Below are 1,153,433 nucleotides of genomic sequence, written 5' to 3' on the forward strand. Positions count from 1 at the left end.
TAAAATTGTAATTTTCTTATTTGAATATCAAGACTCATAAGAACATCAAAATACTTGATAGGATAATGAGGCTGACCTTGACACGGGCATTAATTAGGCCTGAATTAGAGAGCCCCAAATTACAAAATCATCAAGCCACAAGTAGTTATTGAATTGCCAGCTGCTCTAGAGGAAACACAATTAAAATAGTTGCTCCGTGCTCCTAAAGTTCAACTCTACTTGGAAGACAACATACTCACAAAAGTAACTACAATGCAGGCGATATATTCTAAAGGTCATGGGAGTGGTAGAGGGTGAGGACCGGTGAGCAGCGGGGCCATCTCGCCTTGCAGCACATCTCTGGACCCAGCCCTATTGTTAAGGGAAAGCCAAAGACCAGAGATCCTCAGCCCTGGAAGGAGCCCTCCGATGCCACAGATGCAAAAAGCAGACTCAGAGAGGTTGTAGTTTGATAAGAAGGACATGTTATAACTCAAGTCTCCTGCTTTTTCTGAAGGGAATAGAAAGTTTTTCTTAGTCTGGCTTCTTAAAGCAGCTGTGGTTGGCGAAAAGGGGACAAGCCGCCAAAATGGGTTTTTGTTAATTACAACTATAATGTTTAGTCGTTTCCAAACTCAATTTTCTAATTGTAAAAATGAGAATAATACTACATGCTTTGTATCTTATACCTGGTGGGTTGGTTAGGAGAATCATGTGAAACTATGTGAAAGTACTTTGAAAATAATTAAGTGCTATAAAAATGTAGAGGATTATTAATAGCATCTGACATTTATGAAGTACTCATTATGTGCCAGGCATCGTGCTGCACCTTATGTTCATTACCTCAGTTAACCCTTCCACAACCCTCTGAGGTCGATACTCTTATCAACATTTCACTGAGGAAGAAACTGAGGTTCACAGTGATTAATTGCATAAGAGTAGGTGCCCCAGAGAGATTTCGGGTTCAGGTGACCTGACTCAAGAGTGCCCACATAATCACTCTTCTTACCAGCTCTGAATTATTGTGGGAGAAGCCAAAATGGGTGCATGACCATTGTCTACAGCTGAGCAGGACCAAATCCTGCTCACTCTCCTAACAAAGTCCTGGTTTGGGCTTGGGGTGAGCAGGGGGTTAAAACCACGCACCTTGCTGGGGGAGCCAGGAGTGCATGGAAAAGGTGAGTCCTTGCGAAAAGAGGATTTCTCAGGAGACTCAAGAAATCTCTTTGCCTCACATATGCACAGGCATGCACACTCCAGCTCTGGGTATTTAACCAAGCTAATTTCAAACTAATATTCAGGGCTTGCAATGAAGGCACTGATTAATCTATTAGCTGCCCTTGGTAATGAGCTGAGGAATTATTGCTTCAAATGCTCTCTTCCTGCTCGGAAGCCTAGTGGGGCTTCTCTGTGTTGTCTTCACAGCCATGAATTTAGTGGAAGCCCCAAGTCAGTGAACCAGTCCACTCAGGGGCAAAGTTTGAGGTCTAAGCAAAGAGAAGCTGGAAAGATAGTAGCTGGTTCTGGGGGGGTCTTGACTTCTGTTTAGAAAGGTGAATCTGAGGGCTACTCTCGCTCTCCAATACTTCTTGGCAAAATCCTAAGGCTGAGAGAAAAAGGTAAGATGAGATTTACACACAGAACAGCTACAGGAAATGTGCATGTGCCTGTGTATTGTGCAGAAGCAGGAAGGCGAGACTAGACTGAAGGTCGACTGTGAGGGAGGGGGCTTTATGTCTGTGGTTGGAGCCGTAGCGTTTCCGGCTCTGATGGAGCCTGGCTAGTACCAAGAAAGCTGCTCTCACACATTGCTGCTCCATCCTCACCTGTGACAACTCTTCCTGTTTCAAGCCTCAAGAGATAGCAATCCTGCAGAATTGTGTGCTGGCTGGAGAAGCAGCAGCTAGAGATGAAAGTCACTGTGCAGTGAGATAAATGCCTCAATACTGTCTAGTTTGGAAGAGAAATCTCTGCAGGTTCTGGCCAGGCAGCATGAACAGCAAAAGCACCTTGCCTATACTTCCCTGCCTTGCCACTCCCTCTCCTTCCTAATCCCTCCCAGAGGAACAAGGCAACAGAGGTGATGGTAGTGGCTTCTTATTTCCTTCCTACAAGCCGGGAGTCCTCCCAAACATAGCCTGGAGCTTGCTGCTCTTTGATTAGCTATATGTCAGGCACTGCGCCAATCACTCAACATACAGCATCTCATGTAATCCTCACAACACTCCTGAGAAATAGGTGTTATTATCCCTTTTTTTTTTCAGATAAAGAAATTAAGGCTCAGAGAGACTCAATAACTTGCAAGAGATCAGACAGATACACAGAAATGAAGTCGGGGTTAGAACCCATTTTGTCCAACTCCAGAGCTTGAGCACTTTCCCCACAACGTCCTGCTGAGCTGCCACACCCTGGGGATGTCCCAAGCAAGAGCAGTGAAGGAGAAGTTTGGCTTTGGTGATCTCAGGTTTATTCTCAGTTCTCTTGTCACCCACCTGAGAAATTAATTCACACAGATGTCTTAGGAACTTAGCAATTTAACTCTCCCTTGAATATTTGCATTTTAAGAGAAAATAAAGAGGGAGATGCTGATAAAAATGCACTAGTCCTTCAAGCAGGAGTGGGTCCAGACGTTTTCTGGGAGGAGGGAAAACGGTATTTTGGGGACCACAAATCCCATTCCTGGCACAGAATGGGCAAACACAAAACTCACACTCAGACTAACATCAGAGACACATGTATTGGGGGTGGGGAGGAGAGACCAGCCTGATCCTGTTTGAGATTGCCCAAATAAGCACGTTTGGCATCTCAGAAAGGAGAATCTTCCTGGTTCCTGAGGAACAAGGATCTCCCTGTGTCATTGGGACAGGGCTGGGCCAGGAGAGTGAGCAAGGTGAAGCACATGGTCATCCCTGTCAACGCTCTCTCATGCTGCCTGCCCGCCAAGGGAAGGCAGGCATAGAGTCTCTCTGCACAAGCCACCCATTCCATGGAGGCCCCAGTGCACAAGTTCAGGGTTTCTGTGGTATCCAAAGCAGAGAACCTGCACTATAAGCTTCAGACAGAACAGGAAACATCCTGTCTACCCTCATTTTCAGTGTAGAAATGCAGGCTCCAAAGGCAGAGGGGGATGGGCAGGGAGAAGGAGAGGGGGAATCTAGAGTATCACCACGGTAACATCCTTCCTGGCATCATTTTTCTCCCCAGTCTAAGGCCATCCCAAATGCAGCCCTTTTTAGAGCTATAGTCCTGTGTGAGGAAGGCCATGCACAGTGAACTTTCTCCTGTGACGCGCCCAGCCGGTCTCTCCTCTCTCCCTCAGTCTGTGTGCCTTTGATGTTGGTCTGAGTTTCCTGGTTGCCTGCTCTCTTCCGTTGAGCAGAGCTCTGTCATGGTCTTTGTTTCTTCTTTACCAGCCACCCTTTCCCCCCAAGTAGAATATAATAAACTCTATAAGGACTAGGACTTCTGATAATTTTGTCAACTGCTGTATTCCCAGTGTCTAGAGCTGTGCCTGTATGTAGTAGGTGCTCAATAAATATTTGTTTAATGAAGGAAAGAATGAATATATAGGTTTATCAAAAAGTATATAGCTTTGCTTTAATATGTATAGATAGCTGTTATCATTTGGTCAAATGTTCCTACTGAAACACTTGAAATTCCCATTCCTGGGCCCCCCATTGGGATACAGCAGCTGCTGTGTTACTAAGTTCAAAGCACAGGACAGGGGTTGCCCATCTAGGAAGTCAACTTTTGCTGCCTGGAACTTTTAACCCAGATCTTAGCTATCCTACCATCTGAGTTTCTGATGAGAGCCATAAAGTTAAAATGCAGCTTGTTCCTTCATTTATTCAGTTAACATTTAGGGAGTCACGGTACACCAGGCACTGTTCCAAATGCTCAAGCCCAAACAGTAACTGAAACGTCACCTTGGAACGTATATTCTAGGGGAGTCATTTATGAAGAAGAAAGGCCTTTTGTAGTATGACCTCTACTATGCATTTTTTCTGGAAGATATTTGGCTAGTTGTGTAACCAAAGAGGCTGCATTTTCCTAATAACAAACATTCCAGAGATGGCTGAGGTCAGAGGACACTGGCCATCGGCCTTTCATTCTTTGGTGCAAAGAATCGGGAGAAATAGCTGCACAAAAGAAACTGGACAGTGGATTAAAAAGGAAGGAGAAAAGTGCTTCTGAGGAGTGCTGGTGTTGAAGGTTCTGAAAAACAGGGGATGGTCAGAGGGTAGATTCAGGGACATTCAAGTATGTGAAACGGAATGCCTCTAACACTATGATGTATATTAGCTTCTCAGGCAGGTGACTAGAGAGCAGATGTAGCTCAAATCCTAGCTCTACTTTTCCTTAGCTCCTGGTCTGGACAAATTCCATACGTCAACAAACCTCAGCATCCTCACTTGCAAAATGGAGGGATGATACTATTACTTATACCATAGGAGTTTGTGAGGCTCAAGGCCCAGTGCCTAGCTCATAGTGCAACCTGGACAAATGCCAATTTTTGATGAATTATTGAAGAATAAGAGGGAGCAGAGATGGAAGGGAGATAAGAAGATCTTCAAAGACAAACGTCAGTTCTGAATTTTGCCAAAATCAGATCTTGCTCCTCCTCTTGGAAGCCGAACATTAATATTACTTAACTCAGGTTGGGTCTCACACCCTATTTTTGTCTTTCCCTTTATAGCAGTGATTCTTGAACTTTCGAGTACGTGAAGTCAACATGGACACTTGTCAAAAGAGTCCAGATTTCTGGATTCAATCCTGAGAAACTCTGATTTAGTAGATCTGAGGCAAGGTCCAGGGATCTATATTTTAAAATGGCACTCAGGTAACGTCTCACTAAAACAGCTATCAGTTTGGCTTTCTCTATGTGCTTTAAAAGCCCAAAGATATTCCCAACATGGATATTTGATAGATAGTAGCCTGGACATCACCTTCGTATCTCAATGATTCAGACTCATGTAGATGACCTTAATTATCTAAGTGTTTACAACAATTCTAGGCTTAAATAAGTTATTTCTGTAATCAAGTAACTATTCACAAATAACCAATTTCACAAAATTAGCAAGACAGGCAACAAGCATAAGCTGACTGCCATAAGTAGCACATGTTTCCGTGTGGATAATTGCTGAGGACTATCTTTTCTCAGAATGTCAATGTAACCAAAGAAATCTATGTAGGAAAAAGGAACAGGAATGATGACAGCAATGAAAACCAAAATTTAAGTTGGAAAACAACCCTTATAGTCCCAAACAGAGTTAGCCACAATAGGCTCCTTTAATAGTAATGGGGATATCAATTAAATAAAAGCTTACTGGCAGTGTAATGCCATTTAATCCTAAATAGTGTTTTAGGAAAATGACAGTTTGTGTCTCTAGAATGCCAACCTGTCTAGCTGAGGAGTGAAAACTCAAATCCATCAGGATTGTCTTGTCTATGTCCATGAGTTGCAAACCTTTTGTCCTCCACATGACAACATGCATACATTTTCTGCTATACTCCATGGGCTATCCCCCAAAGCAAAAAGAAACTTGGAACGGCATTATCATAATGGTGTGGTAGACTGTTACATTGATGGCCCCAGAGGACCCTTCCCTCTTGGTATTCAGCCCTTGGGTAGTCCCTTCCCACAGAGAGTATGAGCTAGCTGATGGTTTGGCCAATGAGATACTAGCAAGCATGACTCAAGCATGATAAGTATTCATAAATTTGATAAATATTTACACGTTGGGGATTGTCTTTTGGAATGTTCACTTTTAGAAGCCAGCTGCTATGCTATAAAGAGGCTCAGTGTTGACTACCAAATAATGAGAAGATAAGTGAAGAGAGGCCCTGGAGGACCATCTTGGACTTTCTACCCTCAGATGAGCCCCTGGCTGAATTCAGCCAATTGAGTAATCTCAGCTTCACCACATGGAGCAGAAGAATGCTCAGCTGAGCCAGTCTTCCCAGAGAATTGTGAGAAATAAAAATCATTGATGTTTTAAGCCACTGGTTTTGGAAATGACTACTATGCAGCAACAAATAATTAACATAGAAATTAGTAGAGTGCTTCTATAAAAAATAACCTAGAACATATGACATTGGATTGCTTTAAAATATACCTAGGATTTTGTTTCTATTCAGGGATGGTGAGGCCAACAGGTCAGGAGAGGTTACCACTGAAAAGATAGTTTGTTCCCTCACAGTTCTCAAGAGGAAGAAGCATGCTACACTATGCAGGGCCACATGGGAAAGCACCAGGGTCTATCAAGAGACAGGAGTGAAGGAAAAATGTGGGCAAGAGCTTTTATTGTGGTTTTCATGGGGAGGACTAGGCAAAGCAGGTAATCAGGCTCAACAGAGTTGGTTAGTTTGAATAATTTCAGCAGGTTCTGAGATGTAGACACTGTCTTGAGTTGTGTGGATACCAGGCCCTGGGCTGATTAGGGTGGTGGGTGATGTGTAAGACCTCAGTAAAGAAGCTAGTTGAGTGGTATGGGCTAGGGATTAGTTGTTTTCCATATGAAAGTTACACTTGCAGGGTAGTCATTTGCTATCTCTAGGAATTAGCTAACCCTAGAGAGGAGCAGTCTCTCTTGGGTCAGCAAGGCCCCAAAATGTGAAAGCATCATAAAATACAAAAAATAAAAAATATGATTAATATAGAATTTGTGACTGGATGGAAGATGGAGGCCTCAAATGTGAGGAGACCCTGAGTGGAGGCCGGAAGAACACTAAAATTTCTATTGAGGGCTGGAGAAAAAGGCACCTTATGTATTGGTAGAAGAATGAAAGAAATAGTCATCTGTGGTCACTTAGAAGTTAGAAAGATTAGATAGATGATAAAGTTGAGAAATTAGCTAAAGAGATTTCCAGGCAGAATATTGAACGTGCCAATTGGTGCTTTAAGCCACTTATGGTAAGATATTGCAGGAGAAATAGAGGGAAGCTAAAGAAAGTACTATTCAGTTTTCAAGAAGAATTTAGAGGAAATATTTCCAACTCAGGACTTTTTGGGTTAGGTAATATAATTGTTTCTTATTTCTAGTCTCTACAGGAATTAAAACATTTTGAAGTAAGAATTTTCCTCAGAGATAAAGATCAATTCCAAGATATTGTCAGTAAAATGAGGCCTAAAGGTAAATATCGAAAGAAGGTTGCAGCTGTTTGAGGCCTTATTTAGACCTCTGAAAGATTTAAGCAATGCTTTGTAGACCATCTCACCTAGACAAAATCACTCCATCTTACCACAACACACTTATCCTCAGCTCAAACTAGGGAGAGACCTGTGTCACGATATTTGTGGGTGTGGGCGTTTGTCTAATGGAATGGATTTTAATGGATTTGATAATACAGAAAAGCCACAGCATTTTTAAAGGAGTTGTATCAGCTTGTACTCAGAGGGATAGGTCAAAATGAAAAGAGGTCTCTGAACCACCAACTTGTCAGAAGCAAGCTGAGAGAATTAGTCAACCGCAAGCATAAGGCATTTTTATGGAAAGGAAGGATATCTTGGCAAGGAGAGCCAAGAACTCAAAAGATCAAAGAGTTGAAGAGAGCAATGGATTAAGGAACCAGTCCCAGGGAGCACAACAAACATTCCCTTCCCCCAAGTAACATGTGTCAAGATGGATGACAGAATTGCTAAGGAGCATTAACCATGTATCCTCCACCTCCTCCCCCAGATGCCATTTTTGGAAAGACAATGTCTATTACAATTATCCTTTCTTGTTTTCACCATTGAAGGTTGGATGTGTGGGGCAGATAATTTGTTTTGGTTCATAGCTCTCTTAACCTGAGGAACCACACCCAAAGTTTCTTATCTATACTTACAACTGATTTATAGGACAAGATGCTGGACACCAAGCCTGAATCTGATGCTGGAATAGGATCATGTTGTGTGAGCCTAAGAAGGAGGTGAATTTAATTTGAGTGTAGGAAAGACATAAATCATTGAGGGCCAGAAGACAGATGGTGGTTTTCTCTTACATTGGTGGCCCCCAACGATCCATACTTTTGAGTATTCACACCCTTGTGTAGCCCTTTCCCACATTGTCTTTGGGATTGGCCATGTGACTTATGTTGACCAATGAGATTTTAGCAAAATGATGCAAGCAGAGACTTGATAAGCACTTACACTCTAGAACTTGACCTCTTGGTACACGCCCTCTTGGAAGCCATATTCTAGAGTATAAAAGAGTTCAGAATAGATTAATGAATAATGAGAAGCTGTATAGAGAGAGGCCCTGGAGGATGAAAAGCCATTTTGGATGTTCCATCTCCAGGTGAACTATCAACAAAATATAGCCACATGAATGACCTCAGTTATATCATATGGAACAGAAAAACTGCCCTGCTGAGTCAATCAACCCACAGAATCACGAGAAATGATAAATCATTGTTGTAAGCCAAGGATTGGCAAACCACAGCCTGTGGGCCAAATTTGGCCCAACAGCTGTTTGTGGATAAAGTTTTATTGAGACACAGTCATGCTCATTTGTTTACATAACACCTATGGCTGCTTTTGTGCTGCAATAGCAGAGACCATACGGCCCACAGAGCTGAAATGTTTACAGTCTTTACAAAAAGAGCTTGTTGATCCTTATTTTAAGCCACTAACTTCACCAGTGGTTTGTTATGCAGCTGTATATCAAGGAAACAGGTGTTTCATCTAATGAAACTAGAAAAAGTGTAAGTTTGTACTAAAAGTAAATATGTGTTACTACAGAGAGGAGAATAGAGCAAGAGAAGTAAAGATAGAAAAGAGGACAAAATGCCTAGAGAGGCAGATGAGATATAGGGAGGAGGTTTGATCAAAAGAATGAGATGAACAGAGGAAAGGGAGAGAAAGAAAGGAAAAGGAATAGGTTTCCTGTGAGTGGACATTATAGTCAAGAGTAGGGTCTGAACCTTGGAATTTCTTGGTTAATAGCTATGAAGTCATGTCTTTGTTCTGTGGGTGGTCACTATTTATTATGATTAGTGAAAGCCTCAGTACTAGTTATCACCGTAGCATTCATTTTCCCTTAATCTGTGCCTCAGAACTGTGATTTTATTAAGTGTGCAATATGCTCAGCTAAAATACTAATGACTCCAGACTACCTTCAGCAGGGAGTAGTCATGTGTCTTAGTCCCTTGAAGCTGCTATAGCAAAATGCCACAAACTGGATGGCTTATAAACAACAAAAACTTATTTCTCACAGTTCTGGAGTCTGGAAAGTCCAAGGTCAAGGCACTGGCAGATTCGGTGTCTGGTGATGGACCACGATCTGGTTCAGAGGCACCACCTAGCTGTAACCTCACATGGGGCAAGGGCAAAGGAGCTTTCTCGGGCCTCTTTTCTAATAAGGACACTAATTCTGTCTATGAGGGCTCTGCCATCATGACCTAATCACTTCCCAAAGGCTCCACCTCCTAATACCATCACATTGACATTAGGTTTTCAATATATGAATTTGGAGGGTACATATTCAATTTATACCATCATGTGACTCAATTCTGGCCAATGAGATGTAAGCAGAAATCACTGGTAGGGACTTTATGGAAAGCCTTTTCAAAGGAAGACAACTGGTTTTTTGCTTCCTTTTGCCTTTGTTTTTGTCATTTCACTCATTCTCCTGCCTAGAATGTGGATGTGATTTGTGGAATTGTAACTATCATCTTGTAACAACAAAGATGGAGGCCCTAGGCTCGGGATGGTGAAATCGGAAGACGGAATGAGCCTAGGTCCCGAAGAGCACCGCTGAATGGCTGCCTCAGCCTCAGACTATCTATCTCATACTTTTTGTTATGTGAGAAAAATGAATCCCTTCTTTGTTTATGCCACTATTTTTCAGGTTTCTGTTACTTATAGTATCAATAAATCATACCTAATAGAGATAATGTCCTGCCTTTTCTTAGGAATCCAGCCCTATCTTCAAAATTTGGCAGATCGAAGGATGAAGAGTAGGGCCACAACATAAAAGCTACTCTCTTTTTCTCTTGAGTTATAATTTAGAGTTTATCAAGCAGCCCCTACTTTTATCATTTTGTACATGATAAAGAATAAGTACAACCTTCTGATATTTCTGCTTGTTGGGAGTGAGAAATAGAAATTAAACTTAATTACTGGCAAAATTATATTAGACTGCTTAAACTAATGTATCATAAATTTCCTTTAAATTGCGCATTCCCTTTAATCCACTAATAAGGTAGATGGAAGATTTTTTCAAGTTTTAGTATGGAAAGATCTATGGTGCCATTAAAACAAAAACTCTGTACCTATTTTACTTTTTTATTTTTTACCTGTGAATTGACTGACTGAATTCTGCAATGACCTTCATACTAATCTTCCCCTCTGGCTTTTTTTTTTTTGACACCAACAAATTCTCTAGTTCTCTGGCACCAACTTGGTGTCCAACAATTCAGTTATGACCTTAGCTATCCAGAGCCCAAATTCCACAGGTTAAGGGCTCAGTCTCACAAGACTTCCTCCACTTTCAGACATCAGTTGCAAATTTGGGGCCACCAGTACTTCTGACTGACCAGCTATAAATTGAGGGTTGCTATGACTCTTTCCTTGGGTTTGATAATTTCTTAGAACAATGCACAGAACTCAGGAAAACACTTTACTTACGTTTACTAGTTTATTATAAAGGACAAAACTCAGAACAGCCAAATGGAAGAGATGCATAGGGTGAGGTCTGGGGAGCAGAGGCACAGAGCTTCCATACCTTCTCTAGGTGGGCCACCATCCCAGCAAGGGGATGTGTTCACCAGCCCAGAAACTCTCTGAACCTCAATGTTCAAGAGTTTTTATAATCCAAACACCTGCCTTACCTCCCCTTGGAGGTTGGAGGGTGGGGCTGAGAGTTCCTACCCTCTAGTCACATGTTTGGTCTTTCTAGTGACCGGCCTGCATCCTGAGGCTAGCTAGGGGTCCCCTGTCCTAAATCACCTCATTAGCATAAACTGAAGTGTGATCAAAAGGGGCTCATTATGAATAACAAAAGACACGTCTATCACTAAGGAAATTCCAAGGGTTTTAGGAGCTTTGTGCCAGAAACCCAGGACAAAGATCAAATATATTTCTTGTTATACCACACCTCCATTCCTTTTTCTTCCTCTAGCTTATCATAACAATGGCATATACACAAAATCTATATTTTCCCAAGCAGTTAATAGCATGAGTATGAACTTCATAAAATCTTCAACTCTTACACGTGTTAGAGGAAGCAATAATAGCCAATTTTTAAACTCTGCAGGTAATCCTTGAGTACAAGTTGGTAAAAGTCCTATCTAACATTTCCACCACAAGCTCTCCATAAAGTCCAGGCTTTTCCCAGGCAGATGGAAAACAGCTTGTATGGATGAAAAGGTAAAAGGTTCTTAACCTGGGTCAACCTACTCAGAGAGATGGATTCTCTGAAAGATGGATCGTGTATATATGAGGAGTAAAATTCTCCCCCTCCTCAGCTGGTCAAATCTTTCAGAATCTTTGACATCTCTGAACAGCTTAATTCAGGCAGAAAAAAATGGTATTTCTGTCTGACATGGAGATTGACAGCTCTTCAGATTATGGAGATAATTTTGGGGGTTCATATAGACTAATGATAAGAGATAATCTATACATGGGACAAAGTCAGCTATGCTCACTGAAGTTCTGCTATCTAGAAGAGGCAGCCTAAGAAGTCTGAGAGTGAGAACAAAAGATCTCTTGGGACCTCGGGTTTGTTAAAGCTACTTCGGAGGAACTGCCCAGACTATGGATGGTTTCTGTCTGAAGTGCTCTCTTATTAACCTATCGGGAGCCCACCTGCCCACCTGATTGCCTTGCCTGGAATTTTGTGTCTCTAACTTGAAGTACCCCTGGTTGCAGCTGTCTACTCTGATCCCTATCACACCCTCACCTGCCCACCATTAATCCTTATAATCAGTTCTCTGCTCCAATTGGTTCGATCTGACCTCACCTGACCTCAACTACCATCTGTTCCTGTAGCGGAGCCTGAGGCACATGCACACTGTATCTGTAATCCATTTATTGCATTGGATCCCCCACCACTACCATTTAACAATGATAATTACCAAGAGAAAATAACACACATCCACAGACATGCACTCGTGTGCATGAACGCACTCGGTATACACACATACACACACAAATAGCTCAACACTTAAAGCTAATTATCAGATTGTTGTAAAGCTAATTCCTGGAAAATACAGATGATTCTGATCCTTTTCCCTTTTTTTTTGAAAGCTATATTTTTAATATAAAACTTTCTGTTCAGTCAAAAGATGTTTCAGGAAATAAGGTTTTAAGAATTATTTTCTGTGCCTACATGTATAAAAGCATTTAGTCAATTCTGATAATTTCATTAAAGAAAAGAAGTTAGTCTGTTTTTTTTCCATATGCATACAAAAAACCCCACAACTAGTAGGTTATCAAACATTTAACTTCTGTTTGATGAAGTCTTGTGTAGACCCAGCCTAGAAAACCTAAGGAGTACAAAACAATGGTAAAACTTAGTAGAATCTGACTCCTATAGAAAAATAGGAAAATTAAAGCTGGATATGCAGTTAGGTATAGTTTCAGAGAGAACAAACAGATCAATCCATTTGCAAGATAGGAACATGATATATCTAGAATAGATGGTCTAAGTATTTGGATGTGGATTATATGTAATCCAAAAACACACAGGTAGAGCTATATGCAAGCTAAATACATATCTAGGTAAATCTTAAAAAAAGTACATCTATTTTTCCTTATATGTAAAATATAATTTATACAAGTGTTCTGTTTGAGTTAATGCTTTCAAAGAGAAGTAAAGCAAATTAGAAGGCTCATATAAATGTAGCAGAATAAAAAGAAACAGAAGAAAACATGCTTTCTAATAAGACATAATAAATAAGTAGGGATATAAAATGAATGATGACTAAAAAAATGAAGAAGCAATTTCTTCAAAAATCTGTCAATAAAAAGATGAAGAAAGTAAAGGAGACAGAAACGAATGGCAAGGAGCAAGCTGGCAATAAACACTTGGGGAGTTGAATATTCCTAAGTAATCAGAATGGAGGAAATGCATCTGGACCACAAAAGGCATAAACTAGGAGCCAGCATATGCTTGGCAATCTTGTCTATGTAGCTTTACTGAACTGACCAAAACACTGCCAATTTGTTTTGTTTTGTTTTCTGCCATCGTAATGGATAGTTACTGAGCAATTGATTGTATCATTGTGCAGTTGGTTGAATTTGGTCGTTAAGATGGATGAAATGATTGGATCAAGTGTTTCATGGTCTGGTGATCTTGGTCACCTTAATGACCGAGTTGTATTGACTGTGTAGAAACCTGACCGCCGTGCACTCTCTCCATCTCCAGTTCATGTATTCTTATAATCCATATACTGTCCTTAGAGCTGTTTCCATACTGTCTATATTTTTTTAAAAGTCTCAGAGAACTAAGGCACTGCTAAGGAAGATCTAAAATTAACACAAACCAACAACGTAACTATATTAAGGCATACAAATCTGTAAACATATTGTAGATAATGAATTCATGAACACCACCTACTACTGAGATGCTTTTTTAAAAAGCTGCAAGATAAACTTTTCCTATGGAATTATTAACTTAAGATTTGTAGATCCTGACATGCTTTCTTCCATCCCCTACGCCAATATAATTTTAGGTCAAATGTTAAGTATAAATTGGATTCTAGCAACTACAGGATGTGGTGCATTGATCTCCTGACTGCATTTCCTAGTGCTGCACACCTGCAGGCTTAGTCCCCTCTCCCATCCCAAGCCAGTGCAAGGCTGGTGAGACCTTGAATTAAATCCTGACCCTTAGACCTGAAGTGTGAAAATTCAACTATGGTTGTTGAGTTTTCCTCAGGCCTTACGAGGATCCATTGCTGCCCTTCAGATCCAAGCACTGGAATCCCAGGATGAGCCCTGGGTGCCAGTGTAGCCCATGTCGTACTACTACTCCTGGTATCAGCCCTGGCTATGTTATCTCACTTCTGCCTAACTTCCTCCTCCTTGGTTTGCAACCAGTCATCCAGAGACAGTCCTCCCCTCCCTGTGACCAGAGCCCCACTCTGAACTACAGTACATCTGGCCAGGGCCTGGACCCCACTGGGCACCTGTCAGCTCTCCACTCCAGGAACTGGAGCCTTGCCCAAACATAGCCTTCTGGCGGGGATTCTGCAACATATGGGCACATCTCCCAGAATCATGACTGCCACCTGTCTGGTTCCCAAGGGCTCACCCACTGCTGTGCTCTGTCCTACCGGATCGGACCTTGTGCCCAAGATTGCTTGAACCATGCCTGAGCTTGCTCCATGATTTCCAGCTGGGCATTGTCTTTCCCCTTTCTGGAACTAATTCTATAGTCCACCTCCTTGGGTCCTGCTCCACTAGCCCTGTGTTTCTAATATCTAACATGTTTCTCATACAAAACCCCACTCAAACCTCAACCTGGTGGAAGAAACATCAAACAAGGGGCCAGGAAATCAGAGTTTCTAGCATTGTTTCAAACACTAACTGGTCATTTTGTCTTTCTTGGTCTCTGACCTATAAAATGAAGGATGTTGGATCACATGATGTTGGAAACTCCTTTTAGTTCTGATCTTCTCTAACTTTATGAAAGGCTAAAGATTTGGTTTAGAGATGTGAAGAAATTATAAAATGAGCTTGTATATAGTTGGTGAGAAATGTTTCCATTAGGATGACTCAAAGGTCAATGTTATACATTGTGATTTGGTTCTATTTCATTTTATATTTATGATCTAGAAAAAGAAGTAAGCAGAACACTAGTGAAATTTGCAGATTATATTAAGTTTTGAGTTATTTATCAGCACTGGTAAAGACAGTATAAATGAGCCTAAAGAGGTTAAAAAGATGAGTAGAAAAGACTAGATTTTTGCCTACAAAAAATTCCAACAAATATATCAGGGGAAAAAGTTATTCAAAACATGCTGTGCTGGTGGGAAGGGCACTGAAACATTGTCCAAATTAATCAGAGATAAATTCCATAAAATTTTGAATTAAGAAAGCAATGGAGTAATGTAAGATAAAAATCAATTCAGATTGGGATATCTGGAACAGAGATCAGACACGAGCACCTCATCTCATCCCCTGAGGCAGACAGGTGTTGGTTTCCAACTACCTTCTCCTTTACTTTTCTCCCAGAACGGAGGCTAAAAGCAAAACAAGATACTTTTCCAATCTCACTGCTCTCTAGGTATGATCGTTCAACTCAGTTCTGGCCAATGAGACATGGAGTGAAATTTGCCAGGAGGATTCTGGGAAAGCTGTTACTTTGTTATAAAAGGGACAGATATCAGGTGCTACCCCTCCACCCTCGCGCATCCCTGGAAAGTATCCATAATACCTGGAGCTGCAGCAGCCATTTTACTACCAGAGACCACACATAAGATTGGGGGGAAATAAAGGGCAGTTAAAGATGGCAGAGAACAGGAAGGAGCCTGAGTCCCTAGTGATTTCGTTCATTAGATGAATGAATGAAAACAATCACCTATCACTACATTTCTTGTTATAGAGTACAGCTCAATTCTTATTTTTTGTCATCATTAATTGAGTTTGGTTAGTTACTTATAACTCTAAAATCTTCCTGATACACTCTTTTGTCCCTGGGTTTATATCAGCACACACACACATACACTCTAAAATATTTTCCTCAACAATGATGACTCTTACTTAAATGGCAAAGTTATGTCTATAGTACCATTTCTTGGACAGAAGAGTTGGATTTGGAAAAAATTTATTTCTATTCTCAAAAATTAAAATGAGAAAAGAAGTTTGTCCCGTGAACGAATAAGTTTAATATTGATTCATTAATCTAGAGTTGAATAGTATTGAAATTCTGGATTGAGAACATAGATGTAAAAGTACTGATCCCAAAAAGACAGCATCAATTCACTGAGAATAAATTATGCTTGTTTGCACATTTCTTCCCTTCACTGAGGTAGAAAATATTAAATCAGGGAAAGTTAATCATTCGGTGAAAATGTACTGAGTTACCAAGGATGTGATGGGTCATGTGCTAAGAAGTGGAGATACAAAGATGAACAAAATTCAATTCCTTCCTTTAAGAAATTTGTTAGCTTCTTAGTTTCTGTATAATGATGTAATTAAGCAAGTAAATAAATACTACCAATAAGGTGTGGTAAGTGCTTTTCAGGGACCTAACAAGAAAGAATAGTAACATACAAGAAATGGCGGCATGAGGAGTATGATCATGTCTCACAGAAGAGAGTTTATTTTAGCTGTTACTTGGAAGAATGAGAATTACATCACTAAACAATGGGAAAAATTATTCTGTGAATTGAAATCAACATATGTAAAGGGACAGAGATAATTAAGGCGTAGACCTCTTTGGAAAATGCAGTGAATTAGGTGTTTAGGAGAGATAGGTAGGCAGGCTATGTGATGGTGAGGCGTTTGGACTTTTCCTGCACTTAACTGGGAATTACTGGGGGATATTAAGTAGACGAGGTCCATGATCTGGTAGGGTCATTTTAGAAAGGTTACTCTGGCTGTGGCTAGAGAACAGATTAAAGAAGTGAGAGACTGCAGACAGAAGAAGTAGTTAGAAATCCATCACAAAAAAGTCAGACAAGAAACAAGAACCTAAAGTATTGACATCCAGAGGGTTTTGTGACTTACTATATGTGGGTGAGGAGGAAGAGAGAAGTTTCCAGCACATTTTTGCCCTGGGCAAGTAGATAAGTAACAGCCCTATAAACCAGAATAGGACTTACAGGAGGAGGTGCATATTTTGGTGAGAGGATGTGGAGGGAAGATAAGATGATCATTTTGGGAGAGCGAATCATGCACATGGAGACCTGCCTTTGAAACAGAACTCCAACAAGTTCGGAGCTGAAAATACAGAATTGGGAGCCATACAGAAAGATGTAGTGGTGGTGGAAACTGTGGGCAGTGCTGAGAATGCCCAGGTAAGTGGTGACTGAGAAAGAGAAATCTGACAAGGAGAAAGAGAAAGCATCTAGAGACGGAGAAGGAAAATTAGATGAATGAGGTATCTCTGAAACAAAAATAAAGAGGAAATTAAGGAAAAAATAAAAATAAAACAGAAGTGGTTGGTCTTGAAGCTACAGAGAAGCCTTATAAGGTAAGAAAAGGTGCATGAGTGTGTGTCTGTGTGTGAGGGAGTGGGGTGGTGGGTGGAGGAAGAGAGGGGAAAAGAAGTGGCAACTATGAGCTTCCTGATGATCTAATTAAAGCAGATGGATTGGTGAACACAAAAGGCAAATTGCCAAGAACTGAGAATTGAAGAGGAGGTGAAGAAGTGAAGGTGGTGGGCAGAGGGGCACAATAAGACTCAGAGCTAGGGTTGAAGGAGGATATTTTATTTATGAAGAGGTGGAAGAAGCTAGAGTCTTTTAAAAGATGAGCCTAAAGATTCAGTTGAGAAGAAGACGGTGATGATATAAGAGAAGAAATAAGACGACTAAGTTCTCTGAGGAATTACAAGAAAAATGATATTCCAAATACGGAGAGGAAACTTCCACCCCCACTTTGCCAGGTTTGAGAGCAGATAAGTTTGAAGTGGTAAAGCAGCAAATGGATGGAGTCTCTGCCTGAATGCATCTACTCTGTAAGTGGCAGCAAAGTCATGGTATTGGTAATACTGAGAAAAAATGAGAGAGATGGAATAGTAAGCCCAGGGAAAGTGGAAAAGATTGAAGTATGCAATATTCCAAATGGGAAAAAAGCAGAGTGGAGAAACAAAGATTTTCCAGCACTGCTTTTATGCTATATTTATACGCCGGAGTGTGGAGGTAGAAGAGACAAATTGAAAAGGCAAAAGAGAGGAAGATAATTGATGAAGCCTAGAGAAGGTGATCAGCTTTGCATAGGGGGAGTATATATAACCCTTTTCTCTGATATGGGAAGGAAGAAAGTGAGAGATTCTGAGCTTCAGTCATGCACTTCATAAATAATCTCTCAAGTGTCTGACGGACAAGGTGGAGAAATTTGGACTGGATGCAGAAGCAATTCAGTAGACAAATACCTAGTTGAATCAATGCTGATTAACGGTTTCATGCTTGTGTGGAAGGAGAATTCTATTTGTATGGCCAAGGATTCTGTCCTTGGCCCTGTCCTATCAGGCATTTTTTTTTTTCAATCCAGTGCCTTGGATAGAGATATATAAAGCTTGCTCATCAAATGTGTGGATGACATGAAGCCAGAAGGGATAGAGATGACAGAAATGTGGGATGACAGAATTAGGATCTGAAGAGTTATTGACAGAGTGAAATGATTGGTTGAATCCAACAAGACGAAAATAAAGAAGAATACATATATAATATTTTACCCAGATGAAAAAATAAAACAAAAGTGAACAATAGAACTAGATGACTTCAGCAAGGTGGAGAGGGTTCTTAGTTCAGCAGGGTCACGTATGAATAAAGGTTTCAAAATTTTAGTTTTAGTAAAAAGTGGTATGCTAGATATGGTATATGAGTTTTTGCAAACTAATTGTTAGGCTTTCAGGAATTTTACAAGTCAGTTGTTAAACACAGCTATTATTAAAAATTAAGCTATATAAACTTAAAATTAAATAAATTATATTAAAAACAAAGGTAATAAATACTGAAAACATCCCTTCCTATTTTTTTTATCTTTTACTATTATCTATGCTCTTGAGATTATTTATGTCTATTGTATCTATTCAGTGGAAACATCATATAGTGGTGTTTTGCTGTGCATCTTTTCCAAGCTCTGTATTCAGTGATACCACATTTGCAGCTTGAAAAGGGCCACGGTGGGAGTATTTACATCATGGAAATTGGCAAATACTGCAAATCATGTCTCCCCCTCTTCCCTTCCCCCCAGCCCCTGGAGAGCCAGTTGTTAATCCTTTACCAGCATACCACCGAATATGCTCACAATTATTGGTAGGCGGTGGGACACACACACACACACATGCAGGGCTCTTACAGTTCTGTGATGTATTAATTGATAGTTAACATCTAAAATCATGGCAGTGATTTACTCCTTTACTCACCTCAAGTATAACTATGAGTTAAGGTTGCTACATTTTAAGGAATTGTAGTGTGTTGAAAGGAGATGGGAGAGTTACCAGAATGAAAGGGCTCAAAATCTCATTAAATGAAGAAGACCTCAAGAGATGCTCAGTATGCAGAAGACTCAGGGAGGATGGATGAGTCGTATTCAAACACTTGCTGAAATAATATGTGAAAGAGATGTTATTCTTGGTGTCCCTAAGGCATACAAACAAGACTAAAAGAGGTGGGTCTTACAGGGAGACAAGTGTCAGTTTCTATAGGAAAGAATATCCCAACAGTTCTCAAAAGTTAAAAATGAAAAGCTTTGGAAGTATACTTTTCTTCAAGCACCGGATGTTTTAACATTTGGTAACATGAAATGAGGAGCTGGGCCAGATGACCTTATAGGTGTCATCCAACCTCCTAGAATCTTTGAAGTTCAGGGGCATGCCATGCAAATGACTGAAGGCATGCAGAGCCCAATTTCTGTGAAGCTGATCATTTGAAGACTTATTAAGAGGGAGCTCATATCCTCATTGTCCTTCAGACCATTAAGCACATCCACACTAATGAAGGCCCAGAAGATGATAATTTGCCAACGTAAGGGAAAAAGACTCCTAATATAATAGATATTAGGAATGAGACTGACAAAACCTTAATGAGAGACTCCCTCAACTTAAAAAAAGTAAACAGAACTTTGGAATCATTAGTTAGTGGCAGGGAGATAGACAAGACGACATTTTTGAGCTCCAATATCAATAATTCTAAGTTTTCAATGCTGTGTGGTCTAAAGAAATGGACAAAAAATATATATATATAAATATAAACTAAATGTATAAGCCATTTATAAGATATAATATCACCTTCTAGTGTTCAACATTTATGTGTGGATTAGAGAGATACTGGTGTGGTCTGAAGCATAGTGCAGTTGTCAGTAGCTTGGGAGAATTATTACATGCTAATTTTGTCTAGGAAATTCAGAGGGTACTTTAATCATTAAAGAATCTTGAGAGGCCTGAATGGTGGAATTTTTTATTGGGTTTTAGAGAAATTTGAGATTTTGAGATGAAGGAAGGAATAGAGAACTTGGAAATAGAAAACTGAGTGAATAGCACAGGAATTTTGGAAGATCTTACAGGTACTAGAAGGGATTTAAAGGAAGATCAAATAAAGATTACTGGGAACATATATCCTAGAGCCTTAAGGGCAGAGAATGGGGAAGTCTGTTTAAGAAAATTCTATGCACAAGCACATCATACACTCCAGGTGTGTTTTAGATGGCTTCACTGTGAAGAATTTTAACGTAAAGAGTAGACTTGGATTTCAGTCAGAAAAAGACCAAGGCTATTATGCAATAAAGCTCAGTTCTGGACTTGACAGAATCATGGTGGAGTGGAGAAAGGGAACAAGGGGAAAAATAACACAGAAGATTATATTACAGAATGAACTGCCCTCTTTAAATGAGGGTTGAAATCAATAATGTTTAAGTGAAATCTATCAATGCTTCAAGCCAACATGAGCAAATTAAATAACATGGAGCTATATATCTGAAATTTCTTTTACTATCCAACTATAAATTGTATAATATATGAAACCTGCCAACACTGCCCCAGTCTATAGGAAATAGGGCATTTTAGAAAGAGGTATCATAAAGTATGATAGTAAAAGAGGTAGAAGAAGACATGGGAGAAGATAAAAGGTGATGAGGTTAGGGATACAATCTTTGCAGGACACCTCCCTGATTCCCCATGTGGTGGCAGTTAGCATTTAATGGAACCCAAACAGGGAGCATCATGTTTGGAGCCCACAAGAAAGGCTGCATTTTGTTGTTTCTCCAAGCCATGTGCATTCCAGAAGGAAGTGTAGACTAGAACATATTCATATGAGTGGAATTGGTGAGAAATGCAGTCATGTCTGTGTAGAACAACATAACGATTGCAGATTGAAACAATTGGGCATCCTGAAAATCAATTTTTGAAATTCAGTTCAAATAGCTTCCCTCTCTCCGTTTTTCCCTTTTTCTCTCCTTTTTACCCATCTTCTCTCCCCTTCTCCCACCTTTCTATTCTTCCTTAACAATTATTTATTCAAGACTTGTGGCTCTGTACTCAACACTAGAAACAAGAAGCAAATTTACAAAGAAGCTAATTTGGCTTAACCTTCCAGGCTCCTCACTTGCATGGACCACGTGCCACATGTTTGTGCATTTGTATAAAATTTGAAACAGTAAGATATTTTAATAGCAACCCATTAAGACTGCTGTCTCTTTCCACTCAAACTTCCCTTCCTCAAGACTTCCCTTCATGTCAGGTTTTGTTGAATGGCTGTGGGCAGTTTGGGGAACCAAGTAAGAAAAGGTTGTATTGGTGTTACATTAAGATTAGGTTTAATGGGATATAGTTATATTGCTCCTAGGGGCTTTTATGTAGAGCTAGTTACTGCTAGCCATCCATGGCTTCAAGGAACACAGTGTGCCAAATTACTGGGCATGGAACCTAAAGTGCAGGACCAGAGGTTGAATGCCAATATAAACATCACCTGGCCTGCATCACGTGGCAACTGAGTCATGTGATAAAGATGAGAAAGATGGTTTGAAATGTACGAAGTCAGCGGCTAGTCTGTAGGAAATTCTTCCAATCATCAAAATTTTAAGTGGGAGATTCAGCTCTTACCAAAACCTGACCAAAACTGAAGTTCTTTTCTGTCAGGAATAAATTCGATAATGCCACATAATTCAATTATAAATGTAGAACACATATTTTTCTCTTTCCATAGCAATTCATCTAACTAGAATTTCTCAGAATTCCTGTGCTTTTGTCTTACTGCTAGTGCCCGATGCTGAAAATATATCTGTATGTGAAGTCTCACGTTTTAAGCCTCCCAACTATCAATAATAAAAGCAAATCCAACTAACGGTGTCAGAGGAAAGATTAGATGATCTTTCCATTCTCCTTTAGAATATTATGTTGCAAAGTCATTGTCATACAGAGATGATCAAAGAACAGGTAGCCAAAAAGAGCAGGAATAATGAGATGTGTCAGGCAGTTATTTTAAAACATTACACTTATTTTTCGGAATTTCGTGACATTTGTGGTATATATCAAATTTTTAAATATATAACTTGTGATTTCTTATTCCCCAAAATATCTACTTTTATACACTGATACAACTTTTTTCTTAAAGAAGACCACCCACCAAATCATATAAGTTTTAGGTCCCATAGAACCCATATATGCCCCTGCTGGAAACATCAGAAACAAAAAAACTAAGACATAGTGCTTGCCATCCAGAAATATGCATTCCAGGGAGAAAATAGATTGGTAAACAAACTGTTACAACACTTTGAGGGGAATAGAAAAGAGAGGTGTGAAAAGTTCTCTGGTTCCTTCAATTACCAAATTAAATGAAATGCTCTAATTTCAGCCTCTGATGGTATGTTGGTGGTAGAGGTTTGTATAATCTGATGGAATTTTTCACATTAGCTGCTTAAAACACTCGGTAAACTGCTGAGTTGGATTTGTTCATACAGGCCATCTCAAACTTCTTTGAGAGCTGTGTAGCTACTGAGTCTTAGATTATGGGCCACAGGCCTTTCACTTCTTCCTGTGCCACCAGCACATGGTTCCCTCCCTGAGATTTCCTTGTTCTGGGATATTGGCTGCTCAGAGATTCAGATCACCTCCTGGTATGCTGGAAGGAGAAACTCTGAGAGGAGTTGCGTCAAGTCTGGAAAGATGGACAGAGATTTAGAGAGTCCTCAAAATCATCCAGGTCCTGGCTTCAGACTCTTGTCTGCCTGTGGGAAGCAGGATGAATTCTGGCAGTGAGGCTGTACTGAAATGCTATCAGCCTAATTAATATGATGACATCATAACATAGGGGCTTGCCTTTCCCTGGAACCAGATGCAGCCATGTCTGCCTGGGAGACTTTGGCAGGCTCAGACAACTTCCGAGTCTGCTTTCTTACAATCTGATCCTGCTTTGCGTTTGAACTTTTCAGTGCTTCCATGAAACGAACAGTTTCAAAACTGATCTATCACCTCCCCGACAATACCAGGTCTTTTCCTGGACCTCCTCACATCTGAGTTTTATATTCTTATTTTCCAGGCTTCCCAGGTGCAATCTCCAAACCGCTTTTAGTTCTTCCATTTTTCTCTTCCTGCTAGATATTCTTCTGTGCAGTCAATGAGACAGAATATGTAAAACAGAAAATATGTGATACCTGGAACGTACTAGGCATGCAGCAAGTAACAGTTCTCTTTCTCTTCCATCTTCTCTTCTTGATCTAGGCATTAGAGCAATTCCATGTTCCTCACTGCACCCTTAGGATCCTTCTCTCCATTCCATACTATACACCATCACCATAGGCATTTTCTAAAGCATTTCCACTCACAAACCTTATGTCTAAGTCCCCTGCAGTGGGTTGACTTGTGTTCCTCAAAAAGCCGTATCCAAGTCCTCACACCTAGTACCTGTGAATATAACCCTACTTGGAAAAAAGGTTTTTGCAGATATGATTAAGTTAAGAATTTGGAGATGAAATCATCCTGGATTTAGAGCGGACTCTGGGTTCACCAAGTTTCTTTATAAGAAGAGGGGAAGACCACATGGAGATGGAAGCAGAGATTGGAGTGATGCATCTTCAGCCCAAGGAATGGTAAGGATTACCCACAGCAACCAGAAGCTCAGAGAAGGATATGGAATGGATTCTCCTACTGTAGAGCCTCCAGAAGGAACTAATCCTGCCAGCACTTTGAATTGGGACTTCCAGAAACGTGAGAGAATACATTTCTAGTGTTTTAAGCCCCTAGATTTGTGGAAATTTGTTGTGGCAGCCCTAGGACACTAATACACCCTCTTCACCTGACCCTTAAGCTCCTTCCTCATCTGGGTGTAGCCTCCCCTTCCAAGGTTCCTTCGTAATACTCTCCTTTACAGCTTCCCCTATTCTGCATATCCACAGTCCCTCGATGGTGTGGTGATTATTCATGCATTTTGCCTTTTCTAACGTGATCCCTTTCCCTTCTCTAAAACTCATTGTGCCTTTTCTCCTTGTTCAAGTCCCAATCATGAAATGAAAGACCCACCCTAGTCCACAGTGATTTCTTTCCTATTCTGAATTCTTACACACATTTAACATTGAACCCTGTTTCATTCAAACAGCATTTGTTTTGCTTTTCACATATGTGTGTATCTACTTGAGGGCAGGATGTTTTTGCAACATAGAGAATGTTGAATATATGAATAAAGCCAGGAAATACTGATGGGGAATGCACATTTTTTTTTTTTATTAATGTTATGATAGATTACAACCTTGTGAGATTTCAGTTGTACATTTTTGTTAGTCATGTTGTGGGTACACCACTTCCCCCTCTGTGCCCTCCCCCCACCCCCCCTTTTCCCTGGTAACCACGGATCAGATCTCCTTATCAATATACTAAATTCCACCTATGAGTGGAGTCATATAGAGTTCGTCTTTCTCTGACTGGCTTATTTCGCTTAACATAATACCCTCGAGGTCCATCCACGTTGTTGTGAATGGGCCAATTTTGTCTTTTTTTATGGCTGAGTAGTATTCCATTGTGTATATATACCACATCTTCTTTATCCAATCATCAGTTTCTGGGCATGTAGGCTGGTTCCATGTCTTGGCTATTGTAAATAATGCTGCGATGAACATAGGGGTGCAACGGACTCTTGAGATTTCTGATATCAGGTTCTTAGGATAGCTACCCAGTAATGGGATGGCTGGGTCATAGGGTATTTCTATTTTTAACTTTTTGAGAAATCTCCATACTGTTTTCCATCGTGGCTGTACCAGTTTGCATTCCCACCAACAGTGTATGAGGGTTCCTTTTTCTCCACAACCTCTCCAACATTTGTCACTCTTGGTTTTGGATGTTTTTGCCAATCTAATGGGTGTAAGGTGATATCTTAGTGTAGTTTTGATTTGCATTTCCCTGATGATCAGCGATGATGAACATCTTTTCATGTGTCTATTGGCCATATTCATATCTTCTTTTGAGAAATGTCTGTTCATGTCCTCTGCCCATTTTTTGATCGGGTTGTTTGTTTTTTTGTTGTTAAGCAGTGTGAGTTCTTTGTATATTATGGAGATTAACCCTTTGTCGGATAAGTGGCTTGTGAATATTTTTTCCCAATTAGTGAGCTGTTTTTTTGTTTCAATCCTGTTTTCCCTTGCCTTGAAGAAGCTCTTTAGTCTGATGAAGTCCCATTTGTTTATTCTTTCTATTGTTTCCCTCAACTGAGGAGTTACAGTGTCTGAAAAGATTCTTTTAAAACTGATGTCAAAGAGTGTACTGCCTATATTCTCTTCCAAAAGACTTATTGTCTCAGGCCTAATCTTTAGGTCTTTGATCCATTTTGAGTTTATTTTGGTGTGTGGTGAAAAAGACTGGTCAATTTTCAATCTTTTGCATGTGGCTGTCCAGTTTTCCCAGCACCATTTGTTGAAGAGACTTTCTTTTCTCCATTGTAGGCCCTCTGCTCCTTTGTCGAAGATTAGCTGTCCATAGATGTGTGGTTTTATCTCTGGGCTTTCAATTCTGTTCCATTGATCTGTGGACCTGTTTTTGTACCAGCCATGCTATTTTGATCACTGTAGCTTTGTAGTATGTTTTGAAATCGGGGATTGTGATTCCGCCGGCTTTGTTTTTCTTGCTCAGGATTGCTTTAGCAATTCGTGGTCTTTTGTTGCCCCATATGAATTTTAGGATTGTTTGTTCAATATCTGTGAAGAATGTTCTTGGGATTCTGATTGGGATAGCATTGAATCTGTATATTGCTTTAGGTAGTATGGACATTTTAACTATGTTTATTCTTCCAATCCATGTGCAAGGAATGTCTTTCCATCTCTTTATGTCATCGTCAATTTCTTTCAAGAAAGTCTTGTAGTTTTCATTGTATAGATCCTTCACTTCCTTGGTTAAGTTTCTCCCAAGGTATTTTATTCTTTTTGTTGTGATTGTGAATGGGATTGAGTTCTTGAGTTCTTTTTCTGTTAGTTCATTGTTAGTGTATAGAAATGCTACTGATTTATGCACATTAATTTTATACCCTGCTACTTTGCTGTAGTTGTTGATTATTTCTAATAGTTTTTCTGTGGATTCTTTGGGGTTTTCTCTATATAAGATCATGTCGTCTGCAAACAACGAGAGTTTTACTTCTTCGTTACCTATTTGGATTCCTTTTATTTCTTTTTCCTGCCGAATTGCTCTGGCCAGCACCTCCAGTACTATGTTGAATAGGAGTGGTGAAAGTGGGCACCCTTGTCTTGTTCCTGTCCTCAGAGGGATGGCTTTCAATTTTTGTCCATTGAGTATGATGTTGGCTGTGGGTCTATCATATATGGCCTTTATTATGTTGAGGTACTTTCCTTCTATACCTATTTTACTGAGGGTTTTTATCATAAATGGGTGTTGGATCTTGTCGAATGCTTTCTCTGCATCTATTGAGATGATCATGTGGTTTTTGTTTTTCATTTTGTTGATGTAGTGTATCATGTTGATTGACTTGCGGATGTTGAACCATCCCTGTGTCCCTGGTATAAATCCCACTTGATCATGGTGTATAATCTTTTTGATGTATTGCTGTAATCGGTTTGCCAAAATTTTGTTGAGGAGTTTTGCATCTATGTTCATCAGTGATATCGGCCTGTAGTTCTCCTTCTTTGTGTTGTCCTTGTCAGGTTTGGGGATCAGGGTGATGTTGGCTTCATAGAATGTGTTAGGGAGTTCTCCATCTTTCTCAATTTTCTGGAACAGTTTGAGGAGAATAGGTATTAAGTCTTCTTTGAATGTTTGGTAGAATTCTCCAGAGAAGCCGTCTGGTCCTGGACTCTTATTTTTGGGGAGGTTTTTGATTACCGTTTCTATTTCCTTACTTGTGATTGGCCTATTCAGATTCTCCATTTCTTCCTGATTCAGTTTGGGGAGATTGTAGGAGTCTAGGAATTTGTCCATTTCTTCCAGGTTGTTCAATTTGTTGGCATATAGTTTTTTATCGTATTCTCTTATGATCTCTTGTATTTCATTGGTATCTGTTGTGATTTCTCCTCTGTCATTCCTAATTTTATTAATTTGCGATTTCTCTCTTCTTTTCTTGGTGAGTCTGGCTAGGGGTTTGTCAATTTTGTTAATTCTTTCGAAGAACCAACTCTTTGTTTCATTGATCCTTTCTATTGTCTTTTTTGTTTCAATATCGTTTATTTCTGCTCTTATTTTTATTATTTCCCTCCTTCTACTGACTCTGGGCTTTGTTTGTTCTTCTTTTTCTAGTTCTGTTAGGTGTCGTTTGAGGTTGCTTATGTGAGCTTTTTCTTGTTTAGTGAGGTGGGCCTGTATTGCGATGAATTTCCCTCTTAGGACTGCTTTTGCTGCATCCCAAATGTTTTGGTATGTTGTGTTCTCATTTTCATTAGTCTCCAGATAAAATTTGATTTCTTCTTTAATTTCTTCAATGATCCATTTTTTGTTGAGAAGCGTGTTGTTTAGTCTCCACATTTTTGCACCTTTCTCTGCTTTTTTCTTGTAGTTGATTTCTAGTTTAATAGCATTATGATCAGAAAAGATGCTTGATATTATTTCAACTCTCTTGTATTTATTGATGTTTGCTTTGGTTCCCAAAATATGGTCAATCCTTGAGAATGTTCCATGTGCACTTGAGAAGAATGTGTAACCTGCTGTTTTTGGATGAAGTGTTCTATATATATCTATTAAGTCCATCTGGTCTAATTTTTCATTTAATTCTATTATTTCCTTGTTGATTTTCTGTCTGGATGTTCTGTCCATTGGTGTTAATGGTGTGTTGAGGTCCCCTACTATTATTGTATTGTTGTTGATGTCTTCTTTTAGTTCTATTAAGAGTTGCTTTACAAATTTTGGTGCTCCTGTGTTGGGCGCGTATACATTTATAAGTGTTATGTCTTCTTGGTGGAGAGTCCCTTTTATCATTATATACTGTCCCTCTTTATCTTTCTTTATCTGTTTTGCTTTGAAATCTACCTTGTCTGATATTAGTATAGCGACACCTGCTTTCTTTTGTTCATTATTAGCTTGGAGTATTGTTCTCCATCCCTTCACTCTGAGTCTGTGTTTGTCTTTGGGGCTGAGGTGTGTTTCCTGGAGGCAGCATATTGTTGGATCTTGTTCTTTGATCCATCCTGCCACTCTGTGTCTTTTGATTGGGGAGTTCAATCCATTTACATTTAGAGTGATTATTGAGATGTGGGGGCCTACCACTACCATTTTGTGTCTTGTTTTCCGCTTTTCTTCAGTTTCCTTTGTTTCTCGTCCCATGGTTTAATCTGTTCTGATGTAGAGCTGCTACTCTCTGTTGTTGTCCTTCTACTTATCTCCTCTGCTCTTGGTTTTGTAGCCCCTTTCCTTTTTTGGATTTTTCAGGAATGAGGGTTTTCCTGAGGATTTCCTGAAGAGGAGGTTTTGTGGCAATGAACTCCCTTAATTTTTGTCTATCTGCGAAAGTTTTTATTTCTCCATCGTATTTGAAGGATATTTTCACTGGGTAGAGAATTCTCGGCTGTAGATTTTTGTCCTTCAGATTTTTGAATATATCATTCCACTCTGTTCTAGCCTGTAAAGTTTCTGCTGAGAAATCTGCTGATAGCCTGATGGGGGTTCCTTTGTAGGTTAGTTTCTTTTGCCTGGCTGTCCTTAGTATTTTCTCCTTGTCATTGACTTTTGCTAGCTTCACTACTATATGCTGTGGGGTTGGTCTTCTTGCATTGATAAAGTTTGGAGATCTATTGGCTTCTGTCACCTGAAGATCCATCTCCCTCACCAGATTTGGGAAGTTCTCAGCCATTATTTCTTTGAATAGGCTTTCTGCCCCTTTCTCCTTCTCTTCTCCCTCTGGTATACCTATAATCCTTACGTTGCATCTCCTAATTGTGTCTGATAATTCTCGGAGAGTTTCTTCATTTCTTTTTAGTCTTGCTTCTCTCTCCTCCTCTGCCTGCAGCAATTCTATATTGCCATCTTCCAAATTGCTAATTCTTTCCTCCATATTATCGGCCCTACTGTTCAGAGCATCTAGATTTTTCTTAATCTCCTCTATTGTGTTCTTCATTTCCGATATTTCTGTTTGGTTCTTCTTTATCGTATCAAATTCTTTTGTGACATAGCTCCTGAACTCGTTGAGTTGACGGTCAGAACTCTCTCTTAACTCATTGAGAATTTTAATGATGGCTGTTTTGAAGTCATCATCATTTAGGTTATATATCTCATTTTCTTTGGGATTGTTTTCTGTGTATTTGTTACTTTCTTTCTGTTCTGGAGATTTAATGTATTTTTTCATATTGCTTGATGTTGTTGATTTGTGCCTCCGCATGGAGATAGAGTTTAGTTGCTCCTTTCACTTGTTTCAGCTGCTGCGGTGGGGGAGCAGCTGTTTATACTGCACCAACCAGGAACCCTGTCCGCAGTTGCTAACTGGGCCTGGGCCCCTCCTCGTAGCCACAGTGGCCCTTTGGATTCCCTCCTCTGCTGTGGGGGCCGTCACAGGGGGGCTTCAGGCTGCTGGTGCCTACTGTTGCAGCCCACCTAGATGTGCTCTCTCCTTGGGGTCTGCAATGGTGTTATGGGCTTTTCCAGCGGCCAGGGGTGGGATCACTTATATTTGTCGCTCCGTTGCTGTCGGCGCCCACAAAATCTCACTTGTCCTCTATGGGTTGTAGGAGAGCTATTGGCATCTTCTACAGTCTGTGGTTAGTTCACCTAGCTATGCTGCTTTTGCCCTGGGGTCTTCCAGCTTTGTGGCTGGTGGCTGGGTGCCTTCTACTGGTGCTGTGCAGAGGCTTTCCCTAAGGCTGCTGTGAGCCTGTAGGGTTTCCACCTAGGCCACGAAGCTGGGTCTCTGGAACTCCCCCCAGCCCCAGTCCTCTCCGAGATCTCCGGCTATCCCTAGACCCACGGGGCGGGCAACGGCAGCTGGGGGTCGCCCCGCCCTCTGGGATTCTCTCCGGGCCTCTCTCGGAGCCGTGAATGCTTGGCGTGGCCCCTCTGCTAATGGCAGACAGAGAGTTTTGTCTGCTGCCTGGGCGGAACTCCGGCGCTTCCCGTCCGGGTCGCAGAGCCGGCCTTTGAAAGTTCCCCCAGCCCCGGTCCTCTCCGAGATCTCTGGCAATCCCTAGTCCCACGGGGAGGGCAACGGCAGCTGGGAGCCCTCCGTACCCTCAGCGACTCTCTCTGGGACCCTCCGGGCGCCGCGAACACCCGGCGGGGACTCCCCGCCAATGGCGGGGAGAGACTCTCCCCGCAGGCTCAGGTGTGCAACTCCAAAGTTTCCCTCTGCGTTTAGGAGTAATTGCGGGGGGTTTAGGTAGGGTTCTGGTCACCTGTTTCCACCGTCACTCCTCTGTTGTCTGCTCGCTCCTGCCCTAGATGTGTGTAGATCCTCTGGGGGCGTCCGTTGGAAGAAAGCCGCTTGCGGGTACTAGGCTGCTCGTCGGGGTCGGAGAGTTTTCACCTATTTCCACAACCTCCCGGAGGAAAGTCCATCCGCCTTCCGATGTATAGTCGCGTGGGTCTCTCAGACGTCCTGAGATGCTGTCTGGATATCCTTTGTCAAGCGATAAGTGTCCAAATAATTGTAGACTCGAAGGGGGAGAGACAAAGAGGACTACTCACGGCGCCATCTTGGATCTTCTCCCTGGGAATGCACATTTTATGGACTGAATTGTGTCCCATTAAAAGTTGTATGGTGAAGCCCTAACCTCCAGGACCTCAGAACATGATTGTGTTTGGAGCTAGGAACTTTAAAAAGATAATCAAGGTTAAACGAAGTCTTATGGTGGGGCTCAATTCCAACTGGACTAATGTTCTTTAATAAGAGGAAATTTGGATGCAGAGACACCAAAGGTACATGTGCACAGAGGGACCACCACATGAAGAGGCAATGAGAGGGTGGCCGTCTGTAAGCTGAGGAGAGAGGGCTGGAATACCTCCTTCCCTTATGGTCCTCAGAGGACACCAGCCCTGCCAGCACCTTAATCTTGGTCTTCTAGCCTCCAGAACTATGAGAAAATAAATTTCTGTTGTTTAAGCCATGCAGTCTGTGGCATTTTGTTATGGCGGCCCAGCACACTAATACAGCAGGTAAAAGGCTAAGACTAAAAGTTAAAAAAATAAACTCCTAGGAGGAGGAGGAAAAAGACGAATATATTTTCTTCCTGGGTTGATGACATTTTCCTCTCAAGCATCAGTCATAAATTGGCAGACTATTGACAGAGCCCTTAGTAAAACCCAGTGACTTCTGGCTTTATTATGAAAAACAGTATCACTTTAGTATGAAGCTCAAAGAGATCTAAGAATGGAACTGGGACCTGGCCTCCACCACTCTTCACCTTCTTCTAGAACGATGTATTGCCTAACCTATAGTCAAGTAGTTTCCTGATAGTCTTAAGATTTAATCTGTTAATCTAAAATTATATAAGGTTCTGTGATGGGGCTTAAGCTTAGGCATTTTCTGGGATTGACTATAAGGGTATATGGATTAGTGGATCCATTGAATAGTTGGCTGATGGGGATCAGGACAACATTGGTTATTTTATTTATTTTTATTACATATATATTTTTTGCCAATATCACATCAGTGTATACTTTTCTCTTCCTCATTCCTTTGCCATCCCATAATATCCATTGCTTAGAGAAAAAAATGTATTGGAATAGATTCCATATTATTCAAATTAAATTTGGAAACTTGAGCTCCCTTCTGGGAGGTAATATTTAGAGGCTCATTGACAGAATGTAGTCTATCCAGAGGAAGGCATCGAAAATGGTAAGGACTCTAAATACTGAGGCACTTGAGGGTGGTTGAAGTAGCTGATATTTGGTCAGAAATATATAGAGGGCTTGCTACTGGATGAGGACATCAGCCTCTTCTTCATGGCTCTTGAGGTAAGAGCTGGACCTAATAGGTGGATCTTTCAGAATGCTGATTTCATCTCAACACAAAAACCTTCACTACATAGTCTAATCTGCTAAGGACCAGAAGTAACGAGGTGGAGAGGCCCATCGAGTAGCAATGTATTTTAGTGGTTAAAAGGGTTTTGGAGTAGTAGCTTTACCTCTTATTAGCTGTGCAACCTAGTCTGGGTACTTAATTCACTTGACTTTGGTATCTCCATCAAAATGGGGTTAATGATTGCACCTACTTCATTTTGAGTATTAGATGAAACAATGCATGTGAACTGCTGAGGAAACTGATGCTAAGCGGGGTGGTTTAATATATTTAGTCACAAAGTTCATCCAAGCCTACACCTGGTTTTGAGCTCTCGACTCTGATTTCATTACGCCACATTGTTTCCAAGTTTCTTTCCAATAAATAAAAGGATAAGGAAGATATAAATTGGAGAGCTGAGGGAGTGCATTGAAAGGGAAAAGAATCGGCACTTTTCTATGGCCAACAATGTTGTCTTAAGTTAGGCCACATAGTTGATGACATGATCTTTTCTAGGAGTCTATTTAAACACTAAAAGAAGGAATTTCTTCTCCCTTGCCCCAAGTCCTCACCTCCTCTGCAGCCTCCCATTATCACTCTCCAGCTCCTACCAGGCTAGGTAGGGTGATCCTAAACCACAACCGGAATGCCTCTGATGAAACCATTTCTCACCTATTCTTTGCTCTCTCCTATCACCTAAACACACAGAAACCTGTTTGTGAAAGCTTGGCTCTTACTGGGCTCATTACAACATTAAAAAAATATTAAATCAGAACCTAATTCTGTTTTTTTATCATTAAATATGAAAACAAGCAAACTGAGAGGAGAAAAAGACCAAGTAAAGCTGGATCTGAGGTAAGTCATGCTCAGGAAGACCTCTGGGGGTAGTTTATAACAATTACCCCCTGGGTATCTCTCTGAGATAGTCCATTCTGAGATGGGTGTACCTTGAATGTTGTGATCCTGATATTACATATAATAATAAGCTGTCTGGTTGACACCTATTGATTAGGCTCATGTGTAGGAGGAACTAGAAACAATATGAGCTGTTTAATTAGGGATGCTTGTCATCACTAATGAACAGCAAGAAATAGTTTGAAAAGTTCTTTAACATACTCACTTGAAAACGTCACCAAAATTTCTGAAAAGTACAGTCTCTAAGGTACAGCTACTATGCATTGAGAATGGCTGTGTTGTGCTTTGCATAGATTATAATATTTTATCCTCATATGTTGGCAAGGTTGGCATTATTACTCCTATTTTACAGATTAGAAAATTGGGTGCAGAGAGGTTCAGTAACAGCCCCAAGATCGCACAGTACTATATATCTAAAAATTGTGTTATATACACTTTTTTTTAAAGTCACGTTTTCCTCCACCCAAATTATGAAAGACCATAGAATGAATTGAAGAAGTAGACTTCATGATATATCTTTTCTTCTCCCAGTAGATGAATTTACTTTTATTCTTCTTGCCCAAGCTGTAAAATATCATTTTGGGCCGCATTAATATTACATAGACTTATTATTCCAATGTGCTCAGCTTTTTCAGCAAAATTATAAGAAACCCCAATTTTCAAACAGGTGTATGTGCACTAAGAAAAAAACTACCATTTGATTTTAGATATGGATGCTAATTCCTAAACGTTAGTTATTATTTCTGAACTTGCGTGTTTAGAATGTTTAAAGTACAATATAGTCATGTGGATTTTTCGAGGATATTGGAGCATATGTAAGATATATTTGTGCATGTCTAGGCTTATATGTATGTATTTATTTTAGATTACATATATGAATACTGAGTACAGTATATATACAGTGTATGATATTTTTATGTTACTTCATTTTTTGAGAGAACTTAACCCTCACAATTATGAGCTGTGCATACAATCTAAATAGCAAATATACTGTATTGGTCTGACTACTCATTCAGAATAGCTGTTCTTTGCTTTTATGATATTGGGAAGAGAGAAGAGTTGGTAAAGAAATACAAGCACTCCTCAAGCCCCTCTTCACTAAAACACATTCCATCCAATCTCCTGAACAGGCTGGAATATCCTTCTCTGCCCCCACCCCACCACCCACTCAATGCAGTGGGAAAGACGGTGGGTAATTGGGTCCAGATTGGAGATGTTTAAATATTCATGAGGCTGGCAGGGGACTGGGAGGGGGGACTGGAAGGGGGGGACTGTCTAGAATGGGGGTGGGGGCTGGGGGAAGTGATTAGTCATTGAAAGCTAGTGAACAATTCTGAGAAAGAGATCGAGAGACAGGGGAGAAAGAGACAGACAGACAGAGAGTGGGTCGTGGGGAGAGAAAAGAGGGGAAGAGAGAGAAGAGGAGAGAGGATAAAGTGAGAGCCAGAGAGAGAGAGAGAGAGAGAGAGAGAGAGAGAGCATGTGCGATGAGCAATAGCTGTGGACCTTACAGTTGCTGCTAACTGCCCTGGTGTGTGTGAGGGAGAGAGAGAGAGGGAGGGAGGGAGAGAGAGAGAGCGCGCTAGCGCGAGAGAGCGAGTGAGCAAGCGAGCAGAAAAGAGGTGGAGAGGGGGGGAAAAGAAAGAGAGAGGAGGAAAGGAGAGAAGGCAGGAAGAAGGCAAGGGACGATACAACCATGCTGTGCTGTATGAGAAGAACCAAACAGGTAGAGCTAAAGATTTTTACTTCTTGCTGCTGTGAAATTACCAGAGTACAATATTTCCCTGTAAAGACAGAAAAAAAAAAATATTTTAACTGCTTCTTGCTCTGGCCATGGTGCTCGCATTTCCTTAGCATATGGTGACTGATGGTTGCATCCCAGCTTTTATTCTAGTCTGTCTTTCATGCTCTGGTTTGGGAATGCTGCTACTAATTAGGATGAGGTTAGAATAAATATGCCTGTTTGGCTAGAAATAAGATTTCTTTTGGCTATTCGTGAATGTTCAGGGTTTTAAGTCTCTGGTTTTGCGGGTGTGGATATAGAAAGGAGTGTGGAGAAAAGACGTGGGCTCTACCTACCACATGGGAAGGCGATTCTTTATATTATTTGCAAAAAGCGAGGTTAAAGGAATGATATTCAGTAATGAGTATTGCTTGTTCTGTCTACAATTTTCTCACATGTGCTGAGGAAGAAGCCTTATTTCGTACATGCATGCGCTTCACATGGGCGCAGGTATTAATGGAAAAAAACGTGAAGGTTTTATTCACTTATTTATTTATTTTTCAAGGAATGAATGAAATTGTGATTTGGGAGATGTTTTTTAAAAAAGAGAATCTAAAGACAACTGAGGCTGGGGGAGAAATTGGCCGTGTGGAAGGCGAAAATCCCCTGCCCAAGATCAGTAGCCGATTGTGCACCAGCTGGTCGGAGGAGAGGGTGGACCACGCCCCTAGGAGCTTTGAGCTCCGATGGGATGAGAAAGACGAGCGGAGTGTTACCTGTTGGAAATCGGGTCTTTTCTCTTCTCCTCTTCCCTTGCGTCTTTCCTGGGATTGTCAGTGGCCAAGACAGGCTACATTCTGGGTAATAAGCATGGTGACTCATTTTCATCAGGAAGAGGGATACATACAAAATTAGCAAGAATCCGAGTCCCCTCCTGCCCTCCCTCCCCCACTGCCCAGGTTTGTCTTCCATTTCAAATTGCTCACTTATTTCTTGAAAGGCATTTTGGAAACTTGATTGGAGCGAGGGTGGGAAGGAATGAGAAGCAAGCACGGTATTCCGCAGCAACCGACAGTGCCGCGGCGTTCTCCAAATGAAGCTTTCCAACGTTGACTGGAACACGTTCCAGTGATTTGGGTGAAGGTTAAGGAGAAAAACGGGTGTGGGCTATGGGTGAGTGTGTGCTTGTGCGTGTGTGTGTCTGCGTGCCTGTGGGAGGGGAGGCAATCTTGGTCAAAAGAGCCCTTTGCAGATTGATTGCCTTAGGGGTGGAGTGCAAGAGAGAGAATTTGGGCATTATTCCTGTGCAGGTATTGGATACTGGGCAATTTGTAAGACACTCGCTGAATCCAAAGGGGGTGGAGGAGGAATGGAAACAGCCTGCCAGCTTTGCACATTTAGCCAGCGCCCTGGAAGGAGGGGTGGGGAGTGAGGATGAAGGAGGAGGAAGAGGAAGGGGAAGGGAGATAGAAGCAGAGTATCAGAGCAGTAGGTGGAGAGAGCAGAGAGGCGTAAAAATAAATAAATAAATAAATAAATAAATAAATAAATAAATAAATAAATAAGGAGCAGCCACCTGGGGTTGAGTGTGTGGTTTGTGTAGGGGTGTTTGGGGAAGAGCGTTAGAGTCTTACATGCGGCACTTCCCTAAACTGCTCTATGGGTCCAGAGATTGATGCTTCCGTTGGCTCGTTTTTCAAACCAGGACGTTTCCTCTCCTTGTCTTCCTTCATTCTAATACATAAATGCAATAGATACAGGTGGCTGGGTTAAGTACACTGTCAAGGAAATGTCCTGAGGTTGCCCCACTGGTGAGCTGGAGGAATAAAATTTAGGAAGGCGGAGTCCTAAGAAAGCCAATACTATTCATTAAAAACCTTTAATTTGGGGAAAAAAATATGCTGGTGTACAACTTTTGCCACCTTATGTGTACACATACCCCCTTCAACAAAGGAAACCAAATATGATTTTTAGAAAAGGAAGTGAGGCTAAAGGAATTCCCTTCCCCAAAAGGGGACAGCTGCCTTCACTTGGGTCCGATCTCACTGACAGCCCCAAGTCTTCACCGGGATGTGTGCAAAGTGATGAAGCTGAAATTGAGTGTTTAGGGAGTTGTAGAAATTCGCATGTAAATGTGTATAGCATCTGCATACTTCATGTACAACAGTCATGCATGTACTCTGTACGGTTTCCACATGCCTGCATGTATTTTTTAGCATAATTTATATTCAGGAGAGAAAATTGTCCTATTTTGCCCATGTATTTTATACATGTGTACTTCTGTGTGAAATTATCATGTCCCCTATTAACCACTGTTGTGTATCATTCACATAAGTCAGTATTTAGGATACCATTAAATCAGACTGAAGGAAATGGTATATTCAGGGCGTGGGCTCCACACTACACTGACTGGCATTTATATAGCATGAGAACTTAGGTCTCACACAAGATTCCCGCTTGTGGATGAAATGATCCTATACCATTCATGGCAGAATCCGATTGTGTTTATCCTTCTTCTGCCATCTGTTCTTCATCCTAGTCCTTAACAGGGAATAAAACAAGGGCAAAAAGCTGCAAAGGTTTAAACTCTGCCACACCCATGAAATCCGGCAGAAATGTGGGAGGGGGCTGGAGGGACTGCACTTCCTTACTCTTCCACTTGAGCTGCATAAAGAAGCAATCCTGGATTTCTGAGTTGTAATACATTGCCAATGCGTGAGAAGAAAGCATAAATGATCTTTAGTAACCATTAATTGCCACTATAGATTATTATGGCAGGAAGAAGAGAATGGGAGTGGGATGGAGATGAGAAGATGGTAAAGGAGTGGGCAAAGGGGGAGGAAAATAAAAGAATCCCTGAGATTTTATTGGCTTATAATTTTCAAATATCTTGGGGCTAACTTTAAATAGCTTAATTACCATGCGTATTGCAGATGATGAAAAACTTGTAAGATGTGATCTGTGTCCACAAAGCAAGAAAACTGTGAGATGTTTCCTTTGTTTAAAAATAACGACTTTAATTTATAATGGAAGTGTAAAGAATACCAACACAAGCAAGTGGCCCCTCTGCCCCCCACTCCTCAACCCCACCAACATCTGCCGTTTTCCCCCATACGACAAATAATTCTTATCTCAGAGTGTGATCTGCAGTTTAGAATTCCCACCTCGCTGCGCCTTTCCTTTGCAGTGTTGGAAAGGTATGGAAGGATGCCGCCTTGCTGCTTGGTGCAGACGATTCCTGCTAGTGATAAATTGGATTCCTCCTAAATCTCACAAAGCCACACCCAGTGTCACCCAGGGACTAAGTGAATTAATTAAATGGAGACATTCTACTTAATATAATTGAAATTGTTCATTTTTTTATGGTGATTTCTACCACACATTTCCAAATTTAAACAGAATGAAGGAATCATTTAAAGGGCTTTTCTTTTTCTCCCACATTATTGGGATTTGCAGAGAACCTTAGAAAATTCATGGTGAACCTAGAAATGTGTTCATTTCTGGTGACTCCTTCTACCAATGCCAGGGCACATACATAATGAACCCTGTTCCCTCATGCTAACAGTCGGTAACTCTGGTCCCCCACCTCACCATCTATGCTGAGGCAACTGGGATAAGAAAATGTAGGGTTAATTTTCTCTCTTGCTGAGCTGGCAAAACTACAGAAACCTCCTTTCATGTTTTATGCTAAAGGGCAGTGCTCCAGTTCACTGAGAGGGAGAATGGCTTAGGGTCTCCTTTGCCTCCCTCATAGTGAAATTGTCAGTGTTATGCCTGGGGCTAATTAATCCACATACTTCAGTTTTACCTGGCCCCAAAAGGAAGCGGGGGAGGTTCTTTCAGGCAATAGTAGAGCATATATATTAACCAAATGTTCCCCTTGTTCATATTGATAAAGTAAGACAAGTCTAAAATTTTTCTTTGATATTAAGGGAACATTTCAAAGGATGCACATACACAGGTCATCTTGAGAGAAGATACAGCATTTAACCAGTCACTTTCCTATTCGCTGTCATAGGGACGTTCAGGCAACCAAGCGTGTCTGCTGTCAATCAAAGCAGTGATCATAGGCAGGAATTTTCCCTTGTGAATTTCTGAAGTGTGATCAGGGTGCCTCTGCACCACTGTATTAAAGTCTTCATAGCATTCTCTGAGGTGTTGGGAAGAGCACTGTGCTGAGAGTCCTTCGGTGGTGCCACTTACTGATTCTGTGATCCTCAATGAATCACATAATCTTGGGCTTCAGTTTCCTCCTGTAGGATGGAGACTAAAAGACAAACAAACAAAAACCCCACCCTGCTGACCCTAAATGGTTCTTGCAGGGATTAAACAAAATTGATGTGAAAACGAAGATCAACGCAATATAAGAAAATTTTCTCTCCAAGTTTTGCAGTGCGAGGCTTGGCTTAGAATTGCCAGTTTTTCAAGAGTGTCGAGTGCCTACCGTGCTGCCTTTTTCTGTTAGAGAGTAGTTCCTTCTGGTCGTAAGTGATTTCCATCTCTTCATCACTCCTCATTTACTATCCATTTACTTTAATGAGGCTTCTGTTCCCTTAATTCCATTGAAACATATTCTGAAAAAGACCCTACGTCCAGTGGCTCTTCAGTTTACATCTTATTTTATATCTCTTTGGCGTTTTGTAGTGTCCATGCCTCTTCCTGAAACTCTCTTCTCACTTGGCCCCCATGACAGCGGGCCTCATTCTCCTCCCTCTCAGACAGGTCCTTCTTAGTCTTCTTTGTTGGCTTCTTTTGCTCTCTTCTCCCCAGATATTAATTATCTCCAGGTTAATGATCTTTGATTCATTTCTCTTTTCTAGGTAACCTCATCCATGTCGAGAGTTTTAACCACCCATGTGATTTTCAAATCTGTAGACTGGATATCTCTCCTGAGCTTCTGATCCATAGATATCTCTGTCTAGATATTTTAGAGACATCCACGTTCATTACGTTTAAAACCACACTCGTGTCTTCTGTTTTGTACCATTTAGTCTTCCTCCAAATTCCCCCCCATTACCATAATACCATTTACCCAGTTTCTGAGCTCTAGGAATCTGGGAGTAATCCTGAATGTAGTCTTTTCTTTCAATCCCCACATCCAGTTACTAAATCCTCTAATTCCAGTTAAAAAGATTTTGAATCCATCCTCTGCTTTTCAAGTCCACCACAAATAGCTTGGCTCAGACTTTCATTCCCTCTCATCTGGACAAAGACAATAGCTTCTTACGTGGACTCCCTCCCTCCATCTTGCTCTCTTTCAATTCTCCTTGCAAATAACACTGTACCTATCTTTAATTAACACAAATCTGGTCATATTATTTTCCTTGTTAAAATCCTCTAATGGTTCCCTGTTAGCTGTAAGCTAAAATACAAACTCCTCAGCATGGAGACATGATCCAGTCTTGCCTACCTTTCCAGGGCCATCCTCAAACACCTGCTCCTTTCATTTTATGACACCACATCAGTATTTCAGGCCTTGGTGCCCTTGCTCATATTGTACTCTCTGTCCACATTACACTTCCATCTCAGCATAGAAAATTACCATTTCCCCTACAAAAGTTAGCTCTTTGAAGCCATTCTTGACCTCTCTAAGTTTTTTTTCCTACTTTCTTTGTGACTATGCTATATTTTGCACTATCACTATTCTATCACGTGTTTCAAATATGTAGCATTTGTTTTTCACACACTAGTGTCCATACTGTCAGCTGCTTAAGGGAAAGAATAGAATCTTAATTATTTTTCCGTCTCCAGTGATTACCACAAGGTTTGGCACATAAAGTAACTGGTTTTAACAGAGGATAACCTATTTACTAAATGAATATGGAACTAGGTTTATAATCTTTCCATAATTTGTGGCATATCTAATCTATTGGTGTCGAATTTTGAAGTGGAGCTGACCATAATTGATTCGTGTTGTTGACCCACAGACACAACCACCAGCAGTTTTCAATGAAAGCAGGCACTAAATGAGCCCACTTATACTGTGTTTCTCCGAACTACTATAAATCCACCACACTATCTGGAAACCTCCTTTTGATATTCTCTTACTCCACCAACCAGCACGCTAGTCCCACCCTCTGAGGTTTGCAGCATCCCAGCTTAGACACCTGGTTGCCACAGTCTTGCATCTTCTTGTCCCTTCCCTTTGGGCCCCACCTGCTTACACATGTTGCTTTGCTCCACAACTATTCCAAATAAGATTTTGACTCAATGTCTCACTTTGCTTAGTTGATTTATTTCATTGATCACACAAACTTCAAAATAATGCATGTAGTGTTGGCCTGTGCTTAGGGGCCTGTGTTCAAGAATTAATTGTACATTCATTTGGGGTTCTTTCTTTGCCAATGAAGTATCCATGTCATAATAATCCACAAAGAGAAATCTTGCATGGAAGTAAAGGGAGTTTGAATGGTAAGTAGTCTATCAAATATCTGCTAAATGAATGAGAATCAGATCAAATTTATCTTTCTTAGGTTTGAATAGACTGAAAGGATTTGGATTCTGAAGTAGGACTATTGTGGCCAACATGGGGCAAATTGCAACCACAGCTTTTCATGAATATACTCTTTGCCAGACTTTAAGTAGTATATTTTCTCTGACTGAATTGGCATGGCCTTGAGAAGAGTAGTAAGACAAAATGATTTATTGGTGAAGCTTGTCCCCAACTGCTAACATTGGGTAGTGTTTTCTAATCTCCATATCCTTATTCTCTGTCTTGCTCATTGTTCTCAATCTATTGCTTTGAGTTTTCCTTATTTTTTTCTCCTTCCCTTAGGTCCAACTGGAGTTTTTCTGATTAACTAGTACCAGCTCATGCTAGTGTTTAGAGGATGAGGCCATGAAAGGAGAACTTTAAGAAAAAGTGTGTTTGGGGCTGACCCAGTGGTGTAGTGGTTAAGTTCACAAGATCTGCTTTGGCTGTCTGGGGTTCACAGGTTCAGATCCCCGGTGCAGACCTGCACACCACTCATCAAGCCATGCTGTGGCGGTGTCCCACATACAAAGTAAAGGAAGATTGACATAGATGTGAGCTCTGTGACAATCTCCCTCTAACAAAAATAGGAAGATTGGCAACAAATGTTACCTCAGGGCCAATCTTCCTCACCAAAAAAAAAAAAAAAAAAAGAAAGAAAGAAAAAAAGAAAAAGTGTGTCCTTTCTAACTTTCCAAATAGATATTTTAGACAAAACAGGTATTTTAAGTTATATCTGATACATAGTAGCTTCTCAATAAAAAAATATTTATTGAGGGAATAAAAGTAGGAAAGGTCATGATGGACCATTGGGAAAGATGTTTTGGGACAGAAGACCATTCCTATGCACCTGTTCAGAGCTAGTGCTGTGTAAATGCACATTCACCTCTTGGTCTGCCTCACAAGGTGGTTGTGCTCAAAGTTACGGCTCCCTCTCCTGTCTGTTGAGATCAGAATGGCACGCTTGCAGTAAGTTCAGGTTGTCGTGTGGGGGTGTGACCCTCCATATTCCCTATCCCTAATCATTTGCACATCTTATTTTCTTAGATGTTGTTTGTTTAATGTCCTATTTCATGTCTTTGTAGTGGAATAAACCCTTCCCCTGGGTTCTAGACCTGGCTCTGCCAATTGCTTGTCGTGTGACCTTGGGTAAGTAACTCAATCTTTTCTGAGCCTCCGTTTATTCATCTATGTAGTGGACACATAAAAAGAACACTCCAAATCCTGACTTGCCTTTTCAACTAGGTTGCTATGAGGCTCAAATAAAGTGATAAAAATAAAAGTGTTTCACAAACAGTGTGTTTTTCGAGTGTAAGGTATTGTTAATTAAAGAATTCCACACACTGAAACCTAAAGCATTTATGGTTCTATGCAAAGAAGTACCCTACTCTCTGTATAGAATATATAAATACCTTCCATTCCCATCCCGCCTCTCCTATTCTCTACAGAGTAAATATTCATCACGCTAGTGGATGGGAGCATAGTGTAGCTTTATCATTTCCTTCGAAAACTTCAGTGACAGAATTTAAATAAGAAGATATTCAACTTCTTATGAGACCCCGAGGATCAATTCAAACGCATTAGAAATATCCACTATTTTTCTTTTTATCTTTTTCTTTTTATCTTTTCTTCACATTTAGATTTCTTCTCTTCTCCATTTGCTAAGTTGGCTGCTTCTCCTCCATCCCCATCCCCGCCCCCACCCCCACTTAACTTCCAACCTGCACTGAGATTCCCAGGCCTGCTGTGCTCACATCCATCACAAGGGCCAGTCAGGCAGGAGAGTTGATAGGGAATGTGGGGCTGGTTGGGAGACTGAACATGGGGATGAAGCCTGATTGGGGGAAGCACACTTCGAAGATTATCACCTGAGTACCATTTCCATACAATTTCCGAGGTCCTCAGTGCATCAGGAATTAACCTGGATCAGAGGAAGTGATATACAATCCTGAATTTTTTCCAACTCAACTCTAAATGCCATAAATAATCTCCTAAGCTCTCAGGATCTCCACGAAAGACATTTCAGTTCTCTTGTGTCCCTGGTTGATTGGAATAAGTTACCAATTTAATAAGATAAAATTTATCAAATTCTCATACAAGCAATGGAATTTTACAACTCAAAGAATCGGATTTCTGAGTGGGCTGGCCTGGTGGCACAGCAGTTAAGTTCACACATTCCGCTTCTGCCCCTGGGGTTCACTGGTTCAGATCCTGGGTGTGGACCTACGTATTGCTTGTCGAGCCATGATGTGGCAGGCATCCCACATATAAAGTAGAAGAAGATGGGTACGGATGTTAGCTCTGGACCAGTCTTCCTCAAAAAAAAGAATCGGATAATATTTGAAAATATTTTTAAGTATAATAATTGGATCAAGTTTGTCCAAGAGATTCTGTTTTTCCTAGAAGCCAAAAGTCTAACACAGAAAAATCAATATCATGCATATTTTGAAAAATAATTTTATATGGGGGCTTAGATAGAGTTTACTAGAAAGGCACATTAACTAGAAACGTGGAAATAAGCTGGTGTCCAGAGGGAAACAATTATTTGTTTGATTATACTTATACTTTGTTAATGGTCAATATCACCTTTAGTCCTCTGTCTAGCCACCTCCGTCTCGGTCTCTGTCTCTGCCTCTCTCCACACACACACACACATCCATGCACATACACACATGCACACTTCTATTATTTATGTGCCCTTTGACTCAGCACAAGCAACTGAAATCAACTTTAAGGATCTACACAGGGCTCTATTCAAAGGAAACTAGGAATCATATGCAATTAAAAAGTTGAACTTCCGGGCGCCGGCCCAGCAGCGCAGCGGTTAAGTTCACATGTTCCACTTGGGTGGCCCAGGTTCGCCGGGTCGGATCCCAGGTGCGGACCTGGCACTGCTTGTCAAGCCATGCTGTGGTAGGCGTCCCACATATAAAGTAGAGGAAGATGGGCATGGATGTTAACTCAGGGCCAGTCTTCCTCAGCAAAAGGAGGAGGATTGGCAGCAGATGTTAGCTCAGGGCTAATCTTCCTCAAAAAAATAAAAAACATAAAATAATTAAAAAAATAAAAATAAAAGAAGTTGAACATCCAAGTTTATGGGAACCAGAGTAGATCTGAGAACCTCAACAGCAGAAATTCATAGGTTTTCTTTCTCAAACCTGTGTTTAAAAGACTCCATTACTAATAACCCCTGCTTCTCCGTCTCTCAATTAAAAATTCTGAATAAGAGATAGAAATATCTATCTATATCTATATAGAGAGAGAGAATATGAGAGGAAGAATGAGAATGAATGAATTTGATTGGTCCTATTTGGGTCAGCTAGTTACCAACAGGGCAATCATCTCAGACTGGAGGAAGGGCCACATCACATGATTTAGACATAATTTCTGGAAGTTCACACTTGTGAATCTAGTGTGGGGGTAAATTGGCTGAGAAAGGGTCTCCTGCATATGTACCTGTATGTCCATAATAGGGTAGCTACCCAGATCGGGAGAGACTTACTTCAAATGTGGTGGATCACAAATTTTTCTCTTTGGTTATTTTCAATTTGGCCTATGTTGCATATTCTTATTGGTGGAGTTATCATCACTGATGTTTCTAAAAGGAAGTAGTAGCCACATAGGTAACTGATCCCATGAGCTTTTATACCTAAAAAAGAAAGATTAAGGCAAATCTACACACCTGAAGTTGATAAGTTCTGAGTTTTCACTGTCTTCCAGAAGCCACCTGTCTAAGAGGAATACTAGCTACCATATATTCTTGCTAATTTGGCATGCTGTAGTTTTGCTCTAACTTTTCCTTTTTAGTTTGTGGTGTCTCTTTTTGCAAAAGGATTGGGCAATAATGGGTGTAAAACATCTCTGTTGAATTTATATCAGAGAAATGCTACTCCTTGATATTAGTCATCTCATTTTGAATGTCCTTGAATTAATTCCAGCAATAATCATCATATTTATCTATTTTTAGCAAATTGGCACTTGCTAAAATATTGAGCTGTTGTCTCCATATGCAGCAGTTTGCTCTAAATGTAGAATTTTGGTAATTAGCCTTACACTCGTTATTTGCAATCCCAATTCCAATAACTATTCAAAAAGTGTTATTTTTAAATGAAAATTTGAAAGACCCTAATATCTTCCCATTAATGACTAAATAAAAGAGCTAGATGAGGCAAAGGAAAAATGAACAAAATGATCTCCAAAGGTTAAGCAAACTCAGGAATTGGCTGCTTTTCTAAATGGCTTCAGAACCTCTTAGCACAATTAGCCTAGGAACTAGATTCAACTAGGAGCCCTTAGAATGCAAATCCTCTTCTCACTCTTACCTTGCTTTGGTTCAGAAACCAATTTACTTGCTTGGAGCACAAGCTGAGAAGTAAAAGCTCTTCTTAATTGCCAGATGAGATCCTTTGACAGCTATTTTCAAAGGATGCATTCCACAGTTCCACTCAAACTCCAGCAGAGGCAATTGTCTCCATTTACCAAAAAAAAAAAAAAAAAAAAAAAAAAATCAAGGCAGAATTTCTTTAAACAGAAAATTCTCAGTTTCTAAACAATTATCTTGCAGTTAGATTCCTAGGCACATGTTGTATTGAGGACAGCTTACTTCGGCTACTCAGACTCTTAAAGGCTTCTAACTGGGGAAGGAAAATAGGCATTGAGTATATTTTGGGTGGACACTGCATTTCAAAGTCCTTTCTCTTTAAATTAATGAAAAAAGTTGTATTTTATTTGAGAGATCTAAAAGAATAGTAAGACTTTATAAGCCATCTGTTGTAAACTTCCTCGATCTCATCTTCACCCAGGCATTCGGGGAATTTTTCTTCCAAAGTTATTGGATTAATAGTTCAAAAATTTCTGAGATTTTCGAAAGGAAGGGAAGAGTGATATTATCTCGCTTAAAAAATTTTAGACTCTTTTTTTAGTCATATCTAACTTAGGGGTTTGATTTTTTCAAACATCTTTTTTTCTGAAGACTAAGTACCATTTGCAATCTTCCCTTAACCATTGCATCTCAAGGACTTGTTTACTTCAATGGAAGAGAAGGCAATTCTGTTTTCTCTTATGACCTGGGAAAGCTGCACTGGAGAAATCAGGTTGGTATTTAGTATTTATTTGAAGAAGTCTTTCATGCTAATCTTCTCAATTCAGTATTCCTCATGGCCTTGATTGCCTTTGATCGAAAGACACAGGGTGATAGCTTTTGATAAGTCAGCCAGATTTGTGATTCATACTTTTGGCCAGTTAACTGGAGAGCTCTATAGAAACAGGTCAACGAGACCCAGTTTCTTGCATTTTCTTTCTTCCATCTTGAACTTCATACTTTATCCCTCTGGAGTGAAACCAGTATAGAGGAGGAAATAAAAATTATAATAATTGAAAAGGGAAGAAGAATTATAAAATAGAATTAGTTTGGAATTGGGCCATAGCCCTCTAGTAAAAACTGTCAGGGGAACATTAGTGACCACAGATGGCTCAGACCTCACTTCTGAACATCATCTGGAAGACACAATAAGCCCAAGAACAGGAGCATTCAGGAAAGGATCCAAGAAGTTCGCGTGCTAGTATACTTACGCATACTTAGTACTAAATTCAGTTTTTATCCTCACTTAGTTAGAAGAAGGTATTGATTCTTGGCTAAAAAAAGAAATGCCAATGTTGTCATCACAATATTGTCCTATTTTATGCTAGACTATATCTTTCAGTAATTAAGAGTTTTCCTGCAGGCCTCTACAATTCTCCTACATTATCACTCTAGTATCGTTGGAAACTGGTTGATTTGTATACAAACTGAAGTTTATTTTAAGTATTTCTTATCAAAACTGTTACTTTTTCTGAACTTGGTTACATTGTAAAAATTCATCCATAAAGAACCAAACTATAAGAACCATAGGAAAACCAATGGGAAAGTTAACTTTTCCATAATCCAAGATTTCCAGATATCAAAAATATTATTTTTCCTTTTATTCTTTGTTGTTACCTCAGAAAATATCATGTTAAACTAATTATCTTCTCCCTAGATTAGACCTCTGACTCCCCTATTCTTGACAATCTTTTGGAGATAGCAGCACATTCCCAGGTTCCCAGCTCATAACATGAAAATAACTGATTACTCTTCCTTCCCTCATGAAAGCCATACTATCAGTCACCAAATTCTATTTGCAGTGTCTTTCACCTCTGTCCTTTGCTCCTCCTGCCAGCCTTTCTCAACCAGCGTTCTAGAAGAGAACCAAGGCCTAACACCCTCGGGCCTGAAAGTTCATAATTGTATGTAAGGAATTAACCTCTTTCCTATGCATCTAGGTTGGTACTAGTTACAAACCATCCTTGTGAGAATGGAGACAACAGTCACTCAAATGATTTTTTGTCTTCTGTGGTTCAGGTAAGAAATCCTGGATGAGAAAGGCTGGATCATCACCAAAATTCCCTGCTTTGGGCATTAGCTTTTCATGCTGCCTACTGGTTAATCTTATATTTCACTCCCCCTTTTCTTGAAATTTCTTTGGTTTTCTTTGTTTACAGGGTTAATTGTAATTTATTTACTTATGATTGTTTTTCAAGGCTCCTCAGAATCTGGTACCAATCTCCTATTCTTGCCTTACCTTTTACTGGCTCTGCCATTCGCTAGGCTTGTGAATTAAACAAATTTAATCTCTCTGGGTTGTTATTTCTTTTTATATAAAGCAAAAGTATTGAACGAAGTTCTCTCTAAGGCTTTCCAACTTAAAATAACATGTTCTGTAAGAAACCTCCTCCTCTACTTTGGCATTTTGCCCCAGCCAGACTTAGCATGAATTTAAGTATTAGTTTCCATGTACTTATGTTCATATCATTCCCACTACTTGGAACGTCCCCTTTCTACCTAGCTCGATCTCACCAAACCTGAGGGCTGAATCAAAGTTACCTCATTTGCAAAGGCTTTCCTGACTGCCACAGTTCTCTGTGACTTCTTCCCTTCTTAGATCTTCAGTAGCACATACTACCTGTCCCATTTCTTTGGTATTCATTAAACAGATCCTTGCTTAATTATCCATTTGTATCTGTATGTACCTGATTTCCCCTAATTACCTTGCAAACTCTTTGAAGATAAGGTATAGAGTTCAGTGCCTGGCTCAAGAGACACATATTGATTGATATATTGATGTCTACTCTATAATAGCTCTGTATTAGACACAGGAGTGTACAAGACAAATAGAAAGTTTCATAAACTCTCAGAAAGGCAAGTAGCACCATCTTGCATCTCTTTTCTGGGACATTGGAAACCATGACACATGCCTTCTCTCCTGAATCTTTACTTTCTTGGCTTCCGTAACATCTATTTCTGCTGGGTTTTCTCTCCTACATCTTTGGATGCATATTTTTTTTTTCTTTCTTCTTGGTTCCTTTTTCTCTACTATTCTCTGGTGTTATCCAGACTTTTGTCCTTATTCTTGCATGATCTTATATAACAGAAGCTCCACGGATAATCTAATCCATGCCTGCAACTCTCATATGGACTAGTGCATCTCTAATTCTCCAGGCCCTCTCATTCCTGAGCTCTATAGCTTTGTATCAACCTCTCTGCTGGAAATCTTTTTCTGATGACCCACATGAGCTCCAATCTCAACATATCATAAAAATAATTCATCATCTCTTGTTTCCAAGTGTCTTCCCCTTTCTCATGCAGTCATCTAAATGAGAAAGGAAACCTGATTCATTCCCTCAGTCTTCCTTTTATCATTAGATGCTGCTACATTTTCTAGTTTCTATAAGTAAAAAACAAACAAAATACCCTTTCATTCCTCCTTTTCCTCACTCTTTACCTCAAAAATGTGTCTTGCCTCTGTCTGCTTTTCTCCATCTCCACTATCATCTCTAACCCAGTTGTGGAGACTAAGGCAATAGTCTTCCCTTCTAATCTCCCTTCTTTTACCCTTGACCCCTTATAATCATTCTCCCCTCAGTAGCCAAAACGGTCTTTTAAAAAGTGTTTACCAGATCATGCCTCCGCTACTTAAAAACCTTTGATAGCTTCCCATTCCACTTAGAATCAAAACCAAATCATTATCAAGGCCTATAAAATCCTACCTGATCCAGGCCTTGCTTCCTTCTCTGACTTCTTCTTATAACTATACCCCTCCTGGTCATCAATCTACTGGCCTCCTTTTCATTTTTAAAACACACCATGCACATTCCCTCTGCAAATCCTTTCCACATGTTACTCCCTCCACCTGAAATGCTCTTTCTCTGCTTCTTTACTTGGGAGGCCTTCTGGAGCATTCCATGTGTGGTGTACAGGTCACTGTCTAACACATCACCCTACTTCTTTTATTTTTCTTTAGGATTGCTCTCAATCTGATTTTTTTCTTTTAAATATTTACTTCTTAAGTCTCTGATCCTTGCCTTAAAACTTCAAAATTCACCCCTCTTCACATCCCACACTCCATTGCAAAAATGGATAATTTCTTGGAATAACTCACATTATTTCATCCTTTCTCCCTTTCTAAACACTGTTCTTTTTGCCTAGAATGTCTTGCTTTCTCTCCTTTTCTACATGACATATTTCCAATTTATTTCCACAGTGTGGCTGAAGTTTTTTCTTCTTTGTGGAGAGACCCTGATCCTCCAGGTAGATATGATGATCCTCTCCTTTGTGCCATCACTGTGTCTAGTACATACCTCTACTACGACATTCAACAGACTTTATTATAAGTGTTCCTTTACACGTCCGTCTCTTGTGTTATAATAGGAGCTCCATTAGGGTAGGAATCATGTTTCATTTATTGCCTGTGTATAGCTCTAGATCAATGCTTTGCACATAATAGGCTCCTATTAAATAGGAGTTGAGTAAAGGAAGCCTGCACAAATGAATACACATCAGTGTCTGGTGAATAGGATGTGATGGCAAAATTTGGTCAGGTCTAAGGCAAAGGTTGCTCAATACCCACCGATCATTCATAGAAGCTGCCCACTCTGGCACATTTTATAATTGGGCATCTAATAGATATCTCACACAGAGCTGAGACCACACAGACTTGGATTTCACCCAAGTGGTGCCAGCTGGTTGCTTTAGCAAACAACAGTCACCATTTTGTAGAGAGATACTTCAACACGAACAGAAAGATACCCATACTTGACACAATAAACTCCTTATGATCTGGGCTAAGGATGAGTAGCAGTTTAAAATATATACCCATTAGTCTGCCTCCTAAGCCTGGTGTTAAAAACTCAGCCCTTTCCTAACATCTAAAACGGTATCTTCTGTAGTTGCAGGTACACACTTTCTCTCTCTCCTTTCACTCTCTTTAATTTCTGGTTAGAAAAATTATGAAGTTTAAATTTTGTTGCTGTTTTTCCTGGTCCCTGTGTATGTGCAAAGGAAGCATCCTCTGTCTGATGTTGTTACATCTATCCCCAAACTGATAAACAAAAGGAAAGGTACTAGTAGATTTTCCTACAAGAGAATGAAAAAAACAAATGACCAGGTATTTATTGACTTAACAACATCTAGTGTATGTCTCTTACACACAAAAATATGATTCCTTCTTGGGAGTGGGGCTGAGAAGGAACAGGCTCCCCCTTAGAATTCTAGAGAGGGAGAAATATTCTTTAATTTAGTCTATGTCCTTTTAAAGAATACTTAATGATAACCAAGAAGGGAGAAGAATGATCTGTGATCATTAGGCTATCAGGTCCCTTTGAACTGAAGCTAAACAATATAGAGATTGAATATACTTTTTTGGTCTGGATGGGAAACTTAAAGTCTTTTAGATTTTTTTCTTCAGGAAATGATATTCTAAGTTTCAAGCTGCTAACTAGCAAAGCAAACTTTGGAAACATCTCATTTATAGTTTGGGGTAGTGCTCATTCCAAAATCAAATTTGGGAAGGACCAAAAGAATGTAAGTTTCCTGTTTAGGGAATGGATGAGCATAAGGAAGGCAAGATGAAGCAGACTTCAGCTGAAAAAAATGAGTCACTTTTCTCAGTTGTACATTTTTTATTTCGGTAATTATGTGGGAGGTAGAGAAGCTGCATGAGTAGTTTGGGTTGCTGAGAAAGTAGATGAGGGAAACAAGTATTCAACATTGGAGAGGTTGGTTTGGAACTTCAAAAGACCCACCAGACGTGAGTGGAACCCTTAGAGCCATTTCTAGAAGAGAATTCATTTTCCATTCCACTGATCTAGCCATATATTCCTTTACTTCCACTTTCCACAACTTTTCTGTAGGCTGTTTTGTCGACAGAACCCTTTAAAGAGTGGAAAACCATTTTTCACATCAAGGCTCTGGACTTAATTGCTGTGTATACTGGACACACTGCAGTGTCAGACCACTGTGTATTTTAAGTTGCCAATAATCTTATCGTACTCCAGGAGTAGCCAACAAATCTGGCTTTCTCTGATTAAAGCAAATTTCAGCCACATTCTCTGGAACTAAGAAGAGTTTTCTCTGGATTCTGGTGAAGGGTCAACAAGCCAGCCCTATGTTGGTACAAGACGAGTAGAGAATAGACTAATTAGACTAGGTGATAACAGTTTTCTAGGCACTCTCCATACATATAAGCTTTTATTACCTCCTAACATTAAGTGGTGCTATTTTCTCCACCTGAAATGCTTTCTTTCCTACATTCTGCCAAAGCATGTTCTGCCTCCAAAAATTCTGCTGAAAAATCACCTCCTTTATAAAATCATTCTAGACATTCCGTCATTCCCCATCTGGGTCCATACTGCAATCACTATAGCAACCTCCCTAGTAATTCCTCCTTCCCTATATTGTTTATGTGTGTATAGCTCCGCATACATGCATGTATATGTGTGCTTGTGCGTATATATATGCACTCACAGACATACACACACCCGTACATACATAAAGAGGGAGCATTTATTTGTGTTTTAGACTTATATGTACTGTCCTTTCCTGTTTCCCTAGACCCTGCTTAAGTTTCATTCCTGAGTTCGCCTCTTTTTAGGTTTCCCAAGGCACTATACAGTACTTGCATGTACTGGGTCTCTAGTGTAATCTCCCAGAGAAAAGTTGTCATCGTCTTTCTCTACATGCCCTATGGTGATAATTATCATTGATTAGTAGAGCTAAAGGGATCTTAGAGATTACCTAGTTTTGTTTTTATCTTAAATTTTTTTAGCCACAGAAACTTTTGTCCCAGATATTTCTCAAAATCCAAATAGATGAAAAAGATAAAAAGTGCCATTGTGGCTAAAGCAGAGTTTGGTGGCCCAAAGCTCTATCTGGTGAGGCCCCTTCTCTCGCCCCTGAAGCCCCTCTCAGCACAGGAGCAGAGTGTGGGAAACAATGACCTACACCTAACCCTTCATGGTACAGATGTTGGGAAGTTCCGTGCTCAAGGTCATTCAGCTGAGAAAGGGCTGAACTGGAGTTCCTTTCTGTGTCAGTGTTACTTCTTTCGCAGAGGTGAAAGAGGATCACGCTCTCAATCTCCGGATGTACATATCCCTAAATATTCTAAATCTGTGAAGTCTTCATTTATTTGGTTCATCAGTGGGCAGCGTTCTTTTACAAATGAAGATTAAAAGTTATTTTTCTGTTTTCTACCTTTTGACTCATTCACTTTTTTTCAATTGATCTTTTTCATCAGGACTAATTTTGACTAATATCTTTCTCAAACGTTATATGGAAGTCTTTTATTCATTCAAAAAACATTTATGAATCCTCTACTGAGCTGGAAACTATGCTGAGTACTGTAAATATAGAAATCATCTTTTTAAAAAAGAAACTTTCTAGGGGTCAGCCTGGCGGCTTAGTGGTTAGGTTTGCATGCTCTGCTTCAGCGGCCTGGGGTTCACAGGTTTGGATCCTGGGTGTGGACACACACTGCTCATCAAGTCACGCTATGGCAGTGTCCCATATATAAGGTAGAGGAAGATTGGTGCCAATGTTAGCTCAGGGTTAATCTTCCTCAGCAAAAAGAGGAGGACTGGCAACAGATGTTCGCTTAGGGCCAATCTTCCTTACAAAAAAAAAAAAAACAAAAAGAAAGAAACATTCTCTACACTGAAGTAGCTCACAGTATAGTATGGTAGACCTATGTGCATCTATTTAAAAGTCCGTACTCTAGAATGCGCTCCTAGATAATTTTATTAATCTCATGTGTATTTTGCTAATTGTCCAGGCATGTTTCCCATGATAAGAATACACTAATGCTTCTTCTCATGTAGATGTGCCTATGCAACCTGCCTTGGAGGCCTGGAGGGTGAGTTTTGTGAATAAGAGAACATTCATAGATATGAAGATATTAAATATCACGATTCCAAAGAATTTTTAAGGATTAAATGTGTTAATACATATACAACACTTAGAACTATACCTGACATATAGTGAACACTTAATGTTAGCTATTGCTTGCTGTCATTGATGTTGATGACAATGATGTTGTGACTATGTTAAATGAAACATATGTCCAAGTATCTTTTGGTAGGAAATCTTCAGGGACTAGTTTCTGGACTCTAGGTGGTGTGTGTGTGTGTGTGTGTGTGTGCGCACGCGTGCATGTCTGAAGTTTAATGAATAAACAACTGGTTAACTGAGAAATGAGATACTAATGTCACTGATTTAAATTTTGTACACCCTGTGCTCTCAATACTCTTTCGGGCTAATAGATATCGTTCTTGGAATCTGAAACTCAGAGATATAATTGGCCTATCTTCCAAATGTGGCCAATAAAATAGGAATAGGACTTTGAGCCTGCCTCACAGGTAGAAGCTGGAGAGACCCATCACTCCCTGGCAACAGGAAAGTGAGCATCTCAAGACCTAGACTCAGCCACTTTGAATCTTCAAGGAGTGATGCAAAGATGTAGTGGCAACTATAAATTATCCTCAGTGGTAGTGGCATCCAGGGTCTAGTGGCTGTGGTGCCCATGAACTGATGTCCTAACCAATTGGTAGTCTTACCTTGACTGCATTTCCTGGGCTCAGCTTTCCTTGGTTTCTGCCTATTTTTTGAGGCTTGTTTTCTGGCCTTCCCATCAATAAGGTGAGCTCTGACATTATCCTCATCCTAATACTATCCTGTTGCTTGCACTCAAGCAATACCTATACCCTATACCCAAGAAATCAGGCCCAAGCGACTTATATTTTTCACCTGGATTATTGCAACAAACACAGGACTTTTGCACCTGCTATCCCTTCTACCTGAAATGCTTCATTCACACCTATTCTCATGACTTGCTTCCTTACTTCCTCAGGGCTCTGCTCAAATCTCATCAAGGAGGCTTCCTCTCATCACCCTCCATAAAGCAACACCCTGCCCCTACACTCCCTTTCTGTCCCCTTTTATTCTCTTTCATTTTTCTCTCTAGCCTTTGCATCCACCCAAGATATCTATTTATTATTTCTCCTCACACCAGTGACATGTAAACTCCATGACGGCTCCCTGACTCTTTTAGTCACTAATATTTCCTGGCACCTATTACAGTGCCTGGAACATATTAGATGCTCAGTAAATATTTATTGACTAAATCAATGAATTTAAACTCTGCTCAGATGCAATAATAGCAATAGGCTAAAAATGTGCTATAGCTAATATATCTATTCCACCTTCCTCCATGTCCTTTTCGATTCCTGTCCCTTAATCTTGACCAGTAGCATCCCATACATTTCTTTCCTCCTGTCATCACATATCCACCAGGATACATGATGCAGTGGATTTCCCAAGAGTAATGAAAGAGAAATTTGGTCCTGCCTCCACTGCAAAATGCTTATTTATTTCTCCTTTTACATTTTAATTGTTTAAATATTTGGGGAAGATTTTCCTGCTGTGGTAAATTTATACTCATTAAATTGTCAAATGTGACGGCATTATTTATTTATTTATTGCAGGCGCTGTAAGGGGAAACGCTTGCTTTTCCACCGGCACCATCTGGCTTTGACTGATTATTGTATTTCACCTGATAGTCTTCGGACAGGACTATCAGGGTGATGAATGGATGAGGGTGGGAGGAGTTCAAACGCTGGTGGAGAAAGGATAACAAACCTGTAGCAATAAGTCAGACACCATGAGGCATTCCAAACACTGAATAAGCTAGAACATCCATCGCATGTCCTATTTGCATTCCAGGTTAATCTTCAAAGAGTCAACATGGCAAAAACATTCCAAGATAAAAATAGCAAGATCTTCCAGAAAAGATTTTAAGCTGCATGGCAAAAGGAAAACCCGTTATGGTTATGAGTATGCCATGATTACACATGACTGTGTTTGCAGCTAGAATTCTGCATACATCTTTTCTCAGCACCAGTAACATAATCTTACGGAGATTTTTAAGAAATGAACATGTTCAAGACATTCTCAGAGAAAAGCTGATTTGTGGGGACTGAAGAATAGAATGTATAATGGCAAATGATGGCAAATGGCCAGGCACTTGGTTCTGTGGTTATAACCTGATCTCAAATCAAAACCTAATCCTGCTGGCATTCTCAAAACCTAGTCTTCATCAGATGCTTTATTCCAGACAAAAGTGAGGTATTAACTCTGCTAATGTGAGATGTCTTCGGCATGTCTGGATCCATCTGACAGTTTTGCTGAGGCAGGGAGCCTAAAGAAGCTATTATTCAATCTTTCATCTTTCCCCGGAGAGAGGAGTCTTTAGGGTACCTGTATGGCTGGCCCCTAAATTACTTGGTTTATCAATAGATCACTTATCACTTGCATGGTATCTCAGAGTTAGAAGGGATGTTAGAAGTCATCCCAGCTATGAATCATTCATATATTCATTAGGAAATATTTATGAAGTGCCTAATATCAACTAAAGGATGTGCACTGAAAATATGAATCAGATACGATTGTCCTCTCTACAAGATGCATTAACTTCTCTTCATGACATTCTTTTTGGGTTGGAGCTCAGCCTTGCCTAGGGTATCTCCAACATTTTGTGTGTTATTGCTATTCATGTACAACACTCCTCAAATGGGAGAAGGCAGGTTAACCTCACTTAAAACGGTGGTGAAGCTCATACAAAACTTTGCTTACCCTTCATCATTCAAAAAGTCAGATACAGAGATCAAAGTAGAATCCCCGAAGCTCTGAACAGTTGATTTAGTGAACTCTTTCACCTTTGTCTTCTTGTCTCAGTCTCTGTCAAACTTCACTGTAACGGGCCGTTCTCCCTGCTTGTCCAGAGATGGGGGCTCGATACTAAATTTGGATATTGCATCTCAATCAGTATTAGTCACTTATTGTCATACAAAATATCCCAAAATCTCTAACTGTATTTTAGAACACTTTTCCCTTCTTATTGAACTCATCAACTCAGTTTAGTTTTGTTTGCATTGAAAAATCAAGCTTTGGAATAAATTTAAAGTATTAAAATGAGGGGCCAGCCCCGTGGCGAGTCTTTAAGTTCTCGCGCTCTACCTCCCGAGGCCCAAGGTTTCACTGGTTCGGATCCTGGGCACAGACATGGCACTGCTCATCAGGCCATGCTGAGGTGGCGTCCCACATGCCACAACTAGAAGGACCTTTAACTAAAAGTACACAACTATGTGCTGGGGGGATTTGGGGAGAAAAGAAGCAGAAAAGAAAAAAAAAGAAGATTGGCAACAGTTGTTAGCTCAGGTGCCAATCTTTAAACAAAAACAAAGTATTACAATGAAATTCCCACATTTGTAAAATGCTTAGAAATATCCCAAAAACATTTCTTGAGCCTTTTCAGCATTGGCCTTAGCAAGAATTTAGGCATTAAGAGTTCCCATGTAGTAAGAAATAAAATGATATGAGAACACATACATATACACACAAAACCTAAACTATGGAATTTTAGGGATTTTTGAGATTTCTAGTTTGGGTCTAAGGTAATGGTGAATTATTATTTTTCAGGACTTTGGATTAATAATAATTTTAGTAAATTAAACATTGGACTAACCATTAGAATTTAAAATGTGATACTAAAACCAAAGTATTTTAAATTATTCCTCTTGATATGATAGTTCTTTAACCATGATTTAAGATTCTTCTAATATTCTCTCACTGTCAGGGTCCAGAAACTCAGGGCCAAGGGTAAGTCAGCCTTAGATAAACAGATTGTCTGGCCTAGGCCACCAATCTGTCCAACATTTGTGACCTATAAAGATTTTTCCTGCAAGCAGCTCTGCTTATGCCAACTGTTTATATGCACAGTGGAAACTTCCAAAGCTGTCATTTCCCAGGTTTGCTTTGCTTATACAACTAATTACTACTGTGCTGGGTTAATCTTTCTTTCTTTTTTTGCTATTTATTGGAGCCAAGAAAGGCTCAATTAACCCATGCCTTTTGGTCAAGGATAGAAGTCGAAGGAGAAGCCCTCTAGATTACAGTGTTCGAGCTTTGCACAGTGTGCTTTGGTGCTATAGCAGGAACTCAGGGACGGTTGCTATAGATAGAGATTCAGAAAAGGTCTAATGAGAGAGAGAGAGAATGCATGCTTCAAACCATTCTGAAGAAGTGGAAAAAAGTAGAAATAATCCAAGACAAAGGAGGGGAAGCTCAACAGGTACCTTGAATTAAATATAAGCCCTCAGAAATATTTGCAGGGCCCTAAGGTGGTAGATTGCCCTTTCCTGTAGAGAAGATATAATCAGAAAAGACCCTAAGCACAAGAGACCTCTCCATTGAGACTCATTTGCACTTTGTTGCCACACTATGTTTCAGAAACCCCCTTTCTCACCTGTTTTATATATTAACTATCTCTTTCCAGGAAACTAAACAACCAACTTGTATTTCCTGAACCTCTCCAATGGCCCTAACTCTGTTAGGTACTATAGGACATCTTGTGATGGGCGGGGGAATGTAAACCCCCCATCAAGGAGAGGGAAAAGGTGATGTTTAAGAAATATATACAAATTGAAGAATACCGCTTATGAAAATAAGAAAAAGGAAGTCTATAATTAAAGGATAGAGGTGCTAGGAGAGACCAGTGAGGGCTCACTGGAGGAGGCAGGGGAACATAGTCTTTAAGGATGGGAAAAGTAGGAGAATGTTCTGATGAGGCAGAAGGGAAGGTATTCCAGCTAAGTAGGATGACAGAGGGCATGCTTGTGGAGCCTTGAGGGGACCACCCTGAAAAGTGGGGAGTGTTTGAAGGTAAGAATTAGAGGAGAAAATAGGTGTATGGATGAGGCCTAGCCAAAATATTTGGCCTGCTGTGGTAAGAAATTTGTACCATTAGCAGTTTTTGGCTAAGGGAGTGACATGATGAAAGAGATATTTATGGTACATATGCGTGCAGGATTGCATGGGGAGAGTGGAGATGGGAAGGCAAGTTAAGAGGTCAGTATTTAAAAATATACATATATATATATGAATGAGGAAATTAAATCTTGGACTAGGGTGTTTACAACTGGAATTGAAATTCAAAGCTAATTGCATATATTTTGAGAAAAATGGACCAATTTCAGTGCCTAGGGCACACGAAGAAAAATCTCTGTCAATACATGTGGCCTGTGCCCCTTCCAATTTGTCTGACCAAGTGCCATGTGGTATAGGCAGTAGGACAAGGCAAGTCATAGAACAGTCTTGTTTTAGGAAATTGCTCTGGGCCCTTCTCCAGGTCTATTTGCTTTTCATTTTCATTTTCCTAGTCCTTGGATTGCTGGCTCTATATCCCACCTTTATTTTCTGCTTCTGACCCTGTCTGGTAGACCCCGTCATATATTCCTTCTTGGCCGCTGAGATTGGAGATCCCCGGTTCTCTGGGCTCTCGGTCCTACTCTCTTCTCCAGCCTTGGACACCATCTTTAACATTGAACTCCACCACCCCATTTCAACTCCATTGAACCGTACAAGCCATGTCAATCCTTCCAACCTGCCCTGTGATGGGTCAAGAAATGAAATAGGATTGTAAGATTTCCAGTTCAGATAGTTAGTGGAGTGGAAATACTATTGACAAAATTCACAAACTTGAAAGGAAGATAATGGTTTTGATTTCTAGTATAGTCAGTATGAGGGAGGCATCCAGAAAGAAATGCCTAATGGAAGATTCAGAAGTGGCAGGAGAGGAGACAAGTACAATTGACTCAAAGGATGACTGAAAGCTTATTTAACCTCATGGACCTCAGTTGAAGGAGAGTTAGAAATAGAAGAGCTGAAGGCAGGGCTTACTCTCCCTTCAATGGCAAAAGATCCTTCATCAACAGAAACAAAAAGATCAGCTAGTAAGAGAATTAGGATATGGAATCAGAGGAGCCAGTAAGGAGAAAGCTCCAAAGTAGAATAGTCAACACTATTATATCAGAGTGATCAAGAAGGATGAGAATGGAGAATAGACCATTAAATGTAGAAGGATCATTGATAACCTCTGAGTGGGCAATTTAGTAGAGTGATGAGGACCAAAGCCAGATTGTGGGGGCTTGGGAGGGAACTGAGGTAGAAGAAATACAGGCAATTGGCAGAGACCACACATTCAAGAAATTTGGCAGTGAGTGGAGGAAGAGAAATGAGATTGTGGTAAAAGGGTGCTATTTTTCAAGCTAGAGAGAGACCTGTGTTAAAGCAGAGGGAAGACTAGAGAAGAGAGGACTGAAAAGCTAAGGAGAAATAAATGCAACATCAATGAAAGGATGGGTTGAAATTCTTAGATTTCAAGAGGGTTGCTTGGGGAGAAATATCACTTTGAAATAGAAAGGAAAAAGAAGAGGATGAGAGATGGTATATATTCAGGGGACCCTGTCAAAATTCTGAATCTGCTTCCCTTTTTTGCCTCAGTGAAGAATTTTGGTCAGCTGCTTAGAGTAAAAACACCTTCAAGGGAGTTTACTAAAGCAACAAGAGTGAGTTAAGGAGCATATTTCCAAGTGGTTTATGGATCATCTGACTTAGTATCATCTGGAGAAGATTTTAAAAATGAAGGCTTGTGGAGGAAAGACTTCATTTACAAGCTCCTCCAATGATTCTTGCACATATAAATTCAGGAGCTGGTGCCTTATTGGGAGGTGAAGCCATCTTAGACACATTGTCTACTTTAGGAAGCTAACAAGAAGTTACAATGTCTCTCATCCGTAGCCATTTAAATCTTCACATCTCCGATAGAGCTCCCTTCAGTGGGTATATGTCCATGGGAAAGAGAGTGATACTCACCCCAGCATACACTGGCAAGAGCTCTCAGTTAGGTCCATATCATCTGGGAAAGCATTAAGTTATATCCATAACCAAATAGAAAACCTCAATACTGATCATGTAGACACATGGAGTTTAGAGGATAATGCAAACCACTTATTTTTTCCACTGAATTTCCTTTCAGTCTGTTAAGAGTTTATTCAGGTAGGCATTTCGGAGTCCCCTCTCTCTGGGCTACCTTTCTTTTCTCTTTCCCTTCAGCCCTATTTTCTCTTTTTGTCTCTCCTCTTCCCCCACCCCAGTGCCATCCCAAGACTTGAGGTGCGACACTAGATCTTTAACGGTTCTTTGCATTGCACCACGTACTGTCCTAGAGGGTCAACATTAGAAGCTTCAGACATTTGGTTCCTAGCGCTTTCAAAGCTGCACATGTAGAAGATCAACTGACATTGGCTAACCTTGACTGCATCATAGTGTAACTCTGATATATTATTATATATTTAAAAAGTCATTGTTTCTTAATCTAGTCTTACTCCTCCTAAAGAGAAAAGGGGAAACAAAAAGTGTGGAAGAAAGTAGAATCCAATTCTGCCACACTGGGATGCCTTTCATTATTTGGGACCCACATGCCAGGAGGCCCACAGCTGGGAAGCATGGGCATTATCGGAGGAATTCCATGATTTGTAGCATCCTGAGTTTCCTGCTAAGTGAAGTCTCAGTCTCTCTCTCACTTTCTCTCTCTCTTTCTCTGTCTCTCTCTCTCTCTCTCATACACACACACACACACAAAAGAGCTGTTGTCTTATTTTGTTTGAAAAGTTAGGTTTGGTGTTTGAAAATTATCTCATTAGTTTTTAGTTTGGTTGGTTGGTTGGTTGGGGTTTTTGTTTGTTTGGCAGAAAAAAATGTACTACGAGTTACTTAGAGCGAGGAGGAGTCAACACTGAATACCAGAACATTGAATTGGGCCCTGTCATCAAGAGTAAACATATCCTAAATTCATTTCCTATATAAATTCTATACTTTTCTTTCCTCTCTCTACATTCCATTTTATTTAGCAAAGCAGAAATAGGAGGTTTAGCTTCTCTATTTCTTTCTACCAATATACTCAAAAGAGTATAGTAATTTCCTCCATTTTTATCTGGTCCATGCTCTTCTTAAACACATATCTGTCCTCCCCTCCCTCCCCCACTGATCTTAAATTACTCTCTCTGAGGTCCCTAGCGGCCTCTTCATTTCCATCTCCAAAGACCATTTCTCAGTCTTCACTTAACATTTTCACTGCATTGAGCTCTGCAGGACGCCCCTTCTTGGGACTGATTCTCTCTTCTCTTGGCTTCTATTCTGGCCCTTTTCAATTCTTACTCTTCTCGTCTAGGTGGCTTCCACTGGATCAACTTTCTCCCTTTGTCTTCTAAATACAGATATCCCCCAGAACAAGATCTCAGTCTTTCTGACCTTTTATCTCTAATTTTCTTCATCCCTAGAAATCTCATCTACCTTCATACCTTCACCTATACTGTCAAACCTTCACCTCAGGTTTACATTTCCTGTACTAAAATGCTTCTCCCTGGATATCCCTAGTTGGATTATACAGTAGTCCCCGCTCGTATCCTCAGGGGATACATTCCAAGACCCCCAGTGGATGCCTGAAACCGTGAATAGTACCGAATCCTGTATAGACTATGTTTTTTCCTATATGTACACACCTATGATAAAGTTTAATTTATAAATTAAGCCATAGTAAGAAATTAACAATAACTGATAATAAAGTAAATCAATTATAACAATATACTATAATGAAAGTTACTGTAGATCCTAGCAACCTTAGCACATGATTTCTTTTTCTTTCCTTATTAAGTCAAAAACTTTCACCTTTTCACTTAGAGGAAGCACTTTACAGCTTCTCTTTGGCATATCCAAATTGCCAGCATCACTGCTCTTGCACTTTGGGGCCATTATTAACTAAAATAAGAGTTACTTGAATGCAAGCAGTCAATCTGAGAACTGAGATGGCTACTAAGTCATTAACAGGCAGGTAGAGTACATAGCATGGATATACTAAACAACAGTAGGGAGAAGATATTACTCCCCATTTTTCTCCTGCTCATTCCTCCTTCTAGGTCAAATCCACTGTATGTCAGCGTTTATGCAATTCTGCAATAAGATCATCCTGCCATCCTGAAGGCTGGAAAACTCAAGTTAATTGACTCATTGGTTTGAAGTTTTCTCCTCTAGGGTAAAATAGACTATTTTTCAAGTATTCCATTGTTTTCATTTTAATTTATCAGTTGGCCACTACATGTATAAAATAGAATTGGTGCTCCAAGTGAAGTATCAAGTGATTCAAATATTGACTATTATGTTCAATTTTAATAAGACCTTAAGCAAGTCACCTACTTGTCCACTTATCCACCTACAGTAGATGAAACAGCAAATTACAAGAGTTTATCTGAAAAGTTCTTCTCTGAGAAAGAGACTTAGGATATACAAACTCTCCTTATTGAAGAGCCCGGCTCTTCCCAGGAAGATCTGAGAAGACGTTGAGCTACTTCAGCACACCTCTCTCACAGTCTTTTTTTAAAAGCCCTATTTATTTGAACACTACGTTCCCAGTCAAAAGAGTGCTTCAGCAAAGTCTGCCTTCCTGGGGGCAGAAGCGCTCTCACAGTCACACTCTCACAAAGGCAGAGACTGCTGAACGTTGACTGGACAAAAGATGCTGTTTTTTCCCTCCAGCAAAAATTGCTCAAATTGCCTGAGAAAGAGGCACAATGTGGTGTTTATCCCTGTTTACAGATGTTTAGCCAGTGCCCCTTCAGAGGGTCATGTTCCTACAAACAGCATCGTGGTAATCATATCCATTACTGCAAAGAACAGATGTGTAAATTGGTGGTTTCTTGGGGGAAAATAATACCAAGTCCACTTTCCAGAAATGTACACAGTGCAATGCAGCTGGAACATTTTGTGCGTAGGTCTCTTTAGCGTCTATAGCTGCATGTGCTTACATTTAAAGAACATGGAAGTTCAGTGGGACACCTAGCAGGAAAGTCCAGGGATACCTAGAAAATGATCCATATCATTTGGTGTATTTAAAAATTCCTAGTAATATCTGACAAATCTCCATATCCAAAGAAGGTAACAACAAATCTTTGATTCTCAAGTTTTCCAGGCAAGAAATATGAGTTGAGTAGAGAGTGGAAATGGAAAACCTCTGATGCTCCATACACCTCTGTGCATCTTAGACATAAGTAAGATTTCAGTGAGGCCAAACTGCATCAAGGTCATCATACTTTTGACTGGTGAACACCAAAATATTCCTAGACTCACCATTGTGGGGTCTGGCAGGAAGGGGATTCCCCAGGTCCTCTCTTGAATCTAGAATTCAATAGTTCCTTATTCTAAAGTCTATGTTACCTTGGACGTAACAAGAAGAATTAGATGAAATCATTTCTTCTACTGAATTTATTGTATTGAAGATACAGTAGTCCCTCCTTATCTGCAGGGCATATGTTCCAAGACCCCCAGTGGATGCCTGAAACCGTGGATAGTACCAATCCCTATATAGACTATGATTTTTCCTATACAGATATATCTATGATAAAGTTTAATTTATAAATTAGGCACAGTAAAAGATTAATAACAATAACTAATAATAAAATAGAACACATAACAATATACTGTAATAAAAGTTATGTGACTGTGGTCTCTCTCTATCTCAAAATATCTTACTGTACTGTGTTTTTGGACCATAGTTGACCAAGGGTACCTGAAATTGCGGAAAGTGAAACTGCAGATAAGGGGGATTACTGTATGTCCTTTTCCTCAGGATGTATATTTATTTATGTGAATATATGAAAATCAATATTATCCCTGAAAATTAAAACAAAACAATACCAACCAAACAAGGTGAGCTTATTGTCTTGGAATAGCTTATTTAACAGGTCTGATATCACAAATATGTATATCTTTATAAGCTTCACTACGTTCTCTCTGTATAAATTCTCTTTTCCTCTTAGACTACGTCAGATATTGTGTGTAGAATGTTTTACGATGATCCAAGGTGTGCCTAAAGGATGAGATTTCTCCTGGACCGGGACTACCTGTACCTTCACGTGTACCAAAACTTTGCAGAAGATCACTATGTATCCTATAACTTAGTAAATGTGCTAAAACATTGGAAGTTAATTTGCATTTACATTGCATACTACAGTATACAATGATATTATGCCTAGCTTGGGAATTTTGCTTCCAGGCAGAAAAGCATAATCTTCTTTTTTCCAGGTTATGTTTTTCTGCTTTCATGATTCCATACAAACCACTCAGCAGCACCAAAACGTGTCTCTATGATTGAAATGTAACAGAGGAACAATCTAGTCTGTTAATCTGGATCTTTCAGGCCTAGAATGGAAGGATAATAAATGACACCTGCCAATTGCCTTAGGCCAAAGCATGCCTTTTGACTCTAACGATCTAATTCAGCTATCTACTTTGTCCCAAAGTCAGCCTTCTCATTCTCTGTGGCCCTGGGGACTCAAATGAACACACAGGAGGTGATGAGGGCTAGCACCAGCTCTATCATTGATGGCCGCACTCTCTAGGCCTTAGTGTCCATGGCAAGGAAATGATGTGGCTTGATGGTCTCTTCCAGGTCTTGTATCTTATGTTCAGTGTGTGTGCATGTTGGAATTTAGAACAGGATTTCTTGGTCATATGTGTGAGATAATTCCAATTGTCTCTAAAATCAGGAGGCGATGGGGTAGGAATAGAAAATTCTGACTGTTGCTTGATATAGACATTTTCAATAAAATCAAGGAAGCTATTTCCAAACGGGAGTATGGCTCAAGTTATAGTCCTGATTGTGTCAGCCCATGAGGGTACTTATTAAAATGCATTTCAGGAACTCTACAGCTGCACACCGGACTCCCTCAGTCAGCATGAAGGGAGGTGGGGCCATGCATCTCATTTACACAAGCACCCCTAGTGGTAAATACCTACGCTGAGGTTGGGAACCCCTAATCTAGGTGAATGAGCACTTTTCTGCTAACCGAAATTTGGTTGGGAGAAAATCATTTAATCTACCCTAAACCTCAGTTTTGTAATAACGGAGGCATTATCTGTCTTTCCCTATTTTCCAAAAAGTAAAAGGGATAGTATCTTGTTAGAGCAGTCTCTTAGAAAACAGCCTCTTAGAAACACAAGCAATTTCCTAGTGACAAATGGATTGTATTTCAAACATAGTTAAACTTGAAACTTAAAATGCTTTCCCCACAGAAATAATCTAAAATAGGTCTTAAGATTTTCAGATCTGTCTGTAAAATTCAGGTCAATCCAAAATGTAGCTGAAATTCTGTACATTTGCAATGGAAACATAGAAGAACACAATGTTATTGGGTTTTGGAGAATAACAGAACCTGTTCTTTATATCTAATTTCACACATATACACATAAACTTCCCTTTTCTGATCTAACTCTCCTTTGCTAGCCCCACTCAACAGTAGCGAGGATGAAAATTATAGCAAAGCTGTTGTTTGTCAGGTACCTTTTTTTCTCTTTTCTTTTTCCTCTTCTCCCCAAAGCCCAAAGTCGTCGTCCCCCTCCCCACCCCCCACCCAATATATAGTTCTACATTCTAGTTGTGAGTGCCCCTGGCTGCACCATGTGGGACCCCGCCTCAACATGGCCTGATGTTTGGTGCCTTGTCTGCACCTAGGATGGAACCGGCAAAACCCTGGGCAGACAAAGGGGAGCCAGGGAACTCAACCACTCTGTCTGGTACCTTTTGCTCATAATGGGATTCTCAAGAGGAACAAAAAGAAGGACAGATAAAAAGGAAATGTCCTTGCAGACTGGGCAAAAGTTAGAATACCTTTCTGGGTGGGTGAGGTCAGGGCAGAGAAAAAACAGGGAAGAAGAGGATTAAAGAGGCAATGAACGGTGTATGTGAGCAGGTGATGACCTGAAGGGGAAGGTAGGAGAAGAGAGTTGCTTAGGTGTGAGAAAGACTTACTGGGTGTATGTTCACGCCCCGCCCTCCCGCATCCCACTACCCCCCTACCCCCGACCCCCCAAGCAGAAGAAAGGAACGCTGGGTAAGAGATTTTGTCGATTACCCATAGTTACCACCAGATGGCGAAATTGATCCAAGGCCTCTTGGGGACTGGTCAGTCTATAGAGAGGAGAAGAGAACATGTGCATCGCTTGGTAATTCATTCATTTACTCCACAAATATTTATTGAGTGCCCACCATGTCCCGTGAACTATGCTAGGAAATGATGTTGAAATGGCCAACCAAAGTCCCTGCCCTCAATGAACTTGAAGTTGGGTTAACCAGGCACAAGAGGGGCCCTAGAATATTAGCTAACGTTCTTATGTAGCGAGATACAGGCTGGCTCCTTTGGTGACTTGCCTCAATCAACCCAGACAAAACCAAAGATAGACCCAGTAGTTCTTTTTCTCTACTAAGCTTCCCACACTCTGGAAGGAGTGCCTCACCGGCTTCTGCTCCACCCCACCTCTTGGTCTTTCAGGACCAAGTCTTTAGTCTTCCTTCAAATAAAGACATATTAGCCTTTGGCCTCTTGCCTTCAAAATGTTGATCTTGGCTAGGTGAGCAGTATTTATCCGATTAACCAGAGAGGAGGTGTTACAGAATTCATCACCCCTTGTGATCGCTTGCATTTTAGGTGGGGACTTTGTCTTTTTCTTTGCTACCATGCCACAGCCCAGGAACATCTAACCTTTCCTTGGGTAATGGACACCTCTTGCATTCTTAGCAAAGCTGTGCATATTCAACAGGAAAATAATAATACAAACGCATTATATTCCATACCACTTCAGATTCAGGGACACTTGAAACCTATCCTTAGACCACACTAGGCTTTTTAAAAAATTATATAATTAAGTGAACTAACATAAGTCGTGTGAGTTTCTGCAACAACATGACCCATGACCCGGGGCGGGGGCAACGGAGAGGGTTTAAGCAAACTTTTTAGTCTTTCCTAAGCAGGGCTGGTTCCGACCGGAGTCCCCCACTCTGACTTTCCCCAGCGCAGACACCTGACTGCTTGGTCTCCCTTCCCCAGTCGGGCCGTCGTTTCTTAGCCTTTGTCACCTGGCCCCGCGCCCCTGCATTTGGACTCCTCTTTCCGTCCCACAGCTCCTCTTCGCGTCTCATTTTCTGCCTCCCTTAGGCGTTCCCTCCGGCTTCTCTTCAGGGTGACCTCATCCCTTTGTTTCTCCTCGGCTGCCACCCGTCGACCGCTCCCTGCGCCCCCACCCCGGACTCCGGGCCGGGCTGCGGGCGGGGCCTGGCCGCCAGGACCCAGGGTCCGCAGGGAGCACAGGGCGTGGCTCGTACCGCTCCGCCGAGAGCCGCCCGCGCCCCGCCTCCACCGCCCCAGACCGCGGGGGCAGCTAGTCGCTGCCCCGGAACGAGGAGGTGTCTTATTTTATTTTAACGAACCTCCACAAACTCTTGTTTGGGAGATAATTGCTTCTTTCAGTGGCTCGGAGAACAAAAGCATCCGCCGGTGCCCCAGGCCTTTGCAAGGTAGAGCAGCCGCGAGGCACGAGGGGCACGCTCCCTCCTTCGCCCTTCATTAGTCTGTCGGCCTTCACCTTCCGCCCGCAGCAGCAGCAGCAACTTGCTTCCAGGGACGGAGCCCTCTGTCACGTCAAGGTTACACAGCGGGTGGGGAAGTAAGAGGAGAGAAAGCTGGGTCAATTGGAAGTCGCATTCCTGTCCCTCCCAGTTTTTTCTTGTTCGGAGGCTGCAAAGAGCACATTAGCATTCCTCGGGCTCTTCGCGCCTGTTTCTCTAGCACGAGAAGGGGAGATGCAGAGCGGCGGGCAGGAAGGTTTCTGTATGTCAGCAGGAAAAAAGCTTTGGAAACTAAACAGGAATGCCTGGCCATTGGAGTATGGCAGAGGCGAGAAAACCAGCTAAGGTCAGGGCCTGAGACTATGATCCTTCATCACTAAAGAAAAAGTTATCTGTGCTTCTTCACTTGAGCTTTCCATTTCCCATGATGAAAGGCAGGCTCCATAGACAATTGCAAGTGAGGTTCTTTGGCTTGGGGTAGGGTGGAATGGGGGGGAGGGGAGATGACGCAGGAGGGAAGAATTGAGATGACTTCCCTAAGTGTGGCCAAATTTAGACTTGCTGTGAGATTTTTCTCTTAGCCTGAAAACACATGGCACTAGTATGTCGTCATTCATTCAATAATGTTGTTGAAAAAATGATTAAAGAAGACAATTTACGTGATGCAAACAAACTTTATTTAACAATTCATGAAGTGGACATGAATTGTGACCCCTTCCCAAGGGTCCAGAAAACTGGAAAATGCGGCGGAAGGCAGGAAGCTTTTGTGCTAAAAAATAAGGAACAAGGAAGCAAGTATAGAGCCCAGAGTTGGCTTGGCATTTGGAGATTTGGCTGAGTTGGTATACTGCGGATCTGTTCAACAGAGCATTTCCAGGGACATGAAACTGGTTTGCTGACATGGCACCCCAAGCAGGAGCAGCTCCATCTTGAGCCTAGAAATTTATTTCAGTAACATGTATTGAACAGTGAACTCTTAATCTGTGAGGGACTTTGTCTCGGCCTGTAAATGACCTCAGGTCCACTAGAGAGGATAGCCAAAAAGAGGAGAAAGAGAAAGCCTAGGTGTCAGGCATTGAGCTACTTAGGGCCTGGATGGGTCCCTGGCCCTAGAGTCTGATAACTATGAAGGGATCTGGGAGAATGGAGGAGCCACAGAGGAAGGCCAACCGCTTACAGGTACGGAGAGTCAAAGCTGATGGGGGTTGGAGCTTTCCCTCCCTGTGTTCTGACCTCTTTTTCTTGCTTAAATAGGTTGAAACCAACTGTGGCAGAGAATGAGTGATTTTCTTATCTTATTTATTTTTAGCATTCTTGTTTTTTTCCCCCACTAGGACAGTAGATTTCATTCAGATTTTCCGCACAGACTGATAACTGGGCTTTAAAAAAATTGTCAAGTACGACGTTCCCTTAGAATGCTTTACTGTCTCCTTATCGAGGCTTTGGGGAGGGTGCAGCTTTTTGCTCACTGATGGTTGATGTGTTCCTGCGTTCTGAGAGGGTTGGAATTAGGTGCCTAAAGGAAGGCAGTATCTGCTTTCCTGATGTGGTGGGACATTTATAGTTCAGAGTAGCACGAGTCATGTCATCCTGAACTGTGCAGAGTCAAGAGTCTCGGTGCATGGGAGGCTGGCCAAGGGACAAAGTCTGTGCTCCTTCAGTTTGGTGATCCCTTGTGGGGACTGGTACATTGGAGAAAGATCTTAGTCTCATGATATGTTCAATGTATATAAATAATTTTAGGAATTAAGTGACAGTAGAGGCCAAAGTGTGTGGGGGAGACCCTGTCTGTTCCAGAGTAGGATTAGAGCACAGTCAACTTCTCTGATGCTTTCTTCTTTAGGAAAATAGGAGAATGGAACATATATACATTTGCACACAATTAGGGCTTTGATACTTTGAATGTTTGTGTCTTAAATCTCCTGGTCAACTCCCTTAATGTACAGACAGAGAAACTGAGGCCCAGAGAAGTGAAGAGACTCCCAGGAGGTTGCAGTTAAGTTGGGACACGTCAGGTTTGCAGACCTGGTCTCCTGATTGCTAAACCAGGGCTTTTGTTAATTTGCCTGCTGCTTCTTACTTCTCTGAATTTCGTAACAGAGGCATCTCAGAAATTGTTCCTTTTTTTAAAGAGGTATTCAAAAGGAACTGTGGATTTCCCAGGACAGGTATATTTAGTCTGAGTGTTGTAGGCCAGTACATTTCACACTGCGATATGCAAAAGATTTATTAAATGCACGTCCTGATTCAGTAGATCTGGGGCGCAGTGGGAGTGCATTGCCACCCAGCTCTCAGTGGTGCAGATGCTGCTGGTCCGCGTGTTGAGCAGCAGAACTGTGGACAGCATCCTTCCTCAGTGCCTTTCCTTTCTCACGGGCAGAATAGTCCTGGGGATTTAAGGAGTCTTTTTATTCCTGTTAGCGGGTCACTGTGCTCCCTCAGCTAATCTCGGTGGCTTTCACCGCTTTGTCCTCACCCAAACCTGAGATGGTTAGAAATAATCCGTAGAGACAGATAGCTTGAGCTGGAGGGTGTGATCTTTTGTCTAGTGACTTAGCACCGTCTAACTTGGTTCCACAAAGCCTTTCACTCATAAGCAACTTGCTCAACTCTGATGGTTAAAAAAAAGTCTTTTTTTCTCTCACACAAGTGTCCTCCCAGCTGCAGCTCATTTCTCTCCTTCTAGGAGCACAGCTGGCATCCTGCTAGCTCACAGCGTGGCCCACCCCCTGGGGCTCCGCAAGTCTCTTTGTGCGTTTTCCCACCACTCATTCTGTCCTGCACTTCTCGAGCTGCGTGTCATACCCGGATTCAGGTCTGAGAGCCTCTGTGCACCATCTGAGCTGAACACCCAGCTCAATGCTAACAGGGCAGAGCCCCTTCTAAGGCAGACGAGCTTTTGGGTCACCCATTCTCACTTCTCTGAAGCTTGCCTGCCTCTGAGGCACCTCTGCCGTGGCTCTGACGTTGCCCTGTGAGCTCATTTTCAATCTTTCTTATTATAAGCTGTTTTCAGAAAAGACATAGAATTTAATCCAACTGTAGTACATATTCACCAGGCATTTGTGAAGGCCTTACTATGTGAAACAGTGACAGAGAGGCTGTCGAGTAGAGTGGTAGAGTGTAAGCTGCAGAGTCAGACTGCAAAATAGCCAAATCGTAGCTCTACCCCTTCTTAAATATGGAGCCTCCCCAAGGATTAGTTTTGTCATCTCTAAGAATAATAATACCTACGTCATGCATTTGTTATGAGATTTTCCAGGCAAAACTTTTAGCTCAGAGCCTGGCACAGGGTGATCAATAAACGTGAGCCTCCGCTATTATTATTAATAAGGCAATATTCCTGCCTTCAAAGAGGTTACAGAATAATGGGGAATTTGGGGAATAAGTACCTCGTGATTACAGTGTAAAACAAACAAACGAAAAAAAAAAAGAAAAAAATAACCAGGCACGCAGTGGGAATTTAACATAAAGGTATACTCTGCTCCAGAGACTGGCAAACTAGAGCCTGTGGGCAAAGAATGGTTTTTCCATTTTTAAATGGTTGACAGAAAATCAAAAGAGTAATGATATTTTGTGGCACCTTAAAATTATATGAAATTCAAATTTTATTGTTCATAAAGTTTTATTGGAACACAGCCACACTCATTCATTTATGTAGCATCTATAAGCTTATTTCATGCTACAATAACAAGAGTTAAGTAGTTGCGACAGAGACCATATGGCCCAGAAAACCAAGAATGTTTACTATGTGGCCCTTTGCAGAAAGAGATTGCTGGGCCCCAATAGTTCATGTGGGGTGATGCAAGAAAACTCTCCAACCAAGGAGGTGAAGATTAGGATGAGTCATGAAGCGTATGTGGGGTTTCAGCGAACATGTAAGGCAGAGAGATGTTTGAGGGACCACATCGCAAGTGAGGTCACAGAGCTCAGGGAGTGTGGAGTGTGTTCAGGGAGTGGCATGTGGATCTACTTGGCTAAAGGAAAGGGTGTGCTAACAAGAGAAGCAGGAAGGGCAGACTGGGTCCATTCCGTGAATACCTCAACTGCTAAAGCAATGCACATCTTCTTTTATTTTATTTTTTTAAATATTCTCCTTTTTTTGGTAAGGAAGATTGGCCCTGAGCTAACATCTGTTGTCAATCTTCCTCTTTTTTTTCTTTTCTTCTCCCCAAAGCCTCAGTACGTAGTTGTATATCCTAGTTGTAGGTCCTTCCAGTTCTACATAGGATGATGCCTCAGCTTGGCTCGATGAGCAGTGCTAGGTCTGTGCCCAGGAGCTGAACCCGCAGACCCAGGGCCACCAAAGCAGAGTATGTGAACTTAACCACTACACCACCCACCAGCCCCTGCGCATCTTCTTAACTTGATAAGCAATGGGAACATTTAAATTTTGTGGTTTTTTTGGCCAGGGGGTTGGGGGTGTTGGTGGGGAGAGGGTATGTTATGATAAAACCATAACTCTGTTTTAGCTTAATCTAATCAAACATGTAGCATAGAGTGGAAGATGGACCAAGTAAGAGATCTTCAATAGTGTTAGTTTTCAGTGTCAGGTTTTTTTTTGTTTTTTTTTTTATAAAGATTTTATTCTTTTCCTTTTTCTCCCCAAAGCCCCCCGGTACATAGTTGTATATTCTTTGTTGTGGGTCCTTCTAGTTGTGGCATGTGGGACGCTGCCTCAGCGTGGTTTGATGAGCAGTGCCATGTCCGCGCCCAGGATTCGAACCAATGAAACACTGGACCGCCTGCAGCGGAGCGCGCAAACTTAACCACTCGGCCACGGGGCCAGCCCCTCAGTGTCAGTTTTAAACCTTAAAATCAGGCAATGATAAAGTTCCAAGGTAGAATTTCAGACATTTGGTAAAAGGAGAATCTTTGTCTAGGCCTTCTCTACACATCCCCTCCACAGCCGCCTCACTTATTACGCTGATTCTCCACAGTGATTTAAACCTTCTCTGGTATGTTTCTGGGGCGCCCCTGTACCATGGCACAGCCAGGCTGATGTGCACCCGTTTACCAGAGGCTTCATGGCTACCAGGCAGTTTCATTCTGTTAAGTTCACTGGGCTTTGATGTGACTTTTAGCTGTGAGTTTGGCTTGGTGAGAAACAAGGGAATTATTCTAGCTTGGAGCCATGGAGCTGCCCTAACCACGGGGAAAGATGGTCTTTGGATTGCCCCGGGAATCTTTTATTCCTAGTCTTCCTTCTAGTCCTGAGCTGACCCAGGAACACTGGGAATCACTGACTTCTGATGAGTAAATACGAATTATGGGAAGAGTGCCTGCATCATCCTGCCTTCCTGGACCTCTCAAGCTCAGGACAGTCTCCAAGCCTCCCCGTGTTAATGACACGTCTGTAAAGCTCCCCATTTTTTGGAGTTTCACAGTGCCAGGCACAGACTTAGTGCTCTGTCATGTTACATCACTTGGGGTCATATGACATCACTTGTGAGAAGGTTATGTCACATCTCATAGTTTGTGCATTTCATTGACCTCAAGCCCTCAGAATCAGTCTTAATATTTCCTTATTTTTATCCAATTTAGCCTAATTGTTCTGGCTCAAGGATCAGGTTACCTTAAATCCTTGGATGGCAAGTTCATATGGATTAGTTCAGAAGTTGTAGAATTTGCCTCCCTGGTTTCAAAAACAGGTAAGAGAGAATTTTCTCTCTTTGTTGGCTCTGAAGGGTGCAGCGTTTCTCCCTGCAGAAACACAAAGTGAGAGGTGTGCTGGTTGTTTGTACCACGATGAACACTGTCACTGAATTCCTCCAACGAGGTGTGCGGCATAAATAGTATGGTATTTTTTGAGAATATAATCAGAATAACAAATATGGTGTCCGTGAAATGGTTCACTACAATTTTATTTCAGGAACTCTGGCTGAATTTAAATTCTCAGATGAGAATAAATCGTAGAACCTGTTTATACACCTCCTCAGCTCCTTCCTTCTGATAAGAATGCGGAAGGGTCACTCCAGTCTATTCATTTGCTTTTCTCACTTAATTAAACAGCTGTAATTCCTGACCTGAGGCCCTGCTCCTCCCAGCTCCCTCAGGATTGCTTCTTCTGCTGTCTGATATTTTCTCTCTCCTGCTTTCAGAATTAGTAGGAAACCTGGTCTCTGGGCTATTCTCAACATCTCAAGTGTGAATCTTGCCTGTCAAAAGCTTCACAAGGAAAATGAGTCACAGCATCACCTGGGTGATGTCAGGATACCACAGCCCCTGCTTTGAAAACGTATTTGTACTTTTCTGTTGTAAAGAGATTTTGACAGGGGAAGATGAAATTGGGGTGACGGCTCTGAAGCCAGGTCCTGTAGACACTTGGAACCAACCCAGTGATGGCAGGCATCTGGACTCTCCCGCCCTCCACTCCCCTTTTCACCTTGCCCGGGAGCATTAAGGAAAAAACCTGCAGAGAGTAGATCAGCCCCGTGTTCCTAGGGTCTTTTCACCTCATGTGCAACCTATACAAGTATTTCAAGTTCAAATCCTGGCTCGCTGTGTCATTGTGAGCAAGTTACTCAGTGTCCCTGTGCCTCAGTCACTTCATCTGTAAAAGACTAGTACCCATTCCATAGCCTTGTTAGAATTAAATTAGTTAATATATATATTTAATAAATATAATTTTGTGTGTATATATATATATAAGTCATTTAATAAAGTGCTTAGAAGAGTGCTTGGCACATAGTACTATATAATTTTTCAGTTTATTATGAGTATTATTTTCTCCAAGGATCTGAGGGCATTTTACAGTCTTTACCATTAAAGAGGTTTTTTTTGTTTTTAGGAAGGGAACATTTATTATTTTTATTAAATGTACATAGTCCTGAAAAATCCCTCCAGGAGCTGTCAAAGAGAGAAAACTATAAAATATTTATCAAATAATGTGCCCAATCCCTCGACTCCAGAAAGTAGCAATTTTCACTTCATTCGTATTGTCTTCTTCCAAACAATTATTTATTGAGCTCTTACGTACCAGGCACTTTACAAACACTATTTCCTTTCACCCTTAAGAAATTCTGCATAGTAGGTACCAGCATCCCGATATGAGGAATAAATAAATTGAATTCTAAGGAAATCCAGTGGTTTACTCCAGGTCATACATTTAAGCAGTGGCTGAGCCAGGATTTGAACTCAAATTGTTTGACCCCAAACCCACGCCGGGGAAAACATAATCAATGAGTGTCAGTGACTGATGACCGAGAGAGAACTGGATGCCAAAGATGAAGGAAGAGGCAAGAAAGGAAGAATGACAAGGACAATAACATGAGCAAATTTAGACTCAGTTGTGATTTACAGATTTTTCTGGTGTCTTATATATTTGCCCTTAAACTGTCTAGCAGCTTGGGGATAGAAATCCAGTTAAAATGGAAGTCTATTTGTCCTCAAACTGTATGCCCTTTCCCTGACATCCACCTCCCCCTGAACAAAAACATTCAATTATTTTTCCCACCATGGAAGAAGATGAAAACGTATCTCCTAGAATCAGAGAGAAAACATGTTTGCTCTTGTTTTAGATTTCTCAAGTACCTTTCTAAATGGGCACTTCCCTGGTGATTGATAGAGAACATGAAGGTATGTGCAAATCATGCTGATAGATAGCAGTGCCCATGCAAAATCCTCCCACTGGCCACCTAATGTAAATAAGTGTTCTGTAAAAAGCAGGCGGCTTGCTGCACTAGTGCCGTTTTAAGAAAAATCACCTAGCTGCCCACTCCACATGTGTCCCTGCCCCTAATTCCTCCTACACAGAGATTTTAGAGCCACCTCTGTCATAAGATCTGAAATGTAGACCAATTCTGTTAATTAAAAAGTACTTCAACTAGTCATAGTGCTGATATTAGGATTGCTACTTATTCAGTGACACTTTCTGAGTGTTTAGTGTTGAATCCTTAGATTAAATTCTCTTTTAGTTTCCTCAGAATGTAGGAGATCGAGGCCTAGGTTTGAGACTCATTCTGCCATTTGTAGGGTTTTCCACCAACCTGTTTCAGTTTCTTCATTTTGTAAAGGGGATAACGTACTTGCTTAGCCTACTTCATTGTAATTCCTTGAGGAACGTTTTTATGAAGTTGAACGTACTTCATAACCTAATATAAAAATATGAAAAGCATAATATAAAAATTCAAGCTACTGTCATTGTTTTTTTTTAATTTAGCAACTGGAGTCCCAAGTTCTTTTCCATCTCGCATCCACTAGGCTTTAAAATGACGTGCGCCCTGATGACACATATTATGTACCCTCACTAGATATTAGTCACAATGACACATTGGTTAGAAATGAAAGTCCCAAATCATGATGTCCCTCTCTCCTCAGGACCAGATGCTCCTAAGCTAATCCCCCACAAAATGTCTGGCAGCTGCATTCACAGCTTTCACGAGACATGAGTATCACCAGACATGAGTAATTAGAGTAGCTCTCAGCACCTGCACAGGCAATTGTGTTACTGGATGTGTAAGCGATATAGTGGATCAGTGAGATAGATATATGCAATAGTACCTAAATGAGATGTGTGTGTGTGGGGGGGAGGGGATGGGGGGTTTTCAGGTGAAGGGCATATATTTTGAGAATGAATACACTTTTAGTCTAAGTGAGTTTCCATCAACAAGATGCTGGACCATATGGAGGTTTAAGGATGGATAATGTTGGATAGAATTGGTGTGTGTTAGGTGGTGGAGGAGTGGGATTATGATTTATCCTTGACAATGTAAACAGATTTGCCCCCTTCCCAAGGATGGGAAAGACTGGATTGAGTATTGCGGCACATTTTGGACAGTTTGCTACTGATCTCTTTGAGGATAGATTGCTCAATAGTGCAATAGAATTAAGGAACTGGACTCTCTCTTCCCGCCCTCCCAAGACTCCCAACAATCATGGCGATGAATCAGGTGTCATGGCCAAACCTTCTTTGGTATTTATCTTATTAACATGTCTTGACTTTGGCTAATGATAATGTAGAAATACTCTGAGATGATAGTGATGATGACAATGATTATGATGAGAAAAATGGTAGCAGCTACCCCTCTTTTAGCATGTACAATGTGTCGGGGACTGTGCTAAGAAGTTTGTGTACATTAACCCATTTAATCCTCATAGCAACCCAGTGAGATAGCCCTGATATTCCCCCCTCTTATAGATAAGGAAAGTAAAGCTGACTTGCCCAAGGTCAGGAGCTAGTAGTTAAGTGGCAGAGCTGAGATTTAAACCTACACATGTCTAACTCTGCAGCCTGTGCTCTTACACACCAGGGGATATTGGCTTCCCACATTCTATCTTTAAAAGCACTGGGTGAGGAGTAGGATTGAGGGCAGGCTCTGTCATTTACAAGCCAGATAACGCTGGGCCCTTTCTGGTTCCTCAGTTGTCTCAGTTATAAAACAGACACAGGGATATGGTCCTCACATGGTTATGATGAGGATTGAATCGACAGACTAACTGTATATGCTGTACACTCATAAGTGTAAGAGGACAGAGGATACGACTGTGGGAGAGTGGCTTGATGAAGACCCCAAGCATTAGTTTCCCAGAGAGAAGCAAGGATACCCAGACAGTTAGCTGGGTGCTGCCTATTATTTACATGTTCTCTGACCACTAACATAGAGTGGCATGTAGTTACTTAACAATATCTACAAATAAATATTTTTGGAGCATCAACCGTGTGCCAGCATTATTTTAGCTACCAGGGCTTTGAGGATTGTACAAAACTGATAAGGCCCTGCTCTCAGAGTTTACAGTCCAAGGGAAGTTTCATTTAATAATGAAATAAAAATGTATATCAGGTGATTATAAACACAGAGACGGAAAAGCAAGGTAAGTAGACCAAAAGTGACAATATTTGGGGAAGAGCACATATTCGAGTGAATGAGGAATGTCTCATTCATTTATTCATTGAGCAAAATTTATTCAAGTACTACTGACTAAGAATGTAATTTATGAAAGAGATTTAATTAAGAAAAAATAAATCAATAATCATTATTTAGTATAGTAAGAAGAGAATAGTAGTTTAAATAAATACTTATTTCCTCGTATCCTGTATTCCTGAGCATCCAGGAAGAGACATTTTGTGGAGTCTTACCTGGAAGGAAAACAGTTTTCTACCAGGTCCCTTGGGCTTGAGTTTCTCTTCCTGCTGGTTGGCTCTCGGCACCTTCTCCAGCAGCTCAGGTGTGGTTTGCTCTTGGGAACTCTCAGCTGGGAGGAGTTCGCCTGTGATGGTGGTACAGGGGCCACCTGCTGGTAGCTGGCTTTTCCATCTTCTTCCAGATGTATTGACTGCCTGCTGTTCTCCCTCTTTTTCCTCTTGTTAGCAGAGGAGGCCTCACGGTCCCTCTCAGGGTTTGGTGTGTGATCTTAGCCTTCTCAGCAACCTGATGGGGAGTCCCTCCCTTTTGTTCGTGGCTCAGTGGCTGCTGTAAGCACAGAGACCTCTCCAAGGGCAGGGTTTAGTGTCCCCCTCACCTTGTCCACCTTTCCCTCCTTTGAGCGTGCCACTTCAGGAGGTAGCGAACACTTGTAGAGGTGGCGAACACCCGTAGAGGTAGTGAAATGCAGCAGACAATGCTCATCAGAGGGTGGAGCCCCTTCCTCCCAGAGCTGACTCTCAGCAGGTGTTTGCTTGGGCATCAGTGCCTTTGACCTTTGATTCAATCAGGTGAGTACTTATGTCCTCCATACCCAAAGGTGTTCTGAAAGAGTTTAGTCAAATTATTCTGTCCAGCATGTGCCCTGATAGATGAAGCAGCATAAGTATGTGCCTTATCTCAGCGTCGGGCTCTTCCCAGCCCTGGTTTGAGCAAAGGGGGCTTCCTTTTTCAAATAACTAAGGGACTAACTAAGGTTGTAGGTTGTCCCCAGCCTACAACCTTAGGCTCTGGGGCTTATTATACAGATTAAGTATAAATAGAGAGAAGAGGAGAGTCTCCAACAATCCCCCAAGAATACTTTCACCTGTCTTACTAATTGAGAAGCAGAGATAGATATTTGAAAAATAATGTGATTGATATGACTCTAGTCAACCCATAGATAAGACAAATATGTCTGTTGTCTTTATCTTAGATTTATTACCATTTCAAAGTGGTTTTGTAAATTATCCTTATCAATGTCATTTCTATAGCTTTGTGACTTCTCTTCTTGTCTGACTCCTGCTCATTCATTTCTATAATTGGTTTTGTGTTCAGCCTCACCATAGGAAGTCAGTTATTCAGTTAGCTGTTGGGGAAACATATCCCTGTCTTAGTCAGAAGACTAAGGGAATGAAAGATTTTAACAAAAGTTGACAAAGTGGAATCCCAGACTTCTTTGTCTGTCATCATCTTTCTGAAATGGCACTAATGGAGATGTTCAAATTTTGGATTAATTCAACAAATATTAATCAAGCATCCACTATGTACCAGACATCATTCTAGAAACTGGGGATTGAGCCATGAACAAAATGGACAAAGTCTTTCATATGCTGACTTTTATCTGTTAGGAGGTGCCAATTATAATATGCTCTTTGCCTCTTCTCTGTGTTCTTTGTGGGACAAAGAGTTATAAATATACAGAATAAAATAAAAGATAACACTTTTAAGTGGAAACTGAATTCTCCTCTATAGTGCTTTATACTGTGTCGAATATGCCATTTCATATTCTTTTGAAAGCAGATGGGCGGTACATGTTAAATAAATTATATATGAAAGTAAGCCGAAGACCCTTATCTTAATCACCAGCTATTATCTGAAACAGTTAACTTTTTTATTCCCGTTTCCAATAAGAGATATTTGGTTTTCTTACATAGCAAGTCAATCAGTGAGCATTTCTTGCCCACTTACTGTAACTCTAGAGCTGCAGCAATATGCTGCACCCTTCATTTGGTGGGAAAAAGAGAGTTCCCTCACTACTGCTCTGCCAGGATTTGCAAGATCACTCGTGATGTCTCACATCTCCCTGGAGAATTGCCTAGTCCTCATATATATGTGCTCCCACCTGCCCAGGAACTGGAAAAAAGACTTCTCACTGGACTGAAAATCAGACTTTAAAAGAGTGATGACAATTATTGGCAAAAGCACATAATGTCATTCCTTCTACCTGCATCCTGCTCCCCATCCCCTCATACCCTTAGTTAGATCTTCACGCCTGATTCAGTGTTGAGGGAACCATATGTGTCTAAGCTGTGCTGATTTATCCTTTAAATGACACCTTCTCCCCTACCACGGCCCAGAAACCTGAAGACACTTCATCTAGAAACTAGAGGAGGTTGACTCACTCTCCTCATTCTCCTCCATAAGGAGAATTTCACTGGATTTCTGATCTGTGACTAGGTTTAAACAAAGTGCAGAAGCCCCACTGTCAACTCCTAAAAGACTTGGACATTTTTCCTAAAGTGTATGCTTTCAACTGTGTTTAAAATCAACTATGCTTAAAAATAGAGTGAAATTTTTTTATGTGAATTTCACCTCAATAAATTATTAATAAAAAATGGAGTGAGCCATAAGTAGATATTTGCCAGATTTCATATATATCAACACTTTATTCTGCTTCCTTTGTGAGCTTCATAAGATTCTGATAGGCATGAAAACTATAATGTGTTAAAGAAAACTTTGCTTAGGATATTTCTGGCCCTTCAATTTTGTTTCTCAGAAATAGCTTTTGCTCAATCAAATTGAAAATATTTTGGTTTACTAAAGATGTTCTTAGAAAGAATATCTGCTATATACCAATGATTTTTTTTAAAGTATTTAAAATTTAATCCTGTTTAAGAGAAAATTTGAAGTATTATAAAAATAGTATTTGTAGCTGGCAGAAGTAGATACAGGGCTAAGTTTTTCTGTGCTCAGAAGGTTGAGGTAATCCTATGGTAACTGGAAAACATTAATTGAATTGAGGTATCCCAGTTGAACGGATGACGTTATTTTAGTTCTGAAAGTCAGGCATTCATAGATTTTTGCCTAGAGCTCTTTTGGAACATAATGAATGAAAATGTTTGGACATTGTAGAATGAATGCTAAGTTGTCCACTCCCCCTTGCCCCAGAGTGAAAGGAAACTATTGACCATAGCACCAATATTGGGTATTAAATAACTACTTCTTGTATTTGGCTTTCTTATCTGTGATTCTTAAATATTGATGAAGACTATTGCCCTTTCACCTATTGATTTAGAAATTTGATTACGTTCCAACAAGTTAGCATCATGGTACTCTTCATCTTTTTCAGACAAATATTCATCCAAGATTTTATCCTTGGTTGAAAAGTGAAGATATCACTTACTCTGGTTTCCTTTAAAACTTCATAAATTACAGAGCTCTCGAACAAATTGGCGAGTAAAAATGCTAAGCTATAGCAATGGAGATTCCTGAAAAAGTTATTCCAACTTGTAGTGATATTCTTCCTACATATAATGCACTGCATTGGAACGTCCTCCAATTCACAGATAGCAGCAATCCTATGTAAAAATGAAAGAGAATTTTGTCAGAGTTCAACACAAAGCTTATTTGTGGCAAGACTGAGTTTAAAAAATAGATCTGTCTTAAGAGACTTATGAACTCACTTTTTAGTCATTGAATACCAGGATCTTCTTTTTCAGGATCTCCTTCTTCTATATTCACATATTTAGACTGTTGGTCTCTCCCAACAAAATACATTCCTAGTCCAATTACTTCTAGTACCATGGAAGAAATTTTACCAGAAAATAACCTGTAGTTTAAGCCACATTAATAGAACCCATTACAAGTACAAAAAAAAGACACACATACTTTCACAATCCAGGACTATCTAGCTTAAGACTCAGTTTTTTCTTAAAATATCTTTGTTTCTGGATGTCTCTGTTTAATCACTTAAGTCTGATCTCGTTGTAAGCTGACTTTTTCCCTCTCTTCCCCTCCGCCCTCCCCTCTCTTCCCTTCCACTCTCTGCTCTCCTCCCCTCCCCTTCTCCTCCATTCCCTTTCCCTTCCCTTTCTGTCCCTTTTCCTCTGACTATCTGAAAAATTTGTATTAGTTGTATTTTTTCAATCTATAATATCCAGTTTCCCTAAATCCTTACTGATAGTAGGTCGTGCGGCACTTCCTCCAGAGTGAGCTGCATGCCCATGGAGTACTTTGAGCACCTCCGTGGGTGTATCCACCTATCTGGGTACCTAGCTCTTGTAAGATTGTCTTCAGCTCTCTCTCCTAACTCTGGTCTTTATGATTCTTTCCCTTCCTGACCACCTCTTCTCCTCTTCTGTCCCTTACCCTCCTGGATTGTTCAGGTGAGACTGGTCCTACAATCTTGGCATCGAAGTCTAGTCTGAGCATTTCTAAATAGTCATTTTACATAGATGCTGTGTACATAAGCTTAAGTCCTAATAACTTGCATTTTGAAAGTTAAAGTGGCAGATGATCTGAGAAACAGAGAGAGAGAGGTGGGCAGGAGGGAAAGAATTGGGAAGAACTCTTCCTTTATCCACGTAGAGTTTCTTTCTTTATATCATACAGACTCTCAGCTTCCTTCTTTTTATGTTTTTCAGCTTTTTAAGAGTTTTATCCCCTTTGCTTTGTGTTCTTAAAGAGAAAAGGGGTCTCTAAAATTGTAGCTTTTTGAGTCACTAGAGGGTCTTTTCTGCATACTTGCCCATTCTGAAATAATTGGTTTGTCTACTTTCACAAGGAGCAGTATTAGTATTAAAGAACCAGTTGGCATCAGTGCCCAAGTGTAGATGTCCTATCGTATAGGATGGTGCCTCATTCAGAAAACTCAAGATGGAGTAAAATAAATTAACAACATCTTGGCTCCATGCTCCATTCACAACTGTTAATTTAACAGGGTTATGCTTCCATCTCTGAGCAGAGAGCTCCTGGCAGGGACAGCTGCTCCCGTGCCCCAGATTGTGCTGTGTGCATCCCAGTAGGAGTCATCAAGAGCAGCGGGATAGAGGGAAGGTGGTATTGCATCAGAGACCTGAGCAATGTCTCAGCATGGCACTGGGAGGAGGGAGTGGAACGGGCCTCTCCAGGGTGCTTTTCATCCGTTCTTTCATTCTTTGTATGGATACATGCACAGTTCACTGAGGAGGAAGAAAAGCTTTTCTTGAATTTTACAGGGAAATTGTCAATCTGGCTTTTACTTTCAGATGTAGGTAGTTTCAAAAATACCTTTGTATCCACTAGCATGTAGATGGACCTACATAGTGACAGGCCCGTATGCTTGTCCAAAGAATGTCAAACAGGCCTACATCATGATTCACAGGATCTGGGTCACTGGGGCAGAGCTGGTATGACAGGTGGAAAACATATCCTTGTGTTGGCCTGCTATGGCTCACCTCCTAAACTGGAGCAAAGGCCAAGTTCAGGCCAAGGTCAAGATTGGGGTCAAGCACAGGACGTGGTACATGATAAGCACTCTCTTATTATGAGTGTTTTGAAGGAAATTTGCTGCGTTGTTCACTGCTGTATTTCCCCAGTGCCTAGAACAGTGTTCACAGAAGTGAACCAATTTAAACGCTCTAAAGTTAAAGGAAGAGGTGAATGGATACTATGAATAACCACACTGGGACACCATGATGAGCAATGGCGCTATAGAGAATTTTGTGTACTTGCCTATGCATTTCTTTCCATGATTATATCTTCTATTCCTTTCTTCTGCTTTAATTTCCCTGTGCAAAAAAGTAACTGCGGCATATGTTATCCTGTAAATGTTGAGGTCAAATGGTAAAAATTTTGTATTCTTGTCTCTTCCTTTCAGTTCTAGCTCTATTGATGATAATATAAAACTAATTTTAGATTTAAATTGCTTTGGGAATAAGAAATTGTGATTTAGTGAATATACACTGCTCTTTCAAAAGTGGAAATGGTATTTTCCATTTTTTTTTTTTTAACTCAAGGATAATGGCCCTTTTCTGTATTCAGATTTTGAAGGTCTGGTATGTTGATTACTGATGTTAGACCACACACGGGGAAAACTGGGCATCATTATGTGACCAGCATTCTGAGTTGTCCCATTCTAGACAAATCTCCCAGACCCCTGGAACTCATCTGCATTTTACACAAAACCCTGATGGAATTTGTTGTCTAAACATTTATCATACTCTTTGCCCCAAATCTATTGGTTTCCTGACCAGACTTGAAATCTTGGGGAAAAAAAAAATCTTGGGTAAAGGTTTTCCATAATAATTTTTAAATCATGAAGTTTTGCACGGAGTCCGTCTCAGAAACTCTGAAAAACCAGTATCTTTTGGAGCTCTTTGATTAAAACCTAGGGCAAATGTGATTTGAATCGTCAAGGAACATCTATAAAAACACTGCCTTAAGTTTGGCAATAGAGATACATTGAGCTGGGGAAAGAAATGCATATAAAATAATGCCAGTGATTCTGGGTGGCCCAAAGGACATTAGTTTTCTCATAAAATAATGTGTTCTCTACTCAGTTCTCCACTGTGGAGAGAGAGGAGGCTTGATTTGAATTTCCACAATATTGTTGATATCTGTGCCTGGCACAGAATAAATCAATAAATATTTCCTGCATGCTGTGGTTTGAAGGAAAAGAACATCATTCCATCTCTCCCTTTCTTCCCCCTTTTCTCCACAAAGGTTGAAAAAAATGATGAAGACCAAAAGATCGAACAAGATGGCATCAAACCAGAGGATAAAGCTCATAAGGCTGCCACCAAAATTCAGGCTAGCTTCCGTGGACACATAACAAGGAAAAAGCTCAAAGGAGAGAAGAAGGGTGATGCCCAAGCTGCTGAGGCTGAAGCGAATGAGAAGAAGGATGAAGCCCCTGTTGCTGATGGTGTGGAGAAGAAGGAGGGAGAAGGTCCCTCTACCACTGAAGCGGCCCCAGCCACTGGCCCCAAGCCTGAGGAGACCGGCAAAGCAGGCGAAACTCCTTCTGAGGAGAAGAAGGGGGAGGGCGCCCCTGATACTGCCACAGAGCAAGCAGCCCCCCAGGCTGCTGCCCCCTCAGAGGAGAAGGCCGGCTCTGCTGAGACAGAAAGTGCCACTAAAGCTTCCACTGACAACTCGCCGTCCTCCAAGGCCGAAGACGCCCCAGCCAAGGAGGAACCTAAACAAGCCGACGTGCCTGCTGCTGTCACTGCTGCTGCTGCTGCCACCACCCCTGCTGCAGAGGATGTTGCTGCCAAGGCAACAGCCCAGCCTCCAACGGAGACTGCTGAGAGCAGCCAAGCCGAGGAGAAGATAGGTGAGCAGCTGTGAGGGTTGGACACTATGGGGTGGGTGGGCCACTCATGATGTTTGGGCTGGGGGGCCTATCCGGAAGGCCAGGCCACCAGGGCCATCAAGAGAGAGGGGAACCATCTAGAAGGTGTTTTCAGGAAATCAAAGGAAGCTGTGCTTAATTCCCCAAAGTGGCAGGACTAAGAGCTAACTCTGGCCACTTACATTCTCAAGTATCTCAAGCCTGAGAGAGAACCCAGGCAGGTCTGTGTAGCAGCCAGTACTAGAAAGATCTGGCAATTATCTTGTTAATTGGATTGGCATAAACAGTAAAACTGGATAATCCTGGTTTAAAAAAAAAATTCTTTGTGCTGGATAGACTAAGTTTAATAAGTAATTACTGAGGCTACATATATTTTATGGATGGGAATTAGCTAATGTGATTATTTGGCTCTAGGAAGTGCCTGGTATAAATACAGCCAACTCCCTATTGATCCAGATGATCTAGTTTGTGAATTGCCAGCAGCAAAAACATAATCTCAGACCACCTTTCCCTATCCCACAATACGTTTCTGGGCATTCTCCCCACCATCATTTGGTGAGCAGTGTGTGTATGTGTGTGCGTGCTCAGAGAATGTTAATTGTAACATTAATTGGGGTCAAACTAATTAGGAAAATAAGTCTGTTAATGTTGCCAAAAACAAAAGGAAAACCCCAAATATAGAACATGTTGTGAAGTCAAACATAAATTATCATTTTGTTATTGAAGACACCACTCTCTACCACACACATAAATAATTGAGAGTTGACTATGATTACAAAAAGCTACTGGTTTAGAGCTCTGACTTGAAAGTTGGAGTCTTTTCATGATTATTGCCCAAAGAGGTTGTGTGGAACTGGAATAGAGCACTCCCAGAGCAAGATAAAGTTAATGGACCTTCACCCCTGGAGACTAGATCTGTCTCTCACCGCAACCCATCCGTAGTGGTGAAGGAGACCAGCAGTCTCCGACATCTTTCTCTAGCCCCGTAAGACCCATGAATGCCTTTCAACCCCAAAGATCCTTAAAGATAAAGTTGCTTCTGTGCCAGGTTAAAAGGTTAAGTTTACTTCTTTGACTTTATGGACTTCACCCATGATGTGTCCGAGGACCCAGATTAGGACTGGACCACATTGTGCACTTGGGAGAGTACCAACTCTGTGAGAATGCTCTGGGAAATGTTTTGGCATCTGACCATTAGATTAAGAAAGTAATCACAGAACATTTGCCCTGATATCCATTTCTCCAAATTAGATCCTACAGGATGGCAGATGATTATTCTAGATATTTTGGGGTCTACTTCTTTCATCTTAACCCAAAATTCTGTGAGTAAGAAGCCAATTATATTATTTATTATTGTTAATCTCAAAGTCTAGCGCCAGACAAGTCACACACCTCTTTCTACTAGTGACTCATCTTAAATCTTTATTCTAACTATATACTTGCCCCAGGGGCCAGACCTTGAGTTTAAGAAGATGGGAATAATTCCCTGGAAAAGGTAAGGCACATGATAAACAATGAGGTGTTGGTTCCAATTTGCTCAGCAAAACAAACCTTGTTAACTACTTTTCTGTAGGTTGAAGATTCTAGCCTCAGATGTGATGGCTGGAAATCACTTTGCATATGACAGATTACCTATTGTGTCATTTTCCTAAATCTTAGAAATTAATTATGCTTTTAAATAAAGAAATATTTGATGTTTCTTGGACCATATTTTTTAACTGGGTTTCTAAAATTGTGAGTATAGACAGGCAGACATGATGTGATTTTAGATATATGCTCATGATTTGGATTAATAGAAGCAAGGACTGCTTGAATCAATGGAAAGTCTAAAAGATAATATATTTTTAAGGAAATTCAGTTTTATTACTCTTTAATTTATGATAATTCCAAATGAATTAATAAAGTATTTTATGCAATATGTGATCAATAAGGGTCAAATGTTGAATGAATGAAAATTGACTAGATTTAATTTATAGAGAATTTTTTGATTCATTCACATATTCCTCCTGCAACCTTGCTTCTTACATTCATTTATTTGATTAAAAATGTGTCTGGTCAGTGAAAACAAATAGAAATTATGCTCTTTCCTAAATTTTACAAATACAAGCTAACAATGTCTCGATTAGTCTGATTTTATTATGTGCACTGAAAACATAAGTTCAACTTGAAGGTAATCCCAAAGGGCAATTTATCGTACATTGTTTCTGAGCTTTGGGTAGGTACTGTCCTCTTGGTTAGATTCTGAAATGCTGCCTGTAGTTTCTTGCTGGACTGATGTATCTATTAGCCTTAGCTGGCTGTATGTGACAAGCACAAATTACCCAGATATGGTGAGTCTCACAGAATCACAGAAACTAGAGGTGACAAGGAGATCTATCAGAGCATATCAGGCCCAAATTCCCAGGGGCCGTGTACCACATATTCCTTATCTCCCATTGGATTTCATTCTAATCTAAGTTAAAATAACAGCATTTCCAATTGGGCTCTACTATTTGGAAATGGATGGCTACTCTGGGTTGCTTTAGGATTTTATGGCTGCCTGGAGGGGTGTAGAGACACAGTCTGAGAGGGCAGAGTGGGGTTGGGGGCAGAATAAGCCAAAAAGAGAATTCAGGACACTAATTTCTGTCAGTAAGAGGGTCAGAAATGTTGGATCAAATCTGATCATTGCTTATTAATACATATGGAAATGCCTTGTAAATTATAAATATGTTATTTATTTTGCTTCTTTTACTAGTTATGGGTTTATCACAGGTGGATGCTGTTTGCATTATGACCTTTGGAGTTGGTTAGTTTTTTTCCTTTAAATTCTACAACTATAGCTTCCTCTCTTGCTTTGCCTCTGCCTGCCTATTTCTTGATATGCATATGACCAAAATATTTCAGTTCATTTCTGACGATATTTCTTTTATATGAGGATGAGCGTTTAAGGCATCTTTGGGATACTGCCCCCCTTCAGCCATTAGGCGAGAACTTTCAAGCATCCTTTAGCAATTCTGTCTTTGTGGTCTTCTGCTGATCAGGGTCACTGTACTCATTGGGTTCTCAGTTAAGGAATTCTCTGCTATGTCTCTTCTTCTCTGTGATATCGTATTGACTTTCCCCAATAGAGGACTCCAAAACTTCTGCTGTGGCCATATTCAATGATATAGTATTACCGAGGTAAAACATCCGGGTGGCTAGAAATCAGAGATGTTGACTGGGTGGCTGCCATAGGACACTTGAGTGATACTAGTAAGTGTAACTCTGAGCTACCCTAGATTTTGTATATGTTGATCTTGGCTGCATTTTATTTTCATGTTCTAAGGACCTCTTTCTAATTGGTGTCATCAATAATGATGTGGGAAAGAGGGGAATTTTATTTTCCGTTCTCAGAATAGAAAAATTAACTTAGCGTCTCTCTACCTCTCTTTCTCTCTCTATTTCTTCTTTCCTTACTTTTTTTCCTTTCATTTATATAACTTTCTATTGTGCTAGACATTAGGTCACAAAGATGAATAAGATATTATCACTGATCGTAAGGAGTTCTGACTCGGTAGTCGGGATGGGATGAACTTCAGGGAGTGGTGTTGAAAACAATCACAGTAGTAATCTCAACTCAATTAAATTCTGCAAATAGGTAGGGTACTTCCACATCCCAAGACAAGGTGGGACAAATCGAGTGAGACAGTGCTTCGTGCCGTTTCATATATGCTATAAAAATGGTTTTATACAATGTGAGTCTCTATAGCCAAATTATTAGCAAAAAGAGTAGATGCAATGTTTATTGTTTCTGGAATGATAATTATGTGTAAGAAAATGAAATGCCCAGACCTTGTTTCTGATTTGGGTAAATTCTTTTTCTCCCCAGAACCAAATTTTCCTAGGGCCCAAGCTAACAATCCATAATATATTTTTTTAAAGATTTTATTTTTCCTTTTTTTCCTAAAGCTCCCCGGTACACAGCCATGTATTTTCAGTTGTAGGTCCCCCTGGTTGTGGCATATGGGATGCCGCCCCAGCATGGCTGGATGAGCGGTGCTATGTCCGGGCCCAGGATTCAAACTGGCGTAACCCCGGGCCGCCAAAGTGGAGCGCGCAAACCTAACCACTTGGCCATGGGGCCGGCCACCCATAATATTTTTATCTCTCCCAAAGATACATCCACTTCCACTGGGCTCTGTGTTAGATGTAAGATTTCCCAAGGATATTTACACTTATTTGGCAGGGGGCCTCATAAGCGGTTTTGACTTGAAATGTGGTTTCAACCACTTCCCAAATTTATACACAACTCATAAAGAGTGAAAATTTGAGTTGTGGAAGTCCATAAATGTTGTCCATAAAACATGGGCACCCTGTCAGATACTCAGTGGCAGTGCTGCTTAAATACTGTTGATTATTAAGCTTTTATGGTACGCTTTTATATTGCTGGAGTAATCATTTTTATTGGCTTTTCTGGACAACAATCCAGTGGCATTTGATAATATTTTCCTCTCTACTCTTACATTCTGAGAATAGGGGCAAAGTAAATGAATATTCAGCCACAGAAATAGTCAGTGACAAAACAGGGGTCAAGTAGATAGACCTCTAAATCCTCACCTTGACTTTAAGCCTTACTGTTAATTACCTCTCTCTTAAAGTGCTATGTTTTATTTGAATTCTTGTATTTTCTCTTTCTTTAGGTTAGCAGTTGTGACAGTTTCTGATTATTGTTGGGAAATACTAACCAGGGCTTTCCTAAGGCACTCTCTGTCCTGCATGCCCAGGAAGATAATGCAGTGGAAGGGGCGTTGGACTGGAATAAGGAGAACAGGGTTCCGGTCTTCACATTTCTACCAACCAACTGTGAGATCTTAGGCAAGTCACTGCTTCTCACTGGGCCTCAGTTGTTGCATCTTTAAGAGAAGGGGCTAAGATAGTTGGTTTTTAAGGTTTTTTTCAAGGTTTAAAATACAAAGTTTTTGTGATAGGTAGCAATTCATGAGCATTTATTAAATGTCAGGCTCTGTGCTAAGTTCTAGGTGGGAATTATCCCATTTCGTCATCATAAGCACTCTGGTGTAAGTACTGTAATTCCCCCTTCCCCTTTTACAGATGAGGAATCTGAGGTTTAGAGACATTGCAGCACCAAATCACTGTCGGCAGCTAGCAAGTAGCTGTACCAGGAGCTGAACCCTGACGGCTCCATTTCAGAGGTCACATATTGAACCCTGGCATCCTGCAAGTACTATTCTGGAAGACACGAAGATGAGAGAGATGTCTAAGAACAACAACATCTTGTCCTAATCTAAGCACATGCCCCTCATTTGTATAATTGGATGCTCCAGACTCTTGTCTGAAAATCATTGGTGATCACATTTACGGATGAGCATCCAGTAACTAACCATACTCCCTGGTCATAATTCCCTCACAGCTCCATCACCCCCAAATTTTGGGGAATATTAAACTGGTTCTGAGTCTTGGGTTCTTAGTTTGAAAATGCTTCACGGACTGTTTTATGACACCTAAGAGAGCTGTAAAGATCAATTGATCTTTATAGTTGAAATTGATTGCTCTTCACAGGAGTACTACTGACTCCATCAAATGTGCTGAGAGGAACTGGACATGAAAAATTGAAATTTTCAGATCTCAATCAGATGAAAGTCATTTTATGTATTGTAGGCAATTCCTATTAGAATTAGCATTTTTTAAAATTCTTGTTTATATCTTTTTTCTTCCGCTTTCTGCAAGTGCGTTTCCAAAGTACTTGATGCTTTTATACTTATAACTACAATATTAAAGAACTTAATAGCAGGGATAATTAGAGAGCCATCAGTATCTCTTCAATTAAAAAATGTAAGCAGACAAAAGATAAGATGTGTATTTTAGAGATAAGAAACTCATATTGTGAGGCCTTGTATTTTTTTATATTAAATAACTCATATTAAGTAACTACTATTGCCTTATAAAAGAAGCTAATAAACAGAAAGGCATGTGAGTAACTCCTCCAATTATAAAGTTCTAGAACTCTATTTGGAAATGAAAATCAAACAATATTTTTTTTTTTTTTTTGAGGAAGAATAGCCCTGAGCTAACATCTGCTGCCAATCCTCCTCTTTTTTCTCAGGAAGACTGGCCCTGTGCTAACATCCATGCCCATCTTACTCCACTTTACATGTGGGACGCCTACCACAGCATGGCTTGCCAAGCAGTGCCATGTCCGCACCCGGGATCCGAGCCAGCAAACCCAGGGCCACTGAAGTGGAATGTATGCACTTAACCGCTGCACCACCGGGCCGGCCCCTCAAACAATATTTCTTAAAATATAGAATATTTTTCAGATGTTAATACATATTAGTTAAATATTCTCTCTCTTTTTTCTCTACATACACGTGCATGGCCACACACATGCACACACAATCACAGAAGGATTAAAAGGAGGAGGAAGAACCAAGAGCAGCAAGGGTTGCAGTCGGTCCATTTGGCTAAACATGGAGAGAGCAGAGCACTCAGTCTAATGGACTGGAAAGCATTGCGTGGTCATCGCTCTCATTTTGTTCTCACAATCGTAGCTTCATTAAATAAAGAATGAAAAGCTCTCTATAACCAGACATAAAAGGAAAGGAAGAAGGAAGCCAGTGATGCTGTTTAAAGCCACAAGATCTGAGCCCTTGAAAATCTCCTGAGATTATATGGTTTATGGCATGCATAAAGAGGAGGGAAAGGGTTACAGGATGTGTAAGTTTTGCCAGCCCTCTTAGTCATGTTTGCATCATAAGAAAATGACTGAACCAGGTGCTGAACCTCAGACCAATTCATATAATCAGGGAAACTTGAAGCTTTAGATAGTGCAAAAAAGCTTTAGACAGTTATTGATCTCACAGCAGTAAAGCGTGGCTATCTAAGCAAGTAATTTATTTCTGGACTTATTTAAAAGAATTGCTCATAAATTATTTTCATAAGAATGATGAATAATATCATCTTTTCAATAGACCCAGCATCTTATAGGATGTATATAGTGCAAAAGCTCTGTATTTTCAGCATGATAGACTAAACACTGCCTAAAATCAAGAGACCTGGGTTCTTGTTCAGATTCTGCTGATGATTTCAGGCCAACCCTTCTACCCTCTGGGCTTAGTTCCAGTATCTGTAAAGTAAGTGTGTTCAACTAGGTCTTCTCTGCCTTCTAGCTGCTAAAGGCAAGTATGCAATAGTGGACTAAAGAGGCATGTTTAAAGTATGGGCGTGTGGCCTCTTACTCAACCATCCTCACTTTCCTGTAATCCCTTATTTTCTAAACTATTAGTGAGTTTAGGAGATAAGACTGATGTGGAGAAGTCTGGATAGACAGGTAAAGAATCCAGGAAGAGTCAGCTCTAAGAAAGCTTATGGTTACATTGGAGCCCCAGGAGACTGCAGGGAAATTTCAGTGGAGTTTTGTAACCCCACCTTACCCTTGAGATTGAAAATAAAGAGTTGACATGATGTTTTCTGATATGATTAGACTCTTGCTTATGGCCTTCCTAATCCTGTCTCTGAAATGCCAAACTACAGCTATAGTGGATAATTTGCTGTAACAGTCTCACTTTCATCTTAGACATAATACATTATTAATTTATTTTTGTACCCATCTTATTTCATTATAGTAATTAAAACAGCTTCAAGAGTACATATAGCCTTGGATTCTTGTGTAGAACAGTGGATGCATCTGACAGACAATTGTGATTCATAAGCTTTTTAAAATTTAAAATTTGTAAAATTACATTAAAACATAAGAATATATGGATAGCCCTAGTACAACTTGGCTCTCATTATTTTATTCACTCTACAGTAACAGTAATTGGATCTTTGACTATTAGTGAAATTGGCTAATGGGCTTAAGTGTCTGGAATTGAGCTATTAAACATCCCAAGAAAAGATGGTGGAGATGATATGTGAATTGGATATGATTACTCAGCAGTTCTCACACCTATTTTCAATCTTCAAATCACAAATTAGTGGATTGCAGAAGGCTAAGTATTTCAGTTTGATCATCTTACAGTATTCTGTTTGGAATGAAAACTGCAACTGTTAAGGTATCTTCAGGGGGAAAAAAAGTAGCCTTCCTAGGGTACTTGCTCAATCCTCTAGGTCATGCTCAATATGAATGTTTCTTCCTGGTGCGACATATATATGGTTAAATAAGTTTTGAAGCTAGTTTTTGTTTTTATTTTTTCCAGTCTGAGTTGGTAGAGTCTTTTGGATTCTGGATTTAGAAACCGTCCATCTAAAATGGTCCCTTCTTGCTAGTACACAGTGAATGTGTGTGTCTTTCAGATAGAGTAGAGATGAACATTTTTATAGCCTTTCGAGAATCTTCTCTTTGCCTTTGGGTATGAAAAAATGAAGAATATAATTTAGATATGTTTAAGCTCTATGTCCATGCCTGCAGCATACACTTCTGCCAGCTCACAAACACATATGTACGTATCCACACACACAGATTCAGTATATAGGGAAAGCCCTGCCTGAGAGTTCAGGCTGTCAGAGAAAATCCAGAAGAACAATGGCCTACACATTTTCTTCACTCCTCAGGCCAACAAGAAGTGGGGAATTGCTCCAGAAACATCTCTCTGTCTCTCTGAGGGTATGTGTGGAGGGTAATCTACCTTTCTCTACTGGTTGTGTAGTAAGATGTGTTTGTGATTCTGCAATGAGATGAGAAGAACTAGGAGTTAGGAGTAAGGCTATCCATGATGAAATTTATAGTGTCTAAAAATTAAAATCCTCCTTATGCTAATTAGGGGAAGATAGTCCAAGAAGACTTGTTGCTATAGAGGTTACCTCAGCTGAGTCTTGAAGGACAAGATGTATCTAATGAAAGAGATATCTTTTTTATTTAGAAAACTTTAGAAACCACCCTTTATTCAAATTAATGGAAAAATACAAATAATTTCATTCAAGTCACAATTCAGCAACAGCTATTAAAGATTAACCCTTGGTGGAAAAAGTGGCTCCATGATATGTTTTATTTATTTTTGAATCCTTGCACCTATAACAATGATTGCGAAATACAAGGCAGTTAATAAGGATTTGATGAATGAGTTAAGAGTAAACAATGTTATCACAGTAGAGAAAGTCCTAAGCTGACCCTGGTAACTGGATTCTGACCTTAAAACTTTGCACGGGCAAATTTCTTGAGTTCTGTGGGTATGAGTTTACCCTTTCATAAAAGAAAAATATTGGACAGAAGTATCGCAAAATCACTACCATTTCTAAAATAGCTCAACAATGCCCATGTTATGACACATCCCAACCTATATGCAGATTCTGAGTGCCAAAGGGAGGCAGACACTTGCTCAAACAGAAAGCTGTACTGCTATCAACCTTTCTGCTATCTTGGAAGCTGAATACAGAAGCTCACTGGACAGTTTTATTGTTACTCAAGGGCGTACGTCATCCCTGAGGTAGCCAGAATCCAAACCACTTAGGGCTTCATAGACCAACGTGAGCATTTTGCATTAGGTTCAGAAACATATTGAGAGCTAGAGGAGACCAAAGCTGAAAGCAGGTGATTAATTTCATTCCAGCCCCTCGAGTGACCTGTGTTTGGCTCTTGCCAGTGTGTGACAGGTACACCCAGGGAAGGAATGATCTGCCAGGTTCCTTGGCTCCTTTTCCTCTTCTGACATATTTAAGTAATTGTTGCAAGTAAATACTGCACCTGCTGTGCCCCACTATAGGATGAATTGTGAATATGTTTCCAAACCAACAGTGTTGGGACAGAGACCAGAAAATAGGCTTTCCCACTTCTGTTTCCTGTTCTCCTTTCTCACAGTGGTAGCAACATAATTTATGTGCGGCTTGTGAACTGTTCAGAGTATAAACCATAGGGGAGATCGGAGTGGAAGGTTGAATAGATTTTTCCACACATGTAAACTGTGACTTGAAGCAGCTCTCATGTATGTGATAAAAAGACAGGCAGTGCTGTAGTTTGTGAAACTGTCCTTAGTCCAATTTAAAAGGCTAAGGAGGCCCAGAGTTTAGCAATGCCGTTGCAGCATTCTCCCCTTTGGTATAATCAGATCCTTTTAGAAAGAAAAGCAGCAGTGGAAGACGTTGTCTCTCTCCTTCCTTCTCCTTTAATACGGATGGTTTAACCGTAGTAGGTTGATAGCAGAAGCTGGCTTCTATTAGAAGATACAAGTCAGTTTCCTTTTTCTGCCAGTTTTAAAAAAAGGAAAAACAGGGGGTAAAAAACGAAGCCAAGCCTTGTCACTTTCTGATTAGCTATTTATTTATGCTTTTCACTCTGGCAGAAAAGTAGACAGTTAAGACATACCACTGTATTTGTGGTACATGGATAGTGGTCTAGATGCAAGGTTGGTGCAGGTGTCAAGTTACATATTGCTTTTGAACTTCTAAGAGGGGAAAACCCTTCTCCATTTTCCTAACATCGTGATAAAGCAGGTTTTTGCAAGAGTACCAAACAGTAGATGAATAAAAGTGTTTTTTCATGTTCAAGATTAGGCTGGAATTCTGATTACATGTTTATCATATCAGGAGTCTCCACCATAGGGTTAGTTTGAAATATGAGTTAGAATGAGCATTTATCACATTTTCAGGTATTGTTGAATAATATTTCTCTCTCCTACTCTCTCCCTATATTCATTTTAGTCATCGTCTGGCCATTTGCCCTAAGGTGCATGATGATTGCACATGGATATATGTTACAATGTAAAAAAAAAAAAAAGTAAATAATTTACGATTGATGGTTTTATTAGACATCTTCAGTGATATGCTGGCAAACTCACTCTCAAAAAAGAAAAAAACCCTCAAAACTCTAAAAGCCCTGATGTGTAGTGTTTGCCAATTTCTGTGGTGTAAATACTCCTCTTGTGGCTGATTTCAGGCCACTGATGTGTTGTCACTGAACACACAGTTAGGAATGATGCTAACAGCTTGCTCTCAGTAGCCAATGTGAGCCAGCTCCATCATACTCCAAATCAGTATACTTTAATAGTTTAATAAACTTTACTTTTGGTAACTCTAAAATACTAGAACAGTACTTAGCTCCCAAACAACGTATCAGTATAGAAGCATGTGAATACCTATTGATAACACTCACATACTTATAAACATATGTGTGTGATGCCTTGAGAACTAGTGTTAACATTTGCAGTGATTTCTGTTATGCACTGTACACTGATCAAAGGATAAGGAAAAGAGGAAAGTTTAGAATTGTACCTGCTATTCAACTAGGAAAATAATTGTCACTGAAGAGAGGGATATACTGTCCTCAAAGGGGTGAGCTGAGCTGCATCTTTTTAATGAATTGAAAGGCTGCTTATGTTTTCAGAGATAAATTCAGGATTTGGACTGAATTGCAACCACTGCTGACTTTTCTAACCCCTAATAGACAGGAAGGATTGCCTTCCTCCTTTCCTCTTAATAATTTTTAGTGAGAATGATGCTTTTAATTCTAGGTGGAACATTGTCAAATAAGGAATTCAGAGAGGGTAGGAATAGATTAGTGAGTAATTACTGAAGGCAGAAGTTTTCAAAATTTTTAGCCTGGGCATCATTTGCTCAAATGAGTTTCAAATATACGTATTAAACCCCCAAACAGAGTTGATCTGGTTGAGAGTAGTAGGGGGAAACGGAGGTGACTGGAGAGGCCCAGAGCTCCTTTTACTCTGCTTCTATCCCTCCCATCTAAATGGACTTTCTCTGGACTCTCAAGTATAGTTTGAAAAATAAAAATTTAAGGAATTTGTCTGTTACTGACTTTCTACACATGATCAGCAAAACAGTCAGCGTCAGGTCCGAACCTGTCAATCTCACTCGCTGCAGCTGGTCTTCACAATGAGTATGGCTGACTGCAGCCATGTTGATTAAATAGTAGATTATGAGTATTATTTAGAAGGTCAGCAGAAACCCACCTCCCCATTTGTTTAGTCACAGATAGGATTGGTCTGAGTAACCTCTAACCATGGTATTAGGTACATTAAACAATGCTCTATTTTATTTTGGTTCCAAATAGTATTAAAGCAATGCAAAAGTTATTCTATTTTTATTTATAGTAAAACATTATAAAATAATGTTTTATAAATGATAAACGCAAGGAAAATTTGTATTCTAAAATCTTGTTTTAAACCCTAAATCAGTGAATTTTGAATTGGGTTCCTTGAAGCCCTGAAATTCCACGAGCAGCACCTCAGTAGTGGTTTCTGGGAATTGGCAGAGACCTGGGTCCTCCACCACACCATAATCCCCTATTCCTCCACTGTCCGGATCTTGGTAAAACTTGGACATTTTAACTAATAATAATTGAAAATTACTGTTCTAAACTTAGGCCAATTTCAAAAGTCTCTGAATTTTGGCATGATTCAAACACATCCGAACGTAATTCAGAACTCATCTTTTCATGTAGGCATCCACTCTATACTTAGCTTGAATTGTTTATTTTACACACAGATGATCTTCCCAGATATATTATAGGAAAGGTTCAAATTCTAATTGTTCAAATTCAAACAGGAATTGTTCAAATTCTATAAGAATTTGCTTACAGTACTAGTTGTAAACAAATGGGAGTTAGGTGACTTACCCAGGGTTACTAACCAAGGCTAAGTAAAATTACTACATCCATAGCTTCTGGATCTTTAAGAAAAAGAAACAGATTGATAATGCAGTAATGTTTTTTAGTTCTACTCCAATTTGCAGCATAATTGTATAAACAAAACATTCTGTCTGATGAGATACCACTTAAGGAATCCTATCTATGTAATTTTGAAATATCCACAACAGTAAGTTTTCCAGGAAGCTAAAGCCCAAAATCTGGCTCAAGAATTCTAAAAAATCTATCACTTTTCTTTCTTCCTGTACTCAGCCCCAGTGCATGATAGCTGTGCCTTTGTCTAAAGGATGCCTAAAAGGGAAACACCCATGGGCAATGGGGCCAACTCTTATTTAACCCCAGAGATTAACATCCTAAATGTCACTCGAATGATTAACATCACAACGTGAAACAACCCAGCTGGGTAAAAGGAGTAGCTCCAATAATGGCATGATAATCTTAGGCTTAGGGTCTGAAGGGCTTTGACTTCTTATAATTTCTAATACACTACTCTGAAGACCGCTCATACAAAGCTACAGAGTTAGACCTATCCACATAAATACCTTGCACAAAACTTTCCGATGCTTACCTTTGGAATGAAATCTAAATTATTACCATGGCCTGCGAGGCCCCGTAGGATCTGACTTCTGCTTCTCTCTCTGATCTCATGTCCTTCTCCTCTGCCCTTCCTCACTCTTCTCTAGGCACACTACGTTTCTTAATTTCTCCTGCACACACTCAGTTTGTTCCAGTCTCAGGACCTTTCTCCTTGACCTTCCCATAGCTGCCTCTTAGCACTTATTTCTCCATTTGGATGTCACTTGCTCAGAGAAGACTTCCCTGGCCATTCAACCAGAACAGCACTACCCCTGCCAGCCCCATCAATTCTACCACGTTACCCAATTTGTTTTTTTCATATCACTCTCTGTGCCTAAAATGACTATATTTATCTATCTAAATGATTTATGTATCTATCTAAAATGACATCTATCTATCTAAAATGACTTCTCTCTCTCTCTCTCTCACTAGACTTTCTGTTCCTTGAAGGTGAGGACATAGCATCCTTCAGCACAGTATCCCCAGTGCTCAGAATAGAATCTGGCACATAGATAGCCCTCAGTGGACATCATTGATTGACTAATAAAACAAATTTCACCTATGGAAAGATTTCTCTTCACAAGCAGCTTGAGAAAGGGAAAGAATCATTTCATTTTTAAAATTTAAAGACCCACAAAAAAAAGCTAAGAATGTTTTAGGCAAGAGTCTAACTTTCTTGCTTGCAGCCCAACTCTTTTAGACTTTATAAATCAGCAACCTCCTTTCTGAGACCTTCTTCTGAACATCCCCCAGGCACCCAGATGCTCTGTGATGAGGGTATTTGGCTCAGAAGAAAAATTGGTCGGAGCGTGAAAAGGACTGTAGGCCCCTAGGAAGAACTGGGTGGGGTGTGGGTGGGGACTCTGCACCTGAATAAGGAGAAAGAGGAAGTAGAAGGGAAGAAGAATGGGGTAGAAAATGGGAGAGGGATGAGAGAGAAGAAAAGTGGAAGAGGACCAGGACTGAAAGAATCAGAGGCGGCAGAAAGAGTAAGGAAGAGGGTAGAGAAAGGAGAGAAGGTCGAGCAGAGAAAGGAGAAAGCCTGACGCATGGGAGAAGCAAGACGGGAGGGGCAGGAAGAGCAGAGGAAAGGCCTGAAGCTGCGTCCCCAGAGATGTGGGTTCCCTGCGGCTCTGCTACTGGCGCGCTTTCTGGCGTGGGCAGGACAAATTTACCTTCCTCTCTGGCAAAGGGATATGGTTTTTAAGGTGTCTTCCATCTCTAGCACGCTCTGTTCTTGACTTCACAAATAGCAGGCCCTAAAGGGCTCCCTGGCAAATGGATTTTCTGTCTGAGCAGATCTCAGTGGCAGATGGGGCCCAGCTCCCCAAGGAGAGACCCCGCCCCCAGGCTCACTATTGTTAGAGAGCCCTTCTGCGGCACCGTCTCCAGCCAGCGCAGCCTCACCAAACCGAGAGACACTGCCCACGCCTCCTTCCAGGCAGGAAAAGAAGAGAGGAGTTGAGCTGCAAAGTTTAAATGCAGGTCTGTTTTCACACTAATAACTTATGGATTCCAAGGCATGTTTCAGAAACATTTTTTACTTGGAACACCGCTTGGGGAAGCAGTGTTGGAGTTGGACAGTCCTGGGTTCAATTGCAGGTTTCTCACTGCGTGGATTTCATGATTTGTTTAGCCTTCAATCTCTTCATTCATATGATGGAGATAATAACGCCACCCTCAAACAGTTGTGAGGACCTAATAATGTAACATAGTTAAAAAACTTGTACAGAGTAGGTCCTCAGTAAACCTCATTTTGCTTCACCTTTCTTCTGATAATCTGAAATAAGTAGTTCCCACACTCCCCCTCCCCATGTGGAGATCCTCTGGGCAGCTCTTCAAGTTGGAGATGGTAAAAGCAAGGACCGTCTGTCATCTTTCCATAGGTCAATAATTAGTGGAGAAAATTCTTTCATCCAGTAAATAAAGGGAGCCTTTCTTTTCTTTTGGTGGCCCAAAATAAAGTATTTCAAAGACTATCAAGTACTACAAAAGAAAAATGTATTACTTAATGGATACTGCAACAGTAGGCAGAGAATTGCAACAGCCATGGATTTAGCTAGCTCCCTTCCTTGGAGGCCTGTCATGCAGGGGAAAGATCACAGGTGTTGGAATTGGACCTGTCTATGTTTGAATCAGAAGCCTGGTCCCTAACCAGCTCTGTGCCACTAGCTCAACCTCGGCTTTGTGATCTGTAAATAATATATCCTCGTTGCTGAACTTGGAGGTTGTTAGAATTAAGTAGACCACATGTAAAGTGCCTACTACAGTATTTTATTGAACACATAGTAAGTGTCCGATAGAAAGTCTCCATTGCTTCAGGTTCCTTTCAACTGAAACTATTGAGAAACTTCTTTTTCCTTGGCACTACACTTCTGATTTTATAAAGGAAATTAATGTGCAAAGAGGATGAGTTTTATGGCCAGCAAGAGAGACACAGAATGATTTGCAGTCTCTTTTGGGAGTCAGATACTGTTCTATTTGGTCTACCTTGCAGCTCAGCAAGATTACCAAGTCCTTACATTATCAGTAATGATTGAGCCTGGAAGTCAGCCAAGGCCACCAGGTAGTGACGTTAGGATTAATTCAGGCTCCATGTAATTGGTCCCTTGGAAACTACCATCTAGGGATTCAATAGAAAATGTTGGGGTGCCTTAAGGGAAATAGCTAGTACACTCTTTCTAGGTAGATGCCAGCTATAAACTGTCATATCTTGGATTTCAGTCTTACAGTTTTAGACCTAAAAGGAAACAGAAATCGCCTAGACCTGCGAACTGGGTGGGCTTCGGGAGGTCCTTTAATCCCTTGAAATTATTTGCAACATATTATACTGTGTGTGTATATGGATGATATTCTTGTGTCCCTGTCTTTCATCAGTTACTCAGCTGGGACCATGACACAAAAACATTAAGATCCACTGTACTTGAACACTCTCCAGGAGAGGCTGTGTAGATAGACGTGTTTTATATTTATTTTATTTTTTTGAGGAAGTTAGCCCTGAGCTAACATCTGCTGCCAATCCTCCTCTTTTTGCTGAGGAAGACTGGCCCTGAGCTAACATCCATGCCCATCTTACTCCACTTTATATGTGGGACGCCTGCCACATCATGGCTTGACAAGCAGTGCCATGTCCGCACCCGGGATCCGAACCGGTGAACCCTGGGCCGCTGAAGCGGAACGTGCAAACTTAACCGCTGCGCCACCGGGCCAGCCCCAATGTGTGTTTTAATCAAAGATGAAACATAGAATTCAGATGCGTGGTCTAAACATGATCACACATGGAGTTAGAACAGAAGACATAAACTGAGATGTCCCAATGACTGTATTTCTTTGTCATTCAATTCATTTTTATTTATTAATATGTATAATTTCCACACTGCACTAGGCTCTCTGGGGGATATAGATGTGTAAAAGTGAGTATCTGTTGTCATGGAAGTTACAGTCTGGTTGAGAAAAAAAGTAAAGTTCTTAAAGGAAAAAAATCCAAGACCGGTAAAGAGCAATGTTAGTGTGTGCCTTCTTGCAAGCTGCAGTTGTAATTGTAGAGAAGAAATTCAGAGGTCAGGATGGTGGGCAGGGTCCAAAGAAATGAACATCGCTTTGGAGTATTGGGGAGGATACGGGCCCTAGGGGCTTGTGTCAGTGTGAGGAAGGTGGGATATGCTGGACCCACTTATTACAAGTCTTAAAGTGGTCAAAGGACTTCACTCTTAGTGCGGTAGTGAATAGAGAGGGTGGTTGAAATTTTTACTTTATTATATTATTAATGTTTCTACAAGGTCTACACAAAGCACAATCTATACTTACTGATTCAGTTCAAAGACTAATCATAATTTTAGTTTATTCATTAAAGCAGTTTCAATTAACAGTATCTAAACTGTGTTTAATCATTTTGGAAGGCCTGAGAAATAAAAATTAATTTCAGGACACCTTAAAAGTACGACCCAGGGGCCGGCTCCATGGCCGAGTGGTTAAGTTCGCGCGCTCTGCTGCGGCGGCCCAGGGCTCGGATCCTGGGCGCAGACATGGCACCGCTCGTCAGGCCACGTTGAGGCGGCGTCTCACATCCCACAACTCGAAGGACCTGCAATAAGATATACAACTGTGTGTGGGGGGGGGGGGGAGGGGGGGTTGGGGAGATAAAGCAGAAAAGAAAAAAAGATTGGCAACAGTCGTTAGCCCAGGTGCCAATCTTAAAAAAAAAAAAAAAAGTACGACGCAGTCACAATAGGTTGCCCCAACTCTATTGCATCACTCTATCCATTGCCTGGAGCAGTTTCTTCCTGGAGAGCGATTCCTGCCTGCCTTCCACCCAGGCGCCACGCTGGGAACAGAATTACGCTGGTGCCCTCTGCTGGGCGGAAGTGGGAAGTTTAGCAGGAAACAATGGTCTTTGCAATGTAAGAGCTGAGGCCATGATTCTGGGCCCACAGCAGCCTCCAGGCTGGAGTCATTTGGTGCTATTTACAGGCCTCCCAGTCAGGTATGCTCTGGCATCATGCCTGAATTCATTAACCAGAAGGAGTAATCGGATTTTTATTGTAAGGAGGTTGTCAGCTAATTTTTAAAAGTAGTCCAAGAAAACGGGCCCCTTTTACTCTGACAGTTTGAGAGCTGGACACTCTTTTCATTAAGCACAATGCCATGATTCGTTGTGGGTGGTGGCCATCTCGCTACAGAACAATACCTCTTGAGAGGCCAGTGAGAGAATCTGAGGTCATTTTTTTTATCCTGTACAATTATTGTTTTATTAATGGTTGGCGAAGGCACATTGATATTCATAGCTGATTTCTTGGCTCAATCAATCAGAATTAATGCTGTGGTGTTAAATTAGATTTAGAGTGTCTACTCTGGTGTTCCTGTGGTACCCTGTTCAGCTGATTTTTTGCTAGAGGTGAAGAAACATTCAGTTGTAATTAAGAAAGGGATGGATGGTGCTGAGAAGAAAACTAAAAGAAGAGTTGGGAATTCTCATGTGTGCAAATTGGAGGTGAACTTCTAAAATAAAGTGATGGCTGGGGAGGGGAGAGGAGGAAATGAATTAAATGATCCTTTCCAAAACCCCACTTTTACTTTATTTGATATTTTTAGGATCAATAGTATGGACATGGAGGTCTGCCTCTGGTTTCCATAACAACCTGGCTTATTGAAAGACTGCAGGCTCCACAAATCCCCAATTATCAGCCTTGCAGGGCTTATTAATGGAGCTGAGGATCCCAGTGAGGCAGGCAGCCTATTGCTGACACGTGCCTGGTGGGCTGTCGGGAGGGTGGAGGAGAGGGGAAGGGGAGATGTGTGGTGAGACAGCAGCCATTTGTCCCCCTGTCACGTCATGGGGTACCGTCATTCAGAAGGCTGTGTGAGCCTCTCTTGAAGCCTTGAGTGGCTGCGGCTGCTGTTGCAGGCAGCCCAGAAATCAAAGTGGAGATTGTTTTTTCCAGTCCCACCCCACAATCCATATGAATATATCACATGCCTGGTATGTTTAGTGAGCTCCTATAGTTACTTGAGGCTTCCTCACAAAGACAATGGTGACTCTGTATTTCTAATATTAACTCAAGCCTTCATTAACATGTGAAGCCAACCTAATGCATATTTGATAGCTTTGGATCACTCAGTCTTTGGTCTGTGTTTGCTTATTAGGTCCTCACTATAGGATAACTGAAATAGCAACAACATGCTGATGATGATAACAATCTACACACTATTTATTGTCTTGCGCTGGGCTTTCTGCTAAGTGCTCTACATGGAGTCTTTTGTTTAAGCCTCACAATGACCCTGTGATGAGGGGTAGCATTGTCCCTTTTATGGAAGCAAGAGAACTTACATGACTTATCTTAGGTCACATGGCCAGTGAATATGAATACATCAGGCTCTCATTCCTGCTCCCTCTATATAATTACTTTTATTCTCCCCTTATTATTTAACTTAGGTGTCCTCAAGATAGGAAAGGAACAACACATTTACAGTAAATTCTGTGTTATCCAATGTGATTGGAGAATGGAACATTCTGGTTAATCAAATGTTTTGATTAATAATTGCCATCCATGTCATTATTGAATTTCCAATTGGAAAAGGTTTGGGATGTAATAAAATATATACAACATTAGAAGTATAGTAATCATAGTCATAAAATGCTTCAGGACCATTATACAAATGTCAATTTTTATTGTAATGTAGAAGTGTTAGTTGATAAACATGTCTGTTTGACAGAATGCCAGATGAACTGTTTTGGTAGCGTAGAAATATCAATGCCTTAACACTTTGAATTTTATATATTTCAAGGTACTTTATGTGAACTGCCGTTCAAGCTCATTGTGATCAGAAAAAAACCTTTTGGGGTCTTTCAGAGTTAAATAATATTAGTGCTTGGAAAACCTCAAATTGATTAAATACTCTGGATCACTGACTATGTTTTTATTAAACCAGAACCTTATACTATTGTGGAATATGAAATTTGACACTCCCTTGAGATGGTTCAACCCACATCTGTCCTAAAGCACTATGAGAGTAGATCAAGGTTGGCAGAATTTTCGTCATAGTTACTCAAACAACAATTTTTATGATTTTAGTCTCTAGAACTGATCATTGGATTTGTTCATAGGACTCTGGCTTTTTAAGGATTAAGAGAAGTGACAATTAGGACTATTTTATTTAATACTTACTGAGCATATCATTTAAGCATTTTATATGTGTCATACTTTACAACCATACTATGAGGTGGGTACTATATCCCCATTTCATAGATAAGGAAACCAAGGTACAGAGAAGTTATGTAACTTGCCCAAGGTATCACATTTGAGTAACGGTGGGTTCCAGATTCAAACTTAGGCAGACTAACTCCTGAGTCTGTATTCTTAACCAGAGTTGCCTATGCTCACCGTCTCCAATTTGTTTCTTCCTATTCTCTCTTAAATCCACAACAATTACACCTACCCTCCCACCCTTCACTGAAACAATTTTTGCCAAAGTCACAGATGACCCCCATGTTGCTAAAACCCGATGGTCAATTCTAAGGTCTCATCTTTTTTGACCTACCAATAGTGTTTGATAGCTATTCATCTTAGTCTCTTTGAAATACTTTTGTTACTGCTCTTCAGCATATTACCTAGTCCTGATTTTTCCCCTAATACACTGGCTGTTCTGTTCAGCTCCCTTTGCCCTCCCTTCTTCATCTGGGTTCTAAGTGCTGGAACACCCCAGTTTAATAGTGGACCTCCTCTTCTCTGTCTACATTCACTGCTCTGGCGATCTCTCTGAGCTCCTGGCTTTAAATATTGTCTGCAATCTGATAAATCCCAATGTTCGATCTGTAGCCCAGACCTTTCTCCTCACTCCAGATAACGGCTTACTCCACATCTCAACTTTATATCTAATAGATGCCTCAAACTACACATTTTGAAAGTCAAACTTCCTGTCTTTTTTCCGTGAATCTATTCCTTCTAAATTCCTCCTCATTTCAGGCAATGGCAAGTTCATCTTTTCCTGAGGTTTAGGCCATATATCTTGGAATTATCTCTGATGCTTTTTTCTTTTACCACATTAAATCTGTTAGCAAATCTTGTTGGCTTGACCTTCAAACTACGTCTAGAATCTGGGCACTTCTCACTTTCTCTAGCACCCATCTCACTTCAATAAAAGCCAAGTTCTTAAAATGGGCTTGAAGCGCTCCGAGAGGTTACCTTCCCCCTAGGTCTCCACCCGAATTTCATCTTCTTTTACTCTCCCTTTCTTGCTCCATTCTAGCAGTGGCTATTTCCTTGCTACAACCCCAAAAACCACGTGTGCTCACTGCTAGGGTGTTTGCACTTTTTGTTCCCTCTGCCTAGAAACGTCTTTTCTCTAGATGATCCTATAGTTTACTCTCTAACCTCCTTCAGCTTCTGTTCACATGTCACCTTCTCAAAGAGACTTTCTTTCTGTTTGAGTTGTCACTTCACCCTCATCCCAGCACTCTCTGTTCTCTGTCTCAACATTTTGTTTTTCGTAGCTCTTACCACCACCTAATATGCTATACATTTTACTTATTTACTTAGAGTATAATATAAGCTCCTTGAGGACAGGCTCTGTTTTGTTTTGTTATTGTTTTGTAGCTTGCTGTATCCCCAGCAACTAGAACATGTAGTCAATGCTCAATAGACATGGTTGAGTCAACAAGTAAGGAAGAAGATACTTACTTAGTAAAACGGTGTAGCCGAATCAATCCTGATGACCAGTGCATAGGTGGCAAAGGTGACCCCCAAACACTCTCATATTCAATTTGTTTACTTTTTATCACCACTGGAGAAACTTCTCCTCTGCCACCTGGGCAGATGTTTCCTCGTCTTCCTTTGCCCTTGCAAGTTCTTTGGTGACTTACATAGTTCTCACAGGTAATGCTATCCCTCCTAATGACCAGAAGATGTTGGCAGCTGGACAGTGACTGTAACTGGGCTGGGTCAGTGGCACCAGAGGATCAGATCCTTGTCCTAGTCTCACTGCTTCACGGTCGCTCCCTCCCTGGAGCACAGGCGGTAGGGAGGAAGTCAACTTCATCTCCCCATGCGAGGGCTGTGTCTCTAAAGCAGAGACTTATTCTAGCAAATTCAGAACCACTGGGAATTCTGCCCTGACTGGAAATAGAGGCAAAAACACACCTTTCCTTAGGAGCCAGCTGCTTTTCTCTCATGTTAAATCATCAAAGCAAAGTCATGGGAGCTCTAAAGTCTAATAAAGAGTTTCTGGTGGATTAAAATGTTCTACTTATCATAAATTATACTTAACTCAGCATTTACCTATTACTAGCCCTTTTTTAGTCTGTTAAATTTGCCTACATATTCAATATAGCTCAATATGATTGAGACTTTTTTTCATAGAAGAGCATTTCTTCAGAAGAACCATTCATAAAAATCTGGAGACTGTTGGTGTGTTTTTATCAGTCAGAGTCCAAGAATTCACTCTCGGACATATGTACATATATATGTATATATAAATCTTAGTTTTGATCAGTCAGAGTCTGAGAATTCACTCTCTTACCATCTCTTGGCTCTGCACAATTGGAAAACAGTTTTGTGACTCAGATAACTCCAATAAAACCAGGTCTTCTATTGGAGTCTAACCTGGTGGTTAAAGTTGCTTGAGCAAAGTCAAAACTCTGTGAGAGAGACAATAAATCTAGTGTGTGTGGCTGTAGACAAACTTTGGTGAGAAAGCACTGCCCCCCATTACCAAAGAGTAGATGTCCGTGGGGTAGTGTTTGTATATGCTGGCACTTAGTCAAGGGAGTGGAGTGGAGAGATATGGGTAGGGAGTGGGAGTGAGCACACAATTAGGTGATGAGAAGGGTAGGAGGTAGGTGTGCCCATGCTACCTAAAAATCCCAATGCAAAAGGAATGTGTTGTAGAAAGGGACCAGGGTGACAGCAAGCAACTGTAAAACTTTAAAATCTGTGGATTGGAAACCTCTGAATATAGGAATGATGATGATGTTGACAAATAAATAACAAGCAATAGGATATATTAGAGTAGATGAGGAAGCCATTTAGGTTAAAACTGATTTGACCTGACCTTGTTTTTCCAAAAGGGCCTGACATAGCCTGTTGAGCACACATTGTAATCTGCTTTAAACATTTACTATGTCCCAAAGACAGAAATGATGCCCTTAAAGATAGGGATAGAATTTCCTTCCATATTAGCATTTCTTTAAGGATAAGCATCTCTTCCTGGGAACTAAGAATCAATTACCAACCTGCTGCGCTCACCTTGTGACCACTGACCTGCTGACCACTGATCTGCTGTGCCAGCTAAGCATCTTGTGACAACTGTAAAAGGGACATTCTTGTCATATGTGATATATGCTCTTTATTCCAAGATGGTGTATAACCACTCTGTATACCTCACTTCTTTGGCGCCCTTCCTTCCTTGAGGAAGGAAGGCCACGGACTAGTCCTCAGATCTGGCTCATAATAAACTCATCCCAATTTTGATTTATAGACTGATTATGGATTATTTGCATCAACAATATGAATAAGAGAACAAAATGTGTGAATGGTAGATGATTTGGCCCTGAACTGGCAGCTCTTCCTTTCTTACTCATTCCCTCAACATTCCCACCACCATCCTTCTTTATTTGAACACAGCCTAATCCTTGCATGTGAGAGGGAAATGGCAAGCAGCAGGAAGCAGGTATACTTTTGGTATAAAATGTCGTGATTAATCTTCATTGCTGAGAGCTTGTAAAAGTGGTAGACATTCTTGGGGATTGGAATTTCCTTCTCCTGAGACTTCTGCAAACAACTGTTGATTCTGTCTGTTTACCGTGGACAGCATTGGTTTACTGAGGAAGTACTTTGGCACTGGCAGGAGGTTGATGGGAATATAATCATTCCAGCTCAGCTATTCATCTTTAGCAACCTGTGTCTTGACACCTGCTGGGTATGGCAGATTTGTATCTTGTCACCACATGTGTAACATGCGTGAGAAAAATGGTAACAAGGTCAACGCCACCCTTTCACAAAGAGGGTTTTGTTTTCTCTTGCTCTCTTCCATGTTACTCTAACACTCTCTGCCATCACTCCCAACCTTCCTTCCTCTGCCCCCACCACCATGCTCCCACCCAGATCTCCTGAGAGTCGTTACTCCTCAGCCCATCAGCCAAAGTTAGTGGGTTACCATGGTTACCAGGCAGCTGGTGTCTAGACGTTCTGAGAGATGCCTTGCAATTGAGCTGCAAATCTAGCTTCTATCACACACACCCCTCTCTTCCCTCCTCCTCTTTCCTCCCATTTCCTCTTTATTTACAGCAGGCGTTCATGCCAACACAGGATGGAATTTCCCTTTGACAGGCCATTAAAGGAAGGAGGGGAAGAGAGAGAGGGTGAAAAACACAAACTTGATGTCTTACCATATCAGTGAAGTGAGAAAACCACTGAGGTGACAGACCCCAGTCTGGCTCATTCTTTCTTCCTCACGAAGGATTTTATTTAATTAAAATATTTTAAATTAGAAAACAGTGCCACTAGTCCACTGGGAGCCGTAAGCATCTTTAAGAGCCAGTAAAAGCATTTCAGGATAGGGCTTCAGCTGATGGTGCGGGGTTGAGTAGAATCTTTTCACTGTCTCTGGGCAATCAATATAATTTCTCTTTCTGTGATGCTCAGGGGAATCACATGTCCATGAGTATTACTAGATGGGAAACTTTGGAGTGGGATACAGGCAAATACAAGGAAGGGCCTTAACAGTGACACCTCAGATCTGGAAAATCAAGTTTAATCTCCCCTATTTCTCCTGAGAAATAGAAAAGCAGCCCCTGACAGCCAGGAGCTCATGTGGGACTCACTGATAGGTCTTAGAGCTCTCCTGTTAACATAAACACTTCCATAGAACACCAACATCAGGCTTTGTGTGATGGTTCAAGATAAAACAAGACCACCATAGTCGTGCCCAAACACAGACTAAGCACGAACATTGACTAAATCGCCAAACTACCAAATAGTTCCCTAGCCTGGTTCATATGAATGATGATGCTTGCCTCATTCCTCATTCCTCCTTCCTTCTAAATAATATTTGTTGAGATGCCTATCATAAAATGACCCCTGTTTCATGGCAGCATCCAATCCAGAGCAAAGGTCGGCTTCCTTGAATCCACCTCCAAATCACCTAGCTCAAGCCCACATAAGTTCTTCATAACCTCCTCTTACCATGATGACTATGGGTTCCCACAGTATATGTTCATCCTAGCTGAAGCATGTCCATAAACCCAACTTTGTTAGACTATAGGTATGTTCCTATAGTCTTTGGCTAGAAGGTGTTCAACACTCCATAAATTTCTTTCTACATTATTATTTATAGTCAAGTTAACTTCAGTAAAAAAAATTTTTTCTCATTTTCCCCCACATCTTCTGAACATTTTCAATACTATAGTTATCCCCAAATTAATTACTACATCTCCCTGAGTTCACCAGTTCTCCTTCTAAGATTTCATAAAAATCTAACTTAGGAAACAATATTAACTCCTAATTTATTTTTCCTAGCCCTAGTATTTTCTTGTTTTTGGTCTCAATGTTGAACAAGATGGCCCAGGCCCATGGATGAGTTTAAAAGCCTCTGTACTACTCTGGAAATCCTGTGACCTGAGGCAGCAGTGATGGCAAAGACACGTGGATCAAACAGAGAGCAGACATCAAACATATCCAAGCAAAATTATAGTGAGACTGTGACAAAAAAAACTTTATTTAGTACACTTTCATTTAAATCACAAGGAAAGCCATGTTCCCTGTTCCAGACTCAATGATGTCAGAGAATTTCTCGGGGCAGCAATCTCCTCTCCCTTTTCACATTATCATCTGTCAGCTTTAAATAACTATTTTAGGTATCATTATCAGTGACAGAGAAGAACTTTCAAGAGGGCCACCTTGGAGGCGAAAAGACATGTTGAGAGACGACTGCACTGGCTCAGACATTCGTGTCTGCACCCCCACTGAAATGCCAGCCCAGTGTCCTGCCACATATCCCTCTAGGCCCCACCAATGGGGTCACTCGCCATCTCTCTTTCAGGTTGAATTCTATGCCTGGTTCAGGAATCGATGTCATTCTCGTTCCTAGACTAAGATAATTTAAGGAGCCATCCATACAATTGGCTCATCATCAAGTCAGCTTGTGCCCAAACCCCAATAATTGCTCTCTTACTTGGGGACAGTTCGACTAACTAAACTTCTACTTGATTTGCTTTACCTACTTGATTTGCTTTACCTAAGTCTCTGTCTCATTCATCTCATTTGTGCTCTGGTTTCTCTGAGACTAAGGCCCTGCCTTATTCTCATCCATCCACTTAAAGATGGGAATTTTATTCTTGGACCTCTGATTAGGGGGCCCTATTGCTGGCAGACAGACTTCTGTACATATCCATGATCTATCTATACTGGCCTCTTTCTACCTCCTTCACGTAGTGACTACTCCTGCTGTTAACCTCCTATTTGACTATTGCCCTTAACCATATACTTCAGATATTGTGTTGCCCTAACCCACCTGCGCTTCCTTCCATTGCCTATTCCTGGCTCCATGCCCAAGCAGTGGTAGTATGGCTAGTCTCTATTCCCTTTGAGTCTGGCACATTTGTCATCAAGTATATCAATACAGTTCTTATTTTATTTTTTCTTTCCATTCATGGCCTCAGTTAGGAAGAAGTGTTTCTGAGAAAGAAAAATCAACAGATACAGATAGGTGCATATGGAGAGAGAAAAGTTTAAACTTGAATCATTCACTGAGGGAATGATATGACCAATCTGGTTATATTGTAATGATATTGGTTGTATGATGTGCAGTAGAGATTGAGATATACGATTGGAGCCAGAAGTAGAGTCAAGGATGTACAGAAATATTTGGCAGTAGAAATTGGAATTTGAAATATAAAAGAAACCAGGAGTCATTAAAGTTTTGTGATAAAGAAAGTAATATCCTTACAGTGATGTATAGGGATTAACAATATGGTAATGAGAATATAAATTTGATGTTTACCTGGTTATGGGGTTGGGGTTGAAGGCATTAGAGAGAATGAGTTTTCTGATGCAGATTCTACAAAAAGAATGTAGAATTGAATCTTGGGTTGTGGTCATGTTAGGGGGCAGGGATCAAAAATGAGGCCCACAATGGCAAAAGAAAAAATAGGAGACAGCAGAAAGAATCCGAAACATAGTTTTCATTGAAGTTAAGAAAAAGGAAATATTTTAAGAAGATGTCAAAGAGAAAATGCACTAATAATGAAATGATTTTGTTCAGGCTGTTGCAATAGGGACCCAGTCCGAATATCATAGTGTCTTGGTGGGGTGGTTTTCCATTAGACCTTTAGAGGGAGAAATAGACAAGTTACAGGTGGAATAATTTACAACTGGGGTTGTTTTGCAATCAGGAGAAGTCTAGTCAGTTAGCTGAACTGAATTTGTTTATCTCTGTGTCTAGCTTATTTCAAAGAGATAAAATTCTAGTCTCAGCTACTCATTCATGAGATGAAGAACAGGAAGTTGGAGGGTCTGTGTCTGGCTTTCTCAGCAGCTTCAGACAAAGCGGGGAAGATCTGTGTTTCTCCTTGTTACAGGTAAACAAAAGAGTCACCTGTGAGACTTCTGGGAGTCTCGAGAAAGAGTGAACGGCACATCACATGGAGAAGGGTGTTCTTTGCAGGAAGCCATTTCCTAGAGCACAAAAAGGTGGAGAGACTTCAGAAAACAAAAGATTGGGAGAATTTCTTAACTGTTACTGTCTTCTGGAACATAGAGCTCAAGGAGAGGTCAACACTGTCAAAAGAAAGAGTAGTCAAAGAAAGATCAAGAATAATGGCAAATGGGAAAAGGCCTTTTGATTTAGAATATAATTTTTTCTGGTGAATTTGAGGAGAGCACTGTTAGAAAAATGGTGAGGTTAAAGTCAATGCAGAAAGAAATAAAGAAAGTCAAATGAAGAAAAGGTGGCATAACTACAATTTATTCTTCATGAAATTTGTTGACTGAAGAGGAAAAGAACAGGTTTACAAACTTCTTGAGGAAAGAGGCTGTTATCTGTGCACTTTTGGACAGTCTTGTACAAAAGAAAATATTGAGGATGTATTTTGTTCTGTGTTATTCTAGAAGAAAGAACTCCATAAAAGCTCAGAGGAGGTAGATTTTGGCTGAATATCCATTAGAGCTGGAGTGGCCTGTTGAGACAGAGGCTGGCCATCTGCTAGGAGTGTTGTAGGGGATTCCTGTATTAGGTGAGGCATTGCTGGAGGGTCTCCAAAGCTGCTTTCTATGCTAAAGTTTCTGTGCATAGCCTGATTACTTTCAAATAAATAGAATTTTGAAAGAAGGAAGATAGTAGGAGGTAGATACTAGACATAGGTATGTCTTGAACAATGACTTTATTAGAGAAAAAAACATTGAGTAGAGAAAAGATAGAAAGCCTTCAGTGGGATGATTTTTATTGTGACAGTATTACATGATGGGCAGAACACACACAATTCTATACTCTATCCCAGATAAGCAAAGACTCAGCATGAATCTTTATTCTTTAACTGCTTATTGTCCCAACTTCCCCAAATAGCCAAAGCTATTACATTCTTTGCCACTAAATATAAATAAAGAGCTTTGAGATCTTTGACTAAAAGAGAAAAATCAGTACAAATGCGAATATTACTTTTTCAATATAGCTCTGGTTGTGTTCCAGTGAGTGCTATTGATTCTTAAAGCAATTTTTCACTCAAAGGCAGTGCCATAATTTGACAGGCCCCAGGAAGCCGAAACACACAATGAGTGCAAAATGAATTGTCTCAGTAAGAGATGGAGATTGAGTTTATTTATCTACATGCAAGCATATAACACAAACACCTTTTATAGGACTTCTTGTTACAATAATATTTTTTAAATTAATTTCAAAATTGAGTTAAACCTTCGTGGTTGTTTTTTTTTGACATTCTCCTTTCAGTGGACAGTGTGAGGGGTGCTACCTGGGTGAATGACATGCACTTTTATTTCCTCTTCTTCAGGACGTAGTAATGATCTCTTATGGATTCCTAGCTATGACAGCATTTGTGGTAATTTTAGCTACTTCTGGACTCTCATTATCCGGTAACACTTGAATCATTTAGTTTATGAAACCTACCATAACCGATGATAACTTTTCAGCCTAAGTTACTAATTTTAGTGGTTCCCACTTTTTTTTCCTCTCTGCATAGAATAGCCAGTTCACCTCTCACAATCTGTACATAATATGTTAAAGTTTGTCACAACAATAATGCTCGGGGTATATAAAGTTACTTCTGGTAGTCCTTAAAGCAAAAGTTTTTTGAGTTTACCTTTTATTTCACAAAGAAGAAAGAAATGGAGGGAGAGAGGAAGGGAGGAAGGAGAGAGGGAAGAAAGGAGTAGATTTATACGGTGCATTTAGGACTACTAGGGAGAGATGCAAGTGAGAATCAAGCAGTAGAATCCGCTCATCCCCCAAGGCTGTCAGAGGCCTCATGGTATGACGGGAGGCTCACTGAATTCTCATTAGCTGTGTGACTTTGGGCAAGTCACACAAACTCTCCATCTTCAGTTTTTCTCAGAGGGAATGAGGGACTCAGGTCAGATAATCTCTAAGATCTCCTTCAGCTTCCACTACTTAGTAATTTAAGAACAATTACAAACCAACTCTCTGACAATATATATAGATTTTGTATTTTTGTCCTGAATTATGTGGTTTATCCATTTGCGTTGTTAAAATTAGCAAGACAACTGCCAAGTCTTTAGTTTCCTTTGTGCTATGTACATACAGCCATAAGGGAAAATTTAAACAATGACAAATAATTGTCTGGCTAATCTCAAGCACTACCCAAACATATCATGCAGAGTCATGGCAAGGCACGAGCTGAGTATGACTCACAGATGTAGTGCTTTTTTCAAAAATTTAAATGTTGCCCAAGCAATAGATATTCGTAAGTAGCAAAACTTTTTAGGCAGCTGTAGTCACCATTGGAGTGACTCTTACAGAGTTAGAATTATGTCTAGTTTGGGTTTCTGTATTTTAACCTTGGAGTCAGATAATCAGGTCATTTAATCATCAGATGATGGAATTTGACAAACCTAGGTTTGCTTTTGCTTTTAAAGACAATTGTTGAAAATGCAAACTCTGTAATAAGGCATGTTAATTCAATATATGTTATCTCCATGTATGTTAAAACATTACAAATAATTAGTTAAATTTTTAAATGAAAACCAGTATAACCTAGAAGATTATTCATTAACTTTCTCAAGGTCTGGCGGACACAAATTACTACACTTTTGCAGCTGATCACTAGGTAAGATCTAATGTGAAGAGTGTAACAGAAATACCTAAGGAAAACCAAACTTGGAATGGCTAGTATAATACCTAAGCAGCCTCTTTCAAAAAATGTGAAAAACTGTGAAAAAGAAAAGCTAAGAAAGTACATTCATTGAAAAATGACCAACAAACACGAATAGCCTGTTTGATATTTCTTCATCTCCTAAGTATGGACCTAAATAATTAACTCAAATACCTGAGGTCTGATCTTTTGAAAATTATTAACTTCCTCCAAAATGCAACAGGAGAAATTATAAATAACCCTTAGGGAAGGAATTTGCTAACTTCAAAGATGTTCTAACAAGATTCCAAAAAAATATGGTATTTCTTTGTCTGGAATTCTTTTAAGAGAATGGTCACTCCCTGCTCCATCTCTCTCCTCTCTTTATTCCTCAAAGTCTGCTGGAATTCCTTGCTTCAGAAGACCCCGAAGTGAGAGTTGTGCATAGGTGGAAAGAATGATCCCATCAGAGCAGCCTTCTACACAGGCCCAGAGATTTCTCCCTCAACATATGCCCTGTCCCCAGATGGCTGCAAGGCTTCTTGGAAATGAAAGCATCTTTTTCATAATGAAATTGAAAAATCTCACTGTATCTGATTGTTTTTCCTTTGATTAAGGGACAAAAAGTCTTAGGTTTCTTTCAAGTCTTGGATTTGATAATTGTTATCAAATAAGGAAATTTTTCTTAAAATTGGATATGGTGGGCACAGACCCGTGGCCAAGTGCTTAAGGTTCTGCATGCTCCACTTTAGCAGCCGGGTTTACTGGTTGGGATCCCAGGCATGGACCTGCTCCACTCACCAGCCACACTGTGGAGTGTCCCATGTACAAAAAATAGAGGAAGATTGGCACAGATGTTAGCTGAGGGCTAATCTTCCTCAAACAAAAAAAGGATAAAAGAAGAGGACTGGCAACAGATGTTAGTTCAGGGCAAATCTTCCTCAACAACAACAAAAATTGGATATGGTGTCTTAAGCCTGGAGAATTGCTATCCCCTCTGTGACTTGCCTACAGGACACAAGACTTACAACACATCTGGGGTCAGGGAGTGACTTGGTTCTTGCTCATTCAGAATGGTAAATTTTTGCTGCAAAATTTAGGGAATTAAATGGTGCTAAGGCCAAGGGTAAGGTTATTTCCTTTGGCAATCAACTGGCTACTCTTTGAGTATGCAATAGAGAAGATTGGTCTGTTCAAAGTTATGGTAAATATCAGAGAGAATTTAAATGCAAATAGTCTGGGTCTAGAACCAGCTCTCTCGATGACATCTAGAAATAGTTATGGGTATAGTCAATATCTATTTTTTACATTTGGGTTTTTTATATCTGAGTAATTTGTAATAAAATTAGAAGAAAGGCATAAATTAAAACTACCAAAAAAGTGGAGGATGATGGGATAATGCTCTCCATGGCTGTGAACCAGATTAATCTTGGGGTTCCTTTTTATAATCCAACATTTTAAAATTCAGATAAACCTCTATTCTGCAGTCATGGTAACATTACAGTTCCACACTTTCTTCTTGAGGTAATTGAGGTTTTATTTACGTGTCACAAACAATTCTTGGGATTTCCCCCTTTTTCCTTTCCTTTCTTTCCTCCTATAAATATTAAAAACTATCTTGTGATAAGCATGATGCTAGGAGTTGGGGATAACAGAGATGAATTGATTCACTAAAAGAGTACATATCTGCCAGGCACTTTCCTAGGGATTTGGGATTCAACATTGAACGACAACAAAAAATCTCTGCCTTTGTGGAGTTTAAATTCTAGCAAATGTATCCTGTTCCTTTGAGAAGTTATTTCATAGTCAAGAAGCCTAGAAAGGATACCACAAGCTAGCGTATAATGTAGGGAATATAATTTCTGTATAAATAAAGAGAAGGAAGTGATTCATTCTGTCTAGGATAGGTTTGGAGGTGTGGAAACAAGATAGGAGCTGGGTCATGAGGGATGATTAAGCAGCACTCGCTGCGTACATTGACTAAGGCAATTAACTGGCCTGCCTCCCATCTCCAGTCCTTAATTTTTGGTTAAAGGAATAATTCTGGCCCCATTCCCTAGACTCACAGCCTATGAAGAGAATCTTGAGCAAATGCTTTATTGGTGGAAATCTGTAAGGGAGTGAGAAAAGCCGATAGGCCAGGGGAAGAGGAGAGGCGAAAATATGGGTTCAGGCAAAGTGTGGTCTCAGCCTGATCCTAGAGAGGGTTATGAAGCACAGATTACATCACAGAGATTGTTTTGTCCAAAAATCAGGGCACTGGAGTCATGAAGGGTAGAGAGGGCATCGCCTCTCAGGAACCTCAAGTTGACGTGATTTATGGTTTACCTCCCCTGCGCAAGGTGCGGGAGTGAGCGATTGGCAGCCAACATCTCCAGCAGCTGGGCGATGGGTACATGGGCCTGGTAAAGGGGATCTGAGAGGGTATCAACAGCATCAGTAACAAGGAGCATAGGGCACCCGGAAGACATAGGTAGGGATGTGCAGATGCAGAGAAAATTCGAATGGCAAGCAAAGTGAGAGATAATATTGAGAGTTGATTTTTTGCTCTCTTTTTGCTTTGATAGACCATTTCGAAAATCTGAAATAGGCGTTATTTATTTTTTACTTCATTTGCTAAAAAAAAATCTTGAAATATGAGTGATGTAAGTGAGCTAAATGGAAAAGGCAGCACTGTTACTTAGGACTACTGATTTGAAGTTAGTTCTTGAAGACAAATATGATTATCTTTTATTCTAATTAAAGGGAACATCTTCCCTTTTGAACTCACAGTCCACAAATGTGTCTACCTGGTACAATTAAAGAATCTTATTCCACACACCTTGCCCCCTTTTGTTTTTTCAGTGAGAATGTCTTAAAATTTTTGAATGCCTTTTGACCCCACCACTGGTTTTACCTATGGCCAGATTTTCACATTAATGTTATCTGCCTGGCCTCTTAGACAACTGAGTTTGTGAAGGCTAGAGAGATGCAACTAGGATTTTCTCCTAGCCAGAATTCTCCTCACCTGGGATAATGAAGTGAAAAGGAGGGATGTGGAGTTGAACTCCTGTCAGATGGGATTTTGAACTTTTTAAAAAATATATAATTCAGGGGCCAGCCCAGTGGCATAGTGGTTAAGTTCATGCACTCTACTTCAGCGGCCTGCGGTTCACCGGTTTGGATCCCAGGCGCGGAGCTATGCACCGTTCATCATGCCATGCTGTGGGGCACACCACGTGGAGGAGGTAGAAAGACTTGCAACTAAGATATACAACTTTGTACTGGGGCTTTAGGGAGGGAAAAAAAAAAAAAGAAAAGAAAAGGAGGAAGATTGGCAATAGATGTTAGCTCAGGGCCAATCTTCTTCACACACACGCAAAAATGTTGGGTTTGCAAATTTAAAAATATGCATATACATAATTCTAGAGGAAAGAGGAAAACAAACAATTTCTAGGTTGAACTGTTTCTGATCATCACTACTAGCAACACTCAGTATCATAGCATCACTTTTCTATCCTTGACATGGTCCTTCTCAGAATTTCTCAGTGTCACAGGAGCCATCATTGTTTGTGCTAACTCCCTATTCTTCCATTCCTCCCAAGTACTAAGAGTAAGCAATGCCTCAACACATCTACAGACTCACCTGCCAGCTCCGCACCTAATTTAGCTGGGGGGAGGAATGAAGGAGTGAGTCTACTTGACTGTTATGCTAGAGTGAAAATATCCCCCAATTTTTTTTTTATTTTTAACCTTTAAAAGTTGACTTATTCCTTGTGATAATGGTAAAAAACAATGTTAACAACATTTAATTTTTATATATTCATCCCATCTTGTTCCAAAAATGATGTAAGGCAAGTATGCAAGCCACATAAGTTATAATTTTTGATCTTTCTGCATGTTTATAATGGAGGAAGAAGGTAAAACACTAATTTTTGATGGTTTGGTAGACATTTTGTATAGAGAAAGTTCAAGAAGTTTTCAAGGCCAGTCAACTTGTATCTTCTTTGACTTTTGTTTTAATTTTAAAAAAAATCCCAGGGTCATTTTGCTCTTTCAGAAAAAGACACCAACTTTTGTTCCAAAGGTTAAAATTCCTAGATTCTTTCCCAACTTCTGCTAACTAAGTAGCTCTATTTAATTAATAAATCACTTGTATCCATATTTTCTAATCAGAGTCAGGGAATTTACAGGAATATTCTAGAGGAGGAGTCATCTTAATCATTTATCAGGGAAAGAAGGTTTTTTTCCTTTGGGAAATTGTTTTTTTCCTCTTAGGATGAGAATGTTAAACTTGATGGGTGTTTTTTACCTGAATCCCACAGGTTGGATTAAAATCTCAACATTCTGCGCTTGAAATTTTATAAAGTACTTTCAAATACCTTCTTTCAACCTCCAAACAACCTGCAACAAGGTGGGGCAGTCATTATTATCCATATTTTGTATATATTAGAAAACTGAGGCAAAGAAAGGAAACGTAACTTCTCTGAGATCGTATGACTAATTGATGGCAGAGTCCAGGCTAGAATACAAATCAGCTTGGTCCTAGGCCTAAACCTTTGAGAGAAGAAGTAGACATGTGTATGTATGTTTCAGATATCAGTGGACCCTGCCATGGTACCTCTGAGTTTTCTCCTTGGTTAAATTCTTATTTGTTACTCTTTGAAAATCCTCAAGTGAGTTGTGTTATAAGCAATAGGATTATTCTCTCTTTCAAAAGCTCGGAAAACAAGGGGTGGGTGCATACGTGATATTTGCACCATTCTGCTGACATCAAAATGGTATATACCGGCTCTGTGCTTTGAAAGGAACATAAACAATAAAACGTGGTAAAAAAAAAAAAAAAAAGAAAGAAAGAAAGAAAGAGAAGATCAAAATGTGGATCCCAATGATCACCAAAAGCCATGATCCATACTCCAGATTGACATCTGGTACACAGCTCAAAGGGAAGAGCATGCAAGTAGCAAATGGACATATGTGACTTAGCTACAGAATTTTTTTATTACTTTCCTTTGAGCCTTAGAGGTGATTATGCTTAATATTCAGGAAAAGTGAATATAAAAATGGAAAGGAAGCAAACATCCCAGCCCAGTGGTGATTGCTGGAGTAATTGTGGGCATGGCCCCAGGATGATGGCAGCTTCTATTTAATCAATGTTGACAAGGCTGGGGAGAGCTGGGCAGGTCCCAAGAGGTAATGTTTTACTCGGAAATCCACTCAACCTAATTTCAGTAATGTAGGGCTGTGAAGGGGCCTGGACCAGAGCCAGTAAACAGGGCCATTAGAGCTCAGTGTAGGCGATGGCAGCTGGGAACACCGCCATCCCTCCAGCAGCACTGCAGCCGGGTTGCCTGGCTGAGCACGCAAGCAGCCGCTGCTGCATATGCTCTTGGTATTTTCTCACCAACAGAATGCACAGACATACTATTCTCACCCTTTCGAGGAAATGAATGGAATGCATAAAGGCTAGGGCTTCTTCCAGAATCTATTTCAGCAAAGATTAGAGAGCCAGTTTGGCATACATCTTTCAAGGACCACTGTGAAATCATCCTCTTGGGACCCCTTACTCTTCCAAGGCTACCACCACTGTGCTCCAAACAGGTATAGAGATGACTTCCATCTTTATTACCATCTTAATGTGGTCTTGATCTTTCTTAGGAATGGTGGTTGTGGATCAAGAATGTGAAAACTACTAGAGTTTTCCGTATTTCAAGACTCATGAGATTCATTAAAGATACTCAACTTTGCAAACCCAGGAGAAGTGGCCCAGGAAAAATTATGCCCCTTTGGGCTGCGTTCTTGTCTACTTATTACTTTTTTCTTTACCACTCCTTCTCCAACAAACAGTACACATGGTAATAATTACTATCATATAAATATATATGCTATAAATGTACATATAAATATATTTTTATATATGCTGTATAAATAGAAATATGCTACTAATTACTAGCATATTAATTCCAAAAAGGTAGAGATTTTTGCTTGGTGCTTTCATTGCTGTATCACCACTGCTATATTTACAGTGTACAGTGTGGCACATAGTAAGGCCCAGGATCTTTCATTGAATAAATCAATGAATGAATGAACACGTTTTTTCTTCCCTTTCGAAGCATCCTTCAACTCTAGAACATTAAGAATACATGACTTTACAGTCTGTGATATCAACTATATCTTTTTAAGTTAATGCAGAAATGATGAAATTCATAGAGGTTGCTAGTGGATATGGTGATTTCTTTTTTTTTTTTTTTTTAAAGATTTTATTTTTTCCTTTTTCTCCCCAAAGCCCCCCGGTACATAGTTGTGCATTCTTCGTTGTGGGTTCTTCTAGTTGTGGCATGTGGGACGCTGCCTCAGCGTGGTCTGATGAGCAGTGCCATGTCCGCGCCCAGGATTCGAACCAACGAAACACTGGGCCGCCTGCAGCGGAGCGCGCGAACTTAACCACTCGGCCACGGGGCCAGCCCCTGGATATGGTGATTTCTAAGTGGTCTTTGGGTCTTGAAGAAATGATGTTTTTATCAACACTAAAATGCCAAGCCAGAGAAGGTTACAGCTCTTTACCAGGTTCTGGCATCTGTTCACGTCGACTGAATAGAATTAAGAATTTAAATATTTAATATAAATAATTATTATAAAAATTACACAATTTAATTTTTAAAAAGACAACTTTTTTCCCCTTTTTGACCAAACTGCTAAAATGTGTCATCAGCTTGGGGTTTTGGGGGGCACATTCTATCTCATAATAAAGCTGGATTTAGGGGGTTGATTTCCCTTGTAGAAGAGTGATTTGAGGGGAGAAGCCATCACTAGGTAGAATAGGAATGATTGTTAGTGAGGACAAGTTCACTGGTGAGATAGATAGAGGTTAGGTAGATAGATAGATAGATGATAGATAAATAAACAGATGATAAACAGATAGAAAAATGTGATTCATTTAATCTTGCTTTTCTTGTAATATCTTAACTATAATATTAGATTTCCATCTTTAATATAAGCAAAAATACTATTCAGAGCCAAACTTGAGGGAAAAATAAAAGCATTTTCTACTCTTTGTCTTGCTGGATTTCACCTGTCACATCCGCAACTCCAGGCTTTCCTCATTTGCCAACTCCAGGCCCATTTACTTCCCCTCCCTTGTTCTGTGTCACTTCGTGCTGCAAATCTCACTCACTCTTTAGCTTCTACAACTTCTTCTTAAGCAATCTCTGTCTCAGAGGGAGGTTGATGCTTTAGATGGGGAATGTGATAATTTACCCTAATTGGATCGTGATAATTGGAGTGACCAGCTGGCCTCAGCCATTCATCTATCTTTGACATTCACCATGGTGATCCAAGTTTTTGCCCAAAATACTAAAGATTACACATTAACTCAGCTCTAGCGTTTACAATTTTGTAATTAGTGCCAGAAAGTATGAAAACCAGATTTCACGTTATTCAAGGCTAATCAAGATTCTTCCTTCTATTCTAAGCTGCTTTTACTAGGACCAGTTTTTAGACTTTGTAGGCCCCAGGCCTGCACACCTGTGGACTCTCTGTTCTAGTTCCCGCTCTAAGCCCGCCTATCCTTCTTGAGCAAAGGTAAGGTGGAGACAGCAATCCAAAATAGAAGCTGCCTAGATGGCTCTGTCCTAGCTTGAAATTCACTGCTGCCATTTACAAACACTGTGGCCTTAGGTAAGTTACTTCATCTTACTGTGCCTCAGCTTCTCCAGCTGTAAAATGGGATAGTTAAAGTAGCCGTGAGGATTGAATCAAGTGACTCAAGGACACTCAGAACTGTTCTGAGCATATAGTAAGAGCTCAAATATGCTAGCTATAGGTAAACACTTTATACAAGAGGTCAGAAAAGTCAAATTTTGTGGTTCTTTCCAGGCGGTGAGGTTGCTGAATAGAACAGGTAAGAAAATGTAGATATACAACTGTATGGTCAACATGATTTATTAACTACAATGACTTGTCTAGAATTTGCATCAGTGGGAAAAGGGACAAGTTAGCAATATCCAGGAGTTCTCTCTGGCATTCAGGCTCAAATGGACCCATTTATACATAATTTGGATTCTGTTCACAGTAGGTTCCCGTTTGTCTATGGTTGAAACCTTTCCCAAACTCAAACACAGTCTCCTGTCAACGTGGATCTAGGTACAGCAGGTATGTGGTCCACATCTGATTACTGTTTCCTTCATTTGCAAGTAGGTTTGTATTTACAATATTATGGTGGGTTCTTAGCTTACCATACTTTTATGATTATGAAATATTATTACTTTATATTGTTTCCTCCCTCCATATTTTTTCTCCCCGTAGTTTCCTGGCAACGTATAAAAATTTCACTGAATCCACTGATGTGACACATTTTTTCCTACTAACTAGTCATCCCTTCATCTAACACAAAGATGACCCCTGTGTTCATTATTCACTAACATCAAACAAATAAAAAGTTACTCTTATCTCATATAAAATATAATGTATATATAATTGTACGTGTTCAGCCAAATTGGGTTTCAGCTGATTGACATGTTCCCTTTTGTAGTCATCTGATTGAACGTCATCAGTTTTAGTTTTATGGCTTTTATTTTACATTTGGGAGCTAACAATTTGTTTTTATTCTCAGAAGTTTTGTAGGCTACTAAAGCCTGTGGACCCTAGCTACTTAGTTACTAGTGCTGAATTGATATGATAAAATGGATTTGACCTTGACCTCCTCTGGTCAAGTGTGGCCACCTGATATAATGAGAAAACCTGGACAAGTAGAAGACGTAGGTTTTAGTCCTGGCTTGGTCATAAGCAAATCTTACAATTTAGGAAATATCTCTTATGTATCTGGACTTCAGTTTCCTCATCTATAAAACGATGACATCCATTCAATCTTCCATTCACCAGATGCTTATTGAGAACCTTCCCTGCGTTAGGCTCTGTGCTGGACACGGGGGGTTCAAGTTGAGCAAAAATAGATGTTGTCGTTACCCTTGAAGAGTTATGGCGTAGGGACTGGGTGACCTCAGAGGTCCCCCTCATTGCTGATGTTCTATGGTTATGAATTGCATTGTCTGTTAAAGGTATATTATGAAAGGCTTAAACAAGAACAAGGATGTTTGCTGGTTTCTTTACTGCTTCTTCTCAATACCTAAAAGATGCTCAACACCTGAAGGTGCTCAATTATAATTTATTGAACAAATAAATAAATAAATAATTATATTTCAAATACTTTGAAGTATTTGAGGGAAAAAAAAATATGTAGCTATTGAAGCTTTTTTAATAGATAGACAGCAATGACTCCCTGTCACAATACACAGATGTGTGCCAAGTCTCATCTGTTCTCCTATGCCCAGGCAAAGGATGACAAGAGAAAGTGGGAGAATTTGGGAGGATTTAACCTGATTCCACTCCAACAGGGGACAGAAAGTGTGGTGCCTTCTCAGAAGTACCTGAATCTTTGTTCTCTTGTTTTTCCCTTTTCTTGTTTCCTTATTCCACAAGTACACAATTCTTCTCACCTCATCCAGCCTACTTCTACCTTATCTCCTGAGTTTCTTAGCCTTCATTAAATCTACATAGTAGCTCTCAAGTTTTCATTTTAGAAAGAGAAAGTTGAAGTCTCGTCTTACCCCTACAGCTGATCCTTCTATGTGCTTCTGGGCCGTTTAAGTCCAAATTCTCTTTTACAGTTTGGAGAGGGCAGTAAATACGTTGTGTTTTTGGAGCTGATAAGGATTATTAATCACCTTGGGCATCCTTGTGCTATCTGAAGGTTTGGGGAAGGCTAGGGAACTAAGTGAATTCTCTGAAAGACTTCCAAGTTGTTATAAAAAAGGACCTCACTGAAATAAATGTGAAAGCTTTCTTCTGGCAGAAAATTAAATGATTCATTAGTGCACCAAAATTCTGTAATCTGTGAGGAACACTGCTGGTACATAGAGTGTTACAATGATCAGAATTGAATTAATTTCATCCAAAAATTTTTGCTGAGAAATGTGATTAGTGTGTTCGTTCTTCAAGAGTTAATAATGGTCACCCTAGAAGGCTATAGCCTTAAAAAATATTTATGACTAGTAGCAGGTAGCCTCACTAAAATAACTACATTTTGGAAATAACTTACAGCCAGTTACAAACCTCCCAAATAAATCAGACTTAAAAACTTTGGTCAAAAATGAGCCATTGTAAGATAAAATTACTTGTCATAGCTGCTACCTTGCTTACCAGACCAGCCTCATTTGATTCTAAAAACTAAATATATTTTCAAAGGGATAAGCATTTTCTGCTACTGAAGAGATTTAGAAGAATGTTATTAAATAGGTGTTCCAAAGAAGGAATTCCAAAAATAAATTTAGCAGTGGTGGTCTTATTTGGATATAAACATTCAACTTTATCTGAATATATATCTATGTAGCTGACTGATTTGAAAGAGACATACATTCTTATGAGCTCTTCTAATGGTCTCCTAAAAAGCCACCATTTCTCTAGTCTCAACATCTCTCAATTCTTAGAAAGGCCTGCTTGTAAAGTTGACCCTTGGCTGATATGTGGGAGCTTGGATTTTGAGAGAGTTCTTACCATTCCCTAACTAAGAGTGTCCATAGTGCCTAAATGCTTTGTGCAAACAATGTGGTTTCTGCTGGACACCTCTTTTCCTTCTGGGTGCCTACATGACCAGCCTCCAGTAAGTTCAGCTGAGCTTCCCTAGTAGATGATGTCTCGTACATGTCACAATTCATTGCTGGAGGAATTAAGCACATCCTGTATGACTCCATGGGGAGAGGACTCTTGGAAGTTTGTGGCTGATTTCCTGCAAACTTCACCCCATGCAACTTCTTCCTTTGCTGATTTTGCTTTGTATCCTTTCACTGTAGTATATCAGAGAGATGAATAGGACCGTATGCTGTCTTGTGAGTCCTCCTAATAAATCGTTGAACCTGGGGTAATCTTAGGGACCCCAACACAGGGAGTTTAGTTCAGTAACGGGATTTCAGGGCAAATGGATTCTCTTTCTACTAATTGTCATATTAGTAAACTATCTGTAGCATGAAGTCAGTTGACTGAGTTCTATCAGGACACCAGGCAGAGAAATTACTAGAAAAGTCACCTCCTTCCCGAGGAAAAATGATCCTTTAAAAGACCATAAAGTCTAGGCTGGCCTGGTTGCATAGTGGTTAACTTCACGTGCTCCATTTGGGCGGCCCAGGTTCAGATCCTGGACACAGACCTAGACACCACTTTGTCAAGCCAAGCTGTGGGGGCATCCCACATGCAAAATAGAAGACGATTAGCACAGATGTCAGCTCAGGAACAATCTTCCTCATCAAGAGAGGAAGACACAAAGTCTACCTTATTAATCAAAGCACACTTGCCTTATGGATAAGTGTATTCATTTGGAATGTTTTTGACTTCAAGAAACTGAAAACTACTACAATGGTTTGAAGAAACTAGTTATTTGTTTCATATAATAAGAAAAAGTCTGAGGAAAAGATGTCGAGGAGTAGTATGGTCACTTGATATTAGTTTTTTTCCGATATGTCTGCTCCACCGTCCTTAGTGTATAGTTTTTGTCTTCATGGTCGCAAGATACCTGCTACACTACCAGTATTGTTTGATGTCTCAGTCATCAGGAATAGCAGAAAGTAAAGGGAAAACACCTCTGGAGTCCTCCCCAGGGAGTTCTGTCTATCTAATTGGTCACCACTGTGTTACATGGACACCCCTAGCTCCCAGAGGAGCAGGAAATTCAAGTATTTCACTTTCCAGCCTTTATAATACTAGAAATAAGGGGCGAAAGAATTGGAATAGATGTTCAGCATCCACATAAAGTATCTATCACAATTAGTCTTGACACTGATGGAAAAGAGATACAAGATTGTTATTGATTCCCTAAGCTAAGAGCCAGTTTGTGGATATCTTGACAGTAAGGCTGAGAGATTAAAGACCATGGTAATTTCTGTTTAGTGGACTTTTGCCCATGATATCATGGTTTTGTTCCTGAGCTCTTCCATATGTGTCACTGAACAACCTCCTGGAGGTGAACTCTTCTGAACTTGGAAATTATATTACTTGGGATAGCAATAATCTCTTTTTACCTGAAATCTCTTATAAAATGGTATGGAAGAAGAAATATATTGCGCTGTCATATGAACAGATGAGACACAATACTAACTTTCCTTTTTTCCCCCCATCCCATCTTGTTTTCTTCCTCAGAAGCTGTAGATGAAACCAAACCTAAGGAAAGTGCCCGGCAGGATGAGCGTAAAGAAGAACGTGAGGCGGACCAAGAACATGCCTGAACTTTAAGAAATGGCTTTCCACGTCCCCACCCTCCCCTCTCCTGAACCCTGTCTCTCCCTACCCTCTTCTCAACTCTGCTCTGAAGTTTCCCTTCCTGTCCTGCTCACGTCTGTGAGTCTGTCCTTTCCTACCCACTAGCCCTCTTTCTCTCTGTGTGGCAAACATTTAAAAAAAAAAAAAAAGCAGGAAAGATCCCAAGTCAAACAGTGTGGCTTAAACATTTTTTGTTTCTTGGTGTTGTTATGGCAAGTTTTTGGTAATGATGATCCAATCATTTTGGGAAATTCTTGCACTGTATCCAAGTTTTTTGATCTGGTGCGTGTGGCCCTGTGGGAGTCCACTTTCCTCTCTATCTCTCTCTGTTCCAAGTGTGTGTGCAATGTTCCGTTCATCTGAGGAGTCCAAAATATCGAGTGAATTCAAAACCATTTTACTTTTCCTCCTTTTCAATGTGATGGAATGAACAAAAAGGAAAAAATTCAAAAACTCAGTTTGTTTTAAAAATAAATAAATAAAGCAAATGTGCCAATTAGCGTAAGTTGCGACTCTAAGGCTCCTTTTTCAATCTGAATATTAATAAATCATGAGAGTAATCAAATTCCAATGGCTCCGTGTTTCTTTTCCACCTTCTCATTAGTTGGTTTGACACTGGGGTCTTACATTTCATCTTCTTCCTGGCCTCCCAATCTGACACCAACAACCCTAATAAAGAAGAGATGGATGAAGCCTAAGGCTCTGGTCAGGACCAATGCCTTTGGTCCTTGATGGGATTGTTGGGTGCTATATTAGCTTGCTAGGGCTGTAACAAAGTGCCACAGACTGGGTGGCTTAAACCACAGAAATTTATTGTCTCACAGTTCTGGAGGCTTTAAGTCTGAAATCAAGATGTTGTCAGGGTTGGTTCCTTCTAAAGGTTGTAAGGAAGGATCTGTTCCAGGCTGCTCTCCTTGGCTTATAAATGGCCATCTTCTCCCTATGTCTCTTCACATGGTCTATGGATATCTCTATGCCCAAAGTTTTCCTTTTTTAAGGACACCAGTCATATTGGACTAGGGCCCACCCCAATGACTTCACTTTAACTTTATTAGCTCTGTCAAGACCCTGTCTCCAAATAAGGTCCCACTTGGAGGTACTGGGGATTAGGATTTCAACAGATAAATTTGGGCAAGAGGGGCAGAATTCAACCCATACCTGAGACTAAGACCTCTTTTACTAAAATTACCTCAGAGTATTTTCATGACTCAAGAGAAATATCCAATGCAAAGTTATTCTAGGTTTTGCTAAGTTAAATATAACAGAGATATGTATAACTCTCAGAACCCCTCGGCTTTTTTTAGATAATTTATTTTAACCCAAGTATTGACCCACTGCAGTCTATCTTTTTCAGCTATTAACTTCTGTGGGAGCTATCCTCACCCAAGGCAGCTGTCAGGTTCTTGATTAGTTATCATCGTTCCTGCCGATGGTGATAGTATATATAAAAAAAGTTTACACTTAGCACATCCATCCTTTTCAAACTTTCTTCCAGTTCCTGTTTTCTAATCTAACTACCCTCTATTAGAAGGTAAACAATTCCCATAAGAAACAAAGTGATGTTCCTAAATCCTGAAGTATCTGATGCTGTTCTTTTTCCCTCTAAATTTCCTAAATCAATCCTGGTGCAAAGTCATAACAAGTCATGTTTTGCCCTGACCCTGAGTCCTCTCTCATAGACAAGCATGACCAGTGGACTCCCCTCAGCTTCCTACACTCATCTGCACACAGAATTTCCTTGCAAGGAAAGAAAATTGTGCCAAGCCTGCAAAATAATGAAGATCTTGGAAAAAAGTGATCTTAGGAGCAACCTATACCTTGGTAACTCTACTCAGCTCTGTGCAGAGCTGTGCCTAGTTAATCCTTTGAAGAAAGCTGATGTCACATGAAGGATGAGTCCTCACTGGGTCAGGGGATCTTTCCTTGTCACTGACACTAAGTGGAATTTCCATTGGGAGAAGTAACCACACACACACAAAATGTCAGAAAGCATCAACAACATATTAAAACAACTTAAGAGTTTGACTTCATTCTGAGTTGGTGTGATTTGCACAGAAGACTTTGGAGCAAGTACCTGGGACTCAATCATGACCTGATAAGGAGCTCATCAGATGTGAGACAATTTTGTTGGAAAACATCAGCCATGGATTGGAATCATACTGGTAGTATATTGCTTTAGGAATTCTATTTTATCTCAAAGTTTTTTTGGTAGGATAAATGCTTTAATTTCTTTCCCAAATCTGTACTTCAAAGCAAATTCTATGACTTGGTGCAGTTCAACCTCTTCTTCAAAGTATAATTCTAAACTTCTTCCACTAAATCTGTAGTCATAATGAAAACAGTAGCATATGATCTTTTAAGTCTATATTAGTATACACTGTTTAGTGGTCTTCTAGTTGTGTCAAAGTTGAGATGTTGCTTTTTACTTATGAATATCTTTTATTTGGTTTATAAGGTCTTGGCTCCTTGATAGAATTTTTAAGGTAAGGGAAGACATGTCAGAGAGTCTGTAATGATCCTAAAAGACATACCAAGAATAATTGCAGGCCTCACACTGATACAAAACAATGTGATTCAAACTTATACACAATACACACAAAGTCAGGTGGTACTGGGAAACATAAAACATTCAAGATACAAAAACAAATAAATTCTAAATTCTATTCAGAAAGTAACATAATTTGTTGATTCTAAAACATCTACATCTGGATTACTTTTTAAAAAATAAAAACTAGGTTGAGGACAAGTGAAAAAGGCCTCAACATTGACAAGTGGTTCTTTCAAATGGTAATAAGATCATATTCTGGGCATAAGATCCAATATCCCATTGATAGGAAACCATGGCCATGTCTGCATGAAGTAAAGTCTTTTGACCAAGCTGTATTATTTGGGTCTAAAATGTTCAGTCATGATGTAAAACAATTTGATCTCTTTGAAGATGAAGGTATTTCTAAAATAGAACCCTTTATTCCCATTACCCTATTCACACTTTGCTTATCCTTCATCTTTTCCACCATCAGTGGCTTAGTTCAGAAATACAGAAAGCAGCCTGATTCCTCTTTTCCTCCCATAACGTTTAATTTGTGAGCAAACCTATTGATGTGGATTCCAGAAGAGAATGAAGATAAAAGCCTGCTGCTCTGACCAAACCCTCACTTTCCTTGGTCAGTTTGAGGTGACCTAAGGGTCTTTTACAGTGGTGCATTCCCATATTCAACTCATAAGAGAGATTAGAGAGGAATTACCAGACTCTCTGTCTCAACTCCCTAGGGAAAAGGCTCTTAGGAGCTCTCAAAAATGCATTATTCTCAACATCAGCCAGCCACAGGAAAGTCGGTCTACAGTTGGCATGGAAGCCTGAGTAATGGGAAAATTACATTGATGAATGATTTCCATAGAGCATTATTAAAATTACCACAAATCCCATTATCTTATATTTTTTTTTTACCTTCCTATACATTGTCTGTTGTCATGGAAACACAGCTTCTGCTAAGCTGGCTATAAAAATAATTTAATGATTGGTGACCCTTCTAGCTAAATGTTAGCTAATAAGCACTGGAAATGTGGGCTTTCTTCATTAAAAAAAAAAAAAGACAAAAAAACCTCACCTAATTTTTTTCCCTAGGGGATTAAAACTCATGGTTCCCTATCATGTAGGTAAGGCCTGCATTCACACCTACCACTTCCTTCAGTCACGTCTTTACTCCTATATAATTGCAATTTGTCCTTCTTGGAAATAAACTCATAGTCATTGCGAATGAGGAGAAGATTATAGCTATAAGAATGATGAGTCATTAAATGCTCTTGCAGAATACTATTAGCACGGCGAGGATATTTTGAATGTACAATTTCCAGCAGACTGGTTACCTGATTTGTTTTTCTGCAGGTATGTGTCACTGTTAGTAATTACAGCATATTTAGTGTCACAGATGGTACTGTACTAAGTACGTTTTTGATGAAGCAAGATGCCTCTATGCAAAGAAAAATGTTGCTGATTAACATTGCATCAATACGATCAGGCTACAAAAGCACACAGGATTGTCATAGGATCTGAAAATAATTTTATTGTTTAACTACCCAAATAATACTGTTTCATTGTAGAAAGGTAGAAAATATAAACAAGATAAAACAGCATGGGGCCAGCCCGGTGGCGCAGTGGTTAAGTTCGCAGGTTCTGCTTTGGTGGCCCGGGTTCGCCGGTTCGGATCCCGGGTGCGGACATGGCACTGCTTGGCATGCCATGCGTGGTAGGCGTCCCACATATAAAGTGGAGGCAGATGGGCACGGATGTTAGCTCAGGGCCAGTCTTCCTCAGCGAAAAAAGGAGGATTGGCAGCAGATGTTAGCTCAGGGCTAATCTTCCCCCACCTCCCCTACCAAAAAAGAGAAAAAAAAACAATGTAAAAATAATTCACAGTTTGCCACCCAGAATTAAGCATTTTAACTTTTAGAGATGCAACTTTATAGAGTCTATCTGCTTGCTTTTCTGCCTTCCTCCCTTCCCATATCATCCACTTATCTATCCATTTTCGTATGTATATATAGATACATATATTTAAGATAAAAATGGGATCATGGTATACATATTATTTTGTAAACTACTTTACACATTGCAGACATTTTCATAGATTGCCAGATTAGAGACAGAAGACTTGAAAATTCATGGTTCCCATGGGTCCTTCCCAGTGACTTATTGAAGCCTGAGACAAAAGGAAAAAGGTGCAGTTCTTTATGCACTTCTTAAAACATTATCCCATATTTTGAACTAAGTGAGAAAGTTAATAAAAGCTCTGCAATCAAAAACAGGACTATATAGAGAGCCCCACATTACCCAGTGTGTTGGCCCTCATAAACCTGCCTGCTGGCGGACATGGCCTATGTGGCCTTGCCAGGCCAGGGAACAGAGGGCTGGTTGGAAAGGACTGACACATGGCACAATAATGCAGGGTCGTGAAGCAAACAGCAACCTGTTTTTATTTGAAATTTTAATTTTTTTTTTGTCATAGACATTTTTGCATCAATTTTGATTTTTTAAATTTGGCATTAAAATATTATTTATCTTGATTTCTAATTTTTTGGATGTGCCCTTAATTTTCACACTCAAGGCAAGGGCCTCACTTACCTCACCCTAATGCTGGCCCCGCTGCTCTCAAAGGGAATGCTAGAATCCTTGTTTTCTAGACAAACTTTTTCTGCTGGCTGTTAGGCGGCTGTGGTTGTGTGAGCTCTTAGTGATACCTGGGGACTGACTGGAAGATTTGAGAGTGGGTTGACCCATGAGGACCTGGGAACGAAGCGTTTAATATTCCTGGAAAGTTAATAGGATTACTTTAGGAAGTTGTTTTTGCTTTCTAGAGAAAGTATAGACCATGAAGTTCCTGGATATAGACAACATGGAGTGGTTCAAAGCTGGTCTGGGCTGTGGCAAAATGAAGAATTCATGACCCATCTAAGCACTCTGAAAATAAATTAAAAATGAAACAAGAATAACACCAGACCTCAAAACCAAACCGCCAGTTTGCCATGCCTGGTTAGGCTTTCCCCACCGCTCCCAGCTGTGTTTGTCTGGGAAGGGTGTGCTTATGAAACTAGACTGGGTCCCCTCAAGACTCCCCTTCACGAAGAAGCTGTTAACTAGGGCCTCATAAAGTGCAACACTTACTAAGTGTTATGGGAACTAAGTGCTCCTTTATTAACTTACCCTGGGTGCAATTTAAACTATAGATAAGAGGAAAATGGATATTTCATTTTATACGTAGAAGTAAAAAGAAGGCACTGTTTTCTCTTAAATTAAAAAAATAAAAAGAATTACGTTTTTTAAAAAATTTCTCTTCCACCATGATGGGAAAAAAAGATGGAGAGTAGAAATCAAAGGAGGATTATTGGTGTCTGTCTGTCTTTATTTCTCAACCCTCCATATTTCTTCCCCTTCTTCCTTTGGTAAGTAGAGTAAGGGAAGAGCCTAGAGACCCTGGAGTCTTCTTTACCAGGAGGAATGTGCAGTGGCAGCACCTCTGTCCCAGCTCCTGCAGCGGCAGAAGGGACGTCAGCTCCACCGGGGAGGGTATGGCTGCCTGGCGCCGGAGGCCACCAAAAGACAACTTTCTGACTCCTGCCAGCTTGGACCTATAAATCCTGTCTTTGTCTGCCTGTTGTAGCCCACCCTTTCTGTGTAGATGGCTCCTGCTAGATGGGAAACTGCTTAGGGGTGGCATTTTTGTCCTGCTCAGCTTTGTACTCTGGTTACCTGAGTGTCTGACAATGGCAGGCAGTTGTTAAATAAATGCTTCAGGAATGCATGAATGGATGAATGGATTTTGATCCTTGCCTGTCAGTTTCTGTCTCCTTTTCCCACCCTTTGGTTTTGCAAACTTCCCACGGAAGCTCCTAGTTGCAACTCAGGCCCCTTGTCCAAGAAGGAGAAGTACTTCCCCAAGAGCTCAGCACGCTCACACATGGTACCCAATGATGAACTTGGGGCAACTATGGCCACATGAATCTCACAAGTTTTGACTCAGTCACTAAATCGTGCCTGAGAGATTCCTGTCATGACGGCCTCCTCATTGTCCCTGCTTGCCCCACTTTCTGCCTTTATCTTGGCCCCCCGCTACTTCATTGTTGCCTTTGCACTGGCTGTTCCCTCTGCTTGGAATGCTCTTCCCCCAGATTCCACATGGCCCTTCCAGGTCTTTTCTCAAATATCTCCTTTTTTTCAAAGCCTTTCGTGACCAGCTCACTCAATATTTTCTATCACCTTTTTCTGTGAAAGTATTTCAAGTAGGGGTAAGTCTTACCTCCATTTAAAATATTATATCCTTTACTCAATTATTTTATTCACCTATACAGAATGTAATTCTACATAAAATTATATTATTAGAATATAATCTTCATGAAATTAAGAACTTTCTCTGTTTTTTTTTCTGTCTCCAGTTCTGAAGACCCTGCCTGGCATTGAGCAGGATCTCAATAAAGGATAAATGAATAAATCTCAAAATTGCAACACAAATTTTACTTTAAGTCTTTTACTTGCTCCTTGAGTTTAGTGCACACTTTTTGACCTTCTCACTTTTAAAACTGGTTCCTCCTAACTATAGCATTCATCCATGGACCACTGTCCCATAACGTTACTTAGCAGTGGACATCCGTTGTTCTTGCTCACTCAGCATCTTCTCCCATTCCTCTGGTAATGGACTACCTCTTATGCTGAAACTACTCCATATGGTTTGAATGGAGCTGACTCTGGATCTTTTCTACTCCTTCCCAACACAGAATAGATATAAGAACCAGGCCTGGCCACTCAGACCATCACATCTCCTGGCTGCAGTCATGGACTTAAGCTGGGGCATATGACTTAAGCCAGGTCCTCTCCTGGATTTTTCTGCCAGAGCTAGCAGGAGAAAAACTTTCCAGACAAGTGAATGCAAGTCTTCCATATGTAATGGCTGCTCACCATGTGGAGAGAGCTTGCCCAAGAAATGCAAAGAGACAGACTTCTGGTAACACTGTCTGTTCACTTAGTTCTAACAGTGCCTGAAGCAAGTACTATCCTTGGACTTTCCACTTATGTGTGTTAGTATCTTTTTTTGCTTAAGTTTCTTTGGACTGTATTTCTGTCCCATACAATTTAAAAGATTCCTGACATATCAGCCCCTCCATGCTGGCCCCAGACCGAGTAAGCCCCTACATATAAGCAAACCCCTGTGTGATGCTCCCTCTCGGCCGGTCCTGTTTTCTTGGCCCCTGGACATTTTCACAGTGTCTGTGGCATAAGCGTGGTGATTTGTTGTCCATTGCATATATCATATCCTCATTTTTTTCCCCACATGTTGATCAGATACTTTCAAGATTTAATGCGCAAACTGAAAATGCTGAGAGATAATAACGTTATGTCTACAGAGGAGGAAAACATGATAACATACAGCTAAGGTTGGAAGTGAGGTGCAGTGATGCCAATGACATTTTTCCCATCCCCAAACTGAGTGAAAGTCATAAAGCACGTTATATGCTTAGAAGAACAGGATGTTGGCTATGATCTAATCTTGAAATCATAGGTGCCTACTTCAAAAAATCGAACCTTATTTTACATCAGAACAGCATATGGTATGAAACTAATTATACATCTTAATGATCACAAATCCTTTCCTATTAGCAAACTATGTTGAACAAATATTTTTAAATATTTACTATGGGCATATTACTGTTATGTTACAATTGAGTGGGTGTTTAATGAAATAAAAATTAGTATAGTTTTGTTGCCTAGAGTAGAAAATGTTATACATATACACACACACATGCATATATATGAATGTGTGTGTATGTATACATATGTGCATATACATATTTAATATATATGTGTATATATATACATGCATATAATAATTTGGTAAGATGTAGAAAATGAGATAAGACATAAAAAATTGAAAACAAAAATAAAAACAGAAACACTGGAGCCTCACATTAACAGCTGTAACAGAGAATCAATTGTCACTAGTATCCAGCCTGGATCTTTTCCAAAGCACTTAGGAGATAGGGGGAGGAGCTCATTTTGCCAGGTTGTCACTTAAAAATAGGGATGACCAGCCCGCACCCGAGGCCTGCCCTGGAAAGGGGCTTTACTGTATTCCTGAGCAGGCAAAGTCATGTTGCTTTTTTCCTCCCGTTTGCTTGCCTTTTCTACATAGTCTACGCGAGGCCCAAGTTGGAGCTATTGTATCATGTGTATTATCAAGTTCAAGTCCTCATCTGCTTCTTTAAAGCCATTACCAGGGCAACTCAGATAGGCTCATTTCTCCTATTTATACATGCGTAATCTTTGTTTTCTGACTACTCCACAGGAGCCTAGAAGCTACCACAGGTTCAAGATATCATCGATTGATTTCACAGAAATGTATTAAACACTTGTACTGCCCTAAGTACAGGAGATAGCACAAGAAATAAGACATGGCCCATAGAATTAAAGGGTGCTAACACGAAACAAGGTTGTGATGCCTGCCGTGGAAAATAAACAGGGCTGATAGAAGCAGGGAGATGTGTATCTAAGCTATGCAGAGAATAAAGAAGGCTTCCCAAAGGAGGGGGAGAAGTTAGAAACATCTTGTCTTAAGTGATGCGGAGATTTGTTGGGTAAAAAATAAGGAGAAAGATATTCCAGCCAGAGAGACCACCTCCACACAGGCCTAAAAACACACAAAAAGCCCAGTGTGATTGGAAATGGCAGGAGGTCTGTATATCTGAAGATTAGAGGACAAGGGGATACATGGTTTTGTACACAGAAGGGGCTGGAAAAAAGTGTTGGAGATATTTGTAAAGAGTTTAGAAAACTAACTAAGGAGTTTGGACTTTATGGTATAAACAATGGTATACAGAGACTCAACTACCAGAATCCATCTGGGATAGAATTCAAGGGCTTTGTAAACTTGGATGGAATATAAAATACATCTTTATTTTTACTGATTATTAGGTGAAACGTAGAGTTTTCTTCTGTCTTGATCTGCTTGGATTGCTATAACAAAACACCAGAGGCTGGGTGGCTTCAACAGCAGATATTTATTTCTCACCGATCTGGAGGCTGGGAAGTCCAAGATCAAGGTGACAGAAGATTTGATTCTTGGTGAGGGACCTCTTCTTGGCTTACAGATTGCCATCTTCTTGCTGTATCCTCACATGTCAGAGAGGGAGAGAACTTTGGTGTCTCTTCCTCTTCTTATAAGGGTACTATTCCCATCATGGGGGCTCTACCCTCATGGTCTCATCTAAACCTATTTGCCTCCCAAACCCACCTCCTTATACCATAATGTTGAGGGTTAGGGCTTTCAGCATATGAATTTTGGGGGAGAACTTTCATTTATAATACTTTCAATTATGAGTGTAGCTAACAAAACACAGTGGTACTAGCAGTACCTGTAACTTTGTCACCAAAAGAAATGAGAAATGAGGCATTTTCATTTCATATTACAGTTGTTGCAGATACCTTGAAATGAGGTTTATGCCATCATTTCTTCAAAATTTTGGTAACAAAAATCTACTGCTACATCTTGTTAGTAACCAAGAAGTGCTTTGATAACTGTAGCAGAAATTTTTGAAAAAATGTAATGACTATATTTCACAATAATTTGTGCTGTAATTGTATACATATTATTTTATTCTTTTCAAATAATATTCTGAAAAAGGTAATGGGTGCATATGCTTAGTCAGCTGCCAAAGGATCTGTGGAACAAAAAAGGTTAAGAACTTTGTGTTAGAGATATTTTAGAGACTGGATTTGTGGTTTTAAAAAAAACTGTCAATACTGCAGAATACAAAGAAGTGAAGATAAAGACTCTAGTTAGGAAGCTAAAGTTATTGTTTAGATGAGAGATGATCGGGGAATGAACAGAAACATTGGCAATAAGAGTTGAGAAGAAGGAAGCTGTGGGAAGAAGTGAGGAGGAGATGAGGCAGTGGAAATAGCAAGTACAAAACCCTGAAGTGGGCAAGAGCTGGCTGCGTTCTAGAAAACAAAAGCAGAGCAGTTTAGCTAGAATGTGGTGAGTAAAGGCAACAGTGGGCCAGTGTGAGACTGTCAGGGTAGAATGGACTAGGTCTTTAGGTCATTGTGGCCTTAATAAGGAGAGTGTACCTTATGCTAAGCAGAATGGGAAGCCACTTAAGAACTTGAAGCAGGAAAGTCAACATAATTTGATATATCTGACAAAAAGGGGACTCTGAGTGTTGTGTTAAGTGAGGATTGAGGGCAAAAAAGAACAGAAGTTGGAAGCTAAGTGAGAGATGCTGGTGGCTGGGACAGGGGAAATGGTGATGGAGAAGGAAGGAAGAGGTCAAATACGGTGTGATGGTTAATTTCATGTGTCAACTTGGCTGGGCCATGGTGCCCAGATAACCGACCAAACATTATTCTAAGACTTCTATGAGGGTGTTTTTGGATGAGATTAACATTTAAATTGGAGGGCTTTGGGTAAAGCAGATCACCTTTAATAATGTGGTTGGGCCTCATCTAATCAGTTGAAGGCCTGAATAGAATAAAACGATTGACCCTTCCCCAAGTAAGAGATAAATTTCCAGTAGACAGACTGGACTCAGACTGGAACTCTGGCTTTTCCTGGTTCTCCAGCCTGATGCCTTTAGACTCAAATTGGAACAATGGCCCTTCTGGATCTCCAACCTGCCAGCCCACCCTGCAGATTTTGGACTTGTCAGCCTCCATTACCGTGTGAGCCAATTCCTTATAATAAATCTTTTTGTCTATATATACATATGCTATCAGTTCTGTTTCTCTAGAGAACACTGACTAATACATATGATATGGTTAAATGTCCACTCAGCAAAGCTTGCTAATAGACTGTATCTGGAGGGTGAGGGAAAGAGAGCTGTAAAGGACATTTCTCAAACTTTTGTCATGAACAAGTGGGTATACAATGGTGCTATTTACTGGGGAAGCAAAAAGGGAGGGACAAACAGGTTTGAAAGATTAAATGAGTTCAGCTTGGGTATGTTAATTTTGAGATCCTATAGTACGTTTAATTGGAGATGTCAAGTAGGAAGATGAATTTATGGGTCTCTAACATAGAAGAAAGAGCTGAGCTGGAGCTATAAAAGTTAACTACTACAGATAGTATTTCAATCCACTTTTAGAGAGAAGAGAAGAGAAGAGGGCTCAGGACTAAGCCCTGGGGTACTCACAAATAGGAACCGATAAGGGAAACCTAGAGGCAGCAACCAGAAAGGCAGGAGAAAGACCATGAAAGTGTAAAATTCTTGAGAAAGAAGTGTTTCAAGAAGGAAATAGGGGTCAACTGTATTAAATATAAAATCTATTTTATTGATATGTAATATATATGTAATTAAGTGCACGTATTCTAACTGTACTGTTCAATAGACTTTGACAAACATATACACCTGTGTAGCCTTCATAACAATCAAGACACAGAACATTTCCCTTATTCCCCCAAAGGTTCCTTTTTTGCCCTTTCCCAGTCTGTTTCCAACCCTACTCGACTCCCCAGCAACCACTGGTCCTCTTTCTATCACTGTATATTCGAACTGCGTTTTCCAGATTTTCATATAAATGGAATCCTATGATATGTGCTCTTTCGTGTCTGGCTTCTTTTAAGCAACATCTTTTTGAGATTCACCCATGTTGTTTAATGTTCTAGTAGTTCATGCCTTTCTATTGTTGAATATTATTATATGGATACAATTTGTTTAGCTATTGACCTATTGTTGGATATTTGTGTTGTTTCCAGTTTGAGGCTACTATGAATTAAATTGCTATTAACATTTATGTACCAGTCTTTGTGTTAACCTATGTTTTCATATGTCTTGGGGAAATAACTAAGAATGAAATTGCTGGGTCACATAGTAAGTGAATATTTAATTTTTTAAGAAGCTGACAAACTGTTTTCCAAAGTGGTGGCACCATTTTTCATTCTAATCAGCGATGTCATCGAGTTTCACTTGTTCCAAATCCTCCCTCACCAACACCTGATGTTGTCAGTTCTCGTAATTGTAGCCATTTTAGTGGGTGTGTAGAGGTATTTCATCGTGCTTTTAATTGGCCTTTCACTGCGGTTAATGATCAAAATTCCAGCAAGCTTTTTTGGGAAAAATTGACAAACTGATTTTGAAATTTATTTGGAAAGGGAAAGGACCTAAAATAGGCAACATAATTTTGAAAAAGAACTAGCTTGCACTAGATTTTAAAATTTATTATAAAGCTACAGTGACTGAGACAGTATGGTATTGCCATATGTCGAAGGAAAAGAATAGGGAGTTCAGAAGTAGACCCACAGTTATATATTCAATTGATCTTTGATAAAGAGCCTCGGTAATTCAATGGGGAAAGGATGGTTATTTCAATAAAAAGCACTAGAACAACGGACATCTGCATGGAATAAAATAAACCTCAACTCTTACATCAAATCATACACAAAATTTAACTCAAACTGCTTCATAGACTTAAATGTAAAAGCTAAAGCTATAAAATATCTAAAAAATGTAGGAGAAAATCCTTTTAATCTTGGGATAGGCAAAGATTTCTTATGTAGGACCAAAAAAGCATGATTTATAAAAGAAAAATTTGATAAAATGAATGTCATCAAAATCTGAAACATCTGATCTTTAAAACAGCATAAAGACAATAAAAAGAACGGATTGAGAGAAAATATTTTATCTATTACATATATTCTTATGTATTTTTTATATATACGCTTCCTATCGAGTTGCAGGAATTTTTTCATATATTCGGGACACACATGATAAAAGATTGTATCCAGAATACATCAATTCAATAGTAAGAGTATAAATATAAAATACATATATTATGTAAAAGATCCAATTAAACACCGGCCAAAAGATTTTAACAGACATTTTACACAAACAGCCAGTAAAATAGCTCTAAGTAACAGCTTCTTTTAGGAAAAAAAAAAAAATTTAAAAAAAGAACATTGGGGCTGGCCTGGTGGCGCAGCGGTTAAGTTTGCACGTTCCGCTTCTGGGCGGCCAGGGGTTCCCCGGTTCGGATCCCGGGTGTGGACATGGCACCGCTTGGCACGCCATGCTGTGGTAGGAGTCCCACATATAAAGTGGAGGAAAATGGGCACGGATGTTAGCTCAGGGCCAGCCTTCCTCAGCAAAAAGAGGAGAACTGGCGGTAGTTAGCTCAGGGCTAATCTTCCTCAAAAGAAAGAAAGAAAGAAAGAAAGAAAGAACATTATCACATTAGGTATATACATTGCTTGAAGATGAATCTCATTTTTAAAATATTAACATATGAAAAATACACATTTTAGGAATCAAGAAATATAAAAAATGTCCCTTCCCATCTCCAAATTGTCCACCTTACAGATTGTCACTGTCCTGTCACTCAGGGCCCCCTTCATCCTCAGTTCCTCCATAAGTCTTTTTCAAATATATTAGCCAGGACCTTTTCTTTTTTTTTGAGGAAGATTAGCCCTGAGCTAATTGCTGCCAATCCTCCTCTTTCTGCTGAGGAAGACTGCTCCTGAGCTAACATCTGTGCCCGTCTTCCTCTACTTTATATGTGGGAAGCCTACCACAGCATGGCGTGCCAAGCCCTGCCATGTCCACACCTGGGATCCAAACCGGCGAACCCTGGGCCACCAAAGCAGAATGTGTACACTTAACCGCTGCACCACTGGGCCGGCCCCAGTGAGGACCTTTATTTTCTTCATTTTCTGTATAGATTCACAACTGATACTTTTCCTCCCATTACTCAAGACTCCTCCAAATCTCATATTGGAGAATCTTTCAAACATCTCCAACCTAGTTCAGAGGCCATCTTCCATGTTTATTATAACTACTTTATAATAATTTAATATATTCTTTAATATAAATTAATATATATTAATATACTAATAAAATATAATAATTTAACTGAAATATAATTTCAGTTAAAATGAAATTAGGGGGCTGGCCTGGTGGCGTAGTGGTTAAGTTCACATGCTCTACTTTAGTGCCCCAGGGTTCACAGGTTTGGATCCTGGGCACGGACCTATGCATTGCTTGTTAAGCCATGCTATGGCCGTGACCCTTATGCACAATAGAAGAAGATTGGCACAGCTGTTAGCTCAGGGACTATCTTCCTTACCAAAAAAAAAAGAAAGAAATTGCTTAGAAAATTTGAGTAAGTATAATGCCATCCGCAAAATTGCACCTCCCTCCACATCTTTGGCATCCTGCCAGCTAAATCTTTCTTAACATGGATAAGGCCTTACCTAAGAACATTCTCAAATTATACAAAGTCATAGAAAGCTGAATCATGGGCCGCTGACAAAATTTCCAGATCATAACTAATGGCTTGATCTTTCATACTTCATCATAAGTAAAAGAAAGGACAGCTAGATTTTCTGCTAATGATAAAATTTATAATGCTGATCACTGGAAAAAAGAAAAGAAAAGAACATGTCCTGATTGGTATGACCAGATTGAATAGCTGAGTGAGCCGAGAATAAATCCAGAGTCTTCAATATATATATTAATATTCTATGTACTTTTTTGATCTCTCGCATATTAGGTTGACTCATTTAGCAAATGAAAATGGAAATTGTAAAAAAAGAAAAAAATCTTCCCTTACATGCCTGTAATGAGCTAAAAGAAGGAAGCATCATGGGGCTGGCCCTGTGGCTGAGTGGTTAAGTTCGCGTGCTCCGCTGCAGGCGGCCCAGTGTTTCCTTGGTTCGAATCCTGGGCACGGACATGGCACTGCTCATCAAACCACGCTGAGGCAGCGTCCCACATGCCACAACTAGAAGGACCCACAATGAAGAATATACAACTATGTACCGGGGGGCTTGGGAGAAAAAGGAAAAAAATAAAATCTTTAAAAAAAAAAAAAAGAAGGAAGCATCTGTAGGGACATGCAGAAGCATCATTGTTAGAAGAAGGGTTCCCTTTACTGTTAGTCCAGCTTCACGAAACAATCACATTTCATTCTTTGTTTTTCTTTTGCCAGCACCAGGCAGAGCTTAACTGGCACTTGCTGAAGTTGAGTGAGAAAAACATCTTTGCCCTACTCTCACAATATGGACTTCAGTTCTGCTGAAGATGAGGAAACGTCTATTTCCGCCATGTGAACAGATAGGAGGTCCACGATTACACCAGGCAACATTCCTCTCCTCCAGACAACCACCCTCTTTGGGATTTGGTCATGTGGTGGACTCCTGAGAAATACAGGGGAAAATTGATCAGAAGTTGGTGATAGATTGCCAATGGGATGGAAAGGGTGAAAAAGAGAGAAATTGAGAGTGGCTGCAGGGTTATGAGCCTGAGAATTTAGAAGGATGCTGGTGGCAAGGAAGACAGATGGAAGCGTGTGATCGCAGGGACATTTGACATTAGATAAATAACTTGGCTGTTTGCCTCTTTAAGCCCCATTTATTACTACTTAGACTGAATTGATTTCTGCATGGCAAATATTGACTCATCTTTCAAAAGCCCCAGCTAAAATGTCACCTCCATGGAGAAGCCTTTCAGACACTCCCCAGGCATTTAGTTGCTTCTCCAGGGCCCACAGAGTACACAATGCATACACTGTTCATGCTGCTATAATGTTTCCTATGCTGTGATTTGCTGCTTGTACATTTTCTCTCTCTGACCAGTGAGTCAGCATGGCCTGTGAAAAGAGCACTGCTTTTGCAATAGACACACCTGGTTCCAATTCTGGCTCTGTCACCATAACATAGGGATCTTCAAGATGACTAGATTACATGTAACACAGGAACACTAACAATTTTGTAGGAATGTGGTGAGGATTAAATCAGAAATATACCCCAGAGCTTGACACAAAGGTGGCACTTAACTCATCTTCTTCTTATTTCTTTCTTTATCTTGTCAGGACCATGTGCTCCTTGAAGGAAGAGATTGGGTTCATGGGGTCCCTACTTCCTGGCACAGTTTAGGTGCTCAATAAATGTTTCTGGAATGAATGAATTGGTCTGCTATCTGTGTCCCTTAGCTCCATGAAGTCACCTCTTCTTATCATCAGTGTGCAGTCTTTATTTGTCCATCTTCCTCGCTACACTGTGAGCTACTCAAAGGCAGTGCACCATTAATACCCTGTACCACCAGAATATGCCTGCTGTTCACCAACCTTTTATGGCTCTCTGCCTTCTGGCCACATGCTAAGATTATACTTCTTGTTCTCCTTGTGACTGTGTGGGGATCACATGACTGGTTCCAGCCTTTGCTTTGTAAGCAGTAGTGACTTCCTGGCAGAATCCAAGCATGTGCCCATGTGAGACTCTCAAATTCTTTCTTTCTGTCTCTGTAACCGGTAGTACTCAAGATGGTAGTTAGCCAACTGTTTGTGTCCTTTTGTGACTGCAAGAGCAGACATCCCATCCCCCACCCACAATCTAGGAGGGACAAGTTAAATAACCAAGCATATACCTTAGTTGATTTAAGTCACTGAGATTTGAAGGATGTTATTATTACAGCCTAATCTCACCTATCTTGACTGATACAGGCAGCTATGGATAGAATATCCAGTATTATATTCAGTGAAGGGCAATTATCAGGAGGCATGTTCAATAAACTAATTTTACAGTATTTTTACTATTTAAGAAGCATTTTAGAAGTATTCTATTGGTAACATTACACAATCCCATGTGGTGGCTGGAAGGGCAATATTATCCCCATTTTATAGACGGGGCAACTAAAATTGACAATTTCTATCATGAGAAATTTAGCAAGTCATGCGAACACTTTTAGAGTCAGGAGTTGAACGCATGGTTTTGCCTTCCAGATAGGCAACCATTTGACAAAGCCACACAAGAAATGTTAAAAATATAAAATTCACATTGATAAAACTCCTACTCTTGAGAAGCCTACAATTTCACTGGGAGTGAAAAGACCTGACACAGTTGTAAAACAGCAGTGTAAGGTTTGGTTTTGTTTAAGTTCTAAATTATAGGTATAAGTGAATGAGCTATAGAAGATCAAAAACAGGCAAGATTAATTTGTGATGGAAGAGCTGGGCAGGAGTCTTTATAAAAAGATGAGATTTGAGATCAAGTATATAGCATTTTATTTGAAAGAATTTGCTCTGATGAAACTGGAACTTATGCATTGTACCAAACAATTGGTTAATTCTTACTTGAATTTCAGGACTCAGTTCAGATGCTGCCGCCTCCGAGAGGTCTTGCCTGACTGCCCCCATCTGCCTTAGCTCTCCTCCTACATGTGTCTTGCCCCGGCATTTAACTTCTGTGCTCGTACTCCTTTGTATTATAAGCACCCATTTAGTTGTCTATCAGGTTAGTTGCCTATTAGATGCTAAATTTAGTTCTCTATTAGACTGTAAGACGCTAAGGGCAGGGACCAAGTGTTCTTTGCATAGACAGCATCTAGTACTGAGACGGGCAATTAAGTAATCTCATAATAACGTTTGTGGTGTGGACTCTCTGTTCCCCCCAAATTCATATGTTGAAATCCTAACCTCCAGTATGATGGTGTTAGGAGGTGGGGCCTTTGGGAGGTGCTTTAGGTCATGAGGATGGAGCCTTCACGAACGGAATCAGTTCTATTACAAAAAAGGCCCCACAGAGCTCCCTGGCCCCTTCCACCACGTGAGGACACAGCGAGAAGTCAGCGGTCTGCAACCCGGTAGAGGGTCTTCACTGGAACCTGATTACGCTGACACCTTGATCTTGGACTTCTAGCCTCCAGAACTGTGAGAAATAAATTCCCGTGTTTTATAAGCCACTCAGTCTATGGTATTCTGTTAAAGCAAACTCAACTGACTAAGACAGTTTGTGAGTAGAAATTGAAGTATTTTTCAATGGCCTAGGAAATTCTATAATCTGGAGGATGCTTTAGAGAGCAACGGATTCCAAAACATCTTGGTCAGAGCCTACGCCTTCTCTGCCCTCCAAGAATTTACACAGAGATCAACAGTGGGAAAATAGTTCCTATTTCTTCTACTCCAGCAACGTGAGTTCAAAAGAGATACCCACTTGGGGTCTGAGTTGATAATGACAAACATGGATGGTCTGACAATTCAAAAGTGATCTGTACATTGTGTGGTGGTAGCTAAAGAAAAGAAAAGAAAGGAGGCATATTTTCCCTCCAGACCAGAAAGGAGAAGCATGACCTGTTACACACCTACTGACTTAACTGGTCCTGACAGCACAGGGGCCATTAATAAAGGCTTTGCAGCCAGTCGCATGCATGTGTAGGCTTAAAAGCCCTGTTCCCCCAGGGCCATTAGAAAGATGCCTGGGTCTGCTACAACATATGCGTCTGTCAGGCAGACATGCTGCTTGCGACTGGAGATGCCGGGGCTGGCCGCAGACCTGACTGATGCGGCAGGAGTCTCGTACAGCTATGGTTTGAAAAGAAGATGGGAGAAGAAGATAGTTTCTATGAATGAAGGAAAAAAATATGGAAGAGGAGTACATACTAACGAGAAGAAACATTTAATAACAATTAGTCTGTGCTCGGAGATGTATGTGCTCGGCTATATTTAATGCTGAGCACACTATTCTCAGGTGAATGCTGAATCACTATCACCCTGATCCTGAATTTCTTCATCTTGACATGGAGATAAAATACCTTCCAAGGTAATATAGCCAGTCAAGGTGAGAAACCCGATTCTAACCAGGACGCTTGGACTACAAAGATTTGCCTTTAACCCCCGTGCTATTTGGCCTCCTGTCTCTTTTTGTGGTGCTAGGCACAAGAATGTCGGATGTCTGAAAAGAATTGGCCAACAGAGAAGGCTAGAGAGGAAATGGAAATTTTGTTGTGGGGCAAAGCATTTTATTTTATATCTGCCTGTTTTGCTCTGAAATCGCCTTAGTACCTCTGAGCATTTCATTACTCGGCCTCTTTCTCCATTTGCAGAAGAGTGTATAAGGTTTAATGGAGTCCCTTGGCTTTTCCCTTTGAAATATTCATGGGCCTTCAGCAGTTTCTTTCCTGCTCACCTTCTCCTCCATTAGGCAAGAGACCTGGAGGAGCTGAAGGAGAGGAAGCCGGTGCAGGAGGAGATGTGTATGGTGTGGCAGGTGCTCACTCCCAGCTCTAGGAGGGGAAACAAAGTGCTCATCCCCCTGAGGACGGCGCCTGCTTTCCTCAGATCTGGAAGAGAGGGGTAGAAATGGCACATTCTGCGAAAAGAGATTTGACTATGTCATTTCCCTGCCTGTGTCTGCCCTCTCCACCAGATAAAAGTCTACCAAGGCTCAAAAGAACAATGGGAAATGGCCCCCATGGAAGAGCCTGGTGAAGGGTCAGCCAAAAAGAAACAGCATGAATTGACCTCACACTGCTCAAATCAGCACCTTCACGTGGCTGCCTTTGGGCCCCTGCTCCACTCTCAGACCCACTCATCCAGCTTCTTGCCCTGCTGTCACCCATCTGTCCCCTCTCAATCTCAGAATAACATAGCAATCACATCACAGCATAGCAGGGCCCCTCAATGATTTCAATCCTGGTTTACTAAAGCAAAAACAGGAAAATATATAGATATATGGTATCCGGTGTGCTTTCCTGTAACAACTACTGCCTGCCTACCTGGCATGGATCCCCTTCTAGAGCAACTCTAGCTCTTTTAATTGCTATCCTTTAGAGAACACCTATCATGTGCCAGAGACCACAACAATCTTGTCAAGCAAATACAATCTCCTTTGAAAAAGAAGGAAATTGAGGCTCAGAGAAATCAAATAACTTTAAGCCTCCCTTGGACGAGCTGGGATTTGAACCCACTCTAATTCCTACACCCAAGCCCTCTTCATCTTTCTGTCTCTCTTGCTAAAGGTAGTTTGAGTTCCAACCCTTAACATTATTTTTTAAAAAGAAACAAAAAAATATTTTTCAAGGAGAATATAGATACTCTAATTCTAAGCTTGGGGGATCTATGAATAATCTGAATTAAATGAATAAGTTAAAAATAAATTAAGAGCATAAATTAAATAAAAACGAAATAATTGCTCATTGTAAGCTTATAAAAATATCATGTAACCAGACTCTAAATCTTGTTAGATGGAGGAATTCCTATGGGAAGGAACTATAAAACTGCATTTATGTGTACAAAGGAAAAGCTAGACAAAACTTGGAAATGCAATAAGCAGGCAAGATAGGAAAACCGTGCAAGAAAAAAACCAGGTTATTCTTTAATACTATTTCTTTAGCTCCTAAAAATTGTCCTCCCTTTTCCTAGGAATTCTTCCATTTAACATAATCTATAGTCAGATTATATGATATTAGTATAACATCTCTTTTTATTCACTGAATATGTATTTATTGAGCAATGAAAGTTATTAAGTACTCATTACTTTCTAGGTACTGATCTAAGCATTTTGTATATATTGCCACATTTAATCCTCACAATGATATAAAGCAGACATCATTTTTATTCCCACTTATAGATGAACACACAAAGGCACAGAGAAGTCATGTAACTTGCCCAAGGTCACTCAGCACACGGCAAAAACAGAAACCAAACTCAGGAAGTCCATTTCATACTACAAAAGATAATCTTCTAACAGTTTTCCCCACATGCACAGATATACCTTTTGTAGGAAGTCTGTTTCCAGATCCCAGTCTCTGATCCACTACCCTACACCACTTCTGGACTAAGTTTCAGGCACTGAACTAGTCCATGAGATGATGAAGTTACATGCGAAACTCTCCTAAGGATTTCATAGTCTCATAGGAAACAAAGCCTGGGACCAGGACTTTCACCCCTGATCTCTGACCAAAGCCCCCAAACATTCAGTGTTCTGTTAATATCTCAGTGAAGGCAGGCCCCAGGAACCCAGAAAAAATAAGTTCACTTCCCAATAAGGAGTGAACGTTGAATTGCTACAGAATTAACTGTTAAGAGATGTGAAATAAATATAAAAGAGCATTAAAGTACTTTATACCATTCTCCTATAACACACCTCGTAAGGGAGAAAAGTAAAAATTGATATTAGGTCTAAAAATGAGCTCTGATTTTATCTGAGGAAGCACCTGGCTCGCTCGCTCTTGTATGCTGAAAAGGCAATTCTGCCTGGCCTTATAAAAATAGAGCTTTTCCTCCTCATTCAGTAAGGAGGGGGTCAGGCTCCTGCTTTAACTACAGAGATAAGAGAAGCAGAGATGAGAACTGGCACAGCAGGTTGAATGGGGCTGGTGCAGGGCCGGAAGAGTAGTTCCTGTCCCTCATTGCGATGTACTTTTTTCCCCTTCACAACAGTTAACTTTTCTTGCAGAGACTAAAACAGAAAACGATATTACATAATCATCCCAGCTAGGATAGAAGTTTGATGGTCTTCTTTGCAACCTCAATTAACTAGATCACCAGGCAATTTCTCCCCAAAGGTCAAATGAGCATAATCCTCCAGTCTCCCATCTCTAGGCTGAGACAGGGCTGAACCTCAGCATCAGACATCAACTGCGCGTGCCCCACTGAGTCAGAACCTGATAAAATAAATCAGGATTAGGGTCCAAAAGTGGGCTACGTAAAACAGAATCGTGAATGCCATCCCTTCTTTCGTAAAATACCTCCATCACAAAATCAGCACTTTCACACTTTAATACAGTCTCACTGCCAAACTGTAATGACCTCATCTTCTGCTGCTCATTTAAGTTAAAATATTTGTCTGGAAATTGTCCCTGAAATCTGTCCCTATACATCATTAACTGTTTTACCATCCTCTGGGATCCCTGCCGTCCTTTGTTTTCAAAAAATGTAGCTAATACTACACATTTTATCAGATTATTACAATTACATGAAATAATATACATGAAAATGTTAAAGAAATAGATGCCAGATGTGGTCGGTCTATTGCAAAAATGACTTTAGCTCTTGACCTCTCCTTGCATCCACGTCCTTTGCAATATGGCTTTGGAGCTCCTCACTTTGAGAGGCGGAGTCTGTTTCTCAACCTGGGCATCTGGACTGGCCTTAACACTTGCGTTGGCCGATAGAAGGTGGCAGAAGAGATGGAGTGTCTTGTAGGCTTTTGCTTTCTCTATTGCTCTGCTGCCTTTGCCATGAATAAGCCTGGGCTAGCTTGATGAAGGGATGTGGGAGAAACATGGAAAAGAACCAAGGCTGTCCTAAACCAAACAACAGCCAGCCAGCCCCCAACACGTGAGGGAATCCAACCCACTTCAACAAAGCCAAGACCCGGATGACCGCAGATGGCTGAATGAAGCCAGTTGAGACCAGAAGCAGCACTCATAGACTTCTGAGCAATAATAAATTGTTGCTATTTCAAGCCATTAAGTTTTGGGGTGATTCGCTATGAAACAAGAGCTTACTGATATATTAGACCTTGCCTTGATCCTCTGGAGCAGAAGACCCAGGGTAGAGCTCGGGCTTCTGCAGCTTTATAATGTCCCAATCCCACGCCTGGGAGGTTGGTTAAAAGATGAATATTTCTAGGCTCTATCTCAGGCCTGAATTAGAAATTAGGGGTAAAGGGACATGGAATTTGCTCGTTTAACAAGCTCCTCAGGCGAATCTTTTTTTTAAAGATTGGCACCTGAGCGAATATCTGTTGCCAATCTTCTTTTTCTTCATCTTCTTCTTTTCCCCAAAGCCCCCCAGTACCTAGTTGTATATTCCAGGTGTGAGTGCCTCTGGTTGTGCTATGTGGGACACCACCTCAGCGTGGCCTGATGAGTGGTGCCTTGTCCGCACCCAGGATCTGAAGCCGTGAAAGCCCTGGGCCACAGAAGCAGAGAGCGCGAACTTAGCCACTCGGTGACGGAGCCAGCCTGCCCCCATTCAGGTGATTCTTAATTGCCGGTAAGATCCAATGCTCTAAGGCAGTCCTTTTCAAACTTGAAAGTACACAGCACATTTTGAGTGAATTCATCTCTATCTAAGTCATGGAACTTAGAACTTCAAATGTAAAAACATAGGCACTTTCAATTGAATTAGGAAGGAAAAATTTTACAGATAAAACTATGCAATAGTAGACAAACTCACACCTCTACATATAAAAATTCATGAATCAGACTTGGGCAAGATTCAGTGGCAAGGTTCAAAGACCTGGTTCTGAAGTTGGGCTGCACATTGAAATCGCCTGGGAAACATTAAAAACTACTGTGCTTGAGTCTAAGCCCCAGAAACTCTAATTTAATTGGTATATGGTGTGGCCTGGGCCTTGGGATTTTCGAATCCCCAGATGATGCTAATGTGCAGCCAACTTTGAGAACCACAGTTCTAAATTTTGCTGTGCGGCACAATTTCCAGTAAAATTTTTTTAAAAATTAAAAAGTAAAAATAAATCAAACAAAACAGGTGTGGTCATTAAGATTCCCTGCCATGGTCCAAATTACCTACTCTTCGGGAAGCCTTATAGCTCAGTTAACATCATTTATCAGCAGCCTGTTTTTATCCTAATCTAGATTCAGAATAGAGGAATCATGGCACACAGAAATACAGCCAGATCCTTCTAAAATTGCTATACATTAAATTCTGCACCAAGGTTGAATGACTTGGCAGTTGGATATTCTATACCTACTTTTTAGAAATATGCACTTATTCTGGAAGTATTTTTCACAATCCAGGTGCTTGACGTTAAGCTTACTGTCAATAACTGACTGGAGCACACATTTGATGACAACTTTTAGTTCGATTGAACAAAGGGTGACCCTGCCATGGCCTTGAGTGGTTTAGTCTGTGTTGACAATGGCCCAACCTTGCAAACCTCATCGTGAGTAGATGCCTTGATTAAACGCCAACATTATCACTAACGCAGTGTTGATGTGATGCATAGCCCTTACCACCCGCTTCCCTTATTACCTGAAATCCAATTAATATAGCATCTCAACATAAGCAAGGATGGCAGGAAAAGGAACATGGCACAAAAGTTGATGCTAAAAATTTTTGCCGACTCATTGGCTGTTAACTAAACACTGTTAAAATTGTGACTTTAATTACTCCATCAAGCACAGTCTGAAGCTCAGCTCTTCTTCTGCAGGACTGCTTCTTTCCTGCTGAGTCCCGATTGTGAAATAGGAGTTTAAAGATAACAATGCTCATAATTGCCTTATCTATGATGATTACAATGATATCACCACCAACAAATACAAAACAATTATTGAGCACTTACTATGTTGTAGGAACTATGCTAAAGTCTTTATAAGCATTATCTCACTTAATTTAATTCTTATAATTGACTTGTAAGGAAGGAGCTATTAGTATTATCTGCATTTTATACATGAAGAAACTAAAGCACAGAAAAGTTAAATAGTCTCCATAAGGTCCCTCAACAAATAAGTAAATAAATGCAGTGGAGTCAGGATTGGGTTTTTGGCTGATGGGCTCATTAACCACTAGACCGTATTGCTATATGTAGCGTGCAAAGGCCTGTAATGGCACTTGAGCTGGGTAGAAACTTATAGCTATTTACAAACCCTCTGTTTTATTTTATGGATGAGAAAACAAAACCCCAGAAAGATAAAGTGATTTGTTCCAGGTCATTGTGCAAGCTTCTGGCAGCGATAAAATTAGGATCCGCGATTCCTCAGAAAATGTACTTACAGCTCCACGTTTAAAAAAAATCTTAAATCTTGAATTATTATCCATAAAACCCAGATTCAGGGAAGGTATTCATATTCCAACACACTTGCAAAATGATTTCTTAGTGCCTGGAACACAGTGGTTACTCGAAAATATTAGTATCTCCTTTGATGTTTTTACTAAGATGCTGTCTCTATTAATTATTCAGAAGAATAAAAATATGCTTGATCTTTACCCAGTATGCCCTTTTAAAATCTGCTCTCTTCTTGGCTTCTCCTAATCACTTTCCACCTCTGAAAAGATCATTTTCAGTCTTCCTCAAGGCTTCTTTTCTTTTACCTGCTCCGTAATGCTAATGTTTCTGTATTTTGTCTTCGATTCTCATCCTTTCCCAGTTTGTGCCTCCTCCCTGGGCAATGTCCCCGTTCCCTATTGCTTCCTCTACTTCCCTCTATGTCGGTGAGTTCAAAAACTGCGTCTTGAAGTAAGACATCTCTCCTGAGCTTTGTCGTCTTACAGTTTAAACTGTCTGCTGTAAACCTAGATGTCATCCTCTCTGAGGTTTAGGGACAATAGGATGCAATGTAGAACATTTGAGGCGATGGGGGTGGTGGTGGCAGACATTTGTTTGGGAAAACTCAAGTTTCAATCCAGTTGTCTGAAACGGATCACCTGCCCTCCCTGACATTTATCAGCAAAGAGACGAATTCAAATCTACAGAGATATCCAGTGGGTTAGCCTGCCCTGCTTGCAGGTAGAGTCCAGAATGTATCATTTCAAAGATTTATTTTAAAGCTTCTGTCTATTTTAGGATATAAAAGTCTTTTCTTCCTCTTTCACTTTTTTCTAGTCACAGCTATATATTTATAGATATATATATATGGAAGTGTGTGTGTATTTATACATTCATATATACATGCGTACCTATATACAAATATATTTAATGTGTGTGTGTGTATACATATATATGTATAGATACATATATATGTATATATATAACTCATATATATATATATATATATTCCCCCATTTCTCTTGGTTGAAAGGTGGTGAGGTGAGGTGGGGGCAGTGGCCACAACATTCACATTTTAATTCATAGCATGAAAATATTCATCTAGCCACCTACACAGTCTCTGAGAGTGAAATGTTTATCAAAGTGTTCACAGATTGTGCCACGCTGCCATGAAATCATCCTAACATGCCCATAATCATCCTGATTACCAGGTACTCATATGCCTCCCACAGAACTCTACACGGGCATGTCATTGAGTGAGGTGTCTTGTTTCTGTCCTCCTGCCTTCCACAGACACAGAGCCATCCAGAAGCCAAATCGTTTGCGCAGTTATCCAGGGAAAGTGAAAAGAAGGCAGAAGGACACACTTGAGGACCTGCGTGAACTCCCTCCACTGCTGCCGGGCCGTGGTCCACGGGGATGGAAGCGCCCACTTCCGGGGGCAGTTAGCACATGGATTTAGTTTTGTATTTTATGAGGGTATTATTTTTGAGTCAGGTTTTCATTTTCACTGTGTGGCGGTGCATATTCCTAAATTCAATTTCCTATAGGCACAAAATATATGATCTTTGTTTTACCATCCTCTGGATATGGAAAAACACACAAAAGAGGGAGACAATTTTTATTTCTACTTCCCATCTCAATTTATCAACCAACCTTCCTATTCTAAAACAGAATTGTCTTAATATTAGTATTATTTCAAATTCCCCTTGAACATGGATCATTGCCTATACAACTGAGTGCTTAATTAGTGCTATTATTTTGCAAAATTCAGAAAAGTGCATGTATAAATTCTATAATTAGAGATTTTCATGAGTTAGCATTTGTTATATGTATATAATTAAAACTTATCTCTTCATCAGGTTTTCAATTTTCACATATAAAATTTTACATTCATTTTAAAAGCTTGAAATCAGCGTAGTGGAGTAGACGGATTTTAAGCTTTTTTCACACTTAGTAGCTGGGTGACCTTGGCCAAGTTACTTTCTACCTTTTACTTTTAGTTTTCTTATCTGTAAATTGGTAATAATAATGCCTACATCTCAGGTTGTTCCTAGGATTAAATTAAACACCTTCTAGAGGTTCGTTCAGAGCCCCTCAACTCCCCCAGGACATGAGAGAAGGAGTGAAGCCATCCTCATCCTGTTCCGCACTGCTGGACTGGGGGTTAGAGGCAGGAACTGCGAGCTGAGGGAGAGATGGTTTTTGTGATGGCCCAGCAGGAGCTCTGCTAGTAACAGTAATAGCCATTGGCTTTACCCTCTAGTCTTCCGGTCCTCACAGTGCTTGAAACCCCTCCTCTGCTAATCTCCGAGGCTCTGCCACGGCGTGCAGATCCCTCTGGCACTGCAGTTCTCCACTCCTCGCTAATCCCAATAGGTTACCAATTTTCACAAATGGCTGTGGATGACACTGCAGAGCCACCTCTTCACTTTCTCCCTGTGCTCCACAGCTGGAGGGAAAGATGAGGCAGCTAAAACCAATTTGTAGGAAACTTTCTGGAGCAGCAGGATTATTTTGTTGCAAAAGAATTTCGTTAATGTGGACACATTGAAAGCAAATGCATGCTTACACTAGAGCAAGAAAAGAGGGAAGAGCAGGTTGAGCCTTGAGTTGTAAGCTAATAACCGAAAAGCCAGCCTGCAGAGAAGGAGGCAGCCAGACTCAGATCTGAGCTTCCAACCTCTCTCAGGTTTTCTTTCCTGTATGGAGGCTGAGTTACATGTTAGCAAGACAGAAGATGTATAAACAGCTCAGTTACCACCCAACCCATCCTTCCTCCAATGTGTGTCCTTCTTGTGAGTCCACAGGGCACAAACACAGACTTTTCAAAGAGTTAGAAGCGGGGCCGGCCCCGTGGCCAAGTGGTTAAGTTTGCAGGCTACACTTCAGCAGCCCAGGGTTTCTCTGGTTCGGATCCTGGGCATGGACATGGCACCACTCATCAGGCCATGCTGAGATAGCTTCCACATAGCACAACCAGAGGCGCTCACAACTAGAATATACAACTATGTACTGGGTGGGCTTCGGGGAGAAGAAGAAAACCAAAGATTGGCAACAGATGTTAGCTCAGGTACCAATCTAAAAAGAAAAAAACGTTAGAAGCACCAGAGAAGGAAAACTTGCAAAGGAAAGCATTGGAAAAGGAACTTAGAATTGGGCCCCATCTACAAAGGTGATTGTCCCTGGTTTAAAAAGCCCCGGTAGCGCAAGGCAAATGGGAGCTGATGACTCGATGTACTGAAGTAAACCAGAAAAGATAAAAAAATGGGGAAGGTAAGGCCACATTAATTCACTGCAGGGGCTTAGGGCAGGGATGGAAGCGGCCAGAATCTCAGTGAATTCTTTTTCTTACCGCAGCCACTTGTACTCTCTTTGAGCTCTGAAACCAAGGAGCAGACAGATGAGAAAAGTGATTTCTCATCCCACTCTATTCAGCATTAATGGCATAAAATCCCATTAGTGCACTCTAGGGGTTCATTTCAAAACAGACAATGGCCTCTGAATCAGCCTGCCATGCATAATCATCTGGCAATAGGGAAATTACACAATCAAAAATTTAGCAAAGGAACATGAAAGGCAGCTATATGAGGTCATGCTCATTCCTTCTTTTGTGCAGAGGAGAGGAATCATTTTGAGGCCAGCAAGATAGATTTTTGCTTCCTAGCCATAGCTGAATTCTCATGATCAGGCCAGGAAACTATCCTGTACTCTTTTGTAAGAGAAAGTAAGAGGAAGGAATCTTATCATTATTATTTTATAAATAGGTGAAAATAATTTTGCCTCCCTCAGACATTCCAGTGTTCCCCACCAGCCTTCTGAAAGGAAACTCTCCTACTTTCCCTTTTCATGATCAAGTCCAGGAGGACTGTCCTTTGGCCGCCTTCAGCCTCTGCTCTCTCTTTAGCTCTAGACCCACTTTTCCAATAGTTTGTCAGACTTTATCACATGGATTTCCTTCAGATGCAGGTCTGGTATCAAAACATCATCATCATGCTTCTCATCCTTTATTTCCAGACACATTTATTGCTACCTTTGTAAATTTCCTTCCTGTTCTTACCATGCATTCATATACATTATCTCAAGTCCTACAACCGGGGTGTAACAAATTCCATCAGGATTCTCTCAACTCCTTTCTGTTTCTATTTTCACTGCCATCACACAGCTTTGAATTTTATTATGTTAAATTAAGGTTATTGCCATCTTTATTCTGGTCTCTATGTCTTTAGTCATTCCCTTCTTCAATTTCTCCTGCGGCTAGAGTAATCTTATAATAGCAATCCTTTGTTTAGCTCTCTTTTGCTTTAAGTGGTATAAATTATTGGCTGAAATAAATGGATTAAGTTATTTACCATATAAAAGTAAAAGCCCTTCAGACTAGTATTTAAAGACCTCAACGAAAAAGACCCCAGTTATCTTCATTTTAACCTTCTTTTTGTTCGTCATTTCCCACCTGCCTCCGTACTTTCTTCTGTAAAAGGTCTTTGAAGAGTTTGCTGTGCCAGATCTTCCTGAGTAGCTCTGCGGCCGCACCCATCTGACCAAAGATGATTAGGCAAGGGTCAGACAACTGACCAATCACGTCCTCTGTCCAAGAATTTGGATTTGGGATGCAACCACTCAGTTGGTTATCTAATATTACTGGTCCTAGATGGCAATGCTGATGCAAGGGTGTGTGGGTGTCATTTTACCGCAGCTATTTGGGGTCCATGGGTACTGAGAGCTGGAAAAAGGAAGCGCTCTGCAGAGGGAAGCAGATAAATGGAAACAAAATTCAGAAGAGAGCAAAAATGAGAGGCCCAGAAAGAGAGAGAGAGAGATGGAAAGTAGATGCCTTGGTTCTTGAAGACATGCCTGCTCTTAGTTTTACACAAATACGAGGCTTAGCTGTTCTTCCTGCCTTTGGGTTCTATGAAGTATCATAGTTCTTAGAATAAATCCTCATTAACTTAAGCTCATTTGAGTGACTTTCTGTTTCTTGCAACTAAACAGCCCCTGGCTAATAAATATTCCTTAAAGACAGCCAGATCAGCCTGCTTTCCAGGCCTGAAATAAATCTTGGCATTTCTCACACCATCTGTCAGAAAGGCCCTTGACTTTCCTTCTCTCATGTTCTTCAGCATTCACTTCAATGGCATTTCTTTTATCCACACTTTCATAATTGCCCACCTCTCAAAGAGAAAACAACTTTCAGTGCATCTGTAATCCAAAAGTGCCAAGAGAGGCGTCAGCCTGGTGGCATAGCGGTTAAGTTCATCCACTCCGCTTTGGCGGCCCAGGGTCTACCAGTTCGTATCCCAGGCATGGACCTATGCACTGCTTGTCAAGCCATGTTGTGGCAGGTGCCCCACATATAAAATAGTGGAAGATGGGCATGAATGTTAGCTCAGGGCCAATCTTCCTCAGCAAAAACAGGAGGATTAGCAACAGATGTTAGCTCAGGGCTGATGATCTTCCTCAAAAAAACCCCAAAAAAGTGCCAAGAGAATTTCAGGAATTGATTTCTGCTCTATTGAATCTTTACATAAATTGTTCAGGAGAGAAAAACCAGGACAATCTTCTGTTTCGTTTCAGATGATGAAGAAAAAAACCCTCTCACTCATACTCAGGGACAAACTAATTCAACAAATTAGGAAACATTTGGGAGCCTTGAACTAAATCGTCCATCTTTGTCGCCGTTTAGCCAGTGCCTTAGCGCTATCCTTGCTTCTCTACCAAAACCTGATTTTCAAGTTATTTAATGATGTAATCCCATGACCCCATTTTAGCGGTGCTTCAGGGATGGAGTGGATCACGTTCTTCCAGGTGCAACCTCCCCGGGTAGCCTGGAGGGTCCACACTGTTTCCTCTCCTCTTGTGTTATGTAGTCCAAACTGGCCACTTCCGACTGCCAGCTCACACTGAATTTGCTGCCCACTCTCACCTCGAGGTCTCCTTCATTCTCATTATTGTTCCATGTACTCCTGCTCATTGAATGTGTGGTGCTTTGGATATTTTTCCCAGATGATTTAGTCGGCAGTGATTCAAACTGAAACTCATTTTCTCCCTGTTTTCACGGATCCTGTTTTGTGCTGCAGAACAATTTCCTTTTTTTCCTCTCACCTTGCATGTTAGAGAAGACTGCTGAGTTATATGCTTCAAATGTTTGGCCCTGATTTCTCCCTGACAGCTTTGCAGCTATAATCTGGCCCAGTTTTAAAGCTGGTTGTTGTAGGAGGTACTTCTTCATCAGAGGCTCAGTTGAAGAAGTCTCCTTTGATAGCAAACATTATTCTAAGATTCCCTATACTTGGAACTTACTTTTAAGAATCTCTTATATGGGGGGCTGGGCCGGTGGTGCAGCAGTTAAGTTCGCACGTTCCACTTCTCGGCGGTCCAGGGTTCACCTGTTCGGATCTCGGGTGCAGACATGGCACCGCTTGGCAAAAAGCCATGCTGTGGTAGGTGTCCCAAGTATAAAGTAGAGGAAGATGGGCACGGATGTTAGCTCAGGGCCAGTCTTCTTCAGCAAAAAGAGGAGGATTGGCAGTAGTTAGCTCAGGGCTAAACTTCCTAAAAAAAAAAAAATCACATATATTTGTTAATTCAAGTTTTATTTTTATCTTTCTCTTCCAGATAAGGCTTTAAGTCTGTAAAAATTATATTAAAAAATTCTGATATGATTCTACCACTTGTTCTGCTGGGGGCTACTCCCAGCCCTCAAAGATCTTAACCCTTGCTGATGAGCCTAGAGTTGATATCTCATTCCTTAATACTTCTTGACTTCCTGCACTGGAGAACTTACCTTTTTAGTCCTGTGGTGCTTGGTAGATCTTCCTTTTTACCAAAGTTCCCCTTTCTTCTTCCTCCTAATCATCCTATTCCTGAAACATCCCTTACTTTGTTATGATCAAATTCTTTTTGAAAAATAGTCATGTAATACATATGTTAGTGGCGTCTAAGCAACCTTTTTCTCCAGTCTTCTGGAAGCCAGATTTCTATTCCATAACCTTGCTCCCTTTGTCACAGCTAGACAATCAACCCAAGCTCAACCATTCATCCTTTTTCTTTTGGGAATTTGACATGAGAGTTACAAGAGCAGAAGTATCATATTTATATGCCTATGGGAACAATTCCGTGGAGAGAAAATATTTGATCAATTAGGAGAGAGAAGGGAACTTTCTGGATCAATGTCCTTGAGTAGACAAGAGTGAATAAAATATAGTCCACAAATGGAGAAATTAGTTTTGGATAAGAGTATGGAAATACCACCTATTGTAACAGGAAGGGGAGTGGGGTATGTGGGTATAGAGGCTGGTAGATGGGTATATGTGATAGCGTAGTGGAAGTGTTTGGATATTCTCTACTGATTGTTTCAACTTTCTCAGGGAAGTGGGAGATAAGTCATCAGTTGAGGGTAAGGATGGGTAAGGAGATGTTTGCAGTTAGAGAAAAAAATCTGAATAGTTGTACAGGAGATTAGGTGAGTGAAGTGAATCATACAGTATGATTGCCTGCCAATGGTAAGAGCCTACTTGGGATTCAAGATTATAAATTTTAAGTTAGTGTGGTTGTGTACTTTTCTCCAATTATATTCAGTGGCACAGGTGCAGTTTGGAGTAAGCAAAGAATTAGATTCCAACATAGAATTTAGCTGAGCATGTGCAAGGAAACAAAAAAGTAGAGAATTAAGAGTGTGATTCTAATGACAGACTAAAGAACTTAGCTGGGTAAGGAGAAGAGTGAGGATAGCAAGGGGGCAAGAAACAATAACAGGGTGGGAGGATCAAAATTTGGAGATTCCCCTAGAGTCAAAGCCTAGTGCAGATTGGGATACTCGAGGGAATGAGCCAGAAATGTAGAAAATGATGGTGAGAGCATGGGAAGCAAGAAGACAAGATTGTGGAGGGTCTTCAGTTACTGGTATTGAAAGATAAGGTGGGAGTAAGTGACTGAGGTTGGAGAAGAACAAGATACCTGGAGGGAAAGAGTTTAAAACCTGAGAAGTGAGGGCATTAGAAGGATCATCTAGGTGTCTATAGAAACCATAAAGAATAAAGACAATCATATTAGAGTTACAATGACCCAAAATTGCAAATCATCGGAAAAAATGACAAAAAATGGCTTACACGTTGGTAAATAGAAAGGTTAATGGGGGATATAACCTAATGTCATGGGATTCAAAGTTGGGGGAGTTTCAAAGAGAAAGAAGGGAGAATGGTTTAAAAGTGGAAATGGGGAACAGCTGCTCAAACTCTAGGCTCAGCGGTACCAACTTTGTGGGAGAAAGAACATTCACCACTTGCAAGTGCAGCAGAGGAAGCAGAATCCTCAAGTCAGAGTAAGATTTACATCAGAGAAGAAAGGGAAAGGAGCATTCACAGAATAGGTTGATGGTAAGGCGACTTCTGTTAATAATGATCATGAATTCCAGAAGGCCTGGTGAAAGGATTTCAGAAGTTGGAGTGGTGGTGTAATCATTAACTGTATGTGTCAATGTGGAGGGTGTTTTTTGGATGAGCTTAACATTTATGTGAGTGAACTTTGAGTAAAGTAAATTGCCTTCCATAATATGGGTGGGCCTCATCCAATCAGTTGAAGGCCTGAATAGAACAAAAAGACTGGCCTTGCCAGCAAAAGGGAGTTATCTACCAGACTGCCTTCAGTCTTCTTATGCACTATTGGCTCTTTTAGAGCTCCAGCCTGGGGGCCTACACTAGATATTTTGGACTTGCCAATCTCCATTATTGCATGAGCCACTTCCTTACAATAAATTTACATATAAGATGCAGAACTGGTGGATACAGAGGGTCAACTGTATCCACAGGTTACACACCAGTGGATTCAACCAACCACGGATTATGTACTATGTTTATGATAGGTAATTGGTTGAATCCGCAAATGCGGACCCCTCAGACATGGAGGGCCGACTAAGGGACCTGAGCATCCATGGATTTTGGTATCTGCAGGGGTCCTGTAACCAATCCCTAGGAAATACGAAGGGATGACTGTATATAAATATAAATTCCTACTGGTTCTGTTTCCCTGGAGAAATCTGACTAGTACAGGTGGAGAGTAGGAGAGTGTACAGAGAGTGGAACAGCGGAATGGAGACTGTACAGACCCCTATATGGATTAGTGTTTGAGAGGTGAGAAGTGACCCAGACATCTGGGAGGTTCTCATGGTGACAGATATAACGAGAGATAAAGGGCCTGATGAGATTAGTCCCGGGGGTGACAGGGCTCTGTGCTTGTGGAGTAGGGAAGAATATGTTTCTGGGGCTCACTCTCCACCCATGATGATGGGATTAGAGGACCTGCAAGGGTCATGAGCTTAGTCTCAATTCACACTTCTTTTGACTCCAGATGCCGGCATGGAAAGCTTAGGAAAGGTTTGATTGTGGACCTCCTGTGCAGATTCACTTTTGATCCCTTGATGGTGGAGGGATGATCTTTCTCCGAGTGTGCATGGCCAATAGACGGCCTGAAGGAATCCTGTGGAAGCTGGGTGTAATACCAAGAACATGAGACCCTTCTCGCCTTTGATGATGGGGGTATAGGGTGAAGGAAGGCTTGGTCTCCCTAAGTTCTGGGAGGAGAAAAAGGTAGGCAAGATCCCTGCTCGCACAGAGTTTACATTTTAGTGGAGGGAGACATGAAACAAATAAATATGGCAAACAAAATTTTAAAAATTTCAGATAGTATTAAAAACTATGGAGTAAATAAAATAGATTGATTTGCTAGTCAAAAGATAGTCAAGAAAAGATTTTTTGAAGATATGATATTTGATCTGAGACTCTTGGGGGATTCGAACACATATTATACCCCTCTTTGCAGAGAAGTGTAAATGTTAAGTAGGAGAAAAATGTAATGAAGTTGAGAATTTTATTACTAGATATTTCTTGTAAAAAAAGCACTCAGAGAAACTAAATGCATCAAGGGTACCAGTTGCCCTTCTCCTCAAGAAGCAAGAGAGGAGTGGTACATGATGTGATTGTGTCTTCCGGACTTCCTAGACTGGCTGGGTACAGGTGGGGGCTGAAGTCTCTGTGGTAACTTCCTGCAGGGAGATCGGGCAGGAGAGTGCAGGGGACAGAGAAAGAGGATAAAAGGAACAGCCTGGCGAGGCAGCTGGATTGGAGTAAGAAGGAGCAATGTTAAGAGGCTGCTGGGAGTTTGGAAATTTGGGGAAAGCAAAAAATGACTACATAGAATACTTGAGAAGGGATCTGCGTGTTGGAAGACACAAAGCTGGGATGACCACGAGTCTGGGTGCGCCTGAGTTAGTCTTGGTTTATGCCTGTTGAGCCAGCATGATTTTTAAGAGCATCTCTATTTCAAAAGCATTCCAGTTTGGACAGTAGTTTATATGGTCACCTTATCATATAAAACCCCTCCATTGGGCCCTATATGAAAACCCACAATAAGAATCTACATCGTTTTTCAAGGTTTGAAGGTTGGATTTATGGTTCCTTTGAATACCACTCTAGGTAAGACTGGACTATTCGGGGCTCTGACTCACAGTGGATTATAAAAGCATTTACTGTGAAATTTTAAAATTGGAATTTGTCTATATTTGTTTGATTTTTTAATAGAAATAGTTTATGACATTCTTGCAGTGGAGTAAGGGTGGAACAGGTCTAGAAATAAACAAATGCATTTTTATACTAAACTGAAAGTTGGCTACATAAGGAAAGCTATTATTCTTGCTTTGATCTTAGTCTGGGATATTATGTTAGATACAACTGAAGCTCATTCAAATTAGCTCAAGCAAAAGGAAAGAATGTATTTAGATTTTATTATATTTTCCTCTGTCTTTCCAAGGGCAGGCTGTGCAGCCAGACCCTACAGACATTACCTTACTACAAACTCGTCAGAGGCCCAAAAAGCTATGCTCCCTGTCTCTTTCTCCCTCTCTCTCCCTCCTCTTTTTCTTTCCTTCTGGAAACTCCAGTTCTACTGCACTCTTCTGTTTCCTGCAGAGTGGCTTTTCTCTGCTCTTCTCACTCATAATCACTGTTCTAAAAATGTGCTCTCACTCTCTGAGTAACAATATACTCCAGATCCAGCTTCTAGAGTTAAGTGACTCAATCTCTGTTTCCATATTATAAATTATTGGAAGAGCTTGTCTGATTGGTCTATCTCAGGCTTGAAGTTGCCTTCCCCGACATTAATGTAGACCCCTAGCTTGGAGTGGGGTGCAAATCATACTGTCAGTAGGGCTGAAACCTCTGGTACTAGGTGTGATAAATCTGGGCTACATTCCTTAAAAAACAAAAAGGGTGCAGGATTAGGGAGCAAATACAACTTCTGGTATACCTACCGATTTTTAAAAACACTAATTTAACATTTACTATGTGCATACCTTGTGCTATTCAGTGTGTGTGTGTGTGTGTGTGTGTGTTTTGGAAGTGAAGGTTCTAGAATAAGTAGGGCCTGCTAAGATGAATAAGATGTATCTATAGTTTAATGGAAGGAGGCACAGTAGAAACATAGCTAACATGTACTGAATGCCTTCTATGAGTCATTGGGCTTTGCTAGACACTTCACATACATTACATCACTTAATCTCACAAAGCCATATGTACATTATATTAATATTCATTTCTTTCTTTTTTCTTTTTTTTTATTGCTTTTTCTCCCCAAATCCCCCCAGTACATAGTTGTATATTTTAGTTGTGGGTCCTTCTAGTTGTAGCATGTGGGATGCCGCCCCAGTGTGGCCTGATGAGCAGTGCCATGTCTGCACCCAGGATCTGAACTGGTGAAACCCCGGGCTGCCGTAGCGGAGCACGCAAACCTAACCACTCAGCCACGGGGCCAGCCCCACATTTTTTCTTTTCTTTTAATACCTATTTTGATATTTAACTTGCCTAAGTTCATGTTTAAGCACACATCCGCTCAGGTAGCTTGTCTCCAAAATCTAGGAATAGTCTGCAATATAAAGCCAACTATGTGTTAAATGATCTGATAAAAAAAGAAAGTATGTATTACGGAAGCATGGAGGAAGGCAGAAATAATAGGGAGAAAATGTTAAAAATAATCAGTGCTCACTGAGCTTATTAACTGCCAGGCACTGTCTTAAGGCACTGATATCTTTTAACTCATTTAATCCTCGTACTCACTCAATGAGGTAAATACTATTATTACCCCTGTTTTAAGGATGAAAAAATGGAGACATAGAAGTGTCACTCGCCCAAGGTCATACAACTAATGAGCAGTAAACCAGGATTTAGATTAGGCCAACCGGCTCCAAGGGATGTGCTTTTTTTCTCGTTAAAAAATTTTAAAAAGCCTCTTCATTTATAAATAATTTTAGACTTATGGAAAAGATGCAAAAATAGTACAGAGAGTCCTCATATTCTCTTCAGTTAACATCTTGCATAACCATAGTGAACTTAGGAAAAACCAGGACATGGACGTTGGTGCAATATTATTAACTAAACTACAAACTTTATTAGAATTTCATCAGTTTTTACCTTAATGTCCTTTTTCTGGTCCAGGATTGAATCCAGGACCACATATTGCATTTAGTTGTGTCTCTTTAGTCTCCTCCAATCTATGACAGACAGATCCTCATTCTTTCCTTTTCATTCACGAACTTGACACTTTTGAAGAGCACTGATCAGTTATGTTATAAAATATCTCTCAATTTTTGCCTGTCTGGTGCTTTCTCACAATTAGATGGAGATTATGCATTTGAGCATGAATATCACAGAAGGGATGGTGTGTCCTCGCTGCATCGTTTCAGGGGTACGTGATGTCAATATATCTTATTACTGGTGATATTAATCACCATAAAAAATTTTTCCTTTGTAATTGATAAATATCTTGGGAGATATACTTTGAGACTATGCAAATATCCTGTTTCTCCTCAACAAGTGATCTGCTTTTAACTGCCCTTCTATAGGTCCCTTAATCTTATTGGGGAATCAGGGACACGGTCACAGAAAAGAAAGCATTTGGTCTGAATCAGAAGCTAGATTTTAATAAGCAGAAATGAGGAGGAAGAGTGTTCCTGGCTGCAGGAACAGAATCAACAAAGTCTTAGAAGTCTAAATGCGCATATTGCATTGAGTGAGACAGGCGCATAAACCGTATGTGTGGGGAAAGTGAGAAATGAGATTTAAACGCTGTAGAGGCATAGATGGTCCATGCCTTGAATTCTCTGCTGAAGAGTCTGGACGTTTTTCCATATGCTTCATATTCCTATTTAGAACAAATTACAATTTTGGGGGTGAAGGGAGGAGTCATACTTAGAGCTTATACCATCCTCTATAGAAGGACGTTAGATAATCTCTAAGGGCCCTCTCACTCATGAAACTTTACAATTCTGTGAATTGGTAACATATTGATTCCTTCCGTGCCGTTGCGTATAGAAGACTCCAAAGTTCATAGCTTAGTGGTTTTCCAAAATCTCTCCCATGAGGCCACTTTCTCTTTTCCTCTCATGAAATCATACTCATAATCTGAGCTGCCTCAGCTGCCAGAGAGGCAGAAATCTGATCAGCCAGACTGTCCCTCCTCCCTCCCCATGGACTCCTATCAAGAATAGGGGAAGATAGGAGCTAGCCCAGTGGCACAGCGGTTAAGTTGGCACATTCCGGTTCAGGGGCTGCCGGTTCACTGGTTCGGATCCCAGGTGTGGACCTACGCACGGCTTGTCAAGCCATGCTGTGGCAGGCGTCCCACATACAAAGTAGAGGAAGATGGGCACAGACGTTAGCTCAGGCCAGCCTTCCTCAGCAAAAAGAGGAGGATTGGTGGCAGATGTTAGCTCAGGGCTAATCTTCCTCAAAAAAAAAAAAAAAAGAATAGGGGAAGATAGGGAAAGGAGTTGGTTTATTGGGGAGAATGATGGGCTCAAATCCGGACATGGCTACATTGAAGGGATAACAGGGTACAGCATGTTCTTTAATCAGATGCAAAATACAGATTAGCTGTCAAAATTCCATCATCCTACTGCACAGTCCACCACGGGTAGGTGGCAATAAAGCCAGAGACCAGAAACTGCTTCCGTCTCCTGGAACCATGAATTTAAATAATTCGAAGATAGCGGTAGACAGAAAAGAGGAGAAAAATTTACAGAGGAAAATTGGAAAAGCAGGGAGGGATGTCAATACATTGAAGGAAAAATATAAAAAGTATTGGTTCTGCCATGGATTTAGAGAGCCTTCAGAAAGGTCACCTTGATCCTTTCCTTAGGCATTGGAAAGAAAAATAAAGGGGTGCTTAGATCAGCAGTTAACAGGGCTTAGTAAATTTACTCAATTTTATTAGCAAATGTAGCTTTGTAGCCAGACCATATAGGTAAAAATAATTTTACATTGCCTTCTTTTAATTACTGAATGCCACTATGCTTTATAAGAGAGTCCCAGACTGATGTTAAAATTCCAGATCAATGAGAGACAAGCTATGACGGATCATCACTGGGTTCTTTTTTTTTGGGGGGGAGGAAGATTGCGCTGAGCTAACATCTGTGCCAATCTTCCTCTACTTTGTATGTGGGGCATTGCCACAGTATGGCTTGATGAACACTGCATAAGTCCACTCTGGGGGTCCAAACCTGTGAACCCTGGGGCACCAAAGCAGAGTGTGCGGACTCAACCACTACACCATGGGGCTGGCCCCTGTCCCTGGGTTCTTGATGGTCTCTGTGAGCTTATTCTGTAAGGACTCTCTGTGTCCCGGGTGATGCCTTCACCAGCTCCCTGATGTGGAAATATACAATTTTGAAACTTAGCCAATGCCCTGGACCCGATTCCTCAGAACACTGTTCTCATATTAGAAATGAGTTAATAGTTTGCGTGAGTTAAACTGTTCTAATTTTTTCAAGTGCATTATCATAAACAATGTCAGTTTTTGCTTTCTGGGTTATCAGTATTGGGGATATTTTATTTTACATCTGCATTACTCCAGAATAGATTTAAGATGGCTTCAAGGATACATGCCATACATCAAGATAACATAAATTAGAAGCAAATGAGAAAGAAAAAAGTTAAACAGCAGGTCAGGACATAAATTAGAATCAGAAATGAAACTAATGCAAAAATAGATTCCTATTCTAAGCTTTCTAGCATCCATTTATATAAATTCTAAGACTATAAGGTCTTAGCAAACAAGTTTTTCTCATCAAGGAATAGGTTTATTTCTTAGACAGTAAAGATATTTCTCCTGAGGGTTTTTATAAAAAAGATACCACACTGTCATGAACAAATTCCTCAACAACATTTTTATGTTTGAGGCACTGTGTTTCGCGGGGGCGCTTCTTAAAGAGTCCCATCAAAATGGGCTGGTGGTATTGCACTAGACACAATTCAGAAAAAGCTATTCCATGGGGCTTGGGAAGGAGTTGGCAGTACAAAATCCATCCAGTTAGCAGCTCTCTGCTGGCTTGGCCTAATCCAGAGGCAGATTTGTGTGGCACCTGGAGGAATGGAGGAACTGCCAACCATCAGGCTTCAGCTGAGCTCACGATAGATACTGGGTAGCAATCATGCTTCAGTCAGGGACATTGTTCGTTGGAGGGAACAGAGACCCGTATATGTTGGTACCAGGAAAGGACGCAGAGAGACAAGGAGGACTCCCATAATTGAAATATGAGAAATAAGGAATAGCTGGGTTTCTTGGGAAAAGTATCCGGGAACTGCGAAGAAAGAAAGGCAGCTGATGGATCCTTCTCTCCCCTGGGGCTTACCCTGTTATCTCTACCTTTCTCTGATTTCGTGTCTGCTATTTTCTTCTCTCTAGAGAGGCTTTGCCACCATGGCCCAAAGCAGCCACTCCAGTCCTTAGAATTAACAACTCAGCACCCACAGATGACAAACTGTGTCATTCGCTTGAATTGCCCAAATCCAAAATTCCCAGGAAAGGAACCCGACCCCAGTTCTTCTTGTTGATCTGTCCTAGGCAGCTGTCCAATGTTGGAGCAATGGCCTTTGAATCAAGTGTCCTTTGGTCCAAAGAGTGTGGCCAGAGATGTGGGAACAACTTGGTACAGATCTCAGGCTTGACACTTCAGCATAAGAGCCTATAAGTGACCGGAGGTTTCTAAATGTGACTCCAAATGCGGCTTGTTACCGAACCAGCCACACTTAAGAAAATAGCCTATTGTTTGGTCATGTTTGGTCATGCAGGATGTCTTCTAGACAGGGCAAGTTGGTCCAAACTAATTCAGAATAGTCTCTTGGGGGGAAGAAGAACAGATTTATCTGCTGGCTCCTCTCCATCTTCTGTCTCTCCATAGTCAAAATTAGCCCCACAGAGTACTAATGACCTCACACTTCCTATTCATGTCACCCAAGTGCTTGGTGCAGCTGCTGGAAGCCAGACCCCATGCTCTGCAGCTTCTTTTCAGCTCAAAAGCAGCAGGAGTAGCCTCAGCCCTAACTGATACAAATTGTTATCATAACTCCATCCGTAGCTCATTTGTCCAAGCTCGATGCCCTTTTGATTGTCTAGTTACGTAAAGAACAAGTGCCTTATATCCAAAGAGAATTTGTGTATAGTCATCATTCATTTTATCTTTTTTGCTACACGTTCTTCCTGTGTTAATAGGGGTGGGAAATAGGGGTGGGGATGGGGAGAAAGATCAGAGATCCACTGTTCCTTTCTCATCCCTTCTCCTTGGTCATACCAAACCCAGGACAATTTGCTTGTATAATTACTGATTTTGTAACATTTAGGATTAACTTCTCTACTTATTAAGATATTTAAAAATAAATAGGTCTATTCATTTAATCAGTGGTCTCTAAAGTGGGGTATGAGCAAGCTGATCCAACAGAAAGCAAAAAGGAAATATTAGAATTTCTATTTATATATTTCTATTTCATTCTTTAAGAAGATTACTATTGGGCTGGATCAGTGGTATAGTGGTTAAGTTCACACTCTCTACTGTGGTGGTTTGGTGTTCACGGGTTTGGATCCCAGGCATGGACATACGCATCACTTATTAAGCCACACTGTGGTGGCATCCCATATACAAAATAGAGGAAGATTGGCACAGATTTTAGCTCAGGGCCAATCTTCCTCACCAAAAATATATATATATGTGTATTGTTTATGTTTTTAATTTTATATACCACATTAATATAGAAATGCAACTAGATACTTTACAAATAAATATACTTGTTTGAGGGTACATATTCAAGTTATTTTTTTCTAGATTTGGGGACATGATCTAAAGCTTGGAGCACAGTGTTATGGAGGTCTCAGTGAATGGACATTGCAGTTTTTATATCTATAGAAAGATTAACAGTTCCCATTTTGGGCCTGTGGTCAATTCTGACTCTAACTTCCTCATAAGGACCTGGTCCCATAGCACATTACATTATTCAGCATGTTATGCTTTCAAACCACTCACTCTTTATTTAAATATTTATTTAGTATGAAACACTAGGAGACAGATTGGATTATGGTAATTTATTTAGGTGTTTAATTTTGAATCAGAAAGTATGAAACAACCAGTCTACGATCACCACAGAGTGAGGACAGGTCTCTGAGTATCAGCTTATGTCAGCCTACAGAATTCCTTGGATCCTCGTTAAAACAGTGAAGTTTTGAACAGGGAACCAGAAATGCAGGCGTCTGTTTCTTGTGACGGTGCCATGAGGTAGTATGTTCTTCATGTCCTAGAATTGCATCATTTAGGTCCTCCACCTGTACTACAATTCCTAATGCATGTAGATGGTCAACCGTTGTTGATGAACTGAGTGAGGCTGGACATCAAAGAGGACTCCAGGACAACTCTTTCTCTGATTAGTAAAGGGATGGAGAGTAGAGGGCTATGGGTATGGGATGAAGAGAAGGGCACTGACATTTAGGTGGGCACTTTCCATTTTATTCTCACAAAGATCCTTATTCTTATCTCCATTAGCCAAGTCACTCTTTGTCTAAGAGCCTCAGATTTCTCATCTATATAAGGTCACATTGCAAGTAAGTGATAGAGTTGGGATTCGAACCCGTGACTGACTCCAAAGCCCATATACTTTCTGCTATGGCACCTTTCCTCTCTGATAATTTAGCTCTGCTCCAGAAACATCATGTAATATCACAGGATAGTATTAATAAATGTAGATATTATAAATGTAAAGCTTAGTATGATTCATCTTTTTTTATTTACACTCAGGTTGCTGTCTGGAGGATGGATTAGGAGGAAAATGGAAGCAGGAAGCGAGTTAGAAAGCTAGAGCAGAGGATCAGGGTTGTGCTGTGGGGGTGGCAGAAGAGTTGAAAATATTCAAGATGTGCTTCAGTGGTAGAGTTGACAAAGCTCGTTGATGGGATGAGGGAAAGGGAGAGGACAGGGCTGACTCAGATTTTTGCCCCAAGAAATCGAGTGGATGGTGGGTCAGTTTCAGCAGTGGAGAAGTCTGGAAGAGAGGCAGGCTGTGAGGGATTAGAGTGAAGGGCGGAATTAAAAGTACAGTTTTCAACGTGTTAAGCATCATCCCGCATCACTGTTGGTGGCTGGCCTTTTCTGTATTTGCCACTTATGCCACGTAGATGGGCATAGGCAGTTTTCCTTCGTGTCTTAGTTTTCTTTTTAACTCCTGAAGCTGCTACACTATTTATCTTGTAGGACCTTGGTGAGTCCCCCTTGTCTCAATTTCTGTCAGAAGGCCTAGACTGTGTGACTTTATCCAAGTTGGCCTCTCATCTCCTCTGGAGTCCATGCTCTAAAATCACCTACAGCACTGTCCTCCTTCCTGGTCATTCTCCCAGTGAATCCCCATGGCTCCCAAATTAGGAAAGCAATCTGATAAGTATCTAACAAAGATATTAGAGATGTGATTTATTTTTGAATATTCAAAATACATTGCTTTCTCCCAAGTGATACAGTGACCTTTATGCTACAGTCGTGAAGATTCCGGTATATGTTGATGGCTTTGTGCTGTGTCTACTTGGCTAAGCTGGAACCACGTTTCCAAGAATTCCCTTTGTTTCCAGGTTAGGGCTGGCCACGAGAGAAAAGTGTTTGACATTTGGAACAGAAGAGGAGCACTAGCCATCTTTAAGCTTCGGAGGTGGGTGTAGGACCAGGTGTGGTTGCAGTTCACACAGACAGTTGCTGATCTGCTGGCTCGCCTTGTTGGCCTGGGGCTCCTTCAGCTCCTGCCAGCTTCTCTGAATCCTGGGCTAAGTGTGTGTGCAGCTCTGTGGTGAAGAGCATCAGTTTATCCTGCAAGTCACTCCCCTGGAGGCCATGAGAAACAGGCAAGTGTCCCAGTTTACCCTTATTCTACTCATTTCACATCCATCTTTCCTTCTTGACCACTAGCCCAAGAGCAGACACTGAGGCAGTGGCCTTACATAGACTGCTTAACCCATTCCCATAATTGCATTTATGAGAATAATAATAACCTCCCCTATAATAAATTCCTGATTCTGTATCACTTACAGTGGTTCTTCTCCTATAGAACGATAGCTTATTAATACACATACTGCATAGCTAGCATTTCTATACAATATAGAAGAACACTGATGTTTTACTCTACTGTTTTGATTTATATATCAGGCCACATCTCTTTTACCTCTATGGTTAGGTCTAAAATTTCCTGTGGGTTGAAATAGTTGTAAAACAGGGTATTTCTGTTACTTTTCAGTATTCTTCAGACTATTACTATGTCTGATTACCAAGGACTAAAAATGTTTATTTTTATAATTAAGTACACATACATTAATTTGGTTATACATTTTGTTTACTTTCGACATCAAATTTTGTTCATGCATGTACGCATGCATAGCAGAGATAATATGCCTTATGTGAATGTTTTCTTCGTCCTTAAATAATAAAGGCAGCCTTGTGGTGGTCTGACTCTTTAAATAATGTCCTGTTGCCCATTCTATTCAATAAATTTCCACTCAAGAATATTTCTTGGTACCTACAATATGTCCAGATCTATGAAATTCTGAGGGATTCAAAAGAAATACAAGACATAATACCTGCTCTCAAGAAACTTATATATTTACTTTTGCTTTTATGCATAATATGCATTTTAAATTTTTAAACAATTTTAAGTTTCCAGAAAATTTGAGAGTTAAGTACAAAGAGATTTTTTTCCTCTGAGCCATTTGAGAAGTTACCAACACAATGCTTCATCATCCCTGAGTCCTTTACCGTGTATTTAAAAAAATGAGTCTTCTGCATAACCACCCTACAATCATCCAAATCAGGAATTAACATTGATACTTTACTGCTATCCTATTTCTACATCCCACTCAAATTTCACCAACTACCCCAATAATGATTTTTATAGCAAAAGTGATTTAGTTCAGAACATGAGTTACATTTAGCGGGCATGTCTCAAGTTTCTGTCCATCTGGAATGGCTCCTCAGTCTGTCCTGGTTCATGACCTTGGCAATTCTGAGGATTACGGGCCAACTATTTTGTAGAACGCCCCCAATCTGGGCTGATCTACCTCTCCTTGGGATTGTGCTGTGCTCCTCTCGCTGCATCCTCTCAGGTGCCCAGGATTCTGACTTGCCCCATTACTGCTGATGTTCACTTGGATCCCTCGATCACAGAACGCCTTCCAGACTTCTCCACTGCATAGTGCCTCTTTTCCCTTCATAATTAATGAGAATTCACTGCGTCTGGATGGGTGGGGAGGAGGGAGTGAGGGGGATGTCACTCTGAAACTATGTAGATATCTCCTTCCTCATTAAACTTTCAATTTATCCATTCATTTATTTATATCTGTATGAACTCACCTATTTTATTCAACGATTTATAATCTGTTGCCATCATGATTTATTTTAATGTTCAAATTATGCCAGATTTGGCCAGTGATAGCCCTTTCAAGCTAGCTTCTATGTTCTTTTCCAATGTCCCTCTCATTCTTTGAGCTTTCTTTTTACTTTGTGACACAATAAAATGGTGTAGGTTTATTTTATACTTTCTGTGCTCCAGCTTTGGAATCAGCCATTTCTCCAAGGACCCTGGCTCCTTTCATTGGAGAATGGAATTTAGAAAGCAAGATCTGCGAACTAAGCGAGCTCATTATTTTTGGGGTGTTGCTGCTGTCAGTGGATAGTGCTAGGATTATGTATGTGTACACACACGTATATGTGCATACATTCAAATCTACATTTACTTACTATCATCGATCTATCTATATCTATCATCTATCTATCTATCTACTTCTACCATCTCTATTTGTATCCACCTATATTGAAAATTATGTCACATCAATACTTTTGATTCCATCCTAAGTTATAGAGTTCATTCTTTTTGTAATATTTCCACCTCCCTTCTCTGACAATGAGAAACTTAACTCCCATTATTTTTAATATATTTATTTATTTGATCAATTCCCCTCCTGTTGCTACCTTCCCACTGCTACTGCCACACTGTGACACTAAGCTCCAGAGCCTCTCACTTGTGTGGACCACTCTGAATGCTGTGAGTTGCTGGGGGTTCTAGTATGTTCTTGATGGGGAGGAAAGGTCAAGTCATAATCAAGATAATTTTGCATGTAAGCATTTTTGGCAAATTTCCTGAAGAAATCTCAGAAGAGAATGACTGGAATCTCTAAGTCTCCTAGTATTTGTTGGGATTTTTTTTTTCTCATTCTAAATAAATATTTACTTTCAGCAGCTAGGTTTTTAATAAAAATTGTATGTTCTTTTTCTTAGATAGGATCCTCTAAATTGAATAAAATTTAGGCACCCTAAATTCTAAATATTTGCTTTCAGTAGCTACTTCTTTCATAAAAATGTTATATTCTTTTTCTTAGATAGGGTCCTCTAAATTGAATAAAGTTTAAGCACCCCCAATTCTGGATTTGCCTGTCTGTACTGTATACTTTATGTGCGTTGTCTGATCTAATGCCTACAGCTAACCTTTGAGGCAAGAATTGTGATTGATAAATGAAGACGCTGAACCTCTGACAACCTAGGTCATTTGCTCAAAATCACGCAGCTTGGAATTTGAAGCCAGCTTCTCTGATGTCAAGCCCACTGCTCTTTCTAATATATCGTACTCCCTCACAGAATATGACCTTGACACAATGACGGCTTGGGGTGGAAGAGCTCCTCCTTTCGGGAGTGGGCAGTTTTTATGCCTGTTGAAATGTGAGGAGGCAAAATGTCTTTGATTTTTCTCCACTAGGACTGGCTAGTTTAGGTCCAGAGGCAGGAAGTGCTTATAAAGTATACGGATTAGTATAGACACCAGAGCAGGATTTGACAAACTACAGCCCATTAGGCAAATCTAGCCTGCCACCTGTTTTTTTTTTTTTTATGCATGTTTTCATACAGGCTTCAAGCTAAGCTAAGAATGGCTTTTGCTTTTTTGTTTTGTTTTTAAAGATTGGCACCTGAGCTAACATCTCTTGCCAATCTTCTTTTTTTTCTCTTCTTCTTCTTCTCCCCAAAGCCCCCCTGTACATAGTTGTATATTCCAGTTGTGAGTACCTCTGGTTGTGCTATGTGGACGCCATCTCAGCATGGCCTGATGAGCAGTGCCATGTCTGTGCCTAGGATCTGAACCAGCGAAACCCCCGGCTGCCGAAGTGGAGCATGTGAACTTAACCACTAGGCCACAGTGCAGGGCCCCGCTTTTTGCACTTTTTAATGGTTAAAAAATAAGAAAATTTAAATAATATTTTGTGACAAGTAGGAATTGCAAGAAATTCACATTTTAGAGTCCGTAAAGTTTTATTGGGACACAGATACGCTCATTTATTTACGTATGGTTTAATGCAATAATACAGAGCTGAGTAGTTGCAACAGAGACTGTATGACTCACAAAGCCCAAGATATATTTACTATCTGGTTCTTTCCAGAAAAAGTTTGCTGACTCCTGAACTGAAGTCACACACACACTTGCGTTTAAGCCTTGGCTCCATCATGTACTACAGATCTTCCTTGATTTACGATGGGGTTACGTCTTGATAAACTCATTGTAAGTTGAAAATGCATTGAATACAGCTGACCAACAGAACATCATAGCTTAGCCTAGCCTACCTTTAACATACTCAGAACACTTACATTAGCCTACAGTTGGGCAAAATCATCTGACACAAAGTCTATCTTATAATAAAGTGTTGAATATTTCATGTAACTTACTGAGAGTGAAAAACAGAATGGTTGGATGGGGACAGCATGGTTGTAAGTGTATTGGTTGTTTACCCTCGTGATCACACAGCTAATTGGAAGCTACGGCTCGTGGCCACCACCCAGCATCACAAGAGATGATCCTACCACATGCTGATAGCCTGGGAAAAGACCAAAATTCAAAATTTGAAGTGCAGTTTCTACCAAATGCATATTGCTTTCACAATATCGCAAAGTCGAAAAATTGTAAGCCAAACCCTCGTTAGTTTGGGGATCATCTGTAGTTGTATGATTATGAACATTTTATCTAAGTCTTGAAGTCTTATTTCCCTCAGATATGAAGTGGGATAACAATGATGTCCACTTCAATGGGTTATTACAAGAATCAAATTTAGCATAAGGAGCCCTCTGTAAATGTTAGTGTTACAAATATTTGGATGCTGAAAAAAATCACATTTCTTTCTTTGTCTAAGACAAATTGAATGATGGTTCAGCTCCCATATATCGGGATTGGCAGGTAAACTTACCTCAATTATTTTGGGAGGCGGGTCCCTTCCATCTCCTTTGGGATCACACAAGAATCCCAGGGGCTCAGGAGCATCCCTAAAGAGATTTCTGGTAGTTGATCTTTGTTTGTCTCCTTGATCAAGCCCACACGACCTATCCCAAGGAAGGGAGCCCTGCTGGTGACCCCCCCTCCATTGCTGTCACAAGAGGCCAGGGGACCTTGACCACAGTTCCCATATCTGGGGCCCCAGGTATCACAACACTCTTCCCAAGCTTTGGTCACCCTGGGGCACTGCGTGGAAGCAGAGTGCAGGTCTGTTGATAACACTTTTGATCAATCTATTCTTCCCAGACTCCTGAATCAAACTCTTTCCTCAAATCAGCCATTCCCTTCCTCTTCAACCAGTGGAGCCTCCTTCTCTGATAGTTCAGTTCTCCATCTCCACGAGCCCCTAGTACACCAGGAACCTTATGCTCAGATGCCTCACAAGGTCATGCAGGTGAAAAAGCTGAGTGTAAGACAATAGGGCCAAGTGGGTACTATGGCAAACTTGCCCCTTCCAATGATGGTAAGAGCTCCTCAGCTCCCACTGATGGTTCTCATTTAGGTCCAGCATCTCCAGATGTTCTACTTGTTCAAGGGGAGCTGTGAATCTGGACAATTACATAAAATTTCCATAAAAAATACATTGTTGGGGAAAAAAGTCTGGAGGCTGAATCCTGCCGAAAGGTAACCAAATAACCCTAGCTTTTCTAAAAATAAATAAATAAATGAATAAGGCTTCTTGCTCCTCTGGAGGTAGGGAGACCCCAGACCTGGCTACCTTCTTGGAAGGGAAAAAATACCTCTCATGCTCTCGACCTGAAACCAAGGAAATAGGATACAGTTAATTTCTCAATCAACGTTATTTTGGCATATTGCTATTATTATTATTTTACTACTGATCATGTAAGAACAGTACATGCGTGGCACATAGCACGCGACAAATGTTTATTATCACTGTTTTATTAAGGTTAATAACCCTCTCGACCCTATTTTGGAATTACGTTGGAAGGAGGAATCTCAGAGGGACACCAGGACCCTGTCTGTCCGCATGCGCGTGCGTGCATCTGTGTGTGTGTGTGTGTGTGTGTGTGTGTGTGTGCGCGCGCGCGTGTGGCAGGGGGCGCTGATCTCTGACAAACACGTTCTTAGAGCTCCGATTCCAGCTACGAGGAGCTGCAGGTTGACAGGTAGCGTTACCGCCACCTGCTGCCCAGTTCGCCAAACTGTCACTGCTCACAGCGGCACCCGCAGAGGCGGGCAGCTCGCCTGGCTACCCCTTCTGGGTTTGCAAATCAGCCTCTTCCCCCCCAACACACACACACTCCGCGGGCTGGCTCCATCACTGCCTGTCCCTCAGGTAACCAAACAACGCTGCCTTTTAGATTCCTCCTGACCTGGCGACGGCGGTGACCGGTGCAGCTACCAGGAGAGGAGAACTAGGAGGAGCGCAAGCGGGCACGGGGCCCGGTCCTGGGGGCGGCCATCATGCGCCCACCACAGGGGCCAAGACTGAGGGCAGCGAGTGGGAGCGTCGGGAGACGCACAGCTGCGGGGGTCCCAGCGGGCTCGCCCAGCTTTGCCTTTTTTCCTTCTCTAATCAGAGGCAGCATGACTCACTCCTTTGTTTCTGGAAAAGATATATCTGTACTAGCCCGAGGCAGAATTCACCCCTCCCGCACTAGTCAGGAATCGCTTGCTTATTCGCTGCGCCCCTCGGTGCCCGCCCGGGACGCGGGTAGAATCCTTACGCGGGCTGTCAGCCGCCGTGATGGGTGACACCGAATGAGCAACCTTCCGAGCCCGCCTTCCAAGCGCTCCCGGGCCTGCTCTGCAGTGGCGCTAGCCCGCCGGCGCGCACCTCTGCCCCCTCGTGGCGGGTGAGAGCATCGCTGCAGCTCTCACAGCACCGCCCACCCGCAGCCCCCGCAGCGTCGCTTCTGGATGCGTTTCAAAGGGAGCATTTTTACAGCTCTATTCAACCGCTGGGGATAGGAGATGCGGTTCTCAGGTTAATTACTAATGAATGAGAAGCAGTGTGTGTGCGTGTATGTGCCTGTGTGTGTGTGTGTATTTGAAGGAGATGGAAAGCAAGGGAGAACAACTCTAAGAGCATGTTTGTGACAGGATAATGGAGAGGAGAGGAAGGAATAGGAAAAATGAAGGAAATTAAGAAGCAAGAAAGACAAAGTGACGGTGATGAGGGAATAGAGTGACAGCAAAGGATGCAGAAAGAACGCAAGGAGCAACAGTTTGATGGGAAATGGGAGGGGACCGATGCGTGAAAGAGAGGGGAAGATTTGACATCCGTGAGAGGTAAAGTTTCATTCTGGTGAAGTGAACCTTGTGAACATTTCAATATACTTCTCTCCAATTTTACACCCATTTTGTTTGGCAGCTGCTAGAAATCAGTTTCCGTTTTTCTGTCTTGTTTTAATATTCTCACGTCTCCCACATCGCTAGATCATTAGAAGCAGAAGCAGTTACGCCATACATTGCCTGCGTCTGACAGAACCCCGGGCGCTTGCCGGCTTGTTAACTCCAGCCTTGCCCGGCCGCCATCAGCTGCATCTGCTTTTGTTATCTGATCCAGGGTTTAGCTCGCTCTCTCTCGGCTGACCTCTATATACTAGCTTGTCCTTTAGGAAATAGACCAGTCGCTGCTCAGAATCCAAACGTATGTGACAAACACTCTCACAAAGGCTTCTGCCACTCACTCATCAACAAACAAACAAAACAAATCCCAACATCAACAAATAGCCTCAAAAATGGGTTCTTTTGAATCACTTCTGTGACTCCTGACCTAATCGCTTTCATCCTCTCCAGAAGAACAAAAGGAGAGAGATCCTGCAAGGTGTGTGCTAGCTAGAGCTGGGGACAAGCACTGAAGAGGTTGAAGAGGATTTTCTACATCCCAGTCTCAGTGACTATTTTGTCAACATTGCCCAATCTTGTTCCAGATTTGGGAGAGGGGGGTCAGATTTTGAAAGCCTGGACAGGATGGTAAACACTGTTTGGGCAGGAGATAAATCATTGCATATGGGTGTGGGCAGTACTGCCCAAACTCATTCACCACAACAAATGGTTTTGTGAAAATGTTTTGGTCACTACAGCTTATTGTGCCATATGAAGAGTGGTTGCCTATCTGAAAGACTGAATGGAGGGGATGGGCATCTCAAGGGCCACTCAGAGGGAGCTCTCAGGGAAGTGGCCATCCTGAGCGTTTAACCCTCATTCTGGGAAGTGCTGGGGACATTCCAGGAATGCAGTTTGGAGATAGAACATTTCTCATTGTGGTTAATGGATTGTGATGCAGTTAAGCAATAGGAAGAGAAAAATGCATTGGGCCTTCAAAATACAAAACCTTTCTGTAACATGGTTATTATGAACTGCGAAGAGTTCTATGATTCTTGTCTGAATAAGTTGCTGTGAGGTTCAAAAGTGATAATGTATGTGGACGGGCTTTGCACACTCAGAGGACGCTCCTTAGAGACGAAGCAAGACAGTGCTGTAGGAGAAAAGGAAGTCTGCCACAGGTTTTTCAGAACAAGTCAGAGATGTACCTTCAAATCACTAAATAATTGTTTAATTATCCCCCTAACATTCCACCATTTACATTTTATTTCCTCAGTGTCCTTTTCACTCCTTTTTGAGATCTCTTTCTGCTTGAATCTGCTTAGTGCATTTTCTTACAATCTTCCATCAGGGGTTCAGCCAAGGAAACCGTAATTTAATCGGGTGTCATTGAAGCTGTGGCAAGGTTCGTCTACAATAGCAGCCAGTGAGTGTTGCTCAGTTCCAGGCTCCGCTGCTGTGCCAGAAAGAGCTTATCACAAAGAATTTAGATGAATCTGTGAATCTATGCTATGGAGTGGCATAGATTGTATTTTCTCTGTGTTTTCTATTGAGAGTGGAAATGTTGTGATATATGTATACATATATATCTGTATCCATATATATATATGGATAAAATCTCACAGTATATATATTACCCCCTTCTCTCTCTCACACACACGCCCCTTCTGGTTTCACTTACCCCCCGCCCAACACATACTAATGTTTCTTACCCCTACCTGCAAGATTTACCACTTTATGGGACTCACTGTTGTGTTTTCGGATGTGGAGTGAGAGTAGAAATACATGTCCTTATAGTCACTGTCACCCTAGGATTGAAAAATAAAAACGTTTAGCAAAATCTCACATGGGCCAATGACCCTGCTTTCTGTGTTAGCTTGCTGAGACTGCCATGACAAAGTGCCGTAGACTGGGTGGCTTATTCAAGAGAAATTTATTTTCTAATAGTTTTGGAGGTTGGAAGTCCCAGATCAAGGTGGCGGCAGGCTCGGTTTCTCCTGAGGGCTCTCTCCTCGGCTTGCAAAGGGTCACATACTTGCTGTATCCTCATGTGGTCCTTCTTCTGTGTGCATGCTTCCCTTCTCGACCTCATCTTGTAAGGACACCAGTCACATTGGATCGGGGTCCCATGTTTATGACTTTGATTAGCTCTTTAAAGGCCCTATCTCCAAACACAGTCTCACTCTAAGGTGCTGGGGGCTTAGAGCTTCAACTATGAATTTTGAGAGGACACAGTTCAGCCCAAACCCTCTCTAAGCATATTCATGTGGGCTACTGAAGCTGGCAACTGAGAGTCCTCCTCCAGGTTCCACAAGGAGAGAGGTCAGGTAGCCACACTCATATTAGACCCAGAAGGTTCAGAGATCGGGAGCCGGGGTCCCACAATTCATCTGGCTGTGTGACCTTGAGCCAAGCGGTTAATGTTCTGAGGCTTAGTTTCACATCTGTGAAACATGGACTAAGTGTTAGTCTTCTGCCGTTAATTATTGCTGCGTTTATTATCGCTAATTGGTACCCTAGGATAACTATGGAAAGAAGTTGTGTGAAATGATATGTGCTGCTTCAACATATAGTATTTTTATAGTGAATCTTCCTAATGTTGACTTTCTTTTTTTGCTTTGTGCCAGGAAATAGTGTAGTGGTTACAAGCAATGCCTTTGGGGGCACATAGATCCCAATTTGGATGCCAGTCTATCCGCTTCCTTTGGGCCGCCATTTAACTTTCAAAGATTCAGTTTCTTCCTATGTCAAATGGGACTAACAGTATAAACAACCACACAGAATTCATAATGAAGACTAAAGAAAATAATACACATAAAACGCGAGGGCTTGAAAATAGTTTACTTATCATCATCAACAACAATTTGTTCCTGTAAAGTCTTTCCCTTGCCCTTCTCCACATCACCTTAACCTCCAGATGGCGTTCAATCCTACTCCTGACTTGGGTTCCCTGAATAAACTTTGTGATATTCTTCTGTGCTGTTGACAGCAATTTATTCTGTAGTACTTTCTCTCTCTTCTTCCTCTTCTCCCCAAACAAACTTTCAACGATGTGGAGCTCTACACCTTTGTGGAGACAGAAAGGGCATTTATGTATTTTCATTTCAGACCCATCGTCTCCTCCCTGTTAGAGAAATCCCTGAACGTGAGCGTCGTAGTCAGTTCTCTCATCGGGCAGTGCCGATCTGCTGCCACAATGCCATCTCACTTAACACCTTTCCAAACATGATTCTCAACCTGAAGCTTAGGTAAGTTGGTAGAGATGAGGATCAAAGAATAGGATTCACCTCCACTCATAAGTGCCCCCATCACCAAGCACAGTGCTGGCAAATAGTGAGGACCCACAAATATTTGGGTAATGAATGAATAAATGAATGGTGTGTTAACAAGAGTTGTCAAAACACTAAACCCATTTTTCAGTGACAGATAATAAGTAAGGGGAAATTCCAGAAGGGATAATGATGGAGGACAGTGTGGAGCTTAAAGTTGAGGAAACATTGGTACAGAGGCAGGTGTGTGTGTGTGTGTGTGTGTGTGTGTGATACATTCTGAGAGAGGAGCAGGAAGTAGAGTTCAAAATCAAATAGTTTAAAAGAAAAAGGAGGGATTAGGACACTGCACACAGTGAAGGGTTCTGAAAAGCTGCCTCTTCCTTTGGCAGACGGTTCACAGCCCCATCTTTTAGTGAACCCAGTTGCACATAGACCCAGCTCTAGACACGCATAGTCTGTTTGGCCAAATGGCAGGACTATAAAAGAATGATTAAAATACCTTATGTGCATCATGAAAGGATTAACTTATAAATCTTTCTTAAATGTCTGTCCTCCCAGCCAGACATAAACTCCAGAGGACAGGAGCTTGCCCTCAGAGAGCAAGTGAATAATTAAGCATGGTGCCTGGCCCCCACTAGTCTCTTCATGAAGATTTGCGAATGAACAAACAAATGGATGAATGAGTAGCACGGTAATAGGCATCTGTGTATTCACACCTCTCCAGAGTCTTTTCCACCGCTCCCATTGAACAACTTGTTAAGTACTGAGAAATAACGTATCTGCAGCTGACACAAGCTTCTGTGTGAACCTCCCTTTTCAGGCTGAATTTTGCACCATGTCAACAAGTGGTGCTTTTTCATAACCAAATTGTTGGGCCACGGACGTCATCATTAGCTTTCTTTCTTCTCACCACCACGTCACACATGCCAATCTCGAATTAGTTCCATTGTTACTCATGTGATAATATTTTAGGGGGTATTTATTTCAAAAAGGATAATGTATTTAACAAATGTTATATATACAGAAGGTTTTAAGTGGGACTAAATGCAGCAATTAATGCTAATGAGTCTGCTGTTAACATGTAATATTCTCGGTGTTATAATCACGCATCGCCGAATATGGAGCCTCAGTTTGTTCAACAGATGCTGATCTTAATGGCCACATTCTCTTCCCATGGATAAGTTAGCTTTAGTTAAATGTACCATTAAAAATAACCATTTAAAATGTTAATGAAAACAGTGACTATATCCACCAGGAATTTTTGTTTTAGCTTCTGCCTTATTACTTCTTATTTTTAAGAGGACTTTGGGAAGGTGGGAAGCCTATTGTCTGTTCGGGATGCTTTACAGGAAGAAAAAAAGACTCAGCTCATTCCAGTTATGATCTGATGTATACAGGGAAGAGCAAGAAAAAGGGACTCATGGGGAAGCCGCTATGACTTCTGTTCACAGCAGCTCGGGGACGTAGGCCTGTACTGTTCACTCAAACCAAACTTGAAAGCTGTGTCGCCTGGGTTTTCATCTCGTTTCTTAATATTCATTTAGGATGTGAGGCAGAACAGGGTAATTAGAGTCCTTGGTAGTCCAACTCGTTGATATCCAAATATCTTGTCTTCCGGAATGTACCATTATTCTATCACAAATTAAGATTAAAAAGGGAAAAATACCAGGATGCTGCTACTTAGGAACTGATCCTTGCAGAACAACAAGAAGCCTGGTTTGGGCTTTCTTTCTGGAAGATGGAGTTGTAAAACAAGGGATTAACAGATGCACAGGAAGAGCTCTGTGTCTTTCCACATCGTGTCACTAGTCACGCCCGGAGACAGGTTCTCCAGGTCTTAGAATGTGGCCACATGGCAGGTGAGGGGAGGGTGGAGGAATGTCTATGTCTTGGGAGAGCTCTTGTGTATTTAATGGGTATGAACCAGGTCTCCTCTTGACTCATTTCTTTCTTGGCTAGGCTACATAACTCTCCAGGCCTGGCTAAGTCGATTCAGGGCAGTGTAGCTGGTCCGGGCAGAGGTCGGCCTGACCTGGGAGCATTTTTATGAGGAGCTTTACTTTTTTAAAGAGTGGCACCTGAGCTAACATCTGTCGCCAACGTTCATTTTTTTTCCTTCTTCTTCTCCCCAAAGCCCCCCAGTACGTAATTGTATGTTCTAGTTGTGGGTCCTTCTGGTTGTGCTATGTGGGATGCCACCTCAGCCTGGCCTGATGAGCAGTGCCGTGTCCGCACCCAGGATCCGAACCAGTGAAACCCCAGGCCACCAAGCAAAGTGAGTGAACTTAACCACTCGGCCACAAGGCCGGCCCCTATGAGAAGGTTTTTTAAGTGCACAACCCAACTCTCTTGCACTAGGAAATGTCTTCATCCAGAAGAGATTCTCAGTCCCCTCCCTGGTGAATCTTCTGGATTCTGGGAGGTTTTTTTCTTTTCTTCTTCTTCTTCTTTTTTTTTTCTTTGGTGAGGAAGATTGGACCTGAGCTAACATCTGTTGCCAAACTTCCTGTTTTTGCTTGGGGAACATTGTTACTGAGCTAACATCTATGCCAATCTTGCTCTATTTTTGTATGTGGGATGCCACCACAGCATGGCTTGATGAGCAGTGTGTAGGTCTATGGCCAGGATCTGAACTTAAAAACACCCGGCCACTGAAGCAGAGTGTGTGAACTTAACCACTGTGCTACTGGGCTGGCTCCTGGGACATTTTTTTTTCTATTTTATTTCCAAAATTTACTCAAATATTAATGTATCTGTGTGAATTCATGCTATTGAAGGCTATGCAATCTCATAATTGCTGGTATAGAGCCTGGGAGTTTACATATCAAGAATAAGGCAAAAACTCAGTAATGCAAGTTTGGCTAATTATCTAGGAGGCAGAAAAATAATAAAAGGGCAGAGAGGTATGTTCATAGTCCAGGAATTTAAAGTCAAAGTGCTACTACAATTGAGATCGACGAATGGAGCCTGTGGGTGCAATAGCTGACAGAGTGCTGAAGTAGTATTTTCATTGACAATTGCTTGGGAGCTTCTGATGACTTAAGCTGGAGCTGCTTAGGGCCATAACTGTGCCATCTCTCTTAACCTTACCAGCATCCTTTCCCTATTCCTGGGTTTCTAAGCAGGGCCCACCTCTGGCGTTTGCTCCCGCTAGTAGGAACATCATCTCTGGGCAGACAGAACCTGAAGTAGAGGTTCCTTGGGAGATAGGAACACTTACTACTAGATTAATGGATCTCTAATTTGATCCTGGAGGCCAGACAGGAGCAGGATGAGCAGGTAAAATGATGTAAAGATAACATGGGTAGTCCAAATTTCATGCTACCTTATGGAGTAAAAAGTGTTTTGTTTTAAAAGCCCATGGCAAGTCAGCCTGCACCTTCTCATTGAGAATGGTTGGGTCTGTAAGAGGTAGTTAAGTTAGACGACGTCCTTCCAATGCATGTTGTCAGACACAATTCCTAGGGTTTGCCATAGATCTTCAACAGTTCGAGAGTCTTTGCAGAAGAAGAAGCTTTGACTAATGGAAGGCTACCCCAACTGGCCAGTGGCCAGTCTAGGGAGTAGAAGAGAAGACCTCAGAAAAGAAAGTGGAGAGAGGGCTTTCTCCTCTTCACACAAAGACCATTAAGACTCCAGTCTTGGGCTTATAGGCAGTCAAGTTTTCATGTTTGTGTAACATTTTTTTATGTGTATGAGGGAGGGATCTGCCTTTTATTCCATAGACTTGAATTCAGAAATCATCCACAGCTGTGGTGAGGTTATAGTGACAGATAGAAAAGAATTCCACAGGTAGTTGATCTGTTGGTTGCATTGAACACAACTCCATTCCATTTTGACAAATGTTTGCTAAGCCACTAGCCTTTCACCATGGTAGGTCTGAAAGGGTCACAAGAGTGAAAAGGACATGGCCCTTTCCTTAAGAGGTTAGAATCACAGACTCACCTTCTTCCCAGCTCTCACATGCTGTTTAGGGCATACATTTTTTTTTCCCTGGGGAAGATTTATCCTAAGCTAACATCTGTTGCCAATCTTCCTCTTTTTTCTGCCCCAAAGCCCCAGTACATAGTTGTGTACGTTGTAAGTTCTTTTAGTTCTTGTATATGAGCCACTGCCACAGCATGGCTACTGACAGACAAGTGGTGTGGTTGTGTGCCAGGGAACCAAACCTGGGCCACTGAAGCAGAGCACACTAAACTTTAACTGTTAGGCCATCAGGGCCAGCTCTAGGAAGTACTTTTAACAGATGGATGTAAAAGGAGTAGAAAATGAGGGCATGCTAGAAGAAGTTTTTTCTGAGGCACCGATGACAACAAAACCTCAAGCTGGTGTTAACTTTCTAACCCCAAAGCTTCAGTGGCTTAAAGGAAATAAAATCTCAAGCCAGCTGGGGACAATGCTATTAAAGACTCCAAGTGGTTTTTTACAAGATTGGTAATGGGAGCTATATAACAAAGACTTTGACTAGCCTTTGTCCCTGGTTCTTGGGAGGGGTAACCCAGTTCCTTGGGATTTTCCGAGTAGATGGTGTTTCTTTGTTATTCATGTTGGGCCCTCTCGGGTCACACCTGATAGTTTATGCTAATAAGGTGACTCCTGGTGGGACCCTAGGTAGTTTATGCTAAAGATGGAGCTGGCCATGCCAAAAAGACCAGCAGCCATGTGATTAGAGTATTGGGATTTTGAGTCCTGTGATGGTGATATCAGCCTGACCTCCAGGAAGGGGAGGGAGACTGGAGATTGAGTTAAACTGTGTGGCCAATGATTAAATCAATCATGCCTAAGTAATGAAACTCTAATAAAAACTTTGGGCACCAAAGCTTGGGTGAGCTTCCCTGGTTGGCAATATGGTACATTGTCACAATGTGCTGGGAGGGTAATGTGTCCTGAATCCACCTGGAGAAGACGATGGAAACTTCAAATTTGGGACTCTCTCAGACCTTGCCTTATGTGTCTCATCCTTTGCCTAGTACTGATTTGTGTCCTTTTGCTGTAACAAAACTATCATCACAACACCTTCTTGAATTCTGTGAGTCATTCTAGAAATTATTAAATCTAGAGGATAGTGGGAACCCCTGAATTTGTAGCCAGCTGATCAGAAATTAGGGTGGCCTGAGGACCCCAAATTTGCAGCTAGTGTCTGATGTGAGGGCTGTCTTTTTGAGAATTATGTCTTTAACCTTGAGTTTAGAAAACTCATTGAGGATGGGCATTTTCAGTTTTAGATAAAGGTCAAATTTAGGGAGATTGGGATCTTAAGCTGTCTCTTTGAACCAGAGAGGGCCAGCAGTTTTCCTTCTGTCTGAGACCCTTTGCTGATTATTGAATTTGACCATGAATTCTCACACCCCCACCCTCTCCCCTAGCCACCCATCCCAATTTAGGATCAGTTCTCTTGGTTTTTCCAATCCAATTTGGCTCCTAAGAGTCAAACTTCAGACCCTCTCAATCACTTCTGATGTATGAGTAGTCAACCTCACCTTTTTAGATTGTGGAGTGCTTATTTCTCATTTTCTTCTGCCATCTACCATCTGTCCTGCACGATGCTATCGGGATTCTACGGAGATTCTGGAAACGTTTTGTGAGGGTAATAGCTCTCAGTAAGAATAAAAGACAAACTACTTTTTCCATAAGTAGAAATAGAAATTTAGAAGATAACTTAGTTTCTCCTACTACTATTAGGTAGGATCTCATTCAAACTAACCCTTAAAGATAACCTCTGTTATGGAGACTTCAAAGAAAGGGTATACTCCCTGTTTTTTGGTATCATGTCCTAAGGTCTCACTCAAGTCCAACAATCGAGAACTTCTTAATGCTTTATCTGTAGCTTCCCAATGATAATTTGCTCTTTTTCTTATGACCTCTTAAGGGAGAAAAAAGAAAACTGTCAGAGAATCTCTTTGCTTAGATGAAGACAATTATTGTAAATATCACATTCCCGTCTGTGGTAGAAGAGACTTCAAGTGATTCTTCAGTATTTTGTCCACCCCTTCCTCACATAATTTCCATTATCATTGTCTTCAGTCCTTATCTTATTCATGAAAACTTTCAAGAAGCAGCGCAGTCAACCACAGGATCACTGACTCATGGAAATGAAGACACATCTCCTTTTCACGTTTATTTCATTTTGTTTTAAGATCACAGAAGAGCAGAGCATTCATACGTGTAAAGTAACAGAAGAGAGAACAGAATTTAAATACATTTAAAAAGAAAAGGAAAAAAGCTTTTTTTAATTTTAATTTTTTTTTTTTTACACACACTGCGCTTTTTTATTTTCCTTCACAGAGCTAGTATCCAGGGAAAAAAAATCCACCCAATAAAAGTAAAAAACCTTGAACAACAAAAAACCCAAACAAAAAAATGGCCATGTGTTTGTATCATCAAGGACAGTTCTGTTTATGTCTACAGGGCTGAAAAAAGGAATATATTTATATATATATATATTTATATGTATATAACACTGTTAATAAGAGAATTCTAACCAAGAGCAGGATTTATACACCCTTCAGTAGAGCAGAGAGAAGGAAGGGGTGAAGCCAGGGTGGGGGAAGGAAGGGGAGGTTTTCTCCAGGGCTTCTCTCCCCTGTATTTCCCTCCCTGTCACTTTCCCCCATTCTCAGTAAGTACTTAAGGAGCAGAACTTGGCCATAATTCACCAGGAGGAACCATGTACATTCTCTGGTGAAGAGCAAAGACTTAGGGAAGTGGGTTCAGAAAAGGCTCCAGATAGCTTAGAATTACTGCCACGTGTCATGAAGCTAGTAGTCCCAGGTGTTTTCTTCATTTACAAGAGGAGATTTTTACTCTGTGCCCGGCTTTACATAGAGAGGGCTTGTGCAGAGATGAATGTGACTGTAGAAATAAATCCAGGAGCACCACTCAAAAAGAGGCACCTCTGAAATAATCATGGAAATGGGGAGTTGTCCTGTGGGCAGGTCATTCTCCCACTTAAGTAGAGCTTCATGAGTATTCTCAGCGATTGTACATCCTTATTTACATAAAGTGATACTAATGCTGGGAAGTTATGAGTAATCCCTGCTCTTCAGTGTACAGATAACTCAGATTCTTTCTGTTCTCTTAGGCAATGCATGAAAAGCTATTGTTGGACAGATACTAAGTTGAGCCTCTAGGATAATGTGGGGCTATACTTTGGTGGGTCAAGACAAGTGGGCTTGTGCTCAATCGATCCAGAACATGGCACAAGAAAGTAATTCCTCATTAGCCACCTGAGAAACCATCCTTTCTGCTTACCCGCTTCTCAGAGAATTCAATTTTCACATTTGATTTTGGCCTTCACAACAACTCTTACTCTATTCAGCTCTATAACTTCCTAAAATGTGTTGATTTTTGTCCTCTTTTCAACTTGTCTTCTTTAAATGGAATGGATTTGTACTTTTTGAAAATGACGTTTGTTTTCACTCCATCCACTTCCTTGACTTCACAGCCTAAAAGTCAAGTTTGAGGAAACTTAGGCCATGAGAAATTCCTTCCAAAATAAAATATTTTATTTTGCTTTTTTCTCAGGGAACAGCCTTTTGAACCTGCCTGGAACCACGTGCTTACTGCTATCAGCACAAGCAAAGAGCTTTCAAGGACACACATTTAGTATAACGAGGCACTTGGCCCAGGATGAGAGAAAACTGATGTTTCCTTTTATATGCACAACTTCCTTGCTTGTTACATGCATAATATCCAATCTGGCTATTTCCCTTCCTACGAAACTTTATTAGGATATAGTTCAGCGCTTAGATTTTATATTATAAATAAGGAAACAACTCCAGCTATATTTCAATACCCTCAGTATAATCTGAAAGTGTCCCTTCTCTCCATTGATAAGAAACTTTGATCAGGAGAGGAGCCCTGTATTCTAGGAAGTTTCGGCTTTTGAAATGGAGATGAAGGAATGGTGGTTCTGAGAAGTGAGGATAGTACAGAGACCAAACTAGAGACAACAAACAGCTGCATGGAATGATTAGCTGGGCACAGCATGACCACAGCACTAAATTCTCATTCAGAATCAGAGAGTTTAGAGTTGACAGAAGTTTTAAAGATGTCATCCAAAGTCCTCACTTTCAGGATGAGAAAACCAAGACTCAGGGAGTTTAAATGACTTGCTGCCTAAGGTCACACAGCTTGTTGTGGCCAGATCCAGGGTTAAAACAGAATTCTTCTGACTCCCAATCCAGTACACCTCACTTTAACGTTCTCGTTTAGCTTGGGTGGAGGAGTATGCTTTAAGTGTACTGTTCGTTTTACCTAAATTTCTTTCTATAACAGTCCTTGCAGAAAAATCATGTGGTCCCTGAAGTCATCTCTTGATGACTCCTTATGTACCAGTTGTTCACATTGTAGAAAAGGTATATATGTCATTCTGTTAAACATATCAGATATTTCAAAAAGACTCCAAGAGAGCATGCCTGAGAGAGATACTCCCAATTAAAATGATTCTGTACTTAATTTGCAATATTCAGAATAGACATGCAGAAATACAGGTCTACCCAATGAAGTAAAAGCAGTTATTTCCTAGGGTGACTTCACAAGATATTTCTCAAGGATATAACATCTCTTATACCCTACATTTCTTAGGATCAAGATGACAAAGAAGCTTTCCCAGTGTCTTCGTTGAATGGAAAATAAAAACTGAGTAATATTTTGCTCATCAGGTGTAGGTGACTTTCTTGGAGCTATTTAAATAAAATGTCTTAAATGATAAGTAAAACGTAACAAGAAGACGCTTGTGAGTTGATGCAACAGACACATGAGCCCTGAAATCTCCTTCCCCCTTGTCTCTTCATTTCCCTTGCTTTGGGGTCAGGTGAGACAACTGTGACAAGAGTTGGGAGAAACTCCATTTAGGTCCTGAAGGAACACAGAGGCGGCCTCCTGTGACGTCAGCAGGATGTGAATCGCTAACAGTTCCTGTGGGTCTGCTTCCTTTTGCTGAGGCAACTTTATGTTTGAGCCATTAGTCATACTTCTTCCCATTCTGACCTGTGAAATGCTTTGGTTTTTATTCATTTAAAAATTTTTTTTCTTTAAGATTTATAGGCTTAGCTGAACTTGGGCTCTGCATGAAAAATGAAGTTTACATAGTTTATATTATGTACATAAACTAGTGATTTACATTGATTCACACATGATTGGTGCCTAATTTATTAATCAGCACACAGTATGCAAATGTACTGAAAGGAAATCAAGATTTTAAAATAAGTTTTCCATAATATCCATAAACATTTGCGCTGGTGTAAATGTTAAACCTAAACCTAATGTTCACACCAGCTTCCTTGCCAAGAGGAAAGTGATGTACACTGCTGGGTGAAAACAAATTCTTTCTTGAATTTCAGTCGGCCACGTTTGACAACATAGCTACATGCAAATAAGAATACATAGTTTACTTCTCTTCCACTAATATGCACATAAATGTAAACTCCATTTTGCATTTAGTGAGATGTTTACAGATATTATGCCACCATGATGGAAAATTTACATCACTGGGGCAAATGCAGTCTTTGGAGGAGAAATATTTTAGATACTTAAGAAAGAAGGAGGATACCTAACCTGGATTTGCATTTCTTAACTCAGGGTCTTATCTCGCCATTTTTGCGGTATGTTTAACATTCGTCTTCAAAATATTAATCGTTTTTGTAAGTCAGATATAGCATTATACTTACATTTCTATAAAAGTGATAGTTTTGGGGAACCAAGACCAAATCCAGGCTAAAAGGTTAAGAAGATGAAGAGAGAAATAAGGCTGTGGTTAACCCCATGGAACGTGATCCCTAAGCAAATTCCTCTTAAATAAATAATTACAAAGTGGAAAAAATGGGGTTTCATGTCTTTCTAGATGAAGCATAGCTCTCTTTTTTTAACCAAATTCAATGCTTTTCTTCCTTTTAAGTTTAAACCATTGCTCTAGATTTGTCTTATAATACATACAATATTGTAAATATAACATCTGTAAAGATAAGATTAAAAAAAATACATACACATATATATTATTTTTCCACAGATAATTCAAGGCCTGCAATAAACAAAAAGGAATTCTGGGAGACAAGCCAATAGACAGTCAAACTCCAACCAACCTGGGGATGGAACCTGTGACTCCGGGGTAGTTAAGAAGCTAACAACTCGGTAGGTAAGAACTCAGAAACAATTTCATGCTGAGGAGTTTAGTTTTTGTGTGCAAAGGAGGTAAGTTCATTTTTGGAGGAGAAACAGATTTTTGTTTCTGTCCTCCAAGAACATGAAAATCACGAGTACTTTTACAAGGTCTCTATGAATAGCCCAGTTGTCTGAATATGAAGTAAAAAAAATGCCCCTGGCAATGGGAGAAGTCTGACTGACTTGGAAGAGAAGGCAAAGGTCAATAGGACAATTCTTCCCAACAGAAAACACATCTGACTTTTCCCTAAGCCTTAGTTCTTTTAGGGCAGAGGGATTTTATGTCTCAAAACAAGTAACACTATTCCTCCAACAAGGCAAAACTTTCTGATGAACAATTGCACAGAGGATATAATCCTGCATTTGAAAAACCTAGGATAGTTCTCATTCTTATGGAAGTGCCCTTGGTCAAGGTCATTTCTGCTTTTGTTAACTGTAAGTAGAGTTTAAGGATTTTGTTTTATGAATGATGGAGTATCATTTTGCCTACAAAGGACATTAAATATTTTAGCCAGTCAGATTAATTGGTGCATTTCATTCCTCTCAGTGTATTGTTTCCAACCAGTTGGTTCTTCTCAGTGCAGGGTTTCAAACTTTGATTATCAATGGACAAAATTCTTGAAGGGATTTCTAGCAATATGATGAACTAAATTCCAAGAAGTCCCGTGTTCAGACAATCTCTTGGTGTCAGTCCTCTGATTCCTCCCTTTTTCCTGACCTTTCTCCAAACTATGTTCTTCTCCATTCTTCACATTGCTTAGAGACATTCTCAAACCTATGAGATTTCTGGGGTCAATGTTTGCTCTGAAACAGAAGCCAGGGCAAATTTTTAAAATTCCCAGATCCTGCCAGAGATATATGCAAACACCACAATATTCAATATATGTTTAATTATGTTTAATATATGGTCCATTATAGTAAAACTCAGGGAACAAATGGTGCTGACACGGCAAAGACATTCCTTTAAATGGAGAATCTCCTTTCATAAAACCAAGACTTTGTCCTTATGATGGAGTGGAGACAATAAAAAATCTAGGTGTATGATTAAATCTGTGATGTGCCACAGGGATCTGTTCCTGAAACTGACACTAAACTGAATTAACTCCTGTTACTTTTCTCTTATATCTCTTGAAATTAGCATGCACTCCTCTAAAGCTTCCACTTAAAAATGTGGCTGGCCCTTCAATATAGAGGGACGATTTATCATCAAGGATGATAAGCTTTTATTCCTGTACTAGAAAGATCAAACTGTTAGAGAAATTCCTGATTGTCGATGAATCGATGTTGCATAGGAATATGGCTCACTTTCCCCATATTTCAGTAGCTACCTCCGTGAATAAGAATTTCTGTCCTTTGCCAGGATCTGTCACAAATACACTTACCCATCTCCAAGCCCAATGTGTCCTTCTGTTTCATGTCTAAACTGAAAAATCATAAAAGGCTAGTGATAAGCTTCTAAAAAAAATAGAATCCCCTGGAAGAGATTAAAAATGCTGCTCGTCAAAGAAATCATTACCTTCAAAGGTGAGACTCATTGCAAAGAGCCTTCAATTAATAAAATCTATCAAGACAAATTTCAGATCTTTCCTTCCTTCCTTTCCCTCCTCCTTCCTTCCTCCCTTTCTCTTTCTTCCTGCTTTTCTTTTTCTTTCTCTAATTCTCCCTTCCTACCTTCCTTCCTCTCTTTCTTTCACTCTTCTTTCTTTTTTTTGATTTACAGTTATAAAGTTTCCTGTTTTATATTACGTGGCAGCCATTTTCCAGGTTCCAAAACTTGGTGACGTACCATATTTTTCTCTGCTGAAATGCATTCAATTATGACCTCAATAATGATCTTGTTCCCTTTGATAGACTGAGCCACTTCCAATGCCTCCTACAGTCTAACTGAAAGCTATCTTCCTGACAAAGATATCTACACAGAGAGCCAGCTCTCTCTGCAAGGCCTTTCCTAAGAAAATCCTTCTGGTATTGTGGTGATGCCAAGCTTTGTGGTATGCGTACAACTTCTGCCTAAATCATTACAACTTTCTCAGCTCTTTTGGTTAGGGAACTAACCCACATCTCAATATTAATGGCAAGATGACTCTTATAGATGTAAACTTAAACACCGTATCCCCATTGTATCTTTTTCAAGAGACTAGAAGCCAAAAGTGAGCAAGGATGCCATTCCTGGATAATGACGGACTGCTATGAATCGGTGCTGCAAAAACCATCAGTGGAACGGAAAGGAGATAATGTGGGCAACCAAATGAAGAATTAGCCTAGAACACCAGGACAAATATCTGCAAAGGAGCACAAGGAGTAGATTCCTTTTGGTTACGGTCAATGGTCTGTATTAGAGCTCTGATGGTATATCTATAATATGAGAAGGGACCTTAGACATCTGTCTGCTTTTCCGCCTTGCTCACTCTCACTATATTTTATCTGAAATGGGAAACAATCTCTGCTCAGGCGAATCCATGGGGCCAATGTAGTGTTATTTGAAGATTCTGGAGGGGGCAAAACAGGGCTGCTTAGGATCTCCACGTGGCTCATCATCCTTTCATTGGGAGTTAACACTTGGAGGCTTTTCTGCTTCTGGGATTTACTCAACACATGCTTTTCACTCCTGCAGCAGAGCGGGACCAAGCCTGCAAAAAGCCAGGAGATCTACGAATCCCTCAGACTCACGAAACTAGAGTGAAATCAGAAATCTTCTCTGCTAGGTCACCTCATCCCTGTCACTGATTCTTTCTACTGCTTGCTCACCCCATCAATAGTAGGCACTTTCATTTACAGTGATATTCTGAGTGACTCTCGACTGGGTTCTGATGATTGGACTAGGAGGAATATGAGGTTCTGCCCTTAGAAGGGGCACAGCTTGGTTTGAATACACACTGGTGTCATGGGACAGCCATGGATGGGGAGAGAGACTCTGATCCTTGCCTCCTTCCCCACCATGTCCCTCAGCAACTTGTCACAGCCGCATCTCACAATTACAATGCGAGACAGTATCTACAGCACAATGAGTCTATGTACACATGGACCATTCCCTTGGCATGCTTTAGAGAGAGACACACACGCTCACACATGTACACCCACGTGAGAGCGAGAGACTTGAGCACGCGCGCACAGTGGAGAAAATTAAAATGGCACTTCCTAGCATTTGCGGCATGACTGGTGCTGGGGACGGAGGAAGGGTGGGAGTGAAGAGAAGTGGTGGGGGTCGGGGATAGAAAGGGAATATGTGGGATGGATGTTGGGGAGATAGAACACACTGGAAGGGGAGAAGATGGTCCTAAAAGTTGGAGAGATAGTGGAGGCAGGAAAGCCAGATAAAGGCTCAACACAGGACTCCAGCATGTATTCTGCTGATAGTCTGAAATGGCTACAAGTCAGCTCAAATGGAAAACAGAATAAAAAGATGATGGAAATATAAACACCAAAGGCAAGACCTTATTTTTTCTTTCCCCACAGATGAAAAAGAATGAAGGAAGGATAGTGTGTGTGGGGGTTAATATCCATCTGGTACTTCTTCACATGTCTTACTTTTACAACTTCTAGATGACCTTAGCATGATGTAGTCTTTCTACAGCATACATTTGCTTAGATATACACATATCCTGGTAGAACTTTTCCCGTCCTGAATTATAATCAAATTTTTATTGATGGACTTTCAAATTATTTTTAAATGTTATGTTTTCTTCTTCGTTTTCTTATTTCCCCCTTCATTTATAAGCACACAGAGTTGTGAAATAAACAGTCTCCCCCCATCTCGCTCTCTCTCTTTCTGTATCCTGTGTGACGCATTTTTGTGTGTTTTTTTAAATTATTTTTAAATTTTTATTCTATTAACATTTGCTGAGAAGGCAGAGCAGAGATGCTGCCAGCAGCCACAGTGGTACGGCCAGACTGATGGATCCGTTTATTCCTCTCACCGACCCAGGTCCTGCAGTGCAAAAGAGAGAGAGAAAAGAGAATAGTTAGATCTGGCCCACTCTATGTTACAACTGACTGCTGACGGTGTCAGAGGTAAGACTGGGCTAGGTGCCAGTGCCTCAAAGTCAGTGTGCTATGTACGCCCCAAGAAGGGCTCACAATCTTTCCTAAATCCTTCTCCTTAAGCTATAACTATCTTAAGACGGATCACTATTTGAAGCACTTCTAAATACAAAATTCTCTTGCCAGAGGAGGCCCTACATTGGCTTTCACTAATGTGGCTGATGCTGCTGCAGGCTCCTCTTTGCCCAACCTCCTCTTGCATGCTCTGCTCTGCATAGCATTGCGAGGCCAGCACTCATTAAGATTCCAAGCATTAGTGAGGGTCCTTCAGCAGCCAGACATGGGCTCCTCCAGCCGATTCGTCACAGCATCTCCATCAATAAAACATGGAACCAATCTGTGGCTCTCTCATTTCTCAGGGGGAAAGCAGTAATTATTTATTTGTTAATGGGGAGGGGAATTGTTTCAATGTAACACTTATGGCTGGGTGACTCCTTAGCTGCCAGGTAGGAAATAAGTCAACTCATTGAAGAGTCTTAAGAGGCAGCAGGGGCGCATCTGGTCCACGCTCTTCATTTGAGACTTTAAAAGTCAAAAGCAGAGACAACAACAACAATAGCAAACAAACAAACAAATCAGCCTAGAGAGGTTAAGGGGCAGGGCCAAACCAGAAGCAGAACTGAGAGTTGAACTTGCCAGGAACTCAACCTGGAGTGGCGGTCTGTGTGTTTCCCAGGGCCACCCACTTTTCCTAATGTGGACGTGACTTGGAGGATGTGGGTGTCCAGGAGGAAAACTGGAATGGAGAGGAAAGTGGAGAAGGGATTTGAGTGTTGACAGAAAGAGGAGGATTGGGGCAGAAAATGTAGTTTCGAAGAGCCTGTCTCCTATGCTTTTCTTGTTCCATTTTCTCCTTTTGTATTGTTCTGTTCATATAGAGCCATTAAAAGAAGAAAATGTTAGTGTTTTTCACAACAAAGACTTTGGATTTAAGATTGCATGCTTACACAATGATGTTCAAAATAGAAATTGGTGTGACTGAAATTATGGGTCACTATGAAGTTTTGAGGGCATGTATGCAGATCAATGTGTGTGAATGCATGTGCACGTGTGTTTAAACTTATGATCATTTGCAAGTGCAATGGAAGCATCCTCTGGTAGGTGAATGTTTCCAAAATTGTCTACAAATATTTTACCTACAAACCATATTAGAGGTAAAATAACAGGGAAAATGTTGAATTCAAGAATGTTCTCCTAATCTATGTTTTACGTACATAATAATAGCAACACCAACACCCAAACAAAACCAAGAATTACACAACGCTTACTACAAGGCACTGTTATAAATGCCTTACAAATATAAGTACACAACTATGCTATGAGAGAGGTACTATAATGAGCCTTGTTTTACAGTGAGATAACAGAGGCACAGAGAGGTTAAATCCATCACGCGAGTTCACGCAGCTAGTAAGCAGACAAGCTGGGGTTTTTACCAGGTGGCTGGCTCATCTTTGCCCGTCACCACTGCACAGTGAACTTACACAGTGAAGGGGTGCTGGTGAGTCTCTTGTCAGACATTCGGCAAATGAAATTTGGGTTTGTTTAGAACAATAGCCATAGCAAACAAAACAACACAGAACCATTCGTTACATTTGAAAAAAATGACTTTCAATAGAATATTTTTGACTAGAATGCCTTCTTGAGAATAGCAAAAATATTACTTAATATAAAAATATGAATATATACAAACTTTGAACAGCATAGTTATAGTATAAACTGAGCTTTATTATATGTAAGGCTATGTAAATACAGAATAAATGCTTTAAAGATTCAATCAATCAATTCTTGAAATTTCTGAATAGGTTATAGGAAAATATTAAGAGAAGGCATTTTAGCGCCTTCTGGTTCATGCTTTTCATGAGGAATTAAGGTTCAAGGAGATTATGGATCCTGCACAAAGCACCCGATTTGTAACTGTTGACCAGGCACTAGAATCCAGGTGTTCTGAGTCTCAGCTCAATTCCCATCCTAATCCATCCCTCCCTGCCCCCTCTCCTGGCCTTTTCGGTGTTTTGGGACCTTTAAGCTCTCTTAATGGCCACTCCCCAGGGCTCCCAGCCTGATGGCGGTGTGTTTCTTGATTGTTTCAGTTCCTCTAGATGCTTTAGATGGCATGAGCTCCATGGTACATTTGTTTAGATTAATGTGTCAGTGAAGCTTCCAAAACATAGAAAGACTACACACAAATTGAGGCCATACAGGGTTGAGCAAAAATGATTTGTTTTGCCCTGGGGATAGTGCAAAACTGAAGGTTTTCAGAAAGAGGCTAATTCTGCCTATTTCCTTAATCTCATTTTGAGTGCTGGGGCAGGTTGGATTATCTTTCAGACATCTTGGAGTTGAGTAGTACCTGGGGAAGTCTAAAAAGCCTAGTCTTATCATTTTATTTGAAAGGTAGTAAATACTTGAGAAAGCAAAAATTCCACCACTGAAAATATAATATATACATATATCAACCTAGATAAGGATGTTCGCATATGACATTCTTGCTAACGTATGTACACACATATATACGCAGATACAAAGGGAATTATGTATGGTACACGCATATTCATATATATACATGATATAGACACAAATTATTGGCCTTTTAATTCACACAATTGAGAACTAATTGTTACTTTCACATGCTATTCTATGTTATCTATAGGGAATCCCAGTATGACTGTGTTAATAATCTTCAGTTTTATCCTTAATAGAATTATTATTACATATTTGAAATGCATTTTTTGGATCTGTTAAAGATAGCTTCATCTCTATCACTTATTATTTATTAAGTGCTCTCATATAGCTATTTGATGTGCTTCTATGACTTGCTCTTTTCATAATTAGTTTTGAAAGTAAATAAATAGGCTTGAAAAAATGCAAGGGTGAATGGCTGATGGTGGAGTCGTCACAAGTGTGTGTACAATTATAGATATATGTGACTGCATAGGAGACTACTTCAGTTAATGGCTATTTCAGGGAAGAATAATCAGCAAAATCATTAATTATGTTTTAGTTCATAGTTATGAAATTTCTGCTTATTTGTGGAAATGCAAATGATAAATCTTATTTCCCATAGCAGATGGCCAGGCTCAGCAAGTGCTTTTATATACGACAGATAAAATGAAAGCAAGAGTCTGCAAACATAAATTAGCCTTAAGAATAGATGAGCAAATAGAACTTTAATTCAAAAATTGCTACATGTTTTTCATTTAACAGACAAAAATCGCATCTTGGTATTTAGCCACATTCTACATGTGTGTATGCGTGTGTGCACACACTTCTATGTGTGGTCTCTAGTAGACATTGAATAAATGCTAGCATCATCATTATTGTTATTAACTATAGACGTTTGGATTACATAAAGGCATGAAATACCCCTGAATCAAAGGCATTGGTTTGAGAATTGGGTCGAGGCTTTTAATGTTTGATCGGAAGGGGCAAACTTCAGCTGCAGCAAGATTGGCAATCTTGAGTCAACACACTAGGACCAGGTTCTCAACCCTAGGACGGGATGGTATGTGAGATTCTGTATCAAGGTGTATGCTGGACTGCACTTTGCCATGACAATGGTTATAAAAGAGAATTTGTGATTAAAGGCAAGATTGATAAAATGTTCTGAAATTGTGGGATATGAGAACTTTTTGGCAAGTCTCTACACTACGAATCTGATGTAGGATGTTGAGCCAACTGATTTGTTTTTCAGTAAAATCTCAAAGAAAGGACAGGTGATTTTTCAACATCTGCTCTAGAAAGCTTGTGCTTGGAGACACTTTGTGATTCAATTCTGGCCAACACATTTCTGTTTCTTCTTCTGAGTACTTAGGGCTCATTTCCTGGATTTGGGACTAGAATTATTCAACATAATCATTAATCACACCCTCAGTGATTCTTGGGCATTCCTTTCAGCACTAATGAATTGAGGTCGATCATCATTTTATTCCTGTACACAGTTCAGCCATACAAGAAAAGAAGAAAGTCCAGGAGAGTTTAAGTTTGAATTCTTAGAATTATTAAGGGCTGATTTAGTGACTGAACATAAATGAAAAACCTAAACAATATACAAAACAATCGTTAGGTGCAGGAGAAAAACAATCTCCTAAATCTCTCTTAGATAAGCAGACTAGGACATGTTGCGTCCTGGGAAGCCATGTTTAAAGGAAAGCCTAATAAGATTGACTTTGGCGCCACCTACTCTCCGTTTTCAGTCAGTGCAGCTTCCTCTGGGTGAACGAATTGGGAATTAAAGCCTATGATCTCCAGGCTGGAGCAGGTTAGAAGAAGGGATATATTGATGTTTTCTTTGAGCAATGTGTCTTATAATTAAATTTGGGTTCCTCCTGCATAATTCTTTATGTGTTGTCTCCCCTCTCTGTAAAAGGAGTCTTGGGTAAGGCTGAAGTATTCTCACAGTAAAGTCAGAATTATCACATCTTTTCTATCAAAACAGCATCAAATATTTTGGCATGTAAAATTTTGAAATACTAGGCCAATACTTAGAATTTCTTCAGGTGACACTAAGAATTTATCTGGATGGTCTTTGAAATTAAAAAACAACAACAAAACCCCTAGATCCTACTTCTCCATCCACACTAAAGCCTGAAGTATGATGAGTTCCACGAACACTAGCCACTTAAGATTCAAATGTAATTGATAATCATGGCACTGGGGAGAGAAGGAAGGCTGAAGATGACAGTAGTTTATACCTTCTTGCCCCAAATGATCTTGGTCTTATGTATATATTTCTGGTTGCCTCTTCCCTGCTGCCCTCTGTGAGGACTTGTTAGAGTTGTCCTCATAATGAAGGCCCTTTCCTGGGAGTCAGCAACCAAGTGTCCATAATGTCTGTGGCTCTTGGTCACTGGTAAGGTCTAAGTCCCACAAGAATAGATTTTCACTGTTCAGAATAATCTTGGTTGTTTCATCCCCTTTGAGGCTCAAAGAAGAAATCTTCATATGAGACAATTACCAACCCAAGCGGTGGTCATGAGGACTTAAGGAGGGTGGTGTCTGGCCATATAGGTTCCTCTGTGGACCTAGTCTGGGGACGGGCACTGTTAGAGAGTTCTCTTGGACGGGTAAAGATAGCATCTCAGGATTGGTCATTGTTTGCATCTTAGGGTCCATTTCACGAAGCTTTGACCTGATTGCTCTATCTTTGTAGGGAAAAGTATGTGGATTATGTGCCACATGGTTGATGGAGGTATGCGGGGAACTTGGAGGGCACAAAAAGGCAGCTCCTGGGAGATCCCAGTAGCCCAGTGTATTGCAGCCAGAGGAGGTTATATGAAGACCTGCAAGAATGCTGAGGCAGAAGGGAATATTAAATGTTTAAGTGCTTCATTTTAGGAGGCCCTGCTCTATTTCCTTTAGCAACATTTCTACTTGAATAGCCAACAAGGGATGATAAAGTAGGCTCTATGTTCCTTCTGAGAGCCCCGTCATTGGGCAGTGAACACTTCCAAAAGTGCAGCTCTGCAAGAATTAACCACGGGCATTTAAGAAAAGTGGGAGGGGAGGATAACTTGCTCAGTTCCAGAGATTTAAAAATAAATAACTGTCAAAAGCAATAAAGGAGTCATGGTTTGGATCAGGAGATTTTGTGAAAGAGAAAGTTCACAATTTGGGAAAAATAGTAGCAAATGGGTTATGGAAATTATTATCACAAATTATTGAGATGAAATAAACTCAAGTGTATAAGACCCCAATATAGTGCTGTGAAATCTTAATTTTAACATATAGAAGGTAATCAGAAATAAGAACCATACCTTTTTGCTTGAAGTGCACGGTGGTGACAATTTCTAAAAAAGAAACATTTAGCAAAACAAAAACAGATAAAAAATTCTTTATCAATTGAGAATAAGCACAAAGGTAGTCTAGCACTTTCCACTGAAAGGAGAATGAGAGAAAAGGTGGAAAGAACATTCTATTAGGAACACACATTGGCAGAAATTGAAAGAAAGTCACATGGAAAGAGATTGTCTCGTTGGAACAAATGTTGTACAGTTGGAGGTGGTAAAAACAATTTGCAACCACAAATACTTGATGCTGAATGTTATGTGCGTCAACAAGTACAAGGACTCTGAATCTGGCATGTGAAAGTACCCTTGACTGTAATTTAGTGGAATGATAGAAAGGCTGACCCCCAGCCTCATCCTACCTTTTTGCCCCTGGTTTGCTCCATTCGAGCCAATTGACCTCCTTGCTTTGCTTCTAATGTGCTAAATCCATTCCAACTCTGAAAACTTTGTGCTTTCTGTTTCATGTAGTTGGAATGTTCTTCCCCAGGTCACTGCATGGCTCACTAAGTCACTTCATTTATATTTCTGCTGAAATGTCACTAACTCAGGAAAGACTTCTCCCATGGCCTTATCAAAAATGGTGCCCTGTGCTACTTTCTACTCCTTTACCCTGATTTATTAATATTAATAGCACTTATCACTACTTAGCATCATGTTATACATTTCCTTATTTGCTTGTTTAGGATTTCTCTCCTCCATTAGAATATATGCTCCCTGAGGGCAGCAACAGTGTATGTCTTGTCAACCATGGGATCCCAGGTCTAGATTAGATCCTGGCATGAAGTAGGTAATCCATAAATATTTGTTGAATGCATAAATAAATCTCAGGGTTGGAAGAGCTCATATGGGTCAAATACTTGGATTCCCTTTTAAGTATCCTTATCAACTAAACCACAATACTCTTAGATCTTTAGAAGTAAATATGGACAATTTGAAACTTAGGACTAACTGAATGGTTGGTCAGACGTAGAAGCCCAAACCATGGCTGTGAGATATGGATTTTCTTCTCTGTGAAGGTCAGGAAATAGCCCTGCATCCACGAATAGCATGCTTTCACTAAGGAAGTAAAGTGACTGGACTCTGAAGTCAGAGACAGTCTTTTGAATTGGACATCAAGTCACCTCATTATCTTGCTTGAAACTTGTTCATGCTTTCCTGTGACTTCCAAGATAAAGATCAAAGTCCTTAGTATGGCATCCACGGCTCTGCCTCCTCACCTCTCCAGACTCATTAATGTTTATCATCTCTGCATTCCAGTCCACAAGCCTTGCTTTACTCTCCATGGTACCATGTTTTCTCTGTCGTAGGGCCTATGGCCCAATGATATCTCTACTGGAAATTCCACTCATCCTTCAGAATTCAGTTATAACTTCCACAGGGAAGTCTTCCTTAGTCTGCTTGGTAAAATTAAGTCCCTTTATTATAAGCTCTGCTCTCCTTCATAACACTCATCTCAGTTCTAATTTCAAATGCATTTGCCTGAGGTTTTGATTAATGCTTGTCTTCACTACTGGACTGTGAGTTCCATGGAAGCAGGGGCCGTGTCTATTACTGTTCCCTGTTGCAGCACAGCCAATGGATGAAGGCACTCTGAATGCACAATGGGCCAAACAGAGGATCTAGAATCACTGAAATATGAGGAAAATAAATATATGCCAAGCATCCTCTTAACAGAGGATCTGAGACTGTTAAAACAACAGAGAATCTGGATAGCTAAATTCTTTACCCTCTGATGTGGCACAAAGGAGTCAGATTTTCAGAATCAGGTCTGCCAAGTTTCTGAGGTTCAGTGCAATCTATCAATCTTCTCCTTCACGGATTTTCCATTTGTCCATCCAGAGGAGGTCACAAGGAGAAGCCCTCAAACAGCATGCTGTTTTCTGGCACTCTCATGATAGCTATAAGAAGGGTACAATGGTCCTAGTGTCTGACGTCTTGAAAATGTTTGGCTACAATTCGGCATTAGCAAAACTATTGTCAGCCATGCTGTTCTTGGGGCAAACTCTGTCTACACGTAAGGACAGTTTCATGAAGTGGTGAGATACAGGGGTGAGGGAAGCTCAGCATAAATGTTCTTTTGTATCATGACTAATGGTGGACCTCCAGATGATTCTGAAGATGCTCCTGAAGATGCTCCAAGTCATTGGTACCTGCCCTTCTATCCCTGAAGAGGTAGTCTGTTACTTGCAGAAGTAACGGAGGTCTTCTGTAGGGAAGTGCCTATAGAAGAATGGAGCTGGATTTCTGCTCCTCTCCTGGCAGGAGCTGGCAACTCATGTCGCTGTCACCCAGAAGTGAAGCTAGGTTCTATCAAGATATGAAACACCAGTCTCTACCTATTGACCACACTGATCATCTGACCACTTACGTTTCAACTGTATATCAAACACACTGCCACTTACTTTCTTTCATAATACCTGCTCTGACAACTTTTCTTTGAAATAAACATTGCCTTAAAAGTTGTTGAAGTTGTAGAGAACGTGCTCATCACAATATGAGGAAACTGAGAGCAAGAGAGGGGCTAATCAGTTACCCAAGGTCACATAGACAGCAAGAGGCAGAGCAGAGACTGAAATTCAGGGCTCCCACTTCTCCTGCCAGAACTCTACCCATTATTTCACAATACCCCTCTGGTATTTTTATGAAAATGAGGACATCTAACTATAGTCTATATAACTCTGGGGTCATCACTGGAATGTTTAAATGATTCAATATCGACGGGGGAGAGTTTGGCTCTGCTCCTGTACAAAGTTCAACTTCCCTTCTTTCTCCAGTCAGGCCTTTTGTCTTATCATTCTTTAGAGTTTGTAAGTTTATAATTTATATCTCAGCTCACAGAGTGACGCTCTTCACCCACAGAGGCCTAGATGCCTGGTGGGTCCACCTTTGTGTAAGGAACACTTGGTTTCCTCTGCTCCATCCCTGGTCCACAGGCCTCATGGGAAGAATTCCAAGCAAGTGTTCAGGCGCCTGGGCAGGCAGGAGGACCAACGTTTTCGCTTAAGCTAGAAAATATCACTTAACTTCTCTTTGTTTCAGTTTCATCACTTGTAAAATGAGTTTAATGAACATGCCTCAGAAATCCTATCAATTAAATAAATTAATTATCAAACTGTGCTTAGAATGCTGCCAGACACATAGCAAGTGCTCAAAAAATAAGAATTGTTGTCAAATTTGTGGTAAAATCCTTCTAGAGAGGATCATCAGTGAAAGTTTGGTGGAAAAAGAGAAAAATATATCTTAACAAGTAAGCCATGGCAGCGTAGGCCCAAAGAATACAATTAAAAAAAAGATCTACTGAGCAACACGGATGAACAACACACTGAGAGATGCTAGCACACTGAGGTGATGACGAAGCATTGGCTAGGCAGCATTTCGGTCGGAAGAAAACTGGCAATGTGCCTGGGTTACCAGTCACTGGCACAGGCTCAGGTAAGAGTCTCGATGTTCTAAATGAATCTCTTAGGGAACAGAAACTCCCTAATAATTAATTTAAAAGAGTTCATTAAAAGAAGAATTTAAAAACCTTACCCAAATATTATACTCTATGAAGAAAATGTCACAAAAATTCAGATTAAAAATATACATCTGTAGGGCCAGCCCTGTGGCATAATGGTTAAGTCTGGTGCACTCTGCTTGGCAGCCTGGTTTCATGGGTTTGGATCCCAGGCGCCCACCTACACCACTCTTCAGCCATGTTGTGGTGGTGACTGACATATAAAGTGGAGGAAGACCAGCACAGATGTTAGCTCAGAGCTAATCTTCCTCAGTAAAAAATATATATATATATTTCTCTATATATGTGTATGTATATATATTTGTATACATACATACATACATACATATGTATATATACATATGTACGTATGTATTTGCTTGAAGTATCTTTAAAAACCAAACTAGCCTACTAGTTAAATTTTAGGAAGTCCCCCCTATTACAATAAATGAACTAGTTTTTGAAATATTGATGATCTTAAGACTTGGACTTCAAATTGTCTTTAGGACAAGAGGACCGAGTGCTTATTTTGTACTATTATTTCCTACTCACTCTCTTCTGTTGGAATAGAACGTTCTCTTTTAAGGAACAAAATCCTGAATTCTTTTGAGCCCGGCTCTTTGAAAACTTGGTTGTGTGCTGCCATCTCGTGGTAATACTAAGACATGTTCTTAAGCGCCGTCTAAAGGAATCACCTTTGTCCACCAGGTGGCAATAGTTGGGGGAAAAAATCGAGCAGGCATGAAATGTTTCTTTTCTAAAAGGAGTCTTTCCTGTTCTCACAGATAAGAAAAATTTTTTTGGTCCTTAACAACTGAAAATTATTATTCTTTTTCTAGTGTGAAGGTGATCTCAAGTTCTTGAGTCAGACTGCCTTGCCAGGGATATTATTTTTGTAGAAATTCCCTGGACACGCTCATTAGAATATACCCGAAATCTATGATTTTTATGCCTTTCTGTAACCCTCCTCTTCACATATTGATCTGTTTCAGCAAATACACTTAACAAGTAAGCATGGCAGTGCAGGTCCAAAGAATATAATAAAAAGATCAATTTACTGCAGCAGTACAATGGACAAAACTTTGGGGGAGTCTTGTACATACAGAGAAAGTTTTAGAATTCTCTAGAAGCATTATTGTCATGTGCTTAGATCGTAGCTCCTGATGGGGGGTACAAGGAGGCAATAGAGAAAAGAATGTAATACTAGAAAAGGCAAATACCTTGACAAATTAACTTATGCTAACCTGTCTTTGACTTTTGACTTTGTCTCTTTACACCCAGTCGTGTTAGACAAACCTGCAGTGTCACGAAGCTGATTCAGCCTTTCTCGTTGGCATTGGCAGTGTCTTCCTTGTTCACTACTGTACCTTCAGCTCACTACTTCTCTATCACAGAGAAAGTGTCCAATAGATTTGCTGAATAAATATCTGAGTGCATGCATGAATGAATGAATCAATCAATCAATTAATACCTCAAGAGCTGCCCTAGCTAAGGTTCTAGGTAGGGCAAGATTCTGTTCTCCTTTTGGAACCACCATGCCTTAATGCAAAGGCAAAATTATTATTGGGAATTCAGTCATTGGAAGAGCCATATGGGGCCAGGAGGTCGTTTCACCAGTCCCCAAATCCTGGCAGGTAGAAAATTTTCTGGAGGGCCGAGCTTTCTTTCAGAATCCTCACAACTAACGAAAATTTAAACCGTAGAAAATAAAAACTCAAGCTACTTTTTTGTTCAAAGGCCAGAAGATTTATTCTTTCCCTTACCTCTCATGTCTCGTTAGTCTGATTAAGTCTCTCTCCAGAAATTACAGTGAGTGCTGAGAAGGTGAGAGATGCTTCACTGGAAACCCTGCAATTTACAGTTTGGTAGCTCCCTTATTACCTAGGGAAATTTTCATATCTGTTTTTGTGAACAGTTTCGGCATTTTGCCTTCTTTGAGTTCCAGCTGGGAGACAAGATGGTGGTACCACAAATCCATAAGAAGAACTGGCTTTCAGTGCTTTGACTCTTGACAACTTACCTCTAATCCTCTGTTTATAAGCATCCGTTCCAATCCTCAGGTAGGATATGTAGAGTTTTGGAGTTTATATTGTTTGCACAGTTATTTTAATTCCAGGATGTTTACTTAAACATAAATAGCTTACTTTTTAACCTGCCGCAGCCATTTGAACAAGGAAACATCCTCTCTTCTCTTGGGTCAGGCACAACCCTTTCAATAAGACCAGACTTCTAATGTGCCACACGTTTTGAAAATGACATATCAGTAGAGGACTTAAAATAATTAATAGTGCTTTTTTTTTTTTCTGGTCCAGAATTAGTAAAAGCGTATATTCAGGGCAGAGGGAAGGCACATATTCAATGGGGATTTTATCCTTCTGTCGTCTGTAAAAACTCAGAGAGGAACAGGATCAAAATCCTCAAGAAATTCAACAAAAGAAATGAGGAGGAAGATTCAGTGTGCTTCTCCTCCCTCCCTCATGCATGTCAAGGACCCAAAGCATAATATCTGTCAGGTCCCTCCATAAGAATTTATGTTTTTTGTGCCCTGAGTTTTATTTGTTGGCCAAGATTTTGAAAAATAAAACCTTTATTATTACAGTAGCTTAAAAGGGGGACATTTTTATTAATTCAATTTTCAAAACCACACTTTGAAAGTTATTCATTTCTTTCTCGAAGGTTTCTCCACTCTGCTCAGAGGTTTTAGGGATTAGTGGTTTCTACTTACAGGTATTATTGTTATTTTTCCTTCTGCCATAGAAAAAGATATGCCTGTGATTTCTCTTTGGATTGTTAGAGTTTTTGATTTTCTCCCACATACTACATTCATGTTGTGTACACCCTAATGCTTAATATTTCTAGACTAATGTTCTCTGAGAATCACAGTAGTCATTCTGGGTCTAGTTTAGGGGGAAAAAGCCAAAACAGAGAAAAAAGTCTAAACCTCAACCTTAAATGAATCCTGTTTTCTTAGTTCATAGGTAGACAATTATCCTGACTTCTAAGAGAATATGTCAGCCAGGCTGGGAGAACTAAGAAGTCTTAGCACGTCATCAATCTTTGAGAAAGGAAGTTAGCCTTCCTTAGCTAGATTTAGGTCAAAAAGGAATCCTACACGTTACTTTCAAATATTTCTAAGGACCTTTCCTCTTACAGTTGACTGTGACCAGAAACAGACTTCAGACGTCAGGTGTTATTTCAGAGTGGGGGAGAGACATGAAGGATTTACCAGGATATTTGCCACCCTGGGCATATGGTGATAACTCTTTATTGAATGAATGAATAAATTCAAGCCAAAACCAAATGCTGACATAATTTCTCATTATATAATGTGAATAAAATATTTGAGACTCACTCCTTATTCTCATCAATTAGTAGACCAACTCTGTCAACCAAATGTTCTATACTAAAGAGAATCAGAAAAAAAATATATACATATATATATATATATATATGTATATTGCTGAGGAAGATCAGCCCTGAGCTAACATCTGTGCCAATCCTCATCTCTTTTATATGTGGGTTGCTGCCACAGCTTGGCTGATGAGTGGTGTGGGTCTGTGCCTGGGATCCGAACCCGCAAACTCAGGCTGCCCAAGTGGGGCATGCTAAACTTAACCACTACACCATGGGGCCAGCCCCAGAAAAAATGTTTTTGAAATAAAAGGTCATTTCATTATAAGGAGAAAAATTTATAAAAGGGAAAATATTAATACACCAGTTAAGAGAGAGAATGTAGGAGCCCCCATATCTGAAAGGAGGACTCTTACTGGAGATCCTGGAGGTGACACAAGGGAAATCTTTTGTAAGATGAGTCGGGTTTGACTTAGGAGCTGGAAGAGCTTCAAGTGTGCTGGTCACTGTGGGGAAAGAACCCGCCAGGGCAGGAGGGCTGCTCCTGGACCTGCCTCTGCTATGACCTTGCGCAAGTCACCGAAACATGCCCAGCCTCAGAGAGGGCAGAAAATAGACAAGAGTGTAGGTGTTTTAAGTTGAATATTTTATAGTACACTGACAGCTTGAACATTCAGACAAAACATTTGTTTATATCATATTAATGGCATTATCTCTGAGGACACTATGGACGATCTTTATTTTCTTCTTTATAGTTTCATATATTTTCAAATTCTTCTATAATGAGAATGCATAACATTTATTATCAGAATAGAAAACTATTTATAAAAACAAATCAATGCATTTAAAAAAACCCTCTAAATCTGGGGAAAAGAAAATAATAAGTTTCTGATTATTTGGCATTGAGTTGAAAACATTACAAGGAGAGTGAATTTTTCCCCCACTTTTTAGTTGGCTGCTTTCATATAGTAAAATCAAAGAGAAGCCAAGACAGGTGAGGCCTAATTTCTATAAGGAACATAGTCTTAACAGCGTGAAGTGACAATGCAATAAAAAATGTATTATATGGGTTTATGAGGTCCTTGTGACTGTAGGCTTGATGTAATTGCCCTGTAGAGTAAGCATGGATGCATGATTCGGCTTTAACTGTTACGTGCTCTGCAGGGTGGTGATACGGATTGTTACAGAAAGTGCGGTCTCACTAAGCACTCCCAACATAAAGAGAGGCCTTCATTAAGTTTCTTACAGCGAGTCAGCTTTCTCAAATCCTGCAGGTTTCTTATGTAGCCTGAGAGGTTTAATTTTTAATAATCAATGAATTAAAATGTTAGAGAATGCCCAAGAGGCTAAGTTTAATAAAGGGGCTTCCCTGGGCCACTTCACCTAAAAATGCGTATAAGATTAGAAAAACTCCAGAAGTAAATTTATTTGAATCAGCTGTCAGTAAGGTACAGCACCAGGCAAGTAGTTTCCGTCTTAAAGAGAAACAAATGCTTCTGCCCTCGTGTCTAGAACGCACCCATTGCACCTGTGGGCACAATCTTGGCTTTTTGCCCCTTATTGGAATTAAAGACCAGTCACCTCATTTAATACAGAATTGCCTCCCAACCCCAAATCTACTTAGTTGTTGATGCAAAGTAGATTATATTTTCCATGGTTAAAACCATACATTTTATGTATATTTTAAAGCATTTTGTGCCTTCATTTATTTGACTTGCTAAAAAGGATAAAAGCAGAGGTTTGCATTGGTCTCTAGAGATTTTCATGCTTTCTGGTTTTCTTCCTCTCTTTCCATTTCCCAGCCGTAAGCTGTGAATTGCAGATCCGTTTTAGAATACATTTTAGATTTAAATCCTAAGGGATTCAAGACTGTCTTTAATCCGTGTAATGTGTATTTTCATTTTGTATGTTTCAAAATCAAAAACATTCAAATATCATGAAATAAGGTAACTGGCCTGCAGAATTTGAATGCAGAGATAACAAGTGAATTTGTGAAATTTCCTGGGATTTTAAGGCTCTTGGAAATAAGAAGATAAGGGATTAAAAAAATGGCAGTATGCTCTGAGTTACTCTTGGACCTACGTCAATGGCACTAACTACCACAGTGCAGACCGTGATAAAGGTGGGTCTGCTGTGGACTTTTCCCAGGGACTTTATTATTTGCGATGCCAGGATAGCTCAGTTATTTATCTGTGACTCCTGCTGTGTCACTGACTCCAAATATAACATCATCGTCAGGTTCTGGAGCAACTCCTGGAAAATACTGATGCCCCTTACAACCTGGCCATTCTCACAATTAAAATAAAAGCCCATCATCAAACCTCCCTGTTGAGAGGCTGAAAGTTTTCTTTAGGTGTTCTGCCAGATAATAGGCTTTCAGTATCCTCCAGAAAACTCCCCCTGCAGAGAGCTACCTACCACACATTGTACAGCATTAGGGACGAGTCTGCACGGTTAAGCCAACAGGTGCTCTTTCTTGCCCTAAAAGTGTAACAGAGGTGGAAAAGTCGATCCCCTTTCTTTTAACTCCATTGGTTTATCACATTTCTTTTTTAAATAGGCCAGATACAAATGAAAAGAAGTAGGGAAAAATTGTTTTTTCTTTTCAGATTTTTAAAATTAATTAGACAATGTTATTTAGCTCTTTCTGGATGCTAGATCTTTGTACGTAAATGTTCTGCCCGTCTCTCTTTTCTCTCCTTTCCCCCTTTTAAACTTCACTTTCACCTGGAAGCCTTCCCTGAGCAGTCCATGCTAGCTCTGGCACCCCAGTTTTGTGTGCCCCAAATACTGCATAGGTGTCCTAAGCTTAGGAAAGTCTCTTATATTGTTAACTCATCATCTACTGCTGCATCTAGTCTGGAAGCTCTGTGAGCACACATGCCATGTCTGGCTTCTTCTCCAGCCATTCCCAAGACCCAGTTCAGAGCTTGACACATAGAAAGCACCAGGTTGGTAATTTTTGAGTGATTAAATGGTGTAATCAAAATATCATGCATTGTCAAACAAAAACCTGGGCCATAAACAAGTTTGCACTGCCCATCAAGAATGAAGACCTTTTCTTGTGTTCCTAATGGTTAGAAATCATAAGGAAAAGAAAATGTGAATTCTAAAAGAAACTGTACAAAGCAAAAGCAAGTGGAGACTACATCTAAATGCAGAGCAAGAAGTCATACTATTAATTGAATGACTTACAGTGAGAGGGTTGATTCTCTAAAAGAAGAACAACCTCTAATGAGTGAGATCAGCTCCTCTTTCTCATCACCTCCACACTAAGCAGCTTTCAACGATCAACTTACCTGTGCTCTGGAACTCCAGGGAGGAAAGTCGAATAAATCTCCCAACTTACTCTCTAGCTTAAATTCAGCATAGATGTGCAAGCTACTGCTTGTTTTTTTCTTTTCTTTTCTTTACGTTGTTTCTGCTTTCCAAACATTCCCCTGCTTCCAAGTCACACAAAATCCACACGTGTAGTTGAGAAAGCTTTTTAGAACAGCCAAGCAACTTTCCAACATAGAACATGGCTGGGAATGCTTGGTGCTGTGTGGGCTACAGAGGATGGGATGGTGCACAGAACAGACACTCAGCCAAGGCACAGTTATTTTCTATGTTGCTGGTTTTTTTAACCACCAGATGCTACCCTTGCCCCAAACAAGGTCCACCTACGCAGTTAAAAAAGTCATACTGGAATTGCAAGGTTTGGAAGGTGAGTGGTTGTCAGAATCTGTGTTGTGAGTATGGGGCAGATAAAGTAGAATGGATGAGAGCTATGACTTGTAGTAAAGATACTCTGTTAGTGGTAATGTCTGGGTGTTAAAGCATACATATGTGTTACAGAGCTGTGGGAAGCATTTTCTTTTGCAATCAGCACAGCGATAAGCAAAACAGTGTAGTAAACTACAGTGGTGCTTGGCTCCCCAGGGTCCAATTAGGAAGCATGATAAACGACGTGTAAGGTCTCTCCCCCTACTGATTTGTGGCGGCTGTAAGTTGACAATTCCCCATGGGGTCCTAGTGAGTGGTCTGCCTACTCCTATCATACATCGGGGTACATATGAACACCATAAATTGGAATTTCAAACTCATTATGTCATGCTGTGTTCTTACTTGGCAGGTGTGTTTCTTTACAGCAGTACACAAGGAGAGATGGAAGGTGGGAACACTTAATCTGATTTTTTTTCCCCATTGGAGGCACGCGTTTAATTTAATACCTACAAATGACTTGTGATGATGAAAGACTATTGTGAGGATAGAGTGACTGGATAAGGGAAGTCGTTATTAAGGTTAATTTGTATCTTGCCTCTTCAAAAGTAGATGTTTCCTCCAGATAGATAGGAATAGCTTTGTGGTGCTTGCATGGCTGGCAACCAGTGTTTAGAAGTGAAGGCTAATACGATCAAAACTTTTCTTTTGGTTTTATTTGAAAGATGTCAAAGACGAAATATATATGTAATGCATGGTGAATACGGTGGAAAATGTTGAGAAAAAGAGAATCAAGGAATAAAGATGGTGGAAATAAGAATTTCAGGCGAAAAGGAGAAAGCCAAGAGGCAGACTAAAATTCAAGTTTATAGTTTTGGGGGGCTATAATATAACATTTGTCAGGGGCTGAGACTGTATTGATGATTGAATTCTTGGAAGAATATGTATTCTTTTATTCCTTTTGAGTCTAAGTAGTGCCATTTCCTTTAAGTATTCTTACTTCATACAATGTCTCTGAATCTGGAGCAAAGCCCCGAAAGAAAGGACCTCCTTCCTGGGTACAACCAGCAATGTTCCTCACCGTAAACTGCTACCCTCCTGCTAAATGGCACACTGGTGCAAACACCAAGGCCAACACTGCCCTGGGTGCACTGTGAAGACTAGAGGGGCCTGCATCAGCATTTTCTGTCCGTTCAAGATCCTGGTCTCCTCACCCTTTGGAGCAGCATGCCAACATTTTCTGCGGCAAATCTCACTGAGCTCTTCTTAGGCAGCTTTATTCCTTTTAATTAAAAAGACAAGGCTGTCAATTACTTAAACTTAATCCCCAAATGTAATTGTTACTTTGAAAGATATTTTTTCCCATAAAGCTCATAGAAGAGAAATATTTCCATCAAATTAAAATTTAGTGAGAGCGTGGATATTCAAAAAAAATTTTCATCTTCAATTCCCTGCTGGCTCTAGAAATCCAAATAGCACAGCAAGGCCTAAGTCTAGGGAGAACGGCAGGAAAGGCTGACTGGAGGAAGCAGATCCAGGCTAAGAAAATAGGAAAAGGCATTAGAAAAGAGTCCCAGTACTAAAAATTCTCCTACCTTTCAATTGATGCTGTAGGATTTTTAGCCATTTAGCTTGAAGCTACATGTAAATTCTGAGAGAGGTAACACTTCTAAGCCACTGCTGGACATTTAAATAATAGTGTGAATAAATTGCAGATTTATTCTTGCTAGCAAAATTTAGCAGGGAGAGAACAAGATCTGTCTAGGAAATAGAGCAGAAGGAAGAATGGAGAGGGGAGTAGAGTAAGACACGGAAATAGATTGAACAAAGAGAAGTGCCTGTTACATTGGGTTGGGCCACCTACTCTAGTTGGATCTAAATCACTGGATTGGCAGGTGAAGTATTGATTCCAGGTGAAGTATTGGCATATCTATCCCACTTGGTTCTCAACCACTAAAGAAAATCAAGAGGCGATCAGACTGTTGTTCCCAGTAAAGGAGACAGGGGATGGTTATCAGGTATTAATGTCAACTCTTAATTATCTTCATGGGTATTAATCAGGGCTCATGATTTTGCTGTAAATTTGTGTTGACATGGCTACCTAAGTTCCACCAGTGAAAACAAGGCCCTTGTTTCCACCAGCTAGTGGGAGAGGAGAGATATATTTAAAAACTGAAACTTTTCCTAGAACACATTTTAAACGTTTAACCAGGAAAAAGGGCAGGTTCTTTACACTGATGACTTTGGATTAGTGCGACAGGTGGTATTGTGCACAACGGGTATGCACTGATATGTGTGTGTGTGTGCGTGCTCATGCCACAGTATAGGAAACTGTGCAACTTGCAGCTTCTCTTAAGTGTAGTATTATGATATTGGTGAAAAAGGCTTTTTATTAGCCTTTGGATGCTTCTGTATTTAAACTTGTTAGCAGTGTGGCATTTCGGATGTCCCTGTAATCCACATCACACTATGATAAAGCCACACTGAACTTAGATGTACTTAGTATCCAGGCCATATGAAAGAAGTACATCTTTAAATATCAGAACTTTAAAAAATTATAAGAAATATGTGTTTCTGAATGTGATTGTTTTAAACTCAATATGCTGTTTTTCTAGTAACTTGAAGCTCTCTTTTATATATTATTTAAAAAACCACTTTGAGCTTGTAGGCATGAAAAATATAATTTCTTTCCCATTTCACAGTTGGAAAAACTGAATTAAAGAGAACAATGCTAGTAATTATCCATGATTAATAGAGGTATGTATGTAAATCAGCCTGAATAAGTGTGTGAAATTAGATGTGCCGATGCCAGATAGCTCTGCTCGTGTTTTTTAAAGATGAATACTTTCATATCAAACTCTGTATGAGATGAGCCTTCATTTCTGCATGTTGAATATATTTGGCAATGGCCTTTTAAAGTGTATGGGTATTAAGGTAGCTGAGTATTATATATTATAAGCACTACAATACATAAAATAAATTAGATGAGTGTTTAAAATTCATTAGACAGACACATATCTAAGGAACATGAATGCATATGTAGTGGTTATTTATAATGTACTGTAAATTTATATATGTGCCTGGGTGCAGCGAGGAGTAGACTGGAATTTGGGTGTACTTTGATGATTAAAAAGTGTGGGAGAAGGTGATGTTAGTTTCTTAGGGTGTGGGGATTATTTGAGTTAATACATGCAAAAGCCCTTGGAACTCTGTTGGTACATGAGAGGCCCACTATCTGTGTTAGCTGTTATTATTATTATTAACATTGCCATTATTATTAGACAAGATGAAACTGCTGTTATAATAAGGAGCTGAAAAGAGGCATTTTCTTATTGATACCTGGGATAATATCCCACAGAAAATAAATGAAATTGTAGGGATTGTCCAGTCATCTTCATAGCACGTGAAAGTTCTAGGATTTTTCTCCCAGTTTTCCTTCCATCCCAGTGGAGTCTGATTTTGAGAGCCCATTTCTGGGAGTGCCAGGTGAGGGCAGGTATATCTCTTCCTCCCGCTGTAGATAGAATCTGGCTGTTCTGATGCCAGGCCTGCCCACACCACCAGTCTCCCAAACTTCAAATTTCTGCGAGCCTGGTTTGTTTGTGGGTTGGATTTTAATCCTTTTTTAACTTTAATTTTGGGGGGTTTTGTTTTGAGAGAAAGCTTTAGACAGCTATATTAATCATGCAAACCCAGCCATGTGCAATGTGTTTTATCAATGGAAAAACAGGAACTGAATGGCAAGCAGCTGTGAACAAACCCAGTGCAACGCCTGAACCTGGAAGATAATCTCAACATTTCCCAAACCTACTCGCCACACGGGGTTAGTGAATGGAAAGGCTGTTCACTTGGGATAAATAATCAGATGGGAGGCAAACAAGTGAGATGCATTCTGGGGTTATTAATTTTTTTTAAAGTTGCAGAGATGAGAGGATGGGCTGGTTGAGACCAGAGAGCCCCAAGCTCAAGGGAACTCTTCACTTGAGGCTGATAAAAACAAAACAATGGCAGGTTGTCTTGTCCTTTTCTTTCACTTCATTTTAACTTTCTGAGGCTAGTTTTGTCACCCCATTTTGAACCCGCAGTCCTTCCAAATGTGAGGGCATCTCTAGATGCACTCCCATCATGAAGGGCTGTGCACAGGTAAGCTTATGGGCAGGGGCAGAGAGCAATGTTTCCCAGGATCCAGAGGCCTCAGGAAATGATCTGAGCCTAACACAGTGAGAAAAGTTCACTCAGACATTTAGAGACGACTCTTTCCTCATTTTACAATTCAGTGGATTTTCTGCCGGGATACAGTCAGGGGTAGTTATGCAAATATATGCAATTCAGGACTCATTTCAGAATGAATAAACCTAAATTAAAATTAATGGGAAAAAACACCTATCAGAAACAGATCAAAGAGGGAGCACTCTTTATTTTATTTATTTATATATATCTTTTAAATTAAGGAGGAGGGAAGCCCACCGATTTTTTTGTTTTGTTTTTGGTAGAATAGGAAAGGACATTTGAAAATTTCTGGTTGGCCACAGACAATACCAATTATCCTTTGGTGTAATTTCAGCCATATTATTATCACTGCAGAAAATCAAGCAATATGATAAAGGAAACCCAAGGGAAATACATTTGATTTATTGAGCCTTGTTTTTGTTTAATCACAGCCTGAGGGCTTTGGGACTGCTTTCCTGCTGCGACTCTGCTGTTCATCCCCAGTCAGCTTGATGAGCCATGTAGAGTGGGGGTAGGAGGAGAGACCCTCCAAAGAGAAATATTGACAACGGAGCAGCTGAAATTCAACATGTATTTCTGTTATTGGAAAGTAGGAGGGAAAGCTTTCTTTCTTACGATGGGAGGACAGAAAAGGACCTTTGGGACTTTCTCCTTCTTTCAAAACACCTTAAGGAAATTAATTGGTTCAAATCCTTCAGGCCATTTGCATCAACCAACTGCTTATAGACATCTGAACACTTTAGGGTTGAAATGTAGGATTCTACATAGATGACGACAATATACAATATTTAATTAAGTGAAGGTTTTTGTGCTTTAGTTATGACTATAGTGAGTCAGGCATGCTTTTCATAGATATTTTGGTACCTAGGTGGCACTATAAAAAGAATTAAGGATCCCACATGTTAGTATTTTTTTCCAGGGGAAGACAGTATTTCACATGGGTTGCCATCTTGACTGGAAAGACTGGGAAAGGGATTTGACAGATACAAAGTTAAAGTCCTTGTAAGGAACTGGGAACTTAAGAGGGCACTATCTTTCTATACCAACCTCTCACACCAGCTATCCCGTCTCCATGAACAGCTTTTCAATTTCTACCAGCAGAAGCCCAAGGTATTAGTAGTAAGATAAACTATATTCTCTAAAACTATTGGATCTAAGGAAGCTATCTACAGTCTACCTACAACATAAAATCAAACTAGGGTCATTCTCCAATCAACAATTCAGTGTGTGCGAAAATATCAAGTTCAATAAAATTCCACATGCTCCATCTCTGGTCCAGACTGTTTTTCAATATCCAACAGATGTCCTTTGTGAACAGTGTCTGGCTTCATTTTGTTCAATGTTACATGTATCATAAAGCATGATCAGATAAAATATTTGAGTTTGTGGCTGCAGAACTGCTCTCACAAAGGCCATCTCCAGTCATAGTGACAAAGCTCATCTTGATGGAGCAAGACTTCTTTGAAAATGTTATACATCGGGACAAATGTGTATGTGTGTATTTGTCACATCAAGATATTTGCAAGATGGCAACATGATAAAATGGTGTCAATCTCTGCAGCAACACTAGACGATAAGTGTCTTAAAATAATTGTGGCATGGCAGGAATTCAAAATGGGATATTTTCCGTGAACAGTTAGCTTCATGTCAAGCTTAAAAAACAGGCACATTTTAACAGTTATTTTTAGTGGCTGGGATAAGAAACAGATTTCATTAATGTTTTCAGAAAGGATTTTATTCAACAGAGTTCTAAAAATAGTTTGGATCCTTCTTAAAATTTAAGAATAACTCTTTTATTAAGATGTCTAATTGGTCCTCGAAACCTTGCAATCCTCATTTCAAAATAATTAAAATAAGTTTGCATATATGTGAATACATACATATGCAAAGCATTGCATTATTGATATTCTGAATATCTACATCCAATTCTGGCCTAATTTTTAGTATGGACAAGTGTTAATGAAACATGATCTGTCTTCAAATTTATAAAATAGCAGCTTCTACCTTTAATTCTGAGCACATTTCCTTTATAGTGTATACGATAAACTTGTTTAATTGGATTTATTTTTTCCACACTAGGCCCTGCATGGCCTACTTTCCATTTTTTCTCAGGTCTTTGAGTGTTATTTGCAACTCACTTTTCTGGAATTTAATTTCAATGGTAGGTTGGTTTCACTTTGGGTCTTTTTGTATTGTTTTCATTTTATTTGCCAATTTGCCTTTAAATAGCCTTAAGCTAGAAGGTTGGGGCTGTAACTTGCGTCTAAATATGAGGTAGGAGGCAAAATTTAATTTGAGTGTGTAGAAAGTTTTATGAAAAGGAATACAGGATGACTACCTTGTTTTTCCATTTGTGTTTTCTAAAATAGTTGTGTTTGAAAGGCAAAGCCCCAAATTGGCCAAGATTTTAAGAAAAAGTAACGTCCTTGTGATCCAGTTAAGTTCAACTTTTGGCGGTAGATAAACTCACTTTTACAAGTAATACCCATGACCTCAGATTCTGATTTTATAAGCCTCCAAATATGAGGTAGTCAGTTAGAGGATCTGTATTTTTATGAGCTACAGAATTTAACTGGTTGTATTCCAAATATGTGAGTTCATAGGTACCTGTAATACATACTAATTAAAGAAAAAATTGCTTCCTGAGTTTAGCATAGTCTCCCCAACTACTGACCAACTTGAAGTTAAGTCAGGTGACAGATCTGTTACATGCTTATCAACGGTGTGGGGGCGATTGGCTTTCTTTTGAAGTTTCAAGGAAAAAAGGATTCCTACTGCATGTGAATTTTGTGGATGTGTCTCCCCCTTTGTGCGTTTTGCACATCATAGATGATGGAGAATGACCCAGCAACAGAGCTACAGTGATAAAAATTATACTGACCTTGAATGGGGTGGGGGATTGTGGGTAAAACACGCTCTAAAGGGGAAAAAATAGTAAGCATCACGGAGAGTTTAGATATAAAGATATATGCATATATTTATCTTACTCATGTTTAACTACTCAGACAATTATAAAACAGATGAATGTCTATGCCTATAGGATTATATCTGCCATAAAACATTTGTCTGTTCTTCTTCCCAACACTAAAGTAGCAATGAACTATTAGTAAAATTTAAAATCCAAAGCCTTTAAAAAAAATTCAGCTGTAATAGGGGACAACATCCTATTATGATAATCCTACAAACAGGATCCTGTGCTGGAAAAATCCACTACCAAAATAACAGATTTTTTGGAGGGCTGTGGTTGACAGTATTTAAATTAGTAATGACCAAATTCAGGTCATGCATCTCGGTCCTGGTTCTGGTCTCTTAACTCATGAAGGATGGACCTATGGCAGCTAAGGACTCCTTTCCTCTCCCTAAGTCCTACAGTTCATATCAGCTTTAGCTAAGCATCTGAAAAATTTATTTTGGGAAATACTAATTCAACTTCTCCCTCAGGTTTCTACTTCCGTATTACTGATATCAGTGCAAGAGTAATGCCAGGGTAATAAGGTTCTTGGCATAATATAATTTTATTTTTAGTCTTTTCCTTAATCCCACCTTCTTGTGATAACACAATCTCACTTGAAACTTGATCAACCAATCAAATTTGCCTGATGATGAATCCTGTTGAGTAATAAGAAGTGTTATTCTTTTGAACAGCAGGGTCTTAGGTTATGAGTCCCTCACAGTCCCATCCCCAAGCTGCTGACCATAAATTGAATGTGCTGACAGAGTTCAGGCTTTAAGATAGCCTCTATTTGTCTCATCAAAACCCAGGTTTAACTCTAAATCCTCCTCTGAGGCTCTTTCAGACAGGTAGAATGGTGCATTAGGGAAAGGATGTATTACTTACTACTCTCAAACCCAATAGTGTAATATAATCATCACACAGCTTTCTACATTCCTCCTAGTAGCTTGGTTAAATAAAGACCAATGATAAATCAAAATCAACAAAAATAAAAACCATAAAGAGAAAAGCATAGGTGCACATTCAAATTTGATCTGCCTGCCATCTTGTACCATACACTTAGAAAGAGTAGATTTTGTCTGGAATTTGGGCACTCAGTACATCTAGACACTGAGAAAACCCAGTCTCCTTGTAGAGTGAACTTTTCTCTAGCTTGGCTGAAACTTACAGCTTAAATGCCAAAGTTTCCTAAGTGCATTAAGATGGAACAAGTCAATAACAGCATAGTGAACAATCGTGTCTTAGTTAGACAACTGTCAAGTAGAAAAATGGTTTAAACCTCCACTGGTTATTTGGTATTAAGTTTCCAGCTTTGAAAATAAACAGCTAAACTGCTTTCAGCATTTATGTAGCAGTTGGAGACCACTGTCCCATATGATACTCTATCTACTGTATTTTATTTTTATTATTACTATTATTATTCAGACTGTTTAAATGACTCAGCTTAATATTTTCTCATCATACTGTTCACAGCTGGGTAAATGCACTCTGCCCTCATTTCCACAAGACCATTTATATTGCTAAACCATCTCACCCACCCTCCTTTCATCGCCTTTTCAGCTGTTTCCCAGCTTGTTATTACCATCATAGCTCCACCCTGTTATCATCATCTTAGCTCTATCACGCCCCATTAGTTATCTCATTCTCTTAATTCCATCCTACTGATTTATCATTCCTTAGATGCTTCCCCATCCCAGCTTTTTAATCCTTATTCTTTCACCATCATTCTGCTGTATTTCCTAGTTTATGCCAGGGTTTGTGGGCTCTTGTAAAAGTGTAAAGTGAAGTAAATATCACTTAAAATGAAAAAGAAATCCTCCAACTTTTGATATTCAACATTAGAGGAGGGCAGGAACCTGGGTGCTATGCACTTTGTCTTTTGGCTGCTGATGCTTGAGGAGTTCAACATAGCGTAGCGATGGATTGGGAGGTTTTAGGAACAGAACTCTTAAAGGTGACCCAGTACTACGTGCTGTGGCTCTTAGTAAGTCCCTTAACTCTGGGCTTCCGTTTCTTATCTGCTAAATGGTGGTGGAGGGGGGGATATTATTGGCTGATTCTGCTGGGACACCATGAGAAGCAGTTAAAGGGTCATTAACACTTCACAAGAACCCCTCTGAATGAAAAGCATCTAAATGACAAAAGCTGGAGTTGAGAGTAGTGTGTATATATAGAAGGAATTTATTAACTCAGATATGATTTTCTCTTATTTTCCAATGGGTGTTGAGATATTCAATGGTCTTTCTGAAAGTCAGCATATTTTATGCCTATTCTTGAAACTAAAACTAATCCCAGCACCCATCTATCTCGAGACTATTGGATCCACAGAGAGCCCTTATAAGGAGTTTGCAGCCAGTCTTTCAAACTACATGTGTGTAGCTCAAATAGCTGCTCAAACTGTTTTATTATGTGGCATCCAGAAGTAGCTGGTTAAGAGGCTTTGCTGAGTCTTAACTAGCACCATCAAGTGGTTTGTATTTAAACGATGGGCCCCTAAGATAATAACCTAAAATGGCTTCTAAAGAAGCAGGGGAGGCCCTTATTTCAAGGGCTCTCTCCAGTGCTGGGTAGCTTACGTAGTACTTGAAATTTAATCAAGTATAGGTTTACAAGTTAATATTTTAAAATTAAAAAGAAAATTTGAAAACCTCCTACACATTAATGTGATATGGTCCAGCATAGATTTCTTTGTATTTTTATTCTTTTGTACTCAATGGCTTCTAAAAACCTTACCAATCCACACATTTCTCTAAAGTAGACAGTAATGGATCTGTAAGACTGTTCTTCTTTAACATGGGGAATATTCCCCTCCCAGGGTCAAACATGGACCAGTAGGCTGGAATATTAGTTCAGAATCTCAAAGTGCCAAATATAAGCCAACAGTTGAACTAATCTAGTGGATCCAGGCTGATTGGGGTTCATGAAAATGGCAGTGGGAGGTGGCAGAAGCGTGGTCCTGGCTGAGAAGGAATATAACAATATTTAGTCAGTGGGAAGACTTCATTAAGTGAAAAAAGGAGAAAGAAATTAGATGTCTCCTCATCTCCAAACTACAAAAGACACATCTCCTAATAGTTTCCCCACATACACAAATCTAGATAATGTGGACTCTGGAAACAGCTTACCTGAATTTAAGTATCAGCAGGCTTACTTAGCTGCGTTAGTTACTTAACCTCCTTGTACAGTGGAGAAATACAAGTCCTTAATAGGGTTGTCCTAATGATTAAATGAGATCATGTACGTTAAGTGTTTAGCACATATGCAGGGCAGCTTGTAAATACAAGAAGTGATGACATTACAATCATCTCCCTTAAGCTTCCTTCTTAACTGTTGCTTTAAAAGTAACTCACCATAAGCATCGAAACATGATAGGTTCCCTTTGTGGGTGCATTGCAGTCATCAGTGTGGAAACACAGAATCTGTTATGCTACATATGCTGACAGTGGAACTTCTCTTGACATCATCAGAATTCCAAGTCTTCATCCACGTGATGCATATTCTCACATCTGACAAGGGCTATGGAGCTGAATCTTTGCCCATACACACTGTACTATTGGATTAATGTGTTCAGAAAAATGATATAATGTAACGCTTTTCCCAAAATGAAGAAAAAGATATAAAAGACATTACTTGGATATATAAACTAAGGTAGTATGGATCCTTGACAAACAGAAAGCTAGGCTGTGTGGAGAGTAAGACAAATGAGAAAAGAATGCTTCCATTGACTTAGGGGAAAAATTACTATGAACACAATGTATTCTTGAACCCCTATTCAACTATTTTTACCTGTTTGGAAGTCCATATGTGAATAGAGAATGGAGAAGTATATGTATGTAAGTGTGGAGGAAAAGATGTATCAGTGACTGCAAGTTGACGCTGTGTAAAAAGTCAGCACGTGTCACTGCAGTGGACACTGAAAATATGCTGATTCACCAACGAAGATGAATAATTGTGAACTCTTCAGGGGCTCTGGCTCTGGGTTTCCACCTGCTGCTGCCTCTGGCCAGCAGCAGCTCACCAGCTCCCTCATCTGCTCCGAACTGGCTGGGTCAGCAGAGCACCCTGCTGCCCACACAGTGCTCTCCATCAGGGCACTGGCTGCAGCCACCCCCCCAAGCATCTCTCCCCTCCTAAGCATCTTTGCCCTCTTAGGCATCTCTCCCCTTCTAATCCTGTTCTGCAGAAAAGTACCACCACCGACAGTCTTCCTTCTTCCCATCAAACTCATCTACTTTAAATCCAAGTGATGGGTAATCTGTGCACACATGTACTTTCTTTTTTCCTTTTCTTCCCTTCCTCTTCCCTCCTCTCCTCTCTTCTTCTCTCTCTCTCTCTTTCTTTCTTGCCTGCGTGAAACAGGCTACCATAGAACCACATTCCCAAGAATCCAGCTATGAAGGCTATAACAACGCACCTGCCAAACCTAAATGGCGGTGGGGGTGGGGGGGCATGGTAGAAGTGCATTCCTGTTACTGAGGAAGCAGAGCTTCCCCCTTAGACTGTCCACAGTCAGGCCTTGGGTTTAAGAAATAAGGTAGTAGAAACACTAATTTTCCACAATTTTAATAGCTTCTTTTCACCTCAAAGTCTAATGACTTTTTGTTTTCTATTTTTCTGTAGGTATTACACCTCCTAACTTTCTCATAAGGTAGGAAATCAACTCCAAATCGAATGCTGATGCCCGTGCTGTCTCTGTGTGCTGCTAAACACAGAGCTAGTGCCCGTGTGGGCACACAGGAAAGTAGTACATCATAATAACAGCACTGTGCACTTCCCAAATATATAATTGAGGGTGACTTCTGTGAAGTCATCAAGTGCTATATAAATATGAAACACTTGCCCAATTCCTTGATTCTCAGTTAACAAGCAGAAACTCTGTAAGATTCTTGATATTTCTTTCTTTATCTTATTTATTATTTTTTTTGAGGAAAATTAGCCCTGAGCTAACATCTGCTGCCAATCCTCCTCTTTTTGCTGAGGAAGACTGGCCCTGAGCTAACATCTGTGCCCATCTTCCTCTACTTTATATGTGGGATGCCTGCCACAGTATAGCTTGCCAAGCAGTGCCATATCTGCACCCGGGATCTGAACCGGTGAACCCCAGGCTGCCAAAGCGGAACATGCGCACTTAATCGCTGAGCCACCAGGCCGGCCCCGACATTTCTTAATGTTATTGGGTTGAGTCCTTTAAACTGACTTTTGTGAACAGGACCCAGTGTTACAGGGTTTCAGAATACCTTTCATCACCATTCACAGACTAGCAGTATCTCCATTATCTCTGATCAGCCCATGCGCTCTCTCCTCCTCAGTTATTGCACGCTTCCTTCCTCTTTCTCCTTCCTCTCTCTGTCTAAAGGTATCATTTTAAATATTGTTTGAAATATATCATTAGAACACTTCAGCCTCTGCATGGGATAGGAAGAAAAGATACTTTAATGCAAATTTATAGCTGTTCAATTTCTCTAACTAACCCAATTGTCCCATTTTCTCTTTTCCAATCCCTATAAAGCCTCTTATTAAATGTATGTTTTTTACTTAACCAGGTCACCTTAAATATGTCAGAATCTCAAATTCCTGACTGAGGCTGTCTTTCTCTCCCTATTTATGGAGGAATTGAACGTCAGGAATTGAAACAGGATATCTTCTTAAGTGTCTTGAGATATTGATGTCTCTAGCTGAAGCAAAGAACGCTGATGTTTGGTCTTTGGAGACAAGTAAACAGGGATATGAATTTTAAACTTCATATTGACACAGCATTTGTATAGCTGTATCCTAGCAAACCATTACAGACTGAAGTCAGTTATGAATGAGAAACTGAAGGCCAAATTTAAAATAGTTTATGGCAGTTGTTTTTTATAGGTAGAGATAGATCTCGAGCAGTTTTTAAATGGCTTTAATACTACATTTCAAGACAACTCTCACTTAAATTGATTTTTCTCCTAAAAATCTTTTTTGATGGCTCATCTAAACTGGATAAAGATAGATGGAGACATCTCTCCCAGTCACAATATTTCTAGATTTTCCAATTGAACCTGTGAAGATAAAAACCTCCTAGTGGCTTGCTATTCCAAAATAATAATAGTAAATTCTTTGGACGGCCTCCTTTAGTCCATATGAACTTTCTGGCTTAGCATGTGCTAACTTTTTTGTTTGTTTTTCTTATTCTGATAAACACTTTCCTACTGCAAATGTTATCATTTTCCCCTGACCTCACCCATAACACTTCTGTTTCTCAGGAGTTCTTTGCTTCTATGTTCATAGCCGCGAGCCTAACAAGGCAAGAGGTCAGATACTTGATTGTAATATGCTGCTATGGTCAAGGTTCCAAGGTGGGCTCTCCTGCTAACATCAGTAACTTAAAACGGCTGATCCCTCCTTTGTCTGCCTTTAGGCTCCTGGTCTTCAGAAATGCTCCTCCTACCTTCCCATCTCTCTTCCAAAAATATATCAGACAAGTAATGTTTTCTGCCATCATACGGAAACCTTTCAGCAACCATTTTTCCTCATTTAGATTTTATATTATGTTTTAATCATTCATTCCACCCTTCCTCTTGTGTTGTTAAAAATACGCTTTCTTTTTCCAGCCTCTCCCTTCTCCCAGCACCTTATTCATCTTCACTGAATATTTCTTCCTCGATGACTCTCATCACTGCCATTTTTTAATTGCCATCCATTTTCCAGGATCTTACCTCACCTCTGCTCTTTAAAGAGACCATCACCAAAGAGATTTATGTTCTCTGAATATTCTTACATTTTAATCAACCCAGAAAAAACCCAAAACTAAGCAAACAAACAAAAAAACAAGAGAGTTGTCAAAAGTAAGCCAGGCAACAGAAAGATAAGTTATTCCATTGTCCATCTCACCTTATGCATAGGGATTGAGAACCTGTGTTTTTGTCTGACTTTTGTAGAAGTTTACCTTTAACAGATAAAGGAAGGATTTTCAAGTTTTCTGTGGGAGAATTCACCACTTATTCTCCCATGGTGGCCCACTTTGGTATACTTACTGAAAAGGACCAGGCTGGCATTGGTGACCCCCAGGTTGTTGGCAGCCACACAGGTGTAGTTGCCATAGTGCTCCTCAGTGACGTTGGCCACCGTCAGGGAGGACTGGCCCTCCGTGCTTTTAATCTCAAGGCCATTGGCACTGGTTATCCTAAGAGTTCAAAAACAGAAGAGTAAAAGGAAACACTGATGAAGAGTTGGAGTAGTAATTCCTTTTTCATCATTATACTGGAGGAAAAAGGAGAGAAAGGAAGAAGTGAGCATTTGTTGTTCCCTGCTCAATTCCTCATTTTAATCATGCAATCCCATATTGGCAGAATCAATGTCCATCGACAGAGAAGACTGAGGAATGGATATGTTTCCTTGGGCTTTGGTTTCTGCACTAGGCAAGAAAGACATGCAGGTGGAAGCTAACCACTGAATCACCTACATCACTCCACATGTCACCTGAGTCCCGTGGGGTTTCGGCTTAAGACCTACAGGCCCCAAAGCACTTATTAAAGAGATTTGGAAAAGGAAGAGTCTCATAGTATAGGCCTGCATCATTACAGCAGGCCTTGATTTTGTCATTAGGGCTTCTGGTGCCTCTAGGACCACCCAGCGCAGCAGTGAAGGAAGGCAAGTTTGGCACATACCTGGTGTCATCCCGGTACCACTCAAAGTCAGGCGCAGGCACTGCCGAGGCCTCACATTTGAGTGAAGCTTGTCGCCCTGTGGTGGCTTCATTGCTCTTGGATTCCGTGATGGTGGGAGGATCTGTAGGAAGGGCAGCAATATAGTTTACAGGAGAGTCAGAGAGCGCTCCAGAATTTCCACGCGAGAGAGAATTAGAGAGAACAATCCGACCGGAGAGGGGCAGGAAAGGAAAAGTCTTAAAGCTCCATTTACATGAATTATGTGAGCAGTTGAATGACACTGCTCACTAGGAAACTAAATAAAAATAAGAGATGATTAATGAAACAGTAGACTTGTTTACTTAAATGGGACACTTAACAGGATTTTATGGAAATGGAATCCAGGGTTTCTTTTTCCCTCCTCCAATAGACTATCAATTATTCCAAACATAGATTATAATATTTGCATAGCTTTTTTATTTTCATAAATTCAGTGGTGATACTAAAGTACTTGGGATTTAAAATGTATAAATTTGAGCATTTTCTTTTTCAACATCATCATTATTGTTGTTACAGTTCGAGATGGCAGCAAGAAGTCTGATGAAAATAACAGAGGGCTAAACTTCTCCCAAGCCAAGCTTAGCCTGATATTGATGCAGGAATTCAGAAAATGAACAAACTAGCCTAAGATGATTGCTTTACCTTTTTCTCTCCCGTGTATTCCCTTATTGCCATGACCCAGGTAAATTGCGCTTTTATGTGTGAGGGTGCAGTTTGAAGTCTATCCTGGTGCACAGAAGCCTTCCTAGTCTATCAGTCTTCTACTCTGTCTGGCAGCTGTGCACTTGATTTTTTCTGCTTAGCTCTGGACTTATGAAACTGTAACAGGCTTGAAATGAGCTCAGACACGCATCTGACATTCAAATTTGCTATGATTCTTTCAAACAATCCTACAGAGGGTGGAACACATGTTTACAGGTCCACATGACCGAGCTAGGATGGCAAACTTGAGCTCCTGGCCTGATGATGCTGAGTTTGTGCAGGTTATGGAACTTCAAGGAGTAAAGGACTTTTCTGTTCAAAGGTCATTTGCCAAAAAGGACAACTTGGCTATGTGTCCATGGAAAAAATAGACCAAACAATCTCTTTAGACTTGGTAGAGGAAAAAGCATATTTAGGGAAAATAGTGAAGTGAACACTAGCACACAAAATTCATTTAGATCTCTGCTCTTCAGCACCTGGCTCAGCTCACTTACTTCTGAATCTGTTTTCTTCATCTTCAAAAATAATTTTCAGAGTTTTCTGCCTATAGAAGACTCTGATCTTCTTAGTTCAGAAGGATGTACAAAAGCATCAGGTAAGTCTGCGATTTTCTCTCCTATTTCATTTTCATATCAGCTTGGACATCTTTAAATCACCGTCAGAGAGAGGAGGAGTTAGAACACATTTGGATAAGCATTGCCAGCCCTGGTGTAGACAGGCATGCAAGAGGGGGTTGTTGTTGTTGTTTTCCTTTAGACTTAGCTGCTCACTTTTTGTATAGGCACAAAAGGCAACATGATGAGTGGAAAGAACTGTGGATTGGAAAGCAGGAGTCCTGGAATTTGATTTCAGGTTGGCTGTGTGGACCTTCCATTACGCTATCTTTCTGAGCCTTGGTCTTATGACCCATAAAATGAGGGAACCACACTTTAATGATCTATGGCATCCCTTCTAGCTTTCAAAACATACCAATTCTAGTCAAAATTGCCCATTCTTCACAAATGGGCAGTTGGTATCATTATGACTCAAGTGTATTTTCATAATCATAACTCGTTTAACCCTTAAATGGTTAACTTTCAAAATTATAACTCATTTGTCTATCCTATGGTTTAGGAGTCAGAATTAGCACTCAGAAATAGGAAACTTGAGGTCCGATTTTGACTCTTCCTTAACCAGAACTCTGGCTTGGACAAGTGTCTGCACCAGCGTGAGCTTTTTCTTTCTCATCTTTGAAAAAGAAGAGTTAGCTTAAAATGATCACCAAAGTTCCACTTAAAATTCTTTCTTTCTATCATTGGTTACATAGATCATTAGAACACATGAGTTCAGGGGACAGTGCAACAATTGGGGGTAGTGGTGTTGGTGGGGAGGAATTCGTATGGGGTGGGGCATGGAATAGAGGCTAAGAACTTGGATTTAAAGTTTGATAGGCCTGAGCTCAAATCCAGGCTCTGTCCCTCATTGTCCTTCCTCATTAGAGAGTTTAGTCCTTTGTCTAGAGTCACATTGCTTCAATTCCCTCATCTATAAAATGTTGGGACAAGACACATGGAGGTCCATTTGGAGATTGATGAAGGAATCCAGAGATAGGCTGCACTAGGTTTGTGATAAAGGGGCTGGGAGAGAATGGATACCTTTGAGACTGAGAGACAGGAAGCCTCATAATCAACAAAATCAGATGTAAAGAGTGAGGGAAAGAAGGAGGAGTATCAAAGATAACATCAGGGTCTGGCTTGCACATCTAAGTGATGCCATCCACTGAGAGACGATACATAAGAAGAGAAATAGATGACCAGGAGTGAAACACTGAATAAATATTAATTTCCCACCTCACCTCTTCACTGTATCAGGTTCTTAAGCTGCCAATGATGCCACAAAGCATGTCAGCCGGAGAGAGAATTTTGCTTGTGATTCTATTGGTTTGTTCAATTTCTCAATTTATAAAATGAATTTCAACTATTATTTGTGACTTTCTGGAGCCACGTGGTTATGAGTGACAAATTCTTAATGATGACTACCACTTTACTAAATGAGCCCTAACCTGGGCCAGATTCCGCAGTTTCCATCCTACCCCTCTGGCGGTCATAGCTGTAGCACCTCAACGTAATAAAGACATGGCAATGCCTTCCAGCCCCTCCACCATGGGACCAGGAATGCAGGTCCCACCGTGCTATTTTATGGCAGAGTTCTTCCTCACTCTGGGTGTTTCCTTCTATGCAGCAGGAGCTTATTTAGCATATCTCTTTGCTCTGGGACCCAGAAGGAAGGAATGATTTTTTCTGACTGAAAAGTTTGGGAAGAACAAACTAGGTTTGCTTGCTCATCTCTTCCCCTTCTTCCTTTTGGGATCAAGCTTCTGGCAGGGAACAGAGGTTCCTCTCTGCTTCTTCACACTAAAGTCTTACTCAGGCTCTCTCCTTTCCACTCTCATGTGGGCAGGCCTACCTCAATCCAGGGCTGCCAAGATGAGGGAGGTAGGTTGGCCACACTAAATTACTACCTCTAACCATCTTGCTGTCTAACAGTGGGGGCAATTGAGCCTCCCATACATCTCCTTTACTTATTTCTGAATTTGTTCAGAACCTGACTAGCTAAGAAGTAGGCTATTTATCAGCTCCTCAGAGAAGGCAGCATGGGAAAGGTGCCAGTGAACCAGGGTTGAACACTTACAAGTGCATTAGTCTTAGGACAGGATGACACTGGTCAATAACAAAGGCCAAATACTTGCTTCTCTTCTTGAAAACCCAGGAAGTTTCTCATACCAGGGTAAATTCACCAATAATGATAAATGTATGAAGAGCTCATTGTTTATAACATTTCTCAGACGACATAATGGTGCAGGTCTGTTCGTTCATGGCTTATTGAAATGAACATTTCAAAATCCATTTGTAATGAATTCTGTATAGGTGAAGCTAAGAAAAATTATTGCAAATCATATTGCACCATGCCTAGTGTAGTTAAAATAATAGATGACCTTGCTCAAAATATGGTTACAATAAAAATATGGCTTAATAAAAATGCTGCATGGACGTCCATTGTTATTCTTTACATGACTTTGGAATAACTTACGATTGTCAAAGGACTCTTCCAGCTTTTATTACTTCAAAATTCTGGGTTCTGAAAATATTAATAAGGGCTTTCTTTTTCTTATATCACCAATAACAAGACTCAACGAAAATGAATAGGATAACAATGACAGTGGCCTAGCAAACAGAATATCATTTGTTTAATCTTTCTTCTGTTTGGAGTAATAGCATAAAACCATAAAATTCTTAATAAAGGATTCAATTTATAGACATTTACCATGTGTCAGCACTCTACTAGGCTTTAGATATTCTTTCCATCCAAATAGTAGCCCTGGGAGGTAAGGATTGTTAATTCCATTTTATGAAAGAGAAGACAGTTCTACAGAGGGTTAGTAACTTGTCCAAATTCACATAGCCAACATTTGATAGAGTCTAGATTTGAACCCATGTTCTAAAACCTATGCTTGGAACCTCTTTGTTCTTCTATTTGAATGAATTCCTTTAGAGAGAAATGAATTCCTAATAAGAAAAAATACCATTTAGGGGAGCATACTGGTAGCTTGAAAGGTAAATGCTACATATTTCTGCTATTACAAGGTATCAAAAATGGCACAACATGCAGTATCACAGTGGGTATAAACCCACATTAGAAGTCAGGCCTTGTGGGTTCAATTTCTGGCTGTGCCATTTAGGTTGTCACCTCCTGGGGGGTGACATGTTGACCTCCCGGAACTGCTCACCTATGAATGTAATTGATGACGCCTGCCTACCTGTCTCGCAGGTTTGATGTAAAGACCAAATGAAATCACATATTTGAGAGCATGTTTAACACCTGAAGTGATTACAGTTATTATTTTCATTACTATTCTGCACATGGTGTCTTGAAAGGAAAGAGGGGTTTGGAGTTAGACTTGGGTTAGAGTCCCACCCTACCACTCACCTGTCCTTTGATTTTGTGGCAGAGAATGCTTAAATTCTCTGAGTTTAATTTTTGTCCTCTCTGCATGGGGATGATTTTATTATCTCCCAGGGTTAGTGTGCAATGGTGGACCAACGGGGTGGGGCAGAGAATGCAGGCAATAAGAAAAGCATTGTCTCTAGAGAATTTAGAAACAATAATAAAACTGAATAAAAGTTCTCATTTTTTTAATACACCATTTACCAGCAATATTAAGCCAAACATACTAAACCATGTCAGTAATAAATTAAATACTCCTGCTTGGGGCAGGCCAGGCCCAATACACCTGCCTCTGGCTGGCCAGTGTTGGTGTGATGATTACAGTGAATCATACAAAATCTCTAGCTTAGTCTTGGTACTCTGAAAATACTCAGAAAATGATGGCTCTTTTTCACATTGCAAAGTTATGGTAGAAAGTTGTAGTACTCTGCATTCTTACTGAATATTTCCTTTGAAGATCCCATAATAGATTCATAAGCTTTAGGATGTGTCTTTCCTGGTACTATCCCAAACACAAGAATAAACTAAGCCTTGGCATGGAGAATGGATAAGTGTAGCTATGAATTGCTAGAGAAGGTAGTCAGTCTGGTGCCATATTGAGCAGTTATTTTCCTCAGGTTTCATTATTAGGTGATTTTTGAATCAAAGCACTGAATAGTCCAGTTAAAATACCTATATATTATCTGGAGGCAACAGATGTCTCCAGTCCCAACAATGGATTCTATGATAGGTAACCTCTGCTTCCTTTAAATAAGCGGCTATCAAATGTAATTGTGAGCTTTAGAGATGCCAGCATCCCATGTCCCCCAGCATCTATGTTGGGTTGGTTAGCTCTAGACACAAGGCTGAAGGCAGAGCTGAGTCCAAAGGGAGGCAGGTAGAGGGGAAAAACAGTTCTAAAGAGTGACAACGTGAACCTAGTTGGAGAGAGAGCTGTGGGAAGGCAGAAGGTAGGCATATTAGCTGATCACTGGGATGAGGGGCATGCTTAAGAGCTGGGGACAGAAAAATTCTCCAGAAATAGGAAGAGTCCAGTATAAGGGGAGTCTAAATAAAATTAATAGTCTGTACTTATCAAACATTTGCCATGTACTAGGTATTATCCTTGGGATACTGGGCACTAGGATGAGATAAATCCCTAAGTAGCTACTTTTAGTGCACTGTGAGAACTGAAATTGAGAGATGACACCTACAACCTATAATGAAAGGACCGTTGTCCCTAAGGCTGGTACCTGGATGAAATTAGCAGCTATACTAAAAGTAAGGTACAAGAAATGAGAAATCCTGTCTATTGTACAAAATTTTACTAAGTTTATTTAGTGGAAGAGATTTCAGATCAATAATTTAGCTTCTGTAAACTCCAGGACCTCCTACCACTTAGAAAATAGATTTGCCATGTCAAATGGCTATGTGCAATGCTTTAGGTCAACTGTGGAGAGGGATTATCCAAGAGAAGTAAAAAGGAGAGACTGTAGAATCCAGCTTGTGAGCCAAACAGGAGAAACTAATGTCCCTCTTGTTTACAGCTCTGGCTTCTCAGTGCCCTGCAAAAAGTATCTGTTCTCAGCTGAGTAAATGAATCAATGAAATGCTGGTAGGAGAAAATTACCAGCACTGGGATTTTTTTTTTTAAGTGGTACTCAGGGTCTGTTTCATTACAATAATGTATTCAGGCATTAATTATCTTAGCCATTCAGATCCCCTGACCTAATTCCAACTGCTGTGTTTTGAAAAGGAAGAGGAATTAGCTTATATAAAGGGACGTTTTCCTAGTAGGCAGGCTTAGATGAAGTGACAAATGTGATCCTGGATATTTCTCAATAAGCGTGAGTTTTGCCAGCTAGACTTGATTCTGTAATTTAATCTTGGAGACTTCATCTACTTAATACAACCACATTTAAGCAGGATGAATTGTTTGAACAGGACAATAGGTGTGATGGCTAGTTGTTTTAATGTAACATAAACACAACTTTTGAAGTGTTGGTAAAAAGGTGATCCCAAAGGAAGTTGATATTAGAATATACCTCCTGATTTGTGACCAGTATCATTTGCAAAGTTTGGAGAAATGTTGAGAGTGCAGAGTTTACCTGTGAGTTTTTAACCTATTCATTCAGTAAACATTTACTGAACAATTTTTATAAGGTCAGGGATGTGCTATGTGCTCCTTGTTAGGTCATACTGGATGTTTGACTAAGCTCATTATAGATTTCCATGTAATTTGTTATGAGGTGTCTTTTTATAATCTCAAGGTTCTGTCCATATTCTTCTGTGGTTCACTCATCACTAGGAAAAGCTCACATTTTCATAAAAGCCTTTTCTTGAAAATTATCAGTATTTTCTTCTGTTCCAAGTTACACTTTGGGGACAGTCAGGAAGGAGCAATGTCAGACTAATTGCGCTAATAATAATAGGGCCCAGGCGGCTGGCTTTGATCTTGGGAACCATCTGCAATGCAGACCACTTTGATGTTTCACACAATGGAAGCATAAATATTTTCTATGTACTCCATGATTGGACTTTCAGAAATCTAATTAAGATGAAGGTCAATTAAGAGAAAATGAAATCTTCACTCCAAAAGTCAGACAAGAGGTGGAAGAGGATGGCATGTCTGTATGTACATAAAAGCAGCTAACTAACCTAATTATAAACTTATATAAACACCCAGAGAAATTGCCTTTCATGTGAAAAAAAGGTCCTAAAGCATTTTATAACATTGAGATCATTAATGTGTCTTTGAAACACACCCAGTAATGGAAAAGAATAGTAATACTGGCATTTCAAAACTCTATTACTAAAAAATTCGCAGACAGCTTCGGGATGAAAGGACTTCAGAGCTCATCAAATGTAGCCCCCTGCTTCTTCGAAGTGAGTGCCATAAATGTCTAGGGCAGAGTCGTATGTGTTGGATCCTCTTAGGTACGGTGTCTGTTTCAGAAGGCTGCAAGACTGGCGTAAGGCCACAGGAATCTGTGCAGCCCAGCATGGACGGGGCATTGTAAGCAAGTTTCCTCCGCTCTCTATGCCTCAGTTTCCAAATTGTTAACATCAGACTCATGATGTTTATCTCAAGAGTTACTATGAGGATTAAATGACAAGTGTAAATCACTTAATCCAGTGCAACAGGTAGTAGGTACTAAGAATTGAAAACGTCGTTTTCTTCCTCGTTCTCCTGAAAGCATGGGATTTAGAATCAAACAGGCCTGAGTCTGGATCGCTTTTCTTACACTTGCTTTCTGGGTCACTTTAGAAAGCCAAAGTAACTCACTACAGTCGAAAGCATATTTTCAACCATGGGTTAAGATGTTTGTGCATGTGTGTGTGTGTGTGCCCATGTGCATGCATATACATGTGTTATATGTGCACATGTGTGTATATGTATGTGTGTAGGATGTATATTTGTGTGTGTGAATGTACGTGTTAAAGGCATAGGAGGGAAGAACAAAGGACATCCCTTTGTCCCTGTCACTAGCCACAGTTGTGTGATGTGGGAACTTGAATTTGAATGATGTGGAAAGTCACTCCTAACTAAACAGGATAAGTGAATTCTCTTTATTCCTTTGCTGGGTGACACACATCATATGGATCTGCCCCGCCTCCCGTCTTTTGAACTACATCTAAGGATCCTTTCATCTGAGAAGTTCAAAGTATGCCCACTTACCTATGCATCTTAGTGAAATCTTCCTTTCTATTGCCCATACTTTGGGACAAATAGATAAGCAAAATTAACTTATTAGGTATCCCTGGTAGCCATTGGGGACACAGGGTATCTGACTACAGTGGCTTGAATTTGTTCCCGAGAACAATTAGTTAAATAGCAGAGGATAAAATATGATCTTCGGTTATTCTCTTCTGAAAGATAATGCATTAAGATGGAAATTCCAGTTAAAGTAGATACGAATTGTTGCTTCTTCCAAAGTGTTGTGACCTTGGTCTCCACAAAGACCAGAACAGTGATTGCCAGAAATGCTAGTGCTATCTGATCATGTTTTCTTAATTCTGCAGTCTGAGTAAAAGGCAGAGTGTATTGTTAAATGCATTATGGGTTATATTTAGAGTTGGTAGAGTTGATTTATCAAATTCAAAGGCCAAGTCCTGCCCTTGGATGTGTCCAATGTATAAATGTGCATCCCCGACCAGAGGAGCATCTGCTTGAAAGGCAATATTCTTTTGCTAATGGGCTTGCTGGAGGTGGAGGTGGGTCCCCAGCACACAGCACCTGCTGGCTCCTGCCATACTCACAGTTCACAGTGACCTTGACTTGTTTGACATCCGCCGAGGAGACCTCATTGGCAGCTTTGCACTCATATTTGCCTGACTGCTCCCTGGTGATGCCGAGGATCTCCAGATACTCTTCTTCTCCTTCAAATTCTCTTCCTGAAAAACAGAGGTTTGCATGATTGGGTTTTAAAGTTTAAAATATGCAGCAGATCACCTCTTTTTTCTTTTTAGAAGGTATAAATCCACATGGCTTTTCAATAATTTGACAATGTGCTTGTCTGAGGTCAAATTCCACGGAAGCAGACCCCAAGATAAAAAGTCATGTGAAAGTAATTAAGGAAGAAGTGTTCTCAGGAAAAACTGGTAGGGGAGTGGGAAGATGGGACCTGGAAGAGAAAGAAGGGAAATGAGGATTCAATGACAGGTCACATCCCACAGGGGGCAAGTCGGTTCAATCCCTCAGGGAGTTCTGGAGACAGCTCATGTCCCACTTCAAAGTTGTCCTGACCAAGAGTCAAGAAGCTGGAGCATTTATATACATACACCCAACATTATTGGTTAAGGGCTTAGAACAAAGTGGGAGTGGGGAGGAGGTGCATACAAATTACAAAGGACTTGGAGGGGCTACCTTTGAAGCACTGACATCGTCAATTACACCATGCTGCAGAGCACTCTTTCAAAAAGTTGTTATTAGAACAAGTGGCTTCCTTTCAAGAAATTATCACTCTTTTCCCCCAGATTATGTGGAATACTATTCACAAAGGTCATGTTCGAAACCATGTCTTGCAGTTATGGTTTCCTAGTTCATTGTCAACCTACATCATCATTGAGGCTTTCAGGCTATGGACCAGATCCCTGAGACTGTGCTGCTGCTGGTGCATTTTGTAATAGACTGTGTCACATGGGGGTGGGGAGTAGGGAGCGAAATATCATTGGCTTTACCGGCTGGGATTAGGGGTCTGGAGGCCCTTTTGGAAAGTTCCACAAAGTTGGATAGGTCTCAAGAAATCTCAAGACAGCAGGCTTAATTTCCCTCATGTGGAGTATAATTGATTAAATGACTTTCTTCTGAGAGAGAGAAAGAGAGAAAGATAGAGAGAGAGAGAGAGGGAAGGAAGAGGAAGTGCAGGGGGAGGAAAAAGAAAAGGGGAAACATAAGATAAAGAGGAAAAGGGGTTGAGCAGGGGAAGAGCTTAGACTTTAACTTTAGCTAAGTTGACTACCCCTAACCCCAAATTACAGAACCCCACTGCTGTTGAATTAGGATAGAGCAGCTGGGGAGGGTGCTAAAGGACACAGTCCTGCCACCATGAAGAAATCTTGCTTCTAGTCAGCCTACACTAAGTGGTACCAATTAATAGCTTTGCTCAAATGCCACAAACTGTTTTCCTTTTCTGGAAATTCCCTGATGGCCAAATCAACATAACAGACAGACAGCACAGAGACAAATTCACTGTCTAAATATGTCAGCTAAGCCTGTTAACTAGGCTCCCAATAGAATCTAGGCCTCTTTGATAACATTCTATAGCACAGCTGTCAGGAATACTCCCAGCTTCGTCTTCTGTCAATTGTCACTAGCACTAGTTCTGAGGAAATTTTACGATACCAACAGCAAAACAGCAATAGTTACACAAAATTATTTGGTTCTGGAGTCCTGCACATTATCAAGCACATGCGTCTACTGAAAGTGTTTTAGAATTAGTCTCTAGGTATATAGCTGCATATTATTTATAAAAGGATAATTTTTTTCCCTGTCTGTCTTTTTGCCTTTTTTCTTCTCCACATTCAGGCAAGTAGTCAGACCTTACTTCACATGCCACAGAAGTAGAATGTGGTAGGAGAGACCACAGAAATCTTAGAAAGAATAATAGTCCATTTTATTGGAGTAGCTGGGGAGAATTTGGACTTGGAGAAAAAAAAGATCCTTCCTGAATACTTGCAACTATAGACTGACAATCATGCCAACTAATTGATGTCAAGAATCTTCTAGGTAAATATAAATATCCTGAAACCAAATGGTAACTTTGACAATTGCAGGGCAAAATACGTATCAGCTCATTAAAAATCTGGAATGCAGAGGTGGGATTGACAGTAAGATAACATTATCGATTTTGAGAACAATGGTGGATTGTAATGAAAAAACTGTTAAAGATGATTTCAGAATGGTTTGGGATTTCTGCCCTGCCCTGCCCCCACATTCATCAACCTTATTCCTAAGTAGGTAGTTGTCAGTAGAAGAAAGAAAGAACAAGTATAACCTTCTTAGAGATGGTTAACAACACTAAATTATTTTCAATTACCATAAACTACCTAGAAATGGTGAGCAACGGATCCCTACCTTGAATTTTGGATTTTTGGAAGATTTAAACCAGTTTCAGGAGAAGGAAAGATGATTTTTGGCAGCACCAACTGAGGCCCTACCAGTTTGGGAACACGGCACCTATGAGAGTAAACATTACGATGAACTAGGGAAAATAAAGTGATATTTATTGGACCTGGGATTCTTATATGCCAATGTAGGTATTAATAATCTCATTTTTTTCCTGATAATCTGATAATAAAACAGATCCTTATGGGATGAATTTTCGATCCCACATCTCTAGGAAGAATTTCCCCTGATACTACTTGACGATGAAGGGGGAGGTTTCTCTTAAGTGCCCCACCCTTAAGGCAGAAAGATCCTTTTGCTTCTCCTGTGATAGCTCTCCTCCACTCGGATGGCTGCCTCCCTCCAGCACTCGATGTGCATAGCTGTTTCACCCGATGGAGGAGTCTCAAGGTGTAAATCAAAGACAGGCAAGAGAAAAGAGATGGTCTTCCCTTGTCCAAAACGCTTGACAAGATCTTAAAATATTAAATGACATCTCTGAGCCCTTCTTCTTGTCATTCTTCTTTTACCCCTTGGATCCTCCAGTTGAAACTCTTACACTTCCCGACACTTCTTGCTAGTCTTTTTTTGCACCCACAGGAGACTTTACCCACAATGCATTATCTCTCCTACTTCACTTGAGCGTTTCTCATTACTCTACAGTGATTTGAGAGGAAATGGGAACTTTTCTCTTGCTGGAAAGACAAAGAACCAGGTTGCACATTCCTCAGGGACCATGTCTGACTCAAAATATCCCCATGAACCAGCACAGGGTTTGCTACGGATTGCTTAATAAACGTTTGTTGAGTTAGCCGAACTGAATTAAAAACCCAAGTGGAAACTAGAGTGAGATTCAATACATCATATAGCTTAAGAGAACAAAGTATTGAAAGGTGGCTAAGAATTTCTGTAGGAGAGGTTGGTGTATAAATCCACTCCCTCTTAATCATCCTAACCGAGCGCCCTTATACTGGGGAAGAAAGGGTGTGCTGAGTACTTTGCTGTTCAAAGGCTGGATGGAGCATCCTGGCCATGTCCTGAGGGTGTGTCTGCTGTGTGCAGTTATCATTTCAGAAAAAGGTGTAGAGACACAGACAGAGCCCCGGGTGGAAACAGACCTAATGCCATTCTTTTCACCTGATCAACTGCAGTTTCTTGTTCAAGACATGGACTACACCAGGTTAATCTTGAGTCGCAGAATCCTAAAATGCCCTCAGACCTTCTTGCTCCACCCGCTTTGCCCTAATGTGTCTGGCCCCAGCAAGGCACCTTCTCTCTCATTCTTTCAGTTCACTCTACTAACGGCTCTCAACCCATGTGTCCTGTGACCATTTCCCTTTACTTTCTCAACCTTAAGAAGACTCTCAGGCCAAAATGTAACGTGTTGTTAAGTTCTCTGGTGGAATAAAGTCCTGTAGCTATAACGTGGACTCTTCTTTTGTTGCTATCTATTATTTTCTGCCCTTGTATAAATGCTTACTTGAAAAGCAAATTTCACTATTTTGGTATTTTAAACATCTCAACCTATTTCCACAAGCTTGCTCATGCCGCCAAGTGTTATATTTACTCTGGGATCTAGTGTTCAGTTTAAATCTCCCTTTGCTGAATGCGCTTTGTGTCTCCTGGCAATATTCCGCTATCGGGCTAAATAACTCCTCGTCCTCCTCAGTGTAGGCACGTTTCAAACTTTGGCACATAATTAGCATACCCCCTCTTAGTCACTGTTTACTCAAGTTGTACATATTAGTTCTTTTAATATTTCTTCATAAGTCAGAAAGAAGGGCCTAGAGCCAACAGCAAGAGGGATGTGTTCTCTTCTGTGTTCCCTAATGCAAAGGCAAATCAGCCAGGAATAACTCCAATTAAAGCCCATCAGGTGCCACCTTCTGAGTACCGTGCCTTCGGAGTACTGTGCTTTGGTGAAACTTGTAGAGTTCACCTCCAAAATGTTGATTTATTTAGATTTGCAAGGTCAACCAGGCATTCATAAGCAAGCAGCCATTTGAAATTAAGTACCTTTCCATGGAGCTTCTCTTTCTCTTTCTCCCTTTCTCTCCTTCTCTCTCTTCCCCACCTCCGCTCCCCCCACCCCCACACATACAAACAGCTATTTATTTACATATAATCATTCACTCTAACTTTTAGGCAGGGCACACAAATCCACTAACACCCAAAGATTTGCTCACTAAAGCAGAGCAGGCATATTCTTGAAAATCCCCCAGGACATGACAGCCAGTGCCCTATCTGGAATTAAAAACAAAAAAGACTACTACCCTAATAATTACTATGATATCTGTCTTTCTTTTCCTTTATTTGAGATATAGGAAATAAAATTCAGGAAACGTATTAAATTTGACTATTTTATGACTTTAAAAACGTAGATTTCCAAGGATTCTTACCTGTTAGAAAACAGACTAATCATTTTTTTTTTTCACTCTTCTGAGAAGAGTCTTATAACATCTCTGTAGATTATTCTTTCACAGAAGGGAAGATGGGTTTGACATGAGGTTGACATTCCCTTTACTCACCTAAATTTGAATATTTATAAGCAAGTGGCTGTAAACACACTAGGTATAAATACAAATACATATACAGATTAATGGAAAGGAAAGAAGTGGAACTTGTCTGGGAGAGTATGTGTGTGTGTTCGTGTGTGTTTGTGTGGGTCTGTAGATGGAAAGGGAGTGAAAAGGGTGAGCAACAGCAAGCGATGAACTTCTACCACTAAAAATAAAAGAAAAAAGGATCGCGAATCAATGATGCCATTTGAAGTTTCCTGTGCTCACTTCAAATGCTGTAACAAGTTTCTGTTCTTACAGCACGTTGCATGGTTTCTTTTTTTCCCTAAGGCTATGCTCACCTGTTCCTAATTTTGTTTGCTTCCCTGCTGTTTTTTGCACATCGCATTCTACACAAACATGCTGAAAAAAAAAAAAAAGGAAGAGAGAAAGAAACACAAGAAATCTAGAAAGAATGCCTGGGATGGGGTTCTGTTTATATTTCCAGCCGTGTCTCTCTCCAGATCCTTTGAAGTTTTTGTTTCTCAGCTTCACCTCCCACCTGAGAGATCCCTTAGTCTTTGACAGCATTTCTGTCCAAAGGTTGAAATGACTTCTCATCTCCACCTCTCATCACCCATTAAGGGAAGGGTGAAGAGTGGTAAATGATCCATGATGGAAAGAAGGCAGGGGTGGAGGGCAGACGCTGTTGCCAGAAGCAGCAATCACAGGAGAAGAAGGAGACACAAGAAAGAGAAATGCATTGAAGAGAATGAGGGGAAAAAACCTGAGAGAAGTGATATGGTGAAGATGATTTTAAGGAAGAGTTAGAGGAATAGAAATGAAAGAAGAGAGAGTTCTCGAGAGAAAGAGGCATTGACTATTAAGATATTTCAGCTACATAGGAGGGAAGGGTTGGTTATTCTGCTGTAGAAATGTTCCCTATTTGAATAGTAAGACACAACAGGGTGTGGATTATGCAAATTGGCCCCATGCCTTCTGCAGCCCCAAAGGGTATAGTTAGTACCCAAAAACCAGAGGCAAGCACACTGCCAGGAAAGATTCACAACTGGCTTTGGCTCTATGAATGAGCATAAGCCAAATGAAGAACACCCTGCCATTATTCTTCCTGGCATCTACAGAGATCCAATTCACTACAGTTTGTATTTTCGCTTTCACACACACAAAACAGTCAGCTAGCTGACATAGTTTGAGCTCAGCATGCAACTGGAGGCTGCCATCCACACATCTTTTTCAGTCCTGGGCCATGACATTCTGTTATTGTACTCATACTTAACTATTGCTTCCTACTTGGTGTCAGTTTTTAGAAACTATTCTGCCCTTCTAAATGCTAGGCTTGAAATCAGGATCCGCTGTGTTTAGTTTTCTCTAAAGGGGAATTGTATTGATAATAGCTAATCTTCCATTGTAGGGACGGCATCTGGTATCATTGTATCCCCATATGCAGCATGATGCTGGATGCTGGAGTGCTCAAGAAATATTGCAGACTGACTGTTGAAGGAGCTACCACGTAATAAACATGTACTAGGGACTGTACTGGGTGACTCAGGTATTGTCTTATTTAATTCACAATGACATTGAGATTGCTTACAGATGAGGAAACACAGGAACCTAGGTTTAGAGAGGATCTCTAAGGAACTTGCCCAAGTTTATAATGTTATTAAAGGAGAGCTGAGGTTTGAACCAGTACTGTGGAATTTTGGAGTCCATGTTCCCAATTAGGCATGACTACTTTTATCATTAGAGTGCTGGGAGATGCTAGAGTTGGCTGAATTCTTAACTCTCAGAATCTGTTCTATTTCCATCTTCTGAGCATAACATGGGAGATTGGGAATGGGACAGCTGGGGAATTTCCAAAGTGATGTGGTCCAGTTATAGATAAAGAAAGTAAAAAGAGAGCCTTCAGGTTTTATAAGGTTTGTATACTTAACTTCCTTTTTGAGAGAATCAAATAGAGGAATAAATGAGAAAGAAAGTTAGTATTTAAAAGTTTAGCTTCGCCCACTTATTTATACAGGCCTCTCCAAAAGCAGTATAAAGCCACTGGTGTCCACAAATGCCAACTGCCAGCAAAGGAGCTACAGGAACAGTAAAGAACGGACTTATCATATTAAGAAAGTCTTACTGGCAGAAGTCAGTTTTCAGGAAGTTGAAAAACACAAGTGGAGAGAATCAGAGCTGGCAAATTGCAAAAGGGTGTGGCAATCTGGTTAGCCTGCTTGAAATAGAGTTTTCCACACAGGAGAAATGAGCAGCAGGATGTGCTAGGAGGACATTCACTAGGTGTGAGGGGTGGTGTAAAGACTCTGGATTTGCTGTTTTGTATCTCTGTATCTCAAAGAAGATACAGTGGAGCCTTCTGGTATCCACAAGGTACCAAGTAAAATGACATTTTTTATAATTTAATTTTTACTTTCTCCCTCCCTTCCTTCCTTCCTTTGTTTTCTGAAGAAAACATGGTGTGTAAGCATGGAATCCTATGGAAATTCTATTTGTTTAAAGTCCTTTGTATATCAGTACCACTTACACATGGAGCTAGTTTCTTGGCACTGAGTCCTAACATGTACTATGATAAGCCACCCTGTGAACTGCTGTGAAAGTGGAGATGGTTCTTCAAGGATGTCAAATAGCCATCGTCAGCCCTGACTAACTGACAGTGGCTGCCTAGAGTATGATGGTGGGAAGGATTCTGAGGCAGAGTCTGGGCTTAACGGGAAAGAATGGCAATGTCTGTGAGGGCAGGAGAAAGGAACGTGTGTCACATACTTGGACTCTCACCTACCTTGTGGTCTCCTTTAGTCCACTTGAGTTTTCTTGGGTATGAGTAAATGTATTCTAAGTGCAGTTGTAGGTTGAAAGCTAGAGACTTCCTGGGTTTGACTGCAGTTGACACCACTCAGGAAATTAGGAAGGAGTGCTTGCACTCAGAAACAAAGAGTTGCTAAGAGGCTGGGCTAAGTGTGGATTAAATGTGTAATATATACATTGGTGGTAATTCAAACCACTGTAGTAGGAACTGCAGAAATTTGTATGATATAGCATGATGTCATAAATCAAGGACTCACTGTCTTCTTTTTTTTGTTGTTAGTGGGAAAGATTGGCTGTGAGCTAACATCTGTTGCCAATCTACCTCTTCTTGCTTGAGGAAGATTGGCCCTAAGCTAATATCTGTGCCAGTCTTCCTCTACTTTGTATGTGGGTCACTGCCACAGCATGGCTTCATGAGTTGTGTAGGTCCACACCTGGGAGCTGAACCCGTGAACCTGGGCTGCTAAAGTGGAGCACACCAAACTTAGCCACTACACCACAGAGCCGGCCCCAAGTCTTACTTCATTTTTATTGTCTCAGGGGTGTGGGGAAGAAGATGCAAAGAGGTAAAACTGAAAAACAAAAACAAAACAACCCACAAATACTTAGAAGAGTCCTTTGGAATAAAATAGAAGTAAAAGTCCCTGCAGGTGTGGATTGTTTTCTAGACTATTTCCTAAGAAGGGGGCGAGGCAGAGATTAGAACTGCTGGTTACAGGTGGCAAGACCAAGAACTTTCACCATTGTCATCAGAACTGTAGGGGTATTAACACGACCTGTCATTAGCGATTCTGCCATGGCTGAGGATTAAATATCAAGAGAGATGAGAGCAGCGGTTGCTGTTTTCAAGAGTCACATAAATCAATTGGCATTTTGTAAGTGAATGTGTTAAACTCAGCAGGGCAGTTGCACTGTGGAAGGACTGCTGGGCACAGTTTTGTGGCTGCCACAGAAGCCTTTGAAAAGTAATTCAAACAAAGCAGGTGATAACCCCATCTGGCCCCCCACCCTTTCATTACAGGCCCCAATGTTGCAGTGACCTTATTTGGGCTCACCCAAAAATCTCGGCCTCACTTGTTCAGCTAGCCTCATTGCTGAATGAGCTGTTTGATCTAATTTAGAGAACTGTTCTTGCTTAAAGTCAATAAATAAGTAATGAGTCGAAGAGTGGGGGTAAGGGGTGGATAAGGTAAGGCCAGAGAAGAAAATGGGTTAAGCATGAACTCAAGTGATCCTCTTAGAATGTTCTCATTTAACGTAAGATGGGCAGCCTTCTGTTGCGCAGGGGTCAACACAAACCTAGTAAGGAGTCTGGCAATTTGCTTCTTCCTTTTTGACTAAAATGTATGAACTTGGAATTACCCTCTTCGACATTTCGTTTGGGTTGCAGCCCTCTGTGTACGATCACCCCTCAATCCTGGCCTGGGTGCTTTGAGTCTTTGAAGCAGATGGATCACAGTGGGAGCGAGGGTCTCAGCTGCAGCGTTGGGAGTGCATGTATAGGTGGAGTGGGAGACCAGAAGCAAGCTTGTGCCTGCTCGTGAAAGCAGTTGCTCTCCCAGGCTGGATCCACGCACTCTGGGAAGGCTACGAGGCCAGTGGGCCAAAGCTTAATAGGAAAACAGCAGCGATTTGTCTCCACTGCTATTTATGTTTCAAGCGCGTGACAGGCTGTCAGTGCAAGTGAGGGTCGCTAAATTTACTGCCTTTCAGATTACTGCCACAGTCTCTGACTTGACAAGTCACTTCATTTAAAAAGCACTGCATGAGGATGTTTCCTCCACTTGTTTTTAAATAAAAACAAAGGGAGGGAAAAAGGCCACCCCAGAGGTTTAACCGGTTGAAATGAAGAAAGCCCACAAGACTGTCTTAGCCTGATGGAGGGGGGCCCTACTTTCACAAACTCCCCTCTAATTTCAGTGGCAAGTGAGGGATAGGGATGACCCCAAAGTTCTTGGTTTGACCAATTTGTGGCTGGATGATATTTTGATGTGTGTGTGGGTGTAATAAAATGAGTTTTTATACGTGTTGAATTTGAATGCTTAAAGGATATTCAGAGGGAGATTCCTTTTAAACAACTGGATACAAATGAAGAATAAAACTACTTATTTTTTTACACTTCATTTCTTTATCTATTCATTCATTTTCTGAAGTCTTTACAAATGGAAGAAGATATCTATAGACAAAAAAGAAGGAATTAACCATCTAGGGGGCAACGGGGATAGAGATGGGGTACTTCCAAGTACTGAGTAAGATTAACAATTCAAAACGTAAATTTATAGTATAAAAAAGCCTAAATATGGGGCCCGCCTGGTGGCATAGTGGTTAAGTTCCCACACTCTGCTTTGGTGGTCCCGGGTTTGAAGGTTCAGATTCTGGGCGCAGACCTAGCACCTCTGGTCAAGCCATGCTGTGGCGATATCCTACATAAAATGGAGGAAGATTGGCACAGATGCTAGCTCAGGGCCAATCTCCCTCACACACACAAAAAATCTAAATACTTGAAAATATACATGCAAATAGATTGTGATCTGAATAGTAGAACATAGCTTCTGAGTACAATTATAAGCAGTCATTTGACAAATATCCATTGCTACCATGTACCAGCCAAGAAGTTAAACAAGAAGTACAAGAAATAGAGGAAGTAGAAAGAAGAAAAGTACTATTCATAACTCTTATGGAACTTCCATTCTCATCAGCGATAAATACAATTAAATAGCTCTGGAAGGTCCTGACTTCATTTCACATGGGTGGGAAATGGACTAAAGGCTTTGGGAATTATACTTGAACTAGTTTCTGTTAAAAACTATTAATTAGATTTTCCTCAATTATTTTAAATGTTACTCCTATCTACAACTTGGTTTGTTTTTTCTTTTCTTTTTTTTCTTCCTCTCCCCAAAGACCCCCAGTACATAGTTGTATATTTTAGTTGTGGGTCCTTCTAGTTGTGCTATGTGGGATGCCACCTCAGCATGGCCTGATGAGCGGTGCTATGCCCATGCCCAGGATCCAAAGTGGTGAGACCCCGGGCTGCCGCAGCAGAGTGTGCAAACTTAACCACTCGGCCATGGGGTAGGCCCCATGGTTTGTTTCTTGATTCTGTTCTGTTTCTTGATTCTTTTGTCTATTCCTAGGCTAATCTGCTACTATTTTAATTACCATAGATTTTAATACATTTTAATTTAAGATTTATCTTCTTTATTCATCCATCAATTGTTCTTTTTTTCTTAAGTCCTAAGATGTTGCATTAACCTTGTTCTAATATGTTTTATATTTTCTTATTTCTAGTGAATACAGTCCTTTTTCCCATTATCTAACTAGTCATATTTGGAAAAACCATAGTTTCATATGTCAATATACTAACTACTGAATTATCTTTTTCTCTTATTGTTGCAAAAATGTCGAAACAACAGGCTATCTCATTTTGAAGAAAAAATACCTTCACACTATTCATCAAAACAAATTCAGATGGATCAAGTGATTCAATATTAAAAATTACTATAAGAGTATTAAAAGAAATGACAATAGTTTCATAATGTTGAAGAAAGGAACACCTTTCTAAGTAAGTCATGAAACACAGAAGCCATAAAAAAGAGATGTATTATTTTGATTATACAAAAAGTAAACATTTTTCCACAGTACAAAACCTTCATCAACAAAAATGACATGATGGAAAACGTATTTACAATATACATGGCACAAAAGGGCCAAATTCATTAAAAAGTTGAATTTTCAAAGTGAGTAGGCTGGTCTGACCATTTGGCGAGAAAATTTGAGAGTATCTACTAAAGCTGAGGATGTGCGTAGGATCCAGCAGTTCCACTATTATGTGCAGTGATGTTCGCAGCAGCATTGGAAGCACCCACGTTGTGTAGAGAGTAAATAAATTGTTGCAAATTCATATAATAGAACACCATACAGCAAAAAAAAATGAATAGGTGCCAGCTGTAAGTGGCAACATGGACAATCTCCCAAGCATAATGTCATGCGAAATAAATAAAACAGAATAAATACAGTATAAATCCCCTCGTATGAAAATTACAGACAAGTAAAACTAATTTACTTTTTCCAGACATGCTATGGTTTTTAAATTATAAAGCAAAGCATGGAAAAGATTATCACAAAATATTTAGTATCGTTATATCGAGCATTTATTAAGTACTTACCATGTGTCATGCTTTTTATATAGATGTATTCACTTAAGAAAATATAATTCATGTAATGTAATGTTAGTTAGTCATAAAAAGTTATACTGGTTATAGAATACTGTGTATGGTATATCTCCTTTGTGTTAGAATAGTTGTATACACACATAAATGCACATATTCATACATACGCTTTTTAATACATGGCTTGTATGTACACAATGTCTACACAGTATCAGTAGCAGTCTTACTTCTGGATTATGGACTCAGGAGCGCCAAAAGTGTGGGGTCAGGGAATGTCCCTTCATTTTCCATCCTCCTATACTACTTGAATTTTTGGCATAGATCATATGTTGCTTTTATATTAAAAGTTTTTTAAAAATGGAACTGGATTTAATAATCTCAATACAAGAGAAAGACATACCCACCCTTGTGGTTTCTCATAATGAAAAAGAAAATCTCTAAGATTTTTCTATTTCTGGCATAAGGAAGGAAGAATTCATAGGGAAATAAGACACCAATATCAAATCACAGGAGGACGAGTAGTCAGGAAATTGATATGACACAAAATCAGAAGAATTCTCTAATTAGCCGGACAGGAGTTTTAACGACTGTATGTGGGCGTTGTCTGTTCCACCCCACCTCCTGTACCGTCCAATTGTGGCTATTAGAGGATTGTGACTTGCCGGCCCAGCCTGCTCCGCCCTGAAGCCATGAGACCGGAGCCTGGCGACTGTTGGAAGTTCTTTCCCCACCACTGAGAGGGGTCTGGACTTCAGTGCTGACCTTGAAGGTGGCAGGTCACTGTGGGCACACTCACACACCTTTTCCCTACCTGTTCTCCACCCTGTGCTCTTCAGTCTTGTCACTGGCACACAGATTGCACTCCAGTCCCCAGGTAGGGCTAAAGGTGGGCTAAACCATCAAATTGACCCATCATTTAATTGTCAACTTCTCCTGTCCTCCAAGGCTGGATGCTTCCTACTGTGTGTCTATCACTGACTAATAGCCTATGAGCCTTGATGCAGGACCATTACCCAGAAATCTCTGCGCCCTGCTATCATCACAGCCCTTGGACCTGAATATTCTGAGAATGATCCCAACCTGAGTTTCCCTAATGATGTGAACTACGAGTCTTCCAGGAAAGCAGAGGAGACCTGAGGTCTGGGTAGAAAGAATCCATCCTTTGTCCTGTTTGTTTCTTCTTTTATGCTCCTTCAGCTCAAGCAAAACTCAGCTTATCTTCCTTTCTCACTGGGAGCTTCTAAGTTTGCTAGTGACTGAGGGCCCCCAGGGCCTAAGAGTCAAGAACCACAAAATGATTTCCTTGAATGTATACAATTTATAGGGTCTATAAGGAAAACTTTTATAAATGGAAAGAGCAGATGATAACTAATACCTATCATACAACAATATCAGGCTTAGTATTTTTTCCACATTATATAGCACAGAACTTTGTACCCCATCCAAGCACTTAAATGTGCTCAATTATTTATTTATATCAGACAACATCCCAGCCCAGTGTTGGAGCCATTTCCTCTCACCCTAGCAAGCTGATCAGTCTGCTTAGAAGGTTTGCCTCCCTCACTTCCCATACCTACCCTATAAGGCTCTCACTGCAACCACACAGAACAACTAACCAGAGATTCAATTGCTAATGGGTTTCAACCTAGGACCTGTCAAATGCTTGTTTAAAACACTAGATAATTGCAAGGCATATTGTAATGGACTGAATGTTTGTGTCCCTTCAAAATTCATATGTTGAAATCCTACCCCCGATGTAATAATATTAGGATGTGGAGGTGTTTGGGAGGTGATTAGGTCACGAGGGCAGAGTTCTCACAAATGAGAGTAGTGCCCTTATAAAAGAGACCCCAGAGAGCTCTCTCATTCCTTCCGCGCCATATGAGGACACAGGAAGAAGACTGCCATCCAAGAACCAAGAGGCAGGCTCTCACCGGATACTGAATCTGCCCGTGCCTCGTTCTTGGAGTCTTCAGCCTCCGGAACTGTGAGAAGCAAATGCCTGTTATTTAAGCCACCCAGTCTATGACACTTTGTTACAGCAGCCCAAAATGACTGAGACCGCAGACATACTCAGTACACAGCTGTCCATTTGAGATTCTCTGGAGTCTATCCAAGGATCACATATTTAGAAAGCAAGACAGTTGGACCATAATTACTTATGCACTTCCTAGAAATGGTATCACTGAAGTGAGACCACAGGCTTTTCTATAAAGACTATAAAAAATTACCATTTGGAGCCGGCCCCGTGGCCAAGTGGTTAAGTTTGCGTGCTCCACTTCGGCAGCCCATGGTTCACTGGTTGGATCCTGGGCGCGGACCTACACAGCACTCATCAAGCCATGCTGAGACAGCATCCCACATAGAAGAACCAGAATGACTTACAACTAGGATATATAGCTATGCCCTGGGGCTTTGGAGAGAAAACAAAAAAAAGAGGAAGATTGGCAGCAGATGTTAGCTCAGGGCCAATGTTCCTCACCAAAAAAAAAACCAAAAAACATATGCACACACAATACCAAACAGCATAACTTTAAAAGAAAAATTACCCTTTGGAACACATTTTTCTATGTATTTCAGAAACTTCAGTCAAATATATCATCTAATACATTACTCAATATCTTTTATAAATGGCCTGCATACATCAGATATTTGAAGAAAATCAAGTCTCCTCAGATGAATTTTTAAACTCTTACTACTGTTTTTGAAATTAAAAAGTAGTTATGTGAATTAATGTGTTTTGCCTTTTGATTTCACTTTAGAAAAATTATGCAAATATCGTGTCCAGGCGTAGTGATCAGCTTATCTCAGGTTCTTGTCAGCATTTGTTCCAGTGTTTCTCAAGGTGTGATCCACAGACCACCTATATAAGAATCACACTGGGAGCTGACTGTTCATGCAGATCACTGGGCCCTTTCACAGACTTACTGAATCAGAAGCCCTGGGGGTGAGGCCCAGGCATCCACGTAGTTATAAAGATCCCTGGGTGATGCTTGGGCATGCCTACAATTGGGAACCATCCATCTGAGCTTAGTAGTCTGACATTCAGAGGCTCATAGCTTTTCTTCTCTCAAGGGACATCAGTTAACCCAAATTGACAGCTTTCACCTTGGTCTGGGATCAAGAATCAATCCAGTTTCTAGGTCAGGAAAGTTTAAAGGAGAAAAGCTAAATTATGACAAGAAGCATCAACATTCTGCAGTGAACTTGGCACTCAATTCCTATTCCTGAGCTAACAATTCAGCCTCACTTTGTGGGTACCACTTTGTGTCATATGGGTTGCTTACATACGCTAGTTCATTTATCTATGCAAGTGTGTTCTTTTCTCTTTCCTTATAAATGAAGCTACTTAAGTTTGGCAAAGCTAAGGAATTTTCCCAACATCACACAGATAGTAAATGGCAAGCCGAGATGTCTGTGTGACTCCAGTGTTTGTTTTTTTTATATTTATTTGTTTAATTTTTTTAATTGCAATAACATTGGATTATAACATTATATAGGTTTCAGATGTACATCATAATATATTTCAAATTCTATGTAGACTACATCATGTTCACCACCCAAAAACTAATTATAGTCCATACGCTCACATGTAAACCTAATCACTCCTTTTGCCCTCCCCTCTTCCCGCATGGTAACCACCAATCCAGTCTCCAATGCTATGTGTTTGTTTGTTGTTGTTTTTATCTTCTACTTAAGAGTGAGATCATATGGTATTTGACTTTCTCCCTCTGACTTATTTCACTCAGCATAATGCCCTCAAGTTCCCTCCATGTTGTCACGAATGGCCGGATTTCACCATTTCTTATGGCTGAGTAGCATTCCATCATGTATAAATACCACATCTTCTTTATCCAGTCGTCCCTTGATGGGACCCTAGGTTGCTTCCAAGTCTTGGCTATTGTGTATAATGCCGCAATGAACATAGGGGTACAAGTATCTTTATCTCTTTGCATTTTCAAGTTCTTTGGATAAATACCCAGCAGTGGGATCTGAACAAAGATTTTTCCAAAGAAAATATACACATGGCCAACAGGCATATGAAAAGATGCTCAACATCATTAGCTATCAGGTAAACGCAAATCAAAACTACAATGAGATATCACCTCACTCTGGTCAGAATGGCTATAATTAACAAGACAGGAAACAACAAACGTTGGAGAGGATGTGGAGGGAAGGGAACCCTCTTACACTGCTGGTGCGAGTGCAAACTGGTGCAACTACTATGGAAAGCAGTATGGAATATCCTTAGAAAATTAAGACTAGATCTACCATATGACTCTAGTGTTTTTAACCATTATACCATACTTTAAAATTCTCAGCTCTATTCCTGAGCCTGATCTCTATCTTGGCTATTAGTTCCAGACACTAGGTTCCTGACATAAGCCAATGCCGACTTCCTGCTGGTCTCCTAGAACTCTAAACAAAGCCCAGGTCCCAATTCCCAATTATCTGCTGTCTTTTACTTTCCTCTCTGTTCTGCAGTTCACCATGTTTTGCCTGGCATGGTCACTAGATTTTCATTCTGTAAATATCACCAGGAATAGGTCATTGACATGCAAAGTTGGAGATGAAAATGTAAATTGCCTTTCCTACCTCTGTCATGCGTGAATTTTATTACAAAAGCAACTTTGATCAGTGGATGAGCTATCTGTGGACTTGCAGAATTACAGATGGATGAGTGCTGACTTTCTCAAGTAATGGAAGACCCTCTAAGAGTAAATTAATTTGTAAGTAGACGGGAGACTTAATTTCTTTGGATCATGTTATATAGGATTCTGAGCTATCCTAACCCACACTCCAGTAGTCTGGTTGCAGAGTTACACTGAAATTACATGTGGCTATCAAGAGGTGTAGGCAGATAAGGTGATGCAAGGCAGGGGCTGCCTGCGTGGGAAGATCTGACAGGTTGCCAGGCGTGATAAATTGCCTCAAAGATATCAAACTTTAAAGCTTAATTATTTTCCCATTAAGAATCCTTTCGCAATGCAAATATTAATGCAAGAGGTTATACCTTTTATCAGCTAATGTCTTAATTCTCAATTAATACCTAAGAGACTTGTCAGCCTGCAAGCAATCAGGATGGGTGCTTGTGGGAATAAGTTCTGGGCAACTAGAAGGACTAGAATGAAAGAAGAGGGCACTGTTAGGGCAAGAGGGGTCACAGTTCAGACATCCTAATTTATAGAACTCTAGCTTCCTGTATCTAAATGTTTGAGGCAACTAAGAAGGAACTAGTAAACACTCACTAATATCTAAGTCTTGATGTAAAATTATTTGAAGATTGGATAAAAAGGTCATGGCTTATGATATATATAGAAAAGTCAGTCCTGGAATACGTATAAAACACACTAGAAGTCTTTAGGTCCATTTGAAGTCATGCTAGATGGTCTTTTAAACTTGCTGATCCATATCTTCATGAGAACAATGATATCCAGTTTTTCAGAAGATGACTGGGTAAATTCCAAGCAGGAGGTCTTAGAATTCTTCAATAAATCACTAGGTTTTCAAATATCCTTAGCTCTGCCTTCCTCGTATACTATTCTAAAATACTGCTCATTCCAGAAAGTGAAACCTGATTATAGCACTATCTCAATATAACATTTACTGATGAAATTTTAGCTTCCTGGTCTAAAAACCTTGCAATTTCAAGATGAAAAAAATTAAGCACCTCAAATCACCCCCTTTGGAAAGATGGTTTCACTTGAAGTCAAACTTAGCAGTGGCTTTCAGGCAACACTTCTGACCTACTGTGTTCAGAGGCAGAGGAGACCACAGCAAAGATGTGAAGGCAGAAAAGCATGAAGGGGAAACCTTGCAGCAAACGAGAAGGTAATAGAGTGGGGCACAGGGAGAGCATAGGAAGAAATCAAGCAGATCATACCATGGGGAAGAATAAGAGCGGGAGTAAAATGCTATCAGAATTGCAACAGCCTAGAGTAGACACAGATTCCTACAAAATTAGCCTGTTGGCAGTCAGGGCAGACAGAGGTTTGTTTTGGTTAGTTGAGCCTAAGCCTATTCATAAAAGACTTCATCTGACATAAAATAACCATGCTAAGAAGTGGTTACCCGTCATTCAACACATCTGAGAAGAAGTGAATAGACGGGCATATGATTGCAAAGGTGCCTGGGTATAGGAAGGCTTAAGAGTCACAAAAGTTTGGAGTGGTCATTCCTAACAACGTAGTGATAATCTTTGGTCCTTTTCAAAGGACTGGAGGCCCAAACCATTTATTTTTTACTGAGTTCATAATAGTTTACATCAATGTGAGATTTCAGTTGTAGATTGTTTCTTGACTGTCACCACATATGTGCTCCCCTTCACCTCCTGTGCCCATCCCCCAACCCCCTTACCCTGGTAACCACTGAACTGTTTTTTTTATCCATGTGTTTGTTTATATTCCACATATGAGTGAAATCATCTGGTGTTTGTCTTTCTCAGTCTGGCTTATTTCGATAAGCATAATTCTTTCCAGGTCCTTCCAAGTTGTTGCAAATGGGATGAATTTGTCCTTTTTATGGCTGAGTAGTATGTCATTGATATATGTACCACATCTTCTTTACCCAGTCATCAGTCGATGGGCACTTGGATTGTTTCCATGTCTTGGCTACTGTGAATAGTGCTGCAGTGAACACAGGGTGCATATGTTACTTTGGATTGTTGATTTCAAGTTGTTTGGGTAGATACCAAGTAGTGGGATAGCTGGGTCATATGGTATTTATATTTTTAGTTTTTTGAGGAATCTTCATACTGTTTTCCATAGTGGCTGCACCAGATTGCATTCCCACCAGCAGTGTATGAGTGTTCCCTTTTCTCCACATCCTCTCCAACATTTGCTATTTTTTGTCTTAGTGATTATAGCCATTTTAACAGGCATAAGGTGGTATCTTAGTGTAGTTTTGATTTGCATTTCCCTAATGATTAGTGATGTTGAACACCTTTCATATATTTATTGGCCACTATATATCTTCTTTGGAAAAATGTCTTCAGATCCTCTGCCCATTTTTTGATCAGGCTGTTTGTTTTTTTATTGTTCAGTTGTGTAAGTTCCTTATATATTATAGAGATTAACCCCTTGTCAGATATATGATTTGCAAATATTTTCTCCCAATTGGTCAGTTGTCTCTTTGTTTTGATTCTAGTTTCTTTTGCCTTGCAGAAGCTCTTTAGTCTGACGAACTTCCGCTTGTTTATTTTTTCTTTTGTTTCCCTTGTCTGAGAAGACATGGTATTCAAAAGGATCCTTTTTAGTTCAGTATCAAAGAGTATATTACCTATATTATCTTCCAGGAGTTTTATGGTTTCAGCACTTATCTTCAAGTCTTTGATCCATTTTGAGTTTATTTTTGTGTATGGCGTGAGATAATGGTCTACCTTCATTCTTTCGCATGTGACTGTCCAGTTTTCCCAACACCATTTATTAAAGAGACTATCTTTTCTCTATTGTATGTTCTTGGCACCTTTGTCAAAGATTAGCTGTCCGTAGATGTACAGTTTTATTTCTGGGCTTTCAGTTCTGTTCCATTGGGCTGTGTGCCTCTTTTTGTACCAGTACCATGCTGTTTTGATCACTACGGCTTTGTAGTACATTTTGAAGTCAGAGATTGTGATTCCTCCAGCTCTGTTCTTTTTTCTCAGCATTGCCTCAGCAATACAGGGTCTTTGGTTGCCCCACATGAATTTTAGGATTCTTTGTTCTATTTCCATGAAGAATGTCATTGGGATTCTGATTGAGATTGCATTGAATCTGTAGATTGCTTTGAGTAGTGTGGACATTTTAACTATGTTTATTCTTCCAATCCATGTGCATGGAATCTCCTTCCATATCTTTATGCCATTATCAATTTCTTTCAGTAATGTCTTATAGTTTTAATTGTATAAGTCCTTCACTTCCTTGGTTAAATTTATTCCTAGGTACCTTATTCTTCTAGTTGTGATTTTAAATGGAATTGCATTCTTGAGTTCTCTTTCTGTAAGTTAATTATTAGAGTATGGAAAAGCAACTGATTTTTGTAAGCTGATTTTTTACCCTGCAACTTTACTGTAGTTGTTAATTATTTCTATTAGTTTTCAGATGGATTCGTTGGGGTTTTCTCCAAACCGCTTTTTTTTTTTCTTTGCCAATATCCCTGTTCCTGATATATTTTCAGGTGGTCTAAGGACTTTAGGTTTAGGCTCAAGCAAGTTATCAAGGCACTCTCTGCACAGCAGAGATAATGGAAAAGTTTTGTCCCTGTGTTCAACTCCTATCTAATGTTCAACTTTTATCTAATGGAATGTTCAATTCTTATCTAATGGAATGTCTACCTAGAGAATTGTTAAGTGCTGTCATGGATGAGAGCTATTGGCCATTGGCATGGGAAATGGAAGTGCTAGCTACATATGAGCTGCATTGCTGTGAGGGGGCTAGTTAAGTCTTGGTGAGAACATGGCTAGGTTGGATCCATGCCGATCAAAAGAAGATGCAATTCTGAAACAGTCAGATGCTTGACCACCCCCTCCCCCAATCCAAGCATTGGCCAATGAGAAATCTATCCCTCTCTCCATCAAGGAGTCAAAGTTGAAAGACCATAAAGTGACTTAAGGATGAGACATATCTGGAGGATAATAGGTGTATGTGTGTGTAAAATATGTTCAGGGACAGTTGGAGAAAGGTAAGTGATGGAATTTTGGTTAGCAGTAACATGAAACTAGCAAAAAAGTGTTCCTCATTAAAGAGTCAAAAATATGATACTTGAGACACATATACTTAAAATAAATTTTGGCTGAAGGAAAATTTAGAAGTAATTTTGCTGAATTCAATCATATAAATTTAACCTCCATTTTCTGGAAAAGACATTAGTAACTTTCAAATTACAATCCAAAACACAGCTTCTCAAAATTTTTCAGGGAGCAGAGCACCTGAAAATCATAATACTCTTTGTCTAACAATAAATTCAAATATAAGAAGTTAAATATTTGATTACGTGATTTTGTGTTTATCTTATATTGAATTGTTAGATTTTAATTCAGAAAAAAATGATGTAGATGCCAAAAAATTTAATAATGCTTTATGAAACAAACTTAAATCAATAAAGTTCTATTCATAATATTTTCCTTGTATAAATCAGTAAAAGAATGCCAATATTCCAGTTTAGCAGCAGAACCACTAAGTTCAGTTTCTGGAACAACAGTGTTCTTTAGCACATAGTTTGAAAACCATTGAAACAGATCCCTAAGGACAAATCAACACAGTTATGCTCAAGGGATAAACTAAAATGAGGTAATTTAAAGGGATGGTAGGTCAACTGCCAATTGTCCAAACTTTGACAGCCATAAGTGAAAAGCTGAATACAGTCAAGAGATTGTTTGATATCCTTGGGTTCTTCATGAAGCTGAACCCTCAATCTCATGCTAAAGAGAGAGAGAAAGAGAGACTGTCTACAAATACAGGAAGGGTGGCTCTCCTTTTGTAACAAGTGCCAGCTACTCAGAATAGAAAGTACAGTAGAGAATTTAATATGAAACTATTACACATCCAGGACTGTGCTGAGAAGAGCAAAGCATAATATGACAATACTAAAACGTAAAGGGGATGCAACTGTTTATGAAACCATTTTATTGATAACAATTAATTAATAATAACTTAAATTTGCTTTTACTCTCAATATTCGTGTTCCAGTTCCCTACTTTTGAATATGATAAACAGAGGAGTGATGCCAGATGTCAGCATCGTGGTGGAGTGAGTTGTTCCCTTCGTCTCTCGCCTCTAAACAGACATCCATTTAGCCAACAGAGGATTCTCTACATAGCACAACAAGATGCCTGAGAGATCCATGCAGCTACAGTCTGAAGGTGGGTGGACTGGACCTCTGGGAAGCAGTGGAACTAGGGGAGTGGCCTTTTTCCATCCCTGGTGGCAGCAATTCAGGTCAGAGATCCTCACATAGCAGCCAGCATGACTGTGAGCTGATGCAGGGGCAGCCTCACTCATGCGCAAATGCTTGTGGAGTGGTGGTAGCCCAGCCTGCTGGAGCTCCCACCTTATCATGGTGGCCCTGCCTGCGTGAATGCTCCCCATCAAGAAGCAGCAGCCTAGCCCACATGAAGGTGCCCTGCTGAGTTTCTGGGGCCCAGTCTGTAAGAACACAGAGGGGCCTCACTGGGACAACTACGTCAGACAGAGAAAACAGCCACTGTGCCCCCGTCAGTGGTGGCAGGTGGAATCTGTGACCAGAAGCAACAGGAACTACAGCAGACCTGGTGACCCAACCCCTAGTGGTGGCAACCTTGACACCAGCTCCACCAGAAGCAGGGGTTGTGTACAAGTCCATGAGTCCCCAGGTCCCTGCCAGGGACAGTGACACTTGTGAACCCAGCATCCCTGACAGCAGTGCAACCAGCACCCCAAGACAACCCAGAAACAGCAGTGCAGGTGGTGTACGGGACAGCAGCATCCAAGCCCGTGGAGAGCCAGTGGAGCAACATGAGATGCAGGTGACCAGAATCAAAAGTAACCAAGCTGTACCCAAAAAGGGAAACGTGATTACTACCCCAGATGCACTGGCAGAGGATCAATTCATCAAACACCATGGAGAACTACAGTAACACTGCAGAACTGAAGGAGAAAGATGACTCCAGAAACCAAACCTGGAGTCACAAAAGATCACCATCCAAATGACAGAGAATTCAAAGTAGCTGTCATAAAGAAACTCAACAGATTAAAAGAAAACTCAGAAAGACAGCTCAATGAGCTCAGGAGTAAAATTAACCAACAGAAAGAATACTTCACCAAAGAAATTGATGCTCTAAAAAAAAAGACAAACAGAAATTCTGGATATGAAGAACACAACTGGATAAAAAATAATGTAGAAAGCATAAGAAATAGGGCAGACGTTGGAGAGGAGAGAATTAGTGACCTCAAAGATAGAAACCTAGAAATCCTTCAAGTGGAGGAGGTGAGAGAAATAAGATTTTTAAAAAATGAAGAAATTCTTTGAGAAATATCCAAACCAATTAGGAAAAGTAGCATAAGGATTATAGATGATGAACAGTGCCCAGACACAGTTGGCACTCATTAAATGTTAATTTCTTTTTAGCTTCTTTCTCTTTCTGCCACAACCATCTTCAAGAGTTTTTATCTCTTAGACTCTGAACAATCTGCTCTATATCTGGTGAATCACTTATAAAATGTAAGACTAGAGATTTAACACAAATGTCTTTTCTGAACAAAAATCTTTTATTGCTATGCAAGATAGATGGTTAGATATAGATATAAATATAGAGATATATAGATATTTCCTATTATTTTATTGGTAACCAAAAATGTTTTTGAAAAAAGTAATTATTTCCTGAGATTGTGGTTTATTCTTTTCCAAATTTGTGTTAAGTTAGAACCAACAGAGGTACAAAGAGGGGATTAACAAACTATGTCCACGGGCCAAATTTGACCTGCTGCCTGTTTTTATATAGCCACAGCTAAGAATGATTTTACCATTTTTAAATGATGGAAAAAAATTAAAGCAAGAACAATGTATCATGGCTCATGAAAATTATTTGAAATTTAAATTCCAATATTCATAAATAAAGTTTTATTGGGATATAGCCATGCCCATGTGGTCACTTATTTTCTATGACTGTTATCAGCTACAACAGCAGAGTTTAGTTGCAACAGAGACCGTGCACCTACAAAGCTTAAAATGCTTACTGCCTGGTTCTTTATGGAAAAAATCTGGCAATCGATGGTGTAAAGTAACAAACTCTAACATGCAAGTTCAAAGAACCGTATTTTTCCACGGGAAAATGTTGTGTTTCCCACTTTTTAAATTGGGGAATATGGTAGATAACAACAAAGTTGCATTTCAGAAATGTCATTTTATGATCTAGGATCTAAGTAATTATTTTCAAATAATTATGATATCAACACCTATGAGTCCACTTTCATTTTTAGGTCATCCTAAATATCGTTCTAAAGCAGTGGTTCCCAAATTAGGAAAAGTCATCTAGGGAACGTCTTAAAAAAGATTCTTAGGCCCAACTCCAGAAGTTCTAGTGCAGTAGGTGGGCACTGAGCCCCAGGAATGTGTGCTTTAACACTGCGGGGTGATTCAGATGTACACTTCCACTGTAAAAGCTTCACGGAGGCGCCCTGAATTCCTGGTTCTTTTGCCCTGGCCTCAAAACACTAGCCACAGTGTAAAGAAAGCTTTCAAAGCTCTGGCTGCCAGTATGAACTGAACTATTTTGGTTTGCATCCTGAGACTTTCCAGGCAAGTGATTACTGCACTTGCTGTGGAGTTGCTCTCAGGAGAAATGCAGTAAAAGTTAGCATCAGACTAACAGCCGTATACTTGCTTCTTTCTAAAAAAGCTGAAAAGGCCCTAGGCATTTCTTTTGCCTGCTGGAGAGACAATGATCACAAACCTGTAAGGTGCACACATTTTGGTTCCCACAGCAGAGAAAAGCCATTATAAGAAATCATACACAAACACCCAACAACAATATGGGAGAGAAATGCACAGGAATCAGTCACAGAGCTTTCAAATTATGAAACTAGAAATTATATTTCCAAGAGCGGAAAAGTTTTCCCTTCTGAGAGCAGTATTATCCCAAATTCGTAGTAAACCTCTTTCTCATTTTATGCTGCCTAGGAGTTCTTAAAATTGATGGACCATAGAAGAAATGGCATGACATTCTCATAGGCACTGGTAGCCTGGAATGGCCACATGGTTTATACCCTGAACCATAGAGATATTCATTTCTTACCCTCCTTTTAAACTGTCCTCTTTGCCCTGAGTCAAGGCTCAAAATGAAGATTAAGTCTATTCAACAGGGACGGAGAAAAAATGTCTTCAGAGAATCAGAAGACAATCACTCTTAGAAAGGTGGGGCCCTGGGGAATCAGTCTTACTATCGAAGGCTGGAAAGGCCCTAGAAAGTCTCCAGAAAGGCAGAGCCTAAAAGCAAAGAAATATTAGCACTGCAGTGCTGAAATAAAGAAGGTACAAAGACAGGGTGCCCCTGTTTAAATTGTTCCAGTGAACAAGGAGCAACTCCACCCAAAGAAAACCAATGTGAAAGTAGTGTGTGTGTGTGTGTGTGTGTGTGTGTGTGTGTGGCAGGACGGGGGGGTACGGGGGGGAGGGGGAAGGTCTCCAACTTCCTATCCCTTTACATTTTTCTCTATATATCTCACCTGGGGGTGCTGTATTGCCTGCGTTTCCTGGGGAACTGTTAAAGCTTTGCAAGATTCTAGGAAGAATTCAGCATTTAAGTGAATGAGCAGAGCAGGAATAGCATCTGCTTTATACCAGCTAGAAGAAGTATGGCACATATCATCAATCCTTTTGCCTCGGGACATAAAATGATCCCCAGCTGGACTGAGAAACATCCCTATACCATGTAGCAGAGGGCCTTGTGGGAGAGAAGAGAGAGTTACAAGATGCTCAGAAAAAGTGTGCAGCTTGGCTGGTACAGTTATAGAGGACGCTGCTCTAAAAGAATTAAAGTGTTCATGTCTAGTTGTCATTTATATCTCAGCATCTCCCTTTTTATGTCCTTTTTCCTTTCTTCTTAGATTCTATTGATTTACATATTCAGTTATTTCCAAAGCTCTGAAAATGAGTGAAGAATTATATATAAATACAAAGATGAAAGGACCCATAAGAATGAGTGAAGAAGTGATCACATGCATAACTCTTGGGTAGGTTCACGTGTTCGTGTGCGAGCAAATGGGGAAGGTGAGGAATCAAGAGGATCTCGACTGTTAAATACATTTTCTTGTCTCCATTCTCCCAAGTCAAAGATATGTAACCCACTTATCCTTCAATACTTGGAACAGCTTGAAGAGTCCTCGGGGCAGGTGGAGTTTCTCCATCTGCCACCTCTAGTCATCATCTGGTCTCTACTCTAGCTCTGTCTTGGCAAGGCAAGAACGAGGCATCATGGGTTGGAGAAGGGGGAACTACAGAGCAGAGTTCAGGAGAAAACAGGAAGAAGCCTGGAAAAGAGGAGAGGTCTGAGTTCTGGGAGAAGGACAGCAATAGGTGGTGGGAAAGAAAACAGATTTGAGATTCTTGAGGGAAGAATGAAAAAAATGTTTAAATAAAGTTTGCAGAATGAGAATGAGAAAAGGAAAAGGAAGGCTCACAAGCATTCATTGAGTGAAAATTAAGTACTAGGAACTCACATGAATTGTATTACTTAACCTTCTTGAAAACTCTTTAATCAAGTAGTATTATCTCTACAGATGAGGAAACTGAAGTTCAGAGGTATTAAGTATCTGGCCTAAGATTACACAGATAGTGAGGATGGAGAAAAGAACTAATATTTGTTCACCCAATAAATATTTATTGAGCTTATTGTGAACCAGGCATGTGCTAAGCAATTCCACACATACTAAGTTGTTAATTCAGGGAATATAACATTGTATGTATATATATATGAGGTATATATATTTATTTATAGATGAGAGTGAGGCATAGAGATATGTATTCATTTTTCAAGACTGTAAAGCTTATTAGTGGCAGAATGAAGATTTGAATTCAGCTCTGGCCAGCTCCGAAATCCATCCTCTTTTAACTAGAGCAGAAATTCCATTTCAGAAACAAGGAAAAGAGACTAGACTGAAAGGAGATCTATGGCTCAAGATAGAAGAAATCTAGAAAATAAAGGAAAAAAGAGGAAAATATATCCTAAAATATGAGATATTTGGTGATTAGGTTAAAATCTGTTACATTAGCTTAAAAACTTTTTGATACAGCAAGAGAGTCAGAAAATTTACTTTAAAATTTACATTTCGCTTTTCTTGTCATTCTACCATATTTTACTGTTTTGTTTCATTTTGTTTTACAAAATAAGTCTACGTAGTGTAACCGAATCTTGGAACTGGATTTAGGGCACCCGAGTTTACAGTCCTGCCATTAACTTTGGGCAAGTCATTAAAAATCTCCAAAATTTAGTTTCCTCATCTGTAAAATAGAGGTTATAATACCTTTTTTGATGACCTTATAAGATGCGTAAGAAGTTCAAAAGAGGTAACATATGCAAATTAAAAAGTACTATATATTTGTAAGTAAATGCACATAGTTAAATTTCATAGCACTCTGTCTTAGGCTACTGGAGAACCTCCAGCCAGCCCCTCCTTTGACCCCTCTGCCTATCACCCCAGGAATCAACCCTTCCACACAGGAATTTGTCCATGAGGGTGCATGCCCAAAAGAGCTGACCACTACCCATTTGCAGGATGCCAGAACCCTGATGCACTTAGAAATATTTTACTCTCTGAGCTTTTGCTATCTTATAGGTTTATTCTTCACTCTTGGAGCCTTTCTAGAATTTTTATTGTGTATTTAAACCTAATCAAGCCTTGAATATTGCCTCTGAATATTGCAAAACATCAATTTGTTTTGTTTGACATAATGGAATTGGAGCTTTTAGATTTCAGTGTACAGATTAATGCAAACAATACATGTTGTCTCTCTTCCTCCAGAAAGACATTCCTCTCCTCTCTGTCTGGGCTTTTTCTCCTCAACCTTCAAGAATCAGTCCAAGTGACATCTTTTTTATGAAGTCTTTCTTAGCATCTTCTCTTCTGTCCCCTCTTCCTAATCCCTGCTTGAAAGTACCCCTAATTCCCAGCTCTCAGTTCTTTCTGGTCCTTTACTGCTCTCTAATAACTTTGTTCATACAATTATGGTGGCCTAGATCAAGCTGCACTAACATCATTTGTATACCTTTCTGTCTCCCCAAGTTGACTATAAGATCCATGAAGTTATGTCTCCAGGCCTATTCATCCTTATACACCCGCATTTATTCACTGACTTATAGATTTATTTATACATTCAACCAAACATATTACTGAGTGACTACTACACGCCAGACACTGTGCTACATGCTGAAAACACAGTGGTGAATAAAATCAGGCAATTTTCACTTCCATGGAGCTTGCCATCTCAAACGTGCATGTATGTGATTATTTGATTAAGTCTGAGTTACAGCTCTGTTCAGTGCTAAGAAAGCAATATCATCTAAGAAAAAGCCACTTAAATTGAGATCTCAAGGATAAGTATTTTATTAACAAGTAACGAGTTCACAGAACACAGGAGGTACTCAAAAAAACGAAATAAAACAAAACAAAAAACGAATGAAGGGCTTCCTCAAATGAAACAGAAAAGTTTCATAGAAATAACTATTACTTATTTAAGGCTTTCAACACACATATACATTGTATCAGGTAATTCTCACAACAACCATATGAGAAAATGTTATTTCTTTTATTTTTTATAACAATTTCAAAAGATAGACGAGAAATTAGTGAGTGAAATGTGACACACTGTCCACTTTCAGCCCAAATCACAAATTATTCTAGATTCTTTCCCAAATATTTTTCTCAGAAGAGATGTTGTCTTTTTCCTTTCCATCAGAGGTAGCATGCCAAGTCGCCTTAATCTATCATTTGCCTTTATTTGTTCCAATTGTATTCTTTATCTCCACTTCCCAAATAAGATTTATATCATACACTTATTCACTTCTGTACTGAAATATTTAATTGAGTGAGAGATTAGAGTAGGAGTTTTATAAGTGGTTCCTGTATTTCATTTTAACAAATGTGATGGGTTATCAAAACTGCTGAAAGGTAGCCATATGTCTATAAATAGAAACCTATTACTAGAGAGTACAGAATAATTCCAATATTATCCCAAGTATCACTATGCACCATGCCTGTCACATAGCAGATACTCAATAAATTATAACATCTTAGTGATGAATCCAAAATGATCTTTTTTTGACAAGCCTTTGTTATTGTGACTGAATATTCATTTGAGGGGTCACTGCCAGGGTTAAAGGCTATGGTTGAATGGCAAAGCAAAGTTGGCTGGATTATGGAGACTGTCCTCGTTGTTCTGACCTCATTAGCATCATTCCCAGCGTTCTTGAACTTAACACCAAAAGTTGGTCTTGTGACTGCATTAAGGAAAATTACAGTTCTTCTTTGCAGGAGCACAAACATGTAAGGCTACAAATATGCATAGATTTTGAAGTAATTTTACAAAATGTGATCCTGGATAAGCTTTACACCACAGTGTTTTTCTTCTGAAGTTTAGCAACAATATTCCTAATTCTGTAGATAGCATAACAGCAGGCTGATGATATATTTATTTAAAGGTAAAATCCTCTCCTAACTTCCCCAAATGGATGATTGACTTTCTTTCTTGCATTTTAATTCTTAGAGCACTGAGGAATTCCTTTTTGCTCCAAACTATAATGAAGGCTCTGTTTGGAAGATTTGTGTCTGTAGCTAATTTTTTATGCTAATCAGTCATATGGTTATCTCTACTTTAACACCCCTACTGATCCACATCTTTTGTATTAATTATTTGCGTTAGTCCCATAGAGGATTTCAAACTTACTCAGTAATGCCTCGAGTTCCTCCTCTACTTCTGCTAAAAAAAATGGTTCTGACAAAGAAAGTGAATTGTTTTTTAGGGCAACAAATAATACACACAGTTTGCATAGCACTTATTAACTTTACCTTGATGCAGGTTTAATTTCCACTATATATTTTACACATACAGACCAATAATGCATTCATACTCACCAATCAGCATTGCTAAGAAATGAGCATGTGATGGTAGTGTTTAACTGCAAGGGGGACAAAGAAGCCAAGTGCTTTCTGCCACAGAGTATGAAGTTACTATTGATTTCTCTCTCACCCCTTTGCTCCACTGATTTGGTTCCTGTTGAGGTCCTGCCACAGGTTCATTTTCTGGATCAAGACCCCTTTATCACAACTGTGTGCAGAGTGACTTCACCCAGATTTCTGTCATCATGCTCTCACTCTTAAGATCTCACCCAGGACTTCTCAGTTACCCAGTGCTTCTCATTTCAACCACCTGTTTTCCTCTGTTGTGATCATAACCATGTGAAGAACAACATGCTGGGATTCCACAACACCATGTAAGTCCCTGAATTATGATTCTGAGAAGACATGGCTAGTTCCCCCTCCTCGGAAGAGCAATTTTAATTAGCTTTTCCTTCTTGCAGTTCTTCCTCATTCTGTCCACACTCTTTCCCCTCCCTAACTCACCCCTTCCTTTTTGGAAATTTTCCAGGAACAAAGCAGAAGGAGGCAGTCTGAGAAAGGTTAGGCAAACACAACAATATTACCGGAATAAGTAACATATTGCTCATTAAACATTTAAAATCAACAGTTGCTCGCTCGATCTGCCAATATTTTGAGAAATGCCAGTTTTACTGCTAGGTGCCACTTGGCTTGAGCTGCTTAATTCATGATTTGTGAATTGACATCCAGGATAACAAAACCATATTCCAGTTAGGATTTGCCGTCAGGAGGAAAGCTGAACTATCACAACATAAAGCTCCCTGTTTCCCTCTCCCTCCTGCCTCCCTCCTCCCCTCCCTTCCTCCAACCCTCATGCCTCTGCCTTCATTCCAGAAACAAATGGATGTGTTAAAACAGTGAAATGTGTTTGTGGAAGATAAATAGTTTATCTTAAATATACTGTTGTAGTGTCAAACCGAGTCTCAAATACATGTACATATTTTATTCACAGACATAACATTTCAAAATGAGTAGTTTTTTTTCTTTTTCAAACATTTATACATGAATGCAATGTCTACAAAAAATAAGAAAAGAACAACAATGTAGCTCAGATCTTATCGGTATTATGCGTCGATCTCATCAAGAACACAAGCCCAGAGTGTAGTATTTTGTTCCTTAAAAGGCATGAATTCCCAATTGGCAGCAGAGGGAAGTCTCTAGATTTTTAACACATCCTTCTCCTTTCTCTCATTTTGAAGTTTTGTTTTATTTTTGTTTTAGTGCCACAAACATGTGACTTTGTGGCTAAGGCTTCCAAACCTATGCTCATGCTCTGTGTGTACTTTAGCAACGGAATCCTTTGGTCAGCTGAAGCATCAGTAACTATTACCAGGCACTGAGCTATTTTGGGGAGCAAGTTGCAAAAATAAACAAAATGTGGCTCCCATTCTTGGGCAATCACAGGATACTGGAGAGATAGCTAAGCAAGCAAATGATGAGGACATGCAGTAATAAGTTCTGAAACAGAAGTGTTTTGATCTTTTACTACAATTCAGGCTTTTAAACTCAATGGGTTAGGGTGCCATCAGGCCAATGAGCTCATCTCCCTGAGCCATACCCAGAGCCACAATGGTTCTACCACATGTATAAGGTGTGTGGCTGCCAATTTAGTATATGTTGATGTACTAAAATGACAATTCTCAACATCCATAGACTCATGGAGAGAGAATCATGACTTAGAAGGGAGAATCTCACAGGGAAGTGAGATACTTTGTGAGTGTCTTCTCAAAACAGTGGTGTGTTTCAGCACGAGACAATCCAGATGGAAAAAGAGCAAGGGAAAAGTGATGGAGGGCACTTTGCACCAAGCCTATTTCATTGGTCATGGGATACATTTTTTTATTAGAAAAACATAATGATGAAGCATTTTCATTCTAATTATAAAAAATGACAAGCAAGAGGCAAAACAATGTATCTGCTCCAGGTATTATTAACCAATAAAAGATTTACTTGGTACTTTGGGGACATATTTTCTATAATAGAAGTGCAATAATAATAACAATAGTACACATCAACAACTCCAGAAGTAAATAAGAATTACTTGAGAATGGATTTCCATGTGTGACAGCAAAAAAGGGTTTGGTGAATCCAATTAGTTTTGGTGAATTTCAGGGTCAAATTGAGTAGTAGAGACCGATGCTTTTGAAACCTTGCTACTTGCACCATCTTTAAGTTGATGCAAATCTGCAGTACCCATATCTCAAAATTTTGATGAAAGCTGCATGACAGTGAATTTATGATAGGCCCTAAATAACCACTTTGATGACTTTGGGGCTGCTAGTTCAGTCAAGTTTGCATCATTATTACTATTCCTTAAACCTACAAAGGGCAAATTTTATGATCCAAAAAGTACAGGTCCAGCCAAGCAGGTAAATGGGTTCAGATTTATTGTGAAGATACACTAGTCTACTCTTTTCTGTTGCCCATGACACAGGTCCACAAGTGTGTGCATTTAACAAAATTAATGGAAATTGTAAATTTCAAATTACCCAAACCATTGGGTGCTTGGAGTATCATAAATGAGCAAATGAAACCCAAAGATAGAGCTCAAACTTTATACCGCTAAAGAATTTCAAATTCCACTTCCATCACTGAAGCATTTATTAGTTACTATCAGGTAGAAAATATGACCAATCAGGGTTTTATGTGTCTCTTTAGAGTTTGTATACACTAATTTATATTGCTAATAATAAATAAAAGGCTGACTTTATAAGGTAGGAAGAGGAAATGTAGTCATTCATTCACTCACCCATTCAACAAACATGTCATTAGTGCCTGTAATATGTTCCACTAAGGGTGGGGCTATACAGATGAAGGGCAGGGTTCCTGCCCTCCAGGGACTCACATTTGGGTGATTATTTTAAGACTAGAGAGAAGCCCTGAACAATTGAGAATTGGCTGATTGGGTATGCCAAGGATGGGAAATAACGGCATCTCATTAAGAAAGGGGCCAACTTTTCAAAAAAGAAGCCTGGATAAGACTAAGAGCAATGGCCTACAAGCACTAGGTACCACAAATACAGCCTTCCCTTTCTGATCCTTCATTTAAAAGAAGTTTTCATGGCAACCTCTTTAGCACAGATCAAATGCTTAATTTGACTTTAAAATGCCAGCATTAAACATAATCTTGGTACCTGTGAATACAAATTTATTCAATTACACATTTTTAAAAAAAGTTCAAATCAAGTATAAACATTAAGACCCATTAAAGAAACACATAAAAACATAAATAAAAATAAATTTAAAAGCTCTTAATGGATTTGAACACACTGATGACTATAGATAACAAGGGAAAAACATTAATGCTTGCTTAAGCCAACATAAACTGGATGACTGCCTGGACACCAATGATTTCTCTGGTGACCATTTCTGTGTCAGTAACCTCTGGACAGGCTGACTGATTCCAGGGGGAAAACAACTTAGGCTAGAAAAACAAAATTTTCTCCTGAAAATGTGAAACTTGAATGGAGAGTGTTAAGATGAGGAGAGTTTTATTAACGGCATCACACTACAGAGAAAGTCCCCAAAAATCTCCTGCTGAAGGGTTGCCTTATTTTTGCCTTAGCAAGGACATATTGTTCAGCTTTTCCTTTAAGTCTATGATTTGTTCTGGAAAATTTCTAACAAATTCTCTGTTTTTCCCTATGTTAGGTAAGTTTCTGTTACTTACCACTAAATGACATTAACAGAGATAAATACTTGAAAACCAATTTTTCCTCTTGAGATACTCAGAGTCTCTACAAAATCAAGGACCACACTGAAAATTCTGTTTACTTACCAAAACTTCTAAATCATTGGGAAAATAGAAGGTCAGGATTATGAGTAAAATTTACATAATCACTTCATAGCAAATGGAGAATATTTTTAATGAGTTAGAAAATCAAATTGAAAGATCGTGGTTAGATTGAAGCCTAAACATTTGAAATCTGCTGCGTTAAAATAACACACATAGAGCTTTATGTGCCTTTTCCAGCGAGACTTTATCATCCTTATATCCAGAGTTATTAATGTCAAACTTGAGCAAGTAACATTTTAAGAGTTACCATTTGCATTCACAGATGTTGTTGCTAAAGATGGTTATATACCTGTATTCAGGTAAAGAGTTAACACATTACCATGATTTTTTGTCACCCTGGTCATCCTTGAAAATTTCCCCAGGATCAGTAAATTAAGTTGTCACCCCTATGCCTTCTATCATTTGAAGCCCTACATTAGGCCTATTTGGAAGGAATAATCCATATTTGGGTTTCTCTTACCCACCCTGCATTTCCAATTATTCATTCTTCCTAGGACTACAGAGCCATTCTGCATTGTTTGGGGACTTGCTTTAATGTGTTTTGCTAGTATGTCTTCTGCTCACCTTGTTTATGGTCTCACTCATCTAGTTGCTTATGAATTTTTTGCCTTTACCCCGTCTATGAGAGCTATTTTAAGAGCAAACATTCTTTTACTGCTTCTTGAATGGCTGTGTTCTTGGACTTGGTAGTTGTTTATATTCACTTGCTACTTAAATTTGGTTTCTAAAATGACACTGATTAAGCCAGATGGGACATGTGTAGTATGCTGAATAAGATTCATGACCATAAACAAAAATTGGAAAATATTCAATTCCTATAAAATGTGAAGTTGGTTTAGAGCCAGACTGGGCCATACTCACCTCTTCACTCACCTAGTAAATATTTATTGATTACCGCATTCGATATTTTAGGTAGCCAGTCCAGATTCCCTTTCCAGAGGGTGCACCTATTTCCTAGCTGCTGTGAGACCTATTGTCAGAAGCTTATACCTGTGGCTTTCTCTGGAGAACTTTTGGTGGATGAGAGCCAAGAAGTCCAGAAAATGCTGGGTAACAACTTACCTGCTCCCAGGTGATAAATAACCAACAATTTTAGGTTTAAAATGCCCAGCCCTTCTGTCTCAAGGTGGGACAATGCTGCAGTGCTATTTATAATCTGGAGCCTTGCCACAGCCTTGCAACAAGGCAAGAGTTTTCTAGAGGCACTATTCTCTTTGGCCCTTCCACCTCCTTATCCCTCTTCTCTCTCACTTACAGGCTTTTCCTGAGGAACGCTCCTCAATAAACCACATACCCCTAAGTCCATGTCTTAGGCTCCATGCCTAATGAAGCTGACCTAAGACAATTACCTACTTAGTGCCAGGTACTAGGGCTAAAAATGTGAATAAGACTTTGCCCCTTTCCCCCAAGTGCTTGAGGTTTATTTCTTTTTTAGATTTCTCCAGACACATTGCAGTCCAATAATTGGTGGCCCAATAAATGATTTTCTTCACTCCATATTTCCCATTTCTCTGAATCTGTACATTCTTGGTACACCTTACTTTATTCAAGAGCCATGATCCTAAAAATCTACATAATAGAATTTCTGTAAATAGAGTCATATTTGAAATGGCAAATGAGAGTATGCTATTAAAAGCATTATTGTTAATCCTTTAATAAACTGGATAATCACAAAATTACTCTACTTTGAAGTTTGAATTCCCATATATCACGTTAATATAAAGAAGGTACTACTTTACTAGGTAAAGCATTCATACCAAAGGAATTTACTGGTGGCTTCACCCTCTCTGTCCACCCCCCTACTCCCTGTTCTTACTTTTGGATTCCCATTCCTGTTTTTATGGGTTTGATATTCTGGCTCCAATGATCCTGTCCTGCTGAATTTACCTTATGCTGATCAAATCTAGCTCTTTTCTCTTCTTTGTTTATGCTGGGCATGTGGGTGGATGACTATAAGCAGGAAATTGTGAATGATATAGGGATAGCAAGTCAGATAGACTGAATGAGAACGAGAACTAGAGGTAAACTCTTATTACACTAAATTACAAAGGATTATTTACATTTTTTTCAGTTCCCCAAATCTCTTTCATCAATTGCCACTGGAAACAAGTGGTCCACGGGCTAGGGTTTGGGAATATCTTGATTAAACAGAGGATTTTTTTTACATTATAGTCAGAACACATTTGGGTAGGAGAACAGAGAAGTGATTTAAAAGGATGAGAGGTGAGAAGGTCAGGAGGCAAGAAGAGAAGTAGAAAGGTAAATGGAAGAAAAAGTGGTTGGGAGAAGAGAGTCCTAATGTTACTACACTGTGATGGAACTAGGTCTGGGAAATACTCAATAACAGGACGGTGGGTATTCCATGGGCTGGAGGGTATTGGTATTTGATTGGACCTACAGTGTAGATGGCATAAGTAGTGTATGCAGATACTGTATGCAAAGAAATCAGGTCCAGAGTGTAGCTGATTGGGTCCTTGAACAAGTACTAAGTCCACATCCAGGGCTCTGTAGGAATCTTGAATCTGAAACAAATACGGAGTAGTAATTCTGGCTATTCTCTATTTATTCACTATTAAGCCACTGTTTACATAACAAAATGGTAAAGTATTGTAACTTAGAGGTGAAAAAAAAGAGCACTACAAATAAAGAATGAGTCAGGGTTGGCACAAATGGTTAAAACTGAAAGGAAGTATTTTTAAAACCTCTTGAGGGGATATGAAGAGGGAGAAAATAACTGAGTGAATGGAGTCAAAAATAAATGAGGAACATGACATTAATGATAATTCTGAATGGCTGAGAGACTCGATTAATTTCTTATATCTTGTTTTAATAACAGAACAATTACTGTGTATGATTAGGATATAATTAAGTTTCTGCAAAAACAGTTCCTAAAAGCAGAGAATGGAATAATTGGAAAATTTGGACATTAACAAATCAGTGACTCTGAGTATATGATGCTTACACTTGACTTGATAGTCGGATGTCACAGTGATTGGATTTGATTTTTGCAAAGGTATGAAGAAAAAAGAGAGCTCTATATATATCCAAAAGATGTAGTCATAATGGGTGAATGAAGATAATCCTCATAGAAGGTAAAGAGAATGATTTTGGAGGCTGACTGAAGCAGTTTTTAAAAGGAAACAGATGTTCATAGAGAATAATCTTAAACATCAAAATGACAGATAAGCAATATTATCTCAAAAAGAACGAATGGGGGACATCATTTCTGATAGCTTTATGGTGTATAGAATTATAAGCAAGTAATAAAAGTCAATACAGGACAACTCATAGAGTTGAGTTTCAATAGATATGAAATAGATATTAAAGATTCTAATTCAATTCAAATTCAATCTGAAATTAATGCTATTAGTTTGTCAATTAGTAAAGATTTACCATGAGTGACTAGAGACCTAGTTCTGGTGATCTCTTTAGTGTGGGTACTATAGAGTTCATCACTGTATACAAGATTGACTATGGAGAAGTTGCAGATGGCACTAGATTTAAAGATATTGCAAATGCAGAGAACAGAAAATAATCCAAGGAATGCCAACACATTTACAAATATGAACAGAAAGCATCTAAAATAAGATTGAGCTTGGAAAAAATAAATGCTCTGGCAGAGGAGAAAACAACCTAACAGACACACATATTCAAGAAGAAGATGAACCTGGAAGTCAGCAACACTGAAAAAAGAACATGCATGAATGATTATAAGAAACACAAGTATATTCTGAGAAGTACAGCAAATATAAACAAAAAAGCTGTTCCTTTAGATGCTGAGAGTAAGGAAGCACTCTTCAAAGGTCAGAGAGATGCCTATTGATACAACACAGCCAAATTGAATGAAAAGAGAAATGTTATTTAGCACTTAGTATGTGCAAAATACTAAGCAAGACTCTCACAGAAGAAAATTTATTAAACATACAAAATTGAATTGAATATCTTTATGACCCAAATATAAAAATTGAGGAAATTTACAGAAGAGAAGGGCAAAAACTAATGAGAGGGAGAAGCTGTAAGAATGTTGCAAACTCAAGTCAACAAATACTCAAATTTAACACCTGCAATGTGCAGTGCAATGTGCTTGGTGTTCTGAAAAAAGAAATAATAAAGCAGAATTTCCATTCATCTGTCTCTGTCCTGCAGTGTTTTATTCTTCTTTGGGAGAGAGATTTGTGTACAACAAAACCTGCCTTGTATTCAAGAATTTTAAGAGTTGTAAATGTGGCACAGTGGAAAGCACAGTAGAGTGAGCAGAGATCTGAGATCTATTATGATTATGAAATTAAGTGGTTGGATGAGATAATCTCAATTTCTCTCTATATGTTACAATTGCATCGTTTTCAGTTCTGAAGAAAAGACTATAGGGGAAGTGAGGAGATATCAACCAAGGAAAGAATAAGGCTATGTTGAAAGAGGTAGGTTTAATATAGCTATAGGCATGAGCAGCTGTTAAAATTAAAGCTGGACTCAAAGGAGTCATGCTGTGATCAGCATAGGTCGAATTTGGAAGGTAAACCAACATTTTTGGCGGAGCAACTATTTGTCACATAATGCAAGATACTCCTTTATCCTTTTTAGGTACTTTTTTTTTTTTTTTTTTTTATCAAACGGGATATTGGCGGCAAGTTAGAGAAGTAAGGCTCAAGTTAGAAGCAAGGATCATGCAAGCTGATGTTGACAGGATCCGAAGCAGAACCACGGAGAGCTGCCACTATGCCATGATCTGGGGAAGTACCATGGAGAGCTCCCACTATGCCCAGTCTTTGGAGGAAGTACCACGGAGAGTTCCCACTACGCCAAGATACGAAGAGGTACCATAGAGAGCTCTCACTATACCAGAGGGCCTGAAGACGAGGTTGCCCTGACATCCATGTAGTTCCCCATCAACTAGAAAGTTAGCACTTGAGTTCTTAAAGAATCCAATAAAGGGTAACTTTGGAGTTTTCATCTGTAGCAGGGCTTTGTCTACCCAAAAATGGCTTTTAATGGAGGATAGGTTTCCTTAAGTCTTTGGTAGAGATTTATTCTTTAAGTCTTTTAGTCTGGCAGAGGTTTATTCTTTGAGATCACAGATTCTAAGTCTTCTCCTTTGATGAAGTCCCTCTTGGTAGAGGAACTACTTAAAAGGGCATGAAGGAGTTACTGTTGAACATGAATAGAAGAGTGAATATAAAAGATCTGCCCATTCCTTCCTTATTTTTATTGAATATTTTATATTTTTTCTATGTCCATATATTAAAATATTAAAATAAAAACTATAAGGTAGCTTATTAATTTCTAACTTATAACACAAAATAAAAGTTAAGAGGAGGCTCCTATTTTAACAAACACTAGGCAAAATGTTGATGGCTCAGATATTTGCTATGATATGATATTTTGTGATGTCTTGCAGGCATCAATTTTAAAGGTTACTAAGGATAAATGAATGAGAGAAAGTTAAGGTGAGACATTACCCAGGTATATTCAAAAGTCAAAGGCATATTTAATAGAATCATAGAAGGTTAATTATGGAAGGGTCCTTAGAGATTTAAGTCCTCGTTTTACATTTGAGGTAACTGAGACCAGAAAGGTGAAGTTATTAGTTGACAGTGGCTCCAATTAAAATTTAAAATCTTCTGACACTTACTGCTTTGCAGTCTTTTTCTTAAATTGCATGCTAATCATCACTACTATTCAAACTTTGGTCTTTAAATGTTTTTACTGTTTCACCAGGTAAGTATGCTTATCCAAACACTCATTCTCAATTTCTATGTTTACCTCACAAATACATACATATTTATATATGTATAACATGTATCCATAAACAGTTCACATTTACCAACTGGCACTGGTCTGTGGACCACACCTTGAGTAGCAGTGATGTAAATGACAACATGCACAATTTGAAATTAGAACAGCACAAGATGGTTATAGAGTAGAAAAATGCTATGTCCAAGTGAATGAAGACCCAAAATTCAACTCTAAATTCTCCATTTTTTTCCCTCTGACTTGAAATAGTAGTGGCATTTTGTTCCTGGATTTTCCCTAAACAAAATTGTTAGTGCTGCTTTCAGTTCTGACTTTTACTTTCTCTAGCTAATCTATTCATGATCTCTTTTTGAATGGCTGTCAGAAACAAAGTGGGCAAATGGGGCTGGTTGAATAGGCTAATGCTTCATCTCTACAAACCTACTTCACTTGTGACCCAAGATGAAATGGAGGAGCTGTCTCTGAGGATGGGATGTCATTTTCAGGTTAACAATGTGTTATCCTTTCTTATGTATTTTGGAAATTGGAAACCACCTTTAGGTAGTAAGTCAACTTTTTTGTTCGAATTGTTGAATGTTTCATTGCTGCCTATGTAAAAAGAGTTCAGCAATAATATTCCCTCAAATAAATATGATCAACTTTAATCATTTTTTTAAAAACCATTCTCCTGTGACAAAGGCCTAATACAAATGCCATGAAAGCATCAGCAATAATTAACATACAAGGAATTTTATATGTTCTTGATATTAGAACAACAGGTTTTCTTTGAACCATTTTGACCTTAAAATGTGGGGCAAAGTAATAGCCTACACAAACAGGAATGGCTTTTATAAGAACCTAAATATTTTTTTCTCAAAATTCAGCAAATTCAATTAGTTTTTAAGTGGCTGTTAATGCTTTCTAATGTTAAATAAATGCTCTATGGAAGAGCTGACTATGATTAGAGGAGTGACTATAGGAGAGCTGTCTCGCTCTTTTCCATTATGTATATTATTAGTACAATTTTATTATATCCATATATTTATGCAAGTATCAGAAACTGTAAGAACGGCTGGCTGATTTTTATCTTAGCATATAAATCAAAGTAAAGATAGATTTTAATAAATAGCAAAAAACAAAGTTCTGCATATATTATGATCCCTTCACTGCTCTTGATAAAATGAATTAAATGCTTTAACAAGTATGTGCCATTTAATAATTTCATTTAACTCAGATATTGCTCTTTTGGTCTTTCATTAAGTGAGACAATTGTGGTAAGTGAATTCATGTATGAATACAAATATTTCAAATGTGTTTAACCCATTTCTCCAAATTGCAGTCGATTCTGGGGGGTAGGGATAGGATGTGTTGTGTTTTTCAGAGTGATGGGCAAAAGCTGAGGCCACTTGACATTTAATAAATTATCAGTTCAGCAAGCATTTGGTATGTATACATATCCACAATATTTTAAGTGACAAAGGAAAGAGTGAGTAGAAAATAAGTAGGAATTTAGAGTAGGTGATCTCAGGGAGATCGGTGAATTATGTGCTTGCTTTGTGAGTTGCAAATGAACTACATTCTGCTTCACCTGGCTACAGTGAGCTTAATCATGCTCGGAAACCACAGAGTGAAGTATCAACTAATATTTCTCAGGTCATAAGTACCTTAAGATACCCTTTTCCCGCTGAATCTAAAATCTTGACCTATTTCATGGGCAGTAAGGGAAGCCACATATCCCAAGTCTCAAGGATCTTCACTTTACAAAGAGGACATACATGAAGCCTCAAGGCCCCATGGATCAGAATTTTCTGGTATCCTTTTTGTTTACAGCTGCAGCTATCTAATGCTAAGGGTGCTGCAGTGAGGTAAAAGATACTGGCTGCTCTTCATTATTGTTAAAAACTTTATCTGAGGGCCGGCCCCGTGGCCAAGTGGTTAAGTTCACTGGCTCCACTTCGGTGGCCTATGTTCCACCAGTTTGTATCCGGGGTACAGACATAGCACCACTCACCAAGCCATGTTGAGGAGGCATCCCACATAGCAGAGACAGAAGGACCTACAACTAAAATATACAACTATGTGCTGGCAGCCTTGGGGAGAAGAAGAAGAAGAAAAGAAGGAAGATTGGCAACAGATGTTAGCTCAGGTGCCAATCTTGGAAAAAAAAATTATCTGAGATGAAGGGCTATGAGTTCTCGTAGATTGTAAGCTGACTTTACCAAACTCAGATAAAATCATGATAGCATATTGGAAATTAGAATGGTGATTATTAGGCAGTTTGCTGGATAAAGAAATTTAATTTCCTATATTTAGCTTGAAAAGTGTAAATGTGAAAAACATACAATCTTATTAAGAATTTATTAGTAAGTACCAAATACCATCATTATGTACAAAGAGTATACTTATAAAGAGTCCTTGCTCTACATAATCTATGCTATACAGTCCTCTAAGCACTTTCAATTATGTAGTGTTTATGTATTTCAGCTCACTTTCCTGGGCTCCTTCCACTTGCCCTCAGAATAGTGTAATCTTGTCCCTGAAGTCCGGGCTCCACCATGAACACACATAAAGTCGATGTGAACCCAAACTATAGTCTGAAGCTAAGCCCACCTGACTTGCAGCCTGATGCATAGTCACACAGCTGAGCCTAGCCTAGATCAGCTAAGAAACAGTTAACTTGAAAAATCTATGAATAGGAGAGTTAACAGTTATTTTTAAAAGTACAGAGTATGAAAGTGGTTAGTTACACACCATTATCGTGCCAAGAACGGACCGATATGACTATTAAGCCTGAATCACCGGAAGTAATCATTGGCTAAATAGTAGACATTCTTTTAGGAAAGCACAGTGACATTCATGTTGTCTTTTGAATGAATTTAGATCAGGCATTGAAGAATCAGAAAGGAAAAATTTATCCTTTCATATTCTCACTCAAATCCATATACAGTTATGCACTACATAACATTTCGGTTAATGATGGACTGCATATACAATGGTGGTCCCATAAGATTAGTACCAGGTAGCCTAGGTGTGAGGTAGGCTATAGCATTTAGTTTTGTGTAATTACACTCTATGATGTTCAAACATGGACAAAATCACCTAATGACACATTTGTCAGAACATATCCCATTGTTAAGCAAAGCATGACTGTATGTTTGGGGATGTGTGTGTCTCTATTTATACACACAATTCTGTTGATTTAAAAATCAGCATAAAAATTATTCAATTTTTTTCTCATAAGTGATGAAATACCACAGCAAGACTTAAAAGAAGGAAATGCTCTTAAGTGCCAATTAATTATCTTGTCATTGACTTAGCTGTACTAGGAGCTACTTCTCCTAATACATTTGTGTTTATCTTATTACCACCCGGCCTTTTCTGCAGCTTCTAGTCCCATCTGTTCTCAAACCTAGCTTTATTTAGAATATAGTTGTTAATTACCTCTTTAACACCTCTCTACTACTCTACACAGCATCTGACCCTACATCACACTCAGCGTATTCTGGTATAAATCATCCCTTCTGTTGTTCAGAGTTCCAAGTCTCCCCATTTTCTCTCTCAAATCAATATCTTCCTAATACATTTAAAGAGAAATGGGGAATGTACTCAAACTGACGCTAGTCCACTCCAATCCAACCACCATTTCACTGAAACCCTCCTCTCCTGGAGAAGTAGATTTCCATGCTTAATTCCTTAATTGAAGCTCACTTTTCTTTTTGGTGTTTTGAAAACTTCAGACAAAGAATGCATGGGATGGACAGATTTCTATTTCTTCATAATCCCTTCCTCTTCTATTACCCTTATCTTAGACTATTTGGAAGTATGAGAAGTTTAGAAAAGCGGAAAGTCAACTAATTGGTAAAATGGGATTGTAGAGATTATTTAGAATGGAAGCCTTGTCTGTTCTAAGTCTATGGTTGGAAGAAGTGAATTCAGAAGAATCAAAGGCAGCCACCCCATACTAGCCTTCTGAGCACGAAAGATCTCAGTCCCTCTCAGGGCTAGGCTCTGGCCTCCATCTTACAGAGAGAATAAGCAGGGAGGGAAGAGAAGACAACTAAGTAGGACTATGCATTCTTTAATCCTATGTTGAGACTCTGTAAATGTTCTCATTTCCCCTAAAGCACTCTCACAGTACACATGTTCCAGCTGGGTTTCCTCAGGATCCTCCTCTCCACTAGGAGTACAGCAAGATAGAATTGAAAGGTTCCTTGTGTTGAAAACTGGAATGTGGTTAGCTGTCATTCTACTTAATGGAAATATTAGTCTTTTGGAATTGTTTAAAATTTGAGGTTGAATATCTGTATAATCTAAATATACTTAATGCCAGATGTTGTGTTGGTGAATTTCCAGAGTCTTATGCACTCCTAGGGCTGAAAGTGTGCATGCATGTGTGCATGTGTGTGTAGGGATTACTAAAGAATGAATGAAACTTGGATTCTGGTGCTCAAACTAGGGGCATATTTAAATGACATCTAGGAACTTTGGAGAGAGTAAAACCATAAAGTCTGACCATAGACCCAAGTCCAGGAAAAACTGGTATTTCTATTATGAACAGATCACTGGATTAAGTCTCAGAGGGCCTGATTTTCAACTCTGGTTTGGCCCCCAATTAGGCGTAACTCATAAATGGATAAGGTGGCATTTAAGTATCAATGAAATGGTTTTAGAGGGTGAAACAAGATAGTGAAAACTGACAATGATGTTAGACATTAATATTCCATAACTCTATATGATAATCCTATAAAAATAACTTACTTCCTTATTATATCTGAACTCTCTATAAACAATACAACACTAACGATTCTGTTTAGGCATCTCTACCAGGCTATTGCCTAAGACATAGTCCTAAAATTTGAACACTGTGAAAGAAAACCCTTCTCATGCCTCCATCACAGTTAAAATAATGTGAAAAACACACATTCATATTAAAAGCATCTCATATTGCATTTAAATATAGTCACAGTGGAAGAGATAATTTTAGGTATTCCCTCAGAACTGGCAGGAACATCCTCTTTTGCATCTCTCCCATTTGTTGTTGTTTGCAAACACAGTGCATACCTAACACTTGTTTTATGTAAATAAATAAAAAAACTCAATAAATAGTATATCCCTTCACACCCTGTAGTAGTAAACTTTCATTTTAATGAGATTTGAATTCAATGCAGTAATTTTGATTTCTCTTCAAGCTGGGTGAAATAAAATTCTACCTGAATTCCTAAATCTCAAAAGCATCCATAGCTCTATAGACAGGTTCAATACAGAAAATGTTAATGTGCTCTCTCTGGACATTTTGCAAACAATTTTTGAACTTGTAGAGAGAGTATTGGAGAATCAACCAGATAAAATTATTAATGATCTTACAAATTCATAGTCGTATAACTCTATTAGATAATCCAACAAGAACAATTTACTCCCCTACTATATCTAAACTCTTTATGAATGAACAACATGGCACTAGTAGTTCAGGTTAGGCAGCTCTTCCAGGCTACATTACCAGTTTGGCATGAGGATTCTCCTCGCTTTCCCAGTCAAGGATAAGATGTTCTCACAGGTAGTGGAGGTTGAACTTGAATTCTGAGGGAAGTTTGGTTTCTAAGCCTTCTCACTTCTTATCTACTGTTTCTTTTCTACATTTCCTAGCACATCTCCTGCTCTTTCCTGTGTAAACACTTTCATATTTCTATCTTTTGTCTTTCCCAGAAAAAAAAAAAAATGAAATCTCAGTAAAAGATGTAGTCATTAAGCCTTTATGTACTCATGTGTAAACGACTGATGAGGCTTGCTATGTTACATCCCCCTAGAGGTGCTTCCATATGGAAAGAGTTTCACACAATGAAGGGATGAGTATCTAGTGGTGAAAGCCTGAGCAGCCTCAGGCCTCTAATAAAGACTTTCCCAACTAGTGTGCTGGATCACACCGATGTGACAGGAATTGGTTCCAGGAGTGCAGAGCCTCCCACCCCTTAGAGGACCCACTCATTTCATCCCTCACCATGAGCAACCCACTCCAGTATGCTGTGAAGATATCATCATTTTCTATGCATGGCTTGATGTGAAAAGAGTTTGTGGGAAGCTCAGTTAGGGAGAAGGTAGATTTTTTGGATGAGGAAGGGATGTTTCCATTGTGACACAAATTATACGGCAGGTGTAACCTCTGTATACTTTTCTCACCCAACCCTAGCTTACTCCTAAAGATACTCCCAGTTATGTGTGAAGGGAAGACCAGAAACCAGAGGTGGATTTAATGGATGCCTAATTGTCATGAAATGGTGGCGGGAATGGTCCCAACCTTCCTCCTTCCATTTATCCACACTTGTTGCTGTGGAATTTTGTAGGTCCACTTCTGACTCTGGGATCAGTCAGATGACTTGCTTTGACCATCGAGATGTTAGCAAACACAATGCAGAGGTTTAAAATGGGCTTGCACGTTGAGGCTTGTTCTGCTCATGCTTTTTGCTAAATCCATGAGAAGAAACACGCCTGGGCTGACCTGATAGAAAATGGGAGATATGAAAAGAGCTGAGTCATCCCAAGTCATCCCTGTCAAAGCCTTCTTGGATCAGCTGATCCCCTGAACACATGAGTGATTTCAGCCAAGATCAGCAGAGCCACCCTGCCAATTACCCCGACACACGAGTAAAATATGCTTATTGTTGAATGTCAGTCAGTTCGTGGTTGTTTGTTATGTGGCAGTATTCTTGCAACAGATAATGGATAGTCCAATGAAGCTTAAGTTTCAGGGTCCTTAACTTGTCAGGGCCCTTTCCAAGCCTCTGGGAGAGGGCTTAGTTGTTTGTTCAATTTGGTCACGTGTTTTGAAAAATTTGCAAAAATATGATATTTTAATCACAGTGGATTACAGCTGTTGCCTCCTTCCACCCCTTTTCTCCTCCATCACACTTCTCCTAGTTGTAGGTGTCATTGTAGTGGTTTCAATTATCTTGGGAATCCTACTAAAGGGAAATTGAGTTGGTGCTGCACATAATTGGGTTACATGAGATATGTTTATCAGGTTCACAGATTCTTTGAATAGGTAAGTTATTAATAGCATCCTAGTGTAAAAATGTACCTACACCCCTCTGTTCTGTCTTACTCAGTACTGCAGGGACAAAGGTTATAGCAAGATATGAACATATCTCATATCACTCAGTACCAGAATTACATGAATAGTGGAGAACAAATTTCAAATGTTCAAAGCCAGAAGCTAGTCAACGGAAAATTCTACCAAACATCAGATCTGCAAAATTTAAGCAGAGTGGTTCAGCCACTTAAGAAAACTATCTGGCAGAATCTACTAGGGCACCATATTTGCCTACTCTAGGCTCTGGTAATCCCACTCCTAAAAACATAACCAACAGAAATGGATTTATATGTTTATTAAATGACTTACACGAGAATGTTCTCAGCAGCAGTATTTATAAGAGTTTCAAACTGGAAACTGTCCAATGCCCGTCAATAGTAGAATAAATTTTAGAAATTGTGATATACTGCATATTGGAAAACTCTACAGCAAACTATCTAAACTATGTGTCTGTAACAAACATATTGAGGAAAAGAAACCAAACACAAAAAAGAGTACTACTGTATAGGTATTCCATTTATATAGAGCACAAAAGCAGGTGAATACTGGCTACTCTTGTCAGGTGGTAGTGACTGGAAGGCAAGAGGGTGGTTTCTGGGGTGCTAGTAGTGAATACCCATTTCGAAGAAGTCTCTTTGTGAAAGTTCATTGAACCATACAAATATGATATGGGCACTTTTCGCTAAGTACATGCTTCAACAAAATGTTTGAAAAACTGTGAACAGAGGATTCAGCTATCTTCGAAATGGGAACATTCCTTTCAAGAATATATTTCATAATGCACTGTATATAATTATGAATGTTATATATATAAGCTACATGTTATATATATTATTTCTATGTAAGCTGAGTGAAATAGCATTTTACTACAAATATTGGGTATGGTGGTATAGGAAGTTGTATATAAAATCCCACCATATCATTGAATCAAGGAATGCTTAAATTTCTTGTCAACTTTACAAAAAACACTAAAATCAACAAGGATAATATAAAACTTAGTTTGCCACTAGAATGAGAACATTGGCAATACACTGGTTGAAGATTTTTGCCAACTCAAAGAATATTTAAGAGTAGTCACTACAAAAGTAAACTGGAATACTGTGATATCTTACAGCTCATAGAGAGAGAATTCCAAGAGAGGTTTCCTTTTCCCCAAATTGACAACATTCCTAAACATTTACGTGATATTGCCAATCACAGTTGTGAAACTCAAAGAACTTAAAATATTTAAAGCAGTGTCAATACTATAATACAAACTTGGATCATCTGTAGTAGATGAAAAATTGAATTGTCTATATATTCTGTAGAAAATATTACAAAAATGGAGTCTTAAAAAAGCAATCAAAATATAGGGGGATCAAAGTACTAGATGCATATCAGGCTGCTAATTCATAAAATGATAAATTTTGAGTCTCAATTTTATGTTTTATGGTGTGTACCAATTTTAAAGTTTATAATTTATTGCAACTTCTATTTTTACTCTAAATAAAAATTGACTTTTATACGCAAATTATATTATTTTTTCCAAGAGGATTCCCAAATTATAAAAATTTCATGCCCCACAGAACCCCATGCTGGGAATCAACATGCATATTCCACAGCTGTGTGCCCTAATTGCAGGGCTGTCTCCTGCCAGGGAGGCTGTCATTGCTCCAAACCCCCTTCCACTTTCTAACTCCTCCTATGCTGTAGGTCAGGCCTTCTTTTCACTTTTCCCACTTCCACTTTCTCTTTTTTTCCCTTTCTTACTCTTAATTTAGACAGTCCCATTCTGCAATATAATCTGAATTAAAGAAGTGTGCATGGATACCTCTTTATTGCAACAGCCCTAGCTCAAGAATTTAGACATATCTCTTCTAGCGTAATTGGACAAAGGTCTATTACGCACCCACTTCATCCAGGGCAATCTTGCCCAGATCTCTGACTCATCCAGCAAAGTTCTATCATTTTCCTCATGATCTACAATTTCTTGACTCTGGCCACTGTCTATACTCTAAAACCCCCTTCTGTACTCCCACGTTATCCCTATTTACATGCAGCACCTAAGGGCAAAGGTGAAAAGCTGAGAAATGAAGTATGTGCTAACCATACATGAGTTTGTCCAAGACACTCAGTGCTCTGTGCATGAAGGAATATGTTCATAGTGAGATGCTATATGAGTAGGGAGGGAGAATGAGCTCATTCCAAGCTTTTGACCTTTATGCTGGAATTTGGGGTGACAGCAAACCCAATAAGATAAAAGGTAAGAGGCATCTTTGGCAGACCATCTTGTTTAAAACTACCATCTCCTAAGTTAGGATCACTCACTCAGCATTCAGATTTAATTCACTGTTCATGAAAAATGAAAACCATTGATACATATTTTTTTCTACAAGGAATTCAGAAAAAAATCTCCAGTCACCGAAAGAAGGATTAATTTGCCTGTAATGAAACTGACACGCAGGAAAAATTTAAAATCAATCTCCTGCTTAAAAGCAGAACAACACTGATGGTGCCTCCATATTTTCTCCCTCTTCCCACTGCTAGCTTGTTACTAGTGAACACACATTATGCATATTATCCACAAATCTTTCCTCTATTTAAATTAAAAAAAAGAAACGCTACATTTTTAATCAATCTATTTGCACTTGGCTGTCAAAACTCACAAAGGCACTTTGATTTCCTTTCATTATTCTCAAGAGAACCGAATGCAGATGAATAAAAAAGAGAATGAAAAGGAGGGCAAATTAAGGGTTAATACACCTTGCTAAATTCATAAAAATGTAAAAAAATGGAGAACTGTGTTTATTCATGGCCTTCAAAAAATCTGTTCCCTGCTTCCTTCCCGATGACAATTACCAGAATCATTAGGTATAAATACAGGCTTTTGTTCTTTAACTATCAGATAGTTCTTCTGCAGTTCTTTTTTGTATTTCACAAGCTACAGCTCCTGGACATCGAAACAGTCTAGTCTCTCGACTATGAATTACAAGGTCCTAGAGGCTGGGTAGGACCAACCCTAAGAACTTCAAGGATGTATCATTTTGATGTTGTTGGTCAAAGCTCTTCTACCGGCAGTTGAGAGACCAAATACTCATCAAAAGACCAGGCAGATTGAAACAGATGACTCCTAGCAAGTTCCAGTTACTGGGAACAAGGTGTCTCCACAGCGATAGCAGAACCTCCATTGGTTACACAAACTGGCTGATTGTTAGAACTTCCTGAGAGCATTTTCCAAATTTAGTAAATAAAAATACAGGATGCCCAGCTAACTTTGAAATTCAGATAATCAACAAAATATTTTTTAATATAAAATCCCCTTTCTGGGAGTGCATCAAGAAGGGATTCTTTTCTCTGAATGGATCTACGGAATGTGGGAGGAGAAGATGGATGGACGTAGCATGAGGTGGGATGTGTGTTTAATACATAGTAAGGACATGTGACAAATTTGTAATTCCCTTAAAGAGTATTTATTCCTGGCAGAATAAAAATATACCTGTAAGACCATATTTATCCAAGACTTTGGAAATGATTCATTCTGGAGAGCCAAGTTTTTTGTTGTTTGTTTCTTAATAGCTGAGGGGTTCTGTCCGTCTTTAGGCAGTAAGACATTTTACACTTTAACTTCTTTGGGTGGAAATCTTCCTTAAATGTGTCACACATATATTTCTGCCATTTTAAACAGAAAACACTGCTCTTAATTCAACTTTATTCCATGAAGAGCCAGGCTTATAATGATGAGCATCTATTATTGTAATAGACTTTGATATCTTTAAAATTCATTGAAGGATCTGTTAGGCTATTTGCCCTCTCACTAAATGTCCCTATTCTGCTCTAAGTTTTAAATTTTTTGTATCTGCTTTTGTTGTTTTTTTATCTTCTGGTCAGGTTATTAACTGTTACGCTTGTTCTTTTCTTATTTTTCCAAAATTCTTTCTCCTTTGAATTTGTTTCTCCTTATCTCCTAAAGTTTAAAAATAAAACAGCAGGCATTAAACTCAGTTCTTGAGCCTGTGTGAAATTTAAAAGATGCCCATGTTAAGGTTCTAATGTGGTCTCCTATGAATAAAGTGCATTAATAGCTTAAAAAAAAAGACCATAAGCTGTCAAAATAGTTACCACATAGATTTTTAACTCAGATTGACTGTTAGCTGGCTCCAGGTAGGTGTGGTTGTAAGGTTAAACTTATCTATTCCAGGTAGATAAGTAATATACTCCCTCTGGATATACACAGCGGTGCCTGAGAAAAATTATCATGAAGGCAGGAAAAGATGGGGCCAGTAGCTGCAAGGCAGGGGGTTCTGGGTCCAAGACAGTGGACCCTGGGGCCGTTCTTTCCTATCAGAAATAGAGTATGGAGAGATCATCTGATCTGCCATGCACTAGCTTATAGGACCTTGTATTATTCATTTAATCACCATGCACCTTGGTTTTCTCATTTGTAAAATGATGCTGATAATTAATACCACCTTTGGAAAGTGAGGAATACTTCTGCTGTTCTCCTCATTTTTCTTAACTAGTCATATGGGATGCAGCATCCAATATTTTTCCATGTGATCCACACCTCATTAGTCCCAATGGAAGGACTTTCTAATTTGATGGAACAGAACCTCAATCCTTTATGGTCGTGATTACAAGTGCAGTTTCTATGCCTTGCAGGTGAGTTTCTAAGTTCCACCCGGTACTTCTGTGCTCATCCATGGGTGCGGGAACCTCTTGCATTCCCTGGAGCCACATCCTAAGCAAGGCCTGCCCTTTGGCCATTGGACCTCCATGTCTGCTTCTATTCTTACTCCTTGTCTCTGTCCCTAATTGGGTAAATGCAGACCCAGACTTTTAGATGTAGAAGGCAGAATGGGGAGGGAATAAGAAGCCTCACTTATGGTTCCAAGCCTAAGCATCCCTTCGGTGCTTCTTACCAGAGAAACTCAGAACTGGGCAGCGTTGGGTTATTTGGGGGTGTGTGTGTGTGGAGTATCCCTCAGATGCTTGTCCAGCTGTTAATAAAGCTAACAATTTGTCCCCTCATTTGGCCAGTGTTATTGTTGCATATAATGTTCTCTCCAGCAAACTTGGAGGGAGGAGGGCAGAAGAGCATGAATCTTACCAAACCCCATCCAGAAGTCATATGACTTTTAGAGGATCATGGTGAGTATATGATAAAAAAGCTTGACACACAATAAGCCCTGAGTTACTTACCTCTCTCTTCCCTCCGTAAAGAAAAGAGGAGAGCGGCTGAGTAGAGGAGGATAAAATGGTAAAAGTCATAATCATTGTGTTCCACCTAATAGGGAGGCTGTGAGGAATAACTAATGAATGATTATAAAGCCTTTTGGAAAGACAAAGTCTATAGAAATGCAAAATAATACTAGGGAAGTAGAGATGTCAGTTGAATATAAAAGAGAGAGCTTTTATTCCCATACAAATATCTTGGTCACCATCAGCAGCAGCGGAGAAGAAAACAGAAAGAAGGGTATGTGACAGTTTAATAATGTTTTGTTAAAAATAGAACATGTTTTAAGAGTATCTGGACTTTCTTTAAAATGAAAAGATGAGCACTGGCTCACTGCCCACTAGAATAGAGTCAGAAGTGACACTGGCAAAAATCACTGCCTTTCCCACCTCCAATTTCTGACACTAATTCAACTGAAGTGAAAATATGGCTTATGAGAGGAACAACGTCAGGGAGCCAAGCTGGTAGGCAAAACATCACTTCATATGGGAGCAGTCTGTGAGCATCAAGCTCTGAGCAGCTAGACCTTCACTCTACATTCAAATCTCACTCCAGATCCCAACCTCTGGTCCATCATATTCTTCCGTGGGCATCCTAGGGGTGTAAATAAGCTCAAGGCAGACCACCAGCTTAAGGACTTACATTCAGGGACTTGGGACAAGGTGGAGCCCTTGGCTCTTTCTGTGAGCGTTTAGGGTTTTTCTGAGGCAGTATTGGCACTACATTTTGGATGATAATAAATGTTCTGAAGAAAGCAAGTTTTTATGGCAAAATAAGTTGGAGAAATACTGAATTAAAAAAATAATAGATTATTTTTAACTATAAGAGTTCCTAAAACCTTCAATAAGTTAATGTGTTTTGTGAATTTCTAAAAGAAAAATGTAATGTGTTCCCCAAATTTATTTGACCACGAAACTGTTTTCCAGGGTGTTTAGCAGAACAAACCATGAGGTACATTTTGGGAAATATTGTTTGGATCCACCAACGGATTTTTCTTTTTGAATCGGGCCTCCTATGAATTTTCTAGAGAGAGTTGAATCCTCCAAAGAGCCAGGAAAGTGGAGTCGAGGATTCAGTTGAAGTCTGAACAGGCTATTTAGGTTGCATCTCAGATCACTTTAGTACCAATATATGATTCTCTAAATTTGTGCTAGAGTCTGCAGCTTGATGCATACATTCAGGCACCCAAAAGAGATTTCTTTGAGCTTAACAAGATGCAATTAGATTGAGACCTGCTTAATGAGCAGCCAATGGCCCAACCTCCCTCACTGTGCCTAAATCAGGAAGACCTCACTTAACAGAGAACTCGAAGATGTAGGGCACAGTGTGCTTCCTTGTTTGATGACTGCGGGAAATATTCAGTGGTGACCAACCTACTAAATAGCCAGCAAGGAAGCTGGAGCAAGGCAAGAAGGAACTAGTGTGTGTGAAGTTCTCTTTGGCTGCTCTGAGTGCTCTGAGTGTGGGCTTCAGAGGCCAAGGGGTTGACAGGTAGGGGTCATCAGAAGCCATACATCAATGTGTACAGCCAAGGGAGTCTCAGATGGCACCACGGTGCAAATAGAGACAAATTAGTTCAGTATGAAGAACCCAAAGGAGAGAATTGTGCTGAAATTGTGGAAAAGGATAAAAGAAACTTCATTTTAATATGTTAAACACACACACATAACTAAGGCAGCCAATCTGAAGCAGAAGCAGATGTAGTCAGGGTACAAAGAATAACATTTTTAGCTAGCTCGGCTTCCTTTCAAACAGTTTTTCTCAACAGTGAGAGCTTTCAGAGAAATGCATTTACATAGGTACAAAGCATGTGTCTCTGTGACAGCAGGAGTCCTTATTTGCATCAGATTTTCTTTAACAACTGTTTGTTTCAGCGGCACTGCCTTCCTAGGAAACACTCCAGAAAAAGAATTACATAAAGGAAGGATGCTTTACCTTGGAAAGAAGAGGCAGAGCAGAGCATTCGCAGTTCCAATAAATCACGAGTCTACTTTCCTTGGTGAATAAGAGAGAGGTACTTTTCAAAAATTATTATTAGGAGAGCTGTGATTACCCTTGTATGCAAAACTGCCTGACGCCTATTTTTAAACCATGTCTCTGGAACACAATGAGTATTCAATAAAAGGTGTAGACTGAAATATTTCAATAACTCAATCCTGCACATCCACTAAATCTTATTTGTCAAATTGCCACAAAATCTAAATGTGATGCTGTCTTATTCTGTTGATTAGAATGATTTGCTATCTGTCTCTATACATAGTCCAAACATCAACTTTGCACATTCAGCAACAATCTAGATTCTTAAACATCCTGAGAAGGGGACATGGCATCTGGCTCCACTTTAGATTGTGCTTACTACCCACAACAGAGCTCTCTAAAAACGGCACTGGAGTCTATATTTATTCACATCTAATTTATTTCACAGGGACAGACCCAGTTTCCAAACTGAAATATGGTTTTCCTGATGACCACTAGGAATGTCCTGCTTTCTTAAGATGTGAAAGGCAGAAAGAACACGAAGGACCTCTGTATACTATAATCTTTTACTTCCTCGTAGTGGTGCTCTAAGCATGATAAATAATTTGGATGTAGATTTATACTTAACTATTTACTCCTAGGATATTTGTTTCATTACTAGTCTTCCCTAAACTCAACACATTAGAGAATGACAGTCTGGGGTGTGACCTTAGACATGCTAGTTTCTAAACCCAAATTTTACGAATGGGGAAACTGAGGTAGAACAAGAATAAGAGCTTCATTTAAGTTCCAATTGCTATTTGATGTCAGAGCCAGTTTTTCCCACAGACTCTGACTCTAAGGCTCAAAGACCAGGGATTTGAGGCTCATCTACATGTGCTCATTTTCTGCATGGTGATAAGACTGAAAGGCAAATGAGCAGGTAGATAACCAAAAGGAGAGAAGTTGGCTGTCCCATTGATTTGATTCCTGTCCTTTGTCTTCAACATCAAGGGAAAAGTTGAAAGTGAAAGAACAATGATGAGCTGGAGAAAAATGTTATTCTTTGGTTAGGTACCCTCCCTGGGCCCATGGCACTAATACAGTGGATTCTGCATCAGGATGAATGTGGCTGGTATTGACTTAGGGCTATAGATTCTGGAGTCTGGTGTAGCATAAACTATGTTCTTATTTATTTGGAAGAATTCTTCTTCACTGAGACTTTTACTTTCTCCCCCTCTCAATTTTGACAAGGCAAAAAAATTCTATTTCTCCCATCCACGTGTATTCTCTCCACCCCTCTGTGTTCCGCTTTGCTATAGTCGTGAGTAGCAGACTCTTCGATACAAGCTTGATAGGAGAAAGTAAAGCAGGAGGGGCACATTTGTGGGTGCATTCGCTGCCGTTAGCTGCTCTGGACAAACCCTTGGAGGCTCTGCCACTAGAAATACCCAGGGTCTGAGAGTCTGAGTTAAAACTGTCAGTAATGGCAGCCAAAAGCAACTTACATAATCGCTGCCTTTTGCCAATTTAACAGCAAAACACTACATAAGAAGGCATATGTACAATAATACATTTTTATAGGTTTCGAAGTGTGTCCTTGGCTGCCTTCTTTTCTCCTCCTACTTACTTCACTTGGGCGGCAATTACTCCCTTGATCTGGATGCCTCCCAAAGTAGTGTGTCAAGGCCGGGTCTCTCTGCTGAGCTGCAGACACCCATTTCCCACTATCTCCTACACATATTGACCTGGATGTCACACTGGCATTTCAAAAGCAACTTGTCAGACAACTTTTCATCCCAGTCCCACAAACCACGTTTTCCCCCTGTATTTCCTATCTCAATGTACACCATCTAAATCCACTCAATAACGTAAGTCAGAATATCATTAAATCATCCTGGATTTTCAATTTCCATAAGATCCACATCCAATTAATTACCAAATAAAATCTTCTAAATAGATCTCCACTACATCCTCTTCCTTTCTCCATTATCAGGGCCTTAGTTCAACACATTGTCTTATCTCATAGAGGCAACTGAAATTAACTCCTGGGCATATACAGAATATCATACCTAACAAGTAGAGAATATAAATTCTCCTACACACAAATGGATTGTTACAAAAATTGAACAACTTCAAGAATGATAAAGCAAATTTCAATAAACAGGAGAGGTAGCTATAGATCACAATCTCTGGTCAAAATGCAATTAAATTAGAAATCAGTAACAAAATTTAACTAAGAAAAGGAACACTGTCCATTTAGAAGCTTTAGATAAATCAAGTGCAACAGTATAAATCCTAATAAAATAAGAATGAACAATAATAAAAATACCACAAACCAACTTCAATGGGTTTCATTTAAAGCAATTCTTAACCTATAACAATAAGTGTTTATGTTATAAAGAAATAAACATTGAAGATTAATGAACTCAGCATATATTTTTCAGAGGTTGCAAAAAGAACATCATAAACTCATAGAAAGTAGGAAGGAAATGATTATACAGATAAAAGCCTAAATTATTCGAAAAGGGAACAATAGGAAACAAACAATAGAAAAGAGCAACAAAGCTAAAAGTTTGTTCTTTAAAAAGGGTAAATAGTATCAAGTCTGTGTCAAGAGTGGTCAAAAGAAAAGAAAGACAAAAGAGAAGAAACAAATAAATATTAGGAATAAAAAACGGTATAACTATAGATGCTGATGAAAAACTGGATGTCACTATAGATTAAAAAGGAATTATTATACATATTTCAGGAATTATTTATTGGGAAATTAGAAAAATTTGTCAAATATTTTTAAAAATTTATAAGAAAATTTCAAATTCCTAAAACATAACTTAGCAAAACTGATTTGAGAATAGAAAATATTTCTAGTTTTATAACTATTTTATAAATTTATCTGGTAGAGTCAAATCTTCCCAAAAAGAAAACACCAGGGCCAGATAAAATTGTAGGAGAGTTCCATTCGTCATTTAAGAAAAATAATAATAAAAACAATCCAAATTTACCACACTACTCCTGCATTTATAAACACAGAAAATACTTTACAATTAATTTTATTAGGCAAGCAAAATTTTGACATTACTTCCTAATCTGTGGCCTAGATTCTCACTTCTCCTAGATCTACCCTTCTCTCTCAGCAGGATCTTTCTAAAATGCAAATCTGATCATTCCAGTCATTTGGGGACACTCTCTCAGTGGTTCCTCATTACCACCAGGCTAAACCATCAAAGCTCCTTCCTCTGCTATCCTGTCTCTTCATTCATCTCATCTCTTGCCTGCCTTGCCAACTTCATCATTCACCACTCCCCAAATGTTGTTGCCCTTTTCCAAAGATGCCATGCTCTTGCACTTCCCTGCTTCTTTACTCACCCATGCTCTGATTTCACATTCTTGTCTTTCAAAACTAGATTTAGTGGGACCCTCCTTTGGACTCCCAGAGCACTTTTGCATATCTTCTTCACGGCATCTATCCCATAATATTGAACTCTGCTCACTATCATAGTTTGTCTTTCTCATGATAATGTGAATTCCTTGAGGAAATTTATTCGTAGGTCTTCAGGGCCCAGTGGATGCCTTGCACATGGTGGGTACATACTATGCTTCAGGCATGTCATGGAAGATTTACTTCTTTGTATAGCTTGTCTGGTAACTTCATCATCAAGTAGAATCTTATTTTTGTGGGAAAATACATTCCAGGGTACAAAGAACAACCAAAAATGCACTTTTGGAATACAAACCATTTTTAAGTTGAGATTTTTCTCTATTAGCTATGAAAAGTTTCTCCAAAGTTTGGGATCTAGAGAGTCAATAAAAGCATCGTCTTTCTCTTCTAGGCACTTCAAAAGACAGGAAATCTACAGTTGCTCTAATATGAGATACTGATGATATTGGGAAGCATTCTTTAGAGCACAGACACATGGCATCATGAAAAAATCAATGTTTTACTTTCCTCCCTGCTGGGTTTCATTTCACAATAGAGAGCTATCATTACAAGCCTCCAAAATATACCTGTTCGGTTTCGCATCTGTGAACAACGTTACACTGATTTCAATTAAACTCCAAAATAGATACTCCAGAGTCCTCCCTAGAATTTTTAATATTTGGCCTTTAATATAAATTGATCCTTTGCTATTGAGTCAGCAACATAAAACCAGGAAAAGGTTTTGAGCATTATTAAAGTCACAGGCTGTGCAGCTGTATAGGGCATACTCGGAGACATGTGCTACAGAAAATGCAGCCCTTCAGAGAGAAGTCACGTATTTACAATACATTGGAGGCCCGGCATGAGAACCCAGGAGAAGATGTCAAGATGTTCATTCCCCTCACCTGCAGTGGTACTTGCAGTTCCCAAGAAAAGAGGAGGAGGTCTTATCCTGGCTGCCTCCTAGGAGCATCTCCCATTCTAGGGTGTTAGGAATTCAAAAGCCTAGAGGATATTTAGTGAGGGGGGTTCCTCGAGTGGGAAAACACTGGGCATTCATGTTTTGCAGAATGCTGGGGATGTGGATGAGGTAGGGAGAGCCACAGCACTCAGGTCACGAGGCTATGGCAGAACTGGAAATAGCAAACACGACTTTTGGCATGCAGTCTGTTCATCTGACCACTGGACCCAGGAAACAGGTGCTGGAACCTTATGGAAAGCAATTAGAGCTCCCATCCAGACTACAGGCTTTTGCCAATGTCAAAAGGAAGAAAGAGCTGATGAGGTTAGCAGCCCAGGGAATTTTGCTCTGCGGCTCTCTCCTTCAGTATAAGCCAGAAATGCAATCAGTGATGGAGTTCTGCCATTTATAACATGTGTCACTTTGTCTTTGAGAGAGCAGAGGTAACTGAGTGAAGTTACTTTTATTTATTCCATTTCATCTATCTGAGACCAGCATTTATTAAGCATGGTACTGAGATTACACTTGATTTCCCCTCAGTTTTCTTTTATTGTTTTTGCGTGTAAGTCTTGGGGAAAATAATACTGCTCTGGAGAGCAAATGAATTAACTGAATCAGATGTTGTCTGGGTGTACGTATTGATATGAGACCAACTTTATTATTAGTTGTTATCACAGTTATTGCAACATGTACCTATCTGCAAAGTAAACTTCAAAGAGCAGGCGGTTCACAGCTCTGTAATCCAAAGAGAGAGGCAGCATGGAACAGCAGAAAGAGCATTAACTTTGGAATCCCATTTCTCTCTCCTACTAGCTGCGTATCCAGGAGCAAGTGACTTCAACCATCAAAGCCTTAATTTATTCATCTGTAAAGTAATAGCTTTGTTTGCTTAAGGCTTTAAACAACTTACTATTTATAAAGAGTTTGGCACAGTTTTTTGGCACACAACAGGTGCTCATTGTACATTAAATCCTGTTCCTTATTTTAGACGTGATTTTTCAAGAGAGGTCAGAGATAAGATGTGGTCCGATAATCAAGTATTACATATTTAAACAAATTAGAGGAGACTAATTATATCTCTGCTAGTTTGATTTCAAAGAATGAGCAAATCAACTTTTGGGGCTTATTTGAATTCTTAGGTTCTACATAGAAAACCCCGAGTAAAGAGGTAAACAACAGTCCTAGTAATTTAGTGTTAGCACCAAATCAGAATAACTTGAATATTAAAAACAAAGTCCCTTTCCTTCAAAAACTGCACCAGTGGGTTGGTTTCCCACCTCAGTCCTGTCCTGTTAAACAACTCCAACACACCCACTGTTATTTGCTGCCGTCACCCTCAAGTCTTGTTGCTTGCTTCCAGCTTGCTCCCACTTGGACCTAGTTCCTGTTTAGTTTCTGATGATTGTGCTTATACATCTCCTGACTTTCTGCTTTCTCTCAAGCTCACTGCCTCTACTTCCCTGGTCAGATCCTCCTCACTCCACATGAAAGAAAATTCACTTGGGAACAATAAAACAGCAAAAGGCAGTTACCAAACAATTGGGAACTGGTTTGCAAGTACAATATAAACTCAATAGTAAAATGTTTTTCAATGAAATGATTTAGCTTGTAATCAAAGCAAAATCACAAATTTGTATCTGAAGCATTTTACTGAAGAAAAAGAAAACATATGTACTAACCACTGGTGAGTAACACATGACACCATTTGGGGGCTATGCAAAGCCTTCTTATCCTTAAGATCACCATGACACTTATTGGGCAGTTTCCAATCAGACAACACAGCCTTATCTCATGTCACTGCTGACTTCAACTGCCTATAGATGGATCTTCAATGTCAAAAGCATGCTAATGACCTACACTTAATTCTGGGGGAGATTTGAGGACAGCATATGAAATCCTGGTGTTTAACCATAAGGGGAAGATAAGAAAACTTTCCTCATATTTTCTTCAGAAAAAGATCACCTATCACTCAAAACCTAGCCCCAACATCCAATCAAATGATTTTAGTTCACTCCATACCTTACAAAATTATGTTGTACCAAGCTTACTCAATCGTAGACTTATAATCTCTTATCTTAATATTATCTTGCTAACACGAAACCTATAGTATAATCTGTCTATCTGTGAGGCTCAGAATCAAACATTGCAGACGGCCAGATTTGCAAAGCCCAGACACGGGAACCTGCCTTGGTATTTAACAAAGTGAAGGATGAGGTGGACTCTTGTCCAGATGTTCCATAAGCCTGGTTTTGAAGCTGCTCATGGATTGACCTTTTTTCCTATTATTTTTTAGATATGCAGGCTCTGATATTTATATAAAACTTGCTTGTACTATGGCCAGAGCACAAAAGAGGAATGTAAAAGGATGAGAGGTTGCATTATTACTCTAATTGCTGCCAATATCACGTCTTTTAGTGCTAAAAGCATTATTTTTGAGTCATCTTAGACACGGAATTTGCAGAAAATATATCTACATCAGAGCCTTTACAGCCTCATTCCTGAAGTCCTCTCCACTTATGGCTTCTTCACGTCCAACCTACCTAGATGGTCAACCTCGCCCCAGGCACTGAATCCCTCTTGCCTTCAGTCAAGAGTGACATAAGGTGCTCCAGTTCAAACTTTAGGATTCTAAATCAAGTCATCCTTGATATTTATTTTGTCTTCAACGAACTTACACTTAAATATAAATAGTATAACTTTTGATTTTTCTCAAAGTCTTAGATCCTAATTCTGGTAAAAACTGGATTCTTATGTTATTCCTATACACACTTTCCCCGTCGTAATGGCCTGTCCAGGTTCAATCTCTGTCTAGGATCAGAGAGTGACCTTATTCTAGACAGTCTTCTCTGCTCATCCCTCCTTAGCATTATTTCCCTTTTCCCATTCCAATGACACAGATTTCTGATCCTAACTGCCTTCTGGAATTCCAAGTGTTTTGGTTCTAGATTTCTGATTCTCTGCCCACCTGCCAGATCGCATATTTCTGCTAGTTCTCATCTTGGCTTTTCTGATTCTGTGCGATCATGCAAGTGATCTTTTCTTCCTGGCCTCTGTCATGAGATATTAGTGTAAGAACCAGTTGAAAGATCTCCAAATGAATGATTCAAGGGTTAAATGCCCAGGAGTTCATTTTTCTTCCCCTGGTGTAGTCATTCACCTAGCTTATATTAGCACTTGTCTTTTCTTCAGGAACAATATAAAATTCCCACCCCCTACATCCCATAAACACATTTTGGCTTGGAAACTCCTATTCCTAGGTGTTGGCTCAATCTGTAGGTTTCTATTCCCTAACTTTTTTTTAAATCAAGAAATGCACCACTTCTTAGAATGGGGAGTATCAGTTCAATTGGTTGAAGGCTTCCATCTGTTTGATTTTGGGAGATGGTGCCACAAGGATAAAACATCAAGTATTCTAAATAGCTAAAGAGATATCTGTGTTCCATCAGTTTTGGGTAGAAACTAGTAAGAGACTAGCCGAGATAAATACACTTTAATGAGAAGTTGCTTTTTTAGAGAGGAGGTAATTTTGCTTTCATCCAGCTCCATCTGCATAAATTTACAGTACCTGTGTTTCACTCTTCCAAAAAGCCAATGCAAATATATTTATTGTCCTGTTTGCATTAATAGGTTTAAGTCAGTTACTTTTTGCTTAAGACATATCTAAATCATTGATATAGTGTGCTCACATCAGTGTTTGTCTTAATAAACAACAGTACTTTTCAGGTTACAGTTACATTTTCTGTCATTTGATCCTTATAAAAACCCCAGGAAGAAAGTAAGAAAGCATGTATATTATTCCCAGTTTACAGAGGAGGGGAAAGAAGCTCAAAGAAATTAAGCAAAATATTTAAAGTTCTATGGCCAGTGAAAAAGAAAAATTCAGGTATTTCTCTAAATCCTTCCTTATTTCCACCCAGCACTCCTCAAGGCTTTTCAGCCAAGTACGCTGGGAAACAGAGTTGTGCAAATCTTGTTCCCAGGGCTCAGCATTATAGTTTCAAAAGTCTATTGCAAATGTAAAATGTCTTTGATGTTCTGCATTGTATAAAAAATTCAGGCAAAAGTTGCATTCTACCCATAATATTTCAATGTGTGTTTTAATATCAACAATGCCTCCTTTATCTTTTCCACCCTCTCATTTGATTTTAATTAAACTTTTTTATTTTGAATTAATTATAAATTCACGTGTAGTTGTAAGAAATAATACAGAAATCCCTATGAACCTTCTACCCATTTCCCCCCAGTGGTAAAACTACAGCATGATAGCACAATCAGGTCGTTGACACGGATATAGTTAAGATATGCAACATTTCCATCACCACAAGGATCCCTCATGTTGCTCTTTTTAGGCACAATGCTACCCTCCTGCCCCACCCCTTCTCTAGTCCTAGAAACCACTACTATGTTCCTTATTTCTATGATTTTGTCCTTTGAAGAGTGTTGTAGAAATGGAATTATAGAGCATTTAACTTTGGGGATTGGCTTTTTTAACTCAGTCTAAGTCAATAGAGAATCATCCAGTTTTCCTTGTGTATCAATAGTTTATTCCTTTTTATTGCTGAGTAGTAATCCACAGAACTATACACCACTGTTTAACTATTCACCCATTGAAGGACATCTGAGTTGGTTCTAGTTTTCAGCTATTACAAACAAAGTTGCTATAAATATTTGTGTACCAGTTTCTGCATGAACATAACTTTTCTTTTCTCTGGGATAAATACCCAGGAGAACAATCAGTGGAACATATGGTAGTTGTATGCTTAACTTTTTAAGAAAATGCCAAACTTTTTTCAAGAGTGGCTATGCCTTTTTACATTCCCACCAGCAATGTATGAATAATTCAGTTTCTCCACATCCTTGCCATCATTTGGTGTTGCAATGTTTTTTATTCTAGCCACTTTGAGAGGTGTGTAGTGATACCTTGTTGTGGCTTTAATTTGCATTTCCCTAATGGCTAATGACGTTAAACATCTTTTCATGCTTATTTGCCATCTATATATCTTCTTCAGTGAAATGTCTGTTCATTTCTTTTGTCCATTTTCTAACTGAGTTGTTTTTTGTTTGTTTTTTAATGTTGAGTATTGAGAGTCCTTTAGATATTCTAGATATCAGTCCTTTGTCAAATAAATAGCTTCTCCCACTCTCTAATTTGTTTTTCCATCCTTTACACAGGGTCTTTGAAGAACAGAAGCTTTTAATTTTGATGAAGTTTAATTTATCATTTTTTTTCTTTTTATGGATCATGCTCTTGGTATCAAGTCTACAAACACTTTGCCTAGCCCCTAGATCATGAAGATTTTTTTTTCCTAAAAGTCTTATAGTTTTACATTTTACATTTGTCTGTGATTCTTAGTTAATTTTTAGTTAATTTTTGTATAAGGTGTTAGACTTCGATTGATATTCAGTTTTTCTTTACGCCTATTTGTACAATTGCTACAGTACCATCTGTTCCATTTGTCTAACATCAACCCACCAGTGGAGGTGGGGGGGGGGCAGTCATTACTGCCGGGTGACTGTGGAAGTCTAGGCTCTTCATGTGGACTCCACTGACACCCAGAGAATGGCATGGCAGCCCATTACTGGCCAGTGGGGATGGAAATCTCAGCTCCCTACTTGGCCTTCTCTGACACCACCCTAGCAAGGGTATTGTGGTGCCTTATTACAGCCACATGAGTGTAGAAGTCTAGGCTCAGTACTTGATCTTGCTGGCATGAGTGGGTTGGAGCCAATTTTTTCTGTGGTGTTTGGCTAGAGTAGAGCAGTTATTGTCTAAAAGTTTTCCGTCTTACTATTCTTTCTTGGTCCTTTGGTTAGAGAGAGTAGGCTTTTGTTGGGGCTTCTTTTGTTTACGTCCCTTGGCATTTCCAGGTTGCCAGCTTCTGTAACTCCAAGTCTAGGAGGCATAAAACAAACAAATAAGCAAAGAAACCCAGGGAACTTACAACCATGTTGTTCCTTGCCTACCAAGGTTCTGACCGTTTACCTCTTCTCTCCAACTTTTAGAGGCTTCTATGTTTGTTTTATACGCAATATGTAGGGATTTGTACTATGTTTTTCTGTAAGAATAGGAATAAACATGTCTACTCTGTCTTTCCAGAAATGAATGTTCCCAATTTCACTTTTAAGTAAAACTTGATGGTCTAGAAAATATGTCATGTTTATTCCTGCAGGCAAGCTGTATTATTTTAATCTGCTCTTGAAAGTCCATAGCACAAGGCTATAGGGAGGACAGATGCTTCAATAAACTATAGGATTTCCATGTTGATGATTAAAAAAAGAGAGGCAAAACTGATCTTCATCAGTTGTGTAATCTGCCCACTTAGTGACCTCTAGGAGAGAGAATCTAATCGATACCATTTTTTTCTCTCTCTGACTTCATTTTCCTCTAGACTTGTAGCAACTGGTTTTCCATTGTTTTCTCTCCTTCCCACTCAATTGGTTGTATTGACACCTCCAGCTCCCCTGGCTGCATGATGAAGCCACATCCTTACTGACCTGCAGGCTTCTGTCAGTCTACAAATATTTGCTGAATGCTCCCAGGGACAGAGACTTGTGCTGGGTGCTTAGCAGGCTGGCAGCAGCCAGTGTCCTCTGGCCTTCAGTGTCCCCAGGACAAGAACTGTGAGACAGCTAAGGGTGCACAGGTATTTTAGGTTAAAAAAAAATTGCCCTGGAAATGCCTTTCTTCAACAAAGCTCTTTTGAAGTTGGGTCTGAGTATTACCTGAAGAAAACAAAAAAATAAAAGTAAATTCCTCTTTCCATTGCTGAAGAATCTCTCTTTGACGTGGAAATGGAAGAGAAAACAGAGTAGTGCATCATTTATGTGAGCTCTACCACAAAACAACAGTTCTTTCTAAGTTTATTTTATTGAGGTCATATTGGTTTATAACGCTATAAATTTCAGGTATACATTATTTTGTTTCAGTTTCTGTACACACTATATCGTGCTCACCACCAACAGTCTAGTTTTACCTGTCACCATACATATGTGTCCCTTTACCCCTTTTGCCCTCTCCCTCCCCCTTCCCTCTGGTAATCACCAATCTGTTCTCCTTATCTATATGTTTGTTTGTTTATCTTCCACATATGAGTGAAATCTTATGTTATTTGGCTTTCCTCTGTCTGACTTACTTTGCTTTGCCTAATACCCTCAAGATCCATCCATGTTATTGCAAATGGCACCATTTTGTCCTTTTTAAGGCTGAGTAGTATTCCATTTTATATATATACCACTTCTTCATCCATTCATCCATTAATGGGTACTGGGTTGCTTCCACATCTTGGTTATTGTGAATAATGCTGTGATGAACATAGAGGTGCATATATCTTTTTGAATTAGTGTTTTTATGTTCTTTGGATACATATCCAGAAGTGAAATAGCTGGATCATATGGTATTTATATTTTTAATTTTTTGAGAAATCTCCATACTGTTTCCCATAGTGGCTGAACCAGTTTGCATTCCTATAGCAGTGTATGAGGGTTCCCTTTTCTTGACATCTTCTCCAACACTTGTTACTTCTTGTCTTTAAATAATAGCCATTCTGATGGGCATATGATATATCATTGTAGTTTTGATTTGCATTTCCCTAATAATTAGTGATGTTGAACAATCAGTTTTTCCATGAGGTTTTTCAATAAGGACAAGAGCTGAGTCTTTTTCATGTACTTCTCCTAGCATGGTATCTGGAAAAATCCATTTACATCACACTGAGCCACAATCATGTGTAAACTCCACGTGGACCTTGAGAAGAGAATGTCCAGGGAACTGAACTGCACAAATTCAAAAGCATAGTTAAATACTTCTAAAAAGGAAAGAAAGAAAAGATACAGAGACAGAGGACCATTAAACCATTAAGTTTCATAGGATGACTGTGTGACTGTGGCAGCTCTGCAAATATAAGAATTAGAGTGACTAAAAAAAATGAAGGCCCTCAAACACATGGAAGATTCAGAGAATTGAGAGTGACTTATTAATGAAAAAATTATTTTTGACACTTGTTAGACACAGTAAGGCGGACTTTATTAAAACAACTGAGATAGGTGTAGGGACCCCTGCAATGAAGTTTTGCAGTGGGAGATAGAGATTGGGCTCAACTCTGAATACAACAAGGAAAAGTGGGAATTTATAGCCAGTGAGCAGGGTGGGTGTCAGTGGATGGAAAATGACTAAGAGGAAACATCAGGGATAAAGGAGGATTCTGGCTAAACCAACCTAACAAGATTCTTGCTGAGGGCAGGCCAGGGGGATAAGACAGCACATGGGGGATGGCGGAGGATGAGGAACTTGATCTGTTGAGGGTGATCAGATATTGAGGGTGTGGGATTCTGGCTAAACTGACTTACCAGGATTCATGCTACAACTGGACAATGCAGAGATGAACACGGAGGCCCAAAAGTCAGAGCCTCGTCAAGAAGAGAGCTGAGAAGAGCTGGACCAAAGAGAGAATGTTTGTCAGTCTCTCTCCTTGATCAAACTTTAGTCAGGCTCTTCTGAGCCCCATCTCAACTAGGCCTCTGGTCTCTGTCCTGGCTGGGACTGCACAGCCCAGTTTTAGCAAGAATCTCACTAAGTCTGTTTAGAGAGAATCCCTCTACCCTGCTCACTCTCAATATCTGATCCAATTCCTTAACCCCCACTATCCCACCCTTGATATCTGATCATCCTGGCTTGTCTTTAGAAAGAATCTTGCCTGTTGGGTCAGTTTAGCAAGCAACCCTGCTTAACTCTTGATGTCTCCTTTTAGTAATTTCAACTTACTGTTGCCCCCCACTCCCATCTTCTTTCCCAACCCAGTCCTTGGCTATAAATCCCCACTAGTTCTTGTATTCGGAGTTGAGCTCGACCTTTCTCCTCTATTGGAATAGTCTCGACATCTATCACAATAGTTCTGAATAAAGTCTTCCTTTATCATATTAAGTGTCAAAATAATTCTTTTCTTTAACAGAATATACATCTAGCGAGGGTTTGAGAGGTAACTTTTTTTCTCTTCCTCTTCCTCTTCTCATATTTCTTTCTGTTACTTCTAAAAGTTAAAAAAACGAAGAGATAAGCATTTCTCTCATAGGCAGACAGAACTGCTTATTGCTACCTCTAGATCTGTCCTTTTTAGCTGCATACTACATAAAACCAGACCTATTGTGTCAAGAAGAATGGGACACTAAGTACTCTCAGGCACATAGATTTTAGAAGCTTCTTCATTCTTCCTAACCTCTTAGGATTTTTTTCTGCCCTGCTGGGAAGTTATAACTGGGAAGTACATTTTTATACTTGAAAGGCCTCTATCCTGGGTTGGACTCCCGAGGGAGTGAGAGAACAATCACCTTGAAAGGGGTTGGGGTGAGGAGGGTGTGGAAGGTGGGGGCTGTTTACTTCTTTTATTTACTGGGAAGCCAGAAGGTAGTGAGAGGTTGGCGCCTTGCTGTGATATAGAAACTGTCTGAAAAGGGATGTCCTCTCACCTTTTCCTTGCTGTTATGTAAGTTAAGCTGGAATTGGGACACCTAGGATTTGCTGCACCCTTCCATTCCCTTCGGTTTTCTTCAACTGTGACCAAACACCCGAGCGAAAGGTTGGCGTTCCTAACTTGACTGAGACAACACCCACGCTATTAAATATGGCTAACTCAGCTCCTTTATATTGGGCAATGCCTTGATGACAACTGAAGTGATAAATTTAGAAGTGAAGAAATAAGATGGGGCTTCTCCAGTGTCTGCTTGCCTGGTTGTAAGAGATTTTGCTGACTACAGAATTTTGCTGCTTGAAAAGATCTTTGAGATCAACTAGGTCAACTCCTCTCTTATTTTAGAGATGAGGAAAAGGCATTTTAGAGACGTGAAACAAGATGACTTAGGTCGTCTAGCTAATTAACAACTGGGATGTATCTTGAATTTACATTTTCCCACTCCCAGCTTTTTCTTCTTCATCACTGTATATAAAACTCCTGAGTTCACCTTGCTGCAGCCTTTAAATGTTAGTCTTGGGAAGTGATCTAGGGATGATAATACCTTGTACTAGATACAGGCCCCGAATATTATGCTAACTTTAGCCCAGAAGGGAGGGCAGCCAACATGCAAGTCTCCAGAAATATCTTGGAAAGACCACCCTGTTTCCAGTCATTCTCATTTGGCCGAGCATGAATGAGATTTTTTTTTTTTACTTTTTACGTTATAGATGAATAAGGCACATCTGAAATGTAGACTCTTAAAGCTTAAGGTCCAATACCAATCATCCAACAGACAAGTAGATGTAAGCAGATGCAGGAGGCCACAGAGGATGCTTGGTCCTGCTTAAGGGGATGCCTCCCACCTGCCTCTTCTCTTCAAAGCCCACTGCTTAATCAGCTGAGGTCTGAGCTATGAGAGATTCAGAATGGAAAAAAATGGGGAGCTTCAAGGAGCTCAGCAGACAAGAGACAAAGTAAACAGATGTTTACACAATGGGATATGAAAGCCAAAACATCTGAAATATACAATAATCAAGCAGAAATTTAACTTTCTATAACTTGTCTGTCAAATGTTACCCCTTCCCCTCAAGTATAAATTCCTATCTTCTAACAGATCTTAATGGTTCTGTATAGCTCAGGTAAAGAGCATAAAGGTCATTTAATCATTTATAATATTGGTGTGTAAGATGTAGCAGACTAAGGAAAATTTCTACAGTGTTTCATGGTGACTACCTTCTCTTATACGAATTATTTTATTTTTTTAACATGTGTTCTTTTCCCCCCACCTTTATTGAGATATAATTGAGATATAACATTGTGTAAGCTTAAGGTGTACATTGTGATGACTTAATATTGTGAAATGATTACCACAGTAAGGTTAGTTAACACATCCTTCACCTCACATAATTACCATTTTGTCGCTGCTGTTATGGTGAGAACATTTAAGATTTACTCTCTTAGCAACTTTCATTTTCTTACACTAATTTCTTTCATTCATTCATTCCTTTAAAATCTAACTTTCCAGGCATTTTAGTTAATAGTAGGAGCTTGAAAATGTTTCCAGGATGAGGAAATGGATGAATGGTATTTCATTTGTTTCTCATAACAACAGTCTGATGAAATAGATACTATCCTCGTATTGCAGATGAGGAAACTAATGCTCTGAGATTGTAAGTCACTTGCCTAAGGTCAGAAACCACACCCAAGTCTGTCTGTCATCAGAGCATTGTGCACATTGCACGTGTACTTTTATATTTCTGGAGACCTGAGGAGGATAAGGATAGAAAGTAGTGGGATAGAAAAGAAATGGTAATATTCTCCCTGTAAAGGCTAGGTTCATTTTTATATGAATGAGATCCCCAACATGTATATTATTAAAAAGTCTAAGTAGGAGATCCGCAGTTCTGCAAAATACCTAGTAGAGGAACAAGGGCCTCTGCTAATGATTTTCTGAACCTTGCCTCGGGCTTGTAGCTGAGAAGGAAATGATTGCATCCCAAGGCACAGAACCTACTGTGGATGGTTTCAGATATTTCCTAGGTTGGGAAACTTAAGGGAAAAATAAAATATTAAGGTGAGGCTTGAACTAGGACATTAAAACATACTCAATAGCCTTGAGCAATCCCTGGACCCTTGCCTCCACACTTCTAACTTGCAACCAACCCTTTGGTTCCACCACTTCTGCTGATTGTTTATTACTTGCCTTTGCTCATATATTGTTTCTGCTTTCTGAAATAAAATGCTCCAATCCAGGGGTCACAGAACCTCTGTAGCAACAGGACTAGTTTCTCAGTGATTTCTTCTTTATTACTTTTCCAGAGGTCGCTCCCAAAGTATTATTACCACCCTCTCTTCCTTCCTGATACTTCTAAGACATATTTCCTTTATTTTCCATCCTCAAGAACTGCATAGCCCATGTCTCTTTGTTTTGCACTATCCCTAAACGTCACTATATTTTTTTCATATTCTCTTATCCATTTATTCTTTCTCTCCTCATTCTATCTAACACTCTTTTAAGTTAATGCACATGTTTTTCAACTTCATCATAGCTACTAGATATCTGAAAGCTTGCTTTGGACAAGAATATCATTCCTGGTAGGAAGAATGGTTAATTTGGTGTCTATCGGATATTCAAAATGGAATTGAATTTTCTTCATTTTTCCTATTTGCCTGAAAAATCATAAAACACTTTATTTACTTTATTAAATACAGTACATTAACCTTGCAAATATGCTAATGACTAGAAATCTGCTGTCTCGGCAACTTCTCTGAATATAAAAATTATCTCTGTTCATCAGAGAGATTTTAATTATATATTATTATTTCCTAAGAGCACTTCCTACTCCAAATTGATGCAGTCTTCAAAATCCTAGTCCCGTTCAGAGAAAGCTGCAGGAGAAGCAAAGCAGAACCCGGGACCAATGCTGTGGCTGCAGGCCGCGGTCAGCTTCAACTGCACATTTTTATCTTCTGACCTCTCCGGCCCTCTGATCGCTCAGGTCAGTGGTCATTGACTCTTAGCAGGAGACAAAGAAGTGGTTTTATCCTTCGAGTGCCTTTAAGACCCCAGGTCTATTGGTGGATTCTTATGTAGGAAGATTACTAGCACAGGTCTAGGATAAGATCATGTTATTCGAAGCAATGCAAAGGTTAGGGCTTATTCTCCATAGCCATGGTAAAAAATCATCAAGTGAAATCAAGCGCTCAAAGATTTCTCCCGAAGCTGTGAAATGAATGATGCTATCTGGTACGACATTACGTGTTCCTTCAGTAAAACAAATCCGGATTCAATCATTCAAGCAATGCTTTCTGAGACCGTGATAACCTCTTAGGAGAGCCTGCTAAGTTTCAAGGTAGGAGGAGGACTTGTTATTTAGTCTCTGGCCAAGACCCCTACCTACATCAGTCTCCTCCTGGCAGGCTGTGATGGAAGGCACAGGGACGGCGCCACAGTCAGCTGGACTATTCCGGCCCTGACTGCGGCATTGGCTGGGTGATGATGAACTGCCACTCTCAGTGGCTGCTTTGCTCAGAGTAAATCCCCAGATGGCTTTATTTTTAGATTAGAGACAAGATCCAAAAGACAGCATTTTGTCCCTACTTTCATAGCGCTTAAAGCTCAAAGAGACGGAGGGTACTCAACCTTCATTTTGAATGAGCTAAATTTGACCAGATTAGATAATAGCTGCCAATTATTTAGTGCTTTCTGTATGCCAACCATTGTGCTAAACTCCCTACATGCATTATCTCATTTAATCTCGTAATCTTAACATTGCCTCCCAGGGTAGGTGGAGAGAGGTGAATTAGCTGCTCCAGAAGAGTTGATGCTTCCCTACTTCCTATAGGACAGATCACACACAACTTGAAAAGTTCTGCTTTTTTTTCCCTCCAACTGTCCTGCTGGATGCTGGGTTGTCGATAGGACATTCTAAATTTAGCTTCCTGAATCTAGAAGTTAAATGCCTACATGATCCATTCAGACTCTTTTTTCTATACACCCGTGTTTGTTTAGCCCTGAGGGAAAAAGGTGCAGGTGACCTTTCCTCCTTGTTCTTAATAGACTCCAAAATACATTCAGGTAAAGTAGCTCAACCAGACCAGCTGAGGAAGGATAGAACTGCCTCATAGCCGGCCAGAGTTTTGCTGGCCAACACTTTGTTTTCCACTGCACTTCTAGAGGGCCATTTTGGGTTGGGTATGCATGTGAAGTGTGTGTGTGAATATGAGTGTGACTTCTCGAGGGCTGTTTTGCGGGGGGTGTGTGTGTGTTTGTGGTGTATATCTGTGAGCGGAATGTCTGAGATGTGAACAGTTAGCGTCTTTTTTGTTTACTTCTTTCATCCCTGCATCTGAAAACGCTACAAAACGGGTTTTTGTGTTTTTTTTCCCAATCCCAACTTCTCCAGAAACTCCAGGGTGCCAGAAGTAGGTTCTGACATAGATTGAAGTTAGTGGATTCTCTGGAGCAGTCAAATCTGGGATCGAAAATTGAGTGTACTGGGGCTGGCCTGGTGGCATAGTGGTTAAGTTCCCACGCTCTGCTTCAGTGACCTGGGGTTCGCAGGTTCAGATCCTGGGTGCGGACCTAGACACTGCTCAACAAGTCATGCTGCGTCAGCATCCCGCATGCAAAATGGAGGAAGATTGCCACAGATTTTAGCTCAGGGACAATCTTCCTCAAGCAAAAAAGAGGAATATTGACAATGGATATTAGCTCAGGGCCAATCTTCCTCACTAAAAAAAAAATTGAGTGTACCATAATCATTTATCCCTGAAAAAGGAAAATGTCTCCTTTGCACATATATTATGCATAGTATGCTGTACTTCTATCTATATCAGAACCTACCTCTCTCCCCTTTCTCTCTCTACCTATCTGTGTGTGCATATATGTATGTATGTATGTATATATATATGTTGGTTAGGTTAAGTTTGCTTTAATCTGAAGAGTCAATGATTTTTAACAAATGTAAACTTCTTAGCAAGGTATATGAGATTTTTATAACACACATCTTTAAACTCATTTAAGGTAAAGAGAAGAGAATCACATAGTGTTCTAAAGCATACCAGAGAATAACTGGGTTTAGATCCCAACTTCCTCACTTGCTACCTGTGAGACCTTGTAAAAATTTGACCAAAGCCTCAAAATTCTTATCTGAAACATTAAAGATAGTGATAGCTATTTGCAGGGTCATTGTAAGTCTTTTAATTATTGTAGTAAAAAACACATAATATGAGACCTACCTTCTTAAGAAATTTTTAAGTGTACAGTAGAATATTGTTAACTATAAGCACACTGTTGCACAGATCTCTAGAACATTTCCATCTTGCATGAATGAAATGCTATACTCATTGAACAGCAACTCCCCATTTCTCCCTTCCTGCATCCCCTAGCAACTATTTATTCTACTTTCTGTTTCTACAGATTTGACTCATATAAGTGGAGTCATGCAGTATTTGTCCCTCTGTGACTGGCTTATTTCACTTAGCATAATGTCCTCAAGTTTCAACCATGTTGCAGCATATGACAAGATTTCCTTCTTTTTTATGGCTGCCTAATATTCCATTGTATGCATATATCACATTTTCTTTATTCATCCATCAATGGGCATTTAGGATGTTCCCACTTCTTTTTTTTTTTTTTTTTCAAGGTTATTCTTTTTTTTTTTTTTTTTTATTAATGTTATGATGGATTACAAGCTTGTGAAATTTCAGTTGTACATTTTTGTTAGTCATGTTGTGGGTACACCACTTCCCCCTCCGTGCCCTCCCCCCACCCCCCCTTTTCCCTGGTAACCACCGATCAGATCTCCTTCTCAATATACTACTTTCCACCTATGAGTGGAGTCATATAGAGTTCGTCTTTCTCTGACTGACTTATTTCGCTTAACATAATGCCCTCGAGGTCCATCCACATTGTTGTGAATGGGCCAATTTCGTCTTTTTTTATGGCTGAGTAGTATTCCATTGTGTATATATACCACATCTTCTTTATCCAATCATCAGTTTCTGGGCATGTAGGCTGGTTCCACGTCTTGGCTATTGTAAATAATGCTGCGATGAACATAGGGGTGCAACGGACTCGAGATTTCTGATATCAGGTTCTTAGGATAGATACCCAGTAATGGGATGGCTGGGTCATAGGGTATTTCTATTTTTAACTTTTTGAGAAATCTCCATACTGTTTTCCATAGTGGCTGTACCAGTTTGCATTCCCACCAACAGTGTATGAGGGTTCCTCTTTCTCCACAACCTCTCCAACATTTGTCGTTCTTGGTTTTGGATGTTTTTGCCAATCTAACGGGGGTAAGGTGATATCTTAGTGTAGTTTTGATTTGCATTTCCCTGATGATTAGCGATGATGAACATCTTTTCATGTGTCTATTGGCTATATTCATATCTTCTTTTGAGAAATGTCTGTTCATGTCCACTGCCCATTTTTTGATCGGGTTGTTTGTTTTTTTGTTGTTAAGCAGTGTGAGTTCTTTGTATATTATGGAGATTAACCCTTTGTCGGATAAGTGGCTTGTAAATATTTTTTCCCAATTAGTGAGCTGTTTTTTTGTTTCAATTCTGTTTTCCCTTGCCTTGAAGAAGCTCTTTAGTCTGATGAAGTCCCATTTGTTTATTCTTTCTATTGTTTCCCTCAACTGAGGAGTTACAGTGTCCGAAAAGATTCTTTTGAAACTGATGTCAAAGAGTGTACTGCCTATATTCTCTTCCAAAAGACTTATTGTCTCAGGCCTAATCTTTAGGTCTTTGATCCATTTTGAGTTTATTTTGGTGTGTGGTGAAAAAGAATGGTCGATTTTCAGTCTTTTGCATGTGGCTGTCCAGTTTTCCCAGCACCATTTGTTGAAGAGACTTTCTTTTCTCCATTGTAGGCCCTCTGCTCCTTTGTCGAAGATTAGCTGTCCATAGATGTGTGGTTTTATCTCTGGGCTTTCAATTCTGTTCCATTGATCTGTGGACCTGTTTTTGTACCAGTACCATGCTGTTTTGATCACTGTAGCTTTGTAGTATGTTTTGAAATCGGGGATTGTGATTCCGCCGGCTTTGTTTTTCTTGCTCAGGATTGCTTTAGCAATTCGTGGTCTTTTGTTCCCCCATATGAATTTTAGGATTGTTTGTTCAATTTCTGTGAAGAATGTTCTTGGGATTCTGATTGGGATAGCATTGAATCTGTATATTGCTTTAGGTAGTATGGACATTTTAACTATGTTTATTCTTCCAATCCATGTGCAAGCAATGTTTTTCCATCTCTTTATGTCATCGCCTATTTCTTTCAAGAAAGTCTTGTAGTTTTCATTGTATAGATCCCTCACTTCCTTGGTTAAGTTTATCCCAAGGTATTTTATTCTTTTCGTTGCGATTGTGAATGGGATAGAGTTCTTGAGTTCTTTTTCTGTTAGTTTATTGTTAGTGTATAGAAATGCTACTGATTTATGCACGTTAATTTTATACCCTGCTACTTTGCTGTAGTTGTTGATTATTTCTAATAGTTTTTCTGTGGATTCTTTGGGGTTTTCTATGTATAAGATCATGTCGTCTGCAAACAACGCGAGTTTTACTTCTTCGTTACCTATTTGGATTCCTTTTATTTTTTTTTCCTGCCGAATTGCTCTGGCCAGCACCTCCAGTACTATGTTGAATAGGAGTGGTGAAAGTGGGCACCCTTGTCTTGTTCCTGTCCTCAGAGGGATGGCTTTCAGCTTTTGTCCATTGAGTATGATGTTGGCTGTGGGTCTATCATATATGGCCTTTATTATGTTGAGGTACTTTCCTTCTATACCCATTTTACTGAGGGTTTTTATCATAAATGGGTATAAATTGTGTATTATGAATATTGCTGCACTGAGCATGGGAGGTCAAATATCTCTTAGAGACTTTGATTTCAATTTTTTTGGATAAATACTCAGAAATGGGATTACTGGATCATATGGTAGTTCTATTTTTAATTTTTTGAAAAACCTCCATACTTTTTTCCATAGTAGTTACACCATTTTACATTCCCACCAATAGTGCACAAGGGTTCTAATTTCTCCACATCCTCTCCAACACTTGTTATTTTCTGTTTTGTTTATAGTAGCTATCCTAACAGATGTGAGGTAATACCTCGTTGTAGTTTTGATTTGCACTTCCCTGATGATTAATGATGTTGAGAATTTTTTCATACCTATTGGCCACTTGTATCTCTTCTTTGGAGATTATATCTATCTTTAATTGGGTTATTTTCTTTTTTGCTATTTAGTACAATCTTCTTAAATTTGTTAAGACTTGTTCTGAGATCTAACCTGTGCTCTATCCTAGAGAATGTTCCTTGTGCACAAGAGAAGAATGTATATTTTGCCATTGTTGGGTGGAATGTTCTATATATGTCTGTTAGGTCATTCGGTTTATAATGTGGTTCAACTTTTATGTTTCCCTATTGATCTTTTGTCAGGATGTTTTATCCATTATTGAAAGTGGGGTATTGAAATCCCTTATATTATTGTGCTGCTGTCTATTTCTCTGTTCAGTTGTGTCAATGTCTACTTCATATACTTGGGTGCTCTGTTGTTGGGTGCTTATGTATTTATAACTACTATATCTTCTTGGTGAAATGGTCTTTCTATAATTACATAACATTCTTCTTTGTCTTTTCTGACAGTTTTTGACTTGAAGTCTGTGGTGTTTGATACGTATATAGCTAACCCTGCTCTCTTTTGGTTCCATTTGCATAAAGTATCTTTTTCCATCCTTTCACTTTCACCCTATATGTGTCCTTAAATCTAAAGTGAGTCTCTCATAGACAGCATATAGTCGAATCTTGCTTTTTTATCCATTCAGCCACTCTATGTTTTTTGATTGGAGAGTTAAGCCTATTTATATTTAAAATAATTATTTATAGGGAAGAACTTACAATTGCCATTTTGTTCATTGTTTTCTGTCTGTCTTGTAGATTTTCTGTCTCTCTTTTATTCTCTGGCTGTCTTCCTTTGCATTTCATTGACTTTTGGTAGTGATATGCTTTGATTCCTTTCTCATTTTTGTGTATCTTCCATAGGTATTTTCTTTGTGGTTACCATGGGGCTTACATAAAACATCTTAAAATTACAACAATCTACTTTAGCTGATAGCAATTTAACTTCAACTGCATATAAATCATCTAAAGTTTTGCTTCTCCCCCCCACATACACATTTTATGTTATTGATGTTAAAAATTACATCTTTTCATATTATGTATCCATTAAATTTTTTTATAGTTATAGGTTTTTATTTATACTTTTGCCTTTTAACTTCTACACCAGTAGTAAAAGTGATTTATACACCACTGTTATGGTATTACCGTATTCTGGATTTATCTATATATTTACCTTTACCAGCAAACTTTATAGTTTCATATGCTTTTGTGTTGCTGTCTGGCATCCTTTCATTTTAACTTGAAGGACTCCCTTTAGCATTTTTTATAAAATAAGTCTAGTGGTGATGAGCTCCCTCAGGTTTTGTTTTTCTGGGAAAGTCTTTATTTCTTCATTTTTGAAGGGTAGTTTTGCTAGACATAGTACTTTTGACTGGCAGTTTTTTCTTTCAGTACTTTGAATATATCATCCCATTTCCTTTTGGCCTGCATGGTTTATTTTGAGAAATATGCTTATAGTCCTATGGGAGTTTCCTTGCTAGATGATGAATTGCTTTTCTCCTGCTGCTTTCAAAATTTTCTTCTTTGTCTCTGATTTTTCTTTTTTTCCCTGGGAAAGATTTACCCTGAGCTAACATCTGTTGCCAATCTTCCTCTCTCTTTTTCGTTTCCTCCCTAAAGCCCCAGGACATAGTTGCATATTCTAGTTGTAAGTCCCTGTAGTTCTATGTGAGCTGCCACTACAGCATGGCTACTGACAGACGAGTCATGTGGTTCTGCACCTGGGAACTGAACAGGAATAGCCAAAGTGGAGTATGTCAAACTTTAACCACTGGGCCATCACTGGTTAAGAGATGGCTAGCTCTCTTCATTTCTGATTTTGACAGTTTAATTGTAGTCTGTCTTGAGCAGATTTGTTTTGAGTTTCTCCTAGGTAGAGTCTGTTAGGATTCTTGAATGTGGATGTCCATTTCCTTCCCCACACCTGGGAAGTTTTCAGACATTATTGCTTTAAATAAGCTTTCTGCTCCTTTTTCTCTTCTCCTTCTGGGATTCCTATAATGCATATATTGCTCTGTTTGATGGTAACCTATTAGTCCCTTAGGCTTTCCTCATTCTTTTTCCTTCTATTTTCCCCTTTTTGTTCCTCTGACTGGATAATTTCCAATGACCTATCTTTGAGTTTGCTGATTCTTTCTTCTGCTTGATCAAGTCTGACATTGAGGCCCTCTAGTGAATTTTTCAGTTCAATTATTCTTCAGCTTCAAAATTTCTTTTTTTTTTTATATTTTCTATCTCTTTGTTGATATCCTCATCTTGTTCATGTACTGTTTTCTTGAGCTCACAGAGCATCTTTATGATAGTTATTTTGAACTTTTTGCCAAGTAATTAATATGTCTTCATGCCTTTAGCATTGATTTCTAGAGACTTTTGTTCTTTTCTTTGCACATGTTTCGCTACTTCTCTGTCTGTCTCATAACTTTATGCTGGAATCTGCAAGTTTGAAAAAACAGCCACCTGACCCAGTCTTTATGGACTGGCTTCATAAAAGGGAAGACCCTCACTAATCAGCCCAGCTAGAGATTCTGGGGGCCTCTGAAAACTTTTTTGAGAGGATGAAATTTTTCTGAGTTTGTACATTCAGTTTCTCAATTAGAGAAGCATGCTGGTTTCTTTTTCAAAAGCTCATAATCTCCTGCTCCCTCTGGTGTCGGTCTGTGGCACAGGAAATTCTCTGGCTCTATAGCACCAAGTTGCCCTGCTTTCCCTTGTTTTCTGCAGCTGCCAGACATCCAAAGTCAGCTGGTTTCCCATCAGCACTCAGAGTCAGGAGAAACAGATATCAGTCCTGTGAGCAACCCTCCAAAGCTGGAATGCTGGACACATGCTCCACTCTTCTTCTCCCTCCCAAAGAAGAAGCCTTGAGTTGTGTGCCTTCTACAAATCATGACACACTGTGTCAGATGCAGCAAGCCAGCTCCCCTGCTCTTCTTTGTTCTCTGCAGCCCCCAGGCATCCAAACTACATCTGTTCCATCAGCACTCCAGGCGAAGCAAGACAGAAACCAGTCCCTCAGGCAGCCCTCCAAAAAGCTAGAACATTGTTCACACACTCCACTCTTCTCATTCCCCCAAGGAAGAAGTTGCAGAGCTGTGTCAGCTTCAGGGAAGGGCTGATGCAGAAAAAGTGAAATTGCTTTTTTATCAGTTTTGATACAACCGTTCTTGGCTTTGTGCTCACCTGGTGTGCTAAAACTTCTTCACTGGATTCTGGAATTCTCATAGAGGTATTTTGGTCCAGATATCATTAACTCAGTGTTTCTGTGGGGCAACAAAGGCTAGGACTTCTTATTCCACCATCTTGCTGGTATCACACCTCTGTAAGACTTAATTGAGATAATCTCTATGAAGTATTAGGCATATTTTCTGGTATATAGTATATGCTCAATATATCCAATTGCCTATTACTGTTATCAGAATAATCTTCTTTTACTTTATTGAAAATTTATACTATTTCATAAACACATGCTTCCATGTCTTATATTTGTTCTGCCTGGATGAGCCCTTCCTTCCTTTTCCAATCAGTGAACTCCTACTTAGCCTTCTAGATGAAGCCTGAATGTCATGTGCATGGTGAGTTGCTAGAAAAAAACTTCCCCTTCTAAAATATTCACAGCACTTTTTCATTTCTACCTTACAACCCGTATCACATTGTATTATAATAGGTTTCAGCATTATGTGTATCCAAACTTCTTCAGGAGGGGAGCACTACCTAAATTGATCTGTGTGTCTATTCTTGACAACTGGCTTCTCTGTTTTATGTCCAGTACCTAGCAAGGCGATGGGCAGGAGGTGCTTTTTAAATGTTTACCAATTGAATTTTATAGGGTAGCCATGCTGCTTTCTCTGGATTCCTAGGAACCTCATTCCATTTCACATTAGCAAGATGTAATAAAGTTTTGTTTTTTCCTAATTTGAATTTTTTGGCCTTTACAAAAATTCTCAGCCAAAAGGAAATGTCAATGGACTTGTTCTGTATGGCTCTAGAACAGTGAATACATAAGGATGGCAGAGACAACATAGAAATTGAGAGGGACCCTACAGTTTTCCAAAACATTGCCCTCTCGTTTACTAGAGAGGTAAAGCAACTTATCTAAAGTGGTTTAGCCTTTTAGAAAGAGTAAAGACGTTGCCTCATTTTGGGATTGGATGGAAGGCAATTTTGAAAGGTTATTTTATTGAACATCACTTAGGCTGATGAAGTAGGGAAAAAAGTTTTTTTTTTGGTCCTGCAAAATTCTTTACTGAGTTTTTTAGGTACTGTAGGGGAAATAATACGCTTTAAGAAAACTATATTAGAAAGTAGCCATAAACAAGTGTTGGGTCAAATTTATGTTAACTAGAAACCCATTTCACTTTAGTCTTTGCAACTAAAATCCCTCTAAAACATAGAGTCCTGCTAATTCTCTTTTAGTTCTATGTTGCACTTTGACCTCAGCTAGGGAATAAGTGATATGGGTCCTACACTTCAGCAGGCTTTGTTCTGGCCTTTCTCTTGACGTTAGCCTCCTCATGAGACAAGGAATCCATGGGGCCAATGGACTATGCCTTCCCACAGCCAGTATCTACCCCACAACCTTCTAGACTACGCTCTAGGTATATGGACCTCCAAATCCCCTGCCCAAACAGCTTCTAGTCTGCTTCCAGGCTCTGCCTTGGCTTCTTTCCCAGTCTGTTCTTTGGAGAGTAGGCCATGTCCTAGGTGTGTGCATTCCTCAGCCCTGGGCATGGACAAGGGACTACTGTTCATGGGCAGTGTGTTTGGAGCTTGGACACATGTGCACACATTGTAGCCGCCCCTGACACAGGAAGGGTTAATAATCACTGGAAAAAGCTTGCCAACAAACTGTGACCCGGAGGTGAAAAGGCCAGTTAGCCAATGATGGGTAAGACCTACAGGGGGAGGCAACCTAAGCCAGGCACTGGCCACCTGGGGGCACAGATGGAGACATGATATGGGGAGCAGGAGGGGCCATTGCCTAGGAGGCCTTGCCTGATCCGAGATAAAAATATACGAGCACAGCAAAAACATGATAATATCCAAACAGAGGCCTAGGGAGGGCTCCTTGAGAAATCACTAAGAATTCTTGGCATTCGTTAATTACTTCATCCAGAACACCTGTGTATGTTTAACAGCTGTAAGCTATGTATATATTGAAAGGCTGGTTATAATAAACTCAGAGTGGCCATCAACCCTCTCCGCATCTATCCTGATGTGTACATTGGATTGTGACACTGACACACATGTGTTCAGGGTGTCCACGAATGTGTTCAGATAGCTGCTTGCACTATGAGACAAAGGCAAGTGTGGAAAAAGGAGAGGGATGGGCTACGAGCCAGGATCCTGGATTCAGCTCTCAACACTACCTCATTCTGGCACAGAACTTTGAGGTATTCAAGAATTTTAATTAAACTTGGCTTTCATGGCATTTTAAAATAATTTTATTGGTTGAGAATAGAATTTTCTAACCTCGATTTGTAGCTTTAAAATACATATCTATTGGGTTATGGGCCTCCATTTGCACTTTTGCTCCAGGCCTCACAAACATTAGGGAAGCACCTGCTTGTCTTGGTAAGTATTAAGTATCGTGAAAAAGACTAGATTTGTTTTGATAATTACAACTTGTACAACAATATGGATCAGAGACATTGCAAACATTTTTGGAATGTAGCTAATGTGACCCGACCCTGAAACATACCTTGAAAATTCTTCTTAATTAAACTCTCAGTTATTTAAAATTTGGCTTATTTATTTAAAATTTTCCTTTTTATTCTAAAACTGGAATGCCACTGATTGAGTGTTCCAGTTAATTGGGTCAATCAACATTTTTTCTGAATAATATACATGAATGGATAGAAGATGTTGACACGAATAGTGCAGGAAAACAGGAAGAAGATAGGCTGAATCAATGGGAGGGGATTTATAAGGCAAGCAAGATGCATTTAATCATGCTATTTGAGGAGAACTTTAGGTCCTAAGGGCAAAATGATGAAAAAGAACTGAACAACGTAAATAGTAAATATATAATACAAAGAAAGTAACAGAGAGAGATCACAGTACATCCTAGAGTGCATTAAAACGAACTTGCAAGGGAGTGTTTTGAACTGTTGTGTGAGATGTATGAGGAAATGTGGAAAATAGGTGCTGCCTCATGATCAGGGGCAATGATGTGTTCCTTCTCGGTGCTGCACTTAAAAAAGAATGTGGGTACTTGGATCATGTCTAGGCAAGAGTGACTGGGATGGTAAAGGGTCTGACATCTCTCATACAAAAGGATCAAGAAAACTCAGAAAAAAATGCTGTTTTCAACACCTGAAGGACTGCCATATGCAAATGTGATTGACCTTTTTTGTAGTCCCAGAGGACATAAGGGCAAAGGACAGAAAGTCACAGGGAAATGGGTTTTAAACAAGCTTCTAGCATTGAAAGCTCACCTACAGGGTTCCATGAAGACAGGGGAAATGTTCGCTGTGTTCACAGCTGGATCCCTAGCGTAGTGGTTCTCAAACCTGGCTGAACATCTGGTGGAGCCTTTTGAAAAAAATAGGCATATTTAAGTCCCATTGCTAGAGATCTGGATTTAGGAGGTCTTACAGGTGTATGCTCCTCTGGAGTCCTGAACTGTTCCATGGGGTCCTGATTTGCATCAGGAGCCGAGAACCATTGTCCTACCGTGAAATACAAGGCCTGACATGTGCTAAGAGCTTATTAATTTCTTGACTCTGGACCTTTGCATTTGCTATTCTCTCTACTTAGAACATTATTCTCCAAACTTCTAAAAGCTGTGCTCCCTCAATTCGTTCAGATCTAAAATAGGCCATCTCTTCCACTTCTCTTTGCCTTGTCTTATTTCTCTTCTTTATACTTACTCCTTGTCTGAAATTCTATTTGTTTATCCATCTATTGGTCTCTTTGCCGGTAGAATATAGGTTCCATGAGGACAGTGGCTTTGTCTTATTCCTTGCTGCATATTCATTGCTTAGAATAAAGTTTGGAAAATCATAAATGCTCAACAAATATTTGTTAAATTAATGAATAGAGAACTGTATGAATGAGTGCTTATTGACTGGTTGACAGTTTTATTGAAAGATTGAACGGCACCTCCCTGTATGGGAAAGAGGTTCAAGCAGAGACTAGCTGAACACATTTCTTGAGGATGCTTTGGGGGAAATCATGCATCATATGGAAGGCTGATCTCAAAAGTTTCTTCTCAGCCCCAAAGATTAGACAGGGGAATGTGAAGAAGAAGACAAGGAGAAAGTTGGCATAAAAGACAGCAGAATTAAGAAGGAACTAGCAAGCACTGGAGCGAAACAGCTTGCTGAGACGCTGGCTACAGCAGCTGACTTGTTGAAATATTCACCAAACTCTGAAATAACAGATGTGCATTGAGGGATCCATGTGAGCGTTTGTAATCTGCTGCTTTCTATGACTTTTTCCTCCTACCTGCCTCCCACACACAGCAGCCCGCTGTCTGGCCATGCATTCCCAGCAAGCCCTTCTTCTTCTTTCCTAAAGAGAGGACAAGCCCTATTCCACCCAACCAAGGTCATAGATTATTTCTTTCCTGAAGAAAAGGATCTGAATTCTTCCTTCTCTTAACTCTTTGCCCTCCTCTCTTTCCTCCTCTGCTACTCCTGTCCTTGCTCACTGTATTTCAGCCACACTGGTCTTTCTGCTCTTCTTTAAACACACCAGCCACGTCCCCACCTCCAGGCTTTGCACTGGCTGTACTCTCTGCCTGGAAAGGTCTTCCTCCAGAAGGCCACTTGACTCCTACCCTCCCCTGCTTCCAGTCTTTGCTCAAATCTCACCTTCTCGGTGAGTCTGACTTTGACAAGTCTATTTAAAACAGCAACCTTGCCCTCTCCACTTACTCCTGAGACCATTATCCTGTTCCACCTTGTCATTGTTTCATGTACTTATTACTTGATGATATGCTTTTAAATTTTATTTATTGTGTCTAATTGGTTGTCTGCCTTCCCATAACACCTCCTCACACTAGAGCATTCATGAGGGCAGCAAAGAATTTGTGTTTTGTTTGAAATTGTATTTCCCATGAGCAGAAAAGTACATACCATATAGTACTTGTTCAATAAATATTTATTGAAAGACAAAATGAATGAATGACTTATTAAAATTAAATAAGATTCAGGCAAGAGTTCACTAAACAATTCTCATTCCAATGAAAGAAGCTAGGAATCTCTGGCCCTTTTAACTTCAGATTTCACATTGCATTCACATTTGTTTCTCTTCAATGACTAATTTATTAAAAAGCACTTATTTAACACCACCGTTCATAGAATACCTTTCTGAGCTCTTGAAGGAGGTGGAAGCAAGAGAAGACAGTCCTAAGTAGCTCACGATACAGATATGAAGGGAACACATTGATAAAAATGTCCTCCCAAAGACTGTAGGTTATGAAAAAGGCTTATACCACATTTCCTTTGCTACCATGTAAATGTGAGAAATGTAATAGCTTTAATTGCTTAATGGAAATAAGGGATTCTGCAGGAAGATAGGGAGCTGCCTTTAAAATATTAAGTGCATATTGTGAATTGCTGGATTTGTTTTACAGGATTTGTTGAATTATATCCAAATGAGATGACCCCTGGCAGGAAAGTCAGAGTGCAACAGAATGATTGTGTAAGGCAGTAAGGGTTGGAGGGGGTGCTGGTAAGGAGGGAGCATATAAGAGAAAGGTGAGAGAAAGAAGAGTATGGGTCCAGAATATTCGGGAAACTTGACCTCAGCCTGTAGTAATTATACTGTGTAACCATGGATCTCAGGTCATAGGCCTGCGAAAGGAAATGCAGAGAAAATGAGAACCTTGGGGGAATGTTAAGGTATTTTCATTTCAGATGTTAAGGGCAGAGAGAGGAATACGGAGACAAGGATTTACACGGAAGAAGACAGTGTCATGAATGCTGGGATGTTAATGGGTCTTCTGTTCTCTATTTGACTTATCATTTATTGTGCAGCTTTTTGATATTTGTATTTGTACACTATAGGAAGTTGAATATGGCTAGTTAGGTACCTCTTAACTATAACAATAGTCTATGGGAATCTTGGCTAATTATTGTGGACCCTGAATATAACTAGATAAAGGGATGTCCCTAGACCTTACCAGGAAAGCATATTAATCTTCTAGTGCCCCAAGTGGAGAAATAAAGGAAAGTGATTAACTCAGTAATGGACAGTGGAAAACATGGTAGAGTAGTCAAAAACAACCAAACAAACAAAAAGCAAACCTTAATCCTAAAGAAACAGAAGGAGGGACATAGAAGTTTTAAGAGTCAGGAAGGGTCTGTAAAGGTTGGTGACAGCTATAAATTTGGGTAAAGAAAAGAGGTCATGTGGGACTCTAGTCGTGACATTATCTCAAACCTCAGGTCTCAATCCTCAAATAGGTAGTATTTGAACAAATTATATATTCTGTACAGAAGTGGAGTGGGTGAGAATACAAAGAAATCTCCTCCTTTAGCTTCTTGGTGGTGGTTCTGAAGAGAGAAATTCTGGATCTACTGAGCAGGTAGGTGAAAACACACACAGAATTGCAAGCACAATATAGTTTATAAAATTTCTTCGAAGGGAGTTGACAAATTTGGTGTTCTGCAGAAGCTCAGCCATTAACCAGTTGTGTAATCTTAGATAAGTAAATGTCACCTGTTGATTAGGTGGATTATAAACTGCTTTCCCACTCAAAAGTGCTATGAAAATCTGAATCTGTTTTGTCAAGAAAAATAATGTCATGAAGGCAGAAAGGAGCCCCTCCTGAGATACACAGGAGTAGGTCTACAACTTGGTAGTAAAAGTTGCAAACTTCAAGATAACTTGAAAGGACTAAGTAGTTCCCTTCCACTTCTGTGTCCTCTATTTCCTTGAAATTCTACCCTTGGTTTCACTCTTTTGTGATTATAGTTTTATTGCAGTGGTCATCTTAAAAACATCAGCATTCCTGACAGGGACAGTGCTTAACACACAATAGGTACACACAATAAATGTTTATATACCAGAGCTATAAATTTACCAGATCCTTTTTTGAGTGTTGTGTAACACAGGTCTTGTGAAGTATCGGGACTAATGGGTATAGAATCTAGAATAGAAAAAAGGGTTAGCTATGTAGTTCACTACATAACCAGTGACTTGGCGTGGGACTCCAACATCAGCTCCAACCATTTTAAAGTTGGGTCTGATGTATGTTGAATTAAGAAAAAGCCTCATTCAGTTAAAGTTACAGGTTTGTTTTTTGAGAGTCAGAATGCAGCATTTTTACCTTGTGGTTGTACAGCTAAAAGAAAAGAATAAACACCTAATAAGCATCCATTATGGTCAGCACAGTGTCGGGTGTTGTGTTTCACTTCAGTTATTTGAGCACCTCCTTTAGGAGGGATATTGGGAGATTCAAGAGTAACAATATGGCTATTATGTGGCTAAGCTGCTACCAAGAAAAGGAAAGTTTTCTTAGGTAGGGCAGTCTCTTGGTACATTCCTAGGGAGTTCTGGTTGGGAAACCTAGTCTACAGTAAGTAAAGGAAGAGAGAAATGAAGGAAGAAAACCCACTGTAATTGAATGAGACTAGCATTTATCATCTTTACTTCTTAACCTTGTATCATGGAACAGCCCACAATCCAATGAAACTTTGTGAGTCTTTCAGTTTGAAGGGCATTAAAGTATACCAAAGTATTTCACTGGTGGCCTGGATGCTACCCTTTGCATTTTCCACTTTGAAAGATGAGACGAGATTAACAGTGACCTCTGTCTTTGGAAGTTTCTCCCCCTAAATACCCTGATACCACAGGGTTTTCCCCGGCTTTTTGGGGGAGGTCATATTTGGTCCTCCATGTCTAAATACATGGGATGAGGATGTGAGCATGAAAATCTTAAGGGCAGATCCTGTTGCATTTTATTGTTATTATTATTTTTGCCATTACATTTTATAAAGACAATAAGACAAAAAATTATATACATTGGTTGAAAAGAAATAGTCTTAAGTCAGAGCCAGTCCTAGGTTATTTAATGAACACTTCTGTCCTCACAGAAAACGCAATAAGGTCAACGTTGATTACAGATGAAGAGAAACCCAGGTGGGTGTTTATTCTAAATATATCACTGCCAGTATCACCCTTGGCAGCACCCTGCTTCCTCCTTCTATCCAGGATTTCCCACCAGATGGGGAAAGAGCTCATTACGAACCAGGAGGGGAGGATTGATGCTAACACCCACAGCAGCAGTTCAGTCAACCTGTTCATTACTCTTCCTTCTGCCCAAACTCCCAGCAGCCTCTAGTGTAAACCTTGGCCTTGGCATGCTGCAAATCCCAGGGCCCTTCACTAACACTTCACTTTTCACAGAGGTCAAGACTAAGCCGAGCAAGACTTTCTTTGCCTGCCCCCAGCTGAGTGACCTGCTTTCTCAGCAGCATGACTTCTCTAATGAGATTGTTTCACAAAGAGAAGAATGAAGTCAAGTGTCAGGAGGTTGGATCAAAATGACTCTTACGCTCTGAGGCAGAGGGTCAGACTGCAGGTACAAATGAGCTCTTGGACCAGAGAGGGTCTTGTTGAGAGCACCCCCCCGCCCCCATCATGTCTCTCCTTTCTCCTTGTCACAATCCACCTTTAAAATCGTGGAAAGGATCTCCCATGCAAATACTTGAATTGATTTCAAGAAAGATTCAGAGAATGTCTAACATATAGCTACTCTTACAAGCACTAAGCTCATCTTATACACATTCCTGTATCAGTCACCATTATCTTATTTAACAATAATGGCATGAAATAGAAACTATTATTACTCCAAATTTATTGAAGGAGAAACTAAGGCTCAGAAATATTGAGTAACTTGCTCCAAAACAGAGTGCTAGTAACTAGCAAAGTGGATATTTTAACTCAGTTTTATCTCCAACATTTATTTTGTCTCCAAATTTATGAGCTCAAACCCTAAGATATAGCAAGTAATACATACCTAGCACTGAGCTGGGCATTGTGGGTGATGCAAAGAGGAAACAGACCAGGTTGTGGCTTCAAACAGAACAGTTACAACTTAGTGGTTGAGACAGATGTGAACTTAAATTACAGAAAGACAAAATAAGGAAGAATGTGAAAATTGTTTTGCCATGGTAGGGGTACAAAGGAAATGTTTTGGTAACACTAAGGTGGGAGTAAGATGATAATAAAATACCTATTATTTATTATACTATTTTAAATCAGACAATTATCTATGTGGAAGATACTATGGTTATTCCCATATCATAGATAATGAAACCATGACTTACCCTAAATCACCGAGGAAATGGAAGAAACAAAATGTGAGCCTGGGTCTTCTGACCAGTGTCCACACTCTTAATTTCTATGTAATTCTGATTGACTGACATGGAAAAATTTTATAGAGAAATTGTAAATGTAGTTGAGCCTAAATGGATACGTTTTTTTTATAAGAAAAGTTTTTTTGAGAAAAGAAGGTGTAGGTCATTCCAGGCAGTGGGAAAAATATGTAAAAACAGAGAGGTGGGATAAGATATCAGAGTGGATTCCAGAATCACTGAATAGTCAATTATGGTTAGAGAAGAGAAATGGTTCATTGATAAAGCTAAAGCCTATAAAAATCATTACACAGATCTTGTTTTGCAAGTATAGCACAACTTATACATTAGAAAGATCATAGGGTGGTCAATTTGGAAGAAAAATTATAACATATAGAATGGCTCTGTAGATCATCTACAGATATTCTATTTTTATCAATTCTTAGTCTTTTTAGCAGTAATTTTTAAAAATCGTATCAATCTCATGACTTCATTTACTAGAGAAATATTCATTCAATTAAAAAGTGTTTTCTGATTACTAATGACGTGCAAGTCACTGAATAAGTAAGAGAGTAATAGTCAAGGAATGCATACTTAATTCAAGAGATACAATTCAATTCAGATGAAGAGCTAAAGCACTGGCATAAATAGCTTTCTATGCTGAACAGCGGGCATGTGATGGAGATAGAAGTGACATGACTACTGGAGGAAGGAAGTGAAACTGAACTAGTCCTTGAACATTCCTTCAGCTGATAAGGATTTGGGGGAAGGAGAAAATAAGTGGGGAATTGGAGTGAGCAAAGCGAGAGAAGCAGTCAAGGAAGGCTGGAGCACAGAACTCACAAAAGGGAGTGATCTTAGTCTAGACAAGTATGGAGAGGCTCTGTCACGGCCAAGCTGAGTCTGGACTCTGGTAGGACAGCCGTGGAAAACCGTTGAAGGTTGTTTAACAGTGTCATGACAGCAGCAGAGCATCATAGCATTAGAAAATTTTTGACTCTGCAGTGGTAATTTGAATGGTTTGGAGTGAGAAAGACTGGAGGTGGCAAAGACTGGTTGGAACTCTACGGTTCTTGCTCAGGTAAGTCGTAATGATAGTGGCAATGAAAAGGATGGGATGGGTTGAAAGATGTCACAGAAAGATCAACAGGATTTGTGAATGATTAAATTTAGGGAGAAAGGAGAAAGAAGAATCAAGACAATGCTAGATGAGTAGAGAAAGAATTATTAGTATTATTTTTTTAAAGAAATTTATCCATCAACTTGGCACCATGAAGTTCTTAAAAAAAAAAAAAAAATTGGCACCTGAGCTAACATCTGCTGACAATCTTCTTCTTTTGTTTTTTTTTTTCTTCTTCTCCCCAAAGCCCCCCAGTACATAGTTGTACATTCAAGTTGTGAGTGCCTCTCGTTGTGCTATGTGGGACACTGCCTCAGCATGGCTTGATGAGCAATGTCATGTCTGCACCCAGGATCCCAACTGGTGAAACTCTGGGCCACCAAAGCAGAGCATGCGAGCTTAACCACTCAGGCATGGGGCTGGCCCCAAGAAAGAATTATTAATATTAAGAGAAACTAGTTGTCATGAAAAGGAAGATCTACCCACCATGTTTAAATTGAGGTACCTGTAGGACATCCAAATAAAATGATCAGCAGAGGGGGAAATTCAGGTCTGGAGCTTAGAATAGCCTGCATTTAAGTTCTAGTCTATACAAGCATGAGTGCAGCCCTGGAAGAGTGTGTAGAGAGAGAAGATCAGTGGCAAAATAATGAGAAGCATCTCTATATTCAGGTGACAAGGAGATGAGCAGCCATCGCGGAGTTAGTAGAACCTTGTTAAGGTGTTATGGGAAAAGAGAAGAGTCAACAGTGTCAAAAGCTGTAGTGCCATTAACAAAAACGTGCCGTTTGGTGTTGATAACCTTCTGGGAAGGAAATAGCAGAGTGTTTGGGACAGAAGTCAGCAAGTAGAATTAATATCAGCCAAAGAAGCAGAGGCAATAAAGGCAATCCATTTTTTTCACAATGTTGGCACTGAGAGAAAAGGAGAAAGATGGGCGGTGGCTTGAAGAACTAGCAGTGTTAAAGGGAAGTTTTTACAATGGAAAATATAATTCTGTCAATGTCTTTTGGATATGGCCTTGGAACTCACAAGCTTGAATTTATTTACCTTAAAATAGCTCCCTGAAATGGTTTCCTTAAATGTACAGTTTATACTGTGTTTTAAAAGTAGTATTGAACTGGGCTGGCCCAGTGGTGTAGTGGTTGAGTTCACATGCTTTGCTTCGGCAGCCCGGGGTTTGCAGGTTTGGATCTCAGGTGCAGACCTATACACGGCTTGTTGGGCCATGCTGTGAAGGCGTCCCACATGCAAAGAGGAGGACTGGCACAGATGTTAGCTTGGGGCCAATCTTCTCAAGCAAAACTAGGAAGATTGGCAGCAGATGTTGTCTCAGAGCCAATCTTCCTCACCCCCTCCCCTGAAAAAAAAAAAAAGTAGTATTGAACCAAATAAAAGTCCTATGTAAAATACAAGTGTGTTACATTTTATTTGAACCTAGGGACCATGAAAAATTGAATCCTGTATTATCTAAGATAGCAGGACTTGAACTAACGGTTTGAGCAGGTAGAGTATGTGTTTTGACATTGTCAGACTATTTTCCTTTCTGCACAGATTTCTTATGTCTGCCTCCGCTTCCACATGTAGAGGACCTGTGTAAGTAACGGTCCTGGGTGTGTCACTGACCAGCTCTGTACCTGGGCAAATTAATTCGCTCATCTGAGCTGCTACACCATTTTCTAAAATAGAGTCCAGACTTTATGATCCCTTAGACAAATTCCAGCTAGAAAACATATGTCTTCCCTTCCTGGCTCTAGCTATATTTTGGGGAGGGTTTTGAAAACATTATATGCACGTGATGAGTAGGATTAGAAAACTGATCAAGCTTTAAGAAAAAAAGTTGTAAGAACTAAGCACTATATTATTTATTTGGAAATAAGGGCAAGGCATGGATGAGACCAAATACAGAAAATTCACTGATGGGGAAAAAAATGACAGTTTCTGAAATGTTAAATATAACCTTGGGGAAAAAAAGGAAAAGGTAATTTGACAAATAAAATATGGAAGCATAAGGTTTTATGTGGTGAGACTGTACTCCCAGACATGGATTTTCTTTTGGTTTAATGAATAAAGATCCCTGTAGTAGTCTTCCAACCTATAATCATTTTGCCACACACTTGACAGTCTCTTTGGCTGTATCCTATTTGGGAAATGGGAAAAGAGAGGAGGAGAGAGGAGGAAGGGAACAGAGGAAGTAAGCTCATTTAACACAAGCAATTTTGTACCATGCTCAGTTTCAGATGGAACAAAGTCTGATTCTGAGGATGATGAATGAACTGGAGGCATGAGAGGTCCTGAGAGATGACTTCTCCACTTTCTGAGATAGTGATGTGGGATAAAGAGCCTCTTGAGAAAGTCAAGTGGAAAGAACCACAGACAATGGCAAACCGCAATGTTGCCTTCGTGGTCTTTGGGGAGGCACTGGACAGAAAGTGTGCGCTGTATTTCACATGCAGCTGCTCCCAGCAGAATGGAAGTCCATTAGGCATAGGTGGTGCTATGGTCTGAATGTTTGTTTCCCCACTCCCCCAATTCATATGCTGAGATCCTAACCCCCAAGGAGATAGTATTTGGTGGTGGGATCTTTAGGAGGTGATTAGGTCATGAATCCACCTTCAGTAATGTGATTGGCGCCCTTGTGAAAGAGGCCCTGGAGGACTCTCCTGCACCTCCTGCCATGTGAGGTTGCGGTGAAAAGACAGCTATCTAGGAAGCAGGTCCTCATCAAACGCTGAATCTGCCGGAAACTTGACCTTGGACTTTCCAGCCTACAGAACTGCAGGAAATAAATTTCTGTTGTTTGTAACCCACCCAGATTATGGTATTTTGTTATATCAGACCTAACAGAGTAAGACAGGTGGCTCTGCTGTTTTCCACCAAGTTATCTCTTCATCCCCTTCTCCACTGCGCTGACACGATTTCCAAAGGCCTGCCTTATTGGGAGTTGGTTGGGTAGTTGCCACTTTGTTTCTTTCTGATAGTGAGACAGTTCTACACTTGCTGTATTTTATATGAGAAGAGACTCCCATCTCAGAGTGGCAGGATGGGAGATGTCTTTGGGAAAGTAGGAAAAGAAGAGACAAGGATTTTTTCACATCATGACAATTTCAAGAAATAGCAAAATGTTTTAGTATCTGTAAAAGCTAGCAAGGTGTCATGACACTTCTTGGCTGTAAATAGCACTCTTTCAGAACCTGAAACGTAATTCGAGGTGTCCTGCCAGTCTCCTCTCTTTCCTTCCCACCACACATGCTATAATACTTGTCCCAGGCAATCTCGTCAGCTGTGACTTTGTGATCTGACCAAACCTTCACTGTTTCGGTATTAAATTGGATTTGAACTTGGGTCTCAATTCAATTCAGTTCAATTAACATTTATTGAACACCCACAAGGCAAGGTCTTTAACTTTCTCTATAAGTCACATCCAAATCTCTCTAAACAAGAAAATTGAACTAGAAGTCTGAAAACCACACTTTCTTACAACACTTCCAGTATCTTTCAGTGTTTTCCTACTTAAAATATCTCAGGTTTGCCTTGGAGAGCAGTATTACTTGGTAGTTCGGATAGCTAAGACTAGATTTCACGTGGACCTTTACTAGAGTCAGGAGAGCGAATCCTCCCAAGGATTCTTCAGGTCAGATGTAAATTTAAGTAATGACTAGCACGGACACAGATTTCAGTTGCTGCTGTTGGCACATCAGAAGTTCAGAACAAAATGAATCCTTCAGTTTGAGTGCTTCAAGCTTTTATTAACGGGGTGTTTTTTTTTTCTTCCTATTTGTTAACCCATTTTGAAAACACAGATAGAATGAGGTATCACGGAAAGAGAATCCTTGACCAGCCATACAATGGTTGTGGGACTCTGGACAAATTACTTGATCCTACCTGGGGTTCCTTATTTTAGTAACATCTCTGTCATCTGTCACACAATACCTGGCACATTCGATGATCAATTCTTCCTCTTACAGCTGTACACTGGCCATTGCATGATGTCCTTTATATATATCTTAAGAGAAAAATCATTAAATGTAAAAACTGGTTTTGTTCTCTCTATTCAAATGTGTTTTGAAGGTAAATTTTGCTTGAAAGGGTGACAATATTATTATCATAGTAATATTATTACCAAAATAATATTTTCCTGATTGAGTCCAGTGGTCAGAAAATAACAGATGATATGTTTGACAGCTTCCTTTTGAGTTTAGTCTTGACAGGGAATTGGAAGTAATGATAGAAGGTCATTTTTTTCTCTGACCTTTCAGGGAGTCGACAAAGACCTATCACTATTTTCCAGAGTTAAGGAGGGAAAGAGAATTCTAGATGAGAAGGGAAAGCAGCAATCTAGAAAACCAGCCTTGGGGATCCTGGAGGGGATCTTTAACACAGGGAAAAAATCATGTCCTAAGTTCATTTATTCAACTCATTCATTTAAAATTATTAAAGCCCTGAGCACATTTCTTGATGCTGGAAAGACACAGAACAGAGCATATAGCAGAGTTGCCACAGTGCAATTAGCTAAATTAGGGGAATTCTGACCCCGGGAAGGAAATTTTCGGAAATTCACAAACTGGATCTGAGTAACTTCAGGCTTAGATAAAGCTTCAGTTAATAGTCATTGTCATTTAGTTAAGCACATAAATTATATTCAGATATTTTAATTAATTTAAATATTTCTCTGCATTGTCTTTCACATACTCATGAATTATCCTAAAGATGCCATTAAGATAATATTCATCTTCAAGATTTTTTAGGTCACAAAATATAATTTAACCTGAAAATGTGTGCTCTATCTATTTACTTTTTATATTTTGTATATAAAATTTTTCTTTAAGGAGAACCTACCATTTTATCTTCCAAAGCATGAACAGTAGTACTTGGTGTCAGTTTCTGGAATTTTAGGCACCATGAATAGGGAATATATTTCAATGCAATATAATTTTATGTAAATTGTAATTTTAAAAATTGAAATATAGTGGCATAAAAGTATAATGTCTTCATTATATTCAACTTTTAAAATAAGGTGGTTAATCTCTTCATCAGCCTTCACTTTACCACATCTGGCTTAACTAACACTATTCTTCTGCTAAAATGGATGCCCATGGCATGTTGAATGGTGTTGGGTAATACCGTATAGCTACCTACTTCTTGCACAGTTAAGTTGTATGCTTATTATGGCATTGTTGTGTTTATTATTAAATCTGTTTCTCACAGTTGTACTAGTAATTGTAATCAATTAATTCAATTTAGTGTCATGTAAATTGCTGAAATATGTGTAAAAGAAAAGGTTTCTATTTAAGCTATATTTGATACTTTAGAAATATCCATTAAAGGAAAGTTGCTTTAAAAGTACTATTGTATTGGATGAGGGTAAGACAACTGTAAAAGAACGAAAACACCTGTAAAAATACTGCACTCAGGATATTTTATAAAGGTCTTTATGTTTCATCACACTTAAAAAAACCTAGGGGCTGGCCTGTTGGGGTAGGGGTTAAGTTCACACACTCTGCTTAGGCTGCCTAGAGTTCGCAGGTTCAGATCCCAGCTGCAGACCTAGCACTGCTTGTTAAGCCATGCTGTGGAGGCATCCCACATAAAATAGAAGGAGACTGGCACAGATCTTAGCTCAGCAACAATCTTCCTCAAGCAAAAGAGAGGAAGATTTGCAACAGGTGTCAATCTTTCTCACTAAAAAACAAAAGTCTAAAATAGGGCCAGCCCTGGTGGCTGAGTGGTTAAGTTCTGTGTGCTCTGCTTCAGTGGCCTGGATTGGGTTCCCGGTTGCAGACCTACACCACTTGTTTGTCAGTGGCCATGGTGTGGTGGTGGCTCGCATACAAAAAGGGAAGATTGTCAGTGGATGTTAGCTCAGGGTGAATCCTCCTCTGCAAAAACAAAATATCTAAACCAGAAAATTGAATAGAAGTTATTATGGGTGAGGTTTATAGGAGAAAAATGGCATTGAACTCTAATGAGCAAAGACACAAAAGTTACCATGATTCTAAATCAAGAGACAAGGATATGAATGTACACTAATTTGTGTACACTGAAATACTGAAATGTTTATGGAATATATATTTTTTATTATTTCCATGTTTGAACTGACTTTTACAATAACTAACCATTTAGGTTTCCTATTATATGAGATTCCTTTTATAAAAAGATTCTCCCAAAATACTTAACAAAAAGTCAAGAATCAAATTTTACCAGAGATGGCATGTTGAACAAACTGTAAACTGTGCTTGTGTTCTTATAACACGGAGGCACCACTTTAGTTAAACAAAATTTTAATCCACACCATCTTTGGTAAAGTTGGTCCTGAGTAATGTGAGTTTTGAGTTATAGACGGTTTTAAGAAACACTTCCCTTACGTAAAATGCAGGTACAAAAAAAAATGCATAACCCCCAAAATTTAATTGTCTAGATACAACTTATTAAATGTAGACATGTCATCATAGGAGGACTAATAGTGATTTCCAGTATGTTAAGAATTGCAGTCATATAAGACTACCAAAACAAACGTTTGTACAAACCTCCATTCAAGCCGAAATGCACTTTTTTGTTTATGTGAATATCTTCCTTGTGAAACACTGAATTCATCCATTTCAGTACCATGCCTAAGTTTTCCGTGAATACCAGGACAGCAAGTATTCAGTAAATATTAATTTATTGTAAGAACATAGAACTTGATAGTTTTTATTCTATCTGTTTCATTGGCTTTCAGATTCTGGGTCTATGAATTTGACATATATAGAAACAAGATAACAAAGGCAATGCTCTTTGACCTTAAAAGCAGGTATTAGAGGTCACGAAATGACTTGATATCTGTCAGAAGGTTAGTTTGGGCACAGTTCTAGATGCCAGAAATACATATAACAGAGTACATGTATCTGAATAGAGATGTTCTACTAATAAAAAGCTGAGTTTTGACAAATAGAAAAAATAAATTTACCTTTGAGATATAAGTTTCAGTGACAACCCAGGCTTAGTTTCCCCATTTTAAGAAGATATGAAATAAAAAGTGAAGGGGAAATATTTAACATAAAATAGAAAAAATCAAGTAGGCATTGACCTTAGGATTTAGCATCATGCTCCTTTCACTACAGCAAATTGCTTCATGAAGGATAATGTTTTATTTCTTTTTAAAAACTATTCTGTTATTTTTCCATTATATTTTTCCTATTAGTTGTGTAATAACTTTATATTTATTTAATAAATCCTCTAAAATAAATATATTGCAAAAGGGAACCAATAATCCAGCTAGTTGATAAAGGAAGAAACAGTGGATTCATGCTGTACAAAGACAGAAATGGAAGGATAGGTTAAGGAAAGAAAGCAAAGAAATAAATAGCTTTGCAAACAAATTGAAGGTCGTTTTTGAGTTCCATCATAAACATTGTCCAGCCTCAAGTGTGTGCCTTTATTATTTTCTTCTGTTATGAAAACCTGGCTCCCTTATAAAAGTGCAAGTGTTTCTCATCACTGAGGGTCATAATTCTGTCAATATCCGAAGGAGCAAAAGGGTCTGCTTGTAAAAACTCAGACAAAGCCAGATCATGATGATGGAGTCGGTTTCTCTTCTGTAAACTGATAATTTTCTCACACTGTTACAGAAACCATCCTGCAGCAGAGAATATGTACTTTGAGAAAAACACTCAGAAAAGTGTTTCATTCCGTTGTTTACAAGTTGAACTGCATGCAATGTTTCTAGTTTCACTTGCACCTTTTCTTTTTTGCTTTGTCTTGTAACCATAAATATGATGATTTCATCATCTCAAGTTTTAGTATGTACTAGAAACTCTTGATGTGTTTGTTAAAATGCATATTTCCAGGTCCCACCCCAGAGAGTCTGACGGTATTGTGGTGAAGCCAGGTAACGAGTATTGTTAAAGCTATCCAGTAAATTTTCATGCAGGCAATCTGTGGATCACATTTTGGAAATTTTGTATAAGGATTTCTTGAACTTTCAAGTTTATGTTAAAGGTGAAAATAGAACCATACTGGCACCCATGGCTTTCACAGTCTTCTCACAGAGAGTTGTCAATATTAATGCTTTCACAGATTGATGTTATAGTCGAGGGGAAGGAGGTGAGCATAGACTCAAATAAGCATAATACAACGCAATAAAAAGGTACTCAGTGAATTGCATGAATGAACAATGTAAGTTAAGAAGAGTTCAGAGGAAGAAAAGATCATTTTTAGTTGTAAGTTTCAAAAGATGAATTCATTTGAAATGAAATTTGAAAGGTGAGCATTTGTGTAAAGAAGAAAAGCATTTCAGTAATGGAGCAAGTTATGAAACAACACCTGGGAGAAGAAGGTTCCACCCCTGGTGCAGCAGGTGGGCCAGTGAGGCAGGGACACGGGATGTGTGTCAGAAAGTCCTCGGAAGAGAGTTCAGAGAGGTCCGCTGGGCTAAGAGTTAGATTACAAGTCTACTCTCATTCTTTCTGGATTTGGCTCTGACTTCTCTTCAGAATACTTCACCTGGATTGGCTCTTTCTCTAGACCAGCTTCTAAGGAGCTTGGGAAATGTCACTTTCTCCCTTCTGCACTGGGAAGTCAAAATGAATCGCATTTCTCCCTGAGGCGTCTACCCTCAATAAAAGAATAAGTTGGACACTGGTGTCTTACTGCCCTGCTCCTATTGTTAGATGGACTACAATCCCCTAAAATCAGTTAGACCCTGAGTACAGGGCAGGCAGGCTGTCTGCTCTTAACTCTCTGGGATCTGACTTCCTTAAGCACCCACTGAGGAGATTTTCCTTAAGTAAGAGGCAGCTGCATGTCTTGATTAAGCTGTTCTCACTTAAAAGGGCACCTGTCCGAGAGATGCTACTTCACCTTCTCAGGTCTAATCTGAAACTGGAACTAAACTGCAAATATGGAGATTTACAGCTTCCTGCTCTTCACTGCCCTGACTGCTGCCTCCGGAGAGCCTTTGGCAGCATCTGGGGTTGCGGGTAGCTCTTCGAGGATCCTACTTTGCCAAAAATGTCTGAACCAGTCCTCAAACAAGCCTTTGGGGAAATTCGCAACTGCTTCTAACTGCTTCTCACTGCTTCTCTCTGTCCCCGAGGGAGAATGCTTCTCCTCATAACAGGCTTATTTAGGAACATGTTCCCAGAAGTGATCCTTGTGGTGCCTCAAAATCTAGGGATTCCTTAAGAAGAAAATGATACATAACCAAATCTACAGATTTCCAGTGTAGTATTAAAAACAATCATTAATATAGTTTTCCCACAGTACTTAATGAGGGTGACAGCTGGTGGTAATGATAAATTTCTGACTGTACTCTCTTGCCGGGGGCCCTCTGGGGAAGGAAGCTGCTGCTGGCTGAGCATTTAGAGTTTGTGCTAAACTCTTCTCAGTAGGAATGTCCTTGCTGGTGCTGCTGAGGAGATGAAGGACTGAAGGTGAGGTATTACCTCTCATTGAAAGTAAGAACATATCGACCCTAGGCTATTAAAGACAATCTCTTTGGATACGTGCATTGTTATCAATAACACAACAGTTTTGCCTATTTGAAATTCAGCCCCGTGTTTCACAATGAACCCTTGGGTGACCGTCAATTCAAAACTTTAAAGAGGACTTTATCAACTAAGTTTCAGCTCTTACAACTCCACCCCCTTAGTTTAATTGTTCCTCATGGAAACAAAATATGGTGGGCTCCACAGGCTCTGAGACCCCAGGGTACCTTGTTCTGCAATACTGAAGTAGTCTTAGCTACCACTTATGGAGTGCTCATGTGGCAGCTGCTTTACAAATTATCTTAGTTAATAATTGCGATAGCTCTTTATGTTACTATCACTCTCCACATCTTGCAAATAAGGAAATTGTGGCCCAGATTTAAGATATTGTTCAAGGTCACACATCTTACATGTGGCAGAACCAGAATTTGAACCCAAGGCTATCTGACTCCATAGCCCAAGTTTTTTAACCTCCATAACATAGTGCCTCTCTCCAGTCTATTGGGATCATACATGTCCCTCCCTCTGTGCATTTCCTCAGACGATTTGTGCCACCTGAATATTTCCCTTATCTGCATTCTCTTGCTTCCCTATATCTGCCTATCAGAAGTCTATATATTTCTTTAATGCTGATCTTAAATATCGTCTTCTCTATGAAGCCTATCCTAATTTTCGTTTCCTCTTCTCTACACTTCCCTAACCAGATACAGTCTCCATTTTTGAGTACTCTCAGCAGTTTCCTCATAATTCTTATGGTTCTTACCTTATTTTGCCTTGTCTACTTGGTTATTTAACTGTAAACTCCCAAATTATGTCTCACATACATCCCTAAAAGACCTAATCAAATGTTTTCCATATGGTGGGTGCTCAATAAATATCTATGAAAAGTAATTTTCTGAAAGCATTTCTAAGATCAGTCTGGGTCAGAGCCCAGACTAAGGACCGGTCCTATTAGGTATTCACATATGGCGTCCTGGGATCATGCGTTTCTGTCTCCCATGTGGAGGAGTGAGGGTTGTGATATGTTTCTAGGCTCTACTAGGTTTCAGATATAGAAAAGGTGTGGGGGATGAGAGGCAGGAAAAAATACTTGCCACTGAAGTGGCCACTGAACTGTGATTTATCACCTTCATACTACTACAAAATTCACTTCACTACATCGTGCTAACACAAACAGTACAACCAGTGACACTTCAAATATCTTGCCATCAATTTTTCTGGTCCTAGAGTCCAACAACTTTTCCCTTACCATGTGACTGGAAACTAGAAAAAAATCAGACCTCGGCTTTAAGACATAAAATTATTTGACAGCTTTTTAAAACAGTTTCAATTTAATAGAGTCTTTACTGTCATAAAAACTCTTTGCTCAAGTAGACACCTCTCAATTAGTCACAGATGGATCATCAAGAACAAATTTTGCTTTCAAGTTCTTATTGACATTATCACCTACTCAATTCAGTGAAATCCTTTGTTAGGGAAACTTTAGTGTACTCTTCTTCTGAAGTTTTTAAATGCAATAAAAGTTTGAAGGTGAGACTATTTTAAAGTCAAATTCTTAAATAGAATATTCACTGAAAACTCTAATACATATTTAATATATTTTGATTGAACAAAGCATCACAGTCAATATAAAAATTAATGCAACAAGATCTCCAATTTCTAGGTATGATAAAATCATTGGTATTATATTATTTTTTATGTTGAGAAAAATTCTAAAAGCTGTTTTTAAAAAACACCCACAAAACTCTGAATTTATCAGAAAGCAACCAAGACAACCAGATTGGGGGGAAGGGAGCAAGATCCCAGAAGGGAGCGCAACCATTGAAGTAAGTCCATATTTGCAGCTGTTTTGTTTCTTTGTTTTTTCCTTTGGAACAATTGTTCGTTCAGAGTATGGGGCAAAGAGGCAAAGAGAATGCAGCAGTCCCTGAGCTGGGGAGACATACATACACACACATATAGTGCTACCAAAGCAGCTAGGACATGAGAGGCCACAATCCTGGGATTTGCAAGAAATTTCCCCTAAAGGCATATGTCAATTTCCAAATGTATATGCAAGGGACAAGATGCCAAGAAACCAGGAATAAAACAGCTTCTAAGAAGCTAGAAAATCTAAGCAGAGATTTTTGTCATTCTCATAGTGCTCAGCAATGAAAATTGAAGTTAAATTTGCTAAGGGGTCATGTTAAACAGTGTAGGGTTTCAGCTGAGACCTGTGAAAGACTATTCCTCAAGTGTAGTAACAAAGCTGAAATAGACCAGCTTTGATTGGATCAAGCCATTCTGCCCCCTCTCACTGCCTGAGAGTGGGGAAACAAATTCTCTTGGAAGAAGACAGCATTACCCTGGGTCTCTAACTAATATTGTTTAATACAATTTCTGTTATTCAATAAAACATTACTAGACCAGCCCAGAAATAGGATTCTATAACCAGAGACTGAGAGAAAATACACACACAAAAATACTCCACAAAAAAGTGGTTGATCTGGTGGCGTAGTGGTTAGGTTTGTATGCTCTGCTTCCATGGCTCATAGTTTGGATCTCAGGCACAGATCTACACACTGCTCGTCAAGCCATGTTGTGGCGGTTTGAGGAAGCATTCAAAATAGAGGAAGATTGGCACAGATGTTAGCTCAGGGCCAACCTTCCTCACCAGAAAACAAACAAGCAACAGTAAAAAAACTCCACAAAAAAAACCTCGTAAGTGATCCAGGTATTGATGCTATCAGATGCAGACTTGAACACCTTATAATTAAGATGTCCAAGAAAATAGAGGCCGACTTGGACAACTTACAGAAATAAAATCTCTAAAAAATCATATGCTAAACAATCTCAGAATTTGAGTTAATAAGCAAAAGATAGTTTTAACAGTAAATAGAGACATCAGAAGACAGGTCGACCCAGATTTAAGCGTAGAGAAATTCTTTTAAATGAAAGGAAATATAACAATGGGTATACGAGATATTTGGAACATGATAGAAATTTTACAATAGATCTTACTGGAGTTGTAGAAGCAGAGTCAGAGGGAAAATAGGACAGAAGTAATATTTAAAGAGACAATAACCAAGAAATTCCTGAAACTAACAAAAGATAGAAAAGGCTAAATTCAAGAAGCTCTATAAATGTGAGGAAGGGTATATTCAAGAAAACCACATCTAAGTATATCATACTATAACTACTGAAAATCAAAAGGAAACAGAAAGTTTTAAAACACCTAGTAGGGAAATTTACATTGCCTTCATAGGAGCAAGAATAAGACTGACAAATGAATTCTAAACAGAAAGTGTGGAAGCAGAAGACAGTGGAATGTTATCTTTAAAATGCTGAAGGAAAACGTGTCAATCTAGAATTCTATGTTAAAAAATGAAATGATTTATAAATGAAGGCAAAATACAATTTTTTAAAAACTAAACAGAGAAATTTTATCAGCAGAACTATACTAAACACTGAAGTAAACACAAACAGGAAGTCTTCAGTCAGAAGGCAAGTGATTCCACATAGAAGCACAGTAATTGAGAGGCAAAGAGCACTCTAAAGGATAAATGTGTGGTCGATGCAACTGAATATCTATAGTTTAATACAATGATAACATCTTGCAGTGTTTGAGATATAAGTGGCATTAAAATATGCTATAGAATACAGGTGGGAGGTGGGCAAATGTAGTTGAAGGATTGCTTCTGCAATCTGCAAAGTGCTAAAAGTGCTAATTTAAACTAAACTTTAATAAGTCAAGGATGTAAGCTGCAGTCTTCATGGTAACCATTAAAAGAATAATTTTTATGTGTATAATGAACAAACTAACGAATTTGGAACAATTTTTAAAACACATGATTAATCCAAATAAAGATATGAATAAAGAAAAAAAATAAAAAAATAGATGGGACAAAGAGAAAACTAAAAATATGATGGCACAAAAATGTCAATAATTATATTAAATATAAAAACATAGAATATTGCAATTAAAAGACATAAGTTGTCAGACTGGATGCCAAATTATATGCTGCTTCAAAGAGATACATCTTAAACATAAAAAAAAAGAAAGTTTAAAAAAAAAAGCCATACTACGCAAACTCTAAAGAAAAGAAAGTTCACATAGCTATACCAGAATTAAAAAAAAGTCAAAGCAGGAATTACTACTAGAGCTAAGAAAGACATTTCGTAATAACAAAATAATAAAATATATGCAGTCCTAAATTTGAATATACCTAATTGCATAGTCTCAAAATACATAAAACAAAAGCTTGCAGAACTAAAAGGAGAAATAGAAAAATCCACAAAATAGAATATTTTAACATTTCTTTTTCAATAGCTGATAAAATGAGCAGAAAAAAATAAATAAGGATATGGAAGACTTGAAAAACTTAACTAATAGTGACCTAATTAATCTATTTTAAACACTCTGTACAACCACAGCATAGAACATGTTTTTTTTCAAGTGGACCTGGGAAATTTACCATATACTGGGCCATTAAGTAAGACTGAAACACTTCGAAAGGATTGAAATCTTTCAGAGAGTCTGTTTCCTGACCATGATGAAATGAAGCCAACAAATAATAAAAGGGAAAAAATAATATAATACAAGGCAGACATACTATAAAGAAAATTTAAAAAGCCAAATATTAGTTCTTTGAAGAGACCAACAAAATTGATAAACCCCATGTGAGATTATCACAAAGAAACTCACCAAAACTTCTGAATATCAAGGATGAAAAGGTATACAATACTACAGAATCTACAGGCATTAAAAATATAAAAATTAGATATAACAACTTAGCGCCAATAAATTTGAAAACTTGGATGAAAAGAATGTATCGCTCGGAAAAAAATTTACAAGATTGGCACAGGAGTTGTCAGAAAATCTAAATAGACCAATATTTATTGAAGAAATTGATTGCATAACTAAAATCTTCTCACAAAGTAAACTGCAGGCCCTTCATTGATGAATTCTTGCAAATACTTAAGCAAGGAAAAAAACTCTGAAGAAGAAACTCTTCCAGAGAATTAAAAAAGGGGAGAACATTTCCAAAATCATTTTCTTAAGTCATTATAATTTCAATAACAAAGCCTGACAAAAACATGCAAGAAGGTAAAATAATGTTATTTTTTCTTATAAGTGTAGATACAACAATAGAATATTTTTATAGAATAGATCAAAATCATGTATATTATCACATATGACAACATTTCAAACCGTTAGTTTTTTTCTCAGAAACACAAAGTTGGTTTAACATTTGAAAAAAATCAATGCAATTCACCATATTAAAAGAATAAGGAAGAAAAACTATATGATTTTCTCCATATATGCAGAAAAGGATTTTATTAAAATTTACTACTCATTCCTGACAAAAAGACTTAGCATTTAGAAATAGAAAGGAATTTTCTGTATCTGATACAGGGAGTCAGTGAAACATTTACAGTAAACATTATATTTAAGAAGGAAATATTGAAATTTTTCTCTTAGAAATAAGAAATGAGACAAGCATTTCAGCTATCCCTGCTAATCATACTATTCTAAAGCTTCCAGGTAAAGCAAAAAGGCAAGAAAAATAGTGAAAATCATGAGAATTATAAAGGAAGAACTAAGACTGTCATTATTTGCAGATGACAGGATGTTGTAAATGGTATACACACATAATATTGAGTGAAAGATGCCAAACATGCAAGAGTACAATATTATGGGATCTCATTTTGTTTTTTTAAAAAAACAGAGGGAGAGAAAACCTATTTTGGGTGAAAGAAGTAGTCATGACAGTGGTTACTTTGGGGAGAGGTAGTACTGAGAAAAGGCACAAGGGTCATCTGGGTCTCTGGTAAGGTTTTATTTCTTGACATGAAATGTAGTAACACTGGTATGTGTTATTGAGCTACCATAAACATGAGTTAAAGAGAACTTGGAAATTAAAAGAGTAAGGTCTTAAGGAATCATAATACAATAGGAAGATCTTGAAATATGCAAAATTCCTTGCCTTGGCCTACAAGTTCTTGCAGAATCTGGCCTCTGCCCATCTCTCCACTCTTCTTATGGAAGAGTGCCTTTCTCCCACTGTGCTTTACCCACATTATCCAGCTCTCTATTTCTTCAGTCCTTATCTGTTTTACAACCTTGGGCCCTCCTGATCCCTCTACCTGGAATGCCCTTTGTTCAGTGCTTCCCATGGTTAGTTCATTCTTACCTTTTGGGTCTCAGGTCAAATGTCTCCTTCTGTGAAAGGCTGTCTCTGAGCTCCTTTGCTAAAGCAGCCACCCATGAGTTCTTGACCTCCTCTTACATCATCTCAGTTATTTTACTGATAGGCTAGATGCTGTACTAAGTGCTAAGGATAAAACAGTAAACAAAATCATCATGGTAGCTTGCTGTGGCAGGCGTCCCACATAAAATAGAGGAAGATAGGCATGGGTGTTAGCTCAGGGCCAGTCTTCCTCAGCAAAAAGAGGAGGATTGGTGGCATATGTTAGCTCAGGGCTAATCTTCCTCAAAAAGAAAAAAAATCAGCATGATGCTTGCTCTCAGGGAACTTGGGTATGGGAGACAGGTATTTAAGCAAATCATTGTAATTTAACTGCGAAAGGAAAAAGAAGGAGTGCTAACCCAGCAGGCAGGTGTGTGTGTTTGTGTGTGTGTGCGTGTGTGTATGTGTCATCAGAAAAAACTTTCTGGAGGAAATGCTATCTAAGTTGGGGCATATGTCAGAATGAGCCAGGCATTTTGTAATAAAAACAGCAAAAGAAAGGCTCTCTGCTCGTTGCTCTTATGGCATCCACACCCTGCCCGCTTGGCTGGTCAGGGGGCTCATACAACTCTAGAATTGCCTCCAACACAAATCACAGACATAAATGGTATTGATCCTGAGAAGGTCAGTGGTCTCCTTCACTTAACTATTTGTGCAGGTGAAAGGAGTGAGATCCTGTGCATCAAACCCCAAAGCCTTCATTATGCCAGCATCAGATCTTATTTTCAAGAGTTGTATTAGAAAACTCAAGCTAGTGCCAAGGAGAAAAACTTAAACTGAGTCACATAACAGGATCACTAGGGGTGTAATCCAGTTCAAATGTAAGCAACCATGATACACCTTCTTGCCCAGAACCTCACCTGGAGACATACTACCCTCTATGATAACTTTTGGGAAGAGCTTGTGACTTCTTCTATGATTATTATCTGCATATAGCTATACTGGAAAACTTACAATCTGAGTGGAGCAGAAGACTCAGCAAAGCACTGGGGTATCTGAGATGAGGGGATTGGGGCCTGAACCTGCACACAGAATTCTGTAAGAAAGATCATATCTAGTAGGCTTCCCAGCTGAGAATGAGTGACTCTGTGTCATTCTGGGAAAACAACCCTAAAAGAGAGAAGCTTCTATTATAGTCTAACTTCCAAATGACCTAACCGCACGAAGGAGAAAGGTTGTAGCTTGCCAGATTGATGCAACTATCTACCCCCATTCAATTCACTATTTCTGCACCATGGACTTCAATTGACTCTGGACAGCAAGCTGGTTGCCCACCTGTATTCTTAGATTAGACCTAATTTTGGGTAGAAGATACTCATGTTCTAAAGATATCTCCCATGCAAGTGAAGACAAATGTACTTATCATACAGAAAATAATTCAGTAAAGATTTGGATTTAGGTCCATGTCAGCTTGCCTCCATGATAGAAGAAATCCAAAAGGCAAGAAGGGAAAGAAAATTTGAGGACTTATGGTTAAAACTTTTGCAATTCTTGGGGCTGGTCCCATGGACTAGTGGTTAAGTTCAGCATGCTCCACTTCAGTGGCCCAGGTTCAGTTCCAGGTGCGGACCTACACAACTCATTGGCAGTCATGCTGTGGTGGTGACTGACATACAAAGTAGAGGAAGATTGGCACAGATGTTAGCTCAGAGTGAACCTTCCTCAGAAAAAGAAAGAAAGAAAAAAACCTTTACAATTCTTCAACCACTTCCCATTAAAAGATATTAGTCTAGACAGTCATCCCTTCAGCCCCAATCTCTCCCCTTATAGACTTCTTAAAGAAGAAGCCAATCCAATATTCTTCAGATGCCACAAGCCTTCTTGAACTTGGAAGCCTACTTTTATCCAATATTTTGAGAAGCCCAGTCCATATGTACCCCCAACAAACAGTTGTGGTCCAAATTAAAACCCCAAGCATTTACAATAGTCCAATTTTATTTTCAGTATCCTGATGCTATCTCCATTTCTCTTTGTGAATATCTTATATAAATTTAACTTAAATTATCTGAATAATTTATGTGGGATAAAATACCCATGATAGGCATGAGAAGCCTGAAATTTTTATTTGAAGAAGTCTAGTACCATAAGAGGTCAAAACTCTTATCAGACACCCAGGAAACTCCATTGATGATAAACGCAGGAGTCCCTTCTACACTATGTTCATTCCCAAGGGCTACAACCACTACACAAAGGGCTTATGTTGGAAAACAGAGCCTGTTTGCTTAAGACATTATTAATTCAAGCACTTTTTGGCCATAGACCAACCTAACATTCAGTGATATCTTGTCAATTCTATCCTGGCCCCAGACTGCATCCTGGGCATACTAAGGCCCCATCTCCAATATATTTACTTTTTATTTTTGATTGCTTCTTTGGAAAGACCTCTGCCCAAATACACCAGTGGCAACTGGATGGAACTACTTGACCCTCAAAGGGACACTGGGGACTATAGCTAATTCACCAGTTTTCTTACCATTACCTGACAAGTATGTCACCACTGTAAATTCTGTGCCAGGACAAAGGAGCTGAGGGATTGTATCTTCCAGGTCAGTCTCAAATGCTTGTGTGGTGCAATTTCAACAGACTTAATGTTTCATTTGCTTCTATTTCAAAGCCCTTGTACCATCCTTGTAGTTTTAGTGTATATAGGATGACCATTTTTTATCTTTTTCTGGAAGACATGGTGACCCTCTTATGCAGAAAAGCTTTCAAAAACATGCTCTCCTAAATCATGTGATTTCCAACTGTAATTGAACTACCACCTCACTATGGAGAGTCCTTAGCCTCTACCTCTATGTCACCTGCATCTTTTGTCCAATATTTTCAGGTTTGTGCTGCTCGGGTTTCCCAAGACCAGAGTGAGAAAGGGAGGAAGCTCCTCTGGTCCCTGAATGGGAGGGAAGTAGAAAAATTCTACCTTTGCCAGCAATGTAGTAACAACCATTTCTGAGTCTGTTATCTTTTTGAGATGAAAATAATTACTTTTTTGCTTATTTATTCATCTATATATGTATACACCTACATACTTTGGCTCATTTTATGAAGGATTTGAGGTGTTGCATAAATACATTGTTATAGGAGTTGTGTAATGTCTTTCTTAATGTCTTCTTAATATAACTTTAAATTTAAGAGGGAACATGACTATCTGTAAGTATTGAGATGTTGATTTTAACAAATCTTATAAATATATGTTTTATTTTCCAACTAGATTACAAATGACTAAAAGGTAGGGATCATTTCTTTAAGGATCTTTGACACACTCAGAAGAGTGTTTTTAAACGGTGAGCATTTAAAAGCTTCAAAGATATTTGTGAGTCTATGGTGACATTGTCAGTATTTCTCTTCAATTCGCTCAGACATTGTAAGTCATGTGTGATAAGTGAGGAGCAAATGGAGGGCAATGCGAGGTTCATAGAACTTCCCTGAAGGTCAGCCAGCAAGCTGGGGGGAAGGACGGAATTAGAACTCACACCCCTCCATTTTCCAGGCTGTTGCTTAGCCCACTGAACCCCACTGCCTCTGACTCAGTGCATTAATATAGACCGCGAAACACAGATTGCCTGAACATATGGCAGAGAGGATGAGAAGATAATATTCCATGGCAAGATTCGCTCCTGCAGACGGGTGGCTGAAAACGCTGTTTTTCTGCAGAGTATTCAGCAAGTGAAGCGTTAAGCGCTTTTCTTATTTTTGTCTCCAAACGATATAACTTTTCCCCTTGAATGAGATCAATTTCTGGGCGTTCCTATTGTCAGGGGAAGCTGGTGGAAGTGAGGCCAGGAGGTGTGCAGGCCTCCTCATGGGCTGTGATGGAGAATAAATAATAAGGCCCGGGCAGAGCACTCAGTGTTATACCCGGAGGGGTGCCTAGTAATTGCTGTTCTCCTTCCTTAGCAAACCACATCCCGTATTTAGGGCATGGGCTCTAGAAATGTTTCTTGGTCTAGATGCTTCTGTCCTCCTTATCAATAATCTACAATATTCTATACTCTTGAGGTGGCCTCGCTATTTCCTTATCACTATAATTAGATGCCACTAGTAATTTAGTCCAAGGGCTTCATACAATACAATAGGCAAGTTATTATAGATTTTAGCTCTGGATTCTTTCTTGAGCAGGAGACAGCAATTTAAGGTTTGTAGGGAGGAGATGATCAGAACAGATCAGACAGCGTTCAAGGATTCCAAGGCAGAGAGTCCAAAAGTGCAAGGACTTTAGACATGATTTAGAGCTATGGTTTTCAAATTGGTGGGTACTCCAAGAAGAGAAAATGGGGAGACAGCATGGGCAGGAGTCTGTATCCCTCTCCTTGACTTATATGTCGTACATCTGTGCTATCTAATAGAGTTCAATGTCAGAGTTTGGTTGGAAAAATAGAGAGTTTTGTAACTAAAAGACAGTTTTAAAAGTCTGATTAAAGAAATTGTTGGTTCTAGGGGCTGGCCCCTTGTCATAGCGGTTAAGTTTGTGTGCTCTGCTTTGGTGGCTCAGGGTTCGCTGGTTCAGATCCCGGGTGTTAGACCTACACACCACTTGTCAAGCCATGCTCTATGAGGCATTCCACATGTAAAATAGAGGGATATGGGCACAGATGTTAGCCCAGGGTCAATCTTCCTCAGCAAAAAGAGGAGGATTGGCAGCAGATGTTAGCTCAGGGCTAGTCTTCCTCAAAAAAACAAAAAAAAGAAAGAAAGAAATGGTTGATTCTATATAATACAGTGTAGTAGTTAAGAGCATGGGCGTTGGTTTTAGGCAGAATACAGCTCTGCGTCTAACTAATCCTTTGAACTTGGACCAGCTGCTTAGCCTTAGTTTCCTCATCTGTAATAATGCAGTAATAATCGTGTGTCCCTCATAGGTTTGTCATGACACTTAAATGAGATAATACATGGAAGTACCTGGCATTGAGACTAACACACAGTAGACACTAAAAACGTAGCTGCTGCTATAATTTTATCATTGTTACTACTATTACTTTTGCTATTATTATTAGATCTATTCCAACAAGTTGGATTGATTGCCTTCTTTTTGTTTGGAATTTAGGTAGAATGTCATGGGACTCCAATGATCTGACCATGAATGATAGGTCCCACAGTCATAGAGAGAGAGAGAGCACAAAATATTACGGTGGCAACAGAATGGAAAGATTCTGTGGGAAATGGTGTTTCAGGGTTTGGGCCATGCTGATTGGCTGGACATGCCCCATGCCAAACTGAAGATTTGTGTCTCTTACTGTTATGGGCTGAATTATGCTACCCCCACCCCCCGACCCCAGCAAATTCATGTGTTGAAGTCCTAACACCCAGTATCTCAAATGTGATTGTATTTGAAAACTAGGTCTTTAAAGAAGTAATCAAGTTAAAATAATGTCATTAGGGTGGACCCTAATACAATATGAAAGGTGTTTTTATAAAGAGAGGAAACTTGGACACACAGCATACAGAGGGAAGATGGTATGAAGACACAGGAAGAAGACAGCCATCTACAAGCCAAGGAGAGAGGCCTGGAACAGACTCTCCCTCACGGCTCTCAAGGAACCAGCCCTGCCAACACCTTGATCTCAGACTTCTAACCTCTAGAACTGTGAGAAAATAAATTTCTTATTCGAGTCACCTAGTCTGTGGCACTTTTTAATGGCAGCCCTAGCAAATTTTGGAGATTTTATATCTTAGTTTAATTCTGAAAGGTGACTTTTCTTTACCTATCCAAACGCAGGGAAAACAACCTGGAGCCTGGCACTTTCCTGGAATTCCAGTTCTACTTTCCCTTTTGCCTAAATAAAATGCTACTGGTATATATCGGGATCTTTTAGGCATCCCCCAAATCAGGGTTTAACTTTTTCAGCCAACGTATCTCAGCCAGCTTTTCATTGGTATTCCCACCACCCCTATAATGGCCTCTGTAGCACAGGTTGGCATTGCTTTCCAGCTGCACCCTGGGGCCTAGCATATTCACCACCTAGAGGAAGGACATAAAGGGTTATCAATCAAGGTTGTAATCAGACAATATAATGCCTGTGAAGATAATGCTTCTAGAATACACTGGAATCAACTGTTAATAAAAGGCAAACAAACAAGCAAAAATCATTAAATTTTTTTCCCATTGAGAAAAAAACACTTTTTAATCCAGCTGCACCCAAATGCAATAGCTATAAAAGAAAGCTCCCCCCTCAGCTGTCAGTTCACAGCAACTTCAATCAGCTGGTGTGCCTGAGCCTGCAGTAATATCTCCCCAGCAGCCTCCCACATGCCAAACCTGACTGCTCTGTGCGAGCCACATTAAACCTGACTGCCATCAATCCTCGGGTCTCCTTTGCAGCAGCAGCTTAACGAGGTGAGGGAACTGGCATCACCAAGAGGCAAATGCTATTTTAGAGAGAAGGAGAGAAGCTGAGAGAGGAGCAGTGGTGGAGAAAAGCTAGATACAGGCCATTAAGCAACAGGGTTTTCCTCCTAAGATCTTCTCATATTGTCATTTCCATGCAGATGTGTTGTGTTTGAATTTCCTAACATCACAACAGGCAGTGGAAGATGAGTTAGGAAGCCCCAAATCACAGCAGGCTGGCCACCCTCACACAATTTTATCTTACGGAGAAAGTGGAGGATGCTATGCCAGTTTCTCTCCATGCATCTCTTAGAGGCCAGAGACTCCTCCCAGGTTGGGCTACAGCTGCAGGTCGGGGGAATTCACAGTTAGAAACATGATGAAAAACACAAGTTTTCTTTTGCGCTCTCAGACAAGTCTGGCTCGAAGCATATTCACTGTGTATATTACTATTGAGAGAGCTGATCTAGCTTTCTCTCCCATGCTGCCAAAGAAGGGGGCCTGGCCTCCAGCAAGAGGGTCAGAATGAGAAGCACCTCAGTAACTAAACAGAGAAATGGTCCCCCAACCAATTCTCTGTGCTAGCAACCATAATACCACATGGGGCAGCTCAGCCTTCTCCCTCACTCCCTTCGTGGAGGCCAGTTTCATAGATTGCTTAAAGACCGCAATGCTGGATCTGGAGGGGCTTCTGGGAATAGAAACTGAACTTCTATTTGAAATGCCTCCCTCCTGCTGTTCTGAAATAACACTGACAACAATAATAGGCATTTATACCAAGAGGGGCCTTCAGAACCTTTATTAAATTCTTCCAAATATACTGTCTTGCTTTTACCCAGGAAAGATAATATGCTTTGTGACAGGTGCCCAGAAGATGGCTGCACAGCTTTTGGCTACTGGAACTACCCGCTGTCTAAAATAACTTATTTGTGTCCAGGCTCTGTTAAAGGCCCAGCAAAGGCACTGACCTGCAAATTTCTTTAACCCAGTAGTACGGCATGCTATATTTTTTTTAAACCACAGAAACTCAGCAAGGAGACATTAATGACCCACTTGCCCAACCACACAGCTGACATCTGAATTAGCATTGCAACCATGTAGCCATCCAGTCTCAGCCTGAAATCCTGGAATGAAGACTATAGAAGTTACTATCTCCTGTGTACTGCATCTCATTGAACACCATTTCCCACTTAGAATGCTTAAACTCTCTTTTTACTAACTCTATTTAACCTACTCCTTTCCCCAAAAGCCAACTATAATGGTAGTTTGTACAGAACACAACCAGTGTTGAGAGAGTAATATTTTCTTTGCGTCTTTCATTATACAATTTGGGATAATTCTCTGATGCTGCAACACAGCCTAGTGAAGATAGCTCTAACCTTGGGGTAAGAAGATACAGGTGTGAGTCCCAACTTCTTCAATTACTATCTTGTAAGTTGGGAGGCCTATCAATCTCACTATCTATTTATAAAATGGGAATAAAGCTGTAGGCCCTCAAGAGGGTTGCTGAGAGTTAAATGGGATAATAGATGTGAAAAGAATTTGTAAATGGTAAATTGCTACACATGCATAAATTGTTTATTCCCTTTTAATTTTTTTAACTTTTACGTTACTCCTTGGAAATTTATGCCAAAGTGGGTAAAAAAGGGAAAGAGCAAGGGCGTAGTGATTTAATTAGATCCACAGGACATTGCCTTTACATGGATAGGTGGAGCCCCCAGCCTTTTGGATTTCAACACGTTGATATGTGGTAACTTAATATGCAAATGAAAGGCCTCAGAGGGCACCCAGTCTCCACATACGCCAATTAATCAAAGGAAACAGTATCATCCTCTAATTCTACTAATTAGAGGATCATCCATAAGCTACTAGGTTTCTGAGCTACCGAGGTTTAATACATTCGCAATAAATTAGGAGTAATACATGAGCCAGGGACTAAATTGCTACTGAGTGATATGATGAGAGAAGAGCTCAGGTTATCTATCTACATATTTAAACATTTTTTCTTAATTTTCTTATTACTTTCCATCCTAAAAAGTTCTGAACACCTAAGTTGTGTGGGGCCGTAAATCCCCACAGTGCATTTTAACAAGGCGTTGTGAAATAACATAAAAGTGCAACAATTAAATAATATGTTTGGAATTTTGACAAATGTATAATTCATCCAAACAGTCACTTTGTGAATTTAAACACTTGTTCTAATGACACCAGCATTGCTAAAAACTAGGGAATCTTTTGAGAATTGCCCTCACATACTCATTTATTCATTTGAATCTCCTCAGGGGTGGCAAACTATTATCTGAGGGTAGATTTGAACTTGTAGGCAGCTGAAAGATGGTTGGATTTACTCTAGTTACAGAGGTACATGATCAAGCAGAATAACCCTATTTGTTGTCACTTGAAGGACCCATCTCATCATCCATATGTTTGCAGGAGGGGATTAACAGTGCCAGAACAAACGCTGGCTATTAACTTTGAACTCCAGAACAAGACTGGATTTGATTGAAGGAATATTGGATATATCTAAATTTGTCAAAGAAGCTTTTGGCTTTTATCTTCACTCAGAGTACATGTGCAAGAGATGGAGACCTTTGCTCATGCTGTCCCTATACCTAGAACATTTTTTCTTCTTCAAATCATACCCATTCTTTAATGTTCAGCTTATATGCCATCTCAGTTACAGAAGCTTTCCTGTTTGTCTCCAATTGGCAGTTTTTGCTTGATTCTTTGAGCTTTCATTTCACACTCCTTGAACCCTCTTAGGATACCTATTACTTTCTGTGTTTTATTGTGTTTGGTTGTATATAACTCATCACTTCTTATAGGTAGTAACTTTTGGGGGGGGGTAGGATTTGTGTCTAATTCTTCTTTGAATCTCACATGACCAGATTAAGCTTTGAACATTTTACTTCCTCAAAATATTAGTTGAGTAATGAGTTATGGAGCAGTCTGGAGATTATATCCATATATCTATATTAAATCTAGGTCTAGATATAATAACAACCACATATACAGAAGGACATCCAAGTCAGTATCTAATTTGCTGATGTAAAATATCACTCTCAATGGTGAAAATTTAGAAAGCATTTCCTTTAAAATTAGAACAATGCAAGAATGCCTTCTATCACCACTTGTACTCAGCATTATGCTGGAGGTCCCAGCCAGTACCACAGGACAGGAAGAAAAAGTATAAGGACTAGCAGGAAAGAAACAAAAATGTCCATTTTGCACAGATATTAAAATTGGTTATACAGAAACCCAATAAAATCTATATGTTTTTGGAATTAAGAGAATTCAGAAAATTGGATGAATACAGAATAAGGAAACAAAAATGAGCTGCATTTCTATACGCCAACAAAAAATGACCTTGAAAAGGGTATTCCTAAATTGATAAATTAACAATAGCAATAATACACTTAGGGATAAATCCAACACATTATGTGCTAAACCTTTATGCACAAAATTGTAAAACTTCATTGGAAGCCATAAAGAAGACCCTACAAATGAAAAGTATACCATATTCATAAATAATATCCAATATTATTAAAATATCAGTTCTTATCAAATTGACAAATAGATTTAATGTAAGACTATCAAGCGTGAACTCTATGTTTTTGTTGTTGATCTTGACAAATTGGCTCTAAAATTAATGTGCAAGAACAAAGAGCCTAGAGTAACTAAAAAATACCTGAAGGCAAAAAATAAGATGTGGAAAGGGTCCTGATTTATTTGATAGGATGTCTACTTATAAATATTAAGAAAAAATTTATATACAGATATTTAAATATACAGAGAAAGTATAGACAGACATAGGAATAGATAACTAGTTGTCAGAAATAGATCTCTGTTTATAAGAAAATATGTATATGATCAAGCTGACATTTGAGATTAGTGGGAAAAGCTTAAACTATTATAATTGTGCTGAGTCTATTTTAGTTATCAATAAGGAAATAAGTGAAATTGTAGTCATACTCAAAAACACATAAAAATATCAATTCTAATCCATTGATGTGCACGCAGTAACCCCTCCTTATCCATGGAGGATATATTCCAATCCCCTCTGTGGATGTCTGAACCCACGGATAGTAGTGAGCCCTATATATACTATGTTTTTTCCTATACATACATACCTATAGACAAGGTTTAATTTATAAACCAGACACAGTAAGAGATTAACAACAATAACTAATAATAAAATAGAACAAATATAACAACATACTGTAATAAAAGTTATGTGAATGTTGATCTCTCTCTCTCAGAATATGTTATTGTACTGTATTCCCCCTTCTTCTGCTGTGACAATGTGAGATGATACAATGCCTACGTGATGAGACGAAGTGAGGTGAATGACATAGACATAGTGACACAGCATTAGGCTACTATTGACCTGACAATACATCAGAAGGAGGACCATGGAGCCATGACAGTGTCGATGGTTGAATGTCAGGAGCAGACGATGCCTGCAGTTGTCCACAGGTAACCAAAACTGCGGAAAGTGAAACCGCGGATAAGGGGGCACTACTGTGCGTGCAAAGATAAAACTTCAAAAATTTTAGAAGAAATTGTAGGAATATCTTATAATCATGAAGTGAAGAAGGATTTCTCAAACAAGATACAAAAAGTTTAAATCATAATGGAAAAGACTGATGAATTCAACTAGATTAAACAAAAGAACTTTTCATCAAACAACATTTTGGAGAAATAAAAAGCTGACATCAATAAAACGTTTATTTTTGCAATTTATATAACTGATGACAGGTTATTATTTAGAATGAATACCAAACTCATAAGATCAATAAGAATAAGGTAAACAGCACGAAAATGGGAAAGATATGAACAGGTAGTTCATAGCCAGGAAAATCCAAATGACTAATAAACATAAGAAAAGATGAAACTTTAAGATTAATCGGATACAAATTTTTTAAATGGTATGATATTTAATATCTACCACTTTGACAAAATTTTAAGAGTCTGATAATTTTAACTGTGACAAGTATGCTGAGAAACAAAATCTCAGTCTTCAAGTGGGTGTATAAGTTAGTACAACCACTGTGGTAGAGGCTGCTAGTTATCCCTCAATATTTGTCTTTCTCTTCTTTCTTGGTATAGGTACTGTATCTTTAGCTGGATCCATGGCCATCTGGAATAAAGACTTCATTTCCCGGTTTCCCCTGCAGCCAGATATGGCCACATAAGTTCTGGCCAAGGAGATACAAGTAAAAGTGCTGCATGCATCTTTGGGGAAGGGGCCACACACTTCTTGTTTATTTCTTCTTCTTGCTAGCCAAAATGTGGATATCCTGGCTGGAGCCTCAGAAACCATTTTGACCCTGAGATGACCTTGTGGATGAAAACTGTACAAACGAGGTGATCTACATAATGGAAGGAACCTGGGTCTTCGACACTGTGGAGTGCCTTACCATCTCTGGACTGGCCACTTCCAGACTTCTTAAACTCGAGCTGGAAATGCATGGCTTTAAGCTACTGTGATTCTGGAATTTTTATTACTCATGGCAGCCTAGCCTAATCCTAACCAATATAGCCTCTTTAGGAAAGGATTGGCATTATCTCCTAAAGTTGAAGATAAGCATATCCTACAGCCCTGCAGTTTACTTTCCTAACTGCATGCTTGGAAGAAGCACATTCTTACGAGCACCAGGAGGCATATACACAAATATCCATGATAACATGTTTCTAAGACTCAATATTGAAAATAACCCAAAAGCCCATAGATGGGAGAATAGATAATTCATTCTAGTGTTTGCATTCAATGAGCTACTAATACACAGCTAGGAATAAAGTCAATCTCTAAGGAATCCATCAGCATGATAAAATTTATAAAAATTCAATGACAAAGAAGAAACTTAATACGTTCATTGGAAATACATACACCCATATAATTTATAAGTAAAAGCAATGGAATGATAAATTCAAATTTAGAGTAGTCATTACATCTAGTGTGGGAGGGAGAGGGGCTGCAATCAGAGAAGGGAAGAGCAGGAGCTTCGAAATATTGATAAACTCCTGGGTTTATTTGTGCTTGGTGCTTAGCATAATGATATTAATTTTATTTTCAACTTACATGTATGTTTTAGATATTCTTTTGAATAGGTAAAAAATTTTACAATAGTGGGAAAAAGAGTAGGGAGGATTAATCAGTGCTTAGACTTTGACATGTGTGTGTCAAGTAAATCTATCTCTGGGGACATGAAGAGATTTAAGCCTGACCATAACACTTAGGCTTAAGCACAATTGTTATAGCAGAGCACCTTTTTCTTTTAAATATGCAAACATGCTTTTAAATATGGAAATGATTATCAAAGACTCGCAATCCAAATGGATGAAGGTGACCATCCCTTCTGGCAAAGAGCCTGAAAGCTCGTATCTAATCACCACCATCACAACTGTCTCCACCATTGCTACCACCTCTACCAAATCTTGATATCATTGCTTCGTATTTAGTGTTTTATGTTCCTGACATTTTCCTAGGTGCTTCATATAATTACCTTAAGAATCCTCAACAATCCTGTGAGCTAGATATTACTAACTCTTCATAAGATCTGCTTGAAGTTAAGCTCAGATCAGTGAATGAATGAAGTAGCCTTGTCATAGCTAGTAAATGGCAGATCCTGGGTTCAAATGCAAACCCATCTGTTTCCAAAATGTGTCCTCTCAACCATCATACTGTTTCTCTGCAGCCCTCACTTCAAATATGTCTATTTTTACTATCACCTCTTGAGTTACAATAATGGGTACAATGGCTTCCCTGAAGCAATATTCATAGGCACGGTTTAGAGGAGTAACAGAACAGGAAGAATATAGTGAATATGTGACTGCTTATTGACGATACTTCTGAGAGGTTAGAAGACGAGACACTGAGAGAAAAGAAGCAGGACATTCTGAAAAATTGAGGGCAAAAGGATAGAAATGGAGTAAGACAAATTAAAACCAGTAAAATAGGCAGAAAAATAAAAGAATCAGGAGAATGAACAGAAAATAATAAGACCATCCTAAAGAATTTATTTTTTCTTTCCCCCAGAAGCCTCTTTCCTCACCTTGGAATAGGTGTTTCATCTTTTGAAATGAGTTGGATAAATAAGAAGGAAAGGTTGAAAAGTAATTTCAAGTCCACAGAGCAAACCCTAGGATAGATTGTTTTTCCCTCACAAGCCTTTCATCCAGAAAGCGTTAAGGTCTCATGGTTTTGGCAATAATTATAGCAATAATAATAATAATATTGTCTAGCTGGTGTTTTCCCTTTGGTAGCATGTCTGTACCAATCAGTTTGTCACAATAATATCTTCAAGTTCACACACTAATTTGCATGAGTCCATTTTTTAGTCTATAGAAGTAAGGGCTCTTTCACGCCCCTGGACCTCAGTGTATTTGGGGCTGTCTATCTTGGACATCTGTGCTAATGCAGTACTTTAGGTCAGAACAAAGAAGTTCTTGCTTTGACTTATTACGCATGTTTGAATATTTTAGCTGTGCATTTGAATGTATATATCACAGATATATGTAGAAATTTCTATGGGGTGTGAAAACTCAGATTGTAAGGGTGGAAATATGACACTTCATACTTGCAAAAATTCTTTAAAAATAGGATATTTCCCTACTTATTAAAAGAGATAATTTTGGTACTGCTGGTTGACAGGTAGAGTGAGTGAGAGAACCCTTCCTCCTCTGAATTCTGTGATTTATGTGTTGTTATGACATGTATTATCTATATACGTGATGTAGTTTTTAAAGCGATCACCATGCATTGTAATTCATTTATTTTTCTTTTTATTTTAATAATGTTATGAGATTTGAGGATAGGAGAGAGGTAGGAGGCAGATAGAGTAATGGGAACAGTTCATTCAACCTCTCCAAGGCATTCCAGGGCCTGAAAATCCAAGGCTCTATTTGGAAAATTCTGAGGCATGAGAATTAATCCAATGGTGGATAGGCAGTGTGTATAAGCTGGAGGGGGAGCTGAGGAGCAGTGGGGCTGGACTCAGGAAACTGCTGCAAAACACATTTCTTGCTCTTCATTTTAAAAGTTCAAAATTATGCCTGTATAATGTTGATAAGATATATATTATGTTGAAATTTGCCTGTATGTGTTTTTGTTTGTTTTCTCCAAAATTTCACAATAAACAGAGAGATCAAACCCAGATGATTTTCTAAACCAGGACAGGGATGTGTTTAGACGATAATGGCAGGAAAAACTATTGTTAGAATTTCATGATAAAGCTCTTTAAAAAGGGTTTATCTTATCTTCAAAAGCCCTAAAGGGAAATACTTTCTCATTTGCTTTCACATTACTGAAAGGACTCTTGCTTTTATATGAAAACTAGCCCTCTTATTTCTAATGTACTGACTGACCTAATACTCCAGAAGCTTTAAAACCATTCTCAATATCAAGTCTTGTTTTCCTAATTATTGTTATTTCATTGCTGCTGAGCATCATAATATGCTCAATATTATCATTTTAGCTCTTCCTAAAAGTTAATAAAAAATATAAAGTTTTTCTACCCTTTTGGTGACTCCAACACTTAATTAACTTAGCCATTAACTCTTGCCAAAGTCATTATCAGCTGGAGAGTTCCTTTACATCCTATATATGAAATTAGTCAATTAGAATACCTATTAAATGGTAGGCTGCTTAAGGCAAAGTCTCACAATTTTTCATATAGAAGCTGCTCAATAAATGCTTATTGAATGAAAGAATGGCTGGATCAATTATTTGTGTAGTTTAGCAGAAATTTAGCTTTTGAAACAATGGATTCCACGTCTATATTTTTTCCTATGATTTCATTCTGAATTGCATTGAACTGTTGTTTGAGAAGATAAATTTTCTAGATTTTTTGTGGCTATATAGCAATATAAATCCTACAAACTCTATACATCCATTAGGTAAAGAAGATATTTTTGAAGAACACAAATTTCATTAGGTTTAGAACACTAATGGGAAAAACCTAATGGAAGAAAAATCTATAAATTCTGGCTGTAATTATATACTTAGATTTTCTAAAAACAATGTGACAACATCTAGCATTTACAAAGAAATGTATGGTAAAAGGAAAACCAAAAGTGGTTGAAACTAAATCAAACTAACAAGGGAAACTGAAAAGATAAATCCTCTGGGGGGCCAGCCCTGTGGCTGAGTGGTCAAGGTTCCACGAGCTCTGCTTTGGTGGCCCAGGTTTGCGGGTTAGGATCCTGGGCATGGGCCTACTCCAATCACCAGTCATGCTGTGGAGGCACCCCACATACAAAGTAGAGGAAGATTGGTAATGGATGTTAGCTTAGGGTGAATCTTCCTCACCAAAAATAAATAAATAAATAAATAAAATCATCTGATTCTAAAGGGAGAACTTCAGAAAAATAAAGATAGAACTATAAACTAAAAAGGATGAATTTTACTATATGTAAATGAAACGTTGATGAACCAAAAAGGCATTTTTCTAAGTATCTAAAATGTCAGTATTAAAAATTTTTCCCATTATGGTTTCAGTGAAGCCATGAGACTCATTAATCTACCTGAAGGGGTGATGCTAAAATTTAAAATCTTTGGACTAAGGTTAAGAGCACTGACTTCGAGGTCAGACAGATATGGAAAGCTAAGTTATGCTATGCTACTCTGGGCTATTTAAAAATCCCATATAAACACCAGCTTCTTCATTGGTAAAATTTAGAAAAAAATAAATATGTGAAAGGTTTACTGTGAGAATTTAGCACGATGATGTATATAACACACTTAACATACAGCCCCAAAACATTTTGAATTATACATTACTTTTTCCTGGGGCAATCAACAAAAGCTTCACAGAGAAGAGTGAGTAGAAAGGATGTTACTGGCAAGGAGGATAGAACGAACAAAGCGACTGAGACAGACAGGAAAAGGACATGTTACAGTGGAACGCAGTGTTGGATCTCTGAAAGGGAGAAATGGAAGATACAGCTAGAAGCATGGGATATCACCAGATGGCGGATGGTGTTAAATGTTATTTTAAGGAGTTTGGATTTTATTCAATGGGTAATAAAAAGCAATTAAACATTTTGGAGGAGTAGAATGACATGATTTAAATTGTACTTCAGGAAGATTAATTTGGCAGCAATCTACAAAGACAGATTAGAGGTGAGAATGGCTAGATATGGAAAGTCCATGTAGGAGATTAACACCACAGGCAAGTGACAATGAGGTCTTGAATTAGGATAGAGGTGGTGGTGATATAACAATGCAAAAGGTATGGATTTGGAGGATGCTTTGCAGGTAGAATTGATAGGATTTGGTCTTGGAAATGGAGGACAATAAGGGACAAGAAGGAGAAATAAAACAAAGCTATTTTCAAGGTTTACAACCTGGGCATCTTGGAGTGTTCCTGAGCCATTAGAGAGATTTTATTCGAAGATTACGGATTCTGCTTAGGATACTTTGTGTTTGAGATACACTCATGAGAGACACCTAGGTGGGTTTTTTGGCCAATTTATTGGAAATACAGGTCTGGAACTAATGAAAGAGATTGGGATATAGCTTTGCATTTTTCTGATTTACAAAGATGACTGAAGCAGAGGACTGAGGACAGAGCTTTGCGAGATTCTTGCATTTAGATGACAAAGGAGGAAGCCAATGGGACAGAGAATATGATGTTTCCTAAAAAGATGATCTCTAGCAGGTAGATAACACAGTATTTTATCCTATCTGATCAGGATTCATAGCGAATTTTTCATTTGGTACTAGGTATTACTGTATAAGATGGATATAGAAAAGTTGGAAAAAATTCTTAGGAGAGTAAGCATAATGTTGAGTAAAGGAAATGGATTTTCTGTTATTAAAGTCCGTGTTATATTTCATGTTATATGAGATATTTTTGAAGGAGCTGATGTTTTCATTTTACATGAGATATTATTTCCTGTTATACAAGATTTTATTGAAGGAACTGATGATGTTTTTCTTTTTTTTTTGAGGAAGACTGGCCCTGAGCTAACATCCATGTCCATCTTCTTCTACATTTTTTGTATATGTGGGACACCTACCACAGCATGGCTTTGCAAAGCGGTGCCATGTCCACACCTGGGATCAGAACTGGAGAACCCCAGGCTGCCAAAGTGGAACGTGCACACTTAACTACTGTGCCACCAGCCCAGCCCCGATGATGTTTTTCTTAGAAATAAGATTTAAGAGGACCTGAGTTGTCTTTAAATATATGAATAATAATCCAGAGGAAAGGTAGTTCGACTTGTATAATATGGCCCAGATGCACATTAGGACCAGTGGATGAAAAAAAGATTTATGTTCAATGTGGAAAGAAGCTTCTCGGAGTCAGTGCTGTCAAAGGTGGATTAGACCTTTAGTCTTTAGTCACCATAGACTTTAAATTTATTCTAGGTCTACTCAGAATGAATATTACAGGGGTAACTCAAACATCAAGAAAAGAGTTTTGAGCCACATGATCTCTAGGGTACCAAACCATAGTATCTAGGATTCTATCTTCCTAAAGCAGATTTAGCCCAATTTCTTTAATTTTACCATAGGTTCCTGCCAAACATGGCTACTCACTATCCATTGTGTTTACGTCTTCCCAACTCAATCCCTTTGCTCAGGTTTTGTCTTTTTCCTGAAATCCTCCTCGACCGATATACTCCACCAGCTAGAAATGTACCTAGATTATTCTTCCTTACTGAATGTCTCCCAACTTAAATATCTCCTCCTTCCTTCCTTCCTTTCTTCCCTTCCTCCTTCCCTCCCTCTCTCTCCCTCGTTCCCTCCCTCTTTCCTTCCCTTCCTTTCTCTCTCTCATTCTCCTCTCTTTCTCTCGTTCTCTCTCTTTTTCTTTCTTTCAAGTTTAAATACAAATAGTTGACTGGGGCAAGTTCCAGTGGTTCCAGTCATAAAAGAAGGAAAGAAGGCCAAACAAAAATAGAAAGAAGACGTCATTTTCATTGCCTTGAGGAGCTGAATGAATTAAATTCACCCTGGGTTATTTAAGAATTGGATAAATGTTATGATAGACTCAATAGCTATCATTTTTGACTAGTCATGGAAGGTAAAATCCCCAACAGCACAGCTTTGGGAATTGGAAGGTATTTGAAGGGGCACAGCCCTCTCTCTTAAGGCAAGGAGGTTACCATCATTTCCTTCTTATGGCAGAAGAAAAACTATGCCTCATATAAAAGAGAAATGTAAAGGACAACTTTGGTAATGTGTGGATCTGTTTAACATTGGTTCCCAGTAAGAACATATGATGGATAGAAATAATGTTTTAACATTTACAAGGTGCTTTTATGTACAATGTATCATCTAATTATCACAACAATGAAAGAGGCAGACATTCTAATCCTCATTTTAGACAAGGAAACTCGAAGTCAGTGAGGCTAAGTCACCAAGATCTTTAAACATGCTAATCCAGTAATCTTCCCACCATATCAAAAATGATTCACCAGTAACTTAGTATGAATTTTTGAAAAGCAATAGCTGCAAACAAGAAATTTTCTTCCTTTTATGATAGTGACAAATTACAAGGAGAAAACAAGCTCAGAAATGCAGTATTATTAGTAATATTCCTATTAAGTAAACAAACTTTATCCTTTGAGAATGTCATACAGGGTAACAAACAAACAAACAAATGTCATCCCATTTCGCAGACAGGAAAATGAAAAAGAATTAGTGAAGAAAAAAGAGGAATGGTCAGAAAGGAAAAAGAAAAAGAAAAGAAAAGAAAAGAGAATAGGACCTGGCAGTGGCCTTGCTGATGGAGGCTTGGGTTTTAAGGAGGAGGGGATGTTGAGACTGAGTGTTACCATGAAACAGGAGAATTAAGTTAATGCCAAGATCATTTAATTTTGCAATTAGGAAGAAAATAGTGATTGACAGATTTAATTAAAAGCAAAGGAGGTGACTAGAAATGAAATCCACTATTTTGAGAAATTCGGCCCAAAAGAAGAAGACATTTGTTTATTGGTAGAGATGGCGACATTGAAAAATTTTTAAAAATCAATAAAATTGAGTCATGCATTTAGGGCAGAGAGGTAAGAATGGAGAGAAACGTAAAAAGCAAAAGAAGATCGATACATGAGAGTTAAAGAAGTAGAATATTTAGAAGATAGACAAAAGAGCACACAGACAGAGAGGGAGGAAAGCAAAGACTAGGGTAGTGGGTCTCACTGGAGCTCTTTCCTCAATCCCAGAACAATGTTTAGCTTGTCCTAGCGTTTGTTTAAGGAGGGGCAGTTTGAATAGGAGAAAAGGGAAGATGAAAATGCTGATGCCCCAGGGCTTTATCTTATCAGGCAGAAGAAAGTGAGAAGAAACCAATATTACAAGCTTGAAAAGAATGGAAAACTCTTGTCATATCCATTATAGAATGTACATAAGATGTTCAGGAAGAGTTAGATACAAGTATTTCCTAGCAGTAGCAAGGATTCAGTTGCTAATAGAAAGCACAGCTTTGATGGTTCTAGCATTTTCTTGAGAAGTATCTTCAGGCCCCAGAACATAAACAGAAATTAGATAGTGGCTATTATCCTGATTGGAAGTTTAGAACATAGTTCCTTGGTATAACCTTGTAATGAGTTTCCAAGGGAGATAAACAAATCTCCATTCCCTAAACTCTCCAAGAACAGAACAAACAATGAAGGTCCTTTGAGTACTGTAATTCTGTGAATGATAATTTTGATCACCAAACATCAGATTTCTCCCCTCTAAATAGTAAAGAAAGGACAGAGATTATTCCCTCTAAACATGGTGAATTTACCATTAGTCCAAATACTAATTTCTGCATACAACAGGTGTTTCATAAATGTTTGCTAAATAATTCTAAGTGCAAATAGGTTTTGGAGAGATTGAAGTACCTTCAATGAGGCTTATGATGTCTCTGCTTAAAGTAGCTGTTTCAGCATTAGAATATTTGTTTCACTATTTTCCTTATTTATTCTATTAAGTTAAATTCATGTCCTCTTTGGCTCTAAAACCGACTTTAGTAAGATTTAGTACCTGCAATTCACTGCACTTTATTTTAAGTTAAGCTTGTCACACAAATACATAAGACGCCCTGTTAGACTCCAACAGTCTTTCTTAGAATTGGGAAAGCTTTTGATGTGTAGAAAAATATTCTTTTAAGTTTTAGACTATTAATCCTTTGCCAATTCATTTCCCTCTTAAGAAATGATCACTTAATTTAAACTGTAAATTTCTTATCATTTAGAGTTTCATAATAATACTAAAAAATGTAGATTGTAACTTCTTTTCTCCTATTGAATTTAGCTATTGTGATCCTCTCATTGCAACTTGGAAAATCTTCACATTTCTCAGAACTTCTGAATAGAGAATATTTTGTTATTCCCCAATTTTTTTTCCGTATAAAAGAAATATAAGCCTTATAGTGACAACTCAATTTGGAGTTTGTCTTTCTATTAGTGTGGAAAAAAGTGGTCTTAATTTTGACTTTGAAACTATAGATAGTAGGAAACATTTTCATATTAATTTTCACATATATTCCCTTCAATCCTGGTTTTAAGAAAGCATAGTGAAAAATATTGGAATACAGCAAGTTGGCTGCCCCGTTTTGGAACTCTTGGCTACCTTGAATAATTATTGAGACCTTTGGGTTATTATCTGTATCAAGTCTTTTGAGGTTCATCCACCTCTATTTTCCATCTAAAGAAGACATTGGTCCTTGTGACTTCAGAAAGGACAAACCCCAAGGTCCCAGCTGCATCCCCTTTTTATCCCGTAATCTGAGGCATCTCACTCACCTCCTAAGGCCACATATCTCTTGCTGTTCTCTGTTGCATGAAGTGGCCTTTATGGTTCAGAAAATTTAAAGGTCATTTTCCTTTCTTTGAAACCTCACTACATTTTGTTACTTACAGTGTCAGTTTCAGTAAAAGAAAACAGAGAGGTGAATTGTTATTTCACTGGTGATCATCAGAGCTTTGGGGAGTACCTCTGAGAGTTGTTTTCAACCCTTGGTCACAATGCCAGTGTCCCAGACTGCGTTCCCTTCCCATTTAAACTCCATAAACTATAACCCAACAAAGGCATGGTATTCCTGCTGTGAAATGAAAGTTGTTCCATAAGAAATTGCTTCATCATAGAAAATATTTAGAAAGAAGAAAGGAAGTGAGCCCTCTGATCAGACAGAAAGAAAATTAGGTTAGTGCTAAAAGATACTGCCCTTCAAAGCTGAGTTCTTAGAAATACATTGGGAAATTAACACTCACTACAGCTTTATAGTAATCTTTCTCAGTCAAGTCATTACATAGTTATCTAAAGGTGAGCCTTTTGCAATAAATAGAAAGCAACAGGTATCATTTTATAAATTCCTTTTTATTTGTTTGCTTTGGGCTTCTATTCTTTTCTACTGTTGATAGTAAGATCTTATAAAAAATTGCATCTTTTCTAAAGCTGCAAAATACATTTTCCGAGACTGTTAACCCTGCAGCTTTGTAGAATTGCACTCTGATCCAGTATCTTATAATCATTACGTACCTGAACGCTGCCTTTCATCCATTTTCTAACAGTAGTTGGTTACTAATCACATGAAATGAATACCGGTTGGATGGTACCTGCTTGCCCTGAATTCTGATTGGCTGGTAGTTCAGAAGCATGAAGGTCACTTGCTGAATTGTTTTGCACTTTAGTCAATATTGTCCCATGTTCTCTTGCAGACCTGATTTCTGAGAGCATTATTTAACAACAAAAAACCCAAATCTGCACATCAGAATGCTAACCAAGAGCCTTTGTTTCCTCCCAATCTTCAAAGGAGAAGTCTAGCTATGGAAACTACATTATTCTTTTTACAGCACTTTCCTTTGAATAGTCAGTCACACAAGAAAATCTTCACATAGATATGTAAAGAACCCCAATCTACGTGTGACTGAGTGTCTAATGGTAAAGATAGCACTGGCGATGGAAAAGTTTGAATTGGAAGCTGCAGTATACCCATCTCAAACACTTGTATGCTCTTGGTAGATTTTCTTTTTCTTTAGAAAAGAAAGGCAATTTCAAAACATCCACACCTGCACATTTTATTCATCTTTGAAGACGGGAGGAGCTATGGAATAAAACTTAATCATCACTATCAATCCATTCTACAGATAGAGAACCGATAGAGTCGAGACATTCTAAGGCTTTCATCAACTGTTATTGATGAACAAGAGGCAATAACCCCTTTATGCAACTGGTGGATGTACAAGGCTGAACTGGGCATAAAGAAGAAAATATTAATAGAAAGAAAGGCAAGGATGAAAGGCAACTGCAGGAAATGCAGACGGTACAACTCCTGTTCAAGGAGATACGTTTGCCAAGTTCTCTAACTTCCTACTTTAGGAACTGAGCTTCCAAATCATCTGGATACCTATTGTTAGCTTACACTGATTTTGCACGTTGTCTCATAAGAGATTCCTTATTTAAATAGTTATTTATTTATTTTAAATGAAAGGAGGGAAAGTCCTCCAAATTACCCATGATTCTTCTCTAGAGAAGTTAGTGAAACAGCTTAGAAGTGAGACCCAAGAGGTTCTCAGCGTCTCAGATTCCCATTTTCTATACTTGTTGACTGATTTCTCAGTTTTTAAAACCTCTTCCTATGTTCCTTTTCCCCTTGATTGTCCATTCTCTCTCTTTGCTCTGCTTTTCCCCTCTGAGCCTCCTTCCTCCATTCCTTCAGCCTCTCCAATTACCAGCAGTGCTGATTGTATTTCTCTTCTTACTCTTTTTATCTCCCTCGCTATCTTAGCCAGGGCTTTCAGGTACTCGAGATTTTTCATGTTTAACTACTGCCTCCTTTTCTGTTTATCTGCCTGTCACTGTCTTTGCTTGCCTCAGCCTCATCCTGTGGGTGAATCATTATCGCTTTTCTCTGTCTTAACCAATCACTGCCCATGGAGCCATTTGTTTTTTAACCCAGTCTAAGGCAATGTATGAATAGTTTGCCAGAGACATCATTTGAGATTCTATTTAAAATGAAGCTATGGAAAACCAAACATTTCAATATCCTTTTCATGCTGCCCCCCTAAAACCAAAATACAACAAAAATCAAAACCTAAACTAAAAACCTGGCTTCTGAGACACAAAAAGGAAAACAGAGATGGATCATCTCGGTCATTATAGGAGGATTCCAACATCTAAGGTGGCACTTAGCAGTATGAATAAATTAATTGTGGCTAAATAACAAAATACATTCTGTTTTTTAGGTTTTGGGCTCTTCAGTGTTAAGATTTCTGATAATCATGTATTTGGTCAACACATATTTACAGAGAGAATGCCTGCAAGGAGGGTTTTCCAGGATAAGTAGTTGAACATTTAGTCAGAGAAAGAGCTATGTAGAGGGAAGAGCACAGCACATGAGAGGATGGTACCTTCTAGGGACTCTGAATTACCAGGTTAGTTAGAGATGGCTCCCCACATTTGGGGCCTGCAGAGAGATGGAAGACAGGCAAGAGACATGTCTCCAGATAGGCAAGGGTAGAATCACAGAGCATTCTCTGTGTCGGCACAAAAGTAGTAATATTAACATGGAGGCAATGGGAAACTAATGACAGTGTTTAAACAGAACTGGCACATGGCTAATTTAAGTTGTAGAACAATCATTTTACAGCAGTGCAGAAAATAAACTGGAGGAGAAACGTTAGACAGGAGGTAGGAAAACCAGTTAGGAAGATCCTGTGGTATCCTACACAAGACCTGATAAGAAGTTGAAAAAAGGTAGAGAAATAAGAACAATTCGAGATATTTAAGTCACAGCCTAGTGACAAATTGGGTATGGGGAGTAAGTAAATAGCAAGAGTCTGGGATGACACTCAAGCTTGTGGCTTAGATGAATGGTGATGCCACTCCCAAAGAAAGAAAATTCAACAGTAAAAATGGATATTAATGGGAAGCATGATGAATTTAATTTTTTACATATTGAATTCAAGTTTGTTTTGGGAATTATAAATGGAGATTTTTATCAAAGAGTTGGCTATATGGGTCTAAAACTCAGGGTAGGGGTCTAGACAGGAGTTAAATTTTGGGAATGCATACAGTATAAATGGAGATATAAATAAATTGGATCATCCAGAGAAAACAGGCACAATCAGAAGGATCAGCCATTATCATTCATTTTACAATTGTTAAACATTTATTGAGAGTCTACTATGGGAACAAAGAGATTGGGAAAGTTAGCTTTATGGTAAGGATAGAAAGAAGGAATGATCCTTGTCAATTCATTCATATATTCACTTATGCGTTCAATAAATGTTGACTATATGATTACTACTAGGAATCTAGTAATTTAGCAAGTAATATTGATAAAGCCTCTATGTAAATGGAAAGTAATATCCAGTGTAGCTCCTTTGAGGAGTAAACAGTGTAGTTCAGGAGACAAGGAGATAGAACATTGTAAAAAGTGCTGTGGTACAAGTATGCATACATTGCAATGGTAGCATATATGAAGGAGCGACTTGAGGGATCTGTAGAGATTTTGAGGGAAAGCAGGTGATCTTAGGTAAAGTGATTGGCAGGTACAAAGCACAGAGGTATAAAAGTGCTTGATATATTCCATATATAGTGAGCAGTCTTGTGATTAGCATATGGAGTATGTATAGGCGTAGTTGGAGATGAAAGTAGAAATATAGATGAAGGTTGGAATGTAAAAGGCCTTGAAAGCAACAGTAAGGAAATGAACTTTGCCCTGAAGGCACTGGAACCAGAGCTTTCACTAATAGACTGATATGCTCAAACAGGTGTTTTACAGAGGAAATCCTCGTCACATTAGGGAGGATGGATTGGTTATAAGAGAGCATGGAAACAAAAGAAACATTTAGGATAATTTAGAGTTTTTTGTGGTAGCTATTATTTAAATATCCTGGCTAACAAAAAGAAAATCAGTACCAGGAGTAAAATGTTGGTGTAACAAAAATACAAAATGCAATATTGGCTTAGTGGTTAATTGGTGAGCAAACTCAAAGTTTCACAGCCAGTTGAGGACTAGACAAATAATATACGATATGAAGGAGCAAAATATTTGGTAAAACTGTCACCTGTGTTAACTTGTGAGGTAGGCTACATGCTCATGGAGTGAGCAGATTGACAAGAAATTTAAAATCTTTGTGTTTGATACTATTGGCTGCCTATGGTAACCAGCCTCTAAAATGGTTCCAAATAATCCTCATCTCTTGGTATTCATACCTTGTACCCCTGTTGTACTAGGGTTGGTATGGGTGACCAGTAGCATATGGCAGAAGTGATGGCATGTCACTTCCGAGATTAGGTTATGAAAGACTATGGCTTCAGTCCTGGGTGCCCTCTTGCTCACTCATTCTCTCACTTTTTCTGGAGCATGCATGCACAAGGAAGCTATGTTATGAATAGACCAATGGAAAGACCCATATCATGAAAACAGAAGCTTCCTGCCAAACAGCCATGTGAACGAGCTTGGAAGTCAACCCTCCAGCCCCAGTCAATTATTCTGAGACTGTAGCCTCAGCCAACAGTTCAACTGCAGTCTCATGAGGGACTCTGAGAATGGAACACCTAGTGAAGCTACTCCTAGAATCTCAATTCACAGAAACCGTGAGATCAAAAATGTTTGCTATTTTAAGCTGATAAAACAACAAATTGACTTTGGGTGAATTTGTTATTCAGCAATATGTAACTCCAACAGCTGCCTTTGGAAGAGATGAGAGAAGGAGAGAAACAGTAAGTTTGAAAGCAGAGACAAAAGAAAAAAAGAGAGTCCAGAAATTTGGAGCTTTACAGGGTTAGAAAATCCAACTGCTTCTTGATCCCAAATAATAGGAGATGGCATTTAAAAGACAGAATAATAAAAGAGTCAATAAAACCTCACAGTTGATTAAAGAGATTCAGGGCAAAAATCACATTAAGGGTGGGGCCTCAAGGCAGCTACCATTAAGTTCGTGGGGGGAAAATGTAGAGCTTAGAAAGCAAAAGGAACAAAACATATTTGAGCTCGTTGTCCCCGAAAGAACATCAGTACAGTTATCAGCACATGTTGATGACCAGACACAAGTAGATCAGAAGCCTACTGAGATGTTGAGGGAACTATATCATCAAAGAAATCATGAGCCTGGACTGAAAAAGCCAGAATTTCTGGGGAAAAAGTAATTCTTGAATTAGCATTTAATTTAGAAATTAGCTAAAGTTCATTGCTAGATGTTTTTTAAAACCTTGGGCCACCATGAGCAGAAGTTGAGCTGCAAAGTTGTATAGTTTCCAGGGAGAGCATATTTCCAAATTCTCACTTCAGACGTGTAAAGAAAATGATGGTTGAGTGATAGTCTCCCCTCCCCACACAGAGAGCAGAACTAGGAACCACTGAGAAAAAAGTGGGCAAGAACACAACATCAGAGCCTCGACAACCACCAGGTTGGGGTAGGGGGCTTTTATAATATGACACCCGCTGGAATTTTGGAATTGCTTTGAATCAGTGACCAATATGTATCTCCCATTCATGCCTTTCCTCAGTGAAAGCGTTTGTTGAAATTATACCATCTCTGCCCCATCATTGTATATTAGATGTACATGTGATGGGAGAAGGGAGGAGACAGACAACTTATCTTTTGATTTCCTCATTTTTTGAACTGGAAAGAACAATATCTGGACCTCATGGGTAAGGCTGTGCATTTTGGGTAAGGCTGTGGAATTTAGGTGCATACAGTGACTGAGATGCCTCCTTTAGGGAGGGGATGATGGTATTCTGTGTGAAAAAAGAAGTATATGACTATCTGGAGACCAGAATGGATGACCGCAGCGGAGAAAATGCTTTGTGTTTACCGTATCTCATTTCATTTTCTTCTTCCTGGGCACAAACGTGACCACATTCTGAGCCTTCCCTGCAGTTAGGGAGGGCCATAAGAGTGAGTTCTGGCTAAGAGTAGTGAGTGGAAGTGAAGTGTGCTTCTTCTGGGATGAAGTATTTACGAGCTAGTGGTCTTCCCTGTCTTCTTTCTCTTCCCCTATCACATTGATCTTGGAGGCCACGTTGTTAGGATGGCAGCACTACAAAGTGGAGAAGAATGATACACATCAGACTGTAATGTGAGGAAGGAATACATTTTTTGTGTGTTAAGCCACTGAGCTTTCAGGGACTAGGGTGGCAGCTATGGTTAATTATCCTGGCTGATTTAGATTCTCTTCCCTTCTCTTCTCTACCCCACGTAAGAACAGTAAAATCATCTACTAAAGAAGTAATATTATTAGGATCACCATCCTCTAAGTTTAGGAAATATTCACCAGATAGAATATGGTATTACAATGTTTCATTTATAGAAAGGTTTCTTGGATGACTTGTGAATTCACGTTTATGCTATCATATGATTATATATCAGGATGTATTTTATCTATATATTGAGCTCTGCACCATACCTACGAATGATACTCCTGATATGGGACTTTTAATACAAGAATATTTTGCAATCAGGAGAAAATGCTTAAATACAGAGCTTCTTTCTATTTAAATGATTGCATGAATGGCTCCCTTATCGTTGTATACATAAAAATCTTCGAACTCTTCAAATTTTTCCAGCAGGCTAGAACTTCTACTTTTCTTGTAAGTTTTTCTTCACGTGACGGCCAGAAGAATTGTATGTCTGTGATTTTTCTAAAGCCAAATATGTATTTCCTGTCTAATCTCTCCCAACCTGGGTAACTTTCTAGTCTGATCATGTCTAAATTCTCCCTTCTCTATAAATATTGACAAGGTTGATCTCATTCAAAAAGTTTCTAACTACAAGGAAACAAATACACTGTGTGAACCACTACAATGAGTAACTTCTTTATTCTGTAACTTTAGTGATACCAAAATCACATGAAAATTTTCACTTCACATGTCCCTAGTATTATATAGATAACTTATTTTTATTCTGAGCTACTATATTTCACTTAAAGTGACATAGCTAATTCTCTTTATAGAGCGTTTAATTTGGTTCCATGTGCACATGGAAACAACAAGCATACCTAAAAGCAAGAACATAAATAATGAGTGCTTTCCCAAGCTTGCTTCTGGGACAAGTTAAACATTGGCTATCAAAGCAGAGAACAGAATGGCCCCAGGGTAAGGCATTCTTGATAATGATTAACTGTGGGTGGATTTAGCATGAACCCTTTAGAAAGGGCATATTCTTGAAAATTAGAGAACTACCGATTTAAATACATATTGATTCCTTTATATACTTTTCTGGTTTCCTTCATTTTTATTAGGAAAACAATACTTTCAATTATCAACATGGCTGATATTTTGTAAGCTCTGAGTTGATAACGTTCTTGTAGTTGAGTTACAAAAAAAAAGTCATCCAGATGCCCTTGCTTATTTTCATCAACATCATCTATTTTGTTCTCTCTCCTATGTTGTTATGACAGTCTAAAAATGCATTTGAGAACCATTAAAACTCTTTCACCCTTCAAGATGTTTTGACTCCCTTTCTCTTGCTGTTTTCCCTTCTCCCAGATAAAACTATAGCATTTATCTAAATGAGAGGAGCACAGTGATAGCAAACAGTGACAATTCATTTCTTAAAGGGCATTCAATTTTCACACTAAATGAGTTGTTCTGAGGATGAAAGTACAGTTCAAGTTACATGGTAAATAGAACCGAAGAAAGTGAAAGATTCATAGGGAGAGAAGAAAAGAAAAAAAGGGGAGAGTGAATAGCTTGTGTTCTGTGTACGATATAAATAAACAGAAAATAAATGCTGGCTACATTCCTGGTGATTTTGTTTCAAGGAAACATCAACCACCACAATGACAGTTTGCATTATACCTCATACAACATATCTAGAAGGAACTTCTTTCTAAGAAGATATTGGTAATTTGTCAAATATCAATATTTAATAAATAGTACTTTTAGTTTGTACTACTGACAAAGCTTGATACTGCAGATGAAGCTTAATACTAGGTATTATATTAGTCTTATATCTGGCTCTAACATCCAAAAGGACACATAAGTTGTCTTGTTTGAGTTGTTTTTCCATGTTCTCTTTGTCCATCTGTCAAGAACAGGAAAGCATTCTATCAAGAAACTGCATTCATATGATCTGTCTCCTCTATATTGCTAAAGAAAAATTCTTTGACTATGTGCTGGAATTTCTGGGTGCAGCCTGGTATGTTCTTATTTTCAGTGATCCAGGCATATTTTACAAGGGTTAGTAGCATGAATATTTCCAGGAGAGAACTATTGTCTTTTGGGCAATGTATTTAGCCACCACAATGATTTTCTTCAATTCTTAGATGTAGAGTAGACTGGATAGGACCAGCTTACTTTGTAGTTCTGGCTTTTAGCCATTACTAGTAATTCCAAGTGGATCAAATCTAGGCTGAGGACTTGACTTAGAGCAAGTTAGAGTGACTCAGAATAAATCCAAGATCCTGTTAGAGGCATCTCATACTTAGCAAAATGATCAAAAAGAGCATTCCATGTATAATGCAGGGCTATAATGTAAATAGATAGAAGTTGTTGCACAGGATGGACATTTTAAGCATTAAGATCTGGAGGCGTTTCTCAACTGAATGTGTTGATATGCTGCATAAAATGTTTGTGTGAAGATCAAGAGAATCCAGTTCTTAAGCAGCTTCCACACAACTGACAGTGGTTTTAAAAACATTCCTTCATTGATTCCTCCTTGAAATGTAATCCAGTCAGTGAGATAGAAATCTCCTTGCACTTGAGTCTTATTTGTCATAATTATGCATCTTTAGGGTTTCATAATGACCAATTTAATCACTTTGCTGTTTAGAGCACTATAACAGCCAATCATGATAATAGGTTTGGTATTTGGTAGGAACCATTTAACACCCAAGAGCCCTTATTCTGAGCCTCTTGATGCTACTTCAACTTGACAGGCAGCTTCTGATTAGCACACGTTGCAAAACCTTTGCTAAAATGCTTATTTCTTTTAAATAAACTCTGTGACCTAGTAGTAGGCATGTTGGCTTGCAAACAAGGTCACCATGTGAAAGAAGTTTTCTCCAAAGTGTTTCTTCTCTTCCCAGCCATCCATTATAACAGTCTGAACACACCAATCAGCTTCTACTTCCTCAAGAATTCCAAACGTAGCTTAGCTCTAATTGGCTGCTGCTGATGCACCAGAACTTCCAAAACCAGCTCTGCTGCTGTTACTGAGTTATATGGGGAAAGTCATGAGCTATGTCCACATAGAACTTGCCATTTACCTATTATCAATGGCATTCTCCAATAACTCGTCACACTAGCCCGATGAGAAACAACACAAGATCTGGGGCATTTGTTCTCCATCTTTAGTGGACATAGGATCACCAGGAGAGAATGCTTTAAATGTGAATTCCTGGGGCTTATCATCAGAGGCTCTTATTTATTATGTCTTGAGTGGCCCCAGGGAGCTCCATTTAACAAGCACCCCAGTGATTTTGACATAAGTAGTCCTGGATCACATTTTGAGAAATATAGTATAAGGCCAATAATTGGTAGATTGGCTACTATAGGTGAAGGCATTTCAGCATTTTATCTAAATGCAATGATAAAATGGTTTCCTTTTTTTTTCTGCCTATGCCTCCATTTCCTTTAAACTAAATAATCACTTTTCTCAAGTATTTTGTATATGAATGAGTGCATTTATTTCCTTGGGGAAAAAAGAAGGTAAAAAATATAGAGCTTTTGTGTTTGCAGAGCACAATTTTAAAAATGAAGAGAGATTAGATTCCGGAAAGCTTTGCCAATGTCAAAAGTCACAGTATAGTGGTTTGAGCATGAGAAGTGGGTTCAAGTACCCTCTGTGGCACTTACTAGATTTTAGTTATTTAACTCTCTAATCTTCAGTATCTTCATCCGTAAAATTGGAAGAGTAATGTATAGCTTATAGAATTCTATAAAAATTATGTACAATTATAAATGTAAATATGGATGTGTGTATACCTACACACACACACATATCTTAGCAAAGTACTTGACCCAGAGTAATTTATATCTTCATTGTAATCATCAAGGGACTCAAGAGAAATGTTAACATCTTCAAATACTTTTATCTATCTGGGAAAAGGAAACTGGCTTCTAGCCACACTCTCTAACCATTCTCTCTTATAGGTGGAGTAAAAGTGGTGCTGAATCAGAAAAGGAAGAAGTGTCTTTCAAAGACAGGCTGCAATTCTGGAAGCAATGCCACAGGACTGCACTGCAGGTAGCTAAGTGTGCTGAGGTTGGCCATGTCCAGCCATACTGTTCCCAGCTCAGATGGCAGGAATAAGGCAATGTTATGCTCTAGGGTAAAGCAGATCATCTGGAACTGTCTCCTTTTCCCCACCCATGTCTGCTCTTGCATATGCTACTAGTTTTTTTTTTTTCTTTTTACGAATAGTCCAGTTTCTTGTTCTGAAAAGGGATAGGTGGATAGTATGGCTATAGGATCTAAGTTATTTTCTTTGCCATCAGTATAGTTTGAGAAGAAAATCTGCAGCACACACAATTTTGTCATGACATACTTTACAAAGTATGTTAGCTGAAGAATAATATTTCAAGTTGTTTTTCCCAGATTAGATGTCCTCAGCCTCCAGCTCCAACTTTGCACCAGCACCAGCCTAGTGTGACACAGATGGGGACTCAATCAAAACAGCTGCTTAAGCCCTCATTTGCAATGACAGCTGTAGTTAATGAGGGCCAGAGGGTGTGTGAGGGTGATGTAGTTACGATTCACAGAACTGCAACTCTCTCCAGGGTCAAAATGTTTTTTGCTGCTGCGGCTGCTGGTCTTCTTGCTTTATAGTTTTGAGGATATATGTTTGGGCTCCTACAAGCAAGTAGGACAGTCACAGCCACCCCTCCTGCCTCTATTATCAGGATTAAAGTCAGCATGCAAATCAGATGATATCACTGAGCAGTTTGGTCATTGGAAACCTCAGAAAAGTGTCTTCTTATATAACGCAAATAAATGTAAAAATAAGATGTATTTTGCAAAATGCTTTCTTTACAGAAAGCTTTTCAAAAATGTATTTATTTTGTGTATTGATGGCCTTTCTTCCTTTGTGGAGGTCTGTGATATGATCTTGACATAGTTCATAAAGATGAATAAGGGGTAACAATGGAATAGATTGAATTTAAAGCAAATTTACGACAAATCAAAGCTGTCTTGAGATGGATAATTAAGAAGTCACCTTGACGTGACTACCCATAAATTCATCTGCTGCTCAAATTAATGCTGTGTGTTGGGATAACACTGACCTCTCCACAGCTCCGCCTCTTCAGTCACAGGACTCTGAGAATGTGGTGGAGCCCTCTTTTCCGCTTTTCTTCCTCTCTCTACCTGGCTGACACTGGTTGCTTATATAGTGGGAACTTCTCCAGCACTTGTTTTCAGGTTTCTAAGGCTTGATATAGCATGCAGATATCTGGCCTCAAAGCTATGTAGCCTCAATGTTTTACTCTGAAAGCAGGAAATAATTTTACATTTCCCCTAAATGCCAAATAGGATTATTTTTATTTATAAGTCAAATGTTTGTAAAGTAACGAGATTCTTGAGACAAGATGATACATAAGTGCTTAGAAAAAGAAAAACAACAATCCACCTACATTTTTTCCAGCAGCAAATTGGATGTATGACACAAACCTGAGCTCAGCCCCGCTGTAAAATCCAACACATCCTTTTGACAGTCTTGAAAATGTTAGGAAAAATTCATCTTTTGTTTTTCATTCCAACTGCTGTATTACTTATGGCTGTGTTTTCGTCTGATTTATAGTGCATCCAGGAGAAATAAGAAATTTAATATTCCATAAAGAATCAATTCCTTAAAATTGCTGACTATATTACACAGGTGTAGATAATCATTAACATTTAATGATTACATAAACTAAATTCACCTATTCCTCTTTTGAAACTTATTAATAACTTGTCTCTTGAAAGTTTTCTGACACTTCATGCTAATTTGACTTTTTATTTTCATGATTGTTTCCCCTGTGTTCTTAAAGGAACAGGCTTTATTTTTCATTATACAGACAAACACACAGTTTCCACCTTTGCCCTGAAAACTGTGACACTTCTTCAATGGGGGTATTTTTAAAATTTTTAACATGAAAAATGAGGTATCTCTGTAAAATGATCATCTTTCTCCCATCCCTTTCCCTTTTCTTATTGGTTTACAGTATTTTATTCCTGACATATAAAATGAGAATGTTGATTTATCTCAGCAAAGGCAGGTTACATATGAAAAGAATGGTGCTGAAAGGTCCCATGAACACATACTCTTAGAAAAAATACAGAGATTGTTTTCCAAGTTTGAGCTCTGTTTTGAGAGTCTAAACATTAAGAGTTCAAGTCCTAGAGCTTCCATATGGTGGAAGTCAGGACAAATGAACTTTTGTTGGTTTTTTCCCCCCATCCCTGTGATTTGAACCTGGCCTTTGGACATGACTAGTGGCAACCCAGCATTGCAGCAGCGACAACAGAAATCAGGGGAGCGACTTCCTGAATGTCAACGTCACATTAGCCCCCCAGATCTTCCACTCTTAATGGTGGTATATTCAGGAAAAAAAAAAGCAGTCAGCTTCAGGGCAAGAGGAACCAGGATGGAATTTCATAAGTTTATCACCTGGGGATTTGTGAGGAGTGACTCTAAAGAGGAGAAAGGATAGTCTCACTATAGGCAAGAAGGAAGCTCTAGTCATTCTGGTAAAAACAAATGCCACTACTCAAAATGCAACTTTACTTGGTAACTCAACTCAGGAAGTGAGTCGTATCAGTTATAAAATTATTTAATCATGAAAACATCATGATCAGGGCCAGCCCCATGGCATAGTGGCTAAGTTCGCATGCTCCACTTTGATGGCCCAGGGTTTAAAGTTTCAGATCCCAGGCGTGGACCTAGCACTGCTGGTCAAGCCATGCTGTGGCAGCATCCCACATAACATAGAGGAAGATTGGCACAGATGTTAGCTCAGCAACAATCTTCCTGAAGCAAAAAAGGAGGAAGATTGGCAACATACATTAGCTCAGGATTAGTCTTCCTCATAAAAAAGAGAAAAAAATGTCAGGATCCTGTGACTCTGTGATAAGGATTATTTTTCCTTAATATTTTTTTAGTCCTTGTCTGTAACTGATGTGCTATTGACTAATCATTAGTGTGGCCACATTTAACTACTGAAAGGAAGCTTCATTTTGGCACAGAGTAAGTAGTCCCTACACACTGTTAGTGGAATGTCTTGGGATTTCTATGGATAAGAGAAACCACATCAACATAGACTCATTCAGATTGAATCCTCCCCTTGAGAGGCTTGTTTTATACTAGAATTTAAAATGAGATTTGGCCAGAGGTGACTCCACTCTACCTTTAGCTTCAATCTGTGGTCCCAAAGGGAACTACAGTCAACTTTAGTTATCAAATCTTTGCATTCTACACTGATTTGGATTTGGTTAATAACAGGCATTTGCATGGAGACGTCGGGGTGATCATCAACTCGAGAAATTCTTCACCCCATCCCTCCCTGAAACAGATGTACCAAGTGTGCTACACATGGAAGTGAGAATGTAGATGCCTGGACGTGGCATAATGCCCATATTTCCAGAGACAGGTGCAAAAAAGGTTTACATAAGGCATTCATAGAAACTCCACTTGTAGATCTACCATCATTGGTCTTGCTGGTTTAAGCTTGTCAACTTTCCCCACATAAATTCATTAAAGGACTTTTCCATAAATACATTAAAAAAAAAATGGAAGAAGCCTGTCCCGCCCTCAGGTCTATACATTTTCTGTGTGATGCCACCATTATTCCTGTCAATAGCCAGGTAATTCAGGATGCACATGATCAATATCTTGCCTCTTCCAGAGCTTTGTTATATCTTCACCCAAAAGCGCTTGCTCATGGTCAGGTGGAGGTCAGTGCTGCTCCCAGACAAGGGGCCCTTGTTCCTTTTGTTTAATTTAGTCCTCTTCCTCCCCACAGTATTCAGGACCTAGCTAACTACTTAGCACATGACACAGGCTACTCAGGGAATATTTGTTGATGATGATGGTGATAATTGTTTCATACCACAGACGATTAGTGCCTTCTCTGATTAAGAAACATCAAACTCTTTAATTATTAGTTTTCTGTTTTTGTTGTTAGTGAATTAAAGTAACTACGTATATTCCAGAGGGCGTTCAGAAGGTAGATAGTTTTAGGAACAGATTCAGACTTTTTTTCAAACGCCAATTTAATAACCAATGTTGTACTAGGGTTATGGAGGTGAAGAGAAAGTAATAAAATAGAAAGTACAGGTTTTAGTTCGCTTGACTTTACATGTTACTAATAGGGTAGAAAAGTCATTCAACGCAAAATTGAGAAAACCAATAAACATTACAGTTAATCACAAACGACTTACCCCCAAGATCAAATTTTCCTGTGAAATTAATGGGCATTTATTAGGATCTGGTGGGGAAACCTGTATATTTTTAAATTTTCTAGGAAACTGGTGATTTGTCTCTGGGGACATCTGAATAATCATTAGAGAAAGATTAGCTAGAGACAGTACATATATATATATATATATATATATATATATTTCTTTTTCCTTCTTCTTCTCCCCAAAGCCCCCCAGTACATAGTTGTATATTCTAGTTGTAGATCTTTCTGGATCTGCTATGTGGGATGCCGCTTCAGCATGGCTTGATGAGTGGTGCTAGGTCTGCATCCAGGATCCAACCCAGCGAAACTCTAGGTCACTGAAGTGGAGCGCGTGAACTTAACCACTAGGCCATGGGGCCAGCCCCGAGACACTAATATTAACAGAACTACAGATTGAATAAATATCTGGGTCCCATTAATTATGATTGCCAAACAACTGCATAAAGGAATACTGTAGAATATATCAGAATTTAGGCAAAACCTTTGTCAAAACTTATTTTTGCAAGCAGCATGGAATGTGTGGACTGGATGATGGTAAAGTAGGTTCATAACTGATTGAAAACTTTTCCCAAAGAATTAAAGGACTGATGTCAACTTGAGGAAACTAGAAAAGAACAAGCTAATCAAATTTATTGATTATAACCAGTTAGATTAAAATAGCTAAACCACAGAGTAACAGTAATAATGATCAAACATTGAATTTTACTACATTAGGAATAATTACGTGGTAGAACAGTATCCACAGGCTGAGTTCTACTTCTGAACTGACATATGCAGATAATCCTCCCATCGTCTTGTATTTCAAGGGAAGTTTTCAGGGAACTGACGTTTTGTTTAGACGTTTGTAACAAGAATTTCAAGATCATTGCCTTGTTATAATACTTCAACAATACAACACATCTACTAAGATTGCATATAACAGGGATAAATGTAAAGTCTTTTCCTTATTTTAAAAAAGCAATGATTGAAATTCAAGATGGGAAATAGATGGGCTCATTAGCCTTGTGTACAAAATCACTCAGAGGTTTTTTGGTTGACTGTGATCTCATAGCCACTGATATCACTATGGGCAAAAAAATCCCACCAATTTTGTAAAGTCCTCATGAAACTCATTATCTTGAGGATAAGTTCATATCAGTTTTCCTTATCCCTTATTCATTTCTCACTTTATTACAATTTTCTCAGGAAAGGTCATTTCCTCACCTCCCCTTTGACTCCCTTCAACTTTCGAGAAAAATAAACCAGCTCTATTTAACCTCAAGGGAAGGTCACAGGCATGCTCTGGAACTTTCTCCCAATCTCCCACCTACAGAGATAAAACCAAAGACAGGATTTCTGGCCTTTTCCAGCAGGACAGAGGAGAAGTGGGTCTGCTGTCAAAATCCACGCAGGATGGGAAGTGAGTGCCTCCCTGTAAATTATAGGAGTTAGTTATTTGTTATTATCTAGCCCAGTGGAACTCACACTGCAGTGTGTATAGAAATCACAAGGAAAGTTTGTTAAAATGTAGAGTCCTGGACCCCACACCCAAGAGATTGTGTTTTGATAAGTCTGGAGTGGGACTCATAAATTCACACTTTTAAATATATATACCCAAGTAGATTCAGTTGTGTGTTCGTTCATTTGTTAATTAGTTCAACACATATTTCTGAGCAGTAAATATGCCCTGGGCACCCTTCTAGGTTATAGCTGTATCACTGAAGGTATAGCAGTGACTAAGATGGACAAAGTACACACCACCATGGGACTTATATTCTACTGTGGGGCTACTGATAAAAAAATCTCATGAATAGGCAAATAATAAACTTTCAAACAGTGCCAGTACTACAAGGAAATAAAATAGCACAATGGCAAAAAAAGTAGCACAGAGTGTGTATTATTTGAGCAAAGGTGATCAGGGACAGCTTTCCTTAGAATACTGTATTTGAACTGAGGTCTTAGTGATAAAAAGAAGCATGCATGTGTGCATGCACGTGTGTGTATGTGTATATATACATATATGTGGGTATATATGTATGTGTGTGTGTGTGTGTGTATGGAAGAGTCTGAGGCACAGGATGTACAACAAGTTCAAAGGCCCTGAGGTAGGAGAAAGCTTGGTGATCTTGAGTAATAGAAAGCAGGTCAGTATGGTTAGAGCAGGATTTCTCAACAGTAGAACTATTTATTTTTTGAGCTAAATAATTCCTTGTTGTGTGGGGCTTTCCTGTGCATTGTAGGATTTCAGTAGCATCCCTGGCCTCTACCCACTAGATTCTGGTTATCCCAACCCAGTTGTGACAACCAAAATGTCTTCATCCATTGCCAAATGTCCCCTGGGGGGCAAAATCATCCCTACTTGAGAACCACTAGGGTAGAGCTAGTGGGAGAGGGAGAATGGTAGGAGATGGGGGTGCTAAAGTAGAGAGTGGCTAAATCATGTAGGGCTATAATGATCCCTGGATCTTATTCCAAGAGATTCTGGAAGTCATTGGAGGATTTTAATTGGGGTTTGGGGAGTGATATGATCTTATTATGTTTTTAAAAGGGCACTCTGATGGCTGGGTGGGGAATGAAGTGGGCAAAAGTGGAAGCTGGAACTAATGAAGTGCCCATCAGAGATGATGGGATTGAAATAGTGTTCAGCAGCAAGGATGGTGGGAAGACGTTGGATTCAGAAAGTGTATTGGAAGGAGCCCTGGCAGGACTTAGGGTGGTCAGTAGACCACACTTGGAGAAACAACATTCTTGATCCTTGCTACTCAAAATGGGATCCATGGACCAGCAGCACGGTCTTCACCGGGGAGCTTAGATGTACCATGCCAGGCCCTACCCTTCCCAGACGTGCCAGTTAAGAATCTGCATTTTAATAAGATCTCCCAGGTGATTGCTATGCATGTAAAACTTTGAGAAATCAGCTCTAGGCTAGCTTCTCATTTTATGTATAAGGGAAGAGACACTTTGAGAAGAAGAGTTGTCTGTCCAAGGTCATGGAGAGAGTCAGAAGCGATCAGAACTGGAACCCAGTCCTCCTGTCTCCTGGTTCCCAGTCCCCTCTGGGAGCCTGTTTGGTAGGATAATGTGTATCTCCTGTTAGAGTCCTTCCTTAACCAGAAATTGCAAGTTTGTCCCTTAATTCTCATAGGACAAGAAAAAGTCACCCTTCAAAAAATAAAAGATTGAAATTCCTCCAGGGAAGAAGAATGAAAGACTCATGGTATCAATTTAAAGCAAAAAAGCTTTTAAAAACCAATTACCAAGCTGTGTTGCTGCTGCTCACAGGGCTGGCATCTTTTCCTTGCCAAGAGTGTTAACATTGCAAATACAAAACAAATCCCTTGAATAGTGATGCCAAGATTGGGGTGTGGGCAATGACTATGAGGCTTTGAGATCAGCCCCTGCTCAGAGAGCTGTTTGGCTGATATTCAGTGACAGGAATCGTCCGGACTACAAGCAGCAGGATTTGCAACTTGAACCATCTTTCTTTTCCCTCCATGTAAAGAGAGATTTGGGAAAACTCAATATCAGTCTGTGTTCCCTTTGTCTTTATCATCCTCTTCTCTGACCAGCCCAGACTTGCCACTTTCTCATCCCACAGGGAAATGGACCATTTGTCAAATTCTCCTCTCCTCAAAACCTAAAGCACAAAATAACTACTGTCCTTTTGGCAGCTCCTGCAGAGCTAATATTCTGTGCTTATCCCAATATGTGGGCCCCATCATATCACAAATTAGAGAGCCTGCTTTGGAGGATGAGCTTGAGGGGAAAGAAGGATAGGCAAAGCGATTCAAATCCTCAAGGCTGTCTTTCATTTGACAACATACCCATCTCTATCTCTAAGCCTTGGAGTGCGAGGGCAGCCCTGCTTCCTTCGAAGCCTAGAAGCGATGTGGTGAGCCACTTCTGCCAAAGGGTTCTTCTGATTTCCCGGACTTAGTGGATTTATAAAGGGCAGATAAGACAACTGCTGTATAAGCACAGTGGTTGGTGGGAGGGGAGACAGCCATGGGCTCACAGGGGAAGGAGGACAAAGCCGAGTGCCTTTTTAGGGCTGCATGTGAAACCGCTCCTCTCTTCAGGGGACTGGCCCCTGAAGCACACAGCTTCTGTCGTTGCACAGCTGTCATCTGTCATTAGCAGGTTCCTGATGGGGACACATGGAGTTCCCCAGTGCTTCTCCCCAGCAACAGAAGCCGGGCAGTGATGCAGGTTTGTGTGTGTGTGTGGTGGTGGGGGGTGGGGTGGGGATGCGTTTAGACAGTGCGTGTCCTGGGAAGAGACAAGAAACAAAAAAGAAGAGAGATTAAATAATGGATTCTGAACGCTCAGATATTTACACAGTATAGAGGGAAGACAGCAGGGTATGTGCCAGATTTTCCATTTTGTTATTAGGGACTTTGGGTAAGTCATTTTATGCCCCTGGTCTTCATTATCCTTCTCCACCAACTGAGAATAGCAGCAATCTATGATTTTTAGACTCCTCAGTAAGTGCCAGGCCCCATGCTAGAGCCTGTTCTAAGCGCCACCTCACTTAATCTTCACAATAACCCAATGAAACAGGAACTAGTCTTACTTTTTTTTTTGCAGATGAGGAAACTGAGGCTTGAGGAGGTTACCTAAATTTCCTCCACAAGCCCCAGAGAGGGGGTGATGGAGCCAAGATTCCACCCCAGGCTGTGCAACTTTGGGGTCATCATGTATCAGCATTGTGCTTCCTCAAACCATGATGCCCACCTCATCCTGCATCCGGTGGTCAACTAAGCATCGATGGGAAGGCACAATGTGCACTGAGTGCTGCACAATGTTAGCTCCTGTTATTTAAAGATTCAACATTAACTTATTTACTCATTGAGTACTAGCTCCGAGCCTGGTTCTAGTCTACAAGATACACTTAGTTGTAACATATGGAGAAAGAGTGAGAAAAGAAGCTATTGGCTCTCCCCTCAAGAAACTTACATTTGATCAAGTGTTGCGAAGAAAAATAACGTATCTCTATAGCAGGTTCCTAGCACCAGAAATCAAGGACATCCCACATGCTCACCACATGAGACTAAACGAAGCAGCTGCTTCCCTAATGACAGCTCCGGTGGAGGTCACTGACAGTGAGTGCTAGAATCAGCATTTTGAAAGCTGCACTTGATAGTAACCATGAGACCTCCTTTTCTCTCTCATCCTATGCCTCTCCAGGAAATTTCACGGCAAATATCTGAAATGAGTAAATTTTAATTCTGAAACAGTTATGCGGTATTCCCAAAGTTGTAGTTTAACAGACATAGTCTAGGCACGATACCATTATAAATGATGGTTTATCTAGTATTTATCACCCGGAAATGTTACCACCAGTGGGTACTTCTGTGCTTCAATGATACAATGATAATCGACGTTCATAACGATTACCCCAAGGCAGTGCAATTTCCTAAAGCGCTTTGTGGATCATTAAAAAAAAAGGAAAGAAAGAAAAAAAGAGAAAAATTTCCTCTGGCATAGTTTTGAATTATCTTTTATCATAATATGATTCTTTGAATATTAGCCACCAGCAATAAAATATGTGATGATCATTGATCACAGCACCTCAATCCCCCATTATGCCAAAACAAATAATTCTGTACAGACATACGTCCCCAAAAAGGCTCAAGCCAATTTTACATAACTGCATGTCTGGCTATGAACAAATCTAAGGGGTCACTCCTTGCATTAGTTTCTTATTATTGTTATAACAAATTGTGACAAAATTAACTGGCTTAGAACAATAAGCCACTCACAGATTCTGGAGGGTCTCACTGGACTTAAAATCAAAGTGTCAGCAGAGCTTCATTCTTTCTTGAGGCTTTAGGGGACAATCTATTTCCTTGTCTTTCCTAGCTTCCAGAAGCTCCCTGCGGTCCTTGGCTTGTGGCCCCTTCCTCTATTTTCATACCACAGTGCAGCATCTCAAATCTCTCTCTGACTGTAACTCTTGCTCTTGTCATCACATCTCCTCCCTTACTCTTACTCTTCTGCTTCCTTCTGATAAGAATATTTGTGATCACATTGGACCCACATAGATAATCCAGAAAAATCTCCCCATCTCAAGATTGTAACTTAATCACAGCTGTAAAGTCTCTTTTGCCAAGGAAGATAACACATTCACAAGTCTTGGAGATTAGAATGTAGATACCTGAGGTGGAGTGGGGGCATTATTCTGTCTACCACATTCCCCTTAACAATAACTCATTCATCACGATGCTCTTCTTCTCTATCTTTTCTCTTTGGCTTTGAATTTTTGGAAGCAATAGTCTCTTTCCATATATGATTGGTAGGGTGATCCTGAAACGAAAACTACCGAAGTCCATAAGATTGAAGGAAGAAAGTTCACATAGAACCTCTACTAATATTTGACCAAGGGATCAAAACCAGCAAGAAAGGGGCAAAGCTGGGAATTGTCCACTGACCATGTGTGGCCTTTATGGGCTTTTATGGGACCTTTGGGGACCTTATGTCCTAAAGATGGGAGCTGCTTAGATTTCTGTTTCTTAAACCTGACTTAAATATTAGAACAACTTGGAGTTAGAGAATAAAAGGAAGAAACAAAATGATGGAGAATATTTTCCTGGTACCAGACAGTGACAAGCACAAGAGGTGATTAGGAAAGAGAAATGAGGAGGCAGAAAGCCATGGTGAAATAAACTTTAGATGCCATCTGACAGGCCTTTTGAATGTGCAGGTTTGGCTGCCTGCCCAGCTACACTGTGCACCCTACATCCCTCTGTGCATTGCTAGAAGAGGACTGTATCCCTTGGAAAAAAGATCCCAGTGCACCTGGAGAATAAGGGAAAGTCACGACTAAAGTTATGAGAGAGACACTAGTCAAGGGGTAGTAGAGGTTACAGCTGTGTGGACAAAATGTTCAGGCAGGAAGAAAGTTCACATAAGTCAAGCCAGATGGGGCTTCTGTTTCTCAACTGTAGACAAACATCCTCTCTGTTCACCCATTGCCCTAAACTCACATTGGCTGCTTGCCTTTGAATTATGTTGCATATTTCTTTTTTGCCTCAATTTTGGGTGTTTCATAAGCTTTGCCATTTGCAAAATCGTTAGGGTTTAAATAGGACACCTGACAGGTCTATTCTAAGCAATGTTTGAAGGAACAAGATCCATCATTTCACTGTGTTCAAGCCCAGTTAAGACAGGGAAAAGTTCCTCTATAGCTAAAACACTGCAGTAAAGGAAAGATGAAAATGTATTATTGTTAGCTGGGTTCTTTCTTTTTTTTTTAGCTCTTCATACAGGCATGGTCGCTTGTGGACTGGTGCCTTTGCACACAGATCACCCTTTTTTCCATTAGAAATTTTAATGAAACAAAAATAGCAACCTTCTTTATTAAAATTTCAACAGGCAGGAACTGTGGGAAAGGCCTTATGAACATGTTCTCTTTAATTTCCACAACAGTAAAGTCATATTATCCCCCTATTTTGTAGGTCATTTTATGAGTGAAGGAAGTCATTTCCAATGGTCATGTAGTTAGCAAATCATATCTAAAATTCAAACCCATGTTAGCTTGCTTCCTAATTTTATTCTCTTAGCAATAATCCTTTATGTTTTTCTATAAAGACCTTTGCCTTTATAGGTAAACTTGAGAACTGTGCAGTATAGAAAATTTCTTCTTCTCCTATTACTTGATAATAAAGGCAAGATCTAATTACATTTGATTTGAACATAGCAATACTCAGAGCTTCCCACACTTTGCCTTTCAAAAGCCATTTGGGTTTGTTCCATTTGAATTTCATTATTCTCTAATTGTTTTCTCTGCAAAGCAGATTGTCATGGCTTGAATAGGTAGCCCCCAAAAGATATGACCAAGTCCTAAGCCCAAAAACCAGTGAGTGTGACTTATTTGGAAAAAGGATCTTTACAGGGATATTTTATTTAAGGATCTCAAGATGAGATCATGCAAGATTTAGGGTGGAACCTAAATCCATGGACTGGTACCTTTATAAGAGAAAGGAAAGGGAGGTTTGAGACACCCTGACACAGAGACATGGAAGAAAAGGTCATGTGAGGACACAGGCAGAGACTGGAGCTATGCTGCTACAAGCCAAGGAGCACCAAGAGCTACCAGGAGCTGGAAGAGGCAAGGAAGGATCCTCCCCTCCAGCCTTCAGAGGGAGTGTGGCCCTGCGAACACTTTGATTCTGGACTTCTGGCCTCCAACACTCTGAGAGAATAAATGTCTGTTGTTCTAAGCCACCCTGCTTGTGATAATTTGCTGGGGCAGCCCTAGAAAACTAATACACAGATGTATTTTGACTGTGCAGATATCAAGATAGTTTGACAAATATGACTAAGGAAATCTGTGTGATTGGTGACTGCAACTGGGTGTCAGGAATGCAGTTTTGTACCTTAGTTTCTTACTGATGCAAACTGAGAAATCACAAGGTATTGGAATATTTATTTTTAAAAACTTGAAAGGTCCAATAATATCAAATTCATACAAATAGTATAAGAAAATGTGTGTGTATATATATAAATGTATATATATGATGTAGGCGCATACATATATATATATATAATCTTTATATCACTTGTTGCATGTTTGGTTGGTCTCTTATGAAAGGACAACAGGGAGACAAATTTACTTAGAGAACCTATTAATATCTGGCCGATTTTACTCTGTCCCTGATCAAAGCCAAGAATGCCCTTTTGGCAATGGTCTCCGGCCCAGTTCTTAATTCATAAGTGATTGCCTGTAGAGCTCTGGGCTTGAGATAGGAATGGGTTCTGGAAATTCACGGAATCACTCATGGATCATTGGCCAGTAGCTCCTATAAAAATTATCAATTGCAAATTCTGAACACCATGGACATGCCTGGCATGGAGTAGGCACCCCATCATTAAACATAGCCGTTGAAATTAGTGAGATTGTTACTAGTGGTGGTGGTAGTAGTAGCAATAACAGTAATAGTAACAGCACATGTGGTGAGAACCGACCTGAATAATCATTTTTGTTGGTCTAAATCTCACAGAACTTTCTCACATGAGACAGAAGCCCCAAAGAAAGGGAACCAGCTCCTTATCTTGGTGTTTTGATAAATAATGAGAATCTGTTCCAACCCAGAAAGGTACCAGCTGAGATCAAAAATGGATCTTCTGGATCTAATAAGACAACCCTTAGCCTGTCTCCAAGAGAAGGCTCTAATTAGGATTGGGTCAGAAGCTGGATGCAGTGTTTACAGGCTGCCCATGGTAGCAGCCCTCTGTACTGCCTCCAGTCACCAATCACCCACCCTTACACAGCACGAGAGAATAAGTTACTGCTGCTGCCAGACACTTCCTTGGCAGAAAAACACCATGGACAAGAAATAGATCTGAGTGAAGATTCACATACATTCCTAAAGGCTTAGCAACACTGTACGCTAGCCTCAGCAGAGCCGCTGATCCACTCTGACACCCAGCAGCTGAGTCAGCCTGCTGTGGAGACCTTAGAGTGCTTAAACATTCCTGGGGAATGATCTCCTCTAGCAACAAACAGTAAGAGACCTGTCAAGGGTAGAGAGTTATAGCTACTCACGTATACTTAAAAAAGATTTTCCTTTCGGCCTGGCCTGGCAGTGTTACAGGAATAACTGAAGAGGACATGCTTTGGGTTTCCTACTAGTTCTTTGGCATTATGGAGAAGATACCTGGGGCTTCCTCTATTGACAGGACATTTGGACTCAGGGGAGAGAGCAAGCAATAGAGCAGTAATGCCATTCCCATTTGGTCTCTGGATCATGGCTGCATATCCTGAGTTTAAGAGAGGATTTAACTCCAGGATATATCCAGTCCTAAAAAAAAGACATGAGAGCACAGCCATTGCAAGTCTGTGACCCAGGAGCTCCAAGAAAGACAGATGATCCTGGTGGTCAGCATCATGAGATCAGACACTATATGCCCCAGACTACACTGTGTTTCCCCAAAATTCATATGCTGAAGCCCTAAGCCCCAGTGTGACAGTATTTGGAGATAGGGCCTTGGGAAGTAGTTAGGTTTAGATGCGGTCATAAGGGTGTAGCTCTCATGGTGGGACTAGTGCCCTTATAAGAAGAAACACCAGAGAGTGTGCTTATTCTCCCTTTCTGTTCACACACAAAGAACAGGTCTGGTGAGCACACAGCTGTCTAAAACCCAGGAAGAGAGCTCTCACCAGAACCTGACCATGCTGCACCCTGACCACGGACTTCTGGCATCCAGACTTATGAGAAGATAAATCTCTGTTGTTTAAGCCCCCCAGTCTATGGCACTTTGTTATGGCAGCTCAAGCTGACTAATATATTGTAGGGACAGTTTAAAAAAATAAGTGTGTTTATAGAAGTCATTACAGGTGCAGCAAGAGTAGTTACAACAATTACTTTCTTGGAAAATAAAAGACGTCTACCTCTTCTCTCTTGAAGGAACAAGGGCAATCCACCTACCTTCCCCGAGATGGCTCCTAAGGTAAGCTGTCTAAATTGCAGAGCTACCGAAAGAACTGCTCACTTCTATGTCCATACGAAATGACCCCAAGCTATGGGCAGCTAAGTCCTCAACACCATGTGTTCTATTTGGAATGACTTTTGTTCTAAGATGAAATTCTGGAATTTGTAATTTGTTGCAATTTGAAGCAATTTTCCCATGGCTTTATTCATTTATTGATTTTTTGGGTAGCAGGAAGTTTTTAAAATGCAAAATGTCTCCTGGATTGCCTTATGAAGACTAACTTTCAGTAACTATATTCTCGTCTGCTTTTCAAATCCCTTGTTCCCTGATCTGGATTGCTCTTTCCACAGCAAAAACAGCAGAAAGCCTTAGTGACCAGGCCAAAAAAATTAAAAAGAAAAAAAAAAACTGACGTCATTCAAAGACTGACATTTCAGTTTTTATTACTAGAATACCTTGAAGAATTAGATCTGATTTGCATTGATATTTGCCAACTAAATTATTAAAGTTTTTTTTTTCTTTTTCTCTTCCCTTCCCTTCGTCAGATTTTAACACTTTAGTCAACAGCGGACTAAGTCAGAATTTAACAATCACGTGACTTCACGGAGCCTTCTGGACTTTGAGTTGTCGACCCGCTTGAGAAGAATATCTGATTTGATCCATAATGAAGGTAGGTGATGACACATAAAAGTTATGGGAGGTATTTTTTGTAAAGGAGCCTGCTTCTCCCAAATGTTTCTTAAGCAACACAGGGTAATTTCATTGGCATGTCTGTTGTGGGCAGTTCGACTCCATTTGAGTTACCTATAGAGGTTTCTCTGTTTTATTAGAATTAATTGCAGCCTCAGTGTACTGGGAGACTTGAAAAGGAACAGGCCTAGAAAAAAATGAGGATTTCAGAAATGCGTGCACGTTTTAAGCGATATGTTAGCCTCAAATATCATTAGACTGTAGATGGAAAAAGACAAAGTGGGAATTACTATGCAATTGTTACTTCTGAACCTCTTCATCTAAAGTGATGGAAACTCTAACCGGAGAAATGTGATAGAGTATGTAGATATCAAATAGTTTTAAACACATACCACACACACACACACACATAGACACCAGGTCATCAAAATATTTCCTATTGACTTCTTCTCATACAGAACGAATCTCAAGTGTTCCTGTAGTTGTGCTTGGTAAAAATAGCGCACAATCTTAACTATCTCAAAAAGATGTGTTTTCTTTAGTACAGGATTCTCTAAGTTTATTGTGCCCCAGAATCATCTGGAGGGCTTGTTAAGCTACAAATCATGGGGCCTCATGTCTCTGATTCATGTGGGTCTAGCGTGGAGTCCCCTAATTTGCATTTCTAAGTTCCCAGGTGATCCTGATGCTGCTGGTTTGGAGACCACACTCTGAGAACTACTGCTTTAGACTATCTATAGACTCTGGTTTTATCACCTATTTTGGTCAAATGGAGTGCTTCATAGTCTTACAGCTAGTCTTTTCTACTACCTAACCAAAATGACTATTGTAATTTGTCTATATTTTGCATTGCAGAATCTAAGATAATAGTAACAACAAACAGCATTTGAATAATGCTTTATCATTAATCAATCATTTTCAAATACGTTATCTCACTTGAGACAACACAGGAATGCTAGTAAGTGAGCAGGCATTATATTCATATTTTCTAGGTGGAAAGTAGAGAACTTGAAGGACTCACCAAAACCCCCAAGAAAGTAAACGGTGGAGAGCAGAGACTCGAACCCAGGCTTTCTGACTCTAAAGTCTGCATTCTTTCCACCAAGTCACTCTTCCTCTTAATCCCTTACATTTGTAAAGAGCTTTACACTTATCAAACTACTTTCATATTCATTATCTTATTTGATCCCTCAAAGCAACAGCCTGAGGCAGGCAGGGCACATATTATTGCCTACATTTTGCAGATAAAGCCATTATAAAAGATGATGAGAAAAGTGGCTACTGTCATTCAGACAGTATTTCTTCATACACTGGGCTAAATTTTTCCTGCAATATTTAACAGCAGCATCTGATGTAGTGGATAAAGCACCAGATGCTCTCCTTTCCAAGGGATAAATAGTCAATGGCATAGTATTGTAACTCCACCCCACTCCTACCACAGATTTTTTCCTTTTTTCTCTATTTTCTTGATAGGAATGCATTTTGAGGGAAGGTAGGTGGGGATGAAGTTTAGGATTACTAGACAGTGGGAAACTGGAGAAAGTTCTTTAATTTCTATACTTCAAACACTTAGGAAAAACGCTTTCTTGGCACACAAAGATTCTTCACCTCTAGTCCAGGCTTTTCAAAGTTTCATGTGCATACAAACCACCTGAGGATCTTGATAAAATGCAGATTCTGATTCAGTGAGTCTGCATCGGGGCCTTATATTCTGCATTTCTATAAAGCTCCAAGTTGATGCCAATTCTGTTGATCATGGTCCAACCTGGATAGGCAAGGATCAGTTCTATTTCTCAAAACCAGAGTAACTTTTATTATTCTCTGAACCATCTCTGAATCTCTAGGGTAGATCAGAGAAATTAAAATAGAAAACATTGTAACCATATTTGGCGAATACTGTGCACATTGTAGGACTTACCAAAGTGTTTCTCTGGGCTAGGCTATTTATACATCCCCTAAATCTTCCAACTTACTTTGATCTCAAGATCCAGAATAATGCTTAAAATGTGGCCCATGGACTGACAGTGCCAATATTACCTGGGTGCTTCTTAGAAAGGTAGAATTTCAGGCCCCATCCCAGACCCAGCGAATCCGAATTTGCATTTTAACAAGATTCTCCAGATGATCTTCCCGCACAACAAAGTGGGAGAAACACTCCTTTAGACGTTTTTGCCCTCCTGTGCTTTCATAGTCATCATTCTGCTCACCTGACTGGTCATCTGACTCGCTGGGAGGCTTTACTCCTCAGAATCCCAGAATTCACCAAAAGAGATGATTTGTGTGGGGTGAGCCAGCTAATCTGTGTTTTTAATAACTTTGCTGATAGGCAATTCTGATGATCAGCAAGATCTGGAAATCCCATGGATTATCTAGTAGTGGAGATGAAAATTATGCAACAGGTGGCTACAGCCAAAAGAGATGGTTTATATTGAATCACAGAAGGTATTATAAAACTTACAGCTCTGCAAAGGAGGTTCCTTTTTCAGGTTGACTCAACCTGTGAACTGTCCTCTATCACCAAAACCAAGTGGGCCTGAACTTCTGCCGCCCAATCCTCGAACCCCAAGCCTCAACCCCTATTATAGCACTGGTTCGTTGGAGTGATAGTGCTGAAAGCACTGTTGCCAAACATATTAAAAAAATTCCTTCCCAGATACAGAAACCTGCAGCAGACATTTCGCAGAGTATCTTATAGAAAGAAAATGTCCTATATAATTGAGATGCATATTATGTAATAAAGCAAAACTACAGTTTATGAAGACTCTGTTCTTAAAGCCTAAACTGTAAGCAGGTTCTAACAGAGAGTCTGACATTTATCTGGAATAAGTAATTCATTTGTTCATTCAATAAATTTTTACTGAGCACTTACTCTATGCTAGGCACTACAATGGAACTAAGGACACGTATGTCCTTGCTTGCATGAGCAAGATAGACAGTACAAAAGTAAACAAATGGTTAAGACAATTACTGAATGTGATAACTGCTGAGAAGGAGAGCAATTGCTGATGATAAATGAGTGATAAAGAGAATAGCAAAGGATCTGATACAAGAATGTGAAGATTTCAGAGCATTCTCTGTAGCCTAGTCGATAATGTTATGAGTCAGACAGAAGTGAATCAGCACATGAGTGAAACATAAGGAAAAAGGATCTGGGTAGGACCTAGACAGAGGACTTTCCTAAAATTTCCAAAACTTCTCACAGAAAATTAATGAGGTGAATAGCCTTAGTTCTATAATTCTATTGTGTCATTTGCAATTTGTTTTCCATTCATTCATGCTTTAATTACTTATCAAATGTGTATTTGGTTTACACCATGATGTGAGTTATTTCCCAGCACTAATTTTTATAAAGCCCTTAAGTGAATAGCTCAATTAATTGATTGATGGATTGAGCACTTGTAATATGCTAAGCAATGTGCTGAGAATATACATGAGTAGGGCGTAGTTTCTGTATTTTTATAGATCTTACAATTTAGAGATTGCACATAATTATAATGCAATTTTATTAGTTCTGTGATATAGCTTCCTGGAGGAAGTATCATCTTGAAGGTCTTGAAAGAAGTTATACTGGCAAAATGATGATACAGGTAGGATGAGAAATCATGGTTCAAGAAGAAAACCAGGGGGCCGGCCTGGTGGAGCAGTGGTTAAGTTTGTGTGTTCTGCTTTGGTGGTCTGGGGTTAGTCAGTTCAGATCCCGGGTGCGCACATGGCACTGCTTGGCAAGCCATGCTGTGGTAGGTGTCCCACATAGAAAGCAGAGGAACATGGGCATGGATGTTAGCTCAGGGCCAGTCTTCCTCAGCAAAAAGAGGAGGATTGGTGGCAGATGTTAGCTCAGGGCTAATCTTCCTTCAAAAAAAAAAAAAAAAAGAAAGGAGAAAACCAGGATGTGTCAAGGGTTAAAAGCAAGTTGACAAGGCATATTCTTGACATCTAATTTTTAGTATAATCTATCTACTGCATAAATCTGAATGGTTACAGACTTAGGAATAGGAGAATAAGTTGAATGAAGGGCTTTAATGCCATGCTAAGTAGTTTGAACTTTATCCCAAAGGCATTGAAGAATTGAGAAATTAAGCAGGAAAATTAACTTGACTATTTTTTTTGTATTTAAAATAGTATTTTTGTAGTAAGGGTAAATATCTAGCAGCAAGGGGTATAATTGGAAAACTGTTGAAATACAGATGAGAGAAAATATTGGTTTACCTACATTGTGACAGTGACAATAGGGAAAGGGGAATGAATTGGTAGCTATTAAGGAAGTAGAATCAAGACAATGGGTCGAATGAATCATTGCTAGGGAAAGCGAAGAGAAAGAAGCCAGGAGCACTATGAAGTTTCTGGCTTAGACAATTTTTGTCTCCAACCTGAGCATCTCTTGGAATTTGTCCTCTGGGCTCTTTGCTTCTGACCACCCTAGTTAAACGCCTTGATCCATGGGAGCTAGTGTTGCCCTCCTTATCAAGGACCTAAGTCAGACATCTTTTGGAGGGTATTAGGATAGATCCCAGCTGACATCCATAGTCAAGATCCCAAAGTTAATTGTAGGTGGTCCACAAGATTTATATAACCTAACCTGACTTTTTCTTGTGTAAGTGAGCCACATCAAAGACATTATGAGACCTATTGTCTCCTCTGCTCTAGTGGTTTGTTTGGCTCCTAAGTAAATCAACTTGCATTTATTTTAATGAATCGTTATGTTAATATCTGTCATTTCAACAATTTAATGATTACTTTGATCTTTTTAATATGCTTCTCCAAAAAACTATAATTTATTATTTTCTCTTTATTTTGTTTTTATTGAGTAGCCCCTCTGTAACTATTCAGTGGCTTCCTCCTAAACATTGCAGGTCACTTGTTGGTGTCACAGTACAATCACTGCCTAAAACACCAATTTTGTAATAAAATAAGCATTGTAATTTACAACCCTAGGTTCTATGTAGTTACAGATAATAAAGTATTTGCTGTAACATCGCCAGACTGTAGAAAAACCGTCTTCTAGGAGAAGCATGGACACATGAGTAAGCCAGGCTAGAAAATCTCTCTCTAACAAGAGGTTGTCATTTCCTTTTGAAAAAGAAAAACCTCAAGTGGGTATGTTGAGATGAAATGCAACATAAGATATAACATATTAAGATTGGCCTTGATAAGAACCTTTTTAAAATTTCCCTGGTTGTTGTGTTGGAACGGACGATAAACCTGGATAAAGATGATATTGAGGTGGTTTTCAAATTATCAATCTTCCCCCAAATTATCACTATGGTAAGCTGATGTATGGATAAATAATTAAAATAAATCATAAACATAAGAATATCAATAATAGCTAATGCTCTACTAAGATCTTTGACTACATGTTCTCTATTAATTCTCATGATAACTTTGACAAAGACTCTATCTTTAGACCTGTTTTAAATATTAGAAGACATTTGGAATTATGGGAAAGAGTATTTGAAGTGGTGAGATGCTGAGAGATGTGGACTCTATGTCTGTTCTACTGGGCCATGTGCAAAGTTTGTGATTAAGCTGTTGCCCACCCCCCGACCCCACTCAAGCTTCCAAAATGTTCTGGAGCACTTAAGACTAAGCTAGTCCCCCAAGGACACATCTAGGGTGGTTCATTTCTCTTCAGAAAGAGTATTCTGGGGATCTGATGACAGATCTGGGTAGGGTAACAGTAGAGTACTGAGATGGTGGTTGGACATTTGTCCAACACTCACGAGAATGGCCAGCACAACTGGTTGTGGAGATCCTCCCATGGCTTAAAGGTTGACAGTGGCAGCTATTGTGAGTCTCTCCAAGATTTTTAAGGTTTGGAGGCTAGTAGTCTTCATTTTCTAAATTATCCATTTGTTTTAATAATAAGGTTACTGAAAAAGAGTTCATCTTTACTAGATTAAGCTATTATGGAATCATCTGTTTGTGGAAAGAATATGTTTCTGATCCAAATTTAAGATATTCACACACACACAGATAACAGTCTATATACTTGCTTCAATGGGAAAATATATATACTGGTATATGCTACATTGTATATTTAAATCCAATATGCAAGTAAGGTACTGAAAAGAAAGCATAGCAAAATTTTTCTGCTCTTTGAAAAGGGAAAACAAGAATATTAAAAAGTAAAAAAGAAATAACGTGTGCGAAAAAAAGATTTAAAAATTTTAAAAAGTAGCATAACTAAACACTAACATAGTTTCATATATAGATGCTCGCCTGAATTCTTAAATGCATTATTACATACGCTTTTTCTCTGCCTAGGATACTCTTCCCTCCCTTATTTTCTTGGCCAAGTCCTAGTCATCCTTGAGATATCAGCATAAATTCCCCTCAGGGGAGCTTTGCTGGCCTTGCAGATTTTGCTATATGGCCCTGTTTTATGGTCTTATTGAATGCTATAATTTTCCTTTATACTATACAAATCTAATTAAGTGGTTATTCATGCAATTATTAGTTTAATGCTCTGCTTTCTTGTTGAACTATAAGCTCCATTTGTGCAGGGACCATGTCTGTCTCCCTCTTTACTTTGTCCTTTTACAGAGTGGGCATTCTATAAACATCTCTTGTCAAAATAACAAATCGTGAGATACAGATCAAGATTAATCTGAATATAATTTGTATTGGTGGAAGACAATTTTAAAACCAATACACAAGTAAGACAATAAAAAGAAAACATAAGATTTTTCTTTATTTTCTGCTCTCTGTAAGGGGAAGGTGAGATATTAAAAAATAAAAATGCAAGGAATAAATGACAGCAATCAGTAGAACAGGTTGAACCATTAATCTCATTTAAATTGTCACTATGTAGTCAAAACCCTTTACCTGCAAAGTGCACAGGTTTAGTTCTCCCACATACATATACTACCAAGATTGACTCACGGAACTTTCTGGAAAGTACATACAAGAAAACACAGAGAAAGAAGTTCCTGAAACTTAAACTGTAGATCATATGTTCTCTGTGTGAAATGTGATGTCATACTAATTCTTAAATGCTAACTAAAAAGAGATGATGATAGTTACTTGCAACATGTACTTCTGGAATTCAACTTAAAGAAATGAGTTTAGTTTAACATTATATATTTCCTCCAAACCATGAGGGCAGAATCTAGGCTCAACATATTAATAATTGGTTGAGTTATAAAATTAGAAGTAAGACAGATGGAGCTATAGCATTAACGGAGTTCAAGAGTACTATCTGGGGGGCCGGCTCCATGGCTGACTGGTTGAGTTCTCGCACTCCGCTTCAGCAGCCCAGGGTTTCGCAGCTTTGGATCCTGGGCGTGGACATGGCACCACTCATCAGGCCATGCTGATGCGGCGTGCCACATAGCACAACCAGAAGGACCTCCAACTAGAATATACAATTATGTACTGGGGGGCTTTGGGGAGAAGAAGAAGAAAAAAAAGAAGATTGGCAACAGATGTTAGCTTAGGTGCCAATCTTAAAAAAAAAAAAAGGAGTACCATCTGGCAAGGGTTCAGACTTGGAATGAATTGAAAGGGAATTTCAAATACAGTGATTAAAACCCAACATCCAATGAGAAATGGGATTTCAGACCCTCTGGAATCCTCTTAGCTCCTCCCAGCGCAATGTTTTCCCACTCACCTGATAAAAATACAAAATATTTCTTAAGTGAGATTTCTATACTCTGTGTTGATGTGAAATCCGGCCTCTGGCTTAGACAAGAGAATTGTGCAGCACCTCCTATGTCATTCTCAGCCCAAAGGGCTAAATCATCCATGTGCCTTCTTTTTTCAGGTATAGAAAGCTACAGAGGTTGTAAAAACGTTTGTAGAAATGGAATGCATAGAAACTCTTTCTGTAACCCTGAGCAATCCTGACACCACATGAGGCATACTTGAGAAAGAGACTTCCTCTAGAATATGCAAAGAAAGATTTAGAAACAAAGTAAAATGAAGATGGGAGCAGCGCTGCTCACAGAAGGGAGATCAAACACTCCATAGAAAATACATGTTACGGTGCAATTGCCCTCTGGGAGTTACAGGATTATGAAAGTCTAACTTAATTAAGGGAGAAAATAGGTCACATTTAACAACCACATACGTGACGCATCATTTTGACTATATAGAATAACTGAAGAAGAGAGAAAAATTAAGAAATCAGAAATCAAACAACTGCAACCACGGAATGCACCAGTTGCTTCTCTTCCATCTATGTCAGCTATATATTTTGATTTTGTACATATGAAAGATTCATCATTCTTCTAATTTCCCTCTTTAAAAACACTTGTAGTATACTTGAAAAAGAAATTTCAGGTGTCAAAAGAAAGAGAAACAAAATGGCCCAACAATAACAAAAAAAGATAGATTTGAATTAAGAGGTAAAAAATATTCTTCTCCTCATAAAACATACCTTGCACCCTCTTTCCGTCCTCCTCCTCGTGTCATCAAATGACAGATAGTCAGGTACCTGTGAACCTTACGTGGAATCTTCCCCCTTTCAGGGCTCGATGTCCCCATGGGGTCGAGCTAATTACAGGTACATTTCCTCTGCAAGGCAGTCACACTCTGTACCATTGAAACCACAATTAATAATTGAACAAAGCTAGCTGGATTTTTTTGCTCACACGGCCATGAGTTGCAGGTAGCTTTGCTGTCACACAGGGAGCAGAGCCTCTTCTTTGGGTATCTCCAAGAAAGGCTTTGCTTTAGAGGTTGAAAAGAATCACCCCCTGTTTCCAAATTTTGAAAAGAAGGGAGAAAACCCACAAAAACCACACGCACACACACAAAAATCCTACTTGCCTTTGTAGAACAGTAAAGGAAAATTTTCTCTCCTGTCACCAGGAATATGATGATGATCAGGTGGTTATTTAGGTCAGATGTGAAAGAGATGAAAGAGCAGACTTGGGAATTAATATCTGTTGTAAGGGAGAATTGGAGCCTGCCCTTGAGTCTGGGAATGCAGCAGGGAGTTAGTTTTGCATGTGCCAGAATAGAATTTGACCCACAGAGAGAGCCTAGCTAGAGGATTATGGAAGAATAAAGTTCTTTCCCTTGAGATGCCTTTAGGAACTTAATGGAGAATATCCCTAATGCTCCGTGGAGTCATAGATGAGAGCAGAAAATCCCTGTCCTGTGCCCCAAGCCACAGTCTGGAGCATGGGTCTGCAAACTATTTTGTAAAGGGCCAGACAGAAAATATTTCAGGCTTTGAAGGCTAAGCCATCTTTGTCGCCACTACTTAACTCTGCTGTTTTGGAACAAAAGCAGCCATAGATAATATGTAAACAAATGAGCATGGCTGGGTTTTGATAAAACTTTATTTATGGGCACTGAAATTTGAATATCATATATTTTTTGCATGTCCAAAAGTAGAATTCTTCTTTTTATTTTTTCCAACCATTTAAAACCATTCTTAGCTTTCAGGCAGTACAAAAGTGGGGCAGGCTGAATTTGGCCGAGGGACTGTAGCTTGCCGACCCCTGGCCTGACTATTGGGAATCCCTGTGAGTACACTTATTTTTCCAGTTGATTTTGAAGTCTCTAAGGTTCTCTGAGTGTATGTAAATGTTACCTTTACTCTGGAAGATCTGGCTTGCCCTCTGGTCTTTTATTGACTTGAAACATCATGGGTAACCAGGTTATTCAAGGTTCAAGTCATATGAACATTGTCATTAAAAAGTTTACTAGAGTTAGCCATGAAAATCTTAACTCCTAGACCAAGCCTGGAAAGACTTTGAAACCCTGATTCTATCTCATTATTTTCCTGAACGCTATGGGTAAAAAAGAATATGTCTTTGGGTTCAGCTCACCAATACTATTTTTCCCTGAAAAAAAACTATTACTAGTCAATAGTGTACCAAAGGAAATAAAGACTTTTTATTAATAGGGTTCATTCCTTGATTAGAACTTGAATATAATCTATCTTCCTTTTTTCTTTCTTTTATCTACCACTTCTTCCACAAAAAATTGAGATTATAAGTAATATATTTATATAGATATTTAAATTAATTAGAAAAGGTGAGATATAAAAATAATGGCAAGGAAGCAAGATGAAAGCAACAATTTGGTCTGTTTATGGATTTGATGTCAGAAAATCCCACATAGTTTAAAATCTATTTATTAACCTACAACTTATATATGATTTCTTATATTCTTTTACAGATTGGGCCATAAATTTGGCTCTAAGTTTGGTAATAGTCAATACAATCAAGGACTCATGATCGTTTATAAAAATTCACTGAGCTCATTCATAAAAACTAACCATCGATTGGAAAAAGGACAATAGAAATATTGAAAATAAAGAGGAATTTCCTCAGAGGGTCCTTTCAAAAGGAAACTTGTAATAAAATTAACAATCTCTCAAAAACAACACTATAGAAAATGCAATGATTTTAGAGGATATCTTCTTTTACATCTTTAAATATGGGTCAAAACTTTTATACCAAATTGTCATTCAGTAAAAGGAATTCTGCATGGGATGGGGGTAGGTGAGGTGGGATTGGGAGATAATATAATTCCATCCGAATAGAATGTGGTCTTCAGGTTTAATTTAATCCATAGGAAAGGTATGTGATATCCAGAGGTTCACACTGCAGATAATGCTCCATATGCATTTTTTTTCCATATGAGGTATAAAATGGGTCCGAGAGGAAGTGAGCTTGAGGGTGATTTCCCAAACAAGTACCTCATTTACTGCTTCTATATATTATCAATAAATGACAAGTCACATGCATTAACAATAAGGATGAGTTTTGAGTGACACTCTCTTAAGAAAATAGAAGCTTCTAATAAGAACAGCTGCCTATATAAGGAACCATTCCATAAGTTGGTCCAAACTTCACGTGAGAAATTAATTTGAGGGCTAACCCAAAATGGAGGCCCATATTCTCAGTCTACAAAATACAGTTTTTTAAAGACGCTATAACCAAGCACCACCCTGGCCTTTTAGAAATATCTCAGGATAGCTCCTATTGCATATTTAGCTTTGCACAACAGCTTTTCTTGGTCGTCATTCCAAAATGAATACGTTGTATGTTAAATTTCTAGATGCTTATAGGAGGAAACTTTAAGAGAATTCAGATATAACTTAGTTAAACATTGGGGGATATCTACCAAAATACATGACATTTTATAAGAATAATTGATCCACAGCTCATCTCTCCAGAAAAATTAAATAGCAGGCTATGGTTTTGCATACAAGAAAATGTAATCTTTAGAGCAAGGGAGTATGCATGCAGTTAATCCTAAATAATTTGGTAAAATGTTTAAATGGAGCTCAAAAAGCAGCAGGGCCTCAGAACCCAGTTATGGTGGTGGTGGTGGGAAGGTGGAAGAGAGGATGCAGAAGACATTCCTGGGAAATGATTTTCTGACTTTTACTGAATTAGCATCAATAGCTGGGGATCCATAATGAGCTCACACAGCTTAGTCCATGCCTGATGCCCCTCCTCAGAGCCAGATGCTGAGGACAGGGCATTAGAAATCACAAACGATTTCATATTATTCCTGAAAGATTTCTTCACCAAGTGTTACATATTAGAAAACAATAGTTAAAAGCAAGACAAAACAAAAAAATACAAAGAACTATGTAAATTTAATCCATACAAAACATTGCCCCAAGACACTCAACCACCAAACTGGCATACATTTCAGACAGAATAAGTTATTCACTGCATTTAATGCTTCTATATTTGTCACCTTGGGAGAGTATTTATTGAAAATGAAATAAGAGCTATCTATCTATGTCTTTCTCTCTCTAATATAATACTATGTTTGTAGACTTTATAGATGAACATATTAGCAAAGACCAGGGAGGACCCTAAATAAGTCTTATGTCACAATTCTATTAGTGTTTTAATAACAAGATACATGCATGCCTTTCGGATCCAGTGGAATCTCAGAAGCATGAGGATATTTTAAATAGTGTGTGGTATCCTGGAGACTGGAGGGTTACTTACCAGTTGGTGTAAGGTGTCTCCAGGTAATAACAGGTTCAGGACGGCCATTGGCCATGCAGACCAAGGTCACATTGCTGCCCTCATTCACAGTGACATCTGAGGAGATGTTGGAGATCTTTGGTGGAACTATAAAGACAAAACCAAACAGAATATGTAACCATGTCAGTAAAAGCAAGTTTGGAGCACTGGTCCACACAACTGAAGTGGCAGATTTGACCTAAGTGCTTTTACGACTTGAATCATTTGAATTTTTGTGTTAAGAAGTCAGTGTGCTTTAGGACTCCTTAGAGACTTAGTGAGCAGATGAAAAGCACGGGTCTTACTAAAAGGTGAGGATCTCCCCACTACAGCCAAGTGCTATAGGAAGTACACAGAGTAATATAATGAAAATGTCCTAACTCTTTTCTGATTAGAATGTACCTTATTTGGATATTAGAGAGCATGCACATTTATACATATTAAGAATAAATTTTCTTATCACTAAATGTTACCTACATTTATTTTCTATGTATACAAAATGCATATAGCCCAATCTTTCCTCCAAATGTTAGGAAAAGAAAAACAGTGTTATTTAGTATAAGATTGCACAGTAGTGTTAAGGTGTCGTATTATCTGGTTACTTATAATCTAGCCACATAAAGAAACCATTGGTTGGCCTCAATCACCTTGGTGTGTGACAGGGTGGATGATGTACCTTAGAGCTTAAAATTGAATTAATAATGCCTGTGTCATAGACAGATAGACATTAGAAAAATACTACTATTACTTCAAATACTATCATCATCACTACTACTAAAAAGTTAATAATAGCTAACTTTATTTACTATACATAAGACCCTAAGTAGAGGGTATTATTTACAAGTATTATCTCAATAACTCCTTATAATAAGGAAATAATATCCTATGAAGATTTTATTTACCGTTGGGGGACTGATACATAGAGGGGGTCAGGTGAGAGGCAGAAAGCAGATTTGAATCTAGGCAGACACCAGGGCCCACACTCTTAAGCACTACTTGAATGAAACTTCGTCTTCATAATCCAGGCTACCAGATGGCCAAAAATGATGGAAATTACTTTTTGGTGATGTGAGAAATGAGTCCCCAAGGGCTAGCTGTACTGCGGCCTGACTTCCTTCATTAGTGTTCAGGGCGGCAACATCAGATCTCATATTGGTAGGCTTCAGTGGGAAGTGAATTACTCACAGATTTCGTCACAGAGGTTATACACTGATTACAAATAGCAGAGTTTATGGTTCGACTGTGATTTTCCTTTTTTTACTCGTAGGAGCTTATGCTCTCCCTGAGAAAGTATGCGTCAGGGAGAGGGAGGAGGACCAGAGAGCATGAAGGACTTCAATAAGAAACAAATCTTATTTTTTCTCACTCTTCCTGCCCTTTAGGAACTCTATGTAGTGATGAATAAAACAGAAACATTTTCTGCTTGTAGAAGCAGCTGCCTGAGCACCATGTGATCCCTGGAGGTCCCTGTTAGAAGACATTGATGGTACTTGGGCAACTCACCAGAGCAAAGAGTCACAAAGATAAGTGGGATGAGGATTCCTGTGACCTTAACATTCCTCTCACAATGACACCTTATGTGGCCGCTGGGTAGGAACCAGGGATTCCAAATCAAACCCAACAGCAAAAATGGAATGTAGTTGATTCCCATTGTTTAGCAACTTCTATTTATAGATTTTCTATTTCTCCTTTCAGCCATTGGGGTTAAGGGTCATCTTCTCATATTCATAGATTGATATGTAATATATTGTCCTAGGCTGTTACAATGAGGACCTGAAAAGTTACGCCTATATTATAGGGAAGAACATGAGGCACAGATAGGAAAAATGGCTTGTCAAGGGTGATCCCATTAAGAAATATGGCTAGGCTTAGCACTCAGAGCCCCTGATTGTCCTATTGTTCTATTGTTTAATATTCACATTTTCTAATACCCAGCTGAGTAAACTAAGGTCCTGAACATCTCCAAAAAACTAATAAAATATAAACCCATGAACAAAATTTAAACATCCTAGATGCCTTCCTCAACAATCTAAAATTTGTAACAGGAGGCTATATGTTAATTATAAGAACTCACATTACTCAAGTTGTGGTTAGTTCTGAATTGCAAGAAAGGACATGGCATAGAGAGAAGAAATACAGATGTGTTCTGATAAAAAAAAAAAAAAAGTAGAGAAGGACAGACTCCATATCCCTAATATAAGAGCATGCAAACTGACAAAACAGAAAAAATCTCCAATGATCAAGGCCCCAAAGAGTTATTACCTAGGATAACATTTACTCATATGACCTCTCTTTTATAAGAGGCATATATACTAAGGACTTTGCTTTTACATGGCATGCAAGTTGAGTCACTTACTCAATGTTACACAGACAGATGGTGATAAAATTAGGAACAGAATCTAGAATAATTGACTGCAGGGCTGTTTTTCGGCCACCAAACCATATTGTTTCTCTTAATGAAGGACAATATACTCAGGTCCTGGATCTCAGATGCTGGAGATGCAGAAAGTGTTTGTGTTGAACAGTTAGAAATGAAGTCATGTTGACATTGTATCCCACCTTCCTCAGGGTCACTACCAGTGAGTTTCACTCCATCAGTTATCTTCCTACTTTACTGTACTTTGTACCAGCTTCTTCCCATAAGCATTTACATATGATGTAGTTGTTTTGCTCTAGAAAGAAATCCGTCACCAAATGTTACCCTCTTACTAACTTTCAACCTCTCCCTCTCCAAATTTCCTCAAGGAACTTTTCTATATCACATCTTCATTTCCCATTCACACTTCAACCTTCAGCGCAACCTAAATTCTCTCATTAACCTCCAAAGAAACTACTCTCAGAAAGCTTACCAATTTCTTTGAACCATGTTTCTAGATCCAAAGAACAATTTTTGTTATTATTGTATTTTTCTCTGAAGTATTTGACTTTGCTTTGAGGTTATTTGACCATAATCTCCTTCTTCCAGTCCTTTCTCTTCTTGGTTTCTAGGTCACCAAACTCAACTGTTTTTCCCCTTAGCCCCCTGGCCACCCTTCACAGTTTAACTTTTGGGCTTATTTTGTCCTTTTCCTTGAACATCTGTGTTCCTGAGAGGTTGATCACTGTCCTCTTTCTTCACACCATTCACTATGAGTGATCTCATCTACTCTCGAGCTTCAGAAGCTGAGGCCATGCTTGACATTCTAAAATAAGTACTGGTAGCCCAGATTTTTCTCATGACCTTTATACCTCCATTTCCAATAGACTATTCTACATCTCCGTCAAATGTCTCAGATACCCAAGATTCCAAATAGTCAGAACTGAGGTCATCATCGCCCTTCCCACAGAACACTTGTAGTCTTGTGCATTACATTAGTGAATACTGTCATCATACAGACGGTTGCACAAGCAAAACAAGAAAGTTATCTGCCTTGACTGCTCCCTTTCCTTTATGGCCACCATATAAAATGGACCCTCAAGTTCTATGACTTGCATCTTTATTTATAACTCTCACATTCATTCTTTATACTCAATCCAGATTCCCACCAGCCATCAACATTTCTTTTTTTGCCTGAATTACTGCAAGAACATTACAACTAGTTTCTTTGCCTTTAGCTTTCCTCTCCTTAAGCTCACTGTCATTCATTCACCACACTACAATCAGAATTTTTTTCCTAAATTGCAAATGCGAGTATAGTAACCCCTGATTAATCTCATTGCCTTCAAGATAAAATCCAAACTTCTTAATATGACTTAATAGGCCACTTGATGATTGGCCCCTGGTTATCTCTCTAGCCTTATTTCCTATTCCCTTTTTAACGTATCATCCAGTCAGATCAAACAACTGTGGGTTCCTGGAATATACCATCTTCATTTACTCCCAGGCATTTAACATTCTATTTTTTTCTACATGAAATATTCTTCTGTCAACTCTTCATGTGGTTGGCCCCTTTTCCCCTCAAGTTTCAGCTTGTCAGCTTGCTTTCTCACTTTTTCCAGGAAGACTGTCCCATCATTCCTTACCCCACTGCACCCCTGGCCCCATATTGGGTGAAGAATCCGTCCTGGGTGTCTGTGCCACACTGTGCCCTGTGTTTCTCTACCACAGCCCTGAATCATAATTGCTGGATTACTACTTGTGTCTGTCACTAAACTGAAAGAGCCAGACAGGAGGGCCTTTGTTTTCTTGACCAATGAATCTTACAGAGCAGGTACTTGGAATATGGTAGGTGCTCCCAGAGTGTTTGAAAAAAGAAATTAATGAGATTTTCCCTCCAACCCTTTTCTGAGTTCAAGGATGTCATCTCATTGAATTTTTGTTAGAAAGGAGTAAGCTTTTATTTTGAACCAGTAAAACACATATTTTATCAATATTTCTTGAGCTACTCCTCTAGTCATCTATTTCACTAACAACTTCTTTGACTCTTAATGAGAAAAACTAACCATGGAGAAGAGAAAATTTTGTATGTTTTAGGAGCAGAGGAAGCAAGATAAATTTGGTGTCCAATTTTCTCAATTATAGATTTTCAGGTTTTAACTTTTTAAATTTTCTGTGCGGAGTCATTCATACATATTTTTTATGTGTGTATATAAATATCGCTGTATGTGACATTTTTAGTTCAATGGTTTAACAGTTCTTTCCTACTTTCTTGTAGCAATTCATGTCGTCCACATTTACACCATCGCTGATAACATATCATTAAAGTAGCAATTCAAAGTTGTTATTCTGTTATCTTGTAAAATCTTTATAAAGATTCCAGGAGGTAAAAAGTGTTCTTATTACTACTGTCATTTTACAGACATAAAGATACAGGACAAAAATGGGTAAAAAAATCACATAGCTAAGGGATTATAGAGCTAGGACCAACACCTAAGGTTTATAGGTTTCCCAAACTCAACCCTTCCTCTACATCACATTCACTTTTGCAAAAGTGATTACAAATAGTATATTTTTCTCTATCTTAATTCTAAGTAAGGATGACTACTTAGGAAATACTGTTTAACATGATCATCTTATTTGCATCTGCAAACATAAGTTGTTTATTTATCTAAATCACTGTAATATTGATTTATGCTCAATTCTTGGGTCATCACAGTACTCTGGGTAGTTTGGTTTTTTTTCTTTCTGATATATTCCCTAATAATTTTTATTCACAAGATATTAGTTTGATTTGTTATATTTTCCTAAATGTAATGCCATGAACTATTTATTTGATGTTTTCCATCTATCCAGTTTCAGTTTGTCTCCAATTTGTCTGGATTATTTTGTTTTTCTTACCTATTAATGAGAGCTCCTCATATCTTAAGGAATTGACCTTTTGTTGCCATGTCATTTGCAATTTCCCCAATTTCTTTTATTTGTTTATTTATTTTTGAGGAAGATTAGCTCTGAGCTAACATCTGCTGCCAATCCTCCTCTTTTTGCTGAGGAAGACTGGCCCTGAGCTAACATTCGTGGCCATCTTCCTCTACTTTATATGTGGGACGCCTACCAGAGCATGGCTTGCCAAGCAGTGCCATGTCCACACCTGGGATCCCAGCCAGAGAACCCCAGGCTGCCAAAGCGGAACATTCGAACTTAACCACTGCACCACTGGGCCGGCCCCTCCCCAATTTATTTCTAACTTCTTAATTTTATGATCATTTTTGCTTTGTAGAAGTCTGAATTTCTTTGTTGATCTTTCTTTTGTGATTTCTTTTATTGCTTCTGTGCGTATTAGGTCCTTTCCTAATATAAAATCAGTTAAATGTTTATTTCTGTTTCTTTAAATGATTTATTTCATTTTTTTTTCCATTGAACTCTTTAAATCATCTGGAATTTATTTAGGGTGTCAGGTATAACCAGGTTTTTTTCCCAAAATTTTTTAGTCAATATCCCCAATACTTTTTGTTAAATAGTATAAAATGTATATACCATTTTGGTTTTCAGAATTACTCTATAACAGTGCTGCCAATTTGACTAGAACAGTATTTCTGGGAAATGTGTAAAAATAGACCTTACTTACCATACCAAGTAATTTTATCAAAATATTTAAAAATCTAAGTCACTAATCTTTTGGATACCACACAATTATTATGTGTTGCCAGTTCCAAAATGAATTGTTTATTAGATGAACACTTCCTAAAATGTTGAGTGAAAAACATAATTTAGATGCCTTTCTTTCAGGACACTGACAAAATTCATTATTCAAAGGAATCCTCAGGGTTTCCATTGTAAAAAATAATTGTAAAAAGAATAAGCCACATCTCATAGTTCTAATTTTAAAATCTGAATTATTAAATAGGCAATATTCTTTCATTGAAATACACATAAGTTCTGTGTTAAAGCAATGTACATTTTTTCTATTCATTACAAATATAATGGCAGTTTCTAAAATAATGCTAGCATCTAGGTGCACCTGGATACAAGGATTCCTTCAGTTGTGCAATGAACTAGCATTACATAGGATTATGACACAGTCAGTCTGGCTCTGCCACTCATCGTTTTATTGTCCCTCCTCACTCTTCTTGTAATTCCTTTACCCACTGTCTCTACCAGATCTCCAAGGTCTGCCCTGGCTTTTGTGGATCTAGAGCTGCCTGTACATGTTTGTACGGTTCTCTAGGTTCCAACACATTCTTTTTTCTCTTTTGTATAAGACTAATATCTCTTATGTATGACCAAAAGTGGAAATGTAGGCAAAGTCAGGGACATAAGCGGAGTGGACATCTATTGTTTTACCTGCCCAAATCCATGCTTTCTTCTTCTGGTAAGACACCTTGGTTTTCCTTTGGGGAAACAACTTCTCACCCCACTGCCACTGTTTGTGGGGACTGTCAATCAAGTGACCCATTCTTCGTTGGCCAAGGAGTAGACAAATAACCTAAGCTGAGCCATTCAGATTCTCCCTCCCTGGAACTTGGTTTTTATAAGGAATGACTCAAGAGAGGTTGGAACTGATTCAACCGGTGGGAGACTGTTAATGGCCGCAAATCTCCACTCCTCACTGTATCCACGTCCTTTGCCCTCCTTCAGTGGGGGACACACTTTTCCATCCCAGGACCATGTTACTTGTTTTGGCCAAGGATATCAGCATGGGGAATACAAGCATAGTCTTGAAAAGTGTTGGCATAATTGGACTCACTTGGTCTTGTGCCTCTGCCACCACCATGAGAAGAACACGCCCAGGTCCAGCTAAGCCTGATGGTCCCAGGAAAAGGAGGATGGGAGATAGCAAATAAAACAGTGTACCCAGTAAAGTGTGAAATTCAGACAAACAACAAACACATTTTTTGGTATAAGTTCCAAATATTATATGAGACAAATTTATACTAAAAATTATTTATCTGAAATTCAAATTTAACTGGCATCCTATATTTTTATTTCATAAATCTGACAACCCCAGGAACAGAGTCATCTGTAGCGAAGCCCAGCCTAGATCTGCTGACTTGTACACTTGCAAGAAATAAAGAATAACAGTTGTTTTATGCCCCTGAATTTTGAAGTAGTTTGTTCAGCAGCAATAGTTAGCTAATAGATATCATGAAGGCGCAACCACCTGAAAGGACTTTTATTTTTCACTATTGCCGGCAACTTGCATTCCTAGAGATGCATGACTTCCACGCTTCCCAAGGCAAAATTTTTCTGCTTTTCCTTTGATTCTGTGAGTTATTCCATATTCTTCCAAGGACTCATCACTTTTTTACGTTAAATTAGCCAGGCAATTTCTGTTGCTTAAATCAAAGAATTTCTAATTGTTGCAAATTGAGAAGTAGTCATATTAAGGGAAAAATCTATGACAGGCCTCTCCTTCACATTTTTCCCTTAATATGTCATCTCTGCCTATGTACACATTGGGTTTCCACAAAACAAACTTAGTTGTATGTTTAGCATTGGTTCTCATCTGTCAGTACACATTGCTTTAAAAATAATCCCAGGTTTGCAAGACCAACTGATCTGGCTGTGGATATCTTAATGCCTTTATTCGTGGTTCCTAACTGATCAGCCTACAGAAGGAAAATAATTAGTTCCAGAGTAGGGAAGAAAAGTGGTCAGTTGGCTCATTTCCCTAACCTCAAATAATTAGCAGTTATTATTTGTGTTCAATTCAAAATGCCATTCCTAATGGTACAAATTAGCAACAAATTGGTCTCATTAGTTATTATTCATTCGAAGTTGGGGCAACGTGTATGTATTACTGTATGTGTAGTGGTAAGGTGGTGTTAAAAACACGCTATCAACTTCCTACTTTCTAATCTTCCTTTGGTACCACTAGAGAAGCTTAAGCCCTATCTTTTGCATATGTAGCAGACTATGGAACGTATGGCATGTCTGCAGGTTTCAAAAATCTACAGGATGTTTTTTGAGCAGCTCTTGGCTTTAATAAGCATGATCTAAGAATTCAACAATAAGAATAAAAATATACAATATAACACATAAATGCCATCTTGTGAAACATCAAACATCCATCTAGCCTGGCATTTTGCTTCTGAAAATGCCACTGAAGCATGTTTTGCTGCATGGTGTGGTAGTTTCCAGGATGGATGACAGGACTGGAAATGTAGCGCAGTGAACTAGATTGAAAGCCAGGGGACTTTGAGCCTCTCCTGCCACTAGCTCACAAGGCAACCACACATTCTCTGATATTTGCTTTTGAATCCCCATCATCAGGTACATTGTAGGTGCTTAAAAAATTTTGAATGAACAAATTAATAGCAAATTATTTAAATCTCTCTGAGTCTTAGCTTCCTCATCCGGTAACTGGAAGTAATATGCAAGGTGATATTAGGGAATATTACAGGATTGCTATTAGGGTCAAATAAAAAAATGCATGTGCACTTACCCTGTAAACTGTAAGAGGTCTATAAGTGTAGCTATTATTTATTACATGCTAAAACTAGCTAATACAGCAGTTTTGGCTTAACTCCTCCTAAGATAATGTTATAAAATAGTTCATGCATTTCTGTGGCTAATGGTGTTTTAGTTATATTTTTGCAGGCACTATTACTACCAAAAAGTGTAGGTAATTGTTATAATTCATAATTAATCATTAATACTGACAATAACAATAAATCACCCAAAAGATACACCTTGAGTTCTTATCTACTAATGGGCAGATCTATGCCAATATGTTCAGTCCTTTTGTCGATGTCTAGATATTTTATACCCACAATAAAAAGTGACACAAAGATGTGAGAGTGTACAACCATAAGTGAAATAAGTCTCACCAAAATTTTTAGAAGCTTAACTTTTGGGCTCCCAAGAAAAAGCTCTCCAAATAAAATTTTGTCCCCATTACATGATTTGTAATCTGAGTCTTAGAAAAAGGGAGGTTTTCTTTTATTCATTGTTCTTGTAGACAGCAGATGTTGCCAGGTGTTTCGTGTCTGTAATTTGAATCTCTGAAGCCTTAGACCTTGCATGGAATAAAATAACTAGCAGTGATAATTTCTTTTCCACTCGTACTAGTTCCCACTCCTATTAGGATCCATTTATCAAGCAAGAAACATCAGCCTCTGAAGTAGGTATTTGAAAAGGAGCACTCTACAGGAACATGATTCCTTTTAGACACAAATTTCATGGATGAGTAGGGAAAATATGGAAACTATAGATTCTTTGAGTGTCAGATGAAGCTTAGGGTAGGAGAAACTCATTATAAGTATCAGCTACTTCAATTTCTCTGCCAGGAGTGATTACAAATGCTGCACTTATGTATGCATTAAATGATGAACAAAGTGACTTGAGGAAAGAGGGAAAATATGCTAACAATTTAGGGGAAAAGATAAAATGTACGTATAAAACAAAGCACTGCCAAGTGCCATGTAAGTGGTGATGGGGTAAAGTCAGGGAAATTGGAGTCAAGAATCTTATGAAGTGACATATTAAAACAACATGCAGTCAAGGAAAAGCCAGCCTCTTTCAATCAGACAGCAGCACTTTCTGAACTGTACATGTAACTAAAAGTTAGCGCCTGAAGCCTCACTCACTATAGTCGGCTGAGATGAACCTGGCATTTTACTATGTTGGCTAAAGGTATAAGCTGGGTGAGACACACTCTTTTGGGCCTTTGAGACCTACATTATCACATTCTCAAGTGGCCATATGAGTTCCTGGCACTGTACTAGAAAGTCAGATTTATACCAAAACAGTCCCTAGAGACTCATCCAGATAGTAGCCAACATCAAAAGGGTTAATTTGCGTCAGAATACTCTAAATAACTCGCATGTAATAGCCATGGGACAAAGAAATGCTATGAGCTCACGTACACACCGCTTAGTGGTGGATGTGTACTTATGGTGACACGTGTGTGGCATGAATATCTGCATCTGGCTGAGTCCCCTAGTCTACCTAAAAGGAAAGTATATTAAATTGGAACTTTTCTATATGTATTAAATGTTTAGAATTACTCTGGAATCCAAGTGTGTGGGCTGGTTTAGAAAAGGGACAAATTACTCAGGCACCAACATTTGCATTCATGACGAGTTAAAGGACGTGTCCATTATTGCTGCTTCAGCAATAGGTATACTCTGTGGGACGTCAAATGGCTGTTCCCATGTACGGGTCATTGCCTTGTTAAATAAGAGCGAATGGGACTATCTTGACTCTGCTCACTGAGGCTGCATTTACTCAGCGAGTCAGCAGCTTTTCCAGAATCTCATATTCCCAGACCTTATTCCAGCTGTTGGCATATTTGTTTTTGCTAATCTGGGAAAGCATCCAGATGCTGATTTAATCAATAGGTAGAAGGAGTGAATCTACCATCTTCCCTTTACCTGGGAGAAATAGCTTTCTCATTTCTGGTACCTACAGAATCCTCTTTAGATACTGTCCAACCAGAGCAGATGGTTTTGTTATTTGGCAGAAATGGGGGTATCGAGCAGAGGGAAGCTCAAACATATCAGGCTACCTAGGGTAGGTGGCAAATAGCAACTGGGTGAATTCCAAGGTCTGAGACTTTATCAGAGAAAAGAGGAGTGCATCTTTTTGCCCTGTGCACTCAAAAAGACGTATTTTTGCTATGTTAAAGAGAGTTGTTAGGTATAATTCTTTGAACAGGTGCAAACTCAGGCTGTATTCCTGGGATCTACTAAAAACCCACTCCTTATTCTATGAAAAGCCTGTAAAATTTAGCCCTAAACCATGACATATCCTTAAAAGCTACAAAATAATTTATAGGCAACCAAAATATTTTTTTTTTCTGTTTTCTGTTAGTTTTCTTAAAAAAAAATAAATGTGAGGAAAACATTGCTTGTACCCCAAGGATGAATTCTTTAGCTATTAAAAGAATATTATAAACAAATCCTTATATAAAAAGCAGAGAGGATTTTAAATCAGAGAGAAAAGAGCTATAAGTGAACAAAAAATAGAACTATAAAGGTCCAGAGACCAATCTGCTGTGTATTATGTTAAAGAATCATACAACTAATAACACTTATTGAGAGCCTATAGCACGTAAAGGCCCGGTGCTGGCACGGACAGAGGTGAGGAGAGGATTAAAACAATGACAATTATGACCTAGATCAGCTAGTCCTTATTGTTTCAACAGAAGAGCCAGTAGGAGGTTACGATGAAAATAATAACACTTATTCTAACATCTTCAAAATGGCCTACCGTTCATCTCATTTCTTCAGTTCATTTTGGGAATCAGAAATAGGTAGAGATAACTATGGTGTCTGTAAGAATCCTTTAAACTTAATAATTTCATGCCCACATTACTAGCCTAAATTCTATTTTTTTAGTTGCTTAAGGCATATAGTGTTCTTTGCATGTAGGGAGGTAGATTCTAACAGAAACCAACTAGAGTGAACTAAAGCATGCCTAGAATACAATGAAAATAGTAAAAGTTGTTTCCTGCCACTGCTCAAGGGCCCAGAAGATAGAATATTTAGACAAAGAATAGGATTGACAGGAAGTTTTTAGAATGTCTCTCTTTGCATTGCCCCTGTTCAAAGCTTACCACGAACCATTGTGAACAGAATGTGGAACATTCACATTATTTCCTTCTAAATAAACAGAGTTACTATTGTGGATTAATTAATACATTCACGCCAATTATAAATGTTCAAAAATTATATATAATGGTAGAAAACATAGTAATTGTTGCAAGTTTAAATGCAGCTAGGAGAAATAGAATACTTTCTGCAATTCTAAATGGGTTTGAAAATTCCAGGGAGGTAAATAGGCGTGTGTGAGGTGGGGGAGACAAAAAACAAAACCTCAAGTTGACAAACATAAGTTACATCTCCATTTTATCCTTGCTTGCCCTCTTTTGGAGGAGCAAAGGAACATCAAATACTGAAAGAAGACACCAGCAAGAAGAAAAATAAGAAGAAATAGTGAAGATAATAAAGATAATAAACAATAACAATAATATCTGAGGTAGCATAACATTATGCAATTTACAAAACACTGGTATATGCCTTGCCTTATTTGATCCGCACCCTATCCCTGTTCAATAGCTTGGACAAGTATTAGTACCACTGGCTCCCACCTATGTATTGGTTAGATAACGGGCTCAGCAAGGTTCATTCTCTTGTCCAAGGTCACAAAGCAAGAAAGCGAAAGTGCAGAGTTTATAACCAGCTCTTCTGATGGTGTCAAGATGATCTAGGGAGCCTTGATATTTCACAGACTAGATTATCTCCCTCCGAGGTGTGAGATGCTGCCACGTTGACTGAATTAAACAGCTGCCAAGATCACCAGGGCAAAACTAGAGACAGGAATGTCTGGGTAGGTAGGTGGTTGTGCGAAGTAGTGATGGAAATGCCAGTAATTGTGTAGAGGTTCTGGAAGTTTAGTTTACTGAAGTTAGTTTTCGCTGCGTTATTCAATTAAGTTAATATTATATGGTTAACAATTTGGCTTTCTGGTTTTGAAGTATTTTTTAAAATAATGCTGACCATATTCATATCAATAACTTGAAAAGCTTGAACAATTTTACAGTGGAAACTGGAGCCATCCTCACAGGCCTTAGTTGCTACCTGTATCACATTTCTTCTCCCTCAATTTGACCAACTCAAAATGGGATTTCTCTTCTTTCTGCCTTCTCCTCTAAAACTCCAGAGGGCGGCATGCTGGTGGTGTTGAGAAGGAACGTTCTGTCCCTGCTTCCATAAATGAATCCTGAATGGGGTGAGTCTCCATTAATCTTGAGCTAAATGTGAAGTTAGACACGGAGGCACCTCAGGTCCCACCTGTTTGTTCACAGCCCTAGGCATGTTATGGAGGAAATGTCAAAGATTTCTCTTCTCTTGCGTCGGCACCCTGCCGTGATGTTTTATTCAAACCTCTATGTCCTAAGGAAACAAACACTGCCTATCAAAATCTCCCCAACCTGGCTCCCAGTCTCACACATAAACATGCACAACACCTGTGTTTAGGAGAGCTGATCAATTCTCGAAAAACGCGGTCTCCTGGTAACATGCTGTGAGGCCAGAGCACTCTGGCAAATGATTTCTGAGGCAGCGTGACCCTCTGCGACTGTGTTTGCCTCCATCTCACAATGCTTGTGCTTATACAACATGATGTGTCCACCGACCCTGCCTTCCAAGAAGGATATTTTTAACTATGAGTGAAACTCTGGGTTCACATGGAGAAAAACCAACTGCTGGGAAAATAGGGCAGGGTAGGGGGAGATGTGATGCAGACGTGACTGAGAAGGGGCAGAATCAGCAGCACTTCCATGAGGGGAGCACAGGGATTTCTCCTGCTTGGCTCTGCATCAGCTCTGTATTTGGTACTGCCCTAGTGGCCAGCAGCAGAAGTAGCTTGTCCATAGGGCCTAGGCTGGAAGGCTATGGAAATACAGTTTTAATAGAGGCTCTGTGGCAAGTGTGAGCATTAGAGATGGAAAGTGAGTAGCACCCACAGTCTCCATCCATCCTGTCTGCCACAAGCACGCGAGCCAGGCTACAGAGTGGGAATTAGGAAGAGGTGGTGAAGGGAAAATGGAGGCACTATGGAAAATAGACAGGAGCAGTTTCTGAGCAGACATGACTCAGCATGTCCGCTGCAGGCAGCACATGCACCGGACCATGTATGTAAACATATCTTATGTAACCTGCACAGGCTGTGTTCCACTTTTGCATAAAAGTCATATAAAAGCTGCCGTAGGAGAAGCCAGGGGCTCCCACCCCCTGCCAGCAGAAAAGAATAAAGCACATCTACACTGCCTTCGATGGGCTCTACGCATCTTTTTTCAACTCCCGGAGCCCCGTGATCCAGTCCTCGCCCGTTCCCACCTGCATACAGGTGGTCACGGCAATCATGTAATTGGATGCATATTGGCCAAGTCAGTGCTCTCGTCTATCAGCACTCAACTGACTGAAGGCAGCTGACATGATGGCTGCTTTGTGCTCAATAAGCCACAGACTGCACAAGGCAGAGATGCCCACTGTAGCAGTCAGTGGGATTCTTATGTTTTTATCAGGTCCAAACAGCTCCAGATGAACTGAGGACCAAGCCTGTTGGCCACCAGAAGTATTCTTGGTTCTTAGCCCACACCTCTCCCTTTTTAATCCACAGGGAAATGGCAAGCGCTCCCTCTGTTACTCTACCCGACCTCCCTCTGGCCTTAGGCAAGTCGCTTAACCTGATCTGGAAAACGACTTGGCCCTGAGAGACTTGGGCCATTGAGAATCTTTGATTCCATGAGTCAGACTCGCTCATTACTGTCACACCAGCAGGAAAACACAGTGCCCAGTCTGATGTGGCTTCTCATGAAGTGTATGTTAAGAGAGTGAATGAATAACTTAACTGAGTCTTCAATGCCATGTATAAAATTACATGGAAACGATTAATACTCAGGGCCACTGTGATTACTTTGCTCTCTTAGCCTTTTGCTCACACTTTCTTCCATTAATTATACGGCCATCACATCTCTCTTGATGGTAAGATAGCCCAAGCAGCTCAAGTCCAAATTGCACATTTTTAGCTACCTGCCCTTCCTATAATGATTAGAGGCTTTATGAGAGAAGATAATATCAGCCTCCTTCTGTGTCCTGTAAATTGAATGTATGCCCAGAGTAGCTAAATTTTAAGTTTAAAAAAAAATATTCTCCAACATATTTAACATACATAAATAAATATATAGCGTTACCAAAGAAATGTAAAAGGATGTAAAACATCTCCCTCTGTTAACTTTTCCTGAAGCTCCACAACACATTAGGCTATGCCTTATGCTGGCCCCTCAGATAGCTTTGGGAGTCAGATCAGGTTTCAGCTATAAGCCAGCTGGTGCCATTCATTTAAAGAAAAACAGCTATGTAAGTGAGCAAGTTTCTAATCACTAAATCTAATTACAAAGTAGAGTAAATTATTATAAATGTTTTTAGAAGTGTCTTAAAACACTGTAAAAACGAAAAATTATCAACCAAAGGGAAATCTGCTATGCTGATAGTTGATAGCATCATTTGGAAGTAGGACATTTACGTGTGTAAATGTTATATGCTCTGGCTATTTCTGACACCTGAATCTAGCATTCACACATTAAAAACTTTATAACTTTTCTCTTTCATTCAATCATATGCTGAACTTTTCGACTCAACGTGCACCTTAGTTTATAGGTCCTAACGTGAGTAAGAGGAACATCTCACGTATACTAGACTGAAGGGAACTTCAACTCGCTCCATTAAAATGGTAACAGTCAAGGGCAGGAAAAGACAGTAGGAAAATGAAAGAGAGACACTTTACATGGATGTGTGTATTTCTCGTGCAGATCTATCCTCTTCTACTTAGCATCCTTCAATAAAATATTTCAAATGCTGCGTCTTCTCTGCATCACAATACAAAACCAAAGACAACACATTAACATCTAATCCTTGGCTTCCAAACTAGCTGTCTGCCTAGACATTTCTTGTATCAGTTGTGTTTGTACATGGTCAAGGCATCATGGACCTCATCCTTTAGTCCATCTGCTTCCTCAAGGGATGAATGTGTGTGCTTGTAATGTTCAGAGCTCTTCAGAATGGCATTCTCAATTCATTGTCTATGTCCTTGGGAGTTGCAGGGGAGGCTGTTAGTGCTCACCAAGTATCTACATGCTTCTCTACATTTTTCAAGCTTTTGTGGTTAGTTTGGGACCATATAACTGGGCCAATATAATATTGAGGAAAGTGAGGTAAGCCACATCCAGCCCTGGCCCTTAAAAAAAGCCAGCATGTCACTCCAGCTCTTTGCTACCTTGTCATAGCTCCTGTGGGGATATGTGATCAAGCTGCATAACTGCTATGGAGCAGGGGGCTGCATGACTTGGACTGGACTTCATAGGCAAGAAATAAGCCATGAGAATTCAGCAATATCTGCTGTGGCAGCTAACATTAATTACTCTAATCAAAACATCATTAAGAAGAGCAAACTATACAACTTTTATTTAGAAGCAGACTGGCCTAAAGTCTGAAGTTGAATGTGATGTTCTCTCAAGGTCCCTCGTATTTCATGATTATGACTGTTCAATGAAAATTCTCTTCTCCATACAATGAAGACTTTGGCCGTTGCTAATGACTACACAATTGATTTTCCGGTCTACTCATCCATTTCTTTTTTATTTTCTAACCAATTGTAGCCTCTTGCCTGACAATAGCCATCGCCAATAAGAGGTACGGGAACTTCTCTTCTTCTCTGTGGTATGGAAGCCACAGTACAGAGTCAGAAATGGATGTCTTTGCCTAATTCTTCACCTCACTCTTGTTTTACCACCTATCAGATGCTTCCTACCTGCACACCTGCCTCTGATTATGTCTGTGGTGTTAAGAACTTGGAGGTACCTGCTTCCAGACCCTTGATGTATAAGTCACATATCCTAGAAATTTGGCATTCTCAAGTTTGAATTTCATAATTTTATATAAGATGCATAGTGTGAGTGCTCTGTAAAATCCAAGCAAAGATACTGTAAAGCAATATTATTTGAATTAGCAAAATGGTATTTCCAATCATGAGAGTCACAACTTCTATTCACAACTGTAGAGATAATGAAACAGTACCAGAAATTCTAGAAATTGCCTAGGAAGTATTGTACTAAAAATGTTTATTTTGTACTCCAGGTACTATAACCAAGTTTCTCTCTATTTGCATATGCTTCCTAGTAAATAGCACAGCTGCCTGGAAATACAAGAGTCCTGGGTTATATTTTTAGCTTTCCCTCTCTCTTGGTATCTTTTGTACCTGAAGGTTTTTTTTTCCTCCCCTCACCCCTCCGCAGTTAGAGGAGGAGGACAATGCCTCAGGAATTATTTAAGGAAACTGTGTTATATAATCAATGCAAGGACTCAGAGACCTCTGTACTCATTTCCCTTACTTAAATACAAAATCACACTTTATCAGAACAAATAAGTTTTCTAACACGGGTGGAGAATGTCTCCAGCTTTCCTCTAGTGAAATGGTTCTATATTTGGTGTTCGGCAGGCCTCACTATTACACAATCATTTCTTCATAAGAAAAACATAAAAGAATTTCACTGGATACATTTCTAGTACAGGAGTTATTTTTAAGGCCAACCAAGGAGAATTTCAGGATAATAGGGAGGGGGACATACTTAAAATTGTGACTCAATAGAAAAATAGATCTGACCCACATAAGTAAACAGAGTTATCTAAGAGCAGCCCCATTCACTAAATACAAGGCTTCAAGGAGACCTAGATTTTGAGCCCCATACTTCGTCTTACTCCCAGTAGGGCTCCTTCAGGCCACAAAATCTCTCCATACCTCAGTGTATTCATCTCTAAAAATAACATATGCCAATTTTCTAGATTCCAGGGAAGATACAAGGATTAACTAAATCATTTAGGGAAAGTATATTGGATATATATACTTAGAGTATTTTCTTTTAAGTAATCTTATTTTCAGAAGCAGAAAAGGAAGATAAAATAGAGTTAGAATTGTATGGTAATACAACTGATTTTCATGTGGGGCTATAGAATATGTCCCTTGACTCTGTAGTTATCCTTGGCCTAGCACATGTTATAACACTAATTAGGGACTTAGGGATTAACCTCCATAGTTTGTATATAGGTCAATAATATCCTACATAAAAAGATTATACCCAACCTCAGCAGTATAAGCTCATCCTATTGAGAAGATGGCTTTATAAGTCAATCAGAAGAACTGCTCCTTGAGTTGGGGCAGACAGCCCAACGGCTAATGCTTTCCTATACTGTGAATATAAGGTCAAGGGTCTAATGTAAAAGGTGTGGGTGTGATAAATGTTTTGACCAAAGGAATAACTCAGAAATGTCTGAAGACATATGAGGGTAGAAATCATCTCTTTCAATATGTATTTATAGAGTATAATTTAGCGACTAGACACTGGGCTCTGAAGGCAGACAAGGGTCCAATCCTAGTTCCTCAATCTGCTAGCTGTTAAATCTTGGGGAAACTGTCTAGTCTTCCTTTGACTCAGTTTTCTCATCTGCAGAAATAAAAATTTAACCTATTTCATAGGATTTTCAAGTATTAAGTGAGATAATCAATGCACATGAAATACTTAAGCTGATGCCTGGAATACAGTAAGGGCTTTTAATAAATGTTCTTGATCTCAGATCATGTTAGTGCCACCTGACTGAGATATTGTGCATGGTGGTTTAAAAAATTCTTTTGGAACAAAAGAGAATTAATGAATGAATCAGTGAAGGACAGCAGAGTTCTCTTTGGATACATACTTTGGGGAGGTAACGGTGACCAGCAACTTTGATTTACTTTAATCTGTGATGTCTCTGAAGAGCAGACTAAAGCATGTACATAATATTTATTTCTTCAGTGGTGTGACACTTTGAATTTTTTTTCTATTTCTAATGTCTTTGCTCTCAGATGAATAGAAACCCAGCTCCCCTTCTGAGATGTATGCTACGGTTGCTTAGCACTTCCATTTTAATTGAAAGCAGTTCATTGGGTAGGCCTACAGTAAGATAGAGAAGTCCAAGTCAGACGGGAAGAGGAGGGCACCAGAACAGAACTATTGCCCAAATGCTTCTCATTTTCTCTATATCCTAAGACTAATGACTGAGAGCTTCCCTTATGTCTTGTAAGAGTTATAGTTGATTGAGAAACCACAAATGAATAATTTCTCTTTTGTGCAATTAAAACACCAACCTTATGGCAGCATTAGAATATTTGGCATAAAATTTACTTCATGTTTTCATGAGAGAGGGGAAAAAAAAACACTTTACTTGATGTAGTTCCAAGGTCTTTCTTTTTTTCCTGCTATGGTTGGAAATAGCCTATATTTAAATGTATAGCAGTCTTTTCAGAGAACCACAGGCATAGAGAATGAGAAGCCTGTAACTGGAAGCATCTTTTCGGGTTGAGAAATGTAAGCTATTGTGAAAGCCCAACAATACATGCTGAAATAATTAAATCTTTTGGAAATGATTGAACTGGATGTGTTCAAATACACAAATCTACATTTGTCATTCTGAATTCTCTTTATGGAAAGATGGTGTTTCTCTTTCTTGTTTAGGTAATCAAAAATAGTCACCTGATGATCACTCATTATCAAACATTTCTGCACGTGGAAAAAAATGTTTTGGGGCTCAGACCTTGCTTGTGAAATTTCATACTTCAAAGGAAGTCTTTCTCTAGAAGCTGTTATTCACTATTGGAGAGCGGGATTAAAAGCATTACTTTACACCTAAGTAACAAGTTCCTAGCACAGAGCGTCTCTCCCTTGGTGGCTAAGCTCCAGTGCCTGCATTTTATGTAGACACCATGCACCATCCTGAAAAGCTGGACAGTTTCCATTAACATTAGGGTTTGGAGGAAGAGCTGTTGCTCCTTAGAACTTTACTTCTCTTGTGAATATTATTGTCTCAATTTATTTTAATGCAATGAGTGGGAGAGAAGGTGGGAATAAAATGCATACACAGAAGCCTCTATCTAACAGTCCTGCTGGTTTGGGCATCACAAAAAGAGGCACAGGAAAACCTTTGAGAGTTTGGAGCCTGCTGCATGAGAGAGATAAAAGCAGAAGCAGCAAATTGGCTGCAATAGGATTGGCAGGTGCATTTGTTCACTAGAGGCAAGTTGGCAATTTAGTTTTCAATGACCAGCTTGTCTTTCTAAGGTTCACCTTTCAAAGTCCTCCCTTTTGCCCTCAACTTACATCACCAAAGCTCTGCCTCATCTTGAGTCCCTATGCTCCAGGTAACAGTGACTCTTTAACCTGGTTCTTTTTGGAAAAAAAATGCCCTGGTTCTCTTCTCTGCTTACTGGGATTGGAATTGAAAAAAAGGAAATGGAAAACTTGCTGAAGCTGGCACAGTGGAACAACATACCGAAAGAGAAAGCAAAGGTATGCTGTGTATGGATGGTGTTGTCCTACCTATGTAAACACAAGCAGAGGGGAGGGCAATTCTCTGGCAAAACATTGTGATTCTGACTTCATTCCAGCTTTTCTACAGATAACAGAGAATTCAAAGCCTTTGTTCCTACTGCCTGGATGGGACTTAAGAGAGGCAGGTCAGAGAAGAATTCAGAATGGACAGACTGATGAGAGCAATCTGTCTTCACTGAAAGGAGATGGAGGGAGATGACAGTTGTCAAACTCCTTGCTCAGATAAGCAAGAATAAATGACTGCTTTTGGGGTATGGCTTATCCGGACAAAAATCATTCAATTCCCCTCTACGTGAAAGCACACATACCTTGAAATGTACATTACATACATGTCAACCCTTATTTATTTTTGTACCCACCATTCTTAATTGTATTGCTTGGTTCTTCATCTATGTTTCTATCATTATTAACTATCTTTGCAATTCCTCAAAAGACCATGACAGTGGTCAAATCAAATAATAATAATCGTAATCATAATACTCTTCTGAACACCTTTGGCAGAGATGGAAAAGATCAGGGTAGGATCTTCCATGAGACTTCGGTTTAGGGACTCGCAAGTGTCTTGAGTGAACTAGGTCACATGATTTTAAGGCCTATTTCAGTCAACAAAGTGGCAAATTGATCCTGGGAAACAATCAAAAGAAGAGCACATAGCAAATAAGTGCTTTCTGAATTGCACAGTTGTCTGGTAATGAACATCAATTTATCAAATACGCTTGTCCCAAGTTAAGCCAAAAATTGATGAAACACCTCGGTCTCAAAGTCCTCTCTCCCTTCTATGAAATGAAAAGTCTGTGAGTTTAGGGAGGTGAATATGATTTGTCTTCAAAATTCAGTTTGTTTGCAAATGAATGATTAACCTTTGTCCCCTTGGATGGGACCTCTTCTGCCTGTTCATATGGTGGAGGGAGAGGTGGCAAAACTTAAATGTTTCACTTTTCAAATGGCATCGATCATGCCATAGAGATGTGTACTGTAAAGAATGAAGCAGTAGAAACGGCAGTAGAAGCTAATGCTTGATACCAACAAAAAAACCTGTCAGTACTCTCAATAGATACAGCTCCTGAGATATCATTTTGTTTTAATTCAGCAAGAAAGAAACAAAGTCATGCATATATTTTGAGTGCCACAAAAGTAAATAAAGGTATTTAAAAGAGTAAACCTTGACTTCCAAATGGAATTCATTCTACATAGTAACCTATTTTGAAAACTTCTTGAATGTGCAAGCATTTTCTCTATGCTTATTGTACGTGAATATACTTGGAGCATTAATTGATGCTTGAAGTAAACTATACTCTTTGCTTTTCCCTGCCATAGACTTCTGCACACTGTGACAGTAGAACCAACATACGTACACATGTACACAATTTACTTAGATTGGTTGAAGTTGGTTGTACGTTAAATTTATGGGCAATGTTAAGTGATGAATGGGGCCTTCACTGCCTGAAAAGTTGATCTACTATTCTGAAGCTTGTGTGACTGTATCAAGTTTAGGATTATCTATTTTTATGTTCCTACTGTGAGAAGACGTGGAAGGATATGATAATATTTAACATTTATTGAGCACTCTCTAAATGTTTTGCACATTAATTCATTGAATCCTCTTCACCACTCTAGGAGATAGGTATTATTAATATTTCCATTTTATGGATGAGGAAACTGTGTTACATAGTTAGCCTGGGTTAGAATCCTAGGTCTGCTACTTTCTATCCGTTTTAGGACTCTGTGCTCTTAATCTCTACTTTATATTCCATATCAGCATCTATGAGTCCATTAATGAGCTCTGAGTCAATTAACTTGACTGCATGTTCGCTTTCTTTCTCCCCACTTTATGTGTCTTCCCAAACTATATATGCTTGGTAGCAACGGATGGTCTTACAGAACGAGGAGGATAATACTTCAGTCAAGACGTGTAAAAATAGCTCTGTTCCCCTGCTAGAAGCTCTAGGAGGGTAATGCTCCAATGTCTTTTTTCTCAGTCTATCCTTGATCTGTTTGGAAATTTTACACCTTTCTACATGTCTTCCTCGTGCAGGGCTTCTCAACTTTGGCACCACTGACATATGGGCTGGATAACTTTTTTGTGGGAGTTGTCCTATGCATTTATAGAATGTTAAGCAATACCCCTGGCCACTATCCACTAAATACCAGTAGCTCCTCCCTCTTACCCCCTGGCCAGCTGTGACAACCAAAAATGTCTTCAGACATTGCCAAACATCCTTAGTGGATGAAACCACCCCAGGTTGAGAATCATTGCTCTAGAAGGTTGTGTTGGATAGAATAAGGAAGGCCAATGATCTACCAGGCTACTGGTAAATGTAGATGGCACGATGCATCTTGCTCAAAGACAGTGGCAGCTCCCACAATAAAGAGACTGACCCTAAAATTTAATTACTCTTGTGTCTTTGGTTAAGGACTAAAATTAACTATGGAATCATTCCTTGAGATGCTGCTCTACTTAATTAAAAAGTGATAAGCATGATTTCACCTATTACCATTATTTTTTATTTTTTAGGCACTCATCTCTGGTTACTGCATCCTCTTTTAAAAACAAATTAATTAATTAATTGAACACCTTCTGATTTAGGTGCTTGCAGAAGGTTCTAAGACAGGCATTCTATTTACCTTTTGTCCATGTAGAATGTGAACCATGAGGATTCTGGCAGGCTAATATATAATTATTAAAGCCATTTTAGTGCTAATTGACATGAAAAGGCTGCTTCTGATTCTCTACTGTGGTTGAGAGAGGAGTGATGCCACTATCTACCTAACTCCAAGTAGATGTCAACTCAGTGCAAGGCAACAAAATGGCATTTCCTAGGCACTGAAGCAGCCTCACAGTGTGAAATACTAGCCAACAAAACTTACCAGGAAGACCACAATGCTAGCTTGCTGCTATGCGAAGCAGCCTGCCAATAACACCTGGCCTGTGTGCAAATGGCTCTGTACGATTGGAGGGAAATGGAAAGAGTCCATTCTTCACGTCTTTCTATTCACGTTTTCATAGCTTCCTCTACTTTACTTCCCTGATCCCTCTTTACCAACTTAAGGCTGAGGTAACATTATTCCCCATTTAATTCAGGTATTGCCTGTAAGAATGCTTTAGATACATGGACAGACAGGATGTACTCAGGGGAAATGCTCAGGGTTGATTACCTGCGGTGAGTTATGTACTGAGAGAAATGCTGCTCTGCTTTCTGGATGGAAAGCAAGGGGAATAATAATATCTAAATTGATGTATCAAGATTTCTGAAAGCTCAGCGTTATTTCCTCTTGCCCAAAGATTTCACCTCGCCTTATTAACTATTCTAACAACCCTGCCTTTTTTTTGTTTGTGTAATTCTCGTTTCCTCCCATTTAGCACATAGAAAAAAGCATTCGTAACACTCTTGGTTTTAAATGAACCCTATTAATATTCGCCTCTGCAAGGGACTCTGGGATAATTTTGATAAATGTGGCCATGAAGCCGATCTGACAGAGCTGAGTGTGATGTTTGTGTGTTCATGGGGAACTGCTTCATGCACAAAAGGGGGACAGACTGAGATGGAGAGCTTGGCAGGTCTCTATTTCTGAGCCACAGCTAACAACCTAAAGTAGAAATATAATTGTACTTAAAAAAAATCTACTGCAAAACAAAACAAAACAAACAATTCTTATGAAGATAAAATGACCTCAGGACTTTCTGATCAGGAGGTTATTCACGTATCAGCATCCCCAGCTCTCACGGCCCTGGTTGGCCAGATTCAGAAAGCTGAGTGGGAGGGTAATGAGAACAAAATCCATGTATGTAGGAGGAGAGGTGAGCATGGGGCTCAGGCTGCATTTCTCTGTTTTCTCCCAAGCAGTGGAAGTTGCCCCTGAAAGACTATATGCCTTGTGGGGTGGTGATTAGATTTCCAGGATGGAAGAGGGAAAAAAGAAAAGACAGGCTGCCATTTCTGAAAAAGCTTTATAACAAATGTTGGAGGTTCTTGCAAATGGGATCATTCCATATACATAGGTTGCCTGAGGAGGGCCTCACGAAGGATGTTAGCTTTAAAAAGGAATACATAAATAAGCGATGCAGCGTTGGAGGATTATGAGCAGAATAAAGGCAGTTATTAATTATGCTGAAGGATCTTCAGCCTGATCAAGCTGAAACTCAAAATATGGGCACATAGAATAAGAGAGAGAAAGTTTAACTTCTTTCTACAACGGCTTCCAAATATTGCCCTTTATTCTCTTTAGGATTCCTGTATTAATTTTATTATGAGCCTTGATCCTACTTTGAGAACCAGTGTCCATTTTCTCAACACAAAAGTTCCCAATCACAATGAGGGTCTTTGAAGAGGACACTGGCAGGAAACAAGTAGGGAGTGGAGGTAGTAGTGGCAGGGGTTTGGTGATCATATTTTGGAAAGAGATGGCAAACCTGGGAGCAGATGATACTAAGGTAAAAAAAAAATAGTGTTAAACCACAGACAGCTCAGAAAGCTTGTTCTTTGGGGGGGGGGGGTGGGGGATAAAAAAAAGTACAAAAGGTTGGAGTTCTTCACAATTTGGATGTTCTTTAAGTATTTCTGAGAAGCAGAATGGAAAGATTGATGATTACATGGTGACCTTTTATTGAGCATGTACTGTAACAGCAAGCCTTGTTCTAAGAGTATTTCATTTAATTACTAGGTTCTTCTTGAGACGCAGATATTATTATACCCACTTTACACATAATTAAACTGAGGCTTGGAGAGAATAACTATACTGCAAAGTAAATGGTGTCACTCTCATAAGGCAAACCCAGGCTCAAGTTTAGGGCTCCCTAAAGTCCCACAGCCTACAGGTCCAGGCCTGCCCAGCTTCAGAGTAGAAGGTCTTTTTCTCCATTTACTCATACTTACTCCTTACATTAGGAGATGGCAAATGGAAATCTCTTTTGATACATTAAAGTAGGTATGTTTGTTACCCAAGCCAGTGTTTATCCATATAATTGTCAGTCATTCTCTAAAGACTCATATAAGACACCTCTTAATATTTCTTAGAATTTAAAAGACACAACAAAGCTGTATTTTTGATGCTGATATGACTTACTCTGGGCTGCATTGCCTTTGGGGCAGATGCAGCCCTCCTGTGCTTAACTGGGTTGCTGGGAGCCTGCACCTGGTAGAGGCATCGCCATCTGGTGGTCCAATCAGAAACCATTAAGCACTGAGGTAGACTGCCTGGAAGTGGAAAATATGGAGCAGGAAAGCTCAGCTTGGGCTACATGACTTAACCTTTGGAAAAAAGAAACTGGAAAAAAAAAAATACAGCCCACACAGCCTACAGAGCAATTGTTCCTGCACAGCAACTCTGGTCTAATTGATTTGGACACCATGGCTAATTTTCCCTCAGACATCTGTTAGTGCACATTAGTGGATGTCGTTAGGTGGGGAGGCACAGATTAGATGGGGAGCAGAGCTCAAAGGCCCTGGTTTGGGAGAGTGCAGCAGACGGAGGAATGGCAACAGATAGAGTCTGCCAGCACCCCAACAACGTCAGATACTTCTGCTGCAGAAACCCTGAAAGCAAATGGTAATGGCTGGGGAGCCATGGAAGTTGTGCATAATAATCTGATCCTTTCCTGCGTTTGCTCAAATAATTCTCAACTTCCGAGGACAAAACAAAGGTGCTTCAGACATCAACAGAGCCAAAACAGACACAAAATAAAGACAAGCACTGTCAAAGCTCCTTCTCTCCTCTCCCCAAATCTCGTTCATTCTTGTATTTCAGGCATTAGCATTCAGTGTTGATTCCAGGGCTCACTCATACACCAGTCAGGCAGGTGATAAAATGCTGGTCAGGTTAGAGTTGTCTAAATCATCTCTTATTGCAAAGGGCTGAGAAATAAGCCCTGTTTTATCTATTCTTTCCTATGCAGCTGTTCTTGGAAACTTAACTGATGCCAGAATGCAGTTCCCATCCTTTGGGACATGTTTTGCAGTTGAGCAAGTCAGAAAAATCATCTGATGCCCTCAAAGAAATCTTCCAAGAGCTGGTCTGTACCAATGACTACTCTCCCAATGAATATGTTTAAAAGATTATGATCCTCTTTCAGAGGCAGGGCAATGTTATTGCAAATAAGCTGGAGAAAGAAAAGGCTGCGTCTCAGTCCAAAAGAGAAAAATCTTACATGCAGGCAAATATTTCTACGTAGATATAGATACAGACTCAATGTTTCTCTCACTTCTCCCAGCATCCTTTATAACATATGCATCTAATCATTTCACCCCCCTCTGAAAATCTTTGCTTACTAGACTTCAAGGTAAAGTCAAGTCTCCTTCACAGGATGTTGAAAGCACATCATAGTCTGGTGTCAACTATTCCAGCTTCATTTCCCCAAATTCCTCTCCATTTTCCTCTTATTCCATTTAATACAGACTATTTACTATTTCCTGAACATCCCAGCCAATTCTACACCCATCTGTCTCTTTCTTCTGTTACTTTTGATGACCTGGACAACTCAGGCTTATCCTTCAAGACCCTGCCCCATATCTCCTCCTCAGTGAAACCTTCCTCATATTCCAGGGAAAGAGTCATTCCCTCACTGGGTGCTAACTAGACTTTGCTCATGTTTCCATAGATTTTTATTACACATTATAAATTTTTGTTTGCATTTCTATTCTTCCTTCTTCTCAACTTCCCTCCTTGGCATCCATGCATATTTAGCCCTTGATGGCAGGGCTATGTTATTATTCATCTTTGAAATTCCAAGATCTGGCACGGTGCTTGGCCTATGGCAGGCCTTTAATAAATATCTGTTGAAAGGACAAATTTATGGATAAACTTTGCCCCTGAATGTAATTGTCTTGGTAGCAGATGGTGCAGTGAGTCATTGTTGGAGAAAAGTATCAATGACAGGGCTTCTGAATGACCAGGTCTCTTTGACTTGGTAGAGTTGACAAACGTATCCATGTTGAAAAACTGTGTCATGTGTATGCCTTCTTTACATAAGATGGCAAAGAAGAAATCACCAAACATAATGTCCTGGATAGTCACCAGTCTACCAAGGAAGGAATAATTTTATGGAGTATAGTTCTGAGCGCTAACTTATGGTGAATTATATCTTAACCTTGAAAAATGATGAATTAAACTGGAGTGACAAAAGATAATGCATGGAGTACCCACAAAAGCATATCTCTGAGTAGCGTGACTTAGCTATCGACTGTCCATCAGAAGAAATATAAAATAGAGTCACATCACTTACATTGTGAGCAGAACAAACAAATATAAATGGAACAGCAGTTTCCTGTGAGCTGCTTTTGCTTCCACACTGCTTAATGATAAGAGTGGGAGAATCAAATTGAAGTATTTATTTAGCACTTATTATATCTTAGGTACTAAGTCAAGTCCTTTTATGTTATTGTAGACAAGGTATTATCACCCCCATTTAAAAGGTTAGGAACTGGAGTCTAATGAAATATCACTCATCCAAGTCACAGATCTAAAGCTGCATTACCAAAATCAAACAAGTGTCTGGTTTCAAGGCCACGACTCCTTTCACTATGTAATAACTTTCTGTTTCTTTTATCCATTATGATATGATGCAAACGGAAAAATGATGCCGAGAAGACACAGCGATTAAAAATAAAGAGGGCTAAGGCGCTACTGGAAAGAGGAGGTGAAAGGCAGTGCAGGAACGGACAAGCTGAGGCTCACTGCTGCGGTCCTACAGGAGCTGATGCTCTAGAAGTTCAGTTGACCTCTTCTTGGTTCATTCCCAGACTATGAGCAAAAGACAATAAATACAGTGTCTGCATTATAGAGGACTGCAATGCCCTACTGGAGCTTGAAGCCAGGGATGTCCATCTGTCCTAGCTTTAATGGGATTGATCGGGCTTTGCTATCTCTGCTTTCTGCCAAATAGAATCAGAAGGCATCAGTGTTAGTAATTTGGGAGCAGTTTTTGGCTACGTAAGTGGCTGTTAGTAGAATTTATGGCCAGTAAAGCTCGATTCAGGGCCAGCCTGCAGCAAAATCAGGGAGTAGACAGTTCATCTTCTCTACGTCCCTAACTGTCCCATTCTTGCCAGTGACCATTAGTCAGGAAAGAAAGTATTTGAAACATTCTAGTAATGTATAGCAAGGTGTTGGTGGCATCTGTCACCTTTCTCCTCCATCCTCTCCCAATAAAGAGTTATTTGCCCTTTAAGGTCTGTCTTAAGTTCTGTGACTGCAGAGTAGTTGGAATAGGGGTGACAATAGGGTGGGTTACTTATATAACTACCTTCACTGACTACTCTTGAAGCTACTATTTTTTTTCCTTCTGTTGATTTGATATGAGGGGTCCCTAGCTGCCTTGTGCATTTCCCAACTCTTATCTTCTTGGATCAATTAACCAATTTTTTCTGATGAAGGATAATTCTGGATGCATAAAAATGCATTTTTAATATCAATGATCAGCTTTCAGAAATTAGATAAAAATACCAGTGTTTTCACTTTATATTTCTATTGTGTGTATATTTTAACCAACATCAGTTGCTGAACCAAAGCAGAGAGCCAGGTAGAGTTAGTTACTCTATGTGTATTTTATTTGAGGAGATGTCAAAAGTCCTGCTCACTTACCATACTTAACAGAGAATCTGTTTCTTTAAAGAAAAGATAAAGGTTTCCACACAGCCCAGGAATTATTCTTTTGCTGGGTATCTTCCATTTGTACACTGCCTCCCATCCCAGATTCCCCTGCTCTGTGCCCTGGAAGGCTGACCATATGAATTAAGTCAACAGCATCCTTACCTCTGGCTTCCATTTAGGATCAGCCGGCAAGGACCATTGCTGAGAGATTTGAAGGACAGGGGAGCGCGTGGTCTAGGCATTTATTGCGCTGGCTCCTGCACCAGCATCTCCATGGGCTGGCTGCGTTCTCCCACTACATGTCCCAGCTCTTGTCAGAGACTCTCTGCACACAGCTGTCTCTTTTTCTGACTTCCAGTAACTCTCCCTCCTGTCACCCTCTTCAGACCTAGAGGCGATGACAGCTTCCTGAAGTTACCTGCCCCAGTGCACTGCACTATGCCCTGTGATTTCCCTAGCCCCTGTCTCTTGCCCATATATTAAAAAATCTTCTCTACTAAACTCCTTTGAAATTATCCAATTTGAGTGTGCCATCTGTTTCCTGTGGGAACCCTGACTGATAAAGCCCTGTAACACTGAAGCCTGAATAAGGTCCTGAGGGAAATTAGAAAAAAAATGCATCCACTAAGTCACAGCGTTGAAAATGGGTGGTTTAGCCTAGAAAAGCACCAGGAAACCAGAATAATTTCCCATGCCAGATACTGGCTGTTAGAATGTGGCTCACATTCACCCACTAAAGCATGCTTCTCAGCCAAGGTTTTAATAGCAAAATAAAAGGTTTGGAGTCAGTTTTGCTCTCCCCAGGCCAAGGGCATATTTCCCAGTTACTTCTAAATGACTTCTTTTTCGAAAGATCCAAAATATGAGTTGCTATGAAATTCTGTCTTTTTTCCAACAGCCATAAAATTCATTTGTATCAGCAGTGTGATCAATGATATCTTGTCAAAGATAAACTGTGCCTTAGAAGGCCCCAGTGCAGGGCACACTGGAATTCAGAATTCCAACATGGCTCCCAGCAATTTCAGAAATTTTAGGAAAGTGTTAAATAATAAAAAGGAAGCACAAATGTTTTGAAATAGTGATAAATGAAATCTTCCTCCATGACTGCCTCCAGCCGAAACCTGGTGGCAGTAGCAGTGAGGGACATATTTGGGAGCCTCATTTTCCCCTCCAGAGGAATGGAATCTGCAACTGAAAAAAAGCAAAAGAGCAAGCGTGGGCACCTGGCACAGCTAAGGGCTGTGAACCATCAAGGCCAGCTCAGGAGCAGCAAGGTGAATGATGGTGACCTCCCTTGTCAGGTTTTAGCCTCTTATACGTTTGGCACAAAAAATGAGGGTTTAAAATAGCTTTCCTGCAGGTTCCATGTGACTCGTCACTGGACCCAGACAGCACAAAAGGGCTGATTAGTGAGGCAAAAAAAGAGGATCTTCTCCTGAGATGACTTCCAAAAGCTGCTTCTTGCAGCACAAATCTCCCTTTGAAAATGCAAAACTTGCTGGGAAAGGCAGTAGCATTCTCCCCTTCAAATGACTGAATTTTACTTGGATTTTTTTTTTTTTTTTAAATGAGGATCACCTTTCAGCTTCAACAGTCTTTCCTTGGGGAGGAAATGAAAATTCAAAGGACAATCTCTCCCCAAAGCCACTAACCCAGCCTTCTTTCCCGGTGGCCTTCAGCAAAGAATCTGGCCTCTTCTTCAGAGAGACATGTGAACAATGGCTTCTTGACCAGCTCTGGCTGCCAGCAGAGTCACAGGGATGTCATTTCTAGTTTGGATGCCCACGCGGAATGCAATGAGGGCCCCATTCATGTCAAGGCTGCCAGCTGAGAGGCACTGGCAGGTGCTGATGGCTGAAATGGTGCAAGGGGCTGGGGAAGAGGGTGATTTAATTTTCCTCTCCTGATGGAGTAAAATTGCTCCCTGGGGGAATGCAAGTGGAACAGCTGTCATCCTACCACCAACTGCTTCAGAACTTCCTTGCACCCATTTATTCTTTAAATGTTGAGCAAAGCACAGAAAAACAAGGGGAAGTGCTAAGATGTGAAGTGAGGTAAAGAAAATAGAAGAAGGTGAGATTTAAAAGAAGAAGAAAGAGTGACAGGGAGAGGGATCATGAGCTGGAGAATTGCCACTCCAGGCTGGTAGGTGATCCGAGTACCCCAGTATGGTGGATAGCAGGTCAGCAATGGCTCCTTCACAAGGATCCCCTGATTGATAGCTTATGATTGTGGACAACATCCTCTGAGCATAGAGCTGACAATGAAGAGAAAGGAGAGGACGAAGAAGGATGATGAAAGAAGAAGACAAAGAAGAGGAGGAAAAGAGAGAGAACGAGTGGGAGCGAGAGAGAGAGAACGCATATCCCAAGTGAAAACTTAGAGGAAAATAGAAGAAACATTATATGTGGCTTTTGTTTTATTTCCTTCTTCTTCCATTGAACATCTTGGGTTGTAGCTTTCACCAATAAGTATTTATTTTAAATTAAGGAAGCAATCATAGAGAATTTACATTTTCTGTATAAATTTGTTATAAGGATTGCTTCCTCTCAAGACCTGGCACAGAAAATTCCTGGCTGACTTTATACCTCTAGGTCCCTGGTACGTGGACACACGTGCCAGCGAGGGTGGGAAGTTCAATGTTAGATGATGGGGCAACAAGACGAGACATTCTGCAAAAGAGTTCTGGTGCTTAACCTCCCATTAAGATAAATTATTCACCTGCTAGCTACCAGTTGCCAGGCATTGGGCCTCCATGACCCAGGAATCTTCTTTCAGAGAGGGCCTGAACTCATGCATTCTGGAAGCAAACAAGTCCGTATGATGTTTTCAAGGAGCTCATGTGCTCCCAAACCTATTACACATCTCATTGCTTAGCTGGATGGGATTTGATTGTATATCTTCTTTAGTCTCTCTAACCTGGTGGAGAGGATCAACTAGTTCTGAAACAAAACTTGGTTTTATTAGAGGAAGCAGAGTGGAGTGCAGAGTGAAAAGACCGGAAATGAGATCGAGGTAAGATATCTCTATTCACAAGTCAGCCTGGCTCTGAGTTAGTGGAGAGGAAAGGAGGACATTCAAGCCTGTGGCACTGCCCTTCATCTGTTGCTCATTGTCATCAAAGGTAAAACTTCAAGTATCAATCTCCATATTATGCCTGAGAACTACAAACCCAGTTCTAGTCCTGCAGCCCCGACAGCAAGGTCAGATGTTCAATTCAATTAGATCATAGCTGTTGACCTCCTAGCTCAAGGCACATTGAGGAAAAACAGGCAACTTATTCATGACTTTTTCCTACCTTCACTGCCCTTACAATCCAGAGGAAGAGACTGGTATATAGACAATTACAGCACAAGAAAATGGGTGACACTGTGGAATAAAAACAATGAACTAAAAGAGTTCTGAGAAAGGAGAGATCATTTGTGGATGCTGGAAATTCTCTTTGAGGACATAGCTTTTCAGATGAACAGGAATGCTATATTGAAGGAGTGAAGAGGAAATTCTAAGCTGAGATATACTTTGTGCAAAGGTTCAAAGGTGGAGAACTTTATGAGTTTTGGGGGGTTGTTGAGTAGTTTGATATGACTGAAACATGGGAATATAAGTAAATGTAATAAGAGACATGGTTGGAATGTAAGGTTATAGGAAATTCATGGAAAAGATGAATGTCAGGCTGACATGTGGTTCTTCATTCAACAGGTAGCGTGGAATCAGTCAAGTGTTTTGCGTAGAAGAATAACAGGCACTAGTGTGTTTTTGAAAGGGGACCTTGAATAAGGAGGTAGATTGGAGGGTTTTAGATTTGAGGCAATTGGTAAATTTGCTTTTTGTTTTCAGTCCTATACATGTCATGCTTCATTTTTGAACATTGTATTAGATTTCTATTGCTGCTCTAACAAATTACCACAGACCTGGCGGCTTAATGCAGGACAAATGTATTACTTTTACAGTTTTGGAGGTCATAAACTCAAAAATGGGTCTCACTGGGCCAAAACCAAGGTGATGGCAAGGTTGTGATCCTTTTGGAGTCTCTAGGGCAGAATCCATTTCTGGCCTTTTCCAGCTTCTAGAGGCTGCCTACGTTCCTGGGTTCCTGGTGCCTCTCCATCTTCAACGCCAGCAGCATAACATCGTCCAATCTCTCTCTGACTCTGACACCCTGCTTTCATCATTGCATCTCCTTCTCTGACTCATTTAAGGACCCTTGTGATTACATCAGGCTGACTTGGATAATCTCATCTGAAATTCTTAATCACATCTGCAAAGTCCTTCTTGCCATAGAAGGACATGTCACACGTTCCCGGGATTATGATGTGAACATCTTCAGAGTGGAGGCATTATTCTGCCTACCACAGACATACTTAGCTCAGAGTATACAGCATAAAAGGAGAGGGTGAAGTGTGACACTCCAAGCAGGGACTCCTAAAGACCTGCCCTATATTTCAGCCAGTGAAACTGGCACTATTCATAGTGTCTCACAGACAAATCAAAATAGTCCGGGAGGAAAGGGCTTTGATTACAACTTTGCTGCCCCACCTACATGGTCAAACCATTTTGCGTTAACATTTCTGATCAACAGGGAATAAAAATTTAACAATAATATAAAATATTACATGCACTTAATGTCAAGGGAAAAGCAGAAAAATAATTTTTGCAAAAAGTTGGACTAAATATTTGGAAAACCGAGATCATTCTTCTGCCTTTGCCTGAAAAATTAGCAACAAAGAGTCTGACATTTATAGTCACATTTACCACCACGTAGTACTTTTCTGTTGCAAGATCACAGAACAATAGTGCCCTGTGTTTGGGGTACCTTTCTAGAGCTTGAGGCTTTGAAAGGTTTATTTTTTTTTCTTATTCTCTATATTTTCCATGCTCCAGGTATATGAAAATATATTCTGAAGTATGAGTATAGATAATAAATGAATGTAGTACAAAGATTCTTGGCCTGGGATTCAGGGAAACACCATATTTGCTGATTTGCTGTGTGATTAGGATCAGACTAATAAACATCATCATGTCTCAATTTTCCTGTTTGTTACTCCGTATTAAAAAATACTGGCCCTATGTATGCTATAGAGACATTGTGGGATGAAAAGGGATAACGTACATAAAAGTCCTCTGAATAAAGTTCGAAAACAGTGGAGGTTACTGTCCATTCGTTGGCCATACTGGGGATACAGTGATAACACCATGTTGCCTAAAGCCAAGAGCAGACGAGTGTAACCTGGAAACAAGTACAGTGAGGTGTGATCATTGCCATAAGGGAGGTATAGAAATTGTGTGTTCACTTGCCTTAGCTGGTAGTTAAATGGTTAGACGTGAACATGATGATTGGAGGAGTCTGTTTAGAATGATGTGGGCAAGTGTTTTCCAGAAGTCAGAGTTGAGGGTGAGGTCCCCTTCCCCAAACTTTGGAACATACTGATCTACCTCACGTACAAAAAAATGAAAACGACTGCATCTGGCAGTGACTTCAGCTCACAGATAACCTAATAAAAAGGAATAGGGCTCCTTAGAGTTCCTTGCAGACCACATTTCTCAGTCCTAGCTCATGGTGAGACCTATTCCAGGATCAGTCATATTTGTCATTCTTCAAATGTGTGTGGAAGGAGTAAAGAATGATTGGAGAAAAGTGACACTGAATTCCATATGCTTCCTTTTTATATCATTTATATATCAAATCTGCTTAGTCTACATGTCAAGAGAGGATTTTTTGAGCTAAGGTTGCAAATTCCATGTAGGTTCTGAAATTCTGCCTGTTCTTACATCATCATTATTTTCAAAGAGTTTGCAGTTGGAGTGTAACTCACATTATAACTAAGCCAAAGATGGCAAAGGGCCCCTGTTTTATGTTGGGTTCTTTTTTCACAGCTCTTTTAACAGGACTATCAAGGCAGCAGCTACATTAAGACTGGAGGCTTAGTTTTTACAAAATAATAGTTCTTATTCCATGATTACAAAGAAATACATTAGTTCTACATCCTCACTCTGATACCAATTGTATTTATTTATTTTCGTTTCTTGGATGTATACCTGCCACAAGAAAAAGTATAAACCAGGGGATTGAATTTTCATGTAATAATAGTGTCATGTTTTGCAGATTAACACAAAGATGGTCTACTGATGCTGACCATTGATGAATGATAGTCATTAAGCCATGTCTGTCTCATATTGTGGATGGATCAAATTGGATCATCCACATTCCTGTCCATTCTCTTCCATGACCAAATATTTGCGCTATATGGAAATCTGGTACAGAGGCAACCAGTTCATGTAGGAATATGACTCACAACTAAAAATATGATTCCAAGAGAAAAACTGGCCTAACCAACCCAGATATATCATAATTGTACTTACTATTAATAAAAAACAGAGAAAAACATATTTTACAATGAGTTAGCCAGAAACAAACATTCTTGGAAGAAGACTAGTTCTAATTACCTGAGCATAAAAATTATTTTTTAGTAACAAAGTCATCTTCAAGTTCAGAACTGCAACTGCACAACATCTGATTACAGTGCCTCCACTTTCCTTATTTTCTTTGCTCTGTCAGTGTCTCCTTCATCTGTCATAGATCCCACGTGCTTACAACAGACCTTTATTTTTTATTATTGGAGGAAAGGTAACCAAAACACTAATCCTCACCAAGGCATTAGGGATCTCATACACTACCCTCTGAGAAGTTTTCTCCATTGATTTGTAGATTCACGAAACAAATCTTTAGTGAGTATCTGCTATGTACTGAGCACTATGCCAAATATGGCATTCATAAAGTGAACAACAGAGAGAAAGACTGATGTGCAATATAAATGTATGCACAGTAAAGCTGAGCCGGGAAGAACTCTGGGTGCAGCCTCTATAAAGTTAGCACATATCATTTATACGAAAGCCTGACCCTAGCTGTAGCACCTGCTGAGACTTCTTCAGAACAGATTTCTCACTGAAAGTCAAGATCCATTGACAGACTATTTTATATGTGGATGATGCAGATCCACTGGTTCCTAGGAACAAACACTGTGGACATTGCTTTGCTTATCGGAGTTTTTACCAATAAGGCAAAGATGAAACCGATAAGAAACTCAAATAAGTAAGCCAGGTGCTAGATTATAGATAAGAGTATTTCAGCATGTAAGAGGCTATTTTTGTATTTTTATCTATACACGCATATATGACTTATCTGCATGTAGAGTAGTCTTTCAATTTTTATCTGCCTAGCGTCGTTTCTTTAAATTGTACCCACCTGGTGGGGCTATCATACAACTGATACAGAGCTGGTCATCTGACTCAAGCTCCACTGATTTGGTGCTTGGTCATCTGACTCAAGATGGCCAATCAGAGTACCGTTTCCCCTTAGGAAGAGTGCTTGGTTAATGGGTAGGCGTGTGACTGCAACAGGGCCAATTAGAGTCTTTATTTTCATGGGCTGAAGTGGCTGGAGAAAGAAAGATTGAAGGAAGGAGGAAAGGGAGGGAGAAAGAGAAAAGGAGAGTGAGAGATTGATTTATTCACAGATAGCTTGATTTATTTCTTCTTCAGGGTCATCTTTCCATTGCATGTAGAAACCCTGACTTAACAGAAGGAATTGTAGCAAAGAGGTAGAGAGAAATGGAATACCTACAACATCATTTGAACTCTGGATCCAACCATGCCTGAAATTAAAACACACCTGTGTTTTCCAGTTGCATGAGCCATACCTTCTCCTTTCTATTTAACCTATTTTGATGTGAGCTTTTGTCATTGATTTATTCACTCAAAAAGACAGCGGCTGGCCCGGTGGCTTAGTGGTTAATTTCTTGTGCTCCGCTTTGGTGGCACGGGGTTCACGGGTTTGGATCCTGGGCGCAGACCTATGCACAGCTCATCAGGCCATGCTGTGGTGACATCCCGTATAGAAGAGCTAGAGTGACTTGCAACTAAGATGTACAACTATGTACTGGGGCTTTTGGGAGAAAAAAAAAGAGGAAGATTGGCAACAGATGTTAGCTCAAGGCCAATCTTCCTTACCAAAATAACACACACAAAAAAAACTAAAAGACTTTTAGTTTTTTAGTTCAGTAAAAACTGAACTAGGCGAAACCATTATGGCTGTGGTTTGGACATGCATGGACACATATATACACAGACATATATATACATATACATATATATACACATATGAGCTGAATTAAATAAAATAGAATTGACTTGGAAAAATGAATCTATTTCAGAGAAAAGAGCATATTTTGTGTATGTAATGTACCTGTGCCTTCCGTAGCCTGTGTTAATACAGGTATCTGAGAACGAATGGCATTTATTCCAGCGAAACTGTAATTGGATGGTATGGTACAGTGGGAGGAGCATTCTACTAGGTTAGAAGGGACAGGTCTGCTGAATTATCTACAGTGAATATATTTTACTTTTAAAACCAGAAAAGGAATGGAGGCAGCTCCACTTTGGAAGTGAATCAAGGAAGGTCTGGGTTCTCGTTTCAATTCTGCCATAAGCTAGCTCTTTGATTACAGTTTCCTTCTTTGTAAAATGAGGGGGCTGGAGCGGTGGATTTCAGCCCCCTACACTCTGATGAAACCTAGGTGTTTTATGGAGCACATTGAGGGGTGAAATGTGACACTGGGCAACATAGCAGGGCTCCCATGCCCTTCCACACTGCTTTCTAAATCAGAAGAGCTCTAAACATACTTCTTTTTTCTACTAAGCTTGATATCCACTCTCAATGAACAGTTTCTGTGAAATAAAATTTGGGGAGGAAAAGTTTAAAACCATTGGGCTTGATGATCCCTAAGTCCCTTTTGCTTTTAACATTCTTTGAACTTAATCTTCAAATTAAATTTTCTACCAGAAATGCAGTACCCTACTCACAGAAAATAACCATTTTCTGTAATTGCTTTTACTTAATCCAAGCCTGTCACATTTGAATACTCAAAATCTTTACCTTTGTGAAGTATGGTATATGGAATTTTAAAAAAGAAAACTTAGCTTGAGAGTTCACACTAGTGTTTTAGTTACTCAGATTCAGAACACTTAAGGAATAGAGAAAGCATGAACCCAATTATATCTGTGACGTAAAAGATAAAGTAAAAAGCCAGATAAAGATGACTGAAGATGAATGACTTATGTTTTACTAAAAGTATGAATGTTTTTCCTGAGACACATACAAATCTTCAGCCTCTTATCCATGAGAAAACGAACTAAACGTACATGAAGAGTGTTTATAAACTAGTGAAAGGGTTTTAGTTTGCTTTATTTCTATCATTTCCAGTAAACAGTGTCTCTACGTCTACCCTGTCCTGGACACCATGGCACACAACTGTAATTTATAAAGGGCTATAGCATGTTCCCCATCTAGTTAAGAACAGACATGAGCTTAAACACAAAAACAGCTGCAAATGGTAAGTGTCCAGCAATTAAATTTTCTATATCCGAGGACGAGCATAGTTCATTTAGCACTTGGCTAGCTAAAGTTTCAGATGATTTAGGTTTTACGCTAAGATCTTAGTCTACTTTTGGTGGAGTGGAGGGGAGAATTATTTTTATTAGAGGATGTTTAGTATACTACAGTGATAAGGCATCAGAAGTACTAGCCTTTTGCCTTACCCAACTCTCTCAAGCTACTCATCTTTCTGAACGGGCTAAAAATAAGAAAAATGCAATTAGGAAAAAAATGTGTTCCTTCAACTCTGCTTCTGTTATTTTGTTTATCAAAGTGGAAGAGTTGTGGGAGAAGATATCTAGCTCCTGAGCATTCTGAAGATGGAATAATTATCACTTTTGTTCTGCTTTTCTGAGTTATCTTTCTTCTTCCTCCAGCATTTCCTATGTCAAATATCATAGTTCACCTTGGGAAAGGCACAATATAGTTGCACCAGAGGAGTCAACGGGCTGAGTCTTTTTCTTTTACCAGGCAGAGCTAGCATCTTCTAACATAAGAGTTTTCATTCAAATCTCTGCAGTGATAACCTAAAGGTCTTGTACACACAAGTAACCAAACAGATGTAAATGAGGTCTTTTAATTAGGTGTCTGGATTCCCATTGGCTGACTTGGCTGCATCTCAGCTTTAGATGATAAAAATCACCTGAAGCCTCTCTGATAAAATGTCCCTTGCCCTGGTATGCCAGTGCTTGTGTGAATCACCAGGAAGGGTAATAAGGAGCCTCCACTGATCCAGCTGAGCATGTAGCCCTCTTGTTGGAGGAATGGTTGGTTTGCCACAACCACTTGGAGCTCTCCATGAGTCCCCTGTTCCTGGCTGAGCACAGCTATTCTCTGATTTACGTTACATAGCAATGCCTCCAGGCAGAAAATGCTGCCAATAATTACTCAGTGCAGAGGACTGGGAAAATGCAAAGGATTTCTTTGGGTTTTTCTCTGCCTCTCTTCTTTCCCTCTCCTCTGCTTTCACCACCCCTCCTCTCTCCCCTCTCCCCTTCTCTCTTGCCTAAATCTTTCCAGCAATACACGTCTTTACTAGCAGAGTTGTGAAGGTAACAAAATAAAAGCTTCTGTGAATTCTTCTCTTTTCCTTCCTCTCAAATCAAAGTACAAAGTTGGAAAAACACACAAATACATCAAATCTTTTTCAAAGACGTAATGCAGATACTGAGTGAAGTTTTAATAGCTAAAAAAACTTGAGCGCGAATGAATAAGTTGTTTCAAAATCTGAGAGATGGGATCTCTAAAAAGTAGGAATTCTTTTTTTAAAAAAAACTCATTCATTCATTTCAAAAAACTTCAATGCCTTTAATATCCAAGGCACTAGGCTATGAGAGATACCCAAATAAAAAAATAAAATACCACAACAAAAATAATAAACTCATAACCTTTAGAAGTTTACTTTCTGGTTGACAGGACTATACAGGAGATGTGAGAATACTGAGTCTCACGTTGTAAGGGAAATGTAAATGTCAAGAACAGAGTCAGGGACGAGGAGAGGGCCTGGACAGTCAGCATAGGTACTTTATTGTATTTTATTTAGTAATGCTTATTATATTCTCACAAGAGTTTGCTAATATTTATATTCTGTTTTGCAAATGAGTAAACAGAAGCTCTCCTATATTGAGTACGTAGCTAGTAATTAGCAGAGTCAAGACTTGAATCCAGATCTCGTGGCTCCAAAGCACATGCTCTTTCTATCGTACTACTTGGAAAGAGAATCATGCATAATTCACTCAGTGGAATAGGATTTAAAATGAAAATTATGTGATCAACTACAACAAACTGCTAAGGTCCCTTTTCCTCAGGGGGTTGAGGGCACAGCCTCTCATGGCCAGGCCTTCATTTTCCTCCAAGCACGGAGTGGTGCTCATGTGAAACCGTCCAGTGTGCAGCAAGAGGCAGTCAGGTGGTGGTGATGAGTACACCGTTATTACCTCATCTCCTTCCGGTGTCTGCTCAGATGTCCCCTTAGCAGGGAGGATTTCTTGGTCACACTACTGAAAATTGCAAACACCCACGCATACACCTCCAGCACTCCTTATCCTCTTCCCTCCTTTTTCCACATGGCATTCTCACTATCAGACCTACTGTGCATCTTTCTTGTTTATCTTCTTTATTGGCTCTCTTTTTTTTTGGAATCTAAGTTCCACGAGGGGACAGTTTTGGTTTTTTTCTTAATCATTTGTATTCACTGTTCTATCCTCAGCGTCTAGAAGGCATATACAAAATTTTAAACAAATATTTATTGAATGTATTAATCTTTACTAATTTGAGGTGGCATGGTATAGCAGAAACAGTTCAAGGATATTATTCCTTTTTCTATAACATATGTTATTTGTTCTTCTCAACAAACAATGTGACTATGTGAAATAAAGACACTGAGCCAAAACTGATAACAGTAGTTCCTTCTGAGGAGAAAACTGGGACGGGAAATTGTGGTCAAGGGAGCCTTCACTTTATCTGTGTTGTTTGAAAATTTTATAAGAAAAATATATTCATGAACTCCCTATAAAATTTTAAAAAGTAAGTAAAACCAAGGCTATGAGATGGAATCAGCTTCATTACTGTTACTCCTGTTTTCCCTAATGATATCTGCATAGAAATTTCCAACATGCTTGCATAGGATTGGTGCTCAATGAATTAATAAAAAAAGACTTTTCAGTCAATAATGAAACAGAAGTGTGGGAACCACAAAACTACATTCGAATTAAAAAAAAAAGCAAGAGCAAGAAACATTGTGAAAAGTGATTTGTTGGGATATAACATACTATGAATATTTTTATATAGTCCTTCCGCAAAATTCAAACAATATGAATACAGTCTCATTTATTCTCCAAAGACCAAGATATAGGGAAAGGCTTGTGTTACTACTTTTCCCTTTCAGAGGGCAATGAAGTAGTAATAACAGTGATAGTGATAATACTGATAGCTAACTCTTTTATTAAATGCTTATATCATATGAGGCATTACATAAATCATATATACGCAGATATATATTTATGTGTGTATCTATATCTACCTATAATCTATCTTATTTGATTTCTAAAATAATTCTAGATTTCTTGGATCTGAGATGTGTGTTTCACTAATTTTGGCAAATTCTCAACCATTATTACTTCAAATATTTTGTCTGCCTTATTTCTCTTTCTCTTTTCCTCCTGGGATTTTACCATTTCATGGTCTCATACAGATCTAAGATGGTGTGTTCTACGTTTTTCAACTCTTTATTTTCTGTATGTGTTCATTTTTGATAATTCCTATGACCTGTCTTATTGTTCACTGACTCTTTTCTCACTTGTGTCCAGTCTACTGATGAGGCCATCAAATTAGTTCTTTATTCTGATGTGTCTTCCATTTCTAATATTTAGAAAAAAAAATTTTTTTTAAGAAGATTAGCCCTGAGCTAACTACTGCCAGTCCCCCTCCTTTTTTTTTGCTGAGGAAGCCTGGCCCTGAGCTAACATCCATGCCCATCTTCCTCTACTTTATATGTGTGACACCTACCATAGCATGGCTTGCCAAGTGGTGCCATGTCTGCACCCGGGATCCGAACCAGCGAACCCTGGGCCGCCGAGAAGCGGAATGTGCAAACTTAACTGCTGCACCACCTGGCCAGCCCCACCGTTTCTAATATTTGTCTTTGTATCTTTTTTATAGGTTCCATCTTTCTGTTGAAATCCTTCATCTCTTTATGCATGTTGTTAATCTTTCCCATTAAATCCTTTAGCATATTTATTATAGTATTGAAGGCGTTTTTGGATATTTCTTATATTTGAGTCATCTCTGGGTTTGTTTCTATTGACTATATTATCTCTTAATGATGAATTCTATTTTCTTGCTTATATTGCCCCATAATATTTTATCATATGCCAAAAATTGTGCATAACAAAATAGAGACTGAGATAAATAATGTATCTGCTCTTAGACAAAGTCCCATCACTTTTACTTCTGGGCTGTCAATGTCAAGGATTGGGTCAATCTAGTCTATAGGTGACCTGAATCTGGATTTTGTTGTTTTAGTTACCTACAGCACATCACTGAGGATAAATTCTCCGAATGATAGATTGGCATGCCTTGGTCTTAATGTAAGATCTGGAGTGCAAGAAGCCATTTCTCAGTTCTTCTGCTCTCATATTGCTTAGGCAAGATTTGTATTCTTTTTCCTTGGAATTGAGGGGATGGATCTCAGTTCTCCTGCCCTTCCCTTAATTGTAGATGGCCACTGATTTTCAGTATGAAGCCCAAAGTCCAGAGCATTTGTTTGGCTTCTTCCTTAGACTGGCCCTGTGTAAGTGCACCTGAAACGCCTCCTCCCAAACAACTCAAGGAACTTAGATTGCTTAAACGAACATCTCCTTGTTCTCATATCTTCCTTGGTATCATTGTGTTGTATTATATAGTTCTTTCATTTTTAATTCCCAAATTAGCTATCATTTTTAATTCAATGCCTATTTATAATTACTAAAACATTTACTAATGGCTTTGTTTACTATTTCTTCTTGAATTTTAATCCTTGCTTCTAGATTTACCTTTTCTTTTATTGAAAAACATTTTTCCCCCAAGAGATGTATCAGTGAGGTCTGGGAGTGTTATATCCTTACAGTCTTTATTGGTTTGAAAATATTTTTCTTTTGCCCTCAATCTTGAATAATGTTTTTACCTGGGTTTATTTCTAGACAGCTGATGATTTTTTTCCCTCAACCCTTTAAAATAATTATTCCATTATTTCCTGGAATCTACTGTTACTGAAAGTCTTCAATCAGCCTGGCTGTTTTTCCTTTGTAGGCAATCTGCTTTTACTATGGGAGATTTGAGATTTTTTTTCCTTCTGTCTTCCATGGGTTTCAGTTGCATCACAATGTGTCTGGATTTGTAAATATTTTTATTCTTGATATTTTGGATTGAATAAGATTCTTTAATCTATGATTTACGTTTTAAGTTCTAGAAAAACTTTTCAGACCCAATTAAATTTACATCTCTCCTCAATTTGTTTTATTCACTCCTGAAACTCCTATTAGATGTATTTTGAATGTATTCAATCTTTCATGTCTCATAACATTTTACTTTTAAGATGTTCCACATGTTTACCAATCTAGGATTCATCTTTGGTGACTTATTTTGCTCTATCTTGTAATTCTTTACACTCCTTCTACCATGTCTAATCTAAAACTTAACCCGTATATGGAAGGTTGCTTTCTTTTTTTTAATATGCCTTTTGTTTTCTTAAGATATCCAGTTCTTGCCTAATGGATAGCTTGTTTGAAATTTTAAGCATACTAATTTTAACATCCTTTTTAAATTATCCTACAATCCTACTTCCTCAAATGTAATCTTCCTATATATTGGACTTCCACAATACTTTTACTGGCATTACATTTTTTCATGAGCTTTATATATTTTAAATTTGTGAACTCATCTTGAATGAAAACTATCACCTGAAAGAAGAGGCCCCGGGTTGAAGATATCCCTTATGGGATAGTCTCATGATTGTTTTTGCTAGAGATATATGATAATCATTGATCTTGAATGTGTTTTTTATGTACATTTGAATGAACAATGTCAAAATCTGGTAATCCTGAGCCCAATATCTATTCATTTAATTATTTCTGAGTTTGAAGATAAGAAAGACCTGTGTAGGTATGGGTAGGTTTCTAGTTTCAGATCCAGATGTTACTCAGAAGTGTTCTATTGTGGGTCCTAGGACAGGGAGATGGAATTACTCCAGACCCATTGCTCATAGCGACAGCTCTTTCCTAGCTCTTAGCTTTAGATGTGGAGATCAGTTCCGGCAACTCCACTGTCCCTAGGGTCTCGCACCTTACTTAGTTGCAACTCTCACTTTGACATTGAAGCCTTGGCATTTAACATGACCAGTTATGCTACTACTTGGACTTCTACTTTTAACTTCTATTCAGCTCAGTGTGTTTTCCCTTAATTTTTAGCATCTGGAGATTAACCCGTTAGTTTTGACTCTCAAACATATCCTTTCCTGAGGAACATCTTGTATTCACTTGAAAAATTCCATCTTAGGCATATGTGTTTAGCTTTGTGCCACTTGTGGAGAATTGTCAAGGAGTAAGAACATTCCTATCATTTTTCTATTTAGCCCAAGGAGTGACACAAGGCATATAACATCAGGAGTGATTTTATAGTTTTATTAACAGCCACTATTTTCACTTCTCTTATCTAATTAAATAGAAATGATATAAGATCATAAATAATGTTTTTCTTAATACGGAGATCATAAAATAGGATTTATTCTGTCATGGAGCATGGATATAATTTGTGTGTATGTGTGTATGTGAGCTTACACAGACATATCAACTATGTTTATATTATGCCAACACAGTTACTTTTTTTAGCTGTTTTTATTCTTTAACTAAATATAAGTATGATATAGTTGCCTATGAGAGTTTCAGAAAATTTATTTTAGAAAAACATATTCTTTCTTAAATAATGTAATTATTATTCAAAGTACTTCTAGAAATTATTTTTGGAAATAATAATCTTGTTACCTTGGCACTAAGGCAATAAATATTTATTCACCAAGACTGAATCCCAACATTAATAATTGAAGAGTATAACCAAGCTGGGTAATACTGTGTTCAGCAAAGAAATAAAACAAAGCAAACATTTATAAAGTAGTAAAAATTCTTTTCTTATTGTTCATAAATTTCTCAGTAAACAAGAAGTTCTCCAAAAAGGTGAAAAGATTACAACATTTGAAGAAGAGCATATCATTTAAATAGAGAGAACTATTTTGAAAGATAAAAAATATTTTAATTTATAAACAACTCATATTGGTTATAAATTATTTTTTTGTTTATTATCACTCCTCGTGTCTATACGTGTGTGTGTGTGTACGAATAACTAACTTGAAATTAGAGTCTATTTGTGTAACTTGATCTAAACATTAAATCTGGATGTCTGTTTATGGGGCCCTGATTTTCAGACTTGACAAACCTCATTAGGCATTTTACAACTGAAATTGCTGCACAGTTTATAGAACTCCTTCTGAATTATAGACAGTACAATTCTTGTGGCTTGTTACCAATTAAGCTGCTGGAACACACTAAAAAGGCAAAACATAAAACCCAGCCTAAGCCATTTTAAAAAAATGAGAAAAAGAGATTATTCTCATCCGTTGTTAGAGGCAACTGAATTCATATCATGCTTGCAAAGAACTGACACATCAACTCTACAGGAAAAATGAAGAGAATAGTTGTGTATCCTGCACTATGAAAGTCCAACACTGCATTGAAAAAAATGAATGCAAAATCAAAGATCAGTTAGGAAATTAAAACGTTTTAAATAATGTCAGTTTATTTTAAAAAGTCAAATAAATATTAACTTCAATATAGACCTTTCAGTAGGTGTCTATTGCAAAAAAAGTAAGAATAAACTTTTTTCTTCCGAAGGCATGGCATCCTATCAAAACTATTGTTTCTTTTAACCCCCCTTCCCTCCAAGCATGTAATTCCCACCCCCCCAAACTTTGAAGTGTCCTTTAATCTACTGGGTTTTTTCTTTTGCTTTTTACTCTTCCTTTGTCCAAAGTCTAGGTAAACATAATGAGTGAGTGCTGATGTAGAAGGGTAAGTCAATGGATTATAGTCATATTTTCATCCTCTTTAGAGTTTGGTCTCAAAGAGTGTTCTAACGAAAATCAATAATTTGGTAAGGGAAACTTCGTTAATAATTTTTTGAGGGATAGTCTCCTCCTCTTCAATGTCATAAGCATTTGGCATTTTCTATACAAGATACATATGAAAACTTTGAGAAACATAGAAAATGAATTTATATCTTTTTTCTCCTCTGGAGATCTAGGCTGATGAGTTATTGAAAGTATTTTTCTTAATATGAAACCAGTAAGGAATAGTTCAGATGTGGCTAACATGTTTTTAAAGTAGATTAAAAAACAATACCTAATATTAATTGAGCACCTACTATATGTCAGATAATGTGGTAAAGATTTTAGATTACATTTTCTCTCAGTGTCTATGTATGCACACACATGTATACACACAACTAAAAGAGTGGACCTGTTACATTCTCTTTTTACAGAAAAGGAAACTCAATCACAAAAGATAACATAATTTGCACCAAGTCACATAGCTAGTAAATAAGTCAGACTGGAATATCATTCATATATTCTTACCTTAGAACCTATGCTCTTAAGTCACTATTTAATAAATCTTCACAGCTAAGTTTGCGGTTTTGGCAGGTCCTTAGTCTAATATTCTAAACATCAGATTCAAGATAATGTAAAATTGTGGCTGGCCCTATGTGAGCATGCCAAGTGGCTATGTTCGCATTCTCTGCTTTGGTGGCCAAGGGTTTCACTGGTTTGGGTCCTGGGCACGGAACTTGTACCATTCATCAAGCCATGCTGAGGCGGCATCCCACATAACAGAACTGGAAGGACCTACAACTAGAGTGTACAGCTATGTACTGAGGGGCTTTGGGGAGAAAAGAAAAGATTGGCCACAGATGTTAGCTCTGGGTCAATCTTTGAAAAAAAATGCATTAAAAAAAGAATATAAAATAATAATTAAAAAATATTAAAAATATTTTACCATGTATGAGCTGGTTTTTCAGACACACATTTACCTGAGGCATAAGAACACGATTCAGCAGCAGCCCCTTGTCAGATATTACTTAAAAGATGACACTTCCAGAAAAAGAAATGCCTTCTGTAGATGGGTGGATAGCATTCAGTTTGGAGTTTGTAACCGAGCTAGCAAAGGATTCTGTGAATAGCTGTTTGCTAGGACAAAAAGTGGGTCCAAACTATGCCCATGCCAAGCCAAATAAGGAGAGAAATAAAGATGATTAAAAAACAATTAGCTTTATATGGCATTTATGATATTTATTATTTCATGAGATAGTAATACCTCAAAGACAGTGACATCTTTAGTTTTTTTAGAATTAACTCTATATGCCGTTTCATTTCCTGTATTTGGTTTATATTTGTGATAACTGTTTTCTGTAGCTGTCTAGGCAATCAAAATGCTGTTCCAAGGACCTCTACTGTACTAGTAGGCGATATTTGGAATACATGCAGCCTAGCCATGTGGAACACCCTCCCTTTCAGCACTGTTAGCACCAACTAGTTTCCTTGTCATAATCAAGTCATTTATCTACTCCACTACTCAAATAGGGACTGTAGTACCTAACAGCACACATTACCCCAGTATGCAGAGAACAAATCCAGCAAGTACTTTGTCTAAGCAACACCTCCAGATGACCATTTCCCCACCAACTCAAGTTAAATATTCCCAAGAGAACTGTTCACTATCTTTTCTTTATATTCCTACTCTGTGTCCAAGGAAACAGCAAGTTAGGAAAACAAGCAAACAGATAAATAAAAATGACTTCTGGAATCCAACAGACCTGAGTTTATATCCTGGTACTACCACATATTAGCTGTGTGAACTTGGGTGAATTATTTAATCTTTTCTGTCTCCATTATCTCATCTGTAATAGGGCTGATAATGTTAACTCTAGAGGGTTTGTGTGAAGTTTATAGATAGTGAATGTGAGTGTCTGATACATATAGCAGGTTCTTTGAAATGGGAACTATTGCATTATCACAATACTCCATGCCGCTCTAGTGGAAACTCGCTTAGAAGACATCTCAGTTTCACTTTTAAAATCCTTATAGTTTTTCTGATAAAATGTGAATATTTCTTTTTTTGTGTGTGTGTGAGGAAGATTGGCCCTGAGCTAACATTTGTTGCCAATCTTCCTCATTTTGCTTGAGGAAGATTGTTGCTGAGCTAACACCTGTACCAATCTTCCTCTGTCTTATGTGGGATGCTGCCACAGCATGGCTTGATGAGTGGTGCTAGGTCCGCGCCCAGGATCCAAACCTGTGAACCCTGGGCCAGTGAAACAGAGTGAGAGAACTTAACCACTACACCACCAGGTGGCCCCCAGATTTTGTAGACTTCATCTGCTAAAAATATTGCCCCATCCTCTTCATCCATTAGAATTGTAATCTGGATAACTTCTTTCTGATACTACTATTTTCCAGAAACTGCCTTCCAAGCATCCTATTTCAGATTATCTTTTCCATACCTGAAGATACTGCCCATCATTTTTACCAATTCACACCTTTTGACCTTAAGAAACTTTCAATCTCACAGCAAGTAAACACTAAGATTCTCAACTACCTTTAAATTTCTTTATATGAAATCATCACCCTAATATATCTCCTCCTGATCACCTACCACTCTCAGTTTCTAAGATCAATTCATTTCCACATAGTCATTGTCTGTTTTATGCAACTTTTGTTGCCCTCAAGCCTTTGTATTCTTTTTCTCTAAAACCCTCCTCCTCTCCTATAGTTGAAGCTCCAAACAACTGTGGAAATCCCACCTGTTCCAGGAACACTGTGATATTACTATTTAGAAAGAGAAATCTTAGCTGAGTTCCTAACTGCCCTGGTAGAGAAATTCTTACCTTCTTAACTCCTCCCCAACTTAGGGAAAAGCACCAGTAACTCCTTCAATGTACAAATCCCACAATTCCCTCTTCAACTTGACTAAATATATTCCTTTAATGTTTTCCTTTCTATCTGTGTATGATGCCTTAACATCTGAGCTTGTACTCTCCTAGAGAGCATATAATGTGTCTGCCTCAAATGGTAGCCCATGCAGAGAGACGCTTCAAAGATATTACTGAAGTTGATGAAGAGGGAGATGAACAAAAATGTGGTATTACTGGCTAACCTGCAAAAACACAAAACCCTAAAATTCTAATTTTACCCAGACTGATTCTACCATCCCATGCCCAGAGGCACTCAAGCAGCAAGGCTACACAGCTTACACACACTGCTGTGAAATGTAGACCACATACAGCAGCCGAGGTATATAAATATGCAAATCAGAGATGTATACAGACACAGCCTTCCATAGAGAACACCAGCTGTCACAGGCAGCAAAATCACTCCGAGGACTTGGCACTGGAAATTGGCAAATACCCTTTGGTTGTTGCTTCCCCATCAATCATGGGCCATTTGGCCAGGCTGCATTCTTGAACAGGTTTCCTCCTCCTTTTAACTTAGTTTAACTCAAAGAACTTTTTTTTAAATGATGAAATAAACTGCTATAAAATTTCATCTGAGTCAGATATAGGGAGTTTATTGTTCTCTGGACATCTCATTTCCTGTATCTTGCCATTTTAAAAAAATCCACACTCCCCCCCTCTATCCTCCACCAAACAAGCAAGCAAAAGAACATTGAGCTAATGTTTTGTTTCTCTTTATTAAGGAACTATTAGGAAAGATTCTACTGGGATATGAATGATGGGCAATGTGCAGAGTTTAATAGTTTGTTCGTTTTTTTTTTTTCCAGAGACTATTGAAGACTATTGGTGCAGAAAAGTCTAGACCCTCAGATCATCACAAGTCATTATGAAATAGAAGAGAAATGGAGAAGAGGGTGAAAAGATAGAGTGAATACTGACAAATCTGTGGTCTCCCCAAAGTCTTTGAAAACTCAAGTTTAATGGGGGAATGAATAAGAAATTTACTTCTCAACAAACAGCAAAGAATGGTTTACAACCATGGAGGCATTCTGAGAGAAGTAAATATGTCATTGATTTTAAATAGCAGTATTATCCAGCAGAGAGCAGATCAATGAAAGTTGCATAGGTTTTCAGATGCTTCAGGATATTAAAGAACAATCCCATTTCCCCCTCCATAAACCATTCCATCCAGAAGTGTAATTTAAAATGTGCCATAAATCATTATCTGCTCAGAAACCAATCAGCATTTAGAAATGTTATATCTACCCCTCTTCCTCTACCATAGAACCATCTGAAACGCTCTCATTTTTGTTAACTTGTAGGTCTAGTACAGTTCTTCTGACTGGATATTTGGTAGAAAATAATAAGTTTTCTTTCAGATTTAATATTTTCTCATTGTATCAAATACTAGAAGAGAAAACTGATAATTTTCTTTGGAAAACTTAAAGTACTCATAGGTATTAGTTGGATGATGTTCATTACACCCTTGTAAAGAAGTTGATGAGATTTATTGCTGTTTCAAAGATGGAACAGGTACAGATAATTACACAGATTTGCTTGTTCAATACAAAGGTGGGGTGATGAAGAATCGCAGAGAATAAAGACTAGGATTTTCATCAACTGTCAACATTCTTTATATGATTCCACCCTCCACTGTGAATCTGGATATTTTACTCCCTTGTGAACCTGGATGTCACTGTTAGAAAGAAAGACTATTTATCCATTACCAAGTGTTTTCTGAACCTCCTATTTTAAGTGTGGTTTCAAAGAGAAGCAAGGCACGGTCTGTGCGTGCTGGGAGCTTATACCAATAGAGGTGATAAGATGTGTATTCAAATAGTCATGTTATAAAGTGGAATGGGATAGGTGTTCAGAGAAAGATAAAGTGCTTCCAGTGTAGAGAAGAGTTTACTGATGGATAGTAAGATCGAATAAGCCATGTTAAAGAAACCATGCTTCATAGAGTGTGCAGGATGATTTTTTAAAACCTCAATGGGAACATGTTACTTCTCTGATTAAAATCTTCAATTGATTCCTATCACACTTGGAATATCCAAACATTCCCCCCCAAACAAAGCAAAATCAAACCATAACATACCTGCAAGTCTCTGTGTATCTTTGCAGCCTCGTCCTGTTTCCCATTCCTCCTTACTCACCGTGTTCCAGCTTATTGGCCACATCTCTAATTCTGCCTGGAATCCTCTTTCTCACACTCCATGCCTGGCTAAGTCTACTTTCACAACTTTGGGGTAAGAGTTTGATTATCCAGGATATAGAGTATGCACATAAGAAGTTAGTTTGGAACAATAGGTTGGAGGAAAATCACTTAGAACTACACTATTCTGTGTGCAGTTGTGAAAAGTTGAAAGTTTTTCAGAGAAGGAATGTTAATATCAGAGCTATATTTCACAACTATCTGGAAGTGACAACCAGGCCAGTTTAGAATACAGAATACAGAAAGATGGGAGCTAGAGATACAACTTTTCTTTAAAAATTATGAGAAAGAGGTAGTGAAGGCCTAAATTAGAGAATGTAAGAAAGCATGATTCACGAAGATGTGTGACTAATTGAGTGGAAGAGATAGATGGGATGGAGAAGTTAGAAAGACCCTGCTTTCAGGGAGATCACTTGTGACATAATCAGAAATAAGAAAATCAGAAAGAAGAGGAAGAGATGCTTTGGAGGGAAAGATTAATTTTGACTTGAGCCTTATAAACATGAAGTGGCTGGTAGATAGAAAGAAATGCTTATAAGGTATTTCTGTTCTAGCATCCCCTTGCCCCCAAAGAAAAAGGGCAAGGCTGGCAACAGAGACTTGGAATCAAACCACACAGATGTTCCATAAAGATGAGGTCATCACCTTGAGGGAATTATGTTAAGTGAAATAAGCCAGATAGAGAAGGACAATCTCTGTATGACTCCACTCATATGAGGAATTTAAAAATGTAGACAAAGAAAACAGATTAGTGGCTACCAGGGGAAAGGTGGAGTGGGGGGTGGGCACAAAGGGTGAAGGGGTGCACCTACAGCACGACTGACAAACAATAATGTACAACTGAAATTTCACAAGATTGTAACTATCATTGACTCAATAAAAACAAACAAACAAACAAAAAGATGAGGTCATCATCCGACAAAATCTGAAAAGGAAGGAAAAGCAAGGAGAGCTCTGATGAAACACACAGAAATACAATCATACAACTAAGGGATTTGAAGGGGATAGAGTTTGAGAGACAGAAAGAACACCAAGATAGGGCATTATTTCAAGAAATAAGGAGGAAAGAAATTGCAAGAAAAAAAGGGATTTGTTAGTAATGTGCCTAAAGAGAAATCAAAGAGAATGGCATGAAGAGTGGCTTGTTAAAAAGGAAGGGACAGTGGAAGGCTGCAAATACAGAATAGGAAAAGACTAGGAAAAGCTGTTTTAGGCAAGAGAGTTGAAAGTCAGCCAGTGATGAATGCAGAAATTTCCAAAAAGCATGAAGACTCAGCTGAAGATAGCATGACTTTGTAGGGTACTCAATAAAATGTTATGATATTCCATTTCCTAGCAACCCTTAGATGAGAGGGGGAAAAGGAATATCGGAGTTACTCATGGCTGGGGACCAGAGAGGTCAAAACAAGATAAGATCAAATAGACTTGAATTTATCCAGCCAGTAAGGAGGCCACTGAAATGTCACACTATGGGCTCCAGCTTGGGTAAACAGGCAAATGAAGCCAGTAGGTGGTTAAAGCAGCATGCAGGAAAACAAGAAAAAAAGACTTTTTGTTTTGTTTCGAAATCAGGATGGGACTTAGAAATTCTATGCAGGAAATCATTTATTCTACAATTTTACTTGATTTGAGGAGATTGACAAGGTCCTACTCAAACAAAATCTCTGTCTTTGTTCCTCCTCCCCAAGAATTTGTAATTTATGTGTGTGTGTAGCATTATCTTTATAATATCACTTTTAGGAAGAACATGTCTTTGCAAGGCATAAGAAATTAAGGTCTTATCATTTTAAGAATAGACCATTTTATGAATTTACTTCCACCATGGAAAAAAAGAAAACAGAAAAACGCTCAGCTAAGGGAAAGATAGAGGGTTGAAAAAGGAAACAAAAACAATACAATGGAGGTAGAAGGCACTAAAGAGAAATTTTGCTCTCTAAAAATTTTTCTGGAAGTTTGCCCTTTCAATAATCATGAGTTTATTATTTTAACATTTTTTAAGCTATCTTGCAGATATAATACATCTATATACAAACACACACACAAAATTTGGAAACTAAATAATATAAAATTTTACCTATAAAGACACATTCAAAGAACTATTGTAAAAACTACTTTGGGGGGGCCAGCCCCGTGGCATAGTGGTTAAGTTTGTGCACTCTGCTTTGGTGGCCACGGGTTCTCATGCTCAGATCCTGGGCACAGATGTAGCACCATTTGTCGAGCCACACTGTGGTGGCATCCCACATAAAAACAGAGAAAGATTGGCACAGATGTTAGCTCAGCGACAATCTTCCTCAAGCAAAAAGAGGAAGATTTGCAACAGATGTCAGCTCAGGGCCAATCTTCCTCACACAAAAAACTAAAAACCAGAAAACAAAAAAACTATTTAGGCATATTTCACTCTATCTTTTTTTCCAATGGATGTACATGGAGTGCGTATGATGTGAATGTATATTTAGCATAGTTTACAAAATTGAGGTTATAGATTACACTGTTTCATAACCTGTCATTTCACTTAACCACATATTGCACATATTTTTTCATGTAATAAAATGTTTTATAAAGCATGCTAGTTAATGGCTGATTAGTTGTATAACTCCAAGTGTTTAGTTGGAAGAAACAGAAAACATCTCTGGCTGTCTTGTGCAGAAATGTAACTCATTGCAACTGACAAGATCACTGGGAAGCCTACAAAACCAGAATCATGCCAAAAACTCATATGAGGGGGGCATCACTCTGGGCATTCTGCACATGAGATGACATAGCTTTCACGACTGCCAACATGGCCCTACATCCAGGCCTTAGTGAAACATCAGTGGGACAACTTTTCCCTTTAAACTCACTGCTACGGGTGCCACAATTACCCGAATAGATTCACTTTGGTCCTGAGTCTCTTGAATCAATAATATCTATTAATAATTCTGAGTCTAGGGCAGATGCATCAGAGTTTCAAGGCCTGAATCTCATGTCCAACCCTTAGTTTCGAGGTGACTGGATTCTATGTCAACTTTTACACTGGGTGGTAATGTCTGCATCCCAATAATACTGAAAGGAGAGAAATTCCTAAACACAGGGAAGAGGTTTAAATGTTGAGCAGGCACTCTAATGTCCATTATAATAGTACTTCTTCTTATAAAATGGCCTCAATTAATTTCCTCTGTCTTTATTCTGAATATGTGTGGTATTTTCCATGATTTTCTTCAAAAATAATTCTGTGATGACCACTTTGTACAAAATCTGTGTTTGCATTTCAGAGGATTTTCTTTCTACACATTCATAGAAATGGAATTACTGGGTTAAATGATACACATGTATTTTAAAGCTTTATAAACAACCCTACATTACCCAGCAAAGTTTCAACTAATTTACACTCTCAACAGGGAGATATGAAAGTGTCAGTTTTCCTACTGACTTGCCAATTCTGGCTTGCCACATTTTGTTAACCCTTTCCCAGTATTATAGGTTTAAAAAATAACAATTTGTTACTGCTTTACTTTGTATTTCCTTGATTATTAGTGAGGTTTTAACAGTTTTCCATATGTTTGCTGCTTCCATGGATTGTTTTGTAAATTGGTAATTTATGTCTGACAAATTTTATTCATATTTTCTGTATGAATTTTTTCTCACTTTATTGATTTGTTGAAATCTACTCTTGCCAATGACATTAAGACTTTGTTACGTATTTTTTTAAATCACTATCATTTCTCTTAATTTTAGACATTTATACATGTATAGTCAAATTTATTCATTTCTTCTTTATGCTTTTTTACTTGTTTCTATGCTATGAAAACCTTCCTCATTCTGTTGAGATACATATTTATTGATGGTTCTTTTACTCTTTTCCTTTATTTTCTACTTTTAAATCTTTAAGAGATCTGGTATTAATTTTCATGAGTGGTTGTTCAGTAAAAATATAATTTTAGTTTTTCTCCAGTTAATTATTCAAAACCATCTGTTGAACAATCATAATTTCTCCATGATTTTAAATAATCCTGGATCACATGTGGTAGTGTTTTAGGCATTTCATTTATATCCACAGACTTGGTCATTCTTAAATCAAAAATGCACTGTTTTTATAATTTTATCTTTATCAAATATGTTAGTATCTAGCAGTACGGTAGAAGTCTTCCGCCCCAATAAAACAATTTTTAAAAATTTATTAGGTGCTGGCCCAGTGGTGCAGCAGTTAAGTTGGTATGCTCTGCTTTGGCAGCCCAGGTTCGCTGGTTTGGATCCCAGGTGGGGACCTACATATCACTTAGCGAGCCATGCTGTGGCAGGTGTCCCACATACAAAAAATGGAGGAAGATGAGCACAGATGTTAGCTCAGGACTAAACTTCCTCAGCAAAAAGAGAAGGATTGGCAGCAGATGTTAGATCAGGGCTAATCTTCCTCAAAAAAATTTAAAAAATTATATCCTCCATAATTAACTTGATAAATTTAACATAATTTCAATCAAAAATCTCCCAAAGTAATTTTTAGATACATAAAAAAATTCTATTTACCTTGGGAAAAATTGTCATCTTTACATATTTGTGCTGTCATTCAAGAATTCAGCATTTCCCTTCCATTAAAAAAATAACATTAAACAAACAGACAAAAAACCCTTTTCTTTTATTTTCCCAGGTTAAGTGATATTGATTTCTGCATTTAGGTTTCCATATTGCTTATTAAATTTCTTCTTATATGTTTTTATATTATTGAGGCTTTCTGAATGGCCATTTTATAGTACACTTTATGTATTTATTATAACCAAATGTAAAAACTATTAATTTTGTATATTTCTTCAGATAACTAGGGAACCCATCTAATTGTTATTAGTGCTAATACTTTTTTGCAATTAATTTATGAGGGTTTTTTTTTAGTTAGTAATCATTAGCTGGAAATATTGTTTCTTTCCTCCTTTCCCATAATTAAATCTTTTTGTCTTATTTTCTTGTTTCATTGCATTGACTAGAACCTCCAGAATAATGTTAAATAATAATGAGTATTGGTGTCCTTGCCTTATTTCTAGATTAGGTACTGTTGAGGCTATCCCTCTTTTTCATGTTAAAAAAGACTATACTTAGTTCACTAAATTTGTGAGTATTTTCAAAAAATCAAAAATAGAAGTTGGTTGAATTATATGTATTTTTGTTGGTTATTGGGATTATCTCGATTTTTCTCCTTTGACTTTTTGCTGTAGTATATTTTATTCATATATTTCTTTATAATGAATTATGCTTGAAAAAGTCCTGCATCATTATGCTATACTTAATATTTAGTTGGATTTTATTCACTAGTATTTAACCCTGATACCTACCTTAAATATTATTGTGTTTGTTTTGATTTTATTTAAAAATAATTTCAAATTTCCAGAAAAATTGCAAGAATGATACAAAGAACTCCCCTGCACTCTTCACCCAGAGACTCCATTCAAGTTTTGTCAACTGTCTCAATAATGTCTTTTCTAGTAAAGTGGTCCAATGCAAGATCATATATTATACCCAGTTATCACATCTCTCTAGTCTCCTTCAATCTAGAGCAGTTCTTCTGTCTCTTCTGACTTTCATGACCTTGACATTAATGAAGAGTACAGGTCAGTCTTTCTATGGAATGTCCTTCCATTTGGGTGTGCCCAATGTCTTTGTATGGTTAGATTTAGGTTTTGTGATAGAAATATGACAGAAGTGATGCTGGATTCTGCTCATTGCATTCTATCATTTGGCACATGATGTCAATTTGTCCCATTACTTGTAGCGTTAACTTTGAATGGTGTCAGCTAAATTCCTCTTATTTTATTCTTTTTTTCCTTTGTAATCAATAAATGGGTTTTTCCCTTTGTAATCAATAAATAGTTGTGGAGAGCTACTTTGAGATTATGTGAAGATCTCAGTCCTTATTTCAGTTTCACCTACTAGTTTTAGAATCCATTGGTGTTTCTTGCCTGAATTAATTATTTCTGCAACGGTTGCCAAATGATAATTTTCAACTCCATCATTCCTTCTATATTTATTAGTTGGCATTCTATTATAAGGAAGAGCTTTATTTACTTTTTATTTAATAATTATTGTTTAATTTATATCAGTATAATAATATATTATCATTTATTTCAATACCCAAATTGTTTCAGAATTGGCCAGTGGAAGTCCCTTTCAAGCTGACTTTTGTTTACTTTTGGCACGCCTCATTTTTCGTTGAGGACTTCCTTACTTTCTGGCACAAAAGATGATCCAAGCTTATATTGTCCCTTCTCCAAGTAACCCTAGTTCCTTTTAGTGGAAAGTGATATTTTAAAACCAACATCTAGGTGCTAGGTATGTTCATTGCTACTGGAATGTAAGTATTCCAAGGCCCTCTCAATGGACACGGCTAGGAAATATACACACACATTTACAACTATATTTCTATCTATCAGCCCTCGCATCTATTGTCTATTAAAACACATGAATAAACACTAATAACTCAAATTTCAATCCTAACCACAGCATTCATTTTAGCTTTTCCCCTTCTCCAACAGTGAGAAACTGGTTATTATTTTCCTCAATATATTTACTAACTTTCTTAATTCTGTGGAACGTAGCCAAGGCCCTAACCCTCCATGACTGCCTCCCCCCTCAGATGCCCTTCTTTTGTGGGCTCTGTGCCCTGCAGTGGTTGCATCCCACTTGGAAAGCCTCCTTGGACAGGCCTTGGCACAGGTTGGGCTGCTTTCCGACTACAGTCCAGCTCGCCTAATTGATTTTTACTAAAAAGAAGGAGAGGGGCCTTATTGTGTTGTGTGTACTTTGTCAGTGAGGCAGACATAGGACTTCACAAATTTTAAAGGCGACCCAAATCATCTTGTTGTCCAAAAATGTGTTACCTATTTATAGAAACTTTAGTATCTATAGATTAAAAAATATATAAATATATGCCATATTTCTTGATATTTAAATATATGAATTCAAAAAGTTGCCTTTAATATTTTTAAGAGTACATAGTTGTTGGTTTTTTCTGGCAATGTATAGAAAACATAAATGCTATAGATGATGACAATTTATGGTGGCACATAGTAGTATTTAAAAATATTTGAAAGGATAGCTATCCTTATCTTAATAGATAAAATCGACATGTGAAAACTAGCATGGGTAGTGACATACTCATTATGTGGGTAGCCACATACTCATGTAAATATAAATAAAATTAACTTGTGGCACAAACTTGTAGCTAAACTGTCTAGCAGATGCAGATCCAATATGGAATAAATCCCACCCCCAAATTCTTCCCAGTCATCATCAAAATTCTGACCAGAAGGGATTAAAATCCTTATTGGTGTAATGATTCAAGATTCAAATATAGCTGAACATTTATTGCTCTCTGTCTTCAAGTAGCTTCCTTCCTTTCATGGAGTCTGGGCTTTTACACTGAGCCAACTCTGGATACTAAAATAACTTTGTCTCTCTTCCCATATTTTTTCTCATCTTCAGGAAGGACAAATGCAGGTTAGAGTAGAAAATAAATGGGCAAATAGTTGATTTATTTTAATAACTAAAAGATGGACTGCAGATACACATAGAGACTTAGAGATAGTAATTAATTATAGGTGGATAGGATTAATTTAGATAAAACTTGAAGTCCTTCCTACAAGGGGAATATCAAATTAAAATTGCATGAGATAATATTCACAAATATTTTAGCCCCAAATTTTCACTTCTTCCCATTACGTTAGGGGTCTGATTGCTGATATGGATAGTGATGTCTTTAAAGTGAACCTGACCTATTAATAGCCAATCAGAGGGCGATTGTCTGAAAAATTAAGCTGAAGAGTAGGAAAATTAGTAGACTTCTGCATGTAAAATCCAAATGAGAATTCCAGTTAATCATTAAGATTCTCAATAAGCAACAGAATTAACCCTCAGATCAAATCTAACTAAAGAAGATTTCAAATTCTTTATTAGAACCCTTGAAAAATGTAATGAGCTCCAGGCTAAGTTCAATTAGAATGCAATGGTGAACGTTTTGTATGAAATTCTGTAGGCAGTGTTAAGTTATTGAAAAAATAGTCAATGCAACATGATGCTAATTAAGGAAGAGGAAAAAGAAGGATAGAAGGGAAAGGAGAAGGAAAGAAGTAATAAAAGAAGGAAAGAAGAGAGAGATTAAGAGAGATAAAATGGATACCTGATTGGAGTTCTGGGTAATAGAATTTGGTCAGAATTAGGAATGTTTAATAGGACTGTAAAATACTTCTAAGAATTTAAATCCTAGAAACAACAAGTTCTAGACTAGTATTCATAAAAAACTTAAATGTGTTTCCTAACATTTGAGTTTTCAATTGTTAAATTAAAAGAGAATCTACAGACATTATAATTATATAAGTCAATGTGGATATTCTAGGATTAATGAGATAGAGGAAATGTGGCTCATTAAGTGTGTAGACTTGGAAAGAAAGAACAAACATGTTTGGTCTTGCAAGGAGTCTCACTTTCATATTTTTCCCATAATTATATTGGTTTAATTAAGGCAATTATGCAATAAGTTTCCTTACAAGTAATGGAGAGATTCTCACAATCCATGTATGTGATTTGAGTCACAGAGATGAGAAAAATTATAGTGAAATTTAAATATTTACTTAGAAATACATTTCAAAAACTCCAAAATGTTTTTGAAAAATTATCTCCAATTTTAGTATATGCAGATTAGGCCATTTCTAAAACAATGTTAACCAAATTAGAAGAGCATAAAAAGGGAAGAAAAGACTCAACATGGAAATAACCACTTTAATGTGGGTAAAATGTGACTCAATAATGTAATAAATAAATCAAAAATATGATAAATGTTATAAAGAATGGTGAATGAGATACTTAAAAATAAGAATCACATCTAAAAAATATTGTCATGTTCAGATGTCCTTTGTATTCACACACACATGGAGATTCTTCATGTTAGAGTTAAAGAAAAAATGTCATTTTTGGAACCACTATTCTCAGGGCTCCAGAACAAGAGCTTACTCTGTGTTTTCGGTGAGTACACAGGTTTATTTTATTCTATTTTTAATTTTTCGATTACAAGGCTCTCGTAGCTGCTCTGCAGAGTTTGAGATATAATTTGATGCCATGTCATACAGAAAAGTGAGCAGGCAGCAGCAGCAAATCCCTCTCACTGATTGCTTAGATCCTTAGAACTGTAGTTCTTGGCTTTTCACATGTGTCTGAATCACCTGCAGAGCATAATGTATTTGCAAATTTTGGCCACATTCCCAGGGACTCCGATTCTATTGTTCTGGGAGTGGTTCTCAGGAATCTGCATTTTGACAAGGATAATAAACCGAAATCTTGCCTTCCTTGCAGGTTATGCAAGGATCACACAAAGAGAAACATTGTCTTAACACATGTGCCTCCATCTGTGACATGATAAAAAAAAAAAAACAGGAAATCATAGGAGGGTAACCTGTGGAGAAGAAATGGACATTATTAATGGGAAGGACGCCAAAGCACTCTGTCTATTTTATTGAAGTTAAGGGTGATGTTTTCTTAATCTTTGATCTTACAATTTAAAGGAGGTGGTATGGGAACCAAAATATCTGGCTTTAGAAATGGGTCCCACCATTTATTAAGTATCTCAAATGCATCTTTATATCTAACTAGCCTTGGCTCCTACAGATGCAACATTTAACACCACTAATCACAAGTGATCCCAAACGTCATTATTGATCTGTGTATTTGCTGATGCAAAATTTTCACCTGTGTACCTCATGAGGAAGATGTGTGGAGATGTCATTTACCTAAAGATTAGGTTTAGTGAGCCATGAAGCATATTTATTTCAACAAAGGATATTTTGTGTGTAATGACCCTCATGAACTGATAAAAACTTTCTTTCTGAAAAATAATCACCAAAATAAGAGGGAAACTATTGGAGCTGTTGAAAAGTCACTATCGTGGTGGGAATATATATAAAAGGCAAGAAGGCTTCCAGGGGAAATGGCACTCAGGAGAAATGTGAGGGGGCGCAAAAGCTTAAAAATCTATAAAGTTGAGATTTTTGAAGTCTACAGCAGTTTTTACGTCTCAACTATTTTTTTTCCAGCTTTGATACCTGAAAACAGACAATTTTGGAAGAGAGAAGAAGATTTTCTTTCTACAGGCCTAGTCTAGGTAAGCAGTCTTGGAGGGCCTAAGATGTTACCATGAAAGTTATGTCAATTTACCTGTTCTCTGTCTCATGCCCAACAAGATTAGTTTTAGGAGTATTCGAGGGTGTAACATTATCTGAAATTGAGTGAAATTATGCAGGATTATTTCCCAGATGTTCTTAAGGTACACAGTCTTTTTAAAGCAGTGGTTCTCAAAGAGTGGTCCCTGCACCAAGAGCATCCGTATCACCTGGGAATGTGCTAGAAATGCAAATTCTCAGGCCCTACCTCCAGAACTATTTAATCAGAAATTCTGAGGAAGTCCCACCAATCTAAAATTTAACAAACCCTCTATGTGTTTCTGATGAACACTGCATTTTTTCCTCAAATACACTAAATAAATGTAGCTGAGAACTTAAAAGTGAGGCTGGTCTAAGAAGCCCTTTAGGATCCTAAAAAAGTAAAGTTAAAGACTGGATGTTAAGGAAAAGAACAACTGAAGAAAATGGACTAGAGGAACCCAAAATAGAAGCTGAAAGAGGGGCCAGCCTGGTGCCGCAGCAGTTAAGTGTGCAAGTTCCGCTTCAGTGGCCCGGGGTTCGCTGGTTCAGATCCCAGGTGTGGACATGGAACCACTTGGCAAGCCATGCCGTGGTAGGCGTCCCACATATAAAGTAGAGGAAGATGGGCACGGATGTTAGCTCAGGGCCAGTCTTCCTCAGCAAAAAGAGGAGTATTGGCAGCAGATGTCAGCTCAGAGCTAATCTTCCTCAAAAAAAGAAGCTGAAAGAGCCTACTGCAAGGGTAACAGGCAAAGAGTGGAAGCAGTTGTCAGACTCTGGGCAGCACCCCCAGGGCAAAAGTGAGTCTTCTGAGAGACACTAGAGCAGCAGCAGCATAGTGGTTGTCATTGTCGCTGTCATCATCATCATCATTATCGCCATCAGCTTATTGGGTGAGAACACAAGATCTCCAGACGTCAGGCTAGGGGCTTACATAGATCATCTAATTTAATCCTTACAATAAATTTAGGAGAAATTTAAAATTTAAATTTATCTCTATTTTACATATGGCAAAACTGAGCCTTAGAGAAATTAAGTGGTTTACCCTAAAATTTAAGTTGCAAGAATGAAAACTGAGATTTGAAGCAGGCAGTACCACTTCAAAGCTTACATTTTAACTGCTATTATTTAGTGATATGTCATAGCATCTTTGAGCTAAAGGTGGTCTCGCCATTGAGCAAGGAAAACAACACAGTATTTATTCAATGACTAGTTAAGTTGGATTTGCAGAAACAATGGGGGATGGACAAGGCAGAACTTGAAAAATTCAAAAGACCCTTATATTCTAAAGGCAGGTACTGTGCGGTTGGAAGAAAGAAGGATGCCAGCCAGACCCAGAAGCAGAAGCTTTGATGTGGTGAAAACATGTAGAGTTGAGACTTGGAGCAGGAAGTAGTGTGAACAAACAGCGTGAAGGGACGGAACCACTGACATAATCACAAAGTTGAATGTCCTAAGGGAAAGTGAATCAGCCATCTGGTGCTAGATATCAAATGCCAACATCTATATAAAATAATCCCCCTTCATGACTCAGGCTTAAAGAGAAGACAATCCTTTCTTGGTCTCCTTTCCAAGTAGAGGTTTTGTTGCTCTTTTTTTTTGTTTTTTTTAAAGCAATATGGTTAAACAGAAAATACAACAATATCTTCAATCAGACAGATAGGGGTTTGAAACCCTGTCCTAAGTTAACAGTCAGCCTTTCATAGGCTCCTTATTGTTTCTGAACTTTAAGCTCTTGCATATTTATAATAAAGTTTTTAACACCTACTTAGTAATAATATTATTAGAATCCAATGAGACAATGAACAAACAGTACCTGGCACTTGGTATTAAGCTAAATTTAAGTTCAATTCACTTGTGCTGACATGGTATAGAGGTGTACACAATGTGATCTAACCTAGTTCTATCTCTAACCCTTTCACAATGGTCATGTTTGTAGCTAAAAAGTACAGAGATGAATAAGAAAAGAAGGGGAAGGGCTTTGGCTCCAAGAGCTCAGACTTAAATATACATCTGGCAGTTCTTAAAGCCAAAAAAAAATTCCCATTCTGGTAGAAAGTGCTTCAGATTCGATTCCTGGTCTGCTTGGCTCCAAACTACTCCCTGAACTCTCTGTGTGACCTTGAGCCAGTAACCTAAGTTTAATGAACTTCTGTTTTCTCATCAAGAAACCAAGGAATATGATACTCAGATTGCCCAACTTTGTTTGGTATAAAACAGTATACATTTTTCTGGTTGTGGTCTCTAGTGACTTTCCAATAATATTAAAGACTGTATAGGTATTAAAATTGTAGAGGAATCTCATAATACAATATGGAGCTGGACATTAGATAAAATCTGTTCTGAGGGGCCTTAAGTAAACTAGTTATTTCCCCTCCCACAGCCATTGAATGGACTTCTTTTGTTTTGAGGCATGTCTGTGTGTGTGAACGTCTGTGTGCTTGTGATTTGAGGGAGCTGGCAATTTAATCCATTTCCATATTTCCACATCTCTAGTTATGTTTACACATTTAAATAGGCTATCTGAGATCCAAGCCCTGGTGTCTCTTGTTATGGAGCTCAAGTACTCTCTACCAAACTACAAGGAAAGCGTTCTATGCTTTGACTGTGATAGGAACTTTGCAAATCAGGAGACATGCCTTTTACAAGCAATAAAATGAAGCTGTCAGCCATCACAAATGGACCAGGATAGAGGTCACATGACTAAACTACCCTTGCGCCAGGCAGTCTCTGATGTATTTTTCTCTAGTTTCAATCTATTAATCAGAGGAGTTGGAAGAGCAATAATTTAAACGCTGCGATAATCAATTCCATAACACATTAATAGAGGCTACCGTCAAACTTTGCCACACCACTGACTGCATTGGAATCTTGACAGGAGCCCTAAGGCCATGCCTAATCTGCATTAAATTTACATAAAATTGTAAATCAAGAATACATGAACACAGCCCTAATATTTGTTAGTGCTTAGATCTTTCCTAATAGATGGATGGAAACTGCTGGTGGTTTGACTGCGCTTGCAATAAAATTGTGCAGCTGATCAGCTTCGTTCTCATTCTGCAATTATGGGGAAAGGGACTCAAGAGAGCTATAGTTTGGGGGCATGGTTATGCCATTTAGGGTTTTCATTCTGTAAAACCATGACTCAGATGTGCCCCTGGAAACCACCATCTAGAAGCAGATTGTCCCCAATGACTTTGCAGATCCTTGTCACTGGGTTTGCTCACAAATAACTTGCCATTAAATGGAGATACAAGCTACAAAGGAAGCTGGCCAGATGAGAGGCTGTCAAGGCCTGTGGAAATTTTCAATTTTCCAAACAACATTTACTATCATAAAAACAGATAATTAGTGACGTTCTTTAAGCAGCAGATAGATAAAAATGAAACCTTCAGCAAAGCATCCAGCACCTAACAGTGTGATAAAGTAGATTTCACATGGTTCTAAGCATTCTGTGTGTTCTTGGGTCCCTGTTTCAACTTACTCCAACAGCTGTGGCCTTTACTGTGTGTTTTCACACTTAAGGCTAGGAGAAAACATTCTCATCAAGGGTACTGCTCACAGTGGCAAGACTCCTCTTTCTATATTCCCCGTAGTCCTCTGATTTTAAGTCTATTCTTTCAGAGAGAAAATAGATACTCAAATGCAATAATGTATTTGGAAGTTTTTTTTTCCAGAAAGAATTTTGCAAATATTTGGTCAATCATGATTATTATCTACCTACCACCTCTCTCATCCTTTTCTTACCTTGCACGATCAAGTAAACTTGAGAGGTCTTGGGCTCATGCTGTGTCTGAACTGAGCAAGTGTAGGAACCTTCATCATAGACATCCACCTTCTGGATTCGGAGGCTGTATTCCAGAGAATGGCGTTTCTCCAGCTCAACCCGGGGGTCCAGAGACCACTTGTCATGCCCAGCAAAAATGATGCCAGAACGGTTCAACCAGGCCACCTTCGAGTTCTTGTCTTCTACAACGCACCTGGCAGAGCAGAATAACAACATTGGAGCCTTAGCCATACCTGCATCTGCATTCATTCTCCAATGATTAGACCAATCAAGAAAAATAATTATACACAGTGAATCATTGCCATGACATTTCTTAGAGTCCTACATATTGTCACTATTTCCCCTTTAAGATCTAATTACCATCCAGTAGATGGATGTCATTATATTAGACTCAATTTAACAATCAGTATGAAAAATGCAGGCAAATAAAGTTAAATAGGTTAGATTAAAGTTAAATTCCCACTGGATTATTTTCCTCTTGTCTAGGAAAAGGTCTTTCACGCAGAACTCCACCTGTTTAAGTAACCCCGAGAATTAGACAATTCATAATGTGGCACATTTACTCAGTTTTGAACTGTATTTACTCTTTCATAAGTATATCTTGTGTGATGGTAGATTCATGTAATGTCCTATTGCTGTAGGAATCAGACCAGATTTCAGAGTTCGCTTCTGATCCTTGCAAATTTGGAATGCTCACTCCCAGGAGTGAAAAGCATGTGAGCAGGTCCAAGAGAAAGTAGATAGGTGTAGTGTAAAGGAAATCGAAGCTAATGTCATCTTGTCTAAGCCTGATTCCAGCCGCTGAGGGCGGCAGGTTGTCCGCTGGCAAGACAGCTTGCTACCAGCATTTCTGGCATATTGGAATGAATTCAATTCTTTATGGGAAATGAAGAAACCAATTTTGTAGTCCCTATTCCAAGGAAGGGGAAGAAAAATGTTTATTTGAATGACTACTTATTTTAGAAACCTAAAAGGGTCTCTTTCTGAAACTTGAAAGAAAGAGGCAAAGAACACAGATTAGTGGAGAAGGAGTAAATAGTTCATGGTGAGTGGGGTTTTCTCCTTCAATTCCAGCAAGAATTTAGAAGTGGAAAAATCAAGCAAAAAAACCTTTTCTCTGTATCTCTTTGGCAAGATTTATGTCTGCTCCACAGGGAGATTGTCCCAGACCCTGTTCACAGCTGCAGAGCCAGCTGCTCAGCGCTCTGGGGCATGAGGGATGGACAGAAGGAGCCAGGAGCATGACAGCAGAACAATTAAAACACCATGTTCCCCTGTATCTTCCAAACCGAGTCAAATCCAGGCTTCCTCTCAGGTCAAAACAGCCACAAATAGAGATTCCACACCCATGCATAGACAGGAAATTGAAGCTTAATCCCCAGGTTGTCCACCGTAGGGACACAAAGGCCAACTCATCTTTTGTAAAAGAAGGAGAAAAGCTGAATTTTTAAAAAATCCATTACCTATGGTACAAAATACTTCCTATCCCATTATTTTTAGGTAAATTGAATATTTTATTTAGCGTGAGAATTTTATTTAATTAGCTAGGTGCCATGAGATGTAGGTTTTTCTTTTCGTCTTCACCTCTTTATTTTCATAAATATAGGTAGATTACAGTACTATTTACTATCTCCATTACCCGACATGTGTTTCTCTGCCATGCAGATATTAATGAGATTAATTATATGTGTTTGATAATTTAGAACTTCTCCATGGGGAAGAGCAAAGCTAACTTCATGGGTGCTTGCTGCTTCTTTCCATACTCGATTTGACTTTTCCTGTTGTATTCTTTTGTGGTATCATTTCTCTGTCCTTCAAGGTGTTTACGGCTCTTCTCAACCTAGAATCATTTATGAATTAATTAATAGGCTGTTTGCTGTCTTCTTCTAGACCATAAATGAAGTTGTCAATAGAGATTTACCGGCTGGCATTTTCTACTGAGAAGAATGAAAATTTACCTCCATAAAAGAATTTTAAATCTTCTATCAAATTTTTCCTTGCACTTTTCTCATCTATATGGCTCAACATGGCAGCAACCAAATATGCTCCATCATAAAGAGGTACTTTGAATGCTGGTTAGCCTGGAATACGGCCCTAATGTGTTCATTTTGAAAAAAATACTATGTAATATATTTTACATAAATATGGCTTATAAATCAAATAAAGACTCTAATGTAAAACAGAAACCTGGTAAATGCCTGCTGTGTGAATAACAGTGTCACACATGCAGACAGAGGACACATGGTTACCTATATTCCACTGCCCTTGTCCCAAGCCCTACAACATCCACAAGTGAACTGGCAAATTTCCTCAGCAGCACAAGGCAGAGCTTCTAAGCTGGGTATTTAGGGTCCTTTGGACATTTTAGTAATTTTTGTCCATGGAAAAGTTAAAATTATCACACAGATCATTATTCCAAATTATTCTCTGGAAGTGTTCAGATCTATCTTACCTAAAGAAGTAATTAACTATTTCAGCAAAATTGCCAGACCCTTAAAAATGCATCTACTAAAACAATATATTATCTGAAGATTGTGCTTTGACAATCTACACATCTTATTTTTATGTTGTGCTTAAACCATATTTATTTTTTTAAACTTATCTTTTTCTTCCAAATTAGTAAAAGGTATATTAGAAAACACACACGCACACTTTTTACTAACTCAATACGGTTAGCCAACTCCAAACACCAGAGTACATTCTAGTATTTTTTAAAAAGAAACCACTCTTCAGATATTTAAGGGTTCTTTTTTTATGTGGTCAATATCTCCGAAGTAAATGTATTGATTCTATAAACTAGAAAATAATCTTTCTACAATGTGACTAAAACTTTCATATTGAAAAAGGATGAAAAGAATAACACAATTTCAGAACTAATTTAATTTTAAGAAATTTTAAAATCTCGATTTAAGGCGGCAACTGATTTAAATCATAAAAAGTGCACATAAGAGGGGCTGGCCCCGTGGTGGAGTGGTTAAGTTTGCGCGCTCTGCTGCAAGCGGCCCAGTGTTTCGTTGGTTCGAATTCTGGGTGCGGTCATAGCACTGCTCATCAAGCCAAGCTGAGGCAGCGTCCCACATGCCACAACTAGAAGGACCCACAATGAAGAATATACAACTATGTACTGGGGGGCTTTGGGGTGAAAAAGGAAAAAATAAAATCTTTTAAAAAAAAAAAAGTGCACATAACAAAAAAGATGGTAATGGGGTCAGCCCTGTGGCTGAGTGGTTAAGTTCATGCTCTCTGCTGCGGCGGGTTTCACTGGTCCGGATCCTGGGCGCGGACATGGCACTGCTCATCAGGCCACGCTGAGGCAGCATCCCACATGTCACAACTAGAAGGACCCACAACTAAAATATACAACTATGTATTGGGGGGATTTGGAGAGAAAAAGCAGGAAAAAAAAAAAAAAGGAAGATTGACAATGGTTGATAGCTCAGGTGTCAATCTTTAAAAAAAAAAAAAGAAAGAAAAAAGATGGTAAGAGTCAAAATAACAGTCTCAATTTGTAGAACTTGCATCTGTTAAATGAAAATAACCACTCAAACAGGGTCGTCACAGAATGCCTAGCTATTCAGAAATGAGGAAATGCTGATTAAATGAAGACTCTGGTTCCCAGCATGCACCGACTGGCCAGTAAGCATCGCAAGCTTGTACCTAGAAGGTAAGTTAGCTAAACTGTGCATTAGGCACACCTGTAGAGCAAGTGAGAATTCTCATGCCACGCCATTACAATATAATAATGAAATAGCCCTCATCTAGAATGCTGCTTCAAGACCAGGCAATCTAGTGCAAAACCAGATATCTAATGACTGTATCTTCAAAATCAGCCTTAGCTAAAGAACAAAAGTGTAAAGAGATGCGTGTTAAAAATCTGTAAGGGCTATGTGTTGTTTGGATTTAATAGAATGTCTCCTCCAGGAGCTCACAATTTTTCAAATCATTCCAGGATTTAGAAAGGATGGCACCCTAGAAAGAATGGGTGTTGGTGCAAAGAGAGAAGGGCAGAGAACGTCACTCCTCTTTAGCTGGGATTTCTGGCAGGCAGCTGAGGACATGGGGATATAACACAAAGAGGCACCTTTCCAGGAAATCTTCTCTCATCAGCATCCCATCCTTTTACTTGGCCCCTTTTTATGACCTCATCATCCTCCACATTGCATTAGAGTTATTTGTACTCATCTTTCCTCATAAGCTTGTTAATGACAGTGATCCTCCTGTAATTCACCTGTGGAGCCCTCACAGAGCCTAGAAGCATAAACCCACCATTTACACAGTAGGCACTTGCTGAAATGTGGAATAAATAAACTCAATTCAATTTAACAAATTGCTATAGGTCCATTATCAAGTATTTGTTTATTGTCTAAGAGCAGAATAGATGGATAACTACTTTAACATTCCTTAAGAAATAATTAAAAGTATCAGATACAAAGAAAAAATTTAAGGAGAACTATTGGTATGGTATTAACATGAAAGTGAAGGAGAGAAAGATGTGCTCAGTGTTCCCACTATGCAGAAAGATCATCTCTGGGAACTAAATAATCTACATTGCTGTGAAAAGCAGTGAAAAGAAGCATGAAGCATTAGATAAACGTTTAGTGGGTAGCCTACTTTAACCATGAACCCACAAATATCAGATGGGTTACTTAACTATGAACCTATGACTTTTTAAAAAATCAGTCAAAAAAATTACAAGAGCCAAGCAAACAAATTTTTATCTTCTCTGTTCAGTATACCTTAATCCATAAAACTGTCACAAGAAATCAATGCACCCATACAAATCTCAAGCATTGGATCTTTGCAAACACTTTACACCAAGTATGTTATACAAACAGGTACATTGACAATTCCACTCATACTGCATAAGTCTGGGGATTATGCTTCCAAAATGATGAATATAATTGGAGGCAGAGAAGAAATGCTAAATTCGGTTTGTATCAATATATTACTTAATAGCATATTTACTGACAGTATATCCATGATGTAATGATACACATCTACCAGATATTAAGCCTGTTCAATTGCTACTAGATACATCTCTTCACATTTAACAAGCATTACTGGCTGCTAAAAATGTACCAACTTAATATTAGATTTTATCCAAACTTTTCTCTCTTTCTCAAGAGTGTAATCTGGTATTTATTCATTGATAACAAACAAATACATTTTACTTTATCTTTCACCAATTATCTATCCTCAATACTTTTTAATTATAGGAACTGGGGGCAGTAGAACTGAATGGGTAAGAAAGATTTGTTTCTTAAATTAAGAAAGAACAGTTAGATGAGTGGTTCTCAAATTGGGGCAATTTGTGCTTCAAGATGACATTGGCAATATCTGGAGACATTTTTTGGTTATCACAACTGGAAGGGGGAAGTTGCTACTGTCAACCTAGAGAGTAGAAGCCAAGGATGCTGCTAAACATCCTGCAATGTAAAGGACACCTTCCATAACAAAGACACATACCATCTAAAATGTTGATAGGGCTGAAGTTGAAAAACCCTCAGTTAGACTTTGGTCTCTTGATTTAAATATCCAGACATGCAGGGCAAACATCTACAGTGAAATGGTGTTTTCATAAGCATGTGCTTCTTAATTTACAATCACTTAATTGCCACCAGCAAAGTCCCTGAATTATAATCGGGTTCATGACAGAGACACTCCAATGAAGTCCAATGATGCTCTGATTCTGTTAGTAGTTAATAAATCATCCCCCTTTGTTGTTCAATTTTAGTATCAAAATTACACATCAGTATAATGTGCACTGTTGATGGTGAATGAGAAAGGTATACTTTGCTGCTTCCTAACTTAATGCTGGAGAAATCATTTAACCTTAGTGTTTTGGGGTCTTTCCCTGTATATAAGTGGGTCCATAACACCCAGAACAGATAAAGGAGAATCAACTCAGTTGGGGTAAATTTGATTTTTCAGGAAGTTATTAGCTTTTAGTCATAGGAAAGCTATTTTATTTGCTAACCTTTATCATCTTTTTCACCTTTGTGATTCTCTTGTAATCTTTTGTAAGATGTGGAATGATTCAAGATGAAGATGGGAAGGAAATCTTCAAGAATGTATTGGGCCTTTATTTTGATGCTGTTTGATTTGTAACTTTAACCCTACAAACCAAACCCTCAGTGAATCAGCAAAACTATCATAGACCCTAGAAGGAAAGATCTGGGAAGTAATGCTGTATATTCCCAGCATTAAAGTGCGGAATCAGGGAAAGTTCCAAGCAGAGGATGGAATAAAGGATCATGGAAATATCCCAGATTCTCCTGAGTCAGAAGTCCTTAGTCTGACTTTATCCCATTATTTTAAGTATAATGAATATAATGAACTCCAACCACAAATATGCAAACGCATTAAAAAAATAAACAACAAATTTAAAGAGTTTCAAATTATTAAATCATTTTGGGTGATCTCTGCTTCATTACCATGTTCTAAGATTAAACTGAGTAATAATAAGAAAACTGTGGGGATTCGCTGCTGATCCTTTGGTGCTCCTGCTAGCCTTGCCTGCAACGAGAAGCTTCAGCTCTCCAGCTGTCTTGCTCCCATCTCTTCTTTCTAGACTTGACTTCTGGCTTTTTTTTTTCTGCTTTTTCTCCCCAAGTCCCCCCAGTACATAGTTGTATACTCTAGTTGTGGGTCCTTCTAGCTGTGGCATGTGAGACGCCACCTCAGTGTGACCTGATGTGCAGTGCCATGTCCGTGTCCTGGATCCGAACCAGCGAAACCCTGGGCCGGCTGAAGCAGAGCATGCAAACTTAACCACTCGGCCCCAGGGCCGGCCCCTGACTTCTGCCTTTCACCCTGCCTGCTCTCTTGGTCTCATTCTCTTATTCTTGTCCATATCCACTCTCTCAATCTTGATTCTCTTGAACCAGAAACTGATTTTAGCTTGATGATGATTTATTTTTCTAGATTCATACTGAATTGTAGTCCAATGAACACCAAGGCAGCATCTACATGCTATGATCATCTCCCCACACCCTAGTTCCTTTGCACACATTCCTGTACAAGCCTGGATGCACACATGTATATGCACACACAGAGAAGCAGTGATGGATGCTCAGGGGAGGGTGAGAACACAGAGGTAGTAAACCACAGGAACCAGATTCACGTGTATCTCTTACTGGTCACAATGACTCAGGACTCCATACACTGCCGATGGAGTGTCAGGGTAAAAGCTATACTGTTTAGTTCCTGAAGATAACTGGTTTTACTTCTGGCCATCAGCCTATTTCTTATTGGAACAGGTAAATCAATTAGACTTTCTGAATCTTAGTTTTTTCATAAGTAAAATGAGGCTAATGATACTTGACCTAACCTCTTGGAACTACTCTTCAGGTAGCTCTAGGAAGCAAATTAGAAGATGTACATGGAAACATTTCATAGGATGTAAAGCAATATCTGTGCTTATACTCATACTTCTCATGGTAGAATATGATAGACAAGAAGGAAATAGTCATATACAGGGATGGCTATAAAGGAAAAACGCTGATTTCCCTAAAGCATTCAAAAAGTTTATCTCCTTATAGAGTGTGACAACACACACTAAATATGTATTATTACCCAGATTCTCTGATCAATCATGTATTTCTTTAAATTCTCAGTTTGCGTTAGTTATTTGCTTGTGCTATACTGACAAAACGCCCTTTCTGTGATTGAGTTACTCTCTACTAGAATGATTCATCATCTATAGGAGCCAAAAAGAATCCACAATAGCAAGTGGTAAAGCCAGGACAGTCTGATTCACCCCTGGAGCAGTGAAAAGTCCTCCCTAGACATGCTTTCTTCTCTTACTATCACTAGGGAGCACCTTGTCCAGCCATACATGCATTCTTATATAAGCATATAGATGATATATGTTTTGCTGTATTTCCAGGTTCATCTTCTTAAAGCAGGAGCATAAACGCACATCCAGGCAGATGGTACAGGAGAGAATCAGGGCATGCAGAGAAGGAGCAGAACCACTGAATTAAGTGATGAGGACGACTCAACAAACACCCAATTTTAGGACAGTTTGTGTTCTTGGTATCACATCAATTGTATAATCTCTACATTCACATGGAAGAAATAAACAGAAAAAAGGAAGCCAGAAATTCTAAAAAGAGATCAAAATTGAGGCTGAGACCAGGAGAGAACTGCTTTCTATCCCAGTCACAGCTGGAGTTAGGATTCATCCCAGGAACATTTATAAGGGATTGAAAACAATTTTTCTAGGTTCTTTCCAAGAGTCTTAATCAGTTTAGAAAATAAATCATCATCTTAATCACATCATAACTCAAGATTCTCCATTTTCTTGTCAGTGGTGAAGTGGAAAAGTCACGGGTTCCGTAGCTGAGTAGCTTTAGGCAAGTGACTTAGCAAAGAAAGGCAGCAATGGGGGGGTGGTTATGAGTTCAGGCTGAGGAGCCGGTTTCCTGCTCCAAATTCCAGCTCCATCACCTACTGCTCTGAGATCTTGGGACATTTGCTTAACTTCTCTGTGGCTGGGTTTCCTCATCTGTAAAATGAAGACTATAATACTGTCTACTTCAATGGGCAGTTGTAATGCTTAAATGGGTTAATTTAAACATATAGAGTAGTGCCTAGTCCTAAATGTGCCCACTACTACTGAAGAGCTTCACTGTTTTTCTTCCTCAAACAGGAATAATAACTACCTTCTCATATGATTGTAATTATTAAATGGGCTAAATTATTTAGAGTACCTAGGAGCTTTGGAAAAGCATAATAAACTTTTGTCCCCAACACTTCTCATAATTTGAATCTTGGACATTCTGTAGAAATACCATTTCTATGCTAAATCCAGTAACCCCTAGATATTGTTGTTTAATCCAGTTCCTTGCTTTATTAACAAGCATCTCCAGGGAACCCTCCTTTTAGGGGCCTAGGTTCCCTTGCATCTGATACCCCTCTGGTCCCTCTGGTCAGTAGTTAGTCCCCTAAAGCCCATAAGTGTTAAATTGAAGCAGGGTGATGCAGGATGGTTATAGTGCAGCAGTGTAAATTGGGGCTCTAATGCCACCTCTGGAACATTTTTTAAGGATTTTTAGCATATTGGGCATAAGCAGTTCAGGTTTTAAATGCCTCACCACTTTCGATCAGATCCAGTAGGAGCTCACGCATGGCTCCCTCTTCAGGGCAGCCTGAAAAGAAGACAACAACTGGTGCATGCTGTCTGTACTTTGGGATCTACTGAGATCTGCTTGGCAGAGCTGAGGTTCCTCCTGGACCTGAAGAGGTATACTCTATGCTTTGTGGACTCCCAGGTTGCAAGAACAAGGCTCTTCCTTTTCCTTCTGAGTGCATGAGTGGCAACTATACTGTCATCAAAGTAGCAAGAACGTATAACCCTTTCCTTTCCTTTGAACTATGGATTCTCCTCTTTCCTCCCTACTTGGTTGAGTGAGGACAAGAAACAATTTCAAATCCTGATTTTCTTTTGATTCTTGCTATGAATCTTTGTTTTCTGTGAAAAATTTCTCTCATTTAGGAGGGAAAAATGTTGCCTTTAGTTGTACCTTTGAAAAAGTAAAATTAGTTTTGGAATCCTGGCTCAAATTTCTAGTTAAAAGTTTCACTCACTAAGCAATTAAAAACAATTCCACAGCCATTATAAGAATTTTTTTTTACTTTCTAAGTCATTACAAAGTAAATATAAAGAGTATGCTAAGTTCTAGAAGGGAAAAATTGTTCTCTGTACCATGTACGGTTTACTCTTTATCTCAGTCCAGCAGTAAGGAGAAATAAAAGTGCTTACAATAAATTATAATGCACTTAGTATAAACATTCTGTTGTATGAGGCATGGCTATAAAGTCAGGAGACAGTTTTCCATAAGTCTCACTTGAAAACTCAGCTCCTTACTTTATAGTTTTACCATATACAACATTATGTAAATGTTATCATCAGAGCAGAACCACGTTATAATACAGCTCATTGTTGCACCCCCTTGGATACAATTTAGATCAAATTGTGCCCTCTAAGACATGACAACTAATAGATACAGCATGTATGATGTAACAGAGTTAACATATAGTGAGTAAATAAAGAAATAGGTAATGAGACTGTCTATCAGGGCTACCATTAGAAAAAGGTTCTGCTGTCTAGTTTGCCTTCACTGGTAGAGGTAGAGGTAAAAGAAATAAAGACAGATAAATATAAAGATCAAAAGAAGTCTTCATTTTTTAAAATGTACTTTGTGGATACGAATGTGAAATAGGGTAATCTAGTAGCTGCAAATCGAAGGAGCACATGTTATCAAACAGATTCATCTTAGGTGAAAGAAATGTAGTGGTCCCCTCCCCCAGCTGACAAGAAGCCAATAGATCACTGATGAATGGTTCTAAATCACGAGAACAGTTCTCATATGGAGAATTACAATCATACAGGTTTTTCTGACTTCCACGTTTGCTTTTCGGTCACCCACTCTCCACCTACCACACCTCCTGTTTTCTAGCTCCAAAATTTTTTTCCCCCAGCACTTTCTTCCAAAGGAAATTGGTGTGAGGAGGCTTTCACCCTTGTGTGACAATCTACTTTTGTAGCTTTTCTTCTTTTTATTCTCACTACTTGCTTTCCTCATCTAAACCTTTCCTTGAAGGCCTGTCTTGAACGCATCAACAATCAGGACTTGAATGGGACTTGGAATCAGGTGATCGAAAAGAGCTTCAGAAGTTACTGCGAGAATAGACATATAGGCAAGAGCTGATGAGTTTGAGATGAAAGCCCATCTGGAGAGCTCTTGTAGGGAACTCAGCCTACTCCAACTGGAGAATGATATCTGAGACTACAATCCCCAATTTACAGAAAGCACTTAGACTGGGAGGGCAACAGAAGCGACAGAAAATAACTGGTGTCTAGACTTGGGAGAGGGAGAAAGTCAATCACCTCTTGTATTACTACAACCACCATATAATTTAACTCTGAAATTTCATCGCCAGTCTGAGTTAAAGGGTGAGTTGCAGATGCTTCAAGGTGAAGGTCACACTCTGAACTCTAGGAAGACCCCTATGATTCAATAGCACCGTCTCTTTAGCCTGAGAGTATTTGTATTTCACTTTCCCACCTTCTCTGTTGTCCCTAGGGCACTCTAGCTTTGAGATTATATTACAGAAGAGGCATCTTCTCTTAGAGTGACTCTCAAAATATGGCTGATAAATGAAAAGGCAGGTAGAGAGAGGGAAAGAGCTAAATCTAAGTGGAGATTAATAAGGTATGGTTTTGAAATTGTTCTTATGTTTCTTGTGGATTACTTATCATCATTTAGGGTTAAGACCTTTTGACATGATACCAGGAACTCTGCTGAAATCTCTATATGTGCTCAGGAACCAACCTGAGTAGAAGCAAGAAGTAATGTTAACTAAGTCGTAGTCAACATAATGTTGATATTAATCATAATGTTGATATTAATAGTCAATATTATGTTGACTAATTAATGTCCACTCTCCCTCAAGAACACATCACCTTCACTGGCTCTATCATCATTACTTTTAGAATGATGCTATTAATCCACTAATTGCCAAATCTAATGTATTTATTTTAAGGGTTTGTTGTATTTAATCTCTTAATAGCTTTCAACACCATTCACCACCTGTTCTTCATTTTCTTTTTTCTCCTCCTAACTCTACTGCTATTTCTTAATTTCCATAATTTTTCTTCTCTCCTGGCTTCATGGAGTAGTCCTCAGGAATTCATCAGGTTTTTTGGCTTTAATTATACTTCATCAGATTAAAATCTAACATGGAATACTCAGTTGCTCCACACAGATATCCAAAGGCATCTCAAATTCAGCATATTTTGAACTGAAACTGATTATGTCCCATCTCACTTCAGGTCCCTCTAAATTTCCAGTTTTAGTTAATAGAATCATACCCCATCTATTAACCCAAGCTAGTAGCCACAGAGTTATCCTTGTTTCCTTCTTCCCCTTCATGTCATTTATGTAATCAAATATTATTTTTTCCCCTAAGGTTGACCTTTACTCTCCATCCTTACTGCTACTACTGTTGTTCAGGACCATCTCATCTGTTGTTATTAACATCACTTCCAAATGGTGTTATAATGTTTCAACTGGTGTTCTGGCCTCCAGTATTGTTTCTCTTACCTGCACACAGAACAAAATGTACATGAAGCTGATCATGTAATCTTCTTCTTTAAATGTATCTGGTTATTTTACTTGTAAAAATTCCAATTGATTAGCATAACATAGGTCAACTCAACTCACCTTTCCAGGCTGGCCTCTTGACGTTACATTCCCTCTCTGTCATGAATCTTATTCTTTATTCTGATTCCAATCTCATTCACCCTAGTTTTTGTTTTCCTTTTACCTAAAATATCTTTTGCAACCTTCTTCATTTAGCAAGCTCCTACTTACTACACAAAATCTATCTCAGATGTGTCCTTCCTCGTAAAGCATTCTCCAATTTCCCTAGTGGCTTCCCTACTTGCGCTAGCATTTTAATTCTTTGTTTTTCTGCCTCTCATCACACTTTGAGAGTGAAGCACGACCACATCTTCTCAATCTTTGAATCTCTATTGCCTCACAAAGTGCTGACACATAAAATACCTCAATAATTTCGATGGATGAATGATGTTTGATGGATGAATGAATATACCAAGAATCTTTTTTCTCTCATCTCGCACTATTAGAGATGTCTCCTTCCTAACACAATCTTGAAGGGCGAAGAATCTTACTATTTCTAGTGGTTTCGAAAGAGGAGAGGTGTATCAGGTCAAGGATCTTCTTTCTGTCTTTTCTAAACCAATCATCTTATTTCCTTTCATTAGCTGCTACCATTTTCACTGCCTCTCTTTGCTGAAAGAGATGGTAATATCTTTTCAGTGATACATCTATGATGCACTATAATAGATGTATAAATACAAAGGTTTTAAAAAGAAATAAAATATGTAGTGGAACCTTTGTAACTCAAAGAATTTCTGAAAATATGCTATATAGTGAAAACACGAAATGTTTTCAAATACACCAGTGCCCCTCCTCTTGTCTGGACTTGAATATGATCCTTGGTATTACCTGGTTGGTGTCTGGTGTCTACTGCCCTAGGGGTTCATATTTAAGGATCCAAATGAACACTTTTCATCTATATTCAGATGTTGCACTGAGGACTAACCACCTGCAGCAACATAACTTAATCTCTGAGTTTATAGAGGATCTGTGACTAAGTCATAACCAATTTTCTCACTGCTCATCTCTAGTGAAATAGGTTAATTTGATCTCACATAAGTTTTAAAATTTTTCTATCCCCACTATACTTGACTGTGAAATTAGCAATTATTTTTTTTCCTTCAAGAGAAAAATATAACCAAGATGACAACCAGAAAGGGTGATAAAGAAGTACATAGAGTGGGATTTTCTTCATTGATCCTTTGTTGCCTGGGAGGCCAATGAATTAGACACTCTAGAGTCCTCTAGTCAATGGAGGGCACTATAGTTATTCAGCTATGTTCATTCTTTATTATTGGTGAATTTTGTCCCGCATTTCTTTTCTCTGATTATTACAATACACAATCTCTTCATTCTGGATGTCAGTGTCCAAACCAGCAATTAGGACCCAGCAAAACTTCCCCAATATTACAGAATGAGAGAAGAATAAGGAATAACACATTATTTTAAATGATTTAGAACTGACTTATCTCAGTCAAATGAATAATAATGTATTATCGCTTCTTATATCTTGCTCTTTCTTGTCCTCTAAGGAGAGATTTCCTAAAGTTCTTGTCTGTTACCCTCAATCATAGTATTCTCCAAAAGAACTCCATTAAGGAAGTAAACAATATAACTTATCAAGATATGTTCTTGGGGCCGGCCTTGTGGCTGAGTGGTTACATTCATGCACTCCACTTCAGTGGCCTGGGGTTCACAGGTTCAGATCCCCGGCGCAGACCTACACACTGCTCATCAAGCCATGCTATGGCGGCATCCCACATAGAAGAACTAGACGGACTTACAACTAGGATATACAACTATGTACTGGGGCTTTGGGGAGAAAAAAAAAGAGGAAGATTGGCAGCAGATGTTAGCTCAGGGCCAATCTTCCTCACCAAAAAAAAGCACACTTTAAAAACAAAGACAAAAACAAAAAAAACCAGAGAACTAACAATGTCTTCTTTGCCACTGGAACGTTTAAAAAAAGAACAAAAGATGTGTTTTAACATTCAAACCAGGAATAGTGGTGTGGATAGCCTTATTCAGAAGTGGAATAATTAGATGCTTTACTGTACTAATCGCTATATTTATTCTGTTTTGAGACTAGAATCTAGTGACCTAATAGATATGGTATAAATCATACATTTTTGTTCATATATGCCATGTCACTTCCTCTCATTCCATCTCTTTTTTTGTCATACTGTTTTCATTGAGAACATGAATCAATCTAAGAAAACAGCTTATTTGTATGTCTTTCCCTTTTGCTCTTATGTAATGTGAGTCCCTTAATCTTTATGAACATTCTTCTGTCTGAATAAGACCTAGTGCCACGTCACACAATGCTTCATATTAAAATTATACCCCTGCCAGACTATAAAATTAAGCAAGTCAGAGTCCCTAATTTCTCTGTTCTAAGTATATCAGTGCAGAAATTATTTGAATGCTTGAAAATCCTGTGGGTATTCAATAAAAAAATACTCTAACAATAAAGGTAATTTCAAATATACAATTTCCCATGGGTCACTCTATCTCTGTATAACACCTGAATCACAGAATACTGTGGAAATAAGAACTTTAAAAAATTTGTTCTTAGAGGCCAGAATCAGAGCACAAGAGGGCAAAGAATGTATTGCTCATTAAGTAGATGTTTCCTCTAAGTGAGCCTAAGCTGATTTCTTTCCCAGTCACTGAGTTCTACACTGGGCTTTGGTGGCCCCACAGAACTCAGTGTGAGCTCTGGCCAGTGAATCCAATCGCACGATTTTGAAGCCCTTTGGCAGTTTTCACTTACAGATTTCTCCTAATCATCAGCTCTTAGCAGCAACAAAATGGCAGGACGAAAATAAAGCAAGATCAAAAGATACATATTCAATGCAAAACAGCCCAGCCTGTTAGCCCCAAGCAATAAATAAGTGGAGAACATTCCCCATTGTGTAGTAAAGTGTATTTCTGGGAGGCTAATGCTAGATGCAAATCTGCCTGAGGCAATGTTAAAAAAAAAATTCAGCAAGCCAACAACAAAAGCAAAGCAGGGCTACATTTTCTTTTCTACTACACAGCTCACCCATTCTTTGTCCATCATGTAAGAAATCTAATATTATTTTACAAGGAAGATCAGAAGAGATTATTGCATCAGCTGTTAACCTCTTCTATTATATTATTTTTGCCGACTTCCTTCACTTTTTAACAGCACAGAAGGTCAGATACTGGGGTTTCACAGGACAAAGATATTGTAGAAAATACTATGTTTGCTACAATGTGATCCCTTGCAGGCCACCAATAAGTGAGTGACTGCAAACTTCTCTAAAATGGGAATGTGCAGTTAACTCTCCTATGTTACTCCACAATACTCAACCTGCTCACCCTACCTCTCCAGTGAGTGGTGCTGGGTGTGAGATTAGACTAAAGTCAATCTTTTTGGGAAAAGACCTTATGGATAGCTATACCATTTCCACTCAACATAAGAGGAAAACCCAGTAAGAATATACCATAGGCCAGAATCATTCTTGACTTAACAAACACACTTTGACTTGCCATCGTCATGAAGCATACAACCATAGTGGGAGCTTAGCATTAGACAAGTTGTTACCTGGACGTCCCAGGTGCTTTCACAGCAGACTCCAGTCTTAGAAATAAAGCAAGAGATGTGCTTGAGTATCAACAGGCACAACTCTAGATGGACTACCTGTTCTTTGCAAACCTTTTGAAAGTTTGACTTGGGTGTGGGATAGTTAGCATGTTGAAGGCATTTCTAGGGCTCTTGGCTAGGGAAGAGCAATTTTTCAGTTTGACTAGGAAAAATTTTTTGCCACAGCTGGTGATACACAGTATGGGATAAAGGAACAAGTATTGCCAGCCAATCCTTTAACCCTATTCCAGCCACAGTGGAAGCATGATGTGAGAGGACTAGTTGCCACAAAGACCTCTCGGCTTCTCACGCAGACTACAAACTGCCAGGCACATCCCTCTCAGAAGAAACAGTTTTGGAGCCCACTGTAGACAGTTGGCTGTGGGCTGCTGTACAGCCAGGCAGGCACTGCCATTGAAACATCGTAGCACAGATAGTAAATATCTTCCTGTGATCACCTAGAAGTTTTATTTTCTCTGATTGGAGCCTAACAGAGGGAAATTCCTGATACTGTGGGTTCATGAGTTTGCACTGAGACGGGAGTTAATTCTTCATTTTCGTCAATGGTATTAGAGAATTCAAAAAGTTTATTTAGAATCACAATAAATGTTGATTTCAAAACGTCCCCACTTTAAAGCTTGGAGCTATAATACAGTATATAAAAGTAGATTTTTGCAAAGTGATAGTTTATGATCTTTTCCTTCCTTCCCATTTTAAAAAAAATACTCATTTTTTTGCCATAGGTTATGAAAAATTGTTTAGTATGTTACTAGCAAGACTATTTGTTTCTTTTCTCTTTCATTAATTCTGCTAATTTATCAATTAATTTGGATAACGACGACAAGCACTCCCTTTTCACTACTATTCTGATAAGAGTTTTCTAAAGAAAAAGATATATTGACTGGCTGTTTTAAAATGGGTTTTCAGTGAGATTGAGGTGGTCTCTGTAATGGATGTTGATGCAAAATCAAGGCAACTCTAACAACAAGTTGGCAGCATGTGAAAGCCACTCTGCTCCTGCTAAGTAGCACTGAATTTTCAGAGGAAAAATATGGGGAGATGAATAGAAGGGTTTAGATAACATAAGACAGCTTCTCCTCCAGTATGTGAAAGATAATTACTCAGTGGAATTTACCTGGACAGAAGCCATGTGCTCTTGATAAGGCTGCTTTCTTGCAGGGATAAGGCTTCCCTAGCTGGATACCAAAACAGAAAGTTGCATTCGAATCTGGAAAGCTGAATAACTGTAACAGAGAAAGTGGAGCTCTACAAATGCATTTAACAAGGGAGTTCAAGATCAGCACAGGGATACCCCTTAGAAATGTGGATCCCGGAACCACACCTGATCAAAACCAATCTCTCATACAGAGAGTCTGCAAATATGTGCACCTTAACAAAGGGCTCAAACCTATGACGGAGAGCAGTACAGGAGAGAAAAACAGAATTTAGCCCGACTAGGCAGTCTAAAACAGCTAGTATATCCTTTCCTTAGAACTCAAAGGAGGGTCATGAGGATGGGCAGTGAGCTCCAAATGACTATGGTAAGAACACTACTAAAAGATCTAGGAATTAGAATGGCTCACAATCTGAAAAATGGTCATTCATTTAACAATTAAATGTTACAATCCCTACTCACCCTTTTAGTATTTTGATAAATGGATCTTTTGCTCCACAGCTCATGATATCTTAAGATTTTTAGAAACATAGGAACCAACCTAGGACGTTTGCAATTAGACTAGATCTGGTGGAACCCACAAGGCAGATTTGGGAACTCCTGGAAATTGTTAGTAATTAGAAAAGAGGTAAGAGAGAGTTTGGTTTGAAAACAGAACCATCAGGGAAGTTAACTATGCTGTCTCTCAAAGGTATCTTCTTTCAAACCTCTGGGCTAAACCACTCCACAGTATCTATGTCAATATCTATATCTATATTACTCCTCTACTCCACACAAGGTCATTTCAATAACAGAAATTTACAATCTATTGGATTTATCAATAATTGATTCAGGTAAATTTTTTTTTTACATTTGAATCAATCATTACCTAAATAACTGCCCTAACTTTAGCCTTTGACAATTTAAATTTGAATTTCAGTGTTATATACATATCTGGGATAACTCTGTGGCTCTGTGAGGAGATTCTGAAATATTTTCCTAAGTACTCATGAGTTCCAGCTTCTTAAATTCCAGCGTTCAGATGCTTTTTATTTTTTAATGTATTCATGTGGATGAAGAAAAACAGAAAATTATCTACAACAAATAATAAATGAGGGAAGCATGAGAGAGATTGTGAAGCAGAAAGAAAGAAGCATACAATCTCAGTGTGGGAAACAGTGAGAAAGAGAGGGAGGAGGAGAGAGACGAGAAGGGAGAGAAATGCTGCAGAGCAACTAGTAAAGAATCAGAAAAAAGAGCTGGTATGAAAAACCAAAGAGAATTCTAGAATAGATCTTCAGACTGACTCATTTTCAAATAGAAAACACAGAAAAGAGAAATAAGAGTATTTGCACGCAGAAATATTAAGTCATGCTCTCTCTCTCTTCATCTCAAATCCCACCGTACCTCTCACTTCCCTTTGAAAAAGCAAACTTGAAAAATCAGTAAACGATGTACGGTAGAGAAGTCTAGAAACTTAGAGATATTGTCACTGTATGTTTTATGATTACAAAATAACACCTCTTCTTATCAAAAATTCAAAAAAGACACAAAAGTATAGATGAAATAAAAGCAATTAGTATATCGACAATGCTTATTCCTGGTGATTTGTATTTCAAGTCATATAGTCACACTTATGTTTAATTGGAATCATAATGAACTTACAATTTATATATTTATACACTTGTAAAAATACATATAACTTTGAACTCTGCTTTTAAAAATGATTGTAGTAGACAAGTAGTGCACGTTAATCATTGAACAATATAATTTCCCTCTTACTTAGTTACTAAGTAGCTCTTGAAGGTCTTCCCATACAATAGAAATTCTGGGACAACCCACATGAATGCCTGTGGAGCACACCATGTATGAGGCTAGAGTTTGATGTTAACTCACTCTGCTCAGTAAAATTAAACTTAGGTGGGAGAATTGTTTCCCTAAGCCACGATGACTCTCCCTCACTACCACTCTCAGCATTTGTAAATGATTCCCAGGCTGTCCCTAACTAACACTGGGCTGTGTCCTCAAGGTGCATTTGCTGTTGTGTGGTGTGGGATTCCTAAGTTAATATAATGTAATCGGCAACAGTAGACTGAGGAAATTCAAATCTCAGCTCTACAACACACCAGCTATAATAATTTAGGCAAATTATTTCACCTAAGCCTCAATATCTCCATTGGATTGTTTTTAGACTTGACAAATCATTACATGCAAGGCCCTTAGTGTAGTATCTGGCATATGGAAAACAATCAATAATTGTTACAAATTATTGTTGATATTGTCATGATGGTGGTTATTATTATTACTGCTATTGCTATTATATTTACTAGTCACAAAAATGGAATAAGGAAGGATGGGATGTGAGACCTTTTTTTTTTTTTTTTCCTGAATCAAGTAGGTCAATAATTGCAAGATACAAGGAGCAATGAGAAGGGTCTCAGGAATTTCCACTCTGAGGAAAACACTGATGGAGCTATAATTTACTGAGCTGACCTTCTAAATTCGAAGAAGACCATGTTGAAAATGTTGAATTCTATCTAAGCCCTGAGTTCCTTGAAAGCAAGGATGGTTAGGAAATCTACCCCCTTTATGTTCCAGGAAATGGCTGATTACAAAGGACCCCAGTGCCTTGACATAATATACGGTGTTTCATCCCCATACTTCCTCAGGACTTCCATTTGGCTCAGATGACTCCCTATCCCCATAAAACTCTGGGCTCCCTTCCCTCTTCTTACTGCAATAGTCCGAAAAATATCATTTTCTGTAATTGTCTGGTGGCTTTTATCTTTCACATGTGTCACAAAGTTCTCCATGTTGGATTACGCTTTGGAAATGTGGGCTGGGTGGGAGCAATGCCCAGAGCAACCCTAGATAGTGCATGGGATGGCAGGAAGAAGGGAGAAAGAGAAGTATTTATTCCTATTTGGTTGTGAGCCTGCTTATTATATTATCCCTTATTTCACAAAATATATGCATTTTAGAAATGCATTTTTTTCTAGTGGCTCGGGGACTGCTATTAGAAAATCAGAGATTCCTGGGTATAATAAAACCCTGAGTTGTAATAAAATCAGACACTTAAGAAAACAGTAGTACCAGTTTTCGCACTCACATATTTAAGAGAAATACTAACTCTGCTTTTATAAAGCACTAAGTGTAATACTCTCAACATTTATAATCTTGTGATACCCACCAAATAAGTCACACAATGAAAATACTGAAAGTGAACCCCTCAGGCAGATTTCAGACTCCAGCGGTCTGCCTACACGTTGGCTCATTCCATGTGGGTCGTAAAGTTAGGAATTTAGCATTCTTTGTCTATTCAGTTTGGTTATTATGTCAGCGGGGTGCAGAATCCCTGCATTTTATTACGTTTTCCTTTATTTTATGCCACTGAGTTAACAGTCGAATATCACTGCTTTTAGTATCTAGGATAACTCGCAAATGTAGATGCTTTTCAATAGTATTTTATGAAGTGGAAGGAATTGTTTTGCTTATTATTCATCTTTTTATAATTGTTTGCAGGTTTTGAAGGCTTTGGGAAAGACTTTAAATGGAATCTTCAGTCTAGCTCAGATTTTATTAACTGATAAGATGGAAACAATGTGGCTTGCATTTGGGGAACTTACAAGCAAATACATTTATGTCACTTTTTTTTTTTTTCAGTATGAAAAGTGAGTTTATTCTTCTGCACCTTAGTTTCTGCTTTTACATCTAAAAGATAGTATTAAATTATTCCTCTGGGTACCACTTTTTTTTTTTTTAATTAATGTGATGATAGATTACAACCTTGTGAGATTTCAGTTGTACATTTTTGTTAGTCATGTTGTGGGTACACCACTTCCCCCTTTGTGCCCTCCCCCCACCCCCCCTTTTCCCTGGTAACCACCGATCAGATCTCCTTATCAATATACTAACTTCCACCTATGAGTGGAGTCATATAGAGTTCGTCTTTCTCTGACTGGCTTATTTCGCTTAACATAATACCCTCGAGGTCCATCCACGTTGTTGTGAATGGGCCAATTTTGTCTTTTTTTATGGCTGAGTAGTATTCCATTGTGTATATATACCACATCTTCTTTATCCAATCATCAGTTTCTGGGCATGTAGGTTGGTTCCACGTCTTGGCTATTGTAAATAATGCTGCGATGAACATAGGGGTGCAACGGACTCTTGAGATTTCTGATTTCAGGTTCTTAGGATAGATACCCAGTAATGGGATGGCTGGGTCATAGGGTATTTCTATTTTTAACTTTTTGAGAAATCTCCATACTGTTTTCCATAGTGGCTGTACCAGTTTGCATTCCCACCAACAGTGTATGAGGGTTCCTTTTTCTCTACAACCTCTCCAACATTTGTCGCTCTTGGTTTTGGATGTTTTTGCTAATCTAACGGGTGTAAGGTGAACATTTATGTCACTTTTAATAGAGACTGAATAGAGAGAAAAGACGGAAGAGGCTTTAATAATTAATGGCAAAGACCAATGTTTGTTGAGCGCCCCATTTTGTGGCATGCACTGCTCAAATATATTTTTGTGTGTTATTAGATTTAATTCTCACAACAATCCATGTAAGGTAGATACTCGGATTATGCCCATTGTACAGAGGAGGAAAGTGAGGCACAGATAGGTCAATTAAATTGCTCAAGGAATCTCAGTTAATAAATGGTGTTGCAAAGAATGGCATCTAGTTCATTCTAAACTGTTTGCTTTCTACATCTGTTGCAGGGCTGCCATCCTGTTACCTCTCTTTGCCTCTGTCCTGGGTTCAGTCTTCTCTTTTCTCTAATCCATATCTTTCTCTTTTTCTGTTTATTTAGTCATTTTGGTGGGCCACATCCTCCAGTAACTTCCTAATTAAGATAAGAGACATGGAAATTATTTTATGAATTTTACATCTATCAATCAAATGTGAGAGTAAGAAAAAAAGTCAATTTTTTTGAGCAGAGAGCTTTAGATTGGAAATAATTTTCCTCCAGAATTTTGAAGATATTTCCCATTGAACTTTAAATCCCAGTTTTGCTATTGAGAAGTCCAAAATGATTTTATCTGATGCTTTGAACTTGTTTTTTCATTCTTTTTCCTACTTGGATGCTTACTGGTTCTTCTTTGTCCCAGTGTTCTGAAAGTTTAAGGTGAAGTGCCTTGGGGTAGGTCTACTTTATTTCAAAGTGCTTTCAACCCTTCCAACCTGGAAATTCATATGCTTCAGGTCAGGAAATTTTTATTGAACTATTTCATTGATAACTTTTTCCCTTCCTTTTTCTCTACTTTCCTTTTCTGAAATTACTATTATTTGGATGGTAGATTTCCTAGACTAGTTCTGTAATATAATCTTTTTTCTTCTATTTTGCATCTTTTTGTCTTTTGCCTCCACTTCCTGAGAGATTTTCTCAGATTTTACTGTCAATACACCTATGGAGGTTTTCATTTCTACCAAAGTGTTTTACATTTTCAATACTTCTTGTTTTAGGGGTGCAATATATCTCCTCTTGTCTAAGAATATTAATAATATTTAAAAGTTTTCTCCTATTCAAATCCTCTTTCTTTTCTTCAAGCCGCCTTCATCTGTTTGTTTATTCTGCTTTCTCTCTTTTGCGTTAGAGGTATTCCTCAGTTATCTGATAATCTTCATGTGCTACTCATATTTAATGTTGGGAATAAACTGTAAGCGAGTTCTTGGAGGACTGTCTCTACGAGCCATGTCAGAAGTTTGACTGCTATGAGGGTGCCATGCTGGAGAAGCCATGTACACGTACTCTGGCCAAGAATTCCAGCTGTGCCCAGCAGTCAAGCCATCCTGTAAAGGTGCCAGACAATCGAGTAAAGCCCACCTGGACCCTCCAGACCAGCCTAACTGTAGGCTGAATAGCAGGGAGCAAGCTTAGTCGGCACTACACGAAATAGAAGAATCACCTAGTAAAGCCCTGTCCAAATTCCTGAAACTTGAGATATAATGAAATGATTACTGTTTTAAGCCAATAAGGCTTGGGTAATTTTTTATACACCAAGGTATAATCAAAATATTAGATTTATATGGACTAACATGAAAAGGTGGCTTCTAAAATACTGGCAAGTCAAAATAAATGCAACCTGTATAATGACATAAAAAATGATTGGAAATTCTGAGTGTGTGGGTGAGACTGGGGGCTTTCCCGTAGAGTGACCTTCTTGTGCCATTTCTTGGAGCAATAGCACAGCCCTTTTTTCCCTATTATTTAGTTAGTTAGTTACTTAGTTACTACTTTTAAAATGTTTTATTTTTTAGAACAGTTTTAGATTTCTAGAAAAATTCCAATGACAATACAGATTTTCCACAAACTTCACATCAATTTCCCTCTATATTGATATATTGCATTAGTATAGCACATTTGTCACAATTAATAAACAATATTGATACATTATTATTACTAAAGTCCATACATTATTCATATTTCCTTCGTTTTGCCTAATGTCCTTTTTCTTTTCCAGATCACATCCAGGATACCACGTTAGTTGTCACATCTCCTTAGACTCCTCTTGACTGTGACATTTTCTCAGATTTTCCTTGTTTTTGATGACTTTGATGGTTTTGAGGAGTACCGGTCAGATATTTTGTACATGTCCCTCTGTTGGAATTTGTCCAATTTTTTTCCATGTTTAGACTAGGGCTAAGGGTTTTGGGGAGGAAACCATAGGGTAAAGTGCCATTTTTATTACGTCATAATAAGAAGGGTACATGCCATCAACAGGATTTTTTACTGTTGACATGGACCTTGACCATCTGGCTGAGAGCTTGTGTTTGTCACGTTTCTCCACCATACAGTTACTCTTTCTCTTCTCCCTTTCCACGCTGTCCTCTTTGGAAGGAAGTCACTATGAGCAGCCCATACTTAAGGAGCAGAGAGTTATGCTCCACCTTTTGGAAGGTGGAGTATCTACATAGATTATTTGGAATCCTTCCACGTGGGAGATTTGCCTCTTCCCACATGTATTTATTTATTCAATGACTTATTTATATCAGTATAGACTCATACACCTTTATTTATGATGACTTCTTTTTTTAGATCTTCCTTTTGAGTTAGTTATCTTCCCCAGGAAAGAGTCGTACCACATTCTGCATAGAGGATAAAATCGGGCTGCCAATAGTCTGGAGTCTCAGTGGAAAATTATGGCTGGGGCCAGGGTTTTAGTCTTTAATATGCAGACTTCATGTACCTGACCCTCAACTGTATTTGTTATCCTCCAGTACAGAGACCTTGTTTTACCTTCTCCAGAGAATGAACCTAAAGGATTTCGCTTAATTTAGTCAAAGAGAGTCAGCCAGGGGCATGGAGAAAAGAAGGAATCTAAGGATTTAAATCACTTTTAAACATCATTCAAACAATTTGTCTTATTTTAGTTCCCCCTCCCCTCAATCTTGATCGTCCTCCTACTTCTGGTGGTATAAGTACTGCCAATTCCTGGACAGTCTGGGGATTTTGTGGGAAGAATTGGTTTGGTTCTCAGCTTTCCTCATTACCGGCTTAGGCTTCAGTGGTTTCATGTCTGCACATCAGTTCCAGTCACCCATCTGCTTTACAGCTTCCAAAATTGCTTTTGCCATGCTCTACTGTCTTGTTCTTCCCGTCTCCCCTTGTATGTTTGTCTTTAGAAAAAAAAATCCCTTTACAGTAGGTTTACTAGAGTTTGGGCAAGAGCAAAATTGGATGTGTGTTCAATCCACCATCTTTTCAGAGATTTGCTCAGGATTACAGAGCCAGCTCCAAGAGACCAGACGCTCTGCCTTACTCACCTTTGTATCCCCATCACCTAAACACATGCCTGACAAAAAGTAGGAGGTAAATACTGAGTCTTGTGTGAATGAAAATAGGAAGCAAAGTCAGTACTCAAATACAAATCTAAATCCAAGTTAATTTTTATTTTTTACATTATGCATATATGTATTTTTTACATTATGTATATATATATTCCAGTGGGAAATACAGTCCATCAGATAGCCATAAGATTGTTAATTATGGAGAAATAGTGGTTGGTGCTAGTATTTTATCAGATGACTACATATATTTATGTATTTATATATATATATGTATAATAATATATATATATATTTTTTTAAAAAGATTGGCACCTGAGCTAACAACTGTTGCCAATCTTCTTTTTTTTTTGTCCTTCCTCAAGCCCCCTGATACATAGTTGCATATTCTAGTTGTGAGTGTCTCTGGTTGTGCTGTGTGGGATGCTACCTCAGCAAGGCCTGTTGAGCGGTGCCATGTCCGAGCCCAGGATCTGAACCAGTGAAACCCTGGGCCACCAAAGCAGAGTGCACAAACTTAACCACTCAGCCAAGGGGCCAGCCCCTATATATATTTTTATACCAGACCTTATAGTTTATATCAAACTGGTCATACCTTATATTTTATAACAAACTGATTTAAGATGGCTTAACTATGCATGCAAGCAATATTTATCAAAAGAGGCAAGGAAACCAAGGTAAAGGGAAAATGACAATAAGGTCAACAAAATAAAACAAATGTTGAGGTTAGTAGACAAAATATATGCTGTGATTTCTGCACACTAATGACAGGGGTATCATAAATATGGCTCCAGGCAGTCAGCACAAAAATGAATAGATACACAATTATTTATATAAGTCACTATGGCTAAAAAGATAATTTCTTTAGTTCACCTTTACAAAGAGGAGGCCATGTAATATTCCACAAAATATCGTCAAGGACATCCATAGAGTAATAGTCTTATATGGTAACCCAGATAATATACATTTGTTTGGGCATAAATTTAGGTGCTGGTGATGGAGAGATAGAAAGATAAAAACTCTGTCAAGGAGCTCACAGTCTTATGGAGAGACTAAGAAATTTCAAATGAGATGTGCTATAAGTACAAGGTATGCTGGTAACTTAAATGAGGAAGAAATTAACTCAGCCAAGAGAATGGCGGGAGGAATAGACTGGTTTATGGAGTAAGAAATAGAACCATGTCTCAACAAACGTGTTTACATGTTGCCAAAATCTCTAAGAATACAAGGGTTCTGCACTGTGGTCAGTAGAAGTAAAATCAAACAAACAGAGAGAGAGAAAATATGTGCAATTAGGGCGTTCTGGCAACAAATGTGTGGAAACCAGTCTCTGGGAGACTGAAGTTCTGGGAGACTGGGATTTTAATGAAGGGCAGTCCAAAAACAAGATGCATGGGAAGTTGATCTCAGCTTCCGGAGGAGCAGTCCAGCAGGCTAGATAAGTGGCCCTTAGCCAGCTTTGGTTCTCAGATACCTTTGAAAATATGACCAAGGCTATTTAACTTCTACTTGGAAAAACTCCAAATATACACATACACAAAGTTGTGGTTTGGGCTCAGGATATTTAAGAATATCACAGACATTTAAGGAAAGACACAAAACTTTCCTTAAACCCTGAGTAAAAAAAAAAACAACTAAATTTGATGGATGCATCAGGCTATCATCATAACTTGAGATTGGAAGCCATTTAGATATTCTTGCTAACCCCCTTCACTTTAATTCTGTGCTCATCAAGTGACCTTCTGATTACAGAATATCAGTGATTTCAGATGGCTGACAGACTCCGTGAAGCCCATCCGGGAACCTCAGGTTAAGAGCACTCAGCCTAGAGGCAATGTGATGGCCTAGAGTTGCAAAGGTCACAACAGCTTCAATTTTTTTGTCCCAATCACATTTCATTTCCGTGCACTTTTCTCATTACTTGAGCTCACTGGCCTTTCTGCAGACCTTTCCACCCAAAAATAGTTGCTTACTGTAAGACCTAAAGCTAAAAACTGAAATATTGCATTCTCGCTTAGCACAGAGGCCTCAGTGAGTAAAAGATAAGTACTTTATCAATGTACATATCTTGGGCCCAGTAACAAGTCTGCAACATTTCTGACCTTCCCAGGAAACAAACCACAAACTTCACAGGTCATGAGAATTTGTTTATTCTTGAGTCAGTTCCTAGGGGGTATCATAGACTGTTTTTAATCGGCATAATTTTGACTTTATTCAGACTTTCCTACAGATTTTTAAAAATGAGTCACAAACTTCTCCCTCAATTAAAACAATAACTGACAATGTTTGGTTGACACAGTATATTTCATTCTCTACCATGTTCTCTAGAACTTAAAAATGGTAGCTCCTTTGGTGCCAAGCATTCTTCCGTACATAACATGAAACTTTCTTCCAGCAACACTGTGAGGTAGCTGCTACTAATATGCCCATGTTAGAGATGACAAAACTGATAGGTTAAGCGATTTGCCTGCATTTATACAGTTAATAAATGGCAGTGCCAAGTTAGAACTCAGGCAGGCTGGCCCCAGAGCCTGCACTGCTCATTCGTTCACTATCCTCCCTCTCAGAAGCCTCACTGTGCAAAAATAAAAATCATGGTACCAAAACACTGGAGACAAGATAAATGTGGAAATAATCAGGGAAGCTGACTAAATAATATTACTTGAATTCAATGGAATTCTATGCTGTCATTAAAATGTAGATTGTAGAAATAAATTTAATGGGCCTGTAAAATATTCACAATATATTGCTGAATAAATAAATCAAGTAGTGAAGCCCATTTATACATACACACACATACAGAAACACAGAAACTCACACACAAATGGAGGACATATATCAAAATGTTAATTATGATCATTACCAAGTGGTGGGTAAATAGGTAGTTTTCATTTATTTTCTCAAGAATGTTCTTCCCCTGATCTTTGCACAGGTGGCTCCTTTTTGTTTTTTAGAGCTTAGTTCCAATGTCATCTTATCAGAGAGGTCTTCCCTGATCCCCTGGTATGAAGCAGACACCTAGGTGCTCTCTTTATGTTAAGAACTGTATCATACTATCATACTTCAATATTTGTTACCTTTTGTTAATTTTTATGTATTTTTTTAGTTTTCTATCATCACCACTGTAAGTCATCTCCATGAGTACGAAGACCACGCCCCTCTTGTTCACTTCTGTATGTTCCTGTGATTTAGAAAGTCGTGCGGGTGCTTTGTAAATATTTATTGAATAAAGGAATAAACAAATGATAAATGAACAAATGATATATCTACAATTTAACATATTCTTAAAACATGTCATTTTACCACAGCAAATCTCAATTTCAAATTTAATCAAAAGAAGCTCACAGAGACTCTCCCTTGACCCATCCCACATTCACTCATAGTATCACACGTAACCGGGGCTGCGCTGGGCTATGGCAGCCATGGGAGACATGCAGGAGATGCTCCCTGCCCTTAGAAGACTGCATCTAGTGGGCTTGAAAGACCTTTATACACATAACTCCATAGTGCTAAAAGAAAGATACATAAGAGGTAATACAAACTGTAAGGGCTCAGAGGACAGACTACTTTTCCTGAGTTACTTTCCAAATAGGAGAAGCCAAAATAGTTCGTTTGTTTTTAAAAATTATCAAAAAGTAACAAAGCAATTCTCATGGTAAAATCAATAATAGGAAAACAGTAGCAAATTATTAGTGTTTGATCAGGTCTCCTTTGCCCATTTGTAAGTAGATAGAACCAAAGCTAGAGTGGGCTGCCTTCTCATCTGGATATGAGTGACTGCGTCTCAACAGGAGTTTTGGGAAAATGGCTCATAACACCTCCTCCAGTCATGGGCCACAGCTGAAGCATTTTTTCCACAGAGATATAGTTTATTCTCTGCATATATTCTAAACTAACTTGTACTTCTTACAATGCATATGGAAAGAAATAGCAAGGAAAGTCTAAGTTTTTCAACTTTGATGACATTTCAACAATAGGCAAAGCTAGTCAACATGGGACATATTATGATGTGAAAGGAAGTGGGAAGATTAATAATTACTAATTTATCATTGAACTTAAAAAACAAAAGCCATTCTACTTTAATTGCTACACTCTCTCCTCTACCTATTTTGTTAAAACCATTATGAATCAAAAGTGTTCTCTTGGATTATGTTTTTATTTTAAATGGATAAATGTACCCAGCATAGTAGATCTGATACATTAAACCTTAAAGGAGAAAAAAACTACTATCACCTCTGAGACTTTGCTAGCCTAGTAGATACCAGTCAGGTTTACCCAGCCCATCTTTGGAGTATGTCTTAAGTGCCTTGGCTTTGAGGCTGTGCAATGGTCCCATAAATTTTGAGATGACTTAAGTCATTGGGTTCCAGATAATATAATGTATGATTTAGAGAAAAGGTCTATTCACTGAGGAACTATAGGAATATAGCTCTGGAACAAGGAGCCATATGCCTTCCTTACTACCAAAGTATGATTTAGAGAAAAAGGCCTATGCAGTCAGGAACTATAAGAATACAAGTTTGGGGCTGGTCCCATCGTCTAGTGGTAAAGTTCAGTGCACTCCACCTCGGAGGCCTGGGTTTGGTTCCCAGGCATGGACCTGCACCACTCATCAGCAGCCATGCTATGGTGACAACCCACATACAAGATAGAGGAAAACTGGCACAGATGTTAGCTCAGGGCAAATCTTCCTCCAAAAAAAAAAAAAAAAGAATACAAGTTTGGGACAAAGATTTCATTACCACCTTACACGGTCAGACCACTAGACATAAAAGGAACAAATATGAAATTCTTTTCATATGTCTGGTGAAAAACAAACTTCTCCTCTAGAAAGAACCACGGAATCACTCAGCATCGTCCCCTGATGTGGAAAAATGAGAAGTACCTGAGCAGCTTGAATGGAGAAAGGCCCACAAGGGTTGTACATCTTTATCCACAGAAACTTTTGCATTTGAATAGAAGACTCACCACTCTCACATCCCGGAGAACCAAAGACATCATTGTTTCTCACTCATGAAGATTTTCTGTGGGCTCTGAGGCCTTCTGAGTTGCTCCAGAGTTATATCAAAGTATTACATTCTTGTCTTAAACCAATCCAGCTTGGGGGGAATCATCTAGGATGTGGTCTTTGTCTCAAAACTTGACAAGTTTATTTGGTTTCAATCATTTGGGAAAAACAAATCTAAATATATATCCTTAGTATTTAAATATTTTAAGTTAATGAAAATGTAAATAACTTTGAAAACATTTTAGAGACTGATTTACCACCGACCATGTTCATAAAAGCAAATTACAGTTGTGAACAGATTTCCGGCCAAGAGAGATTTGAAAACACTAAATGAAAATGCAAAAAAATTGAGGAAAAAAAAAAAAAAGAGGATAAATATTCTCCATTCAACTTTAAAACTACAGATTGCATGAAGTTAGGAGCCAGTTAAAGAAACAAAGTTGTTCATAGCAGTTACAGACTGCTGTAGACATGGGGATGGTCACACACATACTCAAAGAAGAAAATATAATTGGGATCATTAACGCTTCTTGGAAGTTTTAACAAAAATATTCATTTTATACATGCAAGGGGGTATTGTTTTCATTTGAAAACTCTACTCCTAATCTTGCACAGCAAAGAACTGACTGGCTTTTGCTAATTTGGGGGTGACAAATCAGACAGCAGTGTCTAGAAGGATGCAGAGATTTTGAGTTTTGAACGGAGAGAGTTAGAAACAGAAATTCCTCGCTGCAGCCCTTCAGGGTCACTTATTTCCCAGGGACTCTGGCTTTGCCTGATACACTCCCATCATGTACGGTGTCCTAGCTCCTGTTGTCTCTGGCACACTTGAAAGCAGAGAATGGTTTCTGTTACAGGGAGAAGACAGTGACAAATTCATTTCCATATCTAAAGCCAGCTCTGAAATATCAACATACAATGAAGTTTTTATGAGAACAAAATAAGAAGTCATCTGTTTCATGCCTATTTTACTCAACAATAATCAAAACATACCATCTTCTCGGATATTCTGTTTGCTTTTCTTTTCTCTACTATTCTCCCTTTCAGACATGTAAATTATTCATCATAGTTTTCTTCCTCTCCTATCTTTTCTCTTTTCTTCAGTGTGCTCCTTTCTTTTTCCTTGGTGTCTATGTTCATTTTTTGCAATTCTTCTTTCCTAGCTAAGAGTTTTCATCCAGTGGCATTCTCTCCTTAACTTATGCTCTATCACTGCCTTGATTATCTTCTCTGCTTGTCCAACACCCTCCCCAACCCTTTTCTTTAACCTCCTTCACCTCGACTGTCCTAAGCTCAACAGGAATTGGTTTCCCAAAGATTGACTGCATTTATTTGCTGCTCTAGTTCAGTTAGGAGAACAATGAAATGGAGGAGCATCTTGTATACTTGTTCCTAAGAGTTTTATTCTGAACTCACTTTCAACCTTCTACTCATAAATAGCCTTATAAACTAAAGCAGTTCAATGAATAACAGAGAAAACAAAAAAACTTGGCAGAGTATACTTGATGGTATTTCTTCTAGCAACAATGAAAACTGGAATGATTATATAATTAGGAACCAAAAGGGAAAAGATAGTAAAGGTTAGAGAATTAGGATATGTGGTTGTGCCTGTGCTCTTTGCTCTTTCATGGTAAATAATATTTCTTCACACACTAAGAAATACATAGCTGAGGGGAAAATGTGGGTAATAGAATCTGGACATTCAAGCTGCAGCATTTTATATCCATTTGCAGATCCCAAGGATGAAGAGAAAGAGTTTTTGTTTTTTGTTTGTTTGTTTTGGCAGGGATGGGGGTGGATTAAGACATTGAGATAAACATGGCTTTGGACTTTGAATATAGCAATCCAAAGCTTCAAAAGTTTGGTTTACATGAAAAGAAAAATCATGACAAAACAGGGAAGCTCAGACAAACACTAACACATCTAGACATCAGACTGTGTTTTCTGTTTGGCAACATGTAAACTCAACTTGATTCTCACCCAGATCACATGAGTCATGACCCACCCTAGCTGCCTCAATGTAACTGACAAGATCTGGGGGTATATGAAGGCAGAAAGCCAGAGTACTAGTCCCTCTCGAAAGCATTATCAATGGGACATGACCAAAGGATATCAACCCCTCTGCCAAATTTCTCTCGGAAGTAAGGCAGGGTTTGGTTCAAGACCTAATGAATGACAGGAAATAGTACCTTGGATTATGTCCTTCGTTTATGTTTGTTAAGCATCAAAGACTAGAGTCAGAGCACTATGTTGAGTGCTTGCAGATCTGAATAGGATTTTGATCTCTCCTTTAAGGGGTTAAGAATCTAGCTGGGGAGATGAGGAAAGCTTGTCAATAAATCCTACTACTTGCAAATGAGATTTGTCTGGATCCTAACTCGCTTTTTGCTCTGGGGATATTTAAGGCATTCTGTGAAATAGAAATCTAGCTAAAATGAGAAGTGCTGGTTTAGATATTAATTAATCATTTCTGTAAATTTCTCAGATGTCTGGAGTCATTTATTGTGATTTACTTATAGCGAATAACCCAAATGATATAGTAGTCATCTCCAGGATTTGCTAAGAATTGTCTACTAATAAAATGAAAAATGCATAGGCTTTTACTATTTAATTTACCATATGAAAGCTCAATTAATTTGGATACCAAATGAGTTTGGTTTACATGCTGAATTATATAGTGGCTGATCTGATTGTTTGAAAAATTTTCTAAGGATATTGATAATCATACTCAAGTGATACATATGTGCCTTGGTCAAAAGATGTAGATATAGCCCACTCATTTCTTTTGCATCTATAGACACCACTTTAGTCAAATAGTAGGAATAAACGAATGTTCTTTTTTTTAGTGCAGTAAAGGCATTTTGAATGAAATGAAACAATGCCCAACAGGTAGAAGACAAAGCAGAAAACACATGTTCAAATTAATAATATTGGAGTACATTTGTAAGTCTTCTTTTTTTTTTTTTTAACTTTGTTGTTGTTGTTTTTTGAGGAAGATTAGCCCTGAACTAACTGCTGCCAATCCTCCTCTTTTTGCTGAGGAAGCCTGGCCCTGAGCTAACATCCATGCCCATCTTCCTCTACTTTATATGTGGGACGCCTACCACAGCATGGCTTGCCAAGCGGTGCCATGTTCTCATCCGGGATCCAAACCATCGAACCCCGGGCCACTGAAGCAGAATGTGCGCACTTATCTGCTGTGTCACCGGGCCAGCCCCTATTTGTAAGTCTTAAATGATCTTCAGCAGATGTGCGAATTTACAAGTACAAAAATACATTAAAAAATAAAAGTTGAGAAAGAAAGTTCCTTTTAATATACTTCTTCTCAAAATGGGAATTAATGCCCCTATGAAGGCTAAAAGCAGAGTAGGCAAATGTTTTCTTTTCAATGTTTGTGGATATTTCCTGTAGAAACATTGGCTTATAAGGCAAATAGTAGTGAAACCCTTTGAATTTCCTTTTTTAATAATGGAGACATACTAAGAAATGAAACATTTCTATATTCCTGCTTTTTATTCATTAGGAGAGTTAATTTAATTTTAAGCAGCATACATTTCTTCTAAAATTACTATTTTTAAAGATCAACTTCATGCCTCACACTGCCGAGCATCTCTAAGAGAAGTTTCAAAGCTTCACTGTCAATTGTTCAACAGGTTCCTCAAGTCTTAGTGTTATCTTCATTATCAGAACTGGGCCAAAGAAAGTGATCCAGCTCCTTGGAATATTTTTATTGGCTTGTTTTAGTTTTTTTTTTTTTTTGAGGAAGATTAGCGCTGAGCTAACATCCACTGCCAATCCTCCTCTGTTTGCTGAGGAAGACTGCCGCTGAGCTAACCTCTGTGCCCATTTTCCTCTACTTTATAGGTGGGACGCCTACCATGGCATGGCCTGACAAGTGGTGAATCTGAACTAGTGAATCCCTGGGCCACCAAAGCAGTACGTGTCAACTTAGCCGCTGCGCCACCGGGCCGGCCTCTTGTTTTAGCTTTTAATTTGAATCTGTGGCGTGATCGTCTGCAATTGTCACACTTTAACATTCACTTATTCATACAATAAACATTTATGGAATGTTTTCTATGCTTCAGGAAATCTCCTAAGTTTGGGGAATAAAGATATAATTGTTGCCATAACGAGATCACAGCACAGTGGAAGAGGAACATATTGACTAAACAACTATGATCAATCAGACCCCTTTTTATAGACATCTCTGTATTTATTTCTCCCAAGAAAACATTGGAGGTGCTCAGAGAACTTGGCCGATTTCACATAGCTGGAAAGAAGCAGCAGTGGAAATCAAACACCTTAGTGTCTGACTCCAAAAGTCAGACTTTTCCCCAATTAAACAATGTTCCTGGAAATTGATAGAGTGGTTTCTCCCTTTTTATGCTTCATGAACACACACACTCCCCCCATGTTCATGGGTGAGGGGTTAACTGGATTTGTGTTATTCACCCTCAAAATAAATTCTCATAATTGTATTGTGGTCAACATCACGTGAGATAATGGACAAGTTAGGAAACAGCTGTGCTGCCCCCATTCAGATTGCACATTGGAATACCATTTCAATATTCCAAAGAACTGTATCACTTAAGTGGCCATCGTCATGATCCGTGAGGTCCATCCCATCATTATAATTGCATGAGGCAATCCTTCCACTGTTTGGCAAGAAAACTTAGAGAAAACATCTGGACAATCTACTTCTTCAGCTAAGATTAAGAAGTAGAATAAGAACACAATGTAGAAAAAGATGGAAATTTTTAATTCTCACTTTCATGTGACCTCTGCAAAGAAAAAGAACATTAAAACAACATGTCACTAATATTTTTGCTCAATGTCGTTCATATGTCACCTGAGTTAACTAAACACCTTTCAGCAATGTGGCAACATTCCTGGATATTTGTCAAAAACAAATGATCAGTCTAGTGAAAAATATAAAATCACAAATAGATTGAATTTGGTGGGTTCATAGATGTGCTTGGTAAGGCAAGAGCATGTAAGACTAGGTGACTATATTTATATTACATCCATGATATGCCTTGAAAAACTTAACAAAATGTGAATTCACAGGACTTTCATATTTAGCAATGGGAAATGTTGATAAAAATTTATTCAGCAACACAAAGGAGTGTCAGATAATAGACTAGGTACACAACATAATTAGAAATACTGAACCTTCTTTTGCATACACAACAGCTTGTGGCAAAGCTCTGGGTAAATCGTGAACATAAGAGTGGAACTGCATTGCATTTCATAGAACATCCTCAGGCCAAAAAAGACAAATAGGAGAGGTTCTGATTAAATATTTGCTCAGAAAATACCCTCTGATAATATACTGCCAATTTCCTACCTTGGGTAAATAGCATTTCCCTTTCCCAAAGTAAGTAGGTCTCTGCTATATTAGATTTTATTTACAAAAAAGAACTCTGGCCACAAAACATACAGCAGTTATATGAACGGTATGGCTAGCTTCTCTCAAAACATTGTCAGTGTGACCTTTGGCAAGGACCCAGTAGAAAATCACTTTCCCTAAAGGAAACCAACACCCCTTCTCCTATAATCCTACTAGCACGATATGCTGTTAATGAAGCAATTCCTGCTTCCAGTGGCCGTAGCACAAATTGCCTCATTTGGCTTGGTCACTAGAAGGACGAATGCTAGGTGGGGATGTGCACACATGAGCATATGCAAGGTTTCCATGGAAATGCTACTGGTTCTGCCTGAACGGCCTTGGGGATGCATCCAGCCCTGCAGGGATGTGCTGTCTCTTTCTGGAGGTCAGCCCAGTGGAAAGTAAAGCCTTAAGAGGTGCACCAGACTCTGGATTCTGTGTGTTCATCTGGAGGGTGATTAGTAAGATTGGGTTACCAATCTCACTTTCAATATTCACTGTATTCTGGACACCAACCCCACAAACAGCAGCCTTATATTCTTTTATTGCAGAGTCCAAAGATAAAGATGAGAAGCTTTCCCAAAGCATATCAGGGAACACTCCCAGTAGTTGCAAGGACAATATTTTAAGGAGACAAATGTTCTAGGTAATTGTGCCAAAAACCATGCTTTCTAGTCCATCACATGGGTGTCCTATCTAGCTGACTTTCTTCTTTTCCTTCACTTCACATATCTACACTATCTCTTCTCACCTTGTTTCCTGTCTCCCTTATTTATGAAATTGTTGGTTTATGTTCCAGGGAATCCCTTGGAAGGTAATTTGACCGATGGAGGGTCCTACAAGCTGGTAGGGTGATTTAGTTCACAAAAGCCACGGTTATCAGCATATGGATAGAGAGCTGAGGTTGAGTAAATCTCAGCTGTATACTTGCAAATGTAGGTAGCAAAAGTTCTTACTTGAGCTGGTTTATCCTTTCAAACATAGCTCAGTCACCTAATTCCTGACTGGAAAAAATAATTATTCAATACTAAACCATGGACTACAAATGTTGCCATTTTAAATATAAGACTTCAGAGTTGGGACAAGAGATACTTGTATCTATACATTGTTGAGAATGTTGGAAATATGATTGGAATAAGGTCATGTTTTTGATAACAATGAAACAAAATAATTTATTCTTATTCTTACTTTTTATTCTCACTGTTGCTCTTTCTAAGCATTTTGTTAATATAAGTTTTTTAAATAAAATATAGAAAGTATAGCTTTTTTATATAAAGTATAGTCATAGGTTCTTTCACATAAATAAAAAAAAATTGCTTACCTACTTAGAAATTCTAAACATATATCTAAGTACAGGTCAAATGTGTTTAGATACTTCCTTACCCTTTTTTTCCTTTTCTCCATCATCCCTCTCTTTCCTCTTCAAATCCTTCTACTTCTTTCACTCAACATTGCTCTAATGAACACATATTGTTCTTTAGCCACTCAGGCTTCATTCACTTTACTTAAGGATCCATTTAAGGATATACTCTTTCATCTCTTGGCCTTTATAGGTCAGGGGCAATCCACTTGCTGTCTGCAGGGATGGTGCCTAGGGCTAAGTCAAGCAGTATATCTGTAACTGGTTCAGAGACCCAGATGTGACCCAATCAGAGCCAGGAAAATGGAATGAGGTGGTTTGAGGTTTTTCTGGACTTCTGGGAAGGAGAGGCTCGCTCTTCCCCAGGGGATTTAGAGCTCAGAGGATGCAAGGTCTGGAGCTGCTACAGCCATCTTATGAACATGAGAAGAGAGCCTATCTGACAATACAGTCAACAGGGAAGCAAATAAAGCAAGACATAGAGAAAGTGGTCGATCGATAGTTGCAGCTAGCCCTTCCACTGTATTTCTCACGTATGTGAACCAACAATCTTTCCCATTGCTTAAGCCAGTTTAAGTCAGGTATTCTGTGACTTGTAATCAAAAAAGTCCTTAATTATAAACCCACCCTATAAACAATGCCAAACAGGTAGACAAAGACTGAGTCTTATACCAGTAGCCCCCAAATTTTCAAGTCCAAGAACCCCTTTGAACAACTGAGGTTTTAATCCTTTTATAGCTCAATATCAAGTTACTGATACAGCTAGCCAATGAAGAAAATAGTCCAAATGCCTCAGAATTAATGTCTCTTGAGGTCTTGAAAGCCAAGCGTCTTTAACCTGGTAGCACATATTCCCCACAGGACACTCAACAGCTGTGATAAGCCTCAACCGGCACTGCTCGGCAATAGGATCAGGATGAAGAGAAGGCAAAAGGTCAGGTTGCCTTCACTTCACTGCCCCACACCTGATGGATTATTTGTAATAAGACATAGTTCATATTTCCTTTGTGAAATAGGGACTGTAAGGACTTGAACAAAAATGGAAAGCATAATCTTCCAGTATATAATGTATTTCTCATGAACTTCTCATGACTGAAAAGTCCCTGAATTTGTAAGAGAAAAAAAGCTCAGGCAATATTTTCTCTCATTCTGTGAGAATATCCCCTTTTCTTCCTCTCTCCTTTCTCCTATTACTTCTTTCCCTTAAATCTCTTAAAGTAGTTTAGCACTTTTTTTTCTCTTTAACTGGAATAACAACAACAATAAAAATTTCAATCAATTGGTAATTAATGACTTGATATAACTAGTGAATTGTTTCATAGTTTATTTTAGGCTTAGGATATATATCTCCCCAAATACACTTTCTTCAATTATCCTGTAACGTTTACCTGAGAGAACCTCCAACCCATCCTATCAGTCTGCTTCTATTCCTTCACGAGATCTCCTCCACCACCCTCATGTTGGCATAAATATACTACAGGGAAGGGTTTGGAACTGAATGAGATCTTGATCATAAGTGGTTCCTCATCACTAAACCAAACTTTCCTGATGGAGCCATACTTTTTCTCTGGGTTTGAATGAGCCTGGACATTTTCATACAGGAAGCCTGAGAACGGAGATTTTAAAGATTAACGCTTGCCTTTTTGTCCAATCAGCTGTAAGAGGTGCAGAAGAATACTTAATGAATTCAAATTCTGGCTCAGTTGCACAATTTATGAGAAAGTGAACTTAAACTCAGTGGGTCTCAGTTTCTACATTTAATTTGAGGGTAGTAATATCTACCTAATTAATTAACTCAACACTTATTTGCCAGAGTCCAGCTCCAGCCGAGTCCAGGTTTCCTCAGGGATGAACGGCGTTGGCGAAAAAAGAAGTTATGGTGAGACTGGAAGTGAGATTCCAAGTCTGATTTATTCGAAGCATTCAAGCACTTATATAGGGTCCACGTCACGCATTTATGATTTCATGGAATTGTCTCAGTACATAATTTTGGCAAACAAAATGGGTACATAAACATATCTTGTTACAATATTAGCACAGTATGTCTATGAGAAGTAAGCAACCTTTATTAAATGTAGATATTGACCTTTTCTATATGTCCTCTAGGCGTCTAGATGTTTAAGACTGATTGCAAAACGGGGTGTAACGTCTAGATTTAGTTCCTCATGGGTCGAATGGCCCTAAGCCTCTATCTTTATTCCTGTAATAACGAAAGCAGAAGTATTGCAAAGTGTAAGGGGACCAAAAGCCACACAGGCACAGTGCTTGGGGTTTCTCTTTTACCATTAACTATTTTATAGGGTTCCCAATCCTCATCATAATCCCAATTACTCTGTGTCAATATATTATGATATTTCTTTGCAACTTTATCAGGATCATGAGTTGCCTTAGGAAGGGGTAGTTTTTGCATGCCTCTGCTGCTGGGTGGGTGCCACCATTTACCTCCTGTCCTAACAGGCCTAGGATAATATCTACCTCCTAGGAGGACCTGAGGAGGGAATGTTCTCCTTAGAGGCTGATTATTAGAAGGCTTCCTCCTTGAAGGCTGTCCAAATTCCCTTACCGCCTTTCCAGGAGGGGGTCAGAACGCTTTTTTCCCTTCAGGCTGTTGTTCCCTGAACCCTCCCTAGAAGGCCAGGTTACATCAGCTTTTTTCCCCTGCTTGGAGAGATTTTCCCCAAGATATCCCCATGTACAGAAAAAGAACAGCAAGAGCAACATTACTAAGATTAGTAGCATGGGTAGGATCAGGAGCGGCCGACCGCCATCTTCTGAGGGTTCGCTGTGCGTTCCCTCATCTCTCTCCCTGACCATTGTCCTTGGGTAGAGGCTTAGCTGACTGGTGGGAGGCTCCCGGCACTTATTAGCACCTGACTAGGCATTATTCTAGGGGTTCACTACACGTTTTTTTTAAAGATTGGCCCGGAGCTAACATATGTTGCCAATGTTTTTTTTTTCTTCTTCTTCTTCTTCTTCTCCCCAAACCCCCAGTGCATAGTTGTATATTCCAGTTGTAGGTCCTTCTAGTTCTGCTCTGTGGGAAACCACCTCAGCATGGCTTGATTAGTGGTGCTAGGTCTGTGCCCAGGATCTGAACTGGTGAAACCCTGGGCTGCCAAAGTGGAGCACGTGAACTTAACCACTGGGCCACAGGGTTGGCCCTTACACACTTTGATTAAAATAGTCAAAACCTTATTTTAATGGAGTTTATATTTCACTTAATAGCATTGTTGAATGACGTAAGTGATGTAATTTAAATCCAGAGGACAGGCTAAAATTCCACACACACTATCCAGAGGCAGCTCTCATTCTAAGTTAAGGCATTCCAACCTCTTTTTTCTGTTACAAATTCCTTCAGTCTCTTTAAGGTTTTTGAAAAAGCGAGGTAGGAGGATTAGGCTTTGGAATGAGCCAAAATATGACTCGAATAGGCCAGAACTTTCCCTGGAATAAAATGCTGGGGCTGATTTGGGGTTGACTTGGTCCAGGTTGATTAAGAGAGGGGCCAATATTACTACTTTATTGTCCTTTTTAAAAAAGACAAACATTATCTAGAATAAACTATTTTCAAGTCTTCTTGATTCCCTTTTTAAATCTTCTTTATGAAATTCATCACCAATCCTACTCCCCAAATATATTCCATATACATTTCCCTTCCCTTCATCTCCAATGCTCCTGCCCTGGTATACATTTCTGTAATCCTCGTGTAAGTGACCACCATCTCTGTCTTCCCAGCAGCTGCATTACCTTTGAAAAGGGGAATCAGACCATCTTCACCAACTCTAAAAATCTTCCAATACCTTTTCAGCACACTTAGCATAAATCCAAACTCTCACCATGATCTACAAAGCCCTTACATGATCTTGCCAATAAATAGCTCTCAAGACCTCATATTCTGCCAATCCATCCCTTGCCTACTGTGCTCCAGCCACCCTGGTCTTCCTTATCAGGCCCGTTACTGCCTCAGAGCCTTTGCACTTGCAGTTCCCTTTGCCTAACAGATTTTCACCCTCCCCATCTGTATTTGCATTGCATACTCTTTCCTAGTTCAAATCGCATCTTTCAGAGGGGCCTGTGCTGGCCAATAACCTCTTGCCTTCTCCCAATCACTCTCTCTCATATCACCCTGTTTTGATTACTTTATAAAGGAATGAGTCTGTCTTCCTCATCCAAATTATAAGATCCATGGGCAGCAATTTTACTCTCTTCTCCTCTGTATCCCCACTGTCTAGCTATAGGAGGTACTCAATAAATACTTGTTAAGTAAATGTATAAAATCTACGAAATTAATAATTCTGTGAGCATGCACGTAGATATTTCTTTTTAAAAATTTTTCAGGCTCTCAGTAATCATACAAAAATGTTACTGATGGAATGTTTATGGTGTGAGGCACAGCACGCATATAGAAAGTACTCAACGTACATTACTAACATGCATTTTCCATTTGGTCTTCACAACAACTTTGAGGGGGTGGCATTATTATGTTCATAACCATTTACAGCTTAGGAAACTAAAACTCAGAGGAAGTAAGTTTATTACCCAAGAATTCACAGCTTGTAAGTGGCAAAGCTAGGCTTCAAATCTAACTCTGTCTGACACTAAAACTGGTGCTCTTGATCCTGCAAATATCACCATCAACCACATCTTTTCACACCAGTTAGATGTCCAGCTAGACGTGAGAACCTGTCAAAACTAATAATGGTAATAGAGAGTATTTACTGAGTGCTTACTATACACAAGTCATTTTCTGTGTTAATTCTTACAACTTTAAGATGTAGGTCCCTTGTTTTCCCAGTGAGAAAAAATCAGTTCCAATAGGTCAGACGGAATTTGAACCCAATCTTGTCTGACTCCTGAGACTGAACTGTTAACTACTATGGGGTAGCATGTCCCTGACCCGGTGAAAGACAGCATTACTTGCCAAGTCACAGTTGACAGGAACCAGTAGTCTAGGCCTCTGCTACAAGCTGGGTGCAGCCCTATTGCATGGCCGGTACATCCATCTTGGTCAAATGACAGATGTATTGTGTCTCTAACTATGGAAACCAGGAATCACTCTGCTGGCTGACCACCAATTCTCTGTCAAGTAGGGGAAAAACAACCAGAAGCCTAAACCACCATTATTACATTAGTGGTGCCTCCTTCATTTGTTTTATAAGCAATAAACTGTGCTTGTCCGTTGTTTCAATTAGGAGGTTTCAAATGAGATTGAAGATAACGCATCCTATAATTTCTCATACTTCCCTGTTCCACAGGCTCAGGCAGAGCTGATTCCAGGGTGGAATTTGTACTCTCCTGATTGATGAGGCTAATAAAACGCCTTTATTGTGATATAAATAGCCTTAAAAGTGTCCTAGAGAGTCAATATCAGTGCTTGATGGCCTCACACAGGCAAGGTCCTTGTCTCAAGTAGCACTAAAGCTTAATGAGTTATGTTTTTGAAAAAGTTTGTCATTGAATTTGGATATTGATTTGTGAGGCTACCAAGTGGCAAGACCCACATTTGTGACACAGATGGAACAAACTATTTAAAAACCACCTATTTCTTTCACACACCTAATATATCAATGATTTTAACACCTTGCTGGATCTTGCAGCATTGGCAAGTGATTGGAGCATGCATAGAAGAAATCACACAGGTATTCATTCAAACAGACCAACAACGATTGCCCTACCCAGACTTTGATCCTAAGAGTAGAACAGACACTTCGTAGAAGGCAAGAACAAGCTTTCAAATCCCATCTGTGTCACACACACGTGCACACACACTCACACACAGTCACAGGTCAATCCAGGTATAATAACAGAACAAAATGTTATAGCTCTAGTGACTTCAAAGCCCTTTGTCTAAACCGTGATTGCTAAATTAGAAGGTAAAGGCTATTTATTAATTTTTTGTGTATTGGGAATATCATAAACCAAGGTTATGACTCTTTATAAACATAGATATTCCAGCTCTTTGTTTCTTTTAAACCTCTGCCCTTATGGTTTCAAAAGTTGCTTTAAAAATCTCACTTTGCTTTTCTCTTTTCCTGTCAGTTTTCCCACTCTTGGCAGTATCATCTCTTCTTGTCCACTTCTCTATTTCTTATTGTTTTCTCAGTTTTTATCCATGTGTGTGCATGTGTCTTGCCTCCTGTGCATATGTGTGTGCCTCTACACTTGCAGAAACAGGGTCAGAATATGATACATGAAGTGAGGTAAGGGGGCTATGATCGCAGGAAAGGGGGTTATCAGGTCAAAGCCACGCACTCAGTTGATACATACCAAACAATGGATTTATTTAGCCCATTCCATCAGTTTCCTAGGCTGCTGTATCAAATTTCCACAAACTTGGTAGCTTGAAACAGCAGAAATTTATTTTCTCATACTTCTGGAGGCCATAAGTCCAAAATCAAAGTGTTAGCAAGTTTCCACGGTTCTACAAGAGAATCCTTTCTTGCCTCTTCCAACTTCTGGCCGCTGCTGGCAATTCTCAGTATGCTTTGGTTTTACAGACACATCACTTCAATCTTTGCTTTTTTCTTCATATGGCCTTCTTGCCTTCATCTCTGTCTTCTCTTTTTCTGTGTTTTACAGAGGCACTTCTTATTGGGTTTAGGGCCCACTCTAATCCAAAATAATCTCATTTTGAGATCCTTATCTTAAAGATATCAGCAAAGGCCTTTATTCCAAATAAGCTTATAATTTGAGAGTCCAGGTAGATACATCTTTTGGAGGGATGCCATTCAATTCACTATACCCATTTATAGACTTTTAATTTAACTAATTAAAATATATGAGCGTGTCCCCTTTTTTTAAACAAGTAATAAATATTTTATTTGGCAACGATGTACATTCTAAGACTAAACACAAGTATAAAAATTTGGCTAATGACATGAAAATCAAGAAACTATCTGCACTAGTTACTTTTCTCTTTACCCTTCCAATGAAGTTACATATAACATATACATCCTTTGAGAAATGATTCAAACATAGTCTTCCATGGTGAAAAAAATAGCAAGGTTTAAATTGATTTTTTTATAGCTGTCCCAGCTAATCAATTTATTTTGGAATTACTGATTGATCTTTAGAAGAATTTGAAATAAGACAGAAAAGTCTTAAATACTTATGAAGCATTCTACATTCTAGTGCAGAGACCATTGTGTTTTATGTTAGAGAATCTCAGGTTCATATTATTCTAGAAAATGATGCCTTATGAAATGATAATGAATACCCACAAAAGAGGAGAATGCTTGTGCCTACAGGCAATAAACAGATCTTCTCTGTCCTTTTCAAATAAAGATCCTATAGGAATCAACATAAAACTAAGAAATACACTCACAGGGCAAGAGCTTAGAAAAACAAAGCCTGACCATCCTAATAAAGGAACAAGACAGATAGAGAAGCTGTGCTTTCACATAAGAAAAACCTGGGGATCTTGTTAAAATGTAGATTTCAGTGCAGTCGGTCAGCGGTAGCTCCTGAGATTCTGTATTTCTAACAAGCTCCCAGGTAATGAGCACGGACCACACTTTAAATATCAAGCTTGTAGAGAACCAAGCTATTCCAAAGGTCTGGCAAATAATTATTATGTCACACAGGCTCAAGATGATAAGGCTTTTGGTCATTCAGCAGACATTCATTGGGCTCCTATTCTGTACTAGTCATTGTGGCAAATACAAAGATAAATGAAACATAATTCATATCCTCAAGAGTTTCTCTCTGAGCTGTGGATTTTTTTTTCAGGTATAACGTTTGGCATCTACCTTCTGTTTCGAACAATATTATGGAAACACAGAAATGAAATATTTTATGAATAGGCAAAAAGTTAATCTACATTTAGCAATTTTCTGAAAGTTGATGCAATTTGTCTCTATTTGAAAAGGTACAACTTTGCAGTAGTGAGGGTGATGTCTTTCACAAGGACTGTTCTCAGAAAGATGCCATGGCAATACTACTCTTGCTGGCATTTGGGGGCCAACAATCAGAATGGTGGTCTGGGTTCCAGGCTGGAAGAAGACAGAGTGATGAACAGGGATGACTCAAAGAGAAGATAAAATATCCACAGAAGAAAGTTTTAATTTATAGGAAAATCCACAGGTTCTTTTTTTTTTTTTTGAGGAAAATTAACCCTGAGCTAATTGCCACCAATCTTCCTCTTTTTGCTGAGGAAGACTGGCCCTGAGCTAACATCCATGCGCATCTTCCTCTACTTCATATATGGGACGCCTGCCACAGCATGGCATACCAAGCGGTGCCATGTCTGCACCCAGGATCCGAACCGGCGAACCCCGGGCCACCGAAGCAGAACATGTGCACTTAACCACTGCACCACTGGGCAGCCAGCCAAGGTTCTTATTTTTTGATCAACTTAATTCTATGTATTGCTAAAAAGATGCACTGGAGAGTAATGGCCCTGGACGCTGAAGTCTAAATGTATGCAATTGCCTGTTTGTTTATGTTGGCTCGGGGCATTTGGGGAGTTCATGGACAGGTAGCAGCCAAGGCAATTTGTTTATGATTGCTGGTGAGTCAGTTTGAATGAGTATCCTCCAGAGATTATGCTGATCAGGACACTGGCCTAGATGTTTGCAATGTCAGGTAAAAATATATACTGAGCATTATGCATATACGTGTATGTGTATATATATACATGTATACGTTATCAGAAAGGTCTTTACAGTGCCCTGTGTGGAATCTGCTCATATTCCCTCCACTGTTGAAGGTAGCAGTAACTTCCTGATCTTCTTCAGGCCAGAAGACTCAAAAGTAGTTGCAGCATCATGACTTTCACTCAGTAAATTCTTACAAAAAGGCAATTATTATGCTGGGGCCATCACAAACATGGCCTGTTATCAGTGACCATTTTTGAAAGGATGACTGTTCACATTAAAACTTATTTTGATCAGAAGCATCCAAGACCACAAAATATTCAGTTTTCCTATTAGACATGAATCTTCACCAATTAGTGGACTGAGGGTTCCCAGGCCAATCTGCCTCAGACATCATGACATTAACAAAGATGGCAAATAGCCATTTTAACTGCCACAACCAAACTTCACAGCATGAGGTACAGACTAAGTTCTGTCTTCAAAAAGTTCAATTGTATCTCTTCACCCCTAAAGCCGACCTAGCGGATGAAATGTTTGGTTTTGCTGTCTTCATTGATCAAACAAGCTAGCTAATTGCCAAATATATGAGGCAAGATTTTATGCACAGCTGTTTTGCTTAAGTCATTCATTATCAACCTATGAGCCTTTATTTTCCTCCTTAAAAGCCTATCCAGACCAATTAATTATAGTGCATATGGGGCCTATTTTTAGACCTATAATGCTTCTCATGGTCCCTGCATTTGGGGCAATGGGAAAGTTGCAGCAAGAGACAACACATTGCTCTCTGTTCTCCCGCCGGCCAGGCATTCCATGACTCATTTCACTAGAGAGAAGAGAGCATCGTGATGGCAGACAGAGTTTTCTATTGGGTTATAGTATCTTGCCTGTGGTTCTTATACCATATATGGCCTACTTTTCACAAACCAGCAAACGGGCACAAGAGAAGAGAGATGGTTTTATCAGTCCAAAATGTTACCAGGATCCCTTCAAGATTATACAAGTTACAAATACACGTGATGAAAGACACAAGAGGGGAGACACAAGGATCCCTGACCACTAGGTTGACTTCTCAGAATGAGGAGTGGTCTGAGGTCTGAGGGTCATAAAGTCTTATGGCGGCATGACGAGAAGGGTTTGTGTAGTTCTCACTCCGAACTATAGTTGGTACATTAAGATGCGCTGTTTAGTTTCTTAGAGGTTGATTCATTTCTTCTGTAGACATGGACACTGAAAAAACTTGAGAAAGAGCCAAGCGCAGTAATTCTAATGTACCACCAGGTGACAGTGTTTCTAAAATTAATCTTTGTTTCTAGAGCACCCAGACCTGTTTTTGTAGATGGGACCACATTTTAACAGATAAGTGAATGAACAACCACATGATTGTTTTTAAACAGTAAGTCAAACCGTTAACTGAATTCTTTTCCCAATTACAATTATTTACATGTGATGAGATCACGCACTCAAGTGACAGTGGGGAGAGGTTAATCTTGTGCTGAATGGGCCAGAATGACTGGATCATCTCAGAAAGTGGTCAAGCAGTTTGAAAAGATAATTTTCAGCAATCCCTCTGAAAATCCGAATCAGCTAAATTGCAACTAGAGAAGGTAGAAAATAGAATTCATATTTGTTATATGATGGCAACAAAACACAACAACATAGAGACTTTAAGGCAAGAGATAATAACTGATTCATAGCAAAATAACCATGCACATAATTTTATCCAAAAGACATAGCTGCTCAAAGATAAACCAAGTATTTGGGATTTGTTTGCTGAGATGGTCATAATTTTAAGAAGTGGAACTGTAGAGGGAAAATGTTTAAACTAACCCAAATAAGGTAGGGAATTCAGGTTATTGGGAAGGAGAGTAGGAGAAAAAGGAAGAAGGGAAGGAAAAATGATCAGCAGTTTTCTCCTATGGAGAAAACCATTGGTGTTTGATAACTAAAAAGGATTTACCTTGGTCTGAATGGGGGAGTCATAAAAATAAAACCCTGTGAAGCTAGCTCAAGCAATAAGCTATCTTTATATCTAGGAGCATGCATGGCCCAACCGGTTAGAGCCGATGACTTAAATTCCATTTATTTCTACTAAAATGTCTCAAATACATTGACAGTGATTTAAGGTGATTGAAATTCTATTTATAGTTTATTTGAAACTATGTATATATTTTACATTAACATTTCTTTACAGTAAGTGGCAGAGCTGTGATACCCAACTAGACCCTCTGGTTGTAAGCAGAGTTCTCCCCATTACACACCATTCAACTGCCATCTGCTACTTCTATTTTGGGGCAGGTTGAAGGGAGATGAATAGAAGGGGATGGGGAGAAGGGTGAGAAGAAATGGAGGGAGGGATGCTTCAGAAAGGTACGCATTAGTAAATAAAGGTGAAAATGTCATTATAGCTGGACAAAGAAATAGCACACTCTCAGCCTTGTATTTCACCTTGCCCTCTTCCTCCCCACCATTTCCATCACACTCTTCTATTCTCATTAGTACTTCCCCCAATCCCAAGTTAAATTACAGAACAAGGCAGGAAAAGGAATGACTCCTTAACATTGCTAAATGACTGTACCAATAGGCACGTCACATGAGAGTCCTCATGTGGTTATAAGGGTCAGCCTCTGGGGCTGGCACCGTGGTGCAGAAGTTAAGTTCCCACCTTCCGCTTGGTACCCCCTGGGGTTCACAGGTCTGGATCCCACGTGTGGACCTACACACTACTTCTCAGGCCATGCTGTGGCAGGCGTCCCACATATAAAAAAAAAGTAGAGTAAGATGGGCATGGATGTTAGCTCAGGGCTAATTTCCCCCCCAAAAAAATTATAAATAAGGGTCAGCCTCGTCTGCATGCCATAAAAAGGGACAATGGAGATCTAAGGAATGACTTTATGCTTTGTGTCAGGTTCCCCAGAAAACAGTCTCTGGAACAGAGATTTGCTGGCAAAAGCTCTGGAGCTGAAATGGCCTGTCAGAGCTGTATAGCCCTTAAGCAAGGGAAACAATAACCTCATCAACCAGTCATTGAATACCAGTGGTCCTCAGGGAAAGGGCGAGACCTTGGCAAGTGGTTGTCTTTGGTCAAAGGTAACTCCCAAAGAAGGAATCAGATGAGAATCCTAAGTCACCAATATTCACACAGCTGGAGAATGGGTTCCTCGTCCAGAAAAGGGGATCTGGGCAGTGCATTACAACATCCTCTACCACAACCTGCATTCCCTCGGTGAGAAAATCACTCCCACAGCGAGAGTAGCAGGTGAGTTGGTGGTTGTGATGGAATGAATTCTTTGGGAGCTAAACACTCATAGCATGGACACTAATGACTATAGGAATTTAGTACATCCATCCCACATGTTTAAAAGTTGTTAATCTCAGAATGTGCCAGAGACTTATTTTTCATTTGCCTATGGCAAACCACAAGGTATCATTGGTTAGTGAAAAACTATTTCCTAGGCATGTTCCATCTATGCGAACCTGGAAAGCAGATGCAGTTCGTAAATTAAACCTAAAAGGATGTCTTGTCCAACCTCTCATCTGATGCTTTTGTCCCCTCTGCCACATCCTCACTAAGTGACTCCTCCAGCCTGTTTGTTAGCACCTCAAAGACCAGAAGGCATAATCTCTAGCAATAAGGCATTCCACGTTCTGACAGATCTGACTGCTAGATTTTAGTTCAACATAAAGACACGCTATCTATTCATCCATGATTTTCGTACATGGGTCTTAGTTCTCTCTTTCGGGGGCATAATACACACACTTAATCCGTCTTTAGTGTGCTACCCTTTCAGATATTTGAAGGCAGCTCATGACCCTAGGACATGATTTAAGTCCTCTCGCCATCTTAGTCATTTTCCTTAGAAAATGTGTAGTCCCCATCACCAAATTGAATATAGTAGTAAAAAAATAGTAAAAAATTAATTTTTCATTTCCTCTTGGATCAGTTTTGTCATTTATTTTTTCTAAAAATGTCCCTTTTTTCTAAATTTTCAAACAGGTTGGCATAAAGTTGTTTGTTGCTCTTATGGTTTTTAATTTTCTAGTATATTTTAATTATGTCCCCTTTTATGCCTATCACTTTTATGTCTTGTCTTTTTTACTTGATCAACCGTTGCATAGACTTTTCTATTTTATCAGCCTTTTTAAAAGAATTAGCTTTTGAATTTGTTCACCTTCTCTGCTATCTCTTTATTACTTGTTTCATGAATCTGTCGCCTTGTCCTTTAATTATTTCTTTCCATAATAGTTATAAGTGAATAGTTCATCGAGTTCCAGTCTTACTTCCTTAAATTATATTTACTTGTAATATATGACAAAATTTCCTTCTAAAATTAGTTTAGCTGCATCTTAACACGTTTGGTATATAATGTTTTCATAGTCATGAGGTTCTAAATATTCTGGACTTTCCACTGTGAATTCTTCTCTGATACATTATCTATTTAAAAGTGTATTTTTTAGTCTCTCAGCATATCAGATTGAGAAGTGGGTAAGTCATTGCATTGTTACCAAGGTTACCTTTGAGACCTATTATGTGCTCAGTTTTTAAAATGACTCATTCGTGCTTGGAAAGAATATGTATTTTCCAATTGCTCTGCTCAGGGTTCTACACATGCTCATATTTAAACTCCTTAATTATGTTGTTCAAATTCCCTATATCATCACTTCTTTTTTGGTCTTTTTCATTGACAGGTTTAAGTGAGGGTATATTAAATTTCCTACTACTTTTATATTTGTCAATGTTTTTGAGTAATTTGGTCAAATTTATCTGGATGTAATTTAAAACTTTCCTTTGGCTACATACCAACTCAGATATATTACATTCTGTTGATAAAAATCTATTTTGTCACATTTCACTGTTACTATATCATATTTCTTTTTATTTGAATTTGTCTGTTCTTTTCCTCCATTGTTTTGTTTTCAACCTTTCTATGTGCTAGATATGTCCATGGTTTTAAAACAGTATATTCACTCACATATACACACACAAACATACATACACAATTGAACTGATTTTGTATAATAATAGTATAGCTGGGTATAGAATTGTAGAAAAATGATTATTTTCTTTCATCGTTTTGAAGATAATATTCCATTGCCTTCTGGTTTGTATTGTTGCTGATGAGAAGTCTGCTTCAACTAAAGGGATATTTCTTTTTAGGTATTCTGTCTTATTTTGTGTGGTTGCTTTTAAAATTTTACCTTTTTCTTTGGTGTTCTTTAGTTTCACTGCAAGGTGGCTTCATGCAAATTTACTTTTGTTTATTCTGCCTGGGACTTTTCCTTCCAAATCCTTACAACTTTCTTATCCATTATCCCTTTGAATAGTTCTTCTTTCCCATTATACCTATTCTTTTTTTGTGAAATAAGTCTATTAGACCTATTTGGATTTTCATTCTGTATTAGTCAGGGTTCTTCAGAGAACTAGAACCAAAAAACATAGATAGATAGATAGATGATAGCTAGATAGATCGATAGTAGCCCTTTGCTTACTTGAAAGATAGGTTTCATATCTTCCTTAAGTCTTCTCCAGGTAAATAGCTCCAGTTCTTAAAGAATAAAATTTCATACACCAACAGTCTTTAAAAAAAGTCTTGGGGCTTGCCCAGTGGCATAGTGGTTGTTTGCGCACTCTACTTCGGTGGCCCACAGTCCACCGGTTCAGATCCTGGGTGCAGATGTATGCACCTCTTATCAAGCCATGCTGTGTCCCACATATAAAGCAGAGGAAGATGGGCATGGATTTAGCTCAGGGCCAGTCTTCCTCAGTAAAAAGAGGAGGATTGGTGGCTGATCTTAGCTCAGGGCTAATCTTCTTCAAAGAAAAAAAAAGTCTCAAGTGCCACATAGACAATTGTTAATGAATCTTTTTCACTGAAGTAGTAAACAGCAAAATGGTTTTTGCTCTTTGTTTATTCCCATACCATTCACTACATATGTCTTCCAAAACATGTAACATTCAAATGTGAATCTTGTCTTATTGCCTCCATCTACCACTAGACTGATGACCTTAAGAGTAGACGATGTACCTGGCATATAATTGGTCCCTAATACATGCTGGTTGCTTTGAATTTACACATTCTAAGAAATTGTAATAGGGCTGGCCTGGTGGCCCAGTGGTTGAGTGCTCACGTTCCGCTTCAGTGGCCTGGGGTTCGCCAGTTTGGATCCCGGGTGCGGATGTGGCACCACTTGGTGGGCCATGCTGTGGTGGGCGTCCCACATATAGAGTGGAGGAGGATGGGCACGGATGTTAGCTCAGGGCCAGTCTTCCTCAGCAAAAAGAGGAGGACTGGCAGCAGATGTTAGCTCAGGGCTAATCTTCCTCAGGAAAAAAAAGGAAGAAAGAAAGAAACTGTAATATTACCAAACCATGAAGCATCTCTTTTCCAGTGGACTTGGAACTGAACTATTTGCATGGGTAAAATAGGTGAGACATGGCTTAGCAGCTGCTATTACTTGCAGAAACAAAAGGGGTCTTTCAGATCTTAGTTGACAATACGCACAATAAGAGTCAATAATATGTTATTCCCTTCTGGACAAAACGCTTCCTTGAGTGAAGAGAAAAATTATTTTTCTTTCTATCACTAATACTAACATATCAATTAGAACAATAACTACATGTTGTATGAATGAATGGAAATGCTAACAAAGGAGGAGATGTTGACATGACAGTGTATATTACACAGGGAAATACAGTCTGACAAGGGTAATGAAAGAGATTCTCAGATACCAAAAGAGTTGTCAGATAGAAGATAGATTAGGACTTTTCTGTACAGTTCAACTGAAGAGAATTATATCTATTCGGTAAGGTACAGGCAAATCAATTTTGGGCTAAAAGAAAACATTAGGACAATTTTATATAAAAATGGAATGCGTTGTTTTTGTGGTATTGCAGAGGCTGAAACACAACTTATTAGAACTGTTGTTGAAGGAATTCATATGAGTCTTAAAAATTTGAGCAAGATGACTACTCAGGGTCCTACCAAACTGTGGATTCTAATGTTTCATGGACCAGAGGTAAAGTTGGATAATTATCCCCCCAATTCTATTGTAACCTATACTTTATTTTTGATATAACTTTGTCAGACTATTGATTTGAATTGAAATTGTAGTCAACTTGACAGTCAAAGATTTTTACACATACTTGACATGTATTCTTTCAGTCTTATTTTCTGAGATTTGTATCATTATTCTAAAATCCTAAAAACCTTTAAAATTTCACGTCTACTATTCAGCATGTTATATATGTTCATCCACATTCTTGTTAAACACCCAGTCTCTATACTTCATATCCTCATATAATCCATTCACAGAAACAATTATCCTTACAATATGCCTTAAGAAATTCTCTCTAGGTGAACTCAGCTTTATCAAAATTCTATTCATTTTTCTCCATTCTGGCAGCAATACACTCTCCGATGTTTTGCTAACATTCATCTATGCAACATGTACTCCATTCTTCTAATCAAAAGTTTTGTAAGTTGGTCAGAAAAGCACATGAGTTCAGTTTGACACGACCCAATTTTTATTGACCCTATCCTAGCTCATAGTGATCACCACTTTCTTTGTTCACAATTAAGTTAGTAATTTGTCTGTAACATTTTTCAATAATTGGTAACAGGCCCTACATTCTCTGGGGGATATCCATTTCCTTACTCTTTTTCAAAAAGTTGGGGCCGAGTTTTCCCACCTCTAATGTTCTGGTTTATTATCCTTGATTTTTTAAAATCCCAAATCAGTTTTATTGATTTTATGAGCAGGCAGTCAAGCATATTTCATCTGGCCAAGGATAATTGAACTCACTTGAGTTAGTTAGATGATCTCATTATTTCTTCAAGTTTTGAGCTTCATTTTTCCAGTTTGAAAATCTTTCTCCATTATCCAAATGACAATTTCAAAATCGGAAGGAAGTGGTTCTATTCTTTCCTTTTTGTCTGAGACTAGCTCTTCTTATTCTTTGACTTAATTTGAATGAAACAAACATATAATTTTTGTCCTTGCACATTTTTCCCACAGTTCATCTAATTTTAAGAACTGCAAACACTATTCTTGTATGTTTGTGGCATTTTTTGGTATTCTTTTTCTTCATCATGTACTAATCCTTGATATTTTTTCTATAAAAATGTATGCTTCTACTCATGAGGAATGGTGTCCAATTTGCATTTGTACCCTCAGCATTGATTAAAAAACAAGGACAACAAGAACAAAAAAACAAAGAAGAAAGACTTGTGTTAGAGTCATTGATTATTTATTGACACAAATCAACCATTTAGCCAATGACCTTTTAAATGGAACAGGGAGTCACTTTGCAGATCTGGATTAATGCTTAGATAACGTCACACAGGTGGTTCCTGCTCACCTTCTCTGGATTATGATTATCAGGAAGAACTCCAGTTAGCACAGTGAGGAGTAACACAAGAAATTTACCTTGTCCTATATTTCGAATCAAAAATCTTACATGTTGCTACAACATAAAGGACTTTGGTCATATTACCTTTATAGTCACATCCAATTCCAAATAAAATGAGTTCTCTGGGGCACAAAATAGTGCTCAAGAAGTAGATACTTAGCCTCTAATAGGTTCAAGGCAGTTGAATAGGTTCAAGCCATGGGGGAAACTCACGGATATATAAGTCGTAGCAAGTTGACACAAGAAGATAATGCTAAACCATCCAACATCTTTGGTCCATGTGATCTCATAGACTAAATTTACTTGCCTTTTGTAATGCTTTTGTCAGAGCAATTTAACACGCAGGTGGATAACAGAAAGAAGTCTATTCCAGACTCAGAATAAATGAGTAACTGATATTGGACAATAGTCCTCAGTATGTTTCAAAAGAACATCAGCCATTTGCTATATGCATACAGCAAACTACTGATTTTGGAGAACAGCACCTACTCTCTGCTATCTGCAATCACAGAAGTCAATAGAACAAATGGCACAGGCTGTGAAAAGACGGGTTATAACAGGAGACCCACTGCTCTGCTGAGGCTCAGCCACAGAGCGACTGATTGCATAAGCTCATCTATTCAGCCCCTAATGAGCTGTTGTTAGCGTTCTGTTCAACCTTCCACTAGTCACCAATTATGTTTACAGTTAGCAGTTTGAGTACATATTTGCTTCTCTGGAGATGGGGTTTATGTGCAGAATAGCGGTGAATGGATCACAATGTAGCCTTCATGCCCTCAAAGTGCAGACTCCAGGAGACCCTGCAGTATAGTTAGATTTGTGCTAGAAGAAAGGGAAAGAAAAGAGGAGGAGAAAACAGTATGGCAAAGGTGGCTGCAAAGCAGGGTAGGGTAGGCGCAGAGGTTGTGTACTGCCTTTGCTGTCCCTAACAGGAAATTACAACAAATCCAAAAGGCTTGGGCTGTGACTAAAGAAGCATTTGTTCCCAACCATTAAACCTGGCTTGCTCACCAGAAGGATTTTACAGTCCCTTTGACCATGTTGAAAATTTGAGGATGGAGATAATCCCTTTCACTCCTGTTTTTGTTGGTCTGCAAAACTATTTGAGAGCCTGAACCTTGGGCATTTGTCAGCGAGGTCTAATGCACATTTTGCTCTCTTTCAATGGGTATTCAGCAGACTTCAGATCTATAAAAATTCAACTTAGTAGTTGCCTGTTTTCTCATCTATGGGGGCTGGGCAGCTCAGCGTTATCTGAGAGGTGCCAGCTGTTGCTATTACAGACAGCATTCAATGGTTCATTTATCTGAATATGTACTGTTACTCGGCAAGATCTCGGGGAAAGAGACTTTGTTGTGATGGTGATGTACTTCTCTTTTGATGGAGCTCTTGAATTAATATCTTTTTTTAAAAAAAAAGGGGGCTCTCTGAGTGACTGGAAGCATTTCTAATACACATATTGACTTCAGCAGCTGAGAGATACATGAAAATGCCCTGTATACCTACAACTCTACCAAAAATGCATATTGTTGAAACAGCAAATATCTTTCTAACTACAGTATTGAATATTACTCAGGGTATGGAAAAAGCAATAACTACATTCATTAATCTGATTGCAATTAACGTGTTCAATTATTAGATGACTTATAAAATGTTGAACTGAATGAACAAAGCTGATTCAAAAGTATATGGACTTCATTACAGCCGTTTCGTGTACTTTAATTAGTAAATTACACACTTTTGACCTCATGTGTTAGAATTTCACACACTTGCTTTTCACAGCAGGGGCCTGAGCTTATTCATCACTTTCAATTAAACTAACACAAGAAATCAAAGCCTAGAGTTTAAGTCAACAAATTACTTTTTTAATTCTCAATGTATAAATAGATCTCTAATTCATAAAATAGCTAATTATTCTCCCTTATAGTGTACTCTAGCTATCGTTTGATAATTGAGTCCAATGTCTGCACCTGTTCCGGACTTAACTACCCTTAGGTATTTGGTTTAAAGAACTTTTTAAAAGCCTCAAGAATTAAGGAGGTATTTTATAGCAAAACTATGATGACTTTTTTTTTAACTGCAAATAGATGCTTTAGGTGAGATAACTCAAATAGCAATGACAGGGTAGCAGAAAAAAAAGTGAAAACAGTGTTCCTATTATCACTAAAAAATGACTGGCCAAAGCAAAGCTGGAGATGGGGAGAAAGCATTGGAGACTGCATGGGGCTGAGGGCCAAGCAAAGGAGTTTTATGACAGTGATAGGAGTCAGAATGATTAAGGAAGTGATGAAAAGACGCAAATAGCTATCTACCTCAAGGGGTGGAAAATGCCCTAAGAAAGGAAACAAACAGTTTTAATTTGACCCAAAAATGTTAGAGGCAAGGTTTAAAATATAAAGAAAAAATATGAGGATGTAATGGTATAATAAAAACTACTAATTTGGAGAGAAGAGAAACCTGCTGAATAGGTAAAAATCTAAATTGCAAAATATACTAAAGAAATGCAATTTCATAACTTTAGCATATGTTAAGTAAACTATCTTTGGCTCCTACAGTATTTTGAGGTAGTGTTCTACCGGATCTGCTTTAAGGATTTGAAGAGTCAACCACACAATCTCAAATGAGATGAGCTAGAGAACATCGCCACAGTCTATTTTCCATCCTTAACCAGTGCCCATTTTAACCCCTATCATTTCAAAATCCTTCCTTACATTGAGTAAAGGTAGGTCCCTAGGATATTGAGCTGAAATTCAAAGTCCTTGACATCAAAAATCTTACAATTTAACGAGGAAGACAGAAAAATAATGGTGGGATTTACAAATGTCGCATTAGAGTATGAGGGAAATATGCATAGAGTGCTGTTGGCTTACAAAGGAGGATGTTTATTTATCTGAGGCAGAGCTGAGGTGGAGAGAACATAGTGGGAAGGGGTCTCCTAGGGATGGTAACACGTCAGCTGAGTTTTTAAGAATATGAAGGAGTTAACCCAGTACAGGTGACAGGAATGGGCATTCAAGCAGAGGTAATAATATATTTGGAGGCCTAGAGACCTGACGGAGATTGGTGTGATTACTGAGCACATAAAATTCACTTTAACTCTAAATATGGAAGACAGCTATCCATACTTCTTGAGTTTTTGTTTTGTTTTGTTAGTATGACAATATCTATTATGCCTCTTCTGTGCTTCAGTTCAAGTTTCTTCCCTTAAGGTGTTTTGTAGAGGAGGAAGAAATTTTTCTCTACCCTTTTAGGTTCTTCTGGCTGATCTATAAATTAAATTAACAGAAGACAGATGAACAGGAAGAAATCAAATGAGGTCTAGTAACATGTACACACGGAAGAAACCCAGGAAAACTGAGTAACTCAGCAAAACAGCCGAGGCCACAACCTTAAATATCATCTTCAGCTAAAAACAAAAGAGGATGTCATGTCTGGGGGCAGGGTGGGGGAGGTAGTGGTTTGGGACTTTAAAGAGTAGGAAGGCAATTCGTATGGAGATGGAAAAGCAAATGTTTGGTAAACAAATGTTTGCCCCACATTGCAAAGACAATGAAACCAGGAGAGGACACTGATATCTAGGCTCTGCCAAGTCTCCCCACCCCACTTAGCTCATATTCTTTGTAGATATCTCTGGTGATAGCTCTGTTCCTGTTATAAGCCATTTATTTAAAATCTTTTAGACAGTGAAGGGGAAAGTAACAAGAAAAACTTTCTGCATCTTTTGTCTCTTGAACGTAATCAACCTAAAATAATCCTCATGTTAAAAGGACACATTTTGGGGTGGCAAATTTTGTCCCTCTTCAGCTTAAATTTGGGGATGATGGGAGGGAGGGACAGGAAAATTGACTTTACTATTGAACCTCAGAATGGACACAGTACTTGGCATGTCCAGGGACTTGCCCACGGAGACTAAACTCCAGGAACTTGACGAACTCAACTGAGGAGGAGCAGGTCTCCCGCTTCCTTCATCTGTTCATTATAACACAGCCTAGAGAACCCCTTTCACGCCCCCATTTCACAAACTCTGCTAGCCGCTTGCCCTCTAGATATGTGGAGAAGGTTGAATAGGTGCACATTCCATTATAAGTGAGGCACCCAGAAGTAACTCAAAACTCTAGCCATAATAAGACCAGCAATTAGTTGAGGAACAAAGGAATAAGAATTTACTTATATTTCTGTTCGATGTTTTCTTCTTTCCTTTTTAGTTTAACTGACCTCTCCAGACCAGACCTCAGGCCCGCCTCACTATCCCTTAAATTCTAGTCTAAGAAAATTCTTGGACTTTGTTCTTCCTCACCAAGCTTGTTTAGTTCCTGCTCCAGATCATCTCTGATATAAACTCTTAGGTATGCTTATTTTTGGTGAGGAAGATTGGCCCTGAGTTAACATCTGTTGCCAATCTTCTTTTTTTCTTTTTCTACCCAAATCCCCACTACATAGTTGTATACCCTAGTTGCAGGTCATTCTAGTTCTTTCTAGTTCTTCTATGTGGGATGCTGCTACAGCACGGCTTGATGAGTGGTGTGTAAGTGGCCAAGATCCAAATCTGCGAACCCCAGAACACCAAAGAAGAATGCACGAACTTAACCACTTGGCCACAGGGCTTGCCCCTCAACTCTGATATAAACTCTTGGTGCAAAAGTTATTTTAATTTTATTATGTTTTAAAATTTTTAAATGCCAGGGCATTCTTCTTGCTTATTTTCATTTTGTAAACTTCCAGTACACCCTATGACTAATGGCAGACGCTAACAGAGGGCTTTACTAGGTGCCAGGCGCCCTTTTAAGCGCTTTCCATGTATAAGCTCATTTATTCCTAGTAATCGCTCTATAATTTATGTGCAATTGCTACCCGCATTCAAATATTTAAACAATAGAGCTAAAGCTCAGGAATGTGCAGAACGTCATAGCCAGTAAATGGAGGAGCTGGTGTGTACTTCCAGGCCATCTGCCTTCAGAGTCTGCCCCTTCAACCATAGCACTGCACTGCCTCAACCTCTTTGCTATACTGTTCCTCAGTTGTACGAAATTGAGCTTGTATTACTTAGAAAAGCTATTGATTGCATGTCCACTTAGACCCTTTATTGTAACAATTAACTGATCGACAATATTGAATGAGCAACATCTATGTGCCAGGCTCACTGTTTTAGGGATCTAGATACACAGGAAGAAAAATCACATGGTCAATAGTCTCATGTAGATTAAACTCTAATGGTGGTAATTGAAATTACAGAAGAGCATGTGAGGTGGAACCTGTAGGAGATCCAGAGAACATAAAGTCCAATCTACTTAGCAAAACAGAAAAATAAGACCCAAAATAAAATTCATTATAAATCCACACATACATAAAACTTATCTAAAGTTATAAACATATCATTAGAAAAGTGTGCACTAGGGGCGGCCGGGTGGTACAGCAGTTAAGTGTGCACGTTCCACTTTGGCGGCCCAGGGTTCGCTGGTTCGGATCCCAGGTGCAGACATGGCACCGCTTGGCAAGCCATGCTGTGGTAGGCGTCCCACATATAAAGTGGAGGATGATGGGCATGGATGTTAGCACTGGGCTAGTCTTCCTCAGCGAAAAGAGGAGGATTGGCAGCAGTTAGCTCAGGGTTAATCTTCCTCAAAAAAAAAAAAGAAAAGTGTGCACTAAAATCTGGTCTCTGTATTCCATCCCACTGGTTTTGTCACTTATACACTATGAAGCACAGAAAGAATGTCTGTATTAAAGAAGAGCCTCTGAGCATGGTCTCAGCTCTACAGATAAATAAATACATGCTTTAAAAGAGATTAGAATTTGTCAAAATACTATCAGTGTTTACTTTTCCATAATATTATGGATATTTTTTTAAACTATCTTTCATTCTTTAAAAAGGACCTATATTAATGATATACAAATAGTCATAAAACTGTTAAAACTGAAAAAAAAATGTTTAAACTACCTTTCAAAAAAAAATCTGAATATTAAAACCACTATATGCACTGTTGCAAAATTCCTTGGAGTTTGATTTCAAGCTCTGCTCATGTTCCTCCAAAGCCGAAGCCCCTGTGTTATCTTTTGGCCACTCCACTCTCTGAGAACTCAAAGGGGTTTCTCAGACTGCACCTACATGACTTAGCTAGCGATTCAGCCCAACTATAGGAAAATGAGAGTGATTCCATATTTAGGAGCTCAGCTCTGCAGGGGTTCTCCTGAATAATGGCTCTAAATTGTGCCACATGCTATGGAGGGCTTGCCTTTTCCTAAGAAAAGATGACTTATCAAACTGTGCTATCTTTTTAGTAAATTGACTAAGCAAAGAACTCAACAAGCATGAAAATAGCTTTGGTGCCGGAGAGGACGCACACATTTCCCAAAAATGATTCTAGTGGTTAAGGAGAAGCAATAAGATCAACCTGGAACCCTCAGATTGTCCCATTTTACTAAATGAGTTACAGTCCATCTTCCCAAGTGCAGTGTAGCAGTGTGTAAAAAATTATTTTTATTTTTGTACAGAATGATGATGGCGCCTAAAACCAACAGTGGTTTTAATCCAGAACAATAAGGATTTTGATAAGATGGTAACCATAATGCAGTTACAAATTCATAGAAAACTATGGGTGGGCTGTCACATTATTTAGAGGAGAATTGGCATTGGGTCAATTAGATTGTTTCTTTCTCTCAACTGGGCTGAGAACCAGTTCCAGAGGCAAAGGGGCACTCAACCTAGAAACTTCTTAATTCGATCTCAAGAGATTTCTTTCAGAGTAGTTTTAACACTTTGCCTTTAACTAAAACCTAGTCTAAAAGATAACATTTACACTAACTCGCAACAACTCACTCATTACCTTAGCTAACGAGATCTGGTAGATTTACTCCGTAAATAAGAGAAAGGAAAACCGAGATAAATTTTATATAAAATTGTTGTCAAACCTTTTTTTAGAGCATCAAAACGAACGAACCAACCAAAATTCTAGCAAACCAAGCATTCTAAATCTGTGTTCACTTGTTCCAAAAAATTGACACATCTCCCAAAATAGCCCATATCACGGAATAATCTGTAATGATAACCTATAACATGAGCAGCCCAATGTGTTTTTCCTGGGCCTACGTACCTCAAAGTGTGGTTTTGAGGACTAACAGAGTTATTGTAAGTAAAACACATACTTGCTGTTCTATTATATGTTTTTAGGCAATAAAGCAATATGCCAAGAGAAATGTGATTCAGAATGATGATGATAAGCACTCTCATGATAATTATCAATCACAAATATATACTGGCCTACCTTGAGGAACTGCAAGACCAGAAATGCAATTATATTTGTTATGCCACTTGGTACATTATGCACCTTGAACTAATTTATAAAGTCATTTTTAATAATAAAGCTTGGAACACAAAGAGTAATCTCATAAACTTTAAATTATCTTAAGCGACCCATTCACTGACAAAATCAGTTGCTCAAGGTTTAATATGCTCTGGTAAAATCCATTCTCCACAATTAGTTCAAATAACTTTTTCAAAACTCCAGTGGAATATTTTCACCCACTGATTGAACTTTTCACAGCTTCCCATTTGTCTTAGGTTAATAACCTGACTTTAATGGGTTTGACAACGCCCTGCCTGATCAGGACCTAAGTTCTTCTTGAGTCTCACCTAACGGCACCCTCTCCCTCTCATCCATACTGGGCTCCTTTCAGGTCCTCAAACATAACCTTGCTCCTGCCTTCTTCAAGGCCTTGACACATAGTCTTCCCCCATTCCTACTCATTTTGCTTAGTCAGCTTATTGACATTCTCAAAGAGGTCTCCAAAGTGTGATGTGTGCATCCTATGAGGAATGCCAGACAGTCCTTTGGGGACTGGGAAGGAAAAAAAAAGAGCTTTGAGTTGTATTTACTTTTACCTAAACTTAAAGGTAAATTATGCTTTGAAAGTATTGAAATATCCATAGGTAGGAACATATGCAGGTAATTTACAGATAATGAATGCTTATTTGGAGTATATGGTACCAAAAATGTTTGTGGGTCGTGGCCTCAGGTCTCAGCTCACCTATCACTTCATCATGAATGCCTTTCTTTATCAATCAGGCTAAGACAAAAACTCTCCCTGCAGACTCAGCCCAATACACGTGTGTGAAGCATTATGATAGTTCTAATTTTATCCTTATCTCTGAGACTATTTGATTAATATCTGTTCTCATTCCCTGGACTCTCTCATGAGGGCAGGCACTGAGGTCTATTTTTTTCCATCTCTATTTGTAACCAATCAACCCTTTCTCCATTTCTCAAGTTCCTTTTTCCATTGATCTCAGTGTACTATCTTTGTGTCATATGTTTATTTGCTACAGACTTGTCAGGACAAAGCTCAAATATCAGCTGGGTCCATGATGCCCACAGTAATTGCAAAACTGTTTGCTGTAAAACAGATTAAGAGGCCCTACTCAGCAAGCACAGAGCCAAGTCCTTCCCTGGCCGCTCCAGGAACATGTGGCAGGGCTCTGTAATGTGATGGATAACATATGAAGTGCAGGGGGCTGCCCATATGCTGCTGCAATTTTCCTGTACAGGATGTGCTCTTTGGACTTAATAATGGTGATTTAGGACACTGGTGAAAATTCCAGTTCTCTTTAGGTCTCATTCAGAGTTCCCAGGCAGGGGATGGCAAACCCATAACACCGCACTGCAGGAAAGAAAATGAAAGAAGAGAAAAGAGACCTCTAGGACTGACTTGTGTTAGAACTGATTAGATAGGTTTGTACTACCTGTCACAGAAAGGAACAGATATCACTGCTGAAATCCTAAAAGTTGAGTAAAAGAATGCAGGAGGTCACATATGACTCTTCTAACTTGGGTTGGCATTGGAGGAAGGAATGCCGGTCATCCTTATCTGAACACTTATTGATTTACATCTATAGCTATATTTCTATCTATCTATCCATCTATATATCCAGTAGCGACTTTAGCAAAATACACATTTGGGGTTTGGGAGGGGTGACAAGATGAACAGCAGTGCTCACAAAAGGGTGCCGGGTTTTCACTGGGCAGAGAGTATGATGTCTTGGGGATATAGCAATTAAATATTATGAATTAAGTCAGGTTTTACTGGAAAAATAATAATTCAGAGTGTTACATTTTAAAAGGATACAACTAAACTGGAAATCTTTTGGAAGAGAGAGACCAGTATGATGAGATGACACAGTACTATATCTAAAATAAAATGGTTACAAAAAGCAAGTCATAATCAGGATGTAACCAGGGGAAAGGAAAGCTCTAGCAGAATGTGATTGGTAGCATCAAGTGGAAAAGTGCTTTTTGTAGCACTGACAAAGAAGTACTCTGTGAATGGGGTATTGGGTGGAGAATTAGGCATATTCTATACAGCCTCAAATAGCAGCACTGGGACCTATGGATAAAGGCCTCACAGACAAGTTCAACTCCATTTAAGGAAGAGTACTCTTAGGACTCTGTGATGACTGGGTAGGCAACCTCAGGAAGGAGGGTGAATGTGGACCACTAGAGGGGATCAATCATAGTTCAGGTTACTGGTTTCCAAACCTGCCTGATTATCAGAATCACCTGAGGAACCTTCTAACCATGTCCAGACCCAAGAAAAGTGATTCTTATAACAAGGCAAAGTGTAGCCCCCCAACTAGATGATCATTCTGTGATGGCATACACATAGTTCAAGCAGGATGGGAAAGATGGTTTCTAAGAGTCTCCTCATCCCTGAGACCCAATTCTACCTTTCTTTATAATTTCTAGTGAAAGCAAATAATCAAAGAACTGACAAAAGGAGGAGGGCATCACTGAAAACTTGAAAAACTTTATGATTTATGAAGTTTTCATTGAGAATTTTTAGTTTCTTCAGTTGCTCTTATGCTCTGTACTTTATTCTCTGGTTATGTTTGCTAATGCGGTCATTGGCAAAGAGAAGAGTTAAAGATTCTTGCTAGTCACTTCAACCAAACCATTCAGTAGTTACTTTCCTGCTGGGAATTACTTTATGACTCCAAAATACATGGGGAAAACATATTTCAATGAGAAAAAAAAGAGAAAATAACAAAATAGAAACAAGCAAAGGAGAACTCTTTAAAATAAAATATATTTGGCAACATTTTGGTGACTGGTATGTGAAGGCGTAACGGACGTAAGGACATAGTCTACGAAGCGTTCCAAACTTCATTGCAGAAAGAAAATATTTGTGAAGTTAGTTAACATGCAGATTTGAAGGCTGCACCCCAGAGATTCTGATTTAGTAGATCTTGAATGGGGCCAGAAATTTGTGTTTTTAATAAACAGAAGGAACAATTGCACAGACCACATTTAGAGAAAGAATACAGTGCTCTCCAATGCAACGATGGAAATGCTTTATGTATATGCTTTTTGATGAGGTAGACCCTAGACACACATGGTTGTTGAGAACTTAAAAGGTAGCTAGTGCAGGTGAGGAACTGAATTTTCAATTTTATCTAATTTAATTATTTTAAATTTAAATAGCCACATGTGGCTAGTGGCTGCCACATTGAAGAGTTCAGCTTTAGAATGTCCTTTGGGGACAATGAACACGCAGTTTTCTTTTGCACTGTACCCCTGCAGTGAGGAAGGAAGTGATACTATATCTCAATAAGAATAGCATGTAATAACATTTCCTGCAGGATGTTTCTATTCAATCCATGAGTGCATATAGCTGTATGATTTTACATTATCAGTAGTATCAAAGTAAACGTTTTTATTCGTATCCCAGTCTGTAAATAGCGAGTAATGCCATATTCATAGGGTGAACTAAATGAACCATCTGTGGTTATCTCCATTTATTTGTATTTAAAATGACTGAACACAGAGGAGTAGGTATGTTGTTGGACCATGTTGCAATCCAACTAGTTAGCTTGACTATTTTTCCTGTGGCTAGTCAGTTCAGGCACATATGCCTTATTAGGTGTTAGAAAGGGCTGTAGGATAGGCTTAAGCAGCTCCCCCAAATCCGTAGACCTCTCCTTCCTAAGCAAACACTAGGAATGCTGACTGAGAAATGCTGACAAGAAAGCCACAAAAAACTGAGATTCCAAGTTATCTCATGGATGGGTTTAGTGCCAATAAATATTCTAAATCAAAGAGCATCAGGGTGTAGTATTCATACACTAAAAAGAGACAACGCAGCAGATTCTCCTTCAAAAATTAGCTGGATTCCTCTGCCAGGCTTAGCAGGGATGTGAAGCCTTATCTTTATTGGACCTGTTCTAAGAAGCATTTAGATAGAAAAGCTAAAAAATGCACACACGCAAACACACACACAGACTAAACAGATGGAGTTTGGCAGGCGAGGGTGGGGAATAGTGGATTTTGGGGCTGGAATGAGAGTGCATAATCATGTCAAAATAACTTACCCCCAAGCAGAAAAGAAAATAAAAGGGAAGTAGGGCAGAAAAGAAAGAACATTAATGGATCCGCCTCCTTTGCCCCCAGAGACAAAGGTTCTTTCCGCACATTCACATTAGCATTTTGGCACATGAGAATGAATTCTAGTGCTAGTCTGTAACAAATGACTGCTCTCCTACTAAAGTCTTAGACAACTTCATGTGGCTGGCACTAACTTGTCTTAGAGAATTGTTTTTAGAAATTCTGTGATTGGCAGTCCACATGTCTTGTGTGTGGGTTGGTGTTGGCAATATTCCATGACCTGTGCAGCTTGGGGAATTTGCTTGGATCCTGGGAGGATCTCCCCTAGAAAACTGGTTCTGGCTAGAAAACAGGGGGAGGCATAGATTCCGGAGCCAAGGCCTCTAAATCTTTCCTCAGTGATATCAGGATATAGTGAAAGCTCAGTTAGCTCATTAGTTTGTTCTCTATGACTCACTTTGTCATCAGAGTTGGGAAACTATTCTCTATTATAATGTTTTAAAAAGCTAGCCTCTACATGGCACATCTCAGTTTCCTTTTGTGGGTAAGCCTCTGTGGGCTCAACTTCTTTGATTGTCACAATTTTATAGATGAAAAAGCAGCAGCTCATCTAATAAGGTCATATAATCAATCAGGGGTTAATTTAGGATTAAAATCCCTGGATTTCTGATCCTTAATCTCAGGCACAATTTACGATACCACACTACCCCCTATCTTAATACCATTTTTCTCAAGAATTTAGCAAAAGAACTTTACAGATTTCATTCAAAATAAATAAAAAGATCGGGATTACTTGGCTGGTTGTGTTACTTTTGCTGTCACAACTTTGTCTTTCTGTCCATACAGATGTGTATGTATGTATGTGAGTATATATACTTTGCTTTCCAAGACTATAATTTTGCTAGATGTCCAAGCCTTTATAAATCTCTGTGATCTACAGTTCTGGCAATTCTAGGCTTTCTTCTCCCTCTTATGGTGCTCCCTGCACAGGCTTCGTTATGACTGCCATGGCTTGGCTGTCAGCCCACCTGTCCCCCAACCCTGGACTTCTTGCTCACTGGCTCCATTAGGAACAACAGGTGATTGAAACTTTCTGGGTCAGTGGGCAAAGAGAGAGAGCCTGGAGGAGAGGGCAACAAAATGAAAAGAAAAGAAGAAGAAAGAAGGCCACACATACACAGTTTACAGTTTTCAAATGCTTTCACATTCAGAAGTAGGAATCACACATGCATTCGGGAGAGTCTCTGAGTTATCTAGACAGATTCATAGCTGAGGTTAAAGTTTGCTAGAAAAGGTTTCTAAGTATTACTGACGTTTGTTTTGTATTTTAACCTTGTTCCTGCTAAATTCTCAGCTTGAGTTGGGTCCTTTGTATCGTGAATATGTTGAATATTTATACTAATGTTGGATAACAGTGCTCTTTAACTCAATCACGCATCTCACTTCTTAAATCCCTGTCCTATTTACTTACACAAAATGCAGTTACCGACAAGCATTTGGTTTCCACAGTCAGATTACTTAACAGCCAACAATGCCCTATTAGGAAGAATGGAGCAACAGACAGTCTACTTAAATTCTTTGAAATTCTAGCCCATTCTCCTTCCCTTTCATTCCTGACTCCATCTCTTGAGAGTTGTGCCAAATAGTAAAGGAAATGAGTGAGGACAAAGAATAGGTTTTCAGGTGAAGATTTGGATGTTTCGGATAAAAGATGTTTTGTTATAATTAATTTCGTCTCATTTGAAATCAACATGGGGTCGCTAATTCAACTAACATATATGGAGTGCCTTGATGTTTCAGATCCTCTTCTCATCCCTTTAGATATAAGCATGCACATGATGCATTCTCTGCCCTCAAGGAGCCTCTAGCTTAGTGAGGATGATACCAGGGAACAACGTAACTGCCATGTATGTGGCCTTAGGGGAACATGAAGGAGCTGTCGCTATTTAGTACTGAGGTACGGGAGAAGGCTTCCTGTAGGAAGAGAACTAATTCTATTACTTACAAGTAGGTGGCCTTTATCAACTGTTGCCTCTCTGAGCCTGACTCCTTACTTGTAACCTTTAAAAAGATCCCATGCAGCTCTAATATAGCAGAGATAGATGTAAACATTCACCAAACCTACCCTCCCCATACTGATCCCTTAATGCTTTGTGCAGGCATAAAATGAGTATGTCTGAGTAGGGAATAATCCAAGATTGAAATTCTGTACACTCAACATATAAAGCAAGTCTACCCACCTTCGCCCTGTGGCTAGGGACAGGAGCTGGTCTCAGAAACCTGGCTGATCTGCAGTAACCGAGACCTCTCCTCTGCCAGAGCCTGGCTCCACACTGCACTTGTGCCCCATCATTGCAGCTTTCTCCTCTTGTGTTAAATCAATAGTTGATGACATGTACAAGGGAAAGCTGTAAATTTAATTTTGTCCCCTGCAGTGAGATTCCTATCTTGTTTGCTGGCGACATAATGAATGTATTTGCCCTCAAGACCCCCTACCCAGTGGAGCAATTGGAGGATAAAGAAAGAGAAAATAGCAAAGCACAATTAGGTAGATGGATTAAAACTGGATTAATCAGAAGCTCAGCTAAAGACAGGCATATGCCTTTTGTGTCTGTGCGTGTGTGTGTGTGTGTGTATATATATATATGTGTATATATATATATATACACATATATATATATTCCCCCCCCCCCCCCAGAAATCCACTAACAGAAGTTGGTAATTAAGAAAAACTTGGGCTCTATCTGTGCCTTTGAAATTTGAGGGAGATTCAGATAGATTATTTTAATTATGAGAAAAACATGAGCAGAACAGGCTGGCTCTACTCGACCCCACAGGCCTCATCTGCTGTCGCCGCCCCCGCCCCTTGCTTCTATGCTGCAAAAATGCCAAGTTCCTTGTCACCAGAGGCCCTGCACTGCTGATCCCTTGAATGTCTTCCCCCGCTCTATGCACGAGTGGCTTCCCCCTATTGAGCTCTTGATGTCTTCCCATCCCACACAGGCTCTCCGGATCCTTTTAGCCCTTTGCATAATCTCTAGGGCCTTTATCATCTGAAAATATCTTATAGATAGATCTAGATATAGATATGCAGATACAGATAAAGATATAGATAGATAAAGATATCTTTATAGGGGGGCATGGAACTTGTCTATTTTATTCGCTATGCAACCCCAGTGACTACTATAATACCTACCACATGTCAATGCTGAATGACATGCCGAATCAATGAATGAATGATCTATTGAAGTAACTGTTACTCAGATAAAAACACACTTTCAGCACTTTTTGCTATTGTAACTATACCCCAATTGATATCATTATAGCTGCCCATTATATAGCACTTGCCGCATGTCCGGCATACTAACACATATAATCCTTACAAAAACCTTAGGTGGCAGGTACTATTACTAGCCCTATTTTTTAGATGAGGAAACTGAGGCACAGAGAGCACAGAGAGCTTCAGTGACTTTCCCATGTTGACAAAGTTACCCAGTGGCAGAACTAGTATGTGGACTCACAGAATTTGGCTCCAGAGTCTATGCTGTTAGGGACTATGCTATATTGTCTCCCAGCTTATATAATTATCGCAAGCAAGAATAGGCACTCAGTACAAATAAAACAACAATAACACCAAATGGCCAAATATGCATATGTGTGTGTGTACGTAATTTTTGTAAATGTGGTGGACCACAGGCTCCCAGAACACAGGATCACTGCTACCAGGAAAAAATAATCTAGTGTAGCTGTTCAGAGACCATCTGCAAAGTCCTGTGACCTGAGTCACATCATCAAACCTGCTCAGCTTAGATCTTAAACAATTTGTGCAGTTGTGTTGCATATGAAGACATTTCTTCACAGCATCATTTGAGTTGAGAGGCTGTTACACAAATCTATTCTTCAAAAAGAGTGGAGAGAAAGATGTGTACACGTGTGCAAAAACTATCAAGGTGAATTGAAATGAGAAAGCCCTCAGGATCTTATGAAGTATGTATAGCCTTTGTAGCTGGTCCATATGTCTCTCCATCCACCCATTCATCCATCCATCCATCCATCAAATGCCTGCTATGAGCCCATCACTGTGCAAGTGATGTAAACGGAGGAAGTAATTAGTGATCAAGGCATATACTGCCCCTACTCCCATGGAGATACATTCTGGCATGTTTTTTTCTCAACACTTCCCAGCTCTCATCTCATATATAGAGCTATTAAGCTGAGCCAACTCATAAAGAGGGCAGAGATAAACCTGTGTGTGAGAGAAGACAGAAGGCAGAGTAGGAACAGCGGTACAGCCATCAGAAGGAGCAGCACTGGGTAATGGGTGAAGGAGTGGTGAGAGGAAAGGAGCAAGCATGAAGCCAGGATATGAAAGTAAGAGGACTGGGGAAAGGGCAGATTCAAAGAAGGAATGACTACTTCGTCCCAAAAGATGGCAGGTGGATCTCATGTACCTAGGGCAAGTGGGACTGTTCTTCTTACAGTATTTTAAGATATATTAGTGGAAATTATTTGTTCAAATTGTTCGTTTTTCTAAAGAATACAAAGGACTCACCAGCCCATCACTACTGTGTTTGTTTTGGGGAAGATACCCTGAGGGCTTTCAATTCTTTATTGAATGTGTCTGTGAGGGGACAGGAGATGACTCCCTGGAGGGGAGCTCTCTCTGTGCCATCTTGAGTGGCAGAACTATGGCTGCATTTCCCAAGAATGAAAGGACATTAATTTACATTTGAAATAAGGGAGAAAAAAACATCATCATTTTACTGTCAGTTTTGTTCCAATCAATCCACCCCTCACCATGACTGCCAAATAGACCTTTGATAAAAATGCATCCCAGAAATATGATGTAAAATTTTAATGAGATTATTTTGATGTTTACAACCTCTAAGGATGTCCTCCAAAAGTCACGTGGAGGGAGGCATTTTCTTCTGCTTTTCCTCTGCATATTTCTGATCCCTGAGCACTTAATTTGCAGAGTCCTGACAAGATTGATTGGCATACCCCATGCAATATGTGTTCATCCCTGTGGTGTGAGTTGACGGGGTGCAGGACAGTCTCAATGACCTGAACATCTCCCCCACTGATGCCTAAAATTCCACCATTAGTGATTAACACTTAGGAGAAATCAAGGAGCCATTACAGATTAGATAAGATATTTGTAGGTTCATTTTCTTAATTTGATTACCAAAAAGTACAGTACAATTTATTATATAGTTCTAAATACTAAATCTAATTCTACTGTCTTACTGCCGTCTTTTTCTACAATGGAAATTCTCTTAAAAGGGACAGACATAGAAGCCTTTAAAACTGATTTGTTGATTAGTTTTACTCTCTACACTTACGAGTTGGGAAAAGGCTTATGAGAAAAAACAAAAAGGCAAGAAACACCAAAACTTAAGTTGCTTTTTTCCTAAAAGGCCTCTAGTGAACCTAATGGTGGAATAGTTGTTCTTAAAGACCCTTTACTATTTTCCAGTTTACATCCCGACCAGAAAACAAAATGAGAGAGAGGCTTAGTCAAGGGCTGACCACAGGGGCTGAGGCGTTCGCCATAGATTAAGCTTCCAGAATCTGCTTCCCTTCCAATTCACACCCTTCTCCCTCCTTGCCTCCCATTATGAAAGATATAGCCAAGAATAACACAGCCCTTTTGTGTGTTTCCAGGAATACAGCCCTTCCGTGTGCTTCCAGGAAGTCCAGGGCCCAGCAATGCCAACAGCGACTCCACTCCCTACAGAGAAAGCCATCACTGTTTATGAGGAAGGCCCTCCAGAAACTAAACTGATTTTTATAACCTTGTTCTTTATTTTAAAAGCACACCTCCAAATGATAACTCTGTTTCTTTAAACTCATTCCATTATTTGCAGGATCAGAAGAATCATTGATGATTTCAGTGAAAAGGTTTTAAAAGTCTAATTTATTTTTCCCCCGACTCGGGCTGTTGATTACTGTCAGTGGATCTTGTGAAACTAGACTCATCTGTTTTTAATGCGGGCCACTCAGAACATTTTTTAAATAAATGGGTGTGAGTTTGAGTAAAGCTTATGCTTCTCATTACACTTCTTGTAAACACCAATGATGGGCACTGGCAATTTTCTTAGCCAAAGCCCATAGCTATCAACAATTAATGGGCTAAACCTCATCTATGAGAAATCATGATCATACAGCCAGCTCTCCTGTTAGTCTTTAATCCATTTATTGTGTTTCTTGTATTTGTCTGTGTGCTTTACCATAGTGTTTAGATTTCTAAGACACTAAAAGTTTTCAAGTTCCTCTTCAATAAGGCAATGCAATAAAAAGCAAGTATATATTTAAGATTAGTTATATGTGTAAGCATAATGAAGTAAAATTCAATTTGGAAACTTTTTCAACCTGCATTAAAAGCAGGAAAAAATAAGAAAAATGTTAAAAATTTCAGTTATCAATTGCCTTAACTTGTTGTATAAGCCAATCAGAGGAGCCCAGTATTTATGGTTCAATCTAATTTCTTGGTGGCATAAGGTGGATAGTGGAACTCACTTGCTATTTGGCTGCTCTTTGACTAATTTAAGAGGCTTTATAGATATAGATATAAATATAGATATGTCTATACCTATGTATATCTGACTTTCCTACTATAAAAGGTAAAACTTGCTTTGTATTATAGGCACTAAATGACAAGGTTATTATTATGGAATAATTTTATCATTGAAAAAGGCAGTTGCACAGGGGGTTTAAGAACATGGGTTCCAGAGTCCAGTATATTCGCTTCTGCCTCTTACTTGCTATATGATTGTGGCAAATTAGTTAATCTCTCTAACTAATCTAAGTCTATATAACCCTTAGTCTAACCCTTAGTCTACATAAGGGTATAATAAAACCTATCTTAGGTTGTGAGTGTTACATAAGATAACACACGTAACACACTTGCGAGGTGACAAGGAGTGAGATTAGCATTCAATATATTAATAACTGCTTGGGGGGCCAGCCCAGTGGTGTAGTGGTTCAGTTTGTGCACTCTGCTTTGGCGGCCTGGGGTTTGCAGTTTCAGATCCCAGGAACAGGCCTGCATACACACGGCTCATCAAGCCATGCTGTGGTGGCATCTGACATACAAAGCATAGAGGAAGATTGACACAGATGTTAGCTCAGGAACAATCTTCCTCAAGCAAAAAAGGGGAAGATTGGCAACAGATGTTAGCTCAGGGCCAATCTTCCTTACCAAAAATAAAATAAAGTAAAATTTTAAAAACTGCTTGGATACATTTGACTATAAGAAGAGAAAATCCTGACATAGGGTTTAGACAGTGAGGTTGTTTATTATCTCACATAATAAGAAGTACACAGGTGGGGCAGGATCCAGGGTGGCATGTCAGATCGTTGGCTTTGCTTTTCTGTGGTTCCCAGAAATTCTCTCCTCTCTGTGTTGGTTCAATTTTCAGGTGCAAGGAAATTCTCTAAGAAATTCTGAACAAATTTTTTCTCACATCTCATTGGCCAGAATTGGGTCACATGCAGAATAAAATGGTGGTTAAGAGCATAAAAACCAGAATAAGATGGCTTGAGTTTGAATTTTGACATTGCAACTCATAGCTGCTTATTTCTGGGCAATTGCTTTATTTCTCTGTACCTCAGATTCCTTATCCATAAAACGAGGATGTCAGTACTACCTTCCTCGTTGGATTGCTGTGATGTTTACATGGGGTAAATACAAAGAAGCACTTAGAACAGTATCTGGTACATATTGAATGTTTAATAAGTATTTGCTATTTTAAATTATAAACCAATCACTGAGAAGAGGAATGAAATTACTATGGTTAGTTTAGATTACTCAGAATTTTTTAGCTGGAGAAAGGGTCTCTTTGCATTGAATCATGGCAGAATGGAAACTTTAACAAAATTGGGTTATATTAGGTAGGCAACCAGGTTGAGAACCACATTCAAAGCACTAATACAAATGAGCCCTACCAGATGGCTTTATTTTTTATTTATTAATTTGAACATGGAACATATTTTAAAAAATATATTTGCACAACTACTTGTCACCCATGATATCCCATGAAATAGGACTTCATTCTAGCCTTAGGTCATTTTAAGTCTGCTGTAGCATCTCTGAGCCCGAAGGATCCAGAACCTCTGAACACTCTCGTCCTCTAAGGAACCATGAGATGGACCCTAGTAAGGTAAGGTAACAACAAAAGGGAACTATGAGAGGTAGGAGTAAGGAGCAAGTAGAGAAGAGAGGACCAACTCCCAGAGGGGAGGGGAAGAGATTATTTACCTGTATCCTTTTGGAGTTCAACACAGCGCCCAGTGCATTGTGGTTCCTCAAAAAATGGCTGATGAATGAAGAGCGTAAATGGGCATGCATGGATCCTTTATGACATGAGCATGTATTCATTCAAAAATGTTTTATTTATGTACAATAAAATAAATTCATTTGGTATACAGTTCTATTAATTTTGAAAAATGCATACAGTCATATAACTGCCAACACAATCATAACACAGAACAGTTTTATCACATCCTCTCCTCAAATTTATTCGGTAAGTATCAACTGATCTTCTACATCCCGTCAGGTACTTGGCAAGTTTCTAGTTATAGGCTGGTGAATAAAGAAGATACGACCTCTGACAATGTAGCAATCCTAGCTGGCTGTCTGTATGTTCACAATTCTCCATAACTGGACGGCAAACAGGGGTGAAATTTCACCAGGCAGAATAGGTGAGAAGCAAAACTGGATGTTTAGCAATTCCATTGTTTTAAGGTTTTTCTTTCAAATCTTATTGAAGGGCCGGCCCAGTGGCTGAGTGGTTAAGTTGGCACACTCCGTTTCCGTGGCCCGGGGTTTCACAGGTTCGGATCCTGGGCGCGGACACGGCACCACTCATCAGGCCATGCTGAGGCAGCATCCCACATAGCAGAACTAGAAGGACCCACAACTAGAATATACAACCATAACCTGGGGGTCTTTGGAGAGGAGAAAAAGAAGAAGAAAAAAAGAAGATTGGCAACAGATGTTAGCTCAGGTGCCAATCTTTAAAAAAAAAAAAATTATTGAAAGCTCTTAAGTCCTTTTAACCTAATTATGTGTCTCTGACTTCTGCTAGAGGTAAGAATATCCATAGGAACCAGATCTGGAATTTGTTCCTGGGCTTTTCCAAACAGCCAATGTTTTTTTGGTAAGTTTGTAACAGAGAGGAGAAAATGTAGTGAGGATAAAGATAATTTCAAACCTAGGTTTCAGAGCATTTGAAAACTCCCATGGAAGATGGTAGCAATATTGTAGAAAGGATATGGGATAGAAATGGAAACAGTTGCTCTCAATGATTCTCTCAAGAAGCCCCGCTTCCAGAATCATTAGGGTTATCGATGTTGTGTGTCATGATTCAAGCTTTGCTCAGTAACCTAAAAGTGAGGATCAGTTTACTTATACTAGCATTGTTGCATGAACTGTTTCTTCCCTTGCCACCCTTCCCCCTCCCTCATAACAGGAAACAGAACAAAGTTTCCACACCCACAGCAACTACTGGAAAATAGGGAGAGAAATGACTGAAAGGAGAGAAAAAGAGTTCTACCGCCTCAAATAAGACATAAAGAGCCAAATAAACTGTCAACAGTGCTGTCTACTAAATTCTCAAAAGATCTTAATATCTACTCATTTCTACAAACACGAATTTCATGTTAGTTAAAAGATCCAGGTGGAGCTGCCCTGAACACTGATTAAACCAAAGAAGCTCCTATTTGAGTAAATCCCATTGCATTTCTTTTCATTGCTTCTCCCAAACTCAGAAAAATAGGGCATGATGTATACTGCAGGCGTTTTAGTCTGTCAATTAAATGGCTAAACACTGACCAATTTGTGGATAACAAAGGTCCACTGGAAAACATTAATAGTAACTTTAGAACTTACATTCCAGTGCCATGTGTTCACTAGTCATTCAGGAGTTAAAAGATTTGTAAACTATTTGCCATCACCTTCTGTTACCACTTTATAGCAGGAATAAGATGGTTCAAACGTACAGATGGAAATCTCTCTCTCTCTCTCTCTATGATGTGTGTAATACATTTTTGATTTGTCATTAAATATTCTGAAAACCAACAAATTTGGATTATTGGATTATAAACAAATTTTAAAGGTAGTGTTTTAATTGAAGGTAAACACAAAGTTCACTTAACAATGGATGTTATGTCTGGCATAATAGAGGAAAACAAGAAAAAAGGAGATACAATTTCTTTTTCTTAACTGTTGGAAAATCAATCTCTGGTTTCTCTTGCCTTCTTTGCCTTCTTCCATCTTTCCTTGTTCTGAAGATGCATTTCACACAGTTACATTGTTATTGGACAATCTATTTCCTACTTCTTTTGAAAAAGTATCTAGCACTTTGATTAAACAGTTTTTGGTCCTCACATTCCCATACTTTTCAAATCTGACAGTTTAATTTCCAGACTCAGAACTTTTCCAAATCAGAAAACGCCAGATTTGTGCATTGTCACAGGTAAAAATCAAAGTAGTCTCATTTATTTCCAAAGGCTGTTTAGCTCCCTTTGAACATATCTAATATTATTACTCAAAAGATTATTTCTTACAGTTTATGGCTGCAGTATGAGCTACCATTGCAATTAGTTCTTATAAACTTTCCAAGACAACAATAACAACCAATAAAATGTTATGACTATTAGTAATGACACCTTGCATTTATATGGTGCCTTTTATTTGAGCAGTTCCCTAAATATTTTACAGGCCATATTCTTGGGTTTCACTTTACCCATCTTCAGTTTGCAGCCACATTTGGGTAAAAAGTAATAGCTGTTTAACATAGCACTGGCCCACAAAACTCCACATTAAGACTATTATTCTTTCTTCAAGTCTTCAAGGGGATTTTACAATAATACCAATCATAATAGCTATGTCTTTTGCTATGCTCATTCTTTTGCCCTACTCTTACACCAGAGGCATTATTCAGTAAAGAAAACATGAGAACTTCACTAAAAATCACCAAAAGAATTAGCCTATAAAATTATTGGTTATCAAATCCAGACATATCTCATACTTGTCCTCTCTCTTTCACCTCCACAACCATGATAATGCATAATGGATTACATCAGAGGGGGATTTTTGTGTCCAGCTTTCAGATGGCTTTCTTATCTTTCTGCTCCTCCCCCACCTACAGCTAAGTCTATCTCAAATACAATATTCACTTAATCCAAATCATTTAGAGTGGCTTCCTGATGTCCATCACATCATATACAAGCTCTACCAATTTCCTTGCAAAATCATTCATCATCTTGGCCATCTACCGGTCTCTTTTTCATTTTTGTCTCTGAACAAAATGTGTGTTATCTTTTGGTTCAACCCATTTCCCATCACCTGGCCTTATTGTTTTGTATCTCACCTTTCTTCATCGGCTCATGCCACCCCTCTACTGCCCACTTTCACAAACGGGATCCCCATCAATCTAAGGACAAGTCTATACTCCAAGAAGTCTTCCTTAATAAATAAATTCACCCCTGAAACCATCCTTTAGCTTGTGTGGTGATCCTTTCTCCCAGTATACCAAAATTGTCCCAAGACATCTGAGATTATCATTCTCTAGTTATTTTATAGATCTCCTCAATTAGACTGTGCTCCACAATGCCAAGGGCATGCCCTCTTATTTCTTTGACTCTACCAAGGCATCTAGAGCAGCACTGGGAAGCCAGGAAGTACTCAATAAATATTGATTAAATGACTGTATGAGAGGTATCTGCCCAAGGAATATGAGGAGGAAACAAATCTATGGCAGCACACATGCATAACCAAAGAGAATCACATCTACACACATCTTAGAGTAATTTTCTTCTGGAAAAAAAAAAAAAAGACTGGGTCAAAGTGGGTGTCATAGAGGCGCAAGAAGACATCTTTGCAGGATGGCTCATGACAAAGGCATTTCTGTGCTGAAAAGCAGAGCCAAGTTTCTGGGTACTTTCACTACAAAGCAAAGGACATTGGGCTAATGGTCATAGTAAATCTAATGCAAACTTAAATCGAAGGATGTGAAAGCCTAACACCCAAAGGCAAGCTTATTTTTCTGTTTATAAAATTGCCCCCTTGCACGGTAAAAAGAATCATAAAAATTAAGAGGGGGAAGGAGCCTGGGGGTCACCCAGTTTAACCCTTTTCTTGATGTATAAATTTCTGATATAATGTCCCTGCTAAAAATAGTTCTCCATCCAGATAGAACTTGACATGAAGCTCAAAAAAACCTGCAATATTTCAATCATTTTCCTCACCAGTAGAGTCAGAAATGCAGAAATATAGTAACTTGTATTTTCAGACATATTATTGAGTACCCTACACATGCAAATAATTGCACTAGAAACAGTAGGAAATGGAGCAATTTACAGATGGATGAGAAATAATCTTTGTCCTCCAAAGAGGTAGGAAGGTACAAGTGCAGAAAAAATACACAAGAGAAAAATGGAAGAAAAATGCTAAATATAGGACTAGAATAGAAGTAACCATTTTTTTGTTTAAAATTGGAACACAGTGCATCATTGGCAAAGACTGTTGATTATCTAAGAACAATTAGCACCATTTCACCATCTTGCCCAGTCTCAACGCAAGCCCTGCCATGATCTTACTTGTCAAATTAATGAAAGGATGCATCAACCAACCAAAAAGCAAACAACTAACTAATCAACCCAGAACCAAAGGCTCTTCCTTGGTATCAGAAATGATGCATATCAAAATGTAACATCAGCTAGATAATAAGGTCCATGAGGTTGACACTGTCTTAGGCCATTCAGGTTCAGGCTCTTATAACAAAATACCAGAGATTGAGCGGCTTATACACAACAGAAATTTATTTCTCACAGTTCTGGAGGCTAAAAGTCTGAGATCAGGGTGCCAGCATGGTCAGGTAAAGGCCCTCTTTCAGGTTGTAGACTTCTTGTATTCTTACCTTGCAGAAGGGACAAGGGATCTATCTGAGGCCTCTTTTATCAGGGCACTAATCCCATTCATGAAGGATTTGCCCTCATGACATAATCATCTCCCAAAGGCATTATCTATTAACACCATCATCTTTGTGAGTCAGGATTTCAACATATGAATTTGGGAGTAATACTAATATACAGACTATAGCAGGAACCATATCTAATTTTTATTTGTTTCAACTAATTATAACTAGCAACATATGTAATATCTGGCACATAGAGGGACTCAGTAAATACTCAGAGACTCTTGAACCATATTATGAGGAGGAAATGGTATGAAAGAAACCAATAATATTCTGCCTCTATAAGTAACTTTCAGATGGGATGGGCATTAAGAAAAATGAGAAATCGGTGTTAAAAAGCTTCTAGTATTTGAAGGATTGTTGAAGGTTAACATCAGGTTTCCGTGCCTTTGTATTTATCCCCTAATATAGATGATTTCACTTTTTTTAGCGTTGGAAATTTTGTTGTTGTTATGGATGCTATTTTTCAAAGTAAAATCTTACTTAGAACCTAAGTTATACAAAATAGATATAAGCAAAGTTGGTAGAGGTTGTAGCTTTTCTCACTGGAAAGATCTTGAGAAGTCTTTTACGAATGTTGGGAGTCACTGGGATCCAGTTTAAAGCCTCTGCTCTGAAAGATTCAAGTGCATTGCCATTCTAAGGTGCAGTGTCTGGGTACTTGCGCGGCAGCTTTGTACACAACACTGATTAGAGGAAGCAACAGTAATTCCTAAGGCTGACAATTCTGAATTGTAGCATGTCTCAGAGATTTAGGATAAGGAATGTTTGGATTCCTCATTTTATAAGTGACAAGAAGAATTAGTTCAGAATCAAAGGGGAGACACCTCCCTCTGATCAAAGTTAATAGAAATCCATGTACTATAGAGGATATGAATACATAAGAAATCTCCCAGAGGGAGCCATGATATAGCCTTGTTGAGAGTCAATAATTGCAAAATAGGTCTGAAAGGTTTTACAATGTAGCCAAAGGAGTTTTGTGTGCCTTTTACAATGTGAAATGCCACAATGTGAACAAGATCAGGAAAGCATGTAAATAAAAAAAAAAAAATTAAAGCAGTTCTTTCAGAACTATCCAGAGATGAGAAATATAATATATCTTGTTAAAGGTTTTTGTAAAAATTCATCTCACAGGGAGAAAAAAAGGAGAGAAGGATAATTTTTTTCAGATTTCTTATAGCCTAAGTGAGAAAATCCTCAAAAATCACTGAACACAGTCACTCACTCATTCAGCAAGTATCTATTGAGCACCTACTATGTGAGAATTGTGCCCTCGATGTTACAGGGATAAGATGTGGTCTCTGAGTTCTGGGCATTCACAGTCTGGATGGAGAGGATAATGCTTCCATAACACGCTGTAACATGCCATAGGATATACGGCAGATCATGTTGAGTTCTATCAGGGATACCGGAGTGAAATCAACAGAGAGTCTTAAAAGTGAGAAATTTAGATTTTAAATGAGAAAATACTGAAACCAGGGTAAATACATAATAATATCTGTCTTTAAGATCAATCATTCTGATAGTCCTGTGTATATGAGTATGTGTATGGGGATAATGCATACTTGCACACACATGCACACACATGCATGCAAAAAGGAAGAGACTTCAAGTAGACAGATCAGTTAGGAGGTGATTGTAAATTCTAGCCTTATTACCTAAACCAGGGAAGTGGTAGAGACACTAGGAAGGACCGAATGGACTGGGGAGCATATACTATGATGCTAAGAAGGAGTAGGTTGAATTAGGACGTGTAGGTAACAGACGTTCCGCTGCTTTAAAGAAGGCTACCAAGGAAAGAGGAATACATTCATGTGACTTGGGAGCCCAAGATAAACCAGATCCATTTCTCATCTGACTATTTTAGCCTCCAAAATAGACAATAATAAAAAAAATTAAATTTAAAAATTAAACAAGTAAAAAGGTATTAAGAGGGCATTTTTGGACAAAGTTGCAAGATTTTGATAAAAACCTCCTAGCTGAAGTCCCTTTAAGTGCTGTCAAGTCTCACTCTCTTTCTTTCCACTCTCCCTTCCCTGGAGCAATCTGCATCCTTGGGATTCTATCAAATTGAGTTTTAACCACTTTACAGTTCATGAAAAGATGTTACATCCCAGTGCCTCTGTAAGGATCTGAGCTACTCATCTTTTAATACTTTAAGAAAAAAATGCCTCTTGACAGCATTAGCCTCTTCTCATTTCCTGAAGAATGACCACTATGATTGCATCATAGTTTAAATTTCTCCAAGAGTACTGTCAAACAGGTTGAAAACAAGGAGTTATTGACCAAGGCTTCTTCCTGCCTGTTCCTGTGGCTCCAGGCTGCAAAGTCAGTTCCCACAAACCACAAAAACCTTTGCAGACATCTGGAAACAACTTCATCCACCATCACTTCCTCGCAAAATTCCTCAGTTCAGCAAACAAATACACTAGTAAGATCACCGGGGTGCATAACTTCTGTAGTCAAGCACCTCCTATGAGAACACCATGTCTGTGCTTGATATCTGAGCACTGGAGGATGAATTTCAGTAGATGGAGGTGGTTAGAGAAGGAACAATTGATTAGATGAACATACTTGACAGTCCCCAAGGATATTACTGTCAGAAAAATGTAATAAAGTTGTACCTAACCAATCTCAGTTAGAAAGAAATACTTCTGGCCTCCCAGTCTCTTTATTGATTTTTTTTAATAGCATGCTTGCACTTGACCAAAGAAGTTGTATTGGTTCTGAGTACATCTAGCATATTTATAATAGCATTATAACAAACAGCTTAGGCTCAGGTCTGGAGATGTTTATTCATTTTCAGTCAATCATCTTTTCATATGAAAAATATTTTTAAGATTATACTCATATATTCAGCCCTCAGGACATCAGAGGGGATGTGTACAATGAAAATATGTCAGGTACCATGCTTTGTGTTGGGGACATATTCCTGAATTAGACTGACATAGTCCCTGCCCTCAAGGAACTCAGAGCTCACTTGGGACGAGTGACAGACATTAAACAAATAACTGCTCGAATGAACATACGATTACAACTTTGATAAGGGAAAGACAGGCAAAATACAAGATGCTATGAGAGTGCATTACCAGAACCTAAAGATTTCAAAATTTAGATTTCTTGTCCCAGACATTTTATATTATCATATTTTCTCCTAAAAGCCAAAGCATTAGACATGGTGCTAAACGTGTTAAATATCTGTCATGGCTAAGAAAAGAGCTATTCCATAGAGAACACATCTGCGAGGGTGCTTTGGCTATCACAGAAGGGAAATGGTCACAAAATCCCCTTAGGATGTAATAAGTCACTCATCCTCATGGTTGAGGAAGTGAAGGAGAAGGAGGAAATGTGAGATTGACTGGATTTGATGACTAATAGTTTTATGGGCTAATTCTTTTAGTACTTATAAAAGTTATAATGTTTTTGTTACTGAGTTGTGCCTCTGGTCTATAAGTAGGGCAAAGCAGCCAGCATAATAAAATGCATGGCTATTATGATTGCTATTATTATACATCCCCTTAAAGATCTGAGGAGAGAATAACGTCTGGATGTGGTGTTTTGTGGATCAGTGCGAAGTTAAACAGCTATTACTCTTTACCTCAAATGTGGTTGCATCTTGAAGAAGAGTGAAGTGATTCCATGTAAGTATTTGTAGAATACTGAGAGTTCTGCTTGGATAAAAGACAGAAGATTCTGGTTCAAGATGGCAATATAGGAAGAGTCTGAATGCATCTCCTCCCACAGACACCCAAATATACAGCTATCTATAGCACAATTTCCTCTGGAAAAAAACTAAAAAATGACAGAGTGACTCCTTCATATAAGGCAAACCAGAGAGAACTCACATCAAAATAGGTAGGACAGGCTGAGATAGAATTTCGCTATAAACCCCATCCTGGGTGTGGTGACCCACAATCGATGGAGAACTCAAAATCAGAGCTTTCTCTGAGGAGTGAAAGGTTCACACCTCACATTAGGCACCCCAATTTTTTTAAAAAGGTTTTATTTTTCATTTTTCTCCCAAAGCCCCCCGGTTCATGGTTGTGTATTTTTAGTTGTGGGGCCTTCTAGTTGTGGTATGTGGGATGCTGCCTCAGCATGGCTTGATGAGTGAGGCACCCCAATTTTTAAGACTGGCACGTGAGAGACAAACTCCTAAAACATCTGGTTTTGAAGACCAGTAGAGCTCAGGTCTACGAGACCCATGGCCTATGGCAAACTGAGGAACATCTCTTAAAGGGACCTTGCGCAGACTCACCCACTCCAGGGCCCAGCATAGAAGCAGCCCTTTGAAAAGTGCCCAGTCTTTATGTGAAAGAGACAAATTTCCTCATTTTAAAGCATTAGTCCAAGGGGCAGGGGCCTGCAGGGATAGTCTCTGGGAGGGAGGCTGAAGTGTCATCTTCCTTCTTTCCCTCTGCCCACTAAAGCCAATAGGCACCATCTTTCTTTTTCTCCTTCTCATGGGTTCCATCTTCATGTTACTGCTCATGGGTACCATCTTCCCGGAGCTTCCCCTGCCTTGCTAAAGCAGGTGGATACCATCTTTTATTTCTTTATTTTCCTTTTCGTTTTTTCTTTTTTCCTTTTTTGGGCAAGTGTCATCTTTGAACTTCCTCTCTGCCCCACTCCAGCCAGTGGGTGCATCTTCACACTCTCCCGCTGCTGTGCTCCAAGGCACCAGTATCTCTCAGAGCAGAGCTTCTACACACATCTGGTGCCTCAGGTTTTACGTATGGTGGCTGGTTTTTGCAGCTGCCACCCAGGGGATGCCCCTTGATCACTTGGCTCTGGAGGCTAGGAGAGCTTGTGTTCCTGGTTCCCATGGCACTGTAACAATTGGAGAGACAGTCCTTGGTAGACTACCACCCCAGGGCACTGCATCTTGCAGACTGAAATGCACCCCCAGTCTTTCTGAAAAAGAGGCCTATTTGCTTGTCCAAGAGCATTGACCTGAGGGGCAGGTTTCTGATTTGACACACTTACAGGTGCCTACGAAAAAGGCTCTCAAATGGAGGTTGGTGAATGCAATCTTTGCACTTTCCCTCTGCCTTGCTCCAGCTCACTAGTATCTTATAGAAAGGAGCTTATACCCTTCTCTGGTGTCCTGATTTTTGTGGCTACTACCATGAGACATGTCTACATTGTCTGACTCTGGTCAGTGGGGCTTATGCTTCCAGGTCCCACAGGACTGTAACCAAAAAGAAAGAGTTCTTAAACAGCTACCATCCTTTGGGCACAGCAAGAGGCAACAATTCTAGGAGCTCAATCTTTCTGGAAAGATTCCCATTAGTTTATCATCATAGTTGCAGCCTGAGGTGCAGGCTTCTAATTAAACATTCATTTAAGGACTGACCATAAACCTTTCCTGAGACCTCAGAGGGCAGGCATTATCTGTGTACTTTCCCCCTGCTGTGCTCCAGAGCACCAGCATTTTTCAGATGGCATCTCTTATATGTGTCTGGTATTCCAGTTTTTATATCTGGTGCCCCGGTTTTTGTGGCTGCTGCCCAGGGGATACCCCTTAATGGCCTGGCTCTGGTGGCCAGGGGTATTTGCATTCCTGGGTCCCACAAGACTGTTACAATAGGAGAGACAGTTTGTGGCAGGCTACCACCCCCAGGGTTCTGCACAGACAGCAAACTGAAGCAAAGCCCCAGCCTTTCCATGAAAGAGGCCTACTTCTTAGTCTTGAAGCTTCAGTCTTAGGGGTAGGCTTCAGGTTTGGCAGACATATAGAAGCTACTGATATGCCCTCAGGGAACACAGGCCAGGTGATGGCATCTTTGCACTCTCCCTCTACTTCACTACATCTCATCAGCATCTCCTAGAAAGGGGTTCTTACACTCATCTGCAACCACAATTTTTATGACTGACACCCATGGAACGTCTTCAGATTGCCTGGCTCTGGAGGCCAGCAGGGCTTATGCTTGCAGTCACACAGGACTGTATATATTTGCATACTTTAATACCTGTTTAATACCTGTTGCCTGAGGGTCTGGCTTCCAATTATCCTGAATCTAGGTGCTGACCAAGATCCTCCCCTTTGCGACACTGAGTGGTCTTGGTATAACCTCAACTACTAGAAGCTATTAAAAATAAAATAACATGTTTGTACAATCACAAAGGTTTGAAAGACAATCAAGAGGTAGGACAGAGTTTAACAATAAGTTTCATCTCCTACAAAAGTCCAACTCTTCAAGACTAAAAGAAGTTGCTGTTTCATCTAATGCACAGAAATGAAAAGAGAGCTAAGCAAAATGATGGAACAGAGGAATATGTTGCAAAGCAAAGAATAAGACAAAACCTCAGGAAAAAAACCTCAATGAAACAGAGCTAAGTAATTTACTTAATAAAGAGTTCAAAGTAATGGTCATAAATATGCTGAATGAACATGGGAGAAGAATGGATGAACACAGTGAGAACTTTAACAAATAGATAGAAAATATAGGAAAGTTCCAAATAGAAGTCATAGAAGTGAAGAATACAATAATGAAGTGAAAAATACACTAGAAGGGTTCAACAACAGATTAGATGAAGCTAAAGAAAGGATCAGTGAACTCAAACACAGGGTAGAGAAACTCACCTAATCAGAGCAGCAAAAAGAAAAGAGAAAAGTAAAGACAGCTTAAGGGAATTATGGTGCAACATCAAGTGGACTAGCATTCACATTATAGGAGTCTCAGAAGGAGAAGAGAAAGAGAAAGAGGTAGAAAACTTATCTGAAGAAATAATGGCTAGAAATGTCCCTAAGCTTGGGAAAGAAACAGACATCCAGATCTAGGAAGCCCAGAAAGCTCCAAAGGAGATAAACCCAAAGAGACCCACACCAATACATACGATAATTAAAATGTCAAAAGTTAAAGAAGAAGAGAATCCTAAAAGTAGCAAGAGAAAAGCAAATTGCTACATATAAAGGAACCCCCATAAGACTATCAGCAGATTTTTCTGCATAAACTTTGCAGGCCAGAAAGGAGTGGCAAGATATATTAAAAGTGCTGAAAGAAAAAAATTTCCAACCAAGAATACTTTATCCAGCAAAGTCATCATTCAGAATTGAAGGAGCGATAGTTTTCCAAACAAGGAAAAGCAAAAGGAGTTCATCACCTCAAAACCAGCCTTAAAAGAAATGTTAAAGGATCTCTTTAAGCTGAGAAGAAAGGGTGCTAATTATTAACAAGAAAACATATGAAAGCATAAATCTCACTGGTAAAGTTAAACATAGTAAAGGCAGAAGATTAATCACTTATAAAGCTAGTATGAGGTTAAAAGACAAAAGTCGTCAAAATAACTGTAACTACAATAATTTAGTTAAGGGATACACAGATAAAAAGATATAAAATGTGACATCAAAAACATAAAACGTGAGGGGGCTGGCCCTGTGGCCGAGTGGTTAAGTTCGCGCACTCCACTGCAGGTGGCCCAGTGTTTCATTGGTTCGAATCCTGGGCACAGACATGGCACTGCTCATCAAGCCACGCTGAGGCAGCGTCCCACATACCACAACTAGAAGGACCCACAACGAAGAATATGCAGCTATGTACTGGGGGGCTTTGGGGAGAAAAAGGAAAAAATAAAATCATTAAAAAAAAACATAAAACATGGGAGGGAGAATAAAAACATAGAGCTTTAGAATGTGTTCAAACTTAAGTTATCATCAACTTAAAATGGAGTGTTATAAATGTAAGTTGTCAGGTGTAAGTATCATGGTAACCACCAAGAAAAAACCTATAGTACACACACAAAAGATAATGAGAAAGGAATCTAAACATATCACTAAAGAAAGTTGTCAAACCACAAAGGAAAAGATCAAGAGAAGAAGAAAGGAGCAGAGGAACTACAAAACAACCAGAAAACAATTAAGAAAATGGCAATAAGTACATAACTATAGATAATTACTTTAAATGTAAATGGAATAAATTCTCCCATCAAAAGCCATAGAGTGGCTGAAGGGATAAAAAAAACAAGACCTATATGCTGCCTACAAGAGACTCACTTCACACGTAAGGACACACACAGACTGAAAGTGAAGGGATGGAAAAAGACGTTTCATGAAAATGAAAGCCAAAAGAGAGCTGGGGTAGCTATACTCATACAAAATAGATTTTAAAACAGACTGTAATAAGAGACAAAGAAGGACATTACATAATGATAAAAGGATCAATCCCACAAGAAGATAAAACATTTGTAAATATTTATGCATACAACATAGGAGAATTAACTATATAAAGCAAATATTAACAGAGCTAAAGGGAGAAGTAGACGGCAATACAACAATAGTAGGGAAATTCAATACTCCCCTTACATCAGTGGATAGCTCATCCAGACAGAAAATCAATAAGGAAACATTGGCTTTAAAAGACACATTAGACCAGATGAACTTAACAGGTATATACAGAACATTCCACCCAAAAGCAACAGAATACACTTTCTTCTCAAAGTCACATGGAACATTCTCCAGGATAGATCACATGTTAGACTACAAAACAGGTCTTAATAAATTTAAGAAAACTGAAATCACATCAAGCATCTTTTCCAACCACAATTCTATGAAACTAGAAATCATTTACAGGAAGAAAAGTGGAAAATTCATAAACATGTGGGGACTAAACAACATGCTACAGAACAACTATTAGGTCAACAAAGAAATTGAAAGAGAAATAAAAAAATACCTTGAGACAAACAAAAATGGAAATACAATATACCAAATACAACATAGCAAAAGCAGTTTTAGGAGGGAAGTTCCTAGTATTGAATGCCCACTCAAGAAATAAGAAAAAATCTCAAATAGACAACCTAACTTTACACTTCAAGGAACTAGAAAAAGAGAACAAATGAAGCCCACATTAGTAGAAGGAAGGAAATAGCAAAGATCAGAGTAGAAATAAATGAAATAGAACTTAAAAAAAGGTGGAAAAGATCGATGAAACTCAGAGCTGGTTCTTTGAAAAGATAAACAAAATTAACTAACGTTTAGCTAGACTCACCAAGAAAAAAACAGAGAGGACTCAAATAATTGGAATTAGAAATGAAAGAAGAGATGTTACAGTTGATACCACAGAAATACAAAAAATCATAAGCGACTACTATGAATGATTATACGCCAATAAATTGAACAACATAGAAGAAATGGGTAAATTCCCAGAAATACACAACCTTCTAAGACTGAATCATGGAGAAATAAAAAAAATCTGAACAAACCAATTACTAGTAAGGAGACTGAATCAGTAATTTCAAATCTTCCTAAAACGAAACTCCAGGACCAGACAGCTTTAACAGTGATTTTGACTGAACATTCAAAGAAAAGTTAATACCAGTCTTTCTCAAACTATTCCAAGAAACAGAAGAGGAGGGAACATTTCCAAACTCATTCTATGAGGACAGCATTACCCTGGTACAAAAAACAAACAAGGGTACCACAAGCAAAGAAAATTACAGGCCAATATCCCTGATGAATATAGATGCAAAAATCCTCAACAAAATACTAGCAAGCTGAATTAAACAATACAGTAAAAAGATGATACACCATGATCCAGAGGAATTTATTTCAGGGATGCAAGGACAGTTCAATATCTGCAAATCAATCAATAACACATTAACAAAGTGAGACATATAAATCATGTGATAATCTCAACAGATGCAGAAAAAGCACCTGACAAAATTCAGCATCCTTTTATGATAAAAACTCTCAACAAGTGGGTATTGAAGGAACATACCTCGACATAATAAAGACCATATATGACAAGCCCACAGCTAACATCACATTTAGCAGTGAAAAGCTGGAAGCTTTTCTTCTAAGATCAGGAACACAAAAAGGATGCCTACTTTTGCAACTTTGATTCAACATAGTATTAGATATTTGCAAATGACATGATACTATATTTAGAAAACCCTAAAGATTTCACCTAAAATTGTTAGAACTCATACTAATAAGTGAATTCAGTAAAGTCACAGGATAGAAAACCAATATACAGAAATCTGTTGTGTTTCTATACACTAATAACAAACTATCAGAAAATGAATTAAGAAAACAATCCCATTTACAATTGCATCAAAAGAATAAAATACTTAGGAATAAATTTAATCAAAGCAGTGAAAGACCTGTTCACTGAAAACTATATGAAATTGATGAAAGAAATTGAAGAAGACACAAATAAATAGAAAAATACTCCATGCTCGTGGACTGCGAAGAATTAATATTGTTAAAACGTCCATACTACCCAAAACAATCTACAGATTCAATGCAATCCCTATCAAAATTCCAATGGTATTTTTCACAGAAATATAACAAACAATTCTAAAATTTTTATGGAACCACAAAAAGGCTCCAAATAGTCAAAGCAATTTTGAGAAAGAACAACAAAGCTGGAGGCATCACACTTCCTGATTTCAAACTCTATTACAAAGCTATAGTAATCAAAACAGCATGGTATTGGCATAAAAATAGAAACATAGATCAATGACCAGAATAGAGAGCCCAGAAATAAACCCATGAATATATGGCCAATTAATTTATGAAAAAGGAGCCAAGAATATACAACAGGGAAAGGATGGTCTCTTCAATAAATGGTGACGGGAAAACTGGACAGTCACATGCAAAAGAATGAAACTGGACCACTATCTTACACCATATACAGAAGTTAACAGAAATTGGATTAAAAGCTTGAATATAAGACCTGAAACCATAAATCTCCTAGAAGAAAACATACGTGGTAAGCTCCTTGACGTTGGTCTTGGCAACGAGTTTTTGGATTTGACACCAAAAGAGAAGTCAACAAAAGCAAAAATAAACAAGTGGGACTTCATCAAGCCAAAAAGCTTCTGCTCAGCAAAGGAAACCATCACCCAAATGAAAAGGGAACCTATTGAATGGGAGAAAATGTTTACAAATCATATTTCTGATAAGGGGTTAACATCCAAAATATATAAATAATTCATACAACTTAATAGCCAAAAAAATCTGATTTAAAAAATGGTCAGAGGATGTGAATAGACACTTATAAAGAAGACATACAGATGGCCAACAGTACATGAAAAGATGCTCAGCAACACTAATCATCAGGGAGATGCAAATCAAAACAAAAATGAGATATCACCTCACACCTGTTAGAATGGCTATTACTGGGGCCAGCTCTGTGGTCAAGTGGTTAAGTTCACGTGCTGTGCCTCTGCGGCCCAGTTTCACTGGTTTGGATCCTGGGCACGGACGTGGCACCACTCATCAGGCCATGCTGAGGCGGCGTCTCACATAGCACAACCAGAAGGACCTCAACTAGAATATACAACTATGTACTGGGTGACTTTGGGGAGAAGAAGAAGAAAAAAGGAAAAAAAAATGAAGAATATTGGCAACAGATGTTAGCTCAGGTGCCAATCTTTAAAAAAAAAAAAGAATGGATATTACCAAAAAGACAAGAAATAAGTATTAGCAAGATGTGGATAAAAGGGAACCCTTGTTTGGGCACTGTTGGTGGGAATGTCAACTTGTGTAGGCACTAAGAAAGCAATATGGAGGTTTCTCAAATAATTAAAAATGGAACTACTATATGACCCAGCAATTTCATATCTGACTATTGATCCAAAGAAAGCAAAAACACTAACTCGAAAAGATATACGCACCCCCATGTTCACTGCAGCATTATTTACAATAGCCAAGATATGGAAACAAAATAAGTGTCTATCGACAGATGAATGGAAAAAGAAAACACGGTCTATATATACAAAGGGATATTATTGAGCCATAAAAAGTATGAAATTTTGCCATTTACAACAACATAAATGGACTCAAGGACAGTTGCTAAGTGAAGTAAGTCAGACAGAGAAAGACAAATACCATATGATCTCATTATATGTGGAATCTAAAAAAAAAAAAAAATCAAGCTCATAGATACAGAGAACAGATTGGTGGTTGCCAGAGGTGGGAGCTGAGAGTGGGCAAAATTGGTGAAGGAGTCAAAAGATACACACTTCCAGTTGTAAAATAAATAAGTCACAGGGATGTAATGTATTGCATGGCAACTACAGTTAATAATGTACTGCATATCCAAAAGTTGCTAAGAGAGTAAATGCTAAAAATTCTCATCACAAGAAAAAAATTCTGCAACTATGTATAGTGACAATCGTTAACTAGACTTATTGTAGTGATTATTTCATAATATATACAAATACATTATGTTGTACAACTGAAAATAATATGATGTATGTCAATTATGCCACAATAAAAAATTAAAGTGAATTAAAAGACAGCAAATGAGTACTGCTGAAAATCAGCCAAGAACAGTTCGAGATAACTTTCATAGTATTTTGTTCTTCAAATAATTTTTTAAATCCTTAGTCTGCCATTTATGTAGAAGTTTCCTAGTTAGCCCACTTCATCCAGTTATAACTTATCTGTAAAAATCAGAACACTGCCCAATAATTCAAGCAGGCTTATTTGAATCATCATTCAACCTTCTCTCATTCCTCCCTTTACTAGAGTTTTGCTAAAGTAGTAATGAAGGAAAGATTTCCAACCCAAAGTGAAAGGTGCTATTCAATACACAGTTCACCAGTTGTCAGCCTTAATTATAAAAGTTGATGCAGGGGACACTGATAATGAGGTTTGAACTGGCATAATTGCAAAAATATTTGATTTCACATCTACACAGAAAGTTTGTAATGACTCGGGACATCCCAAATGCACCTCAGTTCCCTAAGCATGCCCATTATTCATAGCATCAAAGACCCTGGCAAATAGTGCATGATGAAGACATCAGTATGACTGATGCAAAGTAAAAATATAGTATACTCTTATATGCTTGACATTTGCATGTCCCCTTACTTTCACAAAGTACTTGCAAATTGTTTTTACTATTCATCACAATATCCTGAGGCAGACAGCCAGTTATTCAAACACCACACTCCTAACCTCAGCACCACTGTGACCCAAGACTGTGATTTCCTGTCTATGCGTCTGCTTTCCTTAGGAGGAGGTGTAAAAATTTAGATTTACCACAGACTTTCCGAATGAAGATCTCCTTGTACGGAATCCAGGAATCTGTGTTTGTGTAGATTCTCCAGGTGATTGTAGTTTAGTCTATCTAACGATTGCCTCGAGGAACTATTCTTACTGAACCCTCGTGGAAGAAATTTTAAAGATGATAAGGTATAAACTTTCTCAAAAACAAGTAGAACATGTTGTGTTTCAGCTTCGATGAGAATTGCCAGCCTGTTCTGTATTGATAGGACCTCAATGTGTTATGTTTGAAGGTTTTTTTTTAATTAAAGGAGCTGGAAATCACTTTCCCATGGAAATAACCTGGTAGACGCTGGTTGAGTCCTAGAATGTTCATGAAAACTGTAGTCAATGAGGCAGCCAAACACCAGTGCCATGAGTTACTACTTCATTTATTCCCAAGGTTCTTCTCATAAAATACATTTTCTACAGAAAAATAGATACCACGTTCTAGAAATTAATGACCTCATTTATTTGTTCATTAAAACATTCCATTTTTAATTAATATATATTAGACTTCTTATGTGATCAGCATTATGAAGGACACCAGGGATTAGACACTGAACAAAATGGAAATAGTCTCTGCCCTCATGGACATGGCAGTCTAATGGAAGAGTCTGCCAATTAAAACAAGCAGTTAGACGGAAATATTTTAAGTGCAATGACAAGATGCTACGGAAATACCTGTGAATGGCACCTGATTCTTTCAGGGTTGGTGTTTATGTGTGTGTGAAGAGGGACTGCGAGAAAGGTTAGAGGAGACAAGACTGTCTAGAGCAAATCTTATTTAATATCATTTCTAAATAGAATGAGGATAAAAGGCACCAAAGAGTCACCTGTGGGAGCCAGCCCTGCGGCCAAGTGGTGAAGTTCGTGCGCTCCACTTTGGCAGCCCAGGGTTCCTCCAGTTCGGATCCTGGGTGCAGATCTAGCACCCAGGATTCCATGCTGAGGTGGAGTCCCACAAAGCAGAACCAGAAGAACCTACAACTAGAATATACAACTAGGTACTGAGGGGCTGTGGGGGAAGAAGAAAAAAAAAAAAAGAAGATTGGGAACAGATGTTAGCTCAGGTGCCAATCTTTAAAATAAGAATCACCTGGGTTTTTATCGCTGTTCTTGTTGGTTGTTTTTTAATAGAGATGCCAAAGCCCCACACTAGACCTATTGAATCCAAATTTTGGGAGGGTGAAGGGGGAGTTGAGCCTGATAATATATATTTTTATATATTCTAATTATAAAATATATTTCTTGAGTTTTTAATTATATACCAGGCACTGTGCTATACATTGGTATTACAAAGAGGAAAGACTCAGACCTTATCACCACAATGACGACTGTCTATTTATTGAAAAAGATCTATAAACAGACAAGGAATATGGGGTGGGATGGGTCCATAGCCACTATTAGGCATAGGTCTAATTGCTGGTCTCTGAATGTTAATACCTGCATAAAATATAACACTTCTTTTGATAAGTATCTTCTTTCAGTTTCCAAATTGGAATCCATGACTGGACTTTAGACTGAGGTAGATGTGGGCTATTAGTTTTGATCTATTTTGAAGTTGAGGACTATCTATAAGTAACCTCTAGGGACAGAATAATTGAGACAGTGGGGGTAAATCTAAACTTATAAGTAGATCCCCTTTTAGGTAGACCTCCTGAATTTAAGACTGAAGAAACCTAATATAGCATCTCATGCCTCCAGTATGGCCATACACACTTTTGGCTGCACCAGGGAAAGTCAATTCAATTCACCATAATTGCATGCTTATTGTGTGGAAGGCATAACATGGGGTGCTACAAGATATCAACAGGTAAGACATTGACCTTGGAGAAATTTTTAATTTGGGGGAACAAAAGAGAGTATTAAGTAAGAAATAAACACAAGCACAGGTGTCAGGGCAGTGTAACAGGTTAGTGAGAGCATACGCACTCTGGACTCAGAACTGGGTCTTCCCGATGTTCCAGTTGGGTGATTTTGAACCAGTTACTTTACATTGTAGAGTACAAGTTTCCTTATCTCTAAAATGGTGATAATTATAGTGCTTATCTCATAGGGTAGAATCCCTGGTACATTGTTACCATCCAATTAATAAATGACAGTTGCTGATTTTAGTATTAATATTGGGGCCATCTTTAGATTTTAATGAATGGACAACATTTCAGAACAAAAGACTGTGAAAGGATTATAATAGGCAAAGATTGGATAGAAAAGTATCCCTGATAATAAGAATAGTAAGAAGAAAAATAAAGAGATATCATTACTTACGATACATTTTGGAAAGAACAAGTAGGACATATCTGGGGTGGTAAGAAAAATGGGCATATGAATAGAAATAAAGTGTAATAGGATACTGAATTGATTGAGTCCCAATAAAAGAGGACCTTAGATGCAACGTTAATAGACATGGGAGCCATTCTGTAAACAATGAGCAGGAGGAAAAACACTATCAGATGTGCTATAGGGTGCCAACTCTGGTAGAAGCACAAAGGCTGAACTTCAGAGAACAGAAAGTGGAATCTGGAAGACCCATTAGAAGACTGAGTCTCATGAAAGATTAGGAGGCTCTGAAATCATCATCGTCTTCATCATCGTCATCATCACCATAATTACAACTCAATTTATCAAACATTGCATGTATCAACTAATTTAAACTTGAACACAATCCTATGATATGACTTTTTACTATATTTCTAGTTTACAGATGAGACAACTCAGGCACAATGAGGTTCAACAACTTGCCCAAGATCACAGATGTGGTAAATGGAAAGACAAGAACATACAGGCGGTCAACCGTAGAGCTTACATTCTTGGTCACTACATTACACTGAATCTCAAGGAAAAGTGAAGAAGAGACATAAAGGATAATTTCAAGATGATAGAATCAATATGACTAGGTAACTGAATGGGAAATGGAAACCAGGAAAAAGAGGAAGTCAAAAATAACCCATATATTTTGAACTGGGAGGCAACTGGGATACGAGACTACCCTTAAAAATATGAAATTTGGGACGGTAGAGTTTATTTACTGGCAGAAGTGTTTGAGGAATATGTTGATGGTACCTGCAGGGGCATCCAAGTAGATGTAAATGTGCAGCATTTGGAAGCATTTTGAAATATAGATCTATGTATTAGAAGAGGGGGGAAAGCGAAGAGTAGGGGTAGGAAGATGGGGAGAGAGAGAGAAATTGATGAGAAATAAGGATTACAAACACACCAATCCAAAAATAATCTTATAGAGCTTAATCGATAGACTTTTGGTTGCCAAATCCCTTTTTCTATTAGCCCTCCACATTACCTGGAACACCACCTTTTAACCATGTAACTTTATGATTGATCTATCATCTATCTAGATATCTATTCATCTATGTTCTATCAAATATATATTGCAATATCACATTTATTAAGTTACAAAAGATCATATAATTTTTTCATGTTTTAGTTGGCTTTCCTATCACTTAACATCTAGAGAGATGTCCAAAATTATTGTCTAATTTTATCCTTTGTAGCATAATTTAAAGGCTGGAGACTGGAGACAGGGCTGCCAGAACAGAAGAGGAAGTATATAAAATATGCTCATTTGTTAATGGAGTCCCTCATCACCTTCACCAAATAGTACATTTGAAGCTCCTTAGTGTTGGTCATCTGACCTCTTGATATTTTTTCCCCTACCCCTTTGGGAATTCAAGCTCCAAAACAACAAAAGTGAAATCCCGACTCAGTAGACAATATTCTTCAGTTGACCGAGGTGCCAAAGAATTGAATATGAGAGGGCATGGTTTTCAAACTTACACCAAAGTTTAACATTCACAGTTTTCCACTTACCACTAAAAACCCATTTTGGAACCGGCATGTTTGAAAACATACACATCTTTTATTATGTTATTCATTTATTTAGCATCTACCACTTCTAGATTTAAAAGTTCAACAAATTTAAAGTCTACCATGCAAAGTGGAACTTTTTTAATTTGTCCTAAAAATTACCTTTTTCAGATTTCCAAGGGTGCCCCATAATGCTGGTATACCATGCTTGATTAACAAGTGGCATTCTCACTAAGCACTTGCTTCTTGGTTTGATCTCAGCTCAGCTTTCCCAGCTCTAACTAAAGAGTCCCATTCTTTACAGGCTGTCTCCACACAGCTGGGCTCCCATCCCTTTGATCCTTTAAGTTACTTACATTCCACTTTCTGTAGCTCTATTGCGTCAAGTGCAGTTCAGCTGAACAAGAGCAGGGTTATGTTGTGTTTAGTTTTGAATTCCCATCTGATGATACTCAAATTTGGATAACTTTACTGATATCAAATCCAGATGGTATCAGTAGAAAATAACATGTAACAGCTTCCAGATCCCTTGTTAGACTTTGTTGATCCCTTACACTTCCCTATATGACGTCTAACTTATCCTTTCACTGACCAATTACAACTTCTCTTAGGAGCTTCTTTCAGTTTATTCTCATTAAGCTGGCATTTCACAACCATGGAAAGGCTGGCACCATTTGGGAGACTTTATTAATTACTCCCTCTTTTGGATTTTCCACAAAAAGTATAATATGTATTGTCAAATTGATAAACAGAAACCTCATTAAAGTGGAATCAGGAGGTCAAAAGGGGACATCTTCTGCCCTATGTCTATAGCAGAGCCCAACAGAAAGAAGAAAGACTTCCTCTTCTTGACGGGCAAGAAGCTCAGCCAATGAGATACTGTTACAACACGGCCAATGAAAAACCACTACACCTCAAACATTTTGTTTACAATAGTCCTACCCTCCTCTTCCCTTCTATAAAAGAGTTTCTCCTCCCTTGTGGCTGAGGGGACTCACACGTGGCTTACCATGGTTGAAGATCCTGAATCGCAGTTCTTTGCTGATTCTGAATAAACTCATTTTTCGCTGGAGAAATAACTGGCTGTCTTTGTTTAAGGTCAACAGAATACACTTGTACTGAGCCAATTTTTGTGTGTTATCTTTATGATTTCCTATTTTTAAGTAAGATCCAGGTAGATATTAAAAGAGAAAAATATTTTCCTAATATCAGCTTCCAAAGGTTTTTTAAAAAAATAATTTTAAAATGTGGTAAATTTAGAGGAGTCCTAGTGGTTTTATATCAAGTGGAATAATAAATGGAAATATAAATTATTTCCACTTACAGAAGCTGTGCTGTCTTTCTCTCAACAAAGGAGGATTTGTAAGCATTTACTGAGTCTTCTTTTTTATTATGCATGCCACCAGTAAGACCAGTATGGAAGTAAGATAGCCAATGATTTTGTCATTATTTTCTCAAATTACTCTGAATGGAACATTGACTATCAGAAATTTATTGACCTATTTTATAAATAAAGGAAGCCAATACTGTAATCAGCTTCTCTGATTTTCCATGTTTCTCCTATCCCACTACTCATACATGACCATCAAATAATGCTTCAAATTCCCTAAAGAGTTCTCCCCCATCAAAGTGTGGGCCTAGTGGAACTTCAGGCAGGCTACTAACGAGGCTTCAGCTACCCAAGTGAAAGACATTTTTAGTATCTATTCTGAGTACCTCTCATGGGATCCTGCTATGCTGATTTATTGCATGCTTGGTGTATGCTCTGGTTGGTTGATTTTCCACTTCTTCTTAATTGTTTTTCTCTCTCCCAAAGATGCTTTTTTTGTTCCTTCCAACAAGACATTCTTTGACTTTTCTGGTTATTCAGACAGGTTTGTTTTACTTTCACTAGCCCTTGGTCTGTTTGAGCCTCAGAATACTATATTTACCTTGAATTTCCAATGTGGTGTCTTAAATGTTTCCAGGGTTCTTGTGGTTTATTTAACTTTGCAGATCTTACCTTTAATTTTTTTCAATTCCCACATTTTGGCACAGTTTCCTCGCATCCTGGAGTTTAATAGCGAAATGACAGATTTCTTAATTTTTTCCTCTCCCTCTAAAATTGTGTGTGTTGTTGTTTTTTTGTTTTGATTTTATGTGTTTACACATATTTTCAGCATCAGTTCTAGTTCAAACCTAAGAATCACCTCCAGACATTTCTTTTTTATTTGAGTTTAGTCTAAACACCTGTTATAGAAGTAGTCATTTCTCTTACCTGGAAATCTTATCATTTCCTATTTTTTCCCCATGTGTGTATTCAGATCCTCTATATCTTGCCAACTCTCATCCTTTAGTATTACTAATTACCTTTCTTTTATAGATTCTCTCTGTCCCTCCTTATTTTAATGTCAGGCTTATTGTTTTGGAGAGACATAGATAGACATATATCTATGGCCACATTTTACTATTTAAGTAAGTATTTCCACACACATGAATTCTGTCCTATGGTGTTTCCTTTGTACTAAGGTTTTTACTCTATTTCTGTTTATACCCTCCTTCACATACGAGGCTTCAGACCTCTCATACGTATCCTTATACATTTCAAAGGCTGTAAGCATTATACTCTATCGGTCATCTTTTCCCCTCAACACCGCCTAGTTTTAAAAACAGCTATCTCAACCAATGTTTAACAGATGTTGAATATAGTCCGGTGCTTTAAAACACTCTAATGGCCTTTTGTCATTGTTTAGCAGTAAACGAATATTCAGGCTTTTTTATTCACTGCTGTGGCATAAGTGCTTTCCAGGAAACAATCATTTCTCTAGCCCCATCCTGCACTACACCCACTGCTATTTCTTACTGATGAAAATGGGAGAGCTGAGGTAAAGGGTAGGAAGGGAGAAAAGGAAGCAGAAAAATCTCTCGTTTCTCCTTTAAAGAAAAGTAATGATTTTCTCCTAGAAGGAAATCAAAGGCTGTATGAAATGTCTGCCCCTTTAAAAAATGTAAGCTGATTTTTTTTAATGCCAGGCACTTTTATCCTTGTAGCTTAAAGGCAAAGAATGAATGAAATGTAGAAAATGAAGGACACGTGACAGCATCAAAGAAGCACAGCAAAGCTGGAGAGTGTGTGTCTGGCTACGTCAGGCTAGGGTGGGCCTTTTTAGGCAGACCATTAAGGCGATCTGGCTGCCAGATGAAGTCTTTATGAAAGGACAGAAAAGATGTATAAAGTCTTTTTGATGTTTTAGAGGAATCTCTCCTTTATACCTCCCCCTCCCTTTTTTCCCTCATCATCTTGCCTCCACCAATGCCATCCCACTTGCAAGGCAAACCAAAACCATCTGTAGAAGTGTTTTATGTTTTAAAGCATTTGGATCCTGGCTTGATCTCTGTCGTGAGGGACACTGGAGCATTTTTCATTTCTGCTAGAAGAAAATGGTGAATTGCTGGGTAGAATGGGGAGAAGCCTCTGGGACATTTTGAGAAGCAATGGTTAATCAGAGTAGAATTAATCAAGTCCTATTTACCTAATCAAGATAAGCATTATTTCTTGAATAGACTTAAATACATCACATTGGCACCATTAGCACATCATGACAAATCCCCTCATCTTATAAAGAGGAAATTGAGCTTCAAGGACTCATAATTAGTCCAATGAAATTAAGGACTGCAATCCATCTCTCCACACTCTTGCTTCTTATACCATATAATCTCTCTTTACTCTCAGAAGACCTCAGTTACCATCTCCACTCCTGCCTTATCTTCCTGGTATTTGATTCAAGCCCTCTATCTGGAAAAACTATTGGACCAGCAGGGTTTGCATCAGCTGGATGTGCCTCTGAGTGTATTCAAGCCTGTGCCTTTGAACATAGTTGGGTTGGCCTAGGAGAAAGACTTTGCTATCCATGAGAGTATTTCTGATGGGGGTGGGAGGGCAGGGACAACTCTGCAGGGTGGGGAGTTTGTAAGTAATAATTACAATGTTCCCTGTGACAATAAATCCACAGCAGAGGGTGCATCACGCCCTTCCCCTGACCTTTCTGATTTGCATAGCTCTTCTAAACATCTTCAACTCTCCTACCTTGTAGATCAACATCAACTCCTCAGTCCATTTCACACTCTTTCCATATTGCACTTGGCGTGTAGGTAGTACCCTGTTAGTTTAGCTGGATATCCTAGTGTGGTACAGTGCAAGAGTGGACTGGCTTATAGGGAAACCAAAGACCTGCTGGATTCAAGCCCTCACTGCCAATATCCATCCCTGTACCTTTGAGCAAACTACAGATGGAAAACCTGGCCGAGAAAGGTGAAGTAAAATGAAGTTAGATTTCAGAACTTTCAAAGTGCTTTTCAGTGCTTTCTCCGAGAACCTGAAAAAAAAAGCAGCCTTTCCTTCCTTCTTTGACTGGTCCCTACCCACCCCCACTTCTTTCTCAATTGCCTTAAAATGTCAGCAGTGCATTTTTCAAAGAATCAAGGACTCAGCAGAACATAAGCTTTGTATTCTTCCTATTCCTTTCCCTCTTGAGAGGAAGTCTCTTCCTCCATAGTTATTAGTTTGTTATTAAGTTATGAAACTTCCCTCTGACTCATCTAGCACCCTTCTCTTCCCAGCCCACAGCCTCCTCTCAATCGCCCTACACCCCCTCACCCACACCAAAGCTATATCACACCTGGAATTTTTTTCACATAGTTACAGAAGACATACTCTTGCCTTTGTACTCATCTTTTTATGCAAATCATGCTAACACATAAAAACAATAGGCTCTTTACAAGTTTGTTGGAGTTTCTTGCTGATGTCAAACATCATACCTAGTTGTACTTAAATGCCCTCCCTATCTTGAACACTTGTCGGGAGGAGCTCTTTGCCTCATTTAGTGATCCAGCTAGGTACAAGGTAAAGCAGACATGGAAAATCCATTGCCTCAATAAAGCTTTCTGTCAGGCTCATGTTTTTTTGTGGCGGACTCTCCAAGAACAGTTATCTTTGAGACTTCATAGGAGGCTCAATTGATGAGAGGTCTAATATGACATCTTATCCCATATTTAGTAATGCCTGGCATCCACTCATTTCCTGAGGCTCCCATGGGAGCCATTTATCTGTTCAGCTCAGGGCTTCTTCTTCTTCACCCTGAGACCCCTGGGATTTTAGCTGCTTCTCATTGGCAGCTGCCAAAACTTGCTCCATCCCCTGATGTTCTAGTCTCCCTCCAGCCTGTTTATGGAGCAAAATACAGTCTCTTTATTGGCTCTCAAGTTTTTGCTGGCCCTGACAGATGCACACAGGCCCCTTTTATTCTAACCTATGGATTTATTGCTAACCGTCCCTGACAGACAACCAAATAAGAAAAATAGAAAATGTGGTGAGTTCATTTATTCAGTCAACATATATTTATTGAGCTTCTATTATATTCTAGGCATGAGGGATTCAAGAGTAAATGAGAAATGATGACTTATTCCAAGAGGTTCCCAGTCTAACGGAAAAAACTCACATATACTCAACAGATACTATGATAGAAAGACAAATAAGAAATGGGAAGGCACAGTAGAATTGACAATTCCTCTTACATGTAAAGTCAAAAATATTCCAGGTTTGTACCAAGTCTTTTCAGTCTTCATCTCATGACTATTGATTAATCATATGTTTTGTTCATTAATTCAACAATTATTTCTGAGTGTCTACTACATGTCAGCTTTACTCCAGGTACTCAAGCTGTAATAACGAAGAAAATCAAATTTATTAGTTTATATTCTAATGGAGGAAATTGATAATAAACAAGTAAACATATACTTTCAAGTGGTGATAAGTGCTATAAAGAAAAATTGGATAAAAATTAATGTATGGTCAGTGAAGGCCTCTCTGAGGGATGACGTTGCAGTGGAGGCCTGAATGAAGTAAGATAGAGAAAGTGAGGTGATGGCCTAAGAAAGAATTTTCCTAGCAGAAGAAGGAACAATAGCAAATTTCTAAGATAGAGAAAGTGAGGTGATGGCCTAAGAAAGAATTTTCCTAGCAGAAGAAGGAACAATAGCAAATTTCTAAGGTGAGAATGATCTTGACAGTTTGAGGATCATGAAGAAACCTGGAATAGACACAGCAGAGCATCTCGATTAGCTATAATGGGAGTATTTGCATCATAGAAATTGGCAAACACTATAAATCAGGTTTTCCTGGTCTGGGGCACATTCTGGAAATATTCTATCTGGGCACTGCCACAGATCCAGAGAAAAGGTTACTTCTTATACCTCCAAAACCGTCTTTGTTCCAGAGAAGATTTCCAACAAAGATGAACAATCACAGGTCCTCAGCTCTATAATCACAGTGCCTGGAAACTTCTGAAGCTGCTTGGGTCTAGGGTAGAAGGAACAAATAGAGAAAGTCCTCAGAGGCATTTTGCTATAGGTTTTTAAATGGCTTGTATTATTTTGGGAGGAGCAATGACCCTCCCTCCTTTTTCATCAATGCAGAACACCAGTTTGCCTTCTCTACCTTTTGTCCCATAGGGTTACATAAGATATACCACGTGTAAATGCTAAGTACAAGAGACATTGGCCTATACAAGAGAGGGCACACAAAGAAGCTGAAAGAAGATAAAATAATTATTTCATAGTTTAAAAAGACTGCGAAGGGTTCTTAGAGAGAATGTAAATGAGTATTAGGCAATATGAGATTTAAAAACCAGACACTGGGATGAACTCAGGTGCAGTAGGGGAAGCATACACACACACACACACACACACACACACACAGAGACGCACTGAGAAATCCCTACTATATAAATCTTCGAAAATCTACTGGGTCATCTCCCTCCCCCACCCCAAATCCCTGGACTGTGCAATTGTCACACAAGAGACCGAAACAATTACATGTGATACTTAATTAAACATCTATACTTCCAGTGAGTGGCAGATTTACCTTCTTTTTCTTCCTTTCTATTAGAGACAGCCCAGAGATAAAACCTTCAAGTTATGAGTAATTATACCCTGCTGAGAAAAGTGATGGAGTGCTACACTCAGAAGGACTTATCAAGCCCTGAAAATGTGGAGTCAACACTTAAGAATTTTTTTTAATATTATTTTCCCCAACACTAACAGTTTCCCAGCTTGTTCCCAGAGGGAGATAAACAAACACTATGTAACTGAATTTTAATGGGAGTAAAGAGAACTGGCTTATTCACTTTTTTACTCCATTGTTTTCATATTTCCAAACCAGAGGGATAGGGTGAAAAGTGCATGTGTCACGGACAGTGGAAAGCTACAAGGAAGGTAATAATTTCTGTTACTATGGGTGGAGTTTTGAAATTAATGGGATCATAACATTTTGTAAACAAGGCCTTAGAGGCTTAGAATACTCTCTCAGATGGTGCTAGGAAATGTGGAAACGCTCTTAGATGCCTTCAGAGTCTGTTGCTAAGTTAGATGCCCTCCTATACTGGGCACCTTCAGTGGAGAAAAACACAAGAACTAAGAATCACTGGCATTCCTAGAGGCAGTGTTCTCCAATATAGGCGACATGGCAACTTTGCTAAAGGTTGAAACAGGAATGGCTCAGTTTGTGGGGCTATCTCAAATTTATTTTTCTAAGACAGATGATTTTATCTGGGCTCAGTCAATATCTAAAACATGGCTCTCAAACTTTAGTCTGCACAAGACTCAGACGTAGCGGCAAATTTCTAGCCTCCAAACATAGAGACTCTTTTGACGGGTTTGGAATGCGAATCAGGAATCTGCACTTTAATAAGCAAGCACCCTAGGAGATTCTGGTGAAGTGGTCCAAGAGGCACACACTGAGAAAAACAGTCTACAGATGGAATTTAGGAAGTCTGTGAATGTCTGATATCAAATGATATAGTCATTGTGTGAGTTCTTAGGACTGCATATTTTTCTCGGGATTCCTAAATGGGACTGCAGTCCAAAGAAGGCTAAGAATCTTAGGGAGACAAGATGATTTTGAGCAGCTGGGGATTCCATTCTACTTTTAGATCCCAACCAGCCTCAGTGCATCCTAGGGTCAACCTGGAAGCTTGGCTCAAGAAATGGAACTGATTTCCTCTGCTGGTCTGATTTCTTGGTTTAGCTACTCTGGTCTGAATCTGGATTTCTGTGCTATCTCATGGTCCCAACATTCCTGCGTGATAGTCCTGCAATTACCCAATGGCATATTTCAGGGCTTTTAAGGGGTCCCTAAAGCCATGTTTTTTAAACTATGAAAGTTTTTAGAAAGAATAGTAAATGTTAAAAATGTCCAGATAACATCTCTGGATCCAGTTCAACCATATCCTGATTATTTGGTTCAGGAATCAGATTTAATTCCTGCATAACTTAGATATAAATTATTAACTTGATTTGTGATATCCAGTATGTTATTTAATATCCACAGGCCTCAGCTTCTTCATTTGTAAAACAGATAAAGATATCTGTCTAAATTCTGAATTATTGTGAGGAAAAATAAGATAACAGACGTGAACTAAATTTAAAAATTGTTTAAAATATTCTATGATAGCAAGGTATTATTTTTCCAACAAAAACATTAGCATGGCCTGTGGCTTGAAGATTGTTAAATCCATGGAAACAGATGAAATTGTACTGGATATTAATGCAATAATTCATGAGCCAATAAAGGTTTTAATGAGACTTTCTGATTATTCCTGTCAGTGTAGGTGGCTTGAGAACTACCTCTTGCTGTGATGGTGACATAGGAATAAACATGAGTTGGAAGGAAGTGGAACAAGAACAGGTATGTGAAGAAATATCAGATGAGTTCTAAACCATAGCACTCCGTCTGCTTCTTTTTTTTAATCACTTGCCTCTCTGCCTAGCCATCCTCATCACCATTTTACATTCCATTTCTCCCTAAATTTCTCCAACTTCTCCAGTAAACCCTTCCTTCTTTTTCTCTGCCTGAGTCTTTTTCTTTCCCAATTTCACTCTCTTTCCCTTAATTTCCCAATATGCTAGGAGAAAGGAATTAGAGAGAATGAGTTGGAGAATGTGAAGGCATATGAAAATATTATCAGTTAGTGACACAAAGAAAGATGGAAAATTAAAGTAGGGAATTAAGTGGATAAGTCAGCAAATAGAGGCAAATGGATAGTGTTTGTGCTCCCTACCCTGAATCATTTCTTCTACAACTTTGGTCATGGATCATGCTGTGCTACTCTCCCCTAGTTTTCAGTGGTTTTTCTTATGAAGCAATTAAGATATTGGAATAGAGTATCATGACGAACCTTTCTAGCTCCCAAAGGCTGGCTGACGACCAGGGAGATGTTCAAGCCAGAGACTAAATTTCCAGTCTCATTTCCTTTACCTAGTAAATGTAATTGGATTATACTGGTACCAGAGGTGATTCCACTACCATTTAATCAGATGACTTTTGTAGTGATGTGCCCACCACTGCACTGTGACAGAACAACCCCATGGGAGATGATTAGCTTCCTGTGGAATTAGAAATGAGGATGAGGGTGATGTTAATATTCTTTACTTTTATAATGCTTTGGTGCTTACAAAGCACTTGCATACACATGAACTCGGTAAATCCTCAGGAAAATCATGAGCTATAGGCAATATTTCCATATTTTACAAATGAGAGTGCTGAGCTTGCAATCATTTGATTTGTCCAAGGTTGACCAGGAACTACAAGGTAGTCTTCTATCTCCCATAAAAGAAGGCGAATTGATTCCTGATTGTCTCAATTTCTCCTCTGTTGTTCAGGTCACTGGAGGATTCGAACTCAGGCAATCTCTTCCTCAAAGTCTTCATATCTATGGAGTTATTTGTCACAACAGACAAGACTCACAAGGCTTGGGATTATTAATTCCCAGTAGAGAAGGAGTTCATTAGAGCATTTGTTTTGGAAAAGCGGGGAATCATTTGTCTTGTAATGTGATGATTTCTCAGGTTTAAATGAAATATCCCACATATGAAAGACTTGATGAACCTTGCAAAAAGAGGTATATTGCAAAAGAAAAGAAAGGAATGCTTCCTGCAAGCCAGATGCTGTGCTAAACAAAGGGCGATCCTATTTTGCAACAATACACTTCATTCTGGGATTGGAACTAGCTCAAATTTATGTTAAAAGCAGAAGTCAGAGAAGACCTGAAAGGCTGGCCACCAGAATGTAGGAATACACTTAAACCTTCCCACCTTTTGGCCCACACCATCCAACTAAACAAAACATTAAAATGAAATGAAGAGTACAAAACCATGAAAGCAAAACATTAAAACCCTGGCTAAAACAATAAAATGATAACTGCAATACTCTTTAGGAACTGAATTAAATGCTACGGTATCACCAGCTCCACTGTTGTCTCCTCTTTGCTGACCCCAGTTCAGTCCCACATATACTCTTTTAGTGGTGCAGTGTTTCCTTTTACAGCTAAGTCATATTGAGTTTCAGACAGAAAACTGGAAACCTTTTCCAGTTGCGTTGAACTTGCAATTGGAACTGGCCATTCCTAAAGCTTACCAGTTAAAGCAAGCCCTCTCCCACAGGGGAGAAAGAAGTCAGCGTGAAGAACTCATCACACTGGGAAGAAGTGGGGAAGTGAGAGAGGTAAGGGGTGAGAAGTGATGAGAGCAGTCAGGAAATGGATACAAGATCTTCCTGCCTACACAAGGATATATCGAACTGAAGATGGCCAAATGCACGTGATCCAAATGAGACCCTAAAGGGAAATGTGCAAACCTGACAAGGAACAATGTTGGCGTCGGAAGAGAGATGCAGAGAAAAGCCATTTTCTTTTTCAACTTCTCCTGTGAATCTCAAGCACCACATTCCCAAAGAATCTAATGTGGGCCATTCTTAAATGACACCCCCTCCCCTACCCCACCCTTCAACTCTGCCTTCTGCTCAACCAAATCATTGTTTAAGGTTCAAGTTTGGTACAATATCAAACGGTGCTTATAAAGAATATCAGAGGCAATCAAAGTTCTTGCCATTAAAGTAGATTTGGGGGAATATACACCTCTCTCCGGTCCTCAGCCTGTTACTCTAAGAGTCATTCCTCACTTCCCCTTCTCTTGAGTCCCTGTGGAGCTGACAGGTACATGCTGCATTTCCCAGGCTCCCCTGTCAAGCTGAGTTCGTTCATGCAGCGAGAAGCACTGGCAGAAATTAGAGGATGGGGGCACAGAAGAAGGCAGGATATTTCTCTCCCTTTGTCTCTGCCTTGGTCATTGTCTTTGGCAGTGGCTGTGTCTCCTCCGGAGATCAATTCCTTGGTTCTGGTAACCCTAATCCCTCCCATTGTCTCTCTAGTTGATTCGAATATCTGGGTTGCCTCAAGGCCCTCTGATTGGCTTCTCACAATTCAATCATCTGTGTAACAAATTTTTTAAATTTTAATTTCCTTTATTTAAATACTTTGAATGATTTACATTTCTCTGGTCGTGCCTTCACTTATTGAACCATCTTTTTTTCAGCCTTTCTATTATTAAAATCTATTTTAATATTTCTGATCAAATCATTTTGTCATATTAACATTAATTAACACAACCAGAACTAAATTAAGTAGCCAATATATACAATCCAACTATATCTCTAAATAGTTTTGCTAAATTTCTCCTAAACTGGTATGACAATAAATCAACATCAGTATATGATCTACTACAATCCTGTTGTCTTGAGCGTGAACAAGGAGCAAAATAATTAGACAGAAAGAAAGCTGAAATAGCACACCATCTAATGGTACTTAGTCATTTTTGGTAAAGACAGAAGCCCCAAAATAAATGTACAGATTTTTACAAACCTATTCCAGGAGAAAGGTGTTTTAGAAAAAGCTGAGACAACTTTTGAATGAAAGATCTCTCCATAAAGCAGTGCTTCTCAAAGTATTGTTCACAGACCAATTGAATCAGGATCACTCAGGCTGCTTCTTAACAGTGTTAGATTGTTCCTAGTCCCTTCCCAGATCTACTGAACTAAATCTTTGGTGGCTGGGATCCAGGAATCTTATCTTTAAAACAAATACATTAGTGATTTTTATGTGCATTAAATTTTGAGAGCCAATGACATAAAAATGAAAATAGAATACTACTGATGATTAGAAATAATTGAGCCAGTAATAATTTGATATTTGGAGCAAAACTCACATTTCAGATATGTAAAGGCTTTTTCTTTGCATAATAGATGTAGCTATAATGGTCAGTTCCACTCACCCTGTCTTTTCACTGACCTTCCCAGGAATGCCGGCGACCGTCAGCTAAATTTTGATGTGATTTTGAGTAAGATTACTAGTAAGTACTCAAGGGGACAAAGTTTGATCCTTAGTGTGGTGTTAGGCTCCATCCTTTTATAGCAACTAGAATAATCCCTGGCTCTAGTAATTCCTTTGTAAATATTTGATTGTGATATTATCTTACCCATCTCCTTATCCGTGGAACCCAATACAATGTCTGACTATCAATAAGTATTTGTTGACATGAATCGAATTGACTATAATCCACTAAACCCATTCATTTCATGCAAATTTATCAGTGGGCAGATGGAAACATTTAAGTCTTGCCTCAAGTAAATCATAAGTAACAATAGTATTGATTTTATTTCTCCCCAAGATACTACCTAAACCATCATATTCATTTTCAGGGATTTTTATTTCAGCTGTTGTTGCCAGGATAAAATTTCAATTTTCTATGAAAATTGTATTGGGGTGTGTCAGGGGGGAGAGATTTAGGGAAAAAGAGTAGCAGAAACTTTTCCCTTTTAGAAATCTGCCTTATCATTTGTAGTCAAAATACAAAGGCAGTGCCTGCTCTGGGTAAAATTTTAAAGGGTGAAGTATATCTTTCTTTTACAGTCTCACTTTCCTCTCCCATCTTTCAGCCCTTCTTTCCAGCAATCTTCTCCTTTAGGATCACCTTCTCTCCAGGCATTGTCTCATTCAAGATCTCACCTCCTTCCTGGGCTCCCACACTGTTTCTGGCCATATCCCTGTTAATGCTGATTAACTCCTGAAAGCCTTCCATTCCTGGGTTTTGCATTGCCATCGTCTCTCATTCTGTTACTCTCTTCACCTGGGGGCCGAGCTGTCTGCACCTCCTAAAAGGTTCATTAAATTAAGGGGAAACTAGAGGCTATTCAAAATCTCTCTCTTTCAAATAACAAGTGCTTTTTAGCAGCAGTTTCTGATAAAATAGGATCCTCTGGCCACTGTAAAACCAAAGTAACTCCCCCTCTCACACACACACACACTCACACATACACACATTCTATCTGGGTTCCGTTTCCCACCCCCTGCTGCTACTCTGTTTGTCCTTTCCATCCTGGAAAGATCAGGATGCGTTTGGGAAAGATACAAGAAGACTGCATAAACACAGACTCTAGGCATGGAATTTATAACTTTGTTCTTGTCACTCCTCCCAAAGGCCTCACCTCTAATATTCACATAGAGCCAACTGCTGCAAGATGCAGGCATCATTTTTTTTAACTACAGTGCCAGGCAATCACGGTTTACAAACTAGTACGAAGTATACAAACTCACCTTACTCAGCTAGATCCGACAAGTTACAACTCTACAGACTCAGCGTATTAACTTAAAGATTGCTTAAAGTACTGTGCCAACTCTCCAAAGCCTTCTTTAATTCACTTTTTGGCAGAGCAACAGATTTCGTAACCCAATCATTTGGATTATTCTTCTTTTCTCTCAGTGCAATCTTAATTCCTCTAATCCAATATTAAGACATCTATCACAGATTATTCTTAATAATGAGAATCTCTGGTTCTTAAGAACACTGGGAAACTCAGAGTCAGGGGAACCATACTTTCATCTGTAGAGGTTTCAGATCTACTGAGCACAAATACAAGACCAGTCCTTGTTCCCAAGGAGATGCCATCTAGTGGGCACACACGTGTATGGCCAGCTTTATCAGAACATGGATGCATGCTATTGTTTTAATACATATAGATAGATAAATGGATAGATGTATCTATCTATCTATCATCTGCCTAGAAAATAATTAATTCTTCCTAGACAAGTACAAGAAAATGGAATTTAAACTCAGACATGAAGAATAAATTAAATTGCACCCGTTGCGGGGTGGGGGGGGGGTGGTTACTGCACAAGAAAGAACGTTGTGAGAAATCGCATGGAGATATAGACCAAAATGACTTATTCAGGTTAGCAGGAGCCATCTGGGTGTGGGTGAAATGCAAGACAGGAATAAAAGAACGAGGATAGATGATGCTGAAAAGGTAAGGGTGGAGAATAAAATGTTAAAAAAAAATATGTGGACTTTCTTTTGCTAACATTTCTGAGGCAAAATTCAGGGAGAGCAGATGGGAAGTTCTCACTATTCATAGTGAGATGTGATGATCATGGCTGTGGGGCTAAAAAAGGAAAAATAGAGTTGATGTTTTTGGGAGGTAGAATCTCCCAAAGTCAGTGACCAACGTGTTGTGTAGGTTGAAGGAGAAGAATGAGAACTTCAAAACGCCTCCCAAATTTCGAGTTTTACTGACTGAATGAAAGAGTTTAATATTAACTGAGACTGAGTACTCTGGCCAAAAAGAAGATTTATGGGTAGGGGTGATGTTTAGGTATGCAAATTTGAGAAGGAAATTTAGAGACATTTCTACCAGGAAGTTAGAAATCCTGGTGGAAATTTCTACCAGAAAATCAACACAGTATAAAAAATTAGTGTTGAGATATATGCAAGTGATTCATCAGTATTTTTCCAGGGTTAAAGCTACAGGAAGTCTGGAGCTGAGTGGAAAGAAGACTGAACAGGAAAACTTGGGCAACATCTACTTTTACGAGATGGTTAATTTGTTTTCAAAAACTTAAAGCTTCTTTCAGGATGCCTTCCCTGATGCTCAATCCCCCCACTTACCTGTGTTTTCCCCTGCCTCCAATCCTACCCTACTTGCACTAGCATTACACTTAATTTGCTATATTATGTCACTTCCTTTACATTTATTTTATCCCCATTGGCATAAAGTTTCCTTAAAGCTGGGACTGTCTTCATAATTTTGTAGTCCCAGAACATATCACAGTTCTTAGCACAGAGCAGAAGCCTAATTCATGTCAACTAGAATGAACGAATGAAGGGATGAGTGAATGAATGAATAAAAAGAATGAAGAACTGTGAGACAGAGAATTATCAGAAAGATGAGTCGAAGGCAAGTCAAAGTTTCAAGAAGGCTAACTGTGAAATGCTATAGAGCAATCAAATAGAGTGAGATCAGAAGGACTTCATTAGATTAGACAAATAACGCTTTATTGGATGGGTAATTTTTATAAAACTTATTTCAGGCAGCAGAGATCAGAATTCAGCTCTCTGATGAATCTGTGGAAGAGAGGAGGTGGTTCCAGCAACCATTGACTATACTCAGAGAAATTTAGATAGTTAAGAGAAAGTGAGAGGATAGATGTTGACTTTGGGTGACAGGGATTATATTTTTGGAAGGGGGAAGCTCAGGAAATGATAAAGGTTTGAATGTAAGGGAAATGCAAAGGGTGTGTATAAAGAACCAGGAGTGAGGGATATGGTAATAGAATAATCTAGAATGGGGAGAAAAAAACTTTGTATTTTAACTGTTGTTCATAGTCTTACTTTCCATCTCTCTGTCTTTCTCTCTCTCTCTCTCTCTCTCTCTCTCTCTCTCTCACACACACACACACACACACACTGCTAAATGCATATGCATAGCAGGTATTTGCTAACCACTTGTTGATCGACTAATGAGAGGTTGAACAGTTAATAAACGCCAGGCAGGAGAGAGGGTACCATTTTCTACTGAAACTCTGACATTTCGGAAAGCTTCAACCACACTATTGGGAGAAAGGGAATATTTATAGTCAGATATTGGGATTTTAGTAAGGAATATTGTAAAAACTATTTCTGGCAAGCTGTAAGCGGGGTGCTTTTGGCCACATGCTTAGATCGAGGACAGCATCATTTGGATAGTGTTCCCCTAAGCATAGAAATGTGGAATGTGCCATTTCCAATTAAGAGTCTGATGCATCATATCTGGTTACCTAATGACAGTGGATTTTTCAGAGGGGAGTAATTGCGACATTCTCATCTACTGTGCAATTTGGTTTATTGAAGACAAAGTCCAGCTTTCTGGCCTCGCTTCTCTCTAGCTGCAAGAAAATCAGCTCATGACCCCAAACACGAGACACAGCCCCAGTGGCTTCAAATATTATTCGTCATGAAATCATCCAGTCCCCTTTCAAATCCTGCCAGAAGACTTGATTCCGTGTCCTTGTGCAGCAGTGAATTCAACAGGTTAAAGCTCCATCTTGTGAAAAGTGTCCCTTTGTTCTAAATTTACCACCCACTAATGCCGTGGAGTGACCCTTTGTTCTCCTAGGAAGCAACCGAGGAAAAGCAAGAAAATCAGCAGCACAGCTCTGGTAAGCCCGGTGCTGCAGTGTTTTCCCTTTTCTTGTTCCTCTTCTATTTGTAGGTAAGTAAGCATCCAGGCTCCTGTCTGCAAAATTCAGTCCAAGCTCCCACCACCTTGTCAAACTCTTCAAGGGAAACATTATTGCCTTAATTGCTTAAACCGCATTTGCATAATATGGAGTTCTGACAGCCACAAAAACAGGGATGCAAAAAGGAGATTAACAAGTGAGGTGCACGCTCAGCCAAGCCTGTGCAGTTTGGAAACGAGAGCAGAGAAGAATTCATCGGATGGGTGGGTTCGCTGTTTCATCTGCTCTCTGTCCCTCCCCCCACACCTCCTCCTCTCCATCCCACCTTCAGGTTTGTTTGTTTTTCATTTGCATGCATTGGCTCCCAGCATGTGCCTAGACTGTTAATTGCCATTCCCAGCAGAGCCTCCTTCAGGCCCCGGTAAGGCTCAGGCGGTAAAGCTCAGGCAGCACCAGCCAGTACAGATTTAAAAACAGCCTTGCCTCTTTACACCAAGCTCATCCAAACATTCCGAACGTTAACGCTTTTGGGGAAGGCAGGGACTGTGTCTTCCTCATCTTTGTGCTTTAGTGTCTTTTCATAAAACTAAATTGATTTCTTTTTGGCGGAGTCATGGACAGTCAACTCTCTGTGATTCCCATGAGGACCCTCCTCTGCATGGCTGCCATTGTCCCCAGCCCACGGGGCAGAAGTCTATCTGTGTCATTCTCTTCTTGGAGCAGTTCAGAGGCTTCCTGTTGCCTACAGGTTAACAGACCCCATAAAATGTCTTCTCATCTAGATCCAGTCACCCCACATTACTTTAAAGAGAAAATGTTCCATTTACTAAGGCATTTGCCAGCAGATACAGAAACTGAATGCTATTTCACTTTAACTCATCTAACCAGCTGAAGCTTTTAAAGTACCATGAACTTTGAGGGGCTCCCTTCTCCCAATCTCCTGACCTTTACCAGACCAAACTGAAGACCAAGGTAGGACTTAGTTTAGTGACAGTAATTGTGTAGAGACCAATGGACTCATTCTTTCCTATCCAGGGTGCTAGCTTTTCATCGTTAATTAGTATAAACACCATAAAATCCTACATTCCACTACTTAGAAATCTCTAACATTTCCCCTTCAGTGAATTACTCAGTGAATTTCTTCACTAGTGTTGTCTGGCAAGTTAGTAAACTTGCCTCCTACCCTGAAGTCTTTGATTTATTCTCTGACACTTGCAATTCTGTGTTTGCCCTAGCCTCCATCTCTTCATTACACATCACTTTAGCCAAGACGACCCGGGTCCCACCCATCCACATCCTTTCCCTGACTTATTCCTACCCATATGGAACATTAATTCCAGTAATTCCTGCTCCAAACAGACTTTCTTACTCCCAGATTAATGCCCCTCAGATGCCACTACTTCTGCTTTCTGCGCTGGAAGTCTCCTTCTCTTTGCAAGTTAAGCATGCAAACCCCGATCATTGCACACAGCACCATTCAAGTTACCCAAGGAGGAGAAATAGAGACATGTTATACCAACACAATTGATTTCTGTATATATTTTTTGTATATTAATTTTGTATCCAACCACTTTCCTAAACTATTTTATAGTTCTAACAGTGTATAAATTCTCTTGTTTTATGTAGACAATCATATTTTCTACAAATAACAAGAGCTTTATTTCTCGTTTTCCAATCTGCAGGCTTTTCATGCTCTTTCTTGTCTTGCTGTACTGGCTATGAAGCTTTCAGTATGATGTTGTGATATCAAACATCTTTGTCTCTTTACTGATTTTCAAGGCAATACTTAATTTCACCATTAAGTATTTTGCTATATTTTTAGTAGATTTCCTTTATGAGGTAAACATTTCCTTTTAATCCTAATGTATGAAATGTTGTTATTATGAGTGAATATAAAAGTTTATCAAAGGTTTTTGCTCAATTATTTTTTACGGAAATTTGTTTTTAGCGCCCTCGCATCAGTTCCAAATCCTGGAAACCCGGTGCACAGCAGAGCAGAACCTTGCCCAGTCTCTTTGCACCAGCCTCTCACCTTCCAGTGCTATGTTTCATGTTTTCATGGCCAATTTTTTCGCAAGCGGGTGCCCAGGTCCTTCTTCCCACTCTTAGTCTGGAAGCTCTGCTGAAACCTGTCCACCAAGGGTGATCCTGCTGGTATTTGAAATAACGGTGCCATAGCTTTCAGCATCACAGCAATATGCAGCCGCCACAGTATGACAACCAACAGATGAGTGTTGTTGCTCCCTGACTGGGAAACAAACCTGGGCTGCAGCGGTGAGAGCGCCAAATCTTAACCACTACACCACCAGGCCTTTTACATAAATACCCTCCCCAAATTCTACTCTACTTTTAGAAGTATGTGTATTTTAATTTTTTTTCCCCATACATACAGTTTTCCAATTTTTTTTTTTGTATATGTGTGATTGTCTAAGCCATTAAGTTTCAAACTGAGGTGTCTGTTGCATATACTGTGGTTTCAGTGTTTGTATAAGTTCATGTTGCGGGTGGGTAGTGCACTTTGATTTTGGAGAATTAAGAAGAGTTCAGGTAGATTCCAAAGAAAAGCAAACAGTGATCAAGGAGCTGGTATTTAGTTCTCAATCTAGAGTCTCAAATTGAACAAGTAGATTTGGGCATTTTATTTTTTTGACTGTTCATTTAATAGAAAATGGTTTAGAGATAAATAATATGTATTTGGCTTTAGTGTCCTATGTCCTATTTCTGGAGGTGATGATGATGATGATGATGATGATGTGGAAACATAAATACACAGTATAGACCAGTAGTAGAGAAAACTTTTAAGAGTGAGTGATTGAATGAAAAGTCAGAGACAGATGATCAAAAAGCAATAACCAAGACTGCATTAAGCTAGATTGACTCTACACTCTGCCACTCCAGAAATAAGGGAAAGCTAAAGGCTTTTAGGGTATTTAAAAGAATAACTGAGAATATATAAAAAGAGGGCCTGCCCAGTGGCCAAGTGGTTAAGTCTGCGCACTCTGCTTCAGCATCCCAGGGTTTCACTGGTTCAGATCCTAGGTGCAGACATGGCACCACTCATCAGGCCACGCTGAGGCAGTGTCCCATATAGCACAACCAGAAGGACCTACAATTACAATATACAAATATGTACTTGGGGGACTTGGGGAGAAGAAGAGAGAAAAAAAAAGATTGGCAATAGATGTTAGCTCAGGTGCCAATCTTTAAAAAAAAAGGAATATAAAAAGATGATAAGGCAGGCTGATCCATTATTCACAGCTCCAATATGGTAGTGGACAGCAATGTGCTGATTTTATGTGTATGTGATGAAGTTCTAATTAGACGTTCCAAATTTAGACCCAGGACTTAGAAGAACTCGCCAACCTGGCAAAGCAATGACAAGTAATTTGGGGTCAAGATTTATCTTGAAGGAAGAGGCTCGTATCACTTCTTGTTTAACGAAGACTCTGTTGCCTACCAGCCCTTATTTTTAGACACAAACAACATGTGAGGGGTGAGCAGGAGAGAGATCATAGCAGGAGACCTTGGTTTTATGGGTTAAAGCTTGTGTCAGTATTCTGGTTGTGCTTCTTCACATGTAATAGAAGACAGAAGTCGGGTTACAATTGGATTCTGATTGTGATAAACACTAGGAAAAGGATGCTAAGGAAGGAGGCTTTTACTCAATCCAGTGACACAGGCTTTTATTGCTTGACACAGTTTGTTGAGCAGCCATGAGGCAATTCACAGTCTAGTACTTCTGAAAAATAATGAACCATGTGTGCTGTGATATCAAATAAATGGAAGTTGGAATTGAGAGAATGCTTATGATCAGCCAGTTGGAAAGATGTACAAAGTTCAGTTCTAGGTGCAAAAAGATTCAGGAGTGATGAGAAAGTTACCCTCTGAGCAAATTTTAAAGATGCTAAAGGTGAAGGTTTTCTTTCTATTTATGGCAATACCGTAGTATTTCCTGTTAAAGATCAGAACAAAAGGAAAAGCCAGTTTTAAACAGCATAGAGACGGAAGTAATTAAGAAACTAATCTATATAGACTGACATTCTTCTGAGCATTTTCACTATGCAATTTCACTTTTACTATTTTTCCTATTAAGGCAGAGATTTAATTTAGAGAATTTTGTTTAGTGCAAAGTAAAACTTCAAAGAAATTACAGAAGTAAAATTAACTTCAAAGACACCCTTCTGAGTTGATTAGATACTATAAATGTTTATTTAAGCATTTAATGACCATATAACTAATGTTTAAAGCTTATAAAAATCATGGAAACAAAATTCGGAGTTGCAAGTTTATGTAAGTGCTAGTTCCTTGTAGCACTCTTTCCTCCTCATCAGCTGGGGGAGTGGAACCCTATGTACATATATGGGGGAGTAGCAGGTGGCAGGGAATCTGACTTATTTGTCTCTTTAAGCACCAAATTCTGCTGCTTTCCTGCACTAATGGCATAACCTGTGTGAAAATGTAAAGATTTTAAGTCTCATCAGTAAGTGAGAAGTTGCAGTAATACGAAAATTTGCAGTGAATCACTTAATAATTTGTACTTTTAAACTATATTCAAAGATTCTGAAGCTTCATTGTTTGCCACCAATTCTCCTTTTGAAATAATTGTGGGATATGCATTTTAAAGTATAGAGACTTCATACTGAAAAAAGACAATGTCAAAATTATTGACACATCAAGGGATACAAATTTTAAACATGTGAATTCATCCCTAAACTTTTAATGGAATTTAATGGCAAATTATGATTCAAAATAAAGTCGCTTGCTTTCTGAAAAGCAAAATTTACTGTCATGAAAAGGAAAAAAAATAAAGCAAAAAGCCCTCCAGTAAATAATTGCTGAGGGACTGCTCTGATCAACTAGGAGATGTTCTCCACATCCGTTCTCCCTTTCATCTATAATTGAGTTTTAGCTGGTCCCTGGCTACTGAAGGAAGACTCTATACCCTAGTCTTCCTTACAGCTGGGTGCAACCATGAGACCAAATTCTGGTTAACGCAATGTGAGTGAAAGTGATATGTGCCACTTCCAAGTCTGCACTTTAAATTATTCAGCATGCACTGCCTTGGCACCTTTCCAGAAGCCTGCTGCTGTAAGAAGCTGAGAAGGGGGAAAAAACCGCCTGGATGGGGGAGAAGGACGCTACTTACTGAAGATGCAAAACACTCTCACCGAGACTACCTATTTCTGAGCTGTTACCCAAGAGAGAAATGACCTTCTATTGCGTTTCTGTCACTGTTTTTTGTTGGTTTTTGTTTTTTCCCCCCCTGGTATATTTGTTACAGACTCTTAGCCTGAACTCTTAACTGATTCAGCTGCCGAGCAATCGGAGAGGTGAGTTTAATTAGAGAAAACTCCTTGAATTGACTTTGAGGGAGATGATGGGCATGAATTGTCTAGGAATGGATATGTATGTGCAGTGGTACAGCAATCAGGATAAACCATGGTAGGTGGGGATAATGGAGTTGATTGAAACAAAAGGGGTTCACTAAAAAGGGATAAATAGCAACCAAGATGTCCTTCAGTGGATGAATGGATAAAGTGAGGTACATCCAGAAAATGAAATATTATTCAGCACTAAAAAGAAATGAGTATCCAAGCCATGAAAAGCATGGAGGGATCTTAAATGAATATTACTTAGAGAAAGAAGCGAATCTGAAAAGGCTATATACTGTATGATCCCAACTATATAACATTCTGGAAAAGGCAAAACTATCGAGACAGTAAAAAGATCAGTATAGTTGCCGGGGTTGGCAGGGGAGAATGAATAGGTGGAGTATAGAGGATTTTTAAGGCAATGAAAATACTCTGTCTGATACTATAGTGATGGATACATGTCATTATACATTTGTCTAAACCCATAGAATGTACAACACCATGAGTGAACCCTAAGGTAAACTATGGACTTTGGCTGATTATAATGTGTCAATGTAGGTTCACCAATGGTAACAAATGTCCCATTCTGGTGGGGGATGTTGATCATGGGGGAAGCCAGGCATGTGTAGGGACAGGAGGTATTTGGGAAATCTCTGTATCTTCCTTTCAATTTTGCTGTGAACCTAAAACTGCTCTAAAAAAAAAAGTCTTAAAAACCTCCAATGTTCATTTAAATTGGGTGACTTTGATGTAAATTACACCACAAAAAGGTGTTTAAAAAGACAAATGGAAACGAAAGAAAATGGTGAATAACAAGGTCGAATGATTGACGAGTCCCAGTCATTTGGCACTGCAGACAGTCCAAGAGGTCATGCGGTCTATTTCCCTTCTCCACAGCAATATATCCTACAAAATTTGGAATAAGTAGCCATGCAACAGCTTCTTGTACAGGCAAGTCACCACCTTACTAAAGTTCTCATCCCTTTTTGCACAGATCAAACACTAGAAAATCCTTCCTTAGATGAATCCGAAATCCACCTCTCCTTAGTCTGCACTCAGTGGTTCAAGTTTTATCCTTGCAAGTCACAAAAAAATAACTTCAGTCCTTGTACTATGTAGCATCTCTTTAAATCTTAGTTTGTCATGTCTCTCTTTAGCCTCTTTATTTTCAATAAACTTCCTCAGGGTTTTTAATTTGTCCCTTACCTCCTCTGACTTCCAGGCCCATTGCCATCTGGCTCACTCTGAAATAGATCTTCCTCAGTTTGTTGATGTTCTTTAAATGTGCCCAGAATTGAATGTGCCACTCTAGGTATGCTCTGATGAGGACAGAGAAGAAAAGTGACATTCTCTGCCCTTGTTCTGGGCACTGTACATCTTGTAGCAGAGCTTAGGATCAAATTAGTTTTCTGGGCTTTTTTGTTTTTTTTCTGGTATCCCTGCTTTATTACCTAAAACCAATTACTCTTACATCTTGTCTGAGATGGGCATGGGAGAATCTAGAAGCAGGGAAACAGAAAAAAAAAAAATTTGTAATAATCTAATGCATAAGGTGAATAAGAAGGGAGAGATACAAGAAACTGTTTAGGAAAATGCCAGTAGGTGTAGTAATGAATTGGATGTGAATAGTAAAAAGAAAAAAAAGCAACTTCACTGAAATAACTATGAGTTTCAAAATGGGATATTTAGGAAGGAGTGTTAGGGAGGAGGTATTAGGAAGAGGTGGAGATTCAGTTCTGTTGAAATGTTCACAGCTAGTTTCTGCTTTACTTGATGGGGAAAGGAGAGAAATAAACTACTTTGGAAATAGATGATTTTCAGATGCAAAATGGGACGGAGAGAGGAACGCTCGTTCTTATGTACTGTTCAGAACCATGATGGGAGAAGAACAGATGGCTCGGTGGTTAAGATAAGCACTTAAAGTGAGGCTGTTCTTATCCTAAGCTTATTCCAAACACCCAAGTTTCTTGAATCTGCAATATGACATTGGAAATATCACAATCAGGAAGCTTTCAAATGATATTTCTGGCACTTTCTGAGGCAGTTGTATTCTCCAAAGACTGTTTTAATTAAGACTCAGGAGATTAATTCTCACTGTTGGTAGCTGTTGTGGTATGAGCCCACACCTTCACCAAACAGATAAATTCATGCAGGTAATTGAGTCAAAACACTTTAATATCAAGTCTTAAGAATTTATGGATGTTTTCATCACCAAGCCAGTAAAGCTCAAGGAATCATGCTTGAAAAAGCAAGAACTAACCCTCCACAAAGTAAAAAAAAACTAAAGAAAGCATTTGTATTACAGAAGACTGACTGGCAGCATATGATACAATATATCTGGCCTCAAATTCCAGGTCTTCTAACACTTTATGACTTTGCGAAAGTTATTTAATCTTCTTAGGTCTAGTTTTATGATCTCTTCATGAATGCATGCATTCTTGCACTCACAACTTCCAAATTAACTGAGTGCCTACTATGCTCTGCATTGATGTTAAGACATAGTCTCTGCTCCAAGGAGTTTACAGTCTAGTGGGAAGAAGACATTGCATTACAGTTTTCTTTTCACTTATTTTAAAGTGCTGCCATGTGCCAAGTACTGTGCTAAACATCTTACATAGTACTTGCTTATTTATTTTGAACAAAAGCTCTATGAAGATATTAGTATCTTCAAATACAAATGAGAAAACTGGGGATTAGAAAGTTTAAGTAATTCGCTCAGGTTAATGTCTGAAATCAGGTATTTCTAACCCTGGTGCTTTTGTTCTCAACCTCTGTATCGCACTACTTATATCTGCCTAGATGCTGGGGTGGGTGATGAGGGGGGACCATGAGAATCTCTCAGGTACTCTCACCCCAGGCCATAGCCCAGGGAGTAGTAATATTTACTTCATAGGGGTTGGGAGAGGCTTTTATTACCATAGGGTTCAGGTGAAAGGATAGCACACCAGAAAACTGGGTGCAAAGCATGTCTAGTCTTAAACTTTTTCAGCACGTGAAGATGCTACTACTGAGCAATATGGAGATACAAGAAAGAATAGGGGATGCGGGTCATGTGGTCCTAGTACTCAGAAGTGGGAGGCAAGCATGGAGAGTTGAGGAGGGAAGGAAGAAGAGGTGTGGGAATCCTTCTTTCGATGTAGTCACCTTCCAAGAGAAGTAGGGTCCATTAGATGCTGGAAAAAACAGACTTCTACAGTGAATTTAGGAAAAAGAAGATGCAGACTAATGATGTAATCCATCCCAGAAGGAAATAACGTGGATCAAATGTCAACATACTACCTACGGAGTGCAATGAATCATAAAATGCTTTATCTGATGAGCTCTGTTTTAGAAGGTATAGAAACAGTGGGTTTCTCCTGGTTATTTATTACCAGAATATACTCACAATTTTATTGTTTAATTTAAAATTCTCCTGCCACCACTGCATCTCCCTTATCCCACTACCATCCCCCACCTGCCAACAGTTTTGACATAGATTTGCCAAATTCACTTCCCAATGTCACAGCACTGAGGTTTTCTCTGTACCCAGCAATACTGCACAGAGTTCACTGATAATCTCCCATGACCAGGCATTTCTTTCCTAAATGGGCTGCATCTCTCCCGCTTCTGCTTTCATTTTTAATACCGCGTAATCAGTCTTCAGCTTTTTAACTTTATTCAGAGCAGGTTCAAATTTTTTATTGGTAACAGTTTATGCTTCTGTCCTAGAAGCAAAGGAAATACATATATCTTAGTAAAGTGTCTTGCCATTTTGCCCTGCCATTTGCATATGCGTGCGTGTATGCATGTGTATATGTGTACACATACATTTGTATATAAATATGTATTATGTATATTACATACACACACACAGAAGACACACACAGTTCTAAAAGGAACAAAGAACCAGGGGAAGAGGGACAATGACAAGAGACTGAAGGTGCTGAGGTTGGAAAAGAGGCTAGATGTGGGAAAATGTATGATAGAGGATAATTTATCAGTTATTAGAAAAGACAGTATTGACACTTAGGGACATTTTGTGCTGCTAAGCATTAGAAAAGGTAGCTCGAAACATCAATTTCTTCTTCCTATCAGCTGTCAAGATTTGTTGTGTTATGGAGCAGCCATTACCGATTCTCGGGCATCACACCTCTAGGAGTTTCAGGATTTGTATTCGTCAAACCGGAATTTAGGAATGAGATTAGGGTTTGGGGGCCACTTATCTGCTGCCATAATCAAGCACGATGGATCGGAAAACAATTCTGATGTGGACAAGACAAGCAGCCATTCTGTAGTTAAGAGTATCAAATGGGATTCTGGAAGTATAGTTCCATTTCAGACCCTGAGGCTAAGACAAAGGAAAAATCCAAAAATTTATTTAAAGTATTGAAACTACTTGTTTACATAAACTGCTTCATTTTACCTTAAAACTGGTCTATATAAAAAATGAAATCATCTCATTTTGTAAACAAGGAAATTGAGACTCAGCAAGTTGAGTAACTTGCCCAAGGTAACAAATCTGATAAACTAATGGAGGAAGGTTTTGGACCAAAAACCTCAGGATTCCAAGTTACAGCTTTCTCCACCCTCCCACCTCACCTCCTAAGGAGCTAGAGAGGTCACTCAGCCATTCCACCTCTATGAGCTTCCACAGGTTTGCCTGTAAAATGAGTTAGCTCATCTGAATCAATGGTTTCCAAATGTGTGTGTGCGCGTGCGTGTGTGAGAGAGGTACAACCTTCATGATCATAAACTCTTGCACAGATCTTCGCTGTATGGAACAACCACTGGCAAAGCTGTGCTGATCAAGGCTCCAGGAAAAGCCCTGGTGTCTCATCCCCTCCATATCCACTGTGACCCTGAAGCGATTCCAAGGAACACTTACAACTCGACAGAGAACAGTTTGAAAACCTCTATGTAATGTTCTGTGAACAGGAATGTGTGTTTGTAGTCGGGGGCTGTAAACACACTGACATGGCCTTTTTCTATTGCTCTTCCTCAAAAGATTTTTTGGTCACAGTTTCAGCGTGGAAATTCATTCAAAAGACAATTATTAAGCAGCTATTATGAGCAGAGTCTTGAGGAGCCAGTCTCACCTCATTGGGCTCACCACCATCATTTGACATTAGCAGCTGCTTCTCTTTCTGGAAGAAAGATGCATAAAGATGGGGTTGTACAAACCCACCGATATGGGTTCTAGTTCCAGTTCCAACACTGAGCCATGCGATTCAGGGAACCTTGTCACTCTCTGGACATGGTTCCTCACTTAAAAAATGAAGGTGATCTCTAAGACAACCTTCCAGCTCTGACATTCTATGATGTTATGCCTATTTTATGGCTTCAAAAAACAATTAGATATTTTTAAATTTCCATAATGCTGCATCCTATGGGCTGACAGTCACCTGCCATGGATGAAAATTACTTTTTATTAACTACTTCTTTGCTGCTCGTTTTAAATTTTTTAACTATCCTCTTCAGGGCATAAACACATTTCTATATGTAGCTATTTAAATGTGAGGTAGGAAAAGGCTTAAACTCATAATTTTCCATTCTAATTTTGTCGGTTAGACTTTTGGTCTGGGTGTGAAGTCTGCAATGAGAGCTATGTTTGAGAGTTTCGTGTTATGAGCAGTGTATTTTGAGGCTTGGGGAAAGGAAGAGAAGAAAGGCCAACATGTAGCATTTTATGGAAGCCGGGGTGGGCTCTGTGAAGGAATTTAACATCTCCCTCACCTCTGCTGCTCTTTTTCTCATCTTTCATCTTCTCACTGATTTTGAATAGACTTCTGTGATTTTTGCATAAAAATTCTCCTTTCAAAATACTTAAACTGCACAAAAGGTAAAATATTCTTTAATGTAATAGATACCATGTGATGCATGCAAACTAAAGGAACCATTAACCTAGTTTTGTTTTTAAATGTTTAACAAATAACAAATACTGGAGAAGTTGAGAGTAAAAGGTATTCACACAATTTGGTGTCACTGTAAAAGAGTTGTATGACTCTTTGGAAAGGTATAGAAATTCCAAAATCAGAATGACATTCCTGGTAATACTAGCCAAGAAACGCCAAAAATAATTATATTCACCCCTTCACCAAATATTTGTTAAGCACTTATATTATGCCAAGAACTGTTAAAATTGGTCAAAAATTAATTGAAATTTATCTATAGTTATTAAGAATTAGAATCAATCTAAATGTCCAAAAATAGAAGATTGATCTAGTGTGGCATATCAATTCATTCAAATACGAAGTCACTTAACGATAAAATATATAAGTCACTTAGCCTTAAAACACATAAGAATATGAGAACTACTGAAAATGTTTAGGCTATCATGTTAAATAGAAAAGCAAATCATAAAATAGTTTTGCACCATAGTATCTCAACCATGTAAAATATATGTTCATATGGACAGAGATTTGAAGGAAATATGAAAAAGTGAAACAGAGGGTTTTTTTTTGAGGAAGATTAGCCCTGAGCTAACATCAATCACCAATCATCCTCTTTTTACTGAGGAAGACTGGCCCTGAGCTAACATCTGTGCCCATCTTCCTCTACTTTATAAGTGGGACACCTGCCATAGCATGGCCTCTCAAGTGGTGCCATGTCCACACCCGGGATTCGAACCGGCGAACCCTGGGCCGCCGAAATGGAAGGTGCACGCTTAACCGCTGTGCCAGTGGGCCGGCCCCTAGAGTTTTTATTAAAGTAGTGATATTGTGCACAATCCTTTTGAAGATGGTATTTAATGTCGATGTTACAGTATCTTTGTTTAACAATAAAAAGGGTCACATCCCCTAAAGACACATTGTGTGAATGTGATCGTATTTAACTACAGGGGAGACCTAAGGTTCATGGGGATTCCAGCCCCACAATGCGGCTGCCTGAGGTCTGACCCTTTGTGGTGCTAAGTGCAGAGAAGGCTGGATAACCCTTTGGAAACTGCTGATACTTCCACAGCTCTAATTCTTTCTCTAGGGGAATATTTGACAGTGGCTTCTTTGCAGATTTCAAAAATTTTAATTTTCAGACTTTCCCCCTCAGTCTCTTTCTAATGAACTTTCTTTAAAAAAAAAAATCCTTCCCAAAGTTTCATGCTGTAGTACTACCTGTGGGTATGATTCCCCAAGTGAGGATGTCAAATTTAATTAGATTGTGCTCTCTGTTACTTAATGACTCAACTAGGCTTACAAGTCCAAGATCATAACCTCCCTACCAGGCTGCCAAGTTAGCTATTTCAAGGAACAAGTGTTCATGTTATCCCACTGTAATTATTTTAAACTATGCCCAGAAAATAATAAAAATAGTAATGCTCACTTAATTAGACCCTTCACCAGAGGATACTCAAGCATTTCATAAGATTTCTTTGCTTAGTCATTTGCATAACACATTCAAGAAACAGGTGAGCAATATTAAAACACAAACTTCTAAGGGCTTCTTTAAAAAAAAAAAAGCTGTAGACTCATGCTTGGTTCCTTCCTTTTCTTCTTATAATAACTTTTCAGCTGACTGGTAGATTCCAGTGGAATCTGACAAAAGGATACAGAATCCAGAACTAGACAACAAAATAAACATATGTTTTTTTTAAGGGTAACAGATAAAGAGGATGTATTTCTCTGGGTCCAAAAATCTTCCTTTTCTTCCGAAAATCTTCACAGCCTGTTCACTTTCTAGCTCCTCCTTGATCATTCTGGTCTACAGAGCGCCTATAAATGTATAACCAATGATGCAACACATGACAAAAATTCTGAGACCTGAGAAAAAGCTTGTCAACCATAAGTCAAAAGGCACATAGGAAAAGGCGACCTTACATCCCCATGTGAGAGCCACATTCCTTCAGCCCATTCAGCTTGCAGCAACATTCATGAGGTCACGTTGCTCTGCGAGAGTGCTCCCAGCCCTAGAATGGTCTTCCACATGACTTTGTCTATTTGGTTCACCAACATATACCCAACACCTAGGAGAATATGTCTTGCCTATAGTAAGTGCTTAGTACTAATCCATATTTGTTAAATGAATGACTCTACAGCACTTTGGATTTATTGATCAGAAACAGATTTTCTCAGCTTGTAATTTAAATACTTTGCCCCATGAATGGACTTTCATAGTAACTTTAACAAACCAGCTGTAAAGAGTATTTTGGGAAACGCTTGGGGGAACTTTGAATATGGACCATGTAGTGGATTCACTAGTGGCCCCCAAACGATATGTCCAAGTCCTAATTCCCAGTACCGGTGAATGTGACCTTCTATGGAAACAGGTTCTTTGCAGATGTAATTAAGAATCTCAAGATGAGATCATCCTCGATTTAGGGGCACCTAAATACAACGACTACTGTACCTATAAGAGAAGACACTGATAGAAGCATAAACCACAGAGAGACAGAGTTGAGAAGGCCAGAGATTAGGGCGATGCTGCCACAAGCCAAGAGATGCCTGGAGGTACCAGAAGCTAGAAGAAGCAAGAAAGGATTCTCCTCTAAGCCTTCAGAGGAAGTGCGTCCCTGCCACACCTTGATTTTGGACTTCCGGTCTCCAAAAGTCTGAGAGGAAAAATTTCTACTATTTTAAGCCACCTAGCTTGTAGTAATTTGTTGTGGCAACTATAGGAAACTAATATAGACCTCGTAGTAGATGGTTTTAAGGAATAAAGGAATTATTCCTATTTGCGTTGGGTGAAATGATGGTATTGAGGCTGTGTGGGAAAATATATTTTTTGAAACTAAAAACTTCATTATTTAGGGTTGAAATATCATGATATCTTTAATGGACTTTAAAATACATCAACTAAATATAGATGATGTGACAAAATGATAATAATTGTTGAATCTAGCAATTGAATATTTGGATATTTATTCTATTATTTCCTGAATATTTGAAAAAAATTAAATAAAATGCTGAAAATAAACATTGCCCTAAGCTGTCTTATATTGTGTTGTTTCGTTCTTTAAAATAACAATCAGTTCTCCAAATATACACTCAATTTTACAAATCATCTTCCAATGTCTAAAGGAAAATCTCTAATCTCCATAATTTTTTCTTCTATACTATGTGACTGGCTTATTTAATCTTTTCAAAACTATGCTGTGTGCATCTAGCTGTACAGCTTTCAGAATCAGATTGAACATTCTTCATGGTACCTCTTCAAATATTTCTTTTTCTCAGGTTAAAATTACTGATTTAGCCAGTGAACAAATGATAGGTTTCTCGCAAATTCTCTCTCTAATTTTCCCCAAAACTTCATAAGCAGCTGCACAGAACAGCAACTACAAATCTCCACAGCCCCTTCCCCCATTCTTCTGAACATTAGGTGCCCAGATGATAATCATTCTCATGCTTCATGGTCAATCAAGTCCCCTCCTCAGATGACAGCCTGTCTCCTTAGCTCCTGAAAATAGCTGATTGTCTCCCCCGGAAGGACGAGATCAAAATTTGACAAATTGCCATTTGCTTCACATCTACTAGAAGGCGATTCCAGCAAATGAAAGTTTCTTTCTGGTGTTCCTCGGTTCTCTCTCATCTCATTGCTGATCTTTGCTGGAGGGATAGAAAGTCCATTTGCTCTATTTTATCACCAGAAGCTGTTCTCATAATTGTTTCTCAGTGACACCATCCTCTGGCCTACAAAACGTATCTTTTGATCACTGGAAAATCACTTAAGGCCCCACTAACACCAAAGGCACTCCCTTGTCTAGAGTCAGTGACATTTAGTGCTAGATATTCTTCATCCTTTTATGCTCCACATCCTTGCAGAATTATATATTAGATGATTTAATCCCTCAAGGGTTATCGTTCTCTCTTTGTTTTGTAATGTAGACGTGTCACAGATGGGCTTCATGAAGTGCATGGCTGGCATTATTACAATAGAAAGACCGCCTCTTCCAACCTCTCCTGCAGTGGATTCTGAGGAACTAGCTTCCATGAATTCCGGCCTCCCCACCCTGTCCTCCACATACCACCACTGAATTCTTTGTCAGCCCTTTCTTCCTTCACTCTCCACTCTGTAACAAATTTAAGTCGCAGATTTTTATCCCTGCGAATTTGCAAACCAGTGTTTTATCCTGATTACTTCTTTCCCTAGCACCAAGGAATTAAAGGGGCTCTCCCTGACAGTGAACCTTGGGTTTGCCACTCTGTTCCAAATTCCTCTAAAACAAATTCCCCTTCATAGTCACCCACCTCAATCACCACAGAGTCAGGTGCTTTAGAAGACGAATTGCTTGCTCAGGACTCCATGAAATGACTCTGCCATATTAAGAACATTTCCAGTAAAACTTATGCTCATGCTTGCAAATTACACCTATGTAGCTTCTCTTGCACTGCTCTTCACATAGGTGGACCCTTCTCATCTTTCTGGTCTCAATTTAACCACTCTTTGGAGTGGTCCTACTTGACCACCCAATCTAAGGAACATCTCCTAGGCATATTTTCATTATAGCACAAATCAGAATATGTATTTGTATAATATTTGTGTGTTCAAACTTACTTTCCTCACTTGGCTCCAAGCTCCATGTCCATTTTCTTCATTGCCATAAGCCTCGCACAGGACCAAATACATAACAGGTGGTTAATAAATATTCGTTAAATGAATGAGTATAGCATACATTCGAAGTCAAGCTTTATCCTGCTTAACTGATGTCTGATATATATTTTGAGGTCCAAGTTATTTTTGTCTCAGAATAGAATTTCCCCTCTTCCTCTCCTTCTCTATTTTTTTTCTCCTCTCCTATCTCTCCCGTATCATCATTTTGCCCTTCCTTTCCTGTTTTCTTCTCTCTTCTGTCACCCTGTTTATGCATCTTATGGATGACAGCTCACATATGGAAGAGATATCCCCTCTATTAGGCAATGAACAATGGAAATGAGAGAGTTGATTCACATTTTGAAGGGTCATAAGTTTCAACCACATAATTTTGCCTAACACCACAATTGCTATGATTTTAAAAGTCTTATCAAAATTCAGTCATACTGGTATTGGTCCAAAGGAGATTGAAGATAAAGCGTTCAACATTCTATTAATTCACAATAATCACGTACAGGGATGTAGCTATAAAGATACTGATGTATGTCTGTACACGAGGAGCATAAGTGGGTTTTTTTTAGAAAAAGTAGTGTAAGCCAGGCCTAAAATGCAAAATATGAGTTGTGAAGATTAGTACAGCCTGCTTTCAAAAGGGAGAGGACATCATTCCTGTTGGTTTCTCTAAATTTAGTTTTTAAGAAAGTCCTTCTTATTGTATATGGGCCTTAATTTTTCCTACACTCGTCAAAATTCTTCTTGAAGGAATTGCAAAGTATTAGAGAAGACTCCCCATCATAAAGCTTCCCATGGCAGTACTTGATAAATCAGTGTTGCCAAGGCTGACCAATACCTTCATCATTCTTAAAGGATACACAGTGCGGAAGAGACACACCCAAATATACGGTTTCAACATTAGTACCGCCAGAATAGTTACATCTCAGGCTCTAGAATCAGATAGACCCAGGTTTGAGTTTCACCCCTACAAATCATGTCACCTTGAGCAAAGCATTGACCTCTCTGAACCTCACTTTCCTTAAATGTACAGTGAGGGTAATAATAATGTCTATCTGATATGATGATTAAATAGGTCTGAAAATTGATTAGTGTGATATAGTAGTAGGTATATAGACTAAGCATTCAATTAAATGATAGTTATTACTATTAGTGTGATTCTCATTGCTCTGATTGAGCAATAGCTATGATTGCTATGCTGTTGGGGTAGCGTTAGTGATCTACCTGTTAAATGTGAAAAGAACTTGGCAAAATAAGAGGCCAATGCTAAGTGTTGTCATATGGAAAACATGTCAAGTAGCACAAATGTGGGTACCGTAAGAAAACTAGTGTGGATTCGGAAAAGGAGATTAACATTAAGCTCCTTTACTCATGAAGGAAGCTGGAGGCACTGGGGCAAGCAGGTAGTCTATTCAATATCATATCTAGTATTTCCTACAGGCTCTTTCAAATGATAACTCGAGGAATCACTTGGGAAATATCAGGTCTATCATGCTGCTTGAGGGGTCAGTGAACCTATTTGGATTAAAAAAGGAGTAAAAATGTTTTACAAATTCAAATCCAAATAAATAGGTTTCATAAAATTTGGATAAATTCAGCAATTAATTTTCTCTAAGTTTTTTTCATTATGGTTTGTAAGATTTCTCATGGAAATTTCACAAAACAAAAGATACCAAAACTTCTTTGCTTCTTTTGAAAGTCTTTCCTTGGGGGGAATTGTAGTCTTACTCTACCAAATTAAGATATTCAGAGAAAAATGAACAGAAACATTTGCCTTTCTCTTACATCCTCAAAGAGAACATGAGAGTCCTTTCCTTATTTGAGGAAAACAAAAGGAAATCTAGAAGTTATAATAAATTCTCAGAGTAGTTATGAATAAAATCTAAATTCAGATCAATGTTAATACCACAGAGCTAAAATTAGCTGGAAATTCTTGCTTTTTTAAAATTTTGATAGGCTAGATAAACTTGCTATATGGATATCACTGAGTTGCTCTCCTGCACACCAATAACTACAGGCAACTGCCAACATCCAAAGCACACATTCCAAAATTTCATTTATAATTCAGTCATTTGTAACTGGCAACAGGCTTTCCCCATAGAAACACTTCTATAATTTGTGGTTAAGTTCATACGTAAGACCATAAATGCTACTTTCACATAAAATTATTATGAAGTATCTTACATCCACAGAAAGAAACTAAAATATACTCTTTCAATAATAAAATTAAAATTATAAACTAGAATAAAAAGCATTATTTTATACTTATTTAAAACTTTATGCATTGGAGAAAATGATGGCAAAACTCAAAAGGGAAGAGAGGTGTGATGTTGTTGGTAGAGTTTCCAAAGAAGGCTGAAGGGCATCTTCAAGGCCTTCAGAGGTTATCAGGCCAGATTCTCTTTTTCCCTAAATAATGTCAGATCTTACAGATGGTACAGGTAGGTTTTCAGAAACATAGTTAAATATTATCAGTTACTGACTAAAACATGTAATGGAGAGAGAGAAAAAGAGAGAGTAACTGAATTACAAGAATATGGAGGTGGGGTCGGGGGAGGAAGTTCTTAAATAAGCAAAAGGAAGGTCTGGAAACAAAGAAGATTGCCTGGGAGAAATTATTGATCGTAGGCAGAGAATGATAGAGGTACAGGATCGTGTATAATCCTTTGGCAGAAGATTAAGGCAGTGCTGGGGGAGAAATAGGGGCCCACTTGTTCTATGGGCTGTCTATATGTAAAGTGGCAGAGATGTATCTTCATGACATTCTGGTTGCCAAACAGAGAAGGCACATAAGTTGCAAGAAGGCAGAAACTTGGTCAGTGGAAGGGTCTGCTGTGATGCACTTATTGAGCCTTTCAAGCTTGTGGGTACCACACATTTGCTTGTCTGACCAGCTCAATGTGCAAAGCTTCTCATCTCAGAAACACAACCTTGGTCAGTCCTCTCTAGCCATGCATTAGGTATTGGATTTTAGCTTTTTAGCACATCATGAGACTGCTTCTTAATTAGTAGAGCAAAAACTAAATGGGTGGTAAAAAGAAGGATAGTTGATATTATATTCATACATACCGTAGTGCTATGCCATTGCAGGTTTTTTCACATATTTCAAAACAGGTTTGATTTCTGGGTTCCCATCTGATAGTCGACTCAGCGAGAAGTCCAGAGAGACTCTCTATGAATAACCTTTTCCCTGTAATGCAATAGTGCTGTCCCTAGTCCGTAGGCTATGTCACCTTCAATTAAACAGTGGCTCCATCAGTGTGAAGACGGCCTTCGTATTGTTACCATAGAAAGGTTTCTCCTTCGTGACTAAGCCTTTTACAGCTGTTGAGATGTTCACCAACTGCTGCCTCAGCTCCTTGGAACCCACTCGGCCTGCGTGCGCCGATGCATTTACTGTACTAGTAATTAATGCCGTTAGCTTTGTAATTAAAAAAAAAGCTTCTTGCCTTTATACTCAGGGTGATAATGCTGCAAGTAAAAATTAATTAAAATGAGATGAACTGCCTTCAGTTAAACGAAACGGAAAGAGAAAGGAAGGGGTGAGGGAGGAGGAAACTGACGAAGAGTTTGTAGCCTTATTAATGAAACAAACTGAAGAGGCTGGGCTTAAATTTTCTCCTGATTCTTTTTCCTTTGTGTTACAGTCTGGGTTAATGGTGCCAAAAACTATCAGTTGGCAAGGGAATACAAAGAAGTTCCACTTTTCCTCGATTTGGCTACGGGTCACTGTGAAGACCACAAACACGAACGCCCATGTTTGTTCAAGCTCCCCTTCAGTTTCCCCATATCGGTCTGTTTGAAGTAATGGGCTGTGAAATTGGCTTTTATATTATTATTAATTAGATCTGATGCCTGATTTTTTTTAACACTTGACACAGTGAAAAGGTCTGGTTCTTTTTATGGGACAAAGTCCTGACAAATTCAATCATTGATTATAACAGAGCTCGAGTGAAGAAATCTGACTTCTTCCCATCCTGAAGCACAAGCCTGGTGAGAGCAGAGTTCTTCATCTTCCACTCTCCTGAGTTTTCTGAATTTAGCCTTCCATTTCTCTCTGAGGGCCACAGCTTCTTTTAAATTAGCGTAATGTACCAGTGTCCTAAATTCCATAAAGCAATCAGTTAATCAATAAACATGGGCTTAATGAAATCGTAGTGTACATCTTACGATTGGTTGTCCAGTGGTTAAGATTTGGTGTTCCCACCACTGTGGCTAGGATTTGTTTCCCAGTGAGGGAACCACACCACCCATCTGTTGGTGTTTGTCATACTGTGGCAGCTGTGTGTTGCTGTGATGCTGAAAGCTATGCTACTGGGATTTCAAACACAAGCAGGGTCACCCTTGGTGGACAGATTTAAGCAGAGTTTCCAGACTAAGTCACACTAGGAAGAAGGGCCTGGCCACCCACTTCCAAAAAAATCAGCCATGAAAACCCTATGAATGGCAGCAGAACATTGTCTGATATAGAGCCAGAAGGTGAAAAGACGACACAAAAAGACCAGGCAGGGATCTGCTCTGCTGTACACAGCGTTGCTGGGAGTCAAAATCTACTCAACAGCACCGAGAACAACCACCTCGTGATTTTGTCAGGTGCTTTAGGGGATACAGAAACAGGGAAAAATATAACCCTTCCTTCAAAGAATTGATACATTCGCTAGAAAAACAAAAGCTAAGTTGCAAAACCACTTACAAGTGGGCAGTTGAAGGCTAAAGGCTCTGACACACCGAGTGAAAGGAGAATCTGTAAAGAGAAGGGACACTGTGGTCTGGAGAAGTCAGCAATGACTTTATGGAGAGAATGAACCAAAGGAAAGGAACAGAAAAAGGACACAGTTAAAGAGGAAAGAATTTCCATCACAGCTCAGAACATATAATTTCTTTGTATCTCAAATCATCAATCAAGAAGGGGAAAATATCTTTCAGCAGGTAAATAATTGTGGAATTTCTCTAGCACTCTAGGAGACTTCTTTTGTATTCCAATACCTAGAAGACTCCTTTGGTTCTTTTTGGTGTTCTGTAGATGGTCACATGCTGGACATTCTACTCTTTTAAGCCTTGAATCTCTGATATGCCTTCGCTACATTTTCAGCCAGAAATATATTCCCACAATTTACAGATGGGAATCATTATATGGTTCATCTTTCAAAGTCAGGGCCCTGGTCTTGGTGCATGAACTAAGCACATTTAGAGAAATACACATTAAACTAACAGCTCTCCGCATGGGTTTTAAAATTAGTACAAGAAGAGATGCTGGGGAGCCTTCAGATAATCTCTTGGAAGTACTAAATATAGTCCTCCAAATCCCATGTTTGGGGCCACTTCACTAGCATCGCCAGGTAACAGCTTTCCAAGAAAATGGTAGTAAGTGTGACCATATGACTTAACTTCTTCAGTGTCTGTTCTCAGACATTACAGATTATAAAATTAGATTCCTTAGATTTAAGAACGAAGTTGATATTCTCTTGGTGAAGCCATCTGTATTTGTGCAAAGTGAATCTGTAAAAGTCCCTTCAACCAAAGATGTTTGGAGAAAAATGTCACTTGGTCCATTCGGTATCTAGATGGAAAGCCTGCTGACAGTCTGTTGAGCCCTACAGAAGTTTCCCAGATGCTTTATAAAGGCCTTGGCTTGGCTGTGGAGCACCTGCAATTTCCAAGTGAGGAAAATCAATCCTAGCTCCAGCTAGTTCAGCCTGAGGAAGAGATGGTTTGAGGTTTTTCTTTCCTTCTTTCTTTCTTTTTTTTTTTTTAAAGCAGCAGGGTAGATTTGCTGCCTGAGGTAAGGAAGGTCCTGAGTCTCAGATGAGCACAGGTCTTAAACACTGAGAAAGTAGAGCTATTAGGTGAAATGAACCTAGCCGGGCTTTGATGGATGTCAAATGGGCTTCTGAGCAGCTGCTGAACTATTCAAACTGGGGAGAGGCTGTACCAGTTGGAAGCATCCTTTTGCTACGTTAGTAAGAAATTAGCAAGCAAGGGAAATTTATTTATCCCCTTTACCCCCTGCCTGCCTTTATGATGTGTGACAATGTACTGTCAAGTTGTGTAGCATTGATAAAGCTAAAGTACACAGCTGATTCTTTTTCTAACTTCCTTTAATCATTCCTTAGAACCTTGTAGAAAAGGAAACTGCCATTTAGAACATCTGAGAGTTTGCAAGAAAAAATGTGCAGCCACATTTTAATTAAGAAATGATGAACTAGATCATACTTACTTCACCAGAAAAGATGAATCTTAGAGTAATTAAACAGTGTGGGAAAAAATGGGTCAGAATAGAAATGATACGAAATTACTAGTTTAAGGTGAATTATCAATATTCTGTGACCTCTGTGAATTCCACATTGCAGTTTAATTTGTGATGGTCACATGGTTGACTTGATTTTCCCCTCATACTTCCAGAAGGCATAGCAACATGCTCTGTGAGCAGCAGAAAATTCTCCTGCTGAGTAGTTCGAAGACTCTCCCCTTGAAGTGCTGGACTTACAATCTGGTTCGAGCAGAGAACTGCTGACTGGCAGCTGGCACCGGCACAACTACTGGCTCGAATACTTGAAGGCTTGGCTCTTAGAAACAAATACAGTGAGATCGGGGATCCTGGAGTTGGCTGTACCGGACACAGCCTCTCTGGATGCACACTCTTCCTGTGATAGCTCAGTCTTCTTATGGTGTGTATGTTGAATAGGGGCTTTCCTTAAGTTTTTACTGGTCTGATCACAGATCCCATGGATTGGAGAATACAGGCTCATTCATTTTTCATTTTAACTTCTCTCGGGATATGAACGTTAGGAGAAAGAAGAAAGAATGAAAGGACATACACAGAAAATAATTCATGAAATGACCAAATGCTGCCTGATAGATAAAAAGGTGTAACTTACCAAAAGACAAACATGGTGAAGGACATTGTAGCCAGCTTTGAGACTTCATTCATTCATTCATTTATCTATCTATTTACTTGTTTAAATAAGGAATCCTATCCCACCAAAGGAAAATGATTTTGTCCTTAAAACTCAACCATAAAATTAGCATCAGAGCTGACTGCATTAGTCTTGATAGAGTATGTTATTGGAAAAGAAAGAAATTTTATTCTGAATGTGTTAACTGAAAGATAACAAAAACAAGCCCTCTTCTGAAAAGTGAAATTTATCTTTTCTTCCACATTCTAATTTTTAATTCTCTGCTCTTGAATTGAGAACATGAGTACTTGGATTTCTTGATATTGAAAATGGAAACAGCTATTTTATACAGACGTTTTTTCCGTCACTTTCAATTCTGAAATGTAATGCACATCCTGAAATTATGTTTCACGGAAAATGTGGGTTCTTTAGGAAATGTTTGGGATATTTTAGATAATAATAAGCCCTTGGGAAGTTCACAGCCCATATAAACAAAGCTCTGAGACTTCCTGTAATAAAAGACTTTAAATCAGTATCCACCAAACTTTTTGACATGAGCATATATTTTTTTAATGTAACAATTATTTTTCTGCAGGATAAATATTTTAAGAGACATGATTTGGGACAGGCCATTAGAGTGCAAAGAAAATAGACTGCCACTCAAGTAAGCCAACATTCAAATTCTTCTTTCCTGCTTAAATGTGTCCTTATTAACTTTAAAAATTACACATGTACATGCATGAGTGCACAGAGAGAGAAGGCTGGAAAGAGAAAGAGAGGGAGCATAGAAGAGAGACAGAGACAGAGAGGAGAGAGAGAGAGGCTGGTTTTGCACTAAGCCTCAAATAACGTAATCTCCAGTCTTTGTTTTTGATATGTAACAGTGAAAGTAATGTTCTATATCAGTAAAGGAAAAGGAAATGACATTTGAGCATCTATGACTATGTGTCACCCACTTTTAAAAGATAGATTATATGTGTTATTTCATGAAGTTACCAGAATAATTATGCAAAAAGAATCTTTTCCTCTGAAAAGATCAGATTAAATCCAAGATGTGCCCTTACTATGTAGGGAAAATAGTATACTTCCACAATTCCTGTGACTTCCATACTCTGTTCTTACATTTGGATTAAATAAAAAACTGAAGGGTAAACCTTGTCTGCATTATTTTAATCCAGATACTGTGATCGGATTTAGACCACAAGGCATCTTTTAGATCTCACTTCCAGACACTACTCTTCCTTACACGAGTCAACATATGTGAAAATACAAGCAGGGATATAGTAGATGTTCAGTCAATGTATATGGTGCTTTTTATTATTAAAATTATTAGTGCATCTGCACACTGCTTGTGTTTCTCCACACTATATTGATTATTATCAAAAAGCTACAAACAAGACACAATGGACCCTGATTCACTGGTCACTAGAAAAAATAAAACTTGTTTTGTAGTGAAACATTACTTTTTTCCATTTTATTTCTCTCCAAAAAATATTTTTATTGTTCTAGAGGCATATTTGGCTTAGAATTAGATTTTTTGAATACTGTCAATTAATGATTTTAAATTTGCTTTGCGTTTTCTTTAAAATACAAAACCAAAAATGACCTAGCTTATGGGGCCGGCCCTGCGGCTGAGTGGTTAAGTTCACGCACTCCACTTTGGCAGCCCCAGGGTTCGCCAGTTCAGATCCTGGATGCAGACAAAGCGCCGCTCATCAAGCCATGCTGTGGCGGCGTCCCACGTGGAGGAACTAGAAGGACTTACAACTAGGATATACAACTATATACTGGGGCTTTGGGGAGGAAAAAAAAGAGGAAGATTGGCAACAGATGTTAGCTTGGGGCCAATCTCTTCTTACCTAAAAAAAAAAATGTCCCAGATTATACTAGTCAGAAGGTTGGGCAAACGATTTCTTTCCAGCCTATTAATGTGTAGTATAAACGTTCAACCCTGTTGTTTCCAATATCTATGTTTTGAGATTCGTATTAAACCTAAAAAAAAGAATGCTAAATGCTAAAAGAGAAAATGAAGAAGATGATTCTCCAGCCCCTGCCCAACCCTCACCTTCACTTGACGTTCACTTCAGCGCTGATGCCCACCTTGATTTCACTTGTGAAATGCTAAACCACACAACGTTGAGTCATGGCTTCTTTACAGCCCCAGACATTAAATGGTTAAGATAAAAAGCCTCCCCAAGGATCATAAAATGAAAGCAAATGAATGATTATAATTGAACAAATTACTGAATGCTACTTAAATGCTTAATTAACATCTTTTGGGCCCTTACATTGCCTTTACTGTTATAGTATTTAGAAGTGGTCCATTGTTTAAAGTATTTATCTTAAGATATTTGAATGAAAAACAAGATATGTATTCAAGAACTATTCAGACAAATATTCCTTCAAACTAGACTTCGAGTATGTTACTCTACCTCTGTGAGCCTTAGATTCTTTACTTGTAAAGCAAAAGAGCTATACCAGATGACTTATAAAGTCATTTCCTATTCCAAAAATGCTATGTCTCTACAATTTAAACAACATGTATTTTTTTCAGACATAGCATTTGCCATTTGAAATAAGCCATTTCAAAATCTAGAACCCCAAATTGAAGACACTAGGATTACTTTCTGATGGTGACATTGAAAGCATGACCGCATAAGCATAAAATAGTTGGAATGCAAGGCCTAGTTCTATCTCAACAAGTTAATAAATTTACTCTCTGCTCTGTGCACTCTTCCTCACAAAGACTCAAGCAGAGATGAGCCTAACATCATATCAGTAACAACACACAGATCCTATAAGTAGTGTATTCCTTTTATCTTAGTATGTTCAACTCTTTGTTCAATGTGCCTAAAAATGCAACATCCAAATCAGTAGCAATTTGATAAATTTTACCCTTTGTTTTTTCTCTTCTTTTGCTTAGCCTGTATGGTGGCAATGCTAAATACTGTTAACAAGTGAGCAATGCAGGGAAAAAAAACAGAGCAAGAAGGTTTGCCATTAATACAAGGTAATGAAGTATGGAATAGAATACCTAGCACAGTGACAGGTACATGAGCTTCACACATGTCTCCTGACCCAATTAATACAGAGGCATTGTAGTTACAGGATATCTATTTCCATCTCCTTCATTTATTTTCACAGTCATTTACTAAATACTCACACTAGCATTTAATCCTTACAAGAAACCTTAGAGACATTGTTAGCCCTATTTTAGATATGAGGAAGCTGAGGTTCAGAAGGATTCTAAGTGGCCAGAGCTCATACAACTCACTGACTGGGACTAAAATGCAGGCCCTTTAACTCTGAAGCCCACGCTTTTATCACTGCATAATTCAACACCACACTAAACCACGTTCGCATGTGTGTCTTAGATTTGACGGAGGGACAGAGTATCAGGGAGCTGACATACAAAGACTAGTCCAAATAAATTCCTTGAACAGGGTTTCTCAGCCTTGGCCCTGTTGACGTTTTGGGATGAGTAATACTCTAAGGGGAAGGACAGCCCTGTGCATTGTAGATTTAACACAGGCTTTCTGGGGAGTAGGCCTTCCTCCTGGTTCTCTGCTACCAAGGGACTGGCTCCCTCCAAGGTTCACTAAACAACATGATGCTTTTGGCCTTCACTAAGCTATATGCTCTTTTGGTCATTGCATCATCATTTTGATCCTGCTTGACATTTTTGAAAAATAGTTTAGATTCTAGAATAGAAGCATAAAATAGTTGTAATTTTGAGAATGTTTTCTCTAATCTTTTTCCTATCCCTGCATAATTGTGATCTGCTTAAATGCCTCTCCTGACGGCTGCAGGGGGTTACTCATAATGGGACTGTGGCTAAGCAGACAGCATTTTCCGAGTCCACTGGTCTGGCGTACTTACTCCATGGCCCACAGCTCAGGTTCCAGATATCCAGGAAAGGAAGGCATGAAGAAGAGAAAGAATATAACTGTGTCTAACACCTTTCTACAAAATCTATTTAATGGGTGGGACTAGAGTCCCTTCCTCATGTTGTCATGTCAGTTTTCTAATCTTTATTCCCTGTGCCCAATAAAGTCAGCCCATGAGATTCCAGTCCACTTGCCCCTCCTCTAAAATTAGCTAAGGAAATAGAAACCTGATATCAAGGCATTCCATATATATTGGTATTTGCCGACTTCAGGAGAAAATGTGCTCAATATAAAAATAAAATGATGACATGGTTATTTTTTGGAAGTAGCAATGCTAAGCCAACTTATCTGCAGCCTTAAAAACAGACTGAGCTTTGTGCTTGTACTTTTCCCCTCACCCCATGCATCATCAACACTACATTCTATAACCATAACCCAACTGACAAGGTTTTGATGATTCACAAGGTCAGAGTGAATTTAGCTTAGTTCTCCCTATGTGGCTAGGTACAGCTATGCTTTTAGAAACCATGACTGGTAGACTTGCATTTGTGTCATGTCACCTGTAATAGTCTAAGTCTAGAATAAAGAGAATCTATTCCAGTTATTCTTCTGCGAGGGTTGCTGACCTCACCACAGGACTGTGAAATATATACGGTCCTTCATGGGGAGAGTAAAGTGGATGACTTGGGGTCCCAGTCATGATAGTCTGCTGAATGAATGTTCAAGTGGGAACACACATGCACACACACAGCCATATGTCTCTGTCCTGATAAAGTTCACTTACTAAACTATAGAAAACTGAAGTGACTACCTGGCTCACTAGACTTTAGAATTATAACTTGAGTTCCAAAAATCCCAGAATATATGATCCAGAATGTATGTTTAAAACAAAAGAAAGAAGAAAAAAGATTGGTGAAATAGAGAAAATCTCTCAAAAACCAGGAAACCTATTCTCAAATTCCTGATTAAATTTAAGACAAGGTACTATATTAAGGAATGTGTTGTTTGTTTCATTGAATAAATTAACATGCACTATAAATAAAAAATAATTTAAATTTTTAAATGATTGAAGCAGAGAAGATAAATTAAACTTGTAGGAACAATCAGGAGGGACCACAGTATTAAAAAAAATATATAGGCCTTCCAATTAGTCGTGGAATACAAGGTATATGACAGTTATATGAAAGAGTCACACATTTTAGATTTAGAATAATTTTTAAAATATGGTTTATACTTTACCCATACTTTACCCATATGTGGAATACATTTAACAGGCTTCCTGACTAATAGTCATCTAACCTCTGCTTGAACTCTTCCAGAGATAGAGAGATCACTATTTAAAAGATCCGTAATCTTCTGTTAGATGGATCTACTTGCTGAGTCATCCTGATATTACCTTATCTTTCTACTTCACCCCCTTCACATATCTCATACTCTCTAGCCCGAGTTCTGACCCTTGGATCAATGCAGAGTTAATATATTCCTTCTTCCTTCTGCCAGTTGTTCATGAATTTGAAGAAAGCTATGTCTGTACCCTCTTTTCTAGGTTAGATTAAATCAGTTAGGTTACATCTATCTTCCTTGTAAGAACATGTTTATGATCTATAAACTCTGTCATTTGAGGTCCCCTCGATTGGATATACTCCACATGCTACTGCTGTCTTCCATTTTTTTTCATTTTTGTGATCAAAGTATATATACACTTAGTTATACATAAGCCATTTAACATCATAAGTATTTCTTCATGTTTTTTTTTTAAGACTTTACTTTTTAGAGCAATTTTAGGTTTCTGACAAAATTGAGAGGGAAGTACAGAGATTTCCTATATACCCCTGCCCCTCCCCATGCATACTCTCCCCCATTATTGACATTACTCACCAGAGTGGTAGATTTTTTTTTACCAAGGATGAACCTACCTTGCCACATCATAATCACCCTAAGTCCATAGTTTACCTTAGGGTTCACTCTTGGTATTGAGCATTCTATGGATTTGTACAAATGTCTAATGCCATGTACCCATCATTATAATATCATACAGAGTCTTTTCACTGCCATACACATCCTCTGTGCTCTGCCTATTCATCTCCACACCCCGTCTGGCAACCACTGTTCCTTTTATTATCGCCATAGTTTTGCCTTTTCCAAAACATCATATAGTTGGACTCATACAGTATGTAGGCTTTTCAGATTGGCTTCTTTTATTTAGTGATATGCATTGAAGGTTCCTCCATGTCTTTTCATGGCTTGATAGTTCATTTCTTTTTAGCACTGAATAATATTCTATTGTCTAGATGTACCAAAGTTTACTTATTCATTCACCTACTGAAGGACATCTTGGTTGCTTCCAAGTTTTGGCTATTATGAATAAAGCTGCTGTAAACAGCTGTGTGCAGATTTTTGTGTGAACATGAGTTTTCAACTCTTTTGGGTAAACATCACGGAGCATGATTGCTGGATCATATAGTAAGAGCCTGGAAACCATTAAACTGTCTTCCAAAATGGCTGTACCATTTTTGCATTCCCACAAGTAATATATGAGAGTTCTTGCTGCTCTACATCCTTGTCAGCATTTAGTGTTGTCAGTGTTCTGGATTTTGACCATTCTAATAGGTGCATAGTAGTATCTCATTGTTGTTTGAACTTGCATTTCCCTGATGACAAATGATGTGGAGCATCTTTTCAAATGCTTATTTGCCATCCGTATATTTTCTTTGGTAAAACATTTGTTAAGATCTTTGGTACATTATTGTAATTGAGTTGTTTGCTTTCTTTTTGTTGCATTTTAAGAGTTTTTTATATATTTCGTATAACAGTCCTTTATCAGATTTGTGCTTTGCAAATACTTCTTCCCAGTCTGTGGTTCATCTTCTAATTATCCGGATATTGTCTTTTGCAGAGCAGAAGATTTTAATTCAATGGAGACCAGCTTATCCATTATTTTTTTCATGGATTGTATCTATGGTGTTGTATCTAAAAAGGCATCATCATACCCAAGTTAATTTAGGTTTTCTCCTTATGTTATCTTCCAGGAGCTTTATAGTTTTACATTTTACATTAATGTCTATGATTTATTTTGAGTTAATTTTTGTGAAGAGTATAAGGTCTGTGTCTAGATTCATTTTTCTGCATGTGGATGAACAATTTTTCCAACACTATTTATTGAAGAAACTATCATTGCTCCACTGTATTGCCTTTTCTTTTCAGTCAAAGATCAGTCAGTTTTACTTATGTGGGTCTATTTCTGGGCTGTCTATTCTATTCCACTAATCTATTTGTGTATTCTTTTGTCAATCAATACCACACTGTATTGATTACCGTAGCTTTTTAGTAAATCTTGAAGTTGGGCAGTGTCAGTCCTCGAATCTGTTCGTCTCCTTCAATATTGTGTTGAGTATTCTGAGTCTCTTGCGTCTTCATCTAAACTTTAGAATCAGTTTGTTGATATTCATAAAATAACTTGTTGGGATTATTTTTTCATGTTTTAACAAAATCTTCATAATGTAGAAAATATTCTCAAATTATATAATTAATAGCTGTTATAAGGAAGTGTGTTCTGAGAACAAGTCAGGGAGCTCTACAAAAGCAAATATCCTCTAATCTTCTCTTTACAAAGAAGATATTCATGATATGAATGCTTGATTGGACAAAAACGATATCTCTCATGAATGCTATTTATGAGATACATGAAGGCCAGGTCTCTTGGAGCTTCTGTAACACACATGTGATTCCACAAGGTCTTCCATAAGACCTTAATGAGAAAACCACATCACTGGACCTGGATCTGCTGGTTTGGGGGTATCAAAATAAAACCTTGCCACTTAGCTCAGAGTGGGGCTCGGGGTGGGGGTGGGGCAATACATAGAAGCAAGATTGATAAAAGATGTAATGTAAGAATGCTATATTATTAATTTACATTAAGAAATACGTTTGCCAAGTAAACCAAAAAATGTATACTAGATCTGGTTGGCACAATGTCTCCCCTGGAGAAAACACTATAGAAGAAGAAAAATTGAAATTAGAAGTCCACTTGATGAGCGTGGGATTAGAGTAAAGCCAAGATGAAAAATGATCTATGCAGCTAGCAGCACCAATTACAGAAGCTGCATCAAGTATTCTCAACTCATGTCCATGGACTCTTGGACTTTAAGGCATCTGTAAAACCTAAGAAGGTATAAGAAAAATAAGTGTATTCATATGCAAATATTTATTTTTCAGGAGTGAAAAGGCAATAGTTTCATCAGATCCTAAGAGGATCCATAAAATAAACAATGTTAAGGATTAAATAATAATAAGTAAACAGGAACTCTTATGTCATCTGTATAGAAATGTCTTTTCCTAACAACTTGCAGACACTCTCATTTTTCTTTTTCATTCCCTTTGTCCCAAGTTTTTTACAAACCACCCTTTCTGTTAATATATTATTTATGCAGACAATTTCTTAATGTGTACTCTTCCTTATGATTAAGAACTGCACATAAAAATATATAAAATTGACACAAATCACACTACTTGGGGTCTAATTGTTTCCCAAGTTCCCTAGTCATATATTTAAGGACCATTTCTTAGGTGTGGGTGTCTACAATCAGCAGATGTCATCCAAGGAATAGCCCCATGTTCCAGGGGCATCATGGGGAAGCTCCCAAGTATATGCTCTCACCACCATCACTATTAAGGAATGGACATTTCCAAGGGCACGTCTCTTGATGTTGGGAATATAATCCTATGCAAAGGACAGCAGATTTGCATTCATCACCTTTCACCTTTACATATCACTTTTGGTATCTTGAGATGCTGGAAATTTGACACAACTACACAATTACCATAGAAGTAGAACTTTCTCTCTAGACCCAACTCAACCATAGGGATGGGTCTTCCCTTCCTCCCTCAAATATCCAGACTGCACATTCCCTCCCAAGTGTTATTTTGCTCAATAGCTTCTATCTCTGTGGAATAGAGGCGCAGAAAGCTACCAAAGGAAAGAAGAGTAAAATAAAACAAATTGCCAAGGAAAAATATCCAAAACCTCATCACAGAGAGAAGGGAAAAATGGAGGTCTCCACAGATGAGTGCTTTTAATTAGGAAGAGGGCTAAACGGCAAAGAGCTTATGCTAATAAGCAGTCTCTTTTAATCAGCTTATTAAAAAGAAACATTTTTAACAGCCAAAATAGTTTCAAAAATGGTAATTATTAGAAAAGCATTAGCAGGTTGATGGTAGGGGAAGGAAAGGGCTGGTCATGAACTGAAATTAAAAAGCTTTTTGGATACTCTAGGCAGGCCCAGTGGTCTTGAAGAAGCCAGGCAGTGCCAGCGTGGGCATGTTCTGTGTTAGCTTCATCCCTTTCCTACTGTAAGAAACTGCCTCTTTTCTTTTCCAGGTCCCCCAGGTTCCCAATTTTCCTTCTTTTCTTTTGGGTTGTTTTTCTCTCTGCTGCGCCTTCATAGTTTCTAATATATTTTCCCCAGTAGTTTTCCTCTTCCTGCTTGTTTTGTTCCAAGGCTTTGGTTCTCCTTCCTTTCCCCCTATAAATATGCTTTCCTTGTGTACTGAGCTTTGCAGTTCAAACAAGTTCAACTTTCCCAACTTGAATTTTAACATGAAAAAAATCTATTAAGATTTGACTTCTGAGGAATATTTCTAGCATTTTCATTCTGTTCTGCATCTAGTTAGAAAAAAACCTCCAAATAGTTGTTGAATTCTATTCCAACATGGATTAAAATATGAGGATCTCTTACCCTGAAATAAGCTCCTAATTTTACTGTTAATCAAGGTATCAGCAAAAAATATAGTCCTCTATGAGTTCAAAAGAAAAGGAAATTAATGTAGGGGCTTGATAAAAAGATGATAAAAGAGGAGGAGAAGCCAACCAGGGGACTCTGAGCCCATACAGTGATTAGCGACAGCAAGAAGCTCCTTCCACCTCCTAGTTGTAGAGACAGAGATGATATTCTCTGAACCCAGAGGCAAAAACCAGACGTATGCAGGCCTGTCTTAGGGATCTGGAGTCACAGAAGAGACTCCGCAGCTGCCTAAGATACCAACTGAAGCAAAGAGAAGAAAGAAAAACACTCTAGCTGCTCCCTTTCTCCTGCCCTCCAGTTTCTCACCATGCCTTCCACTGGCTGAGCCCAGCAAGTGGCTAACTCAACAAGGGAGCCTTGGAACCAAAGCTTGTGGAGGTCAGACTCCTGCTACAAAGAGAGGAGCACAGCAGCGTGAGGACTGAGTCTAAGGAGCAGCTGCCCTAGGGCCAGCACACTCCAGCTCTTAGCACAGGAAGGAAACGGATTATTCCATTTTCATTTTTCATCACCTATATGTTAGCAAACTTTCAATGCCTCAGTTGAAATAGAATTCAAGTATCTATAAGAGACCGAAAATCTGCAATAATTGGAAATATGTAAGTTCTCAAAGTCTTAACTACTCAGTGCATGTTTCAGCTTTTAATTGACTACCTTGAAACAGTGAGGGTTCAAGAACTCCTATGCTTGTAGACAAAATCTTCCCTCCATATCCATACAATTGCGGGAAATTCAGGGCTAGGAAAAGATACAGTATCTGGGCAGCTGCAATCTCTATTTATTTTACAAATCATATGCTGCTACCGAACTAAGTGTGTACAGGGATATATTAAGGAGATATGGAGGCGTTGATGGAAATAAAATTTATGACAAATATTTTTGATTTAAAGGTCAGACTTAATCTATCATAAATTATCTGAAGACTTACAATTATGAAATTTGTATTTCTATATTATAAATCTGGTGAATGGCAGAAAAAGTAGAATTGGGGATTCTAATTTCAGTGGATCATTCTATGTTGCTTGGCAAATCTTTTCATTGTCCTCATTAAGTTCTCTTGTGCACTCCCTATGGTTGATTTCCTAACCTTCTACCACTCCGCTTTAAAGTCCATATCCCAAACACCTTAAAATTAAATTCCTCAAAGTAAGTTCTTCCTCAATTTCCCTGGCTCTGCTTTAAGACTTACCGGTTGATTCATCTTTACTTATTCCCCACCACAGAGGAAGCACTCTGTCCCCTCTCCCTGGAGCACCATGCTACCTTGGGCTTAGGTCCCATCCTCTCAACTCCTCTGGCAACTGCTTATATCAGTTAGGTTCTTTCCTTGAAATTGTCTTCTTTATCTCTTTCTCAACCACGATCAGGACTTCAATTTTCCTCTACAATTTGGCTTTTTCCAAATTTATGTCCATTGATCCAATTTCTTCTCAGGTAACCAGATATATTTCCAACTGCCTCCCAGGCAAATCCACCTTTTCACACCTAACGCGCCCTCGATGAAGTCATTCCTTTCCTTTCCTCTCAAACATTCTTTGTGTCCTTAATTCCAAAATAGGAATCAGTCCCTGTGCCTAGAATACTTTTCCTTCTAATCTTTGTGGTCTAGATCTTTCCTGTCATTCTCCTCTTTGCCTCAGTGAGATTTACCTAATCTCACCAACTTGACGCAGCTGCCCTGTTGCTCTGACACAGCACAGCATCCTGTGTTATGGATCTGGAGAGCAGTACCATCGTCAGATAATGTATTTATTTGTTTATTCATGTATTGTATATCCCCTCCCTATGAGAAAATAAGCTCCCAGAAAATAAAGGCTCAGTCTTATTTATTGCTGACACATTATAGGTGTTCAATAAATATTTATTAAGTGAATGAATAAAACATGACTTCCTGAGTCCGTTAGATATCCAATCAGTAACAAATTTTGTTGATCTTACCCCGGAAATATTTTCTTCCTGCCTCCTTCAGTTCAGATCCTTAACATTTTTTTCCTAGACTATTTCAAATGGTCTGAGCCTCCAGCCTCTCTCCAGGTAAAACATCCTCTACATTACCATGAAAATCCTAACTATTACAAAACAACCAATCTGATCATGATACTTAGTTTTGCATATAAAAATCTCTACGGTTTTCTTAAGACTCAAAAGGTAAAATCCAAATGTCTAAGAGAGGAATACAAAGCCTTCAAAATCTAGTCCCTATTTTCCTCTTAGCCTTTAATTCCTACCTTTTTCATCTGTGCCCTATATTCAAGCCACATAAATTTCTCAGTTTTCTCCAAACATGTCAGACCTTTTCATGACTTTAGCTCCAGTATATACTGTTCCTTCTCCATAAACTGCTTTTCCTTTCTTCATTGGAGAAATTACAGCAATTCCTCTAAAATCTAACCCCAATATAACTTCTTTTCTGACATTTTCCCTATACCTTCTTAACGAAATTGGTTCTGCCCCTGTGTTTTATTTTAGCACTTCCTACATCACACTATATATAAACGTAGGCAGTGTGTCTTCTGCTGGACTGTCAATTCCTGTAGGGTAGGGAGCATATCCGAACCATCACTGTATCTTGATAGCCTAGCACCTGCCTGCAACAGAGTTTGCAGAATGAATGAAGATGAGAATTTGTTAATTCAAACACATGAAAGACTGTAGCCATTTTCTTAGGAATTGTCTCTTTTCTCAAATGAAATAAAAATTGAGGCAGAGAAATATGGATTTTAAAAGAGGAAAAAAGGGAAGGAAAAGTAAAATATACTTCAGAAATGAAATGCATGCTGAGCCCTGTGGCTATTTTCATTGTATTCTCTCTCCTTGCACTCCATAATTCTTTAAACTAAAGAAAAGAAAGAAAGAAAAAAACGCATGCAAGTGGGTCAAAAGGTAAGTGGCCTGCATTATTGTTTCATTAGTTCTCACCGAAAGAGTAAATCAAAGAAAATTAGAATTAGAAGAAATCTTAGCAATCATCAGTCCAAACTCTTCACTTTCCGAACGAGAAAAATTATAAGTCCCATAGGTCTGACTTGCCTAAAAATCACATAGTTAATAAGTAGTAGAACCTTAATTTGAGTTTTCTAAAACAAAAATAAATGATGCCTTGGTCATTTAGTTCCCAGAGTTTAAAACACATTCTTATTCTTTTTACCATCACCTTTACTTCTATTTTTTCAAACACATTCTGCATGCTTAAATACAATTTTCTCATATACCACTGCTCAAGCACATTTATGGGAACATACAGGAAGATAAATACAAAAAAAACCACTTCATATACAAAATTTTTCTTGGTAAAAAATGTTGGGAGTGCAAGCATGTTGCATGCACACAACAGGGGCCAACAACACTTAAATGCATCTAATTTAAAATCTCCATACCTTTTCTGCAAAAGTACCTTATTTTCATTGTTATGTTTTGATGCAAGTGACTATAGCAGGCAAATGCCAGTATTCACAGCCCTAGTCCTAGTTTGTCTGAGAAAACTATGCCAAGCGTGCAGTGCCATCTGTTCCTGTAGTGATGCCATCCTTCCATTTTTCAGCAAGGTGATAAACAACCCAACTGCACGTCACTCTCTGAGCTCCACAAGCACCTCCAGGGCAAGAGAGAGGAAGGGATATGGTCCCCCTAGTTACATCCAAAGTGATGTATGTGGTAGGGCAGGGGAAGGGAGAAGCAGTAAGTGCAGACGGAGAGATGAATGGGAGGGCAGTCCTAGAAATACTTGAGCAGCCGCAAGACACAGATTCTCTCCTTCTTTGCAAATGTCCTGGTAGCGGTCATTACAGGGCAGAAGAGACGTGGAGTAGGGACGGGGGTGATGTTCATTTCAGAACATTTTGAAACCAACAAGCCTCATATAAGCTTTTCCATCCTTGACTTTTTTGTGACTATGGTCATCTTCTCACTAATAAAGAAATGGCCAGGAAATGGATATGTAATTAGAAAAGAAGCTGGTATAATTACATGGAACAGCGTGGTCTTAATTCACGCAGGGCTTACACAACACTGCCTTTTTTTTTTAAAGATTTTATTTTTTCTTTTTCTCCCCAAAACCCCCTGGTACATAGTTGTGTATTTTTAGTTGTGGGTCCTTCTAGTTGTGTCATGTGGGATGTCACCTCAGCATGGCCTGACGAGCAGCACCATGTCCGCGCCCAGGATTCAAACCGGTGAAACCCTGGGCCGCTGAAGTGGAGCATGTGAACTTATCCACTAGGCCACGGAGCCAGCCCCACCATTTTCAAAAAGACATAGAGTGAGGTTATATAACTCTGATCTTGACAAAGTGATATGAAAGTTGAGAAAATTTTAAGTCTGAGAGCGACCATTATCTAATATTTAAATTGCTTCTGTAATTTCCCTACCTCTTATTTGAGCTGGCTTCTGTTTGTCTATGATCAGTGATAGGAAGCTATTACCTTTTTCTATAAGACCAGGACCTTTCTATATATATTCTAGACTTTATATATCTTTTTTGATGTGCATCTGTCACACAGTTACTTAGTTTGTGAATAAGGGAAATTGTTATATGGCATCAATGTTATCCTCTAAGACACTAATAAATAGATGGAAGAAATATTTTTAAAAGCTAATATGTCAAGAGATACTTTGCTGATTTGAGAATGAAAATCCTACAAACATGACCTAGAAAAATAAAATTATGGAGATAATTGGAGATATATTTGGAGAAAGCAATGTTTATAATAACATTTTGGAAAGAAGTTTTGGGACAAGGGTAAACTTATGGGTGTAGTCATGGGAGAAGTGTTTCTGTGGGTAGAAACCAGGAGGAAATATCAAGCTGAATTTTGGCCTGGAACCAAGAACGGAATCCAGAAAGAAGAAACTTTAGTAACTAAGATCTATCTCTAGCGTCTGACTACTTAAAGTCCAAGTGAATTATGTAGTTAAACCTAAAGTGATAATAAAAACCAACGAGTGGGATCTTTCTCAGGCTAAATTGACTCATATGAGAGAGTTCAATGTGGATTCACTTATTCGTCCTTCAAATTATAGTGAAACAGCATGTGTGCCTCTAGAGACTTAGAGAACGATAGGTTTGAGTCCATGCAGTATAGCAGAGAAATCACAGGAGAATAACAAAAAGGATGGTGACCTGAAGGACAATTCTCAGGAACATATTCTTAAAAAGTGACACTATTAATCACTTGAGTAGTGACAGTTACCAAATTCTGTGCTAGGTAATGCACTAGGTTCTGGAGAAACAAAGATGAAGCAGACACATGCCCTACCTCTAGAAGCTCAAAGATTAGAAGGAGAGATTGAGGCACACCCAACTAATTCACTTGGGAGCAGGAAGGAGGGCCTACCTCCTGGGGAAAGTTAGAAATGGCTTCAGAAAGGAAATAGGATTTTAGCCTCCAGGGCCTTGAAGCAGGAGTGGGATTTCAATAGCTAAAAATGGAAAAAGGGGGATTCCAAGCAGCTGTGATGTCTGGACAGGAACTCTGAGGCAAAATAAGCCATTTTGTCTATTCCTCCATTCTGCAAACATCAGGTTGACTTGCTAAAAAGTCAGGCGAAGAAGACAAGGCTGTCTTCTATGTCACAGCCAACCTGCTCAATTTTCAGGCCAACCACTTTGGATCCTTCTGGCCTTGAGCTCTCCTCTGCCCTGCCCTGTTCAAGTTTCATCAGGGTTCCCTGAACAAGAAGCCAGGCCAAAGATGTCTGTGTATGTACATAGACATGAGTATATCCACGTGTCTGTATGGACTTATATGTGAGAGGCTGGCATTTGTTCTTCTGCCTGATACAATCTCCATCAGAAGAGTCTTTAAAATGGACTAACGTTTAATAACACTTTTGATAGTGAGAGAGTCAGGGGATGTATTGGTCTAAGGTGTGTCCAAAATAATATCTCTTGATTTCAGGATGAATAAGTCTAGTCCTTTTATCTGATAGTCTTTTTGCCTTGGTGCCCAGATGACACGGCAGTTTTCTGCCTAATCCTGGGAGCCAGTAGTTCTCAGATGCTTCTGGAAACTAGCAGAAGATCCTTTAATATCTAGTCTTCTGGGCACTGCATGCCCAGGACAGTCCCAGAAAATATGCTCTAGCAAACCCCTTTAGCTCATACTTAGCCAAAGTTATGGGCCAGTACTACTTTGTAGCAAAAATTTATTATTATTATTGTTATAGTTTTACCAACAACAATGTCAACAACTCCTGCCATTAAAATGATCATTCATAATTTACAAAGTGCTTCCAAGTACCTTATCTCATTTAAGTCTGTCATGAACCATAAGGCGAGCATTATTATGAACCCCATTTTATAAACAAGAAGACTGAGATTCAAAGAAATAACTGACTTGCCCAGGATCACTCAGCTATTTGATAACAGTGACACAGAAAAACACAGATCTGGGGCTGGCCCTGTGGCAAAGTGTTAAGTTTGTGTGCTCTGCTTCAGCAGCTCAGGGTTTCACCAGTTAGGATCTTGAGCGTGGACCTCGCACTGCTCATCAAGCCACACTGAGGTGGCGTCCCACACGGCAGACGCAGAAGGACCTACAACTAGAATATACAACTATGTACTGGGGAGCTTTAAGGAGAAGAAGAAGAAAAACAAACAAACAAACAAGCCCAAGAAGATTGGCAACAGATGTTAGTTCAGGCGCCAATCTTTAAAAAACAAACAAACAAACAAACCCAGATCTTCTTCCAAATCCAATGTCTTTAATTGCCCCAGAATGACAATCTGTGCCATATAGAATCAAATTCAATAAAATGAATAATAGGTGCTTGACAATGAATCATATGCTGTATTTACTCCCCAATCTTAGCTTAATGAGAGGTATCATGGCGTTGTTAACTTCTCCATGAATACTTGTTTCAAGTGAGGTGACATCTTTGCGGCCTGAGACACGATGTCAAATACAGGGTACCAGGAGTTTCTGGGACTTTCTATCTATCCTAAAAGAATACACTTTCTATTGATTCTGCATTTGATAATACTTCCCTTGTTAAAGAGCTGCCTCCCTCACCCTGACTTCTATTCATTTTGAAGTCATGCCTCTCAAGAAAATATCCTAGAAAGAACCATATCTGTCTAGAAGTTAAACATAAGTTATTACCAACAGTGGAGCAGCAATTTCCTACCTCCTCCTTCAGATGCTCAAAGTTGCGATTGAAGAAAACAAGAAAAGGGAAAACAAAGAAAGCCATAAAAAGAAAAGGGAAAGGAAACTCACCGCTCTCCATGTGCCCACCTCTATATCAGGGGTGGGACAAAACACTCAAGCAGTGAATGGGTGACCAGCTCATTCCTTAGGTGGGATTCCTTCAAGGGACAGAGGGTAGCTGTCCACAGGCCCACCTTCGTCTTACTGCTATGAGTTCAGATCGCTCCTTGACAAGTCATGCTGCCTCCTTGGGAAGAAATGTGGTCCTGAGCAACAGTTTCCATTTTTACAAAACATCTCCCTGCCATTTACATGGGTCAGCTGAAACAATAAACTACTGGAACAAATTATTATTAATTTAAGGTAGAAACATCTGACTTGATCATCAATTTGACTTATGATTTCTCTGATGAAATCCTTATTTGAATTTCATAAACTGGAGAATCTAGAATTACTAATTCAGCCACAAAGTTTAGTGTTAATTTTTTGAGGAGGGCATTGGTAGTACAAAAGGTAGAGATGGGAAACACCTCAATACCAAGAAAACTTCATTCACAGGAGTGAGTCCTGGGGCCAAAGCCACCCAGCAGCTGCTTTACCCATAACGTTAATCACACTGAAAGCAAGTGAATTCATCAGCAAAGGAGAGGTCACAAATACAGATACAGGCAAGTAGATAAGATAGTTCCAGTCTGGTGAGCCATTCCTTTCATCTCAAGACCGTAGAGGGCAGCTCCTTTAAAGGAACTGAATGAACTAGGCAAGGCAAAAGGTTCAAGTGAGAATAGATAGCTGATCCCTCAGGAGGGGTTCCTGTAAGGAGTAGGAGCTTAGGCTGAATGACATCTGAGAACAATTCCTGTGCTAAGATTCTACGAAAGATTTCAATTTGCAAATACCTTACTTTCATCTTATAGGAGTCTTACTTTTTTTAGACATACCAAAATTCACTGCTTATCTCTTAAATCATGTTGACCTTTAAATTTAAATGGATGATAAACAGCATTACTTGTTCAGCCTTAAGTCCTCAAAGCTGAAAAACTCATTCTGCTTCTCATTCATTTGACCAATAGTGACAAATTACCAGCTGTAGGCAGCCCAAGCGGCCAACGTTTATTAAATGTCTCACTCAACCCCAAACCTCATGAATTGTTTAACATACAAGAGAGACAAAAAGCCAGTATTTTTCCTTGTGTCAGCTCTCGTTAGGAGCGTCTCTGCCCCTCTCGCTGCTGGCTAGGAACAGCATCAACATTCATTGTTCTTAAATACATGGGGGCTTTGGAGGCCTCTGCATAGAACAGCCAATCCTGTGCCAGGTATCTACAAATGCACACCCAGTCTACAAGCACAAAGAGGGAAATGTGAGGGCCACACGGATGGGACACACTTAGGAGGGCAGGGAAGTTGGCAGTGTTCTGCCACCCCTGGGGACAATTCAGATGTGCTAGAGAAAGAAACCGGTAATCTCACACCAAGAAGAAACCCTCATGAAACCAATAAAGATAAAACGAGACCTTTCAAGTCATCCATTTAAAGCCAGCCATAAGGGAATTGGCTTTAGGTAGCCTGTGACCTGCAAGACGAAGACTCTAATCCAGCCTTTGGAGTAGCTAAAGAATTTCACCATTGTTGATTTTTTGTTTTTCATGCTGCTTCCCTCAATAGTTTGTTGGGGAAAATCAGAAGGCACACCATGGGGGTGGTAGATGGTCCATGTGGAAAATATCTAGAGGCACTTGTAATAAGTCTCAGTGAGTCCAAGTAGCTAAACATTTTTAAGAAATAATTTGGATTTTTCTCCGAGAAGAAAATATTTCAGCATTATGAATGTGAATAATTCAAGGAGAACTTTACTGCAATAAATTTCTACTTAACAGGCATTCTATGCTACCATTTCTGTACACAGTGTAGTTTCAGCCAGCCCCACAAATATCACCATATAGTTAACCTTAAGGAATTCTTTTTGCTTTGTGACAGCCTCCAGAATGTCTGATTTTATGACATCCATCATTAAGAATTAGGGGATAACTTGAGTAAATTGGAGACATAAGTCCTGATCAACAAAGACAGAGGCCTCTTTGGTCTACAATGCCCTAATCAATGAAAAAAGGACCATAAATATTGAATGTCTATCCTTCTCTAGAGTTGTTTGATCAATATGATCTTGAGCTAAACCAGCAGTCCCAGAGCTATTCCAGATTGGAGAATTGTCAGAGCTATGGAGCACAGCACATGGCCTCACCGTTTCCTTCCTCTTTCTTCCTAAAGAGAGAGCTAAAGACCTTCTTGATATATTACTACTGCAAAGGAGTCTGAGAAATGGATACATTTTGCAAATTGAATAAATACAGAAGTAAAACACCCTTCACCTTCTGCACACACCGACCAGTCATATAACATGATGTGCAGTAATCAAATGTCATCCATGGAAATACAGAAAACGGGAGGTGGTATTTTCCATTAGCGACACCCAATCCCCAAACAGAGTTTCTGTGGTGGTTGTAACATCAGCTAAACTCCCTGGAGACACACATTCTTCTGGAACATTGCAAATATGTGATGCATACGGTTTGATTTTATTAGTATTATTTGTCTTTTGTCTTTCACATATCTTTCCAGATGACAATTCACAGCAACCCAAAATAAGACTATAGAGGCAACGGAAAAAGAGAGATAACAGTAAGTGTAGAAAACCCTACTAATTCCGTCTTGCTCATTCACATAGCTGAAGCTAGCCAGCAGGAGGCCCTAAGTAGGCTCCTTGTGCAAGTACGGACATTTCTCACTTGTCGTTTTACATCGGACATTGGCAGTTGCTGTGCTTCCGTGAACTCAGAAGTTTTTAAGCATCAAGAAAAAAATAAAACCAACAAGTCTGAAATTTAAGAATGGAGGACAACGCCAGGAAAACAGAGGGGAGTCGTATGAGGTAAGCTACTGTAAGGGTCAAAGAGAGAGCTCTTCTTCCTCAAAAGAGCCCGGTAAGATCATTCTCATTCCCCACTCACCATAACATTTTATGAAGTGCATATTCGTTTTCAGACCATCAAGTTATTCCCAATTTAAATACCATGTGCTGCTTCTCATTGTTTTCTTTCCCTGCAGTTCCATGACTGTCCTCCATACTCTAAAGTTTAGTAGCATTGACTGCACATCCTGTCTGGGAGATATTTGATATGTAACCTGTAGAGGAATCTTTCTTTTCTTTCTTTCTTTCTTTTTTTTTTTTTTTTGGTGAGGAAGATTGGCTCTGAGCTAACATCTGTTACCAATCTTCTTCTTTTTCTTTTTTTTTCTCCTCAAAGCCCAAGTACAAAGTTGAATATCCTAGTTGTAAGTCATTCTAGTTCTTCTGTGTGGGATGCCGCCACAGGATGGCTTGATGAGCAATGCATAGTGCTGTGCTCAGGATCCAAACTGGTGAACCCCAGGCCGCCAAAGTGGAGTGTGCAAACTTAACCCATGGGCCACAGGGCTGGTCCTGAGTTTTTTTTAATATACCCTGAATATACATGGAATATTCCTTGAAGACAGGGACCATGATGCATCTGTTAGTACCCCAAACCCCTGTACCATCCAACACAGAGTGGGAGGGATGAAACTATCCGTTGATGATAAAAATTTCTGCATTCATTTTATAACTAGCAGTCTCTCCATAAATTAGATCTGGATTTGATAGTTCTTATATTCATTCATGCAATAAATAGATTTATATAGAATTTCACTCACCACTGCCTACTTGCTTTTCAGAAAAGGACAATGGCATAATGTGGCCAGAGCAAGAATGAGAAGGGAATAGACAATTAAAGATAGAGAGATTCAGAAGGAGGTCCAACATGCCATGGTAAAGATGGCTGTTGGGGCCGCCTGGTGGCACAGCGGTTAAGTGCACACGTTACACTTTGGTGGTTTGGGGTCCGCTCGTTCGGATCCCGGGTGCAGACATGGCACCATTCATCAAGCCATGCTGTGGCAGGCGTCCCACATATAAAGCAGAGGAAGATGGGCACAGATGTTAGCTCAATGCCTCAGCAAAAAGAGGAGGATTGGCAGATGTTAGCTCAGGGATGATCTTCCTCAAAAAAAAAGAAGATGGCTAAGTTGGTTTCCTCCATTTCTGCCTCTCCTGCGTGAACAAAACCAGTTCCTCTATTAACACCGTCTCCTTTCAGTAATGTCACGGCCTGATTTTATTGGGACTCAAGCTTTAAGCAAGTGCTGTTGACCTCATGAGGACCAGAAAAAAGCCAGCCTGTGTTTTTATACAAACCTCTGACTACAATTTATTTAGTGGTTTGACTTGTTAGTTTCAACCTTTTTGGAAAAAACTCTAATGGTTGGCATTAATTCTGAAATTTCCCAGAATCCAAAATTCACCCCACAATATATTTTTCCACAAACTTCCCTTGATTAACAAAAAACCTAATTTTGCCATGGGTATTCACTTTTGCACTGAGTGTTTCCCATTCTCTCAGACCTCCCCTTTCCGTTTCCCTGAAGAGGATTTCTGATGGGAAATGGACTCTCGCGCTACTTCAGATTGGCGGATTCTTCACCGGGTGCTGAGGTTAGACATCAGGAAAGTTCCTTTCTCCTTTGCTCTTTGGTTTTAATGTGTCTTTCTTTGCACAGTATTTCTGTGTGAAACTGCATTTTCTCTACATTTCCATCTCATTTGGAACAACAGCTCTATTCTAGATTCTTACAGGCAAGGCCTTCCTCTTTCTGATCCACCACTCGTGGTGATGTTTGTTTCAATAACATGCTTATGTACCGACATGACAATCATGGAAACTGAATGAAAGAACTGAACAGTTGAGTGCACTCCATTACAATGCTTTAAACATGAATTTATTGACAAGTTTGCTACAAGGTAAAAGTCCTTGGTTATAGCAGACACAGTGTAGGAGTTCACATGTTAGAACAATTTGATTTCGTGCCAGAAGTCTCTTTCAATAGCCACTTTGAAACATGCATATTTATAGACAAAGAGAACCATAAAAATTGCATATGGTCTTCTGACCGCTTGAGCACTTAACTTTAACTGGAGAAGTGAAGTGGAAGTCAATTTAATCTTTTTTCTTCCATTTTTTAATACTTCGGTGGCACAATATTACACCTACTGTTACAATTTGCTACTCTTACTTAGATCCCTGAAGGCCGTGCTCTGTGGTTCCTAAGACTAGAAGCTGCAGGATGTGAGACGGCAACGGGTTGCACTTCCATGACAATTAGACAAGACGTCCCTCTAGGAATCAAATCAGCTTGGGCTTTAGGGGAAAAAATGTATGCTTCCAGGAAAAAAAAGAAGAAATTTGTATTACAACATAGCCTGCAGGCAAAACCATACTTAAATAGGAGGTGCCCTTTGAAAGGTTTTCGAGTTTACTTTATTTATTTTTTAGGCGACACATTGAGTCATAATGGAAATAGTCAGTCACCAATGGGTTGTTTATATTGTGACCATTTTCCCTCTCTCTCAGTTTTCCTTTTTCTTGCTGAAGCTTCCCTGTTTATCCGATCTAATGCAATAAAATGCATAATTAATTTCTAAACGCTTCTGTTGAGCGGTGCAATTTGTCAAGTCGAGTTGTTAATAGAATTAAGCTTTTTATCAGCGATTAGCAAAAGAAGGTAAAAAAAAATTAATTACGGAATTGTATGCCTCCCTGGTTCAAAGCCAGGTTTTGGATTAAATGTTCGATAAAGGTTTCCTGACACGTTATAAAACATTTAGCAAAAGCTGCTTTCCCCTAGTGAGTTTAAAATGCGTCTCTGCAAAATCAACCAGCAAGGCATGAGCATTTGGGCAGACCTTTGTGCACGCCAGCGTGGGAAGATAGAAAATCACTCTCACAAAACACCGAGGAAAACATTGGTTTCCATCACACTGCTCAAGAGAAGGGCCAAGCTATGACCTCACAGGTGTTCTCCATCTTTAATTTTCCATGGTGTGATTTGCAGCTTGAGTGAAGTTGGAGAATTGGTTGGAGGGAGTATCAGAACAAGGCATTGCTGACACGATTAATATATAATACACCTTCACCTGTAACTACATACAGCATACCCACAAGGGTTAGTATGCAGAGGGTCAAAAGTAAAGAGCTGAATGCCTACTCAAAATATCTGATCCTACCTAAATCTCTAATATAATTTATCTACTTCTCCTGTGCTTGGGCTTATCTTTTCGTCTCTATTCTTTGTCCTCATCACCTTATTTTCCTACAAAGTGCAATAATTCAATCCATTTCACATGCTCACTTTCTCCAGTCTAAGTGAGGAGGAAGGAGAGAAAGAATGAATCTAATGGGTCAGATCCTGACATCCACGGAGTCACTTCTTATGAATGGCACAAGTTACTTCCTTGATAGCAAGAAACAAGTCGTATATTATCTTGTTTTCAACTGCTTGTGCTCAGGTGCAGCAAGCACTTCTCGTCTGTTCTTCCACATCTGGGGCTACCGTGATTTGGGTCATCTGTTTCCAAATCCCATTGTTGGGGGCACTTTGCGGCAAGGCCCAGGATGTGGTTTCCATAGGAAAATTATGCTCTTCAAAGAAGGCATGCTAAATGACTAAATGTGTAGGTCCCAAATTCTAAATTTAGGGTGGGAGGTCAGGGGTTGCCTTTCAGCCTCAGAGTCAAGCACTGGAGTTACAGTGAACTTTTACAGACTGATAAAATTGGTACACATTTACAAATGGAGTATATCCAACCTGTGCTTGTACACTCCATTCCTTAGAAACTTGGGAGGAGAAGGAGTGAATGGTAAGCCCCAAACGCATGGTATGCAAGGCATTCCTCTTCTGTCATGGACACCGTCTCAGTCTGGGCTGCTATAACAAAAATTTCAGAGACTGGGTGGCTTCAAAAGCAAAGAGTTCTGGAGGTTCACAATTCTGGAGACTGGGAAGCCCAAGATTAAGGCACCAGCGGACTCGGTGTCTGGCGAGAGCCCACTTCCTGGTTCATAGATGCTATCTTCTTGCTGTGTCCTCATATGACAGAAGGGGCGAGAGAGCTCTCTCTGAGGTCTATTTTATAAGACAACTAATCCCATTTATGAGGGCTCCATCCTCATGAATAATCAGCTCCCAAGGCCCCACCTCAGAACATTATCACATTGGGGGTTAGGCTCACAATATATGAATTTGGGGGAGACACAAACATTCAGTCCATAACAGATGCTTACACTTTTCTTCTGTTTTCTTAGTCCTGTTTCTTCCCTTTCACTCTCTTCGGTCTTCTACTTTCCAACATTCTTTGGATTATTTCTGAGTAATCATGCAGGATGCAACTTGTAAGAATTCAAGGTGTGGTATAGTATGACTATTGTATGTAACAAATTTAGATTATATGAAACAATGTTGTTATTTCACTTTCCTATAGAAAATTGTAGATTTGCTGCTAATTATAAAATAAACACCAACATTAACAAAACAGAACATGGAATCAGCTTAGATATCTGTTCAAGAATTGTAATGAGCAATGTAATTTTCCTGGTTGTTTGAATTTAAGCTCCCTGACCTCTAGGGACATTTTTAGTCTTGCTTATTATCCCTGTAACCTCATTACCTAGAGTTTCTGATACATAGTAGGTATTCTATAAATATTAATTAAATCAGTGAATAGTTAAGTGAATGTTCTTCATTGTGTCTTTTTTCTTGTTTCAACTCTTCTACTGAAAATTTTTAAAGTATTTCTTTGCTTGCTCAGTAAACATAGAAAGATACTTTGACTTTCCTTAATGAATCAGAATTTTGCAGGGCCTCATTAAGTATGAGAAATATTAATTAGCACTATAATTCATAACCTGACAATTATCAGGTAAATGGGAGGAATTAAAACTGATCCTCATTGACCCTAACTTGTCACCCTGCTTGCTTTTGACTGATTCTGATTCCAGCTTGCTTTCTTTTCCTTTATCTCACTCTCATAAAAGAATGAAGAATGTGAAATTCTGTGGCCTCCTGAACTAAATTTAACATGATTGCTTTTCTACAAAATTAATGAGTAAATCTAAGGATGAATCTATTTTCTCCAAAATTGTTTTCCAACCCTCATTATAATCTTTCTTACCATTTGTATTGGTGTCCTTTGAATTTTCAGTAGCTTTCAAAATATCTTTTATTAGCCAAGCTTTGCAATAACTTAAATATGGAAGCTTCACTTCATTCTTCCGTCTTTTTCTTTCATTATTTAGTAAAAATCCTCTCCACTTTAAAAATTAGTATATATGAGAATTAATCTTTAAAGTACTAATCAAAGTGTCAGGGACAATTTTCTGCAGGCTTTCCTTTTTTACCAAAATTTAACAGAATTCTAGAAGGAAGGAACATTTCAAAAAATCTTTACTAAAATTAGGTGATGGACATCTCTTTTATAGAAATGTACTTATTCTAAGCAACATGTAGGTCCACAGTTTGAATTAAGGAAGCAACAACCACAAATAGGAAAATGATAAGAAAATATTAGCATGTCTTTGCTCTGCTTCCTGAAAGTAAACAATCGCCTAAAAGTAAAATAGACTTGATAATTTCAGGTGAGCATATGCTTCTAGAGTGATCTCTTTTTCCACATATAATAATGCAAAGGGACCACTCAATAGGAAAAAGAAAGAGAGAGAGTGACATTCATGCATAAATTTGTACTTTCTCAACAAGTAGTTTACGTGTAACACTCGGAAAACTACTGGAATGATATTTTCTGTTAATAAAAATTTTGCTTTTGTAAAAAAAAAAAGGACAAGTATAATCATTCTGTCTTTATTTTGCCTAATCTGTAGATGTTTGAGTATGGCTTGAATCTCCACAAGGACTGTCTTTTTTCTCCAAAACACATCAGTTCCAGGGTGCTCTAACGCTGTTCAACATATTTAGTAATTAGGACAAGAGAAATTTGAAATTCTGCAAAATAGCTCAGTTGCTATGCATTTAGCTGATACATTTTCACAACATACATTTAGCTACCCAATAACATGTCAATCTTAAAATGCTAATGCTATCTTACCAACAATGCATGGGCCTCAATCAATTGTATTTATGCAAAAACATTTATTTTACCTTATTCATGACACACTGGGCTACAGACAGTAGTTAAAAACACCCAAATAAAATGTAGTTTGTATGTTCTTATATTGCTTTATGGGTATAAGACAGTATTCAAGGGCTACATTCTAGAAAAATTTAGACTGGTTCATTTTTAGCCCTGACAGTCTACAATATAAACTAAAATTGGAAAATTTGGCCAAGGCTTTTTCTCATGTTCATTGTTCTTTATAATTATAGGTGTTTTCCTATTTTAAGGCTTATATTACTTTGATAGATCACTTCTCTATCCTTCACAACTCAAAGCCAATATGCTAGTGAAGTGCATGCGACTAGTTTTTAATTTAGAAAGCACTACATAAATATGTGTAGTTGTGGCGCTGGTGGCGTTGGTATGCAATGATGCGGAAGGGTTGCGTGTAATATACGTTGATGTCCTATTGGTTGAGTGTGTAGGTGACTGGGGAATTCTTTGGGTAACAGATACCTTCAGATATAAAAAAAGCGTTTGATTTTTCTACCTCTTCACTCCCTGCTACCAAAACAACTAGCCTTATTCTCTCTAGTATCATTGCTATACCCTCTCTCCTCCTTGTTCTCATTTTGTTTCATTTCAAAACACTTCTTTTTTTCCCACAGTTCTTCTCTGCAGTCTTCTCCCTCCAACCTTCCAGGCATGGAGTGTTGCTTGACAGGTTACATTTCCAAGTTTAAGTACTTTCTTCACAAATAGGGTCAAATCTCTGGTTCGCATTCAGGAAGATGTTCTCAGGTGATTGTGTTTCTCCAAGGAAAGGGATGCTAAATTTTTCTTCTTTCTGATCCTTTCAATAAAGATCATGTTTAACCTTTGTATAGCACATTTAACACATTGAATCTTATTTGATATTTACTGAGACTCCAGTGGTAGGTAAGACTCTAACCTCTAGAAGGCGCTCTCCTATCCAGTAATATATGGACTTCTAAAAAATTTCATTAAAGCACATGACCTCAATATACGCATATTTATTTATTTTCAAATAATATGCATAAACTGCTCTATTAATATATAAATCATACTAAAATAAATGTAAAATACTATATAAAAATATAAATAAAAATGAGTGAGATAAAAGATATAAAGATTCTAATCATTTCTTCAATATCCCAGTGCATAGTTTTGGGACCCTCTTTGAGACTGCTGCATCATCTGCCAGGCCATGAGCAACTGCATTTGGACCCCTAGAGGGAGGGCGGATCACCTTGGGGCGGCTTCTGGGTTGGGTGGGTGGAATATCTGTATTGTTACGGTAGCATAACTCTTAGGTTCCTAACTCCATTTTCATTTTCTCTGGCCTGAGCCGGATCAACATTTGTGAGGCTTACAGAAGTGGAAGCCAATTAGTGCACATCTGGGCCTTGGGGAGGGAGAACTTGGGCCCAAGGCCCAAAGTCCAAGGCAGCATTTCCTGCGGGAGACTCGGCCTTCCGAAGTGCTTCTCCTTGAGTGTTTGTTGATGGGGGTAGAGGTGTAGGCAGAGAGAGAGCATCACCTGAGGGAGGATGCAGCTGATCAACATTCTGGGCATGTGAAACAGTTTGTGCACAATTAACTTTTCTGAAGCATATTCCAGAGATTTCAAATTATGTTTTGTGTGGTGTAATTCTATCCGATTACCTTTAGCCACATACACCTTGGTATCACAGAATTAGAAATTATTCCTTTGCCTCCTTAGTGTTTACCACTATTTGATATAGCACTTGTAGATAGTGATCATGCATATTCTTTCCTAGTTATCACAGTGAAACTAGAGCTATTTTATTCTTCTAATCTTTCTTCATGTGTCCTAAAGTTCTTTAATCATTTTTGTTGTTGGTTTCTTCTTTCATTTCCAGTTATCAGTAACTTTCTGATCCTGGGGCGCTCAGCCTTAGAAGGGGAATGCCAGATAGAGTCTCACCTTACCATATAAATAGGAGCTATAGGCTACAGCTTTCCGTTTCATGATAGTGTGCCTGTTTATGAAGCCAGTGCTTTTATGCATTTTTATTATCTTAGCATCATATTGAATTATCAGCATGTCACCTCGCTATTTAGAAAGCTGTCATCTGACTCTCTGTTCTTCATAGCATCCTTCTACTTTAGTTCAGTCTTTCTCATAGCTTTGAATTCTGTTTTTTTCCCAGGTTTGCTTTGCTAAGTGATCTGTGGTTTGCACCATTTCCTGTTTAGGAAACAAGTGCCTATCTAGGAAATTAGCACAGTGTCCTGCATCCAATCCTTCTGAAGACTAGGTTCTTCAGAAAATTCTTGGCCAACTGTGGGCAGGTTCGCAGAATGTACTAATCTCAGAAATCTCCTTTCCAAAATGCGCTAATTTTGATCAGTCTCTTTGCCAATAGAATGTGTTGCTATTCTCCCTCTGGGTATGTATATCTGCATTCACATCTTTTTTTCCTAAATTAAAGTAAGAGAGGGTTGAGCTAATATTTTAATACTCTATGTGGCTGAAGTATACAACAGAAAAATAATTTGAGAATGAAATAAACATTAAATTACTTCTCTAAAGACTCTAATGGATCCTCTCCTTACCATTTTCTTATTATTTTTCTGACCCAAATTGAGGTAGAAATACTCATATTTCATTTGCCATTTTAGATGTTTTTCAACCAAGTATAAGGAGTACTGTGTTTAAAAAAAAAAAAGACATTCCAGCATCTCTTCTACTGGCTACGCAAAGAGAATCAATAATTACTACCTGTTGTGCCTTTGATTTGGTGATACTGAATCTGAAATTTGATTTTAACTATCAGGGAAATAAAATTCATAAACTACAGATCCTAGCTTGTAGCATGAAAAGAAGATTTCACTCTTCTTGGGCTTCTAGATTTTAGGGGATAAGTGATAGAAATACTGATAAATCTTCTCCCTGACTCCATAGTGTGGTCTTCAATCTTCCCATGAATGTGTCTTTTTGTGTTGATGTTTTGACCACTTTTGACTCATCAAAAGGTTTGAGGTCCTGTGTAGGATTCTAGGCTTTTTGGCTGGAGGCATGCGACTCTCTCTTCACTCTGGTATTCTCACTGGGCACCAGATAGATGTCAGGCACTTTTGGGTGCATGAAAAAAGAGCTACTAAAACTTGTCTAGACTATTGTATCTGGAAAGCTACCATCACACAGAAAAGAATGCAGTAAGTTTCTGGTCATAAATCACTTAGCACATCTTTTGAAGGGATCAGGGAAAGAGTTCAAAAGAATATCATATGCCTAAGAGGGCAGCAAGAAGAAGGAAAAGGACAAAAAATTTACTGGAGATGCATGAAATCATCAAAATCAAAGCAAGTCACATAGCTTCCAATCTTCTGTGCTTGAAATCCTCTTCTGCTTCCCTCATGAAGCAGGTGTAGGAATTGAGGGGCTCAGAGGCACTCACAGAAACTGGTGTGGTGAGTGCCCAGTGAGTAAAAAGCCCAGAGATCTTGTTTTGTAGGTTCCTAAAACAATGGTTCGGTTAGGGAGACATTCTATGGGTTGGGCTGTCGCTCTACCCATCCTCATTGGGGAAACCTGTCTGCTCTCTAATAGCCAAAGAGAAGATAATGCTCTATAGGAGAGGAAGAAAAGAACAATGTTGGTATAAGGCCCCTTGTTTAATTTATGAATGACAAAGATAACAAAGAATGTGATCAGGACAGAGGTAGGAAGGAGAGCATAATGAACTCTGTATGCTCTCCATTGCATGAATTGATTAATCTACCATATAAAGGAATGGATAACTTTATAGTTAGATATATTTGGTAAGGAACTATATATTGAATGCCATATTTAAATAATATTTTCAGCTTCACTTCTATGAAGTGAAGCATACTCCTATGAAGCACATATCAAGATTACAACAATTTTTATATTGCTTCTCATTAAATCAATGGTTTTACGTTTTAAGCACAGAGTTCTAGCAATGTGACCTTGTAATTATGAATCAATACAAATAATTAATGACTTGAGCCATGAATATCACTAATATTAATCTATATACAAAAATATGTTATTTTTGTTGCATCCTTTGACTTCTAAGGAAATATGGCAGCATGATTTTGAGGCCAGAATTTTTACTGAAAGTAGACGGGAATCCTCTGTAGTCTCTACTCAGATGGGAATGGGACACACTCAGCTGCTTGGGAGAATCAGAAGCAGGTGCAGAGAAAAATACAGATCAGTTCTGAGAGGCTTTCTCTGGAAATGATTGTGTGTCACTACCAGCCAGGATGCAATGGAATATGTCTGCCTGCACTTGGCTGTTACCAGCTGCCTGTCCCATTAAAGGGAAATATCACCTTGTAATATTAAGTCATCTGCTAGTTCTGCAGAATGCTAGTTAGGAACACTAGCTCAGTAAATTAAAGTGGAAGATGCTCAGTGTATTCCACCTCCCTGGTCTCTTCCTTTGTGTCTGGTAGAATCTTTAAAATTCACTCTTCTGGGATGAAGAGATAAGAAAGTTCTCCCTCTGCTCTTCTTTCAGATTACATTCTTAATCTGGACTTCACTGTGGACCAAGGTGGAGAGTTACGTGGAACTATCTGCCAAACTTGGGCAACGAAATGGCCTTGTGACATTTCAAGACAGCAAATTCTGGCCCTGGTGCAGCCCAGGTGAATGCCGGCACAGCTCAGCTTCTGAAGTCAGACTCTCTGGGAGGTTCACGAGAGCTAAGGGAGATTGTTCTCTGTTTCTGCTTTGCTGTGAATAACAAGGGAGCAAAAGAGGGAAGGGATAAAGAAGAGTTACAGAAAAGATGGGGGCAGGGGGTAAAGGGGGTAAACACTAAACTCATCAGCCCTATTCTACTTTTAATCCATTCATTTTCTAAGACTCTGCTTTAGAATCATCTGTTTCTTTGACAATATCCCCAGGGACTTGACAACTGTTTTCTAACGTCCACGTACTATGTGTAGTGTTACTTCTCTCTATATCGATTTTCAGTAGAAGGAGGTTGGTTGGAGGTTAGCGTCTCATTTTAAACAGATTTATAATGTTACACATTTTTTACTGAAAACCATCTTTGGTATGAAGAAGCATATGCTCAAAAGCACCAGAGCTGTCAATTTTTCCCTTCCTGAGGAAGGGTCACCTAGAAAAAGGCTAAAGTTCATGTCGGATTCTTTTTAATTGGGAGTTTGGCACTTGTTCGAGGTCGATATGATTTCCAAGAGATTACAGGACTATGTTACAATTAATGTTCAGTGTGGAACTGCATTTGGTGCTTTATATCATAGTAGGTTTATACCTGTCTTCTGATGATTTGGTAACTTTTCAAATCCACATATAGAGGGCTCACAGTCCTGCCATCTGCTTCCCCGTCAGAAGACCCAACAGTTAGTACTCTGCCAGAACATGGCCTTAGTTTATATGCCCTGCTGCTCTGACCACAGTAATCTAAATAATTGTTGCAGAGTGATAGAGTTCTTAAGAGGGGAAATTTTCACCCCCCCATGCCTTGCCTCACACCAGTGTCAGGACAACTCGTCCAGAGAAAACGGCGCATCACCTTTCCTACAGGTGAGAAGAAAGGATTATATTCAACAGTGTAACTATCTTGGTCATTATCTGGGGCCCCCAGATAGGCTTCCTGAAATATTTCTGTGTTGAACAAGCAAGGCCCCATTCGGGTTTCTTTCTCAGCTTCTGATTTTGGCAGTTGTTTTCCCCTTGTCCTCTTCTCCTGACTCTGGCTGGTGCTATAACATCAGTTGTGCTCTCATACCAAAATAAAAGTGAACAAATGTTTTTATCTTCAGTTTACATTTTTAAAAAGTTTTTTCTTCAAATAACTACCAGCAAGAATGGGCAGAGGGAAGTGTTTGTGTCTTGATTTTTAGAATTATTTTTAACACACGGGAAGTACTTTATTTTCTCCCCTTGAGAGTTTGCTAGCTATTTTGTCTCCAGGGTTACAATTACTTAAAACTTTATGCTGAGCTTTTAACACCCCTTTCCATTGCTAGCCACTGTCCTCCTTTTTTACCCACACAAGGGGAAACTGCAGAGAAATACTACTTAATTATCACCCCACGTAACTAATTAAAAGCAGGATGCTTCTGTATGGTATGCTAATGAGCTATTAGAGATCCAGCATGCTTTAGTGACAAGACAGGGGTTCCTACGCTACCCTTCACCTGGCTCTGGATTTTCAGTTGACAGTTAATGATGATGAGATGGGAATTTATTATGCTGCTTGCAAGCCAAGAACTTTGGGAGAGGGCAGAAAGGTCAAGCAACAAAATCACTCAGCTTCAGGAAGCAACACCTGAGCTGAAAACAAGCACGAACTCAGGATCTTATTTATAGGAAACCACGGAAAGCATAGAGCACATGGCAGAGGGTGTTCAATAAAAAGGGAATTTTCCTTATTATTTCTGGTGGGCCCAGGGAGGGAAGATGAGCATATTGGAAGTGAACTACTGATCAGCTACTTGTATGTATGCCATCTGTCCAGATTTAAGTATATTGGTTTAGAAGTCCCCCAAGGCAGCCTAAAAAGATTGGCATTTCATGTAGAGGTGAGATCAGAGACATGCAGAGAAGTATATAGTGAGGAAAGAAAGAGGACACAGGGAGAGAAGAAAAATGGAAAGAAAAAGTATATAAAATTACTTTTGTCTGACTGTGAGAAAAAGATTACAAGTGGAATAAACAGGGATGTAGGGATGTTAGGAAGGAGCTAGAAGATAGCAACACTAATGCTAACAATGATGATAGATAGAACTTCCTTGGCGTTCCCTTCCTGGGAGGCAGGCACCTGCTAAGCACTTTAGATGCATCACTTCACAGATACCCTATCCCAGGGAGGACTATGGGAAGATCAATGCAGGGTTCTGAAGAGAAGTGTCTCTGACCACTGTCTCTAAATAGGGATTCAAAACTAAGAACTTCTGTAATACATCAGGAAGAATGGACTCCCATCGTGTACACTGAGCTGGAATGCAAGGCAAGTGCTGCATCTTTTGAGTGTCCATACCCTCTGTGTCCAGAATACAACAGGGACTCATTTAAGCAGAAATAAACCATGGATGTTAATGTAAGTGAATTTTGAGATCCATCCCTTTTTGTTAACAAATAGTAATGGAGGTCAGAGAAGGAGAAATGGCTTCCACGATTTGCACGTTTCCTGATATGCTTCTGCTGGTGTTTCCTTTAAGCCAGGAAGAACTACTCCATTTCTCCTTAAGTCTTATTATCAACTGAAAGAAGAAAAGCAGCAGTCAGAATCTGTAGGGAAATCCATTACTTGCAAAGAGGATAAGAAACCGCCAGGCTCACCCCTGCCCCTCTAGGAGCTAAGTTGGCAGAGAGACTGTCACTAGAAAAGCAACTCCCTTAGGGAACTGCTCCTTAGGTTAGGAACCGCTGTTCTCCTGTCATCCTGTGCATTTCAATAATAAAAATGCAATCTCTGTGTTCTCCCCAATATTTATTCTTCCCTTCTCTCCCCATAAGAGAATATCTGTGTTATTGGTAATGAGCCCAGCTAAAAATCTTCAGTTTTGCAGCCTCCCTTGCAAATGGAGTGGCCCATGAGTATAAGTAAAGTCAATGGATAGCAGCCCCAGGGACATTCTCTGAAGGAGAGATGGGAATCTAATGGCTGAACCTCCAAAACCTTCCTTGAATCATGAAGATGGAAGCTACACAGTAAAGATGGCAAAGTCAAACAGGCCCAGGGCAGTTCTAATAAAATTTCAGCCATGGACATCTCTTCTGGACTGTTTTACATCAAAGAAAACTAAAAGCCCTCATTTGTTTAAGCCACTTTGAGATTTCTGTAATATGCAACTAAATCTAACCCTAACTAATACATCCTTTCTCTAATTTCCTCTGACTACTCTTAGACTAATATGAACAATCATTTCAAATTTTTCTTTGCGGTAGATCAGATACACCTCTTCTTATTCTTGTTTATAAAGGGGACTCCTTTTGGAAAGCAGAGTAGTCATGTCGGCTATGCATGCCTCTCTTGCCTGGCTAACCAAAATTCCTTTTCCTTGCTAAAATTCAAAGATTAGGCTTAAATCCATACGCTATCCTTCATGTAAGGCATAACAATTTTTTTCTTCTTTCTTTCTTAGCTGCATCTGAAGAACGCATGGGGGTGGGTGGGGGTTTGGAAGGGAAGGACAACAAGCTTCTTTATATGCTGCTGTTGCCAGATGGGAGCCTGGAGGTTCATAGTGCCTCTTTAACATCCTTAGGGCCCTGAAATTTGTGGGGGCATCAGAAAGAACCATTGATTTTTGGAAAACTTGACAACCATAGAATCCTTCTGTTTTTGGTTTGATCTCAATATTTTGTGTGTGTTTCAGTATTTCTAAAGTTCTTTCACTCCTGCTCTCCCTTTTTAATTTTTCTTTTATTTCTTTTATATTTTTTGTTCTTTTAGACTTTACTTGTAATTTTAGAAAGTGTTGCACATTTAAAGAAATATTCTTCTTCTTTTGAAGGATGAAGGACAGGTTGGTAAGAGGGCAGGAATTTCTACGCAGTAAAGACAAGGATGTAACTTTCCTTGGGGTTTGAACAGTAAATGAAGTGGTTGTCCAACTAGATGGAAGAATCTATGTAACATCAGATCATTCAGTGGGCTGGGTGGCCATGCTGTCGCTTTTAGTCCCTGTTAGCCATGCTGTCCCTGTTAGTGTATCCACATGGGTGACAATTTCCATGGCAGGGCTTAGACAAGCCCTCCCATTGGATAGTCCTGACAGCTCAGAAAGCTGCTATGCTGATTAGGGCTCCACCCATTCTTTTTTAATAATCACCTCTGTCCATTCCCTTCCATATACTAAGCACAAGGTTCTTTAATGCATCTCTCAGTTAAGCCTAAAAGGTAAAATGATGGAGGGACAAGTGTAAAATTTTAATAATGAGTGGCTATAAATTTCAATTCTTCCATGTGTGAGCGTCGTGAGAATAAGCAAGATGGATATGAAACCTCTGGAAACCCATTTCCCCATTTATACAATGTGAATTGCAACCTCTCTTATTAAACGTTAAATGAGATATTGAACACACATATTATATACTTTGCCCGTTTACAACTCACATTTGAATCTCCAGCACCCAATACACAATGCTCAATAAATTGCTCCAGAATATTTACTGACACACAATACTCAATAAATATGTGCTAAATTTTGAAAATACATAATGACCTAACGAATGAATGTCCTAGTGGCACTGATCTGAGTTCTGGCTGAATTTTATTTGTGTAATGCCCTTCTACATTCAGGCTAACATTGAACTGATTCCATTGTGCAGAAACTCTATCAAGAAGGTGACCATATAATTTATCATCCAAACCAGGATATTTTTAAGAATGAAGTGGGGCACTATTCATAATTGCTACAGAACAATTGGTATAAACTGAGACTCCCGGGCAAATAGGGACACATATATGATCACCTTATTTTTTTTTATTATTTTATTGGGGTCATATGGGCTTACAACATTGTGTAAATTGCAGGTGTATATCGCTATATTTCAGTTTCTGTATAGACTGCATCGTGTTCACTACCAACAGTCCAGGGGTTTTTTTTGTTTTTTTGTGAGGAAGATTGGCCCTAAGCTAACATCTGTTGCCAATCTTCCTCTTTTTGCTTGAGGAAGCTTGTTGCTGAGCTAACATCTGTATCAGTCTTCCTCTATTTTATGTGGGATGCTACAACAGCACGGCTTGATGAGCACTGCTAGGCCCGCACCTGGGATCTGAACCTGTGAACCCTGGGCCACCAAAGCAGAGTGCATGAACTTAACCACTACACCACCGTGTGGGCCCCCAACAGTCCAGTTTTTACTCATCACCATACATACGTGCCCCTGTACTCCTTTCACCCTCTCCCTGCCCTCTTCTCCTCTCATAACCACTAATCTTTTGTCCTTATCTATGTGTTTGTTTGTTTATCTGCCACATATGAGTGAAATCACACAATATTTGTCTTTCTCTGACTTATTTTGCTCAGCATAATACCCTTAAGGTCTATCTGATATGATCACCTTCTTAAAAAGCACACGGCTCTTTCTTGATCCCTTGGTCAGAACCACAAATGAATTTGTAATTGTGAAAGCACACACAAGTTCAGTTCTCTCAATGTTTAAGCCAATAGAATTGCCCAAACATTGTGCAAATAAAGCTTACTCTGCACAATGGATTGCCTCCTGAACAATTGTGTTTATTGGATTTTTAATAAGTGAAAGTATAATACATTCCCACGGGGGCACTCTATTTAAAGAATCTCAGTACCGAACCATTTTAAACGATAAATTCTAAAATTCAAATAATCAATTCTCCCACTGTGATCTCTGGTATCCAATTTATTTGGTTACAAATTAAATTTTGTTTTGTTTAGTTTTATATTGAGGTTTCCAAAGCAAGACACACCTTTAGGCCAAAATCTTGTATTAAACAGGTCCTAATAATATGCAACAGATCAATTAGTCACTGAGAACCCTTTTAGTCATATAAGACTTTCACGTGTCTTGACATGTGAAGAATGAAAATTGTCCCTTTGATGGGGTGATAGACACAAATGGCCACTGAGCAGTATGACACAGCAATTTCCCTTCAGGTTAACACCCCATTTCCCTGGATGACCACAGAAGTAACATCCTTCTGCCCCCTGCAACTCAAGCAAGATTGTCTGCAATTGATGTTGCAGGGTGAGATGGACCCCAAAGCTTCTTTATTGCATTTGAGATCCAGATTGTGGTTGTCTGAGGAGTTGAGTTTGTCAGAATGACTTTGGTAATACTAGAGACGGTCTGGAGCCATGAGCAGCAGCCTTGGCTCTTCAGCAGCCAATGAGGACTAATCGTGAAAGTAAACATTGGTTGAGTTGCTCTCAGCTGGGTCCAGAATAATGTATTCCTGGAAGCACCTGGGCATTGTAATTGCTGGGCCCAGGATAACTTTGACTTGCTGAGGGAGCTTTAACCTTTAACATAGGTTGGAGGGTTATAGAAAAACTTTCAGCTATGACTTTTATGAGGGCTCCCTGTTTATGCTGTTTGAGCTGCAAACACAGAATGTTACTTTACAGAAGATGTTAACTACCCTCTTAACATGTTAGACCCAGCCCTTCCATACCCACCCAAACAATCCACTTGAACAGTCATATATAATAAGCAGTAACTATACCATAGCTTAAAGTTAGAAGAATTTAAAGTGCAGTCCAGGCTGTGTTAGTCACTAGCTCTGAGAGCTTGACAAAGCCTGTTTACTTCTCCAGACTTCAATTACTTCATTGTAAAATTAGAGGATTGGACCATATATACTATAGAATCTTTTCATAACTAATATTTTAGGAGTGATTCCTTGAAGCAGTAAGTAGATAGAAACATAGAATGTCATAGGATGATAGAATGATGTTCCATGATTTCACTGTGAAGAGTTGATGGCAAGAAGGAGATTAACTCGATACTTAAGGCAAGTAAAACAGAATTCAGCCTTTCTGACACATGACATAGCTTATTTTCAGTATGCAAACATAAGGTATCACACTATTACTAACATAATTTATTTTTCAGTTTAAAAATTACTCTCTGATAGATACCTTAACTGTACTCTTTATCTTACAGAACAGGAAACAGACGGAGAGGGGTTAAGTATCTTCCCCAAGTTTGTGGAACTTGAAATAGTCCAGATTTGCTTACTCTCAGTTATTGTGTTTCACATTTTAGTCTTCTTCAGGTGGAAAATAACAAAACTGGATTATGTTAGTAAACAGTTGGTGCTTGTGCTCTAGGATTAGTGAACAGGAATATTCTACTTTACTAACAGTAGGAAACAAATGGAAACATTTTTATTTAAACCTTCCATTTTATACCATAGAAATACAATCTACTTTTTGGACAGAACATAAAATGCAACTTGCTGAGCGATAATGAACCAAGTTGTACTTAGTCTAAAAGAGAAGCTGGACTTCTATTACTGTTTTGTAGGAGGAGCAATTCAATAATACACAAACTAGTTCTTGGGCTCCTTTCTGCCGCAGAGAAGGACAGCTAAAAACTAGAGAGAAGCGAAAAAGTATAATGGAGTATTTTCTTATATATTCTATCTGAATTGAGTATGGGAAACAGAGCAAAACAAAATAAAACAAACATGGGCTGGGATGCAGTTGTGAAAGGAAACAAAATAAAAGCAGTGATGAAATGGAGACTGGATTTCAGAAAAGCAAGTGGAGTGAAGGAGGAGATGATGTAAAGAGGAGAGGAGTTATTGAGTCATTGACCACTTATTCATGCATGTGTCTTATGAATTATAGAACCAAAAACAAATAAACATACATATAACAAAAACAAATAGAGGAACCAAAGATGTATTAATAACCCTTCTGACTAGTAATGCATTTGTCCCATTATATCATGAGTCCCATTATATCATGAACTGAAGCCACTAATTAAGTGTTCGGAGAAAGGCAAAAATAACACTAGAAAACAAAAACTGAAACCCACAACACCGAGACTCTGAACTGGCATTCTTGGAATGGGAGAGATAAGTCCCACTGTTTGATACAAAGACCATGTGGAATAGTCTCATTGCACTCAGTGAATGATTATTCCCAAGCTAACCATTTAATAATGGCTAGAGGGGCAGCAGTTCAGTGCACCTCCTCAAATTTGTCATATAATGGCCCATTGGCTAATGAGGAGATGCATTTTCTTGATGAAGAATTAACCTAATTTGTCTTGGCTTTATATTTTGAAGCAAAGACCTTGACCTACATTGATGTTTTATGTTTCTGTTGGCCATGGTGTTTTCTTGTTTTTACTTTGTTTTAATCCAAAGACAATAGGAATAACTATTCATCTCCTGGCTAATCCATTATTTTCTGCATGATTTTGGCCTCCACAGATGCAGGGTACATACAAATAACGACATCCTCTATGTATAGGAATCTGTTCTAAATAGGTGGTAGAAAAGTCTATTAACAGGAAAAAGAATACAGAAATTTTGGTCTGCTGTTTGATTTAAATATCTTAACTATAATAAACTAACTTTTCTGTTTAATTTTCTACTCTTTCGTGGAAGGAGTACTCTGAGTATAAATAACCTCTCAGAACCAGGTAAATTATGTCTAGGATTTTTATGACATGCTAATGTGTTCCCTTGGATTTCCCAAGTCCTTCTGGTGTTATTAAGGGCTGTCATTCATTGTTTGAACACTACTTAGAATTACTCACTGTTCCCCAAAAGGTCATCAAAGCACTTAATAATTTCAGAAAGAGAAAAGCAGGACAGAAGACCTTATCTGTATATCAAATGTGAGTTCATGTGTGACCTGCTACACCAGCCAACTGCTGTCCCTGTCAATCCTATCTCCACCTCACCCTATCCTTGAGTAACACAGCACTGGCTAAGGACTCCCAGGATTTCCCATTCTCACCAAGGCTTCTAAATTGATTTTCTATGTAACCTCTGACTGGTCATAGGCAGAAACCCACTCCCATCTTAATATAAAAAGAAAATTGAGGGAAGTGGAATATTCATGTAAAATGTTTCTGAGGAAAGATAATGGGCACTCTTGTCTATAAAATACAAAATATTAACTCCAAAAATTCTTTTGGGTTTGTAGTTTAGTCCCAGATAGAAATTAATTACTCTTCTATCAGAAAAGAAATCTATTTCAGAATGTGGAATTATGACTTTCTTATTCTGAATTACGTATATGTGCAATATGCTCTTTCTTTCTGTCTTTCTCTGTTTCTGTCTCTGTCTGTCTCTGTATCTCCAGAAGAGCTTGGATGATCACCTATTACAGATTTGTATAAGATATTTTACCAGAGGCTAGAAGAATAGCCCTAGACGAGCACTAAGATTCTTTCTAACTTTAAGATTCTCCTCTGGTTCCTATCTGTTATTTTCTATCTAGTTCCTCTGTTTTCTCACTAAACTTCACCCCTTCATTGTGAAACACCTCAAAAGAGTCTTCCTGCCTGGTCATCTCACATTTAGTATATTATTGTCAAAATTTGTATTTCCCCTTCTAACTGCCTTTGAACTTCCCTCTCAAGAGTTTCCATACTTAGTCTGTGTGTTAGAATTTGGAAGACATAGTTTGCATCTGGACATGATTAAAAATCAACTGTTATTGTATTGCATAGTTTGTACTTCTGTTTTTTTCATTATTCTCTTATTGTTCCTGTCCCCAGGATTTAGGTAATAAAAGAATAAATAAATGTCAGGAGCTGTTAAGAACTGGGAATAAAAAGGGAACAATGTTCATAAAACTGATGCTTTTCTATGTATTATATGCTATCTGACTGAAATCTATACCACCATATTATTTGTTTACTTTTTAAGTATATTTTTCTTATGTGTTTTTTATGGTTAAAATACGGGTCTTCATGAAATAAACACCCTTAATCATGTGCTATAATTCCAGTAGTCAATTCAAAATACACTTACTAGGTGCTGAACTAACACGTTTTCCTCATCTCTTAGGCTACTTAATGCCACAGCCTATATGAAGTTAAGACCCATGAAACGGTCAAACAAAAGATATTGGTCACTAGCATTGGTAAAGTGGTTTTTGTTTGTTTTCTTTTTGGTATTTTGTTTGTTTTTACCATTTTCCAACCAAAAGATTTCTGCAGGAAAAGATGAAATTTATTTGCATGCTGTAGTCTTTTTTCCTTAGTACTAAATTAAATGTGTATTTAGTTAATTCATTAGTTACCGACACAATCCAAATGTATTTCCATAATTGACAGGAGTAGCATCAAGTAGTAACACTCAAGAAGCTGTCACCCACAACATAGGCTTTTCTTTTTGACCTTCTTTTGACATCTGTTGGCTATCTTACAAACATGGTCACAAAGTAATTTTTGTTTCCTCTCTTCTTTTTCATAAAATATCTGAAAAACATCTTTGTTTAACCACTTCAGCCATTTTTATGGAAAAATCCAACGTGTGTCTGGGGGAGGGGAGAGTCTAAAAGTTAAAGAAATGTTTTTTATCTAACTATTAAACATGACAACAAGAGAAAAATCACATAGAAAAAATGCCGTCATTGCATTTTCTATTTTTTAAAACTGCATTTTTTTAGACTTTCAGACTAATGCAGAAATACCACTGAGGCAGAATAATAGTCTTCCTAGATTTTTGAAAGAGAGATTGTGGGTAAAAGTTTAAAATCTGCTTTTTAAGAGGATTAAAATGCCATTAGCAATAATGAGGTAGTCAACCCTTGCCCCTCACCTGTATATTTATATCTCTTACTCTACTCCCATTCTTCCAATCTGGAACCTATATACCAATTAATTTTAATCCCATAATGGACAAACAGGAGGAGGCCATAATAAGTGGTAGGATCGGGGGCGGCCCCGTGGCTGAGTGGTTAAATTTGCGTGATCCACTTTGGCAGCCTGGGATTTCACAGGTTCAGATCCTGGGTGTGGACCTAGCACCACTCGTTAGGCCATGCTAAAGCAGCATCCCACATAGCAGAGCCAGGAGGACCTACATCTAGAATATACAACTTTGTACTGGGGGACAGAAAAAACGAAAAAAGGAAGATTGGCAACAAATGTTAGCTCAGGCGCCAATCTTAAAAAAAAGTGGTAGGATCATGCTACACCTAACTGAATAAAAATTGAGGAAAGGCACAAAGGTGAAATCATGTAAACTGTAAGTTCTTGAATTTTACATAAGTACACACATAAGGAGGTAAAAAACAACCTGAAGACCATAGATTTTAAGGGCAATCAGACTTAGAAAGGGCTGTGTTTTAATATTAGAGCTAATTGATTTGATGGATTGAAAAAGCTTATCCATGCAGGTATATATGATCGATAGCCCTAGGTAAATATTTCTTTATATACACTAACTGCTCTATAGATTAGGATATTTTTTTAGCTTGAGAGAAGGTGGTGCAAAGAGAGCATTGATCTATAACTAGGAAATATCTAAATTAGTAAGAAAGTAAATGCATCCAGCTGATCCCCTAATATCAGATTTGGATGCACCTAAAAGCTCTCAAAAAGATGTATCTGAAATAAAAAAAATATGTTACTTTATGCACGATTAGTCAACAAGGAACTTAAGGGTTACTTTAAGAGTTAGGGTTAGGCTGAAATAAATGTATTTCAAAAAAGAGCTAAGGAGTTTCATGGGTAATAGATATATAGGGTAATATTAAGAGAAGAGGGTCTTTGTGGTAGACATTAATCTTAAAGATTGAAGTCTGTAAAGAAATCTCGTGAGGAACGGAAGATGAGTCCAAATACATGGAGCCGGTCGCGTGCAGCGATTCTTACTGAGAACATCCTAGACAACCTGCTGAGAGAGGCAACCAGGCAGAGTGTCGCTAATGAAGGGGCTGACCACCACTGGTCACCAAGGAGGAACTCTGGAATGAACAGCACTCCAGTGCGCTCATGTTCCTCACATTTGCTCACAGTCCTGGCCATGACAGACACTGTCCACCCCCAAGTTAATATACGTGGAGCAGAAGACATGAAGTTAGATGAATCAAACGGAAAAGGAAAGGCAGTAGTGACAGTAGACCTGGAAGTTTTGGAAACTTAGTCTGCACATCAATGAACACTTGAATGATCATGAAACAACATGAAACAGAACATGGTCCTTGATAAGAGAGTAAAACAATATTAGATCTGTAAACAGAAATGAATCATAACACTCCAGTGGGAAGTTCCATGTGGTTAGCATGTAGCTAATATCAGTGTGGCTAATATTATCAGCCAGCACTTGTTGATTCAGGTAACATACTGAGCTTTGCAAGTACGTAGCATCACTCCAGACACAAAAATTTCCAGGACCTTTTTGTTCTGTCACTTGTTCAAAATTTGCTTTTAACATAGCAATTAATTTGTTCTTCTTGTGCCAGTTTTTATACATCTACAAAAGAATGTAACCACAATCTGCCTACCCATGTCTGCATACGTCCGAGCTGTAACAGTTACCTGGTGTAACGCTTGCAAATGTTCCAGGATAAATATACCAATTATTTAGATAATCATGATGGACTCAGCCTATTCTTATGTTCATCATACAAAAGAAGAAAGCCATGTTTGTTGCTTAATACAAGAAGTTTTTCTGTCTTTTGGATACATACCTGATATTGGTTGTGTGACATACAAGATGTCACTGTGATGTTTAATAATCACTGTAACCCTATTTAATGTTATTTATCTGTATGAGATATTGTGCTGACAAAACTGCACATTTAGAAGAGGAGCTGAAAGCAATACTCCTATAATAAAAGTGAAGTGTATTAAAGATGGAAAGCACTATCACCACAGGTAAAATCCTTTGAGGGCACTGAACGTTTCTCTTATTTATAATTTAGTCCCAGCAGGACAAGCCTTCTGTGTGCTGATTATCTGAGCAATTCTAGCTTTGGGGAGCAAAAAAAAAAAAGTCACACACATACCCAGAAGCTGAAATAAGCTTTTCCTTTCGTGTGATTTAAGAGCTATTGTCACTCTGTGGAACTCTGAAAATTATTCCATTCGAAAATAATTCAGCTCCTAGATTATATATTGTCTAGGTTTCCTCTTCCTGCTCTTTACTACTGAGGACATTTAAATGAAACTATTAGCTGATTTTTTTTACTGCTTATTCTCCACCTGAAGTTATTATCCTCAATTCATGATATCATACTCATCTGCAAAGCAACCCAACAGGACCGTGAATTTAGTTAGGGGAAATAAACAAGAGCAACGGAAGGATTTGTAAAGCAGAAGGAGCTAGGAAGAGAGGCGTCTCTGGGGATTCATGGGCACACATATGGTTCTTGTCACCTCCAAGTTGCTGGTTTAACATTACCGAGGTTTGAAGTAGCTGAGAGTCACTTCTATTGTGACATAATGGGGGCCATGGATAAAGTAAGGAATCCCTTTTCTGTCAGACAAATATCTACCAAAGTTAGCTCCTTGGATGACAATGTTGTCCACGTTTCATGTGAATCAAGTTAAAACTCAACACCTAATACCAAGCCTGGCACTTGGCTGTTGCTAAATTGATTTTTGTTGAATACATTTTGATAAATAATCTTTATTGAATTAGAATGTATACCTGCCAAATTGAATGTTCTGTTAATCCTTTTGTATTAACTCATCTGCCTCAAACAAAGATGAGCGGCTCTTCTGGCCTACGGTCACCCTCCAAGGACAGCTGAGGAAACTTCTATTCTGCCAGTGCCTTTGGAGAGTGTACATAAAACTTCATTCTACAAAACTATGAGCAAGCCTTTGGGCTGGGTTTTTGCTTTTCCTGTAGGAGGGTTTTCATTAAGATTCTTTTTGCCAGTGCTCGCCACTTGAATAAAATTTGAACATGTCACAGGAATGTATTCACCATTTTTTGTCTGGTATTTTAAAATTATATTAAATTTTGTGTGTCCCCAGGAAAGAGAGGTACAGAGGAAACTCTGAGAGAGTGGGAGAGTCTTCTGCTTTGCCCTCAAACACATACTTGTCATCCCTTAGTAAATTACCGGTCACAAGAACTCTACCTTCCAGAAGGGAAAGCACATCACACAAGGGTACTGCCTAAAGCAGAATGGTCTCCAGCTCACAAAAGGCCTGATTTCCAGCTAAGTCTTTCCAAAATGAAGGCATCCCAGATACTAGCTTTCTTGGCTGCTCAGAAAATATACTTCTCTCCCAGATAAATACCTCTTCTTTAGTTTAACTATGGTCTCTGACTAAAACCAGTTATAGAAAAGCAGGAAGCCCATTAGCAATTGTCTGTGTCATGTGAAAGATTCTCTGTGCTGACTTTTGCTTGTGCTAGTCTCAAATCTTGGAAAATGACATAAATTTTTCATATTTTTTAAAAGAATTATGTGCTAGCCTAAAGAAAAGATATTCTTGGTTATTGTATTTTATTGCTTGTAATTATTGAAGAAATAAAGTTATGCTCAATAATACTGTTACTTGTATATTGCTGACTGCTGAATATATATTATCTACATTGAGTTTTGGAAATCTGTTATACAGTACACATGAAAATTTCACCTAAAATGGTAAACACTTCTGAAGACACATTTTCCCAAAATTCCACAAGTTTATGATTACCAAACTCTGTTATAAACGAGTTTTGCACATACTGTGATAAATTCATTGTATTTACCCTTTTTTCCCAGTATCATCTGTTCTGGTAAATGTCAGGAATACAGTCTAAACATTTACCATTATTTATAGCCAATCCTAGTTAGGAAACCAATAATTCAGAAATCTGATTTTGGTCCAAATACGGAGCCCGTAATATAGGCATTTACAAGGGATTCTTTATATTTAAAGAACTAAACACTGGTAGCTTCCATTACTGATGATCCTTGTAAACTTTTTGTTTTGGTGTAACTTAAGACAAAACAGAATTTGAGTAGGAACATTTACAGCATAGGAGACAAAAGAATAAAAAGTGATAAAGTATTAAATCAATCTACAACAACTTTTTAACCTTCGCATATTTCACCTAAATCATATCAGTTCTCCACCATCACGACTGAGTGGGGAAAGCACAGTAGGTATTCTGACTTTAGAGATGAAGACATAGAGGCTCTGAAAAGTGAAGCATCTCAGGGTTCACATGATCAATGTGTGGAACTAAAAGGACCTGGATCAGGTTCCTGAGCCCTAGTCTTCTGCTTTTTTTCCTGTACTAAACTGAGAGAAAGGGGGCATTTTCAAGGATTTGGTGACTAGACCTTTCAACTTATATGTGCCACATTGTTCTCCTTTCCTAAAGTAGCTTGGCTACGAGTCAGGAGTCAGTCGACTGAAAAAGAGACCCAGTGTTGGCAGCCACTTCCATGGTGCTGGCCAGGAAGCTTTGAAAATGCTATTGGATGATGCTTAGGGGCAGGGGCTTCTAAACGAAATTGTGTAGACTTGGAAATAAACATCTTTTGAGAATGTGGTTCACTTACAGGAGCGGGCAACTGACAGCATTTGCTAGGTGACTGGCTTTTGTCCTGTAGCTCCTCTTTCTTTCCAACAGTCTCATCTCTGTCCTTCATGAATTCTGTTTATTCCTCTCTGGCCAGCAGAAGTGATCATTCAGCACAAATTTAAAGAGTGGAATGAGAATGACATGCCGCCTCTTGTGAAAAGCCCAGGAAATTGTGATTATTTTTTTCCTTGACAAAATACCCATCTAATAAGTAAAACAAATGATTGTCCCTTCAAGAAACTGGAAGCCACTGAACACACAAGTGAAAATGACAGGGAAAGGGGAAAGGAAGGGGAGGAAAATGCAGTGATGGAATAAATATGAACGAAAAATCAGCAGTTGTGAACTTTGAAACCATACAGGCCTGAGACTTACGGGATTCCCGAAACAAGAGAAGACAAGATGCAGAAAGTTAGACTGAAGAGGCTTTGTGGAGGAGAATTTGAGGAGGTCTAAAGAGGGACAAAAGAAGGATGTTAAAGATTTATGGAAGTGGAGTAGAGTAGAGGCAAGGGAGGACAACTTATGCCTCCTTTGAAGCTCTTACAATCTGTTTTTCAAGCTTCACAGGAGCTGACATTTTGCTGTTTTCAAAGAGAAGTGCTTCTTAGGAAAGTTGGTAAGACAGTCCATTTCCTTAGTGTTCACAACAATTACCTATTTTGTAATTAGATGAGAAAGAGTGACAGCTATCATAACTGATAAACGCAAACAGAAGAGCCATACTTTATCTCTACAAAGGCCAGATTCACACATGGCCATTAGAGTATGCATTAAACTACCATCTGAAAAACAGGCATGACAACACTACCTTACAGCACTCTCCCGAGGACTAAGTTTGAATATGAAACCTTTTTCTAAAAAATAAGACACTACACAAATAATAAAATGCCATCACTACTATTATTTTTAGCATGAATACAAATCCAAGGGCCTATCTCTCCATGTTGGCTAAAGGCTCTGTTAAATCTAAAGACACTAGTTACATCTTTTGAGAGGAAGATGATTTCATTTAGGGTACCACACAATCTGGAGCATATTTTCCACCATTGTGTATGTCATCTTTTAGTATTAATCAATCAGCGTTAGTTATACTATGTCTTCAGAGATGTCAATCTTAAATGAAAACATCCTTTTTCACATAAACAGCCTTCTTAATTAACCTTCCGACACTGCCAATAAGAGGGTTCACTCTTGTTATGGAAAATGATGCTATTTAAGTGATTACACATGTGCTGCTTCTTTGTTTATTTTCTATAAAAAAATCAAGATGCTCTTTAAAAACATCTTCGCTCTTTACTAAATGTGAGCATAATTTTGATAAATTTCCATGCTTAGAACACTGACTGGGCTCATGCTGGGCAGGACTAAATTGAAATAGTGACAATTTGGTCTGATGTAATTAGGGACAGAGGATAAAGATGTAGAGTGGTTAGAGGTGAGGGTCCGAGCCAGTTGCCTCTGGTTTCTCCCATCCCCAGTTTTACAAAGGCAAGGACACCACGCAACATCCAAAGTATCTATTGGCGGCAACTGGAAACAATCCATTGTTTGGGGATTTGAGAAAAAAAATTCTGTTCTTTTAGCCAGTGGTAGATAAGCTGTTCTTAAAAGCAATTTAATTGGCACCAGTCTGTCATTGCAACATTCTTTTTTTCTCTATATATGTTCTTTCCTTATGAACATCTCCTTATGGAATAGGACGTTATGATATAACTTCCTTAAATGGCTTCAGTATAGCAGGAATGGGAGTTACATCTTACATATATCATACATATGTAACAGAGCTGTGCTATGAGCCCTGTCCCACACTCCTTAATCCGTAGGTATGTATGCCTCCAGTCTCTGAACTTACATTTTCTAGCATGTGGATTTTAACTACACTAAGCAGACAATACTGAACAACGACAACAGCAGTGCTCTGGAAGTTAACTAAGCCAAAGAAAGCTTTCCATGGTGCTGGCCAGAAGATTTCTCATTAACTCAAATAGCAATGATATCCCTATAAAAAATACGACAAGCAGATATGTATGGCCCATTTTACCGTTGACACTGAGACCTAAACTGAAGCCAATGTCTTTCTTCCAGGTAAGCCAAACCTGAGGCAAACTCCTGGAAATGTTTGGTTTGGACTCCTTGCCAGTTTCCTTTTCAATGCCTCTTACTCCCTCTTCCTTTTCCTTTCTTCCAACAAGGTGCTTACTGCTCTCATCCTGCTTTGGGCTACCTGTGTCTCCATCAATATTCTATAATAATTTCCCCTTCCTTGACAACTGGCCACCTCTGGATGCATCTCTCTGCTTTCCCTCTTGTAACTGATGTATAGTAGTGGTAGCTGTAACAGTAACAATAGCACTTGCAGTAGTAGTCATAAGAATTTATATTTGATGAATACTTTAAGCTTTTATTGTCCTAAAATGTTCATCATCTTATTTAATCAATATGACAAACCTGTAAGGGGGATATTTCTGACCAATTTTACAAATGAGTAAATTAAAATTCAGGGAAGTTATATCTTGCACTACAGGCAATAAAATCCCACAGGTGTTGAATGGGGAAATGGAAATGGTTCGGCGTCAGGTTTTCTGACTCTAACTCAAAGCAAGTGCTCTCTTACGCTGGAATTTCAAAGACCTTAGTTATTAGTAGAGGTGGGGATAGAGGAAGGCAGTTATTAAAAGGCATAAAGGTCTTCTGAGCCATTAAATTATGCTACAGAGATAAACTGCCTATGGATAAGGCCATGCACATTCAGGTTATCCATCCAGGTAGACTGGGTGAAATAAAATTAATATTTCCCAATTATACTTTGGTAAAACTTAAGCCTGTATTAGAACATATGCAAGGATCCTGAATAAATGAAGCATTAAGAAGGACAATTTTCTAGCTGATTTTAATGAACATTCGGGCTGCCACATGTTATATGTGCTGTTGAGAAAGTTACATTGTAAGTTTTGGTGGAGAGAGACATGAAATACCATAGGGAGTTGTGAGATTCATGGTAGAAAAAAAAGTAGACTAGAAGACTTTTAAACCTCTCACTAACTTAAAAAAAACAAAAAGTTTTTAAGCAAAAGCATATGAAAAGGGAAACTCTTTGGAATAATCTGTGCTATGAGCCCTGTTCCCAATTGATTGCTGGTTCCTCATTCACCTCAAGAGAGCTTCGACAAGACCCTCTGAGAGCTGTACAGGCAGGTAGGGATTATAGTGGGCCTGCACCTGACTTCCACCTGAGCATTCAGAAGGGCAAGAGATGAGCTGACAGCAGAGCTAAGATGAAGTGATTATATTATATGGCCTTCACTCCCCAAAATCTCCAAGGAAGTTTGGATATTCCCTGTGTACTAGATATATGCCCCACATGGCAGAGAGCCAGCATGAGGTCCTCTTAGGTCCTTTTCAGTAGAGTAACCTGTAGGGGGACGTGGGATTAAGCAAAGATCAACTGAAGTAACATGACTTGCTTACTAGGGCTTTAGAAGGAGTTAGTCATCATCAGGAGAGGGGTCGCATTCAGTGCGGTCAAAATAGCTGCAGGTGAGTACTTGCCAGAGATGGATAGGGTCTCCTAAGAATCTTTGAAGGTAGCCAATAGAGAAAAGGTCAGCTCAAACTTTTCCCAGGATTACAAAACATGAAACTGACTTATGATAATACCAATAAAGTAAGATGTTTCCTGTTCTCTTTATCCTTTCTCCCTCCTCGAAGCCTCAATTCCAGATGAATAAAAAAAGAAAGAAGAAATAGTTACTGGGTGAGAAGGAAAGAGAAAAGCAGCCCGTACACCCTTTTCCCCAACTGAAGTAGACCTCTTCTTGAGATAAAGGAGAAACGTTTGAATAAAGACAAAATTGTTAATTAAATAATAGAGTTTGACAGTTTACTTTTTAACCAAACCTATTCTTTGTACTTAAAGTAACCTTAGGGCTTTGTAATATCTGAGTGGCCAGCAAAGTCCTGGTCAAGGGCAAGGGCAAAACAGCTCAGTGAGTAAATTTTAAAGAGATACTGGGAATCAAAAAATAAAGATGGTTTATAATGAAATTCATGAGTCTTGTTTTTTCAAGATCCAGACAGAGGTTGTGATGGTTTGTGGAAAGAACCCTATGGAAAATCACATTTCCCTCCTCAATCCTCCCTTGTTTTTATTTTGTTTCTCATTAGGATGGGCCCAACTTACTCAAGATACTTACTTATATATGTAGGATTGTGATTTTATATGTGGCCAAGAGAGAAGGTCAGAAGAATGGGACAAGCATGTGGAAAACATTTTCATTATTCGTGTCCTCCAAAAATAAAGATGGAAAAGGCGATTGGAAGTCTGATTTTAGAACTCCACCACAGTAAAGGTCATTTTGCTTCATGCCTGAAATTACTTCTCTATTGTCATGTTTTCTCTTGTGGAGTGATTTACTACATGAGTCCTTTAATTCAGAGTTTTGTGCCCCTCAAAATAGTCACTTTTTATGTATTGATCTTACAAAGCTATCAGTATGGTTTTACAATTCTCTTATTTTTTAAATAACTTTTCCTAGAGAGCATATACATTCTTTAGGGCTCAAAAGGACATAGAAGGCACACAACTTGGTGATAATGCATTTGCATTCTTCTGGTTCAATAATTTACATTAAATTTTACCTTCTCCAAGGCTAATACATGACAGAAGCTGTGAACCATTTCTGAGAAGTTCAGCTGATCTTCTTTCTCACCACGAGGTGAGATCTTTACATTCCATTCTTGACTTCAGCACAGGGTCTTGCTACTTTGTTACCAAAGGAAGGATAACCAGTGAGTTTCATTCCCTCATGGCTGTTACCCTGCTGTATATAAGACAGCCCGTCAGCAGCATCACTTCTACCTCAAGGGCTCCCAATTCAAAGAATCCAGAGGACCGTTTCCAAACTTAAGAATCCCCCTGAAATGATCAATGCCATCTGAAATTCAAATAGTTTATTTCTGAAATGATTAAGTCCCTACAAAATTCCAAGTTATCTGCTCATCAATGCTCTTTAAACAAATACAAAATACAATAAAATTATGAAAATATAATAAACTGGTGGGCCAGCCCTGGTGGCCTAATGGTTAAATTTAGCGTGTTCCACTTCAGCAGCCTGGGTTCGATTCCCAGGCATATACCTACATGACTCTTCTATCAGTGGCCATGCTGTGGTGGTGGCTCACTTACAAAAAGAGGATGGGCCACAGATGTTAGCTCAGGATGACTCTTCCTCAGCAAAACAAAACGTATATATATATATACATATAAAATAAACTGGGACAAGTATATTTCCCAAGAATCCCTCAACTAAGTAAAATATCTTTACTTAGTAAATGGCTGAATGATCTAGCTGCTTTCAGGACAAATATCAGAAGGACAAAGAGAGTAAAAGTCTTAATCTTAAAGTTGAGACTGAAATTCTGGATCTCTGAGTAGGGCTGGCCTGAAGCTTGAGCTTTAGGGCTGGCTTAGCCCCAAACTGGCTGAGTGGTTTGGGGAACACCCTTTAATTTCCTGATCCTTGGTTGTACCAGGTGACCTTTTAAAATGTCAATCATTTCATGTCACTCTCCTGCAATGCCTTCCCATCACACACGGAATAAAATCCCAACTCCTGATTGATCTATAGCTCTACAAGAGATGATCTTCACGTAAAGCCATCAGCCCCTGCTTTATCCTTCCTCCTCTAGATACACTGGCAATACTGTCCATCCTTAGGCAGCCCAAGCTGATCAGTGTCACTGCCATTTCCTCTTCCTGGAATACTTTGCCTCCAGATTTTTGCATGGCTCATTCTCTCTTCTTCTTCTTCTTTTTTTTTTTTTGTGAGGAAGATTGGCCCTGAGCTACTAACATCTGTTGCCAATCTTCTTTTTTGCTTGAGGAAGATTGTCCCTGAGCTAACATCTGTGCCAATCTTCCTCTATTTTGTATATGGGACACTGCCACAGCATGGTTTGATGAGTGGCGTGTAGGTCCACACCCAGTGTCTGAACCCGGCGAACCCTTGGCCGCCGTAGCAGAGCACAGGAACTTAACCACTATGCCCCTGGGCTGGCCCCACATTCCCTCTTCCTTTAGAACTCTGCCCTAAGGTAACTGCTCCTGAGAAATGTGTACTTTTTAAAAAATAGAATACACTTTCCAAAATATCCCCCATCCCTCAAGCTCTTTCCCTTCTTCAGTTTCCTTCCTAGAATTTATATAAAACTCAGGTGCCAGTACTTATTGTCTCATCTCACTAGAATGTAAAAAATCATGAAAATAGAGACTTTGCTTCCACACTATGGCATACCCCCAGATCTAGAATACGCTCAGGTGTGCCATAGGCACTCATTCGATGTCAATGGAAGGGAAAAACGAATGTCCTCTTTCTTTCTGCAGCGCCTCTCTTCACGCTAAGATTAGCTGTAAAACCCTCAAAAGAGAAAAGGCTTGTGGATGTCTGTGAGTCTATCATTGGGAACCTGGGAGATAGGGAGGTTATGAACCACTCCAGATTAGTTCTGCTGGGAAAAGAGTTAGATGGAGTAGAGCTCTTTTTAAAGAGAAAAGGAAAACAGGCTTCATCTCTAGAGCTTACAAAAAGGAGGGCAAAGACCATGGGGAAGCCAGTCTGGGTACGAGACACGCCCCAGAGGGCTGAACGGAGAAAGCTTCCTGTGGTTCGCAGCAGTCCCAGACTGTTCTCTGAAATTCCAAGAGGAGAAGAGGGCACTTGAGTCAATGTCCTCTTCATGTCCTAGGAAATAGGGCACTTTACCATGCATATGGAATATACTCTACAGCCCTGGCAGACATCCTGCCTTGGGAACGACTTTCTTACCTAAGCCAAAGACCTTGAAATGGAGACCTCATGTGTAAATATGTGCAAATGTTGAACTAAATTTATCCCATAAAATTTTTAGGAAACAACCTTGACACGGATACAAGCTGTTGAATACATTATCTGCTGGTGTTAACAGGGTTTCCTTCTGCAGAAATAAATAAATTAAAAGAAAGCACTGAAGGGTTCACTACTCCAGATTTGTCTTTAATAACATTCCATTAAAAATAACGGGAAGGCGCAGCTCTCACAGTAATTCAGGCTCAGAGCGATGCTGTTCCCTTTCAGGCTCAGGTCCTCAGCTGAGGCTTCTACGGTTTTAATCACTTCTCTTCCTCTAACTCACCCTCCTTCAGCTTTTTTTTTTTCTTCCAGTTTTTGGTCTATCTTTCCATCTATCTGACTACGGCTCATTTACCTTGATTAGCAGAGGAATCGGTATCATATTTTCCAACAGGGACTAGTGATTTTTAAACTAGACCAAAAGTTACATAAATCACATCTGTGACCTGCAAAAACAGGGATGTGGAATTTAAAAAAAAAAAAAAAACACTCTGTTAAGCATCTAGCTAGTTTCTATCAGTACAAGAACTTAATGTTGAATATTAATGCCAGGAACTCTTCCCCGTTCTGCATTTCCTACTTTGATATCATGTCTATTATCCCTAAAGTTAAAAAACAAAAGGTAACTAGGATCTAAAAGGTCTATTAGAAGACACTGTCACCACCAGCTGTCACTGCCTCATTCCTTTCTGTCTATGCTCATCTAGATATAAGATGGAACATTCCCCACCGGTCCCTCATTGCTTGTCTCATAATAGCCACTTACAGATGTAACCAGAATGGGCTGAAGTTTACAATGTTTTAGATATTTATGCGTAATTTGTTTTAGAAAAGCTAACTGCTTATGGCTTGGTGATGTGAGTATGTGCAGAGAGAGAGCGGGCTGGTGTCACATGCAGAGAGCCATCAATTCCTCTTTGCAGATAAGATATTGGTGTGGTATTGTTTGCATTATGAAGGTGAGGTCAGAACTGCTGAGCTCTCCTCTGTGATTTTCTCAGCTATAGTCTCCAAACATGACCCTGTAATATGAGAAGATGCTCTCCCAAGCACGAAGGCTTAATTTACAATCCACACAAATACTTTTGTCCAAGTGGGTTGAGGGCACAACCATCAGGCTCTTGTACAGTACCTGTGTGCTTGTGCACACTGGCAGGGAGAAGATGCCTGTCAAATGTTTATTCCTTTTTCTGTGCATTATATCTGGCTCCATCACCTACTGCAGCTTGATGGATTTAACATTTTCCGAAGACAAAAAGGTAAATAATAGTAAGTTCTACTATTCTATAGAATTCTACTATTGATACTTCTCATTTAGATGCAAATGCTTCTCAAATTATAAAACTTACTAGGTTTAAAATATTAAGGACTTTGAAAGCCAAATCCACTAGAAAAATTAACTGAAAAGAGTAAATGTTAGAAAGGGAAGAAATCTTAAAATGTTCCTTCCTTATCAGATAAAAAAGACAGAAATCGAAAGCAATGGTCGCTTATCTAACTTTACCATTCTCATCACCAGCATGTCCCAAAGTCCCACTTCCAGTCTGATCATTTCATGTTCCAATCACTAACCCCACTAGAAGATTTCAGGGCCAGCTCTTACAGGGCTCTTAGTTTGCACTCATCCACAAGTGTTAATGGGCAGCCTCCTTTGCTAAGAAGACTGCACAAGCCTCAGACTTTATGTAATTCCAATCCAGCTGGCTTAGAGTCAGGAAGAATGATATTTCCTCTTCATTTCTAATAACTTTGACCTTAAAAGACAACAGATAGTGCTCCCGTTCCAGAAGAGAAGCAGGAGAAAATTATGTAGGATACTATGACCACGTGAAAGGACAGAGTATGTTTCTTTTTGTTAATTTAGGGAGAAGGAGGTAGAGCTTATGATCCTGGTGTCTTTGATGTTGTTGTCTATCTGAGGTTGAGGGAATGGGGAAAGCAGCAAGAAGAAACTGCCAACAAAAGCACATGGAGGAGATGGCACACAATGTCTTCCGGGGAGAGGATGCCAACTACTCTTGAGCACCATCCCTATCTTCCTGTCCTTTCCCATCTTCCGTGTCTTCTGTTTCTCCCTCTTCATGGATTCCTCAAAGACAAGACAGATGAAGAGAGACATGTTCAAATGTGGGCAACACAGTACAGCTGTTGGAGAAATGGCAGAACTGTCATTTTAGCCTATGTCCTCCCCCTACCATGACCATTACAAGCATTGGATTAAAATGCATGTTCACTTGTGCACATGGGATTGCTCTCACATTGCTGATTCCTCACCGGGGACCTGCAGAGTGAAGGTTGGTGTAGTTTCTAACTTTTTAAACCTTAAATAGCCAATTGAAAACTTCACTGCATTTTGCTGTTCTCTCTCTCACAAAATCTTAAGGTTTTTTGTGATGAGGCCCTAAAAATACTGAGAGTTTCAATTTGCCAACTTCCCCATAACATGCACTAGTTGAATTTTTTCCAATCTACTCCAATCTCTTGGGTCTCCAGCAAAGCACTATTCATTTTTATGGCATAAAACAGTGAGAAATTCCTTTTGCTCCCAAATCAACCAGTAGAATGTTTTTCATAAGGGAACCTCATACGAGAGCTGGGCTCTTGCATTTAACCAGCCCAGTATTTAAGACATATCAGGACCAAGAAGAGACAAACAAGCAAACAGTGGGACAATTCATTTGAGAATAAATGAAGTGGAGTTAAGTTCAATTTTCTATAAGTGTTTAAACCATTTCATACATAGTAAAAACAGATCTGTGCTTTTCCAGTCTTAAATCCCAAGGGTTTATTAGGTTGGCTTGAAATGATTTACTCTAAAACACAGCATGCGCTTAGAGATGGAAACTAAACTCATAAACCCTGAGTTTTTGTTTGTTTATCTGTTTCACAAAATTCCATGAAAGAAACAATCAGCAGCATCTACAGCAATCAGAGAAAGCCTAACACAAAAGAGAACACACCAATTTATGAGAGAGGAGCGAATCAAGACTAGTATTCTCTTGAGATATAAATAAACAGTTTCTCAAAAATTGAGGGTAGGGGCTTTCATTGTCAAATACTTGAAAACCACTGCACATTGTACCATTTTTTTTTTTTAGATAGTCACAATGCAACATAACATAGGCTCTGAAAAGTCCAGCTTTCCAGAAATCTGTTTAATTTGGTTAACCTGTTTAAACAGCAATTCCTATCTGTATTTAACTTATAATAGACTTTTCTTTTCGGGAAAACAGAAAACCTACTAACATTTATAGGACACCCTAGTTCGTCACAACTCACTTACAAAAATGGTTGGTGTGGGGACCTGGAATTGGCCACCCCAAGATATGTCTCTTTGGTATCAGGACTATTTGAAGTTGATTGCTTTTGATAAACTGGGACAGGCAAGGAGGCTCTGAGGAATGGAACTTGCCCTTTGTTAGGACACATTTAAGGTAAATCTCTATCTGTAAAAGGTGCCTCCCTCTCTGTACCAGGAAGAAGAAAGGCGATGACCTACTCTCCAAAAACTCTTAATCAATACGAAAGGCAAGGACTTAAAATCTGCATTTTATTGTGCTAGTCTGGTAACCTCCTGTAACTGACTTCCCTCCCCCTCCCAACGTGGGCATCTCCTTAAAGATTAAGCATCTTTCTTTAGGCTGGGAACCGATTGCGGAGCTCATCTGTGACCCCCCCGCAGCCCGAGGCAACACACCTGCCACCCTGCAGCGCTCACTGAGACAGCAGACCTATCTGCCATTTCCATCAAGCGCTGTGCTGACAGAGCAGCCTCGTGACTATTGTAAAAGGGACTTTTCAATCACATGTGAAACACCCCCTTTGGGGGCTATATAACCACTCTGTGCACCCCACTTCTTCGGTGCCCTTTCTTCCTTCGGGAAGAAAGGCCCCGGGCCATGGTTCCTCATAAAGCTTTGTTTAATTTTCTCTTGCTATTCTGTCTCATGTGAATTTAATTCGTTCTCCAGCCAGACGAACCCCCATTTGGGGAGAGGAAATGTCCTCCTCCCCTACATTGGTTAGATCAATAGCCAAATGATGCAGCAAAGGCTGTTGAAGACCCATTGACTTTGTGATCAATTCTTCCTACCTTTCTACTCTGTCCTTTTTATATATGCCATTTCCCAACTGCAGGTCCAGAAAAATCATCTATTTGACTTTTTTGAATTCAAAGTAGCTCAGTGATAATTTTCTGTAAGTCAAATACACCATCTAATATTTACTTGGTGGCACATTCTAATGGAAGTCCTAGCCCGCTCTATCCAACACAAACTTCACTTAGTACTTAATTGCCAGCTTGGCAATGTTAAAAATTAGATCAATATACTTATCAGTTTGCAGCAAATAATGGAGACTCACTTAGATTTATTCTAAGGATGTGTAGCCTGAAGTTAAACGTAGACTAGAAATCTATCACAGCACAAGGCAACTGTATGAACTAGTTACCTGCCCCATTTCTCTCTCTCTTTGGATTTCCTCTAGCTTCTCTTGTCATTACCTGCTGGTCATCCTCACGTATTTCCTAGGACAAATACCAGAGGCAGCTACTCTGATTGATTAACAAATCATTAATTACCCTATTGTGAGAGTTCTTTGTATCAATCCATCTCATGGACTCTAGAAGAGCACCTTTGGTTCAGCTGTACAACTCCCTCTTTTAGTCTAAAAGGCCTCTGCTCAAGCAGCCTATAGTGACTTTCACAAGAAGGAATTGGGTTAGTGGCATTTAGTTCATAAGAGACATTGTATGTGGCAGTTTCTTTAAATGGCATGTCCCTGTACACTACTCCTTGCTATCGATGTGGGGGAAATATTAAATTTCACTATCTGTGCTGTTCCACATTTAAGAATAAGTGGATATTAAAAATTGGAATCTGTATATTGAAGAATTTCCTCCCATCTGCCCCAAGATACGTATAAAATAATCTAGACACAAAAATACTTTCCTACGTGGTCTCTATGCTCCTAAATTCTCCCAGATATCATCAATCAAATTTGCTGCTATTGCATTAATCTAACTAACAATGGTTAGGACAAGCCGTTATTCTCTGCAAAAATCTCCAGTACCTCTCCTTGCACCCAGAATCCCATCAAAACTCTGAAATTTCACTGAAGACTCTACATATCCTGACCCTGAACTATGTCTCTAAATTTATGTGCCCCTTCAGTTGAACAGGACATTGTTAGTCTTTGCACTGGTTGCTAAGGACACCAGCCAAATTCTCATGTTTGTCTCTTTTCCTAGGGCATTCTCCCTGCTGGACATGTTCCCCTCTGCATCTTTACTCTAATCTAACCTGCCTACTCTTCTGTACATACATGCTCTAAATTATGAGCCTGTGCCTTACCAATTAGGGTTGACGTATATGGGCAGGTGAATTAGAAACAGAATTTAAAAGAAAACAATGACCAGCTTTGATTTTCTGGTGGCAGAACAAGGTCTTTGAGGACTCTGCCATATGGCTTGGCCATATGGACAGACCTTACTGAATTTGACCAAAAGCACTGGCCTAGCACTCATGAGATCTGGGCTCTAATCCCAAATATGGTACTAACAAGCTATTTAACCTTGGGCAAGACACTTAACCTCCTTGGGCTTCAGTATCTTCATCTGCAAAATAAGTGCTTTGGCCTAGATGATACCTGGAGTGCTTTCAATTCCTCACATTCTATGATGCCATGATGGATGTTTTCATTCCAATACGAATTGGCTTCCTTGGTATGCCACAATTAACACTTGGTTGGGAAATGATCTAGGTTAGAATTGGGGGATGGAGATTTATCTAAAGGCTCATTTCAAATATCCAGTCAAGCTGTGCTGATTTCCTTCTTTCCTCTCCCAAAGCCCAGGTATTTCTCATGCACCACTGAAACTTCCTGCACCTTCCATAGCTTCAGACAGACTCTAGGCACTTGAAACATTGGCAGAATTCCCCAGTTGTGAAATAGACACAACCGCTTGCAGACTAGACTTCAGAAGTTTCATTAATCTACAGTTTTCTTGGGAAAAACAGTCCTTGACTTGTGCATGAAAGTGTCTGGCAGAGCTCCCATTGTTACAGAGCAATCTGCCAGGCAACAACTCTTTGGATTTTTTCTCTTTATCTCTCTTCTTACTCTCTTCCACATCCCTACAAATTTTCTCAGCTCTAAGGTCACCACTCAGCAGTCTTTTTCAAAGTAAATTGCGTAACACTGACTCCAGTAAAAAAAAAAAAAAAAAAAAAAAGGATAAATAAACCCTAGAAAGACTTAAATAGTCTGTCACCTTTTGAAACACACCCTTTCTGGGAACACCACCCATGTAAAACGACACCCCTCAGGAAAGACATACAGGAGAAGGTATTTTCTCTCCTGACCTGCGGAGTAGTGAGTTAATTTAAAATTTATCTTTGATAATCTCCTTTACTTCTTTTACTTATTTCATTTCTGAAGTTTAGATGTAATGTACATTTTATAATTAAATGTAAGTAGGAAATAATATTGCATTGTCAAAACTCCTAATCTCCCCAAGATATTAATAGTCAATGCATCAAATCAACTCATCTTTAATCCTGGATCTCCCTATACAAAGGCAGCATATAAGAATGAAAATAATATGAGGTCAACCAAAACTTCTCGAATGGAGATTATAGAACATAAACTATGTATACGTGATGGAAATAAACTGTGAATATAGATAAAAGACATCATGTGTCTATGTGTTGTCTACCTCTGAGGGTAAGTGAGAAAAAAATTCTACTAGGAAGGAGGAAATCACTTTCTAATCTCAGCTCAGCCATTATCTAGCTGTAAGATCTTGGGCAAACATACCCAGTGCATTTCCCAGGGTTTCCTGAGAAATCAATAGGACAGGGTGAAATTTGAGTTTATAATTTGTTGAGTGCTTTTACAAATGTAAAGAATTCGTAGCTCTTTAACTCAACCTCAGTGTGTCTTGGTCTAGCCTCCTGATTTCTGATCCACAGTAAAAAATGTAACACCAAAAGACGACTTCACGAATGATTTTGGTTCCCACCTTCATTTTCCAGAGAAGATAACTGAAGCTCACAAGGTTAAATGGTTTGCTCACATAGTTTCTTTGTTTCCCTAAAAGTGTTCATCTACAAGACAGTGAACCTAAGGGCAGGTAAGTGTGGAACTCAGGATAATATAAATGTGCAAGGTTATTATTTTTACCCTTTTAAGTCGGTATCCTATGGGAGGGTTACCTCTTGAACTCTCTTGTGTCAATCTTAACAAACGAAGCAAAAACTATTTCTTTCTCTATTTATCTACTTTTTTGTCATGAATGAATACCAACCCATAGGGCTTGATTTGTAACACCCTCACTGTCTTATACCCACCATCATTTGCTTCAAATAGCATTCATTTTATATTTTTTTGCTTTTTTCCTGTGAGGCCGGAACACCTCTTCTGGATGTCCCTTGTTACTGGCACTGCTACCAAGGTGATTTTTCTTTCAAAGGACTCAATAATCAGCACCATCTGCAGAGATCGTAATCACATGAGGGAACCTTATGAAGGATGTGGCTAATATCCATACATGAATACCTCTTCATTTTCAATATAATAGAGGCTATTTGTAGTGTTGAAGATTACTTCTCAAACCTGAAAAGTTTGCAAACTACGAAGGGCTATACAAACGTTAGGGAAATAAAGCTTTATTTCCTATTTCCATTAAAAGCCCTTTTTTTTTCAGGAAGATTAGCCCTGAGCTAACTACTGCCAATCCTTCTCTTTTTGCTGAGGAAGACTGGTAAAAGGCCTTTTTTTAAGGCAGGAAGCAAACTAGAGGGACAGGCAGAAACTCAAATATCCTTAACTTAAAAGACAGGGGTTAAAAAGTATTGTCCATAGTTCATGGAACAAAAAATGGGGGCTTAAATCTGGCTACAAATAGTTCATACAGAAGTTACTAGTAAGAGAATTGAGAATAGATGCATAATCATATTGGATTGGGAAAATTCAGGTATGATTTGAATAAATAAAATTATTACCTATTATAACATGTAATCGCTAGATAATATCTAAAATTGATAAATCTATTAACATTTTTATAAGCATTATATCAAGATATATAGAGCTAATCAACATAATAAAACCAAAACTGTAAAAGTAGGAAGTAGGATTTGGGGGCAGGTACGGCAGGTGATCGTTCTATACTTCCATGTTTTTGGCTATTTGCACACATTATTTTGAACACACACAAGAAAACTGACTTTTTCTCCTTTGAGGTGATCTACAACACAAAACCAGTGCTATGCACAAGGTCCTCAGCAGATATTGGTTGGTTACTTCATTGGTTGTTTAGTTGTCTAGCTAAGGAGTTGAATAAATGAATAATTGAATGCGTGATAGAATGAATCATCCTCCTCCTCCTCCTCCTGAACCTATATTTCTTGCACAAATATCTACTAACACCAGGGTGTAAAGATCCAGGCCCGTGGTAGTCAGCTGAGGTACAACCACTTGACATTGAATACTGGCTACAATCAATCCATACAGTGGATTCTTCACATGAAGATTATCAACCATTAATGGTTGAATTTCACAAAGCAGGCCAGAAGTACAATGTTTAGGGAACAATATTTCTATGCAATTTTGAGTCCTGATATTACTGTAATTATTTCAAGTATTGATTGCTGAGTCTTACTACAGTCTACTAAAGCATCTGAATATTCGAGGATTCAGAAATGAGGAGCAAAACAAATAATTACTTCTTTTTCAGAAAAGTCATTTTATATGAAATGAACAAAAGCAGGTGGAAATCAATCTAAAGTAAAAATAAAACCTTTAGCAGACTCTTTACAATAGGGAACAGGGATTTTTTTTTTTTTTTGGTTACCATAGCAGCAATGATTTTTAAATACTACTCATACAGATTCAGCATTATAGTAATCAGTGTTGCCCACTGTGCTTCAAGGTATTAAAAGTAACATACAATGTTACAAGCCTAGATTGCCATTTAAATTTAAATATTAAGAAACATTATGAACCAAAGGTTAATTTATATGTTCTGTGGATAATTCCTGATGTGGGATAATATAGGGGCAGCCATTTCACCACTAACATTAAATAACATAAGTAACCTGCACTTAACTTTCAAGCCTGCAGTGATTGGCCATGGGGGGCAGTGAGGGAGGGTGTTAAAATTCCATTTGTTGCTGGTAGAATTTATAGCATTTACACTGACTACAGGCCAGATCAGAAGAGCTGCAACAGTTGCACAGTTCTTCCCTGCCATCTTGTCCCAAAGCTCATTTGAAACTCACTGGCAAGGGAGCAGGAAATAAGAAACTAACAGAACAAGTTTTATCTTCTGGCCTTAGAGGGCATAAGAATGCCCTTGTGTGGAACACAAAAGATCGATGGAACACTAAAGGGAACAGAGTGATAAAGGAGGACATGAAAATCATATCTTTATAGTTGAGGAAAAAAGAAAAAGTGGCCAGAATTGACATCATACAATTGTCCTACTCTCAAGGAGTCATACATCTGGCCTACACTAAAAGAATTTTTAGTTCTAAACAAAAGTAATGTTGAGGAGAGGCTCCTTTCCCTGGTTTTTATTTTCCACTTGGAAGGACTATCCAGTACAGTAGTCACCAGCTTATCACATCGGAGGAGATACTTGTCTTCTGTCTCATATTTCTTAATTGGATCAGTACTCAGAAGGGCAACAAGGGAATATTATATATTGACATCCTTAAGCCCCCCAAGAGAAGATCCTATGAATATTTTGCTATGAAAATGGATGCATCAATGAGACACTATTCAAGGAAACATGATATACTCCAAAAGTTCCAAACCTCAAATTAACAAGGAGACTAGAGCATTTTTGAGCCTTTAGAATAGCATGCTAGGAAACCTACCTACTTGCTTACATAAATTTGGGTGGGACATTAAGAACTGTTCCCCCTGAGCTTACAAGGTCTGTATCTGTATGTGCTGGATGCCCTGAACCATTCTGGCCATATAATACAATAAATATGAATATAAGTATGGTTATGAGAATGGGTATGGTCAGTGCAGCCAAATCACATATAAACAAACCAAATCAACTGCTAAAGAGTTTGGAATGAATAGATAGCGCAGCTGCTTTCTACTCCCTTAGTTAATTCCCTACTGAACTTTGAATGTAAAGACAACTTTCTTCTTAAGTATTAGACATGACAAAACTGCTGTATTTTATGGATTATTTAAACCATAAAGGCTTTATTTTACTGTAAATATATCCTACAAACAACATACGCAAAAAGAGATTTGATGAGAATACCCAGAACCATATTGTTTGACAACAGCAGTGTTTGCTCTGTCCAAGCGAGGTAGTTTCATGTCCCAAGAGTGCTCCAGCTGTTAGGCTTATACCAAAATAAGGATTTTTTTTTAAGAAATCCATAAATATCTACTGAGGATCCGTTCCTATGGATACTATATTAGGCCAAGAATTCTGGAGGATTCAAAGAAGATGAAGACATAGCTTTATTAACCTGGAGGCCCTTGAAATTGAAACCATAAAAGAACCTGGAAAAAATAGTCCAAGTTCCTCATTTTACAGACAAAAAACTCAAATGATACGAGTCCAGAGAACTTAAGTGATAAGCCCCAGATCACATAGCCAGAAGGGCAGACTTGAACTGAAAGCCACAGATCCTGAGTACCCTCATATAATTCTTTCTCTCATATTTGTTGCCTCTGTTTGTGGAAGTAAAATGCATAGCAAGAAATATGTCAGGATTCTGAGGACCGTGTAGTATGCTCTTTCCCAATTTTCTGCAAAGCTTATTAACAAAATAAAATGATGTGACTAGATTTCTTGTGGATCCTAGTGAAGAAACTGACTCTCTACCTAAATTGAAAATGGGCAAGAGAGAGATGAGATACATAGATGAAGATGCAGAGGCAAAGAAAACTCTAAGACTAAAGTCCACAGGAGTTGGTAATACTCTTCTAATTGGAATCACTAAAATCTTGAGGAGACCATTGAACTTCCCCATGATTTTATATCATTGGTGTGGTCAAAGACATTGGCGCTAGGTAATGAGACCCCTTGCTGACATCAGAGATATGTTATAATATTCTGTCTGCTAAAGAAAATGCTGCTTGATAATTTTAAAAAATAAACTCTATTTGATACATGAAGCCTTTATGTTATTTCTTGGAAGCCAAAAAAAGAGAATTTTTCTTGTATAGGTGATAATGTACAATATGATATTGTCTATTAATTACCTAAATTTAAATGCTAAGTTTGGGTCTGATGATATAGGATGCTACATTTCAATACCTTTACCTTATTCTCTTCAGCATTATCCCAGGAAATGTCTCTCTGGAAGGACTGAGAGTAAAAAAACCATGAGATTATTGTAAGCCACATTAACCGAACTGATAAAGCCAACTAACTTATCTGTACATTGGTTTCTTTATATACAATAAGAATAAAATGGCTGCAAATTATCTTTTTCAGGGAAAGTGTGTATCCTTTCAGCTCACAGGAGGGGAAAAAAGCATAGTATTTCAGTTTTGCTAGTGTTTTCTAATTTTATCTTCATTATTCTTCTTTAGCAATATCCCCACTACCACCCTTTCTCTCCATCCAGAATCCACCAGCTCTGTAGTCATAATAGATTTCCTGCGTATTGGCTATATCTCCTTTGTCTTTTTTATGTGTGGCATCTCTGGCAGCCAAATAATCTTCCAAAAGGCATTCTGTGACACAATTCCTCAATGTATGTTCTATTTCTCTTTATCATCCATCTAGGAATCTATCTGTAAATCCATTTAGCTATCCATTGTGCTTTTGTTGCAGACGCAGATACCTAAAATATAATGCAACAATCGACTTACTATCTCTTGGAAGCTAAAGAAACCTTCTGTCTGATTCTTCTCTTTTGGTTCCAATAGAAATCCCTGCAGAGCCATGGACAGAAGGGAGAGACCCTCCTTCTGTTCCCCTCTCTTATTTTCTGCCCAAAATCATGCCCAGTTTTAGAAAATAAATCATGGACTTAAACCCAGCAGCTTTATATCTGCTGGCTCCAACATGTCAGAATATGTTTGAGAGATGTGTGTGTTCAGAAGTGAAAAAAACTGGGAGCTAGGAAGCTTTTCTCTGAGTGAACTCTCTGGAGTTTACTGGAGAGAAAGGAGAGAAGGGGTGAGCACAGAGGCATAAAAGAATGTGGGCAGTATCGTTCAATAGAAACTGTGTTCAAGTGCTCTCTTCTCCATCCATAAAGATGTAGTCATTAATCTGTGGCTTTGGGGAAAAAACAGCTCCATAAAATTATTTCCTTATGTATCAATTAAAGTATGTTATATATGTTTTGAGAACTGTTTCAAGACACAGTTTCACTTTATTTTCTATTCTTCTTCATTCTGGAGATGGAAATGATTTTCAAGTCAGGCTTAATTAAGTGATTATTATTTTTGAATCTGCCAGAGCTGTCTAGCGATACTGGTTTATTTCCTGGTATATTTGGAGTTTCCCCTCCTGTGCCATGTTCTTGGTGTAAGGAGCAGGAACAGATACAGCCTATCTTTGTAGAGGTTTTCAAAATTGAGCAGTGCCTACCCTTATTTATGGTATATATCTGCCAATCATTTAGGGACTTTGGAAGAAAGGTGTGTGGGGAGTAGGGAGATCACGGAATCAAAAACTCAAAAAAAAATTTATAACCAGCAGGAGTGGCAGAGCAATGTGGCCCTATGCAAATGACTCAGAGCACAGAGGCTTGCTAAGTAACAGACTGTAGATTGCCTTTTGTTTTGACCATCCAAGTATTCTGACCTTCTCAATATGCCTAGGGATTGACCACCCATAAGCCCTTGAACTGGAAGAGTAGAAGCAGAAACACAATGACTGACTTCTTCCAAAACAGAAGCTGTGGGTGGGGAATGTTTAATACTGACATGTTAAAAAGTCACTGATACAAAATCTGTGACAGGTAGAGCCTACAGGAGACAGCATGTCACCTACTAGAAACAGTACTGAGGGAGAGCAAATATTATGAAAACACTATAAAAAGACTGTGCAGAACTGCACAGGACCATACTCATTCTTTCAATAGCCTTTTGATTTGAGAAAGTACATAGTGACAAGAAGCTGCTATAAATTCAGAAAAATTTAAATGAATTTTACTCACCATAACAGGTACTCACGTTGGGAAATGATGGTGATACACATATGAGTTGGGCTTGCTCTTTATTCTATGTACAGATGCTTCTTGGTGTGTCTATGGTTTTGAGACTCTGCAAAATTTCCCTGGCTCTCCAGGTGTCTGGAACCACTGAACGATTGGACCAGCTCAGAATTGGATCCAGCTTTAGGGATAGAGATTCAGAGATCTCCAACTGTGGCTAGTTGTGCTTGAGGCATGCAGAGTTATGAAGCAGCCTACAGCTCAGAAAGGAAACAAATGGTCTGTGGAGATGTCCAGTCCTGCTCTGGGAAGGCCTAGAGAAACAGGGCCCTTAGCGTGTCTCAGAAAACCAAAAGCCAGTGGGGAAACCCACAGCCTGCCGCAACTACAGCCACAAGTCAAGTAAACACTGAGCCTGACAGCTCAGGAAAATGACCCACTTCTTGCCGACTCAGACAAAAAGGCTTCACTTAGGCCTAGGGAAAGTGTCTCTAATAAGGCCATCCGTTAACCGTGTCGCCTGAGTCCCTCTCAGCAATTCTTCATTCCCTCCCTTCTCACCTCCCACCCTGAAGCCAGCCATTAATGCAGCATGGACCGAGGAAAATGAAGCTGTTGGGCTCAGTAAATATTACTGAGCTCCACAAGGAAACGCAGCCCCATTATTTAGGCTCCTGTGTCTAAGGCACATTTTGATCCCATCCATTTAGCAGAGAAGTGAAGGAAGAAAGAGGCTGGCTGTGCAGTAGCTCTCAGTCATCCATTCCCTTGCTCACGCAAAGCCACTGCAGAGAGGAAAAGAAAGAGCCCAGCCCCAGGTCCCACCGGTTGGAACCCAGAGCTCATAAGACATGAGAAACCACATAACCACAGGAAGGGAGTTCTGGGCAAGTTTCAGGGGTGTTGGAATTTATTCTCTGCTTCCCCATTGACTGATTTGTGTCATGCATGAGTCACTTAAACTTGCAGCAATAATCTGTCCTGTCTAAAATGGAGATAACACTCGTTATCTCATCACATAAGGTTACATGTGATATTCATAAGATAAAACACCAATCTAGCTTCTGGAAACTGAGTACTCATTTTGGGGAAGTGATTTAATTCCCTCAGATTATCTGTGTCCGTCTCAACAAAAAACAACGACAAAAAGATAAAATAAATGGTATCTTTGAATACCCAGTTACGAACCTAATGTCTCAGAATAATTTCACTTGAAAATGATGAACGTTAACATACTGCGTACACTTTTAAAATAATTGGGGAATTAAAACAATATCTTTAATATTTGGAAATGAAAGGAAAAAAATAAAATTTGGTATCATCCATATCCAGGATCATTCAGTTTAGGTATATCTATTGAAACAAAAATCCAGGAATGGAAATACGCAATTAAGAAGCCACATCCATATGCTTGAGAATTAAAAGTACTTCACCCAGACTGAAGGACAGATCATCAAATTACTTGCAGGCTGCAGCTAAAAATAAGACCTTCTGACAAGCAAACCAATTGTTAATGACAATTGACAGTGAACGCAGGAGAAAGATTAACTCAACCTCCTGTTCATGAGGTCAAACAAATTAAAAGAAATAAAACAAAACCAACAAAGGAGACTTTAACAAACACTTATAACTCTGAGATGCAGGTGAGGGAAGATGATTGAAGATTGTGTCAATAACATTTTTTAATGTCCTCTTATCCCAGAGAGGAATAAATTGTCTGCTTATTCCCCAGACTGTATCTCTTCCCCAAAATGGTTTCTTGAGAAAGTTGTCCACCCTGAAGGGGCTGGGAGGTATTTCCAATAATGGCCTGAGATTTATGCATTTCAGTGGATGAGTCACTGAAGATATGACTGGGTTTCATCCCTCAAACATATATTCACAGCAAAAAAAAAGTATTCCTGCCCAACCATAAAATTAGGGTTTTATAATGTAAATTAAAAATTAAAATAAAGGTATAAAATTATGATTTTAGAAATTATAAAGAGAGATAGCAATCAAGATATTTCCCTGACACAAAGCCATCATGATAGAACTAGCAATTTGGTCTTAATTGGTGGTTCTCCCCTCCTCTTCAGTGAAAAGCCCTCCTAAAGAAAAATGGTTGATGGCAGCTGTGTGGACATGGTGACAATTAATTCACATTTTCACTACCCAGAGTAGCTCTGCTGGGCAAGAATAGGTAGACTCTCCAGCTCAGGTCTCTTCTTTGTAACAGACACTGCTCAAGGGCTCCAAATATTGTCTATACTCATTTACAGTAGAGACCATGGCAATCTGTCAAGAAGGAAGAATGTGTTCCAAAATGAAGGCATGGATAATTGTGACCCAATAATGCAACAGAAAGGGTCCACTTGTTATGGTAATCGCCAGTGGCATTCTAAATAATGTGTTCAGTTTGTTTATTGTGGCACATTTTCAGAAAACGTTCCTTTCCAAATAAGCATGCCTAGGGTAGCCCTAGGCAAAATTGTACATAAGTAACATTTTTTCCCCCTGTAATTCACTATCCCTCTCTAAGTATGCTCATTTTACCCCCTCTTCCTTCCATTACCTAGTTCCCAGCCTTCATTTTTCCAAGTTCCTAAAACAATTTTTTTCAACAGTTATTTATAACTGTATATTTATGCAGCAATTACTTCTATAAACTCCTGAAACAGCCCAATTTATGTAAAGACTACCTCTATTCTGCTAACTTTCTAAAACAGGAAGGAGAGCACATCAATGCTTAATGTAAGGCCTAACACATCGGAGGTACTCCATAACTTTTTGTGGACTGTCGAAAAAAATCTCTCAATTAACATATGGATAGTAGTTGATTTATAAGTCTCAATGGCTATAATGTTTTACCACATTCTTGCTCTGACAAAACATAATGGCCATTCAAATAAGTCTTTTTTTTAAAGTAATTCTTCTATAATGCCTTTTGTGCATGGAACTCAGTAGAAGATCAATAACTAGTTGTAGAATGAAAAGAATATTTGGATGGATGGATGGTTGGATGGACAGCTGATATCACTGTAGGGAGAAAGCTGACATTTCAGTAGGAGCTATCTCCCCATGTTTGCATTAAGATATACAAGACGGGAAGGCCTAGCCTACAAGTTAGTCATACATGTATTTGTCAGTCTATCAAATAAATACAAAATTTTTCTAAATCAGGGAATCTAGAATTCTAAATTATCTTGGCATTTTACTGTCTGTGGTTCTAATTTCTAAATTGCACATATCCTGAGTTTGTTTTTGTTTTTATTTTTACTTTTCATGAACCCTGGAATTAATGTTCCTGTGTGCCCAGGAACACTGGAAATGAAACAACTAGTGAGGCCTTCTCAGTCTCATGCAAATGCCTGACTTCATCTTGAAAGAGGGTAAATAGTAACTGAAATGTCAAGTTGTCTCTGACTTGAATTAAGCAAACTACAGAAGTCATGCCACCCAGAGAAGATATTTGGGAAAAATAAAGATTTTGAGAAAATTGCCACATGTCATTAAAGTTTAGACAATAAATGAAAGGTAAGCATCATTTTGCTTATTTCAAATTAAAAACATTGAAGAAGCAGACTTTCAAAGTATTGGCTAACCTGGCACAAAAGAATGGAACGTATGTCTATGAATAAACAAATTTTGGCATGTAGGCATAACAGAAGTAATCTCTAATGGATTTTTCCTTTTTCATTTTCTTTTCTTGTCTCTTTTTTTGATTTGTAATTCAATGTCCATTATGTCTGAGATAGAAACAAATAAAACTAGAAAAAAATGCTATTTTGACTCCCCTTAGATTTGAGGAGTGCTGAATTATTCCACACTGGCAAAAACTATATCAACAGATATCCAGCAACATCTCAGTGATGCAGGGCATCTTTATGATCTGAACATGGCCCAGAGTAAGTGCTTGTGAAGTGTACAGAGAGGTTAATCAAAAATGTTACAGTCACTAACCCTGCGAGCGAATAATCTGTGTGTGCAGACTGGCACAAGCATATCCAGAGAACAAGAGATTTAACAACTGGGTGCACAGAGCAATCTTTTACACGGTGTGTGATATTTGAGTTGTTATCTCTTATATCATCGTGAAATGCAAGTGTGAACTGATGGAAATGTGAAAACAGCCAGAGGAATTTAAGGGATGGCATCACTTGAAGATAGGTGAAAGGGTATTAAATGACAGAGCTGGGGTAATACCTATGGAAGAATGAGATTAGGGGGCAAAGCAGGTATAAAACCTCCCAAGAATAATCATGAACAAGGCATCAATGACTTTTATCTTACTAAAATAAGGCATGGTTAATAACATGTATGTTCTCTCATTGGCTGTGCTAACTTGATTTGGTCTGCCTATCTGGTAGGAGGTTCTATGCAGTTCAACAAAGATATTGAGCTACTGCTATGTGCTGCATCCTGAGGACTTGAGGACCAATAAGAGGCAATCATTGTCTCAAAAAGTCAAGAGTTAGCTGGGAGGGAACAGACATGTAAATGATTTGATCCAATATACTTATAATCATAGAAAAACTGATAAGATACAGAAATATACAGAAGAGTAAGTAATGATTTGGGGCTTGGAAGGGAAGTTCATAATTATGGAGGCTTCTCGTAGTAGGTGAAAGTCAGTTGGACATTCAGACATGAAGAAGTTGTTTCAGACAAAAGAAACTACAGGGACAATGTTGTGAAACAACATGGAGTCCACAAAGCAACAAGTGAGTCAAGTTTGTTGAAGTTCAAAATAAGAGGGATAAGTGGGGGTGGGGGGCTGAAGAGCTATGGGAGAGGAAATAGCAGGGAGGCATGGGTCTATATGACATGCTTGTAATCATCCAAAACGAAGACAAAACAAAAGATTTTAAACAGGTGAATGAGAAAGTCAAATGTAGATTTTAGAAATAGTGCTCTAGCAGCAGTTAGAGGAAACGAATTTTGGTGTGAGTCTGGGGTATGGAGAACATTAGGGACCCTATTATAATAGTCCTGGTGATTGCTGATAAGGACCTAAACTAAGGCAATGGTGTTGATAGTAACTAAGGGAGATACATACGTGATACTGAATTAGAAGGAACAGAAATTTATGCTAGGATGTAATTGGTGGGAAAGGTAGGTAATAGAAAGCAAAGAGCAAAATGTTATTTTTCTTCTTTTGAATGATTTCCTCATGGAAAGGGGAAGAAAGTCACAAGTTGAGTGATAGAATCCAGGATGAAGATCAGGCAGAGCCGTTGACTTAAGGTGTTGTTAAGACTACAAGGTGCTACTAGATATCTAGAGCTAACTTGATATAACAAATTGTCTTTTAATGAAGGATCAGGAAGAGGAAAGCCTCCTTTTGCTTCAGCACATAGTTCAATTGTCCTTCCCCATTTCTATGGTAAGGCCAAAGAACTACAGATGGTGCCACAGCCTTGTGAATAACTATATTATAGTCCAATTATAGCTCATAGTATTTATTGTAACAGCAGACAGACTTCATTTCAGGACTAACTCTTTTACACAAATGGGTAATAAAAGAAAACAGAATTATTGGGTTAAGAAAAGATGTGACAGCAAGAGGACAGCCATAAACCTTCTGTGGTTCTAAAATCTAGGACCAGAGCATTGTATGGTCTACCCTGTGCCAACTCATCTCATCTTAAATAAAGAAGTCCTAGAAAAGTCCAAAGCCTGAGCCAAATGCCCTTAAATTGAAAAGAATCTGACTCAAGCACACTCTACCACTTTTAGTCTCATTCCCCATTTCCTCCTAATCCTTCATCTCCTTCCAGTCAAAATAACATATGGGTAAGCTCACAAGACAAAAAAGAAAGAGGAGGAGAAAAATATAACATTAATATGAAAGTGCAAACATCAGAACCCTGTGAAAACAACTGCTTCTTAATTTCACAAAAATAACTGTATTATTTATATTCATCACAGTTCTGTATGTATTCTCAAAATGCCCTCATAAGACTCATTTTGTAATAGGATACTGAAAAATGAAATTATCTAACCTAGTGAATATAACAGAAAGAAATATGTTTCCAGAAGAAACTGAAGAAGTTAGAATAATTTGACGTATGATCACAAATTAAAAACTTCTCTCATCTCCCACCTTGAGAGAATCTGAATTTCTTCTGAACAATATTTTCCCAACAAGAGACACAGGGAAATCCCAGTTTCTGGCATGTTAAACACTGATCATTCCTAGTCAATAAATACATCTATGTCTGTCAAAAGAAAAAAAAAAAAGATATTGGCTCTTTTAGAGTAAAATTCATTCTTCCATTTATTTATTTATTCAACAAATATTTATTGTAAGACTGTCATGTACTAGGAATTGCTCTAGACCTTGAAGAAACAATGGTATGTGAATGTAGGCACAATCCTTGCCCTTGAAAGAGTGTGAAGTCTGGGGGGAGGTGAAGTGAAGGGATTATCCTTAGATAGAAGGTAGCACACCACACCTGTGAGATAAGAGAAAATATACATTGGCCTCTGGCCCTGGTTCCTGGCACAGAACTCCTGAAACACTTGTAATTTCCTAAGTGCTGAGCACTAGAAACATCTTTTGTTTTAATATTTGGTCTTTGACTCTGATTCAGGGCTCCTGAAACCCTTGTAATTTTGTGCATAATAGGTGTGTCTTTTCTTCTAATGAGGTGACTCTGGATGTGCTCCTGGATGGCTCCTGGATGAGGGCTGGTCACTGGAAAGATTAAGCGATAACTAGAAGCTTAGAATTTTCAGGCCCACCTCTCATTCTCTTGAGAAGGGGGAAGGGTTGAAAATGGAGTTAATTATCGATCGTGTCTATGTGATTAAGCTTCCATAAAATCCCAAAAGTATGAGATCTGGAGAATTTCTGGGTTGGAGAATACATCCATACAGGAAGAGTGATGCACTGCAACTCCATGGGCACAGACTCTCCTGCACTCAGGACCCTCTCAGACTTCGCCCTATGTATCTCTTCATCTGACCATTCACCTATACTCTTTATCACATCCTTCAATAAACTAGTAAACATAAGTGCTTCCCTGAGTTCTGTGAGCTGCTCTATAAAGTTAATCAAACCCAAGGAGGGGGTCATTGGAACCTCCAATCAACAGCCAGTTGACATGTGACAACCTGGTCTTGCAACTGGCATCTGAAGTGTGTGTTGGAGAGCTGGGGCAGTCTTATGGGACTGAGCCTTTAACCTGTAGGATCTGACACTATCTGATAGGTAGATAGTGTCAGAATTGAGTTAAATTGTAGGACACCCAGCTGGTTTCAGAGACTTGCTTGTTGTTGTGGGGGGAAACCCACACATTTGGTGACCAGCTGAGCCCGAAATGATGTGTTTTGTGTGAGTAGTAAAAGAAATACACAGGAGGTAGACTGAACTGGGGTTTTCCCTACAACAGGAGGGAAAGACTGGCTTTTTCCTTTTACTCTCCCACATTATAAGCGGAGGTGGGAGGATGAAGGGACGGGTGAAGGGGTAGTCAAATTAAAATGTTTAAAATCAGGAAGTGGAGAATGTTCCCATATGTAAGAATCTACAAGGGATGATCATTTGCTGAGAGTTGGGGAGGGCAGGGTCAGAACCTTTTATTCATTCTTGCCAACATGTAGCACAATTCTTAGCACACATCTAGCGCTCCTGAAATGTTGATGTTTTTTTCATGGGAATGAAGGAGTGATGGATTGAATGAATGATTCTGTAGCACTTGTACTTAGAGGGCTTGACAGGTAAAAAGTTCATGAGGGCTGCAGAAAATGTCTTTCAAAGTAGACATTGCTAGGTCTGTAACTTGGGAGTCATCCTGGGCTTAGTGGAAGAAACGCACAGAAGGTTTTCCTGTCCCGACTCCACAGCTGCAGGGAAAAGAGATGAGTTGGAGAAGTGAACTATAAAGCAAAAGTTATAATACACGATAATAGGATCATTGTTTTCTGCAAGTCTCTTGCTCTATTTTCTGAAAGTAGGCACATTTTGAGTGAAAACAGGTTTTATGTCCCAGCAATAAAGAAGTATAACTATAAAAATATATGTCATATCAGCAGGCATGTCTCTAAACAGAATGTTTTACCAAGTTTCCTATGAGGCGTCCAAAGCCCTTTAAATTATAGGGTATATGAGCTTCGCTGCAGGGCAGCCTTTGAACTACAACTCATTGTCAGTGTAAAGTGGGATTGGGAAATGAACCTTTTGGAAATGAAGGATGTGTGTGTTCCTCACTCAGCATTTCTAGGTTTTCCCTTAAAATGGATGCTATCACCAAGCAAGAAAAGAGATGTGCGATCAGTATGGGTCAAGTGAAGCTTAGTAATTTTAATTGCATTCATTCAGGGGAAAAAAATTCTCACATCTTAACCTAAACCTTCACATTTTTCTCTGCCGAGTTTGACTTAGGGCAAAGCAATCAAAAACTGCCAGCCCTCACTTAAATGGAGAAAGCGATGTCATAAGTAATTCAGAAGAGCAGATAATCCAAAAATCATCTCTATTTGGGTTTGTAATAACATTTTCAGCTGATTTACTTTCTTAATTATATTTTTCGTAGGTTAATATTAAAACTAATTTGCAATCCTTCAGAATATACTAACTTGATAGCAGAGGCCTGGAAATATCCAGGTCTTCAGAAGGAGTCAACTTGGGTTGTTAAATACACTGAAGATAATTCCCAAAGAGACTATTCCAAAATGGAGAGCATTTAGTATGTGCTATAGCCTTCGAGGACTGCTCTCACTCATGGTGACAGTACCAAGGAAATCTCATGGGGCTTTCTCCTTTAGGTTGGGTCTGTGAAAAAAACCTTGACTCACAAAAATAGTTATGCACTGGTTATTCAAAATAGTAAAAAAATGGAGACAATTTAACACCCAACAATAAAAGACGAGTTAAACAAATTATAATACATCAATAAGATGGTTCTTGTACTATTAAAATAGCATTTATAGAGAATTTTAATGACTTTGGAAATAGCTTATGATATACCATAAAAGGGAAGAAAAATCAGGTTATAAAACTGACTATATGTACTATCACCACTATGTGATTGAGAGCACAATTGCTAGAATCTGACTGCATACTTTTGATTCTTGATTGGATCAGTTATTAGGTATTTGACCTACAGTAAATTACTTCACCTTCCTGAGGCTCAGTTTCTTTATTTGTAAAATGCAGCTAATAACAGTACCTATCTCATAGCATTGTTATGAAGATGAAGAAATTTTTCAGTGTTTATAAAATGCCTAGAACACAGTAAGCACAATAAAGAACACTGTTTTTATTGGTTTTAAATCAAATTAACTTTGCTCATGCTGTTTCTTCTACTCAGAAATACCTCTCCTTTTAAAATTTACCTATTAGCAGCTACTTTCCCTCTAAGGTCCAGCTCAGATGTCACTACAGAGAGTAGGGAGCTTTGTCTCATAACCACCTCCCTCTAAACAGAATTAATTACTCCTTTCTGTTCACTGTGAGAGCATTTTGTAATAAACTCTATCCCAGCATCTACGCCACATGGCGGTAATCAATGTGCATCTCTTTCATCATCAGAATGTGGGGCCCTCAAGATCAGGGGCATGCCTTGTTCCTCTCTGTATCCTCACAGCCTAGTAAGTGTCTGGCACATGAGAAGTGCACATGTATTGGAGTGCTCCATCCACACTGGATGAATGAAAGAACGAACGAACGAATGAACGTAAGCTAAGTTCCATGAGTGAAGCAGGTAGGAAGAAAAGATGAGACAGCAATTTCTTTCCACATGGCTTCCTAAGGCTCAGGTATACTTTGGCCTGGAGGAAGAATGAGGACCATTTTCAGTCTATATTTCATGATTCCAAATCCTCGGCATTTCTTTTCTCTCTCTTTCTGTTGTTTGCTTTCCTAAAACATAATACTTGCCCTGATAACTGAATCTGGGTGGTAGAAGAGAATCAAAACGAACTTGGGAGGTAAAAGCTGGAGTTCTACTGCTGATGCTCATACATGTGACCTTGAACAAGTAACTTAATCTCTTTGAACAAGTAAAATAAGGATGATAATACACACCCTGCCCCCATTTACCTCACAGGGTTATTTTAAGTATCAATTTAGGGAGCATGTGAGAGCATTTTGGAAAGGCAGCATACAAATATAAGATATCATCATTAGTTCTCTTTCTGGTAAAGCTTTGCTCATTTAGAAATTCACATTTAATATCGGACACCTTACAAATTTATAGTAGCCTATAATTCTTTGACAAGATTAAGGACAACCTTTGAGTATTCCTTCACCTCATTTTACAGAGAAGCTGTTGGAAAGATGGAGAGGTTTAAAATTGTTAAATAGAGTTCCTATGGAAGACACTGAACATGAGAAATGTGAGTCACATTAATATTTAAATATACAAACACTCTTCTTTGTTCTATTTATAATATAAAGCATCAATTAGCAAGTACATTAAAATGCCCACATGATTCCTCTTTGGTTGACAGTATCCTTCTCCCATTTCACAGACAAACTGAGGCACAGCTAAGTCAAAGTGTGTTATTGCAGATTACCAAGTATGATTTGGCAAAGGAATTGAGAATTAATTTCTAACCCAGAGCTGCTCAACAGAATTTTCTGTGATAATGGAAGTGTTCAGCAAGCTTCATTATTCAGTATAGTCGCCACTAGCCATAGTGACTTTTCAGCATTTGAAATGTGGTTTGTATGACTGAGGAGCTTAATTTTTAATTTAATTAATTTAAATTTAAATAGCTGTATTTGGCTACTGGCTACTTACGATATTAAACAGTGCAGTTTTAACCAGTCACTGTATTTAGCGTGAGGATTTGCTCATTAGCCAAATTAACACTTAAAAAAGAATGGCAGCTTATTATAATATAATGTGAAAGAAAACTCCCAAACCGACTGTCAGCGTGGCCAGAGTCTTTTCTCCATTGGAAGAACATTATGATCAGAGGTTGGTTTAAGGGGCATAGAATCAGAACAAGGAGGATGATTAGATGATTCAAATGTTTAACGGCATCCGGCTTCAATAACCTGGCCAGCAGAACAAACTGGTCTTACTGCCAGGATCCTGAGTCCGCCAGCCAAAGTTTTCCTTGGATACTGCTCTGGTGGGCACTGTTGCCCTTGCTTTGGTGACTCTCCTTTCCCTGGCCAACCCCCTTTCTGACTGACAAGCCTTCCCTCTCTTTTTCTCCAAACTCACACTTGATGTGCACTGGCAGAGAGAAAAGTTTGTCCCATCTCTTTGGATTTGCTTCCCCATAACTCTCAATCCAACACACAGATCTCCCCTTTTATCAGCCAGAGACATGCTGGGAAGCACAGAAGGGAAAGAATATTTATTTTAGCCCTTCTGATAAGGAAAGAACTCAACCTGTCTCGGAACAGCCATTCCTTCTTTTCCTTCAGACATACTGTCAAGAGCATCTTAAGGTCAGACTGTAAATCATGTAAAATATCTTTATCTTTTCAAGGCAGTTTTTTGCCTATATTATAATCAAGGACAAGAGAGGTCACAGAATTCCAGCAATGCAAGTCCCCACAGGGGCAGGTGGGAGCGAAACTTTTAGCTACTCAAACTGCTCTCACATAAGTAAGCCAGGTTCTGGGAGGGGCTCATTCTCAGCCAAGATGAGGTCCTTGGCTTCCCAGTTTGGTGTGTGGGTGATTCTGATATTCATTAAAATGACAAGCTGACAGAATGAGGCATAGGCAACCTTTACCCACTCATCAGCTGTCCAGTCCTGAAATGCTCGGGACTATTTCAATCCTCTGGGCTTTCTGTATATATAGCTTTTCAGACACAAGCCTCAAATATGTCCAGCAAGATTCCTAGTTATTCCAGACCTGGCCTTTGAAGTAGTGATTCTGTATTTACTGAATTGTGAAGAAGTTTCCCAACTGGAAAGCAAAATATCTCAAGATAATTGAGTACTGATGGATGATGGCCCAAGATCTTAATTTCATGGATTTTCAGAACTTTGAGTTTACTTAGTGCAACTCCCTCATTACATAGATGTGAAATCTAGGCCCAGAGAAGTGGAGTGATTGACTAAGAACATACAAGTAGTGTCTGGGCACCCTTGACAGAGTCAGCCATTGTCTATCGCCAAAGCTGGTGGTACTTACTCCTCCTAACCACGCTCACTTCCTTCTCTTTTCCTCTTTTCTACTCTGAGTTCTTTATTTGCTCTCTCCTCATCTTCCTTGCATTTTTTCATGATTCATTTTGTTTTTCCTTCCACATGCTTTTCTTCCATTTCCTATGCCTTTTAACCCGTCTGCAATTCTCACAAGCATTTCTTAGGCACACCAGAACACACAGGACTTGCCCTGTCTGTATTCCTCACAGGAAGAGTTTTGAGTCTCTGGCCTTACACACACCTCTCCCCACTCCCCCCCACCCCCCACAACCAAGAGGATTCCTCTCAGGAGCTGAGTTCAATTGGAGGGATGAAGGATACCAAGATAATAGAATAATAAGGTTTTTATTCAAATGATTTAAAAAACCCCTAGGTGTGTCTTTGCAAGCATGTCTGTGTGTATCTTTTGATCTGTAGGCACACAACTAATTCACAGAATATGCACATTTCACTCATGCCATTGCTCCCCAACAAAATTTTATCTAAAATGTGATTTCACATCTTATTTTGCAGTGATAGTCTTAGTCAATATTAAGGATTCTGTAGCAAAAATACAGATCTTGAGCTCTTTGGAAGAAACGCATATTCTAGCAAAGATACCATAACTAAAAACAGCTTTGCGGGTATTTTTTTTTCTCACAGTCTCAGGTGCAGTCCTCAATCTCCTGCTTTGCTTAACCCAGGGAAGCCTGGCCATGGAGACAACATATTACTCCGTGACTTTCTAACTTGTCCTTCAATTAATCACCACAGCTTTATACCACTTGGCAGTGCTCCGCTGGAGTCACATGAAACAAAATGTGCCCTTCTGCTGATGAAACTTTGCTGTCTGTGGAGATATTTTAGCCTGCTGCCTGGATAATTACATGTGTAACTCACATTAGAGATACAGAGCAACTTGAGACGGGTGCATTCAGCATTGCCACACGGGGCCCTGCACTGATGTGATGGCCCCTTGCTGTCATTGGTCATTGAAGTGGCAGCTGCAGTAACCTCACCCAGTTCTGCCCTCTCAATAATCATCTGGCGCTGCCTGTGTTTTCCCTCATTCAAGTGAGGGCAAGCACCTTCTGGCCCACGGGGGTTGGGCACAGATTGAGACAGGATGTCATGTGCCTTAGAAAAGTCAAGGTTAGTTCAAAGGCCTCTTAGGGCAAAGAAGGGTGAGACAAAAGAAAATTAGCATTTATAAAAACTTAGAATATACAAGGCCTTGTGCTAAGCATGTTCACACATGTCATATAATCATTCTCTCAATAACCCAGTCAAGAAATTTGACTCAAAGAAGTTAACATATTTGCCCAAGGTTACCCAGCTGCTTTGAAACAGATCTGGGACTAGAGATCAGGATTTCTAGTTCCCTATCCAATGTTCTTTCTACCAAAATGTGCATAATAGCATTTGTTCCATTTATTTACGTATTCAATCAACAGATATTCATTTTTGTATGTGGTATTGAAGAGCCCACACTCTGGAATTAGACTGAGTTCAAATCCTGACTCCAACATCTACTAATTATACAACTTGGATAATTTCCTTATCCTCTGTATATATCAGTTCCCTATTTGTAAAATGGGATTCATAATGGTATCCACCTCAGAGAATTGTTATGAACGTGAATAAATTGCCCATGTAAAACCCTCAGGACAATGCCCAAAACATGGCACAGATTTCAAGAAATTCCTGATTGAACTCATAGGCTTGTGAGGAAGACAGATGCATAAATAGATAAGTTATACCACAACATGCCACATACCCAAAGTGAAAAAAAATTGCTATGGGATCTCAGAGGAGAATTTCTGCCTAGCACCTCCTATCTTATAAAATGTGAAATGAGTCTACCTTAATAAAAGGAAAACAAAACTGACATTGGTGTCAATGGAACCTGGCCATGTCAGAAAATAGTTATGGGTTTAACTGGTAGAGACAGACAAGGTAGTTTGAGGGGCCATTTTTTATTCAGATCTCCCCTGCCTGGTTCTGGAAGCTCGCTGGGGTTGCTGTATCAAGAGCTTAGCTTGACCATTAGTACTGCTGTTTTTAGAGCTGTCAACATTTATGTAAAGCTGAACTCATCTTATTCAAACATGCCATATATAAGACTGAAGAATGAATTATTTCCCCTTAAAAAATGAAGAGTCTCACAACTCCCAGAAAATGGAAAGCAATATCAATTTCTAGCTTTTGTTTAATCTACTAAACAATGATAACATTTAAGCATATAATTGGATAAAAATATCACTGACCTTAAAATAGGATGAACCTCAAGTTCAGTATTTCACCCCAATTTTCAAATTCTCTCTCCAATGCTGTGCTACACCAGCTAAAGTGAATGATTTGTGATTTCCACAAACACAGCTCCACACTTTCTGGCCTCCGGACTTTGCTCATTCCAGCCCCTCCATCTGGATTGATCTTACCCATATCTTAACATCTATCTCTCAAATTCTATTTACCAAGCCTCCAAGATTCACTCAGAGGCCTATTCCTTCCCGAAGCCTCTTTGCAGAATCAAAAATGTCCCCAGATGTAATAGAGGTCCAGTGTCATGTATATTGTCTTTTTCCAAAGCTCCCTGGAACTGTGCTAGTTCTAAATAGCTTCTTAAACTGAGACCCACAGCATGTGGTACACATTTTTAAAAATTAGGAGAGACAAATCTATGTTGGGGATGGTGACAGAGTCAAATGGAAAAAAAATAGCTATTAAACAACTCAGTCAGTCAATTTAGTATCCCTTATATGGCAAGCACGAAGGACAGTTCTGCATTGGCTACAGAAGAAATAAAATATAGTAATTCTGCCTTTAAAGAACTTATGCTTAAAGAAATGAGACATATACCCAGAAAATAGTAATAACTACCTACATACTTATCTATATACCCATCTCTTTCCTCATTTTGTCCACTCTGTAACTCTAGGAGGTAGGTACTATTATTATCTCCATTTTACTGAGGAGAAAATAGAAGCATTGAGCCGCCACTCAATTGGTAAATGATGGAGCACTGATTCCAGAATTCATGTGCTTGATGGACTGTCTTTGGTATATGATAAACAACTAAATTTTGGAATTCCAACTACATGTTCAAAAACTAATGGCATTCAGAGGTGAAAAAAGTCAGTGTATTCAAATAAGAATTTAAGTATTCAGAGAGAAGGGGATTGAAACAGAAAGTACTACTTGAACAGTTAGCGAAGATCAAATGTAACATTTGGGATAGAGGGAGAAACTTCAACAATGTCACAGAAATGAGAGCAACTGTGGTTTGTGAGGAGAGACCCAGTGACAAATTCAGCAAGTGAAAAAACATCACTTGATGCAATGCCTTGACTACAGGTTAAAGAGCTGAGACGTGATAACTCAAGTAATGTGGCCCATCATAGGTCCTAGCAAAGCAGCAGTATGCTAGATTGAAACTACTGACTATAGGGAATTTCTTGTGAGTAGGATTTCACATGGTATCACAGAATCCCACATTGCGTACAGAGTTCTGTCCTTGTTATGCTTCTTAGGTTGTTTTGGAAATTATTTATTACTCATCAATGCACCCTCCATGTCTAGCAAAATCTCTGGGAAATGGTAGCTGATCATAAATGGTTGTTGAGTGAATGAACGTATGAAAAGAAAATTGGGGAAAAAATAGGTTAGGGCAGTGAGGACAGGCAAAAAAATAGCTGTGCATCAAAAATGAGGTGGTGGGGCCAGCCCAGTGGCACAGCAATTAAGTTCACTTGTTCTGCTTTGGCGGCCCGGGGTTCAGAATTTTGGATCCCAGGCAGGGACCTACACACCACTTATCAAGTCATGTTGTGCCAGGCATCCCATATATAAAAGAGAGGAAGATGGGCATGGATGTTAGCTCAGGGCCAGCCTTCCTCAGCAAAAAGAGGAAGACTGGTGGTATACGTTAGCTCAGGGCTAATCTTCCTCCAAAAAAAAAGAAAAATGAGATGGTAAGTACAAGAATTAATGCCAAAATGAAGTAAAGGAGGATGGAAGCTGACAAGAGGTCACTCAATTTGGCCAGAGGGGTGTATGGGTGATTTTCCAGAGTACTGTTCTCTAGGTAGGAAGAGCCAAATCCAGTCGGCATGATGTTAAAGGAGAAAATGAAGACAGCAGACACAGTCCATGATTTTTGTTTTTAATCTGTAGCAGGAAAAGAGGTTCGTAAGTCAAATACCATATGATCTCACTCATAAGTAGAAGATAAAAATGACAAAAAAAAAAAAACATAGCATTGGAGATTGGACTGGTGGTTACCTTTGGGGAAGGGGGGAGGGGGGAGGGCAAAAGGGGTGATTAGGCTCACATGTGAGGGGATGGACTATAATTAGTGTTCGGGTGGTGAACATGATGCAATGTATACAGAATTCTAAATATGATGTACATCCAAAAAAAATAAAAATTAAAAAATAAAATTAAAAAAAAGATAAAGCACCAAAGGATTAAAAAAAATTCTCCTATTTCTACTAATAATTTTGTCTTAAATTCTGTCTCCTATTATTTTGTTGCAACAGTTATTTGCCCAATAGAACTTTTCTATACCTTTAAAAAAAAAAAAAAGAGGTTTGGAAGTCAGCAATAGGATCAAGAATTCATTTATTTTAAGAAGCCAGGAGTCCCTTCATTTGACCTGTTAATGCAACTGTCTTCTATGAACACAGTTATACAGCTCTCACTCTCACCTCTGAGGGTGGCAAAGTTGCATCAAGTCCTTTGGGACCCTTGGACAATCTGCATGACATGAACTGAAAGTTGGGGTTTTAATAGCAGATTGTATGAACTAGACATTGAGAAATTAAATCATTCATCTAAAGATTTCATAGCAAGTCAGAGAGAGACAGAGAACCTCACCTCTGTCCAGTCTCCCCACCGGGAGAAGGAAGGGACTGGGCACGATATGCCAGAAGCTCTTCCAGCCTGACATTCTCTAAGTCCACACTCTGTCTCCTCACTGCCATTCTTCGCCCAGTAAGTCTTCCGTTCCTCCCAAGCCGACTGCGAGCCTAACCTTTACAAACGATCCTTAGTGGTCTAATTAGCTCCAAGAGAGATTTCTATTATCCTATGGTTATAATTTTAACTGACAAAATCACAAGAAAAGTTAAACAAGAAAAGTAATTAAACATAATGCAGTTAGCATTCAATGTACACATCTAATTAATGCCAATACCCACACGGAGGCAAAATTCATGAAAACAAAACTCAGCGCAATACGCTAAGTTTGGATACTCTAACAAAGGCTTCTTTAAATATTTTCTCTGAAAGTAGAGTACTTTGGGATGATAAAGACAATTAAATGCTATAAGAGTAGTGATCCATTTGACAGAGAGAATTAAAGCTGTGAATGATTTCTAATAGAAACGTGAACTCCCAACCTTTATTCTGTCAGGCTGACACGCTTTCTACAAGAGGCAAGAGGAATGGAGAATGGGAAAAGCATAACGAGGGGAAGGCCAAGTTTGAAGCTGAACATTTTACATCCTAAGCTAGTTATAGGCCAGTTCCTTTGTTGAGACAAAATAGTGTATAGAAGTGGTGGGGAGGGAGAGGGTTGAGGAACAATGCAAACAGAAATTTGTAAACTGAATTCATGGATCATAGCCCATTTTTTTTAAACAATGGTATTCATTTAATGCCACAGGAATACACTTGTTTTACAGAAAAATCATATGCAAATTAGGCTAAATTTACTATGCTTCCTTTCCTCTATAAAAAAGTGAACAGACTAAAGAATGAGATTATGGTATACATAATCCCAGTTGCAAGGAGTAGTCTGTCAGCCATGTTGGAGTAATTGGTTTCACCATGTCAGGCAACACCCCAGATTCCCCATGTAGTAGACTCTTGTATAGAGATGGATATGTGATTTCTCTTTCTATACCTTAAATCTGCACTATTGCCATTCATACGATATATGGAAATCCAATCATAGCAGCAGGCCTAGCACTCAGAAGGATTTGCATCCACCTAACCAATTCATGAAACACAAACATTAATGAATAAAGATTTTTTAAAAATCAAATGATTTTCCCCTTTTAAATAAATATATAAAAAAGAATATTAGCTGGAGAGTGTGTACATGAGAAAGAAAAGCAATGTGTGTTAAATTCCTCATCTCCCTCTGGATCGGCACCCCTCTAAAGGTCAGCCCACTAGCCTCAGGTCTAATTCCCTTTCTTGCTGCTACTGTTCAGAGGTAAATGCTCGCTTTTTATTAAAAATCAAAAGCACAGGAGCTTGTAATCCTCTAGACTCAAAGTTTTAGTTTTTTTTTTTAATAAAAATGGAAAGTTTAGCTCAAAGCAATAGCAGCTAAAATTAGAGTGAAATCAGCAGCTGCTCCCCAGGGAAGATGGAAAACCAAACAATGGTTTGTTTTTTTCTTTGACTACAATTTATACTGTATTTTTTTCTCCTTTAAATTTGGAAGACTTTCCCAACATTTGCATGTGTCGGCAAAACAATATGTTATGTTTGTAACCCCCAACCTCTACTCCTCCCACATGATGTCAGACACCAGCCTTTCAGGTAAATGTACAAGAAAACTGCTATTGCATTTCCCATGTCTCAGCCCTTGGAAACAATGGCAGTAATTAATAGCATTAGCAGGGCATTAATCTGTCCTGCCAGTCAAACTTTCCTCCATTTTTCCCTTTGTACAGTTATGTCAGTATACCTGACAGTTGGCACAAGCCAGAAGTACTAGATTCTCTGAGGGTGCTGTGACATCTAGCTAATTGTGTTGCTCAGAAATCATGGAGAGAATGGGTCAGGAAACAAATGTTGAGAAAAAGCTTCAACGTCATTTATCCTTACTTTTACCTGCTTCTCTCCACCCTGTTTTCTGCTTCTTTTGTCTACTGTCTTCTTGACACTGAATGTTAACTAAACTTATTGTGGTAATCATTTTGCAATATATACATATAACAAATCACGTCGCATGCCTAAAACTAATACAATGTTAAATGCCAATCATATCTCAATAAAAAAATGATGAATTTTCTCTCTTTCACCATTTACCACCCTAAATCCAACCTTCATTACAGTGGCAGCACCAGCGCATGACAGGCATATCAGAAGCAAGCAGTGATGAAATCCCACACTTGGGTAAACTTACTCTCAACGTTTTTTCCTTCATTTGCTTTCAAGGTTTTCTCTTCCTGCCTTCAGGATCATTGTGAGGGCATCCGGGCCATGCATTTTTCTTTCAGCCTTCTTGCTTGTCATAGTTTCCTAGACTAAACTTGTCCATTCCCTCTCTCAATGATTTCTTTGTAAGGATATCTTTCCATAGGAGACATTAAAAAAGAAAATCCTTCCCTCTACTTACAGGATCAGATTTAATCCCTGCGACTACATAAAGAATAGCCGTGGTCATTATGAGCGGTTCACCTTTCCTAGGTGCTCACCATGTGCCAAGTACAATGTGAGGATTCAGTGAATCCTCACATCAGCTGTAGAAGGAAGGTGCTCTTATTGATGTTTTACTACTCAGGAAACTGAGTTGAATGATTAATTAGCTAAGATCATACAGTTAGTAAGTGATGGCTTCTGGGTTCAAATTTAAGTACTCTGACTTTCACTTTTTCATATCAGTGTTAATGTTTCAGAGCTCCTCTCTCTCTCTCTCTCTCTCCCCTCCTCTTTCTACCTCATACACACACTCACACACACACACACACACACACAGGCCTTATGGCCCGGAGAGAAAAGAGTAAATTGCTTCTAAACCTTTCCTTTTCCTCCAAAACCAACCAACTGAGTGGAGTCTGGGGCTTGTGTTGAGAAGGGTTTGGAATTCAAATGTGGTCACAGTTATGCTCAACAAGCTTCCCTGCTCCGAAGCCTAGGTCATTTTTAATACTTGTTTCCCAAAATTCATTCATTCTATATAGGGCTTAGTGATGTTCAATTCATATGTGAAATAATGACACTAGAAAATAATTTGAGGAAGACACATGATGAATGCAATACTATTTCAAGAGGAGACATAGTATTTATAGGACAATAAAAGAGATCTGTAGTTGCATTATCCCCTGAAGCAAAACCATGTTGTAAGGGTCATCAACCCATATGTTTTATAACATAAACTGATCAACAGAAATGGTTAGGAGACTATTTCCCATAGGAGGTAGAGTTTGGGATAATTAGACACATTTGAAGAATTTTATACCTTTCTCAGTTGCATCCTACACTAGCCATTTTGAGAACTGATAAACTATTGGCCACTTCTGGTATAGTAATTTTATGACCCAATATAAAAATAAATTTTATTGTATTGTATTATTGAAGCAGTTATAACCATTCCATTGAGTTGTTACACGGAAACGTGTCTGCCTCCTTTATGCAAACTCAACCAGGGACATCCAGATTTCGTCTTTAATGTATTTTTGGGCTCTGGAAGCAGGCTTATATTTTTCTTAAAAAAAGGAAAATAGTAGTAGTAGATGGATTCTTGGTACACAAGTCACATGCAAACACCACCCCCATCTTAACAGTATTTCAGTATGTTTATTTTATGCTATGCTTGGAGGCATATTATTTACCCAGAAGATTTAGGCCTTGTATGTTTGGGCATGCAAAATTTTTGAAATTATCTTATTTCTTTTGACAGACAGTAACTTTAAAAGACTTATTATAGGTAAACAAACATTCTTAAACTCCAAACTCACTCAGGGGAATTTTCTACCCACTTATGGATCGCAGTATTCCTATCCAAAGTTTTCAATCTTTTAATTTTATTTCTTTCAGTCTTCTTTTCTCCCACTGTTACTCCTCTCCCTCCTTCTCTGCTTCCCTACCTTCCTTCCTCCTCCTTTCTCCTCTCCCCACTTCTCTGCAAATTGTATTAGGCCAGCTAAGAGTATGGCATTCATACTTTTCCAATCACAAATAGAACCATAATTTTGTATGAACAATGAGACAGAATATCTAAAACTGAGAATGTGCCAAGGAAAACCGGTTTCTTGGTCATCATACAGGTTTTAATCTGGATACGTTGGTCATAAAACAGGTTTACCACAAAGGATAGGGTCTTACTATAAAGATAGGCTGTCCAATCTTCAGCCAAGAAAGACTGAAAACTCTAAACTCAGTAAGAAAAGGAATTACAACAGGGCAAGGTTGCAGGAAGAGCAGAAATTGGTTAATATCTGTCAACCATAAATATGAGTTAGCTACTCTTTACAAATCTCCATCTCTGAATGTTCACTTCTCTTCCTAGTGCCAGCTGGACTGTGAATTTTTTTCGCTTAATTTGCACACCTTTTTTCAACTTCATAGCTTCTGGTTAATCACAGCTTCTTTCTCACAACTTGAGCTTCTTCTGACTTTAACTGATGGGTTCTCTGTGTGATTCAGCTTCCATTTCCTTCGCTAACTAAGCCATTTTGTAGTAAGACTCCCAATTCAAAGTCCAGAGCAGATCTCTTTAGCCTCATTTATTCTTTTACATTGGCTGTACCTTAGGTCAGTTTATAGATTCATTTCCCAGTTAGTGATGCCCACTCCATTCAGTGAATTGTGGTAGAGTCAAAGTGAGAATAGTTTAGGTAGGAGGACATAGGAGGGCAAACTTGGTAGTTTAGAAGGTTTCTCAGCAGTGGCTGTAAGTGAAGGGTGGGGCAATTTTCTTCAGAGAGGGCTTTGCTCATTGTAGACACCATGGGGGAAATATCTAATTGAAACATTATAAATCAACAGTGGAAAGAAAGCAATATTTTTTCCACCACCTGAACATTCAGATTATCTGATCTGGGTATTTCTATATCTAGATGAATTCTCTTCCTCATTGGGAACTTTCCTTATTTCTACCATCAGTGCAAGAGTTGCTCCTCTCAGATTCTTACGTCCCTGGAAAAGCAGAATCTTTTTCCACCTAAGGTCTAATATCACCATCTCTTTCGGTTGATACTAACTCTTCTGACAGGTAGGTAGCCTTACTTGCAGACTCTGATCACGGCTCTCAGAAATGCTTAGAACATACTACTGTCTTGCTTTTTGAACATAGAGACCACTCCATTGCCTTGTTTAACACATTCTCTCAGCTTCATCAGACTTCACTCATTGCTTAAGAAGATGTAAGAACTGAAGACCCAAAACAACCTTCAACCCTTCCTTCCATGCTCAAATTCCCATTATACCACAAATCATTGGACAGCCATTGGATTGAGACATTGTTTCTTTTCACAGAACACTAACAGACTTCAACCAAAAACAATTTGTCTGCATTGAGGTCACTTGATCCTTTTCAAGACAAAGAGAACCCAACTCTTTTAAGTAACATTCGGAGAGGCATCTTGGTCTTGTTTATTTGATTAAACTATTTGTATGTTTATCTTGTGGAGAATTGCTATTGGAAAGTAAATATAAGTGATACTTCTTTCTGAAGTTCTTTATAAATAAAAGGGACAGTTTTCTTTCTAGAGATAGCATACGAGTATTCCTCCTAGAGGCAATAACAAATTTGAGGGTGTTGTGATATCTAATGCAGTCCTTAAATTCTTTAATTCTCTGTATATCACTGGGTACAAATCACAACGATACAATACTATTTCTCACCTCCCTACCTATGCCAAATCATCAAGCATAATATTCATTCCTTCACTCACTCAGCAAGTACTTGTTGAGTATCTACTCCTGAGAGCCAGAAATTGTGGATACAGAAAAGATACAGTTCCCATTCCTGCCCTCACAGAACTTAATAGCACAGTATACTTGTTTTTCTCCCTGTTTTTAAATAAGAATAGTTATTTCACAGTTATTTTGCCTAAAGTATCACTAATCCCAAAATTCGTCTTGAAAGGTAGTGGGATCTCTGTTCTATAGGTGAGAAAAGTGAGGCTCAGTTAACATACCTATGAGCTCAAACCTGTAGAGCTGGCAAGTTGCAGAGCTAGGATTCAAACCAGTCTGGCTGGCTTTAAAGACTACCTTTTTTTCAGTTCATGGCACAAGAATTACTTAGCATCTGTCATTTGTATATGTGCTAAGAATTAGGATTCTAAAAAGGCATAAATAATTGGCTCCTATCTTAATGTATTTTACAATCTAATCGAAAAAAATTAGCCTGTGTAAAAAGCATGTTCTTCCTTTTATTGTTATCTACCTAAGTGTCCTTTGAATGATAAGGACAAAAGTGTTTCTTTAAGTCAACTTTCATCTTGAACCAACACTGTGAATCACTACTCAGGGTCATACTTTTAGGATCAATACTCTTACACCTGATTTAGGCAATTGAATGGGGTTCCTTGTGGAATGAGTAATAACACATTTTGGAATCTTTGAAAAAGAATCATAAAAACAGAATATGATCTCATTAAACTCAATTTCATTCTTTAACCAACAAGTATATATTTAGAAACTACCATCATTAAACAAATTCCATTCCTTAGGTTAGCTCGTCTTTACTGAGCAACTACCATGCACATAGCACTGTATAAAACTCAAAGGCAATTCTTTGAACTCACATAGGACTGAAACCAGTCTTTGAAAGTCTACAGGAGTCATGACATGATTTCTGTTATGCTTAAGAAACATCTCAACTCCAGAAGACAGAGATATGTGAACCTCAGGGACATATAAGGAAGAGTTGCCAATTTTCACTTTTGAGAGAGAGAGAGAAATAGATACAGAGATAGAGAGAATGATAGAGACAGAGATAGAGATAGGGAAATAGAGAGAGAGAAATTCTCCCCCTCTTGAAAAACCTAAGGATTTTATCATGTTAGTGAATAATTCTTTAATCTCTGATCTGCATATTCTGAAATGTTAGATATTTCTTGTACTCTGCTATATGCATGTATGTTGCTCGTGTGGCCTGGCTTCTTCTTATCATGAGTCTCAACTTAAACAACACCTCACAGAGGCCTTCCCAGACCACCCTACATAAGCAGTATATCCTCCTTATCCAAGCAATGAATCTCCAACATATTATCTTATTCTCTTCCTTCATAGCAGTTTTATCATTTGAAATCATCTTGTTTGTCATTTATTTGTGTCTCTATCTGTCTTATTCTACTGGTTTATAAGTTCCATGAGTGCAAGGATGGGGTCTATCAGTGACAATTGTATCCCTAGCACTCAGACACTGCTTGATCCTTTAATAGGCATTTAATTATTATTTATAGGATGAGTGAACATATACATGAATTAATGTATGAATAAACAGACAAATGAATGAACAAAGGCAGTGGTCAACAAGTTGATATTACAGCTGATACTCCAAGGCTCTCCCTAGTTTTGGTAATTGTTATACATGAGTCAAAGCATAGGATTCAGCTGATTTATTCTATTTATCTGCTAGTTGTGACAAGGGTCTTCTCACCACCACACACTCTCATCTCTGAGCTAAAGCAGGCTTTCCTGCTTAATTCTGTCTCTGTGATATCCAGGCCATAAAAGGCCTTTCCAAACTTTGAGTTCTGCCTTTGGAGTTAAGCAGATAGAAGTATTCCACAAATTATCCATCCTACTTTTTACTTGAGACCCAGATCCCAGAAATTTGACAATTTTAGACTAAATAGCCAGATATATATAGACACCTACACAGCATGTAGTCAATAAAACTTTTCATTAACAATCCTAGTGTCATAGTCTATTCATTCTGAGCTCTTAGACACCTGAACCACAGCAACAAGGCTTTGTTTTCTCTTGGATCTTCTTCTCTCAGTTTCCTTGAATTCATATTTTTGCTACAAGTCATGTTGGATGCCCATCACTCCTGTGTGAATAGCATTTTCTCTTGAATTGAGAGAAATGTTTTTTCTCTTCTGCAGCTGGTCTTCTCTAAGCTGGCCCAAAACAACCAGCCCTGGGATCTTGTTAAAATCCAGATTTTGATGTAGAAGTTCTGGTCAGAGGAGCTGCATTTCCAACAGGCTCCAGCTGAGGGCTGTGGATAACACTTTGAGTAACAAGGTCCTGCAAGATTTGCTGCCTTGCTTTCCCACCACATGTCCTACCCATGTTACTATCCTTTACCTTAGTAAGACCAAACTGTTGTTTCCAGGAACATTCTAGCAGCTTCTTACTCTGTATTTAGCTCATCCTAATTTCTATGTTTAGAATATCCTTTTTACGTTTCTTTTAGACTCTGACAAGATAATCGTCTCCAGGATTGTATTCTGTAAACCTCCAATCTTAGTTGCCACCTCGTTCTCTGTTCTACAATACCTTCATATCAAGGTTTAAGTTTATGTGGCTATTTCTTCCCATCAAGGGGAAGAACTCCGTCTGATTTTCTATATCCTGAGCTTTCAGCACTTTTTGTGGCATACTAGAACACTTTATACATATCTGTTCAACTAAGTAGTGTATCAAAAGCATACTGAATTTTAGACCCGTATCTGACTGATCAGGCAGTTGAGGATCAGGTAGAATGCCAGCCTCTAATAACGGCTGATTATGATTTTTACTATGAAATAACACCCAGTCAGCAATGAATGTGATTGCGACATATTAAAGAAAAGGAAAAAAAAAAAATGAACCTTTAAAAAACTTTTATAGGTAGAATGGATTACGCTGGAGTTTGTGTGGCATGCCTTGAGGACATCATCGAGTCTCTCTCGCACCCATCCTATCTGTGCTGAGCCATTACAAAGGTCAGGACACTTGATGTCTGGTTGTACAACCAAACTCTACTCAATTCTACTCCTTATTTCTGATGCACTGACACCCTCACTTCCCTTCCTCTATGTATTTTCCTTTCCAATGCGTTGTCTTTGGTCCTCTTGGTGCTGAGAACTCAATGGTCTAGGCCTGCTCCTCTGCTCTCCTCCTCCTTTCCAAAAACTGGATGAAGGAAGAGTGGTAACCCATCATGCAAAGGAAGTGATCTCCCACAGTCACTGGAGCACTAAAGAGATGCCAGGCCAAGAATATTTCTTATCATTACACTCCCTCTCTTTGCATCATGAATTTCACCTCTTCTCTGGGCCTCAGAGATCTTTCCTGCAAGCCTGACACTGATAATGGAGAACTAGATTTAGAATTCTTCACTGACTTAAATTAATGGGGGTAAGATTGAGAGGAAGAGGTGTAGAGATGCGTTTGTGTTCCCATTGTGACCTCTAAATAGCATATTCTATTCCAACGTACAAAAGAAACTCAAATCAGAGATTAACATTACAGGTAATATATTTTGGCATTATGTGTCTAATATGCTTCTATAATCATTAATTATTAGAATTGTCAAGTAAAATGAGAGCCATTTGTTAACATTTAATATATTGAACATGGGGGAATCAGTAGTAATAAATGAAGCGGTTAGGAGCTAATGAGAAGAGCTGAAGAGTGATGGGGGCATCATCATTACTACCTTGTCAACAAAGAAGGCCCATCTGTACACTGACACACCAAAGCAAAATGGGAAGGAAGTATGCTGTTATACATAGCCAATGAAAATAAGCTAATTACCATTCTTCAAAGATGGCCCATTGTATCTGATTAAGATAATTTCTTTTAAAAACTAATGCATATTTTTCTGTATAGTTATTGCAGAAAATTAAAAGTATTTTCTTCTCACTATTTAAGATTAAAATAAACCTCTGTGACTCTACAATATAGGACAATAGCCTGATGCATGTAGAAATAAAAGCAAATGAGTTTGAAATTTCCAGATCTTTATAATGAAGAATTTCATTGTCATCAAGATGCTTTCATAACGAAAAATAATGTAAAATGTCACCCAATTCAGAATAATGCAGGGTAAGGTGCTTTTGGCTTGCTAAAATGTATGAATTATAGGGTAGTTTTTAGCGAGACTAGACTACTGCATGTAGGTAGAATTTAATACACATTATAAACTTATCTATTTAAATAATAATTGGAAACATGTATGCAACTTTAATAAGCTCTATGCTAAGCACTGAATGTACATTTTTTAATTTAGTTCTTACAACATCCCAGTGAACTTGATACATCTTTTATCCCCATTTTAGAGTTAAGGAAACTAAAGCACAGTCACCCAACATATATCAGCCATAAGTGGGAAGATCCACATGTGCTATCTTTCAACATCCAGTTAAAATTTTTCTATGAAGATGGTTAAATCAAAAGGATCATAGTTGTTTGTTTCTAGCTTTATCAAATTCTTTGAAATTAATGTAAATTCCTCTATTAAGAATAAGGCTGAAAGGTGTTAACATGAAATAAAATTTAATAAATATGATTTTTAGACTTTGGCTTCGTATTCTAAAAAGTAAATGTTTTAGCCAAATCTAAAATTCTTTGATGCTATATATGCAAATCCTTAGCTGTCAAAAAATGTCACAAATGGAATGGTGTCCAAATTTTCAAGATTTACCCATAATTCTGCTAACACCAGGTGTTCACACATTTTCCAATATTATGGAAGGGGACTTTATGATATAACGGTAAAGACTGGACTAGAATAAAGGTACCATTTAACTTCACTTCAAATGTTAGAGGGCATTACATCTAAATCATGTTTTTCTAATCACTTCCATTTTATATTCAGTGACTTATTTTCAGTGTGGGGGGAAATTAGTGTAATGTTCAAGAATAAGCAATAAGAATCTGATTAACTTAATTAAAATGATACTTTTTATATACAAATATAAAGCTATTGCATTGAATTAAATGAAATTTTGGATGTCAATGACCTAACACAGTGCCTGACACATATCAGGTGCTGAATAATTACTACTTTCTATCTCTCTTTTCTACATTACTCTTCTAAGAAATTTAGTCAAAAGAGCAATTAACCCACATGATCTTTGCACAGTATTCATTTAGTAAAGCACATCACACCATTTGATACCTGTTGGGACTTTACACTGATGAGAATATTACCCAGCCTCTACTGGCTCTTCTAGGCCTGGGGAAATTTAGTAGTCATCGGGACACGCAATTTTACTGGCTTCAAATATAGAAAATAATCTGTAACTTTTACTCAATAATCAAATAGGCATTTTTACTGTATTCTGCACTGTCCTTTAGAATGTTTGCTGACCTAATGACTAATTAACATCAAAGTAGACTCTACTTCATAAAGGTCAACCACTTAACACCATCAAACTTCAAAAGCCCCTCCTAGTGCCTGTGGGTCTCCTTGAGGGACAAGGTCTGAGAAAGAGTGTATGCATGTTAATAGAGACCTTTAGCAACACCCTTCCGGGCTCCCCCATGACTGGCAATGGCAGAACCTAGGTTATGCTTCTTCAACTTGAGTGTGTATCAGACATTGGGCAACTTGTTACTAATTCTGATTCCAGGGTCCTACCCCTAGAATTGCTGATTCCATAGATCTAAGGTGGGTTCTAGACATCTTCATTTTTCATAAAACTCTTGAGGGATTCTGATGCAGACTGTTCAAGAAACACACTTTTAAAGATGCACTAGTTGAACCCAGTCTGAAATTTCCAAACAGGAAAGAAAGGAAGAGAAAATGTTACCTATTTGCATCTTGCCCTCCACAACCTTAACTCGGTCCTACAAAAGATAGGACATGTTTTTCACTGAGTTTTGCTCGTTTTATCTACTTTTTCCAAAGACTCCTACCTCTATGGAAGATTTGGAGAACGTGATTCTTACCAATCCTCATCACTTTAGCCTCCTCCAGATGCAGTAATGAAGCAGTGGCTGGGATTTGGAAGTATTGTGGGCCAAGAAGCTTAGCAAGCTGAGCTGGACTTTCTCGACAATGGATGAATGCAGTAGGGTTCTCATCATAGCCTCTCTAATTGAATTGCATGGCAATGTCCTTGGTAACTTGTCCCTTGCTCAAGATAAGTACCAAGGGCCCTCCAGCCTCAAAGCCACAAAAAACTCTTCCTGCAAGCACTTTCTCCTCAAATCTCTTCAGCCTCCTCAGCTGGTCCTTTATCTCTTCTTTTCTCACACTCTATGCATGGATGCTACATGTGTGAAACTCCTGATAATCTGAAGACTGGAAACTAGGCAGGTAAAATAGAAGCATCCTTCCTCTTTTATTTTTAATGTAAGCAGTGCGCCAATTCCCACTGAGAGGAGTGGTTGCTAATAGAGCTGTTGAGATTAATGTCTAAGGGGAGAAAGAGTTAATAGATCTTATCAGTCATTCCTCCTGAGGTGTGGACTGCCACCCTCCTCTGGTTCTAAACCTCAGAAAAAATGCTGAAGGAAGCTGACAAGGCTCTTGCAAGATGTTTTCACTGGAGTGGAGCTGCTGCAGTGGCACCCCAAAGTGGCACTTCTGTGCACACATCAAGTTATAAATATGCAAATGGAATCACTGGGTGCTACTAGCCCAACCATTCACAGCAGAGTGATTACCAACTGACTTTAAGCTTTAAGCTGGTACCCCCCTGCTGTGATAGCTTCAGCAGAGATTTTGCTTAAAGTCCTGTCATTCGTCCCTGATGAGATGGGGAAGGGAGCTCCCAGGATTCCTCTTGCAAATGTAGAGGTAGTACTTTGTAAAGCTTCAGGTGCCTCTCCAAGGTGGGGAGAAGAGGTGGGAATGACACACAAGCAGCTTTAACAGCAGAGGCCAAGAAATTAATCAGGATGGGGCAGGCCTACCAAGAGCAGGCCTGGCTTTGGAGAACATTTCCACCTGTCGAGACAGTGTAAGTAAAACTTGGTGCTTAAGTTAGGCCAGCTGTCTAAGAATCACCAGAAGCTTGGCTCAACTACAGATTCCCAAGGTCCCCCCCAGCTGCAGATTTTGTTTCAGAATATCTGGAGTGGAGTCTAAGACTTGATAGGTTTATCGTGCTGCCCAGTGATGACGATTTGCAGCCATGGTTGAGAACCATAGTAAATAAATCAAAGCCGTAAGAAAGACTGCTTCAAGAACCCACAGGAAAACTTGAATTATGAAGATTTTAAACATGTCTGAAAATCGACACTTTTCCATGGAGAAGTGGGGTTTACATCTTCACTCCTTGAACCTGGGCTAAACTTAGGGAACGGTTGACCAAGAGTACAAAAAAAGTGATACTAAACGATTTGCAAGTGTGGGTCATAAAAGATGATACAGCTTGTGCCTGATTCTCTTGAGACACTTGCCTTCAGAGCCTTGATTCACCAGGTGAGAAATCTCAGGCTGCCATGCTCCACTTGAAGGCATCACTATAGGTGTTTTGGCTGACTGCCCAGCTGAGGAACCAGCCAACAGCCAGAATCAATGGCCATATATCTAAGAGAAGATGCCTCCAGATAATGCTAGCTCCCTACTGTTGCGTCACTCCAAGCCATCAAGTCACCCCCAACTTTGGGTCTTCCCAGTTGAAGTCCCAGATATCAAGAGGCAAAAAGAAGCTGTCCTCAAATTTGGGCCCTTCTCAAATTCCTGACCCACAGAGTCTCGAGCGTAATGGTTTTTGACAGTGCTAAATTGTGGGGTAGAACACGCAGTATGGCCGGAAATCATGCATGGCATTATGGGTGGAGCAAGGATTGTAGAATCCGATAGTCCTGGCTTTATCATTCAATCATCCTTGTCATTCAATTAAAACCTGTTTGTCTTGGGTAATTTACTCACACTCTCAGAAAATCAGATTTCTAATATGTAAATTAGAGAAAAAATATATCTCAGGATTGCAGTAAAGATTAAAAGAGGTAATGTGTAAGAGTGTGCCTAGAATAGTGCCTGTAACATAGTGAGAATTTAATAGTGATTGCTATTATCTTTATTATTGTTGTAAGCATATATCAAAGATCCCTAGATACGCCAGTGGCAATCAAAGCCATTACGCCTTATGATTGAGGGAAATCAATAGAATGCATCCTAGTCATGGCAAATAAATCTTATGATGGGAAAGAGGTTTCCAGAATCTGTCCTTCCCAACATACTCCTTGTATAGATGAAACACTATGTTGAAATATTTTTTCCAGATCAGTGAATCCAACATTTTCCAACACAGGACTTTTTTCATTTTAAATGTTAAAAACAACTACTGGACACTCATAAGATAGTAGTATTCATATTAAGAAAAAAATACGTATTTTGTTACTAACCATAACTTCTATATACACATTAAAAATAGCAGCATATATTTGTCGCACAGCCTACAAACAAGACTGTGCAAATATAGATTCAAAACTCTATTAGAATAACTGTCTTTATTGCTCAGCAAATGTCAGAACCTAGGAATTCTTATGACAAGTCAATGTCTCTTTCCAATTCCCCAGGTCTAGACTCCCTAAAGGTGACACTACATAATCACACCTAATTAGGAACATTCTTTGCAGTTTTCTTTGGCTCTTTTGACTCAATAAAAGGGAAATATTCCTGATAAGATCTGTACACATCATCATCAGTCCTTCTATAAAAGGATAAGTTGATGTGATTACTTGTGTGGCATATGGAGGAAAGAGAAGCTAAATGATCCTTTTAGGGATCCAGATGGCCTCCAAGTAACTGAGTAATGACATTTAAACACTTTAAACAGTGATTTTTGTTTAAACAACTCCAAATCATGCGTAGGTAAAATGTAGTCTCCATGAAAATAAGTATTAGCAAACTCCATTAAGAAAATAATCGCAATTAATTCACATAATTCAAAATGGAAAGGAGTAGAAAGAATATTCTTGTTATATATGAAAAGAGTACTAAACAGTATTTTTTTTCTTGAAGTATTCCTCACTTGGTCCTAATATATCTCTTTAAAAATGATCTGGAAGAATGGTTATTTTTCATTATATTAATGACCTCTTGGGTAAGAAAAGAGTGGAAATAACTCATTAATGGAGTTTGCAGGTGATAAGTTAAGATGTATGGCAGGCACCACTGAAGCTCCTAAGATATTATATAAATGGACCCTGAGAGGGTAGTGATATGAGTCAAAAATAACAAAATGAAATTCAGCTTAGAAAAAATGAAAACCAATACATCTTGAGCAAAATCATTCAATGGACAGGAGAAACCTGGAAAGTAGTAACACTAAAGGAGACCTGGAGCCGATAATGGAGGACAAATTAGATATCAGTTTGCAATGTGATATGGCTGCCAAAGGGGCTGATGCTATTTTGAACTGAATACAATGATCCATTACGTTGGAGCAGGGCAAAAATATAGAGAAATGACTCCCACCTTCCTTGACTCTGGTTAGGCTAAACTCCAGCATCAGGCCTCTTGACGCTCGAAATGTGTTGAGAAATTGAAGTGAGTATAAAGGATAGCACTGAAATGATTAAAGAAACGGAATGATGTATTTATGGCACAAGATTAAAGGAGCTAAATATGTATTCGGTGGATAAGCAGTGACAAACGGAGCAAGGGTAGCACTAAGTCAACATTTGAAGGTATAATTTTCCCCAGAGGAAAGGGCTATATAAATGTAAAATAAAGGCAACAGTATAAAAATGCCATGAACGAATATCTAAGAGGAGGTGGTATAGCCTTAGTATAAGATTAGAGGTTGAGATCACTTCCTGGCATAAGCTATCCTGACAACAGTCCTGTCAGTTGCCATGCTGTTGTTGGAGAGCACTGGACAGATCCTCTTCTCAATCTCATGGTAGAGAGACTTGAGCAGTTGGGAGCTGTTACTGGGAAAATTAAATTTTGTGTAGTGTGGTTTTAGTGACTTTCTTAACACTGGTCTTCATTACCTTGCTCTTCAGTCCCAATTTAATTTCCTCATCCTTATTTCCAGGACCCACACCAAATCTTCCTTTTGGTTATCCATCTCTAGGAACTTTCTCCTTCTAAGTGAAACAATAAAGGGAAGAAAATGGAGGATTTAAACCAATTTATACCAAGATGCCAGTCTGTGAGATAACAATGTAATATACGTCTCAAATATATGCATGAGGGATAATGCCTTTTTCCCCACAAAGAGGTCTTTGTCCAGGAGATGAGGTATATGTTTTGATATGGACCATCCCTGTGTCCTTCAAATCACATTCTCTAAGCTTTTAAGTGGCAACTGCTTATATGTGGAATAGCCCCCTGCACCATATCGAGCTGCTAAAATAGCTACAGTATAGTCTTAGAGATTGAATGGGCTCGACTTAATAGATGTTTGGGGTTTTGCATTAAAACCCCAAACATTAAGAGCATGTGACAAGCTTTATGACACATGAAGCTGCGTGGGGAAATTTTCATGCAGCTACAACAAGCCAGGACATGCTCTATTGGAAGCATGGATGCAAGAGAAATATAACTAAGCTCCCTTCCAGCTCTAACTTTCTATGACTATAATTCAGTGACTGTAGGATCATTTTCATGATTCAAGAGTCAATACTGATGAATTCTTTCCAAAGTGAAAATGTAAGAAAGAAAGAGAAAAAGAGATGAAAAGTTGTTCCATTATGTGTTCAGTATTTACAATACCAGGGAGATACAATTTGGGAACAGAGTGAGTGATGAAGTACATAGGTTAGCAAACAAAAAGGGGAAATCTAAAAAAAAAAAAAGAACTGCAGTGACCATCCATCACTGGTCCCTGGAGCAGAGGGGAAGAAAATGTGAAATTCCTGCACCTACTCATGATGTATTTGGAAAGACAGGACATCTTGCTTAGGGGAAACTTTAAAGAGTCAGATATCTGCTGTAGAGGAAACACAGTGAAACATAGGTCACTAAAGAGCCCCTAAGTTACATAGAGGACAGGTTTGTGACCCTGAAAGTAGGCAATACAGGCAGAGGAAAATCCCACCCTAGATCTGCCACCGACTGGCCTGAAGGGATTGATGGGGAATGTGAAGGCAATGTAATAATCACCAGGGTCCACTTGTTACTTATATTCTAATAGTAAAGGAAATAGCTTCTTAGGTTTCAGGTAATTTCCTAATACAAGCGATTTAATGGAAACCTGAGGCAGCCAGTTTAGCCAAACATGGCCAGTAAAATGCATCACTCCATGTATAAAATGGCCTGTGCTGCTGGCCACAGGCAGTCCTTATGATGGATTCAGGTCACTGGGGGCTTACTGATAGCGTGACTCTCTGTGTTGATTATTAGTGGCCAAGCATAAGTACTATTTTAAGCATGTCTCATAAATTTCTTCAGCTTCTAAGAGGCACAGCTTGGGTCAACGCACTAGAAGCAGAAGACAGAATATGGGTCACTCCGAGCTGCACACGTAGGCTGGATAAACCAGCCTGCAAAATCTGCTTTGGTTTCAACCATAATCCATTAGGTTCAGCCACTGGATTTCTTCAAATAAACCTGGACAGTTTTCCATTATAGCATCATAGTGAGAGTGTAAGTTTATTTTTTATGAATAAGAAAGAAGCTACCTAATATGTGAAAATCACCTTGCCGCAATTTTAAGGTAATTTTTGTGCAAAAAGCAGTGTTTCAGGAAATACAAGGATTTGAACTGAGTGATAAGCTCATCATGGAGGTGCCAAACCCAAGCAAACAAATAATTAGCAGGTTCCTATGATCCCATTTGAGCAGTGGTACCACCACCATGCCTCACTCAATGCCAGGTAGTTTTGCCATATGGATCGGCTGCAAGAATTATGTCATAAGTGCACTGTCCTCCCACTTTTAGTCCATCCCAGCTATGATTTCATAGATACAGACAAGAGGCATGCATAAAGATTTGAGTGGAAGAAAGATCATAAAATTCTAACAGGAAAAGCAAATAACCCAAAATTTCCCTAGTCATTTACGGTTAATGGGACAAGATAAGTCCAAACACAAAGTAGAACAAATGATTGATAGCCAAGGTGGAGCAGAAGGGGAAAACATTATACTGCAACTCAATGTAGACTTGCAAAGAGATTTGAGAAACCCTTCAACAGAGATTTGATTATACCCATAAACCTACGTTAACCACATGATATTTACTAAAGAAATCTCTACTTCTAGCCTCTTTTATTCCACCTCCTATAATTGCCATATCTGAAACACAGCTAATGCCAATGTCCAGAAAACCCACCCCACACGACCCCAACTCTAATTCTCATGCAAGCTCTATAACAATTGAACAATGACTATTTATCTAGACACAAAAATGCGTCAGCGGCCTTATAAGTATATTTAATCCATACGAAAACCCTAAGAAGTAAGTGTTATTATTCTGATGTTAAAGAAGAGGAACCTAGGAAGATACATATTTATACAGTCAGTTTAGCATCCAAGGTTCAAAGCTTGGTCTGGCTAACCCTAAAGGTTCCAGCAGAGAAGCAATGAAAAAGGGATAAACAGGTTTCCTTAAATGCATTTAGACCCCACTCTCTGATTTCTACATCATTCACTGTGGGTGTTCCTCAAAACTTGCTCTAGTTTCTTTTAAGCTATAAGCAAATAGACTGTGATACCTGTGTCTGTGTGCACGTGTGCACACACATGAATGTACATATTTTACTTGTTCAACAAATATCCACTGAACACACAATTCTGTGCTAGGCGCTGTGCCGAGTACTACGGCTAAAACAACAGGCATGGTCTCTGCTTTCACGAAGATTACCAGCTATCTGCCTGCTCTGCTTGATGAGGTAAAGTTATTTAAAATCAAATAGCAGCCAGTGCATTAAAATATGGAGAAGGTTGATTCCCAGTGTCTTACAAAGGGAAATATATAGCTATGTAAGGGATCTACTGCATGTGAGAGATCAACTTCTCATACTGTTGTTGACATTATCATCATAACTATAGTCATAAAATAATTCTATTATTGTAAAATTGGAGAAATTAGAATTCTGCAGAGCTGTCAACCCATTTCTCACCTGGAGAAATGAGAGGAACTAGACACTCGTCCCAAGGTTCGGGACTCAGGGTACGTCAATCTTCACTTTTCTGTAAATGAACAGAGAAATAACTACCTTATTTGAATGACAATCATTGCAATGCAATGTCTCCAGTGACTTACAGGAATAGGAAAATGGGGATGGATACTTAGTTATATTCAGTAATAAAATTGTGCTCATAATTTCATTGATGTCCATAATTTCAGTTTTCAGGTTTTTCTTTTTCCAATTTCCAAATAATATTGCATTTTAGAACTTCTGTTTTTTTCTCTTTGATTGATCTCAGGGGGAAAAAATGCTTTGTTAGTACCTAGATAACCTAGATCAGGAAGATGAGCAAGTATTCCCTAAAATTTGACATGGCGATGTCGGTTGCTGGTCCAGCTACTAAGTCTAGAGGAGCTGGTATAACTATCTGATGAAAATGCAAAAAGCAAAACAAATCAGAGAAGTAGAAGACAGAATTGGAGACAGTAATAACTACTGATTGCTTCCTACTGGAGGTTCCTTTACTATGAATGTCATACTGGGTAAATGAATAAATATGGTATGCCATGCACATATTCTAAAGGAAGAATGCATTTTGAAATGATATGAAGGAAGAAATCAGGAAGGATTCTACAAATTAAAATGTCTGTGTAAATTGTTTAAATGAATGCACATCCTGAAAGAGTTAGACTCTCGAACCTTAGTCAAAACTTATGGAAAAAAATTATCTTTTAATTGCAAATAATCGTATTGCCACAGATAAGCATTTGTTCATAGAGATGGGTGCTACTTTGCATTGTTAGATGTTCTTATTAATGAAATTTTAAGTTTTATTTGCACATGTATACCCAATGAGTTTTTTTCCCCTACAATCAGAACAGATGATTTATTTTCTAAGGGTTAATTGTATCTTATAGGATAGAGTTCTAATAACTGTCTATAGTTTGACTTGAGAATTGTGGGCCCTTGGAGCTAATTTTTATTATTGTTTTCATTGTTATTAATTATCATTATGAATCAAAGAATTTCAGAGATGAAATGGTCCATACAAATCATTGTCAGACACCTTTATTTTGCAGAGAAGGATGCTGACAACCAGAGAGGCTATATGTGTTGCCACACGTCACACAGGTATTTTAGGGAATTTATTCATTCAAAAAACATTCATTAAGAACCTACTATGTGTTGGTTTTGGTTCTATACATATCCTAGAACAGTGGTCTCCTGACATACCCTCAAGTGTCTCCTTCTCTCTCCCAATACCTTTAAACCTGTATGTTCATTTACTCACCAGACTAAGATTAAATTATATAACAAACCCCTCCACCCCTAAAATCAGTTCCTAGACTTGATAAATAAACTAATAAAAATTATTTAATTCTATACAATTTTTGAAAATATCCAAGTGATCCTCTTAATTTATGTAGAAACTATAACAGAAAATCAACTTCCCACAAAGGCAGGAAAAATCCAGAGTATTGCTAGAAAAATAGTGGGCAAGTACATTTTCCAATTTTTCTTAGAGCTATGCCTTGAGCATTAAACTGCTGACAATCTTATACTTACAAGACAGAACAAAGTCGTCACAATCTTTCCTTCTATCTACTGTTCATGAAATGAGCTTTGATGATGGAGGCCAATCTTTTGCTGCTCTATGCAGAACTTGCCTCTTCTTTTCTATCCTCATCCTTAACTTGAAGAAGCATTTTCACAGTTGGTAGATCAGTCAAATAATTGCTTCAGAAAACAAATATTGGTTCCCTTTAGACTTATAGGTAAATTCATTTAGGTGTAATTTAACATGGTCAGGAAGCAACAATGTGTGTCTAGAGAACTGAAACTAACCATGGTTGAAGGATTTGATCACTTCTATTAGGACAGTCTTCTCACCCTTTCTTCCTTTTTCTATCCAGTTCAGTCTCTGCCTTTCTCTGTCTCTGTCTCTCTCTGTCTCTGACTGTCTCTCTCTCTCTGCCTTTAAAATATTCAGATATATTTGTTTTCATGGATTGCAAGAGTTTCTATTTCTGAAATAACCCATAGAATGGATTTTAAGAACAGAAATTGCAGGTAACGAGACAGTACAAAAAGGGCAAGCACAGTCCAAGACAACAGGACCATTGGCCCATTGTTCATCTACACTAGAACCCAAGAAACTCAGTGGATTTTAGGTGATATTTTTTCCTATTTACAATATTAACTACTAGAAGTAGAAATATTGTATTTTGAGGGTGGAGGAATCTAGTGATCTGGAAAAATAAAGAAATATCAAATGAGAGAAGGAAAGAGGGACAGAGACAGACAGATAAAGAGAAGGAAATGAGATAGAAAATATTACTGTTGATCACTTATTCAATATTTTTCTAAAGTAGACTTTGAAGCATGTATGTGGGAGCAGTAGAAAATGAAAGTCTAGGATATGTAGAGCGCTCATTGATGCCAGTTTGCTTGGAACAGTCATGGCGTACACCTGTTACCCCAGCATGATTACTGTTGGTAGGACTCCTTCCACTCTCAAAAGTTTCACAGTTCAAACAAATTATATGGTCACCCTAAGGACAGAAATTATTCACAATAGGTTGGCAATTCTACAAATGAATACATTTTATTTCATTTGTCATTCATAGCCCATTGTTTATAGTACAGACTCATTTGCTGAAGGATCATATTCTCTTCATATGAATTTGATACCAGTCATAATAAACTCAGCCACAATTGCATTCTTGGAAACCTCTTGATGATAGAATAAGTGAGTGCCTAATGCAGAAACAACACATCAACAGCTGAAGTGTACTTAGCATGTGACTACACTGTCATATGTTCAACTTCCTTTTATTTTTGGAAGAGGAAGATTTGCCCTGAGCTAACATCTACTGCCAATCCACTCCTTTAGTATTTTCTTCCTTTTGCTTGAGGAAGACCAGACCTGAGCTAACATCTGTGCCAATCTTCTTCTTTTTTGTATGTAGGACACCTCCACAGCATGGCTAGTGAGTGGAGTAGGTCGACGCCTGGGATTTTGAACCCATGAACCCGGGCCACCAAAGCAGAGCATGCAGAACTTTAACCACTCTGCCATGGGGCCAAGCCCTCAACTTCCTTTCATTTTAACAAGACATCTCACATTCAAGGTTTGGTTCACCCTATCCTATGTAAAGGAAAGGAGAGTGGCAGTTAGAAACAGCCTCCCTGCTAGGAATAGGCATTTCCTAATCCCTGTGTCTTTAATAGTAAATTAGAGGTACATGACTGTGTAACAATTAGCCTTCACTCCTATATCATTGAAGGCATTTGCTACAGGAATTTTCTACTGGGATAGCAATATAAACCACACTGGTATTAATTCCCAACCGCCAGATTAATCCTCATGAGAAGTTGTTTCCAAAACAGCTTTTCTTTCAACCCATTACTTCTGCAAAGTTTTAAAAATTAACAAAGTGACATATGACAACATCAAAAATGTCCTGATGAGAATAAAAGAAAACAGACACTCTTATTCATGGCTGGTGACAGTATGAACTTAAAATTTGTTTGGAAATTAATTGGCAGTAGCTGTTACATTTAAAACACATATCACCTTTGACAAGCCAATCCTACCTTTGTTAACAAGTAGAATGTTTAGAGAGGAGGCTTTGGATGTAGACTGCCAGGGTTTAAATCCTGACTCAGCCCCTTGGCAAAAGCATGACTGGGGGCCGGTTACTTAAGCTCCCTGTACCTCAGTCCTCTCTGCTGTATCCCACCACATAGAGATAAAAACTAAACCTACCGTATAGGATTGTTGGGAAAATTAAATGAGTTAATGGATGTAACACACTTAGAAAAGTTCTGGCCTGAAAGCAATCAACAACTTAGCTGTTATTATATATTTTATCAATAAAAGCACCAGCATATAAGGATAACACTGAAAGTATATTATATTGTTTCCATGGAAACAACTAGATGTCCATCAATATGAGAATGGTTAAATATAATATAATCCATACTGTGAAATATTATATACATAAAATTTTTTAAGAAAGAGATATGTATCTATTGTCCTTGCCGGTTGTCCAATACAAAAAGCAAACTGTAGACTTATTTGTTCAGTATCATCCAACTTTTTAAAAAACAAAATAACCACTTCCAAAGAAATATTCTCTTTCTAAATACTTATATTCATTCTATAAGGGATTTTTGAGCACTGAGTGTTGGGCACTATTCCAGCATCAAATCACAACAGTAATAAAAACAGACACCAAATTTGGCCCTCAGGGAGCTGATATTCTAGTGGTCAGGGACACATGAAAAATAAACAAATAAGTAAAAGATATAGTATGTCCGACGGTGACAAGTGTTCAAGGGAAAAATCAAGCAGCGTAGGTGCACATAGGGAGGACCTGAGGTGGCTGGGAGGACTCTAAATAGGGTGCTTGGGACAGGTCTCTCAGAAAAAAGACGATTGAGCAGAACCCGAAAAGAGGTGAAAAGGTGAAGTCTGCATATTTTCTGATTATGTGCATATATTTATATATTTTGTATGAACATGAAGGAACATCAAGAAAAGAATACACCATGGTATTAAAGTTAAATACTTCAGGGAGGACAGAGATGGGGGAGGGGCAAGCTTGGGGGGGGGGCAAGCTTGGGGGTGGTCACTAACGTCTCCTTTAGACATTTTTTATTGGTACAAATGTTACCTTAAATATTAAAATAATTATAAAAATTAGAGCAAATAAATAAAAAAGTAAATGGGGGACGGAAAATAGCCAAAAATCAGATTAATAGATTTCCTGTCGAACTGAAACGTAAATGTGTTCCTGAATCGCTCAAGTACTCTCCACGGCAGATAAGGCAACGGAAGCCTGCAGAGGATGAATGTTGGTTAAGGACACATGAGAATTAATTGCTGACACCATGCACTCTCTGCCCATTTGTATCCAGGGGATTTACTTATACAACAGCCGCTGTTCTTTTTGGGAAGAAGTTTCCTCCTATAGCCCTGAAGACCGCCTGGGAGTCTGTTGAAACAGTTTGCATAAAGGAAGGAAGGATTTGAGAGTTTGGGTTTGGGGTAGGAGAATAAGAAAGAGCTGCCTTGGGGCCGCCGGTGGCACAGTGGTTGGGTTCACACGTTCCGCTTCAGCGGCCCGGGGTTCGCTGTTTCGGATCCCGGGTGCGGACGTGGCACTGTATGACCAGTCATGCTGTGGTACGTGTCCCACGTATAAAGTAGAGGAAGATGAGCACGGATGTTAGCTCAGGGCCAGTCTTCCTCAGCAAAAAGAGGAGGATTGGCAGCAGTTAGCTCAGGGCTAATCTTCCTCAAAAAAAAAAAAAAGAAAGAAAGAAAGAAAGAAAGAGCTGCTTTGCTGACAGTGAAGGCAACATACCTGCTGTGTCCTACACACAATACAATTGATTTGTTTGAATTTTGCCTTTGTTTCTTCCCTCTCCTCTACCTTCCTGTGGAGGTGCTGTTAAACAGGAAAATGATCAAAAGCTAAACATCTAAAGGGAGAAGAAACAGAATGAGGACACCTCAGCAGCATCAGTCCTTGAATAATGGAAAGGTGGCTTCAGCATCTGACAGGGGAACAGCAGAGAGGGCTGGCCTTTGCAATGCTGGGAAAGGAGCCCAAAGAATTTTCCAGAGTCAGCAGCATCCTCACATATGTACCCATGCATCCTTCGCTCTCGCAGTACATGTAATTATGTCCCTTCTCAATTGAATATAGTCAGAGCTCATCAGCCAGGACTACACAGGCTTTTTCTAATGATTAGAAGAATATTCCACTGGAAACTACAGAATGAATGGTAGTGATGAACTAATTAAATAACGAAAAGCATAGCCCCAAAAGCTGTTGTCTAGATTGTTGCTGAAAATGTGAAAGATGTTTGCTCTCCAGTACCATTCCCTTCAAACTGACTACTCTGGCTCACATATTCAGGGCTCTTAAAATGTTCAAGGACGGTATTAACTAGAAGTCACATAAAGGCGTGATCTCCTTTCTTCTCAGGGACAAACACTAACCAGCTTTTTATTTAAATATACCAATATCAGCAACATGTGACTTTTATCTTCTTTCAGGTAACAGAGTGTGAAAATATCCTGGCAATGTCAGAGGTAATGTTAACTAACCCTTCAGACACTGCAACATGATTCCTTCTCAGCTCCGTAATTTGATTAAAAAGTTAATCAGGGTTGCCCTATGTACAGACAGAGAAAACAGACACCCACTCTACATATTTAAGCAGAAAGTTCCACTTGTGTTAAAAATACTCCCTGACTTTGCTGACATTTCCACCACTAAGGTTGTCAACAGAGGGGATCCTTTAAGAGCCACACATCACACCATTAATCTCCACTTGACATTAATGTGGGGCTGGTTATGAAGTTATCTAGAAGAGAACAGGGTTCTGAGATGTATATGATGAGATAGTTGGGATGGGAAAGGAGAAAATGAGACAGATCCAGAGCAGGCGACTTGCCAGTGAAGGACAACTGGAATGGAAGTGTTTAGTGGGGAGCTGGGGGTCTCACATGGAGAGTAGAGCAAAGAGAAACTGAGGAACAGCAAGAGAAGTCACAGGTGGAGACAGGAGAAGAGAAAAGCAAACCAGCCTTGTTTACTTTACAGTCAGCTAGAGACAGCTCTGAGTCTAATGACGGGTCATTAACCCAGATCTCCTTTGAAGTTTTGAGCTCTAATATGTAAATATTCTGTTACATAAAGATACAGTAATACAGTAATAGTTCCTTTACCTTCTCTCTCCAGAGAATGTGGTTTGCCTCAAAGAAAAACATTCAAATAACTGAAAGTTATCTCTTTAATCTCTAAAACATGCTTTCATTTTAACAGTTTTTCTTGTAACTAATTATGGAATATATCAATCACTTATTTTCTTTAATTCACATGTATTCCATTCCATTCCAACAAGCATCAATTATTTTACTGCATCGTATAATGCAGTAAAAGGACTCTCTTGAGATCTCTTAAGGTATGTACATAGGTTATTTGCCCCAGTTTGGAATGGCTCAAACCCTGTCCTAAGTTGACAGCTGTTTAGTTTCTTCCCTTTGTCGTCGGTTGACTGTACATGGAAACACTTGCTTCTTTTTGTAGGATTTGGATTTTCATGTCCAACCTGGGGAAGATCCCACACAGAGTTCACCTTCTTCTAAAACTCACTCAGCTGGACTCTGTACCTTCAAAGCCTTCTCTACTTGTTCTCATGTTCAAAATATTTTCTGGATGGTAGTGATTAGCTACAGTCTGGCCTCTGGTTAATCTGGGTATTACAGTTAAGCAAAATCATAAGGATCATGAGACAGAGATGTAGCTGCAGGCAAACCAAGAGGAAACGAGGGTTAATAATGCCACATGCCTGAGAATGTGACTAAGTTATAAAAAGGGGTGGGCGACTTAACTGCGAAAATTCAGACAAGGGTAAATTATGTTCCTCTTCTCTTGCTGAATTATTCAAAATGATCAATTAACTCTGGCTAGTTCTGCCCATAAGAGTTACAGTTTGAACCGTATAATTACGGTACTTGATGATATTTAATTTATCACTTTATTATAAGCTGCCTTGGTATTGTTATTTAATTGCTCCATGTTCACAAGTTTTGTTTCCTTAACAGGACTGTACATGCCTTGAAGGCAGGGATCAAGTCTTCCCACCTAATTTGAGTCTCTCCACAGTGCCCCAGATAATCCAGTGCATGTAGAAGACATGCCATAATTCTGTACTGAATTGAAGAGTTGCATATGAATCTCTAAAATTAAACTGAAATTAGGATGGCATAAACCTCATTCTGCTACTATCTAGCCCAATATCAAAACAAAAATGGAAGAGAAGAGGAAAAGTGGATAAGTGTGGGTATTGGGATACCATGTAATAAAAGTCATATAATTCATTTTCCATCCCGTATTCTAATATAGTGAAATGTCTTAATTACATAAATTCCTCTGAAAGGGTACAGATATGAGCATATTCACACAAACACTGGATTATACGCTATTAGATCCACTTCAGGAAATAATCATTTGAATCTATTAACTAAATGATTCAATTAAGAGAAAGTTCACAAAAATCATTGTAGAAGGGCTTCTAAGATACCTCAATTGAGTATGCATTCAATGGCTTATTTTTTTCTGAACTTGCCAGCCAGAATATCGCTAATGAAGTTCGGCTGAAAAGAATATTCTCAGGATCTGTTAGAATTCTCCCACCCATTTCTTTTAACCTTCAAAATGGGAGCCACTTAACACCAGCATCTACATTTAACCCTGAACAGGGAACATTTAAAGGTATCTAAGCTAACAGAATAGTCTTGCTTTACCTTCATCCCAAATCCTGAAATTTCACCTGTCCCTTCCAGCTATACATCCCTCATCCTTTCAAAGATCATCCCTGAATCAAAATCCAAAGCAGGCATTTCCAGGATCAGATACTTCGATGCAAACTGCAAATCTTACAGATGCTGCCTGCTTCGCTGCTGCATCCTGTTTATAACCACCGTCTTAGAAACACCTTAACCACCAGGCCCAGCTGTTCCAGGCTTGATGTCTCCACCACTGTCTGAGCCATGGCTTTGCCAATTGCCAAAAATTTTGCCACTAGTTAGCCTTTGTTGAATTTTTAGAATCGTAGCTCCAATGGCTTTCCCTTGGCAATGAGGGAGCTTAAATATTTCCTTGTACCTAGAATCACAGAATCATCAAAATTTTAGAGCTCAGAGGGACTGAAGAGATCCTTCAACTTTAAAGCTGAATTGGGCATTGCATGTAATATAGTAGGTTACCTTAGAGTCTGCCAGAGGAAAGATCAAACACATATCTACTACCCATGCATTCTCCAAAGAAACAGGACCAGGGTAGACACTGGGGGCGTCATCAGTGGTTTTGCAGTTCTATAAGGGACAATGGAGAAAGCTATCAAAGACTTCTAAGGCTGCAGAAAAAGCACCCTGTGTGTGTGATTTTGTGTGTGTGTTTTTGTGTGTGCGTGTGTGTGAGATATTTCCTTGAGAAGCGAGGATTCAGAAAACTGGGTAAAATGCACACAATACTTACAGCTAAATGGCATGACTAATTGGCCAGCATTCCACTTTAAGTGTTGTTTGTTTCTTATGTAATAATATACAATTGGCTTTTATATTAATTCAAATAAATAGCTGATTCTATTAGCTATTGATTCTATAAAATGAAATCTACCGCATAAAGATAACTTCAGTTCAGCACACATATTTGTTTTCCACATTTATATGTGCATACATATTTTGAGTTTTAAGATTTGAATAATATCTGCAATAAGGGGGAAACAATCGAATTCATACAGTCTGCTTTGAATTTTCTTTTAAGATGTTTCTTTTTTAAAAAATAAGAATTCCTGCTCATCAGGAATGACTATATGAAAACATATTTTTAAAATTTTTTCCATATAAAGTCAGTTTCTTGTAATTATAGACCTAATCAAGAGTTAAGCCCTTATTTAACCTTACAGGAAGATCATCAAATTGCTAAACGAGATCAGTAGGTCTGACTACCTCAATATTACTTTTTAGAGTTAATGTTGAAAACTATAATTTTATAATAAGATAAAAGCATATTTTGCTCATTTAATTAATCTCTATGTAATTAAATGGAAAAATTGGTTATATTTTATTAAAAAGTAATTATTTTCAACATTTGCCCCGAGAAGTAAATTACCAGAATTTTCTTTAACAAATATGAATCTTTTGTGAAATCTCTGGAGACTTTATGGAATCAAAGTCTCTTCAAGTTCAAAAAAGACAATGAGTATCCTGCTGAGATTACCCCAAATATTGACAATGGGTGACACATATAGGTTTTTTTTGAGGAAGATCAGCCCTGAGCTAACATCCACTGCCAATCCTCCACTTTTTGCTGAGGAAGACTGGCCCTGAGCTAACATCTGTGCCCATCTTCCTCTATTTTACATGTGGGATGCCTGCCACAACATGGCTTGATAAGCCATTGGGTAGGTCTGCACCCGGGATCCAAATCAGTGAACCCTTGGTTGCCAAAGCAGAGCTCACAAACTTAATCACTGAGCCACCGGGCTGGTCCCATGACACGTATAGGTTTAAAGAGTAGTTAAAGTAGATAATCTCAAAACATGCACAGTGGTAACTAAATCATTCCTGGAAGACTCCATCTAGGAGATTTGAACATAATTTACCCAGCACATTACAGGACAATAAAAAGAGATGTTCATAGACACAGTACAGTCTTCAAAGAGATGGTCGAATATGCAAACTGAATGGGTTGTTTTAAGACTGATTTTACATATCCTGCATGGATTTTAGGTAAGCTTTACAACCATCGGGCTCAACTATCTCGTTTTAAAGATAAGATAAATAAAAAATAAACCCTAAAAACATAGTCTAAAAAATTCATATCAGTTCATGTTCTTCATTAAAAACAACAGAAAATTTCCACTAGGGGTAACTTAGGGGGATAAAAGTAGAACTGACTGGCTTCACAGGGTTGGATACAGAATCACAGGAAGAGTTAAACACCCAGGCCTTAAGAGAGTAAAAACCAGGGATGCTTCAGAGAGCTAGAAGCATGAACTCATGGAAAGTCTCTTTAGGTTTCATTTTCAGGATGCACAAGTTCCAATCACTTTCCATCATTACGAGAGCATGGTCCGTATTCAAACTGTTGAGAAGAGCTATTCAGTCTAGTCACCTAATCGAGGTAAAGAAGGCTTCATGGCTGATGGTCCAGATAGCACCAGGTGGAATGTAGGAGTATCAGTTCCCCAAAGGAAAAGCTAGTTGCTTTTATGGGAATAAAGGAAAAGGGATTCTGGCAGGTGAAATCCCATTCTTTCAGTGTAAGCCTTCATTCAATGTAGCATTCGCTGGACTTCAGTCATGAGCTAATACGTGAGGACATAAGAATATAGGAGAGGTGTCGAACGACAACAGCCTAGATGCCTTGGGAACAAGGCACTAACCTCAATTGCAAGGGCGTACAAGAGGGAACGACACAGAAGCCTAAGGCCCTCCCCACATTTGGAAGGAAGGAAAGCTTTGTTAGGCCAAGTTACATCTGATAGGAGAACAAAAAAATTGAAGCCCCTTAGACATGCTCATTACTCAAATACAATAATAAATTCACCTGTTGGAATGCTTTCTTTAACTTTGATATGAGTGATGTATTAGATGAAAGACATTTTGTTTTAATGCACATCTGTTTCTATACAAAAATGTTGACTGAATCAAAGTCCCTACTATAAAATAAAAATGTGAGATGTTCAAACATTATATTTTAATGACAGGTGCTACTGGTTTTAATGAAATTTTTAAAAAAGTAATATGCGCAAATAAAAAGCTAAGAGCTGTTAATAGAACATATACGGATTTGAATAATGTATTTGGTAATTACTCTTCACCAAAGAGCATTTTTGGAGTTATGTAGGATATAAATAAATAAAGAGCCCAGTTATAAACTTTGGACTGCATTTAAATATTAGCCTATCTGCCTTTGATATTTTGACCATGTGTAAAATCTCTTTCGCCATATGAAACTAAATGAAGAAAAATCTAGCTTCCATGAAACAAATTTTGGTTTATTTGAGCCTTTTAACTGTGGTTATTATGAAATATCATATTTCAAATTATGTTACAACCTATTGAGAACAGAGACTATGACATATATTACTTTTGAGTTTAGCTCTCTTCTAAGCTGAGGTACATTTATACTGTGTATAATATATTTTTTAACTAACTAATTAATCCATCAAAGAGTGTGCAAAGATTATTTCTCCTTGAATCAGTAGGTGCTGAAAGAATAGAAATTTTTGGTGTAAAACAAACAAATAGGACCAAGATGCTGAAGCTTTTCAAATGGAAAGAATAACAAAGGCATGGACTTAGCCTCTCTTCAACATAGCACTGTGGAATCCTCTGTATCATACCATGGTACCATCTTGGTGGCATAGAATAGGTGTCAGAAGTTGACCTGGCTCCAAGTACCCACATTATGTAAGAGTAACCCAGCCTCTGCCCTGAAGCAGATTTTGTGGGGGACTTCAACACTCAGGCCTGAGGAAAGCAAAGCAGCAGGGAGGAGAGCTGGGAGGCAGGAACTCAAGGAGAGTCTCCCTGGGTTTCATGCTTAGGATGATGAGTTCCAAGACAATCTCCTGGGCAATAAATTGCAGTTTACTTGAAGTAAACTTTTTCTTTTTGTTTTTCTTGTGAAGTGGGCAGGAGAGACTAGATTTCCTTGAGGCCAATATCTTACTTCCATCAAAAGCATTTCTTTCCAAGCTTCATCAGCTTTTCATGAAGGTGAAGACCAGGATTGATAAGCAATGAGAATCAGTGTATTTTTCCAACCATAGAGAAAGTTTTTGGCACTGATTACTCAGACTATTAATTACTGTTCGTGTCTGTTGAAAGCCATTCACATTTGTCCCCACATAGAGCTGTTATTCAGGCTCCTCCCCACATATATTTTCACATATGCGAATACAAAGTTTCAAGGAACATGGAGGAAAGCTTCAAAGGATCAAAAAGATCTGGGCATATGATCCAAAAGGAGGTGTGAAGAACATGTCTGAAAAGCAAATGCATTCATTCACTCATTGATTTAGAAAATCATTTATTAAGTAGCTACTTTGTGCTCAGGGCTGGGCATTCAAAGATGATAGATCAATTCTGTGCTTTTAAGAGTTATCCTCTCTGCTTTGCCTTAATAATGTTAGGTAGGATTAGGGAATTATTCTAGGTATCAAAGCCACAGACTTATTTATTTGGCCAAACCATAATCTTTTTTGAATCTTCCTTATCAATCACACACGCACATACACTTGTCAGACCTTGCTTTCCTGAGTCACTTTCTAGCCACCCGCATTGCTTCCCCTCTCACAAAATATGAATGTCGGGGAGGGATGGGTTGAGTTGATTTACCAGACTTTGGGAATAAGGCAGCTGGCATATCTTGTACCTGAATCCATTACTCCTACGCCTTACCTAAATACCTTCCACTGGCAATTAGGCATTAACAACCTGCTCAATAGCAATTGATTAGATTAATGCTAAAACAATTGGATACTTGCCTTAGAAAAGTCAAAGGTATGGACACAGCCCAATAAGACCCTACATTTCTTGAATATGTGTATCTGAGGCCTTAAACTGGAGAAATGGCAACTAGCATCACCTTTAAAACAGTGTCATTGATCTATTTCTTAAGCTGGACTTGGAGTGTGAATATGCTAAGTACTTCATAAAACAAAAAGAGAAACCAGGCAGCCATCCATTACAGAGATATTAGGACTTAACTATATCTTATGCTTTTGTATCCCTTTTATTTTCTCACTTCCTATAAAATGTGCTTCTTTCTGACTTAAGTTTCTTCATCTCTGAACAGGGTATTTCATGTTCTTTTTTACATTTATTCATTTCCTGCCTTTCCTTTTATTTCATATGAAACCCACTGCTTACAAGCAACAATAATGATTCACTGTTTCTCTCATCTGTTTCCTGACCCATTCCTTCCAGGCCTAATGACTCCGACTATATGCCATCTCAGAATGTGCTGGTCTGCAAGCACAAATGAATATTCTCTTAACCTAAGGACAGGAGTGGCAGATGAGTGAGTGGGAGTAAAATTGCTTCTGGTAAATGCAGGTGGGCGGAAAATGTTAGCTGCCTGATAAGTTCTTTTTAAATGCTGTAATAATATTTCTCATTTAATTAATAGTGTGAGAAGAGCACTGGTAAAGGCTCAGAGGGATGCCCACCGCGTTCCTCTGCAGCCTTGCAGAGAGGAGGCGGAGAATGTCCCCTGACAGGTAAAAGCCATGCTAATACACAGTGAAACAAGACTGAAGGCAACCTTGCATGCACAATTCTAAAAGAGGTGATGGCCATGAGTGGGGCAGAAGTCATGTTGACTCTTCTGGACGTCCTCAAAAACACTTTTGTTAATATCTATGTAGCTACCCTGTATCTCAGAAGACATGTATTTTCAAATACAGAAAAAGATCAAGTGGAAAGTTACAAAAATCTCTATAATCTTCCTCACAAAAAAATTAAAAAATATGTCAAAAAATGCAAACAAGCAGCATTTTAAAAGATGAAACATAAATTCACGGTCAATATTAGAATTTTACATCATCAGAAAAAAATGCTTATTTTTGATAAACCTAGGTAGCTACAAGATTAACAAACAAACATTCTAGAACTGGTATAAGGTAATCTGTGCTAACGGAAGTACACATTTAGGGTTTAAGGACAAATTCAAGAACAAAGCTTAAGAACTAATGTACAAAAATTTAGCCCGAAGTTGTAAAGGAGAAATAATTTTATTGTGTATAACATTGAAGGAAATTCACAGCTCTTCCATGAGCATAAAGAAGAAAGCTAGAAAAAAGAAGATACATCCTATGATATGAAGGTTTTCAGATGGAGGTTGTGAGGAATACAGTAACAAATAAGACAGAGCCTCTGTCTACAAAGACCTTCCAACCTACAGGTTGAGACAGACAAATGCAGCAAATAGTTTCAATAAAAGATTGAATGTGATACACAGAGAGCAGTCAGAAGAAAAATGTTATTTACAACACTGGCTGCAATTTGAGTCACAATAACAGAAGCATTTGTTCCAAGGAGGGAATTACTCTTACTTTCTGGGAAACATCTTTCTGAACCCTTTGGTCATATTCCCTCTCCCGGCTCTGGCAGTTCTATCAAAGAGAAAGGAGACCAAAAAGTTCAAAAGTAGAGGAATGCGGCCAGCCCTCTCTAGCAGCTCCAGAATGAAGAAGGGTTTTACAGAGTGGCACAGCAATCTGGAGAAGAGGAGCAGTATGGGAGGGACTTGAGGAACATAAAGGTAGTCTTGGGTCTTAGGGGAAATCGATTATTATGGGTTGAATTGTGTCCACTCAAATTCCACAGCTTGAAGTCCTAACCTCTAGTACCTCAGACTGTAATCATTTTGGGAGATAAGGCCTGTAAAGAGGTGATTATGTCAAAATGAGGCTTTTAAAGTGGGTTTCTAAACCCATACAGCCAGCACCCCTATATAAGAAGAGGAAGAGACACCAGGGTCACCTGCACACAGAGAGACAACAATGAGAAGAGGCAGCAAGAAGGCAGCCATGTGCAAGTCAAGGAGAGAGGCCTCAAAAGAACCCACCCTTGCCAGGACCTTGATCTTGGACTTCAGCCTCCAGAACTGTGAGAAAATAAATTTCAGTTGTCTAAGCCCCCTAGTCTGCAGTATTTTGTTCGGGTAGCTCTAGCAAACTAATACATAGAACTGGGGAAGGCAGGATGAAGAAAGAACATGAAAACAGAAAAAAATATAATTTTAATTGTCTTTATTAGGTGCTATATTCTATGTCCATTTATTATCATCAAGCCTTTAAGAAACTATTCACATAACAATTTTGTGTTTGTAGTGTCTTGGGGAATAGGAGAGAAGAGATGTTTGAGGGAACACAGAGTAGAAAGAAGATATCAGCTAAAATGAGGGAGTCTATAAATACACAATTAAGAATTCAACAAGAGCAGGAATTTAGTATAAAAGTTATCAGAAAACCAAGAAGATTCTGGGAAGATGCTGGAGTAGGAAGCATCAGAAATCTGTCTTTCCCACCCACACAACAATTGCCCTGGCAGAATCTATTGGATTAACTATTTTGGAACTCTGAAGTCTATTGAAAGCTTGCAACTTCCAGGGGAAGGCTTGCAACTTCCAGGGGAAGGCTTGCATGGTAAAATGTGGTTAATTTTCATCAATTTCCGTTCCTAATACAGAATTACTACCCATCCCCCACCTCTCAGCCCCATGGCAGGCAGCTGTGTTCATGTTCCTGAAGCAGCCTGGGCACAGCTTGCAGGAGCTAGCATGGGCAAAAAGGACCCTGCCCTCCAAATTCCAGAGACCTGTGCTCTGACTCCTGCCCTTCTTTCGGGAGACAGACATTGAAGGAAGGTATTTAAAAAAGCAACCTTATATATGAGGGAAATTAGAGAGTCACTGCACATGCCCAGAGGAGGAAGTAGGCTCAGCAAAGTCCTGAGAAAATGTAAGTTTATCCTTCAGACTCATCCTTGACACAGAGATAGTCTACAACAATCATAAAAACTCTCCAATCAAAAGACAGAGATTGGCAGAATAGGTAAAAAACGCATGATCCAACTATATGCTGTCTACAAGAGACTCCCTTTAGAACAAAAGACACAAATAGGTTAAAAGCAAAAGGGTGGAAAGAGATATTCTCATACAAATAGTAAGTAAAGGAGAGCAGGAGTGGCTATACTCATATCAGACAAAATAGATTTTAAATCAGAAAAGGTTACAAGACACAAAGAATGACATTATATATTAACAAAAGTTCCAACATAGAAAGAAGACGTAACAATTATAAACATTTACACACCTAATAACAGACCATCAACATGTATGAAGCAAAATTGACAGAATTGGAGGGGAAAAACAGACAGTTCTACAGTAATTATTGAGGACTTCAATACTCTACTCTCAATAATGTACAGAAAAACTAGATAAAATAAGTAAGGAAGTAGAAGACATGAACAACACAATAAACCAACTAGGTCTAACAGACATACTTTAACCACCAACAACAGAATACACATTCCTTCCAAGTGCGCATGGGACATTTTCCAGGAAAGACTATATGTTAGGCAAGTTAAGTATCAGTAGATAGATACCAAACAAATTATCTTTTCTGACCACAACAGGGTAAAGTTAGAAATCAATTACAGAAGGAAAACTGGAAAATTCACAAATTTGTGGAAATTAAAGAACATATTCTTAACAGTAAACGGATCAAAGAAGAAACCACAAGGGAGATTAGAAAATACTTAGAGATGAAGGAAAACAAAAATAAAACATACCAAAACTAGGATACAGTGAAAGAAGCACTAAAGGGGAAATTTAGAGTTAAAAAAAAAAGGTTACTTTAAATAAAAAAAATCTCAACTCAACAACCAAATTTTACCACTTAAGGAACTAGAAAAAGAAGAACAAACTAAACCCAAAGGTATCAGAGTGAAGGCAATAATAAATATTAGAGCAGACATAAGTGAAGTAAAGACTAGAAAAAAATAGAGCAAATCAGAAAAACCACAAGTTGGTTATTCAAAAAGAACAACAAAATTGACAAACCTTTAGCTAGAGTGAGGAAAAAAGATTCAAATTATTATATCAGTTATTAAATTAAAAAGTGCGGATATTACTAACAATTCTATATAAATAAAAAAGATTATGAGAGTGCTATGAACAAATTGGAGAACCTACATAAAATGGACAAATTCCTAGAAACACAAAACCTACCAAGACCAAATGATGAAGAGGTAGAAAATGTAAATAGACCTTTAACTAGTAAGGGGATTGAATAAGCAATAAAAGATCTTGCAAAAAAAACCCCTGAACCTGATGACTTTACCAGTGAATTCTACCAACATTTAAGGAAAAACTAACCCCAATCTTTTTCAAACTCTTCCCAAAAAATGAAGGAAAGGAACACTCTCTAACTACTTCAATGAGGGCAGCATGACCCTGATATCAAAGTCAGACAAAGACAATAGTAGAAAACTACATAACAATAACTCTTATGAACATTGATGCAAGAATTATCAAGAAAATACTATTAAATTCAATATCATATTAAAAAATTATACCCAATGACATAAGTGGTATTTATCCCTGGATTACGTTAACAGAATGAAGGGGGGAAAAAAACCACATGATATCTCAATTGATTCAGAAAAAGCATTTGACAAAATATAACATCCTTTCATGATATAAATATTCAACAGACTAGGAATAGAAGAAAACTATCTGACCATAATAAAACCATACATGTAAAAGCTACCACAAACATCATACTCAATGGTGAAAGACTGAAAGCTTTTCCACTAAAATCAGAAAGATGGCAAGGATGCCTGTTTTCACCACTTCTATTCAACATAGTACTGAAAGTTGTAGCCAGAGAAATTAGGCAAGAAAAATAGAAAAAAGGCATCCAAAATAGAAAGAAAGATATATAATTATCTCTGTTCACTGATGATATGATGTTACATGTAGGAAAGTCTAAAGATTCCACCAAAAAAAAAAATATGCTATAACCAATAAATGAATTCAGCAAAATAGCAGAATACAAAGTCAACAAAAAAAATCAGTTGCGTACAGGGGCTGGCCCCGTGGCCGAGTGGTTGGGTTCGCGCTCTCCGCTGCAGGCGGCCCAGTGTTTCGTTGGTTCGAATCCTGGGCGCGGACATGGCACTGCTCATCGAACCACGCTGAGGCGGCGTCCCACATGCCGCAACTAGAAGGACCCACAACGAAGAATATACAACTACGTACTGGGGGGCTTTGGGGAGAAAAAGGAAAAAAATAAAATCTTTAAAAAAAAAATCAGTTGCGTACACTAACAATAAACAATTTTTATTTATTGTTGCATACACTAACGGTAAACAATCCAAAAAGGAAATTAAGAAATCAATTCCATTTACAACAGCATCAAAAAGAATAAAATTCTTAGGAGTAAGCTTAATCAAGGAAATGAAAGACTTGTACAATTAAAACTACAAAACGTTTCTGAAAGAAATGAAAAGATATTTCATGTTCAGGGATTGGAAAACAATGTTGTTAAGATGTTTATAATACTCAAAGCAATCTACAGATTTTATGCGATCCCTATCAAAACACCAATGACATTTTTGCAGATATAGAAAAACCCACCCTAAAATTCAGATGAAATCTCAAGGGACCCTGAATAGCGCCCCCTCAAAAAAATGCTGAAAAGGAAGAACAAAGCTGGAGAATTTACACTTGCTCATTTCAGAACTTGCTACGAAGACACAATAATCAAAAGTGTGATACAGGCTTAAAGACAGACACATAACTCAATGGAATAGAGAGTCCAGAAATAAACCCTTACATACATGGTCAGATAATTTTTGACAAGGATGTCAAGACCATTCAATGGGGAACTGAATGTCTTTTCAAAAAATGGTGCTGGGAAAACTGGATATCTATATGCAAAAGAGTGAAGTTGGACCCTTACGTAACGCTATATAGAAAAATTAACTCAAAATGGACCCATGACCTAAATGTGAGACCTAAAACTATAAAACTCTTAAAGAAAACATAGGGCAAAAGCTTCACCACATTGGATTTGGCAATGATTTCTTGGATATGACACCAAGGCACAGGTAAAAGAAAATATAGACAAATTGGACTGCATGAAAAGTTTTTAAAAATTTGTACATTAAAAAACACTATCAATAGAGTAAAAATGCAACCCACAGGACGGGATAAAATATTTACAAATCATATATCTGATAAGCGATTAATACCCAGAAAATGTAGAGAACTTCTAAAACTTGACAAAAAAAAAAAAAACAACCCAATTCAAAAATGAGTAAAGGGCTTGAATAGACGTTTCTACAAAGAAGATATAAAAATGAACAAATAACACATGAAAAAAATGCTCAAGGTCACTAATCATCACAGAAATGCAAATCAAAACTACAATGAGATACCACCTCATGCCCATTAGAATGCGTACTATTAAAAAAGCAGAAAATAACTAGTGTTAGTGAGGATGTGGAGAAATTGGAACCCTTGCATGCTGTTGGTGGGAATGTAAAATGATACAGCTGCTTTGGAAAACAGTGTAGCAGTTCATCAAAAAATTAAAAATAGAATTACCATCTGATCTAGCAATTCCACTTCTGGTTATATACCCAAAAAGATTGAAAGCAGGATCTCGAAGAGATATTTGTATAACACTCATGTTCATAGTAGCATTATTCATAACAGCTAAAATGTGGAAGCAACCCAAATGTCCACTGACGAATGAATGGATAAGTGAAATGTGATATCCACACACAGTAGCATAATATTCAGCATTAAAAGGTAGGAAGTTCTCACATAATCTAAAACATAGATGAACCGAGAGGACATGATGCTAAATGAAATAAGCCAATCACAGAAAGAAAAATACTGCATAATTCCACTTATATCAGGTACTTACAGTAGTCAAAATCATAGGGACTGAAAGTAGAAAGGTGGTTGTCAGGGCTGGGGGAGAGAGGAATGGAGAATTATTCTTTAATGGGTATAGAGTTTCAGTTTTCCAAGGTAAATAGAGTTCTGGAAATGAATTATGGTGATGGTTGCACAACAACATGAATGTACTTAATATCACTCAACTTTAAACTTAAAAATGGTTAAGATTGTAAATTTTATGTTATATGTATTTTACTACAATAAAAAGTTGTGAAAAAAAGTTCCCAGAAGTACATAATCTCCCCTACTCCCGCCATAATTTCCCCAAGTATATTTTGAGAAATGTTAAGAAAGACTTCTGAACTTCTTCCATTAAATGCAATTTGTGAACAATTTTAGGTACTGAAGAAAAGGGGATTCCAATAATCTGGATAAACTGGTAGACATTTGTCGTTGCATGCGTGTAATGCCACTCGACACTTAGCACCTACCTTCTGAAAGTTTTAATAAGCTTGGCAAGTATCACTACAACATTGAATGCATTTTACTAGAGAAGAATTGACATATGAAGAGGTTAAGTGTCTGACCTCATGTCACCAAACAAGCCACATATAGAGATGAAAACCACTTCATTTACTGATGCATTTTTGATGTCCCTCAAACTACAATCAGCCTACAAATCTCTATAGGCTGTGAAACTGAGTCTAGACTCAAGAACTGGAAGGTAACAAGTTGAGCTCTTCTGGGACCCCAGAGTATGAATTGCTACCAATGGCAGTTCTGAGAACAAGGAAATAGTGATGACTATACTCGCTAGGTGAATATAGAATGGTCAGCCAAGATGCAGGATGCGTCCCCTGCCAGCTGTATAGCTCCTTTAATGCTTCTTCTGCCTTGGGCTCAGCCACAAAAAAGGATTGATTCCCTTTGGTAAATAAGTCATCTACTTCACAGAGTTGATATCATGAGAAACGAATGAATAAATCTATGTGAAAATTGCTTTGAAATGCAAATTATGCTTTTCAAATACAGGCTATTTTGTCTTCTTTGTCTACCACTACTACTATGATCATCATTCTATTATTCCTGAGAGAAGAAAGGGAGACTATTTCAACCACTGTTGGGGGAAAGGACTCTAAATTGTATTCCATGCTGAATGGTTTGGGGCTGCTGTTTGTTGCTGGGAGAGTATTTGAAAAACCTAAAATTAAAAAACTAAAATAAAAAAACCTTTCATGATTAAAAAAACAATTTTAAAGTGTTTTTAAAGAAAATGCACCCATTAAATTTTGGAAATTCATAAAACACTTAAAAAATAAAAATAGTAAAAATAAAAACCCTTAGTTCCACCATCTAATGTTAAACACTACTAACAAGGATTTTTTTTTTCATGCATGAGTTTGGTTTTTGTTTTATACTGTGAATACCACAGTATACATAAAATGTTGCATCTTTTCTATTTTCTTTTCATCTTTTAACATACATATTTTTTATTATTTATAACAACAACAGCACTTAATGGAAGATTTCATTTACAATATATATTAGGCATTGTCTTAACTTCCATAGCTGATGATCATAAGATCATCCTGAAATTAAGTGTTGAAAAGAAACTGAATATAATCAACAAACTTACTTTGAGACATTCTACATTATTCCTTTAGTCACTGAATCCTCTAGCATTTTCAGGATTAAAATCCCAACACATTTTATATACACTAGAGTGTCATTTTGTATAAAAATTCTTCAGAATCTAGACACTTATGTGACCTGCTTATCATTTATGACTACTTTATTGTACCTATTTTTACTATGTATATAATTTAATTTTCATAACTTCTATTTCACTCCAACAATACACTAAGTTCATTAATATTCAGGGAGGTTTGCTACTAATATAGCAGGATTTACTCTTCAGAACTTTAAAATAATTAGGTACAATAATGCTTGCCAACAAACTTTTGGAACACAGTCTGTAAGTTGAACAGGTGCTGCAATTAAATATTGTGTGTCTTATCAATTCCTTACAAGGAATACTCTTTGAATTCTGATAAATACAATCATAATAAGGTAAAACACCCACTGGGTGGATTAATTTTAAACACTGATGATGAGGTATTCTTGCATCTAATTATCTATTTTTGAAATACAAAAATCTTGTACTTCTCATTTTGGATAAAATATGGGATGAAAAAGAAGCTCCTTTTTATTACAATAACAAAATATTTTATTTTCACAGGCCACATCAGAGCTTGACCTGATGTTTCAAAAACAAAAGACAAAACAGACATCAACAACATCTCTTACATCAGAGGGTTGGAGTTTTACCCTTGAAACTGCACAAACATTTCATGAAACTCCTAGTTCAGGTTTTTCTGTTAATTCTTCTTTGGGTTCATCCAAAGAAAGAACATTTCTGTACTATTAGTCAACCTGTCTTTAAGCATTTTTTTCTTAGAGCAGTTTTTACATTTAACTAACAAGAGCAGTATTTTGACTTATATAACTGCATATCTCCAGATTAGGTATTTTTACTGATGCCAAAACACACTTCAAGGAAGGTGAAGAAGGAGACCCATTTCAAAGACACCCCTGTGGGGTCCATTAGCACCTATAAATATTTATGTAATCCGTCACTTAATGCCAAAACAATCTTTCTAAAACATTTTTTTGTCAATCAGTTCTATGTTCAACAACTTCCCCATAATATTAGATAAAACTCAATTTTTTAGCTCTGTATTTTAAGACAGCCATCAGCAGAATTTGTCCATTTCTAAGACAAACAATTTCACATCTTTTACCTAGTATTCCCATCTCCCTTCACTCTGCCGGTTCAAATCTTGTTTCCCCTACCACACACAAACTCGCTATTGAATTTATTGACCAATATCCTACATTTTCTTAAAAGTCATAGCCCATTCACCTCTTTTATTTTCATGATTTTAATAACTGCTAATATTTAAATTCCTAAGGACCCTTTCTATTTCATAAAGAATATATGTGTTGGCACCAGCCCGGTGGGATAGTGGTTAAGTTCACACATCCTGCTTTAGTGGCCTGGGGTTTGCAAGTTCGGATCCCAGACGTGGACCTACACACCGTTCATCAACCCATGCTGTGGCAGCATCCTACATACAAAATAGAGGAAGACTGGAAGAGATGTTAGCTCAGGGACAATCTTCCTCACCAGAAAAAGAAAAAAAGAACGTGTGTCTATGATACATACACACACAATACTACCAGACAGATTGTAAAAACATCATTGGTCCCATTTAACCCATAAGGAAACAGAGAATGCAGAATAACCAGTTAATTGGGAGCCAGAATTCAAGCCAGGAACACAGGTTAGTACATCTCTCTGAGTATATCAGGCCTCAAGTGTCAGTACTGCTTTTCCACCCCAGACCCTAGAAAGCAGAACCATGACCTGGACCCTGTGCCTCAGGGAGACTGAAACTTTGGTGTGCCTTTCTCAAAATCTCTGTGTATCTCTCTAGGGCCTAAAAAGCCAGAGCTCGGTCTCCCCTTTACAGTGCCCTCCAAACCTCTACTCTGTGCAAGGTCAATCAAATGTCTTAGAGAGCTCATGACTCTGGAGTCAGCCTGGGGTTCCACAGCCATGCCCAGCTCCAAGTGGGTGGCCTGATGAGTGGATTGCTTCTGGTTGCTGATGTAGTATTTCTTTCAAGGGATCACATGAGATTGAGCCCAATCAATCATTGATTATGAGATTGAGCTACTAGAATGGTGCTGAAACAGTAATTTTGAGGGGCTTTTAAATTCACATAGATAGAGGCCTCCATAAAAAATATTTTTCCAAAACCCTCTCACCCTAAAGGTAGCCTTCCTTCTGTGTGTAGGAAGAAGAAGGAGAAGAATTTACAGAAGTGGAGAGAATAATTTAATGCTGTACATTTGTAGTATATTTTATAATTCCTAAGTAGCTATCCCACATAGCATCTTATTTGATCCTCATAGGAACATAAGCTTTAATTCAACACATTTTTATCGGGGGTCTTCTATGTTTTGGCATGAGGTTGAGGATTCACAGATTTTCAAGATAGGTACTATCCCTGACATCATGAGACTTACAATCTAGTCATGTGAACAAAAATTAAACTAATTACACAAAGAAATAATTATCAGTTATAATTGTAAAAATTGCAGTAAGGTTGACATGAGAACTCTTGATCCCCTCAATTAGAAGACCACCTCACCTAGTCTGTATGGTAGTTATGTCTATAAAATAAATAGTATCAATTTATTTTTACAGATTATTAAATTGAACTTCATAAAGTTAAACTGTCCTTGGTCAAGGTCACATCGTGGGTATGTGGCAGAAGTAACACATGTAACAGGACTTGTGCTTGCTTGTTCTTTTTACTATCACTAATCACCTAGACCAAAAAACAGTGAGTCCTACCATTACCATTATATTAACAAGTTCATTCTTACTGAGAAGAACATTTGTGTGTTTGCAGGCATTCTGAATGCTGTAATTACTTAAGGTACATTTAAAGACATAAAAGTCACCATCAGTAAACAATTGTATTACTAACTATAAATTTTGTTGCTATGGTAATTATAAACAAAGGTGATCATTTTTAATTGATTTAACCAAGGCTATTTCCTTATATGTTCTCAGTGCCATGCTGAGAATTAAAACAGTCTGCTGGGATAGAGAGCAACCTCTCTGAGAAGGGGAGAAAGACAAGAAGGACCTGGACTCAGAGATACAGGGATGGGCATCGCAACAAGAGTGTACAGCTAGTCTGAGTTATGGGGAGTAGAGTATATATTATTGAAAATCAGACAAAGGCCAGATCATGTGCGGCCTTTTGTAGGCTGGGGCAGAAATATGGGTTTTATTTTAAAAGCTATGAAACCACTTTGAAGAGTTCTAAGCAGAGAAGTGACATGACTTGACTTAGATTTTTAGAAGATTGTTCAAATCAAAGTCTCTGGGAATCAAGAGGGCGTGTGGAATGGAAAGAACTGTTGGTCCAACTGGAAATGGTATTTAAGAATCATTTAGGGCTGGCCCCGTGGCCGAGTCGTTAAGTTCGCGCGCTCCGCTGCAGGCGGCCCAGTGTTTCGTTGGTTCGAATCCTGGGCGCGGACATGGCACTGCTCATCAGACCACGCTGAGGCAGCGTCCCACATGCCACAACTAGAAGAACCCACAACGAAGAATACACAACTATGTACCGGGGGGCTTTGGGGAGAAAAAGGAAAAAATAAAATCTTTAAAAAAATAAAAAAAAAAAAAAAAGAATCATTTATACGAAGTCAGAGGGTACAGAAGAAAAAAAGAATCTCTGGGCAGAGGTAGAAGCTATAGGAAGCAGCACAATCAAAAAGATTTGTGGTAACAGAGGAAGGAGGAATTAGGAGAAATATTTTGACAAGCAAGGAAAATAGTCATACATAAATAACCCAATGCCGTAACAGAAGACACCCACTTGCAGGGAATGTGGGATTGAAGGATGGAAACTTAATCACTGTCATAAACTGTGGGTCTCAGATTCCTCCATGTTCAGAATTTCAGACTGAGCATTCTATACTCACCAACTTTCCTGTGTGTAAAACTCTGTATACTTGGAGTCTCTTAGGGTACTACTGTATACTGTGTGATAGCAACACGTTGCAGAGCACAAGTGCTCTCGACATAGACCAGAGTTTAAAATCCAATGTTACCTCTTTCAGGCCACATGAGTATGAGCAACTGATGCAACCTCACTGATCCATGGTCTTCTCATTGGTAAAATGGCATTATTAATAACAGCTACTTTCTAGGGTTGCCATGGGTGGCAAAAATGATAATTCATTTAAAGTGCCGAGCATAGTACTTGGACCATATGAAGCCACTGCTAGCTTTTATTAATATTATTATTAATTATATGTCAAACTGAAGCTATAAAAATTAACCATTATTAAAATTAATTAATGTTGATTGGCATAGAATTGATTTATAGCCTATTAACTGGTATTATCTATTTAAGATGACATATATCAAATAACTATGCCCTATATTTCCTTTATCTATGTGCTTTCCCCTATCTTTATTTTCTTTGTTAACTTGATGAATAAAAAAATGTTTCACAGTCTCTACCCACCTTTGCCTGCCTCCCCCGTTGGTATCCTTCTGACAGAACCAATTTTAACAGGATGGATGTGTGTTTGTTCTTGTATTTCTTCATGCTCATATAAACCTATACACATATTATAAAGGTTGTGTTTAAAAAGTGGGAACCACATTATATAAATTACTCTCTGATGATGCATCGTGAACAGTCTTCCACATCAATAGATTCAGATCTAATCATTCTTATCAATGACTGCAAAATATTTCATTCTATGAATTTACCTTAATATCTTCAGGCATTCTTCTAGTAACAGATATTTGGATTGAGTATAGGTTTGTCTTTTGGTTTTTTTCTGTTAAAGCTATTGTTAGAGTAAACACAGTGTGGACTTATACTCTTATGACTAATAGGATTAATTCATCAAAATCAGAATGCTAAATCAAAGGCTGCTTCCTACCTTATGCTCTTTATTGTACAGAGGTGTAATGTATGCACACTGAACTGAATCCTGACAAAATGCACTTAGGTTTTCAGTCTTCATTAACACTCATATGGAAAAGGATGTCTGGTTGATTTTAAAAGAGATATTTACTCCCTTTCTGTTTGTTATTCCCCTTTGATTTCATCAGATACAAGAGAGTGAAGGATATTAAAAAATCAGCGGGTCTTTTTCTAGAAAGCATTTCAACTCGTCTGTCTCAACTAAGGATTCTCTACTGCAGACAGATAAGTTCTATGCATGGATCATCGGGAATGCCCAATGAAACAGGTATTAACCACTCGTCACATCTAGCTCTGTGTGTATACATATGCATGTGTGCATTACATGTGCATGAAAGATCATACATATTGGTTATCTCGACTAAATTTTTTCATTGAGGGTTGTGTAGGAGAATGAAGTGAATACAAACTGTCGTTGTCAAAAATGAAGGGAATCTTAGCATTATAAAGAGCATACTCTTCACATACTCTTCACGATAAAATATTTTTTCCAGGGGAAGCCATCACTAAAGTTATATGAGAAGGAAAAGGGGGAAAAAAGATTCACTCCACAAATTTTCAATTTTAGCATTGCTTTTCAGAATCACAGCAGTGTGCGAGCTGGAGACTGCCTGGACAGCAACCTTTATCTGGAGTCCCGATGAGCTTTTGACAGAATTTGGAAATCTGCTATCCAAGATTTCATATTGCTATTGGAGAGTTTATCTTTTCCAAGAAATGAGTCATGTTTTCAATGGCTGTCAAGTTAACTAGCATAGAGACCACCTCTCAAATGTCAATTTAAAGCATCTTGATATGTTAATGTCTTGTTATAAGTACCTGCATGTGAACATCAGTGTTTCTGTTGGCCTAAGTGTCTTAGGCCCATACAATATGGACATGACTCTAAGGCAGGGGTTGGCAAACTACGGCCCAAGGGCCAAATCTGGCTCATGGTCTGATTTTGTATAGCCTTCCAGAAAAGAAAAAAGCTGTTTTTACATTTGTAAAGGGTTACAATAAAAAAAGAAGACCATGCAACAGAGAATCTTTGTGGCCTACAGAATCTAAAATACTTACTATCTATTCCTCTATAAAAAAAGTCTGCTGGGGCTGGCCTGGTAGCGTAGTGGTTAAGTTTGTGTGCTCCGCTTCAGCGACCCAGGGTTCGCAGGTTTGGATCCCAGGAGCAGGCCTAGTCCTGCTCATCAGGCCATGCTGTGGTGGCACCCCACATGAAATAGAGGAAGACTGGCACAGATGGTAGCTCAGCAACAGTCCTCCTCAAGCAAAAAGAGGAAGATTGACATGTCAGGGACAATCTTTCTCACAAAAAAGAAAGAAAGAAAGAACATTTGCTGACTTCTGTTCTAATGTAATGTTTAAATATTTAAAAAATCTTAAAAAGTCCCCAAATTTGTTATTTGCTCCAGCTTTTGTCTGTTCTTGGAGTAAAAGGTACATTCTTTCTCAATTTGACTCCACGGTGAATAGGTGCAAAATGCCTTATTCTGTTGAGTTGCATTTCCTGAAAAAGTAAACACACACACACACACACACACACACACATACACACACGAAAAAGAACAGTCTTAAAGGAAAGATTCCTTAAAAACAGGAAGTGTGTAATGCAAATTTGCTCTATGTATAAATGCTATTAATCTCTCTTTGCTTGCTTTCCATCTACAAAGAAGGGATAATTATTATACACCCCAACTGTCTCACAGGGATGTTGTAACCTGAGATGAGAAGAGATCTGAGCTCTTTCATTCGATGCTATACTGATCCAAGGCATTGCTATGATAATTCATTATTTAAGAGATTATTAATGAAAAATTCTTCCACAAGAATAACTAACTTAGAAGAAAGTTTGGAGGTAGCAGTGTCACCTTGCTATGTGCTTGGAAGTATGTTTTCATATCTAAAGGCTCTATTTTCTCCTCCTTCCGCTAAATCTCTATAGCAGGTGAACTCCATTTCCCGTGCCATTGATTACTAGTAGGCACTTTGCTTGTATGTCCTATGGCTAAAAAATGAGTTAGCATGGTGACAAATAAACTTGATAAAAAATGATACTATAGACACAAACATAGAGCAGATATACAAGGAAAAATCTAGAATTCTACTATTTTAAAGCAGAGAAGACATTATGGTTTATCCAGTTCCTTCATTCCTATAATTAAGGAAACAAACTCAGAGAGATGAAATGATTTGCCCCTTATAGTAGAACCAGGATTAGATCTTAGGGCTCTTAATTTTCCATCCAGTATTTTTTCTAATAAAAAGAAAGAGGAAATAGGAAAAAAAGATGAAACGTGGAGCTTGAGAAACAAGAAAATGAAAGGAAAATGAAGTATATAAGTACATATTTACAAGTATATAGAAAATTACATAAAGGGTCTCTATGTGAGAAGAATTAGGAAAAAAGACTCACAGTGGGTGACAAAATGGCAGTGCATATTCTTGTTCACCAATGCTAGGATTATCCCAGTGAACTTGGGCCAAACTGCCATGACAATAATTAGCTCTAGTACTTTGACAGATCATTATGAGAACATTAGCAGGGCATTAGTGAGAATTATCCATTTTTCACACATTGACTACATGCCATAGTTGGCTCATTAGTGTATGGTGTCTAATAGCTGCATTCCAACTAGTACTTTCCCTCTTCATTTGAGATCTAAACCTGCTAACCTCAGACCAAGCCATGTAAAGGGACTTTCTTAAATTAAATAAGTATAAATCCATTTCACTTGTTCAGGAAGAAATTCATTAATCAAGCCAGAGAATTATTTGGCCTATCTCTGCTCAGCACAGCACAGTAATCTACCATCTTCCTCTGATCAAAATGACATGTCATGCATTTTGGGAAAAAACAAAAAAACACAGCAGCATCTTCCAGTCTTTCTCAGGTTACTTACTAGGCTGCTGCTATCTCAAGTCTCAGCTCAGGAAGAGGTTGCCTCTCACTTAATTGTCTTTATTCTGAGAAATATTCTTATATTTCACCCCTCTCAGTCATCAATTGCCTTGGCTTGTGAAACCACTAAATCAGCTGTCCTCAACAGTCTGTATGTTAGAATCAGCTGAAAAGATTTCAAAGAAATACTGATGTATGGTCCACATCCCAGCCTGAATGACTCAGAATTTCTGGAAGTGGGACCTGGATATCTGGGTTAGTTTATGCATGTTAAACTCACAGATGAGTCTGATGCATAGTGGGGGTTGGGAGTTACTGCATTTTCAAACATATATTTAGGTCCATTAACCTGGAGTACTGGGTGACGTGGGAGATATAGAGTGACAAAGTCAACAAATCAGTTGGATTATTCCCAATATTGATGACAAATGGTACATTGTTCTCTGTACATGTGAACTTAAAAATCCTAAGCAGAGAAAAGGTAAATTTGAGGATGTGTTTTGTGATTTTTTTCCCTTTACTTGCATATCACCACCTGTCCACTCACAAAGAAAACACATTTAATTTTGATTTATATATTTTAGAAGGTACAATTCTCTCACAGTATTTTAGGAGTTTCCTAATTCGAAGAAGTCCAGCATGGATATCTAGCACAAAACTCCCTTCACCCTTCCACCTCTTCACTTTCAAAAGCTGTATGTCAAAACAACACTGACTAGAATATGTGAAATGAATTACTGAGATGCTAGGAGCCAAGAGTCTCCACGGCTGGTTGGATTATAGGACAAGCAGGGGTGCATGTAAGTCATTCAGCTCTGCTCAGTCACAGGGTCAGAATCTAGCTCCTTCTATTTCCACAGGAAATTCAAGAAGAAGGAATACTAAAAGACAAAACCAAAGAGAAGAAGCTGAGGGGGAAGCACTGTGCTTATATGACTCTCTCTCAGAGTCTAAGAAGGAAGATTGAAATTAGGGAAAACTGAAATTAGCTGTACAATGTTTGGCCAAGACATTTTCCATCTTCTCGATTCGGTTTCCATATCCATCACGTGAGAAAGTTGATTAAAATTCTTTTTAATCTTAGCAAGCAGTAACGTGTTATGATTCTATGAGATAACTTCTTAGAGACCCAAACAGTAGGATACACATAAGCTGACTTCGGCAGTGTAAGGTAGATCATTGACAATCAAGGATTTAGGTTTATAGTTCCCACTACTTGAGGGCACTCCTAAAGGTGCAAGGAATACAATAAAATGTAACCTGGCCCTGGCCATGTCTAAAGAGGCTGTGGAGTAGGGAAACTTTAAGCGTATTCAGTCTCTGTATCCGTGGAGCATCACCATTCTCTGCTCATCTTTACAAATTTAAGGATTCACAAGGATCTCAGGCTCTGTCTCTCAGGATTGTTAAGAGACTTTCTTAAGTCTCCCCACATTTTAGAGAAATGCTTTGCTTAATACAGCTGCCTGTCTAGTTTTAAATATCTACCTGTCCAATTATCCTTTGGGGCACTGAATGGAGTGAGTGATTACTAGATAACAAATGCCTTGGGAACTGTTGGGGAGTGGGTATTAGTTTATTAGGGCTGCTATAACAAAGTACCACAGACTGGTAGCCTTAAAGAACAGAAAATTATTTTCTCACAGTACTGGAGGGTACAAGTCTAAGATCAAGGTGCCTGCAAGGTTGCTTCCCCTGAGGGCTGTGAGGGAAGGGTCTGTTCCAGGTCTCTCTCTTTGGCTTGTAGATGGCCATCTTCTGCATCTTCACATCATCTTCCCTCTGTACATATCCATATCCAAATTTCCTCTTCTATAGGGAGACCACTCATATTGGGTTAGCGCCTGCCCTAATGACCACATTTTAAGTTGCGTATCTCTGTAAAAACACGATCTCCAAATAAGGCCACATTCTGGAGAACTGAAGATTACGACTTCAACATATGAGTTTTCTTTAGGAGGCGTAGATGCACAATTTAGCCCATGACAGGCAGTGTTTTATATAAGCAAAGAGAGCCTTAGCCATGGGTGAGTTTCATAGGAATGTGTACATTGATCTTGTTGAAATGTGAACTCAAGAAATCTAGCAAGACATAGTTATTATTATTGATATTAATACTGATACCACTATAAATAGATATCAAATACTGAATATTTACCGTAGGATGGAAACTGTACTAATTACCTTACATGTATTATCTCATTTAATCCTCAAAAGAATTTGGTAAAATTATTTTTATTTTCCTCATTTTATAAATAAGGAAACTAATTCTGCACGAGGTCCAGAGTCACATGGTTAGTAAAGCAGTAGAGGCAGGTTTATAACCCAGATTTGTTTGAATACCTGAAAGCCCACAGCACAAAGTCAGTGCCAAAAATACAGTAGTTAGTTAGTATGGCACAGTAGATAAGATAGAACTTGAGAAAAAGAAGGATCTGAGAGGCTTTTCTCCAATAGGTCTTATACTCAGCTATGAGGTTAATTTCCTCAAGTTCTGTTCTGATTTTTTTAAAAAAATCTTCATGACTTTACCTCTCTCACCTCCTAAATTCAACTATCTCAGGCAGACATTCAAGGTAACCCCGCCGTTTGCTTACAATCTATGTTGCCAGTCTTAATGCCCACTAATCCCCCACAGTATTCCCAGTATAGTCACATGGCACAGATTCTTTTTAATTTATCTAAAATGCCATCTTCCATCCTACAGCCTCCAGAAGAGGTGATCAGGAAAGTCTTAACAGAACAAGTGACATTTAAACTGGATTTTGAAAGATGACTGGACTTTTGACAGGTGGAGGTTGGACCTTTGGAGGAAGAGGGTGAACATCTGAGAAAAAGAGACGTGAAAAAAGAGGAAGCCATAACAGAGCAAATATTGCAAAAGCATCAGGAAAACAAGTCAGGCCACTTGACTAAGAAATTAAGAAGTTATTACGAAGATGCATACATTGAATTCAGAATTCAAGTAATGTTTTGGTCAATTCACCTGGAGGAAAAGGTAAAGGGACAGACGTTGAGTATTTGTTCATTTAGCTTCGGATTCTCAATTACTTTTGCCATTTTACAGCTCTGGGCAATTTACACCGACAGCCATCTCCATTGCCCAAAAGGCACACTACTCTGCAATTGGCTGGATCTAAGAAAAGGACTTTTCTACATTTGTAAATCATTTTTAAAATGAAAATAAGGGCTCTGAGATTTGAAAAATTCTTATACTAGATGCCAACAGAAAGCTCTAGAGAAGAGGCGGCAAATAGAATATATACACTATATAATGTCTTCTTTTTACCTCTCTTCCAAACTGGTGGCCCAGCAACCTGGGAGAGATTTTAATTTTCAGCTTCACTGTCTTTTCTCTTTTTCTGCTCCTGATTTCCAATAAACAAAGTAAAGAGACAGAAGCATACAAAATTTTCTTTTGAAGACGATGCCAAAATGATTTGGCAAAAGACAACTGTAGGTCTTTTCATCAGCCCTAAGTTTCATTGGGACCACAGCTCTGAAAGTTCTGAGCACAAGCAGATTTGAAGGCAAATCAAGGTTGACAGTAGGTATCTTTTTCTGAAACGAGATGAGCCTAATAGAAAACACACTGAGATGAAGAAATAGGAGGCCAGGTCAGAGAAAGGAGAGCTACTCTTGTGAATTTCCAGTAGAGAGTTGCTAAGCAATTGCCAGAGGAACCAGTCCAGGGACCAAGTTCTAACTGCAGATGTTACATTCCTGTTTTGCCGGGATGGGGAAGAGGCTTTCAACAGTCAAACAGGATGTGGAGACTTCTCTCCTGACCTTGGGCCAAGACAATCAGCTTTTTGACTGGAGGCAACTGTGATCCATTCTGTGAACAGATGGCATAGAGGAAAAAATGCAAACACAAGCTTTCTAGTGTCTATTCCAAAAGCTAGCCAACTTCCAGTTGTGATAGGATAGGCAAGGGATGGTAAAGGTCCTAGTGGGTGGGGGAGAATTGTGTAAAGAGCAGAAAAGATACTTTCTAACAGTGAAGGATGACAGACAGAGAGGGCCCGCTTTGGCTACAGTGGATAAATTCACATCGTCATCACTTTTCTTTCAGTTACACCTCACAACTCTCCTGGATCACCCATGATTTCTGCCTCTAAAATAAGCCTATGTCTTGTCCAAATTCTATAGTCTTTGTCCCACTGATGATAGCAAAACACTGTTCAGTTATTATTTATTTTTCTATCCCTCTTCACATGGAACAACTTGAGAGCCAGAAATTGCATTGCTAAAGTTTGGTCACATGATTTGCAAATGCATGGCAGGGTCACAGGAAAAGACTCAGCAAGAGAAGACCCTTCCCTTGACACAATCAAGGGGAAAACCCACACAAGCAAGAGTGAATGTCCAATGAAAATGTAGACAACATAACCAAAGTAAGCAGGCATACAAATTAAAAAGAACAATCCAGTGGGATATGTCCTACGTTAGAGACTAAGAGTGCTATAGTTTTATGGTGAAATGAGTGTCAATTAATCTCTCACTTGCAATTCTGCCCCTCCAATACTCACTTTCCTACTCCTCTACTAGTTTTTCCTAGGAATGATTCCTGATGAACCACTTTGACACAATTCCTCATTTCAAGGTCTATGTTTTGGGGAGTCCAATCTAAGGTATCTTTTTAACTTATAGCTGCGAGCTATTAAACTGAGTCCATAGAGAAAATGTCTCATTGAGAAACTAAATATAAAGCCATGACAAAATGGGAAATCTGTTTCTAATTAGCTTTTGGTGTATTGCAAGGTCGGTGTCATTAAGAATAGATGAGATTATACATTTATACATTTGCATGGAACAGCAATGAAGTGAGGCTTTTGTTGTTTCATTTGCGCTGATGCACTGCTTCACGAATGTGTCCTGGGTTGGAACTGATGATATTATGGCTGGACAACTAGTGAATCTGGTCCTCTGACTCCAGATGCTGAGGGCTCTATGAATCTAAGGTACCTGTTATGCACATGTTTTTATTTCCTTTCACAATTTCTCCCTTCACTGGGGAAAGTCTGTTTGAACTCCACATATGTCAGGTTGGAGGACAATCAAATAATGGGGAACCTTATTACAATGGCAAACATCCAGGTTCTGTGCATATCAGCAGCATCTCTCTACTCCCAACCCACTGTTTATCTTATGGTTATTTCATTGTAAGCCAGAAAAGGCCCAAATTCCTCAAGCACAAGAGGCAACTAAAGGATAATTAGTTTTTGATGTATGCACACAACATTATCCAAGATTATAATAATAACATTGAGAATAACATTCATAGAGTCCATTAATACACCTAAATCCTGTGTTCCCTCTGCTACTCCTGGCCTAGGCCTATGATGAATTCTGCCAACACACCTTCAACTTTAGAAATGTTCTCCCCTGAAAAATGACACCTTGCCCACCTCTCCCCCCCAGCACACACACAAGTGCTTCCATGTAGTGGATGCCAGCCTGCTGTAATTTTGACTCATTAAAGCATGACTCAGACCAGCCCCCTCATTATGCTCACTTTCTAATTACTGCGACTGGACAATTTTAGTCAGAAAGAAAAATCACACACTGAGATCTGTGATGCTTGATATTGAGTGACTTATTATTCTGGTTGTGACTCTTTCTTCTTCATAACTCCTCACCCCATTCCAGCTTCCCCAATTTTTTGAAGTAATATGTTTTTCCTTCCAAATCCGTAGTCAGAGGACATAATCTCTCAGGAAGTTTTAATATGCTAATGCTTTCCCCCTCATTCCTCATCCTTTCCTTCATCATTAGCTCTCGTAAACCCAGTGGCTGCCAACGTACAGCTGGAATTATATCAAGTGACAATGACTTAGCAAAAAGATCTCAAACCCACTTATTTCCAAATATTATTGAGAGCTATACACCAGCTTCGACCAGGCAGGCTATCTCTGTCCTTTGTTCTCGTTTTGACAATTCCCTTCCTCTTTATAATCACTATTCCCCTCTATTTTCTATTTGTCTGTCATTCTGCTCCTTCTTTTCCCTTTTCTCCCCTCAATATCTACCCTGCTTCACATGTAGTGACTTGTACGTTCATTTCTTTTCCTGAAAATAAAATAAGAACTTCAAAGAGGCATGAATGATCTCTCCTGTTTTAATAATTAAAGATGAATCCACCACAAAGCTCGCTCCGCTGTTCCCAGTGTTCACATTAGATCAGAAATGGCATTTTTTAGCCCCAAAAGAAATATATCAGAGTAGCTCCCACCCTGAAATACATGGCACAGAGCCCAGCTCTTCTCTGGAACCGTCGTGTTACCAATGGGTCTATTTCAAAGTAAGTGTAGTCGGAATATGGGACAGAGGATTTGATAGTGTTTGATAACTCACAATTTAACAACTAAGGAAAGGCGGTTTATTATTAAATGCAAATAAAATGAAATGAAGTCCGGCTGTCTAGATGCAGATAGAAAATACACAAAGCCCATAAGCCACTCTGGAGATCTTAACTACGAGACAGAACAGAGCTTCAGGAGCTGCCAGCAAGCACAAATCCCTTCTGTGAAGGGGCTTGCACCCTGTATTATCTCCAGAGCAAGAGTCGGAAGGCACAGTCTGCTTGGAAAACTAAGGTGTGCCTGGAAACAGGGCAAGCACAGTGGCTTCAGGGGAGGCGAACATCTTTTTAGTTTTAAAGTATTTCAACCTCTTTACTTCCTACTGTTACCTTCCTTTTCTGTAGGATGGGTTTTCCTGGCCAGGGGAAAATTGCCTATTTTCTTACAGGGTTGAAAGACAGCCCGCCTAGAGCAAAAAGATATATACTGCCCCAGACCATCTAAATTCCTAACATTAATATGACTGCTTCATAACAGTCATGAGTATGAACTTGGGAACGTGATGATGATTTCATATAAACAATATTTATATATCTTTGTCAGGTCTATTTATAATTTAAAACAGCGAAAGTATTTCAAAGCTATGGAATTAGACATATTTTTTTTCTTTATCAGTTCGGCTCCAGGGTTCTGATGAACAGTATTTTGCAGGAAGTACCAAGGCTGGATTTGCAAAACTGAATATATTCGATGTGGTCACCAAATTCATTTACCGAAAACTGTATATTACGTATGTTATTCACTAACTTGAAAATCTCTAGGGATACATTTTACCAGATCAAGTTCACATCGCTTCTTATGCAACTCTACCCTTTATAATCTAATCTGGGACTGCCATACACCCATTGCTAGACAGCTGAGAAGATCTCACACGTGTTTCAAGAGTTTTGTGTTGCTCTCACTCCCCCCTACCTTTGGGGCCTGGGATATGTCTATCTTTTATAACTACTGACATTCAACACACGCCTCTAGGCCATTTCAAACCCTGTCTTCTCTCTGGACCATCCCCTGAAGGTACATCTCCCTTCTCTGAGGCCTTGTTGCACCTACTTTATCCAGCATTTATTTTGGTAATCACGTGTGTTGTAAACATACTACACCTACGGCTTTGCATTGCTTGTTAATTGCTGTCATGTGTCTGTCATGTCCAGCCAGTAGAGTATACATTTCTAGAAAGCAGAGGTGGTATTTTAGAGCTCCTTTCTATTACCTGTCAGATCCAGCATCATATCCAACATTTCTCCATCCCAGATATCTCCCTTGGACTCTAGAGTTGTTTATCCATCTGTCTACTCAACATCCCCTCTTGGGAGTCTAATAGGCACATCAAATTTGCTACATCCAAAACAAAACTCTCAATCTTTTCCTCCTAAAATCTGTTCCTCACATTGTTTTTCTATCTCAATTTTTGGAAGCTCCATCCTTCAGTTGTTGATGCCAAAACACCTCATATTCATCTTTCTGTCACACTCTGTGTCTCATCCATCATGAAATCATCTCACTTCTATCGTCAAAACAAATCCAAAATATGATCACTTCTTCAACTTCCATTGCCATCACTTTTGCTAAGCCATCATCATCTTTCTCTTATAACAATACTATTACAATATGCTAATTGGTCTCCTTGCTTCCATCCTTCACCCTGAAATCCATTCTCAAGATAGAAGCAAAGAAGTCCTTTGAAAACAAGTCAGATCATGTCCCTCATATTCCCAAATCCCTCCAACGACTTTGGATTTGGGAGTTAGTGTCAAAATCCTAATAGGGTAAGTGTAAAGTCTTAATTATAGTGACCTATAAAGCCCTATAGACCTGGCATTCCATTATCTCTTTGACCTCATCTCCTTCTCTTTCCACAACTCATTCCACTCCAGCTCACTGGCCTCCTTGCTATTCCTAGAACACTCCCGGAAAGCCCCTGTCTCAGGGCCTTTTCACTTGCTGTTCCTTCAGCCTGGAATGCTTTTTTCTGTTAAAATGCACTCATATACACCTTTGGCAATACACCTTTGAATACTCCTTTCCACTTAATTTTTGTTCTCCATAGTACTTATCACCATCTAACATACAAAAATGTTTACTTATTTATTTCTATTATTGTCTGTCTCCCTCCACTAGAATGCAAGCTTCTTACTGGTAGAGATTTCTATGTGTTTTATTCACCGGTCTATTGCCCAATGGTAGAACATTGCCAGGCAAGAAGTGGATGCTCAATAATTATTTTGATGAATACATGGATGAATGAACAAGCAGACAAAATATTCTTGATAAATGCCTAGTTCTTATTAAACGAGTACAGTACAAAATAAACAGGAATTGCTCTGAGATAATCTTAGAGAAAGGCACTACTCAAGAGAAGAATATTTCTCCTCTGGCATAGACAGCTGTGAGTCCCACCATGGCATAGAGTAGTAGGCTCCAGGCCAAACTCAGCCACTGGTTACCAACAGAACCCCAGAAAATACTTGAAACTCTTCCTGCCTTAGGTACACATCTGTAAATTTGTTATGATGTCTGGATGCTTGCTTTTGACGTAACTGCTTTATACATTGTTTTGTAAATTCTTCTCATGCTGTCTTCTCTGTGAATACTTAACTTCCAAAATAGAGTGGAATATCTCTTTTACGTAGCATTCTACATCCAGTAGTGGACAGGATTAGTAAATAAGATAATCTCTATCATCCCAAAGTTTACACTCTGATGATGCAGAAAAACAAGTAAAGGACTGTGAGTCATAAATTCAAAACACAAAATAAAGATATAATTAGCCTTTAAATAACACATTACAATCATGAGCTTATCAATTATATGTTCAATATAATAGTACTGTCTAGTTCATAGTATCTACTTAACAGATGTTCACTGAGCAAAAATAGAGTTTTAAAAATCCATATATAACACTGTTCAGAGTGAGTGCTCTTTGAGGAGCGGAGAAATGAGGACAGGGAAGATGCTATGAGATGACCAGTTGTGATTCAGGATATTGTCTCTCTTACTGAGTTGACTCATTGTGTCACAAAGCTCCATGAGGAATACAGAGTCTTGAGAATTTTTGTTTATTTTAATGAAAGAAGAAAAAGATGGTTGTTGGACCATGTAATCCTTAGACCACATGGGAACATCACCCAAAGAGTAAATGTTTTTGGAGAAACTTTAGAAATGTGTCTTTAAGAAGGGTGAGGAATATTTGGTAATTACTACAATCATAGAACAGGTCTTTAATTCAAAAGGTAAGCATCTTGAATATGGACTCACTATAAAAGGTCTATTCATGTTTTAAGTACCTACATGTACCAGTCTCTGCACTAGATGCTAGAGATGAATAAGACATCACTGTTCTCAAGGAGTTAGCAATCTTCAGAGGGTGAAACATAATGAAATAAATGAATCCAAGAGACAGGGTTGAGTATTTAAGGGTTACTTAACCAAGACCCCTGGTGGATCAGGGAAGGCTTCCTGGAGGAAGTGAAACTCAGATAAAGGCTAAAGGAAGAGGTGGAGTTAAGCAGAGGAAGGTTTGGAAAAAGAACTGTGAAAGAGAAAATGGCACATTGAAAGACATGGAAGAAGTTCAGTGTGGTTGAATTTCAAATGTATTCGAAAGCAAGAGAAAGGCAGAGGTAGGCTGAAAATAATTAAAAATGAGACGAGGGAAGTAGATAAGTAGGGGCAGGATTACAAAGAGTTTGCCTTTGGAAGATATTTTAATTTTATTCTAATAATAATGGGAAGCAATTAAAGAATTATAAGAAAAGCAGTGATATAATTAAAGTAGAATTTGCGTTTAGTAAGCTCTGCCTAGAGTCTGTAGAATAAATTGAAGGGGCAACATTAAGCATTGAAGCCAGTTGGAGGTTCTTTCAATGATACAAATAAGAAATAATATAGATTTGAGTATGGGTAGTGATGGTAGGGGAGAAAAATAAGGGGGATAGATTTTATAGATGTTGAAGAAGAGAAATTGGCAGGAACTCACTGTAGAAAACATTGCAGAAGAGAGCAAAGGTAATGAGGCAAAGTGGTTAGGAACAGACAGAGAGGGACAGCACTAGAAATGGGAAATCCAACAAAACTCCAGTTGAGGGCTAGTGAGAGAACAGAGACTTTGTCGATAAAGAGGGAGAAAAACTACCGAGTGAAGAAGAATGCAGTGCCTGGGTCTTCCCTTCTGACTCTGCAGGTTGAAGTCAAATGCTCTGTGGAGTCACGGAGAGAAAGAATTCCTTTTGATCCACAAGTTTATACCTCATTGAGCAAAAGCTACTGACCAGCAGCCCAAAGTCTATGTGAATCACCAATTCTGACATCTCATTGCACTTTGTGTCCAAACTCTGTCTTGGGCTCATTTATGTAGAAAGCATTGGCAAGATACGGCAAGAGACTGTGTATAGAGTGCTGGGAGTATGTGTTCCTTGACCGCCATAAGTGAAGAAAGGGATAGAAGAGCAAACAAAATGTATAAAATTGAACTATTAGAACTGAATTCTGGCTTAAATCTTTTTTCTATGCTTCATGCCTTCTGAACTACTCAGGAAAATCTGTGGACTAAAGATTAATACTTTCTACAAATTTCAAAAGAGCTCTTGAACTTTGTTGCCACATATATTCTAGAAAAAGAGACTAGCTGGCTAATTTACTTTGTCCTTACTTTTTCTTGCTGGTGTACAGTCTTCTGATAAGAAGACTTCCCTTTCCTCTAACAGTCTTCGTTCACCATTGGAGATGTGTAAACATTTGGCATTGTCATTAAGCATCCCAAAAGCCAAGTGCTCTTCCATGCCTGGCTTGCCAACATCAGCACCACTCTCAGCCATTTCTCTTCTTGTTCCTTTTAGATACCACTTTTTCCCCTGAGTACATATTTTTCTCATATTCTACTTTCAACTCCTTCTTTAGTCATTTATTTGCTTTTCTTTAGATCTCTGCAATGATTTGATCCTACTGATACAGTCACTTGTGCATATGCACTAAGTGCCATGCAATGGACCTCCAAGCAAATAGTGTCCTATCTTCTTACTCTCACCGTTAGAAAGGAATTACATAAGTATAGATCCCCAAAGAGAAGGCCCACTGATGGCAGTGCTGTAGATCAGCTCTAGCCTTGTATTTTCCTGACCACCAGGACATCTGGGACATGAGCAAGGTAAGGGCTTATGATAAATTATTGGTCATTTAATATCCTCTGGTCTTTGGCACGTGTTCAATATCTCAGAGCTTCCGTATAAAATTCAGGAAAGATTGGTTGGGTAAAAGCAAGTTGCACTGCACTCTATATCTTGAGTGATTCCTTTATGTCACCCTCCAGCCTCCCTTGCTGATTTGATCATCTCTGCTAATCCCTCAAGACTCATGTATAATCTCTTACAAATCATACCTAACAAGCCAGTGACTTTTCCTTTGTGCAGAATTAGGTTTCTCTTCCTCTATTCCCACAGCAGCTCATACTGATAATTAATTCACTATTCATGGAGAATAGACCAAGTAAAGGCTACATATATTCTGCCATGTAATATCATATACATATAGAGATATATACACATTATTATACACTCCTTAAGTTGTGTGAGTTTGTTCACTCTGTAGCTTGTGATCTTGAGATCACAGGCACGACCTTATCATTTTTATGTCCTCACTGCCTAGTACTATACCTGACATGTAGTAAGTAGTTAATATTTTTTTATGAAAGCAATTAAACCACTTACAACTTCATGAAGAATCTTATCTCATGCTTCCACTGCCCAATAGAGAAAACCAAAATAGAAAATCCAACCACTGTTATTTTTCAATAATATACTTCACTCTCTCATTGTGGAAAACATTTAGTGACTCATAGCCTAAATATACTGTAAAAACAGCTGATATGACGTTATTTCAAAGTGACAATTATGTATTTTATTTGTAATTTCATGTTAGGGCTAAAAACCAAATTTAGGCTAATATTTCTAAATAGCAAATAGACATTAGCACTTCCACTCACTAAGGTACTGTGTGCAATTCTATTACAATGAATAATCACTTGTCATTTAAGAAAGATCTTGACTCTTCCTGAAAACTGTCATCTTGTGGAAGTGCTGACTGAGGATAGGCCTGGCTCAGAAAAGTAAAATACGTGCATGTAATTCATCCCACTCTAACTTAAAAACAGCTTATCTCAATATTTCAATAACTAGAAGTAACGAAAGTTTTTAAAAACATACTAGCAAAAACACCCCTAAGATCTTTGTTTAAATAAAAAGGTCATTTTAGTTGCCTATAGAAATATGAACATAATCATGATCCTAAATTAATTTTCTAATAATTAGATTACTATTTATGGACAGTAAACCAAATTAAGGCTGTGTGTATATATATATGTATATATATGTATATGTATGTATATATACTTATGTGCATATGTTTATGTACACACACACATATATAATTAAATATATATATAACTGAGTTGATTTATTTACAGTATACACTATGATTATCTTCAGTTTTAGAAGATAAATCTACTATATGTAACACTAGATGCTATAAAACCCCATCCAATGCTGATTATACCTCTATTCAATATTCTTTGTATGTGCCTTGCACTCTGTCATGACATAGTGCACATCTGCGTGTTTCACCTGTGCAGTAAGTCCATCTTTACACTTACCATCTGGTGGAAACCACTCCTGCCTTTGGACCGCTCCTTTCTCATCCACCTGTATTTCAAGTGGAAGCTGCCAATCACATCACCCCAAGTCTCTGGCCTTAAGAGTTAGCATAGGATCCAGATAGAGCCAAACACTGTACCTCATTCCTCCGATCACAGGGATCACTCTAGAGAGGCCATGAACCCTAAACCAAGTTAATCAGTCTCCTCCAAGGTAGAGAGGTTAAATAATTTATTATCTAAACTGGACTTCTGAGACTGAAAGAGAGTGTTTTTAATAATTATGTAGGGACAAGAGCCTTGCAGATAGTGTCTTAAACAATAAACAGAGACTAATGGCAAACTTCTTCCCAGAAATTTTCTAGATGGTGTTGGTATGAGAAGTTTCTTCTCCTTTATGGTTATAACTCTATAATTATGGGGGTAAACCCAGTGTGGAAAAAGCCAATGAGCAGTGCAGAAATGAGAAAAGCCAGAAATGAGAAAAGTGGAAACAGGAAGCAGAGAGAGAGAAGCCAGAAATGAGAAAAGTGGAAACAGGAAGCAGAGAGAGAGCAAATAAGAGATAGTACACAGAAGTTGGAAAGCTTTAGGTTCCAGTGCATCCAAAGACTATCCATTTTCATTCACATCCCTAGAGACAATTATTTTTTTCTTAAGCTAGTAAGAGTTGTGTTTCTGTTACCTGCAAAACTCTGAATAAGAGAAGAATTATAGACCATCTAGCTGAAGTCCCTTACTTTATATATAGTAAGGAGACTGAGGCCACACAGGTCAAATTGCTTATCCAAGGGTCCAGAAATATTTACAAGTAGGCAAATAACTCAGGTTTTTGTTTTTCCTTCCATTTCTCTTTATAGATGTAACATCTCTTCTGCGTTACTCTAAATTATGATTTTATTTTTTCATATCATGCATATACTCATAATTCTAAAAGCAGCTTGTGTCTCCTTTAAAGAAAAGTTTTTAATACACTTCCTATATCCCTTACCCAATGAAAAATTTAATAAATACTTCTAGAATTAATAATAGATAAATGAATAAAAATCAGCACTTCATGGTCTGCCTCTAATGAGCTTCCTTTGTAATGACAAAAATGTACAAATAGCCAATAATTTCTATTCATGTACACCAATGGGTAAATTTTCATTATAAAATTTTAACGCCTCCAAATACCCATACTTCTGTACAAGTATTAACTATGAGCATATGTGAATAATTATGAAATTATAACAAGAAAAATCAGTCCGTTAGAGGTAATGATACTCATTTGGGAGATGAAAGAACTTTCACCTAAGGGATAGCAATTTAGGAAGGTTTTAGTGACATAAAACATCTAATAGAATAAAATCTCCATGAGGTTAGACTCTATTTCCATCTCAATAACTGCCATCAGGAAAGGCAGAAATAAGGACTGGAGAACTATCCTTGCATGAATGGCAACAACAGGAGCAGCCAGGTGAGTTAACCTGGGGAGTGCACACACAAAAAAAGGAAGTCTAAGCCTGAAACAGTCAGGGAAGTACTCAGAGCCAGCAAGTAAAGAAGATGGTAAAGAAGATGCTGAAGAAGTGGGAACAATGAACAATGGATTTCTAATTCTATAAACATCACTATAAATGCATTTAGACACCTAGATATGCACCCTAGAGTTTGCTTTTACAATTGATGCTTATTGAACACTTAAATATTTGTCATTGGTGCTAGATTAATCTGGGAAATATTCTTATTTTCAAAGGCTATTTAAAGAAATATAAAGAGAGAGATCCCTTGGTATAAATCTAATCAAGCTACAACTTGGAAAGCATACGTTAACCAAGTCCACACTAATAAAATTTACCCAAAAGTCTAATTGAGATGATTGTGCATGCTCTCAAAAATTTATGGGTTGAATACACATGGGTTTATTATTTTACATATTTTCTCAACATTGATGCAATGAATGTCTCTCATACATAATTGATTAACCACATGAAAAGTTTCAAAGTTTAAGTTTGGCTTAAAATAATTTATATGTTAAAAATAAGAGATTTAAGAGAAAAGCATTTTTCTCTTAAAATTTAATTCATTCAACGTTTTAATTCACAGTTAAAGGAAGAAAGAAATAGAAAGCAAAAGAGTTCACTATTTGAAATGTTACTGTGGATTTTTAATAGCAAGAATGGGTATGACTATTCTATCTGTTCCATGATTACATTGATTGCAAGTTTTAGACTCAGCTTATACAAAATCAGATTTAAGCATCTAGTTCTTATGATCTAATGGTGAAAGCTGGAATTCTCCTTCTTATTATTCTTTTTTGTTTGGTGAGGAAGATTGGCCCTTAGCTAACACCTATTGCCAATCTTCCTATCTTCCTGTTTTTGCTTGAGGAAGAATGGCCCTGAGCTAACATCTGTGCCCATCTTCCTCTATTTTGTATGTGGGATGCTGCCACAGCATGGCTTGATGAGTGATGTAGGTCTGCACCCAGGATCAGAGCCCATGAACCCAGGCCACCAAAGCAGAGTGTGCTAAACTTAACCACTATGCCACTGGACTGACCCCAGATTCTATTTTTAATGTTTCAAACAATATTAATTTCTGCCTTCCCTGCTGGAGTTTCCAATGACGTAAAACTATGTCCAATTATTATTAGACCTAATTGACTTAAATAGATAGTCATTGTAAACTCCTTGAGGGCAGTTCCTTGTTCCTGGCACTGTGCCTTACACAGAGTATATGTACAGAAAACATATGCGAAATTAATGGATGAATGGATGGATGCATGCGTGGATAATGGGTGGATGAATGCAAATAAGTGGTACAGTCAAAGAAGACATGTTCTCATTATTATTACAATGATGATAATGATGGTGATGACAACTACTCTGCATCTCTATAGATCACAAAAGAAATACTCTAGTTTAGTTGAATAAAATATACTTTTTTTCATCTCATCAGTTGACCTTAGACAGATCACCCAATTCCAAGAAAGGGGACAAAATTGTCTCTGTTCGGCTAAATATCAAAAGCCATGCTCAGAATATACAGGAGAAATATATAGATCATACTTTTTCCTAGAAATTTTCTTCATGCTGTCTTGTATACAGTATTCAAACATATGGCAATTCTGTTTCACTCCAAGTGTCTCATTCTATAGTTTCCAAGGTTGGTGCAATAATGCAACTCAGGACTTTAGATATGTTAATGTTACAAAATAGGGATTTTTTTAAAAGAGATCAATCCATGGAAATGGTAATAGAAACAGCCCCAAATCATTGGATTTAGAGGTCAAGAGTTTTTATTCAATTTGGGCTATCTACAATACAGATAGTAACAAAAATAATGTATTTACCGCCTAGAAGTAGGCACCTCAAAAAGACAAAGAAGCAGCAGAGATGAGTGGTGCTGACCACAATAGTTCTTCGAGTAGGAGGCCAGGGTAATTTACCACTCTTAGCGATAGGGCTGTCTGGGTTGCAATTTGGGGGTGTCTTATATCCTATTATATTACACTATCAAAATTGCAGGAATTGAAAATGCTATGCCATTATCTTCTAGACAGACAAGCTACTAAATTATTTGTATGGGGAAGATGAGCCATTTACTTATCTTTCTGATAAGGGCAGGAGATAGGTGGGGACTGTCTGGGAGACAGATCATGGTGGGGACTCCTCTGTCTGGGTTGTAAAAATGCTACTCTTTGAGATGTTCTATCTGACTGACACATTGTTAATAACAACTACGTCAGCAATATGAAGTTTTGCCAATATGACAAATCATGGGAGAGGAAACATTGCGTTTTGACTTTAAATGCACAACAAGTAAATAACACGCAAAACTCCATTCAAATGAGCACTTTTTGCGATCAATCAGAACACTAAGTGTAAAATAAGAATGAGGAGAAATTTTTTAATGAGTCTCAAATATTTAGATCCACAAGGCTCATTAGAGATGGTATAGAATAATCCTTTTTCCCTGCTCTGGTGAGGATACTGAATCCACAGACATTGAAACCTGCACAAGACCATGAAGTTAGTTAATAACTGAGAAGGAGTGGAACTCACCCTTCTGATCTGTCAGGATGGATGTATATGTGAACCATAGCAGGGAAAGCAAAAAGAACTGCATGAAGCTGAATAAACTAGAAACAAGTAAAATTTAAGTTTATTACTGGAGTCTGAGCTGGAAAATTATCTTGACTCTCATGAAAAATTTTATGAGATATCTGGATTTTCTCTATGCTCACTTTGCTGCAAACCCAAAGGATAAAATTTTCTCATCGCTGTTAAATCTCTCTCTCTCTCTTTTTATCCTCTCTTTTAGTTCTGGCCAAAATCTGGAAGTGTTCATCTGCCAAAAAAAAATGAAAGGTCAACAAACAACATGGTATCCAAAATCCTTTTCTACCTGAAATAATCATTTATTTGAGGTTTGGGGTTCTCTAGGGATGTACAGCATGAGGCAGTACAGGCTACGAATATCAATGCTGAATAAACTAACATACAAAGAGATGTATCCAAATACCCAACTCTTCCTATGCCTCGGAAATCACACTATAGATATAGGTTAAAGTTTATAATATAAAGTACAGCCTGGAATCAGTAAGTGATGTCAAAGAGTTATAGCTGTAAATTCTAGAGGTATGGCTCCCTTTCAGAAGGAACAGTATTGTTACGAACCCTTTTTTGACCATTTCCCTCTGGATTGTGCCTCACTGAACCAGCCTCTTACTCCGCTAGCATACATTCCCTTCCTGCCTCTCCTATTTTTTATTGATATTTAAATCAAATAATTCCACTTCAACCTCCCATTTCTCCGCATTTTCTTTTCATTCCTTGATTAGGGATTGGGTAGAAATTCTCCTCTATTGAGGAAAAATGGGAAATCTGGAAAACACCCATATTTCTTCTCTAAAGGCCTACCTCCCCCGCTTCTCCCTCCACTCTGCACCCCCATAATAAAAAGCATAAACTAAAATAAATGATCAATTTTTGACAGACAGTAGATGGAACAAAATAAAGAAACAGGTAGATTGAGAGTAAAGATTAGCAAATAGGGCAGTGAAAAAATAAGTGTACAGAGAAGAAAGATGAAGGCTAGAAGGAGGTAAAAAAAAGGGAAAGTTAGAAGAAATTAAAAAAAGAAAAGTATACAGAGAATGAAAAAGACAAGTGATGGCTCTTTTTAGTAATTCTTAAGCCACCTGTCTTTGCTTTTCAAAGCATCTGCTGTGAGAGTATGAGGAAAATTTAACTTTCTGCCTTCACTAATTGAATTTTTTAAATTTAAATTTCAAGCTCTTAAGAAGACTGATAAAAAATAACCAAGTATATTTGTCTGTGAAGGGAACACACAGTACATTCCCATCAGCTCATCATCTGTTCAGGTATCCCTCTCTGTTCATCTTCCATCTACTTGTCTACACCAGTATATCATTTATGTTTGTATGTATGTGTGGCTCTCCAACCATGGATCCATCAAATACCTATGTGAAGCAGATATGGAGGGAAAACTATTTTGAACAAAGCAGTAATAGCTTTGCTGTGAGATGCAGATATGTGAAGGTAATTAAAATTAAAGTCAAATTTAAAAGACCTTAGTCAGTAGCAACTGAACTCCCTTAGCTGAATCTCAATACTGATTATTGCAAATCTTAAATAATATTGATTCTCAATGGTAGCAAGCCTTTGAAGAACCCCTACGCCACTTAGTTTCATTTTGTTTTGCTTTTGTTTTTTCCAGTGAGGACAGAGCAAGATTATATTCCCTATCTTCAGGTTTTGCAACAGATACTTATGTTATAAAGAAAGTGTAAGTGTAGCCTGAGGATTTGCACAAAAGCAAATGGTGACTTATGGAGGCAAGCCTGGGCTTGTTCAGTCTTAGGATATGGTTGCTTATTGTTCATGTAGCACTCTTCATGATTGTGATGCAGGATTTGCATGCCTGATTTGCCCTGTCATGTGAAATGATGAATCTGCATGCTAGGGTCTGTAAATTGAGTATGACAGGAGCAATCCAGAGGCCAGTGCCTACCAAGCCCAATCTCCCAGGTGGCCACCAATGGTATTCGTTCTTGACTCCAGGTCCAACCATCATTTGGCAGGGGGACCCATTCTAGTGACACTCTGCCAAGCCATAAGCTTCTAGGACCACAATTAAACTCTAAACAAGTTTTATTATATTTTACATAGTATTAAAATATACTATTATATGAACCATGGTGGATGAGAAGGTAAATATCAGAGCCTCATGTAAATTTATTGAGGAGTAGCCTTTGATGCAACCATCACACAAACTTCTTGTCATAATACTTCTTATAAACTAATGAGGGACAAAACATGGACTCTGAGAAATACTGTGATTGGAAGAAGAAATCTTAAAGAAGACACACAAAATACCATTAACGTTCTCCTTCTTTACATATATCTGTGTCATTTAAATTTCATATGAGTATATGCTGTTTATAATTTGAAAATGTGATTTATATAAAAAATTATACTTGTAAAGTAGTAAAAGCTAGTATAAATAAGTAAGTATCAATAATATGTGCTTGTTTTACAAGTGCAGAAAGAATGTCTGTTTTTTTCCTTTGGAGAAATTCACTAAACTAGAGAATTTACTTGAAATTGACAAACCTACAGTGTGTGACTTCCGAAAATGAAATCCAAATGAGGAAGGATATTTAGCATCCTTCCATATTTGGCACTTTATATTGAGAAAAAGCAGTGGGTATTAAATTGAGTTTTTCTGCCTAGGAATTTAATCACACCTCAATGACCGGTACAAACTTCACATTTATGTTCAACACATTGAGAAACATCCTATCTTGACTATGGGCATAATAAAAATAGACGTGCAATCCTCTTAGCCACCACAAGTGATAGATATTATTTTCCCCATTTTACAGGCTCAGAGAGGTTAGAGAGATTGCACAACATCTCACAGCTAGTTAAGTAGCTGAGTCTATCTGACTCTAGTTAATGGTCTTTCAGTCACACCAGGAGCATAATAACTGCCTAAAAGCCTAACAACTGGCAGTTTGAAAACGAGTTAGCTTACTGATTCACAGATACACAACGACTATAAAAGCATAAATCCTTTTTTGCTTTAGTTGTAAAGAGAGTCTTTCTCACGGAGAATTTCTCTTTAAGTATGTGGTCCAGTGCCTACCCAGATGGACAGTAGCAAGGTGACATACGTTCTATTCCCAGGACTGCTGCTGAGTCATTGTGCAGAAATGGAAAAAGCATTTTGCCCTTCTTCTATACGGGTTTCCCCATCTGTGCACCAGAGATCACATTTGCCTCCTAGTTACCTTGGAGGGATGCTAGGAGCTCTAATGAGTTATCATGTATAAATCTCTTCAAGTTTCTTGGATGAGAGATGCTTTTAAGTACAAAGCTTTAGGTTATCATTGGCATTGTTACGAGACACAGTAAAAGCTTAACCACCAGCTGTTTGTTTAAGCTTTTCCCCTCTGGATCCCTCAGGCACAATATAGGACAGGAGTGGAAAAAGCGTAGTTTACAGGCCAAATTTGGTGCAAAGGCACTTTACACTGACCTCAGTCATCTTCCTCTTTACTGATGAGGAACACTTCAGGGAGATAAAATGTCTCTTTTTTTTTTTTTTTTTTTTTTTTTTTGATCAGCACTAGGAAGCTGCTTTGCATGCTGGGGTCTGTAGTTTTCACTCACTACACCAACCTTCTAAAGGTAAAAGTTAAAATCATCTGTTCCATTTATACCTATAGGAAACTGCCCTGGTAACCTGGAGAAGTAAAGGCAACAGGTGGAATCAGCCCCCTCCATTCTACCATTTAGAAACAGCACTAATGAAGACTGGAAGGGTGAGCAAAATACATCCATTAGCTATGCTGATGTCATTGGCCAGTTCTGAAGGACTTCTCCCATCATTTAATTACTCCATATTAATGTATAAATACAGGGAGACAACCAAAGATGAGGTAGGTAGACAAGGAGCTGAGCTTTTTAGTTAATTATTAATTACTAGGCATTTTCAACAGTGAGACATTAACCACTCGCCCTTTTAAATGGTAATAAATACCAGACATATGTCTAATTAAGGAGCTGTAAATGCTTTAGAGGAGCTGAATGGAAGGAGAAAAACACTATTTGCAGACCTACTCTGAAAGAAAGAGAGTTATTGGCTCATTTAAAGCCAGCTCTCATGTAGGTATCTGCTCAGATTCCTAAAACTAACCCTCTCTGCCTTCTCTGCCAGGGCATTTCTCACTGAGGCTTGTGCCAGGGTTAAGAGGACTCATGCATTCTTTAAATAGTCCTGTTCAAGAACAGTCTCTCAGTGGACCTCAGGAGAATCTCACTTTCCAATCCTTCCTGAGTTTTCATTATTAGGATATGATTTTCCTTACATTAAGACAATTTCTTCTGCTTCTGTTGCTAAATCTCCATACAGCACAGAAATCATAACTCTAAGTAATAGGATTCTTAGCACTCTTCACAGACTGTTATACTGAATAGGAAGAACAGATTTTTTTAGTAAGATTCTTGATTCTTGGCCCCCACCAATGGAGGCTTAGTTAAATATTGAAGTGCCCACTGGAGATCATAAAAGGAAGTTTCACACAAAGACTTCCAATGTTATGTTATTCCAACGGATTCTGGCAAAGCTGAAGGACACTGCAGAGCAAAAGGATTAGCGTTAGAGGAGGCTCTTTGAAACTGCCTCCATCACCTGCTGGACTTCACCTCTAAAAGTAACTACTTGTTGGTAAAATCTTTGTAGGATTACCGAATTAGTCAGTTTTTCTGATCTTAGCACAAACTTCTTTTGCTTTCTTCTATTTCTAGCTTCTATTCTGAAACGCACTCCTTAACCACTTTTCATGCCAAACATTTTCATAGCAAAATTCAGGTCACAGCAAAATGACACATGATCGGACAGGTATAGAGTGGTTGTCATTTGGTCCATCTGGAGAATTCTGTGTCAACTCCCTATCCATATCTTTACTCCCTACCTCCCAAGCTTGGTAACCTTGCCAGGGGAGATGGGGTTTTCTCAAGCCTTGCCTTCTCTAGTCTAACTTGTACTTCGGAAATGCAAGTAGCAAATGCTATATGATTTGATCTTCTCAATTTATCACAGGTCCTTCCTTGTTGAAGTGGTCCCCCCTCCCCTATAGCAGCCCTGTTCCTCCAGGCCATCGGTGCTGTCTGTAAAGTTATATTACTGAGACTGTTATCACCACTAAATCTGCTCCCCTGGAGCTTTTCCTGCACAGGCACTTGGATGGACACAGCCAGAAGTCCTAATTGTTCATACATATTATACTACCCAACAGCCAGAATGGAGATGAAAACATGAAAAGGACAGGGAGGTAAAGTGATAGATTATAGTAAGTGAAAAAGATCCACTCTTTAGAAAATTCACAGAGGATTCTTTTGGCTCTGACTGCCTGGAACTCTCTTAGGACACACAGTTCTAATATTGCAGGCTCCACACCAAACGGTGTTGCAAATAGTGGCTTTACTAATGACTGTTTCTGTGTCTCTGGTAACTCACTTGAACTCTTCCTCCTCTGTAGGAAATGTTTTGAGAAACCAGGGACCTGGCTAAATGAGAAACAAGTTTTTAATGAGAACATAACCTACTACCAAGCAAGAATTAAACAAGCACTGACAGCAAGTTCCTAGTTTAGTAGTGTTTTTAGAAATCACTAATTATATCACAATTTGGGCTTGGGCCAAAGAAGCAGTCACACCATTAAGAATCTAAGGAATGGTGCTTCTCAAACAATCACATAGGAAATCAGCCCCACCTTCCAAAGCCTGAAACGACTGGGTATTCCAGTGCCTGGGGCCAACCCCACTCAGCTGCCACCCTCAGAAAGCTGAGAACAGCCTTGCAGGCCAGGGGCCTACAGCAATTGTAAGCCCCTGATCCTAGCAACCAGTCATGCTGGGGGTCTACTCACTTAACAGAAAAGCTGCAACACGAATGTGCTATTAGACCTTACAGCCAACTGTGCTGAGCCACCCCATGCCCAATAAAGTGACTGAAGGGTCCACAGCAGCCATACTCAGCTGAGTATTACAACCAACCAGCCAGGAGGACAGCCTAGCCTCCCTGGGCACCTGCAGCAAGAGCAACCCTGCTGTAACAGAAGGAAACAAGTAGCCCACACAGGGGACACTCCTGGAACATTTGGAACTGATGACAAGAGGGAAGAACACTGCTGGGCCTCATAGGCATCTCTTACATACAGCCATCTCTCCAAGATTGGGAGTTGTAGCTGATCAACCTAATATATAGATATAAGCACAGAGACAGAGGCAAAATGAAGAGTCAAAGCAATACATTCCAAGTAAGGGAACAGGACAAAACTCCAGAAAAAGAACTAACTGAAACAGAAATAAACAATCTACCTGACAAAGAGTTCAAACAAAAAGTCATAAGGATGCTCACTGATTTTGGGAGAAGAATGGATAAACTAAGTGAGAACATCAACAAGGAATTGGAAAATATAAAAAAGAACCAATCAGAAATGAAGAATACAATTCTGGAAATGGAAAATTCACCAGAAGGACTCAATAGCAGAGTAGATGATACAGAAGAATGGATTAACAAGCTGGACAAAAGACTAGAGGGAATCACCCAAGCTGAACAGATAAGAATTAAAAAGAACAAAGTACAGTCTAAGGGACCTCTGGGACAACATTCAAGCATACTAACATTTGTATTATAGGTGTCCCAGAAGGAGAAGAGAGAGGCAAAGGGGCAGGGAATCTATTTGAAGAAATAATAGCTGAAAACTTTCTTAACCTAAGGAAGGAAACAGACATCCAGGTACAGGAAGCACAGAGAGCACCAAACAGGAAAAATTCAAAGAGGCCCACACTGAGACACATTATAATTAAAATGTCAAGAATTAAAGAGAATCCTAAAAGCCACAAGAGAAAGGCAACAAATTACATACAAAAGAAACCCCATAAGGCCATCAGCTGACTTCTCAGCAGAAGCTTATAGGCTAGAAGGGAGTGGCACAATATATTTAAAGTGCTGAAAGGAAAAAAACCTACAGCGAAAATTACTCACCCAGCAAGGTTATCGTTCAGAATGGAAGGAGAGATAAAGAGTTTTCCAGAAAACAAAAATTAAGGAGTTTATCACCAAGAAACCAGTTCTACAAGAAATGCTAAAGGGACTTATTTAAGTGGGAAAGAGAAGGCCACAAATAGGGATAAGAAAATTATTTTTAAGAAAGGGCAATAAAATCACTGGTAGAGGCAAAAATACATTAAAGGTAGCAGATCAACCACCTATGAAGATAATATGAAGATCAAAAGACGAAAGTACTAAAATTATCTATTTCTAAGATAAGAGGGTAATGGATACACACACGCACAAAGAGAGGTTAGATCTGATAACAAAATATAAAATGTGGGAGGAAAGGAGTAAAAGAGTAGAGCTTTTAGAAAGAGGTCAAACTAAAGAGAATATCAACTTAATATAGCTTGCTATACACATAGGTTATTATATATGAACCTCATGGTAATCACAAACCAGAGACCTATAATAAATACACAAAAGATTAAGATAAAGGAACTTAAACATAATACTAAAGAAAGCCATCAAATCACAAGGAAAAAGAGCAAGAGAAGAACAAAGCAATGGAGAAGAACTACTAAAACACCCAGAAAAAAAGTAACAAAATGGCAATAAGTACACATTTATCAATAGCTACTTTAAATGTCAGTCAACTAAATGCTCCAATCAAAAGGCAGACAGTGGCTGATTCGATAAAAAAACAAGACCGATATATATGCTGTATACAAGAGACACACTTCAGACCTGAAGACAGTCACAAATTGAAAGAGAAAAGATACAAAAGATAGTCCACGCAAATGGTAATGAAAGGAAAGCTAGGGTAGCAACACTTACGTCAGACAAAATAGACTTTAAAACAAAAACTGTAACAAGAGACAAAGAAAGGCACTAAATAATAATAAAGGGAACAATCCAACAAGAGGATTTAATACTTGTAAATATCTATGCACCCAACATAGAAGCACCTACATATATAAAGCAATGATTAACAGACATAAAAAGAAAAATAGACAGTAACACAATAATAGTAGGGGACTTTAACACTCCACTTACACCATTGGATAGATCATCTAAACAGAAGATCAATAAGGAAACATTGGCCTTAAACGACACATTAAACCACATGGACATAGTAGATATATACAGAACATTCCATTCAAAAAACCACAGAATACACATTTTTTTCAAATGCACATGGAAGGTTTTCCAGGATTGATCACATATTAGGCCACAAAACAAGTCTCAGTAAATTTAAGAAGATTGAAATAATACCAAGCATCTTTTCTGACCACAAAGGTATGAAATTAGAAATAAACTACAGGAAGAAAACCAGAAAAGCCACAAACATGTGGAGATTAAACAAAATGCTATTGAATACTGACTGGGACAATGAAGAAATCAAAGGAGAAATCAAAAAATACCTGGAGAAAAAGAAAATGAAGATATGACATGCCAAAAATCTATGGGATACAGCAAAAACAGTTCTAGGTGGGAAGTTTATAGCAATACAGGCTTATGTCAACAAGCAAGGAAAATCTCAAATAAACAATGTAACAGTACACCTAAAGGAATTGTAAAAAGAAGAACAAACAAAGCCCCAAATCACAGAAGGAAGGAAACAATAAAAATCAGAGCAGAAATAAATGAAAAAGAGACTTAAAAGAACAATAGAAAAACTCAAGGAAACGAAGAGCTGGTTCTTTGAAAAGGTAAATAAAGTTGACAAACTTTTAGCTAGACTCACCAAGAAAAAAAGAGAGAAGCCTCAAATAAATAAAAATCAGAAATGAAAGAGGAGAAATTACTGTACACACCTCAAAAATACAAAAGATTATAAGAGAATACTAAAACGCTAGGTGCCAACAAATTGGATAATCTAGAAGAAATGGATAAATTCTTAGACTCATATAACCTTCCAAAACTGAATCAAGAGGAAATAGAGAATTTGAATAGACCAATCACGAGTAAGAAGATCAAAACAGTAATCAAAAACCTCCCCAAAAATAGAAGCTGCCAGATGGCTTCCCTGGGGAATTCTACTAAACATTCAAAGAAGACAATGTTTTTCCTTCTCAAACTCTTCCAAAAATTGAACAAGAGGGGAAGCTTCCTAACTCATTCCTTGAAGCCAACATTACTGTGATACCAAAACCAGGCAAGGACAACACAAAAAAAGACAATTACAGGCCAATATCACTGACATACATCGATGCAAAAGTCCTCAACAAAATAGTAGCAAATTGAATACAACAATATATTAAAAAGATTATAGACCATGATCAAATGGGATTTATTCCAGGGGTGCAAGGATGGTTCAGCATTCAGAAATCAATCAACATGATACACCACATTAACAAAATGAAGAATAAAAATCACATGATTACCTCAATAGATGCAGAGAAAGCATTTGACAAGACACAGCATCCATTTATGACAAAAACTCTGAATAAAATGGGTATAGAAGGAAAGTACCTCAACATAATAAAGGCCATATATGACAAACCCACAGCTAGCATCATTCTCAATGGAGAAAAACTGAAAGCTACCCCTCTAAGAACAGGAACCAGACAAGAATGTCCACTGTCACCATTCTTATTTAGCACAGTATTGGAAGTCCTAGCCAGAGCGATTAGGCAAGAAAAAGAAATAAAAGGGATCCAAAATGGAAAGGAAAAAGTGAAACTGTCACTATTTGCAAGATGACATGATTTTATATACAGAAAACCCTAAAGAAACCACCAAAAAACTTTTAGAAATAATAAATGAATACAGTAAAGTTGTAGGATACAAAATCAACATAGAAAAATCACTTGCATTTCTATACAAAATGAAGTAGCAGAAAGAGAAATTAAGAACACAATCCCATTTACAATTGCAACAAAAAGAAAAAAATACTTAGGAATAAACTTTACCAAAGAGGTGAAAGATCTGTATACTGAAAACTATAAAACATTGTTGAAAAAAGTTGAAGAAGACACAAAGAAATGGAAAGATATTCTGTACTCTTGGATTGGAAGAATTAGCATGGTTAAAATGCCCATACTTCCTAAAGCAATCTACAAATTCAATGCAATCCCTATCAAAGTTGCAACAACAGTTTTCACAGAAACAGAACAAAGAACCATAAAATTTACATGGAACAACAAAAGACCCCAAATAGCCAAAGGAACCCAGAGAAAAAAGGACAAAGCTGGAGGTACCATACTCTCTGATTTCAAAATATACTACAAAGCTATAGTAATCAAAACAGCATGGTACTGACACAAAAACAGACACACAGATCAATGGAACAGAATTGAGAGCCCAGAAATAAACCCACACACCTATGGGCAGCTAATTTTTGACAAGGGAGCCAAGAACATACAATGAAGAAAGGAAAGTCTCTTCAATAAATCGTGTTGAGGGGCCAGCCCCATGGCTCAGTGCTTAAGTGCGCAGGATCCACTTTGGTGGCCTGAGGTTCGCCGGTTCGGATCCCAGGTGCAGATGTGGCATTGCCTGGCATGCCATGCTGTGGTAGGCATCCCACATATAAAGTAGAGGAAGATGGGCATAGATGTTAGCTCAGGGCCAGTCTTCCTCAGTGAAAAGAGGAGGATTGGCAGCAGTTAGCTCAGAGCTAATCTCCCCCACCCCCAAAAATAAAATAAAATAAATTGTGTTGGGAAAACTGGACGGCCACGTACAAAAGAATGAAAGTAGACCATTGTCTTACACTATAGGCAAAAATTAAATCAAAGTAGATTAAAGACTTGAATGTAAGACCTAAAACTGAAACTAGAAGAAAGTATAGGCAGTACGCTCTTTGACATCAGTCTTAGCAGTATATCTTCAAGTACCATGTCTGACTGGGCATGGGAAACAACAGAAAAAATACACAAATGAGACTACATCAAACTAAAAATCTTCACCACAGCAAAGAAAATCATCAACAAAACGAAAAGGCAACCTAACAATTTGGAAAAGATAATTGTAAACTATACATCTGATAAGGGGTTAATATCCAAAATATATAAAGACCTCATCTATCTCAACAACAAAAAAACTAACAATCCAATTTTAAAAATGGGCAAAAGATCTGAACAGACATTTCTCCAAAGAAGATATAAGGATGGCCAACAGGCACATGAAAGGATGTTCAACATCATTAACTATCAGGGAAATGCCAATCAAAACTACAATGAGATATCACCTCACTCCAGTCAGAATGGCTGGAATTAACAAGACAGGAAATGACAAGTGTTGGAGAGGACGTGGAGAGAGGGGAACTCTCACACACTGCTGGTGGGAGTGCAAACTGGTGCAGCCACTATGGAAAACAGTACAGAGAGTCCTCAAAAAATTAAGACTAGAACTACTATATGATCCAGCTATTCCATTGCTGGTATTTATCCAAAGAACATGAAAACATGAATACACATAAAGATACATGCACCCTTATGTTCATTGCACCAAGATTCACAGTAGCCAAGACTTGGAAGCAACTTAGGTGCCCATCAAGGGACAAATGGGTAAAGAAGATGCTGTATATATACACAATGGAATACTACTCAGCTAGAAGAAACAATGAAATCCAGCCATTTGTGACAACATGGATGGACCTTGAGGGTATTACGCTAAGTGAAATAAGTCAGAGGGAGAAAGTCAAATACCATATGATCTCACTCATAAGTAGAAGATAAAAACAACAACAACAACAAACAATCACATAGAGACAGATATTAGATTGGTGGCTACCAGAAGGGAAGGGGGAGGGAGGAGGGTGAAAGCAGTGATGAGGTGCATGTGTGTGGTGATGGATGGTAATCAGTCTTTGGGTGGAGAACATGATGCAACCCACAGAGGAATCGAAATATAATGACGTACACCTGAATTTATATAGTGTTCTAAAACAACATTACCACTATAAAAAAACAAAAGACAAACAAAAAAAAAGAATCTAAGGAATAACTAATCCCCAAATTAAAAAAATAAAGCATAGGGAATGTTGTTTAACATTATTTTTTGTCCAGTTTTATTGATATATAATTGACATATAACTAACATTATTATTTAACATTGTTATGAGTTAGTAACTCTAAACATTACAGAAAATAAGATAAACCTAAGAATCATAGAAAAATGAAAGCGTATTTTATTATTCTCAACATGAAGGGACAAACCCACGAATAAACTGAGGAGCAGGCACTTAAAAAAAGTGTTGGTGAGGAAACAGAAATTCACTCTTTGAAGTTAATGCTAAAATCCTTTCCGTGTACCAGGTAGGAAAAATTAAAGCAGCTGAATCCTCAGAGGTTGTTCACCATCAGCATCTGACTACAACAGTGATGCTCAAAATGTTGTTCCCTGGAACAGCGGCTTCAGCTTCACTTGGGAACTTGTGAGAAATGCAAATCATTGGGCTCCCCCGAGTTACTGCGTGGCCCAGCAATCTGTGTTTTAGCACATCCTCCACGTGATTCTGGGGCAGGCTAAGGTTTGAGATGCACTGGTCTATCGTGGTTTCAGTGACCCTAGGACTATCTCATTATAACCACTAATCACAAAAAAAACAACAAATGATCTCAAATGAGTCATGCTTTTTGGGGGAAAAAAACATACTTTCCGTGACATATATATTATACATGTTAAAACTTGATATAATTTAGAGATGCATAAAATCACACTTCTATACTTCTTTTACAATAAATTAGGTTCTTCCAAAGAACAGACTACTCCCTTGGAAATCCTGAAAACTATTATAATGCTTAATAAAATATTATTAAAAACAAAGTAACACTTCCTCATTTATTGAGCACCTGCTTTATGTTCGGCACTGGTCTATACTTTACAGACATTCTACATAATCCTTAAATTATTTATACAGATATTCAAATACTCTCTCCACGTGTTTACACGCCCTCTTACTTTCCATGAAGGATGAGGAGGTTTAATCTGATTGTTCATAGATTACACATTCACTGAACCAAATAATTCAGTCACCATGAGCAAGGTCCTTATACTTTAAACTGCATCAGAACCAACATCATGCACTTTCTGCTCTCCTGCTTCCTGTATCCATGTAACAAGTAAAGAGAGGCCACTTTGAACCAAAGAGTATTGGTACTTTACCCAGAGAAAAAGTCTCAGTCATCAATTGTGGTTCAGGGTATCCTGGGTAAGTAAACACAGAGAAAAAATCAAGAGAGAGAACGTCCAATGAAAGAGGCAGAGGCCTCCTTAGCCAACTGGTTCCTCTGGTCAGTTGGTGGAAAGGACAAGAAAGCTTTTTGAAAACAGTCACTTGCTAATCTCACAGAAAATTAAAAGAAAACATAGAGCCAGGTTTTGGAAATTAGTCCTTTTTGTTCCTTTATACTACATGCATATCTCAAAAATGTAATAGATTCTAAGGAGATGGAAAAAGAAGGAGGTGGGAAAGGGGGCTGGGGTAAAAAATGTCCAATAAAAAGAATGCACATTATTCTTTCTAAAGACAACTTTCTTCATTTTGAACTGACTGTCGTACACTGTCAGATCATCATACCAATTTCATTTTGAGGGATTTATAATTTTTGGAGGGTGAATTTTATAGCTTATCTGGTGACTGTTATCACTGTTTGTTATGAGCACAGGAAAAGCAGAAGTGGCAGAAGTATTCACTACAAAAAGAAAAAAAAGCAAGTGGAATCTTTATCTTTCCCTAAAGTGCCCCCTCCCCCTTCAGTAGCAGGTTTCTCAAAATGCTCCATGCTGCAGTACAGCAGATTTCAGTAGTGCATCCCTCCTCTGTTGTTTACTGCACAACTCTTTCACCATATCACAGTGCTGGCTGGACTGCGCCTTCCAGTTAAGTCTTCATCCATCCATCCATCCACCCATTCATTCATTCACCAGATGTGCGTTAAAACATAGCCTGACCCCAAAGATCTCACATCTCAACAATCTGGAACAGACAGAGCAATCATCCAACTATGGGTCCTTCGCATCTCAGTGGGAATCATAGTTCAGCGAAAACTCATCTAATTTACAAGAAAGTCTGACTAGACCCTTTAGTGTGTCTTGAGGTGGGCACTAGAAGGAATTGGAGTCTGGGAGGAATCAAACAAGTGTTGTCGGATCTTACTTCTGTGGGCTCATGGAACTTCAATGAGTTCTGTGCGTTCTACTCTGATGCATTCACCAGGCTCAACTCTGCATATGCATTGCCATTTAATTCCCACAACAATCTTCAACAGTTGTGACCAAGTGTTCACAACTGCCCATTTCTTGCCCTCTGCTTTGCCTTTTTCTGACCAAGCTTCAGTCAAGCTTCTCTCCAGGGCCCCTGAACTCTGCTTGCCCCAAAGCCTGAGAAAACTCTAAAAATGCAGCCAGTGCCCCCTTATCAGTTTCTCCTGGGAATCTCCTGGGCTGATGGTGAAAGGAGCAGGGCTGGAGCAAATGTATTCTGTAAATTTTAAAATAAAATGTTTATTCCAATCCAAACACTTTCTTAAAGCAATGACATTCACAAAGGCTTCACTGTATACTCTTGCAATTCTAAGCCTAAAAGTCATACATATATTCAAAGAAGCACAAGTACAACTGAGAGATACTTTCCTGCCAGACCCTATGGTCATTTCTTCCTTGCTTGTCCATCCTCTCCTCCAAAGAGTCTGCGTATCCCTGCTTGCCTCTTATTTTCTTTATAAAATAAAACCTTTTTCTGTTTGATTTTTGAGACACTTGAAGATTTCTGAGGTCAGTGTTCTCCCTATTGCAGTAGTCTTGCTTTCTAAAGCTTCTTCCTAAGTCCAGATTTATTTTTGACAGTAGCTATTATTATGACCATTCTACAGATGAAGAAAGTGAGATTCACAGGGTGGCTTGAGGTCATACGATGATCATCTGAGGTCATAAATTAGAGTAAGGATTTTTAGAGAGATGTGTCCAAAAAATGGTTGCTGGACAAAGTAAAGACAAGTATTTCCTGCTTTCCAATATTGCTGAGAGAGTGCTTTAGATCCAGTAACCCAACCTGACAAAGGTCAGAGGACACAGTTAAATCAGATATAATAAATATACATAGCTCAATGGGCTTGAGACCAAGAAATAGGTTTCTTGGTGCCTTTCAATATGCATAACAAAATGATCCCGGTAGGGAATTGTTCTCTGCGGAACTGTAGCAGAAAGACTTATCCAGATTGTCTTGGCTTTCTTCTTCTATCTTGGAGAGAGAGCTGACATGCCCTCAAATTACATGTATAGATTATTACTGCAGACTGGCATGATGCAGGCATTTGAAACTTCCCATAGGTAAAGTGTAAACTCAAAGCATCCTAATAAATAATAATAGTGCTTTACCCCTCATGCTGCATTGCAATGCTGCTGATGTCAAATTACCATAGACTCTTGAAAATAATGCAAATGAAAGACTCTGGAACATGTCAACAGGGCTTTGGGCAATGGATGGGGTGAGAAGCTGCTAGAGGGAGAAGGCAGGTGGTCTGGTGGGGGATGGAGGTGAAAGGCTCAGGTCTGGGGCAAATATATTCTGTAAATTTTAAAATAAAATGTTTATTCCAATCCAAACACTTTCCTTAAAGTGATGACATTCACAAAGGCTTCACTGTACATTCTTGCCATTCTAAGCATAGAAATCATACATAAATTCAAAGAAGCAGAGTTATAATTCACATGGGTTTTATTTCCATAGATTAAAACTTTATTCTGTAAAACCAAGGTAGCTGTGAGAAATGATTCTAGGCCATTTTCCTTCAGTCAGCATTATCAAAATAAATAATTCAACAAGCACTAATTGAGCACTTCTATGTGCCAAGAACCGTGCCGATGTTGGATCACAAAGCTGTACAGGACGAGGTCTCAACAAACTCATATTCTTGATTGTTCTAATTGTCTTCTCTACTCCTCCTGCTCTCCACACCAAGCCCCAGCGTATTTCTGGGCTCATCGCCTGCTCAAGATGCACCTTGGCTAGCTAGCCCTCACTATTTTTCCAGCCTCACTTCCCTCTACTCCTCCCGGACTCAAACCGCTTAACTGCTTGCTCTCCAAACCATGCAGGGCCCCTCCCTGGTGGGTGCCTACAACGTGTTTTGTCGCAGGACTGGAAAAGGAGTGAGGCATTTTTCCTTACAATTGTAGTGACATGTAACTGCTAAAAAGAGGGTGTAGGAGAGAGCACCAGGATCAGAGCCAGAGGAAATAGAACACTAGATCACTAGCTTGAGATACTACATTTGGAATGAGAATGAGGTACAGAAACAAAAAGGAGATAAGAAAACAGTGGAGCTAACTGACCGAATGCAGCAGGGCGGGTGGTGGTGAAGCTGCTGCAGTTTTCAAGCTGGAATACGTGCTGAGTTTGAGACTGCTACTTAGTGGGGCTGGAATAGAGCTGACACACTACCTCAGATATGCCACACGCTTTCTGCCATGCTTACTTCTCTTCGGAATGCTCCTCTCCCTGCCATTTTGGTGAATACCTAGCCATCCTTTAAGGCCCAGGACAAACCTGCTCTCTTATAGGAATCCTTTCTGGTTTCTTCTTGCTCCCACAGCACATGGTACTCTGTTACGAGTTTCTCACATTGCTAGTTTGGACCCCTGCTAAGTTGGAGGCATATCTGTGATGACAGAGACTATTTTTTTGTCCTTTTTGTGTCCTCGCATTTAGAGGGCATCTTAATAAAAAATACAACATGTTGGTAACCAGAGTCAAAGAAGGAGATTGGAAGGAAGGGAGAAGAGGTAGGCAGGAAGGAAAGACCAGAGCTGGGAGGGAAAAGGAAAAAAGGGAGAGGAGAAGTCAAGAAGAAAAGTGAAAGAATGAAGGAATCTCTTTTTTCCTCCCTCACTTACATTGGGAAGCACTCTTGTAATTATTTGCTCTTCTATTTTCACTTTTTAAAAATGTGCATCCTTCAATTCTTGAAGTTCAAGAGGCAAAGGTCCTTTTTTTTGGCTTGACCAAAAATTCAGAGGAGAGACATCTTTATTTCTTTATTCTGAGCACCATAAACTAAGCTCAGAATCTGGCCTTCCACTACAGTGGATATCAAAACAGAGGTAGGAAAGCCAGGTTTAATTTCCTCCTCCTCAAAAGGAAGGGATTCTACTGTGCTCTTCCCAGGGCTGTTCCTCTGAGCCAGCCCCAGTCAGGCGGAAACCCATTTGGGATGGGGCCAAGGGGCTGTGCTGTCCACGCTGGAGGATGACTACACCAGAGTGAGAGGAGAGATTAATCAATCCAAGACAACATCTGTCAGGATATTGAGTTTGGCTCTTGTTATCAGCTGCCTGCACTTCAGGAGCTGTGTAATATTCAATTTGATTATCTCTCACCTGCAAAGAGTAAGCTTCTCTCTGCTTAAAAATCACTGGGACTAGCTGAAGAGGAATCGATCTGTTGGAGAAAATGCTGACAAGAAAACACAAATCAGAAATAGGACAAGGAGATGAGAAAGGAAGGGAAAGAGAGTTTGGCTTATATCCTGGCCTTTTGGGGTTTGGGTTTTTTTTTTAATCAACTGGCTTGGTTTCCTGTTGCTTTAAGAGAATGAGTCTCTTTGTTTCCCCTGTCAGTCCTGATTATGATAAATAAATGATGACAAGAGGGCAACACAACTCTTTTGTATTTCTTTGAGATTCCATTAGCAAAAAAATTTTGCTCTTTGTCTCTAAGTACCAGTCCTGTAGGTCTTGTGTATTTCCTGTTGGAGGGGTCACAGCAAGGACCTGTGGCACTTTTATACATTGGAAAGGACAATATTACATCCTAGAGAGACAGGAGTTTCAGGTTTGAGACTAACTACAGTAGCTTTAATAACCTAAACTCCCTTGATATATCTCTGATGCAATCTTGAAAGTTACGCTATCGTTAGAACACTTGTTTCATAAATATGTGTCTATTCTCTCTCCCTCTCGCTGGTACCTGGATTTTCACTTGTTCATTTTCCTGTACATCCACAGTGAAGTTGATGCATTTTTATGCCATTTATGTTTATTTTCAAGTACGACCCCTTCTTCCATGACACTGTAAAACTTCCCAATCCAATCTTCAGCACTCATCTCACTCATGAGACTTAGTCATTTATCATAGTCGGCTAGCAGAAAACTTACATAGACATTTTAATGTCATCTTAAATTCAGCAGGTCTAAAAATGCAATTCATCACCTTTTCCTCACCCAAAATTCTCCCTTTTCTTAATTTTCTATTATTTGCGATCTTGAAACTTCAATGCCATCTTTGAAGTGACTCCTCACTCATCCTTGCCATGTTAAGTCAACCAGCCACAAATGCTGGTTGATCATTTCTTCAAGATATTTTGGCGTCTTTTTATTTATTTCAGTACCATACTCACTAGCTTATTCTTTGCCATCAAATACATACTACTGCAATATGCTTCTAGATGATACTCCTGTTGTCAGCCTTCCCTCACCTCCAAACTATCTCATCGGCCACAACTATAACAATGTGAGTTGTCAAATCACTTTGTCTTGCCTGGAAAAAATTAAAATTAAATTCAGACTCCTAAACATGGTAGTTGAGGTGACTCATAACTGATCCATTCTACACTTCCAGATATGTCCAACTTGATTCTCTTTGCAATCTTCATACCTGCCTGGCAATAATTCACCATTTCCTAAAATCACCTTGAGCTTTGCCAGTTGTACCCCATGGCTCATGTTCACATGCATACTATACTTCATCCCTACTAACCCACTTTTAATTTCCTGAATTCTCCATACACCTTTAAGTGTCTCTGTCTTTCCGCATGGTATTTCCTTATCCTGAAACATCTATCCTTCGTCCTTCTAACCATTATGGGTCAAGTCTTACTTGAGTGTTAAATATTCAATATTGATGTCACTTCTCTAGCAGTGTTTCCATGTCTCCCATTCTGTGTAGATGACTCATAAATATTCCCCCAAAGCACCCTATGCTTTCCTTTTCTCTAGCATTATACCTGGTGATGAATGAATGGATAAGTGAATAAATAAAGGAAACTATACTGTCCGGAGTTGCCTACTTTTCTATTATTGCCACATCCGTACAAAACTAATCTCACCATCCTTCAAGGATCTTCGTTTGCCACGTATTTTTGAAGCCTTCCTTGACCATGCCAGATACAACTGATTCCTTTCTTTTTAAATCCCCTAAATGCTCATTCAGTAAATCATTTACTGCTTTTATTTGGAAGTTATAGCAATTAGATTATTTCCTGTGTTTCTGGAAAGTTTGGAGTACAGGTTAATGAGATTTTAAATAATATTAATTTTAGAATTATTTAAATTTCTTTTCCAGAAAATTGGTGCTTTGGGTTTTAGGTCTAGGTAATGGTAGTAGGAAAATAGGAGAGGAGCAAAGTAAGGCAGAGCGGGTCAAGATTCAGAATATTAGGACAAGTAAGATCTCAAAGACACTTATTTGGGAATAAAGCAGTAATCTTTAAACAATCCCAAACAGGCATCAACAGGAGCAAGGCAGACTAGTCTATCCAGGTGTGTAAATTAACATGTTGGAGACAAACAACACCAAAGCAAAATGAGCCAATTTGGACCAGAAAAGGCAGGGTAAGTTGCTTATTGTTCAACATGGAGATGAATATAACTCTTAGTATTCATCTACTTATATTGGCCATTTAAAAAATTGGAGCTGGCAGGGGACCGGCCTGGTGATGTAGTGGTGAAGTTCAAGTGCCGCACTATGGCCGCCTGGGGTTCATGGGATCCTGACCCAGCCTGGGGTTCATGGGTCAGGATCCCAGGCATGGACCTAGCATGCCTCGTCAAGCCACACTATGGCGGCATCCCACATGAAATAGAGGAAGATTAGGCACAGATGTTAACTCAGCGGCAATCTTCCTCAAGCAACAAAGAGGAAGATTGGCAACAGATGTTAGCTCAGGGCCAAGCTTCCTCACACACACAAAAAAATTTGGAGCAAAGCATTTTGGATACACAATTAAACAACCAGTAGAATATTTATCATAGTGCCTTTATTACAATAACTCTCATATGTCAGCTTCTTTTAACTTAAAAATTCTAACTTTTCTTCATTTTGCGCTTTATAGCATCTAAAGTGACACTGTACCTACTGTTGTTGATATGTATGCTAAGGCACATATATTTCATCCATATATTAAAAACTTGTTGAGAGTTGAAAAAGACCTCATGTCTATCTGTGCTGAGTACAGTAGACACTCAATGAAAGGACCATATCTTGTACATGTTTCAGAAAACCAGGCAGTAATAAGAATAATGTATACAAATTTCAGGCATCCTATGGCAATGACTGATCTAAGGATGAATTAAAGATTTTAGCTTGATGGGACATTATTCCTTCCTGAAATAGAGCAATTTAAAAATAAATACAGGGGCCAGCCCGGTGGCACAGCAGTTAAGTTCACACGTTCCTCTTTGGTGGCCCAGGGGTTGCTGGTTTGCACCCCAGGTGCAGACTTATGCACCACTTGTCAACCCATGCTGTGGTAGGCATCCCACATATAAAGTGGAGGAAGATGGGCATGGTTGTTAGCTCAGGGCCAGTCTTCCTCAGCAAAAAAGAGGAGGAACGGTGGCAGATGTTAGCTCAGGGCTAATCTTCCTCAAAAATATAAAAATAAATACATTGGCAAAGGTTCCAAATTAAATCTACAGGGATAGGATAGTCTTTTCAAGAAATGGTTCTGAACCAACTGGATTTCCACAGTGAAAAATATGAATTTAGAATCTACCTCACACCATTCACAGAAATGAACGAAAAGTGAATCATATACCTAAATGTAAGAGCTAAAACTGTAAAAATTTTAGAAGTAAATTTGGAATAAATCTTTGTAACTTTAAGTTAGGCAAAAAGTTCTTAGACCTGACACCAAAAACACAATTAATAACAAAAACTTGATAAATTGGGCTCTATCAAAATTAAAAACTTTCGTACTGCAAAATAAAATGAAAAGATGAGCCACCAACTGTAAGAAAATATTGGTAAGTTCGCATACCTGAGAAAGAACTTCTATCCAAAACACATAAAAAAATTCTTACAATTCAATAATAAGGCAAACATTCCAATTAAAAATGGGGCAAAATATATGAATAATATGTATCAAAAAGGATACGCAAATGGCTAATAAGTACTTGAAAAGATACTCAATATTAATTAGGTACAAATTAAAACCACAATAAGTTACCACTACGTACCCATTGGAAGGGCTATACCAAAAAGACAGACATCAATAAATATTGGTAAGGATGTGAAGAAACTGGAATTGCCATGCATTACCGGTGAGAATGTAGAATGGTGTAGCTACATTGAAAAACACTGTGATCGTTTCTTAACAGTTAAATATAAATTTCCCATACAATCCAGCAATTCCAATCCTAGGCATCTACAGAAGATAAATGAAAATGTATCTTCACGTGAACAATGGTTCACAAATGTCCATAGCTACATTGTTCATAACAGCCCCAAAGTGTCCATCGCCTAGTGAATGATTAAACATAACATGGTACATTTATATAATGGAATACTGTTCTGTCATAAGAAAGAGCAAACTACTGAAGCATGCTACAATATGATGAACCTGAAAAACATTATGCTAAGTGAAAGGAGCCGTATGTAAAAGACAACATTTTATGTAATTCCATTTATCCGACAGGTCCAGGAAAAACAAATAGAGACAGAAAGTAGATTGGTAATTTCCCAGAGTCTGGAGTGGGGATAAGCATTGACTAAAATGGGCATGAAGGATCTTTTGAGGATGGTGGAAATGTTCTAGAACTGGATCGTAGTAATGGTTACACACTCTGTACATTTACTAATAATCATTGAACTGAATATTTTATATGGGTGCATTTTATGATATGTAACTTATACCCGTTAAAACTGCTAAAAATAAATAAATAGTGCTGATAAGCTTGCATAAGCAGCTTTAATGTCTCAGCTTCAATATCACCCCATCAGAAGGCCTTATCTGGAAAGTTTATCCAAAGGACGCCCTTCATAGTTTCTGTTATTGTACCTTGTTGATTTTCAATAATAGCAGTACCACAAGCTATAACTCTTACTTATGTATTGGGACACTTGTTTATTGTCTTTCTCCTCAATTGGAATGTAAGCCCCATGAGGGCAGGTACTTTATGTCTCTCATTTACCATTTTGTTCTCACAACTTTGGACACTACCTGGCATAAAGACACATTTAACAGCCCTTTATGAAATATATGAATAAATAAATGAATGGATAAATAGATAAAAGGCTGAGTAACTCAGTGGCTCATATTTTCTAAGCAAATTAGTTTTAAGCATTTTTAGGAGACATAGACAATAACCTTCCATTTTGAGGAAAAAAAAGACACAACAGAAGGGAAGTGGTATTTCCTCATGATCAGGAAAGCGGAATCTCTTCCCCAGATCAGGCATCTGAGACTTTAATTCCCAAAGAGGACAAGTTGCCAGAACAGAGCACAGCCAACTTCCACCTCTCTTTTTCTTTAACCATCCCATTAACAAAGTGATTTTCTCTAGGGTCTAGATCCAATTAAGAGCAAGGGCAGCAGAGAGGAGAACATTGAGTGAAGCAATGTTAAAGACAGTTTGCGCACATTCCTCCGGGGGATAGAGAAAGCTTTATTGACATTCCTACCCCTCCTCCTCCTTCCCCTTTCCACCCCCCACCTCCTAAACTCTTTTGCAGAAGGCATCAGGACAAAGAAGCACCCAGCATTCAGCTCAGGAACAGAAAATAAATACACTGGGAATACTCCATGGTCCCTGGCTGAATACAAAGCAGTGATTCAGCAAAGAAACTGCAGCCTCAATGAGAACAGAGAGCCTGTGCTGAACACAGCACCAAAAACTAACGAAGAGAGAGAGGAGAGAGAACCAGACAGAGAGACAGAAAGAAGAGAAAGAGAGAGTGGAGAAAGAGAGAGAGGAAGGGAGGGAGACAACATTTTAATGTCTTCACCATCATTCCCTCTTGTGACGTCACCCAAAATAACAAGTTTAAATACTACCATAAGTGAAAGAGGAAGGAGAAAGGGAGTGGACTGATAACAATACTGCACAAGGGGAAGAATATAGCAAGATAAATAAGAATCTGTTTTCTTAAAAATTTAAGATGAGAATGAACTAGGGTCTAAAACAGGTGGTACAAATAGATGATTTAAAAAGGGAAAGTAGAGAAAAATAAGTTATGTCATGTGTTGGTTAGTTCAGAATGAATCAGGGAGCTGTGTCCCCTTCACATCCCATGGCCATTGACTTCAATTACTTTGGTAAAAAGTTTGAGTTTTATTTCCAGTGTGTGTGGCAAGGATAATGCGCGTGTCCCCCTTTCCTTCTTCGCTAGGGGCTGGTGGGTACTAATTAGGCAAAGTAGGTGACAGGTCTTTAGAACTTTAGAGTGTTAGATAAACAGAATGCTTTTTTGAAGTGGCTGTACATTGTTGCTGCTGAATAAACATTAAATCACACTCAAGTTTTGAGGCCGAGGAAGAGAGAGCAGTTTATAGCTCATTGGAGAAAGATTTAAATTTCATTCCAGCATTTCTGAGCTAGTAACAAAACACTACTAATTTCCCATCACCCTACCTTCTCCAAGGGACAGTTATCTGTGGGGGAAAAAGTCAGAGAAAGCTCTTGCTAATGACAGCTGAATGTTTTATAATCAAGTGAGGGTCATAGGACGATGCAGAGTATAGAGGTATGTGAGTAAACGGTGGAACTTGGGTAAGTACAGGACAGAGATTATAAGAATCTCTCGAGGTTTTACATGGAGACTCAGTCTTACATAGGACAACAAAGGAGATATTGTGGATTAAATACCATGTTATTTACCCAATAAATCTACAGAACCTAGTAAGTCAAATGCCCTAATGAAAGTCTTGGAAAACCAGGCTTTCCACTCTTCTGATTGATGGAGCTCTGTATGCAGCAAATAAGGCTGAGTGCCAGGTTAATACTCTACATATTAAGAAAACTATGGAGAGTGTGCCATTTTATTATAATTTCATTTCTCCTGCATGCAGACTTCCATTTTTCTTGCCTTTCAACTAGATTAAATACTGTAAATCACAGCTTTATTGATAGGAAAGGAGGTATTTGCATTACTGTTGAAAATGCCATCCCCAAAAGGCCAACTTCACTAATGAAAAGGAAGGTGGAGTTTGCCAAGCCAAATAAATTGCCTACTGTGGGGTGCTGGGCACTTAGATCTGGTGGTGACTCTAAATGTCTAAGTCATAAAGCTTTTGCCAAGTCATAAACTCTGGGAATGCAATTATCACCCAAAATCAGCATGAAAGTAACTTCAAAAGAATTGTTCACCTTTGGTATTTTCATTGACCCTACAGGTTTTGTCACCTCATATTTACTCATAACGAGGGAAAAATAGACGTCCTACTGGCACTCCATATCTTTGGTCATATATGATCCACAAAATGGAGCATAGTAACAAATATACTCTACTCTGTACCTACTATTAAAAGATATTACTGGTGCTTGTCCAGCTCCTGCTACTTGTCCAGCTCTGTTTCAGGCAATAGGTGGGGCATCAAAGACAAGGCTTTGTGGAAACAGCAGCGATCTTGACCGGAATCTGCTAATAACTAGTTGTTTGATCATAGGAAAGTCATTTATTTTCCCTGGAGTTTATTTCCTCTTCTCTAAAATGCAGAGAATGAGCTATACTTTAGTAAGTATATCAGTACAAGTACTGATGAAGAGGTTATCCAGACCAATGTACTCGTGTGGTCTCCAACCTTCCTTGACTCTATGACTTAGGGGGCTTACATTCTAGTTGAGGATACAGAGCTAAAATGCATGAAACCATGAGCAAACTTTTAAGCACTACGTTATTTGATATTGCCCAGAAGTCCCAAAATAAATAAATAAGTAAACAAATAGGGAAAAATAATAAACTGAGGATGGAAGAATTAATGGTTTCTTACAGGAGAAAGGGCTTGAAGTGAGTAGAATTTAGGTAAACGGAGGGGAAAAAGAATAAACCATACATCCCAAAAGAAAATAAAACGTTAATTTTAAAAAAGGGAAATATGAGCATGAGGTATCAGGAAATATTCCTGATAAAAAGAGAGGATGAGTATTACAGAGAGATACACTAAGGCCTGATGGTGCTTTGAAATTGAGGCTGATGGGACATACACTGGAGGCTAATTATAGTTTATTGAGCAAGGAAAGGAAGGAACTGATGGAAAGCTGTATTTGTGGAAGATTCCAAACAGTGGTGAAAGCCTAGGAGGTTAGACTATAAGCTCATATTATTTGCTGCTCCTTACCAGTACTCAACCCAATGCCTAGCGTAAAGAAAGAACTCAATACAAGGAAAGAATGAGGTCAGTCATGTACTGATGAGGGTTTTGAATAGAGTGATAGCAGGTGGGAATAAAGAAGTCCCATTACTTGGAGGCAGCTCATTATATTTACCACGTAAAAAGAAAAATAAAAGCAAGATAGCAATAATAATAATAAAAACTGTAATAGCACTGCAGCACAATAGGGAAACCAAATCGGAAACGTGAATGTATCTTCTGTGACTGCCTTGTGTCCGCTCTCTTCATCCTGAGCCCTGCAGCCGTCAACACCATATTTCCTAACTTTGAAGCAACACAGAGCTGTCAACAGCATAGTAAGGCCATATCTCATGATAAAGAATGATGAGCCAAAGTAATCTACAGTACAGTGGGGTGTAATTATAATTACTAATCTGCTTCGAGGTAAAGAAGAGTGCCAAGAAGTTTTGAAAACAACGATCTCCTGGGGTCTTTTTGGTCGCACACAACCCAATATTGGTTTACTAGATAATAATTATCATGCCCTCATTTCTTCACTGAAATGCCTGCCTTTCTATTTTTCTCTGTCCCCATTTAAGTTTCACCACAACCCTCAATACTCAGCTCTTTCATTAAAAATGTCCAGAGTAACACATCTGCCCACAGCCATTTCTGTAGAGCCATCTGAACCACCCTTAGGCATATACTGCCTTCATTATTACTTAATTTTTCATTTACACAAATTCCTTGAGGGACTGGAACAGGTGTGGATTCAGATTTTTGTAAGGCCTGAAATTCATACAGTGTGGAGTCTTTTTTAAAAAAATACAAAATGATAAATTAAAAAAATAGAGACAAAGCTTCAGAGTAGCCAGCCCATGCAAGGGAAGAGCCACAGAGCTTAAGCTTCGCTGTAAATCTACTTCTGTTGGACCTTTATTTAATCTCCATAGAAGGAGATTCTTTCCCTTGGCAATATCCATCTAAACTATAGTTTTTTGTTTTTTGTTTTTTTTTTAAAGATTGGCACCTGAGCTAACATCTGTTGCCCCCAATACGAGGAAAGAATGAGGTCAGTCACGTACTGATGAGCCCCCCAGTACATAGTTGTATATTCTAGTTGTAGGTCCTTCTGGTTGTGGCATGTGGGATGCCGCCTCAGCATGGCTTGATGAGCAGTGCTATGTCAGCGCCCAGGATCCAAACCGACGAAACCAGGGGCCTCCAAAGAGGAATGCACGAACTTAACACTCAGTCATGGGGCAGGCCCCTAGACTATAGTTTAAATTATCTCCGAATAGGAAAACGACTCATGATCCCAAGTAACTAAGATCTTTTTCTGAATACCAGGTCCTCAGATTCGCTTGTCAAAGAGCAACTCTACCTGAATCCCTGATGCCCCTTCAAACTCAATTTAATCAACAAAATTAATGTTACTTTGAAAATCTATTTCATTCCATAGATCCTTTTGTATTTATTCTCTGTCTTTCTCAGATCTGTATTTCCAATCATACTCTACCTTGTTTACTTAGGACTTCCCTCTCTCTCTATCATCCTGTTAGCCTTCTCATCTCCATTTTCTACCTATATTTTAGTTAGACCTATCCTTACCTGGTCTACAATGGTCTGCAAACTTTCTAAATGAGAGGATCCTTTTATTACCAAACAAATTTTCTTATCTTTTTGTAGTTGAGAAAATGTCCAGTAAAAAAAAAAAACCTACCATAAATTGAGAAAAATTTTAATGCTTGGGAACTGACAGCCTAAACCTGTCCTCTTGGGACTAAGATTGAATGAAACTGAAACTTCATCCACAAGGAATTAACTCTGACATATTTAGGACTTTGTTAGATAATTCTTAGGATCCCTGGTCATTATCTTTTAACAAGCTCCATTTTTATTTTAGCATCCTCAGATTTTTCATTGGGAAATTGCGCCCTTCTTGGGAATATTTTCAGCTTTACACACAGATCACTCACTTTGGAATGGGGCTGCCTTTGCCTCACTGAAATCCTGACACTGGATCCTTTCCTAATCTGCTTGCCCTTAACCTGTGTCTGTCTTCTCTCTCTTCATTTCCTTCTTTAAATCTCCACTTTTGTTTGTTTGAACTTTCTGAGCTCTTTCAAAACTATTACCTAAAATGCCACATTATTCATTTAAAAGTCACCTGGTTGCACAGACAAAGCTGTGCCTCAACGCTTCTTTCACCATAAATACTGCTAGGGAAACAACGAGGTAATTGGCTAAGTACCTGTCAGCTCAAGAGGAAAGGGACTGGTTTCATAATCTGGTAATTGCTGTTTATAAATTTTAACAGTTGAACTTTTAGGTAAATTAAAGTTACTTTACAAAAAGAGACAAAATAAGGAAACATGCATGCAAAAAATAAGAAAGCAAAAATGCTAAAGTTGGTGCATGAGTTTGGGTTCAGCAGGAGGTGGAAATACAGTTTACCTAGACACAGTGATGGATGCCATTTGTTGGTCGAGCTCATATTTAGTGGCAGCAGAGGTTATCTGAATTGTAAGAACAGAAAATCAGACATTCAACTTCTTCTGCTTCATCATTTCTGGAGAAGGCATTTGATATGAAAAGTAAGAAAGTGATACAAACAAAGCTCTCCCCAATTTAGGAATAGCAGATTTACCCACAGGTAAATAAAGTCCACGGCCACTGCTACCCTACTCCCATTCTTCTGGAGATCATCTCTGATGATACTGTGGGAGTCAGCAGAGGAAATGTTCTTATGTCAAATAGCTGGGGAGGTGACTGAGTCCTGTCAGGGCTCAGAGGGAGCCAGGATTGGAGCCGTCCAAGGCCTAGGATAGCTGAGCCCTCAGAATAGGAAGAGAGCCAACAGAAAGCATGGATTCAGAGATAGCCTCATGTTTTACTCTTTGGGGAATAAAGGAGGTAACTATTTGAGCCATGTTGACCAAGATGCTGAAATAGGGAGAAGATTTGAGGGTTAACATAAGAAATCCTGGGCCGGCCCAGTGACCAAGTGGGTAAGTTCGCGCGCTCTGCTTCAGCGGCCCAGGGTTTCGCTAGTTCGGATCCTGGGCGCAGACTTGGCACCACTCATCAAGCCATGCTGAGGCAGCATCCCACATAGCACAACCAGAGGCACTCACAACTAGAATATACAATTATGTACTGGGGGGCTTTCAGGAGAAGAAGAAAAGAAGAAGATTGGCAACAGATGTTAGCTCAGGTTCCAATCTTTAAAAAGAAAAAAAAGAAAGAAATCTTGTTTTCACTATTTTCAAATTCAGATGGCTGCAAGAAGTTCAGTAAGGAGTGAACATCAGTGGGATGAAGAACCACATGGTGGGATTCAGGCAAAATTATATTAACATGTGTGCCAAAGTAATAGGAGTAGTTAGAAGATGCAAGAGATGAGGTCACCATTTGACCTGATCAATTTTATCTATCTCTGTGAAGCTGGATGAATATAAAAGTATCTTTCTGTGATCAGATTCGTCTTGATATTGTTCTACACAGAAAGATGAAAAGCCTAAATAGATCTATTTTAACGAAACACAGACCCTCTTTGACATGTTTGCAAATTCTCCAGTGGGAAGGAAATAGTAGAGGTATGAATATTAAAACCCACTGAAAAATGATTAGAGTACATATTTCTGAATGCAATTCTTCATTTGCAATCAAAGTTATAATGAGATGCCAGCAAAAATAAAAAATTAAAAATAAACTCTCACAAATAAACTAGAGTAGAAATTTAGAATATCACAGAATGACAGAATATTAGTGGTAGCAGAGATATGAGAAACCACCATTTCAACTTTCTACTAAATAAAGCATTAGTTTTTTGTTTCTTTTCTAAGTAACATTTCCTAATAGTGGTTACCTGGCCGATGCTTAAATACTAAAATGACTAAAAATTTACTTCTTTACAAGGAAACCTATTCCACTTGGCAGAATAGCAAATGATTTTTATTAAATAAACATACCTATACCCACAGATATATAATTGTATATATATAATTGTAGATCTTTCTTATTTCACTTTTATACTAACCTTCCGAGGTGAGAGGGTAAATATTATTATTATCATTTTCATTTTACAGAGAAAGGACCTGCAGCCCAGCAGGGACAAGCAATTTGCCCATGTTTACAAATGGTAATTGGTAGAGGTGATACTGGGAGCTAGGTCTCCTGCTCAAAAGATGCGTTATTTCCATTATGCCATAAAGCTATTTGAATGCTAATTTTCAAAATAGTTCCACCTGATTTGTTTACTTATATCATGTTCTATTTAAACTATAAACTACCCTAAATTCTTTGCTTTGCTTTGTTCTTTCTTTCTCCTTCTCCTTCTTTTCTTTTTTTTCGGTGACAGATGTAATATAAACACACATACATATGAACAACATTCTTTTTTATAGAGAGCTACAATTTGCCTCCCCATGGCTATCATCCGTTTTTACCTTATAATTCTGTCAACAGATCCTCTTATCTTTGCGTCATGCACATGGTAGAAAGTTTGTGCCCTGTGTTTTTATCCAAATATTGAACTAAGACAGACTAAGAGAATCCTTTACCAGTATCATACAGTATTTCTTTGGCATAATTATCCAATTAACTGGAAAAAATTCTAGCTCATAATGGACCCATAATCTGTTCATAAGTCTATCAGGAGAAACTTGTCAAAACACAGATACTCAGCGTGAACGGCATTTCCCCGATCTACCAGTCTGGAATGTTGCTTGTTTTAAAGAAATCTATTTACCATGTTATATTTTGTTTCCAGGGAACCCATGTTGGCTCCTAGTGATCACCGCTTCCTTTTCAAAGTATTTCTAGTACTTAGGATTTTGTTGTTGTTGTTGTTGATTCAATATTATTTTCCCCTTTTATTTATAACTAGGACTATATTGTATGCCACCAGTACCATTAAACAGTATCTGTTTTCTACAGGGTTTCAAATGTTAGCAATAGTATCTCTACAATCATGCTATCAAGTTGTTTTAGTGCCTGGGGTAAAATGCATATGAGTCTTACAGCTGAAATTGTTTTATAGTACTCTAATCATTTCTTCACATGCTTTGGGTCTTTAATATTGAAAATGGTATAAAAGCATAATTATGATCATTTTATTTAATAAACAAATTTAAAGTTAATTAAAATTCTTATTCTTCTCTTTCAGTGGCCAGTCTCTCATCTTCAGCAAGCATGTTTGTGAACAGATCACTAGATCTCTTGGCGACTTAGCATGAAAGAAAATCAAAATTTAGTCTAGAATTCAGATCACAAATATGAAGAACTGACTTCACATTTTTAAAAACAGTTAGTTCTCACATAGCTAAGATAGCATTAGTGTCTATCTTATATTACAAACAAAAAAATGCTATAAGATTTTATTTTACTCTTTAAGGACTCTGACAGCCAAGATGTAATAGAAACAAGAAACGATAAGTCTGACTTCTCTTACAAAGTAATTTTAGCACTTGCACAATGATTAATTAAAAATAAAACATATTAATCAAACAAATTAAGAAAACCATCGTATGATGCTTCTCATATATTGTATCTGTTCACATTCTTGATAACCTGGAAAATTTGGTTTTCTGCAATAAACTTCCTCATCACTGGTGCATCAAATTAATTGAGTTCCTATTAAAGTGTGCTATGACCCAAGTTCACAATAATATTCACATTCATATTTTGTGTCTGTAAATTTTATGCACATATTTAAAACATATTCATGCTTTTACTTTTTATATATAATTATAAATATATGCAAAATAAATTAAAAATAAAATAAAAATCTTGTGTTCAAATATATCCATACAATATAGATTAAGTATATGCATGACACAAATTGTTTACACATCATAACAGATTCTATATAAATACATACTCTGATTTTTAGAAGAACTAGATTTTGAATTCTATTTTTATACAAGGATTAAGGCATTAATGCAAAAATATTTTTAAGTTTCCCATGCCATAACATTTATAATGGAGGAGTTTATTATTTCCTTTCAATTTGAGCATATCATCATCCCACTTATAACATCATTCATTTCTTCTGATGCACTCAATCATATTCAAAACTATAATTTCACTTCACCAATCCAATATCTTTGTTTCAGAGGCATGTAGAAATTATACCCATTTTGGAGCTGGGACAATACAAACTAATTCCCAACTTTATACAGTTAATAGTTTTATTGGAACTAAAGCCATAACCCTTGGTGTTCAATCTAGAAGTTTACCTAATCTAGTGATATTCTATAGACTTCAGGTAATTCCTTGTTGTGGTGATGATATTAGTTCACCATAGTAGAGTCACAAAAGATAGACAGAAAAAACAGAGGTCAGGAAAGGAGTCAAAGAAAAGTCCATTTATCTGCTGAGTTAATGATCCGGCAATATAAAATAGTGATCTGAAGATACACCCTTGAATTACATCACAAACCTGTAGACGAGGACAGCAATCTTTGCTTATCTCAAAACAAAGATTAGCCACAAATTGGCAACTATATGTGACTCAAACCCCATACAATAAACAGGCCTGATAAAGACGTGCTGGAATGAGGCATAACTGAAGAAGCACAACAATTAGAAATCAGGAGACCAATTAATTTTCCCTATCAACGTTTTCACGTGTAGACATTCGGCTCTGCGTGACTCGGTATTGAAGTGCATCACTTTCATTTTTATCTTTAGTTTCTAGTGGGGTAGTGTTGCAAATAGTAGCATGATGGAAGCACAACTTTAGAAAGGATATCATCAGCTTTAGACAACTTTAAAATATAGAAATTGAATATAGAAATGCATCATGAAAAAATTATAATGGAATAGGTAGTAACGCATTACTGAATGAGAAGTTGGGTTGCATTTTTTCTCAGAGTTACAGGCTTTTCCTCTGACCTCATATAAATAATGTCTTTGTGCATTATGGCAAGACATACGGAAGGGAATTTGAGATTATTAGAAAGTCCACTGTACCTTCAAGTTTGAATTTCTCCAGGAATGAGTAATGAGCTCTACACTGCAAAACCCAGATAGGCATCATATTCAGTATGAATAATTACTTTGAGTCAAATGAGTGCGAGTGATCTGCACCTTGCCTCATTTCACAAGAAAGCAGAAGAGATGAGGTGAATGTACCTGTTGCACAACAATCCTGCCGCCTTAAGGAACTCTCAGTCTCCAGCTTGGTCCCTGAGAGTTCACAGCCACCACTAGAGGGAGAAGGTCTCAGTCGCTCCCAGAGGTATATTCCTTCTCTTACAGCTCCCTGGGATGCTGAGCTCTTCACAGATATTAGACATACCTCATTTCTAGCTTTGTCAGAAGCTAATCGATCAGAGAATGGAGTGCACTTTGTCTGGGCACTTGCGGCTAAAGCTTTGGGATCCCCCTGAATTGCCCCCATTTGCCTTTCTCATTCCCTACAAAGCTGTGCTTGAAAGCAGTAGCTGCAACCGGAAATGTTGAAAGTGTTTCTAGCCAAACCCCCTACCCTTCACCAACAATCAGAAGACTCAATCTCTGATTGTCCTACTTTACCTTCAACCACACATCCACAATTACTCCAGTGATGGCTGATTTCACCACTAACATATTTTGTTTCATCCCTGTCTCCTTCTAATTTGTTTCCTCTTTTATACAGCAATTTCTGGTCTGCTTGATTTATAATACAGTGAGCAAATAGTTATCTGAGCACCTACAGGTACTAAGCTAAATTCCGAGATGAAAGATAAAGTAGATGAGACACCTGCCTTTGAAGGGCTGATAGTACATTTGAGGCAAGACCAGAGTGAATATAATTTTTTAAAGCATAATAAATGCTAAATTGAGGTATGCATATGATCTAGCAACCTCACTTCTGGGTTTATGTCTGAAGGAAATGAAATCAGTATCTCAAAGAGATATCTGCACGCCCATCTTCACTGCAGCATTATTCACAGTAGCCAAGACATGGAAACAACCCAAGTATTTATCGATGCATGAACGAATACAGAAAATGTGAGGTACATCTATATCTATCTGTCTGTCTGTCTTTCTACCTATCTATCTAAACAACACACACCACAATGGAATATACTCAGCTATTAAAGAATATATAAGGAAATCCTGCCATTTGCAACAATGTGGATGAACTGGAAGGCATTATGCTAAGTGAAAAAATCTAAACAGAGAAAGACAAATACAGCAAGATCTTACTTATATGTGGAATCTAAAAAAGCCAGTCACAGAAACAGAGAGTAGAATGGTGGTTGCCAGGGGCTCGAAGGTGGCAGAAATGGGGAGATGTTAGTCAAAGGGTACAAACTTTCACTTATAAGATGAATAAATTCTGGAGATCTATTGTACAACATAGTGACTGTGGTTACTAAATGCTATGTTGTATACTTGAAGTTTGCTAGGAGGGTGGATCTTGGGTATTCTCATGACACATACCAAAAAAGGTAGCTATGTGAGGTGAAGGATGTGTTAACTGGATTACAGTAATCATTTGACAATGTATATCTATAGCAAAACACCATGGTGTACATGTTAAGTATACAAAATTTTATTTGTCAATTATACCTAAATAAAGCTTGGGGAAAAAAAGACATGCAGAAAGGCTGCATATACTATAGAGAGTACTTAGCTCAATCTGGGAGAATTAGGGAAGGTTTCCTGAATGAGATAATTCCAGAACTAGCCTTGAGCCTAGAAGGAGTAGGCAAAGAGGTAACCTTGTAAAGAAGTATGGCAGGGAGACGGGGAGAATGAGAAGAGGAGGTTCTGGGAAGAGAGAGCATCATGAGAAAGGTGAGAACCAGCACTATGTGTGTACATGTGTTCATGTGCTCATGAGCAGAGACCATAAGTGTTCTGAATTAGTGGACACAATGAGGTAGCAGGTCAGGCAGAGTTATCCAACCTGAGGAGCTCTGACTTTATGCTGTGGATGGTGAGAAGCTTTCGAAGGATCTGGTGACATTTCTAAACTGATACTGGAAAACAATAGGCCGAGGATAGTCAGGTGAACTCAGGTCTATGGTTCTGCCAACTACATGAAGTCTAGAAGGTCTAAGTAGACTAAATCTGTAATCCAGTAGAGCTGCCTAAGGCAAGGAGAAGTGAGCAGTGCTAATCCTTCTTCATTTCAGGCCTTTGTCTCCCTCTTTTTCCCACCTACACGGACCAGGTTTTATGATCTTGAACTTATACAGCAAGAGTTTAAAAAGATGGAGCGCAGCACTCTGAGATTCATCTTCACATCACCTCTTGGTTACAGCATCTTTGATACAGAGCTTCACTTGCATCCTTGAGAAAGTTGCCTATCTTGGTAACATGTCTGGGGTATAAGTCCCTTGTTACTGAGGGCTTTGCCTTGTTTAAACCAGCCCCTGACCTAGGACTTCATTCCTTCTCTGAGCCTCAGCCCTGTGACTGAGTCTCTACTATGAGCTGACAGACCTGTGACATCTGCCTGCCACCCTGTAGGGCTCACTGAGAGTTGCTGACCTGTTATTTTCCCCTTACTGTGCAGTGCCTCTTTCTTGGAGGAACATGTCAGACTTCCCTTGGCTCCATCGCTTACCTGCTAAGAAAGCTTCATGAGATCTTGTTCTGCATGCCACACACAACACCCTAGGCAAGTGCATTAGGGCTTACCACGCAGTGCTTCTACCATCTCAGGAGACTAGTGTAGATCTATGGCCCATTCCTCTCAGTTTGCCACCATTAGCCCCATTGTTAGCCCAAAGCAAATTTTGTGCAAGTTAGAAAAAAAATTCTATCTTCCTCAAAGAATTTTAACTACAATCCACAATCACTACAACGTGTAGAGTACCGCTTAAGGTTGTGCAAAGGACAGCTTGCCAGTTGAAAGCAGAGACTTGGGAGTTGGCCCTGTGGCCAAGTGGTTAAGTTCACACACTCTGCTTCGGTGGCCCACGGTTTCACTGGTTTGGATCCCAGGTGTGGACCTAGCATGGCTCATCAAGCCATGTGGAGGCAGCGTCCCATAAAGCAGTGCCAGAAAGACCTACAACTATGTACTAGGGGGGCTTTGGGGAGAAGAAGGAGAAAAAAAAAAGATTGGCAACAGATGTCATTTCAGGTGCCAATTTTCAAAAAAGAAAGCAGAAACTGGGACCACAATCTCACCACAGCCATCCTAATCAGAGTCTCTAAGAGGGACAAGCAGTAGGAGACTTAATCAGGCAGAAGGTCGTAAGCAACAATCAGAAGGTACTAGGGTTTAGGAGCTCAAGTGACCTACTTGGGGAAAAGGCTAAGAATTTAGATAAGAAATTTGAGTAACAGGCAGAGTATGAGAGGCAAGAGGGAAAGAAATTAAAAAAAAAAAAAAGGTAGTATAAGTTCTCCCAAATAAAAGAATGGCTTTGAGAATATGATAAGATGGAGGCTGCAAGTGAAGGAAAGAAAACCGACTTGGTTAAGCTAGATAGTGGACATGTGAAAGATGAAGCATTTCTTGAAAAATTCCTTCCTTGATCAGCACTAGCTGGATGATCCTCCACAGAAAAGTTCAGCTTTAATTTGTCAGGAAGAGAAAAGAGAGGTGAGGCGGGAGAGGGGAGAGGAGGAGAGATGGGGGAGAGGAAAAGAAAGGAGAGAAGAGGAAGGGAGAAAAAAGGAAAAGAAAGAGGAGGGGAGAGCAAGGACGTGGAAAGGAAGAAAGGAAGGGGAAGGGAGGGGAGAGTAAGGAAGAGAAGAGAGCGAAAGACATTTTTAACGTAATTTTGGATAAAAACTAGCATATCGTGGGATAACATGAAAACCAAGAAGATAACTTCAGTGGTACTGTAGAATAAAGAGCTTTGAAGAAGAATTAGGACACATGAATTCTAGTTCTCAGATTTTTCTCTTCTCAGTTACAGCATTTTAAAAAGAGATGGTGGACTGCCTTTCCTACCTTAAATTTCTGCAAGTTTGTCCCACAGCAATTAACACAATCTAAAGCAAAGTGTTTTCTTTTATGAAGGTTAATCACTCATTAACTTGGACTATGTTCTGATTACAGGTGACTACAAGAAAGTATTCACTTACCCTGAACTCCTGATAAGAAACTCAACTATATTCCATGATACCTGTGACTTTAATGGACTTAAAATAAAGTGATGCAAACATCTGAGAGCAAATGACTAACCTTGACCATAGAAATAAAAATATAAAGCTCATTTTGTTAAATTTTCTAATTTTCTAAAAGTTATCTCCTACTGTGAATATATAATGACAATAATCTTATTAAGATCTTATGTTTTATACCATTTAATAGTTTATAAAACACTTGGATACATAGCATCTCATTTGATCATAAAAATAGCTTTTTTAGTAGGCCAGGTAGTTGTCAGTTATCCTCATTCAATAGATCAGACTATTTCAAGCTATTTAGATCTTGGTCTTCTGTCTACTTTTGAGTATTCTGAACTTATTATATCCTGAGGGAAAGTCTACCTATAACACAAAGACTTATCTATAAGTTCCAGCTAAAGACTGATTACCATATACCACATAAAGTTGAGATGAATTCCACAAACACAGAATCATCATCTTGTAAATCACATATCTGTATATGTGTATCTGTATACAGATATACGTGTATATCTGTATATGTTGTATACGGCAACATAAGTACACACAAGCCTGTTTGAATAAGTTAACACTGAAGACATTTTTCTTGCCTAAATATTGTCTCTTTTCTCTCTTAGAGATAGCATTAAAAATAAAAAAACAAAACTAGAACTGTTTTGTGTCTTGCCTAATATGTTAAAGAAAGAACACCAAACAATAAGCTTAAAAAAAAATCAAGCTTTAACACTATTTCAATAAATATCATGTAAATTGGATCTATATTAAAATGAAATCACTCCATTTTCCATGACATTGTAGTTATGAAATAGTGTGGTAAAGAAACGCATCTATGATCATCCCTTTCCTTTCTCCCAATTAAATTAGTATATCTTTGCTGTTGACATATTTACCAAACCATTCAGCAAGACTCTAATTTTTTACTACACACCTATTAATGGTTACCCCAAAAATGGTTGGTAAAAGAGATTCCTCAACCAGTAAAGCAATGATTCTCAACTCCATTTACACATCAGAGCGATTTTTTAAAAGTATCTATGCTCAGGCCCTACTCCAAACGAATTAAATCAGAATTTCTGAAAGCAGAGTCTGTGGCTTCAGTACTTTTTTGAAAGGTCCCCAGCTGATTGTAATGTGCAGCCATGGTCATGAACCGTCGAAAGGAGTGCTTCTCCAACTTTAACGTGCTTATGAATCATTAGCAGATCTTGCTAAAATGCAGATTCTGATTTTGCAGGTCTGCAATAGACTCTGCGATTTCGGATTTTAATAAGTGACTATGTGATGCTTAAGATGCTCATCTGCACATTTATAGTAGCAAGAGTCGGTGGTTCTCAAAGTTTGGCCCAGTCCTGCAGCATCAGCATCATCTGAGAAATTGTTAGAAATTCGATTCTTAGACCCTACCAGAGACCTACTGAATCAGAAACTCTGCAGACAGGAGCCAAGTAATCTGGGTTTTAACAAGCACTCCAGGTAATCCTGATACACCTTCAAGTTTGAGAAACACTAGCCTAAAAAAAGGGCTCCTAAAGTCTGAACAACTTGTCTCATGTGGTTGGAAAACCACTAATGCTTTATGCCTGTGTAGCAGTTTACAATTCAACAAACTTTCCTACTTCACCTCTTCTGAGCTTCTTAAAACAACCCCATGGAGTAACCAAAATAGACAGTTTCAGCATTTTATAAATGAAGCTGAAGCTCAAAATATTTAAGGGATTTGGTCAAAGTCATGCAGCATGCAAGGACAGATCCAAAATTAGAGCCCAGGTCTTCTGAGCCTTATAAAGTAGCAGGCAGTACATTCAGAAAGCAGGGCAAATGGCTGTGAGCCGGTAAGTAAGGCCCCGAAGGAAAAAGCTCTCTAAGGCTCAGGTGATGACCGCAAGGGGACCAGCACACATTCAGGCAACCTCTGTCAGGTGACTCACAGACTTTTATACTTGGAGTTCTCAGAGACCACAGCAAAATGCACTCATCCTTTTTTTGCCTAAGTTTGCTATCACGTGGAACCAGCTTCACAAAACACAAATATTTAACCCTCACCAGCTGATTTAACTGAATGAGTTAGTCACCTTTGGTTGTTCCCTCCACAATTCTACAAATAATTCATTTGAAGTCAAATGACATAGACCAGAAAAGTCACCTTAATAGGTGGTGGGTGTATGTGTGCACGCGTGTACGCACTTACGTGTTTCGTACTTATAGAAACACAAATTATCACAATTTGCATTTGTCACATGAGAATTGCCTGCTGTGTTCCTCAGGTCATAAATGAATTCACAGGTGCATAAACTTCCTTTCAAAAAATGCATATAATGGGGGCTGGCCCCGTGGCCGAGTGGTTAAGTTCGCGCGCTCCGCTGCAGGCGGCCCAGTGTTTCGTTGGTTCGAATCCTGGGCGCGGACATGGCACTGCTCATCAGACCACGCTGAGGCAGCGTCCCACATGCCACAACTAGAAGAACCCACAACGAAGAATACACAACTATGTACCGGGGGGCTTTGGGGAGAAAAAGGAAATAATAAAATCTTTAAAAAAAAAAAAAAACATGCATATAATATGCCATATTCCTAGACAATATATAGTATGCTATACTTCATTATTTACCAAATATATTTAATACAAGATTTTATGGGCAATGGAACATCTTTAAAGTATCAGTAATAACCAATAAATTTTGATTACTTTTAGTGATTTAGTTACAGACAAAAAAAAAAAAACTTATAGTTGTCCCAAACTCTCCCTATAGACTCATGCCCACAAAGTTTGTTTTCAAATAGTGAATTATAAGTGGTAGAAAACCACATACTGTGTCAGGAGTATGTTGGAGTGTTGACACTTTCTTAGTGAATGTAGGCGTTCCAGATGCCTTATAGAAGAGAAGCCATTTTTTTCCTTGAAATCTGCACAAAATTTTTACATTTTACTTTCAAATAATGACATCTTTTGTTTTGTCTCTTCCTTTTGCCTTTAGTGTAGAAACGAACAAGGAAAAAAAGACCTGAAATTTTGAAAAATGAAAAATTTAAGTATCTTACATAATTAGTTTCTTATAGCTAACACTTATTAGGTACCTTTATTTATATTTAGATGGAAAATATGTTAGCACTATAAAAAGTATTATAATATCCTGAAAACATCAAATGGGGTCAGAATTGTAAAATAGATAAAACTCCAATACCTTAAATTTAAAATATTTAAAATCACAATAGTGTGAAGCCCCTGCATTTCATCATATATGCACTTATGCTATATGTCCAGATATGCATCTATATGTTACCTTATAAACAGACACAGTGGGATCAAGTATTTTATAATTATCTTTACAGACATATGCTGCCGATATTGAAAATATAGTCAAGGGGATTGTTAAAAATTAAATTTTAAAGGTTGAATTGAAACAATATCTATTTCCACTTTTCCCTCAATTTATCAAGAGAGCTACATGGTTTCAACCCACCTAGACTAACCAGAGATGGATCTTTACGGGTGACTGTGTGTAAGGATCGAGGATTGGAAGACCCAGTGCCAGAAGCTTGTCCAGTAATTGATGAGCTCCTGTAGTACTTGTTGGGGGTGGCAGTGAGGCAGGTGGGCTCTGTTCAGAAACACACCTAAGACTTCTACAAGTGAAGTCCTGTGGGTCAGTGTGTCTCACATTTTATCGTGCATGCAGATATAAACACAGATTCTATGCAGCAGATCTAGGAAGGAGCCCCAGGCACTGCTGCTGCTGCCATTGACCTGTGGATCACATTTTGATTCTTTGCCTTTGAGATGGAAGACGGTGTTGTGTTTTCTGTTAGCTCTTAAAGGATCTTATAAAGAACCTCATAAAGATCTAGAATCTTCTCTGGGAAACAATCAACTTAGGTTGGTATACATGAAGGTATCTCTCTTTCCATCTAGTTTTGTTACCTTCATTTTATAGTCTTTATGTTTTTTCCAAAAGATAGAAATTACAGAGCAAGACCCCCAGATTAGTATATGCTCTCCTATCAAGATGCACATTTACACCAAAGATCATAATTGTACAAAAATGATCATCAGTTCCCAAAGGAAATGCTTGGTTCATGGAAGGAGGCAGTGAAGCTAAATGTTTTGGGGGCAGGCAGTCAAACTGCTGCCAGAGGACCACCAGAATTACCAATTTCCCTCGTCCCCTGTGGCCTGTTCAGATTATTCAGGGCCACAGACTCAGTGAGGGAGAATTTTTCTTCCCCTTGCCATTTCACTTTCCCAGTGCCAAACATCTACTGTGGCTTCCAATGAATCAACTTCTCCTTCCTCTCCTCCCCCGGAAGCTCATGCTCCCAGTAAAATGTCACAAATAAAGTGGAAGCAAGTCTTTCCCAGGCTAGACTTGTAAACAGAAAGCAAGAGTGCCATTCTTCACCAGGAAACTGACCCGCAAAGCTTATTGGATTCCATTAAAGAGCTTGAGAAGAAGGTCAGCTATGAAAACAAAGGGAACTCTCTCCATAGTTACTTCTGATAGAGCTCCACCAACCCAGAAGTAAAGCCTGGTCCAAGGCAAAGGAAAGAAAAAGAGGGCACATTAGGTGAGTTCTGGGGAAGCAGTGGGCTCTCGCAGGTGACTGCTCTGCATACTCTGCTTGTCTGTCTTCTCTTTCCCAGGGAATAACTGCTTCTATATTTATTCTCTTTTCTCACTATCCCCATTTCCACACTGTAATGTCTACTAAAGTGGATTGCTTAAAAAAATCCATTTCTTTGAGCCGTAGACACACAGAAGCACAGATATATCACTTATAGATATTTATGTACTGAGATATTTATGCCACTCATAGACATAGACTTCTATGCATATACAGTAGGAAATATAAAAATGCCTTTTTTCTTCTGAATTAACATTTAGATGCTTATCCAACTCTTCAATAACTGTGGCTTAAGATACAGGTGATGCTGACTTAGAAAGACCTTACAAAGTTCATGGACATTGAAATAAAAACTTAAACATGCAGAGTGTTCACTTCTCCCATATTCAGACTTATAATCACAGAAAATATATTTCTAGGGGTAGCAGAAATTTATATAGAGTGCTTCTCTAGTAAAGGGTTAACGACGTTAAGGAGTAAGAATGTTAGTAATTGAGATCGCACGCTTATGTGTTTGCAAAAATATTTTCTGCATCACGTTCAAATCCCTTTGCAAACAGATAAATTACTCTATAAATCTTATTACTTCATGTGGATAAATCACACATGCAAGTTTACAGGGCTGGAGAGCTGGAAGGGAAAATCTGCTTTGGATAGGAGGATCTTTGGGATTCATAATCACCCAACGCTCAGGAAATGAAGAAAGGGGTTCTTACACATTAGGATTTTCTTCATTTTTACAGTCTGCAACAACACACACACACAACACAATACGCACAATACACACACATGCCTCTCTAACAACGCTAGAGATCCCAAAGCAGGACACTGTGACAGCCAACCAAATTTATTTCTGAGAAAAGGAAAGAAAACTTTGCTGCTGTAGGCAGCTCTGCTACAGAACTGCTCCCTGATGCCCCAGGGTTTATGCACTATCAGCTCCTTGCTCACAGAACAGAGGTTTATTTTCTATCGTATACTGTTTTTTTTTTTTATTGCCACAACAAGCAATATTAGCTAGATAGACAGACTGACACTGGATCATCTCATAAGGATCTCCAAGGAGAACGTTTTCTTCTTCTTCTTTTTTTTTTTTTGGTTGCTGTTTGCATCTGATGGAAATTCAAGGAAAGCTAGAAAAAAAGACAAGGGGTATGTGCAGTGGGTGGAGAGAGAGAAGAGAGAAGAGAAACACAGGAAAAGAAGCTAGAAGCTTTTCAGAAAGAGATTCATGGCTAGGTTCCATCCGAGTTTCTCTAGCTCACTGTCCCTTATTGGGGTCAAACTCCCAAGGACTTGGGACTCTTCCTTTCCAAATGTGAATCCCAAATGACACTTCAGAGTATGGCAGAGCTGCACAGAGATAGACTTTGAGGTCAACAATCAATATGGAACACCCATTTTATGCCAGTTTAATTCTTTCCTAACCTCTGTGCTTAACACCCCTATTCTTAAATAACAGCAATTTGGCAAGTTCCTCTTTTTTTTCTTCTCTTCATTGTTGTGCTGATTTCTAACCACATTCCAGAAAAAGATCAGCAACCAACCAAAGTTCTACAATTGATTTATTGCTCTCAATGTCAATTAGAAGATCCTTACAGAAGGTCTCCTATCCCAACTACTGCTGGGGGCAGAGCGAGAGCCTTGATGCGCGTATTAACACACACACACACACACACACACACACACAGCACGGAGAATGCAGTACTGTGTGCCACTCTCTGAAAGCCATAATTCAACAACTCTTCTTTCCCAATTAAGGGACTCCGACAAAACTCTGAAGTGCGAGGCATCTGCATTAATAAAAACGAGAATACTGACCAATGTCAGTAATACCATAGGTGAAGTTAAGCTTTCTTGGTAAGAGAAACAAGGTCCTAAGACCCAAACAACATTTAATAAACCCTACTGGTCCTTGACAGGGACCAGAATTCCCTTGAAATTTGTTGGCAGATACCTCGGCCAGTCAGTAAAAGGTACACACACACACACACACCCCATCACCACTACCACTACCACCACCCCCCCCAACCCCCCAGCCTGCAGCATCGGGAGCTGGAGTTCAAGGAGATCACACACACACAAACACACACACAAACACTCACGCAGCAGAAAAGTTGCTCGAAAGCCCTACCTGAGGATGGCCGTGTCCCCCTGCCTCACGGTGATGTTGTCCGTGCCTCGGTTAAAATCCACGCTGCGAACAGGCAGTCCTGTGGGAAGAAGGCAGAGCAATCTCAGTAGGACCAGCGGCAACTGTTTCCGATCCGGCTGAACTCTGCCGACCATCGTGGCCACGCCGAGGTGCGGGTCCGTGTACTCTGGAGGGTGTGTGCGTGCTGCTCGCCGAGAGGGCTTTACAAACAGCGGGCTTTCCTCCACAGCAAAGGCAGAACGGGCTTTGCCAGTTTGTGGTCCTTTCCACTTTGCCTCTCTTTCCCTCGCTCAGTCTCTTTTCCCTCTAAGACTTAACAAAGCCCTCATAAAACCCAAGCAGAGGGGGGAAAAAGTCAAAGCAGCACAATTTAAAAGAGAGAGAGAGTACAAACATAAGACCCTCTAGAAAAGAGGAAGAGAAGGCTGCAAAAGGAAGGTGTTCTCTGGTCTGTCTGTGGCAGGATGCTCCTTTGCCAGCATCGGAGCGGAGCTCCTTCGCGCCGTAACCCACTTTCCCAGGCCGGCGGGCGGGCGAGGGAGCCAGCACCCAGCCTGCCAGGGAGAGTAAAGAAACCCACACAGCAGCGGCAGCAGCCCAGAGCCTCTCTCCCCCTCCTCCCTTTCCTGTTTCTCCCTCCAGCGCCTCTCGCTCTCTGCTCGCACCTCCCCCGCCCCCGCGGATTTCAACAGCCCCTCCACGTCATCCCCTCGGCCCTCCCCTCGGTGTGGCCCCTCGCTTTGCACAACTGCCCCCTTCAGCAGCAGCCAGCCTCAATGAAAGCCTGATGCGCCTTTAGGTTGTCAGGACAACAGCTCCATCTGAGGCCTGGCTGATTTCCTTAAGAAGAGGGAATGGAGCTTGGAGGTACTGTACAAGAGAAAGGGGAGAAGGAGAGGCACTCAAGCTCTGAAAGAACGGAAGAAGAGTCCAGGAAAGGGGAGGGAAAGGGTGAGGAAAGAAGGGAACGGAGATGGGAGGGAGAGAAAGCGAGGAGCAAGCAAACCTTGGCAGACGGAGGGAGTGAAACAGAGAAGGGTATGGAGGGGGACCGGTGCCGAAAGATGGAAGGAGGAATGTAAAACTGAGAAGAAACTTGACGTTGGAGCCTAAGATGAAAAGCCAAAGTTGATTTCAAAACTAAATATTCCTGGCAACTAGCTCTTCATACTCACATCTTCTTCATGCTTTCTCCTGCACTTTCTTTTACAGGATTAAAAAGATTTATTTTCACTCATTCTTTTATCCCTCCCCCCTCTTGGAGCCCCCTTCTGAAAGATGGATTGGAGACAATGCTGGTATTGAGTGGTCTGGGGTGTGAATGCTTGGTTTGTCTTTTCCAAGTGCCAGCCTCAGCAGCTGATCCCTGATCCCTAAATCAACTTCTCTCCAGGAAACCCTCACTCAGTCCCACACATGAGGAATGGTATTAAGGATTACTGTTTAAACGTCATGTTGCTCTTGCTACCGAAGTTTCTACTGGCACTTGCTTCTCAGAATGTTCACACACAAGGAAGGAGATTGGTATTTGCAGGGGGACTCTAAGGCTGCATACAGCACTCCAGGGAATGACAGCCAGGTTACCATCATTTGTCAGTCCTTCTACTCCATGAGTCAAGCCAAGTGATAAGGGCCATAAGAGGCCAACACTATGAGCCACTCATGTGAGAGCCCCAAACTATTAGACACCTCCCTCAGTACTCATGCTGAGGGTGAAAGATGGGGGTTGACCAGGCAAGGACCTTTTTCTTTTTAAATTTTATTTATTTGAATAGTTAAGGCATTTCTTCACATGGTACAAAAATCCAGTGGTACAGAATGCTGTAGAGTGAATTATAGTTTGTCTTTCCTATCCCTGTCTTTAGGCAAGCCATTTCTCCTGTTGGGGTGCAACAAATATTTCCCGTTTCTTATACATCTTTCCCTAAATATTCCATGTACACACAAGAAAATTCACACACACACACATGTATTATGTCCACTCCTCTTATTTACACAAATGATTGGCCAAGGACACTAAAAAAAAAAAAAAAAAGGAGTGTGTTAAGGAATCCTTATCAAGCCCCACCACGGTACCCTAAGGAGGTACTTCCTGTGCTGACACCTGCCTGTGCCCCCAGAATATTCAAAGAATTTATCTGCTGCATTTTATCAGTTTAAAAGGTAGATACACTCTTACAGATTATGTGAGGAAAGGATGGAAGACCTTAGGTTTTTTGAGAAAATAATTTGAAATATTGGAATCTGAATTGTCACAAATTCAAGATTAGTGGAGTTCAATTAATTTTGTTTGTACTGTACATTAATTTTATATAAATCAAGCTGTCCTATGTTGGGGCTGATACACTGTCCCCAGATAATAAGCCAATGATGTTCCACCATTAATTTTAATTCGGCTAACTCAGTTCATTTTGTCACAGAAAAAATTATTAAATCGAGTATTTAGTCTAACTACAAAACCCATAATCCTGTGGCTTCCAATATCAAGGGAAAATGAGCTTCAAGTAGCAAATGGAGATGCAAGGATTACATAACTCTCCGCCAAGATTGCAGGGAAAAGAGCACCCACCCCCACTCCCTGCTGCCAGCAGGTTTGACAGTCCCCGGCAGGCTTCTTCTGAGCTTTTAGAGATGAAGGATTGGCTTAGACAAAGACTTAGATATAACATCTTCTTTTGCTGGATGGTGTTTCTCCAATGTCAGGAGGAGGAAAAGAGAGACATAAAGGACTGGGGCCACTAGAATATCTATTTCCATTGATGATGCTGGGTGAATGGTGTAACCACCCAATGGGAACTAGACACTCTGAGCGGAAGGATCAGGTAGATCAAGAGTATGAGTATCTCTTGCATCGGTGCACTACAGTTTGAATGAAGAAAAGAAGTTTTTCCCAGGCAAGAAGGAAGTATGGTGAGGTGGTAGCATGTTATTTAGAGCAGATGCTTATACCTGGTGTTTGACTAATGCCTATACCAGTAACCTCAAGTTACCAGTAGGACTGGTCTGGTCCTAGGATGAAGCATAAAGTTTAACATACTGGGGTACAAAATAACTCACACCAAAGTAGTAGGAATGTGGAATTTGTATCAAATCGATCAGATCTGAGGTTTGTCTCTACAATCACTCTGAGAAAATGATACATGAAGTTAATCAAGATTGTAATCAGAACTGTAATAGACATGCCTAACCTGCCTAAGAGGGTAAAATTGTAAATACCTATTCATATAGAAAAATCATATAATTCAATTAAAGGTTTTTTTTTAATACTTTCATTAAATAAGTCCATTTCTTGGCAACTTCTGTTAAACTAAATTGACTTAGTGTGTGCACTGGAAGTAAAACACAAAAAGAAGACCACATTTCACTTATATGTGGAAGATAAACACACGGACAAAGAGAACAGTTAAGTGGTTACCAGAGGAAGGGGGTTAGGGGGTGGGCACAGGGGGTGAAGGCGAGCACTTATGTGGGGATGGACAAGAAATAATGTACAACTGGAATTTCACAATGAGGTAAACTACTATGAACTGAATTAAAAAATAGTTAAAATGGTGCATTTTATACTGTGTATATTTTACGACAATAAAAAAGCACCTTATAGTTTCTAAAAAAAACAATCTCTGATTTAGACTGTTTGATAATTCAGACTGGAGTTCTGAACAATCTCAAAATCATGAATTTTATTATGTAGGTTAATTATTTAATATTTATCATTTACATCCAGGTGGCACTTCAAATACAACTTTCCAACCCAACCCTTGACCCAGAGGGAACGCTCTAGAATTGATGGATATAAGAACAGAGGAATGATAGAATCTCAAGCCCACTCACATGGCTTATCTCATCATTTGCAAAATAATAAATCTATCTGTGGGTGTACTACTGACTTCCACTTCAACTTTATGTTCTCTCAGAGTCCTTTCCTTTTTCACTCTCTCATGGACTCCTGGTTTCCTATCCTCCATGCTGTCTCTCTGAGTTCTAATACATTCTAATAAATCCAATGGTCCATATATACTGAGTAACTTATCTCCTCCTAATGGTCACTCCCCCAAATCTACTCCAATACTAACTCCTCTGCTTGCTTTCCTAAGAAATGTAGAGAAAGAAACAAATAGATGAGTTACTGAAATTTATACAAGCTATTTTTCTGTAAACCACTATATCCATTCTTCCAAGAGGGCTGGCAAAAATGAACATACTTTCAGGTTATTTGTGAGGCAAGTATGGCTGTTAGCCATATGAAACAGCCATCATCATCCAAGTAAGATGATCTTAACTACTACTTGAAAATAACATACTGCCTTTCTAAAAGAGGCTTTAGAAGATTCTGGCACTCTCCAGGGACAAATGCTGCAGGAAAAACAAAAACTGGCTAACGTCTGAACACCCTAAGAAGCCTGAAAGGTTTATTCTTCTGTTTAGCTTTGTAAGATAATGGACTCACAGAAAATCCAGATGCAGCCTGGAATGTACAACTAATTTAGCTATATTGCTTGCATTTTATGCTAAACGTATCTATAATATTATTAATACACCACTCTACATTTCTACAGTTGTAAGGTCTTAATCATAAGAACGCCATGCCTCTACTTTACTTTCATAAGTGGAATTAGCATTTCCATATGAACTAGAAATGCAGAATTGTTAATACTTCTCCTTACGATTCCTACTATGACATTCTCAATGACTTCATCATAATTTAGCAATATTCAAGTATCTCAGTTTATGCTTATAAGCATGGCACTATCTCTTGTGAATTTCCTTTGGAGTTTGGCTCCTTTGAATATAGTAGCTTCATTCGTATGTGTCTCACTGCCTAACAAAATCAATCAGCTTCAAGTCAGTTAAATATTGTTCAAATCCTTACTATAGAACCCTCAGTGATATAAAGCCTTCAATCTATACTCTGCACAATTAAAATCACCCTTTCATGGCCTGCTTTTAGTTCATGCCTTTGTGGTTCATTGCTATCATATTGGTTTCTGATTCTTTGCTCACTCATTCCGTTTTGGTAGGTATTAGCGCTTGGATCTGTCCAAGTTTTCATAAGGTCTTTGACAATTTTGAGCTGCTGCTTGGGTCCTCCCACAACAGCAAACTTATTCTCATGTATATATATATGTGCCTTATTATTGCATAGACATGTACTCACTAGCCTTTTGACCTTCCTCTCTTCCAGATTCTCCACTCTGCCAATAAGTACAAGGAGGTGGCAATTGCAAGTAATGCTGCATCTGCATTACTGTTGATCTTTCTGATCTATTTCTTACATGTGGGAAAAGCATTGCAACATCTGGAAAGATGGTGGTAGCAGCATCTTCAGGATAGCAAGATATTAGTACAAGCAGGTAATCAGGCAATTATCTCCTCTATTTGTGGTTGCTGAAGTGACTTGGATTCCTACAATCAGAAAATAGCCCAAGGAGAAATGAGGAAGAGTGGAGGTAGATGTGCAATTCTACACTCTGACATGCTCAGTAGGTTTATGATTCATTCATTCACTCAATATACTTGTATTGATGTGGTAGTGAATCAAGATAGACCAAGACTCTGTTCTTGTAGAACTTACATCCTTGATGCAGAAATAGACACGAACCAAGTAAATACATATTAAGATTACTTTAGAGAAGAAATGCTATGGAGAAAAATATGGGTGATACAGAGAAAATGACCTGGAAGTGTGATGAGGGGAACATATGTCCTGAAATCTAAGAGGCAAGCATGCAAGTATAAACAAGAAGAACTTTCCAGATAAAAGAAATGGCATGTGCAAAGGCCCTGAGGCATGAATGCGTATGTCATACACCAGGAACCAAAATGAGAACAATAAACCTGTAATGTAGTTTGTGTGTATGTTGTGGGAGGTAGTTGGAAAAAGCAGATGAGATCAGAAATTGAAGAGGGTCATAATGAAGAGATTCCAAGGTAAGGAATTTAAATTTTATTCCAGTGAATGGAAAGGTCAGTAAAAGATTTTAAGCAAGGGGTTGACATGATCTGCTTTACATTTTAGAAAGATTGCTCTGAATGCCATATGGAGAATGGATTATAGAAGGACAATAGTGGAAGCTGAGACACAAATAGAAGGAAATCTTAGCCATCCAGTGGCAACTGGCTTGGACTGGGAGGATAGCAATAGAAATGGAGGGAAGATTGAGTTAACTAGACTTGCTCATTTGCGGGACACCCTTCCCCAATAGGCCACATTCTCTCACAAGTGAGTAATGTTTCCCACATACCAGCATTCTCCCTTACTGTACTAGGGCACTACTGGTGTTCCCTTGCAGCAAGCCACCACTCATCAAACGAGAACTGACAGAATGCCAAGTACACTGTCATTTATACCAGCTGGGAAAAAACCAAAACAAAACTATATCCCAGTTGGTGCTTTTCTTCAGGTACAAACTTTGCTTACCCTTAATATGATTATTACGTGTTAATTAAACATCAGTATAAGAAAGTGTTTTGTCACAGATTAAGAAGTGCCTAACAAGATGAGCAGAGGCTATTTAATTGCTACACTTTACTAAATATTTTCTTACATATCTATATTTATTTCGCAGGCAATAGCTATCCTGCAAAATCTAAACGGAATGCCTAGTTAAATGTCTTGAGGCTATAAATCATGTAAATAAGACTAATATGTTTTCTCAAGAGTTTACTGACAATACTGAGCTGCAGGGCAAGTCTAGTGTTCGATCATTATATATTTGAAGGGTCCCAGAAGTTTGCCTGCTTAGAAGTGTCTTCCTTTCCTCTCTGTAAATCACATTCTCAGCCCTCTCTGCTTTTAGTAATGAATGTGGGAGCACTGCCTACATGAGAGGAAGAGGATTTACAAGATGTGTCTCATCAGTCATGTTGCCATGTATAAAACAATTCATTAAAATAATCAATATTTTTGAGACCTACCATATGACAAGAACTGTGCTAAGCTCTGGAGAAGCAATAATGTATAAAATTAACACCCTGCCCTCATGCAATCTAATGAGGGGTATGCCATTCAAAGCCCCTCCTAGAGAAGGACCAAATATTGTCTTTGTACAGTTATAAGGCAGGCCTTTCAAATCTGCTTTCCATTAGGGAGCAAGACGAAAATTAATCAAGATCTATGGCCAATCCTCTCTGGTGATGGGCAGTACTGCACAATAATAAAATTCAGAGTTCTCATCCTCAGGAACCTAGGAACTCAAAATCAAGATGGAGAAGTAAGGTGAACACACATGCACCAGTAAGTAATCGAGGACTAAATTATGAGGAAGCAGAATCAAAACACAGTGGTAGTTCAGAAAAGGTAATCAAGAAAAAGGCTTCTTGGAGAAAATATTTTAGGTAACCCGTGAAAGATGTGTAAGAGGAGAATGGAGGAAGGCAACATCTTACGCAAAGGATGGCTGTGAGAATCAGCCTGAAACACAGAATGGTAGAGAAGCCTTACCAGATGAGCAGGGGGGAGGAGAGAGAGAAGGTTGGAGAGGGAATCCTGTGTAGTGAAGAATCCTGAATGCTTGAATGAAGAATCACACTTCAGCTCATCATTTCATATTTAGAAGGCTACTTTAGACTGTGGAGGAGTGAGGCGAGATACTGACATCTTAGGGAGATTATTTTGGCAATGGGAAATTAGAGGTTAGCAGGAAAATGATGCAGAGAAACTAGTTAGAAGACTAATAAAGTTGTTGGTGACAGGATGAGAAAGGGATAAACATTATTCATTATATACCCCATTGCTTTCTAATAACGATGAGGAATGAAGTCCTTACCTCAGAGACTTTACGTTAGTGGTAAGTTGTACGGAAGGATGTGGGGGTAGAGGTGGGAAAACGTTAGAATGGAAAGTGACTGTTTTTTGTAAGTTGGGGTCAGTGAGGGGCTTGACAGGCATGTTAATGAGTTTGGCTTTATTCTGGATGCAAGAGGGAGCCATTAAAAGCTTTGAGTAAGCGAGTGACATAATCAGACCTGTGTTTTAAGAAGATAACTAACTGGCAATGGAGTGGAAGACAGATTGGGACAAGTCAGAGTCAGGGAAGACCAGTTAGAAAGTTTCTGAAATAGAACAGGCAAGAGATGATAAAAGCAGGCCACAGGGCAATGACGGTGGAAAGAGAAAAGAAGCGAAGACTTTTAGAGGAATTTCACAGAGCAACTGATGGGACTTGCCAACTAATTGGATGGGGAAGTTGAGGAAACAGGAAGGGCAAAAGATTTCTTCATTTTTTTTTTTTTCTTGAAGTCCAGGCTGATAAAATGGGAAAGTTGAGTTGAGAAGCTAGTTTCAGAGAAAATTTGGAAATTCTACTTTTAGAATTCTGGATTGGTTCCTAAATTGGTACTCAAATAGCCTGTACCTCCAGATGGACATGCTCACGAAGTTGTCACAGGAATATGACATTCTTCACAGGAGGGCTGTCTCTGAGTTGTGTAATAAGCTAAGCCCAGAAATGAAGAGTTTCCCCCCATATTATTCCTTGTATTTTCTCTTTCTTTCTCTCATTTGTTTTTGTAACTTCAATATGTAAATATAGCACTGAGCAAGTGACATACCTGCCAATAGTATGAATCTCACCTTCATTTTTAAAAACACAAGTGCACATAGTAATTAATTGATTCTGTTTCAAGAAGAAATGTAGTCTGAACTTGTCTCCCTCTGCTGGCTGCACATTGAGGTATCATGGGTCTTTTTAAACCAGAGTAATTGTAGAAATAGAAATACCCAATTATAATTTGTTATGCACAAGTATGGGACTTTCCAGTTCACAATGTATAGTGACACACATAATATTATATTTTGTCTTCACTGCAACCCTGTGAGATAAACAGTGAAAGTATTATTACCCCACTTGTCAGAAAAAGACTTTGAGACTCTGAGCCATTAAGGTCTCATGAAATTAGAGGAATTAGGGGGAAATCAGAAACCATATGCAACTGGAAGAATTGCATAATGTTAAAGCTGGAAAAGAGCCAGAAGATCTTCTTGCTCAATCTCCTCATTTTGCAGCTGAAACATGGAAACTTAGAGTTTACACAGTTATTTAGGATCACTGAGATTAGTATTCAGAGAGCACAACTCCCAAAACAGTGCTCTTTCTATTGTACCATGCTGCCTGCTTAATAACGTCAGGATGTTAATCCTTTACACCATAGCTGAAACATTTACACAAGTAGGCTGAGTTGCATCAGAACAACCCATAAATATGCTAAACTTAAAAGCAAGTAAACTTATAAGTAAATAAAGTTAGAAGTAAGTAAGAACCAAAAATAAAAGGAAGGCATGTCAATTGGATAAATAGATAATAAGGCAAAGACAAATCCACAATTACCTGTTTGAATGGACCTTTTGGTCTGTCCTACCTGGGGTTCTAGAACCAGAGGCAAGACTTGAGCTGATTTTCAAGGATGCCAGAGTTTTGTAGATTGCATCAGCAGAAGAACTAGAGGAAAATTCCTCACCCTCTAACTCCAGGGACACTCTTCCTCTTCCCTACATGTCTCCATAGACAGTCTACTACTGTTCTCTGGCTATTCATCCAACACCCTACTCTCCAAAGTTATCTCCATTCTTAATAGATATTCTCATTCTCTCTTGGCAAGAAAAAGAAAAAAAAAGCTGATTAAAATAATTTACACTTGTATGTGAGTGACTGATATATTCCAATCTCTGAAGGGATATGAATATTATACAAGGGAATTTCCTAAACCCAGTAAATCTCTAATAGGTAAAATATGCAGAGAAGACATTTTTGAATGGGAGAGTCCTTTAGCCTTTTACTGGCAAGAGATAGAGACCTTTGGGTCGATGACTGTGAAAATAGCTTAAGAGATCTGAAATTAAGGTAAAAAAAAAGAATCTACATGATCTTAACCCATTAAATCATAATATCACCTCACAGAGAAGAAAACTTAGCTTAGAGCATCAACTCAACACATTGTGCCTATAAAAAACTTTTTATACAGGTAATAGATATTGGTTGAGAATAGAGAAAAAATAATGTAGTGAAATTTTATATAACACATATACATATATAAACAAACATAGACAACACAGCACATTTCCAATAAACTTCGTAAATATTCCCAAAACCCATGTCCAACAATGATTTATCAGTTAAAATTCTCATAAAGCTTTTTTTTTCAGTAGCAAAATCACAATTAGAGACTTTTTTCTCCAATGGTGTTCTCCTTTTCTGTTTCAAGAAAGCATGACAGAGTATTGATCTTAGGACAGAATCAGGTTGGTAAATGGCTTTAGAAGCCTTTTATGATGTTTGGAAGCAATGAGAATGAGCTGATACGAGGACTATTCACTGTTTCGGGAAAAATAGGTTATAGGCAGAGCTTAGATCTAGGAAATATCTAGCTTGGATACAAGGACTAGACAGTTTTGGGAGGTAGGAGGGTAGAGAAAATGATAAGCAGGTACAAAGATTTGGATCGAGACAATACTAAGTGAACAAGAGGGAGTGTGAGCCAACATAGGCTATGAGAGAGGAAGATATAACAAAGTAAAGAGAACTTGCAAAGTGATAAATTATGTCTTAAAATAGAGCATTTTACTCATCAGCTGATGTGAGACAGTCTAACACTGGTACCTGTTTTAACGCATATAGCAACTGAGTAAATTTCTCTTGGGACAAAAATGACTACCTTGCTATTATGGAACAATACTAAGTGATGATTCGCAACTTCTTTCCACTCTAACCAATTTGGCTTACATTATTTTTGGTTTGTGATGTTATTAGCAATAATTTTTGGTTATTTAAGTAAATAACAAGAACTTACTGATCACCTGCTGTGTAACTGGGCATTCTGAAAGATCTGTGGGAACCATTCGTTATGGTCGCCATAGTAAGGTCCCTCTGTAATAAGAAATTTTCTACCTTGTTAAGAAAAGATAATCAACAGATGGATTGGTGAATGATTCAAAAATAGTATAAATTAAGTCTGAAATTTTGAGAAAAGTGCTCTAAATACACAGAAATTCAAACACATGGAGATCACTTCAACCTTCTATGTGTCAGTCAGGATACTAGGCACTGAGGTCACAAAAAACCACAAGGAAAGATCCTTGTTCTCAAAGAGTGAACAGCCAGGAGAGAGATGCAATTATTTGGGCAATGACAATGAATATCACCTGTGCAAGTGCCCACATGGTACTGTGTCCGCATAACGGAGGCCACAGAATCCAGACTGGAGGGAAGGTTTTCTGAAAGACATGGTAACTGAGCTGTGTACTAAAAGAGAATTCATCTGAGACTGTCAGACATGGGGGTGGGGTCCTTAAGGATGTTTAATATGTTAACAGTTGGAAAGAGTATGGGGTAAAGTTCAAGAGGGCCAACGAGAGGGATTAATGTCAAGAGTTAGGAGCCAACATCAGAGAACAAGCAGTGGAGCAGGGAAGAAAGTATCCTGACCAAAGGAGAGGATCTGTGCTGGGAGCAGTAGGAAGCTCCCTTAAATAAGGGGGTGGAGATGGATTGTTAAAGTTCTTAAGAGATAGGAACTGGCAAATCTAAACTTAATGCTTTAGTAAACAAGAAGTGTTTTATTTTCTTGGGCAGGTTCTCGAAAGTGGTATTTAGTGTAGCAGTTGTATAAAAGAGAGAGCCCGGCTGGGACACTGTCTCAGGAACTCAGGCTTGAAAGGTAATGACCTTTTACCGTGAAGGGGAGAAAAGGGTAAATATAAGAAATATAATTGTGTCAAAATGAATAGTTGACTAACTGGATGTATGAAATATATAAAAGGAAGGTATCCAAGATGAGTTCCATGAACCACCCCCCTTGAGTTTCTGGAGAATGGGATCATCACTGATAGACATCAAGGAGTTGAGAAAGCAGAGTGGAGTATATTGAGGAGTGGGGAGGTGAGAATTCCTCCTGAGCATCAGGCCATTTGGTTAGCTACTGCTACAAAAGGGAGGGAGGAAGTATGTGTGCTCATGAATGGGTTTGGCCGCATGAGCTCAATCGGTATGAATTTCCCAGATGTGCATAATTAAGAAAGGAAAAACTCCAAAAAGAAACCATATGATCCTTTCAGTTTTGATGCTTATATTTATAATTACTCACAAACAAAATAGCATTAATTATTCTGTAATGTCCACTCTCTAAAAATATGATACACACTTTGGATGGAACATATCTAAAATATACCTAACACCTAGGCTGCGGGGACCTTACTCACTAAAGTTTGATTGTCCTCAATTTCTGTTTCATGTAACTCTAGATTTTTTTCCTAGATCTCATCCTCAAATTCTTAGGGAGTCCAAATATTCAAGGCTATGCTCACTGAATTTGATTGCTCATCATAATCCTCTGCCCTTGAGCTTCTTATATCTTTCTTTATTCTAATCTATTTCTGACTGGGCCCAGGCCATTTAAAAAAAAAATCTGTACATTTAAAAATGCATTTTGAATATCAAAGTTATAAAATAGTTTTTCTAATGATAAATAAATAATGAGCTTTATGTTGGGAATGTTAGATTTGTTTAAATATTAAAGAAGAAATTTACACAAGATGGTTATAAATATGGAGCTGGGCCTTAAAAAAGGATCCAGTAGTGAAATACAGATTGAGGAGTCATCAGGACAAAGGTGAGAGTTGAAATGCAGGAGTGTGTGCATGTACGCGTGCGCACGCGTGTGTGTGTTTGAGAGATTGAGAGAAGAAAAAGAAGAGCCGAGTCTAAGGACTGCACCTTGGGTAGCATTTGCCGTGTTGGAGCAAGAAAACAAGAAAGCAAGGAAACTTGCTCCTGGAAAGCTGCACGTCCAGAGTGAATCTCCGTTCATCTGCAGAGCACAAAGTGCTTTCACATTCATTTGTCTTTACTTGACACCACATTGCTCTCCAGAGAGCTCTTGGGAAGAAAGATATTATAAATGTCAGGTATTAAGATAATAAACATAAAAACAATAATAGATACTCAAGACCTTTAAATAGAAGGAGAGTGCTGCCAATATTCATCACTAAGTGGTCTGGATCAATATCAAAGGATAATGAGAACTCAAGGAGGGAAAGCTTGGGACATCCGTATGTACGCAATGAGGTCACAAACATCCTGAGGGAAAGGGGTGGTCTCCTCTCCAAATGCACCCTCTGTCTTATCCAAGGTTCCATTAGGCCTGCCATTAATTCAACAGACAATTAGAGAGATTCATCAAAAGATGAATAGAGAGATGATTGCTACATGTATAATGGCGCTTGCACGTCGCCAAGAGAAATTCTAACAACACAGACCCTAACTTCATCATTAGCAGATGATGGACCTTTATGAAGGGAATGGTTTAAATACATGTTTGATGTTTTTTCTAGTAAACAACTGAAATGGAATCTATTCCCTAAAATGCCATTTTACAAGAGTTACTCCAATTTGCAAATGCAATTTGAGATTCTGACGTTATCCAAGCCCTCTACAAATGAAAACAATTACCTTTGGTAACCAGCACTAAAGTATCAATTTTCCTAAGAAACATTTTAAATCCAATTTGAAAAGATGTGGAACATTACACAACCTACACACATAGAGACTCATGTGCAAAAATATGCCCTCCACAAATATACCAAAAATTGGACAGTTGGTGACTTATTAACTAGTTACTTATTTGTCCAGTAACTCATTACGAATTCATCTGAAACCCAACTATGTAATTGGCAGAGTTTAAATTTCAGGTTTGCTTCTTAGTTATGCTCATGTTGCTTCCAGATGGGGCAAATGAGTTACCAGAGAACTGAAGATTAAAACCTTGAGCTCCAAGTTTTGGAGAGATGTTTGCAGAAGGAAGGGTAATGTGTCTGCTGTTATCTTTGGTATTATATGTAGTTTCTGAGCTCAAGTCTTCATATTTGACAAATGCAAATCCTACAGATATTCTGATATGAGAAGATTTGGTACATCCTCACTGTATTTCCAGCCATTCAATTCTCACTGTCACCTGGAACTTGGGGCTCTGTACAGCACTGATTCTTTATCATCTCCACTTGCCTAGGCAGAACCAGATAGAGTGTTATAATGCACTATATGTCAATGTCCTGGCTCTTAGCAGTGCCTTTTCTTATCTGAAATTTAGGGAAAAGAGTCCTTAATTTTTAAAGACAAATGTTAAATTTATGTCCTAAGATTTCTGTGTTACCAAATAGCAAAGAAATCTTGAGAAAAGAAATATTTAATTTTCAATTATTTTTCCTATTGATGAGAGTATAAAATGTTTTCCCTTGTATGAAATAAAAAGTAGGATAGTTTAGATCATTTCTCATAAACTATTCTCACATCTCCTAAATCTAGTTTCAGATCAAATAGGTTGAACTATATCTCCCTTTTTTTTTCATTGATTGGGGCCCTAGCCATGGTAGAATCTAGTCCTTTCATTTTACAACTGGAATAACTGAGATCCAGAGACTTTAAAGGTCCTGCTCAAGGTCACACAGTAGATCCTAGCAGAGCCAGGATGAGAAAGCATTTCTTCTTAATATCAGTTCAGAACTCTGATTGAAATACGCTGACAGCCAGGCAAAGAGGAATATAAATGAGTGTGTGCACAAGTGTGTATGTGTTTGTGTGTGTGTGTGTGTCCCTTTGCTTAGTCTCTTTCTTTGGGTAGAATATCCCTACCCTCTTCCCCCACTCCCTGGCTCCAACTTATCTTTATGAAGCAGATTTTACTCCTTAATCAAGACCCAGTTCAAACACCATCTCTTCCTGCCTTCCTGCTTTGTCTCAGGCAGTTCCCATTGCTTTATCCTCCTGGAAAGCACTTGAGTCATTTGGGTAGCGCAATTGTTAAATACATCAGAGTTCTTTGCAAATACTTCTGTCTACTTCACCTGAGAAGATTATGAACTATTATCACCACATCATGCCCTCCTTAAGGATAGGACGCAGAGCCAATTTGTCTTTGAATGCACCGTGCCTAGTGCAGTGCTTGATGGTGGTGAGTGCTCCATAGGGGTTTGTAGAAATGGCTCCATCTCATTTAGACGAATTGAGCAGAAACCTTACCCTTCAGAGTAATTAGTCTAACCAAGAACTATACGTCTATTGCAGGCATCATATTGCACTTCATTTAATTCCTCTGGAGTGTTTAGAAAGTATAAGGACTTAACTTTAATAAGTACTTTGTAGGATGTTGGGGGTGGGCCAGGTATTGTTTTTCAGAAGTAACACTGGCCTATGCCCACAAATTTGATAACCTAGATGAAATGGACCATGTCCTTGAAAGACAAATAACACTGGCCCCTACGTTTCCCATTAAGTCTTATGCTAAAGAAACAGTAACTGTAACTTCTCATGACCTGTTGAAACCTGCTGCTACCTCCCTGGGTGAAGATGATATTTCTCATCCATTTACAGCTATTTTGTTAAAGTCATCAGAGACAACTTGAAATTTCAGGCCTCATCTTAAGTGGATCATGCTTCAGTTAATGATCTTTTCACTAGCCTGAAGGATTGCTATTGAGGAATATCGGAACTATCACATCTATTCCTATAAGACTAAGAATAGATTATTTAGAAAAGTTTACAATTTCAGACTGTGTGAATGAGACCTTTGAGGACAAGACAAGGAAGAGCCAGCCGTCTAGTTTAGCTGTATCTCCAATGACAGACTGTGGAAGATCATTTAGCCTAAGCCATGTGCAGACCTCCCCAGGCTGAAATATGACAGATCTTGATCAGTGGGAATTTGGGGGCATCACTAACAGTGTTTGCTCTCTTTAGCATGTAGTGTCTCTTTCTTTGCCTTCTGTCTCTGTTTTCACTTTTTCTCCCACTTTCCCTACACCTTTGATTGATATTAAGCTTAGTTCCTATTCCTAAAACTTCCCTTCTTTCCACACCTTTATCTTCTTTTAGGACTATCTCATTTTTTGCCTTTAACCTCATCCTTTACCCCAGGTCCCACACTGGGCCATAAAAGGGAGTTGCAAGTTTAAAAATTATCTGATATGTATACTAAATGCATTTTCTGTGGGTTTTTTTTGTTGTTGTTCTTAATTTCCCATTTAGTTTTCGGTGACCAAGCACTCTTAATTAGAAGTGTTTGAAGATGAAAACAGTAAACTAACCCTAAATATTTACTTTTGACAAAAGGAACAAAAAGGGAGCCAGATACTATGCTAAGTGCTGGGGAAAAAAAATTGAAAAAGACAAAGTCCTTGTCCTGAAAATCATCATACTGTAGTGACACACACAAAAATTGCCTTTTGCTTATGTGTGACCTTAGATTGAATTTCAGATTTTTGTTCTGTAAGTCATTGGCTCCCAGAAATTCAAGGATTTTCACTCTACATTTTAATATACTAAGTGAGACAAAGAATGGAATATTAAATAGGAATACTAAATTGGGAACATAAGGTGATCCTTCTAGAGTTTTATTAAAATTGGCATAGACTTTGAAGACTTGAGACTTTAGTGAAAAGGAGGAGATTTGGAGAGGTTCTAAAGCAGAGCCCCCAAAATGATTAAAGCAGTTAGAAAAATTAGCAGATGCCTATCAGTTTGGAGCCAAGCAGATACTGTAGCTGGATCAAATTAGAATCTGCCCAAAGGCCTTAGAAAAATAGTTCTGTAAGTTAATGTTTTAAACTATGGATGTCACCACAACTTAATTTTCTTGACACTGCCTTAGTCAGCCCCAGGCAACTCCGGCGTCTTCCAGGCCTCTTCTAGAAGTTCAGGCTGCCTCAGTCCTAATACCATCTCAGCAGAGGAAGGATGTGATCATTGGTCTTCACTGCCATTCCTTCACCCTCTAGACTCAGTGACACAGCCACAAGTTCTGGCCTCTCATAAGGTCCTCTCCCCTCCCTGCTTTGTCCTCCCAGCAGTATCCTTGACAGCCAGTCAATCATAAAATTCAGCATATCAGGGGCAGAACTCAAATAATTAGCAAGTACTAGATGCTCTGAGCCTTCTGTAAGACTGAGATTCCCAACAATATTGTGTGTGTATGTATATATATATATATACTATTATATATAGTCTATACAGTAATATACTAATATTACTATAATATTTTATATGTATGTTCGTGTGTATATGTATATAAAACTTCTAGGTGCCAAATACTTTGTCATATGCTGGAGATACAAGGAGCGATTACATATACTCCTACTCTCATTGTTTCATAGGACAGGAAACATCATCTAAGCTAACACATTAGCACGCTAGAAATTTAGGTGCTGGGATAGACATTTGCAAGAGGAATAGTAAAGGCACAAAGGTGGGACTGATTAAGTGTTCTCAAGATTTCTTAACAGGGCAAATAATTTCAAGAAGAGCATTATGGTTCAAGGGATGATAGAGCTAAATATTTTTAAAAATTGAGGAGAGAAAGGAGAGGGAAGAAAGTCAGACATTGTTCTCCTCAACTGGCACTGCAAGCTGTTAAGTATGTCTAGAAGGTGGGTGTTAGTAGGAGATCTCGAGAGATACACAGGAGCCACATCACAAAGAGCTTACCCTGACCCTCAGGAGCAAACAGGAACTGAGTGATGATGTTAGGCGACAACCTATACGATCATATGGCCATCCTTCCTCTACAGCTACACACAGACTTGTACACACTCTACACCTCATTTTCTGTCTAGAGTAGTGAGGTAGACTATCACTGTCCAAATTAAATACTCATTTTAGGGTCTGGCCCCATTCAGGCCATAAGCAGGACTTGAAATAGTGAAAAATATAATTTAAATGCCTCTTTCTATTTTCTGCCCAAACCTCTAAGCCTAGTACCTATTCTTTTCCTCTTCTGCACCTCTTCATACTACACACATGCACACACACGCACGCACATGCATACACACAGGGAGATTTAGTAAAGTCAAAGAGAGATCAAAAAAAGGGAGAACAGAAAAAAATGGGAAGAGACTAGAAAGGAGGTCTTCCACCACTTAGACAAGAAGGAGCTGAGAAATGTTAGAATGCCATTTCCTCTTAGTCATCATTTGCCCCTTCAGATACTAGCCATGAAATAAGCTGACTTTCCAAGATCATCAAGCATACCAAGTGAGATTTTAGCCAAATGTCTGACTTATAATCCTCAATGAGAGCATCTGATCTGGAAACCAACAAAAGTTGATGTTATAGAAACGTGAAATATTTATACTAATAGACTTTTAAAATTCAGAATATTTAAAACTTCTTTCAAGATAAAAAAATTGTTTTAATATCAAGTTTCATGGCTTTTGCATCAACAATATACAGAGTTGTCAGAAGACTATCGTACAAATGTGTTTTCCCACCCAAAGCTGCATTTCTCCATTTTCTCTATCAACTCTGTAGCCCATCTGGCAGTGCACGTACAGACCACTGGGAGAATTCAAACTTGTAAATTGAAATTTCAGGCTTAAAAAAAAGATAGAAATGTTCAGGATTTCCCAAAAGCTTTAAAACTCCAAACAATAGCAATTCTATTCTGAAATGCCGGAAAAAGTTGTGTGAACTTTTTTATAAAAGCACTGTTGATTAGTATTTGGCAAAAATCTTTGGTAGAGAATGATGGCTTCATTGGAAAGGCAGGCAGCTCCTTCTCTACCTACCCGACAAACCCTCCTTTACTTTTGTTGCAAAAGATTGAAAGAACCTGGTCAGAAGTCTGTCCAGATGCCTCTTGTTAGGAGCGGGCCACTGCAATCAATATTTCCCTATAGAAACCTCACTGCATTATTGGGCAAAGGGGAAATGAAGGGAACAAAGTAGCCTGAGGGAACAAGAACTGGCTGAGATTATATCCCTGAGAAGCTTTTGCTGGGATGTGTTGGGGCCTTTCCCCACTCTGGGTTGCAAACTTGATCAGACCGCACTGGATGTCAGTGAACATGGAAAATTCAGCCTTCTGATCCAAGTTATTTTTATGGCTTCTCTTCCTGCTCAACTCATATAACTGTTTCTTAGAATAATATTGATTTGGGGGACATTACTTCCCAATGAACTCATCTTTCTTTTATGGTGAATATTGTTTCTAGATGCTTTCAAATCAGTCAGTCAACAATAAGCTTAGTCAACAATCGGCTACCTTTTTCATCTGAGTCAATCGTTAACATTCATTTTAATTCCCTTTTCAAGGAAATTCAAACTTCTCTAGGAGTGTTTGAATCTCAAAAGCAAGAACGATACTGTAAGCAAGACCATCAGATACCATCCAGTTTTCTGGCTTCCAAACTATGATCCTCCAAATTCTTGGATTTTTCCACCAAGGCCACAGTGCAGAGTGGGAGCAAAGTGAATGCCAAGAAAGCTTTCACCAAATGAAACATGACTTTAAGGTGCTTTTGTACACTGAGGTTTCATTTTCAATTTCATTTAATAAAGTATCTTTTTGTTAGTGGATGGGAAATTCCAGTCTGAGAGAGATTAAGTAACTTGTTTCAGATCACTCAGCTAGTGACAGAGCCAGGATTAGAACCAGGTCCCCAGAGTCTTTCTAAATATCTTTTCTGCCACTCTACATGCAACTCTTCCAATCCCTCTTTCCATCCTGTTGGCATGTACTTATTCTCTTTTAAAAATTTTCCCAGCCTCCTGTCTTCTTTCAACACTTTTTGGTGGTGTCTGGAGCAGTCATTTTTAGTTTCTCTACGTATTTTATTCAATAGCCTTTTCTCATCAATTCTGAGAGCATTAGTCCACTGCCAAAAGACAAGAGGGGTCATTATTATCATTGGTAGTATTTTCATCTTCCACAATGATGATATTTTATTTAGAGACATTCAGCTTTCGTAAATTTACACATTAATTGTACTGGTATTAACTCATCCATCCTTACAAAGTAAATAGAGAGAGGTACAAAACTAAGACTCAGAAATGAGAAATGACTTGTCCAATGGTTCACAGCTGTTTAGAAGCAAAAGCAGGGCTGGAGTCCTATTTCCCAGCCTCCACTCTTTCTAGTTGACCAGTCCAAATGAAGAGAAGGATTGGAGAGGTGGGGGTGTGTTAAATTCCCACCTGCATGGGAAATTAGTCTGCTTTCCCTTGACATTTCAAATGACTTGGTTCCTTATTAAATCAGTCATGCATACACTTACAAATTACTCCTTCACCTTGCCAACCTCACCACCAACCTGCTGAAGCAAGACTGAAGGGCCATAAGTTCCTGCATAAACTTTTCTCCACAATCCACATGGTTGGTTGCCCTTCCATCTAGGCATTCTTTGTAGCCTTTAAATTTTGACAATGTTTTAAACACAATTGATACTCATATGACCTCTCATCAGTCCTATATGTTCTCTTCCACTGGATTTTTATTCAAATAATTATCCTACTCATGCCGGACTCTTTCATTTTGGAGACAACCCTCTGTAATACACTACTCAAGACCTTGACCTTATCTTTGCCTCTTTGTGCAGACTCTGACTCCCTATCTGAATAGTCACACCAGAAAGCATAGGATATTGGAAGAAGGATGGGTAGGAGCCAGGCATGAAGTACATACTCTCCACAGAAAGTAACAATGGCAGGAGAAGACATAATCCTTAGCACTGGCACATGCATAACTCCAGGGTAACATGTGCCTACATCCAATTAGACATGTAAAAGATACATATATATATATATATATATATATATATATGCAGCCTATCAACCCCTACCTCCTCCATAATATAAGGGATGCAGAGACCAGAAAACAGTCCAAGGTGGAGGGAGCAATATATCCCTGCCACTGACATAATTGTCCTCAAGATTAAAAGATTTGCAAAGAACTGCATCCATTTCTTTGATCCTCCAGCTGAGGGGAGGTACATAAATGGTTGTGATACTAATAAATCCTCATCTAAAGCTCATGCTCTTTGCCTTTCAGTAAGCATTTGGGAAGTTAAAGGTATCAATTTGAACACTAGCTGAAGACTAAGGAACTTCTTTGTGGTATCAGCAATTCAATTTTCTATTGAAAACTAGTATCCTTTAGAAGTCATGGTAAAAGCCATTTCTGGGTCAGTCATGGTAAAGCGATTACAATCACATTTCTCTATTGCTTGATTGGGTCAATGTTCACTAACGCCCTGTAACCATCACCTTCTTTGAGCTGTCATCTCATACCTGACGCCACTCATGGTGAGCTTCCCTAGTTTGGAAAACCAGTTGAAGGCAGAAGGTGGTTTTCTTTCTCCACTATAAAAAAGAGTTTTGGGTCACAGGTGGCTGCCTTCTCACTGTGCTTTTAAAAGAAGAGAGAAAATGCCTTCAGTTTGCTGGGAGCAAAAATATATTCTTTTTCATCTGAAACCATTCCTTGCATCTCACTAAATATTACTGAGCATCCCACAAGTAGCTTATCATCTTATCTATTTGCAACAGCAAACTAAATGTATTAGGAAACCTCTTCAGACTCGTGGAGCCTAGCAGCCCAGGAAGCTTTGGGACTGAAATATCTGACAGCAGGTGGCCTGGGTAGACCAGCTGTGTGCCTGTACACAGGAACTGCCACTTAACAAGTTAGAGAAGCTTGTTCCCATAGCTCATGGGGAGTTGGACACAATTCTATTCCCTCTGGGCTGCAGCGGGAAAAGCAGGCAGTTCGTCATGTCCTATGCCTCCTTTTTCACGTGATTTTAAGTTGTATTTGGACAGAACAGCTTCATGTGCAGGAGTGAAAATGTCAGTCCCAGGAGATACTGGACCATTGACCCAGAGTCCATATGTCGGTAGTCTCCTTCCCCTCTGGGACACCATCAGTTACCATGGTAACTGGCAGCCAAGGCTTATTAGTGCTTGTTAGTGTTTAAAGGTGATTTATAAGCATATAAATAATTGGCAGCTCATTAACAGGTGGGGCTCCTGAACTCAGCTGCCTTTGGTAATTATCTACAGGATTCAAGTGTTGTGCTCCTGTCCTCTGCAGCTGCCTTCCTGTCTGGCTCAGAGAGTATCAACCTTGAAAACAAGACAAAGAGGAAACAATTCATCAGTGGGGTGGGTGGAGAAGACCGGTGACCAATGGTGGTCGCTCGCCTAGTAGAGTGCACAGGGACAGATGGGAGGGAGTACAGGTGCCTGTTCTCAATTTTTCCTTCAGAAAATTCACGTACTGTATCCTGAAAACCCTTGTTTTTTGGCAAATTCATTAGCAGTGGAGCCAAACTTACATATAAGCTGTTGTTTATACTGGAATAGCCCCTGTCTAAAAATACCTCCCTGAGCCAGCAGTCACAGCACCTGAAAGTGCGTCAGACTAGATGTATTGCATTATTTTCAGCTGTGTGTGCAAGTGTGCATGAGAGAGAGAAAGAGAAAGAAAGAGAGCGAGAGCGAGAGAGCTGTGTGTTGTTTGGGGATGTTAGAGGAAGCTGAGAGAGAAATGGAGTGGTTCAATACCCCAGTAGTAGTAAACACACTAACCTTGCTGTTGATCGTACTCTTAGTAACTGGAGAGACTCAGGACAGCCTGACAAGACCTAAGAAAACAGAGCTGTGAATGTCAGGGACTGCAAGAGTTTGTGGATCAGAGCCACCGTTTTTCCAGATGGTAATTTTGACAGGCTAGACCTCACTTAGACAATTCCGGGATTTGTTTTTTTTTTTTTAATTTTTAAAGACTTTTTTCAATATCTAATATTTTTCTATGGTTTTGGAGTTCTGACTAATTATTACTAAGAAAATATATTCATTGAAGAATATCATGATCATGCATTCATCTCTCTAATCTATAAGAAATATTAGAATGATGATGATTATTAGTGTAATTTGTTTTTATTATTTTGGCTTGAGAGGAGGGGAACAGGGAAATAGGAAGATAATTGGGAGATATCACAATGGTAATAAGATGTAAGAAGAGAGTAGCAGTCTGGCCTCGTGGCATAGCAGTTGAGTTCACAAGTTCCACTTTGGGCCTGGGGTTCATTGGTTTGGATCCCAGGCGTGGACCTATGCAACATTTATCAAGCCATGCTGTGCCAGGCATCCCACATATAAAGTAGAAGAAGATGGGCACAGATGTTAGCTCAGGGCCAGTCTTCCTCAAAAAGAAAAATGGTGGGGGGTAGAGATAACAAAAGAAACAAAAGAGACTTTGGACAGAGAGAGATAAGAAGACAGAAAAACTGAAAGTTAAAAAGACATTCTACTGGTCTCTGCAGCGTCTTTCTTTCGTTTCCAGAGAATTGCAGGAGCCTAGTCCCAGGCACAGTCAGCAAGTGCTGCTTGAGGGATGGCATAAAGAAAGGTAAGAGCGTCAGCTGTGCGTTTCCCTGTAGGGTATTTCATCAACTTCAGGAGGCATACAGATCAGCAATGATGGTGTGTATCTGAAGCCAGAGGGGCTGATTACCCTTCAATTATTTTAATTTATGTAACAGCATATTTTCTCCTCCACTCAACTAAGTACCTAATTCCTTCTGATGAAGCTCCTAACTCACCAGCAACTTAGAAGTGTTATTCAGGTTTATTAAACACTACTCTATTTACGGAAATACCTTTTGTTTTAGTAATTGGCAGTGGTTTTTAAGTCTACCCTCTATAAAGTGGAGGGTAATTATCTTGATCCTTTCTTTATCTTGCTGAGATTTTTTTAACACATTCTATGCTTTCTGAAGGAAAACTTTGTTTCAAATGAAAAATAATAACAAGCACTTGTATAATTTTTACTATGTTCAGGCATCGTTCTAAGTGCTCTACATCTAATAATTCATCTAATCCTCCCTCAAATTTTATAAGTTAGGCCTTATTATTCTCTTCTCTTTACACGTGAGGAAATATAGATGTTAAAAAACTTGCACAAGAATATAGCAAAGAGCAAATTAGGAACAGACCCGGAATTTGAAAACTTAACACAGGAAAGACCGTCCTCCTGCTTCCCTCCATTCCATCAACAAACATATCAAGAGATGGTTTCACCTCTAAATATGAAGTAGGCAGTTATAAGAGAGTATAACTCTCACCATAACAAGCAAAACAAATCAAGTGAGGTACAAAATCAGTTTTCTGAACCCCTCAGAAAAGTGACATTGAAAGAATCTTTAAATCAACTCAACTCCAGTGATGAACACTTCATAGGAAAGATGACATACAAAGCTGCTCTCTTCCCTGGCTGACTAGCAGGAAAAGAAAAATTTCCCCATAGACAGTCGCGGATAAGGAGATATCAGCAAAATCCTTAACAAAATTTTAAGGCCTCTGTGTGGGCTGCCAAGAAAGACTTGAATTCTGGCCCTCAGCTGCAGAATAAGTCTGCATTCACTCACCAACTCTATTGCCTGGATCTTTGCTGGGTGTTTAGGGAAGTTTTCTAAGGGCTTGAAGGCCAGAGGGGAGAGCTGAGAGGGATAAATTTCACCTCAGGATTTCAGGTTCTATGGGTTGGGGGCAGAGAGTTCTGAGAGATATTGCTCTGAGGCATCCTGGGAGAGATCTTCCTAGGCATAGAAAGCCCAGGAGAACTGGAGGAGAGCAAAGAAAAATCCCCAGAAACACCAAGGCTGGAAGTCAGGCTATAAAAGCAGAGATCTTCATGTTTTAAAAAGCTAGCACTTGAGTAGAGAAATCTAGAGATCTATGGATCTCATTCTTACTCAGACCCCAAGCATACAGGAGGTAAATTCTAATTCCACTCTCAAAACATGTAAAGTTTATGGTCCAACTAAAGTTGCAACAAAGCCCAAACATATCTCAACTAGAGATCAGATTTATTTAGCTCTCCACTCTAGATCTAAAAATAAATACTATTTATATCCCTTTCTACTGTTTTCTTATACAATACATCTTCAGTGCCATTAAATTTACATGATACACAAAGAAGCAAAAAAATGTAAACCATGGTGAAGCTAGAAGTATGAAGAGACGCAGACCCAGAGATGGGCCAGATGCTGGAATTGTCTGTGAAAGTCTTTAAATAAAATACATATAATAAAAAGTCTAAAGAATCAAACAGAAAAAGTATGCAACATGAGTGAAGAGATGGGGAATTTTAACAGATACATGAACACTATATTAAACAAAAACTATTGAAAATTCCAGAAAAAATTCAATATCATAAGTGAAGACTTCATTAGATCAATTTAACAGAAGATTGGAATCATAAAAGGAAAGAATAAGCATCCTTGAAGACAGGTCAATAGGAGACATCCAAACTGAAGCAAAAAATAGTGGAAAAAATAGAGAAGTGTTTGAGATCTGTGGGACAATATCAAACCCACCAAGAGTACAGAAAGAGAAGATAAAGAGTAGAGTTGAAAAAATATTTAAAGAAATACATTAGAGAATGATTAAAAATGATTAAAAGACATTAACACACATATCCAAAATACTAATTGGATCCTAAGCGGAGTATTACAAAGCAAAATACACTTATACTCTTCATAGTCAAATTTCTGAAAATCAAATTTAAAGAAAATAATTTAAAAGCTGTCAGTAAAAATAGCCACATTATCTGCAATGGAACATGTATGATGGTTGATTCCCACTAAAAATAATTGGACAATACATTAACAGAAAAAAACAATAATAAAAAATGCTAAGAAAAAGTCAACCTAACAGTGTAATATATAGATCTATAAATATCTATCTAGTTATCTATGTCTCCTTTAAAGAGGAGGGCAAATAAGGTCATTTCAGAGAACAAAAACTTAGGGTATTTGTCTCCAGCAGCCCTAACTACAAGATATACTAAAAGAAGTTCTTCAGGCTGAAGAGAAATGATATCAAATAGAACCACAGATCTGGAGGAACGAATGAAAGCCATGAAAAAGAGCAAATACTGGGAAAATACAAAAGACCTTTCAATCTATATCTATATCTGTCTATATCTTTAAAAGACTACAGAGCACTTAAAGGAAAAAATAATGATATAGCAAATGTTTTCATTGAGGGTGTTTTAGCATATGTAGGACAAAAATACAAGAAATAAAATACATAAAGGGCAGGAAGAAGGCAAAAAAAAAAAAAAACCCTACACTGTTTGTGAAGTAGCATAATATTACTTGAAAATAGTCTGTATGAATCTAAGATTCATATTGTAATCTCTAAATCTATACTGTCCAATAGGATAGTTAGTAGCTACGTGTTGGCATTAGGTAGAAACTGACCAAAATTCAATAAAATTAAAAATTCAATTCCTCAATTGCACTAACTGCATTTCAAGTGCTACACACTACATATGTCTAGTGGCTACCATATTGGATTGAATAGATATAGAATATTTCGATCATTAAGGAAAGTTATTTTAGACAGTTCTACTGTAGATAAACCACTAAAAGACAACATAAAAGCATATATCTAAATATTAACAATAAGAGAAAAATGGAGTGCAAAAAATACATGATTTATCTCAAAGAAGGCAAGAAACAAAAATAGAGAAATAAGTAACTGAGATAAATAAAAGCCAAATATGAAGAAAAGAGATTTAAACAGAACTATATCAATAATTACATTAAATGTTAACAAACTACACATTCCCTGTAAAAGTCAGAGATATTAAGATCATATAAAAAGAGAAATAATTCTAGAAATTTTGTGTAAAGACAGAGAAGTTGAACGTAAATTTGTAAAAAATATGCCACTTAAACACTAAGATTAAGACTCTTAATTTTAAGATTAAAATTTGTTGTGCTAAATATAGCATTTAAACACTAAGATTAGGAAATTGGTGTGGTTATCTTAATATCAGACTAATTTGACTTTAAGGGAAAGAACATTACTAGAGAAATAGAGAAACATTTCATAATTATAAAGGGGCTGATTCATCAGGAAGTCATAACAATTCTACATGTGTATGGCCCCAATAACAGGATTTCAAAATACATGAGGCAAAATTTGACACACTAAATGGAGAAGTGGACAAATCCACATTTCTAGTCAGAGATTTTACGTAACCATCACCCAACAACTATGCGTATATAATTCTACCCCAAACTGTACACAATCTTTGCATGTGCACACAAATCATTCACCAAAATGGACTATATATACGAGGACATAAAAAAGGTTTAAAAATATTAGAGAATTAAAAAATATGAAGTATATTCTCTGGACACAATGGTATCAAATTAGAAATTAGTTTTTAAAAAGCTATATAGAAAATTGTAAAATATTTGGGATTTAACAACAAATTTCTAAATAACCCATGGGTAAAAGAAGAAATCACAAGGGAAATTAGAAAATATTACAAAATGAATTATAATAAAAATACAGCATATCAAAATCTGTGTGATTCAGCTAAAGCTGCACTAGAGGGACAATTATAGTTTAAATGCTTATATTAGAAAACAGGAATGATTTAAAATAAATGATCAAAACTTTTACTATAGAAGCTAGACAAAACAGAGCAATTAAGCCCAAAGCAAATAGAAGAAAAGAAATAATGAAGACAAGCAGAAATAAATGACATATAAAACAGATAATCAAAATGTCAAATGTGGAATCATCAAAGAGATTAATAAAGTTAACATGGGGCCGGCCCAGTGGCCGAGTGATTAAGTTTGTGCACTCTGCTTCGGCGGCCCAGGGTTTCACCAGTTCAGATCCTGGATGCGAACATGGCACCACTCATTAGGCCGTGCTGAGGCGGCATCCCACATGCCACAAACAGAAGGACCCACAACTAAAATATACAACTATGTGCTGGGGGGATTTGGGGAGAAAAAGCAAGAAAAAAAAAAGAAGATTGGCAATAGTTGGTTAGCTCAGGTGCCAATCTTTAAAAAAAAGTTAACAAATTTATAGCAAGATTTATCAGGAAAAAAGAAAAAAATGCAAATTACCAATGTCAGGAACAAAAAGAGGATACCACTAGAGATTCTACAGATAATAAAAGGATAAATGTGCCACTTTTTGCAAATATATCCTACAAGTTGGATGAAATGAACAAATTCCTTGAACAATACACTTATTTAAACAAACATAATCAGAAACAGTCAATTTAACTAGTCCTATGACTACAAAATAAATTGAGTTCGAAATAAAAAATTTTCCTACAAAGGTACGCCTGGCTCAGATAGCTTGACTAAAACTTTACCAAGTGTTTAAGTGAAGAATAATGCCAATTTTACTTAAATTCTTTCAAAAAGTGAAGGAGGAAGAGATACTATTCAGCCAATATAATTTGATACCAAAAGTTGGCAAAGATCATATAAGAAAAAAATTGTAGATCAATATCTATTATGTTCACAGAATGCAAAATTCTTAAAAACATAGAAACACAATGAATACACACACACACACAAAGTGATGCACCATGAACAGATGGATTTTATCTCAGGTATGCAAATGTGGCTCAACATTTAAAAAAGATCAATTAATGTAATTCACTATACCAATAGAATAAAGCAGTAAAACCATATAATCATCTAAACAGATGTAGAAAACTATGTTTGACAAACTGTATACACATTCTGAATAAAAACTGAGCAAATTCAGAATAGAAGAAAACTACCTTGACCTGGTAAAAGATATCTACAAAAATCCTACAGCTAATATCATCCTTAATTGTGAAATTTTGTATGCTTTCCTCTTACTCTCCCAAAGGTAAGATGGCCCTCTCTCATCATTTCTACTTAATATTTTCCTGTAGTTCCCCTACTGTGCGATAAGGCAGGAAAAATAAATAAGAACTTAAAAATCTAAAAGAATGAATTAAAACTGTGTTATTTGCAGGCAAAATGATAGTATTTGTAGAAAACCTCATGGAATCTACAAAAAAAGACTAGAACTACAAGTAAATGTCGTGCGACTGCAGGATTCAAAGTTAATTCACAAAAATCAGTAGTGTTTCTATAAACAAGCAATGAAAAGTTAGTAAATAAAATAAAAATAAATGTTACATCATCAAAATATATTAAATATATAGGGGGAAAATCTATTGAAAAATATGCCCAATCTCCACAATGAAACTATGAATCATTGTTGAGAAACTTAGATTCACATAAATGGAGAGCTATACCTATATTCACTGAGAGAATTTAATATTTTAAAGGTTTTTTCACCCCAAATTGATCTATAGATTTAATACAATATCTTTCAAATTTCCAATGGGTCATTTTGAAGACAATGGCAAGCTAATTCTAAAATTTGGCGAGAAATAGGAAAAACCTAGAATAGCCAAAACAATCTGTTAAAGAACGTTAGAAGACAACACAAGCTACGTCAAGATTTACTATAAAGCTACAATAAGCAACACAGGGCAATAACTGACTTAAAGATATAATATACAGATCAAGGGAAAAGAAGAGTCCAGAAACAGACCCACACATATAAAGTCAATTAATCTTTAAGATAAGGCACCTAGTTCATTCAATGGAGGAAAGGAAAGCTTTTGTAACAAATGGTGCTGAAACAACTCAACCATTATACCCTACAAACAAAATATTTGAGATGAATCTTAGACTCAAATTCATAAATCACAAAAGAAAAATCAGAATACTATCTCTGTAATCTTGGGAGTAGGCATAGATGTTTTCAACAGAGCACAAAATCAGTAACTCTAAAAGAAAAATGTGATAAATTGAACTTCATCAAAATTAGAATTTACATCTCATTAAAAGAAACGTTATTAAGAAAATTAATAGGCAAAAAACAGATTGAAGAAAAGTTTTCATAATACATATATATGACAAAGAACTCATATAGAGTACTCCTGTAAAGCAATAACAAGGCAAACAACCCAATTACAAAATGGGTAATGACTTGAAGAGATACTTCACAAAGAAATATAAATGGCCAATAAGTGCATGAAGATGTGTAAAAAATGTCTAAAAAAGATTGTAAAAGAATGTTCATAGCAACTTTCATATTCATAATCAGATCGATATCCCTCAACAGGAGAATGAATAAACAAAATATGTTATAGTCATGCAATAAAATGCTACTACGTGATATAAAAGGGGAAACTACTGATAGAGGCAACCACATGAATGCATTTCAAAAACATTATGAGGAGTAAAAGAAATGAGCCACTAAAATAGACTGACTCAAGTATTTTAGTTATATAACTTCCAAGAACAGACAAAACTAATTTATGGTGACAGAAATCAGATAGTGATCACCTCTTTGGGTGGGCAAAATGAAGGGGAGACTGACCATAAAGTGGCATGAGAGAATTTTCTGGGGTAGTGTAAATGATATCATGAAGAAAAAGGATAGGTAAGCCTAAGACAGAAAAAGTTTTCAAAATACATTGATCTAACAAAGGACTCATATACAGAATATCCGTATTCTGTACATGGTTATACATGTATATAAAATCTCTAAAATTCATCAAACTGAGGGCTTAAGATTTGTGCATTAACATTATATGTAAATCATACCTCAATATATATATATATATTGACCACCTACAAAGTGTCAGATTCTGTGTAACTCACTGGAGATATAATGATGAAGAAGAATCTGCTCTCATAAAATTAGAATATCCAATAAATGGCTTTTTTTAGGCCATTCAAGGACTTAGACCTCAACTACATCCTTCCCTTTATAGTCAACATAATCAACCATTCTTCTTCTCAGTACATAATATAGTGAAAATGTGCTACACAAAGAATCAGGAAATCTGAGTTTTATTCACATTTTTGTCCTTGACTACCTTTGTGACCTTGAGTAACAAGTTTAATCTTAATATCCTTATCTGCAAAACAAAGATATCAGTCCAATATCCTTCTAAGCCCTAGATCTTTATTGGTTTTTATCCTTATTACATATGCTAACAATGATATCATCTATTTACTATGAAGCTGTAAACTTAGGGAGGAAACTATTCATCATGGAAGGAGACAACCCCGAGTCCTTGGCTATAACATGATAACTGCCATCTCTTGCCATTCTGTGGTACTCCCACTGAGCCATGTCTTGTGAGCTAAGCCAAGAATTTGACAGAGATATTGGAGAAACTGAGATGTGACTAGTCTTGCTTTTATTTGAACTCTAATGGTCTTTTTTATGGCTTTTTCAATTATGTTAATTTTGAAAAGAGTGACCAACCCAGGACACAAATCTTCAAATCAAAAGATCCCAGTAGTAAACAGACCTTTTAGTTTGCCAGCTGTAGAAAGTTGTTCAGTTTTCTTTTGTTTTTTAAGTGAATGAGTTAATACTCAGAGATGAGAAGGAATCTAAAATCTGTATACCCATAAAACATTCTCTCTTGTAAACATTTAGAGAACATGCAAGAGTAAATTGCTCTTTTATGAGGTCTGCAGAGAAACATAATACATAACTTGCTTTTGTTGTGATTTTTGAATTTTGCCTTTCTCCTAAATTGTTTAAACACTTCTTGGTTAGAGAAAATAAACACAAGCTCAGTATCACCAAACCTTTACATAAAGGCCCCATTCCACACCCCATGCTGCTCACTTGTAATCTCTTCTTTTCACTCTTCCTTCGTAGCTACCCAATGTCTTTCCTTTCTCTCTGTGCACAGTCTTCAACCTACTTCAACCCTTTTCTCTATCAACCTACACCCAAAACTCCTTAAACTTTTGCATCATTCTTAACACCTCTTTCCAATAGCATTAATTTATTCACTGACTCATTCAACTAAAACTTATTGAAGCAGAAATAATATATGGACGATGTTGTCTAGGTGCCAGGGATACATGGGTGAAGAACGTCCCTGCCATCCTGGAGTTTATAGTCGAAGAAACATTAAAAAAAAACGTATTACAAGCGTGGTTGTTCCTCTTTATTAAGTCCTTTTGCACCCTTTTAATTTGGTTTGTGGGTGTGTGCTTAGATTGGTTGCCCAGTGGCCTTTGGATTCAAGGTATCAAACTTCACCAAGCTTCTCTCTAAGCTGTCAACTACCGCTACAGTCTTCTGATTGACGTGTTTCTTGCTTAAGAAATAGTTTTCAGCATTCTAAAAATGTATCTCCCCAGGATCTCCCTGTCTAAGTAACAAACAACAACAACAACAACAAAAACCACAACTGATATGCAAAGGACAGGTGTGGTTACTATTCAGTTACTTTTGTGGTCCTCTGCTTCCAACCTTTTGCCTTTCATTTTCCCATTCAGGTATTCACTTATTGATTGAGCAATTCATTTATTTATAAATATGTATGTAGTGCTTACTATTAGCCAGGGAGTATGCTGGATGAATAACACCAAATCCTTGTCTTGGAGAGCTCAGAATCAAAAATATTATCGCAAAACTGTTGTGGCACAACAAACAAAACTACCTTTGCCAATCAGTGGGTTTTTCTCACTCTGTGTAAATAGGTGTTTTTAAAATAGATTTTAAAAGGTAAAAAAAGACTTCTAGTGGTGAAGTATTCTACTAGATAGTACTTGGTGTATGTGTGTGTATATTTACCTTACGTTCTCTTAGTATCATATTCCTACAGAGATCTTTTCCAACTACCTTTGACATAAACTGAATTCTAAAACAGCCTTTAAAATTCACAAAAGATGATAGTTAGAAAAACATTTTTAGACAAGATATTTCACGAGATTTTTAAAGCACAGATTTAAAATGTCATCATTGCATCATCCAAAACAACAAATACAAATGATGCCAACACACACACACACACAATCACTCAATTTAAAGAAGGTGGCAATATCTTTGGTTTATTTAATTCATATAAGAAATTATGATTTTATTGTTACCAATCATAAAAGGTATTCCTATTCCTCAATGAGTATTTATTATGTTTGAAGCTCCTTTAAGCTAACAATTTATTTGATCAAAGCTAATTACCGGTGTTATCTACACTTTACAGATGAGAAATCTAAGGAAAACATAGGTTAAAGAACATGATTTTTCAAATACTGACTACAAAATATACACAAGGTAAAAAAAATTGATAGAAAAGACACAAAACTTGCCCAAAAAACCTTTAATAACTGACAGTTTTTTTAAAATAATAAATTATAGTAAAAAATTAGGGAAAGCTGTTTAAAGGACATGACTTTTTTTCCTGACAAATATGCCTTTGAGAAGTTTTTATCTCCTTGTGTTCATCTTCCTTTTGGCATTTTACCAATTTTGAATTTCTCCTTGTTTTCTTCCTTCTCTTCTGCAATTGAAAAGTTTTAAATGAGCGCTGAAGAGCCCATGTGTATTCTATAAGAAGGGTTCAAATACAGCCTTTTAAACTTGAAAGTGCCCCCTTGCCTGCTGGGAGAAATACTGCATGCTGCACTCATTGGAAACAAAAAAAGGACCATTTATTTACTTTTCTGTAATTATAAACGGTCTTCCAATCTTTTTATTAAATGACTATATTAAAAGTTTTAAATTTATAACAATCTCAGCTGTTTTTCCATAAAGCTCCACACTATCTCATTTTGTATTCCTCTGAGAATTCTGTCCTGTGTCACCCTGGGAAGATTCCTTCTTCTCTTTGTCATTTTTCCATAGCATCCTTATCTACTTGTGCTATGTGCTCCTTTCTCTTAATCCTTTTCTTATATCGGTTATTTTTCAATATTATTAGCCTGGTTTCTTTTGACACAAAAGCTTAAAAGCTACTGCCTATTTCTGTCTATGTTGCCAACTTTTCATGTCCCTGTCATAGTGACACCTTAAATCCCTGACAGCAAATGTCAAAATCTCCCCAACTGCACTGTAGACCAACTTCACCTAAATTTATTAAAGTATTGGCAATTTTGATTAAAACAATTGGGACTCGATAAATGGTATTGATGGAGTGTAAATCCAAGATACTGGCTATCTCAAAACATAGGCTTGACTTTGCACATCATGTTTAAAATAAGTTACTTATTCCTTCTTAGTGTTTTGACCAACAATTTTAGTGATTGTCTACCGGTGAATGGGGGTAAGAGCCTTGAGACAGTTCTCCCCAAAGTTTAAGCATTTTCCATAGTTCAACAGCAAATAATAGAGCTGGGATGTAAAATAGAAAAGGTTAGAATTTAAAAAGTAGTTAAAAGGCTACTTAGTCCTCATTCTCTACCAATTACCTACCAACTTGACTTTTACTTTCTAATCTTGATATACTTACCTTGGAGACAAAGCTCTTATTCTCTCCTCTATTTTTTATTCCTTTGGCATTTTAAAATTGTCTCTTTTTAATTACTAGTAAATATTGAATGAATTTCCTTTTGGAATAGGGATCACAACAGATTTGTACAACTTAGCTATAAAATCTCAATCTTTTAAAATGTTTTCTGAATCTTGGTTCAAAAGTTGGTTTTTCTCTCTTATACTTTAAAAATGGCTGGAAATAAAAAAGGACAAAACAATTCTTAAACATGGTCACAGTGACATCTGCCAAAAGCTAAAAATATCTCATTGGTTTAACAGGCCAAATCTGTAGCCACTATGAAGTCCTAATGTTATTGTGAAAGCCCTATGATGGGTTACATGGGTAAAATAATGTGTTTGTAGAATTACATGGTAACTCAGAGAGACACTGATAAGCTATACTTTGCACTTTTGTTCCAGATGCAGGAAGGAAACATTTAATCCATCTGATTTGATCCAAAAAACTGTCTCAATGACATTTGGAAGGACTTAATGACATTTTCCTTGGTTCCAGCTCTACTATTCAGCCATATTTCATCCTATATGATTAGGCTGTGCCTTTGCAGACGTAGTCATAGTGCCCAGTGTATCAAGTTCATGATTAAAATGCAAAAAAAAAAAAAAAAAAGAGAGAGAGAGAGAATTTTGTAAAGTACCCCTTTCCAAATAATTGTATTTAGAAATTCTCTCTCTGCTCCCTGCTGGGCCCTGATCTGTGAAGCAGTTGCTTGGATGGGAGCTATAAGACTTGACTCACTCCAGGATCTGTTCTAACTGCTTTCATCTCCCAAATTCCTACCGTGATTCAGAAGTTACCAGATGTTGCATAAAGTAGCAAAGGTATAAGAATATAGGACTTAATGGTTGCATTTCGAAGTAAATCAGAGGGGGCCACACATAGAGAACTGGGTAAATAATGGGGCAGTATCATGGATGGAAATATGTCCCACAAAATTCCTATGTTGAAGTCCTAACCCCTAGGACCTCAGACGTGACCTTATTTATGAATAGAGTCATTCTAGATGTAATTAGTTAAGATATATTCATTAGGGTGGAGCCCTAATCCAATGACAGGTGTCCTTATAAAAACGGGGAATTTAGAACAGACAGGCACACAGGGAGAACGCCATGTGAAGATGAAGGCAGAGATCAGAGTGATGCTTCTACAAGGCAAGGAATGCCAAAGATTTCCAGCGAACCACCAGAAGATAGGGGAGAGGTATGGAACAGATTCTGCCTCACAGCCCTAAAAGGAACCTACTCTGCTGACACCTTGATCTCAGACTCTCCTAAACTGTAAGACAATATATTTGCGTTGTTTAAGCCACTCAGTTTGTGGTACTTTGTTATAGCAGCCTTAGCAAACTAACACAGGCAGCCAACTCAGGAAGATGGCTTGTACACAACTGGTGCAGTACAGGTGTCAGAGGAGAAGGGCAGCCCAGAATCAAAGCCAAAGAGCCGGTGCCATGGCAGAGACCCAGACATGCTGACTGACCCTTCTTCCCTGTGGCAGAAGGGAAGACTAGATCCCACTGACCCAGAAATCAAGGTGTTCACAAGGTAGTAGGAAAGTCTCCGGCACTGGGAAGTTTAAGTTACATGGAGAATTAGCAAGAGAAGAAAACAAAAGCAGCTGGTTCCTGTGAGAAAACAGAGGCCAATGTGGCAGCAAAGCAGGGCGCCAACTCCAGGGTCTTGAACCCATCACTGAGATTTATCATGCAGGTGGTGGGGACCACCAGGAAAAGTCAGTAAGGAGGCAAGTACTGATCAAAGTATTTAAGTGTTAAGTAAAAACTTAAGTATTTAAGAAGATGTCTCTGGCAAATGTGTGCAAAACACAGAAAAGACCGAAGAGATTAGATGCAGCTGTGCAACCTTGAGCTCATTACTTAACTCCAGCTTCCTCATCTGCAGAATGGAACCAAGCATATAATCATCCCATTAGATTTTTGTAGGACTTAAATGAGATAATCCATGCACCGTGCCTGTTATAGTAAGCCCTCGGATGAATGTCAGAAGCTGAGTCAGATGTGCACATCACATAACTCATGTATTCCTTCCAATTAAATGTGGACATTAACATTTCTCCATGTCCCTTCCTGACTGTCAGCTCCTTGAAAGCAGTATCATTAACTCAGCCTTGATTTTATCCCAGGCAACACTTACCCACTTATTATGTACAAGGAAGAAACAGGCATCCGAGGCCTGGGTGAACTATAAATGACACAGAAGAGAGGTGCTTGCTGACTTCCCTTTGCCATTCTCCAGCACCAACCTCTGTCATCCTCTCAACCTAAATCTGAGCTCCAGGCTGAATCCATCACAAGAGAGTCAAAACATGCTTATAAATTTGGACCTGATTTGCTCTAATGAGGTCCTGCTTTTCCTCAATTTCTAGGGAACATAAAGGACTGAATGACATGATTCAGAGGGCAGATAACGCCTCTTTAATATCTCTTCATACGCTGACCTATTTCGGCACTGCACTTCTTAGGGATGAGAAGCTATGCAAAATCTAGAAGAAAAATACCTGAGAGGCTGCCTCCTCCTGGGAATGGTTCAGCTTTTCAAGATTCTAGGTCACCCCTCTCCCTGATATTTGGAGCTCATTCCCACTGGGTGAGCAATCTGTTCACACAGCTTTTTTTTTTTTTAAACAATTATTATTTATCCACAGTCGAATAGAAACCACACTTAAAAATAAAGCCTCATATGGAGTTTTTCTTTTTAAATTTCATCAAGTGAAAGAGTAAGTACATTAATTTAAGGTAATTTGATTAATTTTGAGTTAAACAATTGAGCCACCTCCTGAGAAAGGAATCGTTTAAAAACAACTGTTCACAAATGGCCAAATAGAGAAACAGAATGTTGTTGATGACAGTCGTTAGGGATGGGTAAGCTTGTTTAGGAACTGAGAGGTGTCCTGTGGTGACAGGGAGACTGACCAGGAAACATTCTTGGCCCCTGGTGGCCTGGCAGCTTCCTGTTACAAAGACTGTTCCTCCTTGAAATAACTGGATTGGGACTTCATCACGAACTGCCTTCAAGTGTCAGAGAACCTCTTCTTAGTAAGCGTATCAGGAAACAGATCCAGGAAAATACAAACTGAGACTCATTAGGATCAGATGCACGTTCCTTCTGCAGAGATGACAGAGAATGTGTCTTGATGTGAGACCAGTGATCAACCATAGGAATGGTTTCCGGAGACAAGAAACTTCTTCCCTAAATTCATTTGTCTTGCGGGCATTTCAAGTCATAATCCCAAGCAAGTCTTTATGGCTCTCAATCTTGCCACACTTTTGCAGCAAATGTATGAGTTTTCTAGAATGAGGGTCTATGTTCTCCAGGTGGTTGCTTCAATGAAAACCATGATTCAGGAGATGTGTGCGCAATTTTAAAAGTGTGGAAGAATGAAGCAGCTTCAAAATATGGCTTCAAGACTACCCAGAGAGTCCCCGGCCTCTGCTTAGTTTTCTTTTCCAATTTCTTTCTAATTGGAGTATATGGGCGTTTGGTGTAGCTTTGCCCGCAGGTGTCTTTGTATCCAGGTGTGTATGTGTTGGGTTTGTATAAATGGTGAGTATGTGTGTGTTGCACCTGTGTTTATGAATAGTATCATTGGTTCTTTCCACACAGAATTTCTTATGATGGTACTGCTTTTTTCTAAACTGTGATGTGACGAGACCATTCCTGATAGCTGCCTGCATCTGCCATTTAAAAAAATTTTAATAACTACCCTCACCCTCTGTTACCCCATCACAGAGGCATGTCAAATGAGATTAATTTAGAAACTGATATTAGTTATGACTCCACTTACCGCACTTTAAAAACACTTCAAACTGTTACCATTCTGGCCATTTTAAAGGACCCAGAGTTCTTCTAAAACGAAGGAGACTTGATTTCAGCACAGTTCACAAAACCTGTATCAATCCCACATGCAAACGCACACAAATGTGAAAGCTGGTCTCCAACTCGACAGGATGCTGTGATCATCCCAGTATCCCCACTGCTGTACAGAGCGTTGCCCAAATAATCCGGGTCCCATGGCTGTTCACCTGAACACAAAGCTTTACTGATAAGCTTGGCAGAATTTTCCATCAGAATAGAAAGGCTAACTTCCTAAAAGATCAAATGGTTCAGGGAAGATGGGAAACGGCAGCTAGATCAAACTGGAAAACTTGTTGCTTCACAAGATCCTATGTTTCTTATATCTACAAAGAGATCTGAAAGAAACTGCCTCAGGTGGATGAACGCTGGAGCACACCCCCTGCGGTAGGGTTGTCAAGAGGTGAAAGGCAACGAGTAGAGCACATTTATATATAAGTGATATCAAGGGGCCTTAAATATGAAATATCCTGCAGAAAAGAGTGGAGAAGAAAATTTTAAAGGAGAAAATAGCAAGAGAACCTTAATTCCTGCTTCCTCAGGATGTGTGTGCAGTCCGAAGTCATCTACTCCTGTGGCTGGAGGACGACCCTGTAGCCTTGGCCAACTACCCAAGCACCGTGAAGAACTTTGCTCTCCAACAAGCCTCAGAGGACAGTGAGCCTGGAGTTCTCTCAGCTGGGCTTCATTGGGAAGATGTTCAAGTCGCTGGACCTGAGCCTGATTGTGGAGTCCCTCCTCCTGTTCTACCGTGACAAGTCCCTCGACTAGCTCCTGGACCATATTCTGTAGGTGAAGGTATGCAATCCCAAGAAGGATGTGAAGCACTGGGACCAGCAGACGGCCAACCTGCCCAGCTGCTTCATGCTGACCCTCTTCCAGCACGTGGGTGCTCCTCGCTTGCTGGTGGGCAAGATTCAGAAACTGAAGAACAGGGACTCTGAGAAGCAGGTGCTGCAGAAGGAGCACGTAAACCCGCCTGCAAGGTGAGGACGAGCACTTGGCCCTGGAGAAGGCCTACCTGCGTGAGGATTCCTTCTGGGCCTTCACGCACCCTGCTGGGGACCTCATGGGCTTCCGCTTCTTCCAGGAGCTGTGTCTCGAGCTGTTTTTCTTCCGCAGCAGGAACACTGAGCACCCAGACACCACGCTCTTTAACACATCTATGGAGGTGCTACCCCTTGATAACCCCCAGTCGGAAGAGGAGGCCCTCCAGAGCGGCCGCTCAGCCACTGTCCGGTACCCTGGGAGCCAGCACGTTGGCTCCTTCTCCAGGGTGTGGCAGGGGGAGGTTGCCCCTGCCTTCAGCCCCCTGGAAACTCCACACCTCTCCATCCAGACAGACTTGCCAGGGTGGGTACTTATCCATATCTTCCTAAAATGGCTGACTAAGAGGCGGGCTTCTGAGGCTGCACGAAACCTGGGATGTTTTTCTTCTTGGATACATGTGACTTTGTTTCAGGTAAGTCTACACACACTTCCATAAGAACGTGACTTGTAATAAAGGGTTAATGGAGAAAAATACTGTTTCATAGTGGTAAAACTAAGTATGGAAGATTTACCTAGCGCATCTAGGGTCTTTCTTAAGTCACTGGGTCCCAGGATGATGCCTTTGGTGGTCTATGGGCTACTTGAAGGAGAACAAAAGCTGAATTTAAAATCAGAGGCCACATCTTGTTAAATCTAAGATTTTCTCAATTCAGGATAAAAATCGTCATCCTGACTTTTTCCGCATTTCTTCATCTATTCCTGGTGACTTCTCAAATCATTTTAAGAAGATAAGGAGAGGAAGAGAAGGAAGTTAAGGTTAAATCTAATTTTTAAAGAAGTTTGAAGTTGGAGAAGGTAGAAGCTGTGTTTGTTTTAATACAATATTTGCATTTTAAAATTTTATTTGCCGTATTATACATGTCTCAAATGTCATAGGTAATTGTAAGATTACAGTAGTTCAGGGACAAAGTTTATCTTTAGCTACAATTTATTTAGTCAGAAAGTTGTGTGTGTGTGTTTGTGTGTATGTCTCTTCTCTTGCCCAAGGAGATTGGAGAGGGAGTTGGGAAGATAAGAAAACTTTTAATTGGTGCACTCAACCAAGCAGTTCAGCAACAGAACATTAATTTTTATTTTAATAATATGATTTTAATTGAATACTTTGCTAGCGCTGCACTAAATTGGGTCTGTTATTTAAAATTACAATAAGAAAGATCACACCCCCCCTTCTACAACTGATGCCACCCACACTCCCAAATAACATGTTATTCATTTGGGAACAGGCAGAATTTTAATTACTATTCCTGAGGGATTCTTCAGCAAAAGGGGATAAGTATCAGTAGACTACCAAGTTGTTGTGTTAGAGTAAACAAAAATACAATTGAAATACAGCTTCTCCTTCATACACTGTGGCAGTGATCTCTCAGCGTCCATTGAATTCTATGATGTTTTCTCCTCCAGTAATAGCATTGTGGCTAGGCACCTCCCTTCAGAAATACATGTATCTATATGACTAGACCTTGCTAATAGATATGAGCAAGTGTCATATGGATCACTCTCAGACGAAGCCTATTATAAAATGTGGGGTGTCTCCTCCATGATTGCTTTTTGCTACTCTCTGACTGGATCTTTATGATTGCATGGCTCTATGGGATGGTGGAATAACAAGATGGAAGGAACCTGGTTCCTTAATGACCACTTGGAGTAGACTTTTTCTGCTCACCTGAATTCCTATCCAGGCATGTGTATTGTGTTAAACTATTGAAATTTAGGTGTATTCTTCAGTCAAACATGCCCTGCCTATTACACATCCCCGTTTAGATGGGTTACATTTCTTAATAAGTGTAGAAAGCAGAAATATCCATTGGTATGTTGTCTGTTTCTTCTGACATTTTCAAGAAGGATCAGCTTTGTACAGGGAGTACATAGTAGCAGCCAAACATTCTGGTAATGATTGGAAGCCCAAGACTTTGAAAATATGAATCTTTTCATGCTCATAACCACTTTTTAAAAACGTTAAGTGACTTAACTGAAAAAATAAGTTAAAGAAAGAAGAATGTAATGTAGTTTGGTAAATAGCAAATTAATCAATGAATGAACGAATAAATGAAGGTGTAAGTAGGATGGATAGATGGATGGACAGAGGAAAGGAGACAGGGAATCCAGGATCTGGGTGAGGGGTGTAAGAGGCCCAGCTCTTTTCTCAACTTAGAGTATAAATGATGCAATAATGGTGGTGCATCTTCCTTTGGGACAGCAAGAAAAGTATGGAATTTAGCATCAGACAGATGGAAAGTGGCATTTGTTGAACAAGCACAATATGTCATGCACTGTGCTACATATTTCCATACACAATCTTGTACTTCCTTATGTATGATTTCATAAAAACCCTGCAAGGGAAAAGCTATGCTATCAATTTTTTGCAGTGAGAGACTACTGAGGCCCAGTTTCACCGTCCCTGGATTATATTGCAGGTGTGTGACTGAGCCAGAATTAGAGTCAAGTATTTCTAATTTTAGGGCCTTTGTTGTCCAAAGTTTACTACTTATGGGAACTTGGCAGGTAATTCTCTGACCTTTATTTATCTATAAAATGAAAATAATATCTATTAATGTTAATGTACTGTATACATATTTACAGGTATTGTTAAAATTCAAAGTGATTATTGTTGTCAATACATTGAATAAACTTTACTGTAATTTAGAAACATCAGGTCTCCTCTTTTCAAATGAGAGTATTTTGGATTAGGCAGAACTACAGACCTGTGCTGCATAATGATGTTTCGGTTAACAACAGACCACGTATATAATGGTGATCCCATAAGATTAGTATCATACAGCCTACGTGTGTAGTAGGCTGTACCATCTAGATTTGTGTAAGTACTGTAGGGGAGGAAGAAATTTTCCTCTACCCTCCTAGGTTCTCCTAGCTGGGATAGATTAACAGGAGAAAAACAAACAAAAATTTAATATGTATATATGACAGAAATCTAGGAAAACCAAAAAACTCAGCAAAATGGCCAAAGTCCTTGCCTTAAATACCATTCTCAGCTAAAGACAAAAGAAGATGTTGGAGGTAGGGAGAGTCAGGGACTTCAAAGGGAAGGAAGGCAATTCACAGGTAGGTGAAAAGGAGCAAATGTTTGGAAAACAAGTGTTTGGGCATACAGAAACAGAAGAACACAGAGGGGAGCTCAACAAACAGGCTTTTCTAGGTTTCTCCCTGTTTACTACCTAGTTCATGTGATAGCTTGCTTCCTGAGACAAATTTCTAATCTGAATTCTTTCAAGCAGTTAAGGGGGAGGCAACAAGGAAAACTTTGAGTCTTTTGTTTCTTAAAAATAATCAATCTAAAATAATCTTTATGTTAAAGACACAGATTTTAGGGTGACAAATTTTGTTCCCCTTCAGTAAACTCTACGATGTTCATAGAATGACAAAAATCACATAGTGACACATTTCTCAGAATATATCCCTGTTGTTATGGAAAGCATGACTGTGCATGTATGGATTTCCAGAGAAATAGGGGGAGTAGAAAACAGGAAGGAAAGTAAGTCTGTACTCCAGGCACCCTGGCCTTGCTGAGTGTCCAGGACTCAGTTGCTATACTTCCTCCAAATCCTGTTCTCTTATAGAGAGAACTCTGTGTTCTAGACTCTCTATATCCTTCAACATCATCTCTTTATCAAAATGGTTCTCTGCTTTTTGTGGCCATGTTCAAAAGTGAGGTAAAATCAGCTAGTCTAACAAATTACACCACATTGTTGGGTGATGTTGTATTACTATTCAATGCCTTTCTAGAGGAAGTGTCTTAAGCCTAAGAGTTATTATAAAGGAGATATTTCAGATAGTAAGAAGGGCCATGGGGAGCATGTTTTTGCACTATGATGCTGGCTGTGATTAATAATAAGTATTTCCGTTAGTGCTGTTGAGTTGATTCAGATTCCTAGCGATCCTGTATACAGCAGAGAGGAGCCCTGCCTGGTCTCTTTGTGCCAGCCTCTCACCTCCCGGTATATATATATATATATAAGACAATGCTCCACAGCTGTACATGGGGTTTTCATGACCAGGTTCTTTGAAAGTGGATTGCCAGGTCCTTATTCCTAGTCTCTCTTAGTCTGGAAGCTCTGCTGAAACCTGTCCACCATGGGTGACCTTGCTGGCATTTGAAATACCAGTGGCATAGCTTTCAACATCATAGCAACACAACAACACATAGCTCCACAGTATAACAACCAATGGTTGGGTGGTGTGGTTCCCTGACCAGGAAATGAACTAGGGTCATGGTGGTAACAGCACCGAATCTTAACCACTTGACCACCAGGACAGCTAATAATAAGTATAGTTATTCTGTATTAAACATCTAACATGTACCAGGCCCTGTACTGAGTGTTTTGAAAGCATTATCTCATTTAACATAAATAATAAATGTGTGAGGTGGTGCTATTGAGGAAGGAACTGGAGAGGTTGAATAGCTTTCCCAAGGTCACAGTGAGTTTACAGCTCCACCTCTTTTACTCCCCAAACCGTGCTCTTACCACCATACTTTATTGTATATCCTGTGAGTTAACTATCTGAGAGTTCTCTTCTAGAGTAGGGATTAAAAATAGGCATTTCCAATACTTTGAGCACAGAGAAACATTAGCTATGTGTAGCAAAGAGGGTGGGAGAGTTGGCTACAGAATCTTAAATCAATGAATGAACCATAAATAGTAATAAATGTGGGTGTTAAAGTATCTGCGTACTAATAACGTCCATGAAATTCAGTAAGTGTCCAAAGGAACTACAATAAAAAACGCTTGTGTTGATTCTTTAATGTAACTAGGCAAACGAAGTCTTCAAAATGCAGGTGCCAAAATGTAGGAGCAATACTGTGTCCTGAAAGAACTCCTCCCTGTGGTTACTTATTGTTAAACGAAAAGAGAGATACGTGGCCCTGCCTTCAAAGGAACATATGCCCGCTGGAGCTAGGACACCGAGGTCAAAGAACTGCATTTTCAAGCATCTGCACATGCAGACTATTTGCAGCAGGGAGCACATGAGTCAACTTTTGAAAATAAAAACAAACCAAACACCCTGTATATTTTTATTTGATTTGCATAAAAGGTGCTGTGGCTTATGGCCTCTCAGAATATGTATGGAATGGAAATAGAATATTTAGAATAAAATAGAAAATAAAAGCAGTCCTCAAAAGGATAGGTCAAAGGACTATCAACCTCTGGGTTAGAAATGACAAATCAAAAATAAAACTTAGCATATTTTTCAGGCTGCTTTAGTAGGCAATAAGTGAAGGTTTTGACTGTGGTAGAAAGGGAACAATATTTAAAAACTAGTAGGAATAACATTTCCTTTTTATTGTTGGTTCAATTTCATATTGTGACATTTTTCTCTCTCTCTGCAAAAGTGCCTAATATTTACTTTAATATATAGGCATATTAAAGTTTGGTCAGTAATTCCATGACTCTCCATTTTATGACCTTTGTCTTCTTTCCATGGAAAATTTTGATTCTCCTTATTTCCTCTGAGACCCAGAGTCTAAGCGTAAAATAATTTTGATACTGTACATATATGGTTATGGGATGCTGGACAGTCACACCACTAGCGGTAACTAAGGGCAGATTCAGCAAAGACAACTGGAGAAGTATTAAGAGCTGGTAACCTGAGCCAAGAAAGACCTAATGATTAGTTGGACAAAGAATGTCAATTGTTTCTTTGCAAATGAACAAGGACATAGAGGCTATTCAGAGAAGACACTAAAATGGCATGATCAGAAAGATAATAAACCAATAATTGTAAATATGCAGTGATTCCTTCCATTAGATTATAAGCACTCTGAGGGTAGGAACCACATATTGGTTAGTTATGGCTACCCCATAGAGTCCCACCAGCGCCACCATCAGGTTAGATAAATCAAATGGGAAAAAGAGCAATGAGTCAGGGTTTCCAAGTATAGAGAAAAATAGGAGAGCAGATAGTTTGGTGTTAAGGAAGTAAAGATCAATAAAGTCAAGACCAGGCAAAGAACATGAATTTCCGCCGAATCTGGAGTGAAAGAGATAATGCTGGAATCTCTGCCCATAGATAAAAATGTACTATAGGTTCCGAGAGAGCCTGAAGATCAAAATCCTTGTTGTTAAACCAAATGAACCTTGGGTAGCTGTTTGAGTGTCTCAGTCAACTGTGTATTCCTCCACAGTAAATTCTCTTATATGTGAGATGAGGGAAATCAACAACTTCCTAAGCCAAGCCAAGCTAAGTCTATTTTTAGCTAATCATTCAGATTTGAAAACTTTGTTCTTTAAATCCACTCATTGCCCTTATATTTTGATTTTGTTTTTGTTTAAATTTATCTTTCTAGTCAAGTAAAGCCTAATCATATTTTAGTTAAATGCTAGGAAAACTATTTTTCCACACCCTGTTTAGGATATGCAGGGGCATCAATGGGCCCCTGACAGTCAGCTATGGTAGTATCCGTGGGAAGGAAGGGACCTTTAATCCAGGCAGAAGAATCAACGAAGAGAGCTGTCTGCACATTACTAAAACTTTCTGAAGACAGCTAAAAGTCACCCAAAAGAGGGGTGAATAGCTAATGAGATAGAGAGTGCCAAGGCAGAAGGAAGACGTTGCTGAGAGCAAGGCCCCAGGACAAAGAAGCAGTCTTCATTTTTCTCCAATTAAAACCTGGGCACAATAGAGTCACACTTTCTCTTTACATTATGTGTTAAAATGTGATTCAGGGTCCAGTCCGGTGGCACAGCGGTTAAGTTTGCACGTTCTGCTTTGGTGGCCCAGGGTTCGCTGGTTTGGATCCTGGGTGCTGACATGGCACTGCTTGCAAGCCATGCTGTGGCAGGCATCCCACATATAAAGTAGAGGAAGATGGGCACGGATGTTAGCTCAGGGCCAGTCTTCCTCAGCAAAAAGGGGAGGTTTGGCAGCAGATGTTAGTTCAGGGCTAATCTTCCTCCAAAAAAAAAAAATGTGATGTAAGTGAACTGATTGTGTTTAAGAAGATGAGGCAAAGAGGAATAAGGTACCAAGGAGGAGAGATTCATTGGGACTGTAAAGTTGGTGTTTAGTAGAGGAACTTCAGCTTGAACTGTGCCGTTTTTATTAGAACTAATGTATGGCAAACTATCAAGGCTGACTCAGAAGGTACTTCATCAAATCTAACACTTCTTTGACAAACACAGATCTATACACTTTCAATCATCACTTATTTAGGTTGATAGTCAAACCACCACCATCATAATGTGCAATAGATAATAAATATTAACTAAACACAGTTGGTTACAGAAAACGAATACTTTATTTTCCTCAACACTGAAATGGACTAAATGTTTATGTTGTTCCCAAGTTCATGTGCTAAAATCTTAACCCCCAATGTGATGTTGTGGGAAGTGGGGCCTTTGGAAGTTAATTAGATCGTAAGGGTGGCGCCCGCATGAATGGGATTAGTGCCCTTGTAAAAGGGGGCCCAGAAAGCTCTTTCACCCTCTTTCCACAATGTTGGGATACTAGAAGTTGGCAAACTCAGAAGAGGGTTCTCACCAGAACCCAGCCATGCTGGCACCCTGATCGAGGGCTTCCAGCCTCCGGAACGGTGAGAAATAAATTTCTGTTGTTTATAAGCTACTCAGTCTGTAGTACTTTGTTATAGCAACCTAAGCTAACACACTAACTTAGTAAAAAAAATGTGGTAGTAAGCAAATTCATTAGAGACCAAAATTATATGTGTGTGTGTGTGTATATACATATGCATGTATATATTACATGTATATAATATGCATATATATGGTGATATTAAATTCAACAAACATTATATCAAAAAGCATTTTAAAAATTAGAAAAATGAATATTTCATTGTGGCAAAACATTTTTTAACCAAGTAAAAAATTTCCTACCATCCTCAGATAAATTCTTTCTTATCTTATGGACTCTCTTGCCACATGTTCTCTACCTCTCCTCACACTTGCCAGCACATTTAAATGAATAGCAAATGGATTAAATGAGGATTCTTAGAGTCACTTACTTGAACTAACTCTTTATTCGAGTGTCTTTCTCTTCTCTTAAGTCTCTCCACGGTGCTGGCCTCATCTTATTAGCTCTGTATTTCACTAGTCTGTTAACATACCAGCCAGTCCTGTGAATGGCATCTCTTTCCCCTTTACTCTCCTAAAAAGTGCTGCCAAATTAATTTATGAAATTAAATCTCTCGCTTAAAAATCTTCCATTGGCTTTCATTGCCTCTGGAAGACCAAACACCTAAGTCTGCCATTCAAAGTGCTCCCTGATCTGGCCCTACCTTACATTTTCCTCAGTTTTATTTCTTCCCTCACCTGTACCGTTTCCCAACATGCAAACTGACTCATGAATACACTTTCACCTTTGCCACTTTTCCTGAATAAACTTGGTTCCATTAACACACGTTCAGGTTCATGTCCTTGCTGATGCCATCGCCTTTGCCTGGAATGCCAGTTTCTATTCCCCACATCTATATCTGTTCAATTTGCACACTTTCTTTAAAACACAGTTTAAGCGCCATCTCCTTCAGGACTGCTAGAGGTGATTTCTTTCTTTCAGGTTTTTTGACATTTATCAGTTATGATATTTGAATAATGTTTATCACATGTTGTCTTGTACTACAATTCTTGGTGCATTTGTTTTATTTCTTCAACTTGGTTAACATGCTACTTGAGAATAGGGACTTTCATTTCTCTTATTTGACCCTGGCAAATTACATATGAGAGATACTTAATAGATATTTCTTGAATGAACGAATGGATCTTTGTAATCTGCAGTTGTGCCTAAGGCATGGTGTCTGGCACCTGGTAGTTATTACTAATTTAATTGAAAGTTGGAAGTAAATTGAGTAGGAGACTCCGGAAAACGAAAATGTGTTCATTCCTCTATCGCAAGGGTCAGAACTACTATGGGGGCAGATGCTGTAAAATGAATGTTTCCATGGGGTGACTGAAACTCTTGTGTACAAACATACCACCTATTTCTCTTGTTGCTCTAGTGGCCTAACTTTGGATGTCCATGAAATGTACACTATATGACTCACGTGCCAGTGCAATGAAATATGTTAGACTGGTGGCCACATGGAACTTTCTACTCTTTAGTAGATGTTTACTATGATTTCAAATATATTTCATATTCTCATCTTCTACATTATATTTTTCTTGCTCCATAATTGATTTTACCTAAAATGCTATGCACTTTTATAAGAAGGTGAATTTAAGATCGCTCAATTTCTCTGAGTTTATATTGTTAAAGATTAGAAAAATCAATGATCATTTACTTTCCCTTACTTACAATTCAACAGGCAAGGTGATCACAGTGGTGGGAAAGGGAATGAGTGAGTGTCCAACAACACGTACCGAAGACTTGAATAACTTTTAATTTCTGTTGTTCAGCTACTGAGAAAGCCTTAAGGTCCTACAAGATTTCCATCCGTCAACTCAGCATTTATTGCATTCTTACTAAGGGAACTTAGTTCACTACTAAGAGAATCAGAAGGAATTGATATATTAGCTTCATGCCCTCAAGAAGCTGATAATCCTCTATTTGGGACATTTGTAAGTGTGTTTCCCTGATTACCGCTATAGATTTTGCCACTTCATTTACCATATGTCAGATTCAGCACAACTTCTCTAATGTAGATGATTGTTTCCTGTTTGCCTACATCATTCCTTAGCTTATCACTAGTGTCTGATTATCCTGTAACAGGTCCAGGTGGCACTGGCTTGATATTAACAATGATTAATATTATTGAAGTGGCCAATATTGCACTTAGTTCTAGATTTCTTTCCAATAGAAAAAGTTTGTTTACAATAGGTTAATAAAAGTCAATGCTCCAGAGACAAATTAAGAGAAAAATTTTTCTGAAGTCCAAGAAAACTGCAGTGCAGTTTGCTCACAGACCTGGATTATTATGTGTTCTCTTTTCTACTCAAGTGGAATTAAGTATGAAAAGGATAAACATCACTGTAAGGGGAAGACCAAGTGTGACTTGGAAAAAGCAAGTGGCTGTGAATTGAAGAGAAGAGTAAAATAGAAGATGATAGCACATAGTAATAACAGTGAAATCTTGAATGATGTCTTATTAAAATGTCCCGCCAAGGATTAAAAATAAGGATAGTGTTCAGGGTAAAGTGAAGAGAGCAATGCATTCAAAATTAAGAAAAAATGTTTTTCACCTTATGGGCAGTTTCACACACACACACACACCCCACAAATAACTTGTTCAAATGCTATGGCAGGAATAGAAAAGGTGATGGAAAAACAGCTGCAGGTAAATAACACACCCTCATGGAAATAAAGATAAAAGTCACATTATAAAATCCTTCTTTTTTTTAAGATGTGCAAGCTGACTCTGCATAACAATGCTGGATTCAAGAGAAAATGCTTCTTTACATATATGAGGGCCTTTGAAAGTCTTAAGATTCCTCTGCTTATGAAATATCAAGAATAACTTCTTTTTTTAAAGATTGGCACCTGAGCTAACATCTGTTGTCAATTTTCTTTTTTTTCTTCTTCTTCTCCCCAAAGCCCCCCCACCACATAGTTGTATATTCTAGTTGTGAGTACCTCTGGTTTTGCTATGTGGGACACCACCTCAGCATGGCTTGATGAGCAGTGCCATGTCCATGCCCAGAATCTGGACCCACAAAACTCCTGGCCACTGAAGCAGAGGGCATGAACTTAACCACTTGGCCAAGGGGCAAGCCCCAAGAATAACACTTTTTGAACAGGATTTTTGACCAGAAAATACTGGGGGGGTTTCTAGAAACTTGTCTTCCCATTGAATCACAGCTCAGGGCTGTGATGGAGAAATTTTTTTGGTAAAAGTTCAGAAAGTAAATATTTTTGACTTTGCAGGCCATAAGGTCTCTGTCCCAACTACTCAGTTCTGCTGTGGGAGCACAGAACTAGCCATGGATAATATATAAATGAATCAATAAAGCTGTATGCCAATAATACTTTATGAGCAAAACAAGCAGTGGGTCAGATTTGGTCCATGGGCTATAGCTTGCCTTTCTCTGTCTAAAGCAAATAATAGTGGATGAAATTTTAATACAATATCACACATTATTAATTTTTTTCATAAAAAAGGAAGAAAGAAAATGAATCCCTTACTTTTTAGCACAATGAATAAATAATTAATTTAGTTCAGACACATTTATTTTACATAAAGAAATGTGATATAGTAGTTGGTTTTACACTCTTCTGAAAGAAAGCACTTTAAATGACCCAGAGTCATGAAATAGCTGGCTAACTTTGAAAAAACCTAGCAAGGGAAACAGTCATGAACACTATTTCCTAAAGATATTTGAACTTTTTGCTGAGTTTCTTAACTCTTCAGGAATTAATGGTAAAATTAATTTACCATAAAATTAATTTAAATATTCAACAAAATTATAAACTAAAATGTATGCATTTCTGACATAATTGGCTTTCCAATCCATCCACTATGGTACAGGGCCAAAGATTCTCAGATTCCAAATAATGGCAGATTGTTTTCTTAACTAGTTTGTGAAAAATAAATCAGGAAAATTTTAAGTTTAAAATTTCAAAATTAGTGGCCGGAAAGGCTCTTATCTTCAGTGGATTTACAGAATGGACACTCATAGAACTCCAGAGTTGAAGTAAAGAAAAAAAAGGCATCTTGTCAAGAGGTCTCTTTCTACAAGTAGCTTCATCAAAATTTGTTTCTTTTATGTAGAGTGGGGATGAGCCCACTTGTACCGCAAGTACCTCTTGATGAGCTGAGGGCATTGAGGCAGTATGCCTGCTTGATGCTATAGGAAAGAACTTGCTGCACTGGCCCATAGGAGGCATGGGCAAGCTTGGGCATGGCCCCCTGGAGATAGCCAAGCTAACACAGTTTGGGAGCTAGGGAGGAAGCTTCTTATTATTTTACACAAACAGTCATTCTACAGTCCATGATCCTAAGACGGGCTAAATGTCAGGTATGCCACCCGGCACTTCAGAAGGCATTTCAACCTTAGCTACAAAGTAACATAAGTGGATGAAAAAGTGGTGACAATTGTTTCTTTATCAGAAATTTTCTGTTTGGTACAAGCTAGTGTGAACACCATTTACTCAATAGTAAGGAAAAAAGCAAAAATCATCATGTCCCCTTGTGGTTATTCTATGGCCTTACACACTGATGGTAGTCATGAAATTATAGATATTCCTGCATTAATCTTAGCTTATCAAGTGACTTTCTCATCTATTTTTCAAAGAACTTTCCACTTGTTTTCAAAATATTCTACTGTGGTAAGCAATATATCCTAAAACCACTGATAAATAAGTTCAACTTATTAATTATACTCAGCTTTCTTTTTTCATTTTGTTTTTCTTCATAAAAAGAGTTAAAAATATTAAATATGGAAAAAATAAGCAGAACTTGATAACTTTTAAATTGTACTTGTACTTGCCCTTCATTTTTCCTCCCTTTTAATATTTCTGCACTTTATAGTCATTTATATTTGATTTATGTTTCCCTTAATAGAGGAAGAACCTTTAGATTTGAGCTGGGGTGGAGGGAAGGACTGAGATTGATTGAAGATCGGGGAGGGTGAGTGTAAGATGCGAGCTCTGCTGTTAATGGGTAGTGTCACCCAAAATGTCCAGGCCCTGGATTCTTTATCTGTAAAATGAAGCCTCTTGATGACTTCTAGGGAGGCTTGCACCTCAGAGTTATGTGAAATACTTTTGATATTGGAATCCTGCAGCTGCACATGAAGTAACAGTATTGAAGACAAGCTCAAGTAACCTCTCTCTTTATTCTAGTCTCCCTCTCTCTCTCTCTCTCTCTCTCTCTCACAGAAAAGTGAATGAAAACTAAAATTTGAGGTACAGCAAACACAGTAAATATTTGTTATTAATTCTTTGTAAGTTTTTAGGGGAACATAGATGCAGTAAGTAATGGGGCAGAAAAAAACCTTCTTAGAGACTCTGGCAAAAACAATCTTCTTTAAAAGAGAAGGAGAAAACCACAGGGTTAGAATAGCTCTTATTTTTAACTAATAAAACCATATATAACGAGAGCAAGCAACAATGGGAATCTGCCTTAAGGAATGTTTCTTTTGCAAGTAAATTTCACAAATTTGAGGTGGATTAAAGTGTCTGAAATCCTGGAAGGCAATCCTTTTAGCCATTTCCATTTGTCTCAAGTAATGGAATCTTTTCTCCATAATATATATCTGTCTTTGACGAGCTGTGGTTCATAATCAGATAGAACAGCACCATTATCTCATCCATGATGCACTGTGAGATATCCTACTACATTCTGAGAATACTTCCAAACTGCCCATGGTAACATTTGCATATTTTGGTCCCTAAGTACTTTAGCAATTGTAACTTTATTTTCCTTTATACTGTAACAAACTCCCTGCCCCCCAGGAAAAAAAGTGACTCTGGATAATTGTGTCTGGATTTAAGAGATCAGAGGACAGGTAATTTTCCACAGAGACCCCTATCCTCCCCACCTACTGTAATAAAGAGATAGCTGTTTGATTTTCATAACATGAAACAAAACCTATTTGTTTAACTTGGTTATTCTCTTGTGTACTTTCTTTGCTGTGTTTTTTTCCCTCCTTATTCTTATTCTTTATACCGTGCATCTCTCTAATGGTTGCACAGTCATCTGGAAAATACGATGAAAGGGGGAAAAGCTTCTGCCACATCAAAAGTAAATGAGGTTAAACTACCCAAGGAAACAAAATAATAAAATCATGCACTGGATGAGACCTTGGAAGATATTAATTTAGAATGGCCACTGCCCTTCAAACCAAATTACACCTAAAACACTTCTAGACTAGAAATACTTGTGATTTAGAAAGACACGTAGAAAAAAAATAGAGCCCTACAACCTCTTCAAGTGTTTAACATTTTTAGAAAATGATAATGTATTTCAGTATGGTAACAACCCTTGTTGTCAAGACAGTCTTCCTTATGTTCAACTAGATTCTGACAGCTTGTTTTCTCATGTTCTTTCTTAATAAAGCTAGGGTATAGTTAGAATTAATACTTTGGGCTATATGTGATTTTCACAGTGCCTCCTATCCTGTAGGAGCAGAGGAGAGAAGTCAGAGAAGACTTGTTTCGCCCTATCGAATATACAAAGGAAGGCATTCAGTGCCTTATGAGGAAGATGTGATGGAGCCTGGGGTTTCTTCACTCTACCAGCAGCCAAGACTCTTACCTCCTCAAGAGGAAGCTGAACAATCAGGGGCCAAGTTCCTCAAACTTAATCATGATTGATAGGCTGCCTTAAGGGCTACCTCACGTCTGATTTTGGATCCAGTGTTTTCCATAGCTTCAATATCTCCAGAAAAGCTAATATTTTACTTCTTGAAAATTCTTGGGACTCAAATGCAGGGAAAAAGTTAAGAAAGACCCTGTATAGGTAGAACTTCCAAGGAAATAGAGTTATAGACCAATTGGCTTGGTCAGACCTTGAAAGGTGATCCCAATGCCTTCCTTTGGGAAAAAAATTATGTCATTAGCTTGATCATGTCTTGGTTCTCAAAAAGCAAAAATTATATTTTGTTTCTCTAGTGTTACCTGCTTTTGCTGTAGTCCTCATTGTTTCATGTTAATTAAATTTCATCATTCTCAGTGTGCTAATTACCCGTGACTTAGGACCTGGTGCTACGCTACTCCTCTCTTCTCTCTATTCTTAATCCACAGGTAATCTCATCCAGTCTTTTGGCTTTAAATGCTACCTAATGGATCCCAGATGTATATGTGCACACAACACTTCTTCCTTCATCCAGAATCTTACAGCTGCCTAACTGACATCTCTACATGGTTGTCTAACAGGGAATTCAAAAGTAACATGCTCCAAACACAACTCTTCATTTCGACCCCTGCCACCACTCAACCTGATCCTTCCCTAGTTTTTTCCATCTCCCTAGATAATATTTCCATTATTCTAATAGCTCATGTGAAAAACCATGGCGTGATTCTTGAGTTGTACCTTTCTTTTACACCTGCATTCAACCCATGCAAAGATCATGTTGTCTTTTCTCTCAAAATACATCCCCAAACCAACTACTTCTTACAACCACCATACCTACAGACCTGATCCCAGACATTATTTTATTTGTCTGGATTATTGCAATAACCCCAGCTGGCATCTCCTTCCACACCGGATTCCCTAGCCCAGAGTCTCTTCTCCATTCAGCAACCAGAGTAATCCTTTAAAAGTATGTCAGGTCTTGTCCCTCTATTTAAAAGTACCCATTGGTTTCCCATTTCAGACGAAGTCCCACATTGTCCACCTCTTGCTACCTCTCTCTGATGCTATCTCCTATTAATTTTCTTTCACTTACTCTCTTCCAGACACACTGGCCTCTTTGCTAGTCTTTGCCTTCTGCTTCAAGGCAATTTTACCCACTATTTTCTCTCCCTGGAAAGCTCTGCCCAGGTATCTTGAATGGCTTGCTTCTTTACTTTCTTCAGATCTCAATTCATATAATTTATCAAAAAATCCTTCTCTAAGTATCTTATTTTAGATATGCTGCCCCTTCACTGTCTCCCTTAGTTCACTTTATTTTTGTTCATAACACTTTTTACAACATGATATTTTATTTAAACTCCATAAACTCTTCGAGGCAGGGATTTGTTTGTTTACTACTGTATCCACAGCACCTAGAACAACGCTTGAATGAATGAAATGGTACTTCTGAGATCTTCTCAGGCATTGCCTCTGGAACAGAAACAGCTATTTTCTGTAGTTATGACAAAGTGTTCCTCAACATCATTAGCTACTTTTCTCTGAACCAGGTAATTCAAGTAACAAATGAATCTCATATCCTAAACTTGTAATTCTGAACTTTGTATACTTGCAATTCTGCAAATTTGGAGAAGGGCTATTAAAGGCGGACAGTATTCTCTATTGCGTTTATTGGCTAAATAATTCATTTATTCATTCATTCGGCAAATATTTATTAAATCTCTTCATACAAAATGCCCAGCTCTGTAAGAATGTAAAGTTGATTCAGAATTTGTCCTCAGAGAGCTTATTCATCTAATGCAAAGCCTGTGATGTCCAATAATCTGGCTTCATTTCACAATGGCTATTCATTTTCTAGATATTTCTAACACAGATTAGTGCTCTAGAAATAATGAAAACTCAACATATTTCATTACAAAATAACAATAAAATTCTCAAATGGATTGGAATTCAAAAGTGCCTCAGAACCCAAACCTTAATATGCTCTTTACTTAGACTCCTAGAATGATGACAGTCCTTGAAATGTAGTATTTTCATCTACCATTTACTAATTAAAACCTGGGAATTGTGTCAAAAATGTAATAGAAAGTATTATTGTTGATTACATTTTTTCCAAATGATCACATTATATAATTTTTTAAAATTGGGAGATATAACTACCACAAAATCATTTCACCTTTAAGAACTTCCAAAGTCAGCAATAATGAATGCCTTGTCTTCCTACAGGACATCAATACCAAAGTTATTTTATTTAGTAATGATTTAATTGTGAAAATGGAGGAATTTATATTTCAAAATCAGAGATCAAAACATAATCTTTATTAAATCTTGCAGAAGTAGGCAAAATAAATTTGAATTATAAAAGTAAAACAAAGATGTATAGATTACTTTAGAAATGGAAATCTTATCTAATAAATATTGAAGTGAACCATTTAGAGAGATGAGACCACCGAAACACACTATATGGCGATTAAAACAAGATAAATATTTATCAAATGTAACTGTGATTTATTAGGCTGTGTTGGACTAAACAAATGTAATTTTATATCTGAGTCATATCTCATTCTGATACAGCCTTCATTAAATGAAGTCTCTGATTTGAAAGGATATCATATGTTCCCTTCAGTTTTTAATCTCTTTGAAAGATTAGTTTGATTCTTGGGAAGACTCTGAAAGTCACAGACCGAAGTCTGTTGGTTATCAATGAGGTGGTTCTGTTCTGCCAATACTGGCTAGAGAAGACAACCTATCATGAGGAACACCAATCTCTATAAGGGCGGTCATCTTTGTCATTAACAAGGGCCTAGAATGCTGCCTAGCAGATGGTGAGGACTCAATAAATATTTATATTTATATCTCTATTTATATTTATATCTATATATATGAATTACCTCTTAATTTCTTTATCTCTAAAATGAAGTGATTTAACCATAGAAATCTTTCCCAAAATGGGATCTAAGTTTCACTAGTTGGATATTAAAAGGCCCTCTCTGAAAAAATAGATTCCTCAGGTCAAATATGTTTGGGAAATAGAGGGTTAAACAAAATTTGTAGTATTTCTTTACTGAAGGATTTTTCAGGACTTTTATATGTAAATATGCATTGCAAGTATCTAAGAGAAGAAAAGTACATGTAGCATTTCTCAAACCTTTCTTTTTTTTCCTTTAAAGCATCTGTAAAAATTACAACACATAAATTAACCTATTTCCCCCCATCCATGGACTTACAAAAATGGTCTCTGCTCATTGTTCAATAGTGTTCCATTCAGAAATACTAATCAATCAGTTCTTCTTCATCTCCTGTACAGCTACCCGGATTATGCAGCAAAAAACACTTGTTGTTCTGTTCTTACCAACATGGACAAATTAAAGTTGAGATTTGAGACAACCTTTTAAGTAAATTTAACGCGAAACCTCATGAAAAGCAACCAGCTTACTGCCTTGTGTTCAGTAAGCACAGTCAAGGTGCCTAGCCCTGCTTCTTATTTTCATACCTTCCTAGAAGTGAGTCTGCAACTCAGAAACAAACCAGCGTTAAGGAAGACACCAGACCTGGTCTCTTAAACTATTTTTAAGTTGCTAACAACATCTAGGAAATCCATTCATAAGACACTAAACAAGTACCTACAATATTATTTTTTTTACATAGTTGATATATAATGTTTTCTTGAATATCAGACTTCAATGCCTAGACCCAAGCCAATCCTGATCCAATATTCATCATCCTTGTGTTCCTAGGAAATCTCTTCTTCGGTAATGTTGGAAATTCTGAAAGTGTTGGAACACAAGATCTTTCTTTCCTCAGACACAGCTACTGAAGATTTCTAGATTCCTCTCGCTCTTCTCTCATTTTGTAATGAGCACATTCACGTGGCTCCCTGAGTTTTAGGGCTCCTTTGAGACTGTTGGTTCTGGAATCAGTTTATCTGTGTAAAAATTCCAAGTCTATCATTTATTCTCTGACAACTAATCTCTCTGCCTCCATTCCCTCATTTGTAAAGGAGGGACGACTGTAGTTCTTACCTCAAAATTATTGGAGGATTAAACAAGGAATAGCATAAAGGGGGCTTAGTAGTGAGTTTAGGACTAAATGAGTTTTCGGTGAATGTTTATTATTAATAAAATCCTCTATAATAGTCCTCCTGCTCTCCAACTCTGTGCTGACCTCCACCCCCAGGGACCTATATTCTTTTAATCTACTCTTTTCTAAGATCCAGAATGATACTGCCTTACCTAAATTAGATAGAGGCAACTGTTGTTTCTCCATTAACATTTAGCTATAGTGTTCACCATATATAAACAAACTGACAGCTTTGGTACCTACCAAAGATAGCACGTATTCAGACGTGTGAAAAGGAGGATTGCTGGGGAAGGGAGAGGAGAGAGGGTGGTAAGTTCTGAGAAATGCTGAATTTTCCACACTGGTGGTTTGCACTGATTACTCACCACTTAATTATTCCGCAATATATTTCATTTTCAGTCTATAGACCCAAGTTTTGCTACGTCTATATGAAATGCCTAATCTGCAGCAGCACAGTGGATTCCCTCCCCCCTTTTTTTTACCCTGCCATATTAGCAAGTGATAGCCAAACAATTAATCACAGCTAGACTACGGTGCTCTGAACAAGCTGTCAAAGAAGCTAAAATAACTAGACCAACTATGACACAATCTGCTTATTTTCAGTTGTCTAAGCTTGGCCTGAATCTCTCACTTCATTCTGTTAACTATTTCTTCCCTGGAATTTTGTTTCCCTGTTTTTATTGAATATTTAGGGGATGGGAAAAGAAACAGGGGTATAGAAAAGGTTAAGCACAGTTACTTGCCAGGATTGTATGGCAGATGCTTAGGAGACATGACAACTAGTAGTGTCCAAGAGCAGAAAGTACACAATGGCCTAGCACTGTCCATCAGACTCCTGATTAAAACTTCTAGGTACATTATTGAAGTGTCTGGCTTAAGTATTCAATGGGTCAGCGTATCATCCTTTCCTTTTTTATTTATTTTCTTCCCCCAGGAGAAAACAAAAGAAAGGCTGCTCATCTCCAAAAGGATCACGCATGACAACTTTTATTCTAAAAGGTAAATTTACAAGGAAAATGTGTGACACGAAATGTGTGGAGAGACTTGGAAAGTGAGCAGTGTGTCAGCCAAAGCTGTAACAAAATAGCTAATGAACAGCAGCCTTCTAATGAGTAAAACCAAAGTGATGAAAGTAGATGAGGACTGGGCTGGAAATGGAGTGGTAGTCCAGTGACTAAAGATAGAATATTCCTAATCTTAATTTAAAGAAAATCTGGAAGAAAGAGGAGGGAGATTTGCTTTCAGCTTATGCAACTGGACTAAATAATGTTCTTATTCCTTCCTCAGCTTCTTTTCAGACTGAAAAGTCATCATGATTATGGAGGGACATTGACTGATCAATATCATCAAAGATGTTTTATACATCTCCCACTGCCCACTTTAGGAGTACCCATGAAGAAGCTTCTTTTCAGAAAAGTGTTCTTCCTGACAATATGGCTTATTTTATCCTTGTCCTATTTGTCATTCTGATTTATATGTCTATAGTATTTTGTCTTTTCCAAGCAACACATTCTGAGACAAGGATTAGAGGAAAAGCAGGTTATTTGGGAAGGGCAGGGAACACTGGAAAAGAAGCGATGAGGTAATACAGAGAATGGAAGGAAATGAAAAGGCTACCCAAGTGGGCTACTGAAGCTTAATCCCACAGAGAGATTCTGGGAAATGATCAAAAACACGTCTAAGAATGGTCACGTCCAAGAGGCGGGAGAGTAGGGATATTTGTACATCATCTATTGTGAGTCTTTGGTTGAGGCTGCTCTGGGGTGTTAACTTCTCAGCACTTCCATCTGCTTTCTGCAGTTCTGTGGGAAAGAGCCCTCAACACAGATACAGGTATGGTCTGCTGAATGCCAGCTGGGACATACTGAAAGGTTTAGGCAGTATGGGCAGAGCTTCTGTAAGTTAAAAGCATCTGCAAGAGTGTTACTGGTTTGGGTTTTTGTTTTGGCTTGGTCTTTTCACATCTATAAAGTGCAGACTAAGAAAGAAGCCCATGTCTAACAACTATACAAGACCATATTTCATGTATTTTTGTATACTTGTCTTATCCCTTGTTCCAACTTATTCTTTGTACATTTTCCCCTTATCCCATTTTTAAATACATTTATTTCTATTTGTATCCATTTATGTAAGGTTCCCCATTACATTTTGAGAAAGAGATGGGGTGTAAACCAACAAACAGGCTCAGTGAATAATTCAACAATAATATATTAAATACCTACTAGGCATCAGGCATCACTGTTGGCACAGATAAAATAGTTAGCAAAATACGTATGTTATTTACCTCTACTGAAGTTACAGTCTATTTGGAGTTTCCCAAAAGAGATCACAGGAGGTGACATAATTCAATTAAATAACATCTATAAAAGATCTGTGTAATCTTCTCAATACCTTCCAAGAAAGAGAATACTAAAAGTTTTATTTCCTCCTTGATAGTTCTGACCAGTTAGCATATAGAATTATCTAGAGATTTAAATGTGAAGAATAAAGCTGATATCCACAGTCTATCCAGACTCATTCTAGGAAGTGCTGGCTGATTGTGTCTTTAGCTGTAGCCTTTTAATTTTTTTTTCAAGATTGGCACCTGAGCTAACACCTATTGCCAATCTCCTTTTTCTTTCTTTCTTTCCTTCTTTTTTTTTTTTTTTTTGCTTCTTCTTCTCCCCATAGCTGTATATTCTAGTTGTAGGTCCTTCTGGTTGTGCTATATGGGATGCTGCCTCAGCATGGCCTGATGAGTGTTTCCATGTCTGCATTCAGAATCTGAACCAGTAAAACCCTGGGCCGCCAAAGCAGAGCATGTGAACTTAACCACTCGGCCACAGGGCTGGCCTCTAATTTTTTTTTAATTCAATCAAAAAATATGAGAACCTACTTTTTTCAGGCATTAAGTTACCCTCTGGGGATACCAAGATGAACAATGCATGATTTCTACCCTCAAGGAGCTTACAGACTATCTGGGAGAATGACAAGCAAAGAGACAAGAATAACAAGAGTAGTGCTAGAGCTGGGATGTGTAGTAAAATGGTACATGACTGACATTGTTATTTTTGCAGCATCAGATGTTATTTTTGTCAGCTCAAATTTTGGGGAGGCAATATTTTAAAAGCAGAAACATTTACTACTTGTGGTTGAACTGGGCTAGCTGTGACTATGTTCAAAATGATATGGTCCAGTCAGAATAGTAACTAATAACCTCCTTTCAACATCTATCTGGCTGGTAGAGATATAACAGCTTGTCTTCACACTGTTTGCACAAAAATGAATTCAAAACTACCATGAACCCTGCAGCCTTACCACAAATCATTATCCCTAACAAGCCTCTGACATGGCACTTAGATGTAGAAAGATTGGGTAAAGCTCTTTGTTATACATTCAGCCAAAACTACATTATAATCTTCATTTAGCAAGTCTTAGCTGGGGTCCAAGACTGAAAATGTCAAAAATTTAGCACAGCATTTTAATTAGAAGAAGCTCTTCTCTACCAGTGTTAACTTCTGGGTATCTAGAAAAGGACCATACTCCTCCCACAAAAATAGGATTTTTGTGTCTTGAGAAGTTAAATACAAATTATGAAACCTATATCAAAGTAGATATAGGATGCAGTTTTTAGGCCTGCTTTCAGGAATTATTTGGCTATTTATTGGATATACACTTTGGACAGCACACTTACCCTGAGTTTACCACATTTGCTTAACTTCTGGAGTCTGTGGATAAAATTTAAGAAAGAGCGCTTAACATTTTTTATAGACCTGAAGAGGAAATGGTTGCCTCCCTTCAAGATCCCAAAATGAGTATATGATACTAGTTTTCAAAACAGACAAAATAATTATAGTAGTAAGGAAAAACTAAGCCCAGAGTGACGTCAGCATCTTGGTGGCAAGAGTTCCCTTTTTCTCTCTCTTTTGACTTACAACTAATTGCACATCCATAACCAAAAAAAAAAAAAAGCACTTCCGTATACGGTACCAAGACACTTGAGAGATCCATACATCTGTGCACCTGAAAGGGGGTGGATTGGACCATGGAGGAGGCGGTGGAACAAAAGAAGTGGTGGTGGATCTGGCAGGTTTCTGGTTTTCTGCAATGATGGCAGGAAGGCAGCAGCCAGTCCACAGCAAGCAGCATGTCCTTTCCGACAGAGGAGGTGGAGAGTGAAGGTGTGAATGGGGATCCACCTGGCCATGCCTCCTGCAGCTGGAGGCACCAGTTGCTCTCTGAAGAGAAACTGCAGTAACTGGGGGGATGCAAGGGAAAGGGAAGTAGGCAGACAAAGAGAACTGAAGGAAAGCAACTTTTGCTGCCTGCACTGGAAGGCAAGAGGACCCACTTCTGGACCTCTGGGACCCTCCACTTAAGTGCCCCCTACCAGGCCATGGGCACATCCAAAGCCCCAAGTGCTAAGTACACACCTATCCCCCTGTCCTTAACCCCCCACCCTTTGCTTTTTTTTAATGCACACACTCACAACCTTGGCAGTGGTGAGTCAGCTTGGGTAAGAGAAACCAAAAACTTGTGCCATACCACCACCTTCTGGAAAGCTAAAGGAAGGCTCCTAACTACCAATCTATTGAACTGTTAGAATCAAAGAAAACAAAACCTTGCCTAAATAGGAAAGGTGTTCACTACTTCAAATGTGGCAGCAGAGCACTTCTGACCAAACACCATGAAAAATCATGGAAATACAGTATCACAAAAAGAAAACAAAATTTTCCAGAAACCAAATATATGGAATATTGTGATCTAACTGATAAAGAATTTAAAATAGCTGTTATGAAGAAATTCAGTGAGCAATAAGAAAACTCAGAAAGTCAATAAAATGATCTCAGGAATAAAATTAGCAATCAGAAATTCTAAAAAAGAGTTTGAAATTCCAAAAAAAGAACCAAACAGAAATTCTGCAGCAGAAGAACTCAATAAATGGGAGGAAGAATGCATTAGAATGCATTGGAAATAGAGCAGATCATATGGAAGAGAGAATTAGCAAGTTCAAGGATAGAAATATAGAAATGATTCAGGTGGAAGAGAAGAGAGAACTAAGATTTTTAAAAATGAAGGAACCCTATGAAAACTATCCCACACTATTAAAAAAGCCAAAATAAGAATAATGAGCATCCCAGAAGGAGAAGAGAGGGAAAAGAAAGCGTATTTAAAGAAGTAACAGCTGATAGGACCAGCCCTCTGGTATAGTGGTTAAGTTTGGTGTGCTCCACTTCAACAGCTCAGGTTTGCAGCTTCGCATCCTGGACACAGATCTACACTATGCATCAGCCATGCTGTGGTGGTAACCTACATAAAGGGGAGGAAAATTGGCACAGATGTTAGCTCAGGGCTAATCTTCTTCAGCAAAAAAAAAGAAAAGAAAAGAAAAAGAAGAAGAAGAAATAACAGCTGAGAATTTCCCAGACCTGGCGAAGAACCTGGATATACAAGTTCATGAAGCTAACAAAACACCTTATTTTGTCAATGCAAAAAAACCTTCTCCAAGACACATTATAGTAAAACCGTCAAAAGTCAACAATGAAGAAAGAATTTTAAAGGCAGCTAGGGAAAAATAGACAATAACCTACAAAGGTACCCCCATTAGGCTACCAGCAGGTTTCTCAGCAGAAACTCTACAGGCCAGGAGAGAGTAGAATGACATATTCAAAATACAGAAAGACAAAAACTGCCAGCCAAGAATACTCTATCCAGCAAAGTCATCCTTCAGATATGAAGGAAGAGTAAAGACTTTCCCAGGGAAATGAGCTGAGGGAGTTCACGACCACTAGACCTACTTTACAAAAAATGTTGAAAGGAGCTCTTCAAATTGAGATGAAAAGACAAAAGTTCACAAAACTCTGATTAAGGTGATAAATAGTCAGAATCAGAATATTGTAACTCTTTTTCTTAGAGTAATATATTAAACTCAACTATAGCATAAAAGTTAAGGGAAAAGAGCATTAAAATAACTATAACTACTACAACTTGGTAACAAAATCACTGCATAAGAAGACATAATTTGTGACGTTAAAAATATAAAAGAGTAAAAGGATGGAACCTTTATAGGTGAATGAAGATACATTCCTATCAGCAGAAAAAAGACTATTTTATATGAGATGTTTGGTGTAAACCTTATGGTAACTACACAGCAAAATCTAGAGCAGAGGCTTTTTACATAGAAAAAGGGGAGACTAAGCAAATCACTATGGAAAATCACCAACTTACAAAGATAGTCAGAAACAGAAGGAAAAAGAAACAATGGAGAGCCAAAATAACCAGAAGGCAAAAGATAAAATGGCAGTAGTAAATCATTACATATCAATAATCACCCTAAATGTAAATAGATTGAACTCACCAACCAAAAAGCACAGAGTGGCTGGATGGATTAAAAAACAAGATCCAGGTGCCAGCCCTGTGGTGCAGCGGTTAAGTTTGCACTCTCTGCTTTGGCAGCCTGGGGTTTGCCAGTTTGGATCCCAGGCACAAACCTATGCACCACTTATCGAGCTGTACTGTAGGAGGTGTCACACAAATAAAATAGAGGAAGATGGGCACGGATGTGAGCTCAGGGCCAATCTTCCTCAGGAAAAAGAGGAGGATTGGTGGCAGATGTTAGTTAATAGATTCTGGCTAATCTTCCTCAAAAACAAAACCAAACCCAAAAAACCCAAGATTCAATTATATGCTTCTTATCGGAGACTCATTTCAGCTCTAAAGACACACACAGGTTCAAAGTGAGAGGATGGAAGATGATATTCCAAGCAAATGAAATGAACTGAAGGCAAGTATAGTCATACTTAGACAAAATAGACTTCAAGCCAAAAAAGGTAACAAGGGACAAAGAAGGTCATTATATAATGATAAAGGGGTCAATACATCAAGAAGGCATAACGGTTGTAAATATATATGCTCCCAACACCCAAGCATCAAAATATATTAAGCAATTAATAGTAAATCTCAAGGGAGAAATAGACAACAGTACAATAATTGTAGAGGACTTCAATTCCCCACTATCAGCAATGGGTAGATCATCCAGACAGAAAATCAACAAGGAAACATTGGAATTGAACCTCACTTTAAAACAACCAGATTTAATAGACATAGATAGAGCTTTTACCTGGCAGCTGCAGAATACACATTCTTCTCAAGTGCACATGAAACATTCTCCAGGATAGATCATATGATAGGCCACAAAACAAATCTTAGCAAATTTAAGAAGATTGAAATCATACCAACTATCTTCTCTGATCACAATGGAATTAAACTAAAAATCAACAATAAGAGGAAAATATGTGAAAACTAAACAATAGTTCTAAACAACTACTGGGTCAAAGAAGAAATCAAAATGGAAATGAAAAATTATCTCAAAACAAATGAAAATAGAAACATATCAAATACTGGATGCAGCAAATGCAGTTATAATGTAGCAATAAATGTATATATTAAGAAATCAGAAAGATCTCAAACAATCTAATTTACACTTCCATGAACTAGAAGAAGAACAAATTAATCCCAAAATTAGCAGAAGCAAGGAACTAATAAGGATCAGAGCAGAAAGAAATGAAATAGAGACCAGGAAAACAACAGAGAGGATCATAAAACTAAGGGCTGGTTCTTTGAAAATATAAATGAACTTGACAAAGCTTTAGCAAGACTAGCTAGGAAAAGAGAGAGGACTCAAATAAAATGAGAAACAAAAGAAGAGACATTACAACTAATACTACAGAAATACTTAGAATCATAAGAGACCACTATGAAAAATTATATGCCGACACATTACATAACCCAGAAGAAATAGACACACTTCTAGAAACACACAACCTACCAAAACTGAATCAGGAAGAATGAAAATCTGAACAAACCAATAATGAGTAAAGAGATTGAAACAGTAATTTAAAAACTCCCAAAACAGAAAACTCCAGGACCAGATGCCTTCACTGGAGAATTCAACCAAACATTTAAAGAAGAATTAACACCAATCCTCAAACTCTTCCAAAATATCAAGGAGGAGGGACCACGTCCAAACTCTTCTATGAGGCCAGCATTACTTTGATACCAAAGCCAGGTAAGGATACCACAAGAAGAGAAAACTATAGACCAACATCCTTGATGAATATACACGTAAAAATTCTTAAAATATTAGCAAACTGAATTCAAGAACACATTAAAAGGAATCTATGTCATGACCAAGTGGAATTTATCCATGGGATGCAAAGATGGTTCAACACACACGAATCAATAAATGTAATACATCACATCAATAAAATGAATGATAAAAATCACATGATCATCTCAATAGATGCAGAAAGAGCATTTGACAAAATACAACATCCTTTCATGCTAAAAACCCTCAACAGACTGGGTATAGAAGGAACATACCTTCAACATAATAAAGGTCATGTACAACAAACTCACAGCTAAGATTATACTCAATAGAGATAAATGGAAAATGTTTCTCCTAAGATCAGGAACAAGGCACGGATGCCCACTCTCACCACTCTTATTCACTATAGTACTGGAAGTTCTAGCTAAAGCAACTAGGCAAGACAAAGAAATAAAATTCATCCAAAGCAGACAGGAAGAAGTAAAATTGTTGTTATTTACTGATGATATGATTCTATATAGAGAAAATCCCAAAGAATCAGTCAAAAAGCTTTTGCAATTAATCAATGATTTCAGTAAAATTATAGGATACAAAATTAACATGCAGAAATGAATTGCATTTCTTCACACTAATGATGAAGCATCTGAAAAAGAAATAAAACCATTCCATTCACAATAGCATCAAAAGTATAAAATACTAAGGAATAAATTTAACCAAGGAAGTGAAAAATCTGTATAATGAAAACTACAAAGACATCAAAATGGCCAAGAGACGCATGAAAAGATGTTCAACATCACTAACCATCAGGGAAATGCAAATCAAAACTACAAGGAAATATCACCTCATACCTGTTATAATGGTCAAGATGACAAGAGACAATAGGTGCCGGGAAGGAGGTGGTGAAAAGCGAACCCTTATACATTGTTGGTGAGAATGTAAATTGGTCCAACCACTACGGAAAATAATATAGAGGTTTCTCAAAGAATTAAAAATACATCTACCATATGATCCAGCAATTCCACTTCTGGGTATATACTCAAAGGAAATAAAAACAGGATTTCAATGAGATATATGCACTCCTATGTTTATTGCAGCATTATTCACATTAGCCAAGATACCTATCAATAGATGAAAGGATAAATGGAATATTATTCAGCCATGAGAAAGGAAGATATCCTCTCATTTGCAACAACATGGATGGATCTTGAGTATATTATGCTAAGCGAGGTAAGTCAGACAAAGAAAGATAAGTACTCTATGACATCGCTTATATGTGGAATATAAAAAAGTTAAGCCTGTAAAACACAGAGAGTAAAATAGTGTTTCCCAGGAGATGGGGGATGAGAGTGACAGTGCTTAACTTGTAATGAGTAGTAATTAAGCTGTAGAGATCTAAGGAACAATATAATGAATACAGACAATAATATTGTACTATAATTATGTAATGTGATAAATATCACCATCTTGGCATTCAGATTGCAATATAGAAATGTAACAAAGTAACATGCTGTACACCTTAAACTTGCACATTGTCACACATCAAATTTATTCAAAATAAAATAAAGGAGAGACTAAGCTTTAGATCTACCTATCAATGTGTGAATTTGGCCGAGTCAAAAAGCCCCTCTGTGAGGACTGGGCTAAATGGTTCCTAAGAACTGTTCCAACTCTAATATTTTATTTCTTGCTGATTTTCAATGCAAAGATGTGAAAATCAAGATTAAGTATGTTTAAATAGAAGAGAGCAGTTTTCCTCAAGTATGGTAGAGAGTCCATACCAGACCTGACTTAGAAAAGGAGAAGGCTGATTGGGAAAGGATCTAAGCCGTGCGGTTCTCTGAAGGATCCAATTAAGAATCTCAGTTTAACTCCAGGAAACAGCCTTTCATAGGCCCAATAATTAAGGGAAGACTAAGAAAATGATGTGCCAAACTCTGTAAGGTACTTCTATATAGTATCTCATTTAATCCTCACAATGGTGAATTTATCATCTCCATTTTACAAGTGATAAGATCAAGGCTCAAAAAGGTTTGGTAATTTACCCAATATCACAAACTAATGAACTGTAAAACTGAGATTTAACAATGGTATTCATGATCCCACTCAGTACAACTAGAAACTTTTGGCAAAACAAAATGAACTCCCCACCCAACCAGCTGAGGAGTTGAAAACTAGACAAAAGCAGGCAGAATGTGAAGGGGAAGCAAAGTTTGGAGAGACATCTGCATGGGGATGAGTTTCCTGTCCTTTTGCTTTTCCACATTGCTCTGCCTCAAGAAGAGGCCTCATTCGGAGAGCGGCACAGGCAGCTAATACTTTGATGAAGAACCTGCCATCCTTCCAGCCAGAGAAACCATAGAATGGAACCTGAGCATCTGGAGAGTAAGGAGGAAATCCTGGAAGGATTAGAACAGCAAAAGGGGACCCTCAAATTCTGTACAGGAGCCCATACAAATCTTAGCCTAAACCATGAACTTCACAGGTGTGGACGAACGTGAAGCAGCAGAACAAAGCCTGAGAGAACTAAACTGAGACATGAACACCATCCCGCTGAAAAGGAAACCAAATGCATATTCTTAATCTAACCAGATAGATGCAAACACAAAACTTCAATAGTCTCCACAGGATTCCACCAAGACTCAGAGCTGACACAACACCACATTCAAAATTACCCAACACGTAAATAACCAGACGAATATGACTCATTCTCAAAATGACAGTCAAAAGAGGTAAAAGTCAGTGAACCTGAAGATAGAGCAATAGAAATTATCTAACGTGAAGAACAGAAAGAAAAATAATTTGAAAAAATGAAGGGAGATTTAAGAATTGGTGAGACACTATTAAATGTCAAAAGTATCATATATATTTATGTACAGAGTCAAAACCAGTAATTACATAGAAGTAAGTGCATAAAAGATGAGCAAATGCATGAAAGATCTGAAAAGTACTAATCAACCATCTTTATCCAAGTGATATTTATAGAACAGTGCATGCAAGAACTTCAGAATACATATATTTTTCAAGTTTCCTTGGTATATTCACTAAGATAGGCCATGTGCTGGACCATAAAACAAATCTCAATATATTTAAAAGGATAAAACACATACCAAGAATACTCTCTGACTACACTTGGAATTAAATTAGAAATCAATATCAAGATATCTTGGAAATGCCTACTACCTGCAAATTAGTAATACCGAGGGTTAAAGAAGAAATCAGGAGAGCAATCGGAAGTATTTTGAACTGAATGGTACTGAAAATACAACATATGACAATTTGTGAAAGGCAGTTAAGCAGTAATTAGAGGGACATTTACAAACTTAAATACCTATCTTAGGGAAAAAAGTAAGCTAAAGTAAACGACCTGTGTATCCACATAAAGAAGTCAGAAAAGAAGAGTAAATTAGCCCAAGGTAAGTAAAAGTAATAAATTAAATAATAAAAAAAAAATAGCAGAAATTAGTGAAAGAAAATGGATAATACAGAAGGTTATAAAAGCCAAAATTTGATTCTTTGGAAAGATTACCAAAATCAACACATCCCTAGTTGGAATAAAAAAGTAAAAAGAGAGAGAACACAAATCATCAACATTAACGTGAAAAAAGATATTAACACCAAAACTCCTATACACAAAAATGATAGTAAATACATAGTAATAACTATGAACAACAAATTCAATAACTTAGTTGAAATGGACAAAGGTATTAAAAAATACAATTTATCCAAATTAACACAAGAAGAAATAGAAAATGTGACTAGCCCTACAGCTATTAAAGAAATTTACTGTTTTATCAAAAACCTTTCCTAAAAGAAAATTCCAGACCCCACTAGTTTCATTAGTGAGTTCTATCAAACAGTCAAGGAAGAAAAATAGAGATGGAATAAAGACTGCCAACTTGTTTTATGAGACCAGTATAAACCTCATACAAAAACCTAACAAAGACATAATGAACAAAAAAACTTACAGGCCAATATCACTTGTTAATATAGATATAAAAATTCTTAATAGAATGTTAGAAAATTAAATCAAACTATATATATATGTATGTATATATATGATAACATATTATGAACAAATGAGGATTATTCTAGAAATATGAAGTTGTGGAAACATTTGAAAAAAATCAATTAAAGCAACCCACCATATTAATATTATAAAGCAGAAAGATTGGAAATAGGAAAGTAACACTATCCCTATTTGCAGTTGATATGATTGTTTTCACAGAAAACCCAAAGCAAACTACAAAGTAATTTCTAGAACAAATAAATTTAGCAGTATCAAAGGGTTCAAAGTTAATATAAAAAATAACTGTATTCTTATAATTAGGGACACACAATGGAAAAATAATTTGCTTTCTAAACCCCACTTACAATTCCACCAAAAAATTATCATACTTAGGTGTTCAATCTTTCTCTACACAGAAAACTACAAAACGTTTGTTGGAGAAATTAAAGATTCAAATAATAGAGAGATGCACTGTTTATTGATTGAAAGACAATGATTTTAAGATGGCAGTTTTCTCCAAATTTACCTTTAGAGTTAACAAAATCTCAATCAAAATTCCTGTAGATATCTTTTGGCAGAAATTGATAATTGTAAAATTTATGTGGAAAAGCAATAGACCTAGAAAAGCCAGAATAATTTTTAAAAAAGAAGAACTATATTGAGTAACTTACTCTACCTGATTTCAAAATTAATTTAAGGTTAATGGTGATTAACATAAATCATCACCAAAAATCAACATATTTGTGAAAAGATATATAGACATATTTATTAATGGAATAGAACAGAGAGTCCTGAAATGAACCCACACACATATGATAAAATGATTTTCCACAAAGATGCCAAAACAATTCGGTAGGGAAAGAAATGTCTTTTCAACAAATGATGATGGAATAACTGGATCTCTATATGGGAAAAAAACATTAGCTATTACTTTACACCATCTACAAAAATTAACTTGAAAGGGGTCACAATCCTGGTGTAAAACCTAAAACCATAAAACTTTTACGTGAAACAAAAGCGATAAGCTTTGTGACCTTGGAGTAGTTAAAACTATCTTACATAGAACACAAAAAACATAACACATATGACTTGTTACACTGGACTTCACTGAAATTAGAAACTTTAATTCTTCAAAAACTTCCATTAAGAGTTCGAGAATACAATCCCATTTACAATCACAACAAAAAGAATAAAATATCTGGGAACAAATTTAACCAAAGAAGTGAAAGACCTGTACAAGGAAAACTGTAATACATTACTGAAAGAAATTAATAATGACATAAAGAAATGGAAAGATATTCCATGAACGTGGATTGGAAGAACAAACATAGTTAAAACGTCCATACTACGTAAAGCAATCTACAGATTCAATGCAATCCAATGAGAATCCCAATGACATTCTTCACAGAAATAGAGCAAAGAATCTTAAAATTCATATGGGGCAACAAAAGACCCCGAATAGCCAAAGCAATCCTGAGAAACAAGAACAAAGCTGGTGGCATTGCAATCTCTGACTTCAAAATAGATTACAAAGCTATAGTAATCAAAACAGCATAGTGCTGGCACAAAAACAGGCACACAGATCAATGGAACAGAATTGAAAGCCCAGAAATAAAACCACAGATCTGCGGACAGCTAATCTTCGACAAGGGAGCCAAGAACATACAAGGGAGAATCAAAAGCCTCTTCAATAAATAGTGCTGGGAAAACTGGACAGCCACATGCAAAAGAATGAAAGTAGACCATTATCCTTCTCCACACACAAAAACAGACTCAAAATGGACCAAAGACTTGAATGTAAGACCTGAAACCATAAAACTTCTGGAAGAAAGTATAGGCAGTACACCCTTTGCCATCAGACTTAAAAGGATCTTTTTGAATACCATGTCTACTCATACAAGGGAAACAAAAGAAAAAATAAACAAGCGGGACTTCATCCGACTAAAGAGCTACTGGAAGGCAAAAGAAGATCAAGACGAAACAACAACCCACCAACTAGGAGAAAATATTTGCAAATTATGTATCTGGTAAGAAGTTAATCTCCATAATATATAAAGAACTCAGGAGCTGGCCCCATGGCCTGGTGGTTGGGTTTGCGTGCTCTGCTTTGGTGGCCTGGGGTTTCTCTGTTTTGGATCCTGGGTGCAGACATGTCGCTGCTCTTTGGGCCATTCTGAGGCGGCATCCCACATAGCACAGCTAGCGGCACTCACAGCTGGATTCTATGACTATGTACTGGGGGGCTTTGGGGAGAAGAAAATAAAAAGAACTCACACAAATGAACTACAAAAAACAAACAACCCAATCAAAAAGTGGGCAGAGGATGTGAGCTGACATTTTTCCAAAGAAGATACACATATGGCCAGTAAACACATGAAAAGATGCTCAACAACACTAATCATCAGGGAGACGCAAATCAAAACTACACTTAGATATCATTTTACACCCATTAGAATGGCTATAATTACCAAGACAAAAAATAACAAATGTTGTAGAGGTTGTGGAGAAAATGGAACCCTCATCCACTGCTGGGAATGTGAACTGGTGAAGCCACTTTGGAAAACAATATGGAGATTTCTCAAAAAATTAAAAATAGAAACCATATGTCCCAGCTATCCCACTATTGGTATTTATCCACAGAACTTGAAATCAACAATACAAAGAGACTTATGCAACCCCATGTTCATTGCAGCATTACTCACAACAGCCAAGATGTGGAAGCAACCCAAGTGCCCATTGACTGATGATTGGATAAAGATGTGGCATATATATATACAATGGAATACTACTCAGCCATAAAAAAGGACAAAATTGTCCTATTCACAACCACATGGATGGAACTTGAGGGCATTATGTTAAGGGAAATAAGCCAGACAGAGAAAGACAAACACCATATGATTTCACTCATATGTGGAATATAAACAAACTCATGGACAAAGAGAAAAATTTAGGGATTACCAGGGGGAAAGGGGATGGAGGGTGGGCATAAGGGGTGAAGGGGCACATTTATATGGTCTCTGACAAATGTTAACATACAACTGAAATTTCACAATGTTATCAACTATTTTGACCACAACAACAACAACAACAACAATTCCATTAAGAGAAAGAAAATACAAGCCCCAGATTGGGAGAAAAGATTTGCAACACATATCAGGCAAAGAACTTGTAGGTCGAATATAAAAAGAAATCTTACAACTCAATAAGATGGACACACTAAAAAATAGACAAAAGATTTGAACATAGCCATTAAGCATGTAAAAATTTGCTCAGCATCATTAGTAATCAGAGAAATACAAATTAAATCCACATGAGGTAACACTGCTCACCTATTGGATTGGCCAGGATGTGCAGCAACCGGAATTTTCACATGTTGTGGATGGTAATGTAAAACACTAAAACCGTTTTGAAAAATGCTTTGGTAGTTTCTTTAAAAAGTTAAACATATACTTCCCATATGATCCTCCCATTCTACACATAGGTATCTAACACAAGAGAAGTGAAAAGATATGTCCAAATAAAGCCTTGTACATGAATGTTTATAGCAGCCATATTTGCAAAATATAGCTTAAAACTGGAAACAACCCAAATTTCCATCAATAGGCGACCAAATAAACAGAATAGTATTTCTATACAGGTAATCGGTGGTCTAGTGATTAAAGATTTGGTGCTCTCACTGTGGCCCAGATTCGTTTCCTGGTCATGCAACCACATTACACACATCTGTGTGTGGTCATATTGCCATGGCTGTGTGTTGCTGTGATGCTGAAAGCTACACCACCAGTGTTTCAAACACCAGCACGGTCACCTATGGTGGACAGGTTTCAATGGAGCTTCCAGACTAAGACAGACTAGGAAGAAGGAACTTGGCCACCCACTTCCCCCAAAATTGGCCGTGAACACCCTATGAATAGCAGCAAAGCGTCATCTGATATAGCACCAGAAGGTGAGAGGATGGTCCAAAAATACTGGGCAGGGTTCCACCCTTGCTGTGCAGAGGGTCACTCAGAGTCAGAATTGACTCAACAGCATTAACAGCAGAAGACATGTAACACTACTCAGCAATAAAAATGAAGAAGTTACTTATATACACAAAAGCACGGATAAGTCTCAGAATCAGTATGTCCAGTAGAAAAAGCCAGACAAAAAGGAATACATGCTGGATGGGTCCATTCAGACAAAATTTCAAAAAATAGAAATTACTCTGTAGTGACAGAAGGCAGGTCAGTGGTTCCCTAAGGATGAAGAGAGGAAAGCATTACAAAGGGGCCAGAGGAAACTTTAGAGGGTGATGGAAATGTTAGTTATCTTGATTGTAGAGATGGTTTTTGTGGGTGTATACATATGTCAAACCCAACAAATTGTACACTTTACATATGTACAATTTATTAAAAATCTATTATACCTCAATAAGGTCCATATGAATTCCAAATCAATATTGTCTTTCTATATCTAATAATTTTTTGCCGAAATTAAAATATACTGTTACTATTTTCTGAATAAGTTTCATGCTCTCAGGAGATAATTTCTGCAGAAGCTCACCCAAATGTTCTGGCATTATTTCCATTTTTAGAAATCAAATGTATATTTTATAAAAAGAAAAGAAATGCAAGCCAAATAATTCCTTATAGCCAGCCTCTTACAAAGAATAATAATACAAATCTGTATTTCTTCTTACTAATTTTTAAAAATTTATTTTAACAACCTTGGCCATCCATCAGCTCATAAATAGGCATTGCTAAGAATACGATACTTCATAATTTATTTAGAAACATGAAGTGACATCACTCTCTCCCTCTCTCAACTTCTGGGCTACAGACAACAAAATCTCAAGTGGCTTCTCTGCTAATTGTTGAGTTTTGCTTTCTTCTTATAGGGATTTTTCTGCTTATCTTCTCATCCTTAAGAGCCAGGTAAGAATACCAGTGAGCAAGAAACATAGATAGAGGAGAGACATATGAAGACACTCAGAAAATTATTTAGGGAGAACTGGGAAGTGTCAAAAAACTCTAAATCCCAGGTATTTTTGACCTGTGCTTTTGAGGTTTTATGTTGTTTTCTTTAGTACACACTGGAGACCCTAAAGAGTATTGGCCATGTAGTCCTGCCGCGACAAGTAGCTCTAACAGGCTTCCCCAGGCCCAGGTTTCTGCTCTTTTTTCTTTGTTTACTCTGTAGTTTTCCACAAATACACATCTATTTTTCTGATTATAAAGGTTATATATATATAGTTTATATGAATGTGTTATATGTATATATACATGTAGTTATTTATTATGAAAATAAGATGATACAGAAATGTATAATGGGGAAAATTTAAACTCTGTATAATTTCACTAGCAATTGTTTGGTATATACCTCTTCATTTCTTAACGCAATTTTCTGGTTTTGTAAAACAATATATATACACACATGCATACACCCTTTAACATTTTTAATTTTACAGGACGAGATAAGACTATATCTCCTGTTTTTAGTTTCTTTCTTTTCATTGAACAACCTGTTTTGGGGATTTCTCTGTATCTAGACATAGATCTGTCTTATGCTTCATATCAACTATTTGGTAGTCTATTGTATGCATCCTCCAAAATTTATCTAATTCATCCCTTATTAATTGAGGTTGTTTAGAATTTTTTGCCGTTGTGATAAATGCTGGAATGAAGATGTGTATGTATGTATGTGTGTGTCTTTGCATACTTGAATGACTATTTCTGTGTGATTACTATATAATAGGAATTGCTGCATCAAAGAAAACACATTTAAATTTTAATAAATATATTTAGCTTGCTTTCAAAAATGACTGTACCAATTTACATTTCCAGTCACACTAAAAGAAAATGCCCATTTCTCCACAACACTGTCTAATTGTTTAGGTGTACAATGGACAATTGAGTAAAGGTAAGTCATTGTCTTCCTTTGTGCCTTTTACACAAAGTTTAAAGTAAATAAAACTCTGCAGATAAAATGCCCACTGCATTGCATACTTGAACTCTACAGAATCCATAGGTGATTATGCTAATGTCCAAAGGATACCACACATGCCCTGAGATGTAAGTGGATCTCCCCTGTACAATCAGTTCTAGAGCACTAAATGATCTTTATCTTCTTGCTTCTTTCTTTTCCTTAAAGTGTACTTCACGTACCAATATATAGAAGAACCACCAAATTCCATATTCACATAACAGTACATGAGACTATTAAATTTTGCTTTAACCTTTTATCCTTCTAACTTTTGACAAACACAAAAGAAAGGATTCAAGTAGTGTTATTTCATCAGCTTCTCTGCTGGACAACGATGTCTTTGCTGATGGAGTGGAAACACTTTACCAGCCCATATTCCATTGTCTTCCAGAAGCTATTCTGAATGGGAGCCACTGCCATTATGTGAATAAGTCATGCATGATCCCTGGGTATATTATCAGCGCCTTGTGGAACATTTTTACCAATGATGAAATGTTATTGTTGTCAGTGTCAGACATTCAGTCTTTATCAGTCTCCTTCATGACAGCCCTCGTTATTCAGGCGGACTTGGGACAACTTCAAGGTGAGAACTTTCAATACAAGGTCAAGTGGACCAAATTTCTTTCCTATCCACTGCTCAACCATTTCCTTTCCCTTTCATCATGACTCACTAGATCAACTCATCTTTCTTGAGGATTGCAGTGGGAGGAGTGCAATAGTAAATTCATTCTGCTGGGATCCTAGAACCATTTACAAAATAGAAATTTACAACTTTTCACTATGTCTTCCCTGGAGACTTTAATTATGTCCTTAAATGTTGACACACATCCTCATCCACAAAATTCCTGTGGAAGCTGTGCTATGCATTAAAAACACTTGTGGGCTTTAGAACCAGAAATAATCTTTCAGATTTCAACAATACGAATTTTGGCCAGCTACTTAACATCTCTGGGCCAGAATTCTCATCTCCAAAATGCATCAAATGCTACCTGCCTTGAAGAACTACTGTGAGATTTAAATGTGATAATGTATATGCAAATACCTTGCTCATTATCTGGATTGTTACAAGAGTCCAACAAATGTTCACTTCTTGCTTTCACTCTGTTCTTACAATGCTTTGTGTCACATACTTGCCTCAACATCTTTCTGATTACTTTGACCCCAAAATTAGTGATACCTTTGGGAATGGAAAAAGCATAATCTCTACCCAGGCATTTCTTGTAGCTTCCTGAAACCTGAAGCCTAAATGTCAGAGCTAAGACCCCAGTGTAGTTGCTCCTTTGTCTCATACCCCTTCTTCCTTCACCCACCTAATTCTGACTCACAGCTCTCTTTCTAGATTACTCAACAGCTGTGCTGAGAGGTGCCCACACGGTTTGGAGGACTGGCTAGAATACACGCATGAACAATGCCAGAATGTCAGCTCTCCACATTTAGACACACAGACCAGATATGCATTGTGTGTAATTATGTAAGCATTAGAATGATGATGGCAGCCCTTCAGTCTCAGGGGAGCAAGGCAGAATTGGTGGCGCTCACAAAGATAGGGTCTGAATAGGAATAGATCACAAAGATCTGAATGGGAACAGATCTTCCATGGCAACAGATCCTTCATGGGAAAACACAGACGAAGAAAAACATTTATTTTCTCACATAGTGTATGTGTTCTACCATTTTCTACTCTTAATCATCAAAAATAAACACATCATAAACCTAATGGAACTCAGAACTGTATTCTCTGCAAGAAGCTTCTTATCAATGAACTGATGCATGTACCCACCAAAGGGTATATCAGAGAAAATATTTAAGGTTAACACTAGGCAAATTTAGTTAATATAAATATGTTTTAAGAGCATATTGACTATGAGGGAAAAGATTAAGCAACAGTGTCTGAAAGCAGTTATTGTTACTATTTCTCAAGAGTAGTGTATTTAGTATTAATGTCATGCCTGCTATAAGTGGGTAGTGTACTGAGCATGTCACATGGATTATCTCATTGAATTCTCACAGCCACTCTTTGAAGTAGCTACTGTGACTGTTCATGAAGGGAAGATGAGGAAACTGAAGATGAGGAGAATATTACCCAGCTGGCAGCTATGAGCTTTGAATTTACATCTATCTGATTACAAATAATTTTTTTAAATGTTGCTAAGTTAAATGTATACATGTGATAAAATTAATGTTGTAACAACAGTTGTGTTATCTGAAGGGGTAAAGGGGATAGATTTCTAAACTGTGAATTTCCTTGAGAAAAATCCAAGAATTCATCTGTCACTTATGCAATTCATTTATTCCTGAAAATAACCTTAAGTACCTACTGTATACAAAAGACCCTGACAGGCTTCTCTGAATTAGGGACAGAAAAATCCAAGATTAACAATCACAAAGACTCAAGAGAAGGCACAATCAAAATATTCTTCATGTTCAGGTATTTCAGTTTTGGCATGTGTTGTTCATTGAAAAAAACAACCCAAACATCTGTTATGGCAAATGTTATCATAACTATCACATGTTGGTAACCACTTTATAAATAGAGCCCTTGGAAATTTATCACATAGAAACATTTCTCTGGGACTCAGCAATCTAGCAACAAAGTTGGAAATAGAATTAAAGTGACTCAAACAATGAATTCTTCTTATATCATTCAAAGATATCTGTGTAAAGAGGATGCTCTCAACTCCACCATAAGAAAATGAGTTGAGAACCCGGGTCACCAAATGGTTATAAGCGAGGCTCTAAATCCACACTCTCTGTGTTTGAATCCTGGCTCCACCATTAACTAGCTCTGAGACCCTGGGCAAGTCATTTAACCTTTCTGGGCTTCAGTGAAGGTTGTTGAGAACATTAAATGATTTAATAAATTTAAAATGCTTAGAAAACATTTTAAATAATGGACACATAGGAAACACACAATAGATGCTAGCTGCTGCGGTTGTTGTTACTATTATTTCTTTAAATTCTTTTGCTTGCTAGGGGTCATAATACTACTCGTCATTCTAAAATACTCCTTTTGGTTCCAATTTTAAAAAGAGAGAAAGAGAGAACTAAAGGCATATCCCAAAGGTAGTATCTATTGAGGTGTAAGATCATTGAATAAGTAAAACCTACTGAAGGCATGTGCTCATTAATTAGCTAGGGTTTTTCATAAGAAGGTAAATAATCACATGATTAAAGGAAAATCAGTAACAATTATTTCTATAAATTTTCTTAAAGCCTCTTAGAATAAGTTTCAGTTCACTGAAGGTTGTTAACCAACAACAGTAAGAAAAAATGAAACAGTGATGAAAGGAGGCATGTGTAGGTAAAGATAGAAAAGAAACCAATCAATATACATTTGGGTGAAAAAGTAGAGTAGACTTACTCAGATATCTTTGATGCATTCTGTTTTAAATACTGTTTATTATAAGTTCTGGAATATGAGGTGAACAATGAAACTTCAGGTTTAGAGGTTACTCTAAGCTCTTCAATGTGCTATATTAAAACGCAGAAAGATCTTAAAGGCTCTGTTGATTTCACACACACACACACACACACACACACACACACACACAAAGTAGCTGATAAATAACTTCTACTTGACCATGTTTGAAAACTTTTAGGAAAAAAAAAAAATGTTCAAAAGGACAGTATGAGCCTTTCACTAAGCGTAGGCCTAACAGGTACTCTAGAAAGGGATGTTAGAACCTGTCCTGATTAGCCCTTGAAAAATATGAACTTGTGTTCTGTAGGATAAAAAGATAAGCAGCAGGAGACTGGTCTTCATCAGGAAGGGGACTGGAAATAAAATCTAAATCATAATTTTACTTATAACAAAATCATACTTTTTTCTCACTTAAAATGGCATACTTAATTTTTGGCTTTTTTTTTTTCAAGAACTAAAACACACGCCTGGTTGATTAAAATTGCCAAGGGAATGGAAGCAAGCAGTGATGTGCGTGTGGTGTGATGGCACACCCAACCTCTAAGAACTCTTCATGCTGCCAAGATGAGGTTGCTGAGGGATATGAATCCTAAACCAATGAAAGTTATGGATCAGATGAAAGTGACCTTACCCACTAAATTCCAATATAATAAAACAGAACATCCCCTTTGAGGCTTGGAGTAGTTTGTCTTTGAGCTAGTTAAAGGAAGTGTATCTTACAAAGGTGATATTACACATTCCAACTTGTTTCCCTACAAATGACAGATTCATAAAGTGTTTTTAAAAGGGAGTTACCGATATTTAGAATATATCTCTCACACTTTGAGGCAAACGTAATTAAAGACAATAATTATATTCTTCTACCAAAGTGTATCCCTCCTGCCTTTTTTTTACTACCATTCAAATTAAGCACTGAGGTAATAATGTAATCCACTATGGCATTTGCTATATTTCATTCCTTCTTGTTCACTCATATATCAACCCATTTTAAATATTTACTATATATAAGCCACCATGCTAACTACAGAGATTCCAATATGAATTGGACAAATATGTGTTCTTTAGAACCACATATATTAGTGGAGGAGAGAAATAAAAGTAAGTTGCCAAGGGATAAGCATTAACACAGAAGTTTGATAAACTTGGTATAGAAATATAATAAATTATATTTTACTTTTCTTTATGAGTTTCAAAGTAGAATAGGTTTTCGCCAACCATAATGTAGAATCAAACTAGTGTTAATGAGTCTGAAATATGGGGGGGAAAGCCTCGAGGAGTGCCTGGGTGCAATAGCAAGAGAATAGGATGACTGGTGGGCCAAGACTTTGCCAGTATTATTACTCAGCATAACAGGAGCAAAATAACTCAGGTTTACTTCGTAAGGTCTCCATGGAGAACCTATTTTAAGGCTATAATTGAACTCAGGTGTAAATTACTAGGCTATATTTTAATTACAGGGTAAATGGCATCCATATTCATGACCAATAACTAGAAAGCAAATGAACGATATAGTACAACATTTGCATACCATAAGTCCGGGCTATGACAATATCTCCCTGTTTAAAACACAAATATAAACCAAGGGAACTTTGAAAAGCCCAGCAGTCACAGCATCTTTTCTGCTGGGTTTGCTATTCTCTTTTGGTTATTATGGTGTTTTCTGCAATATCATTTGTTCAAACTTCCCTTCCGGCAGATATTGGCTTCTAATAAGGCTTCATGTCTCAAAAAAAAGAGTATGCTTGATAAACATGAAAATGGAAAGAAAAAATTTTTTTCAAAATGTTTTTGTGACTTACTCCTTTGACACCAGAATTCAAAAGACCAAACCCAAAACTCTGAAGAGGAATGAAAAGAATGAGGAAATTAGAGAAAGGTCAAATTTTATTCAGGACATGTTATTTAAAATAAGATGGTTTTATATAAAATGTTTACCACATAGTGTTAAATATTAATATAAGTAGGGGGGCTTAAGTATACATGTGTACAGGACTGATAATCAATAAGCACACCAATATAGTCCTAGTGGTTGTTAAAATATTACGATACTTCCAGATAGGTATGTGAATAACCACTGTTCTGAGGTTCTCAAATGCCATACCCACAAGGACCTTTAAAGCCCAGCCCAGGAGCCCTAGGTGTACACTTTCAGGGAGCCACTCTGTTGCTTATTAATCCCTCCTGACCTCCAGCCAGCCAACTGATCATGGGAGCCACAGCATTCCTGGAGGTTGCTAGTGTCCTCGTGGGCAAGTGTTTGATGCTCCTCTGGCCTATCTCTGAAGGACTTGGACTCTGGAATAGCTAAGAAAGAAGAGAGAACAGGCAAAACGGGAATAATGGGAGTTGCTATGGGCACTGACCCAGTGTTCCAGACACTGATGTAACGGGCAACGCACCAACAGTAGAAGGGAAGATGAAAAGGACAGATGGGTTCAGTGAGAGTCTATTCCACTGGGGACCAGTGGAAGCCTCGTGTGGGAGTATCCTATTTACTATCTGTGTTGAATATAATATTCATTTTATGGATAAGGAAACTGGGATAAAGAGAATCATTTAAAACTTAAGTAGCAGAGCAAGAATTTCAGTCCAAGAAACCTAGCAATAGATCTCGTTGTCCCACTGCACCACTTCTTGTCTGGACTGAAAAAACAGGTTCTAAAGATTCGAATATAGCTTTACAACAAATGATGTTTGTGATTGAGTTAATAATAAAAGTATACACTATATTTTTAAAATATCAAGCAATATTTTAAGGGTTAGCACATTTTTATTGTAATTTTTGTTAGATGAGTAGAAGGTGAAAATGGATTAAGTGCCATTGATAGTATAATTGATGTTAAGAGAAACTCTCCAATTATTGGAACTCCAATCACTCAATGACTATCACTTCAATGGAAACATTACTGGGAGAGTTTGATAGGGTTTGTTATGTTAAGTCATATTATAGATTGGAGCATCATTTCCTTGTTAGCAGTAGTATCAAATAAAAGATCACACCAGAGAAAGCAGAGGAAGTTATTTCTAAAATCAAACTGACTTGGAAATTATTAGAATGAGTTAATCAAAACTCTGCAGCACCATGGCTTGTATCACTTAGTAAGCAGATTTGTAATGTATACAATTGAATATGTTTAGAAACTAAAGTGGAATCTAAAAATTTTGGATTTATATACAGATTTATATATTAATTTAGATTGTCAGTGATTGTTAAATTAGCACCAATACATACATGCAAAGAAAAAAGGTTGGAAACTATACTCCATAATGTTAAGATTGGTTATATCTGGACGTTGAGATTAGATACATATCTTATACATACATCAATAAGTATGAATTACTAGTGTAAGCAGGAAAAATATATGCAAGTTATATTTTAAAATATTGTTTCTGTCCAATCTATCTATTCTATTTTTCCTAATAATTGAAAACTCATTTATGCTTCAGTGTTAATTTAAGCTTATTTTTAAATAGCTCGCAGGCCGGACAATAACTTTTTTTGAGTTTTCTGTAAAAAGGTTCCTTAGCCCCCTATATTTCCCACCTTCCTTAACCCAATATTGACCTCAGAGATCTTAGTCTCACCTGGAGTTCTAACACAAACAAGGAACAATTGAGGTGAATTTTTTCAGAACCCTTTTAGTTGTTCTGTTTCCTCCCTTTCCCTACCAATACTTACTTTCCTCAAATCACTTACCCATACACACCCATCAAGTAAACAGAGACACAAAGAAAGGGGCTGTGTTTTAAGGCTGCTTCTCACCTTGGTGAGCAGAAAATGCCAGAATGTGATAAGGTGTGGAAGGACAAAAGTGCCACTCTCGGAAGAGCCACTTTTCAGAATACTGTCATTTCAGGGGTCACCTTGGATTCTGTTTTATATCTGACTGGTAGCATGTTCTCATTCTCTCCAATTAGAATCATAAGATATTCAAATAACCTGAACTGTCATCCCTGTTTTCCCTAGAAAATTGTGAACTGACCGGAGGAGACAGGAATGCAGAGTCAAGGTTATATCCTATCTCTCTATCCCAACTTAACAGAGCCTGGGATCTTCCCCTGCACTTGTCTAAAGGTCTCTGCTCATTTTTAATGGAGGAAATCTTCATGAAGTCTCAATTCACCCAGAATACAAGAGTACAGACAACTCAACAGTTAACATTTGTATAGCACTTAGCTATGTGGCGGCCACCACTTTAAGTGCTATGAGTTATTCAGTCATTTAATTCTCACAACAAAACCATGACATGGCTACGATCACTCTTCCCACTTGAGTGGCATGCTAGGGAAGACCACATACTTAGTGTGGGGGCCTGGAACTGGCTACCCCCAGATATGTCTCTTTGGCATGATGATTATTTGAGGCTGGTTAATTTGTAGACAGGAAAGCAACTGAAAAGTAGAATTTACTTACCCTTTGTAAGAGACATTTACATTGTAAAGGAAATCTCCATCTGTAAAGATATCTCCCTCTCTACCAGGAAGAAGACGGGATGACTTTATCTCTAGAAACTCTTAATCAATACCAAAGGCAAAGACTTAAATCTGCATTTTATTTACTGTACTTGTGTGGTAATCTCCCATGATTGACTCCCCTTCCACCCCCAACATCCTCCTTTGCCGTTGCTGAAGACGACGTTTAAGGTGGGGGCTTCAGCAATTTTGGCAAGTTGCTCAGCTTGCCTGACCTCTCCCATGTATACATGTTATAAAGCTTTGTTTAAATTTCTCCTGCTATTCTGTCTCATGTGAATTTAATTCGTTCTCCGGCCAGACGAACCCAGAGAGGGTAGAGGAAATGTCTTCCTCCCCTACGCTAGGAAGTGGCACAACTGGGATTCAACCCAAAGCAGTCAAGTCCCAGTCTTTAACCACCATGCTATAGTGAAGTGGGCCTGGGAAGGGTCCAGTTCACACTGCAGAACTTAGATCTAACCTGAACCCGTTGGATAGTACTTTTGTTGCTAGGTTGTGCCCAGATGACTCTAGTTGAGAGAATTGTAATAAAGCATATATTAACTCTCAGGTAATTACTGGTTTCAGTGAACAAAAGCCTCACTCTCTCTTACCTCAATATTGAGAAATGCCTTAGGAATTAAGCAACCAAACTTTTCCTACCTTTTTGGCATTTGTAAAAATGGGGATATTAATAAAAACTTCTTCAATTCATTAAAAGAATTCACTAAAATCTTGAACATAAATACATATTGGATGGTGGCTTTAAATGGTTTTGTGCACTCTGACAATTCCAAATGGTTTATATTTTTAAATTCATTCATATTACATATATCAATGTTAATATATACAGTATATTATATAGATACACAGTATTTTCTATCCTTTTTTTGTTGTTGTTGTATACCCTTCTTGGATTCCTAATTTGTTTTTCTTCCTTTCAAATATCTTGCACACATGTGAAACACTAGGACACTGAGTGAAAGAAATATCTTTAAATGATAGATGATGAATAATTCCTGGCTACCAGCACACTCAAGTTTGGAGAAAATAAAAACCCAAGACTGTATCATTTGGGTCTTTAACACCTAAGAAATTTGCTAGAGAATTTAGGTGCTCATTTCATTACTTCCAATGAAAATCTACTGTCTTCCTCCAGGGCTTTTCTGTGAATTTGGTAGAATCGGAAGTTCCTAGTCACTCCTGTTTGTGAAAGATACTGTACTGATAGATTTCCATGATGAATTCTCCCACTTCTGAGTTTTGAGTGATTTCTAACACCCTGATATGGAAACGAAGAAAGCAAGTGAGGAAGAATTTTGAAAAAAGGTTATGGAAATAGCTGGGAGTCTTCGTGCTGAGCCATCCCAGAACTAGAGTTTTGAATAATGCATGTTCCATAAATCTAAGTGTCCCACTATGCCACATTTTAGAACAGGGAGAGAAAATAATAGCTACTGTCCACACTTATCACCAATAATAAATTGCAGGGCTCCTGTGTGTGGTGGCGATTAATACAAAATGCAACCCAAAACACATAACTAAATAAATAGATAGTTTGACTTTCTTGGGGGTTATCGCTCTTCCTCGTTCTTTCTCTCTCTCCTCTTTAAATAGAAAATACATTTTTAAAAAATCTCCAGAACACTTACCCTATTCTCTTTGAGACAGACAAATGGGCTCTTTTTTTCCCAGGCAAGGGCAGGTGAGTATGTGTGTGTGAGTTTGTATGAGACAGAGACCAAGAGTGCTCTGGAAGGGAGTTGCAGGACTGCAGAATTCACTTGCACTGGTGGCATATAAAGGGAGAGTGGCGATCGTCAGAGTGGCTGTACAGCTTTGGGAATCAAACACACGCACACAACAAGCAAATTCTTAGAGGATGAATTTGCAAAGGAACATCGCTCTGATTGCTCTCAGATTTTGAAATACTTTACATAAAATGCAATCCCCCAAATCCCTTGGAAATTAAAAAAATATTGAAATTTACATGAAAATTAGATATTGATCACGCATCCAGACAATGAAAACCTACAGAAATTGAAAAATTAAACTTCATCAGTAACTCTTATCAACATTTATAGGATTCCCTGAATGCTGCTATGCCCCAGATAGAGCCATCATTTATTGAAACCTCTCAATTTGCAGTCATTCTGCCACACAGTTCACATATTAGCTATTTAATCTTCTCACCAACACTGTGATAGATTTAATATTATCTCTGTTGTTCAAAGGAGGAAACAGGCTCAGAGAGACTAAGTCCATTCCCTGAAGGCTCACATCTGTTAGGTAGCAGAATTGGGATTTGAATTCCTCTTCTGCTAAACACCAGGCCCTATGCTCTTTCCACTCTGCCATATATGAACTTGCCAAACAAAATACAGGCCATTCCACTAAATTTGAATTTCAGATGAATAGCATAATTTTTTAGCATAGGTATGTCCCAAGTATTGCATGAGATATACGTATCAAAAATGTATCGTTATTTATCCAAAATTCAAATTTAACTGGATATGCTGAATTTTTATTTGCTAAGCCTGGCAACCTTTGCCATATATCTTCTCTGGATCTAACTCTCTGTCTTGGAGAGAGAGTAAAGAAACGAAATGGAAAGCCATTCTTCATGGAAGAGAGGAAGGAGATAGTTGATTTCTCTTGCCAGTTACTTGGCATTCTAACCTCAGAGTAAGAGCCTAAGCCTATTTTCACATTGTTCATTAGAACCATATATGGGGATATATCTGTTCCTCAAGCATGAATGCCTACTGTGGGCAGGGCAGAATGCTATGCATAAATTGCATAAATTTCCTGACCTCCAAGACCTCATAGTATCAGGCCAGAACTTATCCCATTCACTGTCAGTATGTTCCTGGAAGGTGCCTTATGCTCTTTCAGGAGATTATCAAGTTTGCAGGACAATCTCTGGCATCAAAGGCAGCAAAAGTGTGGCAGTTACACCATGAATTGTGGGGGGCAACTGAGTTGACAACAATAACTGGATTTAAAACTTGCCTCTCACTGGAGGGAATTGGATGGCCTCTAAGCTCTAACATTCTCTTACCTTCTCTACTATACATTTAACCAGTCAAGGAAGAAATCTGTGCCCAAAGATTTGTTTCTACCCTATCCCACCCCTTCAGGACACAGGTGAATGTCCTATCTCCCCATTATGGGAAAGAAAAAAATTACCCCTTTCCTCCTAGAGCTGTGTTTGCAACATTCAAACACTGTGTTTATAAACACTCCTGGGCATTTGAGTGCAACATCTGGCTACCCAACTGAGAGTTCAGTATTGCCCTTGCCCACGTCTCCTGCCATGGGTACCATTGCTTATCTTGACCTGCTATAGCCCCTAAGTCATGGACCATTCTTCCCAGTTTTCTTCTTATCTCCACATTCCATCAGTCATACATTATTTGTCCTCTGCCTCACTTGCCTAACATTCAGCCTTTTTGCTCTCTGCTAGGGAGCTGATAAAGGTAATGTGAGCTAATGTGTTAATAAACATCAAAGGACTTAGCCTTTCCAGATAACATCTGCTGCCTTAAATGCTATAACACTAAGCCATATGTAGGCTGATAGCGGAACTATTTTAGATCAGGTAGATGTTTTCTTATCACTTCTATATTATATCAAATCAATGATGCCCCACCTCACCCTGCCTCATGCAGTTGATCAAATAGGGTATCTATTTCCTCACTCCATCACACTATTCAATATATTTAAGCATGGTATATTAGGAAAACCAATTTTTTCCCTCATTCTTAATTGAAGCATACTTGATTTAATGAAAGTAGCCAAATCAGTTGTACAGAAGCCTTGTTTAATAAAATGAGAAATCATTCACAAAAATGACTCTCCCAGGAAAGTAAAGCCCTGACTCTTTCCCTCACTCCTCCACCTTCATTCTTACATGCTTTTTAAGGATCAGTTCAGGTTTCTCTCTCTCTAGGACTCCTTTTGTTAGTCCCAACAACTTCTTTCATTTATATCCCCATTGTGTCCCATATGTTTTTCTATCCTAGCACAGTGGCTAAAATTACAAACTCAGGAGATAAACTGCCTAGGTGCAAATCCTGACTCTACCATTTAGTAGCTGTGTGACCTAGGAGAAATTAACTTAATCTGTCTATGCCTAAACTTCTTATCTGTGAAATGAGATAATAACGTTGCCTTTGTAAGGAAGGAAGAAATATTCCTCTACCCTTCTAGGTTCTTCTGGCTGATCTAAGAATTAAATTGACATGAGGCAGAATAACAGGAGAAAATCAAACAAGTTTAATAACATGAATACATGTTAGTTCAAGTAGAATAAAATGCATACATGTAATAATCCAGGAAAACTGAGTAATTTTTCAAAATGACTGAAGACACCACCTTAAATACCATCTTTAGCTAGAGACAAAGGAAGATGTTAAGTGCAGTGATTTGAGACTTCAAAGGGGAGGAAGGCAAGTCACATGGAGATAGAAAAGCAAATGTTTCATAACAAATGTTTGGCAAACAAATTACCTTGCAAAGACAATGAGAGATGGAGAGGACTTTGATCAAATGGGCCTTGCTAGGTTCCTGTCTACCACACCTAGTTTATACTATACTATAGTTGTCTGTGATGATAGCTCCTTCCTGGAATAGGCTTTCTATCTTAAATTCTTTCAGGCAGTTACGGGGAAGGTCAAAGTTTCTTCCTGAGTCTTTTGTTCTTAAAAATAATGAAGCCAAAGAGACACATTTTGGTGTGGCAAATTCTACTCCTCTACACTTACCTCATAAGGCTGCCCTGAGGATTGAATGAGCATGTACATATGGTGGGGGGGATGTACAGATATCTATGTGCATAGAGCAGGGTTTGGCAAATAGCAAGCATGGCTTACGTACTTACTGTTATTTATTGTATATATGTGTTTATACATCTGCCTTCCAAGGCTACGAAATTTTAGAGGTCAGGAAATTTGTGCAATTCAGGTGTCACATTCGGTGCCCTGCCTTCAGTAGGCATTCAATAAATGCTTATGAAAGAGATATATCCCCATATATGGTTCTAATGAGCAATGTGAAAATAGGCTTAGGCTCTTATTCTGAGGTTAGAATGCCAAGTAACCAGCAACAGAACTCAAAAATAACTTTTTTTTATGAAAGTCTCAAGGTCTATTGAGACCTCCAAACTCAAAGAATGAAAGAGAGTTGTTTGGCTGGCTGATTTTCTTATTTATCTACATTTATGTAGTGTCTGGCCTGAAATGGCTGATTATGATTATGAGTCACTTTGCTTCTATATGGAAAATCATTTTGTAATCCAGAATTGTTTCTCTTCATATTATCACTCATTTTCAGTCAAAACTTCACCTATTCAAAGGAAAATATTTTGAACCACTCATTATCTATGCATGTGTGTGTATATATACATATATATAAATATTTATATGTGAGTATACATATATATGTTATATATATGCATGTGTGTATATATATGTGTCATATATAAATATAACAGTCTTTCTCTGACTCATGTTTTCTCCCCAATATTTACTGTAAAAATTTTATAATAAAAGATTCAAGTTTCTAAATTCCCTGAAATGAAGTCCGAAGGATGCCTGGCTGAGGTATAATTAAAAAGTAGGTCACATCTGTCTTCCCTGCTCCCTTTGCAGTCAGGCTTTGTACCAGTGGGCACCCAAAGCCTTCATATTTTCCTTCTCTTTCCCCACCCATTTTGCCTGCCAGTTGCCTCAGCCACCACTGCAGGAGTTCAAGATCATTATCTTTTCTGCTCTACCTTTTGGGGGCTTTCTTTTTATCAGAAATGGAATTCACTATCATGAGTTAATATATTTATGTCTGACACTAACTTAGTCTTCCAAGATATGGGACACATTAAGGTTTATATAACATCCAATCACATTTCCATCACAAAAATAGCAATAGAATTTCACCCCAGTTGGGAGGAAAAGGAGAGTAAAGGAGGGAAATTAAAGACTTAAATTCCCTTAAATTTCATTGAATCAATTTAAATTCAACAAATATGTTTGTGTTCTGCATGATGAGAAGGCAAAGATGGCTCCCTACTCTCCAGGAGTTGGGAAGCTGGTGGGAATCTATGGCCCTGACCTGGTCTACTTAGTAAGCGATTAGACTCCAACCCAGAGCGAATGATTCCATATAAATGTCTGCAACCCAGGATTTCACATTCATATCTAAGCATTCTACTGGCCCATTACTCTTGATGGAGGGTGTGGTAGAGGGCAGAAAAGAAATGTTGGGTGAGATGCCTACAATATGAAATCATGGATGTTTGTTTTGTGAATATCAGGTATGATCTATATTAGTATTTTCTAGGTTTAGGTCTCTCCTCCAAGGTCAGAAAATTGAATAAAATAAATTTCAGGTACTTATATAACCCCCGAGAAAGGTATCTTATGCGTTTATGCTAAAGACCTTTTGGCATGACCAATCTGGTAGTGTCATTTACGTCCCATCCAAGCTTTTTCAGACCAAGAGACACTCTGCTTTGTAGGATGAAATGGTGCACAGTGCCCTACTGGTCACCACCACAGAGGAAGATTTTGTTCTCTTGTGAAAACACAGCTGAACATTATACTATCTTTTCTTTTACAATGAATAGGAATGAACAATTAATTCACTCTTTGGGATTTTGTGGAGTAGGGGGGCCTTGGTAGGATAAAACGAATAACAAATTTCTCTCATTATAAGGGACTAGTAACATTTTACTTACTCCTGAAAAAAGAAACAGCAGTGGATAACAAATATATGAACTTTAAAAAACCTAACAATGAGAAAAGAATAAATGAGAAAAGATTCAAAATGTAGGGGAAACTGAATAGCTCTAAGTCTGTCGGCCTATTTCTTAGTGAGCTGACTGTGGATAATTATGCTGGATCCTGAACACATTTCATAATTCTGATTTAATCTCAGTCTTGGCAAACTTCAACAGTTTTATTTACTGTGATTACAGAAACCTGATATTCCCTAACCCTTAGCTAGGGAAGCACAGGAGAAAAATTCCGACATTCCTTTTAATACTGAGATACTTTGAGCCATTACCAGGTAAGTGAGCAAACAACCCAAGAGTTATCAATGAGATTTTCTTCTCTTCAGCAAGAGCCCATTCTTCTTTTCTCGTTCATGTACTCTAATCAAAGACACCACTCAATAGTGCATGGTCGGTGGAGAAGCAGACAGAAGATGGAAGGAGAAGGAATGTGGGCCCGTTTCTGGTTCTTTTTTGTAAAATTTTGCCTAAGAGAAGTATAAAGCCATTTGTCAGACCAGCAATTTTGCACTGTCATATGCTATGACTGCCAAGAAACACACACAATTCTGTAGTAAAGCACTACGTAGAAGTATCAGGAGGGGTGCAACGGAACAACTGCGATTAATCACAAGCATTTGCCAGCACAGTGTGTGCATTTACACTAGTATATAAACATTATATTATATATATCAAGAGTGAAGGTGGTGGCGGAAACAGAGGAGAGAGAGAGAGATTTTTGAAAATTTGAAAATTTATATTATGCATGTGTATATGGTTTAAAAAAATTTCTACTACAAAGTGCACTAGTGAGCAGAGCGGTATTTGGCACCAACTATCCTGTACATATATTTGCCCTTATTTTTTCATTTGGAAGATGCAGATGTACACGGATGCTACCAGTGCCACTAGTAATATAACATTAGTATATAACTCACATGACATATTTGGTTGCACTATCTAAAATATTTAGTTTTTAACATTGGAAAGGGTATATGACATTTTTTATATTTACTTGGAAAGTCTCCTCCTCTGGCATCCCACTATTTTCGCTCTAATTTGGGTGGGTGAAAGGAGAAGGAGAGTCGTGTCACTTGTGGGCTATATTCCACTATAGTTGTCAGAAAACTTCTCTAGTCTTTAGATTAATAATCCAATTTGTTAAACAATAGTGGGAAACCAACAAAGTAAATGAGAATCTAGAACTCTTTAATATTACCCTTCACTAATTCCTTTAACTGAAAAGAAAATGTGTAATGTAGAGAGTTTGCTCTTTCAGAGAAAGCCTCTTGTGGCAGGAGGAAATGATCTGCGACTGATGACAGGTGGTGTTTACATTTATGATTTCCTTATTTTTTCTGCTTGGGAATGGAATCAAAGAGAAGAAAGATCAAACAACAGTTGTAGCCCTGGACAGCATTTATGGCATCTTTCCTGGACATGTGAAATACACTTGCAGAACAACCATCCTGCTCGTTGATGAAATGAGATCCTTCAGGGGCAGAAACAAGGAGGCTGGGGCAAGAGGGCAATGCTTTGGTCAGTAGTTCTTGGAACTGGCCCACTCTGGGGCTTCATCCTCTTAAGTAAGTACCATGTGCAATGTGACTCTCTTTGTTCATCACCAGATCCTTCTGTGAAGTAAAGCCAGGAAATCCTAGATATAAAGGTGGCTAGTGGAATTTAATATGGAGGAATAAAAAAATAATTTGAATGCAATAATTTGAATTTAGGCACTAATGCTATGTGTTTTTTTTTAATATTTTACTTTTTTCCTTTTTCTCCCCAAAGCCCCCAGTACACAGTTGTATATTCTTCGTTGTGGGTCCTTCTAGTTGTGGCATGTGGGACACTGCCTCAGCGTGGTTTGATGAGTAGTGCTATGTCCACGTCCAGGATTTGAACCAATGAAACACTGGGCCTCCTGCAGCAGACTGCGTGAACTTAATCACTCGGCCACGGGGCCAGCCCCAATGCTATGTGTTTTTAAAAAGATTAGTGAGTTTTTTGACTTAGGGTGCTATAATCTTGAGAGTCTTGAGCATTCAGCACCTCTAAACCTCCAGTGACTAGGTTGGTTGACACTCAAGTGCTGTCTTCTGACAATAAAAATCAGACTACATCCTGCTAAACCTATAAGAAAGGGGAGATCTGATGGTTTCTATCCAATACAACCTGAGGTGGATAGATGCACACTTGGACCATGCTGATGCTACTCTACCTGCCTGGGACGTTTTAGACTTCTTGTCTTTCTTCTGACTTGTGGAACTCTCTGAGGACTCTTGGCTTCCTTAGCATTAGCATGTGCTGCCCTAGACTGGATAGAAACTATAGCTGTTAATGTCAATTAAGACAAGGGTTCCTCCACTTCCTTTTCAATGGAAGCAGGATGTCAGCATACAGCACTGAAACTTCCTTGTGTTTTTTCACTTCTCCATTATCTGTGAGTAAATGTCGCAATGTTAGTAGCCATTTATCTCAACAGAAAATAACTTATTCCAAGCTCCATTTTTCAAGTTTTTCTTTATATAGCATACAATATACACCATACAATCCACTCATTTAAAATATACAATTCAATGAGTTTTAGTATATGCACAAATGTTTGCAACCATCACCACACTCAATTTTAGAACACTTTCATCACCACAAAGAGAAAGCCTGTACACTTTAGCTATCACTCTCCTGTCTCCAGTTCCCCAACCCCAGCATTAAGCATCACTAATCAATTTTCTGTCTCTATTGTATTGCCTAATTCTGGATATTCCGTCTAAATGGAATCACATAATATGTGTTATTTTGTGACTGGCTTCTTAGCATAAGGTTTGCAAGGTTCAACTATGTTGTAGCATATATCAATTGGTACTTCATTCCTTTTTATGGACCAAGAATATTCATTGCATGGATAAATGACATCTTGTTTATCCATTCATCCATTGATGGATATTTGTGTTGTTTCCACCCTCTGAATATTGAAAACAGTGCTACTGTGAATATTCATGTACAAGTTTTTGTTTGAATACCTGTTTTCAATTCTTTTGGGTATATACCTAGAAGGTAAATTAATAGGTAGTATGTAATTCCATGTTTAACTTTTTGAGGAACTGCCAAACTGTTTTCAACAGTGACTGCACCACTGTGCATTCCCACCATAAGCTCCATTTTGAAACTAGAAAATTAGTCTTTATTCATATCAATGTAAGTAGGTTTAAAATACTGGCCTTTCTCTTTTACAGTCCAGGCATTAAGAAGCAAGTGTTTTTCATAGATTCTGGTGTCTTCTCTGGCAAGAAAAATGTTTATCTTTACATAGAAAGATTATCAGGGGAGGGTCTAGGACCTCCAGGCTATATGATGGAATGGAATGGAAAGTAGGACTAAAGCAGTCATGGGGGGGGACCGGGGCGGGGCTGAGAGGGGCACATAATGAACAGACCGAAGTAATTTAATACCCCTATACCCTGAAATGGTCTAGAAATGGAAGAAAGGAAATAAATGATAGAAAGAAGTGATTATAGAGGTATGACAATGGGGAGTTTAAACATAATATCACAATTTATTAAATGATATTATAATATTTGGCAAGAAAAATACACAGATATGAGCAAATATCAATTTTTGTACCTTACAGCTTCAAATGGCCAAAACGTCTACCCCTAATACTGATGCATTGTTTTGAATGTTTAACATCTAAACAATGAATAAATTTATTTGGACTAAAATAGTTTTAATGGAAATTAGAGTATCTCATTATCAAACCTTTTTTGATAATCTTTTTTCATCTATGCATCCCCTCCATTGCCACCTAGAATTTTGCTAGGTGATTCAGGAATGCAAGGAAAATAGGAATGCTGAGTAGTTTTTAGCTTAGATGGTACATGGGGAAAATACTTACCTAATAATCCAAAAGAGAAAATGATTAACTGATAGAATGAATGATAAAGGTATGAGTTACAGAATTACTCTGTGAAGTTCTGATAGAGCAGGCTTTATGGAAGAGGAAGGGGTGGGGATTTGTTCAATGTTTTTAAGAAAACAGGAAGAAGCAGGACAAGTCAGACCCTGAGCACACTATGAGCAGGATCCAGAAGGCAGAGGATGATGATAGAATGTTCAGCAGACAGTCCATAGAGTATTGTATCCAGAAAGAAGGACTCATGTGGAAAATTAATAGGGAGAAAGATTGGGAAAACAGGTTGTGGTCAGATAAATTTGGGCCTTATATGTCAGGTTAAAGCATTCTACCAAAAAGAAAGGATCTCCTGAACGCTTTAAGAGAAGGTGAATTATCATCAAAATGTGTTTACAAATGCCATTTAACTCTGGGGAACAGGACAGATTGAAAGCCACATAGAAAAGAGAAAGAGATAGGGGTTTGGGAGCCATTGCAATAATTCAGGACTCTGGTAGTGAAGGCTTACTTTGAGAAAGAAATGAAAAGGATGGAGTAGGCAGGTAAGGCCAGTAGTTGGTGTGTAGATTAGATATAGTGGGTGGAAAAAGAAGTTAAAACAACTCAAATTTCAATAATGATTAATAAGAGCAGTATTGTGGTTATTTTGAAATTGTTATAGAGTAGAATAAAATTGATCACAAGTCATCAAAGAGACAACATCACTGTAAAAGTGTTTCATAACTAATGGCATGAAAAAATTGGTTTTTAAAAGTATGTCTCTGCTATTTATGTTTGAAATATATAAGCACAAAAACCCAAGGGAGGAAGGATAGGGTGAAAAACATTCCAGATTAAATTTTGAGGCCAAAAAAAAATATGGTCTTCTCTTTAAAATCATCAGTACATAAAATACGTGTACATTTCTCTGAGAACCAAGGCAAATAATGATTTCAATGTCCTGAAGTCCTCAGACAAGTCCCATAATATTTCTCTATAGATCTATTAGAATATTGTCAAAGTCCTTCAGCAATTCTTTGGTGGTGGATTTTACTTTATTTTTCCTTTTCAAATCCTTTTAGGATTCTTAAGAAAATACTATGACATTCCTGGTAGATTGGAATTTTTCCAGAATGGTCAGGGAGTGTGTGGGACCACTGTTTCTTTACACGTTGGCAGTAGGCTTTAGTGATATGTAGAAGCCTTGTACTCAAATCCACACCAGCTCTGAAGCTAATAAAGGGGCTGTGGTTAAGAAGGAAGAGTCAGCATGAAACAAGTTTTAAAAAATTAAAAATTGAAAACAAAAGCTCAGTCTTTGGGAACATTCACCAAGTTGTCTGTCCTTATATAGATACTTCTTGTGTATTACTCGCCTTCGTTCTTTGACATGCCAAGAGAAAGGGCAGTAAGTGGGTTTCAAGGAAATAGAAGGAGCAGAATTTAAAGAGATGCTTTGGAAACCCTCACAGTAGGCAGCACAATTTTAGCCTATGCCCTGGTGCAATTAAGAACTTAGCAGGTACAATCTCAGCTTCACTGGAACACCTGACAGAAGGCAAAAGGATGCATCCTTCTCTTTAGTATCACCTTGGAAGACTATCTCATTTCCTTTTCCCATAAAGCACAGAACTGATTTAAATTGATACATTAAACATTTCTGGGGCAGAATCAATGAATCTCTACCACTGATATAGAAGTTGTGGCCAGTTGAATACCGTGAATTAAGTTTCATAATCCAAGTGTTACTTAACATTATGAATGCAATTATAAAATATCAATATTTTTTCTTTTTGTTCTGAGATCAGACTGATAAAGTAAAATCTGAAAAACTCAATGAATAAAGCTGTCTGATTTTCTAATTGTTATACTTTGAATATCTAGAGATGCAGGTAATATTTGCACTACCTTCTACCTTTCTCATTTAAAAAATACTTTTATATCTGCAGAAACTAACACTGAATTGTGTATCCAACTGAGCATTTGCTCCAACTACATGCCAAATTAACCTTCTAAATTAACTTCTATTGCATCTTAATCTACCTTTCTTTCCCATTCTGTTAGACATTTCTAAACTAATTTGAAAAAATTCACACTCTGTTACAAAATAGGCAATGCCAAACTTTTCCATTTTGTTAAAGGGAGAATTTTAGCTCTACATCGAAAGTTGCACGGTATATGACTGTTTTTGTTTCAGGACCAAGGAGAGGGATACAAGGCTGTCATTCCCAGGACTTCTGCACAGTGAGACCATCAGAAGGGCTTCCATGCTGGTGAGGATTTGCTTGGCATTGGGCCACAATGCGGCATACAGAGGTTCAGAGATCTCCTCATTCCTAACATCTCTGCTGCCTCAGAAGTAAAGACTATATGAAACCCACCTCAGAAACAAACTAGGCGATTAGAAGGACTCATATCTATTTTGGTCCATCAAGGATATAGAAATACACATTAAATATGAATTTAGAGGGAGATATTAAGATTAATATTTACTTCTTGCTGGATCTGAGAGTGATGTTCATCTTGAACCCAATGGTCCACCTAAGTCCCACACTGAAAGAACCTCTCCATCCACAACTGCATCTATCACGAAGGCAGTCTGTCTTTATGGCCTTTCATTTGGAACATCTCTGGCAGATTGAATCCAGCTTGAAGATATCCAGAATCTATAAATGTTTGGGGCTTTCAAAATCCTTCTAGATATGAGAGAAAGTTGGAGCCCTAGCAAATGTCTTTCATAAGTTCTCATGGGAGAATTTATTTTTTTCTCCTAAGAAAGAGAAATTGTCTCTGGTGAACTTTAAAGTGAAGTAGCATCAATTTAAGAAAACTAGAATAGGAAACACAGGGGCTGGTTCCATTTCAGAACCCCAACAGCAATTGTCGTATGTAATGAGGGTTATGTAGAAGAAAACGGGTGAGGATTAGTTAGCATTTATTTATTTTTTAAATCATTAAACTGCTTTGGGTTCTTTCAACAGGGGCACTGTATCAGCTAGAAATAAAAGATATTACTGTATGATAACATTTTAAGAAAGTTTTATTATTTTTCTTCCAGTGGGAAATTTCAGTCATGGAAATCTTAGCTTATTCTCTTCATAAGCGGGGGAAGGAGAGGTGCATGCAAAGGAAGTATTAATCTACTAAAACACTTACTTTTTCATTTTTTCCTCTTTTTTTATGTACTTTTTTTGTCTTCTGCCAACTGAAAGAGACTCTGTGTCAGTGTCAGGCGGAGCCTGGTAAAGATTAATTGATTTAGCTGTCAAACTAAGGCAGCGTGTGTTAAGCAGGAGAATTGTGTGAGGGGCACAGGCCGTGTTTTTATGCGGAAAGTTTGTTTGGAGCCCCTTTGTTATAAGGAAAGGGTGGGGGAAGAGGAAGAAGGAGAGATAAATGACTAGAAATGAATGTGTCCACAAAGAAGTGCATTATTAAAGGGAGGCTACAAGCTTCCAAATATCTCCTGATTCTTATACATGTGGGCACAAATTTCCTCTGCCTTTTAAAGATTATCTCTTAGCTAATTACTAGAAAATTTACAATGTGCATGAAAAAATTGGTTTATGACACTGTTCTGACACTGGTTCTGACACCGTTCATTGAATCTTTCTCTGCTTTGGCTCTCCTGTGAGTTTGGGAAAGTTATTAAATTTGCTATATTCTGATTTTTTCTGAAAACAGAAATAAAACCTACCACAGAGGGGTGCTATGAAGAAACACACAAGTAATAACCTGATGTAAAAATAGTAGGCAGTCATGCTAAAGCAGAGACTGTGAGATTGATTCTCTGCTTGTGTGGAGGAAGATCTTCACAACAGATATACGCGGTTCAGTCAAGTGGGTCTCCGAATACGTCAGGCTTGGAGTTGTTCAACCTTCTTGGTCTAGCAGACATTTAAACTGATGGACGATGCCACGATTTTGCTGTGTTTATGCTAGGTGGCCAGTCTCTTGAACTTATTTATGATAATACTGCTAAAGAAACTGTTACAATACTGAATTTTCTTCCCTTAAAAATCACCTTGTTATTAAAAGTTGAAATGCAGATTCTATATCTACTGATATGCTGAAACTCCTGGACTTTTCAAAAGCACCATTCTTCTTTCTTTGTTTTCTAGGAGGCAGGGCAGGGAAGGGGAAAAATGCAAACAAATCTTAAGTCTAATGTTTTCTAAAGCTATGGTCATAATTCAGGAGTCTTTTCATCTTAAACAGGGCCATTCAAAGTGGACACAATGTTGACGGAGGGTTGGAACTTTTAATTGTATAGAGAGCTAAGCTGAGTTGCCCATATGTGTGTTCACGTAGAAGTCAGTTAGTCATGCTAATCCACTGGCAATGGAAAGAGTGGTATTGCTTGAATTTAACCTTTTCTTTTAACATATTTATTGACTGTAAATCTAGAACTTCATCAAGTGCTTAAATATTGAAAATTTAAAACAGAAAACCTATTTCTTATGTTTAATTTCATGACAAGGACAATTGATAATTATTTTATTGCACCATTTTCTTTTTCCTTTTGAGGAAGATTCGCCCTGAGCTAACTACTGCCAAATCTTTCTCTTTTTGCTGAGGAAGACTGGCCCTGAGCTAACATGCGTGCCCATCATCCTCTACTTTATACATGGGATGCCTACCACAGTATGGCTTGCCAAGCGGTGCCATGTCCGTGCCTGGGATCCGAACCATCGAACCCCAGGCCGCCAAAGTGTAACCTGCGAACTTAACTGCTGCGCCACTGGGCGGGCCCCTATTGCACCATTAAGTCATTGTATCTGATGATTTTTTCTGTCCTAAAGATACTACCTTCTTAAAAGTACAAATGATATTCAATAATAAATTGATATACAGTGAGAAAACGAAGGGTATAAGTGTATGAATATCAAGTCTGTAAGCACATGAATTTCTGGTAGCACCTCTATGTGAATATTTTTTAACAAAGTTTTATGGATTCAGTCCTCAAGAGTGTTGCTAAATTAAACTGCTAAGATAATGGTCATATTATTACAATGCTTCCATTAATGAACCTAGATTTTATCTACTCTAATGATGATAGTAGTCAACATTTACTCAGCAGTTACTTATGCCAAGCACTTAAGCCTCATCGCAACCCTCAGAGGTAGGTTTCATTTTCCGCATAAGGAAACTGAGGCTAGGAAAGAATTCATTAATTTCCTAAAGCCATGTGACAAGTTGCTGAACTGGAATTGGAAACTAAGCCCATCTGATCCTAAAGCTCATTCTATAGTGCCCCCTGCCCGAGACACTCTTCCAGTCCGGCCCTCTGTGACTTCTGCTTCTGAGTCTCTAGTTTTCTGTGAGCAAATATAGCTGATGATTTTTGTGCTTTGTGTCATTCCAACTCTTTGCATTGATAGATATTACTAGAGAGTTCTACATGTATCTTCCAGGAGACATGCTTCATTTAAAGATCTTTGCCTTATATGTTTTCATTTTCTTTTCTAATTTATTGTTGGAGTTTTTCTTATCAATACTGAATGTACGCTCTTGGTAGTCTTTATTTGATTCCCCATTCAACAACTCTACAACATTTATATAAATGACTTAAAAATGTGATAAAATCAATAAACAAACAAAAACAAAATAAAAACTTTGGATAAAGTATACCAGAAACTGGGCTGGGAACCCAGGATAGATAACTTATTGAAGCCCAGTCCATCAAGTAACTAAGCCAAAAGAAGACAGGCCTGGAAACAAATAAGTTAGAACACAGGCAATAAATACAATGGTAGGAACACAGTGAGCTATGGAAGAAGCTTTGAGAACTGATTAATTTTATGGAGGTGGAGGTAGAGGTAGAGAAACAAAGAATTAGAAAATGACACCTGGTTTGAGTCTTGAAATATGAATAAGAATTTGTTTGGTGGGTGAAGTGGAGGCTTAAGATGGTTGTGGGAGGAGGAAGGGATCCTGGGCTGAGGTTAGATAATCATGAGCGGTTCAGCTACCCAGAGCATAAGTTCAAATCACAACTTCCCAAGGATAACTCTGATAAAAGTACCTCTCTCCAAAGCCATCATCCAAAAAATGCCAATGCCTGTTTATACACTTCCTTCTTGTCAAGAGTTCAGAACACCGTAGTGACTGTTAAAACACTAGTTACACTTATACTTTGCAAGTGTATGTTCTGTATATTCTCTGAAGATCTTATTCGACCTTATTATTCATTTTTTGTTATTTTATAGATTAACATTCCTGGATCTGCTTATATAAACAGGATCAGTGATTAATACCATTCTACAGAAAGAGGAACATAAGACAATGTTAGTACTACTATTTCTTTAAAATAGTTATTCATTAAAAAAATCCAAAAGTGAGGGGCTGGCCCCGTGGCCGAGTGGTTAAGTTCGTGCGCTCCGCTGCAGGCGGCCCAGTGTTTCATTGGTTCGAATCCTGGGCGCGGACATGACACTGCTCATCAGACCACGCTGAGGCAGCGTCCCACATGCCACAACTAGAAGAACCCACAACGAAGAATACACAACTATGTACTGGGGGGCTTTGGGGAGAAAAAGGAAAAAATAAAATCTTTAAAAAAATAATAATAATAAAAAAAAAAAATCCAAAAGTGAGTGTGATTATGCTAGCCATCAAAGATTAAAGTTGAAAACTACCCAACTAGACTCTAGAGCTTGAGGGCAAGATATGATAGTGAATATCTTTTACCAATTATTGCATGCCAGGCTTTTTCTAATAAGTGTTCTACAGCATTAAATCAGTTTAATCTTCCCAGCATCCCTGTGAGGTGGGTATTATTGTAATTTCCATACTACAAATGTATGAACTGAGGCACAGAGAAGTTTTGTAACTTGGCCAAGTCACACAGCTCATAGGCATAAAGTTCAGATTCAGACCTAAGCTGTTTGGCTCCAAAATCCATGCTCTTAACTGCTGACTGTGTTAGGCTATTTACTGAATAAAATAGAAGAGCCTTGTTTCTTTTAAGATGATTCAGCAAATTATTACTTAGTACCTACTGCTTTTTCAGCTCAGCTTTTTTAGTGTTGTATACGATAAAGATGCAAGAAGAGAAGTCAAAGTTCCTGCCCCAAAGGAGTTTACAACTTTTCTTTAAAGATAATATTAATATACAAAACAGTTAGACAGTACAACAAGATGAAATACCGAAGCAGTAGCAAAAAAGTGACAAACCTTTCCATAAGTAATGAAAAAATAATAAAATATATTTTCATTATTTTATTTTAGTATTTCAAGACAATTTTGATTACCATTGAGTGCAGAGCTCTACAAAAGAGTTAAACATCTACAATTTCAGGGCATTTATAATCTAGCTAGGGAGTTTTTTTACACTTATGTGAAAAGAAACAAGGACACAAGGAAGGTATCATTAAGGAAGTGAGGGAAGAATTACTAAGAAACATTCATCCTGTGCCTATTATGTATATAATTCTATACCAGGCATAGCAACATGCAAAACATGTTGTAAACAAGGTCAGTGATAAGCATTAGTTTATAATCTAACAGGAAAAAAGAAAGCACACATATAGAATTCCTTGGGAAAGACTGCTAGGTAACAGAGCAACAAGTGAAAGCTGAGTGCCAGCTGTGTTAATACACAAGGAAAAATGATGCAAAGGAGAAGAATGCACGTAAAGATCTGACAATCTCCAGAAACACTTCTGGGAAGGTGAGAGTTTTCAGCCAGTTGTAAGGAAATGAAGCCCATGTATTGGCAGGCTGCTGACAGGACAATCTGTGCAAGTGCTCCAAACACCAGGAAGGAAATGAGTCAATAGTTTGAGGGGGTGTGAGGCACAAGGACTTGGCTGGAATAGAGGTAGGCCAAAAGTTATGGTAACAAGTGACGTCACTGGGAAAGAATGGTGTGGGCAGTTGACAGAAGGTCTTGAATTCTGGGCTTGAAACTAAAATGTGACTCAGGCATCATGTTGTTGGGTTGGAGTAGGGAGGGAGAAAAAAGATTGTTTGGAAGCTGTATGAAGAATGAATTGTATATAGGTGAGACAGAGGTCAATAACTCAAAGTGAATGGACCCCTGGACTAAGGTAGAGGCTGTAGGATTAGAGATGGAGCTGAATTTGAGAGAGATGGAAGGAGAATTCAAACAAGGGACTGATTAGAAGTTATTAAGACAATCCCAAATTTGCTATTTGAAATAAGTTAATGTAAAAGAAGTATCAAAGGACCAAGGGAAAAGGCAACTCTTAAAAAGGGAGGTGAAGGAGGAGGAGGGGGCTGAGGAGGTAGAAAAGGAGGGCGAGGTAGAAAAGGAAAAGAAAGATTGTGATTCTGTGTGTGTGTGTATGTTTGTGTGTGTTATGATTCATCTAAAAGGGTCCTCATACTCATCACTAATGTCAGTAAATCAATTCTACAACATTTTCGTTCATCTTTCAATTACTGCAATATTAGTGGCTTAATATTTATTGTACATCCCCAGTATATTGGGTACTGGTAGACAAGTCTTTCTCATTGCTGGCAGTATTGTAGGACGTATGTTGTCCAGGTAGAACCAGAAGGTGCTAATCAATAATTGGGCTTTATGGAACAAGATAACATTTTTACTATGCATATGTGCTTCCATAACATCAAGAACATGCAGATTTCTTTCCACAGGCATTGCAGAGACTTTTTTTTTGAAATACCTATGTGTTTCCTGCACTTAGCATTTCTCATGAATATTTCTAATACTCATTCACAATGCATGCAGGTGTTAATGACAGCCTAACAAATGTGCAGATGGGTATGAACACACTGTTTGTAAATCGTAGCCTTTGTAGAATGCCTACATTTTTCAAGGCCCCGTAGCGTTGGATGTGAGGCTGGGCCCACTCTGCTCTATTTATCTGTTGACAAGGCATCCAAGGAAAATAGAAAATGAAGGCCTCCAAAATCTGCACATTAGTGAACACAAACTCAGCCACACAGTGACATCTTTCCCCTTAAAAATAATGACGCAGACTGTCTCCATTACTTAAGGAAGCCGGAGCTCACACTGAAAGGTGTCAAAAAACACTGTATTATCCCACTTTGCCTGGAGCTGCCTTGACAGCACCTTTCCTGCCATAAGAGTGAATTATAGGCAGGGTGGTAATCAGCCAAGAAGTTAGTAAAAATAGATTCTTTTAAGAGCAGGGTGTGAACCTGTGAACGTCATAAAAAGAGTTTACCACCACACTGACTAAGGGAACAATTAGCTCCCTCCTGCCTTAAAGTAACCAGGAGCAGCATGGCCCCTTGCCACAGGTTGGTGCAGGGCGGCCGGGAATTAACTGATTCTTTGATGAAAACAATGATGAATGCTCCACAAAGCCTACTAAGTAACAACTAGACTGAGCTCTGAGGATCTTTGGTGAAAAGTGCCATTGGAATGGGTAGAGACAAACCAACATGGGGAAAAGTGAGAGACAAACATGGAAAGTGAGAGGGAGAGAGGCATGAGAGCAACTAGATGATGCTTCAGGCAGGCAACAGAAGGAAAAAGCAAGAGTCAGAGATGGAACGGGAGAGACACCAAACTGAATTCAAAGAATTTAGTTGAACAAATTCAAAACAGTCCAATTCAGCAGGACTGCTCTGAGATGGCCACCAACTGAGCACAATTACAACAAAGGATGATCCCCAGGTGAGTGCTAAAGAAGTTCCCTAAGGGCCCCACAATAGCAGGTGTTCTATTATTTTTCTAGGTTTTCCACCTGCTTCCCTAATTAACTCAGTGACTCTCACCGGCTAACACTGAGATTCTAATGAGACGCAGAACTCAAGGGAGACCCTACATTAAGGAAAGCCAGTGTTGCCATGCAAGTCACAGTGTTGTGAGAGGAAGAAAACCCCGGCAGGAAAAGAGCCACGGTTAGAACTCTTCCTTGTCTCTTCCCTTTTGACACAGATTTGTCTGTCTGTAGAGACCAGCAGATTTCCTCTTTGTTTTCCAACTGGGAGGATGATGGCTGCCACTATGTTGTTCTCCATGGCATCGTGTTCTTCTTTATATTCTTGTACCTTTATAGTACAAATAATGATGAAAGCTATTTATTGAAAACTTACCATGTGCCACTCATTGTGCTAGACGCCAAAACTGTGTGATCTCCTTTAATCTTTACAATGATCTGATGAGGAAGGTATTATTTATTATCAGCCTCATTTTTCAGACATCGGCACTGAGAGCTCAAAGAAGTTAAATTTCCCAACCCTAGGTAAACAGGAGGTTGCAGCCTGACATTCAAGCCCAGGAGTGTGGATCCCAAATTTAAATTTGTTTCACTCATCTGCTATTACCCCCTGCTTTTCCATAGTAAAAAGCTGGAATTTTACTAAGCAACATACTCTTTAAAGCAATTATAAAAATAGATAAAAAGATTGATGTGCCAAGCATAGAGTTCACAAAATAGTGTAGACTAGGATCGTCAACTTGGCTGGGAAAAAATACTAGTTCGCAGAATCTCAGGACTTTCCTCACCTATTTCAACTGGTTCCATTTTTCTGCAGTACATTCACTACTTGGGCACACAGGCTATTCTCACTCTCCAGAGAAATTCTGCTCCTTAATCCATAGTTTTAAGATAGTATCTATGCCCAGATGGAGAATCCCTCTGAGCTTCTCCACCAGAGGTCCTGGACATTGACATCTTGTTTCTAAATTCTATTACTTCTTAGGACTTTCCAACAATTTTATCTTTCCTATCTAGGGAATGCCCTTAGATATCAGTTTAATTACATAACAAACATGATTGGCATCCCGAGAGAACAGTAGAGCCTTTTAAAAACTGGCTTATATTTAGTTTCTTGCTCTCAAGGACTGTAACTTTGAAATACACCAAGAATCTGACCACTTATCATCAACCTCATGCAGCACCCTACACTTTAGTCAAAGCCACCATCACCTCTCGTATGGATGATTTCAACAGCTTCCTACCACGTTGCTTTGCTTGCGTCTCTTCTTCCCCACTGTCTATCCTCCACAGAGTGGAGAACAGCTGGAGTAATGCTTTGATAACCTAAATCAGATTGCATCTCTCCTCTGCTCAAAATCTCCCTTAGCTTTCCTTCTCACTCAGAGTAAAATCTAAAGTTCTTACCATGGCCCAGAAGGCCCTATAGGGTCTACTCCTTGCCTGTTCCCCTCCAGCCACACCAGCCTGTTTGCTATTCCTCAAACATGAACATTTAAAGCATGTTCCCACCTCAGGAACTTTGCACCTACTGGTCCCTCTGTTTAAATGCTCTTCCTCCAATAGTCATACATCTCTCACCCTCTATTCTCTTGGGTCTCTGCTTAAATTTCACATTATCAGGAAAGCTTCTCCTAAACCACTATACACACTGTTTGTTTGATTTAAGATGACCTTTTCTTTTTTTTAATTTTAACATTGCTGAGAATTGGATGCATCTTACAATTGATGGCATCTTACCGTTATAAGTATAGGTGCATATTTGCAATTTTTCATGTGTGCGGTTTGATGAAACATAGTAATATAGCCCTACCTGTTCTCTTCTACATTGTCACTTTTTATGCCCCATTTTATTTTTCCTCCATTTCACCCTGTGGTCTACTATATATTTGTTAGTTTAATTGATTATTTTATGTTTCCTTCAACTAGAATGGAAGCCTTATGAGAGCAGGAGCTTTGTTGCTTTGGGTAATAATTGTACCTCCACATCCAGAACTGTGCTTGGTACATACTAGACACTTGATTAAATACTTGTTGGTGAAAGCTTCTCTCTGATACTTCATTCAGACATGAGCCCTGTCACCCTATGCACTACCACCACATCCCTAGTATTAAGGGATAGTTGGTAGAGAGATCCAGATTCCCATAGACAGTAACAGGGGAATATAGTCTCTCCCGAAGCCCTATGTATAAACTTTGGAAACAAACCACTAACCATCCAGTGAAAAATCATAGGCGTATCTTAAAATAATAAAATCTTACAATACCTCTGCAGCCCAAATGAGGAAAAAGTAAACATCAGACATTCTAATTAGCTGGTGCACTTAGACTAGAGAAGGGGCTCTGTCAGATCATGGAAAATGTTTTCTACAGAACTCTTCCTAAGGTCATTCATTCAGAAATTTGAAGAGCAACTAGGTTTTAATAACTGATTTCCATTTTCATTGTGTCCTGAAGATTTCATGACTTCACCCGGAACACCAGCTACAATGGAGAACAATTCCTCCCATGTATGTGCGTCTACCAAGAGGGAGGAAGAGGTGCTAAAACCCTGAGGCTGCCCGGTGCCTCCATTATCAGAGGATCTAGTCCATGCACAGATTTCCAAAAGGTGAGAAATATTTCAGGCTATTTATATTTTATGGGCTTTTAAGCGTTTTTTTGTAGTAAGCCTCTGTAAACAAATGATTTACTAGCGTAGCCACTGAACCACAAGATCATCCTCTTTGTTTTTATAACTCAGTGAAAACTTTAAAATGCTATGAATTAGGGCCCAAGGGAACAGCTCCCAATTTGTTCAAACAAAGGAATCTATAGCAAATTCCATGAACTCATCTCCTAACAGTCGCCAAAATTTGATGTTTCTTATGTTCTTCTATGGACGTGAGCATTTCGGTGCTTTATGGACAACAGACTTGCCTGTGGAAATACAGTTGCTTTGAGCAGCAGATGTCCCTATGAATGTATCTTCTTCACTAAGGTTATATTTTCTGTCTTCTAACTTAACAGCCAGACCAATTTTGAAGAAAATTGGGTTGAGAGAAATATTCTGAAACTGCAGCTTTCTGTGTCAAATATTGTACCCTGGAGCCAATTTATACAGCTGGGAGAGAATGGGCATGGGGTATGACCGACAGACCCTCAGGAATGAGAGCACTTTCCAGTGTCACAATCATCATTATATGTTTTTGTCTTGGCTTCAGAGACCCTTAAATAGAAACCACCCCCACTCGAAAATGTACTCATGGTGATTCCAGAAGATACTATTCTCCTTTGAAAATAAAAACAAAAGCCAAACTCTTCTCTTTCAACTCTGCATCCTGGCTTTCTGGCATTTGCACTTGAAAGTTTTCAACACGTTTGAAGTGAGGGACTTGAGATTTTTCCGGCTGCTTAGAGTACATGGTTTGGTAGACCTCAATGTTCCTAGGATGTTCTGTGCTTTCAGCCACAGGAAAAGCTCCCGCGTTACAGCTCAGTACCACGTCAGAGAGATGCTGCTCCAGGGACTCCTTTCCTCCTGCTCACTGGCTGCTTGGAATCTGCTCAGACCTACAGGAAGGCTTCTTTCATTTCTTGTCTCTTGTATGGTACATAGGAGGGATATTAGAAAGGCCTACTTTTTAAAGAAATATCTTTTCACATTTATTAATTTTTTTCAGGGAGAATGAAAATCATTAGAAATAAAGTCACAAGTGAATCAACTAGCTATCCACACAAATGCAGCTCCGTGGAGTGGCTGAGTCTGTTCGGATCACTGGTTGAGTCCAGGGAAGGTGGTATGTAAACCAAGACAAGAAATGTCATTTGACCCTCAACTAGGAAAAGAATCCTTTTAATGAATAGATCATTCTCTGTGTTTCACAACTCATCTACTCCTTCATGTAAGATGCACACAAACTTTTTCAAGTTGGTGTTATGCTCATCCTTGATAGTCAACACACTCTTGAGTAAACTGGCCTTGACATCTGTCATGGAAAATACCTACTAATAGATAAAATTGTCTGTAAGATATTATAGAGTGGGATCTGTAATTAACTCTAGAGCAATGGCCATCAATCTGTAGTGTGCTTAAAATTCAACTAAAGCTCTAGTTAGAGCAACTGAATCAGAATCTGTAAGTGGGATCTGGGAATCTGAATTTTGATCATACATGCTGGATGATTTGGATGCAAGTGGTCTGTCAGCCAGACTTTGAGAAGTTCTGGCTCACAGAGTTGACTTCTTTGTGAGAAGTTTATGGATGAACCCCACTAACTTACAAATGTCTTCCTCCTCAGATTTATCAAGTCATCTAACAGAAAACCATTTTTTTAAAAGATTTTATTTTTTCCTTTTTCTCCCCAAAGCCCCCTAGTGCATAGTTGTATATTCTTTGTTGTGGGTCCTTCTAGTTGTGGCATGTGGGACACCGCCTCAGCGTGGCTTGATGAGCAGTGCCATGTCCGCGCCCAGGATTCGAACCAACGAAACACTGGGCCGCCTGAAGTGGAGCGAGCGAACTTAACCACTCGGCCCTGGGGGCAGCCCTGAGAAAACCATTTTTATTGAAGTATAGGGAGGCATTATCAGGCACTATCTATTAAAATATGAATATATTTGCCTGAAAAATAAATATATTTAATATATCAGGGACTATTAATATACTGAGCATAGGAAACACTTTGATAGACTTCAACCAGGAACAGAACTCTGAGAGACTAGAACAAGGAAGAATTAATGGATAGGCAGAAACATCTGGAATGAGTCACTGCAATAGGAGCTCAAGCATGCTAGGGAACAGCAGGAGATCAATGAGGAGTGGGAGGAATGAGACTTCTAGATTTGACTAAAAATAACATATTAGCCACATCTATGCATTACATTCCAGTTTATGAAATTGTATGTTTATGATTCCTCTCAGAAGTAGAGTGTAGTGATTAGCAAGAATGTCTCTAAAGTCGAATTTTTCTGAGTATAAATCCATCTTACCACTTGCTACCTTTGTGAGTTCAGAGAAAAAATTTAACCCTGTTGTGTCTCAGTGCCCTCATCTGTGTGGGAGGAAAAATGATGACACCTATGTCGTGGGGCTGTAACAAAACTCAATAAGATGAATACGTAAGATTTAGTTGTCACAGTGTCTGACAGTTAACATGGGATCAAATGTAAACTTTTCTTATTTTTTATTTGAAAGGGAAACTAAGACTCAGAAAATTAAGAGGCTGGGTCATCACACCAGTGATTAAGCGCACAGAGTCTGCATTCAGTGTTTCCAGCTCCTAATCCCACATCCCTTCTCTTTCCTCTGCACTCTCTCTCTTCAAAAGGACAAGCTGGAGATTAAGAAGTGAAGCCCTCACTTACTTCACAGTTGCTTTGAAGTGTACATTTATAATTTATACCTTGTTTATTGTGACAAAGGCCTCTGTGAAACTAGCCTGGTGAATTGTCTGAACTATGTTTGAAATATGTCGGAATAATTGTGACTCGCAGAGTTTGCAAAACATCCAGATCTGTGGCACTGTCCAACAGCTGCCTTAAATGCAAGATTTCAAACTAATCCTTGAGCATTACCAGACTCAATGAAGTTTTCGGAGATGTCCTGAAGAGGTCAAATTAGAATTAATACTTAGCAGAGAATGACTCCTTCTCACACCTCTAGGGTTTAGATCTGGGCTGAGATCCTCCTTGTTGGCACCTGAATCCCTGTTTTTCTGTTTCCTGGGAGCTGACCTAGAGACATGAGGCCCCTAGGGTACAAATGGGGACATCCCGAGCATGGCATTGCTTCACAGTAGCACCATCAACTTCCCTTTGGTGAAAACCCAAGAAAAAGAAGGTAGACAAAGTTTTACTGAGTCTGGCAGCCAATCAGGTGATGCCCTAAAGCATCATGATGCCCTAAAGTGAGAGAGTCACTTCAGGTAAAGGACGACCTGATTTATAATCTCCTAATCGACCCCCCAGGTCGCTGTGTGCTGGTGAATACGTTACAGCTATCAAGTAAGTGGACTTGCTTGCTAAAGAGTGTATCAAGTCCTTTCTGCTATGCATACAGAGAGTATATGTGTATATACATGTTATGATTAAAAGAAAAAGAAACCGGTGGCAATACTATCTGTTTATGCCAAATCAGAATGTAGACTCTATAGCAGTTTGTGACTAAGAACACCACAGCTCTACAGGCACCCTCTGTCCCCATCACAACTAGCCCCACAACAATCATGCAGAGTATGACACTTCCTAATGCATTGGCCAGTGACATCAACTATATTTTCCATGGGGAATAAGCTATAATAGGAATAAATCACCTCGAGCTACACCTGCAAAAGTAAAAGGCACCAAAGGTGTGAGTGCTGTGAAGCTTTGGATCTAAGTGTTAAACAGCGACGGTTATAAAGCAAAACGTGAGATTTTCCTTCTCTCACTCTCTGAAGTATTGAACTCCAAATTACCCAGTTAGCACTTGAAGCGTGTGCTCTGCATTAGGTATGGAGGAGAAATATTGACAGTGAGTGCACTTAACTAAGCCCACCCCACACTCTGAGGTTCAAACTAGAGAGTATCTGTGATCAGTTCCCTTGTGGAGCTGTTACAAGGCCAATGTGGACAAGACTTTGGTCTCCATATGAGCCCCACAACACGCTTATTAAGGAAAAAAACACTGGACTAATGTGCCTCAAGTGGCAAGATGCGCAGGAAACCTGCTCTGGAAAGAAGTTTAACTTCCTGTTGGCAGTGTCCCTTTTCTTTGTGTCCTGTGGCTTTTTAGTTAAAAGCTTTGAATGAATAAGCACTGTGAGTCATCTTTTTTTCAATTAAGTAGATAGTTTTGCTTTCCCTTAGGCTCTGTTTTATATTCACAACTCAGGATGCCCATTTATCTCATGCTATTTATACATAAGTCATTACACCCAGTACTGCTTATGGTTAAATGGTTGTGGGTAGAGAAGCAAAGGTATAAGATTAAACTTTAGGCCTCCAAGCACAACTCAGCAAAGGACTCCTCTCACAATGTAGTTCTCAGGCTAAACATAGCACCATTTCCTGCCTTAGACCAGGAGACATTGCAAAATTTCAGTGCAGCACGTGTATCGTGGGCAGTAAACTCATGCTCATTGCATTTTTTTCTGTATCAGTAACTTCAACACTGAGTGTTTCTAGCTAGAGTAATTCCAACCTCTAGCTACAGACATAGCCCTGCTCATTCCTGATGAGTATTCCCCTGGTAAGTGTTACCACTGGGCTCTGAGTTCAAAGCTCTGTGAAAAGCATTCTCCTGTCAGTAATCTTAGAGCATGGTGCTAATGAAGTCAGAGACTGTTGCAGGCCTCAATTGGAATAATAGCGATACAATCACTTAAAGAGCTGGGTGGGACAGGATTAGCCGGTCCAGATTCCATATCCCACTGAAGATACAGCCAGGCTACAGCTAAGTCAGCTTCTGGTTTGGCTTGCCGTCTGATGACATTTTGGCTGTATTCTTAAAAACTTTTAAAGGATAAACTAGTTTCTGGAATTCACCATAGTTTCAATTTTGTGTATTCAACAGTATATGCAAAATTTCAAGAGAGGGAATCTCAACTTAAACTAGCTTAAGAAAAAAAATTCTTGGCAATAAAAGTCCAAACACAGATCTGGAATCAACGACAGCGGGGCCCAGCTCCTCAAATGATCAATAATTAATCTCTCTCCTTCTCTGTTTCTCTCTCTCTTTCCCTCCATCTCCCAGCTTTGTTTGTCTTTCCACTGGTTTCATTCTCAGGCACATTTTCTTTCGGTGTGGAGTGAAAGTTTGTTACATGCAGCCTTAGGAAGCATTGTCACCCCTGTAGCTTTCGTAACTGGTCTGGTGAGGACTCTGAGTCATCAGGCTGGGTCACATGACCACTCCTGAAGCATTCACTGTGGTCGGGGTGGGGGTGAGTTATTCTAATTGGCCAGTTCTGAGTCAGACACCTTCTCCTGGGCCTATATGGGTAAGCAGACTCCTAAGAGAACAGGCCATGATGATTCCTCAAAGAAAGGGATGGCTGAACAGACCAAAAAAATTACATTTACCTTTGTGGCCATGATCAATCAGTTGATCTCTGTCCAGCACGCAGCCTAATTTTGTACCTCAAACAGAAACTATGCTTTTTACCCATTTTCTCTTGTGCAGGTTAGTGGACAACCTCCATTTTCTTCAGTTGTACATTGAAACAGTCTACTTGTTCTCATGTTATGGTGCATGGAAGCTACCAAAGAGGTCTTTTGTCTACAGACTCCCCTGGTGAAATGTCTCAAAGGTTTATAATGCTTCTCATAATCCTATTGAGCTGAAAAGGTTTCCAGCAGCACAAGGAATATGTTCTGGTGTTGTCCTCCAAGCTTCTTGTGGCTTGCAGCACAGTGGCGTAAGTACTAGCATACTAATGGGTCTATTGTCTCAGTGCTCCACTTTACTAATCATGGGGACAAGGCAGGCCTGACATCACCAGAGCTGAAGGAAAACCCATCAAGTAGCCTTGGCCAGTTTCTTGGGGCAACTAAGCTTGTAGGAGAGCTGTAGTTTTCCAGATCTTCTAAAGGTCTCTGAACTTTTTAATGTCAATTAGCAGAGTGGATTAGTCCTTCCATTTTCCTGCAATTGGAATTTAGGAAAAAAAAACACATAGAAAACTATAGCAAAACCCATTCTGTTGTTCCCTGGGTTTCTGATTGAGGATGTTCTACAGAAGTCTATGAGGATGCTAACCAAGATTTCCCACAATATCCAATATAGGATATGATTTCAATGAAATTCATGCGCTAAACCAAGCCAGTCAGATGTTGCTTTCGTGTGTTGGTGATTAAAATGAAAAGGTAAAGTTGTTCTAATACTAGATGCCTTTAGCTTTAGGAAAATTTTGACATTTTTTCCTGTTTACGAATCAAATTGCTAAGAGACAGTTCAGTTTTCAGAGAGATGAATATCTACATATTTTGAGACAAGTAGGGCCATGCATGCCTATGCTTCTTATCGAGAACTCAAAAAATGTGCATATCACAGTCTAACTTCTTTATAATTCCAAAGCACAAGCCGCATTCAGTGTTACTCCCACTAGTCTATACCTATGTAGAAGACTGACGAAGAAGGAAACTAAAAAAATACATCCTAGACCTTTAGCTAATGTAGATAGATGGCTTTTCCTGTTCCATATCTCCTTCTACACATTTTCCCCCCGAGGCTGTCCTCTCTTTTGAATACTAGCTCTTCCTCGAAATTATCTTTTTCTTATTTATTTATTTATTTTTTTTTGAGGAAGATTAGCTCTGAGCTAACCTCTACTGCCAATCCTCCTCCTTTTTGCTGAGGAAGCCTGGCCCTGAGCTAAAATCTGTGCCCATCTTCCTCTACTTTATATGTGGGATGCCTACCACAGCATGGTGTGACAAACAGTGCCTTGTCCGCACCCAGGATCCAAACTGGTGAACCGAAGAGGAACGTGTGAACTTAACCGCTCTACCACGGGGCTGGCCCCCAAAATTGTCTTTTAAAGCATGTAACTGGAGCAGATCCTTATCACTGAAGCACTGTGTACTGACCACATAAAAGCTGTTGCATTCACCTCTATGGATACAGACAGAAACTGTCAAGCTCATAGGTATGTGCAGTGAGATGAAGGCCATGACTCTATTACCTTCAACAAATTGCAGAAAGTTTTTATGCACACAAGTTAGCATGTACCTTTCTCTTCAAACCTGTAAGAAACACAATATAATCTCTTCCCATATTTACAGATGCAACTAAGATCAGCTGCCTGCATGGAAGTCATAGTTGTTCTTTTGCTGTGTTTTCACCATTTTATAATTCATCCAGATACAACTACTAATTAGCTACTGTTGGTAAACTTAGATGTGTGCACAAGTCAGTGCCGTGCTGATCTCTCTCCTCCTATTTGCTGATTCCTGTAGTTACAGACATATCAGAACAAAACATGGTTTGGATGGTTTCTGTTCCAGGAAGCTAAATGTTCCTCAGTTAGAGTAACTAATTAGAAAAGTCAGTTTAACACCAAATGCAGTTATCCTGTTTGAGAACTGGTATATTTAGGTAAAGAGAAACATTTCACACATACTGAATGTTGGTGACTGAAGTCTCAATGTAAATAAAATATTGGTGCCTGGTTGGTGAAAATAATTGAATTTTAAATTATTTCATTGAAGTTTTAGTTTGTGGCAGATACTGTGGTTCAACTGTTCAGTTTTACTTTCTTGTCCTTCCTTGGTAAAAAGCCCAAATTAGGTTCAGAGCAGAATGGTGCTTAGGTACAAACTTAGCCTTTTCAGTCCCCTTTGCACTAAGAGGTAGCCATAACACCTTCTTTGTGGTCAATGAGATGGAAGTGGGTATCTGCTGGGGGTTTGTGGGAAAGCTTTTGTTTTACTGATAAAAGAGAATATTTGTGGCTGGTATACCCCACTCTTCTTTCTGCCTTGAATAGAACCTAATATCTGAAGCTGAGGCCATCATCCCACAATCATAAAGGAAAGCCCAAGAATACTGGAGATATGTCAGCCCTGGCAACAATGAGACATTGAACTAAGATCTTCAGCCTCATACATCTCAGCTTCTTGATTTATGAGAAAAATAAACCATTATTTTAAAAATCACTGCAAAATGGTTTTCTTGTTACTTGCAACTGAACACATTGAACTGACACCTGGACTTCACTTTCTCTCATACCATTCAAGAGTACCACTCAAGTCTCTAATCACCGGGTGAAAAGGGTCAACATCTGCCAAGATAGTCACAAAAGCAGCCTCTGAATTCCTTCAGCTTAAACCCATTACAATTACATGAACATCTGAGTTGTAGTTTTCAGGGGGATTTCTGATGTGCATTGTACACTTGCAGATTGTTTGTTTAATATTTGCAAGCTATAATTACCCTCTTTTTCTAAGTAAAAAACCCCTAAAGGGCAGAAAGGGCAAGCAATGTTTTAAAGGACGCAGAGCTAATAAATGGTAAGTCAAGACTAAAGCTCACGTTTTCTGATTCCAGGTCTGGTTTATCTCTATAATACACTGCACCTGGGTCAAAGAGGCCTGACAATGAGAATGTAGTCCAGACTTCAGTGCCAGCGGTGGAAAATTTTGCCTACTTCAATCCTGTGGGTAATATAAGTTGCATGTTTGATAGATCGAAATAGGAGGTTTGGAATCTAGGTAGGGGTGCAAATGTGTGTGGGGATAAGTGTCGGGGGACAAGCTTCCAGCGTTAGAGCCCTGGGATGTCCCTGTCTATGAGTCTTGGTGGTTTCATGCTCTTACTCTTCAGCAGTGTGACGTCTTCCATCTGTGAACCTCCTGCTCATTGGAGCAGTACAGAAAACGCTACTGACTCTTCATCTCATTTATAACTTGAGCTGAAAAATATGCTCCATCCTTTTCAGTTTCTTTTCTTCTTGGCCATTATTTGTTATTGGGGAAGTTAACTACATTATTGAATTCTGGGCAGCAGTTTAGAGAGCCAGTTTACATAAATGTATAAATAAATCAAACTGAGGTACAGCAAATTATGTTAGAATTTTCTAGCATTCGTGACCAAAATCATCAACAGATATTAGAGAGCATTTATTATGAGCAGCAGTCAGGTGCTGTAAGCTAGGTAATTTTGTCATGCCCCGAGGGTTTTTAGGTCATGATTCTTGATTTATAGCACCTGTGCTTTACCCCAGAGACAAGTAGGTGATGGTCCAGGGACATTCAGTATGATGTGTCAACCCAGCGGCTCCTCCAAAGACAAATCACTAGAGGCCATGTCATTTATGACCATTTTTAGTGTGCTCATCTCACTCAAAGGCAGGCTTGGTGGTCCTCAGCTGCACATAATTTGGAGACTACCCTCCCATCATAAACTGGCCTTCCTTCTCAGGTACCATCACACCAGAAATGATAGTACCATTAGCTATTTCAGTTACCGAAGTTTCTTTGGAGAAGGACAATATCTTATAACTCTTTGTATCTCCTATAACCTTGCCCACAGTGTCTTGCACAGTGTAGGTCCTAAGTGTTAAGAGAAAGCCTAACCAGGAGGAATGGGATACAGAAAGGTAGAAACCAAAGATCAACTTCAGACTCACTATTTTACAGTTTTGCCTAAGGTTAGCTCAGGCTAAGAAAAAAAACAAGGCACTCACTGAGCCATTTCAGTCCTGTATTTTGCCTGAGGTAGAGCAAGATATGGTTCTTCCTTTTGTAAGTCAGTGACCTTTGTGTGTGTGGCATTGACCTGAAGGCATAACAAGGCTGTCAAGGATGTTATCTCTCTTGAAGAGTCACATTCCTTGAATAAAAGAGAGAGAATGCCTGCAGGCAGGGTGATGACAATGAAGACAACAGAGCTGCAACTCTCAGGAAAGTCTCTCTATCAATCTATTTAGTGCCACTTCTGGTCCACTTGGCCCTATTCCTATACTAAGAGAGAAAGCAGTTGGGCTGGAGGAAGAGTGTTCCAGAGCTTTAGCCAAATCCCAGTTTGAATACTTAGCAACTTGCAGGGTTTATGAAGAGCTCTCCATGCACTACACAGAAGCACATTAATTATACATTTCTGCTCGTGATGTTGCCCCAAATCTCTGTGCCATTTGAAGTGGGCATTAGACCCCTCCTACATTCCTGTGTGAAGCATTTATGTAGTTGTGTATCTGTTAAAGAAGGACCACGTTGTTTCCTAGAACTGGCTACACGTCAGAGAAATAAGTCTAAAAGAGAATATACCAGATCATCTGCATCACTTAATAAACGACGTGTGAATCTAACTTGGAACACAATTTGGCTATGAATCTTTAACATGATTTCTCCAACAGAATGAAGAGCATTGCATTAAAGACATTTTAATTAATGCACAAAATGGATTGACCATTTTATTACCCGAGTCAAACATTATTTTATAGATTATCTATAAAAAATGTTAACCTTAAACTGAATCCCCTTACCACTTAGTAGGCTTCTAGGTCATTATTCCTGCCTTCCCTTTATTCCTTCCTCCTAATAAATGTGTACTCTTTAGGTAAATAAATTTGTTTTAAAATCAGCTTTGACCACTTAAAGTTGCATGAACTTGAGCAAGTATCGTAGCCTACAGAATTATTGTAAGCATCTAATGGCATTGCATATGTGAAGGTGGCTTATAAAATTTAAGCAGTATGCAGATATGAGTGGTTATTATTATTGCCAACTTCTGTATCTGTGTGGAGTGGTCTTTAGGTAACAGGCATTGTGCTGAGTGCTCTGCATACATTATCTCATTTAATGTAATTCTCACAACAATCCTGTTGGGTAAGTACTATTATCACTCTGGTTATACAGAAGAGGAAAATGAAACTTAGGGAGTTGAAGTGACTTGGCTAGTATGATACAGCTGCTAAATGATGAAGAGGCAAAACCTGATGACAAACCAATATAATACAGTTAAGAACTGCAGGGGACTAGAAAATTGGCCACCACATGATATGTCTCTTTGGCATAAGGATTATTTTGGGCTGGTTACTTTTAAAAACTGCAGACATGAGAGAAACTGAGTAGTGGAAGTTACCCTTTGTTAACAGACATTTACGTTTGTAAAGAAAATCTCCATCTGTAAAGGTGTGTCTCTCTCTGTACCAGGAAGAAGGGGAGATGAACTTATCTCTAGAAACTCTTAACAATGTGGAAGGTAAGGTCTTCAATCTGCATATGAATTCATATGAGACAGAATAATAGGAGAAAAATTAAACAAAGCTTTATAACATGTATACATGGGAGAGGCTCAGGCTAGCTGAGCAACTCACCAAAATGGTGGAAGCTCTCCCCTTAAATACCACCCTCAGCTAAAGACAAAGGAGGATGTTGGGAGTGGGAGGAGTCAGTTATGGGAGATTACCAGAAAAGCACAGTAAACAAAAGTAAATGTGTGTTTGGTTCTGTAGGAGAGGAAGACATTTCCTCTATCCACTCTGGGTCCTTCTGGCCAAACACACATAAAATCTTTCATTAGTTGCCGTTTGGGATTATCACTACCACTGTTCCCCTCCCAAAGCATGGTGAATGGGATGCTATTTAAATAAACTCTTTTTACTCTGAGGAAGCTTCAGGAAAATCCATTCTGTGCTGATTAAGAAATGGAGAGTAGATCTGTCTTCTGGTCTCTATGAAAAACTGGAGTCTGCTAGCTACCAGCATATCCACCTTAGGAATAAAGTTTGTGGGACCACAGTTTGTTGAAAGTTGAAGGGCCACCTAGAGCTGGAAATGGTGACATGACATCTTCAAGCACAGCACAACCCTCTCCAATCATTTTATCCAACAATTCCTCATTCAGTGGCTCTAGAGATTTTAGCTAAAGGGCTTGAGTAAAAATTCTGATTGTCCTAAAGCTAAAGGGCATAGCTATTCTCTTAGATCAGTAACTAACCTTGCTTTATCCCCTCTGTACAATTATTTCCCCTCTTCCAATGGATCTGCTTGTCCTCAATGCAAAACAAGAATGAAATCACAAATGGTGAAAGTCCTCATCTCAGCCTACCATGTCCGACACTTGCTGACAACCTTTCTGACATCATCTCATACCTCCCTCTCACTGCTACCTTTGGTACCCTAGCCTTCTTTATGTTCATCAAATGTACCAACCTCTTTCTGGCTTTAGGACCTTTTTATCTATACTCTCCATGGCAGCCCCCTTCTTATCCATGTCTCAATTCAGATGATACATTCTCTGAGAGGCCTTCCTTGAATACCCAATCTAACTACTCCCCATGCACCCCTTCTGCCCCTCACTTTCTCATACATCCCCTTGATTGGGTTGCTTTTCTTCACAGAATGCATTATTATCTGAAGCTACTCTAACTATTGTCTGTTCACACTTATATATTTGTCTTTTCCTATGGGGTAGAAGCTTCTTGAGAGCATTGTTTCATTGACCGCTGTATCCCTCACATCTAGTTTCTAGCTAAAACAATGCTTCATAGTTTTATGATCAATATATGTTTGCTAAATGAAGTAAGAAACTGGTTGACACAACTAGTTCAACTTCTTGCACTGAAAGATCAATAATTTCCCTGAATTACTCTTTTATGAAGTTGGCCATATGCAATATTGCATTGCATGGAGGAAAGTTAAGTGAGAAATTGTACCAAAACTTCTCAGTTATTTTTGCCTACAAAAAGTCCAGAGCTCAGGCTTCAGCATTCACCTGGTAGCAGGGTACCGCATTAAAGGGAGATTAGCTTTGGAGCACCATCAACAGACATCTTATAATCACTCCTCTAATAAATCTCAATGAAAAATTTCTGGACCACAAAATAAGTAATGAACTCACAACATAACCTACAGGTGAGAAATGTTTAAGGACTACAGTGTTAAAGCCCTGTTAAAATAACGGTTCTTAACAACTTTGGAAATAAGAACCTTGAAATTACTCAAAGATCACGGCGTTCTTGTTATATCTAGCAACTGTGAGTTTTTAGACCAGGGTCAGATTCAAAGATTCAGTCTTCAGTCTGAAGGAGGAAAGGCAGATACAGAGGAAAATACAAGAAGATACATTTGGTCAAACAACCCTCAAAGGGTTTGAGAAGAAAATAGTGTGTGGCAACTGAATCATGCTGAAGAAAGGGTGAAAGAAGAAAGTGAAGTCAAAGACAGCAGAGAGAAAATCAACACTATTAATAAGTTATGAACAAAATGTAGAATCAAAAAATTTGAATTAACAAGGTTTCAGACCTCCAGTGAGATATATAGAAAAAAATGAAGCTTGTTATTGCTAAACATACTAATTGATATTGGTGATGACTCCTCTTTCTACCTTGTGCTCCCACTGTCTCTTCAATCTCTAGAATAATGAGGAAGAGTGTAAGCATCATGTAAAACGGATCCTGCTAGAATGAAATGTATTCGATGTGGCCATGTCTCAAGTTCCTCTCAGCTGTACAACCATGCAGCATTTAGAAACATCTAATATCTGCAAAATCTAAAGCAAAAGTCATGTATTCCATAATCTCATTATCTTTCTCAAAGAGTAATCACATTAAAATTGTTAGCAGGACAATTAAAACATGCACACACATATACATACACACTCAGAGCATGACACTCTAGAAGTCATTTGTACACATGAAGACTCCATGGATGCTATTGGGCATTCCATCACTGGTGACCTGAGATGGATGCATAATAATAATACTTTTAATTGTTTCTTTGTAATTATTATTTTATCTTATAACTTCAAAAGAATTTTTCAAAGCAAAACGTTATTGTCCAAAAGGTGAAATGTTTCTTTTCTGAAGAGAAGTCTTTGTCAGGCCTATGAATAGTATACATAATAAACCTGAGCATTGGTTCTTTTTTATGAAATATGGGACGTGTGATACTTGCCCCTTATCTACCTCTTAAAGACTGTGAAAGAGTAAATGAAATCATGTCCCTAAAGTTCTCTTAGCTGCTGGCGGCATCACGAATGTGAGGCAATATGTAATTTGGCAGGTCAGAGTTGTTAATCCTCAACAGCTAGACAAGATGTAGAGTGAGTTCCCTTAAATGGAGGCCCCTTGGAGGCCACGAGAGCCATCTGGTTGCTTACCTTGAGAGAAACATTGGATTTGGAGCTGAAAGAGAAAAGGGCCCCTGGAGAAAGGAACGACCCGGGAACCTGCCCAAGCCTGTGAGGCATTTGTTCACGTGCCCATCGACAATGCCAAGGAAGCAGATGAGGAGACACACCCATGATTCATGGAAACACTACACTAGAAGGAAAGAAGGAATCAAGCTGATGTGAAAAGGAAAGACTTTAAAGGGGTTTCTTTAAAAAGGATCTTTAATGAAGTAAAAAACTCCCTGCCTGGCTTGCTAAGAATTAGCCCAAAATTAAGGGGTTTATTCCTTGGAAATTTAGCCCTTCCACTCCTTTTTAATTTTTTATTTTGAAATAATTTCAGACTTATAAAAAGCTTGCAAAGTTAGGGTAGAGAGCTTCTATCTACCCTTCCCCAGTTTTACCAATTTGTACGATTTAGCCGCCTTTGTTCTCTCTCTCATTAATGTTCTCTCTCTAATTAATGTTGATATATATTATATATGTACATTAAATGTATATAGATAGGTTTATCTCAAATTCACAAAGTTAAATAGTGCAATGCTTGTCTAATCTACAGCTTATATTCTAATTTTATTAAATGCCCCGTTATGCCCTTTATAGCAGTGTTTCTCTCCAGTGTGAGATCCAGCAGTTCATGGTTATTTATTGCATTTACTTGTCACATCTGATATTTCCTCTTAAGTCCATTCAGGTAATATATGCCCAGTTGGAATATCACATACATGATGCATCCTTCTTAGGGTGTCATATCTGAAGGCACCTTGTCCATCTGCCACACGTTAGTGATGTTAATTTTTATCACCAGGTAAAGTGTTGTCCAATTTCTCCACTGTGGAATAACTATTTTCCCCTTGCAATGAATAAGCAATCTGTGTGGAAACAGTTTGGAACGATGCAAATATTCGTTTCTCACCAAACTTTTCTCCCTAGATTTGGTCTCCATTGATAAATCTTTCCTAAAACAATCTGTTCTGTGATGGTTGCAAATAGTGTTTTCCCAGATTCACCATTCTCTCCACATTTATCAGTTGGCATCAGTTAGGAAGAGCCTTCCTTTCTTCTTCGTTTATTTGTTTGTTTACCTATTATTTATCAGTATGCATTCATGGATTCCTATTTCATTCACTGTGTTATAGTCCATTATGCTTCTTAATGTTGGATGCTGAAATTGTCCCATATGCATACAATGGGAGTCCCTTCAAGCTGGCTCCTCTGTCCTTTTAACATGCCTCCATTTTTATTTTTTGAGCACTTCCTAGACAATAAGATGTTCCAGGCTCATCTTATATCTTCCCTGTCCCAGTCCTGGACTGAGCCATATCTTCAATTTGCCCTGCTTCCTTTTAGTACAGAATGACATTTAGAAACCAACGTCTAGGCTTTAAGTATGCTCGTTATTCCTGAGGTGTCACTGCGTCTTGCACTTTCAACAGACACAGGAAATACCTGTTCCTACTGATATCTCCAATTCCAATCTAACCCTGTAAGGTTTTCTTTGTCTTCCCTCCTTCCATATTCCGTTTTATCACAGTGAAAACTCTGGCTTCCATCAACATCACCACATTTATTTATCTGTTCAATCCTGCAATGCACACAGAATACTTTCAGAATTGTTACACTCACGTGACTACCAACAACAAACAAACAACAAAAGGGTAAAGACAAGAGTTTAAGATTTGTTTGCAGTTTTTCCCTCTAGATTGAGGATATTTAGTCAAGGTACTATGTTCAAAAGATAGGTGTAGACATTTAAAACTGGTGAATTGTATTGAATATAAATTATATCATATATTATATCAAATACAAATGATACATATATAACTATGTTAAAATATTTGGATTAGTTCTTTGTTTTTTTCCTTTAATGTAATATGCTCTTCGTCTAAAGGACAGTTGGGATTGTTTGTATCTGGTTGTAGCCAGTTATCAGTTTTCTTCTTCCTATTTTTATTGACTTAACTTTTATTTTTGAATATGTAGAATATTAACATATTTCCAAAAGTCCAAACTGTGCAAAAAATTATACTTAGAGACACGTCACATTCTCCCCTATCCTTCTACTTTGTTGCCCCTGCCGATGCCTTGTAAATATAAATAATTCCTTTATTTGGTTTATATCTACTACATTTGTCTTGTAAAAGTAGGCAGATACATGCCTATTTTCTTATTTCCTCTTTTCTCTTACACAAAATTTACCATGTGATATCTATGTTATTATACTTGTGAATAAAACTTTGCAAGTATTTTTATAAATACCCATTCCCTACTATACTGCAAGTATTTTTATAAATACCTATTGCCTACATTAAATGGATAAAATACAAGACAAAGAGTTCTTGTTGACCTATTCTTTAATTCTGAAATCTTCTATCCAGTTACTCAGTTCTAGTATTTTTGTAATTCTTTCCTTAATAATTAAGTGAGCAGACTATGTTACTTTTAGTTTCATCTTCAACTACTGCTCAAAATCTTCCTAGTTTCATTAAAGTAATGGTTTTCTTTAATTTCCCCCACTATCTTTTTTTCTTTCTTTAACCTCTACACAAACAATGGAATCCTGGGTTGTTTCTCTTGAGTCCCTAAGCAGAAAGCCCCTCTACCTTCCATGGAACCTTCACTCCACTCTTTACCTCTTTCTCTTTACTAACAGATTTGTCCTGAATTATTAGGCTCCCGTCCTCATTTGCAGGAGGTCAAGACAATGACTAGTTACCCCAGGAACTCAAGGGTGGGTTTGGAAGCATTTAACTGTTTTTCCAAATTATGTTTTTCTTTTTGTTATGTTAAGGGGACGCAATCACCAACCTCTCTGAACCAGGCCAAGCCTCAGCACAAGAGCTCCACCTATGACCTTTGCCCTATGTTTAATGCTAAGATCGCTCCAGGAGCTTAGGCCTGATTACTGTAACCCGAAGTGTATGTGGAAACATGTTTTCCAGCTGAGCTTGAGTGAGTGAATACCCTCCTCTCCCTTTTGAATATTCATTCCTCACCCCAAAGAAAAGGTCCCTGCTTCCCTTGGTTCAGGGGCACCATGAGTCTGGAAATGATTCCTCATCGTCTCCTATTGATGGGGATTTTGGGATTTTTAGGCTGCTTAATTTTAAAACAGTTTTATGATGAGGATTTTTAGGCTGGTTACTTTTAAAACTACAGATAAGAAGCAGGCTCCAAGGAGTGGAATTTGTTTGCTCTTTGATCAGAGGCAATTGCATTTGTAAAGGAAATCTTCATGCCTCCCTCTCTGGAATTTGTTTGCCCCTTGTTGGGAAAACATTTACATTTCTAAGGGAAACCTCTATCTGTGAAGATGCCTCCCTCTCTGAGCCAGGAGGAAGGGGGGATGGCCTTATCTTTGAAGACTGTTTGGCAACCTCATGTAACTGACCCCCAACCCCAAAATCCTCCTTTGTCTTTAGCCGAGGATAATATTTGAGCAGTGACTTCTGCCATTTACTCAATCCGGTTTGATTTGTGGGACCACCAAATGGCCACACCAAACGGGCACTAATAAAGAGATAACTCACACACCTATGCCTTAAATATTGGCCCCAACCCTCAGTTCGGGGCAGCAGCAGGAGCTCTGACTGCCCGTGGGTCCTGTCCCCACGCACCAGCTCTGCCTGCCCATGGGTCCTGTCCCCATGCCAGCGGGGGCAGCAGCAGCAGCTCTGCCTGCCCATGGGCTCTGTCCCCATGCCAGCGGGGGCAGCAGAAGCAGCGGCAGCAGCAGAAGCTCCGACTGCCCATGGGTCCTGTCCCCATGCTATTCCACACTATTCTCTAAATAAAAGAGCACTACTGCCAGATCTTGAGAGTCTAAGAAATCTTTCTTTCGACTCCTCGGCTCACCGACCCCGCATCACTATTTGCTGCAAATATACCTTACTTTGTGAGACAACTGCTTCTTTTTTTTTTTTTAAAGATTGGCACCTAAGCTACCATCTGTTGCCAATCTTTATTATTTATTTATTTTTATTTTCTTCTTCTTCTCTCCAAAGCCCCCAGTACATAGTTGTATATCCTTGTTGTACGTTCTTCTGATTGTGGTATGTGGGACACCATCTCAGCATGGCTTGATGAGCAGTGCCCTGTCCGCACCCAGAATCCAAACTGGCAAAACCCTGGGCCACCGAAGCGGAGCACGCAAACTTAGCCACTCAGCCATGGGGCTGGCCCCCACTGAGACAACAACTTCCGGTGGAGAGCCTGATTTAGCTTGCCAGGAGAGAACCCACTCTGGTTTTGGTAACAGTCATATTGGCAAATTAAACCCTCAGATTTAAAATCAATAATCACCCCTCCACTGCCTTATAAATTGTGTATTTGCAAGGTATTTTACTGTAACAGTTGTTATGAAGTAGATTTCATATTCTAGTAAACATTTTGGTTAGTGGGAAAAAAATTCTGGACAAGGCACCAGGAAATATTTCCTTGATATCCAGTTCTTTCCTCTAAAGTATTTCAATTTTCTTGAACCAAATCAGCAATCTGGGCTGTGCATGTATGTGGAGTAAGGTATTTCTCCTCGCCTAGAAGACATCTAGTCATTGGCACAGCACCTGGGAGCTATGACAGAGCTCCTCTAAACCCACGGAATTTCCCAAGTGATAGGTGTGTCTTTGTTATTACTGATGGGCCCCTCAACCACACCTGATAGTTTATGCTAACAAGGGGACTCATAGTGGGTCCCTAGGTAGTTTATGCTAACAAAATGATTCAGGATGACGGCTAGCCAGTCCAGAAAGACCAGCTATGTGATTAAAGGGTTGGTGAACAGGGGATGGGGGTGGGAGGCTGGAGACTGAGTTCAACCACATAGGCAATAATTCAATTAATCATACTATGGAACAAAACTTCAATAAAAACTCTGGACTGCAGAGCTTGGGTGAAATTCCCTGGGTGGCAATACTTTGTGTACTGCTATGCATTGATGCTGGGAGGGTAATATGTCCCCGAGGACAATGGGAACTTCACATTTTGAAACGTCCCAAATTCCTTCCTATTCATGTCTTCCTTCGGATGGTTCTAATTTATATTTTTGTGCTATAATAAAATGGCAGTCATAAGTATAACACTTTTCTGAGTTCTGTGAGTCATTTTTGCAAGTTCTCAAATGAGAGTCCCTGAACTTTTAGCCAGCTAGACTGAAATGTGAGTGACCCTGAAGACCCTTGAATTGTGGCTGATGTCTTCAATGATGGCAGTGTCATGGGAACTGTCCCTCAGACTGTGCAGTTTGCCTAACTCTTTGTAATGTATTAAAAAAAGGAATTAAAATATGATCTTTAAACTTCTTTACATCCTGAAATTCCAATTCCATGATTCCATGCTACTTTCCATTTAGATTCCCATTTCCCCAATTTCTTGGTTCATTTGGAACCTGAGGAAAGTAACCTATTGGACTATATACATATATGCATTTGCAAATAAACCGAACCAACAGAATGCCCGTAAAGCACAATCTTGCTCATGGAGATAGAAATGCACTCCCAAGAATGGGACAAAGAGCTAGAGAAAAGAGGCTTTGCTTCTAAATGGTATTGGCAGTTTATGAATGATCTAAAGTGGTAAAACACATGCCTTTCAAGAATGCAACTCCCTGCAGGTGTGTGTCTATTAAAGGACATCACCACTCTTCCTCCAACATTGTAAGCCTTTAATTATTCCTATCCAAAAAGCAAGGGTCCATTTTCTGTCTAGTTATGACCTGCCTGTGTTAAACATTGCCCAGGACCATGCTCTGTGCTACATAATTACCTCATATGAAAAGTTAGTAGATGAAAACAGAGAGATCTGTTTCTCTCCAAGCAATTCTAAACCTGAAAATTAGATGTCAGCGTTCACTCAGACCTAGCTCTGTTTGCTGCAGTGCAGTAATTACTAAATGAAAAAAAAAATTAATCCAGTGCATTTTTTTTTTATTCACTGCCTCATCCCTTTTCTGAAGTAGTCCTTCATCGAGGCAGAGAAATAAAGCACAAAGTGGGGATATGTACTAGATGGTGGGTAGTGGGCTATGTTGGAAAAGCTCCCCTTGCTAATTCCAGCCCCTGGCCCAAAGCGAGCCCTGTGGAGATGCCTCCTGGTGGGCTCCATCAGGTGGGGCACATGCCAGGGCTTCTAGGATGGCAGCCACCTTCAGGAAAAGAGGCTGAATAAAGGAAGCAGCAGGTGTGGGAGAAACATTACTGAATATTGTAGGAAAGACTCCATAAAACCGTTTTTCCTTAACAAGTCTGTAACTACAGCAAGGTTCATTCAAATTGGTGCTAATTACTAAATCTTTTCATGTTAATGGTGGTTCTAGGAATGAGGAAGATGACCAACCAGCATATAAGGAGTACTTTCCTGAAGCTCATTCATTCATTTTTTTCTTTCACTTATTCTACAATATTTATTGAATATTTACTATGTTCTTGGCACTGTTTTAGCCACTATGGATACATAGTATTTATCTAGATAAGCATGTTGCTCTCTACAGACTATGCATTCAATAATTTATGAAAACTGAAGTGAACAGGTCTGAGGAAAAAAGCCCAATCAATTGAACCTCAAAATCCACCCTGGTAATTTTTTTTTTTTTTTGAGGAAGATTAGCCCTGAGCTAACTGCTGCCAATCCTCCTCTTTTTTCTGAGGGATACTGGCCCTGAGCTAACATCCGTGCCCATCTTCCTCTGCTTTATATGTGGGATGCCTACCACCGCATGGCTTGCCAAGCACTGCCATATCTGCACCGGGATCCAAACCAGCCAACCCTGGGCCGCCGAAGTGGAACGTGCGAACTTAACCGCTGTGCCGCTGGGCCAGCCCCCACCCTAGTAATTTTAAAGGTAGAAAATTTTAGTTCATTGTGCAATCTCAGGGAGTAGACAAGGAACTCATCGTTTTAGCAAGCCAATAGTGTACCATATTGTACAATGGAAGAGGCAGGTAATTCGCTAAATGACACCCTGGTGGCTCAAAAGAATAAGGTCTCTATCACATTGGTTTTCTTGCATGAGATGTCCTAATTATACATGGACATAGTAAAAAAGTTTGAGGAATATTCCTCTACCCTCACATTTATTTACAAAGCAAAGTATTCCTAAGGCCTCCTAGAAGAAACAATACAGGTGGAAAAATAATAGTCTTGCTAGACTCTTCTGAAAGCAGAGACACGAAGCCAGAGACCAAGTCTATCTTATCCACTATTTTATGCTCAGTGCCAAATAAAATGGCTGGAATATATTAGGTGGTCAATGATCTCTTGTGGAATGAATGAATGAATGAATGACTGAGTAAAAGAGATTCATAGCGTTTTAGAGGAAGGACAGACAATAGGGAGAACAAAATCTGTAAGTCATCCTCCAGTTTCTGCTGGGATTGGTTCCAGGACTCCTTCACATACCCAAATCTACGGATGCTCAAGTCCCTTATATGAAATCATGTAGTATTTGCATGTAACATATGCACATCCTCCTGTATAATTTGTCATCTCTAAATTAACTAATAATACCTAATACAACACGAATCCTATGTAAATAGTTGTTATACTGTATTATTTAGTGAATAATGACAAGAAAAGAAAATCTGCATCTTCATTACAGACACAATCATCATAGGCCTTTCAATCTGTGGTTGGTCGAATCTGCGGATAAGGAGGGCTGACTGTATTACCTAAAATAAAGTCATTATATGTCTCTTCCTATAGAAGTTGAAGCAGCAGCTACTTCCCATGAGCCACATTATATTAAGGAGGATTTATAGACACTAATAAATTCAAGGCATCTTATCACAGACCTTGGAGGGATATATGAGCACAGTCACTTATAGAAGTGTCTTTATGTAGATTGACAAGGCTGATTGAGAGGTTTATTATTTTCCCAGAGGACTTATCCAAGGGGTGATGCTGTGCCTCAAGTCTCATCAAACCCAGCATTTGCTACCCACTCTGTTGATCCAAGTGGGAACAAATGGCTGGGCCAGAAGAAACCTCGAATGTATCTTTAGAAACTTTGATCTTAGACAAGAAATTTCCTGTTTCCATTCTTCATTTTCCTTATTTTCAAAATGAGAGCCTTGATGCCATTGATATTTAGGGTCGCTTCAGGGACCTTAATTCTATGATTTTAAAACCTGAGTAGCAATTACAGGCACAAGTGGAACTTTCCTCTACATTTAAAGATTATTGTTTTGGAGGAGATTTTTGAATGTAGATATTCAAAGTAAAGATTACTCTGTGGGTGTTTTAAAGAAAAAATATCAAACAGCAGCTTTTCATACCAAAAATATGGATTTCTAGAAAATGTACAGTATGTCTCACAGAGTGGGGAAGAATGCCTGGTAGAAGACATAAAATCTTAAGAAGATGAAGAAGAATGCTCATACAGCATCAGCTATAATAGAGAACTACAGAGTTGACAGAGAAAGGAGTGAAAAAAAGAGGAGGACTTTCACTGTGATTCTCCAAGAGTAAAAAGTGACAAACAATACTTATGACTTAAGATCCTATTATTCAATGCACAAAATGTGGAAAATAAAAATAGAAGGATTTAATAGAAGAATTTAAATATCTTAGTTATCACAGAATAAGACCTATGGTGAGAATGTGGAAACGCAGGAGAAAATTTCTGATCTGGAAGCGTGATGGAAAGTATTTTGGTGGGAACCATTAAGAGTATTATTTGAGGGGGCTGGCCCCATGGCCAAGTGGTTAAGTTCACGCACTCCACTTCGGCGGCCCAGGGTTTCTCCGGTTCAGATCCTGGGCACAGATGTGGCACTGCTCATTAAGCCATGCTGAGGTGGCATCCCACATGCCACAACTAGAAGGACCCACAACTAAAAATAGACAACTATATACCTGAGGGCTTTGGGGAGAAAAAGGAAAAATAAAATCTTAAAAAAAAAGTAGTAATTGAAGCAATATTACTATATGCACATATCTCTGTTATGGTGTATATTACATTTCATTGTAGCCACTATTCAAATATCACTTTCCTCTACTAGATCGCAAGTTTCATGAGGGTTGAAATTTATTTCTCAGGACTTACTCTATTTGCTGGAACAGAATAACTCATTTTTTGTGGAATTAATACTAAGCTGGTATTAACTGAATATCAACTACTTAAAAACACAAAATATAGAGAAATACTGTGTAATTCTACTTACATGAAGTATCTAAAGTAGTCCAATTCGTAGAAACAGAAAGTGTTTCTTGGAGAGGGAAATGGAGCGCTGTTGTTCAATGGGTATAGAGTTTAAGTTTTGCAAGATGAAAAAGTTCTGAGGGTCTGTTAACTATTAATGTGAGTATATTTAATACTATGAACTGTACGCTTAAAATGGTTAAAACGTCAAATTCTATGTTATTTTTACCATAGTCAAAAATTACTTTTTTAAAATAGAACATAATCTATAATAAAGCTACTTGACTGAAGATATCTAAATACATTAAAGTTACAGATGGACAGCTGGTCTTAGAACCCAGAGGAGAAATTATTTACTCAGAATGTCCATATGCTTTCTTACTACAACCGCTAGGGTAACAATGTTTACAGAATGAGTTGCATTTGGCTGGCTACACTGTCAAATTCATCCTGGAAGCACAGCTTCAGTGTCTCGCTGCTCAAGGACTCCTGCCATCTGACCCCTTCTAAGGAGGCATGGACAATCTCCATGAATAATGCTCTTCCCGTCATCCACTCCAGTAGCCTCCATAGCCATGAAGGACAACGTATCCGTTTATAATTCCCTTGTGACAACCAGACTCCCTTGTGTGAAACAAACTGAAAGTCAATTAAAGAGGATGTGGCACCTGCAATCTTTCATTAAGCCCTTTGGCAGCAAACACAGCTGTAGGCATTCCTTCTTTTCTTTTCCCAGAGAAGCACCTCCTGGGTTTTAATTCGGAATGAGGAGAGATGTAGGGACTTCTCCAGAATTCTGTCCTGAAAAATAACTTTTTGGATTGAAATTTAGAGAATTTCAATATGCAACCTCATGCCCTTGCAGGAAGATGATGAAGAATGGATCTGATTGCACTTCCTATTGATACCATAAAGGAGAAGGAGGGGCAGAAGGAAGTGGTAACTTTGACAGTAATAGTTTTCAGCAGGTCTGACAAGCCAAGAAACTTCATCGTTCATTACACTTTTTCTTCTCTACTGATTTTAAATGCAAGCCCCTTACTTCAAGCCTGACTGACTTTTCTCTTGATTCATAATAATTGCAATCCTCAGAGGCTTCCTGGAAGGAAACATTTGCTGGTTGTATCATCTCTGGGTATTAACACTAGATTGTGGTTTGGCTTATGTTCAGCATCTTTGGGTGTCACAGGGGGGCTGAGACTGTTGGGCTGCTGAAACCCAAAAAGCCCACAATGGGGGAAAAATTCACAATAGCAGCTTCTCCTCTCTTACCTAGATCATGACCCATTTCAATTACATCATGTTATAGAAACTGTGATACAGTTAGAAATCTTAGGAACATCAAAACAATCTTGAAATAGTTCCAAGCTCTCCAAACCATGCTACGTGTGTGAATGTGCTGATAGACGAAAGCATTAAGGGCACATTGCAATCACATTGATTACTACCTGTCATCCTTACAGATGGGCCTGGCGAAGTCTAGGATTTTAATGAGTCAGTATGGATTCATTTTCTACTTTTGGTCTGAGAGACAGCAGTAGCTTCTCTCAGATTGATTCCAACAAGCCTGAAATTTTAACATCAGCTTGTTTCCCTTTGGACAGGGTGCTTATCTTATTAAATGGGCAAAACACAAGAATTAGATCTTTAGGATAAAGAGAAGGAAGAAAAGAATGATTTTCTAGGGAATCTGGTTTATTAGAGAGTTAGCATGGATAATTCAGAGCTTTTTCATCAACAGCTTTCAATATCCAGCTGCTTCAGCTTTTCTCTTGACTTTGTATAAAATATTAGAAGAAATATTACTTATATCTCCGGTGTGCAGAACACATTTTCTTTGAACTTAGCAGAATGCTTTTCTTTTCTCTTCACTTATCTGATCACATATTTCAGCAGTAATATTCATATGGATATCATTGTGTATATTTGATGGGAAAAAATTTTGTAGATGTAAAAAAATCATCAGTTTTGTGTTTGTCAGTATCTCTAAAAGTCAAGACTCTGCCCACTGCCAGCTCGGTATGATTGCACTCTCTCACTACGCCTTCCTTGTTTTGCTTTTTTTCTTTGCAAGTAGTTTAGTAGAATTGACGAATATATCCTCATCCCTACAGTGTTAACAATAAGCCTGAGACTTGGAAATGTTTTAAAGTTGAGCAGGGAATATGTGATAAGCGAAAATCTTAGGTTACAGATCATGTGAGCACTTACACACAGAATTGTATATCTTTTCTCAAAAAGTGAGTGTCTGGAGGAGATGGTGTACATTAATTTAGCAGGAGAGTGGGAGAATTGAACTTTGACCCAACCATTTGCATTTCCATGGCCCTAGGAGCTCCAAACTTGGGAAAAAAGAGCTTTGTGTTACGGATGCAATTGTCACAGCAGTCAATTTATCAAGAGCTGTTCTTTTTCTTTAGGGGAATAAAAAAGGATACGAAACATCTGAATGAAGGTAGGAGCAGCCAAGACTTGAAAACAGAGAACCTGTGTCAGTCAGAGATGTCTTGTAGCATTTGGCCAAAGCTTACAGACCTTTGTATTTTATTTCCTTCTGGCTTTTCCAATCACCACACGTTCTGATTTTGGCTCTCTTGCCAAGTCCGTTTGTCTCTCTTTTTTATTTATTCTCTGACTAAAATGAACTCTTCATACCTCTTCCTTGCTCCTCCTCGCTTTTTACAAGCACTGCTTTAATTAAGGTGGAACTATATAGAAATATCATATCTCTTCTAGAAACTGTCGAAAGGGCAGATGCAAAGTAAAAGCCCTCAAGACATGTTCTTGTCAATAAGCTTCAGAGACTGTCCTAAAAAAATGACTTAAAGAAACAGATTGCTCTTATTTTCTATTTCACCTCTGATTCAAGAAAAGAGACAAAGGTTTCCATTTAATAGCAGAAGAATATTTTCCCTTCTAACTGATGATCTGGCTTTTGGAATGGATTTTTTAAAAAAAGCTCAGCAGAAGAATTTGGGGAAAGGAATAGTGAAAAGAAAAGGGTAGCAATAATGTTTATTTTATTGTCTCTAATCATGAAAGGAAAGAGGACATTTGCATATCTGTGAGCATGTGTGTGTGTGTCTGTGAGTGTGCACATGCTCACACTGTGTGAGATATGTGTGTCTATATCTGAGACAGTGAAAGATGGATAGAACTGACGGCTGTAAAAACATCTCTCAATAAGTGTTGACTTCCTACCATCAATATGTTTGTGATCTCTGATTCTAAAATGATTTCAGAATTCTGAAGTTGGCATATTTTTCTTGCATTACTCTCCTCTCCCTATGGGCTCTTTCTTCTTCCCCTCATTGCTCATGGAGCCCCCATTTCAGCTTCTAACTCAGACCCAATCTTTCCTGGCCACGCTAAACACTCTGTAGAGTTCTGAACCTTTGCATGCACATGGACCTTTCCGCTGTCTCATGCATGTTGTTTCTATTTTCTAAGGCAAGCTTGTCCAATTAAAAAAAGCTGGATTATAAAGTACAAAATATTACAAGGAAATAAGATAGATCTAGATGGACTTGCTTAAATAGACAGCGCAGTTTTCACCACCTGCCTAGATCATCGTCAGAATTTCAGATGAAAGACTCTGGTATCTGTACTCAACAACAGCCACCCTGATGGTAAGTTATGTTGAATACAGTGAACGCACAGATAGGCCAAAAATGTGTCGTGGCTTGCTTAGAAGTGCAATATTACTAATTTGCATATTTTGCAAGTTATCACTAAGATTTGATGATTTGTCCAAGTAAAGTGCTTAAAAATATAGAAGTTTAATAGGTTCATAGTCCATTGCACTTTCTGACATTGCCTGTTGACACATCCTAGTATATTTTAATGCTTTTTCACACTTGACATGGCACTACTATACAGTAATTAAGTTCCCATAAATATGTTCAGTAACGATTGTTATTTAAACTGATTAGCCATTGATTCGTTCATATCAGTTCAACAACAACTCTGCTTCTCAAATTAAACAAGTCAACAAGATTATGACAGTCTTAACTTACATCATTTAATTTGAAGTAGAAGAATAAGAATAGGAATATACTAGGACAATATGCTTGGCATTGATCACTGTAAATTCATTTCTAATAACTGTTGAGTTTTATTCAATTTATGTACTCAGGTTCTCTTATATTAGAAGGATGAAAAATCAGGATTCATGTGAAAAATATCAATTTATAAGAAGTCCCTAGGAATCCAGAAATAAATTGTAAAACAAATGTGAAGGGCATATCACACAGATTTAATTCATCTCAGAATATTTACCTTGGCTAAGAACATCAGAAGACTTTATGCTTTTTTTCTTTTTCCTTTTTATTGAGGAAGATTAGCCCTGAGCTAACTACTGCCAATCCTCCTCTTTTCTCTGAGGAAGACTGGCCCTGAGCTAACATCCATGCCCATCTTCTTCTACTTTATACGTGGGACGCCTACCACAGCATGGCTTTTGCCAAGCGGTGCCATGTCCGCACCCGGGATCCGAACCGGCAAACCCTGGGCCACCTAGAAGCGGAATTTGAGCACTTTAACCGCTGTGCCACCAGCCAGCCCCTATGCTATTTTACATGTGCATATGTCTTAAGATAAAAACATAAAGATAATTCTGCCTAAAAGCATCCCCTCATTGCTTCCCTTCACTCTGAATTCATCTGAAAATATTCCTATCCTTCAAATTTAGCCTCAAATATAGCCTAGGAATGAGATCCAAACTATATAATCTGACATTTGGAGACCCACATATTTGTCACCAACCTTGTCATCTACTTCTCTCCAACATGAGTTACTTTTCAGAGGATCTAGTCTACTTACTCTCCTCTGATTCCTTTGCCTGATCCTTCTATGAAATAAATATTTTGGGACTTTCCAGTGATAGCGTTGTTTCTTTCTGCCCGTCCTTCCTCCACATTAGAGTATAAATCATTCAGAGATGATTTCCTTCCACCCTAAGCTGTTACAAATGGTCACACACATTTTGTGCTGCACAGCTCTAGGGCACCCTATCCACAATGACCACAATGTGAACAGTGAGCCCTGGAGATGTGTCTGCTTCCACTGACTTTGTAACTTATCATCAGCAAGTGGCTGAGCAAACACTGGACACACAATAATACTGAAGAATAGCAAACTTTGGCATCATTTTAAAAAGCAGAAAATGAGAGGAACAAAATGAATGAAGAAATATTGACTCTGCCTGTGCATCTGCCCAGGTCAGAGAATTTTCTTATCTTCATGTCCAATTGCTCTGTTTCAAATGGTGTAATGGGGAGCCTGGTTGATGAGCCCAAACACAGAGAGTTTAGTGGTTTAGAACTTTCCCTTGATCCAGGGGAAGTACCCTGCAACTGGGAGTTTGGCCTCAATTATCTTTCTAGACTGGTCTTTTGCATTGCTGGCAACTTAATGCCAACCTCTTTTGTTTTTATTGTTGTTCCTAGGAAACAACACAATTTTATTTCTCTTTTGCAATACTCCTGATAAAATCTCAGAAAATTGTTTTTGAACCTTTTCCTGTTTTGGCCTTTCTGGCATTATATGACACTGTGCCCCACTCCAACTTCACAATCCTTTTATCCCTCTTTCCTCTGATCTTTTTTGTTTTTTAATGTAATCTTTTTCTTATTTCTTTCCTTTTTTGGTTCCTCCAATGATCATCTTTTAAAGTTCCTATCTCTCCCCTCTGTTTCTCTTCTACTCTGTCTCAGGCACCCCATCCCATTATTACATTTCCTGATCATCTCTATGTGGAAGATGGACAATAATACCTATTTGTTGATCTATCCCTGCCCCTTTGTCAAGCTTTGCAGCTGTATTTCCAATGCCCAACATAATCAATGGAATATGTTGCCATCCACTGAAATCTAATATGTCTAAACAAAACCTCACTCCAGTGAATTCTTCCTTCTTTCTCTGTCTGTTAATGATATTACTAGTCTTTCTCTCATCAAGGATTGAAATCTTCAAGCCACCTTTTTTTTTTATGTCCTTCTGCTTATGTCCCCTAATCTCCAAATCCATCAGTAATCAACGCATGCTAATAATTCACTCAAAATTACTTCCTACATCTGTCACTTTCATTACGTTCACAACATTACCACAGTGCATGTCCTTATTACTTCACATCTGGTTTCAGACTAAGATACTGAAATCACTTAGTGAGCACCTGCTAAGTGCCAGATACTGATAGTTGCTTTCACAAACATTGAATGTTTCTCTAGATTCTCTCTCTTTCAAACCATCTTCAACTCAACTTTTAGATTAATATTCACAAAATGTTAATTTAGTCATCTCTCCTTCCCCTGGCTACAAGGACACCCAACTATATTTCTTCACTTCTTTTCAACACTAACTCTCCTCCACTGAATTACATCTTTGCTTACTGCCTTGTATACTGTTGTATATTGAAAAAATGGCCATAGAATTCCCCCATCCTCACATGAATACCACTTTGCAATGTGAATTTGTAATATCTCCAGTCAAAATGTGGCAACCATTTCTCCACTTTTTCTTGTGACCAGCCTTGTCCAGTGGGACAATAGCAAACATAACTCAAGCAGAAACTTGAAAAGTGGTTTTGCATTAGGACTTGCCCAATCTTGTTGCATTTGGAACCTTGCGAACAATATGTTAATGAGCCTAAGCTAGACTGATGGAGGAGCACTCTAGCTGACAGTGGAAAAATCAGTCCTGGGAATGAGGCCCTTCTGAATTACCAGCCATCAGCCAACCCATCAGCTGCTCATGCAAGAGAAACCCCGTAGAAATCAGCAGAACCAGGCTGGACCAGAACAATCACCCAGCCACCACAAAATCAGGAACTAAATAAATTAGTTGTTTTAAACCACTACGTTTCGGTGGGGTTTGTTATACAGCAAAAGTTAATCAATACCTTGGTTTAGTTGCCTTTTTTTGATGTCTTTCTTAAATCCTCTGGTTCCATGCTGCTCTCTCTCTTTTCTGAGTTCTTCTTCCATTCTGATTATACCAGTAGTTCCAGGAGAGCCTGTTACTTTCTCATGCAATGCTACCAGTGCCTCTTCCACGGGAACAACTGGTCTATACCACTTCTCAGGCATTTAATCATATCCTGTCTTATTGTTAACGTCTCACGAGTCTATTTTGTCCAAGTAGGTAATAAATCTGACCAACCTACTTAGAATTTGGGTATCTGTTCAGAATTTATCAGCCTTCCATGGCCAAAATAGGGTTTTACTAAATAATTATTGATCGGTGAAACTTCTTTCCACAATTAAAAAACAAATATTAAACCATTTTAGTGCAAAAGTAGGTTGACAGTTTATGACTGAAAAGACACACATTTAACTAGGTTGTACATTTGAGCACAGTTCCCTTCTCTGCCCTCCTCCCGTGCTCATCTCAGAAATCCGACTTAAGAACTCCCTGCCCAGAGAGATACACACAAGCAGAACAGGGGAAAGAGTAAGACCCCAGCTTGCCCTTGATATATCTTTCTAATCCTTAATAATAAGTAGTAAGATGAAAGTGGTTTATCTTATTTATCTTTCAGTTTTATGTCAAATGTGCATTTTGATATGCATAGGATATACAATGAAGCTGAGATTTTTCTTCTGTGGAACCATGATGTTAGAAATTTCTGGCTTTTATTTTCTGGAGTGCCTACAGCATTTTTACTTCCATGCTGCATTAAAGTAATTTTTACGTTTAATATGGAATAAAGGCAAAGCTGTCGCACAATGCCCTAACCGCAGGTACGTGGGCGAACAGTTGTCTACAGATTATAGCTTGGAAACAGATTCAAAGGAAAGCTAAGAAAGGCAAAACAACTCAATTTGGAATGAGAATCAGCCTTGGAATTGGCATGCTTCAGTGAGGATGGTGTGTTCTCTTTCTTGCTTCAGAGATGGTGCCCCAATACAAATTCTGTTTCCAAGATATACGGGGTGTTACATTCCATCTGGAGAGGTTTTGAGGCTCCCTGAGTAGAGAATTAAAAAAAAGATAGCATAACATATGCATTTTCCATCAACCTGCTATTAAAGATATATGCTTATATATAATTATCATTTCTAGGTGTTTTATCCCCTGCCTACCTATCAACCTTCATACTTTAAAGTCTTGGTCCATAAGAGTCCAGAAACAGGGAACTATAACTGTAACATTTGGATAAAAATATAATAGCTGTAATCTTTTTGTAATTATTCATGTTGGCTATATGTTTGGTTTGGTTTTCCCTTTTTTATCAATGGACTTTGTCCAGATAATGTTTGGGGCAAAGAATATGATAATGCAGGCTTCTTTGTTATTGGATTTCTGATTAATTTCAGGCTATGTATAATAATTCTAAAATTTTCTTTTTACTTCTAAAGCTACACTCCTCACTGAGAAGCAGTGGGAAATAAATTCCCAGTTAAGTAGGCATAGAGTTGGCAAGGAAGAAGCGTCAGAGAAGTTGAAGTTGAAACAAATGAAAGAAGTTACGTTCTTTCCTTTTTCTAAATCTTCAAGTGTAAAGACATTGTTTTGCTCACTCAATCCCACACTCCATTCTTTTATTGATCAAATACTACTATGCCAAAAACTAGAAGCGACAAGATGTTGCTTCAATAAATGAATAGATTTAAAAAACTGTGCTACAGCCATACAAAGGAATATTATTGAGCAATAAAAAGAAATGAGGGATTAACCCACGAGAAGATATGGATGAATCTTAAATGCATATTGCTAAGTGAAAGAAGCTCCTCTGAAAGCATACTTATTGTATGATTCCAATTTTAGAACATTCTGGAAAAACCAAAACTATAGAGACAGTAAAAAGATCAGTGGTTTCCAGAGATTCTGGGACAGGGCAGAGAGGTGAAGCATGGATTTTTTTGGGTGATGAAACTGTTCTTATGATACTGTAATAATGATACATGACACTATGAATTTATTAAAACTCGTAAAATTTACAGCACAGTGAAACTTAATGTATGCAAATTAAAAAAAATCATTTATGAGGTCAGATGGATTATAGAATGTGAAAAAACAATTTAACTGTATTACAAATGTTTGAAACAATCTCACTGAAGAGACTGGGGGAAAAGGTGATGACCTAAGTAACTTTAGAAGTTGATAAAGTTGCTTCATATTAAGGTACAGGTTAACAATTCTAGTAGAATTGAAATTAGTAAATGGATGGTAGATGGTAGAAGCCAGCTTGCTTACTGCTGGAGGGGGTGTTGACAGATAAGCAAGGGTAAAAGGCTAGGATGATTCATGTAGTAATGGATTGGAGTTGAAGGAATATAGAAATATCTACAGGTATATGTGTATATATGTATCACTTAGTAGACACACATATATTTCCTTGCTCTGTGAATTAAGAGGGTTAGAAGCAATGACATTCCAATAACAACAGGCACATTTAACATCAAGATTTTGGTTTCTAATAGTATTCTGCAGTAAAAGGAACCAGGGTTCCCTGGAAAAATTGCTAATCCTAGGACTGGGGCAGGAAATGTACAAGAGGAGCCTGGAGCATCTTGTAGTGCCAGAAAGTAAGAAAGTGGTAAACACACACACACACAATGGTGGGATTATGTCAAAGAGACACAGTAGCCAACTGCAAGAGCTCCCAAAGGCCAAAGCTGGAACAATTTGACCAACAACATAAACAAAGTGTTGGATTATAACCAGAAGAATGAAATAAATGTCCATGAGTCCATATTGATATAAGTAAATAATTAATTAAATAAATAAATGAGAGAGGCTGGCCTGCTGGAGTAGTGGTTAAGTTTGTGCGCTTTGCTTCAGTGGCCCGGGGTTCACCGGTTTGGATCCTGGGTGCAGACCTACTCACTGCTTATCAAGCCATGGTGTGGCAGGCATCCCACATATAAAATAGAGGAAGATGGGCACAGATGTTAGCTCAGGGCTAATCTTCCCCCAAAATAAATAAATAAATGAGAAAGATGATATTGTGATGGTTAGTTTTATGTGTCAACTAGGCTAGGCTATAGTGTCCAGTTGTTCGATTAAATAGATGTTCCTATAAAGATATTTTGCAGACATAGTTAACATCTACAATCAGTTGGCTTTAAGCAAAAGAGATTCCTCTTGATAATCTGAGTGGTCTCCATCCAGTCAATTAAAGAGGTTTTAGAGAAAACTGAGGTTTCCTGGAATAAGAAGAAATTCCACGTCTGATTCTCTGGACTGCAGTATCAGCTCTTGCCTGAGAATTTCTAGTGTGCCAGCCTGCCTGAACAGATTTCAGATTTGTCATCTTCCATAAGCATGTAAGACATTCTCTCTCTCAGTCTCCCTCTGTCTCTAATCTATTTAACTATATATGCACATCCTGGTTCTGCTTCTCTGGTAGAACCGTACAATCTCCCACGCGGAACAGTTCCCAATAATATTTAGACTCTATACCCTCAAGGAGATGGAGGATAACTCCCCACTTTTTAAGTGTGGGCTGTACATTGTGACTTCCTTCAAAAAAAGTGAAGTATGGAAAGAAATGAGGAAAAGTAAATTTACGGTCAAAAGATTTGAAAAACACTACCTTAGCCAAGGTCAACATCAACAGTGATAAATCATTTGATAGTGTGTATCCTTGATATGATATGATGAAAATGGTCCTTTATCTCCGTGGTCCTCCTCCCCAAAACATGTAATCTCAGTCCAATCATGAAAAAAACATCAGACAAGTAATCAGAAAAACATCAGACAAAACACATCAAACAAAGGTTATGTGTTTTTGTTTTTGAGGGACATTCTACAAAATGCCTGACCAGTACTTCTCAAAGTTATTAAAGTCATCAAAAACAAGGAAAATCTTGGGCCAACCTGGTAGTGCAGTGGTTAAGTTCACACATTCTCTCTGCTTCAGCAGCCCGGGTTTCACCTGTTTGGATCCCAGGTGCGGACGTATGCACCACATGGCAAGCCATGCTGTGGCAGGCATCCTACATATAAAGTAGAGGAAGATGGGAACAGATGTTGGCTCAAGGTCAATCTTCCTCAGCAAAAAGAGGATGATTGGCAGTGGATGTTAGCTCAGGGCTAATCTTCCTCAAAAAAAATAAAAAATAAAAAAACAAGGAAAATCTGAGAAACTGTCATAATCAAGAAGGGCCTAAGGAGAAATGATGACTAAACATAATGTGGTATTGGAACAGATAAAGGATATCAGGTAAAAAGTAAGGAAATATGAATAAAGTATGGGCTCTAGTTAATATATCAATACTGGTTCATTAATTGCAACAACTGTATCATACTAATGTAAGATATTAATAATATGGGAAATTTAATAGAAGGGAAATGTGAACTTTCTGTATTGTTTTCACAATTTTTCTATAAATCTAAAACTGTTCTAAAAATAAGTTTATTAAAAAATATTGTGCGGATATTTTGTTGTGTGTTGTTCTAGACTAAAAAAAGAACCTAGAAATTTATAATCTAGCGAAAAGGACAGGGTAAAGCAGTGAGGTTTATTGAGCATCTAATATATCTTAATAGATGCTATCTGATTTAATCCTGTATGTTATGATCTCCATTTTATAGATGACAAAAATGAGTCTCAAATAAAGTATGTAATTTTCCAAAGGTCAAATAGCTGAGACCTAAAATCTGCATGACTCAAAGCTTATGCTCTTGAACTACTAAGAGTTCCTCTCACCTGCATAGACAGGATACTTGTGCAGATCATGGAACTCAAAACAGCTCGTATCAATGCCATGTGTGGAACCAAGAAGACAGTGCTGTTGATGTTCAGGAAGGGAGAGATCTACTGGACTCCATGGTAGAAGGAGCTTTTGAGTTGGATATTAAGAAGCAAGTGAAATTTTGATAGGTGAGAAGAGCAGAATGTAATTTCATGAGGAGGGAACAAATGGAAGTGAAGCCCCATGATATAGGGTCTGGGAATTAGAGTTGGTTCCTCTTTAGACAAAGGGAGGTGTTTATCTATGAGAATACTGGACAAAACCAATGAAAGAAAGTTTATTTCCCTTCATTGTCTTTCTCCCCCCGTTTCCATACTGAGTCTTGTCAAAACATTGCAATGCTGAGATCCCTTAATCTCTCAGTGAACATAGCCAGTCGCTTTATGAAAGACCTGGTGGAAGTGCTAAAGGTGTACACATGCATAGAAAGCTTATACACATTAAGTTCTTACCCATTAAAACAATGAAAGTGGCCATTTATTGAACCTCATTATTGTCAGGCTTATACCAGGTCCTTTTAAATTTACCTAGCAAGTACCTACTCTAAATGAGGCACTATTTTAGGCAATGAGAACCCAAGGACATAGTCTCATCTCTTTCTCATTGTATTATGATTATTTGTGTATATGTCTACCTTTAATGCCAAACCTTCAATTCTTAGAGAGCATGCAAAAGGTCACTGAGGAAGACTTCCTTCTCTGAGACTTAAAATACCACCTCCTTCTATTGTTTAGACATGAAATAAGCAGGCTGAAAAGTAATGATTTTACAGAGAAGTAAAATTGTTTTTCTTTTCTGTCTTAAAACAAAATCTTTCAGTTTTGGACTAATTATCACTACAGACAAATTATTTCCGTGGGCTAAATTTGCGTGTCCTAAGATGTAGAAAAAGTTGTATGTGAAGAAGATTTTGGGATAGAAAAGAGAGTATGTGTTAACCTTGCATTTAATCCTCTTGAAAATTACAGAGAATCTGTATAATTTTTCATTTACTGAAAAAATATCATGACCCATCCACCATGTGGCAGGCACTCTGCTTCATGCTGTCACCCCATTGATGGAAAGATACTTGGTCTGCCCTCAGTGAGATTTCAGTCCAGTGGAGAAACAGACACATGAATAAACAAATATATGGGAATGAATCAACTTTTTCTTGAGCATTGACTATGTGCTAAGCACTAGCCTAGACAGTAAGAACACATTGATGAACAAAATCAACTCAGCCTTTCCTTATGGAGGGTATAGTCTGGTGGGGAAGACAGATATAAAATAAGCAATTATATCTTACCAAATATAATTATAGACTCTACACCAGGGTTTCACAACTTTGACACTATTGACATTCTGAGCTGAATAATTCTTTGTGTATTATAGGATATTTAGCAGCATCCCTGGCCTCTACCCCTACTAGATGCCAGTAATCCTCCCCTCTTCCCATCCCCTGAAGTTGTACAAACAAACATAGTTCCAACATTGCCAGTTGCCCCTGAGAGGAACATTGCCCTAGGGTGAGAACCATAGCTTTGTAATATAAAGTATTGAGAACTCATGGAACTGAGGGATTTAACTGGGGCTAAAATCCCCATGGGTCAGGGCTAGCTTTCCTGAGGAAGAGACATTTAGGTTGAGAGCTGAATGTGAGATTTAATTAGGTGAAAGAATGGGAAGAAGGTCCAGAAGTGGTAAACGCTGTTGTAACTGGGTGGTCAGCAAGAGCCTTCATGCCCCTTGTGCTCTAAATAAAGTCAGCCTGAAACCTTTCCCCAGCATCCCCTTCCTCTGCATCTGAGCTTCTCTTTCTCTAAATATTGTCTCTAATTCGCACTCAGTTGTCCCTGCTATGAAAATCAGTCCTTCCTTGATTGTTCCTGAACTCCCACCCACCTGCACACACATAGCATGTACACAAGACAGCATGTAGCAAAAGTTCTTGAAGATGTAGGGAGGAGGCAGAGGAGAGGTTCAAGAAATGCAAACATCTTTGCATTGAACATTTAGCAGGTCTGTTCTCAAATGTCGTTCAGCCTCCCCCACAAGAGTGCAGGTCCACTGGTTCATCACCCAGAAAGTCCCTAATTTCACACTGGCTTCTTCTTCCTCTTTCTCTCAGGACCCAATTTCAAGAAACGTGAGTTTCTCAGCAGTGAAACTTTAAGGGCTCTTTGATCCTTGGGTTCCTCTTAATATCTACACTCACAATGTTCCTTCTTCTACTGAGGGCAACTTACTAATTGTTTGAGTTTAGTTTCATCTTTTTTTTCAAATAAGGGACATGTGTAAAAATAAACTCTGAGGCCAATTCTTAAGATAAAGACTTCTTGTTATTCTGTAGTAGAGTCAAATGAAGGCTACAAAGAAGGGACACATGGAGGAAATTATCCCCTACTTGGTTTGCTATACAAAGAGAAAGACTTTACAGAATCTTGCAGAGAAACAGTGGTTTCTTAGGATGAGAAGTTTGGAGGGGCAAGCAGACCTTTGTAAGCACCCAAGGGGAGACTAACAAGTAATGTGACTTGAGCATACCATGGTAGGAGGCAGTAGGAAATGAGGCTGGAGAGGAATGAAGTGAGGACTGGGGAGAGAGGAGGATAACAAGATAAGATTATAAATGCCACACACTGTGTACTGGAATTTACCACATGGGTAACGTTGGAGTCATTGCAGGGTTTTTATCCAGTAAAATAAATTGAACAGGTTCTCATTTTAGAGGAAAAGAATCACCGTCAGAGTTTGCCACCTGGCGTCAGAGAAGCCAGTTGGGAGGATAGTGCAATGGGTATTCCAAGTGGGAGATGACAATGCTGAAGCTAAAGGGGAGATATGGTTAACTATAGTGGTTAGAAATAATAAAAATAAAGAAGGGCTAACATCTACTGAGTGCCTTGTGCCAAGAACTAAGCACTTTATACTTATTAACTAATTTAATCTACCCACCAATCCTCTGAGGTCACTGCCAGTGTTATCTTCATTTTACAGAGATGGTTTCTAATTTGCATGAAATCCCACAGCAAGGAAGAGGAAAACAATGATTCTAACCATGGACGGATTCTAACTCAGGCCACCCAGAATGTGCTGCATTTACACTCTTCAGTAGAACCAGATTTTCTTTCGTTCTTTTTTTTTTTTAAAGATTGGCACCTAGGCTAACAACTGTTGCCAATCTTCCTTTTTTTTTTTTAAGGATTGGCACCTGGGCTAACAACTGTTGCCAATCTTTCTTTTTTTTCCTGCTTTATTTCCCAACTCCCCCCCACTGCCCCTCCCCCCGGTACATAGTTGTATATCTTAGTTGCAGGTCCTTCCAGTTGTGGGATGTGGGACGCTGCCTCAACGTGGCCTGACGAGCAGTGCCGTGTCTGTGCCCAGGATCCGAACCCTGGACCGCCACAGTGGAGTGTGCGAACTTAACCACTCAGCCAGGAGCCGGCCCCAGAACCAGATTTTCTTAGTGAGCAAAAACAAGGGAGTAGAAACTAGTGGGAATTTTATGAATGTGGTCTCAAAAATTCTTAGGCAGGACCTGTTAAGGAGATATAGAACAAAAGTCATTTTTTCATGTGTATTTTTAATATATAGGTTGTTAGGACTTGGTAAATGATAAGACCTAGATATACAGTCATGTGTCACTTAACTACATGTATACGACATTCTGAGAAATGCATCGTTAAGTGATTTCATCCTGTGTGAGCATCAGAGGGTACTTACACAAACCTAGATGGGATAGTCTACTACACGCCTAGGCTCTATGGTATAGCCTATTGCTCCTGGGCTACAAACCTGTACAGCATGTTACTGTATGGAATACTGTAGGCAGTTGTAACACAATGGTAAGTATTTGTGTATCTAAACATATCTGAACATACAAAAGTACAGTAAAAATATGATATAAGAGACAGAAAGTGGTACACCCATAAAGGGCTCTTATCATGACTGGAGCTTGCAGGACTAGCAGTTGGTCCGGGTGAGTCAGTGAGTGAGTGGTGAGTGAATGTTAAGTCCTAAGACATTACTGTACATAACTGTAGACTTTATAAACACTGTACATTTAGGTGACACTAAATTTATTAAAAATTTTTTTTTTCAATAATAAATTAACCTTAGCTTACTGGAACTTTTTTACTTTATAACTTTAATTTTTTTTGACTTTTCGACTAATAGCTTTGTAATAACACTTAGTTTAAAACGCAAACACACTATATAGCTGTACAAAAATATTCCCCTCCCCTATATCCTTTTCTTTAAGGTTATCCTGTCCTTAAATGCCTTGAAACCTGACATTGACTTGGCCTCCATATGTATGAAAGTCCTTTCAGGAAACCATTTCCAGAATAGACAGGTTTCATCCATATTGAATATTTGCTCTGGCAAGTAATTTTTTCCCTAATCAGCTTATCTGGAGTTTCCAAAAATTCTTCAGCTGCCTTCATATCAGTGCTCGCAGACTCACCACTCACTTTCACATGGACAATGATTCTTGAATTGTTTAAACCACCCAGAGCTAGCAGTAAATTCAACAAAATAGTTGGGTCCAGCCTTTTCTTTTAGCATCACAAACAAACTTTTTGGTTTGGCCATAATTGTCATGGTGCTGAGAAGGATACACTTCTTTGTGTGGTCTTCGATCTAGGTCATTAGAAGTTTCTTCAGTCTGATATAGGCCTTTCTTGAATTTTTGTTAGTCTCATTGCCTTCAATGAAGCAGATCCTTTAATAGCTTCTGTCACTTTGTTCTTGTTCTTCAAGATCACAGCTATGGTGGAATGGGACATGCCTGACTGGTGAGCAATAACCTTCACTGATTTTCCACCTTCGTAGACCTTAATCACTTTTAATTTTTTTTTCCAGGTCAATCACTCGACATGGTATTTTACTGAGAACATTAGCAGTGGATTTTGTACACTTAGGGGCCACGATGAACAAAACAACAAGGGATTAAATCAAGCACAAGAGAAAAGGATGCAATCAAGAAACGTGGTAAACGCAAGATGTGTGAGGCTGCTGATGGCATAATATGGCTTACTGTTTTACAGTAAACTTGTTTTAAAAGTAGAAATAGTACACTCTAAAATAATAAAAAGTGTAGTATAGTAAATGCGTAAACCAGTAACAGTCATTTATTGTCATTATCAAGTATTATGGACTGTACATAATTGTATCTGCTATAATTTTATACGACTGGCAGCACAGTAGGTTTGTTTACACTAGCATCACCAGAAACACGTGAGTAATACATTGCACTGCAATGTTATGACTGGTACAACATCACAAGGTGATGGCAATTTTTCAACCCCATTACAATCTTATGGGACCACCTTCATATTGCAGTCCATTGTTGACTGAAATGTTGTTATGCAGCATATAACTGTAATAGGAAGAGAGACAAAAGCATCTGGAATGACTCCACATTTTTGTTTGACTTGAACATCATCCAGTCATTAAAAAAATTATGGAGAGCAAGGGTGGGGTGACTTGTTAAGTCTAGTTTTGAACATAATGGTCTTGAGATACTTGAGTGCATTCCAGGTAAAAATAATCTAGTAGGCAGCTGGATATAGGAAATCTAGATTACCATACAGATCCCTGAGGAAATGTGAAAAAACAACAAACAAAATCCTAATGGTCATATTACAAATGGCTTCCAAAAACAATTTGTAATTGTTATGAATGTTGTTCACATCTGTGAACATCTCCAGTTGGAGACCAAATAGACATATATATCTCTCCAGATTTTGCCATTCAAAGATATTTGCACAGTCTTCCTCATCTTAATAAATAGCAACTTTCTCTCTCCATCTTTCTACTAGTTGCTCAAGCCAGAAAACTTGCAGCCATCCTGGATGTCTCCTAATCTCTCACAAACCACATGTAATCTATTAACAAATCTTGGTTTACCTTCAAAACATGTCCAAAATTAGGCCTGCAGCCACTGTTGCTCAAACCTATCACTTGGATTATTTCAAAAGTCTTTTAACCGTTAACTCTGCTTCTTCCATTCCTGTACCTTCCATGGTGTGTGGTCAATACAGGAACCAGTGACCTTTTTAAAAGGGAAGGCATGTGCGGTCAATTGATGTTCAACCAAGCCACTGAGCCAAGACAGTGGGGAAAGGAAAGTCTTCCTAACATATGCATCTCTACATGTAAAAAAACCCTCCTCGATCCCTACTTCATTTCATATACAAAACTTAATTTGAGATTCATCACAAACCTAAATGTAAAAGCTAATATTATAAAACTTTTAGAAGAAAATAAAAAATAGCATTGTGAATTTGTAAAAACATATTAAACAAGACACATAAAATACTGACCTAAAAAGAACAAACATTTTTTATTGTATTTCATCAAACGCAAAAATTTCTGTTCATCAAAAGATTCCACTAAGAAAATGAAACAGGCAACTGCACACTGGGAAAAATGTTTGCAATACATACACCTTAAAACAGCACTTTTTGTGAGAATATATAAAGAACTTACACAAGCCAACAATACAAAGGAGAGTGACGTTTACAAAATAGACAAAACCCTTGGACCAGCATGTCACAAGGAAGATATAGAAATGGCCAATAAGTGAAGGAATGGGGTTTATCATCATTAGCCATCAGAGAAATGCAAATTAAAACAACAAAGGCAGACCATTTCATACCCACTTGTATGAGTAATAAAATAAAATACTAGCAATACCAGAGAAGAGTAACCACAATCTTGATACAATGCTGGTGGGAGTATAAAATCATAAACCACTTTGGAGAATTGTTTAGCAGTTTACTATAAAGTCGAACACACATCTACCCTATGACTCAGTTCCACAGCTAGGTACATACTCAAAAAGCAATAAAAACATATGTCCTCAAACAGACATCATAACAACCTTATACATGATAAGCCCAAACTGGAAAGAGCCCAAATGTCCATCAACAGGAAAATGGATACATAAACAATTAAACAAATAAACATTAGAATACTACACAGCAATAAAAAGAAATGGACCAGTAATTTATGTAACAGCAGGCATGTCTCTCATAGACGTTGCATTGAGCAAGAGATGTCAGACACAAAAGAGTACATACTATATGGCTCTATTTCTATAAAGTTTAAGAACAGAAGAAGAGGGAAATTGAATGGAAAAGGCATGAGGGAATTTTCTCATGTGATATAAATGTTCTATATCTTGTTCTGGGTGGTGGTTAAATGGGTATATAAATATATAATTGTCAAGACTCTTAGAGCTGAAAATTTAAGATGTGTTTTATTGTTTATAAATTATACTTCAATAAATTAAAGAAAAGAAAATTAAAAAAAACAGATCATTCAGTTCTGTAACAAAGGCAACACTTTTACAAAGGCCTTGTCTGAGCATGATCTTCCTTCTTTCAGCCACACCTTGTTACTTTCAGACTTCATTTCCCACCACACTCCCTTCTTTCATTCTGTTCCTGCCACTCTGGCCTTCTTGCTATTCCTTAAGCATACCAAGCAAAGTCACCCCTAAGGGCCTTCACACTTGCTGTTTTCTTCTGGAAAGCCCCTCTCCAGAGCTTCATAATTTGTTCTACTGCTTCCTTTAGTGTCTGCCCATATTTGCTATAAAACTTACCTATTTAGCTTTTACCAAACATCTCCCCGAAGTAGAATGAGTGCTTATTAGGGCAGGGATTTTGTATTCATACGTCTTCATTCCCAGAATCTAGGATAGTGCTGTTTATAACAAGCTCTTGATAAATATTTGTTGAGTGATAAATATTACTTCAATATAAATAATTCTTTTAAACCTTAAATTAGTCATGAAATCTCAAAAAAGTAGACTATGTGGGCAAGGAACAGAATAGATAAATGAAAAAGTAAGTAACTATGTAAATGTGGAATTAATAATGGGACAGCTAGTGTTGCCAAAGTTTGTGAGTCAGGGAGACTAAAAGTCTAAATAAACTAAACTTGTGCACATGTACAACTATTCTAGTCAGAGAAACACATTATATCATCATAGCCTTGTATTGCATGATGTTAAAAGACCTGTTAATTGTGTCCTAATGAAATAGGGAGTAGTAAAGCGTGTGAAGCTACTGAGAAAAGGTGTTTTATTTTTTAATCCATCCAAGCTTTATTCATGTTCATAAAATAGTAATATAATAATGCTAATTTTAGTGAAATAAAACATTTTGGATCTGAATAGAAAGTACATACAAATCTATTTAGAGCTTTACTTCATAAATTATTATGTATTATATTAATTCTCTAAATTAAATTATGACTGCTAGCATGTAGCTAATCCATCATTTTTCTTTAAGAGTTTAGCAAGAAGAGTGCTCCTTTCACCTCAGATCTACTTCATAATGGGCAAAATAATTGGGAAAAGCAAAGATGGATATTAAAATAAAAGAAAGGCTTTTAGGAAGATGATAGCTATCAAAGATAAAGACATAATGCTGGAATTTGAGAAAGAAGGGAAAGGATATTATGGAAACACTTTACAGAAGTGCTGTGAAAGCATCGAAATGAAAGTAATTCTTTCATATCCTTCCAGTTTATTCAACAACTCAAAATAAAAGCTAGCGCAGAAGTTGTAAGAATTGAATTAGAAACCCTGTAGATATAGCAGGAGGCAAGAAGTTGTCACTGAAACACACAATTTTGAACAGTTTAAAATTAGAAGCAGCTGACCAAAAAGAGGGCTGGGCTGGGTGACCTGCCAAGTGTTACACTAACATAAGTTCTATCTGTGGCTGACCTTGATTCTAAAGTCAAAATCGTGGAGGAGAAAGGTCCATGTCTACTAGCTTCTAAGTCAGAATTGTTGCTGGAAATTATTGTGCAATATAGTAGCTAAATGCATGACACTTACTGCTCCCCATTACATATTTCTTCATGCAATCTAGGTCACAATGTACCGACCTTCCTCTCTAAGTGTGAAATTCATAAATTCATATCATATACCATATGCAGGTTATTAAATATCCTCAGAATTAAAAGAAAAATAATTATGTTACCTTGCATACAAATTCTTAGGTAGATTTCAAGTGTGTATATATATATATACACACACACACAGAGGAAGAGAGAGAGGGATGAAACAGGGTGTAGAGAAGCCACAAATATAAGAACGAGAAGGGAAACTAAGATTTTCTGAGTGCCCTCCATGTGCCCCACACTGTTCTCAGCTGTACTTGAATTATGTCATTCGATAAATGTAATGATAAACCTAAGGCTTTCCCTGGGATCCTGGCCAGGGAACTTCCTTATAGGTAAGACTGTGTTTCCTTAAGTGGCTTTTGATACTTTTATAACTAATCTACTTTAGCTGGAGTCATAGATTTGATCTTTAATGCCAAATTATTTTCATTGCGAACAGTGACGACGAAAAGTTCTAGCACATACAGTATAAGCACCCTAAAAATTGCACTTGATGGCACCTTCTGATCGGCATAATTCTTCTAAGAAGTTCACATTCCTTATAAGCCTTTTTCCTTAGGAACGGTTCTACTCTTCAAAAAAAATATGACACAGGATATGTGTTTTTTCACAAAGTGAGAGAGTAGAACAAGTAAGTTATCTGGCGGTGGCTTATCCTTTTCCCTACTCTCCAGCCAGAATAAGTGAACTGACAAGTAACACTTGACTTACAGATTTGGGAAAGAGGGTAGATTCAGGATTCAGGAAACAGAGGGAATTCTTGTAAAATCCATGCCTGAAGAGAAGTTTGATTGAGAATAAGTGAAAAAAGCACAGCCTAATCTGAAGACAAAGGGATGGGGAAAGATTTGAAACAGAAACTTCTAACCTCATGGACTTCTTAGTCTTGAGTTTAGAAGTCATTCATCAGATGACAAAGCCCTGGGAACATTAGCCAGGAAAGACCTAAATAAGTACGAGGAGAAAACATGTGTCGGGGCAGGGGGAAAATAAAGCGATGCTGAGTGGAGGGTGGAGGGCTAGTTAAGGAGAGAGGAGGAGTCCTGAAAAGTCAGAGGAGTAATGGTCTGGTTCTGTTAAAAGCAGTGTGTCCATTCAGGCTACTGGCAAAGATAGGGGAACTCTGAGGGCGATAGTGGAATGTGATTGCAGAACCGAAAAGCGTTGTGACCTACGTGTAAGAAGCAGAACAACATTACAAAGGGCCGTGATTGATACTTTAAAGAAGAATTGCTTAATAGAGCTCTTCTCCTCTATAGTTATCCTATACTTACTATAAAATAGATAAACTATTCTCTGGTCTTCATGTTTTGCCTATTTAAATTTGCCTACTGGTAGATTACAAAGTCTTGTGGTTTAGCTAACGCCTGCGTATCCACTGATGACATCTAGGTTATGGCAAAAGTTTCATAACAGAGCATAATTATTCTTACGAACATAGTGTAAAAGGCCTCTTTATTTCAGATGTATAGAAAATATTAAGCAAAATCACCTGAATTGAAAAAAGAGTGCAAAGTTTATTCTAATTAGGGAAGCAGTAAATATTAGCAGGGAACTCAAAGATCTCAGAAGTCAGTCCTGCTCTACTTGACTCTATCTTTGTAAAGAGTGCTGTGTATATTCTTAGAGACAGAAAGGAAAGATTATCTGTCATGTAGGATACAAATCATGCTTACTCAGGAATGCTGTCTTAATAGTAAATCAGTAGAAATTACTGCCTAGAAGATATTATTCATTTTCAACAAGCTATCATTTGCAGGTGAGAACATATTTATCTTATTAATATGTATAGTACAAGTGTAATTCACCTTACTGAAGTGTTTATGTTCAGTCCTAGACAAAATGGGTATCTCTGTAGCTCCTTCTTCCTGTCTGAACCACCATTTTCATGCCGCCTTCACTTTTCAGGTCACCAAACCCACCCATCCCTGTTCTAACCAACTCTGAGTTTGCATTTCCACATCCAGGCTTGCCTTTGAGTCGAACTCTCTGATCCACTTGTAATTAAATACATAACTCCTAATCTATCTTTTCACATGTCAACCCACTCAAGTTTATGTCTCCTGTCTCCTTCGGTAGGAAAGAAATCTCAGGTTATGATGAATGGATCCAGGCTAAGCTGTTAAGACCTGACAATGGAAGCCAGTGTCAGTCCTCTTAATATTTTGATCAGGGGATAATTCCTTAAGTGAAAGGTGGAATTATAGCTATGTGTGGCAAACTAGTGCAGGAAACTTTTTGTTGCAAAACTTTATGAAAGAATATGATTTTCTCAAAGAAAGTACCTAGAAAGCTGGGAGTGTATCTCAAAGGGATACATTTTTTTAAAAAGAGTAATGAAGACAGTGGTAGTTGGGTTTCAAATGTATAGTTGTGTTCTACAACTATTTTGAAAGTAAACTCAATGCTCATTACCAGTTTAACCATTTTTGGCCTGAAACTGTGAGTTTCTTCCTATGTCTGTATTGGCAAACTTACTAATGAATTAGTGAAAATACTTATTATAGTTTCTTCATAGACACACACACACACCCTGCAAAAAAGAAGTTATTGCTATGTAGTATACATGAAGGATATGACAGTGGAGTGGCGTGGATAATCTACTGTAATTCTACTTTGTCTTAGGTCCTGGCATTTCTGGCTATTAATTTTCATCACTCATTCATGTATTCATTCAGTCAACACTGAGATCTCATTATATATCCAGCACTGAGCTTGGTGCTGAATCTGGAGATTTTTCTCCTAGAGCAATTTTAAAGGCCAAAGGTCCATTAAGGAATGAATATGTGCATGGCATGGGGGCATATATAGTCACATGGGAGAAGAGCTAGTAAATGATAGCAAAAAAAGGAATCACTTTTAGAGCATAGCAAGAATATGTATTTTTTAAAAGATATAAATAGGATAAGTCAAGGAAATATTGAAAAAAGAAAAGAGGATCTGTTTCCTAAGTTAATATCTGGGTTAGAATTTTATTCCAAAATCCTAGTACAGATTTTGGGGAGGATGGATTTTGCCATGATATTTTTGAAGATTGGCACCTGAGCTAATATCTGTTGCCAATCTTCTTTTTTTTTTCCTTCTTCTCCCCAAAGCCCCCCAGTACATAGTTGCATATTCTCATTGTAGATCCTTCTGGCTCTGCTATGTGGGGTGCCGTCTCAGCCTGACTTGATGAGCAGTGATAGGTCCGTGCCCAGAATCTGAACCAGCGAACCCCAGGCTATTGAAGTAGAACCCCATGAACTTAACCACTCTGCCATGGGACTGGCCCTTGCCATGATTAATTATAGAATTTCTAAATATTTTAATAACGCAAACATTTTGAGGAGTGACCCAAGGACATTTTACTCTCTCTGGTCTGTCTTAAGTACCTTGTTTACACTTGGCATCATATGAGGCATTCTGTTCAATACAACAACATATATGCTGTTAATATTTTATATATACCAATAAAAAATATTATTTCTTTTGGCTTTAGGGAAGAGAATGAAAGAGAGCCTGATGGTGAGTAATAGGATAGTCAGGGTTAATTGGCAGCCAGTCAGATGAATAAAGTGAATTCTAGAAGACGAGAAGAAGATAGAGTGATATCTCATGTGTAAGTTAAGTCTAAGCTGAAACTGAGGCAAGAAGACCAAGAGGATTTATATGTAATGATAAGTGACAAGTGATCACCATAATGATTTTTCTGGAATGGAGTTCTGCTAATCTCTCCTCTAAGTCTCACACCAACTGCTCTGGCTCTTGTAATGCTCTCTGGAATGATATGTGTGTCAGCACAAGCAACTGTATTGTCAAGAAGGAATTTTTTCTTATGTCTTTAAAAAACCAAAGCAATTTTGGTTAGTCATGATTCATATTGGGAAAGAGGATTGTTTACACTTTCATTGTGATATTTATTTATGATTCAACAAGTGTACTGGATGTGGATGGATTTGTTTGTGTGGTGGGGGATTGGGGAGGGGTGCTTCCAAAATAAGACTGCAAACTGCCTTGTCTCTGACTCAGAAAAATGTGCTTCTTGAGAGAAAAATTTATTTCATTACAGATTTTATAAATGCCTTAAAACAACAACAACAACAAGAATTTAACTGCTAGCCTTCTGCTTGCTCACTTTGAAGTCTCTTCCAGAGTCAAGAGAGAAACAGTAAATGAATATTGAGCCAAATTTTCTGAACAAATGCTTCTCTTATATCCAGCTCTCAGCACACAGCCACCATTTTGCTGACCTCACTCTTATTATCTGACAAGTTGAGGCAGGTCAAATATATTTGACTGTGATCCCATTTCCTGTCTTTCTCTCCTTCCCTTTTTCTTTATCATTAAGCAATCAGTTTTAGTCATTCAAAAGTCAGCTCAAATGGCACCAGTTGTGTGAAGCCTTTTTTGACACCTCCCTCCCTAGTCAGAATCAATTTCTCCCTACTCAGAAGTCCCATTATAATTTGTTTATACTTCCCTTTTTCCCCACCCCTCACACCTTACCACCCCCAGGAGCTGGAGGGTATTGACCATCCATTATTCTATTATCCTATCCCAAAGAACCTAGAAAAGGGAGGGAGAGGTTGAAGAAGAGACCAAGGGAAGAAGAAAGGGCTAAAAACCAAACATTAGTAATAGGTAAGATATAGTGAGTGCTCATCCATGCCAAACTATTGTATTAAGTATTTTGCTTATTCATCTCATTTAATCAGACAATTGCTAGCTAATGCCAAGCACTTTACATTTACCATTGTTTTCAGTCTTCATAGAAGAAACTCCTTCAATTGCCATTATTAATATCACCATTTTATGGGAGGTACCATGAAGACTCAGAGAGGTTAAATAACCTACCCAAGGTCAACCAACCAGCAAGTTAGAGAAGGGATGTGAAGCCAAGTCAGACTGTTTCTGAAGTCCATGATCTAAGCAGCCTTGCAAAACTATTAATTTGTGGAGAGGTGAAGAATTTGGCAGATGTAATCTGAGTGTTAACAATACACACTCTTAGGATAGATGATGATGGTAGCAGGTAGGATAAACTGCCTGGAGACTGGAGAGATAAACTACAGTGATGAGAAAAATTACAGAGGATGCTGCATAGGCAGTGACAAGATGGAGAGGTTATTCCCATGTGTGATAATAGATAATAACCCCGACCTTATGGAGTATGACTCAGAGTTCATTCTGATACAAAGCTTAGTTCCAAACCAGATGTAATTTCTCTTTCTCTATACACTAATCAGAAGGGTAGTTAACTCAAGACATGAGCCCACTCTCATGTGGACCTGCAGCTATGAGACAGTACCCAAATCTCCAGGGCCACTGGTGAGATTCCTTTGGGCCTCATCAAGCCAAAGGAAAAGCCCCAAGAGAGCTTCACTGGAGCGTTTCCTAGTAGCCCACTCTCTGAATTCCACTAATACCTTGCCAGACTAAAAACTCATCCTCCAAAGAGAGTGCTTGTTCAAAGGTCACTAGAGGGTGACACATATTGGCCCACATTCTGAATGGCTTGCAGCTTCTTCCCAGGAGATAGCATCAGAAATAGAGATATCAGTTACAGAGGAACCTTCTAGAGTGGAAGACGCCAGCCCTTGAAGGTAGAGGAGGCATGTTGCCTGGGGGAATAGTTAGTGAGGATGTCTGTGGGCATGTGATGCGCCAGTCTAAGATTAGCCAGGCTAATCATGCAGGTTCCCTTCAAATTGTGGTTCACACTTCCCTGGGGAAATTCTTATATAGGTTTTGTATAAAATTTATTATATAAATTATTATTATATTATTATATAAAGTCATACAACAACTATAACAAAATGACAAATGAAAGAGCAGTAACAACAACAGCAGCAACAGCTAACAGGCATTGAATGGTTACCATGGGCCAGGAACTCTTTTATGTGCTTTATATCTATTAACTCATGTAATAAAGATAAATATATAGAGATGTGGATATATAAATATAGACATAAGACATACATAGCTCAAACTCACATTAACTCTCACATATAACCTACGTCCAAATAATCCAGTTATCAGACAGAATCTAGAAAACCTGAACCCTGGAGTCCACAGGTTCCAGGTTTGGGGATATCTATGCTTGTAATCATGTGACAAAACCAAATGCAGATCAGGAGCAAACCTTATAGGATTTTCCTAACATTGGATGAGGGCAGGAATCAGTTCATTTTAGAGACTGGCGTTATTCACGTAGAATTTGAGATCATCAAATTCAAGATTATCTTTTAACCAAAAGTAAATTTTGAGGGAAATTATTGTTGGTAGAGAGGTATTAGGTTACAATCATCACTCTATGCTGGAAGGGTGCTTGGGAGGACTCAAAAATTAATAAAAGAAATTCTAATAAATGGATGTTTGTGAATAGGAAATAAATTGTTCCAATTATTTGACAAGCATGAAAGTGCTCTGGCAGCTAAATGAAATGTTTTATTGGCCTCTCACCCATTCACCAACCAATATCTCTTCTACTTAATGTCACCCACTTCCCAAGGAGCCATCTAAAAATACTGTTCGATTCACATCTGGGTAGGAAAACATGTCCCCTGGATTCAGAGACAAAAGATCTAATGCTCTAGGATACAGCTCAGGAGGAAATGAGACAACATTGCTTGTTGCATTGGCAAGGTTTCCTTGCAATCTCAATAAAAATTCATTTGTACCAATGGCAGCCTTTTAATTTCCCTGTCTATACACAATAGAACATATTTCATATTCTTACTCTCAGTCTCCAAATATCTATTCTGATGTCTCCTAATGTTGTGTCTATTTACTTCATGCCAATGAAAGTCCTAATAAAATTCTCATCTCCTATTACCTATTCTAAGATCAGCCTCATTCTTTAAACATGTGTTCTAGTCTATGTATACCTACTTACAATTCGGCCTCTGAAGCACCTCTTGCTCAATAGTCTTTGAGAGGAAAATACAATAAGGTAACACTTAGATGAAGTTAGACTATTAACTTGTATGCGCAGACATTATGTCCTCCTGCTTCACCAAATCTAAATAAAGACAAGTCTTTAGAAATAAGAAGGCAATGCCAGAAATATCTTGACACATAGTTGTATCACACATAAGAGACTTTCATCTATTTGTTCCTCACATAAAGATCTTAAATGAGAATAATTTTTGATTGTCTTATGTTGTGTGAGTGTATATATTTATATGTGCATACATGTTATATGTGCATGTACATATGTATCTATATTATATGTGTGTATGCGTAGCTCTATTTTTTTAAACTTGCAAAACTGAATCCAGTTGGTAGATATCTAAAAATTGTTAAAGAAAGAAGCAATAATGTCACTGATTACAATCCTTGGTTTAAAAAAACAATGACTTTCATAAGAAAAAAATGTTTTAAAGTTTGACCTGGAAAGATGCCACCACTCTGCAAGGATATTTTTAGGAGTTATACATTATTTGGAGGAAAAGAGATCTGCAGTATTTGAATTCACAACGGCAACCTGTCTTCCTACATGTATAATAATTCAAGAAATGTAGGCTATCAAATGAGTTCAAGGACTAGGGGATTGGGTTGACAGCTGTCATTTCCAGTTGTTTCCACCAAAACCCTATTTAAATCCCCAAATGCCGCTTAGCATTTCCACATTCTAGTTTTTAATTTGTAAATCGGGATTTAAAGTGTTTAACCTCTTTGGAGCATATTTAACAATTTCCAGTGACATTAGATCACAGTAATTAGTATTTGTAAAGAGATTTGGGATTCTGGATGAAAGCAGTTATAAAAGTGCAGAATACTAGCATTTCTGTATATCACAAGACAATCTTAAACAGAACAGAAATAGAACAATGCAGAAATCTAAGAGGAATCAAAGAATCGTAGGTACAGCAAGCCTTCACCTTAACAACAACATTTTTTCTCTGTTTTTCAAGCAGAGTTTACTTTAGCAAATACAAAAAAAAAAAATACCGAATATATTAAGTCAACATTTTTGTAGATAGATACATGTAGGCTTTTTCTTTTTCTTCCCTGCAAGATGGGATTAGACTGAGCAGCAGTAGCTGTTGGAAGCTCAAACTCCCTGCCTCCCAGAATGGGTACTTGTAATTAAAAGCTTAGCTCACCTTATCCTTCCAGTTTCCCAGGCGAAAAGTCAAAGCCTGCATTTAATTGCATATATATGTGTGCATGTTTCTAAAACCAAAGCTCCAAAGAGAGTCAATGCTTAGGAGGCTAGAAGGCTATACGCAGACAGATATTTGACACAGAATCAAAAATAAAGGAAAACACAGAAGAGGAGATGATGAAACAACAGCAATGTGGTGCTCGTTCGTTCTCTTTCAGTTTGCTACCAGCTGGAATAGGGCATGCTTGCTGTTTGGCATTTCCATTTAGATAAGCAGCAAAAACAAACCAACCTAAGTATGCTTTTTTTGCCTGAAGATTTGCCATAAGCATTTTCAGGTTTTTGGTTGGTGTATTTAATCAGAGTTCTGTCAGAACTGGGATTAGAATGTGGCAGAATCACTCAGTTGAGGGAAAGCCAGCATCAAGTATGCCGAGTGGAAGCTGTCTGCAGCATGGAAGTAAGGCTGGGTGGATTTTTGGAAGGATGGTCATTCAGGGATCAAGACTCTGACCAACCTACAGAGAAAGCAGGATGCAAATTCAAGAACTCTGGGCCAGAGCCCAAAGTATCTTTTCAAGCAGAAAAAGGACAGCAAGAAAAGAATTTCCAATAGCAGCTAATAAGCCCCTAGCAGGTAGCGGCACAGTAGTAATGATCATGGGGGCCTGGAAATTAAAGAGACCAAAGCCAGGCTTTGAGAGAGTTGGATGCAGAGCCTCTAACATTCATTGAAAAAGAAGGAATCTTTTGACTGGATACAGAGACCATATCGCGAACAGCAGTAGCAAACTGGGCTCAGCGATGAGCCCTGTCCTGGGCTCAAAAACAAAGCTGTAGGATTAAGATCAGCAAGGGAGTTAAGGATTATCTAGACTCACAGTGCCCAATGCACACAGGTTCTCAGTAAACTACTGCTTGAAAAGAACAAGTGACTCCTTCCTGTACAAATGGAGAAATTTAGCCCCAGATTGGGAAATTGACCTGCTAAAGTTAAAATGTTGGACAGTGCATTGTCACAGCTAGAATCCAGCTTGCTCCCAAGGCTGCAACACTTAACACTACATTCTGCTCCCTAACCCTGAAGAGCAACTTGGAGATTTCTGGGGGCTGAGGGTCAACCAAGTCCCGGTGCTGAGGTCACTGGGAGTCAGCAAGGCCAGGCAGGCTTTTATGAACTGACACTGAAAGTGCGTCAAAGAAAAAGCAGCCACTCTTTGTATCAAGACAATTGTGAAAAACGCTCTGGTCATTACTTGTATGGCAGTGGGGTTTTCTTTGGTATCGTTTTGGAAAAGATATTATTCAAGAGCTTAAACTACTGAAAAAACATAGAGTTTCAAAAACTTTAGTAACTAGGGGTCACTGAGGTGGAATGTGCCTTGGGAGACCAGAGCTACAAAGTACTAATTCTGTACTTGATAAGTGACCAGCCCAAATTGGTCTCCTATGCTGGATATTTTAATTTCCTTTTTGGCCTCTCAGAGTTTATATGATCCTTAGAGGTCTGGCCTGATTGACCTCTGGCAAAACTGCTGAAGTAAGTAACTTATTTCCCCTCTCAGGGTCTCAACTCTCATCCAAACATCCATTTTACTGAGGCCCCTGACCAGACTGTAGCAACTAATTCCTCTACGGTATTTGCTGATAAGACTGAAATACTACCTTTTACCAGTGTCCATCCGTCCTTCCTTCCCCTTGTTGCCTTTCTTTCTTCCAAATAGTGTGTACTTAACATGTCACAGTCTTTTAATAGGCAAGGAAACAAATCTATAATTGAGGAAATTCAGGTATATATGAATTTCTAACCCGAAACAGAATGCATGAACACACAAAAAATGAGGGGCAGAATAGTCCTTTTATTGCTCCTCAAATCATACAATGAGGGTAAAATGCTACCTTAGCTTAGCCCTAGAACTATGCAGGACTGAAAAGGGAACCCGTACTCCAAGCCCCATTGAACAACTGCTTTATTTTTTGAGGGGTAGAAGATGAACAAATTTTCATTGAACTTAAAAATAGGGAAATTGAGGAAAATTGCTCTATTAAATTACCAAGTGGGACAAAAGCATTCCTTTTTTGGCAGCACCACAATTAGGACTGCACAGCATCTCGTGAAGATGCCCTAAACCAAAAATCTCACCCATCCCCTTGTGAAACTTCTACATGGCTTTACAGAAAGCAATTTCTTTCTTTTAATACCAACTCTCACCTTAAGTTCTGCGTCAAATCCCAGTTTTCTATCTCATCTCCGAAGTTCCTTCTTCAGAAAATCATCTTTGTTATTCTGTTCTCTCTCATTCTCTGCTAAGAACTAGGAGATCTTGTCTCTGAGTAGTTTGCTCAGCTCTCTCTAGTATATTCTCTGCTGCACAAGGACACCCTATCCCTCTACTTTCAGGGAACATAAGACCACAAGTTTATTGATTTATAGTTGTTTAGCTAGTGTCTCCTAGCAACTGTTTAAGATACAGAAAGAAAGAGTTTTTCAAGTCATAGAATCCCTTAGAACACAAAATAATACAGAACTTTGAATTCTTTCCTTCAGCAAATAAAAGGAAACAACATCAAATATTAGAAAGATTGAAGGAAACAGAAAACAGGAGTAGGGATTGAAGGTCTACCCCACCCTAAGCTCTGTAGGGGGTTATCTCTTTTTGTTGTATGTGTGTTATGATGGGTGTCTTATATTGAAACACAGCTATTCTTCGGATGTCAGTGTAGAAATAGGGCATTAATTGACAGGTGAGGTCAGGGAAGAAACTGTCAACTCTTGCTGAGGGGGTCTAAATTTACTTAATACTGTGTGTTAGCCTCTCTTGATCTATACTTTAGAGAGTCTGGGTGTAGAGGGATGTATTGTTGGGTCCTAGCTACTAAGATCAAGAAAGAAGAAATTTTTTTGAAGCAATGAGCCGTAACTCAAGAACATAAGATTTGGTTTTTCAAATCAGATTATCTCCAGCAGAGATTCTAAGATTATTTTTTTGTGGCCCATGTATGGACTCTAGAGAATCCATGAATTTTATTAATTATTATACAAACTTTTTAACATTAGTGTTTACATGTAGTTTAATCAGTAAGAGAATCCATAATTTACATTAGATTCTCAAATGTCTATAGCAGCATAATGACAAATACAACAAGACAAGCATCCTCTGCTGATTTTCCTCTAATAGTGTGTTACTTGAATATTCCAGACTTGTTTCAGCTATGGCATGGATATTAAGTGAAGGGCTATTTATCCAGGCTATGACCAGGGTATTAAAAGAGAATTCAAGTCTTATGGGCAATTTTGAAATGGCAGCATTATCAGTAAGAAAATCCGTGTGGAAAGTGGCCCTCAGAGGCAAAGTAGCATTGCATGGTTCAGATCTTCTTTCCCAGTAATAAAGTATCTCAACAGCACCAGCCTTACAGGTTTGAGTATTACTTGTACCAAAAAGGTGGTTTTCCTAATAAAGACTAAGAGCGTTTCTGTACACAATGACATCCAACGAACTAGACGCAAACAGTGTGCAAATGAAAGGCCAAGTGGCACCTGCTATTTCCTTTTAGCAGAGGTTACAGATTTTTTAATGATGGATCTGAACTATGAATATACACAACTATCACCCTACCTCCATGAAGAGGTCAGAATGAAAGGCAGGTTGTAAGCGGCACTTGTTGGACCATCAAGAAAGTACATGTACTAGCTTGTCTCAGTTTACTCAACTGTATATTATAGCAGTCCTGTGACGCTGTGACTCTCACACAGTAGTTATAAGGGCCAAATGATTCAACGAACGTGAAAGCATTTTACAAACACCAAAGGGCATTTCGTTATTACCGTGTGTATATGTCAGCACCTGAATCCATGAAGCATTCTCCTAATGGGAAGGAAAAGTGGCTCAAATATCATGCAGTCTGGCAAAACGAATCATAGTTGCAATATGTAGTCTCTTAGACCTGACAACTCAATTAAGAATATAATCCAAAATGATATGTCAGAGTCTAATCAGATAAATATCAAAGTTGTATTTTTAAGGACCATGAGTGTTGTTTACACGAACATAAAACTCAAAATACCAAAATACTCATTAATAAGGAAGTGATCAAAGACATAATGATATTAACATATAATTCTATGCAGCCACTAGAAATGATTATGTAGGTCTATCTTGGTTGACATAGAAATCTCTCCAAAATAAATTTATTGAAAAAGGAGAGTAAAATATGTTATATTGTATAATCCAGTTTTCTTCTATATTAACAAAGAAAAATATTGAAACTATATATAATCCAAAATATTGAGTGGATATTTCAGAATAGGGATCTTATAAGAGATTATTTTATCTTTTTTTTCTGTACCTAATCCATACTGGTATAATATGTGTATCGATTGCCTTAATCACCAGAAGTGAATAAAGCTATTTTCATTTTGAATGAGAAAGAGTATCCTCTTTAGAGTGTTCAGCTCCTCAAAGGCCCAAACAATTAGACCCCAAGCAGCTCCCAACAACCACTGTCAAGATTCAACCATGAAGAGGTAAAGTAGTACAGGGACTTACATCACCTGCTTCACACCTTTGCCTGACTCCCATGGTGCTTATCATTGGCATTAAAGCAAGCATCTCCAACAGTCCATCACATTTCTAAAGGCCAAATCGACATTTTAACCTCTTTCTTTCTTCTCCCTTTTCTGTCTACTCAGTTTTCCTGATCCCAGGCAAATTCTCTTTATACCTTTACATCAAAGGAAAGAAAGACTGCCAGAAAGATTGGAGAGCCATGTATTAGCAAATTTCTCTTATTTAGTCTTGAATTCCAATTCTGACCACATCAATGTAGAGGATGGGAGGGAAGAAAGAAGTTACATGTTCTGAGCCCTGAAAATGTGCTAGCTCTTTTAATGTAAATGACTTTTACTTAAAATCAAAATTACCCTAAGAAGTAGTCTTTTTTTTTTTTTTCTCATTTTTTTCAGATGCTGAAATCAATGCACAAAGAAGTTGAGTAACTTGCTCAAGGTCACCTGGATCATGTATGGCATAACCCATTTCTGATCTTAGGTCTGGATGACTCCAAAGCCAAGGATCATGCATTCTTAACTCAATAATCCTTATTGAGTGTCTACCATATGCCAATCACTACGTTAGGTGCAGAGATTATACAGCCATGGTCTTTGCCTTCAAGAACCTCACAGACTAGTAGAAGAGTCTGTGAGAATAATGCTATGACACAATAATTTAGCAAGGTTCTTTACACAATTTTCTATAATAATATGAGAGTAACAGTACTTGCATTGTTATCAGATCTTTATTTTACAAACTTGCAAACTCAGAAAACTCAAAGACATTTCCTGAGATCTGGCCCTGGGTTGGCAGGCCCTAAATTAATTACCTTTTATCTTCAGCTCTATTCCTAGGTAAGATACCCACCTTTTTCTTTTCTGTGCCATTTGTGAGTAATACACAAATTAGTAAATGCACATAAATTCAGATTATTTGAACAGTTTTACATTACATATGCAAATTCTGTTGTGCCAATTTGTTTTGTAAGGTAAATGTTGATAAATTTGATATTATATTCACTTACCTAAATCTACATCTTAATCTAAGGAAGTTGGTTTGAAACACACGGCACTTTTATTTAAAAGAAGCCAACTTTAATTAGGGAAAATATGGAAATCCAAGGAATGTGTTTTGATTAAGGAAGTAAGGATATTAACCAGCAATTAGAAATATATACACAATTTTCATGCAGGATCATGGCAACATGGATCATGCTTGCTACACTGAATTACAGATTAGTCATAATACATCTTCATTGCAAATCTGTAGCTTGGATTTCACAATGTTCATTCATGACATTACTGAAAAATACTATTTATTTATGTGTGTCTTTCTTAAACGATAGAGTAAAATATAAAGAATGAATATTTGTGTCACATTTAGCTACCTTTTATATATGGTACTAATTTCTTTCTTTTAGTCTTATGGTGGCATTTTTGCATTTTATATCTGCTATTCTAGCAACCTTGATGAGAAGACATAAGATTTGCAAATGAGAGAAGGACATCTATTCCCACCTATGTATAAATGAACAACTGCACATGGCAGACGGAAAAGAAAATAAAAGCCTAGGGGTACTTATCATTTTCTCTTTTTCAAGACTTAATGTCCAGAGATGAAATACAAATGAAGAATACAAATGAAGGTGGGGACCTGGGTGGCACTCTTCCCTCCTGAATTTGTAGCTGCCCCGCACACCTGCCTGTCATATCAGCCAGGGGTCCCCACTGGGAAAGCTCTGGGCTGAATATTCATGGTACTCGAAACCCAAGTCCATTTCATTTTCTTTTCTTTCTAAGTTACGAGTACATTAGCATCTCTGGCTGACTGAGTACCAGCAGCAACCTCACAATATATCCAAGGCAAAAATTAAAACGCAAACAAGGTACTTTTGAATGCTAAGTCAATACATAGGTGAAATGTTAGAAATTGCACCTGGAAACATTATCCATTCTTTCATTTCATCCTTCAATGTGGTGTCTGTCAGAATGAAAGCTGCTGACTTTTGCTTAGACTGTACCAAGGGCCACATGGAGCCTGACACAGGAATCAACACAGACCAAGAAAGCACCAGAAAGGGCAGGAGAGTCTCACAGCTGCTGTAAGATAAACTCTTTACTTACTTAACAGCACTTCTTAAACCCAAACTGCTGGTGTGATGTCTCTAACTGCTCGGTGTCAGGACATTGTCAGAATGACTGGTGCTATTCAATATCTTCTTCACTTCCAGTTTTCTAGCGTTCTTTCAGATGTGGAAGGCTTTTTATGTTATGTCGACATCTTCCTGTAACAAACTTGTTTTAATTTCATGCAAGTGTGCAAAGTGTACACAGGGGAAATGTGCAGTTTGGTGCACACGTCCCACAGGATGGCAGTTTAATCACTACTCTCCAATTCAGGATCCTATCAAGCTTGTGACTTTCTGAGTTCCACCCAACTATTAGGCCACACAACTTTTACAGAGGCAGAAAGGAAGGAGGGGTACATACTGCCGAATGATTTATTGGAGTTGTAATGCTAAGACAGCACAGAAACCTCATAAATATTCTTCTTAATGTTTTACTTTATATGACAGCCTTCAAGTGATATATTGTCTGACAATTTTCAAGATGGCCAGATAAACACATTTTTTTGCTGTGGCCTAATATATGATGAAGTCTCCGCAGGCTGATATATGGGCCCGGGGTGTGCTCTAGTGTGCACAGTCCTGATAATAGAGATTTCCACACCTGAAAAATCTATCTTGACTTTGTACAGTGGGTTTCTTCTTAACACCTCAAAAGCAAAAAAAAAAAAAAAAAGTGAAAGCAAAGAAGAAAAGTCACTAGTACTATATGACATGTGTTTCCATTCTTACTCAACTAACCCGAATTTCTGTGATTTTCTGTATTAGCAGAACTCACAGCATTAGAATTTCTTTTCTCATCTTTATGAGACCCTATACCATAGCCAAAGTTTTGATAGTGCCTTTAAACTAGATGTGTAAAATTAGATAGATCATTAATTTTTCTTGCTAAGGCAGCCATTGAAGACACTAAAAGTGTAATAATCCTGCACAAAGACTTCTAGTACCCATTGAAATGGGATACTATAACACAAGCAAGTATTTATTATTCTGTTTCTAAAAATTGGCCAGAATCTGATGCTCTGCATAACTCCAGCCTGAAACATGCTGTGCCTTGCAGCAGAGAGCTGGAGAGGAGAAAGCTATCCAGAAACAAGGAAATCTAGACTGAAAGGAATAATCCTAGGCTAGATGTGATATCTCCAAGGGAAGGGAGTCTGAAGGCCAAATTTCTAGCTCCAAAGTAACACAGGGAATCCTCTAGGTTTGGGCTAGGTTTCCAAAGGGTCTGATTTAAAGGAAGAGACACAAGAGAGACCAAAGGAGGGACTGGCTTGATACCTGGCAGGAGGTGAGGGAACGGAGCTGTGTTGTCAGTGAGTTCCATTAGGGTTTAGGCAAGGCAGCAGGCAGTGACTGACGATGCTGAGAATAGGATCTAGACCCTGGAGGAAGAGATCCACAGGAGCTAGAAGGAGGCTTGGACCCCTGGACAACTCAGCTTGGGGTTTATTGCAAGGGGCCCAGAAGGGCAGGCAGCTCGGTAGAATGGAATGGATATGCAGAGGGAAGATAGGGGGAGAGGGATTAGAGAAAGAAAGCTCAGCTTCGTGCTGATGCAGTCCTTGCGAGAAAAGGGACACCTGGCATAGGGCTACAGACTAATTTTCTTATTCCTGCTGGTAAAGAATTAGTTTCTAATATACCACCAGGCCTGAATCTTAATGATTCAGGAATTAGGCAAAGCTGAGCAATCTTTTGGGAGCTCTTCAGTAGCCACAGCTGGGAGTACAGTGGCAGGAACTAACAAAGAAGTCCATACATAGCAGGGATCTTTTTTATTTTAGGAAATTTAAAATAAATGGGAGAATCCATTTAAAGGGACACATTTGATGCTTCAAGAATACATAAAGCTTAACTATTTAGAGGAAGAGAATCTGTGCAGAGTGATTTTTTTGTCAGTTGCAAATATATAAGCCACATGTCCAAGAATTATTCTGTAGAGGATAACAGGCATTCCATCTGGTCTGACCACACTTTTAAAGGAAACGTTTTTCTAGGGAAAGTCTTAATGCAAGGCCTCAGTTTGGCTTTCAGTATTGGAAGAAATGCGATATTGACTATTTCTTCACCTGTAAAATAAGAACTTGGGAGAGGAGGGTATAGAAATGTGAATAAGATAATCTATAAGTTCCAACTCTTAACTCCTATGACTCAGTGACTCATTCATTCACGTAGCACACTGGTATTACCTGGGCCTAAATCTCTGAGAAAAAGTAGACTTTCATCTGTACAAGAGGAGAGAAACCCTCATGCTTATTTGTTTCCTGAGTGTGGTTAAACAATAGGGAAAGCCTGCAATCCTCCTGTCCCTCCACTACATCTACCTGTCAGGGAGATGGTAGAGTTTACTGAAAAGAAGACCAACTGCTCTAATACTAAATCATATGATTTCTGTATTCATCTACACACATTGAATCAGAATCTCTTCGGGAAAGGCAAAGTTGGAAAGCCTGGGGTATAGCAAGTGAGCCTGATTTGGTCACAATGCTTCCTAATCTCATCTATGCTGTTCAAATTAACATAGCATCATTTGGCTTCATGAAGATGAGCTCAGTTTCCCAAAGGCCTTTGAAGAAAAAAATATGACTTTTCCAGCAGCAGAGCTGATAAACACTACATAGGCACTGCTGATTTTTATTTACTGGCTCAATCAAACATTCTTTAAGAAATTCTTGAATGTCCTATGACTACTTTGATAGATGTGCTCATTTTATGTAGTTTCAATTCAACAACTATTGAGTGAGCAAAAGAGATTGAAAGTGGAGAGAAGTAATAGTATTTGCTCTTATGGTACTTACCGTGTATCTCCATACTGTCCAATACAGTGGTCACTAGCCAAATGTGGCTACTGGGCACTTGAAATGTGGCTGATCTGTATTGAGATTTAATACAATTTTAAATGCACACCAGGTTTGAAAGATTTGGTACAAAAAAATGGAATGTGAAACATGTCATTAATTTTTTATGTTGATTATATGTTGAATAATAATATTTTGGCTACATTGGGTTAAATAAAACATTAAAATTAATTGCCTCTTTTTTTTTTTAAAGATTTTTTTTTTATTTTTCTCCTTTTTCTCCCCAAAGCCCCCCGGTACACAGTTGTATATTTCGTTGTGGGTCCTTCTAGTTGTGGCATGTGGGACGCTGCCTCAGCGTGGTCTGATGAGCAGTGCCATGTCCGCGCCCAGGATTCGAACCAACGAAATACTGGGCCGCCTGCAGCGGAGCACGCGAACTTAACCACTCAGCCACGGGGCCAGCCCCTAATTGCCTCTTTTTTTAACATCTCTTAATATGGCTACTAAAAAATTTAAAATTACATGTGTAGCTCACATTAGTGGCTTGAGTTATATTTTTACTGGATAGCGCTGGTCTATAATCTGGTTGAGATAGAACAAGTAAACCAAAAACCTATCAGATAATACGGCAAGGGCTAAAAGAGTCCACAAGTGAAATATTATGGAAATTTGGAGAGGGTATAGTCATCAGGCATTCCCCTAATTCTGTGTCTCCCAAACCCGTACATTACCAGGAATCCACTCCTAACTTTCTGTCTTTCCTCTTGCTGCAAATAATTAATTAGCCTCCTGTCTAAGGTTAATGCTTTGCTGTGCTTTAATTTCTTCTCAGGGACTTACTTAAGAAGAGTTTTCTTTCTCTTCTGTATTTTTAATTTTGACCTTTCTACTGAAACTTTCTCTGTACTATGTAAACATGTGTCTCTTTCATAACTTAAAACCCCCTTTTCCAACCCATATTTATCTTTAGCTCCCAATGTCCTTCCTTTCACTTCTTCATAGCCAATCTTCTTGCAATAGTTCTAACTCACAGTGTCACCATTTTACCTCCCACTCACATTTCAACCCACCACAGTCTTGCTCTGCCCCCATGGGTCCATTGAAGATGCTTTTCCCAGAGCTCCCAATGATTTCCTTTTGGCTAAATTCAACAGGCACTTCTCGTTCCTTACCTGACATAACTTCTTAGGAGATTAAACTCCTTTGATAAGCCTTGCTTTATTTCTTGCTGATGTGCTATCACACTCTTCTGGCTTTTCTCTCACATCTCTGGCCATTTCTGCTTAAACTCCTTGCCCAATTCCTTAAATTTGGTATTCTTCAGGGTTATGTTTTAGGTTCTCACTTCTGCATACTCATCTTGAGTGATGTCATACTCTATTACTGAGTTAAGAACCATCACTATACTAAAGATTCTCAAATATAAGTTTTCAAACTCTCTCTCTCTCCTTTCTTGTTCTGCAAATCCAATTTCTTACTGAATAAACTTTCCTATTGTAGTTCAATAATAACTATTAGAAGTCCTTGCTTTCCTCGCAGTGTCAGCTTTCGTCACTTTGATTTGTCCTATGCTCAGAGTATTTGGAAATTCTGTGTATTACTCAAATATTCTGTGCCTCTTTTCATCTTTAAGCCTTAACACGTTTCCCACCTGCATGGAACTTTCCTCCCTCTACTTATTCATCATCCTGATATGTGGTGAATTCTTATTCCAGTTTTGGCACAGATGTTACTTTTTCTTAGAATCCTTCTTTCATTGCTCAAGACTGGGCTAAGTTCCCTTTCTATGTGTCCCCATTGAACCTTATGTTCCTCCATTATAGCACTCTTTGCACACCATTGTGCTTCTTTCACCTCTATCTTGGCTTAAATATCCTAAAGGCAGGACACTCTTATCACTAAGTTATTCACCATTGTATTTCCAGCAACTAATGCTATGCCTAACGTATGGTGGTTCATTAACAAAAGTGTCTTGTTCTTGGAAAGAAGAAAAGAAATTCAGATGGACAGAATGAGTGGTTTTCTGGCAGAGATGGCATTTGAGCTGGATTTTGAAAGATGATGAAATTTTATCAGTTGAGGAGATATTATTTTAGACAGTGGAAATAACAAAAGCAATTGGCAAAACATTGATAGAGATCCAGGAAACACTTGATAGGGTAGTTGGGAAGCAGATCAAATATATATGGAAGGAACAGTATAAGATAAGATTAGAGAGAAATTTTGTTATGAAAAACCTTGAATGCCAAGCTAAATTTATACTTCATTTACTTCAAGTTAATGAAGGGTAACAAGAGATCATAAAAGATTTTTTGAGAAGGAATGACACGATTGGTGATGTTTATGAAAAAAGTAAGTAGCAGTATTATGTAGGATGAATAAGAGTGAAGATTTTGATGATTTAATAACATTAAAATCTAAAAATCTCTCACTATACTTTAAATATCTGGGATGATGAAAAGTAGAAGGAAAAGGAAAAATGAATGGGTGATGAAGAGAAATGAGAAGAAGGCTTAGCATCTGAATGAGGGCAGGCAAGTATAAACAATTGAAATCAAGCCAAAATAGGCCTTGAATATAAGCCACAATTATCTCCAAGCACAAATGATCACTAGGAACTCATAATCCTGCTAATGTGTAAATATGGCCACATGTGTTTGAAAGTAAACACCAAGCCTGGCTCATAAGTGTCTTCTGCAGTTGAATCAGCAGAGAGAGCAAGAATTTTTTTCTCATTTAGAGCAAGAAAGATAAGTCCATAAAGGGCAAACTATGTACCATTTTCATCTAGGCATTTGGATTAGATTGATGGATTCTCAGAAAATGGAAAGTGTTGGTCTTTCTCCCATGAAAAATGAAGGGAAAGATGAAATGGCTCTGAACAGTGCCTCATCAAGGACAAGCCATTTTCTCTATAACCTCTTGAAAATCAAACCATTATGTAGGATTGGATATAGGAATTACTGGTTTGAATAAGAGCAACACATAATGGCAAATGGCAGAAATTGGCAAGGGTCGTTCAAAAACTTAACTTTTTTCAATATTAAGTTGAGCTACTCTTTTCCAAAAAAAAAAAAAAATGCATTGTATGTGCTTCAATAGCTCTCCTCCCCTCAAAATTCTTACCCTTAAGAAGCTCTCTCTCCATTTTGATGAGGTAAAGTGGCTTCTGGCTGTTGCAAAGGAAGGGAAGAGAAAGAGAGAAAGCCCTACTTTCTGTTAAATTACTTTGTGCTTAACTTCAAACCTGCCATTTCAATATGCATATGATAGAGACAGTTCTAGGAGGGCATTTTACTGTAAGCTAATGAAATGAGAGACAAGGGGAGCACAGGACAGGGTAGGCAGCCACAGAGCCTAGCTCTTGGTGCTCATTCTATTTCTGCCATACAGGTTTTGTGATCAAAAGTGAGCTAACACTCTTATACCTGCATGATATTTAAGATCCATCTAGATCTAATATTGTTGATTAATAAAAAAAATGCATTTGGTCTTTGTCCCAGGTTCCCAGCACAGAGCCTCTGAAACCTTTGGAATTTCCTGAGTGATAGACATGCCATTGTTATTCAAGAATCCCTTGAATCACACTTGAGATTACACTAAGGAGACTCATGGTGGGCCCTTAGGTAGCTGCAGGGTGGGGCCTGGTCATCAGAAAGATCAACCACCTGATTAGAGTTGGGACTTTGAGCCAGCCTGACTTCTTGGGGAGGGGAAGGAGGCTGGAGATGGAGTTCAATCATGTGGCCAATGATTTAGTCAACTGTGCTTATATAATGAAACCCCAACATAGCCTCTGAACACTAAGGCTCAATGGAGCTTCCTGGTTAGTGGACACATTGATGTGCCAGGAGGGTGGCACACTCTTATTTCACAAGATGAGGGCACTGAAGCTCCGTGTTTTAGACCCTCCCAAACCTCGTCCTATGTGTCTCTTCCTTTGGCTGGTCCCAATTTGCATCCCTTCTAATAAAACTCTAATGATGAGTATAGCACTTTCCAGAGTTCTGCATAGAGTCATAGTGAATTATTGAAGCTGAGAGTTCACAGGAACCACTGAATTTGTAGCCACTCAGTCAGAAGAGTGAGGCGTGGCAGCCTTGTAACCTTGTTGCCCTTAGAGTCCTCAAAAAGATTACCAGCGGTTAGTACAAGCATTAGAAATACATTGAGTAGATTCTGGGCCAAGCTTGTCCAATGGAGCATCTCATTTGTACCTCACTGAGAATTTAAGGCCTGTAGCATGAAACTGTACTTGTTACCTGATGACCACTTTCATTTTTTCTCTCATAAAACCTGCTGAATCATATTCCAGATTCACAAGGCTTCATTCTCATTCTGCCTACAGCGTTTGGGAGGAAGAGAAAGAGGAAGGGGGAGCAGGGGTGGACATGGTGTTAGGTTCCTGGTCTCACACTACCCGCCTCTCCAAAGGCTCCTACATCAAACAGTAGTGAATGATGAGAGACAAAAAAGCACCATCAGGTCTCTCTCGCTGAAAGAGTTTAGACTTTCAACATGATGAATTCTCTTTGAAAAAAGAATAAAGAGATGTGTTGTCTCTAGAGGAAGCTGCTGGGGTTCCCATGGTCTTCACAATAGGCAGAGCATAAGCTATCCATATCTCCTGTCTCCTCCTTGTTTTGTCTCTTCCACATAGCTAAAATGAAAGACACAGATGTCCAATTCTACTCAAATATTTTCTTTTAAACTATAGAGATAGACTGCTACCTCATCCCATTTGAAGGATCGAACTTTTGTGAGAAAAGAAATCACAAAAAGACAGTTTCGTTAGAAGCTGCTGAAAAATGAGGCCATGAGGTATGAACGGCACATGTGGCCTTTTAAACATCATCAGAAGTATTAGTGCTGTAGTCATTCAGCCATCTGCTCAAAGGAGCAAATACCAGATTATTCGGCTACACCATGCTCTTTCTTTCTCTAAATTTTTTTTTTTTTTGAGGAAGATTAGCCTTGAGCTAACTGCTGCCAGTCCTCCTCTTTTTGCTGAGGAAGACTGATCCTGAGCTGACATCCGTGCCCATCTTCCTCTACCTTATATGTGGGACGCCTACCACAGCATGGCATGCCAAGCAATGCCATGTCCGCACCCGGGATCCAAACCGGCGAACCCCGGGCCGCCAAAGCGGAATGTGTGCACTTAACCCCTGCAGCACCAGGCCAGCTCCTCTTTCTCTAAATTTTAAAATAAATATATAGTCTTTAAGTGACATCAGGAGCTTGAGAAAATTTAATCCTGGGTCAGTTAGCCTTAGCTTTCCTGATGAGAAAACGAGTTCCCCTGCCTGCTTCTGGATCCAGCAGGGAGTGCGCGCGAACCTAATGCTTCACAAAGAAATTGCTCCTGTCCTGAGAGCTGAATTGTCCTTGGAATCCCAATTAGTGTCACTTTAAGACTAAATGCATGCTAAAAATGGGAACTCAGATTTTGATTAGTCTGGCTGCCTTTGAATCAACAAGTATAGTTATTGTTTGGAAAATTTTACCCATTCCAGTTTTCCAGTTCTTCCTTCAGCCTCTTTTTGTGCAGAGAAACACACTTCTAGATAGACGCAGACACATTCACACATCACATCCAGCCAAGGTCTGCAGTAAACTACATTCGCACTCTACTCCTTTACTCATTAAGTTTCAAAACATTCACAGCATTTGTGAAGTCACAGTTCCTGGATTCTTGTTTACACCAGAAAACCCCACTTCCTGGCCTGTATACGTATTAAAACTTATGATCGCATCAGTTTATTGTGTGACAAATTCAATTGACTGTGACTATAAATATGTCAGTGTACATGATGGAAATTCAAAGCTCAGACTCAAATTCTATAGAGTGGCCACAGAGTCTTTATGTATGCCAGTTAGAAGTTATCTGTATGCTCCCTCCAGTTACTGTACAATATTTGTGCTTCTTCTTTTGGATAGCTTCCATGTTGATGATTGGGAGTCATTAAAATAGACCAGACAACTGTTTTTAGTCTTTAGCTTTGCTCACACACAAGCTCATGCACAGAGACTTGGCCATTCCTTAGTATCCATACTAAGCATATCTATCTCCGTTCTTCTGTGGTGACAATATTACATAATTTACCAAACAGACCCAATCTTTCTCACTTTCTAGTCAATGACCTTGGATATGTTAGTGTTGGATACATGGTATCTCCACATTTAGTTTTCTCATATGTAAAGATGAGGACAACCATGCCGACTTTAGAGGATTACTGTATGACTTAAAAGGACAGTTCTATTTAAAAGCTCAGCATAAAGGTTGGACCATAAAAAGTGCTAAAAACATGTTAGATTCCTTTCCATGCAGAAAAATCACAAAGTCTAAAGCATCACCTGAGTAAAGAAGGAACAATTTAGAATATTGGAAGCCGGGTCAGGAATGTTTTCCTTTCAAGGTAGAGAACTCGCGTGCAGTTGTGTATGAACTTTTGCTTAATCTTCAACTCTTCGTCCAAGGAGTTACAAACATCCCCCAGAGAGTCATACAAAAGAGAAACGGTGGGGAAGAAAGGGACTAAATGTGCCTCTCTCTCTTCTACTACACTGTCATTTTGGTTTAAATGTTATCATTTGCATATGTTTTATCTGAACTGGGAAAGGCCACCTTCTCACACCTAATCACCAGGAAGCGGCAGGCAGCCACCCAGGAAGCTTTTATCAATACGCCAATTTTTATTTTAGTTTATAATTTAAAAAGTGAGAGTGAAGTGACAGAGATGCTATCATTTCAAAGGTATTTCTTTTAACATATTAAAAGCTCTCTCTCTTTTTTTGTTTTTTTTTTTTTTTGAGACAGAGTAGTAGGAGGAAAAACATGGAAATGAAGTGGAAAAATAAAAAGAGAAATAATCAGGACCCAGAGAAAGAAAAGGAGCAATAGCATCCACCCTCACCTCCTTATATATTTTATATATATACACAAACTATCAGAATGGCTAAGGATCATAAGTTAGATGAAGCAAAAAAGAAAAATTAAGGGGCAGGTGGCATTCATTTGTTAAACTTGAATCCCTGTAGAGTTAAACCAAAGTTAGAAAATTATATAGAACGAGCTTCAATCTGCTTTTTGGGAGCAAAAACTTTCAATGTGAATAATAATAATAATGATAATAATACAGTTCTTTAATTTAAAATATAACAAACTTAATATTTATTTAAAAATAGAATTTGAGGTAGGTGCCTAGAAATTTAATGGGAGTGGATGGGAATACGATAACATCTGTGAGCTGTGTCACCTATAAACAACCATTAGAATGACCACATTTAACTACAATGTCCATTTCCTCTACAGCCTCTCCATGTATGTTCTGAGTGACAAGATAGAATTTTCTTTTCACTTTATTTACTTTTGTCCTTCCATCTTCATTGCTCAATTAGAAGGTGTCCTTGGTAAGACAGAGTAGAAGCCAGAAACATTTCACATAATAACTCATCAAAGTAATGCTATATGCATTGGCCAAAATTATCAAGAGAAAGATGCCTTTGCCCATAGATGTACTGCTATGAGGATTAAATATTTCAGAAACATCTACCAAAGATGCACAATAAAGACTTGAAACTCCTTCCAGGATGATCTCATGGCCACAAAGACCTTGAGGTGTGCTTTCTTGGATGCAGCCAGCACCTGCTGGCAGAACTGGGGATAAAAACAAATGACCAAGGAAAACATGAAGAAGTATAAATAGAAAGGGAGGTCCAAGAAGACACTGTAGATGTCCTTTGTTTCAAAGGAGAATTTAAAAGAAAAGGAAAGGAAGATTTTTCAACACCCGTGGGTCTCTCTACTAAATTCGATGTCATTCTGTATTCTTATCCGGCTCCCTGTCTTAGCTTGAACCACTCCTACTTCATAGCTTCCATGGTATCACCTTTTCTAGCTGCTGTTTTTAAATCTCCTGTGCATGTTCTGCTTCCTGTACTTACCCCTTAAATGTTGGTGCTTCTCAAAGCTTGCTCTTGATCCTTGTTTTTCTCACTCTTAGAAACTTTACAGGACAGTTCTTTTTAGTCTCATGGCATCGATTGCCAAATATATGCAGATGACTAACACACAGACGTACACACACACACGCACATGCACACGCACACACACATACACACACCCCAGATGTCCCCAGAGCTCCAGGCACAAATATCCAACTGCCTAATTAAGTGCTTATACACGGGCACTTCTGCAAATCAGCATGTCAGAGCTAAAATTCTGTCCTCCAACAAATTTACTTCTACTTACCACCATCCCAGTAATTGCTCAAGTGTGATATTTAGTAGTTATCCCTGACTCCACTCACTCTGTCATCCCCTCAAGCCAATCAATAACTGAATCCCATCGAATCTAGCTCATAAATCTCTCAAATCTTTTCACTTCTCTCCATTGTTACTGTCACTACTGTCATTCAAGGCAACATCGTATTTCTCCCAGAGCATTACAATACCCTCCTTATTGGTCTTCTTATCACTAGTGTTACTCTCCTCAAGTCCATTTTCTACTTTGTAGTCACAGTGGCATTTCAAAAACACACAATTTTACATGGCATTCCCCTTCATAAGTCTTCGATAGCTTTTCATTTTAGTTCAAACACAGTCCAATCTCCCCCCTCCAACACACGCACACACAAACTATTGCCTTGCTCACTTCTCCAGCCCCATCTCTCGTTTCTTTCTTACTAACAACATAATCAAGCAATAATAAATGCATTCTATCTCCTCAAAAAGACAACGTGGTCTCTTTCTTTTTTTGTTACTGGGAACACTTCCCCTTTCAGCACTCAAAATGATGAGGTTTATCCAAAGAAGACATACAGATGGCCTACAGGTACATGAAAAGTGCTCAACATCACTAATCATCAGGAAAATTCAAATCAAAACCACAATGAGATATCACCTCACATGGGTTAGAATGGCTATTATCCAAAAGACAAGAGATAACAAGTGTTGGTGAGGCTGTGGAGGAAAGAGAACCCTATTGCACTGTTGGTGGGAATGCAAATTGGTGTAGCCACTGTGGAAAACAGTATGGAAATTGCTCAAAAAATTAAAAATAGAACTACCATACAATCCAGTAATCCCACTGCAGGGTATATATCTAAAGGAAATAAAAATAGGATCTCAAGTAAATATTTGCTTTCCCATGCTCATTGCAGCATTATTCACAATAGCCAAGACATGGAAACATCTTAAGTGTCAGTGGATGGATGAATGGATAAAAAAGATGTAGTATATATATACACAATAGAATATTATTCAGCCATGAGAAAGAAGGACATCCTGTGTTTGCAACAGCATGGATGAGCCTCGAGGACATTGTGCTAAGTCAAAGAAAGATAAATACCGTACGATATCACTTATACGTGGAATCTAAAAAAGCCAAACTCATAGAAACAGAGACTAGAATGTGGTTACCAGGAGCCAGAGGGTGAGGGAAAGAGGGAGATATTGGTCAAAGGGCACAAACTTCCAGTTATAATAGGAATAAGTTCTGGGGATATAATATGCAAAACAGTGACTATAGTTAATAGTACTGTATTATATACTTGCAAGTTACTAAGAGAGTAGATCCTAACTGTTATCACCACAAAAAAGAAATAGTAATTATGTGACATGATACAAGTGTTAGCTAAAGCTATGGTGCTAATCATTTTACAATATAGCAGTGTATGAAATCAACACATTGTACACCTTAAACTTACATAATGTCAAATGTCAATTACATCTCAATAAAGCTGGAAAACAAAAGTTTTAGATATTTGCCCTGGCTGTGCCCCTTGCTAAGTGTATGACCTCTAGAAATATACTGGGCCTTTCTGAACCTCCATTTCCTCACTGGTTACTTAGAAGGATTGGTAACTATCTTAGTAGTATCTACTTCATAGCATAAAGTTCACAGATTAATAATTTAATATTACAACCTCTAATTAATATTGCTGAGCTTCAATTTTTGTACCTGTAAATGAAAGACAATGTTATCTTAAAGAGTAGTTGAAGAGTAAAACACATACTGTATGTAAAAGTGTTGTATAAATTTATGTATTATTATAATTAACTCTTACCATTAAATATATGCAATATGTAATAATATTAGCTATCATTTTATTTTATATCAAACAAATATGTGTTCAATAAATAGTCCTGAAGAGATTTATGAATTAAAAATAAATACATACTAGAAAAAATATATAGGCTTATTAATTCATTGCAACAAAAGAACAAAGCCATAAGGAATTGTGGGGTGTCATAATAAGAGGGTTTCCAAAAGGATGTGTTATAAGAACCAGGCTTATATTAGGTGATTGGGGAAGATTTAAATAAACAAGATTTGCTTAGATTGGATGCTGTCAGGGAGCATTTGATTTGCCTAATCAAATGATCTTTTATCATTTCATTAAAAGTATTCACAAAAACACATATATTGTACACTTTTCACCTTGCTTTATGAGGAGGTGCAGTCACACAGAGAGAAAGACACATACACACACACAGAAAGAGAGAGATCACTTCATCACATAATAACAGGTAGAAACACAAAATACTTTTTAAAATCATTCACTTAAAATAGTTACATTGTTTTCTTATAAAAACAATGTTACCATTTATACACTGCTGTATGTTGATTATATCTCAATAAAACTAGAAAAAAAACAATAGTAATAAAAGTGACTTGGAAAACTGCCAGACTGCAGAAGTCTGGGTGAAGATGGCAGGATAAGGACCATTACCCGCTCTCCAGAGAGCCAACCAAAAGCCGTAAGACAAATGAAAAGTGAGGAAGGAAATCTCGTCTTCCATGAAAGTAGCAGATAGCAACAATTTCAACCCAAAACTTATGAAGAATATTTCATAGATGCAGGGTGGGAGCAAGCCAAAGAAGGTTTAGTGTATCTAATGAAGAGTTCTACAGACTCATGTGGGCTACTACCTTCTTCAGAAGCAGACAGCATGGCGCTCGCTGAAGATCAAACAGCGACCTCTCACTGAAAACCCTCCCCTGTGGGCCACAGAAGCATCCCAGGGCCCCTGTCATTGGAGATGAGGAAAGCAAAAAAGAAGGCAGACACCACTCAGGTGGTTCGTATATGCCTTCTCTTCAGGAGGCAAATAAGATGAGTTTCAGGGTGGAATGAGGGCAGAGAAAAGAAGGATAAGAGGCAGGTAAGAAGAGCTGGGCAAATGCGAAACCACCACACAGAAGGCTGTGCATTTGCCAAACTTAATCGGGAGCGTGTGGACCTCCTGCTGATCAAGAAGGTAGAACCTAGGAGAATGAAGACATGCCACAGCAGCAGAGAACTTGGTGAATTTGATGAGAAAAATGGTCTGAGACAACTTACCTGAATTGAAGATTTTGTTTTCCTAAATTATTCTGCCCATCCCAATACTTTTAAACCAATAGCTACTTTATAAAATAATAATTATGAAAACATTATGTAACCTATCCAAGGAATATGAAGAAAGCTGTGTCTAAAAGAACATTTATATGATTAACTTCTTAACGTCTCTTAAAAAGAAAGGATAAAAATACATGAACTAATTATTCACGTCAAGAAATTAGAGCAACAAGATGTAATTAACAGAAACAAAAGGAATGTATTAATATAGATAAAAGCCAAATAAAAATTAATAAATTAGAAGCTACAAAACTAATAAAGAAATCCAAAGACTGCTTTTCTGAGAAGGAAAAAAATCACTGACACAATACTAGTTAACCTAGCCAATAAAACAAGAGAAAAATATACAAAGACCTAAAATCAGGAATAAGAACAGGGAACTATTCACAGATATATGACCCTGAAAAACGTAGAAGAAACATAATAAGAGACTTTCTCCTGAGTGTATACTGATACTTGCAAAACTTGGATGCAATGCAAAACTGACTCAATAAAAGCAGCGACATAAAATGAAAAATGATGTGTAGCACCATTGAAAAGAGGATGAAATGGCAGCCCACAGACTGGGAGGAGATATTTGTAATACATTTGTAACAAAGGGCTCAGAAATCATAATCATAATATATAAGTAACTTCTAAAATCAATAAGAAAAAGATAGATAATTTGGCCAAATGATTTAACAAAACTTCACAGAAAAGGCTATCCAAATGGCCAATAAGTACATGAAAAGATGTTAAATTTCATTGGTCACTTTAAAAATGCAAATTAAAACCACACCTAGCAATACCCACACAATAGAATGCCTAAAATTAAAAAGATAGAAATTATCAAGGGTTGGTAAGGAATTGGAGCAATTGAAAGCCTCATACACTTTTGGCAGAAACACAAATTTGTAGTAATGTGGAAAACTGTTTGACAGTATCTACTATAGCCAAACAAATATACACTCTACCACACGACAAGTCTTCTTCTGGGTAGTGTGTATTCAATAGAAATAAATTCACAGCTTAGAGAAAGACAACTACTAGAATTGAAATATTCATGAAAGCCACTAACTGAAAACTACCCAAAATGTTTATCAACAGAAGAATGGATAAATATATTGTGGTATTTTCACAGTTCACATAATGAAATATGATACAGCAATAAGAAAAAATAAACAACACACTAATATGAATGAATTTCACAACTATAACATCAAGAGAAAGAATTTAGTTGCAAAGAGTATTTACTGTCTAATTCCATTTATATGAAGTAGAAAAATAGGCAGAACCAATTCCAGTTGCAACCCCACTCCTAAGGGTCACCTCTATTTAACGGTAATGAGTTCCAAAGGGCTTCTGCGACGCTGGTAAAATTCTGCTACTCACCTCTATACTGGTTACAAAGCTATGTTTAGTGAAAATTCATTGAGTGGTGCCTTCAATTAAAAAAAAAAAAAAATGACCCCAGAAGAGCTGGAGAACCTAGCAAGCTGTATGCCATAAAAAAAAAATGGAAAAAGCTGTCAAAAAACTACCCACTCCTTTCCTCATGAACCATCCCCCACCACACTCACCAAAAAACAAAAACAAAACAATACTTCCAGTGTTTGCTACTTAGGGTAAAACCATTCTGATGCTATTTAATTGCTTTTGAGCAGAAATGAGAAGAGAGCTTTCCAGTTCTCCTTACACGGCTGGAAAAAAACTGATATTAAGACATATCTAACCAGTGCCCAAAAAGAGAAAAACCATAGATAAATTGTGTGGATACAGATGCAAAATACTAAATAAAATATTACCCAATAGCATGCAGCAGAACATGACCTGGGGTTCATAGCAGGATTGTGAGTGTGGTTCCAATGAGTAAATCTATTAATACTGTTCACCATATTAGGAGATCAAGTACAAAAATATATTCAAAAATGTTAAACACATTCAAAAAGTATACACACCTTTCTCATTAGAAAAAAATCTGAATAAAATACATGGAGTTTTTAATCAATTGGGACCATGTGTGCTTCCTGTCAATCACTTTTTTTTAATCCAGGTAAAATTCAGGTAACATAGAAATCACCATTTTAAAGACACAATTCAGTAGAATTTAGTACATTAACAATAGTGCACAACAAATGATCACCTCTGTCTATCTAGTTCCAAAACATTTTCATCTCCTCAAAAGAAACTCTATACCCATTAAACAGTTACTCCTCATTTCCTGCTCCTGGACTCTGGTAACCAGAAATCTGCTCTCTGTCTCTATGGATGTGCCTATTCTGGATTTTATATAGAAATAGAATCATACAATATGTGTCTCTTTGTGTCTGACTTCCTTCACTTAGCATAATGTTTTCAAGGTTCATCCATGTTTTCGTGTGTATCAGTACTTCATTCCTTTTTATGGCTGAATAATATTGCATTGTATGGAGATACCATATTTTGTTTAACCACCTTTCAGTTGGTGGACATTTGTGTTCTTTCCACCTTTTGGCTATTTTAAGTATTGTTGCTGTAAATATCATGTACAAGTTTTTGTTTAAACATCTGTATTAGTCTGCTAAGACTAACATAAAAAATCTACCATAGATTGGGTGGCATAAACAACAGAAATTTATTTTCTCACGGTTCTGGAGGCTGGAAGACCAAGGTCAAGGTGCCAGCAGGCTTGGTTTTTCCTGAGGTCTCTCTCCTCGGTTTGAAGATGGCTGCCTTCTCACTATGTCCTCATATGGCCTTTTCTCTGTGGGTATACCCCTCTGGTATCTCTCTCTTCTTATAAGGACACCAGTCCTATTGGATTAGGGTCATACCCTTATGACCTCATTTGATCTTAATTACCTCTTTAAAGCCTGTCACCAAATGTAGTCACACTAGGCATAAGGGCTTCAAGATATGAATTTGACGAGGGAGAGGGGACACAATTCAGTCCATAACAACATCTTAGGTTGAGGTATATACCTAGCAGCAGAATTGCTGGGGCATATGGTAATTCTATAGGTAACTTTTTGAGGAAACACCAAACTGTTTTCCACAGTGGCTGTACCATTTGACATTCCCACTAGCAATGTGTGAGGGTTCCAGTTTCTCCATGTCGTCACCAACACTTCTTATTTTCTTTTTAAGAAAATTATAGCCATCCTAGTGGGTGTGAAGCAGTATCACACTGTAGTCTGATTTGCATTTCCCCAACGACTAATAATGTTAAATGTCTTTTCATGTGCTTGTTGGCCACCCGTATGTCTTCTTTGGAGAATTGTCTATTCAAGTCCTTTGCCCATTTTTTAATTGGGTGGTTTGTCTTTTAGTTGTTGAGTTGTAAGAACTAGATATTTGGTTAACATTGCATTTTATACATATGTATATCTTATAAGCTCATATATAATAAACACACCCATACATATTTTTCTCTCTTAAACTAAAAGCCAGTATAATGTTTAGCAATGCAACATTTCCATATATTCCCCTTAAAGTTAGTACAGGAAAAGAATATCCAGTATCACAAATATTTAACATTGTCCCTTAATTAATGATCACTATATATAGACAAGATAAAGAAATAAGGTGTGTACTAATAGTGAAGCGGAAGCAACACTGTCATTATTTAGAGACACTATGCTTATGTGCCTGCAAAACCAGAGGAAAAAACTGAGAAAGCATTAGACTAGTAAGAGAGCTTTGACAGGAGTCTGAGGGCAAAATTAATGTATAAAAAACAATAGCTTTTCTATATACAAGCAAATGCCAGTATAAACATAAAGGAAGAAAATATCCCATTTACAATAGCATTGTGTTGTAGATAACAGTGCAGTAGAATTAAACTTGAAAAACCATTAACCAGCTTTAAGGCTCAGTTTTCTCATCTATAAAATGGGTAGAATAATCCCATTCCATCCTACCTTACAGAGTTACTGTGAGGATCAAATGAGGAGGAGCATGCTCGGTAAGACGCAGAGGACTATACAGGCGTTGCTGCCGCTAGCACAGCTGGACTGGCTGCTCCCTTAATACTAATTTCACTGGACAAACTCACAAGCATTTGATCTTTTTCAAAGTCTTCACAGGCTCCTAACTCGAGACTTTTTGAACTCTGATTTGTCTCATCAATTAACATGTTGTTTTCTGTCTAGGTGGCTGTGCAGTCAACCAAAAGAACTAAAAATAGGATTAACTGCTATGACAAGATTTAAAAAATAGCTGGGAATTATAGTAGGTCTTACAGAAGAAAGGAGATGCAGCATAGAAACAACCTAAGAGTATTAATTACTATATCTATGAAAAGAAAGTAATATGTTTTGGAGGAAACTTAGCATGGTTGTATGTTTATGAACGTTTAGGTTAGGTTTAATTACACAGAGTTTGCATGTTCAAGGTAAGTCATTTTCTTCCTCTAAGGCATTATCTTATCCTCTCAAAGGCTGATACTGTAAAATAGGAGGTAGATAGATAATTAGCGATACTCATCATTGAGTCACTCGAGGTAGAAATTCTATGAGAGTGCTCGATTCTGACTATAGGTTATTATCACCCAAAAGCTATTTTAAAATATCAATGCTCAGGCTCCACCTCCAGAGAGTCTCATTTAGATGGTTTAGATTATGACCAGCGTGTTGGTTGTGTTTAGAGCACGGCAGGTAATTCTAATGTGCAGCCAGGGATGAGGGCCATGTAGTTGACGGACCTAATTGGACCACTCACACTACTCCTTCTCTATTTCCTTCCCATATCAAGGCCATTTTTTGATTCAAGCAAACTATGAAATGCTGGACTTTAGGACATATTTACATTAGTGACTCAAACATCTTTCATTTTATTTTTTTCAAAGTATGAATTACTTAAGTTGCACATAACTGATGAGGTAAGTGAGTAATGGTTAGAATCCATGAACTCAACCCTCGGATAGGCTTTGCTGGATGTTTAATAGTAGTAACAGAACCACCACCCAGCAATGGGGAAGGGTGCTGTATCCAAGGGAAACTGTTTGAAGGAATTTAGAGAAACAGACAATAATTAACTTGCATTTGGATTCGGCTAAGGGACCGTGAGTTAAGACCTGAAAATTATATGTCTAAAATAGATCTTTAACATTGGCAAGCCATCTGGATCTTGACTTTATGTATTATCCAAAAATCATTGCACGCTTAGTAGACCAAAAATCCCTGTAAACGAAGGGAGTGTTCATTTCTTCACATATGGTACAGCCTCAAGTGTACTGTTTATGCTGCGTAAACAATAAAAAAGAGATCTCTTCAGAAAAGAGTTTAGTAATGGCACTGATCGCTGGGAAATCAGATGTTCTCCAGTCATCTCTCAACCAAATTCAGAAGAATTTCAATTTACTGTAATCACAAACCAGGACTGAAGCCATCACACACACAGACATGCACACGCACACCTTTGTTTTTTCCAAAAACTAAATCAATCCAAAACTTGAAGTTTAAGAAAGAAGGAATATTGAGAAAATAGTATTTATAGTAAGTGTTTTAAAGAATTCCTCATATGGCAAATTGTGGCAGAGAGAAAAGATAAATTCCTGGAAGAATCTTCTTTACCTCTTTCTTCCTTGTTTTACTCAGTGGCTGGAGCTCGATGCTCTTCAAGGGTAGAAACTTAGAGGCTTTAGTCAAAAATCTGCACTAACTCTTGCATTAAAATGAGGCACCTTTTACCTCTGCCAGCCCAGCCTTGCAAGACACCTAGTAGGTGGAACATGAACCCCTAGTTTTCCTTGTCAACAAAGGCAGCCCTGCTGAGGGTCAAAGTGGCTTTCAGTTAGCCATCCAACTCAGCACTTACTGTCCTCCTGGGTGGGGTCCCTGCGCGCAGGCATCCAGCAGAGCTAGGAAACCACAGGGCATCCTTATTATCTGGAGCTGTCCCTCAGAATCTACTCCAGGTCTTGAGTTACTTCTAGCGTCAAGGTTCCCTCTAGTGAGTATGCCAGCTTTATGGTCAATCTAGGAATGCCAGGCCACACAAGGAAGACATTTATGATACTATCTCCAGGGCCTACCCAATACTAGATAAGACAACCTTCTAATCTTACAAGCAAACTCCTTGCCTATGATAGACTCTACTCAGTTTAGCCATTTTGGCCCCAGAGCAGTAGCTACTTAGAATCTTGTCTCTCTGAGATCCCATGGGAATCAGACTCCCAGGGAGCTATAAATAGGGTATTGTCTTAGTCAGATTCCCTAGGTCGTAAACAACAAAACTTGACTTTGGTACACTTTAAGCAAAAAAAGAAACAACAGCTTTAGAACAATATACTGTTTAGAACAATATACATGTTTGTGGTTTGCACAAACATGGCTTAGGAAAGACAGGGACCCAGGCATACCCCAGGATCTGATTTGCAGAAACTTCCAGGAGATCTCATTAGGGCATTTGCATCCAAACAATTGATCTTCAGCCATTTTGTGCCTTTAGGTCAATCAGGTTGCCATGGACACCTCTAACTAGTCTCATTTTAACCTTTCCACAACTCCAAGATCCTATGAGTATTATTGTCGTTTTATACTTGAGAGGAATTTGTCCAGACCACTTGACTAGTTAGTACCAGAATTATACTCAAAACCGTATTTCCTAAGTCCAGATTTTATATTTTTTATCTTCTCATATTACTTTCATGACTTAGAAGAAAATTTCTGGAAAGACACTGAAGTTAACATTGTGGTGCTGTTCTCTTCTCCTGGGAGGACTTGCTGTTAGATACTGAGAATGCTAGAGTAAGGTTAGAAGAAAGAGGGGAAATGCACGGCTTTCTTAACAAGCAGTATTGGATATATAAAAAAAAGCATAGCCTTTGGAATCCTGTAATCTCAAGTTGAATTCTGGCTTTTTCTCGTAATACCTCCGTGACCTTGGACAACGTTCTTGCATCTATAATATAGGAAAAGAAATACCTACTTACAGAGTCATGAAAGAATTAAATGCAATGACGTTAAGTAAATCTCCCAGCAGAGTGAACCTAAGTGATTTTAATAGAATAAGGAGAAAGAGAAGTAGAAAATAATAGAAACTAGTAAAAGAAGAATAGAAATAGGGAAAAACTAGATGGAAATAGAACAAACCCATCTAGAGAATAATGTCACCAAACCGGAGGCTGGTGTAGTAGGAAGATGATACACAATAGAGATAACAAATAGGGCTGAGGGTTTGGTTGTAATGCCTTCTTTTGACTGGTCCTCTAAGAAGCAGAGGATACATAACTTAGAGACCTTTTCAAGAAGCAAAAGATAGCTGATGGGGATTCGGCACTGTGATTATTCACCAAGGAGGAGATGAGATTCTATGCTACGCCAGAGATGGAAATATCACCTTAACAAGCATGGACAGCCCCCAATGGACTATAAAATTCATTTGGTGGCTGTGATAATTCAAAAGAGCAAGTGGCACATCAGTAACAAGAGGGAGCATAAATTTTAATTCATGAGGCTCATCAGTGTCCTGGTCAGAAAGGGACAAACCCTCCACTCTCTGGCTCAGTAATCCAATGTAATGGGAAGAGAAAGCGTTTGGAAGGGACACTCATCAGTAGAAGAGAACACTTGATAAAAATTACTCTATATAGGTGTGTGTGTGTGCACATGTATATGGAATTGGTGATTAAATTCTTGAAGAGGTAGTGTGGGTAGAAAACAATCAGTAAATTTTTGAATTATATATAAGCTAATACTTCTCATCCTCAAGGCAACTATTTCTTTACTGAAAGTCTGATGGCTTTATTACTACCTTCAGTAAAAGTGGGGCTGACCAGGCTTTGTGTCCTGCAGGGAAAAGAAGACGTGTTTATGTAATGCAAACATGATTCTAATGAGATAGAATCAAATAGAATAGAAATAAAATGAAAATACATTTACCTTTACTAACACACTCTAAAAAATAATTATCTTTTTTGAGAAGACACATAAAACGTGACAGGCACAATTCAGGAATTTGCTAAGTGTTCTCTGAGGCAGACACAGTCCATGTTGTTTCATACATAACAGACCCTCCTGTGTAAAAGCTTTTTACCTATACACGTATACCATGTGTCTCAGTGTTTGGCACATTGCCCAAATTAAGTGGCTGCACAATAAAGAGTTAAAGGATGACTGAGTTTTTAAAATTTTTTATTTCATTTATTTATTTGTTTAATTATTTTTTTTGAGGAAGATTAGCCCTGAGCTAACATCTGCCGCCAATCCTCCTCTTTTTGCTGAGGAAGACTGGCTCTGAGCTAACATCCATGCCCATCTTCCTCTATTTTATGTGGGACGCCTGCCACAGCATGGCCTGACAAGTGGTGCATAGGTCCACACCTGGGATCCAACTGGCGAACCCCGGGCTGCTGAAGCGGAACGTATGAATTTAATCACTGCACTACCAGGCTGGGCCCAGGATGACTGAGTTTTGAGCCTACTTTTTTTAACATGGCTAATAACTTCCCTATACTCTTTCTCTGTCTCTCTGTCTCTCCCTCCCTCCCTTCCTCCTTCCCTCTCTCTCTCTCCATATCTATCTATTTACTATATGTATAGATCAATATATCTTACATAGTTCTATCTAAATATCTATAGATATATATGTCAAAAGAGAAAGACATAAAATATATTGATATATATATCTATATATACACTCTCCTCTCCAGATAGAGATCTCTCTCTAGATATCTATATTCATCAATATATAAATATATATCTATATATCAGTATATAGAGAGATTTCGATACATATACACATATACATATCTATCTATCTATCTATCTACTTATACTCTTCTCTACCCCATTGCCACCCCCTTAGCACAGCCATTGTCATCTCTGCCCTGTACAATAACAGTGATACCTAACCACCAGTCCCCATCTCACCACCATCCAAACTGACCGTCATATCTGTCACCAGAGCTATCTTTCTCAAGCACAAAACCACCCCTGAAAGTAATATCAACATTTAGTTCATCTCAGATTCATCTCCATGCCCTCACCCCTTTCTCCACTCTGCTTACCTGGCTTTATTTTCCACTGTAGTACTTGCTAGTACCTGGTGATATTTTGTGTGTTTTTGTTTTAGTTTACTTGCTTATTGTCATTCTCTGTTCATATTATGTGAGCTCAGTGGGAGCAGGGACTTTGATGTGTTCAATTCTCTGTCATTAGTGCTTGGAACAGGGCCTAACACTAGCAGGGACTCAAAACATATTTTTTCAATAATGCATGAATCCCTATATTTCCCAGGTAGAGCTCAGTGCCTGATACAGAGCAAGCAATCAAAAAATGTTTCCGTAATAAATGAATGAACACAAGAACATATCAAAATTGAAAATATGTCTAAGAATTTTCAGATTTGTGATGAAGTCCAAGCTAGTCTTTGACTACAGACTAAACCTCCTCCTTTCTGCATTCTCTCTCGTCCCCTCATTCAGCCTTATGGTTTTGCAGTTTAATAATAAAGTCTGCGTGAATTCTCAGGTTGAGCAAGATGCAGTAGGGCTGAATTGGGGAGGGCATAGAGCCTCTTCTGCCTACTTAACCAGCCCATCCTGGTCACAGCATGCCTTTACTTTCCACTGCCTTAGAAAATTGGCAGAACCAGAACTTAATAAATTGACATTATTCTGCTTATATGTGTAATCAGTTAACACTCTGCCTACTCATTCATTTCTTTCTGGGCTTCCTCCAAAAGCTCTAAATCTAACAGACAGTGGGGGAACAACTGTGTGACTATTATCCAAGTGATTCCAACAAGAAGAAAAAGCTTCCAAGAACAGAAGCAAAATAGTCACAAGACCCCCCACCCCCACCCCGTTAGGCCATTATTTGCATATTTCCAGAACCTACTTCACAAGAAATCTAAAGAATCTTGTTGAAAACCCTTTAAAAACCCATTTTTCTAAAGTCAAGAATCCTAAGAGTTACCTTAAATTTATCTTTGGGAACAGAGTACTCCCTTTTTAAAAAAATCGATGGAGATCCTCTACGATCAATTACTGAAGATATTTCTCCTCTTTCTTATGACATTAGCCCTTCTGTTCACAATTTTATGTTCATACAACAATTTTAGTACATACTTTTAAACGTAAGAAAACAAAGTATGACAGTAAAATTCTTAGAAAAAAATGTTAAGGGAAGCAAATAGCTCTGAGACAATTGCCCACTCCCTCCTTCAGCAAATATTGATTGAGCGTCTACTGTGTGTCAAGCACTGGTCTAGGGGCTGCAGATACAGCAGCGAACAGAAGAGACACGCTTCCATGTCTCAGGGAACCTACATTCTAGTTGGGCAGGGGGAGATGGACACAAAACAAAATAAAAGTTAAACGTGTAGTTTTTCAAATGGATTTAAGTGCTAAGGAGTCAAATGAAGGAAGGAAAGAAAATGGGGAGTGTTGAATGGGGTAGTGGGGCAATTTTAAGTTAATTGTCCAGGAAAACCTCACTAAGCAGGTTTTCTCTAAGCAAGGACTGCACAGAGGTAAGGGAGGAAACCAAGTGGCTCTCTGGAGAGCAGACTCAGATACCATACCCCATCTCTGATTTCATATGTCTGTGCATGCTGTGTTGCTTACGGCAGGGTTTCTTGACTGTGGGGCAAAATGATCTATCTAAACAGCTTAAATTGAATTTCAAAAGTTCACCTTCTCTTCTCAAGCTTGTAGTTCCCCTATTTTATTCCTAGACAATTCTCTTTGCCTCATTTTATCTCTGTTATTCCTTATTTTTTATAATGAGGAAATTTAAATCTTTGGATAGATCTGGCATGGAATTGACTCCACTGTGTAATGAACAAAGCATTTGTTACATACCTATTAGAAAGGCACAATTTTTACCACAATTCGAGGTGCTCACATTGTACATGATCTAGAAACAGGTGGTAGATTTGAACGTTAGCTGCTCTTTCTGCCCCGAGTCTCACTCAGTTCCTTCTCTTAATCTCTTTAAAGGAAATACAGAGGCAGAACTGGAGGTGAGTTATTTGCTTTGGGCAACTTGCTCAGGCTTAGATGCTCCCATTTTGGACTCTTCCTATAATCAGCTTGACACTGACCAGGCATATCAAATCATCTGCAAACAGAAGGTCTGATTTGGGTAAGCTGCATTAAAAACCTCAGAATCATGCAATAAGAGATTGTTTGAGTTGGAAGAGACTGTAGTTGAAGCTCTAAGGGTAAAATTTAGCTTTGTAACATAGACATGGATACTAAGGCACAAGAGTTAAGTGGCATGCCAAAGTTACACCTGAAAGGAAAGCAAAAGTGTGGACATTACAAAGAAGGGCAAAAAATGTGATAGGAGGTTAAGTGAAAGGGCATATAACAGAATATGGCACGAAATTGATAATGTCAATATGGTATAGTTAAAACATATTTCACTTAGAAAGAATTGAAAGTTATGGGCTGCTAAAAGAAAAAGGCAATGCAATTTTGTTCAAGAATATTTTATCATGCTATTATTGTGTGCCATCATCCTAACCTCAGTGGTATTCCTCTTCTCTTACCTTATATCCTACTCCAAGCACTACTTATTCTCCACTCTTCTCTCTCTTGGCAAACACCATTGCCATCCACACAGCTGTTCAAGCAAGAAATGAGAGTCATCCTTGACTCCCTCCTTTCCTTTGCTTCTCACATTCCCACTGCTCCTTCTCTAGATTAAACAACCATCTTCTGGGTTCTGAAACATCTCTTATTGTTCTCCCTGCTTCCAGTTTTTCACTATTCTCTAACACCAATCTATTTTCCATAATGTTGTCAAAGTCATTTTTCTAAAACCCAAGTCACATCATGTTTTGCTACTTCTTAAAACTCTCCAACAGGTACCCATGAATTTCAAGTTAGAACCCAAACTATCAGCATGTTATACCAGGCTTTTCACAACAGTCCCCTTGCTCTCTCTTAAAAACTATCTCTTGCCACTCCCATTCCACATCCTGAAAACTCCGTTCCTGTTCAGCTTTCCCACTTCTCAGAATGGCTACCCTCTTACCCTGAGTCCTTGGCTTGGCTACCTCCTCCTCTCTTTGAAAGCTTAGCTCAGAGATCATCTCTTCTAGGAAATCTTTTGTTATTCCCCAGGTTGGGCAAAGTGACTGTCCTACCTTGTTTCGCAACTCGTGCTACATATCTCTCCTTAAAAGAGGAACTGTGATATTTATTTCTGTATCTCCAGGCCGTAGACTAGTCCTGGTATATAACAGTCATAAATTAATTCTTGTTGAATGAATAATTAAATGCCTGCCAGACAATCTATTGGGCTCCTGAATAACAAAGAAAAGTAAAATGGGGTGACAACCTTCAAAGAGCTAACAGTTCATTATATTTGGTTGTGGATTTCTCTAACAGTTGATATAATGATTTAGGTTCCTTGAATAAAGATGCTTTTGAGTTATGATTTGAACAGCCCCAATGCTTCATTTGTACTTAAATTTGAAGGAGCTTGTTTATTTCTGAGTTGGATCTGAACTCCATTTGATACCGCATTACCGAATTCAAACGATCCAACTCACCTTTCAATTAAATGAAAGGAGCAGTGACTTACAGGAACTGTAAATGTATTAAAAATGTCACAATCACTTTATTTATAGAGCAACATAAAAATGTAATTCAGGTACTTTAAAAAAATTGACACAGACTAAGCAGAGAAGATGAGCCAGAGGGGATTACTCAGGGATCTAAAACTCAGCACTGCAATATCTCCAACCTCAGCTTCAAATCCAGCCCGGGTCAAGTCAACCTGTCGTTCTTCAGAGACTGAGCACTGCCTATCTCGTAGTTCACTGTGTGTGTGTGTTTTTCATATTGCCCGAGGACTCCATGTACTTAAAAAGCCTCATGGAATTTTCTTATAAATGATAATGCTCTCCCTAATAAGCTTAGCCAAATTCAGAGAACTCCTTGATATATAACTGGCAGCTCTGGATAATGCCCTCGGGTTGTTAGCCATTCTACAAAAATGAAATTCAGTCAACACTGCAGAACTTGAGTTTGCCAGAAAGTTACCTCATGCCATTTTCCCCCCTCACCCAATATCCCATATTAAAGTGAGTGTCTAATTACTATTAACTGATTTTGCATGAGTAATGATCTGTTTCTTAAAACCAGTGAGAAACATGTCTTTGACTTTTCAAGTATATGGGGGAAGTGACTCGATGGAATTCTCACTTCTACACTTCTAACTTGTTTTTTGCAGCATCCACAAATGACAAGACAAACAGAATAGAAGGAGACATCTTCATAACTTGGAAATTTTATGATTGATAAGGCATTATCTTGTCAGTTGAATACATTTGCATGACAAGTATTTAGATATAAGGAGGTTCCTTGTTATAGAGAAAAAGAATTCAGTCTGATAAGGGACTTTTGAGATTCCAAACACCATTTCCTTCAGGGCAAGAGGATTAGTGCTGATATTTCAGAACATACTCTTATTACCTTCTGAATCTATGTATTAAGTGGGGAGAGAAAAGACATTTGGCTCCCAGTATACCAACACACACACATTTAGAGAATTTAGAGTGAAGGTATAGAGAGGGCTGATGAATAGGGACAGGGAGGGCCATCAGATCTAAAGGGAAAAGAAGCAGAGAAATTAGACAATTGTCTCACTGACTTGCAATTGTCTATCAGCCAAGAAGAAGAAGGTGTGCTGCTGTAGCATCAAAGGAGCTTTCAGCCATGCACAAGCAAAACTAAATTTAAAGCTAAAGCAAATGACCTGCTACCTTAGAAGAGAGATGGCGAATCTTGAAGGTAGATGTGTATCATTGGGCAAATTAAATTTCAGGCCATGAGGATGCTTGGAATTAATCCACAGAGTTGTCCGGAGGTTCTTCCAAGGAATAACAAAGCAGCAAGTAACTCTTTGGAAAATCACAACCATCTCAAACCAAATGTATTCACATTCTTCCCTCAAGAGCTCCCACCGATTCTGAAGATACTTCTGAACAGTAGAGATGTGAGTGTCCCTTGTCATGTCAAGAAGACTGAAGTGAGCTTGCAGAAATAGAAACATTTACCCACCTGAGCCCTTTCTAGGTGGGAGGCGGCTGAGGCAAATCACCTTCACTGATCACCATAACACATGAAATCAAGCTAAGGTTCACCTTCAGAAAATGTTTTAGAAAAAGCACAACGTAGAGTCCAGGGAGCAGAGTGGAAAGCCTTGACTCGGAGATGTATCGGGAAATATTGTATGTGTGAGTGCCCATAGGCATATAGATACGCCTGCTCTGGGCATGTGTATTAGCCTGTAAATTTGCCTCTGAACCTCAGGTGGTCTTTGTTTTTTTTTTTGTTTTTGTTCTTTTTCTAATTTCTTTAGTACCAGCCATCTCCTCCCTGCCAAGCAACTTTCCATCTTCCTTTCAACGCAATGGGCTTGGAAAGTATTTGTAATATCCAAGAAATAGATTGAGCCTGGGTGTGGTAGACAGAAAAATGTCCCCCCAGCCACCCAAGAAAAGTCTTCATCCTAATCCCCAGAATCTGTGAATATGCTGCTTTACATGACAACAGGGATTTTATAGGCGAGATCAATTAAGGATCTTGAGATAGGGAGATTATCTTGAATTACATTAGTGGGCTCAATAGAATCACAAGGTACTTAAAAATGGAAGGGGGTAGTAAAAGAGTCAGGGAAGGAAATAGGACAACAAGAATAGAGGTCGGAGTGAGGTGGGGCCACAGGCCAATGAAAGCAGGCAGCCCCTAGAATCTGGAAAAGGCAAGGAAACAGATTCTTTTCCAGATCCTCCAGAGGAGAGGCAGCACTATTGACCCACTTTAGACTCCTGACCTCCAGAAATGTAAGACGATACATTCACGATGTTTTAAGCTTCAAAGTTCATGGTAATTTGTTACAGCAGCAATAGGAAGCTAATACACAGGGGTAGCCTCTTCTCAGATATTCTTCCACAGGAGTATCACATTTTGACCACTCATTTTTGGAGCACCTGTTTGTCATTCATTCTTTCATTTGCTTTGTGATGACACCTGCTATACTCAACTCACTCTTCTAGGAGCTGGAGAGACAAATATCTGGATCCTGTCTTTAGGAGCTTACAATCAAATGGGAGTAGATATAGTAGGAATAAAGTTAGAAGTGTACTCATTCTACAGAGTGGGATCCAAGGGCAAGGAAGGTCAGTTCTGCTTAGGAAAATGATTGGAAGATATTTTCTTAAAAGGAAATTTGAAAGGTGCTTTTTTAATTGTAAAGTAGAGAAAAGATGAGAAGAAAGACCATTCCAAGCAGGGGTGTAGGATGAGTAAAACTCAAGATGCTGAAACAGCTGGATATGTTCCGGTGGGAATGTAGGGTATAAGTGTCTATGCTGATACAGACAAAACTGGAGGCCCAAGTCTAGAATATAGTGTCTGGACTTTCTCTTGTGAGTGACGGAGAATATTAATGTGGGGGGGGGAAGACATTTCCTCTACCCACTCTGAGTCCTTCTGGCCGGACAACTAATTCAACTCACATGAGACAGAATAACAGGAGAAAATTAAACAAAGTTTTATAACATGTATACATGGTAGAGGCTCAGGCAAACTGAGCAACTTGCCAAAATGGCGGAAGCTCTTACCTTAAATATCACCCTCGGCTAAAGACAAAGGAGGATGTTGGGGGTGGGGAGAGGCCGTTATGGGAGATTACCAGAAAAGCACAGTAAACAAGAATAAGGTTATTATGCAGATTTAAGTCCCTACATTCTGCATTGATGAGAGTTTCTGGAGATAAGTTCATCCCCCCTTCTTCCTGGTACAGAGAGGGAGACACCTTTACAGATGGATATTTCCTATATGAATATAAAAGTCTCTTACAAAGGGTAACTTCTGCTTCTCAGAGTTTCTCTCATGTCTGGAGTTTCTAAAAGTAACCAGCCCAAAATAATCCTTATGCCAAAGAGGTTGGGGTTGGCAATTCCAGTCCCCCACATTAATAAGAGCAGACTCAGTTTTAGATCTATATTTTAAGAAATTGCTTAGGTGGAAAGCCAGAGGCAGAGAGACCAGTTTAAAAGTTAAATGGGTGGTGGCTCTATGGCCGAGTGGTTAAGCTCGCAGGCTCCACTTCGGTGGCCCAGGGTTTTGTCAGTTTGGATCCTGGGCACAGACATGGCACCGCTCATCAGGCCATGCTGAGGTGGCGTTCCATATAGCACAAGTGGAGGTACTCACAACTAGAATATACAACTATGAACTGGGAGGCTCTGGGGAGAAGAAGAAGAAGAAAAAGAAAAAAAAGATTGGCAACAGATGTTAGCTCCAGTGTCAATCTTTAAAAAAAAAGTTAAAAGGGTATTGCAATAGTTCAAGCCAAAAGTAACGCAGGCTAATCAAAAGCAGCAGCAGAAGACATGGAGAAAAAGATATGGAATCAAGAAATATTAAGAGGTAGAATCAACTGGACTTGATGATTTGTTGGACACAGTAGGCAAAGAAAGGGAGTGAAATCAGAGCCTGAGGCGTGGGTAGCTAGTGTGCTGCTTTCTAAAAGAGGTCCTGCAGGACGACAACCAGCTTAGTGAAAACAGGTTATTACTTAAACTGTATATGCAAGTTTCCATTTTATGTATTTTTTGAGATTTTCTCTAATTATTTCATGAAGTAATACATATGGTGTATGGAGAGGAGGGACCTATTTTCTATCTTTAGCATTTCCCTTGCCTACCGTAATGCTGGGCACATGATAAATTGTTACTGAATTGAAAAGAATATTGTGCTCAGCAAGAAAGATGTGTGTTTTGATTCCAATTCAGATGTGGCGCTTGGGGTTTAAAATTACCCTGAAGGTCAATCAACATAGCTCTAGGCAAAGGCACAGCTCTTAGGAACGGATTAAAGAACTATTGATGTTAGAATTTTTCCTTTAGCATGATGTATTATCTTCAATATTAAGGAAAAGAAACAATTCCCCTTGTATTCCGTTTCTTTGATTTTAGGCATAACTATTGAACAGAGTGGAATTTCAATATGTTTATTGATAATCTAAGAAGTAGAACAAGTATTCTTGAGCACCTACTGTGTTCCTGGAGTTCCCCTGACACACAGAAAGAGCTACTTTTTATTCTATTTGAAACCAATTCAAATTTCTGCAAGGTTGATCAAATCCTCTGCTGTATAATTAATGACTAAAAGTTAAAAATACTGAATCAGGGACACCACAGTGAATTCAGTCACAGTGGTAGACACGACAGAGTGAAAGAAATTTTAATTCCTCCCAAGTCAAATCTGCTGAGCCAAAATGGATTTTTATTTTGATTTGAATCATACGCTATCCCAATTCGCCAGTTAATATAAATTATTTTGGTTCTATAGTCAACCACGGAGGAAAAAACATCCTAAGTTTTTCTTATTCTAATTTCAAATGGGAGTAAGACCTTCAACAAACAAGCCCCTGTAACTGAATACTGAAAATAATGTGCTAGAAAGACCTCAACACCACAGCAACCCACTCGGGGACCAAAGCAGGTCTGAGTCTTAATTATATGGTAATATGCAGAACAAACCTAATGTCAGGGCACTTGGGGAGAACAGCTGGTGAGAATTTTCTAGATGCTTTCATTGTGTTTCCTTGGCATAAAGCAATAACAAACAACAGGTCAGGTTGTAGGAGCTCATTATTAACCCATGGTAACTGGCAAATAAAATGGTGATATTTCCTGGCAAAGAATGTATCAGCAAATATCATTTCAAAAGTTTAATCTTGTGACCAGAGTCAGTAATTGCTTCACTATTCCTGGAGCATGAAGGACTCAGAGAGTAAATGATTTATTGTTCTGACAACATAGAACAAATTTTAATATTTTGAAAAAAATTGAGACCTATTAATCCTGGTGTGTGTTACTCTTAAACCCAAGGAAATGAAGAAACATTGATCTAATTTCTGCCTCTCAAGAATGAAATTATATATTAACCACAGAGCACCCAGCAGCATACACAACCAGCACCCCCAGAGATAGCTGGCCTGACATCAGAATTGTGTTTTGCTAGCTAAATGCCGATCCCCTTTATGACATTATGCAATTTATTACAAACAGTTTCCTTGATCCAATAGCCAAGAAGTCGGATGAGAATCCTCAATAAGGAAGTGCTGAAATAAGGGGCGGGCAGAGGCAAAGGGGTCAGACAAAAGAAGGCAGGAGCAGTCAGAAAGTCAGAGTGAGTATCAATTGCCTTTAGCAGTGCCCAAGAGTTACCTGGCTTTCTTGTCACATGCAGATTCTGATTCAGTAGATCTGAGGTGGGGCTGAAGATTCCGCACTATTTTTTTATTTTTATTTTATTTTTCCTTTTTCTCCCAAAGCCCCGTGGTACATAGTTGTGTATTTTTGGTTATGGGTCCTTCTAGTTGTGGCATGTGGGACGCCTCCTCAGCGTGGCTTGACAAACAGTGCCATGTCTGCGCCAGGATTCAAACTGGTGAAATCCTGGGCCCACGAAGCAGAGGGCACGAACTTAACACTTGGCCATGGGGCTGGCCCCAGATTCTGCACTTCTAACAAACTCACGGGAGGTGTTGCTAATCCCAGGAACCCACTCTGAGTCCCAAAAGCAGTGCTTTTCTGTGTTTAACAAAGCTCAAGTCACCAAAATAATACCTGCACTGCGTATGTGCCCCCAATTTCCCCTTCGTATTCTCTTTCACGGGATATGGCTTTGTTCTTCCCTAATATCATTTCATTTGTTTTTTGTTTTTTGGGTTTTTTGAGTCCCTTATTGTGTCTGGTACATTATATACTGACCTTGTTTTTGGACAAAGAATAAACTCCCTATGCTGGAAACATCCCTTCTTTCACCACTACTTGCCAGTTAGGCTATGAAGCAGGCATGGCATCTTTTTGCCACTGTGTCTTTTAAAAGATACCCGCATGATAAACAAGAGTGGGACTTCCCACCTACCCTTGAGAAAGAGGACAAGAAGAATAAAAGACAGTATTGTGCAAAATTCGAGCTAGTGAAGAGAAGAAAGAAGACTGCCGCCCTCCCAGGAGGAGAGTACTGTGATTATTAAAACTAATTCTAAACTTTTGAAAAACATCCTTCATGCTTCAATTCTCTCATGTAAAAGACTGGATGGGACTAGAAGGTCTGCTGTGGGTGGGGGATTCAAGTCTGTCTCTGCTGCTGTCTAAATATTTCTTCAATTGAGGAAGAAACATTTCCTGTAAATCTTATGCATAAAAGCCAGACTCTCTTGCCAACTAGGAAGACAGGGGGAAAAATCTGGAGTAGGGTAAGGATAAAGAAGAGAAGAGGCACTTTAACACCTGTTTCCTCCTTTAAGAGGTGCTCCTCCTACTAGGAAAAAAACATCTAAGCCAGCTCTTTACTTTCCCCTATACCATTTCTGCCAAGAAAAAATCAGAAGTCAAAAAAAATAAGTTAAGGAATTAAATAAATATCATGTTACACAGAGGCAAGAGTAGGGTAACTCAATGGCATTCAGTTTGCCCAGATTTGTAAAGTGGTGTTCTAAACGTTTGACTTTGGTCAGAAAAATCATATTTACTCTTGGGTAAATATTGCTGTGGCTTGCATGATGAGTGCATCTTTTACAAAACAGAGTGTGCTATGCCTTGCAAAGGGTGTCCATCTTCATTTACTTTGACAAAGGCAGCACTGGCACAAGTGGTTTTGCCACTGTCTGCTTCGATGTCAGCATCTGTGAAATGGGGATTCTAGGACTAAGAACATCCGTAGGCTCATGCAGGAATTATGATGACAGAGTTTATGAACAGCAAGTAAAGGATCGTCACCACCATCATTACAACTACCACCTATTTGTCCTTTTAGACGTATAAGGAGACACAAAACTTGTTGAAATAGGATAAACATTTTATTAACTCAATCAACCTGTCAAAGGTATTTGTTAAACATACATGACTCTGATGCTGAGTCAGGTGCTCCAAGAGAAACAAGACAAACACCATCTTGGTGCAGCCAAGGATCTTCTTAGACAGAATAAACTAATATGTACGAAGTGATTTATGAAGTAATTTTAGAATAGCCCTAGACAGTATATAATTAAATATTAAATTACACAGAGTCAGGTATAAGTGCTAAACTAAATCAGAGAAGGGAATGATCAATATAGGCTGAAATGGAAAGACAGTAGAATTTTGTCCTAAGGATCTATTATCAGGAATCAGAACACCTGATAGTCTCACGTGAGTGGGACCTGGGCTTGGTTTTCTCACCCCTGAAATGGGAATGACCTCATAGGGTTATTTCAAGAGTTAGATGAAATGTGAACATGAAAGGAGAATCTTAGTTTGTAAGATTTTCTATTTTATTATTAACACACTTTCTGTTTTATTGTTTTAAGAATCAGCCTACCTGTTATGAAATGAAGGGGATTCATACTGTCCTGGAAAAAAGCATTAGGGAGAGAAGAGGGAAGACGCTGTCTGGGAAAAGAGGAAGAGCATAAAAAAAAAAGAGCAGAGAGGGAAATAACCCTGGGACAAGAAAGGCAGAGACACGGGGTGGAGGGCAATAAAACCATAGGCAGTTGACTTTATTTTAAAGAAAAGTCAATGAATACCGGTCGTTTAAGTGGGAGAACGCTGGCAGTCTGCATGAATGCAGCAGCAGGCTCCCCAGTACGTGCTCATCCCTCTGTTTCCTGCTTCCACAGTATCAGGCACTCTGATCATACATGCCTGGTTCTCAGTCTTCCACAGGCTGACAGAAAGTGAAACATAATAAAACAAGGCAGGAGAAAAGAAAACGGGAAAAAAAAAAAAGATTGCCTGACTCTCAGTATTTTGATACAAAAAAAAAGAAAAAAAAAAAAAACCCAGAGGAGGGGCCCTGGGGAAGAAGAGATTAGAAAATGTATGAAATTCTCCCCTCACCTCAGGTGTAGTGTTTCTGCACATGGCGAGAGTTTCTCCGGAGCCAGAGAATATATTTTCACCCATGGTCATAAGCAAGGTGGGCTGGATGATAAGAATATTAGGGGATGGCAACTCTGAAGATGTAAAAGGTACAAATTCAAAGGAAAGAGTGAAAGAAAATATAGGAATGGAGTAGAAAATAAGGGATTAGCAAGAGCCAGAGAAAGATGAAAGAAAGCACAAGAGAAAAACGGTTCATTTGTAGAACTAAAACATTAGCTTAAACTCTCACACATTGTCCCAGCTTTCAAAGATTTCAAGGGAATTTTAAAGAGAACAAGCGTACTAGGGATCTGAGTGATTCTATAATATGCAAGGTGGACTTGCAAAATAAGAATACTAAGATCTACCATTTGTTAAACTCCTACTGTGTGCCAGGCATTCTGGTGGGGTTTACATTCATTACATCCTTACTGTTTGTTACCGTCCTCTATTTGACAGGGGTGCTCAGAAAGCTCAATTCCTTGAAAATCCCTCCCCCAACCCCTGCAATGACCCTCACTTCTGCTACAGCCTGAGATTGAGATGGAAAGTTAGCCATTGATTTCAACAGTTACGATATAGGTATGTAAAATACAATGCCACATTTTTCAGAAATAATTTAGCCTGGGTTGGCCATCAGGTAGATAAGAGATGGTAAGAGATGAAGAGGAGTGGGGGACAGAGAAAAGAGATCCTGCAGAATAGAGGAATTGTTGTAATTCAGGATGCAGGGTTCTGAAAGAGGAGAATCCTATTTCTTGTTTCCGTCTCCATCACCTTCCCTAGAGCAGGTGCCAATGACAGGCATGTACGGGAGGATTTTAGAATTAATATTAAATATGTATCTCTGAGGAAGGAGGAGGACACTACTTTTGTGGCAATTCAGGATATTTCCAGTGTTTAGAAAGAGTGGGGCAGTCAGATATCTTAAAACAAAACTAACTTAATGCACACCCATCCCTTGAGGACCTGGCTCTGCTGAGCTCCAAGGGTATTACCGGTCATGTAGTCCAACCTTATCTCATTTCACAGGTGAGGAAATCAAAGACCAGTGAGAGCAAGTGACTTGCCCAACCCATGCCATGCAGCCAGTTAGTAGCAGGACTGAAATAGGTGTCCAATGACATTCACCCAATATCTTATATATTACGCCATGTGCTATCTTAGGGAGGGGTCATTACATCAAATAGCTCCATATACGACTAAAGAAGTATGCTTTGGATTGGAATGAAACAGATCTCAGGCAAACACTTTCAGACCCATGTGGCAATGGCTGAGGGGGTATGATGAAACTCATTTATGATGCAGTGAATGAATATGGGCTTCCTAGTCAAACAGAGGCAAAATATGCATAATCCAAAACTAGACTTCAATTGTATGTATAGGGTTTTTTTGTGCAATTTTGTATTATTTATATTTTGTATTATTGGATTGCACCTTGTGAGAAATAAATGAAGTAACATACGTAAGAGACGTAGCAAACTGCTGATTCTCATTTCTTCCCCCAATTATCAACAGATCATTCTCATCAAGCAAAAAAATAAATGATTCTCTTGTAAGTCTTCCTGAATGCCTTTAAGATCTCCTCCCTATAGCCTAATTCTGTTGAAACTCTATTCTCTTTTACAGAGATGATGATCAAAAGAAGATAGAAGATTTTGTTTTCTTGATTAATCATCCATCCCAAACCTCACTCCAACTGTGTAGGAAATTAGAGGCACAAGAAGCTTATTCGGGCTTACAATTGTTATGTGAAGAAACAATGACAAAGCAAAATATCTGCGATATTTCTCCAACAGCCATAGACAAATTCTGAAATACGAGTAACGTTGGGGTTGCTTCTGTATTTTATAAAGAAGAGATTGCGTATGTTGTGATGGGGAAGTGTGTAGTGGAGGAGCTTGCATCCTCACCTTTATTATTTTACGTCATCAACCTCATTCCGGCTGGGCACATTGGAAGAATTATTTTGGATTTTGGCTGGTTATTAAAAAATTCACAAAGTCATGTTCTTGGAAATTTATATATTTTTCTTTTCTCTATCTATATTGAAACTTGGGAGCAAAGATTCTCCTGATTTTAGGGCTTGATTTTGGAAAAAAATAGAGTAGAGAATGAAAAATGAATATTATTGAGTTGGCCTTTTGTGCCAGAAACCATTGCAAATATTTACTTAATCATTATGCCTATCTTGCCCTCTGGAAGATCAGGTAGAACATTTGTTTTATAGCTCTCTACTAGCACTAAGAAGAATATCTGGCACATAATAGAGATTTAATATGTATTTGTTCAATGAATAAATGAACAAGACACCAAGTTGAGTAGTATTATCTTCATTGTATTGCTAAAGTAGCTGAGATTCAGAAAGATTAAATTTCCTGGACTTGGTCTTAAAGTTAAACACTAGGCAGATCCAGAACTTAAATCAGAGCTGTCTACCTTTTATTACCAGGGTTCCATTCTCTGTATTATATTGCCTTGGTAAAAAGAGCAATGGATTACACACAGTTCATAAAGTCCCATGGCCTAACGGGTCTAGAGGTAAAGCATTCTCCAGAAATGAAAACTATGCTAATTTGATTCTCCCTAGTCCATGATGTGACCATCATCCCTATCCACTGACCAACTTAAGTCTTATTGAAAAACAAAAACGGGTACATCTTGTAGCCTGTGAACACAGAAGCCCAATACCAATTGTGTGTGCTGAGATAATTTCTAATGATCAAGGACGGCACCATCTCTTGGCCGAAGATCCTGTGTTCCAGACCTTGTAAAAGATAAGTAGTCTGACTATGGGCCAGTCAGCCAGCATTTCTGCTTCTCAATTTCTTCATCTGTAAATGTTGGGGGTGGGAGAAGATAAATGTTAGTAAATGTCATTCCATCTCTAAGAGTCTATGATTCCTTCTCCCTCAACCATAACCAGGCAGCTCACATTTTAAGAATTGAGACAGTATGAATTTTGCTTTGCTTTTTCTCTCCTTTAGGAATCGCACTCCATTTTATTTTATTTTATTTTTTTTAAGATTTTACTTTTTCCTCTTTCTCCCCAAAGCCCCCCAGTACATAGTTGTATATTCTTCGTTGTGGGTCCTTCTAGTTGCGGCATGTGGGACGCTGCCTCAGCGTGGTTTGACGAGCAGTGCCATGTCCACGCCCAGGATTCAAACCAACGAAACACTGGGCCGCCTGCAGCAGAGTGCATGAACTTAACCACTCAGCCATGGGGCCAGCCCCAATCCCACTCCATTTTTATAATTCTTGTATATTTGTCTGTAGAGTCCACTCAAGGACATTATGAATTGGGGAAGAAATGGAGTATGTTTGTCCTTGTCAAAATACACGAACAGTAATTTCATTGGGATTATAATGGTTTATAATATTGTGTAATTTCAGGTGTATGTTATTGTTTATCACTTCCTGAATACAATTCATCGTGCTCACCCCCAGTAGTCCAAGTTTTATGCATCACCATACACATGTGCCCCTTTATCCCTTTCACCCACCCCCCCTAACCCCTTCCCCTCTGCTAACCACTAATCTGTTCTCTTTATCCATGTATTTGTTATCTTCCACATATGAATGAAACATGCAGCATTTGTCTTTCTCAGTCTGGCTTATTTCGCTTAACATGATACTCTCAAGGTCCATCCAAGTTGTTGCAAATGGGACAATTTTGTCTTTTTTATGGCTGAGTAGTATTCCATTGTGTATATATACCACATCTTCTTTATCCATTCATCTATAGATGGGCACTTGGGTGGCTTCCACATCTTGGCTATTGTGAATAATGATGCAATGAACATAGGGGTGCATAAATCTCTTCGGATCACTGATTTCAAGTTCTTCAGATAAATACCCAGTAGTGGGATGGCTGGATTATGGTATTTAAACTATTATAATCCCAATAAAATTACTTGGGAAAAAATAAAAAACAAACAGAAAAAAAATACATGAAAAGTTAAAATTGTTTTCACTGGTGTTTGCCTATCCAGTAAATACATCTTCCTATATTTTTACATGTTTTTTTTCACAATTATTATTTTGACCAGGTATATTTTTATAGTTTTATTCTTTGTTAATTATTTCTACTCTATGGTCCAAAAATGTAAGTTTGCTATGGATGTAAGTTTTTTATGGATGAAAACACGACAAATTTGAACTGTAGTTACTACCACTGAACAGGTTTAGCCATGAATTAGAACATTCCACTACTCAGCATTATGACTTTAAACATGGTCTGTAATAGAGAGGCAGACAATGTTAATAAGTGAAGTGGGTGAGGAATAAGGAAAACAATGTAGGGATGAATAACAACTAGCATGGTTTCCATGCTGGGAAATTAACAGGGACTGGTAGAGACTGTGGTTCAATGAAGACCACCCGTCTTGTCTAGGATGAGTTGGCAGCCCTTACTCAATTAAGCCTAATTTTGCCATACACAATTCTAGGTCTAGTGTATTTAGATGTTTTAAAGAAAAGACATAAATCTGGATTTTTATGTGAAATGTGCCAGTTTTTAATATTGGCTCAATTTCTAAAAATAAGCAAAATCTGTATGGGCCAAATAAAATATATTTGTGGGCTGAATTTGGCTAGGGGATTACTAGTTTGAAAACTCTCATTTAGAAAGATCTGTCTCTCAGAATTTGCGTTTCCTTCTTGAGCAAGCAGAGTATGTATCTGTGTGTATCTGATTTAGCAATTAACTGCTAGACTCTCTGAAAAAAGGAGCATACTGATGAAATAATCTGTGACCTCATGGGAAACACTAATAGAATTCCCATGACACCATAGATTGTTCTGTTAAACAAAAGCTACCAAAGTCTACCCTGGGCTCTCGCTCTGGAAACAGATTCCACATTAATGACAGAAAATATCCTGCCAGGGGTAGGAAGAGAGTTAAGATTAACTCCTGTGTGTAGAGAATGAAGTCTTGAAATTTGGGTGGGGATATGTTTGACAGTGTTTTAAACAAGAAAGTCCTCGAGGCCGGCCTCGTGGCCGAGTGGTTAAGTTCGCACGCTCCGCCGTGGCAGCCCTGGGTTCGGATCCTGGGCGCGGACATGGCACGCTCGTCAGGCCATGTTGAGGTGGCATCCCATATGCCACAACTAGAAGGACCTGCAACTAAGATATACAACTATGTACCAGGGGGGATTCGGGGAGATAAAGCAGAAAAAAAAAAAAAAAAGATTGGCCACAGTCGTTAGCTCAGGTGCCAATCTTTAAAAAAAAAAAAAAAAGAAAGTTCTCTGCTAAGGGTGGACAGATTAAGGAACAAGAGAGTGGTCTTATAAACCAGGCTGCATCCATGGATACATTCCCAAGCCAACTCTAACTTCTTGAGCACATTTCTCTTAAAGAACGAATACTATTTAGTATACGTTAAAATTTTAAAATAGTTTTCCAATGTTTCATGGTATGATACACATGCATCTATAATGTTTTGGAGTACTACTGTAGGGGGAAGTAATTGACAAGAGTATAACAAAAGAAGATCTACCTTGTATTCTCCTTCCTCTCTATGGAGGCCACTTTGAGGGTCTCAGCTTTATACAAAGAAGCCCACCAATTATGACCCTGACAAGCCAGCTACAAGCATGCACTGCAGTGGGCTATGGCAAAGCAAAGTATGCCAGAAGAGAGAAAATATCATGTCGAAGAGAAAGTCAAGATGAGGGAGCAGGAGAGGAGGTGACATAAACCCCTTCTTATCCCAAAAACATTAAGAAGTTATTAGAAAAGTGATGGTAACCATACACTTGGGTTTACAACCATACATTGAAAAAACAAAGCTATAGTTGAGATTAGAATAATATTCCGTCCCTTATTTCTCTACTACAAATTGTGAAATTCTAAATATGAAATCTATTATGAAAGAAATTCTAAATATAAGTACTACTTTTCATGCAATGCAGGCTAATTTCCCATTCTCTACTCTGAAACTTACTAGCAAAACTGATATGATTACCTTTACCGAAATGAAAATAATAATAAGGTACTATGCTTATCTGTATAGCTCTTCCCTTACCATTATCCCAGGCTACAGTCCCTTTGGATATTCTCAACTACCCTGGGAGTTAAAGAGACCATGGGTAATTACTCAATTTACAGACTTGAAATCATTTCCCAAGGTCATATTGCTGGGTGAACTGAACCCAAACCTTGATTCCTGTGAATCCAATTATGGAGCTTTGTTAATTGTGCCTATAAATCTTGACTTTACATTCCTATCTCTCAAACCCTCATTTTAGGATACAGGTATCAAAGGGAAGATACGAATTAATAATTAAACATTGCACCCCGACTAAGCCTGTATTTAAGAATGACCCTAGGTGTAAATGTAAATGGGTAGAATGTAGGCCAACACAACCGCAGAAATGTTCTCAGGGTTCTGAGAAGTAAAGACATGTATACTTATTTTCTCTGGCAGCTTTAATGCTACACAATGTATATGCTCTGAAGTAACCATCTCTCTCTTCTTCCTTCTTACAGCACAAAGTAACAGATGGGCTATCTCAGCTAAAAATGTCAGTACTTTATTGACCAAGCTTCTACTAGATTTCATAATAGAAATGTGTGAATTATGATTTCTCCTTTCAGGGACTAAGGGGGCATAATTATTATTCAGGAAAAGCTGTTGTGTTTTTTTTTCATTCTCCTATTTCAAATGTTATTCCATTTTTAAGATGCTTGTATTTTTCTCATTCTACAATATAGCCCTATATAAGAAGTATTTCCTTTCCAACTCATAATTCAATGCTCAGATTATTAGACCATACCACCTGCTAGAGGGTGACATGCATCTCATTAGAGATAGCTGCCATTATTAATGATCAAGCACAGTTCAATGAGTACAGTAAAACTTTAAACATAAGCATAAAGCAAAACGGTAAAGATAAATTAGGGCTACAATGAAACTCAGCTTCAATAAAGCATCTGGCTGAAATATCTATATCCAGCTTCATCAAATACACTAGAAAATACTGGCTGTTGAGTATTAATTCAACATTCTACATAACAAATATTCATACTTTAATCTCTCATTCATCCTGCAAGTAAACCTAAACCTAAATCTCGAAACTAACCTCAAAACCTTTCATGGAAACTCTATATAACTATAAATTTACAGGATTTCTTTCTTTTGTGGGGCACATTTTATGAATTGGGGATTATCTGCATCAGCATGGTACAAGGACTATATTAACTGTTTTAAATTACTTGATCCAAATTTCCCTTCTGCTTTCATATTGAGAAAAATAATGAAAAGCATTTCTCAAGATAATATTGTTCATAGTTTACCATTGTTTCCCCAAATGTGAGAAAGGGTCTGATTCATGACATTATGCTACTGTGTTTCCTTATCTTATTAAATGATACCATTTTCTGCCTTTCTCACCCAAATAGCATCTGCTAGCCAGAAAACTAGAAACACATCTTTTAATTAAATGCTTATTTTATTTTCCCTAGGGGCAATGAATTGTAGAATTGCTTTCCCAAGATTTACTGTTTCCTTTCCCTTTATCTCAGTTCTCAATATACATTCAACATGTCCTCTGAAGTAAGAACCATTGCATCTGACTGAAAAGTGGTGGACACGGCTCCTTAATCATATTGTATACTCCATTCCTGGCACCTCCACACCCCAAAGATATCAACAAATTGGATGGAATTCAGAGAACAGCAAGAAAAATGATTAAAGAGATGGAGGTATTGACTTATGAGGAAAGATGAAAAGGATGAAATCTGTATAGCTTGGCAAAGCAACAACTGAGGTGGCGGATGATAACTGTCTACAAGCGTTTGAAGAATGTAAACACCAAGAGAAGAGAGAGAACTTTTTAGCATAGTCTGGGGAATACGCAGAGCAAGAGGACACAATTGAAGAAATGAGAGTGAGATGCTAAGAGGGGTTGTTTGCTTATCAATTGCAGATTCTGATAAATAACAAAGTGGAGTCTAAATAGAAGGACTTGAATCTCCTGCTTTTAGATTATAATTAGAGTTGACCTACATTGAGAAAATGGCAAGTGAGAGATATCTGTTTATATGTGTACATATAATATTTGTGCTGTCCTTTTCAGTTTACTAAGTGCTTCCAAAGGCATTGTCTCATCAAATTATCATAATGACCTTATGCTATTATTAGTTCATCTTAAATATGGAAAAGCTGAATTTTCATTCTGAATAAGTATTGAAATAAACAGGAAAAACACAAGTAAAATATCTCTAACCCTGAGTTTATAATTCACTTGCTCTCACAACACTCTATATTCCAGAATACCAAAACAATTTAGACTATTTTCATTCAAAATCTAGATAAAGAACTCGAGGTTATGTTTTAAGCAACAGTCTGTCTTCATTCTACCTGTTCTCTTGTTCTTTCCTGGAGTAGATTAGATATGAAGTGTTACCTGGCCAAAAGTTTGTGCTGAGTAATCTTTTAATGTTATAGATGACCTAGTGTGAAATGATTCCTGCTTCAGTTGTCTAGCTACCCTTTTCCCTTGGTTTATGGGTTCCATCATGCCTTGACTCCCTAACTCAGCTAACTGCAGCCCTCAGATCATTCATTAATGCAAAGGGTTGAGATCCACTTAACATGATACCCTACCCCTTTCAAGGATATTTGTTGTGTAACTGGAATCAAATCCTTAAACAGATGGAGCTCAAATGTGCCAAGAGATGTCATTTGTGTTTTGTTGACATGTTTTAGGTTCCTGAATCTTTTCAAGCACCTACAACGTGCTAGGTCTGCAATAGGGATCTACATCAAGAATAAATCAGATATGAACATTATTGTTTCTAACTAGAGCTTTGGGTCTAAATCCAAAGATTTCTAACACTGACGAACCATACTGGATATGTATGAACTGTGAAGACACATTTTGCACAGGTAAGAGTCTGGATTATAGTCTCTGTTTCATGCTTCCTTTTCCATGGTCGACAAAGGGATTTATCGTTAGCCTTCTCTACATTATTGCTGGAAAGGAAAGAAGGACACATTTCTTATCTATTAGGAAACCCCAAAGTACCTATACTGAAATAGCCATGGGGAAGAAGTGAAAGAATCGATCCAAAAGTAAATAATACAGTGAGAACAAAAGATCTCCCCTAAATCAAGAGAGTCTTCCTTGCAGAATTAAGAGCTATTAGAAATTTTGCTTTCCACCCTGGGATTTGTGTACCTTTGCACAAAATGTGTGTCCTTAATGTAGAACATAGAAACTCTGATCTCAGGGAGTATAAGGAAGTTGGGAACAGAGAAGCATAGACCTTTTCTCTAAAAACTACATGGTTTACCCTAAATATAGGAAGACTTTAGCAGGCAATGGTTTTGGCATGGCAGCCCTTCCAAAATGCTACCATTAAAATAGTGACATTGACTTTAGAGCCAGCTCTGCCTGTTAGATCTTAGATAACATCAAGTTTTTGAGTACCTATGTTCTAGGGCAGTATGTCTCAAACTTTAAAATATATATGAATCACTGAGGAATCTCGTTAAAGTGCAGGTTTTGATGTAATAAGTCTGGGCTAGGCCTGAGATTCTGAATTTCTACTAAGTCTCCAGATGATGTTGATGCTGCTTGTCCATGTACTACACTCGGAGCAGCAGGACTCTATGAGGCATTTTCGCTCTGGCTGTATGACATAGCAGTGGAAAATGGCTACAAACTAGCCATAAACATTTCGCGGAAAATTTACATTTGATTTAACTTCTCCATTTCCTATGGCATTCACAGAATGCATTCAGGTAATAAGGCAGGCACATATATTTGTAGTTTTATTTACATTAAGATTGGTATAACATTTTCTTTCTTTTAATTCCAACTCAATTTTTATAAATGTGTTTCTAAGTCTATGCCCTTATGATAATCCTATTTTAGAAAAGGACACTGTAGAAGAATAGTCAGATGGGTCAACTAATGGAAAAGGTCTCAACTGTAGACCATTGATGCTTTCACCAAATAAGGTTAACATAGAGTTGCTAGATTTATTTCTGATAAAAGCATTAATTTTGAAAGTACAAAGTGAAAAGATTTGCATTTCTCCCTTTTTTCATCTAGAAGTCACCTCAAAAAAAAAGAGAAAGAGAAAGAAAGTGGCTCTAGCCTGGTTTGACCTCTGAGAAATAGTTTTTTTCAAGGAATTCTTAAGTTTTGGGCAAAAGTTGGTCTTTGGTCCTTCTTCCTGGAGGCTAAAATGCAAACCAGGATGAAGAACCCATCAGTAGTTGTTTTGGGGAGTGGAGGAGGGGCCATCCAGACTCCGTGAATCACCAAGGAAACATAAGGCCTATTTTTCTATGAAGCTAAACTTCAAAAAACAAGCCAAGAGATACAAAGGGAAAAGTGTGACTGCTCTGACAGCAAAAACAAGCTTATATCTCCAGAGGGGATTAGTCCCTCTGCTTCAAAGTAACCAAAACAAAGAGAGATGAGCCAGCTTCACTGGGAACAACACCTGTCTGTCAGACGAGGATGGACTGGCTCATCAAACGGCAATCAGCGCCTGTGTGCACGACTCGACAGCCTGGATGGCTAATACCAAGTAAGTTACTTTTACTATCAAGACTTAACTTTCTAAATCCAATATCCTCTTAGAGGGACATTAGAGATCATCCACATCCAGGCCAGACCCCCCACTGAATGCCTGTGTGCCCTTTACATCCAGCCTACCAGACTATCTTCCCAGCTCTGCTCTAGCACAGTGTGCCCTGTTTCACAAAACAGCTTTGCTTCTGGAATAGCTTTAATTGCTGGATATATTTCCTTAAATTGGAGCCAAAATTTAAGTCTAATTTATGAAGAAAGTTTTGGTCTGTGGAGAACAAGTCTAATTTCACTTCCACGTGGGAATCTTTCAAATAAAAGGATAGCTATCATATCCTCATAAAATATCCCTTCTCCCAGTTTAATCATTTCATATAGCAGGATACACATATATTTTTTACTGTCCAATAACCTAGTTTTCAGTGGCTTTTTAAAAATATATTGGTTAAACACAAGACTGCAGATATAATCTAATCAGTGCAGAGTAAGTTTGGATTTTTACCTCCCACAATCTGGAGGCTATATTTCTATTAACTCAGTGTAAGATCCCTCTGCTTTTTCTCATAAATTGTGCCAACAATCAATGTCTATTTTTACATAAACTGATATTAAGTTATGGCTCCTCCACCCTGTCTTGTGCAGTGGAAGTTTTCATCTGTGTGGGACTTCACATTTATTCTCATTGATTTTCAGCTTGTTAGCTTTAGCTCACTGTTTAAGCTGACAACCTTTCGAATTTTTATTTTGTTATTCAGAATATGAGATATCCCTCACAAATTAGACTTTTGAAAATTTGATAAGCAGGCCCTCTATTTTGTTATCCAAGTCACTGCTAAAAATACCACATAGAAAAGGCCCAAAGCAGATATAAATGAAGGTTGACAGAAACTTTCAGTATATTTCATCAACCAAACACAAATTTGCTTACCTGCTCACATTCTTCCTTTCCTTCATTCTTCCATTTACTGGCCTCTTAAGCAAGGCTCTTGTATTTGGGGAACACACTAGACCTAAGAGAACCTTCACTTTGACTACTGGTTTCTCATCCTTCCTTCCAGTTTCCTCCTTCCTAGAGATATGATAACACTCAAGACTCAAAATAAGACTCAAGCCGAAGCAGGACTTCCTGTCAACCCCGTAAGTCTTGGACTACATATACTGCTTCCCAGAATATAGAGGATGCCACTGGTCATTCAAGGAGGTCAGATTAGAGAGTTAAGCGACTCTCATCTTGGGAATTTAAACAATGATTTGAGACCAGCCATTGCAGTAAGAAACATTCCTCATGGATGGACTTAGAAGTGTGTTCCTTAAACTAGAAATAAAATAAAATAAAATTTAGAGAGTTGGTAACTTTACTTCGAGGGACAATGCGGTATCGCAGTAAGTCAGCAGTTTAGGCTTTCAATCTGCCCACAGAGTCAGATTTTGTTGAAGGCGAAATGCTCAGCATGGTAACTAATCAGCAGAATCTCTCCAAACATCCCTTGCCTTTATTTTCAGTTGCTTGTTACTTCAATTCACACCGATTTATCCTCCCTCACAACTCAACCCACAACTTTTTCATTGCCTGACCTGAGGCATGGATAGCAATTTTCAGCGTAATCAGCCAGAGGATGTAATCAGTGCAATTAACAGATGGATTGGGAATACTACATGAAACCTAAATTAAAATCTCAGTAAAATTACTGTACTGTATCTGTAAATACCCACACTAAACAAACATTTCTTGGGATAAGTTTCTGTCAGTGGGATAATAATTTTAATATAAAACTTTTCATGAGTTCAGCCCGCATCCCCATCCTCAATTCACTGATTCAGTATATTTCATTGAGCAGATCCAGTATGCTTATTCTTATGATGAAACAAAAGTAAAATAGGATTTGGTGTCTTTCCTCAAGGAAGACTGTTTTGTGTTGATGAAATAAGTTTTAAAGTCACGAAAAAGTTCTGAAAACAATAAAAGACAGTGGTAGGCTAAAAATGAAAATAAGAATATGGTCATGGGCAGCATAATGATGTTTTGGTCAATGACCCACTGCATATATGATGGTGGCCCCATAAGATTAGTACCATATAGCCTAGGTGTGTAAATGGCTATACCATCTAGGCTTTTGTAAGTACACCCTATGATGTTTGCTCAACTATGAAATCACCTAATGATGCGTTTATCAGAACACATCCTGGTCATTAAGCGACGCATGACTGTATTAGATTAGGAAGAGGAGTTTTATGTTCGGTTTTACTAGCAATCTGTCCTGAATTCCATGGGTCATTATTATAACCACCCTTAACTCCCTTACCTCTCTTCCTCTCCATCTTATTTGATTCCCACAAACCTCGAGCCCCTTCCTTGCTGATCCTATCTCCTTTACCTTGCCTTGCAGGAGCAGCTAAATGGTGCCTGGGATAGAGGGGAGAAGCAGAAACATACAACCAGCCTGACTGGTTTCACTTTAATTCATGACCACAAACTCTTTTGGACCTTGATCACTGCCAAAATTCTATTACTTTCTTCAGTAAATAAGCTTTCGCCCTCTCTGTATATTATCTCATACCTCTTCACTTTCCTCAACTCTCCCACTCTCGTTCTCCTCCCCACTCTAAGTTGATGACCTGCTTTATACTTTGTTAATAAAATGAACTATTAGAGGGAATTTTTTTATATTCTCAGTAACAAATTGGAAAAACCAACTTGCATCTTTGACCTTCCTAATTCAGTGTAAAAGCATTCTTTCTCCTAGAAAAAGGAAAATCTCTCCACCTGCATACTGAGTTCCATCCTCATATGATTTCTCAAAGACTTTGTTCCTTCGTTTATTGCTTCTCATCTGCTTGATAAATCTTTGCTTTACAACTAGATCATCCCCATATGAATATTCAAATATTTTCAAACATTCTCAGTATTTCTCGTCTTTAAAGAGAAGGAAGGAAAGGAAGGAAAGACCTAAGGAAGGAAAGAAGGAAGAAAGAGAAAGAGAGAAAAAGAAAGTTCATCTAACCTACTGTCTCCCTGGGCTCCTTCACTACTTTTCTATTCTCTTTCATAACCGAACTTTCTCATCGTTTATTCACCTTTTTGCTCACTCTAATCTGGTTTCCAACTTTACACTCCAACAAAATCGTTTTTCACTAATAACCTCCATGTTCCGTATTCCAAAACATGTTCTTATTCTATTATGGACAGCATGCCACACAATGGACTACAACCTCCTTTCTCAAACACTTTCTCCTCTTGACTTCATGATGCTGCACACGCTCCTGTTTCTTCCCAGCCCACTAGTCACTTCTTCTCAGACACCCTTGCTGCCTTTTCCTCCACCAGACTTAAAAATGTGAAGTATTTCAGTATTCCTTCCAAACTCATTTTCTCTATCAACACCTTCTCGCTGTTGATCTCCTCACAACTTATGACTTTAAATTCATCTCTATGCTGAATATTAAGTTAAATCTTCAGCTCAGATTTATCCTGTGAGCTCTGAACTGTCTATGTATATCTATACTTTGAGTTTTACCAGGAATCTCTCAATCTTAATATGTTTACACTGGAATTCTTGATTCCTCCTTCTATCTCTAAAATAAGGGAGACATAGAGAGAGAAATGGATAAGTTAAGGGATCAGAGGGTAAAATGAGATCAAAGATAATATAGTTGGAGTAAAAGAATGATAAAGTTGAATGATTTTAATTGTGGCTGTAGTTATAGATTGGGATTTTGAAGTTTAATATACAAGAAAAAAGATTTTAAGAGATGACAAAGTTGAATCCATTATTAATGTGAGTATTGAGAACTGAAGTAAAGTTGATGTGAAACTTACGAAGAGGCCAAAGAATTAGGAAATTAGAATGTTGTGCTGGTCAGCCACATGGAACCTGCAGTCACATCGGAGGATGACAGGATTTGGGTGGAGCAAAGCAAAAGAAATCATCTGGAAGGATAGAGACCAAGAATGGTAAAAAATGGACAGATGGCATGAGAATTGAACGAAGGTCTGTTTTATTTTGTTTGCTTTTTATGTGATCAGAGCATATTGGTTGAGGATAACCAATGGTGATCAGGGATAATCTGAAACCATTGGCAAAATGATCATTCTCTACTTCTTGAAGGGTTTCCTGGGTAAGCAGGATCCTTGGGAGTGAATCGGGCTTCAATTAAGGCAAATTATGGCAGGAAGGAGTTGAGGATGTTTGAGAGTTAAATTATGATTTGTCAGACATTCCAGAATACATAGAGGAAAAAGTTGAGAATGATAGAAAGATAGATAAGTGAGAGGAATTAGATCATCAAAATACGAAAGAATGTGTGGGAGACAGCAGATGACATAAGAACTTGACCATCAGTGATTAAAGATGGCAAGGCTATGAGACAAAGTGCATTAAATTCAAAGTTTGCAAATGGAAATTCAAGCTTATTGTCTGCTCTGAGGTAGGTACAGAAATTCCCAATGGCTGTGTGCCTGAGGTGCGCAGACCTCAGCAATGAAAAGCATGCTGTTAATTTATTTTCTTGTTGAATTTTACAAAAAATTTTAAACAATAAACAGATGGTGTAAATAAACGCGGTAGATTCCGTTCTCAGCTTATTTTACTTAGTGGACAAGATGTCTCTCATGATATCAGTACTCAAATAGATATGGGAACCAAAGACAGAAAAAGATATACATAGGACGTGTAACACTTGATCCATTACTTGTCATCTGGAGCATCATTCAAACTGCTTTGCTAAATGCATGTAATTGTTCCAAGATATCTTCATTCCCATCCCCAGACTATTTCCTTTTAAATAATCAGTATAAAAACACAATTGAGCATTATGAGTGCAGTTGATTTGGAACACATAGAATACCATTTCAACTGAAAAACTGAAAATTTTTAGAATTTATTCTAGGACGTAATTTCTATGAAGCTTAAATTCAGTTAATTCTGCTAAGTATATCCAGTGAGTTAATTTTCTCTAAAATGGGATGAAAGAGATTAAATATTTTTATAACATGTAAAGGTTGCTTCTAAGATTCTTCCTGAGAGTCATAACTTACCTAAAGTTCTTTCACCATCTCACAGCCCTAATCAACCAGATTAAATGATGTCTAAACTCAGCTCTCTAACATGTAACCCTCCATCCATTTGATTTCTCAGCTCTTTCCCCAATGCCATATGACTCCCTCTTCTCTAACACCTGTAGAAGATTTAGCCATCTTTGATGGTTAACTTCTTTATTACACCCTCTAACACCATGGATTTGTTTTGCCTGTTTTTGACTATTGTGTAAATGAAATCATATGGATTTTATGCACATTATTGAGCATTTAGTTATAATTATGCTGAAAAATATAAATTTAGAAATCTAAGAATATTCTCGCCAAATTTCACTAGAGGAAATGCCAAAAAAAAAAAATGCCCATTTTGTTTTCTTGCAATGAAATTTTTTCAGCTGAAAAGTGATATCAGTATGCTAGGCAAAGAGGCATATTATATTAGTTAGAATACAGGTTAGGCTGCTATAACAAAGGAATAGAAAAATATAGTGATGTATACAACAGAGAAGTTTATTTATCTTTCACATAAAAGTCCAGGTAGATGATTTGGGTATGGTGTGGTGGTTTGATAGTGTTGTGTCTTGTCCGTCTGCTATTCTCAACATGTGGCTTCCCTCTCATGGTCCAAGACGTTCTTTAGGTCCCATCATTGTGAACACATTCAGCAGAAGGACAGAGGAAGGAGACGGGAAGAGCCTGTCTCTTCTTTAGGAAATATAGCCTGAAACTTGAACACAAAATCCCTGCTCACGTTCTAGTAGCCAGAACTTACTCACTGGGCCATACCTTTCTTCAGGGGAAGCTTAGAAATGTATTCTTTATCTGGGTGGTCATGTGCCCAGTGAAAAGCTCTATTACTGCAAAAGAAGGGAGGGTAGATATTGAAAAACAATGAGCAGTTAATGCCACACATATCCATTTATTTGCTCTAAAAAAGAATGGCTGGATTTGTCCCATAGTATCTTACAAAAATTGTATTATTCTGAAACTGATACAAATGTTTATTTTGTACACTTAGTGTAATTGATAATTACGTGTTTATTTTACATGCTAGTTTGTTTAATGTCTAACCCTTTCACTAGACTTTCAGCTCCAAGAGGGTAGGAATCATGTCTATTTTGCTAAGCATTTTGTAACCTTCCTTCTATCACAAATAATTATTTGTTGAATAAATGAATGCATGAAGGACTCCACATTGAAGAGTGTTGACCCTTAGCTTCTTCACCAGGATCTATGGGCTCCCCAAAGTGTGGTTATTGAAAGGAACCAAAATAGTGAAGTTAGTATCATAAGAAAATTTTTACCCTCCAAGATCTATAGCTAACCAAGAGTTTCAGGTCCATAGTGTGCTCAGAGGAAAGCCAGATTCAGTCAGGCCACAGGAAGCTTCTGACTTAGTCTGTTCCCTCCTATGTGAAGCTTGGATCTTGTGTCCTATTCCTACCACACACTTATTTCTACCAATTTCAGATTTCTTTTTCAATAGAATTGCCCTTTTGCTTATGTATCCATTCCTGAAAAATGGAAATATCTCCACATGCATTTGTAAGCCACAATGTTTTATGAGTATGAGTTCTCCTTCAAAGCAGAAAGTAAGCCAACAGTTTTGTGGACATTGTAATTTTATCTTTAAAAAAAAGTGTCTTAAAACAGTCAATTACCTAAGATTAAAGTGAATAATACAAGTGAGGTCATCTCTTGTAATAATTTTGTTATAATTTTCCGAGAAATGTATCAAGTGTCCACTGTATGCATGTGGGAAACCATATGAGAATGCTGCCTAGTGTTCACTTTCATTATTTGTAGTCACAAGATTCTCTGGTTTAGCTTAGAAATTGTTCTTGTGTGTCATTCAGGCAGAGGCTGAAGCACTACCAAATGGAAGAGAAAGAGAGAAAATGAAAGGATAACTGTCTTGCTACACGTCATTGGTCAGGGTGAGACCAAGCCCATTTATATAGGGAGACACCATGCCTGTTCATCAGCCATCTCAGTGCTATGTGACTTGGAGAGGTGAAGCAGCAGGACTCTAGGAAGGTACAAGTGGGCAGTGTTTTAGCCACTGTGTTTTTCCTATTCTGCTTCGATGTCTATGAAACTGAATGTATTGCCCACTTGGAATATATTCCCCTCTTGTAGCACCCACTTGGTCCCTTCTCTGAGAGCCCAGGTAAGATGGTGGAAGCACTGCAAATGCACAGCCACAGCTGGCAGCTTGGTTTCAGGACCCATAATCATGTCAATCAGTGCTTCCTACACAAAACCTTTTCAACAACCCCAAAAGTCAAAGGCCCCAGTTGATGCCACCAGATTTCTCTTTCAACTCAAGTCTTACAATTAGCAGCTTTGTGTTTTTTCACACTTATGCATTATGATGGTTATTTAGGCTGCACACAATAGTCTCCAAGAATATGTTTCCCCAATCCATGCCTTCCTCCTACTCAGCAATCTTGCTAAAAAATGCAGATATTCAATGAAGGTCACAAGAAACGCTGGTCGTTAAGGCAACAGTTTATTTTCCTTCAGCTCTCCACTGGAAGAAAGCACAATATAGAAGCCTCCATGGAGCTTCACGCCCTGCCCTGCCTTCACAGCCTGGCAGCTGATGCCAATGCACAAAAAATCTAAGCATTCTGTTCATGCATCTGTGCCTTCAGAGAAATTGTGTGATCAAACCCACCCATAACAAGACACACATCCCACCCACCTTATATGGTTAAAAAAAGTCTCAATTAAAGGAAGTGGTCATTTCTGTTGTAATTTGAAAATAGAAATTTTTGGTAGCATCTGACAGGTATACAATAAGTGGGTAAGAATATTTTAGAAATAAGTAAAAGCTGTGATCATCTTTTTTCCCCATACAAAGCAGTTCTCAAAAACACCAAATACCCAGCAGTCAAAGTGAAAATAAAAACTCAAAATTGATCATGAAATTATAAATCTCTTAGTCTTGATGGAAGAATGACACTTAAAGATTTAACACAGGAAGTATCATGGCATCCACATTTCTACTTTGCAGAGGTGGGTCAGAGGGAAGGATTTGTGTTTGTTTTGCACTTCAATTAAGAAAAGCTTTTTTGTAGCAGGGTAGAATCATGGATAAGAAAGCATGACAAAGGTTGCTAGAGATCTTTTGGGAAAAGTAAACAAAAACAAAGTAGTCTTAGGATATTAAGTGATGTAGACAATCAACATTTTGCAGAATATCAAGGGAGAAGCATCCATGAGAATCCCCAGAAAACAATTCTACTTAAAACGAGCTTTTAGCATTGGAAGACACAATGGTTAAGAATTTTCTTGAAGTCATTAAAAGAACCCCCATAAGTGGAATCAGTCCATCTCAGTACACAAAGACAGGGGTCCAGAACAATATGGGACATACAGGAGGGTATTAGAAGAGTCCATATTAGGCCAGAATAGGTTATTCTTTTGGAAATGCTAATGATAAGTCCTCCCTCTTACTTCGGTAAACCTCACTGCTTAATTTTCATATTTTATTATTCATATAATCCAGTACTGAATTTGAAATCCAAATAACATTGACTCAGAACCTGTCCTATCATGTGTAGAAAATTCCATTGATGTTCTCCAAGATTCCTGTGAATCTATGGACCTTCTATTCTCGTGATCAGAACCCTCTCACCTCTGTGTACTGCTCTCTCTGTCTCATGCTCATCTTGCTTCCTTTGACTCTTCTAGTCTCTCTGCCCCACATAGACTTAACCATGGAACATAGACCCTTTTCCATGATGCCCCAGACATCACTTTCACATGATAGTAAGACATTAGATCCAGGGGTAACAATCAAGGTGGGAGAAAATGTCACTTTGCTGTACACGATAGCAGATAACTCTTCCTTAAATGCTTCCTAGGTAATCACTACTACATTTAGTTTCTCACTGGTTGATTTTCATTCTAAATTCATTTGACCCTAACATGAGGCTTAATTTTTAAACCCACCTTTCAAGTTCCCCTCACATATTCCCATTTCATGCCCCGAGAGAGGTAAAATACGAAAGCAGCAATGACTACAAAATTTTGCTGTTCTGTCTGGGTGACTCCATGGTGCCAGCACAGTCCTGTGGTGACGACTGTCAGCTACACCTGCTGAGGACGGGGAGCCCTGACAAGCATGGAGGCAGAAATTGTCCCTGTCAGGCCTCATACCAACACTGGCAGTACAAGTTGTCTTTCTGTGCCCTTGATCTGTCCTGTCTTGGAAATTTGGCACTGAGACTTAGGAGTATCTATGGATTTTTAAAACAACTCTTGCCCTTCTAAAAGGCCATTTCTGACTATGCTGTTTGTGCACTGTTATGGACTCAGAAATTAAATAAACTATCTTTAGAAATCCTTCTGACAGAGTTGATCCTCTCAAGAGTTTAGCGAGTAGGTAGAGGTAATGTAAAGTGCCTCCCAAAATAAGGAAATCGGTTTACCCACTGAGAGTGAAATTAGAAAGAAGCAACATAGACTAGAAGAGATTAGTCATCTGTAGAAGTGCCAAAGAGAGTTTACAAAATGTGAAGCTAAGCAGATTTGGAAATACCCAAGTTTAAGTAAGATGACTTGGGCAAAAGCTTATAGAAGCAGGACTGGAAAATGAAAGATAAAACCCAATCATGTTATTTTAACCAATCTGAAGAAACAGAAGGGAATGGTAGGCATAGGTTCATAAAGAAAGCCAAGGGGCAATGAAATGCTATCAGTGTATCTTCCGCAAAACTCAGGGCAGCGGGTTTCTTGAAGAGCAAACATGGATCTCTGGTTGGCACTTTTATGTCTAAGATGGAATAGAGTGCAAACTGTACCATTCTATCTTGATGTACTCTACCAAGAAAATCTACCTAAATTGCATTGCTCTTGGTCTATGCTCACCAAGCAACCTTCTGATTAACATAACTGGTTTCCCACGTAGATTTTCTAATGGAGGAGGGAATGCAAGGGCAAGCTGACGTGAATTTTTGGTCAGCTTGGGACTTCCATTAACTTCTCTATGCCTTAGTTTCCACACCTTTAAAGTGGAGTTAAGAACAGTGTGTGTGTATGTGTGTGAGAATTAAATTAATCAATACAAGTAAGGTATTTAGAGCAGTGCAGGAAATACACTTGAATTCCAAGTAAATGTTAAATCTTATCATTGTTGTTGCAAATTATTATGCTGACCAGAAGCTGAGTTAGGGAGGTAGGAGTTAGTACTCGAGAGTTGATCATCTTTGAGTACAGTGGTAAAGCCATGTTTGTGTAACATTAGGGACCTGTGGTAGTAACCTTTCCAAGTTACTTCCACTTTGCAAAGCCTGAGCCACATTGCCTCCCTCTTATATCTGTTTCTCTTTTATAGTCCTCCAAAAGAGCTTGTAGTTTGCAGGATGCCATTTTGTGTTTAAAAAGGAGGAGAGTGGTGTTTCTTTTATAGCTAGGCTTGGTACTCAAAGCATGTATGACACTCATGCTGAATAATTTTGCATTTCAAATGAGATGAAAATGAGTTGCGGAGAACCATAGATTAGGAGTCAGCAAACTTTTTCTGCCTAGGGACAGATAGTGAATATTTTTAGCTTTGTGGGTGACACAATCTTGGTCACAACTATTCAACATTGAAGTTGTGTCATGAAAGCAGCCATAGAAAACATGTAAACTAATGGGCATGGCTGTGTTTCAATAAAACCTAATTTACAAGAGCAGGTTTTAAGTTGTATTTGGTCCATAGACTATTGTTTGCTGATCCCTCCTATTGATTAAAAGAGAATGAAGAGATATTATTAACCAATCACAATGGAAATTGAAATTAGCACTTGATTCAGACAAACTGTGATTATCTATCTATATAACTATCTAGCTATCTACCTACCTATCTACCTATCTATGAACTAGGGAAATGTGAATATTGACTTAATATTTGATAGTAAGAATTTATTGTTAATTTACAGAGCGGCAATTATATTATGGTTATGTTTTAAAACATCCCTATCTTTTAGACAAATGTACTGAATTATTTTCAGATGAAATGATATGATGAAGATTTGCTTCAAAATTGTTGAAAGAGAGATGGTGTTGGAATAGAGCTGAAACAAAATTACTCATGAATTGATAATTGTTGGACTTTGTTGATGAACACATAATGTTCTTTATACTATTCTATCTACTTTTTAATATTTTTGGATTTTCTATTATAAAATGTTTATTTGAGGTATAAAATATATAATGCAGAATCCCCCATACACACACACACACACACACACACACGCATCCACACAATGAAATGTAGGCTGACAGCTGAAAGAAAGGAAGACAAAACAAAGTTCAAGACAGAGCTAAAAGGATGGAGTATATGATATAGGATGCCTTGGGTTGACTTCAGAATTACTGTCTTAAATGATATAAAATTATAGTTTCATGAGAGATGCAACTGAATACAATTCTGCTAAAAAATGAAGATTCTGGTCATACACCTACTAGATGGGTTACCACTTTCTAATTTAGGGCAAAGGAATCAAAAGAAGATAGGAGGAATGGGCATAATCTCTCCTCAGAGAATTTCAATGTTGGAATCCAGCCCATGGAAGGAAAACCAACAATGGAAGTTGGGTGTGGGATGTGGAATCCACATCTTATTACAGCTTACGAAGCTAATATCCAGGCCTTTCCACATGCTGTTCTCTCACCCTGGAATGTTTTCCTTCACCTGACAAGCTCTCCCTCATCAATTTAAGCTTGTTCAAATGTCACTTCTAGGCAGAGTTTTACTCCTAATGCTCTGACCGCTTTTATCAGTCATATCTGGTTGTATCATAACTTATCTGTTTGCTGGTCTATTATCTCACCCCAACTATGCTCAGAACACTTTAAAACAGAGATAGCATCTTCTTGGTGTCCTGAGTAGCTTACACCGGGCTTAATTCACTATCAGTCATCAAAAAAATGTCCTAAATGACTCCATGTTTATTAACAGAAGAGAAGCAGTATAAGGCACTGTTCATTCTTACATACCCACAGAGCCACACCTGGTCCTCAACGGATTGCATTAGGCTCTTCCCTTTCTCCCTATAAAACTCCATCTACCTAGGCCAGTTCAATGTTACCTTTATCAAGTCTTTCTCAACCATCTTTATTGTCTCCCTCTGCAATATCCCCTTGGCATTTTGTGAGTGTGTGTGTGTGTGTGTGTGAGTGTTCTAACATTGCAATTTTAGAACACTACTAGTTGAGGATATTTCTCTTGCCTTCAGTGAATTCTGATCTTTGGAGGGTAGGGGCTATACTTAGCACAGTGTCTTACACGGTATCAATTCTCAATACTTTTGAGTGAATGAATTAATGAGTTGGATTGCTTTATCTGTACACCTCAAACTTCGAATTGGTGTCAAGACTTTCCTAGCAGAACTTTTATTCAATTTATCTAACCTATTTCCTAGGACCTGCCTGACTTGAAAAACATCCCCTAAGAGGCTTCTCTCCAGTTTTAAGACATCGTCGATCTACCTGCCTGTTGGTAGTTAATTTCTTCCTCTCTTGCTATCTCAATAATAATAAAATAATTCCAATGTCTCCTTCCAAATTTCCCAAGCTTCCTAACTTTCTGCTTCTCTAATAACTACTACTTTTAAATTCCTTCTCTCTGCTTTTGCCCCCGGGTATGTCTCTGTACTTGTCACTTGAGCCTTGGATAAAGCCAGTACACTGTGACTCAGTAAATATACTTATGTTCCTAAAATCAAATGTGCTTTATTATTACACTTGCCAAAAGCAGACTTGCAACAGCAAATTCAGTTGAAAGAAGAATAATTTTATTTTCCTAGTGTTGATGAAGGTTTTTTTGGTTTAACTTTTCTTTCTAGTGCCTCCATCCCCACACTTTACTTTCTTTTCCTCCATTAGTTATTTTTATGTTCCAGGATTTCTGTGATACTTCCATATCATTTTTATTCTCAAGTCTTCAAATAGTTTGTTGCTTTTCAGTTTTGGATTTCTGCCTTTGTAAGGCTGGGGAAGAAAATTCCTAATGTCTGGAGTTCATCTTTCTAGTTTGTATAGTCTAAGGACAATGCTTTTTTCTTGATTAGAAAAAATGAGAAGGGGGGCCAGCCCCGTGGCCAAGAGGTTAAGTTTGCACGCTCCACTTCAGTGGCCCTGGGTTCGCCGATTTGGATCCTGGGCACGGACATGGCACTGCTCATCAAGCCATGTGGTGACAATATCCCAAATAGAAGAGTTAGAATAACTTACAACTAGGATATACAACTATATATTGGGGCTTTGAGGAGGGAAAAAAAAGAAGACAAAAAGAGGAAGCAAGCAATTGATAGAGTCAGTTGCTTGTCAGTTACCTGACAGCCTGGATGCTGTTGCTAATGAGTTGCACTGCTAGTTACCTCTCCCCTGATCTGTTCTGTCATAGGACACAGCAGTGTTAGTTGAGTGCAAACCACTATGGAATAAAATTTAGGAGTTCTAAGACACTCCTGCACAGTTGTGCAAATGAGAGCTGTGCAAAATCTTCGGCAGGAGAAATGTGACTTCTGAGATTAAATACAATTGAGATGCAACGTAACGTTAAAATCAATAATATAACTTCAAGCTGGGCTCATGTTAGACTTTAAGGAGAGGCATGTATAGCACAGTGTTTGGAAACACAGACCTAGACGACAGGCGGCCTAAGTTGAAAAGCCAGCGCTGCCACTTAGTAGATCTGAGCAAGTTACTTGAAAGTTCTGGGCTCAGTTTCCTCATCTACAAAATGAGGTAAGGATAATATGTATCTCGTGAAGTTGTTGAGAAGATCAGCTGAGTTAATATAAGTAAAACACTTGAGATACTGCCTGCCACATAGCAAATGTTAGCTATTGTTCCTGTATTATATAAACCTCGGCAGATCCACATTTTTGGATCATGTGCAAACTGAGGGGATCAGACAGCTTATCGCCCAAGGAGGCTTCCATATCAGCTGCTGAGGGATGCCGGCTGCAATCAGTAATAATTGTTACTTGCAGGTCTTGTGATCAAATTATTCCTTCTAAGGCAAGACTCTGTATAATTTACTGTAATTCAGTTGCATGATGTTCTGTCCCTAGCCAGCTATTGTTCTCAAATTATTCTCATATTGGTTTAGAATAATCCGATTTGACCCTTACTTACTGTTGCCAGAAAGATTAAACTAAAGCCTTTGGCAGCCAAAAATGCAAGAGCTCAGACCAATAGTCCCGGACTAATCCCTGTCGTCCACGGCCTTAGGGCAGATCTGTGCTCTGCCCAAGGAACACCTTGGCAGGCATTTGGCCCAATTCCTTGAATGCTCCGTGACTATGCTATTAAAGGCCTTACTCAGGAGGACAGAAGCTCAACGAGCCACTAAAGCTTCACTCCCAAACAAATACTTGGAAAGATGAGTTTATTTCTGGTTTAACTCCCTGAAGTGTGGGCATGTTAAGGCTCCGAAGACCGAAGTTATTAAAACCAAGCTTTTTAACTATTGAAACCTAGATAGTATATTTCTAAATGTCTCCAAAGCAAGCATAAAGCCATGGTCGTTTAAGAAAAATGTGGGGTTATAGAAGATGCTGCATAATAGAGGAAAATAAAATGCCAGCAACTTTGCAGTTTGATGCTTTAGGGCAAGCATTTGCAAAACATGCACACCTGTGAACTCCGAAGTATTCCATACCACACAGAATGTTTGATTAATCACCGAAGTGATTACGCTAAGTGGCATCCACAGTAATTTAAACAGATATATAAATGGTCTGTAATTACAGGATATTGGGCTCTATAATTCATTGCTTAGCAAAGAGGTATTTGTTGTGTAATTACGGTATCTTTGTGAGATATTTGCTGTGCATTTATGCTGTAGTTTATCCCGAGCTTGCAGGCTACTGACTATCTTTGATTCCCTCATGCCTAAACTCAAGAAATCTTTAGTAAAGGGTAAAGCCACAAGTACCTTGGCAGATGAGGCTCTCTATGCTACTTGAGAAGGCCAAGAATGTGGAGAGATTTACGGTAACAATATTCAAAAAGCAAATACAGTCAGTGCTTGATTTTTCCACACCATTGAAAGGTAGCATTGGTGTGGCTAATAGTGTAGCTCAGAAGCTAAGTGCAGTTTAAGTCAAGTCATAGACCACAATGGACTCATTTTGTGGCCTCCAGGAGTGTCCATCTAATATGGCTTCATAGCAAGAAACCATGCCCAATGTACACTGGAAAATACATATGTACCCCCCACATAGATAATAATGCAGAGCTGAGCTGAAGTGAAAAGCTGACAGGGAAGAAGGAAAAGTTTTTTAAAAGATCTAACTTTTCTCTATACCCTATAAATATAATGAATAGATTTATTCATGCCTATGAAACTGGCAGCTATGTAATTGTGTCCAATTGTCCATTTCTTCTAAAGTAGAGAGCAAAAAATAAGTGCTATGTGAAAAAAATAGAGAGAGAAAGAAAGAGCAAAAGGAAATTTAGGTTATACATAAGGACAGCTTCAGATGAGTGTTTGAGAGTTGTTTGTTTGTTTTTAATAATGAACAACAATAACTGAGATCCACACACAAATAATCCAGTTAGCAGAAAGAAATAAACAGTTAAGTGAGAAATTTACATCTCATGGTAAACGGAAATTTTGAGATTTCTGGATTTCCATAATAATGACAGACCCCTAGATAGCAAAAAAGTGTAAGTGGGTAGAAGAATATGCTGGACATTAGGAACCACAGTTGGCCTGGAGCAAGTGGGAATATTTGGTACTGTCTCTGGGAGGGATAAAGATGGTGAGCAGCTAATCTTTTCCACACATGAGAATGTCTGAGATTCATAATTGTGCTTATACTCAAAGGCTATGCATTGATTATATCAAATATTTTGAGGAAATTATGACCTCCAAATTAAATACTAATAAATATCTAGATATTAGTAAGAGAGGAATGCAGTTAATAGGAATAAATAACATATAATGAATGCTTTCAGGCAAGAAAGATAAAGATATCTGGGAAAACTTCTCATATAAAGAAATTTAATTTGTCTGATTAGGACAGGAGATATAGTATCTGGGCATATTAAAATAACACCAAGCTAGGCATTCATAATCTTATTGTTTTAGTTAGACACATGCAAAAAAGTAATGTAAATAAGTAGAAAAGGTTAACACTTTCCTTGGGCTCTACAGAAATTAATCAAAAATGGCCACAAATTTTGTCTTTCTTTGCTACCAGGAAGAAAAGATTAAACTATGTCTGCACAATTTTTAGTAACTTAAATATCTAAAAGCAAGATTTGTGATAAAAAGGCACACAGAAACCATTAATGTGTTGGAGATGGTATGCTTTAGAAGTTTCTAGGCATCTCTTCTATGACCTCGTGGAGTATAGAGCTCTCTAGAATTACAGACTGGCCGTGGTGAAGGATCATTGTAGACTTGTTTAGAGCAAGAGTATGAACTCAAAGACAGGATCTGAAGTTACCTGAAGATGTATACAGATAGAAAGATACGTATTTAGATATATAGACAGAAACGACATACTAGAATGATTTTCTAAAACACCTCAACTTCAAATATCCCTTCTCACTGTTTAAGTAAACCTCCCAAATTTCTGGTAATTTCTATTATTCCAGCAATTAATCTGTATTTTACACTTAAGGCATAAAAAATGATTTTCAGATGACATTTCATTTTTAAACTGCAAATCAAAACTACAATGAGATATCACCTCACATCTCTCAGAATGGCTATAATTCACAAGACAAGAAATAACAAGTGTTGGAGAGGATGAAGAAAAGGGAACCCTCATACACTGGCTTGTGGGAATGCATATTGGTGCAGCCATTCTGGAAAACAGTATGGAGATTTCCCAAAAAACTGAAAATAGAAATACCATCTGACGCAGCTAGTCCACTACTGGGTATTTATTCAAAGAACATGAAATCAATAATTCAGAAAAGATATATGCACTTCTATGTTCGTTGAAGCATTAGTCACGGTAGACAAGATGTGGAAGCAACCCAAGTGCCCATTGGTGGATGAATGGATAAAGAAGATGTGGGGTGTGTGTGTGTGTGTGTGTATATATATATATATATATATATACACACACATATAATTATAGTATATATATATTCAGCCTTACCCTTTCTACTCATGACTATATAAGCTGTTGCTTCTCTTTTTGTCTTTCCTTAAACACCACCCACTCTGTGAGGTCCTCCTTGACTGCCCTTTCAAAAGTTGCAAACCTTTCTATGATTACCACGCCTGCACTGTGTCTCTCCTTCCATGCTCTATTTATCACCAGTTGATATGTTATACATTTTACCTATTTGCTATTGTTGGCTCCCGCTGCCAAAATGCAAGTTCTACAAGAGGCTGGAATTGTTTCCTATTTTGCTCACTTCTAAATCCTCAGCATCTAGAAGAATCTATGGCCTATAATTGGGTTCCATTAAATATTTGTCGAGTAAATGGATCCACTCCCACAATTTCAATTTCAACTTTTATATGGTTTCCAACTTTGTTTCTTGAACCTAGGACTCTTTCCTAGGTTTGAAATCCATCTTTCAACTGTCTGTTTGAATCACCCCAAAACATCTCAAACTCAGCATACTTGAGACTAAGTTCATTATTTTGCCTGTCCCCATCTTCTAGTCACCGCTTCAACCTCCTATAATAGCATGTAATCTCTTCTGTGGTGAATATCAACCATCCATTCAGATATCAAGTGAAAAATCTTGAAATTATGCCACAAATTCTTTTTGTTAGGTCCTTACCTGCTCTTGTATCAGTCTCCTCCCTTTACTAACTTGTCTTAGTACCTCTTTTGAGGTATCTTTGGCCAAATAAATACAGTAGGCTCTGAATTGTTCTTCTTGCTTCTGGTCTTACCTCTCAGTGATCTCTGGTTCACACTACCCAAAAATCCAAATCTGGTCATGTCACCCTCTCTTTTAGAAACGTTCAACGGAGACTAAAAATTACTTGGTATAATAAAGAGACTCTGCCATAATTCAACCTCTACTCATCTCCACAGCCTAATTTTTCCATGTGTTTGAACTCAATCGTAATGTCAACCTTTCTTCCAATTCACACGTCCCTTCATTTAGCCATGCTGTTACTGATGTTCATCCTTTAACAAAGAAAGCAGTTCTTTAATTTGCAAGCTATAACTTGTTTTTAGGATTTCCCTAAGCTCTCCATCTTCTATTAGTTTTATTTTCCTCTCCTCAGAAATTTCACAACTCCTTCCTTTATACTATGTCCTGTATATACTCTATCATAGCATTATACATTTATTCCACTCATTTTTGTATATTTCTACTCCATATTACTAGATCAAAAGCTCTTAGAGAACAGAGACTTTATCTCACTCATCTTGGCAGCCTCAGTACCTCTCATAGTGGGGGGAAACAAATACTTTAGCTAAATAAATGAGTGAATGAAGAACTATGAGTTTGGGTAGAAGCATGAAACAGTGAGAACGTAGAAGGAACCTAACAGCTCAGAGTATATATACAATAGAATATAGAGTCATTGTAAATTCATAAACAAGGAAGGGACAAAATGAAATTCCTTTTTTAGAACACTTGAATCTACTATCAGCATTAGGATGCTGCAGGTGGAATGAAGGAGAGGTCTAACAACTAGGAAGCCACTGAAGGAATCTAGAAACAAGATAGAAAAAAAAACCCAAACCCTTGTCCCAATCCACCAGTCTGAATTAGTTGCTACCACTGTATGTCTCTGTGTCCTTACATGTCAAATGCCTGAAGAGCTCCTGTTGTCTTCTCAAACTCTCCCAGATGGTAAGCTCCCAAGGTCAGGGCTATGTATTGTTTGTCACCATAATGCAAATATTTGCCATAATGTCTGACAAACGGCAGATACGCAAAATTTTACATGAGTGAGTTAAGAAGCAAAATAACAGCCCAGATTAGGATAACGGCAGTGGGAAAGAAAGACAGGAAGACAGTGTGCAAAATTTCAATGGAAGATTTTCTGCCGAGGTGGCTCAGTCTTGCCTCTTAGTTCTCAGCATAGGCTCAATGCTCATTCATTACACACTATCTCTTCATTTCATCAGGATGTCTTCCTTTTTCTCCCTCTTGATTGCTAAATCTCTGCTTCAGTGCTTGGTTGGCTTTTTGGTAAATAAGCATTCAATAAACCCTGACTGAACTATACTCTAAGTCTAGGCTTTTGACAGCCACTCTTTCTGCTAATCAATCCAAGTCATATCCTTAAAAATCTATACTTATCTTCCACCATATCCATATCCCTCTAAAATGCTGCCCTCAGCTCATCTCTTTTCCATCTACTTCTACTGCTTTACTCTCAGCATCCACTACCTGATCCTCCCACCCCACATGCTCCCAATGCCCTTTTACTCAAGTTCTGAATAATGCCCAGGCTCTTCCAGGTCCCTCTCTACTCAGCCTCCTCTAAAAGTGTAACCTTTTGAAACTTTGGGCCTTAAATCTATGATCCCTGAATGCCCACCCAGATGACTTTAGGTAGGGTCCTACTTTTACTTGAGGCCAACGAACTGTCATGACCTGGTCAGAAAGCAAAGGCTCAAGTGTTGAACTGTTTGGGCTTTGACCATGTCAGAGTCTATGGTTGTTGTATATTTGCTGTAGTATTGAAAGACATCAAACTAGGCATACATATCTATGTATACATATTTATGTACTATGTATGTATATGAAGTTGTTTTAAAGCAATTTAATTTATTTTTCTGATAATGAAAGTGATATATAGTTATTGGAAAAAATTCAAATGGTACAGATAAAGCATAATGAGACAAGTAAATATTATCTGAAATTCCACCATGTAGAGATAATCATTGTCAATATTTTAGGCAACTTTCCAGACTTTTTTTCAAGTTCTATATAAATGTAAGCATATACATATGTTTATATATGGAATATCCATATTCCAAAATTAGACCATGTTATGTATTCAGGCTTTGAAATTTGTTATTTCTTATTTAACAATGTATTATGAAACTCTATGATAAATGATAAATATCTATCTAAATTATCATTGTTAAATGCTGTTTATTACAGTGTTGTGCCTATATTTAACTAGCCAGTCTTTATTGTAAGGTATTTTGTCTATCTCCATTTTTTTTCACATTACACTCTATGCCATGATGCTTATTTCTGCACATATATCTTGGTGCCCTTGTCCGATTAGAAGCTTTGGACAAATTCCAGGAAGCAGAACTTCTAATCCAATGATCCATAAGATTTTAGATTCTAAGTGCCTAACCATTTTAATAACTTCCTTTCCTTTTGGGTCATTGATGACAAGAGATTATGGCCAAGTGTCCCTGTGGATTGCTTTCTAGTACCAAAGACTGGATCTGGAATAACATCATCAAAAACTGGAATTACATGGATTTTTATAGTGACTATAAAATGTTCTGTTTATTATGGTTCTTTTTCTTTTGGATTTTAATTATATGGAGTAAAGAGAGATTAGAGGAGTTGAACTGTATATCCTAAAGTAATTTAATAGCAAAAGGGCTAGTTGTGTCTGCCTTTCTTAATCAAATAAGAACATTAGGATAGGACATGGGCTGTGAATATTAATGAAAACAAACCTCCAGGCAAGTTCTTCCAAATACCACTTTCCAACAGAAAAAGCTGTTGACTGTGGTGTTGAACTTAATCAATGCTTTTGGATGGATTTTAGAGCCACGTAGGAAGTTGCAATTCTAGGACCCGATCATTGAGCCTAAACTTTCAACTAAAGAGTACAGAATTGTGTTTTGCGCATAGCATGTCCTCAATTCATGCACAAAAGAAATTAATTACCATAGCCTTTCTGACATATCTATTGCGTCATATACAGAAGCTTGAGGCTGAAGGCAGTGACAACATTCTCAATATTTCAAAAGAGGACTATAAAAAACTAATATAAAGTAAAATAAAAATAAGAAGAAGCAAAAAGAAAAGCACCACAGAAACAAATTCTCAAGTACACAAATGCCAAGAATTTCACATTTCTGGTGCCCACGGTGACTGTAATTCGTCCCCATTGTGCATTTATAATAATTTCGAGCTAAGTGCATATTTGGTAATATGAAATGTTACATATGCTCAAGGGGAGAAAGTTATGGTTGCTGTGAGAAACAGAACTCTGCATTTCCTGATTTTTGTGTAGTGAAATCTCAGCCATCAGGTTGCATTAGCATCATTTTCTACATTTAATAATAGATTGCTCCATTGTTGCTTTCAAGACAGAAAGCCTTTTTCCCCCTTCTAATATATTTAAAGTGATGGGATTTATTTTAAATTGAATTAACCAGGAAACACAGGTTCTTTATCAGATATAAATGACAAGCAATAAGCCTGCATTCTGCCTCCAATTAAACAATTTAATCAAAATAGTAGTTAAAGTGTTCTTAATTTTTAAAATGTGAAATATGTATTAACTGGGTTGACAGACATAACACCTATAAATTATCTTATTCAAAAGATATTTCAGCATATTATTAAAAAAATCTTTTACACAAAACCCTTTCCCCTAATGGCTACCCATAATACCAGACTGCAGTAATAAGTAGGCATTGTCTGATTTCCCTGTATAAGGGAGTCTGCTATGGCTGTGATTGCATTTCAAGTCATCACCATCCTGCTCGTTATCCTCAAGATAGTTTTTCTACTTTGAGGAAACTGGGGCTTGCAAAGGTTAAGTAAATCGCTCAGAGTCAGAGAAAATAGCTGAGACTGAACACTGCCAGGCCTGAGGGATTCCCAAATCCATGCACTTTCTATTATACCTTGTAGCTGCTGGCCTGTCTTCCTGTACTTGACCTGACTCAAGTATCTATACCCACTAAAGGACAGATAACAGTAATAATGATCATCATCATCATAATATGCAAAAGGCTTAGTAACATTTATCAATGATAACAGTGAATTGGCTGTGGCCCCTGTATGCAAGAACATATGAACTTTCAGGGCTTAATACCTAGACTGTAGTAGAGTCAAACTGAGGAAAAACTAGTCTATTTTGTATTGCGACAATGATTGGCATGGCACGGGCACAGCTTGAATCACAGAGGACTTACTATGTGCAAGGTGCCATTCCATGTGCATTAACACATCTAATTCTCATGACCACTCTATGATGCAGTGATTATAAATATCCTGATTGTACAGATTAGAAATCTGAAGCACAGCGAAGTTACGTAACATGCCTAAGTTCCCAAAGCTAGTAGGTGGTAGAACCAGGATGTGAACCAGGCTGCTTGCCTTCAGAGTTGGTGCTCTTAACCAGGATGGAAGAAGACAAGAGTGTTTCGAAGTACAGCGGAGGACTGCACATGGACAAGTGTATGTCTTCTCTCTGTTTGTGTTGGTCAGTCATATGTACCTCCCCACAAAGCACATTTTACATGCGCGAGATACCGTAAGTTCTTGAAAAGAAAAGAATCATGAGCTAATTCTGAGCACCATTCCCATCTATAAAGATCAGTTTCTAAAATACTCATTTTCAAGTCCTTCTGTTGATAGTGATTCCACAAGCTGCTCCCAAACTACTTTCATAAAACACTAATTTTTATGATTCTCACAGTGAACTTGACTGTGTTCTCCTATCTTGCCTTCCTAGAGATTGTGACAATCTTGTCAACATCCCCTTCCAACAACCTATTTCATGCCTTAATTGGAACACATCATTGGGCCTCAGCCTACTCTTCTGCAAATTCAAATGCCCCCATGGATCTCTTCCTCAGTGAGAGGTACATTGCAGAAACGTTCCCAAGTATTAAAAAAAGATAATGGTAAATCAAGTAATATACTCTAATTCATATTATGATCTTAGCACTAAAGAAGAAGTTATTTTCCTCTTAAATACACAAATTCATCAAACCCTAGAAAGCAGGAAGGAAGGAATAAGACTTCATTTTTTTTTATCTTAACTTTAAAAATTCTGAAAAACAGCCCCTATTCCTTTCCTCCTACCTTCCTAAATTTTTCAATTCATCACTTGAATTAACCTCCTAAGCACTGGAGGCATCAGATAGTTGAGCCACTATCTGGTCCATCAGCGGAGCCCAGCCGCTCCAACCAGGCAGCAGGGAGCTGTGTGCGCGGGGCCTCGGCTGTGTCAGCTTTGATAAGCAGAGCAGAGCCTCCCGCAGACACTGCAAAGCAATTAAAGCCACAAAAGGGCTTCTTTCCCCCCTTTTACTCTCTCTTCTTCCTCCAAAGTTGAATAAAAATGATTTGATAAATTATTCTTTTCAGAGCTAACCACTCAAAAAAAAAAAAAGGAAAAAGAAAAAGAAAAGTCACTCTTGAGAACTCATTATTAACATGAATTCCCAGCACTCCAGCAATCATTACAGATCCACACACGAGGGAAGGCAACGGAATAAAGGGACAGAAGGGAGTTTTATCTCAAGGCATGCAGGAAAGAGGCAAATGCTCTCCATAGGCTCAGAGTCTGGTCTGCAGTGGAGGCCTTGTTAGGACTCATGTCTTTGAAAGGCAAACCTCAAACCCTAAGAGCTAACTCAAACCCTGAACAGGAGGAATGGGCCTCTATTCTCCACTAAGACAAGGGGTGTACCCTGAAGCCTGGCTGGGGCAGCACCTTCGCAGTAAGTCAGAGCCGCAGGTAGCAAGTCAAAAACCAAGACCCCCCTAATGAGGAAAAGGAAGGGCAGCTCTAAAAAGTTTAGCAGGGACTCTGGGGAGGGCTGGAAACTGCCAGACCAGAATGTCAAAAAAACAAGGAAATTGGGGAGAGGAAAAAAGAATTGAAGACATCAATTAAGACACAAATTTAGAAGGTACTCAATAAATATATTTTACATGAATAGCATTCTTGCTAAAATTTGCATATAGGAAAGTTAGATTTGTGCAGTCTCTATTGTGTGAGGATGAAGCAGAAGTGCCTCAGATTCTAAAACTACTGGAGGTATTATAACAAACACTCAAACCATAGGCCGTCTTTGAGGAGAAGAAAAACAGGATTAAAACTCACCTCGCCTCTGAAAGGAAACATGGACAATCTTGAGACTCTCATCTTCACTCAGTGAGCAGGAAGACTGATGGATTACTAACAATCTGGGTCACTTAGTTAGCCAGGAATTTTGATTCATAAATATCTGATCTAAAAGCAAATGACAATTGTCACATGACAGTTGTGACATATGACATTATGACAGTGTGCCATAAAAGGAATCTTTCCCCCAAAACATTTCTTTTCCCCTGTCCTCTGTTACACTTCACCTCATCAATCCTGTTACTCCTCTGTACTGAAAGCAAATAAAAAATTAGAATGATATTGCTTTCTCTGGCCCAATGGAATTGGGACACATTGTGAAATAGAGATAAAAAGACATTCCTCATGTAGCCAAGTTTTGAAGTGTGAGGGCAGCACACTCTGAAAAAGGCTGAATAAAGAAAATGTGGACAAAGAGCAAGAGAGAAACAAGGAACATGAGTGACAGAATGCAACTGGGGAAGCCCAATGCAGAAAGAGATGGAGATCCATTTTCCTTACAGTGGAAAATGATTTCTTCTACATCTCCAAGTTAAGTGAACAGCCGATGCCTCTTGGAGAGAGTTATTCTTCCCAGTTCCTCACCAGATACGTTCAAACAATCATGATGTTTTAGTGTCCTCTGTCACCTGAATATTTGTAATATCAGGGTCAATAAAAGAAGCAGTTCAGTTAAGCATGGATTAAGTGCCAAGTCCCTTGCCAGTCATTAAGGTTATTGATATGGACACAGTGCAGAAGCTTTATTGAGCAATTTTTAGCCTAACTGAAAAGCTGGACATATAAATAGGAAATTTCAGTATACCTGCTGTGGTGGAAGGTCATAGAGGTGGCATCTAATGCAGACCAGAAAAGAGATAGGAGAGGAAGACAAAGAAGAATTCTTGGAGGAGATGAAGTTCTAAAAGTTGAAGATGATTTAAGGCACAAAGGGTTTTTCATATTAAGTGAGCAGAGGAGTAAAAGTTCATTAGAATACAATAGCACAACACAACTGGGAACCACAGTGAAATTTCAGGGAGTACAAGACATAAGAATAGGGACGTAAGCAGGGGCCAGATTGCAGAATAATACCAGCACTTGGAGATGATCTTGCCTTGTAGACAGCACTTCCATTCATTATCCCACTGCCTTGAGCTTAGTCAAAGGGCCAGGTGTGGCTTAAGGGGATGCTGAGAAATGTAGTGTAGTTAAGTAGTCAATGTTCCAGGAACAAGGGAAAGATGGACACTGAGAGCACGACTGGCAGTCTACAACAGATTTTATCCTATTGACTATAGCGGGCAATTGAAGGATCTAAACATGGAAATGTCATAACTATACTCGAAACTCTAAAAAAGCATCTTGTAGAAATATAGAGAATGCATTACATCATGTAATGGAATCAGAGAAACCAGATAGCAGAATGAGTAAGGTACTGATAGAACTCTGACCAAGGTGGCAAGATTGTGGCCTGGAGTTGAGATTAAGCAGATTTAACAACAACAAAAAAAGGAGTCATTTTTTGTATGCTTTGTTGATTAAGATTTACCCTTGCCATATGCCTCCATCATCTCAAATTCTTTTTGCCATATCAAACTCACTTGGCATTAGCAGAGAGGGCTCCAGGCAAAGATGACAACTTATGTAGGACCTAGACAGGAGACAGAGAGAATGGCTGATATCAAAGACCCAAATGTTTACTAGCCTGTAGATAGGTTTTGGTTAGAAAAGACACAGGAATGGTAGTCAGGTTACAAATTTTGCAGCCTGTCTTAGGTTGTGCTAAAGATTTGCAATTTTATCAGGTAATGCAGAACCACTGCACAAGGGTAAACAAAGAAATTGCATCTTTAACCTTTTACTTGTTGGAAGATCACCTGGATGCAAAGTAGAAGTTGGATTGGGGGTGAGAGACTGGAAACAAGGGAACCAGTTTGGCATGAGAGGATGATGACTAAATTACAGTACACATGATGAGATTCTCTCCCCAACCTGAAAAATGGGCAGAATTATAGATCCTGTAAGTAATCTACAGTGAAGGTAGGAAGGCAGACAGAAGTTTACTGAAGAAAGCAGACGTCCTACACTTACTCAAGAGCCAGCAGAAGGAAGATTATCAGAATACTGCAGGAAGGGAGTAGTTAAGAAGGGGCGAGCCAAGGGTACTGTTTTAAAGACAGACTCTGAAGGACCATCCATCAAAAGTAGCTCAGCCTTTCACTCCCACTGCTAACAGGTGATGAAATCTGATCCATAAAACATTCCCAGGGTGTCATTGAATTGAAGCATCAGAGGGTTTTACTCACCCTGAATGAGAAATCACTTCCAGTGCTTGAATTTTAACAGATTATTTTCTCCTCCCACTTGTCTAACATCCACCCACATCCACACCCACACACACCAGTTTACTGTATAGCTGCATTAACTATAGACAAGGTGGGAAAGGTGAGAGATCACTCACATCATATTTGCTGCTGTTATGACCAATTTACTCGTTCAATCACTCATTTATTCATACATTCATTTTCAGTATCCATAGAGTTCATTTAGGGAGTTTTAGATACTGTAGTATAAACAAAAGAAGTAAGTGACACAGGGTCTCTTTTCAATGATCATTGAGTTTGAAATCATAAAATCTCAAGTTTGGAAAGGAATCTTAGAGGTAATCAAATCCAGCTCTCTGAATCAGGCGTGATATTCTACCACCATGTTCAGTTATGTGGTGGGCCAGCCTCTGAACAATTCCTATGACAACAGATTTCCTACCACCAGGTAGCTTATTAGTAGTATTTATTTCTTGAATCAAAATCTAGTTTCTGAATTTTATCTGGTAAACTAAGTGTTGTCACTCATAAATTAAAAAAATACATTCAATCTCTGCTTCATACTTCAAGACTTTGAAAACTTTCTCATCTCCCCTCATTCTAATTTCAAGGTTAAATAATCAATAGTTATTTCAGTTTTCCTCATATATATGTCATGAATTTCAGACATTCCACCACCCTATTTACTTTCATCAATGTGCATCCTACAATTGTTAATGTATCTTTTAATTATGTAAAGAGAACTGAATATAATATTTCAAGTGTGGTCAGAGTAGCTGGAATAGGGCTATTCTCTAGCCTCGATTGCTCAAGAAATTTTACTTCCAAAAATTCATTTAGGGGTTGGCCTGGTGGAACAGCAGTTAAGTTTAAATGTTCTGCTTTGGTGGCGTGGGGTTCGCCAGTTTGGATCCTGGGTTCAGACATAGCACCACTTGTCAAGCCATGCTGTGGTAGGCATCCCACATATGAAAGGTAGAGGAAGATGGGCACGGATGTCAGCTCAGGGCCAGTCTTCCTCGCAAAAAAGAGGAGGATTGGCAGCAGATTTTAGCTGAGGGCTAATCTTCCTCAAAAAAAAAATTCATTTAGGGCACTATGGCAAACCAGACACTTTTGGAGACCCACCTACTACAATACAACTATATTCCAGATAAATTACAAGAGTACCTTTAAAAATGTGAGGTAAATATCCAGTTCAAAGTATAGAAAAAGCATCAGAATAAACCCAAAGAAAATAGAAAGAAAAGATTAAAAAATATAGCAGAATAAATCAATAAAATAGGAAATAATGATAAAATAAAGACATTCAACAAGGGCAAAACATATTCCTATAAAAAGACTAAAACATAGACAAAACTTTTTCGGCACTGATCAAGAAAATAGAGAAAATAGACATACAGAGATTAAAATTATGACAAAAGTATGTGAACACCTTTATGCCAATAAATTTGAGAATTTAAGAAAGTTGGACACATCCTATACAGAAAAAACATATTAAAACTGATTCAAGAAGAACTAGAGAGTTTGAAGTGTCCTATAATCAATCACTGAAATACAGAGAGAGCAGTTAAAAATCTTCCTACAAGGAGATTTAGCTTAGTCAGTTTCACAGAGGGTCTATGAAACTTTCAAGAAGTTCTATCCTTATAAATTTTCTTCCTAGTGAATAAAGAAAAGGGAAACTTGCTTAATTTCATGAGGCTAGCATACCATTGATACCAAAATTAAGCAAGGATCATGGTAGAAAGGACAAATATAAACCGATCTCAATCAAAAACTTAGATGCAAAATTCCTAAACAAAATACTAATAAAAAAAATTCAGAAGCGTGTGAACAAGATAATATACCACAACCTAGTTGAGTTTATCTCAAGCATCAAAGGGTAATTCATTATTGAAAATCTACAAATTTAATTTACTCCATTCACAGATAAAAGGAAAACAAATATGCGCTTACCTCAATAAACACAGAAAAACTATTATGATAAAATTAAACATTCTATAACAAAAATTTTTAACAAGTTCTGAATCGAACAGAACTTCCTAAACTTGTTCAGAGATATCTACAAAAGAAATTCAGTCTTTGGGCAGCTGGAAATGAAGAACTGGAGCTTATACAAGAGAACAAAGCTGGAGATACTAATTTGTAGCTATCTGGGCAGAGTGGTTTTTGACCATACAAGAATAAGTGTACTTCCTCCATCATAAACCCAACTTCACTCTGATTTCAACATCAGTTAAAATCTCTAAATGTTATCCACAGCTGGTGCTTGTTAGCCTCTTCTCCTCTCCCTCCATGGTGTTTATCCCAAACTTCCTTGACTTGTAGAAAAGCCAGGGGAAGACATACCTTGAGGGAGACTTCCCATCTCCTCACTATCCCGGCCTCTGCTGAGACTAGGGAGCATAAAGCCTGCTACTTGTTTGAAAGAAGAAATGGAATGGTAAGAACATACTGGGAGAAAAACCAAAAATGTTATCTCAGAGAAACTGGACACATTAAGAATTGGTGTTAGGTATTTTAGGCAATGAGGAACAACTAAAAAGTTGCTTGATTTTTTTAATAACATGATATTATTGAAATGAGATTTTTGGAATATTCATTTAAAGGGATGGAGGAGGTGGAAATAGAGGTGAGGAAATTAGTGGATTATAGTAAAGAGGTGAACAGAAATATAAATATTTTCCATATTTTTTCCTCGTATGGGCATTTTTGTTTCCATTCATTCACACTTTTGTAGCTTTTCTCATATTATTAAAAGCACAGAATGAAGTTGATTCATTGATTGTGATGGTTAATTTTGTATGTCAACTTGAGTGGCCGTGGGGTGTCGGGATTAGACTTGATTTCTGGATGTGTCTGTGAGGGTAGTTCCAGATGAGATTAGCATTTGAATCAGTGGACTGAGTCCGTAGATTATGCTACCCATCTCGGGCTGGCACCATCCAATCCATTGAGGGCCTGAATGGAACAAAAGGCAGAGGAAGGAGGAATTTATCCCTTTTTGTGCCTTACTGTGTGAGCTGGCACACCTTATTTTATCTTCTTCTACCCTGAGATGGGGATTAAACCATTGACTGGCTCCCCTGGTTCTTAGGCCTTAGGACTGAGTCTCCAGCTTGCAGACAGCAGATCCTGAGACTTCTCACTTTCTATAATTATGTGACCCAATTCCTCATAATAAATATAAATAAATAGATAGATGAAAAAACAAGTAATAAACATTGGTTCTGTTTTTCTGGAGAACCCTGACTAGATACACGGGACAATCCTATGGAAATGCAGTTAAGTGATATTGATCAGGAAGGCATGAGCATTGCTTGAAATGGGAATGTGAGAGGCGCAGGGCTGCAATGAAAAAAGAATTTAAGAGAAACTTCTACAAATTAGAATTTTGAATGTCAAAACTTACTCTCTGATTTTTTAAAAATATTTCCCACTTTCGGACTGGCCTAGTGGCATAGCCCTTAGGTTCACATGCTCTGTTTTGGCAGTCAGGGCGTCACTGGTTTGGATCTTGGGCACAGACCTAGCATTGCTTATCAAGCCATGCTGTGGTAGGCATCCCACATATAAAATAGAGGAAGATGTGCACAGATGTTAGCTCAGGGTCAATCTTCCTCAGCAAAAATAGGAGGATCGGTGGTAGATGTTAGCTCAGAGCTAATCTTCCTCAAAAAAAAAATTCCATTTTTCTATAAAGTTTTACAAATACTAATTTCATATATATTATGACTCTCCTTACCTACCACAAAGTCCAATTAATCATTTTATCCTTTAATGATTTTTCTTTTTCTTTTTTAAATGGTTGGTCTTCCTATGGGAAACAAAGTAGAAAAAAGAGAATAAAAGTGATACCTTGTGTAATTGCCTAGAGTTATTAATGTCTTTCAAGTTTACGTAAGACAGCCTTGGAATGAGGTTCCACATATACTAAAGGAAAACAAGTCATCTTTCAAATTCCCTCATTCTGATGGTGGCATATCCAGCCCTCAATCTTCTGGGTTCAAAATTCTGTACTTGAAATCTTTTTTGTTCCCATGTGTACCACATTCAATCATTAACAAATCCTTCCAGGACTTCCCCGATATGTCCCGATTTGTGCATTCATTTCATTTCCACAGCCCTCCCACATTTCTTAATTCATGTCTGGATTCCTGCAGCCATTTCCTAGTTTGTTCTCCCCGGGGTCTCTCTCCATCTTACCCACGGAGGACAGACGGCCAGCTGGAAGACATTGTTCAATTTGCTTTTCCAAAAACTGATCTATATGCCTTTCTATGGACTCAAATACAAAGCCTTTTAGCAAATGATTCTTTCTTATCTATCCAGAATCACCCCTGTCTTATTCCTCAAAAGAGTCCTTCCATTTCAGGAAACAAAATCCAATCTGCTTGATGCTCTTGACTTGTTAACTCACACATCTGTGTCTTCTTCCTTCATAACAACACCTTCTTTACTTTCTGCCAATATGTTTCTATCCTCCTTCAAAACCTGTCTCCAGGGAGACTTTCCTGACTCCTTCTGTGTCAGCCAAACACTCTTACACTCTACATCCCCTGTGTGTGTCCATGAATCTTTTTAAAAATTCTTTTGTTAATATTATTATTAGCAGTGTCATTCAATAAAAAATAAAAGCTGAGATGGATAGTTATTATAATAGATGGAAAACTCGTGATTGAACATAATTTCAACAAAATAAAAAAAAATGGTGAAGGTTTTAAGGGATCAAATTAATGGGAATGAATGGACGTATCACACTGGGAAAGCAGTGGAAAGACCACTGGTGTTGTCACTAAGTGGTGTGCAACCTTGATGGGTCTCAACTTTCTCTCCCTGGAAAATAAAGAGATTGGACCAGGGGGTTGCTAGTATTCTTTTCAAGTCTAATCTTCCATGTAAAAGGTGGCAGATATGTCTTCAGTGATGTGTTTTGGTAGAAAAAATTATGGATCCCAATAAGAATTCACACTCTAATTCCCAGGGTTGTGAATATGTTACCTTACAGGACAAAATGGACTTTGAAAATGTAATTAACGTTATTAACAAATAGACCTTAAAATAGGGCAATTATCCTGGATTATCCAGTTGGGTCCAATGTAGTCACATGAACCTTTAGAAGCAGAAAAGGAAGTCAGAGAGATTGGAAGCATGAGAAAGATGCTATACACCATTGCTAGTTTGAAGATGAAAAAGGTCATATGGAAAGCATAGAAGGAAATGAATTCTTCCATAACCAGAGAACTTGGAAGAAGTCCACGAGACCCAGATGAGAACCACAGCCCAGCAGACACTTTGATGACAGTCTGGTAAGACTGAGCAGAGAATCCAGTCATGCTGTGCTGAATTTCTAACCTACAGAATGGTGAGGTAATACATCTGCGTAGTTTTAAGCTGCTAACTTCGTTACAGCAGCAATGGAAAAATAACGTACTCTCTAAGAACAGGGTAATGCATTTCTTGTTTTTCTAAACCATATTGTAACCAACATGGAGTAATTTTGAAATGTCCAGAGGGCAGCTGGACGTAAAAAACTGGAGCTCAGAAGAGACAGAAAAGCTGGAGATAGTAAGGCATCCACACAAAAGCAATTGTTGACTATAAAATTGTATGCACTTATTAAAACATTTGAGTAAAGCTAGCAAATAGAACTTCTGACTAAGTCTTTGGGAATGTTCATATTTTAGTGATGGAAAATAAAGGAGCCAGAATTAAGGAGCCAGATAAGAAGCGGTCAGATACTAGTACTTGGTTGAGAACAGAAAGATATATATATAAATAAAACAAAGGTGGAGAATTTTTAGAAAGAAGAGGTGGTCATACCAGATGGCCTTCATCATTTCAGTAAAGGAGGAAGTTAAATCAGTTAAAAGGGACATTGATGGGAATGTTCTGCAATTTTCCTTGCAGAGTGCATTCTAGACTATCTATCTGTTAGAGATAAAGTAAGGGTGCCTCGTTGGCAGTAGGGCCAGAATGATTTTGTGGTGAGCCAGGAGTATAACAGTGTTGCGTCTTCCCCCAGGACACACTGTGACTTAGAACCAGGAGAGACATTTGTGATAGGTGATTGAGTTCCAAGCTTGGGCATCCGTACCTTGCATAGAGCAGAAGATCAGTGAAGGAAAGTTCAACTAGAACAGTGGCTCGAACAGAGACTAGATTTTGGAGAGCTCTCATTACAATAAGGAGCAGGCTGTGTGCCTGGTTGAGACATCTTTGGGGAGCGGGGCAGTGAAAGGCCTTTGTGGTGCTGGAGAATGAAAGAGGTGACAAGCAGCCTGCCTTTCCGACTGCAGCACTTTCCACATAGAGCATCATATTCAATCTTGTCAACTTTAAAGTAGGTACGATGTATTCTCATTTTCCATTACAGAAATAGAAATTCAAAAGTTTCTGTGGATTATCGAAGACATATAGCATGTCAGAAGCAGAACTTGGGTTTGAAAACTGCACCTGCCTCTAACTTTCGCTGGAGGTTAAGTGTCTGGAAAGTGCTCAAGTAGGGACCAGAACCTCTGATAGCAGAGCCTGTGCCCTTTCCACATCATCATACCATCTTTCAAAACCATACTCCTAGTCATAGCGAAGTTCCTTCATGAACATTTTTATACGTATGCTCATTTTATTCTCTGGGGGATGCTGTGTGTGTGTGAACATTTTTATTCCCATTATATAGATAAGGAAACTGAGGCTTGGAGAATGTAAGAGACCTAACCAAATAACATAGCTAGTCAGACAGTTAGCACTCTTATACTAGCTTTAACCCTACCACCAGCAATTTTTTTCTTTCGCTAAATATTAGATACCTACATTCTTTTCATCTTTTCCGCTTAAGTGTTTTCACCTCTCTTCCTGCCCTGGTTCATCAGATCCCAGCATCACTGTGTCTGTTTCTCACTTTGCCCCATCAGAGGCAAGACAAGTAGTGACAAAGACATCATTTGGTCTCCTACCTTAGCTCAGAAGCTACGACTCCCTCTTAGAGATCATCCTCTCCCGTGGAATGAGAAGTGGGATTTGGGATGTCCTTCCTTGCACTATCTCAAATCATATGGAAGTGACACAGTACAATGGAGACCCTTCTAGAAGACTGAGCGCTTGAGTAAAAAAGCTGACTGAGTTAATTTGCGTGTGAAATGGTAGAATGCCTTGGAGAACATGAAGCAGTTAGAAAATGAAAAGCGGAAACAAGCGATGTCTCAGGGGAGAAGAGAAAAGAAAATGGAAAATAGGAAAAGTGGGATAGAGAAATGGAAAGGAAACAAAATTCAGAGCAAAAAAGGGGAGCTTGTCACAGGGAAATAAATTGATGAGAACAGCTAAATCATCTTCATCACCTTAATCATCATAAACCCTTAAAATGCAGGCGAAAAAGAACACGCGTTGTCCCCCGCCCCTTCATCCTTCCATTCCCTCCTTTAAATTATCAGAGAATTTGTTAGATAAAATACAACTAAAAACAACAGCTAAGGTTTGCTTTTTCTCTCTGACTTTAGGATATTTCTTTATACCCTCATTTCCAGACAATAGGGATGTAACTACATAAGTGGAAATAGTTATTATTTATTTTATCCCTTTTCCTAATCTACCTCAATCTCTCCTTCAGGAACCAGACGAAATGAGAATATGGGAGGAGCAGACCCACTGACGGTTAGTTGGTGCCATTAGGCACTACATTAATGAGGCCAAGAGATGCCACAGCACAGCCTAGGGGAATAAAATGCCTCAGTAATGGCCAGGGTAACACTGGCCATTTCTAGCCTTTGAAAAATATAATGAATCAGAAGCAGCATCTAACGCTCCATTGTACTTTACTCTGTACTCCAACTGTACTTTCAGTAATGAGCAAATAATTTAATGCATTCTTCTTTGCATCTAGGCAGGGAACTGCTTTAAAATAGGAGCAATTCTTCCCCCAAATACACTTGAAGATAATTCGTTTTCCTGGACCTCACAGGGCTCCCTTAGAAAACAAGATTTTGCACCTTCTGCGGTAGGAGACTTAATTGTGAGACGGAGTCTCCCTCTACTGGACATATGGTTAGTTGCAGATGTGAGTTCTAATCTGCTTTGAGTTGCTAATTCCTTGTGACTAGTGTGTGATTATGGCTAATGAAGTCAGCACCACAGGTAATGTCTAATTAACACTCACACACCGTCCATCTCTTGAAAGTCTAGACTGCAACAATATATTATGAATGATTTAGCATTTGTGCTTGCTTACTGTAAATATGTAGGTTTGGGGGGTTTTCCCCCTTATTTCTGTAGCTAGACTGTAAAATTTAAGGGTTGAATTTTTACGTCATACTGACCCAAGTTCAGATGGTAATTTTCCACTTACTGGATTGAAAGCATGAGTTGTACACTTACTAGTTGTATTTCGTTGGGTATGTTAATTAACTTCTCAGAGGCTTGGTTCCTTGATGTTGGGAAATAAAGAAAATAATAGGCTTTCCTAGGCTTGTGAAAATTAAAAAGAAAATATATGTCAATATACACATAATTTTTTTTTTTGCATGATAGAACATGATTCTCTAAGCAGTTAATAAATGCTAATTTCATGTTCGTTCTCTGAGCTCCTCTTGTGGCTAGGTCAATGGATTTAACTGGAAACATGTGACTTATAGTAACTGAAACAGTAAGAGTTGAATTTGTCTTAATATTGATAAATTCTACCCAAATGATCAAATATCTATCTGGTATCTTCTCTGAGCAGGCAATAGACTAGGAGCATAGGCTGTAAAACTGACTGAGACAGTATTGCAGGATTCTCCCCTCATGCCCTCCAGGAGCACCGGGAGAAGAGAAAGTTCTGTTTCCCGCCTCTGCCTCGCCTCCTGCTCTGAGGCCTCACTGGCACTGCTCACTGTAATTGCTCAATGGATGTTTATTGAAACAATCTTTAGCCATCTATCTTGGTCTCCACCTTCCCATTTTGTAAAGTACAAAATACATGTACTTTCCGTCCAGGACAGCCTGCCATTAGACACAGGCTGCTTTCTTTACTTCACATCACTTTTTTCCCACTCCCTTCTCTCAGCCCTTTGAAGGCACTGTAATGGTGCTGCTTTCTCACTTTTTACCTTTCATGCTGGAAGCTCAGCATATACTCTATTACTAACCCATATGTTCTATTATTAATGTTTCTCCCTTTTCGAGTATCTTCTTCCACAACAAAGACCATTACGTATCAACACAGAGAAATAAATATGTGAGATTAAGACTCGCTTGAACCTAGAGAATGGAGTTCATTTTCTTTACTTACCTTGAATAAATAGTACCAAATACAACTAAATCCATGAGAAAGAAACAGAAATCTGTTGATTACTATGTTGCCCCTGGGACTCAGGAGTTTGTAATGTCTGGAGTAATCAAAACCATGGTACACAAGTCTGATATACATTTCATTCCTAGTAACTTTAAGAGAAGATGGGGAGAGGGGGATGCAAGATGGCGCCGTGAGTAGTCCTCTTTGTCTCTCACCCTTCGAGTCTACAATTATTTGGACACTTATCGCTTAACAAAGGATATCCAGACAGCATCTCAGGACATCTGAGAGACCCACGCGACTATACATCGGAAGGCAGACGGACTTTCCTCCGGGAGGATGTGGAAATAGGTGAAAACTCTCCGACCCCGACCGAACAGCCTAGTACCCGCAAGCAGCTTTCTTCCAACGGATGCCCCCAGAAGATCAACACACATCTAGGGCAGGAGCGAGCACACAACAGAGGAGCGACGGTGGAAACAGGTGACCAGAACCCTACCTAAACCCCCTGCAATTACTCCTAAAAGCAGAGGGAAACTTTGGAGTTGCACACCTGGGCCTGCGGGGAGAGTCTCTCCCCGTCATTGGCGGGGAGATCCCGCCTGGTGTTCGCGGCGCCTGGAGGGTACCAGAGAGAGTCGCTGAGGGTACGGAGGTCTCCCGGCTGCCACTGCCAGCACAGTGGGGCTAGGGATTGCCGGAGATCTCCGAGCGGACTGGGGCTGGGTGAAGCTCCAAAGATTCCATGCCCCGGAGGGGAAGCTCCGGAGTTCTGCCCAGGCAGCAGACAAAACTCTCTGTCTGCCATTAGCGGAGGGGCCATTCCCAGCATTCAACTCCAGGAAAGTCCTGGAGAGAATCCCAGAGGGCGGGGCGACCCCCAGCTGCCGTTGCCCGCCCCGTGGGGCTAGGGATTGCCGGAGATCTCGGAGAGGACTGGGGCTGGAGGAAGCTCCAGAGTTCTGCCCGGGCCGCAGACAAAACTCTCTGTCTGCCATTAGCGGAGGGGCCACTCCCAGCATTCAACTCCGGGAAAGTCCGGGAGAGAATCCCAGAGGGTGAAGTGACCTCCAGCTGCCATTGCCCGCCCCGTGGGGCTAGGGATTGCCGGAGATCTTGGAGAGGACTGGGGCTGGGTGAAGCGCCAGAGGCCCGCTCCACACCCCAGAGGGGAAGATCCAGAGTTCTGCCTGGGCAGCAGACAAAACTCTCTGTCTGCTATTAGCAGAAGGGCCACACCCAGCATCCACAATACTGGGAGGGTCCCGGAGAGGAGAATATTAGGCCGGGTAGCAGCTGACCAGCTACCACTGAAATCAGGATCTCCGGCTATCCCCCCAAGTCAGGGCAAAGGGCTCCCCGAGTTCCTGGGGAACAGGACTGAGGCTGGGGGAGGTTCCAGCGACCCAGCTCCGTAGCCTAGGGGGAAACCCTATAGGCTCACAGCAGCCTCAGGGAAAGCCTCTGCACAGCACCAGTAGAAAGCACCCAACCGGCAGCCACAAGGCTGGAAGACCCCAGGACAAAAGCAGCATAGCTAGGTGAACTAACCACAGACTGTAGAAGATGCCAATAGCTCTCCTGCGACCCATAGTGGACAAGTGAGATTTTGTGGGTGCCGACAGCAATGGAGCGACAAATATAAGTGATCCCACCCCTGGCCGCTGGAAAAGCCCATAACACCGTTGCAGACCCCAAGGAGGGAGCACGTCTAGGTGGGCTGCAACAGTAGGCACCAGCAGCCTGAAGCCCCCCTGTGATGGCCCCCACGGCAGAGGAGGGAATCCAAAGGACCACTGGGACTATGAGGAGGGGCCCAGGCCCAGTTAGCAACTGTGGACAGGGTTCCTGGTTGGAGCAGTATAAACAGCTGCTCCCCCACCGCAGCAGCTGAAACAAGTGAAAGGAGCAACTAAACTCTATCTCCATGCGGAGGCACAAATCAACAACATCAAGCAATATGCAAAAATACATTAAATCTCCAGAACAGAAAGAAAATAACAAAGACACAGAAAACAATCCCAAAGAAAATGAGATATATAACCTAAATGATGATGACTTCAAAACAGCCATCATTAAAATACTCAATGAGTTAAGAGAGAATTCTGACCGACAACTCAACGAGTTCAGGAGCTATGTCACAAAAGAGTTTGATATGATAAAGAAGAACCAAACAGAAATATTGGAAATGAAGAACACAATAGAGGAGATTAAGAAAAATCTAGATGCTCTGAACAGTAGGGCCGATAATATGGAGGAAAGAATTAGCAACTTGGAAGATGGCAATATAGAATTGCTGCAGGCAGAGGAGGAGAGAGAAGCAAGACTAAAAAGAAATGAAGAAACTCTCCGAGAATTATCAGACACAATTAGGAGATGCAACGTAAGGATTATAGGCATACCAGAGGGAGAAGAGAAGGAGAAAGGGGCAGAAAGCCTATTCAAAGAAATAATGGCTGAGAACTTCCCAAATCTGGTGAGAGAGATGGATCTTCAGGTGACAGAAGCCAGTAGATCTCCAAACTTTATCAATGCAAGAAGACCAACCCCACGGCATATAGTAGTGAAGCTAGCAAAAGTCAACGACAAGGAGAAAATACTAAGGACAGCCAGGCAGAAGAAATTAACCTACAAAGGAACCCCCATCAGGCTATCAGCAGATTTCTCAGCAGAAACTTTACAGGCTAGAAGAGAGTGGAATGATATATTCAAAAATCTGAAGGACAAAAATCTACAGCCGAGAATTCTCTACCCAGCGAAAATATCCTTCAAATACGATGAAGAAATAAAATCTTTCCCAGATAAACAAAAATTAAGGGAGTTCATTGCCACAAAACCTCCTCTTCAGGAAATCCTCAGGAAAAGCCTCATTCCTGAAAAATCCAAAAAAGGAAAGGGACTACAAAACCAAGAGCAGAGGAGATAAGTAGTAGGACAACAATAGAGAGTAGCAGCTCTTCATCAGAACAGATTAAACCATGGGACGAGAAACAAAGGAAATTGAAGAAAACCTAGTAACTTTAAGATATAACATGAAGTTACAACATCTTAGAAATTCACCCTGTCTCAATGTGCTGTAAAAGCAAAACAACAAAAACTAAATAAAAATTAAATAAAATGCAGACTCTGACACACATCAGAATAACTCTTTGTCCACAAAAGCCTTTAACAAATCAGATAGCTTTCTTCTGAGGATTAAATGTTTGTATCCCCAAAATTTAATGTTGAAAAGCAATGTGATGGTATTAGGAGGTGGGGGTCCTTGGGGAGTAATTAGTTTACAAGGGTGTAGCCCTCATGAATAGGATCAGTGCCCTTATAAAAGAGACCTCAGAGAGCTGTCTCATCCTTTTTTCAACATGTGAGGGCACAGCAAGAAGTCAGCCTTATGAGCCAGAAGTAAGCCCTCACTAGACATTGAACTTGCCAGCACCTTGATCTTGGACTTCCCAGCCTCTGGAACTGTGAGAGAGAAGTGTTTGTGTTGAAGTCACCTAGTCTATGATACATTTGTTATAGAAGCCTGGATGGACTATGACAGTATTCCTTAGAGCTTCAAATGTGATAATATGAATTATGGCTCTTCAGGGAAGGTCAAAGCATATATTAATTATTACTTTAATAAATCTCAGAGCCATTTTCATTTTAGACTTCATCTCACTTGAGTTGAATTTTCTCCCTTGCTAACATAAATCTCTCGAGAAATTACATCTAAATGCTGTCGTGCAGATTGAACCAGAAGCTTCATGAGGGCAAGCATGGTGTTAGTCTTGAACTCCGAGGCATTTCTAGCACTTATTACAATGCCTACTACACAGCAGGCACATAAGCCATATTTGCTGAATTCAACTGAACTAAGCTGAGTATCTTTCCTTAAAAATATTTTTTAATGCAGTTACAATTGTGTGATTGTGTTAAAAAGCAAGATTCTGAAACAAACCAGTAGAAGCCCCTAGGACTTCAAGATAATTTGAATCTATAAAAGTTACTTTAGTTTAAATGGTGGCTTGTCAGGTGGTGGTGGGGAAAAGAATCGCCTATTGTAATGATTTTCTGTCATTCCCTTTCTAATGTCTTTTTCTCTTCTTGCAGCTCTTTGAGTTCTTATATTTGTTTTTCTTAGTAACATGTAATAACTAAAAGAGAACAATTGAGTCCGACATCCTCTGCCACGGTTAGAATTTCAGCACAGACATGCTTTATATATGGATCTCGATGAAGACGAAAACGATTCAAGCTCACAGTCACTCTTGATATCCATCTAAGTCTTCAGCTGGCTGTACTTCTGTAGATTGACTATGTGTCAGTTCTGATGTATCTACCTAGTAACCTTGCTTGGCTGGAGAAACTATTACATTTTCTGGCATTTTATCACTTCACAGATGTCACAAAGTATCATCCTTATTTCCTTCTCACCCTAACAAGGATAAGATTTGGGACTGGGAGAATCAGGGAAGGAGTCAGGCACCCCACAAGAATACCTGCCATGAGAAATTGTGAATGAATTCAAAGATCCAGGCAGGATGAGGGACATTGCTGACATAGAGAAGCCAAGAGCCTAAAGTCTGTCTAAGAGCTATGCCAAGTCTCAAGATTCGTACTAACAAGGCAGGATGCGGTGCCCTCCACATGGCAATGAATTTTAAAAGACCTGCTCTAAGCTGGGGTATAGAGAACAGGATTAAGAGGATGGCATCTCGGGTCCATTTTTGACTCATGGGTATATTCTATTGGTTTTCCCACTGATATGCTAATTTTTCTTCTCTGGGTTTTGGCCTCCCAACTTCATATACTTTCTGTATTTCATGCCTCCCTCACTCACTCTCTCCCTCCATCATGCAGCAATCACTGTCAGAGTTACTATGCCAATTCCAGACTCAGTGTGACAGGGGTATGTGCTAATACTTCCATCAGAGACATTCAAATGGCTAGAATAGTCATGAATGAAGAATAATGAGAAGAACTCTTGGAGAATAACTTCTGCTAATTAGAAAAGGAAAGGTATAAATATACAAGAGAGGCACAATTATTTGCTGGGCCATTAACTATGAAAACTTCCATCAGCATCACAGGTGAATATTAGGAAAAGGAAGAAGGAAAATGGTAGAGTTGCACCAAGGAGAAAAACATTATCCCCTTATTCCATGGCAAAGTCATTGTTATTTACTCTCAGAATTACACAGTGCTTCTAGCCATCTACCTGCAATGGAAATCTTCAATTATCCAAACAGTTCTGATTGTTGGAACTCATGTACTTCATGTGATGATGATGGAGGTAGATATTAAAGGAGTTTTACCTGTAGTCTACAGCTGAGCCCCTGTATCTAAATGTGATGGGGGCGCGGTGAGCCAAGGAGTCAAAAAGATTTCTTGGACTCTCAAGATCTGGCAGTAGTGCTCTTTTATTTAAAGAATAGTGTGGAATAGCATGGGGACAGGACCCATGGGCAGTCAGAGCTGCTGTGTGGGGACAGGACCCATGGGCAGGAGGAGCTGCTGCTGCCACCGCTGCTTCTGTGAACATGGGTAGAGAGTAAGGCTAAATTTAAGGCATAGGTATGTGAGTTATCTCTTTACAAGACAAAGGAAAGAATATGTAAAAAAAGAGTTGTTAAAATGGTGTCAGTGCCGGTAGGGTTCTGGTTATTGAGTGGTCCTATAACTTTTAGATAAGAATCAAATCGGATTAAGTAAATGGCAGAAGCCACTGCTTAAATATTATCTTCAACTAAAGACAAAGGAGGAGGTTGGGGGTGGGGGGGGTGGTCAGTTACATGAGGTTGCCAGACAGTAAACAACTTAAGTTCTTGCCTTTGGCATTAAGAGTTTCCAGAGATAAGGTCATCCTCGCTTCCTCCTGGTGCAGAGGGAGACAACCCCCACAGATGGAGACTTCCTTACAAATGTAAATGTTTCCCAACACAGGGCAAGCAAACTCCCCTCCTCAGAGTTGCTTTTATTAAAAGTAACCAGGCCCCTTCTTATCTGCAGTTTTAAAAGTAACCAGCCTAAAATAACCCTCATCAAGTGGACACATCACATAGAAACTGAAAGTATGAACCTTGAGCTCCGAAGGGAGCTGAAGAAGAAAAAGCAATGTCTGGATGTGTGGCGAGATGACCTGATAAGGCAATACAGTATGAAAAGGAAAGAAGATCCTAAATTGAGGCCTGAGGCACTCCAACATTTAGAAGTTGGGTGGAGACAAAGCAGCCAGCAAAGGAAACTGAGGAGCAGACAGAAAGATGGGAATAAAATCACAAGAACACAGTGCCAGCGAAGCCAAGTGAAGGTAGTGTTCCCAGAAGAGAGGCAAAAGCCACTGTACTGACAGCTGCTCAGAGGTAAAAGGAAATGAGGATTGAAAAGAGTTTCTTGAATTTGGCAACATGTTGGTCGCTGGTCAATTTAGCAAGAAACATGTCACTGGAATGGTGGTAGGTATAAGCCAATTTGCTGAGGGACAAAGAATGGAATGGAGAAAATTGTTCACAATGCAGCTTTAAAATAATGAAAAAAGAACATTTATAAGAATGAGTGGGAAGTGAGAGAGTGGGGACAGCACTGGCTTTTTTTGTGAAAGACAATAAAGAGGTAGGATTGTAGCTTGAGGGCATGACTTTGTAGTACCAGGGGTTTGTGTGTCCTTGCCTTGTTAGAGTCTATTTAAATGCTGATGGAAAGAATATAGTGAAAAGGGAAGGAGTGAGGTTGTACGTGTGTACATGCGTGTATGCATGTGTGTGTGTAATAGCTGATGGAATTGTGTCTCTCATAAAAGTGAGGGGTTTAAGATTCAGAAAACTTGGAGAGATGCAACTTTGGAAGGAGAAGAGATATTTCATCCGTAGTAACTAGAGAGGAGAGAAATAATTTAATTGTCGATGAAAATAATCCATAACCAATCTATAAATGAAAATTTGGGTGAGTTTATTCTGACCTTAAATTTTAGGATTATAACCCGGGAGAGTCTTTCCACAAAGGAACAGAGCACTCCAAAGAAGTGGGGGTACAGAGGGTGGTTATATACCCTCAAAGAGGGTGTTTCACATATGATTGAAATGTCCCCTTTACAATAGTCACGAAGCTGCTCTGTCAGCACAGCGATTGATGGAAACGGCAGATAGGTCTGCTGTCTCAGTGAATGCCACGGGGTGGCAGGTGTGTTGCCTCGGGCTGGGGGGTCACAGATGAGCGCTGCAATCGGTTCCCAGCCTAAAGAAAGATGCTTAATCTTTAAGGAGATGCCAACATTGGGAGGGGGAGAGAAGTTGCACCTTTATCTCAAGGGCCTTTTGCTCTTGCCAGAGGGAATCTCTAAAGCAGATCTACAATGCATGCTCAACGGCCTCAGTCAGGCCCTTTTGGAAAGACAAGGTCAGGCCGAATTAGGTTTATACCAAATGGCTTCCTCATATATTCCAATATATCCTATTACTTGCCATTTTTATTTGTCATAATTGTAGGTAAGGGCAGATTTGTAGATTAGGTAATGGGAAGGCAGACAAGGAGAATTGTCCCATTTACTAGCTTGTATTTTCCTTATGGAGAAAGCTACTTGGAATAGCACTGTATTTTCCCAGGGAAGCACATGCCAATACCTCCAACTTAGGTACCAATGCCATATGAATAAGCAAAATAAACTTATTAGAAATTGTGGGTGGCTGAGATGTGTGGAATTTCACAATTTTGGTTTTAGCACGTTATCAAATGATATAGCACTAAAAAGGGAAATAGAATCAACATTAGGAAATATTTAGTGGCTACACTGCAGTATGGTTATCTCAGCTTTTCTGAATATTTATCTTTCAGCCCAGTCTATCTCCTGAACAGCTTCCCAGCACCGTGTCAGGGGGTCTTTCGTTGGTATTGTGAAATGCTATTCTAGTAGGTACCAGTTAACCACACTGCCCCTTGGTTTCAGCAAGATAATAGCATGCAGTGTGTGTGTGCGTATGCGTGTATGTATTTTTTAATCATGTGCTGATATGACAGCAAACAAAATGCCAGCACCTGAAAAATGTAATCATGATGTAATAATTTCTGGTTATAGAAGGTATTCACGGATGGACAAATACCTATTTTTTTCAGGTTTGTTCAATTTTTCTTAACTTGAGATTCCCATCAATTTACTCAAAAAGAACAAAGCCATGTTATTGCTTGTAACGCTTACAGTGTGGACGCAGAGTTAGTCATTGTTAACGTTTTTACATTTTTATTTTGTATGATATTATCTCTTTATATTTATCAGAGAACCAAGGTATTATTCAGAATATCCAATACTTTTATAAATAATACTTCATAATGCAAAAATTGTGATATCATTGAAGATTCAACTTTGAGTGTTGCTTAATGTTTAAAATTCTCTCTAAAGTTGAACATTCAGAGTCAACTCAGGAATAGAAACACTACCCAGGTCTCATGTTTACAGATCATTCTGATGAAGGTGGCAATAGTGATGATGCTAGAGATGCTACTGCTAGTGATGATTATATATACAGTATAAGCTCGAGTAAACACTCTTTCCAAAACATTCTCATTAAAATGATCCATGTGCTGAAGGGCATTCTTCTCTCACATCCAAGCCACAATTTCTAAGCAAAGGAGACAGAAGAGGCAGCTGAAGCCCCTCCCTGTACTCTATAGATTTACAGATATAAAAACATTTTCATGCTGCTGACAAAGGACTATTGCTGCCCCAACCAATAAAGAAGAGGGGCATGTTTTCCTAGATCACAAAAACATCTCTTGAAAGATAGCTGCTTTGGTCTTTGATTTAATACGTTATTCTCTAGAAAGGCTGCCCTCTATACCACCAAGAGTGGACTATAGCTTGTCTGTCTTTACCAGGCAAATACAGGGAAAAAGTGACTGGCCAAAAAGTCAGCTAATAGGAGAAATATTTCCAGGAAGAAAAATAACAGGTCAAAACTTAGAATTAGTTCTGAGATAAACAGTGTCAATATCTATACCTATGGAGAAGTAGATTCAGGGTCTAGATACTGTCCTTTTTAGATGATGAAAATAAGAATAATAAATTATCTGCAAAAATGAAATTAAGACATTTGCATAACATTTATACTGGAATCATTAGAATTTTAATGTCCACTGACAAAAGAATGGATAAATAGATTGTGGAATATTCACCCAATGGAATATTATGCACTGCTGAGAAATAAACACAATGGTGAGTGAAAGTCCCAGAGAACTACATATATTTGATCTTACTTTATAAAGCTTAAAAACAATGTAACTTATTATTTCAGCATATATATACATATATATAAAACAGCTATTTTATCAAATAGCAAATGAATAGTACATACAAAATTTAGAATAATGGTTATCTTTGAGAAGAGAAAAAGGGATGAGACAGGAAAAGAACATACAGGTAGATGCAAATTTGGGTAATATGCCAGTCCTTGGGCTGGTTATTCATTATAAATTTTGCTTTGTAATTTATAATATATATTTGTGTTTCTATATGTAATGTATATATATATATCTGTATAAACATAAATATGTCTCTATCCATAAATTATTTTTTAAACAAAAACTAAAGCAAAATAACAGTAATTCTCAGCATTAACAGGTAGTATTTATTTAAAATATGAAAACAGAGGCTGGCCCCATGGCTGAGTGGATAAGTTCATGCGCTCCACTGTAGGCAGCCCAGTGTTTCATTGGTTCGAATCCTGGGCGCGAACATGGCACTGCTCATCAAACCACGCTGAGGCAGCTTCCCACATGCCACAACTAGAAGGACCCACAATGAAGAATATACAACTATGTACCAGGGGGCTTTGGGGAGAAAAAGGAAAGAAATAAAATCTTGAAAAAAAATATGAAAACAAGGTATGTTTAAAACTCTATAGTCATAATGCTCATTAACTGAGGATTTATTGTGTAGGAAGTAATCAATAAGCACATTACATCTGGAAGGTATCATTTATGCCCCAATCCATGTTTTGTGTCACTCAGTTGACATTTTTTCCTAAATGTCTGTAGTATCCAGTATGCAACACTTAGTACTACAAAAGAAATATGCATTTGGTTGGTTTTTCTGATTAAGGATCAGGTAATCTAGATGTTGACATAAAATATTCCTACCAGTGTATATTACAAACTGTTTATGCAGCAATATGACATACTCCACATTGAGCCATCATACTGTTTTGAGACTTTCCTTACTGTTTTCTTAAACACATAGCATTTTGCTTCCTTACAAATAAAAGTTACGTTAGTGTAGAATACATCCCAATAGTCTAAATTAATAGTTAAGATAGCTGGACTCTGCTGCAGTGTCGTGTCTCAGAAATTCCAGCTACTCCTAATTATACCAAGGGATGCCAACCAAAGGTGCATTTTCAATGCTTCCATCTTCCATCTCTGAAAGACTCATCTCTAAAGTTTTAGGAATTGTTGCTTAAATTCTGCTGAAGGAGTCATGATAATTACCACTGCTTCTGCAGAGTTACAAATCTACTACATCGAGTTCAGCCAAAAGATACATGTCTCAAAATAGTCATTTCTCTTCTATGTAAAACCCTGACCTAATTATCCAGGAAGACTGGATTTTGCTGGTGGCTAGTAGGCACTAGAGAAACAGCCTCAACTCTTTGAGACTTCTAGTGCAGTAGCTGTTAAAAATTTGGGGGTCTTAATGGGTCTTTGAGAATATGCCATGTCTGTCTTCTCAGTTAAGTATTCATACCCACACACCCCAAATGTGTTTTCATTTTCAGGGGCTTATGTATTCCTGAAGTTCATCCATAGACTAAGGATCTATGGACTTATGTTGTTGTGGATTGTATGCTTCATGGCCACATTTTCTTTGGGTCAATATGAGTAATAAGGGTGAGATTAGATTGAATGTTTATCATCACTTGTTTGAATTACAACTATCTTCTCTCTGGTCTCTCTACCTGAGTCCCATCAACCTCTGTTCTCTACACTGCTACAGCAATAAGCTCTTGGCAATGAAGATTTAATCATTTAACACACACGTACCACCATCACTCCCTACTGAAAATTTTTCAAAAGATCTTTAAAACCATTAGGAAAAAAAATTCATTTGCAAAGCATCCAAGACCCTTGATGATCCAGCCTCCACCTACCTTTTGCATTTCATCTTTCATATGCCCATCAGACCCTATGTCCTGTGTGCTCTGCCATGCAATCTCATACTCTGAGTCCTTGCACATTTGTTCCCTCTGTCTGGAATATCATCCTTTATTCTCATGTATGTAATCACTACTTACCAACCTTTTCTAAGACACAGAGTGAGTTTCTCCTCTTTCAGGGAGCCTTCGCTAGTTCTCCCACTGTATGTCAGATGCTCGTTATTTGGCTCCCATATAAACTATGCCATCTCCTATTATAATATTTATCAAATTGCCCTAAGACAGGTAGTCTCCGTCTCTAGGCTGTGAGGTTCTTAACAGTAGGGACTGGATTTTTGTTATTTTATCCACAGTGACTCAAAGGCATGCTAGACACAGTAGAAAAAACAGTGTTTGTGTGGAATGAATAAATGAAAAGAGTAGCTGTCAGGAACAATATAGTGTAGAGGAAGGAGCACTGGACTGGTTGTCTGAAGACTTTTTTTGGTCTGGGATCTGCTATAATTCACTGCAAACGCTTGAGAAAGTCATTTTCTTTCGGAGTTTTCTTTTTCTTTGTTAAAAAAAGAGGTGGCTGGACTAGATGCTCTCAAAGGTCCCTTTCAACTCTAAATTCCAATTGTTATAAAGCTTTCTGCTTAGTTTCTCCATCTATTTGAGCTGTACATTATTGTTGTGTTATGTGATTCAAAGAGAGGGAGGAAGAAAAGTTTGAAGAATCACACATACTCAACCAGAAGACACCTGGGACTGCCTGATGGGAACATTGATGATAAGCTTTCTTTTTAGTTACTTTTTCCTGCTGTGAAGCAAAAATAAAAATAAATTTTCATTATATTGTTCTCTGTCCTTTTTTAAATTAGAAGGAAGTAAGCTGAGGAGGGAAATGTAGTGAACCAGCTTACATTCCTCAATTCTTTTTTAAGCAATTATTTAGGTTCCCAAAATGGTATTTCTGATAGAAAATAAAAGAGAAAAGGCATATTTTCAGCATAAAGCTTAAAAATGAGGACAAGAACCTTGTCTGTTTTGCTAACCACCTTCCCCCAGTGCCAGGAACATATTGGCTACCCAGTAAATATTTATCGAATGACAAGTATCTCACCACAATTCTGTTCAAATGGATCAAGGAGACCGCGGTTCAGATGAGATAAGTAATGCAGAAGAATTCCATTAATTTGATCTGCAACGTTTCAAAATGCAAGTGTGGATATGGGCTGGAAAGAGTATAAAGAAAGGATTTGCCAAGCTTACCTGCTGCTCTTGAAAACTTTCAGAGTGCCTTTAAAAATAATCAAGGAAAAAAATTCTAATTATTATTCTTAAAAGTACCTATTTACTGGGGCTGGCCCCGTGGCCGAGTGGTTAAGTTCGCGCACTCCGCAGCAGGCGGCCCAGTGTTTCGTTGGTTCGAATCCTGGGCGCGGACATGGCACTGCTCATCAGACCACGCTGAGGCAGCGTCCCACATGCCACAACTAGAAGGACCCACAACAAAGAATACACAACTATGTACCGGGGGGCTTTGGGGAGAAAAAGGAAAAAAATAAAATCTTTAACAAAAAAAAAAAAAAAAAAAAAAAAAAGTACCTATTTACTTATAAGTGACCAATATGTTAACTGTATTTGATTTTAACCTGTTCACTGAAGCAATCACCCTAAATAATTGCTTAGAGCACTGTTTAAAACCTATTTCTGTATAAGATGCTAGCATATTCTTCTTTCAGTAAGGCAGTTACTTGAAACTCCTGATTTACATAAAGGATAAATTAAAGTATAGGTATTTTTATAGGTGCATTTTTGTCCTAGAAAGATATGTTCAAATTACTAACACAAATAATTACTTCAGATTTACAGAGTACTAAATGTTTTAGTGCTTGATAGAATATAAGGATGAATGAATCATTGTCTCTGGCCTCAAACAGCATGAAACCCAGGAAAATAAATGAGAGATATACTCAGAGGATAAGGTGCACCATATGTAATGGCAAATATTACCTTTTTTTAATAGAAGGCTGGATGAGGGGAGAATGGGATCTCTTTTTTGGCATAGCATTCAAAAGATTCATCAGAAAAGAGGTGTGGGGCCAGCTTGTCCTTGAAAGATGGATATAATTTCAGTAAGTGAAAGAGGAGGGCAATGCATTTCTGGTAGAGAGAACCTCATGTCAGAAGTCTAGAATCCAGCCAACATAAAGTGTGCATGAAGGACCAACTCACATACAAGTGACATCACAGAGAAGGAGCTTCAGCAGCAAAGACCAGATCCTAGACCACATTAGAAGCCACAGTAAGAATATTGACCTTTGTTCAGTACTCTGTGAGCCTCCAGTGAGAATGGACTATAGAATGGAGAGACCAGAGCAGGAAACTGAGCCACATTGCTGCTGCACAGCCTAGGTATGAGTCAGGATGGAATGATAGTGGGGGTAGTGGGAAGGGAAGAATGATGAAAGGAAGAAATTTGAGAAGAATCAATCTAACCTAAAGATCTATTTGGAAAAGGACACAAGAAAGAAAGAGTGGTAAAAAATAACCCTGAATCACTGAGAAAAGGATGCTGTCACAGGGAGAAAAGACAGATCAGGAGGCTTTGAAGTGGGGTCGCTAGTAAGATGCTAAAAGTCATTTTGTTCATTTTTTAAATGCTAATTTTCAAAGCTCTGAATTTCAGGTAACAGAGGTCAACCCAAACAAAACAAAACAAAACAAAACACACTTGGAGGCTGTGCATGTGAGTCCAGGTCAGGGCTGATTATACCAGTTCTTCACAGATTTCTGACAACAAGCTTGTTGTCATAGCCACAGGACCAACAACACGGTGCAACATAAGTATTTGTCTTGCCGAGAAACATATCTAATTGGGGACCTATCCCCCCTTATAGCTACTACATTTCTCCCTTTCGTCACCAGATTTTTGCTTAAATTAGTTGAAAACATTGTAAGCCCAAATTAATGCATCATAATTCAGCAATTTGAATTAAAGTATAAGTGCAACATTTGAAAGGTAAAATTGTGAATGGATTTTAGAAAATTTTTTTTAGCAAGTGATAGATTACTTGATATAAGTAACTGAGACTCTGAGTGTCTGGCTGCCGTTAATGATGGCCCAGTTACACCCAGTTAAGTCCATAAAGAAAGTGCTCCTGGGTCCCTTTCCAAAGCAGCCTGAGGCCACAGACAGAGATCTGGTTGCCTCCACCGTTATTGTACCTTCTGAGTCCCCTTGGAAATAATGCTGCTCTTCTCAGTGGAAGGTGCTGGCTTGGCTGCTTCGGGTCCCTCAGACTGCAGGGAGGACCCCATCCTCCTTACCATGGTCAGTGTGTCCAGCGTCCTTCCTGAGCAGTGGGAAATTAATTTCTTTCTTCCCATTCAGTCTGAAGCTGTCAGGAGGAAGCACCCAAATGCTTACTCCCATCTTTAGATTTAGAAAGTACTAAATCAGTTTAATGCTGATTTCCTCCTAAAAAGCAGACAGGTGAATTAGAGAGACATATGAAAAATAGTTATGAGTCACTCATTTATCGTTTCCAGAGATTTTTATCATGGGCTTGCAACATGCCTGTTAAGAACTTAAACCTTTGCTGACTCCATTTAGCTGGCAGTCTGGAAAATGCCAGTTATAAGTATTAATCCCTCCGGAGCTCAGCATGTATTCTTCTTCTCCTCCTTGATAATTCCAGAAATACCATGGAAGGGGTAACAATATCCACAGTAATGAATGTGCCTTGGGAAATCGCTAAACTTTAGAATTCATAAGAAAGCACATCATATCTCAAAATAGATTCTTTTAGCCTCTTTCAGCGATGCTCAAACTCGGGGAATCTCAAGATGTAAGCACTTCTATGGCCAGCTGAGGGCGCAATTGCTCTGCTTTTGCAGATACATCCGTCCTCCTGCCTTTGGTAATGAGGAGCCGCCAAGCCATCCTCAGAGAGTGGGCGCACGCATCAAGATGGGGCCAGGAGGCGGGGAGAGAGTGGGCAGGCAAATCTAAAACCTGCGATACAGAGCAGCCGCAAACAGTTTTGAGAAGTGTGAAAAAATACGGCGTTTCATGCCAAAAGCTCAAGAGCTTCTGCGTGATTAAGTGTATTAGGTTAACAGAAGAAACAGGGTGACTTTTTTCCCTTTTGTCAACGTGTGGGGGTGGGTTTAATAAACATTTGTTGTCTGTAATTTTTAATACCTACCTAACTTCCACAAATCTGCATCAATTTAAAAAACAAACACACCCTAGAGGGCTGACTGAGTTTCTCAGCCCAATAATACTTTGAAAGGAGCTTTATTGGTTTTTGTAATTAATTTCTCATCTTAGGTTAGGTAGAAAAGAATGTGAAAGGAAAATGATAGTGTTTCCTTGGGAGTATATATTTTCTCTCACTTTGAACGTACACCTTGACTGTTCATAATTCATGAAAAGAAAGCTAAGACAGAATCTTTCCAGATCTCATGAAATAACTTCATAATGTAAAACACCTAAAATATTTATTTGCCGGACTCTTTTCCTATAGGAAAGTTGGAGGTTATTTTCAGGGTGTCAGTATTTACCTAGGGTATACATGACTTCCTCTGTTCTCTGATTCAGGTTCAGACTACAATCTGGAGCAGCTTGGGTTTGCTACAAATCACCTCAGCTACTGGAAACTACGTATTTCTACAGAGTGCTGACATCTCTTGATTTTTCTCTTTTAGCACTTTTTGAAAGTCCATGGTATACCTCTTGAGTCATAAAGTGTACATATAACTGAGTCATACTCTTTCTTCCAAGAGGTTTATCTGTTTCATCTATTTTGTAACCCTCCAGACAAGTCCCTTCACTAAGGTGGTCATGGATCCTAGGGCCCTCTCTTATTTAGGAAAGCAACACTGTCCAAGAAATTCCTGCAAGTCTCAAGGCCCAGAAAGGGGAAAGGTCTATAAAGAGACCAATTCATCAAAGTCATAGATGTGAGACCAGAAGTGAGATTATAGACAATTCGATTTATACTCTAGTGTCAGACTAATCTTCTTAAAGCACAGATCGATTCATTTCACTTCTCTTCACATTATGCATAGCATAAAACCCATTCTCCTTGGCCTAATGTTGGCAGCCCTGCTTGAACTGCCATCAGCCAGCTTTCCAACCTTCTTCCTACTGCTCCCTTGAGCTCCAGTCAAACTGAAGCAAGAGGGTTCCACATTCACATTCCTCCACCCTGACCTTTTTGGGCGAGTCTCTCCAGAATTCAACAGGAGTGAAGAGTGACCAGATTTAGTAAAAGCAGTTCACCTCCCCAGCTCCACACATCTATGTGCATCCTTGTTGACCCAAACTAAATACACCTTTGCTGGAAAGTTTCCCCTGATGCACTCTGAATAATCCATCCTCTTTCTCAACATGCATCACATCTAGCTTCTCTTCTAACTTAATTCTTTATTTCTACCTCAAAATGTAGGTTCTGGACATAAATTTTCTACCAGTCATAAGCTGATTGAAAGTAGAATCCATATCTGATACATCTTTTTACCCTTTAAAATGTTTAGTACAATGCCCAGCACACACAGGCCCTCAATAAATGTCTACTGAATGTAATTAACAAAGAAATTAATTCACACTTTCTGCTAAACCAATGTTCCCTCCTAGAGAGGTATCTGATAAACTTAATGGTGTTGAAGTAATTCTCATCTATATAAAATTAACTACAAATCAACCATCGAAACACAGAGGAGTTGGTACCTTGCTGAAGAATAGTTGTTTAATGCAATGGGTAATTGCTTGTGTGGCTCCCTTGAAAGAAGAAGGTTCAGAATATGAGGAAAAACCTAAAAAGTCCCTTTGCTACAAAGCCTCAGTCTGCTTTAAAAATTATGGAGAACTTGGGTGAAATCCTTATGGGTGCCCACAAATCCTAGAAGTACTTCAGTCCTCAATCATGGAAGCAGCAATACTTGCCACCTTGAAATTTCTTTTCTCCAGGCCCTTTACTGGCTTTGGATAGTGAGATACAGAGACAGACCTCCAGGGAGGCAAAGAGAGCCTCTGTCACATTTAAGTCGTATATACACATGTGTGTGTGTAGAGTAATACATCTATTTGTAATATTAGTGAGACAGATACATATCTCACTACTATTACACTGCCTACAACATATATTTATGTCAGATATCTGTAACGAAGACCACAGTTTCAGCTATGCAGTAGGATTTGAGATTCAAAACACTCCAACTCTACAATAAGAGACAAGTAAAAAAGTAGATTTTTATTTGGCAATATAGTTGAGTTTTGGAGTTTTTTTCAAGTCTACCTTTAGCACCTTAAGAGAAATTGAGTAAGTGTTTATTCTCACTCTCTACCCTCTTATTAGCTAGATATATAGTTTTGTGAGTTTCTCTACAACCTTCAAAACAGATGCATATTTGAACACTAAGAAGCAAATAATTGATCCTGTCCATTCAATAGTTATTTGACACTGTGATGGGTAGAACAGATATGCAAGATATGGCCTCAGCCCTCCTCATTTAGATGGAAAAAAAAATTACCATGAAAACAAATTCATATGCATTTATGCCAATATAAAATTAAAAAATAAATAAATGGCATAAACCAATGTGTATTTAGGAAAGGAAGAACTGGTGATGACTTCAAAGTTTATAAGAAAATTGATTGGGTCAAGTAATCTGAGTCAAGATGGAACTGAGTAAGTGAAGACTGGGTAAAAGTAGCCTATTTATAAAGTATAGGCAACTAAGCAAGGATAAAGTTGAAAATGGCATATTTATTGGATAGTTAGGAAATTGAACTGATACATAGTAAGCATGCATTGAGTATTCACGATGTGGCAGATATTACACTAAAGCATCTGAGCGGGTAGGTTGTAGTAGGGTTACTGGTTCTAGAAGTGTGGCGTCTTTGGGCCAGCAGCAGCAGCAGGACCTGGAAACCTTACAAATGCAAATTCTCAGGTCCCACCCCAATCCTAACACATCAGCAATTCTGTGGTTTGGGCCTAAGAATCTCCATTTCAAAAAGTCTTCCAGGTGATTCTGATGCTGCTAAAGCTTGAGAACTCCTGTATTAGAGGGAAGGAGGAAATCACGCTGACCAGGTGGTGTAAGACCTAGAATTCCAAGCAGTAGAATTGCAATCGATGTATTAGAGACAGGAAGCCACAGACAGGTTTTAATAAGACCAGGGGCATCAAGAAAGTGATGTTTATTTAGTTCAGGTCATTCAGAAGAAATATTAACAGAGGCTCAATGTCTGAAAATAATTATTATTGGGATTTCTAAAATCTTTGTAAAGGCTCCCTTAAGTTATAGAGCTTCTGGAAAACAGGAAACAAGTAGAATGAAACAATTCCATCTTTTGAGAAAAACAGGTCACTCTTCCTAAAGAAGTTTAAATAAGATACCTCTCCAATTCCACCTCTCTGACACTGTGCTCTCTCTGCCTTCTCTAGAGCCTAATTCAGCAGACGGAAGAACTCTACCCTCTACTTAGAGCTATTGGGTAGAATGTCGAGTCTATGAACATTTTTTAGTGTTCTTGATTTTTTCACATCAACTTGAGTTACTGACATGAGGAAAAAGAATGTACATTACACTGCCTGGATTATATATGTTTTTATTTTAAAATTCAATAGTGAAATAAATCCAAATATCACAGCTATTTATTGCAGATATAACTTATCTCTTTATTATATATATAATATATCATATATAATAATATATAATGTTATATAATATATATGCCCATATGGATATATATACTTATAAAGTCTTTTCCCCTTTAAAATGCTCTGAGGAAGGCTGAAACTCTGCATTCAGCTCAGGTGCCAAGTGTACCAGGGCTGGAGAAGTTCCCCTCCTAGAGAGCCACAACGATGGAGTGGTTATTGGTTATTTCAGGTAGGAAGGAAAAGTAAGCTGTAAGATAGCAAAAGACAAAGCCTATAATACAATGATAAGCAAGATTTCAGACAGTTAAGTAGGAAACGAGAATTTTAAAAAGCTACAAGCTGAATGTTAGTGCCACAGGAACCAGGTTAAATCAAAGGCATTCACAGAATGATGGATGGTTCCAGGTACACTCCGGTCTGTAGCACTTGACTAATTTCCTTTATCAGCCCAGAACTATTTGGAGAAGCCTCTGCCCCTTGGGAGGGTTTTCTGGAAGATAAAGGAGGTTGACCAGATCCTGAGGGTCTATGGGGCAGGGTTTGTCTATTCTCCCGGAGCCTGCATTGTCCGACCCTTCAGTCTAAATTCCAAGTTACAGCTGATCCTCATTATTTGGGGATTCCATTATTTGCAAATTGGCCTACTCGCTACAATTTATTTGTAATCCCCAAATCAATACCCACGGTACTTTCATGGTCATCCCTGGACATGCACAGAGCAGCAAAAAATTTGAGATGCCCAATGACATGCACCCTCCCAGCTGAGCTGCCTTCTTGATTCAGCTCTCTTACAACAAACAAGTGCCTTTTTTGTGGTCTACTTAGTGCCACTTTTTTCACATTTTTGTTGGTTATTGTGCTGTTTATAATGGCCTCCAAGTGTAGGACGAAGTGCTGTCTCTTATTTTTAAGTGCCAGAAGGCTGTGATAGCCTTATGGAATGTGAGTTAGATAGGCTTCATTCATGCATGAGTTAATGAATCAACGATATATATTCAATAAAATGTCTTTAAATAGAAACACACATACTGTGATTTAGAGCATGTGTGTGAATACTATTGCCTTTTTTGACTTACCAATGAAAAGAAACTTGTAGAATAAATTAAGCTGCAAAATCAGAGAGTTCCCTCACATTAGGAGATAGTGGTGAGGGGGAGGCAGAGTTAATGACGTTCTGCCTCCTGTTGCTGCATCTGCATTAAGGATGCTGAGACAAGAGGACCTTAGGGCTCATTCCATCTACCGAAGATTCAAAGTCCGGGGGATTAAAAGAATGACATAGATAAGTTTACAGGGCTTTGGGCATTTATTTAGTCCACTAGGTCATTTTATATTGGAGTGAAACTCTTAGGATGAAAATAGACTTTTTGAAATGATTAAAGAGGGTGATTTCCTGCTGAAAAGTTTCTTCTCGCTGCGTTGCCAGACTATGTCGTCTAGCCTACTCACACCTGACGTGCCTCTGAAATTTTACAGGATGCAAAGTTAACCTACAAGTAATTAGTAAGACAGGAGGAGGGCTTCCTGGCTTTATCAAAGGTGGTGACAGAGTATGGATTCCAGGGTTTAAGAAACAGTGGCTGCTCTCTGAGACGCAAAAAGGGAGCAGAACACTGCAGCTCAGAGATAATTTACCTCCTAGGAGGCAGAGGAATCGCCCATGGTGGCCCAGTGGGAGTGAGGCCTTTGTGGGGTCCCAGATAAAGGGAAGAGTCACCTCATTAGTCGGACGTGGTGGAGAGACAAAGATATGCCGGAACCACTGCAGAGGTTCCTGGAGTGGAAGGTGGGCTGCCTCCTGGGGCCACCTGGGTTTATTAATAGGGATGTGTCACATCAGAGACTTGGCCACCTAGATCTGTTTCAGAACGTAAGCCAGTGTTTTTCAAGTAGTAGCAAAAAGATCAGGATTTGGAGAAAGAAAGTAGTGAAAAGTATCCTTGAGACAGATTTTTTTTTTTTCAAATCTTGCAGGCTTTCAACAATGACAGAAGAACAACAGAAATGGCAGAAGCGGGTTTTCTGTCGACTCCACAAACTGCTTCTCTATTTGAGGATATTATCATTATGTAGAGGGGACTTCTTCTGGAAATACATTATTGATATTTACAAAATTGCAGGTGTTCTTTCTTTACAGGGAAAGAGATAGAAAAGAACTAAGAAGCCTATATTTGAGAATAAGTTTTAAATTATATTTTACTATCAAAACATCTCTAATTCCAAACCATGAATCTCCTACCCCTTTTAGTTAAAATCTGAATCCTTATAGAAACAGAAACCTACAAATGCACGTGTTCACATAACTGAGGATGTATGCTTTATGCAGGATTTAAAACAGAGATAAATTTAGCCCTCGGGGAACTTGCAGTCTATGGTCAATATGATCTCATAATAAGGAGATTTTTCCATAAAAATTCAATATCTAACAAAATATATTTTTATATTAATGAGGTCTATCATGATAGGGTTTTTTGACCTATGAGTAAAACAAAAATGAAGAAGTAAGCATTGTCCTTTAACTAGTCAGATGGAGTTGATTTTACACACCATGCCTAATTGGTAGAGTTTTAAAATAAATGTAAATAAATAAAGTAAAAACAATGAATTTCCAAGTCTAGGGGAGCAGGTATGAAAAAGAAAGGAGGCATGAGTGACTGTGAATGTCAAGGGCATGTGAATATCAAGGGCACACAGAGGACAATGAGATAAAATGTGTTGGTTGATACACAGTCCCCTGTTAGGGGTTTTGAAGATGAGGACAAGAAAACTGCTCTTAATACATTAGGCACTATAAACTAGTAGTGACTTTTTAAAAGGATGGAGAGAGTAGCAAGGCTCTATATTCAAAGTGCTGAATAAAAGAGGACATTTTAACTACAGTGTTCAGAATGAGAGAGGGTTTAGATCTTTAGATATAATATATGGATATAAACAGAGACATTGATATAGAGTTACAGGGACTTTGGCCTCATCTGGCCTCAGTGATTCATGTCCCAGATTAAGATACTGGGTCTCAGATGAGTAAATGGCTGGTGGGAGGTCACAAAGCTGGCTAAAGGCAGAGGCAGGACTAGAACCCAAATTTCCTGATTTAAAGACCTGGACTTTCTTCTCTTCTAAAGACAATTAAACATTTTAGAACCACAGAATTTTTTCTACTAAAAAAGCTTACACAGGAATCCAAAATGTAAGACAGATGATACCTTGCTTTGTTTACAGAGGTGAGGGCCTGGCCCAGTGGCATAGTGTTTAAGTTCGTGTGCTCTGCTTCAGAGGCCCCGGGGTTCACAGGCTCAGATCCTGAGTGCGGATCTACACATCGTTCATCAAGCCATGCTGTGGTGGCATCCCACATACAAAACTGGAGGACGATTGGTGCAGATGTTAGCTCAGCAATAATCTTCCTCACGCAAGAAGAGGAAGATTGGCAACAGATTTGAGCTCAGGACCAATCTTCCTCGCCAAAACAATAGATAAATAAAATAAAGAAGTGAGATGCGTATGAGGGGCTGAGAGGGAGTTTGGAGGGGAAGTAGAGCCCCACAACCCTATTGCCTCTTTCAGCGCCCCTCAGTGGGCTCCCCAAGTCCCTATGACAATTGAAAACCCCTGAAATGTAAGAGCTTTTCACTGTCTTCTGTTCAAATGAAGAATAAGACATAGTACCTTAAGTAACAGCTTCTAAAAAGTATAAGGCCTTTGAGAAAATAAAATTGTGTTAACAATTAAGTAGACCATATCATCAAGAAAAGTAATACACAAAATTTATCTTTTATTTTTCTTTCTTTGAATTTTCAATTAGTTTGTTCTATTCAATCATTTCTTCTTTCAGCTGATTCAGCAAACATAGATAGCACTTATTATGCTCTAGGCCTTGGGCCAAGTACTTAGGAAACAGAGCCAAGTAAGAGACAGTCTTGCCACCGAGAATCTTCCACAGAAACATGTATATAATGTGGGTACTAGGGGTGGGCTCGAGGTCAGAAGAGGGTGTTCTGGGAGCATGGAGTAGAGGAATGCAAATCAGGGGAGGCTTCCTGAAGAAGGTGGTGCTTGGACAAGGATTTGAAGGATAAGGAGGAAATAGCTGATTGGGGTAGGAGGGCTCCATTCCAAATAGCAAGGGCCAAGACGGGGAGGTAGAGAAGACACAGTGTATTTGGGGAGCTTGTGAATGGTGGGGAATATTGAAGCCCACACGGTTCAGTATTGAATACAACACTGAATATAACAAGTAAGCATTGATACTTCACTGAATAGATTAATTAATGATAGGAGGTTAAAGAATTAAGCTAGAGAGTATCCTGACCCAGTTTTCTCCTTATAAAGGGGTGAACAATAATAGCACCTATCCTCCAATTGTTCTGGGAGAACGTTGGCCAAGTACTCTTTTGTATAACCTCTCTTAGGTAATAAGAAATACAAATTAAAACTTCCAGGTGATGCTATTTTTCATTTATCAAAGAAGTTTATGTAGACAAGGAGATAAGTAAAAAGGACTTTGTACATTACTGGTGTGGATATAAATTGTACAATCTCTGTGGAAGTTAATCTGGCAATATATTTCTGATTTGTGAAATCATACAAACCCTTTGACTGAGCAATTCCTCTTAGGAATTAATCCTGCAGATAGACTCGGATATGTGATAAATGACATAGGTCTCAGCCTGTTACATGGGTAATATTTTGATATTGCTTAATATTGTTTTGAATTGAAACTACAAAGATACAAGAATACCATTTGATTGATTTTTGTCTCTTGGTCTCCTGAATCTTACAACTCACTCCTTATGTTAAAAGATGCAAATTAGTCCCAGCACCCAGAACAAGGAAAGGGTGGGGCTTCAATGAGCCAATCCATGTGAAAATGTCTAGCATGGTACCTACCACATATGTCAGGCTCAGTAAAGGATATTACTGTTAGCTATTAGATACTGGCTACTGCTATCAGGATCCACTTAGTGATTTTAAGTGGAAAGTGATTCAACAAGATCTGGGCTTTAGAATAATCACTTGGGCAGAAGTAGAAGGATAAGGTAGAGAGAGGTGACACAGGTGTTAAGGAAATTAATGAGAAGTCTATTAAAATTGTCTGGATAAGAAACTACAGGGCCTGAGCTAAAGCATCAGGGATTGAGAGAAGACAACAGATTGAAAGACATTAAAGATAAAAATTCTTCAATATGTGGACTTGACTGAATGGAAGAGAAAGTAAATATGAGAGGTATTTATATATCCTGTAAGTATTTTGTAGGCATCTTTAACATTAAGGAAAAACATGGGGAACGTTGGATAAAATTGAGTCAAGTCAATGGAGGGACATCTTTGCCAGCACTTTTTTGCCTTGGCAGGATTTTTTAGTTCAATTTCTACTCAGACTCTTTCCAGCCACCATGAAACAGACACCCACACCCACGCCTGCACATGCACTCACACATGCACTCACTCACTCACTCATGGAGTATATTCTCTTCTTTGAGCTAGGCAGACCCTATTGTCCTAACACCTCAGGATCAGCATCCTTGACAAGAAATGTCATCTCCTCTCCCCTCATATCAGCAGTGGCAGGGAGCTCTCCACCTCCAAGGGGCAATGCACTCTTGACATTCAGCCATCAGTCCTAAATCCATATGCCCAGTGATTCCTAAAGGTATGTCCTGCCAATATCACCACAGACTCTTAAGCAATACTTTTCATCTTGAGTCTTCTCTGTTCATAGTATACTTCCTATAACAGACATCAGCTATATCCATTCACGGTGAGAAGAACAATTTTATAACATTTGGAAAAATGTAAAACATGTGACTCTTAATGTGGTCATCCAAACTACCCACTCTCAAAACCATGCCAGATAGTCAGAAAATTGTATTCATGACTTTATGAGGGGAAAAGAGACTGATTCATATTTATTTCTATTCCCAATCATGATTTTAAACACTATTCTCAGAAGATGTTGCCTTGATTGCTTTCTACCTCTTAAATTTCCATATGCCTCCTCAGGCAATTTTCCGGTCTTTAACTGGCTCCAGATAGAGTATTTGTGACAAGAAGGCAATGCTGGTCTCCCACCCAACCTTCCCTGGGGACCTTTAAATAAGCTTTTTAACCCATAAACATTTGCATTCAAAATGAAAAACCTCCCTGAGCTAAGTCATGTCAGGAAAAGTACAGCAACCAGACTGGGCCTCCAGAGGGCAATGCACTCTAGGGTCTTTCGTAAATACTTGCTGGTTGGCTGCCTCTTGGCCTGTTTCCAGTGCTGAGGGGCTGCTGTCATCTCTGAGCACAGAAACAAGAGGAGAAAACAAATCAACTAGAACCCTGAGCTGCAGGGCTGGCCTCCCAGGCATATAGAACAGCATTTGGCTATGCAATCTGATTAGAGGATGGCTATTCAGAAGACAATTGCCCCCAGACAACATTCTCATCATTGTGGCCCTGAGACCTTTCACCACCAGAAATTTCTATTTCTTAGGTTACAGATCTAGGCTCTAGGAGTCTTCTGTCATAATGCAAAATCCCCACAAGAGTCACATTTTAGGCTACAGAGACTCCTGAGTGCTGTAAAATGGGGGCTAATCAGGTTGCTTTCTAACGTGACTGCTGTGTATCTGAAGTAGGACACAGCAGAGCCCGTCATGTCAGAAGCAGCTGAAGGTGAAGGCTGGACCGCAAGCTATTACCCAGAAGGTGCAAACCAGTTTGAGACCCCAGAAGAAGCAGGGAATATACTGTCCCAAGAGTTGTCACCTGCTTCATCATATTGCATCGACAGTATAGTTATGCCAAATGTACCTATTAGCAAATACATCTCACATATCAATGCTTATATTTAATTAGGAGAAGCTGTTACATTCATCTCTACCATTACTTTTCCTAGTATAGTAGGGTAGCATTTTAATTTTCTAGATTAAGATGTTGTGGTGGGAGAAATCAAATATTTTTTAAAAAATCATCTAATGTCATATAGTTTAGGAATAGTGTTTATAAAGAAATAGTCACAGGGAAAAACAACATCTATACTCTGCTGCTCCAGTCTTATCCCTGATATGTATATACAAATGTTTTTTTTCTGGAAAAAACACTCAAGGCGGCCTTCAAGTGAAAGGAAATCACAAAGAGTACATGCAGACAGAGAGAACTAGGTGTTGGCAGCCACATACTAATTTTGTCCTGGTAAAGGTGGATCTACTCAATTAGAGGCAGGCCTTGGAATGACTACAGTGGTCCTCACCACTGAGATATTTTCTCCCTCACCAAGTAAAGCTGTAAGGAATTGCCTCCTCACATATTAACCAAAGATCAGGGCTTGAATCATTTCCATTTCTCTTGGCTACCATGCTAGTCCTGCCAACCAACGCACTGTGTCTGGACATTGCAATGCAATACTGTTTACTGATAGCCACGTTGCCTTCTTCTCCTCTTTCAATCAGTCAAAGTGAACTTCCTAAGCCTACTATTCTCTGGCTTAAACTCCCTTAAAAGGTCCCCATAATTCTAAGAATAAGATCTCATCTCTCTATAGTGGCCTGCAGTGGCCTTCCTGGAATCTCTAGTGTCTCTCAGGCCACTCTGCCGTTGCCCACAGCGTTCCAGACACTTTGGTCTCCTTTCTTTCCTCAAATATGCCAAGCTCATTTCTTCCTCAGAGCCTGCTGAGGGAGATACAAGTCCATCTTCCTTCTTTTCTCTTGCTCAAGTTCTCAGCCACAATCAGGTCTCATCTCCTCAGAACTAACGTTGACTCCTCTGAAGTGGTTTGCACCATCCCCACCCCTACACCCCCCTTATTCTCTATCAGGACACCCTGGTCTTTTCATTCAAATACCTATCAAAATTGTAAGTAGATATCCGTCTACTTGTTTCTTGTTTAATTTGTACCTCTTGTTTAATTTGACCTAGACTGTATTTCCTTGAGGACAGGGATTCTCGTCTAATGAATATACTTCTGCTTAGCCAGCGTTTATCATGAGCTTGGCATATCTTAGCTATTTGTCTTGGTACATGAATGAATCAACTCTGATTTTCTAAACAGCTATTCTTCATCGTGTTTGGTCAGGATACAAAGGGTTAAGAAAAAACCAGCATAGGGTACTGCCCTCCAGAGACAAAGCAAAGAGTAGAGACGCTTAGGATTATTTTTCCCAAATTTTGCATGCTATAGTCAGTTTAAGACAGATTCTTATTAGCTTAGATCCCACACCCAAGCACAGTAATTTATATTCTGCTCCTTTGTTCTGAGTTTTGATCTGTGACAGTTTTAGATAAAGGAAAAAGAAATTAAGAGAATAGAAGAAGCTTGATGAGAGAATAAAAAATCATCTCCCTTACCAGTCAGCAGTTCATAGATACCTTTAAAATGTATGGTTTTTGAAAGTTTTGCATTTAAAAAGGACAAACAATACATGTTAATGTCTAAATAAGTTTGATTTAATTCCTAAGTGTATATATGCCAATATTTTGTGATTTGATGTTTCTATGATGTCTTGTTTTGTAGAGAAGTGCATTTTCCTGTATCAGATTTGTATAAAGTGGAGAATACCTGCAACCACAAACAAATAAGACTTGGGGTCTTAGTGAAGCAGGTTTGGCCCTGGCTCTCACCTGCCGCCTGACAACTGTGGGATCTTGAGCAAGTCAGTTTCTGACATCCGTGCAGAGTTTCAGGTTCCTGGGCCAGCAAAGGGGAGAGTTCCCATCTACCTCACAGAATTATCGTGACGTTTAGGTCTATGATAATGTAAAACATCCAGACCAATATCTGGTGTATAGTGAGTGCTTAATAAGAGGTAATTCCATTTAAATCTAAATCTCTTTCTGCTTTCCAGGAGATTTTAATTGGTCCCACTGCTAAAAATCACCTCTGTCTCTCAGTAAATCCAAGCCATGTATTTGGGTTCCTTTGAGTCTCTATATTCTTAATTGGATAGTTCAGCCCAAGGTTTATTATAAAAGTCTGGATTCTACAATCAAATTACAGACAATCAACAACTACAAGAAAACAATTAATGGCCGCCCATGGCGTCAATGATACAACTGTCGTCTTGCTTGCTCTGCTTTCTCAGACATCAGATTTCCCCTCTGAGATGTCTGCAAGTACTCAGAATGCTCCGAATAGTTCCCTTTCTTTACTGAATGGATCCATGTGGATGTTCACCAATGAGATTCTTCAATGAGGTATTTTGTCTACCAGATAAGCAGGAGGGAAAAGGACCCCTTTTATCATCGGTGGGGGTTTTGAATAAAAGGAGAGTTCAGTGACATGCTGTGTCACTTTAGAGCATACATTCTCAACAGGCACCCAGGGGTGAAAAAAATCCTAGCTACTACAATGATTTCTGGTCCCGCAAAGGGCCACAGTACATAAAAAATATACACGGTGTATTATTGTATTAAAATTTTATGGGAGGGGGCAATTAGGAAAAATATGTTTAAAAAAGTCCTTGGGGTGTAATAATATTGAAAAAGATTGTGAAACATTGCCTTAGAGGAAAATCCTGTTCTTTTGGGTGTCTCCTTTTCTTAAAGCATATGCCTGTAGAGCATAGCTACTTACAGAGTGGGAAGACATCAAAGACCTCTTGGTTGGCTCCTCTCTCATTTTAAGTCATGGCAAGAGCAGACTTTGAGTCACGCTGACCGTATGTTTGAATCCTGGGTCTGCCAATGGCTACCTGTGTGACCTTGGACGTGTTATTTAATGTCTTTGTACAAAGATACTATCATTGTACCAACTTTGCAAGGCTAAGGGAGGGATTAGAGGTAACAATGCCCCATGCTTGGCAAAGATTAGGCATGCAGTAAATAGTTTCCATTGTTATTTTCATGACTGTTATGGCCAGGGGTGATGAGATGGCTAGGAATCAGCAGCTCAGAGTCCTGTAGGGAAAGCAGCCTTTGGCAATGCTAGATGGGAAAAGGTGATAAGAACCTTGGCTTGCCTTGTCTCCTAGATATTTTTCCCTGTGATTTAATCTTAGCAAACTTTGACAGCTTTAGGCCATGGAATTACTTTGTTACTCACAAATAATTATGTTTTACCATTCTTTCCTCTGGGCCTATAACCTTGCCCCTGTGCTAGTTTTATAATTGTGGTGTTGCTGTATACTGCATGAGCAAATTATTTGAAGTGCTCATTCCTACCCAAGGCTGTAGCAAAATACGATTTCAGCCCCGGAAAGGCCTTCATAGCAAATGAGGTGGGGCCCACTGCTGGCACTGCACAGTAGTCAAGCAAGGATTGGAGCAGCACCCCTCTCCCAGATTTCTTCCACAGAATGATTTATAGAGGACACGCACAGCATAGCAAAGAGATATATTTCATGCTTAAAAGGTTAATTCTTGATTTGATTTGTTTTAGAAGTCCTGGAGATTCAGAGGAGGACAAGAAAGACAAAGAGAGAAATTACAGGGCTCGTGTTCTGCAAAGAGAATGATGGGAAGAGATAAAGAAATGCATGAAAAGAATTATTTGGTGTTTCTGTAAATTTATCTGTTTAATTTTCTCATAATCCTCCTCCAACACTGCTTCGCTTTTGCACGGCTTTCCTGGGGACTGGGTATCCTTTCTTTCCCTTGTCATTTCTCCTTAATTTCTCTCAAAATTCATCCATTTGCACAAATACCTTATTGAAGGGTGAAAAAAGAGGAGGACAGAAACAGAAGTCAGGAAAAGTGAACTTTTTATATGTAACATAAGGAAGATATCCCATAATTATAGCCAAATACAGTTCAAATGCTTTCTTTTAAGTCTCAATTAAGGTTGATGAGTACAAATTTCTTTCAGAAAGATGTGTGCACAAATGCTTTTGGTGAATTTCAGGATGCATTGTTCAAGCTACTTAAAGTGATAACAGACTTAAAAAAAAAATAGAACACGCTGTTACAATCACCACTAATATTTTATTTATGTGTTTACTTCCTTGTGTTGGGAGTAACGGCACCACTGGATGTTTCGATTTCAGAAACAGCACTTTTTTCCCCCTAAAAGGCCAGAGGTTAGGCTATAGATTTCACAGAAATATGGCAATAACCTAACATTTCTACAGAATTTTTCAACCCCCTGGCTGTCAAATATATTTCTCAACAAGTGCATTTCTGCCTTCATGAATCCAGCTGAAGATAGTAGGATAGGCATTCATACTTTCTTAAAGCAGAGAAAGAAGAAGAATTTCTTACCTAATTGAAACTGTTGGAGAAATTAATTTTAGAAGCCTAGGAGAATTTCCTGGCTTGGAGTTAAGTCAAGATATTGGAGCACATTTCTTCCATCACCATAAGTTTTAGAAAAAAGATGACTGGGACATAGCAAAGATGGTTCATTCTAAGAAGCCCCTGCAGAATCATCTGAGCTCTTTTCTTAAGGGTTGTTTCAAGGGTGGCTCTATCCTTCAAACTCCTAATGCAGACTCCCTTTATATCCTGTGATGGACTACACTCTGGTCAGATGGTAGATTTTGAAGTCTTTATAGACTAAAAAGCTTTCTTATTTTGCCTTTCTCTCTCTCTCTCCCCATCTATTGAATTCTCATTGCAAATACTCTCACTGGACTAATAAGTTTAGACTTCTCAAAGAAATAATTTAAGGAAGAAAAAGCCTTTCTGTTGGGGAGTTTCATGATGACAGGCTGACCAATACTCTGTAGGTTATTATTGATAAACAGGTCAGCCTCACACACCTATACTCCACCTTTTTACCAAGCTTAAGTCTAAATTCTGCTTATGCCACTTGCTAGCCTTAGGCCATGGGTAATCATTTCACTGTACTGGCTCTTAGATTTTTCTTCTATAAAACAGTAATCATGAGACTACTTCCCTCCTATGGTTGTGAGGATTAAATGAGATAATATGTGTAGTATGCTTAACACAGGCCTGGTGCATAGTATATTTCATTATCATTATTGTTTATTATATTAATATTAATATTTATTTATAAATTATTTTTATTATTAGCATAAACTTACGGACCCCCTTGCTCTTGTTCCCACAATACTGTCTTGCATACAATTCTAAGGAACTTTAGGAGATACCTAGGATTCACTTACCAATGTTGTTGAAGTAACAGTCATTTAAAACCTACCATGAACGCTGCTACAGAGACATCAAGGAAAATTAGATGCTTTGAACTATGTGTGAGCCAGCAACTTAAGTTGAATATGGTGTCTTAAGCTGTTCCTCCTCCACCACACTTCTTCCACGTGGCTGCTCATTTTTCAGAGTAGGAAATGTCATCATTTCTCCCATATCCCAGGTTACAGTTCTTAGAATAATCACCCAGTCTTTCGCCATTCAACCTGAATGGTTCACTGAGTTATCATCAAAGTCCTGCCAACTCCTTCTCCATACCATTTCTTTCTGGTTACTCCCTTCTCTAGCCCCACTGTGGTGGTCTTTGTTCAGCTCATGAGAGGATTTCTTTAAAGGTTATGCAGTGCTTTTGTATACCTTGACAATTCATTGAGTCTACCCCCTCGGCACAGAGATGAAGATGAACTATATCCATCCCAACCTAGATCTGGATATGGGAGTCTCAACCTCAGCTTAAACAGGAAGCAAGTCAAAGAAAGGGACAATTTCCAGCTGCTACTCACATCCATCAAATACTAGAGCATTATGGCTTTGAAATTGCCTCAATCCCAAAACTTATCCTGAGTGCCTCTCATCACAGCTGAAAACCAAGCTCCTTCACAAGACATTTGAGGGTATTTAAAGATTACCTCTCCATAGTTCTCTACCTACAATTCTTGCCGCTGCCTCAAGTATAACATTGCTTTCGTCACACAAAACTGTTTGCCTTGGACATAGCATGCTCCCTCACACCTCCATGAATTTGTATATCCTGCTGTCTAGAAAGACTCCTTTTCCTGAATTTGCCTCACGAGTTCATTCTTTGAGATTCTATTCAGGTGTCTCCACCTCTGGGAAAACCTTTCTGCCCTCCTCAGACGTAGTCAGCGTCCCTTCTTCTCTGCCTTTGAAACACTTGAATTTCCATCTATTGTAACATAGAGTTCATTATCTTATTGTTTATATGTCTCCCCTGAAAGGCTAAGAGTTAACAGCAAGGTTCAAAGTTTTATAACTTTTCATTATATTCATTACATGATGTTCAGTGTTTATTGAAAAAAAGAATGAAAGAGGGAATGGAACAAGGAATGAATCTCCCCTCACAGGATTCCCTGATGATTCCGCTCTCTCTCTCTCTTTTTTTTTTTTAAAGATTGGCACCTAGGCTAACGACTGTTGCCAATCTTCCTTTTTTATTTTTTAAGGATTGGCACCTGAGCTAACAACTGTTGCCAATCTTTTTTTTTTTCTGCTGTATTTCCCAAACTGCCCCCCCATCCCCCCCCCGTACATAGTTGTATATCTTAGTTGCAGGTCCTTCTAGTTGTGGGATGTGGGACACCGCCTCAACGTGGCCTGACGAGTAGTGCCATATCTGCACCCAGGATCAGAACCCTGGGCCGCTGCAGCGGAGCGCCCGAACTTAACCACTCAGCCATGGGGCCGGCCCCGATTCGGCTCTCTTGATGTTGCTACCGTCTCCACCAATCCCTCTGACTTGGAGTACATTTATGACTGGCCCACACACATATAGACCAAGGTAATGAGTTCCTACATCAACTAGTCTGACTGCCTTACTGCTTAACAGTTGGGAAAGACAATGGAACAAGATGAATGGTCAAAGCACAGGACTGAGAAGGACCTTCAGAAGGATTCAGTTCAACCTTCTGCTTCCCAGCAGGACAAACAAGAAGAAAGTTCCAGCATCTCTCAGCCTTATAAGTAGCACTCATGTTGACTTAAAGCCTTTTGTTTTCCTGCCTTGGGGAGATGTGATGAAGAACAAATCCAATGCCTCCACTAGCTGATGGTGTTTAATCTCATTTTAAAGAAAGCAGATAAAGTATTTGTTGCAGTAAATGGAAAAATACAGCGAGAATTAAGCTTGAAAAGTGAAGAAATTGGCTGAAGTGATTCAAACTGAATGGCAACTGATCTCTCTGCTTGTGACGTGTGTCTGGAGCCTGATGAGGAAAAAAAAGCAGGTCTGAAAACACTTTGCTCAGCTATTAAACACTTGCGGCATTTTTCTCCTTCCTCTCATTACGGCAGTAAATTACAGCAAGGTGGGAGCCCATTCTCAACCTCCCAGAACTGGCTTCCTGCTACCACCCCAGTCACAGCCACCCCAATTAGTCACCAGCTGAATGGCTACACAACCACACATTTAGATTAAAAAGCAGTTTTCATCTCAAGAGTAATTCACAGCAAGAACTGTTCCTCCCCTCACCCCAGGACCTTTCAGAATGCCATTGCTACACAGAGAATAACACAGGATGGTACCTGCTCTTGGCATTCATCTTATTCTGGATGTCAGGGCAAAATTTGGAGGAAGGTGAGGTCAGGGGTGGGGTGGCAATGTTCTTTCCAATTTTCAATCTCACTCTAGGTTTTCAAGCAGTGCATACAGGCGTTGCAACATTGTGTTTTGTGGATGCAGGAGGAATTCAGTAGATGGAGAGAGCACAGAAGAGGAATGCTGAACAGGAAGGTGAATCTTTAAAAGTGTGTTTGAATGGTACCCATCCAAGAATAGAGGCATAAATGACTATATACAATGCAAGATGGAAGGAAACAGAGTCAGAAAAACAGGGTGTGAGTTCCGCTTTCCAACTTTCTAAATATATGACCTTGAGAAAGTCATTTAACTTCTCTGATGCTCAATATATATACAATTTCCCATATATACAATGAAAAAAATTATACCTCTTCCTCATAGGGTTACCATGAGGATTAAATGAGAATATACACAATAATAGTACATTTAAACTATAAAGAGCTGTGAAAGTGTCAAAAATTTTCATGATCCTTCAATACAATGCCTCACTACCTACTACTATTTGGGCTGTTAGAGTTGGAGAGACCTCAGAAACTGTCTAGCAACACATACCAATGCATGGCCCCTTCTTTACCACAGATGAGCACCGGATATCAGCCTCTGTGCAGACCCTGCCACTGATGGGTAATTCACCGCCTTATGAAGTAGCACTTCCATTATTAGACACTTTGACTATAGAAAAGTGGCTCAATGTAATTTAATTTATTAAGAAATGCTTTCATTTTCTTACACTGACTATATACCAGGAAAGGACTCTACTAAGCAGTTTACAAATAGGTTCTAATGCAGTTCTCTCAACAATCCTAATAGAGTGTATCATTTCCACCATTTTACATAAGAGGAAACTGAGGTTTGGAGACTTAAAATCATTCACCTGAGATCACACATTAGTGAGTGTTAGGAGATGATCTGGGTAAGCTTTTGGATTGTTACAAGCTCAAAGGAAGAATAATGCTGTTGCTCTGGGGGTCTGATGAGATGTTAGGAGTATGAAGTTGTTCCTTTCTTGTCGCTGTCTCTCTCTTTTCAGTGTGAACTCAGGAAAATGTGCCTGTAATTCTCTTTCTCCCCTTATAAAGTGAGAAAAATAATACTTTCTGGGAGCCACAGGGGGATGCCTGAACAAATTAATGAGTTAATATTTGTAAAGAGCATTGTGACTCTTTAATAAAAGCATGTCCTAACTGAGAACCAAGTATTCCATTACCTGAGTGGGTAGGCAGATAGCTCAATAGTAACACGATAGCCTGGTTTTCAGTTTGGTTTTAATAATAGCATTGTGTTAGGTTAACAGAGAACAGAGCACCCACAGGAACAAAATCAAAGCAATTAGTTAACATAGATCTTAGGAAAACTGAAATAATAGAACCGCAGGATGCTCTCTGCGATTTGTGTTGTTCATGGGCTCTGTTGATGCTTAAACCTGTCAACACCTCGAGTTATACACTAACCAGGGAGTTGGTAGAGGAACACATGTAAACACATGTGCTGCTTGACCTTTCATACGATAGACAAAATGCTTCTATCCTGCTCTGGCTCCCCAGCTTCCTACTGCTCTTTGAAGATGTCATGAGGCCAGCCCATTACAGTCATACAGCCAGCAACCTAAAAAAAGTACAGATAACTGGGACACAATCTATATTCAATAAGAGGGCTTACATTTGATATCATACTGAGATTAGACTATCTTCTGACTTTTAACATCTGGGTGGAAAGAAGTCATTGTATCATTTCTTTCCCACCTGCTATAGCCTTAAAAATTAAAACTCTTGACTATTTCAACAATGACAAAAAATATATTAAGGGGGATTGTCTCATACGTAGTTCACCATGGTTCCTGATATTTTTCTGTTCAATTATCCCTAAAACTAAGTATACAAAATTCATTCTAAGGCTATGTCTTCCTTGCTTCAGAAAAACTTGGAATGAATGAATTATCTATTTGTATAAGACACTACCAAAGTCATTCACGTTTCAAATTGAGGTCTGACTCTCCTCTTCTGGTTTTTCTTCAAAATCCCTGAGATATTCAAGGCATTAAAAGCATAATGTGATAATACTAAGAAGAAGAATCATTATCATCATTACATCATCAAGTAACAGTAGTAAAAGGAATAGTTATAGTAATAAGGTTTGAGATAAAGGGAAAATGGAGATATTGAAGTAAGAATAGGTAAAATGTGGAAAATACCTTGTCTTCTGGTACCTCTTTAATTTTATGCCTCTTTCTCAATATTTTTTAGAGTCCTGGACATTAAAAATTTGAAGAAATATGAAATAGAACAAAATCAGAAATGAAATAAAAATTCTTAAAAGGCACTAGGAAGTAACATGTTCTTTCAAACTAGAAGCAAGAAGCTTGTTAAGCATCTCGTGTGTGCTTAACCAACTTAACCACTAGGCCATGGGGCCAGCACCCATTACCAATTTTTTTGAGGTCGGAAGTCATGTCCTATTTTCTCCTTCCTACATCAGAGCATAGTCCAGACATTTTATATAGTAGGTACCAATTAAAAAAATTATAAACCTTAATATTGATATATCCCTCTAAAAAGCATTTTTATCTACAAATTTATTTAATCCTCTAGCAGCCCTACAAAGTAGACAATACTTTACATATTTTACCTTTGAGGAAACTTCGGTTCCCAAAAGTCATGATCTGCTTACAGTACCTCCACTGACCAATGGAACTACTGGGATTTTACTCTAGATTTTAATTTTTGTTAGATGGATGGATGGATAAAACAAGACACTTTGTTAGGGCCAAATCTATTACTATTCAAAGGCAATTTTCTGTTATATGAAGGAAGGAAAACACAGAAAGATGAGATAATCCCTAACATCTATCACTTGAAGAGAGTCTAGTCTTGAAACTAATAGCTTGAAGGCTAAGCTAAAGAAGCCAGAGGAAGTAATGTAGACCATCAAAATCTACAAACAAAATCTTTTTATTATTGTCTTTTTTTCCAATGGCTTAACAGACTTTAGCAAGAACAATGGCATCTAAAATTAAATAATTTGATACAAATGATCCTTAAAAGAGATTAGCCCTTCACTTGGCCTCTAAGATTCATTGTGAATTTCTAAGAGTAATAAATATATTAATCTCAATGTCAGCTTGTTAGTCTTTCTAAATTTTAGCATGTACTACAGTACAATTTGCAAGGAAAATACATTGAATCTCATTCCTCATTATAAATTTGAATTTCTCTTGTATTATTTTCCCAAAGTGATCAGAAGGGTGAGGTTCACCCAAATTTTTCCAATCTTAACTAAATCCTTTCGGGATACATCCACCAAGTGTTATTCTATAATTGGAGGCCCCCAAAAGGCAGAATGTTTAGAGGCAAACTACCTTTTTAGGGTAAACCAGACTGCAAATGTTGTTATTTAATAAAAATGATAATCCCTACCATCAGCTGTGCAGTGTCTAAGCTGATGCTTTGGTATTAGTAAATTACGTATTTTATCCAAAATAAACTACACATATTGGATATGTAATGTCAAAAACCAGAAAAAATGACATTGGTTCATCTTTCAATAAATGAAATATACCATTGAGCCCATTAAAGTATATACATTTTCCAAAACCTGTATTAGATCCTATGGTGTGTAAAAGAGCATAAGATATTGTACAATACTTCAAAGAGAGAGTTTTTAGAGGAAAATATAGTCTACCTGGCTCAACAAAGGTTAATGCTGACCATCCTCACCTTGGCTTTCAAGATATCAATTCTATAGTTCATCACCTAATGATTAATGATCCCCTCAGCAGCAATTGAAAACTTACTACTCCTCATTCTGTGAATTTCTAATCACTCCGCATTCCAGCCATTTTCTCGTCATCTGAACACCTGTACGTCTTCATATGGAAGTTGAAGGCCAGCCATTTTAACCTCTCTTATATAAATTTCACAAGGCTTGCTCCTGGTTAGCCACCATGATTCCCCTAAGCTCCCCACACTCACCGTCTGCCCTAAGCAGTCTTAGACCTTTACAACTCCCTGTGTTTATTATCCTATCCATTTTCCTACGTTCTTTTTCTATCTAGAAGGCCATTTCCCATCCATGCTCTACCAACCCTTCAGGTGTAACTGAGGCTTACCTTTCTCTATTAGAAAAAAAAAAATTGTGCCAAATTATTTTTGTTTTTTTAAACCTTTTTCCCCTTCTTTAAACTCTTGTTGGAATTTAAGTCAATATCACATTGTTTAGAACACTTTTTCTTTAATTGCTTAAAGATGTTAGCAATTTGCTTCTTCAATCAGGTTGGCATTTGTAGTGGAGAATAATAGAACAAGAACACTACTTGGTCACTCGAAAAGGTGCAAGGCTGATGTGGTGGTATCAGAGGTGAAGTCGTGCCTTGTGATAGGACGATCCAGGAAAGTTGAGTTGTATGAGCTGACACCTGTATGATGCCTTAATATCCATTTAAAATGTGGAATGGGCGGGGCTGGCCCCGTGGCTGAGTGATTAAGTTCCCGTGCTACGCTACAGGCGGCCCAATGTTTCGTTTGTTCCAATCCTGGGTGCGGACATGGCACTGCTCATCAAACCATGCTGAGGCAGCGTCCCACATGTCACAACCAGAAGGACCCACAATGAAGAATATACAACTATGTACTGGGGGGGCTTTGGAGAGAAAAAGGAAAAATAAATAAATAAATAAATAAATAAAATGTGGAATGGGCATGAACTAAACTTATACAGGACTTCAAATTCTAACCCCAACCTACAGAATCAGTGCAAACCTAGTCAGGAAAATAGAATCCATGGCAGATAATTCATTAGAGGGAATTAAATCCAGGGAAGAGATTACAACGATGATGAAAGAGCTGAAAACAAAACAGAGGATGATAAAGTAAACCAGGGATTATCAATAGCAGAAGGCACTGCCATCTCTAGAATCCAAGGGAGCAGGAGTTGCTACTATGGTCTGGGAGTCAGGCCACTCAATGGGAACTGAAATCACAGCAGAGGATGCCCTGTGAGAGTCTGGACTGTGGAAGAGATGCAGAAGCACAGAAAGATGGAAAGAAAAAGCCTGGTTCCTTTGTTCTCACTGCTAATGTCCCACCAGTGCATCCCACTGGCTAAATTTAGCAGAAGCTAGTTGGCAACCGAACCAGGAAAATGTTTGTAGGGTCAAGTACCAGTGATAGAGAGCATAGTAGGGAGAAGTGTGGGGAATGAATCTGAGACAAAACAAACAATTTATTGATATACCATATCTCTGTCATCTATCTATCTACCTACCTATCTATCTACCTATGTATCTATCTATTATTGTAAATAAATATATACACATATACACACTATACACTTTGAAATACAGTCAGGGTGTAGTCTTCAAAGTACTCTAACATCTTAAATTGCAAAACTTTGGTGAATGTCACTATTAAATTCAAATAACAAACTCTACAAAATACTTTTATGTGTGTATGCATAATTCTTTATAACCCAGAAAGGTTTTTATAGCCATTTTCTTTGAAAGAATAAATTCCAAGTTTGAAGTATCATAACAAAACTCTACCTCCACACATTACTCAATTAGGAACTCTGGAAAGAAAAGGTTGTGTTCCATGTTTATTATTTGCTGCATGGCCTCTCCCCCAGTGGTCATCTCATCCATACTGACAGCTAGCATGTTTCTATGCTAACCCTTATTCTTGGTCGTAAATCATATTCTGCTATTTTACCAACTCACTTCTTCAAACAAACTCTCCTTCAGGAACATTCTCCCTTCACTTTCCAATGTAAAAGGAAAGGCAACTGAACTTCATTAAATGCATCCCCTCTTGTACTTTACCCCTGGTGCGGTGTTTGATTCTGTGTACCCTGGACTCTAAATGGAAGTGATTGTGTCATTTCTGGCATATTCACCATTTCCTGGCACAATCTAAAGACTAATAATAATGTTATTTAGAAAAATAACAGCACTTCTGATAAAACTGCTCAAAAAAATCTATGAACCTTTAGCGAACTCTATTATTTAATATTTTCCTGCTATTATGTACTGGAACATGGAAACAATATTGAAAACATTCTCATTTAGAGACCTTGTTTCTTCTGGAAAAGCTTGTTCTAAAGGAAAATTCACATCTCATGTTCCCTCATTGAGTCACCGCCTACTGATCAGCCTTTGCTTATCACTCAAGTATTGCCTACCACACAGTTCACCCAAGAGTTCTGACAAGGTTTGGGCCATTAAATTGCAATAGATGACAGTAAACGTAGCTCTTGAGACAAATGAAAAAAGCAATACCTGTTATTACCAAATACAGTTTTCAGTTATCATTGCAGAATGAAATACTAAAAAAGCCAAGTGATACAGGACTGTTAGGAGAAGCAATCTAAGTATAAATTAGAGGCCTCAGAAGAGAATTAAAGATGGTAAGTCTGACCTCTGTAGTAAAATTTCTGGTCAGAAGTACAAATATGCAGCAGTTAGCTAGGAATAAAACAATGAGCTATAGCCTAAGCCATATTACATAAGGTACAGCATCTCAAATTTCTCCAGCTTCAGCTTTATTCTTTGACAATGACTTCAGACACAATTCTACATAAAATGAATTTTTAAACAATATTTACATATGCTTGGTGATTGTTAAAACAGGAACATGACATATATTATGAATTTCATTTGTTAACTAATTCTAAGGAATTATTATAATACCTATTTAATTGAAGTTAATGCTTAAAAAGATTCCCCTACTGGATCTGAACAAAAGCTGTTTTTCAAATACTTCAGCATTCAAAGATGAACATAGTGAGCGTTTATATAGCTATTATAAGCCAGGCATATTTCTATATATTTAGATATATTAATGTTTTTTATTTTCAAAACTGAATTTTTCATCCCCATTTTGTAGATGAGGAAACTGAAGCACAAAGATATTAAGGAACTTGTCCAAAATTACACTGCTGGATAGAAACAGGATAGAAACTTCTGGTGGTGAAACAGGCTCAATTGCAGGCCGGTCAATTTCAGAGCTTCTGCTCTTCACCACCACTGCCTTGGGTTAGGTATTGGTAAGGTTCAGGTGTTCTGCTCTAGGGCACATGGTCAAATAGTCTGGGGACTAGGGAGGAATGAGTAAGGTGTGGCTTGCTGGAATAAGAAGTGAAGAGAATGAAAAGAAGTCTTAAGACAATGAAACAACATTTCTTTAGGGTAAACTACATACAAAAAACTTAGCTTAAAACTGGATATACAAAGATGAATGAATTTTCCCTTAAGTTTACAATCTCTTTTTCAGTGAATTTATAAACCAGAGGAGGAATTTATTTTCTAGTGGGGACAATTAACTCATTGTCAAATGTGTATTGCTAGCCACCTGTGAGGAGTGCTGTATTATATGAAAATGAGGAGAATATCATGAAATCAAAATTCTTACAATCTTAAGACCATATACCTCAAAAATACCTAATTAATCATCGAGACTTGAAAAATTTTTTTAATAGACAATTGTATCTCCTAACAATCTCTTTTGATAACTCATTGGGTTCCCCAAATGCTCCTTTCGTCTTCTAGGTCTTGCTCATGGGTTTTTCCATCTAGTGTTATTCTAAATTACCTTCTTCAAATCCTATCTATCCTCCGATCCTGGCTCACAAGTAATCACTTCATAAAGTTTTCTCTTATTTTTCAGTCCAAAATACTATTTTCCTCTTGCACTTACAACACTTTTCTTATTCATTGTTTTATATATTAATGTATTCTACATTCTATTATTTTTATATATAGACCCTGCTTATCTCCACCACTCTATTAAGGGCTACTTGGGAACAACATCTTTATTTTGTTCATCTATCTATTCTTAAGAGTATTTAGAATAGCTTCCGATAATAAAGAGATGTTTATTAAGTGATAGTTGAACTGGACATTCCTGATAAAATATGATCTACAACAAAGTTTATTTTTAATGTGCAATTTCACCAGTAAATGTAAAGAGGAATAATAATTATATTTGTTTATTTAACAACTTGAAATAATGTTAACTATTGACCATTTTAGCTATTCTACTTCCTATTTGTGAATATACACTATAACAGACAAGTAGTGATACATTGCATTCTTTTCTCAAGGCATCTTATGTTTAGGAATTACCTAACTTCTATGGTTTTAGATTTGCCACTCAAGACTGTATTATTGTAGAGTTTTGTATTTGTTTATAAAATTAGATGCAAAAATATGCTAATGTATCATTAAGACTGAGATTATAATTACACGGGAGTCAGAAACCCTCAGTTAAAGTTCCCAAAGCAACCATAATTCTTTTCATTGAAAATATCAATGAAAATATATATTTTTTCAATTTGTTCTCCTGTGGCATTAAAAGCCTAAACAGAAAGAAAACTGGAGGTAATACTTGAGACACAGGGAATAAAGTGAAAAAACTAAACGTGGAGAAATTTCACTATCTTCAATAGTTAAAAACTTTTTAAGAAAGAAAACAAATTATGCAGTTGACGAAAAGCCCATTTGAATGCAAAATATCTTAAAGTTTCAATAATGCAAGGTGTTAATAACTGAGGAAAGAATTTCTAAGATATATAATTTGGGTCCTGCCTGAGACCCTCCAGCTATAGAGTTGCTGTAGTAATGCTACTAAAGAAAATTAATGTTTGTAATTAGACCAAAGCTTTAATACCATCAATCCCACTGCAGCTATTTATTTTCAAATTGTTAAGGATCCGTGGCTATTTTCAGGACTCAGTGATTTACGGTTGTATTGACTCTATTTCAGACCCACCATTTTGGCAATCCAGAAATTATGCAGTTAATTCCATTTAAAATTCTGTTTTGATTGGATCCAGTCTCAATAAACACAGACATACACACACAATGTGTTTGAGGTTCTGTACTTAGAAACACTGCACGGTATGCTTTAGTTTGCTTAGGTTGTGAGACGTAAGAGCAGAAAAACAGAACTTATTAAAAATCTCCATTGGAAAAAAAAAAACCCTACAAATTACAAATCTCCATTCTTCACTTCTTATGATTTTTTATGATATTTCAATAATAGCCACAGTTTTAGTCCTTGATATTTATTCAAGCAAATGTTTTCTTTCTATCTATCTATCTATCATCGAATCTTATAAGAACAGAGTAAAAGTAATAAATAGGAGGCTAACAGAAAGGATAATTTAACTTAAGAATTAAAAACAAAAACAAAAGGCAAAATATTTTCTAAAGTGTGCCTCCCACGTTTGTGCCAGACCATGACAATCTAAAGAATTCCTGACCAATCAACATGCATCCAAGACATTATTCTGATAAATAAAAATCACAATGACAACAGAGCTGTGTAACTTTGGTACAGAGAAATGAACCATATTGCTCCACTGTCGAATTTGGATACCACCATTTTGCATGGCTAAGTGTTAGGAGGAGTGTCATTTGGTTTCTGAGACCTCATCAAGATCTGCCAGACAACATTCAGTGAGAAATTCAAGAGAGTGGATAGTAAACACATATATGTAAACAAATGTAGTGCTTGTATAACAGTCTCCAAGCGACCATTTGGCTTATAGAAGGATTATATTATCAGACTTCTAGACTCTTCCTTAAGTAAATGAAAGCTCTGAACTCTGTGCAATTAAGTCTCTAGATAAGAAAAAATAGACAAAGGGAAGCAGTTGCCTGAAGACGGACAGTAGAGAAGCCATAATAGAGTACTTACTTGCCTCATATACATGACTTTTTCCAAGACAATAGCGTTAAAAGCAGGAACAGAGACTTACCTAAGGAGAGAATGAAAAAAACAATAGGTTACTACTGGAGAATTTTTAAAATTTCTTAGGAGAAGCACAGCATACGCTGACAGGCAGAGTTGGGTCTACACACATAGAGAAAGTGTCTAAATCCGCTAAGCGCTCCCACTACAACATTGTATTCCCTAAATCCCTTTAAATGTTCCTTATCTTCCTCTCCCTGGCCCGCTTTCACCTATTCACCCTCTCTTCACCCCAGTCTTTGCAGGCATCTCCTTCTCAGGCTTGTTTAGCCCCACTAATACTTAAATGTCTTTCAAAAATGAGTAATTTCATCCAAAAATGAAGAATCGGGAAATTTAGACTAGCTTCCAGACTTTACATCTTAACTAGAGTTCCACCTTGAACAAGACAAACTATCTGTGAACTGAAGGTGATTAAATAATTGAATTTGTCTGCTTCTAGCTTCAGAATTCTAAGTTGTTGAGAGAAGGCAACTGGAGTGACCGAAAGAAGTAATTCTAAATAAAATTTCAGATTTAATAACTTTCAGTTAGGATTAAATTTGGGGGGAGAGGCTCTTCTCATGCCGCTCACTTGATATTAGTCTCTGTCTAAGATTTGCTGTTCCATGCATGGGCAAAGCTGATTTGGCTGCCAAAGATCTGGGCTTATAAAAGGCTTATAGAAGGCTATAAATTGGGATTTACACAACTGCAATATCATCTGTGAAAGATAGAAGAGTGGGATTGGACGTAAAAGACGGGATTGTGGGAATGAACTGAGGTGACTTGTAAAATGGATCTAGTTGTCCCAAGTTCACTTCAAAACATTTAAGTTCAAAGGCCAGTATTGCTCAGGACACTTGTTAGATGGAATACCTACCAGCACATATAGGAAATTTGTGTGCCTGCAAGGACATGTAAGCAGGCAAAGTATGGTGCCATGAGCAAGGAAAGGGCTGGCTCTCCCAGGCAGGTGCTGTAGTGTTTGCAAAGTACCTAGTGCCACCTCCATTTCCTTAGGAACCAGCTTGGAAAATTCTCCAGGTGCACAACCTTAACGTTTCTCCTGCTAGAAGCTGAAGTGTTCATTTTATGCATTAACTAATTTATGAGTTTAGTGAGAAATTCTTTGTAAAATAAATTCTAGAAAAGAGAGAGAACCTGAAAATGAATTCCCTCTGCACAACGTGTGTGTATGGTCCCATTAGCAGTCGCACAGTGGGCAATCGATTAGGGAGGGAAAAATGGCTTTTTTTATGGTAATGGATTTTGAGCCTCCTGGTGATAATTTATTTACTAGAAATTTTGCAGAGCTAGCTAGCACGCTGATGAAAAACCTCTGAACATGTTCATTTAAAAAGAGGAAAAAAGTGGCTTGACTTATTTTTGAGAAATATTGTTATTAAATCATTGGAAACATATTGATAAAATATGCCTGAAAGCTACAGTCCTGTAATTTATAATACAAATTACATTGCTATTGACAAATGGCAATTTAATCCTGCAATTAACTTTAACAATTTGAATTTCTCTGTTGCATTTTTTTAGAAAAACCTTGAAAGATATTCAGTAATGCTGTGCTAGGCTAGTCAGCAGTGCTGGCTTTCTTTAAAAGCAGTCCCATCCCCTTTGTATTTCTTGGTATAGAGTTATCCTATCCATCTTCAGACCAAAGTGTAAAACCAGAGCCTTTTCACTTTGACTTCCAACTTCTCAAGAATCCAGAGATAAAAGGGACTCCTCAACCTCAAATTTCCTTGATACAGGAAGAGAGAATGTCAGCTTAGCCTAGTTCAAAGAATGTAAACTTCAGAATCAGAACGACCTGTGTTTCTATTTCACTTCCATCACTTACTGGCTCTGTGGCACTGGGTAAATAGTTTCTTCAGTGAACCTCAGTTCTTTTATTTGTAAAATGGAGAAAAATAATGCCTATTTTGGAAAAGATGTGGAAAAAAATGAGATAATCTACATATGCCATATGCCTAACCTATACTTCACATCCATTCAGCCCATGATCTACATTCCCCTTCAAACAATGAGACATTCCAGCTGCCGGCATCTTTTTCCATTTTCCACTGAGGGGATACCTCTTTTTTTCACTCTACTCAGAATGTGGGAGTGAGGTGCTCATAAGCAGGGGCAATTCAAGACCCATTTCTTCATATCCATATGCATAATCTACTCCCTGACATGGGAAGCACATGGATACTGGGCACCAAGAAGAAAGGAGTTAGGGATAGTTATTCATAAAGGTGCTTTTCTGGATGGTCTTGTTAATATCTGCCTATGAAACTGTTCTAGCAATAGAGCTAAGGAGGGACAAAAGCCTCCTGACTTTGGAGATCCAGGGATTTCGTGCAAATTAATATATGAGACAATCAAAAATATAATGAAGGACAGAAAGAGATACATAAAATATACTAAAGAGATAAAACAAGCACAAACATATATGTAGCTAGCTATGTGGTCTCAAAATACATAAACCGTCACCTGACTGCACTAACGAGAAACACAAAAATCAAATATTTATTTGGTGATCTAAAATGATACTGCCCAGAAACCAACAGAATAAGCAGATGTATGATTTGAGTATCTTGACTCAATAGACAAATATGGAACTTTACCTCCTATAACCAACGAATACATATTCTTTTCAAGTTCATATAGAACATTCATAAAAATTGATTATATATTAACCAAAGAAAGTATAAATAAATTCCAAAGATTCATTATCATTCAGACTATATTCTCTGACAAAAATACAACAAAATCAGAAATTATTCATAATATGAGAGCTAAGATAACATAACTTCTCTGGAAAAGACAAAAATACCTATTTCTAAACAATTCTTTAGCTAAAGAGAAAATCTCAAGGCGAGTTAGAAAATACTTAAGGGGCATTTAAAATAGTACATTTGAAAATGTGTGGGCACAGATAACTTGTAAAAGAGAGAGGAATTTGTAGCTTTAAGTGTTTTTATCTGAAAACAAAAAATATTGGAAAATAAATGAGCTAGACATTTAAACTCAAGAATGTAGTAAATACAAAAATATAGAAATTAAGAAAATAAAGATAAGATCAGAAATTATTGAAAAGATAAAGAGATACAATTAATAAAAACAAAAAGATGATTTTCTAAGAAAATTAATAAAATTGAGAAACTTTTCACAAGTAGGAATAAAAATATAGAGAGAAAATGCCACTGATGGAAAGTAAGAAAGAGACAAAACAGAGAATGAAGAAAATAATAAAATATCTATAAAGGACTATTATATGATAATAAATTTCCAAATCTAAACATAAAGTATATTTTAGAAAGGTAGAAAGTTTCTAAATCAGAGCAAGAAGAAATAGAAAACTTAAATAGATAATTATATAACCTGGTTATCAAAGATTTTTCCGTAAAAAAACTCCTTAAGTCTAAGTGATTTGACAGACGAATCTTGCCAAAATCCCAAGGAATAAATAATTTTAAAATTTGACAAATTATTTTACAAAATGGAGAAAATGGTGACGTGGCTTATTCAAATTCAAAGAACCAAATTAAAACAATACAGTAAATGGAAATTATAGATCCATTTCAATTTTGAACATACACAAAATTCTAAATACAATTAACTAATTAAATTCATGAGTATATTAAAAATATTTATTCTGATTAGAAAATATATCTCAGATTAATTAAGATAAATTAATCTCAAATTAAGCATGATTTAACATCAGAAGAGGTAGTAACATAAGTCAACACATTAATGGGCAAAGGAAAATAATCACACAATTATCTCTTGTAATCTATGGACCGAAATTTAGAAAACTTGGAATAGAGAACATCCTTAGTATGAAAAATATTGTACTCCAAAAACTCACAAAAACTTTATGCTGAATACAGAAAACTTTAAAAAGTACTAAGATCATAAGACCTTTATAGAGTTAATTTCAAAAATCAAAAAACAGAAAATAACAACTGAATAAATGAAGAGATATATTAAGCTCAAAGAGAGTACAAATTTCTATTATAAAGATATTTTTTCCTAACTTTGTTCTATAATTTAAATGAAATCCCAACAAAAGTTCCAACACGATATTTTGCAGAACCTAGCAAAGATTCATAAACGTACACATACAGAATAAAAATTAGATAAATAAGGCCAATTTTTGACAAAGAAGAGCAAGGAGGGACATTTTCCCATCAGATAATGAAAAGCAGCAGAAAGACAGTACCATTCTGGTGAACAACAAAGAGATATACCTCTTCAACAGTTCATAAGTATGGGAATTTTGAAGTATTACAAAGGTGGCACTATATATCAACAGGAAAAGGACTCACTTTTAGTAGATGATATTGAGAAAACTGGCTCACAATTACGGGGAAAAAAACTCCTAGATCCCTTCCCCATATCATGTTGAAAATGGACTCAAAATAAGTTAAATTTAGGGTAAAAATCTAAACCTAAATGAAGAAAATGGAGGGTAATATTTCTGTGTCTTAAGGATGGACAAAGACTTCCTAAACAAGATCCTAAAAGCAAAATAAGATAAAAAATGAATGGTTTTGAGTACAACAAATTTTTTCTTTTAAACTTGCTTAACAATGAGTACCAGTGGCACAATTAACTGATAAAAGATTAGGAGAAGATAATTTTTCTATATAAAATGACACGTGATTAATATTTTTGTTATCCAAGGAATTCTTTAAAATCAACAAAAAGAAAGATAAGGAACCCATAAGACAAATGGATGAGGGATGAACCCTAAACAGTTAAAAACCACATGATGACATACTCAAACTCTATCATAATGAGAAAAATGAAGTGAAACTTTGAGCCATCAGTTAACACTTATGAGAGTGGCAAAATTTAAATTGGGACAATTCCAAGTGTCAGACAGGAAGGGGGAAATAGGAAATCTCAAGCACTGCTGATGGGAATATAAACTAGTACAGTGTAATGGAGAGCAACTTGGCAGTACTTAGGGAAATTGATTAAACATACAGCCTCTTACACAGCAACTCCTGGACCTACATCTGGAGAAACTTTTTCACGGATCTAGGAGGGGATCTGAACAAGAATGTTCATCTCAGAACTGTTTATGTTACTGCAAAATTGAAGATACTCTATCTATTCGTCAATACGAGAACAGATAATAAAAATGTGTTAGTCATCCAGTAGAATACTATACAGTTTTTAGAAGAAATAAATTATATGTAAATATATTGGAATGAATAGATCCTGAAAACTGTACTTAAGGAAAAAATAAGAAACAGAAACTTTTAGTACAATATCATTTCTGCAACATGACCCACAAAACTAGCATTATCTATTATATAAAGATAGATACAAATTTAAGAATACAGACCTAAATATTAGCATGGATGATTACGTCCGGCTGGAATAAAAGAAATGAATGAGGGAAAAAATAAGTAAAAGAGAGGCCATGCACACTTCAAGGTTGAAAGCGGGCCACAACATGAGATATATGATTAACTCAATATTCTGTTTCCATGGTTAAGGAAGTGTTAAAGAAAAACCAAAATGGAGGCCACGGTTTGAATATACTCCTAGACCAAACACTTATACTCAAGTAACTAAAACTTATAACTGCCCTAATTTCCCCAAAATGCTGACTCTGACCTTCAACAAAACTTCAGCTTTCTTCACGTTAGTGTGACCTTACAGCTTCCTAGCCAATCAGCTACAAACAAGTAAGTTTTTAGTGAAAAGGAATGAAAGTTTCTAGTAACTAATCAAATAAAAAAACAAACAAACAATGTCCTTACTCATTCATGCTTTATAAACTGAGCCGTAACTACTGAGAGCCAAGCTTCTTAATGACTTTTGGTTGGAAGTCTCCCTGTTCTTGAATAGTTTGTTTCTCTCTAATAAAATATTCACATCAAGTAAAGATCTCTGAATTTTCTTTTGAAAGAAGAAAGGAAATAACAGGAGGAAGAGAGAAAGGGAGGAAGGGGAGGTGGAAGAAGGAAAAAAATTGAATAAATATTTGCTAGTTATGTAAAAAAAGCTCAAATATGATTAGACAAGTATAAATATTTTGTATATGGTGTGCTGGTTAAAGATAAGGCCCATGCTTGGCTCGACAAATCCAAGATTTCTAACTAGTGTTACCATGGTCAGATGAGAGCGTCCTTGAGTTTCTGGAATTGAAGATGACCCATCTCTAAATCCCGGAACCTCAGTGTGTGATCTAGAATATACTTTCACATATTTGGTGAGTTACGCTTCTCAAGCTTGGTGAGGAGTCAGAGACACAGCCAGGTCTCTTCACAGCTCCATTGGAAGCAGGTGTTATGAAGCATCTGTAGGGGAGGAGGACATTTCCTCTCCCCAAATGGGGGTTCGTCTAGCTGGAGAACGAATTAAATTCACATGAGACAGAATAGCAAGAGAAAATTAAACAAAGCTTTATGAGGAACCATGGCCCGGGGCCTTTCTTCCCGGAGGAAGAAAGGGCACCGAAGAAGTGGGGTGCACAGAGTGGTTATATAGCCCCAAACAGGGTGTTTCACATGTGATTGAAATGTCCCTCCCACAATAGTCACAAGATTGCCCTGTTGGCACAGTGCTTGATGGACACAGCAGGTAATGGTCTGCTATCTCGGTGGGTGGGCATAGCAGGAGGCAAGTCTATGTCTGGAGCTGGGCGGTCACAGGTGAGTGCAGCAGCAATCGGTTCCTAGCCTAAGGAAAGATGCTTAATCCTTAAGGAATGCCAAAGTTGGGAGGGGGAGGGAAGTCAGTTACAGGAGGTTACCAGACCAGCACAATAAAATGCAGGTTTTAAGTCCTTGCCTTTGGTATTGATTAAGAGTTTTAGAGAGAAGGTCATCTCCTTTCTTCTTCCTGGTACAGAGAGGGAGGCACCTTTTACAGATAGAGATTTACCTTACAAATGTAAACGTGTCCTAAGGAAGGGCAAGTTCCATTCCTCAGAGCCTCCTTCCCTGTCCCAGTTTATCAAAAGCAATCAGCCTCAAATAATCCTGATGCCAAAGAGACATATCTTGGGGTGGCCAATTCCAGGTCCCCACACATCCTAAACTAGTAAATCTCAAGAGCCCTCTAAGTTCATCTATTTTAATGATTCCCATTCCTGGCTTTGCCGCAGAATTATCTGAGACGAGTTTTTAAACTACTATGTCAAAACCCTAGAGGATGTCTATTGAGAGAAAGAGTTTCCAGCAACAGGGACTGTGAATTTGTCTCTTGGTAAGCCCTTGGGGTGAGTCTCATGTGGCCAGACTGGCACCAGTAGGAGGACTGGGGTCTTCTACTCAGTGCAAAGCATCCTCCCAGTAGCTCTCCAATTCCTTCTAGAGCTATTCAAGCAACACTCCAAGAATAGGGTGTCCACAGTCTGAGAGGAGGATGCAATCTTATGTTCTCCTTGCTAAGTAAGTTTTCTTCAAGCCCTTGCATCATTTGGTTGCCAGTAATGGAACTTTACTAACCACCTCTTCTCTATATAATTGAGGTTGTCTGTGGCAAAAGAGATGTAGTCTTGCCATATCATTGGTAAACTCCAACCAGTGGCATGTTAGTTAGATGTATAACAAACAGCCATTAGGACAAGGAGTAAATAACCTTTTGCGGGCATCCAGATATGAATAAATAGGTAGCAGGTTTGCCCCTTCTTGTCCTTAGCCCACTACTGACATTTTGTCTAACATGGGGATTAGTTCCTTCAAAAGACATCAATAACAGACTTTGAATATTTAAAATGCACATGAAAAATGAAACTATTTTGACAGATTTACTCAAATTGTATGCAAATGTAATGCATATTTAATGCAAGTATACATGTGGGTCTCTTAACTATTTCCAATGCTTCACTGCGCCCCTCAGTAAAATACTAATGGTTCATCTGTGCTTCTTTATTCTATTCTGAAATTAATTGTTAATATAACTTGTGGGTACCACACAGTGGATAGAATAAAAGAAATGAAAGACAAGGTCTTCGACCTTAAGAATATTACATTCTAGTTGGAGAGAAAATACATGCCCCCAAACCACCCAAACATGCTCATGTTGGTGAATTATCTATCTTGCTCAATGGTAGCACTCACAAATCTCTGAGGACCAAGAGGAAACCATGAGACTTATCCTAGACTCCTTTCTCACTTCACGTCCGTGTCCAATAAGTCACCAAGCACCGGTTATCTTTCAAATACACTCTCTTCTCTCTATTCCAGAACTTCTGCCTTAGTTTAGCCCAGGAAGAAATAATGGGATCACTGTTAAGAGCATCACACTGGTTGCCCTGCCCTCACCCTTAATCCATGCTCTATTCACTATCAGAATTATCTTTCCAAAACTCATGGTTAACCCATGCTTAGAATTCTTCAATGACTTTCCAAATAATACCCCAAATCCTTCACACAGCTTTTGAGCCTTGCATAGTTGTTCCCTGACTAATTGGCTCTTCTTTCACTTTTTAACTTGTATCCTGTTCTCAGGTCATAAGCAAAGACTTGTAATCCCTTTATGCACCAACTATCAGGTTTCTACTAAAGACAGTATTTTCACCCATAATGGCTTTTCCTTTAACCCTCTCCCTTCCTCTTATCTATTTGGTGAACTCCTAGTTATTTTTCATAAATCAGCTCAAAGGATCACCATTCCCCAATATTGAGCCTCATCACTTCCCCAGACTGAGATACCTGCTGCTTCTATACGTTTCCAAGGAATTCTAAGAATACCTCATATCATTTTTCTTTTGTTCCAATGGAGATAAAAAGGAAATCATACTTAATTCCAATAATATGTATTCCTTTATATATGTCCCTTCTTTTAGTAACAAGCCCCATCCAACTTCCACATCCATCCAGAATAATATGGAGGGCTAATGTAAGCCACACATTCCCCAAATACCACACATATTCCCCAAATACCCCCAAGCCACAAGCTCTTGGTAACTCCCCTGTTAGTCTGTAACTTCAATTGTTCAGGACTACAGCGTAAGAGAAGATACAGTTTGCAGTTCATTTCTAAGCCACAATGGATGCAGCACAACTTAAACTAACACCACTGCCACTACCATATCACCATTGCTGCCACCACCACCATCAATATTATCATCCATGAGGATCATTACCACAGACAGCCAATGTTACTGATGGGATTGTTTTCCATCCCCAGGGTGGACTGGGGGCTGGGGCAGGGGCAGCGTATGAATATTTACTTCCTGTGTCCACCATTAGACTGTATAGTTCTTCAGAGCAGAGGCTAGGCTTTTTTTTCTGCTTTCCTAGAACCTAGCAGAAAGTCTTGCCCATACTAGGCATTCAGTGGACGTTTGATGGATGGATGGATGAATGAATGAATAAATGAATAAACGAGTGAATGAGAGTGAATAAAATATAAAGCAATTAGAGAGTAGTTCCAATGCTGCAGATATAAAGAAGTTTTTTCCTAGGCTGATGGGGTCAGCCTTCTGAGAGAATTGATTACAAAGGAAGGATCACTGTTGCATGAGATAATTAAGGAAAGACTTCTAAGAATTGGTGAGATTTGAGCTGGATCCTAAGAAAAAATAGAACTTAAATAGGCAGAGACAATTAAAGAAAGCATTTCTGGCTAAATGAATAGATAGACACAGTGTTGTGAAGAGTAAAGGCCATATTGACTGCCACAGGGACTGCACAGGATAAGGAGAAACTATGAGTGAGTACCTTGACTGCTGGGTTAAGGAATTTACATTGATCTGGAATAGGTAGGCCATGTAAGAAACTGGTGTAATGATGTCAGTGTTTAAAGACTTGGTACATAAATCTCATATTTCATTTCTGAAATCAGGAGAGAGTGAATTACATTGAATCTACTACACAAGCAGAATTATGCCCTCAGTTCATCATAAATAATATACTACCAGATAGCCAAAGGTTCTGAGAAGCACCTTTTGAGTTCTGTGTACTGGGATCCCTTTACTGGTAACTGAAAAGTGGACACTGAGTACATTATGATTGTTCGACAGACAACAAGAGCAACTCTGTACCATAAGGAAAAGTAGAAATTGAAGGTTGTCTAATAAATTGAATCTGTAAGGAACTACAGAAAAGTGAAATATAATTTCCCAAAGGAAATTGGTAGGAGACTCAGCTCAAAACCAAATATCATGGAATCTTAAATGGCCAAAAATAATTCCCTGGATTTTACATTTCATTTGAAAGAAAAGTTTCTTAAATGTCTCCTGATGCTGTATTTGACCCCTAGTTCAGAAACAATTCATGAAAAAATCATTGTTAATTGAATTACTTTAACATCTCATAGGAAAAATTTGTTGGTTTGTTTTTTAAAGTGATAACCTTCTAAAGCACCAATACCAAGCAGGTTGTGAACAGAAATACAATTGAGAATAGGGATTATGCTTTATTTTTCTTGGTATCAATAGTTCCTTGCACTTATCAAGCATAGAATGGATGTTTGCTGAATGAATAAATGAATAAATCAGTAGTAAGAGGACCACTGGGATTTGAACAGACCATAGGAGAAACTTAAAACTTAATATTGACTAACCTATTAACTATCAGTTCAAATATTAAAAAAATCTGGAATAAATCTGTCTATGGAATGTGAAGAGTCTCTTTAAATGCAATTATCTATAATTATAAAGAATAAGTCAAACAGTCTAGAAGGAACACAGACAAGGAAATGGAAATTCCTTCTGCAATTCAAACATTGTTAATTTTCAAGATCACTATAATTCAAACGAGACAAGCTACATTTGGGATTTTCCTACTTTATTCATCACAGAAAGACCTGCTAACTGCTCGTGACAAACATCCACCGCACATCCATTTCCATCTTGCAATTTAGACCAAGTCTTTGTAGAAAATGAAAGCAACATAAAATATGCAGAGAACATCCCTATCCCTTCAGGCTCAGGATGAGTTGAGCATCTCTGAAAATATTATGCAAATATAAAAATGTTTTCCGTGGTATAGGCCATTTAGCCAGGGCTTTCAACACCTTGAGATCTTGGAGAATGTCAATAGATAAACAGTTGACTCAGATTTATACTCACTAGGTGCCAAGTGAGGGTGCATCTAATTCTACAAAAGACATTCTCTCCCATCCCTTCCCACCGGGTGCTCAAGTTTCCAATTTTAGTTATAAAATAATACTACTAGGAATGTTCATTGTTCCAGACATTGCATTAGACCCTCGACTGAAGAGCACACTGGACTGGAATATAGCTAATCCATTAACTTCAGTTGTTTCCATAATCAATCCTGGTCACTGCAGCCCAATGCATCATTTTATGATATGTATTGATTGGTAAGATTAGGTAGACATCACTCATTTTTGTAAAAATAGGCAGAGCCACAGGCTTCCTGTTGGTCTATGCAAACTATGAACATGGCAATCTCCCCAGAGGGGTTGATTTTGGAATTTGTTTTACCAGACTGTCTAATTGTCATTCTGGCTCACTAGGGTGTATAGATAACCTCATTCTCCCAGAGAACCGTGATCTTGCAGGCCATATTCAAAGCTCTTTTAAAGCCAGCTTAAAATGTTTCCCACCTTAATGTACTACTGCTTCTTTTATACAACAAAATAAGCGTTAATATTCCTATCTCATTGGAGAGAGGGAGCTAGTGATTTGCTTTTCCTATATCTCTTGTTAATCCAGAGCTAGGGAAAAAATCACAATGCCGGGCCCCCACACTTAGCAGTTAACTGCCTCCTCTATGGTGTCTACTGTCCCCACTTCTGCAGATCAGTTCAGACAGTTATAAGAATTAATTAGATTTCTGAGCTGGGGCATCACTGTACAAATTTAGAATCCCCAAACTGAAGAGCTACAGATTGGTTTTTATCATGCCAAGAAGATCTGTTTTATAACGGTAGTGGCATATGCCTCTGTTTGTCCCTTAGGTGCAACTGTTCTCAAATCAGAATTCATATCAGTCCCCAAATTACCCCTATCAGGAGTATCTTTGTTTATAAGATCCAGGAGAACATGACTTCACTGCAGGGAATTTCATTTGATCCCATTATAATGGCACAGCTTTCCTAATACACTTTCTTTATTCAGTTAAAATACACTAATGCTCTTCTAAAAAGGAAAATAATAGTCAAGTATTTTTCTTTGCCCTGTATAAAATTCCTTCTAGGGAAACAAATTTATTGGAGATTACAATTACTTTATCACGTTGTTTTAATTTTTCTATTTTTTTAAGAAAATGACTTACTCTAAATTGCATCTAGTAAAGACTACTTAAGACAATTAATCATTTGTCACCAAGACTTATTTACTTAAAGCTAGAATTTGCTGAAAAGCATCACATCATTTTTTACTTGTGCCACCAAAGGTAATTGTGTAATTAGTAACTGGTTTACAGAAGCATGTTTTTCACATAATGCTGATAACCTGGGTCTAAATTGCCCTTTCCATCCAGGATCCAAAGGCACTTTATAAATCATCATATTTAAGTCTCTACTCACACCTGCTCACACCCACACACAGACTGCAAATAGGCTGTATTTAAAGAGACCATTTAATACCAGGATAACTACTACAAAGAATTCTCCACTGGAGTGAAATGCAGCAAAGTTTTAACAGATGCTCAAGAACAATAGGCACCAGTTGAGGTAAAGAAATAAAGAATGTCATCTCCAATTAAAACTACAGGAAAGATTTAGCAGGGAGGAATGTAATTACTCATTTGGACTTTGGCCAGGATACCAGAGCTAATACCCTTTGCATTGGGGAAACTTTTTCTAAAGCTTTAAAAACTCATCCATATTAGAATTGCACTTTTAATATCTCCGCTAAAACAGGGTTTTCAGAGAATAAAAGACTCATAGGACTGGTGCCCATCACCACATCAGTTTTAATTATGGTGTAATCCATACCCCAACTGAAAACACACACAAACTTCCAGAGGTTAAGAATGGGAGGGATCAGAAAGACTAGACTATGGGCAATGAATTAAAGGATGGAGCAGGGAAAGGTGCCTAGAATTAGTGGATTGACACATAGACGGAAGTTGCAGGAAAATAGTCCGAATACAATTAAATTAATAAATACCCTTTTGTTTTCCAGTCCTGTACTTCACCCTCATTTCAAGCATTATTATAAAGGTGGCCTGCTAACAAGTTAACTGTGAAAATAATAATGGCATACCTGGAAAGAAACTTAGGAATTATTCCTGGTTTGTCGAAGGAGAAACTGAGGCCCAGAGAAAGGAAGCAAGTCCCCAAAGTCACATAGCTGTAGATAATTCCATGACGCAGTCAGTCATTTCTATCTGGAAAATGACAGGATTATGACCAAGGTCCCTGCCCACAGCAGGTAATTCTAACCTTTGTCAAATGTCCACAATCATTTAGCCCTGGGGGGCAGAAGCCAGGGAGATTTACGTGCATGTGTTTATAAGGCTCAAGAGTAATCACCTTTCCACCTTATTATTTGTAGGATCAAAAACTACTCTCTGTACCCTCGACTAGCAGATGGTGGCAGAACGTGAAAGCACAAAGTGACACGAGGAATAAATTGGAGAGAAACATTCATAATAACTATGATTAGAAAAATTGAGCACAGTCCGTAGGAAAATACATGCCTGCCAAATCCAATTCCAGTTTTACTTCAACCTCCGCTTCCACCTCCCTGCCTAGAACACCCAGGGTCCTTAAACACTGACTTGGAATTAAAATGGATTGTTTGCAGCTGCTCACATGCAGGCTTGTTCTGTTGGCCCCGCCCCGTGTGTACATGAGGCTTTCCTTCCCAGCCTCAATTCTTGCCAGGGAAGGCCATTTGAGAAACAACAGGACTGCAAACTGAACAGAATGCATTTTATGAGTCAGCTTGATCCTCATCCATGGGCTGAGAGTTGGTAGCGTTAAGCCATTAGCCCTATTGCCTGGTTTTAAAAGGAACTGGCTATCTTTGGTTATCCCCCTAACAGTGGTAGCTGCACGAGTCAGGCCTTTTTACTTCTTCGATTTAGTTTCTGTCAAGTTCCCCTTTCCCTCTGCCCATCTTTTATAAATTCTGTGATGGTTGAGTAGAATTTTATAGCTGAATAGAGATAAAGGACTGCATTCTGTCTGATTGTAGTAGCTACTAGTAATTTTCAAAAGCCTGTTTTTAAGCAAGTGGGAATGAAATTGTTCTTGCATCTGGCCAAGTGCAACCCAGGGGAAAGTCAATGAGATTAGGCTGGAATAAGGCAGGCATGCACGCGGGCACCGAGGTGCCGCAGCGATGCTGATCTAACGGGGAGAGTGCGGCTCTGAAAGTGGAGAGGCTCTGCTGTAAGAATAAGAGGCACCTCGGTCTAACTGGTATGTCACTTGTACAATTGCACCAGCCTGTGAGAGCATAATTAATAGATCTCTGGTGGAAAGTTAAAAATCAGTTTGCCTCCAGCTAGACAAAAAAAAGCATTAATTAAATAAAATGTAAGCCCTGTTTTACACGTGCTCACTGTGGAATGAAATGTGGACAGGAGTACAGATATTGTTGCAAGTACGGGAAACATTATAAATGCTCTGCTTATAAAATTGTATTCTAGGATGGGCTTGACATTTCCCTAAATTTGCTCTGTAAGACAGGAGAAAAACACGCCAGCTTTTTCTTCTTGTTCTAAATTGTGGAGCTGATAGCCACATATGTGGATGCAAAGAAAGTCTTTTTTATTCATTAACTGTGTCAGAGGCTCGTTCTTTCAAGAATGCCAATCATTCTGTTCCAGGATGAGCTCTAGTACTTGGTAAAGCTGAATGGCGTGATCAGGCTGTCCCCTAACCTAACCAATTTTTTTTTTTCAGGGCTTTAAATAATTCCCCACAAGATCTAGACACATAGACATAAGAAAATATATTCTTGACTCCATAACACTAGCTTTTTTTTTACGAAAAGAGAGAAAACCTCATTGAAATAAAGTTAGTGAAAATTGATCGTTTAATCTGTGAATAGTAACCAAGCACCTATCCTGGGAAAGCCTAGTAGCAGGCATGGAAAGGCACAACAAGAATTCAGAGAAACAGTTTAGTGTCATCCTGCAGAGGTTGGAGCAGAGCTACTTGTTTTCATAGTCCCATGTGCACGCTTCTCTCACAGGCATAGCCTGTCCACTGTCATTGACTGTCTTTCTCTCTGCTTGAACTATGATGAGTTCCTTCATGAGATCTTCATAGCGTTCATCTCCGGATCTGTGGAATTTACCGTTATTCTTGCCAGATTGGGGAGGTACCTAAATTAAAGCGTGTTGAGTGAATAAATGTGGGTGGAAGTGAGTAGTAACGATCATCAGGATTCTCTTATTATACCAGACACGAAGGAAATGAAGGATTATGTAGTTAGGCCTCTTTCCTGGAAAGGATTGTGATAAGAATTCTCTGCTGTAAGGGCACACAGTGTAGACAAAATTCATTCAAAAACATTTGCTGAGCCGAATCTGCCCCAGGCATTGGGCCAGGTGCGGGGAACTGCAAGGCGATGCACAGTAGACTCAAATACTGTCCTTGGCACTTTCCAGTCGAATGGAGAAGACAGACAATAATGGCCAAACCTGCCTCCGCCAAGGAAACACAGAGGGCTGCAACAGTGGTGTGCTGGAGCTTACCCTTGCTTGAAATGGCTCCTGAAAGCCATTTGTTACATATTCAGGTACTTTGCAAGCTGGTTGTTAAACCATTAGTTGATTGAAATTGGCCATGATGGGAGGGAAATCAGCAAACATTACAAATCCGGGACATTGTTTTCACCAGGGAGAGCTTGTTACTGGCCCACACTGGCTGCAGCAATGTTTGCCCAGCTCCACATATCTTTGCCTCCTTTCCACATCCTTGTCTGCTTTCTCCCTTAGGAGGTGATAATAGAAAACAGAAGCATATTTATAAGATACTTCATTTGAAAAGGTTTTATATTTTAAATTTGAAAAAAGTACATGATTAGAACTTTTAATATTTTTTATAAAACAAAACCAACAAAGCAAAATGCTTTATTCTTTCCATTTACATGCGCCTTACCCTAACACATATAAAATAAAACTAATTATGTTTAGCCCATGCATAATGCCTTATACAGTAATAGTATGCCATAAATATATATTGACTTGAATTAAATCAAATAGAATTGAATCAAGTAAAATTGAATTTAATTAAATTGAATGAAATGAATAAACTGGACTAATTTAAAATCTGCAATAAGGCAAGATACTTTTACTTTTTGTATCGAATTAAAACTATCTTTAGTACTAAAAATATAATTACTTCTTGTATGAAAAAACATTTATGTTTATTGTTACGAAGCTATGTAAGTCTGTTGTGAATAGTATACTTTTTGCACGAACTGGTCATACTTTGATAATCTGTGACAGTTTATATCTTAGATTGAAACATTTATAATACTGGAAAGCAATATAACTGAAATTCTAAATTATTTTTCGGTCTGGACTTTATACTTATTTAAACCTCATCTTGTTTTAATTTGATGAAGTTGATGTTTATTTGCAGTTCTTGATTCACATGCATTACCATGGTCTCTAATTCTTCCACATTCTGGAGTAATCTTTACTGCATGTTTCTATCATCAGGACCTGGGAGATCCTAATGCGGTCAGTAAGAACAAAGGCCACTGGCTCTGGAAGTCTTGGGCTTGAATTCTAGCTGGTAGAGTTTGGTCAAATTACTTGTCTCCTCTAATCCTTAATTCTTTATCAGTTAAGTAAGTATGAGGAAGCACCTGCATCACAGAGACGCGTGCTGATGAAGTGAGATGACAGATGTAGAAACTTTAATACAATGGCATGCACACGTGCAGATAGAGCTCTGGAAATGTTAGCAACGAAAAAACATGAGCGAGCAATAAAACAGGCAAATCCAAAGTCCAAATATCTTCAAGATCTGCAAGATATATACTGAAGGAGCAAAAGAAGGAGATGGGACTGGCAGGTGCATTCTGAAATCTTAGAACTAGGAAAGGAAAAAGAAATGGTATAGTATCTCTAGGTATAGTATCTCTAAGTATAATCCAGAGGAGAAAAATAATAATTACTTATATTTATTAGACATCTACTATGTGCCAAGCACTTTCCTGGTGCTTCACATGCATAAGTCATTTAATCTTCAGAATAACCCTCTGGCGTAGATGCTCTTGCTCATGTTCTCATTTACAGATGTGAAAACTGACCCACAGAGAAGGTCTTCTCCCAAGCCTTGTCCAATAAAATGATGGAGCAAAACTTTGAATCTTGAATGCAGACAGTAACTTTAGGGAAAAAATATGTATCTTTGGAGTGTATCTCATATGTACACATATGTATGATATATATAATATATATATGACAAATACATAGTGCTTATGGCTCTGTTCTAGCCTTTGTCAGAAAAAATATTGATTTTTAAAATTTTTTTAAAAATGTAATTCAGAGTTTTTTTTTAAAGATTGGCACCTGGGCTAACATCTGTTGCCAATCTTCTTTTTTCTTTATTCTTCTCCCCACAGGCCCCCAGTACATAGTTGTAGATTCTAGTTGTGAGTGCCTCTGGTTGTGTTATGTAGGACACCACCTCAGCGTGGCCTGACGAGCCGTGCCCTGTCCGCACCCAGGATCTGAACCAGCGAAACCCTGGGCCACCAAAGCAGAGCACGTGAACTTAACCACCTGGCCATGGGGCTGGCCCCAACTTATTTAATATTTTAATAATTGTGCTATAGGAAATATTATTATCCTTATTTTATAAAGGAGATAACTATAACTGAGGCACAGATAGGTTAAATAACTTGTCTGAGGTCACACAGCTAGTAAATGGCAGAGCTAGACTCAAGCCCAGACAGTCTGGCTCCAGAATCAGAGAGCTACATGGCTGCTCCATTTCCCAGTTAAAAGGAAATTTAACAGTCTAGTTCCACCAGCAAGGTCATCTTTATTGTAGAGATGAACAATGAATTTACTCCACAAACTTCTAGGAGATTCTGTGCAGGGATAAATGTTTTCTGTGTAGAAACAGTCCTGTACTTGTTATAATCTATGATTTATGTTTCCACCTTGCTCTCCCTACAGAGAGATTACTTGAGTATTTGAATATTTCAATTCTTATGCCACAGCTACATTTCTCAAAGAAAATTGGTAAACTGCCATTTTGGCTTTGTATTTCCTTCTCTTACGAGTCTGATTAACGTGAGTCATCTCCCAGGAGATCAGGTTTCTGAATCTGCGGGCCTTTCGGCATTTATAAATAGTTGTAAATTCCGTTAAGGCTATGCCAACCTCTGAGACCTTTAAGAAGCATTCGACACCTTTTGCCAGATTACATTGTTCCTCTACATCTCCGTTAGTTACACAAACAAAAATCTCGTCTTGTTTGTATTGTTACTGCTAGGAGAAGATTTAAAGAAAAAGTTAAAAAAAAAGCTAGCTTTCAGTTTGTCAGGTTTGACTAATTTTGGATGGCTATCCTGACACCATTGGTCAGCACATGTTTCTTGGATGGTTGACTGCTTTTAATCGCATACATTGTCTCTGTGTTTAGGCATAGAGACTTCGTCGCTCTAGTCCTAAGGGTTTGTTTTGGAGTGAAACAACCCTTCCCTAAACTCTAGAATAATCCTCTCTCCGAAGCCTGCTCTCCATCTGTGTTCCCAAGTTTAAAACTCTCCTGCTCCATCTGCTGAACTCAGTAATGACTGTAACACCAAGCAGCAGGTAGAACCAATATGTTGGCTCCAAACTGAATCCTGGAAATGAATGTGGCACGCCTGCTGTCTGTGTTTGCTCCTCTGCCCCCATTCATCTCCAGGGAATAAGAGAGAAACATCGCAACGGACAAAGTGGGGGATTTTTCTAATTAATTGAAAACGATAATAGCAGAAAAGTCATCAGCCTTTTGCCTGCATAAGGACAGCTTTGCAAAACAAGACAATAAAAATGCCACAGCTACAGCTCCCAAGTTGGACGGGAAGTCACAAACGCACACACATGCACCCACCCCTGCAACACCGACCTCAAAATTCCAACACAGAAACTCATCTTAAAGGACAGAAATCCCATCTGCCAAATTTTTGGTTATAGTGTATAGATATAGAAGGTGCAATCATAAGTACACAGAAATGAAAAGTCAAGAGATTATTTAAATTTTAGCATACTGAAATTTCATGTTTCTACTAAAAAATAATTTCTCTTAGAACAACCCTTGGGAACACCATCTTTTGTTCCTGAAATACCTGAATCACTCATCAATTAGAAGCTCAGGGTGTGTCACCACATGCCTGCTGTCTCTTCCAGCTGTATGACTTTTTAATATCATAAATAGTTCTTCTGGTCTTGTAGCTGAATAAAGGAATTGCTTCTGCACACTGGTAGGGGCACATTTAAAGCAGGCATATTCTCTTCCCTCCCTTCTGACTTAGCACGTTTTCACACACTGCGTGTGTTTTCAAAAGGAACCTTTTGCTACAAATTCTTCAAGTGAAAGATCAGTTGTTTGAAAACAAAACAGGAAATAACCTGAGGAGAAAGGCAAATTCTTCTGCTCTTTCCTGTACAATTTTTCTTGAATTTAAACATTATTTAGAAAAATCACAGGCTTAAGTACTATTCACTGGTCACTCAAATTTTAGCAATCTTTCTCCTCTTTTGTCTCCCTTTTCCTGACTCACAGCCTGCCTCCTGTGGACCTTACACATCACTCCCACTTACCATCTCATTACTTCCTACATTGTTCCTTCCCATTCTTGTCCTCCTGCAGGTGACTGGGGTGTTCTGGACCCGCCAGCTTGTAACTCATTTCTAAGCTCACTTATTTCATTTATTTTCCTGCAAATGTCTCAGCCTCCTCCTCTTTCTTACCTCCAAATTTCATCTCCTAGTTAATATATTACTTCATGTCCATGTCCTTTTTAGTCCTCTTATCACTTTTCTTCCATTTATTGGTTTTTTTTTAATGCCATGGATAACACTTCATATGCCAGTAGGTAATCATATACTTTGGATTTATATCTGAATTACATTTAAGCCATTACTTACATAAAATGTAAGAATATTTAAAATGTGCTATCTGGCTTTTCCGTGTTCTTAATTTCTTCTTTCCTTTCTCCTTTTTGTTGTTTGGATAGTTATTTTTTTCATTCTTTAATGTCCATCCTGGTGTTTTTAACTTGCTTTTACACTCCCTCACTTTTTATTCAGCTCCCTTCATTTTTCAGTGTCTCAGGAAAGTGTAGGATGTAGCTGCCATGCCATTTGGAGGGGGAGCAATGGCATTTAAAAATATGGCTTTCCTTTATACGCCCATGCTTGGAGATGTTACATTTTTAAAATTGAATAGCTAAATTGTTATCCCTTTTGATAAATAGTTTAGAGCATGATGTTTAAAAATAATAATTTAGAAGTTGCATGTATGTTTCTCAATAAATTTTAAACACTGATTATATTATTAATACTCATAACTCACCCTAAATGTTAAATTTGTTGACAAAATTATGCCTAAGTTTATCCTCAACCCTGATTTTATATTTTATAACTATTATGATTGGCAGAAGAGAGGAAAAAGGGAGAGAAACAAATAAAGTGGATGTGGTCAATCTCTCCAGGATTTCTTTCTGCTATTTGAATTATTTCCATACTAAATTGAGTTGTATGTTTTCCTTTACCCTTTTTCAAACTAGGTATGACAGAGTCTAAAGAGTAAAAGGTCTGGAAACAGAAGCCTAAGTTAAAATGCCAACTCTGCCACTTAATAGCTCCATTACCTTGGACAGGAAATTGAAGTCCCTATATTTTAGTTTCCTTAGCTATATTTGGGAATAATCACGTATACCTCTGTGGTTACTAGGATGATTAAAATAGAATAATACAAATAAAATCTGTGACACCTGGAATTGCTTACTTAATATTAGTTCTCATCCCTACTTGAAGATGGTTAGTTATGTGGCAATAAGATTTTTTTAATGAGTCACAATAAGCATGCAAACAACATTTTAACAGAGAGATATAGAAAACCATACATGGAAAGTAAGTATTATCAATTTAGAAGAATTCTAATTACCCTACTTTTCGTGGCCTCCTAGAGTTTAAGTTAATTTGCATACAATGACTAAAGTTATTGCCTTAGTACCACTTTGCCAAATTTCCAGAGCAAGCCTAGACGTTGTTTTTTTAACAGTTTCCTACAGAGGTTAAAGTTATATGCTACGAAATGTAGAAAAACAAGTGGCATTGCTGTATTTCTGATGTGATATAACTGATATTTTTCTAAAACTATTTTGTCTGCATTAACTCAATTGACAAACTTGATCTGACATATATAGAACACTGTGCCAAACATCTGAAGAATACACATTCTTTTCATGTATATACCAAATAGTAACCTCTATTGGCCAAATCCTGGGCTATAAAGCAAATGCATAGAAAAAAAAAATCAAATTATTGAAATTACAGAGAATATTGTCTCTGATTATAGTTAACTTAAGAAATCAACAAGAAGATAACTAGAAAATTCTCATATGTTTGGATATTTATCAATGCATTTCTAAATAACTCATCCATCAAAAAAAGTTACAATGGAATTTAGAGAACATTTTAAACTAAAAATAATGAAAGCATAACGTATCAAAACTTAGGAAATACAGCTAAAGTTCTGCTCAAAAAGAAACGTATAAACTTAAGCTCACTCATTAGAAACATAGAACAACTAAATACTGATTATCTACCCATCTTTCTCAAAAAGTTATTTAAAAGGAATAACAAAAATTAAACTCAAAGAAATAGGGAGAAGATAATAATAAAGAATGAAAAGTTTAAAAAAAGAAAAAAATAGAAAATTGACATGTAGTGGAGGAGTTCAACAAAGCCAAACGTTGTTTCTTTGAAAAGAATAATGTGTACATACCCTTATCAAAGCTGTTCAAGGAAAAATAAAGAATGCATAAATACCCAATACCGAATGATAAAAGCAACATCACTACAGATCACACAGACACTATGCGAACTTATCATAAAGCAAGTTTATTCCAATAATTTGATAACATGGGCAAAATTTAAAATGCCTAGGAAAACATGACATCAAAATTTATACAAGAGAGCACACCTAACACCCAGATCTTAGTTTCTAATATCATTCTCCAATAAAAGAAAGTACGATTCCTTGGAAAAGGGGCTGCTTTGAAAATACTCACAACAGAAAAAAACAAGTGAAAACCAAAATCCTCACAATGATGTTAATATGTCAAAGAGATAAAGGATCCAACTAAAAGAGTTCCCAATAGTCAAAGCTGGAGCAATTTGAGTGACAAATACATAAAGCATTATTATAACCCAAAGTATAAAATAAACACGCATGAGACCAGACTGATATAAATAAATAACTGAATAAATAAATAAAGGAGGAGAATAGACGAATCTCCTGTGTAGAACCATTCCCACTGATGTGGATACTCTGCCCTTAATGAGTGTAACTCCTCACTTCTTAAGTACAGGCTGCACATGGTGACTTTCTTCAAAAAGTACAATATGTAGAGGGAGAGAAAAAGAGTAAGTTTACCAAGGAGGGACCTGACAAACACATTGTCTCAGTCTAATCATGGGAGAAACATCAAGAAAATTCCACTTGAGGGATATACTTCAAAATACCTAACCTATAATGCTTAAAACTATCATAGTTGTCAAGAACAAGGAAATTCTGAGAAACTGTTACAACCACGAAGATCTTAAGGAGACATGATCACTAAATGTCATGTGATACCCTGAATGGAATTCTGGAACACAAAAATGAACATTGGGAAAAAAAACTGAAGAAATCTGATAAAGTAGGGAAATTTGGTTAATTAAAAAAATCATGAAGACAATGGAAAGGAAAAAAAGAAAAGTGTGGAAAACAGTGAGACAATAATAGAATAAATCATTGAATGAGAAATCAAATATGTTTGTTTTGTGGAAGAATACAACATATCTTCTATACACAGAGCTCACTTAGATTAAGGAGGAAATAACTATGAATGGCCTTGCAAAGGAAACATAGAGTTGAGAAGCTTAGAAAAGTTGAACACATCTTGTTGCTCTCAATAAATATTAAATACCACATCTAGAGGGGAAAAGAACTGCTTTACAATACAGAAAATAAACTTTTTATTCTATATGTATTATGGGCATTCCTTCCTTTCATTTTAGGACTGTTGTAGAGATTAATAAAGTAAAGTTTCTAAAAAAATACACACAAAAAATAGAAAAATCTGAATAGTCCTATACATTTGATGTTCTGATACTAAAAACTCCACATACCCTACACAACTATATTATATTTTATTCTATACAGAAATAAACAAAAATTCTCCTGCAAATAAGCTCTAGGCCCCAATGTATTTATCATAAAAATTAGAGAAGTTGTCCAACTTGTCTTGTAAAACTGGCTTAACTCTGATGTCAAATTCCACATATATAAATATATATGTATATATAAGGTTTATATATAGGTTTTTATATATAAAAATATTATATACATTAAAGTTCATATAGTACACAAAAGTTTATTTATATAAAAGTATATGTTCATATATATATATAAAAACTAGCAAAGTTGATACCTGACAAGGCTATTTTAAGAAAGGAAAATTATAGGCCAATTTCTCTGATACATATAAATGCAAATAAAAAAAATAGCAAGTCAGCCCTAATGGCCTAGTGGTTAAAGTTCAGTGCTCTCACTACTTCAGTGGCCTGGGTTCGTTTCCCAGTTGCAGAACCACCCCACCCGTCTGTCAGTTGCCATGCTGTGGTGGCAACTGACATAGGAAAACTAGAAGGACTTACACCTAGAATATACAACCATGCAGTGTGGCTTTGGGGAGGAGAAAAATGGGGAAGATTGGCAACAGACGTTAGCTCAGGGTGAATCTTTCCCTGCAAAAAAAAATAGCAAACAGAATTCAGCAATATATAAAAAGAATACTAATACATCACAACCAAATTTCATTGATTATGGGGACATGAAGTTGGTTTAACATTTGAGAACCAATTATTATAATTCACCATATTAATAAAACACGGAGGAAGAGAACATAATTGTCAATAAGTAGAGAAAAAAAGCATGTAATAAAATTCTACTTCATTCATCATTTAAAAAAAGACAAACAATGCTTGCCAAACTAGGAAATAAAAGGAAGTTACTTAATATGATAAAGTGTATCTAAAAAACAAAACAAAACAATTGTTGAACTTTATAATAAAATATTAATGCTTTTATCTCAAGTCTGGGAACAAGAAAGGTTACTATTACTATTAAACATTGGAACAAAGGTCCTAGTCAGGGCTGAAAAATGATAAACTTTAAAAAAAAGGATTAAAAAGGAAGAAATAAAAGTATAATGATTTTTAGACAACGTAATTGCATATAAAGAAAATTCAAAGGCATCTTGAGATAAACACTACTTTAAATATATAAATTTAGCAAGGTCACTGTGTACAAGATCAATACATGCATGCACACACAAAGTAAAACACAATACATCAAATAAAATAGAAAATGAAATACCCTTTAAAAATGCAAAATAGAAGTCAAAATATCTATGTATATGTCTACAAAAGTTATGTAAGACTTCTATGCAGAAAAATATACATCATTATTGAAAAAAACTGAAAATACTTCCATAGAGAAATAAATCATTTTTATGAATTGGAAAATCCAATATTGTAAAGAAGTAAATTTTCCCTAAATTGATCTATAGGTTTAATATAACTGCAATAAAAATCTTGAGTGTGTGTGTGTGTTTGTGTGTAAACTGAAAATATCATATGAAATGCAAAGGCCGCCAAATAGTCAAGAACTATAATTTCTCAGGAAAAAAGCCAAAGAACCTATGCAACCATATAAAGAGACTCATTGAGATGCAGTAACTAAGACATGGTATTGTGCAAAGAAAGACAAGTAGGACAATGGAATAAAATAGATAATCCAGTAACAACCCAACCACAAATGAAGAAAAGATTAGTTTTAAATAAATGGTATTGAGTCAATTGCATATCTACAAGCACAAAGAAATAACTCTTAACTTTACTCTTACACCATATATAAAAAATTAATTTCAATTGGATTGCAGATAAAAAAAAAGTTAATAAAAATAAGCTTCCAAAAGTTAATATAAGAAAATATCTTCTTGACCCTCAGGTAGGAAAGCATTTATCAAACAGGACCACTATAAGCATTCATGAAGAATAAGATTGAAAATTGGACTTCTCTTCGTCAAGAGCCACCATTAAGAGAATAAAAATGTGTTAGCTAATGCTCCTATGGCAATCATATTGCAACAGAAATGTATCAAATCAATATGTTGTACACCTTAAATTTAACACTGTTGCAAATCAAAAATGAGAAGAAAAAGAAAAAGAAAAAGAGGCAAACAGATTAAAAAAAAGGGCAAGCTAAAACAAAAACTGGGGAAATAGAAAGTGGGAGAATTCATGTAATTAACAAGGGACATTGTTGCAGTTGTTATTACTGTGTAACAAATTATCCCACAATTTAAAGGCATAAAACAAACATTTTAATATACTAATGTATTTGGCTGTTAGAAATTTAAAAGTGACAGAGTAGGGATGGCTTGTCCCTGATCCTCAATGTCTGGGACCACAGTTGAGAAGACTCAAGGCGGAGAGGGACTTGATGCCCAGGGGCTGGAATCATCTGGAGACCCCTTTACTCGGCTGCCTGGTACCTGGATTGGGACTGTAAAGCCTAAATGTGACGTCTCTGTGCTTACAGATGTCCTCCATTAGTGAGCAGTGAAGTGGAACTTCTTACATGGTGGCTTAGGGCTTCAGCAAAAATGTTCCAGCAAGCCAAGTGTAAGCTATATTGTCATTTGTAATCTAGCCTCAGAAGTCACGTGGTATTGTTTTCATCATATTGTGTTAGTCAAAGCAATTACAAGCTCACCCAGAATCAACAGAAGAAGACAAAAACCTCACCTCAAAATAGGAGGAATGTCAAGGGATTTTGTGGTCATTTATTTAAACCACCCTAGATTCATATACAGAATACATAAAATGCTTCTTTTCTATCACTATGACAAAGACAGACAATACAATAGAAAGAAAACAGCCCAAAGACTTGAAATTAAAAGAGAGTAAATTAGTGTTATATTTTGTATGAACTCTATTAACCTACTTCTATATTCAGAGATTTTTGAAAAGATATTAGACAATAAATAATTTTAAAGTGTTAATGGAAGGGATTGTTAAGTGAGCTGGCTCATAGGAACAGATAGAATTTGGAGAGGTGGGAATAGGGAAACAATTTAATGTCTAACCTCTCCTTCCAGGTAAAGATGGGCCTTGGCAGCTATGATCTGTGCATGGGAATTAAGGTTCAGCAAGTATTAATGACAAACAAGGACATCTATTATGTCATCTACCTAGTCTCCATGATTTCACCTTTCTGGAAAAGACCCCATTTTATGGGGAAGGCTACATATATACAGTTGTAGCAGAAGCAGACATGTCCATATAACAATACTCTCCCCTGCTATAAATGATAGTTTTTTAAAGTGGGCCAAATATGTAAGCTAGGACAATCATCTCTTCCCCTATTTGGACCAATTGGCTATTCTGAATTGGGCTTGTATGTCATCTTTCTTTGGGTGGTTGAGCAGATTGGAAACTCACAAGCTCTTGTCAGACATATTTTCACTCTGTGAACTCAGAAGGAGAGAAGTTCAGCCTAACATGGGAAGAAAACTGAGAGCCATCAAATCCCTTGGTCCATTTTTGTCTTCATCACAGGATATTTTCCTGCTCTGTGAAACATTGTTGGATTCTTATAACACATTGTCCTTGCTTAACTGGGACTCTGAACTTACAAACCAAATGAAGTTGACTAATGCAAGAACAAAGGAAAACTGCATATTTAGTCCCAGGCAATGGCAAGCTCAATAGGATAACATATTGATAGCAACATTTATTGAGGACTAACTTTATTCCAGATGCCACTTCATTTAGTCCTCCAAAATGGTCATACCTGTAAGCAATATCCCATATGAGAGATGGTGGAACTTAGGGAACTTAATGTACTCAATTCTACACTGGACAATAGAAGAGCTGAACATCAAACCTAGGTTACGCTCCAAAGCCATTGCTTTCGTTAGTATGCTCTACTGCCTTCATCAAATCCAAAGGACTAAATAATAAGCAAGAACTAGATTGGAAATGAAAGGCAGAACAAGTTGTAGCCTGGAGAGATTCTTGGATCAAAACATACACTTTATAAGAGAGCTGTGAATAAGCCTTGGGGCAGGAGGAGCTATTAAACAAGCCAACCCTGATTAGATCTTTTAAATCAATGCTGCTAACAGTATTTTTAGGCAGAGCAAAAGACCTACTCAGCCTATTACCACTTTTGTGGGGAAAAATAATGATGTACCAATGTACAATTTTAAACTTTGTATGCACTTGACTTGGAAATACGAGAATGTGGATTCATATTTTAACAGCAACCCACATATGTCTTCAAGTCTAGTAATTCAATAACTATAAGGCAATATTTTTGGTGATATCAATATGCATCACCACATGCTGTAGGGTTAATGAATCCACTGACAACAAGCTACATCAAACGTGATGGAGCTAAACACTGATTTGGAAGTAAAAGCAAAAATGTCTGCAATTGAAACTGAAAACCATGAGAAAATAACATTGATGTTATACCTATAACCACCACCACCAAATATTCTGAACATCCCAACCCTCTGTTTCATGTGAAGTAGAAGCTGCACAATGTTGATACATGCAGCATTCCTAATAAATTAATAAAATAAAACAATAATAAAATGTGTCCCCAGCAAACTAGAGTAAGCTTCTCACTTTTGTTTAGCAATTTAAATTATGGTAATTCTGATTAGCTCAATCATTTTGTAGTAACTTTTAATAGGCTGAAAATGAAAGAAAAAATGTGTATGGAACTGGGCATCATTCACTCAAAAGAAACAAACAAAGTGCATACACTTTGGGGATAAATCATAGGCTATCAGATGATTATAAGTAAGCCTTGGTCTGAAATTCAAGTACTGCTATGTCAGATGTAAAAATCATCGTGGCTAAGGCACAAAGTGTAAACAGACAGAAAGATGCCTAACTAAAGACACTATATATTGGAATATATATAGCGAGGAATTAAATTGCTTCAGAAAAAGGGCATGAATTGGGAAAAACTGAACTATAATTGGATGGGCTTTGATTCAATGCACTGGGCTCTGGGAACCATGGAAAGCTCTTAATCAGAAAAGTGATGGGATGGAAGCTGTGCGTTAAAGAGATTTGTGGGGGCAGCAGAGTGCAGGCTGGGTGGGAGCTGGACACAGTTAAGGCACTGGGAAAATGCAGAAAACCTTCACAGGAATTGGCCACTGTGCAAGAAGTGCCTGGAGCAGAGTGCTCACACAGGGCCTGGTGAGGAATGTGTAAGCTGAGGGACTTGATAGAAATAAATGAGAGAAAAGAAAAATGACAGAGTCAAATCTAGCAGAGAGGGAGAATAGTGGTTCTATTCATGTAAACAAAGTTAGACAATGATTACAAAAGGAATCCTGCTTTCAAGGAAAATGTTAAATACGAGGCAACTATGGAAATTCAAATATATATTTTAAGCTAATGAAATAAGTAACTGAATGAGATGTAGGGTAAGAGTTCCAGGCTGGAGATGCAGGTTGGAGAATTAGATAATGGTAGAGATGTTAATTGAATCCCTGAAGAGTAAATACATCAATAGCTTGAGTATATAGAGGAAAGGAGAGATTTGAGCATATAGATTTGGGAGACTCTATTGTTAGCAGGTAGAAGAAAAGAAGGGGAACTTGAAAAAGAGACCAGGAAGGAAGGGCCAGAGTTGGGAAGAGAAAGGAGAAAGAATATACATGCAGAAGTCAAAAGAGGAAAGCATTTCGAAAGAGAGGCGAATGGTCACTGATGACAAATGTTAGAGTTCCAAGAAAAATAAAGCCTGGGGAAGAGACACTGCAGAGGCGGGAAAGACAAGGACATTGTAAAATATCTTGCAACTGAAACATTTGAGCAAACTGTGGAAACAGAAGATGAATAAAGGGGCTTCAGAAAATAAGAAGGTTGGAAATGGAGGCAAACGGATAGACGGAAGTTTGAAAGGGTTGGCAGCAAAAAGACAGTCTAACCAGGAGTTCTAAAGATGGAGCAGTACCAAGTAAACACTGTATTCAGAAAGGTTATCTTCTAACCACAAAGGGTGCTTAAGTAGAAGGCAGTTCCTATTGATTGTGTTATGCAATGTCTTATGTTGTCAATTAGAGTTCTAATAAAACAGTTGATGAGAAGCATCTTGACATTTCAGAGTTTGTAAACTAATGTTTTCTCTTTAAGGCAAAATAAAAATATTAACTGCTGGAGGAGATGTTCCTCCATGGCATATTTAGTAAAATGTTATCTTATTAACAGCTTCATTAATCTATGCATCCAACCATCCCACAGAATCTGTCTCAGTTTTTGTCATTCTGAATGAGGGCATCTGTTAACTTCTGCCATCACTGAGCCATTTTACATTTGTACTAAATTAATTTCATATTACTGGTTTTAATCAGTTTCTCAAATTTAACCAGGGTATAATGTGTGCTGATCCAAACTCCCATCATGTTACAGTGCCCTTATACTTGTTTCATCTTTAAATTATGCTTTTCATTTTCCTTTACTTGATTTTATGAGTTGTTAATGACACGATTCATTAATATTGTATTTAAAAAGTATCCTTATTAGAGATTCAATATAACATGCCTCTCCAGATTGACATTGGCCTATCAATGGTTCCTGGAAGGGCTCTGTGTAATTATTTTTCAGTGGTACAGTTAGAATGGCTGTCACTATGTTCCATTCAGCATTGTTACTTTCCCTCTCTTAATTCTGTTAGACCTATATCCCATTTATTAATTAGGTTTCCATTATTGTGCTGGGAACAAATGAACTTATTTAGCCTGATTTGTTTGCCTGAAACCTATTTGGCTTCATCCTGGTAGCAGATGGGTATAAAAATACATGCATGTATACACTCTGCCTCTCTTCCTGGCAAGCGTAATAGTCCACAACATATTCTGTAGCCCATCTCACATTTCATGTCACAGAAGGGATTCATCTTTTGGCAATGAACATTAGTAGCCTGAAGAAAGGGGGTCATAAATCCCATTTTCATTTTTTATTAAAATCATACTATATCAGGGTGTAATTTTCATTTTTTGATACAGTGTAATTTATTCAGTGACCTTGGACCATGTTCCTTTGCTAATCTGAAACGTTGAATCAGTATACTAAAGAATCCTGCATTTCACATGGTTTCCTCTAACATAAGACCTTAAAAAGCTCAGTTTTTAGCTGAATATTCACTGATGGGAGGAACAATGTGGGTGAATTATAAGAGGAAAAGCAAAGGCCAGTGCAAAACTGTGTTTTGTTTTTTTTATGAAACAAAATCTGGGAGTTACACAAAAATAGGTTTATTTTTTACCTGTTGAATCTACTATCTTCAGACTGAGAATCATTCTAGTACAATCTCATTTAATATCTTGAGCCTCTTGAGTTTCAATTGTCAATCATATTACTATACCTAATTCCTGAACAAACATGAAAAAAAGATTAAGGGCAATATATGAGTAAAATCATTAAACCTATTAGTTTTAGATAACAATTTCAATCTTCTTTCTAAATAAATGTTTAACTAATAACTTTTTTTCTAACCCCATCCATTTATTGACATAGGTTCTGATGCACAATAGTTTGAAAAGGTGAAAAGAAAAAGCAGTCACTTTGGTGGCTGAGGATGATGGTACCATAATGGCTTCAAACTGTCTCCAATGTGGTCCATCTTCCATTACTGGCTGGTTACCACCAACACTTTTTACCACATCCAGGAATGGTTCAATTTAACGTTCAACCACTTTATGTCAATCTCCTGCTTTGTTTTATGTCAATCTCATCTGTTTGGCAAAACCCCAAACCCAAATTAAATCCCTCAGCCAGCTTTCCCTCCTAATCTCAAGCAACTGATCCCATATATCTATAGTCTCATTATAAAAATAACCAAAAATCTAAAATTAGATATTTGTGTGGGTATGCACATATGTCTCAAAAGTATGATCTATGTTGTTTAAACTATAGGTCAAGCTATTAGTAAGCTGTGCAATTTGTTTAGTACTTAAGACATACATTTTTAATTTTTTAGCAAAATATAAGAGAATAGAAAATAGAAATCAGACTTCTTTATTTGTAGTAAACCAAAGTATTGTTTCCTAAAACATGTTTCAGTTATGTGTGTGCATCATGGGCTATACTGTGAAAAGAAATTCTTATTGTGGTTCATGGTCAAAACAGTTCATTGATCTAGGACTACACAGAATATTGGTGAGAGTGGGAGTAACTGGAATGCTCAGATACCACTGGTGGAAATGCAAAATAGTTTAGCCACTTTGGAAAAATCACAGTGTCTTATAAAGTTAAACATACACTTATTATATGACCCAGTAATTCCACTTCTAAGTATTTACACAAGAAAATGAAAGCATAATCACAAAAAGATTTCTACTTGAATGTTTACAGGTACTTTATTTACAATAGCCAAAATGCTAAAAACAATTCAAATGTCAACTAATGAATTAATAAACAATGTGGTATATCCACACAGTGGAATACCTTTCAGAAATTAAATATTCTATCCACTGATACATGCAACAATGCAGTTGAATCTATAAAGCATTATGCTATGTGAAAGAAGATAGCCAGAAAACATAATATGTTGTAATATTCTATTTATATGAAATTCTAGAAAAAGCAAAAACCATAGTAACAGAAAGATCAGAGGTTGCCAGGAACTGGGGGTGAGGGAAAGGTTTTGTCTACCAAGGGCATAAGGCAACTCTTAGATTAATGGAAATGTTCTATATCATTATTGTGGTTGAAAATATACAACTATATACATCTCTTCATGCTTATGAAAATGTACAGTAAAATTAGTGAATTTAAAGAATAGCTTTATCCCGATAAAGCTGAGTTTAAAAATACTAAGAAAAAATATGTTTTTTACAGGTCTTTTCAGATGCCTGAAATTGTTAAAAATATATTCTCTGGTAACTACAGTATTGCTAGATTTCTGAACTCTTAATATTAAATATAAGTAGCATAAAGCATCTTCTCATTATACTTTATATTTTCCTCTACTTCAGATCACCTACTCCTTAATTTACCTTCAATTTATGTAAAGATAAGTATGTTTATATGTGTATAATATTAAACTTTAACCATGTCTGAATGTGGTAAATGGAGGTGAATGTAATTTTTCCTGTAAGATATATATATATATATATATTTTTTTTCCCCTAAAAGTAAGAAAAAACATTGTTTTCCCTTTTCTTTGGAGTGATATTTTGTAGGCTTCCTTTTACTTGTGGAAAAAAGATGCACTAGACAATATGAACCAATTTAAAAATTAGTCTTCTGGACAGAAAATATTATTAAATAAATTGTCTATGATAATGAGTTCAAAGGGTAATTTTCTGGCTATTGACCTTTTCCAGAAAGATTTTCTTAGTAATTATTTCCCCCTTTTCCCACTGAAAATTACTTCAACCATTTCCCTAAAGTGTTCCTTCGAGTCTATCCATCTTCCACCCACTCCTCTTCCCATAACAACTGGTTCCAATAGGGTCTGAGTAGCTGACTAAGCAATAATCATCCTTCAGCAGTGAAGACTCCCCACAGGGGAAGATCAGATTGTACTGTGAGCTGCATATTCAAATAAGTAAGTAAAACCAAGCAGCATCCGCCCTTGAATAAGGAAATTTCTAGGAAAATCAATAAACTAGCACTCATAATTACAGATGGGTCAACAGAAATCTGGGTATAATAAAATTAAATATCTAAACTAATGGTTTTTAGATCGTAAAATAAGCATAAAAATATATGTGTGTACCACCTAGCTTTCCTTTCTTTGGCCTTAGCATGGAATCCCATAGGCACAGACTCTGATGTCAACTGCAGTGGTATCAAAATTCCTACACTATGGAGTTTCATCTGTCAGTCATAAGAACCATTCTATATAGCCCTCATCGTAGAGAGTTTTGATTATTTTCATATGCTGTTTATTTTCTGAGTCAATGCCTTTGTGCAACATTTTCAAAGAGTGTATAAGAACACATATGTCCACAAAATACTGAATAGAGATTTCGTGTTTCTTATAATTGCTTATAAAGCCTTAAAACACCAGATGACACAAAGTTCTTGAGTTATGCTACAGGCAACAAGTGGCTGTGTTGGGACGTGGATGCCCTCTAATGACGGGTAGGTCATCCTGGCTTATGGCCTCTGAGAAACAAGTCTGAATCTGTCAAGATGCCACATTCTTTGTATACAGTACAATAAGATTACTTATTTTGGGGGGCTTATGTTATAAAGCAGGGAGCCAAGTTCTTGAAAAACTAAAATGAATCCACCCATAAAGTATATGCATGGTTGAGGGAATACAATCTAGTATGGTCTTTTTTATGAAGGGAAAGGATGAAAATCAGGAGAGATGTCTAGGCATTGAAACTATTTGTGCCAATAAGATACTATCACATCCTTAGGACTGAATGGTAGAGAGGTTCCTGAAGGGTTTACTGCACAGTCCTTAAAGATTATCTTTCCCTAACTTTAATATGCTTTAGTAAATTTGTTTGTTGCTATGAGGAATAAATGAAGCATGAAGTTACACTTTATAAGAAGTTAGATGCTAAAGTCTGACCAATCTAAGAAAAATTGTACACACGCTTCTACTCTGCTGTATTTCTCTTTAATTATATGGAAGGGAAAGTAGCTTGTATAAGAATAAGAACATCATAGGATTTATATCATTGAGTTTTCAGTCATAAATGTAGACTTGGTCAGGTTTATCTAAAAATGAGTAAGTCTAATAGACAGGGAAGTTTGCTACAGAATCAAGACTCTAACATAGAATCAAAAGATTTCAAGGGCCGTCCCTGTGGCCCAGTGGTTAAGTTCGGGCGCTCTGCTTAGGCAGCCCAGGGTTTCGCTGGTTCAGATCCTGGGCGCAGACATGGTACGGTTTCTCAGGTCATGCTGAGGTGGCATCCCACACAGCAGAACTGGAAGGACCTACAACTGGAATATACAACTATATACGCAGCGGGGGGTGGTGGGGGGGCGGCTTTGCGAGAAGAAGAAGAAAAAAAAAGATTGGCAATAGATGTTAGCTCAGGGCCAATCTTAAAAAAAAAAAAAAAAAGATTTGAAAGCGTTACTAAGAAGCACAACCTAGAATCAATATTGCATTTATCAATAATCATAGTCAAAATAATAGCAAACTGCCTCTGGTGTGATATGCACTGTTGTAGGATAGTAAGTATGAAAAACCTATTTGAATGCTTATAGATTTTCTGCAGTCTTAAGTTTCAGATTTTATAAGAAACTCCATTTGTGGATTGTGTGAAAGCAGGTCTAATACCCTAGAAAAATGTGTCTGAGTGAAGGCAAGAGATGCCAATGGACAGGGTGATCAAGGCAGGGGTAAGAAATGTCAGAATGGTGGACATACCACTTCACAGTTTGATGTGTCTGCCATTGCACCTCATTTGTCCAAGAAACTCCAACCTTTGGACACACACGTGGTTAGTCCATTCAATAATGGTGGCTTTACATCTTAGCAGATGGGGCACTGAATACTTTAAATTGGTCCCAGGTTAGCTATATAGGGGCTGGTTTAGAGAACTCTTTCTCTGCTAGATTCTAAAGCTTTTAAGAGTGTATCTATAAACATGCTGTGAGCTCAGCGCTGCTGTGGGCAGATGTTGTAGGAGTACTGCTCCTATCACTCATTTCCCAGTTCCCATTATTCTCCTGATTCTTTCTCTTGTGGGATCTCCCAAAGTCTTCCTAAAATACTTCAGCATCACTGATATTCAGAAGTAATTATATAAAACACTTGACTTACATACATCCTCAGGTGTGTATATACACTCTTGGTATTTTTTTTTTGTATGGCACCATATGTTACTGTCTATGTGTAAACGCATGAACGTAATTTATTAAAAACTGGAACAGTGTCTTTAATATATTCTGAACATGAAACATATTCACCTGGCTAAATTTTTTTACGTATAAAAAGCTACATTCTATAAAGTCACATTTCTATACCTGTCACCCATCCAACCTATTCTCATCCCCCACCACTTATAGGCATCCACATTTACTAGTTTCCTAAGTACCCTGCCAGAGTTCACCTAGGGATATATCATCACATTTGAATATGTTCATATCTCCCTGCAAACACAAATGCCAAAATAGAATTCTATTCCCATCTGTTCCCATTTTTCTACGCACCTTGTTTTTTTTTTTTTTTTTTTCTGGTTAACAAGAGATCTTTTCATATTAGTACATAAAAAGCATCTTTATTTTTTCAGTTGCATAATATGCCATTGTATAGCTATCAATTGTTGTTATTACACATGATATTACATCATGTCATATATGTTCACCTAAGTTTGTAGAATAGATTTTCAAATACGGAATTTCTGAGTCAGCAAATATGCAAATATTTAATATTGGTAAATATTGACAAATTTCTTTCATACAGCTTATGTCAATTTATACTTTCTCCAACAACATATAAGAAAATCTTACCTTTGCTTAATGACTACTATCCCATTGTTACATGGTATAGTAGAAAGAGTACTAGGTTTGGATTTTAACCAGTTCTGCAGGTTGGGCAAGTTGCTTCTTTAAATCTTAGTTTTCTCGTCTATAAGATAAAGATAACTACATTGCAAAGCTATTATGAGGATTAAATAAGATCATCATATAAAGTGTTGAATACAGTACCTGCCACAAAGTTAATGCCAAATAAATAGAAATAATTGCTTTTTCTCCTAATTTTCAATCTATGATATATATTATACTTTTTTCTTAGTTCAATAACTACTTTTTGCATGGCTTCTCATTTTCATTCAGTATAATAACCATTATTTTAGCTTACCAACTAATATTATATAACCTACTAATGCACACATGCACCAAGCACTCATTCTGATTTCCTTTAGGGAGTAAACAGAAGCCAAAGCACAGCACAGCCAGCTGGAGGCGCCAAGCATAGGACTGAGAAATTGATGTAGAAAGCCACAGAGCTTTTGTTTAAACATGGGATATGAGATCCATGTGGTTATCTCTGTTCTCTCTAAAAACCACATAACAACAAGAATGAAGGGATAAAAATGATTTAAAAAAGAAAGGCACAGGGACAAAAAACATGGTATAAGAAACCACAGAAAATAATAGTTATTAGTACTATTAGTTAATAGTTATATTAGTGAATTAATATTAATATACAATATTTAATAATTATCCATTACATGGTTGGATTACTATCATTAACAAATACATATTGTGTACTTACTAATATAAATAAATAAATTTGGAAATAATAACAATAACTATTAACAATAACAATTATTATTAATGATAGTAATAGTATTTTGAAGCTAGAAAGCAGGGAGAACAGTGGTAAGTTACTCAGCAGGTGAGAGGAAGCTGAAACTGATGCCAGCAATGAGCAAAGAGAGAAGCAAGCTGATTTGCACCACAAACCCTAGAAGAGACTTTTTTAATGGCGTAAGATAAGAAATGAAATTTAGATAGACTATATGGCTCAACACTGAATGGCTACATAGTCAAAATAATGCAAACACTGAATATTGCATTAATGCACTGACTATTGCTATAAGCTCAAATTATGTTATACCTATATGAAAGGAGGAAAATGTGTGTGACTTGAGGCATTGTCAGTAGTAGGGGGTCAATAAATAATATAAAAAACTTTGGGAAAATAATTAGTGTATAAGTGTGTCATTTAAACACACAGAGATAATTATGAAATCACATTTCATAATTGTGTTGAAAGTGGTTGCCTCTGGGGAATATAAATAGAGGGAGTTTGGGGAGAAGAGAGGGTGCTATATTTTTGTCATTAGGCTTGAAGTATTATTTAAATTTTCAAACTATATATGAGTCATTTTGCAGACAAATATAAACTGAAATAAAGAGGAAACAATTGAAGTCTGTTAAGCTAAATGTAGAGAGAGAATTATGCATCTTTCCTTTAAGTAAGATTAGAAAGAACTGTGTGTTTGATAAGTTACTTCTTTAGGGGTACAAGCAGCCTTTTGTACAGGAAATTGGTAGTGTGCACTGTTTACTATACTGAATCTAGGCTTAAGGTATCATTGATTAGTGTTTTGATTGTTCTTTTAGAGAGTTTCTTTTAACCAATTGACTTCCAGGATACTTCTCTACCCATCCTCACTCCCAACATAAAAATGACTGACTACTGAAAATTCTCATATGTCTTAGAAAAGAGTAAGGAAGGAAGACAGTGAAAAGACTAGGCATTTAGGTCTAAAAAATAATTTCCTCATAGTTCATTCCATTACACAGATATGGATACACTCTCACACATCACACATCACCACCTCTGCACTCTACCTTCCACCCCCGACCACTAAACAACCGACACCTCACAATTGACTTGAAACTACCCTGCAGCCCGGTGCAGTACCATGTCACCTTTCTGCAACCAAAATTGTACAGTGTTGGAGAAAATGTCTGTATTTAATATAGTCAACTATGGCCAATATTGGGCCCCAGAAGGCAGCTAGAATCAATACAACAATGTTATACATTCTTGACCTTTAAAATATGTTCTCATTTCTTCTTCCAATGGGAATATTTCCTAATTTTTTGCCTTGGATTCTTGAAATTTGGCTTGGAAGAAATTGTTTCTAAATTAATATTAATCAGCATTCAAGGCACTCTTTTCTACTTTTTGATTAATAAAAATGAGTCACATATTTAAGCTGGAAACTAGCTGAGTAATGTTGCATTTTGAGGGTCATCATAGAATCCTACTTATGGAAGAATCTTGGGACTTGGCCATGATCACCCAGATTTAGCAGTAAAGTCAGGCATGGGACCGACGTTGGAGTTATTGTTACAATATTGGCTGCCTCTCAGGAGAGAATTTTTAGTGTGAACTCAACATAAGTAACATGTTCCAAGGAGAGCTGCAAAGAGAGTCTATGTCGCCCATTATTTCAATCTGTTTCCTAAAAGGGATATTCTCTTTCTTTGTTTTCTATCTCTTTTAGGAAATGTTTACCTCCAGTCAACGTTTTTTCCTTCCCCAAAGTCACATTTTACTTATTTGATGGTCTCTCTTCCTTTTTTCTACTTGGCCTAAATCTCTGTATTCCTTTAATCATCTTTTGGTTTTCATCCCTTGTTTGTATTTGATTTTCATTGTTGGTACTAGTTTTTTTTTTTTTTTTTTTTAAATTGGCAACATATGTTATCTCAGGTGCCAATCTTTTTTTTTTTTTTTTTTAAAGATTTTATTTTTTCCTTTTTCTCCCCAAAGCCCCCCGGTACATAGTTGTGTATTCTTCGTTGTGGGTTCCTCTAGTTGTGGCATGTGGGATGCTGCCTCAGCGTGGTCTGACGAGCAGTGCCACGTCCGCGCCCAGGATTCGAACCGACGAAACACTGGGCCGCCTGCAGCGGAGCGCGCGAACTTAACCACTCGGCCACGGGGCCAGCCCCTGTTGGTACTAGTTTTAAAGCGAATGATTTTTGGATCCATGAGAAGACTAACATAGGTAGCTTCTGCCTTGAACTTCTTTCCTCACCTACATTGATATTGTTGTATAAAGTTCAAGCTACCCAAAATAGGAACGAGAACTTTGAAAGTGGTCAGAGGAATTTAAGAAACGTTTTTTCTCTCATATTTGGGGAACTCATTTTTCATCTCACCTAATGAAAATGATGATGATTATGATGACAACAGCAGTGACTGGTGATGTGAAAATCATGAAGATCACAACAAGCAGTAGTCATCGCACTGGTAGTAGTAGTGATGGCTGGTGGTAGTAGTAGTAGCAGTGGTAGTGGTGGTGGTAGTACTAGTGTTGGTGGTAGTAGAAATGGAGGTAGTGGTAGTACTATACTAGTTGTGGTGGTAGTAGGAGTGGTAGTGGTGGTAATACTAGTGGCAGCGGTAGTAGAAACAGTAGTAGTGGTAGTGATGGTCGTGGTAGCAACAGAAGCAATGGCAGTCCCAGCAGCAAGTACTCAATACTGGGCATTCAGTCATGTCTTTCCCACACCATCCTATAAATACGCTTTTTATTAGGTTGAGTCATACATTAACTTGTCAATATTCCACCAATTTTGAACTACTAAAAGGAATTTTATACACAGATGATAAAGGAAAGTTTCAAGAGATTAAATAACTTATCTGAAATTACCTGGGAAAATATACGGTAGAGTTCAGGCCTTGGTATAGCTGATTCACAAATCCATGTTCTTAAATCACTCTACATCTTAAATTCTTGTGTTTTATAAGCTCTTCTACCAAAATTTTCCATTTGTATAAAAACAGGAAGAGTACAAGTTAAATCCTCCCTTTTTCCAATGTTCCTGAAAAATTTCAATATTCTATAATGAGACTGTTCCTGGTAGGTCATCAATTCAAGGAGTATTTAGTAAAAGTTAAAGAATGGGAAATCCAGGGGCCAGCCTGGTGGTGCAGCAGTTAAGTTCGCATCTTCCACTTCTCGGTGGCCTGGGGTTGGCCGGTTCAGATCCCGGTGTGGACATGGCCCTGCTTTGCAAAAGCCGTTCTGTGGTGGGTGTCCCATGTATAAGGTAGAGGAATTTGGGCATGGATGTTAGCTCAGGGCCAGTCTTCCTCAGAAAAAAGAGGAGGATTGGCAGTAGTTAGCTCAGGGCTAATCTTCTTCTTCTTCAAAAAAAGAATGGGAAATCCATGTCATTCATTTTTATATGCTTCAAGAAACCCATACTATGAAACACCTTGCACAACAAGTGGCTACAGAACTGGACTGAATTAGATGACTGGGAGAACTCAATTGCTCCATTATGTCCACCCTGTTGGAATGTGGTGGTGTTAACTTTCAATTAGTCGTTCCCCTCATCTCAAAGAAGGCAAGTAGATAGTGTTAATGACATAGTAGTAAATGTGCACGGTCTATTTTTACATTTTGTTCTGATAGGTAACATTGCCAAGTAATATAATCTGTTCACTTTGATAAGACGTTATGTGTTTCATTTTAAAAATTAAACCTTTTTTGTTTGCTTGCTTATTTTGTTTTATCAGCGATGTGGTCTGAGGTTCGAGGATTTTCACAGATAAAGAAACAGTTCCCAAGAGGGCAGTCTAGTTCAAGTAAGAAAGATGAGGTCCATCTGTCCACAGCAAAGCAGCCCAGAATTAAGCCTACTTTCCCAGCTGTTAAAGACAAGTCAGCCACAGGGACGCATGTAGGCAATGCAACAATTACTGTGCCTCACTGTGCCTTTGCCAAGGGATATTAATATGCTGCACAAGTATTGATCACTTATGGAATACATCACAGCAGCATCCAGAGATATGTCTGACCTATCCCTGTCTATTTCACACATGGGAAGACTAGTACAACACAGAATGATCAAACTCTAGCAATCAAGGAGAGAAGTCTAGAAGAGATCTAGAAGAGTTCCTGGTCATAAATCACAGTACATCAGGTACACTCACTCAGCCCTTTGTTAATTACATCTGTTAAAACTGCTTTCAATGCATAGTCTCTAGCATGAAATGGAAGAAAAAAAAAAAAAACCGGTGGCCAGCAGGAAAACATAGAAAGCCTTCAAATTTGATGACATTTTCTTAACTATAAAAGAGTTACAACAGGCAAACTTGAAAAAAAATTATAGAAAAACAAAAGCAATCTTTTAGTTACTTATTTCCAGCCTTGTCCCTGTTATTTTTGTACTGAGTTAGAAAACAGCTTCTTTACTCCCTACTTTTGTTTTGAGCTGGATGCTAAAATCAAGGTGTTATGATGAAGAGGAGAGGAGAAGCTACTGTTATAAAAAAAATAGCAGGTGGCCTTAAAAATCTAACCTTTTGATCACCAGGTTAACACATACAGAGAGTAGAATCCTATTTTTAAGACAATCTAGTCCTAGAGCTTCAACTTATAGGTGATGGAATTGAGGTCCAGAAAAATTAAGTGATTGCTAAATAGTGTGCAAGCTACATAAGTGTAGTACATTACACAAATATCCCAAGATATTGGAAATCAACCTAAAGAATTATTTAAAGCCATAGATTGGGAAAGGGTACAGGGCCTTGAAAATACACCATTCAATCCGTTCTGCTTCTGATAGAGCACAAAGAATGGTTTCTTGCAAATCATGGTAGTAGTCCTAACAGCCACTGACCTCCGAAGGCTATGTTCTATTCTTAAGCCACTACGGATAAATTATATTTTGAATCTCATTGAATTTTTGACTTCTCTACCTCTTGAGGTAGTCAAGTTTTTATGGTTAGTTTCCTAGGAACTAGAAACTAGGTAAACAAAGATGAATAACCCATCCTTGGTCCTTAATCTCAAGAAATTCATGTTGTCATCTAGAGACGGGTTGTTATAATACAGTGAATTATGGGCATGGAAAAGAAAGCAGACATCTAGCCTGAAGAGAGGGGCAGATTAGACAAGCCATGGAGCAGCCTTTCTTTGGTCTTAAATTCACCCGTCAAACTCCAAGAAGCTAGTTCTAACATTGGCTGGTTTGGATGTATGTTCTCCTTGGCTAAAGCCCTTATTTAATAAGCCCAAATCACTTATTCCTATTTGACTTGCCTAGCCTTTTAAATCAATCCTCACATATCTGAGAGTTCTGGAGAGGCAGAGCTTCCCTTTTGGAAGACTTTCCTGTTCCCTGACTGGGCCTTGCAGATGTAAGTATAGGTTAAATCTCTCCCTATAAGAGAGAGAGCTGTGTACCTTTATATAAGCAGGAGAAAGTCTTTCTCTTACCTGTTTTCAGAAGGCCCTTAATTGCACCCTTTTAGTGAGTTGGAAGATTTTGCTAAACGTATTGACAATGAGGCTAAGACAGGTGTGTAACACATATAATTAAGTAGAAATCCGACTATATTTTATGCAGTCTTTTGATCACCTGCTTATTTCCCTTCGCTGCACCCTCATACTAAACCTTACAGTCAGGATTTGGATGCAAGACGTACTAAAATATGGGCCCAGTACTTTACATGCATTCTATAGAAGAAGGGTGGAGAAAGAATGACAAACTTCGCAAATGATTGCTCAAAAATTTAAATGCTGAATACACCATAATTGACATTCCATCTAGTCTAAACAATTTTAATCCCAAATTCCAGTGTCCTTACCAAAGGAATCAATTCACAAGCTGTTCAATGAGTTCTCGATACATCTGCAACTCTGTCACAAAGCCCCATCGGCAGAAAGGTCACTGACTATAGGCATCATGCAAAAATCTTCGTGCATTATGAATTAAGTTTGAATATATGAAAGCATCTCTTTTAAAGAAGTCAAAGAAACTCCCTGTTGGTTGAGATTTCATCTAGAATGGACTAAACATTTCAGAGTATTATTCCTAGGGATATTCTTTCAGTGACTTTTCTCTGGGAAAAAATTATTGGTAAATCAGTTATGGCTTTGGGATATGTATGTATAACTACCTTTTATTGAAAGCTTAATATGTACCAGGTTCTGTGCAAAGCACTCACTTTATATGCTTTCTCTCATTTAGTCCTCTCAACAGTGTCATAAGGTAAAGTTTTAGTACCTCCAGTTTATAGGTGAGGAAACCAAGACTTAGGAAGGGGCAGCCACTTGTCCCAGGTTAGATATTCAGTGGATATTCAGTGGTAGAGAAATGATTGAAAACAAGTGATGAGGCTCCAAAGATAGTGTTTGTAATTTTCTTCTGTAGTCATGAAAATAAAAAGGAAAACCTTCCCCTTCCTGGTAATATTGTCATAAGTAACTTATCTTGAATGATCAAAGAAACCCTGGAGATGATTTTAACAAACGATCTCATTTTACAGGTAAGAAATGCCTTTAAACTACTCTTTTTATTTCTATTGACATAACATAAATTATGAGAATCTATATGACCAGAAAACTTAGTTTATTTCAATAAATACTGTTTAAAAATTTTTGCTTTAAAAACAAATTCAAATATGCAAAAACTCTAATGACTACCTAAGAAAACAGCTATTTATATTGCTCTTCCAAGTTGTATATATTCCAAGTTCCAAGTTTATATTGGCCTTTTCCAAGTTTTATGTGTAACAAATAATGTACACAATAGAGATGATCATCTCATCATACTGTATATTACTTTTCTCACAGTATATAGTTTTCCTTGTATCTGGATAGCCTGCACATTCATCATTTAAATAGCTATGTAATATTCTATCAAGCTGATGTACCATAAAACTAATTCACTGTTTTGATAAAACATCTGACTTTATTTACTAAATGCACACTAAGTTTGTGTGAGCATGTATTAGAAATTGCTAGACATATTTTCAATGAAAAAAAATCGTTGCAGAAATAGGCAGATTGTTATCTATGTTCCACAAACCAGATTTGAGAGAAATGCTTTAATGAAATGCATAAAGCTTTATTTATTCTGATTTGAAATTTTGAGGTCTGGAACAGCAATTCTTTACCTGTCAGCTATAATACAGGTTATTGTTACTATGATTATACATGAAGCTTTGTGGATGTACCCTGCACTTCATGAATATATCATGTGAATATACCACAAAGTAGGTCTCTGTCCCCAAATGCTTATGAACAATAAGAAAAAAATGGGTAAAGTACAGATAATTGTGAACACTGAACGGAGATTCATTTTAGTAGATAAAGATTTCATAGAAAATGCAAGATGTGGAGAATGATTTTAAATGGGAAAGGACAGATCCTAGATAAAAAATAAATTTATAGCGATGACATCTCCGGGTTTAATTTTAACCAGCTGATGGACTTGATTGAGAGCTTCCCCCAAGCACATGATTTAACTTCTGCAATTCTCTATTACCTGAGAGTTGTTTATCTGCCTGGTGTGGACAATTTAACTCTCAGAAGACTAGATTTTCTATTTATTCATCCCCAATTAGACTTGTTTCTACTTTCCCTGAAATATTAGCACCTGTGATGCTGAAGTCAACTTTTGTTTAATGTATGTATCAGGAGCTATTAATCTTTCACAGAATATGTTTTAATTTCCACTTGCTAAAATTTAAAAGGCCAAGGTAATAAGGGGGAGGAGGATGATGACACTGTAGTCACTGAGATTGAGTGATAAGGAAATGTTTCACAAAGAAATTAATGTTTGATTTGTGTCCTGAAGGATAATTACAATATAGAAAAACCATCAGGAGGGGATAGGGAATCTCACACAGTGAAGCATGGAGGCATGAAATATCATGGGCATTATACATAGTGTCCACAGTGTCTGAAAACATAGACGAATATGCGTATCAATGTTTACAAATGGATTATTGATATTACATTAAAATACATGGCTTATTCAAAAACATCACATGGTATGTTCAATGTGATACGCTTATTAATGGTGCAGTTAAATGGGCTGTACAATTTGCAAGGAATGCAGTGCATTAATGAACTATTTTCATCAATCTTTGCATATGCATCTATGATTCATTGCCTTAGATGAATTATACTGCTTACTTTCACTGAATAAATATTCACATACCCCATCAAAAGTAATCCAGAATGTTCAGAAATAAATATAAATAATACAAAATTACTCTTATCTATGTTTCCAGATTTTCTGGCAATGCTATAGGATCTGTTAGTAATTCAGTATGGCTATAGGGTAGGATGCACATTGAGGAGAGAAGGAGGGAAGGAAGAAAAGAAGGAAGGGAGGAAAGAAGGAAGGAAAGGAGGAAAGAAGAAACGTATTTGGAGAGAGGCCCTGGTCATTCTAGCCATCTCAGCTGGATTGGTTTCCTTTTGCTGCTGTAACAAATTACCACAAATTTCGTGGCTTAGAAAAATATAAATTTATCCTCTTACAATTCTCAAGGTCAGAAGTCCAAAATCAGATTCGCTAAGCTGATATCAAGATGTCAGCAGGTCTAGTTCCTTCTTGAAGCTCTGAGGGGAGAATCTATTTCTATGCCTTTTTCAGCTTCTAGTGTCTGCCTATATTGCTTGGCTTATGGCCCCTTCATCTATCTCCAAAGCTCATAACTACGATCTCTGCTTCTATCATCATATCACCTCTTCTATAACAGCATCTCCCTTTGCCTCCCTCTTATAAGGACACTTGTGATTATATCACTGGGATATAATCCAGGATAATCCAGGATAATTTCCTATCTCTAGATCTTTAATTTAACCACAATGGCAAAGTCCCTTTTGCAGATAACATACTCACAGATTCCAGCAACCAGGATGTGGACATCATGGCAGTGGGAGCACTATTCAGTCTACCACACCAACAAAGGACATTCTAGACCAATCAGCTGCCAGACATCTCCAGACAACTTCAGCCACATGAAGGAAATCACTAAGCCAGCCAGATCAGAACTTCCCAGTTTAGCCCAGGCTAAATTACCAAAAAGCAGGATATTGAGCTAAAAAATGATTGTTATTTTAAACTACTAAGTTTTAAAGTGCTTTATTAGGCAACAAAAGATAACTGATACAGGTAAGAATTCAATTTTCAAAATTTCTATTTGAGGAAACTGTGGGGATTATGCAGGTGGCCAAACTGGGAGGTAAAATTATGGATCTTGACTTAAATTAGAAATTTAAGGTCAACTAATTGAATTTCAAACTAATAAGCAAAATGCATGAAGCTGATTCGTGGACTATGAGTCCCTATTAGTAGCACCACATTTACCACACGATGGCAGGAGCACAGGACTTTGAGAGTATCCTATTCCTAAACTCTTAATTATAATCTCTCTCTCGTGAAAGCTGAGTCTAATGCTTTCAGAAGAAGGCATTCCTTTCCAACAGAGATTCTAGTTTCAGCTTCTGTCTTTCAACTTAGAGGTCTACCAGGAGAAGTGAGGATGCAGCAAGATCCACTATACAAAGAACTTATAATAGAGCCAGACACCAAGGAAAATGCCCAGTAGCTGTTATGTTATTATTATCATCTCTTCCCGTGGCTTGCACACAATGGAGGGCTCATTATCACCCAGGAAGCCACAGGATACTTCTATGAAAGCCTTAGGAGAGCCTGTGCATAATCCCATGATAGCATCACCTTCTTTGACTTTCTAAACCAACAGTCTTCTTATTTCATCTTTGCTGTAAGGGCTCACTTGTGTTGTGCTAATTCTGAAAAAAATAGAGTAGTTGAAATACAAATGAACTGGGCTCCCAGTCTTAGATCTGCTGCAAACCAGCTTTGTGATTTTAAACGTCACTTAAACTCTCTATGCCTTAATTTCCATGAGCTTTAGTATTTGTTTGGTTTGCTTTGTAGATAAACTGTAAGGATCAAATGAATCAATTAATCAAACAGAAGAACTGAGGAGTAATGATGGGCTTGGCAATGTGCTGGTTATTCTGAAAACTTACAAGTAAGTTATTGCCAGGCCCATCTTTATGAGCTATATCCTTTGTCTTAGTCCACTGGGCTGTTCTAACTGAATACCACAGACTGGGTGGATTATAAACAACAGAAACTTCTTTCTCACAGTTCTGGAGGCTGGAAAGTGCAAGATCAAGGTGTGGCATAGTCAGTGTCTAGTAAGAGCCCACTTCCTAGTTCCTTCCTTTCTCTGTGCCTTAACATGGTGGAAGGGGTGAGGGATCTCTCTGGGGTCTCTTTTATTGGGCACTAATCCCATTCATGAGGGCTCCGACCTCATGACCTAATCACCCCCAATGGTCCCAACTCCAAATACTGTTACACAGAGGATTATGTTTCAACATACGTGTTTTAGGGAGACATAAACATTCAGCCTGTAGCACAGCTGCTCATGCACATACAATGGATTCCTGTTCCTGGATTAGTAATAAAATGCTAGGACAAATGAAATATGCCTTCCAGGTTCTGTGGGCATAGCCCAAAGGGCCCTGCCATAAACACAGACATTATTTTAAGGTTTGCATTTAATATTGAAAATTCATGCAGAAGCATGACAGAGAACACACATTTATAATTTTTCCTTCTTCAAATTTATAAGAATTAGAGTAAGGGGTTAAAAGGAAAAAAATCCTCTCAACCTTCAAAGACAAAGAATAATAGGAGAGGAAATAACTACTGTTAAGACATAACAAGAAAATCTTGGAAGCTAGAAGCAGATGAACAATTCTTTACAGATTGAGCGATGAAAGAAGAGTGAGAATCATTAAAACAAAAGCCAACAAATGAGTTGATTCCTGTTACAGAACCCAGGGAAGTTTCTGGAATTATAGGCAATAGATATCTCTAAAGATTCAACAGAGATAAAGATGTAAATATTGGTTGAAAGCCCAGATACAGTTAGATCCCTGGATCCACTCCTGCATAGCATGACAATTACACCCCTCTCCCAATCTTACACACACACACACACAAAGACATCCCAGAAAAACACAAGGCTGTTATTTGCTGGAGTGTTTGAATAAGAGGATTTCTTTAAGAACACTGGTTATCAACTGAGTTTAATTTACCTCTAAGGGACATTTTTGTTTGTCCCCAAATGGGGGGGAGCATGTTATTAGCATCTAGTGGTAGAGGTCAGGGATACTGCTAATATCCCACAATTCGCAGGATGGTCCAAACAGCAATTATCTGACCCCAAGCATCAATAGTGTAGAGGCTGAGAAACCTGCTCTAAAATATCAGAAAAAGTTGAGGGTAGGAAGAAATACTAAAATCGGAAGAATTAAATGAATATCTACACACTGAACTGTGAGATCTACATCTTGAATCACAGAATTCCCCTCACCCCTTTCACTCACCTAGCTCAGCTCCGAGAAACCTGACAACTTGCTGTATGACCTCCAGGCAAGAGAGCAGAGGCATCCTCTCAAGGGAAAGCTCTGTGTAGGAGAAAAGACCTGTGGCTCCCAACAGCAGGAGTCTCCCTCCAGCTGAGCACTCTAAAGCAAAGCCCGCAGTCTCCTACCAGAATTGTGACACCTTGTCCTTAATATGAATGGACACAGATATTGAGGAAGACATATGACTGGAAAGAAGATATAACCCAAAAAACAGAGAAACCAAAAAAAAAAAAAAAAAAAAAAAAAGAAAAGGACATTTGAAGGAGATAGAGACAAGGCAGGAATTGGAAGGAAAAAAAATACTTATCATCACAGATATAAGTGAGGCTATTAAGTCTATGCAATAGGCATAAGATGCTATGAGAAAGGAATATTTTTCCTGTGTGAGGAAGATTGGCCCTGAGCTAACATCTGTGCCAAACTTCCTCTATTTTATTTGGGATGCCACCACAGCATGGCTTGAGGAGCAGTGCCAGGCCTGCGCCTGGGATCCGAACCTGCGAACCCAAGGCTGTGGAAGCAGAGCATGCAAACTTAACCACGAGGCCACTAGGCCAGCCCCAAGAAAGGAGTATTCTGAGAACAAGAGGGAACTCTAAACATTCATAGATAAGATGGAGGAAATTTCCCAGAAAGATTACAGATAGGTTTTTGATACTGTGACAAATATTCATAAGGGCTTGCTCTTGCGGATTGGCAGTTGCTGCTTTCTTCTTATTTTCTCCATAAATATTATTTATACTATGTTTATTTACACCTCATATCATTCCACAAAGATTTCAGAAAGAATTTCATGCAAATAACCTACACAAATATTTTGTACCAATAACAGGTATACAATGTAGATGGGCAGCAAATAAACAGAAAGAAAATCAGTACAAAGGGAAATAAAAACTCTTTAACAGGAGCTCAACAGAGAGGCTACAGTTTAACTTCAAATTTACTTCAGGCTTTCCTTAATTTCTTCAGGAAATTTGTCAAAAATGAATGAAAAGGCAGTGATAGGAATCATTGTTTGTGAAAAGATGGGGATGCAGAATTTTCCTTCTATTCTTTCTCATTATATTTACTTAAGAAAAATATCAGAAATCCCAATTTCCATAGCTTCTTGATTGGCATAGGGCTGAATAGCATAAATTTCTCTAGGATATTTAAAACATGCTTCTCTTTACACTGACTCTATTCTCATGCAAGTTTTCAGCACAGCTCTGACATACAGCAAGTTACCACCGTACCAAGACATTCTCTTCAAGCTAGTGTTGGACAAGCTAGTTCTCACAAAGCTCTCACGAAGGGGTTATAATACATACATACCTCCATTTATCCGATTCCTTTATTACATGAGGGCCGTCTACAACTAACCCTAGGCATTGTGAAGGAGTGAATAAGTTCGAAGAAGACTGTGCTGTGAAGGATTGATTTTATTAGTAATGATTCTGAGCTCTGTACTTCAATAATACCTTTCATCTAAGAATCGTGAAATGCCTTACAATATAAATGAATTAAGCCCTATAATACCCTTTGAGCTAGAGAAGACTGGTTTTTGAAATGGAAAATCTAAGGAAGAGAGATACTGAGTCAGTTGTAAGATTAAAAAGTGAAATCAAAAATCACCTTTTTTCCCCTTTCCCTCATTTTCTGTGTTATGTGCCACCTCATCGTCTCTTCTCTTCTCCCTTGCTCTCCCTTCCTATGCCTCCCCTGTGGTCTTTTCCTTTTCCTAGCCTACCAACGTTGTCATTTTCTCAGACCTTCACTCAAACATGATGAGAGTCTGTCCAAACAAATTACTGAATAAATAAGAGGATGGAATTAAGGAGAGGGGCTCTCTTTTCCACATAACTTGATTTATTCCGTTTGGAAAGGTGGCTACATAACCCTTTCCTTCTGCTAAACTCCCTCCTCTGCCCACAGCCCCATTAGCTAGAGGAGAGAGATCTCCCATTATGAGTTCTGCTTCTCCTTTCCTCGCACTGTCTCCTATTTGGATATGAAGGTCAGGCCATGTGGCCCTCCCATGCTCAATGATGGGAGGAAGAGGTTGTCTGGGGAAAACAAAACTCAGTCTCAGATCCTTCTGGTCAGCCTATTTTGGTCCTTAAACCTTGGGTTTTTGCAGAGCACTCAATGACTAATTAATAGTAACCTGGGATCAGAGTACCATTGCTTTTGGAAAAAAGATCTCTGTTCACCATAGGCTGAGCAGAGAGGATTCTCTCTCTAGTTCAGGGGCAGGTAAATTACAGTGATCCAAATCTTGTGATGGTTAATTCTGTGTCAACTTGGAGGAGATTTTCATGTAAATTCACGGACTTTGAGTAAAGCAGAGTGCCCTCCATAATGTGGGTGGGCCTCATATATTGTTCTGAATAGAACAAAAGGCAAGAGGAAAATTCTGCTGCAGACGGCCTTTGGACTTGAACTGCACATCAGCTCCTTTCCTGGTGTCTCCAGTCTGACAGCCTTTGGACTTGAACTGAAGCATCAGCTCTCTCTGGGTCTCCAGGCTGCTGGTCCACTATGCAGATTTTGGACTTGCCAGCCTCCATAGTTGTATGAGCCAATTCCTTAAAATAAATCTCTTTATGTATACAGACACACACACACACGTATATATTCACACACACATGTATATATATGTATATATATAAATATACACACACTCTTGCACACACATCCTATTGGTTCTGTTTCTCTGGAGAACCCAAACTAATAAAGACTTGTTTTTGTAAACAGAACTTTAGAATAGAGCCACGTCCATTCATTTTATGTATGATCTATAACTGCTTTCTCACAATGATGGCAGAGTTGAGTAGCTACAACAGAGATATCAGATGACCTACAAAGCTGAAAATATTTGCTATCTGGCCCTTTACATAAAATGTTTGCCAAGGCTTGCTGTATCTGAGTCCCTATCTCTCCTCCCACTGAGAAAATACTGGATGATTGGAAGCCTCCCTTGTTACCCTGGGCTGCTAGCTTTCCCTTATTCATTTTTCCTCTTCTCTGGGCATACCTCCCTCTCTTTGAGCATTTAGGATATAAGGTATCCATCTCTGTGTCTCATACATGAGGGTGAGCTCCTTGAGGTCAACGGCTATCTTACTGTCTTATTTACTTATTTTAATTTTGTTCTTGTATGGAACCTGATAAATGTCTTTTGAGGAAATATATGACTTAAATAAAGGCAGCTGACATTTGCTAATTGAGCCCCTGTGATGTTCCTGTCTCTATGTTAAGCTATTTACATGCATTATCTCAGTGCATTCAGACAACAGCTCCATAATTATCCCCATTTTGCACATGTAGAAACTGAGACTGAAGGAGGCATGTGACTTGCCTATGGTTACACAGCCAGGAAAGTGCAGAGCTGGGATCTGAGTATAGACAATCTGACTCCAGAGCCCAGACTCTGATCTACGAAACCCCTCCTGCACCCAGGGAACCAAGCTGCAGCCCAGAAGCTCTGGGTCCAACTTAGACTTTATCATATTGTTTCTGTGATATCCAAAAGCTATTATTTTAACAAAATCAGCGTAAAATATATTTTAAAATTCAGGGTACCTGATTAGTCCCATTAATATTTCTTTTGAAAAGAGCCAATCTCTTAGCTTTCATCTTGACAAAAAACTATAGTAAAAACATTTCTAAAAGAAAGGGAAAACACATCTGTTTTGGTGCCGTTGCTAGGATCCCCTTTTTATTATGCAGTGCGGTGCCTATGCCCCCCTGTGCTCTGAGGACTGCCGGTGTCTCTCAGGCGTAGCTGATGATCACAGGTACCCATGAATGGAAAAGACCCAGCAACAATACAAATTATCACAAGCCGCGCTGCTTTTCTTTCTGCTTTATGACACCATGGTGCTGCAAACAAAGCACACGGAGACTTATTTACTTCTTGGTTCAGGTAGTTCCAAGTTGTACTCGTTTGATTTCAGCACATCAAAAAAGCTTCTGATCACCAGAGTCATCAGACACGGAAAAAGGCATTTACTGCACCACGTGGCCTGCTGATGGTCCTGAAATTTCTGGGGGATGCTCTCAGAGTAATAAGGAATTACCAGATCACATAAAAGCACTTACACTGATACATGTAAGGATTATAAAACAGGACAGTTTCTTTATATGGCCCTTGGTCTGCCACTGTTAATGTGGCATTGGGTAGACGATTGAAGAAGTGCATGTGACCTTCCTGGAGCCTCTGTAATGTTGTCTCTAACGCTAATTCCCACTCATTTGTAGGGCTGGCTCTTAAAAAGCCAGCAACAGCAACAGGGTGATTTCCAAGACCTGCAGAAATAGCAGTAGTAACTATGTTCGGCTGAGCAGTCTAAGTCCCTATGATAGTCTCTTTAGATAATATTACCTGTAATCCAAGAGGAAGGGAATCTCTAATTCAAGGAAATTCTATCAGCCATTATACAAATGAGGTTCAATGATTGAATGATTTTTTAAGATCACACAGCTAATAAATGGAAGAAATGGGATATGAACTCAGTTCTGTTGGTTTCCTAAGCTGCAGTCGTTTCACTATTCACAGTACTCCAGACAGGACAGAATTGTCAAGTTCTGTTTCCCGGAAACAGAAGACACAGTAGAATTAACAAATGAATATATTTGATGACTCCCAATGCTTAAAGGTTTTGAAGGAATCAAAAATCTGTCTACTCTTCCGTGTACCCAAAATATCCCAAAAGCAAAAGGTTACTGCATCCCCAGAGAATCAAGGACTTCTAGCTTTTTCTTCTCATGACAATTTATAGCTCAGATAAGGAGAAATTGTTTTCTGCCTGGGCAGTCTAAAGAAAGGACCAAGAGTATCCAATTTAGAGGTAGAATTGTAAACAGCCACGGGGGAAACAGAAAAAAAAATCATGGAATTGTGACCAGAAAAGTTCATAGTCCCGGTTCCTTTACTTACTATATACTTCTGGCAGCTCTAAACTTCCTGATCCTCCATATTGTAAGATGAAAATGAAAATAATAATACTGGCTCACAAGATAGTTAATAGGTGAGATGTCATAGTATAAGTTTGATAGCTATAAAGTGTAATACAAATGTTGGTTATTGCTATTTTGATTTCAATACAATTTTATTGTATTTATATAATATTCGTCTTATGGCTAGGCATGAAAGTGTCAAGGAGGCCATAGAAAGTGGGAGTTGACAGAGAAAACATTGCTGTAGAAGAATATAAAATTCTAACTCATTTCATTATAAACTTAAATAATACAATTAATTTGTTTTTCCCAAAAACAAATTGATGTGGCAAATTTAACATTTCACTAGGATAATATCATTAACTTCCTGGGTCTGATACAATGCCATGAATGTTCAGCATTGCTATGGTCTCTTGAAAAAACTGTATTATTTATGGAATGCTCTTTAAGCAGAGAAGAGTATCATTGGCATTCTACTTCACTTTCATGCTCCTTTCAAAAGAGATATGTATTCTTTAAAGCATGTTTCCAGAAAATATCTCCAATATAAATAGAATTTTAGGATTGTTTCTTTTCAACACTCCTTTCTAGTGTTCCTTTATGAAAAGCTCTAAAAAGATAATCCTTTTAAGTTGGAAAAAGATATTCCCTGAGAAAGCAAAGATTGCTGTAGTAAAAGCTGTAGTTTAAGAAGGAAAACTGTTGCTTTCTTAGGTAATTTTTAGAGAGAGCTAAAGGATACATTCATCTGGGGAAAGGTCATGGTTTTTAATATCCAGGGTCTTTGTCTTAGATAGAATGTACTCTTGGGCTTGGCCTATTAATTCTTAGATTCAGAGTATTCCAGAATTTTAGAATCTACTGCTCAAGGCAATTAGAGGCCACATTTTTCTTTTTTCCATCTGATATTTGAATTCCCTCTACAGTATCTGACCGGTGGTTGGTCAGTCTGTGCTTGAACTCATGCATAGATAGGGCATTGGTCCACACATGTATCCATTCATTCATACCAGAATCATCATTTGACATGTTCCCAACGCTAACACAAGATAGTAGGGAATACAAAATAAGGAGAGGATATTGTCTTTGATTATCAATGGATGGAAGGGAATAGGGTCAGTTTTCTTCTTCTAGTTCCATGTAAATAATTAAAAAGCGCTCAGTCCAAGACTTTCTTCAACTTCATGGGATTTGAAGTTCACATCAACGAGAGATCCTATTATTCCTTCCTAATTCAGCATACATTTCAACTTACACTTAATAATTGCCTTTCACCTGCGTAAAACCATGCTTTAAGCTTTCCCCTGCATTATCTTAATTAAGTGTACCTTTCATCTGGACTAATCTTATCTGAATAACTACAAAGTCCTCTGTTCCTACTTCTATTATACCTCTAGAAAATTTCAACACATATCTGGTTGATTGATGTAGCAACGTCATTTCATGGCTTCTTATGTTCTCACTGATTTCTACTGACCTCACTCACCAAGGGGTTTACACATAATTATCATAAGAATTTGGGGTTCTAAATCTGCTCCCTTCCTTACCTGTTAATTTTCTCAGCACAATTTAACTATTTCTCGATTGTCAGTCCCATCCATTACATTCAGGTCTTCAAGTCCTTCCTAGTCAAAAAGTGTTCCCTTATTACTATCTACTTCATGGTTAGTGACCCTTATTCCCTCCTTTCTACCCTCTGAAGGTTCTTGTCTTCCTACACTTACATGGAACCCAGCTATCCATTCTCAAACTAGCCCTCTCCTCAATGTGGCCATCTTCACTGTCAGTGCTGTAGACCATTTGTCTCTCAGGAAATGAATCCAAGTTTAGTCCAAGGGGGAGGGCTTCTGGCTCTTTGTCAGTAATGTCTTTCATATCAATTAAATCAGACTTCAGGTACATCGTCTTTAACATCTTCAATCTCCTCTTTAAATTGCCTTTTTTCCCTTTGATAACACACACAATTCTCTCGCTTGAAAAAGTCTTCACTTGAACTGCCACCTATCCCTTCTAAGAACCACTCAAATTCTCTCCTTTTTGTATGTTTGATTTTTGCCACTGTGGCAAAGTAGTTCTCTAGCATCACCTTATAGCCAAACACAGTGGTCACATCTCGGTGCCCATCCTCGTTTGTTACTGATATGTATTTTAAAAAGTTATTTACCTTTACTTCCAGAAGTTTTCCATTAGATTTCCAAAAGACATTTTTTCTCTGCTTTTCGGTCTCCCACTTTCATCTTTTCTGTCTCTTTAGTACCAAACAGAAATAATAATGTGGTTACAATAATAACCTCCCTGCATTCAGTTCTTATGATTTGCGTTGAATTTTACAGATAGACATGATTTCATTTAATCCACACACAACTTCAAGAGTAAGTAAGATGATTCCCATTTACAAGTGATAGAATTACATTTCAAAGGGGTTAAGCAATTTACCTAACATCTACCTCAAGGCTTGAGTGTATAGTCTCTCTTCTACCTCTACAGTTTCTTCCTGGTCATTCTTATATATTAAGTACCATTTGTATGCTGATGAAAAACAAATTATTATCTCTAGCCCAGACTTCTACATTAAAGAAAAAACTCATATACCACCTGCATACTTGGCATTTCTATTTGATGTCTCAAGGCATCTCAACTTTATTATGCAAAAGTTCTTGATTCTTCTCCTCTGTCTCTTCTGAACTTCTTCCACACACAAGAATACAAACTTGTTTCTTTCTCCATTTTCTTTCTCAGCAAATGGTGCTGCCATCTGCTCATCTGTGTGCTCAAGCCAGCAACCTAGAAGTCATCTTGATTTTTCCTTTTCCTTCACACTCTTAACCCTAATACCTAGCGAGTTCTATTGGTTTTTCTTTCAAAATAAATCTCCCAACTGTCCATTTTGCTCCATTTCCTATGCCTTCACCTTAGCAAAGTCCACCCTAATTTCTCATTTAGACTACTTAATGGATGGATTTTCAGCTGATGTACTCACTTCTCTTCTAGTCTTCCCCCATGTGTTCTCCACACAAAGGCCAAAATGAGGCTTTTACAAGTACAGTGGATCCTGTCACTCTCTTGTTTAAAGTCATTCGTGGTTTCCTACTGGATATCTACATGATGCAGCCTCTGTATACTTATCCTACTTTATCTTTTGCCCTTCTCTCACTCATTAGGATAGAAATATTTTGCATTTTTAGTTCCTGGTGTCCTCTAAGCTCTCAGTGGTCTCTGGGCTTTCACGTGTGCTACTTCTCCCACTTTAATTTCCCAACGCCAAAACTCTTTGAATAGACAGTCTCAGTTCTGAGAGAAAGCTTTCCTGACCTTCCTATCTAAGGCAATCACTCATCTCATCACCAATTTTGTCTCATAACATCCTCTTTTCTCCTTCCCTAATACATTACAATTTATAGTAATATTTTATTTGTTTGTGCATTTGTTTATTATCTAATACTAGATTGTAAGTTCCATGAGAATAGACACTATCTCTGTATTTTGTTCACTTCTATATGTCTAGCTTGTAGCATGGTGCAGAGTACTTGTATGAGTTTTATAGGGATGTCGTAACAAAATACCCTAAACTGGATGGGTTATATACCAGAAACTTATTGCCTCACAGATCTGGAGGCTAAAAGTCTGAGATCAAGGTGTTGGCCACGTTGGTTCCTTCTGAGGGCTGTGAGGAAGAATCTGTTCTACGCCTCTCCCCTAGCTTCTGGTGGTTTTCTGGCAATTTGACATTCCTTGGCTTGTAGAAATATCACCCTGATCTCTGCCTCCATCTTCCTATGGCATTCTCCCTCTGTACATATCTGTGCCCAAATTTCCCCATATTATAAGGATGCCAGTCATATTGAGCCCACCCTAATGACCTCATCTTAATTTAACAAATTACTTCCGCAATGACCCTATTTCCAAATAAGGTCACATTCTGAGGTACTGGGAGTTAGAAATTCAACATATGAACTTGGCAGGTGGATATAATTCAACACATAACAGCACATGAAGGTCTTTGATAAATACTGACAGCTAGGAAGTGGTGAAAGCAGTATTTGAATCCATGTCTATCAAACATCACGTCCATCTCTTAACCCCTGATCTATACAGGTCCTCTCTTCCCTCTTCTGGTGATCTATGTCTTGTGCATCAATTCTCAAATCTCATCCATGTCAAAGAGAATATGAATACAGTCCTAAAATCATGATATCTGCATCTTCCTGCAATCCAGAATCAAACATTTCCTCTAAATAAGTCAGTGTTTCATACTATCTTTGTATCTTACTGGTCACAGTCATTGTAGCAAAACAATGATAATGATAATGATAATAATGTACTATGTCAAGTCTTGATTTCTAAAGCTGCAAGGAGTTATCAATTAAGAATATTATTTGACAGAGTTTTTAATTATTGGAGACTAACATAGCAGTCTTTGAGATGGCTGGCCCTGCTGCTGAGCCTGAGAGAAAGCTGCCTTGTAGATTGACCTCTGCCAGATTTCTCCTGTTTAAAGAGCTCAGAGAGCTAGCTAAACTTTTTGCACACATATTTGCTTTCTGCTAATACAATTTTTTTCCACACTTGTTTTAATTATAAAATTTTAGGCATTGGGGTGCAAGTATCTTAAACTCTCTTAACCAGGGTTCTCTAGAAAATAAAGCCTTTGGCAAAAGTTTATATGCTACTATTGTTAAGAAATCTTGTCCCAGGGAAGCAGAATGAGGGGAAAAGGAGCAATGGAAGGGAGAACGGACAGATATAAAGAGGGACATTCATGAGCCGGCTATCTGAACAATCTCTAGAAAGGCGGTAAGAGAAGAGCGTGGCTCAAAGGAGCCTCTCCAAGAGGAAATATGGAGGTGCATTTATCTGTAGGCTCCTTCTCTGTTCCCTCTCTCCTTTCCAGCAGAGTTCACCTCATGAAGCATTAATTTTCCTGCATTTCTGGATTGTGTCACCTGGGTGTCTCCAAGTAGCTGCCTTTATAGATCCAGTCTAGCCAGTAAGGTGGCAAAGTGTGAGCTCTTAGCCAGCACCATATGGAGCTCAGAAGTCCATAATGGTGAGGGAGGCAGCCATAGAGACCTGGACCCAGGACCAAGAGAAAAGTGCAAGCTGCTGCTTGTCAAGAACTGTGAAGGGTCCAAAATTTTACTCTACTTGACAGCTACCAAGTTAGCTGGCCTCAGTTTCATGAATGTTGGCAGAAGACGTGAGACTACTAAGGAAGAAAAAAAGGACTTTATTACTGGCAGTAATGACATTAACCAGAGTATGGGCATTTGTGCATTTCCCTGAGCCCAGTTCCCACAGGGTGCCTTGAAGACAGTCAGGTTACACTTGAATGAATACAGTAGGTTGCATTTTGGGAGAAAAACTCAAAGCTTAGGGAACTCAAGTCTTTTATAATGGACAGTAAGTGCACCTGAACTTTGCCCTGGAGAGAGGCACAATTTTTATTATAATGGACACTAAATAAACCTGCCTTTTGCTCAGGAGGGAAACACTATCTCTATCTCTGGAACAAAGGCAGTCAGCACCTCTGCTCATAAGGTTTGCAGAATCGTGGGAGACCTGTGGATAATAGTCTTTGAATGCAGCTCCAGTCAGAAAACAAGGAAGATGTGTATGCAAAGTGGTTTATAAACTGAGCCAGGTATGTCTTCCTATTTTCAGGGATCAACACTTTGCAAATGTCATGGCAAAGGACTAAAATAAGTAAAAATAATCTTTTATATCTGATTTCCTTTTGGCTTTCCCCAAGTAATTATAGGTTGGTTAATACATTTTCTGAAGTTTCAATACCCAGTGTGACTATGAGACTATCTTGGTTAGTTGCTGTTTTTTCTTAGCCTAATTTTTCTATTAGTGTGTTTAGGTAATCAGAGCTATAGAAATTCTGAGATAAATACTACCTTCATTCTATAGCTCTAGAGACTGTGCCATCTGCATTTAAAAAGTGCTATATATGCATATGTTATAGAGGATAAGGGTGACACGAGATATATAACTAAACTGTAGAAAAAAGCATAAATATCTATGATTTCATTTGTAACTAAGGATTTGAAAGCACTCTTATTCCATTTCCTAGATTAGGAAAAGGAAACTCAGGAGCATTAAGAGGCCTAAATAAAGAAGGAAACGACTATTAACCCCTGATGTTTACATTACACCCAATTTTATGTTCTATGCTTACAGCTTCTCTCTTTAAGGGTGGATAACAAATAAATAAATACAAAAAAAACCCATAAAATAAACACTATAAGACTTCTCTACTTTCATGTTTCAGGATAGGCTCTGATGTCTGGATGAGGTTGAGAAGAAAAATTAACCCTTGGCTTTAATATCATGTACACAATAATCTTTTAAGTCTTTCTCTGTGAATTCAATATAGTCTTTCAGTCCTGATCATTCTAAATGTCTCATTGGAGGAATTTAATATAAAGAGCTCTATGTTCTAGTGTGCTTCACACTGGTATGCCTTCCTGCGGGTGTCCGTTGTAAATTTACAGCTCCAACTAGCAATCCTTTTTCATAACAGACACACACTTCACTGAGTGGAGCTCAACTATAAACATTTTATTGTCTGAGTGATGCATAGGCACCAAGACATACGGTGTGTAGAATTCTAACAGTATTGGCGATGGGGGAAGGAAAGAGAAAGAGGGCACTAGTTGTTGTCATGACCTCCCCCACCAAATTCACAATGCTAAAAATCTATTTGAAAATATGAAACTGTAATTTAAATCAATGGACTTTTCCCCCAACCATTAAAAAAAGGGCTGCTTCTTAAATTAATCAAAATATCACCAGAGTCAATTAATACAAAGAGGAGTCCAAGTGGTTTCATAAAGGGTTAAATCTGTGTAGCACTGTTAGAAAAGCAACTATGGCTGTAATATAAGACGGAAAGCATGGAATACATTTATCTGAAGGAAGTATAAATTATACAAATGCAGAATTGCCATGCGAAACATGGCAATTGTTTTCTCTACCTTCATGCAGAACAGATAGAGACCCCTGACCCATAACTTAACCTGGATTACTATCTTCCTAAATCTCCAAACTTCTTCCTTTTCTCTGTGGTCACCTTGGAAATGCTGCAATTCATAACCTTTCCACCCAGCTCTCCCCTGGCTGCCAATGGAAAGAAAGAAGATGGATGATTTTAATTCTTATTGCTGCGCTTCCCAGTGCAACTCGGCTGCCAGCTGGTCTTGCTGCAGGCCTGGTTATAGGAGCTTGGGTGCCTATGAAATTTTTGCACAGAGATTACAAGGATGAGGGAGAGAGGCCAGTGTGGGGAAGGGCTTGCTGCTCATGGAGAAGATTAAGGTAACACAATAGGCAATAAGCATGGCACATAGAGCTCTTTTCTGAGGGTTCCACAGCTACCGGTGATGAGAGTCTTGATGCAAGCCCAGGCAGAAGCCTGTTTGAATCTTGTTTTTTTTTTTTTAAGAAAAGTATCATTCATATACTGGAGCCTTTTCAGAGAAGAAAACAGTGCATGGCATAGTGTGGAACAGCCTGATGAAAAGGACCGTTCTGGACTTGATTTTGTTAGTGGCTTTCTCAAGCATTACGAGAGGCAAATGTTGAGCTGGTTTGGTGGGAAACTACAAATACAGCATCCCATGGGGACAGGTTGAAAGATCCATGGACAGTAATAGGACGAGAAGGGGAAAAAGCTCGGGGTAGGGTACAGTAACAGTCAGGTGACTCGATTTACCTGAATTCTGTCCGTGCCTGGATTCTTGTTATGGGAATTTGCCAGGTCTTTGGAATAGAATTTTTTCTTCCTTCATAGTTGCTGGAGACACACATAGAGACAGACTTAGACACACATTATGAGAAGCAGGAGATACGAATGTTAGGTGATTGAAGTAATAGGTTGTTTATCCCGGAGAAAGTGTAGAAAGGAAAAAAGCAAGAAAAGGAAAAAGGCAGCCACCCAGGAAGGAAGTCAGATAGTGACAAATTGGGAGTTTGGTATAGGGTTGTTACTGGTAAGAAAACACCATAGGAATCAGGACCCGGGCACTTTCTTTCAGATGTATAAACATTTCCCCAAAGCAAACCTTTAAAGGCTTTGAACATCAAACTGTCACGGCAGAGGGCAGCAGGGAGAAATAGTGTTCTCCAACCCCACTCAAAGTACGGTGAAAGATCTGCTTTTTGAAAAGTCTTTGCAAGACACCTAGATGCACAAGGGGCACATTTCTGTGATCTCTGCAAAATCCTGAGAACAGGTGCTTTCCACTTGGAGTTCAGAACTTCCAGGTCCCTTTAGACAAGTTTAGTAAGAACTCAACCTGAACACTCGTCTATCTTCCATTCATGCATTATGCAGATAAAACGAACAAAGCACACAAAACACTCAAGTACAAAACCCAAGAAATACACATCAGAAAAAACTCAGGTTTTGACCGAGGAATGCTGGCAGTATGCTAATGCTAGCAAATTTGTAATGAGTCCTCTGCATTCAGCCAAAAGAGAGAGAGAGAGAAGGAGGAGGCGGAGGGGGAGGAGAAAGAAGAGAGAAGAGAGAAAAGACAAGAGAAAGACCTTGAAAATGTCCTTCCTTCTTCAACAACTCAAAATATTTACATTTTCTTCTTCCTGCCTGTGTCATTTGCCCCTCTACCCCTTTCATCCATTTCCCTACATCCTCTCTGCCCCACCACTCTCACTCCTGACAAACTATTCTGTTCTTTCATGATTTGTTGCTGGCTCCTGCATGTGTCCAGCTGCGTGTGTTTTCTTTCCTTTGCAGTCTCCCCCCTTCCCTCCCTCTTCTCTCCATCCTGAAGTGGAACATACATGCATACACAGCAAACAGACGAACACATAACTGCCCTGACTTCTCTCTAGCACTTTCCAGTGAAGGACACTCCAAACATTTAGCACAGGACTCCAAAATGTTGATGTAAAAATGCGATGTTCTTCACTTGCAAAGCTAATTAATCATAAACAAGCTCTTTTCAACGTAGGAGTTCTGGAAATTGTGTCTGGAGAAGGAGAGACTGGCAATCTCTTGTTACAAGAGGAACAAAGATCACTTTCAGATGCTAGGTGGCAGTGTTAACTCACTAACAGCATACCTAAGACTTGCCAAGTCACACATATAATTTAGTTTGAGTGAGACACACATAAAAGTGGAGAAGTTACAGAGATGGGCTGAAGCCAGGAAAATAAGTTGCCGTGACTGTCCATGAAGGAGTTCATAAACATGGGGAGCTGGGAGTCATTTCTTCAAAAGGGTTCAGCCAAAGACAGTTGATATTTTAAGAGTCTGCTTTGTGATTTCAGCATCAAGATTTCAAAGCCATACTATCTTTTTAAAATATGACACTAGTACAGAGATACCTCAGAGGGTTAATATTTTTTCCTGTTCCATCTGAATTTCCCATCTGAATAACAGTGATCAGTATTCACAGCAACTAAAAAATATCTGAAAACCACGCACTGCTCTGATCATGAACAGATTTCATGGGCAGGTTCTTTTTCTTACTCCATGTGATCACTGCCACAATACTTTCGGTCCCAAATTGCCCAAGATAGGATTCTCAGGGGTATCTTTGACTCTTTCTCTCTTTCACATCCCAATCAATCACCTAATTTGTGAATTCACTCATATAAATATTACTCTAATCCACACTCAGCTCTCCATCCTCATTGCTCCTGGTTTACTTTGCTTCTTTGTTTTCCTTCCTTGGAAGATTGTGGTAGACTTTTAACTGAACATCCTTCCTTTTGTGTCTTCCCCCACCATATGCTAACCACAGAGATGAAGAGTGGCCTTCCAAAAACACATGTCTGAGCATACAACTCTCTTTCCTACAAAAGTAGGATGGATACAATTCATCTATGGGGTAAAGTCCAACGGGACTTATAAGGCCCTTTATGACTTGCCCTCATGTATCTCAACTTCTTCTTTTCCTAGGCCTCCTCCTTACACATTGTGTACCCCAACTACACATAATCACTCAGGATTCCCTTTATATATGAAATTCCATCACACCTCCAAACCTTTTACGTGTTATTCTCTCTGCCAGGAATAGTCTTAATTCCTTCTTCATCAGGTGAACATCTAGTCATCCATCACCTACTCATTATGCAAAACTCCAGGGCAAATGTCACCTCTCTGAAGAGGCCCGGTCAGCTTCCTAGGTGTAGTTTACTGCTTTGTCCTCTGCTCTTGCATTTATAGATAGGGATATAGATATAGATACAAATATAGATACATATCTTTAGTAAAGCATCCCCCACAGTTGATTGCAACTATCTCTTTACATGTGTCTTTCCTTCACTAAGCTGTAAACATCTCAAAGGAAAGTTTCTGACTTAATCATGTACGTAGCTCCAAGATTACTTTAGAAGAATTGTACTATATCAGTGTTTCAGCACAAGATTAGAGAATGAGTGGAAGATGGACTACTTTTCAACATGATGGTGCCCAAACAAGCATCTTCTTATTAGGGTACCAAAATAATTTTACTGAGAAAAGTGTAATGAGTGACATTTCTGAGCGTCAGCCTAGTATACTTTGGAGAACCAACCACTTTAGCTATAGAAAATTTGCCCTTTTGAAGATCATTTCTCCAGACCACATTTATCCCAGTGCATTAATGTAAAAATCTGGCTATTTTAAATTAATGATCTTTGTCATCTTGAAAATCTCCTTATTTATTTTGCCATATATAATCTTTCTATATTTTCCAAATAGTCTGAGAAATTTTTCTGTTGTGAGAGACAAAAAAGCCATTCCAAACAAAGGTAAGCAAAAAGGGAACTTCTTGGCTCACAGTAATGAAAAGAATACTGAGATAACTCACAGAATCCATGCTTTCACTCACTTGAACATTTTTGAGCACTTACTGTATATTGGTAACATAGCTATCAACAGTAGAGATACAATGTCCTTGCTTTCCTGAAGCTTATACTCACTTGGGTTTAGAACAGTGGCACTCAACTAGGGTGATTTTACCCCTAAAGAGGCATTTGGCAATGTCTTGAGACATTTTTGTTTGTCACAACTGGTGCTAATGGCATCTAGTGAGTACAGACAAAGATACTGCTAAACATCTTCTAATGCACAGGAAAGCCACCGTGACAAAGAATTATCCAGGCCAAAATGTCAATAGTGCCTAGATTAAGAATGTTGTTAGATATTAAACAAATCAGATCTATATTGTCAATAGTGCCTAGATTAAGAATGTTGTTAGATATTAAACAAATCAGATCTATATCTATATCTATCTATCATCTATCTATCTATCTATCTATCTATAGAGAGATGACAGATGATAGAGAGAGGGAGAGGATAGAAAGAGGAGGAAGAGTGACTTTTTAGAGAGGGTTGCCACATAAAGCTTTTCTGATAAGATGTCATTAGAGCAGAGCTATGAATGAAGTGGAAGAGAGTCATGAGGCAGTCCAGAAGTAGCCTGGATCTTGTAGAAGGAATAGTAAATACCAAGGGCAAGAGACAGCAACAGGTTTGGCATGTTTGACAAATAACACATAGGCTTTGACGGTTGGAGTAGAGGTTATGAGGGGAAGCGTACAGGAGACGAAGTCAGATATGGAACCGGAATAAGATCACAAAGGACATACTAGGCTGTGATAAAGATTTTAGCTTCTACTCTGAGCAAGATGGAAAGCCAATGATGGGTTTTGAGCAGAGAAGTAGTATGATGGGACTAGGTTTTTTAAAAGGCCACTGTGTCTACTGTGTGAAGAAAAGACTATAGAGAGTGACAAAGAGAAAAATAAGAGTTAGGTCATTGCAATAGTCCAAGAGAGTTGTGATGGTTAATTTTACGTGTTGACTTGCGTGGTCTAAGGTTTGCCCAGGAGCTGGTAAAACATTATTTCTGGGCATGTCCATGAGGATGTCTCCAGAAGAGGTTAGCATTTGAATCAGTAGGCTGAGTAAAGATGCTCACCCTCATCAATGCAGCTGAGCATCATCTACCTATTGAGGGCTTGATTAGAACAAAAAGGCAGAAGAAGGTCAAATTCTCTCTCTGCTTGAGCTGAGACATCCATCTTCTCCTGCCCGTGGGCATCAGTGTTCCTGCTTCTTGGGCTTTCTGACTCACAGTGGGACTTACGCCATCTGGCTTTGCCCCCATTCTCAGGCCTTCAGATTCAGACTGAATTACACCACTGGTTTTCCTGGTTCTTCAGCTTGCAGGTGGCAGATCATGGGAATTCTTGGCTTCCATAACTGCATGAGCCAATTCCTATAATAAATCTCTTCTTATATATAAGTCTATGTCTGTATCTATACATTCCTATATTTATATCTATATCTATATTTATATTCTACTGGTTCTGTTTCTCTGGAGCACCCTGACTAACATAAGATGGTGATTTGCCCTGGAGTGGTAATAACAGAGTGATAGAAAGAGGCTGGATTCTGGATTTATTTTGAGGAAGAGAAAATTGGATTTGCTAATGGTTAGAATGTAGGTGTAAACTAGAGAGGAGTCGAGTTTGATTCAGAGGTTTTGGACTGAGCGACTGAAAGAGTGAAGTTTCCATTACTGAAATGGAAAGACTGAGGAAGAGGGAGGTGATAAAGAGCTCGATTTTCCACATGTTAAACGTGGTATGGTGTTGAACATCCAAGCGAGACAGAGTTGTCAGTTGGATAAGCAAACCTAGAATTCAGGGAAGAGTTTACAGATGAAAATATATATTTTGAAGTCATCAACTTTATAGCTATGGCCTAGATGAGGTTATCCAGAAATGAGTACAGATAAGAGAGAAAAGCCTGAGCCTTAGGACTTTTCTACAGGTAGAAACATTAGAAAAGTCGGGAGCATCCAGCAAAAGGGACTGAGAAGGATCAGTCAATGAGGTAAGCAGAAAACTAATGCATAGTGGTTCCCCACAGACCAAGATATTCAAAAGAGAGGCAATACTGAGGCATGTCAAGTGATCTTGATAGGTCCAGATAATGATGACTGAGGATTTACTCTTGGATTTTGCAAGGTGGAGATGGCTAGTGACCAGTCCAAGGGCAGTATCAGTGAATAAGTAGACACAGAAGCCTGACTTGAATCATTCAAGGGAGATACTGTATTGTTTGTGGAAAACTATAAAGAGAAAGCCGTTAATAATTAAAAAAGAAAGGAATGATACATACAAAATTTAAGGTAGTGGTTGCCTTTCCTCTAGGGAAGGCAATAGAATGGAATATAAAGGAACACAGGGACAGATGAAACAGAATTGGTAATTTATCAATCTCAAGTTGCATTATTACGCTTCATAATGTAAAAGGTGCTGCACATAGTCTTGTGAATGGACAAAATATAATATAATTGAAATTTGAAAAGAAGAAAGGGGATGGGTAGAATTGGAGTCAGTGGTCATAGACTACTCTTGCAAAGAGGTTGCAGGGAAATGGGCTAGTGTTTGGAGTGCTATAGAGTTAAAGTCTTTTTAACTTTTTGCCTTGATTGTAAGATGAAAGGTATTATATCATGTCTCTATGATGGTAGGAATGTAGATGGGGAAAACTGATGAAGCTGGACAGAGTGAGCCGGTGGAATCAGGGCTTCCGGTCCTGGAATCCTGACCTTGTGCTGTCAAAATTCACACTGCCTATTTTTCATGACTGCCTGTCTCTTTTGGGCCTTGTGCTGTAGTAGAAGGCTTTCTTCAAGATGGCAACTGTCAGCTACAGGTTCACATCCTCCCAATTTATCAAACCCAGTGGAAAGAGAGAGGAACTTCTTCTCTCAACCTCTGAATATCAGTTCCAGAAAGAATTCTTGCTTGTTCTGCTTGAATAGTAGTTGTTGATGGCTAAACCTAAGTCATGTGTCTACACCTGTGACTAGGCAATGTTATTTATTAATGGAATATACTGTGTGCTGGATAGCCAAATATAGTAAATTAACCCAGTCCACTACAATCATGAATAATTTCTAAAACAAACAAAAAAGTCCCACTACTTATGAAAATATTATGTTGTAACAGCAGATATAGCTTGGCAAACTGAGAAACTAGAATCTCTTCTTAACAGCACATGGTATCATACACCTTCCAAAGTATATATTCTGTTTTACTTTAGCTTGTTTTTTTCCTCCTTAAGCAGAAGGGAGTTGATATGGAGATTCTTTTTTCATTGGAAACTTTGTTTAATGTAAGAACATGTCACACATGAAGGCACGCCTGTCAAAGAACTGTAGGGATAAGAGGAGAGAGATTTTGGAAGGTGAATTATCTGAAGAGAATAGCACAGATGCTTTGAGAGAATCCAGACTCTTATTTGGGGCCAAGAAGAGAAGGGCAAAGTTATTGCAATGGCTATGTGTGGTAGTCTCTTAGAAAGATATCTTTATTAAGAAAGGAAAAGACGTATGTATGTATGTACATACACGTATGTAAGTAACGAGGAAAGAATTCCATCTAGGATCATTTTTGCTTTGAGATTTTTTTAAATGCCATTTGATTTCCCATTGATTACTGGCACAAGAACAGAAAAAATTTTCCTTTTGAGGCAGTTCAGATCTAATCATCTCAGGAAGTTCTCTCAGAGCCAAATGGTATCTTTGCCTCAGATTGCAGATCAACACAGCTAAAGATTAAGGTAGATTTATGAAGTGAGTCCAGGAAATGTGACTGATTCTCCTTTGTAAGCCTTACTGTCTTACTTTGTAAGCCTTTGAGTCAACTTCCCAAATGCTAGAGAATCTTGTTTGAATGAGGTAGTCACAGGAAAATTCACAATGGCTACTTCCTGTCTCTGCAATTTGCCAGCTTTGTAGCAGCTAGAGACTGTCCCAAGATGTCTTCTGGCACTTCCTCTTTTCTTCTCTTTCTCTCCTCTCTCCTGGCACCTACTCTTTATCCCTGCATATCCCATTATCTCTTACCCCTTTCCCCCAACTGCACTGCCTCTACTATTTCGTTCGTACTGACACTATCTCATCAAAACTTTAGGAAGTTGCAACCTGCAGCAAGGGGCACAGTTAGTGTGAGTAGAAATATGGCTGCAGCAACTGAAGGGAGAAATGGAAGCCCGACCACCCATGGAAATAGTTTAGAAATTAAAACCCTAATCAAGTTTGGGCTGAAAAGAATGTGATACTCCCCACATATCCTCACATACCATAATTTTGAATTGAAAATAGAAGTCTCTACATTTACTCCAAGATCTGTGAACTGGACAATGTTAACGGGATAAATAGAAAATGGATACAAGCATAAGATAAAACAGTCAAGTGCTTTGCGTTCCTGGAAGGTTTTGCAGCCTACTATACACACACTGTGGGTGCTCTCCGAAAGGGAGCTGATGGGCCTGCAGCTTGCACTGTAAACAATTATTACAGCATCTTCTTTTAGTTTTCCTCAACCCTTTATGAGGTTCTCTCTGGGAACACCTTCATTAAACGCTAAAGGCTTTAAGCCAATATATCGTGTTTCCATCAATTGCAAAAAATGCTTCTGTTTATTTTTCCAGTAGTGCTGCTTTTGTAATAACACCAGACTACGAGACGTTGGATGAGGAGGAGGAGAAACAAAACAAGAAAGAGAAAGGTCACAAATTTTAAGCCCATGTGGGGTTTTGTATTGTTAGTTTTGAAGTGTATTTAGCACAGAGACAAATTGTACATTTGTTGCAAGTCACCAGGGCCTAACGAGCACCTAATGTGTCCCATACTTCAAGGTTTTTCAGAACAGGCCAGTAACTTAGCAACCACAGCTAAATCTTGACAGGAATAATCATTATTTGTGTTGCAGCTTCAGGCTTCCCCACTGTAGGTTCCTTTTTTCTTTTTTCCTTCCTGTTGTTTTTTTAAAAGGACCTCTAACAAGGAAGATCAGCTAAGGCTGGGAAGGGAGAATTTTCCTCCTGTTGCTTTAGGTCATAAACGGCATGACTGGAACATAGGCCTGGAGTTAAGAATTACTTCCCTGAGACCCTAAGGGAGGTATTGGAAAAAAGACTCACTGTGGTCATTTCGGGTGAATGCCAGATATGTTTGAGACCTTAGCATTTATGAATTTAACATTTGTAGTTCTGGCAATTCACAAAGCAACATGAAGTTCTCTATTGTCTAACAGGCTTTAATATGGCTGAAGGACAAATTTGTGACATAAACTGATATATAGGATCAAGCTGCATGGTCAGTGAGGGTACCTAGCTGACTGCCCAGCATCTTGACTGCAGTCCACCTTAGCTGTTCTCTCCTGAAGTATTAAAAAAAAAAAAAATCACTTTATTACGAATGGTTTCCCCTCCTCATTCCCTTAAAAAACCAAAACAAAGAGCTTCTCATGGAGATGGAAGAAAAGATGAAAATATCTAAGATAGTATTAGTGTCCAACCAGAAAATAAAATTTTTATAGGATAAACCATAACAAGTATGGAGATTCATAAAGAATTCTGCAGGTGTTGCTTATAAACTTCAAAGGCCTACTAGAGGTTTCATGGTTTCTGCAGACCTGAAGAAGTTATGTCCCTGGCAGGACACTTTAATAGATCACTATTATCAGGGAAACTGAGCAATGCTGAGAAATTTACCAAGCAGACCTTTTTCTGATTCCACAGGTTGATCCATGGTCCACACAATAAGTGACGGTCAATGGAGCCCCCAAAGCAAAAGAGAAATGTGCTCTTATCACAAGTCCCTGTTTCATTGGATTTTGTTAGGTCAAGAAAATAAAAGGAACATTCCTTAGTTTACATGTATTTTGAAAAGGTAAATAGTACAATGTTATAGGTATTCAGAATCACTGAGCTCTAGACCTCATTCTGCTATTAAGAAGCCAAGTGACTATGGGCCATGCTTAACTACTCTAGGCCTAGGAATCTCCCTTAAATTCTTGTAGGCCCTGACAGTCCCTTTAGTCTTAATATATGGTCTTCTTGAAAAGGCAGAATGAAAGGGCAGAATAATGCATAACACTGTGAATAGTTCTCAATGAAACACTACAAAGACGAATGCTAGTCTTTCTTTCCTTTCTTTTCTGAGAAGAGAATAATTATAATTGCTCTCAGCACATGCAGATGCTTGTGGGACCTTACAGTTAAAGCATTCTAAATTCTCTATTACTAATTTAAAGTGTAGATACCTATTAAATTTGATTAATAAAAAACTGCTCCTGAAGAGCACAAAAAATAAGTTATGGTGAATGCTAGCTTCTGATTTTCATATGTATATTTATTTGGGATAATCACTTTACTGTCATGTAATTATTTATATGAGCAATGGAAGAGATAGCTGATAAATAAGAGAGACTTTGATCTTTTTCTTGACATAACGTGTATTTCTATGTTGCGGGAATGATAGATGGAAGGTGAACTCAGCCCGTTGGGAGAAAGAGGACAGTTAAAGAACAGGAGGGAGTCTAGAAGAAGCTTAGGACTAGTTTCAATGGGGGATATACCTCTTGAATGCAATATGAGAGAGAAATTGAATGCAGTGAGAAGAATGTAGACTTTCAACATGCCTGGCAAAAGGGACCTGCACCTTGGCAGAACTTGGAAATTAGACATTGGTATATTAGAGACTGAAGGATCTCAGCCATTATTGTCCTGTAATCTGAACAGAGCTTTATTATATTTTGTCTATACCTCACTTAATTCCCTAAGACCATATTGTTTATATCTTTGCAAATATGTCATTTGGCACAACTCTAGGGAATAGATATTTTCATTGTATTCTATGTAAATGGCTGTGCACTGCACAACTCTATGGGGGCACTGTTCATATACACCATGCTATGACTGGGGGCCCCCGGGATGTGCAATGTGGAGAACCAATAGACTCTCTCTAGCCAAATATTTCTGTCTCTGCCTACAAATGGACTGTACCCACTGTTTACTGTGAGCAAGGGTTGGAGAGTTGGGTGTACATATATGATGGTGGAGAGTGAGTGAGGAGACTGATATTCCTAAATCCATGGACAACAGAAAGAGCTGCCAGCCTCTGTGAATGACAATATGGATGAAGCTATGCTGCCACATAGAAATGAAGGGAGCAATTCATGGGGCAGAGGAGAGCCTGGTGGAAGGGAGAAGACACCGGGAATTCACAGCAGAGTTATAGAATGAACCTGACATGATTGCTTCTCAAGATTATCTATACTCCAAACTATAACTTGAGGACAGAATTGATAGCAATATGTGGGTGCTCACTGAGAGAGAGACAAAGAGAGGAAGATGGAAGGAAGTCTTAGATTGGGGTTTGTGTTAATGTACCAGTTTTAGTCCACAAGAAACTATTTGGAGTTCCAGAGCTAAGATAATTAATGTTTTCTGATTTGGAAAAGTGTGGCCCGGTGGGCTAGGAGAAGACAAAGAAAAGGTAGAAAATAAACTTTCAGTGGTCTTTCTTTCTTCTCCTTTGCCAGGGCAAATTCTGAGAAAACAGAAATATAACTTCCTTTCATCTATATTTACTGAGAAATATAACAAGAATGCTGAGAAGAAATTGCTATGAACTTTTGTGAGGTGAAATAAACATATTCATCCTTTGGGTTAAAGGAATTTTCTTTGGTTACTATCCCTAAGTGATGAGAAGTTGAGGAGGAGCGAAGATTCATTTCAAATGTGATCAGCCAAGGACAATGCTTAAATCATATTCATTTAAGAAAAAACAAGAACAAAAACTGAATGTTGCCTACATGTGGTTGGTTTATGGTGTGGCTCCCATTTTATATTCATACTGTTGGTGGTCATCAGCTTTAGCGTACATGTGTTTAAGCAGATCAGGCAGTAATCCAAAATAAAGTAAAGATCAATTTATGTTTCAATTGACTGCAAGACAAAATAAAAAATATAAAAAGAAAAAAAACAAAAATGAAAAGATGAGCAGTAATTTATGGTAAGAGGAGTTTCATATGATGGTCTAATCAGGAATATTCTGTATGGTTCTGTCCCGGCAACACCCTGCTAGTCTTTCAGAAGCTTGTGATTTCTCTTTCACCATAATCGCCTCAGTTGAATTAATTCAGTTCACTTCAATTTGACGAGTGTTTATTGAGCACTTCGTGGTGAAATGGGAAGAATACTGGACTTGGTTTCAGAATTCCTGGACTTAGTTCTGGGCTCTGCTATTTACTTGCCATTAGCCTTTTACTAAATCAATTTATCTCTTTGGGCCACAGTTTTATAATGTGTAAAACGAAAGTAGACAAGTAGTGAGGTCCTTTCAGGTGTAAAGATATGAACATGAGCATAATACTTTACTGGGATTTGAGAGGAATGTAAAATAGATACATGACGTGAGACTGCCTGTCACTTCGATGGCGACGTAACACAGTCTGCCCTGGCCATTTGCTTATGTGCTCTCAGATCTATGACTTGTTCCTTCTCTACCCTGTTCTGCATCACTTTGCCTGAGCCCTTTGCTTTCTGGCTTCCTGGAGGTTTGGTTAATGAGAGGCACTGGTGGAAGACTGGAGGGTGGGAAGAGGAGAAAAGTCAGAATAATTTTTTCTCTCTCTCTCCCTGCTTTGAGTAGTGTTCAGGGCAGCAGCTCATGCTCCTATTAGACAAATTCTCCTCCATGGTCCCAGCTGCCATAGAGTGAGCAAGGAGATCTTCCAGCATCCACCAGGAAGCACCTGGGCTCTGATAATACAACCTACTCCCTTAGATCCTCGGGCTCAAAGGTCACAGTAGCCATGTGTTGCTCGGGTTACTCTCCAGGCTGCTTCACTATTTTCTGTTTGTCCTTTCAATTCTTCCATTCCCAGTTCAATCAATTCTTGAAATATTAGGGTGGTTTCTATTTTCAGACTGGATCCTAACAGCTTTGTAGAAAAAAAAATGACGGATTTGCATCTCAAATCTGCCCATTAACTAACTAAGTGATTGTGGGGGCAAGTTATTTCATCTCTTTAAGTATAATTATTGGAATAATAATACTTAAGTTGCAAGATGTTTCTAAGAATTAAATGAGAAAACACATGTGAAATGGTGCCTGACACATGTTTAGTGTTACGTTAATTGTTAATAATGTTAATTTCTTTCCTTTTATTCTTATGGACTACTCAGGAAGACTACTCATGAAGAAAAGAAAGTGCTCTTAAGATTATAAAATAACACAAAACTATAAACAATATACAAGGATACAAGGCAGTGCCAAGTAGAACATAACTCACCCACTTCAAATACCCCACAACACTAACCCAATCCAGAGACTCTTCCTTCTGCTATGAAATCTCCTACATTATTCTGCTGTGTCTCCATAACAAAATGCCACAGACTTGGTGCCTTAAACAACAGAAATTTATTTCCTCACAGTTCTAGAAGCTAGAAGTTCATGATCAAGGTGCTAGCCAATTCAGTTTCTGGGAAGAGCTCTCTTCCTTGTTTCTAGATGGCCCCCTTCTAGCTTTTTCTTTACAGGACCTTTCCTCAGTGGTGTGCACGTGTGGAGAAGAAGAGAAAGAAAGGGCAAAGAGTGAGCTCTCTGATGTCTCTTCTTATAAGGACATTAATCTTATTGGATCAACATCCCACCCTTATGACCTAGTTTAATCTTAATTACTTCCTTAGAGGCACCCTCTCCAAACACAGCCACACTGGGATCAGGCCTTCAACATATAAATTCGGGGGACACAAACATTCAGTTTATAACATCTCCTCTATACATTTTTATGGTATCAGAAACTGAGGCATTCTTCCCTATTTACAACAAAATAGATCTAGTTTGCAATATCATTCTGCCAATATTCTTCAATCTAAATTTTTCATACATTTTTATTTTCAGCTTCCATAAAACCAATGTGCCCTACTTTATAAATCTTGAAAGTTCAAGTCTATATCAAATAATGTGACTTCTCTCTAGTCTCTGAACTGATTTTTATGTTAGTGCTGCATTTAAATTTGGAACAGGAAGCGTTGTTTTGACTTTTGGGGCAGATTAACTTTCTGCTTTGCAGCAACATAATGATGACTCAAAGAAACTAGGCTATCTTCCCATATAAAAGGGTTTCTTAGGTTCAAAGAACATTGTACTTCCCTTTGGACAAGAAATTTAATTTGGCTAGTCACTTGTACCTACTGAAATAGAGATGATTTTGCGGTAAATGAGTAAGTTTAGAAATCAGCCACATAAACCAATGCAGAGGTCCTGCAGAACTTGGCACACTTAGGGCAAGTCACTAAGTCCCAGAAAACTCAGGTCCATCTATCTGTAAAGGAAGGGATATGAAATAATCTAAGTTTTCAGGCATATTTTTCTATTATCAAATTTGTAAAATACTTTCAAAGTCTATTGTCTTTTAATAAAATATAAATAAATGACATTTTTATTAACTTAACTCACTTCATTTCTTATTTATAAAACAGTCAGTGTAACCATCCAATTGTAAATGTTGACACCATATGATATATAATTTTCCATAGTTGAAGCTCCTATAAGGGTTAAAAAGAATTTGGGGCAGTATTGACACAAATTGCTTTCTATATTTACCCAGAGGCTATGAAATTCTTGGTCAAATTTCAAGTGGATAACTGAAGAAAGAGCATAAGTAATTCCTGTAGCTGACTATCTCTGAGAAGATACAATGTCAGTGGTTGGCCGGGAATAATAGGTTTCTTAGGCATTTGTTTAAAGTTTTGTATTGGATTTCCCCAGGTAATCTTCCCCAGCAAAAAGATGAGGAGCCTGGTCATTGAACCTCACTTCGAAAAGTCAGTGGGAGATAACTTTCCTACGCCAAGCAACATCTGAAAGGCATCATGGGACTCCTGAACCTAGCTCGCTGCTAATGCTATAGTCATTGCCACTATTCCATTTTCAGCAGAAAAAAAAAGTGCATCTTACAGAATGTATCAAGAGGCTTAGAAAGTGCTATCAACTTTGATCAAGTAAATCCATTTCCTTGAATCCAAACAAAGGACCTATGGATTAAGATCCATATGCAAAGATGTTCATTACCCCCCTTATTTATAATGGTGAAAAATCAGAACTTAAATATTCTATAGAAAGGGAATTGTTTAATTATGATATACCCATTCAACAGAATATCATAAGATAATTCAAATTATATTTAACAAAAATAACAGAAGAGCAAATGTTCTCACCTTTTTATAAGGAGCACCTACTTTTCTTTCACTTTCTTTCACTTTATGAACTTTTCAACTATAGCTAAGAGATCATACAGATGTTTACAAAGTTCTTATGTAACGTACTGGAATCATGAAATCCAACTTCACATTTACTCCCATTTTCCACGTGATAATTGTGTGCCTTATAAGGAAACGCACATAAATATCCATCCCTGGATGTTTCCAGTCTGTCTGTCCTCTGATCCACCACCTATCCTCACAATGTCTATGTGGTGCCTACGCTTTTAGACTGAAGTGATATTAAAGTGCTATGCTTAACTTAGGCTCTTGTTCTCTCAACTTTAAGATATCAGAAAGTGCTTTCCCTAGTTAGGACCCACAGTTCACATCATCAAGAGACAGGGTATGTAGGGATTTAGTATGTGAATTCCAACTTCAGATGGTGAGGCTTAGCCCTCAGCTCTGTCACCTACTTATTCAGAGATATTTAACCTCTCTCTACTCAGTTTACTGTTCTGTAAATCAGGTTTACTGTGAGGCTTACATGAATATGTATGTCACTTAGAGCAGTGCCTGGCACGTAACGTTCAATAAGTGTTAGCTGCTGTTATTATTATTATGAGCACCAGACCCTCTGTGTATCTTTTTTATTGGAATTGAGTAGTATTCTAGTAGTATTTTGTGAATTGAAGAATAATACTTTATTGCAAATTTTCAAAAGCAAGATGATAATGATTAAGGAATCAAGGAACATATTTCATGAGTAGAAGAGAATTTAGAACATGTTTAGCACAACGGATTTTTTAAAAAAGATGTCCAGAGATGTCAACTTAAATAAGTTATACATTCAGTTTTTGGTCCACTGGAAATAACAACCAGGAATTGTGGCATCTCATGACTTGCTTCTTCCACCAGGAGACACTGGACCCTCATGACAATACAGCTCTTGAAAAGGCTCTGGGGGCTGGCCCCTTGGCCGAGTGGTTAAGTTCGTGCGCTCAGCTGCAGGCAGCCCAGTGTTTCGTCGGTTCGAATCCT

The 1,153,433-nt window shown here is 38.6% G+C and overlaps 2 protein-coding genes and 1 pseudogene across 4 annotated transcripts; 2 read left to right on the forward strand and 1 right to left on the reverse strand.

Annotated features, from left to right (window-relative positions):
- Nucleotides 1-34,345: 34,345 nt before the first annotated feature.
- Nucleotides 34,346-127,723, forward strand: GAP43 (growth associated protein 43). Its single transcript, XM_014838600.3, has 3 exons — nt 34,346-34,621; nt 84,280-84,892; nt 127,039-127,723. Exons 1-3 carry the CDS (start codon nt 34,592-34,594, stop codon nt 127,122-127,124), a joined length of 729 nt encoding a protein of 242 aa, XP_014694086.1. The 5' UTR covers nt 34,346-34,591; the 3' UTR covers nt 127,125-127,723.
- Nucleotides 127,724-192,415: 64,692 nt separating this feature from the next.
- Nucleotides 192,416-789,823, reverse strand: LSAMP (limbic system associated membrane protein). 3 transcript variants are annotated; one of them, XM_044771559.2, is made up of 9 exons: nt 788,875-789,617; nt 463,690-463,922; nt 398,722-398,847; nt 235,690-235,824; nt 226,726-226,846; nt 226,093-226,241; nt 219,014-219,049; nt 201,321-201,353; nt 192,416-195,454 (listed from the first exon to the last, which is right to left on the reverse strand). In XM_044771559.2, the coding sequence occupies exons 1-9, from the start codon at nt 789,027-789,029 to the stop codon at nt 195,357-195,359; spliced, it is 1,086 nt and encodes a 361-aa protein (XP_044627494.1). In that variant the 5' UTR covers nt 789,030-789,617; the 3' UTR covers nt 192,416-195,356. The 3 variants fall into 3 exon arrangements, with proteins under 3 accessions (XP_044627494.1, XP_044627496.1, XP_070365019.1); XM_070508918.1 differs by lacking the exon at nt 192,416-195,454 and adding an exon at nt 211,396-211,413 and having other exon boundaries at nt 201,337-201,353; nt 788,875-789,556; XM_044771561.2 differs by lacking the exons at nt 201,321-201,353; nt 219,014-219,049 and having other exon boundaries at nt 788,875-789,823.
- Nucleotides 789,824-801,421: 11,598 nt separating this feature from the next.
- LOC123285435 (alpha-1,3-mannosyl-glycoprotein 4-beta-N-acetylglucosaminyltransferase B-like) lies at nt 801,422-850,267 on the forward strand (annotated as a pseudogene).
- The last annotated feature ends 303,166 nt before the right edge of the window (nt 850,268-1,153,433 follow it).

This window comes from Equus asinus, chromosome 5 (genome assembly GCF_041296235.1).
Source record: "Equus asinus isolate D_3611 breed Donkey chromosome 5, EquAss-T2T_v2, whole genome shotgun sequence".
In the NCBI taxonomy this organism is placed as follows: domain Eukaryota; kingdom Metazoa; phylum Chordata; class Mammalia; order Perissodactyla; family Equidae; genus Equus; species Equus asinus.

Excerpts from the sequence above, each read along its gene's own strand:
- LSAMP (XM_044771559.2), bottom strand. The coding sequence starts at position 789,029 with ATGGTCGGCAGAGTTCAGCCGGATCGGAAACAGTTGCCGCTGGTCCTA. Across the intron at positions 398,848-463,689 it reads AGTTTACTTGATCGTGCAAG|TTCCACCAAAGATCTCCAAC; the intron begins GTAAGAAAAGGA and ends TTGTCTTTATAG. Across the intron at positions 226,847-235,689 it reads AGTCAAGGTCACTGTGAACT|ATCCTCCCACCATCACGGAA; the intron begins GTGAGTATGGCA and ends CCCTTCCTACAG.
- GAP43 (XM_014838600.3), top strand. The coding sequence starts at position 34,592 with ATGCTGTGCTGTATGAGAAGAACCAAACAG. Across the intron at positions 34,622-84,279 it reads GTATGAGAAGAACCAAACAG|GTTGAAAAAAATGATGAAGA; the intron begins GTAGAGCTAAAG and ends TTCTCCACAAAG. Across the intron at positions 84,893-127,038 it reads CCAAGCCGAGGAGAAGATAG|AAGCTGTAGATGAAACCAAA; the intron begins GTGAGCAGCTGT and ends TTTCTTCCTCAG.